The 1,016,637-nt window shown below is 37.8% G+C and overlaps 3 protein-coding genes, 4 long non-coding RNA genes and 5 pseudogenes across 56 annotated transcripts, besides 22 other annotated features; 6 read left to right on the forward strand and 6 right to left on the reverse strand.

Annotated features, from left to right (window-relative positions):
• Positions 37,547-38,047: an enhancer, noted in NCBI's record as "H3K4me1 hESC enhancer chr4:85402785-85403285 (GRCh37/hg19 assembly coordinates)". NCBI's record gives its function as "activates a minimal SCP1, AML or CMV promoter by ChIP-STARR-seq in naive H9 embryonic stem cells {active_cell/tissue: H9 hESC(naive)}" and the evidence as "EXISTENCE:reporter gene assay evidence [ECO:0000049][PMID:30033119]".
• Positions 39,612-40,450: an enhancer, noted in NCBI's record as "H3K4me1 hESC enhancer chr4:85404850-85405688 (GRCh37/hg19 assembly coordinates)". NCBI's record gives its function as "activates a minimal SCP1, AML or CMV promoter by ChIP-STARR-seq in primed H9 embryonic stem cells {active_cell/tissue: H9 hESC(primed)}" and the evidence as "EXISTENCE:reporter gene assay evidence [ECO:0000049][PMID:30033119]".
• On the reverse strand, positions 47,900-55,207 carry NKX6-1 (NK6 homeobox 1). Its single transcript, NM_006168.3, has 3 exons — positions 53,474-55,207; positions 51,587-51,759; positions 47,900-49,464 (listed from the first exon to the last, which is right to left on the reverse strand). Exons 1-3 carry the CDS (start codon positions 54,141-54,143, stop codon positions 49,204-49,206), a joined length of 1,104 nt encoding a protein of 367 aa, NP_006159.2. The 5' UTR covers positions 54,144-55,207; the 3' UTR covers positions 47,900-49,203.
• Positions 48,287-49,178: an enhancer, noted in NCBI's record as "H3K27ac-H3K4me1 hESC enhancer chr4:85413525-85414416 (GRCh37/hg19 assembly coordinates)". NCBI's record gives its function as "activates a minimal SCP1, AML or CMV promoter by ChIP-STARR-seq in primed H9 embryonic stem cells {active_cell/tissue: H9 hESC(primed)}" and the evidence as "EXISTENCE:reporter gene assay evidence [ECO:0000049][PMID:30033119]".
• Positions 51,535-52,035: an enhancer, noted in NCBI's record as "H3K4me1 hESC enhancer chr4:85416773-85417273 (GRCh37/hg19 assembly coordinates)". NCBI's record gives its function as "activates a minimal SCP1, AML or CMV promoter by ChIP-STARR-seq in naive H9 embryonic stem cells {active_cell/tissue: H9 hESC(naive)}" and the evidence as "EXISTENCE:reporter gene assay evidence [ECO:0000049][PMID:30033119]".
• Positions 59,865-59,914: a silencer, noted in NCBI's record as "silent region_15544". NCBI's record gives its function as "represses an Ori minimal core promoter by ATAC-STARR-seq in GM12878 lymphoblastoid cells {active_cell/tissue: GM12878}" and the evidence as "EXISTENCE:reporter gene assay evidence [ECO:0000049][PMID:35858748]".
• Positions 59,995-60,044: a silencer, noted in NCBI's record as "silent region_15545". NCBI's record gives its function as "represses an Ori minimal core promoter by ATAC-STARR-seq in GM12878 lymphoblastoid cells {active_cell/tissue: GM12878}" and the evidence as "EXISTENCE:reporter gene assay evidence [ECO:0000049][PMID:35858748]".
• On the reverse strand, positions 82,735-138,136 carry LOC102723338 (uncharacterized). 6 transcript variants are annotated; one of them, XR_007058458.1, is made up of 9 exons: positions 128,598-130,393; positions 127,627-127,750; positions 113,779-113,871; positions 94,754-94,845; positions 93,999-94,212; positions 91,830-91,924; positions 88,781-88,837; positions 85,943-86,030; positions 82,735-84,180 (listed from the first exon to the last, which is right to left on the reverse strand). It is a non-coding gene; the product is annotated as an uncharacterized LOC102723338 (long non-coding RNA). The 6 variants fall into 6 exon arrangements; XR_007058457.1 differs by lacking the exon at positions 88,781-88,837 and adding an exon at positions 98,151-98,303; XR_007058460.1 differs by lacking the exons at positions 88,781-88,837; positions 127,627-127,750; positions 128,598-130,393 and adding exons at positions 117,616-117,713; positions 137,464-138,136.
• RPL3P13 (ribosomal protein L3 pseudogene 13) lies at positions 100,219-100,434 on the reverse strand (annotated as a pseudogene).
• Positions 121,705-122,346: an enhancer, noted in NCBI's record as "OCT4-NANOG hESC enhancer chr4:85486943-85487584 (GRCh37/hg19 assembly coordinates)". NCBI's record gives its function as "activates a minimal SCP1, AML or CMV promoter by ChIP-STARR-seq in primed H9 embryonic stem cells {active_cell/tissue: H9 hESC(primed)}" and the evidence as "EXISTENCE:reporter gene assay evidence [ECO:0000049][PMID:30033119]".
• Positions 138,649-138,858: a silencer, noted in NCBI's record as "silent region_15546". NCBI's record gives its function as "represses an Ori minimal core promoter by ATAC-STARR-seq in GM12878 lymphoblastoid cells {active_cell/tissue: GM12878}" and the evidence as "EXISTENCE:reporter gene assay evidence [ECO:0000049][PMID:35858748]".
• Positions 138,835-139,788: an enhancer, noted in NCBI's record as "H3K27ac-H3K4me1 hESC enhancer chr4:85504073-85505026 (GRCh37/hg19 assembly coordinates)". NCBI's record gives its function as "activates a minimal SCP1, AML or CMV promoter by ChIP-STARR-seq in naive H9 embryonic stem cells {active_cell/tissue: H9 hESC(naive)}" and the evidence as "EXISTENCE:reporter gene assay evidence [ECO:0000049][PMID:30033119]".
• Positions 138,899-138,998: a silencer, noted in NCBI's record as "silent region_15547". NCBI's record gives its function as "represses an Ori minimal core promoter by ATAC-STARR-seq in GM12878 lymphoblastoid cells {active_cell/tissue: GM12878}" and the evidence as "EXISTENCE:reporter gene assay evidence [ECO:0000049][PMID:35858748]".
• On the forward strand, positions 139,042-207,249 carry CDS1 (CDP-diacylglycerol synthase 1). 6 transcript variants are annotated; one of them, NM_001263.4, is made up of 13 exons: positions 139,042-139,433; positions 160,158-160,285; positions 165,344-165,440; positions 173,479-173,576; positions 175,309-175,448; positions 187,734-187,792; positions 189,772-189,854; positions 191,179-191,266; positions 194,839-194,907; positions 196,753-196,905; positions 198,939-199,058; positions 201,137-201,240; positions 204,472-207,249. In NM_001263.4, exons 1-13 carry the CDS (start codon positions 139,317-139,319, stop codon positions 204,599-204,601), a joined length of 1,386 nt encoding a protein of 461 aa, NP_001254.2. In that variant the 5' UTR covers positions 139,042-139,316; the 3' UTR covers positions 204,602-207,249. The 6 variants fall into 6 exon arrangements, with proteins under 6 accessions (NP_001254.2, XP_005262744.1, XP_016863137.1 ...); XM_005262687.4 differs by lacking the exon at positions 198,939-199,058; XM_017007648.3 differs by lacking the exon at positions 194,839-194,907.
• Positions 152,156-153,133: an enhancer, noted in NCBI's record as "H3K27ac hESC enhancer chr4:85517394-85518371 (GRCh37/hg19 assembly coordinates)". NCBI's record gives its function as "activates a minimal SCP1, AML or CMV promoter by ChIP-STARR-seq in primed H9 embryonic stem cells {active_cell/tissue: H9 hESC(primed)}" and the evidence as "EXISTENCE:reporter gene assay evidence [ECO:0000049][PMID:30033119]".
• Positions 203,231-203,525: a silencer, noted in NCBI's record as "tiled region #8979; K562 Repressive non-DNase unmatched - State 24:Quies". NCBI's record gives its function as "represses a minimal TATA promoter and a strong SV40 promoter by Sharpr-MPRA in K562 cells {active_cell/tissue: K562}" and the evidence as "EXISTENCE:reporter gene assay evidence [ECO:0000049][PMID:27701403]".
• Positions 207,250-209,003: 1,754 nt separating the features above from the next.
• Positions 209,004-219,325, forward strand: LOC124900854 (uncharacterized). The gene is made up of 2 exons (XR_007058462.1): positions 209,004-209,242; positions 217,279-219,325. It is a non-coding gene; the product is annotated as an uncharacterized LOC124900854 (long non-coding RNA).
• Positions 225,512-522,605, reverse strand: WDFY3 (WD repeat and FYVE domain containing 3). Of its 29 annotated transcripts, none has more exons than XM_047449846.1 (71): positions 522,124-522,605; positions 488,185-488,278; positions 457,163-457,294; positions 454,367-454,512; positions 452,826-452,925; positions 416,327-416,537; positions 405,817-405,940; positions 400,371-400,424; positions 397,069-397,178; positions 392,844-393,005; positions 387,328-387,520; positions 384,919-385,105; positions 382,730-382,896; positions 376,999-377,466; positions 376,000-376,101; positions 373,307-373,500; positions 365,802-366,259; positions 364,249-364,332; positions 359,205-359,382; positions 357,565-357,779; positions 353,911-354,023; positions 352,436-352,667; positions 350,794-350,894; positions 350,434-350,652; positions 345,641-345,822; positions 343,397-343,628; positions 341,894-342,054; positions 338,878-338,989; positions 336,023-336,213; positions 334,418-334,570; positions 330,980-331,053; positions 330,735-330,896; positions 328,750-328,844; positions 322,167-322,287; positions 321,725-321,942; positions 312,841-313,076; positions 311,181-311,315; positions 309,612-309,791; positions 307,398-307,631; positions 299,615-299,714; positions 297,676-297,836; positions 296,102-296,331; positions 294,925-295,034; positions 293,099-293,281; positions 292,085-292,242; positions 290,958-291,035; positions 289,297-289,524; positions 282,776-282,826; positions 280,341-280,509; positions 277,324-277,487; positions 274,337-274,485; positions 272,811-272,931; positions 271,213-271,298; positions 269,074-269,154; positions 265,208-265,262; positions 264,824-264,943; positions 261,309-261,426; positions 260,253-260,359; positions 258,268-258,421; positions 252,647-252,738; positions 251,885-252,097; positions 248,800-248,947; positions 247,546-247,700; positions 246,421-246,579; positions 244,001-244,180; positions 239,858-240,040; positions 238,289-238,385; positions 234,834-235,157; positions 234,083-234,194; positions 233,114-233,311; positions 225,512-228,906 (listed from the first exon to the last, which is right to left on the reverse strand). In XM_047449846.1, exons 6-71 carry the CDS (start codon positions 416,504-416,506, stop codon positions 228,783-228,785), a joined length of 10,635 nt encoding a protein of 3,544 aa, XP_047305802.1. In that variant the 5' UTR covers positions 416,507-416,537; positions 452,826-452,925; positions 454,367-454,512; positions 457,163-457,294; positions 488,185-488,278; positions 522,124-522,605; the 3' UTR covers positions 225,512-228,782. The 29 variants fall into 29 exon arrangements, with proteins under 29 accessions (XP_047305802.1, XP_047305803.1, XP_047305804.1 ...); XM_047449847.1 differs by having other exon boundaries at positions 454,367-454,515; XM_047449848.1 differs by lacking the exon at positions 457,163-457,294 and adding an exon at positions 468,167-468,198.
• On the reverse strand, positions 243,640-243,915 carry RN7SL552P (RNA, 7SL, cytoplasmic 552, pseudogene; annotated as a pseudogene).
• Positions 247,003-248,202: an enhancer, noted in NCBI's record as "CDK7 strongly-dependent group 2 enhancer chr4:85612241-85613440 (GRCh37/hg19 assembly coordinates)". NCBI's record gives its function as "activates an origin of replication core promoter dependent on BRD2, BRD4, P300/CBP, MED14 and CDK7 cofactors, with strong dependence on CDK7, by STARR-seq in HCT116 cells {active_cell/tissue: HCT116}" and the evidence as "EXISTENCE:reporter gene assay evidence [ECO:0000049][PMID:35650434]".
• Positions 352,580-366,404, forward strand: WDFY3-AS1 (WDFY3 antisense RNA 1). The gene is made up of 3 exons (NR_046707.1): positions 352,580-352,669; positions 359,175-359,324; positions 365,966-366,404. It is a non-coding gene; the product is annotated as a WDFY3 antisense RNA 1 (long non-coding RNA).
• Positions 412,282-412,912: an enhancer, noted in NCBI's record as "OCT4-NANOG hESC enhancer chr4:85777520-85778150 (GRCh37/hg19 assembly coordinates)". NCBI's record gives its function as "activates a minimal SCP1, AML or CMV promoter by ChIP-STARR-seq in naive H9 embryonic stem cells {active_cell/tissue: H9 hESC(naive)}" and the evidence as "EXISTENCE:reporter gene assay evidence [ECO:0000049][PMID:30033119]".
• Positions 425,783-426,317: an enhancer, noted in NCBI's record as "OCT4-NANOG-H3K27ac hESC enhancer chr4:85791021-85791555 (GRCh37/hg19 assembly coordinates)". NCBI's record gives its function as "activates a minimal SCP1, AML or CMV promoter by ChIP-STARR-seq in naive H9 embryonic stem cells {active_cell/tissue: H9 hESC(naive)}" and the evidence as "EXISTENCE:reporter gene assay evidence [ECO:0000049][PMID:30033119]".
• Positions 426,318-426,851: an enhancer, noted in NCBI's record as "OCT4-NANOG-H3K27ac hESC enhancer chr4:85791556-85792089 (GRCh37/hg19 assembly coordinates)". NCBI's record gives its function as "activates a minimal SCP1, AML or CMV promoter by ChIP-STARR-seq in naive and primed H9 embryonic stem cells {active_cell/tissue: H9 hESC(naive and primed)}" and the evidence as "EXISTENCE:reporter gene assay evidence [ECO:0000049][PMID:30033119]".
• On the reverse strand, positions 442,301-442,401 carry RNU6-469P (RNA, U6 small nuclear 469, pseudogene; annotated as a pseudogene).
• Positions 483,322-483,836: an enhancer, noted in NCBI's record as "OCT4-NANOG hESC enhancer chr4:85848560-85849074 (GRCh37/hg19 assembly coordinates)". NCBI's record gives its function as "activates a minimal SCP1, AML or CMV promoter by ChIP-STARR-seq in naive H9 embryonic stem cells {active_cell/tissue: H9 hESC(naive)}" and the evidence as "EXISTENCE:reporter gene assay evidence [ECO:0000049][PMID:30033119]".
• WDFY3-AS2 (WDFY3 antisense RNA 2) lies at positions 521,531-564,658 on the forward strand. 12 transcript variants are annotated; one of them, NR_152776.1, is made up of 6 exons: positions 522,647-523,042; positions 525,640-525,791; positions 556,606-556,680; positions 560,145-560,242; positions 561,389-561,483; positions 561,922-564,658. It is a non-coding gene; the product is annotated as a WDFY3 antisense RNA 2 (long non-coding RNA). The 12 variants fall into 12 exon arrangements; NR_152772.1 differs by lacking the exons at positions 522,647-523,042; positions 561,389-561,483 and adding an exon at positions 521,531-521,773; NR_152774.1 differs by lacking the exons at positions 522,647-523,042; positions 561,389-561,483 and adding an exon at positions 521,531-521,773 and having other exon boundaries at positions 561,927-564,658.
• RN7SKP48 (RN7SK pseudogene 48) lies at positions 656,411-656,736 on the forward strand (annotated as a pseudogene).
• Positions 722,571-723,071: an enhancer, noted in NCBI's record as "H3K27ac hESC enhancer chr4:86087809-86088309 (GRCh37/hg19 assembly coordinates)". NCBI's record gives its function as "activates a minimal SCP1, AML or CMV promoter by ChIP-STARR-seq in primed H9 embryonic stem cells {active_cell/tissue: H9 hESC(primed)}" and the evidence as "EXISTENCE:reporter gene assay evidence [ECO:0000049][PMID:30033119]".
• On the forward strand, positions 802,052-804,766 carry LOC100526736 (quinone oxidoreductase-like protein 2 pseudogene; annotated as a pseudogene).
• Positions 876,492-877,691: an enhancer, noted in NCBI's record as "MED14-independent group 3 enhancer chr4:86241730-86242929 (GRCh37/hg19 assembly coordinates)". NCBI's record gives its function as "activates an origin of replication core promoter dependent on BRD2, BRD4, P300/CBP and CDK7 cofactors, and independent of MED14, by STARR-seq in HCT116 cells {active_cell/tissue: HCT116}" and the evidence as "EXISTENCE:reporter gene assay evidence [ECO:0000049][PMID:35650434]".
• Positions 957,234-958,433: an enhancer, noted in NCBI's record as "CDK7 strongly-dependent group 2 enhancer chr4:86322472-86323671 (GRCh37/hg19 assembly coordinates)". NCBI's record gives its function as "activates an origin of replication core promoter dependent on BRD2, BRD4, P300/CBP, MED14 and CDK7 cofactors, with strong dependence on CDK7, by STARR-seq in HCT116 cells {active_cell/tissue: HCT116}" and the evidence as "EXISTENCE:reporter gene assay evidence [ECO:0000049][PMID:35650434]".
• Positions 957,234-958,806: a biological region, named in NCBI's record as "CDK7 strongly-dependent group 2 enhancer GRCh37_chr4:86322472-86323671".
• Positions 958,245-958,806: an enhancer, noted in NCBI's record as "OCT4-NANOG hESC enhancer chr4:86323483-86324044 (GRCh37/hg19 assembly coordinates)". NCBI's record gives its function as "activates a minimal SCP1, AML or CMV promoter by ChIP-STARR-seq in primed H9 embryonic stem cells {active_cell/tissue: H9 hESC(primed)}" and the evidence as "EXISTENCE:reporter gene assay evidence [ECO:0000049][PMID:30033119]".

Raw genomic sequence — 1,016,637 nt, forward strand, 5'->3', positions numbered from 1 at the left:
TTCTGAGTATACTATGAGGCCATTTTTGCCATAATATAAATGGCAATTGAATGCCTGGAGCAAGATCACTATGCAGACGTAAAATTAAATAACTCCCATTCTCAAAATATCTCTCACTGTACTTTATCATTACCCTGCTAGTAAGTAGACTAGTCCTTGCCACTATGAAGGCAATCAGATGTAGAGCCTAAAAGGGAGAGAAAGATAAATAGCCCCTCTATACAAGCCCCTTTTAGTTTTTTCTGTTTTTTTAATTTTTTAATGTGATAAAATACACGTAAATTACCATTGTAGCTCTTTTTAAAAGTGTACTATGCAGTGGTGTTAAGTATTCACATTGTTGTGTAACCATCACCACCATCCACCTCCAAAACTTTTTGTCTTCCCAAACTGAAACTCTGTACCCATTAAACAACAACTCCCCATACCCCACCCCCTAACCCCAGGTACCCATCTTCTATTTTCTGCCTCTGAATTTCACTCCTCTAAGTAACTCATGTAAGTGGAATCATAGAGTATTTATCCTCTTCTGACTGGCTTATTTTATTTAATATGTTTTCAAGTTTCATCCAAATTGTTGCAGCTGTCCGAATTTACTTTCTTTTTAAGACTTAATAATGTTCTATTGTATACTACATTTTGTTTATCCATGCATCTGTTAGTGGACAATTGGGTTGCTTTCTCCTTTTGGCTACTGTGAGTAATGCTGATATGAAGTTGGGTAAATACAAATATCCATTCAAATTCCTGCTTTCGATTCTTTTGAGTACACCCAGAAGCGGAATTGCTGGATCATATGGCAATTTTCCATGTTTAGTTTTTTAAGGAACCACTATAACTTTTTCCACAGTAGCTGCACCATTTTACACTCCCACCAGCAGTGCACAAGGATTCCAATTTCCCCACATCCTCACCAACACTTGTTATTTTCTTTTAGATCTCTTTTTATAATAACAGACATTCTAATTGGTGCAAAGTAGTTTTTTCTTAAATAGACAGAGTTATTTAAAGTGGCTGTCTTACCTCCAAAGGACCCAATAAATGTTATTTTAGCTTTTGCCCTTCTTAGAGACTTTTATCTTGTCTGTAGTTCAACATGAATTTGACATCTACGTCAGAACAAGCCTAGAACTAGGTGGGTATGCATCAACCAGCTGAGGAAGCAAAACCACACTGGAATAAGTACATAACAGGTAAAGTGGCCACCAGATGGTTCAGAAGGGTGTATATGCATTTGAGGGGTACATGCAAGTAGAGAACCTCTTTCACTATCACCCAGAAATTCCAAACATACTCTGTAAGAAGACTTCATGTCCCCTCTCAGGCCTTACTTCACCTTCCTCTACTTCTTTTTTTAACCATCCTTTCTGGACCTCCATTTCTCCAAGATTAATCATGACTGCTTGAAGCAGGATTACCATTGCTTACTCCATTTCCTGCCCCTCATGGCTCCCTTCTCTGCCTATCCTTCTCAATGCTGTTTTTAAAATTATTATTATTATTCCAGTAAATCTCTGCAAGAATTTGTTCCCATGTTTGTTTTTCTCTCTTACTGAACAAAAGACCACAAATCTATGATGCCAAAGAATTAATTCCTTACTGCATGAGTGTAAAATATCTGAAGTCCAGTAGGAGTGACTCAGTCACTCAGGCTGATGGCTGTAACAAGAGTTAAGCTCTGGTTGCCCTAACTTCTTGTTCCCACTCTATTATTACATTCTTCGGGGACATGGACGAAGTCATATACCTTCTCTTTGCCTCGATTTCTTCTTCCATTAAATGGGAACAACAGAATTGCCATTGATTTTGTTAAGACCTAATCTGGAGACTGCAGTCTGCTTTGAGACATTAGGATGCCTCTAATTAACATTATAATAAGCATTAAAGCTAATTTTAGTTATTTAATAATGTATTAGCTTAGGGGAAACATTAATAGATATAGGGTAATGGATGATCAACAAAGAATGGGCAACTAAATATTTGGGACATGGTTTATACATAATGCAAGAATCCCTTCCCAATCATCATAAAATGTCTAGATTGGTAATACTACAAGAGTGTATGAAATTATATACTATCAATTTGATTTATCTTCAAGAAATTCATGAAGTTTTGAAATTGGCAATGCAAGGATCTCTAAGAATTTCTAAAATCTTACTCTAATATACCCTTTAGAGATAATAAGATGTGACTCTTTGAAGAATGCTAGAAGAGAGTGTATCTTTTTTGCATTCAAAATCCACAGTACACATATAAAAAAGGATTCTGAATTATTTCAAAGAGTTTTGCTTTAAGAAATTTGTTCAAAACTCTCTAGGTGTGCATTTAGGAGGCTAACCAAAAAGACAGGTAAACTTCTAGGCAATCCTTCTATTTCCACTTAGTATGTATAACTCTCATTCCTCAGGATCCTTTCATAGTACAGGCAGATGTCCCCTTCTTACTATCAATCACTAAAGGATTGAGGTTAGAAGTAATATTTGGAAATCCTGAGTCACAGCCTTGGTATTACACTTCTCAATTCTTGTAAAGAACACCCAATTCTAAAGATCATTAACTGGCTGCCATAAAATTCTAATGGTATCTACTTTGCAAAAGCTTAGGAACACCTTACAACAGATAAGTCTCTTCCAAGGTACCTAAATAATGCTATATACACCAGAGCTTGAGGACACCCCAGAAACTATTTTACAGATGCAGAAAATACAGCACAGAGAGGTCCTAATTCTTGTTAGTGATGGAGTCGATACTAAAAATAAGATCTCCTGAGTCTTTATCTACAAGTCTTTCCACTCCTCCACATCACTTCCTCATCAAGTCTAGCTAAGTATCATTTTATTATTGCTTTTCCTTGCTCATTCAGCAAATTTCACTGATGAAATAAAACACATTTGAACTCATTCATTCATTCATTCAATCATTGAGCCACTATGTGCCACACACTTTACTAAGCATTAGGAACAGTGCATGAGTAAGACAGACAAGTTCCTGCCCTCATGAGTTTACACTCTGGTAGAGGAGAAAGGAATTAAGCAATTAAATAAAATTTTAAGATATGCATACAAATCCTAAGTGCTATGAAGGAAATAGGGTTCTATGAAGGAAATAAGGAGATGTGATAGTCACTAGGTGTGGCCGATTTACATTGAGTGGTCAGAGAAAACTTCTCTGAGTAGGCGTCACTGAGCTAAAAGTGAAGTGAGGGATAACACTAGCACACAAAGAGCTGGGGTAGTGCATTGCAGGCTGAGGGGATAAGCCTTGTGGCACAAAAGGGCCTGGTGGTTCAGAGGGCCAGCACAGAGGTCAGTGTGGCTGGGGTGCCATGAGAAAGGCAGAAGGAAGTATCAAGTGAGATTACAGAGGGATACAGGAGCCAGATCATCTGGGACCTAGAAGCCAATGTACAGGGTTTAGTTTTATTCAAAGAGCAATAAGACATCATTGAAGGTTTTAAGCAGGAGGATGATGTGGTCTGCTTTAGGTTTTTGAAAGACCACTCACGACAACAGCTGGGTGAAGAAGGGATTGTAAAGGATTGAGTATGAAATTAAGAAGACAAAACAGAGGCTGTGGCAATGTCCAGGTGAGACAGGATGGAGTTTTGAACTAAGGTGATGGCAGTGGGGTAGAAAGGAGTAGGTGGATACCATGTAAGTTTTGGAAGTAGAGCCAATATAAGTTGGTGATTCACAATAAAAGAAATATGCGGGAAATTAAGAGACTAAGTGTAACGCTTAGTTACTGCCATGAGATAATGGCAATGCTGTCTAGCAAGGTGATGAATTTTGCTGTCGTTTCACGTCACCTCATAGTAAAGCCTACAAGGATATACAGCTTTGTAAAGCCAAGGGCATAACTGGAAATTAGAAATATCTATGATACCTCCAAGAGAACCAAGTCATCCATCTCTATATTTGAGATATTGAGAGATCATCCATCTCTCCATGTACTAAGCATGATCCCCCATCAATACTAAATAGAATGGAGAAACATGTCCCTGCATTAATTACAAAACATTGATTACAATTGGCTTACGTTGGTGACTCCACACCCCTTCACTCCAGGGCTCTCCATAATGCCTGCAAAATAGCTAGTGATACACTTGCTAAGAACTTCAGGAAGCCTACAATCTTGTATAGACCCACTAGAAGGAATAAGTGAGAATTCTGGACAGACTGTGCACTTTTGAAAATCATTATATAACATACTGTCAACCTTTTAACCCTGAACAAAATATTCATACTTTACTGCCTATTTCACAGTTGTATATCTAAATGACAATTTGCTCTTTTCCTCCATGTAATCCAGATATATCTTGCCTCCAGAAAGTATTCTATGGTACTTCTAAGAGCAACACAGGCTGAAATACAAGGAATATTGAGATGTTTACTTCTTTGAAAAATTGGGAGAAGAAAAACCATGGAATCTATAACAAAAACAACAAAAAAGAGGTTAAACGTAAGCGAAGAAGATTATTATGCAACTCCTAGAATGCCCGTGAAACTGGAGAAAACGGGGAGGAAAGTAAAGCTCTCTTCTTTGTTCAGGCCAGCTAAGGCTGCATAGAGTCTATCATCAGGTCTTGGGTCCTTCCACAATTTGAGTACAGATGGAAGAGAAAACATAATTAACAGCTGTGCCTTGACTTCTATGCCTGAGTAATATCCCGGGTCCTAAAACCAGTTTGTATGGCAGAACACCAATCTCCAAGTCTCCCTGGGACAATGAATAGCCTGACTTTTCCCCTTTAAGATACACAAATATGTCTAAATTACTGGAAGTAAACATCCAAAGAAGGAAACAGCCTAATTCCCACCACAGAAGTGACCCAGTCTCCAAGATGAAGGACTGAGGAGGGAGTGGTTACATTTTAGCTTTTGCTTCTTATTTCTCTACACAAATGTTTTACATCAATGCACATCCAAAAAAGGAGCCATAAATTTTGGAAATAAGAATAGTAGCCCTAGTTTCAAGCTGGTGGTGGTATCTTCACCATTTATGCAATTGCTGAGGAACTCCCCAGGAGTTTTTGGCACTGTGCTTAGGAAATCATAAGACATTAGAGCTTGTAGACAGTCCTTGACTGGTGAGGTACAAAGTGTTTGTGATGATGAGGTTCCTCCTCCCCAAACTACCAATAGTTTATTCCACCTTCCACACTCCTAGAGTCCACTTTTTTGTCATGTAGAAATTTTTTGCAGAAATATAGAGATAGAATTTCTCTAAACCTTTCATGCCACTATGGAGTTCATTTTCCAAAGACAATTTAAATTTGTCTGCTAAACGCACTCATGCATCACCTGATAACTAGGCCCTGAAGATATGGAGGCAATTACCCTCCTTGAACTTACTGTCCACACCAAGTCAAAGATCAGAATGTAAAAAGTGCAGGCATAAAAATACTCAAATAAAATATGAGTGAACTTTTTTATAATCTCAGGGTGAGGAAAGCCTTTTTTACACATTTTATGAAAACTAAAAATAAAAAGGCTGATATATTTATCATGAAAATGATAAAAGACTGACAGACTTATAAAGACAGTAAAATTTTAAAATTGGGAGCAAAATAACAACAATGATGATGACAAAATAAAGTAAAAGTTAAACTACAAATAGGAAATATATATATTTAATACATATGTCAGGCAATGAGTAAACTTTCTACTACACAAAAGGGTTATTACAAAGCAACAAAAATAGGTAAAACAAAATGGAAAAAATGGACAAAGAGAATGACCAGGAAATCACTGAAGAAGAACTACAAATAGTCAATTAACCTGGCTCAAACTTATCTAAAATACAAATTAAAACAAATAATAGAATTTTTATTTTAAACATTTCAAAAGATTTTAAGCCTAAATATATCCAAGAATGTGGAGAAATGTTTACAGGCTATGAGAAGTACACATCTTTACATTTAAGAAAGAAATTTGATAAATTCTATTAAAATTTCAAATGTGCTGACCCTTTGGCCCAGTGATTTTACTACTTTTTATTTTATTTATTTATTTATTTTTTCTTTATTTTTTATTTTATTTTATTTTTTTTTTTGAGACGGAATCTTGCTCTGTCCCCCAGGCTGGAGTGCAGTGGCACGATCTCAGCTCACTGCAAGCTCCTCCTCCTGGGTTCACACCATTCTCCTGCCTCAGCCTCCTGAGTAGCTGGGACTAAAGGTGCCCGCCACCACGCCTGGCTAACTTTTTGTGTTTTTGTAGTAGAGACGGGGTTTCACCGTGTTAGCCAGGAAGTTCTCGATCTCCTGACCTTGTGATCCGCCTGCCTCGGACTCCCAAAGTGCCGGGATTACAGGCGTGAGCCACTGCACCCGGCCTGATTTTACTTCTAATAGTTGACCATATAGATATACTTGAAAGATGTGCAAACATAAAAATATACACAACAAAATTTAGCGCAGCAAAATTCATAATAAAATGCGTAAAAAAAAGGAAATTAATTACACATAACAGAATACTCTATAGTTGTTAGAAATAATGATGTAGATCCTTGTGCACTGAAAAGATGTTCAAAATATATTTCTCAAATGTTTATGTAAATCAGTTGTTAATGTATTTTATATATATTCTACTAACAAATAAATACATTAATATTACCTGTTAGCATATTGCATATATTAATATAACTATTATTCACAATTTGATATATTGTGAACAATAGTTATTTCTGAATATGAAATTTTAAGATTTTGAAGGTCATTTACTTTTTTAAAATGTTTCTAAATTGTCTGAATTATTTGTGGCACATATTTTTACCTTTGCAACTGGATAAAGAAGAAAGCCAAAGGGCTTAATAGTTACTATATTTGTTTATCAGGTATTTTTTATTAAGAGGCATTTTTTATCTTTTTGAAGTCTTGATGTCGCATTGCCAACATACACTATTGCCAACATAGAAAATCCATGCATATACACCTGCATGATTGAATATTATGCTCAATCAAATGCAGAGGAAGTGTTATTTGAGTCTCTTAATGAGATACAGCTAGAATGGAATATTTCAGGACTTAACAGTTGTCTCCCACTGCAGTAAGCTGAGGAGACATGTCAGACTCAAAGGACAATCAAAACACATGCATGTTCTTACTAGCGAGAGCATTGGACCAGAGCTTTTGGGCCTTCTATTATGATGAACTGGGCTGGACCATGTAGAAGATTGAAGGATTCATTCTACCACTTCAACTTAAGACTTATACTAGAAGCAGAACAAAGAACTATCCAATTTCACCCACACCCACATATCTGACTTTGGCCAAACAGATGCAACACTGGGGGAAGATGAGCTCCATTCCTTCTTCGCAAGGCGTTGTGTGAAGAACGCCTAAGTGTCTTCTCAAGGTTTCTCTCTCTCTGCTCTCTGCCCCGCACCCTGACCTAGCTTACCCTTCCAAAACTGGAGGCATCCCCCAAGTGGAAGATACTTAGAAGCTCTATTTTAACCCATAAGTTTCACGCATCTTGGAGAAAAGACAGCACAAAGAAAGATCCGAGGAGAATGCACATCCTGCCTTTTATTTTATTTATGATACTTTTATCCTTCCTACTAAAAATTATAGTCAATTGTGTACATTTTGACATGGCTGTGTGTGTGTGGTCTGTGTGTGTGTGTTTGTGTGTGTGTGTGTAAAAATATTGGGAATACAGAGCTCCTCCTAGTGGTTAGAACTCATGGCCAATGGGTTTAAAACTAAAGTCCCAAGTTTGCTGTATTCACTTGTTAATTTAGAAATATTTGAAAGGCAATAAAATTGAGGGCTAAAGAAGCAATATCAAAAAAGAAACGGGAGAATTACTGAAGGAGGGAATAGTTATCTTGGTCTCTTTTTGCAGGAAGAACTGGGAATGTCAGTCAGGCCAGTGAAAACTGTATTAAGTGGATAATTTTAGAAAATCAACATGTAAAGCTGAAAAGGCTTCCTTCCAAATTATCAAATATGATCATCCTAGCAGTGAGTAAAGATCATATCTATGTTTTTCCCAGGAATTGAGAAAAATACTAATAATTATAGGCACTTAATAAATATGCCATTTGTTGAATTTATTGAATAAGGGGCCTAGAGAATCAAACCCTCCACATATATTAGCTCTGATTCATAAGATCTTTATTTATTTTGCATTTTATTTAGAGCTCTCTTGTCTCACTGATTGTCAGGAGTTATCCATGGGCAACATACTTATGAGAAAACAATTGACTTTTGAGCTACTTTAAAAAACAATAGTAAATAATGGTTAAAAAGTTAAAAAGAATAAATAAGACCTAGTATTTGCTAGCACAACAGAATGACTACAGTAAAAAAAATTTAATTATACATTGTAAAATAACTTAAAGAGTGCAATTGAATTGTTTGTTACACAAAGGATAAATGCTTGAGGAGATGGATACCCTGTTTACCCTGCATATTATGCATTGCATGCCCTTATCAAAATATCCCATGTGCCTCATAAATATATATACCTACTATGTGTCCACTAACATTAAAAATAAAAGTAAAAAACAATAGTATTAAACATTATATATACATATACATACATGAAATCTGTAGCCTGAAGCCCCCAAGGAGCTGCAAAGCCCATAGAGCCCATGAAAACTTAATATGATTTGGGAAATATTATAAAGCTAAATATAAATACTTATATTTATCCTTCACAAGACTATCCTGTCTAACATTTCTTTGGATTCATTGCTAACAGCCTTTCAGAATCATTCGCAATTCTCTCACATATTAATATTTGACCAATTCATATTAAGTAAAACATAGTATTATTTGAAGAGGAGTTTAGTTTAATTTTGACAAACGTCTATTATTCTAAACACTGAAAATTACCATACATTGTTTCAACAAATGGTACACTACTACTGTCTTTTAGAGAGGAACTACAAATGTAGGTCAAATGTTTTCCATATCTTTACAGAACAAAGTAAATAAATGAAAAATAGATGTATTAAATAAAATTTACTCTAGCATTAGTCATTTCAATATTTGTGGTTTTGACTAATTTTTTAGTCAAAGGCTAAGACATGTAATGATTTAAAACTGCTAAAGGAAGCAATTAAATCAAACTATGTCAAGGCTATAAGGTGGCAGCAATTCACTTAGCTTGTACAGGCCAGCAGACTCTGGTGGGACTTTCTTTTTTCTCTACTTGTTTTCACATTTATAGAATCTCTCATTTCAGAACTGACACTCCTTAAGGGATCACTTAATAAAAAGAGGGAAATACAATTGAAAGTTTGAAGAGTCCAAAAGTCTTCAGACATGTCACTTACAATTATCAAATTCCATAGCGTAATGTTAGTTTCTTTGGTTTAGGGGTTGAAGGGAGTTGTTTGCTTTTTGAGACAGGATCTCACTCTGTCGCCCAGGCTGTAGTGCAGTGGCACAATCACTGCTCACAGCTACCTGAACCTTCTGGGCTTAAGTTAGCCTCCCACCTCAGTCTCCTGAGTATCTGGGACCAGAGGCATGCACCACCATGCCCAGATAATTTTTTTTTTACTTTTTGTAGAGATGGAATCTTTCTATGCTGCCCAGGCTAGTCTCCAACACCTGGGCTCAAGTGATCCTGCTGCCTCATCCTCCCAAGATTCTGGGATTACAGGTGTGAGCCACCATGCCCAGCATAACCTTACTTTTAAGTTAGATACTATCATAAGTTGCCTATAAACAGATTCGACCTTTAGACTCACAAGCTGCCAATAATTGAATAAAAATGAGTGTATATTTGTATGTAAGGGAACATTAAATAGGTCAATTCCTGTACTCATGAGATTGTACCTGAAGCCACAAAGCTACAAACAATAGGCAAAATAAGTGCCTTTACAATCTGAAAGAGGAAATAATCACATCAAGACCAGCCTTACTAAAAGGCTGCTCCAGCACTATGAACACCTTTCGCTAGAACGACCTACTTTCACTAGCCAGACGGATGTTTATATGGCTACAAAATTTGGGGGCCCAGGGATGCCACAGGGCCATGTGAAAAAGTTCTAAGGAGAAATTAGCATGTCTTCTAGAGTTTGGGGGGTTATGAATTTTGAGATTAGTATCTGCCTCTAGCCTGGTGGATGTGGAAGGCAGAAAGCAATCTGCATTTGCCAAAAAAAAGCAGCATTTGGGCACATTACACTCTTAGAGTTTTACATGGCAAAGAGAGTAGGTTTCCCATGAGCCAAGTAGATGCCATGAAAGGTAGCTGGGTCAAGCATGGCCTCCCAGATGAGCAGATCCCAGAAGTAAGAAGCTGCTGGATTTGAACTTGGAAGCAGGAGTTGAAAGGAAGGTCACAAGAGGTATGCCTAAAAGTGCACGATTTCCATCAGAGAAATGGACAGATCCCCACAAAGAAGTTTCAAAAATCCCATAAATGCACCTCTTGAGAGATCCAGCATGTGGACACTTGAAATTCTAAGGGCACCTTAGCAGAATTATACCACTAGACATTTAGCTACATTTGTCCTCCTTTTATCATTTGTCCCTCCTCCCCATCCAACTGTTTGTAAAAACAGTTGTTTGAGCTGTTTGTAAAAGAGAAATAAATGCCATAATTATTTGAAAATGGGAAGGGAAGAAGAAAAATTATTGCTATTTACAAATAGCAATAGTATGAATACTTACAAAATCTAAGAAAATAAACTGAAAAATGATATATTAGTATGGGAGTTTAGTAAAGTATCTAGATATCATCACACACACACACACACACAAATTAGTATTGCATCAATAAAAGTAGCTGGAAAATTCCATCAATAAAAGTAGCTGGAAAATATAATGCAAAAAAAGACAACATACACAGCAACCTAAAGTAAAAAATATCTAGGAATAACACTAACAAAATGTGCTGGACCTCTATATGAGTTTATTGAGACAATATTTAGAGAGTATCAAGCTATTTTAGTGGTGGCAATTTTGTGTGCCATGTAATCTGGAAACAATAGACAGTGTCAGTACAAGAGGCGTGACATATGCTAAATCATGATCCAATCAACGGGAATGCATAAAACATGCTACTTCAAACACTGAGGTACCTGCTGTTTGGAGTTCTGCTACAGTTCATGCCTGCATAACACAGGAATTCTGAGAAATTCCATTTTGCACAATTTTTACCAAAAAAGAAAAAAGATCATTGTGAGTTTATAATTGTAAGCTTTGTATTATTGAATATATTTCTGGTAAGAGACAACATCCAATTTGATTAGGCATTGATGAAAACCAAATTACCCACTTAAAACTTTTTGTGACTGATGATTTGGGAGTATTTTCCATCAACTGGTTTGTAGCCCTGTACATTTCAGTCTTTCTCCTCTACTACTCACATATTTCCAGAAGTAGGTGCTACAGGCCGTGTTCATGCTGACGTATAATCTCTGGCCTTACACCTTCCCATCACAAACTACATCACTGCAATAGGCAGTAAGAATATTCCCGGAAGACTTTCCTACATTGAGTCTGCGAGGAATAACTTAACTATACATGCAATTTATTCTCAATCTTGACATATGTCCTACTAAACTGTAACTAAATGATTCCCCAAGTCAACTTCCCCTTAGACAGGTATCAAAAATGCCTGAGGGCAAGTATAATGGCAAGGAAGTCAAAGTGGAATGAGAAAGGGGATGTGACATTTAAAACTGATGGAAGTTAAAATACCTTACTTTTGCCTATCATAATTATTTCTGGATGTGTAAAAACAGAATTTTCCTTTTTACATACATCCAACTTCTTTCACCAATTCCTTCTACACTTGGAAGACCAGGCAAGAGAATTGCGGTATTTTTCCTGGCCCACTCTGTTGTTGCTAAGCCAGGCTGTTGTTATGCTCTTAGTTACAGCTATTTTTAGCTGCAGTGTGGATCACTACATTGTCAGCGATTTTTCCACCTACTCAATGAAAATACTTTGTCTCTTTAAAATGTAGTACAATTTTCAAAGCTCTGCTCTTTTGTTACCTTAACGTGGCACCCTCCAATGCAAAAACAAGAAACAGAATACCATTTAAATTGTCTTCACTATAACTACCACTCTTTTCCAAAAACAAAATCAGAACAGAGATACATAAAACTCTAGCTTGAGAGATTAGACCTTCGGTCTCCCATGACCAGTTTCTCTTGTAAATAATCTTCAAAGCCAAAATGGAGAAAAGGAAGGGTAGAACCACAGAACATACCTGTTTGGCAGTGATTCAGGGCAGTGAAATCCCCTGTTTTATGATGTTATATGCTCTTATTGCTACCAGGAAATCTGATCAGTCTGTACCCACATCTCCAGCCTTACTCACACCTTCTAGCTCCCGTTCTCTCCTCCCGTCTCTAACTGGAAGTAGAATCGTCTGTGGTTTCCACCCTGTGCATGAACTTCTTCCACAGCACCCATCCATCACCCAGTAATCACTGACTTTACTTGTCTGTTCACTATTATATCCTAGCACAGTACTTAGCTTGGAATAAAATGTCCAATGAATGTTTGTTGAACAATGGGTAAAATACAAAGGTTCTTTTTAATAGAAGTTATAGGTTTCCCTTTTTAAATTGGAGACATTCAAATTTCAGGAGGGAAAATGTGTTTATTCATATTTGGCAAAAAGAAGATACAGGTTATTCAAAAATTAAGTTTTACATCTTAGGAACTTACTGTCTTTCTTAAGAGGCTTTTGGGAATATTCAAGGAGAGATACTTTCAGAAGAATTTTGATCTTAGAATCCAGGCCTCTCCATTAGGACAAATACCTAAGGCATGCAGGGCTTAAAACCCAGATGACGGGTTGATAGGTGCAGCAAACCACCATGGCACATGCATACCTATGTAACAAATCTGTACGTTCTGCATATGTAGCCCAGAACTCAAAGTAAAATTAAAAATAAATAAATCAATAAAATTTAAAAATTAAAAGAATCCAGGCCTCTCTGCAGAAGCAGTTTCTTTATGGAAAAGAACATGGACTTCTAAATCCAGGAAGCTGCTCCCAGAATATCCTTGACCTCAAGATGTATGGAGGCATTTCAAGCTTCTGTTTGCATTTCATCTGCTAACATCCCATTGACCAAAGGTAAGTCACATGATCAAGACCAAAGCTGAGAAGCAGGGAAGTACACTTAATTTCTACTGGGAAGCGCTCAAAAGTCACATGGCAAAGACTGTGGATGCATGGAGAGGTGATGAAATGGGAATAGATATTCAATCTCCTGCAAGTGTATAATTTTTTTTAAGTTTCAACATGAACAAAGCAGCCTTCATGTCTTCATACGGAAAATGAACTTAACCATCTGAAAAGTCTGACATAATCCATTGCAAAATGTCCACAGAAAAAGAAATTATTTAGTTGGAGGGAACTGAAGTAGTGACTGACTATGAATTGTTATCTAGTAAAGAAAGGGAAATCAGAAAAATACAATGTACCAAAACAAAAAAATATATATACTAGGGAAATTTGGAAGTTTCCATTAACAAAAGTTGACTCTGTCAATCTGGTTTTGCTGACTGAAGGAAACTATCTTATATAACTCATTTCCCATACACTACTTTTTGAAGCGACTTGTAACTTTTTATTTTGAAATAATTTCAAGCTTACAGAAAATGCTCAGGAATAGTACAGAGAGCTTCCATACACATGTCACCCATAATCACCAATTGTTAACATATTATAACATTTGCTTTACCATTCTTTCTCTCTCTGTGTGTGTGAGAGAGAGAGTGAGAGAGAGAGAGAGACAGAGAGAGAAAGAGAATGTAATTTTTTTCTGAACCATTAGATAGTCAGTTGCAGACATAATGCCTTTTTGCCACTAAATATATCAGTATATGTTTCCCAAGATCAGAGACATTTTCTACCATAATCAATTATCAAAATCCAGAAAGTAACATTGGTGCAATACTATTATCTAACCTGCAGAACCTATTCACATTTCCCCATATTTGTCAATTATCCAGATAATGCTCTTTCTAGGAAAATAACCTCTGACCATTATCACACATTGCATTTAGTTGCCACATCTCTTAAATCTCAATCTGATACTGTTCCTCGGTTTATATTTTTCTTTCATTATCTTGACTATTTTTAAGAGACACATCAAGCTATTTTGAGGAAGGCCCCTCAATTCGGCTTTGTCTGATGTTTCCTTACTATCAGGTTAAGACTATGCATTTTTGGCAGTATTGACACAGATGTGGCGCTTTATCCACCTCAGTGCATCGTATTAAGAAATATGTGATGTTGGTCTGCACTCATTACTATGACATTAACTTTAATCACTTGGTTTCTCCAATGTCAAATTCCTATTTCTCATTTATTTAATATGTGTTTTCTAGAAAGATGCTTTGGAACTATGTAAATGTACTGTTCTTGATAAACTTTTACCCATTAGTGTTAACATTTATTGATGATCTTTTCATAAATCCATACTACCAAGATGTTTGCTAAAAGGTGATTTTCTAACTCCATTATTTCTCTTCTGTGTATTAGCTGGCATTCTACTGTAATTAAGGGTTTTTCCTTTTTTCCCATTTATTTATATCAGTGTAGTATTATAAATTCTTGTTTTATTCAATGGTTTGAAAGCCATTGCTATCATTCTGATGCTCACATTGTCCCAGTAGAAGCCATATTGTACTTTTATACAATAAAATACCCCAAAAAATGGTACAATGAGTGAGCCCTCTTTAAATGTCCTATCCAGTCCTGACTTTGAAAGAACTTACCATGGGGCTGCATCTCTGGTGTTTTTTTCTTATGTGTGTCATGGGTATGCATTCATAAGAATGATAATAAATCGTGATATAAATTTACTAAGAATTCACTATGTGCCAGGCTTATTGTTAAGCACTTTACCTACATCACCTCATTTAATCTTTTTAAAAACCTATAAGGCATATTTTTATGGTTATAATGCCTGTTTTGTAATTGAGTAAACTAAGCCTGAGAAAAGTTAAATAAAAGCCAGAAAATAGGAAAACTGGGGCTTTAACCTGGGTCATCTGACTCCAGACATTTTTTTCCTCTGAGCTATGCTTAGGTCTTAAGATTCCTAAAGGGTGGAGAAAGACTGTACTTGGTAAACACCCACATCCCTACTTCCTTAGGTGCAAGGCTCTGCATTCAGAAGATCAGCCTGGTGTGATGATGTTTTGATGTTTCAGAGCACAGATACTAGAGTGAGGCTGCCTAGATTCTAATTTGTGCACTCCCATCCATGAGCTGTTCCACCTTGTCTTCCAGGAGTTTCAGTTTCCTCCCATCCAAAACAGAGATGAGAATAAGAACACTCCACAGAATTGTTTTAAAAATTGAGAGGGAGCATGCAGGTAGAGCACCTGGCATTGTGGCATGGCACGTAATAGACACACAATACAAATTTAAAAAAAAAATACTAAGATGGCCACAGAACAAAATCTCTGCTTATTATTTTTAAGTTGAGCCATACCTATGCTATAATCATCTCTTTGATGTAGCTTAAAGTATTTCTTCCAAGAAGCAAAAAATATTTATTGCTGCCCAACGACTGCTATCTTCTGACTTCTGACTCTCTGAGATTCTGAAGGCTTCTCTAAGAGTATCTTAAGATATTTTGTGCCCAGTCCAAATTTGGCTTTCATTAGCCATTAAAATCAAGGAAAACTTTAAATCAGGGCATAAAAGAGACTTTTCCTACGCTTAGCATCACATTAGCATGTGAGGGACTCTGCATCAGCAAAAATTTTTTTTAATCAACCTAAACCTCTGACTAAATTAATAAGAGTTGAGTTTGACCTTTAAAATGCTAAAAAATACAGTTCCCAGTATAATTCTTGTTCATCCCTGGACCAAACCATTCTCATAGTAAATTATGGCACTAACAGCTGGCTGCCAATGAAGTCAACTATTAATTGTATGTTCACTGCACTCCCTGATATAAATCAATATGAGCAATGAGCAATTGTCCTCAGTCTCTAGATACAAAGATCTTACATTGCAAAATAATTTAAGGTTGGCTGTCAGCCTTCTTAGACTAGATGTCATTCAGTCTTCCCTTTGCTAAAGATATGATAAAAATGAACACACATTGAAAACCCGCCTGATCTACTGTCTCTGCAGCAAACTTGTAGTCATCTCTATGAAAATGACAGTAGAAATGGTTTTTGATTGTGTATTCCAAAGAAGCAACATCTACATTTTTACAAATCCCAGTGAAATCTGAAGAATGGGTCTCACAGAATCACTACTATCTCAAACTCTCAAAATTTCTTGTCTGTTCACCCCCTTTTACCTTCACTCCCTCCTTTCTACCAACTTGCTCTCCATCTTCAAAAAGGCCACCAACTACCCTGTTTTCCTAGTTCCCATTTTTATTCCAACTTCTCTCATCTCTCTTCCCAGTTTCAGTCTCATGGACACTAAGAGCTAGTGACATTCTCACTTTACAGCCAAGCATTCCCATCTTGGGAACCCCTTACCCTAAGCCATCCCACTGTTCCCCTTTTTTAACTCCTGGGTCACAGAGTATTGCTAGGGGATATGAGGAAATGACACTGACAGGACCTGTGACAAATCCACATCATCTAACTCTGGTGGGCCCTCTATAAAACTCAATAATATTTAAATGCATGTTTTGCAAAGTTGCTTCTATAAGACATTCTCAGAATGCTCGTGTGAGTGAAGGATCCCATGGTTCCAGACCAGTTTGGAAAACACTGGTTTAAATTCAGTTAAACAAGTTCTTTTCTGCAGAACTTAGTGGAGCCTGGTAGGCATTGTGGGTTTCCAAATGGGGATTATATATGCACCATTTCTCAAAAGTTTTATCTAAAGAGTGACTTTTTCACAGAACAACCACATCTAGTATTCTGTGAAACAAGTTGGGGAAATACAATATTAACTCATTTTGTGTTCATTCCTAACACACTTGTTCTGAACCATGTTTACCCTAAAAACCCTAGACCCATTCTAGCCTTCTCAGCTGTAGCAAATGACTGAATTTACATAGAAGCTAGAGACTTTTTCACATAATCTCTTCAGCTTCCCTCCTTTTCCTCTTCCATTTTTTTCCCTCCTCCCTGCTAAGCTGAGGAAGTGGAGAGAGAGCACCCTGACAAGTCTACTTCTTTTCCTATCTCAAGATCCTGTCCCCTCACTCCCTCCACAGAAATCTCCATCTGCCACTCTCACTCCTTACATTTGAAACCCCTCTTGGTGTCTTCCCTGTATCTACAAACATGTCAGCAGTTATATAGCATAAAACCTTTCTCAATCAGCTGTCATACTGTCTTCCACTTCTCACTGTCCCTCACCCTCTACTCTGGCCAAGACAAACTACTCCTTGAATATGCCCTGCACTTTCTTGACTGCAGGCCTTTGCTCATGCTGTTAAGCCTAACTACGGTTATTACCATCTTCCCCATCGCATGCATAAATTCACCCCATAGCATTCCATGACCCAGCCAAACAAACAGGATCTCTTCTGCCTCTATTCTTTTAATACCTACCATGTTCTATTTTGTTTATATTTTTAGAGGCTCTATAAAAGTGTTTAAATCATCTTTATTGAGCTATAATTGACAAAATGTACCTATTTTAAGTGTACAGTTTAATGAGTTTCAACAATGCATACATTCATTTAACCATCACCGTAATATAACATTTTCCATGACTCCAAAAAGTTTCCTTAAGTCTACCCATGGTCAGCCTAGACAACCACTGATCTGCTTTTTGTCACCACAATTTTGCCTGTTTTGTAAATGGAATCAATATTTGCCTATCCCATAAGTGGGCGTAATATTCAATAAATATCAATTATGTTAGTTGATATTGTTGGTTAATAGTATTGTCCAATTCCTCTCTAACTTCACTGATTTTCTGTCTACTTCCATCAACTATAATATGGATGACCTATTTCTCCTTTTAGTTCTGTACTTAGATGAATATTTGCTATGCCTTCTTGATGAACTGGCCCTTTTATCATTGTAAAATATCTTTCTTTGTTTCAGATAATAGTCTTTGTCCTGATGTCTTCTTTATCTGTTGTTAGCATAGTCCCCTCAGCTTTTTGATGATTAGTGTTAGGTTGTATCTTTTTTTTTTTGAGTCTTTATATTTAATAAACTTTATTATATGTAGATACCATATAAATTGAATCTTGATTTTTTTCCAACCTGGTAATCTCTACCATTTAATTGAAATATTTAAACCATTTACATTTAAGTTGATTATCAATAGCTGGGTTTAAGTCAACTCTGTTACTATTTTTATTCTACCTATCCCATCTTTTCTTCCTTCTTGTTTTATTGTGGATAAATTGAATATTTTTTAGGATTTTTTTATCTCAACTATTGGCTTGTTAGTTTTATCATTTTAGTTGTTTCTCTATAACTTACAATATGCATCATTAAGTTATCATAGTCTTCTTTCAAATAATGTTACACTTTATATGTAATGAAAGAATCTTACAATTCCTCTACCTCATCCTTTATTTTACTGTTGAGATTTTAATTTGATGTTATGAATTCTACAATAAGTGATTACTTTTTTTGCTTTAGACAGATAATTATTAATGATTTCCACTTTTGGAATGGATTTTCATAGCAAACCTCCAGCTATTACCAGAAAAATTCTTCATAAATAATACCTATAAATTATGAAGAAAGTAATTTTAAAAACAATTACCTCAAGGCACTGAAGAGTGAAGAAAAACAAGCAGGAACAAGAAGGAAGTCGACTGGAAGAAGGGAAGGGCACTGGATAAATTTCCCATTTTAGGGGGTTTGTTTTTTTGGTATTTTTGGCGATTTAAGGGGTGCACGTGCTTGTTTGTTACATGGATATTAATGCATAATGGTGGGGGTTAGGCTTCTAGTGTACCCATCACCCAAATATTGGACATTACATCTAGTAAGTAGTTTTTTCACCCATTATTCCCCTCCCACTCCCACTTTGGAGTCCCCAGGGTCTATTTTCTCCATCTTTAACTCCACATGTACCATTTGTTTAGCTTCCACTTATAAGTGAGAGCATGCAATATTTGATTTTCTGCTTCTGTACTACATTTTTTATTGTTTTTAGCTTGAGGGACAGCCCAGTCTTCACTAAACAGAACTTTCAAAACTCTGACGAAAAACCCCCAGTCATATTGGCCTGAGGAAGCAGACTATGTAAATCACAATAATCAACAGCTACTGGAAATTGATGGCAGAAATCCCAGAGAAATTAGAGTTAATAATGGGAACCCCAGAATTCAAATTCTGGTATAAACTTTACCAAATCTCTGGCTAACACCTGAGCCATGCATGTCTTAGACAGATCCCAAACAGCCCAGTGACGACTAGGAAAATTAAATGAAAACTAAGCTGCCATCCACCAGAGGGAAAACACAAATTGAAGTCTAAGTTCAGCCAAGTAAACTGCCTGAAAAAAAACTAAATACTTTCCAGAAGAGTATAACAAAATCCAGAGTTTCTACAACACATTATTTACAATGTTTAGAATACAGCCTAAAATTACTCAGCATACAAAAAAAATAAATAAATGATGAATTCTTAAGAGAAAGTGCAATTAGAGAAAACTAATCATAGTTTCCCAAAAGTTGGAATTAGCAGAGGTTTTAAAGCAGTTTTATAAGTATGCACAAAGATGTAAAGGAAAATATGTTCATACTGAATTAAAACAGAATATCTCAGCAAAGAAACAGAAACTATAAAAAACACATGGAAATTCTGTCGTTAGAAAATACAATATCTGAAACAAGAAATTCATTGGTGCATATTAATAGTACAATGTAGATAATAGAAGAATCAGCATACTTAAAGATAAATAAATAGAAATCACACAATCTAAATTGCAGAGAGAACAAAGATTGAAAAAGCTTTAACATAGTTTCAGGGATCTGTGGTATGCAATAAGTTTATTGTCTATGTATTTGGAATCCCAGAAAGAGATAAGAGAAAGAATGGGATGAAAAAAATATATATAAGTGAATAATGCCTGAAAAAGCTCACCAAAACCTAAGCAGCATTAATACAAAGAAAACCACACTGAGACGTATTTTTTCTTTTAATATTTTTTAATACATATGATGGTTTAAAGCAAAAATTATAGTATTGTATTATGGGTTTTATAATGTGATATGTAAGACATAATACAACTGTAATACGAAAATGAAGGAGGAGTATTTAGACCTCTACTGCTAAAAACCTTTTATATTTTATAAGAACTAGTACAGTAACAATTCTAACTAGACTGAAAGGATAAGGATGTATCATAAAATCCCTAGAAAACCTACTAAAAAATAATGAAAAGATGTTTAGCTAATAAGCCAATAGGTAAATTTAAATAAAACTCTAAAAAATATTTTAATTATTTTTTATTCAAAAAGAAGACAGAAAAGATGGAACAGAGAAACACACACACAAAAAGAGGATATTCTGTGGTCATAGAGTTGAAGTAAGAAAAAAATAAGAAAATACTTGTTTAAAGGAGGATAAAAAGAAGTCAAATAAAATGGTAAGTGTAAATCCAGTCATATCAATAGTGACATTAAAAGTTAATGCACTAAACATTCCAGTTAAAAAGCAAATATTTTCAGAATGGATCTTTAAAAAGCAAGGTCTAACTATATGCTATCTACAAGAAACTTAAATACAAAGACATAGATAAGATTGAAAGCAAAGGGATAGAAAATAAACTGGGCGCGGTGGCTCACGCTTGTAATCCTAACACTTTGGGAGGCCAAGGCGGGCAGATCACTTGAGGTCAAGAGTTCGAAACCAGGCTGGCCAACATGATGAAACCCCATCTCTATTAAAAATACAAAAAATAGCCAGGCGTGGTGACACATGCCTGTAATCCCAGCTACTCAGGAAGCTGAGGCAGGAAAATTGCTTAAACCTAGGAGGTGGAAGTTGCAGTGTGCCGAGATGGTGCCACTGTACTCCAGCCTAGGCGACAGAGCAAGACTCTGACTCAAAAAAAAAAAAAAAAAAAAGAAAATATACATATCATGCAAAGGGTAAGTATAAAGAGCCTGGAATATCAATATCAGCTAAAGTAGACTCAAAACAAAAAGTATCAATAGAGATATAAAAGATCATTTCATAATGATAAAATGGTTAGTTCATCAGAAAGCAGAGGGCCGGGCATGGTGTCTCACGCCTGTAATCCCAGCACTTTGGGAAGCTGGGCAGGTGGATCACCTGAGGTCGGGGGTTCAAGACCAGCCTGACCAACATGGAGAAACCCTGTCTCTATTAAAAGTACAAAATTAGCCAGGTGTGGTGGCACATGCCTGTAATCCCAGCTACTCAGGAGGCTGAGGCAGGAGAATTGCTTGAACTCTGGAGGTGGAGGTTGCGGTGAGCCAAGATCACTCCATTGCACTCCAGCCTAGGCAACAAGAGTGAAACTCTGTCTAGAAAAAATAAAATAAAAAATAAATAAAAAGCAGAGAGTCACTGCCCAGGAAATGTATCCACAAGTCGCTGTGAGCCTTTCTAGGGTCCTGCTTCAGTCAAGAGCAGAAAAATATTAAACATCAACCCAAGGGGCAAGGAAAATAAAATTAGTAAGCTGTTACTTTTATACCAAATAGTAAATTATGCACAAAATTCTGATCCCCACAACACAAAGAAAGAGCCCTAGAGGCAGATTAGTTCAATAACAGTGAATGGGATGGTTCACGTTGTAGTCTCTGAGGTTAAACTTTTTTAAGTGAGACTGTTTTGTTTTAGTGACAAAGGGTGAAGGGGATACAATCAAAGTTATTATCATTTTAAATGGAATGGACAGCTTGAACATGGACTCATTAATCACACCCAGAACACCAGAGAACCAATTGAAATTGGAAAGAGTTTTTAATAGAGCAAAAGAAGGGAGAAAGCTAACATGGAAATTCTTACTTTCAAAAAATAAAACAGGCTAGGGGAAAAATGTGTGGGGGATTGGTAATTTCAATACAATATTATGTAAGCTGAGATTTAATTTAATGAAATGTACCTGCTGTTGTATCCAGAACAGTACTATATATGAGAGAAGTGTTTAAAATATGGACCTTCTCTTCAAGATATATAATCTCTCTAAGAGAAGTGTGCATTCATGGACAACCATTCAAAGTAAGCTGCTAAGACAACAGAGAGTTGCACTGGAGGCGTACATAATTCTACCCTTTGAAACTTTCTTGGTGGCATTGTTAAAGATGAAAGTCTAATGAGTAGACTATGTTTGGCCCTATGATTGTGTTCCTCATGTTACCATATTCTCAGTGAAAACTATAAAGAATGTAAACTCTAATTTTCTGTTTCCCTATGACTCCACATTTCATTAGTGGAAAAAATAGCCTATATAGGAAAACAGGAAACATTAGCAAAAATGCAACTTAATATTTTAAGGACATACATAGCCCTAAAGGGACATGCAGCAGAGCACAAAGTTGTATGTACTGGAAAGCCAGCACAGTAGCATTGGTTTGAGAAGGCAGTTAGCTTAATGATGAAGAAGAATATGGATCCTGGAGTCAGGCTACCAGGGTTTGGAGCTTGGCTTTGGCATAGAAAAGTTGTTTAGCTTTGATAACTCTCAGATTCATCATCTACACAATGAGGATAAATGTAGTATCAACCTTACAGACCGGTCATGCAGATTAAATCATATAATCCATGTAAAGTCCACAAAATGCCAGGCACATGACAAACACTCCTTAAAATGCTGGCTATTGCTAATAACAGCTCTGTAGGGCTAAGTGGTATAACATAAAGAGAAAAGAGCCCCAGCTTTTCCATTAGTAGCTGGGTGAGTTTGTGGAGTCCCTTATCTCTAGGATAGAAGCATTGTTTTGCATGCTTGTAGAAAGAGAATAATTAATAATATTTGCCTCACAGTGAAAATGTTACCGGGAAAGAGAATAAGAACATGTAGGCAAAAAATACTTTGTAATAAGTAAAGTGTTAAACATATATGGGTTATTATTGCACTTAACAATTCCCTTATTCTCCTTTAAAGAGATTTGGCTGCCTACATTTTTGACTGCTGTGTTTGCAAATATATTCTCAGCACTTGGAACAATGATTGACACATTGTAGTACTCAATAAATATTGTTGAATGAATATATGACTATCACAGTTCTGTAATTCTGAAGTTCATTTTGTTAGGCCTTTTATCTTCCTGAAATTAGTGTAGATGAAGAAGCTGAAGAGAATTGTCACCTGTACTGCATTAGTGTTCTATTGCTGTGCAACAAAATTACCACCAACATAGTGGCTCTAAACAACACCATGGTAGGTGTGAAGTCTGGCACAGTATTTAAAGTCTCCCAGGGTGAAATGAAGGTGTTGGCTGGGCCTGCATTTTCCTCTGGAAGCTCCTTCCAAGCTCATTCCAAGTTCAAGTTGTTGGCATATTTTAGTTCATTATGACTGAGTGTAGAACTCATGTTCCCACGTCCTTACTGGTTATCAACCTACTGCTCTCAACTCCTATAGGCTACCCATATCCCTTCGGATGGGGCCCCCTCTATAAGCAGTTCATAATAGAGAGGCAGCAGAATTTCCCTCACATCAAATCCCTCTCATGCTTCCAATCTCTCTGACTTCTTCTGCTCATTAGCTAGAGAAAAACTCTCTATGTTTAAAGGACAATTGGATAATCTTCCTTTAGATACATAATCAAGGGAGCGATATCTCACCCTATGCAGAGGTTCCACCCACGCTTAAAGGGAAGGGAATTATACAAGAACAAATATCACTGGGGTCATTCTTAGAATTCCGCCTGCCACATACACTATATTGTAGCAACAAAGAAAGTCATAATACATTGGTGAGATTTTTTAAAGCTGGTAATAGAACATGTGTCCAAGATGGTCCTTTATTTTGTTAATTGATGTGTTTAAATATGCAAGAGGAAGGTCTGGCAGGCTATAGACACCAGCCAGTTGTTATCCCTGTGGAGTGAGAATAAGTCTCTCACAATTAAGTACACACTCTCCTTACAATTAAAAGTAATAATAAGAGGGAAAAGTGCTCCTTTCACTTTATGTTTTTCATCTTCCTAAAATGTAAATTCTAAATACATCTTTCTCCTCCATTTTAATTTGGCTCACAAATAATGCAACAGAATCAAGTGAAATAATTTCTTCCCCTTTAAAGCATCTTTCTCCAAGAGTTTAGCAGATATTTCCTTGTTAATCATCCTGAGTTCTCACACCATGCTTCCCTAGATTCTTCCCTTAAGGTTCAAAAGGCACTGTTTTGCTGGTCCCAGCGACAACAAAAACTTCTCAGCTCTGCAAACCTTACTCTTCCACACTATGGCCTCAACACCATTATTTTTATTAAGTAGGATAGATCTTGTCTACTTTTTTGTGCCCAAGGAAGGAAAATAAAAACTCAGAAAACTCTTCAGTTTAAAGAAAACTACTGTGCTGTACCCCAGCATAACTGCGCAAAGCATGTTTGCAGCAGTAGATTGGATTAGCTGTCTATTGTACAATAAATGAGTTAGAAATCCAAGCAGTAAGTGTGCTGACATTTTGTTGTAAAATTCATGTGTCAAGAAGTCTTTGACAAGCAGTATTTCCATACTTAAATTGAGCAATGGATTGAAGCCTGAAAAAAAGCAAAGAGAATGTATTCTGCAGTTGTCTTTTAAATTGTGTTACCTATTGATAGTTTTCTACCATGGAAAAAGCAATCCTTCCAATATAAAGACATTGCAAACCCAGAAAACAGGCTCTAATTAAATCAGTTATGTTGCATTATATCATGTAAACAATGAGTGTCTATGGCAATCTTTCCATGGAAAAATTAAGTTAAACATTTATAATTCAAATGTATATAAACGTAGGCTACTTCATACATTGCCTGTCGTCTACTCAAAACAGCTCTGAACTCTAAATATAATGGATTCACATGTGGAGTACCAAAGAAATTTTATAACGTATTTAAACTTCATTTTGATTTCTACATGGTAAGCCTCTCAAATAAGCTAGAAATAATCCAGAATTAGCTGTTTTATGTGCTTCAGTACCAACCCTTACACTATGTACTCTTGTAGTTTCAATAATAATTTTCTTATTTGCCTCGGTATCCCGTCTTTACCCACATGAAGTTTGATGGCTTCACGTTTTTTGAAAATACCATAGCAATATAACATATAAATCAAAAGCAATACTAGCTAAGAAGAGGCAGTCACCTTGAGTAACTTTCCTTAGCTGCCTACTAAGGTTAGGAGTAAGATAGATCTTTTGGTGTGTTAGCAGTGTGTGATTTTATTTTTGTCACTATGATACAGATTTTTCATTTAAAAATACATGTTTCTTCTTTACAAAAATATATATAAATCTTTCAAAGCACTGAGCAAACACGCATTTGATCATACATTGTTATGTGGAAGTACTTTGAAAAGCCAAAGGTGCTGCATAAGCTTTAAAATTATCAATATTCCCAGTGTTTAACTTCTAAAAATACGTTGGGTGGTGAGTGAAGCTGACTTTCCTAGTTTTTTGTTTTAGTTAACTAAAAGATGGGCTTTAGTGTTCTATCTAGTATTACCAGTTGGACATGTCCAAAATCATTTCCCTAAATACTTAATTTATGGTGAGGGATTAAAGACATGGGTTTCTTTAATTACATAATGTCCCTTTAGGGCATGTAATTAGTAAAAATGGAGCAAAAAGATGTTAAGACAGAGCCAAGGGGCCGGACGTGGTGGCTCACACCTGTAATCCCAGCACTATGGGAGGCCGAGGTGGACAGATCACCTGAAGTCAGGAGTTCGAGACCAGCCTGACCAACATAGAGAAACACCACCTCTACTAAAAATATTTTTAAAAATTAGCCAGGCATGGTGTGCAAACCTGTAATCCCAACTACTGAGGCAGGAGAATCACTTGAACCTGGAGGCAGAGGTTGCAGTGAGCTGAGATCGCGCCATTGCACTCCAGCCTAGGCAACAAGAGCAAAACTCCATCTCAGAAAAAAAAAAAAAAAAAAAGACAGAGCTAAAGAAAAAGAATACAGCAAACAACAGAAAGAACCCATATGTTTGATCCTCAGAGTTCCATTTTTAACGTCAAATAAAACTTTAAATAATAACTATCAAGTTTTTTAAACAGCACAAAATCTGGATAATGGAGATATGATTGAATTAGTTAAGACAATGCTAGCTACTTTCCAAGATAAAATCTTAAGCCTCAGTGCATTATTGCAAAGGATGCTTATTTCTCATTTAAAGTTCAGGGAGGAATGAAGAAGAGGAACCCAACACAGTCATTCAGGGACCCAGGTTGATGAAGGCTCTGCAGTCTTCAACAACGGACTGCCAAAGTTACCCTCAGAGTCAACATCCAGCCAGCAGATGGAGCAAGGGAAGAGGGGTACATCACAAAGTGTTCACGGATCAGGTCCTAGGCCTTCTGAAGTGACATTGTGCTATCCACTTCTATCCACATTCTGTTGGCTTGAACTCAGGACTATAGTAGTATAAATCTAAAGGCAAAGGAGGCTGGAAAATGTGATCTAGTTATGTGCCAAAGAGGAAAGGAACCTGGCTTAGGAAACTGCTAGCCAGTTTCAGCCAAACTACACGTGCCCTCTTAACCTTCCATTCAAAAAAAGAAAAGAAACAACAGCGACACCAAAGAAATGTTCTCTTCTAGTAGGACAATTTAGTCTGACTTTTCCAGAACTTCCATTTCTCCAAGCCATTCAAACCCTGTTCTTACTATTATATTGGACGGTATGTCCATTCACATGACATTAGATAAAAGAAGAATCATAAAATATGGAAATAAAAGGCAGACCAGAAACTTATGCAATTTAATGCTCAGAAGTTTGTGGGCCAACTTGATTTGCTAATCTACAGTCTGTGCTTCTGGAGAGGAAAAGAAGGGGGAGTTCACAATCCACAAACCAATTTGTGTTGTTTCTGCAACACTGCAAAAGTGCGACTCATGAATATGCTAATGAAATAGCAATGAGAGTTTTGGCACTATTTCATCACCTCAACTAGATTAGAGAGTAATAACACTATGGGTTTACACATCTTCAGAAACTGCTGTGGTAGTAGAAAAAAATGAATCTGTGATATTTATAATGCGACAAAAATTACAACCATGCTACAATAAAATAATGATAATTATTTTATATGTAAGTAATAGTTTGCAGCACACACACACATACATGCAATAGTTCACTATTAAGGTCTTTCACTGCTTTCCATGTTTTTGTTTTTTTGGTGTTAATGTGAGTCTATATTTGTGAATGGGCTCACAACTCTGTGCCTCCTTCCACAGATAGAAAACAAATTTTAAAAAATGAAAATACTGGGGGAAAAATTTACCGGCAAGGCAGAAATCTTCTTTAGAAGCACTTAGCATGTTTCTTTGATCACTAAGATATCACCTTAGGGTTCTGAGAACTGAGGACTCAGGAAGATATAGTCTTACCTGTATCACCCAATTACTAATTCAGTCGTCAAGTTATGTCCCTGGACTCTGAGTCTGTCCCATGAATTCAAGCCTATTTAAGAGTTCATGCGTGCACTGTTTGAAGGGAGTAGGCTCTTCAACAGGTAGGAAACTGCATAGAGGCCAAAAGATTAAAGATTAACTGAAAAAGTCTTTAACAGCTTCATTAAGCAGGCCCAAGCCACAGTGAGGAGTCTGATCATTTTTTCCAAATGGCGTCCAGAGTGCCTAATGTGATGCCTCAGCTGCGCCAGTCCTCCTGTAATTCAAAAACTGCTCTGCCTCCCACTTGCAAGCACTTCTCACTAGGAGTTATATAAGGCATAAGAACATATGGGGAATAATAATCCATAGGTTCAAGGATTTAGAATCCTCTCTGATCCCTAAGGGATGAGGATGCTGTTGGTTACATAAACTGAGAGAAGGCTGCCGATTTTCTCACTATGTTTTACAAGCACCTTATAAGAAAAGATACTAGGGTTTCTTTTACATTTGTTTAATCAACAGAGAAGAAATATTTCTTCAGATAAGTGAGTAATAATAACCTTATGTTTTTTTTTAAAAGCCCCTAATGCTTTTTATAAACATCTCAAGTAATATGAGGCTAGGCACCCACTCACTTAGTATGATAAATATTAATTATATATTAAATTAATATATTAATATTAATTATATATTAAATTAATATATTAATATTAATTATATATTAAATTAATATATTAATATTAATTATATATAACAATATTAATATGTTAATATTAATAATGTATAATAACACATATTAACTAATAATTAAAATTAATTTACAATAATTAAATAATTAATTTAAAATAAGTATTAATAATAATAATCTTATTTTTAAGCCCCTGAATGCTTTTCATAAACATTAGCTCAAGTAATGTGAGGCTAGGCACCCACTCACTTAGTATGTTAAATATCCAAATATGGTGAAATGATAAGGCTATTTATATAGATCTCCTATTTTTCTGATGTGTCCATTCAGTTTGTAAGTTTCAATATAACAAAAAATATTTTTACCAACTCCAGTGACACTTTCAGAGTATCCCTTACCCAGAATGCCTTCATTTTGAGGGTGATTAGGCACAGTTAAACTGAGAAGATTTTGCTCATAAAGAAGTTTGTTGAGATCTAGAAAAGTAAATAATTCATTCTGTTTATAAATAGCACTGTATATGTTCTGACTTGTACCTTCTACATACTTACATTTGTGAGTGCACATATGTGTATATGTGAGTAGATGGATAGATGATAGATAGATAGATAAACATAATCATAGGAGAGAAATGAAACAGTCAAACTGGATATTACCTTTGAGTTGGTACACATTGTGAGTTTTGTGCTTACTTTGATTGCAAACACACACTCAAGTGCCTTAGGTAATATAGTGTCATAAATAAGCTCTAAGTTGGGATTTAGGAGACTTAACTTCTAGCTGAAAGTCTTTTTTTTTTAATTTGGTAAGGTATGATGCAGTAATACCAAAGGTCCCTTCCAGCTCTAAAACTCTGAGTTCTGCCTTTGCTTTGCCAGTTTAGAGCTGGCCTCTGTGATCTTAAACACATCTCTACATTTCTTTGGATCTCATTTTGTAAAGTTGTAAAACTGTCTTATACGTGTGCAACCTATCTCACAGAGATAATCTATGGATGTAAGTGTTCCTGCTGCATTTGTCAATCAGAAATATTTGGATTGTAATGAGATTAATTCAGGGAGCATATAATCTAGATGAAGGATATTAGGAAGAGAAAAACAGCACCAAAAAGGATCTTTTATAGAGATTTATTTTTCTTTGTTCCTTTTTTGTCTCTCTTCAGACCCACTTTATTTGACCAAGACCATCAGTGGCTTGGTATCAAAAATGACTTCAAGAAATAAAGACTGAAAATTAAAACTCCAAAAACTGCTGAAGGTAAAATACTAGTGTGGGAAGGAAAAGCAATGCAGAATTCTCAGGTACATAAAAGAGAAGAATTTCTTTTAATTTGTGTATCTATTAAAAAGTTAAGAACTTTTAGTTCTAGCTGGATCATAAAATAAGTGACATATTTTTACTCTGGCAAAGTAATATTTTCTGAAAAGCAGAAAGTGTAAATGCTATTTCATGTAATATGACCATTTAGGCTATTCTGTTCTATATTCTGGTTCTTAGACTCTTCTGTTAGTAAACCTCTTTGAGAACCCAATGAAAGCTATGGACTCTCTCTAGAAAAATACACATGCATGCGATTTTGCACATAAATTCAGAACACCACTGGGCTATGAACCACAAGTTAATACTCCAGATTTACAATGTTACCACCCTGTTTAGAAAGTACCAGAGCTCCTGGATGAGAAGAGTCTGAATTTGTAGGGTTATTTACATAAATTTGCATACGCTATTCAATCTGCTCTACCTCTATGTTTACAAGATAAATTATTTAGTCTGACCTACTACAATAGTATTCAAATTCAGTATCAGTGACATGATATACGTAAAATCCTTTAGCAGGTTTTTAAGCCAATCAATTTAATCACATCTCACAACCAAGGCATAGCTAGAAACACCCCGGCCAAAATGAAGATCGTTACCCCACCAGCTTTCATACAGTGAAGGTGGGCACACCCTGGCTTGGCCTTACCACAAAAAATGTCCCAGCCCCTTCCTAATGTCCTCTGCACCCTGTGCAGCTCTAGAATGTAATGAAACTGCATTGGTAATTTATTTACTAACCATCAAAGCTATTCTTTCATTACCTTCAGAATGTAATGGTTATTTTATGAAGGCTCATTAAATTTAATGAGATACAGCCATGTTTATTGCCATCCCATAAAAGGAGTGGGGGGAGACCCATCTTCAAACTGACTCTTGCTTCTGTGGAGTACCAAAAATAAAATGTCAGCCCTTACACTGTACTCAGAGCAAGAAACCAGAAGTTGTTCCCAACAGTAGAAGTTGATTAGGATCAAGAATACCATTGTTGTTATGATTACTACAATATAGCATTATTAATAAGAGCAATAGTCTAGTAATCATAACATCAATAATAATAACAGCAACTGATTATTGTCCACTTACTGCATGCCTGGCATTAATTAGCACATTACATATTCTCTCATTTAATTTAGTTATGCCATTAAATATAAAGCCAGAGGGTGCCACATTTTCATGTGTAATCTGAAGCCTCAGTACAATCTAAAGACTGTAAGGGAAGTGGCACCTTGTAAGAGCCCTACTGGAAAAGCAAAGGAGTAGACCTAGACCTCTAGGTCCCAAAGTCAAATCGGAAGAAAGCCTAAGCAGGAAATCCAGCTTCCCTCTTAGGAAAAAGTTCTACCCTGTAATTTTGTAATCAGATGTCTGAGGTGGAACATCTTGCCTTAGAGCTAAGCAGGGGCATCCAGTCTGCCAATAGTGACCAAGAGCTGAAAAGTAACTGGCCAAGAATTGCTTATATGGAGTCTGTACACATGGAACTTGGAAATAGGAATTGTTGCCTCCATGGTCAGTCAGGTTGGAGTTGAAATTTTTAGCTGTCAACAGTGACTGGGAGACAATAACTTTTTGTTGTCGTTGTTTTGTTTTGCTTTGTTTTGTTTTAGACGGAGTCTCACTCTGTCCCCCAGGCTGGAGTGCAATGGCGTTATCTCAGCTCACTGCAACCTCCGCCTCTTAGGTTCAAGCGATTCTCCTGTCTCAGCCTCCCGAGTAGCTGGGATTACAGGCGCACGCTGCCACATCCGGCTAAGTTTTTGTATTTTAGTGGAGACTGGGTTTCACTGTGTTACCCAGGCTGGTCTCAAACTCCTTAGCTCAGGCAATCTACCCGCCTCGGCCTCCTAAAGTGCTAGTATTACAGGCGTGAGCCACCGCGCCTGGCCAACAATAACTTTTTTTTTTTTTTTTTTTTTTTTGAGACGGAGTCTCGCTCTGCAGCCCAGGCTGGAGTGCAGTGGCGCGATCTCCGCTCACTGCAAGCTCCACCTCCTGGGTTCACGCCATTCTCCCGCCTCAGCCTCCCGAGTAGCTGGGACTACAGGCGCCCGCCAACACACCCGGCTAATTTTTTGTATTTTTAGTTGAGACGGGGTTTCACCGTTTTAGCCAGGATGGTCTCGATCTCCTGACCTCGTGATCTGCCAGTCTCTGCCTCCCAAAGTGCTGGGATTACAGGCGTGAGCCACCACGCCAGGCCCAACAATTTTATATGGCAGCTTGTAGAATGGATTCTAGGTTTCTAAGTTTTATCATATTTAGTATATCAGAATTGAATTTTATGTTGAAAACCGTAATTCCAGAATCTAAATGAGGGGAATATTCATTATATTAATTTTGTCACTCGAAAAGAAAATGCTATGCAGGCCCTGACGTTAAGTTACTTATCAATTGACCTTGCTTGTCTCCTCCTAAATGTTCTGTCTTTAACCCTGTCCCAAAGGGTGTTCAGCCTCACAGGAACCCAAAGAAGGACAGGCTGTTTTGGAAGGCAGGACAGAGAACATCCATTGCCCTCTGAGCCCAGATTCATTCCACTGAAGAATCTTCCACAGTATATAATTAATACTGTGCATCTTGAAAGTAGAAATAGGCTTATGAGAAGATTTCCCTGAAATTTGTGGCCTGGAAGAGTCTCAGAAAGTTGCATTTCAGAGGCCAACCAGAAAAATAATCCAGATAAAGAAAGACTCCAGCAGAATATGTATTCTTTTTTCTTCAAAAGATTTACTTCAGCCTACACAGAGTAAGCAGGTTAACAACCAGATGAAACAAATAGAAAAAAATGCAGTGCTGAGGTATAGAGTTGAATAACAAATCCTCCCAGTCACCAGGAAAAAATAACTCTAAAGTAGGATGCTTATCTGACAATGTCTAACAATTCCAAAATTACACCGTAAGTTGTCTTACCAGGATTTTGTTTGCAAACACCCACAGGAGCTCATAAGATGTCATTACAATCTACTGGTCAATTTACTAGGAGAGAAGTTTATCTCTAGGAATGACAGAGTCCCATAAGAAACTGTCCCTTAGAGAGTACAAATTGTTTTCTTCAGGAACCAAAAGAAACTGTTTAGTAAGTTACTTTTCCCAAGCACAAATAGGCAACCTGTGATCTGTTCTTACATCTCACCTAATCACAAAAAAGAGAACTTCCTAATTGTGGAGATCAGGCACACCATTTACATTCAGTTGTGGTTACTGTCATACACACTATGGGACAGTTTTAATTAAACAACACTGATTTATCATCATACTCAATACTTGTTTATTAAAGAGCGGTGTGAGGTAAGCACAAAATGTCATTGTTCTTAGAACCAGAATAGCTATATACATTTCTTAGGCCCCCTGATTCTATCATGTTAAACTATATAAAAGGCGACAGCTGCAAGTTAAGATAAAAAAGAGTTTGCAGTTTTAAAACGGTGCATAATATGTTTTATGGGGAAGCATGGTGCAACAGCTTAGAGCCTGAGTTTGCTTCCAGATTAATACCTCTGTTAATCTCGGTCCCGTCTTTGAGCCTCAATAGCCTCATCTCTAAAATGAGGATCATAATAATAATAACTACTTCATAGGGTTATTGAGAGGATTATATGAGATGATGAAAAATATGTTACATAGTGGCCTGGTATAAAGTAAGCTCCCAACAGATGACAAATATTATTAAAATTGGTAAAGGATAATTTAAAAATTATATTTATAAAAAGTTATTTTTGCCATTCTAAGAAATAAGCTAGAATCTCTAAGGAAACTTTGAAAGGTAAGGTAAGCTTGTCTATGCTTATTTAGATGAGGTTGAGTAAAAGTCTATTCCAGTTTTAATGCAGTGATCTAATTAACCTTTTGCCAGGACTAAAATGACCTTGAATTGGTCTTATGACCTCGAATGCTTAATGTTGTTGACTTTAAACAGGCTTTTTGGGATGGTCAGAAATAACATCTGGTGAAATGAGCTAAAGGTCAAAATCATTTACTTTGTAATAAATAACAAATACATTTTGCACTAGCTGCTTACAAATAGAAAGAAATGCATAAAATTCATTTGTCAAAGCAAGAAGGTAAGATATTACATAAGGAATATAGAATCAATCAAAAAATTCCAAAAAGATCCAGCATTGATTTTTAGTCTCACATCACTTATTTTATACCAGGAAGTGATTAAATTATTCATTTTTATAAAGTAAAGAAATACATTTCCAACTAACATTAAAATGAAGTAAAGATGAATCTAATTAAACAACACTGATTTATCATCATAAACATTCCTGTCTCAGGCAGAGAAATCACTGAGCTATAGTGAAATGGAAAAGATAAATGTAGCTTGTGAAAATGTCAGAACTGAGAACTGTATGATTTCTAAAACTCTTTCTTGTTTTACAAATGTTTATGCTTCAAAAACCAAAACTCTAATGGCATCTTTCACCTTATCCACAAACTTTAGGGTGAATGACTCAGCCTATTTTATCAACAGAACCATGTTTAGAAGATCGGTTTCAAAAGAGAATCCCAACTAAGAATAACATTACATTGTTTTAGCCATAACCAATAAATACAACTTCATCTGATTTTTGTGCCTCTTATTGAAATCTTGGTGAGCTTTTTTCAGACCATTAGTATAGCAGATTTCTTTCTATTCATATAACTGTAAGTTGACTTTCATTGCTATGTAAGAATTATTACTTCTGATACAGCAGAAGTAGCCATCTCTTTTTATTTACAAATTCTGTTCATCAACTTTCACATCCATTTCTGTTTGAAAGGGACAGCAAAAGGAAAGCATGAAAGCATTCAAATATACTGATAATATGTGTGCAGTCTGGAGTCTTTATTCAAAATGAAATCAAGTTCAAATGCCTGCCTGCCCAGCATTGTTAAGGAAGATTTATAAGGCACCTCCTTATTGAAAATATATCCAGCATCTCCCTCTCCCCTGTAATAATTGTTGAGCTATTTAGTCAATATTTGGCTTCTGTGCATAGTTACCCACATTACGCAGAGCCACTTTATGCCTCCAGTGATCATGTAGGACCACCACTCCTCCTTCTATTCCTCTAAGTTCAAATGTTTACCTCTGTAGCGGGCTCATTCAGTTATCATTTATATCAGTTATTGGTTAGAAGCTGATCATTCCAATCACTCCAGTACTAATTTTTTATTGTCCCACATCATGGCCCATTCTTCAAGTGGTGTTTCAGAGCCTACACCATTTCTTCGGAAAAAAAAAAAAAATCAAGCTATACATGCCAACAATCTGTAGTGCATTATCATTTGTAATGTCCTAATTATTTTACATAATCAATAACATCAAGTCGCTTTTCTTGGGGACTCTCTGTTTATTTACATTTTATTCCACACACGTCAGCTTCCATCAAGAGCAAAACCAATTTTCTTGTCCTGCATCTGCTTTCAAGGCAACCTTAATTCTCCATAAATCTATTTGTGTTCACTACATAGTTAGACCCAGTTGGTTATGTTGATATAATCCTAGGGCCAAACACGTCTTGCTCTACAAAACAAGACTTAAATATAACTTGGAATGCTACCCTGATGATGACCATGGTGACTGGAGGTAGTGTTTCATTTCATTGTTGTTATTTTTGCAGAGGTCTCTGTTTATGATGTGATGCATTTGGGCCTAAGCACATTAGCTGCATTATTCATTGGGTACATTTGTCAGAACATGCATGTGTATAAAGAACTAATGATCCATATTAAATTAATGACGCTATAAAAAAGAAAAATACTCCATACAAGCAGCTATGTCAGAAACTACAGACTTTGATAAACTATAGAAAGGACCTAATCAGATGAAGCATTGGACTGTTCTGTCTCCAAAATTACATTTCTAGAAATGTACTTGTACACAATGTTGGTTTTATTAAAACAAATTAATTCAGTCATTAAGGAATCATAAGGCAAGTGTCTCATAAGTCAGGACCTCCAGTGTAACAAATTGATTAAATGACTGTGTAATAGTCTCTTTAAACAAATCTAGTGTAACAAGTTAATAGATCTGCTCAATTACCATCCTGGGGTGATGAGGATGTGGGCAACTCTCTCATTAAATCTGGGAGATTGTTCTTAGGAGTTTTTTCCACTTTTCTCTCTATTTTTCTGTCTAGGCTGTGTTGTGTTTTGGATTTGAGGTTTATTTTCCAGCCTCTGAAAATTGATTGTTCTAATGGCAATCAAAAATAAAAAACTGAATTTGATGCTGCTGACTTCTCCAGTGGATTTGTCAGGGGCTGTTGCAAACCAGTTTGCTCGTGCGTGCTCTCTTCTCTCTCTCTCTCTCTCTCATTCTCTCTCTCTCTCTCTCTTCCCCATTCCATCTCAAGCCTAGGCGTCTGCTGAAGGGCTGCAGGGCACCACCCACTGGCCACCACTCTGTCCTCAGTAACTAAAATAGCAAAATCCCTCTCAGATCAGGCTAGAGTTTTCCCCGGTTTGACAAAATTTGCAGCAATGCATTCTAACCTGGGAAACTTGGGCGTCCCCGAGTGCCAGTGCCAGGTGAGGGGTGCAGGCAGAGGGCATTTAAGTTTCTTCTGAGTTGGGAGCTAAAATATGTTTTATTTTTAGCTATGGATTGATTTCAATGGGAAGTTTTTACACAGGCTTCCACATATGAGAGGGAAATTTGCCTACACATCCACGGGCCTTCTCAACCTTCCTGCAGAGGCAGGGAGGGAAGGGTGATCCCAGAAAGTACTAGAGGTGGGTGGGGCTTCCAGTGAGGCAAGTGTGGGATGAGAGATAGCCAAGATGAGGAAGGAGGTGGGGGAGTGGAGAGGAGAGAGGGAGGAGCGTTGGGCCATAAACCCTACATCGAAATCTCTTAAGGGATTCTTGCTTTAAGAAAAAGCAGAACACCCTTCTCTGGGGTATGTTGAAATCCTTTTATAGAAAGATGGTAGCCGAATGTAGAGGAGCTCAGGAAGCCTCCCCTCTCCTAACTCCAGAGATGCCAGTCCTGGCTGGTTCTGAGTTTGAGACAGCACAGAGTAACTTCGAGGCTCTACCTTTCCTTGCAGAGTAACTTCCAGGCTCTGCCTTTCCTTAGGTGTTAATGCCCATGACACCCTTTCGCCAAAGGCCTTGGGAGAAAAATCTATTACCCCACTGCCATTTTGTTAAGTGTTTGCTCCTGCGATGTGACCCTGCCACTTTATCTGTTGGTTTTTATTTTCTGAGTGCATGTTGCCCATATGTTACTCTAATAGTTGCTATAATTCTTGAGCAATGGGGCTCGTATTTTACGGGGCTGAATTAAAAAGAATGCACTTTAATAAAAACCTGAGCAATACACTAATGGCCTGACATTGATGTATTTGCATAGAGATGAATTATACGGGCCTGCTTGACACGACTTTTAATAAATGATTGAGGAGGTTATTATAAGGATGCACTTTGGTGTGTGTTAACAGGTTCTTTTAGTGCATCTATAGCCAAAACTGGGAGCAATGCAGTCCCGCGTACAGTCGCAAGATACTTTTTTGTCTTATATCTTTTGACATTTATTGGGACCTCTCCGTCCCCATATTACAGTCACAAGCTACATTTTATTAACCGTCGGTAACGTTAACTGTGAATGGAATCGGGAAATGAAAAGAAAAATGAGCCCCCCTCCATATACCTCCAACCATATTAGATCTCAAGGTAGTCAATAATGAGTGTTTGATACCAGGAAGCCTCACTTCGGAAGTCACAAAGAGCTGGTTACGCTCGCCTAGAACCCGGCAGGGAAGGCCGCCGTTCTCCCCGGAAACCGCCGGGCGAAGTGCTGAGGAGGTGCGATGAGAAACCACCAAGTCAGAAATCGTCAGCGATGTGGATGACTCGGGAAACTTCTCTGTCTGGGTCTGGGAGTATGAAGATCTATAAGAACCTCTCTGCACACAGAAATCCAAGAGCTCACACGCTACTTAGATGAATTAAGCACCCAAGAGGATATATTTAAATACCTTCTTGCTTGTGCACTCTTGTCCTGCTTGAATTTCTTTTCTCCATGTGCATGTACTACCTAGCAAAATATAAACAATACAAAATTTATTTGTAACTGAAGGCGGCTCTGCCTCCCCTCTGTCTACCTTGCGGAGACTATTCAAACGCCCTCGCTTGCGGGGTTTCGGAGCCAGAAGTCTCGAGCTCCGCGCCTCCGCGCCCCCGCGCCGCGCCCTTCCACCTGCACCCGTTAGGCGCGCTGCGGGACAACAGCGCAGATGCAAACAGCTTTCTCGCAAGGAAAAAGGGAATTGAGGAGAAAGTTTCCTCTCTGAGCCGAGGGAAGCGGAAAAAGATCAAAGGTCGGGGGCGGGTAGAGTGGGGGTGGGGGGAACCGCGGGACGCCCTAGCTGTGTGCGTTTCGGGAGGCCTCGCAGTGCCATTCTGCAAGAGTACCTGCTATCTCGAAAATCTTTTGCCACCGCCGACCGCAGCGGGAGGGGGCAAGGGGCTCTCTCTGACTCAGCTCCGGATTTGTGCATCCCCGCAGTGCGGCACCCGCAGTCTTGACTTCCCCAGTCTCTGACTGAACAGATGTTTTTGTCCCTCGCGGAGATTTGTAACCGATGTTGGGAACAGCTAGTGGACGGTGCTAGCAACCTGTATCTGTTCTAGAACACACCTAGTGGGAGCTGCGGGGTAGAGTGGAGAGGTAGGAATGCAGCGGGACTGGGGCAGGGGACAAATCAAGGTGTGTGGGTAAATGTGAACATATGAACACACGTGTGTACGCACGTCTCTAAATGTGTCATTCATAACATTTTAAAAATGGTCAAGTCCGGCCGGGCGCGGTGGCTCACGCCTGTAATCCCAGCACTTTGGGAGGCCGAGGCGGGCGGATCACCTGAGGTCAGGAGTTCGAGACCAGTCTGCCCAAAATGGCGAAACCCCTTCTCTACTAAAAAATACAAAAAAAAAATTAGCTGGACGTGGTGGCTGGCGCCTGTAACCCCAGCTACTCAGGAGGCTGAGGCAGGAGAATCACTTGAACCCGGGAGGCGGAGGTTGCAGTCAGCCGAGATCGCGCCACTGCACTCCAGCCTGAGCGACAAGAGCGAAACTCCGTCAAAAAAAAAAAAAAAAAAAAAAAGGTCCAGCATAGCTGTGGTTGCCTTTTCGGTTTCAAAGTAATAACCAAGCAAGGAAGAGAGAAGACCGAAAACTACCCCGCGGAAACTAGCACAGTGTGCCTGGATGTCTGTGTCCCGGGACCTCGGGGAAGAGGGCCCGCACCGGTCTGCGAATTGCAAGGCCCGGCCTTCCCCAGCGACGCTCTGGTATCCGCTGTCCCCTCCCTGTACCTCCGCGACCCAGGGGACGCCCAGTGCACCAGGCCCTTCCCCGGGGTCAGCGGAGGCGCAGGGCGTTAGCCACATCAGAGGTGCAAATTTACCCCGGGCCCAGGGGAAAATGGCGACAGCGTTCGCGGCTCCACCCGGGGCGCGTGTCAGCGTTGGAGAGCCTGCCCGGCCTGCAGAGGGCGTAACAGGCACCGCTGGGGAGAGCCAAGCACCCCTGCGTCCAGGATCCGTAGCGCCGAGCTGCAGGCCCGACCTGCAGGGGGCGTGCCCGGCATGGGAAGCTCAGGCTACGTCTCCGAAGCTTGCGCTGAAAACACCAGAGGTAGGGAAAACGGGGAGAGCGTACTGTGCTGGGCTCTACCCTGGACACCCCAGTTTCATTCTCTGCGAAGCCACGCGCTGGCAGGGCTCTCGGGACGGCGATACCCAGGGATGATGGTACCCCTGGTCTCGGCGGGACCTCCCGGGAACTTGTCCTGGGGGAGGGAGCCCAACTGGCCACGTACTGGTAGCAGCAGTGGGTGGAGCGCACAAACTCCGAGGCCCGCGTATGCCCAGCACCCCAGGCTGAGGCTGCAGGGCCCCGGACCCGGGTCCCAGGGACGGAGCCTGCCCCCAGCACTAGGGAACTGGGCCAGGTATGGTGACCAACGTCCTAAATCCCAAACAGACTTCGTTCGGCCGGGCTCAGTAAAGAATTTGCCGAAAGGTAGAAACTGGACCAGAGAAGGGAACACAGTGCCGGGCACATCCTAGCTCGCTTGAATTTTCTGGGCTTTGTCATCCCCGAAAGTAGACACAGGATATATTATCAAGAACCTGGCGGCGTGCGGAGACTAGCTCCCTGAGATGCGCCATGACTGGATTTCAGCTCAGTCCAAACTGTGGGAGAGTCGCAGAGGAGAGAACACACGAGGAAGGGTGTGTAAAGGAAGGGACAGCTGGACAACTGAAGGCAGCGGCCACGGCTGCCTTTTCCTGCCCTGAAGTGGTGGAGCTTCTGGGAAGATCCGGGGCCTGTAGCGCCCTTTCCACTGCGAGTAGGCGCAGCCGCTTTACAGGTTGTGCGATGGATACAGGTATCGTGTGGCAGACGTGGTGCCGTCTGGGCTTAAAGCCATCGATAAGCAAACTACACAAGCCAGCCAATCCCGAGCGTTCTAATTGCCTTAGTCCTGGGATCACCCACGCAGCAAGTCCAGCCATGAAGCCCGCCCCCACAGACACACGCTTGCCCTCTCGTCTCCCTTGCACCCATTGGACTCGACGCCGCAGCGTGTGCAAAGAGGCCCAGACTGAGTCTCTGTATGGGATTCTCCTGCGGGGTTGGGAGAGACTTCTTTCGGAGCAGATGAGAACAACACAGACAAAACCGCATTTTTTGACTCCTCATTTAATCAAGACGAATTCCGATTTGTCTCATTTTGACCTTTGTCTGTGATTGAAAGGGAACATTAACCCCTACAACTTCTGCATGTTTTCTTTTCAGGGCCTTTTTAAACCAGAGTTGTCTCTGGGAGCTCCAGCCTTTAGGTCCTTCAGGTCTCTCCTCACCTAAAGGGAAAGTTCTGGGAGGCCCAGGCCCAGCACAGCCTCTTCAGGCATTCAGAGAGATTCTATAGCTCCTTCCTGTAGGTGGGACCGCAGAGCACATTCCAAACTCTTCCCTTAGGAACCGTGGTCCTAGTCCAGGAAGCCTTTCTCCTCCACATAAGGACCTTCCCCCACCCCCTCCCCCAGGAAAAGCCAAGTTCCTTCATTCTCTGCTCTTATACCGACCCTGCTCTTCACAGAGAGTCTGGTTTGTGCCCGAGATGAGCGAGAAACGCAGGGTATGGGAAACAGTGAGTTTTCTGTCCAGCCGAATAGGAGCAGATAAAATAAGACAGCCCGGAGTTCAGCTGTGTGACTGAGCCGGGAGGACCACCACACGATTCCCCATTCCTATCCAATTCCCAGTCATGGGGTAGAGGACACCAGATTCTGAGAGGCAAAGGACTACACCTAAGGCTTTTTCTAGCCTCTCCTAGACAGCAGAGTGTCTGTTGCTGTAAGTCAGCATTGTAGAAAAAGCACCGAAGAAAAGGAATTGAACGATGAGACCATTAAGGTAGAACACATACCCTTTTTAGGGCAGAAGGGCTCCCAAACACCCTGTTCTAGCAATTTGTCAAACTATTACATAATAATCAGATGTACAAGGGTGCGGTGGCTCACGCCTGTCATCCCAGCACTTTGGGAGGCCGAGGCATGCGGATCACCTAAGGTCGGGAGTTCGAGACCAGCCTGACCAACATGGAGAAACCCCATCTCTACTAAAAATACAAAATTAGCCAGGCGTGGTGTGTACCTGAGCATGCACAGTGTCCCCAGGATACAACAGGAAACAAGCTGTGTATGACCTTATGTCCTCAAAGTCTGACTATTCCAGGTTTAAAAGTTTTCTAAGAGGTAGTACTGCTACAGCTCTGTCCAAATTGTCACCCACTTTGGCCTATCAAGTCTCTTTGAGGCTCTTTCTTCTCCTGGGCAAAACGACACAGCACTATACTACAGAAGATAGAGAGCTAGATAGATAGATGATAGATAGATAGATAGATAGATAGATAGATAGATAGATAGATAGACAGACAGATAGATACTGTTCACTTGGAAACCATCATGGCCCTTGCAGGTAGAGCATGGGTCCCTGGCTGACACAGTCACCTTAAGTGTGCTGACAGCAAGGGCTCTTGGAGTCATCCATTTGTCCCTTACTTTCTATCTAATGGAAGTTAATGACAATGTGCTGATTTCATATTTGCCTTTGCAGTCCCTTTTCTCTTTGAATTGTGTTTATCAAGACCTAGACCAGCAGTGGGATTGCTTTTTATATCAGAGGTACTGAAGCCCAAGTTTTCAACTGTATTTGCTGTTTGTACTGTTTCCCTGGTACCCTGGCTTCACTCTGCTTCAGTAGTGTTCTGAGAGGTGTGCAAAAGTGGAGTAGATGGTCAAAGAGGAAGAACCTTCTGCCCATCAACTTCAGTTGGCAAGTAAGGCCCAAACTCACACTGGAAAAAGCAAGTTCTATGGGAGTTTTCCCTCTTAATCAAGAGCTGGTTCCGTGACTCCTAGTGGTCTTGCTCTATTCTTTTGAGGGCTTGCTGCCTCCCTCCCTTTCTTATGCCCCAGGAAATCAACAGCAGCTTCAGCACCTCTCACCCACTCCCCCATCTCCTGCCTTCTTGCAACCTTGTCTCTCTCAAAAGAGAGTCATATCCCTAGTTTTCAAAGGAAAGGTAAAAGGGGCAAATTCCAAATGCTCAGTCCTAACTTGAAACTCAGTGAAAAGTGAAAAGAGACTTTTTATGTCTCTTTTCTTTCCCTGAGGTTTTTGTTTGTTTGTATCTGTGTTTTTTATTTGTTTGTTGTTTGTTTGTTTTTACATTTCCCATCATCCAAGCAGGCAGAGTAATGTTGGAAGTGTGTCTCTGGCCGCATCTTGTGGGGAGAAGATAAGTAGTACTGGCTTGTGAACCAGATCCAGGTTCTGTCCATGTCTGAGATTTCTTCATGGGAAGCACCAGTTGTGATATATTTAGCCAAACTACACAGCCATATTACAAGATATAATCATCACCTCTTATATTTGTATGTCACTTTATAAAGACTTTTTGCTTTTGGGTTTCACAACAACTTTGTGAAAGTTTGATTGACGTAGTTGTATAGAGGAAGAAATGTCTGGGATCAAGTTACTGCAAAAAATAGAAACCAGTGCTAGGGCTCAAGTTTTCTCTCCCTAATGAAGTTAACGGTAGTGCTTCCTTTCATACCACATAGTGTCAGTCTGGTGGCATTTTCAAATGACTTTAAGTAATTATGAAAGATGCCTTCTTCAAGAATCTTTACTTTCAATTGACTACTCTTTATCCAGAGAACAAAGATAGGTCTATTATATAGGGTACTGCTTATCTGTGCTATGTAACAAATTATCCCAAAATTTAATGGCTTAAAACAATAAACATGATCTGACACAGTTTCTATGGGTCAGGAATCCCGGAGGGTTCAGCTGGGTGATTCTGCCTCAGGGCCTCGCATAAGCCTGCAGATGCCTCAGTTCCTCACCACATGGACCTCTATATAGGGGCAACACTGCAGCTGGCTTCCTCCACATCAAGTGATCCAAGAGAAAGAACAAGGAGAGTAACCTACACTGTATTCACTAGAAGGAAGACACTGAATTTAACCCATACCCAAGAACACAGGAATTAGGATCCATCTTTTAAAGGAAGAAATAAAATAATTTTTTAAAATATTCAAAAACCACTTCAGGTAGTCAGGCTTTAAGGTTTACATAGAAGAAATCCTCCTTTGCTGTCTTAACTTCTCTTTCCACTTTCACTTTGCATAATCTTTCCCTGGTTGCACAAGACAGTAGGGCTAGAGCTAAAGGCAACCTGAGACAGGGCCTTTCTTGATGGTGCTACTGCTGCTGCTGCTGCTGCTGATGATGATGATGATGATGGTGATGACAACAATGATGGCTACAACTTTCATAGCTTACTATGTGCCAGGTACTGTTCATATGTATTAATTCATTTCATTCTCCCAATAATTCTATGAAGTAGGTGCAATTATCATCCCTAATCTACCTGTGGAGCCCTGCTCTCAATCACTATATGATCTCTTGATCATTGTGATCTTGTGGCAAGAATGAAAGATTCCTTATACCCTCTCATTCACTTGAGACCATTTGGTTTTGAGAATAAAAACTGGCAAATCCTTACAGACCAAGTAAAGAGTACAGAGAAGGAAGAAAAATCTAGGGTCAAAAAAAAGTTTCCAAAATTCTTTTCAAGAGCTGAACCATAGCATAAAATGCAAGGACCAAGGCTGGCAAATGATAAATAGAGAAATTACTATAAACCATGGACTCCTGTATGGAGCTCAGATTAAAGGCATGAAAATTGGTTGAATGCCTTTGTTTGAAGATGATTAGACCATGTGGTAATAACTAAGTCAATGGATTTTCAGCAATCTTAACTTTCTGTGGTCTATCCAAATAGATTTGTCCCAAACAATTTATTGATGATGGACAGTGTTTTCATAATTAATTCACCCAACGTCCCAAAAATAAAATTATATGTTACAAAGGTAAAAGGAATTTATATACTAGCTTCTTTCCTGAATTTGATATATCTGTCCCTTATAATAAGTAAATACATAGGATAATTATGCCTCATAATTTATTTTGGCTTTCCCGAGGTAGACATAGGGAAAATGTTATACTAGAAGGGTGGTAAGGTCCCTCTGAAAAAATAACATGCACTTATTTAAATTACATAGTAAAAACTCTTTCCTGACAATGGGGAAGCAATCCATTTTCGAACATATCTTCAACCAAACTAGCCCTTATTCAAAGTATACTAAAATAGAAACTTTGAATGAAGCTTCTACTTCAGAATTCTGGCCACCCACCAGTAGATATCAAACACCATGCAGACATTATGCTCTACTCTTTAAAGTCTTCAAGTGTGTTAGTCAATAGAAGTGGCTGCTTTGGAGCATGAGAACAAATGATGCACATCTAAACATTTCATCTTTGGGTGACCAATGTTGGATCAAAGAGGAAGACTAGAGAGTGAATCCCCCAGGGTCTCAGGTAAACTTTCAGTTTGTGGAACAACTCTAAGCCAATCTCTGGAACACTGAAGTCTCAATTTCAGGAAAATACCCTATTCCTTAGTCATCCTGCTCAAACCATCATTACTCCCAGTCAAACTTTCCATTTAATAGGCTGGGAGAGAGGGTTATAGTGCTGTGTTTTCTATAGATATTAAAAGGGGCTACATTAGGGAGAATATGTTTCTCCCTAAAACTCACAGTCTAAATGCTATGGAAGAAAAAAGTGCACACTTTCCTGTCAAAAAAAAAGGAATAAAATAATTGTCCTGAATAACTGGCAAAAAAAAAAAAAAGTCACAAGAGGAGGAAAGAGCACTTTTTGCTTGTTATCTGTGTGTATGGTAAGAAGGAAGAAATTTAGTGCAGAGAAATTTGTTCGAATTAACATAAAATAGAGTTTACAGAAGAAATCTACCACTTACCTTTGTTGTTACTGCAAGATCCTATTGTCAGTGATTAACAAAGGAGCCACTGTGTCTTTAAACTATTCAGTGCTAGGAGTTCCCTAGTGGAATTTCACCTCTCGTGCGTGTGTGTGTGTGTGTGTGTGTGTGTGTGTGTGTGTGTGTGTGTGTCTGTCCCTGCTGATCATCAACTTAAAGGAAAGGGCAGTGTGGATCTCCCCAAGTTGATGCTGGTATAATAACATACTCATCTATTAATACACAATATTAGGCTCCAAAGGGTTGCAAATGCACCCCGGTCTCTTTTCCAAGAAAAGCTGGCCTGCAGTCCAAACTCCCTACCCACTGAGCAATGAGGAAATTTCTAGAAGAGAATCAGTGATTTTCAGTTCCCCCTCTTCCCACTGTCTCTGAAACAGGGAAAGGAATAGTGTATTAAACTGCTCACAAGCTTGGAAAGCCGCTCAACACACCACAGCTTCTGGGAAGAAAGGCATGGAGCTTTAAGTTACAGAATCCTGAATGTGAACCAAAGAGAAAATTACTCACCAAGTGGAAGAATTGAGCCTGGACTTTGGGGCCCAGAAAGAGAACTGAGTAGATGCAGCGAATGCTGCTGGGACATCTAAGACACAGGTCCAGGGCCCTTCTCTTCTATTCTATATCTCCCATGCAGCCCCATTGCCTTTTCCTTTTTAGGAAAAGAAACACATACCAACAAAAATGAAAAAGCAGTTTTACCCTTTCTTTCACCACACACACACACACACACACACACACACACACACACACGCACACACTTGTTTTTGTCTGTTTTCCACTGTTGGCATTCTGATGCCTGTAAGACTTTTTAAATGCAGTGGTCCATCAAGCCACTTGCTGTGACTTTTTTATTTTTAAAGCATGACCCTGTTAGCTGTAATTGTTGGTTGGCAGCCTTAATCAGACGCTTATGGTTGTTAACGCCATAAAATTTTTGAACCGAAATGAAAAATGATTCTTACTCTCCATTACTTAAGCTGTAGAGTGTCTCCTCAGTTTCCCCACGAGTCAACCCTTGTGAAAATCTGTTCTTGTTGCACATAAATGGAAATAAACCAAACCAACCAAGAACAAGGGAATTAGGGGTAAGATGTCCCCCTTCTCTCTCATTCTCAGTTTTATGGGGCCAGTTGCAACTGGGGGCCAGCTGGAGTGCTGCGTGGAAGTAAATTAACTGGAAACCTCAAGCCACTGCTGCAGTCAAGTAGAAAAAGGAGCAAATGCCAGTGCAGCCTGGCCCCAGAGCCCGACTCTGACTGCCACCCACACACCTCAGAGCACATCAGTACTCAGGCTGGCAAGCTCACACACCCATCCTTCCTCTACATATTTGCCTGTGGAGTGGAGTCCAGGCATCAGCTTTCACCCTTCTCAGATGCTCAGAATGGAAAGGTGAAGAGCACAGAGGAACGCTTCCTAAGGGATTTGCGAGAGGTTTCTTCCTACACCTCTAACTTGGAATAAATGCTATCAACCTGTTTACTTTTTGAGAAAAAGCTTCAATCTTAGTTCCAAGTTTTCTGTGACTAGTACTACTATATTACTACTACTGCCACTATTACTGCTATTATTATATTCTGGGAATAACATTCTAATTATATTGTGATTTTTTGTGTTTTTTTAGGAAGAATAAATAAATAAAAAGTTGCTTGGCTTTTCAAGGCAGAGGAGGTGTGAGTAAAGGCTAAAAGAAATAAAGTAGAAAAAATGTTCTCATTTTCAAAAATTAAATGATAAAGTACAGTTGCAGGACAATAGGTGATGTGTCCTCCCTACCCACCCACCTCTGTCCTTTTATAAAAAGGGAAAGAAATATAGAGGGAGAGAGAAAGGAAAAAAGGAAGAGGAAGGAAGGAAGTCAGGAAGGCAAGAAGGAAGGAGAGGGGGAAGGGAATGGAAGGAAGGAAGGGGGGAGGAAAGAAAAAAGGAAGGAAAACAAAAGAAGAAAGAAAGGAAGGTATTGTTCACAGCTAAAATAGAAATCATCCCAGCACAGCAAACCCTCCTTCAAAATAGCTGCTTCTCTGAAGGACACATACCTTAGTCATGCTAAGAAGACGGAAATTCAGAAGAGTTTGAAACTCCCTGAGAACTTCACAAACTAGAAAAAAAAAAAAAAGAGGACAGATTTTCAGCCTTTCTGTTAAATCATGCCATTAGCATTGCATTCTACAATAATTTCTCTTTAGGCAATTTCATTTTGTGGAATTTGTGAAAATTTTAGTTTTCAACTATTTTTTACTTTCAAGGGAACAGAACAGATCTATACTTTCTTTAGCCTGAAGAATCTACTGAACTCTATTGATTTTTTTCTCTTTGAACACAAGCTCATTAACCCGAAACACTAAGGAGGTAATGATATTTCACTGAGCCTGAAACCGAGTGTCTAAAAACAAAAAGATCCCAAAACAGTGATACAGCCCTGGCCTTCCCAATTTTTTTTTTCTTCAGATTCGGCAGCTGGAGAAGCTATGACATTGCTTTCTTAACCCTAAAATATTTTTACACCAGTTAAAGGAAGCTTTCTTTAAATTCATCTTTCAACAGTAATGTTTAGTAAAATCAAGGCTTCTGTCTTTCCACAATTTCTGCAGTCTTACAGCTACGGGGGAGAAATATTAGCATCAAACAGCAGTGCTACTCAACCAGCGAGCTCCGCTGCCTCCTCTACGCTAATCGAATAGGGGCTGACTGAGGAGCTATCTTGGATATATGGAAATGAGCTCTTCCCAACTGCCCCCCAACCCCAGGGACTTCCTGGAAAAGGAAAAAGCGATCAGGAAGAAATTAGACAACACAGACATCAGAAGCAGCTAGCTAGCTAGACTAGTCTCTCCAAGAATCACCATGAGTGGGGCTGCATTTATTTTATTTTCCTATCCAGGAGAATGAGAAATGTGACATCACTCATCCAAAGAAAAAAAAATTAAGTAACAGCTATTTCACCCAAGAAACCGATATACCATTTTTTTTGTGGTCTTGACTTTTATTATTTGAGATCTCTGATGAGATCAGATGATCTGTACCCTTTCATTCAAGGCAACAGACGTCTTCAAACTGTTTTTTTTAATTTGATTTATCCTTTGAAACAGAAAGTGCATTACATTTAACTGGTCTTGCAAAGGGGGTTTTCTTCTCTTTACAAACCGAATTCCTTATATAAATTAATAAAGGTTAAAGATGCTAATATATCACCATTATTAGCTGTAAAAAGAAAACAATTTACATATTCTATAGTATTCTTATGATACAAAACACTTCAAATTCAATTACAGTAACTAAATGAATTTTTATGTTTCAGACCCAGAGCGGTTGTAACAATTCCCACCACCTACTTTAACACGCATTTTTATCAGAAAGGAGTTAAATACAAGCTATTGTAGCCCCTCCCTCCCCAATATTTTCTTTAAATCACTAATAAATAGCAACAAACGACTGTGCAATTTCAGAGAGGAACAGGGAGGCAGGTGAGAGGCCCTCCCTGGTTCCCACGTCTTCCACTTCAAGTCCGGGGGGCGGGAGCGCAGTGTAGATCCAGGGGGTGGGCAGGGCAGGGCAGGGCGAGAAGAGATGAAGGGCAAAGGTGAGATTCTGCAAATCCAAACGGGAAAGAGGAACGAGAGGAGGGGACGGAGAAGGTGGGGACATTCTATTCTACGCTTCTCAAATTAAGTTCAAAATAAAAGGGAAGGTGTGGCTTGAGTCGCTCTTCAAAGGGGAGGAGGAGAAGGAAGAAAGTCCATCTTTTTATACGAAATTCAAAAAAGCATTTTACATTTTAAATATTCACAATAAAGTAACTTCTAGTCAGTGTAACTCACGATTTATTTACAAAGAGCCTTCAACAGGTTACTTTAGTTGCACAGCAGTGTGTGGGGGGGGAAACGTCCCTCTTCCCATCTGTGGCAGCGCCCGCCCGCTTCGCTCCGAGGTCCCCCATGCGGTGAGCGTGAACCCTTCCACAGCACCTCTCGGCGCCCCCTACCCCGCCGCCCGCGGGGGCAAAATCTGGGGGCGAGGGGGACCCGGGCGCTGAGGCCGCTGCCCGCCTATGGGGACGCGGCTGGGACCGTGGCCCGGCTGCGGGTTTCAGTAGCGACATTTACGCAGTGCATTTGGTGGTCTTTCTTGCCTTATCAACCCCGGAGTCTCTCTCCCCTACATCCCCTCCCACAACTTCAAGGTTAAAAAAATAGATATGTACATCTCAAAAATAGCAAAGGGTCCCCGCAGGCAGGGCCGGGTCCTCCGGGCCCCGAGGAGCGGGCAGGCGCGGCGTGCACGCGGTCCCCGCGCCCCTCGCGGCCCCAGAGGTGGAGGCCGGAGCCGGGAAGGTGCGGCGGGCGGCGGCGTTCAGGATGAGCTCTCCGGCTCGGACGCGTGCAGTAGGAGGCCGCCGCCGCCGCCGCTGCTGGACTTGTGCTTCTTCAACAGCTGCGTGATTTTCTCGTCGTCCGAGTTGGGATCCAGAGGCTTATTGTAGTCGTCGTCCTCTTCCTCGTTCTCCGAGGCCCCCTTGAGGCGCTCTGTCTCCGAGTCCTGCTTCTTCTTGGCCGTGGCCATCTCGGCAGCGTGCTTCTTCCTCCACTTGGTCCGGCGGTTCTGGAACCAGACCTGAGGGCGGAGAAAAGGGAGGAGAGGGGAGGCAAGGGCGAGGAATTAAACGAGCAGATCCAGGCCATGCTACCACTCCCGCATCTCGATGGCCCTCCCGCGGCCCCCCGAAGGCCTGCTGCCCTCCCTCGCAGCCCTCCCTTTTCTCGGCCGTCAAAGTCAGTCTCCGTCGCCCCAAGTTCCCCCTGAGTAACTGGCACCAACAAACTGACTGCCGTTGCCATAGCGATGGTAACACAAGAGTATTGAGGTTGTCAGTGAGCGAGTTCTCAAAAGTAAAAACAAAACTCGGAAACTTAAAAATGAGCGTCCCTAAAAGTGAGTTCACTTTCCTGCCTTCCAGTTTGAAGTTGAAAACTTTCCCCCTTCATGAAGTTGCCCCACAGTGGCTGTGATTTTATTCCTTATTTACTTTCTTAAATTAAGAAATTTCAAACAACCTGACACGTACTTGCTTTTCGGTATAGATTGTGGGGGGAAAGCACAGCATTTGCCCCAATTACTTCTGTTCTCCTTTTCACTTTTAAACATTTGTTTGTTTCACTTATCTCAGATCTGAATGTGTACAAACATGGTAGATAAAAAATATCCTCCCAGTTTTTACTTGCAATGTATGGTGCACTTCAAAAAAAAAAAAAAAAAGATCTGTTAAAATACAAACTTCAAATCGCCTTTAATGTTCTTCATAAACCCAAAGTAAAGTGAAGACTAGAATTACCATTGGTTATTTTTAAAACGTGAAAAATTGTCAATTACATTATTTTCCACAATTGGCATGTCTATTCTTTCAAATGTTATTTTAACTGTGTTCCTGCTCAAGACATTTAATACAAATATTTTTAAGCTTATTCATGATGTTTGACACATATTTTACCTAAAGCATCAGCAAGAAGCAACATATTTCCCAAAGATATTGAATTATCCTCCCTTTATTCTTGTCCTCCATTATGTATTTTATCTAGAGAATCAGAATTGTTAAGAAAGTGATGTTTATTTTCTTTATACAGCTATAATAATTCACTTCTAGCCATATAGACATATTTACGGTGAAAAATGAAGACCTCCAGATTATCGCAGTAGGCTCTGTACCAACCTACTGCAAAAAATAATTTTAACTGTGATGGTATCCTAATGGCCACATACAAAATCACTCCTGAAATGTATTTTATGATGGCTGTCCAGGGGGAAATACACTAGCCAGCAGACATGGCTAATGTTATTCCTACTTAATTTAAGAAGCAACAATAGAACTAATGAAAACAGACTTACACCCCAAAGAAACAAACATAACAAACTGAAAAAGAAGGACAAAAGAGACTATTGGAAATATAAGAAACCATTAGATTGAATTTACCCAGCTTGTTTAATCCCTTTATTTTTTAGGAAAAAATTTCTGAAATTTGTTTCCTTGGAAATATACTATACAACTCAATTATAAGGAAAGTGATGTTTTAATTATAAATTGTTGTCATGAATAGTGCAAATCCTAAATCTGTTAATAAACTTATTTTAAACCAAATTCAAGCCTATAATTCAGTAATAATCTTGTCAATTCATTTGTAAAATTACTATTCCAAAGCGATTGCCTTAAGCTAAGCTAAAAAACAGGTTCATCTATGGCAAGTGGTTAGATCCTGTGGATTTATTTATTTTTACTTGCGAATTAATACAGTAGCCCTGTAATACTGATCTACATTAGGAAATTATATAACTAGTGGAGCCTGAATTGACAAACAAAAACTTGGATATCGCTACAGATAGGATATGTAGAAGCTGTCTAACTGGCCTGATCTATTCTCTGGGCTGATATTTCAGTAATGCCTTTATTCTCTAATAATGGTGAGTCCCCCAGCACATGCTGCTATATAGATTAACCTAATTTCAAAGGCGGGGACTTGATTCCTTTTGTTCATCAAGAGTTTGCCCGCCTGCAAGACCCCAGCGCCTTTGTAGTCCCCACCCTCCTTCACTGCTCTCAACTTCTCCCCAGGCTCCTTGGATTCGCACCTCCCAGGCGACTGTTTGTTAGTTTGGGGTGTGTGTGTGTGTGTGTGTGCCCATGTGTGCACGCGCGCGCGACAGGGGCGGTACCTATCCCTCCAGGTATGCAAGGTCCACTCACCTTGACCTGACTCTCTGTCATCCCCAACGAATAGGCCAAACGAGCCCTCTCGGGCCCCGCCAAGTATTTTGTTTGTTCGAAAGTCTTCTCCAGGGCGAAGATCTGCTGTCCGGAAAAAGTGGGTCTCGTGTGTTTTCTCTTCCCGTCTTTGTCCAACAAAATGGATCCTTGATCTGTGAGAACCAATAAACAACGAGAGAGGGGGAAAAACAATCGGTTACAAGCGGCTGCACTAGGGGGAAAAAACGAACTCGAAAAACAATGTTTTGTGGGGAAAGAAAGCTCAGTCTGTGGCGGACACCAGAAGTGTAGTGGCGCTTCCAGACTAACGGCACGTCTCCCTTTGCTTTTTTACATCCACCTGTTTTTTAAAAGCCGCGTGTTTGGCGCAGCAGTAAATACCTTCTGCTCAACACCGACGTCAAACAGCTAGGGAGCCTATTGCTAAAGTTTGCCAGAGCCTAATCGCAAGGCCCCATTAAATTAACGACTGCCAGAAAAAGGCCACTCTCGCCTCCTAATCCAGTCGGTGCTCGTTCGGCCCCGGAGCCTTTAAGTGAGAATAACTAGATTTTTTTTTTTTTCCTTCAACGCTTCCCTAACCTGTGTCCAGGCAACAAAGGGGTCCTTGTTTTTGCACACAAGAGAGCTAAATCGCCCCCAAGTCTAACGTCGCTGCAGCCGAGGGGGAGAGGGGAAGGGGGAGGGGGCACAGCCTTTGTTGGCGGCCCCTAATACGGCCATCAAAACCGATACAATAGCGTCTCCCTGGCACCCCCACCAGGCCCGGCTGCCACAGTCCCCGGGCTTCCCAAGAGAACCTCCACTTGGCTTTCGCAACTTCCCGCAGTTACTGCCGCTCAGCCGCACTAAGGAGGTCCGGAGACTTGGAAGAAACTTCGGAGACTCGCTGAAAGGCGAAGAACTGAGCGAGAAAAGGACCCCAGGCTGGGCCCTGAAGTCCACCTGGAAGGCTGGGAGCCTCCGCGGCGCTGCGGCCTACTACCCCGAAGACTAGCGTGATCTTGGGGCAACTCAGTTTGCCTCAAGCAAGGTCTTTGCGGGATGGTACATTTTCCCCAGGCCGTGTCCCTTCATCTCACTCTTCTCCTGGCTCGCTCTTGTGTTAGGGTGTTGAGCTCCACGATGTCCCCAAATGTGCCCGGACGCAGCGTGTGCCAGCCCCCAGAGTGGAGGCAGGTGGGAAAGCGCGGGCCCAGCGCTGGTGAGCGGCTGGAAGCGCTCGCCCTGCCCTGGGGACGCTGGACTGTCTTCAATGGGCTCACCCAGGCCGAGTGTACTCGGGCGGCGAGGGCGAAGAGGTGAGGTGGGGACACCCCAGGCGGAGACGTGCATGCAAATACACTCACTTCCCGGGCGGTGGAGGGCTCACCGCTGCCGGGCCTCACTGCTTCGAAGAGAGGCAGCGGGTTAGGCTGGCGAAGGCGGAATGGGGCGCTGGACGACAGGGAGGAGCCGGGAAAGCAGAGATGCAGTGGCCTCTCCTCCCCTCTCCTCCCCATCTTTCTAATCCAGGCCAGGCCTGCGGTCCTGGCCAGGCCGTTTCAGGAACAGCCAGGGCCTCGGACGAGACACACGTCCCTCACCGCGTTGTGGTCCACACGAACACACACACACCGGCTCAGCCCAGGCGTACTCAAGACTTAGAGAGAGGGAGGCGCTTGGATACAGCCACGCGAGCTCAGAAAAGCGAGAATCCCTTTCTGGAAGCCCTGGCCCAACCTAACTGGTGTGATTCCGGCGCTGTCAAACTACTGGGGCGGGCCACAGGATGGACTGAGCGGCATGCACACCAGGGGCCGCGACCCGGGAGTGGGCAGAACAGGCACGGCAGGCAGGCATCGGGGCGCGGGTGGTAGTACTCACGAGGGGTACAGGCCAGGCGTGCGTCCCTCCAGGGCGGGCTCTGCATCACTCCGGGCCAGAAGATGGGCGTCCGGCCAGGCAGCTCAGCCAGCGGCTTGGGGTACCGGCCCACGGCGGCCACGGCCGCGGCGCTGGGGCTGAAGTAGAGCCCGGGCGGCGGCGGCGGCGGGCTCAGGCTGCTAAAGCGTGGCAGTCCGGCCAGCAGCCCCGCCGGGGATGAGGCGGCGGCTGCGGCCGCGGCAGCAGCCGCGGCGGCGGCAGAGGCGGAGGAGGCAGAGGCGGACGAGGAAGAGGAGGAGGAGGAACCGGAGGGCGAGGCGGAGGGCAGGGCGGCCCCCGAGGCCACGGGCATGGAGGGCCGGCTCAGGATATCGTTGATGCCGTGTGGGGTGGCGGCCGAGAGCTGCTGCGGGGGGCTGCCGAGGGATGAGAGCCCCCCCGTGGCCGGGGGCTTCAGGCCGCCTGGGTTGTGGGTGCCCAGAGGCGGGGAGGGCGACGAGGAGGACGACGACGAGGACGAGGAGGAGGGGGGGCCGGCAGGCAGCGGGGGATACGCGGCAGGGTACAGCGGGGTCTTCATCTCGGCCATGCTGTGCAGGGCGGCCAGGGGAGGGCTGCTGAGCAGGAATGCGCTCTGCCGGGTGCCCTCCATTGCCCCCACCGCTAACATCCCACGGCCACGCCGGAGACCGTAGCCTTGCAGCGAGGGCGCTGGCTGGTGCCCCCCGCGGGGCTCAGAGGAGCCGGAAGCGCCGAGGGCGCGAGCGGAGAGGCACTCGGCGCGCCCGGAGGCGAGCTGCCAACTGAACCAAAAATGCCGCTGCCGGGAGTTGCTCGCCTAGCTGCGCAGCAGAGATGTCCAAACCCTCCACGCGGGAGGCGGCAGCTCGCCGAGAAAAGCAGGCGTCCCGGCGGGCTAGGCAGTCCTTTCGTTCCGCGAGTCCTAGATTCGATCCCTGGCTATTCTCTCTTCCTCACTTTTCCTAGCTGTTCAAAGTGCGCTACTTCTCATCTTCTGCCCCCGGGAAATAAGCAAAACAAAACCCAGGCTGGCTCCGGAGAGTTTGTAGCAAAGTTAGTTGCCGAATCTCCACTTTGAAGTTGGAGGGTGGGGGTGGCTTGCTTTCTTTGGGGAGGTTCAAAGGACGCCTTGTGCAGCCCGTGGCGCTCCTCTGATCTTACTGGGATGCTCTGCTCTTTCGGTCGCGCGGCTGATTCGCATTCGACGCTCACTGTGCCCGGGGAGAAAGCGCATCCAGCCCGCGGGAGATCTAGCCTCTGTGCGGGCTTCCTCCGCCCACGCTGCCCCGGGCTGCTGCGCCAGAAAGGGCAGTGCCACGGATCCCCGCGGCTCCCAGGTCCTCACCTCCACCCGCCTTGCCCTCTGGCCCACGGGGCACTGGAGTTGCAATATTGAAAAGAAAAAGGGGGAGGAAAAACACAGAAAAACAAAAGACTAAGTGTGAAAAGTCTGACGGCTGGGTTTCGGCGCCGCTCGTCAGTCCACTTCTGCAAACGGGCCCGGCGACCCCCGCCCCACCCCCGCTCCCTCTCTCCCTCTCACTCTCAGCCTTTGACTCTCCTCTCTGGCATTTTCTTCGCGGCTTCCCAGGCTTCGGTCTTCTAAGTCCTGTCCTCTGGCCAAACTGACCCTCTCCGCGGCTCCTCCGCTCTTTCTCTCCTTTCCTCTCTCCCTCCGGGCCTGACAGTTCAGATGAAGCTCTCAAAGGTAATAAAACATTTGCATCACTCCCTACCCCTCTTTAGCTGGGGGACGAAAGGGAGGGGGAAGTGGGGGACCAAAATGAGAACTTTGAGGGACGTCACTCCGAGGCTGCGGGGGCCGGCGAGCCGGGCGCAGGCCGGGGGCGTAACCACCGTGTCCAATAGCTCGCCGCCTCGATCCTTGCGTCGCCCCTGGGGCTCGCCCACTCGGGGGCGCCGCACCCTCTGATTGGCTGAGGCGGGCCAGGCGTAGGGCCGCGCCCGCCTAGTCCCCTCCCGCTCCCTACTTCTTTCTCCTGTGGGCGGGGCCAGGAGGGGCGGGAGCTGGTGAGTGGTGCGGTTCCGCGCTGGGGCCAGTGGCCGCCTCAATTAATTGTGCTAAATAAAATGAGAAAGGGGAGGGGGAAGCAGAGACGAAGAGGGTATTACTTTTTAAAGAGAGGAATAATGAAAACTCAGCCCTTTTATGGAAAAGCAGTTCATATTCTTCCCTTGCTTCCCCACTAGCCCGCTCGCGTCATCCTATCCCCTTCCCCCACCAGCTCTGGAGGGCGCCTCACCTCGAACCAAGTCTGGTCCCTTGTAAAATGGAGCTAATGGAGCAGGCAGCCGGCGCAGCCCTGGCCTGGCTCCTTCTTTTGAAGGGATTAATTAAAGGCCATCTGGGCTCTCCCAGAATTGTGTAAATTAATTTGTTGCTCCTTAAGCCTTATAGATGTCCTTAATCCCCTTGTAGGCCAAAGGATCGTCCTCTTCCATCTTTCCACCTCCTGCTTTCCTTTTCTGTTCTTTCTCCTCCACTTTATTTTTTTTTTCATTCCCGAGTTCCCCCCCGCCCGTCGCTTCCCACCGCGTTCATTATCATTTATGGGTTACTCAATTCGCTGAAAACTGAATCCGTTTAATAGGAATATTTATCTGTCAGATGATGTTTATACCTGAGAACAGTGAGGGAGTTTTTTCCCTTAACTTTTCTCCCTTTGATTATTGTTGTTATTTCCTTTGGGTTTACATGGGGGTAGAATCATCAAAATTCAGGCGGAAACTTTAGATACAGAAGCATCTAGGTACACCCTGGGAACTGTAAGCTTTTGAAAACCCTCTCCAAAACTCTGGCGCCTACTCCCAATTCTAGAGTTGCTACGGGAGATGGAGATGTACCAGCTCCTGGACAGTGGTGGTGGGATGTCTATCTAGAGTTTAGGAGTTGAAGGGTGGCTTCCTTTACTCTCTAAATCTCTTCCATCTCTGGCTGATCTTTACGTTCCCGACAGGGTTGAACTGCGGGCTGGAGAAGGAAAACCCTTTGACAATTTTGAGAATTCAGCATGTTAAAGTAACACACCATTGGAAGGTGGTCGCTACAGCAAATTTGGATGAGATCATTAATTACAATTTTAATGAGCAGAAAACAGAAATAAACGCAATAAATGGCTCAAGAATAAAATTTGATCAGCACCACCGACGGATGGAGTTTAGCTATTGGTGTCAAAGCGCTCATTTGGGTCCAAGCACGAAAAGCCAGGAGGGCGTACTCCGCTTCGATAACCTTCGTTTACTAAGCACTAGTTTTTAAGGGTCAGCTTGAGTTTGAGTCTGAAACTGGGGGAAGGAAGGGTTATATTTGCCAGTTTTATTTCCTTCTAAGATAGAAGCAATGTTATTTGGTCCTCCTCTTCCTTTATCTTTCTTCATTAACTTCAAGACTGGTTTAAATCTATTATTTCATGGACTTTAGAATCTGACCTGGGGTAAGGTGAAGTCCTTCGTCAGCATGAATAGTGCTAAGGAGTCAAGCCAAGACTTGCTTCAGAAGAGAGCTGATGTGCGGACCTTCTGCATTTCCACGCGGGGATCCAGTGCTTGGGTCTAAACCCCAGCGCCCTGCCACCTCGGCCAGGAAGCTGCGGGAGGATGGTGGCAGGCATAGCCCGTCCTAGCCTTGAAACTGGGGGGCCTATGTCTCTGGCTTCGTTACAAACGAAACGTTTCTCGCCTTCGGACACTCCACCCTGGCGGTGGTACCCAACCTTCAGTCTCCACTCTGCGCCTGGCCCTCCAGCGACCTCCTCACATCCTCCAGGACACTGCATTCTCAAGGACTAGGTAGGAATTGGGAGGAAAAGAGGCCAGTCATCCCCAAAGATTCCAATGTTAAAGAGTGATCCCCTTTTTATCTCATGTAAATATTATGACTCGGAAGAGAGTTGAATATTTCCCTATTGAGAATGTTAGTATCTACTATTGGAGGCGGGGTTGCCAAAGAGAGACACGGGGGTGGGGGAGAGATTGAGACTGAGATTCAACTCAATCCAACTCAGGGTGAACTGTCTTGAGTAAATAGTTGCAACGCTTGGTGTAAGGATGTCTCCATCGTTCACTTTTACGTATCATTTGCATTGCCAAATTAAAATGGCAGCATTGTTCTTAATTATGACAATAAAAAATTCCGGATCCGTGTACCTTGATCCCTGGTAGTGAGGGGGTGAGCCCCGGGTGCTCGATCCCGCGTAGAGCAGCGTGTATTGCAGACGCACGCTGGGCAGCACGGGAAGGCAGGCCGGTGCCTCCTGCCAGGTGCTAGTTGTAGTGGATCTGCTGCCTGTCTACAGCTGGGAGCGGTGACAACGATGGAGCGTCCTCGGAGAGGGTGGGCTGCCCCCTGTCACTCCCGGGGGAAGATCGCCCTGCCCTCCGCTCTAACTGCGTGGTTGAAACCAGTTTCGGGACCCGAGTCCTGGTCCCGCTGACGCGGGAGGCTTGTTTCTGGTGGGGCAGTCTTAACGCATTGCCTTCAGATGCCTTTGAGAGTCAGGACTTGCTCTTTCTTGGGGATCCTCCGAAACCAGCATGCCTTCCTGCCCACGACCTAATAAAGTGGGACTTTTTCAAGTACCCCTTGGGAGTGGACGTGTAACACGTGGTCGCAAGGATCCCGGCGCATCTCTACGCAGTATATCTAATGGGGATGGGGGGGCTCTGTTTGAAAGCAAATGATTTGCATTTTAATTGAAAAATAAATGAAAGCGGTTTGGCAAATTCTGAGGTTGCAAAAAGGGTTTAAAGGGTGGCGGTGAGGAAGGTTCTGTGCTCCTCGACTTTGAGGCTGGAAACAACAGCATTTGTTTTCTGGTTACTGTTTTTAGCTTGCTGGCATTGTTGCCTAGTCTGTGCCGTCCACTTGACCTCTCTACCTGCAGTCTAACCCTTGACGCAGAAATGCCAAGCGCGTTTTGATACTTGTTTTAAGTTAAAAGAATAGCCACCAAATTCAAGGTAACTAACGGAAGGAATGCAAATGAACTCTCAGCTAAACGTACTAACATTCTGAAGGGAGGGATGATAACGGTTTTGCCCCAAATACAGTAATGTCAAATGTCGGGATACTCAAGTGTAGCAGCAGAAAGTCAATTTCTATTCTGCAGAAAAAAAGTGGGTGGGGTGGGGTCGGATGGGGAGAGGAATGAAGGGAATTATGTGTGTGTTTCAGTCCAAAAATCTCTCTAAAATGCAGTTGCTTGAAGTGTCTGGATGACTTCTTTAATAACTCCATTTCACCTGACGAATAGGGCCTGTTTGTGCTGAACCCGCGGGACAGCTGGGTTTAACTGAATGTCATAAAAGGATTGAGCTGATTGCTAGGTAGAAATACAAGGAAGAAGGAAGAATGTCCCCAAGCTTGAACCAACCTACCCTTGAGGAAGGATAGCAGGGCGAGGGGGAGAACGTGTCTGTCTTTCTTTGCTTCCTATAAACGCCGTAGAGTGGAAACTGCACCTTTGCCACAACTTCTGCTGCCCAGCACTTAAGGTAGAGATTTGGGAAGAATTGAAGCAGACAGCGTGGAAAAGCGCCGTAGGATCTTGCGTTCGGCGCTCTCCCAGTGGAGGCCAACACCAAACAAGTGGGGAAGCGACCAGTGTAAACAGCCCCATCCATTCTACCACAGAAAAGATCTCGAAGTCCAGGACCTCCCTCAGCGATATCGTCAGTGAGAGAGAGGATTACAGCTCTCCATAGAGTCGCAGAATACGTACCTGGGAGTTAAGTGCGCTCCGAAGGGTGGCTTCTGAAAGGTCCAAGAAAATGGAAAATACTAAAGTCCAGAAACATCTGCAATACCAAAACCCGAGTCCTGGAATTAGTGTAAATGCGAGAAAACACCAATGAACTACTAGAGAGAAAACTGGCCTTGAACTTTAGCAAAGCACACACCGCCAAAGATTTTATACATATACATATACAAATGAAAATCTCTTTTCATTCGAAAATTAAAATTTCCCCCGGCCCCGCGTGCGCAAGCATTTTCTTTTCAGGGAACCATTTCCTTTTAGGAAACCCACTTGGATTGAAGTACATTCTAAAATATGGAAGCGTGGAATCAAAGTGCTTATAGGAAGGTCTGTAGATTTCCAGAATTTTCTTACAGAATGAAGTGCTAATCCAGTTTGATGCACCAGATTAAAAAGTATCTGATGTGAACAGCCATGAAAAACTTATGTATGTATAAATAACGTTTTTTGAACATAATTTTTTAAACGACTCTGTAAACTTGTTCCTCTTTATATTCCGCTACAAATTGTTGCTTCTGACTTGAGTGTGCCTCAGTGTGTTCGTGGTGGTCCTTCCAGCTGCCGCCTCCTTGTGCAGCTCCTTATTCTTCAGTGAGAAAAAAAGTTATTTTATTTGCATCGCGGCTTGGCTTACAGTGCGGCCATAGGCCCGTTTGATGAAACGCTGAACAGTTATCGCCCTCTTGTGGAAAAAACTTCTTAGCGTTTCACTCTGTCTAGGAAAGACAAGGCTGCTTGGTTCTGTTGACTGCTATACCTCATTTCCTCACTGAGGCAGTCTGCCTTTGTGCAACTGCAATTACATTTGATTAATATCTGCTTAATTTTTAACTGGAATGCTAAATTCATAAACTATGGACATGGCAGCTCTTGCTTAAAGCAGAAAACCCCTTCTAAAATGAAGATTTATATTTTAAATCTTTCTCTCCTACTTCTCTTTGACTCCATTATTTGACTCCAGTATGACAGAACAAATCTCAACTGTTATTGACATTATTCTGGTTTTCTGCTTTTCCTCTCTGATTATCAAAACAGCATATTTGCTCAATACAGAACATTTGGAAAATAGAGAAAATTATAAAAAAGCACAGAGTAACCTACAATTCCACCATCAGTGGCAAACACTCTGATATTTTGGCATATTTGCTTGTTATCTGTTTTCTGGTCTTTATTTTGTACTTTGTTTTAATGATTGAGATCATATGGAGCATATAATATTGCACCTTTAAGCCCATTTTTATAACCTGCTTTATTCACTTAATTGAAGCAAGAACAGATCTGTCTTTGGAATGTCCTGAATCTAACCTCCTGTGAGGTGAAAAGGGCCCTTCCCTGAAGGGCTTGGGAATACCTCACTCTAATAAACAGTAATCTGGTTTGGAGACTACTTCAATGCCAAGATTGCTGCCCTGATTCTTCCACTTACCATTTGCCCCCTTCACATCCTCAAATACTTTGCTATTAGTTCTCAGAATTTTATGATACAAATAGAATAAAAATACCCAACACTGAGTGTTTAGTGTTCCAAGTATTTTACAGTATTAATCCAACAACTCTATGAGTTAGGAACTATAATTGTCCCCATTATAAGGAATAAAATTAAAGCACAGAGAAGTTAAGTAACTTGCCCAAGATCACACAGCTACTAAGTGGGGAAACTGGGATTTAACCTTCTGGTAGTCTGACTGCAGAATCTATTATTTAATCACTAGATTCTACCACCCCTCTGATAACTGAAAAAAAATTAATGCATATGAAAGCCGTCGGAATATTACAAATTGATAAATAAATATAAAGTGAATCCTTGCACATTCCATTCCAGAAAAGAAACTACAATTCACATTTTCTTAGACAATAAAAACATTAAAAAGATTTTAGAATTTATTGAATTCTTTTTAACGTTATTCAAAAAAGAATTTAATTCCTGAAAATAATACTATGCCCTGGTCTACACACAAGTCGAATATTTAAGTTTCAAAATAATTTTAATATTATTTTTTAAATAAATAGACTTTATTATTTAAAGCAGTTTTAAGCATTTAAATTATTTTTTGGCTGGGCATGGTGACTCACACTTCTGAGCCCAGCTCTTTGGGAGGCAACAGCAGGAGGATCACTGAGGCCAGGAGTTCAAGACCAGCCTGGGCAACATGTTAAGTCTCTATTTTTACAAATAATTTAAAAAATTAGTTGGGCTAGTGTGGTGCACACCTGTAATCCCAGCTACTCAGGAGGCTAAGGTGGAAGGATCACTTAAGCCCAGGAGTTTGAGGCTGTGATGAGCTATGATCACATGACTGCACTCCAACCTGGGCAGCAGAGCAAGACCCTGTCTCAAAAACAATTTTTAAAAAATTTTTTTAAATAAATAAATAAATGGAAAAATAGTAATCACTTTTTAACTTTACTTTTTAGTTTTAACATACAATACACACACTTCAGCTTTATATCCTTGTTCCCTGAACCTAGCAGGTTCATAGATTTCTTTCAGAGGTGGTCTAGAATGAAGCTCTAAAAAGCTGTGCAAAGACCAGGTAGCCTTCAGAACAAACCAGTCAAACTTCCTGATGTTAATCATCAATGGAAGATCAGGTCCTTGAGAAGGAAGGAGGCATTTGAAAAGAAGGCCTTACACAATTTAAAATGAGGAAATGTTTATCCCACTTCCAGTCTCCTTATTTTGGGCTTCAAGCTCCCTTTGGTACTTTGAATGGAGAGGTTAAAGGTAAGCACGATTGCGTGGAGACAAAACTTGTTGTAGGAGGAAGGAATTCCTGCAAAGAACCCCTAGTTGAGGATGAGAACATTGCATACGTTAGTTTATCTAGTTTCATGACATTCATTTTCTCACTTTGATTTTCCCTGTGCTATTAGTAAGACTTCGTTTAAATGTTCTAGTGGGATCTAGAAATTGTTCCTGGAAAGTAAGAAGAAAATCTGCCCACATTTGTACCAGAATAGTAAAGGGAGATTTGTGCCCCTTCTAGACTGTCTAGGTGGCTATGAGGGCCAGTTACTTCTGCTCTCCAAGACAGAAATGTTGTCCCACCTCAGGAAGGATTGCACTAGTGAACTACGATAAGTGGCAATTTGTATTTTTCACAGAAATGGACATTCATCTGATAAAGTTAAGAGGTTATAATATAGTGATAACAAGGACTACATTGTTTTTAGAATAGTGGTTCTAACCCTCTCAGAATTAGTGCTACCTTTTCAAAACAATATTTAGCAATGGCCCCTTTACTACCCTGAAACGATATTCATAGGTTATAGAATTTATCTACACATATAATTTTAAAAAATCAATATAGAGTGTTAACTATGACATAAAGAAGTAAAAAGAAAATAATTTATAATATAACATGTACAGTAATTCTATATGTAAATACATAGACTGTCTACACTGAAGACATAATGAAATAATCAGATATACCTATATATAGAGTCTGGTAAATGCAATAACTACAAATACAGGCTGATTAGGGAGATTTAAATTTTATGAGTGGCACTGACTCGATTGTTGATTTTCAGAAATAATGAATAACTCTTAAATGAAACAAAGTGTGTTCTTCCCTTAATGTACATTCCTGGATAATTCAGAATTTATTGAAACTATATAAAATACTTTGTGTTTATATATTAAACAGGGCAAATTCTGGGCTCAACAACAGTAAGTAGGCTTGTCACTTCTATAAATGCCCATTGTGAGATTTGGAAATTTTACTTTGGTGGGAATGTCCCATGCACTGCAGGGCATTTAGCCTCTTTGGACCCTATTATGCCAATTAATTGCCAGTGTCATTCCTAACCAATCTGACCAGCGGAAAGCACCCACAGATTTGTCAAATGCCCCCCATTGAGAATAACTGCTTAAGAACTATAGCGTTTAGGAAGTGTTTTTACATATATTAAATTTACAAAGCAATTTCAAATATAGTATCTTATTTAATCCTCCCCAAAACCTGTGAGGAGGACATTATTACTGTCATTTTAAGAATGAAAAAACTAGGGTTTTAAAGATGATGTGAGAAAACTCAGTCATTCACCGTAGCATATCCTTTTCTCCCAGACCCATCAGTCTGGAGCATAGGTAGCCCAGGTAGAATGAATGATGTCATTCAGCACATGACCCAGAAAACTCCATTACATCTAGTTTGGCTATCTAGTCTAGGACTGTGCATTATAATTGCCATTAGTCACATGTGACTATATAAATTTAAATTAATTTTAAAAAATGACAATGAAAATACAGTTTCTCAGTCACACTAGATGCATTTCAAATGCTCCATAGTTACATGTCACTAGTGGCTACCACATTGGACAGCACAGATATAGAACATTCCTGTTATTGCTGAAAATTCTATTAGACAGCACTGACAGTCTATTTCAATTTTTTGTTAAACTTTCAATTGCCTTCATATGGCCCATTCTTTCCTTCCTCTAAGCTGCTATCAATTTTACACGCACACACACACGTGCACACACACACACTATACTCAGCCCCTTCTTTGCACTTTTGTTTGTGTTGTTCTAGATCCAGAATGTCCTGTTTCTTCAACATTGAACTTATTTGCTTACATATTTGTCTCCCTTGCCAGACTATAACCTTTTTGGGAGCAGAACCATACCTTAATTCGTCTTCGCATCCCCAGTTCTCAGCTCAGTACCTGGCACACCGTCAATGCCTAACATCTACCAGTCGACACCACCCCACATGCATTTTCTTTTTGATCCTGATCTTGCATGGGTGACTGATAATGAAAGTATGTGTGCTGCATATAAAGCAGATGTAGTTACAATTAAACTTCAACTCCAGATTATAAATTAGGTTTAAATGAAAGTGTTTGGCACTTAGTAACTTCGTTTCATGTGCCCAGTACAATTGTGGAAATTTCACAGATATAGAAAGCACAGCTCTTGGCCATGAGCAGTTCTATTGCCATTGGAGAAACTAGGTGCAATATATGAAATGTCAGGATATCATTAGGCATCATTTAGAAGAGTTTGTGATTGAAAAGCATAAACAAAATGTTACGAATTCAGAATTGTACAGTGTTGTTAAAGGGTAGGTCTTGGAAGATAAAACTTTGCTGGAAAAGGTGACTCACTTATAGTGGGTCTTAAAAGAGAAGGAGGATCTGCATAAAGATAGAAAGACAACTGTGGCTCTAGTGAAGAGCATTGTAGGTAGAAAGAAAGCATTTAATCAAGAAATAAATTAATGTGATATTGGCAAGAGAAGGGATGAGACAAAAATACATTTTAGTATTTGCTAAGTGCCTAATCTATGCTCTTGACATAGATGGAGAGGTGAGGAAAGGGCCTTGCTTCATAGAGGCGGAAACTATGAGTTCTGCCTGAAAATATTCACTTTCCTCAAATTTCCCTCTAGTTGTGCCAACTATTTGAGTTCTTTCCATAAGAGTTAGCCCACTATTTCCTGGATCCAATTTTGTAGTACTTGACCACCCACACCTCAATCAGATGGAGGAAAAAAAAAAAAAGCAGAATGCAGGCATAATGGAAGCAGACGCCACAGGATCAGGCTAAGGGAGGAGCCAGAAGCATCCCGCCCAGCCCCATGGGAGAGTTAGATATCAGACACATGGAAATAATGTATCAAAATCGGCAGAATAGGACAGTAACCGCCACAAAGGTAAGAACAGAGTTTTGGAGTTCCCTAAGCCACGCTTGAGAGTCCCACCTCAGGAGTCTAAGCCAAAGACAAATAAAATTGTTCAGATTGCTTAGAAAGCAAATGTCATGTCTTGCAATCAGCCACAGTTCTCAGGTTTTTTTGCCTCTCTTGGGTTAAGATTACCATGTATTAGGATTAAGGAGTCCCAGAATTGTGTGAACTTGGGCCAGCAGGTTATTCAACCGTGACGGACCTAATTTTTCCCTTAAAAATACTGATGAGTGAAAGAGGAAGTTTATTTAGGTCATTCTTATGGTGCATAAAAAGAGGCAATTTAAAGGTAAATATGAGGCAGACTATGGGGCTAGAATAAGGAAACCACTGAGGAAGCCCCGCAGACTCTGAAGAAGGGCACAGATGAAAATAGTGGCAACCAGCTGCTGTGGGTGGACTTCCAGAGGACTTGTTTTCTTGGAAGTTGCTACCTGAGAGCTGCACACTGTTTCTGTACTTGGAGTAGTGCAGAATGAGTGTAATCACCGCTCATTCAGGCACTCAATTTTAATTTCACATCGTTTACATTATGTTGATTGATTACAGCCAAGTCATTCACACAGCATTCATCTGCTCAGCTTTCTAAGGCCCATAACAAGGGGTGGCTCATTCCCTAAGAACTCTCCACAGAATTCCTTCAGAATTATTTATTATTTTAAAAAATTATATTAAAGTCACCAGGTTTTAGAGACCTGCTAAAAGGATGGCAATGTGGTCTATCTGCAATCTGAGTTATTAAGAGATATATGAGCAAATATAAAAGTGTTTAAAATATCTGGAGAAAAAAATCAAAATATGTTCCCACATATTGGATGCAAATCAAGTCCAGAAACAGAAACAATGAGTGACACTAGATTTTTAAAAATAACTTGTATCTCTAAAATTTCTGGACTATAGTGAGTAGAAAGAGTGCCATATTAGGAGTTAGAAAGCCTAGATTCTAGCACTCATAGTCTGATTTTCCTCATCCTTATATAGATGAAAATATATGTCTACATAAAAACTTTTACGTTAATGTTGATAGCAGCGTTATTTATAATAGCAAAAATTAGAAGCGATACAAAGGCTCATCAGCTGATGAATAAATAAAATGTGGTCTATCCACACAATGGAATATTGTTCATCAATAGAAAGGAATAATTACTCATCCATGCTACAACATGCATGAACCTTGAAAACAATACTCTAAGTGAGGAAGCCAGTCACAAAAATCTGTATATTATTTCATTTATGTGAAATGTCCAAAATAAGTAAATTCATAGAGATAGAACATAGATTAGTGGTTGCTTGGGAATGGGACAGGGCCAGAGTGGTGTGGGAGCAGAAATGGGGAGTAACTGCTAATGAGAATGGGGATTCTTTGGGGGATATTGAAATGTTCTAAAATCAGATTGTGGTGATGGTTGCACAACTCTGAATATGCTAAAAAACCCTGAACTGAGTACTTTGAATGGGAGAATTTTATGGCATATGAAATATAGCTCAATAAAACTATTTTTAAAAACTAGGGATTGTGAAAAATACCAAGAATATGAGTGTAAGCACCCCATAAAGTGTGCAATGTTCTATATGGTAGGAGTCACTATTGTCTTCACCTAAGGAAACTTGCTGGGAGAGGAAGTGGCAAATTGCCGGTAACTAAGGGAATAGACCCCAAAGGAGAAGGACATGGGAATGACTGCTCTATAAAAGTAAGAATGAATTAAAACATCATAATAAGGCAATGTGAAAAAATGACAGCACTTTAATTATTTTTCCTTCCAGGTTTACCTTGTGTGTCATACTCTAAACAAGATGTAATTGGCTTGTAGAAAATAACAAATACGCATTTTAGATACTTTTTTTGTTTCAGAGTCACAAAGTCCATAAATCATTCCTCAACTGTCCTAAAGACAAAAGATACGCAGAGGATTCAAGTCAAGAAATGTTGATGTCCTACTGGGTGTTAATTCTACCTCTTAATCAAGATCTGATTATCAAAAAGGACAACAGAACATTAAAATGCTATAAAGATTTGAAATGTTTCAGTCTTCTCCAGAATTCACACTGTAAATGTCCTCATTATGACATTCACCAGAGCAACAAATTTGAGATGTTGCTGCAAAAATTCTGTAGAGCAGAATCTTTGCAAATTATGATGAATAATCCAAGTCCATATACTTGCTCTATAAAGCTCTGTAATATCAAGGTACTCCAACTCTGCTTCTGCTTCCTCAAAAACATACTATTTTAAAGAACAGTAAAAGGTAATTAAAAATAGTTTATAGGTTAATCATACTTGGTCTTATATTTGTCTAATGCAGACACTGGTGTGCTGGTGTTATAGCTGTTAGACATTATCATGAGCCAAAAAAATGAATCAGATATTTAATGGAAATTTTCTTATAAAATTACAAAAATGCAAGCCAATAATACTAAACTATAATAAAATTCTGAGCAGTGATACTACGGTGTTTTTTTTTCCCTGAAGGAGTAGGTATTCTATAAAAGAATGCTTAAATACTATGGTCATTCTGTTATAAATAAATATATTTCATAGACTGTTCTACATAGCTGATAGATGAATTTGCTCTGTTTCATCATTTCTGTACATTAACGGCATGGAGCAAGAAGCGAAACTCTAGTTATCACTAACCAGTTCTGTCTATATCAAAATTTAAAATTCCTTACAGCAGAAAAGTCAGAAGCTTAAAAGCCTAAATAGTTAACAGCAGTAGTTTCCGTTCTACGTAGCACTATGGTGCTTTACAGATTATTTCTCTTTAAAAGTAAGGCTTTGTCTTTGGTTAAAATGGAAAGTCCCTGGAAAGGCTGAGTAATATGCCTTATCAATTATGTGAGTCAAGGTGTAATGAGTTTAGCAGCTCCTTACCTGAGAGCAGGCTTCAATGATGCTAGCAGGGTACTGGAGTGCCCTATGACTACACTGAACTTCTTAGGGCCGAGAGAAAGGACCATGGTGGAGCAAGGGGGTCTTCACAAAAGGTTGAGTAAGAGTAACCAAGTTGCTTTGATAAGATTTACCTCAGATTAATAAAAGGGAGAACAGAATCACAGAGCCTTCAGAGGCTACTTCAGCTCAGGGAGTTAGCAGGTATATATAAGGAACTAGAAATAGAAAACCTTTGTTTCTATTTGTTTCCCAAAGTTACTAACATAAGCATGCTCATTTTTTGTTTTCCCTCAAAGCCTAGTAGTTCTATACCCTTATATTTAGGAACAGCAAAAAGGGGTGATACCTGCGAGACTTCCTACCACTTGAGCCGGTCTTGGGGAGAGCTTATCTCCAAGCAGAGCCTATCACCTGGCATGTGTGTCCGTGTGTCTGTGTGTCTGTATCTCTCTGTGTCTGTGTGTACTGAAGGAAGCAGGAACACAGTACAGGGAAGCTACTTGGCCTGGAGCTTCCACACACAAAGGGCCTCAAATTTACACTTTGGAAGTTGTCTCCAAGAAAGAATATGCACATAATCACATATAATCACATACGCTGACCAGTGGAAAGAAAAAGACAATCACCATTTGATTTTAATCCCATGTCCCACGATCCAACCACATAGCCTGTGTAAGATCTACATTAATATTTTTAATAAATCCTTTAATTATCCCATGAATAATAACAATGCATATGTTAAAAGTGCTAAATTGCTAAATAATTCTTATAATCTTATTCTGAAATTCATTTATCCATTAATATACCAGGAGCTTTCAAAAAATGGAAGTAGCTTATGTCCATCCCAAGCTTTGAGAGGCTCTGATACTGAGAAATTGGATGGATAATGGCCACTGCTAAGAAGAGAGGAAAATAAACTTAACTCCTTTGGGCCTGCAGTTATGGAAAAAGGGGAACAAAGAACTGCCCTGGTATGAGAAGGGACCTGGGAATCTTCAGTAGAAAGCTCCTTATGAGGTTCACTGGCATTATTGTTTAGCCACTACATCACAAATCTACTTCTGTTTAATTATTCTAATATTTTTAATGCAACTTTTTTTATTTGCTATGTCCACATAATCCAGAACATCAATATAGACTATAGTCTTGATCTCAAATCAGCTAGGCACTGAGAGTTATAACAAAAACTATTAGGTCCCTTCTTGAAGGAGCCTACCGATAGCTTGATCATTACAGGTAAGAAGATAACTAGCAATACAAGGCAATGATTAACTCATAAGCACCGTGCTGGTGGCCTAGTCAACAAGAACTATGGATGGGAGTTCATTCAGAAGAAAACTTCTGATCAGAGAGAAAGCTGCGGGTGAGACAGAATTTCATCTAAGTTGGGCCTCTTCACTTTTGACTGTGCGTGTGTGTTTTCCTCTAGACCGGATATTCTTGTGCATTTTTGTAGAAAGCCAAAAGGAAGAAAATGAAGACAAAAACGGTGAAGATGCTGGAGAAAGACAGGATGATTGAATATCCAGGAGGGTGAGAATAGGTGGCAAGGTAAGCCTTTCCTTGGAGTTGAAGGAATGGAGGCAAGGTATAGAGAAAAACAGATGTTTAGGGTAGGAGAACAGAGGGGCTGAGGCAATTCATCAGGTAAATGGGAAACATGCATTCAATGGAAAGATTCAGGAAAGAGTTTGTAACATGAAAAGGGAGAAAAATTCAAGAAATTGTTAAGATAAATATGTGAATAGATTAAGAAGAGGTGAATAAAAGAGGTACTTAGCAGCAGTGCGGAGCTACCCAATTGCCTGTAAAAACTTTCACAGGATTGAATGGCTGTAACTCCAGCAGTGTCCCTGGCATCACTTTTCCTGAGCTGGAACCTGGAGTCTCGTTTGATTCATGGATGGTGAATAATGTGGCCAATGCTGTGAAAGCAAAGAGGTTGATCTTTGAATTCTTTTTCTTATTGGCCTGCTACCTGGTTCCTATCCTTTTAGGGTGGAGACAGGGGCTTGCTAAAGAAAGACTCTCTACATCAGCCTCCCCTTATCTCAGGCTTTGCAGAAGATGTGTTGATGTTAGTCTGCCCTTGCGGTAGATATTTTTTAAGTGGCTTATGGCTATAACCATCTCTTCCACCAGTTAAAATACAGTTTCTATTTTTACTTTTATTATGTCCATACAGATTACAAAGTAAAGCTGTTTCCTAAATTCAGAATTGGTGACAAAGGAGTTATATTTAAACCTATCACTCAGCAAAAACACCTATTGGTTTTACCTAAAGAGCTTAGTAGTATAATAATGACTTAGGGGCCGGGCAAAGTGGCTCACACCTGTAATCCCAGCACTTTGGGAGTCCAAGGCGAGTGGATCACCTGAGGTCATGAGTTCGAGACCAGCCTGGCTAACATGGTGAAACCCTGTTTCTACTAAAAATACAAAAAATTAACCAGGCTTGGTGGCACGTGCCTGTGATCCCAGCTACTTTGGAAGGCTGAGGCAGGAGAATCGCTTGAACCCAGAAGGCAGAGGTTGCAGTGAGCCAAGATCACACCATTGCACTCCAGCCTGGGCAACAAGAGCAAAACTCAGTCTCAAAAAAAAATATATATAGTGACTTAGGATTGAGATTCCTAATATCCTTTCATGTGCAAACTCTGATTCTTAACTAAGATTCAATTAACAGGAAAGAAGATGTAACATAAAATTAAAACTCTATAATGGACTTGCATTGCTTTAATCTCCATACTTAATTGACACTAAATAGTTTACTTGCAGAAGAGAGATTCTGAGTACTATGTTTACACAGTACACTGATTATGATGCATAGAATTTTTTTGTAATAAAAAGGAACAGATTAATCCATTCTGTGTGACCGTAGCAGCCTACTGTGAACCACCCATTTATATCACTTTGTCGTGACCTTTGCTTCAGAAGCCTGACTGGCAAAGTAGTGCAATGGGTGCCCCTTTCTATAGTTAAGAAAAACTGCCAGTTACATACAAAGATATATTTTCCTGTCAGTTGATTCAAATGCAAAAAAAATACAGTCACCCAGATGACTACAGATGCCAAGTCACAAATTTGATTAAATTCTGAATGAAGCGAAGCATCATTCAGGCATAAACAATGCACAGCCAAGACCAGTCCTACCTCCTCTGTCAATAAGTATCGAACTCTCACTGGAAATTTTACCTGGAGCACTTACTAGACTCGCCAAGCAGAGGGTGATGTGATTTATATTTTTAGCCCTGACTAATGCCACAATTACTTGAAATATAGTATGCTTCCACACAGCTATATTTTTCTAACTAGTATTTTCCTTTAACAAAGATAAGATATAGTTCATATCATGTTACTCACTTTAATGTCATAAAGTTAGGCTTAGAATAAATTAGTTCTACAAATGGAATTTTAAGTAAGAGTAAAAGCATTGTAGGAAAAAAGAAGCACAGCAAGGTTCCTGAACCCATGGAACAAAATTTAATAAAGGCTAGTGTACATAACAGCAGGCAGGACAAACATAATAGCATGGATCAGGGAGGCCCAGACACAGCCAAAATGGACCGGCAGACATGAACCACCAAGAGAACCTGGGGCCTGCCTTGCAGCCACAGAGCTGAGGGATCTTGAGCAGAAGGAACAAGGTGGAGTCACCCAGATGCATCTTCCCCATGTATAAGTGGGAGGGAAAACCACTTTAAATCTTCCTTTGAACTTTTGCTTTATCCCAACTCCACATTCTCAGCTTTAGGAATTTTAATGATGACATTTCACATTGCAACCGAGCATACACACACACATATGTATAGAGCTGGTATATTCTAGTGTTTTCTATTCTGTTATATCCTATTTCATCCTTTTAAAATTCTGGTTAAGTCACATGCTATGTGTTAAATTGTGTCCCCACCCAAATCTTACAGGTTGAAGTCCTAACACCCTATACATTAGAAGGCAGCTTTATTTGGTGATTGTCTTTTTTCAGAAGTAATCAAGTTAAAATGAGGTCATTAGGGTGAGCCCTAATCCAGTATGACTGGTATCCTTATAAATAGGTGAAACTTGAACACAGTGGTGTGCAAGAAGGATAATGCTGTGAAGAGACATAGGACAAGACAGCCATCTGCAAGCCAAGGAGATAAGTCTAGAATGGATCTTTCCCTCACAGCCCTCAGAAGGAAGCAACCTTGCAGACACCTTGATTTCAGACTTCTAACCTCCCAAACTGTGAGAGACAATACATGTCTGTTGTTTAAGCCACCCAGTTTGTGACTAGCAAACTAAGACCTAACAAACTAATATAGAACACTAAACTGATTTCATGACTCATTAATGGGCCTTGAAGAGCAGTTTGGGAAAAATGAATCCAGTCCCACTGGGCTCTCCAACATCCTTTGTTCTTTGAGCATGTGCTTGAATACTTGCAGTGACAGAGAACTTACTACCTCCCAAGGCAGGGGATTTCATCTCTGGGGATCTCCAGTACAGCTAAAATCTGATGCCTGTAACTTTGTCCCACTTCTCAATTTCCACCCCTAGGAGTCATATACAGAAGTCCAACTCCTCCTCATCATCATCATGACTTTCAACCTGGCATTTTGTATTCTAGTGCTACCATATGTGTCCTCACTGTCTACCATAAGTGCTCTGCTGTCTTCCCATTGTTTTCCATTCATCCCTTGAACAGGTACAAACCCATTTCTTCACCCTCATGCTGACCTCTCCTCCAAAGTGAGATCACCTGCCCCTCCTGCCAGCTAAATCCCAGCCCACCCTCACTCCTCACCTTCAAAAATCTTTTTTTTTTCTTTTGAGACAGAGTCTTGCTCTGTCGCCCAGGCTGTTGGAGTACAATGGCGCAATCTCAGCTCACTGCAACCTCCACCACCAGGTCCAAATAATTCTTCTGCCTCAGCCTCCTGAGTATCTGGGATTACAGGTGTGCTCTACAACACCTGGCTAATTTTGGTATTTTTAGTAGAGATGGGGTTTCACCAGGTCAGCCAGGCTGGTCTTGAACTCCTGACCTTAGGTGATCCACCCGCCTCAGCCTCCCAAAGTGTTGGGATTACAGGCATGAGCCACCGCACCTGGCCCACAAATCATTTTCTGATCCTGCCAACACAGATCAATGTCTTCCTTTGTGAACATCTAAAGCACTGTGCTAAATAATAATTTAAAACTGGTTCATAGGTTCATATTTATTATCATTTAGGAAAACTGACTTTTGACAATATCTACTGAATTTTTCATTTCATATGGGGAGCTTGATGAAGCAGCAGCTTCAAGTGGTAAATCCTTGGTTGACATGTCTGAGTTAGTATCTTTGTAACTACCTTCTAACCTTTTTCTTTTATTCAAACCAGATTTTTCCCAAAGTATTTTTCTGACCTACCTTCTCTGACCAGAGGTAAGTAAAAGCTCTGAATCAACAACTGGGGAAATAATTATGGACTCTTGCAAATCTGAAAGTGGCCTGCTGAAAGAATTTTGTAGACCCCTAACGCCTCTCTTCCCATCTGTTCTTTCCCCTCCCCTCTCTTTATCCTTATTCTAGCCACTATCTGGCATGATCCTGCTACTTTTATGGTTTTAACCACCAATGATATTCTGATGATGCTCTCATATTCTTCTCCAGCCCAGACCTCTTTGTGGAGCTCTACCCCCAACCTGTCTGGTACCTGAGCTCACAGACCCCTCAAACTCTACATGTCCAAAATGGAACCCATCATCTTCCTACCTTCCCCAGTAGCTCCCACCTTAGGGAATGACCTCATCATCTGCCCATCTGCCCAAGCTGGAAACATGGATATAACTCTAACACCTCTCTCACAGTCAATCACAAACTACTGTGGGTTTTACCTTCTTTCTATTTCTCAGATTCACTTCTTTCATTTTGAACCCTGGGCATTGCCTAATTCAAGCTCTTGTTACTCCTTGCTTAGGTTAACGCATCACCTCCAGTTGGTCTCTTGGCTTCTGTCTTCCTCCACGCGATCCATTTCCCCTGCAGTTTGAGTGATATTTCCCAAATGTTAAATGATTATATCATTTTTGTATCAGTCAGGAACCATCCAGGAAAAAAATGACTCTGAAAAGCAAATGGAACTAAATACTGAAAATAGATTACACAGGTGATGGAAGAGCTTGGAAGCGAAAGAGAGGATGGAGAGGCAGCCCAGGGAATAGCAACAGCAGCAGAGCCACTACCAGCCCAAGGGTAGAGGAACAAAGGGAAGTGGGATTATTACTGAAGGCCTGAGTCTGGGATCACCCAGCAGAAGTGGGACCCTATCCAGAGATGGGGTCCCAGGAGAGATATAGTTGCAGCTGGTATTGCTGCCTGACGTGGAAAGTCGGGGTGCGGTGGTGGTGGGGGACCCCTTGATTTCTGCTTTCCCGTCACCATGCAACTTCCCAGTTATATCCCCCTTTGGCCAAACCCAGCCAGATGCCAGTAGATACTAGAACCTGAGAAATGTAGCCTTCAGAAACCAAACAGAGCAGTACAGGGGAAGAACTACAAAAGGATCTGGGGCACAAAGGCCCAGAATTAGGTGACTTCTCCTCTAGAAATTTTACAGTGTTCCCCTAAAGCCTTTGGCACAAAGTCCAATTGCTTGCTATGGAGGACAAGACTATGCACTCTTGCTGTGGCTCCTGCTTGTCTGTAGGGTCACCTTTTACCTGGCGTACCGACCCTGCACTATCCTCACACTAAGCTCATGCTCCCACCTGGCTCTCTACCAGCAGTTACATGCCAACTCTCTCTCACTGCTGTGCCTTGACACATGCTACTCTCTAAACTAGAATCCACTCCCCACCTTTCCTCAGTTTCACACACACAGCTCCTACCCCAACACCAGTCAAGCAGCAGTGCACTCGTCAGCTGTGGAGAAGCCTTCTGGAACCTCTCACTCCATGAGCTCCCCGGTCTGAATGGGAGCCCTTCTATGGGTTTCCACAGCACCCTGTGTTCATCTTCCACATTGAATTATCCTCTTATTACTGAAATTGTCAGCTTTCTGCTCTTCCTCATTAGAATGTAAACTCCTTAAAGATAAGAAGAGTATCTTATTCACCTTCTCACTTACAATGCTAAGCATAGTGCTTAGTGCATCTAGTAAACACTTGCTGAGTAAATGCATAAATTTGGTTTTAAGGAGAGTTAAACTTCACTCAGGATGGCAGGGCCAGTTCTACTTAAGACTTATAACTTTGTTTTTTAACCACAAACTTATTTTTAAAATTTACTCGAAATATTTTTCATGTCAGAAAAGGTTTTTGTTTGTTTGTTGTTTTCCTTTCTGGAAACCAGGGAATCCCTACCATAGATTTTTGGGATATGATTTTAAGACTGAAAACCATCTAAAAATAAGAGGTGTGAAAGCTAAGAGGTAAGCAGCATTTTAATGCCCTCCAAACTATTTAAGGGTAATAACTTTTTAAACAATTATTTAATTTAACAAATAATAATTTTTAATTCTCATGCATGTTCCAATTCATAATAAAGCAGTGGTTTTCAAAAAGTGGTCCATGGAAACTTGGGTATCCCAAGGTCAAAACTATTTTTATAATAATGCTAGGACATTTTTTTCCTTTTACACTGTCCTGACATATACATTTATGGCACAAAAGCAATGGTAGTGCTATTATCTTAAAATGAACTTTGGTAATGACACTAACTGTACTAGTAGTCACTGTGTCCTTTACCACCACATACTTGTAGAAAAAAAAGATGAAAGTTTTACTTTAAAATATCCTTTATGAAGCAGTGAAAATTACTACTCTTGGCCGGGCACGGTGGCTCATGCCTGTAATCCCAGCACTTTGGGAGGCTGAGGCAGGTGGATCACAAGGTCAGGAGATTGAGACCATCCTGGCTAACATGGTGAAACCCTGTCTCTACTAAAAATACAAAAAAACTTAGCCGGGCGTGGTGGTGGGCGCCTGTAGTCCCAGCTACTCAGGAGGCTGAGGCAGGAGAATGGTGTGAACCCGGGAGGCAGAGCTTACTGTGAGCCAAGATCGCGCCACTGCACTCCAGCCTGGGTGACAGAGTGAGACTCCATCTCAAAAAAGAAAAAAAAATTATTACTCTTATTAAATATTGACTCTTGAGTAAATATCTTTTTAGTATTTGGTATGATGAAATTGGAAGTATACGTATTATAAAACAAAACACTTCTGTTGCCTACTAAAGTGTGATGGTTGCCTTTAATAAAGCTTCTTTGTGGTTCAGTTGCAAGTGAACTGGCCACTTATTCCAAAAAATATCATTTTTACTTGAAAGAACAACTGACAAACAGACTTGGATATTAAGCAGGTATTTTCTTAAATATAAACAAAGTAAGCCTCTCACTTTAAAAAGCACCTGGCAATATTTGTTGCTAATTGTGAAATGCACAGTTTCAAGCAAAATTTTTGAATACTCTTATTTGCCATCATGAACTTGACCACTTCCCAATATTTAGGAACTTTTCTAATGAGATTGGTGGTCAGAAAAATTATTTCTCTGAATGAATTACCCCATACTTCATGGCTTAAAACAACACAAATTATTTATCTCGTAGTTGTATAAGTTAGAAGTATGAAACAGGTCCCACTGGGCTAAAATCAAGTTGTCAGCAGGGCTGTGTGCCTCCTGGCCGAGAAGAATCAGTGCTGAGAGAAACTCTGTTTCCTTGCCTTTTCTAGCTGCTGGAGGCCACCTGCATTCCTTGGCTCATGGTCCCTTCCTCCATCTTCAAAGCCAGCAACATAGCATCTCTCAGAGCTCTGCTTCTGACATCACATCTTCCTCCTCTGAGCCTTTCTTTCAACTCCTTCTTCCACTTTTAAAGATCCTTGTAATTACATTGTGCAACCCTGGATAATGCAGGATAATCTCCTTAATTTAAGGTCAGCTCATTAGCAAACTTAATTCCATCTGCAACCTTAACTCCCCTTTGCCATGGAACCTAACATAGTCACATACTCTGTGGATTATCATATGGATATCCTTGGGGTAACCATTATTCTGCCTATAACAGGTGAGGATATTAACACATGTGATTTTTAAAAATGTTTCAAAATGAAATGTGTCAACATTTGGAACATCTGCATAACTTAGTAAGCCAGCATTTTCTAAATGACCAATGTTTGATGTTCAAAATCACAGGTGGGTAGAAGATTCATTCAAAATGCAAGACAGGTGGGTTTAATGTAACAGAGTACAAAAATTTCATAAATATGGTTTCAGATTCCAAATTTGTAACTAACCTTTTAGAAATGAATGCTTATTGAGTTTTGATGTAGCATCAAAGAAGAATATACACAATTATCTGAAAAGGCCATGAAAATATTCATACTTTTCCAATTACATATCTGTGTAAATCTAGATTTTCTTCATGTGATTCAACTAAAACAACAATATATTGCAACAGATTGAATGCAAAAGCAGATATGAGAATCTGTCTTCTATAAAACCAGATGTTAAAGATATTTACAAAAACATCAACAATACCACTCACTGTATTTTTTAAAACCATAGTTATCCTTCATAAAAATATGCTTTCCTTGTTAACATGTAATAGGTTTTTTGCTGTTACTTTTTAAAAAAATCAATACTTTTTTAAATTTTAAGCTCTCAGTTTTAATTTCTAGTGTATATACTGATAGTTATAACTCACATAACAAAAGTTTTTTGGGGTCCTCAATAATTGTTAAGAATGAAAAGATATCCTGAGACCAAAATATTTGAGAGCTGCTATGCTAGAGTAGCAATTCCTTCAGAGAGAGAGAGATGAATATGAGCTCGTTAAATTCATATTCCACTTACTGCAGATCTTACTCATCCCTCAGCCTATATTGGCCCTTATAATGATCATGACTTATTTCTACAAGGGTCATACTGGGCTGCCAAGAGGCAAGTCTACCAGCTGAAAAAAAAGGAAACCCTACCATTTGATTAAGGCAGCAGAGGTATAAAATAGAGCAGCTCTGTCCACAAAGGATAGTAAGGGAATGAGAAAGAGCAAGGAGGAGTTTGCGTGACCTCCCATCTGTCCACAAGGCAGTAGGTGTAGGAACCCAGAGGAGGCCACACCTAATGCCCTGCCTTCTTCCAGCTTTTTTGGAAGCAAAGGTAGAGCATTAAATGTGCAATTAGACCATGGCTGGAGCTCTGCTAAGGGAATGTTTCCCTAAATGAAAGCTTATGGTATATGCAATGTGTTGTGCTCATAAAGATCAGAAGAAGGTTGGTTTAAGACACCTGGCTTTTTATTGAATACCATTCTGTACAAAGAATCTGACAGGTACTTTCACATTTATCTTGGTATTTTAGTAATGCATTCTCACATCTAAGAACATAGATGTCCTCTATTGCAAATGCCTTTCTTATTGTCTGTGGAACCAAGTAGCTACGCAGCCTGGGACAGCTCCTTAACCTCTCCCAACTCCAGATTCCCATCTGTCACCTGTGAATAGTAATGCCTACCCATGAAGATTGTTATGAGGCTCAAGAAATAACAATAATGTATATGAAAAGGCTTTTTGATAAACTCAATTGTTTTGTAGAAATAACAGAGCCAAGGAGGAACTTGGTAAGGTGACTTTATTTCTCTCTCCCATTTTCATCATTTCCACCCTCAATTTAGCCCAGATACAACCAAAGTAAAATCATAGTTCTTGCTATAAAAATGAAGACTTAATGTGGGGTTTCTTACTCCTCTTCCAACCAAACTGTTACTACCAAGCCCCTTCTACATATAAAAATTCTATATGTTTCTCTGTTTTATGTTTTATTTATTACTACTTAGCAATATGATATTTATACAAGAAGAATTTGAAATGTTCAGTGACTAAGTTGTGCAATCAATTACTCATTCAATAAAGATTTACATATCCACTAAGTGTCAGGCTGTGAACTAGGCAGTGGAGATACAGTAAAAAAAATAAAATAAAATAGAATACAAACAAAAATCCCTGCCTACACAGAGCTTGTATTTTAATGGGTAGGGGAATAGGGAGTGAGATGATAAATACTATGTCAAAAGGTGAGATGACTATAGGGAAAGAAGCAGGAAGGAGATACGGGGTGCTGGATATTGGTGACGGCGTGAAGGGTGCGATTTTAAATGATGTAGTGAAGGCAAGAGTTTACTATTACAATGTCATTCAAGTGAGGGCCTCATGCAATTATTGTGGAGAAGATGGCTCAAGGCAGAGAAGACACCAAGTGCAAAGGTCCTGGGCTCTGGTGTGTTCACAGGCTAGCAAAGAAGCCAGGGTACCTGGGGAGGGTAAGGAGGGGCAGAGAGGTAGGAAATGAGTAGGAAGGGACAGTATGGAGAGGTGGTGGGCAGGAGTCAGGGACTTCCCATCTCACTAGGGGGAGGTTTTGAGCAGAGGACTGAGTTATGTGAGTTAAGTGTTAAAAGAAACCCACAGCCAATATCATACTGAATGGGCAAAAACTGGAAGCATTCCCTTTGAAAACTGGCACAAGACAGGGATGCCCTCTCTCACCACTCCTACTCAACATAGTGTTGGAAGTTCTGGCCAGGGCAATCAGGCAGGAGAAGGAAATAAAGGGCATTCAATTAGGAAAAGAGGAAGTCAAATTGTCCCTGTTTGCAGATGACATGATTGTATATCTAGAAAACCCGATCGTCTCAGGCCAAAATCTCCTTAAGCTGATAGGCAACTTCAGCAAAGTCTCAGGATACAAAATCAATGTGCAAAAATCACAAGCATTCTTATACACCAATAGCAGACAAACAGAGAGCCAAATCATGAGTGAACTCCCATTCACAATTGCTTCAAAGAGAATAAAATACCTAGGAATCCAACTTACAAGGGATGTGAAGGACCTCTTCAAGGAGAACTACAAACCACTGCTCAAGGAAATAAAAGAGGATACAAACAAATGGAAGAACATTCCATGCTCATGGGTAGGAAGAATCAATATCGTGAAAATGGCCATACTGCCCAAGGTAATTTATAGATTCAATGCCATCCCCATCAAGCTACCAATGACTTTCTTCACAGAATTGGAAAAAAACTACTTTAAAGTTCATATGGAACCAAAAAAGAGCCCGCATCGCCAAGTCAATCCTAAGCCAAAAGAACAAAGCTGGAGGCATCATGCTACCTGACTTCAAACTATACTACAAGCCTACAGTAACCAAAACAGCATGGTACTGATACCAAAATAGAGATATAGATCAATGGAACAGAACAGAGCCCTCAGAAATAATGCCGCGTATCTACAACGATCTGATCTTTGACAAACCTGACAAAAACAAGCAATGGGGAAAGGATTCCTTGTTTAATAAATGGTGCTGGGAAAACTGGCTAGCCATATGTGGAAAGCTGAAACTGGATCCCTTCCTTACACCTTATACAAAAATTAATTCAAGATGGATTAAAGACTTACATGTCAGACCTAAAACCATAAAAATCCTAGAAGAAAACCTACGCAATACCATTCAGGACATAGGCATGGGCAAGGACTTCATGTCTAAAACACCAAAAGCAATGGCAACAAAAGCCAAAATTGACAAATGGGATCTAATTAAACTAAAGAGCTTCTGCACAGCAAAAGAAACCACCATCAGAGTGAACAGGCAACCTACAGAATGGGAGAAAATTTTTGCAATCTACTCATCTGACAAAGGGCTAATATCCAGAATCTACAATGAACTCAAACAAGTTTACAAGAAAAAAACAAACAACCCCATCAAAAAGTGGGCAAAGGATATAAACAGACACTTCTCAAAAGAAGACATTTATGCAGCCAAAAAACATGTGAAAAAATGCTCATCATCACTGGCCATCAGAGAAATGCAAATCAGAACCTCAATGAGATACCATCTCACACCAGTTGGAATGGCGATCATTAAAAAGTCAGGAAACAACAGGTGCTGGAGAGGATGTGGAGAAATAGGAACACTTTTACACTGTTGGTGGGACTGTAAACTAGTTCAACCATTTTGGAAGTCGGTGTGGCAATTCTTCAGGGATCTAGAACTAGAAATACCATTTGACCCAGCCATCCCATTACTGCATATATACCCAAAGGATTATAAATCATGCTGCTATAAAGACACATGCACACGTATGTTTATTGTGGCACTATTCACAATAGCAAAGACTTGGAACCAACCCAAACATCCATCAATGATAGACTGGATTAAGAAAATGTGGCACATATACACCATGGAATACTATGCAGCCATAAAAAATGATGAGTTCATGTCCTTTCTAGGGACATGGATGAAGCTGGAAACCATCATTCTCAGCAAACTATCGCAAGGACAAAAAACCAAACACCGCATGTTCTCACTCATAGATGGGAATTGAACAATGAGAACACATGGACACAGGAAGGGGAACATCACACTCTGGGGACTGTTGTGGGTTGGGGGGAGGGTGGAGGGATAGCATTAGGAGATATACCTAATGCTAAATGACGAGTTAATGGGTGCAGCACACCAACATGGCACATGTATACATATGTAACAAACCTGCACGTTGTGCACGTGTACCCTAAAACTTAAAGTATAATAATTTAAAAAAAAAAAAAAAAAAGAACCACTTTGGCTGTTGTATGGAGAATAGACTGCTGAGCCGCAAAGACAAAGAAAGACCAGGCTGGGCATGGTGGCTCACGCCTGTAATCCCAGCACTTTGGGAGGCCGAGGCGGGTGGATCACCTGAGATCAGGAATTCAAGACTAGTCTGGCCAACATGGTGAAACCCCGTCTTAACTAAACATACAGAAAAAAGATTAGCTGGGCATGGTGGCGGATGACTGTAATCCTGGCTACTTCAGGAGGCTGAGGCAAGAGACTCACTTGAACCTGGGAGGCAGAGGTTGCAGTGGGCTAAGATCACACCATTGCATTCCAGCCTGGGCGACAAGAGCAAAACTCTGTCTCAGAAAAAAAAAAAGAAAGAAAGAAAGAAAAGAAAGATAGAAAGACCAACTGGGAGGCTTTTGAAACAATACAGTAGAGAAAGCAGGGTGATCACAATGGAGACAGTGAGAGATAGAGTCTAGATATATTTTTATGGTAAAAACAACAGGATTTGTGCAAAGGTCGAATGTGGGTTATAAAAAGGAGGGAGGATGACTTTAAGGATTTGGCCTGAACAACAGGAATTGTGCAGCAGCCATTCACTTAGATGAGGTGGACTGCAGGGAGGCCAACAGGGTTTGGGGTGGTTAGAAAGACTAATAATTCAATTTTAGACATGTTAATTTTGAGATGCCTTTTTGACATCCAAAAGGCCACGGGGGTCGTTTCATATAAGAGCCTGAAATTCACAGGAAGGGGTCTGGGCTGGGTATAAATTTGAGAACATCTGCTTTTGTATAATATTTAGAGCTGGGTTGAGATTAAATGGTATTAGCAAGATACTAAGCATAGATAGGGAAAAGAAGGATTTCAAAGACTGGAACCTGAGCCTTAAATCAAGAATATAAGGAAGAATCAGCAAAAAACACTAGAAAGAGTTTCCAGTGAAGGAGAAGAAAAACCAGGAGAATACCATTATCTGAGAGTAAAGTGAAAAAGTGTATCAGAAAGCATGGGGTGATCAGCCATGTCAAATGCTGCGGGTCGGTCATGTCAGATGGATGAATTGACACTCAGATTTTGCAAAAAGAACATCATTAACAACCTTGACAAGAACAGGGTGGTGGTGGTGGTGGCAAAAGCCCTCATGAAGTCAAAGAAAGAATATGGGAAAGAATTCAAGAAACAATATGAGGAAAGGAACTGGAGACAGCCAGTATAGACAACCCTTTTGAGGAGTTTTGCCGTTAAAAAAAAAAAAAAAAAAAACAGAAAAATAAAGAGGGAAAAGGGGAATGTGAAGTCAAAAAGTATCATTTTTCTGGATTTTTTTAATGGAGACATTTTTAAGACATTTACAGACATGGACTATATTAGTAATTCTGTATATGCAAATAAACAAAGAGCCAAGGAGGGATATAGATGTATTTTGTCCTTAATTTATCTATTCATGAACGTGGTTAGAAACTGTACGATAAAAGAAAAAAAAGGAAACCAAGCCTTACAAAGAGACTGATGCCTTATCCCCTGACATGCAGCTAAGAAGCAGATCTTACTTGGCTTCAGACTTCGAGCACAAATGAACCCAAATGGATTCAACTTTACTGAACTATGTATCGTTTATTTTGTTACTGAAATAAGAATATCAGGCAACTGGAAATCAATGAATTGATTTAAATATTGTGCAAAAGATGGAGCTATTACTATGGGCACATTTTTATGATTTAAAAATCACATTTCAGCATTTTCCCTATGTCGGGGCTATGACAGGGCAGCATTGATTAACACATTCAGACCCAATCATCAAGAAAAAGACTTGGAACTGCACATTTCCCTTGTAAAAGATGCCTTCTTAGGTCCATACCAAGTTCAAAGTTATTAAATAATGACAGTTGGGTTTGGGAGTTTTTTTGGTGTGTGATTTGTTTTTAACTTTTTATTATGAAAAATTTCAAATCTATGCAAAAGTAGAATAGAATATGACCTTACCCCCATATATATATAGGACCCAGCTTCAACAATTACCAACTCATAACTAAGCTTATTTCATCTCTCTCCCCACCCACTTCTCTCTCCCTAAGCACCAGACTATTTTGAAACAAATCACAGACATTGCATAATTTCATCTATAATTATTTCAGTGTGCATGTCTAAAAAAGAAGGACTCTTTTAAAAAATCACATTATCATTTTCACACATAAAAATTAGAATAGTCCATTAGTTCCATCAAATATTCTTCAGGGTTCACATTTTCTTATTTATGTTCTATAAATATGTTTTTACATGTACTGTAGTTTTGTTTGAATCAGAATACTAACAAGTCCTATGCACAAACACGTCATTTCTGAAAGGGACAAGTGGATAAATTTAAAAGAGTTTTGGTTTTACAAGCAAATTACCAGAAGCACTTTAGTGTTACAATATATAGTATAAAACCAATTTTGATTGAAATGGGAACAGTGCATTTTAAAATATAATTTAATAGGTTTAAATGAATGTTCCAAATACTAAAGCACACTACACTTTCTCAAAAATAAAAAGGGAGATGATTTGGGGCTGCCAATTACAAATACATTCACAACTGACATGAACGTTTTCAGTTGAAAATATAAAATCTTCTTAAAATATATATTTCTTCTGTTGGTTGACTTGGCTTTGTGTTGCAAACTATGGTTCATCTGTTCTTCCAGTTGCACTAGTACCGCCAGGCTAAACATTCTTCAGCTCAGTCCAATCCTAAGCAATTACTCCCTTACCACCTAAAAAAAAAAAAGAACCAAACCAAAAAAAAAAAAATCAATTACATGCTTGTTAGAAATTTTTGCATACATAAATTATAACTCTGATTCTGGGTGCTAGGAAAACTTTGGCTGAAGCAAACAAGGAACACCTAAAAGTTAAGCAAATAGCTACCTTAAACCAATTTACTGCTTTTTACCATCAGCATCACAGAGTGTCAGAACTAAAAAGAGGCTTTGCACTCCAAACCCCTCCTAACAGAGGTGAGCCAAGAGAGGCTGAACGACTTGCCTGGCATCATGCAGCAAGAAGGGAGGTTCCCGAACCCAGACTATCCTACGACCAGACTAGATGCTTTCCCCTGCTGTTATGTCATACCCAAATTGCTAGATTACATCTGATTCAAAGCTACTGCTTTTCTGTTAAAGCTCCTGTCCTTCTGGTGGAGCAAGATTTGGGAGAACGGCAGTCATCCCTCCATATACATGGGGGATTGTTTCTAGGACCCCTGCATATACCAAAATCCTAGCACACTCAAGTCGCAAAATGGGCCCAGCGGAATTTGCGGAAAAAGTCAGCCCTCCATGTGTGCAGGTTTCACATCCAGCAATTACTGTATCTTGAGTCTGCACTTGGTTGAAAAAAATCTTTGTATAAGTGAACCCACACAATTTAAACCTGTGTTATTCAAAGGTCAACTGTGCTTTTACATTTCATTTCTCTTTATTTCACTTTCTACAGTCGCTTCAGAAAATGTTGTCAACTATTTTAAATGGCTGGTTCTTCTTTCACTATTTAATGTGTTTAATAGACTTTATTCACTATATACCCCTACTGATTAAGTTGGCTCTTACAATTTTTATACAATCCTTTTGGCCAAGACAAAATGAGACTTTAGTGCAGTTTTCAAAATTTAGTAAGCATTTGTTCTCACCAGATTATATTAATCTTTATCTTTTCAAACAGTCAGCTTTCATATTTATAGTATGCATGAAAGTACACCATAATACTTACCAATTTTCACTTCACAGCAAAGGTAGATTATGAATAAACTATGAAGTTTGCAAAAAGGCAGTATATTGAAAAGGAGCACCACATAATTTGTTATAATAGCTCCCCCTAGTGAGCATTCTCACTATTGTTTCCTGAACACCTTTTAGGGTTATTAATTCCAATACTTGGTTTTGTTACCTAGAAATTTTCTATCATGGCTGTAAACAAAAGTTATGTCACCAAATGGTCATTTCAGCCCCAGATATACTCACAAAAATTAACCCTATCAGCAGAATGGTTTTCAACTAGAAAAGAATGGTGTTGTTTTTCATTTAACGTAAAATGGGAAAAATGAAAAAGAACATAGAATTCGGCAAATACAATTGATAATAATAACTGTGATTCATTAGCAGTTAATATGTGCCATATATTTTGCTAAGCACTTATATGGGTTGTTTAATGTGATCCTTGTATTACTTTAGGATATTAATACCATTACTAATTTCATGTTACAGATAAAGAAACTAAGTCTGGCCTAAGGACATACAGCTAGCAAGTGACAGAGCTGAAATTTGAATCCAGGTTGTCTGACTCCAGAGTTCACACTCCAAGCCACTATTCTATTCTGTTGATGAAGCCACAAAATTACTTAGGTCCCAAATCTGTTTTTTTTATAATAGCAAATCTGTTTGCCAGATTATTGCATTATTTATCCACTCTGCTTATATCACAGAAAGGCCCAAAGTCTTCCTGCCCTGGTGTTGCAATTCCTCTTTTCTGCATACTCACCTCTGTCTGTAGCTGCCACCCAGTTCAGAAGTAGTGGTAACCAATTCCAGAGTTGAGGCAAGAGGGATACAAGATGTGCCTAAAACAGCTTAAGTCAGAAAGTGAGAAAGTACTCAAAAAAAAAAAAAAAAAAAAAAAAAGGAGCGAGTCACAAAGACACAGGTGCCCAGATTGAAGAGACTTCTCCTGGCCAAACCTATGACAATTTGAGCACTAGCATGATTAATTATAAATCATTGAAAAATTAAGAACTCATAAGTTCATACTAACATTAGATAGATAGGTGAGAGAGAGAGAGACATAAGAAGAAGGGAGGGCTCTTGCTGACAGGGAGGGCTCTTCCTGAGGGCAGACTGGTAAATGTGGAGGGAATGCAGGGATTTAAAAATAATCATTTTGCAATCATAGTGAGATTGGATAAGGCAAGAAACATTAATAGATTCCAAATCTAGAGAGAAATTCTGATGAGGAATCAGATATTTGCATGATCTTAAGATATCTTCCCACCTATCACTTCTTAGTTGGAAGGGGGAAAAATAAAATAGTAATTATACAGTGGAGAAATAAGACAACCCTTTGATCTGGTGGCCTCATGTAACATCACTAACAAGAAACAGATGGGCATCACGTGCCTGCAGATGTGAAGCCTTGAGATGAGCATGTCACACATGTACTGTTCTTATCAAGAATGTGTAATCTGACTGCAACCACAAGAAAACAGCAGAAAAACCCAAGTGATGAATATTCTGCTTAGTTAAAGGGGGAAGTATAATCTTGAAAACTGTCAAAATCATAAGACAAAGAAAAGCTATGGAAATAATCCAGATTAAAGGAGCTAAACAAACGTGACAACTAAATGCATTATTTGTTTCCAGGCTTAATTACACACTGGAGGGGTAAAAATGCTAGAAAGAGCTGTTAGGTCAACTGACAAAACTGAAATATGAACAGTAGATTATACAAAACTACTACATCATTGTAAATTCACTGAACTTGATCACTGTGCTGGGGTTAAGTAAGATAATATCTCTATTCCTATAAAATATACACTGAAGGCCAGGAGTGGTGACTCACCCCTGTAATCCCAGCACTTCATGAGGCCAAGGTGGGAGGATCACTTGAGGCCAGGAGTTTAAGATCAGCTTAGGCAAAGCTGAGGCTGGAGGATCACATAAGCCCAGGAGTTTGAGGCTGCAGTGAGCTATGGTCATACCACTGCACTCCAGGCTGGGCAACAGAGCAAGACCTTGTCTGAAAAAATATAAAATAAAATAAAATAGAAAATATACACTGAAGTATCTAGGGGGAAATCATCAGGTAATTAACTATCAATGGTTCGAAAAAGATGTGTGTGTGTGTGTTTGTGTGTGTGTATGGTTTAAGGCTATGGAGTTTCAATTTTGCAAGATGCAAAGAGTTCTGTGGATAGACAATGGTGGCACAACAATGTGAATGTACTTCATACTACTGAACAGTACCCTTAAAAGTAGTTCAGATGGTAACCGTATTTTACCACAATTTAAGAGAGAGAGAGAGCGAGCATGCAAATGATAAAATTCATGGGGCATACTGCTAATAGATGAATTTGGGTAAAGAACATTTGAATGTTTTCTGTACTATTTTTATTTTTTCAATTTTTATGCAAGTTTAAAATTGTTTCCAAATAAAGTTTTCTATGTAAATAAAGTAGAAATTCCTCCCATGGCAGAGCAGCTCCACCCGCCTCCTGGTACAGCCTCCTAGGTGAGTGGCAGGAGAGGGGCCTGGAAGCAGCCACCTGCTCTCAACCCTCTCACTCCGCATGACCTGTTCATTCACCCTTTCTTTCAAATGCCTCTAGGGTTAGATGACCAAACTGATCCTCACCAGATTTATCCCCACAGACTACATTCTTTTAATGAATTGACTGGCTCCCTGGGGCAGGATAAACTCAGGAAATGAGGGTGAGGTAAAGGGCACTGGACCAGGAGACAGAGTCTGCATGTCTCATCCTGATTCTGCAGATTAGCTGTGTGGCTTGGGCAACTCATTACCTCTGGAGGTGAACACTCTGATCTAGAATTTTTCTTTTTGTTGTTGTTGTTTTATTGTTGTTGTTGTGATCATGCCACTGCACTCTAGTCTGGGTGCAGAGTGAGTCTGGGTGTAGGATGCAGAGAGACCCTGTCTCACTCTGCCACCCAGACTAGAGTGCAGTGGCATGATCACAGCTCACTGCAGCCTTGACCTTCTGGACTCAACTGATACTCCCACCTCAGCCTCCCAAGTAGCAGGGACTACAGCTGCATGCAACAAAACTCAGCTAATTTATTTTTTATAGAGACAGGGTCTCCCTGTGTTGCCCAGCCTGGTCTCGAACTCTTGGGCTCAAGTGATCCTCCCGCTTTGGCCTCCTGAAGTGCTGGGATTACAGACGAGAGCCACTGCACTGGGCCTCAGAAATTTTTAAAGGTCCCTTGCAGCATTATAATTTTATATCTTACATTCACCACTCCTGAGAACAGAGTCACCAATTAAGCACTAGGTAATATGACTCTAATGATATGGCTAAAAATATTGAAACATTCCACATGTTAATTTTTCCTCCTGCTACTTAGCTTTTGGCAATATGTTGTTACGTTGCGTTCTAGGAATACTAGAGGTAAGGGTTTGTGTGTGTAGAGAAAGACAGAAAGAAGAGGAAGGAGGAAGAGAAAGAAGGGAAAACAGAATGGTATTCTATCGGAATGAACAACACTTACAACTGATAACATTTTAAAATCTATAGCATCGACTCACAACTTAAAGTAAAGCCTTTCATTTTCTAAATTGCTTTGCAGTTTTAAAGTAATTTCTTACCTGTTTTATCATTTTATCTTCCAAAGAACTCTGAGACAGTCAGGACAGACAACATTTCTATTTTAAAGATAAGAAAACTGATTTGGAGAAGGCAAATGACCGCCAGCTAATTTGTGGTGGTTCACCAATTAGAATCCCAGCTTTTTGACCCTGTACTGATGCTCTTCCCAATTTAAAAACCTATAAAATGTCTTTTCAACATCATACTGAATGGGCAAGAGCTGGAAGCATTCCTCTTGAAAACCAGCACAAAACAAAGATGTCCTCTCTCACCACCTCTATTCAACATAGCATTGGAAGTCCTAGCTGGAGCATCAGGCAAGAGAATGAAATAAAAGGCACCCAAATAGAAAGAGAGGAAGTCAAACTATCCCTGTTTGCAGATGACATGATTCTATATCTAGAAAACCCCATAGTCTTGGCCAAATAGCTCCTTAAGCTGATAAACAACTTCAGCAAAGTTTCAGGATACAAAATCAAAATACAAAAATCACTAGCATTCCTATATACCAACAACAGCCAAGCTGAGAGCCAAATCAGAAAGGCAATCCCATTCACAATTGCCACAAAAAGAATAAAATACCTAGGAATACAGCTAACCAGGCAAGTGAAAGATTGCTACAACGAGAATCTCAAAACACTGCTCAAAGAAATCAGAGAAGACACAAACAAATGGAAAAAATCCCATGCTCATGGATAGGAAGAATCAATATTATTAAAATGGCCAAACTGCTCAAAGTAATTTATAGATTCAATGCTATTCCTATTCAACTACAAATGACATTTTTCACAGAACTAGAAAAAACTATTTTAAAGTTCATATGGATTCAAAAAAGAACCTGAGTAGCCAGCGCAATCCTAAGCAAAGAGAGCAAAGCTGGAGGCATCATGTTACCTGATTTCAAACTATATCACAGGGCTACAGTAACCAAAACAGCATGGTACTGGTACAGAAATAGACACATAGTCCCATGAAACAAAATAGTGTCCAGAAATAAGGTCCACCTATGACCATCTGATTTTCAAAAAAGCTGACAAAAACAAGCAATGAGGAAAAGACTCCCTTTTAAATAAATGGTGCTGGGATAACTGGCTAGCCTTACGCAGAGTATTGAAGTTGGGCCCCTTCTTTATGCCATATGTAAAAATCAACTCAAGATGGATTAAAGACTTAAATGTAAAACCTAAAACTATAAAAACCCTGGAAGATCCTGGAAGGGAATACCACTCTGGACACAGGAACGGGCAAAGATTTCACGACAAAGATGCCAAAAGCAACGACAACAAAAGCAAAAATTGGCAAATGAGATCTAATTAAACTAAAGAGCTTCTGCACAGCAAAAGAAACTGTCAACAGAGTAAACAGACAACCTATAGAATGGAAGAAAATTTTTGCAAAATATGCATCTGACAAAGGTCTGATACCCAACATCTACAGGGAACTTAAACAAATTTACAAAAAGAGAAACAAGAAATCCCATTTAAAAGGGGGCAAGGGACGTGAACAGACACTTTTCGAAAGAAGACATACATTCAGCCCACAAACATATGAAAAACAGACCAGTATCACTGATCATTAGAGAAATGCAAATCAAAACCACACTGAGATACCATATCATTAGTCAGAATGGCTATTAATTAAAAGTCAAGGCCAGGCGCAGTGGCTCATGCCTGTAATCCCATCACTTTGGGAGGCCAAGGCAGGTGGATCACCAGGTTAGGAGTTCAAGACTAGACTGGCCAAGATGGTGAAACCCTGTCTCTACTAAAAAAAAAAAAAAAATAGCCAAAGGTGGTGGTGGTGCCTGTAATCCCAGCTACTTGGGAGACTGAGGCAGGAGAATCGCTTGAACCTGGGAGGCGGGGGTTGCAGTGAGCCGAGATCGTGCCACTGCACTCCTGGCTGGGCGACAGAGTAAGACTCCGTCTCAAAAAAAAAAAAAAAAAAAGTCAAAAAGTAACAGGTGCTGGTGAGGTTGCTTGTGGATAAAAGGAAACACTTATTCACTGTTGGTGGGAGTGTAAATTAGTTCAATCATTGTGAAAAGCAGTATGGTGATTCCTCAAAGAGCTAAAAGCAGAACTACCATTCAACCCAGCAATCCCATTACTGGGCATATATCCAGAGGACTATAAATCATTCTACCATAAAGATACATGCACATGTATGTTCATTGCAGCACTATTCACAATAACAAAGACATGAAATCAACCTAAATGCCCATCAATGGCAGACTGGATAAAGAAAATGTGGTCCATATACACTGTGGAATACTATGCAGCCATTAAAAAAAGATAAGATCATGTCTTTTGCAGGAAGATGAATGGAGCTAGAGTCCATTATCCTTAGCAAACTAATGCAGGAACAGAAAACCAAATACCGCATGTTCTCACTTATTAGTGGGAGCTAAATGATGAGCACTCATGAACATAAAGAAGGGAACAACAAACACTGGGATCTACCTGAGAGTGGAAGGTGGAGGGTGGGAGGAGAGAGAGGAGAAGACAAAATAACTGTTGGGTACTAGGCTTAATACCCGGGTGATAAAATAATCTGTACAACAAACCCACACGACATGAGTTTACCTAAAGCTTCACATGTACCCCAAAACCTAAAATAAAAGTTAAAAAATAAAATGTCTTCTACAAAACAACAGGCTGCATGCTTCAAAAAGTCACAGTCATGAAAAGCAAAGAAAAGCTGAGAAACCCTTGTAAAGAAAACTAAAGAAGCACAAAAAGTAAATTGAGTATGTAATTGTAGCTTGGATTTTGGATTACAAAGAAACACATTGCTTTTGCAAAAGACATTTCTAGAACAATTGCCAAAATTTCAATTTGGACTGTATTAGATAGTATTGTATCCATATTCGATTTTCTGAATTTGATAATTGCAACATGGTTATATAAGAAATTGTCCTTGTTCTCAGGAGACAGACACTGAAGTAGTTAGGGATAAAATGTTATAATATCTGTAACCTTCTTTCAGTTGGTTGAGGGAAAAAAAGTGACAAGAAGAATAAAAAACAAGCTCAGCGCAGTGGCTCACACTTGTAATCGCAGCCCTTTGGAAGGATGAGATGAGAAGATCCCTTGAGCCCAGGAGTTTGAGGCCAGCCTGCACAACATAGTGAGACCAACTACCTACAAAGAAGATTAAAATTTTAAAAATTAGAAAAATATTAGCCAGGTGTGATTACAAACACCTGTAGTCCTAGTTACTCAGGAATCTGAGGTGGGAGGATTGCTTAAGCCCAGAAGGTCAAGGGTGCAGTGAGCTATGAGTGTTCAAATGCACTCCAGCCTGGGCAACACAGTGAGACCCAGTTTCTAAAAACAAACAAACAAAAGGGTGAAAAACATTATGTGTATTAATATACTAGAACTATATATGATATAAAGAGAGAAAGAGATGTGGCAAATGTGGAAAAATCTCGGTGAAAGGTATTTACATGTTAATTGTTATATTCTTGTAATTTTTCTGAGGTCTGGAAGTTTTTCAAGATTAGAAGTTTAGGCTCTGTGTGATGGCTCATGCCTGTAATCCCAGCACTCTGGGAGTCCGAGGTGGGCAGATTGCTTGAGCTCAGGAGTTCGAGACCAGCCTGGGCAAAATGGTGAAATCCCATCTCTACCAAAAATACAAAAAAATTATTCAGGCATGGTGGCGTGTGCCTGTGGTTCTAGCTACTCAGGAAGCTTAGGTGGGAGACTCTCTTGAGCCTGGGAGGTGGAGGTTGCAGTGAGCCAAGATTGCACCACTGCACTCCAGATAGGGTGACAGGGTGAGACCTCTTCTTGAAAAAAAGTTTAATAAAATAAATAGTTAAGAAAGCATCTGAAATGAAAACTCCCTAAGGAGTGTCATATTGTGCTTTCTAATATTTTTATTACTATAATAATAGTATGTCATGTTGCTGTTTGCATGATTTTTATGACTACTATATACTATCATCTCATATGTCATTACTGAGAAATAGGATAATTCACAGAAGTGAATTTTCTAAAACACAAACAAAAAAGATATGTAGACCCTTCAACACTGAAATAAATTTTCAGACCAACTTTATGAATATATTAAACATATTTCTGATATTTCAAACAAAATGCAAGGAACATAATCTATTTTTGAAGATCCTAGGTATTTTAAGGGTCAAATTCTCTAAACAACTTATGTGATCATAATTGTTTACCTTGAGGTTACTGAGATGTTTGTGGCTTTTTATCTAATCTACAGGACCCTCCTACCATTGAGTCCTCCTGTAAGAGATACACAGCCATTCAGATTGTTGCCACTATCAATTCAAGGTCACTGCTGGGCTACTGACTATCCTAAGACTGCATTTACTCCCTAATTCTTCTTTCACTTTTACACTCTCCTATCGAACCACCGAAATCTGGCTTCTGCCTCAACCAATCCACCAAAATAGCTTTTGCCACAGTCACCTATAACCTCTCTGTTGATAAATCCAATGTATACTTTTCAGTAATATATATTACTTGATTTCTCAGAAACATTTAATAGATAACCATCCTATTGTTTCTGAAACCATCTCTTCCTCATCTTTCAAAGGTCTAAATTTTACTGATATTTCTATTTCAACTATTATTCTTTCTTCATCTCCTTGGAGAAAATGGTCTTTTTCCCCTATGTTTTGGTTCTGTACTTAAAAAAAAAAAAACTATAATATTAAAAAAAACTGTTTAGCTATTATTACAAATTCTCATGGACAGAGATGTGGAGAAGAGAAATAAAAAACTTGAGTTAGGCACAGGCTAGAAGAAACTATTACAAACATTTTGTCTAAAAAATAGTGTATTTTCACACTCACATTTCAGACTGGAAGGAAATATAAGGACATGTACAGGACCAACTGTGACCAACTTTTTCATCTCTTGTTCCTAGTACCTACTAGTGCGCTCCAAAGACTGGTGCCTTGATTTGAAGCAAAGGTTGGAGGAAGCCTATTTTGGCAGGATTATATCCATACTACCTAGCATCTGGGGGAATTGAGATATATCTATATCTATATATATCTATATATATGATGATGATATACTGATATGGGGTATATATACATACCATATCCCTTTTCAGTTCTAATTGGGCAAAAGGAACTGGCAGGAAGTAGGACAGGAAATGCTTTAGTGGGAAGTTTTCAGACACTACTATCCCCATGTTTCTTCCCGGCCCTGGCTACTTTCATCCAATACTCACGGATGGCGGTGGGAAGAATAGCTGGCTGGGAATACAAGGTCTCCTGCCCAAGGCTTAGCAGTCGTGATGGGAGTAGAGATCACAGCAATCCAAAAAGGAAAACTGTCATTATTTAACAAGGATTTATTCAACGATCATTGCTTTGTGAGAAGCTGGTGATTTCCCGACAGCATCTATTCTCCAGGAGTTCAGGGTTCAGTTGAGAGGTAAAGACCTAAAGAGATGCAGTAATGTAATATATCATGTTAGGTATGTCCATGGGGCAGCGATGGGACAAGGCCCTGTTCTTGCAGTTGTTCAGTTAGGCTACATGGAGGTAAAGCCTCTGTATTGAGATGAAAATTGAAGGATAAATGACAAATTCACTGTCAGGCCTCTGAGCCCAAGCTAAGCCATCATATCCCCAGTGACCCACACGTATATATCCAGATGGCCTGAAGCAACTGAAGATCCACAAAAGAAGTGAAAATAGCCTTAACTGATGACATTCCACCATTGTGATTTATTTCTGCCCCACCCTAACTGATCAATGTACTTTGTAATCCCCCCCACCCTTAAGAAGGTTCTTTGTAATTCTCCCCACCCTTGAGAATGTACTTTGTGAGATCCACCCCCTGCCTGCAAAACATTGATCCTAACTCCACCGCCTATCCCCAAACCTATAAGAACTAATGATAATCCACCACCCTTTGCTGACTCCTTTTTCGGACACAGCCTGCCTGCACCCAGGTGAAATAAACAGCCATGTTGCTCACACAAAGCCTGTTTGGTGGACTCTCTTCACACGGATGCATGAAACATTCACCAAGTAGGAACTGAGGAGAATGATTAACTCCACCGTCTGCACCTGAGACATAAGAAGCAAAAAATAAAATAAATACACATGTAACTGTGTTTTATATATACCATCAGGTGTTACTTACCAACAGGGATACATTGTGAGAAATGCATCATTAGTTGATTTTGTCCTTATGCAAACATCACACACTGCACTTACATAAACCTAGATGGTAAGCCTGCCTACCACACACCCAGGCTCCATGGCATAGACTATCACTTCTGGCTACAAACCTGTATAGCATGTGACTGTACTAAATACTTAAAGGAACTGCAATACAATGGTAAGTATTTACGCATTTAAACATAGAAAAGGTACCATAAAAGTATAGTATAAAAGATAAAAAATAGTACATCTATACAGGACACTTATCATGAATGGAACTTGTGGGACTTCAAGTTGCTCTGGGTGAGCCAGTGGGTAAGTGGTGAGTGTGAAGACCTAGGACATTATTGTACACTACTATAGATTTTATAAGCACTGTATGCTTAGGCTACAAAAATTTATTTTAAAAATCTTTCTGCTTCAATAAAAAATTGACCTTAGCTTATGTAACTTTTTTACTTTATAAACTTTTTTTTAATACTTCAAGTTCTAGCGTACATGTGCACAACGTGCAGGTTTGTTATTTACGAATACACGTGTCAAGTTGGTGTGCTGCACCCATTAACTCGTCATTTACATTAGGTATATCTCCTAATGCTATCCCTCCCCCCTCCCCCCAGCCCACAACAGGCCCCAGTGTGTGGTGTTCCCCATCCCGTGTCCAAGTGTTCTCATTGTTCAATTCCCACCTATGAGTGAGAATGTGCGGCCTTTGGTTTTCTGTCCTTGCGAAAGTTTGCTCAAAATGATGGTATCCAGGTTCATCCATGTCCCTACAAAGGACATGAACTCATCCTTTTTTATGGCTGCATAGTATTCCATGGTGTATATGTGCCACATTTTCTTAATCCAGTCTATCATTGATGGACATTTGGGTTGGTTCCAAGTCTTTGCTATTGTGAATAGTGCTGCAATAAACATACGTGTGCATGTGTCTTTACAGCAGCATAATTTATAATCCTTTGGGTATATACCCAGTAATGGAATGGGTGGGTCAAATGGTATTTCTAGTTCTAGATCCCTGAGGAATTGCCACACTGTCTTCCACAATGGTTGAACTAGTTTACAGTCCCACCAACAGTGTAAAAGTGTTCCTATTTCTCCACATCCTCTCCAGCACCTGTTGTTTCCTGACTTTTTAATGATCGCCATTCTAACTGGTGTGAGATGGTATCTCATTGTGGTTTTGATTTGCATTTTTCTGATGGCCAGTGATGATGAGCATTTTTTCATGTGTCTTTCGGCTGCATAAATGTCTTCTTTTGAGAAGTGTCTGTTCATATCCTTTGCCCACTTTTTGATGGGGTTGATTTTTTCTTGTAAATTTGTTTAAGTTCTTTGTAGATTCTGGATATTAGCCCTTTGTCAGATGAGTAGATTGCAAAAATTTTCTCCCATTCTGTAGGTTGCCTGTTCACCCTGATGGTAGAGCTTACTGTGCAGAAGCTCTTTAGTTTAATTAGATCCCATTTGTCAATTTTGGCTTTTGTTGCCGTTGCTTTTGGTGTTTTAGACATGAAGTCCTTGCCCATGCCTATGTCCTGAATGGTAATTCCTAGGTTTTCTTCTAGGGTTTTTATGGTTTTAGGTCTGACATTTAAGTCTTTAATCCATCTTGAATTAACTTTTGTATAAGGTGTAAAGAAGGGATCTAGTTTCAGCTTTCTACATATGGCTAGCCAGTTTTCCCAGCACCATTTATTAAATAGGGAATCTTTTCCCTATTTCTCATTTTTGTCAGGTTTGTCAAAGATCAGATGGTTGTAGATGTGTGGTATTATTTCTGAGGGCTCTGTTCTGTTCCATTGGTCTAAACTATTCCAATCAATAGAAAAAGAAGGAATCCTCCCTAACTCATTTTATGAGGCCATCATCATCCTGATACCAAAGCCTGGCACAGACACAACAAAAAAGAATTTTAGACCAATATCCCTGATGACCATCAACGCAAAAATCCTCAATAAGATACTGGTAAACCAAATCCAGCAGCACATCAAAAAGCTTATCCACCACGATGAAGTGGGCTTCATCCCTGGGATGCAAGGCTGGTTCAACATATGCAAATCAATAAATGTAATCCAGCATATAAACAGAACCAAAGACAAAAACTACATGATTATCTCAATGGATGCAGAAAAGGCCTTCGACAAAATTCAACAGCCCTTCATGCTAAAAACTCTCAATAAATTAGGTATCGATGGGACGTATGTCAAAATAATAAGAGCTATTTACGACAAACCCACAGCCAATATCATACTGAATGGGCAAAACTGGAAGCATTCCCTTTGAAAACTGGCACAAGACAGGGATGCCCTCTCTCACCACTCCTATTCAACATAGTGTTGGAAGTTCTGGCCAGGGCAATCAGGCAGGAGAAAGAAATAAAGGGTATTCAGTTAGGAAAAGAGGAAGTCAAATTGTCCCTCTTTGCAGATGACATGATTGTATATTTAGAAAACCCCATCGTCTCAGCCCAAAATCTCCTTAAGCTGATAGGCAACTTCAGCAAAGTCTCAGGATACAAAATCAATGTGCAAAAATCACAAGCATTCTTATACACCAACAACAGACAAACAGAGAGCCAAATCATGAGTGAACTCCCATTCACAATTGCTTCAAAGAGAATAAAATACCTAGGAATCCAACTTACAAGGGATGTGAAGGACCTCTTCAAGGAGAATTATAAACCACTGCTCAACAAAATAAAAGAGGATACAAACAAATGGAAGAATATTCCATGCTCATGAATAGGAAGAATCAATATCGTGAAAATGGCCATACTGCCCAAGGTAATTAATAGATTCAATGCCATCCCCATCAAGCTACCAATGACTTTCTTCACAGAATTGGAAAAAAACTACTTTAAAGTTCATACGGAATGAAAAAAGAGCCTGCATTGCCAAGTCAGTCCTAAGCCAAAAGAACAAAGCTGGAGGTATCATGCTACCTGACTTCAAACTATACTACAAGGCTACAGTAACCAAAACAGCATTGTACTAGTACCAAAACAGAGATACAAACTTTTTATTTTTTTAACTTTTTGACTCTTCTGTAATAGCACTTAGCTTATAACACAAACACATTGTACAGCTGTACAAAAATATTTTCTTTCTTCATATCACTACTCTATAAGCTTTTTGTTATTCAAAGATTTTTTTAACTTTTTCCAACATTTTTGTTAAAAACTGACACACAAACACAGACATTACCTAGGCCTACACAGCATCAGGATCATCAATATCACTGTCTTCCATTTCCATATCTTGTCCCACTGGAAGGATTTCAGGGATAATAACATGCATGGAGCTGTCATCTTCTAGGATAACAATGCCTTTGTTTGGAATACTTCCTGAAAGACCTGCCTGAATATGTTTTACAGTTAACATTTTTTTATAAGTATAAAAAGCACACTCTGAAATAACAATAAGAAGTATAGTAAATACATAAGCCAGTAACACTCATTTATTATCCTTATCAAGTATTACATACTGTACATAATTGTATATGCTAGTCTTTCATATGACTGGGAGCTCAGTCGGTTTATTTGCATCAGCATCATTACAAACATGAGTAATGCATTGCACTATGACATTAGGAAGGCTACTATATCACTAGATGACAGGAATTTTCCAGCTCCGGTATAATCTTATGGGACTACCATCATTCATGCAGTTGGTCTTTGACCAAAATGGTGTTTTTTTTTTTCAGATGGAGTCTCGCTCTGTTGCCCAGGCTGGAGTACAGTAGCGTAATCTCAGCTCACTGCAAGCTCCACCTCCTGGGTTCACGCCATTCTTCTGCCTCAGCCTCCGGAGTAGCTGGGACTACAGGCACCTGCCACCACGCCCGGCAACTTTTTTTTTTGTATTTTTAGTACAGACGGGGTTTCACCATGTTAGCCAGGATGGTCCCGATCTCCTGACCTCGTGATCCGCCTGCCTCGGCTTCCCAAAGTGCTGGGATCAAAGGCACGTGAGCCACCGCGCCTGGCCCAAAATGTTGTTCTGTGGTGCATGATTTTATGTATTAACGTATATATAGTATATATATGTGTGTGCATATATACATGTGCATGTATGTGTGTGTATGTGTATGTGTGTGTGTGAGAGAGAGAGAGCTTGCCACATGGGAAGTTGGTAGCAGACCTGAAGAGTATGCCCAGCAAGGAAAAAGCTGATTCTGTGTTAGCCATGTGAAGCAACAGGGCATTATTCTTCTCAAGGGCTCCTTTGGAGTGTGTGGGAGTGTGCCAAGAAGTCAAGAAGTCATGGATAAAGTGGCACATCTTCAAGGACATTAATGCATTTTGATATTCAAAAATAGATATGTAATAATAGAGGCTGGGCATAGTGACTCACATCTGTAATCCTAGCACTTTGGGAGGCTGAGGCAGGCAGATCACCTGAGGTCAGAAATTTGAGACCAGCCTGGCCATCATGACAAAACCTTGTCTCCACTAAAAAATACAAAAGAGGTGGCACATGCCTGTAGTCCCAGCTACTGGGGAGGCTGAAGCATGAGAATCACTTGAACCTGGGAAGCAGAGGTTGCAGTGAGCCGAAATTGCACCACTGCACTCCAGCCTGGGCAACAGAGCAAGACTCTGCCTTAAAGAGATAAATAAATAGGCCAGGTGCGGTGGCTCAAACCTGTAATCCCAGCACTGTGGGAGGCCGAGGCAGGTGGATCACGTGAGGTCAGGAGTTCGAGACCAGCCTGGCCAACACAGTGAAACACCGTCTCTACTAAAAATAAAAAAATTAGCCAGGCATGGTGGCAGACAATCCCAGCTACTCGGGAGGCTGAGGTATGAGAATCGCTAGAACTCGGGAGGTGGAGGTTGCAGTGAGCCAAGATCGTGCCACTGCACTCCAGCCTGGGAGAAAGAGAGAGACTCTGTCATAAATACATACATACATACATACATACATACATACATACATACATACATGTAATAGAATGGCAAATGCATGTGAAGTTTTTAAGAAAAACCACACAGCTTAAACAATTCTCAGTATTTTAAGTATTTCACTTTGTCTCCTACCATCCCTGGGAGTTTGCATCTCTTTTCCTTTGCCCTTGCAGGCAAGTCCCTAATCATTTGCAAAGAGAAAGGAAGAACTGCAATTAGGTGAGCATTATTGGTACTTTGGTAATTTGCATTTGCCTTTTTTCTTTTTCACATTTTAGATCAACACAACATTTTATTTATTTTTTTTTTTCAGTGGAAAATAACTTATATTGAGACCCCACGAGCTGCACAATGTGTTCCTGGCATTAAGCTCATTCTTCTTTTGCAGTTCGATCTTTCTTGAGTGGTTCCATGAACGCTTTCTTCTCTTCTATGGTCTGGAAGCAGCCATGGCCAAACTTGGAGGTGGTGTCTATGAACTTAAGGTCAATCTTCTCCAGAACCCGCCATTTGGTCTGCACCAGCAAAGACTTCTAGAGGGTGAGCACTTGCTTCTTGGTTCCCACCACTCAGCCTTTCAGCTGTGACCTCTTTATTCATGGCATATAGTTTATCATATACCAAGACCTTTTATATTATATAGATTCTGTCTCTGGCCTATTTATTCCATTGAAATTTGGGTTATAATTGCAGGAGACTTAAGACTAATTGAGTAAGCACTGCTAGATGGACGAACAGAAACAACTCTGGTTTGCAGCTCCCAGCAAGATCAATGCAGAAGGCAGGTGATTTCTGCATTTCCAACCGAGGTACCTGGCTCATCTCTTTGGGACTGGTTAGAGAGTGGGTGCAGCCTACGGAGGGCGAGCTGAAGCAGGGTGGGGTGTCGCCTCACCCAGGAAGCACAAGGAGTGAGGGAACTCCCTCCCCTAGCCAAGGGAAGCTGTGAGGGACTGTTCCATGAGGAATGGTGCATTCCGGCCCAGACACTAGGCTTTTCCCACGGTCTTCACAACCCACAGACCAGGAGATTCCCTCAGGTGCCTATGCCACCAGGGCCCTGGGTTTCAAGCACAAAACTGGGTGGCCATTTGGGCAGACACCAAGCTAGCTGCAGGAGGTTTTTTTCATACCCCAAAGGCACCTGGAGCACCAGCGAGAGAGAACCGTTCACTCCCCTGGAAACGGTGCTGAAGCCAGGGAGCCAAGTGGTCTAATTCAGCAGATCCCACCCCCATAGAGCCCAGCAAGCTAAGATCCACTGGCTTGAAATTCTCCCTGCCAGCACAGCAGTCTGAAGTAGACCTGGGACGCTAGAGTTTGGTGAAGGGAGGGGCGGCTGCCATCACTGAGGCTTGAGTAGGCAGCTTTCCCCTCACAGTGTAAACAAAGCCTCCAAGAGGTTCAAAATGGGAGGAGCCTACCACAGCTCAGGAAAGCCACTGTGGCCAGACTGCCTTTCCAGATTCCTCCTCACTGGGCAGGGCATCTCTGAAAGAAAGGCAGCAGACACAGTCAGAGGCTCCTAGATAAAACTGCCATCTCCCTGGGACAGAGCATCTGGGGGAAGGGGTGGCTGTGGGCACAGCCTCAGTAGACTTAAACGTTGCGGCCTGGCCAGCTCTGAAGAGAGCAGGGGATCTTCCAGCACAGCGCTCGAGCTCTGCTAAGGGACAGACTGCCTCCTCAAGTGGATCCCTGACTTCCATGCCTCCTGACTGGGAGACACCTCCTAGCAGGAGTCAACAGGTATCTCATACAGGAGAGCTCGCGCTGGCATCTGGCAGGTGCCCCTCTGGGACGAAGCTTCCAGAGGAAGGAACAGGCAGCAATATTTGCTGTTCTGCAGCCTCCACTGTTGATACCCAGGCATACAGGGTCTGGACTAGACCTCCAGCAAACTCCAGCAGACATGCAGCAGAGGGGCCTGTTAGAAGAAAAACTAACAAACAGAAAGGAATAGTATCAACATCAACAAAAAAGAAGTCCACACAGAAACCTCATCCGAAGGTGACCAACATCAAAGACCAAAGGAAGTTAAATCCATGAACATGAGGAAAAACCAGCACCAAAAGGCTGAAAATTCCAAAAACCAGAACGCCTCTTCTCCTTCAAAGGATCACAACTCCTCACCAGCGAGGGTACAAAACTGGATGGAGAATGAGTTTGATGAATTTACGGAAGTAGGCTTCAGAAGGTGGGTAATAACAAACTTCTCCAAGCTAAAGGAGCATGTTCTAACCCAATGCAAGGAAGCTAAGAACCTTGAAAAAAGGTAGAGGAATTGCTAACTAGAATAACCAGTTTAGAGAAGAACATAAATGACCTGATGGAGCTGAAACACGCAGCATGAGAACTTCGTGAAGCATACACAAGTATCAATAGCCAAATCCATCAAGTGGAAGAAAGGATATCAAATATGGAAGATCAACTTAATGAAATAAAGTGTGAAGACAAGATTAGAGAAAAAAGAATGAAAAGGAACAAAGACTCCAAGAAATATGGGACTATGCGAAAAGACCAAATGTACAATTGATTGGTGTACCTGAAAGTGACAGGGAGAATGGAACCAAGTTGGAAAACACTCTGCAGGATATTATCCAGGAGACCTTCCCCAACCTAGCAAGACAGAACAACATTCAAATTCAGGAAATACAGAGAACACCACAAAGATACTCCTCGAGAAGAGCAACCCCAAGCCACATAATTGTCAGATTCACCAAGGTTGAAATAAAGGAAAAAATGTTAAGGGCAGCCAGAGAGAAAGGTCGGGTTACCCACAAAGGGAAGCCCATCAGACTAACAGCGGATCTCTCTGCAGAAACCCTACAAGCCAGAAGAGAGTGGGGGCCAATATTCAACATTCTTAAAGAAATAATTTTCAACCCATAATTTCACATCCAGCCAAACTAAGCTTCATAAGCGAAGGAGAAATAAAATTACTTACAAGAGGGATTATTTATAGATACCTCTCAAAGCTTGCACCAATATATTATTACATTATAAATCCGAAAAAAAGAGCAGAATTTCCCAAAAATGTTAGACCACAGGAGTTTTAGTACACAAACTCCAGAGCCATATGGCCTCCTTTGTTTAAATTCTGCCTCTAGTAACTGTGGCATCTTGGACAAGTCACTTAATCGTCCTGTGCCTTAGTTTCTGCATCTGAAAAGTTGCAATAGTGAAAGCACCTACTTTATTGGGTAGTTGTGAAGCTTCAATGGGTTAGCATGAGTGAAGTATTTGCAGCAGTACCTGCCTCATAGTAAACACCACAAAGTTTCGCTATTGTTAGAGCATTAGTTTTGTGTTGCTGTTATTCCTTATTCCAGCTGTCATTATTTTAGAGGACTACACATTAACATCTCAGTGATCTAGAACAAATGGAGCAATGTGAGAAACTGTGCTGTATCTTGATCAGTAGTTACCCAACCCAGTGAGTCTGAAAACAACAGATTGCTATCCCTCCCACGTGAGATTCTGATGCAATTGGTCTGTGACAGAGACCAGGAATTTAAGACCTGTATTTCAGAACTCTAGGAAACTTTTTCGCCTCAGCATGTGAGAACTTTAGAGGTTTAATGAAAGACAAGAGGCTAGAATCCCACAATGGCTAGTGGACTTAATCCATGGCACCACCAATTGAACAGTCTGTTAAACTACTCATTTATTGTAGTGGTTTAAGGCAGTTGCAAGGAAACATGAGTGAGGCCTTCCAAAAGGGTTAGTAGTATCTCATGGTCCAGAGCAGTGTGGGGAAGGGCAAAAAAATGGATAAGAGGTATGAGAAGAGACAATAAAATAACTTGCACCAAAGATAAATGCATTTCACTGTTTTCTAGATATTGTCAGTGTCCCTGCCACACATGTTATACCATTTTGCAATCCTAACAGCAACAAGCAATAGTGACTGTTTCTCCAAAGTCTCCCCCACAGAATGAACTATTGCACCTTTGGCTTTCTGCCTATCAGGGTGAAATATTGTATGTTAGTATAATTTTAATTTGCATGCCCTTAATTTGCATATTCTCTTTATATGTTTAGGTCTATTTGTATTTATTTTTTTGTAAACTATATGGCTTTGAATTCTCTTTGTCACAAGTGTAAGCTGTTCCATAACAGCTTATGCTATTATGGGCTATGTTCATAAACCACTCAAAGAGCTACAGAAAATAGAATGAAGTATAGTCCTTTCATGATCACTTGCCCTTCTTATTGCTAAAAGAACCAACAGAGCACCAAAGAGACCTTATAGCTGTTCCTCAACTGGAGTAGACCAGGCTATTCCCTAGTTCACCCTGGTAGCAACAGCCAGCTTTCTTCCTCAGACAAACCAAAATATCATAAGTCTCTTGTTTGGAGAAATGGGAGACTTGGTCCATATGTTTAAAGGGTCTACATCATTTGCCATTTTCTTAATCTTGGAAGGAAACATAGATTGACTTCAAAATGTTATATTTTTTCATGTAACAAAGAGAAATGTCATGATGAATCAAATGAATCAAAAGATCAATTTCACACAATTGTGGTATTTTGTAAACTGAATATGGATACTTAACATATTGTGAAAATTAAATTGCTTGTGGTACTTAAGCATTGAATTAATTAAAACTCCTCTAATTCAAAAATGTTATCTATCTGCTAAGCACAATATATTTATATAAGGTCTGAAAAAAATAGCCCTTATTTTTAATTATGTTTTGTTATTGTGTTAAAGTTACACTGGCCAACAAAATTAGAACTTAGTTATTACACTTGATGGAAAAGCTTATGTCATCCATAACTACAATTGAACCCAACATGGGAAAAGCCACTGGTTTCAGCTGATATGGAATTAATTTATACTCTGAAAAGCTTACTAACTGGAAGGTACTTGAAAGTTATTATATTGATTATAATATCTTGAATATCAAAAATAATGGATTTTTTTCCTGAGCACACACATATTTTCTTTCTCTTTTATTCCTAATGCAGGGGTAAGCAGAAAGGACACTATTATCTACCCACTCCGCGTGGGCTCTCATCCAATTAAAGGGACACAGACCCTAAAGAATGATCATACAAAACACTAAATATATCATTTCCCATTAGCACAGCACACATCTTATTCCTGGTAGTAGAAATTAGGCCATGCTAATGTGAGAGTCTAATAATGAGAGCATAAGAACTAATACACATCACTAAGATGAGTTTCAAGTTTCCAAGAATCAACCTAATTCTCTTTATAATATGCAAACTGGTAGAAGATGCTAGGAGGCTTTTGGCGAAAGAAAAAGAAAGAGTAGAGTGATGGTTAATTTTACCTGTCCACTTGGCTGAGCCACAGTACCCAGATACATGGTCAAACATTATTCTAAATGTTTCTATAAAGATTTCTTTTAGATGAGATTAACATTTACAACAGTAGACTGAGCAAAGCAGACTACCCTCCATAATGTGGGTGGGCCTCATCCAATCAGTTGAAGGCTTTAATAGACGAAGACTGAACTTGGCCGTGCACTCTGGCTCATGCCTGTGATCCCAGAACTTTGGGAGGCCAAGGCGGGCAGATCACTTGAGATCAGGAGTTCGAGACCAGCCTGGCCAACCTGGTGAAACCTCGTCTCTACTAAAAATACAAAAAAAATTAGCCAGGCATGGTGGTACACACCTGTAATCCCAGCTACCCAGGAGGCTGAGGCATGAGAATTGCTTGAACCCAGGAGGCAGAGGTTGCAGTGAGCTGAGATCACACCACTGCACTCCAGCCTGTGTGACAGAGTGAGACCCTGTCTCAAAACAAGAAAAACAAAACAAAACTAAAAAACAAGAAAGAACAAGACTGAACTCCCCCAGAGAAGGAATTCTGCCAGCAGACTGCTTTTGTACTCATACTGCGGCATCACCTCTTCCCTGAGTCTACAACCAGCCTGCCTACCCTGCAGATTTCAGACCTGCCTGTCTCCTCCACAATTGTGTCAGCTAAGCTAATTCCTTGAAATAAATCTCTTGAGTGGGGGATCCAAAATGGCCAATTAGAAGGCGCTGCGGTCAGCACTCATGGAAAGGAATGAAAAGGGGTGAGTAAATTCAGCACCTTCAACTGAAATATCCAGGTTCTTACACTGGGACTAACTAGGCAAACAACTCAAACCACAAACAATGAAAAAAAGCTTTTGGGGTTGGGGAGGACAACAGCCCACCCAGGAGTAGCATAAAGCCAAAGGAACTCCCGTCCCCACCAAGGGAAGCAGTGAGTGATTGTGCAACACGGTCTGGGAAACCATGCTTCTCCCATGGATCTTTGCAATCTGTGGATCAGGAGATCACCTCATGAGCCCACACCACCGGGCCTTGGGTCCAATACACAGAGCTGTGTGGAGTCTTAGTAGATCAGCCACTCAGGCACACACAGAGTTTTATATACTGCAGCCCCAGGATTCCCAGTGAGGTGAGAAATCCATTCATACATATCTCTAGGAAGGGGTCTGAATCCAGGGAGCCAAGCAGCCTCGTTCTGCACATCCCACAACCATGACACCCCACAAGTTAAGTCCCACTGGCTTAGAATTCCAGCCAGCTGATGGCAACAGACTGGAATCTGCCTGAGATGGGTCTGAGTTCCCAGGGAGGATGGGCAGGCACCATCTCTGCAGTTTGGTTGACTCAGCCATTCCAGCCTGCCAGCTCTGGAGAATACAAATCGTCCAGAGAAGGAAGGGCACCCCCTAGAACAGCACACCTGCTATACCAAAAAGCAACCAGACTGCTTTAAGCTGGTCACTGATCCTGTTCCTCCTGACTGGGTGAGACCTCCCAAGAGGGGTCTCCGGCCACCTCCTACAGGTACGTTTGGGCAGCAACAGGTCAGTACACCCCTGGGATGATGCTTCCAGAGGAAAGAGCAGACTGCCATCTTTGCTGTTTCACAGCCTTCATTGGTGGTACCTCCAGGTATGGGAAAAACTGAGGTAATAGGGTCTGGAGTGGACCTCCAGCAAACCACAGCAGCCTTATGATAGAGTAGCCTGACTGTTAAAAGAAAAACAAATAAACAGAAAACAACAACAACAACATCAACAAAAGAGACTCCACAAAAACCCCATTCAAAGGTCAGCAACCTCAAAGATCAAAGGTAGATAAGCCCACAAAGATGAGACAAAAATTAATGCTAAAGTGATGAAACTCAGAAAGCCAGAGTGCCTCTTCTCCTCCAAATGACCGCAACCCCTCTCCAGCAAGGGCACAGAACTGGGCTGAAGCTGAAATGGCTGAATTGACAGAAGTAAGCTTCAGAAGGTGGGTAATAACAAACTTCAGTGAGCTAAAGAAGTATTTTGTAACCCAATGCAAATAAGCTAAGAATCATGATAAAACAATACAGGAGCTGAAAGCCAGAATAGCCAATTTAGAGAGAAAAACAACTGATCTGATGGAGCTGAAAAACACTGTACAAGAACTTCACAATGCAATCATAAGTATCAATAGCAGAACAGACCAAGCAGAGGAAAGAATCTCAGAGCCTGAAGACTGTCTTTCTGAAATAAGACAGACAGACAAGAATAGAGAAAAAAGAATAAAAAAGAATGAACAAAACCTCTCAGAAATATGGAATTATGTAGAAAGACTAAACCTACAAGTGAGTGGGGTACCTGAAAGAGATGGGAAGAATGGAACCAAGTTAGAAAACATACGTCAAGATATCATCCAGGAGCACATCCCAACCTAGCAAGACAGGCCAACATTCAAATTCAGGAACTGCAGAGAACCCCAGTGTATTAGTCTGTTCTCATACTGCTAATAAAGACATACCTGAGACTGGGTAATTTATAATGAAAGAGGTTTAATTGACTCACAGTTCCACGTGGCTGGGGAGGACTCACAATCAAAGCAGAAGATGAATGAGGAGCAAAGTCACATCTTACATGGCAGCAGGCAAGAGAGCAAGTGTAGGGGAACTCCCCTTTACACAACCATCAGATCTCAGATATCATGAAACTTATTCATTATCATGAGAATAGCATGAGAAAGACCTGCCCCCATGATTCAGTTGCCTCCCACCGCGTCCCTCCCATGACACATGGGAATCATAAGAGCTGCAATACAAGATGATATTTGGGTGAGGACACAGCCAAATCATATCACCCAATAAAATACTCCACAAAAAGACCAACCCCAAGACATATAATTATCAGATTTGCCAAGGTCAAAATGAAAGAAAAAATGTTAAGGGCAGCCAAAGAGAAGGACCAGGTCACCTACAAAGGGAATCCATCAGACTAACAGCAGATCTCTCAGCAGAAACCCTACAAATCAAAAGAGAGTGGGGGCCAATATTCAACTTTCTTAAAGAAAAGAATTTTAAACCCAGAATTTCATATCTGGCCAAACTAAGCTTCATAAGCAAAGGAGAAATAAAATCTTTTTCAGACAAGCAAATGCTGAGGGAATTCATCACCATCAGGCCTGCCTTGCAAGAGCTCCTGAAGAAAGCACTAAATATCCAAAGGAAAAACTGGTACCAGCCACTACAAAAACACACTGAAGCACACAGATCAGTGACACCATGAAGCAACTGTATCAACAAGTCTGCAAAATAACCAGCCAGCATCATGATGACAGGATCAAATTCACACATAACCATACTAACTTTAAATGTAAATGAGCTAAATGCCCCAATTAAAACACAGAATGGCAAGCTAGATAAAGAGCTAAGACTCATGGGTATGCTCTCTTCAAGAGACACATCTCAAGTACAAAGACACACATAGGCTCAAAATAAACAGAGGGAAGAAAATTTACTAAGCAAATGGAAAACAGAAAAAAGCAAGGGTCACAATCCTAATTTCTGACAAAATAAACTTTAAACCAACAAAGATAAAAAAAAAAAAAGAAAAAGAAAGGCATTACATAATGGTAAAGGGATCAATTCAACAAGAAAAGCTAACCATCTTAAATATATATACACCTAATATAAGAGCACCCAGATTCATAAAGCAAGTTCTTAGAGATCTACAAAGAGCTTAGACTACCACACAATAAGAGTGGGAGACATTAACACCCCACTGACAATACTGGACAGATCATTGAGACAGAAAATTATCAAAGATATTCAGGACCTGAACTCAGCTCTGGATCAATTGGACCTAATAGCTATCTACAGAACTCTCCACCCCACAACAACAGAATATACATTCTTCTCATTGCCAACAGCACTTAAACTAAAACTGATCACATATTCAGAAGCAAAACACTCCTCAGCAAATGCAAAAGAACTGAAATCATAACAAACAGTCTCTTAGACCACAGTGCAATCAAATTAGAACTCAAATTTAAGAAACTAACTCAAAACCACATAACTACATGGAAATTGAACAACTTGCTCCTGAACAACACCTAGGTAAATAATAAAATTAAGGCAGAAATCAAGTTCTTTGAAACTAATGAGAACAAAGACAATGTGCCAGAGTCTCTGGAATGCAGCTAAATCAGTGTTAAGAGGAAAATTTATAGCACTAAATGCCCACATCAAAAAGCTAGAAAGATCTCAAGTTAACAACCTAACATCATAACAAAAGAACAAAAGAACAAAAGAACCAAGAGAAAACAAACCCCAAAGCTAGCAGAAGACAAGAAATAACCAAGATCAGAGCTGAACTGAAGGAGACAGAGACACGAAAACCCCTACAAAAAAATCAATGAATCCAGGAACTGGGTTTTTTTTTCCCAAAAATTAATAAAATAGAGCAGTAGGCTACATAATGAGAAAAGAGAGAAGAATCAAATAAACACAATCAGAAATGATAAGGAGGATATTATTACCACTGACCCCACAGAAATACAAACAACCATCAGAGAATACTATAAACACCTCTATGCACATGAAGTAGAAAAATCTAGAAGAAATGGATAAATTCCTGGACACATAAATCCTCCTAAGACTGAACCAGGAAGAAACAGAATCCTTGAATAGACCAATAATTGGTTCTGGAAATGAGGTAGTCTACAAGCCAAAAAAAAAAAGAAAAAAACCCAGAACCAGATATATTCACAGCTGAATTCTACCAGATTTACAAAGAAGAGTTGGTACCATTTCTACTGAAACTATGCCAAACAAAATTGAAAAGAAGGGACTCCTGCCTAACTGATTATGTGAAGCCAGCATCATCCTGATACCAAAACCTGGCAGAGATACAACAAAAAAAGAAAACTTCAAGCCAATATTCTTGATGAACATCAATGTAAAAATCCTCAGTAAATACTGGATAGTTAAATCCAGCAGTACATCAAAAAGCTTATCCACCGTTATCAAATTGGCTTCATCCTTGGGATTCAAGTTTGGTTCAACATACAAAAATCAATAAATGTGATTCATATTCATAACATAAACAGAACTAAACACAAAAACCCCACGATTATCTCAACAGATGCAGAAAAGGCCTTCAATAAAATTCAACATCCCTTCATGTTAAAAACTCTCAATAAACTAAGTGTTGAAGGAACGTACCTCAAAATAGTAAGAGCATGACAAACCCACAACCAATATCATACTAAATGGACAAAAGCTAGAAGACTTCCCCTTGAAAAACACCTCAAGACAGGGATGCCCTCTCTCACCACTCCTATTCAACAGAGTATTGGATGTTCTGGCCAGGGCAATCAGGCAAGAGAAAAAAGAAATAAAGGGCATTCAAATAGGAAAAGAGGAAGCCAAATTATCTTTGTTTTCAGGCGGGTGTGGTGACTCACGCCTGTAATCCCAGCACTTTGGGAGGACGAGGTGGGTGGATCACCTGAAGTCAGGAATTTAAGACCAGCCTGCCCAACATGGCAAAACTCCATCTCTACTAAAATATAAAAATTAGCCAGGCATGGTGGCGCATGCCTATACTCCCAGCTACTTGGGATGCTGAGGCAAGAGAATCACTTGAGCCTGGAAGCAAAGGTTGCAGTGAGCCAAGCTCATGCCACTGCACTCCAGCCTGGACAACAGAGTGAGACTCTATCTGAAAAAAATATATGTATCATTGTTTGCAGATGACATGATCCTATATCTAGAAAACCCCATCATCTCAGCTCAAAAAGCTTCTTAAACTGATAACTTGAGCAAAGTCTCAGGATATAAAATCAATGTGCAAAAATCACTAGCATTTCCATACAACAACAACTGGCAAGCAGAGAACCAAATCAGGAATGAACTCTCATTCACAATTGCTACTAACAGAATAAAATATATAGGAATACAGCTAACAAGGAACATGAAGGACCTCTTCAAGGATAACTATAAACCTCTGCTCAAAGAAATCAGAGATGACACAAACAAATGGAAAAACATTCCATCCTCATGGATAGGAAGAATAAATATTGTGAAAATGGCCACATTGCCCGAGGTAATTTATAGGTTTTATGCTATTCACATTAAACTACCATTGACATTCTTCACAGTATCAGAAAAAACCATTCTAAATTCATATGAACCAAAAAAAGAGCCCATATAGCCAAGGCAATCCTAAGCAAAAAGAACCAAGCTGGAGGCACCACACTACCTGGTTTTAAACTATACTACAAGGCTACAATAACCAAAACAACATAATACTGGTACAAGAGCAGACACATAGACGAATGGAACAGAATAGAAATCACAGAAATAAGACTACACACCTACAACCATCTGATCTTCTACAAACCTGACAAAAACAAGCAACAGGAAAGGGATTCCCTAATTAATAAATGGTACTAGGAGAGCTGGCTAGCCATATGCACAAAACTGAAACTGAACCCCTACCTTACACCTTATATAAAAATTAACTCAAGATGGATTACAGACTTAAAGTTAAAACCCAAAACCATAAAAACCCTAGAAGAAAATCTAGGCAATACCATTCAAGACATAGGCACAGGCAAAGATTTCATAAAGAAAACACCAAAAGCAATTGCAACAATAGCAAAAATTGACAAAGGGGATCTAATTAAACTAAAAAGCTTCTGCACAGCAAAAGAAACTATCATCAGAGTGAACACGCAACCTACGGAATGAGAGAAAAATTTTCCAATCTATCCATCTGACAAAGGTCTAATATCCAGAATCTATAAGAAACTCAAAGAAATTTACAAGAAAAAAAAAAAAAACCCATCAAAAAGTGGGCAAAGGACATGAACAGACACTTCTCAAAAGAAGACATACATGCAGCCAACAAATATATGAAAAAAAGCTCAACTTCACTGGTCATTAGAGAAATGAAAATCAAAACTGCAATAAGATGCCATCTCACAGGCTGGGTGCAGTGGCTCACTCCTGTAATCCTAGCACTTTGGGAGGCCAAGGTGGGCAGATCACCTGGGATCAGGAGTTCAAGACTAGCCTGGCCAACATGGTGAAACACCATCTCTACTAAAAATACAAAAATTAGCTGGGTGTGGTGGCGCATGCCTGTAATCCAACTACCTGGGAGGCTGAGGCAGGAGAATCGCTGAAACCCAGGAGGCGAAGGCTGCAGTGAGCCAAGGTCATGCCACTGCACTCCAGCCTGCATGACAGAGCGAGACTCTGTCTAAAAAAAAAAGATAACATCTCACAGCGGTCAGAGCGGCTATAAAAAAGGCAAAAAAGAACAGATACTGGTGAGGTTACAGAGAAAAAGGAATACTTTTACACTGTTAGTGGTAGTGTAAATCAGTTCAATCATTGTGAAAGACAGTGTGGTGATTCCTCAAAGACCTAAAAATAGAACTGCCATTCGACCCAGCAATCCCATTACTGGGTATATATCCAAAGACATATAAATCATTCTATTATAAAGAAACATTCACACATATGTTCATTGCAGCACTATTCACAATAGCAAAGACATGGACTCAACCTAAATGCCCATCAATGATTGACTGGATAAAGAAAATATGGTACATATAGACCATAGAATACTATGCAGTCACAAAAAGGAATGAGAACATGTCCTTTGCAGGGACATGGATGGAGTTGGAAGCCATTATCCTCAGCAAAACCAAATATCACATGTTCTCACTTATAAGTGGGAGGTGAATGGTGGAACACATGGAAACAGGGAGGGGAACAACACACACTGGGGCCTGTTGGAGGGGGGTGTGGGGAAAGGGAGAGAATCAGGAAGAATAGCTAATGGATGCCAGGCTTAATACCTACATGATGGGATGATCTGTGCAGCAAACCATCATGGCACACATTTACCTATGTAACAAACCTGCACATCCTGCACATGTACCACTGAACCTAAAATAAAAGTTGAAGAAAAAAAATTAAAAATTTCTGTCTCCTCTCTCTCCCTGTCTCTCTCTCTCTCTCTCTCACACACACACACACACACACATGCACACACATACACATACCCTATTTGTTCTGTTTCTCTGGACAACTCTGACTAATACAAACAGTAAGAGGTTTGCAGGTTATAACCTGGAAATAGCAATGTGGTAAGGGATAAGGGTAAAGAAAGAGCCTTCAAATGGGGAAATGTCTGGCTAAGCAGCTGATATATCTGCCATGGATTAGACACCCGCACAGACATCACATCAGTTCAGGCACCCTCCAGCTGGGACACAGGTTCTTACACCCGGGCTAAACCACTCATCTGCCATACAGCCAGCACACAGTAATAAGGGGAACACTGGGTGACTTGGCCCTGCTCACATCTAAAGCTCGATCTCTCCCAACTTGTTCCTGCTTTGTTTCTTGAATTTGTGTGTGTCAGCCTCTGATTTTATACCCATCCCTTGAAGCTCCTCAACATCACCATCATCTCTAACCTGATGAAGATTTAGTTTCTTCAGTTTAACACTTGGTGGTCCTCCATGAATGTGCTTTGCCATGTGTCCTCCAGCTTTACCAACTCTTGGCATTTCTTCAAACAGGTCTGGATCTCTAGCCCCTTCCCTAGAATGTCAACAATTCATTAAGGAGAGACCAATCTCACCTCATCTTGGCAACAGGGTCTTCCTTCACTACAGGCTTGTGAGGTCCTCTCAGTTCAAGGTTCTCATCTTCTCTTTGATAATACCTGTAGAGGCTTCATAAAGGAAACAAAAGTATTATTTGTAAAGAGCAGAACCTACAAAAAGGCGTTAATAAAATAAAACTTACTAGACAGCTAACTAAAGTATAAATACATACAAAACTAACAACATAAAACATTAAAATATGGCTACACTCATTTTACTGATGAGAAAAACGAGGCTCAGAATGTTCTCCAAGAGATGCCCAAAGCACCACAGCTGGGTTCTATATCCATACTGGTTATCAGATTTCAGAGCACATAGTCTTTTAAAATTTTTTTTCTTTTTCTTTTATTTTATTGTAAGCTGTGGGACACATGTGCAGGATGTGCAGGTTTGTTACATAGGTAAACATGCACCATGGTGGTTTGCTGCACCTATCAACCCATCGCCTAGGTATTATCCTGATGCTCTCCCTCCCCCGCCCCCATACCAATAGGCCCCTGTGTGTGTTGTTCCCCTCCCTGTGTCCATGTGTTCTCATTATTCAGCTCCCGCTTATAAGTGAGAACATGCACTGTTTTGTTTTCTGTTCCTGCATTAGTTTGCTGAGGATAATGGCTTTGAGGTCCATCCATCCCTGCAAAAGACATTATCTCATGTGCACGTTCTGCACATGTATCCCAGAACTTAAATTATAATTTTAAAAAAAATGGGCCAAAGACCTTAACAGATACCTCCCAAAGAAGAGCTATAGATGGCAAATAAGCATATGAAAAGATGTTCCACATCATATGTAATCATTAAATTAAATGAAATTAAACAACAACGAGATAGCCCTATACACTTATTAGAATGGTCAAAATCCAGAACACTAACGCCGGGGATGACTGATTGAATAAAAGGGCAGTGAGAGAGAAGGAGATGTCAAGGTAAAGAGACAAAGAGCTGGTCATCTTAGTTGGAGAACAGAATCTAGCAGTCTACATAAACGTAATGAAAATTGAGTGCCAATCATATGTGAAACATTTTCTGAAATCTTTTACAACCTTGGAAAGTAGATATTATTATCTCTATTTTTTAAGAGAGTATGCTGAGGCTCAAAAAGATTCTGCACTGTCTACTATGGCAGCCACTGGCCATAAGTGACAATTTATTTTTCAATTTTATTTAAATTAAATAAGACCAAGAATCAAGTTCATCATTAGCACTAGCCCCACTGCAAGGGCTCAGTAGCCACATATGGTTAGTGGCTGCCATATTGGACAGTGCTGTTCTAGAACATTTCCATTATAGCAAAAGTGCTATTGGACAGCCTGGTGTAAATAAATTAGCCTAATCCTGTGGCTGGTAAGTCATGGAGCTGTGGTTTAAGAGAAGATTTGTTTCACTGCAAAGCCCACTCTTTCCACTAGAAGGAGAATGAGCCCAAAGGTGTAGCTTGATTCTGAGCTGAAGGTGTTCTACATGAGGATGTGCTAAGGATGGCCTGATCTGGCCAGAACCAATCTGAGAATGCACATGAATGAGTTTAAGCCTTTAGGGGTCAAGCAGGTAGCTCTGGTTGAAATGGGAGCTGATGTTGTAGGAAATAAACAACTACTAATTTGTTGACTTGGTCTACCCACAGTGAGCATATGATTTATAGTCCACTTTTGAGTGTAAAAGGGAGTACCATTCATAATTACACGACAAAACAGGCATAAACCAGGATCGCACTAAGAACATGTGTTCACTCCCCAATTAGGTACCATGCATGTCGCAAATATACGAAAGTCATTTTAAATTTACCGTCATTTTTTCCAATTCTTATGTAATTATTCTTTTGGAATCAAGACTAAAAAAATTAAAAACCCAAATTCTTCATTGCTCAATGAACAATGAATAACTTTACTAATTAAAAGTATAACAAGGACGGGCGCTGTGGCTCACGTCTGTAATCCCAGCACTTTGGGAGGCCGAGGTGGGCAGATTACAAGGTCAGGAGTTCAAGAGCAGCCTGGCCAATATGGTGAAACCCTGTCTCTACTAAAAATACAAAAATTAGCCAGGCGTGGTGGTGGGTGCCTATAGTCCCAGCTACTCGGGAGGCTGAGGCAGGAGAATCTCTAGAACCCAGGAGGCGGAGGTTGCAATGAGCCGAGATTGTGCCACTGTACTCCAGCCTGAGGGACACAGTGAGACTCGGTCTCAAAAAAAAAAAATAATAATGTAACAAGCATCTTTTTTATATTATTAACCCCACCCCCATGAAAAAGTCTTCAAAAAGTGACCAAGAAAATGTGCCACTGATAAATGATGTTCAAATGAAAAGAAAATACATTATGATCTTTGCCCAGCAATACAACTTGTTAGCTGAGTGATCTTGGACAATTCACTCAACTTTTTCATACCTCAGTTTTCTCACTTGTAAAATTAATTTCCTATTGATGCATAACAAATGAGCATGGTGGCACATGCTTATAATCACAGCACTTTGGGAAGCTGAGGCAGGAGGATTGCTATAGCTAAGAGTTTGCGACCAGCCAGGGCAACATAGGAAGATCTTGTCTCTACAAAATATAAAAATAAATAGGCTCACTCAGGAGGTGGGAGGATGACTTGAGCCTGGGAGGCAGAGGTTACAGTGAGCCAAGATCACACACTGCACTCCAGCCTGGGCGACAAAGCCAGACGCTGTCTCAGTAAATAAATAAATAAATAAGCCAGAAGTGGTGGCTTGTGCCTGTGCCCCCACTTACTTGGAAGGCTAAGGTGGAAGGATCGCTTGAGCCCAGGAGGGAGCTATGATCATGCTACTGCACTCCAGCCTGGCCAACAGAGTGAGACACTGTCTCAAAAACACAAAAAAAACAAAAACAAAAAAACCTCCAAATTATCCCAGGATTTACGTGCAGTTTAACTAGGCAGATCTGGCTCAGGGTCTCTAATCAGGAAGTGTTTGAGTGATGGTGTGAATCCCTCATGAATGGCTTGGTGCATGGCTCAGTAGCGAGTTAGCTCTTGCTGTCTCGAGAATGGATTAGTTCCCAAGAAGGTGGTTATTAAAAAGAGTCTGGCTTCTTTGGTTTTGTTCTCTTGCCTCCTTTCTCGCATGTCACTTCTTTGTATACACCTACTTCTTCCACTTTCTGCCAGGAGTGGAAGCAGCCTGGGGCTCTCACAAGATGCAGCTGCCTAATCCTGGATTTCCAGTCACCAGAACTATAAGCCAAATAAACAATTTTTCTTTATAAATTACCCCATCTTAGGTATTCTGTTATAGCAACACAAAATGGACTCAGATAGGGATGTAAGAATGAAAGAAAAAAGGTAAAGAGATATACTTTACACTATTTGAACACATTTCATTTAGTTGAAAATTTAACTGAAAACAATGCCCCAAAAAGAGATTCAATGAAGCCTAGGCATGTCTCCTTTTGAAGTGCTCCCTTTTGAATGAGCACACCTGCTTTGCGGCAGAAGCAAAAAGAGAGCATGGCCTTCTAATTCCCATTCCAGGGTTCATGTGCCTCGTGCCAGCAGGGCAAATGTGACCACTTACTTAATGCCTGGCTGCCTCAGTGTCCTTATCTACAAAATACCAACAATATGAACGCTTACCTTGTTAAGGCTGTTGTGAAGATTAAATTAGACAAGGAGTTTAAGTTAACATTCAAAAAAATTTTCTTCTGATTATATTATCCGTCATTGCAAACATGAAAAGAACAAATGGGGTCTTTTCTTAGCTAGGAAATGTGTGGCCTGGCTTATTTCTAAGCCTGATATCCGTTCCACTGTAGGGACAGATGAGCAAAGATCTTACCTGGGTCACTCACATGGAGTGGGGCTTTAAGAAGAGGGTTAAGGCCAAGACAAGAAAACAGGTCCAATGCGAGTCTTCAATCTAAAGGAATCTAAGAAAACCAGGAGGCATCTTCGAAGACAAAGAGAAGATAAGCCGATTCAAGGAGACAAAAAGGAGATTGATTTGTATTCATTCCTGAGATGAAGGCACCACTCTCTGAGATGGTTTTTTTACATATTTCCCACATATCCTTTAGTGGAAAAGTTTTAAATTTTCAAATTTCATTATATTCGCATTCTTTTTGTTTGGACATAAATAATGGATGTAATGTACAATATACTGATTTTAACTTTGAGTTGAAATTTTAAAAAGTGATTTGCAGTTCTAACTATACAACATCCTGGAAGAGACAAAACTATAGGAACAGTGAAAGATTAGTGACTATCAGCGGTTGTGGGGAGGGAGGCATGAATAGGCAGAAGGATTTTAAGGGCAGTCAAACTGTTGCATATGATACTAAATGGTGAATACTTGTCATTATACATTTGCCATAATCCATATAACAAAGAACTCCAAGAGCGAGCCCCAATTTAAACTACTGAGTTGCATCGATAATTATGTACCCAATGCCGGTTCATCAGTTGTGACAAATGTACCAATCGGGTGCAGGATGTTAACAGCGGAGGAGGATGTGCATGTGTGGGGGCAGTGGGTGTGTGGGAATTCTGTACCTCCTGCTCAGTTTTGCAGTGTACCTAAAATTGCTTTAAATAGTAAAATCTATTTTTAAAAGTGACTTCTCTTTTCAAACTTTTATTATGAAATGTTTCAAAATTACAAAAGAAGAAAGAACAAAATGAACCCATTAAGCCCATTTCAATAATTATCGACATGTGGTCAATCTTGTTTAATCTATACACCCACTCATTTCCCTCCAACCCCTCCACTGGGTTATTTGGAAGCAAATCTGTCTTATCAAACCATTTCATCAAATCAGGTTCATTTCAAGGAACTGAGAAAGACTAGAACTAAGTGTCAGCCAGGGACTCACTGTAACAGCTCTCCAAAGGCCTCTCCATTTTCCTTATTATGCAATAATAGCCAAAAATAAATGTTGTAATAATTTCAGTCCATAATTAGTCACCTAAACTAATCATGTAAATTAGTTGAACATGAATTTTTTTATTATATTTTGCCTTTAGATTTCTTCCTCTTCTGAGTAAATATTTTTGGATAATTTTTCCCTAAATCCATAATATCTCCATCTTTCCCAACCACCAAATTTAATTTTATCCATGCCCTCTAAGCAAAATGTCTTTGTAAAAAATGAGAAATACCATGACCTCTGTACTGAGAAAGTCAATAACTTACAAAAGCTCTAGAAGACACAAACTGAAACACCACAAAAGTAATATCTATGACCGTTTACCAAGCTTTAAGAAGTAAGTAAAACCCTTGCCTTCATATTTTCTTCAGAACCAGGACATCCTTTATGGGCAGGGTTCTCACTGACTACTCAAGGGAGCTATTATGAGACACAGCTTGGCTAACAGTCCCGGAATGCTGAATTTCTGGATCTATTGAGATAATCATGTGGTTTTTGTCATTGCTTCTGTTTATATGATGGATTACGTTTATTGATTTGCATATGTTGAACCAGCCTTATATCCCAGGGATGAAGTTGACTTGATCATGGTGGATAAGCTTTTGGATGTGCTGCTGGATTCGGTTTGCCAGTATTTTATTGAGGATTTTTGCATCGATGTTCATCAGGGATATTGGCCTGAAATTTTCTTTTTTTCTTGTGTCTCTGCCAGGTTTTGGTATCGGGATGATGCTGGTCTCATAAAATGAGTTAAGGAGGAGTCCCTCTTTTTCTGTTGTTTTGGATCGTTTCAGAGGAATTCTAAGAATTCTTAGCATGGAAAACAGGCTGAATGGGTGATACTCAGTCATGGTTTACTAAATTATGTTAACCTTTTAACTTGTAAGTATTTATGAAATGTTTCTGCATAGATGTCACATTAATAAGAATAGTTTCATATAAGGCTCAGATTGATTTGTATTTTAATGTCTTTCTGGATTTTTATCCATATTTAACAAATATGCATAATCAAACATAAGCACTTTAGACTAGACCATAATTACTGAATATTTTACTAATATCTGTGATTTTTAAAATATTACTCCCCTATAATAAGATGAAAAACTAACGAGTGCAAATACATATTCGCATGCTTTGAAAGTCAGTAGGTATATTTACCTTGTATTAATCAGTCTTGGGTTTTGCACATAGCATATCTTATTAAAGGAAATAGCACCTGAGAATATTGTAAGCTACCTAAGGGAAGGACCATGCCTGTTTTGTTCACCTAGAAGCTGTGAATTTTAAGAGAATGGGCTTTAACACTAAACTGCCTGTGTCCTGCTGACGTTTTCTAAGAAAGTGCCCTTGGGCAAGATATTCAACCTCTCCTTGCTTTGATTCCTCATCTGTAAAATAGATAATGATTACTGAAGTACCCATGCATAAGAGTGTTGTGAGGGTTGAATGACTGATATGCAAAGCTCTGGGAAAAGGATGGCACAAATTAAGACTAGCTGTTCTTCACGGCTGTATCCACCAGGCTCAGAGTAAATATTTGTTGTCTAAATAAATAAATGACAAAGAATCAATTCCTTTTATTTCTCTTTTGGACTTGTTAATGGGTATAAACTATAAGGCAATTCCATGGTACTGATATAATAGGTACTCTTAACTGTCAAAAAGTATAAAAACATTGTATCTATCAGAGCAAAAGAAGCCACGTTAGGAAAGTCACACACCAGCATACATATTCTATCCATCACAATTGCAATTGTGTTTTGTTTCTAATCAGATATCTTTAATAGCTTTTATACATAAGAAAAGGGGTCTGGGCTGGGCATGGTGGCTCACACCTGTAATCCCAGCACTTTGGGAGGCCGAGTGGGGGCAGATTAGTTGAGCTCAGGAGTTCCAGATCAGCCTGGTCAACATTGTGAAACCCTGTCTCTACTAAAAATAGAAAAATTAGCCAGGTATGGGGGCACGTGCCTGTAATCTCAGCTACTCTGAAGGCTGAAGCAGTAGAATCGCTTGAATCCAGGAGGCAGAGGTTGCAGTGAGCCAAGATCATACCACTGCGCTCCAGCCTGGGTGACAGAACCAGACCCTGTCTCAAAAAAAAGGGGGGGGGAGGGGATCTGAACTTAGTAGAGTACTGCAGAAAGTGAAAAAGTGAGTAACAAGAGAAAAGTAGGTTATGTGAAGAATAACCAGATATTTGAAACTAAAAACGAGAGGCCTTGGGAGGGACTTTGAATAGCTATGTGCCTGATTTAAATAAATACAAAAATCACAGAATTGACCATCATTTTTAATTAGATAGATATAGCCAGTGAATACTCAAATTCACTGTGAAACCAGATAGTCATGAGCCACCCAGACTCAAATTATAACATTGTCTTAGTCTACTTGATCTGTTATAAGAAAATACCATAAACTAAGTAGCTTATAATAGAAATTCATTGCCGTAGTTCTGGAGACTGGGAAGTTCAAGATCAAAGCAGATTCTACATCTGGGGAGGAACTGTGTTCTGGCTCTAGGTGGCACCTTCTTGCTCTGTCCTCACATGCTGGAAAGGGCAAAGAGGATCCCTTGAGCCTCTTTTATATGTGCACAAATCTCATTATCAAGTGCTTCATCCCCAAAACGTAATCACCTCCTAATGGTCCCATCTCCTAATACCATCACCTTTCGGGTGAGGATTTCAACATATGAGTTTGGGGGGACATAAACATTCGGACCATAGCAAACATAAATATAATTTTGTTGAGTGTTAGATATATCTGCGTGTCCCATTCTCTGGAAAATGTGGGCATCCTGTCTCCTGCTGCTCATAGTATCAGAATATTCAGAAAGTACAGTTTATAAATATCTCCAGGAGAGTTAAAATGGACCAAAATTCCAGAGACAACATTTTGTACCATTTCTCATTTTGTGCCATTAATTGCTAGCTTGAATTAATTAAAATACCAAATAGAGAACAGCTGACGGAATTCACAGTCTGGTAGAGTTGCCAGATAAAATACAAGACGTCTAGTGAAATTTTGAAATGGCTCCATTGTCTGGGGTAAATAGCCAGGGTTCATTGTCTCGCGCCAGGAAAACTTAGGACGCGGACACACATGAGGAGCGGGTTTAGGAGTGGAAAGTTTAATAGACAAAGAAGAGGAGAAAGAAAGTTTCCTCATTGTTGAGAAAGCGGTCGCCCAAAACAGTTTCCAGGTTGGGGTGAGATTTGACTGATTTTATACAGAGGCTTGAGGAGGCACTGATTGATTTACATAAGGCCCAGGGGATTGGTTTGACCAGGTGTGCCATTTACATAGCTTGCAGAAGACTGGCCCTCCCATCATGATCTTTTATTAAGCAAATGTGGCTTCTACCTGCCTGTCTGGCTGTCACCTGCCTGTCTGGCTGTCACCATGACATCTGCATATGTGGCTTTATCTGGCCGGTGCCATGATACCCACACATGTGGTGACAAAGAAAAGGGAGCAGGGATCACCATATTGAATATACCTGGCTTCCAGGTACACCTGCCGACATTTACATATGCAAGCTTCTAGCTTGCATATCTATGCTTGCAACTTGACTTTTCAGGCTGCTTTCTGTTAGAAAAGAAATGGTTTGGGGCTGCTTTTTATTAAAGGGAAATTTCACTGAGAACCCTTTTACCCTCTGTAACTGCCTAAGATAATTTCTTAATAACTCCTGTATTAATTTCAGTTTCAAATAAACAGTGAATATTTATTTTTAATATAAGTATGTTCCAAATACTACATGGGACATACTTATGCTAAACAAATTATCTGTGGTTTTACTGAAATTCAATTTCAACTGGGCATCCTGTATTTTTATCTGCTCCACCTGGCAAGCCTACATTCTGGTTATAATAAACACATAAACTTCCATTTTTACCACTGCTCGCCTAACCATTCATAGGTGGCATTTCTCACCTAAGAAGCAATGAGAAATATTTAATATTTGTCTTGACTTTCATCAGAGAGAAAAGAAATGAGAAAGGACAGAAGAAAATTTTACCTACATGATTAACATTTTTGCCATATTAGGGCAGTCAGCGATTTTCCACTTATAATTAAAATCTGCTCAACTGAGACTACTGGGCCCTTCAGAAACTCCAAGTTCTTTTCTATGGTTGAGAAGAAAAAGTTGGGGATGGCAGGGGGAAGATGGCAGGTAATCATGAAATGGATATGATTTTCTCAGAGACTAAGACTGCAAGGTGGACACAGAGCAGAGAGAGAAGGTATAAGATATATCTAACAGAGGTTAAGATAGTGGCTTTCAGATCCAGCAATTCCACTACTAGGTGTATATAAAAAGGAAATGAAATCAGTTTGTTGAAGAGACATCTGCACTATGTTTATTGCAGTACTATTCACGATAGCCAAAATATGGAATCAATGGATGAATGGATAAAGGAAATGTGATATCTGTACATAATGGAATACTATTTAGCCTTAATACAGAAGGAAATTCTAGCATTTGCAACAACATGGATGAAACAGGGACGTTATGTTAAATGAACTGAACCGCACACAGGAAGACAAATACTGCATGATCTCACTTATATGTGAATCTAAAAAAAAAACAAGGTCAGGTGCAGTAGCTGATGCCTATAATCCCAACACTTTGAGAGGTTGAGGTGGGCAGATCACTTGAGACCAGGAGTTTGAGACTAGCCTGGGCAACATAGCAAAACCCCATCTCTAGTAAAAACACACACACACAAAAAAAAATTAGCTGGACTTGGTGGTGCATGCCTGTAATCCCAGCTATTGGGGAGACTGAGGCACAAGAATGGCTTGAACCCAGGAGACAGAGGTTGCAGTGAGTCAAGATTGCACCACTGCACTTGAGCCTGGGCAACATAGAGAGACTCTGTCTGAAAATCAACAACAACAAAAACAATGAACTCATAAAAGCAGAGAGTAGAATGATGGTTACCAGCAGCTGGGGTCATGGAGAAGAGAGGTTGGGGAGATGCTGATCAAAAGATAGAAAATTTCAGTTAGATACGAGGAATAAGTTAAAGAGATCTACTGTAGGAAACAAAAAGACTGGATGTTTTTTAACTGCTAAAATGGAAAGATGGCTTTTTCTCCCTCTTAAACATTTTTTTTTGTATAAATTCTGGAATAAACTGACAGGGTTCTAATTCCAATTCCATTATTTCACAAATGTATGGTCTTGGGTGAGTCATGTAACACCTCCTTACACCTTGGTTTGGGAACAGTAGATCTGAAAATTGTGTCAGAATTCAGTAAGTATAAAAAGGCACTTAACAGAGCCTGGGACACAATAAAGATTATATAACTATCAGCCATTTTATCTAAACTTTGGCTTCTCAAATGCATCCTATAGAGTACTTACAGGTGGTGATCCTACAGTCCAGCTAATCTTGATATGATTACTTGCTGTATGACTCTAGACAAATTATCTAACCTCGATAAACTATGTCCATCAGTGAGGACAGGTGAAATAACAGTATTTTGATCATATGGTTTTTGAGAATTTTAACTGAAATAATGCATGTCACTATTAAAGGCTTATAAATGTTAGCAGCTGTTGTTGAACATTTTTCTTCTTTGGCTTCCATAATGTTATAACATTCAGATTCTCTACTTACCTCTCCATCTTTTTTTTTTTTTTTTTTTTTTTTGCTTATTACCATTCCTGGATTCCCACACTTCTCCCTGCCCCACTCAGTCAGCCCTTTGCACTCTCATTCTTTGAATAATAGTTTCCAGTTGCTGCTTCAGCCCCCACCTCTATGCTGGCAATTCCTAAGTCTTCTATCTGCAGTCTTCGTTTCTCCACTTGTACCACAGTCTCACACAACTCCCACGACCTGAATGTGTTTACTTCAGTGTTGCATTATCCTCTCCAAACTTCCATGTCCAAAAAAATTCTCAGCTCCCACAGCTGCTAATTCCTTTGGGGGTTGGGAGGAATGAGCAACTCTTTTCAATTTCCCTGCTGTTGGCAAACACAGACATTCTCTAGTAGTCCCCGAGATCAAAGCCTTGGAGTCATCTTTGCCACATCTATTTCTATCATCCTTCATGTCCCATCAGTCACCAAAATACTAGACCACCTACCACACACCAGGGAAAGAGAAGTAAAAAGAAAATCCGTGAAAACAAAAACAAAACAAACATCTTTTCAAAGACACATCTGACAGGAAAACACAATTTGTATTATTTAAAATTATTCCCCTTTTCCCATACAAACACCCTATCTGCCCTTCTCAAGAGGATGGATGTTGGTTGGTAATTGAGGTATCTTTGCTTGCTGAGAATAGTCAACTTCAGGATAAAGGCTTTTGCATATTTGAAATAGTAAGAGTAGGAAGCACAATTGAGACAGCTGGGATGCGCTAAATTGTGCCATGGAAAAAGGAAGAGAAATGGGGTCAAGTGGGTGGAGGATGGGAGGTGGAGATGCTGCAAGGCAAGGCTGAGGAGAACATGGCAGCAACAGGTAGCTGAAGATAAACTGTGGGAGAAAACAAAAGTACTTCCCACAAACTCTTGCAGTAAGAATGGGACCTGGCTGAATCCTGGCTGTACCATTTAGCACCTGCAAGACAGCAAGCAAATCCTTCGACTTAATGCCTCAGTTTCCTTGTTTGTAAAATGGGGAAAATAATAGTGTCTACGTCAAAGAGTTCTTCTGATGATTATATGAGCTCAAGTAAAGAACTTGGCATGGTGCCTGGTCTATAATAAGTGCATATATTAATACTAAATCATTTATTATTAAGAATTCTTTGAGGAGTAGATTTGTCTGTAGGAGATGTGACAAAGTGCTGAAGTACAGAGTTTTGTTCTGGTTGATAGGGGACTTTTTCAAAAAATAGAGGTTTCATTTGAATAAGAATGACGTCAAGTTACAAACGTTTTAAAAGAGAATGACTCGGTTGGGTGTGGTGGCTCATGCCTGTAATCCCAGCACTTTGGAATGCCAAAGTGGACAGACCACCCGAGGTCCGGAGTTCGAGACCAGCCTGACCAACATGGCAAAACCCTGTCTCTATTAAAAATGCAAAATTAGCCGAGCGTGGTGGCACATACTTGTAATCCTAGCTACTCGGGAGGCTGAGGCAGGAGAATCGCTTGAACCCGGGAGGCGGAAATTGCGGTGAGCAGATACTAGGCCATTGTACTCCAGCCTGGGCAACAAAAGCGAGACTCTGTCTCAAAAAAAAAAAAAAAAAAGGATGACTCAGCAAATTTCATTCCCAGGTATATATGCAAGAAAAATGAGTGCAAGTCCACCAGAAGACACATTTATGAATGCTTACAGTAGCTTTATGAATAATATCCCCAAACCAGAAACAATGCCAATGTTCATTTACACCAGGATGAATAAGTAAACTTTGGTTTATTTATACAATTTATACCATACATCATTGAAAAATATGAAATATATAAAAGGAACTATTGCTACACACATTACGTGGATGAAACTCATAGATGATTAAAATAAATCAGATGTAAATGAGCACATACTGTATGATTCTGTTTATATAAAGTCCAAGAAATAAAGAAATCTTTGGTGACAGAAGTTAGGATAGTAGCTACCTCTGCAGAAAGAGGGGAACCAGTATAGACTGGCAAGGGCACTGAGGGAGCATTCCCGGGCAATGGAAATATTTTAGACCTTGATCTGGGATGCTGGTTTCACGGGTGTATGCATATGTAAAAATTCAAGTTTTGCCCTTAAGATATGTGACCTTTACTATATGTATATAATGCCACAGTTGAAATTAAAAAGGGGGAGGTTCAGAATCCACACATCCCTTGGAAGTTTTTAACAAGTATATGAGCACATTATTCTTTGTAGGGCCCATTGCAGCTGTGTAGATACTGAGGTGTCCCCTGCCTCTCCTTAGCCCATGTGAGGAGCACAGAGATTTCACAGCCAGACCCCACTTTCTAGATACAAAGACTTAATTTCATAGTCTATACTCTTAACAACCACATGCTAACAGGTAGACTCACAGTTAAGACCGCACAGACTTATGTCCCACTGCCCCTATAGTCTTCTCCATCTCTCTAAGAGATGTCCCATCCTTCCAGTTGTTCAAAGCAAAAACCTTGGTGTCTTTCTGTCACATCCTGCCTCCAAGCCAAAAGAAAATTCTGTTGGCTCTACCTTCAAACCATAAAGAATTTGATGCTTTCTCATGACCTCCTTAATTAACAAGCTGGCACAAGCCACCATCATCTCAGAAGCCTCCCAACTGGTTTTCTGATTCTATCTTAGCTCCTACAGTCCGTACTCCACATGGCACCAGGACAATCCTTTCACAACTTAGGTGATCATGTCATCCCTCTTCTTAAAATCTTCCAATAGGCCAGACGCAGTGGCTCACACCTGTAATCCCAGCACTTTGGGAGGCCAAGGTGGATCACTTGAGGCAGGAGTTTGAGACCAGGCTGGGCAACAGAGTGAGACCCTGTCTCTACAAAAAATAAAAGAAACCAAAACCTTCTGATGGCTTCCTATCTCTGGGTGCTTATCTCATTCAGAGTGTAAGTCCTTAATCAGTTCTACTAGGGCTTACATGATCCAGCGACACACACTCCAAGTCAGGCTGGCCCCTGATCATCTTCTTTTCACTCATTCAGCTCTGGCTACACTGACCTCCTTGTAGATTCCAGAAGATGTTTAGCAAACTCATGCCTCAGAGCCTTTGCACTTGTTCTCTCTACCTTGATTGTTCTTTACCTGGATTATTCACGTGATTCACTACTTCACCTCCTTCAGTCTGGGGCTCAAATTGCACCTGACGATTAGTGGTTAGGTCTCCTCTAACCATTCTAAATAAAATAGAATACCCCTGCCCTCCCAGATTTCACCCTGCCACCCCATCATAATCCCCTACCCTCCCATCTAGCAGTTTTATATTTCTCCATAGGACTTACCAGCTAACATTTTATATATTCATTTGTTTATTGGTCTGTCTTTCCTCTCTCCACCTTTCCAAGAATATAAGCTCCAAGGGGTAAGTGATTTTTGTCTGTCAGATTAACTGTCATAGATCAACACCTAGAATAGTATGTGGCACAGAACAGAAATTCAATGAATAGTTGTGAAATAAATAAATATCCCAGGTTCCACATTAGGATACCTGGTTATTCAAATATGATGCATTTAAACAGTATGCATGAAATAGTTCCTAAAATATGAAAGAGATGAAACTATTAAAAATTATGAATAAAAACAATATTCAATAATAATTATGAGCCTTGCAAAAATAAATATTGAAATACCTATCTTTACATCTCTGAATAAGTGAAGCTACTGTGTTCAGAAAACAGTTGGGAATTCACAGGTAATCCCACATTTCTAGCTACTTTTTATAAAACACTCAATGGAGCCGTCTGGTAGGAAATTATCTATTAGCTCATTGCCCAAATTCGAATTGCTACTTATAACTGATTAAAGTGCTTCATAGAATGCGGAAAACATCCTGATGCTTCTGATATGAGATAGGATATGATTGAGGCCCTTACATTTTGGCTTATTATGAAGAAATTATCTTACTTTCTTATTCTGACCCCTTCTGTAACTGTCTTTATGCTAATGGTTTGCAAGCAAATATCTACAGCTCTTAAAACTAGCAAGGCCGGCTTCCTGCTGCCACCTGCCTGAGATGTGTCACAGGCTCCTTGAAGTATCCATGTGTGAGCATGGACATAGAGCTAGCCAGTGGGTGGAGCAGAGAGGGTAGGGTCTGGGTGGCAGATGTAACTTCTCTACTGATTCTTGTTTGAACTTGGGCAAGTGATTCTCTGCTTGTCCTCATCTAAATGATCAGTAGATTAACCTTACACGTTTGTGGTAGGGATTAAGCATATCATATGTAAAATGACCAATAGTGCCTAATACTTACTAGGCATCTCATTTTTTCTCTTCCATCTTCCTTCAACCCTATTTCTCCTCCTGTAGTCCCAGTCTCCAGGAATGACAACACCAGCCACCTGGCCACCCAAGTCAAAAACGTGCCTACGTTTCTTAATTCCTCACCCTTCCTTTTCCACATGCAGCTGCTCAGCAATATATGTTGATTCAATTTCTTGTAGCCTCTTAAATATTCTGTTCTGTAATGAGAAGTAATTGTAGTCACATGTGGTCATAAGGGTAAGGCCATGGTCTGATAGGATTAGTGTCCTTATAAGAAAGGTCACTGGATAGCTCTCCTTTTCTCTCCACCATGTGAGGACATAGCAAGAAGGCAACCGTCTGCAAGCCAGGAAGAGGGCCCTCAACAGAAACCAGTCAGGCTGGTACTGTGATCTTGACTTTCAGCCTTCAGAATTGGGAGAAAATAAGTTTCTGTTGTTTATGCCATCAGTCTGTGGTATTTTGTGATGGCAGCCCAAGCTAATTAATACAGATTTTGGTATACAGAATGGGGTGTGTTGCAAACTATACTTGAAAATGTGGAAGAGGCTTTAAAACTGGGTACAAGGTAGATAGAGGTCAGAAGAGTTTTGAGGTGCATGCTAGAAAAAAACCTAGACAGTCATGAAGGGACTGTTGGCAGAAATACCAGGTGTTAAAGGCCATTCTGAGGAGATCTCAGATGGAAAGAGGAACATAAATTATTGGAAACTGGAGGAAACGTGATTCTGGTCATAAAATGTCACAGAAATTGTCTGAGTTGTGTCCTAGTGTTTTGTGAAAGGCAGAACTTGGAAGCGATGAAACTAGATATTTAGCTATGCAGATTTCTAAGCCAAGTGCTACAGGAGTGTCTTGGTTCCTCTTGCTTAGTAAAATGTAAGAAGTGAGAAATGAATTGAAGAAGAAATTGTTATGCAAAAAGGAACCAGAGCTTAAAGATTTGGAAAATCTTCAGCCTGCCCATATTGCAAAATATGTGAAGGCATGTTTGGAAGAGGACACCAAGAGTGTGGCTAGACTATCACTTGATAACAAAGGTTATAGAATTATATCAGCAGAAATACTGTCAGTTTGAACTGAAGAAGATGGAGACAGGACAAAATGAAGAAAGGCTGTCAGATTTAAATTCTATAGGACAGTTACGATAGAGCGATTTGACTGCAAACAGGAACTATTCTTCAAGAAAAGGAAAGAATGACTTCAAAGGTGATTCATCAGGGCTGCATCCTTGGTTTCAAAGGGTGGGGCCACAACTGTCTACCACTCTTCCTCCACATCAGCAGGGGTATGTGCTGTCAGACTCATGTCTGGAGAGAAAATTCTAAAACAAAGTACTATGGACTGAATGTGTCACCTCCAAATTCACATCTTGAAACCCTAAAATTCCCAGTGTGATGGTATTTGGAGATGGGGCCTTTGGGAGGAAATTAGTTTATTAGAGTGGAGTCCTCATGACAGGATGAGTGCCCTTAGAAGAACAGACATGAGAGTGCTCTCTTTCTCATTCTCTCTCTCTCTCTCTCTTTCTGCCTCTCTGTTTCTCTGTTCTCTACCCTGTAAGGGTACAACGAGAAGGCAGCTATCTGCAAACCAGGAAGAGGGCCCTCACCAGACACTAGATCTGCCAGAACATTGATCTCAGATTTCCCAGCCTCCAGAACTGTGAGAAATAAGCATAAGTTGTTTAAGCCACCCAGTTTATGGTACTTTCTTACCGCACCCTGAATGGACGAAGACACAAAGTAAAACCCAGCCTGCCTGAGATGGCTCCTGGTAAGTAATGGAGCTGGGAGAGGAGAAGGATCTGATGTAACTTGGATCTTCATGTGATAGCAGAGTAGGCGGGTGAGGGGAAATGAAAGAAAACTGCGAAAACTGCAATTTCCTGCATTTGGCCTCAGCTTTCTCAAATGGAAGTTCTAAAATAAGCAATTCTCGCAGTTGGTGTTAGAATTAAAGAAAGGATAAGTCCACACACCAGTTAGAGAAGTTAGTGGCACAACCTATTCTATCTATTCTAACATATTTCTATCTCCACCCCAACATCATCCTCAGAGGTATTATAATAGGAATCTGAGTTAATCAACATATAGCAATTGGTACAGCCATCTGGGAGGGAAATCTTGTAGAATTTATCAAAGTATTGAATGCACGTATTCTTTGATCTATTGCTCCATGTCTAGGTATCTATAGAATTGCACATGTTTCATAAATATATGTTCAAGGATGTTTATTGCAGTGTTATTTTAATAACTACAAAATCGGGGAAATCCCTAAATGTCTGCTGTACAAATGGCTAAGTAAAATATGGTACAGTCACACCATGTATATATATAATGATTTTAAAGAATTAGAATGTACTTATAAACACAAAAAGTGCTTTAAGGCATAATATTAAATAAAAAATTATGTCACAGAACATTATGTAGAATATATGCATGTGCATATATACTTACATAAGAAACAGATCTGCAAGAAACTCTGGCAAACAGTTAACAACAGTGGTTATTTCTAGGGAAAGAAGTGTTTCCAGAAAGATGGAAAATCACCTTTATGTTGTTATATGCTCTAGATAATACTGTATTGTTTAACTTTTTAACTCTAGTGTGTATTTATGTATCATTTGTGTATATATACATATATATATCTGCTATATAGTGCCTAGCACTGTGTTCTGACATTGTAGGTACTCAATAAATATTTGTTACATATGCAGATGAATATTTATCGAATAAAAACAAACATGCATTATTACTATAGCTGAAGTATCATTTCCAAAAGTGCAAAAATCACAAATCTTATACAAATATAAAATGAACACATATCAAAGATTTCATGCATTTACAAATGAGAGAACTAGAGATACATTAAAATTAGTTCAAATGGGTTTCTGACTTAAAATGATTTATATCCTCTATCAGACAAAATTCACTTACATTGCCATGAACAAGAACGTGGTTATCAGTTTTCCACAAAGCACTTTTTTTATTCCAACAGAGTTGTAAAACAGCCTATTTGATCAAAGACAATCAAAGGTGCATCCCCAGCTGGGCATGGTGGTGCACACCTGTGGTCCAGCTACTCCAGAAGCTGAGGTGGGAAGATCACTTGAGTCCAAGAGGAGTTCAAGGTTGTAGTGCACTATGATTGAGCCTGTGAATAGCCACTGCACCACAGCTTGAACAACATAGTGAGACTCCATCTATAAAAAAAAAATTGTGCATCCCCCTATGAAATCAAATAGTGCCTAGCAGGCCCCCTAGGCATGCTTAAGGTCCACTGTAAGAATAGCCAGAAATTTCTTTTGCTCATTTCCAAATCAATTTTTCCCAACACTGGTATGTTAACAATCAGGAGGATCACTTGAGATCAGGAGTTCGAGACCAGCCTGAGCAACATAGCAAGACTCTTGTCTACAAATAAATAAATAAATAAATAGGTTAGCCTGGCATGGTGGTACCTGCCTGTAGTACTAGCTACTAGGGAGGCTTAAGCAGAAGGATCCCTTGATCCCAGGAGTTTGAGGTTGCAGTGAGCTATGATTGTACCACTGCACTCCAGCCTGGGTGACAGAGTGAGACACTGTCTCTAAAAAAAAAGAAAAAAAAATAAAAATAAATAAATATTTGTCAAGGATTCCACAGTTCTGAAAAATTGGTTTAATCTACATATATACAGATCAATACTGTTCACTTATTCTCTTAACAAGATCACCAAATTTGTCTAAATTTGCTTTGCAAGTAAGGTAATGCAAAGCTTTGCCTTATGAAATCTCAAAGTGTCCTTGAATAAGATGTTCTGGAAATAACTTGGCAAAACCTAATCGAAGTAAATCATTGTGGCATTTGTTCTTTAAAAGCAATAGTACAGAACTTACACTCTGCATGGTATGTTGCTGAAGCCCAGTTTGTTAACAAAAACACAAAACAAAAGAACACCACTGCTGTATTAGGTCTTTCTTAAGCATCTTAGGTTAACAACCAGTCCTGGTCCAACCAAAGACACTCTAATAGATTTCCTGTTCTAGGATTTTCCCAACTGTCTGGAGGCCACAGTCTTTACTACTCCCATTCACCAACTCCTCCCAGTTAAATGCATAAAAATGCATCAAATGCTAAATGGTAAAATGCATAAATTATTATTGTTAAGGGGAAATTAATCTCCACAATAATTTGGGATATTAGTATAATTTGGGGGGCAAATCAATGACATTTCTGAAAATACGACAAAAATATTTTTTAGTAAATCAAACTATGAGAAAAGAGACAATTGCAACAAACAATAGGTATCACCAAAAATATGTAAACTTTAAAAGTCTTTTTTAATTTTCAGGAATAAAATACATTCACCAGTGAAATAATTTTTAAAACATATTATTGACTATATTTTTCAAACAAAAAATGAGGCCTCATATAGTCTAGGAAATTTTTTTTTGCTATGAGAATATATAGATGTGAAAAAGTTTTCAAAATAAAAAAACATATATAGTTACATATTTAATAAATACTCTTCACTGAAAGAAAAAAGTACATATAATTGGGACTATCTGGAAAAATCCAAGATATGTGATCTTCCTAACAATAATCTTTAGAGTGTTGTACTTCATAGACTCAATTAAATCATTTTTAAAATGCACCATATTTTATGTACTGTGAAGAAAAATAAAATGGCCAATAAAACTATTTCTTATTGCATCAATTGTAAGACACACTGTGATTTTAGAGGAGTTAAAACATAAATAAGTAGGATGTCTTAGAGGAGAAGTATAGTGTTTATCTCTTGTAAAAGATATAAACTAAAACTTTTATTTATCTGATTAGCAAGGCTCTTTTCACAGAAATCTTAGGCTATTATTGCATTTTACCAGAATATGATTCCTCCTATTAAACTATTATTAATAATAAAGAGTTTGCGAAGAAAAAAACCTAAGTAAGAAAGGATTAGCAATTGCAACTGTGGCAACCAGTGACTGGTGCCTACCTCAGTGACAGAGCAAGCTGTCATGTCCTGTTCCAGTGGATCTAGCAATGGTGGCCTCAATTGAGGTTTTAGGAATAATTTTGACTGTAATCCTGACTGTTGCTTGAAATTCCTTGTTTCTCCCAGTTTTCTATGCTGTGTTCTTCAGTTCTTCCAAGAGTTCTGTGAACTTCTTAACATCCTTTCAATAAGTTCCTTGTCTGCCCAACTCAACCAGAATCAGTGTTTTTTGCCGCATGCTTTAACTGATACCTCTGGATTTCTGCAATTTGTTGAAGAGGGATAACTGACATAGTTTGAGGCAAATCAGTGATTCGGCCCTTCTAAAGACAGTTACCAATCTCTTCCACTTCTCCAAATGATATCCTCTAAATATATATATATATATATATATATATATATATATATATACACACACACACATATATATAGCCATATTCAACAATAACAAAATACTTGAACCATACAGTATAAAAAGCTCACATATACCCATTTTTAAAAGCACAATTTATAAAATTATAGAAGAAATATGTTGCCTACTTTACAAAGAAATTAAAACAAAATTTAATTTGCTTAGAGCTACTAGGATTCAGTGAAGAACCTAGAAATGGAAGGAATTCCACAGTCGTCATATTATATACAAGGTAGAAGAGTAGTAACTGATTTCAGTTAATAATGGGGAATGCCAAATTCATTAATTGTACTACCTCAGAAGGATAAGGCACAAATTAACTAATTGGGTAGGCTGATTTCTTTGTACTTGTTTGCAAAGTCTCTCTACCCCATTTCATAATTTCTACCTACCTCACCAAAGCAATATCAGCATATCCTTATTTCTTCACAGTCCTCTGGGGTGTTGCAGTTTAGCGAATTTAGAAGTCAAATATTGTTCTCCTCAAGAAATGTAGCTTTCAATAATATGAATGATAGTAATAAGTAACACTTGTGTGGTGCTTCACGATGGCCAGACACTATTCTAAGTATTTTACATATATTAACCAGTTTAGTCTTCATAAGAATCCTAGGAAGAAAATATTACCTTATCCTAATTTTGCACAAGGACACTGAAGCTAATTGCCTAAGGCCAGTAGGTGGCAGAGCTGGGATTTGAACTCAGGCTAGCTTCAGAATTTATGTGCCTGTTATAACAAACTAACCCCCACCCCCAGCTTTAGAAGTTGCTTGTTTCTGCTGCTATATATTTGTACTACATCATGGACCAGGCAGATTTTGAAGTATAAAACTTAATATAAGTTTTATACTTATACTAAGTATAAAAACTTAGCTTTCCTTTCTAACCCTTTACATCTAAGCCTCAGGTTTTCTTCCTTGTAAAACAGGAGTAATATTTGTTATGCCTAGCTTGTAGATTGTTGAGTAGAAGAAATGAAATAATGCATGCGAAAGTGCTTTGTAAAGTGTTATGTAAAGAATTATTACTTAAATTATGAAGGAACATGTCATTTAGGATATAGCTTCAGCTGTGTTTGATGAAAATGTTGCTGAAAGCAAATTAGGTCACAGCTAGATTCAAGCTATGATTCAAGCTAGGTTCAAGCTATGACTCAAACCCAGGGTTCTTGGTATAGAAACTCCATACTTCTAACTACACCATAGCACTCTCTCCTCTGATACTCTCTCACTACAATACTTGATAGTACACCATTATTTTCCCGTGCAATTCCATTAAAAATAAAAATGTAAATATAAGTTGTTTTTCAAGATTTTCCCATAAAATGTTTCTCTGGTGGCCTAAATCAGAAATTCCTACCTCTAACTTATAAACAAAGCTGACAGAGGGCAACAGAGAAAGATAGGTCAAGCGACAAAAGCTGTTACTTGGGTATCTAAGCAACTGGAAACGCTTGGCTGAGGAAGATTTCTTCCGCCCCTGGCAAGCTGGGGACATTCCAGCAGGGCACCTTTGAGCCTCTGATGTGAAAAGCAGCTCAGATTCACATTCCCACCCCAGAGGGGCATGTTTATCAGTCTGGGAACATTCTGAGGGTATTCAGGGAAGAGTGGTAACAAACTGCTTCATCTACTCTCACTACTTCAGGCAACGTCTCTGCATCTTATGCTCTTATTACTTCCAGCAAAAGAGAAGGTAAACAGTAATCTAAAATAAAAACCATATAAGCAATAACGTTAGCACTCTCTCTCATCTCTCTAGCAAATTCCTCATTAGGAGTTAGAAGGTGAAAAAAAATTTTTTTTAAAATTTTTTTTTTAATTTTTTTGAGATAGGGTCTCACTCTGTCACCCAGGCTAGAGTGCAGTAGAGTGAACAGGGGTCACAGAGGCCTCGAACTCCCAGGCCCAAGCAATCCACCCGCCTCAGCTTTCCAAGTAGCTGGGACTACAGGCACACGCCACCATGCCCAGCTAATTTTTAAATTTTTGTGTAGAGATGGGGTCTCCATATGTTGCCCAGGCTGGTCTTGAACTTCTGGGCTCAAGAGACATTCATGCATCAGCCTCCTAAAGTGCTGGAATTACAGATGTGAGCCACCACGCCCGGCTGGAAAATCTTAAAATCAATCCAAGAAGTGCTGGCTGGGTTGTACTACGTGATTAGGCCCATGCATATGCTTAGGGTTTCCATGAAGCCCTTCAGCAGGATAAATACAAGAAAAATTAACAGGTAAAGCCTTAGAAACCATTACACGCCAGATTTTGTGTTACCAAACACAAATACAATAAATTTAGAGAACATAAGTTCCCTGAATGAAAACGAAAGATAAAAATAAAAAAGAAAGAAAAAGGAAAAATTAGAAAAAAGACATAGAAAAAGTCTGAGAACACAGAGTTCCGTAAGCCAGTTGTGGTTGAGTATATTGTACAGTATCTTAAGTAAAATAAAGTCATTACTACAACCACTTTTAATAAGTATTAAAATCAACTTCTCTCTGATATAAAGTGAAAATGAAGAAAAGTGTCTATGTAAGTCTAAAATAGACTTTAAATGAAGAAACCATAAATACTATACATTCATGGGTTGCATAACAATGTTTCAGTCAACAATGGACCACATATACCACTGTAGCCTATAAGATTATAATACCATATTTTTATAGTACCTTTTCTATGTTTAGATACACAAATACTTACCATTGTGTTACAGTTGTCTAAGTAATAGGCTATACCATGTAGCCTGGGTGTGCAGTAGGCTATGCCATCTAGGTTTAGTATACCCTGTGATGTTGCCCAATGATGCATTTCTAAGAATGTATCCCCACTGTTAAACAACATATGACTGTATAAATTTCCCTTGTTGTGCTATACCTTTGCCATCCCATCATTTCTTCATTCACCTCTTCAGCAAACATTGTTACCTATAGAAGGGTGGTTTTTGGCACTGTGGAAAGAGCTAGACCTGTAAAGATGAATAAGCCAGTTTCTGCTGTCTGGACTCAGTCTATTCACTCAACTAGTGGTAATAGCTATAATGAAGAAGATTGAAAGAAATTGCTCTCTTAGCTAAAACACAAGAAGGAGCAGAGCTTAAGGAAGGTGAGGTAAGTAGAACCTCACATTCTATTTTGGCAGTCTTTGCATTGGTCCCACTTTTCCTGGGTTGGGGAATACTGTTTCTTCTATCACGCACTACTGTCCTCTGTTGTTCCCCTCTGTCACTCCTCTCACTCTCTTTTTTCCTCCTGCAGCAAAGGGAAAAAGTCAAAGAGGCCATGAGAGGACTAGGCAAAGGGGAAACAGGAAGTTGTTCAGGTACCTTGTGTAGTAGGTCTCCTTTTCTTGGACCATGGGGGAAAGCAAAGGCTGGATTCTGATCGTCTAAGAGCTAAAAGGGACCACAGAGGCCATCCTTACTATCCGTTTACAGCTGAGGACACTGAGGGTTAATAACTTACCAAGGCCATGCAATTAGTGGCATTGGCAGCACTAGAACTCAGGCTTCTTGACTTCCAGAGAGTTAGAATGGAGCACTTCTAATCCTTTATGCAGGGTAGGGTAGTAGCCAGAGATGGAAACCCTACTACTGGCTTCAGCCATTATTCTGATTATCTTCTTCACTATCAAGCACTCCTTCATTTCCGATCCTCCAAACAATTGGACAATTTATTAATGTAGTCACCCCATAGTTCTCTGTTCAGTAGGGACTTATTTTCAAATCTTCTCTGTCATTTCAGTTATCCACCCCATAAGGAACAAATTATGGTTTCTCGACATCCTTTTGAAAACGTGCAACCCAAACTAACCGCACAGCTTCAAAGATCTGTTTGGTGAGGTAAAATGATGTCTTTGTGTTCTGCTTTTCAATGCATCCTAATTTGACTTTTGGTTTTGCTCATTTGTTAGTAAATTTTCAACACTTTACTTACTTTTACCGTGTCAGTAAAGACCTTGAGGAATTTACATAGTTGATCTATTTCTATAAGGGTGCTCTCCTGAACCTTGTCCTGTGTGAAGGCCCGCCTTTTTTCTTTTTTCTCTTTGTTTCTCTCTTTTTTTCATTTGTTAGCTTGTCAGTAATGACCGGGTGGCGGATACATGTCAAGAAAACTAATCACCTTCTAACAGGATTAAGACTAGAATTAATGCAGATCTTGTGCCCTTCCTGTTCCCGCTTTGGCAGCCCAAGGTCCACCACTGCTCAGAGACTAGCTGGAGGGCAACGGCGTCCCATAGCATCTCACACTGTGTTGGGATCCTAGGTGGTGACCTTTGTGAGATTCAGTACTGAGTTTCTGGGAGACGGCGCTGCGGTTGTGATCGGAATTGTTGGCCGACGCACCTCTGGACGCCCAGTGAGGCAAAAGCATCTCCTGTTTTCAAGGTGATGACACTGGGCTGGAATGCCGCGGGGCCAACCAGTCCGTCCTGCCAGACAAGTTTCTGGTCCAGTGAGCCTCCGACCCGCCGCGCGTGTCAAGCTGACAAGGCCGGGGAGGCGTTTGAAGCAGCAGTGTTGAGCGCTGTTAACATTTAGCGGGCGTCTTTGAGTAGCTCCTCCAGCCCTCGCAGCGGCCCAGGGACTAGCCTGCAAGTTCTCAACGCTCACTTCCAGCCCGCGCTGGCCCCGCCTCCGCCTCCCAGCTCCTCAGCCTCCTCCCGCCCCACCGCTCCCACCTTTTCTCAGGCCCCCACCTGCCAGCACGCAGAGGCGGGGGCGGGGTCGCGGGCCGGGCTCCTGACGTCACCTCACGGGGAGGCGGGGCTGTGGGAACCGCAGTGCAGCGCAGAGGGGCGGGGCCTGCGGCGCGAGACCTGGTGCGGGAGGCCCGGGCAGGGAGAAGTGTGCGGGGCCGGGACAAGCCGGCTCCGAGTCCGGCTCCGGGGGGCGGGGCGGGAGGGGCCTGCGCGGCGGCGGGAGCCCAGAGCCGCGCTAAAGCGGGTCAAGCGTCCTCCTTTTCTCCCCGCCCCTTCTCCTCCTCCTACCTGGGCCTCTGCGTGGAGACGCGCACCTGGCAACCGGAGGCCGCGTCTCCGCCTTCTCTGCTCGCGCCTGGCGCCCGGAGCCTGCCCGGGACCTCCGCCGGAGCCGCGCTCGCTGCAGGCGGCCTCGAGCGCTCTCTCGTTGATGCCGTTTTGGAGGTGACCGGCGCGGCGGCCGCTCTATGGTGGGGCCGCGTTAGTGGCTGCGGCTCCGCGGGACTCCAGGGCGCGGCTGCGAGGTGGCGGGGCGCCCCGCCTGCAGAACCCTGCTTGCAGCTCAGGTTTCGGGGTGCTTGAGGAGGCCGCCACGGCAGCGCGGGAGCGGAAGATGTTGGAGCTGAGGCACCGGGGAAGCTGCCCCGGCCCCAGGGAAGCGGTGTCGCCGCCACACCGCGAGGGAGAGGCGGCCGGCGGCGACCACGAAACCGAGAGCACCAGCGACAAAGTAAGTGGAGCCGAGAGAGGCGGACGCCGCGCCCTGGCTGGGTCCTGGTTGGAAGCGGGACACTTGAGAGCAAGGGTGGGGCCCGTCCAGCGTCAGGTGAGGCTGCACGCTGCCGGTGCACCTTCCTCCCTGCCTGGCACTGCTTCCTCCTTCTCCAGAGGGGGTCGGGACCCGGGATCCCAGTGGCGGTGAGGTTCCCAGGATGACCGCGGCCGCTGCCCGGGAGAAATGGGCCACTCAACCCGGCTTACAGTTTAGCTTCATCCTCTTCCGGTCCCTTCTTCAGGATCTGGGGCCGACGCTGGAATCAGGAGGGAACCTGTCCTCCTAGGGGCTGCAGTGCAGTTAGTAGCTGCCACCTCACCTCTCTTTTCAGTAGAGGGAACAAAGTTAGTAAGGACTAGAGACGTGCCACCGTCGGCTGTATCATTTCATCGGATCCTGACGCGGGAGGCTTGGCTTCTCGCGCTGCCCCATATGCACTTACATTTTCTCCATCCTTTTTCAGTATGATAGATTTTGGAGGTTTTAGAGTATCATGCACGTGACATAATAGTAATCTTCCAGCTTCTTTTGAGTACACGACAGACAGTGCAATTCTTCTGTCTACCAGTAGATTTCATATAACCCGACGTTAATTCATGAAGACTTTTCACTTCCTTTTCTATAGATTACTCTTCTTTCACATTTAAGAATAAGTAGATGCGATATTACTATCTGTTTAAAGCTAGAAAAGGAATTCGGGCGTGTTTGGTAATATAGTGGTGCAAGTAAGAACTTGTGAAGAAATGCAGTTTTATGATCTTATGGACTGGATGGTTTGGGAAATTGGACCAGAGAATAGATTGTTGTATCAAACCGTCTGTTTAGAAAATTCCATTTTATTTGAGAAACCCAAAACACGTAAACTGTTTCTAGAAGCATACTTTGGAAGCAGGCATTGCAGTTTGAATTACAGAAGTGAGGTGGATTGCCCAAGGTCAAGTTCGTGGCTCTTGAAACTAGAATCTAAGTTTCCTGATTCCTTTTCTTCTGGTTTATGTGGTTGCTGAGACTGGCTGGCAGTTCTGATTTGGGGAGGATTCCACCTGAAAGTTGATGTTGATGAGTTTGATGTAACCCAAATTACAAAGCCCTAATAGGAACATATCACATGATATCACGAAATAAACGTAAACGTGATTCTTAGTACTAAAACTTTAGAATCAATGGAATCAATGTAGTGACACTTTTCCCCTTACCCTTGATAGTAAGTAGAATAAAATGAGTCTGTAATAAAACATAAGTGTCAAGGAATTACCCAAAATATAACAATTTCCAGCTACTGAAGGTTGAAGTTACAAAACTAGGAACAGTGGGCTGAGAATAGTCTTTGTGAAAACTGCCTTGGAAACTAGACCCAAAATAGAATTAATTAGGTTGGGATTTGTTTTGTTTTGTTTTTAGCACTGGTATAGTTTAGCATCAAGGAAATACCAGCTTCTCTATGCTGACTTCCTTAACTCGACAAAGCTAACAAGCTTTTGTTAAGAGAAAAGATGTTCAGGAAGCCATGCATAAAATACCTTCGGAATTAAGTTTTTTCTTTTTTTAACACCATAATGTATTTAAAATGGAAACTACTTCTGTAGTGTGATTTGACTCATTAGAACTGTTGTCTCTAGCTATCTGTGACTAGGTTACCTCGCTGCATATTTATTTATTTATCAATGCAGTACTGTTGGTTTTTATTGACACATGTCCAGCTGGATTTTGTTTTCTGAAAGTAGACTTTGCTATATGTAACCTGTTTTGTCAAGATTTCTTAGACAAGGATGAACATATTCAAACCATATCTAAAATACTGCTCTACTTTTAGAGTTTATCATGAGGAACTTTTGACTTGGCAAGCTGATAGATATTGAACTCTATCCCTGTCTGTCCTTTCTTATCAGGGTGTGTATTTGAATACACCTGTATTTCCAGGTCAAGGGCTATTTTAAAATCAGTTTGCACACTGGAGGCTGGTTAATATTTGGTCAATTCAAACTCATTAAGGGCCTTCCCTGTTCAGTTGCAGTAAAGGCAAAACTCTTGGGGAATTAGTGAAAGAAGTGAAGGAGGTACATTATATTCTGCTATTATAATACACTCCCATGCATTGCCATTTTGTAGTCTTTTAATAATGGTGTTATTAACATGACACTCCCTTTGTTCCGGACTGGTGACTTATGCTGAGAGAAGGCTCTGTACTCCAGATAATTAGCAAGTGAAAAAAATACTTCTTACCTGCAGAGGAATGTTCCCAAGTGTTAAATGTTGGAGTGGTACTTGAAAAATGACAAGGGACATCTTCAAGGAACCCTGCAGGAGACATATATGAGTTAGATTTATTGGAAGTCTGTACAAGGCTCATTGTTAGCATAGAGGGCATGCTTGGCGTCTACCTGGAGACTGTAGGAAAAGCTCTAAACAGTGGATGAGGATTGAGCTGGGAATGAAAAGATTCCTGGGACTCACCAGGTTTACAAGGGTTTGGGTAGGGTGTTCTAGGCAAAGGACGTGTTGGGTTTTTTCTTGAATCAGCATTCTAGGCACAGGGTTGCAGATACAGAGGAAGAGATAATGAAGGTCCTGAGAGCAAAAGGAGGAGGCATTGCTTAGAGCAGTGGTCCCCAAATTTTTTGGCACCAGGGATCAGTTTTGTGGAAGACACTTTTTTCCACGGATGGGTTGGGGGGATGGTTTCAGGATGATTCAGGTACATTACATTTATTGTGCACTTTATTTCTATTATTATTACATTGTAATATATAATGAAATAATTATACAACTCACCATAATATAAAATCCATGGGAGCCCTGAGCTTGTTATCCTGCAACTATACAGTCCCACCTGGGGGTGATGGGAGACAGTGACAGATCATCAGGCCTTAGATTCTCATAAGGAACATGCAGCCTAGATCCCTCGCATGTGCAGTTCACAACAGGGTTCAAGCTCCTGTGAGGATCTAATGCTGCTGTTGATCTGACAGGAGGCAGCGCTCGGTGGTAATGCGAGTGATGGGGTGTGGCTGTAAATACAGAGGAAGCTTCACTCGCAGACCACTCACCTGCTCTGCAGCCGGGTTCCCAACAGGCCCAGTTCCTAACAGGCCGGTACTGGTCTGTGGCCTGGGGGTTGGGGACCCCTGGCTTAGAGGACATCATCAGTAGTACTTAGGAATAAGGGCTGAGATAGAACGTGGAGTTTAGCAAAAGATCTAAGTAGAAGCAAGTTTAGGTTGAGGAAATTGAGAGGTGAAATGTTGGTAGTTATTGTTATAAAGTGGCAGTGAAAGGAATACAGGATGGCAACTAGAGAGACAGGAGGATTAATGAAGATTTTTCTTTTCAGAGGAGGGGAGATATATATTTGTATGAAAGTCAAATGAGTAAAGATGTTGAAGACAATGGGTAGGCCCTAGGAAAAAGAAAGCAAACATGGGGTAGAGACTATGGATTATTGGGATATCCAAGGAAAGAAAAGAGGGATGCATGTCTTTTCCTTAAGAAAAGAAAGACGGAATGAAGAGTGGATACAGGAACATTTTGAAAAGCAGAAAGGAGAAGATCAAATGTTGGATGCCTTCAGTTAGTAAAGTAGGAACTCAGAACCAATGAGCTTCAAGGGATCTTAGAAACAACTTGGTTTAACTCAATTCATATATATTTGTATTTGTATATATTTATATATAATTTGGTATATATACAATTAAATTTTAAACAATAAATTTGTATTCAGTTGAATCTTCACTGAGTTTAATAATTCTGTATAGTTTTATAATAGTTACCTTTTGGTCATTTCCTATCACACTTCCCAAAAATGACAGTTCAGATGTGTTCCAGTCACGTTCAGTGTTGTGTGACTGTGTGTTAGGAATATCCCCATTTAATAGCTGAGAATAAGAAAAGCAATGGGAGTGATTTAGGCCTGGGGAGTGCCAGAGGTCCAGGATGTAGGGAATTAGAGAGTCAGTGAAGCCAAGATTGAAGTGGATGACCACAGATTCAGGTCGGCAGGGAAGTGGGCTGGTGAAGATCTAATGGGTTGAGTGGGAATGAGTATTGAAACAGAAAGAGCTAAGACATGACTTATGTAGAGACCAAGGGAGAACTTCCCCTCTGCCCTCTGAAGACTTGCCAGAAAAAACTGACAACAGGTAGATTAATCGGAGAAATGGCATACAAGTTTATTAACGTGTGGGGTGGGAGGAGGGAGACAGAGTGATTACCTGAACCCCAAGAGGCTCAGAAGCTTATATACCATCTTGAGGCAAAGGTGGTCCTGTCATGTAGATGAAACCTCATAGGGAGGAGCCCTCAGAGAGAATAGATGGTGAATATTTCTTTCAGACCTTTAAAAGTGTCAGACTCTCAGTTAGTCTTTCCTAGATCCAGACAAGAGAGAACCTTCAGAGAAGGCCAGGTTGCATCAATGCAGATTTTCTCTACAGACACAAATCTACCTCACAAAAGACAGCTTTGCAGGGCTGTTTGTTTGCAGGCCCTCTGAACAGCCATCTCAAAATATGTCAAAGAAGTATAATTTGGGGTGAAATATTCTGATTTCCTTCACTTGCTAGACCCTGAAGTGGGAGAAAAGAGGGTGCACATTGAGGCTGTGGCCAGTCAAGGGGAGCACACGTGGAATAGTGTGCTTTCAGGTAAGATCCCTGTGTGTTTGTGCATGGGGCTGCTACTTAGGGATTTTGGTTTGTGAAGTTGAGGAGAAAACAATCCAGAGATCAGTTAACGTCTCTCCTCCATTTGAGATGTGTGCAGCTTCTTTCATAAATACATTATTATTTTCAAATAAACTTTTAATTTTGGAACAACTTTGATTTATGTAACCACCCCACAGGTTCTTCTTTCTTGCTGCCCAGATAGAACTGGTTTATCAACACGGGAGAATTGCAATAGAGAAAAAGAGTTTAATGCACACAGAGCCGGCTAAACAGGCGGCCAGGGTTTTATTATTACTCACATTAACCTCCCTAAAAATTTGGAGGCTAGACTTTTTAAAAGATAGTTTGGTGTGCAGGGGGTTAGAGAATGGGTGCTGCTGATTGGTTGGGGAGGCAATTGCAGGGGTATGGAAAATGGTCCTTGTATGCTGAGTCCATTTCTGGATGGGGGGGCCACAGGAGTTGCTGGTTTGGGAGGAGTTATCCAGTCATCAGAAATATAAAAATCTGAAAGTGGTCTATCTTTTAAAAGGCCAATCTTAGCTTCTTTAATAGTGATATTATGTGTAGAAGTAATTGGAGAAGTTGCAAATCTTGTGATCTCCAGACCAGTGGCTGGTAATTGTTTACATGTAATCACAACAAAATTCAGTCCCCTCTCATAATCCTAAACTTGTGACCTTTTATTAGTTTTATAAAGGCAGTTTAGTTTAGGGAAGAGCTGTTATCATTTAACCTGTAAACTAAATTCTTCCAAAGTTAGCTTGGTTCTCACTTGGGAATGACCATGGGCAGCTTGAAGGTTAAAGGCAAGATAGAGTTGGTTAGGTCAGATTTTTTTTCACTGTTATGATTTTCTCACTGTTACAGTTTTTGTAAAGGTGGTTGGTTTTATTTACAGAAGCATTACAAAGATTTCTATGTACTTTTCACCGACTTTCCCGTAAGGTTTGTATCTTGCATAACCGTGGTACATCGGTCAAAACTTAAGAAATTAACATAGCTATAATATCATTTTAGACTGTAGATACTATTCAGAAATTCACTGGTTGTTCCACTATCCATTTACTGCCCTGGGATACAATCCGAGATTCAACACTGCATTTAGTCTAGTTTATTTTGTTATTGTAAAAGCCTTATTGTGTTTTTGTAAATTACTTCTTCATTTTGGTACACTTCACTACAGGTTGTGCTGATGTCACCTGTAAGTGTAATGAACATTTTCTATAGTTTTTCATCTAGATCTAGGCCATTAATAAAATACTAATGTTTAGATCTAGATTTCTGGACTACCATTTGGGCTGATACTCCCTAATTGTTGATAAATTATCAGTCAGTATTACCACCTAAATAATTTTCCATGATTCAGCTTTTATCATGCACAGCATATTCATTTCATTTAATAACATTTTTTTAAAATGCTGGCTTCCAAAATATCGGCAACCCAGCCAGGTGGTAAGACAGAGCTGGGTTTTTAGCTTACTGCAGTGAGGAACACTTCCACAGAGCCTTGGTAGTATTTCAGAGGGGGAGAGGCAAGTTGTAACGTATTTGAGAATTGGAAGTTTGGTTTAAGGCAGGTCTTTTTTGTTTTGTTTTGTTTTGAGACGGAGTCTCACTCTGTTGCCCAGGCTGGAGTGCAGTGGCGCGACCTCGGCTCACTGCAAGCTCTGCCTCCCGGGTTCACGCCATTCTTCTGCCTCAGCCTCCGACGTAGCTGGGACTACAGGCACCCGCCACCACGCCTGGCTAATTTTTTTGTATTTTTAGTAGAGACGGGGTTTCACAGTGTTAGCCAGGACGATCTCAATCTCCTGACCTTGTGATCTGCCCGCCTTGGCCTCCCAAAGTGCTGGGATTACAGGCATGAGCCACCTCACCCAGCCTAAGGCAGGTCTTTCAATGTGGGGAATTGATTAGGATTGGGTAAGGGTCACAATATAACAATTTGGGGTTAGTAGATAAGCCAGATAAGGATTTTGAGGCAAACATTTTCAAAGAGTCTTAGGACTAAACTGTTCATTGATGCTTCCTTTCAAAGAGTTGATGTGTCTTTTAGAAATTCTTGTAAACATCATGAACTCCTAGCAAGAGTTTCCAGGAATACTCAAGTTATACTAATAAAAGAGTGAATCTAAAGGCATGGTAATGTAATAGTAAGCTATGTGCGGGTTAGGAATGGTAGTTAACTTGAGATTTCTAAAGAATATCTGAGGGTTACCATGTGAATTTTCACTTAGTGTTTATGATCTTTAAACAGTTCATTTTCTTATTATTTTGAGAGATACTACCATAGAATGTCATCAACTACATCAAGCTTTGGATGTGTACCACAGTGGGTTTTTTTGATGCTGTCATCCTAAGGAAGAAGCTGAGGCATAACATAGAATTTAAGGACAATACTTGAGCCAAATTTAAAGACTTTACTTGAGCCAAAGTGAGTACACTGCCTGGGACATACTTCCAAGTTGCCTGGGGGTGTGCCTTGGTTGGCCTTTGTTATAAGCAAGTTTTTAAAGGCAAAAAGGAACAGGGAATGGGCTGGTACAAAGTTGTTTGACAGGAATTCTCATTGCCTTACAGAGATAATATTGATGAATGATTGGCTATTCAGTTTTAAAATGTAAGGTATGAGGTACAATGTCTAGTATATGGTATTTTATGGCTACATGGTATCAGTCCAGAGCCAACATAGCAAGTGGCTCGAAGAGGTAATTGTTTAGCTCAAACGGTGAGAGACATGACTGCTGACACATTTTAAATGCCTCTCGGGGCCTGATAATTTAATGAGACTCATATTCTTCAAAATAAAAGTTTCTTTTCCTTTTTAACACAAACAATATTTTGTTTGTCAAAATATACTGGGGAAAAGTGGGACAATTTAATGTCCTCTGGAAAAGTATGAAGAAAAATTAAGATATATACACATGTAGTATGAGTATTCTTTATGTGTTTATGAATTTCATTTTTGTAAAATAGACTCTCACATTTCTTCCCAGATAACACAGATAAATACAGGGGTTTGGCATGTTTGTTTTCCTTTAACCATTTTATATTTGGGGATGTCTTTTCCAAAAATACAGATTTTATTTCAGTGTAAAGAACATAGGTCATTTAAGAAATTATAAACATATTTCTTGAGGCTTGGTTTGGTTCTGTGCATTCAGTAAATGCTTGTTGAGTGCCTATTATAAGCAAGACACTGCTTGAATGTTACTTTTTGGTGGCTTTTTTATACTCTTTGAGAAAAGAGGTGGTGTCAGGATTTGTTTGTTGCTCAACAACTGATTGTAGAATATATTAATCTCTTGAATTATGGACTTTCCCTGCATGGAATAATGATATAAACTAATTTTTTAGTGCAAAATAATTTATAATTTGCAAAATACTTGCTTATACTTAATATCAATTTTAGTCTTTTAACAATTATATAGGCAAGGGAGATAGGTTTAGTTTACATATGAGAAAATTGGAATTTGACAGCCTAAATGCCCTGCTCAGAATCATGGTATTTAGAGCCAGGATTTACCTTAAATTTTCTAATTAAAAAATGTAAAGGAGAAATCAGATGTGTGGTCCTAAATGTATAAAATCAATTTAAAACATTAAGAAAATTTTTACTGTTACTACCTTGTGTGACTTTGGACTAATTTGGTCTTTTTGAATCTATGAAATGTTGGCAGCGGATTAGAAATTTTTAGCTGAAAGCCTGTCATTGGGTGATTTCAGGCGCCTAGATTTAAAACAGCACTTCAAGTGTTTCATCGCTTACTTATGATCAATTTCAAGAAATCATTAGCCTTTATTTCATTTTATAGCTGTTTATACTTTATTTGGTTGAGAAATGTTTCAGAACTTATTTAATGAGAATGACATCACATTTTGAAACAACTCTAGAAATGGAGAGGAAGTAATTTCATTAATGACCAATTTTTTTTTTTTTTTTTTTTTTTTTTTGAGGCAGAGTCTCACTCTGTCACCCAGGCTGGAGTGCAGTGGCACGATCTTGGGTCACTACAAGCTTCGCCTCCCCCGCTCCCCGTTTCAAGCAACTCTCCCACCTCAGCCTCCCAAGTAGCTGGGATTACAGGCACGCAGCACAAAAGCCTAGCTAATTTTTGTATTTTTAGTAGAGATGGGGTTTCACCATGTTGGCCGGGCTGGTCTTGAACTCCTGACCTCAAGTAATCCACCTGTCTTGGCCTCCCAAAGTGCTGGGATTATGGGCGTGAGCCACTGTGCCCAGCCAACCAATTGGTTTTTGATCATCCCTGAGATACACCAAGTTTATTATGTAAGTATTTACTTATTTTCTTATCCTCAAAATGAGGTGAAAGATATTTTTCAGGTCATGTCATTGAATGTTTGTTTGCTTAAGACTTTCTCAGAACTGTCAAGATTTTAAACTTTTAAAATATGAAATTGAAAGGCACAGGATGGGAGAAAAAAGAGTCCAGTCCAGAGTGGACTCTTATCTATGGAAATTTATAGCTGCTTTTTGCAAACAACGCAGCTAAGAAAGCAGTGTTGCTTTTCTGCTTCCTGGCTATGGTTGTAGTTCCCTTTATTTGCCGGAACCCATGGCCAACTATTTAAGAGCTTTCTGCAAGGCTGATGTAGCCAATCTGACTTCATCACCTGGGTGACCCAGGTGGGATCAGACATCTTGACAGTTAAGTTGTGGCTCACTGCTACCTTCCAGTCCCAAGCAGGTCATTTCACAAACAATATGGGGCTGTCTGTGGGTCAATGAATATTTATTAAGCCCATCTGGAAGTTCACATTTTATCTCAATATATAAAAATCCAGATTCAGGAAACCAAATTAGACTCGTCTTTCAAGGTTGTGCTTTTTATTTTTTCATCTACTTACTATGCTTGTACTTGAACCGTCTCAGAGTTGAGGCTTCGAACAATTCTATGGGACACTATTCATGTAGAGTTCAATGTAGATAGTGCCCCCTGGAATTCTGCTTGTAGTAGTCCCATTTATAATAATGTATACTGCTTTTAATAAATATGAGGTTGGTACAAAAAGGTATACAAAGTATACAAGAAGATAAGGATACTAGCTAGCGATCTGGGTGACTTATCCCCTCAGAGGTATTCCTTCTTTGTCTTGATAGGTTTACAACATATGTTTGCATCCTCTGTCGCCTTTAATAATGAATTTCAAATGTATGATTATTTGAGCTCAAAGCTTGAGGATGGCCACTCTGGAGCTTAGATTCAAGTTGCCCTGAGTATACACTCTGATCAGCAGCAGTTACAAGGTTTTTTTTGTTTTTTTTTTCTCGTTTAGATAGAGTCTTGCTCTGTCACCCAAGCTGGAGTGCAGTGGCACAATCTTGGCTCACTGCAACCTCTGTCTCCCAGATTCAAGCGATTCTCCTGCCTCAGCCTCCTGAGTAGCTGGTATTACAGGCGCTCTCCACTACGCCTGACTAATTTTTGTATTTTCGTAGAGACGGGGTTTCACCATGTTGGCCAAGCTGGTCTCGAACTCCTGACCTCAAGTGATCCACCCACCTCGGCCTCCCAAAGTGCTGGGATTACAGGCATGAGCCACCGTGCTGGCCTACAAGTGGGTTTTTAAGGAAAAAAGAAAAGGCAGATCCTAAATTGTTTAACAAGAATTTAGATTAAAATAAACTATTGATTGGCTACACATTGTTCTTTGCATCATAAATTCCAGGAAGATAAGGGGTGAGGCAGCGAGTCTGAAACAAAATGCCTTTAAGTAATTGCTCCCAGGCACGGGTGTGGGGGTGTGACTGAAGTCCCATACTCTGGGGCCTGATAAATTTTACATACCTCACATAGCTGGGTCAGCTCAGAGCTATTTTTCTTTTTTCACCTCAATCAATATATTATTTAGTGTAGGGGAGTGAAAACCCTTCTAGGTTTCTTGGCTGGGCTGCAAATTAAATTGACATAAGACAAGAGAAAAACCATTTTTCTCTTGTTTAATTACATATGTGCAAAACAAAACAGGAAAGAAGGGTCAGATTTTTGAAGTTTATATAGCACCCTGAGATACTGAACGGAACCTATTCAGCTTCTAAGGGGTGCTGGCCACGCAAGTTCTGGGAGGGTAAGGGGAGGAAATGCATGGTGAATAAAGGCTGTCTTGTTATGCGGATAGTCTCTCAGGTAATGAAAGTTGTCTCAGAGCAGCTGTCTTCCTTATACAAATACTTTACTAATGTAGATTTCCTTTATAGATATACATTTTTTTTTTACAAAATAACTGCATTTCAGAGCTACTAATGTGTCTGCAGTTTCTCAGAATTATAATCTTGAAATATACCAAAGAAGTATATTTTGGGGTGGCATATTCTAGTTCTCTATAGTCATATTTTAGGGTAATATGTCCTGAGTCTCAATATTAGTTTTAAAGTTTTCCCTACTTTTTTATTGTAACTTTTTAATAATATCAAAATGTTAAAAGGTTAGTACAATGATCATCAGCATACCTAGGACTTAACTGTTATTAAGAGATTGCTAAATTTGCTTTATCTTGCCATATATACACAGTTGGCTCTCCATATCTATGGGTCATTGCTCACTGCAGGCTCAACTTCCCAAGCTCAAGTGATCCTCCCACCTCAGCCTCCCGAGTTCCTGGGACCACAGGCATGCACCACCATGCCCAGCTAATTTTTACATTTTTTTTGTAGAGATGGGGTCTCCCTATGTTGTCCAGGCTGGTCTCAAACTCCTTGGCTCAAGCAGTCCTTCTGCCTCGGGCTCCCAAAGTGCTCTCAAAGGTGAAGCACAGGATATGAAAACCCTCAAAGCACATCATCCAAGAGGTGGCCAAAATCAGTCTGGTGATGGTCAGTTTTTAGGAAAGGGGTGCATTGTGAAACTGGCAAGCTGTCATATCAAAGCTGCAAAGAGGGAGAGTCCAGTAGCAGCCTCAGATGACTGGCTAAAGGTGATAAAAGAAAGGGTACTCTGTTTCTTGTTTTCTGGAGCTGGTTTCTGCTTACTCCTTAGGAAAGAATTCTGGCTAAAGGTTAATAAGGAAGGGGCATACTGAGGCATGTCCAACCTCCTGTCCTATCGTGGCTGGAACTCAGTTTCCGAAGTTTCTCTGGTGTCCCTTTGGCCAAGAAGGGGTTTGTTCAGTCAGCTGGGGGGGCTTGGGCTTTTATTTTTATTTCTCAATTATTTATAATACCTCATACAATGTAAATTCTACATAAATAGTTGCATACTGTAGTTGTACAATATAGTATGCTGTATTGTTTAGAGAATAATGACAAGAAAAAAATCTATGTGTTTAGTACAGATGCAACCACCTTTTTTTCCCCTTTGAATATTTTTCATCTGAGGCTGGTTAAATTCACGAATATGGAACCCACAAATGTGAGGGGGCCAACCGTACTTGTTTCTCACTCTAAATGAAGGCAAGGCAGAAAAGCTGGAGGCATTATTTATCTTAGCCCTGAAAAAGTGATGTACCTGTGAGAACCAATCATTAATAAGATCTCAGGTAAAAAACAAGTTTGGGATGGCAGTAATAATTCAGATTTTGAGTGAAACTCCTTAATTTTCTCTGTTCTTTTGTGTAATTCCATGGAGTTTTTTTCTTCTAGTGATCTTTATTCTTAATTTGGAATTTAAGACTTACATAAATGAAACCATACAAAATAGTGTGATCTTAATGTATAATAGAATGAGATATCACTGGAGAAAGATCAGAAGGAGCCAAACATCTAGGAAAGTCTTAAAATGGGCCTTAAAATTAAGTAAGATTTGAATATTGTAGATAGCATCTTAGGAATGGCAAAAAACAGAGCAGCAATACTGTAGCCTGGAAGACTTGGCCCGATTCCATTTGGGGATAGAGAGATGACAGTCATAATTCTCTCAGCACATACTCACCAAGCTCCTGGTTGCAGGAATGGCCATGGTGGGTGAGACTGCTGGGTGAACAGGCAATCAAAACATGTCATACAAATGTTGGCATGCGAAGAGTTGCACAAAATGGGCTGAGGAGCTCCCCTAGCTTCTGATTGCTGCTAAAACAAATCACTAAAAACTTAGTGTCTTAAAATAATATAAACTTACCTTACAGTTCTGGAGCTCAGAAGTCCAAAATGGGTCTCCCTAGGCTAAAGTGAAGATGTCCCGGTAGGACCATGTTCCTTCTGCAGGCTGCAGGGGAAAATCTGTTTCCTTGCCTTTTCTAGCTTCTAGAGGCTAACAGCATGCCTTGGCTGGTGGCCTCTTACTCCTTGCTCAAAACCAGCATCACTATACCTCTGCTTCTGTCATCTCTTCTCTGACTCTGATCCTCCAGTCTTCCACTTATAAGGACCCTTGTGATTATATTAGACTCACCTGTATAATCCAGGATAAGCTCACCACGTCAAGATCAGTTGATTAGCAAACTTAATCCTGCCCACTTCCTTAATTCTCCCTTGAATTGTACCAACATCTTCACATGTTCTGGGATTAAGACGTGAATATCTTGGTGGGGGGAGTGGGGAGGGAACCATTATTTTGCCCTTGACAGGCTCCCTGAAGAAGAGTTTTCTAGAAATTACATCTAGGCTGATACCTTAAAGATAAATAGGCACCAGTCAGGCAAAGCCAGGCTCAAAGAGGAAGAGCGTAAGTTATAAATAGAAGAATACCGTAGCACAATATTGAGAGGCTAAGACTCTTCACACTGTGGGGAGCGCAGAAGCTTTAGTTCTGCAGAGCCTGGAGTGGCTGGGTGGGTGTGGCCAAAGCCCTGGCTGGAGAGTAAGAGGAGGCTGGGTTTATACCCTGTGATGAGGAGGTAGGTGGATGATGTAATCAGGTTTGCCTTTTACTCAGGCATTTTATGTTATGTTGAGACACATTTGGTTTTCTCTTATCCAAGCATTGGGATCCACCACAAAGTGTAACTCCTGATTGGATTAGTAAAGTGGTACACTGGACCAACCAGTCACCTCCTTCCTTCAGTGGGGAATAGAACAGGGCTGCGGAGAAAGATTTGGGGACGAGTCTTTCCCTTTGCAGTTCAAATTAAAAAAAAATAAGGAGGCTTTATCAATTATCATTAATTAGTGTAGGATAGGACCACAGAGCTGATGAATGAGGTAACCAGATTTCTGTCTATAAAATACAGTGTTGTGGGAGCAGTGGCTCACACCTGTAATCCCAGCACTTTGGGAGGCCAAGGTGGGAGGATTGCTTGAGTCCAGGAGTTTGAGACCAGCCTGGGCAACATAGGGAGACCCTGTCCCTACAAAAAATAACAAAAAATTAGCCAGGTGTGGTGGCCCCACCTGTAGTCCCAGCTGCTTGAGTGGCTGAGGTGGGAGGATCGCTTGAGCCTGGGACGGTGAGGCTGTAGTGAGTCATGATAGTGCACTGCACTCCAACCTGGGTGACCCTGCCTCAAAAGAAACAAAACAGTGTTACTAAGTCCCTTGACTATTCTCTATCATTGTAGAGGCCTTGAGCTTCCTCACTCTTCGTTCACCAAACTGCTGACTCACTAGGAATTAAATCAGTTTAGTCCTTCTCCCCAGCACAGATAGAAAGCAGTTCCTTCTCTTCACTTCCACTCCTGGGAGAAAGAGAAGGAATCCATGCCTGTATGAAAACCATGAAGAAGGCCGGGTGCGGTGGCTCATGCCTGTAATCCCAGCACTTTGGGAGGCCGAGGTGGGCAGATCACGAGGTCAGGAGATCGAGACCATCCTGGCTAAAACAGTGAAACCCCGTCTCTACTAAAAATACAAAAAATTAGCCGGGCGTGGTGGCGGGCGCCTGTAGTCCCAGCTACTCGGGAGGCTGAGGGGAGAGAATGGCGTGAACCCGGGAGGCAGAGATTGCAGTGAGCCGAGATCGTGCCACTGCACTCCAGCCTGGGTGACAGAGCGAGACTCCATCTCCAAAAAAAAAAAAAAAGAAAAAGAAAAAGAAAACCATGAAGAAACAGACAGAAAATGTTGAAATCAGGAGCACAGCCTCATGTTCTTTCAAGTAAAACTGTTTAGTTTCAAGATTTTTAAAAGGCTGCCTCCTTTCAGGTGTGGAGCTCTATGTCTCTGTGGGTTTCCTTTGGCTTAATTGCAAATCTTAATGCTGAACTGAGCTACAGGGATCAGTGTCCACATCAAGGGATTCTTGACGGAAGAGCTGACCCTGGTTTTCTAACTCACTTTTTTTCTTTTTCTTTTTTTTTTTTAATTTTATTATTATTATACTTTTAGGGTACATGTGCACAACGTGCAGGTTTGTTACATATGTATACTCACTTTTTAAGGGGCCAGTTGTAAAAGAGATGAAAAGTATGAGTGATTTAATATATTATCCTTTGTTGCATTTTTAACCACTGCTTTACCTTCATTTGTTTAGAGACTTCCTTTTGGAGCCATCATCTATTTTTAAAATTTTGATTCTTATTTTAATTAATTTATTTTCAGGTGGGATCTTGCTATGTTGCCCAGGGTGGTTTCTAACTTCGGGGCTCAAGAGGCCCTCCTACCTCAGCTTCCTGAATAGCTGGAAATAGCTGCTTGCCACTGCGCCCAGCTCTTTTTTACTTCAACTGACATAATAGTTGTATATGTTTATGGAGTACAGTGTCATATTTTGAAACCTGTGTACAGTGTGTAATGATGGAATCATCCTCTTGATGAACTATATCCTTTGTTCCCTGAGCCCCTTGTCCTTGTTCTTGTCCTTTTTGTCCTCAGTATTGGGAAGCACCTCAGTTCTCTTTCCTGGACTGCTCTTTAAGAGTCCCCATGAACTATAAATGATACTCACTAAATTGAGTACACTTAAAGTGCTATCTTAGCTCAAGATGTTATAATGAAAATACTGTAGCCTAAACAACAGGAATTGATTTCTTATAAATCTGGAGGCTGGACATTCAAGATAAACATGCTGGCCAATTTGGTTCCTGCTGGGAGCCCTTTGCAGACAGATAACTTGCTGTGTCCTCCCGTGGTGGAGAGATTATTTCTTGTGCCTCTTTATAAGGGCACCAAACCCATTTGTGAGTCTCCACCCTAATTACCTAATTGACTTCATTATCTTACAAAGGTTACCTCCAGATAACATTACATTGGAAAATTGCACTTCATTGTATAATTTGTTTTTTGGCAGGGACAGAAACATTCATTCCATAGCAAATATAATTTGGCAAATTTTGACACACACACACATATATATATATATATATATATATATATATATATATATATATATATGCCTATGAAGCCATCATTATAATCAAGATAATGAGCTAGTCTATCACCACTAAAAGTTTGCCCCTTTTTGTAGTTCTTCCCTCATCCTTAGACACGTACTAATCTGCTTTCTGGCACTATAGATGAGTTTGCATTTTCTGGAATTTTATATAAATGGAATAATATAATACGTGTGTGTGTATATATATATATATGTATTACATGTACATTTTGTCTGGCTTCTTTTACTCAGCATAATTATTTTGAGATTCATCCATGTATCAATTGTTCACTTATTTTTATCACAAGAGAATATTCCACTGTATGAAAGTAACATAATTTGTCCATTTCCCTGTTGGCTATTTGAGTTGTCCCTAGTTTGGAGCTATTGCGAGTAAAGCTACCATGAACATTTGTGCACAAGTCTTTGCTTGTATCTACACTTCAGTTTATCTTGGGTAAATACCTAGGAGTGAAATGGCTGGGTCAGTTGTTGGTTGTATATGTAATTTTTAAAAAAACTGTGATACTGTTTTCCAAACTGGTTGTACTGTTTTACATTCTCACCGGCAGTGCGCAAGCCTTTCAGTTCCTCCAGATTTTCTCCAACATTTGGTTGTTCAATTTTAAAATTTCACCCATTCTGATAGATGTATGGTAGAATCACATTGTGATTTTGACTTGCATTGCCTTAATGACTAATAATGTTGAACATATTTTCATATGTTTATTTACCATCTGTGCATTGCCCCTGAAATGTCTGTCCAAATATTTTGTTCATTTATTGTTTCCTTGTCGAATTTTGAGAGTTCTTTATGTATTCCAGATTACAAGTCCTTTGTTAGATATGTGATTTGAAAATATGTTTCGTTCTGTGACTTGTCTTCTCATTCTCTTAGTATCTTTTGAGAAAAGAAAATTCTAATTTTGATGAAGTTATATTTATCATTTTTTTGGAGGATAATAATTTTGTTATCATACTAAGAAATTTTTGCCTAACCAAGGTCCCAGAGAGTTTATGTAAGATTTATAGCTTTATATAAATGTCTGATCTGTTTTGATTTAATTTTTATCTGTGGTGTGAGGTATGGATCAAGGTTTTTTGTTAAAATTGTGCCAGTACCATGTATAGAATTACCTTTGCAACTTTGTTGTCAATCTGTTGACCATATGTATGTAGGTTTATTTATGGACTATTCTTTTCCATTGATCATTTTGTCTATTTTGTCAATACCACATTGTCTTGATTACAGTAGCTTTATAAGAACTCTTGAAAACAGGTAATATAAGTCCTTCAACTTTATTCTCTTTCCAAACTTGTTTGGCTCTTCTATGTTCTTTGCATTTTCATAGACATTTTAGAAAAATTTCTTCAAAAAAGCCTTCTGGGATGTTTACAGAAGAAGGTGATGCTCAGCAAGGCTTGCAGCAGTGAATGAGAATGGAAATGGAGGGAGGCTGGGCACGGTGGCTCACACCTGTAATCCCAGCACTTTGGGAGGCCAAGGCAGGTGGATTGCTTGAGCCCAGGAGTTCAAGACCAGCCTGGGAAACATGGTGATACACCATTTCTATGAAAAATGCCAAAAAAAATTAGCCAGGTGCGGTGGTGCATGCCTGTAGTCCCGGCTACTCAGGAGGCTGAGGTGGGAGGATGGCTTGAGCCCAGGAGTCTGAGGTTGCCATGAGCCAAGATCACGCCACTGCACTCCAGCCTAGGTGACAGAGTAAGACCCTGTCTCAAAAAAAAAAAAAAAGAGCAAAAGAAAAAGACATGGAGGGAAAGACAAATGACAGACTTGGTGCCGACTGAATGTTTTGGTTAAAGGAGGCAGATGTCAAGTGTTAAGGTGGTGCCTAAGTTTCTGACCTGAGTAATTGGTTAACTGGATTGGCAGTAGTATCTTCTCCAAAGAAGGAATTACAGAAGGAGGCAGCATTTTGATGTGGAAGAGAGAGAAGTCCATTGCTTCTGTTGAATTTCAAATGATGCCAGTGGAAAACCACCTGGAGATGGCATGTTGGAAGCTGGAGACATAAGTTTACGGGGAATCATCCGTGTATGGGGTCCATGAGATCACGTGGTGGTGGGAGAACACAGGCCCAAGATAGAAAGTTGAGGATCATTATCTTTAAATTATGACCTGGAGAAGAAGCAGCTACGAATTTTTAGGTTCTTGTAAACATTTTAAATGCCTTCATTCAGGTACGGTGGCTCACCCCTGTAATCCCAGCACTTTGGGAGGTCAGGGCGGGCGGATCACCTGAGGTCAGGAGTTCGAGACTAGCCTGGCCAACATGGTGAAACCCCATCTTTACTAAAAATACAAAAATTAGCCGGGCCTGGTGGGGCATACCTGTAATCCCAGCAACACGGGAGGCTGAGGCAGGAGAATCGCTGGAACCTGGGAGGCAGAGGCTGCAGTGAGCTGAGATTACACCACTGCACTCCAGCCTGGGTGGCCGAGTGAGACTCCATCTCAAATAAATAAATACATACATGCATACATACATACATACATACATACGTACGTACATACATACCTTCATTCAACATGCACAGTGCCGCATGGCTCTATTTGATCATTAAAAGTATTATAGTACTTCCTTCTTTTCCCTGATCTCCATTCACACTCTTATTTTCCTTTTCAAGTCTAGCATCTTTGCAACAGAGTCTATACATTAAATACAGTAAAACAAGGGCCCCTGCTACTCATTCTCATAGTTGAGTAACGTTGCTCCAAAATGCCACTATTTAGAAATTGTCTTGTATTCTTTAATTACTGAATGAAAGACTCCTGGTGCAATTTAAGTTTTTATTTTGTGTTTCTCTAAAGGGTATAAAATAGAAATCAGAAGCTTAAATAATATAAATAAAAGCAGGACAGCCTTGTTGAGGGTGAGGAGGGGAGGGTTGCAGCGCATCACCATTACTGCAAAGTGGACTTTGAAGTGGCTTGCAGAGAACTTTAATATTTTGAGGAGCACAATTTGAATGCTAGTCTAATGGTTTTAGTATTTTATAAATAAGGAAACCAAGGCCTGAGTTTCCTTCAGATTAAGTGATTTGCTGTTTGTCTCACTGCTAGTTAGAGTAGAGGTGGAATTAGAGCTAGTAACTCCTGATTCCTAGTCTCATGCTCTTTTTGTAGGATGGTGATACTGCCCTAGAGAACCACTTCCATTAGTCACCAACCCCACTACCCCTCACACCACTCCTGTCAATACTCTGGGTTATTAAAGGTGAAAAGAAAATGGCAGGGAAAAGAAAAAAAAAACTGATGTGTTTCCCTTGTTCTAGATGTCCAAGCTCTGTGGCTTACCAGACTGACGGCAGGTGCCCTGCCATTTTCTGAAGGGATGTTCTATCTGGTTGTTTATTAGTTACCATCTCTCTCTATTTAAGCAGCTTCAGGGCCAACTGACTCTCGGTGTCACAGTGGGAATTTGACATTTCTATTTCTCATTTGTAATTTAGGGTACGTTGACACATTTAATTTCGTAATTGTGTACTTAAAAAGTGAGTAAACTAAAGTTTATTAGTGCTTTATGAAAACTGAAAATACTCCCGAAGACTAACATTATATTTGGTGAGCCTCCTAATGAGGAATTAGAAGACTTGATTCAATCATAATATTATCTTACTGCTTATTTGAATTTACTAAGTCCTTGGCATTATACTAAATGCTTCATTTTAGGGATGAAGAAACAGTTCGAAGGGGTGATGACATTTGCCAATGTTTTGGAGCTAATAAGGGCTGAGTTTGGATTGAGAATCCTCAACATTCTGAATTGTTGGGTGCTTTTATTCCTAGGATTATTTCAGGCTTGATATCCTGCTCAATGCTCTATTTGTATTTGCCTCCAGGGAATATTCTCTTTCCTCTATCCCAGTTCAACACCCTCACTCCAGTTTCCTCCTCTGTAAGCCATTCTCCCAAGGTTTCTGTGTGTTCACCACTCATAACTGAAGGTTGCCAGGGTAGGATGGAAAGGGTAGGGCCTGAGGCGGGAGAGGTTGTAGAAGAGGAAAGAACATGGCAGTGGAGACTTACAGCAGAATGAACAACTTTAAAACTGAGCATTAGATGACATTTCTGTTTTGAAAATTGCATTGATCACCCTATCCCTGGAAATTCTGCAGTGACCACCTTTGTTGAAAGGCCTAGAGCTCCCTGCCATCTCCAACATACTCACGCAGCTCCTGTACATGCACTCAGAAGTCGGTTTGTGTTTTAAATAACTTCTTTAAAAATCTCATCACCAAATGCTGTTGATCATAGTTTACCTACCAGTAAAATAGAGATGAGGTCCATTTGACCTGCTTCAATTGGGATTCTCTCTTGAGGATCTAATAAAAATGATGGAAGTTGAAATGTTTACAAATATATATGAAATGCTACGCTCGTGTAAGATATTACTCTTACTGTTGATGCTTTAATTGAAATCAAATTTAAAAAGGGACTCAACAGCTGATCAGAATCTACATGGAACTAACACCGTGATCTCCCAGTTAAGTGGCAAAACATCTGATTTTAGGGGTATATTTCTGATTTAGAAAATATGGGAGCTTCTTTTGTGTCTTTTGTTTAAAGTTATCCTTTGTATTATTAGTAGTAGATTTTAGCGAAGATAGTCAAACTTTCCTAACAAAGAAGTATAGCAGTGCTAAGATTTTCAAGATAAATAGTAGTTTCTTTGTTTCAGATTATGTCACTGAGATTTGACACACTGAGCAATAAATGAATGTATTGGCCAGCCTGTGCTTTTTTAAACGTGATTTTGCAAAGTAATTTGTCTTTTTAATTTTAGGAAACAGATATTGATGACAGATATGGAGATTTGGATTCCAGAACAGATTCTGATATTCCGGAAATTCCACCATCCTCAGATAGAACCCCTGAGATTCTCAAAAAAGCTCTATCTGGTTTATCTTCAAGGTATGATTGGATGAAGATGAGTATATCTTAGTGCACAAGATAGGCTTTGAGGTTATCCTTGTCCATGTAATAAATTTGGCTTTTTGTAAGTTTTCCAGCCATGGTATTAGGTGGTCAAAAAGGCCACCTAATATCCGAGGTATAGTTCTATGTATTTAATGTGTATCCACCCTTAAAACCTTGTGAAGTATAAGAAAACCAAGGCTGAGAGGTTAATTGTTGAAGGCTACAGAGCTAGTAAGATATAGACCTGGGATTCTTGCCTTGGGCTGTCAGATTCTGAAGCCTGTGATCTATTTACCACGTCACATTGCTTTTTCTGGTATTAGAACACCTAATAAAACTCCATAGTCTCTGTTCCCTATTTTTCAAATGCCAGACAGAAATAGGTATTTTTTTCTTTTTTCTTTTCTTTCTTTCATTTTTTAAATAAGATGGGGTTTTACCACATTGCCCAGGTTGGTCTTAAACTCCTGGGCTCAAGCAGTCTGCCCACTTTGACCTCCCAAAGTGCTGGGATTACAGGCGTGAAACATGGCACCAGGCCAGTATTTTCTTTTCTTTTAACTGAGTTTAAGATTATTGTCTAAAACTCCACAATCCATTACCATTTTATATTTGTGCAACATTTAAAAATGTGTGATGACCACAAAATTTCAGCTAATTATATTACCCTTCATTGTATACTTTAGTAATATGAATTATAAAATTTATAAAAGCAAAGTAAACCTAAGCTTTTGTCCAGATTAATGTATGAAATGTTACATATTGGTGTAGAAAGAACAATGTTTCCCCAACTTTTTGACACTATGACACAGTAAGAAATACATTGTATACCACATTCCAAGACACACAAATGTATATTTTAACTGCTGCAAAAATGTTATGAAACAATTCTTCCCATTACTGTGTAATACCCTCTGATTTCTTTTGTATTTGATGCTGTTCTATGTTATTGAACAAAAAATGCTACATGTAACTTATTCAATGGATTTTACTACCCTTGGGTCATAGCCTGCGATCTGAAAACCACTAGTTTAGTCGTATCTAGTAAATGTAATATGAATTTTTCTTTTTTTTTTTACTTTGTAAGGGATAACCATATTAGAATATATTGGTTAAAAGCAACATTTTCATATTTTTTAACCAATAGAACATATCTTTGATCTGCTATGAAAAGCATGATTATTTTAATAGTTCTTGTTCCCAGTTGTTTTCATGACCTAATTCCCAGATATAACTTTGCATTAAAATCTCATCAAGTCTATCTCAGACCTGAAATTTTGTGTAGTCGATGTTCTGTAAGAATGATGCCAGATTTGTGTGTGTCATTCATAATAAGATCTTCCTTAATCATGAAGTTGTTTTTTTCTGATATAAAGTAACAATAGCAAATACTAGCAGCTAATATTTATTTAGCATTTACTATGTACTAGTATTGTTTCAGGCACTTTATATGTATTGACTAATATTCTCATGGCAGCCTTGTAACACAGGTATATAAATGTGGAAACGTAGGCAGATATTATATATCAAGGGTCATGTAGCTAGTAAGTTATGGACCCACATTCTGAACCTAGGTACTGTGGCTTCAATGCCTGTATTCTTATCTATGCTATTTATGAGTGAATTGGTTTTAGAAAATGAACAATAGATAATATAGTGGTTTCAATCTTCTCGAGAAACTTTTCTACAAAGATTACATGAATGTTTTACATGTAATCTGTTTTATACATTTTTATCCTGTTTTTAGTCTAATATTGAAAACAGACTGTCTTGCAAAGACTTAGAATTTGTAGATACATAGGATTAAAAATAGTAATTACATAAGAAATGTACATTACTTGCAGAAAAAAAAATCCTGTAATCCTCCTACCAAGACATTAATATTTAGAATACTTCAGTGTTTACCCTTTGAGGCTTTTTTCTTGTGCAGTGTGTGTGTGTGTGTGTGTGTGTGTATGTGTGTGTATGTATGGATGTGTGTAAAGCAAAAATGAGATTGTACTGTTTTCTACCTTACTGTTTTAATTTTCATTCCATGGTATTATTAGGAACAACATTTCATGCAGGATCCTAAATATATTTCAGAAACATTTTTAATGTCTGTATATTTTGCTGCATGGCTATGGTCTAGTTTATCCAACTGACCACCTATTGCTGGGCATTTAGTATATTACTAAATGTTCACAATTAAAAATACCTCTACATTAAACATTTTTCTTTGTAGTAACTTTATTTTAACATCCATTAATTATTTCCTTAGGATAAAGTCCTAAAAGGGAAATCCCTTGGTCAAGTTTTATGCCCTTCCCTTACTTTTTTTTTAAAACAGGGTTTCACTCTGTTGCCTAGACTGGAGTGCAGTGGTGCAGTCTCAACTCACCACAACCTCTACCTCTCAGGCTCAAGCAATCCTCCCACCTCAGCCACCCAGGTAACTGGGACTACAGGCATGAGCCAACATGCCTGGCTAATTTTTGTATTTTTTATAGAGACAGGATTTTGCCTTGGCTTGTGGTCCTTTATTTACCTCTGACTAGATTTGCGACCTAGCCCAGTTTTCTAATCCATCCATTAATCCACAAACAGTTATATCTGTACAACTACATGGGGCCTTTTAGCCATAGCATTTTTGACTCTACACTCATTTTTAGTTCTGCCTCATGCTCATGCTCTCATGAGAAGTTTATGTCTACATAGTTTGTTAAACAATAGAGGGAAATAAAGTTGAATGAATGCAATTTGACTACCTTATGAAGAAACTCATAAGCTGGAAAAAAATGTATGTTGTTGGTATGTTGGTATTTTAGATCCTGTGTGTAGAAATGACATGATAAAAGGAATATTTGAAAAGAGTATTTGTTGGAAGTATTTAAACTATATTGGAGAGTGGTTGAAAGCAAGGAATGTAATCTTTTTTTTTTTTAAGAGACAGTATCTTGCTCTGCCACCCAGGCTGGAGTGCAGTGGCACAATCATGGCTCACTGCAGCCTTGACCTCCTGGGCTCAAGTGTTCCTCCCACCTCAGCCCCCAACATGCCCCGCCTCCTCTCCCCCCACTCCCCCCGCCCCTCAGTATCGGGGACCACAGGTGAGTACCACCACGCGCAGCTAAGTTTTGCATGTTTTGTAGAGCTGGGTTTTTACCGTGTTGCCCAGGCTGGTCTCAAACTCCTGGGCTGAAGCAATTCTATACCTTATGAAGGCAGCTAATATTTCTGTTCTAAGAAGGGAATGAGGGCTGGACATGGTGGCTCACACCTGAAATCCCAGCACTTTGGGAGGCCAAGGCAGGAGGATCACTTGAGCCCAGGAGTTAGAGACCAGCCTGGGCAAGATAGTAAGACCCTGTCTCTATTTTTTTTTAAAAAAAAGGAGTGAGGACTTGTGCTTAGAATACACTGCATATATGTTACTAGACTTTAAGTTGAATCAAAATCTCTTGTAACATAATTTAAATGCTACCAGTTGAATTAATAAAAATCAGAAAAGTCCTAAAGAAAAACAGCGACAATTCTAAATATAGAAGTCATCATTTGTATATAGGAGCATTCAGAAATTCTGGATTTTTCATACAGAGCTGCCAACAGTTTATATGACATGGTAACACAAGGAGTGATTATTTGTATGGCACAATGGGGATGAAGTGTGAGGCTTGTGGCGGTGGTGGGGTGCGGTCGGGCATGCCAGGCCCTTACAGCGAGGGTTGAGGGAGACCAGTTCTCAGCATGGCAAGGACCAGCTGGTGTACCAGCAGGAAAGCTCTGCTCTGAGGAGCAAAGAAAGGCCCAAGGATAAAGAAATACTTTGTTTTTTGGAGACGGAGTCTCGCTCAGTCGCCCAGGCTGGAGTGCAGTGGCGCGATCTTGGCTCACTGAAAGCTCCGCCTCCCGGGTTCACGCCATTCTCCTGCCTCAGCCTCCCAAGTAGCTGGGACTACAGGCGCCCACCACTATGCCCGGCTAATTGTTTTGTATTTTTAGTAGAGACGGGGTTTCACCGTGTTAGCCAGGATGGTCTCGATCTCCTGACCTCGTGATCTGCCCACCTCGGCCTCCCAAAGTGCTGAGATTACAGGCGTGAGCCACCACGCCCGGCCAAGGAAATACTTTTACTAAAGGCTTTGTCCCTAATCAAAGAAAGCAGTCAATACACTTTGAACAACAGAAGTGTCCTTCCATCTGTCTTTATCCTCAGTGGCTGACCTCTTAGGTAACTGGCACCTCACTCCTTCATTTCACTGAAATCACTGTTCTTTCCAGTTTTAGTTCGGTATTATCTTTCATTACTTATTCTCATTGGCAGTCCATGCTGTCTATATCATATTCTTAAAATCATGACTGTATTCATCTGCCATCCTAATTGGGCATCATCTCTTTTGAGGGCTTTTGTACCTGGCTCGTTCTTCCCCTCCATGTGGTCCCTGGTGGGATGCCTGACTTTCACATCCACCCTGACCACCTAACGTCCTAACCTCACGGTTTATTCCCCACTCACATTTAACAAAAATTATTTTCTTTCTGGCCGGGCGTGGTGGCTCACACCTGTAATCCCAGCACTTTGGGAGGCCGAGGCAAGCAGATCATTAGGTCAGGAGATCGAGACCATCTTGGCTAACACAGTGAAACCCCGTCTCTACTAAAAATACAAAACAATTAGCCGGGTGTGGTGGCGGGCACCTGTGGTCCCAGCTACTCGGGAGGCTGAGGCAGGAGAATGGCGTGAACCCAGGAGGTGGAGCTTTCAGTGAGCCGAGATCACGCCACTGCACTCCAGCCTGGGTGCGACAGAGCGAGACTCCGTCTCAAAAAAAAAAAAAAAAAAAAAGAAAAGAAAAATTATTTTCTTTCTTGGCTAACATAACTTTAAAAGTTAATTTATCTCCCAGTGTGTGAATGAATGCTGTTTGTTTTTTGTTTTTGTTGTTTGTTATATAAAGTGAAGTAGTAGAATCTTATAGTTAAGGAAAATTCATAAATCTGGCAAATCAATACTGAAACCACACAAAAAACCTTAAGAACACGTTAAATACTAACTTTACATTTTCTTTGTAGGTGGAAAAACTGGTGGATACGTGGAATTCTCACTCTAACTATGATCTCGTTGTTTTTCCTGATCATCTATATGGGATCCTTCATGCTGATGCTTCTTGTAAGTTTTTGACTTTTCCCTGAGTGTCTCTTGCTTTGTTTTTCAACATTTATATAGGATTGAAGTAATTTGAGCATATCATAAAAAAGAAGCTAATTCAACACTCAGTCACAGAATATTTAGTTCCTTTAAGTGTCTTTTATTTCATGATATGATCTAACTTAATCTTTTCTGTTTGCAAAATGACTATTCAGTGTGTTCATTCAGCAGAGACCAAGTTTGTATAACAGGTACATATCTATGTGTCTGACATTGTGCCAAGCATATTTTATCAAAGATATGACATGAGCCTGGGCAAAAAAACACAAGCCTGAGACCTCGTCTCTACAGAAAGTTTTAAAAAATAAGCTTGGAGTAGTGGTTCACGCCTATAGTCCCAGCTACTGGGGAGGCTGAGGTGGGGGATCACTTGAGCCTGGGAGGTTGATGCTGCTGTGAGCTGTGGTTGTGCTACTGCACTGCAGCCTGGGCAACACAGACCATCTCAAAAAAAAAAAATGACAGAAATACACACACATATAACATCAACATATGACTATTAGCTAGATCCCTGATTTCAAGGAACTCAGTGTAATAGGAAAAACATACAAGTAACCATATGAATAAATAGCATGATAAATAAGCGAGATAAGTTCTATGATAGAACATGTTAGGAGTGCATGGTAGAAAAGCACCTAATCCAGTCTGAGGGAGGGATGAGGAGGGGCTTCCAGAAGAGACAGTGCCGAAGCCGAGTCCTGAATACTGGACAGAGGAAGGAATTCCAAAGTGGAGACATCATGAGCGGGGCATGGAGGTAGTGAGAGGATGCGGTCCATTGGAAGATCTGCAAGTTGCACATGTAGAGGGTGTCTATATAGGGCACTGGAGAGGCAAGGAAAAACCATTCTGGGAGTTTTGGATTTTGGTGTGTGTGGGAAGCTCAGTAAGTCAGGAAGCCAAACAAGTATTTAAACCCTTCATTCATTCGTGTAACAAACGGTTCCAAGATGCCTGCTATATGCCAGGCATTACGTTAGTTCTAGGGATGATACAGTGGTACTGAGAAAAATGTACCTGTCTCTGCCCTCATGGAGCATACTATCTGCACTTTAAAGAGCTGATTATGTATTTACAGTGAGATGCCACCTGATGACATTTTGGTCAGTGATAGACAACTATACGACAGAGGTCCTATAAGATTATAATGGAGCCAAAAAATTCCTGTTGCCTCATGATTTTATTCCAGTTGCCAACGGTATTCAGTAAAGTAACATGTTGTACAAATTTATAGCCTAGGACCAATAGGCTATACCATATAGACTAGATGTATAAGAGGCCATACCATCTAGGTTTTGTAAGTATACTCTATGATGTTGGCACAACAACGAAATTGCCTAACGATGCATTTCTCAGAACATACCCCCTTGTTAAGCAACACATGACTATATATAATTACAAACTACAATAAGCATTTGAGAAAAAGAATAATACTAAGAGAGCAAAGACGGAGCTGGGAGACTTTCCAGAGGCACAGTGCCAAGCACGTGGGCTGCAATCTGAAGGTTGAGTGGGAATCAACAAGGTAAAGGATGGAGTCTTGGGGAGGACCATCACAGGCAGAGGATTTCTGTGGGCAAAAGCCCAGATATTTAAAGCATGAAACATTTGAAGCCCACAAGTGTTGGAACCGAGGAGAAATGCATTTGTTCAATGCATTCATCAAGCACTTAGGCAGTGCTGAGCATGGTTTGACAGCACACAGTGAGAGCCTGCCCTCCGGGGTGCCCTGTGGCCTTCTTTATTGGTATTATCATTGTTATTACTTTTTCTCATTCCTTTTCAGTTAATCCAGGTTCTTCTTATGTACTCATCTCCTTCATCTCTGATTTCTCTTGCCCACTTAGAAATGTGTTTATCCATTTTGCCAATCTCCCTCCATATTCAATTCTATTCATAGCTCATAAGCTTATGAGCTATATGATATGGTTTTCCTTTTATTTTATAAAAGAATAAGTTTTGATGTGAAATTAGACATGATGAAAAAAAATTCCATCAGCTCTTGAAGCCACTTAAAGTGGCTTTTATAAGCACCTCAAAGCCTCTTTCACTTCTCTTTTTGTCCTCTCATTAATTTTTCACTTCCTTGGGGAAATCAAGTAATGAAAATGAATAAGAAGTTAATTTCTTTTTCTGCTAATTTGCTAAGATCTTAAAGTGCTTTTTCTCACAAAGGAAAAATGGATAATAAATAGGACAGACTTAATGTGAGAGCAGAGGAAGCGGAGCTTGAAAGCCAAGTGGGCAGGCGTGGGAAATTGTCTGCATTTGATTCCAGGAAGAGGCCCCCAGCTCCCAGTCTTCTGTCGCTGAATGTGCCAAGGGCTAAAATGATCACCATTGGCCCTGGGACTTGGGCATTTAAGAAGCAAGTGTGTGCAGAGCACTTTTCAATGCTAGGTGGTGAGTGGGCAGGCTTGAGGAAGAAGGGACCAAGTGAGAGCAAGGAGTTCCACAAGTCTTTGTGGGTGAAGGGACCTTTGAGTATGATTTTGGGCAGTGTATCAGGGTGGAGGCAGCACTGTGAGCAAAGGTCCAAGTGGCTAGAAGTGTGCCACTTGGACCTTTGCTCACGGTGCTTCCTCGGTGGCAGAAAAAGGTGCTTTTTCCTTGAGCACAGGGCTGAAAAATAATTAGAGATCAGATTCTGGAGGGCCTTGCTATGTGGAGAAGTTTGGGTTTTATTTGGGAAGCAGTAAGGAGAAGTATTTTGGGAGAATTTATTTGGAATTAAGAATTAAGAAGAATTTATTTGGGAAAGGTAAGGAGTAAGAAGAAAATGTTGATCTAAGATATCAGAAACCACCAGTATCCTAGATACAGTGACTTCGGCAGGTTTGGTGGGTTCCCCTGTGATTTACATTTTTCTCCAAACTGAACTGTTGAGTATAATAACTAGGGCAAGAATTTGTGGATAAAAACTATTTTCTAACCACTCTTTAAGACAAAATTCAAGACAGTTTTAAAGACATGCATGCATACATTTGGATTCTGATTTTTTAAGAGAACCATAAGTGTGCCTACGGTACTTGAGTTTTTTTGTTTATTTTTTTCTACTATGAAAGGAAAATATGATCTTATTACTAGTTATTTGCTTCAATTGGTGAGTTTAATTAAAGAAGAAAATAAGAGTATTAAAGATCTGGCCAGGTGCGGTGGCTGACGCCTGTAATCTCAGCACCTTGGGAGGCCGAGGCAGGTAGATCATTTGAGGTCAGTTTGAGACCAGCCTGGCCAAAATGGTGAAACCTCGTCTCTTTTAAAAATACAAAAATTAGCCGGGTGGTAGAGGCGTGTGCCTGTAATCTGAGCTACTTGGGAGGCTGAGGCAGGAGAATCGCTTGATCCTGGGAGGTGGAGGTTGCAGTGAGCTGAGATCACACCACGGCACTCCAGTCTGGGTGACAGAGTGAGATCCTGTCTCAAAAAAAAAAAAAAAAAAAGAATATTAAAGATCTAAGTAAAGTAGGTTTGAACTGTTATTGGTTATTTAAGTTTATTACATACACATACATGCATAGATATATATATATATATTATGTTTTTATGATATTTGTGTTAAGAGAATATGGATGATTCACACATATAGTTGGTACTCAATTGATATTACTTTATGTGTTTTAAAACCTTGTTTCTATTCCTATTCTTAACTAGATCATTTATATTTTGAGAAGGACATGTTGTATCTAGCTTGCAGTTGCCTTATAATGTCAGCACTCAAAAATGACTAATTCAATATAGTTTTATTAAAAACTTCTAGGAGGTCGGGCACAGTGGCTCACGCCTGTAATCTCAGCACTTTGGGAGGGTAAGGCGGGCAGATTGCTTGAGGTCAGAAGTTCAAGACCAGCCTGGCCAACATGGTGAAACCCTGTCTCTACTCAAAATACAAAAAATTAGCTGGATGTGGTGGCGCACACCTGTAGTCCTAGCTACTCAGGTGGCTGAGGCAAGAGAATCACTTGAACCCAAGAGGCAGAGGTTTCAGTGAGCCGAGATCGCGCCACTGCACTCCAGCCTGGGCGACAGAGTGAGACTTTGTCTCAAAAAACAAACAAACAAAACTTCTAGGAAATTACAGGTACTATTTTAATATGGAATGCATACCCATGTTCCTTAAAAGGCCTTCTATTTGTAGTTTTTAAATTGTATTCACAGCTTAGAATCATACTTTCTAAGTGATGGAGTTACTAAAGCATGTTTTGATTTAAAGGCAGATGTGAACATATAGAAGATATTGAAAGAGGTTTTTTCCCCCCCTGCCTTCTTGGAAACTGTTGTCATTAACTTTTAATTCGTGCTATGTAGTTTACTTTTAAATAGTGTGTTTACTTTTTCCTATTATGAGAGTTGTATACGTGTGATCAAATTACTTTGGAAAATAGATAATTAAAAATAATCATTCCAACCCTATTGTTAACCACCAAAATGCAGTTAGTAGTGTTACATTTTATTTCATCACTTTTTGCTTAATTTATATGTTTTTAAAACTGTGGTCATAATAATAATGTGACTAACATTGTGCATCCTGCTTTTTAAGCTAAATATCACATCAAAAATTTTGTGGCCAGGTGCGGTGGCACACACCTGTAGTCTCAGCTATTCGAGAGGCTGAGGCAGGAGGATCACTTGAGCCCTGAAATTCCAGTCTGAGTCCAGCCTGGATAATATGGCACAACCCTATCTCTAAAAAAACCAAACTTTTAAAAAAAAGTTTTGTGTTGTTCTGTGGTCTTTATAATCATTAGCTTTACTAGATTGTCTGCTTGATGGAATGTAGTTCATCATGGAGTTATTCACTTACAGTGAATGAATATCTGAATTCATTCAGTGCATCATTTAAAGTTATTCAAATCATTGTGTTATTTGTAGACATTCAGGTTATGTTCTTTTTTTTATTGTGAATAACACTATCATGAACATATTAGAACATAAATATGCTCTAACTTTATATGTGGGAGTATTTTCTTAGAAAAAATTTGCAAAGTGAAAATAGACACTTATTTGAATAACCCATAGGTACTCAATATAGTTCATACTCAAAATGACCAGATCTGAACTTCTAGTCCATACCTCGGCCATCCAGAGTAAATCTGTTGTCAAAGTTAAATAACAATACACAGACAAATCTCTATGCAAAGCATTTTATTTGGGAATGTATATATATTTTTTAAAAAAACAAAATTGCACTTCAGAGCATATACCCAGACCAGGGTGGTCTTTGATATGTCTAAAGAATAAAGAGAAGGTTGGGAGTTTTATTAAAGAGAGAAATGCTACATATTGTTTTGAAAGAAAGCCCATTAGCACTAGTGCACTTTTGGGGAGTTGGCAGGCTCTGACTGGTGAGTGACAGTGGTGGCAGGTAAAATTAGTCTTAGAGTCATGGCACATTGTTGTTTCAGCAGCCACCAAGTAAAACTGGTCTGACGGTATGGCCAGCTGTTTCAGAAGCTGGGCTTTGGATAATTCGTGGAGCAGGTGCTGTGTGCCCTGAGTGCTTTTTCCGCTTGGCCCCTCAACTCTGATCTTAGTTGAATATGACAGTTGACCCAATTTGTATAATTCTTTCATATTGTCTACTTTCCCAAGCCTTCCTTGGTGTTATTTTGTGTTCCCTTTTCTCCCTTAGCCCCTCAATTTCCTCACGCACCATGTCTAGTCAGTTCTACCCCCTATACTTCTCTCCTGTCTTCTTCTCTACTCCGCTACCACTTCACCTGGATAGTGAAGTGGCATCTTGCCTCCTGACTGCCTTGACTCTTGTCACCGCCCCAGCCCACTGTTTCCACCTTATTCTCCCAAACTCTCATGTCCAGTCATGTTGCTTCAACTCCTCGGTGCACTGCTTCCTGCTGTTTCCTAGGATTCCAGGACCAGGCTCATCTCTCTCTCCTTCTTACCCCCACCTTTGTCTTCCAGCAACTCCACCCTCCTAGTAGTTCCCTTAATACGCCCCATTCCCTCTACAGGTGGTGACTCTGCAGATCCTCCTCCTCTGGCTCTGCCGTTGCCCACCCCCTCCCCCTGCCACAGGTGTGTCTGCCTCTACACACGTCCATTTGCCTATTTCACATGGGTTGTAGTCGTGTTTCCTCCCTGAGAGACTGTACCTCTCTGTGAACAGATGCCCTATGTTATTTCTATAAGTCCTCAGTAACTAGTAAAGAGTAGACACTTAAATACTGACTTGTTTTTAAGGTTCTTGAAACATTAATTGGGCCAACAGAGTCCTATGAGTGTACATTGCTACCAGTGTTGATGGTGTGGAGTATTAATTTCTGTGTAATCCTCCAGTCCTGGAAGATACACATATAGTTGAAGGATTTCAACACTACTATTTGGAACCTTTTGTTTTCTGTTTTCCTAGAAGTTCCATATTAATTGTCCTTGCAAGCTATAGTTGATGATCATATAAATATAATGCGTGTTATTAAAAATACTTTTGTTCTCTCCTCTCAGTAAAAGAAATACAATTTATAGTGCCAGTGGATGTACCCTAGCAAATATGTTCATAGAAATTACATCAGTATGATATTTTAAAAGCCCTTTGGATCTGACTAACTTTGCTTTACCGTTTTATCTTAATACTAAACATTGTCTCCGTTCTGTATTTTTGTTAGAAATGACTTGATATTATATACAAAGGTTATTTGAAGAAGGACACTTAGATTTCCTCCTGTCTTTATAACACATTTATGACTTTTGCCTACAAGTACTGTTTATGGTTTGACGTACTTTTCTTTATCATGTGGCTGGAAAGACACATTTACTTTTTAAAGTATGTGATTGGACACGTAATCAGTATAATGGGAAAAAATAACTTAAAAATACCCTGAATGGTAGGTTTTGGAAAACTAACTTGTGGAAATCTTAAAAAGAAATCCCGGAATATATCCTCTGACAGAGTTTGGTAAGCTTTTTCTGTTAAAGGACCAGATAGTAATATTTTAGGCTTTAAGGAGCTGCATATGTTTCAGTCACATAATATTTTATTTTTAAATAACTCTTTAAAAAATATAAAAATCCATTCTTAGCTCAAGGACAGTATAAAAACAAGCCCTTGGGGTGTGTTCTCTAGACGCTGAAAAGCTAGTCTGCTGTATTCACAAAGATTTTTACCTCTTAATTCATGATAATAAGTGTTCAACTTGCCATTTGCTCTTTGAGTCTTGGAATCGACAGGTCAAGCACCGGGTGTGATGCTACATCTTGAGAAATTACCTTCACCCAGGTTGCTGAATGCAGCAGTTTGAAGGACTACAAAATAGAACATCAAAAAGGGATTTATAAATCTAAACCCGTTTAATAGGTGTGCAATCAGGACACTGTGTAAACAGAAATGCATAAACTCAGTTGACTGGCCAAAGTGGCTGCAAATGTGGAAGGTTGCTTATACTTTGCTAAGGTAGCCCAGCTTAGATTGAGCAGCCAGTAGCTGGCTATGGGAGAGTTGACACAACTGGGAGGATGAAAAGGCCATTCCAGGGTGACTGGCTAGAAAGTGTTCTAACTATTTGTCCTGACAGTATCTTTATTATTTGCAGGTATAACAATGCATGGTTACAAATAAATATGTGCAAGCAAACTTTCATATATGATTTTCTTAGGGTATCTCAAGAAACATAATGGACAGGTTGGACAAAAAGATTCTCCATCTTGACAAGGACAATCTCAAGAATGAAGTAGTAATGAGGGATAAATCCTAGTCAACTGCGGCCAACCAGACTATATCCCTCAAACTTTAAACTCCATTGCCATTCCCCACCCCAGGAAGGATCTTCCAAGCCTTTTTGAGTAAAACATTATTTTGCCTACCCCTTTGAGTTATCACTTGATTTTAGAGACATGGAATATTGCATTTTTTACTGACATTTAGCATAATTAAACATTGGTAGATTAAGATTTTTTAAATACATATGACAAACTGCTTTATTGAATGATTAAGCACAAATGTAAACATTGAGAAATGTATGTTAATGTTTTCTCTTGGTTTCAGGTTCTGGGCATCCAAGTGAAATGCTTCCATGAAATTATCACTATAGGTTATAGAGTCTATCATTCTTATGATCTACCATGGTTTAGAACACTAAGTTGGTAAGTAAGCTTGAAACTATTTCAGATATGAAAAGTTAATTTCTGAAGTTTGTAAAGGAAGCGTCTTGATCAGTCAGTATCCACTCAATTTACCCTATAGATTGATTCTAGAGAAAGATAAATAAAAATAATGTAATTGAATTTTGAAAAGATCACCTTTGTCTTTCCTACTCCAATACAACTTTTTTCAGATCTCATATTTTAGTCTTTGTAGAGATATCTAATATGTGAATATATACACCATTCTTGTCCTTTTTTTAATAAAAAACTAAACATTGTATTGGAAACATTTTTGTATCCTTTACAATAATAATTTTAGCAAAATATTTACATATAATCTTTTCCTTCATTTTCCTTCATTTCCTCTCAGTTGACATGATAACATACAACATATTGTATATATACAAATGCACATAAAGTTAGTAACAAAATCACCATAATGATATTAACATTTAAAATTTTATATCTTTTAAAACTTTTCATATATAAATCATTGCTCTCAGAACCTTGACTAGGAAACATGATAACATTATAGTTCATATTTAACCCAAGTGGCCATCCTTTTTAATATAGTTGATAAATATCAACCAGGGAGTCAGTGTCTTTTTAAAACAGATGGGGTTTAGAATAGTCAAAAAGAAGTGTCTTGATTTCGGTGATAGCTGATTTTTCCTTCTAGCAGGTTTCTTCACGAGTGGCAAAGTATACAGGAAATGTTAGATAGATAAAGTAATTGGAGAATAATTAAATGTAAAACCATGCAGTATTGATTCTAAGTATTATTAAGAAGAGAAGATAAATAAGGATGGGCTCCAGTGATTGTAGAAGGTGTCAAACAAGAGGTAAAAGATAAACTGGTATTTGAAATGAAGACAAGTTTTGGATAAAGAAGAGTTTTCTAGTTGGGGATGTAGCACCCATCAGTTTCTAGATGTGGGACAGATGTACTTATACTACCGTTGATGAGACATTCCTGGCCCTTCTGAGCAGATGGTATTGATTAGCGGACAGTGGGTAAATAGTTGGATTGGTAGACCAGGTTAGGCCTTGATTGCCTTACAGAGGAAGCATCCCTGCTCATCTGGAGTCCACTAGGAGCATTAGAAGAGGGGAGATACCAGTGTGTGCAGGGCAGTGGGGAGACAGGTTGAATTACCTCTTCTTTCTTTCCCTCCTAATCTTCCTGAGGACAGGTGGGGATTTGTCTTAGGACTTCTACTATTAAAAAGCATTAGAGCTGTGAGTAGTTACGAGTTAATTTTCATTATGAACTTAATCCCTCAATATATACACCCACACATTATACATACATACAAAGTATTAAAATCATACACACACACAAACATACACACATTATACATACACACAAAGTATTAAATTTATACACACACACACACACACACACACACACACACACACACACACTGCTCCCGCCTCCCAAGGGTGAGGGATTGTGTGTGTGTAGTATTTTCTACATTGTTTCCTAATTATCTCTGGCATTAGATTTTCAGCTAAATAAAGGTATGAACTATGTTTGGTAAATTTTTGCTAATCAATAAATTTGAAATTAAGTTTAAAACAGGAAAATAGCATTTTGGTAAAATATATCTTGAATTGGTCTTCTGAACTTTGTTTTGATCTTTGTGTCATCAGAATGTAGAAAATAATTTTGTTGAGTTTGAGGGGAAGGAAAGCTTCAAATATAGAAAAGCTAATTGTTTTTAAATTATAGGTACTTTCTATTGTGTGTAAACTACTTTTTCTATGGAGAGACTGTAGCTGATTATTTTGCTACATTTGTTCAAAGAGAAGAACAACTTCAGTTCCTCATTCGCTACCATAGATTTATATCATTTGCCCTCTATCTGGCAGGTAAGTTAAGGAATATTCTGTATTGATATATAGTTAACATATTTTCCATGTTTATTTTTATTTCTGTTATTTTAATTAGTAATTTTTTGGTTAAATTTTATTCCAGCCTCTCTTTTTCATTGTTTCTTGTGTATAAAGCTATTTCTTTCATCATGTTCTTAAATAGCAATTACTCCCTTATAGTGGGTTTAAAAAGTGCTTGTTAAGAATCACTCCAGGCCGGGTGCGGTGGCTCACTCCTGTAATCCCAGCACTTTGGAAGGCTGAGGCAGGTGGAACATCTGAAGTCGGGAGTTTGAGACCAGCCTGACCAACATGAAGAAAGTCCGTCTCTACTAAAAATACAGAATTAGACGGGCATAGTGGCACATGCCTATAATTTCAGCTACTCAGGAGGCTGAGGCAGGAGAATCGCTTGAACCTGGGAGGCAGAGGTTGCCGTGAGCTGAGATCACGCCATTGCACTCCAGCCTGGGCAAAACTCTTATCTAAAAAAAAAAAAAAAAAAGAAAGAATCACTCCATATGTTTGAAAATTTTCTTTGCAAATTGTAGTAAAAAAACTTTTAAGTAAATAAAAATTATTAACCAAATTTAATTTATGAAAAAACTTTCACATATATATTGCTTTATTTGTCCCTAGGAAATAGAGCTTTTTCATGTAGAACTAATCAGGGTAATTAGTTGTTTTTTTTTTTTTTTTTTTTTGAGATGGAGTCTCACTCTGTCGCCCAGGGTGGAGTGCAGTGGTGTGATCTCAGCTCACTGCAAGTTCCACCTCCCAGGTCCACGCCATACTCCTGCCTCAGCCTCCCGAGTAGCTGGGACTACAGGCCCCCGCCACCACACCCGACTAATTTTTTGTATTTTTAGTAGAGACGGGGTTTCACCGTGTTAGCCAGGATGGTCTCAATCTCCTGACCTCGTGATTCGCCTGCCTCAGCCTCCCAAAGTGCTGGGATTACAGGCATGAGCCACCGCGCCTGGCCTAATTAGTTTTTTAGACATAGTTTATAATATATGCAACTGTTTATAGTATGCTATGCCACATGTTTTTGTAATTTTTAAATTAAAAATTAGATTCTTAAGATAAAGTTAGAATTTACAGATATCTTTTCTATGAAATTTTACAGATCATAAAAACCCCTAAGCAATTGATTTTTTTAAATGTGCTTTTTAAAAGCCAGATTGCTCATTTGAATTCTGGACCTACCAATTACTGGTTGAGTAAACAGTGAGATATTTGGGCTGGGCGTGGTGGCTCATGCCTGTAATCCCAGCACTTTGGGAGGCCAAGGTGCACGGATCACCTGAGTTTGGGAGTTCGAGACCAGCCTGACCAACATGGAGAAACCCCGTCTCTACTAAAAATACAGAATTAGCCGGGCATGGTGGTGCATGCTTGTAATCCCAGCTACTTAGGAGGTTGAGGCGGGAGAATCGCTTGAACCCGGGAGGCGGAGGTTGCGGTGAGCCGAGATCACACCATTGCACTCCAGCCTGGGCAACAAGAGGGAACCTCCATCTCAAAAAGCAAACAAACAAACAAAAATGAGATATTTAATTAATTTCTCTGTGCTTCAGTTTCTTTGTAAAGCACTTAGAATAGTACCTGGCACTACTTAAATTTTTTTTATTGTTATTTTCACTTTAAAAGAAGGACATGAAGTTTGTTTGTGAGTTTTCACCTTAGCTGTTACTAGTTATTGTTTTAGCTCCTAGGAGTTTCCCAATAAATGAATTTTTCTCCTGGTACAATCTTAGAAACTGGGTAATTCTTTTCCATTTCTCTTTAAAAATATACAGAGTATGTGGGGAAGCATGTCCAGTCCTGTAGAAGTATGCTATTTCATTAAATAGTTATGATGTTCTTCTTGGTGCCCCTCAGCTCCTTCAGTTCCTAGGCCTTCTAATTCTAAAAAGCCAGAAAGTGAAATACAATCTGAAATGGTAATGGGAATTTTCAGAGAACTTGTTTTTATGTAATGAGGAGGAATACATTTTCGAATAATTTTCCACCTTTTACATTCAGGTTTTTTGTTACTTTTTAAAATTTTAAATTTCATTTTATTTTCCCAGAGATTAGGTCTCCCCATGTGGCCCAGGCTGGTCTCGAACTCCTGGGCTCAAGGGATCCTTCCGCCTTGGCCTCCCAAAGTGCTGGGATTACAGGCACAAGCCACTGCACCCAGCCTTTCATTCAGGTTTATTGTTCAGTTCAGCTTTCCAAATTTGTTCCTTCATTTAAAAAAACTTTTCACTGCTATATCTATAGAAAGTACATTCCTAGAAATAGGTATTGAAAAATTTCTACTCTTTTACTGGTACTCATATGATGGTAGTTGGTCCATTTTAAATTCTGACCAGTTGGAAGGATTATGATCATGGAGAGATTATGATTGTTATCAGCTAAGAAGACCATACTAAAATTTTGGAGAGTAAAACACTTGACTCTGATTCTGTGTTTATCAAAGCACATTTGTGCATTTTCTTGGTATTCTTTGTAGAAACTTTGAGTATTTTCTCTCATTTACCAAACCAGTAAGCTTGATTTATTTTGTTAAAGGTAAGGTAGATTCTGGAATGGATTCTTTTTTTATTATGGGAGAGAAGAATGTAGTACCTTCTCAGTTTATATTTAAGGTAACAAGACTTCTGGCATTTTGAGTTTTGATGATAATACCAACAGTCAAAGAGTCTATGGTATCTTCTGTTATTGAACCCAACACTTTTGTTTCATGTGATTATTCTTGTAATTATTTAAAACAACTGCGGGCCAGGTGCGGTGGCTCACACCTGTAATCCCAGCACTTTGGGAGGCTGAGGCAGGTGGATCCCTTGAGGTCAGGAGTTTGAGACCAGCCTGGCCAACATGGCGAAACCCGATCTCTACTAAAAATACAAAAAAAAATTAGCCGGGTGCGGTGGCAGGTGCCTGTAATCCCAGCTATCTGGGAGGCTGAGGCAAGAGAATCGCTGTAACCTGGGAGGCAGAAGCTGCAGTGAGCTGAAATCATGCCGCTGCACTCCAGCCTGGGCGACAGAGCGAGACTCCATCTCAAAATAATAATAATAATAATAAAAGAACAATTGTGGTTAATTAAAACATAAATCATTTCTATCATTAATATCTGCACATTAGTTTTCAAACTGAATTTCAAAAGAATTATGATGTAAACAGCAACCCTGCACCCCACCGCTTTGAGAGTTTTTCCTTTTCTGTAAGTAATAGGCCTGTTTCTTAGTTTACTTTAGGCATTATCTATTCACTTCCTGTTATAACCTACTTTACTTCTTCATATTCAGTTTTTTTATAGTAATAGTTAGCATTAAGTAGGTACCTAAAATATCACTTCCTGTAGAGCCAAATAGTATCTATGATTACATTTCCTTCTTTTACAACTTTTTGTTTTTCCCGAACTTGAGGAACTGCCTCACCTTCTCTTTCCCATATTTGCTAATTTCAGTGTAGAAATCCTTAATTTTTCCTTTAGGTTTGACCCATGTCTGTTGGTAGTATTTTCAGATGTTTACACAAGTCAGATAGTATATCAATTGCCTTTTTTCATGGAGACTTCTGTGCCAGAGACCTCTGCATTCCTGTTCCTGTGTGAGCTGGCTGCATATGGGCCCACTGCTGAGCTGTCCTCATGATTTGAGCCGGTTTCTTCCATCCCAGTCTTCCATCTCTTAGTTAACACCCTCACTTTGCTGAAGCATGGCCTGCTGTAGTTTCTTATGAAATGATGTGTAGAAGGTAGTTGTCTTATGTTTGTGCATTTCTAAAGATATCTTTAGTCTATTCTTACAGCTGATTGCTTTGGCTAGGGCTCACACTTATTGTTGGACTTTTACTTAATAATCCAGGTCAGAAGCCTAGGCCTCAGTCTTGCCTTCCACCGGGCCCTTTCTCCTTAGTTTCTGTAGAAAATACGTTTAGGCACCTGTAATTTCTCAGGCCTACTAACAGTTTTCTATCTGTTTTCTAGCTTCCAAATTTTGTAGACATGTTTCTTCTTTTCTCCTTCACATTTCTTCAGTTTTCTCTGTTCTTGTGGGGCTTCCCCTTAATTTATTTTAATGTTATTTTGCAGGGATACCAGGATGGAATACAAACTATCATTTAAAAACAAAAAGCCTTAACTAGTTTTATTTTTCCCTTGGCTTAGAACAATTTGTTATTTTTGCTCACAGTCCTGCGGATTGGCGGGCTTAACTTAGCCGTTCTAACCCCAGGCCTCTCACGTGGTTGCCATGAGACAGAGGCGGGTGCTCATGTCTTGAGTGGGCTGGACATCAAAGATGGCTCCTTTTCATGACTGCAGTTCGTGCCGCTTGCTGACTTGGGCACTGACCTGTGGCCCCTCCATGTGGCTTGGATGGGACAGGCAGCCCGGGTTCTGAATGGGGAGCATGCCAGGAGCCAGGTGTTTCAAGAGGCCTAAACTAGTTTTTTTTGCTGGGCGCAGTGGCTCACACCTATAATCCCAGCACTTTGAGAGGCCGAGGCAGGCGGATCACAAGGTCAGGAAATCGAGACCATCCTGGCTAACACGGTGGAACCCCGTCTCTACTAAAAATACAAAAAAAAATTAGCTGGGCGTGGTGGTGGGCGCCTATAGTCCCAGCTACTTGGGAGGCTGAGGCGGGAGAATGGCATGAACCTGGGTGGCGGAACTTGCAGTGAGCCAAGATCCTGCCACTGCACTCCAGCCTGGGAGACAGAGCAAGACTCTGTCTCAAAAAAAAAAAAACAAACAAAAAAAAAAAAACTAGTTTTTTTTTTTAAATGAAAATATATGCCCATGATAAAAATTTAGACTAGAAAGGAGTATTCCATGAAATCCTCCTCCACCTCAGTGCCTTACTTACGATATCTGGAGGCTTACTACTGTTATTCCAGAAATTGTCTGAGTATTCAAGCTTTTATGTTTATATCCCCCCTCCCTTTTTCTTATGCAAGTAAGAGTATCTCTTCTGTACCATTTTTCCACTTCATATATTAATAGCTTATAGATGGATTTATATTGGCACATCTACATCTATCATTGTATCCATATCTGCAGTTACATCTATATTGATATACAGCAATAGCTGAGAGGTAGAATGTCAGCATATAAGGTGATTACTGTTTTCCCCTTTGGTTTTGCTATAATTTATGCTTGAGAATAACATCTCAATTGAGTGTGGACCGATAGTGTAGTTCATTTTCTTTGTTGTTTCTTTTTATATATTTTGTCTTTCATAGCCTCCTAACCAGCCCCTTTTTAGTAATTCTTTGTTCCATATATGACTTTTTGGACTCTACTTCTATAAAATACAATCAATGTTGTGTCTTTTTTTTTTGAAACACAGTCTCACTCCATTGCCCAGGCTGGAGTGCAGTGGCGCGATCTCGGCTCATGGCAACCTCTGCCTCCTGGGTTCAGGTGATTCTCATGCCTCAGCCTCCCAAGTAGCTGGGACTACAGGCATGCGCTACTGTGCCTGGCTAATTTTTGTATTTTTAGTAGAGATGGAGTTTCACTATGTTGCTCAGGCTGGTGTCTAACTCCTGAGATCAAGTGATCCTCCTGCCTTGATCTCCAAAAGTGCTGGGATTATGGGCATGAGCCACCATGTCTGGCCTGGTATTTCTTCATTTTTCTAACCGTATACTTATTTCTGCCATAGACATGTTTTACCATTTCTTATTTTACACTCTTAGAATCACAGAAACTTACTGAAAGTCATCAAAGTCATTCTTAGAGCAAACATTTCAGTGTTTTCCAAAAGCTAGATACTGTGAATGATGTTGAGGATATAAAGGGAGATGAAGTGATTGTGTGCTTTCCAGGGTCTTGAAATTGGTAAGATGTGAGTCTTCTAGTTCATTGCTGAAATGTGAACAAGTCCTGTCAGGAGCATGAAGAAGAGGAAGGAAGGCCATGGAAGGCCTTTGAGAAGAGATGACAGGTTTCATGAAAAGGAAAGAGCAAGCAGGCAGTTGCCAGGTATCGTATAGTAGAAAAGTCCATTCCAGGCGGAGGAACAGCTGTGCAGGCATGAGAATGAGAAAGGATTGCATGTTTTGGGTTCATGGAGGCATTGAAGATAGGGAAGGTAGGTAGGAGCCACATCTTAAGAAAATCTGTATGTCATGGGAAAGGTTTGGACTTTATATCTGGGAAAACATTGGAGGATTTTAAGCTAAGAAATGATATAACCAGATTTGTAATTAAATGAAGTAGGTTGGGAGACATGATCAGGCAGACTAGATAGGAAGTTACTACTGTAATCCACACTAAATGTAGTAATGACCTAAACTCTTCTGGTTTGTAGTTAATACTAAATGAGTAATAAGTTAGAAAATAGGCCGGGCGCGGTGGCTCATGCCTGTAATCCTAGCACTTTGGGAGGCTGAGGTGGGTGGATCACGTGAGGTCAAGAGTTCAAGACCAGCCTGACCAAAATGGAGAAACCCCATCTCTACTAAAAATACAAAATTAGCCGGGCGTGGTGGTGCATGCCTGTAATCCCAGCTACTCGGGAGGCTGACGCAGGGGAATCCCTTGAACCCAGGAGGTGGAGGTTGCGGTGAGCCGAGATCATGCCATTCCACTCCAGCCTGGGCAACAAGAGCGAAACTCCATTTCAAAAAAAACAAACAAACAAACAAAAAAAACATAGAAAATAAAAATACCACAGGCTGATCGTAGAACCCAACTGCTATTTTATGACAGTCTATGAAAAGTTGTTTATATATCACAAGTTATTGGCTTAAAATGCACTTCTTTGTTGCAATAATTGCATATTCACATGCAGTTGTAAGAAATAATAGATCTTTTTACACTTTGCTCAGTTATCACCAATGATAGTATTTTGCAAAATTATAGTACATCACACCAGGATATTGACATCATTACAGTCACACAAATGTACTTTTTGTTTGTTATTTTGAGACAGGATCTCACTATTTTCCCAGGCTGGTCTTGAATTCCTGGACTCAACTTACCCTTCTGCCTCAGACTCCTTGGTAGCTGGGATTACAGGCGTGTATTACCACGCCCAGCTCTACAGATATACTTTAAAAATGCAACCTCATAGTAAGCTAGGAGCTACTCAGTTAAATGATGTAACTTCCAGTATAAAACAGGCATAGAATACTATATGTCTATTATCATTTTAAGCGTTGCCTAAAAATGGCTCGGTTAGACCAAAAGCACCCATGGTGTACCTCTCTTGTTTATTTAATTCCCAGAGCGCAGTGCAGGCCTGGCATTGAGGGTCCGACTATGTATTTGTTGGATAAACGATTAAGAGGCTGAGAACATGCACATCCACACACAGTGCTTCTTAATGATATTTTCTTAGTATCAGTGTTTTGTTTGCTGAGTCTTGAGGCCTTAGTGGCTACTCTTGAAGTGCTTAGCAACATTTGTGAGCTTAGTCTAGCAAATGGAGTTAGACTTTGAAACAGGACTATGGAAATAGAAAGTATGCTAACATTGAGATATTTGTACCTTTCTTTCAAATTATGTTGTAGAAATCTTTGGAATCCAAGTCTTTCTGTTAAACAATATTCCAAGTGCCCTGTGAAAATTTTAGTTCTATTACAGTGGTCAAATGACTTCAGAAAATGTATGTCTTACCAGATTTAAAAAGCAGAGACAGTTCAAATTACTTCATTGACATTGAATTTTATTTAAATAAAATGTAGGTATCTCCAATTCTGACCCCCTCATGGAGGTCCATGAAATTAAATGACTTGTTTAATATTATACAAAATGTCTCACTGACTAGGACCTAGAAGTCATATTGACATTTAGATAATTTTGTTGCAAAATGAGTTTGACTGATAGCAGAGAAAATCAGGGAGACTAAAAATAATAAAACAAACGTTTTCTCTAGAGTCTAGATATATATTAAAAAGAACTCATCAACTTGGTGATTTGGAATTGGGGCTCTTTAGAAACCAGAGCAGTCATGCAATTATATGGTTAGCAGTGATGTGTAAACAGACTTAAGGTGTTTGACCCTTAATATCATCACCTTACATTTCTTTATCCAACTATAGTGATGTGCATATTATATTTAATAAATTATTTTTTGCTTGTATTTGTGCATGCATAGCTATTTTGATTTCTTTAAAGTTCTTATGGAGATAATATGACTTGAATATAATGCTTTGAGTCCAAGAAAATTGATGGACATATAAAACTAAGTTATAGCCAAAATTAATGCATAATTAAGATGTTTTCCCCAAACATCCTGAGTATCTTTTATATCAGAGGATATTAATGAAATCTTTAGAAAAGTGTCACAAATAATTCACAAAGGACTGTATCTCCAAAACTACTTAAAATTTCTGAATTAAAGACTGCTAAACACTATACACATGCTAGTATTGGTTCTAAACCTTAGACTAACCATTCAGATTAATAGAAAACTTTTTAAAATGTTAACTAATATGATGATTGGTTTGTATGGTAATCTCCACGATGCATATTCATTTAAAACTTTTTCAGAACAACTCAGTTATAGCCTGGTGTCTGAATAAAGGCACACAATGCAGTGTGATTTTGAATTTATTTAATTTGATGCTAGAAAGTTTTGATGGTTTAGGCAAGTATAATGAAGAATATAACCAAGCGGAAGAATGGGGGATGAGTCAGAAGCTTTAGTATTCAATCTTGGGCCCATCCTACTGTCTGCTTTTTGAATTAAGGGCTATATGTGTTTACTAAATTTTGACTAATCATCAATGGTAAATTTTAAAAACAACTTTATTTTTTCTTTGTTTTTGGTGTCTTCAACAAGAGCAAGAGCTCCTGAATGGCAGTGCCTATCTTATTCATTTTTGCATCTTGTTTCTGGCATATCGAAGGTGCTTGATAAATATTTTTTTATCTATTTTTCTGAAATTCCCTCTGTCTCATCTATTGGGCTTTTCGGTGTCTTGTGTTTTTTCCTTTACTTTTCCTGACCCCCTTAAAAATCTTCATCCTCTTCTTCTTCCTTTTTAAAGAAATTTTTAAAGAGATGGTGACTTGCTTTGTGGTCCAGGCTGGAGTATAGTAGCTTGATCATAGCTCACTGCAGCCTCAAACTCCTGGGCTCAAGTGATCCTCCAGCCTCAGCCTTTCAAGTAGCTGGGACTGCAGGTGTGTGCTGTCCTGCTCAGCTAATTTTTACTTTTATTTCATAGAGACAGGATCCTGCTGTGTTGCACAGGCTGGTCTTGAACTCATGGCCTCAAGCAGTCCTCCTTCCTTGGCCTCCCAAGGTGTTGGGATTACAGGCATGGGACACTGCACCTGGATTCTCTTGTTATTTTTGAATACACCTCTCTTTAGTTTGTTGGGTAACTGGTTCTGCTTAATGACTGGAGAACTCTTTGATGCTGGGCAACGAGATGTACGTATCTTTGTATTGAGAACACCAGGCACAATACTATGTAGATAAATGATGATAAGTATAACTTTTATATAAAGAACTATATATTAGGAGGCCTTTTCAGTACTTTTATTTATACTACTACAACACATTCTGTGATTTTAATTTAGAAATAGTTATACAAGCATTCTTTGTTAATCAGGGAAAAAACCTATGGATCCAATTGTACAAAAAGTGACCGTTTCCACAGATTTATTAACATATAAATGTATTTTTAAGTATTTAAACATAAAATGTTAATATATCCATATAGTTGTGAATGAGAAAGATTAAGTTCATATGTTTCTCTTTTACAATGTTTTTCTTTAAAAAATAATACACAGTTGGCCCTCCTATATCCATGGGTTTTGCATCTCTGGAGTCAACCAACTGTGGATTGAAAATACTCTGAAAAAAAAAAAAAAACCACAATGGATGGTTGTGTCTTTATTGAACATGTATAGGCTTGTTTCTTGTCATTATCCCCTGAAAAATACAGTCTAACAATTATTTATATAGAATTTACATTGTATTAGGAATTATAAGTAATCTAGAAATGATTTAAGATACACAGGAGGATGTAAGTAGGTTATATGCAAATACTATACCATTTTATATAAGGGACTTGAGCATCCATGGATTTTTGTCCTTTGGGGATCCTGCAACCAATCACCCAGGGATACTGAGAGATGACTATATTTAGCCTCAGCTATGCTAGGAAAACACTTTATACCTCCCCCTTCCTCTAAGTCAGAGAACTGTATTATCTTACTGTATCTAGGAGTCAGACAATTGTATCCCATAGGTGAAATTGGATTATGTAAACGTGAGTTGCCAAGGTTGTCCTGGATAAAATGTCCATTAGGAAAATGTTAAATGATTCTACTGGTAATTGTGTTTGAAGAAATGTAAGTAAGGGTGAATGGTGTTATCATTTCAAGAAAGAGAAAATCATGTATTTTGGAGTAGTATTTGTGAGTAGATAATTCATAGTTAATGATATTGAGAAGTTCCCAAGGCTGTGCTGGGAGAGTCAAGGGGTCTGTTTGGACAGAAAACATGGTTTCTGTCTTGTGTCTCTGCTTTGCCCCTTACCCATTGGCTTTGAACCGAGTCCAGTCCACGTTTGCCTTTAACCACGGATCAGTGGCACAAAAACAGCATAGAAATTATGTTATTACTTGAGCTTCAAGATAAGTCTACCTGCTGTAGAAGAAAAACTCAAAAGCAGGAATTTTTAAAGGAATCTTTCATACAATTGGTAATTTTGATGCCATTAATTTCATGTTTTAGTATCTCTCTCTCTCTCATTCTTTCTCTCTTTCCTTTCTCTCAATAAAGTGACATAATGGCTTTCATTTGTGCCTCCACTCAGAAAATGTGTCCCTATTGCTTGTGCAGGCCAGTTAGTTGGATTACCTCATAGATGACAAATAGGAGGTGAGATAGGATTGGGGTCAGTATTCATTCTCTTCATTTTGTCATGGTCCTTTATGCTTTGGCATTTCAAATTGATCACCAAAAGTAGCGAAAGGCAGCTGCTGTTTGATTCTTTGCTTGGTGAGAGTAGTAATACCCTTGTTTACTCTACTGGTAGAATTGCCTTGATAAGTATAACTTGGATGTACAAAGTCTAGTATTTATACAGAAATTGATCAACTGAAAATTCAATTTCTCTCTTGGAGAACTCACTCTTTAAAGATACTGCAGAGGCTGGGTACAGTGGCTCACACCTGTAATCTTGATACTTTGGAAGACCAAGGTGGGAGGATCGCTTGAGGCCAGGAGTTCAAGGCTGCAGTGAGCTGTGATTGTGCCACTGCATTCCAGGCTGAGCCATAGAGCGACACTTGACTCAAAAAAGAAAAAAAAAGGATGTTGCAGAATAGAATGCATACATAGCCATTTATCTGAAATTAAATTTGGTTTATATATTTTCAATATCCACCTCTGTAAAATAAACCTATCTTTAGACGTTTACTGGTATTTTTGGCAAGAAGTGATTCATATTGCCTCCCATTATTTTAGTATATGATTACTAGATTTCACTTAATTGGTTAGAATTTAATAAATTATCATTGTAATAAATTTGTAAAATGTAAACATAAATACATATACTGTTTGTAAATCTTTACATTATTAAGAGTATTACATTTTACTATAATTATTGTATGCTTTTGAGAAATTGCAAATTGTTCTTAACCTGAATTTTGCTGATCTCAGTTCATGGAACCACGTGACTCTTAAGGGTCAATAGGATTTTAGTGTTTATTTTCTAGCCCTGTGATCCTCAGTAAATTATTAAAGCCCTTTGTGCATTTTTCCTCATCTGTAAAATGGAGCTAAAAATGAGTACCTATATTATAGGAATTTTGAAAGGATTAAATCAGTTGGTAATAAAGGATCATCATTAAAGATAAAATGCTTAGATAAGAGCCTAGAAAGAGTAAGCATTCAATAGACTTTAGCTGTTATAATAGTTATTATTAATTTTTCTATTATGTAGAGATTGAAAACATTCTGTACATACACTTGATGCATTGTTATAGCAAATAAATACTATTTAATTTAAATTTAAGATCTGTTTTCCATGCCCACATATTAGCAGGGGACTAATTAATTGAATTAATGCAGAGGATGTTTATTGAATTTGTGCCATGGAATGTATTAGGCACTTTGGAGAGTACAAGATTGTTTCCCTCAAGAAACTTACTTTAAATGCTTAATGTAAGATAGTAGGAGAGATGGCATCTGAGTAAGTAGCTAAAATATGCCTAGCTGTGATACAGCAAATTGGTTTATTTGGGCTCAAGGAATCTTAACCCTTTGTACCAAATTGTACAACGAGCACATGTTTTTTGTTCTTGAACAGGTTTCTGCATGTTTGTACTGAGTTTGGTGAAGAAACATTATCGTCTGCAGTTTTATATGGTGTGTATTAACTATTATTCCTTAGTCATTATCTGTGATAAAAACCCTTAACTTTTTTTTTTCTGTAGTGAGAAGATACAGTCGAATCTGCTAGCTGTTGTTTTGCATGAATGTGAGGGATACTTGGATTTCAGATGACCATTAGATATAAACTATTAAAGTTGAGAAGTTTGTGAGGATTTTAAAATTTTAACTGTTTTCAAAGTTTACTAAAAACTTTTTCTTTGAATATTTTCAAATGGTGTAAAATTAAAGTTTTTGGGTTCCTTAAATTTGTAGAAATTTGAAGAATTTTCTTAGTCTCCTGGACAGTTACTATGTCTGAGAAACATCTACCATATTGTTCTATGAAAGTAACTATGTTTACTTGCACTTGGCGTGCGCATAAAGCAGCAGAGCATGTATTATCTTGGTGGTTATGGTTAGTCATAGAATTGTGTAATTCTTTTTGGCATAAGATATTTTGTTCAATGTACCAAAGCCTGTCTTAAGAAATGTATCACTTTACATATGAACTTTTTTTATTTTCTTAAACTGTAGCTAGTACAACTGTACAATGCAATGTAGTATTCAGATCTGTAAATTCATGTGATAGTGAGGCTTATTTTGGACTTGGAATATATTTTCTGTTCTTTATGCTTAGCTTTTCTCCATTAAGACATTCTGCTGAACATAATTGCTGGGAAATTGTTGTGTTTCTTGTATTTCTAATTTAAGGGAATCTGAGCATGAAGAGTAAAATTCTTAGTGAATTTTATATAGAAACAAGACAAGTAAAAATAGTAGAATATCCAGTGAAAATGTAAATGGCATCTATTGGAAAAAATTTAATTAATGCATTTTTAAGCAATCAGAGTAAAAGAGAATTGGATCTTTCAAGCAGATAAAAATAGAATAAAATAGAGCAACCAATATAATATGGTTGCTTAAATGGGAAACAGGTTTATTAAGAATAAATCAAAAGGCCAAGCGCCGATGGCTCATGCCTGTAATCGCAACACTTTGGGAGGCCAAGGCAGGCGGATACCTTGAGCCCAGGAGTTTGAGACCAGTCTGGGCAACCTGGCAATACCCCATTTCTACAAAGAATATGAAAATTAACCGGGCGTGGTGGCACACACCTGTAGTCCCAGCTACTGGGGAGGCTGAGGCAGGAGGATCACTTGAACCTGGGAGGTCAAGGCTGCAGTGAGCTGTGATCACACCACTGCACTCCAGCCTGGGTGACAGAGTGAGACCCTATCTCAAGGGTGGGGGTCCAGGGAGAATAAATCAAAATCTTAAGAATTTTTAAAAGTAATTTTATGAATTTCAATCAAAATCATAAGACTCGTACATGGAAACCATATTGATTATATTAAAAGTGGCCATCTCTCAGGCTAGATAGAATTGGCAAAACACAAAGGTCTTTAAAAATTTGAAATTGAATACTGTCATTGAACAGACCTGTCACGATCACCCTTCAAGTATGAAAGATAGAGTTTAAGGGCAATTGAACCCTGCTGGTTTGAATCATTTGAAGTTGGAAATAACTCTTTATGGGAAAAAGTTACCGTAATAAACTCTGAAAGAAAAGGAATTTTTTAGCATTTTGTTAATAACTGCAGAATGCAGCCAGAGTAAAATGTTCCCCTTTAAATGTTGTTAAACCAGCAACAGAAATCTCTCATCATCACTTAAATCTAATGATTCAAGATAATGGTTTATTTTTTATATGTTTTAAAAGTTAGTACTATATAATTAGAATTCTATTTATATATAAATTAAGGTTACTTTGTTAAATGTTTTCATTATTTTAAGGTTCCAGTAGGCAACAAAACAAACATAATTTACTAACAGTGTTTTTATTTTATATGACTCTAACTTGTACATTTTGACCAAAAGTCATGGTAGAAATTTGGGTTTCAAATCGCTGTTGCTTCTTCAGCTGCACTGATCAGTTGTGTTCACTAATTTTTGTATTGTTGGGCTATTAACAGTTCGCATGGACTCATGTCACTTTACTGATAACTGTCACTCAGTCACACCTTGTCATCCAAAATCTGTTTGAAGGCATGATATGGTAAGGCAACAGAATTATGCTGCTTTATAAGTATGTCATAGCACTTTTATAGTTCTTTAACGTTGGATAGTGTCTTACAGATTTCTACTAAAATGTACTGTTTGTTGTTCTTATATTCCATTAAACTATCTTACTGAGTTTTGCTTACTCTTTGACAACTAAAGACAAAATGCTTCATTAACAACTGGATACCATTCTTATTCAAGTTCCAAATATAGGAAGTTCCCATAAAAGACCCAAAAAATTAATTACATTTTCAGGTGTTAATAAATCCTAGTGTAACTTTTCACAAAAGACAGACTTTAAATATAATATTTATTAAGATATTATTTACATAGAATGCAAAAAAATATAAAACTTTGCCTACTAGTAACTACTGTGAAGAAATGCATGTTTTTCTAGGTGAAAGTTGGGTAGGTTTTCTACTTTGCTCCTGTGTAGGAGTGGGTTTCCAGATTGTAGAAGTTAATTGCTCTATGGCAGTGGCTTGCATATTCAGAAAGCATTTTTGTTAGGTAAAAATTATAAAACTTATTACTTAAAAATTAGTTGGAATGGAGAAAAAGCTTAAGATTAAAAAAAAATCTGACTGTATTTTTCCCCCACTCATTTAAAACTCATTAATTAAAATCTTTTACAGTTGATGGGTTTTGTCAAGATAAATTGTATTCCCTTGACAGCTTTATGTCTTTTTACCAAGGGTGTGGTTGTGTCTTTGTGTGTGTGTGTCTCTGTGTGTATGTGCGTGTGTAAAGTAATTGGAATCATTTTAAGATTGTCTTTCATGTATTGTACAGACTTTTCATTGATGGGGCAGTTACTGAAGTAAGTAGGTTCTGTACATTCAGTAGGGTTTACTGAAATCATAAGCTAAGATAGAATTAAAATTAATAATTGAGAATATGTATTAAGAGCTTGATATAAATTTATCAGATTATGTTCTGTCTAAAGAAATGACTCATTTTCATATTAAAAGGCTGGTTTTCTTAAGATTAGCTTTCAGTCTGCCTTTTATTTTTTATTGTAACATGTTCCTCATAAAACTAAAATGAAAACATCCATAACTGTAGAAATCAATAATTTAATATTTTCCTAGCATGCTAGTTTATTTTTAGATTTTGCTCTGTTTAAATTGGTAAGTGGGCAAATTTGGTTGATATTTATCATTTCTACTGTTTTGGCAAGTGTTATGTTCTGGGTAGGCTGCAGTGCAATCCAAAGGGTTATTCTGATGGTTCATTATGAATCATAACCTTTCCGAATATCTGCCACTTACTCAGGTGAACTTTTTTCTGCTGACTTTTTTTTTTTTTTTTAAAAACAGGTTCCTTGTTCCAATATCAAGTGTTATCTGCAATGACATAACTGCTTACCTTTTTGGATTTTTTTTTGGGAGAACTCCATTAATTAAGGTAATGGAAAAATTTTATAAGCAAGCCACTATGTAACCTTAAAGATTAGCCACTGGAGAACATTTCCAACAACTGTGCTGTTGTGCATTTTTTATTTTTGAGGTGCTTTGATTTTCCTTAGCTGCATGGTGCAGAAGCAGCAAACCATATTTCTCAGTACTTCCATCTGGGTTCTTCATCAGCTCTTCTGTTGGCTCCTCAGGAAGGGCATGACTCCATCAGTCTGCCTGCCTGCCTGCCTGCCTGCCTGCCTGCCTGCCTGCCTGCCTGCCTGCCTTCCTTCCTTCCTTCCTTCCTTCCTTCCTTCCTTCCTTCCTTCCTTCCTTCCTTCCTTCCTTCCCTCCTTCCCTCCCTCCCTCCCTCCCTCCCTTTTCATCTTCATTTTATCTTTATGTGGTTTCTTTTCTTTCCTTTTTTTTTTTGAAGATGGGGTCTTGCTTTGCCACCCAGGCTGGAGTACAGTGGTGCTACCATGGCTCACTGCAGCTTCCACCTCCCAGGCTCTAGCAATCTTCCCACCTCAGCCTCCCGAGTAGCTGGGGCTTCAGGTGCATGCCACCACACCCGGCTAATTTTTGTATTTTTGGTAGAGACAGAGTCTTGCCATGTTGTTCAGGCTTGTCCCAAACTCCTAGGCTCAAGCAGTCTGCCCATTTCAGCCTCCCAAAGTACTGGGATTAAAGGCGTGAGCCACCGCCCCTGGGCTCTGTGGTTTTTTCTCTCGGCCATTGGTGCAGTTCTTCTTTATCCTCCTTTCCAGCAAGCCTATACACAAGCCTTTTCCTTGACTCTCCTCTCCCTTCAACCTGTCGCCTTACCTGTCCCCTCCTTTACCAAACTTTCTCAAAGAAGAGATTATATAATACACCTTCACATCCTCATATCCATTTGTGTGACTTTTCATATCCAAACTCATACCAAAAGAAGATTTTGGGGCCCTACAATAAAATACTAATAAAATACAAGTAATAATGAAAGGGAAAGGAAAATACACATGAGTAGACCATGTTGTTTTGCTATAGAATTGGTTCTATTTATGGGCAATGGTAAAGAAGGAAATGAACTAAATTACATAGTTCTCATTTGGGAGAAGAAATAAACTAATTCTTCATGGAAATCAAATCATTTTCTAGAACTGATTTCTTCTAAAAGAGCTCTTCTTTATTTTTGTTTAGTTTTTATTCGTTTTTGGAGACAAAGTCTCGCCCTGTCACCCAGTCTGTAGTGCAGTGGCGCAATCTGGGTTCACTGCAACCTCCGCCTCCTGGGTTCAAGTGATTCTCCTGCCTCAGCCTCCCAAGTATCTGGGATTACAGGCGGCTGCCACCATGCCTGGTTAATTTTAGTATTTTTAGTAGAGACAGGGTTTCACCATGTTGGCCAGGCTGGTCTAGAACTCCTGACCTCGAATGATCTACCTACCTCGGCCTCTGAAAGTGCTGGGATTACAGGCGTGAGCCACCACACCCGGCCTAAAAGAGCTTTTCATGTTGGAGTTTCAGATAAGATTCACACATTTCACATTATTGGGCAAAGTTTTTAATAATGTTCTCACAGACATATTATTACCTGGCTGTTTTGATATTGTTATATGAATGCAGTTTTGGAAGGACTGAGACAATTGTTCAGATATAAAGCCTTCTGTTTGTTCAGAGTGGTATGAGGGTAGTTTAGTATTACCAGAGGAATTTGTGGACTGCCTGTTCTTCCAAAAACCTCTGTAAACTCTTCCCCTCTTGGGGAGGAGCTCACAGAGAGCACCTGCTGAAAGCATCAGCACACAGAGAGTGTTGGGCTGAGCTGTATAAGGATACTGGTAAGCAAGCTGTATATTTTTAAAACGTTTCTAAAGCTGCTCCAGAGTTTCTAAAGCTTGAATACATGATTTACGTATTCAAGAGTTCTACCCAGACTGAGAAGTTTTCGGCTTGGGAAGCTGTATTAGTTCATTCTCACACTGCTATAAAGAAATGCCAGAGCTTTAATTGGCTTATGGTTCTGCAAGCTGTACAGGAAGCATGGCTGGGGAGGCCTCAGGAAACTTATGATCTTGGCGGAAGGGGAAGCAGGCACATCTTATATGGTCAGAGCAGGAGGAAGAGGGAGAGTGAGGAGGTGCCACAGACTTTTCAACAACCAGATATCATGAGAACTCATGGGACAGCAATAGGGGGATGGTGCTTAACCATTAGAAACCCCCTCCCTGACCCAGTCACTTCCCACCAGGCCCCACCTCCGACACTGAGGATTACAAGTGGACGTGACATTTGGGTGGAGACACAGATCCAAACCATATCAGAAGCCTTCAAAAAGGCTGTTATAGCTGTGGAAGAATATTAGCAACTGATTTTGAACACAGCCTTCTAGTGAATTTATCAGGCTGGATTAATTGTATAATATACTTAGATAATTGAACAGTTAACCCCTAAATCGATATGATATGCATCAATTTAATTTGATAAGCTATCTTTACAATAATCAGCAGGCACTTTTGAATTTGAGTCTGCTCCTACTTCATGGCAGTGATAGTGAATTACCCTAGGAGAAGGTGTGTCTGTCCCTTCTCTGTGGCAGAATTGTTATCAGATTTGTCAAGAAACCATTTCTGCCAACTGTTTTGGTTTGGGGCTTTATGAATATCAGGACAAGAAGTCTATGAAGAGCTCCTATAGGTTAACCCATAACCCATTTTAATACTTCAGAGACTTTATTCTGATATTTGGTTTCTGTCCCTCATTAATGACCTGATGACCAAATCCTCCCACACATCACAGTCTTTATCTCCCCTGAGCAACAACTTTCACTTTTTGCTCCTGAATCTTTTCCTCCTGCCCCAACACCACTAACTTCTAGATTTTTTTCCAGATTTCTTTCCATGAATGGTCCATTGACTGGGCAGCAATAGCCTGAATCCAACACAAACAATATCTCTTCTTTGAAGTGCAGCATGTTCCTTTCTTCTTGGAAATGGACATAGATTGTGAAAAAAGAGAGGATATGTCAATACTTGAGCAAATACAGTATCTGGGGCTCTGGAGTATTTTGCCATATCAGAAGGAAGTCTGTGTGTATATAGCATATTAGGAATATGTGAAAATTATATGTGCTAAAATGTCCATGTTTTGTTGTACTGATTCTATTTTTGGCCAATAGCAGGTCAATACTGACTGTGTGTACTTGGAATGAATACGTCTCATTCTTATTCCAAGAACTTACACCAACTATTATCAGGTTTTATATTAGCATAAGAGTCATGGGACAGTTATTTTAGTATAGAGTTTATACTCTTTTGAGAGACAGAACAAATTTAGACCATTTAACATGAACAAACACATATTCACAGCATTTCAAATATTTGAGGGCCTACTATGTGTTTAAATATTATTAGAGAGATTTTCACTAGTAAATCAAGATCAGAGAAAAGGAAAAAGGGTTTTGAACTATTCCAATAAGAGAAAAAGTAAGGAGAGATGTACAAGTTATTGAGGAAATAGTTTATATATATATATATATATATATTGTGAGTTTTGTGAGTGCAGTAAAGCTTTTTAATTTTATTTGCCCTTTTTTAGTTGTCTCCTAAAAAGACTTGGGAAGGATTCATTGGTGGTTTCTTTTCCACAGTTGTGTTTGGATTCATTGTGAGTATTACTAAGATTTTTATTTTGTATACATTTCGAAATATGATACCAAGCTTACTGGTCTAATTTTAAACCTAGAAAAATTAAACCACAAAATGCTAATAATATATTTATTGAAACCTACTGAAAAGAACCAGTTCTGTACCTCAGCAGCCCTTATCCTGGCTACATATAGAATCACCTGAGAAGCTTAAACAAAATCTATGTCTCAGCCTTATCCCAGGCCAGTTAACACCCCCAGGTAATTCTAATGGCCATCCATGCTGTCTTGCTGACTTGCTGACTTACTGTTGTGCTGTTGTGTTTGGTAGTTTCTAACAGCTATTCTGCCTTAGGCGGGGCACAAGTACTGGGACAGGTGGTGGCCTTGTGTAATAGCAGAGGATGCAAATACTATTGAAAAGCTCTGCCTTCTTAAACACATGGTGGCCACTTGGCTCAGTGGGTGGTTACTGTTGTGGGCCCAACTTGCAGAAACAGTCTAACTATAAACTATTAATGTTTGCTTTTAGCATGTTAAATAGCTATTTTTCATGTTTTACAAATTAGTTTACAGTTATAGGATTTAGATTTTTATTAAAAGGTGTCTAGTGAGAATGAGAGTATAGTACCATAGCTGGATATAAGATAAATGTACAAAAAAGTACTGTCAGGAAGCTTTACTTTTCCTAGTTTCTGACAGTTGTGGTTACATTCTGTATCCAAATCTAGAGTACCTAGTAACAACATGAAGCCTGGAGAGAGTGAATATACAAATAAATGGAAATATGCCATGATCCTGGAAACCACCAGAATTCCTCTATTTAATTTATAAATTTAGTTCATTTGCAATGAAAATTTTAATAAAATGTGATAAAATTATTCCAGTGTTTTTGTGGTAGAATATTGATGAGATAATAATGGACAGATAGAAGAATGCAAAAGGATCCAATCTCATCCAATGTTTTTACATTACAAAGCGAGAATAATTAAACATTATGAAGCTAAATAGTGTAAGAATTTGTTATTATCAAAGACTAACTTGAAAATACCACAGGAATAGCCATATCATTGGAAGAAAAGTAGGAGCTACCCCATAAGCATGTAATGCATGACAAAATAATGAGGAAGGAAATTCCACATCTATATGAAATTATATATATATAATATATATAATAATATGTAATATATATAATATATATTTTATATATATAAAATAAACTGGTTGTTTGGAAGCAAAATCAGTTTATATTCATTCCTAGTGTCTTGAATTTCTATTACTCATTCTCGAGCAGAATAATAGGGTGAATGGCTGCAAGAAAAGGAGAATAAGCTGTTGTCTAGCAATTTAAATTTATAACAGGATATCTTATTTTATGTATCTTATTTCCAAGGCTGTGGACAGCTAGTTTTAAAAATTGCAATGGTGTGGCCAGGGAAAGAATAATTTAGTCAAAGTTTTCTGGGTTGGCTAAGAACAATGGTGTTTTTAACCTGTACTATTTTGTACTATTTTATTGTAATTTTGAATTACTGGTTAATTATTAACTGATGAAATTAATAGAAGCTTGTGTGCAGTATACTTCAGTTCTTTATTCTCCTGTACCGTATAATTGTGATTATGCAGAGATTACAATCTTATTGATTTCAAAAAAACTTTTTTTTTCTAAAGGTCTTTTAAGTCTTTTACTAGGATAATTATGACCATTTAACTTTGAAAATACATAGCAAAATATTAAGACAAAGAAATTCTGGCATTCTATCTCTGGCCTTTCTGATGTATAACTTAAAAGATATATGTTTAGTCAATGTGTTATGAACTTTTGCTTTGTTTTTTGTTTTGTTTTGTTTTGTTTTTAATATCAGGCTGCCTATGTGTTATCCAAATACCAGTACTTTGTCTGCCCAGTGGAATACCGAAGTGATGTAAACTCCTTCGTGACAGAATGTGAGCCCTCAGAACTTTTCCAGCTTCAGACTTACTCACTTCCACCCTTTCTAAAGGCAGTCTTGAGACAGGTACAGTAAAAGTTCAAGATAAACATGGTTAGAGATCTTCCACTCTGAAGATTAAGCTTCCTTTATTATTTATTTATTTATTTAATTAATTTATTGTTGTTTTGAGACAGAGTTTCCCTCTGTTGCCCAGGCTGGAGTGTAGTGGCGTAATCTCAACTTACTGCAACCTTTGCTCAAGTGATTCTTAGGCCTCAGCCTCCTGAGTAGCTGGGATTACAGGCGCTCGCCACCACATCTCGCTAAATTTTGTATTTTAAGTAGAGACGGGTGTTGCTATGTTGGCCAATCTGGTCTCAAACTCCTGGTCTCAAGTGATCCGCCTGCTTCGGCTTCCCAAGGTGCTGGGATTACAAGCATGAGCCATTGTGCCTGGCCTGAAGATTAATTAAGCTTTCTTTAAAAGTGGGATTCAGATTTGTACAAGAAACTGATTTCTGTAGAATTTTTAATTCTTTGATATACCAGTGGTTTTAGTGTTAGCTTAAATCAAATGGATGAGAACGGGTTACAAATCAAATGGATCAAATGGTTTAGAATGTGTTTCTCATATCACTGACATCAGTTGACACAATTTAAAACTTAAAATTCACCAGTTTACCGAGTCCTTGATTTTTAGAGGACATTTATTATGGACAGAAAGTTGCTGCTTCTACAAATCAGTTTTCCTTCCAAATACAGTGCCTTCCTTGAAAGGTATCTTGGAGGCCTTACACTAGAGGATGTTGACATGCCCTCCAGTGGAACCCTCCTGATCTGTGTCATCAGGTCTGGTGAGTGGCTGGTTAAAGTGAGGAATCAAATAATAGCATGTATGTCTGTATCTTTGTGTGCACACATGTACAGCTTTGTATCTGAATCATTTTACATAAAATCCATAATTTTTGAGGAGTAGCTTAACAAATTATTTCTCTCTGAGTGCTCAGTACATGGTTTCCAAGAACTTTTTCAATGTCCAAGCCATCTGTTACCTGCTATAAAACTTTTTATACTGCTAGTGTTTGATTAGGAGCAAGGCTATTTATTGCTTTGAGAACAGGTCAAAAAATGGATGTCTCAGCCGGGCACATTGGCTTATGCCTGTAATCCCAACACTTTGGGAGGCCAAGGCAGGTGGATCACCTGATGCCAGGAGTTCCAGACCAGCCTGACCAAAAGGTGAAACCCATGTCTACTAAACATAAAAAATTAGCCAGTCGTGGTGGCATACACCTGTAATTCCAGCTACTTTGGGAAGCTGAGGCAGGAGAATCACTTGAACCTGGGAGGCGGAGGTTGCGGTGAGCCGAGATTGCACCATTGCACTCTAGCCTGGGCAACAAGAGTGAAACTCTGCCTCAAAAAAAAAAAAAAAAAATTGGTGCCTCAGACATCTTTCTTCAACCAAAATGGGTGCATTTTGCACTGTCTATAAATTGTAGTTTCAGATTATTTAAAAAGGAGCAAGAACTACAAATTTGCAAAATAATTTGACTACAAAATTCTTCTCAGCCTTTATGATTGTCTCCCCAAATCTTTAGTGATTGTCTCACTGATGCTCATTTTGATAATAATCTTTAAGCAACTTATTTTTGTGTTTTTCCACAGCATTCATCTTAATTTTAGAGAAAAGTCCAACTTTTCCCTTATTTTATCATATAAAATTAAGGTGAAATAAAATACAATATTAAATTATATAATTACAGCAACAAAGCATTACTAGTTTAAAAAAATTTGGAAAATAACACAGCTGATTCTTTGTAAGAAGTAAAGTTCCTAGACAACCTGGAAGGTAGACTACCACGCTGCAAGATTTCAGTGTGCCAGTTGCCTGTCATTATTCTTACAGAGAGAAGGGAAATTGCTGGCTAAGTAGAGGATGGTACAGAAGGCTTAAATAGACTTTTCTTCCTTGATCCTTAAAGTTTGAAAAATTAACAAAAATGTGGTGCGTGCTTTGACTTACTATTTACACAATGGTTCTTAGATCAGGTGGTATGCTCAAATACAATTTCAGTGAAATTAGCCCCTCTCCTCCCCTTCTTTCTCCTCTTTAGGAAAGAGTGAGCTTGTACCCTTTCCAGATCCACAGCATTGCACTGTCAACCTTTGCATCTTTAATTGGCCCATTTGGAGGCTTCTTTGCTAGTGGATTCAAAAGAGCCTTCAAAATCAAGGTGTGTGTTTAGATTCTTTGTTATATTATTAGAGAATATAATTAGAGAATGTAACCTAGTTGGAATTTGGTCCGCTCATGATCTACATTAAGCCCCTAGGCCACAACTTTTATATCCTATTTGTTTCGACCCCACAGAAATGCTGCCACGTTGATCTGAATGTATTCTTTCTTTTTAGGTTTGTCATACCATGTTAATACATTTTAAGTGTCATGTCAGCTTCCTTTATAGACATGGCATGTGTCCTTTAGTGTTGGAATAGACCCAGAATCTTGGTCTTTCAAGTGCTCACCCAAGAATCCAGCCGTGAATCATCTAAAGTTTAGTGTTTTACTACAGTCTCACTTGAAGGGACATGCAGAAGAACCTTTGGCTATGTAACTGTCCATTCTGCTAAGTCAGGTGTCATCACACTCTTTCTGTAAAGGGCAAACAATACATTTATTAGGATGTGCAGACCATATATTCTATCAAAGCTTCTCAACCCTGAACCCTGCTGTTACAGTGAGAAAGCCCCCCGTGGACAATATGTCAATGAATGGGCATGGCTGGATTTAATAAAACTTTATTTATAAAAATAGGTTGTGGCCTGGATCTGATCTGTGGGACATACTTTTCTGACCCCTGTTCCAGAGACCTAAAATTATCCCTGTGTATTAGGTTAGATCATCATAAAGTGACATGTTATCTCAGCAATTTCATCTCAGCTTCCCTCACATGGCTGAGGCACCATCTGGGGTTAGAAAGTGGCTATGGAAGTTGGGGTGGTCAGGGAAAGCCTTTCTGAGGAGGTGGCACTTAAGTAGAGATTTGAGAAAAGAACTCCTCCAGAGAAAACTAAGAAGAGAGTTCCAGAGTGTACAGAGGAGTGGAAGAGGTTAATTAGCCTGTTAGAAGGTGAGCAAGAACAGTGTGGCTGTGGTTGAGAGTAGGAGATGAGACCGCAGAGTTTGGTGGGACCAGATCACACGCGGCCTACGGGGTCAGGGAATAAGTGAACTCAGCGAGCATTTGCCAGTGGGAAGCTACTATGTAAGGTGCAATGCAGTATACAAAAATATACAAGATGTTGTTCCTGTTCTAAAGATGCTCACCACCTACTAGGGCAGACAATACACTTCCCCAGAGAACTACAGCAACAGCTGTGCAGGATAAGTATCTTGCGAAGGCTGTAATAGCAGAGTGGCATTGAGTTACTGTGGCTCTTTTATGCTTTGACTAGTAAGGAAGAGAAAGAGAGAAATGGGTTGGCAAAAATTAACCAAAGACTTTTTCAGTAATTATTTTAAAAAGAAAAATGTTATATTTAGAATGGTATTTTCTTTAATGGTCTCCAATCCAAGATTTTTTGTTAAATGGTGAGTTTTTTTTGCATGTTGGAAACCAAACAGCTATTGCTGTTGTAGTTTAGATATTTTTAGGGTGCCTGAGTGAACTAGAAGAGCAGTTAGTCATGTCCATTTCCTGGGCACCCAGACATGTGAATCTACCTGTAAAGGGTCAGTTTGCAGAGGCTTACTACCATTCCCTCAGTGTGGCCATTTAATGGACTAATGTGTCCCATATGGGCTCACTGTAATTTTATTTTTTACTCTAACACTTAAAAAAAGAAGAAGAAATGTTTATCATAGTAGTAAAATGTTTATTTCAGAGTAAGAACTATTAGGATAAACAAGTTAGAACCAGTTGTACATCTTTTAGCAGCACTAAAATAGCTCCCCAAACAGCTTGTGGTTAAAAAGAAAGCTAGGCTGTAACAAAATTAGATTAGTAATAGCTAAGATAATTTTTATTTAGAAAAAGTTTTATTAACGAAAAAAAGTAAGTGCTAGATTTAATTAACGTTTGATGAATGAATGCTGTGGGTCAATTCAGAAATCATTCTAAAAGAAGCATGTATTTGGAAGATGTGGTTTTAATCTGCTGGATGTGTTCTAATAAGTTTTTATTTAGTGAAAAAAATCCAATAGTAATGTATTTTCGTTAGAGTGAGTCCATGACGCCAAAGAGACACAGATAGGAATTTTATAGCAGGTGATTTTTTGAAAATTTGCTAATATATTTGTTTGTTTCTAAAGGATTTTGCAAATACCATTCCTGGACATGGTGGGATAATGGACAGATTTGATTGTCAGTATTTGATGGCAACTTTTGTACATGTGTACATCACAAGTTTTATAAGGTACTTTTACACTTGAGACATTTTTTAGATGATTTCTTTGAGTTCTCATTTCCATCAACATTAGTTTGAGTAAGTTAACTTTTTCCGTCAATGGTAATCTACAATATTAAAGTGAATGGTGGCCCCTGGAATTAGAGTCTTGAGCAAGATGGTTAACTTGTAATTGTTTTACCTACATTTGAACAACTTAAAAAAAGATAGTATTTGTCATGGTCCTGGACCACATTGAAGACCCAATTAATGTGGATGGTATAGGATTTGAAACTTGAGGAGATTTGATTTCTCAACTGTGGGCATTGCAATGATCATGAATACTAAGAGTTAAAAAGGGAGATAACGAAATGCATCCAGTCTACCAATTATTACTTGAGTGCCTGCCATATTGTAGAATGTTCTAGGGACAAATATGGCAGAGAACAAAACAAACCAAATCTCTGCCCCCATAGCTACTTGTTTGGAAGTTGAAGAAAGAATGATGAGAAAGAGACAATAAACAAATAAATATAGTTTGTTAGATGGTTGTAAGTGTCACACAGAAAAATAAAGCAGGCCGAGGGGATCATGCCTGTGTGTGTAGGGGCTGGCTGGTGGATGGGTGGATGAATATTGCCATTTTAGAAAGGGTGGTTTATTCTTGTTATTAAACCTTAATGTTTTGGATCTGCCTTGAAATACCAGTGTGAGTGTGAAGGCTTAACATCAACTGCATGTTAACTTTATTTTCTGTGGTCTCTACTGGGGGCCCAGAAGGCAGAATGCTTATTAATAGTACCTGAGCTGTAGAAAACATGGATTTCCTTCATAGTACTTGGAAGGAAATTCATATTTAGCAATCCCTAAATACACATTTTAAATATGTACCACAGTAGTGTGAGAATTTTTATATTAACTATTTTTGAGAGACAGTCCTGATAGCGAGTTTATCAATTTCATTAATCTTTTCAAAAATATCAACTCCAGGCTTTGTTAATTTTCTCTACTGTAAATTTTTTACCTCATTGATTTCTCCTCTCATCTTTCATTTCTCTGCCTTTTTTAAATGTTCAATATGCTGTTCTTTTTTTAATTCTGGAGATAAGCTTAGATTATTGATTTTTAGCCTTCTTATCTAATTTATCCATTGAAGACTATTAAGTATCACTTTATCCTCTTCCTGCAAGTTGTGATATTTGTATTTTCATTATTTACATGTTTTCTGATTTCCAGTATTATATCTTCTTTAACACATGGGTTATTTAGAAGCATATTCATTAGTTTTCAAACAAATGGAGATTTTTTCACTTTCCTCCCTTAATTCCACTGTGGTCGGAAAACATACTCTATGATTTGAGTATTTTATAATTTTTGAGATCTATTCTGTGGTACAGCATGTTATCTATTCTAGTACATGCTCCATGGGCAAAGGTGTATTCTGTAGTTTTGGGTTGTAGTTTTGTCTGTGTCAGTTAGGTGAGGTTTAATTAAATCTTCTGTACTGATTTTTGTTTATTTGTTTTTGTGTTTGTTTGGTCCGCTTGTTCTATCAGTTACTAAGAGAGCTTTGTTAAAGTCTCTCATTGTGATTGTAAATGTATTTTTTTATTTGTAGTTCTACCAATTTTTGGTTTATATATTTTGAGGTTGTATTAGGTATGTACAAATTTAGGATTGTCATATCTCTCCATTGAATTGATCCTTTTGTCATTATATAATGTCTGTCTTTACTGCTTGCCTTAAAGCGTACTGTGTTGAATATTAAAATAGCAATATCAGCTTTCTTTTGGTCAGTGTTTGCATGTTATTTCTTTGTCTCTCCTTTTATTTTTAACATTCCCTTTTCCTTATATTTAATGTGTTTCTTTTTTCTAGTAAGCATATAGCTGATTTTTTTCCCTGTTTTATTTATAAGACAGTTGATAATCTTTATCCTTTTAATGGGACTATTTAACTTATTTGCATATTATTTATTGATCTATTTGGGTATTAGTAATTAGTGGTTAAATCCTTAAAACTTTGTTTTCAGAATATGGCAGCTTTTTAGGGCATTAACTCATATGCTTTCTTTAAAAAAAAAATGCTGTCCTCTCAGTAGGGAGGTGTCATGCTGAGCCATGTTGTCCACCATTTGAAAGCAGCTATTTAGACTGTTAGAAGACACTGAGAGTGCCAGGATGCAGCTAGCTGGGAGCACCTGCTGACACAATTTTGCATTTAGCTGAACTTGCTAAAGCAGCCTTCCTTTTCTCTGTTGGTCTCTACTTGGGGTTTATGCTGTGAAGTTGCTGACTCTTTTAAAGAAATGAAATAAGGCGAACAGTGTCCTGACCTGAGTGTGAAAGTTTTTTGGCAGATGAGTTGAGCCACGTGCATGAAGATGACCCTTGGTGGGATGGCTCATCTGGGCTCTTGTGCAATTTGTTAAGTCAAAGATTTTCAGAGTAAATAGTTCCTCTGCTCATCCTCATTGTGGTAACACTAAATAGCAAACATTTCTTTGTTGCTGGGATTTCTACTTTCTATAATTCAATGTGAACAATCTTTACTGTAAGGCATACATTATTTACCCACATAAATGTCTTTCTTAGAATTCTATGCCATCTCTATACATGACTTGTATGTTGCTTTTTCCCATTGGATTTTAAAGCAGATCTGCTTTTATTTTGTTTTTTATATTGGAGTTCACCTAGGACTGTCTTTGAACAAAGTCCACGGCACCTGTATCACTGGTAAGGGGCTTCAGTGCTAGGCTCAGGACTTTTGTGTTCTGACTCTGAATATTCATAACTCCCTGGAGATATTTTTCAACAAAATACCTTTCATCATCTGAAGTTTCTTGGAAGTTAAAAATTTCAATTATATTTTCATGCCCTCTTTTTGGTTTGTCCTATGTTCACCAGGCTCCTTTCCTTACAGAATAGTTTTTGTGTCTCATTCAATCTCAAGATTTGCCATTTATCCCCACCTTTAACTTTGGTTGCCCTTTCAAGAGCTTTTGTAGAACTTAGATCTGCACCCCTTCAATTGACTTACATTGCTCTTGTGTTTTGTGTTTGTGCATTCTTTCTCCCTCTCTGCTGTAACCCTTGACACTAACATTGCACATTAAAGTGAGCTATTATCAAGAGCTATTTTAATTCTGTAAAGATTCCTACTCTACACTTAAAGGAATGGTTTGTTTTAAATTGGAGGTATGTGCTTCACTTATCCCTATTAAAATAACACGAACTTGTCTTCTTTGCCTTTTATCATTAGGGGCCCAAATCCCAGCAAAGTGCTACAGCAGTTGTTGGTGCTTCAACCTGAACAGCAGTTAAATATATATAAAACCCTGAAGACTCATCTCATTGAGAAAGGAATCCTACAACCCACCTTGAAGGTATAACTGGATCCAGAGAGGGAAGGACTGACAAGAAGGAATTATTCAGAAAAACACTGACAGATGTTTTATAAATTGTACAGAAAAATAGTTAAAAATGCAATAGGTTGAAGTTTTGGAGATATGTTTCTCTCTGAAATTACTGTGAATATTTAACAAACACTTACTTGATCTATGTTATGAAATAAGTAGCAAATTGCCAGCAAAATGTCTTGTACCTTTTCTAAAGTGTATTTTCTGATGTGAACTTCCTTCCCCTTACTTGCTAGGTTTCATAATTTAAAAGACTGGTATTTAAAAGAGTCAAACACTATAAAATGAGTAAGTTGACGATGTTTTAAGATTGCACCTGGCAGTGTGCCTTTTTGCACAAATATTTACTTTTGCACTTGGAGCTGCTTTTAATTTTAGCAAAATGTTTTATGCAAGGCACAATAGGAAGTCAGTTCTCCTGCACTTCCTCCTCATGTAGTCTGGAGTACTTTCTAAAGGGCTTAGTTGGATTTAAAAAAAAAAAAAAAAGATTGTCTACTTTTCAAAGAAGTAACCATTTGCCAGGGGAAAACATTCTGCTTTTAGGTAGTTTCAAAATTCAGGGGAGGGAGCCTGAAATTTTTGCCATGATTGGTTTGTTAGAAAGAGCAGGCATCAGACTACTTCTGATAAAATTGTTTGGAAGGTCACGACCTCGCAAAAACTTTTCAAGAGCAACAAGGAAGAATTCTGCTGTGAAGAACACAGTGTACGGATCCTCCGCATATTATCTCAACAGAGGACAGTAGCTCAGGAGGCAGCTTCAAACGGTGACCTGTGGCCTGGGCCATCTCTTCGTCATGTGCTTCACTTTTCCCTGTTTCCCTGTGAACTGGCTTCCATGGTTCTGTAGGGTAGTGAGTCGGGGTTGTGGCTGCAGCAGAGCAGGAGATGCTTGCCCGAGTGGGAGCAACCCACCCCCGTGTCCCCAATGCCTCACTCCTGGCTTCTAGTGCAGCCCTTTGTAGACTCACCTCGCAAGAAGGAAGATCTGCCTGGAGACCTGATCCCAGTCCAGCTTTTTGACCATAGGTCATCTTTGTCCCCTTGCTCCTTTGCATCATGTCATAAAATTTGAGGATATCAGCTGATTATTTTTTCTTCCAAGAATGAAAATCAAGCAGAATTGATTCCTACACGAAAAAAAAGCACACGAATGCCAAACCTTTCCTTTGGTGGACTGGACACTAACCAGATGAGAGTAAATTTCTTATCCGTGGACGTATGTAAGCTACTGCTGCTGTGTGCTCTCCACAGCCATATTTATTGTATTAAACAATCAGCACTAAACCTTCAAAAATTGCCCAGTGTTCCTAGTTAAATGTTCAGAGGGGAGAAATAGATATATTTTAAATAATGTTTTGCTAATGAAAAGAGTAAATATTTTTGTTTAAATCAGCAAAAACTTTCCATTATTTTATATTTCCGTCTACTATACCTAAAACAAAAGATTGCCGTTATACCTGGGTTCCACTGATGCAGTCAGCCAGCACCTCCTCACATGCACACATGATTAGACATAGGTGCACTCGGTACCAAGAGTCCATTTTATGGTCCAGCATATACTCCATTGATTCATCATCACTGCATGTGTTCAGCCAGTGTATCTCACACTATCCATACAAATCTAAAATTGATACTGGAAATGTTATTATAGGAGGCAGTGATCGCATTTAAAATCAGGCCACCTACAAGTTTAATTTTCAACATCTCATGTTTTTATTTGTCCCATTACAGCCTCAAATGTTGGTCATAAAAAAAATTTAGGCTACCAAAGTTTAAAGAATAAAATGAAAATTTTATAAGAACTTACATTAAAAACTCAGTAGTTTGCATGAGTAAGAACTCCTTGAGATACACAGATCCCCCCACATTTGTATTTAAAATAATTGGTGAGGCATTGAAATCCAGAATTATAAGAAAGCATTACTGAATATGTGTGTTATAAAATCAATATTATTATAAACAAAATAGGAAGCTAGAAATATTTGGGATCACAGTAATAGCTTTTCTCAAATATACTTTTAGAATTGAATGTACATTATCCTATATGTAAAAAAGCAAATTATTAATTTTAATGGAGCTCTCGATTGACCTTTTTAGCATACTTTTATAGCATGTATATTAAAATAGAATATATTTTAGCAAAAGATTGCCATAAAACCCTGACTTGGCTCATTTTGATATTTGCACTGTGAAGAGGGCTTAAATTCCAATGTAGCAATGTGGTGGCAGACAAATGAAAAACTAGGAAGTTCTTTCACAGTAATGCCTAGTTGTTCCAAATTTGCTATATTTGGAGGTGCTCTACTGGTACTTCCTGCTTGACTCTCTGACCTGTGGGATGCACATTCTTCCTCAGCGCTTTTTCCTTGTTGTGGTGACGTACATTCACTATCTGAGAGTGAAAGACCACACACACCCCTCTTTTTAAAATTATTGTATCTCTTCCTTTTCACTTTGGTTTGAACAAAGATAGTGTCACCTTGTTCCGTGAAAAAGAAAAAGCATAAACAGTGTATATTTAGGGTATATGGGTGATAGCTTATGATGTGTGTCAATCAGTTCTCTGAATCTTTTACTGAAACTGAGACAGGAAAATAAAACTGAAACAAATCATATTTTGACTTTGTTGTGCCATTTTCTCATTGGAGAAGAAATATTCAACCAGTGTTTACAAAATAATGATGGGTATATGTAAGTATTATATCGTGTCTATTCCATCACCAGCACCTACAGTGAAATCTTCAGGGCTGGGGATAAAATAAGTTCTGGTGATTACCAAACATCTGTATTTGTTGAGAGGCAATGTCCTCTTAATACAAAGAGTACTGAACTTTTATGGTATTAGCACAGTTTGTAATTACCTGTGTATTTTTGTGAATCTCTGAATGATGTGTGCCCCTTACTAGAGCTTTAAGCTATGCAGAGGCCAGATGAAGTCTGTTTGGGTTGGCCGCTGCATACCCAGTGTCTGGCATGATGCCTGCTCTCTGTAGGCCCTCCAGCTTCTGAAATGCACAAGCTTGGAGCTTGGTCTAAAGACCCAGCTGTACACATTGCCTCTTGTCTCTAGGGCATCTCCTGTCCCCTTCCCCAGACCTTTTATTTTGCAGAGTTCTAAGGTGGGCCTCATTATTCCTAGCCAATAGGGTTGTTTTAAGGATTCAGTGAAAACTCATATTGTCCAGCATTAAGTAGCTGATTAGTAATTCTTAAGTTTCCTTCCCTCCTTCCTGTCTGCTCCTCTTCCATTGCCTGTCTGCAGTGGGAAACGACAGGTTATAGGACTGAGCAGAAAACTAACCACCGCTTTGGCCATGTCTGCTTTAGGTGGTGGGTAACGGAAGTGTTCCATGAATGATAGACAAACCGTTGATCCACTTCAGCAAACCCGAAATGTCTACCTGACCCAGCACTGTGCTTTGTTCTCGCATGAAGAAAAACCTTAGAACTAGTAGTTTTCTGCCTAGTCTTCAGGTCAGACAGGTACAGAAGTAATGTCATTTGAAGTGGATATTGATCAGAGTGATGACAGATACATAAACCAGGTGTGTGGGAACACAGGTGACCACCGTCTGACCTCCATAAGACCTGTCTTTCCTGACCATAGTCCATAGCCAGATCTTTCTGCCCCCCTCTTGAAACTTACAAAGTTTAAAATTCATTCCTTGAAGAGGGGCTGTAAAGATCTGGGAATCTTTAGTAGCTGCAAAGAAAAATCAGGTCTAGATAATTTAACCAAAATCAGAAGCCATTCCTACCTTAATCTCATCGTTTTCCTGTACAGAAACGGAGAACCTTCTTAAATCATCAGATAGGCATCAATAATGATTTAGTAAAAGTTGATGAATGGAACATTTCCTGATGATGGGCAAAGTGAGTTTCCAGAAGGAATGGAGAGAATCCAGCCTGTTCTCTACTGTGTACAAAAGATAGGGCTGGTGAAGCAAGAGCCTTGTCACTCAAGAGAGCGAAAGAATTATTGAGGGAGAGTGCACCCTAAGGATCGCATTGTCCTCTAGTGGAAGTGAAATTTCAAACTGCTCTCTCTCAACTTGTAACATGAACAGGGTATAGGACTTGGAGTTTAACTCTCAGACTTTCTGCTATGCATCTGACTTGAGTTTAATGTGTCCAGATAATTTTCTTTTTTCTTTTCTTTTTCTTTCTTGAGACAGGGTCTCGCTCTGTTGCCCCAGGCTGGCGTGCAGTGGCATGATCACGGCTCATTGCAGTCTCAACCTCCCAGGCTCAAGCGATCATCCCACCTTTTAGCCTCCTGAGTAGCTGGGACTACAGGCACATGCCACCATGCTTGGCTAATTTTTTTTTTTTTTTTGGTAGAGATGGGGTTTCACCGCATTGCCCAGGCTGGTCTCCAATTTTTGACCGCAAATGAGCTGCCTGCCTCTGCCTCCCAAAGTGCTGAGATTACAAGCATGACCTGGCCTGGATGATTTTCTGTTCGACAATTCAAGCTTCAGATGAGGCCTAGGCAAGTGATGAGTTTGGGGAACATTCTTGAGTAATCTATTAAATATATTTTTCATTGGTTTTAGTAAATCTCAAGAAGTTGTGAAGAAAAGGAAACAGAGGCTTCAGCTAGTCCAGGTAAGGCAGATACATATGAATTGTCAGAAATTCCATTTGTTTTTTCCCCCAACAGCTTTACTGAGATATAATTTACATACCATAACATTGTGCCACCACCACCAAATCCAGTTTGAGAGCACTTCCATGATCTTCCAAAAAGTTTCCTGGTGCCCATTTGCAGTTAATCCCCACTCCAAGCCTCAGCCTTTGGCAACCACTGGTCTGCTTCCTGTCTGTGTGATATTTCACATAAATTGAATTATACAGTATGTTTTGCACCTGGCATGTTTTTGCATGTATTAGCACTTCTCTCCTGTTTAATATGTTTTGCTAACTCATCAGTTGATGAACATTTGGGTTATTTCCAGTTCGAGGCCCTTATGAAGAATGTTACTATGAATGTGTGTAGACATACATGTCTTTGTGCAGAAATTTCTTCATTTCTCTCAGGTAGATGGCTAGGGGAGGAATTGCTAGATTGTATGGTAAGTTTCTTTTAAAGAGATAACTTGCTGGGCACAGTGGCTCAGGCCTGTAATCCCAGCACTTCGGGAGGCCGAGGCAGGTGAATCACCTGGGGTCAGGAGTTCAAGACCAGCCTGGCAAACATGGCGAGACCCCGTCTCTACTAAAAATACAAAAATTATCTGGGCATGGTGGCACGCTCCTGTAATCCCAGCTACTTGGGAGGCTGAGGCAGGAGAATCGCTAGAACCTGGGAGACAGAAGTTGCAGTGAGCCGAGATTGCGCCATTGCACCCCAGCCTGGGTGACAGAGCAAGACTCTGGCTCAAAAAAAAAAAAAGAAAGAAAGAAAGAAAAACAAACTGTTTTCTAAAGTAGCTATACAATCTTACATTCTTGCTTGTGATATGCAACGGTTGTAGTTTATCTGCATCTTTACCCAAACCTGCCATCATCTGTCTTTTAAATTATAGACATTCTAGCTGATGGATAGAGGTATTTCATTGTGATTTTCATTTGCATTTCTCTAATGGGTAGTGGTGGTGTGTCTTTTCATGTGCTTTATTTCTCTTCTGTATGTCTTCTTTGATAAAAATATTCATATCTTTTTGCCCATTTTTAATTAATTTGAGACAGGGTCTTGCTCTGTCACCAAAGCCGGAGTGCAGTGGCGTGTTCTGGGCTCACTGCAAATTCTGCCTCCCAGGCTCAAGAGATCCTCTTACTTCAGCCTCCTGAGTAGCTAGGATTACAGGTGCCCACCACCATGCCCAGCTAATTTTTGTATTTTTTTGTAGAGATGCGGTTTTGCCATGTTGGCCAGGGTGGTCTCAAACTCCTGGGCTCAAGTGATCCACCTGCTTTGACCTCCCAAAGTGCTGGGATTACAGGCATGAGCCACTGCATCCAGCCTCTTTTGCCCATTTTTAAATGGCATTATTTTCCTTCTTATTGAGTTGTAAGAAACCTTATCAGATATATAACTTGCAAATATTTTCTCTCAGGCTTTGGCTTGTCTTTTCTTAATGGTGTCTTTTGAAGTTTAACATCTTTTAAATTTGATGATGTCCAATTAATTAACTTTGTCTCTTGAGGCTCCTATGTCCAGCCTCAGAGGCAACCAGTAATGGAAGTGTTGCCCAGGTCTCCTCTGCACCCACGTGTGGCCTCATCTAGGAAAGCGCCTGGCCCAACCACACAGTTCCCAGCTTGTGGTACCATTAGCCCTCCCCTCTCATCCTCTGAGATTGTCACTTCCACTGACTTCTCTGGGTATGGGTATTGTCCACTGTTGCAAATTGAGCAAGTCCCATTGGACCATCGGAGTCCTCAGAGTCTGTCCTGCCCTGGCTAAAGCTCTAACCCAGCTGAGCTGGTGGGGGCACATGTGCAGCCCTAGGAAAGGATTCCACAAACACCCACTGTGCTCCAGTTTTTCAAGCATAAACCTTTTTCATAGTGTATACCTTTGTTCAATTTCTACAGTGCAGAAACATACATTTTGTCCAGCTTTTAATAGATGCTTTTTGGGGAGAGGATTTGCCACCCCTACTCAGACATAGCTGGAAGTCCCACCTTGACAGTTCTTCTTGATAGCAGGAAGAGAAGGACCAGATCTTAATCCAAATCCAAATATGATGACATCACTGCTCCTCAGCTGAGGAGTAGTGACCAAGTGTATACACTAATATTAAAACATAAAAGCGAGGCCAAAATAACTTATGGAAGTTCTAAGTGAGAGCCCTCACTGAAGGAAGGGGCAGCTTGCTCCCTTGCCCCATTGAGCTCTGGCCCCCAGGAAAGCAAAGGCAGGAAGAGGGCTTCCTACTGATCGTGGCCCCCTCCATCTTTTTCACAATACATAGCACTTGTCGGCACCCTGAAAAGGCGACTCAGTTCTAAGATCCAGCTTTCAGGAATTTCAAGAGGGTACGTTTTCTTTGAATGTAATATATACTGCTAAAAGTATTAATTACCACCACCCCCAGAACCTCAATCATTCACTAAATAATGGATATCATATGCCCACTAAACATGGATATAGAACCATATTTGAATGAGACATCATTTTAGTATTTGAAATAACTAAATATATCCTGTTCCCTCAAAAGAATGTGCAGATTAGCTGGAGAGATTGTAGAAGGTGCTGTGATTGTGGTCACCTCAGGAAGGGTTGGAGCTCTAACCTGGGCTGGAGCTAGCAGGGAGTGAGGCAAGGTGGTAGGAAAAGTCCAGGTGGGATCAGAGACCCCGGCGCATTCTGAGGCTGCTAGAAGAGGCTGTCACTGTCACTACTTTCTCACCAGATACCTTCTTGAAAGTATTGGAAAGTGACCTGTCCCCAAATAAGAGTGACTTACATTTTAATGAGCGCTTGAAGGGGGCACAGAGGGCATACAGTTTGGTTGGTGCTGTTCCCTGAGAATAAAAACTGATTGGATACATTGCTGGTTTGAATGTAAAATGATGCAATGGCTTTGGAAAACCGTCTGAGAGCTGCTCAAAATGTAAAACGGAGTTACCATATGATCCAGCAAGCCCATTTCTTGGTATATATCTAAGAGAAATGTAAACATTCATCCGTACGAAAACCTGTACATGAATGTTTACAACATCATGATTCACAATAGTAAAAAAGTGGAAACAGCCTAAACACCATGGCTGAATGGATGAATAAGATGTAGTCTATCCATACAATGGGCTACTACTTGGAAATCAAGAGGCATGAAACACTGATAATGTTGTGATACAGATGAAGCTCAAAAAGGTTAAAAGTGAAATAAACCATTCACAAAAGACCACATATTGCATGATTCCATTAGATAAAATGTTCAGATTGGGCAACTCTATAGACAAAGTGGGTCAGTGGTTGGTAGAGGCTGGGGGCAGGAGGAGACTAGGGAGTAACTGCTAATGGTAAGGGGTTTCTTTTTGGGTGATGAAAATGTTCTGAAATTAGATTGTGACAATGGTGATGTATTAGTCTGTTTTCATGCTGCTGATAAAGACATACCCGAGACTGTGAAGAAAAAGAGGTTTAATTGGACTTACAGTTCCACCTGGCTGGAGAGGCCTCAGAATCATGGCGGAAGGTGAAAGGCACTTCTTACATGGTGGTGGCAAGAGAAAATGAGAGAGAAGCAAAAGTGGAAACCCCAGATGATAAACCCATCAGATTTCGTGAGAATTACTATCAATCACGAGAATAGCATGGGAAAGAGCAGCCCCCATGATTCAGTTACCTCCCCTGGGTCCCTCCCACAACACATGGGAATTCTGGGAGATACAATTCAAGTTGAGATTTGGGTGAGGACATAGCCAAACCATATCATTCCACCACTGGCCCCTCCAAATCTCATGTCCTCACGTTACAAAACCAATCATGCCTTCCCAACAGTCCCCAAAGTCTTAACTCATTTCACCATTAACCTAAAAGTCAACAGTCCAAAGTCTCATTTGAGACAAGGCAAGTTCCTTCTGCCTATGAGCTTGTAAAATCAATAGCAAGTTAGTTACTTCCTAGATACAGTGGGGGTACAGGTATTGGGTAAATACAGCCATTCCAAATGGAAGAAATTGGCCAAAACAAAGGGGTTACAGGGCCCTTGCAAGTCTGAAATCCAGCAGGGCAGTCAAGTTTTTGTTTTTGTTTTTGTTTTTGAGACAGAGTTTCGCTCTTGTTGCCTAGGCTGGAATGCAATGGCGTGATCTTGGCTCACTGCAACCTCTGCCTCCCAGGCTCAAGCAGTTCTCCTGCCTCAGGCTCCCAAGTAGCTGGGATTACAGCTGCCTGCCACCACATCCAGCTAATTTTTTGTATTTTTAGTAGAGACGAAGTTTCACCATGTTGACCAGGCTGGTCTCAAACACCTGACCTCAGGTGATCCATCTGCTTCAGCCTCCCAAAGTGCTGGGATTGCAGGCATGAGCCACCACACCTGGCTGGCAGTCAAGTTTTAAAGCTCCAAAATGATCTCCTTTGACTCCATGTCTCACATCCAGGTCATGCTGATTCAAGAGGTGGGTTCCCATGGTCTTGGGCAGCCCTGCCCCTGTGGCTTTGCAGGGTACAGCCTCCCACCTGGCTGCTTTCACAGGCTAGTGTTGAGTGTCTGTGGCTTTTCCAGGTGCATGGTGCAAACTGTTGGTTAGTGGATCTACCATTCTGGGGTCTGGAGGACAGTGGCCCTCTTCTCACAGCTCCACTGGGCAGTGCCCCAGTAGGGACTCTGTGTGGGGGCTCTGATCCCACATTTTCCTTCTGCACTGCCCTAGCAGAGGTTCTCCATGAGGACCCCGCCCCTGCAGCAAACTTTTGCTGGCACATCCAGGTGTTTCCATACATCTTCTGAAATCTGGGCAGAGGTTCCCAAACTCAATTCTTGACTTCTGCGCACCCACAGGCTCAACACCATATGGAACCTGCCAAGGCTTGGAGCTTCCACCCTCTGAAGCCACAGCCTGAGGTATACATTGGCCCTTTCAGCCACAGCTGGAGCAGCTTGGACAGAGGGCACCAAGTCCCTGGGCTGCATACAGCATGGGGACCCTGGGTCTGGCCCATGGAACCACTTTTTCCTCCTAGGCCTCCAGGCCTGTGATGGGAGGGGTTGCTGTGAAGGTCTCTGACATGGCCTGTAGCCATTTACCCCATTGTCTTGGGGATTAACATTAGGCTCCTGCTACTTATGCAAATTTCTGTAGCCGGCTTGAATTTCTCCCCAGAAAATGGGTTTTTCTTTTCTATTCCATAGTCTGGCTGCAATTTTTCCAAACTTTTATGCTCTGCTTCCCTTATAAAGCTGAATGCCTTTAACAGTACCCAAGTCATGTTTTGAATGCTTTGCTGCCTAGAAATTTCTGCCAGATACCCTAAATCATCTTTCTCAAGTTCAAAGTTTCACAGATCTCTAGGGCAGGGGCAGAATGCTGCCAGTCTCTTTGCTAAAACTTAACAAGAGTCACCTTTACTCCACTTCCCAACACATTCCTCATCTCTGTCTGAGAACACCTCAGCCTGGACTTTATTGTCCATATCACTATCAGCATTTTGGGCTAAGCCACTGAACAAGTCTTCAGGAAGTTCCAAACTTTCCCACATTCTCCTGCTTCTTCTGAGCCCTCCAAATTGTTTCAACCTCTGTCTCTTACCTAGTTCCAAAATAGTTTCCACATTTTGGGTATCTTTTCAGCAACGCCCCACTCTACTGGTACCAATTTACTGTATTAGTCTGTTTTCTGCTGCTGATAAAGGCATACTGGAGACTGAAAAGAAAAAGAGGTTTAATTGGACCTACAGTTCCACATGGCTGGGGAGGCCTCAGAATCATGGCAGGAGGTGAAAGGCACTTCTTACATGGTGGCTGCATGAGAAAATGAGAGAGAAGCAAAAGCAGAAACCCCTGATAAACCCATCAGATCTCGTGGGACTTAATCACTCATGAGAAGAGCATGGGAAAGACCAGCCCCCATGATTCAATTACTCCCCGCTGGGTCCCTCCCACAACATGTGGGAATTTTGGGAGATACAATTCAAGTTGAGATTTGGGTGGGAACACAGCCAAACCATATCAGGTGGCAAAACTCTGAATATACCAAAACATACTGAATTGTAGACTTGATGATTTTTACAGTAAGTTAATTATGTATCAAAGTTGTTAAAATATCTGATTGGAGAATCTGTAATGATGGGGCAGGGATGGGATGGGGGAGTATTCTAGGACTGGGTATGGGACAGGGAAGGGCTGCCAGCTGACCCCAAATGGGAACCCCACAATAGGTCCAGTAGCCCCTCCTGGATCTGTCTGCTAGGCAGGGTTGAGGGGTGGGGGCTGCCCTGGAATATTTCATCCTCCCCAGTTAGGCTGGACTAGGAAAAGGAGGGGAAGAGGCTTTCTTCTCTGGCATTGCTACGAAGACCCGGTGGCCTCCATCCTGGGGTGCTGGGTGGGTGATTCCATAGGCAGAGGGTGCCTTGCTCAAGGTAACTTCAAGGAATGAGGAACTTTCAATGTTTAAGACCAAACCCTAGCTGGGTGTGGTGGCTCACACCAGTAATTCCAGCACTTTGGGAGGCCAAGGTGGGAGGATCGCTTGAGTCCAGGAGTTTGAGACCAGCTTGGGCAATATAATGAGACCTCATCTATTAAAAAAAAAAAATTAACTGGGCATGGTGAATGTGGTTCCAGCAACTCAGGAGGATGAGGCAGGAGGATGGCTTAAGCCTGAGAGGTCAAGGCTGCAGTGAGCCGTGGATAGCGCCACTGCACTCCAGCCTGGGTGAGAGAGACCCTGTCTCAAAAAATAAAGAATAATAAAAACCAAACCCCAGTGAGCATTTCAAGCACATGTGTTCAGGCATGTGGTATATGAAGGCTCCAATTCAACACAAGAAAGATGATGTAAGATGTTTACAAAAACAGATTGCATTACAGTTGAGGGCAAGCCAAGGGCTGCCTCTTATTCATTCAACACATCTATTGAGCAGCCACTCTGTCAGATACAGTTTTAGAACCCCATGCAGCAGTGAGTGAAACAGACAAAAGTATCCGTGGTCATGTAGCTTACACTTTGCTAGGGAGACACAAATAAATAGTAGCATAGCACATTGTGGAGGGTTTCAGAGAAGGGTGATTATGAGGAAGTCAGAGGGAGGGAAATTGCAATTGTAAATACTGTAGGTTGGTCAAGGGAGGCCTCACTTACAAGGTGACATTTGAGGAAAGACTTGGAGAAGGTGAGGGAGGAAGAGGAGCACACCTGGAGTAGGATCCTTGCAGGTAGAGAGCAGAGCCAGGGAATGGCCCTGCAGCAGAGGAGGCCCTAGCCCAGGATGGAGCAGAAGGTGTGAGGGGTAAGAAGGTGAGGAGCCCTGCAGGGCTTGACACAGAATGGGCAATTGCAGCACACGCACAGTGACTGCTGTGTCACAAAACCCAATCACAACACCCAGTCCTCAAACTAAGGGGGGAACGATGTTAAAAGAATTCACTCACAGTATATCACAGCAAACATAAAGGCTGGACAAGAGTCCACATTTAAAAGAGGAAGAAGAAAATCAATGGCATGACACCTATGCAAAAGGCAGGCAGGCAAGAAGGCAGGACAAAAGTTTGCAAAAGACCAGGAATGCAGTGGCGGGTCAGGGGGTGGGGGCAGTGGAGTGAACAAGGGGGAATAGGGGAGAACCTTTAGGAAGGCCTGGTATCATACAACAGTAATTCAAAAAAGGACAAAGATGAGATAACAATGATATGAAAATCTGGAGCGCAGAGCAAAGAAAACATATTGTGGAAGAAAGTATTACTGAATTAGAAACAGTAAGGAATGGAATACACTTGCTGAAAATCTAATTACAGATACCTGTGTGAAGGCAAGCCTCTCATTTATAGGCCGGAAAGTTCTTGGAGAGGGTACTTACATCATTTTAAAAAATCATCTTCAAGGCCCAGCTAAGTATGTATTAGCACAAACACAGATTGCTACCTTAGAAGGAAAAAGACATCCACATTCGCAGATTTGAACTTGAACCATAGCACACTTGATAACATTGCTTTAGGAGAACTTTGTTTCTTTTTTCTTCTTGGCAGAATCGGCCAGCAGCAGACTCAAAGGATCCTCAAGTTTATAACCAAAGACTGCTTAGTTGACCTTTGCTCCATGGTGGATTTCTTGAGAATCAGTTTGCAAAGGAGCAGCTTCCTTTTATGAAGGGAAACTTTATGCAGGGAAATCACATTTTTAGGATATAGCTTTTGTTTGAAGTTTGTAGTAGGGCCTGAGGGCAAGACCCTAAACAAGTTGTTTTTCTTTAACTCTGTCCTCTGCACTGGAATGCAGCTTGCAACTCTTCTTTGCCTTTGTTGAGCAGGAAGCATGATAGCTGAAGGCCAAGGTTGAAGTTCGGATGCTTTATCTTCTTGATAAAGAAGGGCATAATTATGCACGGATAATATTGAAATAACATCCAAAGTACACTTGCACTGTAGTCACCTAAAAGAAAATTGGGAAATACTAACTGGGAGTTGTTTGTAAAGAGCCTTGGCCTGGGTGTCAGAGGCTTAGGAGCAGAGCTGGGAATTCTACTTAAAAAGTCTACTTTGGACTTGATGACTTTGAATAGCCCTTCCCACTGTAGCATTCTGCCTCCTGTATATCTGACTGAAGGTGAACTCCCTGCCATTGGCGTTCATTTGGCATTCAGATGTTTCAGTGCATCATCCCTTTTATGTTCGTATTTCCAAGTTAACACTGGAATGTACTGACAACACATTTGTCAGGCACTACCCTTCCTATATATATTACCACATCGAATCCTTATAACAATTCTCTGGGGGCAGGTATCCTAATACAAATTTTCCATATAAGGAAACTCAGACCTAGAGTGGCTAAGTCACTCACCTGAGAGCACACAGTAAGTGGTAGAATGGGAGCTTAGCCCCTAGACTGACTCTCCTGATAGTTTATTATACTAGTTAGAACTGTATCTAATATTAAAAGATTCGTATTAGCAGTTTCTTTTATATTATCAAAATTTTAGAGTCTTGAATAGAAATAATAATGTGATTTTAAAAGTCCTTATTTGAAACCCCAACATGCTTTTGAGCTGTAGAGGTGGTATCCCAGTAGCTGGGGGTAGCCGCCAAAACACTTCAGTGTGATAGGGCCTGGTCTTGCTCTCAGGAGGTTTCAATGGGAGCCCAGTTGAAAGCACTGGATTAGTGATTAGGAATATCATTACTGAATGAGATTGCATGCATGCTACCTTACAATTTAGGTAGCCTCATCTCATGTCTTCTTCTTGGACCAGTGGTTCTCAAGGGGTTTCCAGGCCCCCAGGAGTCCGGAGACCCTTTTAGAGGGTCTGCAAGGTTTTCATAGTACTACTAAAACACTACCCTTTTTGCTGCATTGATATTTTTATTGAGGTACAAAAGCAGTGGTGGGTAGAACTGTTGGAACCTTAGTATGGTGGCACCAAACTACTAGTAGTAGTGATCATATTCTTCATAACCAAACACTTGCAGTAAAAACACAAGTGCCTCTTTGACTTAAGAATGACCTTGGAGAAGCAATAAAAATTATTACTTTTATTAAATCTTGGTCCTTAAGTAGAGTGACACAAGATGAGAAGTACCCATAAAGCACCTGCATACTGAAGTACAACATTTGTCTCAAAGAGAAGCACTTGTGTGACTGAATTGTGAGCTGAATTCTCTGCCTTTCTCATGGAATACTATTTTTATTGAAAGAACAACTGACAAGCTATGGTTCTATGGATGGTATGTTCTCAAATATTAACAAAGTGAGCCTATCCCTTCAAAGAAAACAGCAGACAGAATTTATTGCCAATGATAAAATTTTAGGTTTTAAGCAAAAATAAGAATTTGTTGTAGAATTTGTGTCTGTCACTATGACTTAAAATTTTCTGATACTGCTGGTGGTATTTTAATGTATATGATAATGTGATTTTTTTGATATTATATAATGAAATATGTCAACATTTAGAAGTTCTACATATACTGTTTCTGTCTCTGGTGCTTGAATCAGGATTTAAAAATAATTTTCTAAATGATCAATGCAAGATGCTGTAAAATTATGGATGTGTAAAAAAATAAATTCAAAGTGCAAGATAGACCCATGGATTTTAGTGTCATAATATTAAAAGTTCATTGGCATCATTTCAGAGTCCACATAGTAATTAATCTTTAAGAAACTTAAACTATTAAAAAACTTAAAACTATTATCTTAAGAAGCAATGATCTGAAAAAGCAATTATAATATTCCAGCTCGAAAAACTGAAAGCCTTTCCTTTAAGATCTGGAACAAGACAAGGATGCCCACTTTCACTGTTACTCAACATAGTGTCCTAGCTGGAGCAATCAGAAAAGAGAAAGAAAAGGCATCTAAATTGGAACAGAAGTAGTCAAATTATTCTTGTTTGCAGATGGTATGCTCTTATATTTGGGAAAACCTAAAGACTCCACTAAAAAAAATTAGAACTGATAAATTCAGTAAAATTGCAGGATACAAAATCAACATGCAAAAATCAGGAGCATTTCTATATGCCAACAGTGAACAATATGAAAAAGAAATCAAGAAAGTAATCCCATTTACAATAGCTACAAATAAAGTAATATACTTAGGAATAAACTTAACCAAAGAAATGAAAGATCTCTACAATGAAAACTGCAAAAGACTGATGAAAGAAACGAAAGAGGACACACAAAAAATGGAAATATATTCCATGTTCATGGAATGGAAGAATCAGTGTTGTTAAAATGTCCATACTACCCAAAGCAATCTACAGATTCAATGCAATTCCTATCAAAATATCAATGACATTCTTCACAGAAATAGAAAAAATAATCCTAAAATTTATGTGGAATCACCAAATACCCAGAATAGCCAAAGCCACTGTGAACAAAAGGAACAAAACTGGAGGAATCACATTACCTGACTTCAAATTGCAACTACAGAGCTATAGTAATCCAAACAGCCTTGGACTGGCATAAAAACAGACACATAGCTCAATGGAACAGAATAAAGAATCCAGAAATAAAACCATACCTCTACAGTGAACTCATTTTTGACAAAACTGCCGAGAACATATATTGAGGAAAGGACAGTCCATTCAATAAATCCTGTTGTGGAAACTAGATATCCATATGTGGAAGAATGAAACTAGACTCCCTATCTGCCACTATATACAAACATCAAATCAAAATGGATTAAAGATTTAATTCTAAGACCTAAAACTATTGAGAGGTGACAGCGTGCTGGCAGTCCTCACAGCCCTCGCTCGCTCTCCGCGCCTCCTCTGCCTGGGCTCCCACTTTGGCGGCACTTGAGGAGCCCTTCAGCCCACCACTGCACTGTGGGAGCCCCTTTCTGGGCTGGCCAAGGCCAGAGCCGGCTCCCTCAGCTTGCAGGGAGGTGTGGAGGGAGAGGCGCGAGAGGGAACCGGGGCTGCACGCCGCGCTTGCAGGCCAGCTGGAGTTCCAGGTGGGCGTGGGCTTGGCGGCCCTGCCGGCCTGGGCAATGAGGGGCTTAGCACCCGGGCCAGCGGCTGCGGAGGGTGTACTGGGTCCCCCAGCAGTGCCGGCCCACGGGCACTGCGCTCCATTTCTCACCCAGTCTTAGCTGCCTTACCATGGGGCAGGGCTCGGGACCTGCAGCCCACTATGCCTGAGCCTCCCACCCCCTCCGTGGGCTCCCGTGCAGCCCGAGCCTCCCCGATGAGCGCCACCCCCTGCTCCACAGCGCCCAGTCCCATCGACCATCCAAGGGCTGAGGAGTGCAGGAGTGCGGGTGCAAGGCTAGGGACTGGCAGGCAGCTCCACCTGCAGCCCCCGTGCAGGATCCACTGGGTGAAGCCAGCTGGGCTCCTGAGTCTGGTGGGGATGTGGAGAACCTTTAGGTCTAGCTCAGGGATTGTCTTTACCTCTAGCTCACCAATCAGCACTCTGCATCTAGCTCAAGGTTTGTAAACACACCAATCAGCACCCTGTGTCTAGCTCAGGGTTTGTGAATGCACCAATCGACACTCTGTATCTAGCTACTCTGGTGGGGCCTTGGAGAACCTTTATGTCTAGCTCAGGGATAGTAAATACAACAATCGGCACTCTGTATCTAACTCAAGGTTTGCAAATACACCAATCAGCACCCTGTGTCTAGCTCAGGGTTTGTGAATGCACCAATTGACACTCTGCATCTAGCTACTCTGGTGGGGCCTTGGAGAACCTTTGTGTCCACACTCTGTATCTAGCTAATCTGGTGGGGACTGGAGAACCTTTGTGTCTAGCTCAGGGATTGTAAACGCACCAATCAGCGCCCTGTCAAAACAGACCACTCGGCTGTACCAATCAGCAGGATGTGGGTGGGGCCAGATAAGAAAATAAAAGAAGGCTGCCGGAGCCAACAGTGGCAACTCGCTCGGGTCCCCTTCCACACTGTGGAAGCTTTGTTCTTTTGCTCTTTGCAATAAATCTTGCTACTGCTCACTCTTTGGGTCCACACTGCCTTTATGAGCTGTAACACTCACCGCAAACGTCTGCAGCTTCACTCCTGAAGCCAGTGAGACCACGAGCCCACTGGGAGGAACAAACAACTCCAGACACACCGCCTTAAGAGCTGTAACACTCACCGCGAAGGTCTGCAGCTTCACTCCTGAGCCAGCGAGACCACGAACCCACCAGAAGGAAGAAACTCCGAACACATCTGAACACCAGAAGAAACAAACTCCGGACACGCCACCTTTAAGAACTGTAACACTCACTGCGAGGCTCCACGGCTTCATTCTTGAAGTCAGTGAGACCAAGAACCTACCAATTCCGGACACACCATGAAGCTGCTAGAAGAAACCATTGGGGAAACTCTCCAGGACTTTGGTCAGGGCAAGATTTTTTGGCTAAGACCTCAAAAGCACAGATAACCAAAGTAAAAATGGACAAATGGGATCACATCAAGTTAAAAAGCTTCTGTACAGCAAAGGAAATGATCAACAAGTGAAGAGGCGACCCACAGAATAGAAGAAAATATTTGCAAACCACTCATCTGACAAGGGTGGTTAATAATCAGAATATATAAGAAGCTCAAACAACTCAATAGGAAAAAAAATCTAATAATCCTATTAAAAAATGGGCAAATGATGTGAATAGGCATTTCTCAAAAGAAGACATACAAATATCAAACAGGTATATGAAAAAATGCTCAACATCATTTATCATCAGAGAAATGCAAACCAAAACCAAAAGGAGATATCCTCTCACCCCAGTTAGAATGGCTGTTATCCAAGAGACAGGCAAGAACAAATGCTGGTGAGGACAGAGAAAGGGGAACCCTCCTACACCGTTGGTGGGAATGTAAATTAGTACAACCACTATGGAGAACAGTATGGAGGTTCCTAAAAAAACTAAAAATAGAACTGCCATATGACCCAGCAATCCCACTACTAGGAATATACACAAAAGAGAGGAAGTCAGTATATCAAAGAGATATCTGTCCTCCCATGTTTACTGCAGTACTATTTGCAATAGCCAAGATTTCAACTCAACCTGAGTCTATCAACAGATGAATGGATATAGAAAATGTGGCACTTATACACAATGGAATACTATTCAGCCATAAAAATGAGATACTATCATTTGCAACAATATCGATGGAATTAGAGGACATTATGTTAAGTGAAATAAGCCAGGCAAATTAAAAAAAAAGACATTTTGCATGTGCTCACTCATTTGTGGGAGCTAAAGATTAAAACAAGCGAACTCATGGAGACAGAGTAGAATGATGGTTACGAGAGGCTACAAAGAGTAGCAGGGAGGAGGGTGGAGAGTGGAGATGTTTAGTGGGTATAAAAATATAGTCACATAGAATGAATAAGATCTAGTATTTGATAGCACAACAGGGTGACTCCAGTCAACAATTTACTGCATATTTTAAAATATCCAAAAGGGTGGAATTGGAGTGTTCCTAACAGAAAGGGACAATAAATGCTTGAGGTGGTAAACACTCTATTTACTTTGATGTGACTATTATACATTGTATGCCTGTATTGAAATATAACATGTACCTCATAAATATATACACTTATGAGCTCATAAAAATTAAAAATATTCACCCCCTTTTCAACCAATACATGTGTGAGGTTGGATTTTCTTCATGCTTCAACCAAAACAAAGTATATTCCTGATGTGACTATAGTAGGGGTGCGATAGACATACTTTTCACAAAATGATAGCTGGAGAACAAAGTTCAGGAAACGAGCCAAAACCATGCAGATTTGTCTTTTTCCATAAATCCAGTCAAAACAAAGTATCACAACAGATGGAATGTAGAAGCAAACTTGAGAATCCACCTGTCTTCTATTGAGCCAGACATTACAGAGATTTGCAAAAAGTTGTAAATTTGCCAAAAAAACCTGTTTTTTTTGTTTGGAAAAGATTTTTTTTTTTTTTTGGAGACGGAGTCTCACTCTGTCGCCCAGGCTGGAGTGCAGCGGTGTGATCTCGGCTCACTGCAAGCTCCACCTCCCAGGTTCAAGTCATTCTCCTGCCTCGGCCTCCCAGGTAGCTGGGATTACAGGCGCATGCCACCATGCCTGGCTAATTTTTTAGTAGAGACGGGGTTTCGCCACGTTGGCCAGACTCGTCTTGAACTCCTGACCTCAGGTGATTCGCCCGCCTCTGCCTCCCAAAGTGCTGGGATTACAGGTGTGAGCCACTGCACTCGGCTGTAAAAGACTTTTTATAGAAATATGTAATTATGTTAATACATCATGGTCTTATCATTGTTATTTTAAATGAGTTGACATATATATTTTAAATCTCAGTTTTAATTTCTAATACAATGACTACTGATAGATATAAACCAAATAAGCAAAAGCTGTTCGGTTCCTTGAAAATTTTTAAGGATCAAAGAGTTCTCAGACCAAAAAGTTTAAAGAAGCACTTAGACCATTCCCATCCTCACAGGCAACTACTGATGTAGGAAAACCCTATGGAGAGAGTGAGCGCTAAAACAAGAGGCTTCCTAAATTCCCAAGCTGGTTAGAACTGAAGCCTCAGTGGTAATTCCAAATCAGGGATCTCCAAAACACCATGCTATTGTGGTAGCTTGGCTTGGTGCTGTCTCTAGCAAAAGTAAAAGAAAAAAAAAGAGCTTTATAATAGGTGGGAGGAAATGAGAATATTCATAAAGCAAAGAGACTAACCAAGTGCTGGGCCAAGTCCATCAAATGGTCAAAAGTGAGGCGTGGAGGGAAAATTCTGTTGAAGATGAGAAGCAAATGGCAGACAAGGGACTCACTGAAAATCATTTGCATGTTTGTTCTTTTAAACTCTGAATTTCTGCATCTGAGAATTCTGCAGTGTCCATCCTTGACTGCAACCCGTCACCAGAACTATAAGTAATAAAGCATTAATAACATGGGAGCTGCTCTAAGGTTTCTTTTACCATTTTTTTTTTTAATTTTTTAAAGAAATTGCTGTTGTTTTAGTTCTTGGCATTCCTTCATCTTCTGCCACTCAAGTAGAGTTGCAGTAAGGTAAAATTTGTAATAAGCAAAACATACTCAAATTTGGGGCTCTGCTGTTCAAGCTTAAAATGAATTTAATATCTTTAGAAAGAGGGAAAGTGAAATCATCAAAACAGCCTAAATAAACTTAAAAACTCTTCTTTACAGAAAGGCTATTTTAAACCCAAACAAGCTCATAACAAGAACAATGGATTGTAAGTTCTAACACTCTCAGACTGAAGGCTGAACTGGAAAGACCAGCTGCTAACAGCGGCTGCTGTAGTTCCAGGTGAGGGGCAGGACACTGGAATATTCCTTATGTGACTATAGTATGGGTGCAAGAGACACACACATATATATATATACACACACTGTTGCTTACTTTTTGGCTGGAGAATAAAGCTCAGGAAAAAAGAGCCAAAACCATGCAGACATGTCTTTTTCCACAGGTCCAGTCAAATTTGAGGGTCACGTCTCCCAGAAGGGGCTTGCTTCTCCTTACTGCCATCCACATACACTCATTAGCCCTGGGAATCCAGCACAATTGAGAAGCTCAGACTGCAGAAAGCCTGATTTTTAAGGATGAGTCAAACTAGAACTGGAACTGGAACCTTAACAGCCAATACTTCTGCAATCTTATGCAGGTGCTTCTGAAAGTATTTACAACTAGAAAAGAACTACATAAAGTTAGGGAGTTATTAGATCTCTGTTTTTCCTTCCCTGAATAACTGACTTAACAACTTTTCTTTTTCTTTCTTTTGGTGGTAAATAGGTATTTATTTGAAATGAAAAAAAAATTACTTAAGTACCTGGACTATTGCATTTAATCATGTATTGTAATTGTGTTACTCTACCTTTTTGCATCAGAGACAAATATACAATGAACATTCAGATATCACAGACTGCACACTAGATAGTAATTCTTCAGGTCTTTTACATAACCACCAAGAAACAGATATTGGTTTCTGCAATATAGTATAAAAGTCCACAATCAATCCAGTCTTAGCCAGTATCTTCAATTTACTTCTGTTGCTGTACAAATAATTGGCCATTACTAGGGCTTACAAGTTAATAACAGGACAAAAAATATACATTGCACTGACACAAAAAGTCAGCTGTGTTAAGAGTCATGCAACAAGTAACCAAACTTGCTGAAATTAAAAATACTTTCTAAAAACAGTTTTAACGGCATAAATATTTTATACACAGTTCATTTACCAAAACAAAATGTATTTAAATGATACAAAGCAAAAATAAGTTTCTACCAACTTTATACATAAGAAAGTGCAAAATAACTTATCTAGAGTGTTTTGCTATTATCCAGACGGATGGCTGCTATGGGCAGCTATTCTCTTCTTCAAAAGCATGACATTAGAGTTGCACACTACATAGAAATGTTAGAATACATGGATGAACAAATGAACAGGTGGATGGATGAATGAACAAACTACAAAGATCAGGCAGGAGCCCTATGAGGTACTCTCAGAAAAAGAATGCAGACCATACTAAGGTAGATGTACATGTTGACAATAGATGTTGGTAAATAAATTTACATGGAACACAGAAAGATATCCAGAGAAATAATTAGTTTATGTATGTGAGTGTACTTGTATGTGTGAGTGATTCTGTTGATTTCTGCATTAGAGGCAAAAAGAAAAGAAACCCGATTGAACAAAACAGTTGCCCACAGCACCAGCTGCCAGAGGAAATACTACCATGAGGGTTTTGGTTTCCACCTTCTAGTTATGGAAGTTCTGTTAGAAAGTTAGTAATGGAAGTTGTGTCGGAAAGTTTAAAAGTGTTCATCCCATATAGTTTCCTATTACAAAGAGGAATAACCTTTAAGTAACTACACACACACATTCATATATTCAAGTCTTTAAAGAACACCTCTGCCACTGGGTATGGGGTAAACATGATTCATGGACAAAAGGAGGACGCTTCTTTTAAAAAGTGTAGAATAACACTGCTACAAATCATCTAGAGGGCCAGACAGGGGCAAGGCCCACAGTTACATAATAGCACAATTTCTGCAACTGTTGAACATCAGCATTATTTATTAGAATTGAAGATGGTGATGGGGGAGGGAGAGTGTGGGGGGAGTAAGACACAGAAAGGAAAACAGAACACAACTTTTCTTTAAATTAAAGTATTAATGCCGATAATCCTTTTATTAACAAGTATATTTGAACTTTTAGAAATGGAAGTGTTTTAATCAATTTTGATATGTAATCATAAATAGACTGTAGGCTCAAACCCAGGTAAATAAAGATTTAAATTTAGTAAGCGTAAGGCACTAAAGCAGCCTTTCTATTTTCTCTTGGAGACCTAGTTATCATATCAGGAAGAACAAATTTGTTCTTAAGCTGGTTTCAGCCCATCAGGTACAAGATCACCATTGTACCAAATGCCTATTTTTGAATGCATGTGCATATATGTGCATTTTAGTGCATAAGTGTGCCTCTCACCAGGGCCTAAAGATGGAAAATTGGAAAAGCCAAAGCCGCTGTCCTTTGCATGATGCCTCTGTGAGGGTGTGAAGGCCTTTCCTTTCGCACCTGTGAAGGTGTGAAGGCCTATCTTGGGCCATTAATGATTCTATATTTTTCAAATCACAGGGCTTTTAGAATTGTTCATAATGTTATCACTAAGTTTCTGAAAATGTTAAAATCTAGATTAATTGTTTCATTTTTAATATATATTATATATATATATATATGTACATAACACACATTTAAAAAAATCCCACCACCAAGCCTTTTCTCTGTAAACTAATCTCTTAGCCCCTTCCAGCTTTAATCCCCCTGGATTTGTGTGTTCTGTATCCAACTAGTAGAACAAATTAAATAACTAAATATTAAAATACTGTAATTATATTCATAGCAAAAACAAAAAAATAGACATTGATACAGTATAAATCTCACTGTTTTCAGGTAGATGACATTAAATGGTAAAGGTTAATTTTAAGCAGTTCTGACATGATTCAGTTTTACAACAAAGTTTATATGTTAATTCTGTACACTTCTTTCTTTCCTTTTTTTACCCCTTGTTTGAAAATAAGCTATAGTAGAACATTAGTGTCACCAAAGACACATACTTATTATGTTCTATGCAAGATAAGCTAATTTTGGGTTACATGCAAATATATTTCCATTAGTTGAGACAGGGCTGTTTCCTGCACTACACTGGTCATCTGACCACCTTTCTGCAATGCTAAGAAGGTATTCTTTGACCAAACAGCAGTCCACATACAAGTTTAAAAGGGGCCCTGTTTATGTAGGAACAACACTGAGGTGGTGCGTAGCCAGGTACAAGACGCCCAAATATTTCCAGTTTATCTTACGGCTGGACTCCTATTCTCCCACACTGTTTCCTAAAGAAGGTCCACATTATTTTGGTTACTAGCCTAGTTTAAGTGGAGATACTGTGGGCAACTTGAAAGAAATGACATCAGGCACACAGGCTGAGCTTGAAAGGAAAAAAAGACCACAGATAATGTCTTTGGGGATTTAAAAAAACATATTTATAATTAATTGGTAAGTGAGGGATGTCAGACAAACCATAAGTAGTTCATTGAGTTAGTGGTTTAGTTTGAAGTTTCATGTTACAGGCAGTTAAGTCCTTATTTAGAAAAAAGGCCTTTTATATCTATTTACAATATACATAGTTACTTGCAAAGAAGTCAGATTTACAACCATTTTCTAAAAGCCTTTTTTGTTGTTGGTTTTTCCAAATAAGGATGAGTAGCTCTATAAAAATGAGATGCAAGAAAAGAGAGTTAATAAGTGAGGATTTTTCTCTTGGAGACAGCTACTGTCATCAGGGAGAACTGGAGGTCGAAAGTGTTGCTCCTAGGAACCACCTCATATTCTTCTTGTGCTGTTCACCTGAATCGCGTCTGCCCCATTCCTGTACTCTACACCCGTTTTATTCAATGATCCCTTTGAATTTTAACACTTCAAACACGTGGTATGAAGAGATGTGTAAACGGAGACTGTTTTCAATGCCTTCCAAGCTGGGACAGGAGAATCGGGAAGGGGTCTACAGACCATGGTCTCCACTCAGCTTGTTGAATCTTCAACAATTTCGAGGCCCATCTTCTGAACCTCTCTCATGCTGTAAGTTATAATAACAGTTCTGACAAACACGCACCGGGGATGAGATTTTCAAGCGTTTGATTTCAGATTGAAAGCGACTGCACCTAAAGGAAAGGAAAAGTCAATTAATTATAGGTCTTCTCCATGCTTGATCATGGGCACCGGAAACATTAATAATCGAATGGAAAGCTTGCAGTAAAATGCCAAAGGCCATACTGGTTTGTGTTGTGTGGCTGAACAAGGACTAAAAGGAAAGCTGTATTATTTGTTTCAGTCTATGAAGAAAAGCAGTATTAAACCAGGGAAGCTATTTCTTTGACTGACAAGAATTAAAAAAACGAAAACAAAAAAACAGAGTTAAGATTTTCCTATACAATGAGGCCAAGGTGTCTGAACAGTGATGTAAGGCCATTCTACCTGTGTAGACTAATTCTCATGGCCTATAAGCTTGGGAGGTATGTCAATGTCTTTACCTGGAGCTTGACATATTTCTCTTGGAAATCAGAAAAACTCACTAGCGGAAATTAGAAGACTCACTAATGAGTATCTATTTTCAAGAGAATTACTAATGACTCATTAGTGAGTCTTCTAATTTCCAAAAGAAATATGAGTTTGATCACTATCAAGTTCCATTGTGCTTTTAAACATTTTGATTGATCCACTCTTTAATCATTTCTTAAACAGTTAGACTGGCTTTCCTTTTCCAGTCCCAACACCCTCATTTCCTATTTATCTTGCTAGAACTGTTTGAAGGAGACTATTCTTAAGAGATGTTCAAATTCTTTAAGAAGTATTCAGAGTTCCTATTCCTGGAATAAAGCCAGGTGTGACTCAGGATGTGGTATTAAATCACTTTAGGCTTGGATTTTCAGAAGATTGAAATGGAAATGAAAAAAAAAATTTTTTTTTGGTAGGGATGGGGTCTCATTACATTGTCCAGGCTGTCCTCAAACTCCTGGCCTCAAGTGATCTTCCTGCCTTGACCTCCCAAAGTGCTGAGACTACAGACGTGAGCCACTGTGCCTGGCCTTGAAATGGAGATTTATGTTTAGTCCATTAATCTACCAGTAAAAATGTCCAGAGAGTAAATTAAGTACTATAACCTTATGGGTTTAAAGGACTGTCACTGGACCTCTCAGATCCCTCAAGAGTGTCAACAGCTCTCAGCCATAGAGACCACAGGCTGTGTGTTCTGGAAAGCACTTCCTTCTGTGCCTGCTTCATCAGAACTTATCACTGTTTGGTCAGTTTCCAATAAAGCTTCCATCCAACATTTAATAGCAATGGATAATTTAAAGAATTACCTATATTTAAACAATATTTTGAAAATTAAACACTACAAAGAACAGATGTGTGCCAGCATACATACGGGAGTGCTAGTACAAATCACTAGATTAATATGATGGGTGTGGAGGCTGAAAACTGTAATCCCAGCACTTTAGGAGGCTGAGGCGGGGGTACTGCTTGAGCCCGCGGCTGTGAGACCAGCCTGGGGAACATAGTGAGACTCTATCTCTACAAAAAATACAAAAATTAGCCAGGTGTGGTGGCTCTTGCCTATAGTCTCAGCTACTTGGAAGGCTGAGGTGGGAGGACTGCTTGAGCCTGGGAGATCAAAGCTGCACTGAGCTGTGATCGTGCCACTGTACTCCAGCCTGGGTGATAGAGGAAGACCCCATCTCAAGAAATATATATATATAGGCTGGGTGCGGAGGCTCATGACTGTAATCCCAGCACTTTGGGAGGCCAAGGTGGGCAGACCACAAGGTCAGGAGTTCGAGACGAGCCTGGCCAATATGGTGAAACCCCGTCTCTACTAAGAATACAAAAATTAGCCAGGCGTGGTGGTGCACGCCTGTAGTCCCAGCTACTCAGGAAGCTGAGGTAGAAGAATCGCTTGAACCCAGGAGGCGGAGGCTGCAGTGAGCCGAGATCACGCCACTGCACTCCAGCCTGGGTGACAGAGTGAGACTCCGTCTCAAAAAAAATAAAAATAAAAATAAAAGATATATATATATATGTCTAGCGGCTCTGTGCTTTGAAAGGCCTGCTCTATAAAACCCATTATGGGTTTTTAAATTTATTATCTATTTTTTTGAGATGGAGTCTTGCTCTGTTGCTCAGGCTGGATGGAGTGCAGTGGCGTGATCTCGGGTCACTGCAACCTCTGTCTGCTGGGTTCAAGTGATTCTCTCGCCTCAACCTCCTGAGTAGCTCACCACCACACCTGGCTAATTTTTGTATTTTTAGTACAGACAGGGTTTTGCCATGTTGGCCAGGCTGGTCTCGAACTCCTGACCTCAGGTGATCAGCCCACCTCAGCCTCCCAAAGTGCTGGCATTACAGGCATGAGCCACTGTGCCCGGTCCCATTATAGGTTTTATAGAGCAGGCCTTTCAAAGCACAGAGCCACTAGACAGAATCCTCTGCCAGCCTCACAGAAATTCCCACAGGAAATGGCTGGCTGCAACATTTTGGGTCCCTCATCTTGAACCAGACTGCCCAGCAGAAAAGGTTTAAGGAATCAAATGATGGAACACCTGTTTTGCCAGACTCTGAACTTGGTGCTTTACAACACTCATATATGTGATCTCATTTAATTCTCTCAATAGCTCTAAGAGGACTGGTCTTCTTACCCACATTTACAGATAAAGAAACCAAAGCTCAGAGAGGCTCGGTAACTTGCTGGCATTATGGCAACAGAAAGTAGCACAGTGAGCATTTGGTCAGTGTAAACCCAAAGACTATGCCCATACCAGTAAGCCAATGCTGCCTATAAAACCTCAGGAATGGACTCATAATTACACAAGTTGAGAATAATATGCTTTCTATGAAAGCATCTCTGGAGTAAGGCAATATAAGCCTTAAAGTGTACTGTCCATGGAATCCTTTCTGTTGTCTGGCAGAAAAAGTAACGACTGTGGATGTGTATCTGGGACCCAGGTGTAGGACAGAGATATCAACCAAATCTATAGCCATGGGACCACTGACCTTTCATATGGGGGAAAAATAGATCCTCGCCTCATGTTATACCCCAAAATAAATTACAAATGAATTAAAGACCTAAATGTGAAAAATAAAACTTTGAAACCTTTAAAAGAAAATAAACAAGATTATCTTTGTGATCCTAGGACAGAGAAAGAATTCTTAAGGCACAAAAAAGCAAAAATCATAGAGTAATACATGTGACTACAACCAGTTTAAAAACTTGTAGATGACAGAAAAAACATATACAAAGTTGAAACACAAGCCACAGACTGGCAGAACGTATCTGCAAGATATATAAAAAACAAAGGTGTACAGCACAGAATATATAAAAGAACTCCTCAAGGAAAAAAAAAGGGCAAAGTACCCAAAAGGAAACCCAAATAGCCAACAAACATGAAAAGATGTTGTCTCACTAGCATTGCAAGTTAAAACAACAAAGCACTATTTTTTAGCTATCAGATTGGCAAAAGTGGAAAAAGTCTGGCAGTACCAAGCATGACTAAGAATTTGGAGAACCTTCATGGCCTGTTGGAGGTAGTGGAGGTAGTATTAACTAGCACTACTGTTTTGAAGAGTAATTTGGCAATATCTAATTAAGATCAAGAATAAGTCTGTGTTCTATCAATTTCATTCCATCTCTAGAGGAATTCTAGCTTGTGTATTAGAAGGGCATTTATAGGGATGTGCATTGTAGCATTATTTATAGTACTGATAAAAATAGAAAAAAAAAAACCCTGAGAGGGCATCAAAAGGGAAATAATGATGATAAATTCATATAATTAAAATAACCGACAGTAGTTAAAATGAATATATTACAATAAGATATCTATATAAATGGATTTCAAAAACAATGTTGAGTAAGAAAGTTACAGAAGGGCAAAAACAGTATAGTACGTAAAGCTGAAAAGTAAAGCTGAGAACACCAAAATAGTATGATGTAATGTTTACAGAGGCAACACATGTTCCTGAAAGCATAAAAACATGGAGAATGGGTGTGATTGGTGAAAGGTGCAAAGAGGATACTTACAATGTATCTATAGTGTTTATAGAATCATTTCACATACAGGTCTCTAAATTAAATACGATGAAATATTAGCATATGTGCATTCTGTGTCATGGATGACAAGGTGTTTGTGACTTGTATGACAGAAAAATTTCCTAATTGTAGTAATAAAGAAGAACAGAAAAAGTGAAGACTGGTTCATACCAACAAGGCATACTGTAGTGGGGACGCCAGGGCAAATCAGAACCTGTGTGCAGGACATAATTAACAACCTTAGAGCTTAATCAATGTAAATTCAAAAAGCAGATATCTTATCTTACTTCTGGCAGAAGAGCTGACCACAGTTCCTGCAATGGTGTCGTCTTTCTGTGAGTGAAAACCTCACCGAGCAGCCTGAGCAGCTGTCACCACCTTCATCCTTCACCCAGTGATCAGCAGCAGAACGGCCTGGCTGGTCACTCACAGACCAGCTGAAAACTCGGCCTCGACTGTCACCAACGAGGATCCTACTGTGATCCCTGCAGGAGACACGACAGAGGAGGTCACTGCACGGAAGGCTTCTGTGATCTCCTTCTTGAGGCTCTCTGGATTTTGGTGGATGTGTGTTTTGAGGTCGGGGCTGGTAAGGGTCCTGGAGAGACCCCTTGATTCACTCAGAGATGTATGTGTAAACAGACAAAAACTGAACCGAGCCCAAATTTACACTTCCATTTCAATTTTCTTTGGATCACCCTTGCTGTATCTTTGAAGAACAGAAAAAGCAGTTTTTCACTTTTTAAAAAATTCAGAATTTAAATCCAGTGTATGGGCATGGTGGCTCACACCTGTAATCCCAGTACTTTGGGAGGCCGAGGTGGGCGGATCACTTGAAGCCAGGAGTTTGAGACCAGCCTGGGCAACACGGTAAAACCCCGTCTCTATAAAAAATACAAAAATTAGCCGGGTGTGATGGTGCACGCCTATAGTCCCAGTTATTTGAGGGGCAGAGGTGGGAGAACTGCTTGAGCCTGGGAGGTTGAGGCTGCAGTGAGCTGTGATTGTGCCCCTGACTCTAGCCTAAGTGACAGAACAAGACCCTGTCTCAAAAAAAAAAAAAAAAAAAAAAAAAAGAAAAAGAAAAGAAAAATATCCACACACTAACAGGGTTCTTCTTCAAATTTATCTCTTTGAGCTACATACGATAATACAAATAAAATCTGTTTTCCCCAAAGACTGGGCTGGAGTATGTGGCCCTTGGCTAACCAAATGACTCAGATGGGAAGCGGAGCTGGAAAAAGCCTGACACTTACTTGGAGATGCCCAAGGCAGTGACCTCAGCTGGGTGTGCATTGTCCTTTCGATCAAAGGCTGTGTGCATAGTCAGCTTACTCCTGAACACCAGCTGCCGTTCCCATCGGTACCCTGGAATGGAGAAGTGGAGGACACAACATAACTCAACTGAGAGAAGCCAATACTGGGGAGAACTACTCTAAGATGGTGGCCTTAAACTTAGGGTACCTCAACATACAGCTACAGCAGCTTTTCCAGTTCTCGGCAGCTGCTGCCTTGGTTGAAAGTAAAGCTACCTAGCTTGACATTAACATGGGCCAGGCTGGAGAAACATCTCGTTGAAGGAGACAAACTAATGAGAAGGAGAAATTTTCAATGCAAGCAGATGCATCCAATTTCTCCAATTGAGGACCTTGCCTCTAACTCTATTCTGGGCAAAGTTACCTGCAAATGCAGTTTTATTTATTCATTTTTAATTAGCTTCTGTGATTTAATGAGTTGTGAATAAATACAGTTTCTAGTTTGAGGTATTTTTCTTTAAAAGATGCCCAGCATATTGCAAACACCATCGTAGGATAGAATTTTTAAGTCCACTTTACACTAGAAGAAACTGAAGAGGCCTTCTGTGTAAAGAGGCATTCTGTGTGAGTGGCCCAGCTCACGGGGCACATCCAGGGTGGGGCCCAGGGAGAGCTAGACCCCACTGCCTCAATCCACCAACCCTCACACCACATATAAGGAGTGAGAAATAGATACCAGACTTCAAGTTACCAGGTTTCAATCTGCTGTAATTCCGCACCTCAATGGGATTGGGGTGGGGGTGGCTAAGGGGGCCCTGCAGATGGGCTCTGGTCTGGCCCTCTGAATAGTTCACAAATATGAAGCCGTCTTTCTCATCTAGACTGAGCTGGTCGGACCAGCGTCTGGAGTCGTCAGAGCCACTGTCAGTACACCAGGCGGCTGTTGCGCGGCAGGAGGCTGCCCGGGGCCTGTGGCTGGTGCTGCTGGGTTGGCTTGGAGTGTCCTTAGGGTCCTGGCTGATGCTCTGCTCATCTGCTTCTGAATCACTGCTGTCCTCGTCTTGGGCTTCCTGCCCTGGGTGAAGCATTGAGAGAATTGGAACATACGGAACCATCAAAGTTACACCCAGCTTTGTTCTGCTAGTATTTTTTTTCTCCCAGTTATAAGCCTCTATAGACATAATATTTTAAGCTAAGTGTAACAAAAAAGAAAGTAAGTGCCAGGATTTTTGGCTAGAGTACAGAGAGCAAAGAAATAAAAAAGTCGAATTTCTGAAAGAGTTTATTAAAAACTTTGGCCAAAATCCTTAGCTTGGAATTCAATCTCTCACAATCTGGCCAGAATCTGCCTTTGCCGCACACTCCCTGCTGTGCTGCAGCTAGATGGTGTCACTCCAGCTCTCTCCCTGCAGACCTGCTCCTCCAAAGGTGAGCTTCTTCACATGCTGCTGGTGCCGCCTAGACCCATCTTTCCAATCTCTGTGGGTTCCGATGTCACCTAGCTTTCAAGGGACAGCTTAAACATTCTTGTCTCTGAATCACCCAATTCCTTCAGCTCAAAGTATTCTCCCCCTTTTCTGGACTCCTTTAACAGTTCTGTGCCTCCTGAGTTCTTGAAATTATCATTCTAAATGATTACTTTTGGATATTCTTCATATATATATATATATATATACACACACACACACACACACACACGTACGTGTGTATATATATATATATATGTATGTATGTATTTTTTGAGACAGAATCTTGCTGTGTCACCCAGGCTGGAGTGCAGTGGCATGATCTTGGCTCATTGCAACCTTTGCCTCCTGGGTTCAAGCGATTCTCCTGCCTCAGCCTTGGAAGTAGCTAGGACTACAGGCACCCACCACCACACCTGGCTAATTTTTGTATTTTTAGTAGAGACGGGGTTTCACTATGTTGGCCAGGCTGGTCTTGAACTCCTGACCTCATGATCCACCCACTTTGGCATCCGAAGGTGCTAGGATTACAGGCGTGGGCCACCACACCCAGCTATTTTTGGATATTCTTTCTACAAGATGGTAGAGAAAAGGGCCATTGCATATAGTGGTTAATGACTCAAAGATTAGTGAATTACCTTATTTTTAATTTTTATTTATGTATTTATTTTTACATACATGGATCTTGCTCTATCACCCAGGCTGGAGTGTAGTGGAGCGATCATAGCTCACTGCAGCCTCAACCTCCTGAGCCCAGGGAATCTGCCCGCCTCAGCCTTCTGAGTAGCTGGGACCACACGTGCATGCCACAACATCTGGCTAAAGATTAGTGAATTATTCTATGAAAGCCTTACTTTGGAATTTTGTTCTTCTTCCTCTTTTCACTGTTATTTTGCATTTCTTCACATCAACTCTCTACTCTCTTGCAATAAAGTCTACTGGAGGGAAAATGTATAAGAAACAAGTATACCTGGCCCTCCATTTCTGTGGGTTCCACATCCATGGATTCAATTAATCTCAGATGGAAAATATTTGGGGAAATAAACTGTGTCTGCAAATGAACATGTGCAGAATTTTTTTCCTTGTCATTAGTCCCTAAACAATACAATATCGCAACTATTTACACAGCATTTACATTGTATTGGTAGTAATCTGGAGATGATTTAAGGTATACAGGAGGGTGTTAGTAGGTTTTATGCAAATACTACATACACCATTTTATATCAGGGACTTGAGCATTCTCAGATTTTGGTATCAAAAGGAGGTCTTAGAACCAACTCCTGAGGATACTGAGCCCACCAAAGTTATTTTCTTAGCAAGACAAATACTTTATTTGCCTGCTTCCTACTCAGTAGGGGGCTATTGGACTAATGTGAATGAAGTTTTCACCCCAACGGCTTATGATCGTGAGCTCTGAGGTCCGCAAACAAGCAGCTTTGGAAGCGGCTTTAATTTCCAGTGAACCACTAGCTTGTTTACATTTCACCCCAGCAAGTGCCCACAAATCTCACCACTTCTACATTGTTCAATCCTTCCTGTGGGCTGTTCTCCCTGCCACTTCTGCCAGACTACCCACAATAAAGACATACAAATATCTTTCCACCCTGAATTTGACCCCTTCTATCTCACTCATTCATCTCCTCTTCCACTGTTATTTACTTAAAAGCTTTTTAAGGGAAAGGAAAATGACCCACTTTTCATTGGTTCCCTTAATTCAATATCTGACATATAACAGGTAACCCCCAAACACTTATTGAATTAAACTGAATTTTTATGTCCCCAAACACCCAGATGACCTTTTTGGTGGGGCTGTAATTAGAAATTTACATGTACTAATATAACACCAACATTAAAATGTCCTGCCCAAGGGATCTTTTTTCTTCTCTGGCATGGAAAGTAAAAGCTACTTTCAGCTTATATAGAGAAGTGACTTGTGTCCTTTTGCTAAGTTTCCTTTATTAACTCTCTCACATCATCAAAGTCACACTGAATTCTCAGTGCACAAAAGCCAATCATGGAGAAACAATCTGAAGGTCAAACTTCAAACCTTGTTCCTTTCCAGGAAGTTCCTTTCCAGGAAGTTCCACTGTTCTACATCAAAGGGGGCGGCTTCTTCAGTGACTGCAATGCAAAGCAGATCTCACCCTGGCATTATGGCATTGCTTTCAGTTATTCTGGGTAGAAATCAATTATCTCTATATTTCACTGAAAAATTTTAAATTGCTTCACAAATAATGGACTATAGGTAACCAGGCTTCAGTGTGAATTAATGCCCCAATGTAAGCAAGTCTGACTGTGGACTCTGGTCTGCCTCTGTTAATTGTTTACAAACACAATTGTATCTGTTGTCCACACTGAGCCAGCCCCATGGTGGGCAGAACAAATGTGGGGCTGGGGTGCAGCAGGGCTTGTCTGACTTATACAACAGCACGCCCTCTAGGTCTGTTGTGTGTTTTCAGAAGTGAAAGCCAAAGCCTTTGGTACTCTAGGAAGTAAGTGCTATATTTAGTATGGAATGTGGAAGTTAACCACAAGACACCACTACACTGAATGTTGCCCAGTGAAGTAGAGAAAACCTTGCATGTCTGCTCAAAGGAATCACACAACAGGCAGCAACCATGCTTCTCCAAGCAGTGCCCAACCTTGGGCTCCTCTTTATGTTGTTTGGTATAAGCTTATCCACAGTGACTTAAAAGAAATATGAAAACGATTTGAGTCATTTTTAGAAAGTATTAAATACCTATTTGTGCTTCTGGACAGTCTTCCTGCATTTCTAGGACTTCAGCAGGCTCAGGAGCTGGTGTTTCAGGAACTTGCAAAAATTCCATTCTCCAAAACTAAATTTAAATAAGTACAAAAATTAAAAAGTTAAGAAACAGATTAAGGAACCAATTTACATTACTCAATGAAGAGAGACTGTCAGGGTTAACAGATAACTTAATTTCCATCATGTTATACAGTTAGATTTCCCGTATCTTGGAAGATGTGGCAGCGGGCTGCCTGCACACAATGGCTGTTTCAAAGTACAGGGAAAAAGATTATAGTCATATTAGTTTAAAAACATGGTTCAGGCCAGGTGTAGTGCTGCCTATAATCCCAGCACTTTGGGAAGCCAAGATGGGCGGATCATTTGAGGTCAGGAGTTTGAGACCAGCCAGGTCAACATGGTGAAACCCTGTCTCTACTAGAAGTACAAAAATTAGCCGGGCATAGCAGTGCATGCTTGTAATTCCAGCTACTTGGGAGGCTGATGCAGGAGAATTGCTTGAACCTGGGAGGCAGAGGTTTCAGTAAGCCGAGATTGCACCACTACACTCCAGCCTGGGCGACAGAGCAACTCACTCTGTCTCAAAAACAAAACAAAAACATAGTTCAACTAAGTAAACTTTTTTGTTTCCTACAAAAACCTCTCAGAGTCTTGCATATGCTAATACACATTATATATCTCCAAGAGGGCATACAGTAAACAGAATCCCCAGGTGCCTGGCTAGGGAGCTATTTTATGCTGCTTCACAGATTGAGCAGTGTGAAATACCACTGTCGAGGAAGCAGACTCCAGGGTGTGTGTGTTTGTGAGTTTTTGTGTGTGCACAGATGTGTACCGTGTGAGGTACAGGGTGTGGTATTGGAGTGGACTGATGGCTTCACTGTCTTTCAACATGTGACTCTGACTAAAGAGGGTGGTAATCAGCTGCTCTCTGCTTTTACAAAGAGCACAATTAAAGAAAAACAAGCACAAAGAAAAATCTCCTGAGACAGAAAAACTCAAATACTTCAACAGACTACAAAAGTGAATACTCCATTGCCTCTATTTTCTGTAGAGTCCCAGCACATAGCAACCTAAGAAAAGGATAAACTACATCTAGGCTTCAGGTGCAGTCATCTGGGATCCTAGCTGGGGATCCTCGAAGTGTTTTCCAGCACTGTGATTCTCTGTAGGGAAGAGACTTATCCCTGCTCACTATGTTTTCCCTACGAAGCCATTTGACAGGCTGAAAACCCAGTACTTCTGCAGTTCGCATGTTGAGCAATCCCAGTGTGACATGGGAATCATGTTTGACTGACCTCACTGTGTCAAGCTGTCAAATGGCCAGTAGCACTACCAGATCTACTTAATAGGAAGAAAAGAGGCCAAGACACCAGTGTTCCTCATGTCTGATAACGCAGAGGCCAAGGCCTGTCTGAGCTGGAGCGAGAGTTCACTAAACATTACAACTTGTTCAGGTGTTCTTAACCTGTAATTAGCTACAAGTTTCTGGTAAACTAGGATGACAAATATCCTAATGAGTTTTTCTCTCAGTTCACTTACCCGAACCACTCCATCTGAGTGTCCTGTCACTATGACGTTCTGCGTGTCCCATTCGTTCATCTCCGACATGCAGCAGCAGATGATCTGCTGGCTCCTACCTGTGAACGTGTTGACACTCACGATAGGGTTCCCATTGATGCTCCACACATGGATATATGTGCCAGCGCAGGACACAATGTCCCCCTGAGAAGAGAGAGAAAAACGTCATTCTCTTTGCTCCCTTCCAATTACCTTCTGGTTTCTGAAGCAAATTGAATCCCTGGCCTAGTTCTCAGAAAGCCTTTCAGTCCTAAGACTAGTGGCTAATTTCTTAGGTAACCTGAAATTCAGTGCTTGCTGACTTAAAAAAAAATACTCCGAACAGAGGCTTCTTTAAGAATTCACAGTTGAGTGGATGCAGTGGCCAAAGGGACCACGGATGGAGACAAAGGGCAGGTCCACGTCCCTGGCACACTGCTGAGCAAGGTCTGGCGACACAAGAAAGCTCCCTGTCATCTGAGGAGATGAAGAACTACTCTTCTTCCTCCCATTGTTAACAAAATCTATTACGCCTTTCATCTAGAGGCAGGAATCCACCTCCACTTTTACAAAATGAATCCAACCACTAAAACCACAGGGTAGAAGAGGCATTTTTCAGTCCAGATATAGTTGTGTTTCTTCAGTAAATCAAAAGGCACAATCTTGGTAATGCTGTAATATCCTATTTTAAAATCTGTATTCAAAATAGGGGTGGGGGAATGTGGGGGGAGAAAAGGAAACTGGTAAATGGGTCACTTCTTGGCAAACTTAGTAAAAACCAAGACTCCCTGAGCTGATAACTTATGTTTTTATGAGATCCAAAGATAGAAAAGAACAACCTATTTTCTTAAATTCTACCAGGCTGGGCTCTACCTAACCTGGTAAGAACACAACCCACTATAGTTAAAGAAAGGAGGATGCTTTCTGAAGCATCTCCTGTGTGCCAGTCACTGGGGTGGAGACTTCAGATGTTCTAGTTAACACAGCAACCTTGTGAGATTATCACTAGCCCTGCTGTAAAGGATGAAAGTGAGGGGCAAAGAATTTAAGTAACTTATTTATCATCAGAGATTTGAAGCCAGCTTTCTATAGCGCCAAAGCTTATATACCATACCGTGCTGCCTCTTTCATTCCTAAGATAGTCTGTTTGTCACAATGCTGGGTATTACCTTTAGAAAAGACCTGGTAAAGTTCAGTACCCTCAGGAGATATATAAGAACCTACATAAGTCTTAAGATGGTCAGCAAAAACAGAGGAGAACTAGAAGCTGCAAAGCAGCATCAACACATAAAAAGGTAAGGTGGAGGAGGCTGGGGTAGGGTGAGGAGGAGGACTGGGCCTGTTCCATCCACAGTCTGTGCTGCACCGTCTGTGCTGGTCTTGCTACTGCTGCTCCTTGCTCCTCCCACCCCCTAGCTCTTCTTCTACCAAAATGGCAAGAAATAAACCAAAACCCAAACCAAAACAATACTTAGCAAAGCACTGTTGTGTCTGCTTCTGTATCAGTTACTGAACCATTTCTGACTATAAGTGTCAGCAATTGAGTTTTAATTAGTGGCTTTAGTCTCTGCAAGAGAAAATTGCTCCATTCTGCACTGGGCAAGACCTTCTTCAGTTACTCTGGGGCCTTAATTAGAGTTTATTAGAGTAAATCCTGTTGTTATGAGGGCAGAGACATAAGAAGAATTAAAGGCAAAGTGGCTTTGGCCTGAAGTGTAAACTGAAGTAAAGCAGGCTTGATATTGGTTGGAGAAACACAACAGAAATAGAAATCTTTTCATGACTTATTAAGATATTACAAAAGCATCTTAAAAAGAAAACACTGCTTTTGTAGTATTTGCAGCAAATATTGCAATCCACTAGTGTACACTGGCTCAAATAACAACTGGCTATATAATAAAATTATCAGTATTTAAGTTAAGAACAACCCCAAAACAAAGTGCTCCAAATAATTGATTAAGCATCTGACTCAACACTGCTGCATAAGAGCAGTTCTACAGCACCCACATTTTTGTAAAGCTCTTTTGGTTCAAATGTTTGCAGGACCAACCCAAGGTGTTGTTCTGAAAACCTCTTAAACCTTTCAGACAGAAAAAACAAATTTGGAGGCCGAGGCGGGCAGATCACAAGGTCAGGAGATCGAAACCATCTTCGCTAACACGGTGAAACCCCGTCTCTACTAAAAATACAAAAAAATCAGCTGGGCGCGGTGGTGGGCACCTGTAATCCCAGCTACTCAGGAGGCTGAGGCCGGAGAATGGCGTGAACCCGGGAGGTGGAGCTTGCATTGAGCCGACATAGCACCACTGCAGTCAGGCCTGGGCAAAAGAGCGAGACTCCATCTCAAAATAAATAAATAAATAAATAAATAAAACCCCAAAAAACAAAAACAAAAACAAATTTGACTCTTCTACCCTTGCATGTCCCCCACTCATTCTCAACCTGAGTACGTCTGCCATTATTAATCAAACACTCTAAGTGATTGACAACTGTAAGTGAATTCCTTTCTTTTTCCTTTTTTAATAAGTGACTACAAGATAGTTGACTAAAAGTGTTAATACTGAGTAACTTCTGGTAGAAATCAAAGATGCAGCATCCTTCAAGAGGAAAGCTGTCTGTGTAGGTGATGGTGTGAATGTCACTCAATGACATGGCTAGAACTGTTCTGTGTCATGAAGGATGGCCCTGTGGTAGGGGTGAGGGTAAGGTGGCAATGGATATGTATAGCTAAGAGGCGATGAGGCTTGGGTGGGTTCCTGTCGACTCCCAAGACGGATTTGTATATGGGGCATCACCTACATGCTGACACACATTATCTACTTGCTAATGCGACACACATCATCAACTTACTAACGCGATAAGCTTGTGAGGCCTTAGTCTCTGTAAACCTGCCCTCAAGCTTCCCGTTTCAAGACCATCTTAGCAATGAATCCCCTCGTCTGCTTCAGGTAGGCTTGGTATGTGTAGAGGGATCCTAGATGAGGGCATTTATTTTATTTGACTTCTTTCATTTATTTGTATATGAACTATTTATTTCTGAAAACAGCATCTTTTGATAACTTCTGGATCTGTTTTGAAAATAGCTATATAAGAATTTTTCTCTTGTTTGGGTACCCAAATGTCACCCTTTTTACTTTCCATACTCTGACTATAATTTATTAAAATTTTCAACACATTTCTAACCTTCTTCTTCTTTTTTTTGAGACTGAGTCTCACTCTATTGTCCAGGCTGGAGTGCAGTGGAGCGATCTTGGCTCACTGCCATCTCCACCTCCCGGGTTCAAGCGGTTCTCCTGCCTCATCCTCCCAAATAGCTGGGATTAAAGGCACCCACCACCAGCCCGGCTAATTTTTTTATTTTTAGTAGAGACGGAGTTTCACCATGTTGGCCAGGCTGGTCTGGAACTCCTGACCTCAAATGATCCGCCTGCACTGACCTCCCAAAGTGCTGGGATTACAGGCATGAGCCACCATGCCCGGCCAATTTCTAACATTCTTAACAAATCCTACAAATTTCCTGTTTTTTAAAAAAACATATTCTAGAAAGCTTTGTTTTATTTTAATCAAATTTTGTTCTCTCTACTGCATGGAGCAGTGAATGGATTTTAAGACAAAACTGCTCTCTGGATTACAAACTTTAACATCTATTTGCTTTTCAAACAACACTAAATCAAAGAAAAGGTAGTAACTTTTATAAAATGAGTATCTATCAACTTCAAAAACAATGAGTCATTTTTTTAGAAGAAAAATTTATTTATTTTTTTAAGAGACAGTGTTTTGCTGTTTCCCAGGCTGGAGTGCAATGGCTATCACAGGCACAGCCCACCACTGATCAGCATGGGAATTTTGATCTGCTCCATTTCCAACCTGAGTTGGTTCACCCCTCCTTAGGCAACTTGGTGGTCTCTGACTTTCAGGAGGTCACCAAATCGGTGCTGACCTTAGTGCAGACACCTGATGGGTATAGTGCCTACAGCCCAGAAGTCCTGGGCTCAACTAATCCTCCTGCGGTAGCCTCCTGAGCAGCTGCAACTCAGACATGTTCCCCTGAGCCCCACCATTTTTAATTGAGTTTGGCCAAGACTACTTGTTTACCTAAACATAAGTGGGCAATTTACTACTTACTGTTAATTCATTGATACAAAGAGCAGAAACTGGAGCTCGATGCCCTCGAAGCTGGGTTAGAAATGACAGTTTGTTCAAATCCCAAATGATACAGGTTCGATCACGGGACCCACTGACAATTATGTGATAGGCTAATGATGCTGTGGCGCAGGTGACGGTATCAGTGTGGCCCAGTAAGGCCTACGAATGAGAACAAACAAACAAAATCAGGTTGATCTCAGTGACAGGGTTCCACAGTGACTCCAGAAGCTCCTGGATGCATCAGGAAGCAGTGGCACGCATGCTAGGTAGTAGGTGACTTGAGCAGTGGTGTCTGGAGAGTCTGGAAGGCAGACCTCCTTTCTCCTCCTGCTGACTACCCTTGCCTCAGCCCACGGGGGTAGAGAGAAGCCTGGAGCACTCTGGAGGCTCTTTACTTTCACATTAGTTCTTTCCTGGAGTTGGGCCAGGATCTTAGAAGGAAGAGGGAATGACAACCACAACCCAGCTTGGGTTTCTTTATACCATTTTTATGTAGAGATGTATTGATTATGGGCATCAAAAATACAGAATTTCAACTCTATATCCATTCTTTTATGCCACAAACTCCTGTTCAGACCATTCTAAAGAATTACAATTGAATGAATTTTTTTTTAAAAAAATGCATAAACTGCGAGAACCACATGGCTGTAGCACGTGGTCTACAATAGACAAAGCGAGAATGTAGTCCTGAGGCGTCAACATGCTGAAGTCCTGCTGCCAATCGGAGATATCTGAGTATCTGTGCCTGAGAGGAATTCTTTCTTTAAACTAGAAAAAGAACTTCCCTCTTTTGCTGGAATATGAAGAGAAAAAGGACCCAAGGAAATGGCAATGTGTGAAAATAAGTAAATATTCTGAAGAAAAAGATTTAGATTACTGTTAGTAGTTCCTAAGTACTTAGAATGGGCCATCTGCCCTGGCAGAAAAATATATCCGCTTAATAATGAGTTGGCTTCATCTGCCGCCTTCCACACTAGAATGTAAGAGGTTGCCTCCTATTGTACATTTGGGGAAAGCCTTGGGTGTAAATCAGTGTAAACTTGGAGGAGAGATTTTGCTATCATGTAGAGTAGGTATTTTTTACAGATTGAAGGTTGATAAATTTTTTAATACTTTTGAGAGAGAAAACTATCTGTGTATACACATGAAGTATATATATGTGTGTGTGTGCATAATATAAAAAAAGAGTTGGCTTAAAATTTTGGTCATATAGACATCTTTATTGCATGCTTAGCAAACCCCAGGAAACTATTTTAAGCAGGAAGTCCTTTTTCCTGGCACATTACTTTCAAAGTGCATTTTCTAAATGGAAAATATTTTTAAGCATAATTTGAATCAGCAAAATGTACTATTAACCTTGTAATCTGTTCACTTCAAGACTTTCTCCCTCTTTATATGGCTTGCCTCAGGACCCAGCAACTCTGTGAAGTTTCTGGCCTATACAGATGATTCAGTTTTATACTGAACAGGGGTTCAATTTTTTTCTATAGGTATTTATGACACCACTGTTTGAGTTTGGCTTTATAATAGCTTTGAAGTCAGACAGAACTTAATTTAAATTATAGCTTTACTGCTACATGTGACTTTAGACTTGTGTCTTGACCACTCTAACCTGTGTCTTTTTCAGGGGTAAAATGGGGCTAATAACTACCTTGTAGAATTGTGTCGACTAGAGTTTTGTATTTGTAGAATACTCAACACAGTCCCCTGAAATAGAGGTGCTCAATAATTGATAAGTGGTATTGTTACATTATTTTTCAAATTTATATCATTAAAAATACTTAGATATATGCTCCTTATTTAAAAAATACCTTATGGTAAGTTCTCTCACAGATCAAATATTAAGAAATGGCTTAATTATAAAAGGACTCTTGCTTTAAGTAAAAATTAATAATAGAATCATGTATGTAATAGACAATCAGAAATACTCGTTAATTAAATCATCAAGGGCTCTACTGAATATATTCATGAGTTTGGCATATCCTTAAGTATATGACAAATGAGAAAAGAGAGAAACAAAAAATAAAGAATTTAGTGGCAGATAAATGGAAATCACCCTGGAAGGAAATTAATATGAGTCAATAGCAAACATAATTCAGTTTGCAAAAATTCAATTTAGACTTTTGCATTTATATTACTTAAATACACTGAAATATATGTTACCTAAAGATAACTTTCTTCAGATTTTAACAAAGGGACCGGCTTAGATCATTGTTAGAAACAACCTATTCTGATTTCCTTTTTTTTTCAAAAAAGTATTTCTAGCAACAGAACGTCACTTTGGTTTTGTCCATTAGATCTGAAGTACCTCAGAATTAAGGAAGCTTTTTACTTCCTACAGGGTGTAGGCACAGGAGATGGACTATGTCCTTCTTGGCATTTTCTATGTTCTCTCTTACCTGTTTGAGGGTGACGGTCTTGGCCTTTTCTTTGGAGGTGCCCATCTCCCACACACACACAACCGTGCTTGTTCCACCCGTGATGACCAGCTTGGGGTTGGGGCAGATTGCACAGAGAATCTGGCCCCACTCAGACAAGCATTCATAAACAGTCATGGCCTATAAAGTAAAACGGATGTGAGACACACATGCCGTTAAGTACTATACAAACTTCTGAAACTCAAGGAGCAGAATTGAGTGAAGGTGCAGGCACCTCACCAGCAAATAGCGGCTCATGTTCTGAGCTAGCTTTAGTTCAGAAGCATATCCACTGAATCTCTACCCTGAACTACCCCTACCGCCTCCAAACTATTGTTGCTGCTGAAAGCCATAACCAAAAAGGACTTTGCTCATAATGGGGGTCTCTGGTTTCTCCAGATTGGGAAAGTGATGCTCAAATTGTGTGATCTATGGAAGGTGCAGGGGACAATGTGGCAAAAGGATGCATTTGCTGTAGACAGAATGTGAAAAGAGAGCACGACTGCTGCTAAGGAGAACATCAACAAAATGGAATCGTGTTACAAAGCAACATAACAGACTATGCAGATTCTTTTCGTCTTGCATTTGGGAAGGGACTGTTGGAGGGCAAACACAGGGCACTAAAGGATCACTATGGATTGTCTCTCCAAGAGGTACTTATGGGACCCAAAACAGTTGCTGTTGCTTCTTGTGGGATGGAGCAACAGGTTTTCTGCCAGCTTGTTTGGAGCACTAAAATGAAAAGTGGGGCAGATGGTGACTCATCAAAAGGAGGCTATTCTGGTTGACAGAAATGCTGAGCTCCTTGCTGGCTAGGATCTCTCGGAGGAATTCTTTGAGTGAGAAGGAAACTGCTAGCCCCTGTTACACAACTTTGCAAAAGAGGCTTGTTCTGCAGGGAACATGACATCTCTATGAGCTCCTTTATCCTGCTCTCATTCAGTGAAGCTCTCCTTTCCCCAAATAGGAAAGCTCACTTTTCTTTTGGGCTTTGGAGGAACAGCTGACAAGCCCTTGGACTGGGTTCTCCCCAACCCTATTAGTCATATAGGATAGCCAGACCACAAAAGAGCAATATTAAATGAGTAGGCAGGAAATAATGCAAACCTTGTCTGACTCATAGGTTCCCAGTCTGCAACTGAGGTCTGCATAGCCCCAAGCAAAAGTTTTATTCCAGGTTGGTGGGATAAGAACCTTATTCTGTTCCACCGCAAGAATACCTTTATCTGTACATACGATTTGTCCTACAGGTTCTTTGAGTTCTAGAAAAAAGAAATCATGGTATTAGGACAGGAACAGGAAAAACTAATGTCATTATCTCATAGAGCATGATAATTTCAAATATTCATATAAATCAAGCATCCTGATACCTACGTTGAGAAAAAATGATCTCTGAAATAGAGCTGGGCTTTTGAATCTCCTACAAGACCTGCTGGGTGGAATGTTCAACCTAACAGGGCCTCTGCAGGACTTTCCTCCAGCTTTCCTATTTCTGGGCACTCTCTGGTTTGGGTACTACCATTCAGGTTTGCCTCCCTAGGGTTGTACAGAGTAATCTGGGATGCTCCCCAGAATGTCATAGGGACACAGATTATCAACAAACCTATGTCTTTAGTACCTCCCAAGTTATAGCCAGACCTTAGACTTCCTCAAGGAAGGTCATGTCATTCCCCAGAGGAACGGACTCCTTGCTCCACACCAGCACTCTGATGACCATATTACTACTCCAGAAGAATCGCCAACAGTGACTGACGCTGGCACAGAGCAGAGTCTGTGTAATGAGGACAAATGGCATAGAATGGCACACAAGTTAACCAGATTTTGTTCCAATTCTTGGATATTTTTAAGCGACAACTTCAAGATTTTGCAGAACTTTTTTTTTTTCATTCTAAGGGGAAAAAACCTACTTGAAAAAATATTTTTAGATATCCCATTATACCATTAGATAAAACACAGATGTCTTTTCATTGGCATACTAAAAATGTGTTCTTTTACTAATATATCGGATAGGCAGAATATATTTAAATGAGAATGAAATTATGAAGACAAATTTTTTTTATCTATAAAGTTGAATTTACAAGGTTTTGGTATTTTAGAGCTTTGATTATCTTAAAGAGGAGAGAGAAGACTGTTTGGTTCTTTCTGATATGAAGTCCAACAAGCCAAAAAAAGAAAACAGAGAAAAAAAAGCAAAAAGAGAAAATATAAATACTAGTAGGTATTTAGTAATCTAACACAAAATGTATGGCACTTATTAAACAAATTATGCTATCGTCAAAAAGCAAATTTGTTATTGTTAAACTGGGATTATTAACAATCCCATTAAATCATTAATCAAAAGTTTATTTCTCATTATTTTACCTTTTACAGGTGTTAGAGAAGGCCTCAAGTTGTCTAGATGATGAAAAAAGATCTTGTCACTTGTAGATCCTGGTAGGACAGAGATTCCTGCATTGTCTCCATTGAGTCGACTTCTCACTCGCTTTGGTGGATGAGGTTTTTTAAATAACTGGTATGAAAGAAGATGACTCACTTTATAATGAAAGATAACACTTATAAGCCCTTTTATATGCCAGGCATTGTGTTCTTATTTCAATTAAGGTTCACAAGAACTATTAGGTACTATATTATCCTCATTTTACACCCGAGGAAAGAGATTCAAAGACGCTATGAAGGTGGCCAGAGAACTCACACCTGAATAAGCAGGGACAGGACTATGATACTAAAGCATGGGCTATTGTCTTGTTCTATGCTAAGCTGAATTCACAATAACTTTCTCAAAGAAAGTCAATCTACAGTTGATTGACAATTATTTTCCAATGATATTCAAAAGTTAACTCTCAGTAGCCTAATACCATTCTGTGCCATTGAAGGCAGGCAGACACTCTATCTAGTTGGATTATTTCTGGTTTCAATGTGGCCTTTATGTGATTTAGAAATATCATTTTGGTGTCCTAAAAAGGTGCTACTGATTTGCTGAAAGTGTGAATATTATCATCTTCTTTGTGCTTTGCTATGTTGTAAAGGGAAAAAAGAAAACAAAAATGTGCTACATCGTCATTCTGTATTTCTACAGGATTAAAAATATTAATGGCTGGGTGAGGTGGCTCATGCCTGTAATCCCAGCACTTTGGGAGACTGAGGCAGGCGGATCATGAGGTCAGGAGTTCGAGACCAGCCTGGGCAATATGGCGAAACCCGTCTCTACTAAAAATACAAAAATTAGCTGGGCGTGGTGGTACACGCCTGTAGTTCCAGCTACTTGGGAGGGTGAGGCAGGAGAATCGCTTGAACCCAGGAGGTGGAGGTTGCAGTGAGCCGAGATTGCGCCACTGCACTCCAGCCTGGGGCAACAAAGCGAGACTCCGTCTCAAAAAAAAAAAAAAAAAAGTACATTTAAGATTACTATTTTTCAATTATTGTAAATCTTTGAGACAGGCATAGAGTAGTTTCTGTTGGAAAACTAGTATTTGAGGAGGAGATCTGAAAAACTTTAAATGAAATGAGATTTAAGATAAATACGACACCATCACACTTTGTAAATTAGATATTTGGGGTTTCCAAGGGAAAAAAACAGAAAAAATTCTTTGTGCAGAGGAAGATACACATTCCAGACTCTCAAATCTTTAAATGTTTTATTCCTATTTTATCTACATAAAGGACTATAAGATCAGGCTTCTATAAAGATACATAGTTTTAAAGCACTTTCATGAATGTGCATTTACTGAAGCACTTTTACGTGAGGACCTAAGGAGAGAGCACTGCGCCAGGCTGCGGGTATATAATGATGTATGGAGATGATGACCATAAAACCTACATTTCTGAGGATGGCTTTACTTGAAAGTACCCTCTATTACTCAATGTGTGTCCCAGAAATATGTTGGCATCCAAACGATACTTCCCAGACTTCTGGCCTCTTCTACTTCAAAGTAGCACAAAAATCCTGCAACAGTGCAAGTGTCTTGATTTTTATGTTCAGAATATGTATTTCCCCTAGGGTATGAAAGATGGCTCCAGCCCTTGTAACTCTCAGGAAAAAGAAAAAAGTTAACTAAATAAAGGTATAGCTAATATTCTTCAACTGTGAATAATTTATCAGCAAGCATTTTGCTTTAAAAGTAAACACAGCCAGGCGCCGTAGCTCATGCCTGTAATCCCAGCACTTTGGTAGCTGAGGTGTGAGGACTGCTTGAGTCTAGGAGTTCAAGACCAGCCTGGGCAACATAGTGAGACTCTATCTCTATAAAATAAAAATAAATAAAAATAAAAGTAAACATGTTTCTTTTATTAGGGGATCACATTGCTAGGGGATCAGACTGCATTGTAAATGGTACAGTTACAGCATGTCCTGCTATCTATCATGGCTTTTCTATATAAAGATATAAAGAGATGAGCCATTGTTTTGTGTGTTCTCAAGTGTCAACCCTGGAAACCTCAAGTTAACCTACAAAAAGGGAGTCCGTAGAGACATCTAAAGCAGGAAAAGAGGAGGTAGCCAGGATCAAAGTATGAGCCACTGGTACTTAGTAAAGGTGGGTGGCCTCACCAGCTCGTCAAAGTGTGCCTTCTCCACACTGTGGAGAAGTGCTGCAGTTACTTCTGGTGCACCCAGCCCTCCTGCCATACCTCGGACAATGGGGATGACAGAAGGGATGAGGTCTCTTCATGGAGGTTTGCTCATCACTGAACATGAAACAGGCCTACAGTATCTGGGTGCTGAGAGGCTTAGATCTTGGTCTTCCTCTCCAAGTTCCAGAAGGTGGTGAGGGCAGCTATTGCGTGTCCTAGGCACTCCTATGGCACGTGCTCTCACAGCACAGCACTTATTAGGCCTATGTCAACAATCTAACCCAATCCATCATCATCTGTTCTCTGAACTACCACAATAGCTTTCTTAGTGGTCTTCCGCTCCCCATTTGGGTCCCGTGTGTGTGTGTGTGTGTGTGTGTGTGTGTCAGACACACACACACAGAGACAGAGAGAGATAGAGAGAGAGAGAGAGAGAGAGAGAGAGAGAGAGAGAGAGAGAGGCACGCATAGAGTAGTTTATTCTGACTGAGGCCAGAATGAACTTCTAAAGTTTAAATATGACCATGTCATTTCTCTGCCTAAAATCAGCACTGGTTTCCCACTGGCCTCCAGACAAAACCTTGTCTCTGTGTATGTGGCCTATAAGGCCCCTCCTGTTACATCTCATGGAGGTTTAAGAAAGCATACCCTGCATTAGTCTGTAAGGGATAATTCTCTTTAAACAAAAATTTTTATTTATCTGGACTGTGAGAGTGAGAAAAAAGCAACAATCTAGGAATCTATTGAAATCCTAGGTGATATTTATGGCTCTTTATTAAGTTAATCTAAACTTAATTATTTTGTGGTAATCTACAATCTAGAGAAATGTTACAAAATGAAACAGAGTACATCAATGACAAGAAAAAAACATCCATACCTGTTTAGGGATCTGACCGAAGTTATTAATGAACCCAATTGTGGCTGTCTCCTTTAGTGGGTCATTGATGTTGTAGATATCCACTTGACCCTCATAAAAAAGATGATGGAAGACATTTACAGCTTCTACTGCAGCAGGGCCTTGCTGTTTATAACCGAAGATTAAGTCAATCCACTCATGTAGATGGGCACTCACGTAATCACACTCCAAAGCCTGTAATTTCAAACATAGGTTTAGTCACTGGCTGACTTCTATTACTTGCTCAGAGACTAGAAAAACCTTGGTAAGTGGTTAATAGGAACTAAAATAACTAAAAATCATAAAAACAACATAGTATTCCCCTCTTATTTGTGGTTTCACTTTCTGAGGTTTCAGTTACCTGCAGTAAACCATGGTTTGAAAATATTATTATATTTATGAGAGTGAGAGACAGAGATCACATTCACATAGCTCTTAGTAGGTTGTTATGATTGTTCTATTTTATTACTATTCTTAATCTCTTACTATGCCTAATATATAAATTAACCTTTATCAGAGCTATATATGTATAGGAAAATACATAGTTTATATATATATATAGGGTTTGGTACTATTCCTGGTTTCAGGCATCAACTGGGGTTCTTGGGATGTATCCCCTGTAGATAAGGGGACCTGGCTGTATTAGTAACAAACAGGTGGTACTCTGGCTAGAGGCCCTGTCTTTGTATTATGTTCAATGACCAAATGAAATTCAACTTCAATTGTAAAATGTACTTCCATTACCTCACGATGGACTCTGATGAATTCTCGTGGGTCCCCTTTTGCCCAGGGTGGAAGGATAACATCTCCAAGCTTGGTGCCATTTTGTTTACAGCCTATGCAATTGGATACATTAAAAATAAAAAAAAAGAAAGAATGGGATAAATGGTAACTTTATATTAATCTGACTGAGAAATGGTGGGTTAGATTCAATACCAGAACGCTAAAATTGTACACCAGAAAGGACTTCAGAGATTATCAACTCTAGCATCCCTCAAGACTGCTCCTCAGATCACTCCAGCAGAAAGAGTTACTAAGTCAGCAAAACTGAGGCCCTCACTGCCAATGTCTTCAGGAAATGCTGAGTTATACCAAGCGAAACATGCTTCTTTCTGCAGAGTCTTGAGCGCAGGACTCCTCGGAGGTTTAATATGCTAACATGCACTGCCCTTCTCTAAGAGGGATATCAAACACAAAATGTCTGAAATTTAATTGACCACAAGACTCCTTTTCAGCAAAACATTTTGCAGGGTTACTGTCTTGAATCTCCTGGACACAGTCTACTGTAGATATCTGTAATACAAGAGGTTTCTCATATCGCTGACTCTTAGGTTCTCAAAAGAGCTCTGTAGAACTGGCATGTATTTTGCAGTAAGCATTCTCATTTAAAAAGCAAAATCTGAAATGACGTAACTTTTTGCTGTTATTGCATCATTTAACAGAAAAAATATTTGGAAAAACTATAGGGCTACCTGTCAAAAACAAAAAATAACATGTTGTGATAAAGCACATAAATAATATTTATTCCATATAAACTTATTTTAAGTGATAGCCAAGATAATTTCTAAAATATAAAAGAAACCATTCACTGTGAAATCTATCCACATCAAAATATATTAAATTTGGCTGCATCTAAACAAAAAGGGTGTTTTTCTTCTTTTTGAAATATACCAAAAAAGTCACTTTAGCTTACAGAGTTTTTATAGATACAAATCAGATTATCATTGTAAAAATGACTCTACAAACAACAATGTTGACTCACTAGTTTAATAGCAGTTGGTTAGATAAATACTTGTTCTGGAAATTTTCATACAGAAATGCAGTTGTTCAAATTTTAGAACACAAAGCCAATTCCAAGTGGAAGCGAATAAAATATCTCCCTTAGATACAATCTTGCCTTTATCATTGCTAGTCGATGGTTTATTTACAATGTGATATCGAGTGGTACAAATATCAGTTTGTTGTTTAAAGGAATGTCTTGACTTGGTTGGAAAGGTTACCATATGATTTACAACAAAAATAAATCAAGTTATTACAACCCTTCCTCCTCAACCACACACACTGCACGCTGTCTGTTGAATCTCCCTGAAATGCCCACTAGGTCTAATTTTTTGGTAATAATAAACAGGTAAAAAGGCTACTTGAGATAGAAATTACTTTTCCAAATTTTGCTACAATCCTTGAATACTTATTTGATAGAATTTTATTTTATGAACACTATATGCAATTTTAAAATGACATATAAAGATAACATAGTCTGCAGGAAAGCCTTTGTCTAATTCTATATAATATATATATATATATTTTTTTTTTTTGAGACAGGGTCTTGCTCTGCTGTCCAGCCTGGAGTGCAGTGGTATAATCATGGCTCACTTCAGCCTTGAGCTCCTGGCCTCAAGTGATCCTTCCACCTCAGCCTCCCACGTACAGGCACGTGCCACCATGCCTGGCTAATTATTTTATTTTGAAGGGACGAGGTTTTGCTCTGTTGCTCAGGCTAATCTTGAACTCCTGGCCTCAAGTGATGCTCCTACCTTGGCCTCCCAAAGTGCTTGAATTATAGGCAAGAGCCAGTGCTCCGCCCTTAATTTTGCTATTCTGAAGCTCTCCTCCATGTGTATCCAAGGATGCATGGACAAGAAGACCCCAGGGTGAATATTACTTATCTCATAGCAAGGGGAAAAAAAAATCCAAGTGCTTTTTCTTTCTTTCTTTTTTTCTTTTGAGACAGAGTCTTGCTCTGTTGCCCAGGCTGGAGTGCAGTGGCATGATCTTGGCTCACTGCAACATCTGCCTCCCGGGTGAGTCTTGTGCCTCAGCCTTCTGAGGAGCTGGGATTACAGGCACACACCACGATGCCCAGCTAATTTTTGTATTTTTAGTGGAGATGAGTTTTCACCATGTTAGCCAGGCTGGTCTCGAATTCTTGGCCTCAAGCAATCTGCCCACCTCAGCTTCCCAAAGTCCTGGAACTACAGGCGTGAGCCACTGCGACCAGCCCCAAGTGTGTTTTCTTTTACACCATTTACTATTTTTTCTGTGTGAAGAGGCAAACTGTTTTTTTTTTTTTCTATTGGGGTGAAATTCACATAAAGCCAGCCATTTAAAGGGAACAATGCAGTGGCATTTAGTTCAGACACAATGTTACGCAACCACGATTTCTATCTAGTCCCAAAGCATTTTTATCACCACCAAAGTAATCTTGTACCTGTTAATCAGTAGCTGCCCGTATTACCTTCAACCCAGCCCCAGAACACCAATCTGTGTCCTGTCTCTGTGGACTTACCTATTCTGAGTATTTCCTATAAATGGAAATGTACAATATGTGACTGTTTTTGTCTGGCTTCTTTCACTTTGCGTAATGTTTTTGAGGTTCAATCACATTGTAGAGTTTATTAGTGCCTCATTCACTTTCATGGATGAATAATATTTCACTGTATGTATATGCTACAACTGGTTTATCCACTCATCACTTGATAGACATCTGGGCTGTTTCTGCCATTCGGTTATTGTGAATAATGCTACTATGAACATGCTCACACACATACTTACTTGAGTTGCGTTTTCAATTCTATATACCAAGGAGTGGAACTGCTGGGTCATATGGTAATTCTGTTTAACTTTTTGAGGAACTGCCAAACTACTTCCCACAGTGGCTAAACCATTTTATGCTCCCACCAGCAATGTATGAGGGTTCTAATTTTTCTATACCTTTGCCAGCCCTTGTTGTTTTTCAGTTCCCCCCACCCCATTATGGTCATCCTAGTAAATATGAAGTGGTATCTCATTGTGGTTTTGATTTGCATTCCCCTAATGACTAATGATGTTCAGCATCTTTTCATGAGTTTACTGGCCATCTGTATAACTTATTTGGGAAATTGTCTATTCAAGCCCTTTGCCCATTTTCCAACTGGGTTGTTTGTCTTTTTGTTGTTGAGTTATAAAAGTTGTTTATATTCTGGATACTAGATCCTTATTAGATATATTATTTGCAAATATTTTCTTCCATTCTATAGGCATCTTTTCATTTTCTTGGTAACATTCTTGGATGCAGAAACTTCTAATTTTGATTAAATCCAATTTATCTTTTGTTGTTGTTGCTTGTAATTTTGATATCATATTTAAGAATATATTGCCAAATTCAAGATCATGAAGATTTACCCCTATGTTTTCTCATAAGAGTCGTATGATTTTAGGTTTTATATACAAACAGTGTTTTGTCTTGTTTTGTTTTGGAGACAAGGTGTCACTTTATCACCCAGGTTGGAGTGCAGTGGCACGAACACGGCTCACTGCAGCCTCAACTCCTGGGGTAAAGTGATCCTCCCACCTCAGCCTCCTGAGTAGCTGGGACTACAGGTGCACATCACCACGCCCAGCTAATTTTTGTATTTTTTGTAGAGATGAGGTTTTGCCATGTTGCCCAGGTTGGTCTTGAACACCTGAGCTCAAGTGATCCACCTGCCTTGGCCTCCCAAAGTGCTGGGATTACAGGTGTGAGCCACCATGCCTGGCCCAACCACTGTTTTTTAAAGTATGCTATTTCAAGGAGGGAAGATAATTTGTTATGAGGGTGAACATGATAAAGATACATCCTCCTTTTTTTATTTACTTATTTTAAAAGTAGATTGGTTAGTTGGGTTTGTAAGTGGTCGGTCTGGAACACCTTTGCAACATGGATTATCATAAGTGATAGATGTTTCTGGAAGATTATGAGCTATCTCTTTCTTTCTGCACCTCTCCATATTTGTCTCTTTGACAGTGGTATCCCTGGGGAAGAAGGCAACGTTCTCCAAAGTTGAATTATAAGTGAACATAAGAAAACACTAATGTGGCTGTGCGTGGTGGCTCACGCCTGTAACCACTGAGACGGGCAGATCACTTGGCTGAGACGGGCAGATGACTTGAGGTCAGGAGTTCCAGACCAGCCTAGGCAACATGGGGAAACCCCGTCTCTACTAAAAATTTGAAAAAGAATTAGCCAGGTGTGGTGGCGCATGTAATCCCAGCTACTTGGGAGGCTGCAGCACGAGAATTGCTTGAACCTGTAAGGCGGAGGTTGCGATGAACAGAGATCATGCCACTGCACTCCAGCTTGGGCGACAGTGCAAGACTCTGTCTCAATAAAAGAAAATGTTAATGTGCATTCACAGTCAAAGGCTATAGCAGGTATTTGTTGATTGTTCTCGTTGACTATTCTATTCTTTTGGGAAAACCCATCACTTTCTCTAATTCTAAGTCCTAAAGTTGTGTCTTTAGCTGCTCAAGGGTGAGCTCTAGGCATAATTACAGGTAATGAAAATCAATTTCAGACTTTTCCTGGGGCTCTGGAGACAGCCTTGTTATCTTTCCCATTTCACAAAGGTAGAGTTGCTGATGGACAATTAAATACATAAAAATTATCTTTAGAAAACTTCAAATAGAAATATCTTTCATATGTATAGGATACAAACACTTCCCTGTATTTTCTGTTCATGAAAATTTGGAGGTAGTACAGTTATAATTTATGTGCTAACTCTTACAAAACAGTAGAAAATACAAGGAATGAAAAAAATATAAAACAACAAATATCTGGCAGGAATATTCTCACATGGAAACAATGGAATTTTGATATGCTTTAAAAGAAATACTCAGAAGCATAGATCAGCAAACTGTGTTCCAAGAAACTGTAACCAAAGTCAAATCCACTTCCTCTAACAGCCAGATAATATAAAAACAGCACTGATGGAGTTTTTCTTGTTTTTATAAATGCTGATTTGGTCCTGTTTTTCTAGAAAATAGAGTCCTTACAGGATAAAGAAAAGGGGTTTACTTAAAGTTATTCTGAAGTTCTAATTTTAAAACACATTAGCCTATGAACTGAGAATGTATTAGGCAATAAACAAGATTAAAACAATACATGGAAAATTTGGATGTACCACTCTTAGCTATTAATGGGTTTCAATAGTAATACTTTTCAATAAATTTTCACCTCTGTTTTCATCAAAACAACGAAATTCTAAATGTTGGGAGTAATCTGTCTCAATATTTATTTATTTAGAGACGGAGTCTCGCTCTGTTGCCCAGGCTGGCGTGCAGTTCACGATCTCAGCTCACTGCAACCTCCACCTCCCAGGTTCAAGCAATTTTCCTGCCTCAGCCTCCTAAGTAGCTGGGATTACAGGTGCCCACCACCACGTCTGGCTAATTTTTGTAACGACAAAAATCACATGTAACCACACCCAATTACAGCAAATGACTGCAAGAAACTGTATCAAATTTTTTTCTTGTTAATGTGTGCTGCAGACAATCTTCAGAGAAGTGACTTATTTCTATTGGACTTTTCCTGGCTAACATTCCTAAGACAGTGCCATAGCTCTACGTACCTAGATCAAAGTTGTTGGAATTGAACAGGAATTCTGGTAAATAAAAGAACTCTGGGATAAGTTCTTTTACATCTGCCATATTGTGCTTTGACGCTGAATACCAGGCCTCGCGCACACTGTGAAACATCCGGTCAGCCAGGTCAAAGTGGCCACCCTGTGGGCAGAATAAGACACCTCTCTATTAGAGAACCGTTCCCACCTGACAGCTTCTGTCAAGTTCAAGAGCTTGAAAACTCCAACTATAGTTGGTGACATTTCAATTTCCCATTATCCTACATTAAATACGCACAAATTTTTAATAAACATAAAACATCTAATTCTCTTTGGGGTAATCCTTACAGAGGGTTCTCTCTGCATTTGTTTTTATAATCAAACTGAAATCCAAATGTAAAGATTTTAAAAAGTCATCCAAAAAATAGTAGATTTTAAAGAGAGGACAAGGCTGTAAGAAATATGAGTTCTGGCCGGGCGCGGCGGCTCACGCCTGTAATCCCAGCACTTTCGGAGGCCGAGGCGGGCGGATCACGAGGTCAGGAGATCGAGACCATCCTGGCTAACACGGTGAAACCCCGTCTCTACTAAAAATACAAAAAATTAGCCTGGCGAGGTGGCGGGCGCCTGTAGTCCCAGCTACTTGGGAGGCTGAGGCAGGAGAATGGCATGAACCCCAGGGGGCGGAGCCTGCAGTGAGCCGAGATCGTGCCACTGCACTCCAGCCTGGGGGATAGCGAGACTCTGTCTCAAAAAAAAAAAAAACCAAACAAACAAGAAATATGAGTTCTTCCATAGTTTGATGATGCCATCACAAGAAAAGATTCTAATGTAAATCATCTACAGTTGGAAACATTCAAATTATGTTTGGCTAATTTTATAAATTAACATGATATGCAAGTTCTCATACTAATGAAAATTAAATGGAGAATTAGAAAAGGTGATCAGTTACAGACCGATGAAGCAAATTAAAATAGAAAAGGGATATTTTTCACTACGCAGCCTCACAGGTACACTATCCATCTTCTTCAGTCAAGCCCCCTATGCTGCTGTGTTTTAAGTTAACATGGTGTACCTGTCTTACGATGCTCACTGTGGGAAAATGCCAAAGTCCATGCCATGGCTGCCAATGTCTGCCATACAATCTAGCCTGTTTCCTTGTCGAACTCTTCCCCTACAACTAACTTTCCTCCTTACTTACTCTATTCTGGACACACTGGCCCCCGGGCTGCTCCTCGAACATGCCAGGTACAAGCCTGCCTTAGAGCCCTTGCACAAGCTCTTCCCTCTGCCTGGAACACGTATCTCCAGATGTCTGCAGAAGCAACACCCTTACCTCCTTTAGACTTTTTTTCACAGGAGACCTACTCTGACCACTCTACTTAAAACTGCATCCCACCTTGCCCAACCTCCTGTTCTCCCCACTTCCCATCCCCCTTTCTGGACCTATATCTTTCTGATAGCTTTTATCACATTCTGAAACACCTTACAATTTTCTTATTTTTGATTTCTGGCTGTCTCCTTCAACTGAATTACATAAACTGCACAGGTAAGGCTTTTCTCTTTATTAATTGAAGTCCTCCCAAGTACCTGGAACAGTGCCTGGCACACAGTAGGTATTTATTAAATATTTGCTGAATAAATGAATGAGAATGTACAGAAAAGCAATTATAATCGAGGAAACAGAGAATGAGCTGGAATATATCATGTTTTTGTAAAATAAAAATTGTTTAATTCAACCAGTTAGGGCTGGTTGAAAAATGTATGCTACTTATGTATTTGATTAAAGGATGCTGGCACTTATTTGTTCTAAGCGAATTCTAGTTCATTAATCAATTTTGGTCCAACAAAATTCTACTTTAGTTATGTAACTACTTTGTCACTAAAATTTCGCAGAGCTTCTTATAATAGAAGATAATGATGTTTTAAAAGGTGACATTTTAGATAGAAGTAGGCTTGTATAAAATAGAAAAACCCCAAATTTAAAGTTTTACCTGTAGCCTTAAGAATATCTGTGTGAAAGGCTCCATCCTTACAAGGTATGAGGCCACAATCATTGCAGATGAATAGTGGGTCCCATAGTGGTATGCAGGAGTTTCTCCTGTTTAAGAAAATTAAAGCACAATTGAAACCAAAAGAAGAAATATGAAAAATAAAATTGGTATTAATTTATGCTTGAAAATGCTAGCCTATGTGATAACTGTAACACTAAATGCAATTAGTACTGGCATTTGCAGCAGGAAAACTTCAGGACACCACTACCCCTCTCTTCTATATTTGACAGTAGTCCAGATTAAGTATAATTCAATGGCCTATTCCCACAAACTTAGTATGTCTACCAATTTCATGTTTTGAGGCTTACTATAATAGTTAACCCTTAATAGTAGACCATCTTCCACTAAAGCAGGATATTGACTTATAGTTTTTATTAGGTTCTGGCTTTGCAATTATATATTTCTCTAAATCATTGTTTATGAATGTTAAGCACTTTTATGTATTTTTACTACATATTCTCCTTGGCAGAGAGGGGGTGGGAAAAAAGAGTTCACATAGGACTACAAGCTTAGGCTTTCTTTCTCCTTTGTTTTGCCTTTTTGAGGGAGAAACACCATAAACATTAAACATAATAAATAACAAGTAAACTATAAGGTTTTAGAGTATAGTAATTTTTTTTAAATGCAAAAGGGTTCCAAAATTGCCTCAATAAAATTAAAGAGAGACAATAAATTAAAGTATGGTTCCTGGACTAAACATGATTAGAGACAGAGGCAGATTATGATGGGAAATTTCTGCCCTATGCAAAGCAGGAATACTTAGTTTTCCACCAATACTCTGATAAGCTATTTAAAATGCCTTCTAAGCATGGCCATAAGTTGGCATGCAAACCTGATTCCTCTGCTATAATAATCTGCATATATGTGTGGACATATAATACATATAGATATGATATATAAGCAATTTGAAGGAGGATGTAGGAATGTCAGACCGCTACATAATGACTTACTTTTGAAACTTGGGTACAAAGTCCAATGACAGAAAAAGTTCCTTACCATTAGGATCCTCCCAGTCTTTATACCGCTTCTTATACTGAGCTAATCGTTCATCTGTTTGTGCTCCCATTGGCTTAGCCAGGTTTCTAAACGTCTTGGGATTAGTAAGATCCACCTCCTAAAATACAAAATGTAACTCAATTCCAAGTTACTATACACTATCTAGCCTCACTAACGTAGATACAGTGGCTGTTGTGGATGATGATGATTTATAAACGCACTAGTATCTGTGGGGTCAAACTGGTATAACTGGACTCCAAAATAATGCTATATATGTACTGTTTATACACACTTTACAGACAGGCACATGGGAGTTGGTTAACAGATTCAGTTGGAAGACAAGTGCTTTGGAAATTATATGTTTCACAGAGGAAGCCACTCAGGATCCAGGTTTAGGGGATGAGGATTAAGAGGGAAAATACTTCCAAGTCTTGACAAGGACCCAGCAGGAGACTGTGGACACAATAGCTCCAATTCATCGTTAACTTCATCACTCACATAACTGGAGGATCAGATCTCCCTTGTGTCCTCCCTCCCTCCACCCCCGCCCTGTCTCCCTCCAACGTTACTTCTGAGCATTTTCTTCTCAGAGGTGATCTGGAAGTGATAAAAACTAGAACACTCAGTAATTCTTTCACCTCTAAAAGATAACATCACACCAGATCAAGTAACTTCCCAATGAGATGGATTCTTCTAGTTTACCAGAGATCACTTTAAAAGTTGATGAGTTGACCTAATTCATATATTTAAAAGGAAACTAAAATTTACTCCCTGAGGATTTTAAAAGTGGAAATTTGAAATATGTGCCTGTGGCATATTTGTGTCCTTTTTATAGGACATCCTGAATAACTAATTTTGCCAAACTTTTATTTTTAAAAATCTTGGGCAGGAGAAACTGATCTACATTTATGAATGTAAGTCAAGTTAGCATATTTGTTATCTCAAAGTTTATATGTAAAGTACCTTGTTTATATTTTCTGGTTAATTCAACAAATGTTAAAGTATGTACAAAGTACCAGGTGTCATCCTATGGGCTGAGAGTTGAGAGAGACATAAAATGGACTATGTGCTCAAGGACCTTGACCCTACGATTGAGTAGGGTCAAACAAATAGCAGGACAATGCTGTAAAAGAAAGCTCCCTGATTAAAATGGTGAAAAAAAAAAAAAAAACCCAACATAGGTACCATGTTATACAGCTATAGGGCAGTGTGGGAATAGAAGGCAGAGGAGAAAAAGAACAGAAGGGTCCCCATCACCGGGCTGGTACTTGAGTGCCTCCTGAAGGATGAAGTGGAGCTGGTCAGTTGAGTTAGTTGGTGGAGAGAAGAAATGCACGATGGGCACCAGGCAGGTCAGGCTGTATGTGAAAAGCCACTAAATTACAAGAGAGGGAACTGGGGTGCCCCACGATAGCAGTTCTGGGAGTATATGAGGAATATATACACAGGAGCTGCACTGAAAAGGTTGCTATAGTGAGGTTTTTCAACTCTCTCCCAAATTATGATGGTGATTCACTGAATAATTTTATTATTTATTTTTACTTCTTTTTTTTTTTTTTTTTTGAGACAGCTTCTTGCTCTGTCGCCCAGGCTGGAGTGCAGTGGCACACTCTCAGCTCACAGCAATCTCCACCTCACCAGCTCAAGTGATCCTCCCATTTCAGCCTCCTGAGTGGCTGGGACTACAGATGCATGCCACCATGCCTGGCTAATTTTTTGTAGAGATGGGGTTTGCCATGTTGACCAGGCTGGTCTTGAACTCCTGGACTCATGCGATTTGCCCTCCTCGGCCTCCCAAAGTTCTGGGGTTACAGGTGTGAGCCACAGCACCTGGTCACTGAATGATTTTAAACAGGGGGATGACTCAATTAGTGTTCCTGAAACTGGCTGCAGTGTAGAGGGCACACTGAAGGAAGGAGAGACTAGAGCATTAAGCCCAGTTAGGAGACTGCTGCAATGGTCCAATAAAGATGAGGAGGGCCTGAAATGAGACACTGGGTACACTGATGGAGACAAAGGTAGACATGCCTTGGCCACTGAGCAGACATGGACAGTAGGAAAAGTATAATTTCCAGCCTGTAAGACAGCATGGATGATGGTGCCATTTCCTGAGATGGGGAATACACGGTGAAGGTCAGAATTGCATCGGGAGAATGTGGTAGAGAACTGAAGGTTCAGTAATGGGACCTGCCATGTTCCTATGAGATACATATTCAAATATGAGTTGACAAAGTACTCCACTCCCTTCTCAGAAAACCACATTTCTTTTGGACTTCCTGTCTCTTTAAAAAATCTACATTTTCTTTCTAACTTTCCTTGATTGACTTAAAGAAAAAATATTTTCATTTATCAATCTTTACTCCTGAGCTCTTCTTTTCCTTTTATTATTTATTTATTGTGCATTAGGTATGCAAATTAACTATACAAGCAAATATATAGATTCACACATCAAATGAACTAACGTACACCCATGCATATAGGGTGGATTTCCTTTCATTCTTTCATTAGACCAAAATTTTCTGAGGATAGTTTTATCTTTCCCCTTAATATGTTGATGTCTAAAATTTCTGAAAGGATAAGCAGTCATGATTCTAGTGAATAAGAACGTTCACTGAATTTCTGAATTTTAAAAACAATCTTTTTGTTTGTTTACCTAGGGCTAAGTGTCTTTTGTTTTGCCTGTTATGGTTCATTTCTGAACTAATCAGATGTCTATCAGACAGGAGGCAAAGGAAGAGGGGAATCAAAATATTCATATGCATCTATGTGTTCTTGATTTTGAGACTTAAGTCATGTACATGTTGAATTGTTGGAAATCTTCTACCAAGCCTTCTTGGAATAGTATAAAAAATTTCTTTTATATGGCAGGAACATTTTGTAGAAGAGTTACTTTGTGTTTTCCTAACAAACACTTCAAACTACACAGATGGATTCTGACATCCACCAATAGATGCAAATTAATCCGCACTTAAAGAAACTGAAGAGATATTATGAATTAATAGCCAGTACTCAGTAAGTGGGTCAATTATCCAAACTTTTTATATGTCTGTGCTAAATGCTTCTCATCTATTTGAATTAAGTGCCTTTGCCTATTGAGAACATTAAACTACAAACCAAATAAAACATTTAGGCAACCGTAGTTTTTTTTTTTTTTCTTTGTGGAGACAGAGTCTTGCTTGGTTGGTCACCCAGTCTGGAATGCAGTGGTGCAATCTTGGCTCACTGGAGCCTCCACCTCCTGGGCTAAAGTAATCCTCCCACCTCAGCCTCCTGAGTAGCTGGGACATCTGGGGTCTGGCACCACACCTGGCTAATTTCTGTAATTTTAGTGGAGACAGGGTTTCGCCCTGTTTCTCTGGCTGGTCTCAAAATCCTGGGCTCAAGTGATTCGCCTCTCTTAGCCTCCCAAAGTGCTAGGATTTTAGGGATGAGCCACTGCACCCCACTTCAATTGTCGTATTTTAAAATTATTTTTGAAAATGTGTTCTACGTAAGCAAAATGACTTAAGATTTACCTCTGAGTCATAATCTGCAAGGATCCAGGGGAAGACAGGATACTGCATGAGATCATTATATGATCTGCCAGCCAAAGTGTTCAAATGCATCAAATATTGGAAGTTGCTGATTTCACCTCTCTGGAAAAAGATAAATATTCATTTTTGAGCTATCGATTATTTCCACTATGTTCAGCTTTTAAAATTTTATATACAAAATGATGTAAAGGACAGTTTCTTTTTAACAGATTTCAGAACAATGAAATACTTTTTTTTCTAAAAAGAATGAAAATAAAACATTTTCTCTATGGTATATATTTTATGGATAATTAAAGTGCTTTTAACTGTATGACTTCTACTCTAATTACGAACTTCTAAGGAAGCTCATATATTCATTAAACTTACCTCCCATCTCTGAGTCACAGACTTCTCTCCAACCAAAGTGCTAAGTAACCCAGATCTAAAAGCAATACATAATACAATAAATTACAAGCAATAAAATTTTAAATCTGAAAAATTATAAAGTTGAAAAATTTAAGTCACCTGGTCCAGGAATTTTTCAAACTATGGAGGATCTATTAGTGGGTCATAAAATCAGTTTAGTGGGTTGTGATCAGCATTTTGAAATATGAAGTAACATAGAACTGAACTGAAGAAAACAGAGGACATCAGAAGGCATCACATATAGTAAGAAAAAGTATTGTTTTGTGAATTTTGTTTGAGTTGAGTATTTATAACTCCATTTATGTGCCTTGGGATGAATGTAATATATATTTTTTACTCTAGGTCATATTCAAAAGAGTTGGAAGAACACTGATCTAGTTCAACTTTCTGTTTGTTTTGTTTTGTTCTGTTTTGAGACGGAGTCTCGATCTGTCACCCAGGCTGGATTGCAGTGGCATGGTCTCAGCTCACTGCAGCCTCTACCTCCTGGGTTCTAGTGATTCTCTGGCCTCAGCCTCCTGGGTAGCTGGGATTACATGCACTCGCCACCACGCCCAGCTAATTTTTGTATTTTTAGTAGAGGCATGGTTTACCATGTTGGCCAGGTCTCGACCTCCTGACCTCAGGTGATCCTCCCACCTCGGCCTCCCAAAGTGCTAGGATTACAGGCATAAGCCACAGTGCTTGGCCTTCTTTTTCTTTTTAAAACCATTTTATAATTTATTTTTTGTAGAGATGGGGTCTTGGTATGTTGCCCAGGTTGGTCTCAAGATCCTGGCCTCAAATGATCCTCCTAACTCAGCCTCCCAAATTATTAGGACTTCAGGCATGAGCCATATTCTAACCATAGTCTAACTTTCTAATTTTTACTATAATCACTAAGTAAACAGATCCAAGCATACTTAATTAGAATAACTGAAATATTATATAATATTCTGTACATAGTAGGTACATAATGCATTAAATAAGTGAAAGAAAATATGAATATTGTATAACAGGAAAGTCATTGCTGTCCAGGTCATTTAAAATTTAAACATTACTTTTTTGGGGACAGCAGACTTCCTTAAAATGTTATAAAATCCTATTTAAGGTTTATCAGCTTTATAATATTGATAATTAATAATTGGTCATGGAACCAGGAGAAAGTATTTATATATTTTCTTTTCTGAGAGGAAATTAATACATTTGTAAACCTTAGATCCTAAACACATCCAGCTCGATGGTACTATTTTCCACTTTGAGATAGTCTTTCCATCAGGCAAATTGAATGTACAAGATACTCTCTTTGGAAAAATAGCCATGATCACTCTTCAACATCGTAAGAAAGAGGATAACTGAAATGGAAGATTAAAGTTGGAAATGAATTTCTGTTTCTTGCCTCTGAGCTCTTTAAAGTTCTTTAAGAACTGCCAACTCAGCACAGGCAGTAGCAAGAACAAAGAAATAGCAAGTTTAAGATTATCTAGGAAGCAGTAGCAATTCGCTTACAAGTAGAAAAAAGGCTCATTATGTTTTTAAGGAAATCTTTCACTTCCTGTATTTATGTTAACAACAACACATATGATTAGGAGCAGAACATGTTTCTGGGGTTAAAAAAAGCATATATTTAGCATTGTATTTGTTAAGGCTTGGCTATAGAAAAATAAAAACAAAACTTAAAGAGAAATACACAAAGTATTTAGATGCACACAGACTGGAATCAAATTTATTTACAAATTACAGAATCTCTAGAACTTGTAAAAGTCATTTTCTTGCATGTTCTAATAATTAATTTACAGCCCCAAAGCACTGCTTCTTTCCAGTCGATTATAAAGGGCTACTAGTTACTGAGTGATATAAATGGAACTGGGTCTACAGATTCTTGAAATGGCTGTGTTACCTAGAAGGCCTCGCTAAGATGAAGCACAGCTATAAGGAGCATAAAGGAATCACTGATAGGTCAGAATACATAAAAACAGAAGTTTAAATGTAAATGTCAAAAAGCAAAATTTAGAGGAAAACTGGGAAATCTGCAACAAATATGACAAGCAAAGGAGTAATACCTTATGGTAGAAAAATCCTATACAAATTGATAAGATCTCAAAGGAAAAATAGGCAAAAGATACGGACAATTTACAAAAATGATTTTAAATGGTTAATAAACATATACAGAGCTCATGCTTACTAATAATCAAAGAAATATACATTAAAAATCAGAAAACATTTTATAAAATCAATAAAATAAAAAAATTAATATACAGGCCAGGCGCAGGGGCTCATGCCTGTAATTCCAGCACTTTGGGAGGCCGAGGAGGGCGGATCGCGAGGTCGGGAGTTTGAGAGCAGCCTGGCCAATATGGTGAAACCCCATCACTACTAAAAATACAAAAATTAGCCAGGTGTGGTGGCGCGCACCTGTAGTCCCAGCTACTCGGGAGGCTGAGGCAGAAGAATCGTTTGAACCTGGGACGCGGAGGCTGCAGTGAACTGAGATGGTGCCACTGCACTCCAGCCTGGGCAACAGAGCAAGACTCCGTCTCAAAAAAAAAAAATAATAATAATATACAAAGTTAGCAAGTATCTATTGAGACAAACTTATCCACTAATAGTACAATATAAACTTGTATAGTTTTTATGAATATCAAGCTGGTTTTGTGTATCAAGAGCCTTAAAATTCCTACTCTTTGTTTTATTAAGGGGACTCTACCACAATAAAATAATGAAGAATCATAGCCGGGCATGGTGACTCATGCCTGCAATCCCAGCGCTTTGAGGGGCCAAGATGGGTGGATCACTTGAGGCCAGGAGTTTGAGACCACCCACGCCAACATGGAGAAACCCCTTCTCTACTAAAAATACAACAATTAGACAGGCATGGTAGCACATGCTTGTAATCCCAGCTACTTGGGAGACTGAGGCTTGAATCAGCCTCAGGCTGGGAAGTGCTCAGCCTGATGCTGAGAATCGCTTGAGCCCAGGAGGCAGAGGTTGCAGTGAGCCAAGATCACACCATTGCACTCCAGCCTGGGTGACAGAAGGAAACTGTCTCAAAAGAAAAAAATTAAAAAAAAAAAAAAAAAAAAAAGAAGAATCACATTTCCAGTCTTATGATAAGAAAACCTGATAAATGCCAGGCACAGTGGCTCACGCCTGTAATCCCAGCACTTTGGGAGGCCGAGGTGGACAGATCACCTGAGATCAGTAGTTTGAGACCAGCCTGACCAACGTGGCAAAACCCTGTCTCTACTAAAAATACAAAAATTAGCCAGGTGTGGTGGCAGGCACCTATTATCCCAGCTACTCGGGAGGCTGAGGCAGGAGAATCGCCATGAACCCAGGAGGTTGCAGTGAGCCAAGACGTGCCATTACACTCCAGCCTGGGTGACAGAGCGAGACTCCATCTCTTAACAATAATTAAAAAAAAGCAAAAACCTGATAAAGATGAAATATCCAAAAATTACATGATGTTTTATATATGTGATGAATAGATAGCGAATAATAGTTATGTTTCTGAATAGTTTTTTAAAGATGAGAGGGAATATTTAAATATAACACTGAATAGAAGAAGCAGAATAAAAACTTGTATTTAGAGTATAAACTCAATCATGCACACAGCAATACTCATGCTTTAAAGAACAGAAGGTAATTGATCAAAATGTGAGCAGTGATTTGACACAGTGCTTATGCATACCTTTTTCTTTTCTTCCTTTAGTTTTCAGTATTTTTTTAAAAAAATTTGCAACCACCAGGGGAAAAACACTCATCTAAAATGTTAAATAATACTGTCCAGATATGAATCATCCCAACTTCACTATTAAACTGTAACATGCAAGGAACAAACCACCTACCCCTGCTCCACACTCGTGTTTGGTCGTTGCCCAGATACAGATTCTGAACTGTCCGTTAGAGATGGCACTACAGCCAAAAACCTGAAAAATTTAAAATAGCGTAAAATTACAAGTGAAGTCTCAGTCAGGATCTAATGGGAAGCCTAAGAAAGGACGATTCGTTTAGATTTTCATAGTTGCGTCTACCCTCCCATAACCCACTAAATGGCAGGCAAAAGGAATATATAAATTTTGGACTTCTCTAAAGAGGAAATAATTTCTTAGCACTGAAAACAATAGCACCTTTAGAAATTAAAAAAATCAGATAAGTAAAAGTGAATCTCAATCACTTTACTTAGCTCTTCCCATATGTGAAAGGAGTTTTGGGTTACCAATCAACATCCACAGGCCCTTTATTTGAAGAACCACCCTCATTTCCCAGGTGCTCACGGGTAATATTACTGTACTGCAATGAGAAGCAATGTTGGATGGTTTAGTTATTCCTCATGGAAATAATCTGAAATATAAAATTTTCTATAATGGAGGGATTGCCAGGATCTGTATCACCCTTCAAAGAACAAGAGAATGCCTCTCATCTACATGGTTAGTTCAGAATAGCCTTATTATTCACACATTCAAAAGAATTATCTTTTAAGTACCAGAGATGTGTGTTGTTTTTCCTTTTTTAAAAAATTTATAGGCTGTGTGTGGTGGCTCACGCCTGTAATCTCAACACTTTGGGAGGCCGAGGCGGGCAGATCATGAGGTCAGGAGATCGAGACCATCCTGGCCAACATGGTGAAACTCCATCTCTACTAAAAATACAAAAATTAGCTGGGTGTGGTGGTGCACCTTGATATCCCAGCTAATTGGGAGGCTGAGGCAGGAAAATTGCTTGAACCTGGGAGGTGGAAGTTGCAGTGAGCCGAGATTGCGCCACTGCACTCCAGCCTGGTGACAGAGCAAGACTTTGTCTAAAAAAAAAAAAAATCATTATTATTTTTTGAAACAGTGCCTTGCTCACTCAGGCTAGAGTGCAGTGGTGTGATCGTGGCTTACTACAACCTTGACCTCCTGGGCTTAAGCAATCCTCCCACCTCAACCTGCCATTACAGGCATGTGCCACCATGCCCGGCTAATTATTTTCTTTTTTATAGAGACAGGGTCTCACTATGTTCCCCAGGCTGGTCTTTAACTCCTAGACCAAAGTGATCCTCCCTCCTTGGCCTCACAAAGTGCTAAGAATATGAGCGTGAGCCATTGCACGGCTTGGCCTGTTTTTCACTTAAAAGGTAAATTTTAAATATAGTTTATTAAAGATAAAAATATGCTTAGATTAGATTAACTGCTTTATTTAGCTATACTACTTTTTCAAGGATGAAGGTATCCAACATCCCTTCCATGGCCAGAGAAAAGTCCCACATGAATTAAATTTACTCAGTCCTTGCATTCAATAGCAAGAAACTGCATTGGCTTCATTTTGGTAAATACAAAGAAAGCTTATTTTGAAACTAAAGTTTTATTTTTGGCCGGGCACGGTGGGTGGCTCACGCCTGTAATCCTAGCACTTTGGGAGGCCGAGGTGGGCAGATCACAAGGTCAAGAGATCGAGACCATCCTGGCTAACACGGTGAAACTCCATCTGTACTAAAAATACAAAAAATAAGCCGGGGATGGTGGCGGGTGCCTGCAGTTCCAGCTACTCGGGAGGCTGAGGCAGGAGAATGGCGTGAACCCGGGAGGCGGAGTTTGCAGTGAGCTGAGATCATGCCACTGTACTCTAGCCTGGGCGACAGAACGAGACTCCGTCTCAAAAAAAAAAAAAAAGAAGAAGAAAAAAAGAAACTAAAGTTTTATTTTTAAAGCTACAGTTTCATCATCCTTTGTATTTAGAGACACAGGACTTAGTGATAAAAGTAGTTTTTGATGATCTCTACTATAAGTTACCAGAAGGAAAAATGGTATGTCACAATAGAATTGCACCATTTTAAAAGTCAGAAGAATAATTGTTTCAAGAGGGTGGCAAAAATAATATAAATTATTTTCTTCAAAGATGTTGGCTCATTGATCTAGATTTTTAAAAACCAGCAAAACTGAGAAAAGATTCCCCCTCCCATATCTTCCCATAATAGTATACAAAGTGTTCCGAATAAACAAGACCTTTGATAGACTTTGTTTCTGATTCCTTTCTGAAAAGCAAGGAGGTAATTCCGTCCATCTCCAGAGAAAACTTCCACAGCAATAGGCTGAAATGATCAGAGAGAAAAACATTAAGAAAAAACAGAAGTTCACAAATAAAATTATATATTAACTTTTCCACTATAAATTTCTACAATGTTCAAGAAGTTAATCTGCGGCCGGGCGCGGTGGCTCATGCCTGTAATCCCAGCACTTTGGGAGGCCAAGGCGGGTGGATCACAAGGTCAGGAGATCGAGACCATCCTGGCTAACACAGTGAAACCCCGTCTCTACTAAAAAATACAAAAAATTAGCCGGCCTTGGTGGCGGGTACCTGTAGTCCCAGCTACTCGGGAGGCTGAGGCAGGAGAATGGCATGATCCCAGGAGGCAGGGCTTGCAGTGAGCCAAGATCGCGCCACTGCACTCCAGCCTGGGCAACAGAGCGAGACTCTGTCTCAGAAAAAAAAAAAAAAAAAAAAAAGAAGTTAATTTGCTAACACTTTTAGAGTCATGAATTCCCTGCAGATTAAGCTACACAATAAATAGATATTTCTTATTCTGCTCAATTTATTTCTAAAGTCTTTAGTAACAGAATAAAAAAAGTAATTATAATTTTATAATTATAATTTTATAAAATTATAGTAAGGATGTAATTTTTATATTAGAAGAAAACTAAAATGTTGATTTGGATAGCTACAGGGAAAGATGGATAACAAAGATAATTACCCAAATTTTAGGCTGTGTTTAAACAAGAGAAATGCATTATACAAAATTATGCATCCACATGACCTGAGTCTGTCTATAACCATATCTAAGGATTATTCTAAATGCAGATCCTGGCCAGCCACGGTGGCTCACGCCTGTAATCCCAGCACTTTGGGAGGCCGAGGCAGGCGGATCACGAGGTCAGGAGATCAAGACCATCCTGGCTAACATGGTGAAACCCCGTCTCTACTAAAAAACAGAAAAAAATTAGCTGGGCGTGGTGGCAGGCGCCTCTAGTCCCAGCTATGCAGGAGGCTGAGGCAGGAGAATGGTGTGAACCAGGGAGGTGGAGCATGCAGTGAGCCTAGATCGTGCCACTGCACTCTAGCCTGGGTGACAGAGCAAGACTCCATCTCAAAAAAAAAAAAAAAAAAATGCAGATCCTATTGAGGGTTTCCATGGCATGTATCAATTTTAAAATAATACATTTTCGGCCGGGCGCGGTGGCTCACGCCTGTAATCCCAGCACTTTGGGAGGCCAAGGCGGGCGGATCATGAGGTCAGGAGATCGAGACCATCCTGGCTGACACAAGGAAACCCCGTCTCTACTAAAAAAATACAAAAAAATTAGCCTGGCGTGGTGGCGGGCGCCTATAGTCCCAGCTACTTGGGAGGCTAAGGCAGGAGAATGGTGTGAACCCGGGAGGCGGAGGTTGCAGTGAGCTGAGATCATGCCACTGCACTCCAGCCTGGGCGACAGAGTGAGACTCTGTCTCAAAAAATAAAAATAAAAAATAAAAAATAAAATAAAATAAAACAATACATTTTCAGAATAAAGAAACATGATAAAACAGTACTACTAAATTGACTCACCTGCAGGAGATATCTCCTTTTATGAACTTCCTTGATATCTTCATATGCAAAAATGCTGCATGTTCTCTTGAGTTGACTAGGGCCTTGCCTGGCTCCTCTAGGAATAATAGGCTCATGCATACTACAGGCAGCCAAGAGAAAAAGCAAATAAAAACACAGCAAGGGATAAATTCACTGTTCCATAAAGGGCGTGCTAATTTTAAACACATGAACAGGATGGAGGAGTAATATATATCAGAATTTTCAGTTAAAAAATATATTTACAAGAAGAATTTGTTAGCTACCTGAGATACAAGGAACCCCCTTTGATGAATATAATTTTAAAAATCCCCTTATTACTGTCAGGACCAAGTTATCTACCAGACATGGTTAGCACAGTGCCTCAGCTCACATATTTTGGGGCCCAAGAAAATGTCTTAATTTCTTTTAAAAATCAGAAAAAAAATCAACTTTTAGGTAGAAAAACACATTTTAATATAAGATTATATTTATACCATTAGCCACAACATACAATTTTAAATATTTTTGTATGGAAAAAGGACCCACGAAAGACTTCATGTGACCCTGATTGTTGTTGACAGTAATTATTTGAAATATCTCCTAGGAATGAACTACAGAAACAATGTCTGTGTTCAAGGGTGCTAGGAAAATGTTAAAGGAAGAGAAGCAGCCTGTTGATCTTCTAAGCCCTAAGCTTCTTAACTTTCTTCTAGGTTGGTCTGTCTCCTGAGTTTTCCACTACTCACTACCACTTTCATCACAGGACTGGTAGAAGAAAAGGAAGATGCCTACAACTCAGTCAGTAAATCTCTGCTAATGCTTTAGTCATGCTGTTTCTAGGGTGCTCCGAGTACCTGATGATGCTCTTTCATTTTTAAGAGTATTCTTCACGCCTGTAATCCCAACACTTTGGGAGGCCGAGGCGGGCGGATCACAAGGTCAGGAGATTGAGACCATCCTGGCTAACATGGTGAAACTCTGTCTCTACTAAAAATACAAAAAATTAGCCTGGCGTGGTGGCGGGCGCCTGTAGTCCCAGCTACTCGGGAGGCTGAGGCAGGAGAATGGCATGAACCCGGGAGGCGGAGCTTGCAGTGAGCCGAGATTGCGCCACTGCCACTCACTGCACTCCAGCCGGGGTGACAGAGTGAGACACTGTCTCAAAAAAAAAAAAAAAAAAAAAAAAAAGAGTATTTTCTCTACAATTGTATATCTGCTATATTTTTTAAAAGGACCATTTATAAATTCAGAATAAATTTGTAAATATATACATTATAATATAAATAACTCAGAATGCACAGAAATAAATGTTATTTAGCTTTCATCTTGATAAATAAGCCAAACATTTTCATTATTACCTTAAAATAACTGAATATCATCTTTGTGAATATGTAATGATGAATGCACACAAACCGAGAGATAACATTACCTAGAACACAATTTTTTGATTAAAAAAGAAAACTGCAAATACATTTTCTGTCTTCTAAAGATAGCCATACATTATGTCTCTTCATTCATTTACTTACTTTGGAGGTAAGGTTTCAATATCTCTTATTTCCCTGGTTGCTGTCATGGTAAATCCATCAATCACATAAAAATGCTCTTTACCAAAAAGAAGGAGCCCCTCACTGGTATCTAGGCCCTGGACTCGAGCACAGCGGTACATGTGTTGGATCTATAAAGAAGCCCACAAACATTCATTAATATAGGCTTTTTGTAAAGATCAATTTTTGTTAGACTACTACGGCATCCCTAGAGCTAAGCATATTAAATCAGAGTTTAAGCATATTGAGAAGATTAAGCTTAGATTACAGTCTGATTTACATCTGACTAGAGTAAAACTAAACAATTCACTCATACCCATCCACTCATCTGCCAATCCCATCTCTCTCAATATTCCGGGTGTACTTTATGTAGGCCAGGCAAACATGCGCTAGCTTCTAAAAGTCAAGAACATTAGATAAGGCTCCTGCTCTCATGAAGGGAGACAGACACAGCAAACTTGGCAGGAAAGGGAATTGAGGCATACATGTAAGGAGATTAGAATAGGATTGTGTTCTATGTGAGGCAAGATGATACAGAGTGAAAATTGCAGGGCCTGCTAACTCAGGGTAAATTTCCAGTTCTGCCACTTTGTAGACTGGGTCAAGTTTCTTAATTTCTCTGAGCCTCCATGTCTTTTTTTGTAAGTTTCTAATTGGCTTGTTGTGAAAAATAAGTGAGATAATGTACATAATCAGGTTAGGAATTATTGGTTGCTTTCTGTTCCACACAGTTTACCTTCTTTTTCCATCATACCCCCTGGAAATGGAACTGTAGAATTTGTTTCTATTCATTCCCCACCTGGATTCTGCTCCCTGGAGACTACTGTACTATTGCAAAAAGCCAAGCTTGGCAGAAGTTGTATTTTCCTCATAGGAAGGAGCATTGCTAAATCTCTCAAAGTAAGTATTGTTTTCTCCCAAAGGGCAGTATCTAATTCTTTCTAAAAACTCTTTCTTGCTTAAACTTAGTTCAACATGAGTCAAGACAAAAATCAGCAATTAAATCAGAGTCAAACACATGTCAGTTTGAATACACTTCCTGCACTATTAAAGCAACCAGAGCAAAAACTGTACTCATGAGATTAAAAGTTTTAAAAATGAAAGCATTGTAATAGGTTTTCTAAAATATCTAAATATAAGTCAATTTTCATTGCTACATTTGATCAATCCTGATGTACTTTAAAAGTTTCTCTATTGCAGTATATTTTATGCATATACATACATACATACATATATTATATATAAACACATACATATACACACACACACAAAATGTTTATTTCCTAAGTGTATGGCTGGATGAATTTTCAAATGCTAAAAATTTTGTGTGACCAGCATCCAGACCAAGAAACAGAATGCTCCCCAGTTCCTAGAAGCCTCTCTTGTGCTTCCTTCATACCTGGTGTACTTTTATAGTTACATGATCTTTTCTAATGTATTGTCATTCAATATTAATTAGGGCATACATTTGAACGGAACTGTTTTGATTATACTCAAATTTCTAGTGACTACTTCTTAGAGGGTAAGAACTCAAAGGTTATACCAAGATCTAATATAATAGGCAAAAGAACATCCTTTAAAAAGGTGATATTCATGACACATTCAAGTCATTCATTCCCTTGTTTATTAAACCAATCATTCCTTCATTCAAAGGTTTACTGGTTGTCTATTATGCAACTGGACCTGTGTAAGGCAATGAGATAGAGATAAGACACAGTTTGCCTATAAGGAGCTCGACATCTAGGACGAGAAAGAAAGATACTGGAACAAGTAATTATGACATGATAATACAGAGTGATATATATAAGGCATCATGAAAGTATAGAGGAAGGGTATGCAACCAAGCCTGAGTAGCAAAAGAGTCAAAAAAAGCTTCCTATGTTTGAATATTACAAACATCCAGATAAATGGGATTATAACACACAGGATTTATTAGGATAAAGGTTATGCAAGTAAAAGGAAGGGGGCATTTTGGCAGAAAAAAACAATATGAGTGACACGGTTTGCATATGTGTCCCCTCCACATCTCATGTTGAAATGTGATCCCCATTGTTGGAGGTGCGGCCTTATGGGAGGTGTCTGGGTCATGGGGGTGGGCCCTTCATGAATGGCTTGGTGTTGTCCTGGCGGTAATGAGTCCTTACTCTATCAGTTCACACAAGAGCTCCTTTTCTCACTATGTGACAAGCCTATTCCCCCTTCATCTTTTGCCATGAGTTAAAGCTTTCTAAGGCCTCATCAGAAGCCGAGCAGATGCTGGTGCCATGCTTGTACAGCTTGTAGAAGCGTTGAGCCAAACAAACCTGTTTCTTTATAAATTATCCAGCCTCAAGTATTCCTTTATAGCAATGCAACATGGACAACCACAATGAGTAAAGTGCAGAGTGGAAAAAAAAACACAACATGGTGGGTGTAATGAACTCCAAGGTGTACCAGGCTGCAGGGGCTCAGGCTACAAGACAGAGTCAGTGGAATGAGACCAGAGAGGTCAGCAGGGTATTGGAGGTTGAGCAAGAAATAGGAAGGTGATGTCTTCTGTGAGTGAAGGAGAGCAGGGGCTAAATAATCCAAGGCTGGAGGTGACAGTCCAGATTGGCTGAAGCCGCTTGTAGGTTATTACTGGAATTATGGAGATGTAGAAAAAAATACAAGGCCAGATTACTGAATAGGCTGTCTACATGGATTTGAAATAGAGAATTATGGCAAGATCTGTGGTATAGAGGAAGAAAGAATTAGATGCCAGTTGTTAACACTGTATCTGATAAAATCTTATGCTGTTTAATGTTTCAGGGTATGAGAAAACCCTTACAGATGAGAAAAGTAGAGTACTGAACCCAAAAGGCTGCTTAAGCTGTATTTTATTACCGAGGCTAATGCATTTACTTTCCACAGCTACCCTATCAACTCATCTTGTCTTAATAATATGTTACTGAAGTATTTACAATCCTTACTTTTCAGAAGCACAATACCTTTTCTCCTTCCTCTAACAGGCGCAGTAAGGTAGCATTATCTGTTTTCTCCTCCTCTTCTATGGAGCTGCCCTCAGCAATCTGGTCTTGTAGCTGCTCCTGGTTCTCCTCATCTCCTCCATCAGGTGCAGATCGGGAGCGTTTTAGAGGAGGCTTGACCAAACCTACAGTATAATAACCAAGAGGGCCATGTGGCATTGTAAGGACCTTGTGGGGAAGCAGTTTAGTCTCATGTAGTTCCTTCTATAGATTTCCAATTTGAGACAATTTTGGAAGGTATAGGGAGGTAGCACATTCAGTGGTTAAGAACATAGTCCTCTGGAGTTAATGACCTTGGAAAATTATTCAACTTTCTGAACCTTAGTTTCTTATCTATAAAACTGGGACAAGAGCCAGGTGTGGGCAACACAGCAAGATTCTGTCTTAAAACAACAACAACAACAACAACAACAAAAAACATGGTACAAGTACACTATCTTAGAGGATTGTTGGAGGACTAAATTAGGTAACTCATGTAAAGTGCTTAGCATTATGCTTAATGCATAATAAATTCTCAATAGTGTCAGGTAATGATGATAACAGAAAGCTATAATAGTAAGAATGGTATAGCTTAGGTAGGTGTCATTAAGGGGACACCATGAATAAATAATCAATGATTGTCACAAAAATAAAGACAGCAAATTATAAACATGATTACGACTGGGTGCAGTAGCTCACACCTATAATCCCAGCACTTTGGGAGGCCAAGGGGAGCAGATCACCTGAGGTCAGGAGTTTGAGACTAGCCTGGGCAACATGGCAAAACCCCGTCTCTACTAAAAATACAAAAATTAGCTGGGTGTGGTGGTGCATGCCTGTAGTCCCAGCTACTCAGGAGGCTGAGGTGGAGAATCGCTTGAACCTGGGAGGCACAGGTTGCAGTGAGCTGAGATCACGCCACTGCACTCCAGCCTGGGTGACACAGCAAGACTCTGTCTCAAAAAAAGTAAAAAATAAACATGATTACAAGATATCCCACCTACTTGGAGGGCTCTTGAAGACTATTTCATGCCTCATTTCACAAGTGGCAGTATGGCTTTTCATACATGAATTAATTTGATCAAAATACCAGGTCAGAAAGAACAGAATTCTTTATAATACAAGGACATATAATGTAATTTGCAGATTAAGGAAACATTTTACTACCTACATTTTGACAACTTTTTAATAATCACAGTACGATAATTTAAAATCAGTTGACAGTAACCAGTGAGGACCCAAAGTATGAGAAGTCCTTAAAATGCATGCCAAATCACACATTTTGATTAAATTAATATTCTTTGTGCCATCCAAAGTAACACTATACCTGCCTGTTACAGTTGCTCTAAGCACTTTGGAAAAGCACAAGTCAGCCTGAGTCTTATCCTTTGAATATTACTTATCAGAGGTTCTGCTTTGCCTTGAGAAGAGCCTTGTTTTCATATTTGAACAAGTGTAATAAGTAAGCAAGAGAGATCAAATCCTGCAGAGAACATCCACAAGGGGTGGAAAGCTTACAGCTGCTTTATTTTTAGCTTAATGAATCAAAACCTCCATTTCTATGTCTAGCATAATACCCTGTATATTTGCGCTTTTAGCTCAATTAGAGATTAGGAAAATCAGGCCAGAGAAGTTAAAAGCCAATGACCTAAACACAAATAATCTATCAAACTCTGTGAATTATACCTTGGCTTGTATCCAGCAACAGCTTTGGACCCAATTCAATAACTATGCTGGTGCAATGTCAACAAAATTAGAAGGCTTTAATCTCTGTTCAACTACGAACAGTTTCAGTGATTTCATGAAAATGTTGGATCAATTATAAAATGTTTAGTAAGTCATAGTCATCACATGAGAGAACAGGTATGTCATAACAACAGGAGAAACTGATCACAATCTCAATAGTGTTTTTTGTTGACACAGTCATATACTATCAGTTTTTAAAACAATCTGAAACTCATTTTTAATTTATTAACTCATTAAAACTTATTTTTAATTTATTAGTTTTTAATTTTAAAACTAACTTTTACTTAAAATCTTAATTTACACTTTAGGGCTTTATAGACTATGCAAAGACTTTTGAATTTGTGGTGAATCAGAGGCTTACAAAGATTAAAACAATGGATTGATTTACTTACTCAGTTGAACTGATTGAATCCTCATTCTGTGCTAGTCATGTGTCAAAATTTATAAAGTGAGAAAAAAAATCTGTCTTTGAGAAAAACTCATAAATTAGAAAGTGGAAACATACAGCAGTGAAAAAATCACTGAAACTGCTATAACAGACATGAGCGAAGTATTATCAGTGAACAGAGGAGTTGGAGAAGACTTTAGAGAAGGATGATTTTATATATGACCAGTGAGTTTAAGACTGAGTAGGATGTGTTAAGGTAGGGATAATGGAGAAGCTGTAGAAAAGAAGAAACCATTTCAGGCTCAAGGCACCACATGTAAAAGTACAGAATCCGAAAGTCTATGGACATTGTAGTCCAATTCATCATCTACTCAGCTCCTAAAGTTTAGATCTGGGATAATCTCTCTCAACTCATAGGAAGAAAGACCATTATTCCTTACTATTGGCTAATATGCACTAATGACAGGTTTAGTTTTAATTTCATAAATATTTATTTAGTTATTAAGCCCTTAAAATATCAAGTGCCAAGGCACATGTTCTCAATACCTCCTGATGCTGTGTCATGAAAAAATACATATGTGTATTAAAAAAACTAAATATCAAGTGCCACTGAGAATTCTGAGAAATACAATTAAAAAACCATTAAGCCAATGGGCACGTGATATTCATTTGTAGGCAATAAACAAGAGCAAGTCTTTTTAGTTCTGACAAAGAAATCAATCTTTAAGAAGGGTGAGATGGTAAAATGTGTATGGATATTTTTAAAGTTGGCCCTACTATTTATAGTTGCTCAAATTTTTGTATGAATTCAAATACAAGAATGTTCCAAAATCACTTTTAATCAAAATCAAAAAGGCAGGCTGACCTTTGACTTTAGCAATAGTGTCTTCCCCATGCTCTGGTTCTTGCTGAGCAGCTTCACCTTCTGAACTCTCCACAATGGCGTCTTGGACAATGGCGGGATTGCCAGAGGCCAGTCGCATGTAGTACTCTTTACTGTCATAACTTACGGCTCTTCTATATCGAGCAGGTTTCTAAGAAATGACAAAAGAAAATGACTCCGATAACTATCACCAAGAATTAAAACGTAATATTCTTGAGGGAAGGTATGGTGTCAAGGTGTGTTACCTTTTTAAAGGGGCTTTTCATAGACTGTATGTATATACAGTAAATCCACACTTTTGGGTTAAGTTTCTCTATTTTAAAATTCTATTGATTTTTTAAAAGACATACATAAAACAACAATATTAGCAGCTTTGTTCTTCCTGAAATAATCTCTAGCCAAAAAATGTTTCTGTGTTAGTGCAGTGTGTCTTCTTTGGTGTATGAGAAAACCTCCCCATCCGGTAAAGAGAATGATCACTGTTGAAGAGCATCAAGCTGCAAACAGCCTGTCTAGTCTGTGAGGAGCCTGGAACTTCACTTCCACCCCAAGTGAAGTAATTAGGTCAGGCCTAAAGGTCCACACACTCAGAATAATCGGTGTGAGTGTGTAGTTCAAATACTTGGAGGTAGAGACTCAACTGGCCTATTCTTTCCTATATTCCCAGGTTTCACTGAGAATGGCCAAAATCTTCTTCAGATCCTTCTGAGAGTCCTGACCCAAAAAGGAATCAAGAAGTTTTATGCCAGGTGACACTCTGGTTAGCTTGCCACTGCAAGCTGCTATCTCCAATTTGCTCATTCTCATTGTCTGTTGTGTAAAGGAATATGATCCATAACTAACTCAACTAAATGAGTATTTGATATACTCATTCTTAATGAACATACAGCAGTCCATTCTGAAGAAGAAATTAATTACCTAGAAACATAAGGATTTGATGTTTTAGAACATGATACATGAACATTTCTTTTCCTGATTAGCCTTTATTCTCAAAACAGGTTCTCCAACTGACTTAAATTGTTTTCCCCTTAAAATCACGGAAGATGAGAAACTAAGATCTAAAATATCCTATAAAATATCAGACAGAGGGAAAAGTTTGTATGTATATAGGTTCCTCGGATCGGAATTAGACCCAGACTATGGATTAATAATTTTAAAAAGATGAAATCTGAAACATGCTTTAAAACCTTCCCCTTCTAAATATGACTTTACTTTCCTATAAACAAGAATATATAATTTTAAAAATTTTACTACCCGTCTACTCTTCAAACTCAAATAATCAATATGCATCATTTACAACAATGCCCTTTTCAAGCAACATTTTTTTTAAGTGATTTCCAACTAAAGTGGAAAACAAGTGTCCTTTGGGTGAGACATGTAGAATGAGATACTGAACCAAATTTTAGATAAAAAGATAACTAAGTCAAGCCACATTAACCTTCTTTAACTTCAGGTACAGAGCAAGGAAATAAAGAGAGTTGCCAGTGAACTGAGGAATGATATACAGCAAATGGAGACTGAAAATATTACTTGACATAGCAAAGTATTAAAATGATGTACAATATTACAATTTGGAGGAACTGATGGGTAAACAAACAAGAACACTGCACTATTTTTGAAACTGAAAGGAAGGTCGTAGATTTTGTACCATAAAAATTCTTTTATGTGAGGTATTTTCAACTCAAAATTGCTAATATTTAAAAAGATAAAAGCATAGTTAGTGATGGGCAAGACAATGAATTAATAGATGAGGGACAGCATCTACTTGATTACTGACTTCATGTACAGATTTAAAATTGACCTAAAAGAATTTTTTTCTAAATATTTTGATGTACATTTCTGTGTTCTAAAAAACTACATTTTTTATTAAATTATGTACTTTCATCTTTCTGGAATACAAAAACGATAATTAACTTTTCTACTAATTAAAATAAATTTGTATTTTAAAAAGTGATCACACACTCTTTGTTTCCATTCGTTCTGATTGAAAAAAATAATTTTAAAAGAGGAGACACTGTTGCATTCTCAAAATATACACTTTAGTATTTAGAAGAATTAAATGAGTCACTGAAAAGTTGAAGATGCCAGGCTGCCCATTACTAACATGCCTCATAATTTGTTAGTTTATGTGTGAAGCAAAAGATGTTTTTATAGTGAGAGCAGTGAAAACTCAGTCTGTTAGTGAGTGGCATATAAATCCTAAAAAGAGATAATTAGAAAAAGCTGAGCAACAGTAGAACAACATCTCTCAGCCTGAATGAAACCAACGGTTCAACTCTAAGGAACTTATAGGAAGAACAAATTGAAAGCCAATCTTTTAAGTTAGTCTAGTCTACCATGCACTTAAAAAAAAAACCAGAAAACAAAAAACAAAACTACAAGTAGTTTACATTCTTTTACTGTAATTTGTGTTTTACCTTTTGAGGAATATCATCGGGTGTCTCAGGCTGTTTACTTGGGATCTCAGACTGAAAACAGGGTATTAAGTATAGACATATCAGAAAAAAAAACATAAAGAGGAACACAAAAATAAAATTTTTCTTGAGGATTGTATGAAATATGAAAGATGTAGTTACTCAAACAAAATTAACATGATAGCCTAAGCAGCTTAAATAATCACTAAGCATCTTGTGGTTACTGTCTCACAGATCAAAAGCAGTTTTAAGTAAAGCTTAAATACGGCAAACGTCTCAGTGCTACTGAACAGGACAAACTCTTACAAATCACACAGGCAAAACTTCAGCACAGGCTGCCATTGACTTGGATGATTTACAGGCAACTCTTTACATTGTTTAAAAAAAAAAACAAAAAACAAAAAACCTGAAATCAGGATAATAGAACCTAATGCTAGCTAGTATCTTCCATCTTCCTTTCCCTGGGGTTATCCCTAAATCTGTGTTGTAACAGGGGCAAACGGCTGATTTAAGCTATCATTTACAATACTCCATACCACAGACATCATTCTCTTTAAGAATCCTCCCTTAAAAGCATAAGGATCTACTTCCTTCACTACCTTTACCATCCCAGAAAGGGTGAAAGCAGAGGGTAGACTGGATCATCAGCCCCCAGATCAGAAGCTTTTCTAGAGTACTTTTAAAAGAATTAGGTAATGGCTTTATATTTTATTTTCAGAATAAAATCCTGGTTAATAAGAAGGCAATTCTGTTGAGCTGTAGCATGTGGCTTCATGTAAGCACACAGGTAGCTACAGACAATAATGCAACCAAAAACCACTTCCGAATTTCCTTCCTGTTCATGGTTTATATCTGGTGATGACTTCTGGTACCTTTCCCTATAGTAAACATGAGCAGGCAAAATGTTTTCACAAATGTTTGCTTACCAAGGCAAAACCATGGCCCACTAGGCATACTTACAAATACTTCACATGGTTTTAGTGATTCTTTCTTTTTAAAAGCAAACTTGTAAAGGTATATCTTATATTGAAAAATAATATTTAACATCTAATCAATGTTCTTTATCTTGGTAGGGATTTAGAAGATAAAAGTATAATGTATATATTTGTTAAAACTCACTGACTAGACCATAATAAAATAAAAGTATTTTAATGGCAAAAACAGATCAGGAAATCCAACATTAAAAAAAGAAAGAAAAAAAAATCACTGAACAGTACACTTAAGATTTGTATATTTCAATGTATATAAAATTTCCTTCAGGAAAAAAAGAATTGTAAACAAATACTGAACTCATAATATGCATATGAAAGTGAAGAAAACGGATTCTTCAACCTGCTCTGAAATTCATAAAACAAAACAAAACAAAACAAACAAACAAAAACAAGATAGGACCAGGAGCGGTGGCTCACACCTATAATCCCAGCACTTTGGGAGGCCGAGGTGGGTGGATTGCTTGAGCTCAGGAGTTCAAGACCAGCCTGGGCAACATAGCAAACCCCCCATCTCTACCAAAAAATCCAAAAACAGCCTGGCATAGTGGTGCATGACTGTAATTCCAGCTGCTTGGAAGGCTGAAGCGAGAGGATTACTTGAGCCCAGGAGGTCCAGGCTGCAGTGAGCCAAGATCACCACTGCACTCCAGCCTGGGCAACAGAGCGATAACTTGTCTTAAAACAAATGAATAAAAAAATAAGATAGACTGTTGGATAGATATGCAACAAATAAGTACAACAAAACAGACCAATTACTAATGTCACACCTAACTGTGACATTCACTATATATACTCCCAGCCAGGATGTAGGCAGGGTCTACTAAGTATACCCTTATATTTTTCCTGGTACCATATGATACAGTGTTGATTTAATACATATTTGCTCACTGATTGATTAACCGGTTCTTATTTTACTAAAAGGCCCAGCACTCAATAGTAAATATGTTATACCAATAATTTTAGCATTATTTTGGCTTCCTTTTATTTAAAAAAGCATTAAATTATTACTATAATTCTTTACCTAGAAACCTGCATTTTTCAAAGTCAGAATTTCTAGCAAATAATGTTATAGTCCTTTTACTTCAAATTTTTCTATAATGCTGGCAATGAAATTTCCTAAATGAGCTGCTTAGTTTCTGTGAGTCTTGTGACATTTATACATTATATAAAAATATATACTGAGGCAGCCACAAGAAACTCTCCTAGTTAGAAAAGGAACCTAAAAGTTGACTAGCTTCCTGCCCAAGTAACCCCAAATTAATAGGCAGACAAACTCTTCACTGTAATGAACTTTGCAAATAATAGTAAATGTGTTTGAGATTATTATTCTTTAAAAATAAGGGAATTATAGAATTAAAGCCTAGTTAATATTTAAATATAATTTTTTTTTAAATGGCAAAATATACATTATTTTCCTCCCTTAGGATTCAGAGGAACAACCAGATTTTGAATTTTCAGCATATCCCAGGCTTACATCTTACACTATCTATAATATTTGTTTAAAATACAGAATTATAGTATAATTCATTTGTTTTAATTATGAAAATTACTCCCCAAGGAAGGTTACTGTGTGAAGAGTACAAATCATTTTTATATGAGAATACAGAATTTTCCATATGTACTTAATTTTTCTCGATATTAATAATTATTACTATTTTTATTACAATAATTATAGTTGATAAACTATTAACGCTTTAAAGTCTGAATATGTTCCATATTCTATACACAAACATCCAATTTAAAATCAATAAATAAAATTCAAAACTTAGACTAGGTAAGCTATTTGTTATACAGCATGTAACATTATCAAAGTTTAAGAAATAAAACTTTAATGAGTAAAAAAAAAAAATCACCTGATTTATTTCTAACAAATCAAAGACTTTAAAACAAGAAATTAACTTTTGAATCACCACTGTATTCTTCAGCTTAAGGGACAGGACAAAAAAAGGAAATGTTACTGAGAAATAATAATTATTTTAATCAATAAGGCAAAAGATCAAATCATTTGCCCTTGCACCAGGTAAAGTCTCTTTTAAATATCAAGAGGCTTCAAAAGCAACTTTAGGTTGGCACAAACCTATTCTATCACAAAAAGTACTGACTATATTAAACATGCATGCAAGGAGGGCAATAAATTCATGGAAGTTTAAAGGAAAGAACTGATTGATCTCTAACTCTGGGAGGCAATATTTTTTAATATAGATCAGGGCAGAGGTGGATTTACTATGAAGTTAAGGTAGTTTAAACTTTAGTGGCCTTCACTTCCATTGAGTCCCTTTCAAAACCCTGGAAACAAAGCCCTACTAATTTTATATTCATAATTTTTACTCTTTTTCTTAGAGAGCCCTCTCCTTAAACTGCATAAACTACAGGGCCCATAAAATTGAATTCGAGGCCATTTTAGTGGAAAAGTTTTAGATTTAGGAAAATTCTATAGAATGCTAAAGAGAAAGCAAAGGAAAAAAGTCTATAACTTAGGGAAGACAAGAGTGCTGGCAGTTCATTCACTCAATATTCACTAAGTATTAGGCACTTTGTTAGCACTAGAGAGATAAAACCTAATATGGAATACATTCACTATCAATGGATAATGTCATAAAATGGGCAAACATTAGAATCTTTTCTTTTTCAAAGTGATTCAACTAGGGGACTGTTGAAATATACTCCTACCTTACTACACTATTTAGCAGCTGCAGCCTAGAAGGGGTTCCTTAACTACTCTAGGTTTCAGTTTCTCATCTGTAAAACTGGGATAACAATATTAACTGTACTTCAGAGGGCTGTTATAAGACTGAAACAAAATGCATTCAAACTGCTCTATAGAGCATCTAGCTCAGGAGTGTCCAATCTTTTTGCTTCCTAGGCCATATTGGAAGAAAAATTGTCTTGGGCCACACATAAAATACACTAAGACTAACAATAGCTGATGAGTTTAAAAAAAAAATCTCTCTCTCTGTATTTTTTTTTTTAGATGGAGTTTTGCTCTTGTTGCCCAGGCTAGAGTGCAATGGCGTGATCTCGGCTCACCGCAACCTCCACCTCTCTGGTTCAAGCAATTCTGTCTCAGCCTCCCGAGTAGCTGGGATTACAGGCATGCGCCACCACACTTGGCTAATTTTCTATTTTTAGTAGAGACAGGGTTTCTCCATGTTGGTCAGGATGGTCTCGAACTCCCGACCTCAGGTGATCCACCTGCCTCGGCCTCCCAAAGTGCTGGGATTACAGGTGTGAGCCACTGCGCCTGGCAAAAGTCTCATTATGTTTTAAGAAAGTTTATGAGTTTGTGTTGGGTTGCATTCAAAGCCATCCTGGGCCATATGTGACCTGTGGGCCTCGGATTGGACAACCTTGATCTAGCTCATTGTGCTTTGTAAATATTAGCTCCTCTTTTTTGATTTGATGGTAGAATTCAGTGGGATAATAGATACTACCACTTTTTGAAAATTTGTTTTTAACTCTGCCGGAATGCACATTCCAAAAGATACAAGTTGACATTTAATGGCATTTCAAATTTACAAAAGATGTGAACTACTAAAACCAAAATAAAAATTACTTCAGAAAATTTCATCATAGCAGATTAATCCTGACCTTGATTTGTGCATGAACTATGCAGTATGAATTCTACATTCTGTACCTGTCTCTCCTTCCTGACTGCTTTTTCCTTTTAGGTGAAAGCATCTCCAACATTTCTCAACTGTCTAGTATTTTCCAATATGTAACCCACCTGTTAAAAAAATAAATTCCATCTGGTGCATACTTATTTATGAGCGTGTCTGTTTCGATTTCACAGGTTGGTGAATTCCTTTGCCTAGGTAAAATGCTGATGATACTACGGTTGTAGATGTGAACTCTTAATAGGGTACTTTGTTTTTATCTGATATAGAAGTTTAAATACACTTTTGTAAACAAATGACATTATTATAAGGAAGGAAAGGAGTATAGATAAAACATATTATGGTTATTGTAAAAATAATTCAAAAGTAAATGCCTCAGTTAAATCTAAACAGTGAGCTGGTCATATATTTGGGAGAGCATATTTATATTTTAGTATTCTTGAATGGATTCAATTTAAGAAGTGACTCAATAAGAAATATTTTATCAAATTGCTAATGGCTTAAATTCTTAATAGATTGTTAGGGAAAAAAGATTAAGAACTGAAAGATCATATTGTTGCTTTGCTCTTATAAAAGTAAGTGCTAGTAACAGGCTGCAAAAATATGGGTGGATTACCTTTTTTACACAGTGCTCCAGAATTAGAAATTATAGTGCTTTAAGGCACAGCTGCATCAAGTATGGCATTCTTGGCAGAATTGAATAGCTTTGAGAAAAGTAGACTTTAGAGAGCTATCTTCCAAAATCTTAATAACTATCAGCAGGAGCTAAGACCTACGCATATTATTATTTTAAAAATGTTACTGTTAATTGACAAATTGTAATTGTTTATGGTGTACAAAGTAATGCTATATGTATATGGTTTGAATGATTAAATCAAGCTAATTAACATATTCATCGCCTCAAATACCTAACAATTTTTGTGCCAAGAACGTTTGAAAAGTACTCTTAGCAATTTTGAAATGTACAATAGATTATTATCAATTATAGTCACTATGGAATGTAATAGATCTCAAAAAATGATTTCCTCCTGTTTATCTGACTGTACCCTTTGACCAACATCTCCCTATTCCCCTCACTTCTTGGCCTCTGGAAACCTTCATTCTACTCTGTTTCTGAGTTTGATTGTTTTAGATGCCCCATATAAGTGAGATGGATCATGTAGTATTTGTCCTTCGTACCTTGTTTATTTCATGTAACATAATGTCCTCCAGGTTCTTATACGTTGTTACAAATGACAGGCTTTCCTTATTTTTTTAAGGCTGAATACTATTCCATTATGTATACACAGCATATTTTCTTTATCTATTACTCTGCTGATAGACACTTAAGTTGATGCTAAGCTCTATATTAGCATCAGGACTGGGGTTAAACCAATCAGTACAAGATAAATGGAGCCAGGGTGTTTGTCAGAGAAAAACAAGAGGCATTGGAACAATTCAAGCTGCCTCACCTTATATGATCAGAGCTACTTAGAAGATTCATGTGTTCTAATATACAGTGCTTATTCTGGACCAGACACTATTCTAAGTACTTAACTAATTTTAATGAACTAAATCCTCCTAACAGTCCTACGAGGTGGAACTATTATTTGCTCCAATTCAGGCATAATAAAATGAAAACTCAGAGAGGTTTAATGACCCATAACCCAGCTATAATAGCAAAGTGGCAGAGTCAGGTCTTAAATTTGGGCAGTCTGGCTCTGGAGTCTGTAATCTAAACCTCTTTATTATGATGTCTCCTTCTTGCACTGTTGCATCTTTTCACTCCACCTCCACTCTGAAGTTATCAATTTAATAGCGTATGTTGAATTTTTAAAATTAGCTATTTGAGGTAATTGACTAAATAGAGAAAAAACGCTTACAGAGGAAAATAAAAACTTGAAAGAGCCATTGTGATCATTGAATTCTGCATACTCACCGCCACATTTGTCTCTTGCTCAGTTTCTGGCACGTAAGGGTAATGGTTATAAAACATATCATTTCGCACCATCTTTTTCCTCATCCTGCAGGGCCCTTCTGTCATCTCCAGCATCCACTTGTCGAGGTGGGAGCCGATGGGAGGGCCCCACAGCCCCCGCTCCCTCAACAGCTCGCACTCGATCTGACACCACTCTTCTGTCACGTACTTCAGGGCATTCTGCTGACGCTGACAGGAAAGAGTCCAGGTCGGTTTTCAAGCAAAAGCAGGAGTAACAGTAACAAGTCTACAAGTCACTGAAAATCAAGTTATTATTTGGAAACAAACACAATCCACACCATTTCAGTTAACATTATAAAAGTAAAATTACATTTGTTTATGGTTAAAGTAAGAGGTTTTGTTGTAGAAGGTGGACTTCTTAAAGCATCAAGTAAATGACAGACATGGATAGGGTAGAGTGTGCAATATAGTGAAACAGAGAGTTGAAAGAAGTTTGTTTCTCTGGCACAGGAAAGATGGTAATATTACTATGAATTATATTGAAATGGTTAGCCCTATGTGCGTTAATAAATATATATGGTAATTTAAGGATACACCAAACTGTAAAATAGCTACCACAACATGTACGGGGGATATTCTAGGAAGTCAGATGAAGAAAAAGTGCCAACAGGCTTGATTACTGGTGAACTAGGTAAACATTTCCAAAGATTTTAGATGAAGAATATAAACATGCAGCACTAAGAGGAAACTTGATGTTCATACAAAAATCAAAGAGAAACCATTTTCTTCTGGCCACTGGGATAGATCCAAACCATTTTTTAAATGGAAATTATGACACAGTACAAGTTCTTATCTATCAAATGACAAATATATAACATTTCAACAGTAGACAGTGACAAATAACTTGCCCAATGATTCATGGAATATAAGTATATACAATTTAAATCTAAAAATAAAGATTTCTAAAATATAACTGACAGTAAAGATTACTGAGTGAACAATTAAAAAATTATCTATCACAGTAGTACTGATATGTTCTTTGGTTGGGGAAACTAAGGATCTAGTGTTATATCCGTAAAATATTAGCAGTTAACCATTCAGAAACCTTTAATAGATCCAAAATAGCTAATCTGAGAATAAAATATTTAAGATAAGCTTTTGAGTAATTATGAATTTACCAAGAGAATTTCAATAAATTTATTTTTCACTGACATAATCACCAAGCACTTGTAGTATAGTAAAAAATAATTTCATTCAATCTTGTAATTTTTTACAATTTTAAGAGACTTCTCAGAGACTTGGATGCGTATTTTCACAATCTCCTTGTTAAAAGCCTGAAAAAGAAGGCTCATTCTTACATTTTTATTTTTATTAGGAACAAAGACATGTAACATATCAGTAGTGAATGTCAACAGAATTCAGCTGGGCTCATTTTCAGTTAGTTGCTTTTTGAAATGCAGTTTGTTGACAGAAGATTAAAATTTTCCATCCTAAAATCAGTAGCCAAAGTAGCTGATGGCAGGAATAATTAAAACCATCATCTGATGACGAATGCAGTCCAGCAAGTACCTTAAAATGGGCAGAAAGATACCAGGACAAACAGAGACCTTTCACATACAAAAAATGTAAAACAAACCATTATGATGATTATAAGTCCTTACCTCCTGATATTCTTTATATTGTGTATCTACTAAGTCACGAACAACAGCAATGTGAGTAAACATCCACTGCGAAATCTCCTAACAATGGATGGAAAAAGAGTCTTAATATTTCATGGATTTCTGGAAAAAAATAGTTAATTACCCTTGAAATTAATGCTAAATAATTGGTTAAAATTCTGCCAAAAGCACCAAAACAGAAAACTAAAACAAAAAATTCAGAATGAATTATATGCTTGTGTGATGGACACAGATCTGCATGCTCTCCCACCCCCAAAGCCCCTTCAAGGAAGGGCTTGCTGCCCACGTGTCTGGGCTGCTCTCAACACCCTCAGGGATGGCCTTAGCTGCAGAGGGCCGACGGGGTGCCCCACATCCAACGATCTAGGGGTAAGAAGACTCACACATTTCAGCTTAATGGAGGTCAATTATAAGAGGGTATTCTGTCCTCAAAGCTCCACTTAGCTTGGCTGAGGCTGTCACTAGACCAGCACTGCAGCCTGACTTTTCCCTATGTCCAATCCTGCTTTCTTCTCCCTTCCACAGGTATTGATCCCAAGGGCACCCCCTAATATACATTATGCACACTAAACTCCATCTCAGAGTTTGCTTCCTAGAAAACCTAACCTGATGCATGAGATGGCTGACACATACTATTTCTCTCAGATCCTTTTCATAGCTGCCACTTAGATTCTGGGATGGTGAAGGAAGTAGGATGAGGAAGAAGTTAATGCTGGAGGCAGATGAGCTTTTAAAAAACCATAGGTATACACAACAAGATTGTAAAAATTAAAAAAGGCTTGTTTGGCTATTGCCTTAAAATTTATATAATTATTAGTAATAACATTATTGAAAGCTGGGAAAATTGAGAGAAAATTATCTATAGTCTGATCATACATTAATCTCTAAATCTCATCTTATATCCAGTTATAAAATGGGTATAAGTAAATAGCACTCATATATAGTTTTATCATAAGAAAATGAGAGAAATTCCCATAGTCTGGATTACTTCTATCTCTATTCTAAAGCAAAAATACAGAAAAGTTTCATTTCCAATCAATTGCTTGTACATGTTAAGTATATTATACAAAATACTACAACTAATATCAGCAATGAAACTAAAAAAGTACCTGGGTGGAAAGACTGTGTTTATTAAGACCACTTTCTTTTCGATTCCTTCTTGATCCTGTTAACTTGGAAAGACCAAAGCCACTGCTGACACGGGATAATTTGGACTGTGTGGTGGGCGCTAAAGCTTCTCCTCGACTTATGCATTTCTTTTCATGGGCTATTAAAAAATCAAATTAGATTATTTTATAATTTCTCCATGTATTTATGAGTCTTACTTTAAAAACTTATCTGGTTATAAACTACAACCCTGTAGTTAACAAAAGTAGCACATATTACAGATGCAGATATTACATTCAGATATCACAAATTTATTTATTGGTAATCTTAAGGATGACTGCTCGCAAATTGTATTAGCTGAACTGATAGTTGGTTGAAAGTTCACAGCTCTGTAATAACATGCAAATTTAACTATAACGAGTTTCTATATTAATAATTCATAATCACCTAATTAAAACCTTTGGTGTTGGGTATACTTCGCAACTTAGAAACTATTTGGATTTTTAAAAGGCTATACAGCTTATACACTAGATTATATAATGCCACCAGAGAATCTATGGTAATAAGCTATAATTTAATACGTCAATATTACTGCAACAAAATGTATGAATATTCCCATACCAAGTAGGACAAAGAAAGATAAATTAGGTTCTGTTATAAAGTCAGTTTTGGCACCAAATTAATGAAAAAACAGAGCTTTTTGAATTTCAAAATTATAGTTAAGGGATTGTGGACCTGTAGCCAAGACAGTGACAATACTAGAGCTGTTAGCAATGCATTACATTCTGAATGCATAAACGCCTGATGTATAACATACCTCAGATGCTAAAAAAAAAAAAAAAAAAATCAAAGAGAACTAAGATCTCAGTATAATCATTCTAGAATGGTTGTTATATTGATTTTAAGGATGACTTTATAGAATCCTTTTGTGAATGCTGTAGTCACATATTTAAAGTATACCCATATATGATAGCCACATGTAAATCTCCTGGTGGTATGATCTCTGTAGGCCTTACCCAAATGATTCTGCCAGCACTTCAGGGCAGCTTCTTCAATGAGTGGCCTTGCTGTAGCTATGTCCACGTGGCCCCTTTCATTCACAGGTAGAGTTACTTTGAAAAGTTCCTCTAAGACTTGTTTCTTACTATGTATCAGTTCAGTCCAAACTCTGTTGACAGCTTTTATGAGAAGCTGACGCCCTAGTAAACAAACAAACAAACAAACAAAAAAGTAAGCAAATGATCAAAACACAGTATAAAGTTAGTTTTTATTTTTCTTCATGTTTACATGTGGGAATTTCGACTACAGTATTTAATGTAAAAAAAACAAAGCTCATGTTGTATCTAGCCCAGTGAAAAGGTTATTTAGACAACTGAAACTGTGGTTGCCTATTTAGAAAACATTAAAAAAACTTTATATTCATACAAAAGAACATTTTTATTTATAAAATTGGAAATTATATATATGTAATTAACTAACTTTTTCTAGATTAAAAACTTATCCCCCATTTAAAAGTAATTTTTAAATCTGAATGTTTAAGGTGAGTTCAAAACTAAGTTAGTATTCTTGAATATTTTGCACAAGAAAAGAAATATTTTGAAAAGACTTTTACTATGAAATTCATTCTTGCTTTGGATTCCTTGTTTGTATGCCTGACTCCTCCTCCAGACCAGTCGGCCCTCAGCAATCACCTGAGGGCCTGTGATAACAAGCTGCTAGTCCCTCACCTCAGGGTTTCTGATTCAGTAGGTCAGAGTAGGGCAACAGAATCTGCTTTTCTACCAAGTTCCCAAATGATATTGATGTTGCTATTCTGAGGACCTTGCTATGAGAACCAACGCCACTTCCTCAGGGGGTGAAAATAATAACCGCATCTTTGGTGTTTAGGGTTCAAAACATTTTGGTGAAAGAACAGAGAATAAATTCATGTTTAAATGAAGGAATGAAATTAAAATGAGTGCTGGGCTTCTCAACAATGAAACCATATGTAAAACTATCGCACAGTATTTCTGGGGAGACAAACACCACCAGAGTGATTTCTCTTTATCACTAAACATGTGGAAATAAGAAATCAATCCATACAAAGACTTCAATATGCAATCCTTACAGGATTAGTGGGAAAACCAGATTGAAAAAAAAAAGAGAGGGGCTGGGCATGGTAGCTCACAGCTGTAATCCCAGCACTTTGGGAGGCCAAGGCCGGTGGATCACTTCAGGTCAGGAGGTTGAGACCAGTCTGGCCAACACGGTGAAATCCTGTCTCTACTAAAAATACAAAAAAAAATTAAGCCAGGCGTGGTGATGTGCACCTGTAGTCCCAGCTATTTAGGAGGCTGAGACATGAGAATCACTTGAACCCGAAAGGTAAAGGTTGTAGTGAGCTGAAATAGTGCCACTGCACTCCACTGTGGGCAACTGAGCAAGATTTTGTTTAAAAAAAAAAAAAAAAAGAGAGAGAGTATAAAGAAGAATAAAAAATAGCACTATTGATAACCTGTCTCAAGCAATATTAGCCTACTCTAATGTGATATGCCTGGCATTATCATTGGGCAGTTCTCTTTATAGTTAATTCCAAGGTAGTATTTGTACTTCTACTTAAGCAAATGTAAATATTAATACCACCACCAAATCTCACAGTGTTACTAAGAAATGATGAGCTTAGCAATATTACTGGTTAGTGCTTTACTGTTATTGGCATGAGGAGACTCTTTATGTATAGGTTGCCCTACTGGGAGAGTTGCTATCAATGCTGGCAGTTTCTGAAGCCAATTTGTTGGTTATGTCTTAAAAACTGGAGATAAAACAACCACAATTTAAAAACATCCCAAGTCAAGGCAATTACCTTCACTAATATCTTGGCTGTAACTACCATCTGGTTCAATGTCCGAGGGGATCATAATGTGCCATGTGGTCATGCGGGCTTCTGCTTCCAGTCCAAATCCATCCACGTTGCTGAAAAATTCCAGTCAGTTTAAACTTTATGAAGGAAATGATTAGCTGAAGACTACAGTAACTAAGAATTACTCTATTTCCATTACCAGCAGACACTGAATGTCTACTCAGCAGATGCACAGAACAGAATTCTAGTTTGCCAGGAAGATGCCATTTTTAAGAGGTGATCAAATAAATCCACCTGACTAAATGTAATTAGACTGATCTATAGCATCAAGATTATTACCTTAATATTTAACATGCCTTTTGATTATTGTGAACATTTTTACCTAATAATTACAAAATGTTCATTCAACTAAGAACATTTTTCTAATATGCCTGTGTCCTCTCTCCAGTCTTATATCTCACTACTCTGCTCCTGTAGTGAAGTAGTTGCAGTTCCCCTGAGGTGCCACACTCCTTCTTCCCTCTGGGCATTCATACAGACTGTTCTTTCCTCCAGTAGCAGTTGTCTCCATTCTCTTGTCCTCCCCAACCAGGTCTCAAGCTGCAGCTCAGCAGGTATTTCTTTCAGGTTAGGGGCCCCTCTTATGTGCCTCCAAAGCACTGGGTTGTTCCTAGCAGATCACTCAATACAGCTGACTGGTCTTGCTTAGCTGTTTCCCCTCAAGAAGGCTGCCACAGGGTCTATCATACTCACATTTTGTCCCAGCCCCTAATTCAATGCTTGGCCCCGGCAGACTCTAATGAAATATCTGTCAAAGCAATCAACTGAAAAATACTAATTTTACTCATTTAACATATAACACTGCATTGAGCTTCACTTTTTACTTCTCTTAGATTTCAATGGTATATATTTTATTTGCTTTAAAAGCAAACTTCCTTATATAAGTGACATATGGTGATAATGGAAAATTTTAAAGGTGTAGAAAACTAAGTTAAAGGAAAAAAAAATACCCATTATTTCACTGCAAAAATTCAACACTTGCCCTTTACCTTTTTACATAAAGGTTTAAATAAAACAGAGTAAGGGTAAAAGAAATGTTACTATCAAAAAAAATAAAGAATTTTGTTGGAATAACATCAAAGCCAAATTTAACATGGCAAACTGAACCTAAAGGATTTACCTTCCAACATGTAGATTTATCAAGCAGTGGGCCAGACAGCTAATGAATTCTTGGTCATGGTTCCCAGGTCCCAGGATCAAGTTTCTGTTTACAGTGAGGACCCTGAGTGAATCAAGCAGAGCTACTTGCTGAGGAACGGTTTTGTGTGCCCGTGAGAACTGGTACAAGATGGTCCTATTGAGGCAATGATACACTGCATCCAGTGACAATCCCTGTGATCTTCTCTTTGACTAAAGACATGAAAGGTATGTTTTTAGTATAATAGACAAAAGTAAAACACCTGTTAATCATTCATACATGAACTTTTATTAGGTCTATTATATACCAGATGCCATGCTAAGTATGCAGGTGCTAAGTTAAAAGATACAAAGCTCTTACTATTATGGATTTCAGAACCCATGAGACACATCAATATCATCTAATGAATGATATGAGGGCTACATAAAAAAAAAGAGCTCCCAGGGAGGAGAGCCACTAACGATGCTGTGGGGCAGAGCAGTCTCCCTGAGAACACGAGGATGTGACAGCTAGGGGAGTCTCCTCACAAATATATTTTGTTAGGATAAATGATCTATATTCAAAAGTACTGAAAAAAATTAAGATGTTACTAAAATCATTTTTTTTTGACATTCTAATTTCATCCCCTCATTTGAGAATTTTTCTCTTTGGCTTAAATACAAATATATCCCTTTGAAAAGTCTTAGGTGACATGACAGAGCCTATGTATCTGTGTAGCATATGCTAACAAAACATGTAACAATTATTTCTTACTTTCTACATTAAGTATTAAATAAGATTAATCAATTGTGCCAAACCAGGCCAAACCCTTAATTAAAAGTACTGTGAACATGCACAAAAAATAACAACTTCAAGAGAATATAAACTACAAGGAACTTTGTAAAGATTCAACTGATAAGAGAATATTCTTTTAATATCAACTCTTCATGCTGTGTAAGCCTTTACACATGGATGTAGTATACAGTACAAACCTACCAAACTGTATTACTGTATTAAGGTATTTAAATCTATCTGGGTAGCAAAGAATAATACCTAGGCAACTTTACAAAGGACACATTGGCACCAGGCAATTGGTAATAGGGGAGGGGTTCAAAGTCTGTATCTCTATTCAGTTTTTTTTTTTTTTTTGAGACGGAGTCTTGCTCTGTCACCCAGGCTGGAGTGCAGTACTGTGATCTTGGCTCACTGCAACCTCCACCTCCCAGGTTCAAATGATTCTCCTGCCTCCACCTCCCAAGTAGCTGGAATTACAGGCGCGCACCAACATGCCTGGCTAATTTTTGTATTTTCAGCAGAGACAGGGTCTCACCATGTCGGTCAGGCTGGTCTCCAACTTCTGACCTCAAGTGATCCACCTGCCTTGGCCTCCCAAAGTGCTGATACTACAGGTGTGAGTCACTGCGCCCAGCCTGTCTCTATTCACTTTTAATAAGCTTAGCTTTTTCTTAAATGTTAACATTCATTATCTTATTAGTTATATTTAATTTCAACAATTTTGACACCATAGGCAAAACAGGAAAACATGTACTCTACAACTGATAGTGACAATGGATTACCTGTGCAATTAGTTGAATTATAAAATCTATAAGAAGTTTAGATTCTTTGTTGAACATGCCTTGCCAAAGCTTGTCCACCACACGCTGTGTGAAATAAAACACATTGTTCACCAATACCTGGTAGCTTCCTCCACTGGTAATAGGCAGAGATGCATCTTCCCCTAAATTCCAGTAGGAAAAAAAGTCTAAGAAAATTGATATCTACCAACACAGGACCAGATCCTCAAAAAAAAAATCAGGCTAAGGTAAAATAAGTGTATCTACAACAGGTAGCAATATGACTACTAGCTTTTATGCACTACTTGAAGAAAATGACATTCAATGGCCAGAAATCAGGATAAATAATTTCAGCAGGATAAAGCGTTATGGATTGAAACTACCTGTGGAGTCTCCTATTGCCTAAAGAGAGTCTGTGATAAACAAGCAGTTCCTCAACATAAACTGTCAGTCACAGCTGTTCTCCATTTGAGAGAAAACGGGCCAGTTTATTAGCTCTTAATTGATTTTGTGTATGTAATAAAGGGTAAAACTGTGAAACAAAACTCTGTTTTAGTGTATAGCTCTAATAGCAGTGAAGTAACACAGACAGAAGAGAGCTTCAAGAAAACTGTGAAAAATAAAGTATAATCATTGTTGAGGGGTGTGTTTAGCCCCTCCATCATTACCATCAGCTCTCTCTCTTTCTAAAGCTATCCGAGTGTTTTCAGTGTGTTTGCCATATACATATTGCTTTCAGACTAATCCTCCTAGCTCCTCCTCCTAACCAGAATGCTTCCTCTAAGCCAGGGGTCCCCAACTCCCAGGCCATGGAACGGACCACACAGCAAGAGGTGTGAGGTGGGTGTGCAAGCATTACCACCTGAGCTCCTTCTGTCATATCAGCAGCGGCATTAGATTCTCATTGGAGTGCAAGCCCTATTATGAACCGTGCATGCAAGGGATCCAGGGTTGCACAGTCCTTCCGAGAATCAAATGATAAATGTAATGCTTGCATCATCGCAAAACCGTAATCCCCCCTTAGTCTGTGGAAAAACTGTCCTCCATGAAACTGGTCCCCAGTGCCAAAAAGGTTGGGGACCACTGCTTTAAGCCCTTCCTCCACAGAAATTCTGGAGGTGCCACAGAATTTGATTTTTATTATTCTCACCTAATGCTAAATTGCCCCATTAAGCAAAATTATTTGTGTTGTGTCTTTGTGTAGTATGACTGCTCTAAACTGGTAAGAATAAGTACAAAAGTGTGAATTGACTTGAGAGTGCACAGTTGCATGTTGAGACAATACTAAAGATTTCCTGGCAAATTTACTTCGGGAAAAAAATTGTAATTTAATAGCACAGAGGTTATATGATTAGCACTATTGCTAGGAACTCAAAAGTAGCACATATAGTATACTAACCCATTATGTTTCCTTCTTTTATAATTCTACTTTGTTTTATACACAAATGTTGGCTTCACTGTAAATGTATTAAGTTTTATATTTGTATTGTAATTAGATACAGACATACAGAAAAAACACATTTCAATGTGTTTTGACTCTATGTCCTGGAAGCCATACTAAAAAGATAACATACATATACCTATGACCTAACAATTCCACTCATAGGTATATACTCAACAGATTATGTGTAAGTATTGTACACCTATGTGGTCCATATGAACAAGAATGTTCATAGCAGCTGTTAAAATAATTATCTCAAGCTGAAAACTTTCATATATCTGTCAAGAGTAAAATGACAAATTCATATATTCACATGATGAAATACTATAATGTACTCCTGCTACATGCAACAAGATAGACAAATCTCACAAATATAATGTTGAGTATGAGAAGCTAGACAAAAAAGGAAAGAAAAAAGCTGATGTTAAAAAGTAGTTTTACTTGGGGCTTAGAGAGGAAAGTGATTATAGGTATTTCTATAAAATAAAAACACAGAATTACCTAATAACACATCAGCTGCAAGCAAATGGTCCATCACGCTATCCAAAATGTAAGTTTGAAATTCTTTTTGCTGAGTTCTTGTAGACCTTTCAGGGGAAGCCTAATCAAGAAAATTTAGAATTAGAAACAGAACCAACTAAAACAAAAATATGAGCTCAACCACATTTACATTACCTAATATATTAAAAAGATTAAAAAATTCTACTAATAAATTTGTTTTAAATGCCATGAGAGATGGTATACATGCTATGCTTATGGTCTTTCACGTATTTTCTGACTACAGAATTAAAAAAAATTTAAAGCAAAGGTGAAACATCATCTTCTTTTGAATCCATTATTTAAAACATAGTATTCTAAACATTATATTTATTATATTGTTATAGTTTATATTATATAATATATAGTATATATAATATATAAAACTATATATAATATTGTTATATAAAAACTGTTATAACAGTTTATAACAATATAAACTACAATAATATAATAAATACTTGACTATTATCACACCTCACTTCCAAAAGAGATATGGTGGTTTACAATGAAATACAGGTAAAATAAATAACAAATGAATTATAAAGCCATTAAAACTAATACAAAAACCCAAGAATCTAGTAATCAAGAGGGCATGTCAATAGGGAGGGGAAATACATTTGTAACAAAAAACTAAGCACACAATTTAGCTCTGAGCTTCATAGATGTCAAGAAAAAAATGGTTTACAAAGCTTTTTATTGTCTATAAAAAGAAACACATAGCGTCAAGTGCCTACAGTCCCAGCCACTAGGGAGGCTGGGGTGGGAGGATCACATGATTTTGAGTCAAGCCTGTGCAATACAGCAAGAACCTTTTATTAAAAAAAGTAAGAAGGGGCCGGGCGCGGTGGCTCACGCCTGTAATCCCAGCACTTTGGGAGGCCGAGGCGGGCGGATCACGAGGTCAGGAGATCGAGGCCATCCCGGCTAAAACGGTGAAACCCCGTCTCTACTAAAAATACAAAAAATTAGCCGGGCGTAGTGGCGGGCGCCTGTAGTCCCAGCTACTTGGGAGGCTGAGGCAGGAGAATGGCGTGAACCCGGGAGGCGGAGCTTGCAGTGAGCCGAGATCCCGCCACTGCACTCCAGCCTGGGCGACAGAGCGAGACTCCGTCTCAAAAAAAAAAAAAAAAAAAAAAAAAAAAGTAAGAAGGAAAGAAAAACACAATAGATTGTCAGCAAAGACATATGTTTTCCTAAAATTGTTCTGACAGGAATGTTCTCTGTGGGTTTTTGTAAGGAGGACGGTGAACAACCCTATATAGGTGGTATCTTTGTTAAGTTTTACAATGTACAAAGATGATTTTGAAAATTATCTTATGTTAAAGTGTAGAGCACAAAGTTAAACTGTAGTCTACTGACAACAATTCTACTTGTAATTAGGGTATGAAAATCCAGGTGCATAACTTTCCAGTATCTGATCCAGTGAGTAGCAAGGAACTGGGAACAGAGGGATGAGATGTAGGAAAGAGCCTTTTGTCATCCTCAAATGCCAGTAGTTTCAGCCAGGTTTTTGATAGGAGTTGGATATTAAACAATTCAATAAATGTCATAACTTCCTTTCTTAAAAAGAGATCTGTATGTTTTAGATTCAGGCACAGTATTGAGGTTTTGCAAGTGAAATGGAAGAACCTACTTATTCTTGAATAGAGAGATCCAGGACTGTATTTATGACCCTGTTACAAAGATGGGCTTTTGGAATGCTGTTCTATTTTCCCTTCTATTCTGATTTTCAAGGTGGTCCTATTAAATGTTTTAAGAAAGTAGCTAGAATAAAAGTTCTACATTGAGAACAAGAATACTAGCTTAAGTTCTCAAAAGCCAACAGCTAAACCAAAATTGTAAGGAAAATTGCTCTTTCTTCTGCATGAGACTATTCATTTTGTTTTAAAATGACAAAATATGGGTCTAGTAAGAATTAAAAGAATACCAGTGCTTAGGAGTTTGGTTTGTCATTAAACTAATTTGGGAAAAAGTGAAGAACATCTCATGTTTTTATCTTTATAAATTTTCCTGTGTATTTGAACAGATTAATACAATAGCGAGCAGGAGACTTGTGACCAAGGCCTGTCTAGTCCTTTCAAGCCGATACTACATTGGGAGTCTTATCCCTATAAACTGAAGAGGATGTGAGGACTTTTAAGTGATTAACAGCAGACTGATAGTTCCAGGAGGCTTTCCTTATATCAGAGACCATTTTTTCCAATAGCTTGAGTCATCATAATTTGCTAAGGAATAAAGCTGTCCAGTCACAGAAGGACATAAACATTTTGAAAAAAATGGTACTCCTGGTTGGGCACGGTGGCTCATGCCTATAATCCCAGTATTTTGGGAGGCTAAGGCAGGTGGATTACTTGAACGCAGGAGTTCAAGACCAGCCTGGGGAACATGGCAAAACCCTGTCTCTACCAAAAAAAAAAAAAAAAAAAAAAAATCTCTGGCATGGTGGTGTGTGCCGGTAGTCATAGCTACTTGGGAGGCTGAGTTGGGAGGATTGATTGACCTCAGCAGGTCAAGGATGCAATGAGCCATGACTGTGCCACTGCATTCCAGACTATGCAACAGACCAAGATCCTGTCTTAAAAAAAGAAAGCTACTCTTTCAGGTTCATAATCAACTCAAGGTGGTTAATGAGATTAGTAATGAGTAGGGCTTATCAAATCTTAACTAGAAAAAGTTTTGAAGTCTGTAAAACAAAGGGACTATTAAACGTACAGAAATGCTTGGTGAATAACATTTATTTTTATTAAAATAATATTCTTTCTTATTCCAGAAGGATTTAACACTGGCTCAGTCATCAACAGGCATTTAATCTTCTGATTCATCTCAATAAAACTGTTACACGAATGATGAGGACCCAGAATTTACACTTGTTACTGGTCCTAGTGGCCTAGTTTGATGTTCTTACTGAGATGTATAGCAGTCTAACTTTTCAAGGACTTAACATTTTATGAAAGCATGCATTATTGTCTCGGAGGTGTTCTTTTTCTTTTTAAACAATTCACTGGACTACTGTTTTGTGCCAGACACAGGGCTTATATATATACATTATCTCATATAGTCAGGAAAATACCCTTGAAATAGATACTAACATCCCCATTTTAGAAATAATTGAGGCTTAGAGAGAGTAAGTCACTTGGTCAAGTCACAACTAGGATTCAAATCTCAGTTTCTGTGAAGCCAAAGCCCATGGCTTCACCAGTTATGTCATACTCTCCCCACTCTACTAAAATCTCCTTATGAAAGTTAAAAGCACAAGAGCAAATCTGCAAAGTGTGGGCTACAATCTCTTCATCACTCTTTTAGATAAGACTGGTTGGCCCACCAGACAACCAGAATGAAGGCAGGACAGGCACGGTGATCTGCTCTGGACTCTGGTGGTCAGATCTGTTTTCCTGGTGAAAACAGCAAAGCCAGTCAACATATCCATCAGTCTCCTTTTTAAGGTCTTGGGGACACTACCCAGGATCTTTGTGTCCCACACACAGGCCAGACAGCCCTTACGCATCTGCTGCCCATGGGTAGACAGCACAGTGGCTATGGAAGGAAGGCCTTTGGAATTCTGTCCTGTTTCTGTAATGGGCTGGAAGCCTTTAAAGATAGGATTTTGAGACTCCTGATTCTGACTGTAGTCTGCCTGTTGACTGATTTTTCCTCTCTGAGTTACTTTGTGGTGCTCTCTTTGCCCAATTTGCCATTGTTTTTTGCTTGTTTCCCTGTAGTTCCTCAGGGTGGGTTTCACTCTGATGTATGACAATGGGGAGCTCTTGTAGAAGATGGTTGGCATAGAGTCCAGTGAACTCCTCAGACCATAGCAATGTGCTTATGTTGGCTGTATCCCCTACCAAATCTCATCTTGAATTGTAGCTCCCATAATCCCCACAAGTCATGAGAGGGACACAGTGGAAGGTAATTAAATCATGGGGGTGGTTACTCTCATGCTGTTCTTGTGATAGTGAGTGAGTTCTCATGAGATCTGATGGTTTTATAAGGGGGTTTTCCCCTACTTCATTCTGCACTTGTCCTTGCTGCCACCATGTGAAGATGGATGTGTTTGCTTCCCCTTCTGCCATGACTGTAAGTTTCCTGAGGCATCCCCAGCCATGCTGAATTATGAGTCAATTAAACCTCTTTCCTTTATAAATTTTTATTTTTATAAATTTATAAAATTTATATAAAGGAAAATTTTTATAAATTTTCCTTTATGAAGACATACCCAGTCTCGGGTATGTCTTTATTAGTAGTGTGAGCTTGGACTAACACGCACTCCAAGTCAGCACCCTCTCAGTTTCATTATCTTTACCTCCAGGTATACACAAATCTGTTTGAGCTGTTCTCATGCACTTTCTTCCCATTGCCACGGTATTTATTTGCAGCAAATTCATTTGGCTCTTCATGAGAAGTCTGGTGGTGACAGCACAGGGCACTGATAAACAGGAGCTAGGAGAAGAGTCTCCAGGCACCCTTGTAGAAGCCAACACAGGCCACGTAGTCAATTTTTTGAGTATGTTTAAGTGTTGGGCACTGTGTTATGAATATTAAATCTTATTTAGTTTTCACAATAATTCTCAGAGAGAGGTTCACTTTTATATCATTTTACAGATGTGTAAATTGTATAGATGTGAAGAGAATTGAACTTGGTCAAGGCCACACAGCTATATCCAGCACACATGTAATTCCTCAGAATACTTTTTGTTGGGTGATGTACATATATTTAATCCTCACAATAATCTTGTAAGAGAGATGGTAAATAATATCATTCTCTAGAGAATGAATTTAGCTTGGGAAGATGAAAATGCTTATATAATAAACAACAGGGCCAGAATTTAAACCCAGGCACTTCTTACTCTCAAACCCATGCTCTAGCTTTCTGCCACACCACACTACTTCCCTTGTATTTGGCCTCAGTCACACTAAAGCCAGTCTATATGAATGGGAATCTCCTACTTTTATGCTAATGAATTTTACTGCTAATGAAGATAATTTTACATGTTCTTTTGTAGGTATAATCAAGTAAGTAGATACTTTTATGATGAAATTCTAACACTCATAGGACTGAAGATGCTCTGGTTCACATTTACTGGACTCAGATGTTCAAGCCCCTTCCTTCACAAAGGTAAATGGTAAATATGTAAGATAATTCTCTCTCTCTTTTTTTTTTTTTGAGACAGGGTCTCACTCTGACACCCAGGCTGGAATGCATTGGAATGCAGTGGTGTAATTACGGCTCACTGCAACTTTGAACACCTGGGCTCAAGCGATCCTTCCACCTTAGCCTCCAGTAGGTAGGATACAGGCACGCACCACAACACTGGCTATGGCTAATTTTTTTGTAAAGATGGGATTTCACCTGTTGCCCGGGTTGGTCTTGAACTCCTAACTTTAAGCAATCCTTCTGCCTTGACCTCCCAAAGAAAGTGTTGGGATTACAGGCATGAGCCACCATGCTCAACCTAATTTTCTTCTTGAATCTCTTCATGGATAAAGACTTCATAATCATAATTTTCAAAATCATATGTTTATAATTTATTCTGTTACACCATTGGAAGACATAGAATGTTAATATTTCATTAATATAATTTTTTTTGTATATGTATTCTGCATATGTATATTAAAGATACTCAAAATATTTAAAAGTAAATTTCTATGTTCTTTATTAGATAGTATCCTATCTTCCTGTTTGGGAATTTCCAGGGATGAAGTTAATAGTTAAATGATTCAAAAATACACTAAGCCTTACTTAATGTCATTGACAGGCTCCTGGCAACTGCAACTTTAAGTGAAACAATGTACAGCAGGTCCTCAAATAACATCATTTCCTTCAACCTAGTTTTATTATAAGGTTGACGAGGAAAAAAATTTAGTTTTGTTACACATCATTTTGCTTAAAGTTGCAGCTACCAAGAACTTATCAATGACGTTAAGTGAGGACTTACTGTACTGACAGAATACACCAAGGCACTGTGCTAAAAGTTGTGAGAGATGAAGGAACACATGAAAGTTGTTCTCTAAGCAGTTTATAATCTATCTGGAAGCTTCAATCCTGACACCCCCTGCTTTTCCCTGAACTGTACTCCTACTCGCTAGTATATTGAAGCACTATTCTACCGTAGGGCAAATTCATGCCCACAACAAAGAGAACCTTACTTCAAGGTTAATACATGTTATTATATATCAAATTCTTCCTACTAAAAAATATAGAAAACAAAAATAAAGGGCAATTATACAATTTAAATATGGGTAATTAATTAGCTATTCAGGTACCAGAAGCTTGAAAATGCTATCACTGTATGTTTCCAGTCATTCCATATCTTTCATGTATGTATTTTCCTTTTTTGATCAGTTATGCTTTCTTGCACACATCTCTTCTGGACTTTATCCTATTATTTTCCAATAAACTATTTCACTTTTTCATAAAATGCTTCAAATTTTTACCCTATACAGTAAGATACTGGTCATCTCTCTTAGAGCTTTTTAAAGTTTCCAAAGGGGAGACGTTCCATTGGGCCTGCTTTTTAATTCTACCACATGCATTAGTGAGGAAACCAATTATTCTCCTGCCATTATTAAACACTGTCATCCTGGTTAAATGCTTAGCATAACTGGTACCCTAATTACATTAGTGATTTTAAAAAAAATTGACCAAATTGAGATACTTTCGCATGAATAAGATAAACATGTGGTTTTCAGGTTTCTATTTATAAGTTAACTGTACTAGCCACTAGAGGGAGCACAAAAAAAAAAAATCTCAGGTTCAGCTGTCAAACTGCTGAGAGACAGTGCAGTTCCTCAGGGAGAAAAGCAGTCTTCTCCACAGATTTACTCTTTCATAAAACATGTTATTTTCAGAGCCCCTGGCATGGACTGTTTGACCTTATTTATATGAATTGGTCAAAAGAACATTAATGTATATGCAACTAATTACATTGTATTAAATTTTCTCTCTGTGATATCTTCAGACTTTTCTAGGTAAACATTTTTTAATGCTTTTCTGGGATAGCTAATTTCTAGAGGCAGCAATGAGGTCACTTAAAGGCTTAGAGCCACTCTCATTTTCTGATGCATCAGTTGATTCATATCAATTGTCAGGAGAATGGGCAGGCAGCCAACCTAGAAGTTTGCTGCCTTGGGGAATTTAACAAGTACATCCTGGGCACCTGTTCTGTACAATGCACCATGTCTTAAGTTGCACAGGACACTGACAACAGTAATACCTGGCAATGACAGGTAAGAGAAATTGATGTAGGAAATTATAAGGTAAGAAGACAATGCCACTAGGCACTGTTAATGTCCAGGGAAGGGGTTGGCACACTATGGCCTGTGGGCCAAATCCAGCCTGTGCTGTTTCTGTAGATAAAGTTTTATCAGAACACTGCCATGCTCATTCTCTTACGTATTGTCCATGGCTGCTTTCTAGCTACAACATACTTGAACAGATGTGACAGAGACCGTATGGCCCACAAGCTTAAAATATTTACTATTTGGCTTTTTACAGAAGAAGTTCGCCAGCTCTTAGAGAAAGGATGATAAAGGACTGAATTAGAGACATCCTTGAGGGAAGGAAAAGAACAAACTGATAGGGTTTAAAGCACATGTGGGATTAAGAACTTTCCACAGCCTATAACATGTTCTGCCTACACATAAACAAGAGGAATTAGAAATCCTTGTTATAGAACTTGTTTGGTTACTAATGTTCTAATTTAAAAAGTAATGCAAAAGAGATGTAAATGCGTTTCTTTTTCTTTACCTCCAACAAAAGATCAATTAGTGGAGTTTGCTTGCTGGCAGGAGTGAGACAGAGGTTGTCTATGATTAAGACCCGCATGAAGTCAAAAACGAACTTTTTAGCCGGGTGATTGGTCAGATATGTCTTGGTGCCCACATTGCAGTACTCTGATTGGCTCCTGTTCATCCCTGTGTCTGCTGCAAACGCTTTAAACTCTTCTGCTGGAGATCCAACTTCATCATCAAGGTCAGTCACCTAGTAAAATCAAGTGGAAAGATACGGTAATCACATTAGACTCTGACATTTTTACTTCTGTGTTTCCTAAAAATAAAACTGGAGCAGCAGCATTTTCCACCTATTAAGCTATTCAGCACATTATTTCACTCTGCTTTACTCGACCCTTCCTTTCAAGGTAGTAATCTGGCACCATATGTCATGGTTACGCAACATATGGTGTTTCTGACTGACCACTAACAATACGTCACCTTTAAGTTGAATTGTATGTCTATTGTGGCTAACTGCACTTAAAATATATGGAATAATAAAATTAGAATAAATATGTTTCCATATTTGAACTCTACCCCTACTGTGAAGTCAAATGTCACAGAATTTCACATAAAAATCTGGCATAATGGTAGCATGTAAGGGGTGATCCATTTATTATAGGTTAAAAAAACCCCAAATAAATTTAAAAAAAAAACAACAATATTGGTGCCAATTTTGAACCAAGTGACAGAGCGAGACTAGCAAACAAATTATAAGATGCTGATGGCCAGGCACAGTGGCTCACGCCTGTAATCCCAGCACTTTGGGAGGCCGACATAGGCAGATCACCTGAGATCAGGAGTTCGAGACTAGCCTGGCCAACATGGCGAAACCCCATCTCTATTAAAAATACAAAAAAATTGGCCAGGCGTAGTGGTCCATGCCTGTAATCTCAGCTACTCAGGAGGGTGAGGCAGTAGAATCACAGGAGAATCGCTTGAACTTGGGACGTGGAGGTTGCAGTGAGCCGAGATCGTGCCACCATTGCACTCCAGCCGGGATGACAAGAGCGAAACCCCGTCTCAAAAAAAAAAAAAAAGATGCTGACAAGGAAAAGATATTGATATATTATTGAAGGTCTTTTTTTTTTAAACCAAAAATAAGGATTCTAAAATTATAAACAAGCCAAGGTATTAAGGTCATGTGTCACATTTGCCTTTCTCCTAAAAATCCCCACCATTTTAGAATAAGTATTGTACCTTTATACATGGAGAAAAATTAGTATAAAGAAGGTCATTTATCCCAGGTCCTAGAGTATATGGTGGAAATATGAAGAAACATCATGAAATTTTGAAGTACTATGGAGGAATAACTATCTTTTGGGTGTGTTTTATCTATTTATTTTTAAACCTGTTTTATGTTTACAGTTTATTAGCTAATCAACATCAACGTGCAAAAGTAAGTGATAAGCCCCTGCTATATGGTTTTGTGTAAACTACAGTAGTTCATTCGTTTTGAAAAGTCACCAATATTTATGTCAACTGAACTATTAGTTACTGTAATGAATAGTATTTAGACTCTAAAGTTATGAAACTATCCTGCAAGCCCTCTGCAAAAATGTGCTTCAGTGAATTTCCACGTGAATACATTTTCAAAGCAGGAAACCAGGCAGCATTTTTGGGCTTATTTTAAAGAACAAAAGAGTATCTATACTATATGTGATTATAATCTAATAGTTTTTAAGTTAGTACAAAATAAGCAAAATAAAACTTTAATGAAAAAAGAAAAGTCAGGCGGAAGAAAGGACCAACATTTGCTTTCAACCCTATAATTTATTGGCAAAAGTTAAATCCAGCAAATACCTACTTCCTAAAATAAAAAATAAATAAATTTGGTCAGACTAGAGTTATCTTAATGGAAAAGAACATTTTACAACTACACAGCTGGCATCGCGTAAAATAAATGAATCAACTACTTGAAAAGGGAAATTACTAACAAGGGACTTACAAGAATATGGTGAATGAGAAAAGGAAGTAGAGTTCACTGTGATTTTAGGAGAAAGCAGAAGGAAACTGTGGGGAGCTGGGGACACCGGACAATAATGCAAGAGGTGATGTATAAAGTTATGAAACTGTAACTTGGTCAGAAACTTAAAAGACTGTCAAAAAAAATCTGCTAACCATTGAAACAGACTAATTCCAGTTCTGACATTCTAATTCCAGTTCTGACATTTTCCTCCCCCTTTCCTACCATCTCTGAGTAAGGGCGAATATTGAAGGGGAAGACGGTGGCTGCTAATGCACACAGGAAGTCAGGGCTCATCCACATGGAGGCAAGGTCTGGCACGTTGTGATACAAATATCTGAAGAACTGCATCAGGGTCACAGGATATTCTCGGAGCCAAGATCCCTCTTCTTCTGATTGCCAAGGCTGTTATGGGGACATGAGAGGAAACACTATGTTACAGTTATTGACACTGCTATAAATTATTTTAAAAATCCATTACTCAGTATTCTTATGAAACTGGATATATTGATGGTCCAGAACTCTGTAAACCACACATATGAGCAAACACACATGTATACACACATGCAAAGAAATTTAGAAACTAGCTAAAACAAAAAATCCCCTTAGAAACTGATAGGATCATTGTCTAATCATTAGATTAATCGCAGGTCTGCTAACTAGAATCAGTGGTTTTGATTATTCATTATTATTACCATGAGTGTTGGTGGTACCAAAGTGGCTGTATTACCATTAATGTTGCCCCATCGTGCATCATGCTAAGTTAGGAGTAAGATAAAAGGTAGGGAAGTTACTTCACCTTTCTGAGCCTCACTCTTAAGCATTATGTAATACAACAATGATGATGATAAAAAAATGAATACTGTATATTTGAACAATGTATATCTTCTGATACCTGCCCAGAGAGTATCTTTTAAAAAACTTTTCTTATGTCTTTATAGTTGTTTATGAATAGGCACCAAAACGAGACTCCTAAAACATTCTAAATTAATACATTTAATGGTAATGTTCTGTTCTTAGATGATACAACAATAGTTTTGACTGAAATTAGATTTGTCAGGTACATGTAATTCAAGGAGTCAAGTTAATATTTCCTGTTACAACACAATCCTAAATTGTATAAACAAATCTGGTCATTATTCACAGTATTCCTGTCAGATCAACAGGAACATCAGTTCTGTCTTTTACTCTTTCAATTCTTCATCTCTAAGTTAGACATAATTAGAGCAGAACAAAAGCAAAAACAAAATCAAATGAAACTTGTATTGTTAACATTTCTGACCTCTAAATGAAAGTGACTTTAAAAGTTGAAATAACATATTATTGTAATAACATATACTACAAATATGTACTCATTATATATGTACTCATTATTATATATTTTATTACATTAATAAGTTAATACTTACGAAGCACTTATTATGTATCAGCCATGTTTATAAGTGCTTTATGTGTATACACTATCTTATTAATTCCTCACAAATACCCTAAGAGATGCATGCTATTATTGTCGGCATTTTAAACACCAGGAAACTGAGGCACATAACTGAGGATAATAGATTGGAAGTACCAGAGGTGAGATTTTAACCCAGGTAGGGCTCCAGAGTGCACGGTCTTAACAACTACACAGTCTGTTCTTACGTTAGATATAATTTTGTCTAACATAAGAGTCTGAAGTTCCAGAGATCATGCAGTAAATAAAGTAGTTATGTTACCAAAAAATTCCTCTATTTACAAAAAAGTATCCTAGGCAGGAGGAATTCTCAATAGGCCTGGGCATTTGAGTGAACTTACTGAAGTCAGCATGCTGCGGAGCATTCCCAATAATAAAAAAACAGCTTCTGTGCATACGTTATGGATAGAAGAGACCACAGTTCCGCTGGAGGCAGGAACTCCAAAGATGAATGTCCAAATGGAATCCAAATCAAACTGCAGAGGTGAAAGGGAGCAAATATTAGCCACCACTAATTTTTCAGTAGAGACCCTCATAAGTTCTAATAGGCTAAAATTTCTTTGAAACTAGTTTTTTGTTGTTTTTAAAAGTAACCAATGATATAGACATAAAGAACTAGTACCCTTCCATCCTACATTTTAAAACTCATTTTTATAGATATAAAAAATTGAATACTGTGTATCATTCTGCATTCTGCCTTAGGTACCTATGTTAAAAACATTGCTTTCTACCTTTTTCCTAAAGAATATAAAAATAAAATACATGTTAATTAGCCAAGAGATAAAATTATAGAACAAATAAATTTAAGCAAGATCTTTTAAACAAAGCACATTAAGCTCACTTCTTTCCCATTCTCAGCAGTATTTTAATTTTAGATTACTTACAGATAAATCTGATAAAATAAAATTAATTTAAGACTTATTAATAGCAGTTTTATATATAAACTTTATGACTATGGCACCATGGATATTGAAAAATTGCATAACCAATACAACTGTGCTAGGCATGAATCTGTATCTTAATTTAATCTAAGGGCACAGACTCAAGTGTTTACACTTAAAAGATTTTGTCAACTACTAGAATTGATTTGAATAGCATTTGGCATTAGGATGGAAGTGTAGTTGAGTCTAAAAGCTAAATTCCTACAGTGCCACAAACATAAGCTATATACAGACATCTTTAACAGTCTTCAATTAGAAGTCAAGTAAAGTCTTACTATTTTCCCAATGTGGATGCTATCTATCATTAAGTAATTTTTTTTTCCTAATCCGAATTTGCACTGAGAATCCTGTCATACCCACTCGAGGAGTGATATTTAATTTATGGTATATAAGCCACTCCTTTCATTTTTAATTCTGCAGAAATCAATCACATGACAGGCTGGACACAGTGGCTCGCGCCTGTAATCCCAGCACTTTGGGAGGCTGAGGCAGGTGGATCACCTGAGGTCAGGAGTTCAAGACCAGCTAGGCCAACATGGTGAGACCCTGTCTCTACTAAAAATACAAAAATTAGCCCAGCGGGGTAGCGCCTGACTGTAGTTTCAGCTACTCAGGAGACTGAGGTGGGAGAATCGCTTGAACCCGGGAGGTGGAATTTTCAATCAGCTGAGATCATGCCACTGCACTCTAGCCTGGGTGACAGAGTAAGACTCTGTCTCACAAATAAAATAAAATAAAATAAAATAAAATAAAATAAAATAAAATAAAATAAAATAAATCATATAACAAAAGAGTTCTTTAGATCACCATTAAATATCATCCAGAGTCTTTATGCATCTATAATATACAGAGTTATCATATAGGAAAAAATTGTAAATAGGGACAAAGGACTTTTTGGGAAAATTTTCTGTGGTATTTTCAGATTTTTCTGTCCCAAATCAAACCTTAAATGTGGGGAAAGTGATGGAATTGACAGTTGGTTTTACAGTGATTATCCATTATCCTACGGTGATTCTTTGGAATACGTAATTTCACGCACCCCTTGCTAGATAATTCCTACCTGGCAACCCTGCTTACTCCGGCAGCTGATGACAGGCACACTGACCTGCAGGTTCTCAGGCAGCTCACTAACTGGCTGCTGCAGAAACAAGGCCATGAGGAGAAAATAGAGGGCAGGGACATTAGTGTGTTTAGGAAGGAATGACTGAAGGACTGGAAAACCAGGAAAATGACAAGCATCTCGGTTAATCTCCCTGACCGTCGATCTCCCACCAGCACTTCTGCCCACGTTGAATCCTAAGAGAAGAGGAATATAACAGTAAGTGCAAAATCAGCAACTGATAAACATGCTGCATTAACAAAGAAGGAAGTAATTCAGTATGTGTTAACATTTCTATCCAGAACATTCATACTACTATAGGCAATTAAGTATTCAACTGTTGAATTAATCTTCAGTTAAAAGTTTTACTTTACAATTTGTTTGACTTTAGCAAACCTGTCTATTAGGATATAGGTTTTGAAACACAGTTGAGACAATAAGATACAAGGGAGTTTGAAAATCCTTCTTAAGGTGCTGTAAGTTCTACTTATTAAATGAAAGACCTCAGAAGAGCTCTAGTGTTCTTGTAGTTCCCTAAGAAAAAAGTGAAATCCAAAATACAGCCAAAATTTAGAATGCTACAAAAACATAACTTAAAAATATCCTTGTTATGATATATTTTTATTTTTTTGAGACACAGTTTTGCTTTGTTGCCCAGGCTGGAGTGCAGTGCCATGATATTGGCTCACTGCAATCTCCACCTCCTAGGGTCAAAGCAGTCCTCCCACCTCAGCCTCCTGAGTAGCTGGGACTACAGACATGAGCTACCACCCCCAGCTAATTTTTGTAACTTGCTATAATGTAGTTAATATATTTCATTGTCCTGAAAATCATGAAAAACTAGTTAACCTTAAATTACCTATGAATTTAGAGACAAGACTAAATGAGTAAGTAAAACAATCTTTACTCACAACATGATCTGTAATCTGTTGGAAAGCTGCTGGGCAGTGGGATGGTAAATCCAAGCCCGTTGTGGCTGCAGCTATCCACTGGCTGAACTTAACATCCAGAATTCCCTCTAGAAACCCAGCTTTTTAAGGAGATAATCAGTTCTTACTAATGTAGCTTATGGCATCAGTGTTTCCATCAATCTTGTTTCCTCTGTTTTATAATGAAACTCAGGATACACCCTAAGCATGTGGTTCACCTCATACCTAGGGAAGTACTCAGTACACAGTGAATGTTTGTCAAATTTTCAATGGAAACTTTTGTGAATAGCAACTAATAGATGAGGAACTGATTTCGGTCTGAAGCAATTTGTATTTCAAATAGATATTTGCATTTATTATTTATTCTTTAAGATCTGAGGGTTCACTCTGTTGCCCAGGCTGGAGTACAGTGGCATGATCGTAGCTCACTTAACCTCAAACTCCTGGACTCAAAGGATCCTCCCGCCTCAGCTTCCCCAGTAGCTAGCACTACAGGCACATGCAACCATGCCTGGCTAATTAAAAAAATTTTTTGGTAGAGACAAGGTCTTGCTATGTTGCTCAGGCTGGTCTCAAACTCCTAGTGTCAAATGATGCTCCCGTCTTAGCCTCCCAAAGCACTAAGATTACAGGCATGAGAGACTGCACTCAGCAAAGATATCCATATTTTTTTCAACTTCTTTTTTTCTGGAGTGCAGCAAAGTACATATTACAACTGCTATTTTATATAATAAAGGAAAAATTTATGTCTAGGTTGCTTTCAAAATATTTTATCCTAACCAATTCCTCAGTGTGACGTGATTAACTCCAAAGTATGCTCTTCTAATTAATAAAAAAATTATATAGCAATTTAAAAAACTCTTTCCCATATCATTCCTTAATCACAATGAACATGTGAGGCAGAAATTACTATTATCATTTTTACAACATAGAAAACATGATTTGTTCAAAGTCACAATGTGTTTTAGACATGAAGTCCTTGCCCGTGCCTATGTCCTGAATGGTAATGCCTAGGTTTTCTCCTAGGGTTTTTATGGTTTTAGGTCTAACGTTTAAGTCTTTAATCCATCTTGAATTGATTTTTGTATAAGGTGTAAGCAAGGGATCCAGTTTCAGCTTTCTACATATGGCTAGGCAGTTTTCCCAGCACCATTTATTGAACAGGGAATCCTTTCCCCATTGCTTGTTTTTCTCAGGTTTGTCAAAGATCAGATAGTTGTAGATATGCGGCGTTATTTCTGAGGGCTGTGTTCTGTTCCATTGATCTATATCTCTGTTTTGGCACCAGTACCTTGCTGTTTTGGTTACTGTAGCCTTGCAGTAGAGTTTGAAATCAGGTAGGGTGATGCCTCCAGCTTTGTTCTTTTGGCTTAGGATTGACTTGGGGATGCGGGCTCTTTTTTGGTTCCATATGAATTTTAAAGTAGTTTTTTCCAATTCTGTGAAGAAAGCCATTGGTAGCTTGATGGGGATGGCATTGAATCGATAAATTACCTTGGGCAGTATGACCATTTTCATGATATTGATTCTTCCTACCCATGAGCATGGAATGTTCTTCCATTTGTTTGTATCCTCTTTTATTTCCTTGAGCAGTGGTTTGTAGTTCTCCTTGAAGAGGTCCTTCACATCCCTTGTAAGGTGGATTCCTAGGTATTTTATTCTCTTTGAAGCAATTGTGAATGGGAGTTCACTCATGATTTGGCTCTCTGTTTGTCTGTTATTGGTGTATAAGAATGCTTGTGATTTTTGTACATTGATTTTGTATCCTGAGACTTTGCTGAAGTTGCTTATCAGCTTAAGGAGATTTTGGGCTGAGACAATGGGGTTTTCTAGATATACAATCATGTCGTCTGCAAACAGGGACAATTTGACTTCCTCTTTTCCTAATTGAATACCTTTATTTCCTTCTCCTGCCTAATTGCCCTGGCCAGAACTTCCAACACTATGTTGAATAGGAGTGGTGAGAGAGGGCATCCCTGTCTTGTGCCAGTTTTCAAAGGGAATGCTTCCAGTTTTTGCCCATTCAGTATGATATTGGCTGTGGGTTTGTCATAGATAGCTCTTATTATTTTGAGATACGTCCCATCAACACCTAATTTATTGAGAGTTTTTAGCCTGAAGGGTTGTTGAATTTTGTCAAAGGCTTTTTCTGCATCTATTGAGATAATCATGTGGTTTTTGTCTTTGGTTCTGTTTATATGCTGGATGACATTTATTGATTTGCATATATTGAACCAGCCTTGCATCCCAGGGATGAAGCCCACCTGATCATGGTGGATAAGCTTTTTGATGTGCTGCTGGATTCGGTTTGCCAGTATTTTATTGAGGATTTTTGCATCAATGTTCATCAAGGATATTGGTCTAAAGTTCTCTTTTTTGGTTGTGTCTCTGCCCGGCTTTGGTATCAGGATGATGCTGGCCTCATAAAATGAGTTAGGGAGGATTCCCTCTTTTTCTATTGATTGGAATAGTTTCAGAAGGAATGGTACCAGCTCCTCCTTGTACCTCTGGTAGAATTCAGCTGTGAATCCATCTGGTCCTGGACTCTTTTTGGTTGGTAAGCTATTGATTATTGCCACAATTTCAGATCCTGTTATTGGTCTATTCAGAGATTCAACTTTTTCCTGGTTTAGTCTTGGGAGAGTGTATGTGTCAAGGAATTTATCCATTTCTTCTAGATTTTCTAGTTTATTTGTGTAGAGGTTGTTTGTAGTATTCTCTGATGGTAGCTTGTATTTCTGTGGGATTGGTGGTGATATCCCCTTTATCATTTTTTATTGCATCTATTTGATTCTTCTCTCTTTTTTTCTTTATTAGTCTTGCTAGCGGTCTATCAATTTTGTTGATCCTTTCAAAAAACCAGCTCCTGGATTCATTAATTTTTTGAAGGGTTTTTTGTGTCTCTATTTCCTTCAGTTCTGCTCTGATTTTAGTTATTTCTTGCCTTCTGCTAGCTTTTGAATGTGTTTGCTCTTGCTTTTCTAGTTCTTTTAATTGTGATGTTAGGGTGTCAATTTTGGATCTTTCCTGCTTTCTCTTGTGGGCATTTAGTGCTATAAATTTCCCTCTACACACTGCTTTGAATGTGTCCCAGAGATTCTGGTATGTTGTGTCTTTGTTCTCGTTGGTTTCAAAGAACATGTTTATTTCTGCCTTCATTTCGTTATGTACACAGTAGTCATTCAGGAGCAGGTTGTTCAGTTTCCATGTAGTTGAGCGGTTTTGAGTGAGTTTCTTAATCCTGAGTTCTAGTTTGATTGCACTGTGGTCTGAGAGATAGTTTGTTATAATTTCTGTTCTTTTACATTTGCTGAGGACAGCTTTACTTCCAACTATGTGGTCAATTTTGGAATAGGTGTGGTGTGTTGCTGAAAAAAATGTATATTCTGTTGATTTGGGGTGGAGAGTTCTGTAGATGTCTATTAGGTCTGCTTGGTGCAGAGCTGAGTTCAATTCCTGGGTATCCTTGTTGACTTCCTGTCTCCTTGATCTGTCTAATGTTGACAGTGGGGTGTTAAAGTCTCCCATTATAAATGTGTGGGAGTCTAAGTCTCTTTGTAGGTCACTCAGGACTTGCTTTATGAATCTGGGTGCTCCTGTATTGGGTGCATATATATTTAGGATAGTTAGCTCTTCTTGTTGAATTGATCCCTTTACCATTATGACTTCATGTCTAAAACACCAAAAGCAATGGCAACAAAAGCCAAAATTGACAAATGGGATCTAATTAAACTAAAGAGCTTCTGCACAGCAAAGGAAACTACCATCAGAATGAACAGGCAACCCACAAAATGGGAGAAAATTTTCACAACCTACTCATCTGACTAAGGGCTAATATCCAGAATCTACAACGAACTCAAACAAATTTACAAGAAAAAAACAAACAACCCCATCAAAAAGTGGGCAAAGGACATGAACAGACACTTCTCAAAAGAAGGCATTTATGCAGCCAAAAATCACATGAAAAAATGCTCACCATCACTGGCCATCAGAGAAATGCAAATCAAAACCACAATGAGATATCATCTCACACCAGTTAGAATGGCAATCATTAAAAAGTCAGGAAACAACAGGTGCTGGAGAGGACGTGGAGAAATAGGAACACTTTTACACTGTTGGTGGGACTGTAAACTAGTTCAACCATTGTGGAAGTCAGTGTGGTGATTCCTCAGGGATCTAGAACTAGAAATACCATTTGACCCGGCCATCCCATTACTGGGTATATACCCAAAGGAATATAAATCATGCTGCTATAAAGACACATGCACACATATGTTTATTGCGGCACTATTCACAATAGCAAAGACTTGGAACCAACCCAAATGTCCAACAATGATAGACTGGATTAAGAAAATGTGGCACATATACACCATAGAATACTATGCAGCCATAAAAAATGATGAGTTCATGTCCTTTGTAGGGACATGGATGAAACTGGAAATCATCATTCTCAGTAAACTATCGCAAGAACAAAAAACCAAACACTGCATATTCTCACTCATAGGTGGGAACTGAATAATGAGAACACATGGACATAGGAAGGGGAACATCACACTCTGGGGACTGTTCTGGGGTGGGGGGAGGGGGGAGGGATAGCATTGGGAGATATACCTAATGCTAGATGACGAATTAGTGGGTGCAGCACACCAGCATGTCACATGTATACATATGTAACTAACCTGCACATTGTGCACATGTACCCTAAAACTTGAAGTATAATAATAAAAAAAAAAGTCACAATGTGGCATAAGTGGAGGCACTATGATTTGACAACTCATTTCTCCATTTTAGAGTCTGTAAAATTATTGTTTTCTTTGCCCTCATTAATGAAACTGCCACATTTCTGAAAGATTGGCTTAATTAGAATGGCTTAATTAGGAGATCGTGCTGATTTTTCTTTATAGAAATTCTAAATAAAATTGTAAGATTAAACAATGTTTTGAGCTCTAAGAAATCAAAAGGCATCTCAGCTACTCAGGAGGCTGAGATGGGAGGACTGCTTGAGCCCAGGAGCTTAAGTCTAGCCTGGACCACATAACAAGACCCAATCTCTAAAAAATAAAAAAAATTTAAAAAGTGAAAAAGAAACCAAAAGACATCAAGTGGTTATTTTATACATTAAATAGGAAAATAGATTTTGATTACATTGCAAGTCCTAAAAAAAAACCAAAAAACTGGCATTCTCATTTTCCTCTCCTCTCACATTATTTTCCCCTATAATTAATCTTAAGGAATATTTAATATATCACGATTAAGCATTAATTTAGATACAAGTTTCAGCTACATGAAAGATTTTTATGGCAGCCATAACAAAGAATGAGTTCATGTCCTTTGCAGGGACATGGACAAAGCTGGAAACCATCATCCTCAGCAAACTAACACAGGAACAGAAAACCAAACACCGCATGTTCTCACTCATAAGTGGGAGTTGAACAATGAGAACACATGGACACAGGGAGGGGAACATCATGCACCGGGGTCTGTTGTAGGGTGGGGGTTAAGGGGAGGGAGAGAATTAGGACAAATACCCAATGCATGTGGGGCTTAAAACCTAGATGACGGGCTGATAGGTGCAGCAAACCACCATGGCACATGTATACATACATAATAAACCTGAATGTTCTGCACATGTATCCCAGAAATTAAAGTAAAATTTTAAAAAATCTATTTTTATAAAGAAAAATTTTACAAAAACCAATAAATGTGAATAAAAAAGTAAAAAAAAAAAAGGTTGCCATTCCGATCAAGGAGAAATAGAATCAAATGAGCTGATATGTACACTTGTTTACATACACAAAAATGTGTATGTGTCAGATAGATATTCAGGGAAAATTAAGTTAAGTGGGGTCAAATTGAAATTAAATTTAAATTGAATACCTAGATATAGGAGCAGCATATGCATGCTCATGCAAGTACCAATGAAGGACAAAAAGATTCTAATGCATGAAATCAGGTAGGTCAGACACAGTGAAAGCACCTCTCTCTAATATTACTAAAGTGACGCAGGACAGAAAAAGCACAGGACTAACAAAAGACAGATTCTTAGAGAGTATTACTGCCTAGCGAAATAACCTTATGTAGTTAACAGTCTTAATTTCCTAATTAGAGAAATTAATCCTTACTTTATATTCATTAGGCTTATTTTCTAGAAAATAAAACTTATATGCTATAAAATATATGCCTGTCTCCAGAATTATGAAGGACAAATGAGATGATATATGTGAACTAATTTTGCAAACCACAATGTACTATTATAAATCTCAGGCGTTATTACTACTGCTGCTGTTGGCCTTCAAAATAAGCATTGCTGTCAATTAGCATTTAAACCTTGCATATTCAACAGAACTCACATTCAGTTGTGCCTTTCGTTATTTATTCTCCAGTAGGTATTATTAAGGCCAATAAACGAAACTTCTTACTACCAAAATGTTCAAAATAATCATATCTGTAGATTAAATCCTTCCCCAGAGTTCATGTAAAATGTGATCTATTTTTTGAGCACAAAAGTACCCATGATGATCATTTAAAATGTATATTATAAAGCAGACAATTTTCTTTAGAAATCATTTCACTGTGACATGGAAATGATATTACTTTTCCTTTATCACATACAAAGTTTCTTCAGACCTTCTTCACATCTGAAATAACAATACAATAGTACTATGTTGAAAGACCTGTCTTCCTATGGCTGGGTGCAGTGGCTCACGCCTGTAATCCCAGCACTTTAGGAGGCGAAGGCGGGTGGATCACGAGGTCAGGAGATCGAGACCATCCTGGCTAACATGGTGAAACCCCGTCTCTACTAAAAAAAAAAAAATACAAAAAATTAGCCGGGCGTGGTGGCAGGCGCCTGTAGTCCCAGCTACTCAGGAGGCTGAGGCAGGAAGAATGAACCCGGAAGGTGGAGCTTGCAGTGAGCCAAGATCGTGCCACTGCACTCCAGCCTGGGCGACAGAGCTAGACTCCGACTCAAAAAAAAAAAAAAAAAGATCTGTCTTCCTATAATTTGCTTTCATGTTTAAAGAAGTAGTACAGGCAGCAGCTAGACACTGATACTTAAACTTTTTTTCTATAAATGAATTACATATTAAATTCTAATCCCTATTTTTCCCATCGGACCAAGGTAAATAGATATTCTCAATATCAGCTTCTTAAGATCAGACACACAAACAATTAGATATGATTTACAAGGCAATGTTACATGACAAATGTATTTTTAAAATTATTTAACTGAATGACTTTGCCTTTAAATAAAGACAGTATCTTCAAATATATATTTTCCAAAGTAATATTACTAATATGAATGGAAACATATGAGTTCAAATAAATCTAGCATAGTAAACTGCAATTTTCTAACATTAGGTAAATGCTCAGTTATAGGCTGAAAATAGCTATGGTACTAGTGAGCTTAAATCCTTGTGTGGCAATATAACATAAATGTTAAAAGCATAGGCTTTGGAACTAAATAAAATGAATTTGGTTTCCTAATCTGCAAAATAGATATGATAGCATTTGCACCTCACAGAGTTATTGTGATGAAATGTTATTGCCTGGCAAGTGTTTAGGAACTGGCACACAGTAAGTACTCAAAATAAATATTTATTATTATTATTAATTTAGTTCTACTACTGATAATTTGCTAATTATTTACTTACAGATCAGTAAGGCCTATACTACAAAAAGATCTTGAGGAATTCCCTGAGTTTTCAAATCTTAGTATGTTATCTCTGTCTTCAGTTTGATTTGCCATTTAAAAGGACTAATTTGAAATCTTGTAAGCTCTTCCTTCTATCATTAATTAAAATTAATATCTCCTTAATGGTGATCAAACCGCAGAGGATAAGTTTACATAAAATTTAAAATAAAACAAAACACACCAGCTCATTTTCAAGCAGCTGACTAGAAAAGTCCCATACCTAATACAGTTCCAATCTTATTAGTTAAGACAGAATCTGTCTGTTCAAGCCATCCTCCACCACTGAGTCCTTCTTTAAACTTGATGAGAATAGACTGATTACTTAGTAGGACAACAAGAATCCTCATGGCTGCTGTAACTGTGGTGGAATGTAAGTGTTCCTCCATAAACATCATGATCCAGTCAAAACCCAGTGTCTTCACCAGTTCTTCACAAGCTCTATTCAAGACAGATGGATTTAAAAAACAAAAAACAAAATTAATTTCAGAAATTAGGATTTCAAATCAAAAAGGAAAAAGAAGACTGAGTTTCATTCTGGAGATACTATAAATTTCAGGGTTAAAAAAATCTATTTAAAGTCAATGGCAATTCCTTCTTTTGCCTAACATGAATTAACTAGTAGTAGCAACTGGTATAATCACTTTTAAAAAAGATTTACTTACTGCAAATTAATGCTTGTCTTTTCTTTAGATGTATAAATTAGTTTTAGCAAGATATCCAGAAGTCTGTTCCTCAAAAGTATAAGATTAGCTGATACAAGACCTCCAAACTCCTCTTCAGTTCCTAAAATAAAAATAAATACATTAAATCTCCCTAGTAGATAAGCTAAAAGAAAATTTACAACATAGTTCTTGGAAAGTTTACTGAAAAATATATCTTTTAGAAAACATTTTCTCCAGGACTGCTTTTCACCAACATGGACAAGAAAAAGGGTCAGTTAAATATTTCTCTTTAGAACTCCGAAAATTGTTCATTTACATTTGACATTTCCTAAACTACTGATAATAAGGCTGTGAGATATTTTTTACATTAATATTCCCCTTGCCTTCCCAGTAGGGGGAAAGTCATCAAATGAGGACCATGTGAATAAAAATAATAATCACCACTGACTCTTAACCTCTCAAATCCTTAATTCTTAGTTTCTTTTTTGAAAGATACAGTTAATTCTACCAGATTTAAAAATTGAAAATAGGAAGCATAGACTTATTCAGTAAACGTAATACATAAAGAAAAGTTAGAATTAAATAGCACAGAAGAAAGGCAAAGGCGCACAAACGCATAAAGGAGAAATTAGAGAAGAAACGAAGAAATGGAGCTGAGACATTCTCAGATAGTACTGCAAGTACACAGAACTGGGCATCAACAACCCAGAGTTCTAGGCCCAGCTCTCCTCCAGCAGAGCTATGAGTTACTGAGTCACAGACCTCACAGAGGCACACCTTTTAATGCACTTTGCAGATACTGTGTTTCTTACAAATTAAAGGGTTGTGGCAACCACACATACAGCAAGTCCAATCAGGCCATTTTTTTTTTTCAAAAGCATGTGCTCACTTCATGTCTCTGTCTTATTTTGGTAATTCTTACAGTGTTTCAAACTTTTTCATTATTGTAATATCTGTTACAGTCATCTGTGATCTTTTATGTTACTATCATAATTGTTTACAAGTGCCACTGTCTTACTCTTATAAGACAGTGAACTTAGTCAAAAAATGTGTTTTGACAGCTCCGACTGGCCATTTACCCATCTCTCTCACTCTTCTCAGGCCTCCCTATTCCCTGAGTCACAATAATATCGAAATTAGACTAAGTAATAACTCTACAATGGCACCTAGATGTTCAAGCGAAAGAAAGACTCATGTATCTCTCACTTTAAATCAAAAGCAAGAAATGATTAAGTTCAGAGAGGAAGGCATGTTGAAAGATCAGACAAGCCCAAAGCTGGCCTCTTGTGCTAAAAAGTTAGCTAAGTTGTGAATACAAAGAAAAAATTCTTGAAGAAAACTGAAAGTGCTACTCCAGTGAACACGCAATGATAAAAAAAAAAAAAGAAAAGAAACAGCCTTATTGCTGATAGAAAGTTTTACTGGTCTAGATAGAAGACTAAATCATCTACAACATTCCCTTAAGCTAAAACATAATCCTGAGCAAAGCCTGAACTCTCTTCAACTCTATGAAGGCTGAGAGAGCTGAGAAAGCTGCAGAAAAAAAGTTGGGGGCCAGGTGCACTGGCTCGTGACTGTAACAGAACATTAGGGAGGCTGAGGTGGGACAATCTCTTGAGTACAGGAGTTTGAGACCAACCTGGGCAACATAGTTGGACCCTGTCTCTAAAAAAATGAAGAAATGAACTGGGTGTGTTAGCACACACCTATAGTCCCAGCTACTCAGAAGGCTGATGTATGAGGATCGCTGGAGCCCAGGAGGCCGAGGCTGCAGTGAGCCATGATTGTTCCACTGCACTCCAGCATGTGTGACAAAGTGAGACCCTGTCTCAAAAACAAATAGACAAAAAGAAAAAACAAAGAAAAGCTGGAACCAGAAGAGGTTGGTTCATGAGGGTTAAGGAAAGAAGCCATCTCCATAACAAAAGTGAAAGACGAAGCAGCAAGTGCTGATGTAGAAGCTGCAGTAAGTTATACAGAAGATTTAGTAAGATAATTAATGAAAGTGACTACGCTAAACAACGGATTTCTCCAACAGACTTCTCAACAGATTTTTTTCCAACAACTTCCTATTGGAAGAAGATGCCATCTAGGACTTTCATAGCTAGAGGGGAGAAGTTAATGCCTGGCTTTAAAGCTCCAAAGAACAGAGCTGACTCTCTTGTTAGAGGCTAATGCAGCTGGTGACTTTAAGTGGAAGCCAATGCTCATTGATCAACTTGAAAATCCTAGGGCCCTAAGAATAAAGCTCAATCTACTCTGCCTATGCTCGCTAAATGAAATACCAGAGTCTGGATGACAGCACATCTGCTTACAGTACGGTTTACTGAAGATTTTAAGCCCACTGTTCAGACCTACTGCTCAGAAAAAAAGGTTCCTTTCAAGATACTACCAGCTCACTGACAATGCACCTAGCCATCCAAGAGCTCTGATGGAGATGCACAAAAAAATTAATGTTGTTTTCATGCTTGCTAATATATCCATTCTGTAGCCCATGAATCAAGGAGTAATCTTGACTTTGAATTAACTTCAAAGTTTTATTATTTAAGAAATACATTTCTTAAGGCTATAGCTGCCATAGATGGTGATTTATCTGATGGATCTGGCCAAAATAAAGTAAATATTTTGGATAAAATTCACCACTTTAGACGCCATTAAGAATATTCATGATTCATGGGAAGAGGTCAAAATATAAACATTAACAGGAGTTGGAAGAAGTTGATTCCAATTCTTATGGATGACTTTGAGGGGCTCAAGACTTCAGTGGAAGAAGTAACTGCAGATGTGGTAGAAACAGCAAGAGAACTAGAATTAGAAGTGAAGCCTAGAGATGTGACTGAATTACTGCAATCTCATGATACAACTTTAACAGATGAGAAGCTGCTTCTTACAGATGAACAAGAAAGTGGTTTCTTGAGATGGAATCTACTTCTGGTCAAAATGCTTTGAACATTGTTCAAATAACAACAAAGGACTCAGAATATTACATAAACTTAATTGATATAGGAGTGACAGTTTTTGAAAGGATTGACTCCAATTTCCAAAGAAGTTCTACCATAGGTAAAATGCCATCAAACAGTATCGCATGCCACACAGAAAACTTTTGTGAAAGGAAGAGTCCATTGTTATAGCTAACTATATTGTCTTTTTTTGCTTTTATTATTATTATTATTATTTTTTTGAGACGAAGTCTCACTCTGTCGCCCAGGCTGGAGTGCAGTGGCGCGATCTCGGCTCACTGCAAGCTCCGCCTCCTGGGTTAACGCCATTCTCCTGCCTCAGCCTCCCGAGTAGCTGGGACTACAGGTGACTGCCACCATGCCCGGCTAATTTTTTTTGTGTGTATTTTTTTAGTAGAGACGGGGTTTCACCATGTTAGCCAGGATGGTCTCGATCTCCTGACCTCGTGATCCACCCGCCTTGGCCTCCCAAAGTGCTGGGATTACAGGCATGAGCCACCGCGCCCGGCCTGCTTTTATTATTTTTTTAATTGACATATAATTGTATGCATTCATGGGGAACAGTATGATATTTCAATACATGTGTACCATATGTAATGACCAAATCAGAATAATTAGCATGTCCATCACCTGAAACCATTGTTGTCTTATTTTAAGAAATTGCCACAGCCACCTCAACCTTCAGCAACCACCACCCTGGTCAATCAGCAGCCAACAATATCCAGAAAACACCCTCCACCAGAAAAAATTACAATTTGCTGAAGGCTCAGATGATTGTTATCATTTTTTAGCAATAAAAAACTTTTAAACTGAGTTATATACTTTTTTTTTTTTTGAGACGGAGTCTCACTCTGTCACGCAGGCTGGAGTGCAGTGGCGTGATCTCTGCTCACTGCAAGCTCTGCCTCCCAGGTTCAAGCCATTCTCCTGCCTCAGCCTCCTGAGTAGCTGGGACCACAGGCGCCCACCACCACGCCTGGCTAATTTTTTTGTATTTTTAGTAGAGACGGGTTTCACCATGTTAGCCAGGATGGTCTCGAACTCCTGACCTCATGATCCGCCCTCCTCAGCCTCCCAAAGTGCTGGGATTACAGGTGTGAGCCACCGCGCCCGGCCGAGTTATATACATTTTTTAAAAGATACAATGCTACTGCACAGATAGTAGACTACAGTATAGTGTAAACATAACTTTTACAGCACTGGGAAACCAAAAAATTTATGTGACTCACTTTATTGTGATGTTAGCTTCATTTGCAGTGGTGTGGAACTAAACCTGCAATATTTCTGAGGTATTCCTATACTTTCCTTCTTTCTAGAACTAACGCTCAGGCTAAAGTTTCATGGTTATATACTTCTACTTGTTTGGAACAATGTACCTGTAAACTGTCCTTTAAAATGCTAACTTAGTACCTTAATCATTATGGATACTTCAAGCTACCAAGAAGAACCCAAGATCCTCACCTCTTCTAAGAAGACAGAGACTGGTAATTTGAAAATTGCCTTATCAAAAGAATATCACAAAACTTACTCTAAGAGCTACTTCCTTTAAATTTTTCTACAATAAAGTAATAATCTAGACAGAAATTAAAAATTTTATTTAACTTTTATGTCTCCTTTTCTTACTGCCACAGTTTTCATTTTTTAGAACATTATACTCAATAAAGTCTTCAGTGCATATCAAATAAATAATAAATGTCATACACTAACAAGACTAGCAATTTGCTTCTGACTTTATTATTTCAAATGACAATAAGCTGATGAGAGTATCAGTCTAATCAACTTGGCATATCAAAAGAAAAATTTACTAATTTATACATCCCTACTTCAATGTTCTATATGAAAGAAAAATTTACAACACTACTATGGTTACTGAATTCAATGGACAGCAAATAAATATGGAAACCAGATAAATATTTTTCCCACCTTTTTTTGTTTGTTTTTAGAGACAGAGTCTCACTCTTGTCACCCAGGTTGAAGGTCAGTGGCACAATTACAATTCACTACAGCCTCAGCCTCCTCAGGCTCAAGTGATCCTCCCACTGCAGCCTTCTGAGTAGCTGGGTCTATAGGTGCACACCAACACACCTGGTTAATTTTTGTATTTTTTGTAGAGACGGAGCTTTGCCATGTTGCCCAGTCTGGTCTTGAATTCCTGGACTCAAGCAATTTACCTGCTTCAGCCTCCCGAAGTGTTGGGATTACAGGTGTAAGCCACCATGTTCAGCCCACATATTTTTTATACTTGAAATAAATGCATTACATATTTCAGCAATCTTTAAAGCACTTTCACTACCTAATTATAATTAGTCAGCCTATATTAATTTAGAACTTAGAAATAATCTTTGCATTTCGTAGGAAAATGTAGTAGTTAAAAGCTTAGAATGCTTGTTTAGACTACCTGGGTTCCTATATAGTCAATGGTATGATATTGGATAAATTTCTTTTACTTGTATCTTTTTGGGCTGCAGTTTCCTCCCTTGTATAATTGGAATAATAGTACCTATTTCATATGGTTATTACAAAATTATATAGAGCACTTAGTAAGTATTCAATAAGTGTTATTCATTGATCTGATCTTTATACTTCTCATCCACTGCTAATTTGCTTCACCAGAGAAATATCAGCATCATTCTAAATGAATTGGCAGTAGGTAACTGTCAGGGTCCTGAACCTGTCACTAACATACTGTGTGATTTGCAGCAAGTCACTTAGTTTTTCAAATCTCTCCATCTCTCCTTTGAAAATTGTAATCACACCACTTTCTCCTACTCATGAAGCACAGGAGAGGCTGTGCTCGGGAAGGACAGACATCATGGAGAACCCCTTTGGGAGGAAGTGATACTACAACAGTTCTTCTCCACCCTCCAGGTAGATGGGGTTGTATGGACTTAAATAATCTATATGATATGATTTGGGAATAATATAATAGGGTAATAATGTAAATAAGGCTGAACAAATATAAGATTCTGAGAATTTAATTCCAGAGGTCAACCTAAAAAAAGGTCCTTTCAATGCATTCCAAGCAACTCTCCTGTCCTAGCATATACAACAAGAAAAACATATGGGAACAGAGGGAGGATATATATGTACTAAATGAGGAAAGGTTTCCAAAAAAAGTACTTGTCATGGACCCAGGAACTTACAACTTATGAAATTATTTTTATATTATACTTACATAAAGTGATACTATGTTATTTTTCTCAGTGACTACTAAATATTTAACAGGGAAGTGAAAATAATAGTAATACAGATATATGGATATAATTTAGTTTAGCAAGTATCATGTTTCTGAAGAGATATACATACATTTAAAAAATCAAATAATGTTCAAATCACACAGGAAGAGTTTGCTATTTAAAGAAACATTGCTATGAATACTCTAAAAATAGGAAATATTTTATTTTTGAAGTAAAATTCACACCCTATTAAATTTTGTAGGCAATACTGTATAGGCTTAATATAAGACAAATACATCAGAGAAGGGCCAAAAACGTAATGTAAGGAGAAAAGTTATACATATATTATATATAATCACATGTAATTCAGGTCTAATTTGGGCCAGAAGAAAAAAGGCATAATATTTAGTTGACCACTATCTTCTCCAAGCTCCAGAATCAACTTACCAGTGTCAAGCTTCTCTTCATTATTTATTTCCATTACTACAAATTTCTCACAAACCGCAAAGGTTGGCAAAGTAGAAGAAATAAACTGCCCAAATCTTTAAACAAAGGAAAACAAGATTATGGATTTTCTTTTTCCTCTTCCCAAAACAAACAACAAAGTACAAAGAAACAAAATACAAAGAATAAAAACCAAAACAGTACTTTTTTTTTTTTTCATAATCTCATTTCATTTTATTCACTTGCAGAAAGAAATGCATGTTCTGATCATCTGGAGATTTTAGTTTCCTTGTTGCCCACTCAGTCCTTCACAGCATACCACCAGCGAGAAAGATAAGAGTAGTGTGGGGGCATGTCTTTGTACTTCTTATCTTAACTAGCCTTTTAAGGACCATTAGGTGATAATATTTAGTTTGCTTCCTCTTGGACCATCCCAAGTAACATTATATAAAATAATGCTTTTAAAATATGGGGAAAATACAGTTCTTCGAAATATGAATTCTTTAATGCACTAACATGCAAATGGTTTCAAAAACCAAACAACATGATCCATATTCGAATGTCCTAACATTATCTGGATGGATCCACTGTAGCCTAGCAGTTAAGAACTTGGGTTTACATATATGATTAAATTCCTGGAGTAGGGGGAACAGGAGAAGAAAAAACATCCTGACTGTATCACATTCGAATTACGTGACCTGGGGCTTTGTTTCTTCATTTATAAAGTAGGGAAAAAAACAAAAACTTTTACAGGTTTAGGGAATAATTTCAGCAAAGTGACCATTACAATGCTAGGAATTGCTTTAAATATACATTCTTGACATAATGATAATTATAATTAATTCTCCAAAATAATTCTTAAGCTAAAGTTTTAGATCTGCCACCAGATTTTTTGTTTGTTTGTTTGAGACGGAGTTTCACCCTTGTCACCCAGGCTGGAGTGCAGTGGTGCGATCTTGGCTCACTGCAACCTCCGCCTCCCGGGTTCAAGTGATTCTCCTGCCTCAGCCTCCCAAGTAGCTGGGATTACAGGTGCCCACCACCATGCCTGGCTAATTGTTCCTATTTTTAGTAGAGATGGGGTTTCACCATGTTGGGCAGGCTGGTCTTGAACTCCTGACCTCATGATCCGCCTGCCTCAGCCTCCCAAAGTGCTGGGATTATAGGCGTGAGCCACTGCACCCGGCCCCCCAGGTTTAAAAATATGTTTTGAAGGCAAATTAATAAAAAAGTGAGTGACTTACAAACTATACAGATTAGAGGTTAGTCCATGAGAATAACTGAATAAATGGGTGTGATTTCACCTGAGATACTTGGTAGATCACATGAACGAACAGTAGTGACCAAGTCCAGTTTAAGCAATTCTCTACTTGAAAAATATTCAATTGTGTAGTTTGTTTTTCTTGTTTTCCTTCTATAATCCCCAAATTTTCCAAAATGGGGATTATCATGTGAACATAAGAACATTTCTACAGACATGCCTTCAATATGCCTTAAACCGCATTTTGCATTGTCTGCAAAATAATACTTATATCATACAAAAAGTGTGGATATGCAACAGATTTAAAATACCATAATCTGTTTGAATGACAGAGAATAAAAAATAGCGGTGGCACACCCACTATTTAGGAGTGTGTATGCGTGCTTGTGCACATACATTTAAAAATTAGCAGGGCTTGGGAAATAGGATTGGGAACCAAGAATTCCTAGACTGAATACTTTATATCCAGGCCAATTTCATTGGGCTAATTCCTACATCTTTTCTCACCAATATTCTACTATTCACTAGTGGCAACAATTAGCTTTGCTCCATCAAGGCAAGATATTGTCTCATTCATGTTTTCCATGCGTCATAAATATTTTGAATCGTATTAACATTACAGGTGTTATTACACAGTCATAAAAACCAATTAAATTCATCTCATCCATCTTAACCTCATTGGTACTTTTAGTTAATAAAAAGACAAAGACAAAGAAGTTTTTCCTACCTGAGCAGATCATTGCTGCTAGGAAAACCTTGCAGTAAGAAGCTCAGGACATTACTAATAGCAGCAATAGTAGGCTGGGATAAAGACATATCTCGAAGAGTCAGGAGCAGCTTTGGGATTAACTGGAATTCTCTCATTAATTTGGCATTCTTTGAGGCTTCACTATAAGAGAAAGAAGATTTTATACACTGTACTATCACCTTTTCTATAGCTGAATAATTAACTACGTGGGTATTAATTAATACCTGGACTCTGTGAGCAGTTCAATAAAGTGTTCAAATAAGGAAAGATGAAGTTCATATGGTGCATGGAGCCAGACCTATAATAAATAAAAACAGTAGTATATTTAAGGTTAAAAAAAATGCCCAAATGCCAAACCAACAAACACCAATACAGCACATGGAACTTATTTCACTTATATAATTATTATCTTGTAAAGTTCTATAAAACCACTTATATGCAGAAAAAAAATCATTATAAATTGGCCAAAAAAATGACCAAAATGATGGAATTATCACACTTTTACAAAGCTAGTTCAAATACCCTCCATATGCTAAAGAATGTATTGAAAAACATGCACATGACGAGGAGCCAAATGAAAGACAACCAAAGCCCCCTAATGAACCTCTAGACATGACAAATAAAATATTTAAAATGAAAAATATACTGGACGGCATTAATAGTAGATGAGATACTTCCGAAAAAAAATTCAATAAACTTGAAGACATAACAATAGAAATTATTCAGAATGAAGCATAAGAAAAAAATACTAAAAAGAAATGACCAGATTTAGTGTATGAGTGATTTGAGACAGTATCAAGCAATCTAAGATATGTGTCATTGGTGTCCAGAAAAGGGAAGGGAGTGGCAGGAAAAATCATTGAAGAAATAATGGCTAAAAAATTCAAATGTGATGAAAATGACAAACTCACAGATCAATAAACCCAAGCAGAAGAAACATTAAGTGGACAAAGGGGACAATGAAATGACTGACATCTTTAATGTGTGAAAACAATAAAAACAGTCAACTAGAACTCTATTCCATGCAAAAATGTCCTTCAAAAAGGAAGAAAGAAATGGAAGACTTTTCCAGATGACAGAATTCACTGCCAATATTTCTGTAATACAGAAATGTTAAAAAAAAATCTCCAGGCAGAAAAATTACACAAGATGGAAATGGAGATTTACACAAAGGAATAAAGAATGCTATAAATACTATATATGTAGTCAAACAGAAAATAATTGTAAAATGTTTTTTGAAAATAATTGATCATTTAAAGCAAAAATAATACAAACTATCGTAGGGATTATAAACATATAGAAGTAAATGTATACAATAGCATAAAAATGGGAGAAATGAAAGTCTCTTATTGCAAAGTATTTATAAGGTATAATATTCTTCAAAGATAGACTGAATTGTTTTAGATGCACATAATAAATTCTAAAACAATCACTAAAAATTGTACATGGCATTGCAATTATTTTACTTATATTTGTCAAATGAGTATTCTAAAAATTTGGTAAATTAGGTATTTATAGACTACTTGTGGTTTGGAGTAATTAGGGATGCTATAAGAAGCCATAAAGTGAGCAATGTACTATAAAATAAAGCAAAATTTATTAAGCAACTAAATTTCTGATGTTTGTATATTGAGTTTTAATCAGAAATCTGAAACTGAAGATAATCCTTGATTTAAATGTGTCAGTTACCAGGTGAAAACAAGGTTAGGCTGGGTTAGGTAGGTCTTCTTAGTGTTCCCATAATCCCTTCTGTCTACCATCTCTGGGCTTTCACAAGTTTTAAATTATCTATTTCTTTGTCTTTTTCCTCTAATGGACTAAATGCCTTGAGCTGTGGACTCTTACTTTTTCTTTTCACATCCTTAGTAACTAATATAGTGTTTGCCTCAAAAATACTCAGCAAGTGCTTTCTAAAAGAATAAGAGGTTTGGATATTAGAACTTTGAATACTAGGCTGAGAAATGTGTACTTTATAGTGTAGAAAAGGAAAATCACTGAAAGTCCTTGAATAAATGATACGATTATGCCTTTGAAAGAATGAGGTCCCAAGGGTATGTAGGACAGCCTGAGCAAAGGGAAAAAGAAGTGATAGTTATCCTAGTATGAATAGGAGAAGAATTGATTAGGGCTTGAATTAAGATATAGCAGTAGAAGCAGAAAAGGCAGACTACGAAATGTGAAAGTAGAACCTATATGACAATATCAGACTGTTTATACACAGGGAAGAAGGAAGCTGATGTTTTCAATTTCAAGACTTGGTGACTAGGGGAATGGTGGTGTTATTAAGAGAAATAGAGAAGTTAGAAGGAAGAACTAATTTGGAGAGGGATGCTAAGTTCAGTTAAGGTGTTGGTGGGACAGTGCTGACTGAGCAAGAATTAAAAATAAGTCTGGAATTCAGATGTCAAGGTTAGAGATTTAGATTTGAGGATCAACTCCACAGAGATGAGACCGTCAGCCTAGGTAAGAGTTTAAAGAAAGGAAAACAACAAATAAAGGAAAATGTAAAAAAGTAAAGATGAACATCCTTACATAAAATAATGAAAACATTGCTGCAAGAAAATAATAGAAAAAAATAGTAAGAAAGATGTAAGAACCAGGATATTAACACCTGAAAGCTAGCAAAAGAAGTATAACTTGAAAGAATATGAGGGAAACAGACAATAGCCAATGTTACTGAGAGCTGCGGATGCTGAAAACTGAGTACAGGCCATAGATTTTTATTTAGGGGGAAGCTTCTAGTAAGCTTTGAAAATACAGTGTCAGTAAAGCAATTAGGGCACACTGTTTGTGAGGGATTCAATAATTGACAAAACAGAGCTTACAGAAGTTGTGAGGAAGAAGGGTTAGGGCCTAGACACAAGAGTTCGCAAATATTAAGTGCTAGGCACTATTCTAGGTGGTAGGAACACAAAGACAAAGAAGATAAACATGATTTCCCCAATCATAAAGCCCATAGATCCTACAGTTTCACAGGGATATATTACATAAATTTAGTACATAATAACTAACATGCAAAGTGCTGTAAACAAGAAATTAAATGGAAAAAGGATATAAGTGATCACGAGTTGCCTTGAGAGAACAGAGTGTAAGCTGTTACAGTAATAAGCCAGTAGAAATGAAAATGCCTTTGAAAGAATGAGGTCCCAAGGGTATGTAGGACAGCCTGAGCAAAGGGGAAAAAGAAGTGATAGTTATTCTAGTATGAATAGGAGAAGGATTGATTAGGGCTTGAATTAGGATATAGCAGTAGAAGCAGAAAAGGTAGACTATGAAATGTGAACATAAAATGAATGATATTTTACCATGCAGCTGTAACCAAAATTAGAGGTCTAGGTCCTATTTATCAAGAAAAAGTTTCTATCAGAATTGCCTGATGAAACTATGTTTGACTCATGTAATGCCACTGCCAGCAGCAAATCAGCTAGTTAGGGATATGCATCATACCATTTCACTTCTAAAATATTTGCAAAATGGAATATCCTTGGAGAAAAGGAACCCCAGCATTATTCTACTTTTTATATTTTACTAAATGATATTAACATGAACATCATAAAATTATAGGGCTTTAAACACATTTTAGAGATAAAATAGTTTATAATCATATGGAGTAAGAAATGCATTCATTGATTATATATTATCAATTATGCTTATATACATACTTCAAAATCACAGAGGAGGTCCTGGAAAGCAGTTGAATTTGGAATAATGGAGGTCTCATGTCCACTATCAACAGTTCCCACCAAAGAAAAAGTTAGATGGAGGATGTGGCTGTTAAGAAGGGAACGTTTCTTCTTAAGCAACATTGCCAGCAACTACAAGAAAGTAATACCAAATGCCTGTTGATAAATCATCATATATATTCATTACACACACACAAACACACACATACACACACAAACACACACATACACACACAAACACACACATACACACAGAATCCTATGTAGATGATTTTCTGAGATTATTAAGTTAATTTCTAAATTTTTATTATGAAAATATAACATTAGGTAAAATCTGAAAAACAAAGGGATCTTAACATTCTATTAAAATATCCACTTTTACATTTACCCTTTCAATTCCATTATAAATATGTAAATAGTTACCAACGCGTGCATAAAATTGTATGTATAATGAAAACATCACAGCAAGAATATAAAATTGTATGCACATGATGGTAACTACTTAAATATACACTTTTTGTGTTATAAAGTATTTTTTTTTGCAACACGGTCTTAATAATTACAATTTTAAAAGGTTGAATGATAGTCTATGGAATGCTTAGAGTATAATTAGTCATTCTCTTATTACTGGTATATCTAGATTGTTCTATTTTTTCATGATAAACAACGCTGCAATAATCATTTTGAAAGTTTTGCAAAAGAAAACACTTATTGAAATACTATAATTAAATCTATACAACACAGTAAACAGTATATTCATTATCAATAAACTAATGGTTAAACTTGCAGAAGGCATTTGTACTTCGTGTATGATAGGTTTTAATCTTGCTTCAAGTATTTGTTCCTCTTCTTACAAGTGATTTTTTATCTAATTCTGACTGTGGATACATAAATGCTGCTTTTTTTTTTTTTTGAGTCTTGCTCCTTCGCCCAGGCTGGAATGCAATGGCGCAATCTCGGCTTACTGCAGCCTCCGCCTTCCAGGTTCAAGCGATTCTCCTGCCTCAGCCTCTGAAGTAGCTGGGATTACAGGCACATGCCACCATGCCTGGCTAATTTTTGTATTTTTAGTTTTCAGGAATAGCAATGGTACACTTATTATGTAGTGGCTTTCACGTCTCCTGAGTAAGTAACAGAGATAAAAGATGGTGGGGTGTGAGGTGGAGGGGAGAGAGAAGGAAACAGGGAGAGCCCTGAATCTACCATGGATTTGGCAATCCTTTCAGGAAGGGGGAATAGGACCCCATTTCATTTCTTTCCCATTTCCACAGAGAAAAACAACATTCAAACCAGCAAACCTTTGTTCTGAAAATAAATTCAATGTATTAAAGCTATATTGAAATAATGTTGCCTAACTCAAGTGTTTAGTAAGATTTGATAAGATAGGAGAAAAAGGATAAAGCAAAATAAAGAAACAATACATACTTTCATTTGACATATATTAGTTTTCATAAAACTACTGTCTCTTTAAGTTTCCTTGGACAATATAATTCTTCCAGAGTTTCAAACAACATGAATGATAATAAAAAAGCAGAGTATTTTAGGTGCCAGGTGAAGTGAAGGCAAAGTTTTACAGTTACAAACCTGGTAGCCCTTGATTCTTTCCATTTCTTTGCTGGCTAGTGGGTTACTCTTGACCACACAAACCAGGGCCTTGACTGCTGCATATAACCCTTCCACATCAGAGGCCATGGCCACCAGGCCCAGGATGGCTGCAGCTCCACCAACGTACTGCAAAGTAGTGGCAACAGGCTTAGGGACAAATGTTCTTACTCCTGATTAAAAGATAGTGAAAAATAATTAAGATAAATTCCCCATGTGAACAAGAACTGTATACATCATCTTGAAAAGTTTTTTAATTAGCAGTGTTTTATTTTAAAAATATCTTCTGTCTATAATGCAAATTCTAGGGAAAGCATTAAAGGTAGAATTTGGGACAAGGCAATACAGGCTGGCTGGGCACGGTGGCTCACACCTGTAATCCCAGCACTTTGGGAGGCCGAAGCAAGTGGATCACAAGGTCAGGAGTTTGAGACTAGTCTGACCAACATGGTGAAACCCCAAACCCCGTCTCTACTAAAAATACAAAAATTAGCCGGGCGTGGTTGCACGCGCCTACAATCTCAGCTACACAGGAGGCTGAGGCAGGAGACTCACTTTAACCTAGGAGTTGGAGGTTGCAGTGAGCCGAGATCGCGCCACCGCACTCCAGCCTGGGTGACAGAGGGAGACTCCCTCTCAAAAAATAAATAAATAAATAAATAAATAAATAATAAAATTCTTTGAAAAGGAAAAAAAGCTAATCTACATACTCTTAGAGAAGACTGGGTGTAGAGGAGTGAGCAGAGAAGAGCAGGGCTTTACAGCAAGCACAAATGTTTCTACTGTGTAGCTCTGGGCTGTACTCAAAAGTAAGTGGTCTTGAGAATGCATTTCTGAGTAAGTAAGAGTGCCTTACTAGCATCTGTTGGGGAATAACCTTGGGGACAATAAAAGTCACTTTAACTCTGTGAACTGGAGAAAGGTTTGGAGAAGCTATCCTGGCGGGGATGATGTATTTCCTATAGATAAACCAAGCAAAGCACATTACTGACCATTACCCAGAGCTTCTCTTGGTTAAGTAATCTGTGTAACAGTACATCAGTAACTTTAGGAGAGCATAAGTTTATAGAAACACAGTCCTGGAACTGTGTGCCAATTAAAAAAAAAAAAATCACACCTACATTCCTAACATTTTAAAGAGGCATTGTTTGAATGTCACTTGCCTGCTGACCAAGACTGAGATTTTAAAAAATAAAAGTAACATGCATATTATATTTCTATGTGCTCTGCAGTATTCACAATACTTTCTTTCCTTCTTTCCCTTTTGTTTTTTTTTTTTTTTTTTGAGACAGGGTCTCATTGTCACCCAGGCTGGAATGCAGTGGCTCAATCACAGCTCATTGCAGTCTCCTGGGCTCAAACAATCCTCCTGTCTAGGCCTCCCAAAGTGCTGGGATTACATGGTGTGAACCACCATGCCCAGCCCACAATACCTTCATATATTACAGTGCTGGATTTTGAAAACTAGCTCCTAAGGTAATTAGGGCCAGTATTACTAGTTTATAGATAAGAACACTGAAGTTCATAGAGCTTAACTGTATGGCATAATATCACATAGTGACACAACAGGGGCTGGAACCTAAGTCTCTGAACTTACTGCTCACTGCTCTTTCCACTATACCACAGGGCTGCTATACTTTTGAAAAGGACATACCACAGTGCTTGTAAGTATTTTTTGAATAAAAGAACGCTACCACGTGCTTTAGAGTAAAGAAAATTTTTACCAATGCTGTATTATCAAAAAAGAAAAACAAACATTTATGCAATTCACTGGGACAATAAAAATTGCCAATGACTAATAAACATGTTGGATTCTGACCAGCACAACACTAACTTTTTATTAATCTAAAAAGGAACCAGTATTATATACTGATTTACACATTAAAAGTCACAATCACTGGTTCTGAATTTTGAATGGCGTGATTGGTTTATGTCTCAAGATCCTATCTAACAAAAAAACAAAAACAAAAATAACGTTTTAAGCAGACATGTACAAGGCTCTGAAGAATGTCCACGCTCTAAATTTTTATTATAGTTTGAGTCAGTGTTTATACTCAGAAGCTCTAATTTCTAGCTCATTTCTAAATTAACAAAAACTCATGAGCTATATACCAAATCATGAAACAATCAATAATAGTTCTGAATTTTGATACCTGTCACTAAATGTAATTTGAAATTTACCTAAAAGTTACACGAAATTATATAGTCAGTGCTGATCATTACTGACAAGAGGGAAACAGTGCAATTTTTTTTTTTTATTTTACTTTAAGTTCTGGGATACATGCACAGAACGTGCAGGTTTGCTACATAGGTAAACATGTGCCATGGTGGTTTGCTGCACCTATAAACCTGTCACCTAGGTATTAAGCACCACATGCATTAGGTATTTGTACTGATGCTCTCCCTCCCCTTGGCCCACTTCCCCTGACAGGCCCTGGTATGTGATGTTCCCGTCCCTGTGTCCGTATGTTCTCATTGTTCAGCTCCCCGCTATGAGTGAGACTATGCAACATTTGGTTTTCTGTTCTTGTGTTAGTTTGCTGAGGATGATTTCTAGCTTCATCTATGTCCCTGCAAAGGACATGATCTCATTCCTTTTTATGGCTGTATAGTATTCCTTGGTGGATATGTAAAAGTTAGTGGGATTTTATGAAAGGTTATTATTTTAAATTGACTGGAATTTGAGATTGTTACATGTAATCTCTGAATACTGCACGTACACTATAGGTCAGTGCTATTAAAATATGAACTTAAATACTGCCCCTTAAGTGAGGAAAGTGAATGCAAACTTGATGGCAAATAAAGAAGTTTGAAACAACAAAGATAAGTCCACTCACCCAAGTATCCAATCAGAGCGGCCCCAATTGTCCGTGCAGATCCATTAAGATGTCCTGCTGAATTGTGTATCAACTTCACAGGAGTGGCATTCTCATGTGAGGAAATGCCTAACTGAAAAATAGGAAAGGAAAAGAATGTAATTATATAAGAACAGTTTCAATGTTTTGATTGGAAAAGAAACCAAACACATGAATGGTAACATATCTTTTCTCTCCTCCCTTATCAGAATACTGAAAAACGAGCATTTAGGTCCAGCCTGGTGGCTCATGCCTATAATCCTAACACTTTGTAAGATAGAGGCAAGGGAATCGCTTGAGCCCGGAGTTTGAGACCAGCCTGGGAAACATGGCGAGACCCCCATCTCTACTAAAATGCAAAAAATTAGCCAGGTCTTGTGGTGCATTACTCAGGAGGCAGAGGTGGGAGAAACACCTGAGCCTAGGAGGTCGAGAATGCAGTCAACGGAGATTGTGCCACTGGCACTCCACACTCCAGCCTGGGAGCATTTATTTTTGGAAATGTACAAACACTTCCAAAGTGTGGAAACTCACAGGAGGTAAGTTAAACACAATTTACTGAGATAAAGATGGTGAGAGGATCTTGAGACACAGCTTCAGGGGTCTTTGTGAATGAAGTTCTTTGGTAGTTTAAAGGTTGTTATCACTAACTGCCTCACAGTATTTCAGATCAGTGAACATATTAGCTTTATTCCATATCCAAGTAAACATAAGTTATCCAAGAGTTTATAGATAAAACATGCCTACATAAAGGAATCTTACATTTTGTACATTCACACATACACAAGATCTATTTTCAAGGCAAATATAACTTTAATTCTGTTGTTCACTATAGAGTTATGTGAAGTTTATGTTCCTTAGATATGTATATGTGTCATACATACACACACACACACACACACACACACACACACACACAAAAGCTCTGCGTAAGAGTTGTCAATACTTACAGTTCCTGGTCTCTTGATATCCTTCCCCTTGGACTTTGCCTCTGATAATCAGCCAAAATGGCTTGTCAAGCTCACTGATGAGTTCACCTTGCTAAACCCCATAGTCAGTCCTCACTTCTTATCTTACTGTGACCACTTAAGTCATTTCCACAGTGAATCCTTGATCTTACAACATTAAGCCCTCCTGGTTTTTCTCCCTTCTCACTGACTGCTACTTCTCAGTCTTTTCTGGTTCTTCTTGATCTCCCCAACTCCATAACACTGGAACGTCCCAGGTTTCAGTCTTTAAAACTTTCCATTTCCCTATCTACATCTATGCTTTGGTGAATACATGTAGACTCATGGCTTTAAACACCACCTGTATAAATGAACTCCAGATTCGTATTTCCAATGGCCTTGAAATCTCTACTGTGATGTCTAATACACTTCTCAAACTTCTAAAACAGAATTCTCAATATTCCTCCCAACTCTACTCTTTTTGTAGTTTTCTCCAAATCAGAAAATGTGACTCCATTTTCCTAGCTGTTCAAGAAAAAAACCTGGAGTCCTTAACTCTCTCACCTTCCACACTCATTCCACATTCTATCACACAAAACTGCTAGGTCAACTTTTAAAATATACCTTGAGCCGGGTGGGATGGCTCACACCTGTAATCCCAGCACTTTGGGAGGCTGAGGCAGGTGGATCACCTGAGGTTAGGAGTTTGAGACCAGCCTGGCCAACATGGTGAAACCCTGTCTCTAATAAAAATACAAAAATCAGTTGGGCATGGTGGTGCATGCCTATAATCCCAGCTACTCAGGAGGCTGAGGCAGGAGAATCACTTGAACCCAGGAGACAGAGGTTGCAGTGAGCCGAGATCACACCATTGCACTCTAGCCTAGGCGACAAGAGGCAAACTCCATCTCAAAAAAAAAAAGTGTATATGTATATATATATATATATATATATATATATATATACACACACACACACACACACACACACACATACACACCTTGAATCTGATCACTTCTTATCACTACCACTGCTACTGCCCAAATTAAAACCACCATAATCTCTCATAGGAATTATTTATCGCATTGGCCTCATAACTTGTCTCTCTGCTACTACCTTTGTTTCTCTTCAACCTATTGTCAATAGAAGTCATAGTGATAAAATGTAAGTTACAGCATTTCCCTCCTATGTCTGAAACTCCATAATGCCTCCCATCTTTCTCCATCAGAGCCAATGTCTTTACAATTGCCCCATGAATCCTAAACAACCTAAGACCCATCGTCACTCTGGGCTCCTCTCCTACTGCCCGGGCCCTCTCTAATTTTACTGCATCCACATCTGTCTCCATGGCAGGTACGTACAGTACACTTCTCAGGGCCTTTGCACTTGTATTCCTGGAATACAAAACACTCCCACACCCATAGGTATATCCCATGCTCCCTATTCCTGTGGCCTGTTACCTCATCCCTGTCAAGTCTTTGCTCAAAATTAACCTTCTCAGTAACGTCTCCTTGGACCACCATATTAAAAACTTGAAGCTTCTCTCTTTCCCCTTCCCTGCTTTATTTTACTGCATAGCACCATCACCTTCTAACATACTTCATGATTAGGTTATTTCTTTAGGTATTATCATCTGTCTTTTCCACTAGAATGTAGGAAATATAAAAGCAGAAATTTTCTTTTTATCCACTGCTATGTCCTGAACTGAATGTCACCTGGCACATAATAGGTCATTCGTTAAAAAGTTGAGTTGTAGCCTTAAAAACAGTAATTGTTTTCATTAGTTTTCTAAAGTTAAATTTCTTAATTGCCAATATAAATAAATTAATATGAATTATGTACTCATAACAGAAACTGTCACTTTTCCAAATTAAGTTACATATCTACATGTGTTTTGGCCTACATTTGAAGTCAAATTAACCAAACATAAACAATACATGAAAGGCATGATTTTTAGCAGTCACTCATAATTGAGTAGTATCCATATGAGACTCTGAGACATGTTCCCAGTGAGAATCAGCCATAGTACACCAAGAAATCATTCTGCTTACCTGCTTAGCAATGGCTTTGCTATCCAATTTGTTATACACTTTCCGGATTCTTGCCACTGTTAGAGACGACACAGAGAGTGCATAGAGGCCAAATGACACTTTCTCCTCTGGTACTAATGACACAGGGGATGGCACCACCCCTTCGGATTTTGCATCTTTACCTTCAAAAGAAGAATAATTCTTTTCAAAATCATCAGTAGTTCTCATCTTAAAGTAAGTTTTTTATTCTTACTATCATTTTTAAATGAGGAGGCTTGAAAGTCTTAAAGTAGAATAAGAGAGGTAAATTTAAAAACTATCTTCTCAGCTCTTCATTTATTTCTTTAATTAAAAGATGGAAAAAGAAATCTAGTCATAGAGTTCTACATTCTAAGTGCCACTCTTAAAACATGTTTAACATATAGCACAACGTAAAGGATGAAAAGTTTTAACTGTTATCTGACAAACTGTAAAACATGTCCCCCTAGATTCAAAGGAAAAAGGAATGAAGATGAATAAAATGCTGATCAGCCATGTAGCACTATGTCCCCTCCCCTAAAAAAGCACTCAGATATGCCTGCCTGTATTCTTTGAGACCACAAAGCAGAGGAGTTATTAATAAAGGCATGTGTTTTAAAGCTACATGGCCTGAGTTTGAATCTTGCTTTATCACTTAAAAGCTGTGCGACCTATATGTCTTTGTGCCTCAGTTTCCTCTTCTGTGAAATGGGAATGATAATGACAGTACCTAACTCACAGTGTTTTGAGATGAATAAATACATGTGAAGGGCTCAGAACAGCTACATCCTTCATGTGTATTGACTTATTTAGCACACAGTAAGTGCCCAAGAAGTGTTAGCTTTTATTAGATACCATCTAAATTAAGAATGAGTGAAAAGATAAATTACTAAATCTTAGGATTATGACCATTTACAATATACTTGTCCTAACTCTTCTGAGATTCTTGGTGGAATCAGAACAAGGGAGTGGAAGACCATCATTTGCAAGGAGTACTACCAAGGAACTGCCAGCTTAACATCAGTTCCTCTGAGTCTAAATTTCATTTGGGAGAAAGGATAACAAAAAGTAGGCTTGGAGTAAAGAAATGAGGAAAAATAATGTTAAGTGATCTCATCTAGAGAATATGTGTGTGTGTTTATTGAACCTATCTGTTCTTCCTTTAACAGGGGTGGCTATACTTTAAACTGCTTCATGTAATAGGAGAAATCACAGAAAGAGAAGAGTGTCACAGTTAGACTCCTAGAGGGCATATACCTATATCTCAGAGCCAGTAAGAGAAACTGGATAATAAGCGATCAGACATAAAGACAAAGAATCCAGAAAGTGCAGTATAATCAGTGGAGGAAAATATTTTCAATAGGAGTGAGTATCCTGCTGAAGAAGATTAGAGGAGAAGGCGCTTTTCCTAGATTAACAATATGTATAACCTCAGACACACACATGCATCTATATTGCAGGAGTTAAGTTTCATACAACTTCAAGAACTAAAAATAAGTTACTCACATGGCATACATACAGCCTGAAAGCTTCCAACATAATTTGGTCCAAGTTCATAAATGGTAGTAACATTTGAAGAAGGTAAAACTTCTTCTAGAAAATGTGTGGGTCCCAGGCGCCAAACCAATGAGGCAATTTGGCGTTGGGCAGGTGGAGTACCAATGTAGGCATAGACCGTGCTCACCACTGGTGGATTTGCCGAACCTGAACCCCCTGGAGTACTGTGGACATAATGAAGCTGTAAGGAAGACAAAAGCAAATGTGTGAGATGTGAACACTTTCCCCAGGAAAATAACTACTTCAGCATATGTATTTTCATTATCCCAAGGTCACACAACTTTACAAATGCACAAAAACATTTGGGGTGGAGAAACAGGAAGGGCAAGGCACGATACTGGGATCTGTAACTGAGGACCAGGTATAGTAGCTAAAACTTTTATCCAACTCTCTAACACAGATAAACTCTTTAATGCTAGAAATGGCAACAGGCAAATACAGGGATACTGTCAATGGCTGGTTTGCACATCAAGTTAATGACGCTTCTCTGAAATTTTTGTGCTGATATAAAGAGAGCTTTCCACTATGGAATTAAAGTAGTCTTGAAATTAGGTATGTTACCTTCAATGTGAGTCTGTTAACTAAAATTACTGATGAAAAGCGTTTTATAGGGGTAAATTATTATAATAAATATATAATTAAGTACAGTATAAGAGATAAAGAACTTAAGTTGCTTTTTCTTGCTGAAGCAGCTTAATGGGATGAAGGACACTTCCATTAACTGCTGTGTCATAATAACATCTCAGCTTCAGATCCTATTCATTATTCTATATATTAAACAGCAGTTCTTGGTGATGTTAATAGCACAATTGTGAAGACCAACATAAGAGCTAGAGTTGATTTCACAGTACTGTGACTATTGACAGGGACAGTGATGATGATGTAAATAAATCAATAATAAATTTCCTATTGCTCAACTCTAGAAGCTGAGGGCATTTTTATTTTTAATGACACTAAAATTAATGAAGGAGCAACGTACTAGAGAATCTACAAACCCATTTCAAATGCAATCATGTATACAAACAAATCAATGACTATTCCACAAGGTGCATTTTAGGGTTTATCATATTGAAACACAATGTCACAATAAAATATCATCATCATCAAGGAAGGAAATATATTCAAAGATACTGCTGGTTTCAGTGCTTTTCAAACTTTAATTCACACACAAGGACAAACTTTGTCTTTGTTACTTCTTTCAAGTGATCGCCCTAAAATGGATAACTGGCTATATCCCAGCATTTTGGGAGGCCGAGGCATGAGGATCACCTGAGGTCAGGAGTTTGAGACCAGCCTGGCCAACATGGTGAAACCCCATCTCTACTAAAAATACAAAAATTAGCCACGTGTGGTGGCACATGCCTGTAGTCCCAGCTATTTGGGAGGCTGAGGCAGGAGAATTGCTCATACCCAGGAGGTGGAGGTTGCGGTGAGCTGAGATCGTGCCACTGCACTCCAGCCTGGGCGACAGAGCAAGACACCATCTTAAAAAAGGAAAAACAATAAAAATAAAATAAAATAAAATAAAATGAATACTATCTTTTAGAAGGTCAAGAATTTTCAGAGCTTGCGAACTGAGTTCTGTACAAAGTAACAAGCAGGATTTATTCTCATTCAGAAAAAGGGAGTTTCACTTGTTTCTTTACTTGATAATCAACTCTTTTTTTCTATTCTAAATACTATCACAATCTACAGTAATGTTTATGTAGTCATTCATTCAAGAAACAATAAACTAAATACCTACTATCATTATCAGGGACTAATCTGGGTGATATGAAAACAAAGAAAAAAAAACAATTCTAGCTCTAAAGAATGTAAGTCTTCTGGACTAAATTACAACAACAATAATGAAGTGGCAAAATAGTGTGTTCACCGTTATTTATGAATCCTTCAACTGGTTCCTCTATTATGAAAAAGCACCTAGCAATCTGGCTTAAGCTCTTGCATATTCAGCAACTTCTTTAGTACCTATAAGCCCTCATTTCTATTCTTCTCTAATAAAATGGTTTAAGAATTGGCCACATGAGTCTAACATATTATTCAAATGGGTACTGAATATCAACTTAAAATTAAGAAAGTAATTTTAAAAATATCCCTGTAACACACACACACACACACACACACACACACACACACACCCCCCAAACTACTACCTTATAAAACAGGTAGATTTACAAGTGCACATACACTTACCTTTACAGTGTTAACAAGCTGTCCATCAATATAAAGGGCTGCAGTACTGTTTTTCAACATGCCTTTGCTCATTACCAGGACCAAATGATGCCACTGTCCCTCAATGATAAGCTCTCCACATCGAAAGCGAGCACAGCATGGGAGAATTTCATAAAATGAGGACTCTTCACTAAAATCATCAACTGAAATAAAGGGGGGAAGACATAAAAACTTTTTCCAACACCATCCCTATTCAAATTATTCATATCTAGATCAGCATGTTTTGACTTTATGTTAAAACAAAATAATGATGCAGACTGATTTGAGTAATAATACAACTCTGGAAAAAAAAATGATAATGCGGGTTGGGCACGGTGGCTCACACCTGTAATGTCAGCCCTTTGGGAGGCTGAGGCGGGCGGATCACCTGACGTCAGGAGTTCGAGACCAGCCTGGCCAACATGGTGAAACCCCATCTCTACTAAAAACACAAAAATTAGCCAGGTATGGTGGCGCGCGTCTGTAGTTCCAGCTACTCGGGAGGCTGAGCCAGCAGAAATGCTTGAACCTGGGAGGCAAGAGTTTGCAGTGCTGAGATTGTACCACTGTACTCCAGCCTGGGTGACAGAGCGAGACTCCATCTCAAAAAAAATAAGTAAATAAAAATAAAAAGATAATGCAGACAGAAGATACCTTATTCATGCAATACCCTTACCTGCAGTAAAGTGAAACCTAGAATGTATTTTTGCTCTCTTCTGCTCAAGAAATATAGGTATAATCACATAAAGTTACAATGAACAAAAGTTAGCTAATGAAGTAAAAAATACATAAAAATAAAGAGACAATAACGTTATGATAAACACTAAAAAGAGACTAGTTGACACCCAAAACAAAAATAAACAAGTGGGACTATCTCAAACTGAAAAGCTTTTGAATAGCAAAGGAAACAACAGAGTGAAAAGGGAATCTATGGAATGGGAGAAAAATATTTGCTAACTATGTATTTCATAAGGCAGTAATGTCAAAAATACATAAGAAACTACTAGAACTCAATAGTAAAGAAACTAATAATCAATTAAAAATGAGCTAAGAACTTGAATAGACATTTCTCCAAAGAAGGCACATAAATGGCAGACAGGTATATGAAAAATGCTCAATGTTACTAATCATCAGGGAAATGCAAACCATAAGCACAATGGCATATCACCTCACACCTGTCAGAATGGCTATTATCAAAAAAAAAAAGTGTTGACACAAGTGTTGGCAAGAATGTGGAGAAACTGGAACCCTTGCGCACTGTTGGTGGGAATGTAAAATGCTGCAGCTGCTATGGAAAACAGTACAGACGTTTCTCAAAACACTGAAAATAGAACTAACATATAATCCAGCAATACCATATCTGGGCACTTATCTAAAATCACTGAAATCAGGACTTCAAAGAGGTATCAGTACTCCCCTGGACAGATGAGTAGATAAAGAAAATGTGGTACATATATACAATGGAATAATATTTAGCCTTAAAGAAGAAAATTTTGCAATATCTGACAACATAGATGAAGCTTAAGGACATTATGCTAAATGAAATAGCCAGTCATAGAAAGACATATACTGCGTGACTCCACTTATATGAGGTATTTAAAATAGCCAAATTCAGAGAAACAACGAATGAAATGTTGGTCGCCAAGGGCTTGAGGGAGGGGCAAATGGGGAGTTACTAATCAAATGGCAGGAAGTTTCAGTGAGGCAAGAGGAAAAAAAGCTTGAGATTTGCTCTACAACACTGCAACTATAGTCAACAATAATGTTGTTGTATGACAATAATGTTGTATAACAACAATAATGTGTTGTTAACTTTTTGACATTGATTTGGTTACAGTATGGGTTAGAAAAAGAACCGAGAAAAATGTAAAGTTTATTCTTGCTATATGCTATGCTCAACGACACAAGAGGACAACTATCTATTATTAGTGGCTGTACTGTCCATAATAAAAGGCAGTAAGAAGGAGATGATTTACAGCACAGACTAGTGATTTGTTGATCCAAGTTTCCTGCTTCATCAGACAACTTTGTCCCACGTATATAAATATATTCTGATTTGCTACCATTCTACAATTACTTCCTGACTCCAATCTGGCTCCTTTTTGCTACCCTATATGTTACCAGACCATGCTAAGAAATAATGGTTTCATATTAATTTAATTTTATTGTTAAGCTGAACAAAAATTAATTTACCTTTTATCAGTACTTAACAAATGGCAAGACAGCGGTGGAAAACCAGATTTTAAATACTCATTTTAAAAAAAATTAAGAAGAGCTAACCTGTAACCATATAATTTAAAGCAGATCCAGTATTTTTCACTGCATGTACAAACAAGTAAATATACTGAAAGTAAAATTTATGTGATATGAAGAAGAAAATGCAAATAAAATATTTATTTCTATTTTTAGAATCTTAAAATATCTGCACATACTTAAATACCAAGATTATATTTTAGAATGGCAATTCAGAATATATGTCTGTTGATAAGACTATTACACAGGTAAAAATCTTATCCATGAGGTGACTTGATATAGGAACTGAATAAACTAGGCAGAAAGCAGGGTCCTAAAGCCTTGAAAGGTCTAGTGTTATGGACCAATGGAGGTGAAAGTAAATATGAACATATGGGTGAAACAAGGAACTTGTCCCTCTTCCTTCCCTGGTTCGTAGACTGTAAGTCTTCTCAAGTATTGAAGAAGATATTCCTTACAAACATTTGTGAGAGTTTCACTTTCTGACTTAGGTTTGAACTAAGACATTTCCAGCACTGAGTGGTGTGTCAGGATATCTCAGTGAGCCAACTGGTTTATGACAACTCCTAATCTCCTAGGCATCTTAATGGGTTACAGCTGTTCGGAGAATGAATCCTGGCAATACTAATGCATATGTTACCGTCATTTCTAATCATATATGGACTATAGCAGCCTGGCAAATTACATTTAGTAATAAAAATGAGATAAGAGTTAGAAAATATTTTCCTAGTTTACAGATTTATCTCCAGATCCACTCCTTAACTTTCCCATTAAATTCTAGGGTGTCTTCAAATTCCCCATTATTATTCACTTTTCTCGTTGTTTCTTCCTCAGACCATTCATTTCCTCTATTCATGCATTTATAAGTTTACATAATATCTGCATGCCTAATACATTCTAGGTACTGTGTTAGATGACAGGGCAGCTTAGATTACAAAGATAAGCAGACAAAACAAATTAAAAATTAAAATCTATGAAGTCTAGATAAGAGATGAAGATTATTAAACAAGTGCTATGGAAGTGGGCACAGGGAGGAAGGGAAGATTTGAGAAATATTAGGGAGGCATATTACAGTAAGACTTAGTAGAAAGGGTGGTATTTTCAAGTTGACTCAGGTTTCTAGTTGGGCTAACTGGCAGTGGTTGTGTCATTTATCAACACAGGAAAACAGAAAGAGATGTAGGTTTTTTGTTTTTGTTTGAAACTGGGTGTCTCTCCTAGGCTGGAGTGCCATGGCACCTTCACAGCTCACTGTAACCTCAAACTCATGGGCTTCACCAATCCTACACCACCTCAGCCTCCTAAAGGAGATGTAGGTTTTATAAAGAAGAAATATTAGAATCTGAGATGTTTATTGGAATACTGTTCATATGGAGATGTCTAATATGCAGCTGGAAATATGAGGACATAGCTTGGGACATAGACAAATGAAAAAAAAACTTTGACTTCACAGTCCTTGAGATAAAAAGACTTAAAGCAATACTAGTTCATTATTTTTTCCCATGAAGAGCTGGTCAAGTACAAAGATCAAAGGTGAAACACTGGAGAATACTACTTCTGAGGGGCAGATAGAAGAGAAAGCGATTGAAGGAAATTGCAAAACAAAGATCAGAGAAATAGTGAGTATTCTCAAATGCAAGACTGGAGGTAGTTTTAATTAGGACGAATTAGTCAACAGGACTACATGCTACTAAAGGGGCAAATAAAGCGTCATAACAAGAATTTTAAAGTACTAACTATATTGATGCCTAGCTCTGTGCTAGGTACCATGAGGAATACTACAACCTTACAATCTAATTAAAAGACTAACATTCATATTATATTAATATTTATTGAACACCAACCACATGTCAATTAATATGTGATATTATTTTACTTAGCTAAAAGAACAAAATTAGATGACCAAAAAAATCACATTTATACAAAATGCTTATATTCTTGAGCAAAGAAAATTAAGTAAATTGAGATTTATATTTTAAATTATTTATCATTTAGCAGGATCTTCATGAATGCCTTGAGTTTGGAGTTCTACTGTACAGCACTGTAAAGTCATGGCATGTTGGAGAAAACTAAGGAATTAGAATTATAAAATAGTATGTATTACATCTTGAAGGTAAGTGATGGATAAGGTAATTGAAATGTTATTGTGGCTAGCACAGTGTGGCACATATGGCAGGCAGGTGCTCAATGAATATTAATTAATTAAGCAGAATTCACAGCCAATGATAATCCTTACCAAAATACATCAAACAAGCAACCTGCTTTCCTAGGAAAAGCTGTGATTTCTTGGCAAGTAGAGATTAGTCCTTATTAGGTACTCACTCCCTCCACTGTTTTGTAAGTCTCTTTTGAAAGTGCCTTAAAATTCACTGGTAAGCAATATTCAATGTTTTATGTAACTTGTTCTATGCTATAATAATTTAAGCTGAAAAGTTATTATTAGCTGGACTTTTAAAATAAATACAAAAATGAAGTTTTAATACTTCTATAATCAAAAGAAGAAAACAAAAAAAAATACTGACCATAATTTTGGAGGAGTTCCTCTTTGGTGGAAACAATCAGAGATCGGTCTTTTGCTGATAGAACTATTGCAAGGCACACGTAATGTTGCTCAGAAGAATTTGCTCGGCGCACAACAGTAAGAAGTCTGACAGGGTGGTTATTTGGAGGAGAACTAAAATGTTCAATACAAAACCAGCTAGAGTAACTTAAGCCGGAGGGAGGAGGGAAGAATCTTTCACCTACAGTAAAAATTAAAAAAAAAAGTCTGTGTTGATTAATATTTATATTTTTTAAAAGATGCCAACAAAAGCAAATAAACTCTAAATTATATATAATCTACTAGAAAAAAAACTCATAAGCAGAAAGCAAATATTACTTACCAGAACCAATGCCACTGACCACAGCCCCATCAATAAGACCTGTTGTGACGGTATTATTTGTAGGAGCATTATGAGGGGCCAAACTGGGCAAAAAAAGACATCTATTAAAGAAAAGACAACATACATATTAGAGATCAATGACTCCTTCTCTTAACACTGTGCACTTACCACAGTGAAATAACTGCCAGTATTTAATGGTGACTAGAGAAAAGATCATGGAATAAATCTGGATGCCTCGCAAAGCCCTTCCCTTCTTTTAATTATGTAAGGGTATCAAAAGACATAATTTTAAAATCTCCCAAAATAACATTTTTAACTTAAAATAAAAAAAAATGAAGATACAAAATGCATATGGCAACATACTCTAACGTATAAACCCAATCAAGACATTAGAACAATTTCATCACTGAAGGAAAACTCCCATGTGCCCCTTACTGTCACTCTCTTGTTACCACTGATTGCTTTTGACTATTCCCAATCATGTTTTAATCTATTGTTTGATAATGACCCATGATAATATTCTTAAAACACAGAGGTTTCAATCAATATAAGAATCCCACAAACAACTAGTATAGATAAAAATTATGAATTAACACTCTAAGCCTGGGCACAGTGGCTCACGCCTATAATCCTAGCACGTTGGGAGGCTAAGGTGGGCAGATCACTTGAGGTCGGGAGTTCGAGACCAGCCTGGCCACTATGGCGAAACCCCATCTCCACTAAAAATACAAAAATCAGCCAGGCGCGGTGGCGTGCGCCCATAATCCCAGCTACTTGGGAGGCTGAGGCAGGAGAAATGCTTGAACCTGAGAGGCGGAGGTTGCAGTGAGCCAAGATCGCGCCATTGCACTCCAGCCTGGGTGACAGGGCAAGACTCTGACTCAAAAGGAAAAAAAAAAAACAAAACTCTAATAGCTAACAGATCTAGCTACCAGATCTATTAGCATTTGTGTCTATTTTAGGCTGTTGAACTTCATGAATTCTTATAGATTTTTTAGATTCATTATTGCCATTTCTGTTACTATAATCTTTTCTGCCACTTGAAATAATTTATTCATTTGAAGTGACAGTCATTGAATATTTATAATGTATAAATTATTATACTAGGTAATTTGAAGGATAGATGATGATAAAACCCAAAGAGTTTTCAATCTAATTTTAATTTATATATTATCTATACATTTATATTTATTACATTAGATGTTGGCAGACTTTTTCTGGAAAGGGCCAAATCATAAATATTTAATGCTTTGTGAACCAGGCAGTCTCCATCATGACTACTCAACTCTGACACTCTAGCACAAAAGCAGCCATAGGAAATATAAATGAGTGTGGCTGTTTTCCAATAAAACTTCATTTACAAAAAAAAAAAAAATTTGCAAAAGTGTTACTAACAAAACAGATTTGGTCCATGGGCCTAAGATTTTGGATTCCTATGTCATATCAATTTATTTTGTATAACAAACAAAAATAATTAAATGTAGTAATCTTAAAATAGCATGCTCAAAAAACTCAATAATTAAAAAATATTAAGTATGGTAAAATATATTTTAATTAAGTATATTTAAAACCAAAGATCTATTTGTAAAGGCAAGTATGACGCATAAAACCATAAAGGTTGGCTTCCTTGCAAATTTCTTACCCAAACCCTTCAAGTGATGTGTCAAATTCAACAAAAGCTGGAGTAACTGATGACCCATGAAGTCTGATGTCATGTGGGGTTGTCATGGAGACCAGACACTTCACCCTGGTCAGGGGTACAGTACTTCCTTCCGCAGATTTTACCAGGCTCTTGCTTATCCGGTAATGGTTATCTTCATGTAAGCTAAAAACATTATCAGTACCCAGACCTTCCAGAGATGTGATCATACTACCTGTAAGTCAAGGAAATCTCTTGGGAAAATGTCATATGGAATTTCAAAATAACTTTACAAGGCTGATTTATTTGTAAATACCACTTCAGTTTCAATAGACAATAATTTTTTTTTAAGTGCCAAGATCATTATCCAGTTTTAATGTACATTTACTTTTAAACTTAATAGCATGCGTTTCCTTTTTTACTAAAGCAATATGCACACTGCAGAAATGTTGGAAACTAGAGTATAAATAAAAATAAACATCTCAAATAATTGTCATCAAAGCCACTGATACAATGTAATTTAATTATAAATCTCAGTTAATAGTTTACAAATCAGGAAATACTTTTATTTCATAAAACTATGATTTATTAATTCTCTTTGAGGGAAAAGTAAACAATTTTAGACCATTAAAATGAAAAGAAATAGGTCATCTTTATTATAAAACAAATTAGAGATAAATGGCAGAAACTTGCTTCTCCCATTTTTTCCCCATTATTAATTCTTTCCTTACAATTATTAGAACTAAATGCATGATCGTAAAAGTACTTTAATTTAAAGATTCCCATATTTATAAAAAGGGTAACAATTTCAAGAATAAAAAGACAAATTCTAAACAGATTGTCATTATCTCTCCAGGGACACATTACAAATGTAATGAAGAAAATATTCTCTCTCGAAATAAACTACATGAGTATAGGAAACTGTTTTCCTCCTAAATGTGCTGGATATTCAGGCAACTACAAAGATATTTCAAATATTCTCTTAGGGAAAGGAACTATTTTTGTTTCTACTCTTAGCAAAGGAAATCACAACTCAATTCTTATTTATTTATTTATTTATTTATTTATTTATTTATTTTTTGAGACGGAGTCTTGCTCTGTCGCCCAGGCTGGAGTGCAGTGGCGCGATCTCGGCTCACTGCAAGCTCTGCCTCCCGGGTTCACGCCATTCTCCTGCCTCAGCCTCCCGAGTAGCTGGGACTACAGGCGCCTGCCACTGCGCCCGGCTAATTTTTTTTGTATTTTTTAGAAGAGACGGGGTTTCACCATGGTCTCGAACTCCCGACCTCGTGATCCGCCCGTCTCGGCCTCCCAAAGTGCTGGGATTACAGGCGTGAGCCACCGCGCCGGGCCTGTTTCCCTATTTAAATAATAAACCCTTCTCTTTCTTTGCTTTCACAAACTTCTTGAAATAATATTCATCCCCTACATGATTTTCATTCATAAAATAAATCAAAAAAGGGAATTTCAAAACTTACTTCTCATTTCTGGTTCATAACTCAGTGAACTTGGTTTGTGGACCCTATATTGTTTTAGCAGTTTTTTGTCCCAGGCACCACAATTTAAAGGACTTGCCAAACGTAAAAACTCCCTAAGAAAGAGACAAAGCAAAGTTATTCCTTGATTGAGATTATTATATAATTCATTAACCAAATATTCAGAAAAAGAATTTAATAAATTCCAACAGACTAATTACAATAAAAAAATGCAAAGTATAATAAAACAATATAGTGTTAGTTTTACATTTAATCACCATATAGCTATATATCTGACACATATTTTTTAGAATGTTTTTTAGACAGTTATTCCTTCGTTGAGAATATTATAATTCATAAACCAAACATTTTCAAAAAAGGAATTTAATAAATTCCAACAGACTAATTACAATACAAAAAATGCAAGTATAGTAAAACATACACAGTGTTAGTTTTACATCTAATCACCATATAGCTATATATCTGCTATACATTTTTATAAATTCATTTTTTAGAAGTTAATAATATTTAAGAAGAACCCCAACTCAAATATTTCTAAAACCAAACTCATCACCTTATATCCAAACCCAGGGCATTTCTTATGTTCTGCATCTCACTGAAATGTGTTTTTGTTCCTTCTTTAACTTTCCATATTCAGAAAATCAGAAAATCCTGCTATTTCTACTCATAAAAATATGGAATCTGCTCTTTTCTCTCATTCTTGCTGCTATCACCCAGACCATATTATTTTACTATTCCTAAAACAGAGTCTTAATTACCTCCTGTGACACCAATATTGCCCCAACTCAATCCATTCCTCACTATAGTCAGTATCTCACAGAACTTAAATCTACACAGTGTCACTCTATTGCTTAAGACTCTTCCATGGCTGTCCATTTCTGTAGTTGAAAACACAAAACAGCTAGCATTCAGTACCATACATGAGATGATTTCTACTGTACTCTCCAGCTTCACTGCTCCCATCTTTCCCGCAATCATAAATTCTACTTAAGACATACATAAAACTTCTGACTGCCTAAGAATGCTGTACTCCTTCTCTACCCTGGACCACCATATTTGTTTTTCTTGTTGGGGAAAAAAATCTTGCCCTTACTTTTTCACCTGATTAACTCTCTTCCATACTTTAGAGTTTTTTATTTATCATCATTTTTTTGTGTGTGTGAGACAGCCTCTTGCTCTGTCACTCAGACTGGAGTGCAGTGGTGTGATCATAGCTCACTGCAATCTCAAACTCTTGGGCCCAAGAGATCCTTCGGCCTCAGTCTCCCAAATAACAAGGACTACAGGCACACGCCACCATGCTAGTTAATACATATATATATATATTTTTTTTTTTTTTGTAGAAACAGGGTCTCACTATGTTATTCAGGCTTATTTCAAACTGCTGACCTCAAGTAATCCTCCTGCGTTGGCCTCCCAAAGTGTTGGGATTACAGGCATGAGCCACACTGCCTGGCCTCATACTTTATTTCATTAACTGTCATTTCCTCCAGGAAGCCTGCTTTGAGTCACACTTCCAAAAGTCTCTGCCCCTATATAAACTCTGTAACACTGCTATTACGAACTTAATAAACAATATTTTCATTTCCTGCTTATCTGCATGTATTCTTTACTAGACGATACATTTTTTAAGAGCATAAACCCTCCATAACCTGTCATTTATAACATCATGTTAAAAAAAAAAGTAGAATACTCCAAATTTTCAACTCCCTACAGCAGGAAACAAAAAAGGCTTACAAGTTAGGTTTGCCAGTTTTTCATGTAGAACGTTAGACACAATTAGTTTATAATCTATGGCTTTTAAGTAGCAAAGTACTTGTACCATCATTTGACTTCTTTTTTCTGAGAACTCACTAATTGTGAAAACTGACCATACCCAATGGTTGATTTTCATTGCTTATTCTATTTATCTAACTATGCAATGTAAGTTATCTGGTAAAATAGTAGCATTAGGTATGGGACAATGTCTCTCTCTCTCTCTGTGTGTTTCTCTACTTTTAAAGTAGCAGATTACCAAAAAGGATCAGGGGAAAATCTCAATGCTATTTTCAAAACTTTAGGACGGTGAGTACAACTACAAGATAATGGATGAAGTGAGTAGGTCCATCTCACTCATCTTGGCATTATAAAGGCCGTGAACACAGCCTGATACAACACCATTTAACAAATGTTTACTGCATAAAAGTTTCTTAATCCACAATCAGTTTGGAGTCAGTTTTAAAAACTTACAAATAAATTTCAACCATTTTTAAGAAAGCTCCTAAAAGTTTTATAAAAGAGGAGTACTCTAATAATAAGTTATGTAACAGCAGTGTTATAGAGTTTATATAGGGGCAGCCTACCCAGACTTTTGGAAGGGTGGCTCAAAGCAGGAGGCTTCCTGGAGGAAATGACAGATATATATGAATCATTCAAGAAATACACATATGTAAGTATATATTTCTTGAATGATTCACAAACTCTGATACATCCATACTGTGGAACATTATTCATAATAAAAAGAAAAAACTACTGATACATGTAACAACTTGTGTGCAGCTCAAGAGCAATATGATTAGTGAAGAGACAATCTGAAAAGATCACATACTGTATAACTTCATTTATGTAACATTCTCAAAATCAGTGGTACCCAACCTTTTTGGCATCAGGGAGCGGTTTTGTGGAAGACAATTTTTTCACAGATGGATTGTGGAGGATGGTTTCAGAATGAAACTGTTCCACCTCAGATCATCAGGTATTAGATTATTTAGATTCTCATAAGGAGTGCCCAACCTAGATCCCTTGCATGCACAGTTCACAATAGGGTTCACGCTCCTATGAGTATCTAATGCTACTGCTGATTTGACAGGAGGCAGAGCACAGGCGGAAATGCTGGCTCACCCACAGCTTACCTCCTGCTGTGCGGCCCAGTTCCTAACAGGACATGGACCAGTACTGGTCCATGGCTCGGGGGTTTGAGACCCCTGCTCATAACGACAAAACTATGGAGATGGAGAACAGATCAGTGATTTCCATGGGCTAAGGGCTAACGATGTTGGGGTTAGGGGAGTGGGTATGACAATAAAGGTAGCACTAGAGAAATCTTTGTGACATCGTAATTGTGTGGTGATTACATGAATCTACACATGATACAATAACAGATAATTGTATGTGCACATGAATACATCATACCAATATCAATTTCTTGGTTTGGATACTGTAGTATAGTTATGTAAGGTGTAACTACTGGAGGAAAATGGGCAAAGAGCACAGGAAAACTCTTGGATCTATATTCACAACTTATGGTGAATCTATTATTTCAAAATTAAAAGGTTAAAAAGTATTTCTTTAAAAACTTCTTACATATGAAAAGTTATTAAATATAAAGTAAACGCATGACTTCATTTTTAAAGGAAAGTGAGAGCTTGCTAGATTCAAATGAAAGAAATAACTGATGGACAGAAACACTAAATGATTACTAATAACTAGATTTATTTGTTTCTAAGTGCCATATTTTGAGTATTTTGTCCATTTTTGTTATATTTTGCCCATAGATAACTGAATATATGTCCATTAAGGCAGGAATTCTGGAATCATAAGGACTCTAGAAACTGACATTACTAATTGTGGACTATTTGAGTATGAAAGAGAACTTACCTCAACACCATGGGTTCCAGAGCCTGAGAGGCTAATCGTTCAAACATCCGCTGCAGGGGCGGGTGCAGTGAGTGGTCCTCATCAGCCAATGCAGCACTGCACCTCTGCAGCAGTCGTGCATGAAGACCAGCTTCACACATGACTTGCTGGTTCCTTTCTGTGTGCACCAGGGATTGTAAAATATTTGCCACGGCAAGTTGAAGATCCAAAGCATGCTAAAATCAACAAAGAAATCCACACAGTCAGGTCATTCTTAGTGAGAAAGATGACAATTCTTTTCACATGAAGCATACCTTTTTAATTTTTTTTTTTTTTGAGACGGAGTTTCGCTCTTGTTGTCCAGGCTGGAGTGCAATGGTGTGATCTCGCCTCATTGCAACCTCTGCCTTGCAGGTTCAAGTGATTCTCCTGCCACAGCCTCCCAAGTAACTGGGATAACAGGCGCCCACCACCACGCCCAGTTAACTTTTGTATTTTTAGTAGAGACAGGGTTTCACCATGTTGGCTAGGCTGGTCTCAAACTCCTGACCTCAGGTGATCCACCTGCCTCAGCCTCCCAAGTGTTAGGATTACAGGCGTGAGCCACCGCACCCGGCAGAAGCATACTTTTTTTTTTTTTTTGAGACAGAGTCTTGCTCTGTCACCCAGGTTGGAGTGCAATTGTGTGATCTCGGCTCTCGGCTCACTGCAACCTCCGCCTCCTGGGTTCAAGCAATTCTCCTGCCTCAGTCCGCCGAGTAGCTCGGACTACAGGTGCCTGCCACCATGCCAGGCTAATTTTTTGCATTTTTTGTATTTTTAGTAGAGGCAGAGTTTCACTGTGTTAGCCAGGATGGTCTTGATCTCCTGACCTCGTGATACACCCGCCTCAGCCTCCCAAAGTGCTGGGATTACAGGCGTGAGCCACCGCGCCTGGCCAGAAGCATACCTTTTAATATGAAGTCTCTATATGCTTCCAAATACATTCAGATAAGTAACTTGCTTAGAGCAATATAGCAATTCCAGAACAGGTTAGGCAAACATGTCCTATTTTAATTTGCTAGAAGTACAGGCAGCTGGACTCTATTCTCTTCCAAGCCTTTTGTATTACATGACTATATGACTAAAAGTAGTTCTATTTTTATAGAAATAGCAGGGATAAAATCTTCTTAATGGTGGGCAGATAACTAGTTTAAAGGCAAGCCTATTGTTTACATCTGTGACACTTTAGGCCTTAGAGGCTATATAACATTTTAATAAAAATCATCACCCAAACTCCAATTCGCTCAAACTCTTGAGTGCAACAAGTCAAAACAGACAAATAGCCTCAATGTAGTATCTTCAGTCATTTTTCCTTCTGTATTATTCGTTAGCAATGTCCACTGCTGAGCAGGATTTATAAGGAGAAACAGAATTATTCTAGCACCAGAAGAAGCCACCTTGGTTGTCTTTGTAATGAATGAATTAGATTCTAAAACATACATATCTACCATTTATCATGAAAGGTAACACTCAAATAAAAAAATCCTTTTTTTTCCCCTTCAGCTACTTTAGTATGTAATATTAACTTTCTTCCTCAACCCCCTAGCTCATATAATCATACTCACATCCTTTCATTCATTTCATTACAGACGGGAAGGAACTAACATATTCAAGCTTACTTCTGGCTGTGTCACTGACCCAACAGAGGCCAGTAGGTCCAGCATGGCAAGCATGGCTCCAGGATGAATGATGACTGCATCAGAACTCTGCAGAGATGAAGTTGTCACATGTAGTTTCAGGTCGGCAACATTTTTAGGAGGGTAAACAGGGGGAGTTGAAACAGAATGATATGCATGCCTATAAAAAAAGAAAGAGTAAATTTGGTATTGAATTCCAATCACATTCTCTTCCTCTTCAGTTACTTTCATCCACTGATAACCAAAAAGCCTTGTTAGAAAACACCTTAAGGTTGGGATAGAAAAAAAGGAATATATTATCAACTCGAGTTGATATGTGTGTGTGTCCGCATGTGTGTGGGTGGGTGTGTGCAGACCATGTAACTATCCATTATTCATAGCCTTTATATGATTTTTACTTTTACTGATTTACTATATGGATTGTTTGATTAAAAAATGACACCTGTACCACAAGATGTAAAGAACAAGTACAATCACAGTGATTCAAAGCTCTAGAAGATGACAGTTCCAATAATACGTGATGAGAGATCAAATTAAATTAATTCCCTCAGTGAGATTTTATCTTTTGAAATTACCTATATGTGTTTTAACCTTTCCTTAGTGCATGAGTAACACAATCAACAACTAACTGGGTCAGCTGAGTCAGGGTTGTCTCAGAGTCTAAGCTATCCAAGAATAAATATATTTGGCATTGTGGGAGTTTTCCTTTAGCTTATTTGGAACTACTTTCATCTTCTGCATCTATCCTCATTATCACTGAAAATATTCATTGCAACTTTTAAAAACTTGAAAGCAATTTACAGAAAAAGTTTCTATGAATTAGAAAGCCCAGCCATGTCCTGAATGTACACATTTCTTCTCATCAATGATCTCTACTTTCTATTTCATACTACTCATCTACAATTCATGAATTTTGCACATTTTGCATCTTGGCACTAAGAAACAGATGCTTGTGGCTTCAGCCTATGGGAACTCTTTGTTCCAATGAGTTGGTCTCAGCATAATTTGCCTAATGCTGAGCTCTGTCACAGAGAGCAATGCAGTTTTAGCTCTCTGGGACAAGAGCAGCTTGGGAAACAGATGCTTTACGTCACTGATTTAGTAGCAAAGAATTGGCACTGCCGTGGTTTAAAAAAAATACCGTTCTCTTTTTAACAGGGATTCTAGGAAAATGTTCCGCTTTACTTATAAAAAGGCACACAGGCTCTCCTAGTTTATTTAAAAGGCAGCATGTCCTTTACCCATTCATGTTTTCACTCCCTGTATTCTGCCATTTTTCATTCAAAAAGATTTAATTTCTAAACTTACTAAGAAAAATATTCAAAATGTGTATTACCAACAGTTATCCTCCTCCTATATTGCTCCCTTTATTCTTTTAAATATTTTGATCCATCTAGAAAAAAGATTCATAATTTATCTAGCATGTATCAGAAATAACCACTGAATTCCAAAATTTCATTAAACATGTTTTCATTGCATATACACACATACGCATAGATTCTAATTGTCTTATTTTAGTTATAGGCCTTCCAAAATCATTTCTAAATTGACAGATTTGATGAGATTTGGATTTAAATTACTGATACACTCAGGAAGAAATCTTTACATCTTTGGACACTGAACTCTTTACTAACACAGGTTGAGTACCCCTAATCCAAAAATCTGAAATCTGAAATGCTCCAAAATCCAAAACTTTTTAAGCACCCACATGACGCCATAAGTAGAAAATTTCACATCTGACCTTATATGATGGATCAGAGTCAAAACACAGTCAAAACTTTGTTTCATGTACAAAATTATTAAAAATATTACATAAAATTATCTTCTGGCTACTTGTATAAGATGTATATGCAACATAAGTAAATTATGTGTCTGGACTTGGGTCCCATACTCAAGATATCTCATTATATATATTGCAAATATTACAAAATCCAAAAAAGTGGAAATTAAAACAATTCTGGTCCCAAGTATTTTGGATAAGAAATACTCAACCTGTATATAATTATTACAGTAGTACATTTTTTATCTTATATAAGAAAGCAATATTCTGAAAAAGGAATTACATTCATTGTTTTCAAACCAGAAAAATATTGCAAACATTGCTGATATCTAAAACACGGTATTTATTAACTAAAATTAGGTGTATTACAACAGGCATTATACAAAATTAATTCTGATTAAATCACCTAGGTATCACCACAGGTATCACCTTTTAAATTTTGGAATTATGGTAAGCTTATTAAATGGCTAATTCCCAAGCAAGAACTAACCATTTGCAAAGATAGGATAAAATTACATTTCATAATTTGGTTGCTATTTAATATTTTGACCTAAATTCTCATATATATTTAAGATTCATCTACCTCTTTTGGGAATACATAATATTTAAATTCTGAATCTGCTTTGCTTAACTTATCATCAGGTATGTAGAGGCACTAAGTAATGGATCCCATGTTTGAAGAATAACAAGTACTTGCCACCTTTTGTTCCATTGCAGTTATATTCTGTAGAGTTCTGATTATTATTTTGTATTCACTTCTTCTAACTCTGATTGAACACTGTTCAGCTATAATTCTGTTCTATTATTCCTTCTGAATAATCAACAATGAAAAAGGTTTTGAGTTTTAGTTTTCCAAATATAAAGTCAGCTAGTTCATTTTCCCCCAATCCTTAAAATAATTAGAGAAGAATCTCCTGGATACTACATGTCAGACAAGTATCACAACCTCAAAACGTCCTTAGCATCTGAGAGTGTTCCACAAGCCATAAAAACACAGTCAAATTTTGGTTTCTCCTTTTGCCAACAAAACAGTATGTTTTGCTACAAGAAAAAGATGTCTATAAGCTGATGTAATTTGTTGAGAGGTTCTAGAAACAGTGTGACTTAAATTCTAATTTCAAGTCACTAGACTTGAATTTGTGAAGTAAAAAACATAATATTCTTTACTAGCTTATGATTCTTACCATTGAGCAAAATGTATGCAAGCTGAATAGAATGGCAACCTGAAAATGTCAACAATCATCTTAGTATTAGCATGAACAGTATCAGGGACTTTCTGTCCTTGGGGTAATGTCAACTTGTAAGACTCATGGAGAATTCACACGGATTAGGGCTCAATCAACTAGCTATACTGATTTAGTGACAGTTTTCCCTTAAGTCAAAGACCTGGTTATCTCTACATGGAGCTACACTGTAAATGATGACAATATGTTTTTGATTTAAGGCCATAAGTAACTCTTTAAGAATAAAAAGAGAATGCTGTTTTCCCTTTGTCAAATTACCATTTCAATAAATAGAAAGTTCTGATGTATTTTTGGAAATGGAGTCTCGCTCTGTAGTCTAGGCTGGAGTGCAGTGCGGTGATCTCGGCTCACTGCAACCTCCGCCTCCTTCGTTCATGCAGTTCTCCTGACTCAGCTCCTGAGTAGCTGGGATTACAGGTGCACGCTGCCATGCCCGGCCAATTTTTTTTTTTGTATTTTAGTAGAGATGGGGTTTCACCGTGTTGCCAGGCTGGTCTTAAACTCCTGACCTCAGGCAATCCACCCGCCTTGGCCTCCCAAAGTGCTAGGATTACAGGTGCGAGCCACCGCACCTGGCCCTGATGTATTTTTTTAAGTATCCTTTTAATCTGTGTATTTTTATTTTGTGGCATTTGGTTAATACTTAAAAAGGACTAAATGTTTTTAAACAGCAAATTTTAAGGCTTTACTCATTTATGATATAATCACCATATTTTTAAATTGTGATTTTTAGTAATTTAAACTACTAATTGAAATTATTTCTCTAATATTCAACAATTCCTTGGGCTCATGAACAAACATAAATTTTCAAACACACACATTTTTTACCTCGACCATTTTAGCAACAGAAAAATACACGATATCAACTCAAATTTATCTAGTTTATCATTCCTTGAATTAGGAACAGCTTTTTTAAAAAAAGAAATTGCAGTTTTTAAGCACAAATATACTGAACAATCCTATATTCATTTAAGACTATTCTGAACCATGCCATAGTTTGTTGTGCAAAGTAAGCTATAAGTGTAAATTTAAGAGAAAAATGAAATTACATCTTTTCATATACCTAATATTACTATGCAAATATGTTGAAATACTGAATCCGTAACAAATACTTTTGATGTACTAACTCCAACTATCTTCAAGTTTCAAAATCTGAACAACAGTAATAAGATTAAAACAACAATATAGCAGAACCTTGGGATTCATTTTTTAAAAGCCTCAATGAAAGAATATTAATGTAAGAGTTAAGGACTTATTTTTGGTTATGAGGAAAACAGGAAAAGTAATGAAGTATTTGGGGCCAACTGCAGACCATGATCATTTTATGTGCAGGTTGCATCAATCAACTGTAGTTTTTAAAAAACTGAGTAGAATTTTTTTAAAGGTAGTTTTAAAAAGATCAACTAGATCAGCTTAGAGATTTACAGAGCACTGATCAAAGTAAGTATTGGGGTGGGTTTTTTACTAACTTTTTCAAAGCTTAGCTGTGAGCATTTTTCATAACAGCAACATACTTCAATTGGTTGAATCTGATGGAGAAAATACACAGTTCCTTTCAGTGCTATGAAATTCATTTTGGAATAACAGTAAAAACCAACAAATGATCCCAACGTTTAAAGTAAAAAATAAAAAAAAAATGAAAAATAAAAAAAGTGGAAAAGTATTCTACTTAGAGACATTAAGTCCACATTTCTAACTTATTTTTAATAAAAGACATGTTTTTTCTATAACAAAAATGTGTAGTTTAGTTATGAAAACAGTTGGATGACAAAATTATATATGTCCTTCATAGTTTCATAGCATCAACACATTTTACTCTCATGAAAAACTGATATCTTTAAAATCTAAAAACACCCCCCAAAACCCCAAAAGTAAAAACAAAACAAAACAAAACAAAAAAAAACTGAAATCACAAAACACAATCAACATGTTAACATAAATAAGCACAGAAAAAAAGGAACCCCACACAAATAGAGACTGACTTCTCTTATATGATCAGTACCTTTTCCTGGACAAAGCTGGTGTACCCCAAGGAGAGGGGAGAGAAGACTCACTTGTCAGGCAAGGAGGGATCTGTTCTGCACGACTACAGACAACAAAACAGACAGGGTGGTTTAGAGAGGTTAGAAGAAGAGAACACCAGGTTGGCAGTTGGTTAGTTTCACAAGAAATGCCAGTAAAAGTTTAATAAGGAACATCTTCCATATTCAGCAGGAACAAGGAACAAGACTACAACACAAGCACTGAATGAAACAGAAAAGCATGCTCACGGCAGATGCTTATTCCATTCATGTTAACATTTAACACATCTGTTAAACAGGGTGCTCTAAGCCCTATTTTTGACAGTGACTAAAAATGATGTATTCTAACTAGGATAAGTAGAAATCAAGGGAAAAGAGGTTGAATCTGAATACACAAATTTATATAGCTCATTCCTAGAACACTACACTGTCCTGTGTTTTCGATAAATTAACTATACATATGCATTTTACTTCAAGATAGGGAAAAGCAGAAGTTTAATGATTTTTTTTTTTACAATTGTTGTCAAAGCTGTTTGGATTTTTAAATGTAAATACTGAGGACTAAGAAATCTTGTTAAGAAGCAGGAAATATCTCAGTTGATACTTCAAAGCAGATATTCCACAGAAAAGGACACAAAACCTATTACAAGCTCTATCCAATGTAGTTACATGGTCTATTGATGAGGGCAGTTCATTTATTTTATGTAGTAAAACTATGGTAAGTTAAAAGCAATAACACTTGGGGCATAAATTAGAAGTATTATTTTCAAAGTGACATCTTCATTGAAAACACAGTTGAAGCACTGAAAATAAGTGATCTAGATGAAGTGGCTCTCCTACAATCTGCCTGAGAACCCTGGATTCCCCCACTGTAGAATGTGTCACACTATATGTAATTGTTTATTTATGTGTCTACATTTTAGCTAAAAGATAGCAAGGACCAAGACAGCCCTGTGTAGAGCTGAATCCTCAATGCCTAGCACAGTGACTTGGCATGCAGCAGCTTTTTGTTAAGTACTTATTTCATGAAGGAATGAGTAAATATTGAGTCTGATGGCCTCTTGAACTTGACGGTTCAAGACACTGACACCTCTCTTTGGGAACTATATCATTTTTTGAGGAGTATGATATGTGGAGAATGATGGAGTACGTGTCTGGAAATAAGAATAATCATAATGATGTTCTATTGATAACACATATCAATAAGTCCAGATGCACCTTTTGAGGCTAAAAAGAAAAAAAACAACAGTAAACACTATCATTAAAGGAAACTTCATAGAAACTGTTCCAATAACTGCAATGAGAACTAATTGAACCTGAATTTACAAATAGTACACAGGCTTCCATGCTAAAAAAAAAAAAAAACAATACCAGAGCAAGAGTAATATTCAAAAATAAAGTGATACACTTCAAACAAATAGGAGAAGAGTCATCTGTTTTCATATTCTTTTGGATTAACTCATAATTCAAGTCTTAATGTTGAAGTCATGCTTAGTATACACCCTTTAATTCAGAGGACAGAGCAGAGCCATACCTGTCAAAAGAATCTGTGGCTACTTTGTAAAGATAAATAAAAAGTTTACTGCAGTGCCGTAACGTGGGTGACACTGATTCTATTGAGATTACATCTTCCTCTAAAAGTCTTTGAAATGGCTGTGTATTTGAGGGGAAGACATTCATGGCGCTTATTTTTCTTAGGTCTGAGAAGCAGCCAAGAAATCGAACAGCATCTGCCAACTTCTCATACTGAATCTCTGTTTTGAAGAAATGAGAGTTGGCTGGCTCATAGCGCATTGCTGCAGTCAACGTGCAGAACACAGTGTGAAGAAGTTCAAACACTTGATTCTGGTTCACTTTCTCCCAGCCATTCTTGGGTGGACAGCTCAAAGATCTTTCCATAGCAACGAGCAAGGATGTAATGTACACAAATCCTCCAACTTTCCTAAAAACTGTTCTTGAACGATGGCTTTCTCGAAGGACCGACAGGAGGGCCTACAGGAGACAAAAGAAAAAACAAATGAAAATACACATAATTCAAAAAAAAAAAAAAACCACTATGCATGTATATGGAGGTTGTACATTCTGTGAATCTGACATGTTTTTATCATTTACCCAATAAACGGTCCTATAAAGCATATCAAATAGTTTGCTAATTAAAAAAGCCACATTAAATGCTGAAGGTAATTTTAGGAAACACTATCACATATTTCTTTGATAGAATAAAGCTACATCCAAATATTGGCTGAAAAGCTTTTCCAGAGTCTTTAACTGATTATGACATCAATGAATTCAGTGACTTTACAAAGTAAGTAAAATATATCTTCTAGTCTAGTTTTACACAATCATGAGAACTTATGACTGTGTGTATACAAACTGATTAATTCTAGAAGGGATCACAGAGATGGTCAGAGCAGCCAAGATCTGAGGTCTTTTGTCTCACATAAAGTGACCATATTCATGCTTTAGAAAGCAGATTCACTTTAGAAGACTTATTAAACATTCTCTTTTGCAAAATGAACTGAAGCCTAAGGGTTGAAAGTATGGCTTTTCCCAAAACAGCTGTAAGCTTTAAAAAAGAAAACAAGTAAATAAGTAAATCAAACATTTACTTTCTGAACTGTCATAATTTTAACTTAGCTTATGATTTTTTTTCTTTTAAAACACAAACAGAGTCATGCTCTATCACCCAGCTTGGAGTGCTATGGCATGATCTTGGCTCACTGCAACCTCTACCTCCTGGGTTCAAGCAATTCTCGTGCCTCAGCCTCCTGAGTAGCTGGGATTACAGGCACGCACCACTATGCCCAGTTAATTTTTTGTATTTTTAGTAGAGATGGGGTTTCACCATATTGGCCAGGCTAGTCTCAAACTCCTAGTCTCAAGTGATCCACCCACCTCTGCCTCTCAAAGTGCTGGGATTACAGGCGTGAGCCACCGCCCTGGCCAGCTTATGATTTTAAAAAACACATTACAAAATCACCTAATATTTTATCAGGCACTTGCTATGTACTAGGCACTCTAGGTGCTTTTATGCACTAGCTTATTTAATCCTTTCAACAATCCTATGGGTAAGGTACTATTATTATTTCCACTTTATCGATAAGGAATTGAGGCCCAATGTGGTAAAATAACTCTCCAAAGACTATACAACTTATAAAATGGTAAAGGTAGAATTTAAACCTAGGCAGTCTAATTACCCTACTCCTGCACTTAATCATGACATTATGCCCCAAACAGCAAGCTGAAATCTTTTTCATGGATACAGTGGGCTCCTTTGCCCTCTGTTTCATTAATTGTAGCACAATGGGTATCTACTATTACTTAAGATATAATTTCTAATCTGTCCAATCATCGCATTTGAAAAAGTCATTTTTTTTTAAAAGATCTCACACATTTCTAATGGTATCTGAAGAATGAAAAGGCTACATACAGGTTGAATATCCATTATTTAAAGTGTTTGGCACCAGAAAGGTTTCGGATTTTGGAATATTTGCACATATACAGTAAGTTATCTAAACATAAAATTCATGTATGTTTCATATATACCTTATACACATAGCCTGAAGGTAATTTTATACAATATTTTAAATAATTTTGCTCATGCAACTTTACCATCACATGAGGTCAGGTGTGGAATTTTCCACTTGTCAGCACTCAAAAAGATTGCAGCATTTTGAATTTCAGGTTTTTGGATGAGGGATGCTCAACCTGTATTAATATATTAGTCACCTTTTGACATATACTGTTTCAGAAGTTATGAAGATTTCATTGTTCACACCTATTCCTTAATATTTTAAAAGACAGAAAATATGCAATCTGTATGTAAATAAAATATAAAAACAATGTTTCTTCCAATAGTCTTCAATCAATAAATTTACATTTTAGTATCTGGTAACAATATAGTTAGTTTCCCTATCTTGTCAAATTTAATAAACTATATGAATACTTAAAATATTTCATATTAACAAAAGACTTAACACAGACATGTATGCGCATGCACGCACACACACACACATACACTCCTTATAACACAGGCTGAAGATGGCTGAACTCAGGATGCTTGGGGTCATATTCTGACTCCAACATTAAAAAGTATTTAACCATCCCAGTTACTTAACCTTTCTGTGTCACAGTTCCCTCTTATGTAAAATGGAAACAACAATAACTAACCTCAAAGGAAATACATGTAAGAACCCTTAGAGAAGTGCCCGGCATATAAGCCTATCACTATCATCAATTTTCAAAAACATACTGGGAGAAAAATATGACAAGTATTATTTTATAGATGAGGAGGGGTGAGTTCAAAGTTAAAGTAACATGTACAAAATGCTATCACTGGTTAGAATTATGACTGAGGTTAGAAAAACTGCTGCTTACGAATCTTAGTCCAATAATTTATATTATGTACTTCTGGACAGGCCCACCTCCTACTTCCTCAAAACTGGTATCTGTTGTTGCTCTGACATTATCCCAAGCACAATCTCAGTATTCGAAAAATTTCAAATACCATGAATAATGTAACTTCCCACTTACATCAATAAATGATGACAAGTAGCAAACACCAAAGCTGCAATGAGATCTGGAGGCTGCTTGGTTAATTAGACAAAATCAGCTATATATTACTTATATTTGCATAAATACAATTCATACAATTCAAATTTGTGCATCAGGAGAATTTCCATGACATGTCATGGAATGTCAGGTTTGTGTATAAATAATTACAAATTAAATGACATAGTTCTGTGGTATATGTCAGTTGAATGGAGGCACTATGTAATTACAAATTAAATTACATAGGTCTGTGGTATATGTCAGTTGAATGGAGGCACTAAGAAGCAATTCTGAATGAAGTAAAAATGGAAATTGAAACTGAGAACCCACATTTTCCCTATTGGCTCTCAGCGCTACTTTTTCCCTTCAAAGCAGAATGCCAGAGCTAGCTCATACCGGCTCTCAAGAGGTCAAGTGCCATATTTTCAGGAATTTTGTAAGTCAGTTGTTAAACGTACAATCATAATTAAAAATTAAGTAACAAATTTACAACTAAGTATTTTACAGACAAAATACTCAAAACTCATCAGTTTCTAATTATTTTCTGAATTTTACTATTATCTATGCTTTTACGTATCTGCATGAGGAAATGCTATATAATGGTGTACTACTGTGCAACTCTTTCCAATCCACATTCAGTGGCACATTAGTTGACTGAATAGGCCACAATGTGAGTATTTATACCCTGGAAATCAGTAAATGCAAAATATCATGACTCTCTCCTGCCCTCTTCCAGCCTGAGAATCAGTTACTAACATTAACCAGAACACTGCCTCAAAATTACGGGTCAGCCAATTACTTCTTGTTGGCTTTACTTACCAATATTTAAAAAATCCAATTAATAAGGTACCAAAAGAGGAGAAAATGGTATGTTAAAAAAAAGTTGGCAACCTTAGCATCTTTTGAAGCCATCTATGTTCTCCCAACAATTCCTTCAAATATAAAATGTTCTTCAAATATCGACACTCATGTGGATATCCTTTTTGTCTAACAGATAAATTGCGGTGAGATTAATCTTGCTTTTAAGATGCATATTCAAAATTGTCATTATACACCATCAAAACATGATGAAATATATGACAGCATAAGGAAAGAAATGCTATTTTTTCATTACCAATGAAACATTTAATTGAATAAAAGTAAAAGAAAATAGAAGTAATAACTACTAATGTCTGTGGCTGGAATGGGGTATGTAGGAAACTAGTATATGCCACCCCAAAATACGCCACTATGGCATAAGGATTATTTTCAGTTGAAGGCAATTGGGAAGAAGTAGATATAAGAAAACTCTCTGCCATCCCCTATTTGATGAAGTCAGACCCTTCCCAGCCTGGAGACAGCAAAGAAATGCACACAACAAACTACCAACTATTCTTTATCTACCATTTATTTGCCTTCCCACAAGTTGATATCCCTAGAGTCCGTTTCCTTTATGTCATCATTTCTCTAAAAATGTACTGTTCTTTGCGGAGAATGCTATACAGTGGTCCCCCTTCTCTGCAGTTTTGCTTTCCTTCGTTTTAGTTACCTGTGCTCAAACTTGGCCTAAAAATATTGAATGAAAAATACCAGAAACAACAATTCAAAAGTCTTAAATTGTGTATTGTTCAGAGTAACATGATGAAATCTCACACTGCCCCACACCACTGTGACTCATCCCTGTGTCCAGTGTACATATGCTGCAAAAGCCACCTGCCTGTTAGTCACTGAGCAGAGTCTCGGTTATCAGAGCAACTGTGGAGGTTTCCCAGTCCCTGTGTTCAAGTAACCCTTATTTTACTTAATAGTGGTCCCAAAGCACAAGAGTAGTGACACTGGCATATTGTTATAATTATTCTATCTTATTATTGGTTATTGTTGTTAATCTCTTACTGTGCCTAATTTATAAATTAAATGTTATCACAGGTATGAATATACACAGGAAAAAAACATAGTATATATAGCATTCCATACTATCTGCAGTTTCAGGCATTTCTGGGGGGTCTTAGAATGTATTCCCCCGAAGATATGGGGGGACTACCATACAAAATGGAGTTCTAAGCCACCTCTTTGAGAATTAGTTATCTTTCCCTGGTTGTTTCCCACGCACATATGAGGTAGACATGTTAATAAACTTGTTTGTTTTTCTCTTGTTAATTTGTCTTTTGTAACACTGGTCTGTCCTAGTTAAGAACTCAGCAGGTAGAGGAAAAATAATGTTTTTCTCATCTACAGGTGAGAGTACTAGTAGAGGAAGTGAAAGGAGATGGAGATCGGGTCACAAGGGCCTTGGAAGCAAGGTTAAACACACTGGTTTGTCTGTTATTATTTTAATGTCATTTTAGACTTGAAGAAAAACTGCATAAATAGTTCAAAGAATTCACAGATATCCTTCATTCAGATTCTTGAAAAATTACCATTTTACTTAATTTCTCTCTTTCTCCCCTTCCCTTTTCCCCTAAAAGCTTCAGTGTTTTTCAAAAAAAGGAATTCTCTTACTACTCACAGTACAATGCTCAAAATCAGAGAACTAACGTTCAAACAATACAATTATTTTATCTACAGACCTTGTGTTTTTTCCAAATCCCAATAATATCCTCCATAGCAAAGGAAAATACAAGTTCATGTACTATATTCAGTAGTCACTTCAACCTCTACTTTTTGGAACAGTTCCTACGTCATTTTTAATTTCATTTCATCTCCTTTTTCTAAGAGTTTAGGCCAATTATTTCATAGAAAGTCCTCCAATTAGGATTTATCTGATGTTTTCTAATAATCAGATTCATATTATATACTTTTGGGAGGAAAAAGTACAAAAATGAGCTGAATTTTTCTCAGTGCTTCCTATCAGGAGGTGTATGCTATTCATCTGTCCATCACTGGCAAAGTTAATGCTGATCATTTAGTTACGGTAGGGTCCATTGTAAAGCTAATATTTTAGCACTCGAAATTAAGAAATATCTTTTAAGGATAAAATTTAAGAGTACGCAAAAATCCTTTCACTTCTAAAACTTTCATCTACTATCTTTAGTATCCAGTGATGAATTTTACTTGAATCAATTATTACTACGATAGTTCATAAATTGTGATTTTCTTTGACTTTTGACTATAAGTAAGAGTTTTTCCTCTTCTCTATTTGTTTGATTGTACTTACTTAATTGCTTATTTTCTTTGATCTCTTCTTTACTTTTTCAAGGCTAACTGAAATGTTTTAGGCTCATTTTGTTTCTTTCTCTGCCCTCGTCCTGGAATCAAGGAGGCCTGAATCCTTACAACGGAAAATTGTATTTAGAAACCTTGCATCAATCAATAAATTAAAGAACATAAATTTTAATGGACTTCTTTCACTTTACTCAGATATTATTTAAATACAAGAGCAGGTTTTTAGTCACAGAAAGAGAAGGCTATGTCTCTTTTTATTAAAACAACTATTATTCACAGCAGATAAGCTGAAAGCACAGCTTTACAAAGAGACTACATGGGTTCAGATCTAGACTCCTCTACCTACTAGACAGACATATAGAACTTGGGAAAATATTTCAACCAGTCTGTGTTTCAGTTTACAGTATGTAAAGCAGGGACACTAATAGTATTTATTTTTATCATAAGGATTAAATAAGTAGATGCAGATAAATGCATACAACAGTACTAATAGAAAGCAGTCAATAAATGTTAGCTACTATTATATCTGGAACTTGGAAATTTTTAAAATATATCATTTAATATTTAATAGTCTACTTTTCCATTACTCCTTACTTGCATTACTAAATTCACTTCTAAATGAAAGTGAAACATTCGATTATAGTTTGATTCTAAAAATTTCTTACATATCATTTCTTATAATATCAATAACCAGTAATATGGGAGAATGTGAGTGTATAAATCTGTATAAAACAATGGTGCTGTGGAAATAAAACGGGTATTGAAATCTGGGGGTCGGTTCTACTAATTAAAAGTCACTTAAGTGAACAAAATCCATGTTATATGATTTCTCTAAACCTAAGTTTTCTCATCTGCAAAACAGGGTGCTACTTAATTTATAGTATTACTAAGGAGTAAATGATAAAAGCATATGTATAACTCCTGGTATATTGTTTGATATCTACTAGAATATCCATTACTTACATACATACATATATGCATGCATGTGTATAAAATGCCAAATCTAACATTCATTTCACAGATGCATAACACTATGAGTGAATTTAACTGATCAGAAAATACATATATTTAGTATTAATTAAGATCCTATACTTCACTAATATTTAATTTAAGAGTTCCAGTAAGTCAAGATAATTACTGAAAAGGTTTATCAGCAGAAGTAAAATATATACTGAAAGACATAAATGACTGGAGTTTTTCCAAGTTCCTAACGTGTACAAAGTTGTGAGGTTTCTTGGGTAATTTGGATTTTTTTTAATTTCCCTGTCTCTAACTTAAATACAGATCATCTAAAAATAACCACAGATTTTAGTAGTAAAAGAAGGGAAACACATTTATCAAACTTACCCTTAAAATATCAGTCTTCAACTGCAATTCCGTCGGTGGGGCTGAATGCATTAGCCCCAGGAGAGTGCCCATGTCATCGTCCCCATTTGGGGAGAGCACCAGCTGTTGGATAGTCATCAAGGCATGCTGCCGGCATTGAGGGTACTTTACTATATTATGTGCACATCTTGCACCTCCAAATTCTCGAAAAATTCCTTGAAGGAAGGAGAAAAAGTCCAACAATGGCTACTTTAAAATATTCTGAGACAAGTCAGATGAATTAACATTCAGTTATTTTTTGTAGGTAAAGTAACTCATAATAATGTAAATAAAACCTACCCAACTATTTCACCTTTTAAATTACAATACAAATTTGCACAGTGGGTTGTCAGCAAAGGTATATGCAAATTTTCTCTACATTTCCTTAATGCAAGATTAATGCCGTGATATGTTCACCATGTCCAAGCTCTCAAAATCTAGAACATTCACAAGTCTCTTAGGCAGACCCTAGGAGACTCTCTATTGTAATCAACTTATGTAAAAGGCTTTCAGAGGAACAATAGCCTAAATAAAGGAGATTTAAATGAACATGGCTTCCAAAATAGTAGCAAGAAAGGAATGGAATAAATTATTCCACCATGGGAAAAATTACAAGGAACCAACATGTTTTGTTGCACAGGTAGAGCATAAGAACAAAAAGTGACAAATTCTGTAACAGAAGTATGTGTCATTGTTACTGCTCCAAAGCCTTTACACAGATTGACTTACTTAATACTCATCCCCTACCATATAGAGGTAAGGCGGTCAAAGTCATACAGCTAGTAAGCAACAGAAAAGGATGTATGCCTACATAGCCCAGCTCTGTAAGCCTGTGCTCCTGCTCACAAGTGATACTGTTCTCACATCAAATATTAATATCATCCTCCAGTATTAAAAAAATGGGCCCAGTGACTGAAATCACTAATTAGTATTTCCTCTAAGTAATTCTTCTATCCCTTACGTTTTTAGGGCATCTTGTTTATATCTCTATTATGGTTTATAACAAACAGTCTTACTATTATTGCTTATGTTTGGTCTTCCATGACTACTGGATTTTCTCCTGATTTGTGTTTCAATAAACGTTTACTAAAACAGTGTATTCTGCTATAGCAGCCACTGTCCTCTCTGCTTAGTGGCTTTCTATTTGTTAACTTTATAAAAATTATAAGATCATGAAGTCAGTCTAAGCCATGTGCTTGAGATTCAGCACATGGAATTTGTGACATCCTTTCATTACCTGAAGGCCTGTTTAGTTACCTCCTGGTTGTCAGTTAGGACCCACTAGATAATCATAATGGCTAATATTATTTAAATACTTAAACTATGAGTAAAGTACTGTTTTAAATGCCTAACATCACACAGCTAGTAACATCTTTCATACTGGGAAAAGAAAAACTGAAAAGAATTGTATGAAATTGTTTGGCACTTTGGGATATGTACTAAGTGACTTTTAGTCGTGCAGAGTAAGCTCTCCAATTGTCCAATCTCTTCCTGTGCAACTTCTAGGTCGTCTCAAGGAAAGCTAATTTGCTAAGCAAATTCCTGTTAGTCTATCTTCATTATGTTTCTGATTATCTCAGTTAACTAAACCTAGTTAGTGGAAATAAGATTATGCATTATGCCATAGACAAAATGTTACTATAGTATCCACTAAAATTCATCATACTCATTGTTTCAATTACCTGTTAAATTCATTCAAGTCTATCTTAGCATTTGCCAAATTTGTATCAGACTAATTACTTCTATAATTATGTGTCTACATTTTTCTTCACTAGATTCTAATTCCCAGGGAGCAAGAATGATCTTACCTTAGCATCTAGGTGTTAGAATAATCTAACACCTAGCTAGCATGGTACCTGGGATACACAATATATTTTAAATATGATGAATGCTGAGTTTCCCTGCATTCAGGCAAACAGTCATGCATTTGGGCATGGGGTTCATTCATCCATGGCTTTCCATAACACTTAAAATATATTTCAAGCTCCTTACCATGGCCTAAAAAGCTCCCTATGATTTGAGCCCAGCCTACTAATCTGAACTCATTATTCCTCTCAAGTTGTACTGAACTTATTACCTGAGAGTTGTTTGATGTTAATTAAAATCTCAAGTAATCTTTTTTAAAAAGCAAGAGTGATATTTTATAAATATAGTTAGGTTATCTGTTAATGACAGGTAGAAAAGTATAAAAGAGAAATTGAGACCAAAATTAAACAAAATATTTAGTAAAGTTAATTAACCTTGGAGAGATTACGTTTTATTAGAGAATCATTGTTCAGTATTTCCTGAAGGTTGTAACATTATAATACTCTAACTTGTAGTACTAAAAATATTCTTTAAATCACTGTGTAAAGAAAATATTTTAGAAAGAATTTAAATAGCAACTTATTTGAGTAAGAGTGTATCAATAAAAAATTAGAAGAATACTTTCAACACAAGACACTATAAAAAGCAATTTAAACATCATTTTGAAATAGTAACAATCTTATATGTTTTGTCATCAAGGTGCTCCTGATGGTCAAAAGCACTGCATTTTTAGGGACATGACGGGTACCATCACTGAATCAATAGTTTTTTCTCTAAAGTGACAGGAAGATTTCAGAAGCAAGAATAACCACAGAAGATGTAATCAGTGGTAATCTCCCAAAGTATTTGCTTGCAGCTTTTTAAATTACCTGCATTTGTGTTTGATCCTTGAAGAAGCACTGTCAAGGTCTCCATAACCAATAAAGCCAGGTGTTTTTGGTCTTCAACTGAACTATTATTTCTTGAGTCCCCTAAAAAAAGGTTCAAAGGTCCAAATTACAAAAGTGATAAGCTTATTTTTTCTTGATTCCGTTTTACTGTAATAATTTCTTTATTTCTTCAGTATTCAGTTTTACCCCTAATAGGACAGATATAATATAATCTTTAAAACGATGCATGCATCCAACATTTGGCAAAAGTAGGCTCAAAATCAATATTAACAGATTTTATTTCGGTATGCTTGCAAGTGGCCGTTATCCAATAAATATTAAAAATGAAAATGCAAAGGTTAAATATATCCTCTTCACAGAGGGTTTTCCTAATAAAGGATGTCAACAGGAGAACGCTAGATTTTGATACACCAAAAAGAGAGAAAAGTTCATGAATAAAGCTATCTATTCAACCTGTATTAATTCACATTTAATACTTATTAATTGCCAGATACTACTGTACTTTTATCAGATTTATCAGAGAGGTACCCAATGATAATACATTGTGTATATAACATCATTAAATATACGTATTTGCTCTGTACAATAAAAACACATTGAAGTAACTATACATTTAACTATATTTATTAGTTGTAATTAATAACAAATCTGATTATTTTCAGAAGCTTTTAAAGCTCGCTCTTAGAAGCACAAGGCAGTAGATACTAGTCATGTGGATCATACATGTTTTCCCTCAGTTTTTACCTTCCTTTAAACTCTCTCCAATACACTCACATAATTCTAGCTTCCTCCTCCTCAATTACCTAACAGAGGTTGAATGAACCTGTAAATTTTGGAAAATACAGTTCACTAATATGTCACAATAATGCACATTAGGAAGTCATTGAAATCAATAACCAAAGAATGGGAACAAGAACAAAAAATTCTCTGTTTTGAACCCCTTTTCAAATAAAAATAAAATTACAGACAATACTTTACCTTGTTCATTTAGTGCCTGAGTTGGATCCTTCAACAGGGCAGCATATTTATGCAAAAGGTTTACCATGACCTCCAAAAGGCCAACCTCCCTGAACACGTCTTTAAATATGTAGTCATGTCTTGTAAACTTAAGAAGTGTTTTCATTGCAATAATGCTACAGTGATAAGAAGAGCTAGATTTTAAGAGGATACTGACACTAATAAGTTCTTTACAAGGTATATAATTTAAGCTAAAAACAACAAACTCCAGCATCTCAAAGTATTTGTTTTGTACTTCTGGGAGTTTAGAAATCTTCTCTGCAAACTGTGACAATGTGTGCTGTGACTCTAGGATGAAGTAATTGGCATTGTCAGCCATGTAAATATTTGTGATAGCATCAAGGATGATTTGGGCAAGGAAGCTGGTTTTTGCTTTTAAAAATGCATTCTGAAGAACTGCAAAGGCCTGGACGTTTCTCACACTGTGACCTAGAACAGAAAAGAAAAACATAAAAGTAGGTACTATGTGATATTTTAATGATGGCAAACTAGTCTGTTTAAACACATCATGAATTATAACATTTATCAATTATTTACTAAGAACATAACCCTGTTTTCACAAAAGGTCTTATTTTTCTTCATCAGGTTCAAATCATTTAATTAAAAATAACAATGATTAAAACTTTAATGCATTATTATGAATATTTCAATTCAAAAATAGTGTATGTTGAAAAGTTAGACTGTTTTAGAGGGAATAAAAGCATATTATTATAAACATCCATGCTTCAGAGTTTAGAGTGGTAGTTTTATTATCTATGAGATTGATTTTGACTATAAGGACAGCTGTCTCTCAATTTAAAAAGACTTTGAGGCTGAAGAAGTTACAGGCCTGAGAGCAGCAATAATGAAGCAGGAAAACAGGAGGGGAAAATTTTTCTAAATTCCAGTTTTCCTTTATAATTAGAACACTGTGATTTTTATAAATTTTAAGCTGGAAGTTTGTTTTGTTTTCTAGCTAACAGTACAATTTCTTCATATAGACATTTGTTAAAGTAATTTATGGCCAGCTATTCAAACGTACCAAATGGGGAAAAAAAAACTTTATACATGGCTCTGGTGAGGCAAATTAGTGACAATAATTATAAAGAAATTAAGACAGAAAGTTCTATTTGAAGTACATGAAAATAAGCAGCTTGCCTGTAAAAGGAGTCCCCAGAACAATACCTATTAGGAGTATATGGCATTTCCAAGTATGACCAAAAAATTAACATAGTGTCTGACAGAATAAGCTGGATTTCAGAAAGAGTATAAACCAGAGAACTACCAAAATTAGTAAATGGAGCAGAAAGAACACTCAGGGCTGGGGGCAGTAGCTCACACCGGTAGTCCTAGCACTTTGGGAAGACTGCCTGAGGCCAGGAGTTCTAGACTAGCCTGGGTAACATAGCAAGACCACCTCCATTTCTACAAGAGATTTAAAAAAAAATTTAGCTGGGGATGGTGGCATGTGCCTGTAGTTCTAGCTACTCAGGAGGCTGAGGCAGGAGGCTGAGGCAGGAGGATTGCTTGAGCCCAGGAGTTTGAGGTTGCAGTGGGCTATGATCACACCACTGCACTTCAGCCTGGGCGACAGAAAGCAATCCTGTCTGTAAAATAAACAAACAAACAAACAAAAAAGAATGCTCAGAAATCTTGACTTCGACATTTCTTAAAAACACAGGAAATTTAAAAAATCTCCAGCCTATATATGATTTCAATTCTCTAATTTCTTGTTTATTACATGTATGGCAAATACCAAAAATTTATCTTTGTTTCCTGTGTCTATCAGTCTATCTAAGTTTGTTTTTTGGTTACCTACATAATATAAAAAGTAAAGATGTCTGGAAAAGAATAATCAACATCTCAGCAGCTTTTCAAAAAAATAGTTCATGTGATTATTAATTTATATGGAAAATCAAAAGACTTAGAATAGCCAATATGATTCTGAGAAGAAAGAACAAAACTGGACAACTTAAGTGACCTGATTTTAAGGCTTATTATAAAGCTACAGCAATCAAGACAGTGTGGTATTGGCTTAAGGACAGGTACATGGATCAATCAAACAAAATTCAGAAAGTGTCTCAGATATATGTAGTCATATATGATATTTTCAACAAAGGGTCTTGGCACATTCAGATACCCATATTAAAAAAGAAATCCTTACTTTCTACCCTCTATGATAATAACTTAAAATGTACCATAGACCTTAATTTAAAAGTTAAAATATGAAACACTGGATAAAGAAAAAATCAGAAGAAAACATTAGAGATCTTTGTGAATCTGAAGTAAAGATTTCTTCAATAGGAGAAAAACAATCACAAAATATTATTAAAATGAAAAACTGGACTTCATCAAAATTTAAAACTTCCATTTCTCAAAAGATGCGTTAAAAAAAAACCAGCAAGTCAAAACTAAGAGAACACACTTCCAAAATACATATTAAGGGATAAAGAACTTATACAGAATATCTAAAGAACTCTTATAACTCCAGTAAAACAACCCTATCAAACAATGGGCTCAGAGATCTGAACCAAGGTAGAGAAACAGATGGTGACAAAGCACATAAAAAATGCAAAACTTCATTAGTCAATTATAAAAATGAAAATTAAAATAACAATTAGACATTATTACATACTTAGTAGAATGTCTAAAATTAAAAGGACTAACAATACCAAGTGTTACTGACAGCGTCAAGCAACTGGAACTGACATTACTGATGTGAATGCAAAAATTGGACAGCCACTTTAGAAGATACTCTGGCAGTTTCTTGTAAAGTTAAACATACATTTACCATATGATCTAGCACTTTAACTACTCTGTATTTAGCTAAAAGAAATGAAAACGTATGTCCACAGAAAGATTTGTTTTATATAAATGTCCACTGTAGCTTTATTCCTGATAGTCAAATAAATGTCCATCAACTGGTGAAGAGATACACAAATTGTGGACTATCCAAACAATGAAATAATACCCAGCATTAAAAAGGAACAAACTTCTGATACATGCAATAACATAGGTGATTCTCCAAAGTATTACAATATTCTCCCCATTTTCATGGTTTTATTTTCTGTGGTTTCAGTTACCCATGGTTAATTACAGTCTGAAAACATTACATACAATAAGATATTCTGAGACAGAGTGCTCATGCTCTTAAGAGAGAGCACACATTTACATAACTTTTATTATTGTGTATTGCTATAATTGTTATATTTTACTATTATTGTTGTTAATCTCTTACTGTGACAAATTTATAAATTCAACTTTATCATATGTATGATGTGGAAGAAAAACATAGAATATATAGGGGTTTGGTACTATCTGTGGTTTCAGGTATCCATTGGGGACCTTGGAACACATTTCCCCCAGTTAAGAGGGGAGTGATTAGATAGAATCCAGATACAAAAAAAACTATATACTGTATGATTACAGTGTATTAAGTTCTAGAAAGGGCAAAACTAAAACAGACTAGTGGTTGCCAGGGCAAGGGTTAAGGTGGGGAGGACTGACTGCAAGGAGAACAAGGAAACTTTCTAGACGGTGAAAATATTCCACATCATGATTACGGTGGTGATTACACAACCATATCCACTTGTCAAAACTCATCAAATTCAACACTCAATTGAGTAGATTTAATGTACACAATTTACACCTCAATACTGCTAGAAAATGTAAAAGACAACCTATTCCACATTCTTTCTATAATGGAATACAGCTATTTCCTATGATCCTTGCAATAATGCTAAAAGTAGGCCATGAGAAACAGAAAATTTTGAGTTATACAGGAAACTCAAAATGATGTAGCTTCACCCATTCACTTTATAGAATATTATGCCAATTTTTCTGAAGAAGAAACTGATGTTTAGAAAAGTTAGGTCACTTATGATTACATAAATTCTGACTCTTAGGGCATCATCCTTTCTAGATAGCCTTACTTTCATAGACATTATGTCACTGGATTCTCACCATAACCCTGGGAGGTGCTAGGTTATATAATTATTATCCCTGTTATGAATGAGACAAAACCAGGCAATGATATATGCACAAGATTAATTTTGCTGCATTATTACAAAATTAAATTGTTGTGATTAGCTATTATGCCAATATCAACATCACATTGATAAACCAAATGAAACAACAATAAAGTATAAAATAGGAAGTACATTGCTGCAATATTTTTATATTAATTCATAGGAAGATTTAACTGTAGAATGATCAAGCTGGAATCTATAAATTAGAAATTTTCTGAGAAGTCTCTATTTTTTTTTTTTTTTTTGCTTTTAAGAGAAAGGGGGTCTTGCTCTGTCACCCAGGCTGGAGTGCAGTGGTGTGATGACAGCTCACTGCAGCTTTGAACTCCCGGGCTCAAAAGATCCTCCTGTGTAGCTGGGATTACAGGTGTGAATTGCCACACTATTTTTTTCTTGATAGTAAATAAAATGAAACCTTAAATCACTTAGGGAAACATGGATTTCTCCCTATTTACTGCAGAGACTCATTTAAAAGGTTCTAAACAACTTATGTACTGAGGGCACATCATATTACACTGATGACGCCATCTATTTTCACTGATTATAGACTGTTAATTTCTAACTCATAACATATGTATTATAAATTTAAATATGTATTACAAATTTAATACATAACATATGTATTATAAATTTAAATAACCAGACATGTTTGTATTTATTGGCTGGTTAAATTTTAAATGGAAATATCATGATCCTATTGAATACTTAGTAAGTGACAGTCATGTGAATAAAAACTATTAGAGGCCTCCAGGCTCAGGTTACTTTGAAATGATTACTGTGCATTTTTTGAAAAATAAAATACATAATAAAACTAACTTGCATAAGTATGTAATTAAATATTATTAGGATCCAAATGTTTGGAAATCTAGACTATAAAAATTTATCCTCCGACCCAAATGAAATAATGTAACCTCCGTACATAGATTTTGCTTAGTTTTAAATAAAATACAAGCAGTTATACTTCATGCTGTCCATAGTCAGCCGCTGTATCCATGGGTTCTGCATCTGTGGATTCAATCAATCACAGATGGAAAGTATTAAAGAAAAAAAAAGGTGTGGTTGCATCGGTACTGAATATGTACAGACTTTTTTCCTTGTCATTATTTCCTAAACAATACAGCAAAATAAGTACATAGCATTTACATTGTATTTGGTATTTTAAGTAATCTAGAGATTATTTATTTAAAGTATATGGGAAGACGTGTAGGTTATATGCAAATACTATACCATTTTATATCAGGGACTTGAGTATCTGTGGATTTTGGTATCGGCAGGGGGTCCTGGAACCAATCCCCCACAGATACTGAGGGATGATTTTATGTCTTAATAGGTACAGAGATTAGGCTGAAAATTGAGTTCTATCCACGTAAAGTAGAAATGCACGAAGTGCCAACATTCAAAAGAAGCATGTTTTGATTAAATTGTTTGAATGTTAAAAAATACTGTAATATAAATCTCCTTGTTTGATTTTATATTTTTATAATATTATTTTCAAGTATTTGATCTGCTAGATTAAAGGTTATTACTTAAGAAATACTTAAACCATTAAAAAAAAAACAAGCTTTAAGGGAAACTATATTACTTTTATATATATAACAGAAACAAAAAGTAATATACCAAAATAAGACAAATTCATTCTTTCTCTATTTCTCTCAGTAGCACAGAAGGGAAAAAACAAGACTCACCTTTGCCTGCAGGCTGAGGTACTGCAAATCCAGGCAATAAAAAGGGTGCCCCTGTGGTAATACCAGCTGGTTTTAGTTCACTGACACCATATGTTGTTAGGGAAGTTATCAGATTAACCAGATCTTTCAAGGCATCTTTGGATTCTGCCTCTTTTGCTTGTTCCAATCTAGAAAAGTATGATTTAGAAAGTATTTTTTTTCTCTTTGGTTGTGTTCTCAGATTTAACACAAAGTATTTTTCAATTTTATATGCAGTAAATAAATGTATAAAGTACTCTGGGAAGTACTGAAAGAACACTGGGGTCATTAGGGAATTATCTTTTAACCACGGCTTTCCTGAGAACACAAAATGGGTTGCAACAAATACCCTTTAAAAAAAAAAAAGATTTATTGGGTATTTCCCCTTAAAAGAAGTAATTATTCTCATTAAAATAAACCTGGAGAATGCCAAAAAGTAGGAAAGAAGAAAAAGTATGATTAGCCTCACAAACACATTTAACATTCTTATTCTTAAGCTTATCTTTTTAATATGAAAAGTTTAGTTTTTACAATATTTATTCTCATACTATATACAGTATGTTGTAACCTATTTTTTTCCTTTACTAGTGCTGTATGTGTACTTCCACACATTAGTGTAAGCTTTCACAGGTAAGCTTTCAGGGGCCATGCAGAGCCAACCACACATTTGGGGAGTGAGAGTTCCAACAGCTGGCATAATGCAAAAAGCACTAATAAATAAAATCTTGTCTACAAGATTTGGATTATATCTTTAGGATCAATAAACATAAATGAAATTATTGTATCAGATTACCAACATTTTTAAGGCTCTTAATATCTTGCCAACCTACGTTCTCAAAGGATAAATCAATTAATACCCCTCTAGTAATGTGAAGTGGTTATTTCATCAACTTTCATATGTATTTATAAACTTGCATATATATGCAAAATGATATTCTTAGGGGTTATCTAATATCAACTAGCAGCAACTAGGTTAAATTGGTGTTAGAAATAACAAGTTCTGGCCAGGCATGGTGGCTCACACCTAAAATCCTGGTGCTTTGGGAGGCTAAGGCAGGAGGACTGCTTGAGGCTAGAGTTTGGCACCAGCCTGGGCAACATAGGCTCTACAAAAAAAATAAATAAAATATAGCTGGGTGTAGCTACTTAGGAAACTGAGATAGGAGGATCTCTTGAGTTAAAAATTATATCGAGCTATGATTATGCCACTGCACTCCAGCCTGGGAACATAATGAGACCCCAGAGGGAGGGAGGGAGGGAGGGAGGAAGGGAGGAAGGAAGGGAGGGAGACAAGTAAGTTTACAAAACAGTGGTGTCTTATAATAGATCAAATGATTTAAAAATAATTAATGGCCCAGGAATAGCTGCTGAAAAATGGTGAGTATCTTCTTCTTAAGAAAATCTGTAACCAGCCACTTTCTAAGTATGTGCACGAACCATTTGAAATGGAAAAGGGGGTTAAGTAACACATTTTGAAATTATTAATTTGTTTCATATACACAGTTGTAAGGTTTTATTCCATCTACATAATTATTCTTATTAAGTACATTAATAAAAAGACTAGAAGTACTATAAAATAAAGAACCAAAAATATAATTAAGAAGAGTTTATACTTTAAGAAGATATTAATTAGTTTATCTAAATTCTTCTCCCTCAGCTACTAAAGAGCAGATTTATGCTTCATATCTAACCTCTGACTTCATCATGTTTGTGCCCTGCATTTGGCAATTTAACTCTAAATTCACTTTTCCACTCTGTTGGCAGAACAGGAATAAAAAGAAGGGAATAGGCCAGGTGTGGTGGCTCATGACTGTAATCTCAGAACTTTGGGAGGCCAAAGGATTGCTTGAGGCCAAGAGTTTGAGACCAGCCTGGGCAACACAGCGAGATCCTGTCTCTATGGAAAATGTTTAAAAATTAGCTGGGTGTGGTGGTACGTGCCTGTAGTCCTAGTTACTTGGGAGGCTGAGGTGGGAGGACCATTTGAGCCCAGGAATACGAAGCTACAGTAAGCTGTGATTGCACCAGAAAAAGAAGGGAGTAAAGCCAGGTATACATTAAATAAGTGTTTCCTTAATTTGCTTTTCCTATAACCCCAAATCACATTGTTTTCTTTGATAAAAAAGACTGAGTAGACATTTAAAATACATTCTTAAATTGAGCAGTCTTACCTAAGCAAGAGATCACAAAGAAAATTATATCCTTGCCATATCCGAAAATCATCCAGAAGTGTTTGGGAAACATCGCTGGAATCTTTGAGGAAACAAGAAAGCCCAGCAAACATTTCGACAATTTCTAGGGGAGACAGGTCATCTGATTGCTGCATATTCTGAACACATGTAGATAAACACTCTTTCTCTGTAAGAATAGATAATTAAATAAATATGCATTATTCCTGACAATCGCTTAAAAATTTTTTAATTGTTAACTGTTGTTTAATGAAACATTAAATTTTAACATATCTGTAAAATACTATGAGATAAATGTAACACATTCTAAAAGTCAATATAAGAGTCATATGCATTGGGAAAGCACTGCCTCTAGGTAGTAAACAAAGGATAATACAGAAATGTGTTGAAAAATAGTTGACATGTATGTACCTGTCATTTTTTCACATATTTTGATGTTTTATCATTAAACAAATGGCCACTGCCAAATGATATTTTTGATCTTTTATATTGATATAGTAACAAGATGAAAAAAGCAAAAAAACTATCTTCTAAGTTTAAGAAGAAAAATCTAGTAATTAGTTAAAACTTTAAGTTAGAGAGAATATATAGCCTGGCTAACATGGTGAAACCCTGTCTCTACTAAAAATACAAAAATTAGCTGGGTATGGTGGCACGCGCCTGTAGTCCCAGCTACTCGGGAGGCTGAGGTAGGAGAATCACTTGAACCCGGGAGGCAGAGATTGCAGTGAGCCAAGATCACGCCACTGCACTGCACTACAACCTGGGTGACAGAGCGAGACTGTCTCAAAATAAATAAATAAATAAATAAATAAATAAATAAATAAATTAGAGAGACTATAGACCAATGAGATACAGAAATACTTTAGGAAATACAATTTTTTAAATTTTATTTGTATAATATATTATTAGTTTAAAACACAGTTATATCTTATCCCTGACTCTGAGGATTTGTAGCATTTCAAGGAAGACTTTCACTTTCTTATCTTTGGTGGTATGTATTTGTATAAAGAAACTCACTGTTACATAACAAAAGCTAAGATTTAACAGAGGAATGGGAGGAAATGTGTATTTAATAACTGACTCATATATTAGGTACTAGCTTTCACATATGTCACTTAATAAATGTAAGTGAACAAATTGGTGTATTAATTATTTTGAAAGAGTTTCAGGACAGTAATATCAGGTAGTTCTCAACTTGATGATTTGACTTAAGATGTTTCTACTTTATGATGGTGTGAAAGCAACATGTATTCAATAGAAACTGTACTTTATGTAACCATATAAGCATTGTTTTCCACTTTCAGAACAGTATTCAGTACATTACATGAGGTATTTAATACTTTACTATAAAGTTGATTTTGTGTTAGATGATCTTACCCAACTATAGGCTAACATAAGTGTTCTAGCTACTTTCAGGGTAGGCTAGGCTAAGATATGATGTTCGGTAGGTTAAGTGTATTAAATGCGTTTTCGACTTACACTATTTTCAAATTATGATGGGTTTATTGGGACATAACCCCACCATAAATTGAGGAGCATCTGTGTATATACCAAATAAGTAGATTGCTTGAGATGCTAAGGCAATTGTCTCCTATACAGACATTTTAAAAGATAGCTGAATATTACATATACTTTAAACCAACAGTGTCTTCTTACTGCTGATAAAGAATCCACCTAATTCCATCTATGCTGCATGACAGATTATTACCTAGTAACTTATGCAATATCTTCAGAAAGACTGGTTACAGGATATCAAAAAAACTTCTTTTTTATTCAGTAAAAGAAGAGAGAAGAATAGGCTGTGACACAGAACTTTCATTACATTATGATTGAATTTACACAACAATGAAATTTTTTTTAACTTTTAGAAATATCCATTGTTGGCCAGGCGCAGTGGCTGACGCCTGTAATCCCAGCACTTTGGGAGGCTGAGGAGGGTGGATCACAAGGTCAGGAGTTCAAGACCAGCCTGGCCAAGATGGTGAAACCCTGTCTCTACTAAAAATACAAAAATCAGCCAGGTATGGTGGTGTGCACCTGTAATCCCAGCTACTCAGGAGGCTAGGGCAGAGAACTGCTTGAACCCGGGAGGATGGAGGTTGCAGTGAGCCAAGATCGCGCCACTGCACTCCAGCCTGGGCGACAGAGTGAGACTCCATCCAAAAAAAAAAAAAAAAAGAAATATCTATTGTTCAGAACTTATGAGGAGAATGTTTTACATTTGAAATGCCCCACAGATGAAAAAAAATATTTTCTTTTCTCTGGGCAAATTTATTTTTTATTTTAAAGAACAAGCTTTAGAATACTGAAAGATAAAAATAAATCTATTATTAAATGAAGAAAAGTGGAAGAAATTTAGAACACTTAAATATATAAAGAGATATTCACCATGAATATACTTCACTACATTGACACTAAGACCATGACGAGATATGGTCATGAGGACTTCTCCAGCACTCTTTCTCCAAGGCAGGTTATAGGGAGGGCACCAAGAGGTTATTGCACTGAATAGAAGCTGGAGATCATCTTTCTGAGCCAGCTCCTCCGCAGGGGAAACAAAACTGCACAGTTTCACTAAGATCTAAAAAATAAAACAAAACAAAACAAGAGTGTATAAGCAAAAATCAAATAATCTGATTTAAAAATGGGCAAATGAGCTGAATGGACTGCTCTCAAAAGAAGACATAGAAATGGCCAACAGGTATATGAAAAAATGCTCAACATCACTAATCATCAGGGAAATGAAAATTAAAACCACAATAAAGTATCACCTCAAGCCAGTTAGAATGGCTATTATCAAAGATAAAAAAGAACAGATGCTGGTAAGGAAGTAGAGAAAGGGGAACTCCTATATACTGTTGGTGAGAATGTAAATTAGTACAGCCATTATGAAAAACAGTATGGAGGATCCTCAGAAAAGTAAAAATACAACTACCATATGATCTAGCAATCCCCCTACTGAGGGTATATATCCAAAGGAAATGAAATTCGTATGTCAAAGAGATAGCTGCACTGCCATGTTTACTGCAGCACTATTCCCAATAGCCAAAATTTAGAATCAACCTAAGTATCCAACAGATGAATGGATAAAGAAAACATGGAATATATATACAATCTAATACTATTCAGCCATAAAAAAGAATGAAATTTTGTCATTAAAGGCAACATGGATAAGCTTGGAGGACATTATGTTAAGGAAAATAATCCAGGCACAGAAAGATGAATATTGAATGCTTTCATTCATATGTAGAAGTTTAAAAAGTTGATCTCATGAAAGTAAAGAGTAGAGTTTTGGTTACCAAGGGTGGATAAGGGAAGGCGAGTGGGGCAAGCTAAAGGCTGGTTAAGGGATACTGAAGTATAGTTGGGAGTAAGTTCTAGTGTTCTATAGCACTATAGAGTGAATATTATTAAAAAAACAATGTATTGTATATTTTTAAATAGGTAGAAGAATGAATTTTAAATGTTCCCAATGCAAAGAAATAATAAATGTTTGAGGTGATGGATATATATACGCTAGTTACCCTTGATTCGATCATTACACATTGTATACACAAAAATTATTACACTGTGACCTATAAATATATGCAATTATTATTTGTCAATTAAAATTAATAATGAAAGTTTAAAAACCGTAAGAGTGTATGTAAGTAAATAAATGGCTGATTATGTTATGACAGTAAACTAGTCCTACTTATATCACCTGATTTTTTAAAAAACATTTACTATCCTCTCTTCACCCTAATATTTTTGCATACCGTGGCTTGAAACAAGATAAAATAGCATTGCTTTTCCAAGTCAACATTTTATTTTTCTAACTTAGTTCTTTAATTTTTAGTTTGCCACTGGCGAAATGTAATTTTCTTCTCTAAAAAGGACAGTTTTAGAAAAAAAAGGAAGTAAAAATAGATCTTTAAAAGCAAAGATATTTTGAAATTTTTTCAATTTTCTATACAAGTAATAGAGGATATTAGAGTATAAATAATCTTCATTTCAGAGTATTTTAAATCTAGTTGCCAAAAACCTAAAGTCTGGCTTTCAAAGAAGACTCAAGACTTCTTAAGTACTGGAATGAGAACTTATTCTTTAACTGTGATTTGCAGAATACATACTACACAAGAGCACACACCATTAAGAGCCTGCCACTTGGGAATTCAGCAATGGTTTCTGCCCTCAATGGGCTCTTTCTTCTAATACCAGTTCAGGTTAGGAAAAGTTAACTTTTCTTCTCTTTGCTAAATTTTCTCATCTAAGTATTTTTTAAAATATATAGTATGAATGAAATAACTATAACTCATGACATCATTTTATTCTCTTGAAAAAGAGCGCTTCATGAAATTTTGGTATTTCAGCATCAGTGGAAAATAGCAGCCAGGTGTGGTGGCTCATGCCTGTAATCCTAGCACTTTGGGAGGCCCAAGGTAGGCAGATTACTTGAGTCCAGGAGTTTGAGACCAGCCTGGGCAACATGGTAAAACTCCATCTCTACAAAAAATTAGCTAGGCATGGTGGCAAGTTACTCAGGAGGCTGAAATGAGAGGATCACCTGAGCCCGGGAGGTCGAGGCTGCAGTGAGCTGTGATCATGCCACTGCACTTCAGTCTAGATGACAGAGTGAGACCTTGTCTCAAAAGAGAAAAAGAAAAGAAAAGAAAAGAAAAGAAAAGAGAAGAGAAGAGAAGAGAACAGAACAGAAGAGAACAGAAGAGAACAGAAGAGAAGCGAAGCTCAATAGAGAGAGGTAGCTGAAATATCACATTTTATCTGAGAAAACTAGGCCTTCCTTTTCCTATTTCCCTCAAATGCAAAAACTTGCTTAGATATAAAAGCTTTCTAATTCATAGCTGCCAAGTATCAGAAAGGAAAAAAAGGTTTAAGAATTCATAAAAACAATAAAATATTTATAAAATCAGTAAATATGGTACCCTTCCCACCAAATGCCTGGAGAAACTGCTGGATACCAAATGTCCATTAATATGTGTAATATGTCATCATCTTTTACCATATGTGAATACAGACAGTTAAATGCAACAAAAAAGTGTATTCTCAGAGGGGTGTATTAGTGATTATAGTTGTTGTTGGTTCTGACACTGCCTTATGTGATTAGCGAGACAAATGCCAGTTTTCCAATTTGGTACATAGAAAACAAACCCACAAATAATAAAATACTTTTTTACAAATCAAATCACTGTTCTCAAACTGGATGCAAGGATTTCTTGAATTTGTTGACTTATAAGATAACTGGTTCATCTTTATAGGCAGAAGGATTCTTACAAATAATCTAGTACGATCCTTTCATTTTTACAGAACAGAAAACTGTAAAGTCAATTTCTCATTCCTGGCTGGGTGTGGTGGCTCACGCCTGTAATCCCAGCACTTTGGGAGGCTGAGGCGGGAGGATCACTTGAGCCCAGGAGTTCGAGACCAACCTGGCCAACATGGTGAAACCTCATCTCTACTAAAAACAAAAAAAAAAAACTAGCCAGGCATGGTGGCACAGCTTGTAATCCCAGCTACTTGGGTGGCTGAGGCACAAAAATCGCTTGAACCCAAGAGGCAGAGGTTGCAGTGAGCCAAGATCGCACCACCGCACTCCGGCCTGGGAGACAGACCAAAATTCTCTCCAAAAAAAATTTCTCATTCCTCTTCTGCCTCTACTAACCACTTATATTTGTAAGAACTCTGTTACAAAAGTCCAACCAAGTGTGGCAGAGCAATAACTGGCCACATCAACAACAACAAAAAAACTGAATGCCTGCATGAAGCATTACCAAATGCTAAAGTCCCAGGAAACCGTCTGTCACATAATACAAACGTAGGGATTGCATCTATTTTAAAACATTTAATAAGTTCGTGTCAATTGGTTTCCTAGACACAATGATGAAAACATTAGCCTGCGATGAGGAACTAAAACAAAGAAAGTGATACACTAAAAGCAGCAGTGAACTAGGAGTTGGGAGAGCTAGGTTTTTATCACTGTCACTTGCCTACTATGGATCATAAACCGGAATATTAGTTTCCACAACTGTAAATGAGGAGTTTGATTTAAATTATGTTTTGAGTCCCTTTTGGCCTTAATATTCAATGACTTCAGTATGCTAAAGTGACTCCCACATGATCGAAAGTCAGCACCTGGTTTTCAAATAGAAATAATTTTTTAAAAAACTTTGCTATGCTTATGTAGGTATTAAAAGTATAAAATGCAGATTCCATTTATTACCTAAGGCATTAGTTCTTTAAAAGGGGTTTATTGAAATGAGGCTGCTATTCTAATCAGCAAAGATTAACCCACCACATTCATCGGCAATATCTTCAAGCAGCTATAATTCCTATGCGATTTACTCCTTCATTTATTCCCATTGCTTTTCTTAGCCAATCTAATTCAGGAATCAGATAGATCTGAGTTCTAATCCTATTCCTGCCATTTGCTTACATAATCATTTTGGGGAAAAACAAAAGCTCTGAAGTCGTGGGGTTATCTTGCAAATTGAGATGTGAGATGAGAAATGTTAACCACAAGCACAAAAGTGTCTAACAGATCAAGTGTTCAATAAACATACTGATTTAGTATTTTACTTGATAATCCCATTCATTTACTTTCTAAAACTGTCTTGGTCTCACTCTCTCCTGTCCTTTCATCACTAGCAGCTCTACCAAACAGAGTCATCCTTACAGTAAAGAGCCCAGTGACATGAGGTGAGCCTGCAACCATTACTCTATACAGCTCTATCTTTTCTACCCCAATCCACTGTTCTCTCTATTCGCTTCCTACTCTCAGTAGTGGTGATGGTGGCAGTGGCAGTAATCACAGTTACTTCTCCTTCCTATCTACTATGTGCTAAGCTGAAAATCGTACCTTTACATATTATGTCATTTAAGCCTCAAAAAACCTTTTAGGTAGATATCATTTTCATTTTACAGGTGCGAAATCTGCATCTTAGATGACTTTGCTTTAGAGAACTAGATCTAAACATGTTGTTTTTAACTGTTGATTGGGTTAAAAAAACATGTAACATTTACCATCTTAACTGTTTTAAGAGTGTGGTACAGTAGTGTTAACTATATGTACACTGCTGTGCAACAGAACTTCATCTTGCAAAACTGAAACTCTACTCCTATAGAAAAATAATTCCCTTTTCTTCTTTCCCTTAGTTCCTAGCCACCAGTATTCTACTTTCTGTTCCACCTGTATGACTACTTTAGATATATCATATAAGTGGAATCACGCAGTATTTGTCTTTTTGTGTCAAATGTTGTTTTTTTAATACTGTATTAGACCAATGGACAGATTATATTCTATATGTTTGTTTGCTTGTTTTGACAATTTTCTGCCAAGAAAGGATATCATACATGATGACTATATTCCTGGGCTAGCTAATAAAGGTCTATCACACATTTGTTAACCCACAATGCTATTAAAAGAACAGTGCTAACAGTGGGAAAGAAGAGCCTTACAGGCAGGGCAGAGGAGGAGGCAGCCACCACCAAAGTAAACTGTCTTTACAAGTGAAATATTTATAAGCTGGGGACTTCCTGTATATAAACAGCAACTAGATAGAATTTTGAGACATTATAAGAAATATTATCCAAATCTTTATATCATTTTCAAGTTTTCCTTGCTTAGTTCATTTTACAGACATTCTGATATATCAAAAGTAATCTCAATGGCTGGATCTGTTCAGAGAAACAAACTTGCTAATGCCTCACTCAAATATTCCTGAAAAGAATATTTCAATATTATTTCTGCAGATTCAAAAAATGTGACAATTATATGAGATAAAGTCATACTATCATAAATAAAATGAAATATGAGTTAAAAAATGGAATATGTAAAACATCTATTTAGGAAGTATACCCACTTCCCTTTAAATAGGGTGGAGGTAGGCAAATAGCACCTTTCATACCTGTACAAAAACTTTCTGGAGTAGTCCTCGACGTTCTGCTAGAGGTAGCTCATTCTGTGCACCTCCAACTGCCTCAGGCACATGTGGAAGGTCAAAAAACAGATATAAACATTTAACCAGGGTGGAAGGCACTGACATTGTTGTCATGCAGTCCACGGTTTTCTGGAAAACAAGCCAATAAATAAGTGAATAGATAGACACAACTATAATTGGTACAGCCAAATAATTCACAAATGTTAACCCAAAAATTATATATAAAGGTAACTTTTTAAAATGCATGTAAGAATTTAAAAATGACTCCAAGTGAAGAAATATACAACTATGCATCTGAACAATTTTGCTTTAATCAAATAGTGAGATTTTGTTATATAGTAAATTATCAATTAAATTTAATATTTATTTATTAAAAAGCAGCATGTTTCGGAAGCATAAGCTTTAGAATTTAGAAAAAGACACTTAATAACTACGAACTTCAGCAAACTACTTAATTCTCCTGAGATTCACTTGCCTTTCTTATAAAAATAGATAGAATGATACACCCTTCTCATGGCTAACATGAGAGTTATGTAAGATAATACATACAAAGAAACATTAAGCACTAAATTGTATATTCATTGCTGCTTTACTATTATTTTTATCTTTATTCTTATTGTAGATTTTTGAGGCTGGAAAGACACTTGAGTGATAAAGCCATCACTGACACAAATACATCTCTATATTATTTTCAAAGATATCCAGAGGAGAAACTCTAGACCTTCTTACAGTACATATTTCAACATTGTTAAGTATGATATAATATTTATCAAAATTTTCCATGGTGCAGTTTGGAACAAGAAGTTCAACTGCACTAGAGATCAACAGACTGGTATAATCTGTTGATTAGTTAGTTTACTTTCTCAGAAAACATTTATTGAGTGTCCAGGGAATGTCAGGCTGTGTGCTGGGAGCTGGGCATGCAAAGACGAAGCATCTCTGTCCTTCAAAAGACCACAGTCGACTGGAATTATTAGAGTCCTAAGTAACTATGACTTAATCTCTTAAGACTTCAGTCTAACAATGGTAGTATATACAGGCTAATATAAAAGGGATTGACTAACACTGCCAGGAATGGCATTAAAAAGGATAAGGAATTAAAATAAAAAGGGAAAGATCACCTGGAAGATACATAGGAGGTTAGGCCATATGGTACAGTATTTTTGAAGAAACACAGATTCCAAAAATGCTGACTCCTGACGAGCCACAATAATAATGGCTAACCTTGAATTACTGTTTACTATATAAGAGGCATAAGGCTAATAAGCACTTTACATACATCATCTCACCTATTCCTTAAGTCAACCCCATGACTTCATTTGTAAAATGATCCTTATTTCACAAATGAAGCAACTGAGGTTCATCACTTACATACCCTGCTTTAGGTCAGACAGCTGGCTAAGTGGCCTACAAAGTGTGTATGCTCAATGACTTATGAAAATAGTCTCACATTTTATTTTCTTGGCAGTGATGACCCAGTGAAGTGTTACAAACAAAAAGTAAAAGAGCTAGATTTCAGAAAATTAGCTGGTGGTAATACAGATCATAAATTAAATATACAGAGCCAGAAGGAAAGGGTAATTGGGAAACTAACCCCCCAAACCACATGAGAGATGGGGCCGGAACTAATGCAATAGTAGGGTGATGAAGAGAAAGCTTCAAGACTATCCCTGGCAAGATGTGGCCCCTTTCTACATACCCAACATACCATTTCTTGTCTCAAATACTCTAAACCTTTTGTTCTATTCATCTACGATTATTTCTTAACACTTATGTTACCATACATTTAATGTTCAGTTTAAACATCTGCTATGTCTCAAAGTTTACTGAACTCCTCATCTTTCCTTCTACCCTCACTTTCAAAATGTTTAACTCTCACATTTCTATTTTCAATAGCACTATATATGCCCCATTATTAAATATTATGGTACTATCTTTTTCTGCTTCATCTCTTACATCTACACATTGAGTCAGGACCATGTTTTGGTCATCTCTGTGTAACACTGCTACCAGCAGAAAATGGCACTCAAACAAGGTAGCTCCAAACATAACACTGAATTTGCTTTTTAAATGTATCTATTTCCAGATAGATTATTACTAGGTTTAGCTGGCCACTAAGCAAAGTGGTATGATGTTTCATTTTCATTTATTGTAGATAGATTTAAAGTATAACTTGGCATCTAAACTTGTAATTTTTTAAGTGATTAGGTTTTTATAGAAAATATGAATAAATGTAGAAAACTGTATTAAAAGTTAATATTACTTATATTAAATATCAATAGTAAATATCTAAATTATATAAAGTTTTAATAGCAAATAAACATATGCTATTCTAAACCAAATTTTGGTATAGTAACATACATACATTTACAGCTACCATCAACAGCAAACAGAACTGAGATTTTGTTACTCATCCAGTAGAGTCAGATACATGAAAACAATGGTCTACTCTGGGACCATTTGAAGATTACTTACAATAACCAACCCTCTCCATTTGCCTGAGACTGTGCAGTATCCTGAGATGCAGGCCTTCCTATCCTAAAACCTGGAAAATCCCAGGAACACCAGGACAGGTTGGTTACACTAATTCCCTGAGTTAAAAAAAAAAAAAGAGGGCCAGGCACAGTGGCTCACGCCTGTAATCCCAGCACTTTGGGAGGCCAAGGCAGGTGGATCACCTGAGGTCAGGAGTTCGGGACCAGCCTGGCCAACATGGTGAAACCCCGTCTCTACCAAAAATACAAAAATTAGCTGGGTGTGGTGGCGCGCGCCTGTAATCCCAGCTACTCGGGAGGCTGAGGCAAGAGAATCGCTTGAATCTGGGAGGCGGAGGTTGCAGTGAGCCGAGGCCGCACCATTGCACTCCACTCCAGGCTGGGTGACAGAGCAAGAGTCCACCTCAAAAAAAGAAAGAAAAAAAAAAGAGAGAAAAAACACAGCAAACAAATAAAAAGAAAACAGATCATTCCGAGGACAAAATTCTAAGAGATAATTACTTTGGGTTACTGACAGGTTTCAGGATATGGTTACCAAGACGTATGCACTGTATCTGCTGTGGCCAGTCACATGGTACAATTATGTTACAGTTAAGTAGGTCCATTATTACATGATGAGAGTGTTTGAAAGTCCACTGTAACTTAGACAACAGACATTCCCAAGATTGGTACTGACTTTGGTAGGTAATTATACTCTGGATTTTAGAAGGCTGAATTAACCTCTTTCATCCCCAAAACATGAAAGGCCAAAAATCAGGTATCCAAATAGCTCATTAATGAGCACATGCAACATATTTCATGACAGATAATTACAGCTGATTTGGAGGAAATAAAAAGCAATCTCCAGAATAAATCAAATGAGAAGAAAATATATATTATCCTAAAAATGTCAATGTTTCCTTATTTCCCATTAAAATTTAAAACTATTTTCCATGTCATTTGTTCTTTATAAGCTGAGTAACCTTAGATAAAGAGTGATTTTTTTATTTTTCCTGAGCCAGAGTTTCCCTAACATCAGTGACAAAAGTGCTGGCCTGGGCCTGATGGACCCAGAGCTCCTGAGCTACTTGCCACCAGCCAGAAATAGTCCATCTGTTTGCCCAGAATGCTCTACAAATGGTATCATTAAAATAATTTTTTTTTAGAGACAGGGTCTCACTCTGTCACCGAGGCTGGAGTGGTGTCATTATGGCTCACTGCAGCCTCAACCTCCCAGGCTCAAGCAATCCTCTTGCCTCAGCCTCTGAACAGCTGGGACTTCAGGTGCAGGCCACCACGCTCAGCTAATTTTTTTTTTTTTTTTTAAAGAGATTGGGGTCTCTCTATGTTGCCCAGACTGGTCTCGAATTTCCGGGCTCAAGCAATCTTCCCACCTTGACCTCTCAAAGTGCTGCAATTACAGGTGTGAGCCTCTGAGCCCAGCCACAAATGGTTATGTCCTATGTGTGTTACAACATATCGAGATGGAAAACACTGCTCTAAGCCATGCGTTTCCTTATGAGTAAAATGCATCGAACATCAAACTCCTTGCAGAGATGTTATGAGAAGCATGAAATAATGTTTTAAAAAAGTTAGAAGAATACAAATGATTATCATAGTATCTCATTTGGATATAATGATGAATTTAATAATAAAATCACAAGAGAGGCTATAAAATAAAGACGCTGAGTTATCAAACATGAAAACTAAGAACTTACCTGACCAGAGGAAGCTAACAAATTAATTGTCGTTAGAAGCATCCAGCCTCTACTGGCTTCTTCACTCTGATTAATCTCTAGGAACTGAACTATGGCCCGACTTGCAGCCTCTATAAAACCAAAGGGAAAGCCATTAAGTGGGGGAAAAGTCACATATAAAGAGGTTCTTCTTTAAAACCTACCAAGGAAATGAAAATTTACTAAGCACATAATTATATCAGCACTATTACATATAGAAAAACTTTAAAAATAGCAATGTTTTAATGGTATTCATAAACCTTTATATCATTAATACAGAAATGTAAAAGCCAACCTATATATTTCAGGAAAAGTTATGACAGGAGCTAATCAAAAAGTCATGAAAGAGGTGAAATTTGAGCTAAAACTACCTGGAAAACAAGTACATGTTTGTCCAGGAAGTAGGAGTGATTAAGGGTGCAGAGAAAATAAGAGCACAGCAATAAAACAAGAGTGGCTAGAGGAATGAGCCTGACACATACAGATCAAGACAAAGAACTGTGATAACACTTTCTTAACATTATAGAAGAGCACTGTTTAGAAGTGCAGTCTAATACCAACAGTAGTGATTTAAAAAATAGAGATGCCTAATTACGAAGGAGGGTAAGCTACTGGCTGTATTTGATTTTCTGGGCAAGAGGGAGCAAATGCAGTTTCTTGAGCAAAGGAGATGATGAAAGGATTATACTAAGACTATTAATCTAGTAGTAATGTGTATGACAGACTGGAAGGCTAAGGAGAATGGTGAGAGGGAAATAAGAGGTTTCCTAAGTAATACACAGAGGAATAACTTGAGTAGCTCAGAGTAGGAAGAGAGAAACGTGAAATACATAAGACAGCCAATCACAGAACTGCAGACTTGGAAGAATCTTCAAAAGTAAATTTAGTTGATTATATTTCTTATTAGAGAGAAGAGTAAATGGAGAAGTCTCTAAATCTGTATCTAATTTCATCAGCATGGCTTGCCAATTTTTACAGTAACATATGATAGGAGTTAAAATTGTCAGAAAAGAAGTCCAATTTGGCAGGGCATGGTGGCTCACACCTGTAATCCCAGCACTTTGGGAGGCCAAGGCGGGCAGATCACCTGAGGTCAGGAGTTCGAGACCAGCCTGGCCAACATGGAGAAACCCCATCTCTACTAAAAATACAAAAATCAGGCAGGTGTGGTGTCATGAGCCTGTAATCCCAGCTACTTGGGAGGCTGAGGCAGGAGAATCACTTGTACCCAGGAGGTGGAGGTTGCTGTGAGCCAAGATCACGCCACTGCACTCCAGCCTGGGCAACAGAGTGAGACTCTGTCTCAAAAAAAAAAAAAGAAGTAAGTCTAATTTGTTCACTAGGAACTAACTGGGTAAAAACTAACATATACTTGGTGGCTCACGCCACCAAGGTCAGGAGATCGAGGCCATCTTGGCCACTAACACAGTGAAACCCCATCTCTACTAAAAATACAAAAAATTAGCCGAGTGTGGTGGTGGGCACCTGTAGTCCCAGCTACTTGGGAGACTGAGGCAGGAGAATTACTTGAACCCAGAGGCGGAGGGTGCAGTGAGCGGAGATCACACCACTGCACTCCAGCCTAGGCAACAGAGCGAGACTCCGTCTCAAAAACAAAACAAAACAAAAAACTAATGTATACTTAACACACTTCATAAAGAAGTAGAAAGTAGAAAATAAGATTTAGGTTATCTTAGATGTATTTTTTCTTCAACTTAACATAAAATAAAAGTGTTTTATTAGATAACTGAATACAAGACTTACACATGATTCTGGGCTGGGCAAAGTTTCATCTTTGTAAACTTCCATTTGAGGGAACATTTTAGCACGAAAATTTTAAAAACAGATTCTTTTTATTGAGTCTTAACTATATATCAAGCATTGTGTTAAGTACTTGTGGGTTTAACTCATTTAACCTTTACAAGAACCCTGTGAGTTATTTTCTACTAATATATTCCTTACAATAGTATAAGTTGAGAAATGCAGAAGATAAGTAATTTGCCTACAATCACATAGCTAGTCAGTGAAAGAGATCTGGATAGGGCTGAGGTTGAATGATACAGGGAGATTCCAAACTCCATCGACAAAACAAACTATCTTTACATAACAAATATATTTTACTATTTTGTAAAGAATAGCATAACTGTATCACTGTAAAAAAATAACTTTTATTTTCACCTACCAATTTCAATATGTGTCATTAAGAATATTTCAAAGGCATCTCCCACTTTTTATTTTATTATTTTTGAGACAAGGTCTCACTCTATTGTCCAGGCTGGAGTGCACGATCACGGCTTACTGCAGCCTCAATCTCCTCAACTCAAGCAATCCCTCCGCCTCAGTCCCCCATGTAGCTGGGACTAACAGTATGCACCACCATGCCTGGCTAATAAAAACAAAATTTTTTTGTAGAGACAGAGTATCGCTGTGTTGCCCAGGCTGGTCTCAAACTCCTGAATTCAAGTGATCCTCCTGTCTTGGTTTCCCAAACTACTGGGATTACTTGTACCTGGGTGTGAGCTACTGTGCCCAGCCTCACGTTTTATTTTAAATGAGGTAAGCAGCTCATTTTAAAAGTATATAGCATTTAGTGCTATCTTAAAAAATTATGTATACTAGCAAGGAATTTTAAATAAAACCTCCATAAATCAAATGGTTTCTTAAAACTTTGGGTAAAAAATGCCCACTACTAGTCAGAAACATACTGGGTCTTTTAATTTCAATAATATTTAACAAATTCAAATATAAACGATTTAACTTAAGTTTTTAAGAGTTAATGAAAGAATATATTAATATTAACCTATCTTTAGAGTTGTCAATCATTTGATTCAAGCTTTATCTTTCACACTGCATTTCAATACATATAGTTAGAATGAAAAACCCAGAAATGAAGTTAATAAAGCCCAGGATTTCATTAAATAAGTAAAGAATGCGGACAATCTTAAATGCAATTTCTCAGCCTACACTGAGAGTAAACAAACGAATTCAATTAGCATTCAGAACAACCAGAATGCAAAACATGTTAATAAGTGAAATACAAGTTTTCCTTTGCAAAGTCCATTTAAAGCGTATTCCATTTTCAAATTTATGCTTCACAATGATGGTGAGTCACATTAATGGTATTATTATACTTATTTAATTAATGAAGACACGAAGCCCTAAACACCCTTGCCCCCTCCAAAAAAAAATTCCACAAGTTAGTCAGAAAAACAATATTAGAACTCACAGCTTCCATGCTTCTTTTCATTTGACAATATATAACCACATCTTGGGAATGAAATTACCTGAAGGTGTTGTGGCTTTGAAATCCTTGGGGGACAGCAGGGCACACTGTTTTTCTGTTTAAAAAAAAAGGCTGGGTTGTCTAAGTAGGGATTCACTAAATTCCACTAATCCCACCACAAGAGTACTGGGGTCAACATCATCCAGTCTCTCCATTGCTGGATTGCTGCCCATATTGGGGATTGCACTACTAGGTTTAACAGTGGCACCTAGCATGTAGAAAAACATTAATAATAAACTAAAGATACTACTTTATGCAGGTAGGAATTTTCTGCTTTGCTGATATAAATTGACCATGTGCCCTTAAACTTAAGCAGAATTAGAACTGGCTGAGCTAACTAGAAGAGATGGGGGAAAATCTTAAGATACACCCTCTATACAATCTGGCCACAACATTATGTTTTTGTCAAATTAACTGAGTCACTACTTACTTCCAGCAAAAGCCACATGGAGGCAAAGGACCAAGAAAGAATTAAGGGAGACAAGGAGACTGTGACTTGACCTAAACGTATAACAAATCATCCATGTATCCATTTTGCAACTTGATATTCCCTAAAAGGTTTCCATTTTCACAAACTTCAGATAGATGTAAACAACAGAACTGCACATAAGCTTGTTTCCTACTGAGATATCTACAGCCCATATCTCAAGTAATCTGATAAAAAAAAGGCTGTGTCTGTGGGTGCTGATTAGGTAACACCCAAAATAACAAGTCTTCCATAGCAAATTCAGAGGGGTACTGGAAGAATAATCTTGTTCTGGTGAACAACGAACACAGCCAACCTTCAAAGGAATAATAAAAGGTTCACTTCACCTGTTTTTTTGTAGAAAAAGTGTGTGAATGTAAATTAAGACAAAATTCTTTTCAATGATAACCTCCTATAAAATAAAAGGTTATATGAGCTATCTAAAGTAGTCCAACTTACAGAAGAAGAAAGCAGAATGGTGGTTGGTGGCCAGGGGCTGAGGAGAGGGGGAAATGAGGAGTTGCTGTTCAATGGGTATAGTTTCAGTCATGTAAGACACAAAAAGCTCTAGAGATCTGCTGTACAGCATGGTATGTATAGTTAACAGTCTGTACTGCACACTTAAAAATTGGTTAAGAGGGTAGATCCCATATTAAGTGCTTTTTTTAAGCACAATAAAAATAAATAAAAAATAAAGATGAAATATTAAGAGTTGGATGATTTAGGATATACTTAGGCCCTGAAAAATCTAGAACTTTTTACTAGAAAAATCAATAGGTCACAAAGTCTCCATGAATGTATTTTTGATAACAACACTGACCAAAAGAATCTTCCAATGTTCTAAACTAAAAATGAAAGAAAAAAAACAAGGATTCCCATAGCCAGGGTAAGGCTAACTGAGGAGACACTCCAGAATTATGTTCTTCTCTCCTAAAAATCAGGAAGGGTGGCCCTTCTAACTCTACTCCAATTCTCAAAGCATTTAAAAAAAAAAAAGGCAGAGAAATCCTATGTCCAAAATCAGTAAAAATTTAGGTGCTATTAATACACGGGTGAACACAACAGACAATAAAATTAAATAAGTAAATAAAATACTTTCAGATGATAACAAAGCTATGAAGGTTAACATACAATGTGACTGAATAGATACTAAAGGGTGTGGGGACACAGGATAGAAGACCTATTTGAGATACGGTACTTAGGAAAGATCTTTCATGAGGAAGTAACACACAAAATAAATTGAATATCATAGGATTCAAAGGTTAATGAATTTCACAAGCTTAAAACTAAAAATTATGTGAAATTACACAATATGAAAAAAATGTATCTTAAAAAATCCCTAGTTAATAAGATGTCATCAATGAGGAAAAGTGGATGAAGGGCACATGATCCTAGCTACTATTTTTGAAATTTCCTAAGAGTCTACGATTATTTTAAACTTAAAAGTTAAAAAAAATACTTGTGTAATTCTTACTGTAATTAACAATGAGACATCTTCTACTTGATTTAAGACATCTTTCATTACATCTAAAAAATTGCCCTGTGGATGTAAAATCATAAAGGGAGTTAGGAAAACAAATCTCCACTGTAGCAAAATATCTTTCTACAAACATGCAGATTAGGTATTTAAAAATATAGTAACAGAGGCAAGTATAAATAAGTTTTAGGAATTTTTTCCTAATCTAGTATGTCATTCAAGAAAGAATGGGGATACCTAATTTCATCAGCGTGGGTATTTCCTCACAGTACTGTGAAAATGGATGAATACATCCATTAAAATGCTTGTAAACGTATTTTTAAAAGGTATAAACTTTTAAGAACAAGAACAGAATAAGTGAAAGCAATGAAATTTTGGATATTAAAATAGCAGAGAGATTCACGGTTACTGATTAGCAAACCCTAGAATCTTGAAGTAATTCAGGAAAAGTGGAAAAGCAACCAAACTACCAAAGAACCCCTGAGAGGCTCAGGAATTGGTGGCACAATGCACCTTTGGAAGCAGAAGTAAATAAGCAACTACACAGAGAAGGACTGGTGGAAAATATGTTCAAGAGCAGTTAGACCCAAGGTCCCTACTACTATGTGGGCCCTAGACCAGAGGTTTGTTTGTTCACTGAAAAGAGTAAGAGAGGGAGTACGCATTGAGGGGCACAAGGCACCATGTGGACATACAAAGGTAAAATAAAAGCTTATATACTAAAGCTTGAGGTCTCCAAACCTTTCCCCTACTTTGCTTCCAAAGTGCTGAGTCAGGCATATATCTTCCAAGCAGAGACTGGACAATTCTCTGAGCACCTGCTTAGTTTAGGAAAAAGATCACCAAAAAAACAGCCTAGCAAGATCATCTTATGTTGCAGCCCACAGCTGCAAGCTTCACACACAATTAAAAAGCTTTTTAATGCTCCATTCTTATGTAAGAGCAGATGATCAAGGGTGAGACATGTATGGACATTCTCTAACATAAGAGACAAAGACAAAAACAAATTGATAAAAAAACCTTTTTATTAAACCTGAAAGAAACAGATTATTTATGGAGACAAAAATCTGAAAGAAAAACAAGAAACCGCCGGGCGCAGTGGCTCATGCCTGTAATCCCACCACTTTGGGAGGCTGAGGCGGGCGGATCATGAGGTCAGGAGATAGAGACCATCCTGGCTAACACAGTGAAACCCCGTCTCTACTAAAAAAAAAAAAAAAAAAAAAATTAGCCGGGCATGGTGGCACGTGCCTGTAGTCCCAGCTACCCAGGAGGCTGAGGCAGGAGAATCGATTGAACCCAGGAGGCAGAGGTTGCAGTGAGCTGAGATCGCGCCACTGCACTCCAGCATGGGGGCCAGAGTAAGACTCCGTCCCAAAAAAAAAAAAAAACCAAAAAAAAAAACAAAAAAAAACAAAAAAAACCCCAGAAAGGTAAGAAGAAAATGCAGCCCCAAAATAATAGAAACCAGTTAAGAAAGAACACTTAGAAATGAAAAACATTTTTTAAAATGAGAAAAATATAATGTCACAAATGAAAAAAAAAACTCTATAGAAGAGATAGATGATAAAATTGAGGAGTTCTCTTAGCAAGTAGTCAAAACACAAAGATAGAAAATGAGAAGAAAGATAAGAAAATGAGAGGAACAGTCTAAGAGGTCATCTAACTAGAAGGAGAAAACAGAGGAGGATATCATTAAACAATTCATGAAACTTTGCCCAAATTAAAGGATATGAATAACCAGACTGAAAGAGTTCAATGAGTACCCAGCACATGTATAAAAATAGGTCTACCACAAGGCATGTTATTATGAAATTTTAGAAAAGCAGGGACAAAGAGAGGATCCTAAAAGCTTCTAGAAAAAAAAAAATAGGTCACAGAGGAAAAAAAAATCAAGAATCTACGTAGCTTTCGATTTCTCAATAACAATGTAAGAGCCTAAATTATAAAAGAAAATTTTTTAAATTCTGAGACAAAATGATTTCCCACACAGAACCTGATACTTACTTAAAGGATGACTGATAATAATGCAAGCAGCAAGATTTTCCAAAATGACCCTGAGTGCTCATCCTGGGCTGCATGGAAGGACAGAGCTAAGACACCCACCACTGACCATCTCAACCCATGGTCAACTTTCCCAGGCAATTAGTAGCTTCTAATCTCTGCTAAGAGGACCTCCTGGATTACACAGCTAGCATTCTCAAACAACTCCTATAAATATCTAACAAGTATTCAATGGCCTAAGTCATAGGCAGTTTAAATGTCTCTTTACTAACAAGATTACTCTTGAGCTTGTCCTTTAGGAATGGAGAACAATGGGGGATGGAGAGGAGGAGACAGAAGTATCTCTCCATTTAAACGTAAACCACAGCTGTGTATTCAGCACATCTCCCCAGCACATGTATCTGTGAGATCATGAGAGTCGTAGATATGTGTCTTCTTGTCTCTTATTGACCCTTGGTTTTGTATTAAATACATTTCCTTTTCTATAATAATCATGCTGTATGATGTAGTGGAATTTGTTCTAAGTCCTGGCAGCTGAAAGGTTGTCAGGCTAAAGGTATCACTTTACTTACTGAAAAGAAAAGAACCCATTTTTCACAGCAATAGTCAAAAAATGTTTAACTCAGGGTATGTCTAAAACAACAAGCAGAACAAAACCCTAATAACTCCCCTGTATCCTTTTTTATAAAGCTGCTGGAAAATATGCTTTACCAAAATTAGGAATTAAGGGATTCAGGAAACAGAATCCACCCCCAAAAAATGAAAAGGCATCCCAGGACAATGTGAATAGTGATGTTAAAATGGCAGCTGTGCACTGGCCTAGAGAGCAACTACTACAGATGACACAGAGACCCCTAAGTAGCTTATGGTCTACTGGGAAGATCAAGACACATGCACAATGACCACCCAGGAGGTTGAGAAGAAAAACAGTAGTTCAGAACAGAAAAAAATTTTCTTTGCCTAAAGAAATCAAAAAGCATTTCATCAAGGAAGCATGACTTAATCATGCTGACATTTAGACATATTGAAATGAGGAAAGATTCTCCTTCCTCAGTGAAGCATTCTAAGTAAATGATTAAAATAAGAGTATACACATGTTTGAAGACTACAGACAGCTGGATTTGGTTGAAATACAGAAAAGAAAACAAGCAATAGAGCAGGGTATGCTAAAAAAAAAAAAAAAAAAAAGACCAGATGATAGCTTTGCCTTAAATTTCATGCTGAGGAATTTGTATTTTGCTCAAAGGGAAACAGAGTATTTTAAAGGGTTAGGGTGGAAGTGGTAGTGGTCCAGGCAGAGTAGCCTTGAGCAGAACTACTGGAGAGTTGAAGATGCTGAAACCAGGAAAAGAATGTGACTCTAAGAAAGGGAAAGGGAATGGGTAAATGAACTCAATGTGCTGAGAACAAGGTCTGTTTTCCATTTAATTTTAATGGGACTTTTACAGAACTGCTTGTTCATTCAAACAAATCAGTTTTTGCTGGCTACTGTAAAAATACCTGTGGATTTGTTTGATGCTCTCCTTCGAATTTCTGTCACCATTAGTCGTGAGACTTGTGTTGTGAACTGCAGAAGATCAGAAAATTTTTCTGTCATTGTATTCGGCGGAGCATTTCCAAAAACCTGTAGATAAGAAAAGACATTGTTAATGAAGCACTGACAAATTTTTCTTTTTATTTTGTGAATTTTCAAGTGTGGTATGACTTGAAAATCAAGTCCAGAAAAGTCTACCTACACAGTTACTTTGAATCTTAATATGTTGAAAATACAACGCTTTCAATAAATCACATGTCTAGCCACATTTCCTTTTACATATAAATTTGTTGAAGAAATGATTAAATAAATGAAATCTAAGACCCATAGACATTATTGATAAAATTTGAATCAATCTCACGAAAAACATTAGAAATTATAACGTTTCTTTTTTTTTGGGGGGGACAGATTCTCACTCTGTCGCCTAGGCTGGAGTGTAGTGGCACGATTTTGGCTCACTGCAACCTCTGCCTTAGGTTCAAGCTATTCTCCTGCCTCAGCCTGCCAAGTAGCTGGGACTACAGGTGCATGCCATCATGCCTGGCTAATTTTTGTATTTTTAGTAGAGATGGGGTTTCACCATGTTGGCCTGGCTAGTCTTGAACTCCTGACCTCTGGTGATCCGCCTGCCTCAGCCTCCCAAAGTGCTGGGATTACAGGCGTGAGCCACCACATCCAGCCAACATTTTTCTGAGGAAAGCTAATTTGAGAATTTAGAGAAAAGTTATAAAGGATCTTTGATGGAGTACAGGCACACTGGATGGTGAAAAGCAGCTCTACTGCTAAATCCCAGGCTGACGTCAGAATTCACTAAACTCATTTCATGTCTCAGAATTTCCTCAGTCTAATCACAATAATTTACAAAACAAGGCTGTTACCAAAAAAACTAGAAAACAGAAATGGGAGGGTCATGAAACAAACTTGTTTTTACACAAATTTTAAAATAAATGAGCTTTAGAATAAATAATTCTTATTTTTAATTTTATTTATCTGTTTTTTTTTTTTTTTTTTTTTTTTTTTTTTTTTTTTTTTTTGAGAACTGGTTCTTGCTATATTGCCCAGGCAGGTCTTGAACTCCTGGGTTCAAGCTATCCTCCTGCCTCTGCCTCCCTAAGTGCTGGGATTACAGGTGTGAGCCACTATATCCTGCCTAAAATAAATAATTTTTAAAAATAAATGGGTATGAGTTCAGCAAAGAGAATTTGAGAAAATGAAACCTGGACAGACCATCATAAGAAAAGAAATGGTATTTTAATGGGTATATAACTAGATATATCCTGAGGTATTATTTTAAAGAATATTCTTTATAGCTGAAAGGAAATTCTCTATATTCTAAGGCTATTATAGTATCTCTCCCTTTTAACAGTCATTACACAGTAATTTATATTATTATTACCTATTGAAATGTCACTACAAAAGGAGAAAACATAATTTACTCAACTTCATATTCTCCCAAGCCAACACTCTGCCTTTTATAGTAATGCTCCCTAAATATGGTTGTTTATTTATATGCTGACTGCCCTCACAATCAAATTCTAGAGAACATTCAGGGAGCACTGAAGGAGAACATGAGAACATAAACTAAAATCAAGAAGGAAAACAAAACAAACAAGCAAATAAAAGACCCAGCTAGGGAGATGGACTGGAAAAGAAAACTAAATAAAAATCTAAGACTGGAAAGACCTCTATATTTTCCATGTATTGGTTACAAATTTTGGCTCAAAGATACAGAAGAGAAAACCTGATCAATCACATCATTCACAATGCCTTTAGCATGAAAAAATATATATATTTAAGGAAGTAGTTCTATTCCTCATATTATACTAGTCCCCCCTTATCTGTGAGAGGTAAGTTCTAAGACCCCACTGGATGCCTGAAACCACGGATAGTACCAAAGCCCGTAAACACTGTATTTTTTACTATAATACATACCTGTGATAAAGTTTAAGTAATAAATTAGGCACAGTAAGAGACTGGCAACAATAATAATAAAGTAAAAAAATTGTAATAATATACTATTCACAATTTCACAAATACAAGATTCCTTCTTATTATAGATCTCAAAAACCTCAGCACACAGTTTTTGGTCTTTCCTTATTAAGTCAAGAACTTTTACCTTTTCACTTAAAGGAAGGACTTCTCTCTGGCATACACAAGTGGCCAACCCCATAACTTTTGCACTTTGGGGCCATTATTAAGGAAAATAGAGTTTCTTGAAAACAAGCAGCTTGATACCAGGACAATAGGTCTCATAACTGAGGCTGCTACTAAGTGACTATTGGGCAGGTGGCCCATAAATCATGGATACACTGGACAAAGGAATAATTCACATCCCGGGAGGGATGGAGCTGAATGGTGTCAGATTTCAAACTTATGAATTGTTTGTTTCTGTAATTTTCCACTTAATATTTTCAGACCACAGATGACCAAAACCATGAAAAGCAAAACCATGAATAAGGAGGGATTACTGCATAATATAAACAATTCCTTCCAAAGATCCCAATAAAAGAATATAACAAACAATGTAATATCCTTCTAATAGAAAATGTGTTTCTTACATGTTTCTTATAACCTCCCTCAAATTAAGTTGAAAATGCTAAAACAATAAATAAATTCTACAAGGGTATCGTTTTTTCCAGACACCTAGTCTGTTCAATAGTTTGACAAATGAATAATTTGTAATAATCTCAAAATCTCAAAAAATAAACTGTACTTTTCAATACTTCCTCAACACATTTTTTTCCTGAGATTTTGATAAATGTTGTGTGCTTAGAATTAACCTATACTACTTGTTAAATAATCTATGTTACCTGTTAAATAAACCTCCCCTTTTTTTTTTTGAGATAGGGTCTTACTCTGTCATTCAGGCTGGAGTGCAGTGGCGCAATCATGGTTCACTGCTATCTCAACCTCCTGAGCTCAGGTGATTCTCCCACCTCAGCCTCCTGAGTAGCTATGACTACAGGTGCCTGCCACCACACTCAGCTGATTTTTGTATTTTTTGTAGAGATAGGAATTTCGCCATGTTGTACAGGCTGGTCTTGAACTCCTGGGCTCAACTGATCTGCCCATGATGGCCTCCCAGAGTGCTGGGAATACAGGCATGAGCCACTGTGCCCGGCCAGAAACCTCTATTCTTTAACAAACTGAAGACTGATAAAAATTGAGAAACCTAATAATGACACATCTTTGAATAGCCATTCCACCTGTGCTCAGAGATGAGTACATAGCCTTTTGTTATTGCTGTTGAGACAGAGTTTTTGCTCTTGTTGCCCAGGCTGGAGTGGTGCAATGGCACAATCTCGGCTCACTGCAACCTCTGCCTCCTGGTTTCAAGTGATTCTCCTGCCTCAGCTTCCTGAGTAGCTGGGATTACAGGCACCCACCACCACACCCGGCTAATTTTTTTTGTATTTTTAGTAGAGATGGGGTTTCACCATGTTGGCCAGGCTGGTCTCGAACTCCTGGCCTCAGGTGATCTGCTCATCTCGGCCTCCCAAAGTGCTGGGATTACAGGCGTGAGCCAACTCTCCTGGCTGAGTACATGGTTTTTTAATGGAGGTGTTTATAATATTCCTATTACTCAGGGTGTATCAATGTATATTTTGCTCCTAAGAATTAGTATGAGGTATTTTATTGCTAATAGTTATTAGGACAACTAAACAGAACCAATAGCTCATTTCTTGAACAGTTGTTAAGGATATAATTATTCAACCAGTCTTCATGCTGGGTAAATAATATGCTGTTGAAAATGCCAGTAACTTTTTACACAAATCCTGATGTTTACTGCTTTATTTCCTCTAAGAAATGTTCTGACAAGATAAATAAAACTGGCTTGAATTTACCAACCCAAAATCAGTACTACAGAAAAAGACTATGTCATATTTGCTAATCTGAAATGAACAAGCATTGCTTCTTAAATAAGGTTTATTCACTCACAAATATTTATCGACTTCCTAGTATATGTGCCAGGCAATGTTCGAAGGGTCCTGAATACAAAGGTAAATAAAACAAATATGATTCCTGTGCTCATGAAACACAGGACATTTTAGCACAGAAGACCAGTGGTAAATAAGTTGATTTTAAAATTAAAATTATTTAAAGATAGTATTATGAAGAAAGTAAAATAGGGTAGCTGAAAGAGAATGCCTGGGGTGGGAAGAAGGTTGTCAGGAAAGGTCTTTCTGAAGAAGCGACACTGGTGCCAAAGGATGACACTGACTAATGAGGAAAAGTTACAATCCAAAGAGACAAGGAAAGAGGGTTGCAGGCAGTGAGATCAGAGCTGTGCAAAGACCTCAAAGTGAGATTGATTCTGGGGTGTACAGGAATGAAAATGAGGCTGATAAAGCTGGGGCATTTTGTATAAGAGGAAAAATGGTACAAGATAAGGTTGGAGGGATAGAGGAACTAAAGCATGAATCTGACATTGTAGGTAATACTGAATGGATAAGGTAGCAAAGAAAATAGTGTAGTTTTGGTGATTGACTTCAACAACTGAATCTAAAAATATTATGTATGTGTTCACTACTTTCAACAAGTAGTGGTATTTCTTGAAACTATACAATGCTTCCATCATTTACATAAATGTTTGCCAAAGAGGATGCAGCATGAAGCTGGGTGTCAGAAGGTGTAGATTCTACTTCTCACTCTCAGGGAGTACTGACTACTTGTCAAATTTTTCCAGTTCTAGGCCAGGTATGGTGGCTCATGCCTTTAATCCCAGCACTTTGGGAGGTTGAGGTGGGTAGATCACCTGAGGTCAGGCGTTGAGACCAGCCTGGCCAACATGGTGAAACCCCATGTCTACTAAAAATATAACAATTAGCTGAGTGTGGTGGCACATGCCTATAGTCCCAGCCACTTGGGAGGCTGAGGCATAAGAATAGCTTGAACCTGGGAGGTGGAGGTTGCAGTGAGCCAAGATGGTACCATGGCACTCCAGCCTGAGCAACAACAGAGCCAGACTTGGTCTCAAACAAACAACGACAAAAAATTTCTGGTTCTGCAGAGGAAGAAAGTTGGGCAAGAGAACTGGCAACACATTCAACTCAAAAGGGCTGATTCTAGAATACATATGTGAAATTCATAACAGATTAAAAAAAAGGTAATGAAGAACAAAAATGACTTCTTGCAAATTCACTGGAAATAACAATTACCATATAATACCCATTTAAAATCTGCGTAGCACTATTCAAGAACTTGGTGTCATTTAAGTCTCATAAAATCCTACAGAATAGGTTCTACTAGTAGCCTCATTTTACAGTTAAGAAAATTAAGAGTTAGACAACTTAACTTAAAACAGGAGGCAATACAGACAGAATTTAAAACTACATCTATCTGATTCCAAGCCAGGCTCTTCATCACTCAGTACTATATTTTTCTCAAACTGTGCATGAACCCTATCACTAAACTGTGCATAGTGTTCATCTTTAGAGAAAAATAGCATGGTTTGACTTATTTTTAAAATAATCATTTTTAATATCCACCTAAATAGATTTCAGAAGATTTCCTGGCACCTCTTCAACCAAATATTTTTGGCACTCAGGGAAAGCAAATTAATGGTGTTATCTAATGGCATTCATAAAGGCTCAATATAAACTTGTTACTGAATAGTGCTATTCAATAAAAATATATTAAATATGACTAATAAAAGAGAGGTTGGAATGTTTACAAAGTTTTTAAAAATGGAGGCTTTTGTTTCCTAAATATGTGTTATATCTAAAATTAAGTCAGACTATGGACCATCATTAGTCCTAAAATAATTTGCTATAAATAACAATGTTAAAAAATTAACAATGAAGATGTAATTGCATTATTTCGTATGGTAAATCAGTTAAGATTTCTTATCAATTAATATAAATGATTAGGGAAATATTTATCTTATGCTCTTTTTGTTTCTATGAAGGACCATCAGATGAGAGTCTGAGAAGAACAGAATGCCTAACTCAGTCCCGTCCTCTCCTTCCGGGCTTTGCCTGCCTCATGAGAATATGCATTCTCATCTGCTCTGGCTGTGGCTTGCCACTGTCCAGTTCTGCCAGTGACTGGGTAAGTAAACATGACTATTTCAGGGCTGAATTCAGCAAGTCCTTTGTTGCACAGACCCAAGCCACATTCTCCAGTATCAACTGTATTGGTATTATGTAATAAGTAATAAAGCTGCCACAAAATAATTCACCTGTCTGCCTTCTGATCTCTCTCTTATTTGGTTCTAAGTTTGGGTGACCTCTCTCTTAAGTCAACAAATTAAAAAGTAATGATAATTTGTAAGGGATTAAAAAAGGACACTGTATTACATTTACATGCTTCTCAAATATAAATTGGAAATAAGTTAAAAAATAAGGGGAGTTTCTTACAAAAGATCTAATTGGTAAACATTACATTTTAAAATACACAGCAAAATATAACAAATACTACAGTAATTAACAGTGGCAGTTATGAATTTTTAGACAACTAAAATGCTACTCATTTTGAGTAAGTTTAAACCAAATGTTTTCTTTGTCAGCTTTTGTTCTTGGGACTAAATGTTAATTATTTTTAAGAATGCTGAATAAATATTATTCAGCTATTTTCAGACTTCACCATAATCTTTCAGTTTGAGCAAATCAGTAAGAGGGAAGATAACAGCAGCCTCCTTGTAGGACTGTAATGAAGACAACAGGAGGCATTTCAAGAACCCAGCATGAGACCTGGCCCAGAAAAAAGACTTAATACATGTCATTTCCCAACCCATGTCTCTCAAAGGCAAAAATCATGCACTGAAATAACACTATTAAGCACACTTTAAAAACTAGTCTGTAGCTAGATGTCCATGTCTAACAGCTTGTTCACCATTTAGCTCTAATCAAGCAAAGTCTCAAAAATCAACACTGCAATTCCTTTTTAGCAATCATGGTAAGAACTGGTTGGCTCTAGCAACATACTGAGCTATTCACTCACCATAGGTATTTGTCACTAGTGGACAATGTTCAAGCACAAACGGCCAAATGTTAAATAGATATGGCTATATATTTCTAAATTTAATGGAAATGGTATCTAAGAACAATTTTAGTTTATTAATTATATCCAATTAATAAGAATTATTTTTAAAATAATACATTTTTCAAATTAGTCACAATGGTACAGATATAACTTTCTATCTTTTCATTAGTTAAGAGTTTACTGAACCTTTGTGATATCAAATCACTCATTATATTAGAGTTTTAAGGCATTGCATACACATATGTTTCTAATCAACCAATTAAAAACTTTTGAGAGAATTTGTTAATAGTTAATGAGACTTACAATAACATAGGACATAAGATAACTAAGTCAAACATTTTAAGTAGATAGAGAATAATTACTAAAGCATCTCATATCTACTTATTAAAAAAACAAATAGTCATGAGATTCTTCTAGTCTAGTAGACTGTGGAAGCCTAACTGATAAAATACATGGGATACATATATATGTAGGCTATTACTTAATAATTCATGTTAATAGCCAAGAACAATTCCCCTAACTGCTCTAAACATTCTCATTACCTTGTAAACATTCCTAAGTCTGACAGAAGGAAATTACCTCAAACTCCTCAGTAGCCAACAGCACATCATGACGTTAAAGTAAAACAAAAATAAGATTTAAAAACAAAACAAACTTCCAGATAACAAAAATTATTAACTTCCTGGTAATAAAAATTAGTAACTTCCCTGAATAGGGCTTAAAACAATGGCTTGTCATAGTTCTCTCTCCCATTTTTAAAAGAGCTATTTTAAACCTTTCCCCACCTCTTCTCACGTTCCTACTCTACCATCTCCTCCCTCTATCATTCTCAGCAGATAATCTATCCTATTATTTCATAAGTAAGGAAATGTACATTCTATAAATGCGTTAATGTTTCTATCCTCTTCTGTTGTATCCAACACAAGCTCATGGGTGATATGTGAACTAACCTTCCTGGCACTCTTGCCCTTCTGCCTTACCAGCCTATACAAACCTCAATCTCAATAAATCAGGTATTGCTTTCTCTACTTTTTCACACAGGCCAGTACTGATAAGGTTTAGTATAAATTTATCATCTCCAACCTTCACTGAGCCATCAATACTAATCAATTCTTTTATTGCCCCCTTTCAACTCTTTCTTTCTCATTCATTCCCTTTCACTAGTATTTCCAACAACAAAAATAATAAATTCACGTAACAAAAACAATAATAGATACAATAATAACAATAATAGGTACACATTTCTTGGGACAAACACTTATTAAGTGCTGTAAGTATATTATCTGAATTTAACCCTCACGACAACCCAATAAGGTTGACATTATTATTATTTTACAGCCCAGAAATTGAAGGTGACTGTTCCTCCCCAGTGCAGTAGACAACTAGAAGTCTAGTTCCTTACGAGGAAGAAGAGAGATACCACCACAAATCAAAGACAAGAACACTGATATGTGAACACTGGAGATTCAGTGATAGTCTATCTACTGAACATGAGACATACTAAAAAAATAAATAAATAATAGTAAAACAACAAAGAATTCAAGGAAATTAAAACTGTGATATTAATAGCACAACATTACTCTAAAAGAACTACTGCTTGATTGACAGAGGTCCAGAAAAGGGGGAACATATAAGATATAGAGGAGAATATTCTCAAAGAAATATTTCAGAATATTTACCGAGACTGAACAATACAAGTTTTCAGATTAAGAAGGCTTAAGCTGAAGCCACAATAAAATTTCAAAATAATGAGAAGAGGAAGAGCCTAGAAAATTTCACACAAAAAGATAGATGAACAGAGAAAATAATATAGACAACAAGTGAGACTACAGGGGACAGAGCCAGTCAGAGATTGGGGCACGGGGTGAGGGGGTGGGTGTGGAGAAAGGCATCGTCAGGGGCATGGAGATAGATCTGGAAAAAGGGGAGAAGAAAAAGAGACAGGGGAGAGTCAGAGACAGGGAAAGAAATAGGGACAGAGAGGAGACAAAGAGAGAAATGGGAGGACAGAAAGACAGTGATGGAGAAGAGAAAGAGAGATGAAAGGCATAGAGAGAGACAGACAGATAGGAAGAAAGAAATGGAAACAGGGGAAGGCAGGCAGACACAGGATAAAAAAGACAGACAGGGCAAGGCAGAGAAGATGTGGGAGGGACAGAGAAAGGAGGAGGAAAAAGAGCGAGAGAAGGGAAACCAAGAAACAAAGACATGCAGAGAAAGAAATTGAGACAGGAAGTCTGAGGAGAACAAGTTCTATAATAATGGAAAAATAAAGGTAGTATAGTATAAGGTTCATCTTTGAATAAATTTAAATTTATATCACTGTCAGTAGAGAGCAAACACTGAATACTGCTTACACAAGTAGCCTAACTATAGGGAAAGGATGAGGAGGGCAGCATGTATGAATGAGTGTATGTATGTATGTATGTATGTACATTATGGTTTGGAGGGAGAGGAAGTAAAGAAGCTAATTCTTATATTCCTCAGTAGGAAGTCAATTAAAACTACACAACAGCAGTAAAAGTATGTTATTTAAAAGTCTTTCATGGCGGCAGCAATTAGTGGTGAAGAGCAGGAGGGAACCTATAAGCCTGTGAAACTATCTGACTTTTTAAAATGATGTATTTGTGAACTTCTGATAAACATAAAAAAGTTATTATTATTATTATTTTTGAGACAGAGTTTCACTCTTGTCGCCCAGGCTGGAGTGCAATGGCGTGATCTCAGTTCACTGCAACCTTCGCCTCTCGGGTTCAAGCGATTCTCCTGCCTCAGCCTCCCGAATAGCTGGGATTACAGGCACGTGCCACCACGCCTGGCTGATTTTTTATTTTTAGTAGAGATGGGGTCTCACCATGTTGGCCAGGCTTGTCTCAAACTCCTGACCTCAGGTGATCCACCTGCCTTGGCTTCCTAAAGTGCTGGGATTACAGGCGTGAGCCACCACGCCTGGCCTAAAAAAATTGTTATTTTAAAAATACCCAACAAGATTGCTACATGTAATTTACAAAACATATGAAAACATTAACTCTATTTGAATTATCTATAGCCTATAACTATCCTCTTACAGCATCTCTTAAACAACAGCAAATTGTAATGACTTTTTAAAGTATACAAAGGGCTTGGGCAGTTGCACCATTTGGTGTAATAAAATCATCACTTTAACAGATAACAGAAATAACACAATTGATAATTTACAATCTATTCCTCTTCCAAATCTCAACCATAACAGGGCCATTTTAGACAATGGCTCACAGCTTGCACTTTATCTGTTAAAAATCAAAAAGTCTCACTAAATGTAGTTTATTCTGACCAGGTTTCACATCAAGTCACACTGCTTTATAGCAAATTGAAAACATGAAACGAGAACACCAAACTTCTTAAAACTAACTCAGCCTATCATTTTTTTCTACCTATGGCTTACCAGTAACCTTCAGATTCTTGTAGTGCCCCCCAGTCCCGGAAGGTGTGTGTCTGGCAACCTGGACTTACCCTGTTAAACACTGGCAGCATCATATACAGTTTCTCTTCTTGTTCCTTCTGAGTCATGTGCCGGGGAGGATGGCACAACTCCGTGAAGAGCCGGCGGAGGTGCATCAGTCCTAAGGCGTTGTCTTGTGGGCTGCACTCCTCCTGCCTCGGCCGCCCCATGATCCTCTTCACCATGTTCATCTTGGCTGGTTGGTGAGACGCACTTCTAATTCTGTAGGAAAATGTCAATACATGAACAGTCAAAACATCATCATCTTGACTAGGTCAAGCATGCATGTAAGAGCTTATAAGAAATTTGCAAAATAGAAAATTCTGTCTAAAATATATCTTTCTACTTCTTTAAACAGAAAAGACAGAGAAGCAAAATTTGATAAATCCCCCTGAAGGGCAAATTATGAATCTCAGCATTGGAAGTTCTTACTCACTTTGCCACAATTTGTATAAAATGTAAAACATTAATCAGACAAGTAATAAATGTTTCCAATTAGTTTAGTCATATCAAGTTCAAAAATAAAGGCGCCGGGAATAGTGGTGCACACCTGCAATCCCAGCACTTTTGGAGGCCGAGGCCGGTGAATGGCTCGAGCTCAGGAGCTCGAGACCAGCCTGGGCAATATGACAAAACCCTGTCTCTACTAAAAATACAAAAATTAGTCAGGTATGGTAGTGTGCGCGTATAGTCCCAAGTACTCAGGAGGCTGAGGTGGGAAGATAACTTGAGCCTGAGAGGTTAAGGCTGCAGTGAGCCAAGATCACGCCACTGCATTTCAGCTTGGGTGACAGAGACTCTGTCTTTAAATAAATAAATAAAATAAAAACATAAAGAGAAAGAGATCACAAAACTATTAATGGATTTCTTAATGGTTAATGTAAAAATAATGAAAAAACAAACTTTACCCAAATCTCAAAACATCTAAGACAGTCAAAAACCCCAAAACCTCACAAAATTTTCTATTTTTAGTTATTTAATTTATAATTACTTAATTTTTTTGCTAGAAAATTCAAGTATACTTTGAGTACATGAAGAATAGTGTATCTTATAGATTAAAATATGCAAATTGAATATAATACTATCCTACTTTATCCTATAAATCATAAAAGGACAGTGAAAATGATCATGTGACTGAAAACTACTTTCTAAAACTATAGTTTGGTAAGTCATGTTAAATCATTTAGTGGATAATGATGAGCATTTTTCAAAGAAGTGAAATAGAATAGAAAAAAATAGAAGATAAGAAAAGAATAACTTGTTTCATGAAGCTTATTTCAGATAAAGGTGTATTACTGTGTACTGAATCATAATGCAAAATGTATCCCTTGCTGGAGCTGCAGTTAAAAAAATACACAAACTAACCATTGAGTTAAAGTATACACAGAATCAGTAACAGTAAGCTTTCAGAAAGCATCATTACCCCTTTTTAACCACTACTAATGATGCCAGCAATTGGCTAAGTGTAGACACAAAAACAGGATATCTTACAAAAGGAACCAGGAAGGCTGGGAGGACATTCTGGGTATGCAGAATTTGGATGAAGGGCCATTTACTTTTTAATCCATAGAAAAGCAGGCAACACCTGAGATTAATTTTTAATTTTGCTACAGAACCACATATGCCAGTATGCCATTTCTTAAGAAATGAAGGACTACAGCAAGGTTAGAGTTTTATTTACTAAATATCTGCCTACTGATTTTTAAAACTAAGAACAAGAATTTCAAACACACTTGCCCTTGAGAATTTTGAGTGAATTCCATACTTGACTACGGGCATATGCTGAGGCACTGTAGCTAACAGGAGGACACGATGTAACTCATCACAGGTGAAGAGGAGTCAGACAAATTCTGCCTAGAACTCTGCCAATGGCTTGTTTGCACTGAATAACTACTGTGCAGAGAGCACTGAGCACACTCTCAAGTGCCCAACTGCTGGAAACAGTGCTAACACATAGGCAAAGGGCTGGGGGGAGCATTTAATCTGCAAAATAACAGAAGTTAGTCCAGTTCAAAGATGTCCAATGTATCTTATTCTTGAAAAATATGTTTTCCAAATATAAATATTTCAACAAATATGTTCCAATAACCTACTATGTGCTGGTATTTACAGTCCTGGAAATCCCCAGAACAAAACTTAAATTTGAAGTGAACTATAAAAATTTTATAAATTAGCTAACATTTTAGATTATGTATAGTTCTGCTCCTTTTCCTTACCCTGTAGCTAGAGTTGATAATCTAGAGATAGTGGATAGGACTTAGGGGATTCATGATACTCCAACACTTCAAAAAAAATTTTTTTTTTCTGCTGGGCGCGGCGGCTGACGCCTGTAATCCCAGCACTTTGGGAGGCCTAGGCGGGTGGATCACGAGGTCAGGGGATCGAGACTATCCTGGCTAACACGGTGAAACCCCGTCTCTACTAAAAGTACAAAAAAAAATTAGCCGGGCGTGGTGGCAGGCGCCCACTCTCTCCAGCCCCTGGCACCCACCATTCTACTCTCTACTTCGGTGAGTTTGACAATTTTATAATCCACATGTAAGTGATATCATACAGTATTTGTCTTTGCATGACTGGTTTATTTCACATTTAGTATAATGTTCTCAAGGTTCATCTGTATTGTTGCAAATGACAGCACTTCCTTTTATAAGGACGAATAATATTCCACTCTGTGTGCTGCACACGCACACATACATATCTGCTTTTCTTTGTCATTCTTCTGTCAAGGGACATTCAGATTATTTCCATATCTTGGCTTTTGTGAATAGTGCTGCAACAAACATGGGAGTGCAGGCATCTCTTCAAGATACTGATTTCATTTCCTTTGGAAATATACCCAGAAATGAGACTGCTGTATCATAAAGATAATTCTATTTTTAATTTCTTGAAGAATCTCTAAACTGTTTTCTAAGGTGGCTATACCAATTGATATTCCCACCAACAGTGTACAAGAGTCCCCCATTTTCCACATTCTGGCCAACACTTTCCACCTTCTGGCCAACATTCTCGCCACTCTAACAGGTGTGAGGGGATATCTTATTGTGGTTTTGATCAGCATTTCCCTGATGATTATTAATACTGAGCACCTTTTCATATACCTATTAGATATTTGCATGTCTTTTATGGAGAAACATCTACTCAGGTGCTTTCTCACTTTTTAATCAGGTTATTTGAGTTTCGCTATGAGTTGCATGAGTCCCTTATGTACTTAAATTATTACCTACACCAATATCATGAGGCTCTCCCTGTTTTTACCTAGTAGCTTTTGGTTTCAGGTATTATATTAAAGTCTTTATTCCATTTTGAGTTAGTTGTTGTATATGGTGTAAAATAAGGTCTAATTTTATTCTTCTGCATGAGGATATCCAGTTTTCCCAACACCATTTATTACAGAGACTATCTTTCACCATTCCATGTTCTCAGAACCCTTGTTGAAGATCAGCTGACTGTAAATGCATGGATTTATTTCTGGTGTCTCTATTCCATTTCATTGGTCTATATGTCTGTTTTCATGCCAGTACCATACTATTAAGATTACTGTAGCTTTGTAATATATTTTGATATCAGGAAATGACACTTTCAGTTTTTTTCTTGTTCAAGACTGCTATGACTATTTGGGTTCTTTTGTGGTTCCATATGAATTTTAAGATTTTTTTTTCTATTTCTGTAAAGAATGCTATTGGAGGCCAGGCGCAATGGCTGATGCCTGTAATCCCAGCATTTTGGGAGGACGAGGTGGGCGGATCACCTGACGTCAGCAATTCAAGATGAACCTGGCTAACATGGTGAAATCCTGTCTCTACTAAAAATACAAAAAATTAGCTGAGCATGGTGGCACACACCAGTAGTCCCAGCTACTCAGGAGGCCGAGGCAGGGAATCACCTGAGCCTGCGAAGCGGAGTTGCAGTGAGCTGAGATGGCGCCACTGCACTCCAGCCTGGGTGAAAGAGCAAGACTCCATCTCAAAAAAAAAAAAAAAAAAAAAAAAGAACAAGAATGCTACTGGAATTTTTGATAAGGATTACGCTTAATCTACAGATCATTTTCGGTAGTACGAACATTGTAACAACATTAACTCTACCAATCCATGAACAAAAGAAATCTTTTTATTTATCAATGTCTTCTTTAATGTCCTTCATCAATGCTTTATTAAAGTGTACAAGTCTTTCACTTCTTTGATTAAGTTTATTTCTACGAATTGCAGTCTTTCTATTGCTACTGCAAATGGGATTGCTTCCTACCTTTAAGAGAGGCCCCCAAGATAACAACTCATTCAAAGTACGATAGTGAAATAGAACTTGGATGAGAATCCAGGCCTTCCAACTCCCAGTTAAGTGGCCTTCACCAGGCTTACTTATATTAGGTATCAATTTTAAATTATAAAATACTTGGAAACTGTGACTCTAGTTAGCACGTTTATTTATTTGGCATCAGGTAACAATCAGAATGTGAAAATAATCTTTTTTGAGTTTTCTGAAATACATAAATCTTTTTTTTTTCTTTTGAAACTGGTTCTCGCTCTAATACCCAGTCTGGAGTGCAGTGGTGCAATCACTGTGCTCACTGCATCCTCGAACTCCTGGGCTCAAGTTATTCTCCCTCCTCAGCCTCCCTAGTAGCTGGGATGACAGCATGCACCACCATGCCTGTCTAATTTTTGTATTTTTTGTAGAGACATGGTTTTGTCCTGTTGCCCAGACTGGTCTCAAACTCCTCAGCTGAAGCAATCTGCCTGCCTCGGCCTCCCAAAGTGCTGGGATTACAGGTATGAGCCACCGCACCTGGCCTCAACTTTCATTTTAATTTTAAAAATACACATGATCACATTATGACAAATACTATCTCACTATATATAACCCAGCTATTGCAATATGGTTATTTAATATTTTATCAGATACAAAAGGATACATACCAATCAGAAGTGACAAAGATTCTCTCCTTGACCAAACTCTAGTTAGGCTCTTCTGAATTCTCCTCTCAACTAGGCTTGGCTTTTAGCCTTCAGTGTTTGTCTCTACATTGTCCAATTAGAAACCTGCTAAGTAAGTTTAGCCAGAATTCCCATCCTAATATCTGATTGGGTGGCCAAATCTCCCGCCATCCTCCAGGTGATGGATGTCTGATCACCCTGGCCTGCCTTCGGCAAAAATCTTGTTAGGTCAGTTTAGCCAGAAGCCGTAATGTTTCCTCTCAGTAATTTTCTATCCACTGACTGCCCCCCAACCCCAGCCCTGCTACTTGGCTATAACATGACCACTTTTCCTTGTTCTTTTCCAAGTTGAGCCGAGTCTCTCCCTTTCACTGCAAACCCCACTGGAATGATCCCTACATCTATCATGATGGTCTTGAATAAAGTCTGACACGTTGCTCTTTTACAAATGCCAGAGACCAGGCACAGTAGCTCACACCTGAAATTCCAACACTTTGGGAGGCCCAGGCAGGCAGATCCTTTAAGCTCAGGAGTTTGAGACCAGTTTGGGACACATGACAAAACCCCATCTCTACAAAAAATACAAAAATTGGCCAGGCATGGTGCTGCATGCCTGTATTCCCAGCTACTAGGGAGGCTGAGATGAGGGGATTGCTTGGGTCTGGGGACATAAAGGCTGCAGTGAGCCATGAGCATGCCACTGTACTCCAGCCTGGGTTACAGAGTGAGACCCTGTCTCAAAAACAAGTGCCAGAATGAATAATTTTTTAAACAGGAGCTCAGTGGGTTTACTGGTACTTCTCAATTACTCAGATAATCTCAATGATGGGGGAAAAAATCAGATTCCTCCTTTGCTCCTAATGTACCAAATAACACTTCAGCATATCAGTTTTCTGAACCATGGTGGGACAGGATAATAGGGTCTGGAGACAGGGCATCTAAGGCCAATATGTGTTGACTTCGTAAAGATGAATCAAGGTTAAACACCAAGGTCTGGGGGCAAGAGATCTAAGGCCAACTCCTGCTGACTTCCCAAAGGTGGATCAAAAAGAAAACACCTGGGTCTGGAACTTCCAAAAGCTAAACCAAAAGGAAATGCCCCATCTCCCCAGGCCAGAGTAGCAAAGGATCAAAGGCTATCTCCCTAACCCTCCCCTTTCCACCACGTCCTAGATGGAAGGGGAAAGTGCCCTGGATGGGCTGTGGGCCAAGCTCAGGCCATCCCTTCATCTGCATAGGGCACCAATTCACCGCAGCCTTTAATTAGCCATGGACCAAATCCTTCATCCAGATAAGGGGTAGCTGATAGGGACCTCAAAAGGAACACTTAAAACCCAGAAAACTTTGTAACCAGGCCCTTGAGCCACTTGCTTGGGCCCACTCCCACCCTGTGGAGTGCTTTCTCGCTTTAATAAATCCCTGTTTTTGCTGCTTCATTCCTTCGTTACTTGTGCTTCATTGCGTGTGCATTTTGTCCAGTTCTTTGTGGAAAACGCCAAGGACCTGGACATCTCACACTTCAGGCCTGCTCTCTGGTAACCATGGCTTTGTCTACATTTAAATGTTTACATTTAAAACATAATTCAGACGAAGAGGTAACATGTCTAAAATATTCTTCAGCAGTGAAAGAGCAGAAAGAATAGGCACTTATCAAACCTTTATAAACACACCCGTATAATAAATCAGGTAACTTCAGGAGAAAGGCTCTAAACACCCTTGAATCTTGAGTTTCTTTCATTTATAAAATCTTTCCTCATGAACTTTTTATAAAACTTAAATAACATCATTTCTGTAACATGCCAAGCACACTAGTTACATTCAATAAATGTTATCTTTTCTTCCTTTACCTTGATCATGAAACATTTAATTTTTATATGCATTTTTAGTTATTTAAACAAGCAAAGCAAAGGAAATACTATAAGCCCCTACAGTGCTATGTTTTAGAGACTTGCAAAATGACACAAAAAATTAAGGAATAATTTATTTCTCAGTTGGATGTAGAATAAGAGGTTTAGAAAGCAATAAAGAAAAGATATGCAAAATAAGAACAAACCACAGAAGAATGTTTTCGCTTAATTTTAATGTTAGTAAGCGTTTTCAAACTATTTATAAGGATTATTGTGTATAAGAACTGGCTTTCTAATACAAACCCTATTTGGGTTCATAAGAAAAAATAATGTTAGGACTGCCAGCAGGGGCTTATTTAAATAGCAATGAGATAATTACTGCAAACCCAGATAGTATTTCTTAATCTAATCTCTTATGTTAATAAGAGAAAACCACTTTAAACTTGCTCACCCAAAATCATTTAAACAGTTTTCCATTACTTAAATCATGATGGGTATAGATCAAGTAAATAGGCTAAATTTTTAAAATATATTTGTCAAGTAACTAGCTGCGTTTGAGTAGCTCTGCTGAAAACTTTAAATAACTTTCCTAACTCTTTAATTATATAAGCGAAGAAACAAAACACACTAGCTACATTCAATAAATGTAATGTAAGCTCATATGGCTAAGTGAAATCTTACAGTTTCATCAAAGAATTATAAGCAATTCCTGCCGGGCGCAGTGGCTCACGCCTGTAATCCCAGCACTTTGGGAGGTCAAGGCGGGCAGATCACAAGGTCAAGAGATCAAGATCATCCTGGCCAACATGGTGAAACCCTGTCTCTACTAAAAATACAAAAATTAGCCGGGGATGGTGTCATGCGCCTGTAGTCCCAGCTACTCAGGAGGCTGAGGCAGGAGAATGGCTTGAACCCAGGAGGAGGTGGAGCTTTAAGTGAGCCGAGATCATGCCACTGCACTCCAGCCTGGGTGACAGAGCGAGACTCTGTCTCAAAAAAAAAAAAAAAAAAAAAAAAAAAAAAAAAAAGATTTATAAGCAATTCCTGAGGTTTTCCTTTTTCTTTCTTCTTCTTAATCTTTCTGGAAAATCCTTTACTTTGAAAAGCAAAGGCAAACCTCTTATACTTTTTAAGAATAAAGGCAAAACTCTGAGATGATCCCAACAAACTGGGTATATAAACCAGCAATCTAATATGTACAGTACAAAACAAACAAACAAAAACAAGTTCTACATATAGTCCTGAATTAGAATTTAAAATTTCTACCTTCTGAAGCATTAAGTTTTCTGTCTTTCAAGGAGAGTCATTATCATATTTTAGCCCAGACTATGAGATACTACAAGATTAGCCCAGTCTATGGACCCATCATACTATATATACCCTGAGCTACCCAATTTCTCAGATTTATTTAAACATTTTTTGGTGTGCTTAATTTTTTTCCTACAGAAAAACATATTCCAAAGCCAAAAGCAACTCACCTCCATTTAAGAATATTTCACTTACATAAAATTTACAACAGCAACTGTTGAAATCTCCCTGCTGCCTTTCTGGAACCCTTTCTACAACAGCTCCCACCGCTATCTTGGGAGCGGAAATTGCAACCACTAATAGAAGCCCTAAAGGTAGATTTATCTTAATAGTTAAAAGGCAGTTAGGTTACTTGGTATGATTAATACAGTATAATTCAATTATGTTATGGAATAAATAAACTTTGGAAGGCTGACCTGAGATCCCCAGCATTCTCCGAGTTTTTATACATATGTTAAAATTTTGTATAAAAGATTTGCAAAAGGATTCTTGTAACGCAATACTTCCGTAAAATGTGACTGCATAATACTGACAAGTTGTGCATTCTACATACGTTTGCTAACCTGTAGTTCAGGTCATTTAGCTTGGTAATCACTGACCAGTATCCTCAGTGGAAGGCACAGTACAGGGAGAGTGAGCTCAGGAATGAGATGCACTTCAGCTGACCTAAAACTTACACAAGATATATCCCAGATCTTGGCATCATTAGGAATTTATTTCTGACATCTCAAATTCCAAAATCTCACTCTGGTCTTTTAATCCATCTCCCTTTCTCACTCGCTGAATCTGTGGTCTTCACTAGAATCACTTATCCTTTGACTTCTCCCAATTGTTCAATAGAGGTGAGACTATATTTAATTCTCATCAGTATCTTCACGCCCCCTGCATTCCTGGCCTATACACCTTCTCAACATGTATTCATACCTCCAAGAACCCAGCCACATCATTTCTTCTTTTCTAATTTTGGGTTGCTGGGTACTACAGAGAAAACTCTATAATTCTGCAGACTGGTTACAATAAAAAGTTATTATTTTCTACTTCTTTCCATAAATAAAAACTAATAATTCCAAATAGATTAAAGATGTCCATGTAAAGAAACAATACAATATTAGTAGCAAATATAAAAGGAATACTTATACTTTAGAGTAAATCTTTAAAAGGGAAAAAAAGACAAACTTATGGCCAAAAATACCACAAACTTAAAAGATAAGAAACAAATAGGCAAAAAATATTTGCAGCCCTTCTAACAAAGTATTAATAACTAGGATATCCATGGAACTCAGACTCAACTACCCTAGAGCATAGTAGATATGGAATACAAATAGACTACTCCCAGTAAAAAACACTACACAACACATATGAAGAGGTACTTAAAATCACTAATCCAAGAAATGCAAATAAAAACAAAGTACAATTTTTCATCATTACTTTGGTAAAACTAATAGGATTTCTCTTCATAGACAGCAAGAAGTACTAAGTAAAATGGAAATTACTACACATATAAGTCAACAAGAAGCTATCCTGTAGAAATATTCACACAGATCACAAAGATGTCATACAATGTGAATTACCGCATTATGTTATTATAATCATTTGCGATACTGAAAAAGTTGGAAACAGTCTAGTCCTTTAACAGATCAATAGGTAATTCACGGTACATCCATGTCATGGAATACTGTTAAAAGAACATGTACTAATATGAAAAGAAAAGTTAAATAAAAAACAAAATAAGGGATTTAGCACCAAAATGTAAAGAGCTTTGAAATCATCTCCTGTTCTTACACAAAAAACCACTGGATCAACTCTAACTCAAGGACTTTTCTTGGACCCATCAAAGAACTGAGGTCGCAGGGCAAACAAACCCCAGAAATCCAGAGTCACAGGTGAAATCAGCCTACCTGGATAAGAAGTCTCTGCAGCCATGAACTGGTAGGAACACCTCAATGGTAAGTGGGACAAACTGGTGGTGGTTGAAAGTGGACTAGCATGAGAGGGAGAAATGCCGGGACCACAACTTTCCAGGGTTGCAATCACACTAGGTTTTCAAGATCTGAGAAAGATCCCCTCCCTGGCTCAAGCAGAGAAGGGGAAGAGTGAGTAATCACTGTGAAATGCTCTCAGAGTATTCTCCATAACAAAGGCCTACACTGCAGGATGAAAGATTTTATCAGAGCCTTATCTTTCCTGGGGGAAGGGCATTTCTTCCACTCCAGCCCCTTTGCCTTCTGGTCTCACTTGAGGTCCAGGAAGGGAAAAGGAAGAATAAAGGAAGCAAAGCCCAGGGGAAACACTTGGAAGGTCACAGCCCAGAGTCCAGGTCCACTAAAACACTGATATTTAGTAATAAGATTATAAAACATTTCCCCTTCCTCCAAACTTTCACCATACCAACAGGGCTCTAAAAAAAAAAAAGAAATGCTAGAAATCAAAAGCACTCTAACAGATATGAAGAATGCTTTGATAGGCTCAGCAGTAGATGGATACTGCTGAGGAAAGAGTCAGTGAGTTGAAGATAGGTCAACAGAAACTTCTAGAAAGAGAAGGGAGCAACAGCATATTTAAAGTAATAATGACAAAGAACTTTGAGAACTTTGCAAAATTAATGACAAACACCAAACCACAGATACAGGAAGCCCAGAGAACGCCAACATGATAAATACCTAAAAGACTACATGTAGGCATATTATATTCAAACTGCAGTGAATCAAACATAAAGAGAAAATCATGGAAGCATGATGAGGTAGGGGGATAACAGGAAGGGAAAACACAGTATCAAAAAAGGAACAAGGATAAAAATTATAGTGGGCTTCTCATCTAAAACATGCAAGCAAAAAGAGAAGGAGTGAAATAGTTTAAACATTAGGAGAAAAGCCCACCAACCTAACATACCAATTTCCCACCCACCAAATTCCTAGGCATTCTATATCTAATAAAATTATCCTTCAAAAATGAAGAAAGAATAAAGACTTCCTCAGATAAGCAAAAACTGAGAGAACTTGTTGTGAGGAGATCTTCTCTGCAAGAAATGTTAAAAGTTCTTCAGGAAGAAGAAAAAATGATAGGGGTCAGTAAATTGTATCTATATTAATGAAAGAAAGAACACTGGATAAGGAATAAATGAAGGTAATATAACATTTTTATCCTTTTTTTTTTCTTTTTTCTTTTTTTGAGACAGGATTTCACTCTGTTACCAGGGCTGGAGTGCAGGTGCAATCCCAGCCCACTGCAGCCTCAAACTCCCGTGATCAAGTGATCCTCCCACCTCAGTCTTCTGAGTAGTTGGGACTACAGGAGCATACCACCACGGCCAGTTAATTTTTGTATTTTCTGTAGAGCTAGGTATTTGCCATGTTTCCCAGGCTAGTCTCAAACTCCTGGCTCAAGTGATCTGCTCACCTCAGCCTCCCAAAGTGCGAGGATTACAGGCATGAGCCATCATGCCTAGCTTTTAATTATTCCTAATTGATGTAAAAGATAACTGAATGTTTAAAAATAGCAGTAATGTGTTGGATGATTATAGCTTATGAATAAGTAAGATAAATGGGAGCAATATCACAAGGGAGAGGAGGGAGGAGCTGGTAATGCTATTGCAAGAAACCTGCAGTATACCTCAGTGATACAAAGTGTCATATGAAGGCAGATCAAGATAAGCAAAAGGTGAATGCTGGCATCTAGGGGAACCATTAAGTTTAATATGCTGCCAGGCGCGGTGGCTCATTCCTGAAATCTCAGCAATTTGGGAGGCCGAGGTGGGCAGATCACGAGGTCAGGAGATTGAGACCATCCTGGCCAACATGGTGAAACCCCATCTATACTAAAAATATAAAAATTAGCCAGGCGTGGTGGAGGGCGCCTATGGTCCCAGCTACTTGGGAGACTGAAGCAGGAGAATCGCTTGAACCCTGGAGGCAGAGGTTGCAGTGAGCCGAGATTGCCCCACTGCACTCCAGCCTGGGCAACAGAGCTAGACTCTGTCTCAAAAAAAAAAAAAAAGTTTAATATGCTAAGATAGGAGATTAAAAGAAATCATAGAAAATGCTGTTAAAACCTGAGAAGGCAAGAAAAGAAGGGAGGAAGAACAAAGAACAAATGCAACAAATAGAACACAGTTACAAACATGACAGATATTTATCCTACTAAATCAATAATCATTATAAATGTGAGTGGTCTAAATACACCAATTAAAGGATAGAGAATGTCAGAGGGGATTAAAAACTCAAATCCCATAGACAATATAGTATCTATATGAATGTAACTTTAAACATAAATAATCAGATAGGTTAAAGGTAAAGAGATGGAGAGAAATATACCATGCTAACTCTAATCAAAGGAAAGCTGGATTCTATTGACTTACCCTTGAAATAAAAAAGATTTTTAAAAAAAGCAGGATGCAGTAGCTAAATTAATTTTACAAGATGTAGTCTTTCGGATAAGAAAATAGTATCAGGGATAAAAAGAGGCATTATATACCGACAAAGGGATCATTTCTCCAAGAAGACATAACAATCCTTAACGTGTATAGGTCTAAAAGGAATATAAAAATATGTAGGGCAAAAACTGAACTGAAGGGAGAAAGAGACAAATTGATTATTGGAGTTTGAGACAGCACTCATACATTAATTGATAAATCAAGCATGCAGGAAATCAATACATATATAGTTTACCTGAACAGCACTGTCATTAAACTAGATCTACAGTTGACATTTATAGGATACTTGATCCAACAACAGCAGAATACACATTCTTCTCAAATTCACGTGAAACATTCACCAAGACAGACCACACTCTGTGCTATAAACACACCTTCACAAATTTAAAAGAACAGAAATCATACAAAGTATGCTCCCAGGTCAGAATGGAATTAAAAGAGAAATTTGGAAATTAAACAACACACTTCTAAATAAACATATGGTCCAAAGACTGGTCAAGAGAAACTGAAACACATTTTGAACTAAATGAAAATACAACTTATCAACATGCATAAAATGCAGCAAAAGCTGTTCTTTGAGGAAAAAATTTTCCTCACAGAACTAAATGTATACATTATAAAAGAAGAACGATCTAAGGATTAATAAACTACACTTCTACCTTAGGAAACTAGAAAAAGAAAAGTAGTTTGAGCTTAAAGAAAGCAGAAAAAAGAAATAATCAAAATTAGGGCAGAAATTATTGAAACTGAAAAAAACAGAGAAAATCAATAAAACCGAATGCTTGCTCTTGGAAATGATCAGTAAACTTAGTGTAAATCTCACTAACATATGACTGGTGTCTTGTTCGTTTTTTTGTGTTTTTTTTTTGTTTGTTTGTTTGTTTTGAGACAGGGTCTCAATCTGTAACCCATGCTGGAGTGCAGCGGTATGATCAGGGCTCAGTGTAGCCTCAACCTCCTGTACTTAGGTAATTCTCCTGTCTCGGCCTCCCTAGTACAAGGCTACAGGCATGCACAGCCACGCCTGGGTAATTTTTGTATTTTTTGTAGAGATGGAGTTTCGCCATGTTGCCCAGGATGTTCTCGCACTCCTGGACTCAAGCAATTCACCCGCCTCGGACTCACAAAATGCTGGAATTACAGGTGTGAGCCACCGCCCCAGGCCTGGTGTCCTGTTCTTACAGCTCCTAAGTTATCTTCTGATAAACCAAGCAGAGACCGGGCGAGGTGGCTCACACCTGTAATCCCAGCACTTTGTGAGGCTGAGGCGGGCGATCACCTGAGGTCAGGAGTTTGAGACCAGCCTGGCCAACATGGTGAAACCCTGTCTCTACTAAAAATACAAAAATTACCCAGGCATGGTGGCACACACCTGTAATCCCAGCTACTGGGGAGGCTGAGGCAGGAGAATTGCTTGAGCCCAGGAGGCGGAGGTTGCAGTGAGCCGAGATTGTGCCAATGCACTCTAGCCTGGCTGACAGAGCGAGACTCTGTCTCAAAAAAAAAACAAACAAACACAAAGCAGGTATCATACCACTTTTCTGATTTAAAACCTGTTGATTCCCTATTGTCTAAGAATAAATTAAAATACAATTTTCAGCATCATTTACCAGTAAGCCACCACCTCTTTCACTCTAAATTCTGCCACACTGAAAGTATCTCCCAGACTGTTAGGCCCTTTCAGTCCTCTATGTATTATGTATATTGTTTTCTCTGCTAATGATGCCCCCTCCTCTGCTTTTCCAAGTAGTCTAAAACTCAGCTCTAAGGTCACCTTCTCAGAGAAGTCTTCCCCAAATCTCCAGGCAAGTTTGTTGTTCAGCTTTTGGCCTACCATGAAACTTTAGTTATACAGTCATGCGTTGCTTAACGACAGGGATACACTCGAGAAGTGCACTGTTAGGCAATTTTGTCTTTGTGCAAACATCAGAAAGTGCACATACAAAAACCTAGATGGTTTAGCCTACTACAAACCTAGGCTATATGGTATAGCCTATTGCTCCTAGGTACAAACCTGTACAGCATGTTGCTGTACTGAATACTATAGGCAACTGTAACACAATGGTATTTGTATATCTAAACACAGAAAATGGCCTGTAATCCCAGCACTTTGGGAGTCCGAGGCGGGCAGATCATGAGGTCAGGAATTTGAGACCAGCCTGGCCAACATGGTGAAACCCCGTCTCTACTAAAAATACAAAAATTAGCCAGGCATGGTGGCACGCGCCTGTAGTCCCAGCTACTCAGGGGGCTGAGGCAGGAGAATCGCTTGAACCCAGGAGGTGGAAGTTGCAGTTAGCCGAGATCACGCCACTGCACTCCAGCCTGGGGTACCGAGCAAGACTCAAACACACACACACACACACACACACACACACACACACACACACAGAACATACAGTAAAAATACTGTAGAAAGATAAAAAATGGTACACCTGCACAGAGCACTAGTTATGAATGGAGCTTGCAAGACTGCAGTTGCTCTGGGTGAGTCAGTGAGTGAGCAGTGAATGAACGTGAAGGCCTAGGACATCTGAATACATTGTAGACTTTATAAACACTGTACACTGAGGTTACACTAAATTTATAACAAAATATGTTTCTTTCTCCAATAATAAATTAACTTCAGCTTACTGAAACTCTTACTTTATGAACTTTCAAACTTTCAAATTTTTAAAAAAACTTTTGGACTCTTAGAATAACACGTAGCTTAAAACACAAACACACTGTACAGTGGTACAAAAATGTTTTTTCTTTATATCATTATTCTATAAGCATTTTTATATTTTAATTTTGTTCTAAGTTTTAAAACATTTTTGTTAAAAAAGACACCAACACACATATTAGCCAAGGCTTGCACAGGGCCAAGATTATCAATATCACTGTCTTCCTCCTCCATATCTTGTCTCACTGGAAGGTCTTCAGGGACGATAACCCATATGGAGCTGTTATCTCCTATGATAACAATGCCTTCTTCTGAGTACCTCCTGAAGGACCTGCCTGAAGCTGTCTTACAGTTAGTTTTCTTTTTATAAGTGGGAGTATCCTCTAAAATAAAGATTAAAAGTATAGTATAGTAACTACATAAACCAGTAACATGGTAATTTATTATCATGTATTACATGATTTATATGCATGTGTTATATACTATACATAATTGTATGTGCTATACTTTCATACAACTGGCAGCATAGAAGGCTTGTTTACACCAGCATCACCATGAACACGTGAGTTGTGCTTTGTGCTACGGTATTACAACACTTATGACATCACTAGGTGACAAGAATTTCCCAGCCTCATTATAGTCTCTGGGAACACCATCATATATGCCGTCTGTTGTTCACCAACATATCATTATGTACTGCATGCCTGTAGTCTGTTACAGAATATTCATCATTAAGAGAGACAGTATAACATATTAGTTACACAGGCTTTGCAATTAATTGTATTACTAACTATTTAACCTCAAGTCAGATACGTTCTGTGTGTAAGATTCCTTATCTGGAAAAAAAGAATAATTATCAGAACCTAACTCATGGTGTTATTTGTAGAAATTAGGTAATTTATTACATGGAAAGCACTTAGATTAGTATTTGGCACAAGTGCTCAGTAAGAGAGGGCTATTATTACTGTTATTCTACCGTAATGTACATTTACCAGTAAATGGTTATTTATTCCCATTAGCAATAATTTTCTCAATAAAGAGAACCAAATCTTATTTAAGTTTGTATCCTTAGTTCATAGTAAGTGGTTGGTGAATAATAAATGTTAAAAAAAAAAAACTTACATAGAGTTATGTAACTGGTAAGTGACAGCACTAGATTTTCTGTTCAGATATTCTGAGTTCTGGGTGTGTATTTTACTGTTTCTCACAAAAACTTACATATTACAACATGAAAAAATGTTTAAGCTTACAATTTACGTATCCTAGTTCTCATCCTAAAGAAAGCTTTTGCAGGACATCTTACGTATCTCCTGATAAAAATTACATTAATCATTTGTTCTAAATTGAAAAGTTACCAACTTGCTTAGAGATAATTTCATGCTATTAAATTATCAATATCTTGCATCAAACTATAAATTCCTTGAAAGAAGGCTACGCTCTCCAAATCCTTTAACATATAGCTAAGTATCTGGTACATAGCAGAACTGAAGGAATATATGTATGATTGATTCTCATAACTTTAAGGAAAAGTACAAATTTTAAGGCTCTTTATTATCTAGCCCCTGCATAGGCCTGACGTTCTTCATGCCCTACTATTCTACTTTAACCACACCCGTCTACTGCAGGCCTCCTTGCTCTGCCTGCACGCACCCTGAGCCCTCTCCTGGGGGCTCTCCCCGTCTGGCTCTTCTACATCCAGATGATTATGAATCATCCTTTAAATCTGAGCTCAACTGTCCCTCTTCTAAGAAGCTTTCCAGCTTTCCTTTGTTGTTGTTTTTCTCATTCTGTTGCCCAGGCTGGAGTGCAGTTACATGATCAGGGCTCATTGCAGCCTCCATCTCCTGGGCTCAAACCATCATCCCACCTCAGACTCCCAGCTAATTGTTTTATTTTTTTATAGAGATGGGGTCTCACTATGTTGCCCAGGCTGGTCTCAAACTCCAGGCCTCAAGTGATCCTCCCACCTTGGCTTCCCAAAGAGTTGGAATTAAAGGTGTGAGCCACTGTGCCTGGCTGAAAGCATTCCTGAATCTCCCAGTCTGACAGATGCCTCACCGTCTTGGTTCCCATAGCATCCTGTGTACATCTTTATCATTGCATTTATCACATCATGTAACTGTTGTTTTGACTGTCTTTTTCAACACCAGACAATGTAAGATTATGGAAGGCAAAGGTCATATCCTATTCAACTTTTTTTTCCTGAATACCTGACATGGTACCTGACAAATAAGAAATGGACAAAAAAATGATTCATAAATGAGTAAACGGTGCTGAATAAGAGTTTAGAAGATAAATGATTTAGAGGCAGCTCAAGGACTAGTTAAGGTGATTTAAAATAGACCAAAGGGGGCAAATTTTTTCTTTAAATTTCTTATCTGTTTATTTTAAAACAAGAAAACTTAGAAGACAACTTTGTTTTTTATGGTTTGTTTAAAATCAATTACATAACTAACAAAAATGACCATTTTTGTTAAGATTGTTGGGTACCCCATAATGTACTTTTTAAAACATGTTCAGTTAAAACTGATATAAATTCAGAAAATAAGAACTATTTAAGAGAAGGCAGGGGCAGAAGGAAAAAAATTACTAACAGAGAGTTAGGTTTGGGTGGTAAACAGATGATGACAAAAGGCAATAAGCCAGAATCCTCCGCTGGAAATTCAAGCATCAACAACATACTGAGGACAAGGAACATCCCAAAGAGGAAAACAGCTCACTAGTGTCATAAGAAATCATGACTGAATGAGGCTGGAATGTATGTTAAGACCTAAAAGTGATCAAAGGAAAATGACAAATGCCAAAAGATTGTGCAGAATTACACTGGTAAAACCTCACAAATGAAAAAAATATGAATAAAGCAATGATATCAACAAAAATAATAATGGTAAAATAGATGTTGGCTTCTTCACAGATTAATTATACTATTGATTAATTAGAATGAGGAGTTTTATTGTTATTTTACATTTTTCACAAAATATCAAAATTTATACATCCAAATGAATTTTGCTCTTCCAATTAGTTATGTTGGAAAGCTATGTATACATAATGATGTTGACATGGTTCGAAATGCTTTAAAAAATTCCTCTCTACAAACTGCTTTAAGAGCATTTTGTAAGCTACATCTTAAAATCCGTATCATCATACATCACGTGTTACCAAAAATGGAATTTCCCAGTGTACTCATGTGCTTTAGTTTCAAAACTTCCTCAAAATATCTTCTGCCTGTTACTAAATGTCAAATCCATTTAAAAGATTGAAAATTCACCACTAATAACCAAAAGGCTGCACTGCACACTCTGTGTTTGCATCCCCACCTGTAATAGCATTGCTGAAATTTAATTCCTTAAGTGTCTACTATATATAAGGAACTAAGGGAATGCCGACTTCAGTTTTTACTCTGCCGATAATGTGGCTATATTCATTTTCCTAAAATTTCAAACAGATCAGAATACAACTTTCCTTAAAAGTGACAACAATGGCTGCAATGGACTAGAGACAAAACTTTTGCAAGGTATAAAAAGGCTGCTCAAAATCTGGTGGGTCCCTAATTTTGAAGCTGTATCTTCTGCCCTAGCCCTCCCCTCATCCCATGCTCATACCACATCACCTATCTGCTGTTCCCTGGACACACCATGCAATTTCAAACCCTTGATGCTTCTCCCAGATGGTCTTTGTTTGAAATAACAGATTTTTCTACTACATGGCTACCTATCATAGGTAGTTCATGACTGTATTTAATCTTAAAGCAATGTGAACACAGCTATATAGTAGTAACTTGATCATTGATTCAAAGAAATATTTATCAACTCACTCCCAACCCACCTGAATTTCTCTCTGTTCCAGCCACGACTAGCTCTACTTTCAGCAGCTTATATTCACTATGTTCTTGTCACCACAGCAATTGAAGACATCTGAAGACATTAATTTGAAAAGCAAATCTTTAAAAATGTTTAGAAGAAAATGCTGGAAAGTACAACCTCAGGTTAAGGAAGAAATGTCTTAAAATGAAACAAAACAAAAATTATACATACACACACACACACACACACAAAATTGGCCTTATCAAAATTAACTTCTGTACATCAAAATAAAAAAAAAGTAAACACAAGCTAGAAATTGGGAGAGAAATATTTGCAACATCTATAATGAACAAAAAAGCATTACATTCAAAATATGCGAAGAATGTCTTCAAGTCAATGAGAGAAAGGCAAACAACCCAATAGAAAAATGAACAAAAGACAAATAGGCATTTCACAGAAAAGGAAACATGAATGGCCACAAAAATATGAAAAGCTACACAACCTTGTTAGTCATAAATGAAATGCAAATTAACATAACAACGAGTTAACGTTTGTGTGAGGCAGAATAATGGCCCCTAAAGACGTCTCTACTACATCCTAATCTCTAGAACCTGTATGTTACATTATGTGGCCAAAAGGACTTTGCAAATGTGATTAAGTAAAGGGCCTTGCAATGGGGAGATTATTCTATATTGTTTGAGCAAGCTTGAAATAATCACAAAGAAGGAGTCAGGAGAGAGAAGGAGATGTGACCAGGAAGCAGAGGTTGGAGTGATATGGACATCAGCCAGGAATGAGGGTAGCCACTGGAAGATGAAAAAGGCAAGGAACAGATTCTCCCCTAGAGCGTCCAGAAAGAATGCAGCTCTATGAACACCTTGATTTTAGCCCTGCAAGACCAGTTTTGGACTTCTGACCTCCAAAATTGTAAGACACTAAGTTTGTAATGTTTCAAGTAAGAACATGGTCATTTGTTACAAGAGCAATAGGACATCAATATACTATTGTGTATCAAAAATCAAATGTGACAATACCAAATTAGTAAAGATGTGAACAAATGGGTTATAAATGTTAGTAACAGTGTTTATGGATTGGCATTATCTGGTTGGAATTATCTAGTAAAATTGACCATATACAGATCATACGAATCAGCAATTCCACTTAGGTACATGCCCTAAGGAAACTCACATATATGTAGAAGGAGACGTATAAAGTAACATCCATAAGCAACATTGATTAAATTGTAAAAACCTGAAAATAATAAAAGTGTTTGTCAATAAGGGAACCATACATATATATATATATATATATATATATATATATATATATATATATATATATATGTTTTTTTGGAGACAGAGTCTTGCTCTGTTACCCAGGCTGGAGTGCAGTGATAGGATCTCGGCTCACTGCAACCTCTGCCTCCTGGGTTCAAGCAATTCTCATGCCTCAGCCTCTCGAGTGGCTGGGATTACAGGCATGCACCACCATGCCCAGCTAATTTATTTATTTATTTTTTAGTAGAGAGGGGGTTTCGCCATGTTGACCAGGCTGGTCTTGAACTCCTGACCTTAAGTGATCCGCCCTCCTCGGCCTCCCAGATTGCTGGGATTACAGGTACGACCCACTGTGCCCAACCTGATGGTAAGTCTTACTGAGCTTCTTCAATTGTTTGTCACATATACACTCAATTGATGTTTTTCAATATAGCCTTATTCAAGATTTCTATTTAATAGCCTTGTTCAAGATTTGTAATTTTTTACCATACATACGCATCAATTGCTTAATATTACATCACATACTTTTATTTTAATCCTTCTATTTCAATCTGTGTATTATTCTCTTCATTCACAGACTGCATGGGAACATGAGACTCATTTGTGGTTATTTGATAGCAAATAACGTATCTCCCTGTGAATTATTTTCTTAAATCTAAAGAATAAGAAAAAAAACTACCCTTGCTTCACCTCAAATATACCATAAAGATAAACAAATAAAGCAATACAGTTATTTCTGAAAGTACTTTGCAAGAAAGACGGCCACATCTTGGGCAAATACTCTTCCTTTCACCAAATCTTTTTCTCTTTTCCTCAGCCTGTCAAATTACATTCCTTTTATTTTGAGGGCTGAATTCAAATGTCTTTGTTTTCCAGGAAACAACCTAATTGGCCTCTAACTAGAATATGATCGTTACAATCATTAAAAAAAAAAAAGATTGTTAAGCCAGGTGCAGTGGCTCACGCCTGTAATCCCAACACTTTGGGAGGGCGAGGCAAGCTGATGGCTTGAGCTCAGGAGTTCGAGACCAGCCCGGGAAACATAACAAGACCCCGCCTCTACTCAAAATACAAAAGAATAGCCAGGCATGTTGTTGTACATCTGAGGTCCCAGGTTGAGGTAAGAGGATCGCTTGATCCCAAGCGGTGCGTGAAGGATGCAGTGAGCTGAGATTGTGCCACTGTACTCCAGCCTGGGTGAGAGAACGAGACCCTGTCTCCAAAAAAAAAAAAAGATTATTAAGATCTATTATTAAGATCTACTTTTCTGTTTCTGTTTTAAAGTATGTACATTCGTATGGTCGTATTTATACTCAACTATAAGGACATGAGAAACATTATCTCATGCAATCTTCAAAACATTGTTAGTAAGTAGTATGAATGGGACTTGAAGTCATGCCTTTTGACAGCTCTTTGCTCTCTGTAAGAATGCCTGTTATGTCTGTGCTATCATCTCATATCCGCTCATCCCAAATTCACATATAATCCTCATCACCTAGAAAAACAAGCACTGAGTATCCACATCAAGGCTCTCAGTCAACAGCCAATATTCTAGTTTGGTCCCATTTGAGGCTATTTCTCGCCCTACCACAGGTATAATAAAAGCATGTTAGGATTTATGGAGAGTATCTCCAATAAGTGCACAGCTCCACCACCACTCCTTGAAGATGAATCTGGCGTGAGGTCAGTAATCTGTTTCTTTATATTCAACTTTTAGTGGCTAGCACAGTACCTGACACACTGAAGATGCTTAACGAATAGACGGATAAATGGATGGATAGAATGAAGCAGAGACTCTTCCTGCTGACACACCTAACTTATCTTTTCCACAAATTCCTCTATTCAAATTATTTTAAATTATATGTATATTATGTATATATAATCTGCTCTTTATGTATTTTTTAGGGATATATAAATGAAAAAGATTAGGAAACTTATGAAATTCCTAAACACACTTTAAAATAAAAGGTGATACTAATATGACTATCAGGGACACAAAAATTACTTGTCAGTGGATTTATACCCTTTGTTAATCAGAGTATTATTGTTTCACCTATATTTTTTTTTTTTTTGAGACACAGTGTCATTCTGTCACCCAGGATGGTATGCATGGCATGATCAGAGCTCACTGAAGCCTCGACCTCCTAGGCTCAAGTGATCCTCTCACCTCAGCCTCCTGAGTAGCTGGGACTACAGGTATGCACATGTGGCTCATTTTTTCAGTTTTTGTAGAGTTGGGGTCTCACTACGTTGCCCAGGTTGGTGTCAAACTCTGGGCTAGAGCGATCCTCCCACCTTGGACTCCCAAAGTGCTGGGATTATAGGCATGAGCCACCGTGCCTGGCCTCCCTTATAATTTTTGAATTAAATAGTCTACAAACGAAATATAAAAGTGTATTTATATTCTCATGGCTGGGGGAATACATTCTCACTAAAGGAGTTGAAGAGTGGAGGGGTAGACGAAAAGGAGAGCAAAAAACTATGTGTATCTGTCCTTCCACCATATCAAAATGTAAGAATGATTACTATCATTAGACATGTCCTAATTACATCATTTCTCTGTTGATCACATGTAGCCTATTTTAAAAAATGCCTTTGGGGAAGAATCAGAAGAGAAATGTTATTCTTATCAGTTAGCTTTTTAATATATTAGGTAAATCTATCTGAAACAGTGACAATATTTGAAATATGTGGCTTCTCTAATTTCTGGGGAAATAAGTAACTGAAGTGAATAATTCTCCAAGTGTAAATCAGTTTACCATATTTTTCTTGGTAAGTCTCATCATCTTCTTAGAAGGAAAGCAATGTCATAAAATATAAAATACTACCTTGAATAAACTGGCACAGAACCCCTCTGGCAGTGAGGAACTATTTCCTAGGCTTATTTATTTTTATAACATTCCATAATAAGACCTAATTCATATTATTTTGAAGAGCAATCTAAAAGAGTAATGCCTTTTATATCATTACTGAAGGATTAAGCATACCTAGCTGTTATTTTCATTCTACTTGTCTCCTTTTACATTTTACAATTAACACCTCAACTAGAGCTGGGGAAAAGGGAAAGACTATAAAACTGAAATCTTCTAGTTGAAATATTTGCTAGGAGGTTTAGCATTTGGAGGTTAAAATTAAGTTTCTCATCTACTTATTGTATTTCCAATATCTAGGCTTTTGAATTCAGTGGCTTAAACACAAAATACAAACTACATGAAATAAATGTTTCCATATAAAGACCTAACTACCCCTAAAAAGCAGACGTAACGTTCTATTTAATGATCAAAATAAAATATATATGTATGTTTGTGGTGTCTCAAAATTACATGCTAAAAATTACAATTTGAATTGAGAATATTTTTCAGGTAGGGAACAAAGAATGCAAAGACTTGGGACTCAAAAAGCTATAGATTACTTTTTAGTTTTTCTTTCTTTGTGAAATTACACAAAACAAAGTCATTCTATGGTCAAAACTGAGTCACGCCAAGACATTTAGTTGATTTTGGTTTATGCATATATTTATGTTCCTAGTAGAACATACACTAAGTCATTCAAAAATATTGAGAGCTATACCAGTGTTGATTACTTAAAATATTTCAACTTGTTTTTTAAAGCAACCTATTTCTAATGTGAAACTTATTATTGATCTAGGTTTTTTTTTAATATTCACTTGATTTTAATTTTTGACTGATTTAAAAATGTTCATACCATTTAATATACACTTAGAGTATATATACACTTGTACTCTCAGACTTCAGAGAAAAGAATAACTCATTTAATTTCAAATCCAGATGTCTCCTGAAAAGCAAAATCTAACACTTAAATAACATGGGAAAAAAGAGACCCTGAAGAAATTACATTTAATTACAATTAAAGAAATTGATCAAGAATTAACAATACATATATCTCAAGGATCATAATGGTTACTAGTTAAAAGTGTTAAACATAATTTAAATGTACTTAGGAAACATAACAGGTAACAATGATCACGAAACTTGAAAATTAAATTATATAATTTTTAGACTTTGAAAATAATCTTCTACCAAACCATGGTAATAAAATCAGTGGCAGAATGGTATAACAACAAACTGACCAAGGTAGAGGTGAGAAATCTCAGAGGCAGACCCATATATCTAATCAGAACCAAACATGTGATAATTGTCACAGAAAACGGTATATAACAATCATGTAAATGGTACTGAGAAACTAACTCACTAATTTTAGAATACAATTAAACTAGACTCCTCTCTAAAGTCACATACGGAGGTGCGTTCAAAATGGATTAAAGATCCAAGTATGAAAGGTAAACTATACAGCTAATAGAAGAACATACATATTCTTTGTTGTTGTTGTTGTTGTCTGAGGTGAAGTCTCACTCTGTCACCCAGGCTGGAATGCAATTGCATGATCTCAGCTCACTGCACCCTCCGCCTCCTGGGTTCAAGCAATTCTCCTGTCTCAGCCTCCTGAGTAGCTGGGATTACAGGCGTGCACCACCATGCCTGGCTAATTTTTTTTTGTATTTTTGTAGAGATGGGGATTCCACCATGTTGGCCAGGCTGGTCTTGAACTCCTGACCTCAAGTGATTCACCCGCCTTGGCCTCCCTAAGTGCTGGGATTACAGGAGTGAGCCACCACGCCTGGCAAATATATACATACATACATATACATATGTGTGTGTGTGTGTGTGTGTGTGTGTGTGTGTGTGTAAAATGAATCACGTAAGAACTCTAACAGGATAAATTCAAAATCACTTACCGTATATAAAAATAAAATGATGAATGTAATTACTTCAAAATTAAATATTTTGGCTTAGAAAGGAACACTGTAAGCCAACAAAAAAAGAGAGAACACAATAGAAGATATTTAAAATATCCAAAACTGACAAGAATTAGAATATAGAATTTACAAGTAATGCAACAAGAAAAATACAGCAATCCCACTGGAAAAAAGGCGAAAAATATGAACAAGGAATCTGGAAGGCCATTAAACACAGAGGTGTTAGAGGTGTTTTAATTTAATTAGTATTCAGAGCAATACAAATTGAAACAAAATGCCACGTTGCACCTAATAGATTAGCAACAATCAGAAAGCTGGAAAATGCTGTGTCCTTAGACATGTGGACAGAAACTACACACATGACTAGTGAGAAAATGAACTGGATCTAAAGGGCAATTTTGCATCGTTTGGAATCTTGCATTCCTCTTCTACATCTACACTCTGAAGAAATTCTCTCATTGGAAGCAATTTTTTGGAAGCTACTTAAGTGGTCCATCACTGAGCAAAAGAACAGGCAAACCAAAGTTGATATACAACTATATATAGTTATTTAAAAGTATACATTTCAGATCCATTTAAGTTGGACACGTCTTAGAAACATAGTGATGGGTAAAAAAAATTAAAAAATAAGATGAAATACATTACAATGTAACTTTTGGAAATTAAAAATACATGGACAGAAAGCAAACATTTTACATGGACACATATTAACAAAAGACAACATTAACTACTTTAAAATGGTTGTATCTGTCCTTCATTAAATTTATAGGTCTTTAATAATTACTTTGCAATACTTCTGAATTTAGTTCAACCCTAAAAATCACTGTTTTATATAAAAATATATTTACATTAACAACTAAAATTAAATACTTATATACCAACCAATTCATTTCTTAAGTTAGTCTCAAGTGAACCACATTTATTTGTTTATTTCTTCTTTTTTTTTTTCCTTTAATGGAATGCTTCACGAATTTGCATGTCATCCTTGTGCAGGAGCCATGCTAATCTTCTCTGTGCTGCGAATGTGAGCACAATTGAACCATGTTTAAATCAGATACATGTATTTTTTTCTAAAGTGATTCTTAGCTATTTATCATCAACACAGCCATTTTGGTCCTTTTAATCCTCTGACACAAAAAAAATTCCTTAAAATAAATTTCATCTGCTTAGCAAGTAACATGAAAAATATATGTATTTGTAGGAATATTTAGAGAGGGAAGGAAGGAAGGGAGGAAGGGAAGGAGGGAACTGGTTTTTCAATAGGTATTAGATATTAAATAAATTGCACAACATTTAATAGCAAAATAAGTCTGAGTCTCTTCCAGTCTTCAGACAAACCTACCCATGGTCTCCAACAACAAAAAGTCATGCTGGGAATACCAACATTGTTCTGGTAGTGTTCAATACCCTAGATTTGCCTCTAATAAAAATAGAGCAATTTCCTATTAGTATTTTGGAGTCATCACAACTTTGGCATAATCTCTCAGTCTTCTTATGAATATATGATGAAAATTATGGTACAGAATGATCACTTTTACACTATAATATTCTGAAACATTAATAATGTATAAAACATCAACCATTATGCTGAGTAGGTGCTTGGGATACAGTGGTACATATCAACAACCTGGAACATGTGGCATTTACACCATGTGCCAGGAAATGACAATTCATTTAAGATAGACATGATATCTGACCTCGTGGAGTTTAGAAACTGAGTGGTAGCAAAGATTATGAAGAATGATAAAGGCTATGCATGTTATACCAGGGAAACACAGGAAGGCTGGGGAAAAGTACATCAGGGAAACCTAATCTAGCTTCAGGGAGGTGGGGCTGTGGGGAAGAAGAGTGTTAGGAAAGAGAAGCACATTTTTAAAAGATCGTCAATTACAGAAGAAAACAAATGAATTTCACTGGCCTATCCTAAGACCATTCTAGCCAATCAGATTTTTGCAGCTTGGTTTCTGCCCATTGGCTTGTAATCAGTATTTCCAAGTGTAAAACACCAGCCATTCTTTCCTTGAATCATTTTAAGTCTAAGGGGACAGCATCAGTAATTAGCAGCTCAGGCTGGAGTTAATCCCTAAGGAACTCTCATTTCCTGCCTCTATGTCAGTTTTCGTCCAGGAAATATAGCCTTAATATCCATAGCCAAGTACAATGCTAGGTATTTTCACAAAAATTTATTCATTTATTTCCTACCACAAAATGGTATGCCTACTTTATACATTTAAAATATGGAAGCTCAGAGTTTAAGCAGCTTGCCAAAAAGATCCAACAACTAGCATTAGCTAAAATTTGAATTCAAGACATATAAGTCCAAATCCAGTACTCTTTTATTAAATGGAAGCTCTTTGTCTTTATGAAATACCTTTACTTATGAAAGCAATGGCAATTTTATTTTCTGGTTGTTCCTACCAAAGATAGTACTATTTGTTCTTCCTTAAAACATTTGGACAAAATGATCAAGTATTTTTGTCCCCAAGAATTAAAAAAGAAAAAACCCACAAAACCCATGTTTACTTTGTGTATCTTCCACCAAGGGTGTAACCAGATTGGTGACAAGAAATATGACTCATGAGCGGTATCTTGGCAAAGAATTCTTAGCATCTCTAGATACATCTGACACATAGGGGAAATGTTACATACATGTAACTACATTTTCTTTTCCTTTGAGGATCTCCCGCTATCTTTAATTCAAATCTGCCACAATCCTAACACATGCCTCAATATTAAATATAGAATAATATTCAGAATATTAAGGAAATCATTTCTTGGAAGAATTTTTCAAAGGCAAATACGAATAAAAAACTATTGTTGAGGTAGTCATGGTGGCTCGTGCCTGTAATCCCAGCACTTTGGAAGGCCAAGGCGAGAGGACTGTTTAAGCCCAGAAGTTCCAGATTATAGTAAACTATGATTGTGACTATTAGCAATTAAACACAGCAATGTATTATGTCATTTAATGAGTTATGAGCAATTCTTTTATTAATGAGAAAATGAGATAATAACTTTAGAAAAAAACTCCAATATCAAGAGTACTTAACTATTAACCTTATTCTTCTGTGAATAAAATAATATACTTTCATATTATTTTCCAAAATGATGACTTTTGATTTAAAAAAGATACTCAGGTTCCATAAAGTTTTTTTCTTGCATATCCACTAAAATGTAAATGCAAAATATTTCTGCTTTCATCTACTGTTCTTACCTTTTGCTAAATGAAGCTAAACTAAATAGCGGTGTGTTAGATCCAGCTTGTACCAGCTTATGAGAGCCGATGGCTAAATTTTCAGAAATTTTGGACATCCAGCTGTCAAACTACAAATAGCTTGGGACTAACCAAGGTGAGAATATTTGCAACACAGGAATCAGCAAACACTAAAAATTGGGGCTTTTTTTTTTTTTCTTGGCTAGCTGGTTGTTATAAAGCTTGTCAGTATATCAGCACTGTGCTTAGGCCACACTAGTGCTTCAGAAGCTTGTATTTTTTATCTTCTTTTCTTCTCTTCTTTACTTCTCTTTTCCTGTAAACACTGATTTTATGCTTTTATTTTTTCCCCAAAGGCCTTGCCTTGAAAATACTTAGACTACTTCAAAAAGTTCAGATATTGTGACTAACGATCTAAAGTAAAAATATTTTTTCACCAAAATATTCTCACAGAAAGTGTATCCCTGAATCTTGTCTGATTGGCCTGATTTATCGTATTCTACTACTTTAAAAGCAATGTCTCTATTTCTTGTCAGGGTGCTAAGAGCAAATTTTTATTCCCTCCAGTGAATATTGTGCTTGAAGCTTATACATGTATTCCTCATAAAACATAAATGCATAATATTATCCATACTAAAATGTGTGCAGTCTTTTGTCTGAGCAATATATTTTGTGCATGATATTACACATCTGCAGAGACCTTTTGCATTAAACTACGAATCGTTATGCAAAAATAGAAGACAAAATTGATTAGTTCCCTTTTACAGAAGAAGAAATAAAGACAGGTTGAAATTTCTGTAAAGGCAATGAAACTAAGAAACAATGTTTAAATAGTCTCAATATGTGATTAAAAAAAATTCTGGTTTGATTCACAAAAATGCTGCATTACAGGGACAAGCAATAGACTAGCAAGAATAGGCGGCAGCAAAAAAGTTCTGGTGTCAGGCAGATATGAATTTCAAATTCTGTTCCTATGAATTTCAAATTCTGTTCCTCCATTCACTATCTATGTGACGTCAGGAAAAGTAAATCAAACTACCCTAAGCTACATTTTCCTTAATAGTAAATGGAGATGAGTATGATACTGGCTTTATAATGTTGTAAGAAAAGAGAGTCAGAATATATGTGATATGACTACCACATGGAAGGCAATCAATGTTTAGTTATGACATGATTAGAATTGGTCACTGCAAAACCAACCAATGACTGAATTGGAATTAAGAAAAAAAATTAATCATTTCAATAAAAAAAGAGTATGTTCCAAATTCTTATAGCCAGTATATGATAAATATGGTGGGGATTGCAGCTCAAGATCCATCGTACCTTGCTCCTGTAATGGGCTTTCATGTATTACAGAGGCTATAAAACAAAATAAGCAAGGTTTCCACAGACTCCTATGCAAATAGGTTCTTGTTGCAATTTAGGTTCAGCCAATCAAACTTACTTGCCCCAGCTTTTTTTTATTTTTTTTTAACTAGTGTCTCACTGTAACTCAGGCTGGAGTACAGTGGCACGACCATGGCTCACTTCATCCTCAATCTTCCAGACTCAGGCAATCCTCCTGCCTCAGCCTCCTGAGTAGCTGGTACTACAGGTACACATCAACATGCCCAGCTAATTTTTGTATTTTTTGTAGAGACAGAGTTTCACTATGTTGCCCAGGCTGGTCTTGAACTCCTGAGCTCAAGATATCCACCTGCCTTGGCCTCCCAAAGTGCTGGGATTACAGGTGTGAGCCACCACACGTGGCCTTGCCCAAGCTTTGAAAAGGAGAAGTGAAGCAGAGACCACACTGTCAATGATATACATACATTTTTTACCTGCAGTGTTGGACAGAGATCCTAGTACCCAGTAATTATCCTGCTGGCTGCTGGGAGGCAGTGCATGTCACATCTATTTGCCTGGTCATAATAGTTACAGTATGACTGGAGCAAGCAGCAGTAGAGGCAGCTTTCTGCCTCTGAACTGTGTGTGGCACTGAACTGTGTGTTCTAGAGCCGGGGTTGAGAAATTTCTCAGTTAAGGGTCAGATAGCAAATATTTTGCCATGCGGTTTCTGTTACAACCTTAACACTGCCACTGTAGCGTGAAAGCAGCCATATATAATAGGTAAGTGAGCATGTATTGCTGTGTTCAAATAAATACTGACATTTGAATTTCACATTTTTTTCATTTTTAATTGGAGAAAGTATTTTGTTATGTTGTCCAGGATGGTCTCAAATGCCTGGCCTAAAGCAATCCTCCTCCCACTTTGGGTTCCCAAGTAGCTGGGACTACACTACAGGTGCCTACCACTGTGCCCATTGTGAATTTATTAATTTTAAGTGCCACAAAACATTATTTTTCTTTTGATTTTTTCAAATATTTAAAAATATAACAACCATTCTTAGTTTGTAAGACATAGACAAGCAGGTGATAGGCCAGACTTTGCCCGCAGGCCATAGTTTGCCACCCTACAACAGTCTCCTGATCCACACAGACAGCCGCAGCTCCCTTAGAAACCAGTGTTGAGGTATACCACTGGGAGATGTTTTTAAAGTTTAACCATGAGCCCAAAATCTGTTTCGTCTGCCCTTTCCTCTCTTCCATGATTTTGTAAGCCACTAATGCCATGTAATAAGTATTTTCCTGCGTAAACTGCTAGACCAAATTTTATTCTCTGCAACTAAATCCTGACTGATTCATAGTGCTACATATATATAAGCACTTTTTATTTTCAACCAAAAAAAAAGAAACCCTTATTATCTTTCAGGTGTACACCATAAAATATTCATTTACAAATTAATTTTAATGCATTAAAAATATGAGTTTACAACTAAAAAACTATACACAACAGAATGCCATTTTAAGAATACACTATTAAATTGAAATTTATTTCAAACTAGGAGCATAAACCACCTAATCCACAAGAATCTACAGATTCCGCAGAACACCATGATAAATATAAGAAAATGCCTAAATAATAATTTGAAAGTATTTATTATGTTTGAACCACAAAAATAAAAAATTATATAATGGGAAAGAAAATCTGTTTACCTCCTTTCAGTGATTAGGGAACCTGCATTAGATTACAGAATGAAAAAGGAGAAAACAGGAGAACTCAAAGGACATTTTGCTTATGGAAACTCTACTTTTTGTTTTTAGGGAAGCATAACTACATCTCCAAAGTCTATGATGGCTCTAGAGTATCTTAAGTGGCAACTGCATAATCTTTGAGCACTACATTCATTTCTCTCCAGGCATTGAAAAGTCAAATTGGGACAGACCTTCAGTTCACATCAGTAATAGTAGAACTAATCCTTCTTGGAAGGTACAGCACAGAATAACCCTGCAAACAGAAATTGTCTAAAGGTAATTTAGAAAAATGGCCTTCAATTTTTTTTTTTTTTTTTTGCATGCAATCCCTAACATAAGTCAGAATCTTTACTATTTTTAGGTTGATATCTAATACTTTTCAACCTAAGTTTAAAGAGTTACAAAGGATGGCATTATAAGCATTGACAGTTTTAAATAAAATAATTTATCATGTTTTGGAATGTATCCATGGGATCTAAACATAGCGTCACAATCAACATCCTCCATTACATATATATATATTTTTAAGTTATTCTTTAACTGTCAGAAATTTAAACTTATTCTGAATCAAAATTCAGGCTTTATGTAATCTCTTATAAAGTGTGCATGTGTGTGCGTGCATGTGTGTAAGAATCTCCAAAAAAAAAGGACTCTAAAAAAAAGTATTAGGGCTAAATACTTTTTAAAGTATTTTAAAGGTTTTAAAATACTTTTTAAAAAGTAACCATCATTTTGTTAATATCAAATATCCAATGTTCAAAATCTCATAAATGTCATGGTTGATTTTTATAGATATTTCCTATGCATCAGGTTCAAAATAAAGACCACTTATTGCTATTGGCTGATAATGTCTCTTAAGCCTCTCATATAGATCTCCCAGTTTATACTGGGCACAGGAACTCTGTGTTGCCTATTGTTTGCTGAATAATTTATTCAACAAATATTTATTAAGCAACCACTATGTGTCCAGCAATGTTTTAGATGCTAAGAATGTAGAGGAAGAACAGAAGCCTGCTAAAGTCTGTGTCCTTTTGGAGTTTAGATTCTCATGAGACAGAGAATAAAATAAACAAAGAAATCAATTATGTCTGATGGTTATGAAAATAATTCAGTAAGCTTTGGAAATAGAATGTTCCCAGGGTTGCTGTTTCAGTATGCATAGTCAAGGAATGTTTCTCTGAGAAGTTCACAGCAGAACAGAAACCTGAATGAATGAGGGAGCAATCCCTAAGAATTTCTAGGGGAATAAAATTCCAGGCTAAGGAACAAGTAAAACCAAATGGCTTGAAGTGAGATTGTGCTTCACATGGCTGAACAACTGTAATGAAACCAGTAGAGTTGGGGAGCAGAATTAGAGAAGGGGAGAGTGTTAAGCTCTCAAATGTCTGCATTGTGATTCAGTGTTTACTTCTCTTCAGCTGCTTTCCATCAACTGAGACCAAGGAGATGGCTCTATATACTACCTCCTCTATTCTGCTGCTTCTTGCCACTCTTTTCTGCAAAAAAAAGGTACATCTGTGTCTTTCCCTGCAGCTTCGCCCTGCCTGAGACTTTGTAGTCCCCTTGCTACCTACCATGGGAGACTCTGTGCTGTGTTTAAAATCTATAGATATTTGCATACTTCCCAATTTGCTTCAAGGTTCACAATGTTTGGCAGCTCTTCTCATAATCTGAGGTTTGGGATTACTGTTTTCTCCTCACTTCACTTAAGTTAAAAGATTTCTTCCCTATTCTTTATTCTTTTTGTTATGTTCAGTTAGCATTAGGCAGAAGAATAGAATACAAATGTTTTTACTCAGCCATTTTGAATGGAATCCTTTTCCTCACCTACTGATGATAAATTTAGAGTAGGTACACCTACAGAACTTAAATTTCTCAATCTCTACATTTTTTATTTCAATATCTAGATTTTCCTATTTGAAAATCTGAGAAATTCTAGACTACCAACATCTACAGACTTACAACTATTGTTTAAAAAATAGGCTGGGCACGGGGGCTCACGCCTGTAATTCCAAAACTTTGGGAGGCTGAGGCAGGTAGATCATAAGGTCAGGAGTTCAAAACCAGCCTGGCCAAGATGGTGAAACCTCGTCTCTACTAATAATACAAGAAAAAAATTAGCCAGATGTGGTGGCCAGCGCCTGTAATCCCAGCTACTCAGGAGGCTGAGGCAGAGAATTTCTTGAACCCAGGAGGCAGAGGTTGCAATGAGCCGAGGCTGCGCCATTGCACTCCAGCCTGGGCGACAGAGCAAGACTCCGTCTCAAAAAAAAAAAAAATTAGAAAAAGGTAATTTAGCACAGAATCAACTTTAAATGTACATTAAAGACTCTATAAGGAATATAAACTTAGAAACTATAGTAAATTTCTACCATGATCCTTATATTCAAACTAAGGAATAACAAAAGGCAAATAAATGTCCATATTCAAACGGATATGCAATGAAGAGAGAATAAGCAAAATATCAAAACAATATATGTTAAATAAATACAGCATTATTACTTTTGAGAACATAAACTCTGGTTATGTTGATAAAAGCTTACTCTGTTTTCTACTTTAAATAACGGTCAAATTGTCATGTACTTATGTATAAGTGATTTGCATGAAAAGTATTCTGAATCATCTAAGAGTACTTTTTAAAAAGTCAGCTCTTGGCCAGGTGCAGGGGCTCATGCCTGTAATCTCGGCACTTTGGGAGGCTAAGGTGGGCAGATCACTTGAGGTCAGGAGTTTGAGACCATCCTGGCCAACACGGTGAAACCCCATCTCTACTAAAAATTAGGCTGGGCGTGGTGGCTCATGCCTGTAGTCCTAGCACTCTGGGAGGGCGAGGCAGGTGGATCACCTGAGGTCAGGAGTTCGAGAGCAGCCTGGCCAACATAGTGAAACCCTGTCTCTACTAAAAATACAAAAATTAGCCGGGCATGGGGCACACGCCTGTATTCCCAGCTACTCAGGAGGCTGAGACAAGAGAATTGCTTCAACCCAGGAGGCAGAGGATGCAGCGAGCCGAGACTGCGTCACCGCACTCCGGCCTGGGTGACAAAGCGAGACTCAGTCTGAAAAAAAAAAAAAAATTAGCCGGTTGTAGTGGCACACACCTGTAATTCCAGTTATTCAGGAGGCTGAAGCATAAGAATCACTTGAACCTGGGGGGAGGAGATTGCAGTGAGCCAAAATTGCACCACGGCACTCCAGGCTGGGCAACAGAGTGAGACTGTCTCAAAAAAAAAAAAAAAAAAAGTCAGCTTTTTCAAATAGGTAAATATTTTTCTCATAATTGATTAATAAGTTACTAATAAGTAACTTATTAAACTCTCTCTTCAGAAATGTAAAACTCAGGTTAGCTTTTATTAAACTTTAAAAACACTGGCTTAGTGACCTCACATGGTTATAAAGCAAGAGTTCAAAAATTGTATATGTTAACATTTACTTTCTTATTCATTTAATAACACTTGTTACATGCAAGTACTCTGCTAGTAACTAGTGATGGAAAGATAAATCAATCACACTCTACCCTCTAGGGGCTCATGGTTAAGTGAAAAAACATAATAGAAGCAATGTGATAAGTATTATAATGAATAATAAAAAATAAAGTGCTATGGAGAACACAGGGAAAAGGCAGTTAACTATCAATAGAGAAAGTAACATCTGAACTAAGCCTTAGAAATTGAAGACAAGTTCATTCAGCTGACAATGGACTAGAACTTATTTCTAGCAAATAAACTGTGTACACAGACAAGAAAGCACAAGATACGCTGCTGGGTTGGCCAAGTAGTTCTGCATAGTTGGAACAAAGGGTGAATATGGAGAAAAGCTGGAGATGAGGCTTGCAGAGAAAAGCCAGTCACAGGAAGAGCCTAAAAGGCCTTACATGTTAGACTAACAATAAACTGTTAAGTAGGAGGGTTATATATGTAGAGAAAATATTTCTAAATATAGTGTGATATGTGGGATAGATGTATCTTAATGATGCTTTCAGCGATAAAGGCAGTGCCAGTAGAGGTAAGGGTGGGGCACAGTGGTATGAGAGATTACAAGTAATGCCACTGACAAAGGATTAACAATCTAGGAAGTAGATATCTTTCAGGATCAAAAGAAAAAGAGATCAAGAGGACTCAGAATTCCAGGTTGGGTGATACGAACAATGGTAGTGCCATTAATTAAGCTGGAAATAAATTGAAGGAATACAAATTAGTGCAAAAGATAAAAAGAGACAAATTGGAACATGGCGAAATAAAAGGATGAAAGAGGCTGGGCGCAGTGGCTCACACCTGTAATCCCAGCACTTTGGGAGGCCGAGGGGGACGGATCACGAGGTCAAGAGATGGAGACCATCCTGGCCAACATGGTGAAACCCCGTCTCTACTAAAAATACAAAAATTAGCTGGGTGTGGTGGTGGGTGCCTGTAATCCCAGCTACTCAGGAGGCTGAGGCAGGAGAATCGCTTGAACCGGGGAGGCAGAGGTTGCAGTGAGCCGAGATTGTGCCACTACACTCCAGCCTGGCAACAGAGCGACACTACATCTCAAAAAATAAAGTAAAATAAAAAATAAAAAGGTGAAAGAAAATGTAAAGCAAAAAAATCCCAGGACATGAGTTCAAGAGAGGAAAATCAGATGTATGCCCCTAAATAACACATCCAACACAAGAAATAGTATACCAAGTAACAAGCAGAGACCCTCAATTTCAAGGAATGTGAGGTTGTTTTCTATTTTTCCAAGTAGAAAAAACTATATAAGCATATTTATAAAACTAAAAAAGCATTTTTAGCCATTAAGAATTTTTTTTGAAATTTAATATATGCATGGGGTTTAAAAGACCATACTGAAAAGAATACACAGTAAAAGTAAATATCCCACTACAGGGCTCCAGTTTCCCTCCCTAGCACTGTCATCACTAATTTCTTGAATATCTTTTAAAATATGTTAAATATGTGTAAGCATATAGGTGTACATATAACATATATCCTCCTTTAAATAGCCTATTAGAAACAGTTCTCAAGATACATTTTCTATTTCCTAAATATGATAGTACAGTAATCAAATTTATAATGGTAGCTCTATAAATCAAGTCAATATAAAAAGTCCTGTCTACACATAATTAACAGTCTTTGTTTATCAATAAATCCAGTGATAGTAAAGATTAAAAACAAAAACCCACAATTTTTCTTCCCAGAGACTGACCTTTAGGGAATTCCTTGGGTAACAGGTTCTGAATGTGTGAGCACAATAGGGCCCATTCGCTTGAAGGTATTTTACTCAAAACTTGAAATCTGGGCTCCAGCTAGAAAGAGGGGGAAAAAGGTTATGAATTAATCTCTAATTCAGAATATTTTCCTCAACACAGGTAGCCCAGGTCCACTAACTATCTCATACATGAGGACTTTTCAACCTTGGTTGGATACTGGAATCAACTAAGAAGCTTTTTAAAAAATGCTCTGATGCCCGGAAGCCACACTCTGTTCAAATTAAGTCTCTGGGGCTAGAGCCTGGGCAGTGTTTTTATGGGTTTCCCAACTGATTCTAATGTGCATCCGGGGTTGAGAACCACTGCCACAGAAATATAAAATCATATGGTATGGAGGTCACCTATAAACTTTTCAGCTTGTTGCTAAATAACGTATGAGTATGGAAAATGCACTTTTTTTATTTTATTATTTTATTTTATTTTTTGAGACACAGTTTCACTCTTGTCACCCAGGCTGGAGTGCAATGGCCTGATCTTGGCTTACTGCAATCTCCACCTCCCAAATTCAAGTGATTTTCCTGCCTCAGCCTCCCGAGTAGCTGGGATTACAGGTGTACGCCACCATGCCTGGCTAATTTTTACATTTAGTAGAGACAGAGTTTCACTATGTTGGCCAGGCTGGTCTTGAACTCCTCCTGACCTCAGGTGATCTGCCCGCCTCGGTCTCCCAAAGGGGAAATGCACTTTTAAGATACTTGGGCAAAGGTGGCTCTAAATAACCAGAGTGTTCCTAACGCAGGACAAAGTGACGCTGGAGAGCCCACAACACAGGACTCAATAGGTATTCACCTCACATTTTCTGAACAAGCTTAAAATCCCAGGACAAACCTATTCTGGATATTTCATTATGAAAGAAACAGGATCAAATATTGAAAATCGCCTTTAAATCTTCCTGAATTACAAAGAAGTTACATATTTAGAGATAACAACTATTAAAATTTAACTGAAAAGCAAGATACAATTAACTACTGCTTGACTGCAAAAATCAAAAGTGAAATAAACAAATTAAATTCCTAACAATGACATTCACAAAACCTCTTTTATAGGGATTATAACCTATGGCATATGAAAGAGCCTAAGCTGGCAGCCACTACCTACATGTGGCTATTTAATCTTAAATACAAATTAATTTAAATATATGAAGTAAAAAATCTAGTTCCTCAGTTGCAGACACTTTTGAAGTGCTCAACAGCTATTATGTGTCTAGTGACTACTGTATTAGACAGAGCCAATATAAAACATTTTAATTGTCACAGAAAGTTACATTGGACAATGCTGGCTTGGGGGTAAATGAAGCCCCAAAACTTCATATTAAATTTGTAAACATACATATATTCTAGAGAGATGACCTATGACTTTTATTTGATTGTCAAAGGAGATCATGTTCAATTGCCACACCAGTGATTCAAGTGCCAGTGCCCAAGCCCGCAGAAAGTAGAAAAGAGTTTTTTTGTTTGTTTCGTCCCCAAATAGTTACCTCTTTTAAAAAAGCATATCATATCAACAGTAGCACTTCCCACTCACGGATACAGTCTTTCAACCATTGCATGAAGATGACTGGACTACTATTAGCACAAAATGGTCTTCCCACCTCCCTGATGTTGTTATGGTCCTGGGGCTTCACTGCTTTTTCAGAAGAGAAAAAGTAATAGTAAATCATAACCAGAAAAATAGACCTCCTTTGCTTTATTCATCATCTCCAACTTCATTAGCTATTGGTATATCCAAGATTATTTACCTGTCTTTTAACCCCAAATTCCAGCTTTTTGTGGCAAAGGGAATCACAACAAAATGGAAAGTGAATTCTGCATCCCTCAGAAAAAAACACAAACAACAACCTTCCATCTGTAGGATGCTGTTCCTAAGAAGAATTCCAAGGATACTTGGCTACTAACCTAAGATTTAACACCTAAGTTATCATCAAAAACTAACACAAAACAAAGATACGATCTCACAGGTGAGCTTCCCTTATGGATAAACAGTCTGGGTTTAGCTTCCATACTGAAAAGGTCTGGGTTTGGCATTGAAACAAAGTCTTCTAAAGAGACATCATGGTGTGATGAGTATAGAGTATATCCAGCTATACCCAATTTCTAGGATACGATCAACTGTCTAATTGATTTAAAAACTTAGCAACTCCATCTCTAATCCTTTGCTCCTAATACATACCTTTTTAAAAAGGCAACCTCCTTGAAATGTTTGACTGCATCTTAACTAATTCAAACAAAAATTACTTAAAAAATGAGTATGCCTTTTATCTGCAAAGAAAAAATATATCCAAGCCAAAAGACCACACAAGAATATGAAAAAAGTAAAAGGCAAAATAGACCCTCAGTGTAAGACAAGACCAAAGCCTGTCTTATAAATTAGGTGAGCTTGCTGCGTGAACTATAACGTCTGAGTTCAAAAACATCCCATGATTCAAATGTTATTAAACTAAGTGTATTTTAAGTCAATAAACTAAACGTTTGGCATTTTCTTATCAAATTAAACATTTATTTATTATGTACTCATGATAAATTGCAATCCCATTCCTAAGTATTTACCATAAAACAGGGGTTAGCAAATTACAGCCATGTACCAAAATCTAGCCCACACGTTTTTGTAAATAAAGTTTTATTGGAACACATCCACATTCATTTACTTACGTATTGTCTATGACTCCTTTCACACTACAACAGCAGAGTACCCACAACAGAGACCCTAAAGCATAAAATACTTCATCCAGTCCTCTACAGAAAAAGTTTTCTGACCCTGGCACTAAAGAAATAAAAACTGGGCCAAGTGTGGTGAGTCACACCTATAATCCCAACACTTTGAAAAGCTGAGGCGTGAGGATCACTTAAGGCCTGGAGTTCAAGACCAGCCTGGGCAACACAGTGAGATCCCATCTCCACAAAAAAAAATTAAAAATTAAAAACAAAAAATTAGCCAGATGTGGTGGCGTGCTTGTAGTCCTAGCTGCTCAAGAAGCTGAGACAGGAGGACTGCTTGAGCCCAGGAGGCAGAGGCTACATGCAATGTGACTGTGCCACTGTACTCTAGCCTGGGTGACAAAGCCAAGACCCTGTTTCAAAAAATAAAGAAGAAAGAAAAAGAAATGAAATGAAAACTTACATTCACACAAAACTTACACACAAAAGTTTATAGTACCTCTATTCATTATGGCCAAAGAATGGAAACAACCCAAATGTCCTTCAGCAAGTGAATAGACACACAAACTATGGTGCACCCATACAACTCAACAAAAGTAAAATAATTTTTTTTTTGAGTCAGGATCTTGCTCAATCTCCCAGGCTGGAGTTCAGTGGTACAATCATAGCTCACTGCACCCTCGAACTACTGGACTCAAGCAATCCTCTTGCCTTAGCCTCCCGAGTATCTGGGATTACAGACACAACACCACAACCAGCTAATTTTTAAATTTTTTTCATAAAGGTGGGGTCTCATTATGATGCCCAGGCTGGTCTCAAACTCCTGGCCTCAAGCGATCCTCCAAAAGTGCTGAGATTACAGTCATGAGCCACTGCATCCAGATTGTGAATGAATTATTGTTACATATAAAAACTTGGATTATTCTCAAAGGCATTATGCTGAGTCAAATGAACCAGTCTCAAAAGATTACAAATGTAATTCCATTTATATGGTGTTCTTGAAAAAAACTATTTTGATGAAGACAGATTGGTGGTTGCCAGGGGTTAGAGGTGAGAGAGACTGTGACTATAAAGGAACAGAACAAGGAAGTTTTTTGGGTGATAAAATTGTCCTGTATCCTCACTGTGGTAGCAGTTACACTTATCTGCACATGTATCAAAACCCATAAAGCTATATACCACAAAAAGGTGAATTTTACTTTGTAATAATCTAAAAAACAAAAACTTTTGAAAACAGCATGATAGTTTCTGTGTTTATTTGTGCTGTGATAACAGAATACATGAAACTGGGTAGTTTACAAATAATAGAAATGTATTTCCTCATGGATCTGTAGGCTGAGAAATCTAAGATCAAGGCAATGGCCGGTTCACTTGTCTGGTGAGGGCTGCTCTCTGCTTCCAAGATGATGCCTTGTTGCTGCATCCTCTGGAGGGGAGGAGCGTGTGTCCTCACATGGCAGAAGGCGAAAGGGCAAGAAACCTAATGCATAAAGGCTCGTTTAGAAGGGTCTTAATCCCATTGATAAGAAAGCAGCCTTCATGGTCTAATCATGTTCTAAAGGCTCTACCTCTTAATGCCATCTGCTATGGTTTGAAAATTTCTCCTCTCCAAAACTCACGTTGAAATTTAATGCTCCAATGTGGCAGTAATTAGAGGTGGGGCCTTTGACTGGTTCATGAGGAATCTGCTCTCACGAAGGGACTAATCCATTCATGGATTAAGGTCCTCGTGGGGATCAGCTGGTGGCTTTCTGAGACAAGAAAGAGAGACCTGAGTTAGCATGTGATGTCCCCTACCACCTCAGGACTCTGTAGAGAGTCCCTTCCAGCAAGCAGGCCCCCACCAGAGGGAGTTTCTTGATCTTGGACTTTTCAGTCTCCATAAGCATAAGAAATAAATTCCTTTTCTTTTCAAATTACCCAGTTTCAGGTATTCTGTTTTAAGCAACAGAAAACAGACTAAGACACCATCACAATGGCCATTACATTTCAACACCTGCATATTGGAGGGGACAATATTTAAATCATAGTAGATAGTTTAAAGAAAAACAATAAGATAACAAGGAAACAAGCTCTAAAAATTTAGAGCAAATAATATGAGATTTTTCCAGGGAAGATGAGATCCGAAAGTGTTGTCTGGGTTACTATACTCTTGGGTTTCAGTCCTGGCTTTATAATCCATTCACAACGGAACATTAAATCAATAACCCATCTCAGTATTTCCCTGTGATTTTTCTGCACGCAGTCTGGCAGGTTGATATCTGAGGGTGAATATAAAGTCCTGAATGCAATATTTCCCCTGTCAAATATGACATACTGCATGAAGAAATACTGCAATTCAAGTTATCTCAGAATACCTCCATTCTACTCTCCAGATTAGCCATAAATACAAAGGCATGGCTTATATCACAGTTGTCAGCCCTTTTCACACACTCAAGTTTTCTCACTCTGCTGCTCTCAAAGCTCTTTCCCACCTCCAAGTTCTTAGGAAAATCTGGCATTATATTCCATACACACACTGAAATACTGTGCCACATATGTTTTTGCACTATACATGGTCTGCAATTTTCTTTAGGGAAACCAGATTTGCAGACTGCCCATGAGAAATCTGTAAACTGTCACCTGGAATTAATCAAAAGGTAAATTTAGTAAATACAAAATCATTATCACAGAAAACAAGAGGTAGAATTCAGTGCTTTCACAGAATCAACAATAAAAACAATTTATAAATGGGTTATATATTTTGTAAATCCAATAAAATAGTTTTTTTAAAACCCAATATGAAAAACTGGCATACGATTAAAATCTCTGGACCAGACTAAAAACATTCAGACTAATTGCTTCCATTGTGCATAATTAACAGACCATGTCTCAAGTTAAACTCTAAAAGAGGAAGAACTCAGGAGTGACCACTAATCTTCTGTAAACCATTTTTACATGGTCATCAAAGAGAAGAAACTTTTTAGAAGGGCAAAATAGAATTTTCACCATGACAAAAAGTACATCCCAAAGTCCCTAGCATTTTGTGGTGATTTTAAATGTTAGCAAGTTCTTTGATATTCCTACTTTTAAAAGGAAAAGCCTTTTTCTCCATACCCTTTGAATGGGACTCACTTTCGACAAGTAAAATGTTGGGAGTGATACTATGTGACTTATAAGACTAGGTCATAAAAAGGATTCAAACTGTAGCTCTGCCATTAATACTAATTCCTCTTTCAGACTTATTGTCAGGATTGGAGATAGCATATGTAAAGTCTTTGACTTAGTGCCAGAATATTAGAAGCCTAACAAATAGCTTCTAACCAAGCACTTGTAGTCCTTAAAGTCTCCCTCAAGATGTGTATTATTAGGATTTAAGAATGAAAAGAGTAAATTATGTTGTTGAATGAAGGAAAGTCACAAAGTGCTAAAATCAAATCACGAAGAATATAAGGACTTTTAGAAAAAATTATTTCTATTAAGGTTGAGTCAAATGAAATTGCCATTTTTGTTAGGTCAGAAAAAAGAGAGTATCAGTAATTTTTACAGTTCAATCTAATACATGTGGAATAAATGTTTTCCCTTTGATATTATCAAACACATTATCACATATTTCAAATAAATGGAAAACCTCAGGGAATATATAATCTAAATGTAAAAATTTACAATATTTTCCATAGCAGAGCATATATGAAGGGAGTTTGTTTGCGTCAAACAAACAAAAAGGGAGTTTGTTGCTTCTCACTCTATGGCACAGGCTGGAATGCAGTAGCGCAATCTCAGCTCACTGTAACCTCTGCCTCCCAGGTTCAAGCAGTCCTTCCACTTCAGCCTCCTGTGTAGCTGCAAGTACAGGCCTGCACCACCATGCCTGGCTAATTTTTGTATTTTTGGTAGAGATCAGGTTTCTCCATGTAACCCAGGCTGGTCTCAAACTCCTGGTTTCAAGTAATCCGCCTGCCTCATCCTCCCAAAGTGCTGGGGTTACAGGTGTGAGCCACTGTGCCCAGTCCTATAATACTGTTTTAATTCATTCTCCTAGTCATTAGACTTCAAAAATATTTCAAACCAAACCTCACCTTAGAGTTTCATCATTTAAAAAATTAACCTTCTTTGAAGGTAGCCAAGTTATGACAAACTGAGAAAAGCTGGACAAAAACAATATCTGAAATATATGAACATTAAAGAATCGGTTTCAGATATTTAAGACACTACGCTATACACATGTATATTTATGTGATGTGTATCTCTATTTCTCTATCTCCCTATCTGTCTGTCTGTCTGTCTCTCTCCGTCCATCCATCCGCCCGCCTGCCTGCCCGCCTGCCTGCTATGGTCTGAATATTTGTGTTCCCCCACCTCAAATTCATGTTAAAATCCCATCTCTCCCAATATGATGGTACTAGGAGGTGGGGCCTTTGGAAGGTGTTTAGGTCATGAGGGTGGAACTCTCATAAACTGATTAGTGTCCTTATAAAAGCTCCTTTGCCTCTTCCACATGTGAGGACACAGCAAGAAGGTCCTGTCTGTGAACCAGGAAGTGGGCCCTCACCAGACACTGAATCTGCTGGTGCGTTGATCTTGAACTAGAACTGTGAGAAATAAATTTCTGTCATGCATTCATTCATTCATTCATTCATTCATTTATTTGAGACGGAGTTTCGCTCTTGTTGCCCAGGCTGGAGTGCAATGGCGCGATCTTAGCTCACTGCAACCTCCACCTCCTGGGTTCAAGGGATTCTCCTGCCTAGGCGAAACAGAGCAAGACTCCATCTAAAAAAAAGAAGAAGAAGAAAACTGAGACTCAGAGAGGTAAAATTCAAAGGTCACACAGCTTGGAAGGGCTCTGTTAGTCATTCATTCAACAAATGGTAGACATGGTAGAGATGTAATACTTTCTCATCTATTACAGTACCATTACTGCCAAAAATTTTTAAAAATAAATAAATAAGAAAGCACGTTTTAATATAAACTAATATAAACAAAGCAAACTTCTGTGCTGCAGTTTGTGCAGGTGTTCTTTCTGTGCTGTGGTTTGTCTTACAAAGCAAGCAAAATGTGGCCCATGCAAGCAAACTCTAAAAGGTAGAGTTTCTAGGGCTGTTCTCTCCCTAAAAAAGCTCTTATTCACTCTACAACTTTAAATACCATCTGTATATCTCCTCCTAACTCTCTGAGCTTCAAGATTGTTTAATTGATTGCCACTTGACGTCTCCATTTGGTCACTTACAGATGTCACAAAAGTAACAAGTTCAAAAATAAGGCTCACACCTGTAATCCCAGCACTTTGGGAGGCCAAGGCAGGCGGATCACTTGAGGTCAGGAGTTCGCACATTGGTGGTAGTGGTCCCTGGGGCCCAGCTGTCTTTTCTTTTATCTCTTTGTCTTGTGTCTTTATTTCTACAGTCTCTCGTCTGCGCACACGGGGAAAGACCCACCGACCCTGTGGGGCTGGTCCCTACACACACCTGTAATCTCAGCACTTTGGGAGGCCAAGGCAGGCGGATCACTTGAGGTCAGGAGTTCGAGACCAGCCTGGTCAACACGGTGAAACCTTGTTTCTACTAAAAATACAAAAATTAGCTGGCCATCATGGCGTGTGCCTGTAATCCCAGCTACCTGGGAGGCCGAGGCAAGAGAATAGCTTGAACTCGGGAGGTGGAGGTTGCAGTGAGCCAAGATCATGCCACTGCACTCCAGCCTGGGCGACAGAGTGAGACTCTATCTCAATTAAAAATAAATAAATAAATAAATTCTTGACTTCCCTTTTCACTGACCTCCAGTCTCATTTAAGAATACTGTCATCCAACCAACTGCTCAAGCCAAAACCTGAGTATTTTCCTTGCTTTCCTCCTCCCCCACACTCTTCATGTTAAGTCCCATTGGTTCCACCTACAGACTAGATCTCATCTATCCTTTTCTCTCCCAACACTTTAGATCCGAGCTGCGATTATCTTTCACCTGAACTACTATAATGGTCTTATTATTTTCCTGCTTTCTCTCCTTTGCAGACAAAGTGCTTTGGGGGCTAGAGGACAGGTAACAGAAACTATAGTATGTAACTTTAAAACCCTTCGGTGGCTTTCAGTGTGTTTAATAAAAGCCATACTCCTTACCATGGCCCTTTAAAATTCTAGATATCTGATCCCTTTCTACCTTTCAAACTTCATTCCACTCTCCCCCAGACATCTCCAGGCATGCTTTCAATTCCTCATACACCAACTGTTCACACTGCAGGGTCTTCCCTTCTTCCTGTAAATTCCTGGCAGGGATAACTCCTTCAATTTTCAGCTTCAAGGTCACCTCTCTTGACAAGCCTTTTCTGGCAATGTAGAAGTACCTCTGCCTTCCCATGACCCTCTATCACCTCATCTGCATTTCTTCCATGGTCTGCGCTTAACATCATTGGAAAATATCTACTTATACATTTACCATCTAGTTGTCTACCAGATTATGAACTCCAAGTAGACAGAATATGTCTGTTTTGTTTACTTATATTCACCACCTAGTAAAATGCCTGTCATGTAAATTTTTCTTGAATGAGCAAGTTAGGAATATTAGACTAAAAGGACTTTAATTTCTATACAATTTAAAGTGTTTTAAGCTACAAATTTAAAAGATAATTTATGATCTTCTCTCATGAAGTATACAAATATAACTCAGAGACAGACGTGTTTCATTTCTTAAAGACCTATGACAAACCTCAAAGCAGTGAAGTTTGTGTCAGATTCATTTTATAGGCAATATAGAACCTAAGACATGACTTTCTTATTTTCAGAATCTAGGTGAAAAACTGCAGTAAAATTATGAAGAGGTACCAACTAGCTCAAGTAAATAATTATGTTTATATGCAAAATGACTATAGCCTCAAAAATATGTGTAATATTTTAATAAAAGCATATTCTTAAAAAAATTTAACCACAGTCATCCCTTGGTATCCACAGGAAATTGGCTCCAGGACCCCCACGTATACCAAAATCCTGCCATGCTCAAGTCCCTTATATAAAATGATACAGTAATTACATATAACCTATGCACATTTTCCTGTATACTTTAAATCATGCTTGTACAACCTATGGCTCATGGGCTGCATATGGCCCAGGAAAGCTTTGAATATGGCCCAAATTTGTAAACTTTCTTAAAACATTATGAGATATTTTGTGATTTTTTTTTTTTTTTTTAGCTCATCAGCCATCGTTAGTGCTGGTATATTTTATATGTGGCCCAAGACAATTCTTCTTCTCCCAGTGTGGCCCAGGGAAGCCCAAAGATTGGACACACCTGCAAATCATTTCTAGATTACTTATAATACCTAACACAATGTAAATCCTATGTAAATTTTTGTTATACTGTATTTTCAAATATAAAATTCTTTATTATTATTTTTTGCAACATCTTTTCCCAAATATTTTCTGTCCATGGTTGGTTGCATCCATGGATGTGGAACCTGTAGATATGGAGGGCTGAATTTATTTCCATTTGGACAAAAGTATTTTGCAGAGAGAGAAAATAACCTATTTTGGTCAGGTCCAAGGGAGAATAATAAATTACTGTCCCATTCTGTGTTGGTTATAAATATATCCACGAATTTTATGATGCTCCTCTTTTCAAAGGTAGAGTCTAATTAATCCCCTCTTAATTATGGGTTACACTTAGCAACACGTTTCTAAGGAACAGAATATGGAGGAAGTGACTATGTGTGACCAGATTATAAAAGACATTATGACTTCCTTCTTGCTCTCTCTCAGATTACTTGCCCTGAAGGAAGCCAACTTCCACATTGTGAAAACACTCCAGCAACCCTATGGAGGGGTCCACATGAGTAGAAACCAAAGGTTTCTGCTGACAGCTAGTAAGAAATTGAGGTCTTCTGTCAACAGCCATGTACGTGAGCCATCCTGGAAAGTGATCCTCTAGTCCCAGTCAAGCCTTTAGATAGCTACTGCCAACATCCTGACTACAACCTTATGAGAAATCCTAAGCCAGGGCCACCTAGTTAAACCACTCCTAAATACCTGGCCCACAGACACTGTGAGATAATAAATGCTTGGCTTTTCTTAAGCGACTTAACTTGAATCAGCAATAAGTAATCTATATTCGTTCAAGCAATAATCATTGATCTGTGCCTACTATGGCCCAGTCACTGTACCAGGCCCTACAGACACAGGGAAAAAATAAGACTCACTGTCTTACAGGGATAGACGGGATATACAAGAGGATAGAGGATAGTATAGCAACACAGCATTAAGTGCTCTAAACGGATAAATAGAAGGCCCTACCTCAACACCCAGAACACAATATCAAGTTTCAAAAGAAGGAAGAGGAAGAGGAGGAGGAGGAGAAGCTGTTTAAGGGGGAAAGAGTGGGTGTAGGTATGCATATCTACATGTAAGGTGCAAGGAAAGTGCAGAGGATGACAAATGAAGGGACTGGAGATATATATAAGTACCAGTTGGATAATGAAAGGATGCCATACTCTGAGCTTTAACTAAAGGCAATAAGGAGACACTGAGAATTTCAATAAAGTAGGGTAAGATTCACATTCTACAAAGAAGACTCTTGCTGCAGTATGGAAAACGGCTCCAAAGGGCCTCCTCTAATACAGACAGTTAAAAGGAAACTGCAGCTATCCAGTTTAGGTAGAATGATGGCCTGAAATATCTTAGCAACAAGAAGTAAAAAAGCAGTAGACAGATTCAACAGACATTTAGAAGGTAGAAAGATAGAACTTTATGATTGATTTTAAAATTAAATGCCATCAATATCTCCAGAACACTAAAAAAGGAAAATCACCATAATATGCAAATATTCAGAACAAATAAAAGAACAATCTTTATTGGTATACATGGCAAACCCTCTAAACTCAAAAGAATCCCCAACACATTCTGAAAGTGGAAATGAATTTTAAATCAGTTGTCCAAAAAGACAGAACTATAAATTCAATATGAGGAAGGCATAAATGGCTTCGCATAATTCTAATGTACCTCATCAGAAACCTCAATAGTCATTTACAACTGACAAGCCCAACTCTTTGTATATTTCAACTTTTTTTATTGCTAGTATGAAGTATAGCTCTTTTTCTTTCCCTTTTAGAATAAAGGGATCAAGGAGATACTGTATTACCTCTCCTTGAATATCTAAGTCAGATATGCCAGAATACAACACATTGTCCTTATCTAGCTCAAGAGTTCTTAGTGTTCTAAGGTTGAAACTCTTCAGGACTTCAGTGAGCATAAATTATCAACATAAGAACTCTTTCTAAGCTATAATGTAAGCTCTTTGAGGGCAGAAATCATGTCTTAAACATCTATTCCTAGCACTAAGCCCACTGCATCTAAAGCAAGGAAAAATTCAAAAGATGTTTATTGAATGGATTCATATTAAACTAAATACTAGGAGTCTATTCCTACGCACGTATCCATACACACACACACACACACGCACACACACACAAAAATATTTACTGACGGAATTTGTTTCATAATACAGGGATAGAGTAAATGCATGGGAATGTAATAAAACAAGATGGGCCAATATATAACTTTTTAGAACTGTGAGATTTATCAGAGAAAACTGAAAGTAAACAAGGGAGTTACAGGGAGGGCATCTATTTTATGTATTTGGTTCATGGGGTAAAATAAACTAAAATACATTTTAAAAGGTTAAAATTATGCTTTCTTGACAGATTTTTGCCTTTAATTTATAACCCAGTGTTCTTGTTACAAAATATTTATACTTCATAATTCTAAATACCAAATAACTTATTTTAGAACTATGGTTAAAGTATTGTAATAAAAAAAGAAAGGGCACAAATGTACTACAGAAAAATAAAAAAAAATTCATATAATAACAAAGTAAGAGAAAATGACATCTAATGTTCTCCTAATTTTCTGTTTGCTGTTGCAGTCTGAAGGAACACAAGATTAATTAGATACTTGTAACATAAAAATAACCTAAATACAGTCATTCATATTTGGCTTAGGAGTCTCACTGCCAGCTCTTTAGTAAAAATTATTCCTTATAAAATACTAATATTGTCTTTTATGAAATCTCAAGATTTTCAGTAAGTAGATAGCTTCTGGAACTAAAATAAAAGTAGCATTTAACATAAAATTGAACAATTTACTAGATTACGTGACTTATTGGTCTTTTCATTATTGCATTTTTTCTGCAAGCAAGACAAATATTTTCTTTTTTGTCTTCATGCTTTTGTCTCTAATCCTCAAATTTCCAAAGAAAGTTACAATATGAATTAAATAACCAACAACTTGCTTGCTTTAACATTTTTTCCTAGTATAACTCCATAAGTATTCATAATAAATTTAATATTTGCCATTCTTTTTGGAATACTGTCAACGAAATGAAACTATTAAAAGCAAAATTCAAAGATACACAGTCAGCCCTCTGCATCTGTGGGTTCCACACTGTGGATTCAGCCAACTGCAGATCAAAAATATTCAGAAAAAACAAATTCCATCTGTACTAAACATGTACATATTTTTTCTTGTCATTATTCCTAAACAATACAGAATAACAACTATTTATATAACATTGACATTGTATTCGGTATTATAAGTAATCTAAAGACGATTTACAGTATACAGGAGGATACGCACAGGTTATGTGCAAAAACTATGCCATTTCCTATCACGGACTTGAGCACCTACAGATTTTGGTGCTTGAGGAAGGTCCTGAAATCAGTCCCCCACAGATACAAGGGATGATTGTATATTAGAAACATTTTTAAAGGCACACATTAATGGTAATAAAATATCCAATTAAAAATAAAACATTTAATATAATAAATCAAATATATAATATAATGTAATCAAAACAGTATGGTACTAGCATAAGGATGGTAATATGGACCAACAGAATGGAACAGAGCCCAGGAAAAAACTCTCACATATATGGCCAACTGATTTTCAACAAGAGAGCCAAGACTATTCAATGGAGGAGAAGGCAGTCTCGTCAACAAAACCAGTGCTGGGAAAATTGAATCTACCTTAAAAATTAACATAAAATGGGTCATAGACCTAAATTTAAGAGCTGAAACTATAAAGTTCTTACCAAAAAAAATGGGCAACTCCTCAATGTTTTTTGTTGGTTTGTTTTTGTGATGGAGTCTCACTCTGTCGCCCAGGCTGGAGTGCAGTGGTGCGATCTTGGCTCATTGCAATCCCTGGCTTCCAGGTTAAAGCGATTCTCCTGCCTCAGCCTCCCAAGTAGCTGGGATTACAGGTGTGTGCCACCATGTCTGGCTAATTTTTTTCTGTATTTTTTTTTTTTTTTAGTAGAGACAGGGTTTCACCACGTTGGCCAGACTGGTCTCAAACTCCTGACCTCAGGTGATCCACCTGCCTCGGCCTCCCAAAGTGCTGGGATTAGAGGCATGAGCCACCATGCCTAGCCCAATGGTTTCTTAAATATGACACCAAAACCACAGGAACAAAATAGATAAACTGGACTTCATAAAAATTAAAGACTTTAGTACACCAAAGGACACTATCAACAGAGTAAAGCTCCCAGAATGAAAGAAAATATTTGTGAAATCATACATCTGATAAGGGTTATCCAGAACACATAAAGAACCCCTATAACTCAACAACAAAGAGATAAACAACCCAATTTAAAAATGAGCAAAGGAGGTGGGAGGATCACTTGAAGCCAGGAGTTTGAGACCACCCTGGAAAACATAGTGAGACCCCTGCCTCTACAAAAAATTAAAATATTAGCTGAGCATGTGGCATACGACTGTAGTCCTAGCTACTCAGGAGGCTGAGGCAACAGGATTCCTTGAGCCCAGGAATTGAGGGTTAAAGTGAGGTATAATCGCACCACTACACTCCAGACTGGGTGACAGAGTGAGACCCTGTCTCTTAAAAAAGAAAAAAGGGCAAAGGAGCAAATTACATGAACACACATTTCACTGAAGAAGATATATACACTTGACCCTTAACCAACACAGGTTTAAACTATTTGGGTCCAGTTATATGTGAATTTTCTCAATAAATATATTTGAAATTTTTTGGAGATTTGTGACAATTTGAAAAATCTTACAGACAAACTTCATAGCCTAGGAATATTGAAAAAATTAAGAAAAAAGTAAGTAGGTCATGAATGCATAAAATATATGTAGATACCAGTCTATTTTTATCATTTTTTACCATAAAAATATATACAAATCTATTATAAAAAGTTAAAATGTATCAAGACTTACACATGCACAGACTGTAGTACATGGTGCCATTCATAATCAAGAGAAATGTAAACAGTGAAGATGCAGTATTAAATCATTAACTGCATAAAATTAACTGTAGTACAGGCTCTACTACCAAAATAACTTCGTAGCCATCTCTTGTCGCTATAGTGGTAAGCTCAAATGTTGCGAGTATTCATTAAAACACTGTGCGATGCTAATTATCTCTGCCAGAGCAGTTTGTCTCTCCAGTAAGTTGTATATGGCAACAAAATGTGTCTCAAGGTTCATGCATATATTTTTCATCATGTTTAGCTCAATATCATAAACCTTGACTAACACCGTGGAACTCATACGAAGTGCCACTAGTGATGCTGGCTGTGTTCCCAAGAAGCAGAGAAAAGTCATGACATAACAAGGAAAAGTTGAATTGCTTGATACGTACCTTAGATTGAGGTCTGCAGGTACAGCTGCCGACTATTTCAAGAAAAACAAATCTAGCATTAAGGACCACTGTAAAAACAGAGAGGGAAACTGGTGAAGCCATCACTGCAGCTCTGCCAGAAGGCACAAAACCCTGCACTGTTTGCAAAATACTTTTTTATCTCATAATGAAAATCCAGCTTTATTGTGGGCACAGGGTTGCTATAAGAAAGGCATATCCATGGACTCTAATATGATTTGAGAAAAAGCTAAGTCATTATATGACAATTTAAAGCAAAAATAACATGAAGGATCTAAAGCTGCAGAATTTAATGCCAGCAAAGGATGGCTTGGTAATTTTAGAAAGAGGTATGGCATAAAAATGTCAAGAGAACAGGAGACGCAGCTTCTGCCAACCAAGAGGCAACAGACAAGTTCCCAGACATTAAAAAAAATCACTGAGGATAAAGTACATCTGCCCAGGTTTTTATTGTAGATGAAAGTACCCTATTCTAAAAAAAAAGAAAAAACAAAGCTTACCAAGGACATTTATTACTATAGAAAAGAAGTGAGCACCAGGATTTAAGGGTATAAAGGGATAGACTAACTCCTGTTTTGAGCAAATGCAGTTGGGTTTATAATCATAAGTGTCCTCATCGACAAAGCTGCTAAACCCTGAGTCTTGAAGGGAAAAGGTAAACACCAAATGCCAGTATTTTGGTTGTACCACAAGTAGGGCTGGAAATGAGAGTGCTTTCTGGATTGCTTCCACTGATACTTTGTCGCTGAAGTTAGAAAGTACCTTGCCAGTAAGAGACTGCCTTTTTAAATTTGTTTGGTATTGGACAATGCCCTTGGCCACCCAGAACCTCATGAGTTCAACACCTATGCATTGAAGGGTCTACTTGAACCCAAACACAACATCTCTAACTCAGCCTCTAAATAAGGGCATTATAAAGACCTTTAAGGCTCACTACTCTATGGAAAGGATTGCCAACCTATTGAAGAGAACCCTGACAGAGACAACATCATGAAAGTCTAGAAAAATGACACCATAGAAGATGCCATCATTGTTACAGAAGAAGCCATAAAAGCCATCAAGCTCAAAACAACAAGTTCCTGTTGGAGAAAAATGTTCCCAGATGTTGTGCACGATTTCGTAAGATGTATGATAGAGCTGATCAGGAAACTGTGAGAGACTGCAGATACAGCAAAAAAGGTGAGGGGTGAAGGGTTTCAAAATATGGATCTTGGAGAAACTCAAACGCTAGTACACACCACATCAGAGGAATTAACAGAAGACAACTTGATGAAGATGAGTGCTTCTGAACTAGTACCAGACAATGAGGAAGAAGATGTAGAATAAGCAGTGCCAGAAAAAAAATCGACATTAGACAATCTGAAGAAGGGTTCCGATTATCCAAGACTTCTTTTATGACATGGACTCTTCTATGATACAGGCACTGAAACTAAACCAAATGGTGGAAGAAGGATTGGAAAAGAAATATTTTTAGAGAAATAAAGCAAAAAAAAAAAAGGAAGAAAAATTATAATGTATTTCTGTAACATGACACCAAGTGTGCCTGCCTCTCCTGCCTCCCTGGCCTCCCCTTCCCTTCCCTTCCACCTCCTCCACCTCTTCTGCTTCTGCCACTCCTAAGACTGCCAAGACCAACCCCTTCTCTTCCTCCTCAGCCTACTCAATGTGAAGATGATGAGGATGAAGACCTTTATGATGATCCACTTTCACTTAATGAATGGTAAATACATTTTCTCTTCCTGATGATTTTCTTAGTAACATTTTCTTTTCTCCAGCTTGCTTTAAGAATACATATATTATGTGTAACATACAAAATACGTGTTAATCAACTGTTCATGTTGGTGGTAAGCCTTCAACAGTAGGTTATTAGGGCCGGGTGTGGTGGTTCACACCTGTAATCCCAGCACTTTGGGAGGCCGAGGCGGGCGGATCACAAGGTGAGGAGATCAAGACCAGCCTGGCCAACATAGTAAAACCCCGTCTCTACTAAAAATACAAAAAATTAGCTGGGCGTGGTGGCAGGTGCCTATAATCCCAGCTACTCAAGAAGCTGAGGCAGGAGAATCGCTTGAACTTGGAGGTTGCAGTGGTCCGAGATAGCGCCATTGCACTTCAGCCCGGGCAACAGTGTGAGACTCCGTCTCAAAAACAAAACAAGACAAAACAAAACAAAACAAAAAAAAATAGGTTATTAGTAGTTACATTTTGGGAGAGTCAAAAGTTATACATAAATTTTCGACTGGAGGGGCACTGGCATCCCTAAGCCCTGAGTTGCTCAAGGGTCAACTGTATCTTGTCAGTAAGCATGTGTAAAAATGCTCAATATAATTTAGTCATTAGGAAAATGCACATCAAAACCACAATGAGACACCATTTAACACCTATTATGATGGCTACTTTCCAAAAAAATGGAAAATAACAAGTGCTAGTAAGTATGTAGAGAAATTGGAACCCTCATGTATTGCTAGAAAAATGCAAAATGGTGCAGCCACTGTGGAAAGCAAGTTTAGTGGTTCCTCAAAAAGTTAAACAAAGAGTTACCATACAACCCAGCAATTCTGTTTTCAAAAGAGTTGAAAACAGTGACTCAAACAGAATTTTGTATGCCAATGTTCTTATCAGCAATTTTCACAATAGTGAAAGGTGTTAATGACTCAGGTGTGTGTAAACAGATGAAAAAATAAATAGAATGTGGTATACACATACAATAGATTATTCTTCCATAATAGAAATGAAATTCTGATACACGCAACAACATACATGAACCTTGAAAAGATTATACTAAGTGAAAAAAGCCAGACTCAAAATGACCAATATTGTATGATCATACTTAATATAAAATATCTAGAACAGGCAAATTCATAGAGACAGAAAACAGAATAGAGGTGGCTAGGAGCCAGGAGAGAGAAGAATGGGAATTATTACCTAATGGGTACAGAGCTTCTGTTTCAGATGATGAAAAACTTCCGGAAATAGATAGTGGTGATGGTTACCCAACATCCTGAACATATATAATGCTGCTGAATTGTACACTTAAATATTGTTAAAATGGTCATTTTTAGGTAGTGTATATTCCACAATTTTAAAAAGGCATTTAAGATTGAATATTATTCCTGAAACAGAATTTAATTTGATCTAAAGTCTATCACCACAAAATTTTCAGGCAAACATAAACTAATATAGTACTAGCTTCAAAGTATATATTCAGCATTAAAATAAGGCATCCAATTCTCTGGCCACACTAAAGAAGCCTATAAATGAACCCCAAAGGATTTGTTTTTATAGCAAGAACTTGGTATTCAAGCCAAGTTAAACTCACAAACACTCCACAGCAATAAAAGCCAAGTTCATTGCAGACTTGAGATCTTTAGTTGTCTATTTTTACTGTTTCTATTTCCACATCTAGAATTCTCTCTTTAAGCCAGCTTAAAAATGGGGCTCTCAAGAGAAAAATATGTGCACTCAAATTTTTAATAATCAAAACTGTAGAACCTCAGAGTAGTAGAAGCTTTAAGTGTACAGACCTCAATTAACAGGAACTGGGGAAAAAAGGTTTTAATTATACACACATACCTCTGGCTCACCCCCACAATGTGTTGCATGCTTTTGGCAAGTGCCACAAAACCAATTACTTACCATGTTGTTTTCTAATCAGGAATGCTATGATTTTCCACAAACTAATGAAGAACCTGTTTCATAATAAACTTAGTCCTGAAATTATATTTTATGTTTCTAATCCACCGAAGTAGAACCTTGTCATATATTTAGGGGTAAGTATTAATCATAAAAATATCATGTTTTATCACACTGGATAGGTACAAGACAACTATCTTTTTTGTGGACAAGCTGTAATTTCAGAAAACGGATGAACGACATTATAAACTAAAAACAGAACGACACAAAAATAACAGGTCAAGAAATGCAAAACACAGGCAAAAGGTAAGTTCATCAGTTCATCTAGTAAGTTCACAAGAGATGGGCAGAGAAAAAATAATGAATACAGTTCTATGCAGCAACATCCTCCCATCATTATACTAGTCCTCTCTATCCTCTTCTTGCCATTCAGCACTCTGTCATGCCATGATCACTACCACTGCTATTCTCAATGAGAAAAAGAAACCAAATGTGGACTTTACTTATGCAAATGATTTACAATCATTAGATGAAGAATTCACTGATTTTCCTTCCTGCCTCTGTTACAAGTATTTCCTGAAGAATACTGCCATTCTCGCATATGATTACCAGCAGCAAGTGACTGATCAGTTTGTACTCAGGCAGGAGGGAAAGGCTATTCTGACACTCTAATGCAGCACTTCAACTGGATGTCAATGTATCAAGAATGTTGTTCCAAATAGAATACAAGAACTTAAAATTAAATGAAGAAATCCCAGAGCTCCACTGATCTCTAGTCATTCTGCCAAATTAATCATGGACTCTTGATAAATTGAAAATGAATATACTGAATTAATAAAACAATTTCTATGGAAGTTATCAAATGAAAGTAATATAATTTCAGTTCAAAATAATTGTAGTACAGACAAAATTCCATTAAGCAAATTAGAATTTTTGAGTATTTTCTATGTTACATTTAGACTCTGGCTGGCAAACATCTATAAGCTCTTTTTAGACTCAATGATAAAAGATGTTTGCTGGCTCTCCTCTAATAACATTAAACCATGAAAAAGAGATGAATAGATATATATTTTATATATCACACAAAAACATATACATGAAACGAAGTATATATCTATGAACAGATACATATTTTATATATCACACACACGAAAAATAGATGAATAGATATCTTTTTCGTGTGTGTGTGCGTTTAAGTGGAAAGATATAACTTTTAAAGCATCAATCGGCGCCAAGCCCTCTGAATTATTTCACTCCTTTGTGGTAATATTACTAGTTTCTGACCTATTATCTTTTTTCTATAAACTTCAGTTTCATGGAAATGGTGAAGTTACAGAAGCCTAAAAGAGGTCAGGTCTGGTGCCAAGACCATTGAAAAGAAGCCAAGAGAGCCTCGGAGGCCAGTTGGCCAAAGCCTACTAGGCTGGTCCAAACCTTCCTCTTTACAAGGATAATTCACAATAACTGAAAACGTATAATCTAAGTCATTTAGTAGGGAAGTTTTAAAAGAAATGATAATTACAAAAGCTAGGTGATAGATACATAAGCATATTTTATGGATATCTGAAATTTTCTATTAAAAAAGTTAAAAGTAAAATAAATTAACTTACATATTCTATACATAATAGCAGATTTTTTTCTCATTCAGGCTTTACAATGTAAGACTGCAGGACAAGGATAAATAGAGCATCTGGTAGAGATAACCATCTCATTCCTTTTCTATTAAACACAGCAAATTCATTTCAAACTCTTTATGTTTTTTACAACTATGACTCAAAATGCGAGGGCAATAATAAAAATCATTAGCAAATTTGAATATATATATATATAAATTGGGAATGGTAAAAACCACCAAAAGCAAAGTCAAAAGACAAATGAGACAACTGGGAGAAAATACTTGCAATATACATTACAGATAAAGAAATAATATTCCCAACATTCAAAGAGCTTAGTAATAATTTAAAAAGACCAAAACTCCTAGAGAAAAATGAAAGAAGATATAGACAGACATCTCCCCCTATATATATGGCTCTGATAGATGGGAAAGGATGTTAAACCTCACTCATAATAAGAAAAATGCACATTCTAACTATACCAAAATACCATTTCTTTGCCCTTCAGATTGGCAAAAATTCAAAAGCTTGACAATAGACTCACTTGGTAAGGCTGTGGGAAAACAGGCACTCTCATACATTGCTGATGGGAATGCAAAACAGTACAAACCCTATGGAAGGGAATTTGGTAACATCTAGCAAAACTACATAGGCATTTACCACTTCGACCTAGTAATTCCACTCCTACATTTATCCTGAAGATACACCTCCAGCAGTATGAAAAGACACAAGGTTATTAATTGCAGAACTGTATAACTATAAAATGCTAGAAACTATCTGGATACACAAACATAGAAAAGAAGATGAATGAACTGGTGTACATACACACAAAAGAATGATGACGACCTCTATGAACTGATATGGAATAATTTCCAGGGTATATTTTCCAGTGAAAACAGTTAAGTGCCAAAGTGCTTACACAGACAATATGCTATCTTTTGTGTTGGAAAAAAGGAGAAATAAGAAAACACACATATCTACTAATCATTATAAAAGGAAACATTGGAAAGATAAACCAAAAAACAATAAGGTTGGTTATCTAGCAGGGTAGCATGTTGTTTTTGTTTTTAGTGATATACGTGAAACAATTCTGAAACCATTTTAGATGGTACTCGTTTAGACCAAATGAGTAAAATGTTGGCACTGTTGGGAGCCCATGTTCTCATTATAGAAAAAGGGAGAATTGGAGGTATCAATGTAAATTCTTATTTTGAAAAAAAAAATACCCATATTCACATATGTATATCCATGTTATATGGGCATATACATGCAAACACATGCGCATATTTGTGTGTGTGTGTATATATATATAGATATATATATACACACACACACATATATATATATACACACACACATGTGTACATTTTCTAGTTTGTTCCCTGATAGGGCCCAGAAGCAAAGATATCCAGCAATAACATATATACCAAAGCATCCAGATCTTGGTTTCTAATACTATTACCCAATAAGAAGGACTAAGGCTCCTAGGAGAAATGACTGACTCCAGTGCTGGGCAATAAATGCACAAGATGAAACTTATTATAAAGAGTGAAACTAATGACTTGCTTAAAAAAATGATGGGAACATGTAAAAGGATACAAGAGCCAGCATGAAGAAGATGCCACTGGTGAGGACTGGAACAATTTTAGCTCCAAAATATTTAACAGTAGTGAAATGTTAAGCATTAAGGGAAAAATAGGAAACCATAAATTCAAATCAACAATAAATAAAACAATACATATAGATAAATAGAAGGGCTCCTATTACAGTAGAATGCTGAGTAATGACTGGTAAATGCAGAGAGAGTAAATCATTATTTTGCAACTATAATAGTAAAGATTGATTCAAGCAAGTATCATCAATGGATGCTACATACAGGGGATGAAATGTTATGAGGAGCTGTATATTTTAACTGTCTTAAAGTGTCTCCCTCCCAGTAGACCCTTTATTAGTTGCAAGGAACATGTAGTAATATGGTTTGGCTGTGTCCCTACCCAAATCTCATTTTGAATTGTAGTTCCCATAATCCCCACATGTCATGGGAGGGACCTGGTGGGAGGTAACTGAATCATAGGGGTGGTTACCTCCATGTTGTTCTCATGATAGTGAGTGAGTTCTCTAGAGATCTAATGGTTTTATAAGGGACTTTTTCTCTTTTGCTCGGCACTTCTCTCTCCTGCCTCCAAGTGAAGAAAGGTGTGTTTGCTTCCCCTTCCACCATGATTGTAAGTTTCCTGAGGCCTCCCAGCCATGTGGAACTGTGAGTCAATTAAACTTCTTTCCTTTATAAATCACCCAGTCTCAGGTATTTCTTCATTGCAGCGTGAGAATGAACTAATACACATAGTAACTATATAGTGGAAAAATCAGACAATGAAATGGTCAAAATTTCCATCACAAATGAACGGCAGAACAGTCAGTACCTATAGATATGATATGCTCAGAAAGATATATTCCTTATGTAATATTCCATCCAGGAATGTATAACCTAAAATCTTATCAACAGAAACATCAAACAAATAAAAAATAAGGAACAAAAAATAAGAAAACGAACAAAAAATAACTTCTGAAAAGGGAGAGAAAGGATGACTGTGTACTTTTAAAATGTCATATAATAAAAGATAAAGGTTGAAGAATTATTCTAGATTAAGGGTACTAAAAAGACATCAAATATAAACGCAAGATATGATCATTGACTAATTCCTACACTGGAGGAGAAGAAAACTGCCATAGAAGGCACTTATTCAGATAACAAAATTAGAAAACGGAAGATTAAAGTAATGTAAGAATGTTAAGTCTACTTAAGTTTTTAGACTGCTAATATAAGAGATGATCCTTATTCTTAGAAATCTACACAAAAACATTTAGGACTAAAGGGCCATAATATGTTCAATGTAACTCTCAAATGGCTAAATGAAAAGAATAAATGTATGCATGCATGTATGTTTACAAATATATACATATAAACATGCACAAAGTGAGAAAGAGTAATAAAGCATTTGGGACAAATGGCTAACAATAGATGAATCTGGATAAAGGGCAACTGGATGCTCTTTATATTATTTTTGCAACTTTTATGCAAGTTTGAAATTATTTCCAAAAAAATCATTATATTCAGGAACTAACACATTATTTTTCTCCCTAAAATCTGTTCCTTCTTTTATAATTCCTACACAGCTGAACAGCACCAGTGCCAACTAGTCATCCCACTAGAAACTTGACAGTTAACCTAGATTACTCAATAGTTTCATCATTTCCTTCCGGTTCTATAACTCCCACAACCCAAAGGAGAATTTCCTAAGGGAATATCATTAATATGACCTTTTTTTTCCTCCAATCATACCAAATTGGTGTAGGACCTAATCACTTAGCATTTCTCGTCTGATTTACTGCTACAATCTACTACTGATCACCGTTCCTCCAGTCTTGGCCCTAAATCATTCTACACACTGCTACAGAGTGAATTCCCCCAATGAAATTTGAATATGTCACTCCCTGTATTTCTTAATTTGTCCTAAATATAGGTAGGAAAGAACTTAATGGATTAACTTGAAAAAAACCCAACACTAATAAAATATATTATTTTGGATCTTCAGAAGCAAATAAGCAAAAATTACTGCCCAGAGATTTAAAAAGCTGGTATAACATAATTGATATAGTCATAAAACAACTGCAAGAGCCTTCTCGGACCCAATCTTAAAGCAACTGCTATTAAGCAATATGTTCAGTGCCTTTTATACAAATAACATAAGAACCCTGGAAGAAGGAAAGGTAATTAAAAGCATAGAAGGGAAAAGAAATTTAAGGAAAAGAAGGGAAGGAAAATAAATGGGAAAGTAGAAAATTGAAAAGAAGGGAAGGAAAAAGTTAAAAAGGTAAGGGAAAAGAAGAAAACTCTATTAGTAAAACAGAGATTTGTCTAGTGTTAAAATGTTAGCATTTTAAGAATTAACTAACCCTCTCTCAATTATTCCTAATGAAATAGCAAGCATAATCAGAGAAAAGTATTTTTATATGTCTTTATCAATATCTGACATTTTATCAAATGTTACTTGAGGACAGTATTATTCATAATCAATATATATTCTATTATTTATAAGCAAATATGGAACCAAGTCTCTATTGCTTTCATTTTTTTTTTTTTTTTTTTTTTTTTTTTTGAGACGGAGTCTCACTCTGTCGCCCAGGCTGGAGTGCTGTGACACAATCCCAGCTCACTGCAACCTCCACCTCCTGGGTTCAAGCAATTCTCTGCCTCAGCCTCCCTAGTAGCTGTGATTACAGGCACCTGCCACCACGCCCGGCTAATTTTTACATTTTTAGCAGAGACAAGGTTTCACCATCTTAGCCAGGTTGGTCTTCAACTCCTGACCTCGTGATCCACCTGCCTTGGCCTCCCAAAGTGCTGGGATCACAGACATGAGCCACCGCACCTGGCCTGCTTTCATTTTTAGATTTTCAATTTCTCAGTTCAAGGCATCAATATATAACTATACATTTATTGTATATAAAAATATACACATATATAGCATATATGTATAATATACATAAAGTTACACAATATATATCTGTATCCGGATTCTAGTATTCTACTTGAGCACCTACACCTGTAGATTTTAGCTATCAGTATAAGGTTTTAAGTAACTTTTATGTTGAATGTCAAGTTGCACAATAACAACAACTAGATTTTATAAATATAAACATTTATTGATATTTTACACTGAGAATATAAAATACAACAGATAGCCAAATATACATTAAAGAGTCTTCTCAGGACAAAAAGCTTGCTTCTTATATTTCTTTTCCAGTTTACAGAAGGAAAAGAAAACAAACTAAACAGAGGCAATAAACATGTCACACTACGGCCTCCTCTCCCCACAAAAAGTTGTTTTAATCATCACATTAATTTAGTCTTTTTATAACAAATAACACTTGTTCTTTAAACTTTAATTTATTAAATTGTAAGTGTGAGTAGTTGTGTGTCAGGACAGGCAGAGTAAAGGATCAAAGATCAATTCAGTCTATAGCTGGGCTCTTTTGTTGGATTTCTATAGGTCTAAGCATGTAAATATGGCCAACAGTACAGGAAGACATTTTTTTTTTTTAATCTTATTGCTTTTACCGAGGCAAAGTCTGTTTTGTTGTTTTTGCTGCTGTTTTTTGAGACAGGGTCTCGCTCTTCTGCTCAGCCTGGAGTGCAGTGGCACCATCAAAGCTCCCTGCAACCTCAGCCTCTTTGACTCAAGGGATCCTCCTGCCTCAGCCTTCTGAGTAATTGAGACTACAGGTGTGCACCACCATGCCAGTGATCCCCCTGCCTCAGTCTCCTAAAGTGCTGGGATTATAAGCGGGAGCCACCACACCCAGCCAAGGAATCCCATATGCAACAGAGTTATTTAATTTACTCTTTGTATATTGCTTAAAGCATTAAATGATAGCTAAAAATCGAAGTGTTTGGCCTATCTTCTATTCAGCTGGGACACATGCTGTGAGATCTTTGAACTTAGAAAAGCAGTTAGCCTGTCTCTTTAGGTTTGCAAATAATGAGGACAAAATCATCATAGTCTTTTGGGGTAAATGAGTTAAGAATATGACACCCCAAAATGCCATTCTGGCATATTGACTATTTAAGTTAAAGGCACTTAAAAAAACAGCAGGTACAAGAAGATCATTCTGACCATGCTGTTTCTTAAAAGTAGGAGATGAAATTCCCATGTGAAAGATGCCCTTCCTATACTACAAAGAAAACAGCATTCTTATCATCAAGAATAAAAAGATGAGGCCAAAGGAAATCTGGACAAACAATTGTTACACAAATTCTTAACATCCCAACCACTTCTCTGCCCACTTGACTACCCTAGCCCAAGCCCCCCCACCTTATTACATTTTTTGCAAGTTACTGCTTTTTGTCCAATTCAGTATATAAGTGTTTGTCTCTCACTGCTTCTTTGGGTCTTCATTTCTTTATAGGGTTCCTATGCCACATAAAGCTTTTATTAAATAAATGTGTATGCTTTTCTCCTGTTAATGGCAATTTAATTCTTGGGCCCAACTATTACCCTAAGAGGACAGAGGTGAAATTTTGCCTCTCCTACAGGGGAAGAGATTCTTAATAATGTTCATATCAATCTCTAATGCTAATAAACATTCTTAGTAGCTGGTTCTATACACCATGCCCCAAGCATGAAAATAAAACTTTCAGGCCAGATATGATGGCTCATGCCTGTAATCCCAGCACTTTGGGAGGCTGAGGCAGGTGGATCACCTGAGGTCAGGAGTTCAAAACTAGCCTGGCCAACATGGTGAAAACCCTTCTCTACTAAAAATACAAAAATTAGCCAGTTGTGGTAGTGTGCACCCATAGTACCAGCTATTCGGGGAGGCTGAGGTGGGAGAATCGATAGAGCCCAGGAGGTCAAGGCTGCAAATAGCCATGATTGTGAGTTATATATTATTTTCCCTAATGCCAAACTGCAAAAACTGTAATCAGCTTATTTTTTTGTTAATAGAAACATTTATATAAATAAATTCCTACAAGCTACATTAATGGGGGAAGCACTCAGGCTATAAATACACACATTCACATAGGCAACAGTGATTTAGGGCACAGCCCTAAGAGATTAAAGGAATCTTTTTTCTATACAAAAAAAATAATTGCAATGTTTTAATACCTAACAATTAGATCTATTTTCTTAAAAAGCAGATTTCTGAAAAGTTATTTTCTAGCGTTTACAATATTTCTTAGGATACTATCATTGCAGAGGTTTCTACAATGTAAAATGAATAGAAATACATACACGGCTTTATATCCATATTCTATTTCCTAGGCATTGGCTAATTTTTCTGTGTAGGACTTTATTCTTTACAAAGGCATTTCACATTTAGTTGACCATTTAACTTGATCCTCACAATAACCCTGTGTGAAGAAAGCTAACATATGCCAAGTACCTACCATATGCCAGGCTCCACTCAGCGTTTTACATGAACTATCTCTTTAATCCTAACAACAATCACATGAAGTAGATACTATCAATTCCATTTTTACAAAACAGAACATTGAGAATAAGAGAAGTTAAGTAGCCCAAGGTCACATGCTAGAAACCAGAAAAACCAGGCTTTAGAAACAGGTCTGTCTGCCTTATACTCAATCCTCTGCTCTTTCACCTACACATTGTTGTTCCATCATCATAAAGGAGTAAACATTCAGAGGAAAAGGTATACTTGAACAAGGCTGCTTAGCTAGTATGTGGTATGAACATCATTTAAAACTAAAATCCTCTGCTTCTAAAACTTTTCCTACTATAGTACCTTCCAACTACAGAACCTACACAATCATTATAAAGCATAAAGATATAGCCAAAGTGTAAGATCATGGCTCCAAATTTGCCCTTGAAAATTTGCAAGAACCAGTACAATATACTATTACATGTATACTTCCATGAAAAACCTCATACCTACAAAAGGTTTAATGCTCACAATCTCCTTTGCTTTTCCAGTAGCAGTTAAGCTCAGAAGAGAAAATCTAAAGGTGTTTCTTCATTCATTCAGCTACTTAGCTAGCACAGAATGGACATCTAACCCTCTAGGTGCTGAGGACTGTGATTTCCAAGTCTCTTCCCTCTTTATTAAGTAACTCACCTAGCATCATGCCTCAGTGCCATAAGCATTTCCTTTAACCTCTTTCTTTTCCTATTATTTTTCCAATTTCTACTCTATTAGCCTCAAAGAAACCTCTCTTAATTGTTCTCATTTGTTAACTTCAACCAAGTAATAACTACTTCTAGTCACTATCTAATGCCCTGGGAAGTTTTTTAAAAAAAATCTCATGTGGCTTGCTGCTCCCATGGCAGGAATACTTTCTGACTTCACTAGGCAGACCCAGGAAGAAACAAATGGACAATGTGGATTTTTACAAGAAAGTTGGTCTGGACTCTTCAAAAAGTCAGTATTATTAAAAAAGAAAGGAAGAGAGAAAGAAAAAGAGAGGAAGAGTGAAAGAGAAACAGGATAAGGGAAACTAATCTAGATTTTTTAAAGAATAAACAGCACATAAGCAAATGCAATATGTGGACCTTAACTAGATTGTTGTTTGAAAAAAGCTATAAAGGAAGTTTTGAGGACAACTGGAGAATTAAGATATGGACTGAATTTAACACAGTATTATTGTTCTTTTTTACATATGGTAATTAATACAGTGGTCATGTAAACAACGTCCTTTATTTCTAGGAGATGCATATTAAAGTATGAAGTTTTTAAGAGTGAAATGTCATAAGGTCTGAAATTACTTTCAAATGGTCCAGCAGTGCCACACCCCTCTCTAAAATGTACATATTCCACAAGAATATATGTGGCAAAATGTTGGTAATTATTGAATCAAGGTTGAAGGTGTTTGGATGTTCACTGTATTATTCATTAAACATTTTTGCATGTTTAAATTTTTCAAAATATAAAACTGGGTTTAAAAAGGTAAGGGAGAGACTAAACCATTGGGCAGTCTATACTTGTTTTCAGATTTCTTTGAAATGGAGTCTCTCTCTGTCGCCCAGGCTGGAGTATAGCGTGATGTCGGCTCACTACAACCTCTGCCTCCCGGGTTCAAGCAATTCTTGAACCCGGGAGGCAGAGCTTTCAGTGAGCCAAGATCGCGCCACCGCACTCCAGCCTGGGCGACAGAGTGAGACTCCGTCTCTAAAAGAAAAAAAAAAAAAAAATCAATGTGATGTGGCCATACAAACATCAGGCTCTATTTAATAAATCAAAAGTCTATAGAAAAAGGAAAAAAGTTTCACAACAGAAGATAAAGTGGTGATTAAAAAGATTAGTGTTTCTAAGACTGAAATTTTAAGTATCACTTCTTCAAATGAAAGAAAATTGAATTAGATTTTAAAATCCCAAAACTCTATTTAGTAATACAATTTTATTTTGCTACGTATTTTTTTCTGATTATAAAAACTTTTTATACTTTGTAATTTAAACTTCACATCAAGTATCTTTACTCATTTACATTTTCCTGAGTTCCCTTCCAGCTTTTTAAACTCTCTCAACACATGTTTTCTTTCTAATACATTTGACACAGACTTTCATTTCTGGGTGATGTTTTTCTAAATCATAAAATTTGCAACATTATTTTCCTCAAATAGTCTAAAGCCTAAAATCTAGTCATAAATCTATGCAGTTCCAGAAGTTTTCGTAATAAAAAGGAGGTATATTATAAAACAGAACTTTCAGCTCAGTATCCTGGTAACAGCATCCTAAGAGCATAAGCTTAAACCTTCCCCTTTGCCATAATCAATTCAACAGACCTTCCCCTCTGCCATAATCAATTCAACAGAGTTTTTTCTAAGAAAAAAATTATCAATTGTTCAAAGATAAGAATGCCTTCCCCAGTCCACTACAGGCATACCAAAAGAAAGTCTTAAATTTTTGTATGATTTCTGCTAACCCTGCTAACAAGTAAAAAGGAATACCACGTAGAAATCCTATTAAATTATGTTTACTTAATTTCTGTATACTATGACTTAAACGTCCAAATCTAGTGAGAGTTAAAAATGTCTCAACATTTCTAACAATGAGGTGTTTGTTTACTATTAAATGTATTCTATTTACAGTAATTCACAAATAATAATTAAACAACTACTTATAAAAATAAACCACTTGTAAAATCACGTAAAAATCATGTCATCATATGCTTAAGAAGTCATGCTCCATCTAACCTAATGAAGTTTTTAAAAACAACCTTTTCTCCATGAACTTGAGATATTCTTAGACTAAATTTACTAAAGAAATGTTATTCCATATGTTACACACACACACACAGACACACACACACCTTATAGATTAACTCATACAGATAATGCCAACTAGGTCAAATTTCACTTCCAGAAACACAACTATACAGCCTTCCATAAGAAGAATTACAGAAAGAACCCATAAAATAAGTTTCCAAATATGATGGTGGTTGATTTGGAGTATCAACATGACTGGATTAAGGGATACCCAGTGAAATGGTTTGGCTTTGTGTCCCCACCCAAATTTCACCTTGAATTGTAATCCCCATAATCCCCATGTGTCAAGGGCGGGGCCAGGTGGAGGTAATTGGATCATGGCGGAGGTTTCCCCCATGCTGTTGTTGTGATAATGAGTGAGTCTCAGGGGATCTGATGGTTTTATAAGTGTCTGGCATTTCCTCTGCTGGCATTCATTCTCTCTCCTGCTGCCCTGTGAAGATGTGCCTTCAGCCATGATTGTAAGTTTCCTGAGGCCTCCCCAGCCATGTGGAACTGTGAATTAATTAAAGCTCTTTTCTTTATAAATTACCCAGTCTCAGGTATTTTCTCATAGCAATGTGAGAATGGACTAATATACCCAGATAGCTGGTAAAGCAGTAATTATTCTCAATGCTTCAGCAGGCATTGAGCTCATCCCATTTCTGCTGAAAGACAAAACCAGGTGGTATGGAATTTGTTTAGAATGATTGGGGTGTCCCAGGTGTGTCTGTGAAGGTGTTTCCAAAGGAGATTGACATTTCAGTCAGTGGACTGAGTAAGGAAGATCTGCCCTCAATATGAGTGGGCACTGTCAAATCAGCTGGGGACCCAGATGGAACAAAAAAGCAGAAGAAGGGTGAACTTGCCCTCTTTTCTGAAGCCAGGATGCCCTTCATCGTCTGTCCCTGAACATCAGAGCTCTTTGTTCTCTAGCCTTTGGATTCTGGGACTAGCATCAACCCCTCTCCCTCCTCCGTGCTTGACTCTCGAGCCCTCGGCCTTGGACTGAGAGTTACAGCATTGGCTTCCTTGGTTCTGAGGCCTTTGGACTTGGACTGAGTCATGCTACCAGCTTCCCTGGTTCTCCAGCTTCCAGACAGCCTATGGTGAGACTTCTCAGTCTCCATAATTGACTAAGCCAATTCCCCTAATAAATTCTTTCTCATATATATCACTATCTAAATATATATTCAATCGATAGCCTGTCTCTCGGGTAACCCTGACTAAAACACTATGGATTTTTCCATCAGTGTAAATGGTAAGAACTGCTAGCTGGATGATATGGTATATATGATTGTACCACTACATTCTGTAAAAGTAACTGTAATTGAGCAGTACCCTTGGCCAGTTTGGTGTATTAAATATCCTCACATATGGCAGCTAATTCCTAATACTTTATAATACCTTAGTTGTTGAAAATGACCACAAACAAGTTGATAAAATTAAGGTAATCTTAATAACCTCAGACCTCTTACTCTTAAATTTTTTTAGGGAAATGAGATTAGACCTCTGCATATTTTATGAGAAATATCATGTTAATAACGTAGCGAAGTGAAAAGTCACACGCCACTTGAATAAGTCTACACAGGACCAAAACATATCTCATTTTATACATACTAGTACAGCCTCAAAAGTGGCTCCCAATGACCCTACCTCCTGGTATTCACACCCTTGTGTAATCCCCTCTCCTTGAATGTGGGCTGGACCTAGTGAATCACTCCTAATAAACAGAATATGGAAAAAGTGAATGCATGCCACTTTCGAGACTATATTACAAAAACACTGGGCCTTTCATCTTGCTCACCGTCTCTTGTTAGCTTGCACTAATGGAAGTTGATGCCATGTTGTGACCTGCCCTACAGTAAAGGCTCAAGTGGCAAGGAACTGAAATTAGCTTCTCAAAAACAGCCCACTAAGGAACTGGGTCCCTTAGTTCAACAATCAGTGAAGAACTAAATGCTGCCAATAATCACATCATTGAATTGGAAGCAGATCCTCCCCCAGGACCTTCAGATGACACCACAGGCCTAGCAGATATGTTAGGTGCAGCTTTGTGAGAGATCCTGAGCCAGAGGACTCAGTTAAGCTGCACTCAGATTCCCGATCAACAAAAACAGATAATGTTTGCAGTTTTAATCTGAGAAGTTTTGGGGTAATTTGTTATGTAGGGCAATAGATTGAATTGCGCCCCCCCCCCCAAATTCATACGTTGAAATCCATACCGTCAGTACCTCAAAATGTGACCTTTGAAGCTAGGGTCTTTAAAGAGGTAATCAAGTTAAAATGAGGCCATCAGGGTGGGCTCTAATCCAGTATGACTGGGGTCCTTAGAAATCTGGACACAGGACCGGGCGTGGTGGCTCACGCCTATAATCCCAGCACTTTGGGAGGCCAAGGCGGGTGGATCACCTGAGGTCAGGAGTTCGAGAACAGCCTGGCCAACATGGCAAAACCCTGTCTCTACTGAAAATACAAAAAATTAGCTGGATGTGGTGATGCACACCTGTAATCCCAGCTACTTGGGAGGCTGAGGCACGAGAATCGCTTGAACCCAGGAGGCGGAGGTTACAGTCAGTCAAGGTCGCACCACTGCACTCCAGCCTGGGCAACAAGAGAGAAACTTCGCTTAAAAAAAAAAAAAATCTAGACACAAGAGACATGCATAGAAGGAAGACCGTGCAAAGAGACACAGGGAAAAGATGGCCACCTAAAAGCCAAGAAAACAGGACTGGAACAAATCCTTCCCTCACAGGCCTCAGGAGCCAACCCTGCAACACTGGCGTCAGACTTCCAGCATACAGACTGTGAGACCATAAATTCCTGTCATTTAAGCCACCCACTTCTTAGTACTTTGTTACAGCAGCCCTCACAAACTAATATATGTGGCAATAGATAACACACATATACTTAATTCAAAATAACTTCTATCAACAATACCAAAATTAGCCTCCATTTAGGACTCAAGTAGATGCCCAAAGGTCTTTATTAAGAAAAAAGATATTAGTCCATACCGGAAAATCTTAGGACCACAGATATTTTAGTGAGCTGGGACCTCTGCAGTCATATAATCTAATCTACTCATTTCAGAAATTGATGATGATAATAATAATGATGTGCCAGGAACACATACATTAATTCTTTATAATAATACCATGAGCTACCACTATCATCCACTCCTTTTTTAAGATGTAGAAATTGATGTCCAGAAGTAAAGGTCACAAAGCTAGTACGTGGCGATGCCGGATCTGAATAAATTGAGGTGCACAGAGAAAAAGTAATTTACCCAAAATCACAGTTGGCAGCTCAGCTGGGTACCTAATAGTATGTCTCCTATATTCAAATCTTTTTTCTCAAAAAGTCAAATGAAAAAAGTTTCCTTTCTCAAAATATCTTATTGCACTGTACCATTTTATTCATGATAGTCAAATAAATGTCCATCAACTGATGAAAGGATATACAAACTGTGGACTATCCAAACAATGAAATACTACCCAGCATTAAAAGGATCAGAAGTTTTATCCTTTTTAATTCTGGGTAACACAGATGAATGCAATAACATGGATATAACTTTAAAGTATTACAATATTCCCCCTTTATCCATGATTTCACCCTCCACGGTTCATTACCCACAATCCAAAAATATTATATACAGTAAGATATTTTGATAGAAACCACATTCACATAACTTTCACTGCAATATTTGTTATTATAATTGTTATATTTTATTAGTAGTTATTATTGTTAATCTCTTACTGTGTCTAATGTATAAATTATACTTTGTTACAGGCAAGTATGTATAGAAAAAACATAGTATACATAGGGTTCCCTAGTATCTGTGGTTTCAGTCTTCCACTGGGGGTCTTGGAACATATCCCTCTCTGATAAGGGGAGACTATCGCACATGTGGAAGAAGTACTACTATATCTTATTATTAGTTATCCACATTTCAGTAGGAATAAGTGAGACCTTTTTCAGAGAACAGTCTTTAAAACAAAGAAAGCCAATGCAAAGCTTTTAAATTACCATGCCCTAAGCCACAATTTGTCTAAAGGTATCTGATTGAGGAATCAGAGTCTGTTCCGGCAAATCAGTATTGAGTGCTTAGTTAGCCTTTCTTTGGGATCTGGATTATAAGGTATTATGCTTGGGAGGCAGTGGCAAGCAGGCTTCACCTCACAAAGAACAGCAATGTGATGATAGCTAGTTCCCAAAGAGAGAAAGAAGAATGAGATGAACATGCAGAGAAGAGACACTCTGCTGAGAGCCTGCGGGAAATCTGATTGTCTTTAGTCCTGGGTTCTTATTTGCAGTCCAGCTGCATTTCTGTTCTTGGATCCTGTGGCATCTCCTGGGACACTCCAAAAGTTTTCCCATTTTTGGTTAAAATAATTTGATTACTTGCAATCAACAGAGAAACAACATGATCAAAAAGGTACCCTCTCTAAAGCTGAAGAACATTATTGAAAAACTAATAACCTCATGTAAAAAATAAACTTTTTAATAACAACAAAGTAAAGTAAAGCATTAAAACTAAGGGTAGCCACAGTACTCTCAAGGGCCTCACAAGACAGTTTAATCCTTAAACTAGTCACTCAAAGAAACTACAATACAATGGATTAAAGAGTTTCAAAGCATGTGCTTTAAAAACAACTACATTTTTCCAGGAAAAAACAAGAGGAAATTATGCTTTAAAAATATGACTTTCATCATCTGTAGGTACCTACAAGAAAAGTAATATTGATTTAAAGCCAAAATTGAAACTGAAGATAACTTATTCTAATGTAGCCCTGTTTTGGTGCAGAAAACTAAGAGCCAACAAGCAAAGAAGGCTTGCCCAAGCTTACCAGTCATCAGTGGTAAAGGACGGTTGAAACCCAACTCCTGAATCACAAGTCACTGGTCTTGCTGCTGCACAATAACGCAGCAAAGACAATCACAATTCTGTTCCTGGCTCCTTTTTCAACAAAAAAAAAATCCTAAAACTGACCTGATTCTCTGTTCTGGGCTGGCATGAACCTGCTTAGAAATGATAAGAATGGCAGGCACTTTCTTCCTGAAGCAGACGTGGAGAAGTATTATACCTGATGAAGGAAAGGAAAAGAAAACTCAGTTTATGTTCAGAATATACATCATGAGTCATTCATTTTCTACTGATTCTCTTTACCTCCTTACTTGTTGTCTTGCTTGTTTAATAATGGAACATATAGCACTTTATTTAAAATAGATTAAATTTGCTATTAAAGATCCATGAAAAATATAAAGTTATTTAAAGCTGGTCTCTACAGACCATCTGATTTCACTTCTTCATTTTACTGATAAGGAAACTTTGACCTGGAGAAATTATGCAAAGAATCAATGACAACACAGCTACTTAGTGTTAGAGCCAGATTCAGAACTCAACCCTTACCACTTCCAGTCCAGTACTCATTTGTATATCACAGACCACACAGCCTCTTTTCTTGGAGAAAAAATTCATGCTATTTCTCTAGGTGTATTTTTCATGCATCTCAAGATAAATGCGGTATAGAGCTGAATTGATTTGTTCTAAATTAAAATTTTAAAAATTGCTGCCTCATTCAAAGGTCATACTCTAGTCTCAAGTTATTTGGGTTGCCTTATACAGGATATATAAATGTTTCCTTTCATTTACCAGTCAATATTTCAATATGAAAACATTAGCATATGAATCATGAGATCTAGTTTCTTAGGCCTCTAGTAACTCTGCTCTCAACAAGTTCTATAGTGTAGTCAAACACATTTTGGTCCTAAAGTTCTTTAATTCAAAAAGGAGGAGCCTGGACTAATTCCTAGGGGCCTTCTAACTCTAAAATGTTATACCAAAGAATAGCATCATCTTTAATGACATTCGCCTTTTCAGATGAGCTATGTGTTTTTGTTATGTAACTTTATTTGTTAAACTCTTTAATCGTATTATTATAGTTCAAACAAAATCATTCAAAATCATTGAAGGCAATATTGCCTTCAATAGACAGGTAATTATTCAAAAACCTAACCAATAATAACCTAGTTTTGCTGGTTTATCTCATTACCTGGCTGGTTCTATTACAGAAACCCAGCTAGAAGTAGGAGAAAAATCCCTCTTTTTAATTTTTATTTTTAATTTTTACCTGTACATAGTAAATATACAGATTTATAGGGTACATGAGATGTTTTAATACAGGCATACAATGTGTAATAATCACATCAGGGTAAATGGGGTGTCCATCATCTCAAGCATTTATTATTTTTTTGTGTTATGAACATTCCAATTATACTTATTTTTTAATGTACAAATTATTAACTGTCACCCTATTGTGCTACCAAATACTAGATCTTATACATTCTTTCTAACTATGCTTTTGAACCCATTAACTATCCCCGCTCTTGCCCCACCCACTACCCTGCCCAGCTTCTGGTAACCATCACTCTATTCTCTATTTATGAGTTCAATTGTTTTAATTTTTAGCTCCCAGAAATGAGTGAAGACATGCAAAGTTTGTCTTTCTGCACCTGGCTTATTCTGCTTAACATAATGTCCTCCAGTTTCATCTATGTTGTTGCAAATGACAGGATCTCATTCTTTTTTATGGCTGAATAGTATTCCAATGTGTATATACCACAATTTCTTTATCCATTTGTCTGCTGATAGACACTTAGTTTGCATCCGAATCTTGGTTATTGGTAACAGTGCTCATAAATATGGGAGTGTAGATATCTCTTTGATACACTGATTTCCTTTCTTTTGGGTATAAACCTGGTAGTGGGGCTGCTGGATCACATGGCAGTTCTATTTTCAGGTTTTTAGGAACCTCCATACTGTTCTCTATAATGTCTGTACTGATTTGCATTCCTATCAACAGTGTACGAGGGTTCCCTTTTCTCCACATCCTTGTCAGCATTTGTTATTGCCTGTCTTTTGCATAAAAGCCATTTTAATGGGACGAGTTGATACCTCATTGCGGTTTTGATTTGAATTTCTTTGATGATCAATGACACTGAGCACCTTTTAATGCATGTTTGTTTGCCATATGTATGTCTTCTTTTGAGAAATGTCTATTCTGATCTTTTGCTCATTTTTTAAATCAGATTAAGGAAAAGTACTCTTTAAAAGTCTACCTCTTGGGTAGTTTCTAAGAAATATCCTGAATTATTTCCTCAAATCATTGATCTAGTTATTCATCCAATAAGTTTTTACTGAGTCACTTGCCAGATGGCAGATACATACAAGCTTAATGAGACAGAAAGCTTTAAAACAAGATAATTCTAGTGAAATACTGAGTGCTGTTAGGAATTCAGGTGGCAGTAGAGAGTAGGCAGAATTAATGACATGTCTCCTAAATTATGACTTCAGATTATAGCTTATCTTTTAATATATTAATTATTACATACAACAATTATTTGGAACATTTTAAATTCAAAGCAAAATAATAGAATGAACATCCAGATACCTGTCACCCAACTCAAGAACCTAAGGGTAAGTTATTGGTATTGTTCTACTAATTTGTTCCTCCTCCATTCCATGCTCCACCTCTCTTATCCCCACCACCCCCTGTAACCGCAATCCTGTATTTTGTATTTATCATTACTTTGCTTTTTAAACAGTATATCACATAGGTACATCTTCCTGAACAATATAGTGTTCCATTTTGCTTGGTTCTGAAATCTATCAAAACGGTATCAAAATCTATCCTCCTGTCTTGTAGGATTTGGTTTTTTAATTCAATATTACGTTTCTAAAACTCACCCAACGTTGTTGCATATAGTTGTAGTTCATTCATTTTCACTGCAGAATAATACTGCATTGTACAAATATATCACAATTTAATTATCCGTTCTCTTGTCAATAGCTTATTTTCCCCTCCAAGTTTTGTTTTGCTATTATGAACATTTATGTTATGAAAGTTCTGACATGTGTCATGTTCCACATGTGTCCGAGTTTCTCTTAAGTACATGCCTAAGAGTTAGGGAGTAATCTTAAATTTAACTTTTCATGATGATGCCAATTTTTACTTTCCCTAAAGTGTGTTTGGCAATTTATAACTTCACTACCAAAAGGTAGTAGCAGAACTACCACATCTACAGCCTCTCCAACGTGTAGTAATGCCAACTTTTTAATGCTGGGTATAGAATGGCATCTAATTGTGGTCTTAGTTCGCACTTCCTTGTCAATTAATGATGCTGAGTATTTCTTCATGTTTCTTGGCTATCTCATATTTTCTCTCGTATGAAATGCCTATTCATATATTTTACCCATTTTCCTCCTGACTTATTTGCCATTTTCATATTGTTTCATGTGTATTTTATATGTATTTGGATGCCCATTACTTGGTTTTACCAGTCTTGACCAAAAACAGGCAATTGTTGAGATAAGGGAGCAGAAGCAAAAATAGCAGGCGGCCAGAAAACTGGCAACAGCAAGTTAGAGTACCAATGATTTCCTCAACCCATTTTTTAATATAAATGTAATCTACAGACATCTTAAAGTATCAGAAATCTAAAATATTATAAAATCAATCTAGATTTACAATCTTTCATTTTAATATAAACTCAGCCAAGAACAAATGCTACAAAATGATTTCAGTACATTCTAACTACAATATGTAATATAGTATAATTCTCAGGAATCAAGTTTTACACAGGTCACAATTAAGACCACAATTTAAAGTTCCCATTTTGACCCTGACATTTTACATATTTTTACTTCATGCTTTCCTTGCCTCCAATTTAGAGTAAGTCAGTTACATTGTCAGAGGATTAAGTTTAAATGTATATGCACATATGTATAAAAACTAAATTTTGAAATTAAACTGTGTACATTGAAATGCCACAGAAACCTGAATTCCAGACTTAGCTAGATGATTAGCTATATCTCCCTGGCCTATCTATGTCTTCTGAGTTGGTTTTCTTATATTAATACTTAAAATGGAAATTGTGCTGGGTCTTATCATACTCTTTGGGTGGGGAGTGGTGGCTCACGCCTGTAATCTCAGCTCTTTGTGAGGCTGAGGCAGGACTATCACTTGAGAACAGCAGTTTGATACCACACTGGGCAACATAGTGAGACCCCATCTCTACAAAAAATTTAAAAATTAGCTGGGCATGGTGGCAAACACCTGTAGTCCTAGGTACTTAGGAGTCTGAGGCAGGAGGATCACTTAAGTCCAGGAGATTGAGGCCACAGTGAGCTATGAACGTGCCACTGCCCTTCAGCCTGGGTGACATAGCAAGACCCTGTCTCTTTTAAAAAAAATTATTTGGCTTGAAGATCAATGAGAAAATTTTTTTCCAAATAGCCCAGAAAGATTTTGTGGAGTCTCTTTCCAAACTTTATACAAAGTAGCCAGTTAAACTAAATAATAACAAAAAATAAATTTTCAAAATTTTTAACAAGCAGTTTTAGAGTCCTCCTAAGGCCTCCCAGGACTCCTGCCAGGTAATCTGATGAAATGCATCATACAAGAAAAAAAAAATTCAAAAGCCACAGGCAATCAGAAGAGAACTTCCAGAATCTCTCATGACATTTACCTCCCCACCTGAATCTGTACCCTTTCACTGAATTTCAGGATTCACATCAAAATCTAACCCCTCTACTTTGCTACTAGATGTTACATGCCTAGAACACCAATGTCATTGCTCTAGGAAATCCCACTTCTCTCTCCTACGTCATCAATTTCCTCCTTCCAATAAAGCAAAATCACTGGCAAATACATTTCCAATCATTAGAAAACAAACAACAAAACCTCTCGACTCCTTATATGCCTCTAGATGATGGCCAATATCTTTGATTCCTTTTTTAGCAAAACATCACAAGCTTGTACTCCTTGTCTACAATTATACTTCCATTCAAATTTAACACACTCCAATTAGACTTTTACTACACAACATCACTGAAATTCAAGGTCATCAATTACCTGAATATTGTTAAATCCAAAGGCCTATTAGTTCTCATCTTTCTTGACTTATCTGCAGCATTTGGCATGACATATCACATGCTGATACACTTTCTTTTATTGGCTTCCAGAACCAACTCTATTGGTTTCATCCTATCTCATCGACCTCTCCTTGTCAGCGTTCTTTCCTAGTTCCTCCTCTTCTCCCTGACCTTTAAAGTTTAGGTTGTTAGCCTTCTTCTCTAACCCACTGGCAAGTACTATTGACTTTATCTACAAAAATACTGAGAATCTGACCACTTCTCGCCACTTGCATAGTTACTATTTTGGTCAAAGTCTGTATTGTCCCTCACTTGGATTTTTGCCATAGGTTAGTAACTGGTCTCCCAACTTCTACCCTTGTCCTATTTTCAAGTCCTTTCTCATCGAAGTAGCCAGAGTGATCCAGACAACCTAACATAAATCATAAATCGTATAACATCTGCTCCCAAAATCTCCCAGTGGCTTCCCATCTCACTCAGAGTAGGCCATTTTTTTAAAAAATGACATAAAAGAACCTATAAAATTTGGCCCCTATTACCCCTGACTTCATTTCCTACCAACTTCCTTGCCATTCTTTTTACAGGCCAGGCACATCCTTGCCTTGGGGCCTTTATACTTGCTATTCTCTCCCTATATGCTTTTCCAAGAGATGATTACAGTAGACCCTTCCTTATCTGTGTGGGTTGGGGGTTGGATATGTTCCAAGACCCCCAGTACATTTTTCCCCATGCATATATACCTGTGATAAAATTTAATTTATAAATTAGGCATAGTACTCTTATGCTTTGGGGCCATTATTAAGTAAAATAAGGGTTATTTGGATATAAGCACTGCGATACTCTGACAGGTGTATTTCCCTTCTATTCCTATTTGTCTATGTCCTTCCATGAAAATGTAAAATCTATGAGGGCAATGGTTTTGTTTAGTTTAATGCTACAGCTCCAATGCCTAAAAAAGAATCTGGCACATAGCAGGCATCCAATTAACATTTTTTAAAATAAATAAACAGTTACTCTCTTAAGGCTAAAAATGGGAATCTTTCCTAGTTTATAAAACAAGATAATCTAAATAATTGGGGGACAACAACTAGATTTTTGATGTAAAAGAATCATTCTAAAATTTCTTCAAAAGATAATTGATAATGATGATAACCTCAAAATATTTTATTAGACATTGTAACTGATACTTCCATAAATTTGATAAATTAACAAATAGTTCCCCTTATTATTAGGTTTTAGACTCTGGCCGTCCACAGAATGACTCATTTCTTTCCCACTAACTGCTGTCATATTTAACAATGGTTGGCATGCAGGGCCGTAACACCAGCACACAGGAAAATATTACAAAAATGTTCATTCCAAACTGGTTCCAGAGAAAGAACCAAGCTCTTTATAAATGAGGAAAGTCTAAAAATAAAGGGCAGATATTTTTAAATGTTTTCAATATTTTGTTTGAAAATAATTCCAAACTTACAGAAAAGTTAGTAAAAATACAAAAATCACTCATACTCAGATTCAGCCATTACTAATGTCACCTCTTTACTTTTACATTTGTGCTCCTGAGCTTTTACACTTTCTTGCATTCATACACACACATGCACACATACACTTTTTTTCCTGGAGCAAATGAGAATAAACTATATACATCAAGCCCTTTCCTCCTCTTCTTCCAATGTGTGTTTCTTTAGCAATACTTTCTCTTATAAGGAAAGCACAGTGATCAACTTCAGTAATTATAACATTGTTACAATATTTTTATCTATTCTATGGTCTATATTCCAATATTCTAATTTTTCAATTGATCCAATAACATCCTGCATGGTATATTTTCCCCCATTCAGTATAAGATCCAGTCTAGGGTCAGGTACTGTTAGTGGTTCTCTCTTCTATGCCTCCTTTAATTTGGAACACTTCCATAGCCTTTCTTTCTCTTTTATGACACTGACTTTTTTAAGGACCACAGTTCCCTCCCCGCTTTTTAAAGTAGAACATTCCTTATTTTGCACTTGTCGAATGTTTCCTCGTGATTAAATTCAGGTTATGCAGTCTTGGCCAGAATACTACAGAGGAGATGATGTGTCCCCTCAGGGTGTCCTATCTGGAGTCACATGGTGACCATCTGCCCCATATTGTTGTTGGATCGCACCAATGCATAATCACTATATTATCCCTTGCAATTAGTACACAGTCTGTGGGGTGATGCTTTAAGACATCGAAAATATCCTGCTTCTCATCAAAATTTCTCCCTCATTTAGTTATGACTCTTGCCCTACCTAATATCTACTACGCTAGCTACAAAATAATGATTTTTCCAACTCTAAAGCTCAGAGTCCTACTGGAAGAAAGAGCCTTCCTTTCTCCTCTATTCATTCACTTATTTTTATTATCATTATGGATTTATTCCTATTTCTAATGGTTCATAATTTATTATTATACTTACTTGATTATTAAATTATCTCAAATTTGGCTAGCAGGAATGCCAATAGGCTTCTTGTGACATGTTCTTATTTAAAAAAAAAAAGTTTCTATTTTCTCGCATTGAAAAATAATCCAGGCTCACATGGTATGTGCCCTACCCTATCCTAGAATCATCTATTTCTGTGAGGAGCTCTGGTTCCTTTGACTTGAGAATGGTATTACAGAATTCTAATTCCAAGAATTTGGAGTTAGGTATGCTCTTTGCCTCTTAGCCCTTTTACTGGACAGAGCTAGGAAATGTATGAATGCAAATACACATACAAATTTATGTACATATGTCTGTACATGCAATTACATGTACATATATATTGGCTTAAAACATCATGAACTCACTGATACCTTCAATTCCAATCCACCTGCACAGAATTTATTATGCCTTCTCCCACCCCATATTTGTGTGTCTCTCCTTCTTCAGGGAGAACCCTCACTCCAACAACCTCAAAACATTTACTCAATCCCCAATACACCTAAAAAGTCCCAGAAGTGCTATGTCCATATCACTATGAAAAGTAAACCTAATAGAATGAGTTCAAGAGTTGCCTGCAACCCGTCTCTTTCAACTCTACCCAAGCTGACGGTATATGGTTATAGTTATAGCACCATGTTATTAGTAATAAATTACTTAGATTTACTCTTTGTTCCCTCAATGGGGGTACAATACTAATTTAAAATACATTCAGGTTCATTTGTTTCAGTGGATTAGGATTCTCCCCATTTCCGTCCTTATTTTGAATACTGAAAAAAACACACTATGAAAAGCCAAAACTATATTTTTTAAAAAAAGGTTTACTTTGAAGTGTCATTGCCTCCCATAAACCTCTGGCCCCATTACCTCTCACTACCCCTTCTTTTTGTAAAGTCAAGCATATATATGTATGTGTTATTTTCCCTTTTTTCTTACATAAAAGATAGCACACTATATATTCTTGTTTATACTAACCAGCACAATCCAGATTGAAGAAAGCTCTTCCCAAAGCCTTTTATAAGATACAATATCCTGATATCAAAACCAGACAAAGAGATTAAGAGAAAAAAAGACTAGAAATTTCATATTTTTTGTGAACATAAATGCAAAAACTTTTAACAAAATATAAGGAAACCAAATCTGGCAACATATAAAAGGGGTATTACATCATGATGAAGTGCATTTATCCTGGAAATGCCAGGCTAATTCAATATTCAAAAAATTAACATAATTTACCATTATCAATAAAATAAAGATTAAAAACCATATAATCTCAATAGATATTTTAAAAATCACTTGCAAAATTCAACATCTATTAATGATAAAAGCTCTACTAAACCAGGAATAGAATGAAACTTACTCAACCTGATAAACAGCCTCTTTAAAACAGATATAGCTAACATCATGTTTAATGAAGAAAGACTGAATGCTTTCTCTTTTTAACATATACTAGAAATCCTAGCCAGTGCAATAAGGCATGAAAAATAAATAAAAGGCAAAAATGGAATGGAAGAAGTAAAACTGTCTTTATTCCAGGCAGCATGATTATATATATAGATAGAAAACCCCAAAGAGTCTACCAAAGAAACCTCCCTAAGTTAATAAGGGAACTTGGCAAGACTGCAGTATACAAAGTTCAATATACAAAAATCAATTGTGTTTCTACATATTAACAATGAAACAACTAAAAGTTATAGATAAAGAGATAGATAGATAGATAGATAGTACCATTTATAATAGCACCCAAAACACATGAAATGCTGAGGAGTAATTCTAACAAACTGTGCAAAATCTGTCTACTGAAAACTATAAAACAATGATGAAATAATCACTAATGAGATAATCATTGATAACAATGATGAAATAAACCAAAGATGACTTAAGTAAATAGAGAGATACTCTATGTTCATGGATTTGGAGGCAATATATTCAAGGAATCAGTTCTTCCCATATTTACCTATAGATTCAATGCAATCCCAATCAAAATTAGAGTAGACTTTCGTTTTTGGAAATCAACAAGATGACTCTAAAATTTACACAAAAAAGAAATCAAGAATAGTCAAAACGATTTGGAAACAAAACAAAATTGGAGGACTCATATTACCTGATTTCAAGACTTACTAAAAAGCTACAGTAATCAAGATAGTGTGGCAGTGGTAAAAGCACCTAGATCAATGGAAAAGGACAGAAATTCCAGAAACAGATACACACAAACATGGTCAATTGATTTTTGACAAAGATGTCAAGCAATTTAATAGGGAAGGAAAAATTTTTCACTAGCCAGTGCTACAGTAATCAGATATCCACAACCCAAAAATAAATAAATAAATAAATAAAACTCACAAAAACTTCAGTCAACCCACACATCACACACTATATACAAAATTTAACTCAAACCAAATCACAGACATAAATGTACAATCTAAAACTATAAAACTTCCAGAGGAAAACTTCGGGGAAAATCATTGTTACTTTGAGTTAGGCAAAAAATTCTCTAACAGGATATAAAAAGTAAAAACTATAAAAGAAAAAAATGGGCAAAGTGGACATCACCAAAATTAATTTCTGCTCTTCAAAACACAGTGTTATAAAAATGAAATTAAGCCAAAAACTGGGAGAAAGTATTTGTAAAACACATACCAGACTGGAACCCAAAATATATAATGAATTCTTTAAACAATAAAAAAAAAGCAAACTGATTTTAAAAAGAATAAAAGATGTCGACACTTACTTTTAAAAAAAGGATACATACAGCAAACAAGCAATGAAAGCTCACTACCATTATTTATGAAAAGCAAATTAAAACATTTTGAATGCTGCTATGAACATTAGCCTTTTTGTGGACATGTGCTTTCATTTCTTTTATAGATATACTTAGGAATGGAATTTATAGATCCTAATGAATATGTTTGAATTTATGAGACACTAGTTGACTGTTTGCTAAAATGGCTATACCATTTCACCAGGAATGAATGAGAAGAAACTTCTAGTTGCTGCATATCCTTACCAAACTTAACATCATCAGATTTTACATGCATTTGTCATTCACATATCCTCGGTAAAATATCTGTTCAAATTATTTGTTCATTTTTCGACAGGGTTCTTTGTCTTCTTATTATTGAATTGTGAGAGTTCTTTATATATTCTGGTTCATATCCTTTGCCAAGTATGTATATGTTTTGCAAGTATATTTACCAGTCTGTGGCTAACCTTTTTATTTTTTTTTAAATGGTGAAGCATGTTCATTTTGAGAAATTTCATTAAGCTTCAACTTACAATTTGTTTACTTTTACTTACGTATATACAGTAAACTTGAACAACATGGGTTTGAACTGTGTTGTCCAATTATATGTGGATTTTCTTCTGCCTCTGCCACATCAGACAAGATCAACTACTCCTCTCTTCCTCCTCCTCTTCGGCCAACTCAGTGTGAAGACAATGAGGATGAACACCTTTATGATGACCCACTTCCACTTAATGAACAGTAAATATATTTTCTCTTCCTTATGATTTTCTTAATGTCATTTTCTTTTAACTAACTTTCCTGTAAGAATACAGTATATGGCTGGGTGTGGTGGCTCACACCTGTAATCCAAGCACTTTGGGAGGCCGAGGCGGGCGGATCACAAGGTCAGGAGATCGAGACCATCCTGGCTAACACCCAGTGAAACCCCATCTCTACTAAGAATACAAAAAAACTAGCTGGGCGTGGTGGTGGGCACCTGTAGTCCCAGCTACTCAGGAGGCTGAGGCAGGAGAATGGCGTGAACCAGGGAGGCGGAGCTTGCAGTGAGCCGAGATCACACCACTGCACTCCAGCCTGGGCGACAGAGCAAGACTCCGTCTCAGAAAAAAAAAAGAATACAGTATATAATACATATAACCCACAAGATGTGTATAAATCGACGGTTTATGTTATCAGTAACACTATCAGTAATTAAGTTTTGGGGAAACCAAAAAAGTTATATGCAGATCAACTACACAGGAGGTCACTTCCCCTAGCCCCAACATGGTTCAAAGATCAACTGTACTTGAATAAATTTATTGAAAAACAAAACAAAACAAAAAAAACTGCTCTTTAAAGGTGACAAAATCATCATCAACTAGTAAATAGCCTAAGGGTGATACAATTTGGCCTACACATACTAAAAACTGGAAAATAAGTCTTTACACTACCAGTCATGAGCCATTCATTGTGTTGGGTCCCTACCAGAGGCACAGACATAAAGTCTAAAATTAGCAAGGAAGAGTAACTGTTGAAGGCCTCCCTCTTCCAATTTGACCTCTGAATTATAAACATTCCAGATTAGGATATATGGCACTTTTGTTAATTATAGAGCAAATTTTAAATGGAAACTTTAGGTTGATGGGGAAAGCAAAGAAATTCAACTTAAGTATAATTACATGAAAAACTAACTCGTGTAATGATTTTCAATAAGCACCTGATTGTCAAATACATATGCTAAAACAAACAATAAGACTCTAAATATCTTTTCGCTGACTGAATAAATAGCTTTATATAAGTATTATTTATTAGTCTTTAATTATTCCAAAATTATCACTCCTAACTTTAAGAAGCAAAAATCAGCCAGGCATGGTGGCTCATGCCTGTAATCCCAGAACTCTGGGAGGCTGAGGGGGATGGATCACTTGAGCTCAGGAGTTCAAGACCAGCCTCTACAAACCCATTCTCTACGAAAAAAATTAAAATAAAAAATACAAAAAATTAGCTGGGCATGGTGGCGCACACCTGTAGTACCAGTTACTTGGAAGGTTGAGGTGGGAGAATCACTTGAACCTTGAGGGAGGAGACTGCAGTGAGCCAAGATCTTGCCACTGTACTCCAGCCTGGGCGAGAGTCAGACCGTGTATCAAAAAATAAACAGGCTGGGTGCAGTGGCTCATGCCTGTAATCCCAGCACTTTGTGGGGCTGTGGCGGATGGATCATCTGAGGTCAAGAGTTCAAGGCCAGCCTGGTCAACATGGTGAAACAACGTCTCTACTAAAAATACAAAAAATTAGCCAGGCATGGTGGCTAAGACAGGAGAATTGCTTGAACCTGGGAGGCAGGTTGCAGTGAGCCGAGATCACGCCACTGCACTCCAGCCTGGGCAACAGAGTGAGACTTCCTCTCAAAAAAATAAATAAAAATAAATAAATAAATAATACATATAGTCACTGGATGTGGCTGAAAGTCTTAAGTTTTGGGAACTTATAGAATATATTATTACTTCTGTAGTAGACACTTCCTGGAGTAGCTGGAAAGCTTATAATCCTTCCCTTTTCTGTGTCATGATCAATGGCCTTGAAAAGATCAAAAGATAAAAAAGAGGGAGATTCTCAGAATAGCTACTTGAATGAACCTCTCACAACAGGGTCACAGCCTAAAAAAATTCCTGTCCCATGTGTATGTTCACCAGAATTCTGCTAACAAATCAAAATACAAAGCCTCTTAGTAATTGAGTGGATAAGATGACCCACATCACAGACCAACTCATACTCCTCCAGCCAGCCTGGTCCTTGCTCAATAGGTTCATGAAAACCACCAGGTGGAAGGAGAAGCAGTTATGCAAGGGCAAATCTGCACGAACTCATTAAGACTGATGTCACTGTCACTACTGTTGAGAACACATTTGCCTGAGTCCCCCAAAGAGAGACTACTTCTTAGCAGGTAAATTATAACAAACCCTTTGCATTACAGAAATGGTGATGGCTGCTTTTCACTATAAGAAACACCAATTCTGAATTTGTCTCTGCCAGCACCACCATTCAAGATTAAGTGAATGCTTCATATAAATCACACTCACAGGGCCTCTGATCCAGGAACTCACTTCAAATGGTGATGGGCAGATGCCCAGGGACCTCACTAGTCTTATCAAATAGACTCTTATTCAGACACAGCTGTCCTCACAGAGGAGTAATGGCATTTTGAAGCTTGACATGCAAGTTGTTGCGCCACCTGAAACCTTCTGATATTGGGGTGCTGTCCTATAGTACATAAAATAAGCTCTGAACCACCCACTAATATATGATGTCTCCCATCCTCCCATCTCCGGAACACACTGGATGTGGGAACGTGGTGATGGTGGAGGTGGTATATTTCATCTGCTTTCAAAGTTCTGCTTCTTGTCTCAAGAACTCTGGAATCTGTTGATCTAGAAATTTTATTTAGTACCCAAGAATGAAATACTTATACCAAGAAACAAAATAACTGTTTCACTCAATTGAAAGCAGAGTTTTATTTCCTCATAACAATAAAAAAACAAGCAAAAATGGAGGCTATAGAATTGACAGAGGTGACTGCTCCTGACCATCAAGGAGAAGACAGGTTGCTACTGCACACCTGGGGCTAGGAAGATCATGAGAAAAGAACTTGGGGGAATCTCATATTCTCTGGCAGTGCCGTACACAGTGTTAATGTGAGTGAAAGATTATCACAATTCTATACAGTTGGAACTACCAAACCTCAGACCCTTTTGGGAATGAAGGACTGAGTTAGCTTCCTAGAAACAGAACCCTGATAAGCCAGGACACTAGCAGAAGGTAACAGAAATATGTAATCTGAAGTGAAACAGGTTAGGGCTTTGTGCTCAGATGTAAAACTAAGGACTGTGGCCACCATTTATTTCCTTAATAGTCACTGGTGTGTGATAAGTACCCTTCTCTTTCCCTTTAAATACATTTTCTCTTTATTTCCTCTTCCTTTCCCTCAAGCATGCAGATGGCAAGTTGGCAGGAGTTAAATTTAGGTTGTAAAATATCAAGAAAGAATCACAATGGAACCAGGAGGCAGCATGATATCACTCAGAGTCAGTAGCCCTATGGCACTGCCTCTGGATATGGTACTTCAACTTGCTTTTTGCTTTTCTCCCACTGGAAAAACTGCATCAATACATGGGATAGCAGGGTTATCTCTACTAGTGGGGAGGAAAGCAAAGGGAAAGAGACAGGAAAAGCAGTGGTTAAGCTACCAAAGAGTGAGATGTTCTAGACACCTAGGAGGGCTGCCCAGCTTTTGACTTCCCCTTCTTTGGGAATGACCCCCAGCACCGAGGTATATTCCTAGCGCGCTATACATCATAAGTCTGCATACCCTGGCTCTAGTACAGACAGACACCTGATCTGAACGAGGTTAATTTAATCCTTTCATTTTTTGTTTTTTTTTTTGAGACAGAGTCTCGCTCTGTTGCCCAGGCTGGAGTGCAGTGGCGTGATCTCCGCTCACTGCAAGCTCTGCCTCCCAGGTTCATGCCATTCTCCCGCCTCAGCCTCCCTAGTAGCTAGGACTACAGGCACCTGCCACCACGCCTGGCTAATTTTTTTGTATTTTTAGTAGATACGGAGTTTCACTGTGTTAGCCAGGATGGTCTCGATCTCCTGACCTTGTGATCCACCCGCCTCGGCCTCCCAAAGTGCTGGGATTACAGGCGTGAGCCACCGTGCCCGGCCAATTTAATCCTTTCTTGATGGAATATATAAATTGAAGATGCAAGGCAGAGAGAGACTAAATCTTTACAGCAAAGTCACCTTAATAGCAGGAGTCTAGGAAGAAGGTATAAAAATTCCTGCTAGGGGCCGGGCACAGTGACTTATGCCTGTAATCCTAGCACTTTGGGAAGCCGAGGCGGGCGGATCACGAGGTCAGGAGATGGAGACCATCCTGGCTAACATGGTGAAACCTCAGCTCTACTAAAAATACAAAAAATTGGCCAGGTGTGGTGGCACGGGCCTGTAGTCCCAGCTACTCGGGAGGCTGAGGCAGGAGAATCGCTTGAACTCGGGAGGTGGAGGTTGCAGTGAGCCAAGATTGTGCCACTGCACTCCGGCCTGGGCAAAAGAGCGAGAATCCGTCTCAAAAATAATAATAATAATAATAATAATAATAAAAATAATAAATAAATAAAATAAAATAAAATAAAAATTCCTGCTAGGCTGGGCGCAGTGGCTCACACGTGTAAACCCAGCACTTTGGGAAGCCAAGGCAGTCAAGATCGCTTGAGTCCAGGAGTTCAAGACCAGCCTGAGCAACATATCAAAAAACCCCACATCTACCAAAAAAAAAAAAAAAAAAAACATTAGCCAGGCATGGTGGCATGTGCCTGAAGTCCCAGCTACTCAGGGGCTTAAGGAGGGAGGACCACTTACTTGAGCCTGGAAGGTAAAGGCTGTAGTGAGTCATAATCATGCCACTGTACTCCAGCCTAGATGAAAGAGTGAGACCCTGTCTCAAAAGTAAATAAATAAATAAATAAATAAAATTCCTGCTAATGAGATCCTCAAAGCAACTCTGATATCTTCTGTTCAAGACCCACTTGTTCAATCCATCATTCCATTCCCAGTATGAGTCCCATTAATTCCTTTTCCCCTCCTCAAGCTAGTAAGTGTCAACTGACTGCAACCAAAAAAATGCTACTATAACTTTTTATAGGAAGTAAATGAAAGGTGTGGAGGTTCTCATTTTAAGGTCAATTTATCATAATCATGCATTTTCCTTGCTTCCTCTTATCCAACTCAGAAAATAAATTCCTAAAGGGTAATTTTGCCTTCCAAAGTGTGACATGAGAACCCTCATGCCTAACATGCTTTTTCATATCCTCCTATTTCACAAGAAAGCATATTTACTTCAGTGTGTAAGTTTGTTCATTTTAGCAGCAGTTCCCTGTTAAGACGTTAGTATGAGGCATCAGCAGTTCTTTGCATCTCGTGATGCCATACCAATGCCAATAAAGCAGACTAAATGATTACTGATCAACAATACTTAATAGTATATAGAAAAAAAAAGATACTTAGTAGTTCATCAAAGAATGTCAAGCCCAGCCTGTCTCTGCTCTCCAAGTGCCTGGCTTCGCCTGTCACTTAAATCCTAGATCACCAATACGGACTTGTGATAGAAGATGTTTTTGCAGTTTCGCCCCAATCTTTAATTCTGGATCAAGTCATCACTAACATTACCCAGCCTTCATACTGCAGATTAGATAGTTAGGATTTCTAGCTCGTTATGATGCCTACCCTGTTCTACTCCTTCCCCTTCTGCTGTCCTTTTCCTGTTTATAGCTCAGCTATTATAACTAAGCTTCTGCTTAGACACTTTTGGAGGTCCCTAGTCTGATCCCTTCCTGGCTTTTCTCTTCCTAGGACTGAGCAGTCTACTTTAAATTCCCAATCCCAAGGACTGATAGCTAGAGTCCAGTACCCACAGACAGAATTATCTGGTGGCCACTCATACATATATAAGCATGTATGTTTGCATTCATTTCGTCATTTACACACACACACCCTCCTATTTCAGATTCCATATGCTTCTTCCCCTTGAATTCCCATTAATAGGTTGACTGAATTATTCTCTGGCTGTTTACCCCTGGCACGGCCTACCAAAAAGAACTTTTCCTCAGCGCCTGTAGTTAGTTAAGGTTAGATTGACCTTAACATGCAGCACTATACCTTAAATGTGGACTGATTCTAGTCTGTCCTGCATAATAGTTACCTCTGCCCTACTCTACAACTTGGCCATGTGCTCCCATATCACAAATACAACAAAGCTCTATCAAATTTTGAGATATGGAAAAGGTAAGCAAGCTCACAGAATTTTAAAACAGAAAATATACAAAAGAAAAAAGTTATTTTCTAAATGGCATAAGCTGGAAACTTGGCAGTATAGTACAATTAAAACAATAACATAATATAGGAAAGAATCCCACACATTTACACGCCCAAATTTATTTTTCAATCACCAGATAAATTTTAAAATAGGAGAAATGACAATGACTACATTACATTTTGTAAATATGTTCTAGATTATAGCATATTGAAAAGGCCATCTGATTCCCAAGAGTTCTAGAAGCAATTTCTTAATGCAAAACTTAAGGTATATCAGAGCAATGAAAGAGTATATATATCTAGTCACATAAATCAGTGCCTCTTCTGAACAATGCTGAATTCTTCTCTATGAAACTTATTCAATTTCTAATTCTCTTTAGTGCCAAAAAATGGGACTCCTATCACTTTCTCCAAAATCTACTTTTGTTATTAATATTACACCTTCATTAAAGTTGTTTCCTCTGCTTTCTCTACAACCTTGATTCCTAGCTAAAGATCAAGCCACAGATGGGATCACCGCCAAAAAAACTACCAAGTAGTCGAAAACTCAAGGACAAAAGTAAATATATTTACCTCAGGCCCCTTATAAGCCAACAGAACTGCAGTAAGAACAAGTGCAGTAGATAATAAAGAATTCTAAATACTGTGGCTAAGGTGGGAAGCCAATGACATCTCAAAAATAGATGCTGTTCGCGTATGTTTATTGCAGCACTATTCACAATAGCAAAGACTTGGAACCAACCCAAATGTCCACTGATGATAGACTGGATAAAGAAAATGTGGCACATATACACCATGGAATACTATGCAGCCATAAAAAAGAATGAGTTCATGTGCTTTGCAGGGACATGGATGAAGCTGGAAAACATCACTCTCAGCAAACTAACACAGGAACAGAAAACCAAACACCACATGTTCTCATTCATAAGTGGGAGTTGAACAATGAGAACACATGGACACAGAGAGGGGAACATCACACATTGGGAGCTATCGGGGGTTGGGGGGCAAGGGGAGGGAGAGCATTAGGACAAATCCCTAATGCATGAGGGGTTTAAAACCTAGATGATGGGTTAATAGGTGCAGCAAACCACCATGGCACATGTATACCTATGTAACAAACCTGCATGTTGTGCACACATATCCCAGAACTTAAAGTTTAATAAAAAAAAAAAAAGGTTACATTATTTAATATAGGCTAAACTAGTATATGAACTCTTTGAAAGAAGTAATAGCATCTCATCATCTTAATAATTTTAGGCGGGCAAGGTGGCTCACACCTGTAATCTCAGCACTTTGGGAGGCCAAGGCGGGTGGATCATGATGTTAGGAGATCGAGACCATCCTGATTAACACGGTGAAACCCCGTCTCTATTAAAATACAAAAACTTAGCCTGGCATGGTGGCATGCGCCTGTAGTCCCAGCTACTTGGGAGGCTGAGGCAGGAGAATCGTTTGAACCCAGGAGGCGGAGGCTGCAGTGAGCGGAGATAGCATCACTGCACTCCAGCCTGGGCAACAGAGGGAGACTCCAACTCAAAAAAGAAAAATAGTTTCAGCACACAAAGTAGACACTGAATAAACACACTGAATGAAAAAGTAAATCAAGAGTTGAGATGGTTAGTAAAGTGTCAAATGTACTCAGCTTATACTGCAATACAATCACTGCAGAATGTCAATTACTAGGGAGGGCCTTACCCTAAGGAGACAAAGTGTAATGTAAGTGCTGAGAAACTCACTTTTTCCAAAAACTACTCCCTATTCATTAATAAACACAATGCAAAATGCATCTCACATTGGAGATTAATTTCATGTACTCTTTCCCTCTTGCCAGGCAATTATTTACCTCTATTCTAATTTTATATTCCTATGACCCTTTCCTCACAGGATGCTTAATATTTATCTTTTAAAAGTCCATTTTATTACTTGTTTATTTGAATAGGAATTCTCTGTATTTCGGGCATCCGGGAATGAGTTACTGGTCAACATGTTTATCTTCTATTTTCTTCGTTTGTTTTTATCATATTTTTTCCATCAACATGAACATACAAAAATCTTCAAAACTGCTGTTCACAGACATGCTTTCCTTTGTAACAGAAGTCACAGTGGGTTGAACTCTCATGAAGAAAACAGATTATCTGATGCCAGAGCAGTCTTTACTAATTTAATTACTTTACCATCTTTAAAAATTTTAAATAAAAATACAATTTGTATTGATCCTTTAAATGATAACAGATGATGTAATATAAAAAATCTAACTTAAAGCCTGTGCACAATACTTACTTCTGCTACTTAGAAGTATGATATATATCTATATCTCAACAACATGCCACACATGCTATATAGTAAAATCACTTCTAAACTTTAACAAAACTCAAAAAAGCACACAGATGTGAACGTAAGCCATGCCCGATGTTAAATAACAAAACCAAAGTAACAATTAGATACTGCAATGCAACCAGTTTTCTTCCATTAAAATAGTGCTTGCCAAACAAAATCTTCATTGGACTGGAATGATGCTTTGCCAGATGACATCAGGATAGGCAAAGCCACTATTAAACCCTGTGCTAAAGTGGGTGTCAATAAGCAGGGTAGGAAGAAGAAAGGCTGGAATATGAGGAGACTTTTAAACATCTATCAACATTGGCAAGCCACAGTCAAAAAGTAGTTCATTTTTGATGAAAGTTTTAGTCAGGCTGAGAAAATTGAAAGTGCAAGAAAATCCACAGAGAAAGAAAAATCAGCCTTCTAAGAAAGACACAATACTCTTTTCCAAGCTATGAATAGAGATGACAAGTACTATTACCTCAGAAAAGCAATGCAGTACAACTTTTCCCTGCCCTGCTCCAACCACACAAATACCTATCAGTGGTAGTAGTGGCCTTAATGCATTTTCAGCAGCTGCCATGTCTTGACAGGCTTCCTCACATCCTCCTGAAAGTAAAAACACCTATGCCAACCCATGTGGTGGTTATGCAACCTAAGACAAGCTGGGAATCACTGAACTTATTTACTCTGGTGACTCAGATATAAATCTAGGTCTCTGCGGAAAAAGAGGTGGAGAACATAAAAGAATGTATGACACCATTTTTCATTAATATTTATTGTATAACTGAAGCAAACTCAAAAGATTTTCTGCTCTCTATAGGTCTGACAAAGAAATTAGCTTTCAGAAATGCTTCAGGTTTGACCAGGTACAATGTACCATCTGCTATACTGAATGACCTGAGGCAAAAACAACACCCCTTTATACAGAACTTTTATTTTCTCTGTCTTTTTCTTGCTTTCCTCTCATCATGTTGCCATTCACCAACATCTTACTTTCCCTTCTTCTTCCAGCTTATTCTTTAAAGCCTGCCACTGACAGCTACCACTCAGCAATGCTGAACTCCACAACATCAAGAAATTTTTTTCGATGCTATTCCACTCAGAAATAATTTAAACATTGCAACTTCAAAAAATAAAACAGCAAAATAAATACTCATCTTGACCAAAAAAAAAAAAATTTCTGGATTTAGCAAATTAAGTGAAATATATAAATTACATCTGTCATTAATGTAGCAGATCAAACTTAAAAAGCATACATGGTAGATTGGTGCAGCCATTATGGAAAATAGTATGGAGGGTCCTAAAGAAATTAAAACTAGGATTACCTGTAACCCAACAACCTTTCTTCTGGGTGTATACACAAAGGAAATGAAATCACCACCTCTAATAGATGCATTCCTCATGTTCACTGCAGCATTATTCATTATGGCCAAAGTATGGAAACAACCTTGGTATCCCTCAACTATCAAATGGATTAAGAAACTATGGTGTATAATAAAAAATGGAATATTATTCAGCCTTAAAAAAAAAAGAAGGGGATCTTGTCATTTGCCACAACATGAGTTGACCCGAAGGATATTACACTATGTGAAATAAGCCAGACACCAAAAGAAAAATATTGCATGATCTCACTTATTATCTGGTATCAAAAAAAAAAAAGGTCAAATATTCACAGAGACAGAGAATAAAACTAGTTATGAGGGTCACGGTTGCGCAGAGGAAATGGGAGAGGTGTCTCAAAAGATACAAAATAGTATATATGCAGGATGAACAAATCTAAAGATCTCATTAACTGACAATGTATTGTATTCAGGATTTTTGCTAAATGAGCAGGTCATAGCTGCTTTTGACACAGGGGAAAAATGGGTAATTATGTGAGATGATAGATATGTTCATTTGTTTCACCATTGTAAACATTTTACTACTTATGTTATCTCATAACATCATGTGAATATCTTAAATATACACAATAAAATGTATTTTTTTAAAAAAAGAATACATGCTAGGGAAGTCATACTTAGTACAATTTTTATGATGACCTAGTTGTAAAATGCTTCAGGAGCAAGAGTAAGATTCTCATATTATAAGTATTTTTTTTCCTAAGTATCTTACATTATCCCTAATCCTTTTCTTCTTTACTTAAATATTATATTTGGGCTAATATTTTTCCCCAAGAAACCTGTTCTGATTCACTGAGAGTGAAATCTATCAATTTTATATGTCCTATAATTTTGATATAAATAAATTTCACAATTCCCACCAAAGAAATTTGATCAATCCCCCTGATATGCAGATCAAAGATCATATCTTAGGGTTCTCTTAATCAGTTCAATCGAAAATAATCTTTCTACTCATTAAGTGTCCATAGCACTTCTGCACCTCTCAGACTCATCAAATACCATTCAATTATGTATCTACCTATCTTATCTCCACTATGTTATAAAGTTATTGAGGGCAGAACTACCCATGTGTAAAGCGTCCATGCATAGTACCCGTGATACCCAGCACAATCACAATAAAATATGTTATCATCTTTAGGAAAAAAAGCTTACAGAATTATTATTATATAGCATAACATCACTTGAGAGTCTATTTACATAGGATCATTATTTTGGGAAATAAGAACTAGGTTCTCAGGTAGCAAGTTTAATCCCTGATACTTGATCTAATTTAGTCCCTACTCATTACACAAATAAATCAAGCTAAATAAAATTATTAAGCAATCAATACACAATGATTGTTCTACAAATAACTGATATAGAGTTTATTTTTATTTCATACTTATTTACTCAACTATGGCATTTATCATCTAAATCACCTAATACTGTGTTTTAATGGGCAATGCCATGGGGAAAGAACTTGGACTGTAGGGTCAAAGAGACACAAAAAGACTCCAGGCTTTAATCAAAGAAATCTGACTATAAATTTATCTATAAATTTATAGGGATTTCTAGGGTGAACAGAAAAAAGAAACATAATAAAACACATATTATCATTCTTTCATTTTTAGTAAACAGTCTTAGAGTTCCTCAGAGTAACAGTGAACATTTATTTTCTTAATTTTCTGACATGTTTACTGTCTATTTACATTTATTCACTCAACAAATGTTTACTGAAAGTCAATCATATTCCTACATTATGTGTCTAGAGAGAAAATAAAATTTGCTGAAATATATTATACAATGTCTGGTAATGTTTTATAGCTGCTTATTTAGCTGCACTATTAATTTTTCCAAACTCTCTCTAGAATCAGCACAGTGACAGCAGATACTTAATAAACACTCTTTGGCTAACTGCTCAATATTTCTTGCTTTATTTGTTACATGTTAAGAAAGCTCCCAGTGGCCAGGCACAGTGGCTCGCTCCTGTAATTTTGGCACTGTGGGAGGCTGAGGCAGGTGGATCACTTGAGCTCAGGAGTTGAAGACCAGCCTGGCCAATATGGCAAAACTCCGTCTTTGCAAAAAATACAAAAATTAGCCAGGCAGGGTGGCATGCCTGTAGTCTTAGCTATTCAGGAGGCTGTGGCAGGAAAATCGCTTGAACCCAGGAGGCAGAGGTTGCAGTGAGCTGAGATTGTGCCACTGCACTCCAGCCTGGGCGACAGAACAAAACACTGTCTCAAAAAAAAAAAAACAAAAAGGGAGCGGGAGCTCCCAGTAAGCGAATATGGTAGTGACTAAATAAAGAAGAACAGTAAAGAGGAATTAAGAAGAATGCCATGTAATTAAAATTTTTACATGACTATATCTAGGGCTGTGAATGAATTACCCTGTGGAAACAATCAGCCATTTGTCTAATACCTGTTGCTCTTCTTACAGGAAATGCAGGGAAGAAACATACCCTGGGCCTGCTGCCTACGGACATAAGGCACAGATCTGAATTTGTATACACAAACATCTTCATCCTCTGAAGAGGACAAAAATACCAACATTCTTGTATTTTCCAACATTTTTCAAAATAAGGTCACTATGCTTTTAGTAATAAAATATAAATCAGTTATTGTACTATAGTTATAAGATATTACTAATGGGGAAAGAAAGATAGGTGAAGAGTACGTGGAGCTCTATACTATTTTTGCAACTTCCCAAGTTTATAATTATTTCAAAATTAAAAATTAAAAAAATCAATAAGGTAATGCATATTTAATAAGTGTTGGAGAAATTAAAACAGGTATATTAAATTGTTTTTCTAAACTCAAACACTTAACATGTACTAAGTAACGAATATTTTGAGAAAATACTTGTGGAAATTCTATTTAAAGTGTTGAATCCTAGGCAGGATAATTAATCACCTCCTGAGTTATTCAACTTATAAAGTGAAATTTATGTGTGTGGATGTTTTACTCAGAGCAAGGCAATAAAACTACAAGTTAATGTGCAGATAAACAAATCAGTTGTCCTTTGAAAAAAAAATAGCACATAACAAAATAATTTTGGCATAATTTTTTCATAGACCAAATAACAGCTATGTATCAAATTCCTACTTTCCTCAGGCTAATATTAAATAAGTTGGCCTCCTTTAAGTCTATATTGGCTGGAGAACAGAAGGAAACATGCTAGGAAGAAACATCATACAGGAAGAGGAAGCTGGGCCTGGTATTAATTGGCTGAGCAGCTGGTTCATCAAGTGTTGACAACATACCAATTACAACATGTCAAAAATCACCCTGTCACATGATCTCCACTCGTAACACAGGTACCAAAGGCTTAAGAAACTGAAGAAAGCTGAAAGAATCCATGTCAGAACTCAATGATCGCTATTATTTCAAGGACCCAGAGTGGAAAGAAGAGCCAATGCATGAAGAACCAGACGCCAGACAGGCTAGTGGTCCTACCCAAAGACACAGCTCTCTACTGGCAAGGGAAGAACAAGTGTCTTTTAATTTCTGGGCCTCTGAAGTGCCATTATCAATAGGCACTAATCTTTTATAGGTAGTAGTAATGAATACTTTAAAGGGATTAGGCCATTCACAAAAGAATCAAACAACTGTAATTATTTTTTAAAATCCTCACTCATTTATAGTCCTCTAAACTCCCAAATACAATACTTTAAATCCACTGGGGCTTCACATGTACCTAGTTGATACAAAGTTCCCAATCTAAGCTTGCAACCTCATCAAAATACATTATTATAGTACCACCTATGTCAGTTGTCTTTACTAAGTAGGGCTTCAGTTTTTTTAAGGCTTACAAGTATCTGCTATTGGATCAGCATAATGATAAAAAGGGTTGTCTCCATACACCTCCAAGCCTTGAGCTTGCTTAATTACTGCAGCACTTGATAACCATGGTGTTCTTTTGTGAAATATCACAAAACAATGACATATTATTAAGCTAAATCATATATTATACACAAATATACTAATACATGAATAGAAGCAGGTGACAATGGTTTTCTTAAAAAAAAAAAAAAACCTTTATGGAAGAAACCACAGGCCTAAGAAAATCATTAATAATTTTCCTGGAGTTGAGAAAACTAATGTGCTTATTTAATAGTGAGACCACTTTATAGAGATATAAAACCAAGGCCCAACTCAGTCATAAGCATTAAAACAGCAACAAAACCCCAAACTGAAAACAAAATCTCAGCACTTTAGTGAAATTACAGTTTAGTTGGTCAAAATATATATAGTGCCTGCATTAAGTGGGCTAACAGATACAAAGTATTTCATATACCAAAAAAAAAAAAAAAAACAAAACTACAAGGCATATCATAATGAGACTTCTCACAATGGACTATAACGCTATGGAAGATCAATAATCCAATATTTTATCATCTATTATACACAATCTATTGGACACAGTAATTTTTGATTAAACAAAAATGAGGGGTAAGTGACTCATATCACTAACAGACATTGCTTTAATGTTTTGCCTCAAGTCTTACATCTTCTGCAGATACAGTACTTAATATATCTCAATGTCCCTTCTCTGAAGGTTCAAAGACGTGAAGGTAATGGGGTCAGACAGGACATGAAAGCCTGCAACAAGAACTGGGGAATTTGGAGTTAATGGTCACAGTTTTATGACCCTAATGATACCTAGATGTCTCAGGGATCCCTGAAAGGTCCGTGGTAAGGCCTGATACTTTTAGACTCAAAAATCCCAAAGCCCTGCACCACTGCAGTCAAGTAAATAAATCAACTAGTACTTCCTTGTTCAACCAAATGAAACACATGAAGAAATATCATTAACTTATTTCTGGTGCTGGGCTTTTCACATTCTGCAGGACTCATGTTTCACAGTTTATAGAACTGATATTCTAGATCTATTAGTGTTACAGTTATTAAAGATTTGGGGGCCAAGTAATAAATTAACCTGAAAAAATTCCAACCAAAGAAAGAAAAACAGAAGTGTGAATGAGCCAAAACATTCTGCAATGAACTTTATTTATTTAACTTGGAGATAAATTATTTCCACATTTCTTTGCTACTGTATTTCTTTATTATTACATTTATTTATGGTGAAAGAATGCATCTCTAAGTATTTGGCATTTCTTGCGCATAAGATTAGTGGAAAGATAAGGCTGTCAGGAAACGTTAAGGGATTTTGGGTTCATTTAACCCATGGGTTTCAGGGAAGCAGTGGAAAAGGCAGAGGCTGGTACAGGAATGTGCACTCAATCATTTACCAAGTATTTACTGAGCACCTACTGTGTATAGCTCATTGCACCAGCACTAAATGCACAGTGGTCAGCAAAACAGATTCCATGTCCACATGAACTAGCAGTTGCTAAGCAATGTGGTTGGCATCTCCTACCCAGTTTTCAATGATTAATCCTATGTTTAAGCAGTTCTATAATTCAACAAACATTAATTCAATGAAATAAAAAATCAGAAGTTTTTTTTTAAAAAATTCCAGTTCCTCCCATCCAAGACCTCAGCCTAGGGTGGAGAGACAAATAAACCAGCTATTAAGTTTCATAATAGGAGTACAACCAAGAGTGCTAAGGGAACATCCAGGAGGGACAACCTAAGTACTATTCCAGGTAGAAAGAAAGGCTCAGAGGCAGGAGAGCTTGGCATACTTCAAAAGCTTCAAGTAGGAGACAGGAATGCATCTCTGCCATGCAGAGGATGCAATCTAGGCTCAAACACACTGAGCTCAGAAGTCAAAGTCCTAACACTGGCCTACCCAAGACTAATGACACCTCCATCACCTTGACCTCATGGTTCACCTCCTTCCAGCCAACCCCTTACTGTTCTGTGAATGTGCCAAGCACCCTGCTTCAGAGCCTCAGCACTTGCTCTTCTCTCAGTCCTACAATTCTCACTCCCTTGGCTGCCTCAAATCTCTTCTAATGGACCTTTACAGAGAGGCCTTCTGATTCAGACCTCTATAAATGGCAAACCCACCCATACTTTAGCACCCCAATGATTGTATGATGTCACTGACAGTTATAATAATATAGTATATAATGTACTATGTATTATAATAATTGACAATTATTGACAGTACAATTGACAATAGTAATACTTGTTATCTACTCCCCTCACCACTAGAATTTAAGCTCCCTGATATAGCGCTATCACCCAGCACTGTGCCTAACAGACAGCAGACACTCAAGTCTTTTTTTAAAAAATGAACAAATGAATGGCTGTCAGAGATGTGACTGGAGAAGCTGGAGCCAGGTTACAAAGAGTTTTTTATAGACTGCAACCCCATGTTTTAGCGCCTCTTTGATAATGACTTAAGATCTATTCAAGAATTTTAAGCAGAAAAAAAAAGGTATACTGGAAAGACCACAATTTCACATTTTAAAAAATTAAAACAAAAAACAATTCATTTTGGAAAGAGTGTGAGGGTAATCTATGAGAAGACGTGAGACTGCAGTTAAGTAGAATATTTAAAAGACCTCTCTAATACTTCAGCAGGGAAATACAGGCCCCAAAATTGTCTTCTGGCAGGTGGAGGTTGAAAATGATAAACATTTAGAAGATAAAAACAACTGGACCTGATGCTTAATTAAATGTGAGACGTGAGGAAGACTGAGGAGTGGATGATGACTGCCAGTCTCAATCTAGTGACAGAACAGGTGCTAACAGCATTTACTCAAGCTGAGGAGATAGGAGAAGAAAATACATTTTGGAAGAACGATTATGAGTTACATTTGGGCCATGCTGAGGTTGACATGCCTGTGTAAATATCTCAGCAGATATGTCTAAACCAGCAGTTGGACATATCCCAGCAAAAAATCAGTGGTTCAGATGTCATTAATACTTGTCACACAAACAAAACTTGATGAACTTCATGGCAGCAATAAAAATCAAATACACTTAACTAGGAATAAACATTACAGTATTAGATGAGAATTAGCCTAAATGTTAAAAAAGGAAGGCTATAATCTTATCTATATTAACGCTTCTTACAAGATCTGGGGATGAGTTCAAAGATAATATGATCGAATTATGTCAGTCTATGAATGTTAGAAATAAGCAAACTACCAAAAAATACCTCAATAGTATAGTAAATGTTTGTTTTTTTGGTTTTTACCCTAGTTTTACTTCCCATTAACCTTCCTAATTTCAACTGAGATTGGGTAGGGGCAATAAATGTAGGCTTTAGAGGCCTGTTATTTGAAAATAATATTCCTGATATGTTTGCTATTTGCATTTTCTCTCATCTCTGGATAACTGCACATTCTATTAATGCTACACAGCCACTTCCCCTAACTACTCAACCTCCAGATTTCTCAATGAAGACAATGCTTCCTCCTGGAAGTCCTTCCAAACTTTGAAGTCTGAGTTCCATGCCCACCCCACCTCCACACCATATGTACCTACCTACAGCATCCACACCTCACGTATGTGATACCCTATTCAACAGTCTCTTCCACTCAACTGTAAGCTCTATCATGATAAGGACCTTGAATACTACATGCACAAGACATTCGTGTATGTATACGAACAAATGTATGAATCAATGACTGAACAAATTATCTATTTTCCGTGAGAACTGTTGAGATGTTTAAACAAACATCTTTCATTATTACGGGGTACTCAAACTGTGAATATAGCTATTCTTATTTACAGTCTAACATGACTATGTATTTTACAAGGTACTCTTCTTATTTTAAAAAAAAGAAGGGGTCTCACTATGTTGCCCAGGCTGGTCTCGAATTTCTGAGCTCAAGCAATCCACCCACCTTGGCCTCCCAAAGTGCTGGGATTACAGATATGAGCCACTGCAACTGGCAGGTTACTCTTCTAAGGGTTTTATTTCATATCATCTTCTGAATGAATGATATCTTATTCCAACGGGGCAACCCAGTATTCTACTACTGAAAATTAAATGTTGATATGAGCTATGTGTAATTTAATCCTTTGTCCACACTAAAACTACGTGAAATTTCAAAGACAGATTTTGGCCAGGCACAGTAATCCCAGCACTTTTGGGAGGCCGAGGCGGGCGGATCACAAGGTCAGGAATTCGAGACCAGCCTGGCTAACATGGTGAAACCCTGTCTCTACTAAAAATGCAAAAATTAGCCGGGCGTGGTGGCGGATGCCTGTAATTCCAGCTACTCGGGTGGCTGAGGCAGGAGAATCGCTTGAACCCGAGAGGTGGAGGCTGCAGTGAGCTGAGATCATGCCACTGCACTCCAGCCTGGGTGACAAAAGCAAGACTCTGTCTCAAAAAAAAAAAAAAAAGATTTTGATACTGTGGTTTCAGAAAGAGTAGTAACTAACTTGACAGTCCTCAAGATTTTAAAATAAAGAACAATTCAATGAGTTTACAGAACTTGGTGAAATCCCATCAAAGCAAATTGTTGGCATACAGGGAGCCACAAAGAATCTTTTTTTCCCTTTAAGTCCAAGTAAAATTGAAAAAAAAAATTCTTTATGATAAATTTTTTAATTCTAATTTTCTAAACAAAGCTTTATCTACCTGTTTAAAATGGTTCATTTTTTAAATTGCTAACAGCTAAGCATTAGAATAATTCCCTAATGATTATTCCTTTACAAAAAGTAATTTTAACAACATGAAAGATGAGTGCACAGTAAAAACTCAACAAACAGCCTTTAAAGGCTGCAGCCTTCATAGTGAGATCATAACTGATGCCCAAGCTAAAGAAAATTATTTTTTTATAAATATCTATCATAAACTTTCTATACTGAGTCTAAACACTACTGAAAATAAGAGTAAAAAAATTTAAAGGAGATCACTACACATATAATAAATGGCTAAAGTTTTAATAACTGACAATACCAAGTGCTGATAAAGATGTAAAGCAACTGAAACTCTCAGATATTGCTGTAGGAATGTAAAATGATATCACCATTTAGGAAAACAATTCAGTAGTTCAATAAAAAGGTTACTGATATTAATAAATATACACTTATCCTAGGACTCAAAAATCCCACTCCTAGGTATTAACTCAAGAAAACTGAACATTTTTGTCCCTCACATAGACCTGTATGCAAATGTTTATAGCAGCTTTATTCATATTTGATCAAAACTAGAAACAACTCAAATGTCCATCAGTTTATGAATGGATGAACAAATTGTGTTACCCTGGTGTAAAACAATGTTACTCAACAAAAAAAGGAACTGTGCTGGAGCTGGCTGGTACCAGCTCATGGGAGCCCATTGTTAAATTTTCAGGAATTCTGTAAGCTGGTAGCTTAATTTAGGCCATAGTGACAGTGTTTACACTACAATGATTAGCGAATGCTATAAATCAGAGATTCTTTTTTTTTTTCTGAAGAGTATGTTGTTAAGACATTTCCCAGCACATCACTGAACAAAATACTGACACATGTAACAACTTAATAAATATCAAGCATTACGCTAAGTGCAAGGGAACACGAAAGGCTACATAATGTATAATTCCATTTATATATGCCAGACGAGATAAAACTTTAAGAGCATCAATTAAATTAACGGTTTTCAGGGGCTGGGAGTGTAGAGGTAGAGGACTGACTCATGACAGGGCATGAGTGAACTTTTTAGAGTAACGGAAACGTCCTTTTCTATGTCTTGACTGTGGTGGAGACTATCCAATTATAGACATTTGTTAAACTTTTACTTTCACTACATGTAAATTATGCTTCAATAAACATTACTCTAAAAAATTAAAGTAGGAGCCATTTCTTTTTTTTTTTTTTTTGAGATGGAGTCTCACTCTGTCACCCAGGTTGGAGTGCGGTGGCGCCATCTCAGCTCACTGCAACCTCCACCTCCCCAGTTCAAGCGATTCTCCTGCCTCAGCCTCCCGAGCATCTGGGACTACAGGTGCACACCACCAGGCCAAGCTAATTTTTGTATTTTTAGTAGACACGGGGATTCACCATATTGGCCAGGCTGGTCTTGAACTCCTGACCTCAGGTGATTCATCTGCCTCGGCCTCCCAAAGTGCTGGGATTACAGGTGTGAGCCACCATGCCCGGTCGCCATTTATTTCTTAATCATTTCATGGATGATAAATACACCACACACACCAAGGGGGAACTGGATTTATCAGTGTAAATATCAGGAAGGCAGATTTTGACTCGACATAAATAGAAATATAGATTTAAAATGTAAAAACAAACAAACAAAAAAACAAAAAAAAAAAAACGGCCTGGCACGGTGGCTCACGCCTGTAATACCAGCATTTTGGGAGACAGAGGCAGGCAGACCACTTGAGCTCAGGAGTTCAAGACTAGCTTGGCCAACAGGGTAAAACCCCGTCTCCACTAAAAATACAAAAATTAGCCAGGCGTGGTGGCGAGGGTCTATAGTCCCAGCTACTTGGGTGGCTGAGGCACGAGAATCTCTCGAAACCCGGGAGGCAGAAGTTGCAGTGAGCCCAGATGATGCCACTGCACTCCAGCCTGGGCAACACAGCAAGACTCCATCTCAAAAGAAAAAAAAAAAAAGGTCAAGAAAAAAAAAAGAAGAGGGGAAATTCGTAATCACAGGAAATACTAAAATCAGAGGTGGATGATCCTGCCAAAGATGCTGTAGAAATGACCCTAGTTCGGGTGTGATTTCAGACTAGCATCATTAACAGAGGTTAGTATCATTAAGATCTCTTCATACTGGGGGTCCAGGGCTCTAAAATCTTATGATATTGTATGCTATGATAATCTCAGATATACTTTGCAATTCTAACTAAAACATCAATTACTTATTTTAACATCAATCAAATGGTATTACCGATCAAAGTCTAGTATACCCTGTTTATGAATGCTGGCTCTAACTTCAGACAGTCTGGGTTCACATGTTGGCCCACCAGTGTTTGTATGACTTTAAAACAACTTGTTCTATTTCCCCATCTGTAAAATGGGATTAATATTTTCCTTCGATTTAAATGAGAATGTGTTAGAAACAACGTCTATGTGCTGAACTCTTAATCACAAACATTTCTTGGGCATAATCAGAAATGAAGGACATAAATCATCAAATGTAATTTAAAAATTTTAGCTTTCCAAATATGGAATATGTATTCTTTAATTTTATATCTAGAAGTTCATAATCTTTTACAGACCCATATCCTTTTGAGAATGTGATCACCCAACAGAGTCTTTATCTAGGAAAAAAGCAAATATATGCTATATTCTGCATATGATTTCTGGGAAGCCAAGGACCCTCAGAAGTATATGCATGAAATTAAGAAAGAAGCAGGGCATGGTGGCTCACATCTGTAATCCCAGCACTTAGAGAGGCTAAGGCAGGAGGATCACTTGAGGCCAGGAGTTCAAGATCAGCCTGAGCAACACAGGGAGACCCTCATCTCTACAAAAAATAGAAAAATTAGACAGGCATGGTGGCATGCACATGTAGTCCTAACTTCTTGGGAGGCTGTGGGAGAAGGATCACTCGGGCCCAGAAGTTCAAGGCTGCAGTGAACCGTGATCGTGCCACTACACCCCAGCCTGGGCAACAGGGCAAGACCCTGTCTCTAAAAAAAGAAATAAATAAATAAATTAAGAACAACTGATGTAAACTTTTAAAATTGCAAAGTTGAGCAGTGGAATTTAAGAATCTCTTCAAAGCAGAGAATCCAACTAATATTGAAATATACTGTCATTTACTTTTTCAAAAACAGATTATGCAAGAGTAGAACATTGTATTTTCTAACTTATCCCTCCTTTTTGGAGGTGATACAAATTTTTTGAAACATTTTTTTTTTTCTTTACAAAAATTGTTTTCTCTTTGTTGCCCAGGCTGGTCTCTAACTCCTGGCCTCAAGTGATCCCCCAGCCTTGGCCTCCCAAAGTGCTGGAATGACAGGCATGACCCACTGTGACCCACCAAAAGCATACATATATTTCAGATGAATCCATTTTAACTCATGGAAAGAAACTAGCAGTAGAAACCTCTTTCTAGCAGCTTGAGATAGAATGGTTCAAAGTATTAACATACTTTACTATTGCTCAAATATCATAGGAAGAGTTCTCAATTCTAATGCAATATATATTTTTAAACATAAAAACATACCAACCTAATTCCTATACTTAAGAGTCTCATGATAAAGTTTTATTTTTTTTAAAGTCGGATTTTTTTACTAGACTTATGCACTAATACAACATGTTTTTCTATAAATTAGCACATTTTTAGTTCTGTTTTATGTTATGTTTGTTACGTCGCCTGATAGTCGAAACCAGTTGTTCTCAACCTGCTACCAAATACCAACCTGGAAATATGCCACTATTTAAAAAGCCCGAAGAATAGGGTTTTGTTTTTCCTTTTTAATTGTTTGGTGTTCAAACTACATAGTAAACCAGTTGGCAACCATTACTGAACAAAAATAGTTTTTCGTATGCATGAGCACCATTTTCCAACAGAAAACACTTAACCATTTTTAAGGTACTGGAAGTCCATGCAAGGGTTCACATATGCAGTAAATATCCTTTCAATCTGGTTGTATCACATTGTTTCTGTGAAAGGAAGACCTGATATTGCAGATCTCACAATTAAATGGTAAAAATCAATGAAAAACTGCACCTGAGGCTCAAACACTAGCCAGATGGCCTTTGGTTGGAAAGGTCTCATCTGCTTCTTAAATCCCGCCGTAACTGTGAATGTTTGCGATGCCACCACATCCCCAGTACAAGAGAACTGGAGCATCTCTGGCTCCTTCCATAATCGAAGGGCTTCCAGCGTAGGGCGTAGGGGGAGAGGCCCGAAGCCCTGGAGACAGCGCCCGAGGGATGGAGGCCGCGCTCGGCTGCGCTCAGGTCCGGGTGGCTCCGGGAGCTGAGACCCCGCAGGATGCAGCGGGGGGGGGCCAGGGCCTGATCCCCTACCCCTGCGAGCCAGGGCCGCCTACGCCCCCACTGCTTCCCACAGGTAACGTCCAGCCCTCTCCTCCCCTATCCCCCGAAATATCCCGGTTCCGCTCCGCTCCGCTCGCCGCCCGTGACCCCGACCCCGACCCGTCCGCGACGGCGCCCTCCCCAGGAGGCAGCGGAGGACTAGGGCCAGGCCGCCCACCCTGGCGGCGGCGGCGGCTCCCGGCCAAGGCGGACCCTGGGGAGGACAGCAGCTGGGCCGCGGCCTGTCCCTAGGGGGAGCGGGCGCAGGGCCGCGAGTGGGCAGCGCCTCCGCCCCGCACGAACAAAGCGGCCAGGCGCGCCGGGCCGAGGCAGCACCGCCTCTCCGGGAGCGCGGGGGGCGGGGAGGATGGCGGGGGTACTCACCTGAGGGCCGGCGGAGGGCGCGGGCGGGACAGGCCCAGGAGACGGGACCGCGGCGGGCCGGGGCTCCGCGCCGAGGGCGCACGGGCTACGGGGAAGGGGCGACCGGCGCGACGTCCGCGGCGGGGCCCGGGAGCCCCGCGCCGCGGGCCGGGGGCCGGGGCCCGAGCTCGATTCTGCGGCCGCGAGGTATGGGAACCGGTCCGCCGGGCCAGGCAGCGGTGCTAGGCAGCAGGGGCAGCGACGCCGCCGCCTTTCCCTTCTCCTGCCCCCGTCCCTGCTCCGCCGCGTCCTCGTCCTCGCTGGGTCCCCGCCGCCGCCGCCTCAGCCTCGGCGCTCCTCGGGTTTCTTCTCTCCATCAAGGCCGGGCCGACCCGCAGGGACCATCCCGGAAAGTGAGGGGTTGTTGCCGTTTCCCGCAGCTGTTGGTGGCCATCTTTAATCCTCCTCCTCCTCCTGCTTTCTCCACCTCCCGCTGGCTGTCTGACTGACTGACTGGATCCTCCTCTTTCCCCTCCTGCTCCTCCTACTGAGCCGGCCGCAGAAATTGCAGCCGCTCAGCTTCTACCCCCTCCTGCCTTTCCTTCCTCTTTCCTTACTTCCTTCCCTTCCCTCGGCTTCCCGCTCTTGCCTCACTCTCAGCGGCTGCCTTCGCCCCTGTCTGCAGACAGCGCCGCTGGATGCTCCCAGCTGGACTTCAACCCCACTCCTCTCAGTCCCTCTCCCCACTGCCTTCCAGACGCGCCTCTTCCCCGCCCCGCGCCCCTCTCTCCTCTCCCACCCCTGCCCCTCTCCGCGGCGCTCACCCTCCTCAGTCCCAGTTTCTGAAAGGACTCAGCTGAGAAAGGACAACTGGGTTCCGCTTTCCTTAACCCTACACCCTTTAGCTGGATGCTGTCAGAGGCGATGGAGAAACGCAAAGGTGCGTTAATTTTACTCTAGCCAGAGTATAAAAGAACTGCCCACGCCAGCTATTGTACTACGCAGCTTCGAAACTCCTGCACGCTCTCCTGTGTGGCTCCCGTCCGTGATGGGACTGTAGTTGAGGAGCTCGGTCTCAAATGGTGCCTTCCGTCAGTGACCTTGAGTCGGTTGCCTAAGATTTTAGATTTTCCTTTTCCTTCCTGGGAGGGGCATTATTTATACCTTTGCAGTCCCACAAACAGTGTTTAGACCAAATAAGTATCCTTTAGTAAACCTAGAACTGCCAAGTGATCATCATTTTGCCCGTTTGTTCCTACTCAACCCAGCAGACAATTTGGGTCACGCTTCAGTTCTGGCAGTAAAGACAAACTGAGTCAGCAGTTAGGAGTGGACTCCCTTAAACAACAGAGTTAGAGTGGGGAAGTGGTCATAACATCGCTGTAATCACAAACTTGTTTTTCCTAACACTGCAATCTACAGAAGTTTCAGGATTTCCTCTAATAAACATAAGGCAAGTTGGATTTGCTGTTTTCTTCTTTTTGACGATTTTGCCTTTAGAGTTGGACCCATTTGTAATGATTTACTCGTCAATTACTCCAAGATAACAAAGTTGGAGGTAACATTGCTAACAAACACAGGTGATATATATGAGCACTTTGTGGGGGGGGGGTGTCACAGTTTTTCTTCTGTGGGGCACTGGCTATTAAAAAAAAAAAACACCTTGCCCTTTCAAAATAAGACTAGTGTGTTCAAAGGTTAGTCCCTTAAACAGACCAAATGTGGGCAGAAATGTTTTTAAATGTAGTTTTAGATTCTACTTCAAAATGAGTAATGTTTTGAAAGTTCAAATATAAGATTTTGTAATTATAACAATTTAAGAGTTTCAAATCTCTTTGAAAAGAATATGCCAAAACAAACCTAAAAATATATTTTAGTAAAAATACCGGTATCCTTTGGTGGGGGGCGGAGCAGAATTCTAATATTTAATCCTCACGAAGTAACCTTAATTAACTGTTAGGTTCAAGATTTCAGTTGCCATCTTTCAATGCCAATAATTTTTCCATTTGAAATCAACAACCTATACTAACATCTACAACTCTTTTAAACCCAAATAAAGTATTTGAGACAGCATTGTACAATACGTTTTGAAATAAATTATTAAAAACAAAGCACCTATGTGGGGGTGTGTGTGTGCATATGCATGTACATGTACTTTTTTTGTTCTTTCCCTTTGGCCTTTTGGTGTTTATTCTTTATTTAGATTTTGTGTTCTTCCAGTCTATTTCTAGGCAAAATACCACAAAATTCTTGACTCTTAAATATTCACTTATAAAACTGTATGTATAATAATTGGAGAAAAAAGAACGTTAGATAACATGAATATACACTGCGAAAATAGGCTGACTTCTTTTAAACATTAAGACCACCATGCATTTTTAAAGGAAGATTTTCAGTTAGAGGTTTCAGGACTCTTGTCATTGTGATTTTATTTACACTGAGGGAGGAAGAGTTACATTTTAAAATACTATAATTATATTTTTCTGTTAAAACATATATTGCAATAAAGTTCACAAATCTATCAGTATGCAAAAGCAGCCGTTTTCATATTAATGTCTTACAAACTCACAAAGGTTTTTCAGTGATAGACATAAAAATAAATGTACCAAGTTTTTTTTTTCTTTTTTACTGAAGCCACATAAACGTAAGTACTGTAATAATGGAAAAATCAGACCCTTCACATTTACTTTTTTACAGCTCTGTCATCATTACAGCCTTTAGTCTTTGTTGCTGGCTAACTGTAGTTTCACTGTCATCTTAGGAATCAAGTACGAAAAAAAAATGATCAAATCAGGTTTTCCTGCAACATGATTATTGTTTCATATGTATTCACTCTCAGATAAAGTCAAGGTCCTCTATAAAACAAAGAATTGTGTTAAAGTGGGATAAACCCTTTGTGCAGAGGCCAGATGGAAAGAGATCTAGGCATGTGCAGCAAACTCCTCTGGGAATAGAGGAGCAAGCATGAAGGGCTATTTCTAAACAGTTCTGCACTGGGAGGCTGATCTCCAACTTACAATTCATGAATAAGGTGACTGTGGAGAATGATAACCAAGAGGCTATCTGTGACAATAAGCAAACAACCCATATTTGCTTTTAACATGATTGAAAATTCTATGAACATGAATGAGTGAAACATAATTTTAAAGGAAGGAAAATGGAGATAAAAGGTTCATGAAAAATATCTAAAAGTAAGAGGAAGAAAAAATAATAGAAAACAGCAATTTTGGAAAATTGTTAAATAATACATATTAACAGTTTGCTATTTAAACAATTATTTTCTTTATGTTAACTTTTTGTTAACATGTTTGCTTTTAAGACTATACAGGAAATAATTTAAACTTGGTCAGGTAGCATTATCCCAGAGATGAGCATATGTAATTTATAGAATTTTGAGATATTTATTCCAGAACATAGAGTGCTAAATGATGCTGGGACACAAAAATCAAAAAGAATGGAAGTGTTAATTGACATATTTAAAAATTACTGAGCCACTATATTACATATTATATTAAATATACATTTCCATTTTTCCAGGCTACTAGACGCAACAATAGAATTACCATATTGTTTTTCCTGGTTTGAAAGGACCAGATGGAAAGAAACTGGGCAAGCCAATGAAAGTCTCTGGGGATCATGGGAATTGAGTGTCTATGAAAACCATATTCCAGACAAGAATATAGTCTAAGGTAAATGTTCTCATAATCTCCATTCTTTAGAAAAGACAATATTTCTGTTCTGCATCTTCCTCTTTAGGTGGACTGTCAAAAATATCAATTGAATAATGACAAGCCATATTTATCTGCACTGATTGAAATTTAGTATCATTCTTCACTCCTCAATTTATAGAACTACTTATAATTAACTGATGAGCTGTCCCTGAGACAGTGCCATTTATAGTCATTACTGCACTCTAATTGGGGAGAAATGCTTTTAGAAAGTTCTAATTAGAGATTTTTTCTGTTGTTTTTCTTATAAATACATTCAAAAGAGGTATTGGAGAGTTTGTTTTGTTTTGGGAAGAGGCATGTGTGTAGCTCGATGTATTGTTTCTCTTTATACTTAAGTAAGTAATATGTAATAAAGCTTCTTTAAACTTTAAAGAGTAACAGGCTCACAGGAGGAAACAGAATAGTATCACGTTTTGCCCTTGTTCATCATAATTATCAGCATTATAATAGAGATGGGGGATTGAAGACTTTTGTTATTAATAAATTCTATTTCTACTTAAAGTTAAAGGTCCTCTTCATTTTCAGTTCCTTTATGTTTCTCTATGGAGAGTTCAGACTTTTAAAACCAGTATATTTACAATGTTTTTACAAGATAAATACACTTCACCCTTGAACAACACAGGTTTGAAATATGCAAATCCACTTCTATGTAGATTTTCTGCCACCTTGGCCACCCCCCTGAGACATCAAGAACAACTCTTTCTCTTCCTCCCCTTCTCAGCTTATTCAACCTGAAGATGATGAGGATGAAAACCTTTATGATGATCCTTCTCCACTTAATGAATAATAAATATATTTTCTCTTCTTCATGATTTTCTTAATAGCATTTTCTTTTCTCTGCCTTTATTGTAAAGATAAGTAATACATATACAAAATATATGTGAATCAGCTTTATGTTATCAGTAAGGCTTCTGGTCAACAGTAGACTATTAGTAGTTAAGTTTTTGGGGATTCAAATATTACACACAGATTTTCAACTGCACAGCAGCCAGGGAGGGCAACAGCACTCCTAACCCTGGCGTTGTTCAAGGGTCGACTGTATAGTAGTATACACATTGAGCATATTTCACTCATTAAAAATTCTGGTGAAAAATTATTCAAATGGCTCACTATAGATCATCTAGTGCAAACTTTGTAGCAATTTGAATGAAATCCAGGTCTCCTGACTCAGTCTCAAGTCCCATAACTTCAGAGTTGACAGGGCTCATCTTAGAGGAGAGAAACTCAACCAAAGAAACTTTTAACTGTGCCATCTTCAGTTAAATATAATTTAAACTTAATTTCCAGAATTAATGTTCAGCGTTGACCTTTCTTAGAAATAAAGCTAAGGAATAAAGTAAATAAACAGGGTTTTCCTGTTTACAAAAATGAGAGCAATTGTTTGCAATTAATGTAAAAAGCAAATTTAAAGATAGCTTAAGAAAGCTCAAGTTGACTAAAAAATGTGCGATTTTTAAAAACCTAAAACAACTCCTATAACATTTATTTATGGTTCAAAAAGTATAAAGTTAACTCAAAAATACTGTGTTATTTCATGGATTAAGTTAAAAGTGAGTGTTGCAAGACTCAGGAAACAAACCTCAGTTAGCTAAATAAAGTAAAACACTGCCATCTGCTGACTAGAATGAAAAATTAGTTGGTCTTTTACCATCTGTAACCAGCGAGAGGTCTGTTAATTTATTCCATAATTCTTTAAAGTATGCTAAAAAGCACTATGCTGGGTGATACAAAATTACTCAGTCTCCTAGATGGACACCTAGGACTATATCCTATGCTACTGTATTAGTTAGGGTTCTCCAGAGAGACCAAACCAATAAAATATAGATACAGATACAGGAGAGGGGATTTATTAGAATTGGCTTATGCAATTATGAAGGCTGAGAAGTCCCACAACAGGCCATCTGCAAGCTAGAGACCCTGGGGTGCCAGTAGCGTGGCTCATTCCAAGTATGTAGGCCTGAGAACCCAGAGGGGAGCTGGTGTGAGTCCTGGTATCCAAAGGCTGGAGAGCCTGGCATTCTCATGTCCAGGGGCAGAAGAGTGTATCCCGACTTCAGGACAGAGAGACCAATTCACTTTTCCTCTGTTTTGTTCTATCTGGGCCTCCAGCTGATTGGATGATGCCCACCCACATTGAGGGTGAATCTTCCCCACTTAGTCCACTGAGACTCACGCTCCAATTGCCTCTAGAAACACCCTTACAGACACACCCCAAAATTATGCTTTATCACTTCGCTATATATTCATTAATTCAGTCAGGTCAATACCTAAAATTAATCATCACAACTAGCATGTGGTGGTGGTTGTTATCATTATTCAAACAGGTAATTCTGACCATAATTAGTAATGCAGCAATAATAGGGCTTAAATGTAAATGAGGAAATAAAGTTATTATTTGGAAATTTTGAATATAGAAAAATTTTACATTAAAACTTACTTAAGGCTGGGTGCAGTGGCTCACACCTGTAATTCCAGCACTTTCAGAGGCCAAGGCACACAGATCACTTGAGGTCAGGAGTTTGAGACGAGCCTGGCCAACATGGTGAAAACCCGTCTCTACTAAAAATACAAAAATTAGCTGGGTGTGGTGACGGGCACCTGTAATTCCAGCTGAGGCTGAGGCAGGAGAATCACATGAACCTGGGAGGCGGAGGTTGCAGCGAGCCAAGCCGAGACTGCATCATTGCACTCCAGCCTGGGCCACGGAGTGAGACTCTGTCTAAAAAAAAAGGACATTTAAATTGTATAACTACAGTAAAAATAATTTGGAAAATAAAATAATGTAAAGTTTAAGTCATGACCTAATTACTTCACTCTGCAAATATTTGAGTGATTGCTGTGCCAGAAACTAGATTGCCTGCAAGAGATATAATAAAAACCTACTGTCCACCTTTATGGAGCTCACAGTCTAGAGAAAGATATCAACCAGGAATGATAATGTCTTAAGAACTATAACAAGATGGTACAGGAGTACCTCCTGCTGCTCCAGTGGGGCACACAAATTATTATCAACACATATAAATTACAGTCTAATAAGTATTTGCTCCTGTCCTCAATTACTATAAATAATCCTTGGGCTTATTCAAGAACTGTATTTTGAGCTTTCCATCTGAGTGGAGTTTTTGTTGTATTGCTTTACTCAGAAACCTCAAAAGGTTTATAACACTTCAATTTCTCCCGTTCCCTGCATCAAATCCATTACCAATGATTGCCAATTTTACTTCCAAATAACTCTCAAACATGAACACCTCTTCCCATTTTCTCTGGCACTACCCTAGTCTCATATTTTCAACTGAGATAACCTTTTATCTAGTCTACCCACAGTCACTTGAATCTCTTCCAATCCATTGTTTCCATTTACAGATTTTCAGTGGTTCTTAGGACCTGGCATAGTTGGCCAACCATCCACCTCTCGAATGTCGACATGATCCATAATTTAATGCACTTCCTCTACTGCTATTACCCTGGCATGTTCAGTCCCTTCTCCTTGACATGCTCCCTTCGCCACATGGCCTTTGCACAATCGATTACCTGCCTCTATTCTTCATCTACTTTAACGATGTCTTCACTGAACTAAGTCACAAATCCCACCATTAAATTTTTCATAGAACCACTCAATTTTCCTTCATAGCACTAATCACAGATGCAGTTTTATAGTTTTTTATGTTATGTGGTTTATGCCTATAAATTCAGTGAGGACAATGACTGTGTTTTGGCTCTTTATTGGTCCAGTTTTGGTACTACCATTTTACATTATAAAATTATTCCACATCATGGTAGAGAAGTTTTGAATCAAGCAATTGACACCTATCATAACTTAACAAAGTACACACATTTAAGGAATGAATAAAATATGCTGGATTATTGATGATTCCAAACACATTTAATTTATATTTTTTTCCTGTTTATTTCATGTGTTATGACAAGACTAGAAAACATGTTTGTTTCCTTTAACACTGGCTACTGGACCCTGCTCTCCTAATCAGAATGTGTGCTAATTTGAGGGCACTCTATCCTCAAGGCAATGTCATATTTGAGGAGCAACTGTGAATGAAGTCAAACATTGACCTAGTTTTTTTTGAGATCTTCTCTATCACTGCAATATTTTGTGTTTCCTCTTTTGCTCTTCCTTATCTCTTGACATTTCTGCCACCATTATATAATCTTTAAAAATCAAGTTCCTTTTTTGCTGTTGTGCTTTTGAAACTTCCAGATAATGGGATGGGGTAGAGGGACACAATAACAAACAAAATAACCAAGCACAAAACCTACAGTTACTTTATTTAAAAATTTTCCTCAATAGCTTGTGTTTCTAGATAAAACCAGTCACAAACAAATAGAGTTATATTTACTTGGCTTATCACGAAATTAAATCATTCTGAATTCATAGTGAGACTCTATAAAATCAATTATATTATGTATATAATATCACTCATTTTCCTTAAAAAATTTTTTTTTAAGTAGAGACAAGATTTCGCCATGTTGTCCAGACTAGTCTGTAACTCCTGGGCTCAAGCGATCCTCCTGCCTGGACCTCCCAAAGTGCTGAGATTACAGGCATAGGCCACCACTCCCAGCCTCATTTTAAAAAAAATAAATCCAAGTTTAATTTAACGACATACTATGATGGTTAATTTTATGTGTCAGCTTACCTGGGCCATGAAATATCCAAATATTTGGTTAAACATCATTCTGGGTGTGTCTTTGAGGATGTTTCTGGATGAGATTGACATCTGACTCAGCAGACCAAGTAAAGCAGATTGCCTTCCCCAATGTAAGTGGACCTCATCCAATCTGTCCAAGGCCCAAATGGAGCTAAAAACGTGGAGTAAGGGAGAATTTACTCTCTGCCTGACTGTCTTTGACTTGGAACATCAGTCTTATCCTGCTTTCATACTTGGACTCAGACTGGAACTATATCATCAACTGCCCTGGGTCTCCTGCTTGCCAACTGCAGATCTTGGGATTTCTAAGCCTCCATAACCACCTAAGCCAATTCATTATGATAAATCTATGTATCTATGTATTATCTATATATCTATCTATCATCTATCTATGTATTATCAATCATCTATCGATCTATCTATTCTCTATCTATCTATCTATCTATCATCTATCTAATATTCTATTTCTCTGGAGAACCCAGACTAATGCACATACCATGACATTAAATACTAACTATAATTGCATGGATTTTACACAATTTAAAGATAGCTATGTTGATTAATTTTGGTTTTAAATTCCAAGTTATGCCGGGTGTGGTGGCTCACACCTGTAATCCCAACACTTTGGGAGGCCGAGGCGGGCGGATCACGAGGTCAGGAGTTCGAGACTAGCCTGACAAACATCATGAAACCCTGTCTCTACTAAAAATACAAAAATTACCTGGGCGTGGTGGTGGGTGCCTGTAATCCCAGCTACTCAGGAGGCTGAGGCAGGAGAATCGCTTGAACCCGGGAGGTGGAGGTTGCAGTGAGTGGAAATTGCATCACTGAACTCCAGCCTGGGTGACAGAGTGAGACTCCGTCTCAAAAAAAAAAAAAATTCCAAGTGATTTTATCTTGTATATCCCTCTGCCGATTTACAAAATAAGAATGAATATGTAAGTACACACAGACACATACATGCACACACACAAACACGATTCTTGGTCCTTTAAATACTTCCAAGTCTCTTCATTGTTCAGATGCGGGGAAAATCTCCCAATCTCCATTTTTTTTTCTCTGAAGTTTTTAAAGAGTGCTCAATTTATACTTCATTTCTCCACTTAAATCTCTAATACTCATTCTTCAGTTACCTGTTACTGGCTTTCAACTTTACTACTCTGTTGAAACTGCTCTTACCAAAGTCATCAGTGTTCTCCTAATTCAACATAAAGTAATATCTTCCATCTTATACTAGAAGTTCTCTGTCCTTATTTTGGCAATTATGATCCTCTTTTCCCTGATACTCTCTAGTCCCTTCTTCCTGGTTCCTCTCAAATTCTCTACCTGCCCCTTACAGATAGTGCTCTAAGGTGACACCTTCATTCTATCACTCCTTTCAGTAATTCTAATGAATTCAGTTCTTTACACTGATTACATAAATTAATATCTCCAACCCAGACCTTTCCCAACACTTTCAGTCTCATATCCAGTTGCCTACTGGATACTTTATATTCAACTCTCTAAAATTACAATTATCATCTTCCCTAAACTGATTCTTATTCCTATTTCCTCCATCTCAGATATAATAGTCTTCATTTAACCTTCTTTCTTATGAATGGATATACCAGCATAAAGAGCAATGTCTGGAACACATGCAGGTATAATAAATTGCATTATTGTTTACTAATATTTGCTGCCCACTTGTAAAAGATAGTTGTACTTCCATGCCTATTGACATAGCTTGACTTTGCAACTTACTAAATACTAGTGTAAATGACTGCATTACTTCCCAGCAGATACTTAAGAGCCAGGATATCATCTGCCATGCTTTTTTTGCCCTATGCCAGACAGCCAGCAGTATTCTAGATGCTCAGCTTGGGTGCTTGTATGAAGGTGATGTGGTACAGAGCTGCAGCCTACCTGCAGGGAAATAGTAGCATGACTGAAAATAAAGCTTTGAAGTTGTAATGACTGAAATTTGGGGATCATTTGTCAATACATCCAAAAGCCTATACTGACTGATCTGAGGCTGGAAAAGTTTTAACCACAGAATTGTATTTTCATCTATATATAGTCATGATAGGTAAAGGTCAACAGAAAGACGGTCTCAAATATGCAAAGGCTATGAGACAACCTTTATATAATTTTTTAAATGCCTTAAATATTTCTCCAAAAAGTGAAATATGAAGCAAAATTAAGAGATAGTGAAAATTAAGGGTTTGAAATGACAAACTGCAAGCACTGAAACTTGGTTAAAAAAAAAAGAAATAATACACAGGAAAGAAAGAAAAAAGGAATAAATACATATAACACAGAAAAAAAAAGAAAAAGAGAGCTGAAAAATGGCTGTAAATTTGCTTGTAAACTAAATACAACCATCATATAAAAATCGAATAAGGAAATACATATAATATTAATATAGTAACACTTTGGATCTAGATTCCATGTTATATTAGCAAAGACTAAAAAGTTGGAAAGGGAAAAAAGTTAACTAAATTTGGCCAGGCATGGTGGCTTGCTCCTGTAATCCCAGCATTTTGGGAGGCAGAGGCAGGTAGATTGCTTGAGCCTAAGAGTTTGAGACAACATGGTGAGGCAACATGGTGAAACCCCATATCTATCTATAAAAAAAAAATTAGCTTTGTATGGTGGTGTATGCCTGTAGTCCCAGTTACTTGGGATACTGATGTGAAATTTACAAAATTCAAAAATTCATTATATTAAATAGGGAGAATTCAAAATATAATATTTTACTTTCAATTCTGACTATTATAGAAGTAGAGGTTAAATAATGATGTTAAAATTCTTAAAGATAGTTTATAGAGGCTTTTAAAGATGGCAAGATAAAAATATTTTAAAAAATTTGATCCTCCCCCTTGAAACTTACCAATAATGAAAAAATAAAAAATAATAATGTAGGAAAAACAACCAACCAAACAACCAACTTCATCTTCAATGAAACAAGGAAATGATACAATCCTAAGTTACAAAAAAGGAAGCAGCAATAAAGTAAAATGAGGAAAGAGGCTGATTGCCAAGAACCAAAGCATGCCTTCTCTAATCTTGAGCAGAACAAAGATTTCTCTCAAAGGAAGAGAAACAATCCTGAAAGACTGTGACTAGAGTAGCAAAATCTGAACCTGGGGGAGCCTCAGAAGTGGAATGTCTACTTTAAAGGAGAGGTGGAACTAAAGAAGAAACCAGGCTGGCATGTCAGTGTTACAGCCTTCAGCCTATTCTCTGAGCCAAGGAGATTGCTAGAAGTAAAGTGGAGTAAGGAAAGGAAGAGAAGAACCAGAAATCTCGTGTCACTCTTCACTCCTATGCAGATTTTTTTTGTCAATAACTCATTGACAAGCACCATGTCTCTGGGCAAATACTGGTGATAAGAAGGCAAGGAAAATAACTAGTTAGCTGTTACAGTTTCTGTGTTAGAGATAGGCAAGGGAAAAGGATGAGTGAATCTGTAATTTCTATTACTACAAAAAAAAAAAAGAATCAAGACAGAAAGTGAGAATATATTTTAAAAGGAAAAAACACAAATAAACTGCAGAAGAAGAGCATACAATGTAAGGTAAATTACTTACTAAATATTCCAAGAGTTAAAATAAATACTTCCTTGTAATCTCTGTAGTGTGTTGAACAGTGTCTCTTTCTAATTATGTTTACCCAGAACCTTAGAATGTAATCTTTATTGGAAATAATTCTTTGAAAATGCAATTAGGAAGGTGTGATCCTACTGTATTAAGGTGGGCCCTAAATCCAGTGACTGGCATCCTATGAGAAGAGGAGAGGACCTATGGAGACATACATAGGAAAAAAGGCCATGTCACAGTGGAGGCAAAGATTGGGGTGATGCAGCTACAAACCACAGAACACCAAGGATTTCTAAGAGCTGCCAGAAGCTTAGGAAAAGGCAAGGAAGTTTTCTTCCCTACAGCTTTCATGGGGAGCATAGCCATGACAACACCTTAATTTCAGAATTCTAGCCCTGAGAATTGTAAATCAATAAATTTCTGTTGTTTTAAGTCAGCCACTTTGTTATGGCAGCCCTAGGAAACTAACACAGTCTTCAAGAAATTACATACAACGTCACTGTGGTGGGCAGACTCTAAGATCACCCCCCATAACCCTTGCCTCCTGGTGCTCAGACCCTTGCATCCTCTCCTTGACTGTAAGACCTATGATTTCTTTCTAACCAATAGAATACAGTGCAAATAGGAGATGATGATGATTTTGTGCATGTGATTACATCACGTAAGATTGTAGCCTATCGTGTTAGGAGACCCTGGCTGGCTTTGAAGAAGCAGGCTACCATATTCCCAGATGTCATAGGAAGAGAGCCACCGGACAAGGAGCTGAGTGTGGCCTCTGGCCAATAACCAGCAAGAAATTGAGCCCTCGGTGTAGTAGTCTGCCAGGAACTGAATTCTGCAACGATGTTGAGTTTGCAAGCAGATCCTTCAGTTGAGCCTCAGATGAGACTGCAACCCCAACTATCACCTTGATTGCAGCCTTGTGAGACCTTCAAAGCAGAAGACCAAGCTAAGTGATGCTCAAACTCCAGATCCACAGAAATTGTGAGATAACAAATGTGTATAGTCCTAAACCACTACGTTAGTGATGATATTGTTATGGAACGATAGAGAACTAGTACAATGTCCTTTCTAGAAGAAGACCTCTAACAAGAGAATGAAGAGTTCAATAAAAATGTAAGGCATCCGAAGAGGAAAATGTGGAGATAAAAGAGCTCAGAAAATTAATGGAAGAGCTGAAAAATGGTAGGAGAATTAATAGAAGAACACATGATTGAATACACAATCTAAAGAAATCACACAATACACAATAAAAAAGAGTGATATAAAAATCATGTTTAATATGGGGAAAAAGATATGCATGCCTTTCATATAGGCGTAATGAAATAAAATAGATTTGAGGAAGAGGTAGAAATTAAGAAAGAAAATAAAGCAAACAAAAATAAATAGTAAAAAAAAAAAAAAAAAAAAGGACAAAATACATTCTGGAATTGAAGACCAGATTTGCAGATTTAAAGAGCAAACTCCGTCTAAGAGAAAAAGTGATTCAGAATCATGTTCCCCAAAACATATCCTGGTGCAATTTGGAATTTTAGGAATAAAAACAGAGTTTTATGAAAATTTTATGTAGAAAAGCAAGTAGCATTCCATTAAAAAAGAATCAGGTTTTCCTTGGAGTTTTCCATAGTAATAGTTTAATGCTAGAGAACAGAAAGAGTGTCTACAACATTCTGAGGGAAATAAAATGTGACTTTAAAATTTATCTGTAGACAAGTTATCCTTCAACTATAAAAACCAAAACACATATTCTCAAGGGTAGAGAAATTGAGGGGATACATTGCGTGTAAGTGCTACTTTAAAAAAAGCGTGTCAATGGAATTCAATTAAATAAGAGATGTGTAGAAACAAAATACAAGAATAAAGAAACTGTGGAAAAAGAATGATAATGAATACAATCCCTTTAAGTATAAAACCACAACTAAAACATGTCAAGAATTTTGATTGTAAAATAAAATGTAAATGTTATTAATCTTGACATTATGAACTTAATAAGTAATACAAATCTGGGAGAGATTGGTGGAAGAAACTATAAGTGCACAAACCTCCCAGTTTCCCATAGCCAAAACAAGAGGTTAGTAGAAGAAACTGTTAATATACAACTCTCCCAGTCTTCCACAGTCAAAAGGCTGTGGGTATAGCATAATTTACACATGCAGTCTAAAAAAGTCACAACTCTAACCTCTTAATGTTTATCTTATCTATAGAGGAAAGTTTCAGAAACTTATTTTTTGTGGTAAAGAAAAATTTACTTCAAGTACACCAATTCTTTCAGATTTACTTCAATTTCTTCTTTCATTAAATTAGATTTTAAGTAAACATAATTAAATTAGCTGGGTGTGGTGGTGCATGCCTGTAATCCCAGCTACTTGGGAGGCTGAGGCAGGAGAATTGCTTGAACCCAGGAGATGGAGGTTGCGGTGAGCCGAGATCACACCATCGCACTCCAGCCTGGGTGACAGAGCGAGACTCCATTAAAAAAAAAAAAGTGAACATAATAAAAAGAATAAAAATAAAATAAAAATCCTTCAATCCCATTTTTTTTTATTGTACTTTAAGTTCTAGGGTACATGTGCACAACATGCAGGTTTCTTACATATGTATACATGCGCCATGTTAGTGTGCTGCACCCATTAACTCGTCATTTACATTAGGTATATCCCCTAATGCTATCCCTCTCCCCTCCCCCCACCCATGACAGGCCCCAGTGTGTGATGTTCCCCTTCCTGTGTCCAAGTGTTCTCATTGTTGAATTCCCACCTATGAGTGAGAACATGCGGTGTTTGGTTGTTTGTCCTTGCGATAGTTTGCTGAGAATGATGGTTTCCAGCTTCATCCATGTCCCTGCGAAGGACATGAACTCACCCTTTTTTATGGCTACACAGTATTCCATGGTATATATGTGCCACATTTTCTTAATCCAGTCTATCACTGATGGACATTTGGGTTGGCTCCAAGTCTTTGCTATTGTGAATAGTGCCGCAATAAACATATGTGTGCATGTGTCTTTATAGCAGCATGATTTATAATCCTTGTAATGAGATGGCTGGGTCAAATGGTATTTCTAGTTCTAGATCCTTGGGGAATCGCCACACTGTCTTCCACAGTGGTTGAACTAGTTTGCAGTCCCACCAACGGTGTAAAAGTGTTCCTATTTCTCCACATCCTCTCCAGCACCTGTTGTTTCCTGACTTTTTAATGATCACCATTCTAACTGGTGTGAGATGGTATCTCATTGTGGTTTTCATTTGCATTTCTCTGATGGCCAGTGATGATGAGCATTTTTTTCCATATGTCTTTTGGCTGCATAAATGTCTTCTTTTGAGAAGTGTCTGTTCATATCCTTTGCCCACTTTTTGATGGGGTTGTTTGTTTTTTTCTTGTAAATTTGTTTGAGTTCTTTGTAGATTCTGGATATTAGCCTTTGTCAGATAAGCAGATTGCAAAAATTTTCTCCCATTCTGTAGGTTGCCTGTTCACTCTGATGGTAGTTTCTTTTGCTATGCAGAAGCTCTTTAGCTTAATTAGATCCCATTTGTCAATTTTGTCTTTTGTTGCCATTGCTTTTGGTGTTTTAGACATGAAGTCCTTGTCCATGCCTATGTCCTGAATGGAATTGCCTAAGTTTTCTTCTAGGGTTTTTATGGTTTTAGGTCTAACGTTTAAGTCTTTAATCCATCTTGAATTAGTTTTAGTATAAGGTGTAAGGAAGGGATCCAGTTTCAGCTTTCTACATATGGCTAGCCAGTTTTCCCAGCACCATTTATTAAATAGGGAATCCTTTCCCCATTTCTTGTTTTTGTCAGGTTTCTCAAAGATCAGATGGTTGTAGATGTGTGGTATTATTTCTGAGGGCTCTGTTCTATTCCATTGGTCTATATCTCTGTTTTGGTACCAGTACTATGCTGTTTTGGTTACTATAGCCTTGTAGTATAGTTTGAAGTAAGGTAGCGTGGTACCTCCACCTTTATTCTTTTGGCTTAGGATTGACTTGGCATTGCAGGCTCTTTTTTGGTTCCATATGAACTTTAAAGTAGTTTTTTCCAATTCTGTGAAGAAAGTCATTGGTAGCTTGATGGGGATGGCATTGAATCTATAAATTACCTTGGGCAGTATGGCCATTTTCACGATATTGATTCTTCCTATCCATGAGCATGGAATGTTCTTCCATTTGTTTGTGTCCTTTTTTATTTCATTGAGCAGTGATTTGTAGTTCTCCTTGAAGAGGTCGTTCACATCCCTTGTAAGTTGGATTCCTAGGTATTTTATTGTCTTAGAAGCAATTGTGAATGGGAGCTCACTCATGATTTGGCTCTCTGTTTGTCTGCTATTGGTGTATAAGAATGCTTGTGATTTTTGCACAGTGATTTTGTATCGTGAGACTTTGCTGAAGTTGCTTATCAGCTTCAGGAGATTTTGGGCTGAGACGATGGGATTTTCTAAATATACAATCATGTCATCTGCAAACAGGGACAATTTGACTTCCTCTTTTCCTAACTGAATACCCTTTATTTCTTTCTCCTGCCTGATTGCCCTGGCCAGAACTTCCAACACTGTGTTGAATAGGAGTGGTGAGAGAGGGCATCCCTGTCTTGTGCCAGTTTTCAAAGGGAATGCTTCCAGTTTTTGCCCATTCAGTATGATATTGGCTGTGGGTTTGTCATAGATAGCTCTTATTATTTTTAGATACGTCCCATCAATACTTAATTTATTGAGAGTTTTTAGCATGAAGCATTGTTGAATTTTGTCAAAGGCCTTTTCTGCATCTACTGAGGTAATCATGTGGTTTTTGTCATTGGTTCTGTTTATATGCTGGATTATGTTTACTGATTTGCGTATGTTGAACCAGTCTTTCATCCCAGGGACGAAGCCCACTTGATCATGGTGGATAAGCTTTTTGATGTGGTGCTGGATTCGATTTGCCAGTATTTTATTGAGGATTTTTGTATCAATGTTCGTTAGGGATATTGGTCTAACATTCTCTTTTTTTGTTGTGTCACTGTCAGGCTTTGCTATCAGGATGATGCTGGCCTCATAAATGAGTTTGGAGGATTCCCTCTTTTTCTATTGATTGGAATAGTTTCAGAAGGAATGGTACCAGCTCCTCCTTGTACCTCTGGTAGAATTTGGCTGTGAATCTGTCTTGTCCTGGAGTTTTTTTGGTTGGTAGGCTATTAATTATTGCCTCACTTTCAGAGTCTGTTATTGATCTGTTCAGAGATTCAACTTCTTCCTGGTTTAGTCTTGGGAGGGTGTATGTGTCGAGGAATTTATCCATTTCTTCTAGATTTTCTAGTTTATTTGCGTAGAGGTGTTTATAGTATTCTCTGATGGTAGCTTGTATTTCTGTGGGATTGGTGGTGATATCCTCTTTATCATTTTTTATTGTGTCTATTTGATTCTTCTCTCTTTTCTTCTTCTTAGTCTTGCTAGCAGTCTATCAATTTTGTCGATCTTTTCAAAAAGCCAGCTCCTGGATTCATTGATTGTTTGAAGGGTTTTTTGTGTCTCTATCTCCTTCAGTTCTGCTCTGATCTTAGTTATTTCTTGCCTTCTGCTAGCTTTTGAATGTGTTGTTTGCTCTTGCTTCTCTAGTTCTTTTAATTGTGATGTTAGGGTGTCAATTTTAGATCTTTCCTGCTTCTCTTGTGGGCATTTAGTGCTATAAATTTCCCTCTACACACTGCTTTGAATGTGTCCCAGAGACTCTGGTATGTTGTGTCTTTGTTCTTGTTGGTTTCAAAGAACATCTTTATTTCTGCCTTCATTTCATTATGTACCCAGTAGTCATTCAGGAGCAGGTTGTTCAGTTTCCATGTAGTTGAGTGGTTTTGAGTGAGTTTCTTAATCCTGAGTTCTAGTTTGATTGCACTGTGGTCTGATAGACCGTTTGTTATAATTTCTGTTCTTTTACATTTGCTGAGGAGTGCTTTACTTCCAAGTATGTGGTCATCAATCCCATTTTATATGATTCTATTTGCATAATTAAATATAGAGAAGTGAAATTATGGTAAACAAAGTTTAGTGATGGTTGTTTTTGGGCTAAAAGGCTAGGAATAGATCTTGCAATCCCCTCTGAATTTTGGGAATTGTTTAGATTGTTTAATGATAAATGTAGATCACTTTCAGAAAACTAATTTTTCTTACATACAAATCTTAAATTAATTACAGTCACACCTCATTTCATTGCACTTAGCTTTATTTCACTTTGCAGATATTGCGATGTTTACAAATTGAATGTTTGTGGCAATTCTGAGTGTAAAATTCTATTGGCACCATATTCCCAACAGCATTTTCTTACTTCATGTCCCTGTGTCACATTTTGGTAATTCTCAAAATATTTCAAATTTATTATTATTATTATAGTTGCTTTGGTGATTTGTGATCAGTAATCTTTAATGTTACCATTGTAATTGGCGGTGTCAGGAACTGTGTCCAGAGATGATAGTGAATTTAATCAATAAATGTGTGTGTAGTTTCTGACTGTCCACCAGTTGGCTGCTCCCCCCATCTATTCCTTTCTTACTGGGCCTTTCTATACCCTGATACACAACAATATTGAGATTAGGCCAATTAGAAACCCTACAATGGCTTCTAAGTGCTCAAGAGAAAAGAAGAGTCACACATTTCTCACTTTAAATCCAGAGCTAGAAATGATTAAGTTTAGTGAGGAAGCCATGTTGAAAGTCAAGATAGACCCAACGATAGGCTTCTTGTGCCAAAAGGTTAGCCCAATTGTGAATGAAAAGAAAAAGTTTTTGAAGAAAACTAACAGTGGTTATCCAGTGGACACATGAATGATGAGAAAGTGATAATGCAGACAGTTTGCTGATAATGCAGACCGTTTTAGTAGTCTGCATAGAAAATCAAACCAGCTACAACAACCTTAAGCCAATGCCTAGTCCAGATCAAGGCTCTAACTCTCTTCAATTCTATGAAGGTTGAGAGAGGGGAGGAAGCTGCAGAAGGAAAGCTGGAAGCTAGCAGAGGTTGGTTCATGGGGTTGAAGGAAAGAAGCCATCTTCATAACATAAAAGTGCCAGGTGAAGCAGCAAGTGCTGATGTAGAAGCTACAGCAAGTTATCCAGAAGATCTAGCTGACATCATTGATGCAGGTGACTACATAAACAACAAATTTTCAGTGTAGACGAAACAGCCATCTATTGGAAGAAGTTGTCATCTAAGACTTTCGCAGCTAGAGAAGAGAAGTCAATGGCTAGCTTCAAAGTTTCCAAGGACAGACTGACTCTCTTGTTATGGGCTAATGTAGCTGGTGACATTAAGTGTAAGTCAATGTTCATTTACCATTCCGAAAATTCTAGGGCCCTTTATAACTGTGCTAAATCTATTCTGCCTGTGCTCTATCAATGGAACAATAAAGTCTGGATGATAGCATGTCTGTTTACAACATAGGTTACTGAATATTTTAAGCCCACTCTTGAGAACTACTGCTCAGGAAAAAGGATTTTCAGAATATTATTGCTCATTGACAATGCACCTGTCACCCAAGAGCTCTGATGGAGAAGTACAGGGGATTAACATTGTTTTCATGCCTGCTAACACATCATTCTGTAGTCCATGGATCAAGGAGTCATTTTGACTTTCAAGTCTTATTATATAAGAGATACTGTTTGTAAGGCTATAGCTGTTACAGACACTGATTCCTCTGATGGATCTGGGCAAAGTAAATTGATAACCTTCTGGAAATAAATCACCATTCCAGATACCATTAAGAACATTCATTATTCATTGGGTGGTGGTCAAAATATCAACATTAACAAGAGTTTGAAAGAAGTTGATTCCAACCCTCATGGGCGACTTTGCGGGGTTCAAGATTTCAGTCAAGGAAATAACTGCAGATGTGGTGGAAATACCAAGAGAGAATTCAAGATGTGACTGAACTGCTGCAACCTAATGATAAAACTTATTTTTTTTTTTTTTGAGACAGGGTCTTGCTTTGTCATCCAGGCTGGAATGCTGTGGCACAAACATGACTCACTGCAGACTCATCAACCTCCCCAGCTCAAGTGATCCTCCCACCTCAGCCCCACAAGTAGCTGGGACTACATGCACATGCCATCATGCCCATCTAGTCTTTGTATTTTTTGTAGAGACAGGGTTTTGTCATGTTGTCCAGGCTGATCTTGAACTCCTGAGCTCAAGTGGTCCATATACCTTGGCTTCCCAAAGTGCTGGGATTATAGGCCATTGCTCCCGGCCTCATGATAAAACTTTAAGTAATTGCTTCTTATGGATGAGCAAAGAAATTGGAATCTTGATGCAGAATGTACTTCTGGTGAAGATGCCATGAATGTTGTTGAAATGACAACAGAAGGTCTAGAATAGTCCATAAACTTAGCTGAGAAAGCAGCAGCAGGAGTTGAGAGGATTGACTTCAGTTTTGAAAGAAGTTTTACTGTGGATAAAATGCTATCAAATAACCTCACATGCTTCAGATAAATCTTTTGTGAAAGAAAGATTCAATAGATGCATAAACTTCATTTTTTTTAATTTTAAGAAATTGCTTTAGCCACCCCAACCTTCAGCAATCACTACCCTGATCAATCAGCAGCCATCAACATCAAGGCTAAACCCTCCATTGGCAAAAAGATTATGATCGCTGAAGGCTCAGATGATTATTAGAGTTTTTAATTTAATTTTTTATTAGCAATAAAATATTTTTAAATTTAAGGAATGTACATTTTTTTAAAGACATAGTGCTATTTCATACTTAGTACTCTACAGTAATGTAAACACAACTTTTCAATGTACTGGAAAACAAAACAAACAAAGTCTCATTTTATTGTGATATTTGCTTTATTGTGGTGGTCTTGAAAAAAACCCATAATATTTTTGCGATATTATGCCTATATGAATAGAATTAAAAGCAAAATATATATACTTAATGTATTATAAAAAAGAAAAAAGATAAAACAAATTATTGAATAAATATATCTACATGCAAAATTTATCTGTTAATATATGCTGTTTACAAATAAATCTACATAAAATGAAATGATGTAATAAGTCTATAGAATATGGAAAAATAGGGGGTGGAGCCAAGATGGCCGAATAGGAACAGCTCCAGTCTACAGCTCCCAGCGGGAGCGACGCAGAAGACGAATGATTTCTGCATTTCCAACTGAGGTACCGGGTTCATCTCACTGGGGATTGTCAGACAATGGGTGCAGCACACCAAGCGTGAGCCGAAGCAGGGCGAGGCATCGCCACACTCTGGAAGTGCAAGGGGTCAGGGAATTCCCTTTCCTAGCCAAGGAAAGGAGTGACAGACGGCACCTGGAAAATCGTGTCACTCCCACCCTAATACTGCGCTTTTCCAATGGTCTTAGCAAATGGCACACCAGGAGATTATATCCCATGCATGGCTCAGAGGGTCCTATGCCCACAGAGCCTCGCTCATTGCTAGCAAAGCAGTCTGAGATCAAACTGCAAGGTGGCAGCAAGGCTGGGGGAGGGGCACCGGCCATTGCCAAGGCTTGAGTAGGTAAACAAAGTGGCTGGGAAGCTCGAACTGAGTGGAACCCACCGCAGCTCAAGGAGGCCTGCCTGCCTTAGTAGACTCCACCTCAGGGGGCAGGGCATAGCCAAACAAAAGGCAGCAGAAACCTCTGCAGACTTAAATGTCCCTGTCTGACAGATTTGAAGAGAGGAGTGGTTGTCCCTGTCTGACAGATTTGAAGAGAGGAGTGGTTCTCCCAGAATGCAGCTGGAGATCTGAGAATGGACAGACTGCCTCCTCAAGTGGGTCCCTGACCCCTGAGTAGCCTAACTGAGAGGCATTCCCCAGTAGGGGCAGACTGACACCTCACATGGCCGGGAAATCCTCTGAGACAAAACTTCCAGAGGAACGATTAGGCAGCAACATTTGCTGTTCACCAATATCTGCTGTTCTGCAGTCTCTGCTGCTGATACCCAGGCAAACAGGGTCTGGAGTGGACCTCCAGCAGACTCCAACAGACCTGCAGCTGAAGGTCCTGACTGTTAGAAGGAAAACTAACAAACAGAAAGGACATCCACACCAAAACCCCATCTGTACATCACCATCATCAAAGACCAAAGGCAGATAAAACCACAAAGATGGGGAAAAAACAGAGCAGAAAAACTGAAAATTCTAAAAATCAGAGCGCCTCTCCTCCTCCAAAGGAATGCAGCTCCATCACCAGCAACGGAACAAAGCTGGATGGAGAATGACTTTGACGAGTTGAGAGAAATAGGCTTCAGATGATCAGACTACTCCGAGCTAAAGGAGGAAGTTTGAACCCATGGCAAAGAAGTTAAAAACCTTGATAAAAGATTAGATGAATGACTAACTAGAATAACCAATGCAGAGAAGTCCTTAAAGGACCTGATGGAGCTGAAAACCATGGCACGAGAACTATGTGATGAATGCACAAGCCTCAGTAGCAGACTCAATCAACTGGAAGGAAAGGTATCAGTGATGGAAGATCAAATGAATGAAATGAAGTGAGAAGAGGAGTTTAGAGAAAAAAGAATAAAAAGAAATGAACAAAGCCTCCAAGAAATATGGGACTATGTGAAAAGACCAAATCTACATCTGATTGGTGTACTTGAAAGTGATGGGGAGAATGGAACTAAGTTGGAAAACACTCTGCAGGATATTATCCAGGAGAACTTCCCCAATCTAGCAAGGCAGGCCAACATTCAAATTCAGGATATATAGACAATGCCACAAAGATACTCCTCGAGAAGAGCAACTCCAAGACACATAATTTTCAGATTCATGAAAGTTGAAATGAAGGAAAAATGTTAAGGGCAGCCAGAGAGAAAGGTCGGGTTACCCACAAAGGGAAGCCCATCAGCCTAACAGCTGATCTCTTGGCAGAAACTCTACAAGCCAGAAGAGAGTGCAGGCCAATATTCAACATTCTTAAAGAAAGGAATTTTCAACCCAGAATTTCATATCCACCCAAACTAAGTTTCATAAATGAAGGAGAAATAAAATCCTTTACAGACAAGCAAATACTGAGAGATTTTTGTCACCACCAGGCCTGCCCTAAAAGAGCTCCTGAAGGAAGCACTAAACATGGAGAGGAACGACCAGTACCAGCGACTGCAAAAACATGCCAAATTGTAAAGACCATCGAGGCTAGGAAGAAACTGCATCAACTAATGAACAAAATAGCCAGCTAACATCATAATGACAGGATCAAATTCACACACAACAACATTAACCTTAAATGTAAATGGGCTAAATGCTCCAATTAAAAGACACACACTGGCAAATTGGATAAAGAGTCAAGACCCATCAGTGTGTTGTATTCAGGAAACCCATCTCACGTGCAGAGACACACATAGGCTCAAAATAAAGGGATGGAGGAAGATCTACCAAGCAAATGGAAAACAAAAAAGGCAGGGGTTGCAATCCTAGTCTCTGATAAAACAGACTTTAAACCAACAAAGATCAAAAGAGACAAAGAAGGCCATTACATAATGGTAAAGGGATCATTTCAATGAGAAGAGCTAACTATCCTAAATATATGTGCACCCAATACAGGAGCACCCGGATTCATAAAGCAAGTCCTTAGAGACCTGCAAAGAGACTTAGACTCCCACACAAAAATAATGGGAGACTTTAACACCCCACTGTCAACATTAGACAGATCAAGGAGACATAAAGTCAACAAGGATATCCAGGAATTGAACTCAGCTCTGCACCAAGCAGACCTAATAGACATCTACAGAACTCTCCACCCCAAATCAACAGAATATACATTCTGTTCAGCACTACACCACACCTATTCCAAAATTGACCACATAGTTGGAAGTAAAGCACTCCTCAGCAAATGTAAAAGAACAGAAATTATAACAAACTGTCTCTCAGACCACAGAGCAATCAAACTAGAACTCAGGATTAAGAAACTCACTCAAAACCGCTCAACTACATGGAAACTGAACAACCTGCTCCTGAATGACTACTGGGTACATAATGAAATGAAGGCAGAAGTAAAGATGTTCTTTGAAACCAACGAGAACAAAGACACAACATACCAGAGTCTCTGGGACACATTCAAAGCAGTGTGTAGAGGGAAATTTATAGCACTAAATGCCCACAAGAGAAAGCAGGAAAGATCTAAAATTGACACCCTAACATCACAATTAAAAGAACTAGAGAAGCAAGAGCAAACACATTCAAAAGCTAGCAGAAGGCAAGAAATAACTAAGATCAGAGCAGAACTGAAGGAATTAGAGACACGAAAAACCCTTCAAACAATCAATGAATCCAGGAGCTGCTTTTTTTAAAAGATCAACAAAATTGATAGACCGCTAGCAAGACTAAGAAGAAAAGAGAGAAGAATCAAATAGATGCAATAAAAAATGATAAAGGGGATATCACCACCTGTCCCACAGAAATAGAAACTACCATCAGAGAATACTATAAAGAAATACAAACTACCATCAGAGAATACTACAAACACCTCTATGCAAATAAACTAGAAAATCTAGAAGAAATGGATAAATTCCTCGACACATACACCCTCCCAAGACTAAACCAGGAAGAAGTTGAATCTCTGAATAGACCAATAACAGGATCTGAAATTGAGGCAATAATTAATAGCTTACCAAACAAAAAAGTCCAGGACCAGATGGATTCACAGCCGAATTCTACCAGAGGTACAAGTAGGAGCTGGTACCATTCCTTCTGAAACTATTCCAATCAATAGAAAAAGAGGGAATCCTCCCTAACTCATTTTATGAGGCCAGCATCATCCTGATACCAAAGCCGGGCAGAGACACAACAAAAAAAGAGAATTTTAGACCAATATCCCTGATGAACATTGATGCAAAAATCCTCAATAAAATACTGGCAAACCGAATCCAGCACCACATCAAAAAGCTTATCCACCATGATCAAGTGGGCTTCGTCCCTGGGATGAAAGACTGGTTCAACATACGCAAATCAGTAAACATAATCCAGCATATAAACAGAACCAATGACAAAAACCACATGATTACCTCAGTAGATGCAGAAAAGGCCTTTGACAAAATTCAACAATGCTTCATGCTAAAAACTCTCAATAAATTAAGTATTGATGGGACGTATCTAAAAATAATAAGAGCTATCTATGACAAACCCACAGCCAATATCATACTGAATGGGCAAAAACTGGAAGCATTCCCTTTGAAAACTGGCACAAGACAGGGATGCCCTCTCTCACCACTCCTATTCAACATAGTGTTGGAAGTTCTGGCCAGGGCAATCAGGCAGGAGAAAGAAATAAAGGGTATTCAGTTAGGAAAAGAGGAAGTCAAATTGTCCCTGTTTGCAGATGACATGATTGTATATCTAGATAACCCCATTGTCTCAGCCCAAAATCTCCTGAAGCTGATAAGCAACTTCAGCAAAGTCTCACAATACAAAATCACTGTGCAAAAATCACAAGCATTCTTATACACCAATAGCAGACAAACAGAGAGCCAAATCATGAGTGAGCTCCCATTCACAATTGCTTCTAAGACAATAAAATACCTAGGAATCCAACTTACAAGGGATGTGAAGGACCTCTTCAAGGAGAACTACAAACCACTGCTCAATGAAATAAAAGAGGATACAAACAAATGGAAGAACATTCCATGCTCATGGGCGGGAAGAATCAATATCATGAAAATGGCCATTCTACCCAAGGTAATTTATAGTTTCAATGCCATCCCCATCAAGCTACCAATGACTTTCTTCACAGAATTGGAAAAAACTACTTTAAAGTTCATATGGAACCAAAAAAGAGCCCGCATTGCCAAGTCAATCCTAAGCCAAAAGAACAAAGGTGGAGGCATCACGCTACCTGACTTCAAACTATACTACAAGGCTATAGTAACCAAAACAGCATGGTACTGGCACCAAAACAGAGATATAGACCAATGGAACAGAACAGAGCCCTCAGAAATAATGCCACATATCTACAACTATCTGATCTTTGACAAACCTGACAAAAGCAAAAAATGGGGAAACGATTCCCTTTTAATAAATGGTGCTGGGAAAACTGGCTAGCCATATGTAGAAAGCTGAAACTGGATCCCTTCCTTACACCTTAAACAAAAATTAATTCAAGATAGATTAAAGACTTACATGTTAGACCTAAAACCATAAAAACCCTAGAAGAAAACCTAGGCAATACCATTCAGGACATAGGTATGGACAAGGACTTCATGTCTAAAACACCAAAAGCAATGGCAACAAAAGCCAAAATTGACAAATGGCATCTAATTAAACTAAAGAGCTTCTGCAGAGCAAAAGAAACTACCATCAGAGTGAATAGGCAACCTACAGAATGGGAGAAAATTTTTGCAATCTACTCATCTGACAAAGGGCTAATATCCAGAGTCTACAATGAAACTCAAACAAATTTACAAGAAAAAAACAACCCCATCAAAAAGTGGGCAAAGGATATGAACAGACACTTCTCAAAAGATGACATTTATGCAGCCAAAAGACACATGAAAAAGTGCCCATCATCACTGGCCATCAGAGAAATGCAAATCAAAACAACAATTAGATACCATCTCACACCAGTTAGAATAGTGATCATTAAAAAGTCAGGAAACAACAGGTGCTGGAGAGGATGTGGAGAAATAGGAACACTTTTACACTGTTGGTGGGACTGTAAACTAGGTCAACCATTGTGGCGATTCCTCAGGGATCTAGAACTGGAAATACCATTTGACCCAGCCATCCCATTACTGGGTATATACCCAAAGGATTATAAATCATGCTATAAAGAGACATGCACATGTATATTTTTTTGCGGCACTATTCACAATAGCAAAGACTTGGAACCAACCCAAATGTCCAACAATGGTAGACTGGATTAAGAAAATGTGGCACGTATACACCATGGAATACTATGCAGCCATAAAAAATGATGAGTTCATGTCCTTTGTAAGGTCATGGATGAAGCTGGAAACCATCATTCTCAGTAAACTATCGCAAGGACAAAAAACCAAACACCGCATGTTCTCACTCATAGGTGGGAATTGAACAATGAGAACACTTGGACACAGGAAGGGGAACATCACACACTGGGGCCTGTTGTGGTGTGGGGGGAGGGGAGAGGGATAGCATTAGGAGATATACCTACTATTAAATGACGAGTTAATGAGTGCAGCACACCAACATGGCACATGTATACATATGTAACAAACCTGCACGTTGTGCACATGTACCCTAAAACTTAAAGTATAAAAAAAAAAGAATATGGAAAAATACTAGGCAAATGCAAGCAAAAATAAAGAGAAATAAGTATAAGAAATAAATGGATTTGATGGCAGACAAGCCAGTCACAAGAAACAAATTTTACAGAAAATCAAAGGGACAATTCATAATAAAAATTTAAATTAATGTACCTTCATATCAAGCAAAAGCTGTTTGAATATAAGAAGAAATTGGTAGGAATACAAGTGAGAGAATTTACTTCAAGTAGGCAAAAAATAATTTAAAACATACAAAATATAAATAAAATGGATTTGCCGCTACAAAGAACAAATAAAATTTTCAGTGCCAAGAGCATCTATAAATTTATAAAATTTGATTATGTTATGTAAAATATGACAATTTCCAAAAGACAGAAAGCCATATTCTCTGACCGCAATGCAACAAAACTAGGTAAACAAAAGGTAACAAAAAATAAAAAAGGAAGAGGGGCTATTTAATCCTTTGGAAATAATATTTGGCCAAATAATTATTGTTTAAAAGAGGAAATCAAACCTAAAATTATATACTATTTAGACATTAGCAATAACAGTACTACATATCAAAATATGGGTTTACCCCAAAGCTATTCTCAGAGAAAAATGCAGTGTTTAATGCTTTTACTCCTAACAAGAAAATAAATAAAGGAGGGGAGGAAGGGAGGGAGGGTGGAAGAAGGAAGGAAAGAAAGAAAGGGAACTAAATCTTATACCTAAGAACCAAGAAGAATAACAATAGAAAACTTTACAGGGAAATAAATGAATAAAGATAAACCAGATATTAATGAATTAGAAAATAGTAGGGAATTATTTAGCAATTAGCTTTAGGAATCATAATATTTTAACCATTTTAAATATAAATAGATTTAATACAGTAAATTTGGTACTTACAGCATTGTAGGAAGAGCTGGAAAATCAGACTTTTGGCTGTGCCTTCAGGGCTTACTCCCAAAAAACATTGCTGAACTGTATTGCCAGTTTCCATAGTGACACAATCAACAAGGTGCAGATTTAGGAGGCTACCACTGGAACAACTGAGTTCAAGAACGTAATATCAGAGATTTTTATCCAAGAAGCAGAGATGGATCAAAAGAAACCACTGCTAGCATTGCATCTTCCTCCTTGCCACCCACAACTTGGCTTTGCTTTTGCAGAAAAACTCAGTATTTCTGTGACTAGGACAGGCGTAACAGCTGCATTCGAATTTGTGGCCAGAACCCTGCCTCAAAGGGATCTGGGAAATGTAGTTTTTAGGTTTTCAGGCTCTACAGCAGAAGTGTCCAATCTTTTGGCTTCCCTGGGCCACACTGGAAGAATTGTCTTGGACCACAGGACAGCTTTGCAAGTGACCCAACACAAATTCACAAACTTTCTTAAAACGTTATGAAAATATTTTTTGCATTTTTTTTAGTTCATCCATTATCATTAGTGTTAGTGTGTTTTATGTGTGGCCCAAGACAATTTTTCTTAGAAATTAAGAGTTCTATCACTGCGACAGATGAAATGACAGATGTTACAGGATAGTACCAGTGATAACCTGATGGTATTAAATTTGTAAATCTTGATAAAATGGATATTTCTAATTTCTAAGAAAATGTAGAAGTTCAAATTTGATTAAAAATATTGGAAACCTAAGTATATCAATAGTCATGGTAGAAAATGGAAAAACTTATTAAAAATGAAAATGGCCCCGTGACCAAAAAAAGACCCAAACAGCTTTATAAAAAATAATTTTATAAAGATTTTGTAAAACCTTCAAGGAACATATAATTTCCATATAATTATGCCATTTACAAAATTTCCAAACCACATTACTAGCTCTGTTATTATGCATTATCAGGCATTGTGAAAATGTCCTGTTCATTTTCTATGGTTCATCCTAACCACATTGAAATGGATTTCAATAACCACATTATTTCAGGGCCCCCATTATAGCAGAAAAATCATTATTTTCAGGTATATGTAATTCCCTTCATTGTTTCTTCCCTTTCTTGCCTTCTTTTTGGGATAACATTTACCTTCAAGAGCTTAATTAAGTGTACTCACAGTATGGTGGCGTGAGCTGTATCCTGCTATCTCCCTCCTGGGCTGCTTGGCATTTGTATAATCCCAAGTATAGCCATTCCCCGACAATGTCACCCGCTGAATCCTAGGTTGCCTTATCTGGCTTCCAATCATATGATTCACTGTCCTCTGCCTAATTCCCTCTCTCAACCATGAGACCTCTGCAGTCTTCACAGCACTCAGACCACTAGGAATAAAAACATTTGGCTACTCCATCATGCCTGCTTAAGATGGAAAGTGGCCCTGGGTGAGTCTGAGTCACTCCAGCCCTCCTAGACATTGGGCAGAGGCTTTCTTTACTCAGTGTTTCCATATTGTGTAGGGTTGAGGAACTCTTTTGGACTCAGCGTCTTCCAGGACCAACCAGACCTGAAACAGCACAGATCTCGTATAGTCTGAGATCCCCAATATTTCCAGGGGGATCATCATCATCCTCCCTCTCCTTTAGGAGCTAAAGGGTCTAAGTGGGGGTTCACATGGAAATGGGGAGGTACTTGACTCTCAGAGATGCTCCCAGTGTTTGCTGTGCCTGCTTCCTCTCCATCTCTATAGAGGATACAGAGAGAACAGGGAAAGAGGGACAAGGAGAGGGCCTCTCCTGATAGAAGACTCTTTAGAAGTTTGGAGTCAGGAATATGGTGGTAGGAGACTCATGCTTATTTATATCCCCTGTTAAAGTATTTCTTGTCTTAAACGTAGACTGGGATCTTTGAACTCCAAAACTGAGAACTTGATACTTTTGTTTCTCTGCTTCCACTATGATGCAAAATTGAAGGAAGAAAAGAGTTTCCTGTAGTTGGCTAATAACAATCGACAGTACTATTTAAACTGTTCTAGAAAATACAAACAAAACATTGCAAAGTTCCGTTTTCTACCAGTCTACCATAACCTGAAACCAAAACCATGAATATGGGCAACATGCAAAAAAAATAAATAAAATATGAACTTATCTGTTTTAACAGTTTATTTAAATAAATAATAGACCATCACTAGGTTATATTCTAGGAATGCAATATATATTACTTACATTCTTGTGTAATTTTTCTGTACTCAACAAGGAAGCAATGAGCAAGCCACTATATGGGAAGGTGTAGTACATAAAAATAATTATATTCACTTCAAGGAGCTTAATATCCAGTTGGAGAGACAAACACAAAAGTTGAACAACATAAAAATGTAAATAATTCATGGTTTACATAAGAAATACTTAAAGGTAGTACACTGTTTTTCCAAATGAATTATATAAATATGCACTAGATGTTCATAGAAAGTCCCATCACTTGATTCCAGAGTGGTAGGAAAGACTGTACAAAGAGGGGTAGTATGTGTTTAATCATAAAAGATGGATTGAACTTGTATGTAGTGAGAATATTTCAGGCAGGTAAGCCAACAGGTGAAACTCTGAAGGCAGGAACGCTGAATATATACATGTTCAGTCAACAGTGACCAAACTTTCTGTGATAGAAAAGTGAAATGTTATGGTTTAGAGACATTGTGAGTTAAACTTATACTCTTCAGGAAATGTAAGATACATTATGTATCTTTTTACGTATTCAGCTGGTAAAACAATTTGGAGTATCTTGACCTACCTGAGGAGCATGCTTGTTCTGTGTGAATAGTGAGGTCTATTGGTTGTAAGTTCGGTGTACACTTCCTTCACACGGTTACTACCAGACTGCTTTTAAAGCCCCCATTTACACTCTCTTGACTTTATCCCAAGACTTGGCTGCAAAAACAGTCAGCTCCTCTGCCATCTATTTTACCTTGATTTTCTGTACCCAGTTCCTGGATTCGTTTTTTTTATCCTCTTCGAGATATACTCAGTCAATCTAAAATGGAGATAAAATTGTTGCCAAAATTATGCAGGAGTAAATTCATACATATTGAAGCTTTCACAAATGAAATTGAACCTGGTGAGAAATACTGTGCTACACTGAAAGCATTTTTCTCCCCTCACATACACATGAATAATTTGTTTAATTGAGCTGTGGATTCCTTGGGGCACCAAGACTAAATATTTATAGTTCTTTGTGTACACTGGATGGTTAGTGGGAGCTCCCCACAACAGCTCCAGAGACAGAATTACTTAGCTGGTTCAGATGGGAACACATAGCAACCTTATTTCTCTACCTGGGCCTACTGACAGAAAACTCCCTACCTATTTACAGAATTTGAGCCACTCTCCTCACCTCCCACCTCTTCCACCTCCTGCAGATTGTGTTGTATTCTTCCTTCTACTTCTGATACCTCGTAAAGTCTCTGATCCTACTGCATTACTCTCTCACTTATACAGATCTCACTGTCCAGCTCCTGAATCCAAACAATGCTTGCCTTTTCAAGATCTAATCCATTTTGCCTCAGCTTCCTTTATTCCTTCTAAGAGGGCATTGCAAAAACATCTGCTCCTATTCTGCATCCACTTCACCTCTTTTACCTTTTCTCAGTCTCCAATTTTCTCCTTTGTCATTATTCCAAACATATTTCACTTACTCTCTAAATATTGATTGGTTGGTTAGTTCTGCATAATACAAAAGGGTTTCTGACTCTACTTAAAAAGTAATGAGAATCATGACTTCCCACAGAATAAGTAGAGAGCAGATAAACTCTTGGTGTGACAAACTGAGAAAACAAACACTTTATCTTATTAGATCGTGTCCACAGGGATGCAAATGAAACAAGTGATACATCACCACCATCAACTAAATTACAAACACTGCTTAGGTTTATGACATCCATTATTTTACCTGCAACCATTTTTTTAATTATTGTTTTTGAAATTACTATCTTGGTCAAAAGAGCAGGAAAAATGCTCATCGGATCAATAATGTATCCTTTTAACCTAACCCTAACTCCTAAGAGTGGTTGCAAATATGTGAAAGATTGGTTAATGTAAGGCTCCATCAGGGAATAAGGGGTCAATGGAGCATAAACAGCAGCAGTCAGGGTGCAGCCAAATTACCCTGTAAACCAGTTGCTATTCCATGAACAGATAGGAGGTGGGCTCTAATAATGTTTAAATCACGAAGATCTGGGATCTGCATTCACTTAAGTTCATTTGGTTTCTCTTAGCTGTGGCAGATCGACTTTACTTATGCTTTCTCAATTATATACCTCATCCTTACCATGGCTTCATAGTGGGCAAAGTGGGCTTCCCCACTTGAAAATGTGAGGCATTACTTGCTAAATTTAAAAATAAAATTAAATTGGACCAAGTAGCTGATTTTATGTGGGCATTGTTCCTTTTGTTTAAGCCTCCATTATAAATAGGATTATTATGTTTGTTGTTTTGTGTTTTTTTAGCTCACCAGATTATCAAGTCAGGATCATGGGTTGTTCACCTCTATTTATATAGAGCCTGGAACATTGGTAATGCTTACTATATGTTTGATTAGTGAATAAGTGAGTGGTTATGAATGGAAGAGCTGGGAACAAAGAGGAAATAAGGCATTTTCATGGGCCTATGATGTAACAGAACAGGCAGGAAAGAGCAAAGCATATTTAGAATGAAGACAATTCTCCAGCTTGGTTGAAAGTTGTAATACATGTGTTAGGAAAGGTTAAATGTAGTCAAATTTGAATGCCAGATTGAATGCCAGATTTAGGAATTGGGTATTTATTCTATAGATAGTAGAAAGTTTGAACATTTTGTAACAGGAGAATGACATGGGAGGAATAATGTTTTAGAAAGATTTGTCTTTCTGCAGAATGCAAGAAGGACTGCATTAGGGAGGGATTGGAGGTTGGAAGGTGAGGGATGAGGTTTACATAAAAAGGTAGGTAAGGCCTGAACTAGAGTGGTAGTGCCGTAATAGTAAAATAAAGGTGATGGAAGAAATATTTTTAAGGAAAAATCATTGGACTTTTTGTTATTTTGGAGTTTGGAGAGCAAGGGAGAGCCATGTGAAAGATGACTTTCTGATTCAGAGTCAGAATGACAACAACATCGTTAGTTCTATTACATATATCAGAGAAACCTGGTGCTAGGTGAGTAGGGAGGGTTTGGAAATAGATTATAAAAACTGTAATTTGAAGGAAATTTGGAAATGTATGAGCATAAATATCCACACACAGTTTAAGATAAGGGACTGGCTGGGCACAGTGGCTCACGCTGGTAATCCCAACACTTTGGGAGGTTGAGGTGGACGGATCACTTGAGGTCAGGAGTTTGAGACCAGCCTGGCCAACATAGTGAAACCCCATCTCTACCAAAAAAAAAAAAAAAAAAAAAATTAGTGGACATGGTGGCATGCACCTGAGTCCTAGCTACTCAGGAGGCTGAGGAAGGAGAATCACTTGAACCAGGGAGGTGGAGGTTGCGGTGAGCTGAGATCATGCCACTGCACTCCAGCTCCAGCGACAGGGTGAGACTCCCTCAAAAAAAAAAAAAATGGAGGACTAAAATTCTAAGAATAAAATTGGATCAAAAATAAATATTTGGTAGTAATCTATATGGAAGTGATAACTGATTTTTAGAGTGTGGAAGAATTCTCTAAGAGAGATACTGCAAGAAGAGCAGTAAAAATAAAACTTAAACTTCGGAATTACCTGTTAAATTTGGTCATTGTGGACCAAATGTGTGTGCATTATCCAACGTACATGGACAAATAAGATGATCAAATGAATGTTTACAATTATTTTCCACATTACCCAAACAAGTTAATTTGGTTGTGACTTCATTAAATTAATGTCTTAAACTAGAGTGATGGGACCAAGGATAATTAAAGGCACCACATCCATCCTGCAGCATTTCCAAAGTGGGAGGTATTTTGAAGCCTTAACATAGATAGTATCCTTATTTATTGCTTCATCTGCTCCTATACATATTTCATATGAACATATCAGAGTAACCTTCTTTGAAAAGACTTATTATTTGCCATGTTTTGGCATTCCATGATATTATAATGTCAGGACATCTTAATGTCAATTTTTTTTAAGTTTTAGAAACAATAAAACTTCTATACGAGTAACATTAAGCGGATCATCTCACATAATTCTTTTACTTATCTTACATCTCAATACCCTACAGGTTTATAACTCTCACTGAAATGTTTATTAGATACCATTAACTAACAGTTATATAATGTTTTACAATGTGCTTTTACATAATGTTCAATTTGATGTTCATAGTAAATCTGTCAGCATGGCTTTATTATTGTTATAATTACCATCTTAAAGATGAATAAAATGAAGCTCAGAGAGGTTAAGTAACTTTCCTAAGTGTTTTTTTTTCTTTTTATTCGAAAGGTTTATGGGACTCCCCAGTACTCTCCATGTAGAGTCTAATGTAGAATCCAGGAGTGCACAGAAAAGTCACTGGATGTAAGAAACAATGATAACCTCTATTTTTACATTAAAAAAATAAGATGCAAGTTAAATTTACTAATATTTAATGTACAGACTGACTCTCAAAGATCAAACAGTGTCTATGGTCATGCTCCCCATCCTATTTGGTACAGGAGAGGTCTGGAAGAGATGTCTAAGAGCTCCAAAATGCAAGCAGCCTCACAGAGTTACCCTCTCTTGTTTACTCACTCTCAGTGTTGTGTCATAAGCAGTTCAAATGAGCCTAGATACAAGGATTTATAGATTGTAGGACTATTTTTAATGGCTACTTCATTTTTGCTTTAATAATTATATTTGATTGTTAATGAAAATGACCACTTCCACATATATTGAATATTGAATTTATATTTCCTTATATTTCCTGTGTCCCATTCATCTATCTAGTACAAAAACCATAACAGAAAAGCTTATTTTAGATTGTAAAATTTCTAAATTATCTTTTAAACCAAATATGCAAAGATATTCCTGCTTATTCATGGTCTGATGAGTTGTCAGTGTGATGCTTTATATTCTTATACATGTGATCCAATTCTTTCTTTCTTTCTTTCTTTCTTTCTTTCTTTCTTTCTTTCTTTCTTTCTTTCTTTCTTTCTTTCTTTTCTTTTCTTTTTTTTGGAGATGGAGTCTTGCTCTGTTGCCCACGCTGGAGTGCAATGGCATGATCTCAGCTCACTGCAACCTCCACCTCCCAGGTTCAAGAGATTCTCTGGCCTCAGCCTCCTGAGTAGCTGGGATTACAGGCATCCACCACCATGCCCAGCTAATTTTTTTGTATTTTTAGTAGAGATGGGGTTTCGCCATGTTGGCCACGCTGGTCTTGAACGCCTGACCTCAAGTGATCCATCCGCCTCAGCGTCCCAAAGTGCTGAGATTACATGCTTGAACAACTGTGCCTGGCCTCATATGATCCATTTCTGACTAAACTACTCCTCACAAAATATACAAATGACATACATAGATTCCTGTACAGAAAATGCTGATTGAAACTAACACTAGGCTGGGTGCAGTGGATCACACCTGTAATCCCAGCACTTTGGGTGGCAGAAGTGGGCAGATCACAGGAGGCCAGGATTTTGAGACCAGCCTGGGCAACATGGCGAAACCCTGTCTCTACTAAAAATACAAAAAGTAGCTGGGTGTGGTGGTGTATGTCTGTAATCCCAGCTACTTGTGGGGCTGAGGCATGAGAATCACTTGAATCTGGGAGGTGGAGGTTACAGTAAGCTGAGATTGCTCCACTGAACTTCAGCCTAGGCAACAGAGTAAGACTCTGTGTCACCAAAAAAAAAAAAAAAAAAAAAAAAAAAAGAGGCTGGGCATGGTGGCTCACACCTGTAATCCCAGCACTTTGGGAGGCCAAGGCAGGCGGATCACTGGGTCAGGAGTTTAAGATCAGCCTGGCCAACATGGTGAAACCCCATCTCTACTAAAAAATACAAAAATTAACAGGATATGGTGGCACAGGCCTGTAGTCCCAGCTACTTGGGAGGCTGAGGCAGGAGAATTGCTTGAACGTGGGAGGTGGAGGTTGCATTGAGCCAAGACCATGCCATTGCACTCTAACCTGGGCAACAGAGTGAGACTCCAGCTCAAAAAGCAAGCAAACAAACAAAACCCCAAAAAGAAACTAAGACTAACAATGTTTAAGCAAACAAATGAAAAAATAGCAGACCCACACGTCTATCACTCAAAATGTTATTTTTATTTTATTTTTTTTTTTGAGATGGAGTTTCACTCTTGTTCCCCAGGCTGGAGTGCAATGGTGCAATCTTGGCTCACCACAACCTCTGCCTCCCGGGTTCAAGCGATTCTCCTGACTCAGCCTCCCAAGTGGGGTCGTGGCATGTTGTCCAGGCTGGATTTGAACTCCTGGGCTTATGCAATCTTCTGATCCCAGCCTCTTGGGTAGCTGGGACTACAGGCATGCACCATAATACCTGGCCAAAAGGTAAGATTTTCATCAGCAATATTACAGGATGAAATAATGATCTGAACAACAGTTGGACAAAAACAAATTTTTAGCTATCAAGAAGACTATTTAAAAATATATTGGCCGGGCACGGTGGCTCACGCCTGTAATCCCAGCACTTTGGGAGGCCGAGAAGGGCAAATGACGAGGTCAGGAGTTCGAGACCAGCCTGACCAACGTGGTGAAACCCCGTCTCTACTAAAAATACAAATATTAGTCAGGTGTGGTGGCACGCACCTGTAATCCCAGCTACTCAGGAGGCTAAGGTAGGAGAATAGTGTGAACCCAGGCGGCGGAGCTTGCAGTGAGTGGAGATTGAGCCACTGCACTCCAGCCTGGGTGACAGAGCGAGACTCCGTCTCAAAAAAAAAAAAAAAAAATATATATATATATATTTACATCCACTATCATTATTCATAAATATCATGTGAGCTGTATATGCATCCTTTGAGATATTGGCTAAGGATAATCAAGCTATTTTAACACTAAATATCTAAAACATGAAGATGAACTCTATAATTGATTCAGCAATGTTTGAAGTCATACTCAATCCAGTACTTTACAAAATTTTACTAAAAATTAATGAAAACGTTGAGTGCTTCCTTTAACATTTCTTATTTAATTGCAAGAGGCAAAAAGTGGTTATTTGCCCTGTCACAGTAGGCTAAAGTAATATACTCAATATAACTGCAAAACAACAGGCACTCCTTTTACAGCAAAAAGTGTTAGAAGTTGCAAAATGTAACTTAGAACAAATTTCAAATTAAAGGAGGGCATGCTATTCATAAAAGTATCAATATTTTTCCAAAGTCTAAGTGTGTGGTATTTGCTGGATTTTATTTCAATAATGAAGTCCATCAAGTACTACTTTTTGTGTAAGCCACTAAAGAATACGAGCCAGAAAAGATACCTCTCAATAATAAACAACTTCTTTAATGAAAACAATGTTTTGTATATAACCAAGTTGCATTGCCTGGAATCTTAAAAAGTACTCCTAGGTCACAGATGGATTTCAGAGCTAGTACAATGCAAATTGACTCACTCCATCATATGTGAACACATAAAGCAAAACTGAAGTCACACATGTACAAAATGCTGATGGGTGTCATTGACATGGTTAATTTCATAAAATTAAAAAACTTAAACCTACAATACAAGCTCTAAACATTGCAATCCATGTGGCATGATCATGAAAATCTTTTGTATTAATACTACAGTGAAGCTGATTGGTTATCTTGTATCAAAGACATTAAAGGAGTTGAGTTTATAGATGGGTATGTATTTTTCTTGAGTAACAAAAGAGATAAGTATTCCTTTTCTGATATACTGCAATAGTAATAAGAGGTGGGGCCTTCAGGAGGTGATTAAGTAATGAGGGCAGTGCTCTCATGAATGGGATTATGACCTTATAAAAGAGGTGTAAGGAAGCTTTACATTTCTTTTTTGTCCTTTTAACCTTCTACCATTTTAGGACACAGCAAGAGGCAACATTTTGGAAGCAGAGGGCAACTCTCACTGGAAACCAAATCTCCTGGCACCTTGATCTTGGATTTTACAGCCTCCAGAACTGTGAGAAAATAAATTTCTGTTCTTTATAAATTACTCAATCTCATGTACTTTGCTATAGCAGCAGGAACAAACTAAGATTATTTGAAATATATTATACATGGTTGGGCACGGTGGCTCATGCTTGCAATCCCAGTACTTTGGGAGGCTGAGGTGGGTGGTAGATCACTTGAGGTCAGGAGTTCAACACCAGCCTGGCCAACATGGTGGAATCCCATCTCTACTAAAAAATACAAAAAATTAGCCAGGCATGGTGGCATGTGCCTGTAATCCCAGCTACTTGGGAGGCTGAGGCATGAGAATCGCTTGAACTTGGGAGGGGGAGGTTGCAGTGAGCCGAGATCCATTACTGTACTCCAGTCTGGGGTGACAGAGTGAGACTCCCTTTCAAAAAAAAAAAAAAAAAAGAAAATATATTACACAGGATCAATGGGACAATGGCTTATATTTTTTCTCTTTAATTGCCATTTTAAAAATAAAAGTTCAGTGCCCTAATTATAATTACCCTCAATGGTTCCTGGTGAGTTCTTACTAATTTTTGTGTTTTGGCTCCCTTTCTTTCTTTTGGAATATCATATGACTCATGCATTTTTACAAAATAATTTTCAATCAATTGAAGTCATTATTGTTTTTATGCTTAAATTATTCCATCTTTGGCCAAATTAGCTCTTATGTCCTTTTGACATAATCCCATTACCTTTTTCATTTTTTACAGATAAGGTCTTTCTATGTTGACCAGGTTAGTCTCTAACTTGACCTCTCAAAGTGCTGGAATTGCAGGTCTGAGCCACCATGCCCAACCTCCCATTACAGTTTGATCACTATCAAACTTTTGTCTTTTTTACAACAAGATATCCAAGACTCATCTTATCTATTTCCTGACCCAAACCTCAATCTGGCCCTTTTTCTAAGGAGCCCTAGTTTGTTTTATTGGCGAGTGATATTTAGAGATCACAATCTGGTACTAGGTTTAATGATTGCTTTTAGACTTTTTCAGTAAATAGAATTAGGAAATACAATTAGACTTTTTAACTAATTGTAGAAAATTTTAAACACACACAACAATAGTAAGAATAGCATAATAAATCCTCATGTGACAGCATCCAATTTTAAGAGAAATCTATGCTTTGCTCATCTTGTTTTATCTAGTTCTCACACTTCCTTTTGAAAGCTATTAAAAATCTATGGCAGAAAAATGGTCAAGGAATAGGAACTACAACTTCATAAATGAGGAACCAGAAAAGGTAAAAAAAAAAAAAAAAACTGAACAGATAATCAAATTTCACAGTAATTCGTTTTCAAATAAAAAATATACAGATTAAAATATGATTTCCCCATTGTTGACTAGAATGCATAAAAATGGGGCCAAGCATGGTGGCTCATGCCTGCAATCCCAGCACGTTGGGGGTCCAAGGTGGGAGAATCACTTGAGCCCAGGAGTTCAAGACCAGCCTGGGCAATATGAGCAAGAAACATAAATTAAAAAATAAAAATGGAAGTTTTGTGCAATGCTAAAGGGAATATAAATGGGTATAAGCTTTCTGGACAACAATTTTAAAAATTACATAAGAAATCTTTAAAAATATTCTTCTCTCTGATGTAACAAATAGACTCTACAATTCAGTGACTTAAATAATACAGAAGTTTACTTCTTTCTGTCTGCTCTATCTCTCTGTGTCCAGGATAGCTGGGAGGCATTACATAGTCATGTGCGAGGTCAAAACTGAGTCACCACCACAACCAAGTTCCAGCTGGCAAGAAGAGGAAAAATAACACAGAGGAGTTATGACCAGTGTTGTAAGGATCTGGCCTAGAAATGGCATGCATCTCTTCCACTAATATCCTATTGGTAAAAATGTAGTCACATGGGCACACCACCTATCTGCATGGAAGGCTGGGAAATGTTGATCGGTAGGGCAGCCATATGTGTAGGAAGGAGAAAACAGAATTTGGTGGATACCTAGTAGTCTCTGCCATACCCTTGACCAGAAATTTTTCTTCTAAAGAATTTAATTCTAAAAGTTATAGACATTCCCAAAGATATACCTGCAAGCATCACAGCTTTGTGTATAATTGCAAAAGTTGAAATCAACATGAATGCCCAAAATAGTGAATTATTTAAACAGATTATTACCCATATTATGAAGAAATACTCTGCAACTCTTAAAAATAAATGTAATGTGCCAGGCGCAATGGGATATGCCTGCAGGCCCAGCTACACGGGAGGCCAAGGCAGGAGGATCACTTGAAATCAAGAGTTCAAGTCTAGCCTAGACAACATAGTGAGACTTGGTCTCTAAAAAAGAAAAAAAAAAATAAAACTGATGTAATGAATATATAATTACAACAAAAGAGGTCTAACACTATAGTAGAAAAGTTTGGGGCACTCATCCCATTCATAATTATTTTACATTTAAATTACTGTTCCTACTTAAGTGGTGAGCTTGGTAACCATTTTCATATCAGGTGATACTGCTGCAGTAATCATAGCTGTTTGAATCAGGAATAATCCCAATCACATTTTCTCTTAATCGTTTATTATACTGGGCATTGGGGTTGCAAGATAATGCACAGTCCGAGCTCAATACATGTCTTCATGTACCTGTATGTAAATCCCACTTTTATTCTAAAATTCTTTGAATATTTTGTTTCTTGGAACCCAATGATCCTAAGAAAATTATGTACTTTTACCTGAAAATTAAAACCAATATTTATAAAAAGTGTATATGCAGTATGATACCACTTTTAAAAAAAGATAAATTTATAGAAAAAAGTTTATATGACTGACAACAATGTCTCTGAGTGGTAGGATTACAGTTAATTTTTATTTTCTTCATTCTACTTATCTTTATTTTCTGAACTTTCTACAATGAACATGTTTTATTTTTACTTTTGTTAAAATAAATAACATTTAATTTGACGGAAAATTCTAAAAATCAACATTTGGTAACTTAAATATTCATTGGCACATGATTCTGTGCCTGTTTCTGGGGGTCATTCCCATGAGAAGAGCAGGTAGAACTTATGAGAATAGAGCAGTCGAAATATTATAGGTTTCATATTTTACGGCTTTATTGAAAACATTGATATATTGAATATTCATAAATTTTAATTTAACTTTCTTTTATAATCCTTAATGTGAGGCTAAGGTATAAGGAGAAAGGAGATTGGTAAGGAAGTGTGATACATATTGAATCAGGTGTCAAGGTACCATTTGTGCCTGGATCTGACCAATAGACCAAGGTAAAAATCTCAAAGAATGAGACTTGTAATGAGAATGCCACAAACTTGAATACCTTATGCACAAAACACAAACATTGTTATGCATAATGTACATGAACCCTGAAACAAAGATAATGATTTGGACCACCCAACTGAAGTGGCATGTTATGTTTTTGGCATGAACAAAAGAAACAAGAGAGAAAAAAATCAAAATAATTAAAATAAATTGTTAGAGAAAAGTTACTTTAAAAATAGCTATAACGCTTTGCAATTTCAGTAACAGTTCTGCCTCTGATGCAATGTAAAACATGTATTAGACATTCAGGCTCCACAATAAATTTTAATGAGCACTACAAATTTAGAATATATAAAAATATCAGTAACCTATGAATTCATCAACATAACTCACTTTTCAGTTAAGTTAGGCTGAGTTGAAATTCTACTAAGTTTTCCCATATTCTTGATAAAGGCTAAATTTGAAATAATTTATTTAGATGACTAATTGGCAATTTGATAGTAGTTACATTTTATGTAACACTTGATATAATAACCCAAATTAATTAGCTCAATATTATCTTCTGTGGTTTATTGATCCAAAAGTACATATTTGTTATGTAAACTTATACTATGTAAACTTGAATTAGTTTTTTGCTTCCTTGAATTAATAAAGCCCATTAATGCAAATCTAAGCCTTCATAGACTTTTCCAATCCTTAGTTAAATATTAAAAACTGAGTATTGTAGTTATTTGCTAGGTATAAAAGGTGACTCAGAGTAGAGAGTAAGATGTCAGCAAATAGACAATAAGATGTCAGCAAAAGTGCCTCAAATTTTAACTGCGTCAAGTTAAGGGCATTGTAAATACTGTAGTTTTATGTAGCTTGCAACTTCTACTGAAATGAGTTTAATCATGTCTTTCACATAGCTGAAGTTTGTGTCAAGATTTAAGCTGATTTTCTCATTCTTATCAAAGTCTCACCTGGGGGTAGGGAGGGGTAGGCCTACCTCCCACCTCTATACTATCATTTTAGGAACAGACAGGCATAAATCTGTTCATATGGTAGAACACATGATGTTAGAGTATATTTTGTTGAATGCTATGGAATATTAATATAATTAATTCTAAAATATCACCTAAAATATGTCAACTGAAGATCTGACTGTACTAAATATGAAAAATAAAGCAGCACATACTTTCTCTACTGTTTTCCTGGCCATTCATTGTCACAAGGCTTAGCCAGTCCCTGACACCCAATACGCTACCAATAAGCCACCATCATCTTTTCCTGGGGTTTTGCATTCACTGGTTGTGTTACCTAGTATTGCCTATGATAATCGTTAGTCATCATTAAGGAACTAAGTATTATGTACTCCTTGCCTTGGAATACTCTATTTGGAGTTGTGCAAGTGAGAAGCCCCAAATTTATAAGTCAATATCCTCATTCAGAGCTGCCACCCTTGTGACTTTAAATTGGAGCTCCTGTTTTACACCACTGTGTATCTCTATTTCTGGCCATCACTTTTTTAATACACATGACTTTCCTCTCCCAGTTTCCAGACAGGGCTCTTTGAATGTATGTCAAACTCAGTTACTCCAGAGAAAAAACTGCCTTTCCCTTCAAAGTGCTCCCTCGAGGTTCCTTAGTGAGTTTTGTACCTTCTATTTTAAAAGAGGCTTTCCCAAACTGTGCCATTTATCAATTTATTGCCCATCAGTCTCCACCTACCATTCTCTGCTCTGCTTTGTGAACTGAAGAGGGACCCTGTAAACATTTATTTATTGCCAGCTGGTACAACATTAGACTCTGTCAAGAAAGGGTGCTGGAGGGCCACTTCAAGTCCACTGCAAGAGAAAGGGGCTGCTCCTGATGGCCAGGTTTGCTGTTTCCTTCAGCAAGGCTGCTGGCGGATGTGCATGTCAGAGCTCTCATAGCTCTCACCTCAGTGACACTTGACAACCAGCATAGGGCCCACCAAACCCTCCAAGAAGTTTGGTCACCAGGTGAGCCACTTCCTGTGAACCCCTCCAGCATATACCTTCTGATAAGTTTCTATGCTGTTGGCAGTCTGGTGTTCCTATAGCAAGCACACTCTCCCCAACAAGGCATGAATCTACATTGGTTGAAGGTGGGACAGTTGGTTTCTTCTACATTCTTGGTTCCATCATTGTTCATTCTTCCTCAGTCCCAGAAGTAGCTGCTTTTTGCATTTGTTATCTCTGTATTGATTAGAGTTCCTTTTTATTATGATTAATGTAATACTCCTTTATATTAAATTTTTCCTTTTCAAATAACTGGTGTGGATCAAAGGCATCCTGAATCTGGTATGATCTATCTCACTGTTTTCAGATACTGTAGTAAGAGGCATAAACTTTATGTAATTTTAGTAGATTTGCAGTTGCAAAATATTTGAGATACATTTATGGCAGGAAAGGTTGAAGTTAGAAAATTATGCAATTGAGTAACATTCTTATGTAAATTGTGAAAAGACTACCATTATCCCGCTTTAGCAGCATAATATCTTTGTTGAGCTCTCATGACTATCCTGTCCTGTAAGAGTAAGCTTAGAGAATCACTGAAACCAATGAACAAAATGTTGCTTAATGGAACGATTATTGAGTTTATAAAAATATATTTGGTTAGAGAATAATGTTTTGTCTTCAGACTTTCAGTTATGGGTGACCCAACTTCTCTAAAATCATTTTTCCATACTATTTCTGTTTGTCAATTTGATTTTCTTTGTTTCTACCATTCATATTTAAAATACAGCATTATCTCTAATTTATTCCAGCATTATTAAATATCTACTATTTGCATGGCACTGGCTGGGGAATGGAAGAGAATACATCTTTTCTGCTCTCAAGGAGCAAAAAAATGTAGCTATAGAAAAATTGCTCAATGTAAATAACTAATACTTTTAATAATGTGACTAATGTTCAGAAATAATGTATCATCAAAATTTCTTACAGTTCATTAGTTTGTAAATTTAATGTAAATGTTGAGAATATTATTCTTGTCATAATGTAAAGCCACGTTCTTTTACTTTAATCTCTGGGGAAAAAAATCACAAATTATTATTATTTTAAGACAAGGTGTGCGACAGTTGAATAAAAAGTTGAGTGCATTAATTTCTTTAATTAAATCTAAGCTATAATTCAAATGAACTTTGGAAAACACTAACTTTAGTCTGATTAGTTATTAGTAGTTAACTGAGTATCTACAAAAACCATACTTTCATTCCCAAAACTGACAGTCATTCTCCTTTGTCCCATGATAGAAATATGAAGATTATTCCACAATACCCTCCGTAGACAGAAAACTTTATAAACCCACTAATGCCAAAGGGCAAGGTGATAATCCCCTAACGGAAAAACAGGAAGCCATGCTGTTCTTTTCTTGAATGCCACCTTTGCCGTCACCATAGTGCTGTGATCTAGGGTAAGGCAGTTTGTTGTTGTTGTTGTTGTTGTTTTAAATAACAGAACATTCAGATAAATATCCTAAAGCAGTATAAAATTGGAAGACTAGTGTCTCTACTTTAATTAATTGCACATGCTTCTATGTTCTACATAAATCAAAGCCTTCCTTTAAGACCCGTTCTTACCTTCATTCACGATTTGCTCTCCTCTCACAGTCTTCTGGCCTCGGTCCCCTTGTCCAGTATTCTCCTTTCTTGTGTCCTGACCTGGGGAGTCTCCAGCTCCCTCCAAGTGACAGAGAATCCCGAGTGCTGGCCCCAGAGGCTTTCATGTCTCTTATCAGTTCTCCTGTTGCAGACTCCAGGTGGCAAGGGCTTTACTTCTGCCTGAGAGCCTCCTGGTCTGAAGAGGGGTAGGAGGAAGCCTTGTCCTCCTGAGCTGCAGTTGAGTTGGTGGGTGCTTTCACTTTGCTTCAGGCTGTCCACCAACAATGGCTGAAGCATTCTTCCTGAGTGTGCCTAAACACAGAAATACTTTATCTTTTTTTTTTAAAAAAAAGTTTTATTTAAAACATTTTATTTAATATTTTATTTATTTATTTATTTATTTTGGAGACAGAGTCTCTCTCTGTCACCCAGGCTGGAGTGCAGTGGTGTGATCTTGGCTCACTGCAACCTCTGCCTCCCGGGTTCAAGCAATTCTCCTGCCTCAGCCTCCCAAGTAGCTGGGACTACAGGCACATGCCACCACACCCGGCTAATTTTTTGTATTTTAGTAGAGACGGGGTTTCACCGTGTTGCCCAGGCTGGTCTCGAACTCCTGAGCTCAGGCAAGCCACCTGCCTTGGCCTTCCAAAGTGCTAGGATTACAGGCATGAGCCACTGCACCCAGCGTACTTTATCTATCTTATCTTTTTTCTGAAAATCAATCTATTCTCAACATGAAGAATTTAGATTTTTCCTATTAAAATGACTCCAGTACTAAGCTTTAGGGAACAGTAATGTTCACTATTATCTTTGTGCTAAGGGAATAAGCCCTTGGAAGGCCCAGATGGTGTATTATTTATGTAGGTATTTAATAATACTGGACTTGAGTCAGAAACAAAACCAGTGTTTTAAGCCCAGTTGATTGGAAGGATAATATAACTTTTCTCCTGATAGTGAGAGATGAATTTCAGTTCATCTTGCCCCCAAAATATTGACTTCATGCAACATGTACAATGTATTTCCCAAGACAGAAAACTGGGACTCAAAGCTCTCTCTTGTGAAATCTAATTTACCATCATGTCCAGTTAATTCTACCTCATAGCTATATCTCTTGACTCTGTTATCTTCTTTCCAAACCCTTTCTTACACTATAGGGCCTACAGAATAAATTCAAGTTTGGTAGCATTGCATACAAAGCACTTTATTATCGGACCCTTGCGTACATTGTGGCCTCATTTTTAGCTGCCCCCATTTGTGGTCATGAAAATGCAGCACTCAGGTTTCCTACTGCAGAGAGTGTAATTGACTGATGGCCCCAGATAATGTCCTCTGGATCCACTCTTGTGTTCTTGTAGACGCCATGATTCCCACAGGGTTTTCTCAGCCAGTCTGAGTACAACAGAGATTCTAATGCAGGCTTATTTTTATAAGACAGTATGCCTTAAACAGGTGATTCTGGCTGGAGGACTCCGCTGAACTCAGCCTGGCTAAGATTTTCTTTTTCTTTTCTTTCTTTCTTTTTTTTTTTTCCAAAATTAGAGAGACTTGCTCTGTCACCTAGGCTGGAGCATAGTGACATAATCTTGGCTCGCTATAACCTCCAGCTCCTGGGCTCAAGTGATTCTCTTGCTTCAGCCTCCCGTGTAGCTGAAAATACAGGAACGCACAACCACACCCAGATAATTTTTTATTTTTATTTTTTGTAGAGATGGGATATCGCTATTTTGCCCAGGCTGGTCTTGAACTCCTGGCCTCAAGCAATACTCCTACCTTGGCCTCCCAAAATGTTGGGGTTACAGGCATGAGCCATAGCATCTGGCTTGCCTAAGATTTTCTTTTTTCTTTAACTTTTTTTTAAAATTATACTTTAAGTTTTAGGGTACATGTGCATAACGTGCAGGTTTGTTACATATGTATACGTGTGCCATGTGGGTGTGCTGCACCCATTAACTCGTCATTTAGCAGTAGGTATATCTCCTAATGCTATCCCTCCCTCCTCCTCCCACCCCATGACAGGCCCCGGTGTGTGATGTTCCCCTTCTTGTGTCCAAGTGTTCTCATTGTTCAATTCCCACTTATGAGTGAGAACATGTGGTGTTTGGTTGTTTGTCCTTGTGATAGTTTGCTGAGAATGATGGTTTCCAGCTTCATCCATGTCCCTACAAAGGCCATGAACTCATCTTTCTTCATGGCTGCATAGTATTCCATGGTGTATATGTGCCACATTTTCTTAATCCAGTCTATCATTGTTGGACATTTGGGTTGGTTCCAAGTCTTTGCTATTGTGAATAGTGCCGCAATAAACATACATGTGCGTGTGTCTTTATAGCAGCATGATTTATAATCCTTTGGGTATATACCCAGTAATGGGATGGCTGGGTCAAATGGTATTTCTAGTTCTAGATCCTTGAGGAATCGCCACACTGTCTTCCACAATGGTTGAACTAGTTTACAGTCCCACCAACAGTGTCAAAGTGTTCCTATTTCTCCACATCCTCTCCAGCACCTGTTGTTTCCTGACTTTTTAATGATTGCCATTCTAACTGGTGTGAGATGGTATCTCATCATGGTTTTGATTTGCATTTCTCTGATGGCCAGTGACGATGAGCATTTTTGCGTGTGTCTTTTGGCTGCATAAATGTCTTCTTTTGAGAAGTGTCTGTTCATATCCTTTGCCCACTTGTTGATGGGGTTGTTCGTTTTTTTCTTGTAAATTTGCTTGAGTTCTTTGTAGATGCTGGATATTAGCCCTTTGTCAGATGGATAGATTGCAAACATTTTCTCCCATTCTGTAGGTTGCCTGTTCACTCTGATGGTAGTTTCTTTTGCTGTGCATAAGCTCTTTAGTTTAATTAGATCCCATTTGTCAATTTTGGCTTTTGTTGCCATTGCTTTTGGTGTTTTAGACATGAAGTCCTTGCCCATGCCTATGTCCTGAATGGTATTGCCTACGTTTTCTTCTAGGGTTTTTATGGTTTTAGGTCTAACATTTAAGTCTTTAATCCATCTTGCATTAATTTTTGTGTAAGGTGTAAGGAAGGGATCCTGCATGCTCAGTCATTAGTGATCTTCTTGGGCAACTTCAGGTATTGTGTTGCTCCATTGTAACTGTGAATGGATATTCTTTTTGGACAAGCCTGAAAAGAATGATTGCCAATGAATTACACCTCTCAGGAATGAGGGTTTGGATAAATCACCATGACCTACTCAGTTGACAGCTGAGGGAGAGAGAAATTTAAAATGGATAATAGAGAAAGGAGAGGATGAGGAGCAGTTGTGGCACTGAGACTAACTGCAGTGACAATTCTTCCCACCAGCCTCTCTCTTCAAAGCTTCCTGTCAGAAAGAAAGGTTCAATGCTAAGTAGAGAAGTATATCTGTATGTCGCAAGGCATGGACTTCGGTGGCCATAAAAATGCACCTGTCAAATCTCCTGCTGCATGGAGAAAAATCCACTAAGAACTCTAGATGCTGCACTTCTGGACCTGGTCCTGTGTTCACACTAGCCCACAGTTCCCACAGGCTGCTGCCAGCTAATGACTGAGCATGGTGGAGATACGAATGTGGGCCCATCGTTATGAGATGCAAGACCCCCTTAACAGGTGACTTTGACTTGTGGACTCCCTGTGGGAATGGCTGAGTCTTTCTTAGAGCTGCTGTCTGAGACTCTACTTACTTCCCCCTCTCCTTCACAGGTGTCAGATCTGCATCATGGTCTGAAAACTCTTCCCACTTTCTCTGGCTCTCTTTCCTTTATCCACCATTGCAGTTCCCCCATCCCCAAATACATCTCCTGCATGTCTATTCCTATCTTGCGTCTGCTTTTCTAGGGACCCAAACTAACACATTCCCACGTATAGCTCCTCTTCTACATAACCCTTATGCAAAAATTAATTAGATTTTCCTGAACCTGTCGTGTTCTTTCTCTTCTTGGATCTTTGAAGAAGTAATTTTCTCTGCTGAAACACCTTGACATCTCATATCCAACTGGCAAATTCGTCATCGTTTCTCAATATATAACTTCAGTTCTTTAACTACTTGTAAGTATTTGTACAATTTCATTGCAAGCATAGACTTTATCTTGTATTGCTTGGTATCTGTCAGACTCTGGCACTATGGTAAACACACAATAAGTACTTTGTAAAGTCTTTTTTTTATCGATTCTATTAAACTGTAGAAGTAAATATATCTTAATTTTTAGTAAAATCATTACTTGCATTTATTTTACCAGAAGTCTATTTCCCAAGGGAAAAGCAAGTGAAATTTTCTTGTATGCTTGAGCCTAATGGAGAATATTCAATTTTCCAAAGTAAGAGTAACATTTATATAGTGTTTACAGAGTAAGAATGCACTTAAGTATACATTTACATCATTTTCAATGACAGGCATGGAATCCCACAATTAGGCTATCTTCTAAATTATTTAAGCTGGACACATAGGTTGTTTCTAATGTTTTGCTAACACAGATAATGTTACAATAAACATCCTTTAAAAGTGTTTACTTACATTTATTATTATTGCTATAGGCTTCTTGGGCTTTCATGCTACCACACTCTGTTGATTTTCCTATTATTATTCTGACTGTTTCTTCTAGTTTTATTCTGCTGGCTCCTCTTCACCTGCTTGACACCATTCATATACCTGAGTTCTCATATATAGGTGTGCTTTATGTTCATTCTATATATTCTCCATATAAGGATCCTGACCCACCCCCGATTCCCTGCCAGTCATGCCCTCAATTACCATCTTTTCACTAAATCCATTGTTTGACCAAATATCTTCCTGAATGACAGATGCTCTTATCTTACTATAGATATTGTATTATTTACATTCTTTGATTGCAAGCAACAGAAACTATGGCTCACTTAATCAAGAGGCAAGTTATTGGCAGGATGTTAGAATTCACAGAACTTGGAACTAGGCAAGAATTAAGAGGATAAATGATGCAATTATTCTGTAGCAAGAACTCTGCTACATTTTAGTCTCTCCATTAAAGATTCACATGCTTGAATGGTATCTGATTGCCCTCCCTAGGATCACCTGCCTCCTCTGTAATTAGTGAGGCAGGTTTTTGATGACGATTGTAATGGATTTTGTCTACTGATGTAGAGAAAACCCCAGATGTTATAAGAAGTAAGAAATTGATGTTAGGTAGTCAGAAACCAAACCAAACTAAACCTAAACCAAAATAACAAATTAACAGATGTTAATTTCTTTCCCTAGAGCACTTAAAATTCCATCTTCTTAAAAGGGAAGTCATAGTTTCCCCCAATAAACCCTCTTCTCTTCTACAGTCTTATATTTCACTAAACGGTATCCCTACTTATCCAGAGACTTAAGCCAGAAGCCTGGAAGTTCTTCTTGACGCCTTCCTCTTTATTACCCCCTGCTTCTTGATCAATCATTAATTCTATCATTCCCACCATCTAAATAACTCCCCGATCCATCTTTGTCTCTCATTTCCACTGCCACCACCCTAGGTAGGCCAAGTAATTGTTTTTCATCTCAATAACCAAAAGTCTCCAAGTGGCATATTCTGTTATTCTCTAATCATACTGCAATTGGAGTAATTTTATAAATGAAAATACAATTCCATCAGAACTTCTCTAGAAAGGTTGTATTAATTTTTATTTAATAGCAATGTATATGGGCCTCTAAGTCCCCATATTCTTTGGATTACTGTGTATTATTAAAAAAAAAACTTTGCCAAGTAGATTAGTAAAGACTTCCGTCAATTGTTTTAATATAAATTTCTCTAATTATTAGTGAGATTGATGTTTTTCTCATATAATTCTTGATTAGCTATACTACTTCTTTTGTGTCTTGCATCTTCATGCCCTTTGTCTGATTATTTGTTGCAATATTTACATTTGTATTGATTTAGAATAGTTTTGGGGGTATTTATATTTTTATTGACTTAGGATAGTTTTTTTCTTTTTTAAGAATATCAACTATTAAGCTGGGTGCAGTGGTGTATGCCTGTGGTCCCAGCTACTCAGGAGACTGAGGTGGGAGGGTTCCTTGAGCCCAGGAGTTTTAGTCCAGTCTGGGCAACATAGAGAGACCCAGTCCCTAGGGAAAAAAAAAAAAAGAATACTAACTCCTTCTTGGCCATATTTGTTGCAAATAATTCCCTTTTTTGACTTTTAGTACTATTTTCTGGGCAAAAAGTTCTTATATTTTATATAGTAAAAAATTTAAGCGTTAAATCTGTCAATTTTGCTTTACGCATTGTGCTTTTGATATCATGTTTTAATATCATGGTAAGAAAGGCCAACCTACTCACAAGATTATGTACAAATTCAGTATGTTTTTCTTTGATCTTTTTAGGGTTTCAATTTTTACGTTAAATTCTGTCCCATCTGGCTATTTGGAGTGTGTCTGTGTGTTTCTGGTTTGGTGTAGAGAACTCATTTTTTTTTTTTTTTAAAGAGTAACTATTGAGATGCTTTAACTGAATTTATGAAAGAATACATTGTTTCTTCAGAGTTGAAATATATGGCCACTTTTATCATATACACAATTGTTACATATTATTCACTTGTTTCCGAATAATCAAAAATTCCAAAGTATTATTCAACCGTATTATTCATTTTATTTCTCAGATTTGTATCTGCATAATCTTTGGATGCTTTTTAATGAAGATTTTAGCAAGAATTTGTTATAGGAGATTTTATTTTATTTATTTTTTTTGAGATCGGGCCTTGTTTTGTTGCCCAGGCTGGAGTGCACCGACCTCCTTGGTGTTTCTAGAACAGTCCAGGCATGCTTTCACTTCTGCCTGGAACATACTTATCTCAGGTACCCACATAGCTGGATCCCTTATCATCTTAATTATTCGCTTGATCATGGCTTGCTGCAGCTTCAACCTCCTAGCCTCAGCCTTAAGTAGGTGGGATTACAGATGCATGCCACCACATTCGTCTAATTAAAAAAAAAATTGTTTTGGGGGATGGAGCCTGACTTCATTACCCAAGCTGGTTTCAAACTTCTGGGCTCAGGGATCCTCCCACCTTGGTCTCCCAAAATGCTGGGATTATAGGAAATTTTAAAAGATAGATAATCAAAATGTTTTTAGTGATGGCAGGATAGTGGTAGTAGGTACATAAATTGTTATTATTGAAAGGATAGCACCCACACAGTTTCATAAATATAGCTTCATAGTAATAAAAAATACGTGTTTAAGAGAAATTTTACTCTTTGAACCACTTTTGTTAAGTTTTGACTAGCTCATAATTGCTTCACAAAACCTTTTGTTTTGAGTTAGTCAAAACTTTAGAGTGGTTTAAAGAGTAAAATTTCAGATTAAATATGTGGCTTGATTGTATTGATCGCTTTCTGCCGCTGCCCCCACCCCTTCCCATGTATGGACATATTTTCCTGTTTCTTTGCATGTTCATTAACTTTTGGTTGAAAACTGGACATTGCAGGTAATTTGTTGTAGTGACTGTATTCTGTTTTTTTCAGAAGATTGTTGGGTTTTTATTCTAGTAGACAAGTTACTTTACCTGGATTCAATACTACACACTTTGTCTCCCCTGTGGTATGCAGCATGTGATATTTCTGCTTTGTCCTTAAAGTTTCTAGCTGCTGATTTTTTTTTTTTTCTTAGCTTGGCCACTGGGAAGTTTCTCCTATGTTTAAATGGTCTGATTCTTCTCTTCCTTTTCAACTTTGCCTCAAAGTAAACTTATTATAAAACAAAAGTTATTTATTCGACAAATATTTACTTATTGAAGGCCTACCGTGTGCCAGACACTTAGGACACACTAATAAACAGAATAGAAAAAAAAAAGGACAAAAATTCTACCTCTGTGGAACTTAAGTTGTAATCGGGAGAGAAAGACAATAAATAGCAAACGATGTATAAGTTAAAAAAGTATGTAAGACAATGATATGGTAAGTGCAGTGGAATACAATTATGCAGAGTAAGAGGCATCTGGAATGTGTATGGGGGTAGCCAGTGAGTTGCAGTTTTAAATATTTGTGATGGAGAGGCATGGTGGCTTATGCCCGTAATTGCAGCATTTTGTGGGGCGGAGGCGAGTGGAATTGCTTAAGCTCAGGAGTTCGAGATCAGCCTGGGCAACAAGGTGACATCCCATCTCTACCAAAGATACAAAAATTAACCATGAATGGTGGCATGTGCCTGTGGTCCCATCTACTCGGGAGGCTGAGGTGGGAGGATCACTTGAACCTGGGAGGTGAAGGTTGCAGTGAACTGAGATCTCACCACTGTACTTCAGCCTCGGTGATGGTGAGATCTGGCCTCAAAAAAACAAAAATAATTATAATGTCAACCTCCAAATTGCCCAACAAAATTTAATATTGGACTTCAATGGCCCACATGGTCTGGTTCCTATAATCTCAGCTGCCTCATTTTGCAGTAGTCTTCTCCCCTGTCCCTCTATCTGGCCACAGCAACCTCCTTGGTGTTTCTAAAACAGTTCAGGCATGCTTTCACTTCTGCCTCGAGCACACTTATCTCAGATACCCACATAGCTGGATCCCTTATCATCTTAATTATTTTCAAATGTCACCTTGTCAGTGAGGCCATCTCCAGCCACCTTATTTAAAATTGCTTTATATCTCCTATAGCCTTCCTTCCATCTCTCTTATTTGATATCTTCTCTCCAATAGCATGTATAAGTATATGTAATATATTGTGTAATATATTTATTTGTTTATTGTCTGTCTCTCTCCCATGGAATGTAAATTTTATGAGGGCACTGCTCTACCATGTCTGGAACTTACGAGGTACTCCGTACATACTTGTTGAAAGGATAATAAATGAGAGTCTGAGTCTGGATCAAAGTGGAGAACCTGAAAGGCAGTAGCAGATGGAACCAGGCCTTGTGTGACTTCAGACCTATAAGATAAAATTGTTTTAGATATTCTCCTTAAGTTCATATACATTTGATCACTTTCTGTTTTCTGAAGAAATTCTTGATACCAGACAATGACTGTAAATAGCCGTGGCCACTTTAATGGTTACGATGTCTCCTCACTTTGGCCTGTGGTATCTCAGGGACCAGTATATTGTGACTTGCTAAGAGATCTCATAATGTATATTTAAAGAACTAGGAAGATTTTTTTGATTTCATAATCATAGAAAAGAGATTGCACCAATTACTATTGTCTCTCCCAAGTTAAGATTACTAGCATTGGAGTTATGTTTATACCTGCACATGTTGATTTCACCATTTTTCATTAACTATGAAATTTTTGTTTTGAAATTCATCATAGCAGAAAGACAAAAATACACATACTATAGAATCTTTATTGTAGGTGCAATTTTCTTTCCCAAGGCAGCATTATTACTAGCATTGAAATTATGTTTCTTTTTTATGTTTATGCCCACACGTTTTTATCATTTTTTTACTAGCCATGAAATTTTGATTTTGAAATTTATCACAGCAGAAAAATGGATGTTCACACATTATAATATCTCAGTTGTAATCAGCTGAGCATTGGTATAAGCCATGACTTCCAAATGTTGGGAACAGATGCTCTATGCTAATTTTTATTCCTCTTATCTCCTGTGGAGAAGATTAGGTTGTTATGCAGAAAATGTGGGTCACCCTTTTAGGCATGAAATAGAATGGATTGCTCTACCATAAACATGATGAATGCTTATACAAGATATGGCTGCCATAATTTATGCTGTACCTGTAAAGTTTCTCTTTAGAGCATATTAAAATTCCACTATTCCTGTCAGACAGTATTTTAAATATCATTATATAAGATATGTAGCTTATGTTTTGTGCATTTCCTTTACTTACATCCTAGCTGGTCTATCCCATAAATTAAGAACTTTAAATATGCCATTTAGAAAATGTATCTGATCCTCATGATTTCTGCGATATTAGCTGGCTTTCTAAGGATTTTGTTTCCTAAGTCACTGACCCCTGGAATCTTCTAAATGAATACTATTACTACAAGTGTTTAAATTCTTTTGGCATGGGCATTAATATCAAAGACATTATTTTGGTTTTCCATGCTTTTTATAATAACACATCAGAGTTATGATTGGTGCATTCCCTATATTGCATTTTTCAAAATGGTTCTCTCTTTTCATTGATTTACTTGACTATATGCTTGTTTGCAGTTTTCATTACTATTCCATCTGGGTGGGCCAATTAAGAAAGGTAAATTTGCATTTTAGCCCTTAACAGTAACAAATCAGGGCATTATTTATAAATATGTTTAAGTTGAACCTACACATCAGTGTTGATAAGGGTCAGTCTCTAGAAAGCCATTAGAGTGTTTTTTGAGTCTCTTTATACTGCAGCTTAGCACATTGGAAGATGAGAACCATTTATCAGTACTGATATATTGAGTTGTTAGAGGTTTATATACCTGGCAGAAAGAGCTTTCTATTGGAAAGCTTGGTATTTGTGAAAGATGACATTCATCATCCATATGTTCAGCAAATATTTATTAAGAACTTCTGATATGCTTGGTAATGGTCTAGTGACTGATAATTCAAGAAATAAAATCTTGGCTACTATGGAGCTAATAGGTGAAGACAATAACCAAAGAACATATAAGTATATGATAACTCTGGTAGCAATAAGTGTTATAAAAATACTAGTACAAGCATAGCGTGACTGGGACTACTTTTGATGGAGTACCAGAGAAAGCTTTTTGAGCAAATGGCATTAAGGCTGAGGTTTAAAAATAAGGAAAATAAGGGGTGTGAAAATCCAAGAAAATAGTGGTGTGGCTGGATTAAGGAAGTGAATAGTAGAAAATCAGGTTGGAGATTCAGGCAAGGGCCAAATCATGGGGGCCTTGGGAGCCATTGCAAGGAATTAGTCTTTTATTTTCATTGTAATTGAAGCCATTGGGGAGTTTTAAGCAAGGAGAGATACATAATCTAATGAATTCTAAAAACATCACTCTGGCTTCGATGGGGAAAATGGAGAGAGGGTAGTGTGGATACCTTGGAAACTTACTTTTCTGCATCACCAGGGAAAACAGGCAGGCACATGGATGAGCATGACAGTGTATTAGTCTGTTCTCACGCTGCTAATAAAGAAATATCTGGAACTGGGTAATTTATGAAGGAAAGAGGTTTAATGGACTCACAGTTCCACACAGCTGGGGAGGCCTCACAAACATGGCAGAAGGTGAAGGAGGAGCAAAGGCATGTCTTACATGGCAGTGGGCAACGGAGGCTGTGCAGGGGAACTGCCTGTTTATAAAAAAATCAGATCTAGGCTGGGCGCAGTGGCTCACACCTTCAGCACTTTAGGAGGCTGAAGCAGGTGGATCACCTGAGGTCAGGAGTTCAAGACTAGCCTGGTCAATGTGGTGACACCCTGGCTCTACAAAAATACAAAAATTAGCTGGGCATGGTGGCACATGCCTGTAATCTCAGCTACTCAGGAGGCTGAGGCAGGAGAATCACTACTGCCCGGGAGGCAGTAGTTTCAGTGAGCTGAGATCCTGCCACTGCCCTCTAGCTTGAGACACAGAGCAAGACTCTGTCTCAAAAAAATTAATAGTAATAATGGTCAGATCTCATGAGACTTACTCACTATCACAAGAACAGCATGGGCAAAACCTGCCCTCATGATTCAATTACCTCCCACCAGGTCCCTCCCACTACATGTGGGGGATTATGGGAGCTACAATTCAAGATGAGATTTGGGTGGAGACACAGCCAAACTATATGAGATGGTTATCTTACCTCTTTGTATACTTGAAAATCTGAAAATGTCATTTCAGCTGGCACTTGAGGCTTCTGGAGCATATTAGGTTTATGCTAAACACACACACACACACACACACACACACACACACACACACACACACACTGTATTTGATGAAAGTCTGAAGTTCTTTATAATGTAACTCTGTTTGATGCCTTCAGTCACTTTTCTAGTCTCCTGTCAGCCTTGTCCTTGAGGTTTCTTATTCCTCTATAAATCATCTACATCAGAAAACATTTTTCTTTTTAAGATTTCCCCCTTTTAAAGATATTCTGTCTGAAGTCTGTTTGTCAGATTAAATCTCCTAAATGAGAATAGGTAAAGGGGAAAATAAGAAATAAAATGTAATGCATAAAGCCAAATAAACCAAGTTAAAGAAAAACCAGAGCTTCACAGTAAAGTGATAAAACCAGATTTTATTCAGGAACTATTGCAATAGGAGAAAAGAGACCTAAGTATAGAACTAGACTCAATTCTGAATACAGCAAGGACAAGTGAGGATTTATAGTCAAGGAGCAGGGTGGGGTCATTGAAAGGAAAATTACTAAGAGGAAATATTGGGGTAAAGGGGGATTCTGGTTAAACTGACTTGACAAGATTCTTGCCGAAGGCAGGCTGGGCGGGGGTCCAGTTATCCCCTGGGGGAATGTCTGGGAAAAGAAATTTGATTTTATCGAGTGATCAAAAATGGAGGGTGGGGGATTCTTTCTGAACTGACTTAACAGGATTCTTGCTGAAATTGGGTGATCCAGGCCCATCAATGATGTCCACTGAAGCCCAAAGTCAAAGCTTACTTGAAAAGAAGGTTTAGAAACCTGACTAATGTTTGGTCAACAAGAACATCTTTGAAATCAGGAAGGAACATATATATATATATTGCTACCGTTTTTCTGTTAACATGATAGGGCCAGACTAATCACTTGCAGACTGCAGCTTCCAGGGAAAATCATGATACAATTTTTATTCAGAGGAAATGCATTAAGTGAATTTTAAGGGCAGTTTTCAGGGGAAAAGAGGGAGACAAAATGTTATAGGAAAGCCACATCCAGTTTTTTGGAAGGATATATAAAAAACAGAAGCAATTAAACCAGTTATATCTTCAATATATTGATAATCTGAGATGCGGTGGATAGTTATGTAAGTATTTTCAGCACCACTAAGTGCTCCATTTATTCTAGGAAAATGAACTATGGTGTCTACTGCATTCACAACCTTTGCAACAACTCTACTCATGCACTTCATTGCCATACTCACAGAAAATGCAAAAAAGATGAGCCAAAAAGTCATATTTTATATCTATGACCCTGCCCCCTTTGCTACAGATATTGGATTGTAAGCACTTGATCAAATGGTAGCCAATGCCTAGATTATTTGTTATCTATGACATGCATGGCTTTGCATGAAATGATGATCTGAGCTAATCACATTCTTACTCTCATTGACATGAATTGAGGAAAGAGAGGAGCAGGCAATTAATAGTAGATTTGAAGCTGAAGGTTACATGCAGAGAATCCCTTGACATGGATTTGGAACCATGTATAAGGAATTAAGTTTAGGCCTGTGAAAGGTCAGCACTATCTGAGTTATAATCAGAAGCTATCAGGGAGAGAAAACATCTAGAATACAGAGAGAAAAAAATAAACTAAATGGTGTGGTAGGTAAAAGATAGCTACAAATTATTTGACACTTTTTCTTCCCCAAAAGTGGGGTACTATTTCTTTTTCCTGTTAATCTGAGTGGGTTTTTTTTTTTAATTTTTTGGTTGCTTGACCAATAGAATACAGTGGAAGTGACCCTGTGCCATTTTGGAATCTCAAGAGATTGTTTGCTTTCAATTCCTGTCTCTGAATATTTGTGCTAGAAACCAAGCCAATTGGCTATGCTTCTCTATGAGAAGACACATACGGAGGTGGAGAACTAAGGCCTCTCACCAACAGCCTGGGATGAACTCCTAGTCAACGGCAGCACCGATTTGCCAGGCATGTGAGTCAGCCCTCTGGAAAGCAGATTCTGCAGATGCAGTTGAGCTGCCCTAGCTGACACCACATGGAACAGAACCGAGCCATCCGCATCCAGCCTGGCCAAATTGTGGGCTCATGGGAAAAATCGATGACTGTTGTTTATTTTTACTTCTTATTATTTTTTAATTGTGGTGAAATACACATAAAATTTACTATCTGAACCAGTTTAAAGTATACCATTCAGTGGCATGCAGTACATTCACATTGATGTGTGACCATTACTACTATTCACCTTCAGAACTGTTTGGTTTATGAAACTGAAATTCTATACCCATTAAACAACTCTCCATTCCCCTCTTCCCCCAACCCCTGGCAGCTACCATTCTAATTTCTATCTATATGAATTTGATTACTCTAGTTACCTCATTAAGTGGAATCATACAGTATTTGTCTTTTTATGACTGGCTTATTTCACTTAGCACAATGTCCTCAAGATTCATCTATGCAGCAGCATGTGTTGGAATTTCCTTCTTTTTTCAGACTTCATTGTATGTATATAACACGTTTTTTTTTTTTTGAGACAGGGTCTCACTCTGTCACCCAGGCTGGAGTGCAGTGGTGCAATCATGGCTCATTGCAGCCTTGACCTCCTTGGTTGAAGTGATCCTCCCACCTAAGCCTTCTCAGTAGCTGGAACCACAGCCATGTGCCACTGGGTTCACCTAATTGTTTTTTGTAGAGACAGGGTCCCACTTCATTGCCCAGGCTGGTTATGAACTCCTGGCCTCAAGCAATCCTCCCATCTTGGCCTTTTAAAGTGTTGGGATTACAGGCATGAGCCACTTTTCTTGGCCTATACCACATTGTAAAAATATAACACATTTTGTTTATTCATTCATCCAAAGATGGATACTTGGGTTGCTTCCATTTTTTGGCTCTTGTGAATAATGTTGCTGCAAACATGGATGTACAAATATCTGCCTGAGTCCCTGCTTTCAATATTTTTGGATATACATACCCAGAAATTGATTTGTTTGATCATAAAGCAATTCTGTTTTTGATTTTTTAAGGAGTTGCCAGGTTGTTTTCCACAGTGACTGTACCGATGTACATTTCCACTACAGTGTACTATTGCTCAAATTTCTCTATCACTTCACTAACACTTGTTGTTTCCTGTTTCTGTTTTTTGAGGGTAGCTATCGAATGAGTGTGAAGTAGTATCCCATTGTGATTTTGATTTGCATTTCCCTAATGATTAGTAATGTTGAGCCTCTTTTTATGTGCTTATTGGCCATTTGTGTATTTTCTTTGGAGAAATGACAATTCAAGTCCTTTGTCCATTTTTTAATCAGGTTGATTTTTTGGGGGAGGTTGCGGTTCTTGATATGTAGGAATTCTTCATATGTTCTAGATATTAAGCCCCTATAGATACTAAGATTTGCAAATGTTTTATTTCATTCCATGGATTTGCCTTTTCACTCTGGTGTGTCCTTTGATGCACAGACATTTTACATTTTGTTGTAGTTCAGTTCATCTATTTTTCCTTTTGTTGCCTGTGCTTTTGGTGTCATATCAGAGAAATCATTGCCAAATCTTGTTGGTGTTTTCTTAGTCCTCTGAATTTTGGCATGGTTTGTACATTGCAATAGATAATCAACAATGAGGCATGAGAAATAAGCAGATATGCCACTACAAAGATATCATGAATCTTAAGAGAGATAGAGAGAAGAAGTATTTCTTAGAACTATGGTGGACCCAGGCCAGGTGCAGTGGCTCACGTACTTTGGGAGGCTGAGGCGGGCAGATCACAAGGTCAGGAGATCAAGACCATCCTGGCTAACACGGTGAAACCCTGTCTCTACTGAAAAAACACAAAAAAATTAGCCAGGTGTGGTGGCGGGGACCTGTAGTCCCAGCTACTCGGGAGGCTGAGGCAGGAGAATGGTGTGAACCCGGGAGGCGGAGCTTGCAGTGAGCCGAGATTGCGCCACTGCACTCCAGCCTGGGCGACAGAGCGAGACTCTGTCCCAAAAACAAAAACAAAAACCACAAAGAACTATGGTGGACCCACTCCCCGTAAAGCCTGGTTGTATCATGGTTCCAGTTAATAAATTTCTCTAATACTTTTATCATCCTTAATATCTTATATAAACCCTTAAAATAAATCAGAATGAGTCACTTTTCCGTGTTACCAGAAGAGACCAAATCAGCATGAGTTCTTCCTCTTTCTTTGAGTAGTTGTGCAGTTTCAGTCACCTGGAACTACCAATAACTCGTTTCCCAAAGGGTGGAATGCTACAATGGCATGGACTGTGGTGCTAAAATGCCACATGCAAGACAGCTATTAGATGGGGTCAGTGATGCTTCAGACTCAAGGCAGTATTTGAAATTAGCTATTTAGCCCACTTCCATGTTTATTTACTCAATTACGATGGCTGTGGAAAATGTTGTCTCATTTTGACCACACATGCTGCCTCAGAATCTTAAATTTAATTTGTGGAATGAGACAACATAATATCTAGTGAAAATATTTCAGTTGCTATACTTTTCAAATTTTTGATCTAGAAAATTTACATTTGTATGTTAAGTCATTTGTTTTCTATGTATATTATACTAAAGGGATTGGTTACTTTTGACTAGTTTTGGTATACCCATACAAAATAGACTGGTACTCCTTAGTTTAATTTATTTTCACTTTCCAGAAACAAAGTGGCAGTTGCAAAAATATTTAATGGGATTGAAAATTTAGTAAATTCCTAAAAGTTCAGATGTTCCAGAGCTTCATAACCCTGTATGTTCATAAATTAGTTTATTTTCAGATAAATCACCACTTAAAAATATGTGAAACATGGCCGGGTGCAGTGGCTCATGCCTGCAATCCCAGCACTTTGGGAGGCTGAGGCGAGCAGATCACTTGAGGTCAGGAGTTCGAGACCAGCCTGACCAACACGGTGAAGCCCCGTCTCTACTAAAATACAAAAATTAGTCAGGCGTCGTGGTGCGCGCCTGTAATTTCGGCTGCTCGTGAGGCTGAGGCAGGAAAATATCTTGAACCCAGGAGGTGGAGGTTGCAGTGAGCTGAGATCGTGCCATTGCATTCCAGCCTGGGAAACAGAGTAAGACTCCCTCTCAAAAATAAAATAAAATAAAATAAAATAAAATAAAATAAAATAAAATAAAATAAAATAAAAATACAAAACTTAATTTTCTGTGACTCTTACTGGACTTTTGATTTGTATGTGATTGTTTCAAGATTCACAAGCTAACAGAAAAATTGCTTTTAACTATTAGCTCTAAGCTCCTATTCTATCCAGCTTCTTATCAATAACAAAGTCTGTTATCTTCCATTTGTCCATATTCCTACCTTGAGTCTCGGAAGGGAAAAATGAGGAACATCAAAATAATTAGAAGATAGGGAAGAACACAAGGATTAAGACAGATAATTGTCATAACCAAACATTCATTCCTTAAATATTTAAGTTGTATATATGAAGGATCATGACCAATGTTAATATGTGAAGGAGATTTATGTGGGGAAATGTGTTTCTGTGTATTATACAGACTGTAGGAAAGTACAGCAACAGTTCTCTGTCTTCTTTTTGAGACACAGTCTTGCTCTGTCACCCAGGCTGGAGTGCAGTGGTGTGATCTTGGCTCACTGCATCCTCTGCCTCCCAGGTTCAAGTGATTCTGGTGCCTCAGCCTCTTGAGTAATTGGGAGTACAGGTGAACGCCACCATTCCTGGCTAATTTTTGTATTTTTGGCAGGGACGAGGGTTTCACCATGTTCACCAGGCTGGTCTCAAACTCCTGACCTCAAGTGCTTCACCCGCCTCAGCCTCCCAAAGTGCTGGGATTACAGATGTGAGCCACCTTGCCCGGCCCTAGAGTAATAGTTCTTAAGCACAGCTGCATAATATTAGCATTAACTGGGAAGCTTTTAAAATACCCGTGCTCAGATCCCACCTCATATCCTCAAGTCAGAATATCTGGAGATGAGATACCATCAAAGATATTTTTAAAAGTTCCCCAGATAATTCTACGAGCATGTGGAGTAGAGAACAACTGGACAGGAGAATAGGGTCTATATTTGTACATTTTACAAAAGGCTAACTACACTTCGAGTGCTCATCAAACATTAAGGACGCCTCTATTGAACTAGGTCTTTTAGTAACAGATGAAGCCTCAATTAGGTAGCTAGCCACTCTATTCTATAGTGCTCTCTGTTTTGAAGTTCACACAGATAAGATGAACGGTATCCATGACAACGGCAGATGTGATTCATCCCTTCCTTAGCTTTCAGTTCCTTTGGGACATTCTCTTCCCTAGGATGACATTTGGGGCAGCTCATATACTCACTCAGCCATCTGGCATAGCTGGTTATTTGAATACTTCTTCATCTAACACCTTTTTAACATTACAATCCTAAGGCTATGTCTTAGGCATGATATCAGTTCACATGCACTTTTAAAATATGTCACAACATTTGCATGGTTATTAATGGGCTCTTCAAACATTTAGTGAATATTTATTGAATGGCTAATAACTAAAGGTATATCCTTGCCCTCAAGACTCTTTTATTCTAAGTGCTAATATGAATACTCAATTTTACACCATCACATTTATTGTATAATTTAGGTTCTCATGCTTATATATAATACTGTATTAGTCAGGGTTCTCCAGCGAAACGGAACCAAAGAGGTTTATTATAAGCGATTGGCTCATGTGATTATGGAGGCTGGGAAATCCAAATCTGCAGTATGTGTGGCCTGGCAGGCTCGAGTCCCAGGAGAGTCTATGTTCCAGCTCAGGGTTGAAGGCTGGCTGGCCAGAGGCCCAGGAGATTCAATGGTGCAGATGAAGTCTGAAGGCAATCTGCTGGAAAATCCTTTATTTATTTATTTTTTTTTTTTGAGATGGAGTCTCTGTCTCCCAGGCTGGAGTGCAATGGCATGATCTTGGCTCACTGCAACCTCTGTCTCCTGGGTTTAAGCAATTCTTCTGCCTCAGCCTCCCAAGTAGCTTGGATTACAGGTGCACACCACCACATCTGGCTAATTTTTGTATTTTTAGTAGAGACGGGGTTTCACCATGTTGACCAGGCTAGTCTCAAACTCCCGACCTCAAGTGATCTAACTGCCTTGGCCTCCCAAAGTGCTGGGATTACAGGTTTGAGCCACTGTGCCTGGCCTCTGCTGGAAAATTCTCTCATGCATGGGGAGGCTGGTATTTTGTTCTATTTAGGCCTTCAACTGATTGGATGAGACCCACTCAAATTATGGAGGGCAATCTGCTTACTCAAAGGTCACTGATTTAAATGTGAATCTCATCCATAAATGCCCTCCAAGTTGATACATAAAATTAACTGATGACAATGATGATGATAATAGGTACTGATACAGCAGGAGTATCACCATCTTCGACAAGCACTGTCATTTTAAAATTCACCTCGATCAAAACCTGCCTAAATCCCATAAACCACAAATATCTCTGACCAGAAACATTCCAAACCCCTCCCCAACCACAGACATGCCAGCCCCAAGATAACATTCCCTCCACCCAAAGGCATTGCAACCCCACCATAAACTTCTCCCTGACACAGAAACATGCCAAGCTTGTGATAAGCCCCCTCACCCAAAAACCAATATATACTCTTAGTCTGTAAGACAGAATGCTCCTGACCGAAATCAGCCAGAAGCCCCCATCAGGTTGATTTCTCTAAAATAAACTTGTCCTTGACTGTTCAGTTGCATTTCGTGTTTCTTTCCTCTTTCTTTAACTCTTACAGGTACATGACATTTCTTATTTTTGTTTTTCAAGATCAGGTCTCGCTATGTTGACCAGGCTGGTCTCAAACTCCTGGCCTCAAGTGATCCTCCCATCTTGACCTCCCAAAGTGCTAGAATTATGGGCATGAGCCACTGCACTCAGCTAATAGGTACACTATATTGAGTGCTTACCATGTGCCAGACACTTTGCTACTTAGTTTGATCCTATGAGGAAACTACTGCCACTGTATTTATCATATAGATGAGGAAAATGAGACATAAAAATAGCTTGTCCAAGTCACAAAGCTAATAAGGTTAATCCTACAATTTAAACCCGGATCTACCTGGCTCATAGCCCTTGCCCTTAACCACCCCAAAGCTCCACAAATATTCTTTTGTGAGTTTTCTTTCTGTTGTCCTCTGACGTATACTGCTAAGGAGGAATGACACCCTGTTGCAACTTAGAAAGAAGAATTTTTTATAATTTGCAGTGTTTCATTTAATATTGACTTGAAATGCTGTGGGCAACTGCATTTTAATGGGTTAAATTCAGAGCAAAGATCTGTCTTCATCTACTGGAAAAATTTCATTAGAATTAAATGTGCCTCTGCTTCTTACTATTTAAAATGGAGATACTGCTCACTAATGGTTTGTAAAGTGTTTTGAGATCTCCACATGAAAAAACTCCAAGTAGAGATGTCATTATGCTGATATAAATAATTAAGTCAATTAACTTTAATCCCTTTGAATAATGTAAAATACGAATATAACTTCTTGGCTCTTCTAACTTAATTGCATAGGTAATATTATGAGTATAAAGGTGATGTTGTCAGGAGAGTTGGCTGAAAAGCAGTTAGAATGGAAGTAATGATCTTACCGTTCAAAAGAACTGAGAAAATCAGTCCCATATTTTCCTTCAGTACAGTACCCTCTTGTCTTTCATGTCCCTGGTTCACTCAGCATTTATTTTAATTAATTATTTAGTTAACTAGCAGTCACTCATTCAAAAAGTTTTGTTGAGCACTTCTAATGTGCGAGGTGGGTAACTAACATCTGTTTAGAACTTTATAAAGCAACTTCACATATATCTCATTTATCTTTGCTCCTGTTCTGAGATAGAGAGTATTAACTCTTTTGTCCATATACACTTATTATTTTTGTTCATTTTTCTACTTTTTCAAATGTTACTTTTGTTTCTGTATAATTGTTTCTATATAAACTGAAGATTAGGCTCCCTTCAGAGACAACTTAACTGCTGATTTCCAAAGTGTATAGCTTTTTTTTTGTTGAGATGGAGTCTTGCTCTTTCACCCAGGCTGAAGTGCAGTGGCATGATCTCAGCTTACTGCAACCTCTGCCTCCCAGGTTCAAGTGATTCTCCTGCCTCAGCCACCCAAGTAGCTGGAATTACAGGCATGTGCCACCACACCTGGCTAATTTTTGTATTTCTTTTAGTAGAGGCAGGGTTTCACCATGTTGGCCAGGCTGGTCTCAAACTCCTGACCTCAGGTGATCCAACTGCCTCAACCACCCAAAGTGCTGGGATTATAGGTGTGAGCCACTGCACCTGGCCTCAAAGTGTATAGTTTTCACTAGTATCTTGTTTTGCTTGGTCTTCCCATTTCAGTTAGCAAGAAAATCAGTATTATATTGGTTCTTACCATTTCCTTCAGAAAGTATCAATTATTAGATCAGAGTATCAGATTTTTGGAAAATTATTTGTGAGAAAATGTTATGTGATGGAAAGAAAAACTTAATTAAGCTTTACTTAGTGTGACTGGTGGATGGTGTCCAGGTTCTTTGGCATTTTGAATAAAGAATTGGACAAAATGCACAAATGAAGCAAGGAAAGAATGAAGCCACAAAAGCAGAGATTTATTCAAAAGGAAAGCACACTCCACAGGGCAGGAGTAGGCCTGAGCAAGTGGTTCAAGGGCCTGGTTACAGAATTTTCTGAGGTTTAAATATCCTCTAGAGCTTTCCCACTGGTTACTTGGTGTATACCCTATGTAAATGAAGAGGCTGAAGTGAAGTTACAAAGTGATTTACTTTGTGTACACCTTCTGCAAATAAAGAGGATGCTTCCTGTCATAGCTGACTTGATCTTAGAAAGTTGGGGATTATCTGTTTGATTTAGTTCTGGGAAGACCTTAGGTTCCCTGCCCCCAGACTCTACTCTCTTGCCTCATTAGTATTTAAGTGAAGTGTTTGACATGGTGCACTATTACATAAGAGAGGATAAAATTATAAAGGCATGGGAGAGAATATTTGAAAAAGGAATTCAAACCTGACCAGCTGTTTTAGTCTGTTCAGGCTGCCATAACAACAACCATAAACTAGGTGGTTTGTAAACAGCAGAAATGTATTTCCCATAGTTCTGAAGTCTGGAAAGTCCAAGATCAAGGTGACTGCTGATTTCCTTTGTGGTGGGGGCTTAATTTCTGTTTCATAGATTGTGCCTTCTAGCTGTGTTTTCACAAGGTGGAAGGGTCAAATGAGCTTCCTCAGGTCTCTTAGTCCATTTGTGTTGCTATAACAAAATATCACAGACTGGATAATTTATAAAGAACAGAAATTTATTTTCTCACAGTTCTGGAGGCTGGGAAGTTCAAGGTCACAGTTCTGGAGGCTGGGAAGACCAAGGCTGGTGTCTGATGAGGGCCTTCTTGCTGTGTCATCACATGGTAGAAGGCAGAAGGGCAAAAGGAATGAACTTCCTCTGACAAACCCATTTATAACTGCATTAACCCATTCTTGAGAATGGGGCCCTCATGATCCAAACACCTCCTGAAAGACCCTGCCTCCCAATACGGTTGCATTGAGGATTATGTCTCAACATGTGTTATGGGAAGTCAGGGACCCCGAACGGAGGGACCAGCTGAGGCAATGGCAGAAGAACATAAATTGTGAAGATTTCATGGACATTTATTAGTTCCCCAAATTAATACTTTTATAATTTCTTACACCTGTCTTTACTGCAATCTCTGAACATAAATTGTGAAGATTTCATGGACATTTATCACTTCCCTAATCAAAACTCTTGTGATTTCCCATGCCTGTCTTTAATCTCTTAATCCTGTCATCTTGGTAAGCTGAGGATGTATGTCGCCTCAGGACCCTGTGATGATTGCGTTAACTGCACAAATCATTCGTAAAGCGTGTGTATTTAAACAATATGAAATCTGGGCACCTTGGAAAAAGAACAGGATAACAGCGATGTTCAGGGAACAAGGGAGATAACCAATTAGGTCTGACTGCCTGAGAGCTGGGTGGAACAGAGCCATATTTCTCTTCTTACAAAAGTGAATAAGAGAAATATCACTGAATTCTTTTTCTCAGCAAGGAACAGCCCTGAGAAAGAGAATGCATTCCCAGGGGTAGGTCTCTAAAATGGCCACTCTGAGAATGTCTGTCTTATATAGTTGCAGATAAGGGATGAAATAAGCCCCAGTCTCCCATAGTGCTCCCAGGCCTATCAGGATGAGGAAATTCCCGCCTAGTAAATTTTAGACCGGTTATCTGCTCTCAAACCCTGTCTCCTGATAAGATGTTATCAATGACAATGCGTGCCCGAAACTTCATTAGCAATTTTAATTTCGCCCTGGTCGTCTGCTCTCAAACCCTGTCTCCTGATAAGATGTTATTAATGACAATGCGTGCCCGAATCTTCATTAGCAATTTTAATTTCAGCCCAGTCCTGTGATCTCGCTCTGTGCCCATTTGCCTTGTGATATTTTATTGCCTTGTGAAGCATGTGATCTCTGTGACCCACACCCTATTCGTACACTCCCTCCCCTTTTGAAAATCACTAAAAAAAATTTGCTGGTTTTGCAGCTTGGGGGGCATCACGGAACCTGCCGACATATGATGTCTCCCCCAGACACCCAGCTTTAAAATTTCTCTCTTTTGTACTCTTTCCCTTTATTTCTCAGACTGGCTGACACTTAGGGAAAATAGAAAAGAACCTATGTTGAATTATCGGGGGTGGTTCCCCTGATACACATGAATTTTTGGAGGGGACAAAAACGTTTAAACCATAGCAAGTACTAATCTCATATCATTCACGATCTAATCACCTCCCAAAAGTCCTATCTCCTAATAGCATCATCTTAGGAGCTAGACTTTCAACATATGAGTTTTGAGAGGAAACAAACATTCAGACCATAGCACCAGCCAATGCTTGCTTAACTTACACCCTATATATCACAAAAATAACAGTGTAAGTCCCCTTTCTGAAGTGGGTCTTCCTCTTCTCTTTAAAGAGAAATATTGTGTTCACCCTTTTCTACTAATCATATTATGCATTGTTTTGGAAAAGTCTACCAGTTAACTGCTGAAAATCATTTCCAAAATGCTGATTACAGATTGTAGAGTAATAAGTAATGAGATCATTATGACTATGGATATAGGAAGTTTCATTTAGTTCTTTACTCTAACAAGTTGGCTTCATTTATTAATAATTAACATCAATATTCCTGGAGCTTGAGCCTTTCTGCCTGTTTAAGGACTATATAGAGATAATTATCTTTTCATATTTTCCTGGGAAATTGGTGATCATAAACATTAAAATTAATTTATACATACAAAAATTTGCAGATCCTCAAATTTAATTTCTATTAAACATTTTAAAGTTAATGAGAAAACTTTTTCTTGGCCTTTGGGAAGAACATTTTCTGTATCTCCCACTTGCTTACCTACCCTTCTTTATTCTACAACAATGAGGGGGAAGTATTGAATGGGATTTATTAAGACATTATGCAAGTCACATTTCTAGGAGTGGTGCCATAGCAGAAGGGGTATAAATAAGATAATATATTCCCTTCCTCCCTTTCCTTAGCTTTCTCTAGAGCACTGACAAAATGGGATTTGAACTTGGCTTTGAAGTATAAAAAAACAGAGTGGACCTCCTAATTCAAGGCTTCTTAGGCCCATCTAATGTAAAAAGAGTTTTTCATTTGGTCTTAATCTAGAAAACTGGGATTTAACACTGAGATTTGTAGAAAGGCCTGGACATTAATAAAGCACAATTTTATTCTGGTTTATCATCTTGTACATGTATCTGCCTTGCAAATTATGGGGAGATATAAATTAAGGAATTGATATGTCCTAGCAAAGACACCCAAAATGCCATTTTAACTTCACTTTAATCACATCTGTTCAATTAAAACTTTTTCCTGGCCTCTTAATAAGCTGTCATACTAGGCACATCAAAGTAGTCTCAGATTAAGCCCGTTCTTCCATTTTCACTTCCAAGCCCAAATCACAGTCTTGAATTTTACTACTTTAGTTCAATGGAGAATCACACTTGTCTTCTTCATAGAAAAAAAGGATATGGGGAAGTACATGGGATTAGCAAAAACTTTACCCTTACGGTGATGAACCAGTAGCCTTGAATCTGACCTGAGAAATAGATAAAGGTGGAGGTAAAATGGGAAAGAAAAGGTTTTCCATGGGAGGCCAGCCTTCCTTACTGCAGATGTAGTCTGAATAACAATAACCAGTGCCTTCAATACACATAAATATTCAAAAGGATTACAACACTTATACTTGATTCCCTCCTCATACCTACTGCAAACCTGGCAAAAAGCACAATTACAAATATCAGTAAATAAAACAGTCAGTTAGCATGACAGATATACTCAGTGAAGAGCCTGAAATCTTAAGAACGAGTTTCTAATCTATCCTCCTATTTTAGAGAGAAGAAAAAAAGTTAGTCTATATTGCTCAATATTGACATTGCTGTTCTCTTCCTTCCCTTGACACCACTCCTTTATAGGAAACAATATCACCAAAAGGAAAATACCAAGTTAATTATTTAAATTTAAATACACTTAAGAAGATACAAAAAAAGAAATATTTGATAACATGTATTAAGCACCATCTATGTGCTATTCATTGTTAGACTAATTTAACTTTCATAACTCTGTGGCTAGCCACACTTGACAGATTAGGAAAATGGAGTTTTGAGATGTAAATATTTCAGAGGTCCTGTAGCTAGTAAGTGATGGCCCTAGGATTCCTTCTTGGGACTGTCAGACTCCAGATTCAGTCATCCCATTCTCTGTGCTATTCTTCCTCCATAATATGCATATACACTGTATAAACATGGTCTAATTTTTCTAGTTTAAAAAGATTTGATTCTGTTATAAAAATATTGTTATATTGAACATATGTCCCCCCGTTTATATTCCAATTATATGCTATTAATTAGAATTTATTATTATGGACTTATTCATATGATAAAATATTTTGAAAAATCTTTACAATTTTTTTTCCTACCGAGAAGAAATACCTACAGTTTCCTTGCTTAAATGTTTGCATACATCACTGTTCTATGATTGTTCTGTTTATCTTCTGAGGTACATAGTAGTTCTTAGATATTAATCTTTCATTAAATTTGAACCAGAAATAGGGACAGGTGAATATAAGATCTAAAGCTTAATGTCTCAATCTGAGACATAGTTTAATATGGCTGGAATAGAGAGGTAGCCATGAATGTGTAGAGAAATAAGTTATGGTTGAGAGGTTGATTGGGGCCAGTTTGTAATATGACCCACATACAAGCCTTGTTGGAAAAGTGCTGTTTTCAGCTGTCGAATACCCTAACCTTTGAAGCTTGTTTGTGCGAGGTGTAGTACCTGGCACATAGTGGATACTTATTAAACTTCGAAGGGAAACAAACTCCAGCAAGGCAGCAAAGTTTAATAGAACAGCATGAAGAATCACAGCCAAATTAATACATCAATATTCTTATTTTTAGCAGCACAACTAGTCTCAGGAAGAAAATGTAAGGGAATATTGGAGAATGACTAACTTTAAATTATATATTAATATAAGGAAGAATAAGGTTTCTGGAAAAATATTCAGTGCAATGCCTAGTATACAGGAAGTGATTCAATAAATGTTGAATAAATGAATGAAAAGTGTACATTGTGTGTGTTTGCTCACATTGATCATACAGGTAAATGGTAAACAGGTAAAACAAAAATGAATGAACATTTAATGCATTCAAATATATTCACATTAAAGTCAAAGTTTAACTTTAGAAAAACCTTATGAGAAGTCAAATTTAACAAAGCCTGTTCTTTATCTTTATCCACTGCTGTTAAGCCTTCTGACTGTTTCCTTGCGATGTCAAGTTCCCCTGTGCAATACTATAATAATTTAGGGAAGAAAATCTGAGAGGATGTTGAAAATAATGAGCATTTAACTGGATGTGAATCCAAGCATTCACAACAAGGGCCCAGGGGTAACATATGGAAAAGATTTAATGGAGAAGAGAAATGTAATGAAGATCCAAACAACAGAAAGATAACACTTTTTAGACTTCAGATCCTAAAATCTGAAATGCTGCTGAAGGTTTCTGGAACAGAGTGGCTTCTAGGACACCTGAACACTTCTGCTTTATTTGTTTGGTTTTGGGAAATATAAAAGCAACTGTGGGGTTATAAGGTGAGTATGACTTTGTAAACAATAATTTTAAACCATACTGTCCTTCTCCTCATTCCTACATGTTTGCATGATCTTACTCTATATGAACTCGCTCCTCTGTGGATGTCTCAAGCCAGCCCGCTTTAGAGATTGAGCCCAAAGTTAAATCTCACATGGGGAGAATTTTCTGTAGAATCATTACAAATATGGTAGAGAGTTTGCTTTTGTTAGAAAAATCAAACAAAAAGCTACATTTAAATTTTGCAAAGTCACTAATTTAATTCAGTTATGAAACTACATCATTCTATGGGGAAAAAAGTACTCAAATTCTCCATCAACAGCTTTTGATCTTTTGTGACTGCTTCAGTGTCACATTTTAAAATATCTGCCGGAGTTTTCTATTTAGGTGTTCTGTTAAAACCTTTCCTTTTTCTTCTGGGAGAGTTGACTCTCTCCCAGTCAACTGTCCTGATTAGTTCTGTGTGTCTCCTTCCTTTCTAAACATCTTGGTAAAATATTTTGAAATATTTTTCTCCTCTTTCTCCATTCAGAATCTATTACCTTGTCTTATTATTTCTCCTTTGAAAAATTAAAAATTAAATGCTTATAAATTAAATATAAATACTAAAATATCTCTACTCTTATTGTTCTAGTCTGAATTGTCCTCATAATTAATTGCTTATCCAAAATATTTTTCTGGAAAATGAAGGTTATACACAGGGCTATTGTAAGTTTAAAAAAATAATGTATGCACTCTTTTAGCATAAAGTAGATGCTTAGTAAATAATTCCCCCAATTTCCCTGTATAAAAATACTTTCCTGTACAAAAATTTTCATTGCTTTATTGCCTCTAGGATAAAATCCAGAAACTCAGACTGACAGTCAGGATTATGAGAGTCTGGTCCTATCTACCTATGCCAAATTATTTTATACTAATCTCTATTATTGAGTCATACTAATCTCTTTATGCCACTAATAGGCCATATTCATTCCAATGTCTTTGCTGACACTCCTGATCTTCATTTTTGGGGAATATTGCTTCTTTTGTTTAATGACATCCTCCAAGTTTCAAATCCAGTCTTGCCATCACTGTGGAACTTCCTTCAATTGTTCTAGGTGCAGGGATACAGCAATGAACAAGGTAGATAATGTCTCTGCTCTCACAATGCTTACAATCTAGCAAGAGAACAGATAATAACCAGATAAATAAAGGATTGACTATAACATGCATGAACTTTGAGGACATTATTCTAAGTGAAGTAAGTCAGTCCGAAAAAGACAAAGACTGCATAATTCCACTTAAAAGGGGAATTGTTCAATGGGTATAGAGTTTCAGTTTCACTAGACGAAAAAGTTCTGGAGATCTGTTGGACAACAATGTGTGTGTAGTTAATACGGTACACTTAAAAATGGTTAAGGTGGTAAATTTTATTTTGTGTGTATTTACCATAATAAAAATTGAGATAATCCTAGCTAATTATGAATACTATTAAGAAAATAAAGGAGGATATAATAAGATGAAGCACCACTGAGAGGAAATGCTATATTAGAAAGTGCCTTGGAAGGGGTGACCTTTGAGTTGAAACCTGAGTGATGAAATAGATTAGTCATGAGCGTCAGAAGGAATAGTAAGTACAAAAGTCAAGAGACCAAAACAGATTTGGTCTATTCAAGGAAGATGAGGAAGTCAGCATTCCAAGGGCATGCAGTGGACTTGCTGAGGAAGGCAGACACTAGATTCCCTAGGGTCTGTGGGCTAGGAAAAGGAGATTGAATTTTATTTCAGTTCAATTCATTGGAGGATTATAAGCAGTGGATGATGTGATCTGGTTTACAGTTTTAAAAAAGTGAGCTAGCTGTCATATGCAAACAGACTCATGGAGGCAAATATGGAAGTTGAAACACCAATTAGAAAGCACACTGGAATGCAGAGGATGCTAATTTGGACTAGAGCTGAGAAGGACTGAGATGGTCTGACCTCAGATATACTTGGAGGTAATGACAATGAATTTGTAGCTGTATTGAATGTGGGAGACATATAATGAATAATCAAGGATGACGTCTATGTTATTGGCCTGGACAACTAAGTGAAAACTCAGAGAAGAATCGGTATAAGGGAGTCAATAGTTAAGGGTTCAGTTTTGGCCATGTTGAGGTTTTTGTTTTTATTTTTTAAAACTGTATTGAAATATAATCATATAAAATAAAATTTACATATTTAAAGTGCACAATTCAATAATTTTTTAGTATAGTCACAGTGTCATGCAACTATCACCACAATCTATATTTAGAACATTTCAATCACTTCAAAAGAAACTTGTACTTATTTCCCTGCTCCTAGCCACCCTGCTTTCTGTCTCTATAGATTTCTCCACTTTTGGCATCTTATATGAAGAAATGCTGTGATATATGGAATTTTATGAGTGGATTCTTTGATTTAACTTAATGTTTGCATGGTTCATACATGCTGTGGCATGTATCAATCAGATGCTTCCACTTTTTGGCTATTATAAATATTTGTATTGCTTCCACTTTTTGGCTATTATAAATAATGCTGCTATGAATGTTTGTGTGCAAGTTTTTGCATGAATATATGCTGTCTTTACTCTTCTATATGTAACCAAAAGTGGAATTGGTGGGTTGTATAGTAACTCTACGTTTAGTATTTTGAGGAGCTGCCAAACTTTCCAAAGTGGCTTCACCATTTAAATTCCCACCAGCAATGAATAGGAGTTTCAATTCCTCCATATCCTTGCCAACATTTGTTATTGTCTATATTTTTTATTATAGTCATCTTAGTGAGTGTGAAGTGGTAGGTCATTGTGGTTTCGATTTGCATTTCCCTAATACTATGTTGTTGAGCATCTTTTCATGTGCTTGTAGTTCATTTGTATAAATTCCTTGGAAAAATGTCTATTCATATTCTTTGCTCATTTTTAAACTGTTTTTTTTTTTTTTTTTGAGATGGAGTCTTACTCTGTCTCCCAGGCTGGAGTGCAGTGGCATGATCTTGGCTTACTGTAACCTCTATCTCCCAGGTTCAAGCAATTCTCCTGCCTCAGCCTCCTGAGTACCTGGGATTACAGGTGCGTGCCATCACACCTGGCTAATTTTTGTGTTTTGAGTAGAGACGGGGTTTCACCATCTTAGCAAGTCTGGTCTTGAACTCCTGACCTCAGGCAATCCACCTGCCTTGGCCTCCCAAAGTGCTGGGATTACAGGTGTGAGCCACCATGCCCGACCAAACATGTTTTTTTAATTGTTGAGTTGTATGACTTCTTTACATATTCTGAATACAAGACCTCTTTGTCAGGTATATGATTTGTAAATATTTTCTTCTGTTCTTTGGATTGTATTCACCTGTTTTGATGTTATTGTTTGCACTACAAAAGCTTTTGATTTTAATGTAGTCCAATTTGTCTATTTTTTCTTTTGTCACTTTTTCTTTTAATGTCATGTCTAAGAAATGGCCAGGTGAAATTTTAGCTACCTATTAGACATCGAAGACTAGCAAGTAGTTGTACATGAATCTAGATTTCAGAGGAGAAATTAAACTGCATGGAAATTAGGGAGTATAGACCGTATTTAAGCCCTTGGACTTGATGAGATCACTCAGAGAGAGACAGAGAGGAAGACTAGAAATAGATGAGTCTCGAAGGATATAATTTATAATTATTACACATAACTCTGGGATTCATTGTATGCCCCGGGGTACTGGAGTAACACCAATAGAGACTTTAAGTAGCTGAATAAACACTAAAATTGTCCCATTTCGGGAAGGGCAGATACCTCCCTGGAAGAGCTTATGAGATGGTGCCCATTCTGTGGCCACTATAACAAGATAGACCTTTCAGAAATACACTGAAATGGAATTTGCTCTACATGTTCTTAACTTTCTAGGAAGCCTCCAACATCAGGCTTATTCCTTGATGATTCTAAGATGTGTATACTGAGCTGGGTGTGGTGGCTTACGCCTGTAATCCCAGCACTTTGGGAGACCGAGGCAGGAGGATTGCCTGAGCTCAGGAGTTCGAGACCAGCCTGACCAACATGGTGAAACCTACTGAATATACAAAAATTAGCCAGGCATGGTGGTGAGCACCTGTAATCCCAGCTACTCAGGAGGCTAAGGCAGGAGAATTGCTTGAACCTGGGAATCAGAGATTGCAGTGAGCTGAGATCACGCCACTGCACTCTAGCCTGGGTGAAAGAGTGAGACTCTGTCTCAAGAAAAAAAGAAAAAAAAAAAAGATGTGTATACTGGCCAAAGTGGCAAACAGAAAACATTCCAGCATGTTTAAGATAACAAAGAATTTAGTAGAGAAAATTGGTAGTTCAGAGAATCCTTATCAGGGGTGAAGAAATAGGCATCAGGCTAAATTAGTGGGTACCATGTCCAGCAGCAGCCATACACTGGCCTGATGAGCAAACTGTTGCTGCTGCCTCTGACTCCAGAAGCATTCCACAGGACTCTCCTACCGTGGAAACTGCCACCACCACTGCTGCCACAACCCAGACTTCAGATGTCAGGAACTCCACTTCTGTAAAACTGCTATAGATGCCATGTGCTCAATTAACTTTACTGTAATTTCTACTGCTACCCCTTAAAGCAAGATACTCAGCTGTCACCTGAACCAGGAAAATAGACACCCAACATTTAGCCTGTTTTCTTATATTATGATTTGAAATCTCATGTGAGTGTGTCTGATTGGTGGAACCAATTTGCTTGCATCCTAGATGCCAAGAATGGTGGGAAAATGGGTTTTCTGAATTTTATCTTGGGAATACAAAATGCCCAATGGAGAAACTCATAAAATGTACAGGACATTCAAAAGATAATGGGGGGCCATGTGTGAGAGGTCTCCACTCACAAGTAAGGTGCCATGGACACTCACCACATATAGCACTTCACTATTACTTGTGGAAGTATTTTCTTCAGATTTTATCTAGTTGATACATGTTACTGTCAAAGCTCATCCATTTTGATGAGACAATTTCTCCACCTAAATGTAACATAGGGTGAACTGTATTTGTAAATTCACAAGTTTTTAACCCATCTTTTGTACCTGCATTTCTTTTAGAACAGGCTTTGGAGCTGGCTGGTAAGTTATACATATGGAATGTTATGCACATTTTAATAAAGAGCAATGGGGTGATCTTACATAGTTAAACATTAATAATTTCTATTTATTGAAAAATTTCAAAATGTTATTTTCCTAATGAGATCTACGTGCATTATTTTTATCTGTGAGATCTCTGGCAAAGAAAAGTTACCATAAAGATACAGTACTTGGGATTTGCTGGCAAGATGGCCAAATAGAAATAGCTCCAGTCTGCAGCTCCCAGCGAGATCAATGCAGAAGACAGGTGATTTCTGCATTTCCAACTGAGGTACCTGGTTAGTTTCATTGGAACTGGTTGGACAGTGGGTGCAGCCCACAAAGGGCGACCCGAAGCAGGGTGGGGTGTTGCCTCACCCAGGAAATGCAAGGGGTTGGGGGATCTCCCTCCCCCAGCCAAGGGAAGCCATGAGATACTGTATTGAGAGGAACAGTGCACTCCAGCTCAGATAGTGCACTTTTCCCATGGTCTTCACAATTGGCAGACCAGGAGATTCCCTCCGGTGCCTATGCCACCAGGGCCCTGAGTTTCAAGCACAAAACTGGGCGGCCATTTGGGCAGACACTGAGCTAGCTGCAGGAGTTTTTTTTTCATACCCCAGTGGCACCTGGAATGCCAGCAAGAGAGAACCATTCACTCCCCTGGAAAAGGGGCTGGAGCCAGGGAGCCAAGTGGTCTGGCTTGGCAGGTACCACCCCCATGGAGCACAGCAAGCTAAGATCCACTGGCTTGAAATTCTTGCTGCCAGCACAGCAGCCTGAGGTTGACATGGGATGCTTGAGGTTGGTTGGGGGAGGCGTGTCCGCCATTGCTGAGGCTTGAGTAGGTGGTTTTCCCCTTACAGTGTAAACAAAGCTGCTGGGAACTTTGAACTGGGCGGAGCCAACCGCAGCTCAGCAAGGCGGATGTGGCCAGACTGCCTCTCTAGATTCCTCCTTTCTGGGCAGGGCATCTCTGAAAAAAAAGGCAGCAGCCCCAACCAGGGACTTACAGATAAAACCCCAAACTCCCTGGGTCAGAGGACCTCGGGGAAGGGGTGGCTGTGGATGCAGCTTCAGCAGACTTAAACATCCCTGCCTGACAGCTCTGAAGAGAGCAGTGGATCTCCAAGGACAGAGTTCAAGCTCTGATAAGGGACAAACTGCCTCCTCAAGTGGGTCCCTGACCTCTGTGTATCCTGACTGGGAGACACCTCCCAGTAGGGGCTGACAGACACCTCATGCAGGAGAGCTCCAGCTGGCATCTGGCAGGTGCCCCTCTGGGACAAAACTTCCAGAGGAAGAAACAGGCAGCAATCTTTGCTGTTCTGCAGCCTCTGCTGGTGATACCCAGGCAAACAGGGTCTGGAGTGGACCTCCAGCAAATTCCAGCAGACCTGCAGCAGAGGGGCCTGACTGTTAGAAGGAAAATTAACAAACAGAAAGGAATAGTGTCAACATCAACAAAAAGGGCATCCACTCAGAGACTCTATCCGAAGGTCGCCAGCATCAAAGACCAAAGGTAGATAAAACCACAAAGTTGGGGAGAAACTAGAGCAAAAAGGCTGAAAATTCCAAAAACCAGAATGCCTCTTCTCCTCCAAAGGATCATAACTCCTTGCCAGTGAGGGAACAATACCGGACAGAGAATGAGTTTGACGAATTGACAGAAGTAGGCTTCAAAAGGTGGGTAATAACAAACCCTTAGAGCTAAAGGAGCATGTTCTAACCCAATGCAAGGAAACTAAGTACCTTGAAAAAAGGTTAGACAAATTGCTAACTAGAATAATCTATTTACAGAAGAACATAAATGACCTGATGGAGCTGAAAAACACAGCATGAGAACTTCATAAAGCATACACAAGTTTCAATTGTTGAATCAATCAAGTGGAAGAAAGGATATTGAGATTGAAGATCAACTCAATGAAATAAAGTGAGAAGACAAGATTAGAGAAAAAAAACGAAAAGAAATGAACAGAGCCTCCAAGAAATATGGGACTATGTGAAAAGACCAAATCTACATTTGATTGGTGTACCTGAAAGTGAACAGAAAAATGAAACCAAGTTGGAAAACACTCTTCAGGATATTAACCAGGAGAACTTTCCCAACCTAGCAAGGCAGGCCAACACTCAAATTCAGGAAATACAGAGAATACCAAAAAGATATTACTTGAGAAGAGCAACCCCAAGACATGTAATTGTCAGATTCACCAAGGTTGAAATGAAGGAAAAAATGTTAAGGGCAGCCAGCCAGAAAGGTCAGGTTACCCACATAGGGAAGCTCATCAGACTAACAGTGGATCTCTCTGCAGAAACCCTGCAAGCTAGAAGAGAGTGGGGGTCAATATTCAACATTCTTAAAGAATTTTCAACCCAGAATTTCATATCCAGCCAAACTAAGCTTCATAAGTGAAGGAGAAATAAAATCCTTTACAGACAAGCAAATGCTGAGAGATTTTGTCACCACCAGGGCTGCCTTACAAGAGCTCCTGAAGGAAGCACTAAACATGGAAAGGTACAATAGGTACCAGCCACTGCAAAAAGATACCAAATTGTAAAGACCTTTGATGCTATAAAGAAACTGCGTCAACTAAGGGGGAAAATAACCAGCTAGCATCATAATGACAGGAACAAATTCACACATAACAATATTAACCTTAAATGTAAATGGGCTAAAGGCCACAATTAAAAGACACAGACTAGCAAATTGGATTAAGAGTCAGGACCCGTCAGTGTGCTGTATTCAGGAGACCCATCTCAAGTGCAAAGACACACATAGGCTCAAAATAAAGGGATGAAGGAATATTTACCAAGCAAATGGAAAGCAAAAAAAAAAGTACGGGTTGCAATCCTAGTCTCTGAAAAAACAGGCTTCAAACCAACAAAGATCAAAGGAGACAAAGAAGGGCATTACATAATGGTAAAGGGATCAATGTAACAAGAAGAGCTAACTATCCCACATATATATGCTAAATATTAAACAGTTCAATGAGACAGAAAATTAACAAGGATATCCAGGACTTGAACTCAGCTCTGCACCAAGTGGATCTAATAGACAACTACAGAACTCTCTACCCCAAATCAACAGAATATACATTCTTCTCAGCACCACACTGCACTTACTCTAAAATTGACCATATAATTGGAAGTAAAACACTCCTTAGCAAATACAAAAGAACAGAAATCATAACAAACAGTCTCTCAGACCACAGTACAATTAAATTAGAACTCAGGATTAAGAAACTCACTCAAAACCACACAACTACATGGAAACTGAACAACCTGTTCCTGAATGACTACTGGGTAAATAATGAAATTAAAGCAGAAATAAAGATGTTCTTTTAAACCAGTGAGAACACAGACACAACGTACCAGAATCTCTGGGACATAGCTAACGCAGTGTTTACAGGGAAATTTATAGCACTAAATGCCCACAGGAGAAAGCAGGAAAGATCTAAAGTTGACACCCTAACATCACAATTAAATGAACTAAAGAAGCAAAAGCAAACAAATTCAAAAGCTAGCTGAAGACAAGAAATATCTAAGATCAGAGCAGAATTGAAGGAGATAGAGACAAAAAAACTGCTTCAAAAAAATCAATGAATCCAGGAGTTGGTTTTTTGAAAAGATCAACAAAATACATAGACTGCTAGCCAGACTAATAAAGAAGAAAAGAGAAAAGAATCAAATAGACACAATAAAAAAATGATAAAGGGGATATCACCACTGATGCCACAGAAATACAAACTACCATCAGAGAATACTATAAACACCTCTATGCAAATAAACGAGAAAATCTAGAAGAAATGGATATATTCCTGGACACATATACCCTCCCAAGACTAAACCAGGAAGAAATCGAATCCCTGAATAGACCAATAACAAATTCTGAAATAGAGGCAGTAATTAATAGCCTGCAAACCAAAAAAAGTCCAGGACCAAATGGATTCACAGCCGAATTCTACCAGAGGCACAAAGAGGAGCTGGTACCATTCCTTCTAAAATTATTCCAAACAATAGAAAAAGAAGGAATCCTCCCTCACTCATTTTATGAGGCCAGCGTCATCCTGATACCAAAACCTGTCAGAGACCCAACAAAAAGAGAAAATTTCAGGCCCGTATCCCTGATGAACATCCATGCAAAAATCCTCAATAAAATACTGGCAAACCATATCCAGCAGCACATCAAAAAGCTTATCCACTATGATCAAGTTGGTTTTATCCCTTGGATGCAGGCTGGTTCAATATATGCAAATCAATAAAAGTAATCTATCACATAAACAGAACCAACGACAAAAAGCACATGATTATCTCAATAGATGCAGAAAGGCCTTCGACAAAATTCAACAGCCTTCATGCTAAAAGCTATGAGTAAACTAGGTATTGATGAAACAAATCTCAAAATAATAAGAGCTGTTTATGACAAACCCACAGCCAATATCATACTGAATGAGCAAAAACTGAGAGCATTCCTTTTGAAAACCAGCACAAGACAAGGATGCCCTCTCTCATCACTCCTCTTCAACATGGTATTGGAAGTTCTGGCTGTGGCAATCAGGCAAAATAAATAAATAAAAGGTATTCAATTAGGAAAAGAGGAAGTCAAATTGTCTCTGTTTGCGGGTGACATGATTGTATATTTTGAAAACCCCATTGTCTAAGCCCAAAATCTCCTTAAGCTGGTAAGCAATTTCAGCAAAGTCTCAGGATACAAAATCTATGTGCAAAAATCAGAAGCATTCCTACACACCAAGAACAGATGAACAGACAGAGAGCCAAATCATGAGTGAACTCCCATTCACAATTGCTATAGAGAGAATAAAATAAATACCTACGAATACAACTTAAAAGGGATGTGAAGGAACTCTTCAAGGAGAGCTACAAACCACTGCTCAAAGAATAAGAAAGGATGCAAATATATGGAAAAACATTCCATGCTCATGGACGGGAAGAATCAATATTGTGAAAATGGCCATACTGCCCAAAGTAATTTATAGATTCAATGCTATCCCCTTCAAGCTACCATTGACTTTCTTCACAGAATTGAAAAAATATACCGTAAATTTCATATGGAACCAAAAAAGAGCCCATATAGCCAAGACAATCCCAAGCAAAAAGAACAAAGCTGGAAGCATCATGCTACCTGACTTCAAACTACACTACAAGGCTGCAGTGACCAAAACAGCATGGTACTGGTACCAAAACAGATATATAGACCAGTGGAACAGAACAGAAGTGTCAGAAATAACACCACACAACTACAACCATCTGATCTTTGACAAACCTGACAAAAACAAGCAACGGGGAAAGGATTCCCTATTTAATAAATGATGTTGGAAAACTGGTTAGCCATATGCAGAAAGCTGAAACTTTCTTACACCTTATATAAAAATTACCTCAAAGTGGATTAAAGACTTAAACATAAGACCTAAAAACATAAAAACTGTAGAAGAAAATCTAGGCAATTCCATTCAGGACATAGGCATGGGCAAGGACTTCATGACTAAAACACCAAAAGCAATGGCAACGAAAGCCAAAATTGACAAATGGGATCTAATTAAACTAAAGAGCTTCTGCACAGCAAAAGAAACTACCATCAGAGTGAACAGGCAACCTACAGAATGGGAGAAAATGTTTGCAATCTATCCATCTGACAAAGGGCTAATATCCAGAATCTACAAAGAACTTAAACAAATTTACAAGAAAAAAACAACCCCATCAAAAAATGGGTGAAGAATAGAACAGACACTTCTCAAAAGAAGACATTTATACAGCTAACAAACATGAAAAAAACCTCATCATCACTGGTCATCAGAGAAATGAGAATCAAAGGCACAATGAGATACCATCTCATGCCAGTTAGAATGGTGATCATTAACAAGTCAGGAAACAGATGCTGGAGAGGATGTGGAGAAATAGGAACGCTTTTGCTCTGTTGGTGGGAGTGTAAATTAGTTCAATCATTGTGGAAGACAGTGTGGCAATTCCTCAAGGATCTAGAACTAGAAATAGCATTTGACCCAGCAATCCCATTACTTGGTATATACCCAAAGGATTATAAATCATGCTACTATAAAGACACATGCACACATATGTTTATTGCAGCACTATTCACAGTAGCAAAGACTTGGAACCAGATCAAATGCCCATCAATGATAGACGAGATAAAGAAAATGTGGCACATATACACCATGGAATACTATGAAGCTGTAAAAATGGATGAGTTCATGTCCTTTGCAGGGACATGGATGAAATTGAAAACCATCACTTTCAGCTAACTAAGACAAGAACGGAAAACCAAACACCACATATTCTCACTCATATGGGAGTTGAACAATGGGAACACATGGGCATGGCAGGGGGGCATCACACCCCGGGGCCTGTAGGGGATGGGCACCTGAGGGAGGGATAGCGTTAGGAGAAATACCTAATGTAGATGATGGGTTGATGGGTGCAGTAAACCACCATGGCACGTGTATACCTATGTAACAAACTTGCACATTCTGCACATGTACCCCAGAACTTAAAGTATAATTAAAAAAATAAAGTACTTATTATTTATTATTATAAATATTTAAAATAGCTTTTAATGGTGCTTTGCTTTGTTTAGCCATTGATTTTTTCAACTCAGTTTTATTGAGGTGTAATTTATATAAAATAAAATAAGTGCTTTTTCATATTTAATAAGTTTTGACAAATATATTAACCCAAATAAAGACTAACCACCATCAAAATACAGAATATTTCCATAACTCCCAAAATTTCCTTCATGTGTCTTTATATTGTCTTTACTTTCCCAGCCCTACAAAGCCATTAATATTTTGTCATTGTAGATATGATTTTTCCTAATTATTGAGGCATAACTCAACATACAAGTTAAGGCGTCCATTTAAAGTGTGCTATTTGCTATAGCCATGGATTTTTTCTGAAGTATAATGACTCTCTCTTTAATGTTTTGCTTTTGAATTCTCAGCTGTAGTTATTGAACTTTAGAATAAACTTACCATCATTTGATTATATGAGAAAGCATTAAATAATTTCTCTTTGTTTTCTGTACACACAGAATCGTACAGAGTCACTCTATATTCTGTACACAAACTATGTAATTTAACAATATTCTTGATCTATAAACTATTCCTGAAAAGTTGCTGATACAAAGGCCAGAGGAAGCAGATATAAAACTAAGCTACTGAGTTAGAACCTAACTACTATTAGCTACGGCCACACACCCATGAATCATAAAGTTCCTGAAACACAGATATTAATGATTTTCCTAGCTGATAATTCTCATACAATTATTTTAGAGGAAGGTGGAATATAAATCTTAAGTAAACAATTTAATAAATAAATATACACAGCTGGTGTTTTAATGTTCATTGTGTGAAGGAGAAGGTGGATACAGCACATGTTATCCAGGCACTTCCACTAATGGTACAATTCTGAAAAAGCTTATTTGAAGCTATTAGCAAGTTTTATGAGTTATTGATTTCTAAATGCTTTCCTAGTTCGGCAAGAAACGAGGTTTCAGAAGACAATGCCATTTAATCATTTTTATCAGTTAGGATGGATAACAGTTTGAATGTAGTCCAGCTCCCTGGATATGAAATAAATAGAATGATTTTCCATAGTGTTTTACCCCAATTTGCATATGGGTTACCTTAATAAATGCTGGGGAATAGATTAGTATAGCTTAGAAACTTGAAGCTTCTGAGACAATTTTCAGGAAGGAGTTCCTGAACCATTTAAAATTTGCAAAATAAACAAGAATAGCAATGATACAATCAGGCAATACACGTTGCACAATAAATCTGTCAGTGCTTTTTAACAAGCATGTACTGTGAGCTTATTATGTCTGAAGCATCACTTGAAGCCATGGTGATACATAGATGAAGGAGGGCTTCTACTCTCAAGTTCCTTTTTGGAGCAGGCAGGAGAAAGACAGCATTAAATTAACAGTTGTAACATAGGGTGCTAGTTTAAGGAGAAAAATACGTCGAGAGTGCAACGGCAGCAAGAATAAAGAGAGCTAGATTTGGGCTGAGAGAATCAGCAAAACCTTTCTAAAAATGACGATAATTTTGCTAAGTGAAAACACACTAGCAAAAATTAGCAGGTAGAGGAAGTAGAGTCTGTTTGGCTACATTCTTAAGAAATCTTCCATTATTAAAATAGAAATTTTTTTATTATTATTCTTAAGAAATCTTCCATTATTAAATATTACATATCCATTATTACATTCTTAAGAAATCTTCCACTATTAAAATAGAAAATCTATCTTCAATAGAAAAACATAGGTAAGATGCTTGAGAGCCTCCGACTTCTATAGTAAGTTTTTGTTTCTCTTGCAGAGATTTCGATAAAAAAGATATTTGCTATTGTTCTAATGGCTTTTAAAAAATATTTTCAACAAAACATCAAAATGGACAAAATTAAAACATTTTCTCATTTACTCTTCCACACACACAGCCTCAGTTTCTTCTGTTGATGGGTCCTGACCTTACAATTGAGTTTGCTGCATTTATCACGACTGTGGAAGGTAAACAAAAGAGCCCAAGGACAGAAGTCCAAAGAAATGTTTGCAGAGCATCCAGCCATGCACTCAGAGCAGCCACGAGTTTCCATGCTTTGTCTATATGAGCTTTTACCCCCACCTTGGCTGGCCAGGTATTAATTCTCAATAGAGACACACTTGTAATCAATACTAGTTTATACAGTACAAAAGAGGTTTCATAATTGATTGCTTTATATCTGATTTCTATTATAATCTTGTTTTGTTGGAGAAATGCTTCGTGTTTGGTGTGATCGGAGCATCAAGTGTTTGGGGTCATGTTGAGCTCTTCGTGCGCCATGCTGAGGAATTTGGATTTTATTCTGAAAGGAATAAAGGGTGATGCTTTCAGGTGAATTTCAGAGAGGATTGAGAGATGGCATAAGATTTGAACTTAGAAAAAGTCCCCTGGCAGCAGTGTGAAATATAGATTGCTGTGTTGGGAAGTGGTGAGAAAGACCACTTAGGAGGCTATTAGGATAATGAGAGACTGAGATAAGGCACTAGGAAAGCAAAGGAGGGAATGATTTAGAGAGATAAGAACATACAATGATTCTACTCTGTGACAAGCTGGATGTAGGAGTGTGTGTGTGTGTGTGTGTGTGTGTGTGTGTGTGTGTGTGTGTGTGTATCTGTGGGAGGTGGTGTCTAAATTAATTCCCATCTTTTTACCTGGGTCAGTAGGTAAAATATGAATGATAGGAGGAGGAGAAGCAGGAACAGGTGTTTTTGGAGGGGAGGAGTAGGAAGAGGATGTATTTTGAAGTTAAGGTATATACGGGATATATCTAAGCAAATATTTAATAGGTAGGCCTGAAAATGAGAGAATTACATTACAGATACAGGATTTTAGAGAAAAAAAATCTTACTTAAAATTATTATTAAAATAAAACATCCACATAGTTAAAAGTATCAACTTGTTCATAATGGCTGATAAAGAGAAATCATTTTGGATAAAGAAAATGTGGTACATATACACCATGGAATACTACGTAGCCACAAAAAAGAATGAAATCATGTCCTTTGAAGCAACGTGGATGCAGCTGGAGGCTATTATCCTAAGTAAATTAATGCAGAAACAGAAAACCAAATACTGCATGTTCTCACTTATAAGTAGATGCTAAACATTGGGTACCCAAGGACAAAAAGATGTGAACAATAAACACTGGGACTCCTCTGAAAGGAGGGGCAAAGTTGGAAAACTACCTGTAAATAACACTCACAGTATTTCAGCTGTTAAGAAAATATTGCTTTTGAGTCAAGTCATACACTGTGATTATACTTCCTTCTCTAAGTTTACAAAGTCAATATTCAGTGTCATGCAAAAGAAAGTAAATCTAGTATCAAATTCAAAAGAGTTCTCTTTTTATCATTTACTCATATTCATGCCATGTTTTAGTTTCACTCAAATTTAAGCTGCCTTTTCAAAAATAGCTTTTTTTTTCTTTTAACATCTGGTGAGGGCAGATTTATCTTTCATTCTTTAATTACTTACATTATTTGCATTTATTATAGCCTTGAGTTTTTCCAAGCTCAGAAATTCTCTCAGTTGCTTTTCTTCAAGTAGTTCAATTTCTTCTTTTGTCATGATAGTTTACTTTCTTGTTTTGTTGGAGCATATCATCAGACAAACTCTTAAGAAAGGCTTTAGGGTGTGTAAAGTTTTGGAATTCTTATATGTTTGAAAATTTCTATATATCTTGTTTTTATGTTTTATTATCTGGCTAGGTAGAGTACACTAGGTTGAAATTGTTTTTTTCCTTTGGAACTTTGAAGGCATTCATTATGTTCTGACACCCATTATTGCTCACGAGATGTCTAATGCTACCAACTTAGATTCTTCTTTTCATTTTTGTTTTCATGAACATTTATAATCATGTAAGTCTGATGAAGCAGAAGGGAGGCAATATGACTATGTTTGGACACTTTTTAACTTATTCTTCTTGGAACTCAGTTGGTCCTTTTATTCCATGCTGCTTCATCAGTAATCACTCAACATTTATTTCCTGTCTCCTATAGCTTTATTGAAATATGTACATTGTCCTCCGTGCTGGATATTCTCCACTGGTCTTTTTAGATCCACTCTCCACCCATTGTCATCCTGTTATGTGCCCTGGGAAAGCATACTGCAACTAGCTTCTTTGTCCTCTGGCTCCACTCCCAGTTGATTTTGGCCAATGGAAGATATCAGCAGGATATTGGGAAGTGGGAGGAAGGAAAAGTTGGGGCATGTCCTATAGAGACCTACCTGTTGAGGCATGAATAGGCAGTGGTTGAATTTTGCTATAGAGGTTGAATTTTGCTTAGCTCCTGCTAAGATTAACTAGTATTGCTATTCTTCCAAACTGATTTCTTTTTGTTTCTCCTTCAGGTATAGGGATAGTAATTGTTTCCCTCTGTTGTTAGTCTCTGCCTGCCTCATAATTCCCTGATGCATTTTCCTTAGTCCTGACCACACTTTTGGTAATTATCAATGTATTAATCTCTCTTCTTTACCCATTTATGGGGAGCTTGTAGTTGTCTATCTGTAACCTGACTGATACAATCTTCCATGTCATTTCTTCTCGGTAGATAAATATGTATACATTAGGAGAAGAGATCCATGCTTGTGCCTAATCTCCCCAGTATGACTGGTATGTGAGAATATAGGTAAATCTGAGTTAGAACATAGTAGAACCAGAATATGGGTAATAGTAGAAGCTTGGATAAGGAGAGAGCTACCCATGATTACGTTTTGGAGTACAAGTTACATTTTCACCTATCTCGTCAGTGGCTATATTAGCAACTTACTGTTAAGAGTTTAATAAGATACACTTAAGATGGCCAAATAGGAAGAGCTCCAGTCTGCAGATCCCAACTAGATCAATGCAGAAGGCAGGTGATTTCTGCATTTCCAACTGAGGTACCTGGCTCATCTCACTGGGACTGGTTAGACAGTGGGTGCAGCCTATGGAGGGTGAGCCAAAGCAGGGTGGGGCATCACCTCATCTGGGAAGCACATGGGGTCAGGGAACTTCCTCTCCTAGCCAAGGGAACCCGTGAGGGACTGCCACGAGGAATGGTGCATTCCGGCCCAGATACTATGCTATTCCCACGGTCTTCACAACCCACAGACCAGAGGATTCCCTTGGGTGCCTATGCCACCAGGGCCCTGGGTTTCGAGCAAAAACTGGGTGACCATTTGGGCAGACACTGAGCTAGCTGCAGAATTTTTTTTTCATACCCCAGTGGTGCCTGGAACACCAGCGAGACAGAACCATTCACTCCCCTGGAAAGGGGGCTGAAGCCAGGGAGTCAAGTGGTCTAGTTCAGTGGATCCTACCCCTATGCAGCCCAGCAAGTTATAATCCACTGGCTTTAAATTCTCCCTGCTAGCACAGCAGTCGGGGGAGGAGCATCTGCCATTGCTGAGGCTTGAGTAGATGGTTTCCCCCTCACAGTGTACACAAAACCACTGGGAAGTTCAAACGGGGTGGAGCACACCACAGTTTGGCAAAGCTGCTGTAGCCAGACTGCCTCTCTAGATTCCTCCTCTCTGGGCAGGGCATCTCTGAAAGAAAGGCAGCAGCCCCAGTCAGGGGCTTATAGATAAAACCCCCATCTCCCTGGGACAGAGCACCTGGGGGAAGGGGCAGCTGTGGGCACAGCTTCAGCAGACTTAAGTTTTCCTGCCTGCCAGCTTTGAAGAGAGCAGCAGATCTCCCAGCACAGCTCTTGAGCTTTGCTAAGTGACAGACTGCCTATTGATGTCAATCACCAAAGGAGTCCCCAGACAGCAAAGTCACCTCTCCTCTCCCACACTCTAATTCCCATTGAGCACAATATACCCGTATTTTGTTCTCTTTCATTACCCTTCTCCAATTCCTAAAATTCTTCCATGGTTCCTTCTAGAATTCCAGTTTCCTTAGAAGTAAAATCTCCTGTACCCTCAACATAGTTTCCAAATATTCCATTTACCTTGTTATTCTAAAAGAAACCTGACTCTCTCCTGGGGTTTCTGCCTCCCTGACAGCTGTCACAAGTGATGGCTGTTTTATCTTCCATAGCTTTCTCACTTGAGCTTGAGGGCAGAGGTCTCCTCCTTACACCTTATTGCTGCTTCCAGATGATTCTCCCTCCCTATAGCCTCCTAATGTTGACTCTTGTGTCATCAGATTTTATCCTTCATTACCCATTATTGTTGCCACCCTGTACTGAGTCTCCAGTCTTTTTCTCTTATTTTTCTACAGTTTAATTCTTGGATCATTCTTCTCTCTAACACATTTGTGATTCTTGCTCACTTTAATATGCACACAAGGAATCCTTTTAACACCCTGACCTTTAGTTGATTGAACTTGTCTTCAATGAACTTGTCTCTAGCCTGGTGCAGCCCCTCACTCACATGTTGTCATATCTGAGACCCTGTGATTACCAATAAATCCAAACCCCTCATAATCCCAACTTTTCATACCCCACTCTAACCAGCACCTCCTCCCAGCTCACATCTAGCCATCCTTCGATAACCTTCCCCATCCACCCCACTGAGAGGGGATCTACCACCTTTAAACTCTCCTTCTCCTTTAGACATATCATTATTCTTCTTACTCAGCTTAATTTCATGTCCGATAATAATAATCTCTATTCACATTTACTCTTAACTTCCTTTCTCCACCTCTTTCTTCACTGTACCGCTGCATGAAACTGCAGCTGTGTGAAACCTTTCCTTCTCAGAGCCTACAACTATCCAGCTGAAACTTGCTGGAGGAGAACTTGTAATTATACTGACTGGTCTCATTTTATGTTCATGATAAAAACCTTAAGTAGGCCCTTAATGCTGCCAGGCAATTATACTGGCCCAATCAATCTCCTATTCTCCTAGACAACACTTCACATTTTCTCCTTTCCCTCACACTCCTAACCACTTCTCCTCTGTCATCCCTCTCAACCTCTTCACCATGAAAATTAAAGCAATTAAAAAAAAGAAGCTCCATGGAATTCCCACCACCATATCTACCAGTATCCCACTTGGCAGGAAGTATAAATGTTTGGATACTGATAGATATGGTGATATAGTGATATATGGTGATATAGTGATATATGGTGATATAGCAGAGTATTGCTACAGATTAGCTATCCATGCTCTCACTTTAGGTAGAGCATTCTCTTGTCCACTTAATCCTCTTCTCTCTTGCTATACAGACATTGATTTGGCAATTATTCTGCCTGCTAGCTCATTCCCATCAAAATGCAAACATGCTGTTGTTTCTCCCATCTAAAATAAAATATTCTCTTGGCCTCATTCTCTCACCAGTTACCAAACTTTTTCTTTAATCTCCTTTGCTGGAAAACTCCTCAGAAGAGTTGTCTATGTTGGCTGTTTTCTATTTCTCTTCTCTCATTTTCTCCTATACACACTTCTAACAGGATATCTCTGCAAGCACTCCAAAGATTTGATTCCTGTCACAGTAAAAAATAATTTCCATATTACTAAATCCAGTGGCCAATTTCCAGAACTTATCTTGTGTTTATCTCTCAGAACATTTGACACAGTTGATCACACTAGTTTCCTTTATTAAACTTCTGCTAGCTTTGCATCGCAACACACTCTTTTGGTTTTCCCCATATGTCACTGGTAGCACCTTTTCAGTGCCCTCTCCTCTTCTCTCCAAACTGGTCATTTGGGGTGATCTAGGACTGAGCACTTTTCATTCTTTGATGTTCTTATTTTTTCTATTTATGCTCACTTATTATGAGATGGGTATTAACATATCCTTCTTTACAGATGATGAAAACAAGGCAGATATTAAATATCTTGTCAAAGATTATACAGCCAGCAAGTAGTAAAGCTGAAATTTGAACCTAGATAATTTGATGCCACTGTCTTTACTTTTAACCACTACTCTCTCTTCTCAAATTTAGTATTGAATTATATTAATTTGCATTATAATTAATACATTTTATTGTATTAGTACACAATCCCATGAGTCACTGTCTTTAACGTCTTTATTTTACTGATAAGGAATCGGAGAGAAGTTACTTACAAATGGTCACGTGGATGGCTAGTGTTGGAGCTAGGATTTGGAACCCAAAAAGATTGGACTCCAGAGTTGATTTTACTTTTTTAGTTTTAGTTTATTTTTAATTGACATGGACTAATTGTATGTATTTTTGGGGACAGTGAGATGTTTTGATACATGTATACATTGTGTAATCATCAAATCAGGGTATTTGGCACATCCATCACCTAAAACATTTATTATTTCTTTGTGGTGAAAACAATCTAAATCCTCTCTTCTGGCTATTTTGAAATATACAATATGATATTGTTATCTATAGTCATCCTCCTGTGTAATAGAACACCAAGACTTTTTCCTCCTATTTAACTTTGTACTAGTTCACCAATCCTTCCCCAGCCCCCTCCCTTTCCCAGCCTTTGGTAACCACTCTTCTACTCAGAGCTCATATTCTTAACCTTTAGGGTAGATTGCCTGCTATGGACCTCTGAAGTTCCCTCCTTTCTCCCTCTCCATTCCTCCTCCCTTTCTGCCCTCCTTCCCTATTCCCTCCCTTTCTCTTTTATTCAACACATATTTATTGCATGTCTGCTTTGAATCATGTACTTCTCTGTGTGCTGAAGATACCTGCAATGATGAACAAAACAGACCAAGTCCCTACCCTCATGGAGTCTATATTTTAGTAAATTTCCAAACAAGTAAACAAATGAACAATAATATAACACCAACAGTTGATAGATGCTATAGAGATAAATCAGGGTAAGGTAATAGCCAAGAGCCAAGGAGGCTTTGAATACAGGGTGGTCAGGGAAAGCCTCTACGCTAAGTTGAGATTTGAGTATAAACCTGAATGAAGGCACATAATAAGCCTGTGACTATCAGAGAGAGTATCCTAGTTGAGGTTAAGCTAACTGCAGAGACCTGAGGCATAAGTGTGCTTGGGGCATATGAGGAGCGCAACCTTGCTGCTAGGGTGGCCGGGCAAGGAGAAGGCTGTGGAAGTATGATTGTAGAGGTAGCTAGTGGCCACATCCCGTAAGTCTTTATGAGTCATGCAATAGGCTTTGGATTTTATTCCTATGTTTATGAGAAGCCAGTGCAGGGTTTTAAGCAAAGGAGTGAAATGATCTGATTCACATTTTCAAAAGGCCCCTGGCAGCTTCATAGAGAAAACCATGAAATGGGGAGGAGAGGGAGGGAGAAACAGGGAGACTTAGACTCAGCAGTTGTCCATGTGCCTGTTTATCATCCTACCCAAAGATCACATTTGAGAGTCCAAAGGGATTATGGAAATATTTAGGAGAGGATTCCAGCAGGGTGAAGTTTAATGGCTGCTACCACTTTTTCCCCATAATAAATGTAAATATTCACCATCAGTAAAACTTTTGTTGGTGGAAATTTCTCTTGAAATTACAGAAAATGGAGAGGGCCCAGCACTGTGGAGCAGAACAAGGACAAGAGTGTACAAAAATTGAGTGAGAGACTCAGGAATGCAACAGGAAAGTTAGAAAGAGGGAGTAATGATGGTGAAAAGGGTTAGCACACTGGGGTCTTGTGAGGAGCACAATTTTGTTATCTGTATCTGGTTTTCTGCCTATTATGCTAAGCCTTGGTACTGTCAGATGCTGAATACACATGGGGTAGATGGTATAAGATGGCAGCCTCAGTTCCGTGTTTATTACTCATTCTTCTTCAGCATGGCAAGAATAAATGATGGAAATCAGTGTTCTCATCCTTGATTCCCCTCTATCAAGCTTCCCTGTGTTCAGTTTTCTATGAAGACACAAAGAACTCAGATTTTTTTTTGCGATAATGAAAAGAACCCACAGCCCCTTTTGTTATCCAAAGTTTTGAGAATGATATTTCAATGCATATTTCATCTTGACACTCTTCTGCCCTGTGGCTGCACTTCCTAGGAAGAGACTGTGGCTCTAGTAAGGATTAATCAGTGACCGACTTCACCCCGTAATTGGAAGTAGAGCAGAAGTCCGAGAATGACAATACAGCTTCAAAGCCCTTTGTTTGTGCAAAGTGTCTCATCATGATTTGAAAAATCTGCTTGTTTTCATATAAACCTCTGAGGTAGGTTATTGTCACTGCTATTCTAATGATGGGGCTGTGGAGCTTGGATAATTCATACAAGGTTATATCAGAAGTTATGAGCTTAGAATGAAAACTCAAAGTCCTTGTTTCACCAGATTATTGCCCTTCAAGTCACATAATTATGGTGACAAATGGGATAACCAGGGATAATGTGTTAAGAAGTGAGATAGGCATATAAGTTTGTTATTGTAAAAAGTTGGAAGACAAAAGGGGTCATTATTCATGCAAAAAACGTAGTCTGTGCCATGCTTTTAAGCCACTAAGGACAATTACAATAAAGTGATACATTTGCTTGTTTTTGTTGTTATTTGTGCTGTGTCTATTACCTGAATACTTTCTTTGCTTTTAGGTTTATCAAGTGATTCCATGTTGGTGCCTGTCAATGGTAGAAACCAGCAAAGTACAGCTTGATGTTCCCCTGAGCAGCATGATGCTTCTGTATTTCATACTCAGAAGGCAAATGATGAATAGATAGTTAATCAGGTAAAATAGGATCAAAATGCAGTAGAGGTTTTAACAATCTCATTCTGCCTTTCCTTTTTAGAATCTTATGAGATATAGTGCTCCATTGAGAGAGAAGGACATGGGGGGTGAGAGCAAGAGAGAGTAGTCTATTATCTTACTCGATTTCCTGATGCAGTGGTTAACAAAAGGGGGCCTTTTTATATTAGATATGTGAATCACAGATGAAGCCTAAGGTGGTGTCAGAAGGAAGGTTTGGGCTTTGTGAAACAGAGAAGGAAGTTATTTTACGTGGATCTGCGGCAGAAGATTTAAAAGGAGGATCCTCATTGTTCCTTTCCAATTGCCATTCTATCCAGGAGGGATGGAAGTGAACAAAGGCAAGCAGAGTAATGATAGCCTTATTACAACACAGACTGAAGAGACAGCTTCTGAAGGCAGACAGTAACACAGCTTATGGAGAGACATGGGCAGGACTAACCATAGTAGAGTAACAGTCCTTTGAATGCCACTTGTGGGAGAATTGGGAAATATTTCTCACATCTGTGTGTCAAGAGTAAGAACAATTGTAAGAATGATTGCATAGGCAATATGAAAAAAGGCTGAGGAATCCTGTGTCAAGTCAAGAAGGTGTAAGGAAAATTTTCTAGCTGGCTCCCCTCTCCTTCAGGAGAAAATAATCTATGAGACTATTTAAGTAGAGGAGCTCACTTTTTCTGATTTTTTTTTCTGCACATCTGGATAATTAGTCACTATATTTTTGGGGAGGGAGAGAAAACCAACTGGGCTAGGACTCCTCCTTTGTTTCCCATGGTACCTTGTATCACCCACATGATTGTGCTTATAACATTGTAATGGTCTATGTTCTCATCTATACCCCCACAGGTACAGGCTCTATGAGGCAGGGATCTTGTCTGGCTTGTCAGTGTAGCATCTCCAGCGCCTGGTGCAGTGTGCTTCATACTTAGTACACTAAATGGGGTTACTTGTCCAAAGGAATGAATAGTGGATCAAGGAAAGGGAGTGTATAGATAGGAGGAAAAGTCAGATAAAGTCAATTTCTGGTTCCTAAATCTAATCTTCTTTGTACTTTTTAAAGAAGCTTGTAGTATATAATTTAGCATGTGAGCTCTGGGCCCAGAATGCTTTGGTTCCAAATCCAGTTCTGCCATCTCCAGGCTGTGTCATCACAGGAGTTCCTTAACTTTATCTGTGAGTGGGGACAATGATGCCCACTTATATTAGGGACTGAGTTTGGCTGTATGTATAGAAAACCCAAATAAGAGTAGTTCAAATAGGATAAGCATTTATCTTTTAATTCCTAATGAGAAGTCAGTTGGAAGAGAGGTAGTCCAGGGCTATGACGCCATGACCCAGGCTCTCTTCACCCCTTTGTTCAGCCATCCCCGGAGGCTTTCTTTCCTTATGGTCACCTGGTGGCTGCTGGGGCTCCAGCTATCACATTCACTCTGCAGGCAGGAAGAAAGAGAAGAGCAAAAGCAAACTCCACTTCCTAGTAGAATTTGCTTCCTTTCAAGGAGATTTCTCAGGAATCTCCACCAAAAACTCCCATTGATCTCTCATCGTCCAAAACTGTATCACATGAATCCCCCATCTGAATAAGAGTCTGGGAAATGCATTTTCTTTCTTTTAGCTGGACATATTGCTAACCCCACGATTAAAAAAAAGATTATGTTGGTAAGGAAGAAGTGAAAGATGAAAATTGGTTAGGCAACTAACAATATTGGAGAAGGTGAAGACACACAGTGGTTACTCAGCAAATGTGACTGTCTCACATTTAAATTAGACTTGTGATTTTCATTGAGAATGTATATAAGTATACAGAAATGGTGGCCATATACACTTGAACATTGGGCTTAAGCATGTCCCTTTTGGGGAGTGTCACAGCTCATGGGTAAGGATTAATGCTGACATGGAATTTATTGTAGACCTGGATCTTTATGTATATTCATTTAACCCTTAACCACAATTCTGAATAATAGGTATGGCTGTTATTTTCACTTTGCAGATGAAGAAATTGGTTCGGTAGGGTGCTTGAGTGCTACAACTATCACTTGGTAGAGGTAGATAAGATCTGAATTCAGACAGTCTGCCTTCAGAGTCTAAACTCTCAATCCAATATGAGTGAGAGAACATTTTCCAATAAAAGTGAATTAAGAAAAATAACTTCTAAAGATTTTCCAGTTCCCTGGATGGAGTATGTTAACTATAGAATCTTACAGATTCATTTAAACTTGTTGTGTCTCTGTGATACCATGTTCAAAATAAGAAGAATAAATAGCAGATGGTGATATTTGTTGGAATATAAACCCAATAAGGGAAAGAACTGCCATTTTTTCTGGCTGCAAGAAGTGCCTAATTTAGTGTTTCAAATATTGTGAGAGTACTTGGCAAATCACATTTGTTAGTAAAGCCTACAGTTTGACATTCCCAGCTACCAAGTCTCACCATATAAATATGCTGCAATTTAAGGGCTTCCTATACAGATGGAACTAAAATTCTCATCTTTAGTCAAAATGAGACTATGCTATTTATAAAAGTATTTAAAGCCAAATGATCACCAACCAAGCAGCTTGAAATTATCCAAGATGAAGCAATATAATCAGACTGTATGCATATATGCATACACACATAGACATACATATATGCATGTTATATGTGTATATTATAAGGATTCATGCTTACAGAAGAAAAAAAGCCTGATCATTCTTAGAACATCTGTTGGGAGATGTGAACATTATCCAAGCATCGTTCTAGGAAGACACAGATGGTAGATACTGACTGATTATGAAGAAGTGCATGTTATCTCCGTAAGGTCAGGCAAAACAAGCTTTGAGCCATTTTAGTGTTAGGATGAAGGCAATTCAAATGCAAATATGAGAGGGGAAGAGGAGGTAGCAAATCACTGCAGCTGGACTAGCCAGTGACCAAATAACGATCAGTATTAACCCTGATTGGAAAGGCAGGAGAGGATGGAGGCACTTGTCTTGTTTTAGCTTTATCTTGCCAACCTGCGACGGATTAGCGGCGAGGTGGGTGGTATCTATAACTGCTTCTGATTGGCTGCCTTCCCGTCCCATGGAAGGAGAAGAAGGGAGAATCAGCAGGTGGGTTTATAGTTCCATAAGCTCGAGACTGGATGATATTTCTGCTATAATTAACCCCATGGGGGCTGCTTTTTCTTTTTCTCCCCTTCGTTGTGTTTTGTTAGTTTATGGCAAAACCGTTGACCTTTCACACTGCCCTCAAAGGAGCCCTTCTGCCAAGGTTCGTGGCTACATCTTTCAACCACACACACTCAGGAATCAGTAAGTATTTTCATGCCTAGCTTGCATCTTTTCCCATGAGCCTCGTTGCTGTAGTAGTTGCTTTTTTTTTTATGTTTGGACAAACTGTCATAAAAGTGGCCATGTGGGACGCATGAAGGCCGCCTATCCTGCTCCAGCCCTCTGTGGCACGTGTCGGCTGGTCCATCACCTGCAATCGTTTTATGAGTAGTCAGGGGCTTATTTGCTGCTCTTGGGGTGGGGACAACCCCATAAGAAAAAAAAAAAACTCCATAAAGAATATCACCTCTTGTAACCTATTACTAATGTTGTTATTGTTGAAATTATTAGAGCAACAATCTTAGCTGCACAAAATCAGGGAAGAATAGAAACTTAGCTGCCTTTGATTTTGGTACAGGAGAAAAGTTTTTCATCTTGTTATCTTGTAATTGCTTTGTAGTTTTTGAAAATGAGTGCAATTTCCATGTAAATGTATATTTCCCTAAGGCTAGCAGAGATGAATGAGTAAAAAGAGGACAGTGATGCCTATTTATTTCTTTCTTTTAACAGGAGTTTACTTGGTATGTTTCATTAAAACTTTGTATGAGATATTCTCTGAAGTTTGAAATTGTAAAAACATCTACTTTCAAAACTCTTTATAAAAATTTATTTTCACAACATTAGGATTTTTGAGTAAGATATAGAAATAAGAAACAAATATTAAATAAGGTAGTCAAATCTGATTTTCTGATTATCAAAAGCAAACAGCTATTTATATATTTTGGGGGCATTCCAGTTCTTATTATCTGTTTTCCCTTTAGAAACACCCATATCTTATGAATTTGGATGGTATTAATTAGTAATTTGTCATAGTTTTGGCTATATAAAATTTTCCTAGCCAGCCCTTTAATCAACGATAGAGTAAATAGATTTGAAAAAGCAAGATTGTACAAAGAATGTTTCAAAGAATAACGAGAACACACTACTTTTAACTATTTACTCATTCTCTACCCAGAAATATTTTGGAAGCATATTTACATTCAAACAACCCAACGGTTGCCAGGTTTTCTACTTTACCTGCTAGCACTTCATTCAACAAATATGCATAGAAAAATCTATCTTTTCCCAGGAACCGTGCTAGGTACTAGAGATATCAGAATGAACCAGATAGCTCTCTGCCTTCAGAGAGCTCCAAGTCTAGTGACACAATAGGACATAAATAAATCACAATAAAAGTAGTTAATATTCTTATACATGTATGAACAAAATGTTGTGTAGGTCATTCTCTGTAGGTGTCAAAACAGGCTGAAGGATTTACTCGGGAGGTGACATTTAAGTTGGGTTTTGGGGAGGAGTAAGGGGTTTAAGGTAATGAAGTAAGCATAGGGCAGAAGGAATTGGGAAGTCAGAATGTCAGAGTTGTGACATGGCTTGTGTGTGTCTGGATGAAGTGTGCCTGGAGGGTCTGGTGTTGTCCTTGTAGGAGGTAACCTAGGCTGCGTGTGGATGTGACAAGGGTGTTAGTGATGGTGCAAGGGCAGCTGGGACCCTAGACCTTGGGTCCATGTTCTCTCTCCTCTGCCATCAGGGCACTGCGGGGATTAGTTTGAGAAGCACTAGGGCAATGGGGAAAACCCTAGACTTCACTATTTCTCAACCTTTCTGAGCTACATTTTATATAAAATGATGCAATAATCCTACCTTGCAGGACTAATGGGAAAATTAATTTAGGAAAAACATAAAAATTGCCTATCAACCTACTGGGTACTTAGGTCAGCTCAGGAACTTTCCTTTCTCTCTTAAAATGCTGTTTACAGGAATCCTCCATGAATTTTTTTTGTAAATGAGCAAACCCTCTAGTTGAATATTTATTTTTTGTTTCATAAATATGAGTTATAACCTCACTTATCTATATAATTGTATGAATCTTCCAAAACTTTTGGACATAGAAACATGAGTAGAAAATCTGAAAGTTAGATGATTTGTATCTTTAGGCTGAATCAGATCTGTCATTCTGATGCAGACTGAATATAAACTCACATAAAGGTTTTACAAAATTTCTTCCTCTCAGTATTTTTTCTCAAGAGGTAGACATAATAACACCTTTCCTCTCTAGTTCCTGTGGAGATCTTTGAAAAATAAATTAAATGATGTGTGCAAAAGTAATTTAAGAAGTTCCATACCAAAGTACCAATAATAATATATTACAAAATCCTTTATCAGGTAAATGTGGGTTATTTTTTATTCTAAATGCCTTAATGCATTTCAGTAATCTGTTGTTAGGATAGAAATCTCTGAATAAAAATGCAAATACCTAAAAGCTTTGACAATTTCCTTAAACATAAATACTTAATTCCAAACCTAGTTTAGAGATTTTTTTCATTGTTTTTTTATGGTTATGCTATGTAGTAGAACTAGAATAAGACCTTTCATATTTGTTTTATTAAATCCCAGAACCCTTGGTATGTTGGCCAAGATTCATTGGTCAGTCCTATAGTAGTGCATCTTATAACAGCTATTTTCAAAATAATCCTAAGTTTTTAGAGAACAATGTTAATCATTTATCATCATACTTATGGGCTACTTTCTGATCTGTAATCCCTTAACCTAATAATGGCTATTGAAAGTTCTCAGTACTAAGATGATGCTTTCTTTGATGCTACACTTTTACACGGGCTTTTTTATCAGTTACTCTACCTCACTTGGTTTCATGAGCAGCTGTTTTCCTTTCCTTCCTTCCTTCCTTCTTTCCTTCCTTCCTGCCTTCCTGCCTTCCTGCCTTCCTTCTTCCCCTCTCTCTCTCTCCCTCTCCCTCTCTTTCAGACAGTCTCTTTCTGTCACCAAGGCTGGAGTTAGAGGCATGATCATAGCTCACTGCAGCCTCAATCTCCTGGGCTCAGGCAATCCTCCCGCCTCAGCCTCTTGAGTAGCTGGGACTACAGGCATGTACCACCACATCCAGCTAATAATTTTATTTTTTGTAGAGATGAGGTCACTTTGTTGTCCAGGCTGGTCTCCAACTCTTGGGCTCAAGCGATTCTCCTGCCTTGGCCTCTCAAAATGCTGGGATTACAGGCATGAGCCACTGTGCCTGGCTTTGATGTTTTCTTTCTACTTGTGGTTTTAGTGATGATTGCTTTGTCTTTGATTGATGCAATGCATAGGTCTGCTAGTCTCATGCTTGTGTTATTGTGAATTAGGTCATAATGATTATTGGCTTGACCAGTGTGTTTTAGGATGTAAACAATAGTTATGTCTAGTGATCAGTTTGTAGATGTTGTAGTCACCCAGGTTTACAATTGACAGCAATGTGAACAGCTTATGTGAATAATTCTCTTTTCCTTTCTTGTGTGATATGCAGTCTTTTAGTCATGATGTGCAGAAGACATTGTTTTGTTTTTTTGAGACGGAGTCTTGCTCTGTTGCCCAGGCTGGAGTGCAGTGGTGTGATCTTGGCTCTCTGCAACCTCTGCCTCCCGGGTTCAAGTGATTCTCCTGCCTCAGCCTCCCGAGTAGCTGGAACTACAGGCAAGCGCCACCACACCCAGCTAATTTTTGTATTTTTGGTAGAGATGGGGATGTTGGCCAGGCTGCTTTGGAACTCCTGACCTCAGGTGATCCACCCACCTTGCCTCCCAAAGTGCTAGAATTACAGGTTTTAGCCATTGCGCCAGGCCCAGAAGACATATTTCTATTATTACATGACAGCAGTACCTTTAGAATTTGCTTGAAACTTTTATAATGACAAACAGTAAAATAGTCTCATAAGTTTATGTACTGCTTTAATTTCATTGTTTTAACTGAGAGGTTTTAACATTGTCTTCACAAGAAAACAAAATGTTTTCCGATGAAGTGCTAACATTAGTATGAAAAGTCATTGTTTTTATAAAAGGAGTTTAGTGACAGACCTGAGGCACCTAATACATTAGGCATTATTTTGTTGTGAAATAAAAGAGCAAATATGAGAAAATACCTCAATAATTTATATGTAATATATTTGTTTTATGATTCACCTCTGAGATGTCTTATAATTTAGCCTTTGTGGTAGCTAAAAAATGTTAGAGTAAAACAAGATCATGTGAGAATATTTACCTAAGGCAACGCATTATTTTAAAATGATCAATGTTCATGTAAACATTGTAATGCTAAAATAAGAAAAATCCCCTTGCTATGCTGATGATCTGAAAAATGTTAGTTACAAATCATTATTAATCATTGTTAGGTCCTCATTAAATCATGGCTTTAGCCTACACATTGACACTTATGTTCTAAAACAAAAAAAAAATGTTATTTTAAGGGATTCTATTCTGTCTCCTCATGAATGTGGTAAAATTTCCTAAGAAGAAAATGAAAATTTATTTCTTGGGTTCTTGCTAAAGAATGGATGAATGACTATTTCCTGAATATTTATTAGGGGTCCAATCTTCCAGGCATGGAAGATGTAGCAGTAAAGCAACAGAGAAAGTTGCTGCTTTCATAAACTTATGTTCTGTAGCCTAGAATGGTCTACTGTGTAACACTTGCCAAGATCCCAGTTGATAAGATTGTTTGAAGTCTAGTGAGGATCAGCTGTTTTCCCAAGGGGACACTAACTGTATTGGTCTGTTTTCATGCTGCTGATAAAGACATACCTGAGACTGGACAATTTACAAAAGAAAGAGGTTTAATGGACTTACAGTTCCATGTGGCTGGGGAGGCCTCACAATCATGGTGGAAGGCAAGGAGAAGCAAGTCATGTCTTACTTGGATGGCAGCAGGCAAAGAGAGAGCTTGTGCAGAGAAACTCCCATTTTTAAATCCATCAGGTCTCGTGAGACCCATTCACTGTCACAAGAACAGCACAGGAAAGACCTGCCCCCATGATTCAATCATCTCCCACTTGGTCCCTCCCACAACATGTTGGAATTATGGGAGCTACATGATGAGATGTGGGTGAGGACACAGAGTCAAACCATATCACTAACCAATGGTTGATTTCAGATTCCTGTATTTTATTAAGATGAAAATTTCATTTAGAATTAGATCATGGCCATACAGTTGAGATGGGAAGGTTGTATAAGTTTACACGGAATGAGGGATACTCATCAAAGCTCTAGATGGTCTGTCTTCATCAGTCGTTCTTAAACTTCAGAATATATGCAATAAACCTTTGGAACTTGTCAAATACATATTCCAGGCCCTACCTGGAGAAATGCAGATTCTTTAGCTTTAGAGCATTGCTTAGGAATCTGCACTTTTAATAAGCAACAAGTGGTTCTTGTTATAATTAATATAATTTCCTTAAGATTTATATGTTATTAACTCTTTTGTATATTTTTAAGACAGGCATATGAACATATCTAAATGGATATATATAAATATGTGTGTATATATCATATATATGTGTTTATATATCCCATATATATATCCTATATATATGTGTATGCATATATCCCATACATGTGTGTATATATCCCATATATATGTATATATATAAATATATATACAGACACATATATACACACACATATATATAGATTCAGGGATACAGGTGTATATCTATATCTCTATCTATATGTAAATTTAGGGGGTACATGTGCAGGTTGTTACATGGATGTATTGTGTAATGGTGAGATTAGGGCTTCTAGAATACCCAAATAGTGAACATTGTACCCAATAGGTAATCTTTTAACCCTCACCCCTCTTCTACCCTCCCCACTTCTGGAGTCCCCAGTGTCTGTTTTTTCCATTTTTATGTCAAGGTGTACCCATTGTTTACCTCCCATTTTTAAGTGGGAATAAGTGGTATTTGATTTTTCGGTTTTTGAGTTATTTCACTCAGGAGAATGACCTCCAGCTCTATCCATATTGCTGCAAAGGACATGATTTTATTGTTTTTATGGTTGTATATTATTCTGTAAGGTATATATACCACATTTTCTTTATCCAATCCACCATTGTTGGACACTTAGGTTGATTCCATAACTACGTGGTTGTAAATAGTACTGGAATAAACATACAAATAAAGGTGTCTTTTGTATATAATGATATCTTTTCTTTTGGGTAAATGCTCAGCAGCGGGATTACTGGGTCAGTTCTATTTTCAGTTCTTTGAGAAATCTGAATGTTTTTCATAGAGGTTGTAATAATTTACATTGCCATCAACAGTGTATAAGCATTCTCTTTTCTCCACAACCATGCTAACATCTATTGTTTTTTGTTTAGTAATAGCCATTCTGATTGGTGTAAGATGATATCTCATTGTGGCTTAATTTGCATAATTTGCATGATGATTAGTGACATTGAACATTTTTTCATGTTTGGCGACTTGTATGTCTTCTTTTGAGAAATGTCTGTTCGTGTCCTTTGTCCACTTTTTACTGAGTTTGTTTGCTTCTCTTTAATTATTTGAGTTTCTTGTAGATTCTGGATATTAGTCCCTTGTCAGAGGCATGATTTGCAATTATTTTCTCTCATTCTGTAGATTGTCTGTTTACTCTATTGACTATTTCTTTTGCGGTGCAGAAGCTTTTTAGTTTAATTAAGTTCCATTTGTCTATTTTTGTTTTTGTGGCATTTGCTTTTGGGGTCTTCATCATAAAGTCATCATAAACATTTGCCTAGGCCAATGTTTAGAAGAGTTTGTCTAGACTTTCTTCTAGGATTTCTATAGTTTCAGGTCTTATGTATTTAAGTTTTTAATCCATCTTGAGTTTATTTTTGTATATGGTGAGAGATAAGGGTCTAGTTTCATTCTTCTGCCTATGACTAACCAATTTTCCCAGCACCATTTGTTGAATAGAGTGTCCTTTCCTCATTGTCTATTCTTATCAATTTTGATAAAGTTCAGCTGGTTATAGGTATGTGGCTTTATTTCTGGGTTCTTTATTCTGTTCCATTGTTCTATGTGTCTATTTTTGTACCAGTCCCATGCTGTTTTAGTTACTCTAGCCTTGTAGTATAGTTTGAAGTCAGGTAATATGATACATCCAGCTTTGTTCTTTTTGCTTAGGATTGCTCTGGCAATTTGGGCTCTTTTTTGGTTACATATGAACTTCAGGATTTTTTTTCTAATTCTGTGAAGAATAACACCGATAATTTGATAGATTTGTGTTGAATCTGTAAATTGCTCTGAGCAGTATGATCATCTTAATAACACTGATTCTTCCAATCCATGAGAATGGGATACTTTTCCATTTGTTTATGTCATCTGTGATTTCTTTTATCAGTGTCTTGTAGCTCTTTTTGTGAGATCTTTCACCTCCTTTGTTAAATGTAATCCTAGGTATTTTATTTTATTGGTGGCTATTGTAAATGGAAGTGAGTTCTTGTTTTGGTTCTTAGCTTGAATGTTTTTGGTGTATAGAAATGCTACTAATTTTTGGATGTTGATTTTGTGTCCTGAAACTTTCCTGAAGTTGTTTACTAGGCCTGGAAGTCTTTTATAGGAGTCTTTACAGTTTCCTATGTATGAAAGTATGTCATCAGTAAACAAAGATAATTTGATTTCTTCTTTTCCTATTTGGATGGCTTTTATTTCTTTCTCTTGCCTGATTGCTCTGACTGGGACTTCCAGTGCTATGTTGAATTGGAACAAGATTTTCTTGCTTAGTTCCAATTCTTAGGAGTAATGCTTTCAGTTTTTCCTCACTCAGTATAATGTTGGCTATGGGTTTGTCATAGATGGCTCTTACTATTTTGAGTATGTTCTTTCAATGTCTAGTTTGTTAAAGGTTTTTTTTTTTTTTTAAATCATGAGGGGATGTTTGATTTTACTAAATACTTTCTCTCTATCTATTGAGATGGTCATATGGTTTGTGTTTTTAATTCTGTTTATATGGTGAACACATTATTGATTTGTGAATGTTGAACAATCATTGCATTCCTGGAATAAAACCCAGTTTTTTTTGACAGAGTCTTGCTCTATTGCCTAGGCTAGAGTGCAGTGATGCGATCTCGGCTCAGTGCAAGCTCCACCTCCTGGGTTCATGCCATTTTCCTGCTTCAGCCTCCCGAGTAGCTGGGACTACAGGTGCCCGCCACCACGCCCAGCTAATTTTTTGTATTTTTAGTAGAGGTGGGGTTTCACCATGTTGGTCAGGATGGTCTTGATCTCCTGACCTTGTGATCCACCCTCCTCAGCCTCCCAAAGTGCTGGGATTACAGGCATGAGCCACTGTGCTTGGTCCTTTGCTGAGGATTTTTGCTCTATGTTTATGATGGATATTGGCCTATAGTTTTCTTTTTTTGCTTTTTTACCTGAGTTTGGTATCAGGGTGATATCGGTTTCATACAATGAGTTAGGAAGAAATATTAGCCTTCTTTGTATGTCTGGTAAAATTTGGCTATGAATCTGTCTTGTCTGGGCTTTTTTTTCGTTGGAAGATTTTTGATTACTGATTCAATTTTATTACTTGTTACTGGTCTGTTCAGGGTTTCTATTTCTTCCTGGTTGAATCTTTGGAGGTTATATGTTTTCAGGAACTTATCCATTTCCTCTAGATTTTCTAGTTTGTGTACATAGAGATGTTTATAGTAATCTCTGATGATCTTTTGTTTTTCTGTGGTATCAGTGGTAATGTCACCTTTATCATTTCTGATTGTGCTTATTTGAATCTTCACTTTTTCTTGTTCAAATTAGCTAGTGGTATGTCAATTTTGTTTATCTTTTCAAAGAACCAACTTATTGTTTCATTGATCCTTTTATCATTTTTTGGATCTTACTCTCACACTAAATGGGATATTTTTATTTAATTGAAAAAATCTGTCCTGAAGAATTGATATTGACTTTAAGAAATGGGCCAAACTCAGTTCCGTGTAAGAAGCTTCTTACACATGAGACTGAAAGCACAGATAAAGTGGTGCTGTCACCTCTAGCCCCTGCCTATTTCATAGTAACCATACAAAAGAGGTTATGGGCATGTGTATATATGTTTTCGAAAAAATTAGATTACATTTAGACAAATGTAAAATTTTCATCTCCAAATTTGTCTCAGTACATATCCCCTCCCGTCCCTGACTCCCCTTTTACACTTCCATACACTAAATCCTGCATATTCACTGAATTTTTAGTAGACTTTTTTAGATGAAGATTATAAACTATTGTTAGGGTGATTTTTCTAATGCTAGCTTCTAGAAAATGAAAATCAGCGTGAAGAATGTTTACCTCCCACAATTGCTCATTTAAAAAGACTAAGTTAATAAAGCATTTTTTGATACCTAAAAATACATATCCATTGTGCAATATGATAGCCTTAATGAGAACCTCAAGGTATCATGAAATTCAAGGCCTCTTGATAGTAATGTATTTACTGAATATAAGCTGCAATCCTGTTGCCTAGAGAGAGACAAAACATTTTACTTACTGTACTTACAATGGCTGTAGCGTCATTTTGTTTATTTCCTCTATGATAAACCCTCAGAGAAAGTAAAAGCTGTCAGAATATGCCCAGAGGCAGCATAGTCTTTAGACATCTGGTTAGTAAAAAGATCTGTAGTTAAGAGCACACAACCCAGAGCCAGTACTTATTGCACTAGGACAACAGAAATTGTCCCCAAGAGGAACGACCATCAAATATTTCATCAACTTGCGTATGTACTTTGTCAAGCTTATAGTCTTAAGAAATGTTGGTCTCAAATAGTGTAGTCCTAAGGACTATATTAAAGGAGTATAAATAATTGTGGCTGAAATTTATGACCCATTTTTTTCTTTCCATTTGACATTCCATGAAAGATATTTATTACTGATTAGATAGCAAATTATTTCTAGAAGATAGTTGGGGTTGGCTTTTATCAGCCTGACTAGTTAGAACAACCACAACTTTTCGATCAAAAACTATTTTTGTGCTTATGTATCTCCCATTGTGTTGTGTACAAAGATTTGTAACACACGGTCTCAGCCCTTAGGGAACTGGAAAGATAAGGCACCAGTCCATAAAAGTGTGACTAATTTGTAAAAAAAAAAAAAAAAAAATAGTACAAGTACAAGCAATATATTCAACAAAGGCAGTGCAGGAAGTGCTAAGGAGATTATTTAGACAATGAATGCTGAACATATAGGATGGAGAAATCACCGCGGATAGGAGCAATCAGAGAGGGCGTTGTTGAAAAAGGTGAACCTCAGCTGGCTGTGATTTTATACCAGTGAGGAAGAGTTAGGATGTTTCATACAAGCAAATAGTGTGTGCTATATTAGAGACAGAGAAAGGTAGAAATTTAGGGAATAGCTCTGACTGGCTTATAGAGCAGTATTTGGTAACTGCAGAGCAGTGGTCCTCAACATTTTTGGCACCAGGCACTGGTTTTGTGGAAGACAATTTTTCATGGATGTGGTAGGGGGATGGTTTCAGGATGATTCAAGCGCATTAATTTATTGTGCACTTTATTTCTATTATCATTACATTGGAATACATAATGAAATAATTATAGAACTCACCATAATGTAGAATCAGTGGGAGCCCTGAGCCTGTTTTCCTGCAACTACATGGTCCCATCTGGGGGTGATGAGGGACAGTGACAGATCATGAGGCATTAGATTCTCATAATGAGAGCAAAACCTAGATCCTTTGCATGCACAGTTCACAACAGAGTTTGCGCTCTTATGAGAATCTAATGCCACTGCAGATCTGACAGGAGGCGGAGCTCATGTGGTAATGAGAGTGATGAGGAGTAGCTGTAAATAGAGATAAAGCTTTGCTCACTTGCTCACTGCACTCCTCCTGCTGTGCGGCCCAGTTCCTAACAGGCCACCAACCAGTACCAGTCCATGGCTGGGGGCTTGGGGACCCCTGCTGTAGATTGATTCTGAAAGACCATGTTGGAAAGATATATTGGTGCCAGAGTATGATATATCCTTTAAAAGTTGGCTAAGAAGCTTGAGTTCTGTGCTATAGGTGATGGAGAACAATCATCCAGGAGGAAAGAAACAGTTTAGAAAGAATCTAATAGTAACATACAGGAAGGATTAGACCAGTGGTCCTCAAAGTGTGGTCCCCAGATCCTTTTGTGTCCTCAAGACTTGTTTTTGGAGTCCCTGAGGTCAAAACTATTTTTATAATAATACTAAGATGTTAGTTACTTTTTACGCTATATTGGCATTTGTGCTGAAGATACAACATGGTGGGTAAAACTGCTAACATCTTTGCATGAATCAAGTCACTGGCACAAAGCAGTGGAAGCAGTCCGGGGATTCTTCATCATCACACACTTGCAGTAAAAAAGTAAAATTTCCCTTACAAATGTTCTTGATGAAGTGGTAAATATGATTATTTTATTAGATCTCAACCCTTGAGAACACATCTTTTCAATGTTAATTGTGACAAAATGACAATGTGAGCATAAAGCACTCTGCTGCATACTGAAATAGGATGGTTTTCTTAAGAAAATGCATTTATTTTGAGATGATTTGGCCTAGGCTCCCCCACTTTTAAAAATGGAATGCCATTTTTACTTGAGACACAGGAAACCTATGGTCATTCAGATTAGGTATTTGGGAGACCTGTTCTCAGAAATAAAGTGGGTCTGTCATTTCAAGAAAAAAAACTGACAGTATTGTGGCTAATGGTTAAAATTTGACCCTTCAGATGAAAATTAGATATTTGAAAGTTTTTCCCGTCACTGTGAGGTTGAGGCTTCCCGATAGTTAGAGACGTTTCTAAAGAGCTTAGTAGTGATAGTAACAAATGAGATTTTTTTTGTAGAATGCAATTTGTCAACATTTGGAAGGTGTGTATAACTCATTGAAATAATACTTTATAAATGACCAATGCATAATGTTTACAAAATAATGCATGTATAAAAATATGCATTCAAAGTTCAAGACAAACCAATGAAATGTAATGTGTCCATCTTAAAAAATTCACTGGTACAGTTTCAGATTCTACATTGCAACTAATATTTAGGAAACTACTACTTGTTGAGTTTTGCTGAGAGTATTTAGGAAAAGTACAGTAAGTCTTAACATCATTGATAAGTTCTTGGAAACTGTGACTTTAAGCAAAATGATATATAATAAAAACAATTTTACCACAGGCTAATTAATAAAAACAATAGTTAAGACCCTGCAGTATATTTCTGGTCACAAAAATAGCATCAAATTTCTAAATAAAGACCCCAAACACTTCTACTGTTAAACAATTGAAATAAATGGGAGCTATACATAAATTTAAGAAAGATGAATAAAAAGTAAGATAATTATTTACCCATTTTGGTGAATCAGTGAGGGACAGTGGTTGTAGTGGTGATGGGTTAAATCAAGGGATGTTTGCAAAGTGAAAATGGTCAGGAGCACCTGCACCTACCACTTAGTTCAAAACCAACCCATGATCAGTATGGTTGGCTTGCTGAGCCTTTTGTGCTACATATTTTGTTGTTGTGCATCTGTAGGATTATCATCTACTTTGTTAATTTTAATTTTACTATAATTTATATTGATTCACCTTCCAACTAGCTTATTGCAGTTAAGGGTGTAGGATGGCCCAGAGCCCATCTTGACAGCTCAGGGAGCCAGGTGGGACCCAACCCTGAACAGGACACCTCTTTATCACATGGCATGCACACCTGCCCCCCACCCAACACACAGATGTACTCATGCATACTGGAACCATGTAGATATGCCAGTTCACCTAATGTGCACATCTTTGGGATGTGGTAAGAAACTGCAGTACTCAAAGAAAACCCATGCAGATATGGGGAGAACGTGCAGACTACACACAGACAATGGCCTTGTCCAGGAATCAATTATTTTTTCTCATCAACATTATAACAAAACAGGCTGGGCATGGTGGCTCACGCCTGTAATCCCAGCACTTTGGGAGGCCGAGGCGGGCAGATCACTTGAGGTCAGCAGTTCTAGACCAGACTGGCCAATATGGTGAAATCCCATCTCTACTAAAAATATAAAAATTAGCCTAGTGTGGTGGCTATGCCTGTAATCCCAGCTACTCGTAAGCTGAGACATGAGAGTCACTTGAACCTGGAAGGTGGAGATTACAGTGAGATCGCACCACTGCATTCCAGCCTGGCCGACAGAGCCAGACTCTGTCTAAAAAAAAAAAAAAAAAAAAATTATATAACAAAACGATGTTGAGAAAACAACATTATTGGAGACCCTGCTATACCTACAATTGTCTGAAGCGGCTATTAAAAGACTCCTCGCATTTTCAACTACGAATCTGTTTGAGACTGCAGTTTTTTTATTTTTATATACTTCAGCTAAAACAGAATATTACAGACACATTGAATGCAGAAGACTGGATACAGCTCACTTTTACCAATAGTGAATACTGCCATTCACTATTGAGATTTGCAAAAATCTAAAATGATAAAACTCTTTTTCTTATATTTATTTTATTTTGGAAATATTTTTAATAAAAATACATAATTTGTGGTAATATGTGGTAGGTTTATTATTTTTTAAATAACTTTAAAATTCATTTTAAAATAAAAATTCTGTAAATTTCTCAATTTTAATTTCTAATATATCTATAGATATTACCTAAACAATAACTCCCACCCCAAAAGTTTGTTGTGAAGGTTAAATAAATTAACACATGTAAAATGTTCGGAAAATGAGGGCACATAGTGTCAAAGTCAAAATAAAATATTAAGACAAATCTCTAAATTTGATGTTTTATTTTGGGAAGGAAGAATTGCAATTAAGAGCATACACATAGACCACATAGATCATGTGATCTTTGGTATGTTCCAAGAACAAGGAAAGTTTGGGAGTTTTATTAGAAAGAGAAATGTTACTTATTTTCTTGAAAGAAAGGTCACTGCCACCAGAGAAGCTTTTGGGAGCTGGCAAGCTCTGACTGAAGAGTGATGATGGTAAGTACAATTAGTCTTACAGTCATGGCAGGTCGTTTCAGCAGCTACTAGGTAAAACTGGTCTTAAGGTTACAGCAGCCTGTTTCAGCAGCTGGGCTTGTGGAAGATTCTTCTAGCAGTTGCTGTGTGCCCTGAAGGCTTTCCCCCTCTGGCCTCTTGACTCCAATTTAGTTGAGCATGTCAAGAAAGACCCCACTTGTATAGTCAACTTTCACAATAGTAAATGTTTTAAATTATTATTATTTACTTCTTTTTACTACTTGATGAGCTCTTTAAAGAGAAGTGGGTGATTTGCAGCAAAATTCTTAGGGCTTCAGACCTTTTGATGCTTATGTGTCTGTACACAGTAATAAAGGAGCAAAACAGATGCTATATCTCTCTTCTGCCTTTTATATGTCATGGGAGCACTGCTTACTAGTAGATTATAACCTAAAACCATACTGGCAAGGGATTCTCAGAAATATTTTTCTCTGCTTGAGCCCCTGTTTCACAGGAGAGCAGGGAATGGTGCTGAGCTGCCAACAGATTATTTGAAGCACAGGAAGTATGGGGGCTAACAAAATTAAACATAGTTTAATATGTTAGTTAAAAATGAATTTGGTATTTCTTAGAGTCTTTAATATGCTAATGGGCATTGTAAGACTCCAAAGGAGACAAGCTTATGATTTCCAAACTTATTTGAGACAGAGCTTTTTCCCTGTAGATCGCTTATTTTCCATGGAGCACCTGGGAAGAGAAGAGTTTATAGTTCTCTTTGAGCACTCTGGGCTCAATAAAACATTACAATGCATATTGGCATTTATGGACTAAAGTCAGCAAGGGTTGAATGTCACAGAATAAGTGCTTTAATTCTTGTGATGGTATCAGATTTCGGGGAATGCAAGGCATTTCAACTCTTTGAATCACTGGGAAACTGCAAGAGTTTGGAAATAATCTCCCATCACCTGAAGATTTTTTAGCCCCAGTCCACACTGTTCTTCATCTTTTGGTATGCCATGGGCAAATTTTAGAACAAAATAAAAAGATAATAAAGACTCAAATGAGAGTCAACTAGTATAATCTTAAAAAAAATGTGTTTCTACAATTGTGATGTCATACTGTAGTTGATTTATGAACATTCAGAGATGATTTGTCTAATTAGTGGGTTACAATATTAATCAGTTATCAGTATCTCTCTCATTCTTTCATTTCTTAGTTGATGTACTAAATAAGAACATATTTATATTTCTGAATATGTGTGTTAGTGTGTGTATATGCAGATAGATAGATAGATAATGCCTACTACCAATATACCAGGCATGGTGCTGGACATGGAAATGTAACAATGGGAAAGAGAATCACCCTTGCCCTCGGGAACTGTACAGTCAAGTCTAGTGGATCTTCTTTTCTTCATATATTGCTTATTTTGTTAATTAAATATTTAGTGGATGAACCAGAGAAAACTCAAAATATGGCTATAAAGTAAGCATTTCTTTTAACATTTTTAAAAACAGTTTTGTTGAAAAGATTAGCTATTTTCATCAAAGAGAGGTAGAAGTCCATAGGGGAAATGACAAAAAATTATTGAATAAAATAAAAAGTTTTTTGCTTAATGACTATGTCATTTATCTATGTTCTTTTCATTTCCTCTTGTAGCTGATCTGAACTTCATTTTCTAAAGAGTCAAGCAGGTACATTTTCAATTCTTTATTACACTAAAATTACTGTCATGGATTAGGGCATCTGTGATTGTATGATAAATTCTGTTAGTGTTTGCATCAGCAAATTTAACACCTCAGCTCCAGGAATTATATTCCTTCTGTACAATATACCCAAAGTACTACATGTGTACATATCTGTAAATTTTATGTATCAATCAATGGGATTGTTACAGACTTATTTTGTCCCCCTAAAATTTATGTGTTGAAAAGACTTCCAGTGAATGTGACTGTGTTTGAAATAAGACAGTAATTAAGGCTAAATGAGGTCATAAGTATGGGCCTCTGATTTGATAGAATTAATGTCCTTATAAGGGGTGACACCAGAAAGCTCATTCTCTCTCTCTGCCATGTGAGAACACAGAATGAAGGCAGTTATTTGCAATCCAGGAAGAGAGAACCCTCACGAGGAACTGAATTGGCCGACACCTTGATCTTGGACTTTGCAGCCTCCAGAACCATGAGAAATCTATGTTTGTTGTTTAAGCCTTTTGGGTACATGATAGTTTGTGATAGTAACCTGAGCTGACCAATACGTAGGCAAATGGATAAAACAAAAAAATTTACCTGTCAAGGTTGACAGCAAGGAAATATGTAATCTTGCTTTATTCTAAGAACCAATGCAAGTATATAGGGGATTATTTAGAAATAATGCACTCCCCCAAATCACTGTAAGATAATTTTGGAGAGTGCATTATTTCCAAGGGCAATGAATTTGTATAAGTTTTCATGTCAGTGATAATGATGTATAATAAATATCTGACAATACTGTGATAAATAAGTAGTTGGAGGTATGAAAGAGAACTTTTAAAACACTGCAGAGAAGAAACTGCAAAGAATGGTTTAATGGCATAATTACCATATATCGATTATACATCAGCTCTTACCATATAATTTATTTGAACTTTTATGGCTGTTGCCATCAAAAAGTTTCCACTGGTTTTTTTTGGCAGTGGTAATATGATTAAAATAACATATAAAGTAAGCTTTTAGTTTTTTAGGAGACTTACTAATTTGAAGCAAAAGACTTACAGCTATTCAAATTTCTTTTGTCTCTCTCCCTCTCCCCCTCTCTCTTCTTTGTTTAATCCATTGTTATGCTCAAGCACATTTTTTTCCTTATAGGGTTCATTATCAGATGATAATACATCCCAAACTCAGTCCTTGAACTTCTTCTCTTCTCTATTTACAGTTTCTCATCTGGTCCCATGGTTTTAAAAGTCATCTATATGAAAATATATATTCCATTCCTGATTCTCCCTGGGGTCACACTCATACACCAAACCTCTGTTTCTGCCTTGATTTCTGTAGCCACAAACTGGCATTCTTGCTCTACACTTTCTTTTTTAGGACATTAATTCTGTCTTTATTTTACTTTATATTTTATGCACATTAAAATAGACTTTATCTTTTAAATAAGTTTTAGGTTCACAGCAAAATTGGGCAGAAGTTACAGAGATTTTTCCATGCTAGCCTCCACATATGCACAGCAGTTCAATCTTTTTGACTAATAAGCCATTATGTCATTTTTTTCTGTTCAGAATCCTCCATATCATAGAGAGCAAAGGCCACATCTCTCATCAATAAGGCTCTTTATGATATAGCTACCTTTTCAATCTCCTTTCCTATTATTGTTTTTCACCTTCAAGCTGATTCAGACACATAACTTTCTAGTGGATATGTTAATTTGCTTCACTATAGTAACATTTACTATCTGTATGTATCCCATCATATGTTGTAGATCTTAAATATACACAAATCTATTTTAAAAAATAAAATCTAGCTACTTCTCAAACACACAAAGCCCATTCCTATTTCTGGCCCTTTGCATTTGCTGTTCATTCTGCCCAAAGTGCTCATTTTCCAGACCTTCACATGGCTCTCTACCTTACTTATGCAGGTATCTGCACATTTTTTATCCTGGAGAAAATTTCCTTGACAACATTTTCTAAAAGAGCAACCCCAGTCACTTTTTATCCTCTTGCCCTGATTTAGTTTTCATCATACAACTAACTCTAGAACTCTTACTGCCTGACATTATATTAAACATTATTTGCTTATGTGTTTATTATTTGTCTCTTGCACTATAATGTAAGCCCCATGAGAGGAGGGACATTTATAGTGTCTTTTCTACTGAATCCCCAGTTGCCTGAAACTGCTTGACACATAGTATGCTCTTTATAACAACTTGTTGAATGAATGAATATGAATGAATGTTGTGCTAATTATTATTTGAATGTTGACTCTTCCTTTTTTTTTTGAGATAAGATCTCATTCTGTCACTCAGGTTAGAATGCAGTGGCATGATCACGGTTCACTGCAGCCTTAACCTCCCAGGCTTAAGCAATCATCCAACCTCAGCTTCCTGAGTAGCTGGGACTACAGGTGTACACAACCACACTAGGCTTATTTTTTTTTTTATGTTTTGTAGAGACAGGGTCAGTCTCACTTTGTTCCCCAGGCTGTCTTCCTATGTATTTATGCTTAACTGTTTTATGTATCCACAATCTAGTCTCCCTTTTTATTCTTATAACAAGAAATTAGATTTTGCACCAATGGGTTTTGGTTCATTAGAATATTTCTTTGGGATTTAATGACGTTTGGAATTGAGTATTCTTTTAGTAATCTCTAGTGATTCCCTCTTTCATTCCCCATGATCAGTGCTTCAAACTTTTACAAACTCATGGACTCTTTAATCCATTCAATATGCTTCTTAGTAGAATATTTTCTCACTTAGTCACTGAAAATATAGGCTGTCTTAGGTATGAATTCCCTAATATTCTGTTTTTTTTTTAAACTTCAAATTGTATTTAATTCTTCTCTTCCTTGTGCCAACTCTTGCCTCTGCTTCCTCTTAAGGGACTGCCCTGGCCCTCTGCCCCTTATGCTCATTACTACCCACCCTCTGGAAGAAGTCAACCCTTGCTATTTCTACATCTTCATTTGCCACTTGACATGATTTGGCTGTGTCCCTACCCAAATCTCATCTTGAATTGTAATTCCTTCATGTTGTGGGAGGGACCCGTTTGGAGATAATTGAATCATGGGGGTGGTTTCTCCCATACTGTTCTCATGGTAGTGAATAAGTCTCAGGAGATCTGATGGCTTTATAAGGGGAAACCCGTTTCACTTGGCTCTCACTCTTCTCTTGCCTGCTGCCATGTGAGACGTGTCTTTCACCTTCTGCCATGATTGTGGGATCTCCCCAGCCACATGGAACTGTGAGTCCATTAAACCTTTCTTTTGTAAATTGCTTATTCTTGGGTATGTCTTTTTCAGCAGTGTGAAAATGAACGAATATACCACTATTCTTGATACTGTTTTTTATATCCACAACTCTTTTATTATAAGTCACCTATTATCATCTAATCATCAAGTCCAATAATTTCTTCTTCATCTCCATACCACATGAACTTACTTTAATTTTGATTTTGTTGATCCATCTTACATCTTATACCACCACCACGTTTTGTTTAACTCTTTGTCTTCTTGTTACTCTTCATAAATATTTGGTAAGCATATGTAATTTATTTAATTTCTTCCTGTTTTTCATATACAACCAAAAATATGGGTGCTAGCCAAAGTCCTATGCTCTGGTGCTAGTGATCAAAACCCAATTCGGAACAACCGAAGCAATAACAGAATGTAGAGTGGGCCTCATTCATGGACTCCAATGTCATCATCAGACTCTCTCTGCTATGCGTCCTCCATTCTGTGAGTCCCATGTAATGACAAAGTTGACCACTAAGTGCTCTCAGCTTATATTATCTTTATAGCTAACAAGCTGGGGAGAAGCGACTACCTTTTTTCTGTTATCTTTACAGATAGCAGATGTTCCCAATAACTTTATAGATGTCTATAGTTACTTACTGGCCCAGCTTAGGTTCTGAGATCATCCCTGAATCAGTCACTACGATCAAGGGATGGGAGGACTTGGAATTACCAGTCTTGGATCACATACTCACTCCTGCAGTTGGGATTTGGGCCATGTCTCTCTCAGAAGCACATGACCTGAGAATGGGAGAGGATTGGGTCTCCAAAGTGATACCGAGTATCTTCCCTTCCTATTTTTTTATACGTATTCTTGGGTTATCATGTCAACTGCTGTAGCTTCTACTATTATCTATTAGTTGGTATTTTGCAAGTCTCATAATAAGAATGAGCCTAAATAAACTAGAAAGCCACTGGAAAATTAATTGGAGCTAGAGGCACTGCTCCAAAGGCAATGGTTGATACTAATGAAAAAAAAAAAAATAAAAGCATAACGTTCAAAGAGGATGTCACACTTATATGTGGTTTGCAAAGTATCACTACCAGATACCAAAGTATCACTACCGGAATCAGGCAAATCATAATAATTCAATAGCTGAGTAGGTAGATATTGCCAATATTGCCCCAATTCAGGTAGATTTCCAGGACTTCTTTGCAGTCTCAGAAGAAAGCCCGCCCGAGGCAGGTAAAAAGCAGGATCTGACCCTGCAGCTGAAGGAGGGCTGAGTGGGAACCAGAAGGGGCATCAGGGGCCTAGTCAGGCAGGTTGGTTTCCAGTAGAAGACCCTAGTCCTGGGGATAGACCAGGGAAGCAAATACATACGCTGGGAAGAACATAGAAAGTGGCAGACAGGAGACTAATACAGGTGGGACCGGTACAGAGAGGAGATGGGTATTGAAAAAGTAGTTGCTTGGGGTTACACTCAGGTTTTTTTTTTTTTTTTTTAATGTAACAAGTACCACAGCTCATTGTAAATATAACTTTGCTATAATCCAAAGTATTGTGAATACTCAAAGATAGGCTTTTGAGAACTTCTGTTCCTACCAATTGCATTTCAGTTTTCTTCTTTGTAAATAAAAAATTACAAACAAAACATTCAGGTTGAATTAGCTAATCTCTAAATTATCTTCTCAATTATACATACCTATAATTCTATGAGTATTCAAAAATATAATTAATAACTTAAGTGAGGGCAAAGATTTTTTTCTGGTTTTCTTTCTCCAATTAAGTCAATACCTAGAGCAGTACTTTACACAAAAAAAATTTCTTAAATTTGAAAGAACGTTGTGCATGGGAAAATAAAAAGTGGGCTATTGAATTTACTCTCCTCTGAATTAAGGAATAAGATTTAAAAATATTTTTGTAATATATGACATGAAAAGGGGATAATAAGTTTAACTGGAAACCTGTAGATTTCATAACTATTGTAAGAAAACTATGATAGTAGTAAGTCAAAGACATGTCTATTGCTAATTTTCAAACAAATTTGCTTTCGGTTTACTTGGCTGGCCCTTGATCTTGCCTTAAAGGAAGAAAGGAGGTGGACAGAATCCTAAGACAAAATGTTTATGTTTTAATATTAATTTTAATTAGCTTTAATTATTTAAAAAGTCCATTATACAGTATCATCCTGTGGACGACTTTTTACCACATGATGGTATAATGTAGGAAATTTTGATTTAAGTAAGAAATCAAGAATTTCAAGTTGTCTTTTTTAGAGCCGAAATCATACTTGTTGTTATCCTCAAGTTGTAAGACCAAATTTTGCCACTAGGTGGCAAGAGTTGCAAGTTGAAAGGCAGTGGTGTTACCAGACATGAAGTATACTGGCTGATGCGTACCTGTATACCAGCTTATTTTTGTGTGCAAGTATATTAATCTTAGAAACTCTTACTAGGAGAAAATAAATTTTATTTGGGTCTTTACTTCTGAAAGCCATATAATAAAATAGAAAACAGGCATAAGCTCTTAGAATAAAGAAAAGAACAATAGTTTCTCTTAATTGCAGTGATTGGATATTGAGCTAAAACATTAGGGAGCATAAGTAAAGTTAGCCTTAGGCAAAACTGCAAAGTGGTGGTTTCATTCTCCTCTCTGGTATCCCCTAGGAATCAAAAGAGATGGTTTTCAACTTTCCTCATTCTCTTTTAGAAAGTTCCCTCTCCCAGCTGCTGCTGTTCCTGCTGTCCCAGCTGCTCCATTGTGGGCACTTACCACACTGATTTTTAATTCTACCTTCATCAAAACATGCCTATTCTATGTCTCATCCTTCTGGAGTCAAAACCTTGAATGCAGGCTAATCAAAACACAAACCCATTTCCATATTTTAATAAGGACTTCAGATTTAATGGAGAAGTAGCTCAATTTTGTTTCATTGTGTTACTCCTCTCTTAGTAGATACACTACATTTCCAAATGGGTTCTGTTAGTCATGATCTGAGCAGGAAACAGAAGGCACGCTTGACAGATGGGGTAACTGGAGAGAATTTAGTAAAGGAACTAGTTAGTGAATTCCCTAAATGAAGAGCTCAGGGACATCAACAAGTGATAGGGAACCACTGTGGGACTATTCACAGTGAGAAATTATTACCATTCCTTGCCACGGAGTAGACACCTTCCATAAGGAGCTGTGAATATAGAGAGAAGACTGCAGCTACTACAAACCTGAGGCGCCCATGGGGAGTGTGTGAGGGGGATGGTGAGGATTAAGTATTCTGACTTTTCTTTCCTTCCACTGTCTGTCTGGTTTCCTGAGTTGCTCTTTATTGGGAAGATCTTAACCAGAAGCCGGAGGGCAAGGGAGCCTTGAGATGTGGTACACAGAGATCAACTCTTTGGGTCCAGAACAGGAAGAAGAAATTAGAGACTGAATCTGGAAGGGCAAATGAGAAAATCCACCCCAAGGGAACTTTGATAATAGTGCTTAAAAATGGCCTTTAAGTAGGGAGTTTCAACTGACCAGGCTTGTTGGCAAGTGGGCCTGAATTTATCACTCAGATCACATTAGCTGGGCAGATCAATGTTCTACAAATGTATTTTCTCCTGTCTTCAGATATACTTGGTAAATATCACATAGTAAATATCTATTAATTTATGATTGTCTTTGCATACCAACACATAACTAGGTGGTTTGTTAGGATATTTGATCCTAAAGATCTTGCAAGTGCTTTCTCTCATCTTCATTAGTGGTTTTTAATGTAGCAAAAAACACAATACTCTATCCCCCATAATTCTAAAAAAAGAAGCTTTGGGAATGCAAAAGTAAACACAAACTGTATTATTTACTATGCCAATTTAACAATTCCAGTTTTCATACAACATGTCCAAATCTTTTGTTAAAGAAACCTTCATGCCAGAATTCATTATATATACAGAAATATAGATCCAGGCAATTTCTACTACGCTAACTTAAGCTTGCCTGGTGGCAGAACTATAGCTTGAACAATAGCTAGCTTGATAGGCTAGTTCTTTTTCTTCCTCCATGCAAAATAGTTCTGCCACTTTTATACTGAGGAAAAGAACATAGACCACGAGAGGGACTGAGAAGCCAGAGAAACATACCCTGGAATCTCTCAGGTTTGGTTTGGAAGCTTTCACAAAGGATTGATATCAAGCACATGCTCAATATTTTGCAGACAGTAGACAATTTCTGCTCTACTAGGTCTTAAATAAAAATAATTAAAATTAAAACACAAAATGAATTTTCTTTTTTCTTTTTCCTTGGCCCAGATTGTTCTACTATTAGAAAAGATTTGTATGTCCTGAGAGAATCTGATAGCAAAGGTTTAGAAACGCTTTACCATCCCAGACTGCTAACTGCTTACTAGTATACTGAGGAGACATTTTATAAGTAATTTGGATTTTGGTCACCCTCTGACTTAGACCCTCAATTCTTCTGGTACTTACCACCAGGTTGCTAAGCATCTAGAGTAAACTAGGCCATCCTTGGTGCTCTTATTTCTTATTTTAGACATTCTGCAGGCAAATTTATGTAAGCTCACTGCTCCAGCAACCAAGTATACACAGATGACACTCAGTTGAAACATTCTCTTCAGGTTCAAACACAACTGCTTCACAACCTACTTTGCTAATCCTCTTTTCAGATAAGGCCACCATAATCTCCCTGTGAGTAATCATCCATGCCACCTTCTCCGTTACTTTCCAGTAAGTCACTCATTTCCCTTTGCTCCATCAGTTCTGCTGGAAGTCCCTTTTCTGCATCCTCTCTGCCACTGCTCTAGGTCAGGTCCTTTTCTTCTGGCCACGTGCTGTGGTCATACTGAATTACTTGCTCTTCTCCAAATACAATCAAGGGGTACATTGGTTTGGTTCAGAAAGGCAAGACAACTTGAAGTGGGGCAGGGGGTCGAGGTGAGGGGTGAGGGGCTTCCAGGTTATAGGTAGATTAAAAAAAATTCTGGTTGACAATTGGTTGAGAACTAGGATCAATAGAAAGGAAATGTCTGGGTTAAGATAAAGGAATGTGGAGACCACAATTCTTATTGTGCAGAGGAAGCCCTAAAGTAGCAGGCTTCAGAGAGAATAGACTGTAAATGTTTCTTAATGGACTTAAAAAGGGTGCCAGACTCTTAGTTGACTATCTTCCAGATCCGGAAAAATGCATGGAAAAAAGGGAAGAAGTGATTCTCTACAGAATGTGGATTTTTCCCCACAAGAGATGACTGCAGGGCAGTTTCCAGATATGGCAAGGAAATACATTTGGAGTTAAAATATTTTTTATTTCCTTCCTTATTTGTCATGTGATATTATGCCAGAGTCAGTTTGGAAAGTGAGCCACATTATTTAGGGTTAAATAAACTCCTCTGATGAGACTTTATGGTTTGTAGGGCATGACTCCCCGAGCCCTTTAGATAAGACTTTAGAGAAGAGAAGAAAAAAGTTCAGAGTTTAGTCCTCAGTGTCTTGTAAAGAGCATGAAACTGAACACTTAAAAAAATCTAACATGGTAATCTTTCTTTATTGGTAAATGTAAACATTTAATTTTCAATTTTATGCTTAAGGTAATTTATAACATATTTGACTTTAATGCCTCCATTTTATTTTATAGTTTTTATTTGTCCTTTATATATATTTTTGCTTTTTCTACCTTCTTTTCAATAGATCAAGGTTTATAAAATTCCATTTTAGTGTATGTGCATTATCACTTTCCTAACTGATATGGTTTGGCCCTGTCCCCACTCAAATCTCATCTTGAATTGTAGTTCTCGTAATCCCCATGTGTTGTGGGAGGGACCTGGTGGGAGGTAATTGAATCGTGGAGGTGATTACCTCTATGCTGTTCTCTTGATAGTGAGTGAGTTCTCATGAGATCTGATGGTTTTATAAGGGGCTTTTCTCCACCTTCTCTATGCACTTATCTTTGCTGCCACCATGTGAAGAAGGATGTGTTTGCTTTCCCTTCTGCCATGATTGCATGTTTCCTGAGGGCTCCCCAGCCATGCTGAAGTGTGAATCAATTAAACCTCTTTCCTTTAGAAATTACCCAGTCTCAGGTATGTTTTTATTAGCAGCATTAGAATGGACTAATATGGTAAATTAGTACTGGTAGAGTGGAGTGCTAATATAAGGATACCTGAAAATGTGGAAGCGACTTTCGAACTGGGCAACAAGCAGGGGTTGGAATAGTTTGGAGGGCTCAGAAGAAGACAGGAAAATGTGGGAAAGTTTGCAACTTCCTAGAGACTTGTTGAATAGCTTTGACCAAAATACTGATAGTGATATGAACAATGAAGTCCAGTGAGGTGGTCTCAGATGGAGAAGAGGAACTTGTTGGCAACTGGAGCAAAGCTGACTCTTGTTATGCTTTAGCAAAGAGACTGGCAGCATTTTGTCCCTGCCCTAGAGATCTGTGGAACTTTGAACTTGGGAGAGATGATTTAGGGTATCTAGTGGAAGAAATTTCTAAGTGGCAAAACATTCAAGAGGAAGCACAGGATAAAAGTTTGGAAAATTTGCAGCCTGATGCTGTAGAAAAGAAAACCCATCATCTGAGGAGAAATTAAAGTCCATTGCATAAATTTGCATAAGTAATGAGGAGCCAAATGTTAATCACCAAGACAATGGGTAAAATGTCTCCAGGGCATGTCAGAGAACTTAATAGAAGCCCCTCCTATCACAGGCCCAGAGGCCTAGGAGGGAAAAATGGTTTTGTGGGGCAGGTCCAGGACCCCCCTGCTGTGTGCAGCCTTGGGACTTGGTGCCCTGTGTCCCAGCCTCTCCAGATGTGGCTAAAAAGGGCCAATGTACAGCTCAAACCATTGCTTCAGAGGGTGTAAGCCCCAATCCTTAGCAGCTTCCACATGGTATTGGGCCTGCAGGTGTGCAGAAGTCAAGAAGTGAGGTTTGGGAACATTGGCTTAGATTTCAGAGGATGTACGGAAAGGCCTGGATGTCCAGGCAGGTGTGCCACAGGGGCAGGGTCCTCATGGAGAACCTCTGCCAGGGCAGTGTGGAAGGCAAATGTGGAGTTGGAGCCCACATAGAGTCCCCACTGGGGCACTGCCTAGTAGAGCTGTGAGAAGAGGGCCAACATTCTCTAGACTCCAGAATGGTAGATTCACTGACACCTTGCACGGTGCACCTGGAAAAGCTGCAGATCCTCAATGCCAGCCATGAAAGGAGCCAGGAGTGGGGCTGGGCCCTGGAAAGCCACAGGGCAGTGATGTCCAAGGTCATAGGAGCCCATCTCTTGCATGAGCATAACCTGGATATGAGACATGGAGTCAAAGAAGATTATTTTGAAGCTTTAAGATTTATTTACTGCCCAATTGGATTTTGGACTTGCATGGGGCATGTAGCCCCTTTGTTTTGGCCAATTTTTTCAATTTGGAATGGCTGTATTTACCTAATGCCTGTACCTCCATTCTATCTAGGAAATAACTAACTTGCTTTTGATTTTACAGGCTCATAGGCAGACTGGACTTGCTTTGTCTCAGATAAGACTTTGGACATGGACTTTTGAGTCAGTGCTGGAGTGACTTAAGACTTTGTGGTACTGTTGGGAAAGCGTGATTGTGTTTTGAAATGTGAGGACATGAAATTTTGGAGGGGTGAGGGGTGGAATTATGTGGTTTGGCTGTGTCCCCACCCAAATCTCATCTTGAATTGTAGTTCCTATAATACCCACGTGTCGTGGGAGGGACCTGGTGGAAGGCAATTGTATCATGGGGGTGGTTACCCCCATGCTGTTCTCATGATAGTGAGTGAGTTCTCATGAGGTCTGATGGTTTTATAAAGGACTTTTCTTCTACTTCACTCTGTACTTCTCCTTGCTGCCACCATGTGAAGAAGGATATGTTTGCTTCCTCTTTCACCATGATTGTAAGTTTCTTGAGGCCTCCCCAGCCATGCTTAATTGTGAGTTAATTAAATCTCTTTCTTTTATAAATTATCCAGTGTCAGGTATGTCTTTATTAGCAGCTTGAAAACTAACTAATACACTAGTTAATGTCAAGTCGTTTTCCAAAATGGCTTTAGCAATTTGTACTCCTACATGCAATGCATGAGAATTTTCTTTGCTTGATGGTCTCACCAACACTTGATGTTGTTTGGCTTCTATTATTTTTGACAATCTGGTATTTATGCAATGGTATTTCAACATTTTAAATTTGCATTTATCTGACTACTAGTGAGGTTGATCATCTTTTCGTATATGTAGTGGTCAATTAGATTCTTCTTTTCACAGGAGGAGAGAGAAAAAAGTGAAATAAGCCAGGCACAGAAAGAAAAATACTGCACGATGTCCCTTATATGTGAAATCTAAAAATGTTGAACTAACAGAAGTTGAGAGTAGAATGGCAGTTACCAGGGGCTAGAGAATGGGGGGTCTGGGGAGATGCTGGCAAAAGGGTACAAAGTTTCAGTTATTCAGGATGGATGCAATCTAGAGAGATCTAAGGTACAGCATAGTGACTGCCATTCACAATAATGTACTGTATATTGAAAATTGCTAAGAGAGTACATCTTAAATGTTCTCACTGCAAAAATGATAAATATGTGAGGTGATGGATATGTTAATTAGCTTAATTTAATCACTCTACAATGTACACATATATCAAAACATCACTTTGTACCCCATACATACATGCAATAAAAATGTTTTTAAAACGTGTTTATATCTTTAGCCTGTTGTTTTCTATTAGGTAGTTTGTTTCTTTCACATAAATTAGTAGCATTCTTTATGTTTTCTCTGTACTAATCCTTTGTTGATTATATGTGTTGCAAATGCCTTTTTCCACTTTGGGGCTCATTTACCTCCTCTTTCTATGGTGTCTTTTAATGAGAGTTCTTAATTTTAACGTAGTTAAATTTATCATTATTTCCTTTATGGTTAGCAATTTTTGTCCATGTTTTTGTAAATCTTGTTTATGATATATTTCCCTTCCCTGAAATCTTGAACATGTTTTCCTGTATAATATTCTAAGAGCTTTATAGTTTGCTTTTTTCATAGGTCTTTAATTTGCTTGGTAGTGATTTTAGTCTGTGGCAGGGGGCAGACCTTTTTTTTTTTTTTTTTAAAGACGAATCTATTCAATTACTCCAGACCATTTATTTATAATTTGTAATGAAACTTCTATGATCTATCATATTTCCCCAAGTTGTAGTAACACTTCTGTTATATCACATATTCATAGATGTGTGTGTTAGTTTTTGGATATCTTTTTCTGTTCCATTGGTCTAGTTTTCTATCCCTGCAGCATGACTAAACAGTCATATATACACTAGCTTTATAATAAGTATTGCTATTTTGTGACAAATTTCTTTCTAAACCACCCATCTAGCCTTAAGTTTTAAAGCTTCATATTCCAGGAATTGGCATATGCCCTCAGGAGTCATTCAAGTACTAATATATCACATTGTATCCCTAAATCTTCTTCATTTTGTGGCCTCTGACGATTTTCCTAACCTTCTGTGTTCTTAGCTACATATTTTAAATACTCTTTATTATAAGTTATCTCACATGGTGTTTTGTTTGGAAGGATTTTTCAGCATATCTTGTTCTCCATGTTGTCAGAGCAAAAGCCTCCTCCATTTGGCAAGGAGAAATAACATGCCTCAAAAAGCATTTCCACAATTTAAGCAGAAATACTACTTTAAAATATTTAAGTGAGTGTGAATAGAAAGATATGGAAGAAAAATTTAGTTTTATGACTTATCCCCACCATCATGCAGTCAATTATTCTCAGATTTTGATGGGATCTACTGATTAGATATTACATTTTGCATGCAAAATTTTCTTGTTTTTTGAGACAGGGTCTTGCTTTGTCACCCATGCTGGAGTACAGTGGTGTGAACATGGCTCTCTGCAGCCTCAAACTCCTGGGTTCAAGCAATTCTCCCACCTCAGCCTCCTGAGTAGCTGGGATCACAGGTGTGCACCACCATACCAAGCTAATTTCTACATTTTTTGTAAAGAGAGGGTCTCACCATGTTGCCCACGTTGATCTTGGACTCCTGGACTCAAGTGATCTTCCTGCCTTGGCCTCCCAAAGTGCTGGATTACAGGCGTGAGCCATTGCACCATGCTTGGCATGAAATATTTTCATAGAGATACTTAGTAGCCTATTATGGCATTCTGTTTCCTATAACACATACTAAATTCTTTTTAGTTAACTAACTGATGGTAATGTCTTAGAAGACAACTTTTAAAAAACATTTATATAATTCTTGCACACGTACCCTGGAACTTAAAGTATAATAAAAAAAATTTATATAATTCTTATGTATCAGGCACTATTTTAAACGATATGTAAACATTATCTGTTTTAATGCTCATAAAATTTGATGAAGTAGGTAGTAGTATAACAGATAGATTAACTGACACATGGGACAATTAATTGGGTTGCCTAAGGCCAACAGCTGGTAAATAGGGCAGGGATTGGAATCCAGACAGTTTGACTCCAGAGTTAGCACTCTTAACCACTATGCTACTCGTAGTGATTTCAGCTCATGTTTCTGTGGAGTTTGCACAGGTGAGAGAAGTCTTAATGAGTGAAACATGATAGTCAACCCAGAGGAGAAAAATCAGAAGTCATATAATATGATTTCATTACCTGTATTTGGCATATTTACAATAATTTGCCGGTGAGATGTCAAATGTCAAATGTAAGCATAATTTAAAAGTGGCTATAGTATTGTCTTAGTTCATTTGGGCAGCTATAACAAAATGCCATAAACTGGGCAGCTTGCAAACAACAAAAATCTATTTTTCACACTTCTGGAGTCTGGGAAGTCCAAGATCAAAGAGCCACAGATTTGGTGTCTGAGGACCCATTTCCTTGTTCACAGATGGCACCTTTTGTGTCCTCATGTGGTGAAAACGTGGGAACTAGCTCCTGTTTTATAAGGGCACTAATCCTATTCATGAAGGCTTATGACCTAATCACCTCCCAAAGAGCCTCTAACATCACCTTGAGGGTCAGGACTTTAACATAAGAATTTCAGGAGACACAGAACATTCAGACTATAGCAAGCATGCACAAACTATATTTTATTCATTTAACATTTTTGAGTGCCTGTTACATGGCAAATATTGTGCTACATGCTGAGGTTATGAATGTGAACAAGTCACGCCCTCCCTCCTCCAACTCTCAAGAAAGTTCACCAAAATGGCTGAAGGCGTTTCCATTAAAAAGAGATATATCTCTGCAGGAACTTTCTTAGATAAGCATGTTTGACAGTGGGAAGAGAAAGAGGAAAAGGTAAATCCATATAAAAGAAAGAAAGCAGGGAGATGGGTTATTTCCTTTGACCCTTTGCTGGTTTGTTCCTGTTTTACCTGTGCGAGTAGACTATTGCTATATTTCTAGGACAGTGTCCAGAGATATCTTTTTCCTTTGCTTTGGACACTGCAGGTAAGATGTAGGTGTGATAAATAATTTTGAGCTTGTTAGTTTCAGGGTAATTGGTGAGGAAGGAAAAAGAAGATGACATACCTCAGAGTTCACTAATTGGCATTTCTTCTTGAAACGTGAACAAGAAAGCAAAATTGGCAGTGTTCTAAGACAATAAGGCAAAGGATTGTCTGCTGTGCATACATGGCTGCTGTGACTTTTCATTTCAGTTGCGTGACCAACTTGTTTGTGACCTTGATTTGTGCCTGAGGGTTTCATTACCTGATTCTTAGAACTGTAAAATAAAAACCAACATGAAGCCAGTCAAAACCCAAAGTTGATAATCAACTATAAATTCTCTGAATTTTTAGGCTATTTGTTAGTTGCAAGTTTTAGATTTTTTGTACTCTATGTAAACACTTTCAAATCACATAAATGCTTCCAGAAAAGTCCACACAATATGCTCTTCATATAGAGCTGGTTCTACTAGTTGATAATCAGTAATATTATTTACTGGGCTCCTCTTCTAATAGGAGGGATAATTCCATACTATTTCCATTTATTCCCTTTTACCTTTACCTGGAACTTGTTTTCTTTGTGAAAATACCATGTAGAGGACAACCAAGTAGCATTTTGGCGAGAAAAAGATTTATATAAATTGACTGAATTAAGAAAACAGAACCTTTTGGAGCATTTTTTTTACTAATTTTTTTACTAAAGAAAGTGTATTTGTCACTGCATTTGCTATATGTCATATTCGAAACCATGTGGAATCTTTTTGAATAAAGAAACAGATCAGGTAAAAGCCTGGAAAAATGTGTAAGAAAATAACAAGTTGTAAGGAAATATTAGCAACAAAAATTTATGGTGAAATGAAACAAAGCAGTAGCATCTTAATAATCAGGAAGGCTAATGGATCTCTGCAACGTATCATTATAAAAGCATTTCAAAGGGCTGGGAAGCCATCCCACTTGGAACTCTTCGCGTAATCCTGAACCTTATATGACAGGAATGGTAACAAAGCATCAATAAAGACAGCCGTGATGATAAAATATCTTTAGGTCATAGCTCCTTTTGGAGACTAAAAAAAATAAGGTCAGTACTTATTCTGAGAGGAAATGAAAGGTGAACATGACTAAGGCAGATAAAGTTTGGAGTATAAAAAAGTATATGAAAGAAAACTCTTCAAGGATAAAATAGTTCAAAAGCAAGAGGGCATGAAATAGAACAAAGGAAGGACTGACGTTTAAAAGAATGCTATTAAAAGAGTGCAATTCAGGTGTGAAAATAATGACCAAAGGTAGCCATGGAAATTAATAAATGCTTCCATTTAGTAAGAAGGAATTTATGAGATACTTAGGTAAAATTATGGAACAAATTAGTGGGTGTTGAAAGTATGACCTGAATGTACTTTTAATGAAGAACTTCTATATTCTACCTTGAAGTATATCTTACAGATAATTTGCTCAGAGGTAAAAGATTACATCTACTGGGCAGCTGATGGCATGTTATATGCTGCTTTGAATTTATTGCTGACAGTCAATCAATTGTATATATAGGATTATGTTATGAAGTTTTTATTTACAAGCACATTTATAGGCCAACATAGACACCTGTCAATGGAGAAAACTATATTTTGCTAACTATGTAATTAATAAAAAGACATAACTAGGGTTTGCTGAAGTAGATCTGGGAAGTGACTATAGTCAATTATTCCAATTCAGTACCTTCTTTGTTAAGTGAAAGTAAATTGTATGCACATGAGACTTGTATTTCCCTGAGCTACACTAGCTTTTACAGGCAAAAATGTACTTACATTAATTACAGTAGATTATGTTTATTTTTCTCCTTGTTATTTTATTTCCACCTGCAGGATTTTTTACTACCTGTTATTTTGTGATTTCCATTACCACTCACATCTCTTCTATACATTTCTTGGCATCTCCAGGATGTTTCCTGTGATCTCACAAATATATCCCTTTAAACTATTACTCTCTATGCAAAGGCATTTTGCTAGTTGCATCTGGTATCCACAGTCCCCTATTAGGCACAACCACTAAGTACTAACATTGCCCTTGGGTGTTCTAAGGCAGTATCACACTATGTGAGGCCTTCAGCACACTGTGGGGCCCTTGGCCATACTTAACTTTCCCCAGAAAAGGTAAGGAGAGTGTCTCTTTCCTACTTTAGGTTCTCTTGTTACATGGATACCACAGTGGTGCCGTCTTGACTTTAGAGATTTTAGTGAAAAGGTCATATATAAAAAGATATACATGCATGCATATATATATATACACACACACATACACAAAATTAGGACTGAGATATGAGTCCATAGGTCAAGACAGATGGCTTATGAGAAACACTATGCTTTCTCCATGCCAATGATGAAGGTTTTGTTGCTCAGCCAAATCATTTATATTCCTTGCATGTATTCCTTCCCAAGGGGCTTGCTTCTCAGTCCTGAATGCAAATAGATTTCTATATTTCCTTCTTCCATTTCTTTCCCCCTAGTCTGTCAAAATCTATCAGAAAATTTAGACATGTCTGAAGCCCAGAGATGAACCACTAAGGTAAAACTTGGGAGATCTGGCTGAATGAGGAATCTTAAAGTAAAAATAAGGTGGAGAGGAAGTGGAGGGGAAGGAGAAGAAGAAAAAGGAAAAAAACATAAGAAAATGAAAATTCAAAACAAACAGTGAACCAGTCTCTCTTTCTCTTTCCCTCCCTTGATCCACACCTGTTCTTTCATTAATGCTCTGACTCTTTGATGTTTCTTAGTTTAATATTCAAAATTTTTCTTCTATTGGCATCAGAGTCTGATACTTCTTATCAAATGGGATCAATTAAATCCCACCAAAATATTTAACATTTTACACTTTAGAGAGTAAATGCAATTTCATGGTTCAAATGAAATTCAGTTTTAAGCACAGTGAATACCTTAGAGGCATCCAGCTTGATTCTTTTAATTTCTAAGAGAATGTCAGATGTGCACCCCTTTGGTTGCTGAAAAGAAGAAAATTCTCCATAGCTGTTTCCAATTCTCTTTGTATCCTGCTTCATGCCATTGTTGGTGGCTGGCTGCATCATTATAATATAGTTTTCCCTAGCATATTTTTTTCTCTCCTGGAACATAAGTTGCTGTTTCAACCTAGTTAAGCAGATCATTTTCATAGATGTTTCAGTAATATCAACAAAGCTTGCGAGCCACCAAATACTGGTGTGACCTGACTATGTGGACTTTGGTTCCTTTGATCTCTGGAAGGGAAGATGAGAAATCTCACAGGGTGAAGCAAGGCAAGTCCTAGCTGCTGGGACACCAGGTAACTTCCAAGGCTAGAATAGCTTTATGTTCTCTAAGAGTAGAAACACCTCATTTTCATGTACTGATGACTTTAGCTGCAGGGTCAATATTCACTTTAGCTGCAGTAAAATTAAGAAAGCTATGGCAAATTTCTCTTGTCGTTTTTAAAACCTGCTGGAGAAAAGCAATCTACAGATTCAATGCAATCCCTGTGAAAACTCCAATGGCACTTTTTACAGAAATAGAAAAAATTCTAAAATTTATATGAAACTATGAAAGATGCCAAATAGCCAAAGCAACTTTGAACATGAAGAGTGAAGCTGGAGGCATCATATTACTTTATTTAAAAATATACTACAAAGCTATACTAATCAAAACAGTATGGTACTAGCATAAAAACAGACTTGTAGACCAATGGAACAAAATAGAGAGCCCAGAAATCCAAATCTGTGCATTTACATTTATATGATCTTTGACAAAGGTGCCAAGAACACACAAGGGAGAAAGGATAGTCTCTTTAGTAAATAATGTTGGGAAAACTGGATATCCATATGTAGAAAAATAAAAGTGGACCTTTATTTTACACTATGTACAAAAATAAACTCAAATGGATTAAAATCTGCTGGAGAATTTAAGGTAGGAAATTTTTAAAAATTGAGAAAATCATAGATTCACATGCAATTGCGATACATAATACAGAGTGATCTCTTGTACACTTTGCTCCATTTCCCCAATGGTAACAACTATAGTGTATTAACAACCAGGATATTGGCATTAAGTCAATCCACCAGTCTTATTCAAATTTCCCCAGTTTTACATGTATTCATGTGTGTGTTTGTGTGGGTTTATTTTTATACAGTTTTATCATCTTGTAGGTTTATGATCCACCAGCACAGTCAAGATATTGAACAGTTCCAATGCCACAAAGATCTCTCCTCTTGCCTTTTTGTAATCATACCTGTCTCACTACTGCCCCAACATACTCTTTAAATAACCACTAAAATTTTGTCCCTCATTTCCATACTTTCATCATTTTAATAATGTTATATAAATGGAATCATAAACACAGTGTAAACTTTCCTTAATAAACTTTATTTTTTGAGTATTTTGCGTTTACAGGAACATTAAGCAGAAAGTATAGAGAGCTCCCATATAACCTCTGTTGCCCAATTCCCATGCACAGACTCTCCTGCTATCAACATCCTGAACCACAGTACTATATTTGTCAGTCTATGAACGTAGAAACCTACATTGACACATGATTATTACCCAAAGTCCATAGTTTACATTAGGGTTCACTCTTGGTGTTGTATGTATACCTATGGAGCTTGGCAAATGTCCAGTGAAATTTATCCACCATTATGGTATCATACAAAATAGTTTTACTGTCCTAAACATCTGTACTCCAACTATCCCTCTCTCACCCTAACAACCCCTGCAACTACTAACCATTTTATTGTCTCCATAGTTTTACCTTTTCCAGAATGTTATATAGTTGAAATCATACATAATGTAGGCTTCTGGAATTGGCTTTCTTCACACAGTATAAATCTCTGGAGAATCATCTAGGTTGTCATGTATATTAATAATTTGTTTCTTTTTATTGCTGAATAATATACCATAATGTGAATGTACCACAATTTGTGTAATCATTCACTTGGTAAAGGACATCAGGACTAATGCCAGTTTTTGGCTTTTATGAATAAAACTGTTAAGAACATTCATGAATAGATTTTTGTGTGAATGCAAATTTTCATTTCTCTGGCATAAATGCTCAGAAGTATAATTGTTGGTATATTAGTTCATTTTTACACTGCTGATGAAGACATACCTGAGACTGGGTAATTTATAAAGGAAAAGAGGTTTAATGGACTCACAGTTCCACGTGGCTGGGGAGGCCTCACAATCATGGCAGAAGGCAAAAGGCACATCTTACATGGCAGCAGGCAAGAGAGAATGAGAGCCCAGCAAAAGGGGAAACCCCTTATAAAACCATCAGATCTCGTGAGACTTATTCACTACCATGAGAAGAGTATGGGGGAAACCACCCTGTGATTAAATTATCTCCCACTGCCTCCCTCCCACAACACGTGGAAATTAAGGGAGCTACAATTCAAGATGAAATTTGGGTGGGGACACAGCGAAAACGTATCAGTTGGGTTATATAGCAATTGAGTGTTTAGCTTTATAAGAAACTGCTAAGTTATTTTCCAGAGTGTTTGTATCATATTACAGCCCCACCAGCAATGTATGAGTGATCCAGTTTTTCCACAGCTTTGGTAGCCTTTGGTGTTGTCACTTTTTAATTTTAGCCATTCCGATAGGTGTGTATCGAAATCTCATCGAGACTTTAATTTGCATTTCCCTAGTTGATAATGATGTTGAACATTGTTTTATGTGCTTAATTGCCATCTGTGTGTGCTCCTTGGTGAATTGTCTCTTCATATCCTTTGTCCATTTTCTAATTGAATAGTTTGCTTTTTTACTGTTGAGTTTTGCACATTCTTTATATATTCTATGTAATAGTCTGTTGTTAGATATGCTAATCTGCAAATATTTTCTCCCAGTTTGCATCTTGTCTTTACGTTCTCTTCCCACGAGCTCTCACAGAAAAAAATATTTAAATTTTGATGAGGTCGAATTTATAAGATTTTCTTTTTATAGATTGGGCTTTGGTATCAATTCTGATAACTCTATCTAGCTCTAGATCCCAAAGCATTGCTCCTGTGTATTTTTTTTTCTAGAAACTTTATAGTTTCAGATTTTATATTAAAGTCTATGGTCCATTTTGAGTTCATTTTTGTATAAGGTGTAAGATTTAGATTGTTTCTTTATTTATTTTGCTTATGGATGTCCAAATGCTGCAGCACTATTTATTGAAAAGGCTATCCTTCTTTTCTGAAAGTGTCGTTGTATCTTTGTCACCTAACCATATTTATGTCATCTATTTTGTTTCATTGATCTGTTTCCTTCTTACTAAGGTAGTCTATTTTTGCCATTGAATTTGTTGAGTGCATGTACTGTAAATGGATTCACTATAATTTATTTTAAGATCAATAGTTTATCATCATTCCAGAGTTTTCTTATTTTTAAAAAGCTAGTGAATCAAAAGCAGAGATAATGACAATAGCTAAGATTTATTAAGAGCTTATAATTTACCAGGTACTATTCTAAGTACTTTCTTTTGTACAACTACCTTAAGAGGTCAATACCATCCTTATTTTATAGATAAAGAAACTGGAGCAAAGAGGGGTTGAAGGTTACATAGCACTGTGACTCTAGAGATAGGACTGTTATTCACAATGCCAGACAAGTTCTTAGAAGGGGACATATTTATGCCTCTTAAGAGCATGGATAATATTGCTACAAAAGATACTGCTATGAAAGTTTGTACCTACATTTTGCTGACAAGCTGACCCATTATAAGAATAAAGATGTAAATTAAAGAGCAAAACATGTCTGCCTAAAAGTACACAGAATTTCCTGAAAGACATCTTTGAATGACATTCAAAAAAATTTTTCTGGATGTGAGGGCAATCTGGCTGCAATATCTTTCGCCCCATTGATTGGCAGGGTTGATTTGGCTGATCTGGCTGGCTAGGCAGATGTCCCCTTCTTCCCTCACCACTCCATGTGCATCCCTACCAAAGCTGTGCACTCGGTCAAAGAGGACGACCATCCCCGAGAGAGAAGGACTGGTCTTCAGTCAAGGGTATATGAGTAGCTATGTCCCCTTCTAGAACCTCCAAATAAGCTCTCAAGGTCAATTTGTAGCAGAACGTAGGGTAGTCAAGCTTCCAAGACTCCAGACACATCCAAATGAGGTGCTGCATGTGGCAGTCTGCCTTTTTAAAAAAAAAATTCCTTACTTTTTCTTGCTATTTTTAACCTTTACTTTGAGAATATGCACCTGATTTTTGTATTAATTAAAATAAAAAGATGAAAGAAAAAGGTTATGTTTTTAGAACACTGGATGGTATATATTGACCTACTGTTATTTCTCCATGGTTTTACTTAAATCACACCTTGTATACATAGAAAATGTTGCATTAATCCTCTTATAAGTGAGCTTAGATTTTTTGATAGTAAAAAGCAAATGACTTTTTCATAAAACCCTCTGACTTGGGTGTTTTGATGTGCATAATGAAGTTTATGAAGCTCTTTAAATATATTCACTGTAAAGCCCTTGTTGAGATTATGAAACTTGTTTTTAAGAAATGATTATTTTAATGATAGTCTTTATTACAGAAGTTCTTTTTCTTATTGTTACTCTAGTATTTTCCTTCACTTTCACGGTAGTGTTAACATTCACCATATAATTCATCATTATGAATAGAGAGAGCAACGGATAAAACAAGAGTGTTTTGTTTCTGGATGAATCCCAGGAAAATTTTAAGTCCCTTATTCAATTATGCATGGTACCACATTATGAATATGGTGAATGATACGGTGAATGTTAACACCACCATGAAAGTGAAGGAAAATACTAGAGTAACAATAGTCAGAAGTCTCTTCTGATTTATAAAACTGTAAGAGAATAAATTTATGTTGCTTTAAGTCATCAAGTTTATGGTTACAGCAATCATAGGGAATGAATTATAAGAGTCTTACTATAATAAGCCAGTAAAGAAATTTTAAAATACAGTTCAAGGAAAAAGTTCTTATTTGACAAGGCAGTTTTAAGGAGAAAAGAAAGCTGAAGTGCAAAGTGAGGATGGAGTAGAAAGGTAAGAAAAGAGTAGCAAAGGAGAAGGGAGTAGCTAGGTGAGGCTGTGAAGTTTGATATCTGTCGAAGACTGGCCAGAATAATGAACTGGAAATGGTTTAAGCTTACTTCTGCTTTGGTTGCATAGCAAACAACTATGTAAATTATGTCCACCAGAAAAGTACACCAGTGAATGTGTGCAGTTACCTGATGACCCTCTTGTTCCTCAAGGAGCTGTCACCTAGGTTCTGTGATCAAATATTGCCTTTTAAGTAATTAGTCTGAGGGTGGGGACATGGTCTATCAGTGGTCCACGTACAACCAGTGAAGTTCTTCCTACCTGTGCCATAGTCGCATATGACTATGTTCTATTTTTTGTTGTGTTTTGGGTCTATAGCAGGCCTGGACATAACCTACCACATGAGCTTTCCAAATGCTGAAAGATAATATCTCATACAAATTCCATTTCACATTCTATTTTTTTCAGTAATTGAGTTTATATTATAGTGGTAGCATTTTCTTCTTTATTCCTCCAGTAAGAAGCGGAGGTTCTACTCAATTTTGAACTTGTCTGGTATATATATATTGCACAGACTCTTTTTTTTGTCTCAGCAAAAATGATGTAAGATAGAAAACCCTCTGTTGCTAGGTTGAGAGGGAGAGGAAGAGAGAGTGACGGATAAAACAAGAATGTTTTTTTTGTGGATGAATCCCAGGAAAATTTTAAGCCCCTTCTTCTGTTATGCATGGTACCAAAACAACATGGCCCTGTCATAGTGAGAGGTTAGACCTAGATGAGGAAGGTGTCCAAGCCTCAAGGTTGAAGGCCATTTAAGTGTGATACTGAGAAAGCAGCCTAACATTATCAGCCTAACATTATCAGGCTTCCTATGGGAATAAGATAATCTATGGTACCCTGTGGTTAGGACAAGGAGGACAGAGTGTGGGGCCCAAAGATGCAGAGAAAATATTTAAATAGTCATATTTCAGCAGATAACAGTGCAGGAGACATAGGGAATCATGTGAAATGAGGGATGTTTCCAAGGAGGTGATAAAGATCTAAAAAACAAGGACAGGAGTACATCAGATGCCCCTTGTACTGGTGCCAGGATGATAAGTAAGCGCCTCAAGAATGTAGATTATGCAGAAAAGGGAGAATCTAAATAAGCAGTCCCTGAGATGATACCTCCCAAAGACTAATCTGAAACAGCATGAGTTAATCTTACAGAAAAAACTGGGGCCTCAAAACTGGATGAGGTTAGTTCTAAAAATAAAGCAATTTACATTAAAACATTTTTTGGGACAAAAATTTTGACTCTCACAATCCCTTAACTTACATTCTTAAGTACTTCTTAATTATCTCAAAGAATGGTGATCATTGACTTCATACTTGTCAAGCCTAGTGACTCTTCTGTAGTCTTTATTCTACAATTTCTGTGCTGGTTTTAGAACCATCTTCCCTCAGATTCCTCCTCACCCATATCCTTCTCTGGGTTGTACTGTTGGGGTCTGTTTCCTGGTCTTCCATACGGCTTGCTTATAGGTGAGACAATGGGAGACCTGCTGAAAACTGTCAGGGGATTTTTCTGCCAACTTTAATATCTGAATCATACCTAGGTCTGCTTTGATTTTTTAAATTCTTTTGACTTTTAAGACACATTTTACTGCCTTTTCAAATGTCCATAAATTGTGATTGTTGCATTATATTACAATGGGTGGTTCACTCATCTTCTCTATCCCCAACCTCAAGCATAAGTAAGTTTCCTAATGATTACAGCACCTGGCTCATAGAGAATAGACATTAAAAGTTTATTGGCTAAATGAATAGCTATAGGTATGGGGTGAGGTAACAGAGAGAGCCTCCTCCTGAAGGATTGATCAGAATCAATGTTTGCCATAATTGCGATATCCTACTGAGAATCACTTTCTGTAAGTGTAATTCATGGAAATATGCCTTATCCTCAGGAATACTCATGTAGAGAAAAGGTGAGAAGCTTTGCTTTATAGAGAAGAGAGTTTTCCATACAGGCCTGCCTTTTGACTTATTGGAAAGGGAGAGGACTGGACTGAAAATGAACGTAGATCCAAAAATGGTACAAATATGGAGATAATGCTTTTCAAACTTTTCCTTCTAATTACTCATCAGGGCAGAGGAAGGTAAATATGCACATCTGGATCTGAGTTGGAGGTAATGATGATGTGGACCAAGAAACCAATCTGCCATAGGCTAAGAGTCTATCTTGAACATTAATTTAGATGTCAATTCTTAAGTTAATATTCAAGATAGACTCTCAGCCTATGACAGATTGCCTTCTTGCTCCATATGGACACACGGAGGGGAACAATAACATACTGGGGATTTTCAGAGGGTAGAGGGTGGGAGGAGGGAGAGGATCAGGACAAATAACTAATGGGTACTAGGCTTACTACCTGGCTGATGAAATAATCTGTACAACAAACCCCCATGACACAAGTTTACCTATGTAACTAACCTGCAGTTGTACCCCTGAACTTGAAATAAAAGTTAAAAAAATGTCAATTCTACTCCTACTTGTGTGTTTGAATATGAAAGTCTTCTCTTACTTTTTTTTTTTTTTTTTTTTTTTGAGACAAAGTCTCGCTCTGATGCCCAGGCTGGAGTAAAGTGGCACAATCTCGGCTCACTACAAACTCTGCCTCCTGGGTTCATGCCATTCTCCTGCCTCAGCCTCCCCAGTAGTTGGGACTACAGGTGCCTGCCACCTTGCCCGGCTAATTTTTTGTATTTTTAGTGGAGACAGGGTTTCACCGTGTTAGCCAGGATGGTCTCAATCTCCTGACCTCGTGATCAGCCCGCCTCAGCCTCCCAAAGTGCTGGGATTACAGGCATAAGCCACTGCACCGGGCTCTCTTACTTTCAATAGAGTTGATATTCTAAGTGTGTGGCATGACTTTTACTCTGAGACATTGTCTATCACTGGCTCAGGCTTCTTCAGCAGGAGCTTCATATTTTCCATGCTTCTACCTTGAGAAGTACGGCACAAAGGAAAAGATACATCACTTGCTGGTCGCAGACCTCATTCCAAGAGAACATTTTGACAGAGGAGGAGAGCTGGAGGTGGTCAGGTGCTTGCAGTGCGGGGCAGGAGAGGAGTTTGGGATGTGGATGGGAGAGGCCACTGAAAACTTAGAGTGGGTTTTCCTTTGGATTTTTACTTTGGTTAATTCTGGTATTTAAAAATTTTGGGCAGCAATGATTTTGATTAATAGTAACCACATCTTTTCCCTTCAATCATTTAAAATGGCTCCATTTTCCTGTTATAAAATGGCCAGTAAGAGAAAATCTGATCTTTGTGGATAACCTGTGTGTCCTGCCCTAAACTAAAACGCTTAAATATTGTTACTGTGGTCTCAGAAGACAAAATGTCCCAGATCTATTTATTTTTAGTAAGCGCACCTTACTAAAGCACACTTCACCTTTGCTCTTACCAGGTATGTACAATCCCATTTAGGAGATCAGTGCTGAGCTGGGGGAAATAGAAGCCCTGAACACTCTGAAATCTTATATGCAAATTATATCACAGTTGCATTATTTGCTAAAGTTCATTTTGAGGCACTCTGGGATGTGATTAATTTTAAGGGTAATGCAGGATGTTGTCTACTGAATTCAGAAGCCCTGAGGGATAAATACATTTGCCTATTTTCTTATTACTAAGGGGATGGTTAATAGAAAATGGAAGCAGAATACTTACAGTAGAACATTATAGTATCTAATTTTTACAGGAGGCATAAACTATGCTGGGAGCTACGCTATAGGATAAATGAGCCTATTGCAGCACAGATCAGGCTAATAAAATAAATGTATGTAAAAATATGTTTATTTGCTCTCTTCTATGCATCACAAGAATGCCTCGTGCCTCTTGGAGAAGAGTCCATCATCCACCTGTGTACTATCTATCTGTCTATCTATCTATCTATCTATCTATCTATCTATCTATCTATCGATCTATCTATCCATCTCTCTATTTATCTATCTACCTATTTATCTATCTTTCAAACTCTTCCAGATCTCCTTAGCCATAATTTACCACCTCCTTATTTAAACTTATATTCCATAACATCTACAACAATCATTTGACAATTCATCTTGTAATGCACTACTTTAAAATTGATATTTAGATTCTGTGTGGCATAGCTAATATATTTTCTTCCTAACTGGACTATAAGCCTTCAGGGAACAGGGACTATGATTTTCTTTATGTGTTGCACAAATATCCTAATGTAGATATGAATGAATATTTTATGGAGTTGTTTCAGTTATATTTTTTTCAGTTATATTGTTTTCAGTTATATATGTTTCAGTTATATATGTTTTAAATGTGTTTCAGGCACATTTAAAACAATAATAATAGAAAATGGAATTTCAAAAATATTTAGCATTTCCTCAAGGAGCCAGGTATATGTAGTCAGATTATTTTCCTCTTCATGAGTAACTACTCATGCCAATTTATTTCATGAATATTATTGAGAATTTTATTTTTAGGGCACTGTTATGCATGGTGGAAGGGAATGTGGATGTGTCCTGAATGTAATGAAGAAAGGATATACATAAACATCTAACTATTGAGAAGTCTTACTTCTCAATGTGTGTTCTGTGGACCAGCAGCCTTGGCAACACAGGGATCTTGTTAGAGAAATGCAGAATCTCAGCCACCAATGAGACCTACTGAATCAGATTTGCATTTTAGCAAGATCTCAGGAAATTTGCATGCTCATGCAAGTCTGAGAAGCACTGGACTACAAAACACCTTCCAAAATCACTGTTCTTTCCCTGCTTCTAAACTGGCTTCATATATGGTGTTCATCAGATAGTTCCACAGGAGGACAATGGAATGGGGCAAGGAACTAATGTCTATTGGCCACCTACCTTCAAATACAGACAGACCTAGAGTTATCCTTCCTCCCTCTTTTCCCACTTCCAGATTCTCTGTTATTGTTAAGCTCATGGTAACAGGAGTTACAGACTTATAAATTTCTACATCATCGTAATTGCTGTTTAGCTATATGGTCTAGCAGTGATGACTTTCAGGGAAATATCACTTACGTGACTTTTGTTGGTTGTATTCCCATCTAATACTACACTCCTGGATAGAACCATGCGTTACAACTTGGGGCAGCATGCAGGAGTGATTGAGATGAAGTGCTAGAGTGGCACCTCTATCTGTTTGTAATGCTGGGTGTATTTTACACGCTAATGAATGACCTTACTGACTGCTAACGCATGCCAGAAAGCATTAATTTGATCCAGTTTTTACTGAGCACTGACGGATCCTGTCAGAAATAGGACTAGAAGATGAGATTAGACATTCCCTTAACTAGGTTTTAGAAAAGGACAGTATCTTTAGTTCCGTAAAATGAGTTGACATGTGGCATTAAATTCATTGCTGTTATCTGTCATAGGCTTTTCTGGGAAGAATAATGAAGGCTAAACTGTATTAGAAATCTGGCTCAATCTTAATATTGCAAATCTGTTGGTAGGCCAGAAACAATGTAATTTTATCAGAAGGACTTTGGTTTGTAGAATTGTAATTGATGGAAGAGATAGCTTATACCATCAAAATTTTTCTTTGGGTTTTGAAAAATTTCACAAAAATCCAATAATTTAATATACAAAAATGAATTATGGTTCACAATATAAAAGAGACTAAAGAATAAATGAGGCAATGTCTCATTAAGCATGGTGGATAGCATACATGCACTCACTGCCACCTCCACTAAAAGCTTCCTAAAATGACAATACAGAGGTTTTTTTTTTAAAAAAAGTCATAAGCTCCATGAACAGAAAAACCAGGACAGGGGAAAAAAACACATAATTTGGAAGGAGAAAAGCAGCTTGTTCTGGTTATGTATTGCTATGTATTTGACTATCCCAAAAGTTAATGGATTAAAACAACGATTTTATTATACCTTACAATTTTTGTGGTCAAATCTTTGGGCAAGTCTCAGCTGGGTGATTCTCTCATTCCATATGCATTGACTGTGGTCACTCAGTGGTATTCGTCTGGCAACTGAGCTAGTCTGGAGTCTCCACGATGGCCTTACTCACACACCTTGGCAGGAACAGCTGGAAGTCTGTGCCCAGCTGGATCTCCTTTCCTCTCCATAAACTCTCAGTCAGGGCTTCACCTGCAGGGTGGCTGGACTACATACCCGGCAACTCAGAGCTCCTAGAATGAGCGTTCAGTCTGTTAAGGCCTGGGTCTAACAGTTGGCACAGCTCTCATTCTGTCATATTTTATTAGGCATGTGCTAATCTCAATAGAACAGATGGGGTCAAAAATTTAGGGCCATCCTTAATCTATCACCCAGATGAATAGTAACATACTTAGAAGACCAGAGGAATCTGAAACCCCAGTCAGGAATAAGAGACGTGCAAAGGTCAGCTGAGTCCTGCCACAGAATTCTAGAAAGGCTTAGGAATTTCATGTCCTTCTGGAAAGAGGGAGAGGGGTCCAGGTAGGGCTTAAAACGTACGGGCTAGTTGAAAGTCTGTATAAAAACAGTCAGATCCTCTGATACCCTCCCAAAGCTTGCTGATCCTCTTGTCCATGCAGATAGGAGATCAGAGGCTTAATTTTTGGAGACATTGAACCACATAACTGAAAGCAGAGAACTACACAGAAAATAAATATATTAAGTAAAACTCTATATTGTTCCATGAAATGTCCTTTCCCACATTCACTACATTACCTCTGATGATACTGGCAGACTCTCAGATAAGGGCTGGAGGCTTCTTCTCTGGTGAAATTTAACAGTCCAAGAGAAAGCGTCTACAGATTTTGAGAGCTGTGGGGCCCGGGGAAATGCCACCATCAAATCCATCTTCAGTGAAGCAGTCAACATGTCCCATCTAAGCATAGAGCACCTATCTACTCAGCCTTGTAGTGTCTCCTTCTTTTTTTTTTTTTTTGAGACAGAGTTTCGCTCTTGTCTCCCAGGCTGGAGTGCAATGGCACAATCTTGGCTCACTGCAACCCCTGCCTCCTGGGTTGAAACAATTCTCCTGCCTCAGCCTCCCGAGTAGCTGGGATTACAGGCGCCTGCCACCATGCCCAGCTAATTTTTGTATTTTTAATAGAGACGGGGTTTCATCAGTGTCTCACTCTTAAAGTGAGCAGATAATCAAGGATCAACAGATATTTGAGGAAGTGTTTTAACATGCCAAACCAAACAAGTAGAAATTAATTTTTTTCCATTTGTCCTGAAAATACTTGTTGGCAGTGCTTGTGGCAGCAGCATTTACCCCGAGATAACTTTGCTATGAAAGATTTCACTTTTATTATTATTTTTGCATCACTTTAGTATATCAACCTCGGAAACCAAAGACATCATTTTGTTTATAGCATTCTGTTTTTTAGTGGTGGTATTTCCATTGACTAAATAGAGTAATTCTCAATTGCTGAAAATGTCAAATCCTAGAAAATGTAACATTCCTACATGTGATGTTAACATTATTCTTGAATAGTTGTTGGCCACAGATTCATTTAATGAGTCTGATTTTTCTGAAATAGACAATCCTGATGATTATGATGTTCTAATGTTAGTTCTGTTCAGAAATAACTTCAGGAAGAACAGTTTTTATATATTATTTTCACAGGAAAATCAGTCACATTTGATTCAGGCTCAAAGAGTATGTTTATGTAAAATTAAATGAGCACTGGCAGTGAGCTGCACTTTTTTTTTCCTAAATGGGAAAAAGGTTAAGAACACTGGGCAAATAAAAAAATGTGAAGAACAAGGTAAAATTAGAAAATTACAAGAGGTGGGGTGGAGCAAGACAGGTGAATAGAAGCCTCCACTAGTCAATCCCTCCTGCAGGAACACCAAATTTAACAAATATCTACACAAAAAAATCACCTTCACAGGAACCAAAAATCAGGCAAGCACTCACAGTACCTCGCTTTTACTTCATATCACGGAACAAGGCACTGAAGCGGGTAGGAGAGTCAGTCTTGAATTGCCGACACCACACCTCTGCCATCCCCCTACAGTGGCCTTGTGGCATGGAAAGAGAATCTGTGCACTTGAGGGAGGAAAAGTGTAGTGACTACGGGACTTTGCATTGAACTCAGTGCTTCTCTGTCACAGTGGAAAGCAAAACCCGGCTGAACTCAGCTGACACCAATGCAGAAAGCATTTAGGACAACCCTAGCCAGAAAGGAATCACCCATTGCAAGGGTCAGAACTTGACTTTTGGCAAGTCTCGCCACCACAGGCGAAAGTCCTCTGAGATCCTAAATAAACTTGAATGGCAGTCTAGGCTACAAGGACTGAAACTACTAGGTAAGTCCTAGTGCTATGCTAGGCTCAGAATCAGCAGACTTAGGGGGAATGCAACCTAGTGAGATACTAGTCAGAGCAGCTAAGGGAGTGCTTATGCCACCCTTCTCCTAACCCCAGGTAGCACAGCTCATAGCAAGGAAAGTGAGTCTGTCCTTCTGATTGAGGAGAGGCGAGTGAAGAGTAAAGAGGACTTTGTCTTGCAACTTGGATACCAGTTCAGCCACAGTAAGACAGAGCACTGGGCAGAGTTATGAGGTCCCCATTCCAGGTCCTAACTCCAGGATGATATTTCTAGACACACCCTGGGCTCGAAGTGAACCTGCTGCCTTGAAGGGAGAGACCCAATCCTGGCAGAATTCATCACTTGCTGACTAAAGAGCCCCTGGACCCGGAATTATCAGCAGTGATACCCAGATAGTATTCCATGGGCCTTGAGTGAGACTCTGAGACATGCTGGCTTTAGGTGTGATCCAGCACATTCCCAGTGGTGGTGCTACAGTGGGAGACTCCTTCTGCTTGAGAAAAGCAGAGCGAAAAATAAAGGGGTCTTCATTTTGCAGCTTAGGTACTAGTTTGGCCACAGTGGGGTAGAGCACCAAATAGGCTCTTGGGGTACCCATTTCCAGGCATAGGTTCTTGGATTGCATTTTGGCCTGCCCTGGGTCAGAGGGGAGTTCACTCCCCTGAAGGGTGAGCCCTAGGCCTGACAGCATTCACCACAAGCTAACAGAAGAAGCCTTGGGCTTTAAGTGCACATTGGCAGTAGCCTGGCAATACTCTCTGTGAGCCTGTTGTGGTGGTGGCCATGGTGAGAGGCTCCTCTGCCTGTGCAAAGAAAAGTGAATAGCGAAAAGGGCTTTGTCTCATGGTTTGAGTGCCAGCTCAGGTGCAGTAGAGAAGGAATTCAGAATCTTATCAGATACATTTAACAAAGAAATTGAAATAATTAAAAAGAATCAAGCACCAGGTAGATTTCTAAGGTTTTCGACTCCAGTCCCTGGCTCCCGGATGGCATCTCTGGACCTGCCCAGGGCCTGGGGGAACTCACTGCACAAGAGACGTGGCTGGATTTGCCACCTGCTGTTGTGGAGTCCCAGGGCCTTCAGTTAACATAGGCGGTAACCAGGCAGTGGCTATAGCAGGCCTTGGGTGAGACTCAGTGCTGTACTGACTTCAGGTCTGATCCAGCACGGTCCCAGTGATGGTGGCCACAGTGGTGCTTGTGTCACCCTTCACCTCCAGGCAGCTCAGCACAGACAGGGAGACTCCATTTGTGTGACAGAAAGTAAGGGAAAAGAACAACAGTCCTTGCCTGGTAAATCAGTGAATTCTGGATCTTATCCAAGACGACCAAGGCAGTACATCTACGAGTCTGTAAGAATCACAGCATAACTAGTCTTGAGGTGCTTCCTAATGCAATATGTCTTACATCACAACACCCAAGTCCTTTTGAATACCTGGAAAGCCTTCCCAAGAAGGACAGGTACAAACAAGCCCAGAGTGTGAAGACTACAATAAATACCTAATTCTTCAATGACTAGACACCAATCAACATCTACAAGCATCAGGACCATCCAGAAAAACTTGACCTTACCAAATGAACTAAATAAGGCACAAGGGAGCAATCCCAGAGAGAAAGAGATATGTGATCTTTCAGAGAGAGAAATCAAAATAGTTGTTTTGAGAAAACTCAAATAAATTTAAGATAACATAGAGAAGGAATTCAGAATCTTATCAGATAAATTTAACAAAGAAATTGAAATAATTAAAAAGAATCAAGCAGAAATTCTGGAGTTGAAAATGTAACTGGCATATTGAAGAATGCATCAGAGTCTCTTAGTAGCAAAACTGATCAAGCAGAAGAAAGAAAATTATAATTAATATACTCAAACAGTTGGGGAAAATATATAAATAAAACAACAAAGGATGCTCTAATAAAGGAAAATTGAGTAAACAAGCTAGAATTCTTGGAAATGAAAACTATAGAATCAGAAATCAAAAAGTCAATAAAAATTTTAAAAGACAAATTTGAGAAAATTGTATGAGTAAAACAACCAAAGAGATGAACAATAGTACAGAAGTTATAAGAAAGAAAGTTCAGGAGGTTTCCCATCTAGATAATATGGTACACACACAGAGAGAACAGAGAAAACAGAAAGGGAATAAGCAATTGGAGGGAAAAATCATGAAAATAACTCAGCCCTGAAGGATATGAATTATCAGATTGACAGGGACCACAAAACAAAAAGGATAAGAAAAGCATGCATGTTATGACACATAATCATGAACTCTTAGGATACCAACGACAAAGAGAAACTCCCCAAAGCTTCCAAGAAGAAAGAGAACTGACTAGGATTAAAAATTGCACACATTCACTCATGAACAACGCTGGATGCTAGACGATAATAAAATGGCATGTTCAAAATTCTGATTGAAATGATTTTCAATCTGAAATTTTAAGCTCAGCTGAGCTGTCAATCAAGTGGGTAGAAAAAGACGCAATGCTTTTAGCTAGTTGAAATGCGATAAAATGTATTCAGGATCCCCCCTCCCCCCGCAAATTGTGAATGATCATTTCTCTTTATTATGCATTCTATTTTCATTAGACTGTATGGTGTTCAAGGGATGCAACTTTAATTTTTAATTGTCCTACATACCATCTGCAAAAAGTAGGCATTAATGAATAGTGTTTATGAATAAATGAACTTTGCTCTACTTTAAATCATGATTATTTGAAGTACTGCATATAATAGTGTTGCTTTGACATATGAAAGCAACTTATTTCTTTATTTGCCATTTATTGATACTATATTTATTATTTACTCACAGATTTTTTTTTTTCTCCATGATCTGGGTCCATTTAGAGGTAAAGATCTTTCATCTTGTTATTCTGTTATTTGATCCAACAGTCTAAAGGATTTTGTTGCTTGAATATTTAGGAAGAAGAGTAGAATATGTTGCTCACATTTATTATAACAAAATATTTCCAGAGCCATTTATGATTATGTTGACCTGATAACACCAACTGCCAATAAATTAAAGACACAATTTGAATTTTCCCCTGTTGTAATTACTCTCCAGACCACTAATCAGATGCTTAATTACTTCCAGCATTACTGTTGGTAATAAAATCTTTACTGCCACCAGTGAATAGGAGCAGTAATGAATAAGGGAACAAGCTGATTGATTGACACTGTGGAGGGTGGCTCTGGATCTTATGAAGAATGGCTCAAGGAGAACTCAGGGATTGTTGTGACAATCTGGAAATCAGAAAATACTTTGATTTGAAATTGTCAAGAACAGTAGAGATCAAGTGAAAGTCAGCTTGGATGAGGTGTAGAAATATTTCGTACTTGAAAGAGAATGCAGACATCGGAATAATAGGAAGCAAAACTGACCTCAGGAACTAAGCAGAAATAGTCAGAATCAAAGGATATAGGAAGTCATTACCTTACCAATGCACACCTATTTGTTTTTATTCTACATATATGTAACAGTAACTGTGTAATTTCTTCTGCTCACAGCAAAACTTTATTTATTTTTGCTTTCAGGAAGACTGACTTGGGAAGTGTTGAGATATTTGACTTTCTATTGAGATAACTTAGAGGATGTACAAAGAATATCATACCACCAGCAATAGTTCCAAAGGCAGTTACAAGGCTGATGGCTACAACTTTGTGTAGAACTGTGTGTCTACCCATGGGCTAATTATCAAAAAATGTTGTGGTGTGCTGGGAGCTGTCCAAGTGCAAAGATGGGGACATACTGGGCCATGAAGAATGGATGCCTTTGTGGTTAGAGATGCCAGTGATACCTTCCGTACGCATACTCTTAGGGATTCTGGCTCTTTCTAATCCCTGGGATGGATAGCTCTATGTATAACATGCCTTCATCCTTCCTGCCATGACTGATTGATTGGACCATGGATAGATTTCTGACCCATGCTATGCCTGGAATTCGGAGTTGAGATACTGAGAGTTTGATTCAGATAAACAGTGGTAGACACCAAACCCATGAGTTCATGCAAACTTAGAAATTGTTTTCTTTTTGGCCACACACAGTCATGGAGAGAAATGGAGCAGAGGAAGAAAGACTAAGCTAATGCTTATGTGACTGCTGTGTGATGGAGACTGTGATAGTGACTGGCTTTTCAATCCAATTCTTATTTACAGGAGGCCTGACTTTATTTAGATACTTTGAAAATATAAACTTAAAATACACTTCACTACCACAGCTTGAAGGGGATTCTGTTCTTAACAACAGTCAATCCACTTTCATTAATCTATTCAGTTTTTCTAACCCAGCAATGAAGTTGACCAGTTAAGATAATATGTCATTATCGAATGCCTTCCATCTATTATAATCACAGTTTTATAGTTACTTGGATTTTATCCCTCTCCTTTCGAAGACTGTGAACTCTGATTTTTTTAAACAAGAACTTTATCCCAATTTGTTTCACATAGTGGGTGGCCAGTTGCTTGCTGAAATTGAGTATTGATTGAGCTGCAGTAAATTTGGCTGATGAGAGACATGTTTGGCTTAATGCCCCAAGAAAACAATATTTCTAGTACTATTCACATATATTCTCAAAAATTTCCCTTTAAATTTCTTACATGAAAAATTAGGTATGGATGTTACAGTGTGTGCATCCTTTGACTCAACCTATTAGCTGTATTAAGGATGTTGGGTTCTTTGCAACACGTGGAAGAATTGGCTCAGGGTCAACAGCCTACCTCTCAACTCCATGAGTAAGGAGATGAGCCCGGCAGCCTCTGGCAGGAAGCCTTTGGTCATTCTGATTCTAAAATAATCATTCTGATTATAAATGATGTGTAGGGCGAATGGTGAGCTCCTCTAGCTTTAAGAACATTTGAGTGAGCATGTATCACTATAAATTTAATTATTTGGCAATTGTTGAGTAAAATTATCTTTAGAAAATAAACTGTCTTTAGAGCTAATTTTCACATTTCCAAATTAAAAAAAAATTGCCTAGATAGTAATACAAGCTTAATATTCAATTCATTAAGCTGCCTGTTTATTGACTTTCCCAAGAGACTTCTTGCTTGAGTTTCCTGTAATATGTTATAACATTACCATAATAGGGCTTTATTACTTCTTATTTTCCACATGCATTGCTCTGATAATTGGAAAAGGTAAGGAAATTCAACTATTGAAATGAGTGACCTTTACATTTGGAAAACTAATTTGTTCAGGTCTCATAAGAGGTCTTATTATGTCACTTAAAACACATGGAATTAAGAGTCAATTTAATTTTTTGTTATAGGAAATTATTTCCTTAATCAAAATATTCATATCATTTCTCTTGTTTCCCATTCTTCATGTCACCAATTTTTTTTGCCACCACCTCACAAATTTAGTAAGTTTTTAATATTTATTTTTGCATCTTGACAATTTAAAGATTTTTAGATATGAGCAGTAATCAATGTCCAGGAAATTAACAGCAAATAGGTCATAACAGATATAGGCTGGGGACAGTGTATGATTTAGTAATCTTCCAGCCTAGGTTCATCCCAGACTTAGCAATGGAGAAGAGCAGCTTTGTGCTTTATGAAGTCTTGTTCTTTCCTCCTTCTCCTCTTCCTTAAAATGCAAATTACATCCACTTGTGCATTTAGAAAGCAATAGTGCCCATGACAGTTTTTCCCAAATATTTTATTTCTTCTATTTCAGCCTCCTAGGCCCGACCTTATTACCTTGTTGAGTTTTCAGCATAGCCCTTAGTCCTTTTGATGAGTAAAAAGCATTTATACACAAGAGGACAGCCAGTATAGTGGAAGACATTACTCAGCCTCTCCAGGTGTGGGCAGTTCTTGAACCACTGAGTGCTCTCTTCCCATGGACATAGATTGAGGGCTCCAAGAATCCCAGGATAAATTCCAACAAGCTTTATATCTCTGTTTACCTTACATTTTACAATGAAAAGCACCAGCCCTTTCAAACTATTCATCATTTCAAAGACAGTTCTCTTATTCCTTAGGATATACCCTGATCTGATCTTATCTCCTGCCTCTCTCTGTCCCCCCAGGCTCTCCCACTCTGCCCTTGGGAACCCATGGGTTGTCATTAGCAAACTGCTCACATCTTCAACCTCTTGTCTGATTGTTCCCATCATATTCTGTTCAAGCAACACTAGCTTTTATTGACACCACTTTCTCTAGAAGCAGCTGTGTTTTCTCTCATACTCCATGTGAACCTCAAGGCCTGGAGGTGAATGGATGGCCTTGAATCCTTGTTTGCTGCCTTCAAGCCTTCCTCTCCTTCTTTTAAACTGCTAGTTCTTTTGTAGCTCATGACATTAGATTTTACTATTACTCTGCCTTGTGGTGTCATGTACTCCTTCTGGTTGCTTCTTCTCACTCCTAGATGACAATGAAAATGCTTCCTTTCTTTCTTTCACTCATTCTGTTGCTATGCTAAATTCTTAGTTGCCTGACTTTCTTAGCCCCAAGAATCTCTTTCTTCTCTCCATCTTGCCATGGCTTCCTGACTCCCATATATGGTTATATCCAGACATGGTGTTACTCATAATAATGGCACCATTTCCAGCCATTGTCTTCTCTGACTTCACCTCCTGGCTAGCTAACTCCTAACTCTAGTACTCTCACTTTAGTTATTCTTCTTCTTAAACACTTGTCTACTGACCCCACCACGTTTTTGCTATTCACAACCCCTCACTCTCCTTTTCACCCAAGTTAGATTCGATGAATTGGCATGATAACCATCCCATTGCTAACATCCTTAATTCTCTTGACCTCCCATCCTACTCTATTGTATGCAGCTGACCAAACTTTAGCTGTGCCTAATTAAGGCCAATGGTCTGTGTACTTTGGCTCTTGATATGGTTTGCCTGTGTCCCCACCCAAAGCTCATCTTTTAATTGTAACTACCATAATTTACACATGTCATGGGAGGAACCCAGTGGGAGGTAATTAAATTATGGGGGTGGGTCTTTCCCACTCTGTTCTCGTGATAGTAAGTTTCATGAGATCTGTTGGTTTTAAAAATGGCAAGCTCTCTCATTCTCTCCTTTGTCACCACCATGTAAGAAGTGCCTTTCGCCTTCCACCAGCATTGTGAAGCCTTTCTAGCTGTGTGGAACTGTGAGTCCATTAAACATCTTTCTTTTGTAAATTGCCCAGTCTCAGGTATGTCTTTATCAGCAGCATAAAAACAGAGTAATGCAGTAAACTGGTACCAGGAGAGTGGGATATTGCTGAAGAGGTATGCAAAAATGTGGAAGTGACTTTGGAAGTGGGTAACAGGCAGAGGTTGGAACAGTTTGGAGGACTCAGAAGAAGACAGGAAAATGTGGGACAACTAGTCCTAGAGACTAGTTGAATGGCTTTGACAAAAATGCTGATAGTTATATGAACAATAAGGTCCAGGCTGAGGTGGTTTCAGATGGAGATGAGGAACTTGTTGGGAACTGGAGCAAAGGTGACTCTTGTTATGTTTTAGCAAAGAGACTGGTGGCATTTTGCCCCTGCCCTAGAGATTTGTGGACTTTGAATGTGAGACAGATGATTTAGGGTATCTGGCAGAAGAAATTTCTAAGCAGCAAAGTATTCAAGAGGTGACTTTGGGCCCTATTAAAAGCATTCAGTTTTAAAAGGGAAACAGAGCATAAAAGTTTGGAAAATTTGCAGCCTGACAATGTGATAGAAAAGAAAATCTCATTTTCTGAGGAGAAATTCAAGCCAGGTGCAGAAATTTGCATAAGTAACAAGCTGAATGTTATTCCCCAAGACATTTGGGAAAATGTCTCCAGGGTATGTCAGAGGTTTTCAGGGCAGCCCCTCCCATCACAGGCCTGGAGCTTTAGAAGGAAAAAATTGTTTTGTGTGTTGGGCCCAGGGTCCCTATGCTGTGTGCACCCTAAGGACTTGGTGCCCTTTGTCCCAGATGCTCCAACTGTGACTAAAAAAGGCCAAGGTACAGCTCAGGCTGTTGCTTCAGAGGGTGGAAGCCCCAAGTCTTGGCAGCTTCCATGTGGTGTTGAGCCTGTGCGTTCACAGAAGTCAAGAATTGAGGTTTGGGAATCTCTGCCTAGATTTCAGAGGCTCTATGGAAACTCCTGGATGTCCAGGCAGAAGTTTGCTGCAGAAGTGAGGCTCTCATGGAGAACCTCTGCTAGGGCAGCGCAGAAGGGAAATGTAGGATGGGAGCCCCCCCACACAGAGTTCCTACTGGGGTACCACCTAGAGGAGCTGTAAGAAGCGGGCCACTGTCCTCCAGACCCCAGAATGGTAGGTCCACATACAGCTTGCACTGTGCACCTGGGAAAACCACAGACACTCAAAACCAGCCTGTGAAAGCAGCTGGGAGGGAGGGGGAGGCTATCCCCTGCAAAGCCTCAGGGGTGGAACTGCTCAAGACCATGGGAACTCACCACTTGTATTAGCATGACGTGGATGTGAGACATGGATTCAAAGGAAATCATTTAGAGCTTTAAGATTTGACTGCCCTGCTGGACTTCAGACTTGCATGGGGCCTGTGGCCCCTTCATTTTGGCCAATTTCCCCCATTTGGAATGGCTGTATTTACCCAATGCCTGTATCCCCATTGTATCTAGGAAGTAACTAACTTGCCTTTGATTTTACAGGCTCATAAGTGGAAGGGACTTGCCTTGTCTCAGGAGACTTTGGATTTTTGAGTTAATGCTGAAACGAGTTAAGACTTTGGGAGACTTTTGGGAAGGTATGATTGGTTTGGAAATATGAGGACATGAGATTTGGGAGGGGCTGGGGGTGGCATGATATGGTTTGCCTGTGTCCCCACCCAAATCTCATCTTGAATTGTAACTCCTATAATTTCCATATGTTGTGGGAGAAACCCAGTGGGAGGTAATTGAATTATGGGGGCGGGTCTTTCCTGTGCTGTTCTTGTGATAGTGAATAAGTCTCATGAGCTCTGATGGTATTAAAAACAAGAGTTTCTCTGCACAAGCTCTCTCATTCTCTCTCTTGCTGCCTCCATGTAAGAAGTACCTTTTGCCTTCCACCATGATTGTGAGGCCTTTCTAGCTGTGTGGAACTGTGGGTCCATTAAACGTCTTTCTTTTGTAAATTGCCCAGTCTTGGGTATGTCTTTATCAGCAGCAGGAAAATGGACTAATACAACCCTATACCAGAGTAGCTGGACATTGCTGGATGACAGTTAGACTACCATGCTGACTGGCCTTGCTTCAGATTTATGACCCCTGATCTCAAAATCACTGAGCACTTTCAGAAACTCCTATTTCAGTTTTCTAGTAAATTCACTGTCATCCTCTCTAGATGACTATTTCACACCTTCTCTTCTCCAATCTCAAACACTGATTATTCTGTTTTACTCTCAGTTGATGACTTGGTTTTCTACTTCAGAGAGAAAATGGATATAATCAACAAAAACATGCTACTTTCCTACCACCCGCCTATATCTTCAGTCACATATGCTCTTTTCTCCTGTATTTCTCTTTTTCTCAAATTTCTCCATTTCTCAAACCGTTCTTATGTTTGCCAGCTCTCTATTTTTGTTAACACATCTCTAACTGCTGGAGTGCCCAGAGTTTATTTTTCAACCCTCTAATCATCTATAGTTACATTTTCTTAAGATACCCTGCTTAGTCCCAAGGCTTTAAATGCCATCTATATGCTGATGGCTCCCAAATTTTTATTTATAATTTTGAACTTTGTCCTGAAAATCAGAATTGTATGTCTGATATCTTACACAGTATTTTTACTTGAGTGTCTCTAACCAAACATGGCTTCTCTTAATTTTCTGAAAAAAATCATCTCTCAATCTTTCCATTTATCAATACATGGTATTATCATCCACTCAGTTGCTGTTCAGGCTGAAAACATGGGAGTTATTCTTGAATCCTCTTTCTTTCACTGCTCACATTGAATCTACCAGACAGTCCAGTTGCCTGTGTTTCTAAATTATATTTTATATCTGACTATATCTCATCATTTCCAGTGCTGTAAACTAGACCAAATTGTCACTATATTTTACTCAGAGCACTTAGAAGTTCCTAAAATTATTGTAATTATTTTGCTTATGTTACTGTCTGCTTCCATACATTAGAATGTCAACTCACTGAAGGTAGGGACATTATCTTGTTCCCTCTTGTGTACCTAGCACCAATACTAGCACATACTAAGGGATCAATAAATATTTTTGCCTGACTGATATTTTAGTGGAACCTGTCTTTCAGAATAAGCATTGAACTATAGAAAACATCTAAAAATTTATATTTTTGAAATTCCAGCAATTAAATTATCTCAGTGGTTCAATTTTAGAAAGTTAATCAATCATGCTGGTACCTAGCTCTCAGCTATAAACTATTCATATAACATGACTCTAATGAGTCATTTAAAATATTTATATTTGTGTGCATATATATGTATACATTCATATATACACACATATATGTGTATGTGTGCATGTGTATATACATACACAAGCATACTAGTTTACAAAAATGTGGTCATATTATGCATGTGGTTTTGGGGATTTTTCTCCCTTCTTATTTCGTTTCCCTTCTATTTGTCCCTCACTCTTCACTACATAGTTCTCCTAATCCAAAGTAACAATTTGCTGTGTTTTCTTCTGCATGCTATTATAATTATAAAAACATATGCTACATATATTTATTCAAATATATAATTATATAGGGAGATTTTGTCATTGATTTCTTTACAAAAATTGTATTATTAAAAGGATACTTCTATTAATTTGTCTCTAAAAATTGCAGGCACCAATTCTTGCCATAGGGAAAAAAAAACCCAGTAAGAATGTATTAAAATATTGCTGTGACAGTTGTGTCACATGAATGAGAAGAGAGGGCTGAAGAATTATATCACTCTTTTTGAATAGGCTTTGGTAGGTAGTTTGACTAAGAACAACTCAAAGTTTAATAATGGGATTAGTATTGACATTCAGACTAATTTCAGGGAAATGGAGGTTTGTGAGATGCCATATATCTTGGTATGAGGGCCTCTGCCCTGTTGTAAGAGCAGTGGCTTGGGAGTAAAGTAGCCCAGGTTTTAATGCATATCCTACAGCTAACTTGCCTGCTAGTCTTTTGAAATTCATTTAATCTCTCTAAGGCAGCCTAAACTGTGGCTAGAAGGCTTGGGTTCCAGTTTATTACTAGGAGTGTGGTCTCAACTTATGAAGAATTTAAGTTATTAAGTTCAATAAACTGTCGGCTAGAGATAATACTTATCATACAAACCCCATAGGTTATTCTTTTGAAACCTACGTGACAAAATATAAAAACATAACTTAGATTGTAATGCGACTTACAAATGTTAGTTGTCTTTATTATTGTTTCCTCACATATCAGTTGAAGACTACAGTAGACATATTTGAGTAATTGTTCAGCTCTGCACTGTTTTACTCTGTGCTACCAGCTGTGTGATTTTTTGAGCACTAGAAATCTGATCTGTCCAAACTGATATCGTACCAGACTTTAAGTCTTAGTATGAAAAAATATAAACTATCTCATTCTTTTTTGATAATAGCATGTTTAAATAATAATTTTTTGATAAAGTTAAATTAAAATATTATTAAAATGAGTTTCACCTGTTTGATTAAAATTACATACCTATAAGGAACCACTCAGCTGAAGGCATGGCTTTAGATGGGTATGTTTATAGCAAGTGATCCTGGCACCTATAGCTAATATAAGCTGAGACTTTTATAGAATTCCCCATCCACTCAGGGCTCATATTCCTGTAAGGTCACATTCTGAGTCAGACTGTCTACCTGTTTCAGGTAATTTATTGAAACATGTAGGGTACTAAAAAGCTAGCTGTCTGAAAATGTTCTGCTGTTTCTCTTAATTAGTTTTAATGGATTGGGTTCCCTGGTTGTTTATAACATAGGAATTCAGGATGGCTCACATATTCTGTCTGGTTCTTTCCTTGACCATCCTGCTCCATCTTCCACTCTGGTTCCTGTCTAGCTTCACATTTCTGCTTTCATCTCTTAATATAATTGAGAATTTCTTGTAATCGCTTTCAAGAAGCTTTGATAGCTCTGTGCTCATAGACAGTGGTCTGATTTCTCCTCTTGAATTGTATCCAAATGTTAACAGCCTTTGTTCCCACCTTGGCTGGGCTCAAACAAAGATCTTGTCTTTTATTTATTAATGTTTTACTTACCAAGTGTCAGACTTCACAGTTACTAGTACAGTACCCAGTAGGTTGTCTCTTAATAATGACATGTTGGTTGACTGGGTCATCAATAAATGAGGTATACATATTCAGTTAATTTGAATAACTTTAATGCAAACCTGTAAGAACAAATACATTCAAAAGCACAAATCTGGAGAGGCTACACAGGTTTTCCAGTTACATTGCCAAAACTCAATATATTACTTTATAGTCACACTTTGTAAGATTCTATTTTTGTGACATTTGAGCTGTGTTTCTAGTGTTCTGAGGAATCCAGTCGTCATGCATAAGCAAAATGTGCCATGTCAGGATATGTGCAGCATACTCACACATGGTCCAAAACTTAAGGGGAGAGTGCTCAGTTGGATGGCAGGACCTGCATTCCAAAGAATGATGACAGACTAGAAATTGGTCCATCTCCAAGCATGAAAAAAATCAAACAAAATTAAATTTAATTGCATTAATTTTAAGGTCACAACCAGCATCCAGAAAATTAACTAGTTGAAATAAAAGATGCAGAAAGCATGGGTAAGTGACATTGTAAGATAAATTGAGTAAGAGCGACTAGTCCTGAACTAAACTATTAATATGAAATTTTAATGGCAGGGAGATGTCACTTAGCCTCTGAATGTATATAATTTTAAACTATGATGTTATCTTAGTCATTTTTATTTGGATCCAGAAAAATGGAAAGCCAGATGTGTTTTACTTTATATAGAGGATTACAAAGAGTACTTATGGTATAATCTCATTTGTGTAAAAAAAAAAAGCTATATACATTTCTATATAAAATTGGCAAGATGCACAAAAAATTGATTGCTGATGGTTTCCTATGGAGAGTAGCATATAATACTTTTATACTAAACACTAGACAATAATACTACTACTAGTATTACTCCTGGTAGTACTACTCCTCCTACCACTAGGTTGGACTACCAAACCATTTGGTTTCTTTCTGGATCTGACACAGGGTGGTTCTGTCTGCCGCATGAGGGAACAGAAAAATTCCAAGTCTTTTGGCTTCTTTTATATCAAGGATCTGTATATGCCCAATGTTAAATTAGGTGTATTTACATCATAACAATTCATATTATAATTTTGTAATGAAATTCACATATGATACCGGTGCTTATGGTGCAGTAAAGTGAATTTTTTTTAGTAACCTTTGCAGCTTAGGGAAAGTTTTTAAAAGTAAATAATAATAAAGATAATTGGCTGGTTCATAGTCTTCTCATCTATTTGGTAATTCATTTCTCTATTTTTAATTCTTTTTAAATTTAATTTTTAATTTTTATGGATACATACTAGGTATATATATCTATTTAAAATCATACTTTAATAGAGGGCCAAGCACTCATCTAGTGGCTACTGAAAATGCAAGTGCTGTGACCAAAAATAGACTTTCAAGACTTTATTTTGTACTGATGAATTTATGAGCAATTCATAGCCAGTTTCTTCCCTCAGTGGTGGTCCAGAAGAACCAAAGTACTAATTTCAGTTGAAAGGTAATATTGCTGCAGTTGTTACATAAATGTACATTCTAAGGTCCTATTAACCTTCTTTTTTAATTCAATAGGTTTTTGGGGAACAGATAGTGTTTGGTTACATGAGTAAATTCTTCAGTGGTGATTTCTGAGATTTTGGTGCACCCATCACCCAAGCAGTATACACTGTACCCAGTGTGTAGTCTTTTATCCTTCACCCCACTCCCACTCTTTCCCCCAAGTCTCCAAAGTCCATTGTATTATTCTTATGTCTTTGTGCCTTTATAGCTTACCTCCTACTTATGAGTGAGAACATATGATGTTTGGTTTTCCACTCCTGAGTTACTTCGCTTAAAATAATGGTCTCCAATTCCATCCAGGTTGCTGTGAATGCCATTATCTTATTCTTTTTTGTGGCTGAGTAGTATTCCATGACACACACACACACACACACACACACACACACACATATACATACCACATTTTCTTTATCTACTTGTGGATTGATGGACATTTGGGCTTGTTCCATATTTTTGCAATTGTGAATTGTGCTGCTATAAACATGCAAGTGCAAGTTTTTTTTTTATATAATGCTTCTTTTTCTCTGGGTAGATACCAAGTAGTGGAATTGCTGGATTAAATAATATATCTACTTTTAGTTCTTTAAGGAATCTCCACACTGTTTTCCATAATGGTTGTACTAGTTTTCATTCCCAACCAAAATGTAACAGTATTCCCTTTTCACCACATCCATGCCAACATCTATTTTTTGAATTTTTGATTATGACCAGTTTTGCAGGAGTAATGTGGTATCACATTGTGGCTTTGATTTGCATTTCCCTGATAATTAGTAATGTTGAGCATTTTCCCACATGCTTTTTGGTCATTTGTATATCTTCTTTTGAGAATTGTCTACTCATGTCCTCAGCCCACTTTTTTTTTGATGGGATTGTTTTTTTTCTTGCTGATTTGTTTGAGTTCTTTGTAGATTCTGAATAGTATTCCTTTGTCAGATGTATAGACTGTGAAGATTTTCTCCTACTCTGTGGGTTGTCTGTTAACTCTGCTGATTGCTTCTTTTGCTGTGCAGAAGCTTTTTAAATTAAGCCCTATCTGTTGATCTTGGTTTTTGTTGCATTTGCATTTGGGTCTTTGGTCATGAAGTCTTTGGGGAATAAAAGCCATCTACGACAAACCCACAGTCAACATTATACTGAACAGGGAAAAGTTGAAAGCATTCCCCCTGGAACTGGAACAAGACAAAGAGGCCCACTTTCACCACTTCTATTCAATATAGTACCAGAAGTCGTAGCGAGAGCAATGTCTAGAAGGGCTTTTCAGATGTTATCTTCTAGACTATTTATAGTTTCAGGTCTTAGATTTAAGTCTTTGATCTATCTTGAGTTGGTTTTTTATAAGGTAAGAGATGAAGATGAGAATCCAGTTTCATTCTTCTACATATGGCTTGCCAATTGTCCCGGCACCATTTGTTGAATAGGGTGTCCTTTCTTCACTTTATGTTTTTGTTTGCCTTGTCGAAGATGAGTTGGCTGTTTATTTGGCTGTATTTCTCAGTTCTCTATTCTGTTCTATTGGTCTATGTGCCTATTTTTATACTAGTACCATGCTGTTTTGGTGACTATGGACTTATAGTTTGAGGTCAGGTAATGTGATGCCTCCAGATTTGTTCTTTTGTTTAGTCTTGGTTTGGCTATGTGGGTCCTTTTTTTTGGTTCTATATGAATTTTAGGACTGCTTTTTTTTCTAGTTCTGTGAAGAATGATGGTCAAAGGTTAGTCTTAGGACCACATGAGTAAACAAGCTATTTAGATATGTTAATTACCCTTGCTATAGCTCACAGAGGATTAGACTGCCTTCAGCCATAACTCTATCCTGCGGGGGCTTTTACAAAAACCTTCCCAGCCTTCCAAAAAGGTTTGTATTTATTTTACAATTTCTTCCACCATCCTGACTGAACCCCTACATCTCCCCCTTTTCTGTTTTCTGCATCAGGCCTTATTGATTGGAGAGCACAGATGTATGCAGCAACAGGTTTGTCAGGCATGGTGGTCATTGCTTATTCCAGCTTTGCATCCTAGAATTTGTAAATAACATAAGACAATCATGAGTATAATTAGCAACATTCTTTTCTAGTCAAAGAATGACGTGTATTGTTATTTGGCACTTCAGTTTGATGTGTGATATTACTAAGGAACCCCACTGGGAGTATGTTAATCCCTTCTAGCCAAGCAGTCACATTGTTAGATGCTGGGAAGGGAGTGTCTGCCTAGATAATAGGGCCAAAAAAAGGCAGATTTAGAAGATGAGATTAATAGAGTGTTGCAGGTATAGGTAGCAGGCACAGTGAGATAATTAAAAAAGATTAATAAAGCATAGTAAGGAACAAATTATCTGGAGTAAATGGTGTCTGTGTCCAGAGCAGGATTCACTCAGTCTTCTGACTTGTCTTCAGCATAATGTCTGGGGCCTGTGTTGTCTGTGGAAGCTGCATCGTCCAGGGCTGTGGGTCCTGTAGGGTCAGTTCCTTCATTTCTGATACTGGGTTGGGTCCTAGCCATACCATGGTATGGTTTGATGTGTTGTGCTGGAATCCAAAGAGGACCTAAGGGGTTGTGAACACAAGCATACTCTCTTCCCCAATTTAACAATTCATTTGGACCACACCATACATTACTGTTACAACTTTCCATAAAACTGCAGGTTTCATGTCTTGAGAGGTTTTAGCAAAGTGCTTTTCTGTAGCCGATTGAAATTTATCATCTAAATTTAGAAGATTGAGGATAAATAAGGCTTATGCCAACAGTGTTGCAAGTCCTTTACCCATACTCCCCCTTTTCCATTTTTTGAGCATATTTTTAAGGATGGAGTGGGCACGTTCCACTATGGCCTGTCCTTGGGAGTTATATGGGATGCCGGTGGAATGTTGGATGTTCCACGTGTGACAAAATTGTTGAAATTGTGAGATGGCATAAGCCGGACCATTATCAGTTTTAATTTTTGTGGGCTGCCCCACAAACGTAAAAGTTAAAAGAAGATGTTTAATGACATATCGAATGGACTCTTCAGGAAGGGCGTGTGTACTAATTAAATGAGAATTGGTATCAACGGATACATGTACATCTTAGTTTTCCAAATTCAGGGATGTGTGTAACATGTTTGCCATAACTGATTCTGTTCTAGTCCTCTAGTGTTAACACCTGTTGAAGAAGGGGACCTGCCTTTGAGCTGGCAATCTGGGCATTGCAGTATAATTTGTTTAGCCAGTTGAGATTGTTTATATAAGTTTCTCCAATTTTGGTGGAAAAATTGATGTGATTGGGTGGCTTGGTCAAACAGTGATGTCATAACCTGAAAGTCTGCTTGATCATTGCCATAAGCCAATCGGCCAGGCAGTGAGCTGCGGGCTCCAATGTGTGTAATAAAAATTGGTTGTGTATGTTGATCTAGCAATTGCTGAAGTTGGAGAAAAAAAGCACACAGGGCGGCCTCCAGAGTTGACTTAATTAGGGCTGTTTCAAGGTTCTGCAATAAATAAACAGATAAGCAAAATCGCTAACTATATTGATGGGCTGAGTGGAAAAATTTTCCAAGGCCAATATCAGGGCCCCAGTTTTAGCTCTGAGTGCCAGTAAATCCAGATTGAATGACTGAATTATGTGGCCTCCACCAGACTGCTGCTTTTCCATGTTTACCATCTGGCTTTTAACTGCTCTTTAACTAACTCATGGGCTCTTTGTAATCTCTCTCCCTTTAGAGGTTATTGTTTTACTTAAATTGGATTAGGAGAGAGTCACATTAGGGGTAAGAGAGAGATAACAGTGGCCTTTATCAGAAAAAGATCTTCTAAATTCTTAAATTTTACTTAAATCTTAGCAGCGAATTATAATCTGGGATGTCGCTTGTATACAAGGAACACATGAAATTTTACTGTGGGCTGACTGTAGAGCTGGAGAGCTGAGCAGGAGGATCCTGGGGTGGCGGTCGCGTTGCAGTCGCACCCACCTAGGCGATGCTTTTTGTTTGTGCCATGTTTTTTTCTTGCTTTTTTTTTTCTTTTTTTTCTGTTTGTGCTACTCCCTCCCCCTGCCACCAGGTGGCTGCTGCCAGCTGGGTGGACCTTCCCACGTGTGCACCTCCAGCCTGTCCCCAGCAGGCCAGCTCTGGCATGCTGGGCCTGGCTCCCTGTTGCTACTGCCACCATGCAGACTGAGTTCCTGGGAGCATTTGCTGGCTCCGGATTTGCGAGCTTTTTCTCTGCCAAGCCTTTCTTCCTACTTACTGCCTGCTTGGTGGCGCAGCTCCGGCCTCTAAGGCCTTTTCTTAACTCTTTATGCACCTGATTGCCTTGTTGATCTTGCATTACCAGGCAGGCTAAGAGCTCCCCTTCTATTGCCGCTTGCTTAAGACAAGGTCTTATAGCTGTAGCGTGTCTCTTGTCTTTTTTCCTATTTTTTGGAGGAGGAGGCTCAGGCAAGACCTCCATTTCCTGTTTGTTATTTTGGCTTGGTGATAGCAGGGCTGAGGGACTCAGGGGTGGTTAAATAGGTAAAGGTTCTTCCTCTTTCTCTTTTTTAGGCTCTTCTGTGTATAATGGGACCAAAACCATCCTTACTAGAGCTCACAGTGTTAAAGATGATACTGGGACCCGTTGCCCTTGTGCGTGATGTTGTTTAAGATTTCTCCCCACCTGTTCCCAGAACTCTACATCTAGCATGCCTTCTTTTGGGAACCATGGATTATGGGTCATGACAGTTTGCATTAGGTCCCTTGAGCCTGCAAAACCAAGGCTCTGCTAACTTTAAGCAGCTGCTTCAACACTTTTATATACTGTTTTTGTTGAGCTGATAACTGTTGTCCCACGATGAAACCTCAGCCTGAACAATCCCCTCCGAACTTGGAAATCTCGAGTGGGCACCAATGACTTACTGATTACTCACTGACTGCGTGGTCCTTTTGACCTTCGTTTTCCGGGGCTCTGTCATGCTCCCTTTGCAGCATTCCTCACACAGGGCACCAGCTGCAGGGGTCTGTCCCACAGACCCTGACCCAACAACAGATGAATAATATACATTGACACAGATATTATGCCTGTCAGTCTAGCGGAGTGTCTGGGCCACTTACAGACTCCGTGGAAGGTGCTATAAAGACGCAGCAGCCACAGCCTCAACTCACTTGCCCTCTGGGCATGTATTCAGCACACATTAAATGACAAAGGTCTCAAGTAAACACCACTAGAAGGTAATTACCGTTGCCAATCCCACCCCCACCCCCGACCCCCCCCCCCCACGCCCCACGCCCCGCTCAGTAGAGAGCAGTCATGTACCCGCAGATGGTCAAAGGTTAGTTTTAGGACCACATGAGTAAACAAGCTATTTAGATAGGCTCTTCTACATTCCCATGTTAATTACCCTTACTATAGCTCAAAGAAGATTAGGCTGCCTTCAGCCGTAACTCTATCCTGAGGCTTTTACAAAAACCTTCCAGCCTTCCAAGAAGGTTTGTATTTATTTTACAATTTCTCCCACCATCCTGACTGAACCCCTACACTGGTTTTTCCTCATCTTAGTGGATTTATCTACCTTTGGTCTTAGATGTTGGTGACCTTCTGATGGGGTTTTTGTGTGGACTTCCTTTTTGTTGATGTTGATGCTATTCCTTTTTGTTTGTTAGTTTTCCTTCTAACAGTCAGGCCTCTCTGCTGCAGGTCTGCTTGAGTTTGCTGGAGGTCTACTCCAGACCCTGTTTACCTGGATATCACCAGTGGAGGCTGCAGAACAGCAAAGATTGCTGCCTGATCCTTCCTCTGTAAGCTTAGTCCCAGAGGGGCACCCGCTGAATGCCAGCTGGAGCTCTCCTGTTTGAGATGTCTGTCAGCCCCTACTGGGAGGTGTCTCCCAGTCAGGATACAGGGAGGTGAGGGACCCACTTGAGGAGGCAGTCTGTCCCTTAGCAGAGCTCGAGCACTTTGCTGTGAGATCCACTGCTCTCTTCAGAGCTGGCAGGCAGGAACGTTTAAGTCTGCTGAAGCTGTGCTCACAGCCACCCCTTCCCCCAGGTGCTCTGTCCCAGGGAGATGGGAGTAAGACCCTGACTGGGGCTGCTGCCTTTCTTTCAGAGATGCCCTGCCCAGAGAGGAGGAATCTAGAGAGGCAGTCCCACTACAGCAGCTTTGCCGGGCTGCAGTGGGCTCCGCCCAGTTTGAACTTCCTGGAGGCTTTGTTTACACTGTGAGGGGAAAACTGCCCACTCAAGCCTCAGTAATGGTAGGCACCCCTCCCCCCACCAAGCTGGAGCATCCCAGGTCAACTTCAGACTGCTGTGCTGGAAGTCAGTATTTCAAGTCAGTGGATCTTAGTTTGCTGGGCTTTGTGGTTGTGGGATCCACAGAGCTAGACCACTTGGCTCCCAGGCTGCAGCCCCATTTCCAGCAGAGTGAACAGTTCTGTCTCATTGGTCTTCTAGGTGCCACTGCGGTATGAAAAAAAATTCCTGCAGCTAGGTGGGTGTCTGCCCAAACGGTCACCCAGTTTTGTGCTTGAAACCCAGGGCCTTGGTGGTGTACGCATCCGAGGGAATCTCCTGGTCTGCTGGTTGCAAACACTGTGGAAAAAAGCATAGTATCTGGGCTGGAATGCACCATCCCTCATGGCACAGTCCCTCAAGGCTTCCCTTGGCTAGGGGAGGGAGTTCCCTGACCCCTTGTGCTTCCTGGGTGCGGCAACACCTCACCATGCTTTGGCTCCCCCTCCATTGGCTGCACCCACTGTCTAACCAGTCCCAATGAGATGAGCTGGATACCTCAGTTGGAAATGCAGAAATCACTTGCCTTCTACATTGATCTTGCTGGGAGCTGGAGACCAGAGCTTTTCCTATTCGACCATCTTGCCAGCCACAATAATTTCATTTTTTATGGCTGCATAATATTCCAGGGTGTATATGTACCACATTTTCTTTATCCAGTCTACCATTGATGGATACCCAGGTTGACTCCATGCCCTTGCTATTGTGAATAGTGTTGTGATGAACATATGAGTACCATGTGTCTTTTTGGTAGAATGATTTATTTTATTTTGTATGTATACCTAGTAAAGGGATTGCTGGGGTGAATGGTAGTTCTGTTTTAAGTCCTTTGAGGAATCTCCAAACTGATTTCCACAGTGGCTGAACTAATTTAAATTCCAGTGAACAGTGTAAAATAATCCTCTTTTTTCTGCAGCCTCACTAGCATCTTTCGTTCTTAGACTTTTTAATAATAGCCATTCTGATTGGCATGAGATGGTATCTTATTTTGGTTTTGATATGCATTTCCCTGATGAGTAGTGATGTTGAGCATTTTCTTCATATGTTTGTTGGTTGCTTGTATGTGTTTTTTGAGAGGTGTCTGTTTATTTCTTTTCCTCACTTTTTAATGGGGTTATTTTTCTTGTGGATTTAAGTTTCTTATAGATTCTGGATATTCGAACTTTGTCAAGTTCATGGTTTGTGAGTATTGTATCCCATTTTGTAGGTTGTCTATTTACTCTGTTGGTAGTTTATTTGGCTGTGCCGAAGCTCTTTGGTTTATTATGGCCCACTTGTCAATTTTTGGTTTTGTTACAATTGCTTTGGAGGGCTTGGTTATGAGCTTTCCCAAGGCCGATATCCAGAATGGTGTTTCCTAGTTTTTTTTTTTCCCTAGGATTCTTATAGTTTGAGGTATTACATTTAAACCTTTAATCAAGTTTGAGTTAATTTTTGTATATGGTAAAAAGTAGGGTTCCAGTTTCATTATTCTGCATATGGCTACCCAGCTATCCCAACATCATTTATTGAGTACACAGTTCTTTCCCCACTGATTATTTTTGTTGACTTTGTCAAAGATCAGAAGGAATAGATGTGAAGCTTTATTTATGTGTTCTCTATTCTGTTCATTGGCCTATGTGACAGTATCATGCTATTTTAGTTACTGTAGCCTTGTAGTATAATTTGAAGTTGGGTAATGTGATGCCCCCTGTTTTTTTTCTTTTTGCTTAGGATCGCTTTGGCTATATGGGCTCTTGTTTGGTGCCATATGAATTTTAGAATAGTTTTTTTCTAATTCTGTGAAAAATGACATCGGTAGTTTGATAGAAATAACATTAAACATACAGACTGCCTTGGGAAATATGACCATTATAATAATATTGATTCTTCCAGTCCATGAGCATGGAATATTTTTCCATTTGTGACATCTATCATTTCATTCAGCAGTATTTTACAGTTCTCCTTGTAGAGATCTTTCACCTCCTTGGTTAAATGTATTCCTAGGTATTTTATTTTAATTTTTTTTGGTTGCTATTATAAATAGAATTGAGTTCTTGATTTGATTCTCAGCTGAAATGTTTTTGGTGTATAGAAATGCTACTGAATTTTGTATATTGATTGTGTATCCTGAAACTTTAGCAAAGTCATTTGTCAAGTCTAGGAGGTTTTTGGAGGAGTCTTTAGGGTTTTCTAGGTATAAGATATCACCAGTGAACAGAGATAATTTGATTTCTTCTTTTCTTATTTGGATGCCTTTTATTTTTTTCTTTTTCCTGATTGCTCTGGCTAGAACTTCCAATACTATGTTGAATAGGAGTGGTGAGAGTGAACATCCTTTTCCTGTTCCAGCTCTCAAGAAGAATGCTTCCAGCTTTTGTAAATTCAGTATGGTGTTGGCTGTGGTTTTGTTGTAGATTGCTCTTATTATTTTGACATATGTTCCTTCAATTCCTAGTTTGTTGAGGGTTTTTATAATGAGATGATGTTAGATTTTATCAAAATCTTTTTCTGCAGTTATTGAGATGATCATATGGTTTTTGTTTTAAATTCTGTTTCTGTGGTGAATCACATTTATTGATTTGCATATGTTGAACCAATCTTACATCCCAAGAATGAAGCCTCCTTGATTGTGATGAATTAACTTTTTGAAGTGTTGCTGAATTTGGTTTCCTTGTATTTTGTTGGCGATGTTTCCATCTATGTTCATTATCCTTATATTGGGCTGTAGTTTTGTTTTCTCATTGTGTCTTTGCCAGGTATTGGTATCAGGGTGATGCTGGCTTAATGGAATGAGTTAGGGAGGAGTCCATCCGCCTTGATTTTTTTTTTTTTTAAGAATAGTTTTGGTAGGATTTGTACAAGCTCTTCCTTGTACATCTGGTAGAATTAAGCTGTGAATATATCTGGTCCAGGGCTTCTTTTTTTGGTTGGTAGATTTTTTATTACTGATTCAATTTTAGAATTTAATATTGGCCTGTTTGGGGTTTCAATCTCTTTCTCAGTCAATCTTGAGAGGTTGTGTGTTTTCAGGAATTTATCTGTTTACTCTAGGTTTTCTCGTTTTTTGCGTATGGAGGTATTCATAGTAATCTCAGGGTCTTTTGTATTCCTGTGAGATTGGTTGTAGTGTCACTTTTGTCATTTCTGATTGTGCTTAATTTGGATCTTCTCTCTTTTTTTCTTTGTTAATCTAGCTAGTGGTCTATTGATCTCCTTTATTCTTTCAAACAACCCACTTTTGGTTTTGTTGATGTTTTTGAATGGAATTTTGCATCTTAATTTTATTCAGCTCTGCTCTGATTTTAGTTATTTCCTTTCTTCTGCTAGTTTTAGAGTTTGTTCTCATTTTTCTAGCTCTTCTAGGTGTGATGTTAGATCATTAATTTTGAGATCTTTCCATGAGGTAGGCTTTGGGATATAAACTTTCCTCTTTCTTTCTCTGAGTTTGTATTATATTAAAATAAAAAAAACTTTCCTCTTAACACTGCTTTTACTGCATACTTTTGGTATGTTATGCCTCTGCTTTCATTTATTTCAAAGAATTTTTTTATTTCTGTCTTAATTTCATTGCTTACCCAAAAGTCATTCAGGAGCAACTTGTAATTGTGTGAAATTCAGAAGTCTTCTTGGTATTGATTTCTATTTTTATTACACTGTGGTCGAAGAATATGGTTGGTATGATTTATATTTTTTTGAATTTATTGAGAGTTGCTTTTTGGCCGAGCATGTGGTTGATCTTATAGTATGTTCCATGTGCAAATGTGAAGAATGTGTATTCTGTGGTTGATGGTTGGAGTTTTCTTTAGATGTCTATTAGGTCCAATTGGTCAAGAGTCAAATTTAAGTCCAGAATTTCTTTTTTTAGTTTTCTTCCTTGAAGATCTGTCTAACACTGTAAGTGTGGTTTTGAAGTCCCCCACTATTATGTGTAGCTGTCTACATCTTTTTATAAACCTGTAAGTACTTTTTAGATGAATCTGTGTGCTCCAATATTGGGTACATATATATTTAGGAAAGGCAAATCTTATTTAATTGAACCCTTTCTCCTTATGTCTTTAAAAAGAAGATATTAAAGAACACAATAAATATGGCTAAAAACAAGACAGGGAACCAAGGATCACAAAGAAAAATGCAGATATAATTTACCAAATAAAAATAATATGGCCAAAGTCATCTCAAATGAAGCCAAAAGACAAATAATTGGCCAAAGAGCAATAATAGAAATCATAAATCAAGGGTTGTATTCCTAATGTAAATTGATTCCCGTAAATTGTAGCATGGTGAAGTGCTCTTCTATACTATACGGTTAGTATATGCAAGTGCTTGGAAAGTTTTTGAGTTTTTGTTTAATTAGCTCAATTTGGTGGGTCTCGACCTGGACACATATAAAGTAGACTAACTTCCTGTCTAGAAAAAATACCAGTCAGGCTGGTATATTTTTCACAAGAAATGAACAATTTGCATCCATATTTCTGCCATCTATAGAATGTGTTTTGAACCTCCACTAACATCACAGACTACATACTATAAAAACATAGGGAAAACAATCGTATGCTGACTACAGTACTGTCTTGCATAAAGTTCTCCTAAGCCATTTGATATTTGAGAAATAATTCTTTCCATGTATTTGATGATCATCAGGGAACAGGATTTCTAGGCCGTCATATCTCATCCTAACAGTCTTCCTAGTATCCTTCTGTATTTTGCTCTGTCTTCATTGAGAAGGTTTATAATAGGATCTTGCATTTCAGTAACATTTTCATGCCATTTACAAAACTGTAATTGATTAAATGACAAAATTTTACAATGTTAGTCAGATTTTCTATTATAGTCAGGAGATGAATTAATTCCTATTGAAATTTATTTCCAGCAATAGGGTGTTTTTGCTGATTTGTTCTTCTTTTTTAAAAATTATTCTTCCCAGAAAATTTAAAATCAAATATAGAATTTTAACCCAGAAATTAGCTTCTTTCAGAAATCTTATAACAGCCAATCTCACCTCATTTCAGCTGGTCATGGTCTGATATGATTTGGATCTGTGTCCCCACCAAATCTCATGTCAAATTGTGATCCCCAGTGTTGGAGGTGGGGCCTTGTGGGAGGTGATTGGATCATGGAGGCAAGTTCTTATGAGTGGATTAGCACCATCCCCTCAGTGCTGTCCTCATAATAGTGTGTGAGTTATAATGAGATCTCATTGTTTTTAAGTGCATAGCACCTCCCCACTCTTCTTCCTGCTCTGGCTGTGTGAAGTGCTCACTCCCCCTTTGCCTTCCACCATGACGGTGAGTTTCCTGAGGCCTCCCTAGAAGTCAAGTTCATGCTGCCATGCTTTCTGTACAGCCTGCAGAATTGTGAGCCAATTAAACCTTTTTTCTTTATAAATTACCCTGTCTCAGGTATTTCATTATAGCAGTGTGAGAACGAACTCATACATGGTTTTAGTTTGTGTTTTGTATTGCTATAACAGAATACCACAGACTGGGTCATTTAGAAAGAAAAAACATTTATTTCTCACAGTTCTGGAGGCTGGGAAGTTCAAGATCAAGGGAATGCATGTGATAAGGGCTTTCTTGCTACATCATCGCATGGCAGAATGATCAAAAGAGCATGTATATATATGTGTGCACTCATGTGCACATGTTCAGGCAAGACAGAGAAAGGCTGGGTGGGGGAAAGGGAGGGGGAGGAAGGGAGAAAGAAAGAGAGAGAGAGAGAGAGAGAAGAGGGCCAAACTCATTTTTCAGTAAGATCCACTCCTGAGATAACTAACCCATTTTTGAAGTAACAGCATTAACCCATTTATGAGGGCAGAGCCCTCATGACCTAATTACTTCTTAAAGGTCTCACTTCTCAACACTGTTGCATTGGTGACTGAGTTTCCAACACATGAGCTTTGGGAGGCACATTAAAGTCATAACAAGTCATTCTGTGTTGAATTTTTTTAGACAAGAATACCTTTACAAAGTTTTAAATTTATAAAGTCATGCAAATCATTTTGGAAGCAGAATATACAAATCCAACACTGTAAATGCAATGAAACTGAAGTTCAGAAATACTAATTAGCTGATCCAATCTCATGCTGATTTATAGTTAAACCAGGGATAGAGACACAGTCTCTTGACTATTGGTACAGAACTTATCCCACATTACTTTCTTTATTGCCAAATATTTGTGAGATATTAATTCTTTAGAATTAGGCAAATTGCACATTCTAAGGTTTGACCACAAATCCCAAGCTCCAAGTGGGTCTTTGGAATTAATCCTTTTTTTTTTGTTTTGAGACAGAGTCTTGCTCTGTTGCTCAGGCTGGAGTGCAGTAGTGTGATGTAGGCTCACTGCAGCCTCTGCCTCCTGGTTCAAGCGATTCTCCTGCCTCAGCCTCCTGAGTAGCTGGGACTACAGGCGTGCACCACCACACCAGGCTAATTTTTTGTATTTTTAGTAGAGATGGGGTTTCACCATGTTGGCCAGGATTGTCTTGATCTCCTGACCTCATGATTCGCCTGCCTCAGCCTCCAAAAGTGCTGGGATTACAGGTGTGAGCCACCACACCCAGCTGCAAATTAATTCATTTTTAAAGGCAGTTCCTCATAGTGGCTTTGGACATGAGAATATTAGAAGAAAGTAGAAATATATGTAAACATCTAATTTGGTGTTTTAGACATGAAGTCCTTGCCCAGGCCTATGTCCTGAATGGTATTGCTAGGTTTTCCTCTAGGGTTTTTATGGTTTTAGGTCTAACATTTAAGTCTTTAATCCATCTTGAATTTATTTTTGTATCAGATGTAAGGAAGGGATCCAGTTTCAGCTTTCTACATATGGCTAGCCAGTTTTCCCAGCACCATTTATTAAATAGGGAATCCTTTCCCCATTTCTTGTTTTTGTCAGGTTTGTCAAAGATCAGATTGTTGTAGATGTGTGGTATTATTTCTGAGGGCTCTGTTCTGTTCCATTGGTCTATATCTCTGTTTTGGTACCAGTACCATGCTGTTTTGGTTACTGTAGCCTTGTAGTATAGTTTGAAGTCAGGTAGTGTGATGCCTGTGATTCTTTTTGCTTAGGATTGACTTGGCAATGCAGGCTCTTTTTTCAGTTCCATATGAACTTTAAAGTAGTTTTTTCCAATTCTGTGAAGAAAGTCATTGGTAGCTTGATGGGGATGGCATTGAATCTATAAATTACTTTGGGCAGTATGGCCATTTTCATGATATTGATTCTTCCTACCCATGATTATGGAATGTTCTTCCATTTATTTGTGTCCTCTTTTATTTCATTGAGCAGTGGTTTGTAGTTCTCCTTGAAGAGGTCCTTCACATCCGTTGTAAGTTGGATTCCTAGGTATTTTATTCTCTTTGAAGCAATTGTGAATGGGAGTTCACTACTCATGATTTGGCTCTCTGTTTGTCTGTTATTGGTATATAGGAATGCTTGTGATTTCTGCACATTGATTTTGTATCCTGAGACTTTGCTGAAGTTGCTTATCAGCTTAAGGAGATTTTGGGCTGAGACGATGGTGTTTTCTAAGTATACAATCATATCATCTGCAAACAGGGACAATTTGACTTCCTCTTTTCCTAATTGAATACCCTTTATTTCTTGCTCCTGCCTGAGTGCCCTGGCCAGAACTTCCAACAGTATGTGGAATAGGAGTGGTGAGAGAAGTCATCCCTGTCTTGTGCCAGTTTTCAAAGGGAATGCTTCCAGTTTTTGCCCTTTTAGTATGTTATTGGCTGTGGGTTTGAGATACGTCCCATCAATACCTAATTTATTGAGTTTTTAGCATGAAGGGCTGTTGAATTTTGTCAAAGGCCTTTTCTGCATCTATTGAGATAATCATGTGGTTTTTGTCATTGGTTCTGTTTATATGCTGGATTACATTTATTGATTTGCATATGTTGAACCAGACTTGCATCCCAGGGATGAAGCCCACTTGATCATGGTGGATAAGCTTTTTGATGTGCTGCTGCATTCAGTTTGCCAGTATTTTACTGAGGATTTTTGCATCAATGTTCATCAGGGATATTGGTCTAAAATTCTCTTTTTTTTGTTGTGTCTTTGCCAGGCTTTGGTATCAGGATGATGCTGGCCTCATAAAATGAGTTAGGGAGGATTCCCTCTTTTTCTATTGATTGGAATAGTTTCAGAAGGAATGGTACCAGCTCCTCCTTGTACCTCTGGTAGAATTCGGCTGTGAATCCATCTGGTCCTGGACTTTTTTTGGTTGGTAGGCTATTAATTATGCGCCTCAATTTCAGAGGCTGTTATTGGTCTATTCAGGTCTTCTTCTTGGTTTAGTCTTGGGAGGGTGTATGTGTCCAGGAATTTATCCATTTCTTCTAGATTTTCTAGTTTATTTGCGTAGAGGTGTTTATAGTATTCTCTGATGGTAGTTTGTATTTCTGTGGGATCGGTGGTGATATCCACTTTATCATTTTTTATTGCGTCTATTTGATTCTTCTCTCTTTTCGTCTTTATTAGTCTTGCTAGTGGTCTGTCAATTTTGTTGATCATTTCAAAAAATCAGCTCCTGGATTCATTAATTTTTTGAAGGGTTTTTTGTGTCTCTATTTCCTTCAGTTCTGCTCTGATCTTAGTTATTTCTTGCCTTCTGCTAGCTTTTGAATGTGTTTGCTCTTGCTTCTCTAGTTCTTTTAATTGTGATGTTAGGGTGTCAATTTTAGATCTTTCCTGCTTTCTCTTGTGGGCATTTAGTGCTATAAATTTCCCTCTACACACTGCTTTAAATATGTCCCAGAGATGCTGGTATGTTATGTCTTTGTTCTCATTGGTTTCAAAGAACATCTTTATTTCTGCCTTCATTTCGTTATGTACCCAGTAGTCATTCAGGAGCAGGTTGTTCAGTTTCCATGTAGTTGAGCGGTTTTGAGTGAATTTCTTAATCCTGAGTTCTAGTTTGATTGCACTGTGGTCTGAGAGACAGTTTGTTATAATTTCTGTTCTTTTACATTTGCTGAGAAGTGCTTTACTTCCAACTATGTGGTCAATTTTGGAATAAGTGCAATGTGGTGCTGAGAAGAATGTATATTCTGTTGATTTGGGGTGAGATCTAATTAAACTAAAGAGCTTATGCACAGCAAAAGAAACTACCATCAGAGTGAACAGGCAACTTACAGAATGGGAAAAAATTTTTGCAATCTACTCATCTGACAAAGGGCTAATATCCAGAATGTACAAAGAACTCAAACAAATGTACAAGGAAAAAACAAACAACCCCATCAAAAAGTGAGCAAAGGATATGAGCAGACACTTCTCAAAAGAAGACCTTTACACAGCCAACAGACACATGAAGAAATGCTCATCATCACTGGCCATCAGAGAAATGCAAATCAAAATCACAGTGAGATACCATCTCACACCAGTTAGAATGGTGATCATTCAAAAGTCAGGAAACAACAGGTGCTGGAGAGGATGTGGAGAAATAGGAGCACTTTTACACCGTTGGTGGGACTGTAAACTAGTTCAACCATTGTGGAAGACAGTGTGGTAATTCTTCAAGGATCTAGAACTAGAAATACCATTTGAACCAGCCATCTCATTACTGGATATATACCCAAAGGATTATAAATCATGCTGCTATAAAGACACATGCACACGTATGTTTATTGCGGCAGTATTCACAATAGCAAAGACTTGGAACCAACCCAAATGTCCATCAATGATAGACTGGATTAAGAAAATGTGGCACATATCTACCATGCAATACTATGCAGCCATAAAAAAGGATGAGTTCAGGTCCTTTGTAGGGACATGGATGAAGCTGGAAACCATTCTCAGCAAACTATCGCAAGGACAAAAAACCAAACACCACATGTTCTCACTCATAGGTGGGAATTGAACAATGAGAACACATGGACACAGGAAGGGGAACATCACACACTGGGGCCTGTTGTGGGGTGGGGGGAGGGAGGAGGGAGGAGGGATAGCATTAGGAGCCATACGTAATGTAAATGATGAGTTAATGGGTGCAGCACACCAACATGGCACATGTATACATATGTAACAAACCTGCACGTTGTGCACATGTACCCTAGAACTTAAAGTATAATTTAAAAAAAACCTAAATGTGATATATGCTTATAAATTACACAGTATTTCTTCCAAGATAACTTAATCAATCCTACTTTGTAAATATTCCTACCCAGGAAAAATACAAGTTGATATAGAACCAGAGGTATAAATTTCAGCTATTTTCTTTATGGTCTCTTCAACTTCATGTCTCATTTGACTTGCAGCCTAAGAAATTGTGAATCTGTTGGTGTTCTCCAGGTTTTTATAATAGTGGATTTGAACAACCAATTTCCTATGAAATTTAAGCTATAATTTCCTTTTCAATGTTACAACATACCATATTATCTATCCCAATATCTGGTTTACAAGCCTCCCAAAGGCTCTTTCAGGTATATGCAGCATTACAGTATTTGCCAAGTAAAAAAAGTATTTCAGTTCCAAGGCTTGCATGAAAGGAAGCCCTGTGTATCTGTGGCTGCCAAATTGGCTGAGCAATTTCTTCCTGATACTTCCTACTGCAGATGAAGAATATGAACAGGTGAACTGTTACCTTTCCCTAGAGTCAAAAGGGCCTTCCCACTGAAGTCCATTGCCAGTCATGCTAAATTAAACATTCTTGAAAAAACAGAGGGCAAAATCTTGGGGGCATCATTTTCCTCATATTGATCCCCTTGAAGTTAATGGAAATGATATACAGAAGAATTGGGTGACAATGGTGGTGGCAAAACAGTTAGGTTTGTAGTACATCATCATCACCACCGTGACCAAATGCTTCCTAGAGTCTCCCACACGTCTGGATGGCACCAAGGTAGTTGTAATAGGTTTATAGTGCTTAGTTTTGAACTGTTTTTCAGGGTTACAATGACAATAGGTCATGAGTTTGCGGCAAGGGGAGCGGGTACCTCCCCACACCAACTCCCCTACAAAAGCAGCACAAGTGGTTGCTTTTTGGCTACAAGACAAGTAAGAAATGTGATAATGAAGTCGTGCCTTTTTATTTGCTCACTCTTCCAAAAGGTAGAATCTATCTCTGCTTCTGTTCAATATTCAGAACATTTATATGCAAAGGTATGTAATTAATAGATCTGGAAAAATAGTTAACCACTAAAAATCACTAGTGATAGAAATTGGTGGCAAGATTGCAGAATTAGGCAAAGAGCAGTAAGAAAAAAAAAAGTAATCCTGACTCTTGGTAGGCAGGTTTTATTTGGAAAGTCTCAGAGGTCAGCAATATTTAGGCAGGTTAGGTAGGTCAAGCCAATGACCGTTCAAATAAGACAATGCTATCCTCATCATGAGCACAGATTCTGTGACATAGATACTCCAAGTATTATTGTCAAAAGGGAGGCCAGAATGACAGCCAAGAGATAGACAGAGGTAGATGAAAGGTGGCAGTCTACATAAGACTCAGGAAAGTCAAGACGGTTTTCAGAAGATCCGAATCAGCCAGTGTATCAGTGACAAGAGGAGCTTAGTCATAAAACATTACTCTCTGGGTATTGTTTTAAAGAAAGAAATGTCATTTAAATAAAGAAATATGTTTTTTGTTTTTTGTTTTTTTTTTGAGACAGAGTCTCGCTCTGTTGCCCAGACAGGAGTGCAGTCGTGCGATCTCAGCTCACTGCAACCTCTGCCTCCCCGGTTCAAGTGATTCTTTTGCCTCAGCCTCTCAAGTAGCTGGGACTACAGTTGTGCGCCACCACACCAGGCTAATTTTTGTATTTTTAGTAGAAACGGGGTTTCACTATATTGGCAGGGCTGGTCTCGAACACCTGACTTTGCGATCTGCCCCCCCCCCCCCCCACCCCCCACCCCCTCGGCCTCCCAAAGTGCCGGGATTACAGGCGTGAGCCACTGCGCCCGGCCCTAAGAAATGTCTTTCACTCTTCTAGCGAGATGGTTCATGAATCTAAGTCTGGATTTCTAGGGATGGGGACTCAACAAGTTACTATAATGCTACACCTTGTTCCTTCACAACACATTGAAAGAAGTTCAGTTTATCATATGGAGATATCAGATTCTCTATAAAATTTATTAGGTGATCTCTATCATTCATTATGGAAATTTCAAATAAAAACAGTACAGAGAATAGTAAAAACAACTAATCACCCAACTTCAAAAATTACCAACATACAACCAATTTTGTTCCAACAATATTCCTTATACTTCCCTCCCACGACAGATACTGAAGCAAATCTCAGATGGCATATTATTTCATCTGTTAAAATTCAGATAGCACTTTTTGTGAAAAATAAGGACTATTTTTAACATAATTATACCTCTCACATTAACAATCATTTCTTAATATCACCAACTATCCATTTAGTATCTAAATTTCTCTGATTATCTCATAAATGTCTGTTTACAGTTATCATTTAAAAAATAATTAATTAACATATTAAATGTATTTACAGGGTACAAGTGCAAGTTCCTTACATGCATATATTGTGTAGTGGTGAAGTCTGGGCTTTTACTGTACCCATCACTTCAATAGTGAACATTGTATCCAATAGGTACTTTTTCAACCCTTACCCTCTTCCTACCTTCCTACATTTTGTAGTCTCTAGTGTCTTTAATTTGACTTTGTATGCCCATTGTTTAGCTGCCACTTATAAGTGAGAACACGCAGTATTTCACTTTCTGTTTCTGAGTTAATTCACAGAGAATAGTGTCCTCTAGTTCCATCAATTAGTATCATTTTGAATCAGGTCCCAAACAAGATCCACATTGCTTGGTGTGCTTTTTTTCTTATACGCTGGAAGAGCACATTATGACTTTTTACTAACAGTTCTTCCTTCTTGTTTATTTTTTTCCCTTGCCATTTACTTGTTGAAGGAAACAGGTCACTTGTTTTTAGAATTTCCCACATCCTGATTTTAGCTGCTTGCATTATAGGAGGCTTAATTTAGCATGTTTCTCTCATCCTCTGGATTTTCTGTAAAAGAGTAGTTAGACCTAGAGGCTTGATCAGATTCTTGTTTGCCTTTTGGTAAGAACATTTCATTAGTGCTGCTCTGTACTTCTTATTGAATCACATCAGAAGGCTCATAATGTCTGGTTGTCTCTTTTTGTGATGTTAAGATTGATCAGTGGGTTCAGATGATGTCAGCTGATCCATCCATCACAACTTTCCCACCAGTCCTTCAGGTAATGGCTTTAGTAGCCGTTAATTATTATCTAGATGGATTATTTCATTAGGGTTGCAAAAGGGTTATCCTTTAATTCTATCATTCCATTTGTATTTCTTAGCTAGAATTTATCCATAAAGAACTGTCTTTTGTGGACTATTTAGATAATCTGGGAAGACGTTTGTATAGCCAAGGTAAGGTAACTATTTAATATTTTTCACTTTATTTTCCTCTTTATCATTTTGAGGCAATTATTAAGCCCTTACTCTAATGTGTCACAAGAAGGCACACACAAACCAATGGGAAAATCAGAGCTCTAGATGCAGAACTAAGGGACCTAATCTTGCCATTGCCTGGTATGTAGCAGCAAGTTTGTACATGTGACATATCTGACACATGCACTTCTCTGTGGTCTAAAGAAACATCTTTAATGATACGTCTTATTTCTATAAAAATTTAATTCTCTAATTCCTATAATTTCTGACATTGTCAGGACCTGTATCTGCTGCCTTTAATCATACATACATTCTTAGTTCTATAAATATATTTGTAATCCCACTCGCTGTACATTGTTTTTATGGTAAGCTTCCATTATTCATTACAGAAAAGATTCATTGAATATCTGGCTCCATTTTATATAGACTCACTATTGTGTGTCCTTTATCTTGCTTTCTACCTTAACCAATCTAGTAAGACTGCTTTTATTAAGTCAGCCACTTATTTCTGGCAAAAAACTATATATTTACCTACTATTTTTTTCACTTTGATTCTGCTTATTAGTTATGAAAACTTAGTCAACTCATCTTACTCCTCTAGCCTCAGTTCCTTCATTACTAAAATTGGGATCAAGAAACCCTTCTCCAGAGACATTCTGAAGACTAACAAAGGTAAATTATGTGAAATCAGTAGTCATAGAGCCATTCTTACATTCATTTATCCTGTTCAGCAGTCATTGAGCTCTTTCTGGTGGTAGCTTCTAGGCTAAGTCCTAAGAATATGTAAAGTGAAACAGACATGGGCTTTGCTTTCAGGATGCTTCAGTCTGACGGTGAGTATACACATTAAAAATATAATTGCACCTAATCCATAGGTGTTCCACAAATGATTGCCGTATTTGACAATTCAGCAATTTGACTGTTCAATTGTTGATTTATTGCTTATTTCTATCCATTTATTAGAAATTAATGTTTAGTTCTGGCTCACTAATGTTTTCACGATATAGGTGTCATGAATTTCTTTACTGTGTTTGAAAGAACGTATGACACTGAGTTTCACTTTAGAACTTCCTAAGTATTAAGTATATAAGTAAAAAATGCTGGGAAGTGGAGAATTTTCGTTTTGTTCATTCACTCATCCATTTATCAACTGTTCAGTGCAACTAGAATAAGCAAGATGATTTCAGAGAAGATAGTGATGCTCAGATCAACTTGTTTTATAAGGCAACAGAGATGAGTTAATCAGAATTAGACAATGCCTCTTCTGTGTTTGACTGGCTATTATTGCCTGCAAATTGCATCAAATATTTTAAAGATTTGAGATGAAAGATTTGGATCAATATGTCTGATTTAATAAAGCCACTTATAACCCGAGACAGATTGACCATACTTAAAAGAAGTAGGTCTAGATCTGTGAGATAAAGAAATGACTAGCGAATGTCATCTGCCAGAACTGAACTCATATGTGCTTGTCTGTGGCTTTATAAGGAAAGTTGTGTACTTTTTATCTCATTTTCCCATTCTCATTGGTATTTCTTAATTGCCAAACACATCTTTGGCTACTTGTTTTGTGTATTTAATACCATATTCTCTTTGTTGACATTGAGTTAGTCTACGACATATAGTTTAAAATAGCTAAGAGAGTGTATGTGTGTGTGTGTGTGTGTGTGTGTGTGTGTGTGTGTTTTAAGCAGCCATTGAGATGACTCAGAAATCTAACTTCTGTTCAGGTGTGTAAGTTGGATTCGTGTCATATCTTTTAATTCTTAGCTTTATTACTTTTTTTTGCTGGTGATTAAAGGAGAACATATCATCTCGTTGATATTTTGCCTCTCTTACTCTTTTTAATAGTTTGATCACAACTTATTTTCTCTTAATTGTTTCTAACTTTCTCATAACATTTCTCTTAACTTTTAGTTTCCAAGAGTGAAGGTATGGTTGAACATACTCTTTTTCTAAATTATTTTTCCACTCTTCTGTAAGAGGATTATGCTTCCTGGCTCTGTTGATATCAGATTTGGTCAAATGACTTGCTAGGCCAATGAAATGTGAGTGGAGGTAACATGGACTACTTTCTGATAGAAGCTTTAAGAACCATCATGTAGTTCTCTCATTATTCTCCTTCCTCTGCCATGTGATAAAAATAAGGGCTGCTGCTTCAGTTTGGGTACCAGGATGAAGAAGACTTTCAGTGTGAATTAATGTGAATTGAGGCTGACAGGCATTAATGAGAAATAATAAATAAAAATAGACAGCTCAGATTTGGGGGTCATTTGTTATAGCAATGTATTAGTTGACTAATACAAAGGAACATGCTAGTTTCATAAGCAGTGGGGCTGTGTATGATGGCTCACACCTGTAATCCCAGCACTTTGGCAGGCCAAAGCAGGAGGATTGCTTGAGGCCAGTTCAAGATCAGCCTGGGCAATATAGTGAGATCCCATCACTAAAAAATTTTTAAACAATTAGCCAGGCAACATGTCTGTAGTCCCAGCTACTTGAGGGGCTGAGGTGGCAAGATTGCTAGAAAAAAGAGGCAACAGGATGGACTGTTGGCATAAGAAAGAGAAAAGAGCATGTATTTTGGAGTAAGGTAGATCTGGGTTTGATCAAGCTTTGAATTCCACTAGTTGTGAATACTTGGGCTAGTTATTAAACTATTTATACCTCACTTTTTTAATCTGTGAAATGAGGGATAAGCCTACAATAAACTTATTAAGTTTGCTGTGAAGATTAAATGAGATCATCGCATTAATGTAATTCTTATTGTTGTAACCAATAGTCAAATGCAAAACTATATAATAACTCAAAATTTATGGAAGTTTACTTCTTACCTAAACTACAAAACAGATGCTCTTAATTGTCAGGTACATTTATTCCAAACAGTGACTCAGAGACGAAGCTGCCTCTTTCCATCTTGTGGCTCTGCTGTCTGCAGTATGTGGCTTCCAAGGTTGCCTGTGGGATATATCCATTCCAGTCATCCAGAAGGGCAAAAGAACATGAAAGATCCTGAAAGGGAGGTTTGTCATGGGCGATGCATGGAAGTGGTACACATTGCTTTTGCTCACAGTACTGGATTCTGATTAGAATCCCGTTACATGGTCATACTTGAGTCAATGTTGGCTGTAAATGTAGTCTGGCTATGTGCTTAATAAGAAGAGGAAATGGTTGGTGAACAGTTAGCAGTCTCTGCCATAGTGATATATGTAAAGGGCATAGACTACTAACTAGCACCTGGCAGATACTTAATAAATATTCTTTTCTGTTTGTGTCTCTAAGTTCCTTCAAACCTTATGTAAATATCAAAAGTGTTTATTTGCTGGGATCAGACAAATGACATTTAAAATGGAATATATACATTTTGAAGCCATAAAAAATATATACTTTTTAGCTCAGGGGTCTTCCTTGGTATTCACACAGCACTTGCTTTGTGCAAAGGTCTTGGATCACTGGCAATCAAAACTAGAGTTCCTAGAGGCATTCAATGAATGTCTGTTGAATGCCTACCTGAACAAATATACCTCTCTCGATTTTAATAAAATACCATGACTGAGCCAGGGGGAACTAAACTGGCTTCCTAGAGACTATTGCCTTGCTGTCTAAGAATCGGTATTTAACTTTTACTTACTATGGGAAATGGTTGTATTTATAACCCAAACTTAAATTAAAATTTTAACTAAGTGTTAGCTAAAATTTTCCAGTTAATTTCATTGTTATTGAATTATTTCTTTGGATTTATACTTTGAGGCTGGATACATGTAAAAACTATTGATAATTTCTGCTTGTTGAAATCAGGCTTGTGAGAGTTCTTGCAAATTTATAAAGATATGTTTGAATCTTAGTTTTTCTTATTCTCTTAGGCAACTCATACTACACATATGGGCCTCGACTATTTAATCAATAAAACCAGATGAGGATAAAGACTAGGTTATATACTCATAGTGAATTTTAAATGGGGTAAAGAATGTAAAACAATGAATACATTTTCTGGCATGTAGTAAATACTCAGTAAATGGTAATTTTCTATTAATATTAATAGCAATAATGATAGTAATAGCACCATAATACTAATAATGGAAAAATAATAAACTATTATCAGGGAAGGGCATATTTTTCTCAGAGGCACACTGTAGATGTGCAATAGGATGATTAACCATCTTTGCCTCCCTAGAACAACACAGAACAAGGTTGGAATATGCTTCCCGTTATGCCAAGGGCAAGGTTTTGTTCTCACCTGAGTGTTTTGACACTGCATAATTTGATAGTAAACAAATTATGTCACGTTTGGCGTGTACTCCTTCATATTTTTGAAAAGCCACTAGAGGGTGCTACTTTGCTAGAAAAATACAAGTACTTCCTTACAGTAACATTTTCAGTCTGCAGCCGCGACGTCTGATGTTAGGGACTAGAACTGAGATCTCTGCTGTGAGTATCCGGATACAATTTATTCATTTTCTTTCGCTTATGTAGGAAGTAAATAGGAATAGCTTAGGTAAGCTACAAAAGTTGATTCAAATAAAATCCTAGTCTTTTATTTCAGTAAAGGTTCATACCCATTCTATTAGGAAAAAATTGTCAATATTTCTTACTAAACAAAATTGTGAGGGTAAATGACTTTCTTATGAGATATAAGCTGGCTTTAATACGTGTGCTGTGTTTTTGCTAGACTTCTGTTGTTTTAAGTTTGGTATAAGGATATTATTCTGTCTTTGGTAGTTTTTAATTATAAGGGTTAGTGAAAATGAAGATCATTTTGTATGATTTTGCTCTCTGAAAAATAATGTTTCAGTGAATCAAAGGTCACAAATATATTCAGGTGGCTGAGGTGCAGGTAAACTAAGCCTGTGACCTTCCTTTTTGTTACTCTGAGTGTAAAGTAAATGTTATGTTGGTGAGAGGTTGTGTTAAGCGTCAACCTCAATTATGAATAACGGCCTTTAGTCTATAGCTCATACTCAATGGCAAGTGCATCTTTGTGGAGGCAATTATCTAAGGATGAAACATAGTCAGCATGGGTCGAGTCAAAATATTTCTGCAAATTAACCATTGTCTTTTCAGCTGACCATGAGGTAATGAGATGAAAGAAGATTGTCAGTAGTTGAGTGAGAGGAATAAATATATGGGAGACATAAAGAATCCTAGTTGTGTAATAGATGTGAATTATACAAAACCTGGATGTTCTCATTTTTGATCCCTGATAGAAGAGTTAGCTTCCTGAGAGATTTTTGTCCTACTACGTATTACTTCAAAAATATAAGAGTTGGGGAAAAGGGTTTCTGATTTGTCTTCCCTTAGTGAAAGGAACACTAAAAAGTTTCAGACAAAATTATCTGAAAGAGTCTAGCTCCTCAAGTCTTTTGAGTTTCCTCTACCCTAGGTAACTAATCAAGTCTGGGTTGTACTTGATGATTAAACAAGAATTTGGTCACTGGGGTGGTGCATGGGGTGTGTGTGTGTGGTGTGTGTATTTCACACACTCACATATGTCTAATTACAACTTTAAGAAGTCATGTCAGAGAGTATCTTTTTATTCTCTGTCTTACCCTACTTTAATTTTCGGTGTTAATTCAGCGTTTATAGCTTGTTTGTATGATTATCTTTAGGAGCAGTTTTGTAAGTTAGGTAGTTATTGGTGGTGGGAGAAGGGGAGGAGTCAGTATATTCCGATTTTTTTCACTGTTGTTATGTTTTTCAACTCCATACTTTAAATCTTGTACAGATAATTTGAGACTGGCAACATTTAAGTGGCTCTAAAACACACAAAAAATTTCCATCTATCTTTTTTCATTAATGTAGATCATGTCTTTCTGTTTATTTAACTCCACTTTGGGATATAAATGAAATCAAACGGGGTTATATCCTTGTCCATGCTGGGGAGTACTTTCCTAGCACAGGACAGTTGGCTAAATAGTCCATACAGTAGATTAGAAGGGGAACTGTCAAACCTGGACTGAATTTTTACTGAGAAAATACCTCTATTTTAATTTGCCAGCTGTATAAAACATAGATTACAGAAAATAATATTGAATTGGAAGGTGGGGGGCAGTTAGCATTCTGGTTCTGATCTGTTCCTAAGTTGTTGGCTAATGACTTTATCTTGGGTAAACCATAGATATGGTTTATCCAAGCTTCAGTTTTTTATTTGTTTTTATCTTATAGGAAAGAATAGTGTCTCTTTTGTTCATATCAGAGGATTGTTGAGTGACATACAAAAAAAATGCCCTAAATTATAAAGACCAACAAAACTGTTGCCATGGTCTGTCAATGTGGTCATGAAAATGGACTTTATAAGATTCATTAAATACTATTGGGGAAATACCCTGCACCAGCGCTCTGACTTCTAATTCTACACATTGCTCCCTTCAAATGACCATACTGCATGTTTCAGCCTGACAAGAGATGCTGAATGTGTGATGATGGGGGAGAAAGGAAGAGGTAGCTCATCTTCCAATGTTGTGTACAGATTGTCACTGCCAACACCCTACAGCTGTGCTTTTGCTTTTGATTTCTTCATGCCTTTTATATGACTCAATTCCTGCTTTAAGGCACATTGTATTCTTGGCTTCTTAAGCTCAGATGCTCAAATAATTCCATGGGGTCCACTATATAAACTTAAAACCACAGTGGATGTGAAATTGGAAATACTAAACTTGGAACTGTTCTTTTTTGCTCATATTTTCTCATTTGATAAATTGAGGGAAGCAATGTTTTTCAGTAGCTCCCTTTGGTATAGCTCCATGGCTCTCAAACCTTGGATCTAGGCTTTTATTACCTCGCTGGACTAAGTATTGTTAGGAAGTCCTCTTCTTTTGCCTTGTACACCCTTAAACAAGCCCAATAAACGACAGCCTTGGTTTCCCTGTCTAAGCTGATCTCTCTCTCTCTCTCTCTCACACACACACACACACACACACACTCCAACATTATCTGTATGTATGAGGCAAGATAGATGGAGATTAGAGAGATCAACATATCCCTTTATTCCTTATGATTGATAAAAAACTAATATTGGAGAATGTGCCTTATGGATGTGGCAATAATGGGCATCCTAATAACAAACTGCAGGCCCAGCCAGAGTAAACTTGGAATCTCCTGGGTGACAGTCTGCCTCCGCTATAGCTAAAGGCTAGGTGGAACATGTATACACTTTCAGGGTAGCTGGCTCCCTCAGAAATGTGGAGGGAAAAGGGCTGAGCTGGCCGGGTGCGGTGGCTCAGGCCTGTAATCCCAGCACTTTGGGAGGCTGAGGCGGGCGGATCACGAGGTCAGGAGATCGAGACCATCCTGGCTAACACGGTGAAACCCTGTCTCTACTAAAAATACAAAAAAATTAGCCGGGCTTGGTGGCGGGTGCCTGTAGTCCCAGCTACTCGGGAGGCTGAGGCAGGAGAATGGCATGAACCCTGGAGGCGGAGCTTTGCAGTGAGCCGAGATTGCGCCACTGCACTCCAGCCTGGGTGACAGAGTGAGACTCCAACAACAAAAAAGGGCTGAGCTATGCCTACTTAGTTCCTCTCCCAAACTTATCAATTAAGTAACTGACTCCACGTTTCTAGGGTGAGAAACCTTGGGAAAACCCCATTACAGAAAACTGAGAAAAAGCAAATAACTGTCCTTACCCCCAGCCCCCAAAATATTCTCCAGGTGCTTGTTTTCTTATATTATGGAACCTAATCATCAGGTCTGTAGAAAGCAGATGGTTACCACTGATATCTGACTTCTGGTGGCTCTGCCTGGGACCACTGGTGATAGAGACAACATTTTCTCTTGGAAATATCCAAAAAGGTCAGTCTATACTAGAGCTGAAAATTCTCTCTCCTTTCTCTTCTCAATCCAAATGATATCCATCTAAATTGTCCAAGCTTATTAGAAATTTTGCAATGATATTTAATGACTACATGAGGCCATCCCAATAATAGTATGCCAAAACTAGATGTCCTAAACTGTTATATAAATCTCTGCCCATTATTAAATCCTTCAACAGTAATAAAAGAGCAAATTTAAACTCTTAAATGGTATAGTTCAAATGAATTAAAAACCAGACACACATATATTTCACTTTTGTTATTTCAAAAAAATTAGTGATAAAAACATCGCTTCCAATTTCTCATTCTGATCAGTGTCAGCAGAGAATTCTTGGTGGCTGGGGAGGATGAGTTTCCTTCAGCAGCTGCAGCTTGGATTATTTCTCACAGAATGGGTGTAGTTCTTTCACAGCTTCAGAAGTTGCATGAATTCAATGCCAAATTTTTGATGTGCCTCATTATTTTGAAGGGGGTTTACAAGATTATTATGACACTGGCCTCACTCACATCAGATTGAGAAAAAATGAATCTCCAGCCTCTGGAACAGTTTTCCCAGGGAAACTCAGTATTTAGTGATGCCAAAGATTATAAAAGACATTTAATGAGATCTGGGAATAGGATAGACAGTCTTGATTTTGGTTTAATCAGGATGCCACTGTATGCCAGTTTTTTAGAGTCAATGATTGGAGACCTTGCATTCAACTGGGAGAATTGGCCATAAAGACGTTACCTCTGGCACTAGAGAACTACCAGATCTTGAAGAAAAATCCATCTATGCACATGGTCTCTGCTACAAAAGGATATTTGAGACATGCTGGGTAAGCTTAGGAATTTGCAAGAGCTTCTGCATTCTTATCTGGCCATGTGTTTCAGGCATCCTGATGGTGGTGTAGTGTGGATTCTGTCTAGTAACATGTTATCCACTTTCTCCTCTGCCATGGTGGTGGATCCACTGGTCTTGCTATAAAATTGGTTAGTCCTCGGAACTCTTCCTCCTACTCATAACCAGTCCAGCTGGAGAGACACCCTCAGTAAATTTTTGAACTCAAAGTGTTTTTGATAATTTTTGAAATTTGAAGCCTTAGGGAGGTTTAGTGAGAATGGGTATCTCCATGTGTTCTTCAAGACAGTTGGTCTGGTACAAAATATGTAAAGTTAGGACCTCACACACATGTGCTCTGAAGCACTCATAGAACTTAGATGCCTGTGCACTTTGAAGACAATGCCTACATACATGGTTTAGAAATATAGAAAAATCAACAAAAACTGCTTCACCTCTTGTCACACACAGTGGGTAGTTTAAGGTCCTGATGTAGCAGCCAGCTTCCACAAGTCTTTTTGGCCCATGTGGCTTTATTTAAAGCCTGGGAAGGCTTGCTTGTGGAAAAACAGCTTCTCCCTATATAAAAATAGCCACACACCCGTGAACAAGCCACCATAAGCTACAGGTCCCCGACAAATTCAAAATCCTCTAGTGACCCATCCTTTTAAAGCCCCAGGTTTAAAGCTGCTGCTTAGGCTGCACTGATTATATGCACAACAACAGCTGTGAAAACCAGTTGTATAATGCAATACAAGCCCTTGCAAACCACCGAGGTCAACAAAAGACACAGCCTGATCTCTTCCAGTCCCTCAAGATTCAATTTTAGTTTTGCTACCCAAATTGCACTCCACATCTATCTCTTAATGTTCCTGGCTCAAGGCATCATATTCTAAACACTGTCTTGAATTCAACTTCCCAATCGTAGGTAGAGGCAGAGGCAGAGTCTGCCCTCTAATACATGAGGCTTGGGATAACACAACTGAATGTCTGCTCTCTGTAGTTAGCTGGATCACAAGGGTGGATGGCAGAAAGAGCTGGGATACTTGTTTCCAGTTCCTTTCTGAAACTCACCTGTCAGGTAACTCACTCCATCTTTGTGCACAAGAAGCTGGACGTATTTAGGATAAACCCCTCTTTGCGGAAAGCAGAGGAGTGAAGTTCTAGTCCCTCTCAACATGACCTGATTCGATTTTTCCCCTGTGGCCTCCTTTGATAGACTGTCTTGAAACAAGTGTTTCTTTCCAGAATAAAAACCAAACAAACACAAAGGACTTATGTGTTCTAAGTAATTGAGGAGCTCACCAGTTGAATGGCTTGACTGATGCGTCATCAATTTTAATTCTGCTGCAGAGGGTTTCCCCAGGTGCTTTACATATGCTAGCTGTAACTGATCTCTTCAAGCACTCAATGTAACACTTTTCTGGAAATGCTGGGTTAAGTCTTGCTTTCCAAAAGTAAGCTGGAAAGATTTCAAATAACATGGATGGAAAAAAATTGAATAAACAGGAAAATGATTCACAGTGTGCATTGATACAGGGAGATGTAATTACATTAAATTAAATGAGGTAATAGTTGTGAAAGAACTTGGCAAACTTGTAAAATACCATATGAAGGTAAAGTTTTAGCTTTTACATTCTGTACAAATGGATTGCAATTTGAAGTCCACAGTTCCTATTATAAGGATTTTGGTAGGAAGGTTAAAACCTAGTTTTACTCTTCCTTACATTAGGAGAAGCCTTGAAATGGTAAATGATCTTTCTAAGCCATATGGTCCATAGTCACCAACATAAGGAATGTCTAAGTGGGACCAGAAGTCAGTATGTTTCTCTTAATGATCAGTGTCAGAAGTTTGTGAGTGCCTAGATTCATGTGAAATGCAAGCTACCAGGGCATAAGACACTGACAAAGCTGAAAACTGGACCATAAAAAAATCTTAACAACATCAACTCAGAATATGAAAAGAAGAGATATGTATCTTCTGGAACTAAAGATGAGTTAATAATTTTTTCCTATATGTGAAAAAAATAATTTTCGCCTATACTGTGAAAAAATTATTTGATGAACAATCGCTTCTCAGTAATGATAAAATAATATTATTTTGTTTTATTTTATTTTTTCTGAGATGGAGTCTTGCTATGTTGCCCAGGCTGGAGTGCAATGGCATGATCTCTGCTCACTGCAACCTCCGCCTCCTGGACTCAAGCAGTTCTCCTACCTCAGCCTCCTGAACAGCTGGGATTACAGGCACCCACCACCACGCCTGGCTAATTTTTGTATTTTTAGCAGAGATGGGGTTTCACCATGTTGGCCAGGCTGGTCTTGAACTCCTGGCCTCAGGTGATCTGCTCCTCTCGGCCTCCCAGAGTGCTACATTACAGGCATGAGCCACCATGCCCAGCCTAAAATAATATTAAAAAGCCCCACTCTGTCTCTGTCCTTCTATATAAATTTAGTGTACATAAATGTAATTCTGAGTATTAATCAACAACTTGTTTTTTCCCATTTTGTTTAAATGGTTAGTTCAGGGATGCATTCTCTTAAGTCTTAATGAAATACCCCCATCAGTAAAACAAAAATTTTCCTTTGGGACTTACAGTATACAGTAAGTTTGTCTATAGTGCAGAACTTGAAATTGTTCCAACACAATTGATATATTAAGGAGCATTTGAAGCATGACACAAATTTTGCCTTTGCTTCTGCACAATTTTGTTTGTGAGAGACTGCAGTCAACTGTAGCCAGTTGAACCCAGCTGCATAGGAATTTATAAAACACACACATACACACATCTCACATATTAACATCTACCCCTTACCTCATTTCACTATGTGTATTATGAGCCACGCCCACCCACATCTGGTGTTAGAACTTGCAGATCCACTTCAGATAACCTTCCTTCTGCCATTTCATAATAACTCATAAGCTGCAACCCTTCTGCAAACTTCAGGTCTTTTTCAAGGTAAAGCACCATATTTATTGTAGTATTTATGTATTTCATAACTATTTCATGTGTATAAAACTGTAATACCATTTTATTAGTTTTCTATTTTTTTAATGTGTAACTGATGTTTCTGATTTTAACCCCATTTTCTCATGAACCATTTCTTTTAGTGCAACTTGGCATAGCATGGTAATTTAAGGAATGCAGATACTGTATTGTAGCAGAACTGACTGGATTTTAAATTCAGTTTTCCCTTTATATTTATATTTTGAAGCAACAAGTAAATACAATTCTCTATTTTCCATTTCCGTTCCTCCATCATTTTTGGATAGTGCTGTTAGCTTACCTGCAAGATCCTTGCCAGGAGGCACCTTGTAAGTTTCTGTTGACAGCAAGCCTGTCTGGATTTGCATGAACTGTGAGTGATTTCTTGAAAATCTACACTTTTGAGGCTGAGTACAAACCTGCAGGAGTCCTTCTTTAGGCCCAGAGACATTAGCTGATGGCACTCATGCATCCTTGTTTTTCCATGTTCTGAACAGGAGAGGAAGTTTAGCAGTCAGACACTTTCATATATGGTATTTGATAAATATGTATATAAAATATATGTAAGAAAAAATTTCCCAAGGATTTATTTTTATAAAATATTTTTATTTGTGCATCTGTCTCAGGCCAGGTGAATAATATCACATATAGGGTAATAGGCCTTTTACTCTGATCTTTATTGCTGGATTTGTCTTTAGAAACCCCTTATCTTATTCATTATGTGTCCTATGTTATGCGCAGCCATAGTGCATAAAAGATAAGTTGTAGAACAAAATGCTCAATGATTTGAGAGAAATATACTTTCTCATGAAAGCTGAGAAGGGATATTAATGTTTATTAACTTCTTCCTATGTGCTAGGAAGTTGGTTACCTTGTTCATTGATAACACATTCAGTCTATTCATTCAATCTTCACACTATCCCTTATTTTTATTCTATTCATTTTAACAGATGAAAAAACTGAAGCTCATAGAAGGTAATTATCCCTATTTCAAGTGGTAGAACATGTGTCAATTTGCATTCTTAGATAAGTAAACACAAAGATGGGATTAGATTTGCAAGACATTTGTCAGGGGAATGGCTGTGAAAGATAGAGGAGGAAGTAGGAGGGTCCTTGTACCATATTACGGGTCTGACACCCAGGAAAGGAGGAAGAAGGAAGGAGCACTTGTCAGGAAGAACCTCAGATTGAAGGCACTTCTGATAAATCTCTGCCAGGCTGGTGTTTTAGGAATCCCCAAGCTTATTACAGGAATCCTGCACTGTGTAGAAGTGGCCTAATTCTGATACCCCTCCCACGCCCAGTCATTGGTTGGGAGCAGCACTATGAAAGCATACAGGATATGAGCTCCAAGGTGGATCCAAAAGTGTGGACAGCAGTAGGCTGCCTATCAGCTGTGATCTTGCGAGCAGGTCCTCTTAAGGGGAGATGTGAGCAGTGCACCATGTTGGCCACTGCAGTTATAATTCAATCCAAGATCTGCCGAAGTCCAAGTTCTTCTCTACATGGGTAATGTACGGGGTTGGTGGGAGGGGTGGTTTTCCACTAATCAAAATAAATCCCTTAATACCTCTAAATAGCATACCCTAAGTAAAATTTGTGGATTTGCTATGCAGACACCAGCTTGCTTCATCTAAATTCCTTCTAAAGAGAAATTTTGTAGCTTCCACTTGAGAGAAAAGACAGAGAAGCAATTTTCTAAAGCAATGGTCCTTAACCTTGGCAGCACAGTAGAGTCATGGTAAGGAGCTAGTTAAAATGTCATATGGCAAGTCTGCACCTTAGATCAATGGAATAAAAATCTCTGTGAGGAGAACCTAGGCATCAGTACTTTTTAAAGGTTCGCAGGTGATTTCAATATACATCCCAAGTTGAGAGTTACTATTGTAAAGGATATTTGTCTGAAATGAAAAAGTAGACATCTTCGAACATTCTTCTATGTGTCAAGTCTCTCCATCAGTCCCACTCATGCTCACCCCAGAAAGTTACTTAACTAGTTGAGGTGTGTTCCCAGAAGCCATCTTAAAAATAACTTTTTGTATAATGGGAATCCTACAATATTTTTTAAAACCCAGTTTATATTTCCATTCACATTTCTGTTTTCAGTACACCTTAACTTGAATACATCTTTGTTTTTTGTTTTTTTTTTATTTTAAACAAAAAATAATGGTATACATTTTCACAAGGAAGGAGTCCATTTTCTGGGTACAGTCAGCAATGTGGCTTTTAGAAGTGTCCAGAACCACAGGGAATTCTGGATTTAGAGATAGAGAGACACCCTTCTATCTTCGTGTGGGAAGAAACATTGCCACATGTTTCTAAAAATGAAAGGAAAATGGTTAAGAAGATAGTATGGATTGAACTATGTTGAGATTGTGTTTTGTTTATAATCACATTTTCCCTTAAATTAATATTTATAAAAGTAAGACATATTTATTGTAAAACTTTGGGAAAAGAGACAATGGAGACAGATGAAAATGATATATTTATTGTTAATATTAGTTATTTGTCCAGAAATTCAAACTGGTCAATTTATTTGCCTTCAGTGTGCCTTAAATATGTTAGATTAAGATGGATTTAGCAAAGACTATCCATTGGTACTTGATGTCCATTGCAGTATTAATTTTTCTCTGTTATCAAGAAACAACAACAACAAAAACATTTTAAGATATCTACTCACTTGCAGTGGTGGACCGAGAATGGAGGTGGAACAATGGAAACTACCAGAAATAGGAAATAAAGGATTGCATGGTCTGCAGAAAAGTTAAAAACAATAAAACGAACTGAAAATCAATTTAAAAATTATCGCCATGCACTAACGCTAAATGAAATCAGTGATAAAATACTCCTCCCTGAAAAAAATATTTTACTGGTCTACATTCTAAACTTCAAATGATCACATTTTAAACCTCTCCTTTAATAACGATTGTATTCTGCATTGTATTCTGCTTACAGTATTCCCATTTATACTGTTGGCCTCTGACATACATGAAATCATCTACACATCTTGCTTTGCAAGTTTGTAAATATTTGGTGTCCTTCTAACTTGCTTAAGGCATGATTTGTTTCTAACCTCTCTGATAACACATATCCCTGAATTTAAACAATAGATTAAAAAATGGTGGCACAGCAAGTGTAAAGATAACAACTTGAACTTGAGTGATTTCAATCTTGTCATTCTATCTGAAGATTGGGAGTTTTTTGTGTTTACAGCATAAATGAGAAACAGTGCAGAATGTGAGGTGTAATATTTTTGTAAGTGCAAATTTTCCTTCTTACATGAAATATTTTATTGAATTTAAATAATATTTTTAAAACTGAAATTTCATATTTGTTAATTCCTTTAAGACTAAAAATGAATCAAGGACATAAAACATTGCATCAATATGACTTAAGAGGTTTAGATGTTCACTTTTATTAAAATTCACATTTAGAGGACATTGGCATAACATAATTATATAATACATACAATTTAATTGAAAAAATTTACTGTCTTTGTATCTTTTCTGGCTATTACTTGTCCCATTTCATGATTTTTACTGAAAATAATTTTGTTGTATAAAGTAGGAGATTGTTGAAAACAATCTGATCTCTGTGCCAAGTACTCCAGGTATGCTACTTCTCAACCGCTTTAGCAAAGAGCTTGAAGTCACTGTAATGGGCCCTGTCATCATGTCTGTATTTCCCTTTTTTTCCTTTCCTCCCTCTTCCTTTGCTTGCTTTTTGCACCCAATCTCCAAGGGCAGGAAATGTCTCCTAGAAAGCCTGAGGAAGAAAAGGAAGTATGCATATTCTACTGAGAAATGTAATCTTATTCGGGTTGTCAAAAGGAGATTGGTCAGATTAAATGGTCACTATATGTTATGAATTCTGTTCAGCAGAAATGTTTAAACATTTAATAGTGCTTTTATTGGTCAGCAAAGCGGGCATTTTCTTTTTGAAGATGCACAGTGGAAGGTGAAAGAGAAAATTAGGTGTCTGTAGATTTAGGGTATTAAAGCATAGAAGTGGACGAAGTATTAGTTTGGAGGAGTCATTTCACACCTGTACTCCTACTTTCAAATAGAATGACATCAAAGCACTCTTGGAGAGATATGAAGGCAGAACATATAAATGAAAAGAATTGGTGTTCTGAGTTCTCATTTCATTTCTGTACTAAACAATTGCATGAATAGGGCAAAGCACTGACCATCTAGATAAAAAGGAGGGACTGGGTAATAGGATCTATACAAGCCACCTTTTAAACTGATTTTAAGGTTATCTGAAAGATTTACTTGAGTTAGAAATGCGTTATTAAGAAATATCCTTTTTCCCTTTGTGCTTTTGTCAACAAGAAATTATTCCTGAAATCATATTGATTTTTCACTTAAATAAATGAAAGGAGAATATAATCAAGTAAAACATGATTTTAGGACCTATGACACTTTTGAAATAGAAATAATTGGTATGGTTAAAATGATCAGTATTATTATTATAATCTCACATTTTAATTTATTGAATTTTATTAAGCTACTTTTCAAACATACAAAAAGTTAAAAAGAATATTTTAACATCATTTTCTCAGTAATTTATAGAACATGTACAGAAAAAAAATCAGAAAAATATGGAAGACTAAAACAACATCATCAACAATTTGACCTAATTGACATGTATAGAATATCAGGGTCATTAAGGGCAAAATACACATTTGTCTAAAGAACTTTCACCAATATAGGCCATATGTTGGGCCGTAAAACAAGTCCTGATACATTTCATTTTGTTTTTCCTCTTTAACTTTTATCTTAAGTTCAGGGGTACAAGTGCAGGTTTGTTACACAGGTAAACATGTGTCATAGGGGTTTGTTGTACAGATTATTTCATCACCCAGGTATTAAGCCTAGTACCCGTTAGTTTTCCTGATCCTCTCCCTCCTCCCACCCTCCACTCTCAGTAGGTCCCAGTGTCTGTTGTTTCCCTCTACGTGCCCATGTGTTCCTGTCATTTACCTCACAAGTGAGAATATGTGATATTTCCTTTTCTGTTCCTGCATTAGTTTGCTAAGAATAACGGCTTCCAGTTCCATCCATGTCCCTGCAAAAGACATGAGCTTGTTCTTTTTTATGGCTGCATAGCATTCCATGCTGTATGTGTACCACATTTTCTTTATCCAGTCTTCTATAGGTGGGTATTTAGGTTGACTCCATGTCTTTGCTATTGTGAATAGTGCTGCAGGGAACATGTGCGTGCATGTGTCTTTATAATGGAATGATTTATATTCCTTTGGGTATATACCCAGGAATGGGATTGCTGGGTCAAATAGCATTTCTGTCTTTTGGTCTTGGAGGAATTGCCACACTGTCTTCCACAATAATTGAACTAATTTACACTCCCACCAACAGTGTATTATAAGTGTTCCTTTTTCTCCACAACCTCACCAACATCTGTTATTTTCTGAAGGTTAAAAAGAATATTACAGCTGGGTGTGATGGCAAACCCATATATTCCCCCAACACTCGTGAGGCTTAGGTGGGAGGATCCCTTGAGCCCAGGAGTTCAAGGTTGTAGTAAGCCATAATTGCACCTGTGCCTGGCCACTGCACTCCAGCCTGGGCAACATAGCAAGATCCTGCCTTAAACAAAAAAGAAGAATGTAACAAATGCTCATGTACCCAACACTCAATATTATGCAATTATATATTTGTCATTTTTGTCTCAGTACTTTTTTTTAAATACTTCAAGTTCTGGGGTACATGTGTACAATGTGCAGGTTTGTTACATAGGTATACATGTGCCATGTTGGTTTGCTACACTCATCAACTTGTCATTTACATTAGGTATTTCTCCTAATCCTATCCCTCCCCTAGTCCCCCACCCCTAGACAGGTCCCAGTATGTGATATTCCCCTCCCTGTGTCCATGTGTTCTCATTGTTCAACTCCCACGTATGAGTGAGAACAGGTGGTGTTTGGTTTTCTGTTCCTGTGTTAGTTTGCTGAGAATAATGGTTTCCAGTTTCAGCCATGTCCCTGCAAAGGAAAGGAACTCATCCTTTTTTATGGCTGCATAGAATTCCATAGTGTATATGTGCCACATTTTCTTTATCTAGTCTATCATTGATGGGCATTTGGGTTGGTTCCAAGACTTCGCTGTTGTGAACAGTGCTGCAATAAACATACATGTGCTTGTGTCTTTATAGCAGAGCGATTTATAATCCTTTGGGTATATACCCAGTAATAGGATTGCTGGGTCAAATGGTATTTCTAGTTCTAGATCCTTGAGGGATCACCACACTGTCTTCCACAATGGTTGAACCAATTTACACTCCCACCAATAGTGTAAAAGCATTCCTATTTTTCCACATCCTCTGCAGCATCTGTTGTTTCCTGACTTTTTAATGACCACCATTCTAACTGGTGTGAGATGGTATCTCATTGTGGTTTTGATTTGCATTTCTCTAATGACCAGTGATGATAAGAAGCATTTTTTCATAAGTTTGTTGGCTGCATAAATGTCTTCTTTTGATAAGTTTATATCCTTCACCCATTTTTTGATGGGGTTATTTGTTTTTTCTTGTAAATTTGTTTAAGTTCTTTGTAGATGCTGGATATTAGCCCTCTGTCAGATGGACAGATTGCAAAAATTTTTTCCCATTCTGTAGGTTTCCTGTTCAATCTGATCATAGTGTCTTTTGCTGTGCAGAAGCTCGTTAGTTTAATTAGATCCCATTTGTCAATTTTGCCTTTCGTTGCCATTGCTTTTGGTGTTTTAGTCATGAAGTCTTTGCCCATCCTTATGTCCTGAATGGTGTTGCCTAGGTTTTCTTCTAGGGTTTTCATGGTTTTAGGTCTTACATTTAAGTCCTTAATCCACCTTGACTTAATTTTTGTATGAGGTGTAAGGAAGGGATCCAGTTTCAGCTTTCTGCATATGGCTAGCCAGTTTTCCCAGCATCATTTATTAAATAGGGAATCCTTTCCCCATTGCTTGTTTTTGTCAGGTTTGTCAAAGATCAGATGGTTGTAGATGTGTGGTGCTATTTCTGAGGCCTCTGTTCTGTTCCATTGGTCTATATATCTGTTTTGGTACCAGTACCATGCTGTTTTGGTTAATGTACCCTTGTAGTATAGTCAGTCAGGTAGTGTGATGCCTCCAGCTTTGTTCTTTTGGCTTAGGTTTGTCTTGGCTATGCAGGCTCTTTTTTGGTTCCATATGAAGTTTAAAGTTTTTTTTTCAATTCTGTGAAGAAAGTCAGTGGTAGCTTGATGGGGATAGCATTGAATCTATAAATTACTTTGGGTAGCATGGCCATTTTCATGACATTGATTCTTCCTATCCATGAGCATGGAATGTTCTTCCATTTTTTTGTGTCCTCTTTTATTTCATTGAGCAGTGGTTTGTAGTTCTTCTTGAAGAGGTCCTTCACATCCCTTGTAAGTTGGATTCCTAGGTATTTTATTCTCTTTGTAGCAATTGTGAATGGGAGTTCACTCATGGTTTGGCTCTCTGTTTGTCTGTTATTGGTGTATAGGAATGCTTGTGATTTCTGCACATTGATTTTATATCCTGAGACTTTGCTGAAGTTGCTTATCAGCTTAAGGAGATTTTGGGCTCAGAAGATGGGGTTTTCTAAATATACAATAATGTCATCTGCAAACAGAGACTATTTGACTTTGTCTTTTCCTAATTGAATACCCTTTATTTCTTTCTCTTGCCTGATTGCCCTGGCCAGAACTTCCAACACTATATTGAATAGGAGTCGAGAGAGAGGGCATCCTTGTCTTGTGCCGGTTTTCAAAGGGAATGCTTCCAGTTTTTGCCCATTCAGTAAGATATTGGCTTTGGGTTTGTCATAAATAGCTCTTATTATTTTGAGATCCATTCCATCAATACCTAGTTTATTGAGTTTTTAGCATGAAGGGCTGTTTAATTGTGTTGAAGGCCTTTTCTGCATCTATTGAGATAATCGTGGTTTTTGTCATTGGTTCTTTTTATGTGATGGATTACGTTTATTGATTTGCATATGTTGAACCAGCCTTGCATCCCAGGGATGAAGCTGGCTTGATCATGGTAGATAAGCTTTTTGATGTGCTGCTGCATTCAGTTTGCCAGTATTTTATTGAGGATTTTTACATCGATGTTCATCTGGGATATTGGCTTAAAATTCTCTCTCTCTCTCTCTTTTTTGTTTCTGCCAGGTTTTGGTATCAGGTTGATGCTGGCCTCATAAAATTAGTTAAGGTGGAGTCTCTCTTTTTCTATTGATTGGAATACTTTCAGAAGGAATGGTACCAGCTCCACTTTGTACCTGCAGTAGAATTTGGCTGTGAATCCGTCTGGTCCTGGGCTTTTTTCTTTTGGTTGGTAGGCTACTAATTACTGCCTCAATTTCAGAACCTGTTATTGGTCTATTCAGAGATTTGACTTCTTCCTGCTTTAGTCTTGGTAGGGTGTTTGTGTTCAGGAATTTATCCATTTCTTCTACATTTTCTAGTTTATTTGTGTAGAGGTGTTTATAGTATTCTCTGATGGTAGTTTGTATTTCTGTGGGATCAGTGGTGATATCCCCTTTATCATTTTTTATTGCATCTATTTAATTCTTCTCTCTTTTCTTTTTTGTTAGTCTGGCTAGCAGTCTATCTATTTTGTTGATCTTTTCAAAAAACCAGCTTCTGGATTCATTGATTTTTTTGAAGGGTTTTTTTGTGTCTCTATCTCCTTCAGTTCTGCTCCGATCTTAGTTATTTCTTGCCTTCTGCTAGCTTTTGAATTTGTTTGCTCTTGCTTCTCTAGTTCTTTTAATTGTGATGTTAGGGTGTCGATTTTAGATCTTTCCTGCTTTCTCTAATGGGCATTTAGTGCTACAAATTTCCCTCTACACACTGCTTTAAATGTGTCCCAGAGATTCTGGTACATTGTGTCTTTGTTCTCATTGGTTTCAAAGAACATCTTTATTTCTGTCTTCATTTTGTTATTTACCCAGTAGTAATTCAGGAGCAGGCTGTTCAGTTTCCATGTAGTTGTGCAGTTTTGAGTGAATTTCTTAATCCTGAGTTCTAATTTGTTTGCACTGTGGTCTGAGAGACAGTTAGTTGTGATTTCTCTTCTTTTTCATTTGCAGAGGAGTGTTTTCCTTCCAACTATGTGGTCAATTTTGGAATAAGTGTAATGTGGTGCTGAGAAGAATGTATATTCTGTTGATTTGGGGTGGAGATTTCTGTAGATGTCTATTAGGTCCACTTGCTCCAGAGCTGAGTTCCAGTCCTGGATATCCTTGTTAATTTTCTGTCTCATTGATCTGTCTAATATTGACAGTGGGGTGTTAAAGTCTCCCACTACTATTGTGTGGGAGTCGAAGTCTCTTTGTAGGTGTCTCAGAACTTGCTTTATAAATCTGAGTGCTCTGTATATTTAGGATATATATTTAGGATATATATCTGAGTGCATATATATTTAGGATAGTTAGCTCTTCTTGTTGCATTGATCCCTTTACCATTATGTAATACCCTTCTTTGTCTCTTTTGACCTTTGTTGGTTTAAAGTCTGTTTTATCAGAGACTAGGACTGCAATCCCTGCTTTTTTGGGCTTTCCATTTGCTTGGTAAATCTTCCTCCATCCCTTTATTTTGAGCGTATGTATCTTTGCATATGAGATGGGTCTCCTGAATACAGCACATTGATGGGTCTTGACTCTTTATCCAATTTGCTAGTCTGTGTCTTTTAACTGAGGCATTTTGCCCATTTACATTTAAGGTTAATATTGTTATGTGTGAATTTGATCCTGTCATTATGATGCTAGCTGGTTATTTTGCTCGTTTGTTGATGCAGTTTCTTCATAACGTTGATAGTCTTTAAAATTTGGCATGTTTTTGCAGTGGCTGGTACTGGTTTTTCCTTTCCATATTTAGTGCTTCCTTTGGGAGCTCTTGTATGGCAGGCCTGGTGGTGACAAAATCTCTCAGCATTTGCTTGTCTGTAAATGATTTTATTTCCCTTCGCTTATGAAGCTTAGTTTGGCTGGATATGAAATTCTGGGTTGATAATTTTTTTCTTTAAGAATGTTGAATATTGGCCCCCTCTCTCTTCTGGCTGATAGGGTTTCTGCAGAGCGATCCACTGTTATTCTGATGGGCTTCCCTTTGTGGGTAACCCAACCTTTTTCTCTGGCTGCCCTTAACATTTTTTCCTTCTTTTCAACCTTGGTGAATCTGACAATTATGTGTCTTGGGGTTACTCTTCTTGAGGAATATCTTTGTGGTGTTCTCTGTATTTCCTGAGTTTGAGTGTTGGCCTGCCCTGCTAGGTTGGGGGAAGTTCTCCTGGATATTATCCTGAAGAGTATTTTCCAGCTTGGTTCCATTCTCCCCGTCACTTTCAGGTATATCAATCAAATGTAGATTTGGTCTTTTCTCTTAGTCCCATATTTCTTGAAGGCTTTGTTCATTTTTTTTTCACTCTTTTTTCTCTAAGCTTGTCTTCTTGCTCTATTTCATTACGTTGGTCTTCAATCACTGATAATCGTTTCTTCCACTTGATCAATTCAGCTATTGGAACTTGTGTATGCTTCACGAAGTTGTTGTGCTGCATTTTTCATCTCCATCAGGTCGTTTATATTCATTGCTACACTGGTTATTCCAGTTAGCAATTCATCTAACCTTTTTTCAAGGTTTTTAGCTTTCTTGCATTGGATTAGAACATGCTCCTTTAGCTCAGAGGAGTTTGTTATTACTCAGCTTCTGAAGCCTACTTCTGTCAATTCGTCTAACTCAGTCTCCATCCAGTTTTTTTCCCTTGCTGGCAAGGAGTTGTGATCCTTTGGAGAGAAGAGGCATTGTGGTTTTTGGAATTTTTAGTCTTTATTCACTGGTTTCTACCCATCTTTGTGGTTTTATCTACCTTTGGTCTTTGATGTTGGTGACCTACTGGTGGGGTTTTGATTTTTATGTCCGTTTTGTTGATGTTGATGGTATTCCTTTTTGTTTGTTAGTTTTCCTTCTAACAGTCAGGCCCCTCAGCTGCATGTCTGAAGGAGTTTGCTGGAGGTCCACTCCAGACCTGGTTTACCTGGGTATCACCAGCAGAGGCTGCACAACAGCAACTATTGCTGCCTGATCCTTCCTCTGGAAGCTTTGTCCCAGAGGGGCACCCACAGATGCCAGCCAGAGCTCTCCTGTATGAGGTGTCTATCAGCCCCCACTAGGAAGTGTCTCCCAGTCCAGCTACATGGGGGGTCAGGGACCCACTTGAGGAGGCAGTCTGTCTGTTATCGGAGCTCGAACGCTCTGCTGGGAGGATCACTGCTTTCTTCAGAGCTGTCAGGCAGGGACATTTAAGTGTGCTGAAGCTACTCCCACAGCTGCCCCTTACCCCGGGTGCTCTGTCCCAGAGAGATGGGAGTTTTTTTCTATAAGTCCCTGACTGGGGCTGCTGACTTTTCTTCAGAGATGCCCTGCTCACAGAGGTGGAATCTAGAGAAGCAGTTGGCCTTGCTAAGCTGTGGTGGGCCCTGCCCAGTTCAAATTTCCCAGTGGCTTTGTTTACACTGTGATCATAAAACTGCCTACTCAAGCCTCAGCAATGGCAGACACCCCTCCCCCACCAAGCTTGAGCGTCCCAGGTCAATCTCAGACTGCCACACAAGCAACGAGCATTTCAAGCCAATGGATCTTAGCTTGCTGGGTTCCGTGGGTGTGAGACCCACTGAGCCAAGCACCAGAGGGAATCTCCTGGTCTGCCAGTTGTGAAGACTGTGGGAAAAGTGCAGTATCTGGGCAGGAGTGTACTGTCCTCCTAGTATAGTCTCTCACAGCTTCCCTTGTCTAGGAAAGGGAAATCTCCTGACCCCTTGCACTTCCTGGGTGAGGCGATGCCCTGCCCTGCTTTGGCTCACCCGCCATGGGCTGCACCCACTGTCCAACCAGTCCCAATGAGATGAACCAGGTACCTCAGTTGGAGATGCAGAAATCACCCACCTTTTGTGTTGATCTTGCTGGGAGCTGTAGACCAGAGCTGTTCCTGTTTGGCCATCTTTGCCTCAGTACTTTTGATGAAATAAATTATAGTGGTCACTGTTGAATCGTTGCTTATTTCTTCCTCATCCTGTTTTCTTCTTCCTTTCTTTTTCTTTCCTTAGGTGTAAATACCATCTTGCATTGCATTTTATGATTGTCATTGTCATGTATGTTGGAGGCCACTGATTTTGGAGTCTAGCCAAGTAGACTATGGCTTTAGCTGTGCTTAGTACTTTGCATTTTGTGTTCATAGACATAATATCAGACTCCTCTAAGACATTTCAGATACTCTCACCTTAAATTGTCTTTGGGACATTTGGCCTCCCATTTCAGGCAGAGCCACTGCGGCATCAACCAACTCTCTTTGGGAAGCCAACAACCTTCACACACATGCAAATGTGTGGTGCTCACTGTGTCCTCCCTCACTTCCTGCCTCTAGGCTTCTTGTTGAAGACAAGGAGGTAATTCTGTGGTCTCAAGCAGGCACAATCCAAAGTATGTGAGAGGAGTGGGTAGTGGAAGAGGAAAAGACATGTGTGGTAAAACTTCAACCAACAGGAGATGGGAACCTGCAAAAATTTTTTTTCTTTCCTCCATGGATCGAGAAGTCATTTAGATAGCTTCTCAGATGACAGTCTTATGATCAATCAGTCATACTTAATACCATGTAGTCCTTTTTCTTCTCTGTTTCATTATTCTTTTCCCTGATTTGTATTCCATTACTATGCCTCATGGAATAAGGTAGTAGCCTTAATCATACATGGGAGGCCATATTAAAACAGAGATATTAATCTTGTTCCAGCTCTGTCCTTTTGGCTTTATCTTTCTACATTTTATCAATCATTGCTGTGTGTTTGGAGCAGAGGGTGGTATAGCTTACTTTTCCATCTTGACTAGAAGTCATTGATTCCATCTTTGCAACTGTTTTCTTGCTGAAAACATCAACATTACTTTTGTATTCACCAAGAAATCTTTAGCATCTGTTATATGTATATTTCATATTACTTGTAAAACAATACAAACTCTTATCAGAAAGCCTGATATAAAAGAGGAATATGATGAATATTAGTTTCTTTGCTGTACCTTTTTTAAAAATGTGATTCCTGAAGTCTCAGTACTTGAACAAAGTTTTCTATGCTTTGTGCTTATTTACATCACTATAGATAACTCATGTTGGATCCCTGCCCACCACCCCCAGCCCCATATCTGTTTTTCTTCCACGATTGTGAATGTGAGGGCAGGAATTGTGTCTTATTCATTTTTGCAAACAGGACAGTGCTAGGCCCAGTTGACTCTCAGTTAATGAATGTGGAATATATTTGACATTTGGTGTGTAGATAGATAAACAGGCTTAAATGTTTTAGATATTTAGAAGCAATTCTCTTGGTTTCTTCCCTGAATATAGAACACTCTGAGTCCATGGTTAGCAGTTCACTGTTGTGATGGCATGTGTGATTCCTGCTGTTAAATGTGGCTGTTCAAGCAAGTGTACTCACCTATGTGATAGTTTGTCTGGAAAAGGGAATACTCTATAAATAGCATACTTCCAGTAATTCAGGATGTAATTTAAAATAAGGACTCTATAATATCATGAGAAAAATGTCTCATTAGCAATAAAAGCTATTAATGTCACTCTTCCTAATGAAGGATTGCAACAGCATCCCTCATTAGACTAGAAAGGGCAAGAGTGATGCAATCAATGCTGCAGATTAAGAGTTGTTGAATGATCAGATGGATGTTGGGGGTGAGAAAAAAAGCTACAATCCAAAATGACTTCAAGGTTTAGAGTTTGGATAGTATGAGAAGATGATTATGTCATTTTATGAGACAGGGAAATAGGAGAAAGGAAGGATGTGTAAGGGAAGTAGATGAGCTTTGTTTTTACTGACTTTAGTATAAAGATTACTTATTCATTCTGGAAATAATTCATTCAATTTATATTGAACACCTATTATTACTAGACATTGTGGTAAGCTGTAAACACACAAATGGCATTCTCCATCAGACATTCTTTTAAAGAACTCATGTCATCAAATTTTCAGGCAACTCAAATGCAAGTGAAATAATGATTGTGTTAGACAAAATAATATAAATTAAAAATGTGTATTGAAAAAACAATAATAATACAAAATTAAATGGATGAAATGTAATAATAATAAATACGTGTAAAAAAAGCTTGATGTCTGTTGATGGTATGCCATGACTGCCTCTCCCCACAACACATCAAATATGTTCTTAAGCAATGGTAATACAAACATACAATGAAACAAGAGATGTAGAATATGTTTGTCAAATAAATGCATAAATAATAACCCATTGAAAACTTTTCATATCACATCTAGTGTATTGTGGTCAACTCCAGGTGCTACATTTTTAGCACTAGTCAACCACAGCCTCATTCTATGTTATGTGGAGAAGCATTAGAGGACTTAGTCATATGCAGGAGAAGAGTTGCTTTGAAGTATTTAGCCTCACTGCCCAATGGCAATGTCAAAACTGAGGCCGTTTTAGCAGAAATACTAGGGAGGAAGATTTGGCACAATACTAGATGTAATAGTTCGATAACCAAAGTTATCCTGTGTGAATGAGGGCTGTTCACACAAAGGCTGGATGAAGGGAAGTAGCAGAAAGAGCTCCTGTTAAAAGGCAGTGGACTTTATCACTTGTGTAAGTTTTGCAGCTATTAATATTCTAGTAGCCAATCATTACTTCATTCTAAATCTAAAGAAAAAAAAAGAAACAAAGGGTTCAATGTTTTTTACCAACTTAAAGACTGAGTAGGAGAAAGGAGATCCATAAAATGACTTGGTGCTTCAATGCTCTAGGTTTATTTTTAATCAGTTGTGCTGCAGGGTGACATTCTCACAGAAGAGGAAAATAAAGAATATATTAATTTACAAGGCTAGCTGGAGAAAAGGTTATTATGGTTGCATACAGATAAAAAGGTCACATTTAAAGAATCTTCTATCCTAGGATATTTAAAAAGTAGAATTCCTTTAATAAGAGTCTGTTAGGAGAGCATGATGGCATGTACAATTTAACTCTTTGTAGTTCAGCTGGATTTGAAAAGCTAAATGAATATTTGTGAGTGGATGTCACTGATTTTTGCAAATGTTCACAATCATTCATTCATTTATTCATCAAAGACCAGGAAATAAGGAATAAAAACAAAGTATTTTTTATGAAATAAATTGTAGTGGAAGAGACAGTAAGTAGACAGATGACTCAAATGCAATGTGATAAGTGATACATTTGAAGCAGTGGTAGCCCTAAGTAAGAATGATCTATTCTGCATGGGGTCTGAGGATTTATATGATTGCTCTTGAAGAATGAGATTCAGATGAAGCAGGGAGAGAAGGATATTTAAGTATAAGGGAGCAGTATGTGTAAATGGACAAAGATACAATATACTAAAATCTAAGTGTTATCAGAGTTCTGTATGTAATTCAATATAACAACACCATCACCCAACAGTTATTTCCTGTTTATTTATGATGTCCAAGGAACTTGTCTAAGCATGTTATATGTATTAACTAATCTAATCTTCAGAACAATCTGGAGCAGTCTGGCTGCAAAGTCTTTATCTTTACATACTTTCTTGAAGAGATTGCTCCATTAACATGCTAATTGACCTGATCTGATCACAGTACAATGTATGTATTGAAATATCCCTTTGGACCCCATAAATTTGTAAAATTATTATGTATCAATTAAAAAAATAATTTTTTTTAAAAAACAATGCTTGCAAGAATTAAAAAAAAAGGAATGACGTGAGAGTTTTGGTAGAATGGGAGATTAAATAGGTTTGAACCAAGCGAAAGTGGGACCCTGGGGCATACCTGAATGTTTACATGTTGTTGCTGGAAGGGAAAGTTGTTACAAATACTTTAGAAAGCAGTTTGCTATTACCTTGTAAAACTGAAGAGCTTAAACCTTCGTTTAGACACAGCTGTATTCCTGGATCTAATCCCCAGAGAAGGTCTTGCACGTGTGCTCCAGGAGACAAGTAGAAGGGCAACGTGTTTGTAATAGCACACACAAAAAGCAAACATCCAAATGTTCATCATGGCACATCAACAGTAACAGTGAAACAGGTAAAAACATTATACTATATGTGCATAATGGAACACTAAAACGGCAAAAATGAATGAGCTACAGTGACAATATAGATCTCAGGAAGATTATACTGAGCAAAAAAAGTAAATTGCAGAATACCTAAAGAACATATGTAAAGAATATGCTAAAATTAAACAACATATTGCTTAGAGATACAAACGTGGCAAATGATAACAATAATGGAATATGCTTTTTAAAAATTTCTAATTGTGTTTCTTCTGAAGGGAGGACAGGGGAATGAAATATGGTAGGAATGTATAGGTAGATGTCATAGTAATGTTTGATTCACTGTGCTATTTGTATGTTTTTTTGTATCTACTCATAAATTACCACATTCCATGAATTTTTAAGCGTATTTTATTTTTAATATTTCTGAAATTGAGATGCATCTTACTAAATTGATAATTATACTATAAAGCATAATAGTGTTTTTCTTCCTTGTTTACAGAAAGTAATGCAGTGCCTCATAATCAAGGGCTTCTTAGATCAGTGAAATACAGTAAGGAAAACTAGTTTAATAAAAGAATACCCTTGGAGTAATTCTGATAATGCCCTTGAAACTATGTAGAAAATATATACAGAAATGGTGGGATATGAGACCAGTGTGGTGGATGGGGCCAGATCACTGAGAAGGTTGTATGCCATTGTTGAGGTTATGCATCCTATAAGAAATAGGAAGCTATTAAAGAGTTTTATGTAAGAAAATAACATGATAGGTTTATATGACTTTATGAAGAAAAATAATATAATACATTTCTATAACTTTTTAGAACTTACTTACGATATTGTCCTAAATTATTTTCATTCCATGCTTGCATTTATATTTCTAAGCAATAAATATTATTTTTTAAAAAACAACAGTCAACTTGAGTGACAATGAATGCAACATTGGTTTTTAAAATAATATGAATCCCACATTGGACTCTTATGTCATCTGACAGAAAACAGGCACTCCCAGGACTTTGGGATGCTGAGGCAGGTGGATCACATGAGGTCAGGAGTTTGAGACCAGCCTGACCAACATGATGAAACCCCATCTCTACTAAAAATACAAAAGCTAGCTGGGTGTGGTTGTGGGTACCTGCAATCCCAGCTACTTGGGAGGCTGAGGCAGGAGAATTGCCTGAACCTGGGAGGTGAAGGTTGCAGTGAGCCACAATCACACTACTATACTCTAGCCTGGGTGACAGAGTGAAACTCCATCTCAAAAAAAAAAAGAAAAAGAAAAAAGTTACCCTCTCTCTATGCTCTGAGGTATTAGAGGAGGCCTTGTGAAGAGGCTTTACCATCACCCATTAGTAATGAGGCCACTTCCACCACAGTGTCAGGATAGACCATGTGGTCTATACAAAAAGATATAAACACTATGAATAAGTCAAAATAGAATTCTAAAATAATGTTCAAATAACCAACAGGACACTACAAAAAAGAAAACAGAGAAATGGAAAGCAGAACAGTCAACAAAAAATAAAATAGTAGACTTAATGCCTAAGATACCAATAATTATTTTAAACGTAAATGATCAAAATATACCAATTAAAGAGTAGAGATTAGTAGAATAAATTAAAAACATGACTAAGCTATATGTTTTCAACAAAAACTCACTTTAAATATAATGATATAGAGAGGTTGAAAGTAAAATGATGGAAAAAGATATATCATGAAAACATCAGTCAAAGGAAAGCAAGAGTGTCTACATTAATATTAGTTAAAGAAAACTTCAGGGCAAAAAACATTACCAAAACCAGTGAGTGACACCATGTTATGATAAAAGGGTTAATCCACCAAAACACATAGCAATCCTAAATGTAAATGTACCAAAACAACAGAATGGAAAAAAACAAAACTAAGTGGAGGAAAAACTGACAGAACTGAAAGGAGAAATAGAAAATTTTGTTATTTTAGTTGGCAACTTCTACATCCCTCTCTCAGTAATTGATAGAGATATCTATACAGAAAGTCATAATTCAACGCCATTAACTAATTCAACACTATTAATAGGATCTAATCGATATTCATAAAGCACTGAATTCAACTATAGCAGAATATATATATATTTTTTCAAGTGCCCACAGAACATATACCAAGATAGACCATATCCCGGGTCATAAAACAAACTTTAGCAAATATAAAATAATTGAAGCCATGTAGAATGTTTTACCTAACCTCAATGAAACAAACTATAAATCAGTCACAGAAAGATAATAGAAAAATCTCCAAACACTTGGAAACTTAACAACACACTTCTTAATAATCTATGGGTCAAAGAGGAATCTCAAGGGAATTTAAAAATACATTAAACTAAATGGAAAGATAAATATATAAAAATTTGTGGGACACAGCTAAAGCAGTGCTGAAAGGGAAATGAATATAAAAGGGGGAAAAGTCTCAAATAAATAGTTTAACGTTTTATCTCAAGAAAAGATAAAGAAGAGAGAAATAGGCCCAAAGCAAGCAGAAGAAAAAAAATGAAATAGAAATCCTTAAAATTAAAACCAGAAAACTAGTAGGAAAATCAATGAAAATAAGACCTAATTCAATAAAATGGATAAATATCCAGGAAGACTGACAAAAAGAGAAAGGCAACACATGTTAGCAATGTCAGGAATCAACAGGAGAGGGAAATCCAGGTTTTGATTGTACCTTATAATGAAGTCAGGGACATAAGAGAATATCACGGCACTGTAGTCCACAGTGTGGGCAGTCAGATATATGGGGCTCTGAAGACACAGACAGATTGGCCAAAGCTAAGGAAGTGTGACAAGGATAACTTGAATTCCAGGGCAAACTCTAAAGTCCTTAGGTGAACAGAAATGCTATTGAGTGATTTAATATTTGTAAGAATATAGCTCATTTCCGTGAATTTGATTTCCATTGCACACAGACAAGACTTCTAACTTCTCAAGAAGTTAGTTAGAAGTCTTGTCTGTGTGCAATGGAAATTTAAGGTCATTTACTTTGCCTTGATTGTCAAAATATTTTAGCATCTATATAACTACTTTCACATTATCTGTTTTTAGACCTCCACTGTGAAAACCCTGGGCATATGTATTAATTATGCCATTTTATTTTTTGTATTTCTGATGCTTTGACATCTGAGACCTTGCTGATCCTAATGAGACTGCCCCTCCCAGGACTAGCAAATTCCTAGAAATGATAAACAGCTTGCCTAGGAGTGTGTTTTTCATATGCAGACCAACCAATCCACAGCCCGTACCTCAACCACCACCTTTACTAAGCTCTCATACTCTGGAACACTATCCATGTGCACGGCCTAATTACCCCAAGGCCAGGTACCCAGACAACTAGAGACAGCACTTATGCCCCATAGCCTGCTGAAATTATTCAAACTAGGAAATAGTAAGCCCACTTAACCTGACTTGTCTGTTTCTTATTGTGGAAACCACAATAGAGGCTCCTTCCCTGTTTTCCCCTTGCTCCTCTCTGCCTCCTCACTGACCCTGGCATTTCCCCATATGGCTCCTTCCCCATGATGTGCTCCCTTCCTCTGGGAACTGTGAGTAACAAACTATCTTTTCAATGGCAATTATTTCCTGGTCTACTGGCCTCATCATACCTAAATAATAACAAAACCCTGTATTGTAAAATAATATCCCTACAGGATATTGCAGAGTGGGACATAGGTGTGCTATGGGTCTTGGGACTTGCTTTCACGATGAATGTTGTATTTAGTTTTCTGCATATATAATTTTGTTCAATCAAAGATAGGCAGAATGTTTGGCAAGCGTTAGCTGTGCTGAACTTCTCAGAGCTGAATTAGAAAACCTTTATTTGTGGCTTTTATGACATTTAATGGTGACTGCATAAAAATCACTCACATTATGAAGTTTAACAGTAACATTTTTCAATGCCTTATCTTATTTGAACCACACAATGCTATTGTAATTCTTATTTTATAGCTGAGGAAATTGAAGCCCAGGGAGCTTGTGAATTGCTCAAGTTCACGGCTTCCAAGTTTCAGAAATGTGACTATTCCTAAATCAGTGCTTTGTATATTCTAAATTATATCATTGTATTCAATAGGAGTAATGATTCTCAACAAGAAATAGTGCAAAAAAAGCCTATGGAGGCCCAAAATTCAGAATAAATTTCAGAAACATAATACTATGGCCTCAGTTTTAAGATTCATTTATCTAATTTTCCTTTACCTAAGGTTCTTTTAACTACTTTGCTGCCTTTTGCCATTTACCCAATAGATCCATATTATTTTTAATTCAGCTTTTTATTTTGATATAATTGTAGAGTCACCTGAATTCTTAAGAAATAATACAGAGTCCATGTACCCTTTGTGCAGTTTCCCCCAATGGTAACATCTTGCAAAACTATAGTACATTATTACAAATGTGATATTGACATTCATGCAGTCAAGATACACAACATTTTTGTTTTTTAAAATTTTATTGCACCTTTATTCATTATTGCCAAAAATGGGAAGAAACATAGGTAACTAATAATGAGTGAACAAACAAGCTGTGAAACATCCGCATATTAGAATATTATTCAGGAATAGAAATAAATAAGCTGTCAAGCAATGAAAAGACATGGAGAAACTTTAAATGCATATTGCTGCGTGTAAAAAGCCAGTGAAAAGATTAATGGTTGTCCAGGGCTGAAGGAGAGGGGAGGGATAAATAGGTGGATCACAGGGGGAGATAGAGAACATTTTCACTACCACAGGATCCCTCATGTTGCCTTTTTATATCCATACCCACATCCTTCTAGCCCCTACCGTCTCCTTAACCACTAGCAACTACTAATCTGTTCTCCATTATTTCTGTAACATATATTTTTTTGCCATTTCAAGAATGTTATATAAATGAAAACATGTAGCATATAACCTTTTGGAATTTTTTCCCACTCAGGATAATTCTCCAGAGATTCATTCAGATTGCTGGGCTCATTGGTAGTTTGTTCCTTTTTATTGCTGAGTAGTATCCCATAGTATGAATGTACCACAGTTTGTTTAACCATTCACTCACTGAAGGACATAAGAGTTGTCTGGTGTTTGGTTGTCACAAATAAAGCTGCTACAAACATTCATATACATGTTTTGTGTAAATATAAACTTTAATTTTTTCTAGAATAAATGCCCAGGAGTGCAATTGCTGGGTTGTATTTTTGTTGCTTGTATAGTTTATATAACAGGCTGTCAAACTGTTTTCTAGAGTGGCTGTATCATTTTACATCTCCACCAGCAACACACAAGTGACTCAATTTCTCCATAATCCACCAGTGTTTGATGTTGTTACTGGTTTTTATCTTAATCCTTTTGAGAGACATATAGTGATATTTACTGTAATTTTAATCTGCATTTTCTTAATGGCTAGTGATGTTGGATGTCTTTTCACATTCTTGCTGGCCATTTGTATATCCTCTAAATTGAAATGTCTTGTCAGTTCTTTTCTCCATTTTCTAGATTTTTGTTTCTGTTGAGTTTTGTGAGTTTTTTAAAGCATATTTTAGATACTAGTCTTTTATCAAATATGTGGCTTGCAATTTTTTCCCCAGTCTATAACTTGTCTCTTCATCTTCTTCACATAGGCTGTCATAGAACAAAAGTTTTTAATTTTGATGAAGACTAATTTATCAATTTTCCCTTTTATGGATTGTGCTTTTGGTGTTTAAAACTCTGCCTGGCTGAGATCCAAAGAGTTTGTCCTATGCTTTTTCTAGAAGTTTTATATTTTACATTTACTTTCATGATGCATCTTGAGGGAATTTTTGTATGAGGTGTGAGACTTGGGTAGAGTTTTATTTATTTTCTTTTGTCTAGAGATATCCAAATGCTGTAGAACCATTTGTTAAAATGGCAATCTGTCCTCCATTGAATTGTCTTTGTACCATTATCATAAATCAACTGGGCATCTACTTCTGGGTCTCTGTTCATTGACCTTTGGACCTCTTCCAATTGTTTCTTATGTTCACAACTCTGTAATTAAATTAAAATCTTACAGATAGTCATGGCTATAAAGATAAATACAAACTATTGTTAATGAAAAGATCTACATTTGGAAAAATAGGTAATTTATTTCCTATGCATTGTTTAATGCTCCACTTGCCAAGTCCCAGGTAAAATGCCTTTCAGGGTCAGGGAGATCCTGCAAATCCTTGTATAATACAGAACACCACTTCTGTAATAAGCTCTGAATGTTAATCATGTGGCTGTTAGACTCTTTCTAGAGAGGCCTCTGATGGGTTGGAACAGTTAATCCTCATGAGCTGTATATCAGGTGACCTCTAAGGGAAAGGAGAGGAGATAGTAGAGATATTTCACCTCCCATCTAAAATTGGGAGGCCTGAAATTTCCCTGGCAAACTCAGCACACATCTTCAGTGGGAGTGATATCTGAAGTATGTTCAGTGGAGGTGAAAAAATAATATTCTATGTGTGAGGGCATTCTGGAGCCCCACCTTCAACTTAGAGGTTCTTCCTCTCATTCCCAAAGAATGACTCTCTTGTCTTCCTAGAATTAAAAAAGAGTTAATATTTTTTGAGCAAGTTTTGTTGAAAAAACGGAGGGGCTAAGCCATTTTGTAAACAGGCAAGACAGAAAACATGTTTGGACTGGATTGACAAATGACATTATAAAAATTCCCATGGGAGTAATTTTTATCTCTGAGATCTACCAATTAAATTACCTAAACCTTTTATCCAAAGATTTCATGCCCTGAATTTTAATGTTTGCTAGTGCATTATAGAACACAACCAGAGCTTTCTTTGCTGTTTTCTCTTGTGGTAAATGCTGCACAGAATGACAGGATCATGTGGATTAACTCTGTCTCTCTCTCTCTCTCTCTCTCTCTCTGTCTCTCTCTTTCCCTCTCCTGTGCTCTCTCTTGATAGACACACAGATAGATGGTGCTGTAATTTGTACCTAAGTTCCTTTCACTTGTCAACCTTACAAGAAGAAAAATATGACTGCTGCCTTATTTCAGGAGAAAGAAATCTAACAATATGACCTGTTTTATGTCTTTTAATAAAAAGCAATATATTTGGGTTGCAAAGGAGACCTTCAAAAATAACATAACATTACCCTTCATATTTTGTCAGTAATTCATTATCTCATTCTTTCTTTGTAAGTTTAGAAGTCTTAACTTCTTGGTCTTGTTCATCTCAGATATTAGTGTTCTTGCTTTAGCTATTGCAGTTTGAGAGGGTCACTCAAATAGCCACAGGTTCTCTTAGTGCTAACAGATACTAATAAATAAATCAAATGGTATTGATTTTATGTCCCCAGTGTGCATAATTAAGATCACTCCTCTTACTTGCTGGTGTTGTAAATACGGAGCATTGGCTAAAGGTGAGTCCAACTGAGAATGCATGAATAAGTGCACAGCTTTGTCAGCACTGTCAGAAAAAAAGAAACAACTGAAGGTACCTATTTTTGTTGTTGTTGTTATAGTTTTTTGGCTTTTATTTTAGATACAGGGGTACTTGTGTAGATTTGTTACATGGGTGTATTACATCCAGGTAGTGAGCATAATACCCAATAGGTGGTTTTCAACTCATGTCCCCCTGTCTCTTTCCCTTCACAGTGTCTATTGTTTCCATCTTTATGCCTATATATGCTCAATGTTTAACTACCACTTACAAGTGAGAACATGTAGTATGGTAACTGGTTTCCTGTTCCTTCATTAATTCATTTAGGATTATGGCCTCCAGCTGCATTCATGTTGCTGCAAAGGATATGAATTCATTCTTTTTTGTGGCTGCGTAATATTCCATAGGGTATATGTACCATGCTTTGTCCAATCCACCATTGCTGGGCATCTAGATTGATTCCATGTCTTTGCTATTGTGAATAGCATGGCAACGACCATATGAATGCATGTATCTTTTTGGTATTATAATCTATTTTCCTTTGGATGTATACCCAGTAATGGGGATTGCTGGGTCTGCTGGGTCAAATGGTAGCTCCATTTTCAATTCTTTGAGAAATCCTCAAACTGCTTTCCACAGTGGCTGAACTAGTTTACATTCCCACCAACAGTGTATAAGCATTTGAAGGTGCATATTTAATAGCCATATGGGTTGGTAGTGTCACTTATCTCATTAAACAAATAATTTTCTTCTGTGTTCTCCAAATCAATGTTTAGTTTTTTTCTGTTACCTAGTACAGAAAGAGAAATGTGTCATTGGATAGTGTGAGTATATATACTCTAAATTAACATTTGAGGGTATAAGGATATTTCTAATAAAAGCAAGTGAAAAACCATGAATTCTTACTGATGGAGTTATTTCAGTATTAAGTTTCTTACATTAACATGGCTTTTTTTTTGTTCAGTGTGGATTTGACTAAAGGGTGTTTGAGTTTTTAAGAATTTAACATGAGTAAGTCAATATAATGATTTATTTGACCCTTACACAGCAGTCTTTAATAACAAAAAACACACACACACACACACTTTTTTTGAGTGCCTGCCTGGAGTTAAAAACAGAACAGTGCTTATTGGTGTTGGGGGGACAAGGTTGTGTGTTACAGCAGCCCTCTCCTGATAGCTAAATGCAGGAGATGCAAAATTGTGGGGGTTTTTGGTTTTGTCTATGACTTCTCTCTTCCAGTGTTACTGCCCAGTTACCTGGATGCTAGGTCACTTGGCATGCCTACACTCTGGGTTGCGTCAATCCCTGCACCTGGTGTTATCAAAAGTTATCTGTTGCATGGTCTCTCACCAGGGTGTTTTTCCCATTATCCAAAATGGTAGCCAGCTATTCTGGTCAAAAGAAATATGTACAGAAGTCTCCCTGTCCTTCTCCTGTATATATATATATCTTTTTTTTTTTCAAGTCACCTTTGGAGAGCAGAACATAAACCCAAGGGAGTGAAAGCAGTAAGTATAGATTAGTGATTCTGTATGGCTTTCCTGATATCATACTGTGTGCATATCCGCCTGCATTTTCATAAGGTTCAATCTACATATGGTAAATGAACATATTGGTCCCACTTGATGGTCATTGCAAAAATTAAGATCGCAAACCTGAAATTAAAAAAAAAAACAAGTGTTAAATCTATTACATATTTATTTCATTCTTCTTTTTGGCAGTTCTAATGCAAGTGAGATAAATCATAGTACAAGTAGAAATGCATGTATGATAGATTATGCTTTATAATTAGACCCCCGTTTTGTGTCATATTCATTAGTACACTGGCAATTTTTATTTTAATTATTTAAAAATTTAGAATAATTCAGTGATTATTGCTACATGTTCCTGACTTTTGAACACTTATTCATTTATTAACTCAGATTTCTTGAGTCCTTTTTGTGCTGCAGGCTCTAAGTTAATATAAGGGGCATGGAGATTTTTATGAAGAGAAAAACAAATGGATCATTTGGGACTTACAAGTGGTTAACTAGTCATTATACAAATCTTGCTTTATGTATTAGTGAAATGAAAGAAGAGAAAAATAAAGCACACACACAAGCAATAAGAAAACGAACATTAGCAAAAATTTAACCTGGAGTATATCAGCTTTCCAAACTCCAAATCAAAATGGATCCTTGGGCAGATGCCCACCTTTGCTGTGCTGCTTCCTCATTTACACTATCACCTTATGCATCTTTAATAAAAAGGTTTCCTCATAGAGCTCACCCCATTGATAACCAGCCCTGCAAGGCAGATGGCAAATTTGCGTTTAACCACACTCTGGAAGGTGCCCCACCCCATCATTTTTTGGTATCAAGTCAGTGGTTTCATGTTATTAGCGAGACAGCATGGCTTGCCTCTTAACTACAACAAGGTGTTAGCCCAGTTTTAGTTATGTTCCTCATTTAGAAAGTAGATTTCGTTGTTTTATCCTGCAACATTGCAAAGGATTTCAACTTAACAAATGCTTGCAACTGCAATATATAACTTCCTTGTTTTCTGTGTAATGTTGTATATAATGTGTCTCCAAGGAGTCCAAGTGTTTAAATGAGTCATATTTGCTTTCTTTTCTGATTAACATTAAAATTAAAGGCTATGAAAATATAAATGTCCAGACAAATATATTATCCAAATTAGAATAAAATTAGGCTAAGAAATATAAAAACTATTACTCATCTACCACCTTTTCACCATTATCCTGTAGTTGCCAATAGCTCTCTTTTTTTTTTTTCCAAAACTTGTTTTCTTTGTTCTAATAATGCTATTCCAGTGATTCTTTACTTAAGGTCAGTTTGGAACTTTCATAGACATGAACAAAGCTATGTTTCAGAGCAAATTGTTTGAGTTCCTCTCACCGTCAATAAACAGTATTGAGTTATCTAGTCATTTTAATGTTGGCCTGCGTGTTATTGGTTACTGCATTGCGTTAGTCATAAATAAGTGCCCCTTGGACTATAAGCTGTTTTATTTTGTCAACTCATTGTTTTTGTTTTTATTTTTTACTCAATTTGTGTCCTTTGAAGTGAACATACACTTTTCAGTTTTGCTATAAACCCCAGCAATCACTTTTACATGTAGCTTATTCATTTTTATTTTTATTTTATTTATTATTTCAATAGTTTTTGGGGAACAGGCAGTGTTTGGTTACATGGATAAGTTCTTTAGTGGTGACTTCTGAGATTTTGGTGCACCCGTCACCTGAGCAGTATACACTGTACCCAATGTGTAGTCTTTTATCCCTCACCCCCCTCCCATCCCCCGAGTCCCCAAAGTCCATTATATCATTCTAATGCCTTTGTGTCCTCATAGCTTAGCTCCCACTTATAAGTGAGACAATAACAATGTTTGGTTTTCCATTCCTCAGTTACTTCACTTAGATAATGATTTCTAACTCCATCCAGGTTGCTGTGAATGCCATTATCTTATTCCTTTTTATGTGTAGCCTATTCATTTTAAATGCCTATACCTGGCTGGCATTCGTCACATTGGCTGTCTAAGTACTTATAAGAAAAAGGATAAACAGTAAAAATTAAAGAGTCAGAAAAGGTAAACATATGTTAATATAGCTTATGGGATGAATTACTTCACAGTAGAAACAACTGAGAAGAATAAGAAGGGGTCACCTATTGTTTGTGAAAAGTTCTGGGCCTTTGCAATTGATACTAGGAAAATTGATTGACGAAACTGAAAATATTTGAATGTGAGGCTAGAGGATCAGTATCAAAGTTGAAAGATTGTTAGGTTATTGTGCATTCAGACAGCTAGGAGTCTTTTGGAGGAGTTAAAAGCCAAGCATGGTGAAAATGAGATTGACAAGATTATTACTTTAGATTACAGCGAGTTCTATAGGTTCAAGGCCTGTTTGAATGTGCACAACATCAAAGTGAAGACAGAGGCTGCAAGTGCTGATAATGTAATTTCTTAGAAGAAGGATAGTTCACCCAATAAAGATGAAATTAATCTATTTTTGGGAAAGTATGTCACAAGAATGTACATTAGGTGGCAAATAGTATGCAAGATGTTAAAGCTTTGAAGGACAAATTCAAACTTCCACTGGATAAGGATTGCAAATTTAAGCCTCTTTTATGTCAAACAGCTTTTCACCTTCAGATTATTTCACAGGTTGCAGAGTTTGTGTGGGAGGATAGAAGAATAGAAAATGTATCCATTGCCATAGCCCTGGTGGTATTATAAATCATGGCAAAAATAATCATTTATTACTTCAATCCTAACAATACTGCAGTTACATTTTTGATGTGTGTTAAAAATATATTTTTCATTAAAAATTGTGGTTAAATATACATAAATGAAATTTACTGTCTTAACCATGTGAAAGCGTATGGCTCTATACCATTAAGTACATTCATGTTATTGTGCAACCATTATCACCATTCATCTTCAGAACTTTTTCATCTTCCCCAACTGAAACTGTACCTCTATGCACTAAGTTCCTATTGCTTCTTTCCCTAGCCCCTGGCAAACACCATTCTACTTTCCATCTCTATAAATTTGACTACTTTAGGTGCCTCATATAAGTAGAATAATACAATATTTGTTCTTTTATGAATGGCTTATTTCACGTAGCATGATGTTTTCAAAGTTCCTCCAAGTTATAGCACGTGTCAGAATTTCCTTCATTTTTAACTTTGAATAATATTTCATCATATGTATATCCCATATTTTCCTTATCCATTCTTCTGTTGATGGTTGATGGATAGTTAGTTAGTTTCCACCTTTTGGCTATTATAAATACGTAATGCTGCCATGAACATGGGTATACAAATATCTGTTCAAGTCCCTGCTTTAATTCTTTTGAGTATATTCTCAGATGTGGAACTACAGGGTCATATAGTAATTCTATTTTTAATTCTTTGAGGAGCAACCATATCATTGTCCATAGTGGCTGCACCATTTCACCTTCCTACCAGCAATACACAAGGGTTCCAATTTCTGCACATCCTCCCCAAGTTATTGTCCTCTTTTTGATAATAGCTATTCTAATTAATGTGAAGTGAGATCTCACTATGGTTTTGATTTACATTTCCTTAATGATTAGTGATATTGAACATATTTTCATGTGTTTATTGGCCCTTTGTATATCTTCTTTGGATAAACGTCCATTCAAGTCTTTTGCCCATTTTAAAATCAGGGTTTTTTTTGTTGTTGAGTTGGAGTTCTTTATATATTCTGGATGTTGATCCCTTATCAGATATATAATTTGCAAATATTTTTCTCCCATTCGGTAGACTGTCATTTCACTCTATTGATGGTGTCCCTTGATGCACAAAAATTTTTAATTTTGATGACGTTTATTCATTTATTGTTTCACTTGTTGCCTGTGCTTTTGGTGTCTCTCAAGAAATCATTGCCAAACACAATGATATGAAGATTTTGCTCTGTTTTTTCTTCTACTAGTTTTATAGTTTTCATTCTTACATTGAGTTTTTAATTCAGTTTGAGTTACTTTTTGTAAATGGTTGAAGGAAAGGGTCCAGCTTCATTTTTTTGCATGTGGCTATCCATTTCCAACATTTGCTGAATGTCTTTCAATTTTAAAGAAAAATTCTCATGTATCGTATGCCTTTTGGTCTATAATTAATGCTTGCTTATATTTGATAATTTAAGTTTAATGTTAAAAAGATTAGCACATACTCTCTAGCAATACTGGATAAACACACACACACAATAAACATAAAGTCACAAGAGTTGTGTTTGCATGAGATATCACTTGGCTTCTTGGGGAAAAATATAGCAAATAAGACATTACTGGACAGATAGTCATCATCAAATTTTAGAGAAAGACTTTCCTAACATTTTAAGAAGTTGAGAAACCTCTTGGAGTTAGAGAAAAGCAAAGATAAGTGTCCTGCTTTAGCATTATAATTTAATTTCTACTGTGTATTTTTGTGATTATAAGAATAAATAATTATTTAATCAATCACAATATTTTCAAAATAAAATGGTTGTGGGCCACAGAGTTCTAGAATTTAATACCATAACTCTATTTACCAACAACTCTGATGCACATATTTTATGATTGGATATATAATTTATTTGAAATAAATTTATGATAATTTTACCTTTGACAGCTTTTCTTTAATAACTTTACATGTACTTTTAGATACTTTTAATTAAAATTTTATCATGATAATATAATTATTATAAATAAATATGTTGATACATTGGATATTCTTTAAATATATGAATATAAACTTCTTTCAGTAAGGAATCTCATAACATCTAAGGGTTAGTTTATAATTGTTTTTAGAATATACAAATCATTGTATATTTTTCCCTATCTTTCTTTTCTTGCCTCATAGCTTCAATTTCTCTTTTAGAGATTGCTATGTTCAGTTTTGGGGTATACATTCCTCCATTGCTTTAGCTGACTCCTTCAAAAAGCTTTATTTCCTTTTGTGGTTTGTAATCTTTGTGAGCTAGTCTTCAGGAGAAGCTGTTTTTCTTGGGAGTCAAGAATATTCTGCACTATGGATGTCTACCCTTAATTGTTTTGATTTTGTCTCTGCAGAAGCCTCAACTGCATTGTAAAATTTACCTTGCACCTTATCTCACTAGATGCTTAAAATTTAATTTCTCCAAGAAGACTTCATCATCTCCTCTATTCTTGGCTTGTAGATGACCAACTTCTCCTGATGTCTTCAGATGGCCTTCCTTCTGTGTGTGTCTGCATTCTAATTTCCTCTTCTTCTAAGAACACCAATCACATTTGATTAGGGTCTACCCTAATGACTTCATTTTAACTAAACCACCTCTTTCAAGACCCTATCTCCAAACACAGTCACATTCTGAGCTATGGGGCATTAGGACTTCTGCATACAAATTTGGGGAGGACACAATTCAGCCCATAACGGATACCAACCAGTTATTCAAGCCAGAACTCTGGTCATTGTGCCTAGAGTTTACTTTACTTTATTTACTTTATTTACTTTCTCATTTCAAGTAGTCACCATTGATTCTACTTCCTAAGTATCTCAAATTTATCAATTTCTGTGAATCTTCACTGCTACTTTTCAACTTTGGCCATCATCATTTTTACCTCTAGATAATAGTAATAACCTCCTTACTGGTTTGTTTCTCTCCAGTATTGCATTCCTTTACTCTTTCTTCCACATGACAGAGTAATTTTTTAAAATATAATTCTTATGATTATATCTTTATCTATCCCTGCTGAAAATCCCTCAAAAGTCTAAAATCCTTTTCATTGCTTAGAAAGCTTTGATCTGAATGACACCTGCTTTTCTCTTCAGTCCCATTTTTTGTTTTATACTTTTATTAAACCATTTTCAGTTCTCTGTTGAGGGCATAGTTTCTTTCTCCAGCCTCTGGTCATTAGCATCTTGTTCTTTATATTTGGATTGTTCTCCTCCCTCCCTTTCTCCTTACTTTTGATAATTCCTTATCCTTTAGGTTTTGGCATAAAAGTTATTTCTACCAGTAAAAATTCCATCATTCTTTAAGTTAGTGGCCCATTCAAGTGTCCCACCACCATATCAACTAATGTGCCAAATTGCAATTGCCTGTTTATTGGCTGCATAACCCTTGATTCTGTAAGCTCTGTTAAAGCAAGGATTATTTTTATAGTTTACAGTTGTGTCACTAGTACCTAACTCATAGTAGGCACTTAACAAATGTTGATACTTGGCATATTCCGTATCGTTATTTCAAAATAGTGGATCAAATGGTAACTTGTTTTCCTAATCATGCTACTTAAAATTTCATCCTTACTTTCCCTTCCTTGCTTTACTTTTTACAGAAGTATCACTATCTGCACATATACATATATGTATTTTATTAATTTATTAATTGATTGCTTGATTGTCTCTCTCTCCCCCCTCTCTAAGTATAGAGATTATACTCTAGTGTTGTTCTTTTTGCTTAGGATAGCTTTGGCTATTCTGGGTCTTTTGTGGTTCCATACAAATTTCAGGATTGTTTTTTTCGAATTCTATGAAGAATGTCATTGGTATTTTTATAGGGATTGAATTGGATCTGTATATTGCTTAGAGGAGTATGGATATTTTAACAATATTACTATTTTTAGTCCATGAACATGGAAGATTTTTCTAGCTTTTTGTGTCCTTTTCAATTTCTTTCATCAGTGTTTTATGGTTATAATTATAGAGCTCTTTCACTTCTTTGATTAATTCTAGGCATTTAATTTTATTTGAGGCTTGCATTAATCCATTTTCACACTGCTATAAAGAAGTACTTGAGACTGGGTAATTTATGAAAAAAATATTTAATTGACTCACAGTTTTGCATGGCTGGGGGGCCTCAGGAAACTTACAATCATGGCAGAAGGGGAAGAGAAAGCAAGGCACGTCTTACGTGATGGCAGGAGGGGTGGGAACTACCATACACTTTTAAACCATCAGACCTCATGAGAATCCACTCCATACCACCAGAACAGCCTGAAGGAAACTGCCTTCCATAACACAATCACCTCCCACCAGGTCCCTCCCTTGACATACGAAGATTAAAATTTGAGATGAGATTTGGGTGGGGACACAGAGCCAAACCATATCAAGGCTCTTATAAATTGGATTATTTTTTAAATTTCTTTTTCAGAATGCTCACTGTTGGCATATAGAAATGCTACTGATACTTGTGGGTTGATTTTTTTTATCCTGCAAGTTTACAGAATTTGTTTATCAGTTCTAATAGTTTTTCGTGGAATCTTTATGTTTTTCTAATATAATATTACATCTTCTGCAAACAAGGATAATTTGACTTCTTTCATTCCAATTTGTATGCCCTTTAATTACTTTCTCTTGTCTGGCAGCTCTAGCTAGGACTGCCAGTACTATGTTGAATAACAGTGTTAAAGTTGGCATCCTTTTCATGTTCCAGATGGTTAAAGTGGGCAGCCTTGTGATGTTCCAGATCTTAGGGGAATGACTTTCAGTTTTCCCCATTTAGTATGATACTAGCTGTGGGTCTGTCATATATGGCTTTCATTATGTTGAGCTTTATTCCTTCTAGCCCCAGTCTTTTGAGGATTTTTTTTTTATCATGATGGGATGTTGAATTTTATCAAATGCTTTTTCAGCATCAATTTAAATAAAAATCATATGATTTTTATTCTTCATTCCATTGTATTACACTGATTGATATGCCTATGTTGAACCATCCTTGCATCTCTGGGATAAATTCCACCTGGTCATGGTAAATAATCTTACTAATATATTATTAAATTTGGTTTGCTAGTATTTTATTGAGGATTTTTGCATCAATATTCATCAGATATTTTTTTAAATGTATCTTTGTCTAGTTTGGGTATCAGAGTAAAACTGGTCTTGTGGAATGAGTTTAGAAGAATTCCCTTCTTCTTTGTTTTTTGGAATAGTTTGAGTAGGCTTGGCATTAGTTCTTCAGATGTTTGGTACAATTCAGCAGTGAAGCCATTGGGTCCCAGGCTTCCCATTGCTGGGAAACTTTTTATTATGGCTTTGATCTGTTATTGTTATTGGTCTGTTCAGGTTTTGGATTTTTTCCTGGTTCAATTTTAGTAGGTTGTTTGTGTCTATGAATTTGTGCATTTCTCCTAGATTTTCCAAATTGTTAGTGTATACTTGCTCATGGTAGCCACTAATGTTCCTTTGAATATCTGGAATATCAGTTGTAATGTCTTTTCTTTCATTTCTGATTTTATTTGGATCTTTTCCCTTTATTTCTTAATGTAGCTAAACGATTGTCAATTTTATCTTTTCCAAAAGAACCCACTTTTTATTTCAATGGTATTTTGTATTGTTTTCTTCATTTCAATTTCATTTATTCCTGCTCTGATCTTTATTGTTTCTTTTCTAATTTTGGGTTTGGTTTGCTCTTGCTTTTTTAATTCTTTAAGGTGCATCATTAGATTGTTTATTTGAAGTTTTTTCTCTTTGTGGTTGTAGGTGCTTATAGTTAAAACTGCTTTCTCAATACCGCTTTTGCTGTATCCCCTAGATTTGGCATGTTGTGTTTCCATTATCATTTGTTTCAAGGAAGTTTTCAATTCCCATCCCAGTTTCTATATTGGCCGAGTGGTCATTCAGGAACATAATGTTTAATTTCCATGTATTTGTATAATTTCCAAAATTCCTCTTTTTATCAATTTCTACTTTTATTCCATTGTGGTCAGAGAAAATGCTTCATATTATTTCAATTTTTTGAATGTCTTAAGGTTTGTTTTGTGACCTAATATATGGTCTGTCCTGAGACTAAGGCATATTTTGAGGAGAATGTGTATTCTGTAGCAATTGGTTGAAATATTCTGTAAATATTTATTAGATCCATCTCGTCTACACTGCAGATTATGTGTGATGTTTCTTTGTTGGTTTTCTGTCTGAAAAATTTATCCAATGCTGAAAGTTGGGGGTGTCGAAGTCTCTAGCTATTATTGTGTTGGAACCTATCTCTCTCCTTTAACTCTAATAATATTTGCCCTATATATCTGGGTGCTCCAGAGTTGGGTGCATATATATTTAAAATAGTTATATCCACTTGCTGAATTGACTTGTTTATCATTATATAGTGACTTTCTTTGTCTCTTCTTTTTTTTCTTTATTTTTATTTTTTATTATACTTTAAGTTCCAGGGTACATGTGCACAACGTGCAGGTTTCTTACATAGGTATACATGTGCCATATTGGTTTGCCGCACCCATTAACTCGTCATTTACACTGGGTATTTCTCCTAATGCTATCCCTCCCCCAGCCCCCCACCCCACGACAGGACCCGGTGTGTGATGTTCCCCTCCCTGTGTCTAAGTGTTCTCATTGTTCAATTTCCACCTATGAGTGAGAACATACAGTGTATGGTTTTCTGTCCTTGTGATAGTTTGCTGAGAATGATGGTTTCCAGCTTCATCCATGACCCTGCAAAGGACATGAACTGATCCTTGTTTATGGCTGCATAGTATTGCATGATGGATATGTGCCACATTTTCTTAATCCAGTCTATTATTGATGGACATTTGGGTTGGTTCCAAGTCTTTGCTATTGGGGGGTAGTGCCGCAATAAACATACATGTGCATGTGTCTTTATAGTAGCATGATTTACAATCATTTGGGTATAAACCCAGTAATGGGATCACTGGGTCAAATGGTATTTCTAGTTCTAGATCCTTGAGGAATCGTCACACTGTCTTCCACAATGGTTGAACTAATTTACACTCCCACCAACAGTGTAACAGCATTCCTATTTCTCCACATCCTCTCCAGCATCTGTTGTTTCCTGATGTTTTAATGATTGTCATTCTTACTGGTAAGATTGTATCTCATTGTGGTTTTGATTTGCATTTCTCTGATGACCAGTGATGATGAGCATTTTTTCATGTGTCTGTGGGCTGCATATGTCGTCTTTTGAGAAGTGTCTGTTCATATCCTTCACCCACTTTTTGATGGGGTTGTTTGTTTTTTTTCTTGTAATTTTGTATGAGTTCTTTGTACATTCTGGATATTAGCCCTTTGTCAGATGGGTAGATTGCAAAAATTTTCTCCCATTCTGTAGGTTGCCTCTTCACTCTGATGGTAGTTTCTTTTGCTGTGCAGAAGCTCCTTAGTTTAATTAGATCCCATTTGTCAATTTTGACTTTTGTTGCCATTGCTTTTGGAGTTTTAGTCATGAAGTCTTTGCCAATGCCTATGTCCTGAATGGTATTGCCTAGGTTTTCTTCTAGGGTTTTTATGATTTCAGGTCTAACATGTAAGTCTTTAATCCATTTTGAATTCGTTTTTGTATAAGGTATAAGGAAGGGATCCAGTTTCAGCTTTCTACGTATGGCTAGCCAGTTTTCCCAGCACCGTTTATTAAATAGGGAATACTTTCCCCATTTCTTGTTTTTGTCTGGTTTGTCAAAGATCAGATGGTCGTAGATGTGTGGTGTTATTTCTGAGGTTTCTGTTCTGTTCCGTTGGTCTATATATCTGTTTGGTACCAGTACCATGTTGTTTTGGTTACTATAGCCTTGTAATATAGTTTGAAGTCAGGTAGCGTGATGCCTCCAGCTTTGTTCTTTTGGCTTAGGATTGTCTTGGCAATGCGGACTCTTTTTTGGTTTCATATGAACTTTAAAGTAGTTTTTTCCAATTCTGTGAAGAAAGACATTGGTAGCTTGATGGGGATGGCATTGAATCTATAAATTACCTTGGCCAGTATGGCCATTTTCACGACATTGATTCTTTCTATCTATGAGCATTGAATGCTCTTCCATTTGTTTGTATCCTCTTTTATTTCATTGAGCAGTGGTTTGTAGTTCTCCTTGAAGAGGTCCTTCACATCCCTTGTAAGTTGGATTCCTAGGTATATTATTCTCTTTGTAGCAATTGTGAATGGGAGTTCACTCATGATTTGGCTCTCTGTTTGTCTGTTATTTGTGTATAGGAATGCTTGTCATTTTTGCACCGTGATTTTGTATCCTGAGACTTTGCTGAAGTTGCTTATCAGCTTAAGGAGATTTTGGGCTGAGACGTTGGGTTTTCTAAATATACAATCATGTCATCTGCAAACGGGGGCAATTTGACTTTGTCTTTTCCTAATTGAATACCCTTTATTTCTTTCTCTTGCCTGATTGCTCTGGCCAGAACTTCCAATACCATGTTGAATAAGAGTGGTGAGAGAGGGCATCCTTGTCTTGTGCCAGTTTTCAAAGGGAATGCTTCCAGTTTTTGCCCATTCAGTATCATAGTGGCTGTGAGTTTGTCATAAATAGCTCTTATGAGATACGTTCCATCAATACCGAGTTTATTGAGAGTTTTTAGCGTGAAGGGCTGTTGAATTTTGTCAAAGGCCTTTTCTGCATCTATTGAGATAATCATGTGGTTTTTGTGTTTGGTTCTGTTTATGTGATAGATTACATTTATTGATTTGCATATGTTGAACCAGCCTTGCATCCCAGGGATGAAGCTGACTTGATTGTGGTGGATACGCTTTTTGATGTGCTGCTGGATTACGTTTGCCCCTATTTTAGTGAGGATTTTTGCATTGATGTTCATCAGGAATATTGTTCTAAAATTCTCTTTTTTGGTTGTGTCTTTGCCAGGCTTTGGTATCAGGATGATGCTAGCCTCATAAAATGAGTTAGGGAGGAGTCCCTCTGTTTCTATTAATTGGAATAGTTCCAGAAGGAATGGTGCCAGTTCCTCTTTGTACCTCTGGTAGAATTTGGCTGTGAATCCATCTGGTCCTGGGCTTTTTTTGGTTGGTAGGCTATTACTGCCTCAATTTCAGAGCCTGTTATTGATCTATTCAGATATTCCACTTCTTCCTGGTTTAGTCTTGGGAGGGTGTATGTGTCCAGGAATTCATCCATTTCTTCTAGATTTTCTAGTTTATTTGCATAGAGGTGTTTATAGTGTTAACTGATGATAGTTTGTATTTCTGTGGGATGGGTGGTGATATCCCCTTTATTTTTTATTGCATTTATTTGATTCTTCTCTCTTTTCTTCTTTATTAGTCTTGCTAGCAGTCTATCAGTTTTGTTGATCTTTACAAAAAACCAACTCCTGGTTTCATTGATTTTTTTAAGGGTTTTTTGTGTCTCTATCTCCTTCAGTTCTGCTCTGATCTTAGTTATTTCTTGCCTTCTGCTAGCTTTTCAATTTGTTTGCTCTTGCTTCTCTAGTTCTTTTAATTGTGATGTTAGGGTGTTGATTTTAGATCTTTCCTTCTTTCTTTTGTGGGCATTTACTGCTATAAATTTCTCTCTACACACTGCTTTAAATGTGTCCCAGAGATTCTGGTACGTTGCGTCTTCGTTCTCACTGGTTTCAAAGAGCATCTTTATTTTTGTCTCCATTTCGTATTTACACAGTAGTCATTCAGGAGCAGGTTGTTCAGTTTCCATGTAGTTGTGTGGCTGTGAGTGAGTTTCTTAATCCGGAGCTCTAATTTGATTGCACTGTGGTCTGATAGACTGTTTGTTTTGATTTCTGTTCTTTTACATTTGCTGAGGAGTACTTTACTTCCAAGTATGTGGTCAATTTTGGAATAAGTGTGACGTGGTGCTGAGAAGAATGTATATTCTGTTGATTTGGGGTGGAGAGTTCTGTAGATGTCTATTAGTTCTGCTTGTTGCAGAGCTGAATTCAAGTCCTGGATATCCTTGTTAACCTTCTTTCTTGTTGGTAGGTCTAATATTGACAGTGGGGTTTTAAAACCTCCCATTATTGTTGTGTGGGAGTCTAAGTCTCTTTGTAGGTCTCTAAGGACTTGCTTTATGCATCTGGGTGCTCCTATATTGGGTACATATATATTTAGGATAGTTAGCTCTTCTTGTTGAATTGATCTCTTTAGCATTGTGTAATGGCCATCTTTGTCTCTTTTGATCTTTGTTGGTTTAATGTCAGTTTTATCAGAGACTAGGAATGCAACTGCTGCTTTTTTTTTTGCTTTCCATTTGCTTGGTAGATATTCCTCTATCCCTTTATTTTGAGCCTATGTGTGTCTTTGCATATGAGATGGGTCTCCTGAATACAGCACACTGATGTATGCTGCATCCAGTTTTCTAGTCTGTGTCTTTTAATTGGGGCATTTAGCCCATTTGCATTTAAGGTTAATATTGTTACGTGTGAATTTAATCCTGTCATTATGATGTCAGCTGATCATTTTTCCCATTAATTGATGGCACTTTCTTCATAGCATCAATGGTCTTTACAATTTGGCATATTTTTGCAGTGCCTGGTACTGGTTGTTTTTTTCCAGGTTTAGTGCTTCCTTCAGGAACTCTTGTAAGGCAGGCCTGGTGGTGACAAAATCTCTCAGCATTTGCTTGTCTGTAAAGGATTTTATTTCTCCTTCATTTATGAAGCTTAGTTTGGCTGGATAGGAAATTCTGGGTTGAAAATTCTTTCCTAAGCCAAAAGAACAAAGCTGGAGGCATCATGCTACCTGACTTCAAACTATACTACAAGGCTACAGTAACCAAAACAGCATGGTACTGGTACCAAAACAGAGATATAGACCAATGGAACAGAACAGAGCCCTCAGAAATAATGCCGCATATCTACAACTATCTGATCTTTGACAAACCTGACAAAAACAAGCAATGGGGAAAGTATTCCCTATTTAATAAATAGTGCAGGGAAAACTGGCTAGCCATATGTAGAAAGCTGAAACTGGATCCCTTCCTTACACCTTATACAAAAATTAATTCAAGATGGATTAAAGACTTACATGTTAGACCTAAAACCATAAAAACCCTAGAAGAAAACCTAGGCAATACCATTCAGGACATAGGCATGGGCAAGGAATTCTTGTGTAAAACACCAAAAGCAATGGCAACAAAAGCCAAAATTGACAAATGGGATCTAATTAAACTAAAGAGCTTCTGCACAGCAAAAGAAACCACCATCAGAGTGAAGAGGCAACCTACAGAATGGGAGAAAATTTTTGCAACCTACTCATCTGACAAAGTGCTAATATCCAGAATCTCCAATGAACTCAGACAAATTTACAAGAAAAAAACAAACGACCCCATCAAAAAGTGGGCGAAGGATATCAACAGGCACTTCTCAAAAGAAGACATTTATGCAGCCAAAAAACACACGAAAAAATGCTCATCATCACTGGCCATCAGAGAAATGCAAATCAAAACCACAATGAGATACCATCTCACACCAGTTAGAATGGCGATCATTAAAAAGTCAAGAAACAACAGGTGCTGGAGAGGAAGTGGAGAAATAGGAACACTTTTACACTGTTGGTGGGACTGTAAACTAGTTCAACCATTGTGGAAGTCAGTGTGGCGATTCCTCAGGGATCTAGAACTAGAAATACCATTTGACCCAGCCATCCCATTACTGCGTATATACCCAAAGGATTATAAATCATGCTGCTATAAAGACACATGCACATGTGTATTTACTGCAGCACTATTTACAACAGCAAAGACTTGGAACCAACCCAAATGTTCAACAATGATAGACTGGAGTAAGAAAATGTGGCACATATATACCATGGAATACTATGCAGCCATAAAAAATGATGAGTTCATATCCTTTGTAGGGACATGGATGAAGCTGGAAACCATCATTCTTAGCAAACTATTGCAAGGACAAAAAACCAAACACCACATGTTCTCACTCATAGGTGGGAGTTGAACAATGAGAACACATGGACACAGGAAGGGGAACATCACACACCGGGGACTGTTGTGGGGTTGGGGAAGGGGGAGGGATAGCATTAGGAGATATATCTAATGCTAAATGATGAGTTAATGGGTACAGCACACCAATATGGCACATGTATACATATGTAACAAACCTGCACGTTGTGCACATGTACCCTAAAAGTTAAAGTATAATTAAACAACAAAAATGTTGACTATTGGCCCCCACTCTCTTCTGGCTTGTAGAGTTTCTGCCGAGAGGTCTGCTGTTAGTCTGATGGGCTTCCCTTTGTGGGTAACCAGACCTTTCTCTCTGGCTGCCCTTAACATTTTTTTCCTTCATTTCAACCTTGGTGAATCTGACAATTATGTGTCTTGTGGTTGCTCTTATTGAGGAGTATCTTTGTGGTGTTCTCTGTATTTTCTGAATTTGAATGTTGGCCTGCCTCACTAGGTTGGGGAAGTTCTCCTGGATAATATCCTGAAGAGTGTTTTCCAACTTGGTTTCATTCTCCCAGTCACTTTCAGATACTGCAAATCAAACGTGGATTTGGTCTCTTCACATAGTCCCACATTTCTTGAATTCTTTGTTCATTTCTTTTTACTCTTTTTTTCTGTAAACTTCTCTTCTCACTTTATTTCATTGATTTGATTTTCATATTTCATTAATTTGATCTTCAATCACTGATACCCTTTCTTCCACTTGATCAAATTGGCTATTGAAGCTTATGCATGTGTCACGTAGTTCTCATGCCATGGTTTTCAGCTCCATCAGGTCACTTAAGGTCTTCTCTACACTGTTTATTCTAGTTAGCCATTCATCTAATTTTTTTCAAGGTTTTTAGCTTCCTTGTGCTGGGTTCAAACATCCTCCTTTAGCTCAGAGTAGTTTGTTATTACCAACCTTCTGAAGCCTACTTCTATCAACTCGTCAAAGTCATCCTCCATCCAGCTTTGTTCTGTTGCTGGTGAGGAGCTGCAATCCTTTGGTGGAGAAGAGGCCCTCTGGTTTTTAGAATTTTCAGCTTTCCTGCTCTGGTTTCTCCCAATCTTTGTGATTTTATCCAACTTTGGTCTTTGATGTTGGTGACCTACAGATGGCGTATTGGCTTGGATGTCCTTTTTGTTGGTGCTATTCCTTTCTGTTTGTTAATTTTTCTTCTAATGGTCAGGCCCCTCAGCTGCAGGTATCTTGGAGTTTGCTGGAGGTCCACTTGAGACCCTGTTGTTTGCCTGGGTATCACCAGTGGAGGCTGCAGAACAGCGAATATTGCAGAACAGCGAATATTGCAGAACAGCAAATACTGCTATCTGATATTTCTTCTGGAAGCTTTATTCCAGAGGGGCACCCGCCTGTATGAGGTGTTAGTCAGCCCCTACTGGGGGGTGTCTCCCAGTTAGGCTACATGGGGGTCAGGGACCCACTTGAGGAGGCAATCTGTGCGTTCTCAGAGCTCAAACACCATGATGGTAGAACCACTGCTCTCTTCAGAGCTGTCAGACAGGGACGTTTAAGTCTGCAGAAGTTTCTGCTGCCTTTTGTTCAGCTATGCCCTGCCTCTAGAGGTGGAGTCTATAGAGGCAGCAAGCCTTGCGGTGCTGCAGTGGGTTCTGCTGAGTTCGAGCTTCCTGGCCACTTTGTTTACCACTCATGACTCAGCAATGGCTGAAGCCCCTCCCCCTGCCAGGCTGCTGCATCACAAGTCGATCTCAGACTGCTGTGCTAGCAGTGAGCAACGCTCTGGGGGCATGGGACCCGCCAAGCCAGGCATGGGATATAATCTCCTGGTGTGCTGTTTGCTAAGACTGTTGGAAAAGCACAGTATTTGAGTGGGAGTGTCCCGTTTTTCCAGGTACAGTCTGTCACGGCTTTCCTTGGCTAGGAAACTGAAATCCCCCAACCCCTTGTGCTTCCGGGGTGAGGCGATGCCCCACCCTGCTTTGGCTTGCCCTCTGTGGGCTGCACCCACTGTTCAACCAGTCTCAATGAGATGAACCAAGTACCTCAGTTGGAAATGCAGAACTCACCCATCTTCTGCGTTGATCATGCTGGGAGCTGCAGATCAGAGCTGTTCCTATTTGGCCATCTTGGAATGGCCACACCCTTTGTCTCTTCTTAAAGCTTTTTTCTTGAAACCTATTTTGCCTGGTGTCAGTATAGCTACTACTGCCCTTTTCTGGTTTCCACTGGCATGGAATATCATTTTCCATCCCTTTATAGTCAGTCTAAGTGCATCTTTATAGGGCAAGTATGTTTCTTGTAGGCAACTGATCATTGGGTCTAGTTTTTTCATCCATTATGCCACTCTATATCTTTTAGAGAATTTATTCTATTCAATGTTATTATTGACAAGTAAGGACTTACTCCTGCCGTTTTCTTATTTGTTTTCTGGTCATTTTGTGGTGTTCTTTTCTCTCTCTTTCTTTCTTTCTCTCTTTTTCTTTCTTTCTTCTTTCCTACCTGTCTTCCTTTAGAGAAGGTGAATTTCTCTCGTGACATGATTTAGTTTCTTGCTCTTTATTTTTTGTGTATTCATTTTATGTTTTTTTTGAGGTTACCATGAGGCTTGCAAATATGATTGTATAACTCATTATTTTAACCTGATAACAACTTAACACTCCACAAACAAACAAGCAAGCAAAAAGAAAACTAATAAAAACTCTATGCCTTAACTTAATCCCTCCACTTTATAACTTTGTTTTTTCTATTTGTCTTATTGTACTGTATATGCTTTGAAAAGTTGTTGTAGTTATTATATTTGATTGGTTTGTCATTTCGTCTTTCTACTTAGAGTAACAGTAGGTTACAGCATTATAAAATTTTGTATTATTCCATGTACTTACTATTATCAGTAAGTTTTGTACTTTCAGTTGATTGCTTATGGCTCATTAACATCCTGTTCTTTGTGATTGAAGTACTCCCTTTAGCATTTCTTGTAAGACAGGTCTTGTGTTGATGAAATCCTTCAGGTTTTGTTTGTCTGGAAAAGTCTTTATTTCTCTTTAGTGTGTGAAGGATATTTTCACAGGATATGCTATTCTATGGTAAAAGTTATTTTCTTCTGGCACTTTAAGTATATCATGCCACTCTCTCCTGGTCTGTAAGGTTTCCACTGAAAAGTCTGCTGCCAAACATATTGAAGCTCCATTGTATGTTATTTTTTTTCTTTTCTCTTTCTGCCCTTAGGATCCATTCCTTATCCTTGAATTTTGGGCGTTTGATTATTAAATGCCTTGAGATAGTCTTCTTTGGGTTAAATCTGCTTGGTGTTCTATAACTTTCTTGTATTTGGATATTGATATCTTTTGCTAGGTTTAGGAAGTTCTCTGATATTATCTGTTTCAATAAACTTTCTAATTCTGTCTCTTTCTCTACCTCCTCTTTAAGGCCAAAAACTCTTAGCTTTGCCCTTTTGAAGCTATTTTCTAGGCCCTGTAGGTGTGCTTTATTGTTTTTTATTATTTTTTCTTTTGTCTCTGCTATGTATTTTCAAGTAGCCTATCTTCAAGCTCACAAATTCTTTCTTCTGCTTGATCAATTCTGCTATTAAGAGACTCTGATGCATTCTTCAGTATGCCAATTGCATTTTTTTTTTTTTTTTTGAGACGGAGTCTCGCTCTGTCGCCCAGGCTGGAGTGCAGTGGCGCGATCTCGGCTCACTGCAAGCTCCGCCTCCCGGGTTCACGCCATTCTCCTGTCTCAGCCTCCCGAGTAGCTGGGACTACAGGCGCCCGCTACCACGCCCGGCTAATTTTTTGTATTTTTAGTAGAGACGGGGTTTCACCGTGTTAGCCAGGATGGTCTCGATCTCCTGACCTCGTGATCCACCCGCCTCGGCCTCCCGAAGTGCTGGGATTACAGGCGTGAGCCACCGCACCCGGCCGCCAATTGCATTTTTAGATCCAGAATTTTTGCTTGATTCTTTTTAATTGTTTCAATCTCTTTATTCAATTTATCTGACAGAATTCTGAGCTCCTTCTCTTTGTTACCTTGAATTTGAGTTTCTTCAACACAGCTATTTTGAATTAGCTGTCTGAAAGGTCACATATCTCTGTTTCTCCAGAATTAGAGAATCCTGGTGGCTTATTTAGTTCATTTGGTGATGCCATGTTTTCCTAGATGGTGTTGATGCTATAGATGTTCTTTGGTGTCTGGGAATGGAAGACTTATGTAGTTATTGTAGTCTTCACTATATGGACTTGTTTGTGCCCATCTTTCTTGGAAAGGCTTTCCAGATGTTTGAAAGGACTTGGGTGTTGTGATCTAAGCTGTATCTGCTGTAAGGGGCACCCAAAGCCCAGCCATGCTGTGATTCTTGCAGACTCATAAAGGTACTGTTTTGATGGTCTTTGACAAGATCCAGGAGAATTCTCTGGATTGCCAGGCAGAGACTCTTGTTCTCTTCCCTTAGTTTCTACCAAACAAATGGAGTCTCTCTCTGTTCTGAGCCATCTAAATCTGAGGGTGAAGTGATGCAATCACCCCTGTGGCTACCACCACTGTAACTGCACTGGGTCAGACCTGAAGCCAGCACAGCACTGAATCTCACCCAATTCCTGCTGTAACAACTCCCTGGCTACTGCCTATGTTTGCCGAAGGCCTAGGGGGCTCTATAATCAGCAGTTGGCAAAGCCAGTTAGGCCTATATCCTTCTCTTCAAGGTAGCGAGTTGCCCCAGGCCCAGTTGGTTCTAGAGGTTCTGTCCAGGAGTCAAGACTAGGGTCAGAACTTTGGAATTCCACCTTGTATTCTATTGTACTGTGGCTGAGCTGGCAATGAAACCACAAAACAGTTCTTTCTACTCTTCCCTCCCCTTTCCAAAGGCAGAGAAGCCTCACCCTGTATCCACCACCACCACAGGCAATGGGGAGTTCTGCCGGACTACTGCCAATGCTCACTTAATGCCCACGGGCTCTTAAGTCAGCTTGTGGTACATGTTGCCTGGCCTGGAGCTCACCATTCAGGACAGTGGGCTCCCCTCTGGCCCCGGGCAGGTCCAGAGATGCTGTCCAAGAGTCAAGTCCTTGAATCAGGGATCCCAAGAGCCTGCTTGGTGCTCTACCTCTCTGTGGCTGTACTGGTTCCTAAGGTGCAAGAAAAAGTCCCCTTTATTTTTTCTCTGCTTTTCTCAAGCAGAAGGAGTTTTGTCCCATAGCTGCTATAGCTGGTAATGTGCTGAATCTCACCAGCAAGTCTCAGAGGCTCACCCAAGGCCCTCAGCATAGTACCTGGGTACCACTGCTGGTTGTTCAGGGCCCAAGGGCTCTTTACTTAGCAGGTGGTGAATACTGTCAGGATTGGGCCCCTCCCTCAAGACAGTGTGTCCCTTATGGCTGAGGGTGTGTCTAGAAATGTAACCTGGGATCTAGGGCCTGGAATGGGGGCCTAGTGATTCTGACCAGTGCCCCATCCTGCTGTTGAAAAGCTGGTATCCAAGATGTAAGATACATCTTGAGTCTTCCCCATTGTTCCCTCCAGGAAGAAGTGGAAGGAAGGAGCCTCTTTTGGATCTGCAAGCTGTGCAGCTTGGGGTTAGGGGAGGGGTGATTCCAGCACTCCCTTGGCTTCCCCAGCTGGTGTCTCAGTAGGTTGAGTACCTCCTCTGCCTTCCTAGTCCACTGTTCCTGGGCCCAGTTCAGCATTAGGACTTATCTAAAAATTGCAGTCCTTATGGCCTAGACTGCTTTTCATGTCTACTTAGAGCACCAGAGCACTGTAGCCTGTGGTGGTGTGGTTTGTAGGAAGTCAAGTTTGTACTGCTGGGATCAGTGAGTCACCTTTGACTAGGGCTGGTTTAAATGCTCTTTCCATTGGCAGGTATCTGCTAAGTTTGGTCTAGTTTTCCTTTCTCTTCTAATAGGACAGCAGTGAGTTCAATGCCTCACGTTTGCTGTTCTCTCCCTCCCCCAGCACCCAGAGATCCTCTGCACCATGTGGCAGCTGCCAGGGGTGGCAGAGGGGTGGTATTGGTGATTCAAGACTGTTTTTTCTATTTCTTCACTGCATCTTTCAGTGGTATGTAGTTAAATCCAGGTACTATGAGGGCTCACCTAATTTTTGTTTTTTATGAAGTTACTTCTTCTGTGTAGATAGTTGTTTAATTAGTGTCCTTGTAGGTGGGTGATCAGTTCAGCCTTCTATTCTGCCATCTTGCTGGGCCTCCTTCCTGTTCAATTCTATTTGTATAATTTTAAACCTTGGAAATCAATTACTGGGAGAGTAGTGTTAAAAATTATAAACTTGGATTTATTTATTTCTCCCCTTAAGTCTATCAATTGTGTGTGTGTGTGTGTGTTTAAGCTGAACCTCTATTTTTGTGTATTTTAAAACTGTTTTTAGAGTGTCGCTACTTAGGATCACTATGTTTTCTTAATTGATGCTGTTGTCTCATAAATGTTCTTATAACTGGTAATATTTCTTAGGATCACTATGTTTTCTTAATTGATGCTGTTGTCATTATAAATGTCCTTATAACTGGTAATATTTCTTTTATTAAAATCTACTTTAGCTGACATTAATGTAGCTTACTTATGATTATTATGTGCATGTTTTTCAAATTTTTTTGAGACAGAGTTTCATTTTATCACTCAAATTCTTATGTGGGAGTATAGTAGTGTGATCATAGCTCATGCTAAGCCAGAACTCCCGCACACAAGTGATCCTCCCACCTCAGCCTCCCAAGTAGCTCAGACTACAGATGTGCACCACACCTACCTAATTTAAGAAAAAAATTGTAGAGAGGGGGTCTCGCTATATTGCCCAGGCTGGTCTCAAACTCCTGGCCTCAAGTGTTCTTCCTGCTTTGGCCTTCCAAAGCTCTGGGATTACAAGCATGAGCCACTGTATCCACTTGATATCATTATGTTACTTTTTAAAATTAATTAATTTATTTTTAAATTTTAGACAGAGCCTTTCTCTATCACTCAGGCTGGAGTGCAGTGGTGCGATCTCTGCTCACTGCAACCTCCACCTTCCAGATTCAAGCAGCTCTTCTGCCTCAGCCGCCCAAGTAGCTGGGACTACAGGTGTGTGCCACCAACCCGGGTAATTTTTTTTGCATTTTTAGTAGAGATGGGGCTTCACCGTGTTAGCCAGGATGGTCTTGATCTCCTGACCTCATGATCCACCTGCCTCAGCCTCCCAAAGTGCTGGGATTATAGGCATGAGTCATCGTACCTGGCTGTTACTTTTTAATTTCTGTATTTTTATATGTAAAAATCATTTCTTATAAACAGCATGTAGTTGGATTTTTGTTTTTAATTCAGTCTGATATTTAAGTTAATTGCTTTGCCATTTTTATTTGATGTAATTATTGTTACAGTTGGGTTTAAGTCCATTACCTTAATATTCCTTTTCCATTTGTTCCATCTGTTCTTTGCTCATTTTTCCTTTTTTAATGCCTTTTTTGACTAATAAAGTAGGTTTATTATTCCATTTTATGTTCTTTTAAAAAGCTTTACTTCTTTATTGTTTATTAATTGGTTGCTTTAGGGATTACAATATTAATTTTTAACTTGTTACAATCTTATACTTCTTCATGTGAAATGTACTAAACTTCAATGATAAATTTCCATTTACCCCTTTCATCTTTTGTGATTGTTCCCATGCATTTTACTTCTATAAACCACTTGATGTATTATTATTTTGACTTAAACTGTAATTACTTGTCTTTTAGAGAAAACATGAAGTCTGAAATAAGTAATTTACATCTTTCCTCAATTTTCATTTACAGTGATCTTCATTCCCTTGTGTACTTGTTTTCATCTGGTGTCATTTTTTTTCAACCTAAAGAACTTCAATATATTTTCAAGTGAAGTTCTGCTGGTGATTAATTATTTTAGATTTTTTTCTGACAATGTCTATTTTATCTTCATTTGTGAAGGATGCTTTTGTGGAATACAAACTTCCAAGTTGACTTATTTTCTTTCAGCATGTCGAAGCTGTCATTTAATTGTTTTCTGACTTGCATTTCTTCTGATAAGAAGTCATCAATAATTCTTATTGTTGCTCTTATGTATTTAAAGTCTATTTTTTTCCTTTGGTTGCTTTTAACAGTTTTGTCTTTTCCATAGTTTTCAGAAACTGACTCTGGTGTGGCTAGGTATGGTTTCCTCTGTATTTATCTTGCTTGAGTTACTTGAGATTTTTTATCTTTCTACTTATATTTTTAGCAGATTTGGAAAACGTTTACCATTGTATTATTACTATTTTGTTTTATTCCATTTCCTTTTTCTGAAACTAAAATTGCCTGTATGTTTTCCCACAGATTGCTGAGTCTCTGTTTAATTTTTAATGTTTCTTTTTGGTTTTTATATTTCCCACTTCCTCGCATGTAGAATGTTAACTGAGCTCAAAGCACCTCACTAGCTACTCTCTTGCAGGCTTCACAGGTTTCTTCCTACCTATTCACATATTAAAACACAATTGAAGACTGTACAGGATTATGCCTCTGCCTGCATCTCCTCTCAGCTGCAACCTACTCTTAACTGTTTCTTTTCAAATATCCATTTTAATATTATTTTGAGGATAAGGAAGAGAGACTGGGGACCAATCCTCAACATTCTTAAAAAAATTTCCCTCACACCTGTAATCCCAGCACTTTGGGAGGCTGAGGCAGGTGGATCACGAGGTCAGGAGATCGAGATCATCCTGGCTAACACGGTGAAACCCCATCTCTACTAAAAATACAAAAAATTAGCCGGGCATGGTGGTGGGCACCTGTAGTCCCAGCTACTCAGGAGGCTGAGGCAGGAGAATGGCATGAACCTGGGAGGGAGCTGGCAGTGAGCCGAGATTGCACCACTGCACTCTAGCCTGGGCAACACAGCGAGACTCTGTCTCAAAAAAAAAAAAAAAAAAGATTTTCCAACCCAGGATCTCATATCTAGCCACACTAAACTACCTAAGTGAAGGAGAAATAAAATCCTTTTCAGACAAGCAAATTCTGAGGGAATTTGTTACCAGCAGGCCTGCCTTGCAAAGGCTCCTGAAGGAAGCACTAAATATGGAAAGGAAAAACTGTTAAAAGCCACTAAAAATACACACTGAAGTAAACAGACCTATCAACAAGTCTGCAAAATAACCAGCTAGCATCATGATGACAGGATCAAATTCACACAACAATATTAACCTTAAATGTAGATGGGCTAAATTCCCCAATTAAAAGACACACAGTGACAAGCTAGATAAAAAGAAAAGGCCCATTGATGTACTGTATTCAAGAGATCCATCTCACATGCAAAGACACACATAGGCTCAAAATAAAGAGATGGAGGAAAATTTATCCAGCAATTGGAAAGCAGAAAAAAGCAGTGATTTCAATCCTAGTTTCTGACAAAACAGACTTTAAACCAACAAAGATAAAAAAAGACAAAGAAGGGTATTACATAATGGTAAAGGGTTCAATTCAACAAAAAGGGCTAACTATCCTAAATATATGTGCACACAATACAGGAGCATCCAGATTTATAAAACAAGTTCTTAGAAATCTACAAAGAAACGTAGACTTCTACTCAATAATAGTGGGAGACTTTAACACCCCACTGTCAACATAACACAGATCATCGAGACGGAAAATTAACAAAGATATTCATAACTGGCTCTGGATCAAGTGGACCTGATAGGTATCTACAGAACTCTCCACCCCCAAACAATAGCATATACATTATTTTCAGCACTGCATGGCACTTACTCTAAAATTGATCACATAATTGGAAGTAAAACACTTCTCAGCAAATGCAGAAGAACTGAATATCATAACACAGTCTCTCAGACCACAGCACAATCAAATTAGAACTCAAGACTAAGAAAGAAACTCACTCAAAACCACACAACTACATGAAAATTGAACAACTTGCCCCTGAATGACTCCTTTGTAAGTACTGAAATTAAACCAGAAATCAAGAAGTTCCTTGAAACCAGTAAAAGCAAAGAGAAAACATACCAGAATCTCCAGAACACAGCTAAAGCAGTGTTAAGAGGGAAATTTATAGCACTAAATGCCCATATCAAAAAGCTAGAAAGATCTCAAATTGAGATCCTAAGATCAAAACTAAAAGAACTAGAGGACCAAGGGCAAACAAACCCCAAAGCTAGCAGAAGACAAGAAATAACCAAGATCAGAATGGAACTGATGGAGATAGAAACACGAAGACCCTTCAAAAAATCAATGAATCTAGGAGCTGTTTTTAAAAATATATTAATAAAACACATAAACCACTAGCTAGACTAATAAAGAAGAAAAGAGAGAAGAATCAAATAGACACAATAAAAAATGATAAAGGGGATCTCATCACTGACCCACAGAAATACAAACTACCATCAGAGAATACTATAAACACTTCTATGCAAATAAACTAGAAACACTGGAAGAAATGGATAAATCCCTGAACACAGAAAGGCTATTATTAAAAGTCAAAAGATAATAGATGTTGGCTAGGTTGTGGTGAGAAGGGAACACTTATACCCTGTTAATGGGAGTGAAAATTAGTTCAACCATTGTGGAAGGCAGTATGTGATTCCTCAAAGAGTTAAAAACAGAAATACCATTCAACCCAGCAATTTCATTACTGGGTACATACTCAGAGGAATCTAGATTGTTCTATAATAAAGACACATGCCTTGTAGAATTCTGCTGTGAATCTGTCTAGTCCTGGACTTCTTTTTGTTGATTTTTTAATTACCATTTCAATCTTGCTACTTGTTCTTGGTTTGTTAAGCATATCTAACAATTCCTGATTTAAGCTAAGAGGGTTGTATCTTTCGAGGAATTTATCCATCTCTTCTAGATTTTCTAGTTTATGTGTATAAAGTTGTTCATAGTAGCCTTGAAAGATCTTTTGTATTTCTATGGTGTCAATTGGTAATATCTCCCATTTCGTTTCTTGTTGAGCTTATTTGAATTTTCTCTCTTCTTGGTTAATCTTGCTAGTGGTCTATCAATTTTACTTATCTTTTCAAATAACCAGTTTTTTTTCATTTATATTTTGCATTTTTTTGTTTCAATTTCGTTTATTTCTGTTCTTATCTTGGTTATTTCCTTTCTTCTGCTGGGTTTGGGGTTGCTTTCTTCTTGTTTCTCTAGCTCCTTGAGGTGTGACCTTAGATTGTCTGTTTGTGCTCTTTCAGGCTTTTTTTTTTTTTTTAGATGGAGTTTCACTCTTGTTGCCCAGGCTGGAGTGCAATGGCATGATCTCAGCTCACTGCCACCTCTGCCTCCAGGGTTCAAGCGATTCTCCTGCCTCAGCCTCTCAAGTAGTTGGGATTACAGGCATGCGCCACCATGCTCAGCTAATTTTGTATTTTTAGTAGAGACTGGGTTTCACCATGTTGGTCAGGCTGTTCTCAAACTCCTGACCTCAGGTGATGTGCCAGCCTTGGCCTCCCAAAATGCTGGGTAACAGGCATGAACCACCGCGCCTGGCCTCAGACTTTTTGATGTAAGTGTTTAGGTCTATGAACTTGCCTCTTAGCACCACCTTTGCTGTATCCCAGAAGTTTTGATAAGTTGTGTCACTACTGTTACTCAGTTTGAAAAACTTTTTAATTTCCATCTGGATTTCATTTTTGCCCCAGCGATCATTCAGGAGTGAGTTATTTAATTTCCATGTATTTGCATGGTTTTGAAGGTTCCTTTTGGAGTTAATTTCCAGTTTTATTCCACTGTGGTCTGAGAGAGTGCTTGATGTAATTTCAATTTTCTTAAATTTATTGAGTCTCATTTTGTGGCCTATCATATGGTCTATCTTAAAGAAAGTTCCATGCACTGATCTGCGGTTGTTGGGTAGAATGTCCTGTAAATATCTGTTAAGCCCATTTGTTCCTGGGTATAGTTTAAATCCATTGTTTCTTTGTTGATTTTCTATCTGGATGACCTGTCTAGTGCTGTCAGTGGCATATTGAAGTCCCCCACTATTATTGTGTTGCTGTCTATCTCATTTCTTAGGTCTATTAGTAATTGTTTTATAAATTTTGGACCTCCAGCGTTAGGTGCATATATGTTTAGTACTGTGATATTTTCCTGTTGGACAAGGCCCTTTATCATAATATAGTGTCCCTCTTTGTCTTTTTTAACTGCTGTTGCTTTAAAGTTTGTTTTGTCTGAGATAAGAATAGCTACTCCTGCTCATTTGGTGTCCATTTGCATCGAATATCTTTTTCCATTCACTTACATTAAGTTTATGTGAGTCCTCATGTGTTAGGTGAGTCTCTTGAAGACAATAGATACTTGGTTGATGAATTCTTATCCATTCTGTAATTCTGTATCTTTAAAGTGGAGCATTTAGGTCATTTACATTAAATGTTAGTATTGAGATGCGTGGTACCATTCCATTCATTGCCCTATTTGTTGCCTGTATACCTTGTCTTTTTTTAAAAATTGTATTTTTGTGTTATTAGTTCTGTGAGATTTATACTTTAAAAGTGTTCTGTTTTGATGTGTTTCTAGGATTTGTTTCAAGATTTAGAGCTCCTTTTAGCAGTTCTTTTAGTTCTGGCTTGGCAGTGGTGAATTCTGTCAGCATTTGTCTGAAAAAGACTGTATCTTTTCTTCATTTTGCTGAATAAAAAATTCTTGGCTGATAATTATTTTGTTTAAGGAAGTTGAAGATAGGGCCCCAATTCCTTCTAGCTTGTAGGGTTTCTGCTGAGAAATCTGCTGCTGTTGGCATGGATGTGGTGAACAGGGATCACTTCTACACTGCTGTTGGGAATGTAAACTAGTACAACCACTATGGAAAACAGTGTGGAGATTTCTTAAAGAACTAAAAGTAGAACTACCATTTGGTCCAGCAATCCCACTACTGGGTATCTACCCAGAGGAAAATAAGTCATTATACAAAAAACATACTTGCACATGCATGTTTATAGCAGCGCAATTCACAATTGCAAAAACATGGAACCAACCCAATTGCCCGTCTATCAATGAGTGGATAAAGGATGTATATGTATATATAATATATACACACACACACACAAACACACACATATATACACATAATTGAATACTACTCAGCCTAAAAGGAATGAAATAATGGCATTTGCAGTGACCTTGATGATAATGGGAGACTATTGTTCTAAGTGAAGTAACTCAGGAATGAAAAACCAAACATTGTATGTTCTCATTTATAAGTGGGAGCTAAGGTATGAAGATGCAAAGACAAAAGAATGACACAGTGGACTTTGGGGACTCAGGGGGAAAGGGTGGGAAGGGTGTGAGGGATGAAAGACTACAAACTGGGTGCAGTATATATTGGTCAGGTGATGGGTGCACCAAAATGTCAGAAATCACCACCAAAGAACTTACTCATGTAACCAAACACCACCTTATCCCCAATAACCTATGGAAATAAAAAAATAAAAAAGAAATAAAGACACTTATGTATGTTCATCACAGCACTATTCATAACAGCAAAGACATGAAATCAACCTAAATGCCCATCAGTGGTAGACTGGATAAAGAAATTGTGGTACATATACACCATGGAATACTATACAGCCATAAAAAAGAATGAGATCATGTTCTTTGCAGCAACATGGATGGAGCTGGAGGCCATTATCCTAAGCAAACTAACACAGGAACAGAAAAACAAATACACAGAAAAAAAAAAACCCAGAAAAACACATGTTCTCATTTGTAATTAGTAGCTAAACATTGAGTACATATGGACACAAAGAAGGGAACAGCAGACACCAGGGCCTACTTGGGGGTGAAGCATTAGTGGAGTGTGAGGATTTAAAAACTACCTATAAGATATACTGTTTATATCTTGGGTGACAAGATAATCTGTCCACCAAACACCGGTGACACACAATTAGCCTATAACAAACATGCACATGTACTCCTGCACCTAAAATAAAAATAGAAAAAAAATCATACCATATATATATTTTTATACTGGACATTTTATTTGGTAGAAAATTTCCCTTAAATTTAGCAGTTTGTGATATTGTATAAAGAAATAATAAGATTTATTTTTCTATAATTTTATTTTATTTCTCGGTTTTCTTACTTTCTGCTTATTTGTCTGTCATTATACCACAGTATATAAATTTCTTTCAAAAAATTGTTTACAATAACCCATTTTCTTACTTACTCTGATACACTGAAAAAAATGGAATTGAGTTGCTTTCTTTATCTTGTCTGAACACCATACATGGTGTTGGACATTGCCTTTGAAAAGCCTCTTACATTGCTTGCTTTCTTTTACTAAGCTATTTTATCTTACTTAGAACCACTAAAAGGTGATGCACTGAAATTTGGGCCCTTAGTCTACAGTTTTTCCACAGGTAGACTTTTTTACACAATTTCCCAGTATATGAAAGTAGTTCATTAAAACAAACCCAGTTTTCTTGGGTTTATGTGGTGCTGCTAAAACAGCAGTAGCTATGATTCCTTTTTTTTTTTCTAAAGAAAGTAAACCTGTTACTTTCATGACAGAAAATGTTTTCTTCAGAGATATTCTTATACAGTTTTCCCATTTTCCTTTCATGATAATTTTCTTTTTAATATTTAATTATTCCCTGTGCTTTAATGCCTACTCTCAAGTTTTAGATTATGTGATTGTGATTTCTCCTATAATACACATCTCAGTAGACAATGCCTCCAAAATGTTATGAGTGCTATGTAACAATCTGTAATCCCAGGGCAAGATTCTATTTCTGGACATAATTATCAAAGCTATTATCATTTATGGTTTTGCCAGTTTTACTACTTTCCACTTATTTATCCATCTGGCATTACACCCTAAAGCCTTTACCATTTGTGAATCATTGGCAATATTCACACCCAATTGTTATGACTCACTAGAAATATTTGCCAGATTTCTCAACATTTAAAAGAGACTTTCTTATTTTATGTTATTTAATTTTAACCAGTACAGTTGGCACAAAGGCCTCTTTTTACTGAAATTTTGAAAATAGATGCCAGATTAGAAGTGATTCCCATATTTAGATCATTTACACACGCACCCTTTTGTTCTAAAAACTCACAGATTATGACATCTTTCATGACTGCTTTTAAAAGTATGGATGTGAAACTTAGACAATGTGAACTCTCTGGATGAGGCATTAGAATTAATTAAAAGTTATTCCAGTTCTGTAAAAAGATTGCAAATGTTCAGTCTCTTTAGATAAATTATATTTCTTAGTATATCTTAGACAAGATATTTCATAGCTTTAAACATTATTTTTCTCATTTGTAATTATTTGTATCTATGAGGTTTCTCTTTAGTGCTATTAGTAATTCTTTTTAATTCATTGTTCTAAGAACACTTAACATGAGATCTGTGCTCTTAACACATTTTTAAATGTACAATGCATTTTTGTTGACTGTTGGTACAGTGTTCTACAGCAGGTGTCTAGAGCTTATTCATCCTACTTAGCTGAACTTTATGCCTGTTGATTAGTTACCCATTTCTTACTATTTTAGCCTCTGGCAGGTACCATTTCACTCTGATTTGACTATTTTAAATATCTAATGTAAGTAGAATCATGCAGCATTTTTCTTTCTGTGCCTGGGTTATTTCCCTAGCCTAATGTCCTAAAGTTCATTCATTTGTTGCATATTGCAAAATTTCCTTCTTTTTCTTAAGGCTGAATAGTATTCCATTGTTTGTTTGTAACACATTTTCTTTATCCATTCATATGTTGATGGAAATTTAGGTTGTTTCTATATCTTAGGTATTGTGAATACTGCTCCAACAAACATGGGAATGCTAATATGTTATTGGAATACTGATTTTAATCATTTTGGATGAATATCCAGTTATGGGATCATTCAATCTTGTGGAAATCCCATTGTTAATATTTTGAGGAACTTCCACACTGTTTTCCACGATGGCTGCACCATTTTGTATTCCCACCAACAATATGCAGGAGTGGCAATTTCTCCACATCCTCATGGATGTCTTTTGTTTGGTTGTTTGTATAATAGCCATAATGACACGTTTGATGTTGGAGGTAGAAAGATTGAGGGTTGTGATCAACTCAGTATATCACTGGAGGCTATATGAGTAAGCAGCAAACTGTTTGTCATAAATGCAGAATGTTGGCAGATCGACAAACTGCATCTGCCACCCAGAAGGAATGCTGAGGGCAGTCTCACCCCAGACAAGTGTTTCTTGTGATTAGGCAAATCTGAAACCTGTTAATAATAATATGAACCTGTGATCAATCAAGCAGCTGACCACCCATTAGCTCCTCCTCTCTGCTCTTTCTACCCAATAAAAATGAAGGGCTGAAGAAGCTCAGGGCGGTGGCTGCCTTTGCTCACTAGAAGCGGGGAGCTATTTTCTTCTTCCTAGGTCCCCCTTCCTTTAAAACAGTTTCTTTTGTTTCTTTGTTGTTGTTGTTATTTCTACATTTGTCCCTTCATTCATCTTGTAATGACGGTCTCAAGTAGTGACAGTAGTAACTGTTGTAGTGACGGTCTCAAGTAATTGAGACCACAGTCAGCCACAGTTTGAGGTGATATCTCATTGTAGTTTTGATTTGTGTTTTTCTGATGATTAGTGATGTTAAGCACCTCTTCATATAACTGTTGACTATTTGTATGTTTTCTTTTGAAAATATCTACTCAGTAATCCCAGCACTTTGGGAGGCCAAGGCGGGCAGATCACGAGGTCAGGAGATCCAGACCATCCTGGCTAACACGATGAAACCCCGTCTCTACTAAAAATACAAACATTAGCCGGGGGTGGTGGCGGGCGCCTGTAGTCCCAGCTACTCGGGAGGCTGAGGCAGGAGAACGGCGTGAACCTGGGAGGCGGAGCTTGCAGTGAGCCGAGATTGCGCCACTGCACTCCAGCCTGGGCGACAGAGCGACACTCCATCTCAAAAAAAAAAAAAAAAAGAAAAAGAAAATATCTACTCAAGATCTTAGCTTATTTTACAATTAGGTATATATATATGTGTGTGTGTGTGTGTGTGTGTGTGTGTGTGTATAACTATTGAGTTGTAGGATTTCCTTATATATTGTGGAGATAAACCTTTATTAGGTATATGGTTTGCAAATATTTTCTCCCATTCCATAGGGAGCCTTGTCACTCTGTTAATTGTTGCTTTCTGTGCAGAAGTTTATTAGCTTGATATAGTTAACATGTCTTTGTTTTTGTTTCTTATACTTTTGGTGTTCTATCCATGAAATCATTGCCAAGACAAAAGTCATGAAGCTTTTTCTCTGTTTCATAATTTTGGGTCTTAGGTTCATCTTTAATCCATTTTGAGTTGGTTTTTGTATGTGGTGTAAGATAAAGGTCCAATATCATTCTTTTGCATGTGGATATCCAGTTTTCTCAGCATAATTTTTCAAAGATATTCAACTTTTCTCATTATGTGTTCTTGGTACTCTTGTTAAAAATCAGTTGACCACATATATGTGGATTTATTTCTGGGCTTTTTATTCTCTTTTGTTGGTCTGCATGTCTATCTTTATGCCTGTATGATTCTGTTTTAATTATTGGAGCTTTGTCATATATTTTGAAATCAAGAAGTGTAATGCCTCCAGTTTTGTTTTTCTTTGTCAGGGTCTTTTGTGTTTCCATATGAATTGTAGAATTTTTTTTCTATTTATGTAAAAAATACCATTGGGGATTTTGACAGATATTACATTTAATCTGTAGATTGCTCTAGGTGCTATAAACATCTTTTTAAACTTTCATTTCAGGTTTGGGGTACATGTGAAAGTTTGTTACCTAGATAAACTCATGTCACAGGGGTTTGTTATACAGATTATTTTATCATCCAGGAATTAAGTCCAGTCCCAATAATTATCTTTTCTGCTCCTCTCCCTCCTCCCAGCCTGCACCCTCAAGTAGATCCCAGTGTCTGTTGTTTCTTTGTGTTTATAAGTTCTCATCATTTAGCTCTCATGAAAACATGTGGTATTTGGTTTTCATTTCCTACATTAGTTTACTGAGGATGATCACCTCCAGCTCCATCCATATTCTCACAAAAGACATGATCTCATTCTTTTTTATGGCTACATAGTATTCTATGGTGTATATGTACCACATTTTCTTTATTCATTCATATGTTGATGGACATTTAGGTTGTTTCCATATGTTAGCTATTGTGAATAGTGCTGCAACGAACATTTACATGCATGTGTCTTTATGGTAGAATGATTTATGTTCCTCTGGGTTTATACTCAGTAATGGGATTGCTTGGTCGAATGGTGGTTCTGCTTTTAGCTCTTTGGGGAATCATCACACTGTCTTCCACAATGGATGAACTAATTTACACTCCCACCAACAGTGTATAAGTGTTTCTTTTCTCCATAACCTTGCCAGCATCTTTTATTTTTTGACTTTTTAGTAATAGCCATTCTGACTGGTGTGAGATGATATATCATTGTGGTTTTGATTTACATTTCTCTAATGATCAGTGATATTGAGCTTTTTGTTGTATGCTTGTTGAAAAGTGTTCATTTGAAATGTGTTCATGTCCTTTTCCCGCTTTTTAGTGGGGTTGTTTGTTGCTTGTAAATCTGTTTAAGTTCCTTATAGATGCTGGGTATTAGACCTTTGTCAGATATATAGTTTGCAAATACATTTTCCCATTCTGTAGGTTGTCTGTTTACTCTGTTGACAGTTTCTTTTGATGTACAAAAGAAGTTGCTTTTGCTGTACGAAGCTCTTTAGTTTAAGCATATACTATTTGTCCATTTTTCCTTTCATTGGGATTGCTTTTGGTGTCTTTGTCATGAAATCTTTGCCTGTACCTATGTTCATGATGGTATTGCCTAGGTTGCCTTCCATGGTTTTTATAGTTTTGGGTTTTATGTTTAAGTCTAATTCATGTTGCATTGATTTTTGTATAAGGTACAAGGAAGGGCTCCAGTTTCAGTCTTCTGTATGTGGTTAGCCAGCTATCCCAGCACCATTTATTGAATAGGGAGTCTTTCCCTCATTGCTTTTTTTTTTTTTTTGTCAGCTTTGTTAAAAAATCAGATGGTTGTAGGCATGTGGCCTTATTTCTGGGCTCTCTATTCTATTCCATTGGCCTATGCACCTGTTTTTGTACCAGTGAACATTTTAACAATATTAAGTCTTTCAATTCTTGAACACGTAATGGCTTTTCATTTGTCGTGTCTTCTACAGTTTCTTTCACCAGTGTTTTGTAGTTTCTAGTATAAAAGTATTTCTAAGTTAGGTTTATGCCTAAGACTTTTATTCTTTTTGTCTCTAAAAATCTTTTAGCTTTTCACTACTGAATATAAGGCTCGCTGTGGGTTTTCATATATGGCCTTTATTACATTATGGTAATTTTCTTCTATTCTTAGTTTGTTGAGAATTTTATCACGAAAAATTATTAAATTTTATCAAATGCTTTTCCTGCATCTATAGAGATGATCATGTGATTTTATCTTTTATTTTCTTAATGAGGTTTATCATATTAATTGTTTTTTGTATGTTGAAATGGGCTTGCATTCCAAGAGATTTATCCTGGGATGAGTATATACACTTTGTCATGGTGTATTATCCTTTATATGCTATTGGATTTGGTTTGCTAGTATTTTGTTGAAGCTTTCTTACATCTGTTTTCACCAGGAATATTGGCCTGTAGCTTCTTTTCTTGTGGTATCCTTGTATGGCTTCATAAAATGATTTTGGGAGAGTTTCCTTCCCTTCAGTATTTTAGAAGAGTTTGAAAAGGATACCATTTGTTGTTTTTTAAATGTTTGATAGAATTTACTTTTGAAGATATCTAGTTCTGGGCTGTTATTTGTTGGAATATTTTAAATCACTGATTCAATCTTGTTATAGATCTGCTCAGACTTTCTGTCTCTTTATTATCTATTGTGATATGCCGTATGCTTCTAGGGAATTATTCACTACTTTTTGGTTATCTAGCTTGTTTGTGTGTAATGGTTCATAACTGATCCTGGTTCTTTTTATTTCTGTGGTATCAGTTGTAATGTTTTCTTTTTCACTTCTTATTTTATTTAATACTGTCTTCTCTCTTTTTCTTAGTTTAGTTCATGGCTTGTCTTGCGCATCTTCTCAAAAAAACCAACTCCAAATTTCATAAATTTTTATTGTTTTTCTGTTTTTTTATGTTATTTATTTCTGCTCAAATCGTTTTTAAATTTTCTCCCTTCTGCTAATTTTGGGCTTAGCTTTTCTTTTTTCTAGATCCCTGAAGAGTATATTTAGGTGGTTTACTTGAGATATTTCTTGTTTTTAAAATGTAAGTATTTATTATAATAAACTTCCATCCGTATTTTCTATGGCCTGAATGTTTGTGTCCCTCAAAGTTTATATATTGAAACCTAATTTCTAGCGTGATGGTATTAGGAAGTAGGACATTTCGCAGATAATTAGATCATGAAGGTGGAGACCTCATGAATGGGATTACTGTTCTTTTAAGGGCTGAAGGAATCAAAATTCTTTCCTTCCTTAAAGTAAGGCCATAAGGAGAAGGTGCCATCTATGACCTAGGAAAAGGGCCCTCACCAGATACAGATTTTCCCAGTGCCTTGAGCTCGACCTTTCCAGCCTCCAGAATTTGGGTAAATATATTTCTATTGCTTACAAGCAACAAAGTTTATGGAATTTTGTTATAGAAGCCTGAGCAGAATAATACTGCTTTTGCTGTATTCCAAAAATATTGGTGTGTGGTGTTTTTGTTAATGTTTCTCTTCAGGTATTTTCTTGTTTAAAAAATTTGCTTAAACTTCAACTTTTACTTTATGTTAAATTTTAATTGTTGTGGGTGCATAGTAGGTGTATATATTCATGGGGTACATATATCTTGATACAGGCATGCAATGTATAAAATCACATCATGGAAAATGGGGTATCCATACCCTTGAACATTTATCTTTTGTGTTACAAACAATCCAGTTACTTTTTTTTTGTTATTTTAACATGGAATACAAAATTATTGTTTACCATACTAATCTGTTGTGCTATCAAATACTAGGTCTTGTTCATTCTTCTATTTTTTTGTACCTATGAACCATCCCTACCTCTCCCTTACAACCTTCCCTACCACCCTTCCTGTCTGCTGGAAACCTTTGTTCTGCACTCTGTCTCCATGAGCTTAATTCTTTTAATTTTTAGATCCTACAAATAAATGAGAACATGTGATGTTTGCCTTTCTATGCCTTGCTTATTTCACTTAACATAATGATATCCAGTTCCACCCATTTTGCTATAAATGACGGGATCTCATTCTTCTTTATGGTTAAATAGTATTCAATTGTGTATAAATACCACATTTTCTTTACCCATTCATCTGTTAATGGACACTTCAACACTTCAAGGTCAAGTGGACAGTTCAGCACTTCAACGTTGCTTCCAAATCCTGGCTACTGTAAATAGTGCTACAACAAACATGCAAGTGCAGCTATCTCTTCAGTATACTGATTTCCACTCTTTTGTGTACATATCCAGCAGTCAGATTGCTGGATCATACGGTAGCTCTGTTTTTAGTTTTGTGAAGAACCTCCAAAATGTTCTACACAGTGGTTGTACAAATTTACATTTCCATCAACAGTATATGAGGCTTGTGTATTCTCCACATCCTCCCTAGCATGTGTTATCATCTGTTTTTTGGATATAAGCCACTTTAACTGGGGTGAGATGTGTTGCGGGAAGTCATGGACCCTGAATGGAGGGAGCAGTTAGAGCTGCGGCAGAGGAACATAAATTGTGAAGATTTCATGGACATTTATTAGTTCCCCAAATTAATACTTTTATAATTTCTTATGCCTATCTTTACTGCAATTTCTGAACATAAATTGTGAAGATTTCCTGGACATTTATCAGTTCCCAAAGAATACTTTTATAATTTCTTATGCCTGTCCTTACTTTAATCTTTTAATCCTGTTATCTTCATAAGCTGAGGATGTACCTCACCTCAGGACCCTGTGATGATTGCATTAACTGTACAAATTGATTGTAAAACGTGTGTTTGAACAATATGAAATCAGTGCACCTTGAAAATGAACAGAATAATAGTAATTTTAGGGAACAAGGGAAGACAACCATAAGGTCTGACTGCCTGCGGGGTCGGGCAAAAACAGCCATATTTTTCTACTTGCAGAGAGCCTATATCAGTTGTGCAAGTAGGAGAGATATTGCTAAATTCTTTTCCTAGCAAGGAATATAATATTAAGACCCTAGGAAAAGAATTGCGTTCCTGAGGGGAGGTCTATAAACAGCCGCTCTAGGAGTGTCTGTCCTATGTGGTTGAGATAAGGACTGAGATACGCCCTGGTCTCCTGCAGTACCCTCCCTCAGGCTTACTAGGATTGGGAAATCTCAGCCCTGGTAAATTTGAGGTCAGACCAGTTCTCTGCTCTCAAACCCTGTTTTCTGTTAAGATGTTTATCAAGACAATACGTGCACCGCTGAACACAGAACCTTATCAGGAGTTTCCGATTTTGCCCTGGTCCTGTTTCCTCAGAAGCATGCGATCTTTGCTCTGCCTTTTGCCCCTTGAAGCATGTGACCTACTCCCTGTTCATACATCCCCTCCCCTTTTGAAATCCCTAATAAAAACTTGCTGGTTTTGCGGCTCAGGTGGGCATCATGGTCCTACCGATATGTGATGTCATCCCCGGGAGCCCAGCTGTAAAATTCCTCTCTTTGTATCCTTTCTCTTTATTTCTCAGACTGGCTGACATTTAGGGAAAATAGAAAGAACCTACATTGAAATATTGGGGCGGATTCCCCTGATAGAGATGATATCTCATTGTAGTTTTGATTTGCATTTTTCTGATTATCAGTGATGTTGAACACCTTTTCATATGCCTGTTTGCCATTTGTATGTCTTCTTTTGAGAAATGTCTTCAAGTATTTTACCCATTTTTAAATTGGTTCAATAGATTTTTTCCTATAGGGTTGTTTGAGCTCCCTATATATTCTGGTTTTAAATCCCTTAGGTAGGTAGTTTGCAAATATTTTCTTCAATTTGGTAGATTGTCTCTTCACTTTGTTGATTGTATCCTTTGCTGTGCAGAAGATTTTTACCTTGATGTGGTCCCATTTGTCCATTTTTGCTTTAGTTGTCTGTGTTTTTGGGGTATTACTCAAGAAATTTTTGCCCAGTCAAATGTCCTGGAGATTTTCCCCCAATTTTTTGTTTAAGTGGTTTAATAGTTTGAGGTCTCAGATTTAAGGTTTTAGTCTATTTTTTTATTTGATTTTTGTGGATGGAAAAAAGATAGGGGTCTAGCTTCATTCTTCTGCACATGGATATCCAGTTTTCCCAACATTGGTTACTGGAGAGACAATCTTCACAGATGCTTTGCATCTTTGTCAAAAATGAGTTCACTGTAGGTGTGTGGATTTGTTTTTGGGTTCTCTAACCTGTTAATTTGGTCTATGTATCTGTTTTTATGCCAGTACCATGCTATTGTGTTTACTATAGTTCTGTAGCATAATTTAGTCAGGTAATGTGATTTCTCCAGTTTTGTTCTTTTTGCTTAGGACAGCTTTTGCTATTCTGGGTTTTTCATGGTTCCACAGAATGTTTAGGATTGTTTCTTCTATTTCTGTGAAGAATGTCATTGGTATTTTGATAATGATTGTATTGAATCTGTAGATTGCTTCAGATAGTGATATAGTTTTGATGTTTGTCTCTGCCTAAATCATATGCTAAATTATAATTCTCAATGTTAGAGATGAGGCCTAGTAGGAGGTGTTTGGATTATGGAGCCGGATCCCTCATGGCTGGGGTGTTATCCTCCTGATAGTGAGTGCGTTCTCTTGAGATCTGGTTGTTGTAGAGTGTGGCACCTCCATCCCCACTATTTCTCTTGCTCTTGCTTTCTCTAAGTGAAGTGCCTGCTCCTGTTTTATCTTGTGCCATGAGTAAAATCTCCCAGAGGCTTCCTTAGAAGGTGAGCAAATGTTGGCATCATGCTTCATGTGCAGCCTGCAGAACCATGAGCCAATTAAACCTCTTTCCTTTATAAATTACCCAGTCTCAGGAATTTATTCATAGCAGTGCAAGAATGTCCTAATAAAGAAAATTGGTACCAAGGGGCAGGGCATTGCTATAAAGATACCTGAAAATGTGGAAGCAACTTTGGAATCGGGTCATGAGAAGAGGTTGGTTGGAAGAATTTGGAGGGCCTAGAAGAAGACAGGGAGATGAGGGAAAGTTTGGAATTTCTTAGACACTGGTTAAATGGTTGTGATCAACATGCTGATTGTGATATGGACAGTGAAGGCTAGGCTGTTAAGGTCTCACATGGAAGTGAATAACTTATTGGGAACTGGAGAAAAGATTACTTGTGTTATGCCTTAGCAAAGAACTTGGCTGCATTCTATTTATGCCCTAGGGATCCATGAAAGTTTGAGCTTGAGAGTGATGACTTACGGTATCTGGTGGAAGAAATTTTATAGCAGCAAAGAATTCAAGATGTGGCCTGGTTACTTCTAACATTCTGGACTCAGATGCAGAAGCAAATAAATTACTTAAAGTTGGAATATACAAAGGAAGCAGAGCATAAAAGTTCAGAAAATTTGCAACCTGGCCATGTTTCAAAAAAAGAAAAAGATTTTTCAGAAGAGAAATTCAAGCAGGCTAAGGAGGAACAACTAGCTAGAGATGTTTGCATAATTAAAAGGGAACCAAGTGCTAATATCCAAGACATTGGGGAAAGGGCCTCAAAGGCATTTCAGAGACTTTCACAGCAGCCCCTCCCATCACAGGCCCAGAGGCTTAGGAGAAAAGAATGGTTTTCTAGGTCAGGCCCAGGGCCACACTGCACTGTGTAGTCTTGGGATGCTGTTCCCTGTATCCCATATGCTACAGCTTCAGCTGTGGCTCCAAGGGTCCTAGTTACACTTGGACTGCCACTCTAGAGGGCCAAAGCCATACACCTTGGCAGTTTCCACATGGTGTTAAGCCTGCAGGTGCACAGAGTGCAAGAGTGGTGGAGGATTGGCACCTTGTGCTTAGATTTCAGATGATGTATGGAAAAGCCTGGGTATTCAGGCAAAAGCCTGCTGCAGGGACAGAGCCCTCAAAAATAACCTCTACTAAGGCAGTGCAGAAGAGAAATGTGAGGTTGGAGCCCCTGCACAGAATCTTCATTGGGACATTGCATAGTGGAGCTGTCAGAAGGGGGCCACTGTGATCCAGACCCCAGAATGGTAGATCCACCACCAGTTTGTACCCTCAGTGTGGAAAAGCTGCAGCCACTCGACAACCTGTGAGAGCATGTATTGGGGCTGAACCCTCCAAAGCCACTGGGGCAGAGCTTCCCAAGGTCTTGGGAGCCCATTTCTTGCATTAGTCTGCCCTGGATATGGGATATGTAGTCAAAGGATATTATTCTGGAGTTTTAAAATTTAATGACAGCCCTGCTGAGTTTTGAACTTGCATAAGCCCCTTTGGGCTGACTTCTCCATTTTGGAATGGGAATGCTTATAACCCCATTGTATCTTAGAATAAATAACTTGTTTTGACTTTACAGGATCACAGATAGGAGATGTGTCTCAGATGAGAGTTTGGACTTGGACCTGGGACTTTTGAGTTAATGCTGGAATGATTTAAGACTTTAGGCAACTGTTGGGAAAGTATAATTGTATTTTTCAATGTGAGAAGAACATAAGATTGGTGGGGTAGCAGGAACAGAGTGATATAGTTTAGATATTTGTCCCTGACAAAATCTCATGTTGAATTATAATTCCCAATGCTGGAGGTGGGGCCTGGTGGGAGGTGTTTTGGTCATGAGGGTGGATCCCTCATGGCTTGGTGCTGTCCTTGTGATAGTGAGTGAGTTCTCTTGGAAACTGGTTGTTTTAAAGTGTGGTACCTCCCCCTGTCTTGTTCCTGCTTTTGCCACGTGAGATGCCTGCTCCTGCTTCACCTTCTGCCATAAGTAAAAGTTCCCTGCAGCTCCCCAGAAGCCCAGTAACGTCAGTGCTATGTTTCCTCTAAAGCCTGCATAATCATGAGCCAATTAAACCTCTTTTCTTTATAAATTACCCAGTCTCAAAGATTTATACCAATACAAGAATGACATAATACAGGTAGTATGGACATTTTAACAATATAGTTATTGAATCCATGAACATGAAATAGCTTTCCATATTTTTTGTGTTCTCTTAAATTTCTTTCATTAGTGTTTTATAATCTTAATTATAGAGATCTTTTACTTCTGTAATTAATTCCTAGGTGTTTAATTTTATTTGCGGCTTTTGTAAAAGAAATTACTTTTAAAATTTCTTTTTCAGAAGTTCACTGTTGGAATATAGAAATGCTACTGATTTTTGTATGTTGATTTTGTATCCTGCAAGTTTACTGAATTTTTTTTCAGTGCTAATAGTTTTTAAATTGAGTCTTTAGGTTTATTCAAATAGAAGATCGTATCATCTTCAAACAAGGATAATTTCACTTTTCCAATTTTGATTCCCTTTCTTTCTCTTGTCTGATTCCTCTAGCTTAGACTTCCAATACTATGTTGAATAACAGTGATGAATGCGGGCATATTTGTGTTCTAGATCTTAGGGGAAAGGCTTTCAGTTTTTCCCTATTCCATATAATATTAATTATGAATCTATCATACATGGCTTTCATTATGTTGAGGTATGTTCCTCCTACACTCAGTTTTTTTAGGGCTTTTATCATTATAGGATATTGAATTTTATCAAATGCTTTTTCAGCATCAGTTGAAATGATTGTATGGTTTTTGTCCTTAATTCTGTTGATATGACATGTTACATCGATTTGTGTATGTTGAAACATTCTTGCATCCCAGGGATATATTCCTCTTGGTCATGATGAATGATCTTCTTAATGTATTGTTAAATTCAGTTTGCTAGTATTTTGTTGAGTATTTTTGCTTCAATATTTATCACAGATATGTATGTTTTTTTATCTTAGGTTACCATAAGGCTTGTAAATACTATCTCATAACCCATTGTTTTAAACTGATGACAACAGTGATTGCATAAACAAAGAAACAAAGAATCATGCAAAAAGAAAATAATAACTCTACACTTTATTTTCTCATCTTTTAGCTTTTTCTTTCTCTTTATATCTTATTGGATTATGTCTTAAAAAGTTGTTGTAGTTATTATTTTTGATTTGTCATTTTTTAGTCTTTCTACTTAACATGAGTAGTTTATACACCATGATTACAGCACTATAACATTTGTTTTTCTGTGTGCTTACTTTTACCAGTGAGTTTTGTACCTTCACATAATTTCTTCTTCCTCATTAACGTCCCTTTCTTTCAGATTGAATAACTCCTTTTAGCATTTCTTATAGGACAAGTCTAGTCCTATAAGAACTAGGTCTAGACTTGTCCTGTTGACAAAATCCTTCAGCCTTTATTTTTCTGAAAAGGTCTTTGTATCTTCTTCATGCTTGAGGAAATTTTTTGTTGGATATACTATTCTAGGGTAGGGTTTCCTTTTCCCAGCACTTCATATATGTCGTCCCACTCTCTCCTGGCCTGTAAGGTTTCCACTGAAATGTGTGCTGCCAGTTGTATTGAAGCTTTCCGGTGTATGTGCTTTGTTTCTTTTCTTATACTGTTTTTATAATCCTTTCTTCATCCTTGACCTTTGGGAGTTTGATTATTAAATGCCTTGAGGTAGTCTTCTTTGGGTTAAATCTGCTTGGGGTTCTATACCTTTCTTTTATTTGGATTTTGATATCTTTACCTAGGTTTGGGAAGTTCTCTGATATTATCTCTTTGAATAAACTTTCTACCTCTGTCTCTTTCTCTGCCTCCTCTTTAAGGCCAATAACTCTTAGATTTACCTTTTGAGGCTGTTTTCTAGATTCTGTAGGTGTGCTTCATTTTTTAAATTTTTTCTTTTGTCTCCTCTGATTGTGTATTTTCAAATAGCCTGTCTTCAAGCTCACTAATTCTTGCTTTTGCTTCATCAATTCTACTATTAAGAGACCGTGATGCATTCTTTAGTATGTTAATTGCATTTTTCAACTCTAGAATTTGTTTGATTATTTTTAATTATATCAATCTCTTTGTTAAATTTATCTGATGGGATTCCAAATTTCTTCTCTGTGTTATCTTGAATTTTTTTTTATTTTCCTTAACACAACTCTTTTGAATTATCTGTCTGAAAGGTCACCTATTTCTGTCTTTCCAGGATTTTTCCCTGGTAATTTATTATTCGATGAAGTCATGTTTTCCTGGGTAACTTTGATGCTTGTAGATGTTCATCCATGTCCAGGCATTGAAGAGTTAGTTACTTACTGTTGTCTTTGTAGTCTGGGCTTGTTTGTACCTGTCCTTCCTGAGAAGGCTTTCAATTTGTTTGAAGGGACGTCAGCCCCAAGTTCAATAAAGCTGTGGTTTTTGTAGACTTATAGAGATAATGCCATGGTGGTCTTGGATAAGATCCAGAAGCGTTCTCTAAATTATCAGGCAGAGACTCTTGTTCTTTTCTCTTACTTTCTCCCACACGAATAGAGTCTCTCTCTCTATGCTGAGCCATCTGGAACTGGTGATGGTGATGCAGGCATCCCTGGGGCCACCACCACTGGGATTGTGCTGGGTCAGACCTGAAGCCAGCATAGCACTGGCTGTCACCCACAGCCCAATGTAACCACTACCATGTATGTTTACTCAATGCCCTAGGCCTGTGTGATCAACTAGTAGCTAAGCCATCCAGATTTCTGATCTTTCATTCAGGAAGATTAGTTCCTGTAGGTCCTTGGAGGATCCAGCGATCCTCTTTGTATCCAGAGGTACAAACAGGATATATCCAGAGATACAAATAGGAGGTATACAGGGTATACCCAGAGATACAAACAGGAGTCTCTCACCATAGCCACCATAGCTGGGAATGTGCTGGGTTACAACTGAAGTTGGCAACTTTCAGGGCTCAAGGTACACAGCATACTCCCTGGGTATGCTGATTATTCAGGGTCCATTGCTGGTTATTCAGGGCTCAAGGTCTCTTTAGTCAGCAGATGATGAATTATGCTAGGATTGGGTTCTGCCCTTCAAGACAGTGGGTTCCCTTTTGGTGCAGGGTGTGTCTGTAAACAACATCCATGAGCTAGAGCCTGGAATTGGGGTCTCACAACTCTGCATGGTGCCCTATCATATGGTGGTGGAGCTGGTATCCAAGATACAAGACATTGTCCTCTTGACTCTTGCTTTTTTCTCCTTAAGCAGAAGGAAGAAGTCACATTCATTGTTGTGAGCTGCATGGCCTGGCCCTCCTCTGGCTCTGAGACCAGCTAAGCATGAGGAATTCAAGTCCTTTTGTCCTAGACTGCCTTTGAAATTTACTTAGATCCTGAGAGCACTTCAATTCAGGAGCTAAGTAAGGGTGGTGATACTTTCTGAGAAACTCAAGTTCTGACTGCTGGAATGGATGATTCCCCTCTGGCTAGATCTGGTCCAAATGCTTCTTCCATGTGTCTTTGCTGGCTGAGCCCAGCATAACTTTGCTCTACAGCGTGACAAGGCAGCACTGAGTTAAAATGTTAAGTCTCCCGGTCACTGCACTCTACCTTTCCCAAGTGCTTAGACTCTTTGCATTGCATGGCTGCTGCAGAGGGATGGCAGAGGGGTGCCTCTGGCAATTTAAGAATATCTCCTACCCTCTTCAATGCCCCTTTCAGCAATATGAAGTTAAAACCAGGTACTGTGACTGCTCACCTGATTTTGGGTTCTTGTGACTATGTTTTTCGGTGTGCAGATACTTGTTAAAATTTGGTGTTCCTGTTGGGCAGATGAAAGGTTTAGGCTTTTACTCTAACACCCTGCTCTGCCCTCTCAACTTTTATTTTACATTCAGGGGGAATATTGGCAGGATTGTTACATGGGTATATTGTGTGGTGCTGAGATTTGGGGTACAGATCTCATCACAAAGTTAGTAAGGATAGAGCCCAATATGTAGTTTTTCAACCCACAGCCCTCTCCTTACTCCATACGCTTACTGTTACACATTGTTTATTGTTTCCATATCTATGTAGATGTGTGCTTCATATTTAGCTCCCATTTATAAGTAAGAACATGTGGTACTTGGTTTCCTGTTCTGGTGCTAATTTGCTTAGGATAAAGGACTACAGCTGCAAAAGACATTATTTCATTCTATTTTTATGGCTGCCCAGTATTTCCGTATGCATATGTAACACATTTTTCTTTTTTCAAATCACTGTTGATGGGCACCTAGGTTGATTTCATGTCTTTGGTTATTGTAAATAGTGCTATGATGAACATGCAAGTGATGTGCCTTTTTGGAGAGTGATTTATTTCCTTTTGGGTACATACCCAGTACTGGGATTGCTGGTTCTAATGGTAGATCTGTTTCATGTTTTAGGAGAAATCTCCAAATTGTTTTCCACAGTGGCTGAACTAATTTACATTGCCACTAATGGTGTATGTGTTCCCTTTTCCCTGCAGCCTCACCAGCTCTGTTATATTTTGACTGTTTAATAGTAGCCAATCTGATAGTGTGTGATGGCATCTCATTGTGGTTTTGATTTGCCTTTCTCTAATAATTAGTGATATTGAGCATTTTTTCATGTTTATTGCTCACTTATATGTCTTCTTTTGAGAGGTAAAGTCTTTTCACATACTTGATCCATTTTTAATGGGATTACTTTTTTTTCTTGTTGATTTGTTTAAGATCTTTATTGATTTTGGATATGAGACCTTTGTCAGATGTATAGTTTGTGAACATTTTCTCCCATTCTGTAAGTTATCTGTTTACTCTGTTGATAGTTTCTTTTGTTAGGCAGAAACTTTTTAGTTTAATTAGGTCCCACATATCAGTTTTTATTTTTGTTGCAATCGCTTTTGAGGAATTGGTCATAAATTCTTTCCCAAGTCCAATGTCTAGAATGGTGTTTGCTAGGTTTCTTTTAGGATTCATATAGTTTGACGTCTTTCATTTAAATCTTTAACCCATCTTGAGTTAATTTTTAAATCTTTAACCCATCTTGAGTTAATTTTTATGTACAGTAAAAGGCAGAGACCAGTTTCATTCTTCTGCATACAGCTGTCCAGTTATCCCAACAGCACTTATTAAATACTGAGTCCTTTTCTCTTTGTTTTTTGTTGACTTTCTTGAAGATCACATGGCTGGAGATGTGCGGCTTTATTTCTAGGTTCTCTGTCTTGCTCCACTGGTCTATGTGCCTACTTTTTCTTTTCTTCTTCTTCTTTTTTTTTTTTTTTTTACTTTTTTACCCATAACTTGCTGTTTTGATTACTGTAGGCTTATAGTATAGTTTGAAGTTGGCACTTATATATGAATTTCTTTTGGCAGTAAGACCATTTAAACAGTATTTATTCTTCCAATCCATGAGCATATAATGTTTGTTATTTGTTTGTGTCACCTCTGATTTCTTTCATCAACAGTTTTTCTCATAGAGATCTTCCACCTCCTTGTTGAGATGTAGTCCTAGGTATTTCATTTTACTTGTGGCAATTGTAAATTGGATTATTTTCTTGATTTACTCTCAGTCTGTACATTATTGATATATATATAAATGATACTGATTTTTGTACATTGATTTTGTATCCTGAAACTTTACTGTAGTCATTTATCAGTTCTAGGAGCCTTTCACAGAGTCTTTTGAGCCTTTCACAGAATCATACCATGAGCAAAGAGAAATAAATTTACTTCTTTTCCTATTTGGATGCCTTTTATTTTCCTCTCTTTCTTGATTGCTTTGGCTAGGACTTCCAGTACTATGTTGAATAGGAGTGGTGAGAGAGGGCATCCTTGTCTTGTTCCATCTCTCAAAGTGAATACTTCCAGCTTTTGTCTATTCAATCTGATGTTGACTATGGATTTGTCATAGATGTCCTGTTATTATTTTGAGGTATGCTACTTTGGTGTCTAGTTTGTTAAGAGGTTTTTTTTTATCATAAGGAGATGATGGATTTTATTGTATGCTTTTTCCATGTCTATTGGAATCATATGGTTTTTGCTTTTGATTCCATTTAGGTGGTGCATCACATTTACTGATTTGCATATGTTGAACCAGGCCTGTATCCCAGGAATACAGCATACTTGATTGTGGTGAATTAATTTTATTAATATATTCCTTGGTTTGATTTGCTAGTATTTTGTTGAGGATTTTCGCATCCATGTTCTTCAAGGATATTGATCTAAAGCTTTCTTTTTGCATTGTTCCTCTTCCAGGTTTTGGTATCAAGCTGATGTTGGCTTCATAGAATGGGTTAGGAAGAAGCCCATTCTCTTCAATATTTTGGAATAGTTTCAGTGGGATCGATATCAGATTTTCTTTGTACATCTGGTAGAATTTGGCTATGAATCCATATGGTCTAGGGATTTTCTTTTTGGTTGTTAGGATTTTTATTACTGATTCAACTTCAGAACTCCATATTTGTCTATTCAGAGTTTCAATCTCTTCCTGATTCGATCTTGGGAGAATGTGTGTTTCAAGGAATTTATCAATTTGCTCTAGATTTTCTAATTTGTGTGCATACTTCTTTATAGTAGTGTCTGGGAATCTTTTTTTTTTTCCTATAGGATCAGCTGTAATGCCATCTTTGTCATTTCTGCTCGTACTTCTATCTTCTCTTCCTTTTTCTATGTTAATCTAGCTAGCACTCTACCGATCTTGTTCATTCTTCTGAAAAAAAAAAAAAAAAACCTCTTTCATCTTTTGAATGGATTTTTGCATCTCAATTTCACTCAGTTTTTCTCTAATTTCAATTATTTTTTTCTTCTGCTAGCTTTGTGTTGGTTTATTTTTGTTTTTCTACTTCCTTTAGGTGCTAAGTTAGATTGCTAATTTGAGACCTTTATAATTTCTTAATGAAGGTGTTTCTTTAATCTCAAGTGAGATTGGAGAAGCTTTTGTGGACTATATCATCAAATATATTTTTCAAATTGCTTTTTCTCTCTTCTCACTCAGAATGCCAATGAGTCATAGATTTAGTCTCTTAACATAATCCCATATCTCTTGGATATTTTGTTTATTTTTTAAAATTATTTTTTCTTAATTTTTGTTTGACTGAGTTGATTGAAAGACCTGGTCTTCAAGCTCTGAGATTCTTTCCTCAGCTTGGTCTATTCTACTGTTAATACTTCAGATTGTATTATGGAATTCTTATAAAGGATTTTTCAGCACTAGGAGTTTGGTTTGCTTCTTTCTCAACATGGCTATTTGATCTTTCAACTCTTGGATCGTGTTAGTGGATTCCTTGGATTTTGTTTCAACTTTTTCTTGTATCTTAATGAGCTTCTTTGTCTTTAAGATTATGAACTCTATCTGTCATTTGAGACTGGTTGAGAACCTGTATTAGTCCATTTTTATGCTGCTGATAAAAACATACCTGAGACTGGGTAATTTATAAAGAAAAAGAGGTTTAACGGACTCACAGTTACACGTGGTTTGGGATGCCCTCACAATCATGATAGAAAGCAAGAAACACATCTCACATGGTGGCAGACAAGAGAGAATAAGAACAAGGGAAAGTGTTTTCCCTCACAAAACCATCAGATCTCATGAAGCTTATTCAGTACCATGAGAACAGTATGGGGGAAACCACCCCCATGATTCAATTATCTCCCCCCAGTCTCTCCCACAACATGTGGGAATTATGGGAGCTACAATTCAAGATGAGATTTGGGTGGGGACACAGCCAAACCATATCAGAACCATTGCTGGGAGCTAGTGGTATTGCTATTGCTTGGAGAAGGGGACAGTCTCGATTTTTGAATTGCCAGAGTTCTTGTGCTGATTCTTTCTCATCTGGGAGGGTTGGTGTTCCTTTAACTGTGGTGTAAGTTAAAGGAATGTCAACTTCACTGTAGTGAAGTCAGTTGGATTTTTAAAAATCTTTTTAGAGGGTCAAGGCTCTGTGCAGGGTTTTTATTTGTAGCTGAATTCTTGCCCTTGGTTTCATAGGGGGATATATTAGCAAAATATTTTTGGCGTTGCAGTTTGGGCTGTGAGCCAATAGATGATGCTAAAGAGTAACTGCTGGAAGATAGACGTGCTTAGCCATGTGATTCCTATGTATTTCCTCATGTTTGCAGCCATACTCTATGGTGTTGGGGGAGGAGAGGTGACCCTCTCATCAGGTCTACTCCTGGGCCTCTGGGAGCCCCCTCCAATCACTGGCACTGTACTTGGTTTTCTTTTATTAGGTGTTTCAGGCTATGGGGCTTACTTTTGTAGAGGCCGTACAGGGAGACAGTTCACACAATTTCTGGACTGGCCCTGCAGAAAGAGGCATGTCCTACTCTTGTGCCAGCCCACAGAACCACATGTCTCATCCCTCTCAGTGTTCTGAGGGTGTTGGCTCCTCCCCCAATTAAATGCCAGCCACAAATTTTAGCTTGGCACTCCCAAGCTGCACAGTGTAGCCTGGGGTACTGGGAATGTCTTGTGGCTTCATCCTCTGGACACTGAGGGTTGGGTATAGGTGCAATGGAAAATCTGAAGTGTTCACAGGACAACAGAAATGTACTTGGTGGAGCAAAACACCTAGCTTGTACAGCAGTGACTGTGTTGGGCCCATAGTCTTCTGGGGTAGCCAGGCATGGGCCCTGGGAGAATCTGATAGGCAGGAGGGCCAGCAGAACAGATGTGGCCCAGTCCCAAAGGGAAGCTGGCTCTACTTTCAACTGGCCCAGCAGTCAGCTGAGGCTAGAGCTTCTCAGAGGGAGATAAGGAGTCCTGGGAAATGGGTGCCTATGGCCAAGCTCTGTTGGAGCTGCCCCACACATGAAAGCCCCAAGTTCTGTGCTGGCTGAAGCCCTGTCTCTCTCTGTCTGGGCAGGTTCACCTACCAGGTCAAATGTCCATGAGGGACCTGGAGTCTCCTGTAGCTAGGATCCCAGAGGTCCATGGTGAAAGTGGGAAATCCTACAGTCCCTTTACTCACCCCTTCCTCAAGAGCTGTTTGGGGCTGGGAACTAAACCTAGCATTTGGGTACTCTGTACAGGGGTCCCAGTTTCCTCCTTCTTCAGTCTCAGTGTCTGTATCATATCTCCATCCACTCTTGTTTTCTCTGAAGATCTGTTCAAATTATGTTGGTTTACTTGAAATTTTGGTCTTTCTCAGTAGAAGTGCCACTTCCTAGCTGCATGTAGTTAACCATCTCCATTAGATTCCCCAGGTATTTTCTAATTTCCTTTTAATTTCTTTTAGACTCAATGCTTTTTCAACAGTGTGTTGTTTTCCCAATTTCCACATTGTATTGTCCATTCTTGCATTGCTATAAAAAATACCTGAAACTGGATAACTTATAAAGAAGTTTGGGGGGACTTGCTCAGGTAAAAATTTGTAGTTATTCTTACTCCTTCTCCTTTTCTTGTCCTCCACAAATGGAAATCCCAAGTCTATGTCTTGATATCCCAGGCTGAGATCCTTTCTTTTGTAACGTACTTTAGGGAAACATTGTAGTTTAGTAAAAGAACACTAATTTTTTTGTGATCTGACTTCACTGATTACTAGCTCTCAATACTTGAGCAATCTGTTTGACTACTTTAGACCTGCCTTTTTTCATGTGTAAAATGGAGATGTTATGTATATCCTACCAACTTTGCAGAGTTGCTTTCCGGCTGAAATAAGGTAATGAACATGAAAGTGCCTTCTATTTTTCTGTAGATGTGTCTTCACTTACTCTTTCCTCTGGCTACACTCAGTGAAAGCCAGAGCAGGCAGCCATGAGCAGTGCTGGTTGGTCTGTGCCACTGTGAATTGCCTTGAGCCTTCTGTATTCTGTCAGGAATTGAGATTCACTTCCTTAGCGGAGGAATTTTACAAGGGAATGGGGGAAAAGATAAAACATAGAGAATAAACAAGGGACATAATGCATAACCTCATTTAAAACAATAAAATGGCTAAAGCCATTAAAGGGGGTCATAGCATCAGAAAAGTTAAAATAAGGAACATATATGACTGTACATGTGTGCACAAATGTGAGAGTCAGACATTGGCTCAGAGAGAAAAAAATACAGACCAGAGAGGTTGGATATAAATAACTTACTTCATTTTTGATGCTCAACTATTATACTATGAAGAGTTCTCTTTTCAGGATTACAGGATTTTCCAAATACTAAGTTTGTATTTTGGGTGATAGCCTTATTCCTTGAAAGTAGCATTGGAGAAACTTTTCTATAAGGAATAAAAACAAGAAAGAGGAAGCTGAATTTAATACACTTATTGACTTTCTGAAATAGTTAAAATAATGCTCAGATTGTTTTCATTACTTACATTTACTTCACTGTTATAATATTTGAATTTGAACTCATTTTGAGCCATCAGCTAAGATAAGCCTGCTCTTTAATGACAATTGCAAGACATGTGGCCCTCTTTCTTTCTATTGGTGTATGCTATCTCGATAAAGCTTCCTTTGAGAAGTTTTGGAGTTTTTTTATGTTAACGGAATTTTCATTCTCTTGTGAAACATCACATACTATCATTAACTATCTACATTTTTCAAATTGGAAAGATATGGTCCAATGTGGTCAAGTGAATGAGTTGAGTAAATTTATGTAGCAAGAAAATCAATATATGAAAAAATGAAACTTCAGATGTATTGAAAATACTGTGGCATTTGTCCAACTAGCTTTCCCTTAAGTCTATATTCCCATTTTCACTAAGCTCAGCTAAAATGGAAGCTAGAAGCAAAACCACAATGTTGTTGTATAAGTGTAGTTGTCACTATGGCCTAACAAGTTTGATTAGCTCCATTAACAGGAATGCTCTGCAGGGTTCTTTAAATCAAAAACATAAAAAAACCTGGATTTTCAACAAACTCTTAGTCCTAGCTGGGCCTGATAGCCTATTTGGAAATTGATTGTCCCAAGTAATTGGATTTACTCAGGCTACTGTATCAGTATCATATCTGAACTCTGCTTCTTTCTCTTCAGCTATATGTAACAGACTTCCACTGCCTACTTCATCATTCTGTCTCAGTGGAATAATCTGAGTTTCCACTGACAGAACTGTTTGGCAATGTGAAAAGTCATTAAAAGGCACTGAAAATAGCTAGTGGGATTCCTTTTTATTTTTGTTATTAGCTGTATTAATGAAAAGTTCACAAAGAAAAGAGGGAATAAAATATCTCTGCTCATAGTTAGTGCCATATTCTGATTCTTATATTGCTTATATTCTTTAAAAGCCAATGCTATATGGGTTAATGCTCTTACTATAAAAGTCAAAAAGAACCAGATTGAATTAGTAGAAGTAGCACTGTCTTCTATGTGTCCTTCTGAGGAAAATAGATTCCCGAGATTTTACAGGTCATAATCTCAGATTTACAAGTGATTTTTAAGAAACACCTTATCATAAAACTTTTCTTTGATTTATAAAGTTAATGTGATCCTTTCCAGAGTCAATTAGAGATATTTTCTTGGTCTTCAGCATTTAGATTTCTCATCATGTTATTGGCAATAATAATATGGCTTCCACAGGATTTCTGAATGGACAAAATTAAATGAATACATGTGAATCACCTCAATATTTTTAAAAAGTTTGCCCATTTATCACTGTCCCCTTTCCCCTGACATTGAACCAGTTCCCCATTCATGACAAAGCATCTTTTATACCATAAATCTACATTAATTTAAATTCTCAAAGCAGTTTTTATTGAATAATGCTGTCAAAGACTTCTGAATAGTCCAAATAAATTCTACAGATTCTCCTTTTTTTATGAATAATGTTTATTTATTAATTCACTTGTTTGTTTCTCTCTCTCTCCTTCCTTCCTTCTTTCCTTCCTTCCAAGAATAATGGCAGAGTAGTTAGACATGAGTATCCATTCTAAAAGCTTTATATGCCTTCCAAGTTCAATTGTTCCTGCTTTAAGTATTCATATTCACTAATATACTTCTTTATGATAAACACCATCAAATTGCCAGATAGGAAAGAGAGACTTGTCTTATTTTAAGGAAAATGTTATGCAAAATATAGTGAACTTGGCTCTATGCTATTCATGCTGAATGTAATAATCCAGAGAAGAGAAATAGGGTTGTTTATTGCTTTCCCTCAGTATTTTGTGTATTCTGAATATATCTGCTATTAAAATGCAGATCGTTGCTAATTTCTACCAGCTTGCTAAGTACCACAATCTCATCACCAATCTGTGTGGCAGCAGTTTTATGAAGGTTCTTTGGCTTCTGTGACTTAGCTGATGATGTTTCCTTACTATTAATGTCCTCATTCTTTCCCTCTATCTATTGACCTCCTTCCTGATTTTATAGGTGCAAGACAAATCTCTGTTCCTCCCAAGGACATTTCTGCCCACACAAGACCTACGGAGTCTACCTTTCCTCTGAACCTGTATGGCACACACTGTAACTATGCCCCTTCTTTACCAAGTGTCATTTACAACCTTGCACTGCTCATGTCCTTCTCACAGTTTGAATTCATCATCTTCCACGCCAAATCACCCTTTTTCAAGGTTCCTATTATGTTGAGTGTCTCCATCATCTAAACAGGTGTTCAATCACAAATGGGGTCATCATCTGTGACTCTCCCTTCATATTTACCAACTGCCTCCTTAACATGTAAACATGAAGTCCTGTGCCATCTTAATATCTCTTTCTTCTACCTCTTCATGGCATCTTCAATTCCTGAGCTTAGGGGGTGATCATCTTCTTCCTGGATTACTGCTACAGCTTTCTACAACTGGTCAGATTTGAATATTGCTCACACTTAACCCATTCTCCCTCATGCAGTCAGAATACATGCTAAAATGCAAATGTAACCTTTTCACTTTCCTGCTGAAAACTTTTCAATAGTTCTGAAATGCTTTTAAAATGAGCGAAAATTTTCCAGCATGGCATACAAAATCCTTTATGATCTAGCCACTACTTAGCTATTCAGCTTTGTATCTGGGAACTCTCCAGTTTATACCTTAAGCTCCTGGCACACTGAGCTGAACATAGATATTGCCCATGTTAGTGAATGTACAATGGGACTTTTCTTGTTGTCTTAGAATTTCTGCTAAAGTTTGAAGGTGGTAGGTGATCAGTATTTACAACTTCTAAAGAGAGCTGCTAAACATTTCTATAGACATCTCTAATAGCAAAATGGGTTTGTAAGTATCATTTTCCATAATCCACCTCCAGCCTATACAACAGAAAATTAGAAATTTAAAAAACAGTTGATTGGAAATTAGGAGAATTGCTAGTGGTAAATGATGCTATGGTATTTCCCCTCTGTCCGTGAAAATCAGAGGGACCACATCCTCTTCCCCAAGTCATGTGAGGAGTCATCAAAAGTATTCGTCATAGAGATCAGAGGTGTCTGAAAGAGGGAAACCCCAAATCTTACAACCTTGCTAGTTGTTCAGTGTACTATGGAATTGCTGGCTTGGGCTCTGGAATGTACTGAAGCAGAGAATTGGATTCCTAGGGAAAATATCCTTTGGGGACTAGAAACATATGTGAACACGGAGCCTGGTAATTTTTATCTCCACGTTGAATTTGAATGGCAGTAGGCTGAGGTAAGTACCAATATGAAGGCAACAAGGCAATAGTCAATAGAAGCAGCATTGTCAGGGAAAGCTTGTGAGAATTTCCTATGGGCCAAGTGGATGGTGTGGAGGAAGGAACTAACTCCTGCAGAGGTGAGGGGGATCCATTTGAATTCTCTGTATGACAGTGTACATTCAGGGGCAGGAGCTTGATGGGGTTTGCCAAATATTGGAGGCAGAGGGGGGAGTTGTCTTCTTGAAACAAACACGCTGCAGAAGTCTCTAGAGAAATCAGGGATATCTCTAAAGAATTCCCTAGTATTTCATGAAACAACCAGCATTTGAATATTCTCCATAAAGAGCATGCTATCCAGCTGGAGTCAGCCAAGAGAGAAACACAAACATACTGGCCAAATAAGACCTCTGTCCCCTGTCTTCTGAATCCTCTTCTCTTTATTCCCTACATTGGGGAAGCTTGGAAGGATGGGGAAAAGATAGAGTAGGAGAAATGAGAAAACAGACCAAGCTCCCTACCTACTGCAGGTCTGGGAGTCATGAGCTGGGGAGAAGAGAGAGATTGCAAATGAGGTATGATTAACTCAGTTCTTCAATGGACATTTATTGAGCATTTCTTTTATGCCTGAAACAGTTCTAGACTGGATTAGACTAAATTTTGATTAGACTAAGATTTTGATTTATGTGGCCTGTAATTTTTAATATCTGAAATTGAAACTATTTTTATAGCTGAAAATGACTGAAAAGTGATGGGTTTTGCCCATGATGGCAATAAAGGGCTAGGGGCAGAGAAGATCCAGAGATGCATGTTAAACCCTGTGATGGGAGAAAAATAATGTTGTCTGTGTATATCCCATCAAATGCCACTCATTCAACAAACCAGTTATACTCTAAATGTACCTTGTCCTCTCTAATCTTCCTGCTTTATGCATGACTTTCCCTGCCTGGGTATTCCACACACTACCTGTACCTAGAGTTTCTTGGTGAGCTAAATAAATTTTTACAATGTCATTGTGTGGGAGCATTTCCTTACTCTCATGTGACTGATCAGTTCCTTTCCTATGAATTCTAAGGCCCTTCCCTTTCATAATACTGTTTATTTCTTTCTAAATTGTTGGTTCCTTGAGTGCAGAGAATTCCTCTTATAAACTTTCTGTCTCTAGTGTCTAGTATGTACTCGTGCATCGTAGATGCCCAGCACATAATTGAATGTAAGTAAGCAGATTAAGGGACGAGACCATGCTTTATACTTTGCATTGTTTTCTATGGTGACTGAGTAACGTGTCATACTTAGGAATAAGTCTTTAAATGTCAGTGTTGTAGATCTAGCCACTAGTTTGTGGTCCAGCTTTATATATTTATATAGACAGTGCTGCTGATGTGTGTTTTAGCTCACTATAGGCACCAGATAGCTCACTATAGGCACCAGATACTTGATCGTATGAGACAGAGTCCCAGGCCCTGTAACTGCTGGTGAGTTTCTTTATCTCTAAACTTTATGAAGATGACAAAAGGATTTGTTGAGAATAACAGAATTTATATTCTGGAATAAAAATGATATGATTTTCTATAAACATATTTTATGTGTAAATGTACAAGGGCTTTGAATCCTATACTTAGATATTTCTCAGTAACAACAGTATATACCCAAGTTAACAGTTCCTTTCTGGTCTGTACACTTCCTTGACTTGCGCTGATGTTCACTTGTGTGTCTTCTGGGCATTACTGTCCTACAGATTCCACGCTGTAGGAGAGTCATGCCAGAAGTTATTATATCACTTAGGATTAGGTGTAGCCAAATTACAGAAAACTTAAAATAATAGTTACTTAAATATAATAACAGATGTTTATTTTTCTCTGTTGCAAAAGAAATCCAGAGATAGAATAGTGCAAAGTGAATTTGGTAGCTCCATAGTCATCAGGGAGTCAGGCTTTTTCTCAGTTTTAGCTCCTGCATCCCAGCATGTGCTGCCATCTTGAAGGTCACCTCATAGTCTTAGGAGGTTATTGATCTTCCAGCTGTCATGTCCAAGTTACAGAACACAGGAAGAAAAAAGGAAGGATAACAGTGACTTACAAAGAGACATATAGCTTCAATCAGCCTTCCCAAGAGTCCCACTGAGTGCTTCTGCTTGCATTTCATTGGCCAGAACTTACCCACTTAGCAAACTGTCTGCTCTACCAGAGGCTAGGAACTGCTGTCTTTTAGTTAAAATTGGAGCTTATTGTTTACAAAAAAGATTGGTGACAACTAGAGAATATAATCTCTGCCATGGCTGCATTCTTGTATAAGGGTTTACTATTTATCACCTTGTCTCTTATTTTACCCCATGTTTCCCTTCAACACAATATCTTCACCTGTTGATTTTCACAAAATGCCACACTTCACTCCAATCTGCTCTGAAAATCCTGGCTGCCTGCTATGTTCGTTCCAGAGAAATCACTTTTGTGTGTTTGCATGGCCTTGCTGCTCTCCATCTAACTTAAATGCTCAGTCCTGCATCTGCACTCTCACAGCCAGGAGCATTCTCCTTGGAGGGCTGAGACCATGGGCAGGATTTTATTTTGTTCCTTTCCAGTTCAAGTAGTCATTTTTTGGGGCTCAGAATATAAGCTGAAAATCAGGTCTGGCTTTGCAGCATTTTGATACTTCCTGGCCAAATGATGGGTGGGTAGAGGATCTCACATGTGCTCTGAGGTGTTCTGCAGCTGGTACTCATTGGTATCGAGTGCTCTCCCTTGCTGCTTCTGTTTCCTAGGTGGGCCACCTTCTTCTCTGCTGATCTCTTCCTGGGACTTCCAGACACAGAGACCTCAGTAGGAGCTGCTGCTTCCAAGAAGGTACATTGAGAAAGGCAAGTGCTTCATGTTCCACATGAATATCATATAATGCTCTATGAGGATTTGTGCAAAGATTTGGGTAACTCTATGGAATTACAGTGTAGATGGTGAAAAATGTAAACTATATGAAAAACAGTACTTTTCCATGGCCAAGAGAGAACCATTTGAGATGCTCAGTCTTTCAGAGGGTGTCCTTTGTTGCTCCTGCACATTAGGTTCTTTCTATGTGAGAGCTACTTTTCTTCTGTAGCCATAGGAACCAGTTTTACACCAAAAACTATTTCCATCCTCATTCTGCCAGTAGTTTAGTTCTCCATGTTTGAGTTACTAGGAGGATAACATTCATGAGAGTTAGTTCATAGTCACTTATGACATTCCAATTTCCACAGAACGATCCAGAGTAGATATTCCACATTTCTCTTATTTTTCCCATAGGTTATTGGTGTACAGATGGTATTTGGTTACATGAGTAAGTTCTTTAGTGGTGGTTTCTGAGATTTTGGTGCACCCTCACTTAAGCAGTGTACACTATACCCAGTGTATAGTCTTTTAATCCTCACCCCACTCCCACCCTTCTCCCCAAGTCCCCAAAGTCCACTGCATCATTCTTATGACTTTGCATCCTCATAGCTTAGCTCCCATATATCAGTGAGAACATATGATGTTTGGTTTTCAATTCCTGAGTTACTTCACTTAGAATAATAGTCTCCAATCTCATTCAGGTTGCTTCAAATGCCACTAATTCAGTCCTCTCTATGGCTGAGTAGTATTCCGTTGTATACATACACCCCACAGTTTCTTTATCCACTTGTTGATTGATGGGTATTTGGGTTGGTTCCATGATTTTGCAATTGTGAATTGTGCTGCTATAAACATGCATGTGCAAGTATCTTTTTTGTATAATGACTTATTTTCCTCTGGGTAGATATCTAGTAGTGGGATTGCTGACTCAAATGGTAGTTCTACGTTTAGTTCTTTAAAAACCGTTTTCCATAGTAGCTGTACTAGTTTACATTCCCATCAGCAGTGTAAAAATGTTCCCTGACCACTGCATCCATGCCAACATCTGCTTTTTGATTTTTTGATTATGGCCATTCTTGCAGGAGTAAAGTGGTATTGCATTGTGGTTTTGATTTGCATTTCCCTGATCATTAGTGATGTAGAACATTTTTCATAAGTTTGTTGGCCATTTGTATATCTTTTTTTGATAATTGTCGATTCATGTCCTTAGCCCACTTTTTGATGGGACTGTTTGTTTTTTTCTTACTAATTTGTTTGAGTACATTGTAGATTCTGGATACTAGTCCTTTGTCAGATGTATAGATTGTGAAGATTTTTTTCCCACTTTTTCCATGCAAAAGCTTTTTGGTTTAATTAAGTTCAGCTATTTAGCTTGTTTTTATTGCATTTGCTTTTGGGTTCTTGGTCATGAAATCCTTGCCTAAGCCAATGTCTACAAGAGTATTTCCAGTGCTATCTTCTAAAATTTTTATAGTTTCAGGTTTTAGATTTAAGTCCTTAATCCATCTTGAGTTGATTTTTGTATAAGGTGAGAGATGAGGATGCAGTTTTATTCTCCTACATATGGATAGCCAATTTTCCCAGCATCATTTGTTGAAAGGGGTATCCTTTCCCCACTTTGTTTTTGTTTGCCTTGTCAAAGATCAGTTGGCTGTATTTGGGTTTATTTCTGGGTTCTCTCTCTGTCCTATTCATCTATATGCCTATTTTTATACCAGTACCATGCTGTTTTGGTGACTATGGCCTTATAGTTTGAAATCAGGTAGTGTGATGCCTCCAGGTATTTTCTTTTTGCTTAGTCTTGCTTTGGCTATGCAGTGTCTTTTTTGGTTCCATGTGAATTTTATAAATGTTTTTCTAATTCTGTGAAGAATGATAGTGGTATTTTGATGGGGACTGCATTGAAATTGAAGATTGCTTTTGGCAGTATGGTCATTTTCATAGTATTGATTCTACCCATCTACGAGCATGGGATGTGTTTCCATTTACTTGTGTCATCTATAATTTATTTCAGCAGTATTTTGTAGTTTTCCTTGTAGAGGTCTTTCACCTCCTTGGTTAGGTATATTCCTAAGTGTGTGTGTGTGTGTGTGTGTGTGTGTGTGTGTGTGTGTGTGTGTGTGTGTGTGTTTTATGCTATTGTAAAAGGGGTTGATTTTTTATTTGATTCTCTGCTTGTTTGCTGTTGGTGTATAGAAGACCTAATGATTTATGTACATTAATCTTGTATCCGGAAACTTTGCTGAATTCTGTTATCAGTTCTAGGAGCTTTCTGGAGGAGTCTTTAAGGTTTTTGAGGTAAACAATTATATTGCCAGCAAACAGTGACAGTTTGTTCTTTGAAACCAATGAGAACAAAGACAAAATGTACCAGAATCTCTGGGACACAGCAAAAGAAGTGTTTAAAGGAAAATTTATAGCACTAAATGCCCACAGGAGAAAGCAGGAAAGATCTAAAATCGACACTCTAACACCAAAATTAAAAGAACTAGAGAAGAAAGAGCAAACAAATTCAAATGCTAGCAGAAGACAATAAATAACTAAGGTCAGAGCAGAACTAAAGGAGATAGAGACACGAAAAACCCTTCAAAAAAATCAATGAATCCCAGAGCTCTGGTTTTTTTAAAAGATTAACAAAATAGACCATTGGCCAGACTAATGAAGAAGAAAAGAGAGAAGAATCAAATAGACACAATAAAAAATGATAAAGGGGATATACCCACTGATCCCACAGAAATACAAACTACCATCAGAGAATACTATAAACACCTCTACACAAATACAATAGAAAATCTAGAAGAAATGAATAAATTCCTGGACACATACACCCTTCCAAGACTAAATCAGGAAGAAGTCGAATCCCTGAATAGACCAATAACAAGTTCTGAAATTGAGGCAGTAATTAATAGCCTACACCGAAAAAAAGCCCAGGACCAGATGGATTCACAGCCAAATTCTACCAGAGGTACAAAGAGGAGCTGGTACCATTTCTTCTGAAACTATTCCAAACAATAGAAAAAGAGGGACTCCCCCCTAACTCATTTTATGAGGCCAGCATCATCGTGATACCAAAACCTGGCAGAGACACAACAAAAAAAGAAAATTTCAGGCCAATATCCCTAATGAACATTGATGCAAAAATCCTCAATAAATACTGGCAAACTGAATCCAGCAGCACATCATAAAGCTTATCCACCATGATCAAGTCGGCTTCATACCTGGGATGCAAGGCTGGTTGGATATACACAAATCAATAAACATAATCCGTCACATAAACAGAACCAATGACAAAAACCACATGATTATCTCTCAATAGATGCAGAAAAGCCCTTCAATAAAATTCAACACCCCTTCATGCTAAAAACTCTCAATAAACTAGGCACTGATGCAATGTATCTCAAAATAATAAGCACTATTTATGACGAACCCACAGCCAATATCATACTGAATGGGCAAAACCTGGAAGTGTTCCCTTTCAAAACTGCACAAGACAAGGATGTCCTCTCTCACCACTCCTATTCAACACAGTATTGACTTCCTCTTTACCAATTTGGATGCCCTTTTTTTCTTTCTCTTGTCTGATTACTCTGGCTAGGATTTCCAGTACTATGTTGAAGAGGAGTGGTGAGAGTAGGCATCCTTGTCTTGTTCTACTTCTCAGAGGGAATGCTTTCAACTTTTCCCCTTTCAGTATTATGTTGGCTGTGGGTTTATCATAGTTGATTTTTATTACATTGAAGTATGTCCCTTGTATACCGATTTTGCTGAGAGTTTTAAACATAAAGTGACACTAGATTTTGTCGAATGCTTTTTCTGCATCTGTTGAGATGATCATGTGATTTTTGTTTTTAATTCTGTCTATATGGTGTATCACATTTATTGACTTGCATATGTTAAACCATCCCTGCATCCCTGGTATGAAACTCGCTTGATATTGGTGGATTATCTTTTTAATATGTTGTTGGATTCAGTTAGTTAGTATTTTGTTAAGAATTTTAGCGTCTGTGTTCATCAGGGATGTCGGTCCGTAGTTTTCTTTTTTGGTAATGTCCTTTCCTGGTTTTGGTATTAGGGTGATGCTGGCTTCATAGAATGAATTAAGAGGGTTCCCTCTTTATTTTATGGAATAGTGTCAAAAGGATTGGTACCAATTCTTCTTTGAATATCTGGTAGAATTCTGCTGTGAATCCATCTGGTCCTGGACTTCTTTTTTGTTGGTAATTTTATGACCATTTCAATCACACTGCTTGTTATTGGTCTGTTCAGGGTATCTAATTCTTCCTGATTTAAGCTAGGGCAGTTGTATCTTTCCAGGAATTTATCCATCTCTTTTAGGATTTCTAGTTTATGTGCATAAAGATTTTCATAGTAGCCTTGAATGATCTTTTTTATTTCAGTGATATCAGTTGCAGTACCTTCCGTTTCATTTCTTAATGAGGTTATTTGGAATTTCTCTCTTCTTGGTTAATTTTGCTAATGGTGGCTCATGCCTGTAATCCCAGCACTTTGGGAGGCCAAGGCAGGTAGATCATCAGGTCAGGAGATCGAGACTATCCTGGCCAACGTGGTGAAACTCCATCTCTACTGAAAATACAAAAATTAACTGGGCGTGTGTGCTACTCAGGAGTCTGAGGCAGGAGAATCGCTTGAACTGGGGAGGCAGAGACTGCAGTGAGCTGAGATCGCATCACTGCACTCCAGCCTGAGTGACAGAGCGAGACTCTGTCTCAAAAAAAAAAAATGTGTATTCTACGGTTGTTGGATGAAATGTGCTGTGTATATCTATTAAGTCATACACTGTTGGTAGGAATGTAAATTGGTACAACACTCTATATATGGAAACTGAAGCTGTTGGTGCCAATAGAAAACAAGACCTTTGGGAAATCTTGACATTTATGAGATGTGTGGAAGATAAACTCATGTAAGTCATTGAAAACAAATGGTCTTTAGCACATATTTTTGTCATTCACACTATCGTTGAACACTTATTGCATAAATGGCAAGCTCTTAATAGTTTATTTCAATTTTTAAATTATGGTAAAATACACATGACATGAAATTTACCCTCCTAGCCACTTTTAGCTGTACAGTTTAGTGGTATTAAATACATTCATAATGTTTTGCAACCATCACCATCATCCATCTCCATAATTCTTTTTATCTTGTCAAACTGAAACCCTATGCCCATTAAACAAAAAGTTCCTGTTTCACCTCCCCTGAATTCCCTGGCAACCACCATTTTACTTTTTGTTTCTCTGATTTTGCCTATTCTAAGTACCTAATATAAGTAGAGACATATAGCTTGTCTTTTTGTGTTTGGCTTACTTAACTTACCATAATATCCTCAAGTTTCATCCATGTTGTAGCATATTGCAGAATTTCCTTCCTTTTAAAAGCAGAATAATATTCCATTGTGTGTGTGTGTGTCTGTCTATCTATATATCATATTTTGCTTATCCATCATCTGTTAATGGACACTTTGGGGTTGCTTTTACATTTTAGGTATTGTGAATACTGCTATGAACATGGTCAAGACTCTACTTTTAATTCTCTAGGATATATACATAGAAGTGGAATTGCTGTATCATATGGTAATTCTGTTTTTAATTTTTTGAGGGACCACCATATTGTTTTCCATACTGTTTTTCCATGGCTGTACCATTTTACACACAATGATTCCAATTTCTGCACATCCTCGCCAGCACTTGTTATTTTCTATCTTTTTGATAGTAGTTATGCTAACGGGTATGAGGTGATTACCTCATTGTGGTTTTGATTTGCATTTCCTAAATGATTAGTAATGTTGAACACCTTTTCAAGGACTTGTTGGCTATTCATGTATCTTCTTTGAATAAATGCCTATTTAACTCCTTTGCCTATTTGTAAATTGTTTTTATGTTGAGTTTTAGGAATTCTTTATATACTCTGGAGACCAACCCTTCATCGGGTATGATTTGCAAGTATTTTCTCTCATTCTGTGGGTTCTCTTTTTACTCTTTTGATAATAAATTTTGATGCATAAATTTAAAACATTTTGAATGAAGTTTATCTAGTTTTGTTTCTTTTGTTGCCTGTGTCTTTTTTGTTATATCTAAGAAATATTTGCAGAATCCAGTGTTGTGAAGCTTTTGCCCTTTGTTTTTTTCCTAAGAGTTTTATTGTTTTAAGTCTTGCATTTAGGTGTTTAATCCATTTGGGGTTAATTTTTGTGCATGGTGTTTGGTAAGAGTTCAACTTATACTCTTCCGTATTAAAAGAGTATACTTCCAATCTCATATATTTTTGTCATTCTTGTTTTTCAATGGACACGAGAAGCTATCTTCTTGGTAAAGCAAAAATATAAATTTATGAGTTTAGCTCAAATAGCCCATTCTTTCTGCCTTTCCCCAGCTCCTTTTACTTTACATATCTATCCTCAGCTCTCAACCAACCCTCTGTTACTTGGCTTGTAGATCCCACTTATGATTATTATTTATGTCCTTAAAGATGTGCAATCTGCTTGCAATTTTTACTTTCTTATAAGTGGGAATTTTTATAATCTTTACAAATGGAGTCACATTGGGCATAATCTAAATCCCTTCCAAATATTGTGTAGATCTAGCTACTGACTTTATGTTTTATGTTTTTTGGTTGTGGTTGCTAATATTTATAAATAAGCTTGTAAAAATTACTAGTTATTTCTCTTAGCAAAATTACAAGAAGGAATCATTAGCTATATACTGCTAAAATAGATTGTCTTAATAAGAAATATCCAAGAAAGGAGCTAATTAAAGTAATAATCATGTCTTTGGACAAGACAGTTGAGAGAAGATATAGAGGAGGTGGAAATGGTTCAGTGCTAGAAAAAGCTCAAGGCTAGTAACTAGAAAGTGGCACTTACTTTTGCTCCTAAATTTAATCCCATCAGATACTCTCCTGTGCAGAACTGTCCAGTAAACTGTCAGCCACGAACTGCATACCTTCTCTCTCACTGTGTTGTGTTTACCTTTTTTTATGATTAGCAGGTGGAATGTTCAATTAACTGTAGAGCTAATATTACAGAAAACAATTGTCCAAAAAGTAGAGGACTCCCTTGAGTTCTAATAAGAAAGCAAAGATAAATAGCCAGGCTGCACATACATCCCAAGTTCTTTGGAATTGGGTTTATTAACAGAAACTGAAATATACAGAAGCAGTACCAACAGTGTGTACCTCTGTTCTTCTTACACTTTAGGGCAACACAGAGATCTAGCAGCACCAGACATCCACTTCCATTAGAGGGAGCCTGGTTGTGTGGTTAGGAAGTTGCCTGCTTGGGGAAAATCAGATCCTGTGCTGGCTTAATCAAGGGCACAGTAAAGGATCAAGAAGAGGTAGATCTTTGGCCCTGGTCCTGTTTCGCCACCTCAGCACCAGGTTAGGGGAGTACCAGCCATTCCATAGGCCTGGTCAGGGGTGGCAGCTCCTGTGCATTGATGATTCATTGGTCTGATCCACCACCTCAGAATTCTATTGGGATTGATTGTCTTTAGCACTCAGTTCCAGTTATTTCTTTGTTGCTCTACAGTTTTCTCTCTGAGCAGCTAACCTGTAAAATCAGACTATATATATATATACACATATAGCTGTTTTATATATATATATCAGCAAATTTTTGGAGGGGGACAAATTAACTCTTCTCTTTATGACCCCTCTTACAATTTCTGTAAGTACTCAAGCAACTGTACAGCGGGGACTGACAGAAAAGAATTCTTGGGACATCACAGTCCTTTCCATGGGGTACTGAAGGTCATAGTGGGACTGCTTTACAAGACAAGAGAGACTTGATTTTCAAGGAAATTTCAAGCTGGTTTAAAGGATGCTTCTTTTTTTATTTTTTGTATTATAATCATGCTGCTATAAAGACACATGTGCACATATGTTTATTGCGGCACTACTCACAATAGCAAAGGATGCTTCTTTAATAAAGTATTTGCATTTTTCACTTTGTAGCAGTAGCTCTTCAAGAGCCCCAGCTCTTAGCAAACCCATTTGCCAAGCACTTTAAAGTTTACATAGCTAAAATTAATAGGTGCTTACTAAGCTCTAGGCACACAATGGGGGCACTGCCATTATGTTTATTTTACAGATAAGAAATGAAGTCTCTGAAAAATTAGCTTACTCAAGGTAATATTGCTAATAAAGTGGTTGAACTGCAGTTCAAGTCCTAGTAGATATACATGGACCTCAAGCTTGCTAAAACCATAGCTTGTGAAAATACAAAACCTTGCACCTAGAATTATGCTAATTTTCAGGAGTCTTACATTGCAATGGCTTTTTAGCTCCTTCTGAATTCTTATGTTTTCATATGTTGACCCAGATATGAAATTCACATCTCTTTAGTTTTACTCCATATCGTCCATAGAAAGCATTGATTTATTGAGGGCTGCACGGTGGAGTCTGAGGAGAAGTATACAATACTGTGAAACAGATGACTTAATTCTCGACATAGGTGCTACCCATTTGAAAATATCTGCCCTTTGCATTGCCACTGCAAAGAACTTCTACCCATCTCAGCCTTTCTTGCCTTATTGGCTTCTCCTTTCTTCCTTCCTTTTTCTCCTTTCTGTAACTTCCTTTAAGGACCAGGCAAGAAAGCAAGAAAAACAACAAAACGACTTACCTTCTTTTTATATTTTTTAAACCGAGCAACTTTTCCTTCTCTGACGCTTTAGTGTCAGTCAAAGCCAAGGCCCTCAATATCTCACCTTCTATCTCAAGTACTTATAAGCATATTCACCCCCTTCCTTTCTTCCTCAAAAAGCTGTCATACGACGAGATGAATTCAAACATTCTTATGTGCATGATCAGTAGATGGAATACTCAATTAACCATAGAGTTTGAGGACTCATGCCTTACACCAAACTCCTCCTCTGCATGGACAGCGACCTTGTTCTGTCGCATCTAAAAGGCTTTCAGGATGGAAAATTCAGGAAGGAAATGAGGAAGAAGCTGGGAAAGAGAAGAGAAGGGGAAATGTATGTAGAAGGGGTCTGTTTTTTATTCTTCATGTTTTGGGGACTTGCTTTGCATGTGGACTTCTGAAATGCAAATTAAAAGGTTTATTTTTCTTAAAAACACCTGTCTTCTTTCACTGCCTGTTAAACTCCTTCTCTCCACTTGTTTTTCTTTTACCTTAATTCAGATAATGACCTCAAAAACACAAGAGCAAAAATATTTGCGAAAGGAGGGGATTTGGGGATAGGAGAGCAGGAAATCCTTTCCTTTAACCATCCTGTGTGCTACAACTGATAGGAATATAAAATAAAAGTTTTCTTACATCTTTTTTGAGAGTGGAGGAGAATGAGTTGAAATGTCCAGTGGGCCCCTCGCTCGGCCTGGCCATGGCGGCGGTGCTCTACAGACCGTGCCTCCCTAGGGCGTGGGTGTGCAGGAACGCCGGACAGGGCAGCGGCCGGCACTACCGTGCCACGATTTGCGCAGAGCTGAAGTAGTCCCTGACCATCGAAGAGGTGGCCCCCGCCCCGTCGGGCCTCACGAGGACCTGTGGCAGATTCCAGAAAAGGTCTCCCTACAAGAAGCTGCTGTCCTCCCTATAACTTATGGCACTGAGAGTTTTGCTCTTGAGCATCGGGCCCGTACCCAGCCTGGAGAAATTGTTTTAGTGACGGCAGCAGCTGGAGCCACAGGCCTTGCAGTGATGTGGCAACAAATTTCTTCAGGCCAAGGTAATATAGCTGCTGCTGGAAGTGACGAGAAGTGCAAGCTGGCGATGGCAGAAGGGTGCGCAGTCCAGCGTGAACTACAGTCAGGGCAGCCTGAAGGATTCAGTGAGGAAGCTGCCTGGCATGGGAGGGCAGGATTGTGGTGGTGGGATTTGCTGGAGGAAACATTGCTTCTGTACCAGCCAACCTTCTGCTCCTGAAGAATATCTCTGCTATGGGCCTGTACTGTGGTCAATACAAAAAATGAACTTTCCCGTCTTCTCCAAGAGCCTATCTTCAGTGCTTCGGTACTGCCAGCAAGGGCGCATCCAACCATATGTCGGAATGGTTTTCAAGCTGGATGAGGTCAATGATGCCTTCCTTCATGTGATACAGGGGAAATCCGTGGGCAAGGTGCTTCTCGCTCTTAAATAAATCCTCACCTGAGCAGCAAAGTTAACATGTCCAGATCAAAACTCCACATCTTTCCCCAAAACCTGATTTCCCTTCTGTGTTTCCAAAGGTGTTACCACTTTCCTTACCAATCCAGGTTTAAAATCTTGGAGTCACCTTTGATTCTGTTTACTAATTGCCCCTAATTAATATGATTATATAGTTTATTGTCCAAACCTTTTTGAGAGTAAAAGGGTGCCATTAGTAATTACATCAGGAAAACATATCCCAGGCAAACCAGGATATATGGTCAGCCTACTCGATGCATTATGAAATGCAGTGATTGCCAAGTTCTGTCATTCCCACCTCTAAGATATCTCTTACCTCCATATCCTCTTTTCCATTCTGACTAATTAAGCCTCAACTGCTGTCACCAGTGACCTTCTAACTGCTTTTCCTACCTTTAAACTACCCTCACCCCCTCCATTCTTGTGATGCATTATTGCCATGGTGATCTTCCCGAAGCATAGCTCTGACTATGGCCCATCTCAGAAAACCTACAGTGGCTCACCGTTGCCTGATGGTGGAGTTCAGACCCCTTGAGCTAGCATTTCATTATGACCGTGATTTTTCCCCGCATCACTTTCCAGCCTTGTGGTCCACAATTCCACTGGGCCCTAAGTATGTACTGAACTTTCCTGCCTCCCTCATTTTGCTCTGCTTGTGCAATTTTTTCCACCCTCCATCTCTGTCAAACATAAGCCTTCCTGACCTCTAAGACCTACCTTTGTCATGTGCCTTTACCCTCAGGCAAGGGGCAATCTCTTCTATTCCTCTTCTACCTTCCTGTAGCTTCTCCCCCAGGGTTTATCACATTCTGCCTTGAATCCTAGGGAACAACATGTGTAGTGGAATGAACACAGGCCTCTGAATCCAAGATGTGAGTTTAAATCCCAGCTTTGGAGGTGGTTACTTAAGTTCTCAGTGCCTTCATTCTTCTTCCTATATAAAGTAGATATTACAATATCTAACTTACAGAGTCATTGGGAGCTATACATGCAGTGATTGGGTAAAGCACCTGGCACATGGCAAGCAATTAGCAAATGCTGGTTACTTCTACTTCTTTCTCTTCTCTTTTCCCAGTGTATCATAAGTTCCTTGAGAGCAGGCACCATGTCTGATTTACCCTTGTATTTCCCACAGTACTTCCCGTAGTGAGTTACCCTTAGTAAATACTCAGTAAGTTGAATTGAATTTAAATTACCTGTAAGTCTTAAAATGTGGGATTAAATTAAGAGTATGTTGCCCTGGAAATACCCAAATGTCTACCGATGGATGAATGGATAAACAAAATGTGATATACACATAATGGAATATTATTCAGCCTTAAAAAGGAATGAAATTCTGACATGTGCTACAGTATGATGAACCTGGAAGACATTATATGTGAAATAAGCCAGACAGAAAAGGACAAATACTCTATGATTCCACTTATATGAAGTACCTAGAGTAGTGAAATTCATAGAAATAGAAAGTACAGGTTGACATCGCAAATCTGAAATGGGAAATTCTCCAAAATCTGAAACTTTTTGAATGCTGACATGATGCTCAAAGAAAATGCTCGTTGGAGCGTTTCAGATTTTGGATTTTTGGATTTGGGATGCTCAACTGGCATAATGTGAATATTCCAAATTCTGAAAAAATCTGAAGTCTAAAACACTTCTGGTCTCAAGAATTTTGGATAAAGGATACTCAATGTGCAACATGTAGAATGGTGGTTACAAGGTGGTAGGAGAGAATGGAGAGTTACTGTTTAATGGTACAATGTTCCCATTTGGGAAGATGAAAAGTTTTGGAGGTGTGTGATGGTTATGGTTGTGCAACAATGGGAAGGTACTTAATACTGCTTAACTGTGCACACTTAAAAATGGTAAAAATGATAAATTTTGTGTATGTCTTACAACAATAAAAGAAGTTTTTTTTTTCAAAAAGGAAATGTCTAGTGCTCATATGTTGCCAATCTTTCTCTAAAGAAAAATAATTTTTTTAAGTACTAGAAAAAAAGAGTTCAGATTATTCTGTAAATCAAGGGCATTGTTTTGTAGGGCTGTACAGTCCCTTTCTTACTACTCATGAGCTATTGTTGACCATGATCTGAGACTGTTATTGTCTGCAGATAAATTGGGAGTTAATTATAAGTTTATCCATGTTCACTTTTCACATTCAATTTATTTGTCAGTTTAGAAAATGGGCTAATTTTGGTTTGATTTGGGCCCATTTCCTATAGAATGTGTTATTGTGGATATGCTAAAAATCTTTTTGAATGCCCTGTTATCAGCAAACTGTTATTAAGCCTAATTAGGTAATGAAGAATTTATAATTCATCAAATATGTGAAGTAATCATTACCATACATAAAATACAGATAACTGATTATCCCAGAAATATAGTTTTTGAAAACTAAACTTCAACTTCTTTTTCCCCCCTGGAGACAGAGTCTTGCTCTGTCGCCAGTCTGGAGTGCAGTGGCGTGATCTCAGCTCACTGCAACCTCCACTTCTTGGGTTCAAGTGATTCTCCTGCCTCAGCCTCCCAAGTAGCTGGGACTACAGGCACACACCACCACACCCAGCTAATTTTTGTATATTTAGTAGAAATGAGGTTTCACCATGTTGGCAGGATGGTCTCAATCTCCTGACCTCATGATCCGCCTGCCTTGCCTCCCAAAGTGCTGGGATTACAGGTGTGAGCCACCGCACCCAGCCCTTAGTTTCCATAATAAGAAATTGAGTGCTTACTATATAGTATCTACTATAGATTCTTAAGTGATAGTAAAATGTGTCAACATTTCCCTTGCCCACAAGTCACTTACAGTGATGAGGAAAGCACAGAGTTTATCTCACTTGTATGCACACTGTTGCACAAAGATGCTCTTACAGCATTGAGTCTTAAGACTTGAATGGTTTTGAGGGGAGATGATTATGATCTGGGAAGATGAGTAGGGCTTGTTAGCAGAGACAGCAAAATAGGTATAGTAGGTAGAATGGTACAGTATAGAGGTGAGCAATTGAGGAGTATGCTTCAAAAATGGCTAGTAGTCAAGTATGGCTGGAATATAATTATGCTGGGCCGGTAGAGGAAGATAAGGCAGGAAAGGTAAACCAAGGCCTAATTGCAAGGTAATGAGGCTTTGAATACAATATAAATAGCTGGCACTTTATTCAGAAAGCCAGTTTTTCACTGAATGCTGCTATTTGATAGACCTTGAAAATTTTCTCCAAAATATTATGGATAAACAAGTTTGGGAAATGTTGCATAGTTCCTCCTCCCAGGCATTCATAGGACATAGTGGTACATTAAAGGGTAAAAATACCCTACAGTAAAGACCTATTTTATCATGTTTAACATGATGTTTCTCAAATGTACTTAACCACAGAATCTTTGCTTCCAGAACTCTTATCAACATGTCAAGGGAAACCTGTGCTTCATAGAACATAGTTTGGGAAAAACTTCAGTCATTGCTGTAGGCAATGGATTAAAACAAAAACATCTAAGTGGGTCAGTGGCATGATCAGATCTATACTTTAGGAAAGAAAAATATATAAACTTTCTTTGATTCAGATTATTAATATATTTCAAGATGTTATAGCACATCGGAGCCATCATTAAGAACAATAATTTTGTTCTGGATAAATACAGAAGTATGGATCACTAAATATTTCTGATTAATAGTATGAAGGATAATAGAATCCAGTATCCCAATAAATGGGACTTCTCTGGAGGAGCTCACCCGATTCATGAGAAAATTAAATGCCTAGCTATCACTGCCAAGTTTTTTTTTTTTTTTAAGCTAACTGACAATCAGATTCTCTGACATACTCATTAACCATAGACAAAGGCACAGCAGAATTTGCTTAAAGAAATGCAAACAGATCTCATTGTCCTTAAGAGAGAAGATAACACAGAATAAGGAGGACATTCTGGCAGTTTTAAACACGTTTTCCTTTTCTGTACAGGACGATGTCTTTTTCTAGTGAATTGCGCTGAGGTTTCTTTTTTGCGTAAATCTTACTTTAGTGGTATATATTGTTTAGTTCTGGTCAAGATGGGGACATTCCTTAAAATCTCATTTGAAATATATACCAATCTTGTTTTTTTTTTCAAATGATTTCTCTAAAATGTTGGATCAGCATATTATGATGTCTAGTATTCTAATAATTACTACTTTAAAAATAAGGGCACTCCTGTTGAGTAGCCCTCTATTTCAGTAAGTATTAAGAATTGTACATGATACTGGTAAAAAATGATGAACTAAAATTTAAAAATTACATATAGCAAGATCCTGAAATAACATGGTTATAAGGTAATCATGTCCCAATTTCCAGTACTTACATTTTGAGGGATGCACTGTGCCTTTGCACATGTTCTTTTCAGAAGGCTCTTTCCTTTATTCTTTCCATGGCTGGCTTTTTCTCCTTCCTCAAATTTTTAAGAGCAGATAATCCACTTTGCTTGGGTGAGAATATTCACTAGCTGAATCCTCAAGAATAGGTAGGAACATATCAAGGGTCAAAGGCGGGAAGGCGCAAAATGTCCTATGCTTAGAATGTCTTGTGTGTAGACAGGTTTAAGCTGAGGAGGTAGGCAAGCATCAATCAGGGAGGATTTTGCATGTAATTCTACAGTGTTGGGACCAATAGTCTGTGGAAAGTGATTTGAATTTTAGAAAGATTACTCTGATAGCAGTATGGAAGATTGATGATGGGGGAGGGTGGGGTGAGACTGAAAGCAGGGGAAATTGTTAGTGTATTACAATAATGTTATGAACAAGAGATTATAGGAAACTACAGCATAACAATAAAAGTGGAGAAAGTGGGATGGGGTGGCAGACAATATATATATACAAGTAATTTCACTCAGATAAATTTCAGGATGAATATGAGTGTTAGTGGGAGAGAGTGGTAGACCAAAGATATTATTTTCTAGTGTTATTGCTGATGTTATTTGTATTTTTGATATTATTCAAGAATTTAGTGACTGACTAGTCTATGATGCCATCACTCAAAGGAAGAAATGCAGGAGAATGACTGAATTTTAGGGGAAGAATTTTCAACAGAGAGATGTAATAAAACAATTTGAGCTTGAGGTGCTGTGGAAAACTGAGCTAGTTATTCTCAAAACGTAGTCTTCCAATGCCTGGGGTCTCCAAAATCCTTTCAAGGGGTTTGTGAGGCCAAAAGCATATTTATAATAATAAGGCATTATTGTCTTTTAACTGTGTTTATATTTGCACTGACAGTGGAAAAGCCATGGTAAATAAAATAGCTCATGCCATAGCATGGATAAGGCCGTAGTATGAATAAGTATAAATAAGGTGCCAAATGATGTGACTAGTTATTATTGTAGTCTTTACTGCTGTGCACTTGCAGTTTAAAAATGCCCAGTTTCGCTAAGCATGTACTTGATGAAGCAATAAAAATCATGAAGTTCATTACATTTTGACCCTTTAATACATATCTTTTCATATTCCATTCGGTGACATAGGAAGTATGAGCACTGAGTTACTTATTTGTCTGGAGGAGAATCCCTTGTGTTTGAGTTACAAGCTTAATTGGCTACTTTTTTAATAGAGCATCATTTTTACATGAAAACTATTGTTATTCAGAATTGGGCTTTTGGCAGTTATATTCTTGAAAACCAACAAAGTGAGCTGTCACACTGAGAAAAGGAATGTTTTCTGCCGATGGTAAAACTTCAGTTTTCAAGCACAAATTAGAATTTTAAAAAACTTATATTTACCACCATGAGCTTGATGGCTTTTCAATAATTGGAGGCTTTTGTGATGAGATTGGTGGTAATATTAAAAGTATATTAGAATTATTATATAATAAAGGGTGCCAACATTTAGAAGATCTGTATAACAAAGTGAACCTATATTTTTAAATGATCAATCTATAAATTTACAAAATCAGATAAGACAGACCAATGGATTTTCAATTCACTGGTTATTTCATGAGCTCTGTCAAGTCTACTTATGACCTATCAGTGGAATTCTTTATCTCTGATATTGTGTTAAAAATATTCCAACATTTCCATTTGATTTTTTCTTAGAGTTTCCATATTTCTGATAAATTTTATATATTTATGCATGCTTTTTACCTTTTTATTTGATCCTTTAGCATATTGATTGCAGTTATTTTATAGTCCTTGTCTGATAGTTCCAATATCTGGGACATCAGACTTTGGGCTTCTTAATTGTTTTACCTCTTTTTAAAATTGTAGAAAAAGATGCATTATGAAATCTACCTTCTTAACACATTTTTATAGTACGCAGTACAGTGTTGTTAATTAAAAGTACAATGTTGGATGGCAAATCTCTAGAACTTTTTATCTTGCATGACTAAAACATCATACCCATTGAACAGCAACTTCCATTTTCCCTCCCTCAGCCCCTTGCAAACACCGTTCTACTCTGTTTCTATGAATTTAACTTCTTCAGATAACTCATAAGTGGAATTATGCAGTATTTGTCCTTCTGACACTGTCTTATCCCACTTCTCATAATTTTCCCAAGGCTTACCCATGTTGTAACATATAAAGAGATTTTCTTATTTTTATGGCCAAACAAAATTGTATCCATATGCCACATTTTCTTTATCCTTTAACATCATTGGATATTTAGGATGGTTCTACTTCTTGGCTGTTGTGAATAATGCTGCAATAAACATAGGAGTGCACAAGTTCAAGTTCCTGATTTCAATTCTTTTGGATAAATACTCAGAAGTGGCGTTGCTGGATCATGTGGTAAATCTATCTTGAATTTTTTGAGAAACTTCCATACTGTTTTTCATGGTGGCTCTACCATTTTATGTTTGCACCAAGAATGCATAGGGGTTCTAATTTCTTAACATCCTCACCAACTCTTGTTATTTTCCCTTTTTTTTTTATATTGGCCATCCTAACGTGAGGTGATATCTCATTGTGGTGATTCCCTGGAGATTAGCGGTGTTGATCACTTTTTAGTGTACCTGTAGGCCATTTAAATGTCTTTTTCTGAGAAATGTCTATTCCTTTGTCTATTTTAAAAATCGTTACTTTTTTTTGCTGTTAAGTTGTAAAAATTATTTATATAATGTGGATATTAATCCCTTATCAGATATATGGTTTGCAAATATTTTCTCCCAATCCGTAGGTTACCTTTTCACTCTGTTGATTATTTCTTTTGCTACATAAAACCTTTTCAGTTTGGTGTGATTCCACCTGTCAAGTGATTTTGTATGTGCTTTTGGTATATATCTAAGATGTTATTGCCAAGAGCAATGTCATAAAGCATTTTCTGTTTTCTTCTAGGAGTTTTCCAGTTTTGAGTCTTATGTTTAAATCTTTAATCCATTTTGACCTGATTTTTTAATATATGGTGTAAGGTGAGGGTCCAATTTCATTCTTTTGGATATCCAGTTTTTCCAACACCATTTTTTGAAGACACTATCCTTTCCCCACTGTGTATTCTTTCCATCTTTGTTGTAGATGAATTGACTGTACATAGCTGGCTTTGTTTCTGAGCTCTTTATTTTGTTTTATTGGCCTGTGTATCTGACTTTACGAGAGTACCATACCATGCTGTTTTGATTACTATAGTTTTGCAATATGTTTTAAAATCAGTGTGTAATGCCTCTGATTTTGATCTTTTTCTCCAGAATTGTTTTGGCTTATAGGGGTTTTTGTGTTTCAAAATAAATTTTAAGATTGTTTTGCTAGTTCCCAATGCCATTGGGATTTTGATAGGGATTGCATTGAATATGTGGATTACTTTGGAGAGTGCAGACATTTTAACAATATGTCTTCAAATTCATAAGCACTAGATATATTTCCATGTACTTGCACCTTAATTTTTTCTTTTAAAAATTATTTTATTGAAACATAAAATTTTACATATTTATAGAGTACATGTAAGTATTTTTGACATGCATACAGTGTGTAATTATCAACTTAGGGTATTTAGGATCATATGTTCATTGTTTTCTGTCTGTTTTGTAGCTGTTTTGTTTTTTTTCTCTCTTGGTATCCTCCTTTGTATTTCCTTGATTTTTTTCATGTTTTGGTTCCTTTCTTATTTTCTTTGCAAATATTCTGTAAGTCTTTTCTTTGTGTTTATCGTGGGGCTTACATGAAACATACATACTTTGGTTGACAGTTTTTTTCTTTTTTCTTTTTTTTGAGAGGAGTCTCGCTCTGTCACCAGGCTGGAGTGCAGTGGCACGATCTCAGCTCATTACAACCTCCGCCTCTCTGGTTCAAGCGATTCTCCTGCCTCACCCTCCTGAGTAGCTGGGACTACAGGTGTGCATCACCATGCCCAGCTAATTTTTGTATTTTTAGAAGAGACGGGGTTTCACCATGTTGGCCAGGATGGTCTTGATTTCTTGACCTCCTGATCTGCCCATCTCAGCCTCTGAAAGTGCTGGGATTGCCAGCGTGAGCTGACAGTATTTTTCTTTCAGAACTTTGAAATTATCATTTCACTCCTTGCCTGCAAGGTTTCTGCTGAGAAATCTGCTGATGGTCTTATAAAGCTTCCTTTGTTCAAGTCGAGTTGCTTTTATGTTGTTGCTTTCACAATTCTTTTTCTCATTAACTTTTGACAAGTTGATTATAATATGTCTCAGTGTGGACTTCTTTAGGTTCATCTTATTTGGGATTCATTGGGCTTCTTGAACATGGATGTCCATTTCTTCCCCAGAGTTGGGGAATTTGGGGCCATTATTTATTTAAATAAGCTTTTTGCCCTTTTTTCTTCTGACAGTCTCATAATGCATATAGTTATCTGTTTGGCTCTCCCATAAGTCTCTTAGCTTTTCTTTACAAATTTAAATTATTTTTTTCTTTTTACTCTTCTGACTGGATAATTTCAAGTGACGTATCTTCGAATTTGCTGAGTCTTCTGCTTGGTCAAGTCTACTGTTGAACTCACTCCTTTAGCAAATTTGGTCAAGTCTACTGTTGAACTAACTCCTTTAGCAAATTTTCAGTTTACTTATTGCATTCTTAAGCTCTAAAATTTCTGTTTTGTTCTTTTTTCATTTTCTATCTCTTTGTTGAAATTCTCATTTAACTCATGCATTTTTTTTCTGAGCTCATTGAACATCTTTATAATGGTAGTTCTTATACCTATGTTTCTTTAGGGTCAGTTTCTGGAGATTTATTTTCTTCCTTTGATTGGGACATTTTCCCTGTGTGTTTTTTCCCCTATAACTTTGTATTGGATCTATGCATTTGAAAACAAAAGCCACCTCTCCCAGTCTTTATGGACTGGTTTCATATAGGAAAAGAACTTTACCAATTACCCTGGCAAGAGATTCTGAGGCCCCTCAAACCTTTTGTACGTAGATGTCCTCCCTGGACTTGTGTGGAGATTCCTAATTGGAAAACTTTTCCAGTTTTTTTTGTTTGTTTGTTTTTTAGCTCAGAATCACTTTTTTCCTTTGGCATCTGTCTGTTTACCATGATTCCTCTGAGGTAGCAGTGTGCTGCCTAGTTCTTTTCTGCTTTCAATGACACTGGGTATCTAGAGAATGTCAGGTCCTATCCTTGTCTGAAGACAGGTGTGATAGAAACCAGTTCCTCAGTCAGCCCTCTGAAAAGCTGCAATGTTGGATGCATGTTCTACCTTACTCTTTCTCCTCAAGAGAGAGACCACTGACACGTATTGGCCTCCTCCTTTGGAGGAACAGCAAAACACCCATCTCTCTTTTGTTCTCAGAGGCCTCCCGCATTTGGAACAGGGTTCCCCAACCTTTTTGGCACCAGAGACCAGTTATATAGAAGACAATTTTTTCCACAGATTGAAGAGGGGATGGTGGACCCTGCCACCTAGACACCTCACATGTGCAGTTCACAATAGGGTTCATGCTCCTATGAGAATCTAATGCTACCACTGATCTGACAGGAGATGGAGCTCAGGCAGTAACACTCGGTCGCCCACTGCTCACCTGCTGCTGGTCAACTTGATTCCTAACAGGCCACGGACCAGTAGCAGTCCATGGTCGGTCCATGGCCTGGGAGTTTAGAGTATTCTGGGTCCTCTTATTGCTCCATGACAGGTGAGACAGAAGTCAGTCTCTTGGGCAGTCCTCCAGAGAAGTCAGAATGTTGTATTCACAGTCCAGCTTTCTCTTTCTGTCTCCAGGGAGAGGATTAGAAATGAGAATTTCCTCCCAATAATGTGGTGCTGTGCGGCGGGGAGGGACTATTTTGAGAGGATGTCACACATTTTCCTGCCAGTTTTGATGTGGCTATTAAATAGTTTCATACACCTGCAATGCAGGAGGCTTTTAACTTGCTTCTGGATTCCTCATAAAGGAATTGGTCTGTGCATTGTTGTTGAACCAGTGTCTTCATGGGAAAAAGAAGGGCCTGGGGCTTTCTATTCACCACCTTGCTGATGTAACTTCATGTCTCTTAAGTTTTTTTCCCCTTGTGTTTTGGTGTCTTATATTATTTTTTATTAAATGTTTGGCATTATGTATAGAACAGTAGAGACTGAGATAAATAGTATAGATGGAGATAAATAAATGACATGTGCCTGGAAATGTGCATGTCATTTTGGCACAGGACTCTCAATACAAGGGCTAAGTCAATTTATTTAGGAGTCAAGCTGGATTTAGTGTTTGTCATTACCATTGTTATCTTCATAGCACCATAGGCTTTGAATTTCTCTAGTACCAGGTTGCTTTTCTTTTCAGCTTAGTGTGCAAGCTAGGGTACTAATGTTTTTTTCTCAGTGTTTGTGCTTCACCTTCAGCTTTTAGATATCCCTGCATATCTGTACAGAGGAGGTTTCTCTCCATGCTCTTACTGGTTACATAATGCTAGGCTTCTGGTGGTTATGATGAAGTTTGTTTTCCTAGTTCAGCTTCAGTCTTATACAGGGCTTGCATACCTGGATCTTAGAGGTAGAGCTTTCTCAGCATTTGTGCCCCTCCTGTCTGTGACAGCTAGCCACAATCTTGGATCTGTGGTTCATGTTGGCTAGGAGATACCTCCTTGGACTCCAGCAGTGGCAGACCTCCACCTGGTATGCATATAGATTCCTGGAACCAGGAAGATTTTCTGTCCTTCACCAGCAGAAAGAGCTTTTCCTTTTACCTTTGACCCAGATGCAATGAGTTGTTAACTGTGCTCTGGAACTTACAGTGATTGCTGCCTCATCTCCAGCTTAAGGCTTTTATTTCTTAGAAAAGAAGGGTCCAAGGACACAAGAAGGAATTAACATTTTCTCCTAGCAACGTCTGACCATACCCTACAGTCTTGCATCATTGAGGTTGGTTCTTTTTCATCCCCTGCCTTGCCCCATGTTTTCTTCTAAGCACCCAGAGGAAGTCCAAGGAAGAAGGCTTACAAGTGAGGGCAAAGTTCCCAGTATTTCATACTGACATGCTAACCCACACTTGACTTTTAATAATTAAACAGTTGATTTCTTCTAATCCATGTGTTTAGTGGCCACCTCTTCTTCTCATCCGGTGCCCCAGATAAGACACTTTGTGTATTCTGTCTCAGAGGGACTAGTCTTTATTTGGAATTCAGCTTACTTGGCTGTCTTTTGAGCTTAGCTATCTAATAGGATCAAAAAAGTTACCATTTGTGGTTTATCTGACCTTTTCTCATGATTAAGTTGGGAGTAACTTTCTCTCAAGTCTTCTACATTCTGAGGTGAATGAATTTTAATGTAACAGATTGTGAAATGTTATTGATATGATTTCAGATTTCACATTGCAGTTTACCTTTACAAACTTACCCTTTTTTAATTTTGATATAGTATTGAAGAATATTAAAATTATATGAAATGGCTGTTCAAATACTTCTCCCTTTTCCAGCCACTTATCTGTGTGAGGTTGAATTTCTAAATGTACTTCAATCAAAACAGCATATTACAACAAATTGAATTAAGAAGATATGGTAATCCATTTGTCTTCTATTAAGAAAATTTGCAAAAAAGTAAAGCAATACCATTCTTCTCACTGTTTTTATTTTGGAAAATACAGTTTTAAAAAATAAAAACATGTTATTTATGCTAGTATACAGTAGATTCATTATTATTTTTGAATGATTTAATGTCTTATGAAATATAATAAAATAAATTAATATTTTAAGATAGTATTTTTAAAAAATTCCTCATTTTAATTCTCTAGTATGAGAAATATGTACAGATACAACTCACATAAACAACAGCTCTTTGGGATTCTCAGTAATTCTTAAGAGTATAAATAATTCCTGGGATGAAAATATTTAAGAACTACTGAGATAGATATGAGGTGAAGATATTGCTTAGAAGTCAGTAACACATGGTTTGTAGAGAAGACTGTGGGTATGGATAATATCCAGAGAAAGGTTATAGAATGGTAACAAAACAGAACCAAAAATAGACCCTTGAAAACTCCAATACTATGGCAGAGTGGAGAAAGAGAAATAAGCAAGGAATACCAGGAAGAATAATCATAAGCATACAGTGTCATAGTGGTCAAAGGAGTAAAGTGGGAGAAGAAAGGGATGGAGTAATTGTGTCTGTAAATGCCTTAGTGAGGGAAATATCCTTTGAATCCCCACTGTGACATATTTACAGGAAGGTGATGTAATAGGTAATAACTCCTTCCAATATCCTTTAAGCTATTGAATTCCTTCCCTTACACTATACAATGAAGTTCTCACGTCTTAGTTTCATCATTTAATGTAGACCAGTGTTGAGTCTATGTTTAGATGAACTAAGTGAACTAAGAGAAAACACTTTTTAGCCACTTGAATTAACACATTGAATCCAGATTTTTTATTCAGAGTACCCAGATCAATACATCTGTGTTCCCCAAACTCTGACATTTTAATGCACTAGATCCCAGGCAGTAAGACTTCATATTTTAAACATGTATGCCATGAGCTATTTTTTTTTTTTTTTTTACTGGCAATGAGATTATTTCTGTCCTTTAATCTAATTAGTTTACAGAATCAATTCCAGATCCTATCTTTTGAGGCTTTGTTTTCCTGATATTAAATGCAAAAGCTACTCTCTATAGCCCACGTTTGAAAGGTTTTAGTATATGTTAGTTCTAGGATAAGGAATTTGAGGCTGATACAGCTGTTGGAACAGCTGGAGGAGCAAAGTCAGGGAAGCTGCCACTGACAATCTTAGCATGAAGCATGGAAATGAGTACTTCTCAAGATCTTACCAGTGACCTGCTCACAGCATCTGACTGAACCTGCCCCTGGAGAAGAATGGCCTGTCCTTTCTTAAGTCTCAGTGAATGACAGGTCTAATGGGGAACATGAAGGGAAGGGTGTTCTGGGAAATGTGGTTTCTAGCTTTCCCTCTGAAATGCAGATAAAATTTTAGAAGAGAGTGGTAGTAATGCTGAGTTGGCCATAAATAATTCAGCACAGGGCCTGAAATGTTGAGTCACAATGGGAGACCTAATAAGGTTGGGAGCCTGAGAAGATGCACTGGGGTCAATAGTTAAAGATTGAAAGCAAGCAAAAATACTTGGGGAATATTAGAGCCTGAAGGCATGGCTACACATTCAGGTTCAAGCCGAGCAGAAGGTAAAACAAGTAATTATTGGCCAGGAAGGCCCTCCATGATATATTCCAGAGCTATCTTTCCATTCTTAGCTTCCTGATCTACCCCAAACACTCTGTGTTCAGATCTTTTGTTCCTCCTAATGTGAAGCTTGTGTTTCCTTCTGCCTGGGATGCTTTCCTTCCTCTTGTCACATGGTAACCTCCATCTTACTGTTCTTAGATCTTAGCTCAGAAGACTTCTCCTCAGAGAAATATTCCTATACTACTGTATCTGATCTACTGTACCTATACTACTGTAACCAATCACAGTGACTTATTTATTTCCTCCAGAGTTTTTAACATGATGTACAATTGCCTTCTTTGCACTATTTGTTTAAATAAGTTTCTAATTAAACATAAAACAAACAAAAAGCCCTTAAGAAAGAAATTCATTAGTGTCACTACTTTGTTAGCAGGCCATTAGGAAAGCTATTTGAGTCCTGTGGCTTTCCACTATCCAGCAAATCATGACATTTGGTAGCTGTTATTCTCCTTATTAAACACAGATATCCATATAGATAAGCATAATCTTCCCTTTATCCATACTTTTCCTTTCCTTCATTCATCCCTTATTGTGTTCTTAGTATTGAACTTCAGTTAATTGCTGTAATGTCTGCTACACTCAGGCATTATGGCAATGACCATATGGTCAAAATTCTTAAATTGCTAATTTGATTGTTTGCTCATCTCACAAATATTTACATATATCTACTAGCTCTCTAAATTTTCCAGCACCCAGGTACCAATGGTATTGGATTTGCATGGCAAAAAGATAATAGCTGCCATCTTCCTTTTATACCCCTGCCTATTAGACAACATTGGCAAGATTATAGCTATGATATAATACTTCATTTTGTTTACATCCCATTTTATGAAAACAGGCACAAATAAAAACAAAGGAAACTCTTAACCTTTAAGAAATCATTGCCTATTTGTCATTATATATTATACTGCTTAGGTTGGTGGGAATTTTGTTCACAATATCATTAATGATAAAGACAGAACTTTCATCTATGTTACAGTCCAAGAGTATAATGAGCTTTTATTATATGTATTTACTTTTAGAGACATGATTCAGTACATGATAAAGCTGATTCATGGAAGACAAATTCTTCTTTTATAGAGACTAGGTTCCTTTTTTTTTCCTTATTAGGTGGCACTCTATAGATTATTTACAGAATCGTGGTGTGTGTGTGTGTGTGTGTGTGTGTGCATGCACGTGCACAGTATGATTTGATAATCTCAGTCTTGTTAGCTACTAATTCTCCTTTATTTTATTTTGCTTACCATCTCAATTTCTTCATCTAATCAGTCACCAAGCTCTACACATTCTACTTTGCTAAGTCTCCCAGACAAATCTTTCACATTTGCTCCTCTAAAGTATTAAGTCACACCTTCCCTAATGATGTATTTCTTGGATGATTGCAACAGGTTTCAAACTTTCTTCCTTAATTTGTTTCTTTTCTTGGATTTGTGTCTGAACTCACTCCTTACCAGGTGGGTAACTTGGGGTGAGTTACACAGTCTCTCTGAGGTTGAGTTTGCACTTTGCAAAATGGGCACAATCATACCAGTTATTTATATTTGTTGTGAGGATTAAGTGAGTTAATGTATGTAAATGCTTAGCATACATTAACAGCATGGGGGAACAACCCCCATGATCCAATCACCTCCCACCAGGTCCCTCCCTTAACACATGGAGTTTACAATTTGAAATGAGATTTGGGTGGGGACACAGAGCCAAACCATATCAATGGTGTTTTATTTTAAAATATTAACCAATACCTAAGTATCACTAGATATTTAAGAAATACAAGCCACACAAAAGGAAATGACCATGACAAAGAAAAATAGAAAGCTGAAACCAGGAAGAAGCACAAGTAACACAGGCAGCTGAGTTCTCAATAAGTAGAAGAGGAAGAAAATGTTCCCCATAAAATGATCACTTCATCTCCTTCCACTTTCTTAAAGATAGTCTCTGCTGGAGTCAATAAAACTCCTCATTGCCCCTCAAATGTGCTCTATGTTTACCTGTTACCGTTTTCCCTTCTGCTTGTGAAATCCAACTCAGGCTTTAAGGTCCAGCTCAAATGCCCCCTAAACTTACAACATTCACTGATCCTAATAAATGGAAGTAAATTTTCCCTTCCTGCACACTCCCAGAGGCATTCCTTGTCTTTGCCCTAGCCTATCCTTATCTTTGCTATTTCAAATGTCCCCTAAGTCATCTGCATGCTCTCTTCTCCCAGCAAATTAGATGGTAACAGAGGGGTGCCTTTAGAGCCTTCATCTTGAGATCCAGCAGATTGAAAAAATAAATACCCTCTTTTAAGAGTGAAGTGGCTATACACTTCTAAGACATCATTCTTGCCTCACCTACCATAACAAACGTAGCAGCCAGTCAGCCTGTTGTCTAAATATTTCTCTTTCCATGTTCAGTTTCACACAATACTTCACTTTTGTATCAAGTATTCTTTCAGCAACTACTTAGGTTGCTTTCCATTCTCAATCCTTAAGCGATGCTGTATTTCTTCTTTGTTCCTGTTACTCCTATTTTGACTGAACTATGGGGTTGGTAATTAATTACATATAGTAATGGCTCCTACTATTGCACTTTTTTGACTTTATAACAGAATTTCCATCTGAGAAAATAATGTGCTTAATGCTGAGCATATAGGTGAATCTTTAATACTGTTAGTGCCTTTTTCTTGCCTTTGAGCTATGTAATTTTGTCCCAAGAGCTTACCTTTCCTCTGCTTTCATGGATTCCTCTTTATTAGGACTAGCCTTTTTCTGTCTCTAGGTCTCATTCACTCCCATTATTCCCACCCACCCAGGAAATCTACACCGAAATTTGATATTAACAAATCTTGATACATAGCCCTTTTCATGTATCTGATATTCACCACATGCAGTCCCTATTTATGGGTAGGAATGACTTTTATAACTTCTATTTATTATAAACTTTCTGAGGATACGAACAGTATATTAATCACCTTCACACCCTCCATGCCTTCCCTAGTGCTTTGCAAATAATAGGTGTTAAATAAATGTCTAAAGAATCAGTAGAATTGATTAGGATTATGGCTTGGATTTGAAGATGTTCACTTTGTACAATATGGAATTGTATAATTTGTTGCTATTCTTTCCTTTGCTTTTTTCCCAGTTAAACACTTGGTTTTGAGCCAGAGTTTTTCAATGTAGATACACAGACTTTCAGAGCTGAGAGGGATTTCTCTGTGCCTCATCTTTCAAGCACCGGACAGAAAAAAATCTATGCCTGGAATGGTCAATTCATTTCTACACTTTACATGCTCAGACTGAGGCAGGTGGTGACAAGCTGCCCTGGAAAGTTCACTGGGGACTATAAGACATTACATAAAGAAAATGTCAAGTGACTTACAAAGTCCTCTTCAAAGGAATCCCCCTGCAGACCCACGCCGAATACAGATATTGCTTTTCCTTGCTACTCCTCTAGTCAAGCTGTATGTGCTCATTTTAGTAACACTGAGTACTTCTCTGAAGGGGCTGACATTGTCAATTTATCAGTCTTCAGAATAAAAATGCTTGAAACTTATGCTGATTTTACATAGTTTTACATCTCAACTGTGCTATCTGTACCAACAGTAATGAAAACTAGTAAAGTGACTTACTGTTTTCATGCCAGCAAGGAAGAAATTTTTTGATACTGCTTTCAGCTTAAAACAAAATGATGGACTAGTGTGCACAAGTTTTTCTCTTAATTCGGTTTTGTATTTTTTTCTTTCTAAAGATCTTTTACTTTCTATTTGTGTGTATGTGTGTGTGTGTTGATATGTGAAATCTTTACCTTTCTAAAGATTTTTGAGGATTTAGGGTTTCTAAGTATTTTGAATAGTTACATAACATACAAGTTAAGAATTGCATTCTTGGCCAGATGCGGTGGCTCATACCTGTAATCCCAGCACTTTAGGAGGCCGAGGCAGGTGGATCACCTGAGATCAGGAGTTTGAGACTACCCTGGCCAATATGGTGAAACCCCGTCTCTACTAAAAATACAAAAAATTAGCCAGGCATGGTCGGGGGTGCCTGTATTCCTAGCTACTTGGGAGACTGAGGCAGGAGAATTGCTTGAACCCATTGGGCGGAGGTTGCAGTGAGCCGTGATCATGCCATTGCACTCCAGCCTGGGTGAGAAAGCGAGATACCAATCTCAAAAAAAAAAATTGCATTCTTGACAGATAAATTAATGGGAAACTAGGTCATGTTTCTTTGAATTTATAATTGAAGTCCTCTGTGTACTTGTATGTGCTTGTACCAGTTTAAATTTGTGGGCCCTGTGTATATACCCAAGGAAAGGGGAACCTTTAAAAGAGAAAGAATAGGCATATTTGGAATTATAACAATGTAAATATTTAAGTGAATAGAAGGTTTTTAAACCAAAGTATTATATTATATCATATATTTTAGCTTAGCATAGTATGAGGTTGAGAGGAAAAGACAGAGGTAGTATATAAAAAAAGACTGCTTTCCAAAGAGATTGAGTGATCTGCCTGGGCACAGCCACAGCTCTAAGTGTTGAAATTGCTGTCACCAGAATAAAATATTTTCTATTTTCACATTTTGGGGGAATCCTAGTCAGTATGTCTGCTCCCAAATCTTAGACCCTAATATGAATTCTCTAGTTGACATGTCAGCTTACAAATCAGTGAGTGCAGTTAACTTTCATTAGGTGAGAGTGATGTTTGGAAAAATAAATTTGCAGGAAAGCAGAAGAAACCTATGTTATCTACATATATTAATCAATATGGTTGTATTAGTCTGTTTTCACACTACTATAAAAACTACCTGAGACTGGGTAATTTATAAAGAAAAGGTTTAGGCAGACTACGGTGGCTTACACCTGTAATCCCAGCACTTTGGGAGGGGAGGAGGGTGGATCACAAGGTCAGACTGTTTTTGCTGTGTCATTAAGTATTATGCGTCATATTTAGCATAGCACTATGACAGATTTGAATAAAAATGTCAGTGTAAAACTATCTGGAAAAGCATGAGACCAGCAGTTCGAGACCAGCCTGGCCAATATGGTGAAACCCTGTCTCTACTAAAAAAACAAAAATTATCCAGGCATGGCGGTGGGCGCCTGTAGTCCCAGCTACTCAAGAGGCTGAGGTGGGAGAATTGCTTGAACCCAGGAGATGGAGGTTGCAGTGAGCTGAGATCACGCCACTGCACTCCAGCCTGGGAGACAGAGCAAGACTCCGTCTCCCCCAACACCCAACCCCCCACAAAAAAAAGTTTAATTGACTCACAGTTCTGTATGGCTGAGGAGGCCTCAAGAAGCTTACAATCATGGTGGAAGATGAAGGGAAAGCAAGGCATGTCTTGCATGGCAGCAGGAGAGAGAGAGCAAGCAAGGGGGAAATGCCACACTTTAAAACCATCGGCTCTCAATGAGAACTCACTATCATGAGAACAGCATGGGGAAAACCACCCCCATGATCCAATCACCTCCCACCAGGTCCTTCCCTCAACACATGGAGATTACAATTTGAGATGACATTTGTGTGGGGACAGAGCCAAAACAAATCAATGGTGTTTTATTTTAAAATATTAACCAATACCTAAGTATCACTAGATATTTAAGAAATATAACACAAAAGGAAACGACCAAGGTAAAGAAAAGTAGAAAGCTGAAATCAGGAAGAATCACAAATAACACAGGGAGCTGAAAACCAACCAACCAAAGAAAAAGGTACTTCTTGAATTATAATTTATATCTTTAGAGATATTTGTGATGACAACATACCCATAAAGCCAAAACAATTTTATAAAAAAGGATTACAGACTAACAAAAAATATGACTGTGAAAAAATCCACAGAAAATTTGGAAAATAAAATCAATGAATTTCTCAGGAGATAAAGAAAAGATAGAAAATATAATGACAGGTTCCAGAGGCAATAAGTATTAATCTGGGAAGTTTAACATGCATCTAAAAAGAGGAAAGAGTGGAAGAGAAGAAATAAGAAATAGAAGAATATTTGTTAAATTTGAGGAAAGACATCTTTTCAGATTGAAAGTGTCTACTGAGGTCAATAAGATTGAATATATTTTAAAAACATATATATTTCTATGACATTTCTCAACAAGAAGAATAAAAATTAAAACTTCTAGGCATAAAAGCAAGTATGTACAAAAAATAATAACCAGATTAACATCAGATCCGTTTTATCAATGATATAATATACTGAAAGTTCTGATGGAATGATTTTGCATCTAAAATTCAATACAGAGCCAAACAAAGATAAGGGGATAATAAAAATGTTCCATGACATACAAAAATTCAGAAATTCTTTCTACTTTTCACTTATCCTCAGGTGCAGGCAGAAAGAAATTCAGTATTATTCTAGGAGCAAGAAAAAAAAATGAATTCTAAGAAAAAGGAAGAGTATGTAGTACCAGGAAACAAAGGAACTACTCAAGAGTATAATAAAAAGAAATCTCAGGATGACAGATGTACAGGCAATTTTAGAGTACAATTAGTCCAATTTAGAACAGGAAATCAGAAGCTTCCTTTAAGAATACCTTTCAAGGCTGTGCATGGTGGCTCATGTCTGTAATCCCAGTACTCTATGAGGCCAAGGAGGGCAGATTGGTTGAGTCCAGGAGTTCGAGACCAGCCCAGGCAACATAGCAAAACTCCATCTCTACTAAAAATACAGAAAATTAGCTGGGCATGGTGGCACACACCTGTATTCCCATCTCAGGAGGCTGAAGTGGGGGGATGGCTTAAGTCTGGGAACTAGAGGCTGCAGTGAGCCGAGATGGCACCACTGCACTCCAGCCTGGGCTACCAGAATGAGATCGTGTCTCAAAAAAAAAAAAAAAAAAAAAAACCTTTCAGAAACTAGGATATAATATGCCCAATAGATAATGTGATTAAAAAACTGGGAGTTCTTAATAATATAGTGACTATTTCTTACAACAAGTGAAGAGTAAATAGAAATTTAACTTAAAGAAACAAATATATAAGAAAGTCATGGTCAAAATATGTAACAAATAAAAATTGTAGATGATTTGGGCACTTGGAGAAGTAAAAAGAAAAAGAATCCATTTGATCTTGATGTGTATAATATCCTAATAGCAGTAGGGGCTTAGTGAATGTTATCTTTTCTATAGGTCTATCCAATTAATTAGTTTTATAATTAAGAGTAATTATATGATTATAATGATGAAAATGCTGTTTCTTGGTTTCAAATTTTACAAGTGAAGCACTGAAATTTTAATTATACTTCCAGAATGAGATTAAATGTTGTAAACCTTGACCATGTAATTGATGATATAGCTGATGTGTCAGGAGGTGCAGAGAAAGGATTATTGTAGCAGTGCATAGTAGGATGTTAAGAAAAAGTAGCTAAAGTTGAAAGAGCAAGAAAAAAATTGAAGTATGTAACTCTATAGGGTTAATTACTGGAATAACTAAAAATTAAAAATGTAATCAATATACCTAAGTAGTGGGAGGAAAGGGAGGAACATGGGAGCTATATATGGGAACTGATTCTTCCTTGGTAGTGTCAATTGTTATCATTACTGGTACATAAAAAAAGTAAATGGATAAAGTCAATAAACTAAGAGTGATGGTTAATTTTTTGTGTTGACTAGGCCATGAGATGTCCAAATACTTGGTCAAACATTATTCTGGGTGTTTCTGTGAGGGTGTCGCTGGATGACATTAACATGTATATCTGTAGGCTGAGGAAAGCAGGTTGCTCTCCCTAATGTATCTAGGCATTATCCAATCAGTTAAAAGCCTAAATAGAACAAAAAGCTTGACCCTCCTCTGAGTAAAAGAGAATTCCTTCTGCCTCATTGCTTTTGACTGGGACATTATCTTTTTTCTGCTTTGGACTCACACTGAAACACTGGCTAGTACTGGGTCTTGAGGCTATTGGCCTTAGACTGGAGCTATGCCGTCAGCGCTTGTGAGCCCCCAGCTTACCAACCCTGCACATCTTGGGACTTGTCAGCCGTCATAATTGCATCAGCCAGTTCCTTACAATAAATATATTTATGTATACAGCCGATTGGCTCTCTTTCTCTGGGAAACCCTGCTTAATACAGCAAGGAATTTAGTTATAAACATATCCTTTAGAATTATGGTGATATCAGCAGAAGATGTAAAAACCAAGGTAACTTCTAAAGAATGAGACTCAGAAAAAAGGATTTGGGTGAAAAGACTAGATTTTTTTGCTATTATAATATATTTTGTTATATACATGTATTAGATTATAAAAATAATAAAATACAAACCTAAAGAAATATATCTTTTAAATTATGAATTATATTTTATTCCTAGGTTTCTTGAAATATTTTCTTTCAAAGTCTTAATAACTATATCACATATATTGTGAAAGTGAGAAAAACTTACAATTCAAAGTAGTCAACTTGAATTTATAAGGCATGTCATAATTAGATCTTCTAACAAGCCTGGACAAGTAAGCATCTTTAAAGGTGTTAATTGCTCATTTCTCACAAGCAAATTGACTATTCTGCAGTTGGAGACTGAGTTTGATTAAGTTACCTCTGTTATTACATTACGTTGTATGAAAGTGCTATAAAGCAATGACTATATAGGGCTGGAAGGTGGCAAGATAGTTGAACCTAAGGCAATACGCTTTCAGACTGTTTTCGCTGTGTCATTAAGTGCTATGCATCATATTTAGCATGGTACTATGACAGATTTGAATAGAAAGGTCAGTGTTAAACTATCTGGAAAAATATGAGTTAGCAATATGTGAGTAAGCATCAGGCTAGGTGCATCAGTGGAAACTGAAAACTGATAACAATGAGCAGTGGACTGTTGACATACATATTTCTGATGTGATACATCTGTAATCAAGTCCAGAATGATTGTTTGACCTCCCAGAGATCATGGAAAAGCTGGGAGAACTAAATACCTTGTGAATCTAGAAGTCTTAGAGCAATGGATTGCTGTTACTACCTGCATCAAGCCATAATATCTAGTGGACAGACACAGTTATACAAATTGCAAATAATGTCAGGACTTCTCACTCACTTTAGGCACTCATAAACCACACAATGGATTTCAGTATAAACAAACAAATGAACAAAACCCCAAGGGAATCTCAGTGCCATTCCAGCCTTAGGAAATTGAATTTATAAGTCACATATATGATTAGATTCTCTAACAAGCCTGAGCAAGAAAATTCCTCTGAAACAGTTAACTGTTAATTCTTCCAAAGTAAATTGACTATTCTGCAGTTGGAGACTGATTTTGAATAAATTACTTCTCCTATTAAATCACATTGAATGCAAATGCTATAAAGTGATGTTTATATGGGACTGGGAAAGGTGTGAAAATTGCTGGAACAGTGAGAGAATACCTGTTAGAAATGTTCCACGTAGACCCCAGTACTTGCTGCTTAGGAACATGCCAAGTTACATATGAAAGATACTTTGTATGACCTTAGCTTGTATGCCAGACTCTGCCTGCCCTAAGCTGGCATCATCTCATCTTTCATCTCTCATGCATATAATCCGTTTAGGACAAAGCAGACACCATCCAGTTTTCTTGCCTCCAGCCACCATTCTATCAGCCATAATCCCAGAGAGTCAAGGGTTAGCAAACCCCAGGGGTGTTCAAAAACATTTTCTAGACATTATTGAATCCCTTATAGCAAAAGGCTATGAGATTTAGGGTAAAAAGATTATTACATGATAAACAGTTTAACTCAACAAGAAGATTTAACTATCATAAATATATGTGCACCTAACATTGTAGTACTCAGATTCATAAAACAAATACTTCTAGGCCTACAAACAAACTTAGACAGCCAGACTAGACAATAATAGTGGGAGTCTTCAACACCCCATTTACAGTGTGAGACAGATTATTGAGACAGAAAACTGACAATTCTGAACTTAAATTCAAAATATTGGAACTAATAGACATCTACAGAATACTCCATCAACCATAGAATATACATTCTTATCTGCATATGGAACATACTCTAAGATCAACCACATGCTTGGCCACAAAGTAATCTCAATAAATTTAAAAATTGAAATCATACCAATCATATTCTTGGACCACAGTAGAACAAAAATAGAAATCAATGCCAAGAAGATCTCTCAAATCAATACAAGTACATGGAAATTAACTTACTCCTGAATGACTTTTGGGTAAACAATGAAATTAAGGCAGAAATAAAAAATCTTTGAAATAAATGAAAAAGAGACACAACATATCAAAATCTCTATGATGCAGGAAAAGGAGTGTTAGAAGGAAAGTTTATATTGCTAAATGCCTATCTCAAAAAGTTAGAAAGATCTCAAATTAATGTTCTAACACCACACCTACAGGCACTAAAAAAATAAGAACAAACAAATCCCAAAGCTAGCAGAAGAAAATAAATAACAAAAATCACAGCAGGGCTGAAAGAAATTGAGACCTGAAAATCCATACAAAGAATTAATGAAACCAAATTTTGTTCTTGGAAAGGATGGACAAGATTGATGGACCACTAGCTAGATTAACAACAACAAAAAAAAGATCCAAATAAACACAACCAGAAACAAGAAAAATTACATTACAACTGATCCTACAGAAATAAAATAGATCTTCAGAGACTATAATGAACACCACTGTGCACATAAACTAGAAAATCTAGAGAAAATAAATTCCTAGAAACACACAACCTTTCAAGATCGAATCAGGAAGAAATTGAGACCCTGAACTGACTAATATTGAGTTCCTAAATTGAATCAGTCATGAAAAACCTACCAACCAAAAAAAGTCCTGGATCAGATGCATTAAAGCCAAATTCTACCAGACATACAAAGAAGAGCTAGTACTAATTCTACTGAAACTATGCCAAAAATTGAGGAGGAAGGACTCCTCCTTAACTCACTCTACAAAGCAAGCATCACTCTGATACTAAAACCTGTTTAAGACACACAAAAAAAGAAAACTGCAGGCCCATGAAAAATAAATGCAGGCCAATATTTCTGATGAATATAGACACAAAAATTCTCAACAAAATACTATCCAACTGAATCCAGCTGTGCTTCAAAAAGTTAATTCACCATTATCAAGATTATCAATTAGGCTTCATTCCTGAAAAGCAAGGTTGGCTCATCATGTGCAAATCAGTAATTGTGATTCACCACATAAGCAGAATTCAATAAAAAAAAAAGATCATCTCAATAGATGCAGATAAAGCTTTTGATAAAATCCCACATCTCTTCATGATAAAAACGTCAATAAACTAAGTGTAGAAGAAATATGGTTCCAAATGATAAGAACCATCTACGACAAACCCACAGCCAACTCCTATTTAACATAGTACTGGAAGTTCTAGCCAGAGCAAGGCAAGAAAAATAAGGCATCCAAATAGGAAAAGAAGTCAAACTCTTATCACTGATAATTTAATTATGTCCCTAGAAAACCCTAAAGATGCTACCAAATGGCTCCTAGCACTGATAAATGACTTCAGTAAAGTTTCAGGGCACAAAACCAATGTACAAAACTCAATAGCATTTCTATACACCAATAATGTTCAAGCTGAGGGTCAAATCAAGAATGCAATCCCTTTTACAATAGCTGCAAAAAAAAAAAAAATACTCAGGATTACATCTAACCAAGAAAGAGAAAGATCTTTGTAAAGAGAACTACAAAACACTGTTGAAAGAAATCATAGATGACACAAACAAATGGAAAAGCATTCCATGCTCATGGAGTGGAGGAATCAACACTATTAAAATGGCCATACTACCTAAAACCATTTACAGATTCAATGCCATTCCTATCAAACTACCAACATAACTTTTTACAGAATTAGAAAAATATATGCTAAAATTTGTGTGGGACCAAAAAAGAGTCCAAATAACCAAAGCAATCCTAAGCAAAAGAACAAAGCTGAAGGCATTACATTTTTCAACTTCAAACTATACCATAAGAATACAGTAACAAAAATAGCATGGTATTGATACAAAAACAGATACATAGACCAATGGGACAGAATAGAGAAACCAGAAACAAAGCCACACACCCACAGCAATCTAATCATCAACAAAGCTGACAATAATCAAGGGGAAAGGACTCCCTATTCAATAAATGGTGCTGGAAAAACCGGCTAGCCATATGCAGAAGGATGAAATTCGATCTCTACCTTTCATCATATACAAAAATTAAATCAACATGAATTAAAGATTTAATTATAAGACTTCAAACTTGTAGGAATACTAGAAGAAAATCTGGGAAACAACATTCTGGACATAAACCTTGGGTAAGAATTTGTGACAAATTCATCAAAAACAATTGCAACAAAAAAATTGACAAGTAAAATCTAATTAAACTAAAGAGCTTCTGCAAAGGCAAAAGAAACTATCAGCAATGTAAACCAACAACCTACCAAATGGGACAAAATATTAACAAACTCTGTATCAAACAGAGGTCTAATATCAAGAATCTATAGGAAACCCTAACAATTCAACAAGCAATAAACAAAGGACTTTATTTAAAAATGGGCAAAGGACATGAACAGACATGTCTCAAAAGAAGACAAACAAGTGGCCAACAATATAAAAAATGCTCAACTGCATTAATTATCAGAGGGATGCAAATCAAAAGCCACAATGAGATACCACTCACACCAGTCAAAATGGCCAAAATGGCTATTATTAAAAGGTAAAAAAAAAAAAAATACTGGTGAGGCTGCAGAGAAAATGAATATTTACACTATTGGTGGGAATGTAAATGAGTTCAGCCACTGTAGAAAACAATTTGGAGATTTCTCAAATAACTTAAATCAGAAGTACCATTTGTCTCAGCAATCCCATTTCTGGGTACATTTCCAAAGAAAATAAATTGTTCTTCCAAAGAGACTAATGCACTTGTATGTGCATCACAGCACTATCCACAATAGCAAAGACATGGACTTAACCTAGGTGTCCATCGATGGTAGATTGGATAAAGGAAAATGGTACATGTACACTATGGAATACTATGCAGACATGAAAAAGAATGAAATATTGTCCTTTGCAGCAACATAGATACAGCTGAATGCCACTATCTTAAGCAAATTATGCAGGAACAGAAAAGCAAATACTGCATGTTCTCACTGATAAGTGAAAGCTAAACTTTGGGTACTCCTGGTCATAAAGATGGCAATAATAGAACCAGGGACTACTAGAAGGGGAAGGGAAGGAGGCGGCCAAGAATTGGAAAAACTAACTATTGGATACTATTCATACTACCTGGGCAGAAGTTAGTTCATGAGATTTAAGGAAAGAAGCCAACACTATAGCATAAAAGTGCAAGGTGAGGCAGCAAGTGCTGCTGTAGAAGTTGCAACAAATTCTCTAAAGGACTGATTTAAGATAATTGGTAAAAGTGGCTACACTAAACAACAGATTTTCAATATAGACAAAACAACCTTTCATTGGAAGAAGATGCCATCTAGTACTTTTATTGATAGAGAGGAAAAGTCAACGCCTGCCTTCAAAGTTTCAAAGGACAGGCTGAATCTCTCGTTAGGGGTTAATGTACCTGATAAATTTAAGTTGAAAAACCAATGCTCATTTACCGTTCTGAAAATTCTAGTGCCCTTAAGAATTATACCAAATTTACTCTGCCTGTGCTCTATATATGAACCAAAAAACCTAAATTACAGCATTTCTGTTTACAGCATGGTTTACTGAATATTTTAAGCCCATTGTTGAGACCTGCTCAGAAAAAAGGAATTTCTTTCTGAATATTACTGCTCATTGACAATATACCTGGTCACCCAAAACCTCTGATGAAGATGTACAAGGAGATAAATTTCATTTTCATGTATGCTAACACAACATACATTCTTTAGTCCATGGATCTAAGAGTGATTTTGACTTTCAAGACTTATTTTTTAATATATACCTTTTATAATGTCATAACTGCCATAGATAGGGTTTCCTCTGATGGATCTGGGCAAAGTAAGTTAAAAGCCTTCTGGAAAGGGTTCCTATTGTAGATACCACTAAGAACATTCATGATTAATAGGAAGAGGTCAAAATATCATTAACAGAAGATTGGTAGAAGTTGATTTCAACCTTCATGGATGACTTTGATGGGGTTCAAGACTTCAGTGGAAGAAGTAACTGCAGATATGGTAGAAAGAGCAAGTGAATTAGAATTAGAACTACAGTTAGAGGTACAGCCTGAAGATGTGACTCAATTGCTACAATCTCATGATAAAACTTGAACAGATGAGAAGTTACTTTTTATGAATGAGCAAAGAAGTGGTTTTTTGATGGAATATACTCCTGATGAAGATGTTGTCAATATTGTTGAAATAATAACAAAGAATTTAGAATATTTTATAAATTCATGTTAACATTGTTGAAATAATAACAAAGAATTTAGAATACTTTATTAATTTAGTTGATAAAGCAGTGGCAGGATTTGAGAGGACTGACTTTAGTTTTGAAAGGAGTTCTACAGTGGGTAAAATGCTTTCAAACAGCATCACATGCTACAGAGAAATCTGTTTTGAAAGAGTCAGTTGATGTGACTAACTTCACTGTTGTCTCATTTTAAGAAATTGCCATAGACACCCCAACCTTCGACAACCATCACCCTGATCAATCAGTATCCATTAACATGAGGCAATACCCTACACCAGCAAAAAGACTATGACTTGCTGAAGGATCACGTGACTGCTAGCATTTTTAGTCAACAATATATTTTTAATTAAGGTATGTACATTGTTTTAGACATAATGTTATTGCACAGTGAATAGACTATAGTATAGTGTAAATATAGCTTTTATTGCACTGGGAAACCAAAAACTCGTGACTCACTTTACGGTGATATTTGCTTTATTGTTGTAGTCTGGAACTGAACCTGCAATATCTACAATCTATGCCTGCATCACTATTTTTTTCATATGGCTTTCGCATGTTAGAAAAAACAGAATATTTAAGAAATAAGAGTAAGTAGTGTGAAAGTTTTATAAGTGCATCTGTTTGAGCAACAAGGTATCTTTTTTGGATCTCCAGTGGATCTCCAGCAGACCCCCTCAGCCAACTCTTCTTTCATTAACAATGTCTTCTCATCTAGGCTGAAGACATCTGTGACTCTCATGCTAACTCTGAGGGGCAACTTCTCTGATACACTCTGAATTTTTCTCTTACCCATCAAATAGGTCTCTTTTTCTTTCTTCATCTTTTTAACCTTCTTTATTGGCATGCCATAGCTTGTCTTACTTTATTCATGGCAAAGGTACCCAGGCCTGAAATCAAAAATATTTCATTGACATCAGCTAATTATATAATTAATATTAATCAGGCAATTACTGGCAATCTATTAGTACCTACCTCTAAAACAATGATTCCCAAACTTGAGTCCTGGGTTTAGATGTAACCACAAAAGTAGCACTGTTCGTTAAATAGCTATCTGTAATTCAGAGTCTTCCTCTGAAAGAGCACACTTTTCTATTATAAGATTGTACAGACTATCTAAGGCATAATTTGGTTTTGGCTGCAGATATATTAATTTTTGAGGTAACATAAATTAACTCATGTGGATCAGAAACTTCCATCATATGTGTTTTGGGGATATAATTTTATTACATATTAACATTTAATCAATTATGTTTTTGCATAATAAAATCAGGAGAATGCATTAATTATTACATAGTACAATTTGCTTTGGTATATACTATGTTTTAAAACATGGGGTTTGATATGAAGGGAATAGTAAAAAGTAAAAATGTGGTTAAATATTATTAAATATTAGTTTTCAAATATTCTATGGAGACTGAAATGGGGCATACCGACACATCTGTGGGATCTCTCAGCCTTATTTTAACCAAGGTAACTCCAAATGTGTCACTTTTACATGCACAGGGAATGCACAGTGTTTAGAAACATAGAAACATATATTTTTTTGCAGATTTCAGATATTCTTGGGGACATTGTATTCGTCTATGTTTCCAGACTTTGTCAATACCTGTGGTATTATGCTTCTGCATAAGTGTTGACTAAACAGAGTACAATCTTCCCTTGGTATCCACTGGGGATGGTTCCAGGAACCCCCTAGAATACCAAAATCTGCAGATGCTCAAGTCTCTTACCAAACATAGGGTAGTATTTGCATATAACATATATACATCCTCCTGTATACTTAAAAATCTCTAGATTAGTTATACTACCTAATACAATGTAAGTGCTATGTAAAAAGTTGTTGTTTTGTATTGTTTTTAATTTATATTTTTTAATTGTTGTATTTTTTAATTGTTTTTTTTTTCTGAATATATTTTAGGATATGCGGTTGGTTGAGTTCAGAGATGTGCAACCTGCAGATAAGGAGGGTCGACTGTACTTAGAATTCTGTTATAAAACACTGGAAACCACTTATTTATCTTTGGCTCCCAGAAGCAAAATCAGTGTCTTTGGGTGTGGGCTTTTCTCCTACATGTTCTTTACCTAAATGCTCATGGGCAGATGGTCTTGTGATGTCTCAATATCACTATGATCAATTCCATTTCAAAAATATAAGTGGATTTAAAGAAAAAGTGAAATGATAAAAGTGATTTATTATTTTGAAGAAAAGCCATCTTTTCACAGAAGCCTGCTTTAGACAAAATAGAATCACAATTAATCAGATATTGATTGAGGAAACTAATCCCACTTGTTGAGAGCCAAACAGTTACAGAGAGAATGTTCTGCCCCCACTTTATTCTAGAACAGGAGCTGAAATGTGAAAATGTGAAAGAATTCCTTCTGTTCAATGAACTTCTTGTTTCTTCACACAGTCTTATGCCCTTGCTAAGATACTTCTATTTTGTCTACTTTTTCATTAACTAAGGGAGATGGCCTATTAATGAAAAACAAATATTTTGAAAAAAAATCACATTTCTTTATATAATAGAAACACTGGGGAAGCAATGTCACAGCTGAGTCTCCTAATACACCTGTTTTCTTTAATCAGGGCTCTTTGAAACAGTGGCTGTTTAATTAATTAAACTTAACTCTAGGCTTATTTTAAAAATAGGAAATACTGCTTAAAAAGAAAGTAGTAATGAAAACAAAAAGCCTCAAAATAACTGAACTGTAGTTCCAAAGTACATAATCATTAGCTATATATCACTTAACAATATTTTAAAGTATTCTTTATTTTCTGTGTGAAAATAAAAATGTTGGTAGTCTTACATTTTTGTTTGTATGCTTTTTATTTTGGGAGGATTTTATATTTACAGAGAAGTTGCAAAGAGAGTTCAGAAAGTTCCATATACTCTTCTCCCACTTGCCTCTAATGTTAATATTTTACATAACTGTGGTTCATTTGTCAAGATTAAGAGGTTAATATCATTATATAAATATTACTATGAACTAAACTGCAGAGTTTCTTTGCACCACCACAGTTTTACCACTAATGTCCTTTTTCTTTTCCAGAATCTAACCAAAGATACTACGTTGCAGTTAGTAGCTATGTTGCCTTAGTCTCTTCTTGTCTGTGACAGTTTTGTAGTATTGTTTTTCATGACATTGACAGTTTTGCAGAATATTTAAATGAATCTTGTTATTTTTATTTTATGTAGACAAAGCTCACTGTAGTTTATGATTCCTGGCTCATAACTCCCTTGGCCCTTTTTACGGCATTTTGTTGTGATGTTGGGGTTCTTAGAGCTCAGAAAACAGAATTTCTCTATCTCCTGCCTTCTTTTCACCTGTTCCTTTCTTCCCAAGGAAGGACCCTAATGTTTCCCTATCTTTCCATAAAGAAATTCTCTGACCTCCTTAGTCTGGTCATAATATAGGTCATAAGATCCCCATTTCAGAAAGGGTCCTGCCCCATATTCTAAAGGAAGAAATGCTGCACAGAGAAGCCAAGAAAAATCTGGACAGGGCTTGCTGGGTTTAAATCATATTCTTTTTGTCCAATAACATTTCTACACTGCTGTCAACCATATCTATCCAATGAAGTCTTCATAAAAGGCTCAAGAGGACAGGGTTCAGAGAGCTTATGGATAGGTGAACATGTGAAGTTCTTGGAGGGTGGTGAGTCCAGAGAGGGCATGGAAGTGCCATGCCCCTTCCCCCATGCCTCACCCTATGCATGATTTCATTTGTATCCTTTGTAATATCCTTTATAATAGACCAGTAAATGTATTTCTCTGAGTTCTATGAGCTGCTTTAGCAAGTTCTTTGAGTTCTCCAAGGAGGAGATCACAGGAATCCTGATTTACAGCCTGTCAATGAGAAGCACAGGCAAAATAACCTTGAGCTTGCAATTGGCATCAGAAGTATGGGAGCAGTCTTAGAGATTGGGCCTTCAACCTATGGTATTTGATGCTATATCCAGGTCCAGATGAATAAAAGGACACCCTGGTGGTGTCAGTTACAGTATTGCTTGCTTGTTGTGTGGGGTCATTTGGTCACAAAGGTCTTCTGTGTTGATTGTCATAGTGTGAGAGCAGGGGTAAAATGTCCCTCCCTTACTCACAGAACAGTATCTAACTGAATATTTAAGATTCTGTAATGTTCTCTAGATGATGATCTAAACTCCAGATGTCAATGAATTCAGGCAAAAAGATTTCATACCCAGACAAAAGCAACTTAGTGGAGGATCTAAAGTGAGTATAAAATGACCCATGAAATGCTGGGATACAAGTCAGAAGATTTGTGTTTCATTACTTAAAAAAAAAGAGTTAATCTTGAGTATTCCTTGAGATATACTAAAATTTATTTCTTTTTACAAGAAAACTTGTCACCAATTAACTAATTTAGAGAGAAGAAGTGATGGGAAAACACATTGATTTTTAAGAATCTCTAATGAAATGTATGTACAATATTTTGTTGGTCTGTAAGCATTTTATTTACCAAATATTCAAAGACTTTTTCTGTGTTTTTAATTTTCAAGTACTTCTTTTATAGACATAAGTTCCTTTGTACTGACTAAGATCAGTGTAGTTTTGTTTTGGGGTTTTGTTGGGCTGTTTTTGTTGTTTTTGCTGTGTCCACTATTTTATTCCCAGCTATGCACATTTTTTTCAATTCCAAGAATGCTTATTTTCACAACTGTACAAAGAGTGGGAGACTGTCTTCTGTTTAAGGTTATAAATCAAAAGAAATGTAATTCATAGAGAACAAAAGCTGTCTCCTAAAACAAATAAAAATGATTTGACAGTTGTTAAAGTCTAGTCCCCAAAAATAGTAAATAAAAAAAAATTGTAGAATGCTGTCAAAAAGAAACTGAGGAGATAAATTCCTGTTCCCAATCAAAGGTAGTTGCTAATCAGTTCAAAATCATTCAGATATCTGCTGAGGCATTAGGTCACTCCAGACAGCATAGCATTAAGTGAACATGTGGTAATATTCATGCATAGGACTAATGTGTTTTTATGAATGACTTCAACAAACTCTTTTGTGTCATGGCCTATAGTTGGCATATTATATTTCAATACAGACTTTAACAACATTTTGCTTTCTATTTCCTCAGTTAAAATGTCATTTGTTCACCAGAAGTTGCTAAACTTCACTTGTCAGGATAGGCCAGTCATCATGGACCACAAATGATATGCCAGACCGGAGCTTTAGCCAGTGACTCTTTCTTTCAAGAGAAAGTCTTTAATAAAACATTGAGGATACCTAAGGTTTTAAGACTATCACTATCACTCTTTCATAAATTATAGTATCCAAAAGTATGACATTTTTTATGAAATCGAACAGCAAGCAATTAGTTTCCTTCCCCATCCCCACTCAGTGAGAGATGGACAACAGTATCATTAACATGAAAACCAGCCATTGATTAAGAAACACTGTATTGGCGATAATGTGGCATTTTCCCTTGGCAAAGGCACTACTGATTTCCTTAATGGGACCAAGGATTGGGTAAAACAAATATCTGGGTCAAAGTCAGTCAGTAGGTCATAATTTGTTCACATGCAGTCCAGAGCAAGATTCAATTCAATTTACCATTAATTAAGAAACAAGAGTGTAATGCTATTGCATATACTAAAGATGAGTAAACTCATGTTTCATTTTTTCTTAATAATTTTTCTACAATGGGTAAATCTACTTTATATTTTCATAAAAAGATTAAAATAAGAAACTTAGGAAATCATGTCTTCAAGTACTATGTATTTCAAGGCCTTTAAACCATTTTGTTTTCAATTCAATGAGTGCACATGTTCAATAATTTTGATTTTCTCCTTGTTCAAGTTTCCTATTAAGGAGGGTTATTCACTCTTCTCTATGCATTCCTCATCCATTTTTTAGGTCGGGTTTTATATGTAGCCAGTGAATATCCATTCAAAAATTTTAACTTAATACCCGCTATAATATCCTGGGATTTGGAGAGACATAGATAGAGCAGGATTTAGTACTACTAAATCTACTCACTGAAGTTGGACAAGCACTGGGGTAGTTGATAACCTGCAGAGATCCCTGACTAGGAGATCAATTTGGCAAGATGAGGGAATGTCCAAGGTTTTCAGGCATTTCTGGTTACAATCCAGTTGGCAGCAAGGGAATTACAGGAAGTAGGGTATTGTAACAAGAGGATCCGGTTCAATCACAGAGAATTTTGTGGAAAGGGAGCTATGCTTACACTGAAGATGAGCTTAGTAGATAGTTATATCTGGAAAATCTTTACCTGGATGTAAAGGCCCCAAAAAGGCAATTGATTCCTTAAGGGTGAATCACGTGATCCACATGGGAAGAGAAAAATGGGTGTGAAGGCTAGGAACCACTTTGAGTTTGGCTGCTGTTGAGGAACATCAAGAATTTCTGCAATTCAGTTATTTGTATATCATAGACAGCTTCCAAGTTAAATGGTTTTATATTTTGCAACTCATCATCTAGTATTATTTAAGAAGAACTAAAGCCTCCTTTCTTCTTTCTTTTTGAACAGTTTTCATCTCAATGCCAACACATTCTGCGTGGTATTTTTGCATATGCTCAGTTCTTTTCATGTATCCCCTTCATAAATGAATTTTCTGGGCTTATTTTTACTATAAAGGCAGACTCAGATTTTCTACAATACACAGTGAGAGTAAAGTACTCTGTTCTGTACAGCTGACCCTTATTGCAAATATTTCATAATCACTGTATAACTGTTGCTTCAATTAATTCTCACATCATTCTGATGGCTATTATAATAAAGTATGTGTGCAAGTGATTTAAATATTAATAAAGAAAACCACAGTATCAAAAGAGAAGTTTCCAATTTATTTTAAGAATGTCAGCTTTTCTGGCTTTTCTCTTTTTATCACATTACATGGAAAGAATAATAGGAAAAGGCAGTTTCTCAAAAATGTAGTAGTCAAACTGGCACAGTAATATTCAAAATTATCTAGAGTAACAATGAGAGCAAATAGCTTCTACTGGTTGTGATTTACAAATTGCAATGCTTTAATGTTAACAGCCATACACAGTATATAGGATGAAGCCTTGTGAGGCCTTGAGGTTTGGAAAACATGTCATTCTTGCATTAGTGTTCCCACTGACACTCTTAATGCTAAATTTAACTTCTTAATGTATTAATGTATTTTCCTATTATAAAATTTCCTATTTAAAAGTTTGCATGGTTTATTCTCTCTCTCTCTCTCTCTCTCTCTGTGTGTGTGTGTGTGTGTGTGTGTGTGTGTGTGTTTAAAGCTAATATAATTTGGATTAAATCACCCCAAAATAAAATTTACCTGCCTCGTCTTCAGAATGCATAATGTCAGGGCTTTATTGATGTAGCTGCAGCTGAGGGGCCAAGATAGAAGGGTTTGTGAGAAAAGTCATGAAAACTAGTATTGGTGAATTTTAGCTGACCATATTCTTCACTGAAGTCTGTTCTCCAGGTTGCTTTCTAAGGCATAGGCCAACTATCCACGTACTCCTTACTTTCACAGCTGCTCTGGTACACTCTGTCTCTTGTCATTTTTCTTCTTGTAAGTCTGATTACACAGTGATAACGTTTAACGTAATAATATCAATACTTAATGATAATGGTCTGCTACCCATACCTTTCTCTTTCTACAAAAGTACACCAAAGATGATTTTTTTTACTCCTAATAAATTTGGGGAAACAAAGAATAAAAAATAGTGTAGATTGGAAGCTTTACGTGTTTCATAATCTTTAAAATTTCTATAGATTATGATGTTGGTTTTTCTGATTTGGTATTCATTAGATCTGGGATTTTTGCCTTCTACTTATACTCTTTTCAGGGAATAGCTTAGTAGCTGCCCACATTCTTCTGATTTTGCCTTAATTGGAGGCAATATCTTTGCTAGACAAAAAAAAACCTTTCCTCGGTTGGCCACACCTCAAACAAGGTGATAATACAATCAAGCTTTAAGGGCCAAATAAATTGGTGTTATTTTTACTTAAGTGAATGGTTTTCATTTCTGAGGCCTTGTGAAGTGATGAATCTGCTTAACTCATTGAAATACTCTTGTGGGAAATTGGTACTGTCATGACTGCAGTGAATCACACTTCTCTGTATCCGTGCACCTTGGCATTGTGACCCTGAAGCCCCTCTAATCAAGAGGTAAGATTTACTTCTACACCTGTTGAAACTGGGGAAGCCTAGTGACTTGCTTTGACTAATAGAATGTGGTAGAAGTGACATAGTTTAAGTACTTAGAACTTAAGAGGTCTTGTAGCACCTATTCTTAACTTATTGGAGCCTTGAAACCACCATTCTGTGAGGAACCCAGCCAAGTCCATTAGAGGGTGAGAAGCCAAATAGAAGAGAACCAGTTGATAGCGAGCACCAACTGCCAGACCTGTTTAAGTCAAGCCGTCAGATGACTGCAGGTACATGAGTGATCCCAAGTAAGACTAAAAGAACTGCTCAAATTGACAACTTACAGGACTGTGAGAATTAATATATCATTATTTTAAACTGCTAAGTTTTGGAGTGTTTTTTACATAGCAGTAGATAACCGAAACAACTCCAAAGTGGAGAACTGTCAAGAGGAATGACCCTCACTTGCAGAAAGCCCAAGACTCAGATGTAATAAAATTACTACTCCAAAGTTATAAAACTTCTTTATCTCATATTTCCTTAAAAAATTATATAAAAGTCAGGAAACAACAGATGGTGGAGAAGATATGGAGAAATATGAATGCTTTTACACTATTGGTGGGAGTGTAAATTAGTTCAACCATTGTGGAAGACAGTGTGGCAATTCCTCAAGGATCTAGGACCAGAAATACCATTTGACCCAGCAATCACATTACTGGGTATATACCCAAAGGATTATAAATCATTCAACTATAAAGACACATGTACATGTATGTTTATTGCAGCACTGTTCACAATAGCAAAGACTTGGAACCAACCCAAATGCCCATCAATGATACTGGCTAAAGAAAATCCAGCACATATACACCACAGAATACTACACAGCCATAAAAAAGGATGAGTTCATGTCCTTTGCAGGGACATGGATGAAGCTGGAAACCATCATTCTCAGCAAACTAACACAGGAACAGAAAACAAAACACTGCATGTTCTTACTAATAAGTGGGAGTTGAACAATGAGAACACATGGACACAGGGAGTGGAACATCACACACCAGGGCCTGTCGGGGGGTGGGGACTAGGGGACGGATAGCAGTAGGAGAAATACCTAATGTAGATGACGGGTTGATGGGTGCAGCAAACCACCATGGCACATGTATACCTGTGTAACAAACCTGCATGTTCTGCACATGTATCCCAGAAATTAAGTATAATTTAAAAATTAAAAAATTAAAAAGCGAAACAAAAAATTGTATTATTTATTTATTTATTTTGAGATGGAGTCTCGCTCTGTCACCCAGGCTAGAGTGCAGTGGTGTGATCTCTGCTCACTGCAAGCTCCGCCTCCCGGGTTCACACCATTCTCCTGCCTCAGCCTCCTGAGTAGCTGGGACTACAGGCACCCACCACCACGCCCGCCTAATTTTTTTGTATTTTTTTAGTAGAGACAGAGTTTCACCATGTTAGCCAGGATGGTCTTGATCTCCTGACCTCGTGATCTGCCTGCCTTGGCCTCCCAAAGTGCTGGGATTACAGGCATGAGCCACTGCGCCCAGCCATAAAAAAATTGTATAATTTTTATATGCATATGTCATTCCATCAGGTATTTATTTTTATAATCCAACAATATTTGCAATTTTATATTCTGTTGAATGCTATACCTATGTTTGTTTTGATCAGAAATACATTTAAAAATTTTGTTACCATTAATGCTCAAGCAAGATGTGTTTTATTTACCCTGTGGAAGCATAACCTCTGGCATATCACTCTGTACCCCAGTTTGAAGAGTAGTTTTTCTAACATATAGTTATTGAACTGCAAAGTGTTGAAAAAGGAGGCAGTTTTAACTGTCCATCCCTTGTAGTTTTGCCTGAATGCTGTTTCTTTCATCATTTGTGATGAACTCTCCTGCAGTTTCTCCTCTGTATCCTTGAAGAAGAATAAAAGTCATAGTTATCTGATTATAAGCATATTCATGAGAGACCCCAGTGAGAGCCTCTAGACTTGGTTTTGGTCAGTTCTCTACAGACCTAAGGTTTTGTTTTTTGTTGAGAAAAAATGTGATCTCTTCATTTTGTTTGCTAGAAAAAAATTAGTGGTTGCCTGGCAACCAGTTGCCCATCAGCTTCCTAAAGCAGGAGAAGTTGCTAGGTAAATCATTTTACTCTTTTTTTTTCCAGAAAAGGCTGGACTTAACAGATTCTAGGGTCTGAAAAATTATCCTGGAAGCATCAGAAAGACAAAGAAAATAAGGAATTGACTTGATGTAACATTAAGCCAGTTTGCTGTAGTTCTGCTATTAAAATATGGAAATACTTCCATGTATTTCTATACATAGCTATTGGTAAATAGCCACTTCTTTGATCCAGATGGGTGTTTTCTGTCCCCAGCTATCTTATTTTCTCCCCTGCCTCACCCATACCCTCTACATACAAAGGGCTAAAATCTGGAATTGTAGGGCTCTCCTCTAACACTCTGCTTCAGCAATTCTGATTGTTAAACATTTTCAGTCTGACCCCTGGAAATGACTATGCCTTATAGTACAATGTAGTTTTTATCAAAGTAATTGGGAGAATGGATAAAACAAAGTAAAAATAATAAAAAGGGCATGAGAGTATGAATAAAAGGGCTTGTTGTGTTATAACTTTATGACTCACTAGCTCAGTGACATTGATCTTGTCTATCATGTCCACATCTGGATCATGAAGGAATTGAATTGTATAATCTCTAGAACCATGGTCAGTGCTAAGTTTTAAAATAATTTTAGGTAACGATTTCCATCTTTCAAGTTGAATTACATCTTAACTTAGAAAACATATACAATTTAGATAACATATAACTTAAAATGCAATGCCCATAGGTGATAGAAAAGACAACAAAATAAGCAGAAGGACCCTACTAGCAAAGGCTAACTATAAACCTTTGAGAGAAAATGGCAAAACTGGGCAGTAAGATAGAAAAAAGAGTGTTACTTGTTGTAGATTGTTTAAATACTTTAGGCATGCAACTCTCAGGTGATTTTATAATTGGATTTATTAAGAACTAATCATAAAATTATAAACTTAATCAATAAGAGTTTAATCTGGGGCTAGCATAGTAAATGGCTCTCTTCCAGAAGAGTAACATATTGTATTCAATGGCTTTCACATCCTGATGAGATTTAGAAACAAAAGAGTATATATTACTCACTATAAATGTTTCCGTTAGAGAATCTCTCTTAATTTGCATAAAGTAATAATGATTAAATAAAGTTATATTTAGAAAGACATGAGGCTGGACATTAGCAAAATGATAAACTTGGAAGCTCCATGTTTCCCCCATGAAAGCATCAAGAAATACCCAGAAATTGGTTGATTTAATCTTAAAGGAGCTTGAGAAAATAGTCAAAAGTCCATAGCAACCAAATATATGTCCAGTTAAGAAAAAGCCACCTTCAAAGTAGAATGAGATTTTGTGGAATTTTTATGTTCCCTTGCTCCACCTTCTCCTCAGTCCAGTGTGGTCTTGGTCTGAAGGAGGTGGCAGCCCAGCTCCCAGTTTTCTGCCTGTAACTGGAGAGAGCAGAGAAAATCTTATCTGCAAACTTCTCATCTGCCTGGGGACTACCTGAAAGACTGGTAACTGTCTTCTTAACTCAGATCTCAATGAGGAAAAGCAGCAGCAATACTTGTTAAACTGCAGAAATACTACAGACTTACCAATGCCTGGGGTAAAAGATTATAGGTGGAGACATACATTAGATCATTCAGAACCCTGAGAAGAATCTAGGGTGATGCTCTTTGGGAAATTAAGACATTCAAAATCAGTCATAGTGTGGGAAGCTAAGAAACTATATGTGGCCCAAGATAAGAATGCATGGTCAGAAAATACCTGAGAAGAATTTAGTTTTTCACCTGGGACTGATACCTAAGTTCAGAGCAAGACTAGCTAATAAATGAAGGACTTCCCTGGCATAGAGCCAGTCTGCCAAATCAGATAGAGGTGGCTGTTTTTTCAAATGCCCTATTAAAAAAATCATAAGTCACAAAGAAAAACAGAGAAACATAGCCCACTCCAAGGAGCAAAATAGGCAGAAACTGTCCCTAAGGAAGATATTGGACTTACTAGACAAAGACTTTAAAACATGTATCTTAAATATGCTCAAAGACATAAAGGAAAACATGGACAAAAAATTAAATTTAGCCAGGAAAATGATATATCAACAAAATGAGAATATCAACAAAGGATAGAAATTATACAAAGAAAATTCTGAAGCTGAAAAATAGAGCTCTATTAAAAAATTCACTAGAGGAATTCAACAGCAGATTTGAGCAGGGAAGAAAGAATCAGTGAATTTGAAAACAGCAATTGAAATTGTCAAGTCTGAAAAACAAAATTTTTAAAAATGGAAAACAGTGAACCGAGCTTGGACACCATCAAAGCTGACCAATGTATCTATTGTAGGAGTCACAGAATTAGAAGAGACAAAGGAAAGAGGTATTATTTGAAAAGACAATGGATGAAAACTTCCAAAATATTATAAAAATATGGATGTACAAATTTAAGAAGCTCAAAGCACTCCAACTAAGATAAATCCCAAGGGACCCAAACTGAAACACCTTATAATCAAACTGTCAAAAGCCAAATATTTCAATTCTGTTTATGTGATTAATCACATTTATTGATTTGCATACTTACATCCCAGAAATAAAGCCTACTTGGTTGTGATGAATTCACTCTTTGATGTGCTGCTGGATTTCATTTGCTAATATTTTGTTGGGAATTTTTGCATGTATGTTCATCAGGTATATGGGCCTGTAGTTTTCCGTTTTCATTGTGTCTTTGCCAGATTTTAGTATCAGAGTGATGCTGGCTTCATGGAATGAGATAGGGAGGAGTCCTTCCTCCTTGATTTTTTGAAATAGTTTCAGTAGGAGTGGTACCAGCTCTTTTTTGTATGTCTGGTAGAATTTGGCTGTGAATCCATCTGGTCCAGGGCTTTTATTTGTTGCCTGGTTATTTTTATTACTGACTGAATTTCAGAACTCATTATTGGTCTGCTCAGGGTCTCATTTTCTTCCTGATTCAATCTTGGAAGGTATAAAGCCATTTGGTCATCTCAATAGATGCAGAAAAACCTTTTTATAAAATCCAATATCCTTTCATGGTAAAAATCCTCAACAAACTAGGCACTGAAGGAACATATCTCAAAATAATAACAGTCATTATAACAAACCCATAGCCAGCATTATACTGAATAGGCAAAAGCTGGAAGCATTCACTTTGAGAATTAGAACAAGACAAAGGTGCCCACTTTCACCACTACTTTTCAAAACAGTACTGGAAGCCCTAACCAAAGCAATCAGGCATTCGAATAGGAAAAGATATAAAAGACATTCAAATAGGAAAAGAAGTTAAACTGTCTTCACTGATGATATGATTCTATACTTAGAAAACCCTAAAGCCTCCATAAAAAAGGTTCCTAGAATTGATAAATGACTTGAGTAAAGTTTTAGGACACAAAAGTAATGTATAAAAATAGTAGCATTTCTATACACCAATAGCATTCAATCCAAGAGCCAGATAAAGAGTGCAGTCCCATTTACAATAGCAACAAAAATAAAATACCTAGAAATACATTTAACCAAGGAAGTGCAAGATCTCTACAAAGAGAACTACAAAACACTGCTGTCAGAAATTATAGATGACACAAACAAATGGAATTCCATGCTTATGAATGGAGGAATCGATATTGATAAAATGGCCATACTGCCTAAAGCCATCTACAGATTCAATGCTGTTTCTATTAAATCACCAAAGTCATTTTTCATGGAATTAGAAAATCTATTCTAAAATTCATATGGAACCAAATCAGAGCCTGAATAGCAAAAGCAATCCTAAACATAAAGAACAAAGCTGGAAGCATTATATTGCCCAACTTTAAACTATACTACAAGGCCACAGTAACCAAAGCAGCATGGTACTGGTACAAAAACGACACATAGAACAATGGAACAGAAAGGAGAACCCAGAAATTAAACTCCACACCTACAACCAACTGATCTTTGACAAACTTAACTAAAAAAGCAATGGGGAAAGACTCTCTATTTAATAAATGGTGCTGGGATAACTAGCTAGCCATATGCAGAAGGATAAAACTGGACCTTTCACCATGTGCAAAAGTTAACTCAGAATGGATTTAAGGTTTAAATGTAAGACTTCAAACTATAAGAATTCTAGAAGAAAACCTAGGAAACACCATTCTGGACATCAGCCTTGAAACAAATTTATTATGAGTTCTTCCAAAGCAATTGCAACAAAAACAAAAATTGACTAGTGAGACCAAATTAAGCTGAGGAGCTTCTGCACAGCAAAAGAAACTGTCAACAGAGTAAACAGACAGCCTACATAATTGGAGAAAATATTCACAAGCTATGCATTTGACACAAGTGTACTATCCAGAATCTATAAGAAACTTAAATAATTCAACAGCAAAAAAAAAAAAAAACTCCATTAAATATGGGCAAATGACATGGATACTTCTCAAAGAAAGTCATACAAGTAGCCAAAAAATATGAGAAAATGTTCACTATCACTAATAAAAAAATGCAAATCAGAACCAACAATGAGACACTATCTCACACCAGTCAGAATGGCTATTATTAAAATGTTAATAAAAAGATATTGGTGAGGCTGCAAAGAAAAAGGAATATTTATACACTGCTGGTGGGAATGTAAATTAGTTCAGCCACTGCGGAAAGCAGTTTGGAGATTTCTGAAATAACTAAAAATAGAATTACCATTTTGCCTAGCAATCCCATTACTGGTTATATACCCAAAGGAAAAGAAATCATTCTACCAAAGAGAAACATACACTCATATGTTCAGTCCAGCACTATTCATAATAGCAAAGACACAGAATCAACCAAGGGTGGATTGGATAAAGAAAATGTAGTACATATACACCATGTAATACTGTGAGCCATAAAAAAGAATAAAATAATGTCCTTTGCAGCAAAATGGGTTCAGCCAGAGACCACTATCCTAAGTGAATTAATGCAGAAATAGAAAACTTAATATTCTATATTCTTACTTATAATGGGGAGCTAAGCAATGGTTACACATGGACATAAAGATGGGGAAAATAGATACTAGGGACCACTAGGAAGGCAGGAAGGAAGGGGAAAAGTGTTGAAAAACTACCTATTGTGTACTATCCTCACTACCTGGGTGATGAGATTAGTCATACCCCAAAGCTCCACATCACACAATATTCCCATGTAAGAAATATGTGCATATACCGCTTGAATTTAAAATAATAGTGGCAATTTTTAAAAAGTCAAAGCTTAAGAGAAAATTTTGAAAGTAGCAAGAGAGAAGTGACATCAATTTTAAGGAGTCCTCCACAAATTACAGTTGGAGCATCCCAAATTCTTAGTTCAAAGTCTGAAATGCTCCCAAATCAGAAACTTTTTGATTGCCATTTTGCTCAAAGGAAATGCTAATTGGAGCAATTTGGATTTGGGATTTTTAAATTTTGGATACTCAACCAGGAAGTGTAATGCGAATATTCCAAAATAAATAATCAAAAATCTGAAACACTTATCATCCTAAACATTTTGGATAAGGGATATTCAACCTGCATCCATGAATTTCTCAGCAGAAACATTGCAAACCAATAGGGTGCATGGTATATTTTAAATGCTAAAAGAATAACTACCTATCAACTGAGAATTCTGTATCTGGCAAAAATGACCTTCAGAAATGAAGAAATTAAGACATTCCAAGACCAAAGCTGAGGAAAATCATTGCCACTAGACATGCAAGAAACACTAAAGAGTCCTTCAGATTGGTGGAATTTGTTTTATTTTCTTTTATATGTACATAAAATAAACTATTATACATATTTATTTAACTGATTTATTTATTTAACTGATTTAATACCCTTTCTTATTATTGGTCTGTTCAGATTTTCTATTTCTTCATGATTCAGTCTTGATAGGTTGTATGTATCTAGGAATTCACCAATTTCTTCTAGGTTAACCAATTGTTTGGCATATAATTTTCCATAATAGCCTTTTATGATCCTTTGTATTTTTGTGATATCAATTACAATGTCTCCTATTTCATTTCCAGTTTTATTTATTTGAGTCTATTCTGTTTTTTCCAGTTAATTTAGCTACAGGTTTATCTATTTTGTTTATCTTTTTAAAAAACCAACTTAGTTTCATTGAGAGAGTCTTTCTTATTGAAATTAAAGGATGTTAGTAACTTGAAACCATACAAAGATATAAAGATCTCTAGTTAGGATGAATATACAGGCAAATATAAAAGCTAGTTTTATTGTAATTTTGATTTATAATTCTACCTTTTGTTTTCTACAGAATTTAAAAGACAAATACATAAACATAATTTTAAATCTGTTACTGTGCATCCAATATGTAAAGAGGTAATTTATGACGTCAGTAATCTGGAGTGATGGCAACAGAGCTGTATAGGGGTAGAGTTTTGTATGCCATTGAAGTTAAATTAGTATCAATTCAAATCATATTATTTTAACTTTAGGGTGTTGTAGGTAATGCGCTTGGTAATCACAAAGAGAATATATACAATATATACATAAAAGGCAATGAGTGGAGAATAAAACCTTGTCATGATTCCATGTATATGAGAAATCTAGAATAGTCAAATTCATAAAGACAGAAGGTAGAACAGCGGTGATCAGGGGCTGGAAGGAAGACACAACAGAATATTATTGTTTAATAGGTGCAGAGTTTCAATTTGGGATGGCAAAGTTCTGGAGATGGATCGTGGTGAACGTAGCACAGCAATGTGAATGTACGTTAGCGCCACTGGCTTGTGCACTCAAAATGGTTAAGATGGTAAATGTTATGTTATTTATATTTTACTACAACTTAAATAACAAAACCAGGCAAAAGACATGAAATTATGAAGAATATAAATTAAGAGCCATTATTTCTAGGACATATATTGTAAATGCCACTGAGTTGAATATTTTGGATATATATGATTCATTTACTCAATTCAGTAACTTCATCAAAGTAAACAGATAAGCAAGTCAATGCTCAAAAAGTAAAATATTTTGCCCAAAAAAGAATACAAGGCAGTAAAAAAGATAGAATTTAAATTTTCATTGGTCTGAGTAAAAACTTGTTTCCTCTGTAATTTCATAGAAAAGAGAAAAAAATTAAAGAGGGTATTCAGGAAATTTATAATAAAATATGAAGTTAATATTTATTGGAATATATATAGAAACAGAGTAACATCCTGTCATTAGAAATTCTAAGTGTTTTTATATGGAATAATTATTATGAAATATTCTAGTTTATATTCAAAAGTAAGAAAAATAATTTATTAATAAAATTGACTTTAGTGAAGGCAACTCTAATTCACTATTTGATTTTAGGGAATTAATCTCCTTTTTACTCTGGTGGAAGATCTTAGATATTCACCCAAATACATGTTCTCTTCTTCCTGAGTTCACAGCTAGAGTATACTTTCCAGCCTCTTTGTGATTATGAGTTATCACGTAACTGAGTTCTAGCCACTGGATTGTGAAAATATGTATTCATCTGGCCTTTAAAATCCTTCCGCCAATACCCTCTATCTCTTTTCCATTCTGTTGTCAAAAATAAAGATGACATCCAATGTGACCTTGGAAGCTGTCAAGATGGCAGAGCTGTGTCACAGTAAGTTCTTAAAACACTGAAGAATAAGGATGTCCTATTTACTTGTTCAATCACCTGATATTGTTCATGATCAAGAAATACACTTCTATTGTGTTTGAGTCAGTATAAACGTGTGTCTTTTCTGAATAGGAGTTAGCCTACTCTAACTTATAAACTTATAATACCAGTAATAATTACTAGCTTGCTACGCATTATTAGGTTATATTCTATCTTCTACTTATAATCAGTTAGAATAAGAAGGGTTGGGACATCAGCAAGAAGGCAGAATAGGCACTTCCAGCACTCATCCCTCTATGGAAACATCAGTTTGAATAACTATCTATGCCTGAAAATACCTTCACAAAAGCTAAGAAATTTAAGTCAGAGATTAAAGTACCTGAGTGGAGCACAGAAATAAGAAAAGACACTTTACAGAGCATGGGAGGAACAATTTCACCTTAGCCACATTACCCCTTCCCCACACCTGTACAGCACAGCATGGAGACAGAACCCCTTCGCATGGGACAAGGAGAGTGAAATGAGTACCCAGCTTTGCCATTGACCCAAGCACCAGGTCAGTCTTAATGATCCCTGATACCAGATCAGCCTCCATGGCCCCAGGCTCCTTTCCTAGCACAGCAAAGGAAGCAATGAACAAAATGAAAAGACAACCTAAAGATTAAGAGAAAATATTTGCCAACCATATATCTATAATATAAATATTCAAATATATAAGGAACTCATAGCTCAACAACACACTAGCACCAAGCTACACACTAGCACCTGTGTACTCAGGTTCTGAGCTTGCCTCAGACCCAGGCTAGACTTACCTCAGTGCCAGGCTGGCTCCCATGGACTTAAGCTATAGGTAACAACAAAGTTGAAAAACACTGTAGACCAGATGGATCTAAAAGACATACACAGAACATTCCATCCAACATCAGAATACACATTCTTCTCAAGCAACATGGAACATTCTTCAGGATCGATCACATGTTAGATCACAAAACAAGTCTTAATAATTTAAAGAAGATCAACATAAAGTATCTGTTTCAGCCACAATGGGGTGAAACTAAAAATCAATAACAGCAAGCAACCACAACCAAACAAACTGAAAAACAAACAACAATCAAAAACACCTCACAGACACACTGAAAATAAGCACCACAATCTTAAAAAGCACTGAGTTAAAAAAGGAAATCAAAATGGAATTTGAAAAATATCTAGAGATAAATGAAAATGAAAACACAGCATACCAAAAGTTAGGAGATGCAGCAAAAGCAGCACAAAGCAGGACATTTATAATGATAAATCTCTACATTACAAAAGAAGAAAGATCTCAAACAACTTAATGTTAGACCTCAAGGAACTAGAAAAAGAACAAAAGCCCAGCTAGCGGAAGGAAGGAAATAATAAATGTCAGGGCAGGAATAAATGAAAAAGACACAAACAAAACAAGAGAAAAAATCAACAAAATTATGAATGAATGAAAAAGACACTAACAAAACAATAGAAAAAATCAACAAAATTATAAGTCAGTGTTTTGAAAAGGTAAACAAAATGAATAAACCCATAGCTATACTAAGTAAAAAAAAGAGAAAATTCTCAAGTAAATAAAATCAGAAATAAAAGAGGAGACCTTACAACAGATGCCTCAGAAATAAAAAAGCATCATAAGGGACTATTAATTTCTTTAATAGTGTTGGGAAAACTGGATATTTGCATGTAAAAATTTAAAATTGTATCTTTATACACAAAAACAAACTTAAATGGATTAAAGACTTGAATATAAGACATGAAACTATAAAACTTCTAGAAGAAAAAATAGAGAATGTCTCCTTGATATTGGTCTTGGCAATAATTTTTTGAACATCGCACCAAAAGGCCAGGCAACGAAAGTAAAAACAAACAAGTGAGACTACATCAAACTAAAAAGCTTTAGCACAGCAAAGGAAACAATGAACAAAATGAAAAGACAACCTACAGATAGAGAAAATATTTGCCAACCATATATCTATAATATAAATATTCAAATATATAAGGAACTCATAGCTCAATAACACAAAAAACTAATTAAAAATATAAAGACACATGCACATGTATGCTTATTGCAGCACTGTTTACAATAGCAAAGACTTGGAACCAGCCCGAATGCCCATCAATGATAGACTGGATAAAGAAAATGTGGCACATATACACCATGGAATAGTATGCATCCATAAAAAAGGATGAGTTCATGTCCTTTGCAGGGACATGGATAAATCTGGAAACCATCCTTCTCAGCAAACTAACACAGGAACAGAAAACCAAACACCACATGTTCTCACTCATAAGTGGGAGTCGAACAATGAGAACACATGGACACAGGGAGGGGAACATCACACACAGGGGCCTGTCAGGGGGTGGGGGGCTAGGGGAGGGATAGCAGTAGGAGAAATACCTAATGTAGATGATGGGTTGATGGGTGCAGCAAACCACCATGGCACATGTATACCTATGTAACAAACCTGCACGTTCTGCACAAGTATCCCAGAACTTAAAGTATAATTTAAAAACTAGGCAAAATACCTGAATAGACATTTTTTTCCCAAGGAAGACACATAAATGATCAACAGGTAATATAAAAAGTTTCTCAACAAGCATTAGGGAGATGCAAATCAAAACCACAATAAGATATCATATTATACCGTTAGGATGGCTGTTATCAAAAAGAGTAAGAAGTGTTGATGAGAATGTGAGAAAAGGGAACCTTTGCGCACTGTTGGTGGGAATGTAAACTGGTACAACCAGAAAATGTCATGGATATTTCTTTAAAAATTAAAAATAGAACTACCATATGACCCAGCAAATCTTCTGCTGGGTATAGAGCCAAAGGGAATGATATCAGCACCTTGTAGAGATAGCTACACTCCCACATTCATTGCAGTATTATTTACAGTAACGAAGATGTGGAAACAACCTAAGAATCCATGATGGATTAATGAGTAAAGAATTGTGCTCTCTCTCTCTCTCTCTCTCTCTCTGTGCTACAGATATGCACACACACAGAGAAATATTATTTAGGCTTAAAAAAGGAGGTATTGTTATTTATAACAACATAGATCAACCTGAAAGATGTTATGCTAAGTGAAATAAGGCAGAAACAGAGAGAAAAATGCCGTATTATCTCACTTATATGTGGACTATATATTTCAAACATGTAGAAACAGAGAGTAGATCAGTGGTTACCAGAAATGGGTAGGGGAGGAAATGGGAAGTGGGTAAAAGAGTACTGTAGTTATGTAGGAAGTGTTAAGTCCAGAGATCTAACATACAGTATGAGGACTATAATTTAATAATACGATATTATACAGTTGACCCTTGGACAACCCAGGTTTCAACTGTGTAGGTCCACTTATACATGGATTTTTTTCAAGCAAACACAGATTGAAAATTCAATTATTTGTGGGTTGTGAAACCTGCATACACCAAACGACAACTGTTTAACAAAAATTATGCTAAGAGAGTAGATTTTATGTGCTTACACCACACAAAATGAATGGGTAACTATGGAAGGTAATTGATGGTTTAGTTTGCTTAACTATAGTAATCATTTCACTATGTAATATGTGTACCAAAATAGCATGTTGTACACCATATGTATATATTTTAATGTTAGAAAAAAAACTAACCACAATGAGTTATCACCTCATACCTGTTAGGCTGGCTACTATCAGAGACAAAAGTTAAGTGTTGGCAAGGATGTAGAGGAAAGGGAACCTTTGTATACTGTTGATGGGAATGTAAATTGGCACAGCTATTACAGAAAACAGTATAGAAAATCTAAAAATTAGAAATAGAACTACCATATGATCTAGCAATTCCACTTTTGAGTATTCAGTAACATGTCACATAACAATGGGAATATGTCTGAGAAATGTGTCATTAGGTGATTTTGTCATCATGTGAACAAATAAAGTGAACTTACACAAATCTAGATAGTATAGCTTACTACACATCTAGGCTATATGATATAGCCTATTGCTTCTAGGCTACAAACCCGCAAAGCATGTACTTAATACTATAGGCAATAGTAACACACTGGTTAGCATTTGTGTATCTAAGCACACCTAAACATAGATACAATAAATACATGGTATAAAAGATTTTTAAAAATGGGGGCTGGGGACAGTGGCTCATACTTGTAGTACCAGTGTTTTGGGAGTCCAAGCTGGGAGAATCCTGAGGCAAGGAGTTCGAGACAAGCCTAGGCAATGGCAAGGCCCCAGCTCTACAAAACAAAACAAAACACAAAAAAACAAACAAAAAACCAAAACATAGCCAGGTGTGGTGGCACAGACCTGCAAGTCCCAGCTACTTGGGAGGCTGAGGTGGGTGGGTCACTTGAGCCCTGGAGTTCGAGGCTACAGTGAGCTATACTCGTGCCACTGGCATTGCACTCCAGCCTGGGTGACAAAGACTCTGTCTCTAAAATAAATGAGAATACCTGAACTACAACTGTATGCCTTAATATGGGTGGCTCTCACAAACATAATGTTAAGTAAGAGAAACCAGACACAAAACAATATATACAGGTAGCATATGATTCCATATATATGATACACAAAAAGACACAAATTCATGTTGTTAGAAGTCAGGAAAAGTGGCTTAGAGGTTAGGATAGTGACTAGGAGACTTCTGGGTGCTGGTAACACACTGTTGATCCTGGTTACACATATGTTCATTTTGTGAAAATTCACAGAGCTGACACTTAGGCACATTTTTCTGTGTGTAGGCCGAACTTCAATAAAATTTCTAAAAGTTTTAAAAAAATAAAAAATGTACACTTGTATAGGGCACTTACCATGAATGGAGTTTTCAGGACTGGAAGTTGCTGAGGGTGAGTCAGTGAGTGATGAGTGAATGTGAAGGCCTAGGACATTACTATATACTACTACAGACTATATAAAGACTGTACACTTAAGTTACACTAAATTTATAACAAAGTATTCTCCTTCAATAATAAATTAACCTTAGCTTACTGTAACATTTTCCCTTTATAGACTTTTAAATTCATTTAAAACTTCTTGACTTTCATAATAACACTTAGCTTAAAACACAAACACATTGTACTGTTGTATAAAAATATTCTTTATATCCTTATTCTATAAACGTTTTTAATTTTTTGTTAACTTTTTTTCTTTTTAAACTTTTGTTAAAAACTAGGAGACAAATGCACACACTAGCCTAGGTCTACACGGGGTCAGGATCATCAATATCACTGACTTGCACCTCCACATCTTGTCCCAGTGGAAGTTCTTCAGGGACAATAACTCACATGAGCTTCATTTCCTATAAAGCAATGCCTTCTTTTGCAATATGTCCTGAAGGGCCTGCCTGAGGCTGCTGTACAGTTAACTTTAAAAAAAAAATAAGTAGGGGTATACTATAAAATAGCAATAAAAAGTATAGTAAAGAAATAAACCAGTAGTATAGTCATTTTTTTATTACCAAGTATTATGTACCATACATAATTGTATGTGCCATATTATATATGACTGTCAGTGCGGTATGCTTGTTTACACCAGTATCACCATAAACATGTGAGTAATACATTGCACTGTAACATTACAATGGCTATGACATTAGGTGACAGGAATTTTTTACTCCATTATATTATAGGACCACTGTCATATATGTTGTGCATCATCGATTGAAACATCCTGTTGTGGTGCATGACTATATAACCAAAGGAAATGAAATCAGTATTTCCAATAGATATTTGCTCCCAAATGTTCATGCAGCATTATTCATAACAGCCAAGATATAGAAACAACCCAAGAGTTGATCAATAGATGAGTAGGTACACACAGTGGAATACTGTTCAGCCTTAAGGATTAATGACATGATTAAACACAGAGGACATTATGCTAATTGAAATATTCCAGACAGAGGAAAACAAATACTGCATGATCTTGTTTATATACAGGATCTAAAAACTTTGAATTCACACAAGCAGAGTAGCATGGTGTTTGCCAGGGACTAGGGTACAGAAAAATTGGGAAATATGTCAATTTTACAATGAACACGTATGTCAAAACATCACACTGTACACCTTAAATATTGCTATGGTCTGAATGTTTGTGTCCCTTCCAAAATTCATGTGTTGAAACCCAATCACCAATGTGATGTTATTCAGAGGTGGGTCTTTGGAATCTGATTAAGAGTTAGTTTCCTTATAAAAGATGTTTCAAAGGGCTGGTTTGCCCTTCCACTACATGAGGACACATCTAGAAGGTGCTATGCATGAACCAGAAAGTGGCTCCTCACCAGACACAGTCCTCTGGTGTCTTGATCTTGGGTTTCTTAGCCTCCAGAGCTGTGAAAATAGATTTCTGTAGTTTGTAGGCCACTCAGTCTATGGTACGTTGTTATAGCAGCCCAAACAAACTCAGACAAATATATAAAGTTTTTGTCAGTTATACCTTAATAAAGCTGGTGAATAAAAGAGTATTTCATTAAAATCTAAACATTGAAAATTAAATCTTTGATAAAAAAGAATAACAAGGTTTGGATATGATTATCAGTGGAGGCAATAACGTTATGTTTTTTTGTGTGAAGGTGATATAAAGGAAGATGAAAATGATAAACAAAAGACCATTATATAAAGTCCATGAGATTGAATTTTTATTTATCTCAAATGTAACCACTAGTAGGTCAACTGTGTTTGATTCAACTATTTATCTAGTTCTTAACACTGTTCTTTGGATTCAGTGGTCTTTAATAAATGTTTAAATGACTGAATGACAGAATAAATAATGAACCAGTTAACTCTTCATGGGACCTTGAACCAAGGGTTTAATCTAGTGTTACCATAGGTTCTTTATTTTAAAAGTTACCAAAACACCTCAAAATGGTGGTGATTATAGTGAGAAAATATTATTCAAGTCCTTTTTGGAAAGCATTTTGTTTATAGCTAAAAACCTTCTAAGGAAAAACACATTTAGAAATAGTAAATTGTATGTAATTATATGCATACTTTTAAATTATAATGCTGTGTCCATCTGTAATCCTAATTCTGTATAAATATTTGATCTTTTCTTACACTATCTTTTTTTATAAGCTTGAATATTTCTTGTTGAAGAGATTAATGTTGTGTTTTTCTTTACGATGACATTTCATATCTTTGTCTCTCTAATAATTTGTTGTTGAGTAGTTTAGCATTATGTGTATCAATATACTTTGCATAAAAATTACAAATCAAGGTTGGTAAACAGTGAAACATCTAGTTTTACACAATGTTTATGGATAATAAAGGGAAATTTATTTACCTGTGTATGTTAAGTTCAGAAAGCATCTGTCAAAATGTCATACTAGTTGTATTTCTGAATAGATATTCGGTTTTTTATTTCTACTGAATTCTCTCATTGAAAGTTTTCACTGGATGCTAACAGATGCCTAATTTGCTGATCTATCACAAAGCAAAGAACGCTAGGATTATGAGGTGATGAATTTGCCTCTATTGTTTCATTGCCTTTCACTAAAAATAAATATTAGAAGTAAAAACCTATTACTTTGTGAGATTTTAAGAGTTATACCCTTTTAAAGAAATTATTATTTAAGGCAATAATTTTATAAAAATGATAAATATCTTAATTACTTTTGATATTGGTTCTCCTTTTTATTTTTAATGCCAAATTTATATATATATATATATATATGGTACAATGTGATGTTTCAACACATGTAATCATTTGGAATAATTAAATCAAGTGAATTAGTATAACCATCACCCCAAATATTTATCATTTTTTATGGAAAGAATATTTAAAATCTTCTCTTTTTGCTATTTTGAAGTATAGCAAAATATTTATTTTATTAACTATAGTCATCATGTTGTGCAGCTGAACAACAGAACTTATTCCTCCTATCTAACTGAAACTTGGCTGTTGACCAACATCTCTCCTTTCTCTCTCCACCTTTCCACGCTCAGCCTCTGATAACCACCATCCTACTTTCTACTTCTGAGTTTGATGTTTTTAGATGCCACATATAAGTGAGATCACATGGTATTTTTCTCTTTGTGCCTCGTTTATTTCATTTAACGTAATGTCCTCTAGGTTCATCCATGAAGTCACAAATGACAGAATTTCTTGTTTGATAGAGGATGAATAGTATTGCATTGTAAATGTACACATTTTTAAAGTCCATTCATCCACTGATGAACACTTGGATTGTTTCTATATCTTGGCTATTGTGAATAATATTGCAATGAACATGGGAGTGCAGACATCTCTTTAACATACTGATTTTAATTCTTTGGGTATATACCCAGTAGTGAGATTGCTGGATCATATGGTAGCTCTATTTTTACTTTTTTGAGGCAACTCCATAGTTTTTTCCAAAATCACTGTACTAATTCACAATACTACCAACAGTGCTTAAGTGTTCCCTTTTCTCCACATCCTTGCCAACACTTCTTATCTTTCTTCTTTTTGATAATAGCCAGTTTAACAGGTGTAAGATAGTATCTCACTGTGGTCCATCTTTTTACTTTTGATACATTTGTGTCTTTATATTTACAGTGGTTTTGTATTTTTCATCACCATAGTTTTCATCTCTTGAAGTTTGACTTCAGTGGATTTTTATATCTTCCATATCTCCAATTAATACCCTCAGTTCTTTCTCTAGTTTCTTGAACATATGGAATGCAGTTATAACAACTGTTTCATTGTTCTCGTCTACTGATCCTATCATGTTTGTAATTTTTAGGTCAACTTCAACTGACTTTTTTGAGTATTGTGGATGAAATTTACTTCTTTACATGCTCGTTAATTTTTTACTGGATACTATACATTGCAAATTTTGGGTGCTGGATATATTTGTATTTATGAAAGTATCATTGAGTTTTATTGTGGGACACAGTTTAGTTACTTGGAAACAGTTTGGTTCTTTTGAGTCTTACCCTTAAGCTTTGTTAAGTAGACTTAGAGCCATACTTATTCTAGGATTAATGTTTCCCGGCCTTGGTAGATTCCTCATGTCCATGCTCCAATCAGTACTCAGCTGATGATATGAGGGGCACCCTCCTCAGACCTTGGTTTCCCCTGTCTTTTGGCAGCTCTCTCCTTTCTTCCCCTCTCTGTGACCACTAGCTGATTTTGTCAGCCTGGATTCCTAGCAATATCTTACCTGTAAGTCTTCCCAGTGTAAGTTCTCCCTCACTGAATCATAGCCTATGAAACTCTCTTTAGGCACTAACCTGGGGCAGTTGTAGGGCTCACATTCTTCCCTGTCTCTTAGGAATCACTGTTTTTCACATATGTATCGAGAACTACCATATCCTATACTTTGTCTATTGAAAGATTTTTCAGAAAGGATGGTAAATCCATTCTCTGTTAATCTTTTTTTTTTCCTGGAAAAGGAAGTTTCTTCTGATATTAGTGAAAATACTAGAATCATGTAATTTTGAGTAAAGCATCTTGAAGAGGCCAAATATTTTTAAAGAGCTTAAATTTGGAGAGAGAAAACCCAAGTATTGGAGCCATACTGTTTTCAATAATGGCTGGACTAATTTACATTCCCACCAACAGGGTTCTCTTTTTTGCACAGCTTTGCCAGCATGCTATTTTTTGTCTTTTTGATAATAGCCATTCTAACTGGGGTAAGATTCTATCTCTTGTGGTTTTGACTGCTGGGGTGACCAGTGGGAACGGGATCCCCAAATGGGGGGCAGGAGTTGGGGGGCACAGTTTGGGCCCTGGTGGGGGCCTGATACCATGCAGTAAGAGTCTGTCTTCAGGACCCTATGATGCTGTGCAAGGGTGCAGGCTGTGGTGAGGGGGCTGAGGCAATTCCTAGGCTCCTGGGTGGGGATGGCTAAAGGAGAGAGCCTGTCCTCTGTGTTTGCCCTGCTGGTAAGGAGGGTGTAGGGTTGCTGTCAATGACAGCAGCCTGAGGCAGGTGGCTCTCAGACTCTGCAAAATGCATGCCTTGTCTCCCATTGTCCCAGAGACAGCTTGGAAGGTGTGCAGCACTGCCTATTCTCCGGCGTGTTGGACACTGTGTGGACTGGAGTGGGAATCCAACTGCACTGCTGGGTGCAACTGGTGTCACTGCAGCCCTCCATGTGTTTACAGGAGGACATCAGTGGGGGTTCCAGGGATGCGGAGATGAAGGGGCTGTGCACCCCAAGGCATTATGCAGTCTTGAAAGGTCCAGGCTTTCAAAATAGCATCATACTGCAGCTGCTTGGGTCTTGGGGGTGGGGAGTGGAACTCAGTGTGAACTCTCTCTCAAGAATAATGCCTTCTCGCGGATTCTAGGCAGCTGTCTATGCTAGTCTCAGGGTGCATAATGATTAAGGGGCTCTCCTGTGGCTGGGATTGCAGGAATTCGTGATGGGAATGTGGACTGATGGGGATCCCTCTTATGCTTTCTCCACATTGAGGGCCTCTCTGGGCTCCCAGACAATCCTAATCAGGCTGGGTGCCTCTCTTTCTTTTTCAGTTCCCTGAGTGTTTCCTGTCACTTCCCTGCTGAATACCAGTGTTCTCTCTTAGAGGCTTTATTCTAAGTGTGATTATTTACTCACTCTTTGGTTCTTGTTTGTGTAGGAGATGAGTGCCCAGTGCCTCTAGCCAGCCATCTTGAAGCCTCCTCCCAAAGGACTATTAATGATCATAGATTATTTGCTTCTCGCAGAACATTGCACCAAGTGCTGTAGGGCATTACAAAGAAGAGAGAACCATGGTCTTTTTTCAGCATTCTTTTCTACGGTCATGACTTGTGGACAGAATTTAGCTAAAAGGCTAATTTTTCACCATATGCCTACCTTTTTTATAAAAGAATTTATTTATACCATATTCTTTGACTCAGGCCAATGTAAACAAATAATTTTTATAGTGCTTTGGGCTATTAATATGAAAACATATTTGGCATTTAGAGGAATATTAGATTCTATGGTAAAGTTTGTCTCTATAAGGTGACAAATAATGAATACTTGTATATTGAAAATAAATATGCAAAGTTGACATGACAAACATGCTCAGAATATGTATTATAAAATGTGATGAGGCAACTGTGGGATCTTTTGGTCATCTTATTGTTGAAAAGCAAATTGGCATTTCATGGGTATGATTTGTAGGTAAAAAGGAATCTACCAATATTGGGATTTGGGAACATCCCATATAAACATATCTTTTTTTGTGACTAAAATTTGTTACTAAGTGCCAATGGTGATTTTTCAGAGATGTGGGAAAATGTCAAACTTTAATAATATGATTCTTCATCTAATAAACACAATGTCTATGTCTCTGGGATGTTAAAACACTTATATTGATTTAGTGTTTAATGAAGGCTGAAGGTCTGAGTCCAAAATGCATCTAGAATATAAAATATAATAAGCATATGAAGCCCAAGTTACTGAATATAAAAAACGCTTAGTCAAACTGGGTCTCTGTTTTAATATAGGAACTTCTCATATTTAAGGAAGGAACATTATTTTAAATTAGGAATGCCAATTGATGTATTTTTGGAATTCTTTTGGAGAATATTATTGTGCTTTTTACCACTTGTCCAATTCTCTTCTCTTGTGGTTTACATTTCAATAGCCTCTTCATTCTTAGTAGTAATCTGGCAGCTGCTAAGTTCCTGTTAATGAGTTCATTTGGATGCATATTCTTTTTTTAGTTAAGATACTCCAAGCTTTACTCTCTGTGAAGTAAATCTTCTAATTTTGCTAGCCTATATTGGTTGTTGGTGGTTGCTGATACCACTTCTTAAAATATGCCAACTGACAATTTTGGATTAATAAAAATTGATTTGCATGTGGTGACATTTTCAGTCAGTCAGACATTTTCTAGCAGCTCATATTTACAGTTTTAAGATGGAGAGGGAATAATCTGTTGGGCTCCAGATAAACTGTGCTTAATTTTAAGGCTTCTTTGTTAATATCAACAAGGCAGATTTTCAAATAGTTCATTAGCATCTCATCCAGAAGCCAGTTCTTTATTTAGTCAGCACCCTGCAAATGTCTGCTTAAATAGCTCTTTCCTTGCAACCAGGCTTAGCTAACTCCTACTCAGGAAAGGACTCAGTTCAGGTACTATCTTGACCCTAGAAATTTCCTCACACCTATTCTCAGGGGCTCCTACACCACTCTCTAGTGTCTTCCTCTATAAAACATGTTATCCTCTACTGTAGTTATCTGTCTGACAGCTTTAGCCACTAGGAAGTGGATTCTCTGTGGACAATGTTATGTCTTTCTAGTCTAGGGTCCCTAAAACTTGATACTGGTACAAATAAATAAATAAAAGTTTGTTGAATGAAGAATGACATGATTCTATAATTTTATAAGATTGTTAATATGCTTATTTCTTTTCAATATCCATAAATTGTGTTTTTGATTATTGAGTGTGTTTTGGCAGAGTTGATTGCCAGAAAACCTTTATAAAATGTTTTTTCTGGCTTCTAGTTAATCACTTATGGTCTTTATTTCACTACAATATGAAAATCTCTGAATGTTCATAGTGCTACTTCTCAGCATTAATTCTGTAAAATTATTTCTGTAAGGTTTCAGTGTGTTCAAATGATCTTGAATGGTTTTCTGGGCACAGAAGCTTTATCACATAGAAATGACAACTTACAACTTAAGAGCAGTGTTTTTAAACATAAAATTACATTATATAGATAGTGTGGAACAGCTATTCCAAGTTATTGAATGCAAAACTGTATATATTCTAGATCTCATAATAACCAATTAAATCAAACTAATGTGGTAAACCTGAACATTAGCAGAAAGGGAAGTGTCAATGCTTTCATTTTTAAAACTACTGGCTAAGATAAGTGCTGCTTATAACTCTGAAGGGTAAGGTAAGAACATTAGTTGGTTACCTACCATCTACCAGCACCTCACATATATCATTTTATTTAAACCTTACAATAAGTCCATTTTTATGAATTACTGTCTCAATTTTATGGGCGAGAAAATTGAGCATCATAGATATTATATTTCTTGTTCAAAGTTGCAGATTTAGTCAGTGATAAAGACTGGATTTGAAACCAGATATGTCAGAATACTTGGTAATAGATTTGGTACAATAATGGCTCTCGGGACTTTAGCCATTGACCATTTTAATTTGTATTCTAAGGGTCTTTTTGATGACCTTGTAGATAAAGTTAATATATTACTATTAAAGAGAGTTTACAGATACCATAAAGATTATAGCTTTGTTACATATAAAATTTGATGTATACAGGTTTGTAAAGAATAATTTATAACATATATCTTTCATGTTCTTTACCTTTCTTTTTTAAAAACAAGATAACTAACTTAAACACAGATACTGCTTTTCCTGTGGTGCTTGCACAAGAGTAAACTAAGAGTCTAATTAAGTAGTTTTTTTTTCTCCATTAGAATTTATCAGGAGATATACAAAAACATTTATACCATTCTTCCTCTGGGATAACTAAATAATTGAAAGTAAGAGGTATCTGATCTGATAATGGATGTCTGCTAACATTTTGGAGGCTTTTAAAAATAGGATGCAAAGTGATTAAATTACTAAATGACAAAGGAAAGTATCTTTCAATGACACTCCTGAAGACTGATAACAGAGCACATTTTGTTTCATTATGGAAAGCAGTTAACATTAATGCTGTATATAATATTTTTAAAAGATGAAAGTGAATGTAAATTAGCCACAACTGTGTAAAAATAAACATATTTCTCAAGTTATAGATGAAAAAACCAATATATTGGATCAACCCATGTTTCCACAATCTATTATAGCCTGTTGGCAATAGGGGGTTGGGGGGTTGGGGCGTGTCACAGGTTGTCAGCCACCATTACCCAATGATCATTGCAAGTAATGCACCAGTTTATTATGTCAAATAGAATAGGTAGACACAGTAGTAAGATATATATATATAAAATATATATATGTGTGTGTATCACTATATATGTCTATATATAGATATATAATTACTAAATATCTATGTTTGTGTATATATAGATATATATTACTATGTCTCTCTATAGATATATATATATTACTATATGCCTATATATAGACATAGATAGTGATGTCTATCTATATATAATTATTTTGATATGAAGGGAGGAGCCCTAGTAGCAGATTCATTCCTGAGGATTGACCTGGGACAAGCATTTCAGTGACAGAGTTGTGCTGCATCTTAAAATTTTTATTATTTAGTTTTCTCTTAAAAATGTAACTTCTGCACATGACAATAACTTCCAAGAATATATAAAAAACCATACCAAAAAATAGATCTTTCTTTCCTCTTCATTCCTCACCTCTTAGTTCTGTTCCTTAAAAGTAACACCATTACAATTTTATCCTCCTCCTGTTATGCATTTATTTTAAACAGGGGAATTTCCTGAATGCTCTGTAATGTATATTTCCCTGTGGAACACATTAAGTGCATTTTCTTTTTCTATCCTACACCTTTGGAATATATTTGGAATAAAAATTAAAGTTGCCAAGCAATTCTGTCATCACATGCTTAATATGATATGTAAATTATTGGCATCTTTGCTCTCTGTGGCCCCAGCTGCTGAGAATTCCCATAATAGCTGCAGAATGAATGACAGGCCAGAACCAGTAGCTTGTGTTTAATTTTCAGTGAGCTAATATGAGAAAAATGAATAAATCTTTGCACTTAATGAAGACCCAGTATGCTTATGCAAGCATTATATTACCTTTCTGCTAGGTGATTCAAAAAGTAAATTTTACATATTTGTGTGTCTCCTTATATTGTTGTCATATATGTAGAATGATTGAGGGTCTCTCTCTTCTAAACGTAGAAAAATTGTTGTACTTAGGTTCCCTGTGAAGCATAAGTCTGTCTCTACCCTGCTTTTCTAAGCCATCATGATTGCGTTATATATTTTAACAAGAATGGTGTTAGACCTGCAATAAATTCTTATTTTTAAAAATAGCTTTATTGTGGTACAATTGACATGTCATAAACTACACATATTTAAAATGCATAATTTGTTAATGTTGGCATAGGTATATACCGTCACACCATCAACACAATCAATATAATGAACATATCTGTTACCCACCAAAGGTTTCCTCATGCCCCTTTGTCATGTCTGCCTCCTCCCCTGCCCAGCTTGTACCCAATCACTAATCTGTTTTCCTTCACTATAAATTAGTTGGCATTTTCTAAAATTTTATATAAGTGGAATCATATAGAGTGTATTCTTTTCTCTTCTGGCTTCTTTCACTCAGCATAATTATTCTGAGATTCATTCGTGTTGTTGCGTGTATGGGTAGTTCATATCTTTTTAGTGCTGAGTAGTATTCCAGTGTTTAAATGCACCAAAATTTGCTTATTCATTCACTTGTTTAGGGATATTTGAGTCAGCTCCAGTTTGGGGCTCATACAAATAAAGCTTTTATGAAAATTTTGTGTTCAAGTCTTTGTATGGATGTGGGCTTTTATTTTGGGGGGGGGGTAAATACCAAGGAAAAGGTAGGGTGAGTCATATGGTAGATGTGTATTTAATTTTTTAAGAGACTGCAACACTGTTTCCCAAAATGATTGTAACATTTTACATTCCCACCAACAGGGTATGAGAGTTCTAGTTGCATTTCATCTTTCTAACTTTGATATGTCCAATGTTTTTAATTTTAATCATTGTAATAGGTGTGTAGTGGTACTTTATCGTGGTTTTTTCATTTTTAGGCAGTTTTATAATTTTCAATAGTTTTTGGGGTACAAGTGGCCTTTGGTTACATGGATATGTTCTTTAGTGGTTATTTCTGTGATTTTAGTGCACCTGTCACCTGAATGGTGTACACTGTACTCAATACGTAGTCTTTTGTCTCTCGCTCCCTCCCAACCTTTCCCCAACAGTCCCCAAAGTCCATTATTATCTTTCTTATGCATTTGTGTGCTCATAGTTTAGCTCCCACTTACACGTGAGAACATATGATATTTCGTTTTCCATTCCTGAGTTACTTCACTTAGAATAATGGCCTGTAGCTCCATTTAAGTTGCTGCAAAAGACATTATTTTATCCTTTTTCATGGCTGAGTAGTATTCTGTGTTGTATATATACCACATTTTCTTTATCCACTCGTTGGTCAATGGGCACTTAGATTGGTTCCATATTTTTGCAATTGCTAATTGTGCTGCTGTAAACGTGTGTTTATGTATCTATTTCCATGTAATGACTTCTTTTCCTTTTGGTAGATACCCGGTGGTGGGATTGCTGGATCACACAATAGTTCTACTTATAATTCTTTAAGGAATCTCCATACTGTTTTCCTTAGTGGTTATACTAATTTATATTCCCACCAGCAGTGTAAAAGTGTACCCTTTTCACAACATCCATGCCAACATCTATTGTTTTCTTGACTTTTTAATTATGGCCATTCTTTCAGGAGTAAGGTGGTATCTTATTATGATTTTAATTTGCATTTCCCGGATGATGAGTTGAACATTTTTTGTATGTTTGTTAGCTGTTTGCATATCTTCTTTTGAGAAATCTCTATTCATGTCCTTTGCCCACTTTTGATGGGATTATTTGTTTTTTTCTTGCTGGTGTGTTTGAGTTCCTTGTAGATTCTGCATTCTAGTCCTTCGTCCGATGCATAAAAAGTGAATATTTTCTCTCAATCTGCGGGTTGTCTGTTTACACTACTGATTATTTTATTTGCTGTGAAGATGCTTTTTAGATTAATTAGGTCCCATTTATTTATTTTTCTTTTTGTTGCGTATGCTTGTGGGATTTTAACCACGAATTATTTGCCTAAGCCAATGTCCAGAAGAGTCTTTCTGATTTTATTATCTAGGATTTTTATGGTTTCATGTCTTAAGTAAAAGACTTTCATTCATCTTGAGTTGATGTTTGCATGAGATGAGAGACGAGGATCCAGTTTTATTATTCTACATGTGGCTTGCCAGTTGTCCCAGAATCATTTATTGAATAGGGTATCTTTCCTCACTTTATGTTTTTGTATGCTTTGTCAAATATCTGTTGGCTATAAGTATTTGGCATTAATTCTGGGTTCTATATTCTGTTTCATTTATCCATGTGCCTATTTTTATACCAGTAGCATGCTGTTTGGTAACTATAGCCTTGGAGTATAATTTGAAGTCAGATAGAGTGATGCCTCCATATCTGTTGTTTTTGCTTAGCATTACTTGGGATATGCAGGCTCTTTTTAGTTTACATATGAGTTTTAGGATTGTTTTTTCTAGTTCTATGAAGAATGATGGTGGCATTTTGATGGAAATTGCATTGAATTTATAGATTGATTTGGCAGTATGGTCATTTTCACAGTATTGATTATTTCTAACCATGGGCATGGGATGTGTTGTTTCTGTCCTCTGTGATTTCTTTCAGCAGTCCTTGTAGAGATTTTTCATCTCAATGGGTAAGTGCATTCCTAAGTATTTTATTTTTGGCAGCTGTTGTAAAAGGGATTGAATTATTTACTGATTCTCAGCTTGGTTGTTGTCAGTGTATAGCAGTGCTATTAATTTGTGCACATTGATTTTGTATCCTGAGACTACTGAATTAGTTTGTCAAATCTAGGAGCTTTTTTGATGACTCTTTAGGGCTTTCTAGGTGTACAATCATATTATTAATGAACAGTGACAGTTTGACTCCCTCTTTTCCAATTTGGATGCCCTTTATTTCTTTCTCTTGTCTGATTGCTCTGGCTAAGGCTTCCAGTACTATGTTGAATACAAGTGGTGAAAGTGGGCATCCTTGTCATGTTCCAGTTCTCATAGGGAATGCTTTCAATTTTCCCCCATTCAGCATGATGTTGGCTGTGGGTTAGTCATATATAGCTATTATTACTTTGAAGTAAGTCCATTCTATGCTTATTTTGTTGAGGATTTTATATCAAAGAGATGCTGTATTTTATCAATTTTTTGTGTGTCTATTGAGATGATCTTATGGTTGGTTTTAATTCTGTTTATGTGATGTATCACATTTATTGACTTGCATATATTAAACTATCTCTGCATTCCTGGGATGAAATCTATTTGATTGTCTTTTTAGTTTGCTGTTGAATTTGGTTAGCTAATATTTTCTTGAGGATTTTTGCATCTATGTTCATCAGGGATATTGATCTGCAGTTTTCTATTTCTGTTATGTCCATTCTTTGTTTTGGTATTGGGGTAATATTGGCTTTGTAGAATGATTTAGGGAGGACTTCCTCTTTCTTAATCTTTTGGAATAATTTCAGTAGGATTGGTACCAATTCTTTTTTTTTTTTTTTTTTTGAGACGGAGTTTCACTCTTGTTGCCCGGGCTGGAGTGCAATGGCACGATCTCGGCTCACTGCAACCTCCACCTCCCAGGTTGAAGTGATTCTCTTGCCTCAGCCTCCCAAGTAGCTGGGATTACAGGCATGCGCCACCACACCCAGCTAATTTTTTGTATTTTTAGTTGAGACAGGGTTTCTCCATGTTGGTCAGGCTGGTGTCAAACTCCTGACCTCAGGTGATCGGCCCGCCTTGGCCTCCCAAAGTGCTGGGATTACAGGCATGAGCCACCACACCCGGCTGGTACCAATTATTCTTTGAATGTCTGGTAGAATTCAGCTGTGAATCCATCTGATGGGCAATTTCACTGACAATTTTTAAATATGGATTTGATCTCACTGCTTGTCATGGGTCTGTTCAGGGTTCCTATTTCTTTCTAATTTAATCTAGGAGGATTGTATGTTTCCGGGAACCTATCCATGTCCTCTAGATTTTCTAGTTTGTGCATGTAGAGATATTCATAGTAGCCTTGGATGATCTTTAGTATCTCTGTGGTGTCAGTTGTAATGTCTCCAGTTTCATTTCTAATCGAGCTTATATTGATTTTCTACTTTTCTTGGTTAATCTCACTAATCATCTATCAATTTTGTTTATTCTTTCAAAGAACCAGCTTTTTGTTTCATTTATCTTTTGTATATATGTTTCAATTTCAGTTAGTTTTGCTCTGATCTTTGTTATTTCTTTTCTTCTGCTGGGTTTGGATTTGGTTTGTTCTTGTTTCTCTGGTTCATTGAGGTGTAAAATTAGGTAGTCAATTTGTGCGTTTTCAGACTTTTTGATGTAGGCATTTAACACTATTAACTTTCCACTTAGCACTGCTTTTGCTGCATCCCAGAGATTTTAATAAGTTGTGTCACTATTGTTCATTTCAAAGAATTTTCTAATTTCCATCTTGATTTCTTTAACTCAAATATTCAAGAGGAGATTATTTAATTTCCATGTATTTGTATAGTTTTAAGTATTTCTTTTGGAGTTGATTTCCAGTTTTATTCCACTGTCTGAGAAGACACTTGATAGGATGTTGACTTTCTTAAATTTATTGAGACTTGTTTTGTGGCCTATCATATAATCTATATTGCAGAATGTTTCATGTACTGATGAGAAGAATGTATATTCTATTGTTGTTGGGTAGAACATTCTGTAAATACCTGTTAATTCCATTTGTTCTAAGGTATAGTTTAAGTCCGTTGTTTCCTTGTTGATATTCTGTCTTGATGATCTGTCTAGTGCTATCAATGGAGTATTGAAGAACCCCACTATTACTGTGTTGACGTCTATCACATTTCTCAGGTTTAGTAGTAATTGTTTTATAAACCTTGGATATCCAGTGGTTAGCTGCATATAAACTTAGGATAGACTAGTCTTTTTGTCATTATACAATGTCCTTCTTTGTCTTTTTTTACTATTGTTGCTTTAAAGTCTCTTTTGTCTAATATAAGAATAGCTACTCCTGCTTGCTTTTGGTTTTCATTTGCATGGAGTATCTTTTTCCACCCCTTTATCTTGAGTTCATTTCAGTCCTTAGCGTTAAGTGTGCCTCCTGAAGACGGCAGATACTGGTTGGTGGTTTTTATTCATTCTGCCATTTTGTATCTTTAAGTGAAACTTTTAGGCGATTTACATTCAACATTAATATTGAAATGTGATGTACTAATGTAGTTATCATAATAGTTGTTACTTAGATACTTTGATGTTATTTTCATTATAATATTGTTTTATAGGACCTGTGAGATTTATGCTTTAAGGAGCTTCTATTTTGGTGTATTTTATAGATTTAGAGCTTTTGTTTCAAGATTTAGAACCCCTTTTAGCATTTCTTATAGTGCTGGTTTGGCAGTGGCAAATTCCCTCAGCATTTGTTTGTCCAAAAAAGAATTTATCTTTCCTTCATTTATAAAGCTTAGTTTTGCTGGATTCAAAATTCTTGCCTGACAATTATTTTATCTGAGGAGGCTAAAGATAGTACCCAAATTCCTTCTTGCCTGTAACGTTTCTGAGAAATCTGCTAGTAGTCTGATAGGTTTTCCTTTATAGGTTATCTGATGCTTTTGTCTCACATCTCTTAAAATTCTTTCCTTCATGTTGACTTTGGATAGCCTGATGACCATCTGCCTTAGTGATGATCTTTTTGCAATGAATTTCCCAGGCATTCTTTGAACTTCTTGTATTTGGATATGTAGATCTCTAGCAAGGTCAGGGAAGTTTTCTTCAATTATTCCCACAAATATGTTTTCCAAACTTTTAGACTACTCTTCTCCCTCAAGAACACCAATTATTCTTAGGTTTGACCATCTTACATAATCTTATATTTCTTGGAGACTCTGTTCATTTCTTTTGATTCTCTCTTTCTTTATCTTTGTCTGATTGGGTTAATTCAAAAGCCTTGTGTTTGACCTCCAGAATTCTTTCTTCTACTTATTCTAGTTTATTGTTGAAACTTTCCATTGTATTTTGTATTTCCCTAAGTGTGTATTTTATTTCCAAAAGATCTGATTGGTTTTTCTCTATGATATCTATCTCTTTGGAAAATTTTTCATTCATACTCTGGATTGCTTTTAAAATTTCTTTTTGTTGGTGTATTAGTCCATTTTCATGCTGCTGATAAAGACATGAGTGAAATTGGGAAGAAAAATATGTTTAATGGACTCACAGTTGCACGTGGTTGGGGAAGCCTCACAATCGTAGCAAGAGGCATTTCTTACATGGTGGTGGCAAGAAAGAATGAGACAGAAACAAAAGCAGAAACCTCTTATAAAACCATCAGAGCTTGTGAGACTTATTCACTACCATGAGAACAGTATGGGGGAAACGGTCCCCATGATTTAATTATCTCTCACTGAGTCCCTCCCTACACATGAGAATTGTGGGAGTATAATTCAAGATGAGATTTGGGTGTGGACACAGCCAAACCATATTATTGTGCCCCTGCCCCCTCCCCAAATATCATATCCTCACATTTCAAAACCAATCATGCCTTCTCAACAGTACCTCAAAGTCTTAACTCATTTCAGCATTCACTCAAAAGTCCACACTCCAAAGTCTCACCTGAGACAAGGCAAGTCCCTTCTGCCTATGAGCCTGTAAAATCAAAAGCAAGTTATTTACTTCCTAGATACAATGGAGGTACAGACATTGGATAAATATACCCATTCCAAATGGGAGAAATTGGCCAAAATGAAGGAGTGAAAGGCCCCACAGAAGTCCAGAATCCAGCAAGGCAGTCAAATCTTAAAGCTCCAAAATGATCTCCTTTGGCTCCATGTCTCACATCCAGGTCATGCTGATGCAAGTGGTAGGCTCCCACGGCCTTGGGCAGATCACCCCTGTGGCTTTGCAGAGTATAGCCCCCCTCCTGGATTTCATGGGTGGCATGGCCTGCAGCTTTTCCAGGTGCACAGTACAAGGTGTCAGTGGATCTGCCATTCTGGGGTCTGGAGGACAGTGACCTTCTTCTCACAACTCCGCTCAGCAGTGGCCCAGTAGGGACTCTGTGTGGGGCCTCTGACACCACATTTCCCTTCTGCACTACCCTAGCAGAGGTTCTCCTTAAGGATCACACCCCTGCAGGAAACTTCTGCCTGGGCATTCAGGCATTTCCATACATCCTCTGACATCTAGGTGGAGGTTCCCAAACCTCAATTCTTGACTTACATACACCCAAAGGCTCAATACCATGCGCAAGCTGCCAAGGCTTGTGTCTTGCACCTTCTGAAGCCACTGCCTGAGCTGTACCTTGGCCCCTTTTAGCCATGGATAGAGCAGCTGGGAAGCAGGGCACCAAGTCCTTAGGCTGCACACAGAATGGGGACCCTGGGCCTGGCCCACAAAATCATATTTTCCTCCTAGGCCACTGGGCCTATGATGGGAGGGGCTGCTGCAAAAGTCTCTGACATACCCTGGAGACATTTTCCCTATTGGCTTGGCAATTAGCATTTGGCTTGTTACTTATGCAAATTTCTGCAGGTGGCTTGAATTTCTCTTTAGAAAAATAGGCTTTTCTTTTCTATTGCATCATCGGGCTGCAAATTTTCTGAACTTTTTGTTCTATTTCCCTTTTAAAACTGAATGCTTTTAACAACACCCAAGTCACCTCTTGAAGGCTTTGCTGCTTAGAAATTTCTTCCACCAGATACCCTACATTCAAAGTTCCACAAATCTCTAGGGCAGGGACAAAATGCTGCCAGTCTCTTTGCTAAAATGTAGCAAAATTCACCTCTGCTACAGTTCCAAACAAGTTTCTTATCTCCATCTGAGACCAACTTAGCCTGGACCTTATTTTTCATATCACTATCAGCATTTTTGTCAAAGTCATTTCACAAGTCTCTAGGAAGTTCCAAACTTTCCCACATTTTCCTGTCTTCTTCTAAGGTCTCCAAACTGTTCCAACCTCCACATATTACCCAGTTCCACAGTGGTGTCCACATTTTTGAGTATCTTTACAGCAGTGACCCACTCTACTGGTACCAATTTACTGCATTAGTCCATTTTCACACTGCTGATAAAGACATATTTGAGATTGGGTAATTTATAAAAAAGAAAAAAAAAGAGGTTTAATGGACTAACAGTTCTACATGGTTGGGGAGGCCTCAGAATCATGGCAGAAGATAAAAGGCATGTCTTACATGGCAGTGGGCAAGAGAGAATTAGAGACCCAAGCAAAAGGGGAAACCTCTTATAAAACCAGCAGGTCTCATGAGACTTATTCAGTTCCATGAGAACATTATGGGGGAACTGCCCCTATGATTCAATTATATCCCACTGGTTTCCTCCCAAAACACATGGGAATTATGGGAGCTACAATTCAAGATGAGATTTGGGTGGGGACACAGCGAAACCATATCATTTGGCAAAGCCCAATTCATTGTTTATCTTATTGGATGCATTTTTCATCCTAGACATGATAGTTTTTATCATTAGAAGTTTGATTTGCATGTTTTTTATATGTCTTATGTAGTTAGATTTTATGCATGAGAAAACTGAAGCAAACAGAGGACATGAAACTTGCCTAAGATTTCAGAGCTATTAAGAAGTGGATGCCAGAATACAAATCTAGGTAACCCAGCCCCAGAGATTGCACTTTTAATTACTACTTGTCCCCTTCTCTTTAAGGACATGTTATTATTTCATACTATTCTCTTCCAAAACATTTAGAACAATGCTTGGCACATACAAAGGTTATAACAATTGCTAATTGTAGAATTAAACGCTGGAAAGCTGCAAAACTTTATGAAGATTGAAAACTCAATTCAGATGACAATTATTTTTAAAATTTCCCTGGTCTTTCCACAATTTTTCTTAAAAATTTCCCTAATCTCTTATCACTAACACAAGGTAAAGTTACTTCCTATGCATTTTTATCCATCTTATTCTTAATTCTATAACAGCATTACAAAATTGTATAGCTGTATGTGTCTTTGAATGTTGAATTGAAATTAAATTGGATGATGGCTCAAGTAGTCAATAAAGTTTTAGGGCACAGACAGCCTACTGGATGGTCAAGGGATGAGGTGTAGCTGGTTGCCACCAAAGAAAAAGCTCACCAGATGCCACCTGAAAGGACACATAACATGATTTTTAACCATAGGCAATGTGCCGTGGATAGAAACTGGGCAATCTTCAAGGGCTACATTGGCACCCATGAGACTTGTAGGGTTGTTCTGTATGGTGACAAACCTCAGGGAGTGGCATTCATATTATAATTTATTTGAATAGTAACTCCCCAGAATTGTGGAGTCCACAGCTCTCACAATGGTAGGCAGCTGCCCAGTGAGGCTATCAGACAGGTTGTAGATTAAGGTGATCTAAATTGGACCAGAGCTGGAGGCAAGGTGGCTGATTCGACTCCTCCCAGCAGAACCCCTGAAGATCTGGTTACCCCACGTTAAGCTCTATAGATCTTTCATCCCTGCCAACCCCTACTGTTTCCTCCCTGTTCAGTCAAGTTTCCCTCCTTGGAACCTATGGAATTTATATTCTGTCTTGAAGGCAGGGAATTTAGCTCTAACTCATTGGATTTCTTTGCTCTGAGTTCCCTCACAGGCTAGGCTTTTGAAAACATTTACATACTCTACAGTAATAAATCTTCCTTGAAGCTTGTATGTTACAAGATCATATTATTGCACAAATGGAGGGGAGAGTTAAAAACACTAGAAAAGGAAGAAAACATCCATTACTGTTTCAAATACATTAGTCTCCCAACTAGACTATGAGCTCCTTAATGGTAAGGAATGTGTTTTTATAAACAGAGGAAATGCATTTGAATACGATTCAGATTTGCTCAAGCTAAATTGTCAATTCTTTGTAGTTCTCATTTGTGCTACTACTCCAGAGGAAACTCTGTTCTACTATTGTATTCTGCACAATTTTATCCTGAAAATGTGTTGTGTGCTTGACAGATAATTCACGTCTGTTCTCCAGAGATTGTTTGTTTTATAAGACTACTATTTGTTTCCCTAATTTTAGGAACTGTTATATTGATTTTCCCCTTTAAACCTGATTATAGCTTATAGCTATACTGAGTCCCACCATTCAAGTCTCTTAGAATCATAGCTCTGAATTCTGAGAAGGGGGTAAAAGAGCCTTACTCTTTACTTTAAATTGTCACACTTTTCTTGTGATAAAATTATCTGTGGCATATTTTCAGAGGTGTCTAGACAATTATATTTAAAATTCTACTGGAGAAGATTTAATGAAAATATTCATTTTACATTGTATGCTTGGATTTACAGTTTGTATCTGAAATATAATCGAATGCAAATAATGTGTAAATTAAAATATGTAAAATTATAATTAGTATCCATCATCTGCTGACTATAGACACAAAGCAACACTTTAAAAAAAATCTCATTTGAGCTTAGTATTTTCAGTAAAAAGAACTGTGAATTCACATTCTAGAGTTTCAGTTGTATTACTTCATTTTGTGATTTGAGAAAACATTTCACTTCTGTTTTTTCTCTTTAAAATGAGAGAATTGGATCACCTGTGGGCTTGCTACTTTGCATAAATGTAAATTAAAGAAAAATTATTTGGCTAAAAAATAAAACACAAATTTTATTGTGTATTTTCTCAGGAAATGAAATATTTGTGAGTATATGTAAGATTTCTTTTATTTCTCTCTTAATAAAGAGTTTCTTTTTTAAATTTAATTTCAGAGTATATAATAAAGTACTATCATAATGGAATTTTGAGAATGAATAAAATTAGTTTCTGAAATTGGTACATTTTGCCTCCCTACTAGTCTTCTAAACCACCTAATTGAAAACGTGGTTTAGGGCTCTTAATGTATTCTTTAAAACAAGATTTTTTCCACTGCAAATGGAAAAAAATAAACAATGTTTTTAATCTAAAAAATATTATTCCCCAGGCCCATTGTGTTGGAATGTATGACTTTCATCAGCTACTTTTCTCTTGGGAGTAGCCTTAAAATGCTTTCTATTTTATTTAGAAAACAGCTTTCACACACACTGCCACCTGCTGATCTTTTTCTCTTGCATCTCACAGTAAGCCAATCATTTTTCACATTCTTGCCCAGCAATTTTAATCAATTTCTTATTCTCTAACAGCTACACCTAATGAGTAGAGCAGCAAAACTGTTGATCAACAAGTGTTTTCTAAGGGCTGGACATCAGTCAATAGAATTTGGCCCTCTCCAGGCCTCCTTCCTGATATTAAATTGTGAGTCAGAAACCACAGGTGAAACCAACAAGTCTCAACTAAGGCTATGACTTAACAGCAAGTGTACAGGGTACCTTCAAAGAGGTGGTAAGCAGATTTTACAAAATCCAGAATATTTAAAGGTATTTCAGAGGAAGGAAGACTTAAGAAAGGAAGCTATAAGTTGTTCATGCAGGGGAAGAGAATCAGCAAATGACAAAAGTCACACAGATATTAACCAAAAAGTACTCATTCCCTAAGCCAGGATTGAACCCAGGTCACCATTGTAAAATGGCAGAGACCAAAACAAAGTACTGCCATGTTGTTACAGGTTATGCTCCCAAGGACATAAAACAAGATGGAGACCTGCAGCAAAGTTTGTTACTGACCAGTTTGCTGGGCTGGCTTGAATAGAGGGCTTATCGGTTTCTAGGGATGCATTCTATCCTAAGGTACTCCTCTTTCTGATAGAAAGATAGAGAAAGACAAATTCTTGGCACAAAGTACAACAGATTCACCACAGCTTAAGACTAGCCTCATAAATCCTTTTTTTCATTAATTAAAACTTTACAGAGGATATAAACTGTGATTATATTATTCATTCAACTGGTTTGCACAGGGAGAGGGAGACCAGAAGTCTGACTGTTAAGAACTTTTACACTTTTGCTGGCGTGTCTGGCTTCTGTGTTCCCTTCCCCTGAGTTCAATTTTAAGCCAAGTAGTTTAAGGTTTAGAGAAATTAACTTTTCCCAATTTGGGTATGCATCTGAGGAGGAGTGTCCTGTGGTACAGGGACACAATTATTCATCTGCAAAAGGAAAACAGAGGAGAAAAAAGAATGTGTTTTATCCAAAGGAGTCCCAGGGATTCATGAGGTATTTGAGAAAAATACAGACTGAAGATGATTGGCTAACCATCTAGAAAGAGGGGAACAAGGAATCCCTAGTTCCTTTATCTTCCAAGCAAATAGCCAAAGTATGTGAGGGAGAGAAGAAGAGGCATCCCCCTTCTTTCTCCCATTTTATATCCCCAAGTCCTGGTGACCTCAGTAGGGTGCTGCCCATGGATGCCAACACAGCTTTCACCCATGTTAACAGTGAGGCCTAAGGGGTGGGAGTTATCCATATTTGCCCATGCACTGCCTCTTCCCTGCTGTGAGTAACTTTTGAGTTCCTAGATCTTGTCTATGCCATGCATGCAAGTATAACCTTCAACCATGAAGTGGGAGGGCCTATCCAGTAAGAATTAGTCATGCTCACCTGCGTTGTGCCCCATCTTCTGTTGTTGCCTCCCTCTGCATCCCTTAGATCCAGTTTTCCCTCTTATGGTTTCAACCCAAAGCCTGGAATTGAGTTTGGGACAAAAGCGTACCTCAGGGGATACATGAATTAATTTAGATTATGTCACAGATGGCTGTCACCAAATTTGCAGCCAGCAGCCTATGGGGTCACTCCTCCATTGCTTCCCTATCATAAGCAGAGTGTTAAGGTAGGGAAAAAAAAAACAAAAAACAAAAAAAAAACCTCTCTCATAGAAAAGCTCCCTGTATTCACAGGGCTATGTGCATGTGCTAACTCCTGGTATGGTTGGTATGGTGGAGAAAAGAGAAAAACAAAATAAGATGAAAAAACAGCTTAAGTGTGGGGAAGATGTCTGGGGGACAAAAAGCCTCTTGCTTTATGCAAATGGGCTCCTCCAACAGGGAGAGAAACTCTTAATTGTTTTATCCTCTTCTTGGCTTGGCCAGGGAAGGAAAGCCTCTGTGGGCACATGGTGGGAGGGGATGGTGAGCAGGAAAAACTGACCAGCTGGCTGCATGGAGCTCTTGGCCCCCAAGACCACCCTGGGGATGAGTGGTGGCTGTGTCTCATTCCTGCCCCACATGGTCATTGGATGCAGCATATGCATGTGGCAGACATGGCCATGCACCCCACCTGGTGCAGTTGGGGAGCCGCCGCTCACCCGTCTGTCCTGCATGCATACCCTTGGCTGTTGGGGTGTGGGTGGGGGATGCCTTTAGGAACAGATGGAAATCACATTGTTCTGAATTGCATATCTGATGGCTGGGCCAAATGCTCATTCTACGTAGTAATATCTCTGCAGTTTGCAGCAGCACTTTTAACATTATAAAAGAAAAGATAGGGGCCATTTCCAACCATGAAGAAAGGAAGGAAAAATCCATAGAAAAGTCTGAGGGTCTTGGCCAACTTCAGAAAAAAGGTTGAAGATGAAAAGACTTGGGGATGAGAGTGAAAGGTTTGGGTCTGCATTTACTCACCCTCCAGGTGTCTCCATATGGGCCACCAAAATAATGCAGGATTTCTACTCCTTAGTTAAGCTAGGTCCAAGTTCTTGTCTCATGACCAGGAAGAATTAAGCATGCAGACCCTAGAGAATGGGTGGAGTAGAATTTATTAAGTGAAAGGAAAACTCTCAGCAAAGAGAGGGGACCTGAAAAGCAGGTTGCCAGTTGTCCCCTTTACAGTTCAATACCCGGGCTTATGGTGTGAGTTCCTGGTGGCTCCACACCATCCTTCCTGTGCGTATGTGGGCCCTTAGACTGAGCTACTCCATATTGATTCATTTCTCTTACTGCGCATGTGTTAAGGAACTAAGTTTTCCACTTTGGGCATGTTTAGGCAAGCCCTTTGTGCAAGTTCCCTTATCTGCATAAAACACCTGGTATAAGCACTTTTGAGGTGGGTTGATGGTTCTCCAGGGACCCTTCCCTTACTGTCTGCCCAAAGCAAGCTGGCTAACTCCTTTCAATACTGTTACTAATGCTGAATTCAATGTATTATTAAGTGACTGGGTGCTATAAGCTGAGAATTATTTATTGGTAGTAAATGAAGTTCACATTGACATAATACATCATAATCTTACCTCTGCTTGAGGCTGATGTGGTAGAGTCATGCAATGTATTCCTCAAATCTCATTTCATTTCTTTCTTGGGCACATAGACAGGTTGTATTTCTTAACATTCCTTGCATTGGGAAGAATGAGCCTATGATTGAGTTCTGACCAATGGAATGCGGGCAAAAATAAAATATTCCACCTACAGGCCTGACACTTAAAAAGCCCTCTTGCCAGGTTTTAATACTCTTCTTTCCCCATTCCCATAGCTCTAGAAGGAAGATTCAGTGGAAGACTTTAAGGCCACAGGGAATGGTGGCATTGGGGAAAAAAAAAAAAAACAAAAAAAACAAACTAGTTCCCTGAGTAACTGCATGGAGTAGAGCCCTACCACACACCCCCAATCCTCTGGCAAGCTGCTTATGAAGTGAATAAAAAATTAATCTGCATTTTATTAAGCCAAGATTTTAGAACTGTTATTTATAGTAGTTAGATTACCTTCAGTAATACAGCTTGTTCATAAATTTATCATTCTTCCTAAATATTATGCCTACCATTCAGAGATCAACTGTGGGCTTTGAATTCCAGGCTTAGCAAAAAATGGCAATTAGGTTTTACCTTATTAGCCAATTATAGGATTTATTGTAGAAGGCTGAAGGTTAACCTTAGCAGATTTTTGCCAAGCTATCTTTAATTTCAGAGGATAAAGGAGATCAAATCTGTTAGTGTCCTTTATCAGGGGCAAAGGAAAGAAAAATAGTGGTGTAACTGTCACATATTGGCAATCCCTGGATAGGACAATTAAACTTTTTGAAGGCATTGATAAGACAGAACTGTGAAATAAGACAGAATTGTGAGATAAGCCTAGGATGCAGTCAAAATTACTTTTCTTACAGTAACAATATAGTTTACTATTGTGACTGCATAATTATAGAGCAAATCCTAAATTTTAAGATCCAGAACTTGTTTTTGTTGAATGAATAAATGAATAGAGATTCCCAGTGTTTGCCTTCTAAGAAAACCTTCTTTTAAAATTAGTAGTTTCCCTGGTGGTCTAGTGGTTAGGATTCAGTGCTCTCTCATAAAATAAGTAGTAAAGAAAGATTACAAATTTATACATGGGTGTCAGCTTCATGATTATTTTTTGTGCTATCAATTATTAGATTTTGAGCTCCATGAGGACAAACATCTTTGTCTGTTTTGGTCCCACCTGTATTCCCAACACCTAGAAGAATGCCTGATACATTGGAGGGACTTAATTAAATATTTGTTGAATCAATAAATGCAGTTTAAATTCACCTTATTCTGAGTTTGATTTGTTTCTAGAAACAAAGATCTTTCTATGCTGTGTTTATAGTTGACCGTACTTCCACGCTTAATATCACAGGTCTTGTAGGTTGGTTGTTTGTTTAATTGGCTATTTATTCATATCAGAGAAAGGAATTATTCTTAATGTGGAAGGGACCCTAGAATCAAATTATACAGACCACCATTTGTGCTTCTTTATCTCTGAAGCATTTAGTTCTGTAAGCAAAAAAAAAAAAGAAAGAAAGAAAAGAAATTTTGTATAACGGCATTATGCAAAAGCATCACTGACCCTTCCTGGAAACATGTGCTTCTGAATTAAATAAATAATGTGTACATAAATATAAACATATATACTATTAGTAAAGGGCATTGTTGTCCTTTGATGTTATTCCATAGTTTTAAAAAAATTCTAAGCAGACATAAATCATGAGGTTTTTTCACACTGAAAAAAATAAAGAAAGCTCAGTGCTAAAATCACCTGCAGGGCCAGCTTGATGGGCACGCAGTCTGTACAATTGCCCTACCCTTGGTTAATGTTCTTAAAAATCTCAATAATTTTTGTTCAAAGGACCTCATGTTTTCAATTTGCACTGCACTTGCAAATTAGGTAGCCAGCGCTGATCCTGTAGCATCTTCTAAAATAGACCTTATGGATAAGCAGGGCATTTCCTGTCCCAGAACAGTTGCCCAATAGCAAAAATGGATTTTTGAGTGAATAAATTGATAAATAAAAATGTTTTAATGGCATAGCATAAAAACACAAACACTTGTATCTAACAGTCAAGCAGAAGAGGTTCTTACTCAAATTAAGAAGTGGAGGCAGAAAGAGTGAAGGGTGAGAAAAGGGCACTCAGAAGTTCTTTTCTATCCAAATCCATGAGAGCACAAAGTTGACCATAATTTCATTGCCTATGAAGCCAAGTAAAAGAAAATAAACCCTTACTTGTAAAAGCAAATCAATATCTTTTAACTTTTGCTATTCTTAATGGATAGCTGCAATATACTCAAACACATTCAAGAGTTTATAAGACATTCCGTTGAAAATCATTTTCTCTTATCAAATTTAGACAGGTTCTTTTAATTTGAATGAACACTACTTCTTTTGTGTAAATAGTGTATTATAAATTGTAATGTTATTATTTGAGGTTTTATAGAATCGTATTTTCTGTGAATCTTAATTTTGGAAAAATATCATCTTCTTAACCTGCCTGATATTTGGCAACATACTGGCAGAAAATAAACTTGAAACTCAGGAAGGTTGGCATTAGATCAATAACAGGAATGAAAAGAAATCTCAGTCCAATCTCAGAAATTTAGATCTACCATGTAGATGTGTTGTTTTCAGCACAATATCATACATTGTTTTGTGCAAATTATAGTCATACCTAATAAGCTAAAAGTTGGCATATCATCATCAAACAGCTTTTGCACAGCTACTGAAAATAGCACTGATTGAAGTGGCATGGATTTGCTTAGCTTGGGTTGTAATCGATTTGATGTCTATCCAGCCATGTTGAGAGACTAATAGTCCTGCAATTGCCTGCCTTTACCTCTGCATTCCTGACCATCTGCTGAGAGGAGTCAGGTAATGGGTTTTGTCACATTTCAGACCTATTATTTCTGCCTGGCCTAGAAGTATTTTCTACAAAAGCAATAATGTCTGCATGTGTTTAGACATTAAGGTTAGTTTTACATTTAACTTCTCAGTAATTTGACTAAGGTCAAGAATCTGATTACTTTTCATACTAAACGTATCTGATTACTTTTCATACTAAAAGTATCTGATTACTGTTAGTAGATACTAATTTATAAATTGTATTTTCGCTAGAGGGATATCATTTATTTTGGAAGAAATAAATGATCTCTTCAATCTCTAACTTGATGACTAATCTAATAGAAAGTTCCCACACAATAATAATGGGAGACTTTAACACCCCACTGTCAACATTAGACAGATCAACGAGACAGAAAGTTAACAAGGATATCCAGGAATTGAACTCAGCTCTGCACCAAGCGGACCTAAAAGACACCTACAGAACTCTCCGCCCCAAATCAACAGAATATACATTCTTCTCAACACTACACCACACTTATTCCAAAATTGACCACATAGTTGGAAGTAAAGCACTCCTCAGCAAATGTAAAATAACAGAAATTATAACAAACTATCTCTCAGACCACAGTGCAATCAAACTAGAACTCAGAGTTTAAAAACTTAAAAACTCACTCAAAACCACTCAACTGCATGGAAACTGAACAACCTGCTCCTGAATGAAAAGTGGGTATATAATGAAATGAAGGCAGAAATAAAGATGTTCTTTGAAACCAACGAGAACAAAGACACAACATACCAGAATCTCTGGGACACATTTAAAGCAGTGTGTAGAGGGAAATTTATAGCACTAAATGCCCACAAGAGAAAGCAGGAACGATCTAAAATTGACACCCTAACATCACAATTAAAAGAACTAGAGAAGCAAGAGCAAACACATTCTAAAGCTAGCAGAAGGCAAGAAATAACTAAGATCAGAGGAGAACTGAAGGAAATAGAGGCACAAAAAACCCTTCAAAAAATTAATGAATCCAGGAGCTGGTTTTTTTAAAAGATCAACAAAATTGGTAGACCACTAGCAAGACTAATAAAGAAGAAAAGAGAGAAGAATCAAGTAGATGCTATAAAAAATGATAAAGGGGATATCACCACCGATCCCACAGAAATACAAACTACCATCAGAAAATACTATAAACACCTCTATGGAAATAAACCAGAAAATCTAGAAGAAATGGATAAATTACTGGACATGTACACCCTCCCAAACTAAACCAGGAAGAAATTGAATCTCTGAATAGACCAATAACAGGCTCTGAAATTGAGGCAATAATTAATAGCTTACCAACCAAAAAAAGTCCAGGACCAGACAGATTCACAGCTGAATTCTACCAGAGGTACAAGGAGGAGAAAGTACCCTTCCTTCTGAAACTATTCCAATAAATAGAAAAAGAAGGAATCTTCCCTAACTCATTTTATGAGGCCAGCATCATCCTGATACCAAAGCCTGGAAGAGACACAACAAAAAAAGAGAATTTTAGACCAATATCCCTGATGAACACCGATGCAAAAATCCTCAATAAAATAATGGCAAACCAAATCCAGCAACACATCGAAAAGCTTATCCACCATGATCAACTGAACTTTATCCCTGGGATGCAAGGCTGGTTCAACATATGCAAATCAATAAACGTAATCCAGCATATGAACAGAACCAACAACAAAAACCACATGATTATCTCAATAGATGCAGAAAAGGCCTTTGACAAAATGCAACAGCCCTTCATGCTAAAAACTCTCAATACATTAGGTATTGATGGGACATATTTCAAAATAATAAAAGCTATTTATGACAAACCCACAGTCAATATCATACAGAATGGGCAAAAACGGGAAGCATTCCTTTTGAAAACTGGCACAAGACAGGGATGCCCTCTCTCACCACTCCTATTCAACATAGTGTTGGAAGTTCTGACCAGGGCAATCAGGCAGGAGAAGGAAATAAAGGGTATTCGATTAGGAAAAGAGGAAGTCAAATTGTCTCTGTTTGCAGATGGCATGATTGTATATCTAGAAAACCCCATCGTCTCAGCCCAAAATCTCCTTAAGCTGATAAGCAACTTCAGCAAAGTCTCAGGATACAAAATCAATGTGCAAAAATCACAAGCATTCTTATGCACAAATAACAGACAAACAGAGAGCCAAATCATGAGTGAACTCCCATTCACAGTTGCTTCAAAGAGAATAAAATACCTAGGAATCCAACTTACAAGGGATGTGAAGGACCTCTTCAAGGAGAACTACAAGCCACTGCTCAATGAAATAAAAGAGGATACAAACAAACGGAAGCACATTCCATGCTCATGGGTAGGAAGAATCAATATCGTGAAAATGGCCATACTGCCCAAGGTAATTTGTAGATTCAATGCCAATGAATGTGAAGAATGACTGTCTTCACAGAACTGGAAAAAACTACTTTAAAGTTCATATGGAGCCAAAAAAGAGCCAGCATTGCCAAGTCAATCCTAAGCCAAAAGAACAAAGCTGGAGGCATCACGCTACCTGACCTCAAACTATACTACAAGGCTTCAGTAACCAAAACAGCATGGTACTGGTACCAAAACAGAGATATAGACCAATGGAACAGAACAGAGCCCTCAGAAATAATGCCACACATCTACAACTATCTTATCTTTGACAAACCTGACAAAAACAAGCAATGGGGAAAGGATTCCCTATTTAATAAATGGTGCTGGGAAAACTGGCTAGCCATATGTAGAAAGCTGAAACTGGATCCCTTCCTTACACCTTAAAGAAAAATTAATTCAAGATGGATTAAAGACTTAAATGTTAGACCTAAAACCATAAAAACCCTAGAAGAAAACCTAGGCAATACCATTCAGGACATAGGCATGGGCAAGGACTTCATGTCTAAAACACCAAAAGCAATGGCAACAAAAGCCAAAATTGACAAATGGGATCTAATTAAACTAAAGAGCTTCTGCACAGCAAAAGAAAATACCATCAGAGTGAACAGGCAACCTACAGAATGGGAGAAAATTTTTGCAATCTACTCATCTGACAAAGGGCTAATATCCAGAATCTCCAATGAACTCAAACAAATTTACAAGAAAAAACAAACAACCCCATCAACAAGTGGGCAAAGGATATGAACAGACACTTCTCAAAAGAAGACATTTATGCAGCCAAAAAACACATGAAAAAATGCTCATCATCACTGGCCATCAGAGAAATACAAATCAAAACCACAATGAGATACCATCTCACACCAGTTAGAATGGCAATCATTAAAAAGTCAGGAAACAACAGGTGCTGGAGAGGATGTGGAGAAATAGGAACACTTTTACACTATTGGTGGGACTCTAAAGTAGTTCAACCATTGTGGAAGTCAGTGTGGCGATTCCTCAGGGATCTAGAACTAGAAATACCATTTGACCCAGCCATCCCATTACTGGGTATATACCCAAAGGAATATAAATCATGCTGCTATAAAGACACATGCACATGTATGTTTATTGTGGCACTATTCACAATAGCAAAGACTTGGAACCAACCTAAATGTCCAACAATGATAGACTGGATTAAGAAAATGTGGCACATATACACCATGGAATACTATGCAGTCATAAAAAATGGTAAGTTCATGTCCTTTGTAGGGACATGGATGAAGCTGAAAACCATCATTTTCAGCAAACTATTGCAAGGACAAAAAACCAAACACCGCATGGCATGTTCTCATTCATAGGTGGGAATTGAACAATGAGAACATGGACACAGGAAGGGGAACATCACACACGGGGTCCTGTCGTGATGTGGGGTGAGGTGGGAGGGATAGCGTTATGAGATATACCTAATGTAAATGATGAGTTAATGGGTGCAGCACACGAACATGGCACATGTATACATATGTAACAAACCTGCACATTGTGCACATGTACCCTAAAACTTAAAGTATAATAAAAAAAGTATAAATTAAAAAAAAAGAAAGTTCCCAGTCCATTCTGCTGCTACTGCCTTGATATTCTGCTTTCAGAAAGCGACACTTTCAGATTAAGTTGAAATATTGTCTTGATGGCTGACAATTGCTACTAATTTCAATTTTAATGGAAAAAAATAACTAAAATAAGATATTGATTCAATTTTGAAACTATATTTCCTTGGAAAAGGTTTGTCTCACTTATTACAAATTACGAGTTATTTGGCTGTGTGCTGTTCCTATACATTTTCTCTCTGAATGTTTTAAACAAAATTAATGAAATAAGAATGCTAAGTTTCTGGTTTCTAATATACTTTAACAGAGCAATTAAACATAGATTTTTAATATGAAGTTTTTACTATTTATTGCAAGAAATAAAAAATCTCTTATACATCTAATTATCTTAAGATATTAATACACCTCTAATGTTTTATTTTTTAGAATACATATATGTAGTTTTCCTCTTATTTCTTATTTATTATGCTATAGCTTAATATTAAATATTGCTTCAAATATGGAAGAGCAGTAAAAATAACTTTATTCTTACTTGAGTCTATTTTTATTGCTCCGTAAATATATTTATTAATGGTATTTTTTATTTCAGCAATTATAGAATTCACTTTTTGTCATGAACCCTGTATCAGAAACATAACAGAAAAAAAATAGGACTAAGAATCAGAAAAGAAGGGAAATATGATGTTTTATGAGATTCTGGAAAACTGCTACATTGAACTGAACATTCAGGCACTCATCATGTAATGATGCAATAACATGTCCTTTCATGGGAACAAAGGGTAGTAAAAATAATATCAATTATTTTTAAGCAATTGATATTTATATTTAAGCAATATTTATATTGATGTCTTATATTTAAGCAATAAGACAATTATTCTTAAGCAAGGTCACCCAACATAACTCTTCCTTTCCCTATAATCTGCCTGCAAATATATGCTAAATGATAACAAATAATAAGTAAAAACCTTCTATGAAACTCCTTTTTTTAAGGAATCACACTTGTTTACTCTTTTGATAAGCATGTTTCTCTAATTTATTTAGGGAGACATTATGTCCTTTGTCTGCAAAAACAATTAAAAAGAAACATATAATGTTATTTTACCAGGGGTCAAGTTCTAATTGGATTTTACCACGATAAAAAATATAATTCATGGCCAGGCATCGTGGTTCAGGCCTGTAATCCCAGCACTTTGGAGGCTGAGGCAGGCGGATCATGAGGTCAGGAGATCGAGACCATCCTGGCCAACATGGTGAAACCCCATCTCTACTAAAAGTACAAAAATTAGCTGGGCATGGTGGCACGTGCCTGTAATCCCAGCTACTCAGGAGGCTGAGGCAGGAGAATCACTTGAACCCGGGAGGCAGAGCTTGCAGTGAACCAAAACGCACCACTGCACTCCAGCCTGGGGACAGAGTGAGACTGTGTCTCAAAATAATAATAATAAAAATATATAAAATTCATTTTCACCGAGGCCCTAAAATTGTATACCAGGGAAAAATCAAAAGACTGGGAATGTTCTTTTGTTGCCAAGAAGGAACTCTGGATTAAAAATTCCCCCAAGTAGCTTAGTTATAGTCAGGAAATCCCTTTCTTCTAATCCTATCCTTAACCACCATGCTAGAAACATAAGCTTCAGGGCCCAGAACCACTTGCATCACCGAATATTTAAACATTTCAGCCAAAAGTTTTAAAAAGTGTGTATAACAACTAAATATTGCTTGAACTTAACATTTCATAGGAAATCAGCCTATGTGACCACTTTACAAGTTCTATTTCTTGATTTATCCTAAAATTTGTATTTTATTATTATTTTGCAAAATAAAATATGGAATCTTCCCTTTCCTTTGTAGCTAGGAGGAGATGACATGGAGGTTGAGGACATGGGGTGGTGAGAGAGGTTGAGGAACCCCACGGAGGCAAGGGCCCAGAGGAGGAAGCTGTGTAGAGATGGAGAGCTGTCATAACTCAATGATACAACCCATACTACAGCACTCAGCAATGCAGTCTTTGACCAAATGTAATCCCTCCATAAAATGTGAGATTTTATTGGGGTTTTTGGAGGAGGCATCCAGAGAACAGCACCCTTCTTTTCCACCTGGATTCTTAAAAAGTAGTTGGGAAATAAATCAAAAGTAGCAAATGGGGGAAAAATATTTCTTTTTGTTTGTTTGTTTTCTACTAATAGAGGCCAGACTGAGCATGTGGTTTTAGGTTTGGTAGCCAAATAAATTCGGTAATTCTGAAGCCCAGGATGGATTTGATTTCTTGGCCCAGTGAAAGAAGGAAGGGACCATGGCAAACAAAGACCCAGAGGAGGGGTAGAAGTCATGGTGCTCAGGAGCAGCTCGCTTCCCAGATCAAGAAGAAATGATGCTTGCCATGCATATTCTAGTTTATTCTCCCCAGATTTACCAATCACATCTCTACCTCTCACGGGACTATGTAAAGTGTGGAGAGAGGCTAGGCCTATGCTGAAGAATAATCCTTCCTCATGTCCACTCCAAGTGGGGAAACATTATTCCCCTCTAAAATTGATTTACATAGGGAGGGAGGAACCAGGTCATAATGAACTTTCTATAATATAGCAGGATTTAGATTGTAAAGGAAAGGCAATGGGTACTTATTAAATAACTTTTTTAAGAATAGAGGCAAGAGAAACAGATTTGACTTTCAGAAAAATTATTCTGGAATGGTACACTGTAGAGGATCAATGGGAATGGGGCTTGGGGAAAAGAACAAGAGGGTCATTTAGGAGACTCCCCCCATCTTAGCTAGGATTATGAGAATCTCAGTTAAGATAATTGCTAAAGGATTAAGAAAAGTATTCTGATTTGGGCATGTACAGTGTAACTATAGGATCATGGCAATCATCAAAAATCAACTCACACAATTCACTGATTTTTTGTAACCTGTACACTGAGTCTTTTGCTATAAATATAGATTGATATTAAAGTGTGACTATTACTAGGCTAGCTTCAGTTTCCTGAATAGAAATAGATAAAGATAAAATATTATTCAGTGTGCCTCAGAGTACTGTATAAATGAGTAACAAAAAGGGACATAATAAAACACACTGATGTTGGAAATATTTTAATCCTTGAGTTGACAGTTATAGAGGGTTGACACTTGAGTTGCCTGTGTTGTCACGTCTTCCATCTGATGTGATTCTTAGGGTGGCCTTTTTGTGTATAGACCCCATAGTTTAATTAATGCTTGTGGTCATGACACCTGTCAGCAGACATTGATGAGACTCTCATAATGGATACACTAAATACATGCAAATTATTTCTTATTTGCAGAGAAAACATTTCAAAACTCATTTCTATCATTAAAACAGGTAGTCAGAGATTAAGACAGGATACCCCAGTCTGTTACTATTTATTTCTTTTTTTTATTATTATACTTTAAGTTTTAGGGTACATGTGCACAAAATACATAATTATAATTTTCATAAAAACAATCTATGTAAAAACTAAAAAATACAGAAAAGTATGAAAACATAGAGAAGAAAGTATAAAGAATAAAAAACAACATGATTCCATTTCACAACCAAGGAATAACCAACATTTGATAACATTTCAAACATCTTTCTATCCTTGTGTACAGATAGGTTTTAAAGTTATTTTTTGAAAAATAAAGGCATTAGAATATACACTCAATTTATAAGCATTAAATTTAATTTTAATCCCATTTAACAGAAGTAAAATTCTCTGAAATTTAAAGTAATTGCTGAATTACCTGAAGCAAAAGACTTTGGATAAATGTTTCTCTAAAACAAGAGGAAGTGCTTACATTTTAATATATCTCCCTGAAGCTAAATAAATGCATGAAGCTTATAGCACTCTTTATTTCTTTGTTTGTTTACATTTAAATATGTGCTTCCACATTAGACCGTGCTATAAATGTGAATAAATTAATTGGCAGGTTCACAATTTTGTCTACTTCCTTGCTTGGGATTATATGTATCCTGCCTTTTCTGCCAATCCCTTATAACTTTTTAAATCCTTGTAGTTTTGCAACTTTTCTAAATATATCTTGGAATTGTTCATTTTTTGTCAAATTTTTATATCAAATATTCCAGAGATATATTCTAACTTTGATAATTGTCTACATTTTTTTTTGGTGGTACATGGCGATCATCAATTTCAATCTTTCAGTTCCATTTTTGTTTCCTTATCTTTTCTTCTATATTTTTGAATTTTTTCCCCTGTTCCATTTGTTTTGCTGTCTGCACTATGAACATCAATTATATATCAGATCGCTTTATCTCTTTTGCATACCTATCATTTTCTCAGTAATTATTTTATTTTGTGTGACATTTTTATGCCTAGATTATTTTTTGTCCATGGTTTCTTCTATTTCTTTCTGAGCTCTTTCAGCTTGATATTTCATTTTAAAAGAGATATTGTGCTGTTTGAATTATTATTTATAATTACAGTGAATGATTTGTCTAAACTCTTCATTTCTGTATGAGTTTTTCTTCTCTCTCTCTCATAGTCATTTTTGAAGTTTTATGCTTAAGCCCTAGTATGATTCCTTTCTGTTTATTTCTCATTTTTGATGAGACCAGTTATCTGCTGGAAAATAATGAAAAGAGGTATGGAAGAAGGGGGTACTGAAGAGACTCGTGCATTTAGACATGAGACTTTTGTGTTGTTCTTTTGACTGAAAAGAAAAATTTGGGAGCAGATTGCTACTGCAGGCTCCAGGAGGCAGCTGAAAAACTGTGAGTGCCTAAAGTGTGAAAGGGGGATCATCTACTCCTGAACACACACCCTCACTGGGGAACCTGAAGATTGAGATCACAGGAGATGGATTTGATCTTACGTGGACCTGAGATGAATTTAGAGAGCTGGGCAAAATATAGAGGTAGAGGAAGCAGCGAGAAGGACCTTGTGGGCACTCTAGACCTCCAGGGAAGCCATTTCTTACTTTATCTCACAGGAGTCCTTGGGGAGGGCTGCCACTGGAATTGGGGAAAGACTAAATGCAAAGTTTCCTGGACAGAACCTGGGGGAGAAGGTGAGCTGGGAGTGTAGACATGAGCATAAAAGCCATGGCAGGCAGGGAGTTGCAAAATCTGAAAGTACTGCTTGTCTTCTCAGTGGGGAGGCTTGTAGCCTGGGGCAAGTTCTCAGCCCTGCTCACCTCTGCCTGGAAATAAACTTGGTGCTGTTGGGGGGACACGCTGTGGTAAGACCAGCCTTTTGGGCTGCACGGGAGCTGGGTGAGGCCTGTAACTGCCAGCTTTCTCTCCACAAATTCTTAGTGGTTCTTGTTACATTGTACCACCTTTCCAGCAGCCCACTCTCACCCTTCCATTCCAGAAAGAAAAGGAAAATGTAGGATGGAGTATCTACTAATAGTTTGATAAAAAGGAAAAGTGGGATTTAGTGAGTATCTAGTCTGGGGTGGCAGATGTTCTGGGACATTTGGAAGCCGCATGCAAAGATATTTTTCAGAGACATTCAGGCACTGAATCCATTTTCTATGCCAGCTAGCATTGCTAATTCTGAGTTAGGTTCATGATGCAGGGGAATCTGATATACTTAAACAATTCCTTAAACAGAAGCACATAGATTATTCATGTTAATAATGAGATGTAAGCTTAAGTAGAAAAGAGCAGGCAAGTAGCAAGAATTCACCATCTCTCCCAATCTTAGCAAGATCCTAACTGTACAGGAATGAAACAAGTATATAGAATCCAGAGCAAGAGAAAAACTTTATTAAAAATATTCTACCTGTTTCTGCTCTAGAAAGAGAGAGAGAGAAAAAAGTGTGTATGTGTGGTGGGAGTGTGTGCACGTGTGTTGGTCTCTCCTTGTCAGTTCGTAACCCAACCTGCTACACTGCACATAACACCTATTTAGCTATAAACTGACTGATGTTTTTGTGGGCAATTCTCCATGTTTTGTGCCCATCCTGCAAAACTCATAGGAAATACAATTTTACCATTTATGGATGGGTATTCAAAATGCAGATAGATTCTTATTTCCAGAAGAAAACGTGATTATATTATCCAATTAATTGTGATATGAATTCAATCAATTCATTAATTCCACAGGTGCAGAATTCCTCACCTCCACTTTATCCTGAGGGCTAGGATGAAGTAAAGCAAACACTGGAATAGCTGAACTCAGATTTCTCTGACCCGACAGGGTTATGACAAGAGCCACATGACTAAATTACCCTGTGTCTAAATCCCCTATACACTGTGCAATTTAAACAGAAAATAGCCAACAGATCATAATAACCATATTCACAGATGATAAGAAAATATAATGTCTGCAACACAAAGTCTCTAGCACATGTAGTCATTTTAACTATTATGAGAAATAGCATATTGTATTTTGGGTTTAAAATAGAGCTTGTGAAAAGGCTACATATTACATTTATTTAAATCTGTGGCAGTAGAGTTAAATACTGTTGGTTTTGTGGTTACTTTTATAAGCATTTGTATAAAATGACCCTTTCTGAATTTTTAACATAACAGGAATTGAAAGGGTGTGATACAAAGTAATAATGGAAAGGGAAAACTTTGTATGGAACAAAATCTGCTGTAAGGGGAAAAGGGGAACTTGCTAAATCAAAAGAGATGAAAAGCAATGATGAACAGAAAGGAAATGAGTTAGATTATGTTGTTAAGCTATGCACCAGATACTGAACTCAGTGCCTTCTAAGTTATTTCATTTAACCCTACAAAATGCTGTGATTTGGGTATTATTATCCACATTTGCACAGATGAGGAAATGGATTCAAAGAGCTGAGGTCACTTGTCCAAGTTCACACAGTAAGTGGCAGACAAGTTTTGAACCCATATTTTTACATGCCTTTTACAAAGCATACTTGACTTAGTCTAGCATATTGGGAATTTGAGGGCCATTCCTGCTATAAGTGAATTTCCTCCTTCATCCTCTCCATTGCTTCAAATTGTTTCATGGTGCATCTCAAGAACCACACCCTTGATGAACATTTATTTGATGTTCCCAGGCTCCAGTTCCCTCTTCCTTTTATGAATTCCTGCAGCAATCATTTACTCCATCAGTTACACATCCTACATCATATGGTACCTAATTGACTAGTCAACATTTATACATGATTTATCTTCTTGATAAAATTATGCACCTGAGAGCAGAAACCATATCTTAAAAATCTTTGGGTTCCTCATTGTATAGGAGGGCAAAATCAATTTCTTCTTACCTACCAAGTTGATTGCTGCCCAGGTTGCTATTTTGACAAACTAGTAAAGCCTGTTTCTTGTCTGAGTGAGAAACAACCCTTTGAGTGGTTAGCCATGGTACTGTGAGTGCCAGCATGGGATGAGAATAACATAGGACAGAGGAGCAGCAGAAAATAAGAGCACTCTCACATGCATTGATGGAGTTATGCGTGTACGTATTGCCATAGTATTTCAAACGGTACTTTGTATATTTTAGGTTTATATCTTTAATGAAACTAATGCAGATAAAGATAAATAATTTGTCTAAAGTTTGCAATAAAATCATAAGCCATTAATTGATTTCTTTTGATTCAGGTTAAACATGCAGAGGAAATTAAGCTTTTTCATTTGTCCCAACAAACTCCTGTCCTCAAATAATCTCTGTGTTTTCCACTCTAGTGAGTAATGGGAAAAATTAATTAACTGTCTAGTCCAGATTAAAGCTTAGTCCAATCTATGTAGGGTTCATTTTCTCTTGATAAAAATGTTCAGTGTCTCTAATATTTTCCTGTTCCCTCTAACTTCTTTAAGGAGTCTGCATGAATAGAGAAGTGTAGAGTGTATGGCACAAATTTCCTTGTGGGCCTGGCTATCCTCATGCCATTGGTGGAAATAACTTCATGCTAATCCTCAGATATGTGCAACCTGTTGTCCACTATTCTACAAGACAATGGCTTTTGTGGACCTGCTCTCTGTGAGCTCTGCTGACCTCCTTTGCTGCAGTTTAGAGCCAGTAATTCATGATTCAGGTTTGATTCTAGAGGCAATTATAGGGAGTATCAGCCCATGGGAGTATCAGCCCATAGGGAGTATCAGCCATCTCATCGCTACCAGTTCAGCCTGCTTTCAGCTCTTGCTGGCTGCAGACTCCTGAGTCTGAGTCCTCTTCCACCTGGCCCCTCATTGACATGTCTACTTCCGCATGTGCTGTTGGGATCCCCTTGCCCTTTGCAATGTCTCCTGACTTTTAGCTCAGAAAATGTAAATTTCAAGGTATTCATCTGAGAAATAGTCCACCACCAACATTAATGTGGGTAGTCTTCTCCCAAAGACCCAAACAAATACTACATGCAGAGCCCTATCCTTAGTGACCCCCCTAAATTCATGCCCCCCAAGTTTAACCCTGACCAAAGCCCCAAAAAGAAATGGGGACACAGGTATCTAAGTGTTCTGGTATTTTTTTTTCTCTCTCTACTCCTCTTCATGCAAATCCCAGGGCCAGCCTTTTGGGGGAGAGGGCCTGTCTTAGAAGGGGTCTCTTCTTTACACTGTTGGGGAAAACTATATAGAGAGTCCTTAAAAACTAGCTTTACTATTATGCTAAAGAAGGGAATAAGGGAATTTCAGCAGCCATCTTTCAGGGCTATGGTAAGATCTGTAAGACTAATGTATGACACAATTTTCTTTTCATGTCAGAAGCTGAATATTACTGTGTCTTTCTCCTTGTATTCTACACTATGAGCTCCTAATATAGTCCCAGGTAATGTTTACCTTTTGGGAACTAGTGCAGATGTCTTATACTCAAAAAGGCAAAATGGAAAAGCACAATAATAATTTTCAAACTGTATACCTATTATACATCAATGCCAGGAATATATAAAATTATTTGTGGTTGGTATACTCTGTTGATTAGAGGCCAAAGTCAATAGTCTGACACCCTAAAGGGCCAGTTTGTTTCAGTAATTTATGTTTACAGGCTAAACTCTAACTTCAAGCAATTGTTCTATAATTGCTTATTATAGTTATAAAAGGAAATAGACAAAATTGTGTGGGTGAGTAACACAAATTTTCATCGTGATTCAAAATCATGATTCTGAAATACATGCACTCATGGTGTTCATCATCAGTGTTATCTTTATAATATTTGATGGAACCAAATTAAATGTTGAAATTCTGAGCCAATAAAATAAAATAGCAATATTCATTTTTTATGGCATACTGGCCTTAGTTATCCTCTCCATTGCTAACTTAAGCCTACTGCTAAAATTACATAAAATTTTGCTGCATATATTCAAATAAATTAGGAGTTTTTTTCTGGTTTTAATTCATGTACTATTTTTGAGGATGGAAAAAACAGTGATTAAATAAGCCTAACTAGATTTTTTTTAATGAGGCAAAAGCACTTTCACCATTTTGTAAATAATATTTATAAATTTTTATTATATTATTTATTATATCATAATATATTATAAATATAAATATTATAAATAATATTTTTATATTATTTATAATTATAATAATATTTATAAATAATATTAATAAAATTCACCATTTTGTAAATATTATTTGTAAATAATATTTGGATTGTTAGAAAAACAAATAGCTCTTAAGGGATCCTAGTCATGTTCCTAAGTCTTGTCACTTGACCAACGTGGTTTCGGATTCAGTGACTATCCAGTTGATGAATGGATGTTTATTTATGGCTTCTTTCAAATAAGATGGCACATATTGCCCCTCAATTAGAAAAAACACCCAGTGCTTTATTCATTCATGCAGTGTTTTATTCACTCTATCCAAAGAGTGCAGGATCAGACACTGTGCCTAACTCAATTGGTTTTAAACAACAACAAAATGTAGGGCACTGAAATTCTACCTCTGATTATAATAAAGAACTTACCCTCTCACAGTAAAAACAAAAGAAACAGAAAAAGGAACAAAATATATTTTAAAACTATGATCAGATATTAGACAACAGGTGACATAGGATGCTGATCCCTAAAGAAAGGGAAACAAATAAGGTGGTTCCTACAATCTTCCCAACTTTCTACTGAAGGATCTATCCAGGCCATGGTGCAGGGAGGGGATCCAAAACACAGCATGAATGTCTTGCTGGGTTAAGAAGACAAAGATCTGAGTGCAGTGAAGCTAGGTGGCTGGGATTTGAAGGGCAAAGTTCTAGAAAAAAAAAAGCATTCAAGAGAAAAAGCTATAGAAATACACATAGGGGCCTTATTCACTCTTTCGCTTAATGCAAATTCACAATACAAAGGGTAGAACTCCACAAGCCTGGGCAAATAAACTGGGAGCTGAAATCTGAACAAGAGTTCACATGGGGCTAGGAGACATTTGAGTTTTGAGTAGCCAAAAAGCAGAGTCCTCATTGAACACCCGAGCATTCAGCTGAAACTCCAGAAGGGATGTGCCATAAGAGTAGATCTTAACTAGGCATACATTAAAGGCTACTCCTGCTTAACTAGGCATACGTTAAAGCCAGAATTAATACAGTAATAAAATCTTCACTATTTGGATAATGGGTACACTAGAAGTCCAATCCCCACCAGTATGCAATATACCCAAGTAGCATGTACGTGTACCCCCGCATCCAAAATAAAATAAAAAGAATACAATAACAAAACCAAAACCAGACAATATAAAAATGAAAACTTCAGATTATCTCTTATAAACATAGATAAAAATATCTTTTTAAAATATATGCATATAAAACTGTAATAATAAAAACAATAAAATCATGACTAAGAGGTTAATTCCAGAAACGTAAGGTTGTGTTAGCACTGGTAAATCAATTGTTGTAATTCAGTATATTAGCATGAAAAAAATATACACTGTAAAACAGGCAAACGTGAGTGACCAACAAGCATCTGAAAATATGATCAATATAATTTACTGTCAGAGAAATGCAAATTAAAAGCCCAATAAACTATCACTATATATTAGAATGATAAGCATTAAAAATATTGATAACTGCAAATATCATAAAGACTATAGAACAACTGGAAGCCTCACAAATTGCTGGAAGTATAAAATGGTACAACTACTTTAGAAAACAATTCACAGCTTCTTAAAAAAAATTAAACACCAGCACCAGATGATTTAGCAATTTCACTTCTACGTTTTCACCCAAGAAAAATGAAACCATGTGTGTACAAAGAAGTATACATGCACATACACAGTATCTTTATTTAAAAGAGTAAATTTGAAATAACCCAATTACCCAAAAGTAGGTAAACGGGTAAACAAATTCTGGTATATCCATAAAGTGAAATACTAGCTAACACTAAGTAGGGACAAACTATTGTCATATGACATAGATGAATCTCAAAAACATTATGCTGAGTGAAAAAGCTACACAGGAAAAAGTATGCATTCTATGATTCCATTGAAAGGGGATTCTATAAAAATTTAATCCAATTTGTAGTGATTATTTCTTAGTGGTTGCCAAGAGCCGAAGGTAGGAGTGTGATTGAAAAGAAACATGAAAGGATGCTTTAGGGTGATATAAATGTTTATATCTAAATTGATTTTGGTGGTGGTTACACAAATATATACATTTTAAACTCGCCCAACTATGAACTTAAAATGAGTGCATTTTATTGTGCATGTAATTATGCCTTGAAAAACTTGATTAAAAAAAGGAGGAAAAAAAGGAATTCACGAATTACCTTGCCTTTTGCATTTTTCTAAGTCATATTCTACATCCAAATCATGAGACAGTTACTCAACCTTCAATATGACACCCTGACAGTCTATAGTTAATGGATGTCTACACATGGCACTATTATCCTAAAAAGGTAATTTCTTTAAATCTTTGCTCTATAAACTCTAGCTATTCACGTGACATCTTCCAAAAGGATCACCATCTTCTAGATTGCTTTGGAACTGCTTTAAAATGATGACATAGGGATCATCAAATGGGAGAGGCAGATCAGAAAAGATCTAAGTCTTAGCTATGTGCTCTATTGCACAACAATGGAGAAAAAATTACTTAGGGTACAATCAAGGACAGTGATTTGCCATAAGTAAAATTCAGAAAAATGGAGACAGAATGAAAACATAACAAGTCTAATTCCCTACTCTTGAAATCAACCGAAACATAACTGCATCTTGGCAAAGAAGTCTGTGGGATTCTTCTTGACCATGGATTGCTAGAACTAAATGATACAAGCAGAAGTCTCAGGTTTTTAGTACAACAGTCAGTAAGAAGGAGATGAATCATCGTGTTTCTTGGGTTACTATTTTAAAAGATTTGACAAAGGTAGATAAATAGTACTTTCTCTTTCAAGGGGGGAATAAAACCCGAATGTTTTAAAGTTTAAAAAAGTAGATAATTTTCTTTGAATCTATCTGAGCTTTTTTATTCAACATTAGTCTTTAAGTCAGAAAACTAGCAAAATCATTTTTCTTAGTATTGAGAGGAGGAAAAAAATAAATATTTGAAAATGGGTAAAAATGAACTCAAGTGATCTTTTTAAAAGGCAGTCTATCATTCTTTCTGGCAATTTACATACGAAAAATACTTTACAAACATGGGTACCTTTATGGCTGAGATACATTATAGGGAAAATACCAATTAATTCTCTACATCTAGAGTTTTTTTTTTCCTAAAACTTAAATTCTTATGTGATAAAAAACAAACAAACAAAACTTCTGTGGCATTCCCACTGCCTAAAGACAAGTTCCAAATTCCTTGGTATAGCAAAACATGTCCATTTGTACTCTCACCCCATCCTACCTTACCAGACACAATTTCTATTACACCCCTAGACTCTCCTGCCCTAAAATCTAAACCAATCCTCATTTCACAAATAGCCAGTATTTTTTGTTCCCCCTATTGTTTGGACATGTCCTTCCCTCTGTTCCTGACAAATGTCATTCTGTCAGGCCCAGCCCAATTACATCTCCCCTGTAACACCTGGACTTGGTCATCTGTGCTTTCAGAAGACCTAGTATATAGAGCTCTTTTGCAGTATGTATCTCAACACACTAATTTTTTTTTTTTTTTTTGAGATGGAGTCTCGCTCTGTTGCCCAGGCTGGAGTGCAGTGGTGCGATCTTGGCTTACTGCAACCTCTGCCTCCCAGGTTCAAGCAATTCTCCTGCCTCAGCCTCCTGAGTAGCTGGGATTACAGGTGCATGCCACCATGGCCAGCTAATTTTTGTATTTTTAGTAAAGATGGGGTTTCACCATGTTGGTTAGGCTGGTCTCAAACTCCCCTTGGCCTCCCAAAGTGCTGGGATTACAGGCGTGAGCCACCATGCCCAGCCCACAACACACTATTAATTTTGTATGCCAGCCTCCCTGATTGCACTGGAATATATTTTTTTTCCAGGGCCAGAACTATATTCTATTAATTCTTGTTAGCTTGTTTCTTAGTTATTACATTTCCCATTCCTTGTAGGATCATTGTGAATAGTAGAAACACAATAAATGCCTACTGAATTGAATTTTATTGGTCTTCAGTTTGTATTTGCTTTGTTTTGCGTGTGGTAAAATTCTTTTGGTTTTGTTTCTTTTTCTTTTTTCTTTCTGATATCACTTATTCTTCTTGAGTGCAGTGTTCTAATAAAATATGCTTGATTCCTGGTGGAGTTATTTAGAGCTTCTGAGGAGAAAAAAAATTCTTTGTTTGCAAAGTAGTAATAGAAAGCTTAGATCATTACTGCTGTTGGAAAACTCAAAGTACATGAACTTCTGAGAGACAGTCAATATAATTTAAAGCATATTACATAAAAAATGCTAAGTGCACAAGGTATCCAATAGCTTTTCATTATGCTTCAGACTTGCAGCACCATCTTCCCCCCAGATTCTATCTATATCTTTTTGAAAGATTATATTGATATTTTTATTGTTGATCAAAATAATTATAAATTCCAAAACCCTGAAATGGAAATCACTACTCTAGAAATTCAAGACAGGATTTTATTTCAGAACTTCTTAAATCTACTTTTCACATTGTTATTGGATTGATTAGGATTCATTTTCTGAGATTAGTTCTCTATATATAAATCAAATAACCAAGTCAATTTAGTTACTTGATTTAGCCATATCATCAGTTAAAAAATAATCAAATTAGATATTGTCACTGTAAAATATCATTGTCCCCAAACATACTCACTAGACATTAAATTATTCTTTAAGTTTCAACTACATAAGCTGATGCCTCTAGGCCAAACCGAAAGCATCAGCACAGCACATGGAATCCTTCTGTGTCTGTTTCTTCCGACATGTAATGATGAGACCTGGAGAGGAACTTTATCCCAGAGGACATAACTTGGTGATAAAGAGCAAAGTTGTAATACAAAGTCACACTTGGCAATTTATATACAAAGCTAGAGAAAAAGTCTTTCCAATAGCACATGGAAGCCCAGATCACCACACTCAAGGCTGAGATTCTCATGATTCTCTTTCATTTTAACAAATGCCTATATGGTAGTAACTACAGGAAATACTCCAAGTGATTTACAAGTATTAATTCATCTGCTTCTCATACCAAAACCTGAGAAAGAGAGATTATTAGTTTTATTTTATTGATGGATGCAAGGCTAAGTTAGTTGCCCGAAGATTTGCAGGTAGTAAGTGACTGAACTAGGATTGGAATGAGAGCAGTCTGGCTCCATTGTCTTTGGTCCTAGCCTCTTTTCAACACTGCCTCTCCCATGGTTCCCAGAATTCTGGGAGCAAGTTTAAGATATCTTGAGGACTTTTTCCACACTTCCCATGAGTGAGGAGAATTAGGTACCACTAAGACTGTATATCCAAGATTTGGTGAGGAAGTCCCACCATTGATGCTGCGAGGTTGCTACATCATCATGCAAGTATCTCTATTTAAGTTAGAGTATATATTCAGCCCTACCAATTTCTGGTACATAAGAGTAACTTGTAAGATTACAGTGATAATTACAATCCTATGAAATTGACCCAAATACAATTGATTCTTTAAATTCCATTTCTAAGAATGTAGATGTGTCTTTTCTTAGTAATTTCTTAATCATTTTAAATTCACAGGTGTTTGAGCTATCACTGACCTCTACTTCTGACTTCAAATGACCTTTCTCCTTTTGAATATTAACACATACATTATTTAAAAACAATCTATGTGCCTTACATGTATTATTTAATTTCAAAGAGTAGTTAGGAGATAAAATGTTCCTTAACTGCCACCTGTCCTAAAAATCAGCTTAGGTTGCAGCCTTAAGCAGTTCACACATGTCTGAAATATGTAAATAGGTTTAATACAATAGAAGTGGAGCTGTGAGTGGATGAGAGAAGACTTGAGCTCCATTTGATGGGGCTGGTCTTCACAAATGTAATCAGGAGTTTTTGTCTGAGTCTGGAAACTGAACTGTCCATATCTATAGGGAGATTTGTGAAGACGCATGCCTTGCAACTTGTCTCTAACCTGGGTATTCAGACATTTCTAAAAATAGGTAAACTCAATTTAGGCGACAAATTGCTGTTGCTAGTCTTTAAATTCCAAAAAAGGACTTCAGTGAACCAATAAGTGTCTCAGATCTGGGGTGAGGGATTTAGGGTTTGGTTTCTGGGGGCCATCAGAAAGAGCAGGGCCTTTAGGAGAAAGCATATTCCTGACTCCTGTAACTTCACCTTGACTCAGAAATTGGTGGAAACACATGCATATTAGTCCATTTTCACACTGCTATAAAGAAATACCTGAGGCTGGGTAATTTATCAAGAAAAGAAGTTTAACTGACTCTTAGCTCCACAGGCTGTACAGCACAGGTCCCCAACTGCTGTACTCACTCACTATCATGAGAACAGCACCAAAGGGGAAATCTGCCCTCATGATCCAATTGCCTCCCACCAGGACCCACTGTTAACATTAGGGATTACAATTTGACATGAGATTTGGGTGGGGACACAGATCCAAACCATATCAACATGTAAATACATCTATGTTCTCTCAATTATTAAGAAGGGCCAAAAAGGAAGATTTGACTGAGGCCTAAAAATTATTTCCAAGAATAATTATCTAAAATTATTTGTTGTTATTTGTTGCTATGGCTCAGATATGGTTTATTTGGCCCCACCAAGTCTCAGGTTGAAATTTGATGCCTAGTGTTGGATGGGGCCTAATGGGAGGTTTTCATGGGGGTGGATCCATCATTAGTGGTTTGGTGCCGTCCTCACAGTAAGGAATGAGTTCCCCCTCTATTAGTTCACACAAGAGTTCCTCCAAGACCTGGTTGTTACAGAGAGTGTGGCACTTTCCCTGATCTCTCTTACTTCCACTCTCACCGTGTGATCTTTGCACACATCAGTTTCCCTTCTTGCCTTCCACAATGAGTGGAAGCAGCCTGAGTCCTTCACCAGAAGCAGATGCTGATGCCATACTTCTCGTACAGCCTGCAGAACTGTAAGCCAAATAAACCACTTTTCTTTATAAATTACCCAGACTTAGGTATTCCTTTACAGAAACATAAAAATGAACAAAGACAATTGTCTAATAGCATGAAGTACTAAAAATGCATATAAATACAAATATACATGACAAATTTTATTGATGTGTGTGCATGGTATTAGAGTAAGCATTTTGAAAAAAATGTGAATGGAAAACCTTATATACTCTTAGGGAAAATGACAGTTATTCTCAAATAGAGGAAAGGCTAATATTGAGAGAATTAGACCTAACAGTGGAAATTAAAGAGAAACAAATCTCATCACTGTAAAGAACCTTCTAAAAATATTGAACATAATTCCCTTATCTATACTTTTTCTCTGAGAAGTTTTCATCATTTCTACAAGAGTTTTTCTTTTTATGATACCTCTAATTAAGCTTCTTGTTATTTCCTAATGCTTAAACATCCTGGAAACTAACTTGGCAATAAAAAAGATGTTTCAGTTTCTATAGTTAATACAAATGTATTATAAATATGTTAAAACTGTCTCTGGTTAAAACAAACATCTGATTAAAATTTTCTGGTGGTTTGTATAATGGGTGTTCACTGAATTATTTAATTATTCTTTTTTTGAGAAAGTATAAAACAGCATGCATCACAGGTGTTCAATAGGTTTTCATGATAAATAGCGATGCCCTTCATTTCTTGTCTGCTACCATCAATGTAAGATTTTTATAAATAAACAAAAACTATCCTTGCAATTGGTCCCCTAAGAAAAGAATCAAGAACTTCCTATCTGTCAACAGCTAATTTTTCTCACCATTTTAGTATAATTGTGACACAATACACAAAATATACAAAAATGCACTATTCCAGAAAACCAAACAGAAGGGAAAGTATTACCAAATTAGAGAAAACTTTTTAAAATAGCAAACAACATTCTTGATCTTCTCTCCTGCCCACTTAGGGTACAGAAATCTCTTCTACGACATAGGAAAATGAGAAAACATCAGTGTGAAACACTGATTCATGTTTTTCTTTTGTTTCTTAAGATGAAGTCTCGCTCTGTCACCCAGGCTGGAATGCAGTGGTGCAATCATGGCTCACTGCAGTCTCAACCTCCCAGGTCCCAGTGATCCTTCTGCCTCAGCCTCCCAAGTACCTGGGACTACATGCATACACCACCAGGATCACACCAGGCAATTTTTTTTAAGAGGCGAGATCTTGCTGTGTTGCCTGGCATGGTGTCCAACTCTTGGGCTTAAGTGATCTCCCATCTGGGCCTTCCAAAGTGTTGAGATTACAGGCGTAAACTTTTTTTTTCTTTAGGTGGAATTGTGTGGTTCTCTCCAAGTTAATATGTAAAAAGGACCATGAAGAAGACACACTGACAGTTCATGCATCTCAGTATGCACTCCCAGGCCCTTGAGTCTTGATCCAATCAATCTCAGTGGGCCACATTCCCCTCTGTGACCTGCAAGAGTTAGAACAGCCTTCAAGCATACCTGTCCTCACCTCACTTCTGTCCAGGCAAGATGCACCAGTAAGCGTCAAAACTTTTGTTTGCCATCAGACTTCCTATAGACTCTGAAAAGAATACCCCATTTGAAAGAGCAATATGTCAGGCTGCTATGCCATGGCACAATTACTTACAGGTACTGAACTAGAAAACTTGATTATTTCAGTTGCATACTATTCACTGTTGCTCTTACCATGTTAGCCATGGGTAAGTAGTTAGGTGAAGCATATGTAACAGCATTTAGGCCAATATTCCCTACATTTATTGAACATAAGCCATTTTTGCCTCTCAGCACATGCTTTAACACCTCATACAACTACTGTTCCATGAACAACATTTTGACAAACAGTTTGACTGGTTTAGTCATTAAAGAAACACACACATACATCCACATATGTGCACACTCACATGCACACACACATACACACACACCCCTTTCTAAATAGTATAAATAAACTGCCTGATATATGGGAGTCTAATGACATTTTAGGGACACACAATCCTTCAAATAACAAATGCTAAATCATAAGGACAAGTGAGAACGTTAAATAAATATATGTCAACTCTGAATAATAAATATTTGCCAGAATGGCTTAAAATATTTATACTCCTTGAAACAGTAAGTCAGAGATCTTTCTTAAGGAAAAAATATAAAATTCCAGCAAATATTTATGCCCCCCAACTTTTTATTGCAGTGTTTTTTATAATGGCACAAAAGTGAGGCGACATAAATATCCAACAATAAAGAAATCAAATAAATTATGATATATCCATTATCTGAATACAGATTATTACTCAATGATTAAAAATTATGTTTTCTATGAATATACAATATGTAAAGATGTTTATGATATAATGTTTAGCAAAGAAAAGCCAGCAGAATCAAGAATTGCACAGGCAGAATAATCTCTTATGCACATAGAAAAATGCTAAAAAGGCCGGGCGTGATGGCTCATGCCTGTACAATCCCAGCACTTTGGTAGGCCAAGGCGGGCAGATCACCTGAAGTCAGGAGTTCAAGACCAGCCTGGCCAACATAATGAAACCCCATCTCTACTAAAAATACAAAAATTAGCTGGGCATAGTGGCGGGTGCCTGTAATCCCAGCTACTCAGGAGGATGAGGCAGGAGAATCACTCAAATCTGGGAGGCGGAGGTTGCAGTCAGCCAAGACTGCGCCATTGCACTCCAGCCTGGGTGACAAGAGCGAGACTCCAACTCAAAAAAAAAAAAAAAAAAAAAAGGATAAGAGAAAAGCTGAAAAGAAACATACCAAAATGTTAAAGTGTTTCTAAGAGTGAGATAATGGATGAATGTTTTTTCTTCCTTATATATTCTGGAATTTACAACATTTTCCCTAACCCTAACCCTATATTGCTGGCAAGCGTATTGACACATATTGCTTTTATTAGGAGGAAACAAATACAAATTTCTCTTCCTTACAAAGCTGTCAGTAACAGTTTCCTGGATAATTCACTCTAGGCTTTTTATCCCATAACATATTGCTTTTCTAATGATATTTTCCCAAAATTTAGTTGGTAATTGTGGAAATGAAACAAAAGGAAGTTAAACAGAGGAATGTGACTTCCCAAAGCACCTTTCTTTTCAAAGGCATATTTTTTTCTTTTTTTTAATTATTATTATACTTTAAGTTTTAGGGTACATGTGCACAATGTGCAGGTTTGTTACATATGTATACATGTGCCATGTTGGTGTGCTGCACCCATTAACTCGTCATTTAGCATTAGGTATATCTCCTAATTCTATCCCTCCCCCCTCCCCCCACCCCACAACTGTCCCCGGTGTGTGATGTTCCCCTTCCTGTGTCCATGTGTTCTCATTGTTCAACTCCCATCTATGAGTGAGAACATGCGGTGTTTGATTTTTTGTCCTTGCGATAGTTTGCTAAGAATGATGGTTTCCGGCTTCATCCATGTCCCTATGAAGGACATGAACTCATCTTTTTTTGGCTGCATAGTATTCCATGGTGTATATGTGCCACATTTTCTTAATCCAGTCTATCATTGTTGGACATTTGGGTTAGTTCCAAGTCTTTGCTGTTGTGAATAGTGCCGCAATAAACGTATATGTGCATGTGTCTTTATAGCAGCATGATTTATAATCCTTTGGGTATGTACCCAGTAATGGGATGGCCGGGTCAAATGGTATTTCTAGTTCTAGATCCCTGAGGAATCACCACACCGACTTCCACAATGGTTGAACTAGTTTACAGTCCCACCAATAGTGTAAAAGTGTTCCTATTTCTCCACTTCCTCTCCAGCACCTGTTGTTTCTTGACTTTTTAATGATCGCCATTCTAACTGGTGTGAGATGGTATTTCATTGTGGTTTTGATTTACATTTCTCTGATGGCCTGTGATGATGAGCATTTTTTCATGTGTTTTTTGGCTGCATAAATGTCTTCTTTTGAGAAGTGTCTGTTCGTATCCTTTGCCCACTTTTTGATGGGGTGGTTTGTTTTTTTCTTGTAAATTTGTTTGAGTTCATTGTAGATTCTGGATATTAGCTCTTTGTCAGATGAGTAGGTTGCAAAAATTTTCTGATTGTCATGACAACTCTAGGGCACTGGACCATTCAGGAGGAGGAACTTTCACTCCAGAACAGTGAAAGGCAAACAGGTCTTTGCCTCTTAGGATCTCTGGCTTCCTCTCACCCCCTTCAATATGTCAATTAAGTTCAGATAAACTTGATAAAACTGAAGCTAAGGCAGGCCATTATTAGTTTGTCTTGCCAGCCTGGGAAAGTTAGCCTCTCTGAGAATTAAGAGCAATGTGTTGGTAGGCACTGAAGGTATCAGATGTGTGACTTCATTAACTACAAGTTACACATAGCTAGAAATCAAACTCTGGAAAGCAGGAGGACTCATTCAAAGTTAAATCACTTTTCACTCTGACTCTACGCAACTATTTGGATAAATATGCATTTATACATATTAGAGCAATTGGGAAATATTTTGAGGCATCCCGCAGCTTCCGTTATTTCTTCCATCCAACCTTGCCGTGAACTGTAATACTATTGTGTGATCGTGTGCATATGTTGAAATTAAGAGTTAAGAGCAACTCATGCTGGTTTACCAATTCCAAAAAAAAAGTTCATTTAAAAAACTATTTTAGGGTCTACTATGTAGACAACACTGCATATAAGCAAGGAGACAGTAAAAAGACATATGAACCATGGTTCACATTCACATGGTGGGATAGATAACCAAAGTTTTTATTATTATTATTATTATTTATGCAATAGGTTTTTGGAGAACTAGTGGTGTTTGGTTACATGAATAAGTTCTTTAGTGATGATTTCTGAGAGTTTGGTGCTCCCATCACTCAAGCAGGGTACACTGTACCAGATGTGTAGTCTTTTAATTCTCACTGCGCCCCCCCACCCCCCACCACCATTTCTCCCCAGGCCCCAAAGTCCTTTGTGTCATTCTTGTGCCTTTGTGTCCGCATAGTTTAGCTCCCACTTATGAGTGAGAACATACAATGTTTGGTTTTCTATTCCTGAGTTACTTCAGTTAGAATAATGATTTTCAAATTTATCCAGCATGCTGTGAATGCCATTATTTCCTTCCTTTTTATGGCTGAGTAGTATTCCATGATATACATATACCACAATATCTTTATCCATTCATGGATTGATGGGCATTGGGGCTGGTTCCATATTTTTGCAATTGCAACTTGTGCTGCTATAAACATGCATGTGAAGGTATCTTTTTTGTATAATTACTTCTTTTCCTTTGGGTAGATACCTAGCAGTGGAATTGCTGGATCAAATTGTAGATCATTTTTAGTTCTTTAAGGAATCTCCACACTGTTTTCCATAGTGGTTTTACTAGTTTACATTCCTACCAGCAGTGTCAAAGTGTTCCCTTTTCACCGCATCCATGCCAACATCTATTATTTTTTGATTCTTTGATTATGGCCATTCTTGGAGGAGGAAGGTGGTATCACATTGTGGTTTTCATTTGCATTTCCCTGATCATTAGTGATGTTGAGCATTTTTTCATGTTTGCTGGCCATTTGTATGTCTTCTTTTGAGAAATGTCTATTCATGTCCTTAGTTCACTTTTTTATGGCATGATTTGTTTTTTTTTTTTTTTTCTTGCTGATTTGTTTGAGTTCCTTGTAGATTCTGGATGTTAGTCCTTTGTCAGATGTACAGATTGCAAAGATTTTCTCCCACTCTGTGGGTTGTCTGTTTACTCTGCTGATTATTTCTTTTGCTGTGCAGAACTTTTTTCATTTAATTAAGTCCTATCTATTTATCTTTGTTTCTGTTGTATTTGCTTGTGAGTTCTTGGTCATGAAGTCTTTGCCTAAGCCAATCTCTAGAAGGTTTTTTCCAATGTTATCTTCTGAATTTTTATGGTTTCAGGCCTTGAATTTAAGTCCTTGATCCATCTTGAGTTGATTTTTGTATAAGGTGAGAGATGAGGATCCAGTTACCTTCTCCTACATGTGGCTTGCCAATGATCCCAGCACTATTTGTTGAATAGGGTCTCCTTTCCCCACTTTATGTTTTGGTTTGCTTTGTTGAAGATCAGTTGGCTGTAAGTATTTGGCTTTATTTCTGGGTGCTCTATTCTCTTCCATTGGTCTATGTGCCAATTTTTATGCCAATACCATGCTGTTTTGGTGACTGTGGCATTGTAGTATAACTTGAAGTTGGGTAATGTGATGCCTTCAGATTAATTCTTTTTGCTTAGTATTGCTTTGGCTATGTGGGCTGTTTTTTGGTTCCATATGAACTTTAGGATTTTTTTTTCTCATTCTGTGAAGAATGATGGTGGTATTTTTATGGGAATTTCAGTGAATTTGTAGATTGCTTTTGGCAGTATGGTCATTTTCACAATACAGATCCTACTTATCCATGAGCATGGGATTTGTTTCCATTTGTTTGTGTCATCTATGATTTCTTTCAGCAGTGTTTTGTAGTTTTCCTTGTAGAGGTCTTTCACCTCCTTGGTTAGGTATATTTCTAAGTATTTTATTTTATTTTTGAAGCTATTGTAAAAGGGGTTGAGTTCTTGATTTGATTCTCAAGTTGGTCGCTGTTAATGTATAGCAGAGCAACTAATTTGTGTACATTAATTTTGTATCCTGAAACTTTGCTGAATTCATGTACCAATTCTAGGAACTTTTTGATGAGTTTTAAGGGTTTTCTAGGTATACAATCATATCATCAGCAAACAGTGACAGTTTGACTTCCTTTATGTCAATTTGGATGCCATTTTTTCTCTTGTCTGATTGCTCTGGGTAGGACTTCCAGTTCTATGCTGAATAGATGTGGTGAGAGTGGGCATCCTTGTCTTGTCCCATTTCTCAGTGGGAATGCTTTCAACTTTCACCATTCAGTATAATGTTGGCTGTGGGTTTGTCATAAATGATTCTAATTACCTTCAGATATGTCCCTTCTATGCCAATTTTGCTGAGGGTTTTAGTCATAAAGTGTTGCTGGATTTTGTCAAATGCTTTTTCTGCATCTATTGAGATGATCATATGATTTTTGTTTTTAATTCTTTTTTATGTGGTGTGTCATATTTATTGACTTGTCTATGTGTTAAACCATCCCTACAACTCTGGTATGAAACCCACTTGATCATGGTGGATTATCTTTTTGATATGTTGTTGGATTTGGTTAACTAGTATTTTGTTAAGAAATTTTGAATCTATGCTCATCAGGGATATTTGTCTGTAGTTTTCTTTTTTCATTATATCCTTTCCTGGTTTTAATATTTGGTTGATATGGGCTTCATAGAATGATTTAGGGAGGGTTCTCTCTTTCTCTATCTTGTGGAATAGTGTCAATAGGATAGATACCAATTCTTCTTTGAATGTCTGGTAGAATTCAGCTGTGAATCCATCTGGTCCTGGCTGAGCTTTTTTTGTTGTTGTTGTTTGTTTATTTGTTTTTGCCTGGCAATGTTTTCTTTTTTTTCTTTTTTCTTTTTTTTTTTTTTGTGCAGTTGCAAGATTTAGTAGAGTGAAAACAGAGCTCTCATTAAACGGGAGGGGACCCAAAGGGGGGTTGCCGTTGCTGACTTGAATGCCTGGGTTTATATCCCGATTATTGTCCCTCCCCCTGTGCTCTCAGTCGATAGATGATTGGCTATTTCTTTACCTCCTGTTTTTGCCTAATTAGTATTTTAGTGAGCTCTCTTTACTACTTGATTGGTCAGATGTGAGCTAAGTTGCAAGCCCCGTGTTTAAAGGTGGATGCGGTCACCTTCCCAGCTAGGCTTAGGGATTCTTAGTTGGCCTAGGAAACCCAGCTAGTCCTGTCTCTCAGTCCCCCTCCTCAACAGGAAAACCCAAGTGCTGTTGGAGAGGTTGGCTGACAACTGCTCTAACTGCTTCCTGCTGAATTGGGGTGTAGTAGGGGTTGTGCAGTTGAGATTTCCTTGAGAGGGGTGCCTTCGATGTCATCAACATTGAAGCATAGGCTAGCAGGCTGGTCCAGGGGTCCGTGGTAGATCTTAGTCATGGACTGCATCTGGGGCTCCATTTGAAGAATGATTTGTACTTTTACAGCTTTGATTCTGGAAGAGACAAACTTAACAAGGAGGTTAAAGATACAGGGATTGAAATGTATGGCCTATAGTGCAGGGGATTATTTCTTTGGCACACTTCACAGACCCTAACTATCTGCTTGATAGTTTTGAAAAGGCTTGGTCCAGTAAATAATAATTTGGCCATCTGATGGGTGCTATCAATGCCTAACTGAAAGGTTTGGTGAAGGGTTTTAAGTAATTTCCATTGGTTAGCTGCAGGCAAAAGTATTTTTTCTTCTTCGGTGGCTAGCCATCCTGAGGGAAGGAAACTGTCCTCATGAGGTTCCTTATTCAATTTCTCCTGCTGAGTACTGGGGCTTGGTTTCCCAGAGGGGATTACCCCATACTAGGGGTCCTTCTATAAGCATTTCTAATGGACGGTCCTGCCTTGCCGTTCTTCTGGCTTCAATATCCACTTGGCAGTTCTCTTCTATTTCCCTTTACTTTCCTTTCTGATGACCCTGGCAGTGTAAGACTGCCACCTCTTTAGGTTTCTGTACAGCCAATAATAATCTCCTAATGGCTTCCTGATGTTTGATAGGTGTTCCCTCGGAAGTTAGGAATTCCCTTTCTCTCCATGTTGCTGCATGGGCATGGAGGACAAGGTAAGCATTCTTAGAGTCTGTATATATATTTACCCTTTTTCCTTCTCCTAATTCTAGTGCCTGAGTGAGGGCTATTAGTTCTGTCAGTGGAGCACTAGTTCCTGGAGTGAGGGGATAACTTTCAAGTATTCCATTATCACTGACCACTGCATACCCTGCTTTTCGAAGTCCTTTTTCTACAAAGGAACTGCCATCAGTATACAAGTTGAGGTTGGGATCAGTCAAGGGAACCTCTAGAAGGTCCCCTTGAGTGGAGTAGGTTTGAGCAATCACCTGTTGACAGTTATGTTCTATCTTTTCTTCATTGTCTGGAAGAAATGTGTCTGGGTTAAGAGTTGCACAAGTGCACAGACACAGCACTGGCCCTTCAAGTAATAGAGCCTGATATTTAAGCAAATGGTTTTCTGACAGCCACAAGTCTCCTTTAGCAGTGAGTATGTCGTTTACATCATGAGATGTCCACACAGTAAGATCTCTTCCCTGTATTATTTTAACTGCTTCAGATACTAAGACTGCTACTGCCGTCACTACCCATAAACAATGAGGCCAACCCTTTGCCACTACATCAATTTCCTTACTCAGGTATGCCACGGGTTGCAAGCTGGTTCCTTTGACCTGTGTAAGTACTCCTAGAGCTATTCCTGTTTTTTCTGTGACATATAGAGAAAAGTCTTGCCCCATTGGCAGGCTTAACACTGGGACGTGGGTTAGGGCCTTCTTTAAGGCCTGGAAAGCCACTTCTGCTTCAGGTGTACATCTTACTAAATGGGTATTGGCTTTCTGAGTTTCCTTAATTAGTATATATAGTGGCCTGGCTATTTTGCCATACCTGGGAATCCATATTCGGCAGAAGCCTATTATGCCAAGGAATGCTCTTAGTTGTTTTAGGGTTTCTAAGTTTTGCTCTGGGCCTAAGGCAGACTTTTGAAGGTTTTTTTCTAATGTCTGCAGCTGACTGATAAACTTATCCTTTAAGATTAGTTGGCCTTCAATAGAGTCAGGTGACAGAGAGGTATGTTTCCTCAATGTCTCCCTTAGTCTCTCCAGAAAGGCAGTAGGATTTTCTTCCTTTCCTTTTGTTATAGTGGACATCATTGAATAATTTATAGGCTTCTTCCTAGTTTTCCTTAGTCCTTCTAGCATGCAAGTTAGTAAATGTCTGTGGCACCAATCTCCATGTTCTGATTCTGTGTCCCATTGAGGGTCTACACTGGGAACTGCCTGCTGGCCTGTGGGGAATTGTTCGCTTTCCTCTGTTGTCATCCTGTCATTGACCTGACTGAGATACCAGAGATCGCCAAACTCTTGGGGCTGCAGTTATGGTGGCACTTCTCTCATTTGGGGTTAGTGTCTGATCTAGCAGTAACATTCTATCTCTCCATGTCAGATCAAAGGATTGTCCTAACCCTTGTAAAACATCAATATAGCCATCAGGGTTATCTGAGTATTTACCTAGGTCTATTTTAATTTGCTTCAAGTCTGACAGGAAAAAAAGTACATACACTCTGACTGGGCCAAATTCTCCAGAATACATCTTAGGGGCATTTTTGCCTTGGGAGGAATGTTTCCCATCGCTTTGGAGGTCCCTTTGTGGTCGTCAAAATGTTACCAGGAGGTCCTTGTTCTTAGAGCTCCCAAGAGGGTGGCGGGCTGCTTCCAAGATGTCAGCAAGCCTCTTGTTCTCTGACCTGAGGTTCTTGGCCTCACGGATTCCAAGAAATGGAATCTTGGGCTATGCAGTGAGTGTTATAGCTCTATTCAGCTTGATTAGGATGAACCTCGGGCACTTAGCCCAAGCAGGAACAATGGCGAGCCTCTAGCCTGATTGGGAGCAGCAATGGGCACTGCCTCGCTGGATCAGAAGTGCAGCAGACACCCTGCCAGATCCGGAGGGGTGGAAGTCAGTGGCAGAACTGTGATGGTGGCAAACAGCAGTGGTAGACGACGAGCGAAAGCTCAGCTCGAGCCATAACAAACACGGACCAGAAGAGTGTGCAGTTGCAAGATTTAATAGAGTGAAAACAGAGCTCCCATAAAATGGAGGGGACCCAAAGGGGGTTGCCCTTACCTGGCAATTTTTTCAATTACCATTTCAATATCATTGCATGTTATTGGTCTGTTAAGAGTTTCTAATTCTTCCTGATTTAATCCGGGAAGTTTGTGTATTTCCAGGAATTTATCCTTCTCCTCTAGGCTTTCTAGTTTATGCATGTAAGGGTGTTCATAGTAGCCTTCAATAATCTTTTGTATTTCTGTGGCATCAGTTGTAAAATCTCCCATTTCCAGTTGAGCTTATTTGGATGTCTCTTCTTGTCTCACTAGTGTTCTATCAATTTTATTTATCTTTTCAAACAACCAGGTTTTCGTTTCATTTATTGTTTGTGTTTTTTGTTGTTGTTTCAATTTCATTTAATTCTGCTTTGATCTTGGTTATTTCCTTTCTTTTGCTGGGTTAGGGTTTGGTTTGTTCTCGTTTCTCTAGTTCCTTGAGGTGTGACCTTAGATTGTCTATTTGTGCCCTTTCGTACTTTTTGACATAGGCATTTAAGGCTATAAATTTTCCTCTTAGCATCACCTTTGCTGTATCCCAGAGGTTTTGACAGGTTGTGTCGCTATTATCATTCAGTTCAAATAATTTTTAAATTTCCATCTTGATGTCATTACTGACCCAATGATTATTCAGGAGCAGCTTATTTAATTTCCATGTATTTGCATGGTTTTCAGGTTTCCTTTTGGAGTTAATTTCAGATATTATTCCACAGTGGTCTGAAAGAATACTTGATATGATTTTGATTTACTTAAATTTATTGAGACTTATTTTGTGACCTATTATATGGGCTATCTTGGAAAATGTTGCATGTGCTAAAGAATAGAATGCATATTCTACGGTAGAATTGGGTAGAATGTTCTATAAATATCTGTTAAGTCCATTTGTTCTAGGGTATAGTTTAAGTCTATTGTTTCTTTGTTGACTTTCTGTCTTGACCTATCTAGTGTTGTCAGTGGCATGTTAAAGTCCCCCACTATTACTGTGTTGCCATCTATCTCATTCCTTAGGTCTAGTAGTAATTGTTTCACAAATTTGGGACCTCCAGTGATAGGTAACTATATATTTAGAATTGTGATATTTTCCTGTTGGACTAGTCCTTTTATCATTATATAATATCCCTCTTTGTCTTTTTTAACTGCTGTTGCTTTAAAGTTTGTTTTGTCTAAAATAAGAATAGCTACTTCTCCTTGCTTTTGGTGTCCATTTTCATGGAATATCTTCTTTCATCCTTTTACCTTAGGTTTACCTGAGTTCTTATGTGTTAGGTGAGTCTCTTGAGGACAGAAGATGGTTGGTGAATTATTATCCATTCTGCCATTCTGCATTTTTAAATTGAGTATTTAGGCCATTTAATACATTCAATATTAGTATTGAGTTGTGAGGTGCAGTTCTATTCGTTGTGCTGTTTGTTGCCTGAATACCTTGTTTTTGTTTTCATTGTGTTATTTTTATAGGTCCTGTGAGATTTACACTTTAAGAAGATTCTATTTTGGTGTATTTTGAAGATTTGTTTCCATATTTAGAGCTCCTTTTAGTGGTCCCTGTAGTGCTGTCTTGGTAATGGCAAATTCTCTCAGCATTTGTTTGTCTGAAAAAGGCTGTATCTTTCCTTCACTTATGAGGCTTAGTTTCACTGAATACAAAATTCTTGGCTGATAATTATTTTGTTTAAGGAGGATAATGATAGGACCCCAATCCCTTCTAGCTTGTAGGGTTTCTGCTGATAAATCTGCTGTTAATCTGATAGGTTTCCCTCTTTATAGGTTACCTGATGCTTTCACCTCACAGCTCTTAAGAGTCTCTCCTTCATCTTGACTTTTGATAACCTGATGACTATGTGCCTAGGCAATGATCTTTCCACAGTGATTTTTTCAGGTGTTCTTTGAGCTTCTTTTATTTGGATATCTAGATCTCTAGCAAGGCCATGGAAGTCTTCCTCGATTATTCCCTCAAATATGTTTTCCAAACTTTTAGATTTCTATTCTTCCCCAGGAACACCAATTGTTCTTAGGTTTGGTTGTTTAAAATAATCCCAAACTTCTTTGAGATCTTATTCATTTTTTAAAATTATTTTTTTCTTTGTCTTTGTTGGAGTGGGTTAATTTGGAAGCCTTGTCTTTGAGCTCTGAAGTTCTTTCTTCTACTTGTTTGATTCTATTCTGAGAATTTCCTGTGTATTTTGCATTTATCTAAGTGTGTCCTTCAACACAATTTCCAGAAGTTGTGTTTGTTTTTTTATTTATGCTATCTATTTCTCTGGAGATTTTTCCATCCATATCCCGTCACATTTTTAAATTTCTTTAAGTTGGTGTTCACTTTTCTCTGGTGCCTCCTTGAGTAGCTTAATCATTCATCTTCTGAATTTTCTCACAATTCAGAGATTTCTTCTTGGTTTGGATCCATTGTTGGTGAGCTTGTGCGATCTTTGGGGGTTTTAAAGAATATTGTTTTGTCATATTACCAGAATTGTTTTTCTGATTCCTTCTCATTTGGGTAGACTGTGTCAGAGGGAAGATCTGGGATTCAAGAGCTGCTGTTTAGATCCTTTGGTCCCATGGGGTGCTCCCTTATGTGGTGCCCTCCCCTTTCCCCTCAGGGATGGGGTTTCCTGAGAGCCAGACTGCTGTAATTGTTATTTCTCTTCTGGATCTAGCCACCCAGCAAATCTTCCAGGCTTCAGGCTGGTACTGTGGAGTGTCTGCAAAGAGTCCTGTGATGTGATCCGTCTTCAAGTCTCTCAGCCATGGGTACCAGCACCTACTCTGGTGGAAGTAGCAGGGGAGTGAAATGGACTCTATGAGGGTCCTTGGTTGTATGTTTGTTTAGTGTGCTAGTTTTGTGTTTGTTGGTCTCCAGCCAGGAGATGGCACTTTCAAGACGTCACCAGCTACAGTATTAGGGAGGATACAACCTAGCCATAGGGTCCCCTGGGTAAGTATTAGGGTTTCTTAAGAAGTAGACAGGGCCACAGAACTCGCAAGAGATTATGTCCTTTGTCTTAACATTAATCGACAAACCACAAGTACTTAGGGTTCTGGTGGTTTAAGGTAAAACTGGAAAATACTGGTCTCTCAAATTTATGTGTACACAATTTTAGGGGTTTATGAAATTCCAAAGTCAGGAAATTATTACCCTGTAGTATACTAGGACAAATGAATAAAAGATCCAACAACATTTTAACAAATGTATTACAGTAGCTTAAAGGCAACTGGGCAAATCTAGAATCAGCAGTTTCTCTCTCTTCTTAGCACAGAGCAAGCAAGATATTCTTTAAGTATTAGGATTTTTAACACTGGCCAGCAACAGTCACTGTGAGCTAGAGAATATGATGGAATGCAAATTAGATAACAGGTTAGACTTTGTTTATGTAAAAATCAAGATTGGTCATGGCTAACTCTATTTTCAGAAATTGCTTAGGAAGTTTACCTAGGGGATGTGAATGCTGGAGAGAGTTTTACAACAGTAATTAAGTGGTAGATTCAGATGCTGTCTCTGAGATCATTGGCTCATCAATCAACATGCATAGCATTTACTCAGAATTCTATCAGCTTTTATATTGCTTTTGATTTGCTTACTCCACTACACATCCTCTGGTATGTTACTCTTACTTGTTATTTCCCAAGTGTGACAGACCTGGACATGCCCACTGGACATGACTGCCAGAGAATCTATGATTTTCTATTTGGCACAGGCTGTTATTCTGAACTCCAGAGTCTCAAATGAAAGTTCTTTAACTTTTTTTTTTCTCAAAGGCTATCATACATGTCCAGACAACAACCACTTATTGCCTAGTTTCAAGGCCTTTACAAATAATGCAATTCAAGACTTGAGATACCATTTATCAAAATATTGCTTAGTTAAATCTCCTAAGCTGGAGACTTTAATAATGATGTCATAGACCCTAGTGACAACCCTAGAAAAAAATACCCATCAGACCTGTCTCATAAGCAATTATTTGGCTTGATATTTTCTGTTCTTTAATGACCGATATCAGGTGGAACTTTTAGAGAGCTGGAGGTTTATGAAGCACAGTGGCTAGATCTCAACGAATGTAGCAAAAAGAATGATAATTATGCTTTGTTTACTATGGACTATCGTATTTGCTAGTCACTAAGTGCATTATATATTTTATTTCATGTAAACCTTCTAAAGACTCTATGAAGTAGCTGCTATCATTACTATTATGTCTGTTTTACTTAACCTCTTTTATGCCTCAGTTTCCACTGAAGCAGATTTGTGATTGGTGGCCATTACATTTCTCAGCTACAATAAAACAAAACATAAAAATGTTGTGTATTATTTGCATGTTGTTTCAATTGTTTTGCCTCTACTTAACTTCATTCATTACCTATTAATAAACATTACACTAAATATAGACTTTATTCAGAGGTTTTGTGAAGGACCTAACCTAATAAGAGAAAAACAGTAAACTTGAAGAAACAAGACTTTTGTAATGTAGGAACAAGTTACTCAATAGGCATATGTGTAGTTCTTCCATTATATAATATTCATCATCATTCCATGGTTTTGATGACCACATGGAGAATATTCTCCCCAGAATAAACATCTTGTTATTCATTAAAGACTTCTTCCATCCTCTTACATTTCAGTTCCGTCACATTTTCTTTTAAATGAAATTTTATTACTTGGTATTGGATAAAAAAGAGTATTACCTGTAAATTTTATACAATTTTTCTTAATTTAATTTCTAAAATTTATTTAAAATGTCATGAAACTTTATTGAAAATTTTTACTAACTTTCAGCAAAATCATTAAAACCTGGAAAAGAAAAATGCTTCTGCTGTTAAAGCTCCTGCTGCTTCTTTTATTTTAAAAATTCAGACACCATTTTCTCTCTATAGTATTTTGTTGAAGAGTGGCTTTTAGAGTCCAGCTACCTTCATTTTACCTTGATTCACTTCTATTGGCTTCTAGAGCACAGTGCCTTATGACCCAGAATTCTTCTTCCCCTTGATTTTGGGCAAATGGCTTTCTTAATATATAATTATTAGATTTTTTTATTGACCACTAACGTTTGATGAATGCTATAGGCAAATTTAACCCAAACTGATTTAAAAAAAAGCAAGCTTAATTTTCTCGCTTCAAATAAGCTTTGTTTAACTGCAGTATTAGAAGATTTTTTTAAAGTACAGGCATATCTTGAAGATATTCAGGTTCAGTTCTAGACCACTGCAATAAAGTGAATTACAATAAAACCAGTCAAATAAATTTTTTGGTTTCTTGGTGCACATAAAAGCAATGTTTACATTATGCTGTAGTCTAGTAAGTGTGCAATAGCATTATGTCTAAATAATGTTCATACCTTAATTTAAAAATACTTCATTGATAAAAATGCTAATGATCATCTGAGCCTTCAGTGAGTCATAATCTTTTTACTGATGGAGGAGCTTCCTGCAATGTTGATGGCTGCTGACTGAGCAGGGTGGTGGTGGAAGGTTGGAGTGGCTGTGGCAATTTCTTACAATAAGATAACAATAATATTTGCAACACTGATTTGACTCTTACACAAAAGATTTCACTGAGGCATGAGTTGCTGCTTTATTCACATTGAAACTTCTTTCAAAATTAGTCAATCTTCTCAAACCCTTGTGGCTACTTCATTTATCAACCATGCTTATGTAATATTCTAAATCCTTTGTTGTCATTTCACCAATGTTTGTAGCATCTTTACCAGCAGTAGATTCCATCTCAAGAAACCACTCTTTGCTCATCCATAAGAAGCAACTTCTCATCCATTCAAGCTTTATGAGCTTGTAGAAATTTGCCACATCTTCAGGCTTTATTTCCAATTCTAGTTTTCTTGCCATTTTGACCATATCTGTGGTGACTTTCTACACTGAATCTTTAAACCCTCAAAGTTATCCATTAGAGTTGGAATTGATTCCTTCCAATTTCCTGTTAATGCTGATATTTTGACCTCCTCCCATGATTCATGAATGTTTAATGGCATCTCAAATGGTGAATATTTTTTAGAAGGTTTTCAATTTACTTTGGCTAGATTCATGAGAGGAATCACTATCTATGGCATCTATAACTTTAAAAATGTGTTTCTTAAATAATAAGACTTGAAAGTCAAAATTACTCCTTGATCCATGGGCTACAGATTAGATATTGTGTTAGCAGGCATGAAAATAGCATCAATATTCTTGTACCTTTCCATCACAGATTGTGGGATACAGGGTGCATTTTCCATGAGCAGTCATATTTTGAAAGGATTCTTTCTTCTGAGCAGTAGATCTCAACACTGGGCTTAAAATATTCAGAAAATCATATTGTAAACAGACATGCTGTCATCCAGATTTATTGTTGCATTTCTAGAGCATCGGCAGAGTACATTTAGCATAATTCTTAAGGGTTCTAGAATTTTCAGAATGGTAAATGAGCATTGGCTTCAACTTGAAGTCACCAGCTGCATTATCCAGTCCTTTGAAACCAGACGCAGACTTCTCCTCTGTAGCTACGGTAGTCCCAGATGGCATCTTCCAATGGAAGGCTGTTTCACCTACATTGAAAATCTGTTGTGTAGTGTAGCTACCTTCATCAATGATTGCACTGTATCTTTTGGATAACTCAGACGCAGCTTATCCATGAGCATTTGTTGCTTCATCTTGCACTTTTATGTTTGGAGATAACTTGTTTCTTTAAACCTCATAAACCAACCTTTCTAACTTTCAACTTTTCTTCTGCAGCTTCCTCACCTCTCTCAGCCATCACAGAATTGAACAGAATTAGGGCCTCATTGTGAATTAGGCTTTGATTTAAAAGAATATTGTGGCTAGTTTGATCTTCCATTCAGGCCATCTCTTGTCATTCCTGTGATAAGAAGGAATTTAATTTCCTTCAAGAACTTTTAATTTCCTTCAAGAACTTTTTCTTTGCATTCTCAGCTTGGCTAACTGGCACAAGATGCCTAGTTTTCAGCCTGTCGTGGCTTTTGATGTGACTTCTTTACTAAGCTTAATCATTTTCTAGTTTTTGATTCAGAGTGAGAGATGTGAGATTTTTTTCTTTCATTTGAACAGTTAGAGGAGATTGTGAAGTAGCATTGTTCATCTGGGTTAATACAGAGGTTCATTGCCTCATCCCAAGGAAATCAAGGACATGGATACATGTGGAGTGAGGTTAAGAGTAGAGGTTTAATTGGTGAAAGAGAGAGAAAAGAGAATAGCTCTCTCCCCTGCAGAGAGAGAGGGGCTCCCGAGTGGGTCTTCTGGTTTTGTAGTGAAGTGCACCAGATTTTATAGACTGACTTGAGGAAGTGCTGTCTGATTTACATAGGGCCCAAAGATTGGTTGGGCCAGGTGTGATGTTTACACAGTGTGTGAAGAAGCTGGCTACTCCACCCTTATCTTATTATGCAAATGGATTTTCTTCTTGGCTAGTGCCATGTTGTGTGCTCCTTACTGCACAGGTGGTTGGCAAGAAAAACGGAAGATGGAGCCATGATGTTGAACATGCCTAGCCCCCAGGTAGCCTTTTCCTATTGGCACAGATGCCAGCATTCACCTGTGCAAGCTTCCAGCTTGCTTATCTATGTCTGCAGCATGCTTTTACAGGCTGCTCTTTGTTAGAAAAGAAATAATTTGGGGGCTGCTTTTCATTAAAAGGACAACCTTACCAAGGACTTCCTTATCCTCACTATATGCCTAAATAATTTCTTTTTAACTCATATATCAAGTGCAGAATTATTAATAGGCCTACTATCATTATTCTTGTGTCTCAGGCAACAAGCAGGACTGAGGAGAAGGAGAGAGTCAGAGGAATACCAAGTTGGTTAAGCAGTCAGAAGACAACATCATGGATTAAGTTCGCTGTCTTGTATGGGTATGGTTTCTGGCACCCAAAAGAATTACAATAGTAACATCAAAGATCTCTGATCACAGATCACCATAAGGGGTGTAATAATAATGAAAAAGTTGGAACTATTGTGAGATTTCCCAAAATGTGACAAAGACATGAAGTGAGCGCATGCTGTTGGAAAAACGGTGCCAACAGGCTTACTTAATGCACAATTGCCAGAAACCTTCCATTTGTAAAAAACACATTATCTATGAATCACAATAAAGTGAGGCACAATAAAATGAGGTGTGACTGCAGTTAGGTGCTCAGTAAGTTATAATACTCCATTTCCTGCAACTTTATTCTGCCTAAATAGCAAAACATTTTAATTATAGGCCTGTAATTACCACCCTCTCCCTAGGGTAAACATTCCTGCCCAGTTGCAAGAGAATAATCACTTTCAGCAGCTTAGTAGCCGTAATGAACCAAAAGTGCCAATTCTACTTCAAAAGATGAACAATTTATTTCCCTTTCATTAACAGTAACAGAGTCAAGAAACAGAGACGTTTTATTGCACTAATTCAATAAGATAAGACTAGGGAATTGCTTAATATTATGCCATTTGATTGGTATGATTTGTCCCAGAATATAGTTCTCATTTAAGTCTTCATTTGAATCTGTCATATCTCTTCTTTCATCTCTTCTGACAGTACTTTAAACCAGGTTAATTCTTTTAACTTGAACTATTGTACAGATAAAACTATTAACTCATTTAAGAGAAAACCATCCAGCAAAAAAAGTTCCCTTATCCTGTAGTTGTCTGAAAAAAATGTCCATCCAGGGGCTAAATATCCCAGCTCCTCTTGCATCTATGTGGGTTTTAAGAGATTGAGTCTCATCAATGGAACCTGAGGAAGAATGAAATCTGCCACTTTCCCATTTTGATGGCTTGATGCAGATAAGCACAGCCAATGTACCACTATCTTGAAAGCCAGGTGTTGAAGATAGCAGAGACATGAGATTAAAAGAGTTTGAGTTCTGAACCAGTGCTTCACAGAGAAAAATTAATCAGGAAAATACATTTTGGATTTTACGTGAGGGAGAAGGAAACTTCTATTGTTTTAACATTGTAACTTTTAAAGTGAATTTTTATCTTTAGTTAGCACCTACATTTGGATTGTGCTTCAGCTGAAATATCCAATTTAACCTCCTGTTATTCAGTTATCAAATAGTTACGGAGACCTCCCCAACCTTCTGACACACATACACATGGGAAATAATATTTACAGAGAAATGACTGTACCAGGTACTGAGGATACATGGAAAAGAAATACTTTTTGAACTCAATGACAATGTACTGCCTTGTTCTCCAAATATCTTCCTCATGGTAAATTTCTCTTTTCCTGGCTTTTCATTCTCTTTTTTTTTGTCTGTCAGCAGCAAATGTCTTCCAAGGCTCTGCCTTCTTATTCTCTAGAATGAATCTTTTTACTAAACTATTAATTGCTGTGAATAACTTCTAATCCATTTTTCTGGTCATGACCTCTTAGCTCTGTTCTAATTTTTCATTCCAATTATTTACAGGACATCTTCACTTGAATGCCCACCATCATTAGCTTAGAGGCAGTATAGAATTATGAGTAATCGCATAACAAATAGAAGTTGAAATTGTGATTAAAGTTAAATTTTCTACAGTGCAACAACTATTAATTGAACAACCACTAAGCTAATTGTCTTGTCTTTAGACTATTTGTTTCCATCAATATTTTTTCCTGAAAGGAAAGGCAGTGAATCCTAGTTGAAATGAATTCGTGTGTTTGTTTCACATAAATAAGCTAACAGTGAACTCCTACATATCTTAAGAAGAGTTGTAGGTACAGCAGTTTGAAGGCTTATAACCTTCATCTTTTATTTTGACATGAAAACTTCAAACACATTTTTACCAAGGAGACCTTTATAAAGTGTTTGCTGACCTAAATCTCTTTCCAAGTTTTTAATAGAACAAGGGCACAAGAGGCCAATATCTAAGCTTGAAAACAAGCATGTCGTACTTGTTGGAGGAGCTGATGACCTAGTTATCAGGAGTTCTATTTGTATGTGGGTTCCAGAAGATTGAGAAGATTGTGTGAAAGAGGAGGACTGGACACACTGCAACCTGACAGCTGTTGCCTCCACTGACCCTCTGCTAAGTTTCCTAAGTGATCAGATAGTAGGAGCCACCCCTTAAGTTGTTTAGCGATGTCAGGACTACATTGATAGAAAACAGTCAAGTCACTCAAGCTTTTGGGTGTATTCTAATTAGGAATCAATGAAGAGAGATAATTCTAAAATTATCACAATGAAGTATCACTCAAGTTAATCTCTTGCTGAGACCCAGGGAATCAGTACCCAGATTCACAGAGAGAGGCAGGGTGAGGCAAACTAAAAGAGTTAAATGAAAATGGTGTATGACTACAGGCATATTAGAAAAAGAGAGCACAGCCTTCCAGGCTTTATGGTTTTGTATATTGCGTTCATATACACATTCTCCAGCAAGTTGTTCTCTGGAGCATAGCAGAGGAGAAACTGGGACTATAGCAATGTCAACGTGACTGGAAGGCATATATGGATAGGAGGTTTCGCAGCAAATTGAGAAGTAGGGGTTGGTGTTTAGGACAGGCTTAAAATGAGTTATTCCAGAATCTGTCTACTGAGAAATTTTCTAGCTGCCTTTATAATGCCTGCCTGCCTTCCTTCCTTCCTCCCCTCCGTCCTCCTTTACTTTTATTCCTCCTTTTCTTTTATTCCTCCTTTTCTTTTATTCCTCCATTCTTTTACAAGTTTTGTTAAGTATGTATGTGCCAGGCACTGTAGTAGGTATTAGCATTTCCTTTCAGGGGCTTACAGTATATTATGGAATTCAGAAATGTAAATCATAAATTACAGAACAGCATGGAAAGTGTTATGACAAGCGTATTCATAGTCTGTGATGTAAATCCAGAGGCAAGGGATCTACCATGGATGGAGAAGTCTAGCTAAACTTCTTTGTAAGTAGGGGGACTACATTGACTCCTAAGGCCAAGAAGATTAGATGAAAATTGGGTGTTCAAGAGCAGTCCAGGCAAATATGCCAAATAAGTCTAATAATGACTAGAGTTAGAATGCCATGAGTTAATAAAATATCTGTTTTTCTGCCACTGGAAAAAGACAACTGCTGCGGAGTTTGATTCATATTTCACTTATCACAGAACTATGGTCTTGCTGGTGCTTAAGAAAATGGATATGGAGTAGAGAAGTTAAATCCTTAGAATTGTCCAGAGCTGGGGTTTTTCAAAGGCAATAACAATGGAAAGAGAATAAGTATAGAGAGATAGAGGGATAATGATAAAATCAGAGGATTTAGGCTAAATAGAGGAGGGAACAAAGTCAGAATCCTGTGAATTTATGATTTCTTTTTACTACTTTCCTTCATCTAATAGAAAAAACAAGCCATTTTTTTCACTAAACATCAATTAAGTGATGATTATGTGTCAGAGTAAGAGCTAGGACATGAGGACACCAAAATGAATAAGAAATTGTTCCTTCCTCAAAAGGTTTACAATTTAGTGAAAGGAGACTTAAATTTTTTTTTTATTATACTTTAAGTTCTGGGATATATGTGCAGAATGTGCAGGTTTGTTACATAGGTATACACGTGCCATGGTGGTTTGCTGCACCCATCAACCCATCATCTATATTAGTTATTTCAAGGAGACATATTTAAGCTGGAAGTCAGGAAGCTGGCACCCACCTCTCTTGGTTCTGATGAAGAGACAAATTTTGTGACTGGGCTAGGGGAAGGGAAGACCACAGAGGTGGAGACTGACTAGGTAGACCTCCTACCCTATGCTTTAACCTTTGAACTAGCTTCCCATTTGCCCACCTTCCCAATACTGTGATAGCTTTTGTTAACTGCATTTGACATATTAATCTGTTAACTTGCTTCTTTTAATTGAGAGTTCAATATAATTTGATACTTTTTTAAAACATTTTTGTTTTTGAGAAACTTTAGACTTATGGAAAAGTTACAAAGATAGTAAAGAGAGGTTTCATAAACACTTCACCCAAATTTCCCAATGTTAACATTTGACATACCCATGGTACATTTGTCAAAATGAAGACATTAATGTTGGTACAATATAGACTTTATTTGGATTCATCAGTTTTGCCACTAACATCATTTTCTGTCCCAAGATCGAAGCAGGATGCCACTTTACGTTAGTGGTCATGTCTCCTTAGTCTCCTCAAAGTGTGATAGTTTCTCAGTCTCATCTTATTTTTCTTGCCCTTGACAGCTTGGCAAGAGTTGTAGGTGTGTTTCCACCATAATTTATGATTATCCATGCCTTTTCTTCCCTGTTATTATCTTGGTATTGTAGAGGAAAAGGGGGGAAAGCTTCGTTTTTATCCTTTGAATGTTTGCTGAAAATGACCTGACAAAAGGCAGATTAATAGAAGAAAAAGGCATACAAAATTTATTTAATGTGCAGAGGGTGAGGGTTCATAGCAGTGTGATTACCCAACAACTTAATGGGGTACAGATGCTTATTTACCCTTCACAGGGAACAGGGGAGATGGGGAACATTGGTAATTCTTTAGAGGGGTAATAAGTGGTTATTAAGGAGAATAAAGGGACCTGGAAGACAGAATTTAACTTGTAAATGATTCTCTTTGGAATCTGAATGATCCTGAGAGTCAGGAATTATCTTGTAAGAAAGTCCATCGAGGTGTGGTTGCATTCTTCAGTGTTCTTTTCTGTGATAAACAATGAGATTTCAGGGAGGGAACAGAATGCTATTGTGTTCTCTTTGGCTGGTCCACTCTTAAGGTAAATAAGGGGACTATCAGAGATAAGCCTCTTCCAGCATCTGCTGACCTTCACAGGCCATTAATTTTAAATTATCAGCATACCATGGTATCTTGGGGTGAAATTCCCTGGGCTCCTTCAGTGTAAGTTATAAGTAGGTTCAGTTGTATATAACAGAAACTCCCTAATAACAGTTAACGGATACATGCATAAAGGGTCAGCAGTTGTGAACTGATATGATTCTGTTTTCAGAAACCCAGGCTTTTACTCTGGGTCTGCCTTTTCACCTTTAACACTGGCTTCTAACCCTCAAGGTCGCTGATTGTCTAAATTGCTTTTGGAGCTGTAAGAAACGGGAAGGAGAAAGTAGCTATTTGTCCTGTCTTAAAAGGGCTTTCCTGGAACTCCCACCTAACATGATTATAGCTCATTGGCCAGGACCAGGTCACATGGTCACTTTGACTACAAGGGATACTGGGAAATACTATCTTTCAGCTGAGTTTCTAGCCACCCCAAACAAAATTGGGATTGTCTTTCTAAGGCAGTAGGGAAGGAACATTGCATGGGCAATGAACAGAATATGTGTCATGCAGATAAGAATAAGTAAGGAGATAACTAAATGATTTGGTCAATGTCTGCGTGAAGAAACAAACAAACAAAAAAGAACTATTTGGGAGCCCTGTTTAAGAAGGGGGATATTTACAGACTATTGTGATTCTGGGGCTGAGAAAGACACTATTCTTGTGTTTATACCCCTAGAGCCTTTGATTGAACTCGAAAGCTCCTGTCTGCTTTTTGTTTTCATTCAGAGTAGTAAATACCTTTGTTTCCCTTTACAAATAAGAAAATAGGGAGAGGGGCAAAAGAAATAGAAATGTTCTATCTATCTAAGTTTTTAGGATGTCAAGAATTTTCCTGACATTAGGAGAAACTTCCACCCTGTATGGCAAACACCTGTCAATGATGGCACTAGCAAGGAGGATCAGAGTGAATAAAATTCTAAGATTTGCAATGCTGGTTGTTAGAGTTACTTTCTGCAGCAGAACTACAGGGAATTAGAGAGAAGCTGAAGTTGCTTAAAAAAATGAGCTTCTTTGTCAGGTGGTTGCTAAGGCCTTGTCTCATTAAAGAAGAGGAAATAAGTGCCTTATGGGAGTTCCTATTTTCTTGTTGTTGACAAGAAAGAAACATACAGCGTTTCAATGACAGATAAAAAGCTTTGCCTATTTAGGTGATTTTGACTAATTGTCCTTGAGAATAAAAGTGAGAACAGAAAGACCAATTTCTTAGGAAGAAATAAATGCATCTGTGTTTAAGAATTAGTTTTTCAGTGTAACTGGTTGGTTTTGGCCACTGAGCTCACGAGATATAAACATGAGATGGTTTATTTTCTCCAAAATGGTTAAGAACAGTGTTCTACCAAAACCTTTTCCTCTGGGTGGCAGGCTCCCCAATGGCATCTTAGTCTAACTACCATTTTCAGTTACATTTAACTATTAAAACAGTCTTATCCTAGCTTTGAAATATAATCCTGTTTATTTAAAATTGTTATTTTATATTTAATTTAAAATGCTTTCTGGCTTGACCACAGGTGGACTTATGGTTCTAGTATCTTGGAGTGGAGGGGCCCTCTTATCCCTTGTATATGCAATCTTTAGTTCGGGGGCAGGGAAGAGACAGAAGAAGATAATTTCTTATAAGACTGTGTATGTTGAGTTGACTGTCGGTGATGATAAGGTTTCTATCCCATTTTTCTCTGCTAACGATTTGTTAGTTCTTCCATTAGTTCTGGTTCGGGGGTTTCACCCCTAATAATTCTCTCTATGCTAAATCCTTTCATTCGGCTCCACTTTATTCCAGTCAGTTCATCACACAGCCTCTTGCTGCAGGACTCCCAGTGCCCAGCAGGTGACCCATATGTAGGGTGACTGTACCTGAAGTTGACTTTCCCAAGGAGACTACTGGGTCCATGGTGTCATCCATGCCAAATGGTGGTAGTGTTGACATTCCCCTGGAATCCTCATTTCTCACTTCCTCTCTTTCCTCGTCCTTTGACCATGTCCCAGTAGCACTGCTGGCCTAAATTATACCTTTAGGTATCGGGAAAGTCCTTGAGGGACATACCACTGTGCTAGGTCTCACACCTTGACTTTGGAGTGAGGGTTTTATTTCAGTCCTTTTTTGCAACCTCAGCTAGATGCTCCTGTTCATGACAGTCAGTCCTGAGTTTTGGTGCTCAGCCTGCTAGCCCAGTGGCTCAGCACTCTCAGATTCAAGATGATTTCTCTCACAGACAAGGTACATTGGATGATGACCGGGTGTCAACAATCTTACAGTAAGTGATGTTGAATTTCTTGTGCCTGATGAGAGGAAAAGGCTGAAAGGAAGAATGGTGCTTCAAAAACTCTGTGTTATGCCTAAAGGCAATCTCCTCAGATCCTCATATACTGTAGGTGGTAAATGTCTCCAAGCCAGTCGGCTTCCTTGGCTACCGAGAGCAGGGGAGTCATGTAAATTCTTTGAAGTTGTTTCCAGTTCAGTGGTTCTGAACTGGGGGCAGTTTTGTCCCCCAGGGGACATTTGGCAATGTGTGGAGACATTTATGGTTGTCACAGCTGAGGGAGGTGCTACTGCCATCTAGTGGGTACAGGACAGAGATGCTGCTAAACATCCTACAGTACATAGGACAGCCCCCACAAAGCAAAGAATTATGCAGCCCAAAATGTCAACAGTGCTGAGTTGAGAAATTCTGCCCCAGGGTACTAACCACATTGGTCCTCACATTGCTAGGAGTCACAAAATGACCTTATCCCAATCTCTCACATCAAGGGACCAAGAGAGTTAATATGGTTCTAGACGAATCTTTGCCTCAATTTCTCCTACCACATGTAGTGAAAGTAACTGTTGTGCTGACTTCATAGTATGGTGGTGAGAATAAAATATGATAATATATATGAATATGCTTTGAAAAAATTTCAAAAAGCCACGAAACTCATCATTTCTGCCATGTCGAGAGCTTTCTAGTAGACTAGAAAAGCATTCTGCCTGACTATGGCTGAATTACTTTCTGCTTTATCCCCTTGCTAAACTGTAACATCAAACAATCCATCAAACAATCCAAATATGTCACTTGTCTAAACACACCATAAGTTACCTAAATGCAAGGATTTCCTTGAAGTGATTGTCTTTGGTATTTATTTTTTCAAACACTCTATTACTTCCCTTGTCATCACTTTTTTGGTCTCTGTTAACATATTGTATACAACCCTGAAAAAAAGTTAATCTAAACTCGAGCTAGTTTATGAACTAGTAGCACCATTCAAAATGCCATCATTTAAGTATGATCCAGAGTCTGAATGGGATCTACATAATTTTGAACTTGATATAAATAAAATATACAAATTGACCTTGAGCATGCACAATAGTCATTGAATCCAAACACATGTTAAAGAGAATTAAACATTATAGAAAAATCTATGTGTATATATAAATGTTTTCATAGTTTTCTCCACCAAAGCAGTGCAGAATGTAATGTGAATGGGGCTCAGTGTAAACTTATTGTCACTAGTGGGCCACTTACCAAAACTTTGTGTTACCTTTCTGTAGTGATTTTTTAGAAATCCAATTGCAAAATTTTATCTTAAGAATTAAAAAGGATCAACTAGAAAATACTAGTAGAACTATGCATCAAAAATAATGTATTTCAGATAGAGAAAAGTATAATGGATGAAAGGCTTTTATTTTGCTTCTTTTGAAGCACTGTTTAAAAGGGGCATACCAGAACTCTTCACAATAACAAAGACATGGAATCAACCTAGGTGCCCAACAACAGTGGATTGGAAAAAGAAAATGTGGTACATATACACCATGGAATACTACACAGCCATAAAAAGAATAAAATCATGTCCCTTGCAGCAACATGGCTGTAGCTGGAAGCCATTATTCTAAATGAACTAATGCAGAAGCAGAAAACTAAATGAGGAGCTAAACATTGCGTACTTATGGACATAAAGATGGCAACAATAGACACTGGGGACTAATAGAGTGGGGAGGGAGGGTTGAAGGAGTAACTACTGAGTACTATGCTTGGTACCTGGGTGATGGGATCAATTGTACTCTCAACCTCAGTATCACACAATATACCATATTAACAAGCCTGTACATGTGCCCCCTGAACCTAAAATGAAAGTTGAAATTCAAAAAATAAAATAAAAAAGGAAAAGTGATATACCTGTCTGGATTGTGTTAGGGTATCATATACAGCTATATTTTGGCTGAGACATGCTAGTTCTGGAGAAAGATGTAACATGAATGAAGGAAGATTCCCCACCTCCCACTTGAGGACTTCATTATCACACAGAACATGATCACACAGAAATTACACATCTGGAATTCTCTGTGTTTCTCTGGAATTCTAGAAGGGATTCTTAAGCATACACCTTTTCTCTCTTTCTCTCTCTCTCTCTCTCTCTCTCTCTCTCTCTCTCATTAAAGGGTGCATATTAGCATCATTATGCTTAAATACATCATTTCCTTTATTCTTAGTGCTCTGTTATTTCATCTTTCTTGTGCTAAGCTCTCTACATTGTGCTTTATCATTCACACACATTTGCTGAGTCTTCTTGTTGCATAGAAACAAGGAGTACAAATGCCTGATACCACTATTCTTGACTTTTCTAGGGAAAGAAGAGCCAGCATTGCATGGCATACCTGGGGTACAGATGAGTGTAAGGAATGAAAATTTAATAAGGGTAAATATCCTGTGACTTATTCACCCACATTTATGTATCTGCTCTTCCGACAGCTCTTTTAATAAAAGAAATAACTTTTTTACACTCCTTCAAAATACTGCAGTTTGAATGGAGTGGGGTGCGATGGGGAAAAGGAGGCAATACACTGACTTGTAAATTTGCAAATTGTGACTTGAGCTTTTCTTCCTCCAGTGCACAGAATGCATGTTTCATGAATCAAAGTGAAGATATCCTTAATGGGCCCATAATCAATCAAGCATTTTTGATCGCTAGGTTTGCTTTATGGCAGTAGTGTAGTGGTGAAATAGTGTAGCAGAGCGTTCCTAAACAGTCACCAGAATTTAAACTGCTATTGAATCCAGATTGACAGATAGCATTACTGATGAAATTTAAGGGCTCCTGCTCACCACAGCAGCTGACACAGCTTTGGCATGTGACTGCATTGTTGTGGATGATGCCCTGCTCACTTCTGGCGGTCGCTGGGTGTTAAATAATACCAGTACTGTCAAGTGCTTCTCATTTTTTACCCAGGGACATTTATAATTCTCTGCTTCATGTACTTTCTAATTCTTCATGCTCAGTGGTGGGAATGAAAATTAATTACTCTGGGAATATGAATGTTACTTTGACAAATCATTCCTTTTCTGCTAAATAATGTTTTCATCAGTGAAACCAGGGCATCCCTGCCCTCTGTTCTATTGTCCTGTTCCCCTACTTCCTTCTTATGCCCTAAGATCTTTTTTGAAATGCCAGAAATGAACAAGGTTCATTACCTTTTAATTGAAGTCTGGGATTTAGATGTGATTTACTTGAAACCCTTCCTAAATATGGCATTTAAGTCTACTTGAAATCCCAGTTTTCTATCTCTGTAGCTCAGCCAAAGATGTTGCTTTGATTTCTGATCTGCACATTCCTGGGAGTATGAGGTCTCACTTGTCTGAAAAAGAGAGATGTACATTCATTTGAAGTTTCAGTTGACTTATAGTTCTTTTTTGACCTTTGCTGCTAATAGCTGGCAGAAAATAAAACCAGACAAGTCAATCACCGTCTAGATTTTATAAACTATTGGCTGCTTCTTGAAGGATTGTAATGCCTATTTTATTGGTCTGTTGTACCATAGGAAGGGATTTATAATGTCCAAAAAAGGAAACCATGGCTAGCTAGCATCATCTAGATCTGTTGGTAATAAAGTCATTACAATTAATTACTATCCATTAGCTAGAAATGAGCAGAAATCACACCAAGGAGAGACTCAAAGCATTTCAATCATTAGAATTATTTTGGCATTATCATATTTAATGTTCTGTAAAGAGTTAATCAGTTTTTCTGATTTTTTTAATTAAGCTGAACTCTTCTTCTTAATGATTTTTTCAAATTTTAAAACTTCCAGAGGAAGACTCTGCAACTCACTGCTCCTGAAACACAAGATGAACCCCTTTATCTTTGACCCCGCCTTCATGTCCTGAAGACTGCTAGCTCTTCGCATACTACCATTCTCCCTAGTGCAATTCATGCCATAGGTATTGGTGACTTCCACTCTGGCCTCTCCGTTTCTTGAATTTCTCTCCTCCAATACTCTTGTCCTACAGTCTTCCTTAGGCACTCATTCTATTGTCTGTACCCTAGATCAGCAGTTCTCAAGAAGTAATCCAATGTATCCTAGGTCTCCAAGATACTTTCAGGGGGCTTATGGTGTAAAACCATTTTTATACTACTACCAAGATGTTACTTACCTTTTTTCTTTTTCTCATCTCACATGTGTACAGTGTTTTCCAGAGGTTACATGACATGTAATGCCACAACAGATTGACTACAGAAGCAGGTAGGATAATCCAGTTGCCTTCTATTCAGCCACACGTTAAAGAGATGTGCAAAAACATGAAAAAGTACCACTCCTCTCACTAATTTTTTTTTTGTTTGGAAAGACATTGTTATCTTTCTTAAAATTATTATGTTACTATTTAATGTATTTGTTATTTTAATAAATAAATATTTTAAACATTTTCAGTTTTAATTTCTAATGCAGTATCAACAGATATAATCTACATTAAAAATATTTTTGGAATCAATAATTTTTAAGACTGTAAAAGGGTCCAGAAACCAAAAAGTTGATAACTGCTGCCATTTACCAAATTTCTCAAATTGTCTGGGAAGATGAAACCTTCTTTTTATATTGTTTTTGTTGCTTTGTAATTTTTAATTCATCATAGATTGATACTTTTGGAAAGTGAAATAAAAATAAGCTAGTAATAAAAATGTAGATCTAAAGAAATGCCAGCTCACTGATCAGATGGTTGGGTATCATGGCACTGTCAAATTGTTATAAAGTTTTGTACTTGTTTAGTACCCATTTTTGCAGTTATCTCATCATGGACCCTTTTGAGCTTCACAGACTGGCTCTGTTTCATAATTGTACTTTGGGTAGCACTGCTCTAGACCTTGTCATTGCCAGTGTTGGCCGCTGTCCCATCAAAGCAACATACCATGCTCTGACCAAAACCTCCTGTCTTTTCAGTTCACTCCCTCTGGTATCTCAATTCCAAAAATCCTTCTGTTGTCACCAAGACCTTCAATCTGTTTCTCCAACATCTTTTGACTTTTCCTCAGTGCCCTCAGTTTCTTCTTTTTCTCTTAAATTTCACAGTCACTTTTCAAATCTCAACTCTCAGATCTCAATTCTCAATTCTCAAATCTCAAATCTCAACTCTCAAATCTCTTGCCTATTTATCACTTTCTTATAACTCACAACCCTGTTTAAACCAAACTCTATACTCATACTACGTCTGCCTTCATGCAGATGAATGTGGTTGGGGAAAAAATATCCACAGTCATTCCAACATGGCTTAGTCTATTCATGACAATAACTTCAAGTGGGCCCTTAGTTCCGCCTATAGTGGACAATGTTGTCTGGTGGTTGTATTGTGATACCAAATAACCCCCAAAGTCTCAGTAGCAAATGCAATAAAGATTTGTGTCTTATTCACTTTGTGCTCTATGGGTCAGCTTCAACTCTTTACTCTGGGACTTGGACTAATGGAGCAGCTTCTTCTGGGGGTTGTTGCTATTCTTATGGAAAGGAAATGAAAAGACAGCAGAACCAGAGATATTTCTTAAGCCTTGCCTTCCAGTGTAGTATATTCCTCTTCCACTTCTATTTCATTGACTAAAGAAAGTCACTTTTTCAAGTCTAACACCAATAGAATGGGAAACTTAATCTTTTTACAGCAACAAGCATGGTAAAGAGAAACCTCTAGGATGGGGCAGTAAATATTTTCATGTTAGCACAACCTACCACCCTGTCCAATACTACAATTTCTCACCCAATCGCTCTTCCATTCTTACAAGTGTGTAATGCTTTCTCCATTCCCCTAAACCTCATTCACCTCCTCTCTCATCCTTACCACTGTTGATGACCTTGCTTTAATTTCATGGAGAACATCAAAACAATGAAAAGAGAAAAGTCACATGCTCCCACCTACCCACTTACCTGCATTTGTGGCCACATATGCTACCTTCCCTTGGATTTGCTTTCCATATTCCTGCTTAGGGCTTCATTTGTCTCCAAAGTTATATTGTGTCTCACCTCCTTGAAGTCATTGCCCCAGCACCTCTTTTCTCATTTCTACATTGTCAGTTTCTGTCCTGTACTAAATCATTCCCTTCAGTATGCCAATATGTTATGTTTCCAACCTTAAAAAAACAAAACCAACAAGCAAAAAACCTTTCCTGACGTCATTCCACCTCACACTTCTCTATTTATATTTCTCATTTTTGAAAAAGCTGTTGATGCATTCTATCACTAAGTTCTCTCTTCCCATTCTTTCCCAAAACCCCTCCCCTTATGAATGCTTCAGTGACCTCTATGTTGTTAAGGACAGTAGTCGATTCTCAGCCATCATATTCCTTGACCTCGTATTCCATATGACCATCATGGAAATAATTTCTCTGCTTGCCATGCAGGACACTATTCAGGACCTGGTCTTTCTTCTACCTCTCTGACTATTTCTTCTCAATCTTTGTGTGGTTTCCTCCCCATTTCTCTAACTCCTTCATGTTGGAATACTTGAAGAAAGAGTAACGGGCTTCCTTTTCTCTGTCTGTATTCTCTTCCTTGGTAAGCTCAGCCAGTCTTGACTTCAAGCAAATCCTACTTTTCGCTGTCTCTCAAGTTTATAACTTAAGCTTAGGCCCCTCTTGTGAACTCCATACGTATAGATCCAATGCCTTTACACCATCAGTTGGATTTCTGTTTGGCATTTCTGATCCAATATGTTCTAAAATCATCTCAAACCTCTCTAAAACCTTCTCCTCTTATAGTCTTCCCCATCTCAGTAAGTTAGAATTCTATTTGTCCATGTTTCCAAATGAAAAACCTTATGACTAGTGTTGATTATCTTCTTTCTTCCCCTCTGAATATCTGATCATCAGCAAATTTAGATAGCTATACCTTCAACACAAATAACATAGTTGACTGCTTCCCACGACATCCACTCTTACCACCAAAGTCCAAGTCACCATCCTCTCTCTTATGGATCATTGCAGTAGTCTCCTATTTAGTCTTCCTGTGTCTGAACCTGCCCCCTTCCATCTATTTTCAGTAAAGTAACAAAAATGTCTTCCCGTTTTCATAGTGAAAGTAAAGTCATTGCAATGACTATAAGTGGAAGGACAATATACTTATTTTCCATATTTGAACACTTTTGGGGGTAAAAGGAGAACTGATAACAATTATCCTGAAACAATAGGCATAAAGCAGAATTTTCCTGGGAAAAGCAGGAATGTATAGTAACCCATCAATAGGTTTCTACAGTAACTGCCCCTCATTTTTTTCTCTACCTTATTTTCTTCTATATTTCCATTTTTTACTTGAGTATCTTATTTATTGTCTCTCATACTAGAAGATTCATGAAGATAACTTTTTTCTGTCTTTACATGTAGTGCCTAGAATGTGCTCAATAAATATTTGAATAAGTGATTTAGAGACATACTTCTAATAATTCAATTCAACAAATATTTACCGAGTATTTTTCAAGGCACATGTTTCATTAAGACCAAAAATAAGACATGTCTGTAAGTTCCTCAAGGAATATGTAGACTAGTCAGGGGATATTTTGCCATTTTTCAATACAAAACTATTACCAAGACATTTAAAAATTAAAAGTGTAGGTCTATCCATTCGAAAGAACTTATTGCACAACAGGCATTGGAATGGTTATAAGATACAGGGGGTAACAATGCACACACGGTCTCAGCCCTGTGGAGTTTTAGACACTCATGGGAGAAGTAGACACATAAACACATCAATACTGTGCAGCATGCAACACCTCTGGAGTGGTCAAATGTTATAAGGCTGGGGTACTCAATGTGCCTCACTTGGAGTGGGAGATATCTCTGTATAGGTAGTTAGAGAATATTTACTGGGTCTTCACTGCACCAGCCTCTGGTCTGTGTGTTTTATCTATATTAGGTAATGAAATCCTTATATAATATCTATAAGGTAGGTACTATTATTATGTCCATTTTATAGAACTAAGGCACAGAAGCATTAAAAAGTGGGCCAATTTATACAATTAGTAATGCATAGAGCTTGAATCTGAGCCATGGCAGGGCTGGCCTCAGATCCTTTGCATATGACTATTAAGCTGTATTGGTTCATGGGGAGGTTTGTCTGACACAATCCTAGTTTACATATGTCGTCCAAAAATATCTATTAATGTGACCCACTTTTACTCTGTCAAATGTCTCAGTTTGCATAAAAACTCATATGGCTCCCCTCCTTATAGGCCATGCAGAAGTAGATGGTTGAGGATGTGTAGAAGGAAACACTGGAGAGGCACAAGCACAGGCACAGTCCGCACAACTTCTGACCACCATTCATGTTGTCTTCTAGAGAGGGTCCTTGTAGAGCAAATTCGCCTTCCCACCTGTAACTTGCCTTGTTTAGAATTAAACCATTTTTATTTTTATTAAATATTGAAAATCAAAACTGAATATACAATCTGTGTACACAAGATTTGTGTTTTGTGCATGTCTGTGTGTTTGTGTGTGCGTACGTGCACATGTGCCTTTGGAGGAGCTCAAAGTGAATAAGGAGCCAAGTAAGTATGAGAGATGAACATCATCCTCATGATGTAGATGCTGCTGTAGCAACAAGAGATGCCATCAGTTAGCTGTCCATAAGATAGATCTGCGATTTCTAAATCTGGAGATTGCATACCCTGTCTGAAAAATGTTGAGCATGAGCCACCAATATTTTCGAGTAATAAACATGCATTTGAAAACATACACACAATTAGAAATGAAAGTGGATGTATTGAAAGTTAAATGTAATTATTATAAACTACTTTTTATTTGTAGTTTATTAATGGAATGATTATAGAGAACCCTTTCCTCTCACTAGTGTAATAATTTAATGTAAGCAATGTGATGGAATAGCTCATTATTTTCAAACTCTTGGATTACAGTTTTTCATGTAGAGATTTGAGGATCACGTTCACTGTATTTGGATACTCGTTTGTACTTTCTGTCATAGGTTAAAGAGATACTTCAAAAAGATAACTGCATGCAAATGGAAGGGATGCAGTGTTAGTTGTACTTACCAAATTGTGACTTTCATTTTCATTTCAGGTGCTAATCATGTAAATGTTTTAATTAAAGTTTGGCTAGTAAGTTCTCTGATATTTATTATTAAATTTTCTTTTTAAACGGTCATAAAAAGAAACTCTATTATTAAATTTTCAAATGACTTAGAAGATATTGCATTTTTACGTGTTTAATATATGAGTTCAAAACCTACTGCAACCCTTTGTATGAAAGATTTATAAACAAGTCGGAAAATTCTTTTTACAAGTTTATTTTTTAAGTAAGTTTTTAATATTGGAATGGTTTTGGATTTACAGAAATGTTGTACAGATACTACAGAGAGTTCCCAATTAGCCCATATCATTTCTCCTATTGATCACATCTTACACTAATATGGACATTTCCCACCCAGCTAATGAACTGATATGTATTAACTATAGTCCATACTTCTTTCAGATTCTCCTAATTTTTTACCAACTGTCTCATTTTACGCTATCCTGTTCCCGAATAGGACATTAAATTTAATCCTCACATCTTTGTTGGCTCTATAGACTGTGACAGTTTCTCACACTTTCCTAAATTTTGATGCCTTTCAGGTGTCTTATAGACTCTTCTCAAGTTCTTAAAGTGTACAGGTATAAGAGCTTTTATAGATGACAAAAACTAGATTGTATTGCTTTTTGTAACACATATAGATAAGCAACTTCAGCAAAGTCTCAGGATACAAAATCAATGTGCAGAAATCACAAGCATTCTTATACACCAATAGCAGACAAACAGAGAGCCAAATCATGAGTGAACTCCCATTCACAATTGCTTCAAAGAGAATGAAATACCTAGGAATCTAACTTACAAGGGAGGTGAAGGACCTCTTCAAGAAGAACTACAAACCACTGCTCAATGAAATAAAAGAGGACACAAACAAATGGAAGAACATTCCATGCTCATTGATAGGAAGAATCAATATTGTGAAAATGGCCATAATGCCCAAGGTAATTTATAGATTCAATGCCATCCCGATCAAGCTACCAATGACTTTCTTCACAGAATTGGGAAAAACTACTTTAAAGTTCATATGGAACCAAAAAAGAGCCAGCATTACCAAGTCAATCCTAAGCCAAAAGAACAAAGCTGGAGGCATCATACTACCTGACTTCAAACTATACACTACAAGGCTACAGTAACCAAAACAGCATCATACTGGTACCAAAACAGAGATATAGACCAATGGAACAGAACAGGGCCCTCAGAAATAATACTACACATCTACAACTATCTGATCTTTGACAAACCTGACAAAAACAAGCAACGGGGAAAGGATTCCCTATTTAACAAATGGTGCTGGGAAAACTGGCCAGCCATATGTAGAAAGCTGAAACTGGATCACTTCCTTACACCTTATAGAAAAATTAATTCAAGATGAATTAAAGAGTTAAACATTAGACCTAAAACCATAAAAACCCTAGAATGAAACCTAGGGAATACCATTCAGGACATAGGTATGGGCAAGGACTTCATGTTTAAAATACCAAAAGCAATGACAACAAAAGCTGAAATTGACAAATGGGATCTAATTAAAATAAAGAGCTTCTGCACAGCAAAAGAAACTGCCATCAGAGTGAACAGGCAACCTTACAGAATGGGAGAAGATTTTTGCAAACTACTCATCTGACAAAGGGCTAATATCCAGAATCTACAAAGAACTCAAACAAATTTACAAGAAAAAAAACAACCCCATCACCAAGTGGGCAAAGGATATGAACAGACACTTCTCAAAAAAGACATTTATGCAGCCAAGAGACACACGAAAAAATGCTCATCATCACTGGCCATCAGAGAAATGCAAATCATCTCACACCAGTTAGAATGGCAATCATTAAAAAGTCAAGAAACAACAGGTGCTGGATAGAATGTGGAGAAATAGGAACACTTTTACACTGTTGGTGGGACTGTAAACTAGTTCAACCCTTGTGGAAGTCAGTGTGGCGATTCCTCAGGGATCTAGAACTAGAAATACCATTTGACCCAGCCATCCCATTACTGGGTATATACCCAAAGGAATATAAATCATGCTGCTATAAAGACACATGCACACGTATGTTTATTGTGACACTATTCACAATAGCAAAGACTTGGAACCAACCCAAATGTCCAACAATGATAGACTGGATTAAGAAAATGTGGCACATATGCACCATGGAATACTATGCAGCCATAAAAAATGATGAGTTCATGTCCTTTGTAGGGACATGGATGAAGCTGGAAACCATCATTTTCAGCCAACTATTGCAAGGACAAAAAACCAAACACCACATGTTCTCCCTCATAGGTGGGAATTGAACAATGAGAACACATGGACACAGGAAGGGGAACATCACACACTAGGGCGTGTTGTGGGGTCGGGGGACGGGGGAGGGATAGCATTAGGAGAAATACCTAACATAAATGACTAGTTAATGGGTGCAGCACACCAATATGGCACATGTATACATATGTAACAAACCTGCACGTTGTGCACATGTACCCTAGAACTTAAAGTATAATAAAAAATATATATATATAAAAAGAAAGATTTCAAAGCAGTCATTTTTAACAATTATCTTCTTAACTCTTTAAAAAGGTAGCTTGTCTATTGTTCATTATTAAAACTTCACCTTTACATCACATGGACATATTTTGCATGGTTATTACTTTTTAAAATTATTTGTTAAGTGGCATATTACCAAATGCCACATGTTCCAGGGAACAAGTCAGCAAATTTAAAACAGATGTCTTCCTATAAAAGAAAAATGCACCACTCACCTTTAGTTCAACAACTGTTTCAAAACTTTGACGCAGGATAACGGATGCATCCCTGGTTGTGCAATAGATTTCTCTTGCTCACTTCCCACACCATTACTGAGCTATTGTAAGGGCTCGATTATATTTTTAAAATCTTCTTAAAATTGAATTACATCAAAGACTTCCAGCGGTACTTTGTTACTCCTAGCTTTGATTTTGCTGCAATAGCTTGCCTGTGAACAATGAAGTGAATGGAGTGAAAGCATGTCCGTAATTTTTTCTCAAAATATTTTCTGTATTCCTGTGAAAATAGTTGCTCCATTAATGTAGTAATGTAAATTTTGTGGGGAAAAGACATTAACAAATTACAGAATGTCAACGACATATCTTGTATAATACATCTTTATTTCTGTGGTGCACAAAAAATAGTTTTGAAGTATTATATTTTTGAAATGGAATCTAGCAAGTACTATATGGTAAGTCATATTAGAAATATCTACACTTTCATACAACTTTATAGAAAATATCTGACAATGTGTAGATTATTGTCCCAAGTTCTGGTTTCTTCAAATTTTTAGCTCTCTGTTTACTGTTTACTCACAGGGGAGGCATATTCTGTCTCTATATTGTACATGTTTCAGCTAATTTTTACCAAGGAGGAAAAAATAAAGGTTTCCTAGATAGTATGTGGCTTTTATAATTTTTCTCACAGTGAGGAACCTTCAAAAGGCAATTTTATGTCTGCCATGAAATTGAGCTAATTTTGTAAAATTAAAGTGACTTTTAAACATGGCTAAAAAATTTATGGAGCAGTACCTTCATGCTCTGAGTGCTTGGTTTTAACATGTCTTACTAATTGTGATGACTTCATACTATCATTAAAAAAATCTCAAGGCACACTATATAAGATTTATTATTAATGGTAGTAAATGTAAGTCCATATTTCAAATGAACTTCTTGATCATTTTAAACATTTTAGTCTACTTCTCATTAGGTATGATTATGTTATTATGGCAGTTTTCAATGGCTGACAAAGAGCTTATACAGAGGATGGGATAAAAGTCAGCCTTTCAATTTCCCTATTCTCTTGGGCTTGTGCGATTGCTGTGTTCAATATGTGGGGTGTTTTGCCTAAAATTTTTTGATCCACTTGTGTATTTTGTGAAGATTAATTTGGTTAAAACTAAATAATATGATATATAAATCCACCTAACTATATACATGCATACTGAAGCATGTTTTAGTATTCTGAAAACAAGGTAAGTTGTTTTCAGCAAGTTGAATAGCATTCTCCTTGCCCCCAAAGATACGTTCACCTAGAACTTCAGATTGTGACCTTATTTGGAAAAGCTGCTTTGTAGACATAATTAAGATAAGGATCTTGAGATGAGATCATCATGGATTGGATGGGCCTTAAATCTAATGACAGATGTCTTATAAGAGACAGGAAAGAAGACAGAGACATAGGGAAGATGGCCATGGGAAGACAGAAGCAGAGATTGGGGTGATGTGTCCACAAGCCAAGGAACACCAAGAATTGCCAGTAGCCACCAGAAGCTGAAAGAGACAAAGGAAGAGTCTTCCTTGGAGTCGTCAGGAGGAGTGTGGCCCTGCTGATATGTTGACTTCAGACTTCTAGCCTCCAGGACTGTGAAAGAATAAATTTCTGTGGTTGTAAGCCACTAAGTTTGGATAACTTTTAATGACAGCCCTGGGAAACTAACACAGGCCCAATTCTCCCCTCTTTTGTCCTGTGACTCTTACTCTTCAACCTTCTCACTCTTCCCAGAGGGTACCTGAATACTGTAATACTGTACCAGACCGATGGCCACCTGATATGGGCTCTGAGCAAGGTAAGAATTCCAACCCATGTAGTAAATATCGGTATCTAAATATATATTAAGAGAAGTCTTCATATTGTCCTCACACCGTAAGTGAGTGATCTTGTACAACATCTGGTGTGCAATCACTCCACTTTGAAAATCACTAGGGAGACACTGCTAAAATTTCAAGATGTATCTGTTTGAGCCTTTCCTCAAAAGTTCTATCAGATAATATCCTAAGGCCACACAGCAGCAAGTTGTTGTTCTTTAAAGAGCTGAGAAAAATAGGATGTGGGGAAAAACATGGGACCAAAACATGGTGTTTGCAGAATGTGGAGCAGGGGACATGGACCCTTAAGTTAAAATCATGGCCCAGGATATGGCCTAGCCTATGTATACAAATCACTAACATAGCTCTTCAGCAGTACACAATCTAATCTTAATAAATTTGAAAAAAATGTTTCTACCTCTTTTCAGATAGAATTATGTCATTACTGCATTTTATTTTATTTTAATTTTTTTTTAGAGACAGGGTCTCACTCTGTTTCCTGGGCCAGAGTGCCATGGTGTCATCATAGCTTAGTCTCAAACTCCTGGCCTCAAGCAGTCCTCCCACCTCAGCCTCACAAATAGTTGAGATTACAGGCATAAGTCACTGCACCCAGCTCATTATTGTGTTTTAAATGATTGCAATAGTATCAAGTGCTTATTGTAAGATACAAATGATAATAAAAATGTAAGACCTATGATATTATAACTTGGTATATTTTCCACCCCTTCCCAATGTGTTTATTTTTAAATGGAGATCACAGTGTTTGTGTGAGTGTGTGTGTATGTGTTTATATATATTTTCTGCTCTTGTTCACTTATTATTTTGTTGTGAGAATATTAACATGGTTGTAAGCTATGTTATGTACTGATCCATGTCCCACTAAAATTCATATGTTGAAGTCCTAACCCTCATTACCTCAGAGTGTGACCTTATTTTTCAATAATAGGGTCCCTACAGAGGTCATTAGTTAACATGAGATTATACTAGTGTAGGATGGGCCCCAATGCAATATGACTGGTGTTCTTATAAAAAGATAAAATATGGACACGGACATGCACACAGGGAGAATGCCACATAAAGATGAAGACAAGGTCAGGAGGATGCTTCTAAAAGCTAAGGAATTCAAAAGATAGCAGGAAACCACCAGAAACTAGGGGAAAGGCTTGGTACAGATGCCTTAGTCTCTTTTACAGCCTCAGGAGGAACCAACTCTGGCAACACTTCACTGTGATTTCAGGCCTCAGCATTCAGAGACAATAAATTTTTGTTTAAACTATCCAGTTTGTGGCACTCATATGGTAACTTTAGCAAACTAAGGCCTGTGATGTGGTGGTTGATGCGTGGATAATAGAGCCAGGAGGCCTGGGTTCAAATCTCAGCTCTACTCCAACAAGCTGTGTCATTTTGGGCATATTAACCTTTCTGTGTCTCAGTTTACTAACATATATAAAGGGAAATAACAATGGTTCAGACCTAGTAGGGTTGTTATAAGGATTGAGTCCATAGATGCAAAACACTGAAATAGTACCTGACAGCTAGTGACCATTAAGTTGTTCTTATGTATTATTCCACAAAAACATAACTGAATATATTTTGTACATGAACCTTAACTTATTAATCATTCTCCATTTCTAAAAAATACTGTAAATATCACTGTAATGAACACAGTTGTAAGCAGACATTTTTTTCCATTAGGCCAGATTCCTAGATGTACAATCTTAGGTCAAAGAGTATTGGTATTTTTAAATCTCTTGATATATGTTGAAAAGTTCCTGCTTTGAACAGCTGTATTTTAAAGGGATCTCCTCATTGTACCTTGACATCATTAAATATTACAATTAATTGACAACTTTTGCTCATTTCACAGAATTATCCATTATATTTTTCTTTATTTTTATTACTTACAATGGTAGTAAGATTGAACAAAATCTATTTTTTTAGTGCTGACAGTTAAGTGACATGTATTCAAATGCTGAAAAAGAAATTTTGTTATCATGAGAAACACAACAGAGCTTGTCTTTAGAGAGGAGTTAACGATCTTTGAAATTATTTACTCCAACCTACTCCTTTCCCCTATGAGAAGCTGGATTTCATCACCTCTTTGCTAATAGAACTTAGTTTTCTTTTCAATTTTGTCACTGGTAGCCTGCAGAGCTTCTTTCTACTCTAGATAAATTGCTAAGATGGATCTACAAATATTTTGAAGTGACACATTTTCCATTCACTGAGCAACAAAGGCAGGTTATTAGTACAACCTTGCAGAGGCTGAAATACCATTGCAGTAGGTCTTTGGGATGTGTGATGTGCCAGGACTTCTCAGGTGAAAAGAGGCTAAGAAAAAAGGTGGGGAGAAATGGGCCGGTGTGTAGAGTCTGCAAGGACAAAAGCCTATTAATCAGTGCGTCTATGAATAACAACCTGCTAATATAGTATCATGGCTTAAAATCAACCATCTCACAGACAGTGTGTCTCAAAGCAATGCTTTGTCCTCAGTGCTAGCTTGCTGAGTAAAATTTGTCTTAAAAGGTACTGACTGGCTCACGCCTGTAATTCCAGCACTTTGGGAGGCCGAGGCGGGCGGATCACGAGGTCAGGAGATCGAGACCATCTTGGCTAACACGGTGAAACCCTGTCTCCACTAAAAATACAAAAAAATTAGCCGGGCGTGGTGGCGGGCGCCTGTAGTCCCAGCTACTTGGGAGGCTGAGGCAGGAGAATGGCGTGAACCCGGGAGGCGGAGCTTGCAGTGAGCCGAGATCGCGCCACTGCACTCCAGCCTGGGCGACAGCGAGACTCTTGTCTCAAAAAAAAAAAAAAAAAAAAAAAAAGTACTGACAATTCAGTGATAAAACGACCTGTATTTTTTTCTACTCAGTAGTTAAACAATTAACTGAAATAAAGATTAAGGAAGAAGTATCTTGTGAAGATTCTTGCCGCCATGAGGGGCAAGAATTTTCTAGGAGATTCATCCCCTCAGAACACAGAGTTGCAATTCCTACCCCATGAGGACGACATGAGCACTATCTCTTTCTTTGTCTTTCAGCTGACCACTTACTATACCCTTTCACACCCCCAAGATTCCCCGAAATCCACCCCTCTTCAGAATTATTTTAGCCCTTTTGGATGGAGACCCTTCCAAGGTGTCTCCAGACGAGCTTCCTCTTGTCTGGTCCATGTGTGTATTCACTTTCAGCCCCATCTTCAGTGAATATGCAGGTTACTCCCAGGACAGTACCCTCACCCTGGCTCACTAACATTCTCTTACACACACACACACACACACACACACACACACACTTCTCCTTCCCTCCTCTACCTTGGGCTGGTCTAATTTTAGCATCTCATACTAGTTCTTAAGCTCCACAAACCCTAGGGTCACCTGTCAAGCTATCTGATGCGTTTCCTTAAAGTACCTCTCAATTGGCTCGGGTACAGGGAAACACCTCCCCTTGGATGGAGGTGGCTCCACAGCACTCTTCAAACTCCAAATGAATTTCAGCCTTTCTGTAACTGGACATGAGTGATCTCTAATTCTTAATGAATAGGTTTTTACCATCTCTTAGCTCATTCTTTTAAGTTATTTAGCAGCTTTCTGTGGGATCTAGCTATGGGTTTACTTTTGCAGTGTTTCTCAGCCTTTGGAGCTAAAAGGAAATAAAGATAATCACATTTATTATTCTGTTAAACCAACAATTAAATTAAGGCAGAGTAATATTTAATACATTGATAAAAATTCTAAACATATTTATATAAACATATCTGTATGTATTGAGGGTACATTCTCAAAAACAAGACTTTATCCAAAAATTTTAGCAACACACTGGTCTATAAAACCCTATGGATATGTGTAAGATCAGCTGTGGGAAGACTATTATATTGAGTGGGCAGGATGTGTTGATGACCTACACAAGGGACCAAAAATGCCTGTGAAGAGAAAAGGATGACAAAATGTCCAGGACTTGGAGATCGATTAGATGCTGTTATGACTGAGTTGTATCCCCCGGCTCCAATACATGCAAGCCCTAACCTTTAGTACCTCAGAATGCTACCGTATTGAGAACGAGTCTTTAAAGAGGTAATGAAGTTAAAATGAGGCTGTTAGGGTGTGCACTGATCCAATGGGAGTAGGTTTTTCTAAGAAGAGGAGATTAGACCCCACAAGAGCCACTAAGGACGCATGTTACATAGAGGAAAGGCCATGTGAGGACACAGTGAAAGGCGGCCACTTCCAAGCCAAGGAGAGTCAGTCCTCAGGAGAAATCAAACCTGCTGACACCTTGATCTTGGACTTCAAGTCTCTAGAACTATGAGAAAATAAATTTCTGTTGGCTCAACCTCCTAATATGTGATTTTGGTTATGAGGCCCTGGAAAACAAATATAGATGCCCAGTGTCAGAGAATGGAGAAGGTGCTTGGACATTGATTGACTAAGATAAGAATTGTATAGTGGCATCATATATATGTATGACAGTCTTGGTAGGGAGATTCTTGCCTTTCCCTTTCCCTGCTTATTTGTCTTAAGTATCATTTACTTATCAGTCAAAGTTCAAATAAACTAATCCACAGTTCTATGCTGATGGAAGATAAGGTCAGAATGTATTAAACAGTATTTCAGAGCAAGTGTCTTTGAATCAGAAAAACCTGTTTAGATCCCAGCTACGCCATTTTAGGCAAGTTATGTAACCGGTCTTGCAGACTGACCAAAACCAACCTGCAATTCTTTGGTTAATGCTAATATCCTCCATTATATTAATTAACACAAAATCCTGGTTTTGTTCAGAGATAAAGATAATTGAAGAATTTAGAGTATCAGCTTCTGAACTGTGGATTTCGATTAGTCTTTCAAAATGCTGACTAAATTTGGCATTTGTTTTCCCAATTAAATACTTCAGATGTTACTAATTAAGGGATAAAATAAAAGTAAATATCAGATATTTGCAGCAGGTCCTTGAGTAGCATTGTTTATTTCAACAGTATAATGTTGATGAGAAAAAAAAAATAGATCTCCAGCCAGGGCCACTCTCTGTGTGGAGTTTCCACGTCCTCCCCATGTCTGCACGGGTTTTCTCTGAGTACTCTAGTTTCCCTCCCACCATACCCTCAGAGGTAGACATATTTGGTTAATTACCATGTCTAAATGGTCTGGTCTGAGCAACTGTGTGTGTGTGTGTGATGGGATGGTGTGCTATCCAGGGTCAGTTCTCACCTTGTACCCTGAGCTGCCAGGATAGGCTCTGGCCACCTGCAACCCTGCACTGGAATAAGCGGGTTGGAAATAAATGAATGAAGAGACATTAGTGCCTAGTAAAAATTCGTAAAGTAGAGGGTAATCTTACAGGCACAACAATAAACAACGCAGTGTGAAAGCACTCAGGGACCTTCCATTTTTTTTTTTTTTTTTTTTTTTTTTTGAGATGGAGTCTCGCTCTGTCGCCCAGGCTGGAGTGCAGTGGCGGGATCTCGGCTCACTGCAAGCTCCGCCTCCCGGGTTCACGCCATTCTCCTGCCTCAGCCTCCCAAGTAGCTGGGACTACAGGCGCCCGCCACTACGCCCGGCTAATTTTTTGTATTTTTAGTAGAGACGGGGTTTCACCGTTTTAGCCGGGATGGTCTCGATCTCCTGACCTCGTGATCCGCCCGCCTCGGCCTTCCAAAGTGCTGGGATTACAGGCGTGAGCCACCGCGCCCGGCCCCATATTTGTTACTGTTTGCTTTTGAACTGCATGGTGGGAGGAGGGACTCCTGACCATTTTCATTTTGCAAACACTTATTCCTGGATTAAACCCGCCATCACTGATTCACCAAAAAATGAGTAAATAATTATCTTGTTTGTTTTCATTAATCTTTTATATGTAGATATAGTTCACATTTATTTCAATGTATAATGTTGGAAGTATGTTTAGTCTTTATTTAGAAGTTCGCTGATGGTTTTGTGACCAGAAATATGCTGTACAAATTTAATTCCTCTTTATATCAATTAGCCTATGGTAAAATTGTTTTCATTATACATCATTTCACTTAAAGTCAGTTTCCAAGAACCTATTGCCATTAAGTGAGAACTTACTGTATATCACAGTGTCTGTGCTGAAGAATTTTAAGATAAATGACATAATATAAAACTCTCTGAGTTCACCAGCCCATTTTTAAAATGAAGTAATTTTACCAAAGCCACATGCATAATGCAAAGATTAAGGTAAATCAGGTGTGGAAAGCATTGAGCTCCATTTCTGGCCAACACTAGGAACTTAAAAGTAGTTATTTTCACTGCAACGTGACATGAATAAGATGGCTCAACAAAGAAAATAGCCTACAAAGAAAATAGCCTCCACTTTGCTGCCAAACCAATAACTAGTAAGTCTGATGTGGAAATTTGCTGGTCGGTTGCAAACATTTTGGTGACCTACAGATTATATCAATTAGGTTGCCATATAGAACTGTCATCTTGCTCTGGTTTTGCCAGGGGTAGGGGCTTACCACATAGATTCTTTATTGTTGAATCTTAAAATATTTTATTAATCAATTATTTGTATAGCTTTTGTTGTAATTCATCCTTTTTAATTCAGGGAAGCAATTTTCAAGTTTCACCTATTTCTGCTAAGAAGTATATATCTATCAAAAAATATCAGACTAATACTTTTGTAGATTCGATTTTGAATTGTGGACAATGTACATATGAGTTTTTTGTCACTTTTGTGCAACAAAGCTGAGGGTTAAGAGAGAATTTGAGATTTGACACAGTCCTGTGTCCACTGGACCAAGAGAGACTGATTCAGGGTGTTAAATTCCATTTTACCCCTGAGGGCATATAAAGTATAATTTAGGATATTGTTTGAACTCTGAACATACATTTTCAATTTGTTAAATTGCTTCTTTTCTCCTTCATCATTAACATTTGTCAATGTCTTGCCATGTAAAACTGAAAAATTGGAAGAAAATACAGTGTAGAGTAGTAACTTCCAGAAGACCTGTGCCTACTATAAGATGTCAACTATTTAAATGTAAACTGAGAAAGTCATTCAAAATGTGAACATTTGGACAGTGTGATAATCCTCTCAATACCTGGAAACATTCTAAGTGGACTAAGTTGAAAGAAGGGAACTGATATGATTACAACTTGATTTATAAACAACGATTGATGTTTCTCTTTTCCAAAACTGTAATTTAAGCAGGAAAACATGTTGCCTTAGCCACTGCCATATCCTTCAGAAATAAGAACAGCTGTTTTGCCAACAGTGTGGATTTCTTTTTCTATAGTGTTAGTAGCATAAATTTTTTTTTTCTTATTTTGAAAAGACCAGCTGTTCTGTTGTTTTGGGAATATTCCCATATGTTCTGAATGGGAAAAAATAAATGAAGCCAAACCAAATGACTTCATAAAAGAAACAAAGCTTTTCAAGACTTTCTCAACCAGAAAGTTTATAATTAGAGTGTTAATTTCCTGGGGGGAGTTTTTGCTTCTTTGTGTAACTTAAAGGACAACATTTTTTACCCATTCTTTCATAAGACTTTGTTTTGTACTTGGAATTAATAGTCCAACAAGCCAAAAATAGTTCCCAATGGTTGGCTGAAAAGCTAATTTGAGAGCCACTATAAATGTATTAAAACATGAATTACATGAATTAGTACTCAAAATCAGAATCTTACAGCCCATCAGAGAAATATGTAAATCTGCTTTACAAATGACTAATTTCATATTTGTATTTAAGCTCACAGGCACTGCTTTGGAGACGTCTGTCTTATGAATACTAATATCTAGTCTATCTAAAGGAGAACAAACAGAAACTTATTTCCTAAGAAAGCCCTCCTGAGACACTGCATGGCCTACAACTTGTGAATCAGCTGGAAGAGTCTGGCACATAAATCAACCACCATTTCTCACGCCTATAGTGACATCTTCCATTAACCTGTAGAGTCTCTCAAGGTTATTTGTGGCAAGAGAGAAGTTGCAACCCCTTTTTTTCAGGCCTGGACCACTTACAAAGTAGGCTGACAAATGGATCCATATGGGTGAACATGTGTCAGAACTTTCCAGGAGTGCTGGGACTGGAGGTGACCTCCCCACTTGGGAATTGTACATGGTTTGGATCTAATGTGTATGTTTTAAAAAATTGGATGAATGCTTAACCTATACTTAAGGAGGAAACTTAGCACAGAAAAAATAGGTGATTTAGACGTTTTTATCAAGACAGTAGAAATGAAGGACTTCTGGTTTCTAGTTCTGACTCATAGTGTCCTCTGAGCTGTCATTTTTAACCCACAATGTTTCTGCATCCCCTCTGTCTTTTGCAGACTTTCAACCTTCAAGAGTCACACTTTAATTTATATTGTTTGTGTTGTAAAAATAATAAGTATATTAAACACATGTAAAATACATACACATTCCTCTCCTTCTCGCCAATATTTATATATGCACAGAGGAATTTTCTTCACCATGGCTTTGCTCTGACTGTATGAGAATCAACATCCAAGTGTAAGAGATCTGTTTATATAGTCAGACATATCACTTAAATCTGATTTAATTTGGGAAAACATATCTATTTATAGATAGATATCTATTTATATCTATTTATAGATATCTATTTATATCTATTTATAGATAGATTTCTATTTATAGATATCTGTTTTCTCTGGGTATGCTAGTTTCCTCCTACACCTTCAGAAATGGGCATGTTTGGTTAATTGCTGTGTCTAAATGGTCCAGTCTGAGCAACTGTGAGTGTGTGTGTGAGTACACCCTGTGATGGGATTAAATAATGTAGTTTAATGGTTAATGATAATAATACTAATTAATAATAATAATGACATTGGCTGACACAGAATGCTATGTTACAGGTGCTAATGAATTGTAACATTTTATGTTGTCAATAATCTTTCATAACAGGTTTTTGTTTTGAGTTTTGCATAGATCAGGTAACTAGAGCCCAAACAGGTTATCTTTCTTAAGGTCACACAGCTAATGAGAGAGAAGCTAGTATTAGAAGCCTGCTTTGCTTAACTTCAAATCCAAAGTCTTTATTATTTTCATTGCATTATGCTGCCTTCTTGGCTAGGACCTACCTAGGCACAATGGGGAGGAATATAGCATTTTTATTTCAAAGATAAAGGTTAAGTTTTCAGTACAATAATTTTTTTCTTCATTTGTACATTCATATCTTTTAAATCTCCCTCCCTTCTACCACAGGTATCTAGTTCCTTCATGCTACCACAGGCCCTGCCACGTATAAAGTTATTAATTGGTTATTTTAAAGATGGAAACATTTATGACAATTTTATAAGAATATAGGGAATGGGCAAGGCTTATGCAAATCAGTGAAGTGTAAGTTACAGAATTTTCATTATCGCTTTAGGTTTTAGGGGAACTGGATATTTGCATGAAACTGAAACACTCTAAATATTATCTCTTGACTAATTCCCTTCATGCAAGGATGACTGTGAGGGCGTGGGCTCACCTGGAAAGCTGAAGCTAAACTATCATTCCTCACCACACCCACACACCCACTACCCCAATATCAGGCTGAAGATTTGCTGAATCTGATTTCAGTTCAAATCCCAGAAAGTCCTATGCTTGTAAGCATTTCTATAGAGTACAAAGCATTGGTTTTTATTGCAAGTGCTTCTAAAAAGGTGATGTGAGTCAGAAGAATAAAAGGATGGTTGCACTGTAAGAATTAAGTGTTCTGGATGCAGTGAGACCATTCTTTGCATAAATATGACATTTACAGCTTGTGTTTCCTATTAGGCCTTCTCATAGCTAGGCTTTCTCACAGCTTTGCTTTTTTTAAAAAGCAAAGTTGAGGCTACTTTGCTTTTTAAACATACTTTGTATTCTTAGATAACTGGTTCCAGAACATAATCTAGTCTTATGGACTATGTGTGTGCGTGTGCATATGTGTTTGTGTGATACATGTGTTTGTATGTGTATATGCGTGTGTATATATACGTATATGTCTCAGGGATAGGGCTTTTCCTCAGCCTGCCAGATATGTTACAATGTGTAAAGCTGACATGCTATTATTCAGTGATGAAACAGTATGAATATTTTGTATGGGCTTTTACACCATTTAAGTAAAATATTTTGTGTCTTTCAAAAAATTTTGAATTTATTTCAGAGTGAGAACTGGTAAAAAGTTGGAAATGGCCAACCGTGTCTTTTACACTAGACAGTGCCTCTCATTAGCATGGCTCCCAAATAAGTCATTATCTAAGAAGTCCGTATTATTAAACAAAGTAGAAGTGTATGTCAACAATTGTCAAGAGTTTGAGATTTTATTCTACTGGCAACCTGACAAGTTATCATGCCACAGTTTTATTGATGCCCTAAGTTGTCTCGGGTTGCTATAACAAAATATCATAAACCAGGTGGCTTAAACAACAGAAATTTATCACAGTTCTAAAGGCCGGGAAGTCCAAGATCACAGTACCAGTAGATTCAGTTCCTAGTGAGGGCCCACTTCTTGGTTTGCAGTTTGATGTCTCCTTGCTATACCTTCACATGGTAGGGAGAGAAGGAGCTCTGGTCTCTTTGTCCCCTTATATGGAAACTGTCTTAGTCTGTTTTCAGCTGCTATAACAGAATACCACAGATCGGGTAATTTATAATAAACAGAAATTTATTGGCTCATGGTTCTGGAGTCTGGGAAGTCCAAGGTTGAGGGATCAGCAACTGGATAGGGGCTTCTTGCTGTGTCATCACATGGCAGAAGGGTAAACAGAGGGCAAGAGAGTAAGAGATTGAACTCATAGCTTCAAGCCCTTTTATAATCAACATTAATTCATTAATGACGATGGATCTCTTATGACCTAAACACCTCCCATTAGGCCCCACCTACCAATACTGTTGCATTGGAGATGAACTTTCAAACACATGCTTTTTGGAGGACACATTCAAACTGTAAAAGGTGACTATCCTATCATGGTCGGGGGCACAAACATTCAGCCTACAGTATGTTGGTAGCATACACAAGTCTCTTGGTATGCTTGTGTATGCTACCACATACCCATATGTGGTATACACAGATCATAGTTTCATACTCAGTTTATTATACAGTTTATCACAGTCAATACCTGTGACAGATAATTGGCATGTATGCCATTGCCTGAGTCTCAGTTCCTGCAAGGTAATATGAAATGAGCCAGATGACACATCCACACACATAGGGGATTGAGTTATGGAAGAGGAATGCTGAATTTAGGGACCAGGAATATTTTATAACGGGCAGTAAGCAAACACACCCTCTACTTTTGAGAAAAGCTTTATCTCTATTTTCCAAGGCTGCTCACTATACAAAGGTTCTTGAAAATATAGTCTTTATCAAAAAGGAATAAGTGCCTATGCTTTTAAGACATACAGAAATGTAAGAGACTGATGGGGAATTATCCCTCAATAATTCATTTTCCTATTTTCCATTTCTCAGTGTTTATTTTTTCCCTTTCCACACTATCTCTCTGCACTTATGACCAAAAGCAACAAAGAATAAAATGTTCATTCTGTTATTTTAAGTCTTAATGATAAATTTGGGCCAGCTTTACAGCTGACATGATAATTTGTACAGGAATTGGCCATTAAGGCTGTCAAAAATAATAATCATGCAAAAAACAATCTTCTGGAAGAAGTTCTCCCTTAGAACCAAGGTTTGAGGATCAAAGAGCACAACCTGACTTGGTTAAAGCCTGACAAATATAGTCAGGAACTAGAGAACTTAGGGCTCAATTTCAGGAGAACAGATTCAGAGTCAAGAGAGGTAGCTGAGCATCTGTAACTGTGGCAGCTGTAACTCTAAAGTAAAGAATTGGATTATACAAGAAACTGCTTAAGGACTGGCATCCTGGATATTTTCTGCTTGGCATTTCCCTGAGGTCCATTTTTCATCCTTTTGGCCTCTCTATCTGCACTGATAAGTCTATCGCTATGAACTTCATTTCCCAAGAATTTCTTGCCAGCTGACTTCCACTGGGAGGCACCAGTAGTGATTGAATGTGGGGAAGAGAGAAAGGTAGGGAATTTCCTTCCCATGCTTTATTTGGGCCATGTTTCTGGAAGTGACCCCACTTCTTCATAAGAGCAGCTCTAGTTCCTATTAGACAGCTCCTCCCCTACAGCTTCAGTTGTCATTAGATTCCAGGGTTTCAAGACTAGAGTGGTAATGGCTTCCAACTGTTGCTTGTGTTCAGGGGCCTCAAAACCCCTTACCCTCCTAGCCCTACCTACACCTCTATATGTTCCTTGAATCTTTCAAGTCTTTTGAATCTTCTGGGTTGTATTCTGTCTCCTGCTGGGATTCTGACTGATATAGCTAGGGAAAAAAGACAGAACCCTAGTCTCAAAGGATCTAAGATAATAAATGGTTACAGAGTGATTAATATGTGTTATTTTAAACCTTATAGCAACCTGATGAGGTGGAAACTATTACTAGCTCCATTAGACAAGTGAGAAAAGTGGGACACAGAAATCTAGCAATTAGGGGAGCAAGAATTAAATTCCAAACATTTGGACTTTAGAGCCTTCGCCTTTATCACTACACTGTAAGACGTATCTCTAAGATTATATTCTAATAAATACTCCCTTGTAAGACAGAGGCTTAGTCCTTGCAATCAGAGGAGGAGGCAGGCATCCTTTCAGGAAGAATAAGGAAAGAAAAAAATTATAATTTCTGGTGTTCAGGATGAGTTTTTTGACTTAAGACTGGTCCTGCAAGTAGGCCTAGATGGAATCAGTTTTGAGGTTAAGACTTCCTAGCTATGGGAATTAAGAAATATGTGGGCAAGGAGTCAGGTGGTCATTACTGTGTCTAGGTTTTAAGCTATAAAGTTGTATTTTTTTAAATATGTTTATCCAAGAATGCAAAAATTAACCATTGAATGCTGAGAGTATTTAGTACTATTTAAAACTACTTTGAGTGTCAACATATTTTGACAGTGCGTTGTACATTAGTAAAATGAACTGAATTGAGTCAAACAGAATGAGCAAAATAAATAGCGTGTACAGTTGGGAGGTTATCTGACTTTCAGATATCTGGCATTATTAACTTTCTAAAACAACAATGAACACAAAAATAAGAAAAAGGCTAATATTTCAAAATATTTAACATGGCCCATAATATATTTAATATCATGTAGTGATTAAACAGAAAACATTGTTCAATTCCCACCTATGAGTGAGAATATGCGGTGTTTGGTTTTTTGTTCTTGCGATAGTTTACTGAGAATGATGGTTTCCAATTTCATCCATGTCCCTACAAAGGACATGAACTCATCATTTTTTATGGCTGCATAGTATTCCATGGTGTATATGTGCCACATTTTCTTAATCCAGTCTATCATTGTTGGATCACATGGACACAGGAAGGGGAATATCACACTCTGGGGACTGTGGTGGGGTCGGGGGAGGGGGGAGGGATAGCATTGGGAGATATACCTAATGCTAGATGACACGTTAGTGGGTGCAGCGCACCAGCATGGCACATGTATGCATATGTAACTAACCTGCACAATGTGCACATGTACCCTAAAACTTAGAGTATAATAAAAAAAAAAATTAAAAAAAAAAAGAAAGAAAATTAAAAAGTAAAAAAAAAAAAAAAGAAAGAAATCTTCCTTTGCTATTTCTACATAGAAAGATAAAAATCATGCAATTTCCTATGATTTTTCATCTCTCATTGGAATTAGATATCTAAATGGCCAGTTTGCTGATCTGTTGATAATTTTACATACTAGAAGTCAGGTTTCAAGATATAGTTTTTCGAGTCAGATTAGGTTAGATGTTTTTAAGATGATGTCTTTGTCAACTTTTCCAAAATTTGGATACATAAAATGCAAAAGGAATATGAGAGACTATTCTTAAATTATAAAAGAATGTTCGGTTACCTGCAGCAGTTTCTATGAGATTGTTTTTGTCCCAGAGCAGCCAGGAGAGAAGACAGCAATTGTGTGGTAAAATAAGACATAATTGGAATTGAGAGTCCAGATTGCTAAATTAGACTTTTTTTTTAGCTTTGTCACTAATTTGTAATTTGACGTCTTTGATGTCATTCTATCTTCCTTGGTTTCATTCCTTGTTCTCTAAATAAAATATTAGGTTTACATAGAACACGAAGCATCCTTAGAAATTTTTATATGTTCAACTACCACTTTTAATTTAAATAAAATGTTAGCTGTTCAAAAAGCAAAAAAAAAAAAAAAAAAAAAACAGAAAACTATCTCACTGGCTTATAATTACAATAGAAGTCAGTTCTCATTGACACCAATGCCTCGAAGCCCTGGAAAAATAATAGGGTAAACAGTGAAAAGGTTGAGGAAAGAATATTTTGAAATATCTGCAGGCTAGTTCATTTCAGAAAGACAACTGGATAGTCTCATTGCAAATGCGATGTGGCCAGAAGAGAGAAGAAAGTAATGAAATAGTTGTGAGAGATTGTGATAAGAAGTGACAGCCAGTAACAGAAATCCTCACTAGGGAGGAGGTGGAAGAAATACCAATGAGCTGAATCCAGCAGCCAGAGATCATCACTATTTTGGCAGGATTACCTCAGCCTCCCCTGACACTTCCCAGGGTCCTATTTAAGATGTTCCAACCAGCCCAGGATAGGAGCCTGTGGTTACTGGCAGCCATGACTCCCATCAAATCCTTCTACATTACCTCCTTTAGGAGGATGCAGCATTAGTCTACTAAAATCCCACCTTGATTCTGCCCTTATAGTCCTAGAAGCTGCTCTGGGGGAAAAATAAAATTTAGAAAATTCTGCTCACCATTTCCTTCTCTTATAGAGTCTCAGTGAATATTTATACCCCCCAAAGTATGAGATTCAAAAGTAAAAACACATTTAATTTTGCTTAACCTAGTCTGTGAAGCTAATTTAACATTGAAGTTTTTTTATTTCGATCTCAAGAACAGTCTTTTGAAAATGCTGTCTCTGCAGAGCACAGACAGGCATATCATGTAGTCACTTGTATTAATCAGAGTTGAGTGATATAAGGAGAGTTTAATAAAGGTGCTACTTGTGAAAGGGTGGGCTAAACTTTGGTAAAAGAACAAGGGAGAGTGAGGTAGAGTCAGACCTCATTTTATTGTGCTTTATTTTATAGCACTTTGTAGATACTGCAGTTTTTACAAATTAAAACTTGTGGCAACCTTGCATTGAACAAGTAAGTCTATTGGTGTCAAAATTCCAACAGCATATTCTCACTTTGTGTCTCTGTAACTCTCATAGTATTTCAAACTTTTTCATTATTATTATATCTGTTATGGTGATTTGTGATCAGTGATCTTTGATTTTACCATTGTAATTTGGGGAGGGAAGCCACAAACCACCTCCACAGAAGACAGCAAACTTAATCGCTAAATGTTGTTTGTGTACTGACTGCTCCGCTGACTCATTCAACAGTCTCTCTCCTTCTCCTCAGGCCTTCCTATTCCCTCAGACACAACAATATTGAAATTAGACCAACTAATAATCCTAAAATATTCTCTAAGTGTTCAAGTAGAAGGAAAATTTGCATACCTCTCATATGAAATCAAAAGGTAGAAATGACTAAGCTTAGTGAGAAAGGCAAGTCAAAAGCCAAGATAAGCCAAAAGCTATGCCTCTTGCATCAAACAGCCAATTTGGGAACCCAAAGAAAATGTTCTTGAAGGAAATTGAAAGTGTAACTCCAGTGAACCCATGAATGATGACAAATTGAAACAGGCTTATTGCTGATACGAATATAGTTTTAGTGATTTAAATGAAAGATCAAACCAGCCACAACATCCTCTTAAACCAAAGCCCAATCCAAGGCAAGGCCCTCTCTACAATTCTATGAAGGCTGAGATCGGTGAGGAAGCTGCAGAAAAAAGTTGGACGATAGCAGAGATTGATTTATGGGGTTTAAGGAGAGAAGTTGTCTCCATAACATAAAAGTGCAAGGTGAAGCATAAAATGCTGTTGTAGAAGCTAAAACAAGTTATCCAGATCCAGCTAAGATCATGGATGAAGGTGGTTATATAAACAACAGATCTTCAGTGTAAAAGAAACAGCTTTCTGTCAAAAGAATTTGCCATCTAGGACTTTCATAGCTAGAAAGGAGAAGTCAGCACTTTGCTGACTTTGAAGCTTCAAAGAACAGGCTGACTCCCTTACTAGGGAATAATGCAGCTGGTGACTTTAATTTGAAGCCATTGCTCATTTACCATTCCCAAATTCCCAGGGCCACTAAGAATTTTACTAAATCTAATCTGTTTGTTCTATCTCTATATAAAACAACCAAGTTGGAATGACAGCACATCTGTTTGCAGCATGGCTTACTAAATATTGTAAGCCCACTGTTGCGACCTTCTGCTCAAAAATAAAAAGAATTTCTTTCAAAATATTACTGCTCATTGAAAATGCACCTGGTCACCTAAAAGCTCTAATGGAGATGTACAAGAAGATAGATGTTGTTTTCCTGCCTGCTAACACAGCATTCATCCCGCAGCCCATGAATCAAGAAGTAATTTTGACTTTCAAGTCTTATTATGTAAGAAATATATTTCTATAGATTATAGCTGCCATAGATGTGGTTCCTCTGATAGATCTGGCCAAAAAAATCGAACACCTTTTGGAAAGGATTCACCATCCTAGATGCCATTTAAACAATTGCAATTCATGGGAGGGGGTCAAAATATCAATATTAACAGGAGATTGGAAGAAGTTTATTCTGACCCTCATGGATGACTTTGAAGGGCTCAAGACATCAGGGGAGGAAATATCTGCAGATGTGATACAAACAAGAAAAGGGCCAGAATTAGAATTGGAGACTGAAGATGTGACAGAATTATTGCAATCTTGTCATAAAACTTGAACAGATGAAGGGTTGCTTCTTATGGATGAGCAAAGAAAGTGGTTTCTTGGGATGAAATCTGCTCCTGGTGAAGATGCTGGGAACATAGTTTAAGTGACAACAAAATATTTAGAATATTACATAAACTTAGTTGATAAGACAGAGGCAAGGTTTAAGAGAGTTGACTTTAATTTTGAAAGAAGTTCTACTGTGGTTAAAATGCTATCAAACAGCATTGCATGATACAGAGAAATATTTTTGTAGAAGGAAGAGTCAATTAACATGGCAAATGTCATTGTTGTTTTATACTTAAAAATTTCCAGAGCCACCCCTGCCTTCAGCAGCCACCATCCTGATCAATGAGCAGCCATCAACATTGAGACAAGATTTCACCAGCAAAAAGATTACAGCTCACTGATGACTCAGATGATCTTTAGTATTTTTTGGCAATAAAATATTTTAAATTAAGGTATGTACATTGCTTTTTTAGACATAATGCTATTGCACCCTTCATAGACCACAGTACCATGTAAATATAAGTTTTATATGCACTAGGAAACCAAAAATTTTATGCGATTTGCTTAATTGCAATATTCACTTAATTGAAGTGATCTGAAATGGAACCTGCAATATCTCTGAGGTATGCTTATACCTGAGCAGTAATATCAGAATCGTTACTTCTGCCAGGGTACTACAACTGCAGTAAGAGAGGTGTATAAAGACAGCTGGCTTCTGAAAAATGCAGCTTACCTGAGGTGACACAGTAGGAAGGAGAGAAGGACATAAGTGCATGATCTTTCTCTCCTCCCTCCTTTTGATCCTGCTGTTGCCTCCACTCTATTCCAGTGGCTGCCTTGCTGGAGAGCAGAGGAGACAAGGTAACTCCCAACACAATCTCTGTAGGGCAGTGTCCCAGGGTGGTAAAGGATGGAGAGCGGCTGTGAGGGGCAGAGAAGATATTCAACACAACATCCTATATTTTCAAGTCAAAACTTCCTATGTCAAAAGCAAACAATCTGTGGAAGTAGTGTTATATTTTAAAAGATGATTACAGAGATTGGTATGGTTTGGATATTTATCCCCTCCAAATCTCATGTTGAAATATAATCGCCAGTGTTAGAGGTGGGGCCTGGTGGGAGGTGACTGCACTGTGGTGGTGGATCCCTCATGAATGGTTTAGCGCCATCCCCTTAGTGATAAGTGAGTTCTTGCTCAGTTAGTTCATGGGAGATCTGTGTTTAAAAGTGTGTAGCACCTACCCCTTCACTCTCCTGCTCCCACTCTTTCAGTGTGAGATGCCTGCTTCTCTTTCTGCCATGATTATAAGCTTCCTGAGTCCCTCAACAGAAGCAGATGCTGGCACCACGCTTGTACTATCTGCTGAACCATGAGCCAAACAAACCTTATTATTTTTTTTAGAGATGGGGTCTTACTCTGTCACCCAGGCTGGAGCAGTGTGGCATGATTATGGCTCACTGCAGTCTCAAATTCCTGGGCTCAAGCAATCCTCCAACCTCAGCCTCCCAAGTAGCTGGTATTGTAGGCCTGTGCCACCATGCCCAGCTAATTTTTTCCTAGAGATGGGGGTTTCCCTTGTTGCTCAGGCTGGTCTTGAACTTGTGGCCTCAAGCCATAAACCTCTTTCTTCATAAGTTACCTAACCTCAGATATTTCTTTATAGCAATGCAAGAACGATCTAACACAGAAATCTTCCCTGGACTCAAGGAACAGAGACATCTTGATGAATCAGTGTAATGTTATTCATGCTTGCTGTGTTATACAACTCAGAAAGGACAGTTCCTGGCAGACCTTGAATCAAATAGAGCTGTTGACTAGCTTTGTTCATCCATGAAGCGAAATGAGAGTCATGCTGTGTTGCATATGAGATCAGAAAATGTTGCTATCCTTGGCTAACTGCTTGCTGAAAAGTATGCAAAAGTCACTTGACTGAACTTTCAGAGCAAATCACGGCACTAGAAGATAAAAATACAATGAGCGTACTTGATGCTATAGGCAAATATTTTGATAAAAACAATTAATTGATCTATTGAGATACATAATGCATAATTACAGTTTATCTTTCGAGTTGTAAAGCACATGTTTCGTCATTTCAGGGAGGCAGTGACTTAGAGTAGTTAAATACAAGAATTTAGAGTCAGACTTGTGTCACTCCTAGCTCTCCTACTTACATGGCAGCACCCACCTGGTAAGCTCATCAATTTCTGCAAGCAGTGGTTCCTTCACCTTTAAAGTGGGCATTGTCACTTTGTTTAAATTACAATCTGATGATAATAGGAGCTAATGTTTTCCAAGCTCTTATTTTATGCTAGACACTGTGCTAAGGACTTTGTGTGCATTTTACCAATAATCTTCACAATAAACCTAGCAAAGTTGCAGTTATTCTTCTAATTTTCAAATGTAGATAATGAGTCACATGCCCAGGTCTCACTGTTAAAATGTGTAAGCCCTTGATGTGTTGCCTGGTAATGATAAGAGCTCAGATAAATATTAGCTACTGAAATTGTTTATTACTATCATTGTTAATATTACTTGTCAGCCTCTACCCTAGAAATCAGAAGTAGACAAAATGCCTTTGTAATTAAGCAAATGTGGTTAGCTTGATCTCGTACATGTGAGAATATTATAGGCCCCCATTAAAATAAAATGTAATGGTAATTATTCTTTTTAAAATGTAATTGTTCTAAAATTTGCTACTTGGGAGATGTCATATATTTAGTTATTTATGGTAATTTAATACATAAAGGGACAAGTTATCTATGTTTTTCTGATTTGTTCCCTAAATTTTATATCCTTAAAAGGAATATTTCAGTACTCACCTAGATTCCAGAGAAAAATAAACACTGTCCAAGCATTGATCTTGAAGATACAGGTTTTAAGAGTCTGAGAAAACACTGAAGATCATTTATTCATTTACTTAGCCATGCAGTTATTAAGCTACTGGTATGTTCTAGGTAGATCAGAGATTATGAAAACATATTACTAAAGACTGGTCATTGGTCTGTTATATAGAAACTGTATGTTAAGACCTACTGTGCTGCTGGATTCTTTGTAGGTAAGCCCCTTAATAAAAGAGAGAACACACTGTTTATTCTAGAAGTTTCAGAATAGGTAAAAGTAAACTATGATGAAAAGCATGAAGAAATCTTCTGCAGTGGTTAAAATGTTCTGTATCTAGATAGAGGTGTGCATAACACGCAGGACCTGCTACATAATTGGTAGGCCCATGCAAAATGAAAACATGGGACTGCTTGTTCAAAAGTTACTAAGAATTTCAAAGTGGCAATAGCAAAGCATTAAACCAAGAACAAGGTCCTGCTACGCATGGGTCCCTTTGCAACTGCACAGGTCTTACATCCTTGAAGCCCGGCCTGGTCACGTGGTGGCATTCGTTAAGTCAGTGAACTAAATCCTTCAGATCCATATGTAAATTATATCTCAGTTTTAAAAAGTTAAAATAGAGTACAATGAAATATAAAATTGAGTGGACAATTGGGGATTGAGGTCTAGTTCTCAAGTAAACCGTTGGTGCAAATTATTTATTCTTTATCAAACATTAATTGAATGACCCCCTCAGACAGGGATATGTGTCTGAGGTATATATGTATGTTTATGGTCTAAGCATAGCTGTTAAACTCAAGAAGCTTACAGTTGGAGGAGGTTTCTCTTTAAGCCCTGGTTTAAAAAATACTTTTGGCCGGCGGCAGTGGCTCACACCTGAAAACAGGCTGGGTGCGGTGTCTCACGCCTGTAATCCCAGAACTTCGGGAGGCCAAGGTGGGTGGATCCCCTGAGGTCACGAGTTTGAGACCAGCCTGGCCAACATGGTGAAATGCCGTCTCTACTAAAAATACAAAAAGTAGCTGGGTGTAGAGGCACACGCCTGTGATCTCAGCTACTAGGGAGGCTGAGGCAGGAGAATCGCTTGACCTGGGGAGGCAGAGGTTGTAGTGAGCTGAGATTGTGGCACTGCACACCAGCCTGGGCAACAGAGTGAGACTCCATCTCAAAAAAAAATACCCTTTTATTTCTGCTTATATACCTGGTCTGTGCTTTGATCTACTCCTCTTTCTAGTTTGCTACTCCTCAGTCAGACCTCAGCCATCCTGATATTACCTTGTTCCTCCTCCAAAGCAGCAATTGCTTGGTCAGTGTTTGTGGGTTTCCAGCAAGTGGCTGCAGTCCCATATCCAAGAGATTGGTGTCCTTGTTTTACTCAGTCTCATCTGGCCAGGAGTCTGCTGTTTCCTGCTGTCACCTGGAACCTCATCTCCCTGCTCAAATTTGAAAATCATGTAATACTTCTAATACCACATTAAAACTTAGGTTGTATTTTAGATAATATATTTTTTGCCCAGAATTCTGTTAAAAGTCAAATATTAAGGATGACCTGGGAAAACCCAGCCTGTCTATGTTTGGAAGGTATATCTTCTAGTAATGTCATTTGATGAAGAGGAATCACAACACATAGGCTTTATGACAATATCCACCATCATAAATGAGATGTGGCTGAAATATGGGTGATAACATCTTCATTTAATTAACACTGGAAGCCAAGATTTCACCACTATACAATAAATCCATGTAACCAAAAACCACTTGTACCCCTAAAGCTAGTGAAATAGTAATAATAATAAATTGAACAAAAGGATAGTGAATTGAGGGTGACAAAGTGTCTACAAGAGGTACATTTATTGCCAGTGGCCATGGAAATGAATGCTGGCAATAATGGAGCAGGGAAGAGACAACCAGGAGTTCAGCCTGCCCTGGTGTCCTATGAATTCTCCATCACAGAGGGACCAACCAGAGGCTGAAGAGACAAACATTTTCTAAAAACAATGTATAGAAATTTTGACTTTTAAGTGGATTCTTGAAGTAAATAACTTTACATTTTTCTCTAATCCAGAAGTTTAATTAGTTTATGATTTCTTGAGGAGCAAACCAATTATTTGGGGAAAAGTTATTTCATTTTTTTAATTCAACAACTGATTGTGCTTAGGTATATATGTGTATAGTCTATAGCTATATACATAACCAAAATTATTCACCAGTTCTCAGTTACCTACAAGACAGCAGCCTTATTTTGAAATATATTACCTAATTTTCCATTTCCTCTTTCTGGACTCCCTTTTTCCATGAATACATTTTTACTAACTTTATGATATGTGGCCTTCAACAAGATCATGGGCCCATTATTGAATGTGAACTAAGACAATCAGCAAGTGTGAAAGTATTTGTTCAAAACGGATTCTTCCTCCATCATAGGCACTGTTTACATCAATTATCTATTTATCTTTTTTATATTCCTGTGCATATTGAATAATTCTTTCAAAAATACTCACATGATATTGTGTGAAAATAAAGTATTTGTGGGATTACATAGATATTCCACAGAAAGGGCAAAACAAGATTCTGGAAATTATAATCTTGATTTCTTTCATTTTGTGTCGTTTACCTTCCCAGTCAAACTTTAGATTTTCAAAGAATTAGGTGGTGTCTTTTTAGCACTGTTTTTATCCATAGCAATGCTTACTGCCAAATGCCAAAAGTGCCTGAGGCAGTACTGAATTCAATACAGTCTCATTAACTGAAGGACTAAGCCTGGAATTGATATTTCACAGGAACTGAGAAATTAAATTCATTTTGAGGTTTACAAGATAATGTTTCAAGATTAACCAATGCTAATTTTGCTTAAATTTTTTGAAAGCTCCCAGAAAAGTTAATTGAGATAATTGATTATCTCCACTCCTCTTAAGTATAGAGAAAATTCCGACTCTTACTGAATAAACTATAAACTACTATGCTTTTTTTCACTCTCAGAAGAATTTGAGTCAGATAGATCAGGAGATATTTGTGAGCACCTAAGTCTAACTGGTGAATTTCTGTTCATCTTCCAAAACCTTGCATAGTGCAGTATACTTTATAAATGATTGATAAATATCACCTACCTGATGGGCCACCCTGTTGTTATTGTTCCTAATAAGTGTTTGTTCTGTGAATATGGTTTCTTTGCAATTACTCTGCTGGCAAAGATAAACCATGGATGTTTAATACCCTTGTTTCAGAAATGGCTTTGTGATTTCAGTTTGGGATTAAAATAAAGTTACTCCTTTTTTAATACAATACAAATATCTATAGGCCTCACCAGTTTGTAACAATTCCATCAGTTGAATCTAAATTTCACTGGCTAAAGTTTTGTACTATATTATCGGGCATTCCAGCCCTGCAAAGTTCTACCCAGATATATCTGAGATTCTTCAAGGATATTTTCCATGTACCCCTAAATGAGTCCTGCTTTTTGCTGCTGCCTCTGTTGTCACTGCAGAAGGCCTGCTATGGGTAGTCTCAGCAACAGAGACACACAACCTGTTGATTTAGGATTCAATAGCACCACTGTCCTTGCTTCTACTCTCAGATCTAGGGATCTTCAGTCACTGATGCCATCTAACTGAAGGCACACACTTACTGCTGTGGATGCTAGGCAGGGCTACAACACTTACCTCTACTGAACAGGACCCACTGCCAGAGAAGGCAGCCAGCCTGATGGCTCAGGTCATCAGTGCTCTCATCCCACCCAATTCTTCTGCTACAAAGTGGGCATGGGAATGGCATTCCTCCTGTAGAATATGTTTGGTTATGGAGATTCCTTAGCAAGGAACTTAGACTCCTAGGTGTTAAGTAGTGGGATAGCTCCTTTAGTTAGCAAAAATGGCCCTTTTCTCTTTCTGGTATATCTAAACCAACGCAGAGGCTAGGTGGGAGAGATTACAGTATTAGCTGTGTATCTGAAACTACTTTTCCTTTCCAACTCTGCAAATTCTCCTCAACCTTCCTATATTTTGTCCTTGATATTAAGTCTCTCTCAAGCCCCTGCTGACTCTACTTGAAATTTGACTTCTATTAGTCACTCTTTCCTGTGTCCTCAGTTTGCCAGACACGTTTACGTATGATCACACTTCAAAAGCTCCCTGGCATCTGTGTAAATCAATTAGATATGGGGTGGGGAAGTATTTTGCAAAGGTGTCATATAACTAAAAAATTCTAGTCATAACTATGCGCTACTGGGATGGACTTTAGATGTGGAAAGATGTGAAAATGTGAGTGCATATACTCTTTGATTCTTAGAATTTCTGGGTGTACAGGGGTAACTGAAAAGTTCCCTCACGTGATCCTGATACAATTTTCTGTGATGATAGAATGGAAGTGAAAGGGAAAGGTGGTACCTCTTGCCCCATGCACACTATACCAAAAAATCGCTATCACTAAAAGAATGTCTTATAAATCTCAAGTTGCAAAATAATGTGCCTAACTTAATTGCTCTTGGAGATTAAAGTAGGTTCAACAGTATTCTCAGAATGGATACGAGGAATTTGAAGAGTAAGAGGCTGGGAAACTCTGCTGATAGTTTCTCTAGGGTTTTAGTTTATCTTGGTTTTGTTATGCTCTCTATTCCAGCTCCTCTAAACATCATGTTTTAATTAAATTATATACTGTCTGAGATCATGTCTCAGGTGGGCTTTTATATTTTTCTCATTCTATAGTTTGGCAGGATGACTTTTTTACCTCATTAAAAAAAATCTTTTTTTCTCATTTTACACAAAACAGTTGTAGCTATGTAGTCCAGTTTTATCTTAGCTCTATTGGTCAGCGAAAAATACCAGAATCAGGTCATAAGAGAAGAAGAGGCCAGAAGAGGCCACAGGAGATTGGGCAGTTCTGGAAGCATAAACATTCTTTAGAATATGCTGATAATGGACACATCTGGTGCTTGACTCTGTAGCAAAGCAGAAACAAATTTGGATTTGTTAGTATCATGTGGTGATTTACAAGGTCAGTAACAGGTGAGGTGAAATCACAGAATTAGAGAAACTTAGAGCTGAAAGGTCTTCTAAATCAGTGACTTTCCAACTGTGTTGACTAAAATCTACAATAAGAAATACATTTTCATGACTCAGTATCTACATATGTATATCTAGAACAAACATATACACAAAATACACACAAAATAAAAATGTTTATAGTTATTATAAACAAGAATGTTATTATTATTTATTTGATTCTTGAGTCACTATATTAATTTCATATTCCACATAGGTTTGTAAACAAAAATTAGAAAATATTATTGTAGGTCAATTTGACCAGCCTCTCATTTTATAGAGGAATTGGATATCCCTGGCAATTAAGTGAATTTTACAACCTCTATGGCTAGTGACGCCTGTAAAACCCAGGTCTTCTGGTTCTTCCAGCAATGGTCTCTCCTTAACACCAGTGTATAATCAGTGTTCTAGGGCATTAGTTTTTAATGTTTCTGTTGGACAATACACTTTATAAGGGTTATAATTTTAATCATATAGTAGTTTTAAAATTAATGGACATTGAATTTTTATTATTTAGATAACGATACATGCAAAATCTTTGGTTGTCATTCATATTTAATATCCAGGCAAATGGAACAGGCAGAATCTCAATGTGGGGAATGAAAATAGAAACTACTGCTAAGAACTAAAATTTTGAGTTTCTCATCCTCCATGGCAGTCAGATTTTCTTGATTCTCAGTCAGGCCATTCCGCAATGAGTCAAGGTCCTGCATGGCCTCTAGAGGAATTAACTAGGAAATAGCTTTTACGTGAGTAGCAAAAGGCTTCCTGTTGGAAAGGGGCTTTGAGTATTCCTGACTCCTAACTGGTCTCTTATTAGGAGTTAATGCCCATCAGATAACCTTTCTTGCTTAAGTGCTACTCTGATATTCTCCCTGCCCTTAATGAGTCAATTGTCTAGTATGTAGCATATATTTCAAATTGCTTTCCCAGTGATGGTTATTGAGTTGTAATGAACTCATGTGGTCCCATTTCAACCCAGTAGCACACCTTACAGAACCAATGATTGACCAATTGTTCTGCAAAGTACTGTCATCAGACCATCTGCATCAGACACTAGGTATACATATTAGAAATGCAGAATCCTGAGCCCTGCTACAGATAAACCAAACTGGATTCTCAGAGATGAGTCTGGGAATTCACATCATTTACAAGCTTTTCTTTTGTGCATACTAGCTGATGTTGTAAGTTACATGTGGGCAGGTGCCATATCTGTTTCACTCATTGCTATGGTTTGAAGGTACATGTGTACCTTGTTTTATTGCACTTCACTTTATTGCACTTCACAGATGTTGCATTTTTTCCTTTTCTTTTTTCCTTTGCTTTTTGTACAAACCGAAGGTTTGTAGCAACCCTGCATCAAGCAAGTCTTTTGGCGCTATTTTTTCATTTCATCAGCATGGGCTCACTTTGTGTCTCTGTGTCAGATGATCGTTAGCATTTTTAGCAATAAAGTATTTTAAAATTAAGGTATGTACATTGCTTTTTAGACATAATGCTGTTGCACACTTAATAGACTACAGTATAGTATAAACTAACTTCTATATGCACTGGGAAATAAAAAAATTTTTGAGACTCACTTTATTGACACATTGTCTTTATTGAGAATGAAGAGGTGGTCTGAACTGAACCTGCCATATCTCCAGTGCATGTCTGTATCTTCTCCAAAATTCAGGTGTTGCAACTTAATGGCCAATGTGATTGTATTTGTGATTTGTATTAAGAGGTAGAGCCTTTAAGAGGTGATTAAGTTATGAGGGCTCCTTCCCTTGAAACCGAGATGAAGGCCCTTATAAAAGGCTTCGCACAGTGTTGGGTTAGCTTGCTTTTTGGTTTTCCACCAAGTGAGGACACGGCATTCCATCCCTCCAGAGGATGCAGTAATGAAGCACCATACTGGAAGTGGAGAGTGGCCCTCTTCACACAACCAAACCTGCCAGCACTCTGATTGTGGACTTCCCAGCCTCCAGAATAATAAATTATCCAATAATTACAGGTATTTTGTTGTAGCAGCATAGACTAAAATACTCATTACTCTAGCTCTAGTGACTAGCACATAGTAGACACTTAAGAATAATTTGTTGACCAAACAGTTCTCCTCCTACTTAATTATCTTTAATGTCTGAGGCAACTGATCAACCAACACTTCTGAAAAACTTAGTGAGAGTGTGTGGGCTCTGTCCTTCAATCTTAAGAGAGTCATTTAATACCTCTATGCCTAGATTTGCCTATCTGATAAAATGGAGAAGATACTACTACCTAACCCATCTTTGATTATGAGACTGAATGAGTTAATACATACAAAATGCTTAGAACAATGCCAAACAGTAAGAGCTCCATAGATGTAAGCCATGTAGTTGTTGGTATGTGCCAGACACATTCTTGGATGTTATCTGTTCTAGTCCTTTACCCTATTAGATTATTTTCATAGATGAGAAAACTAGATTAGTGACATTTTTAGTGACTTGTCCAAGTCACCAGTACTTGTAAATGTGGGGCTGGATTCAAACCCAGGTATCTGAGGATGTGAGGCTGGATTCAAACCCAGTTATCTGAGGATGTGAGGCTGGATTCAAACCCAGGTATCTGAGGAGCAAGCAGCCCAGTGCCTTTGACAATACATAGCTGCTCTCTCTCCCTTTCTCTCTAGTTCTCTTGCCACCTTGTTTGTATGAAAAGAATTGTGTTGTTTCCTAAACATTGACAGAATGTTATCAGGACTTGTCTTCCTATAGAACATAGGCCTACTCTACCATTTACGAATTGCTATCTGATCATCACTGCCATGGTATGCAATGAAAGAAAGAAAATTCATACTCATTCCTTTAAACCAGAGTTTCTCCAGTTGCAACAATATTGACATTTTGGGCTGGATAATTTTGTCATGGGCGCCGTCGAGTGCATGGCAGGATGTTTAACAGCATTCTTGCCTTCTACTCACAAGATGCCATTAGCACCACCTGGCCTGTGTGACAACCAAACATGTCTCCAGATATTGCCAAACGTCTCTTGGGAAGCAAAATCAGCCATGATTGAAATCCTGCTTTCACCAGTTCTATCTCATTCTGTCTCCCCCTTTTCAATCACCTCTACTTTGCTGTCTACTGTTGCCTCTTCTCTAGCTTCCCATTCAATCCCAGCACAGACAGAGGCAGTGGTCCCTTTCAAAACATATTTCTTCCTGGTGCCTGAATTCTACCACTAGAAGTTAAAGCGTAGCTTTGAAAAACCTTAAAACATGCAAATCTCTGGAAGAAATTACATGTAATCAATTATTAAATTATAATGATTTAGTCTTATTGAATCAGTTTTTTATTGAAAGTAGATGATAGGATAAACATGGGACACAATTATTTATATATATATTTTTCCAACAGCACTTACTGCAATGTTTTATGTATAGTACATACTTAATAATAGTTGTCGAATTAATGAATAGATGAATAAGTGAGTATTTTAAAGAATTATTAGAAGTGAAGACACTAAGAATAAACTGTTTTTCAAAAAGAAGTGAAGGAAAGCATTGTTAAAAATAATTTTATTTTTTTAAACAAAAGAGGACATCTAGATATGTTCAAATGAGCTAAAAATATATAAACCAGTGGAGAGGAAGATACTATAGATACAGAAAACAGTGATGTACTTGAAGGAGTCAGGTGCCAGAGAAAATGTAACAGCAGGATAAAGTTCCCAATCGGAAGAGTTATCTTTGCAAAGATGTATTTTCGGTGCTTTTCCTCTTTCAGAATAAAAATTATCTGCATTTTGCAAATAAATGCAGATTCCAGAAGAAATGTCACGCATAATTTTCTCTATTTTATTTATGTGTTTTAAGCTTGGAATGGCTTATTTGTTCTCTTACACATGCCACTGATAATTAAGGACTATTCAGCATCAGTCGTTGACACGTATTTGTCTTAGATTTTTACCTGGAACTATTTTTCTTTTTTTTTTTTTTTTTGAGACAGAGTCTCGCTCTGTCACCCAGGCTGGAGTGCAGTGGCGCTATCTCGGCTCACTGCAAGCTCCGCCTCCCGAGTTCACGCCATTCTCCTGCCTCAGCCTCCTGAGTAGCTGGACGACAGGCGCCCGCCACCACGCCCGGCTAATTTTTTGTATTTTTAGTAGAGACGGGGTTTCATCGTGTTAGCCAGGATGGTCTCGATCTCCTGACCTCGTGATCCGCCCACCTCAGCCTCTCAAAGTGCTGGGATTACAGGTGTGAGCCACCGCGCCCGACCTACCTGGAACTATTTTCAAATGTTCGATTTGTAAATTACAGATTTCCCTTTAGAAAGGATACAACCCTAATTTGCAAAAATAGATGATGTGTAATCTAAAAAGCAAAATTCACTGGCTTGTGAATTCATGTTTTAGTTTTTAAATTCTGTGCATGAAAGTAAGCATATGTGGAATGGCTCCTGGTTTCTGTATTAGATGACGACATGTTGCATTGCAAAAAAAAAAAAAAATAGCCCTTTGCTGGGTGGAAATCTGAAAATTTTGAAAGCAATTTATGCATTTGTCTGAGATCAGCTAAATTTAATCTGTCTGACAAGTTACAAATGACTTGTTTAATAGATCAACTGTGTGAGATGAAATGCAAATTAGAAAATGATGAGTGCGGGGTAAATCCTCTGTTCTTTGCCAACAAAAAAAAATGGCTAAGCAGATTTTGATTTATACTTGCTGGACCAATTCAGGATGGGATTAATAATGCTAACAGCAAAAAGGGTAATCCTTTTTTGTTGCTGTTGTTTTTTAATTGATAAGGCATAGCTTGAAAGTGGGTGCTGGGACTGTAGAAAAGGGAACCACTATTTTCCTACAGCTGCAGGATTGAAAGGGCTACAAAATATTAGTTTAGTGGCAAGGTGCAAACTGAATTGGAAGTGGCTACAATTGCTGTATCCACTCTTTTATGGAAGTACCTCAAGAATGCCCACTCCGAAGTCTACTGCTGGCTACTTCTACCAATCCAGCCACCTCTAATGGCTAGTTGTTTGATCTGCAATGCATGGCTAATAATAGAACCTAATTTGTGGAATTTCTGTGAGGGCGAAATAAGGTAACCCATGTAAAGACACAGTGCCTTAGAATAAGCCCTTAGTAAATGTTAGCTGTCATTATTTTTTCTTTTGATGATTAAAAGTAGAAAATATGAAAAGTACAACCCATGCAATGGAAGGAAACTCAGAAATTATTTTTGGCTCTAATTTTATTTCAGAAAACCTGTCTTGATCAATCTCTGAGATTTAAAAATCAAGCAAGCAAACAAACAAATAAACAAAAAATGAGTAGCAGCAACAACAGTGATTTAAAAGCTGAAAGCCTAGACGGGTACACCCCAACCACCTGCAAGCTAAGCTCTCTAATAGTAGGGGAATTTGTCTGCTGCGGGACCTCCTGTACCCCCAAATTGTATGGTTCTATGTTTGTCACCAGTTCTGCATCTCATTTATACCATGAGTCCATTCCTTATACTTCAGAGCACTCTAGACAGGAGTGGTCCTATGACTAGAAGATGACATGGACAGTTGTCTCTGGGACTAGACACAGCAACATGTAGGAGTGGTGGGAGAAGAGTAGGCACTAGGGTTGCATTTTGGGTGACTTATTATTTGATTTTGATTGGGAGCAGGGGCAGAAATATACTGGACTTGCATCATGTTCAAAGCTGAGCAACATCACATTCATTTGTCAATAAATAGATGCTGTCATTAGAATAATGGAAGAAAGCCACCACTCGGGGGCTGACAATTCTGTTAGCCATTGTGGGCAAAGAATGAGCTGTGTTTCCAGAATTCTGCCTTCTGGTTCTGAGTGCAGGCACAAGCCGGGTGATATTGGGAAATTCACAATCTCTCTGGACCTCAGCTTCCTCGCCTGTAAAATAATGCTTCTGACTAGATGGTCGCTAAGATTCCTTTAAAGCCATAATCTGATTATTTGAATGAAAATAATCAGTACACAGGCACCTGTAGATGTAGAGTGGAAATGGGAAAAATAAAGAAAATGTGAGTATCTAAAAGTAAAGGAGGGTATGGAGATGAGAGAGAGAAAAACAGAAAGCAAGCAAAGGCAGGAGCAGATCAACAACAGGAAAGAACACAAGACAAAACAGGCAAATGGTGGAAAGAGATGTGGTGAACAAGCACTATAGCTATTTTGTTGGTCAACAGAAGAATTGATTTAAGAAAAATCAAGATTCTTGTGCCATAAAATATCTTTCTTTAAAGGCCGCACAAATCTGCTAGCAAGCCAGATGCTTGCTGTTAGAGGAAAAGTTAAGAAATTGAGATAATTTCAGTAGGAAATGTGGACACTGAGGAACAGAGGGAGGGGAGGTTTAGGGTAGAGGGAGTGATGCCAAAGAAATGGGCAAAGAAATCAAAGGTGAGGGATGAGGCATTCCTCCTCTCCTGCACAGCCTGGCTTATCGAAGGCTCTGTAGGTCCAGGAGCCCTTCTGTGCCAAATGTTTCCTACCTCTGCTATAGTCAGTTCCTGTAAGTCAAGATGCTTCTTGACTTACGAGGCGATTATGACTCAGCAAGCCCATCATAAGGTGAAAATATCATCAAGTCAAAAATGCATTTAATACACCTAACCTACTACACATCATAGCTGAGCCTACTTTAAATGTGCTCAGAACACTTACATTAGCCTGCCATTGGGCAAATCATGTAAGAGAAAGTCTATTTTATAATGAAGTGTTGAATATATCATGTAATTTATTAAATACTGTACTTGAAGTAAAAAACAAAATGGGTGTATGGTACTCACCATTATTAATGTACACAGTTGAAGGCACTATCACAAAGTCAAAAAAATGTTAATTGAACCATCATAAGTCAGGGAATGTCGATATTTACACATGATGAAAAAAATGGAGGTTCTTTTCTCTGATATTTTTGACTCTCTGAACATAGCAAGTCTTCAAAATTTCGTTTATCCTTATAGAGACCGGGATTCCTAGAAATCAATATCCAGGCATGCCATATTCAGATTTCAACTACGGTCTGCCCCAGCTGCTTTTAACTTAGGATTCTCAGGAAGAATGTGAAAGATACATATTTTGTATTTATGTCTGGATGTGCATCGTAATGGATAAATCTGTTAATTAAGGGGCTTTCAATAAGGCAGGGTTTTATTGTTCCAAAAAACTCTGTGGAATATCCCAGCCAAACTCTCTACATTACGCAACAACAAGAACTACAAAGAAACAAAGACAGTACCAAGTTCTCAGAAGGAATAAGATCAGTACTATTGAGCTGACATTTATACAATATCAGAAATGATTGCTGAAAAACTTGCCTTCCTATGAAGTGCAGGTGTCTGTGTTCCTGGACAAGTGGCTGATGCTCATCATCCAAATGTACAAATTGCAAACACCCTAACTTCTAGAATCTTAAGCAGTTTCTAGCATTTTTCATTTTTATTTTACTTTTTATTTTTTCTAATATATTCTAATACATTAATTTTCATTAATCTACCATGGAAATGTAGTCTTGCTTCAAATGGCATGCATTAGAGAACTGGTCTACGTGTGAAGACCTGCAATGAGAATGACTATTCAGACATTGCTCAAGGTTACTTTCACATTCAATAACCACTAAACTGGACAACTGGTTAGGCAAAGGTTATCTAGCAGAGAAGATTACCAATGAGTGAACAGAACACTCTGATACCTCCTATCTATTCACAAAAGAGTATCCAGATTTCAGTGGTCAGTGCTGCTTGAATTACTGAGAGATTCTCATTAGAAGGGCTTTCGAACCTGGTTTTTAACACAGCACCATATCAGTGCCCAAGGTCCTATCTGTACCGTCTAAGCCTTAGATGCTTTGCTGTGCTACTACTTCCATGTCTGTGATCTCTTTTTACTGATCACTTGTCAAAGTAAATTTCACCATGGCCTAGTGTAAGGTAATAGGCCTTAGAGATAGTCTTGTGAATTTCTGTAATATGTAATGTTGGCTGACTGGTGATATCTTAACTGTCCAGCTGACAAAGATGATTGCTTTTATTAACTCAATAGAAACTCTTATAAAAGTCAAAGTAATAATTTTATATTATTGTTCAATCACCTGAAAGACAAATAATTAAGACATATTCCCTTTGAATTTTATACCTCATTATAAAGATAGAAATGGCTAGCAGGCACAAATCCATGTTTATAGATGCCACCTCTTGTTAAAGTTCCTAGAAATCGGGGCATCAAGGCAGGAAATTCATCTCTACTCCCAAGTACTCTAGAAGATGTCATAGCCACAGCTACCAAAAAACTGTTCTGATAAATTATATTATTATTCCCCAACTTCACTCTCACCCTGTACTTGACTATACATTTACAGCCTTTGCATTACTTCCCAGTAGAGTAGGTGGGGTATACATCCTGCCCCAACGACTTCAGATTTGGTGATGAGCCTTAGTTTGGCTGATGAAATGTTAGCAGATGTCACGTGAACTGAGGTTCCAAATGTGTGAGCATGGTTAGGTGTGGTTTCTTGTCCTTCTGCCATCTAGATGATAAGACTGTGCTTTCGGGAGCCACTAGATCCAATACTAGAGGCATGCAGAGCAGACCTGAACCTGAAGTTGACCCACAGCCTGAGGTAGACCTATCCTGGCCAACCTGCATACCACCCCCCCGAGACAGAAATAAACATCTGTTGTTGTGAGCTACTGAGATTTGGGGATTGTGTATTCGATGGCATTATCATACCAGAACTCTGGCCAACATATCAGAACATTTTCCTTTCTAAATTCTGTTTTCAATGAGGTTTATAAATTCTCCAATCCTTCTAATGAAGGGACATATCTAAAGAGATGTGGGGAGGTTACCTCTGCCACATCTCAATAAACATCAAGGCTTTCTATTATTTTTGCACCAGCCTAATAAAATGGGCTTTAGAAAGAAAGCAGAAAGCTTATTTGATTTGCTCCTTCTTTTCCCTCACACACAAAATAATTTTTAATGCCATACTCAGTCCCAAGGTAAGGCCTGACATATTGATTTGGAAATACAGTTTGGATTCTGCTGCTTTAGACAGCTAAGTACTAAGAATGCAGAAATGTGGAGTAATATTTTAAATCCCTTTTCAGGGTGTAAAAAGGACAATTTGGAGAGTCTCATGCAATTTCTCGTCCTGGAATATCTTGTTGTTTCTGTGTCATGTCTGCATCTCTCCAGCAGACATTGTTACAATCTTTCTTTTTTTTTTTTTTTTGGAGACGGAGCCTCGCTCTATCTCCAGGCAGGAGTGCAGTGGCACCATCTCAGCTCACTGCAAGCTCCGTATCCCGGGTTCAAGTGATTCTCCTGCCTCAGCCTCCTGAGAATACAGGCGCGCCCAGCTAATTTTTGTATTTTTAGTAGAGACGGGGTTTCACCATGTTTGCCAGGATGGTCTCGATCTCTTGACCTCGTGATCCGCCTGCCTTGGCCTCCCAAAGTGCTGGGATTACAGGTGTGAGCCACCGTGCCCAACCATTACAATCATTTTAGCTATGGACACTGACAATTCCTGCCACTGGCTGGCTCAGCTCAATCCAGGTCTTGGAACAGCCCTGGCAAATACAGGCAGTAGGTTAACTAACCCCTACCTATGCCAGAAGAAGGCGCTATAGAGTTAGCCATGTTTCAACCAGTCAGTTTATTCTTTCTACCACACGGCTGTCTTCCCATAAGCACTTTTGCAGCTGGCCCAACTCAGCTGGTCCAGTGATTAAACTGTGTGTGTGGCTGAGCCTTCTGGTTTTCATATGGGATTTGACTACCTACCTACCCTGACACTGATCAGCTTCACTGGAACTCTGCTATCCTCCCTTACTTTTCACATCCTCTCCTCTCAGGGAACCAGACTTTTCTCCATACCTACAGATAGATATGGTTCACTCTGTATAAATTTAGCATCCCAGAAAGGACCCCATCCACCTGACTCTCGGCATCATCCCAAGATTGTACCTGTGCATACGCTGAGGTTCCCTGCATTTCAGACTGGACTTCATCACACCTACAGTGCGTATAGGTTAGAAGGTGAGATATTTAAGAAGGGAATTCATGGCCTGAGTTGTTGGCCACACATTTGGATATCCTACACTGTCCTATAAGGGAATCAGTCATATTGTATTAGGACCCACCCTAATGCCCCTATCTTAACATAATTACTTCTTTAAAGACTTTATCTCCAAATACAGCCACATTCTGAGGTACTAGGGGTTAAGGCCTTAATACATGAATTTTAGGAGGACAAAATTCAGCCCCTAACATTAAATTTTTCTCAATCAAAATAATTTTACTTTTTGCTATTTGATTGAATCAGATTTATTTTGAAGCATTTTAGTTGAACTTCAAATACTGTCATGGGACATGTGATGCTGAGAAAGGAAAGGGACTCTAATAGTCTATATTTCCAGTGATGGATGTCATCTCTTGCTTACTTATTTTGAAGAATTTGCAGGAATGTTTCAATTGGATTCTCATTTCATAGCAATAGGTAGGTGAAAATCATCCAGTAAGTAGTAAACCATGTGTAGTATTTCTTGCTAGGTAATTCAGAAATGGATGAGGAGGAAAGTGTGTGGTGATAAATGAAGTGTGACTGAACACAGGTCTCTTAGCAACAGCATTATTTAAGAGGGAATCAATCAAAGCTTTGGCACTCTCTTCAGTCTTCTGACTAATCTCCGGATTATGAATCTGAGTCTTCAGGCCATGAATTCCCTTCTTAAATATCTCACCTTCTAACCTATACATTTATTCCATCTACGTCTATTTCTCTGCATTTTCTTAAAATCTCAATCTTTAATATTTTCTTACTTGCCTTGCTTTACTATCCCCTTTTCCAAATTCTAAGACTCTTTTTCTTCCCTAACTCCCCTTATCTATTTTTATATATGATTTATACAATATTGACTTTGCTGCATTAAAAATCTGCCCAAAATTCAGTGACTTAAACCAAAATCATTCATTTAGGTCATGAATCTGTGGGTGGAGGTGAATTTAGGCTGGGTTCAGCCGAGCAGTTCTTCTGGTCTCAGATGGGTTCATTCACACACATCTGGTCGATGGGCTGGGGAAACTACATCCTCGTCCCTTTTGCCTCAGCTCATTACCATCTGGCCTAGGTTCCACCCTCCACCAATTCCACAGAAACAGATCCTACAAGAATGCAATGTCCTGTTTAATTGCTAAAAACAATGGAGTGTTTTCAGATCTAATTTTATTTGACTGTACATGAGCATTTGAAAATAATGATGGCCATTCTCTTCTTGACTTACTTTTTCCTTCTTGACTTCCAAGAGTTCTTTTCTTCTCTAATTTTATCTTTTTAGTTTCTCCTCACTTATTCTATTTTTTCTCATCTCTTAAATTCTACTACTTGCCAGGGTACCATGCTCAGAATTTGTCTCAATCTATCCTGTCTCCCCAAGCAGTTGTATTTATTCCCATGGTGCCAATTGCCTGCTGTATTTCAGAAGCAGAGAGTTGAGAGTACAAAGTATAATGGAGGTTCTGTCATGAGGACTGATGGAAACACTATGCCTAAGATAGTTTACAGAACCATATTTTAAAAAGAAGTCAAGGTGGAGAAGCTGAGGGAGGAAGTACAAAGGGGTCACTCTGAGAAAGAAGACAAAATGCAGATCCTGAACATATGAGAATAGTGCATAAGATGAGAGAGGTCAGGATGAGAAGAGAGAGAATAGGCAAGCAGAAAAATGGGAGGGAATGGAGACTCTAGCATGTGTGTGAATGACAGGGACAGGCATTGTTGCATACAGCAGGCATTTACAGAGTTGTTCTCTAGTGCAAGAAGGGCCAGTTTTATTTAAAAGGCCAGATATTTATTTGTCCAGAACAGAGGTATCAAGCATTAACTATAGTCCAGTCTCTGTTCTAGACACTTGGCATATGGCAGTAAAAAAAGAGAAAAACAAACTCTGTGTTATTATATAGCTTACATTGGGTAGGAGGGTGAGGACAGAAAATAAACAACATGATGAAAAAGTGAAAATATATTAAAAGATAATTACTATGAAAAAATATTAAGTAAGAAAAAAGTAGTAGAGGGAATCAAGATTACAAGAGTGTGTTAAAATTTAAAGGATGATTAGGATTGGCTTATTAAGAAGGCAATATTTTAACAGAGTGAGAAGGCAATATTTTAACAGAGTGATATAAACCACAGGACAGAGGGAAGAGCGAGTACAAATGTGTTAGGCCTAAGACCTTAAGAGTTTAGAAGATAAAACTGCAGACAGTATCACAGGAGCCAGAGCTCCCACGCATAGCACACGAAACCATCTGAAACCCCCACATACTCCAAGAAGATACAAAGTAAGCTGACAGTGGGCGGGTGTACCAGGAGAGAGCTTGAGGCTGGAAACAAGAGACCACAGCAGTGCACACAAATCAGCCTGAGGCCTGGGCAAGACTAGGGATGCAAATGCAGACAGGACAGACTCTGACTACCGGCGCAGGTGAAGGCAAAGGCCAGCACCCAGACCAGACCCTCCTTCACAGGGCCAGGATGACATGTAAGCCCTTTAGTAACTCATATTACCTTGAGGCAGTAAAGGGGAGGTGGGCTGAATTTAATTATTCACCCCAGGAGACTAAATTTTAAATGAAAAGGAAACAGTTGTCTCTAATTGGAAACATTTTGTTGGTTTGCATTTTTATTCCTGAACAAAAATTATAGCTCATAATCCAACTTAAATTTATTTTTAGACACATGAAAAATATACTTGGCATGTGAATAGTGTATAGATAAAGAGAGAGGAAACAAAGGGCTAATTGAAAAAAAGTCATTTCAACTTTAAATGATTGAAGGCTACACATCAGCTTGTTAAAAATATAATATTCCTTCATCCATCTGCTATTTATTGAATATTTATTGGGTACCTCCAATATATAAACACTCTTAGATTCTAAGTGAATTATGAAACTTTGGAAGACCCTGTCTTCAAGGGGCCTATAATGTATAGTATAAAAAATTTTGTTATTGGCAACCTATTAAATGGTCTTCGAAAATTTGAAGAGGGGCAGAGACAGATTTGAAGGTGAAAGTTATTATTATTATTATTATTAAACAGCTTTAGGCTTACAGAAAAATTGAGTAAAAGTTACAATTCCCATAACCCCCCTCATCCAACTCCCAGCGTCTCCATTAGTAACATCTTGCATTAGCGCAGTACAGTTTTCACAACTGATCAGCCAATATTAATATGTTATGATGAATTAAAGCCAAAGTTTACATTGGGCTGTGTATTGGGTTTGGACAAATTTATAATGACTGATTATCCACTATTACTGTATCATAGAGAGTAGTATCGCTGCCCTAAAAATCCTCTGTTCCCTGACTATTTACACTTCCTTTCCCCTAATGCCTGGCAACCGCTGATCTCTTTACTGTCTTCATAGTTTTGCCTTTTTCAAAATGTCATATAGTTGGAAGCACACAGTATGTAGCCTTTCTTTTCAGATTGGCTTTTTTTCACTGAGCAATATGCCTTTAGGATTCCTTCATGGCTTTTTGTGACCTGATATCTCACTTCTTCTTATTGCTGAATAATATTCTAATATATGTATGTACCACAGCTTATCCATCCACCTGTTGAAAGACATATTGATTGATTTGACAATTATTTTTTAACTTAGACTTTCTTCTGCTCTATAGCTGAATCTTACTGTTTTCTCATTTAAATTTGGTCATCCCATGTTCTAATTGGAAAATCACTGATATAATATTATATTAAAATTCATTTGATTGCAAGTGACAGAAACCCAAATTGAACTAATTTAAGCAAATTGCTTAATTTACTCCAAGGGTGCAGTGATGATACATGGAGTCTGAAAGCAGGAACAAGTCTGAGCCTTGGGAATAAGTGAAATTTACTCAGGACATCTCATCTTTATTGTGAAAGTAGATTGCATATGTGTAGCTATTAATCATTTATCTACATATACAGTGTAATATATACATACAGAAATGTACATAACAGATTCTTTTCAGTTTTTTTTTTAACAATCCACTGCTTTAGGCAATGGGGGAAAAAAGCTGGTGCAATTTTCTCTTTTGGTACCAAATCTAGATTCCTTTGAAGACCCCCGGAGACCCAGTCCTGGTGCCCTCCTCTGGGCCAATCAACCATGCCATTGAAATAGCATCAAGAGAAGATCACAGCTTGCACCTGTGACCACGCAGGAGTGTTGGACGGGGTTGGGTGAATGGTACATGGTATGTGGTCAGAAGAAAATAATGCATCAAAACAAGAAAATAATGCATCAAAACAACTATGAAGTTTTGGAAAGCAGAATTCATATTTTAAACATAAATTGACTAGAACTATACAAAATAACAATATGGGAGAAGAACAAAGATACAAATAGCAAAGCATTTTCATGATTGCTTTATTTTTTGCTTTTCTAGATTTTACAAAATTTTGTCGCTATTTTCATCATGAAAGAATATATTAAAATTAGATTCTTTCTTAGGCATTAGAATAGTTTCTATTGCAGAAAGTAACTTTACTCAATGCATTTTTGAGATCAATAATTCAGAGCACCATGCTTGCTCTTTTTTTTAGCTTGCTACTGAAAACAGAAGGGTAATTAAGACAATCTATTTTCTTTGAACAAATTTAACTCCCTCCAGTATACACATCTGCTTTGATTTTCTTGCACTTAGTTTATGAACTTGTGATTACAGTCATTTTGGAATGAAGGAAGCACAATAATGATAACCTGCTCACATGGCATCACAATTCATGAACAGCATTTGCTGGCTGATTGATTTAGCAGGTATGGGTAGAAGTATCAATGACAAAGAACACAAATATGTTGTGGTTTTGTGTTTCAATACAGAAAGGCAGAAATGTAATTAGACAGGAAGCAATGATGTAGGAGTAACTAGTCATTTGCCATTATTCATCTATCAATTCAACCAGCATTTACAGAGTGTTCACTATGAACAGTTGTCACTGTCTGTTGAGTCTTTTACTAGTTTGAACTCCCTGAGGAATTGTCCCTGTCATGTGTCATTTCTATCTTTGTATACTCAATATATAATACTGTACTGGCTTCAGAGTAAGGACATAATGAACAAGCATCGAGTTGAACCGAATTGGGTTGTCTGGTTCTGGCAAATAGGGGGTAATTAAAAAGTTCATGGGTTCAGTGACCTCTGCCTAATAGGGCAGGAATTATTGGCAGCAAGTAAGCAACATATGACAGCAATGAGTTGCTACTACATGCTAAGTACTTTTATTTATAGCAATTTTAACCTCAACAACCCTGTGTGTGTGGAAGGGGGGCGGAGGGATTACTATATAGAGAAACTAAGACTGAGAACCTTTTTTTATTATTTTAGATTCAGGGGGTACATGTGCAGGTGTTTTTTACATGTTTATATTGTATAATACTGGGCTTTGAGCTTCTGTTGAACTCATCACTTAAGTAGTGAATGTACATTCAATAAGTAGTTTTTCAACTCTTGCCCCTCTCTCATTTTGGAATCCTAGTGTCTATTGTTTCCATTGTTTATGCCAATATGTACTCATTGTTTATCTCCCACTTATAAGGGAGAACATGCAGTGTTTGATTTTCTGTTTCTACGTTAATTCACTTAGGATAATGGCCTCCAGCTGCCTCCGTATTGCTACAAAGAACATGATTTTATCCTTTTTTATGGCTGTGTAGTATCCCATGATGTATATGTACCACATTTTCTTTTTCCAATCTAGTGTTGATGGACACTCAGGTTGATTCCATGACTTGGTATTGTGAATAGTGATTGAATAAACATATGAATACAGGTATCTTTTTGATAGAATGATTTCTTTTCCTTTGGGTAGATAGAAGTAGGATTGCTGGGTCAAATGGTAGTTCTATTTTTAGTTCTTTGATAAATCTTCATGCTGTTTTTTGTTTTTTGAGACAGGGTCTCACTTTGTCACCCAGGCTGGAATGCAGTGGTGTGATCTCAACTCACTGCAACCTCTGCTTCCAGAGTTCAAGTGATTCTCTTGCCTCAGTCTCCTGAGTAGCTGGGACTACAAGCACACACCACCAGGCCTGGCTAATTTTTATATTTTTTGGTAGAGATGGGGTTTCACCATGTTAGCCAGGCAGTTCTTGAACTCCTGACCTCAAATGGTCCACCCGCCTCAGCCTCCCAAAGTGCTGGGATTACAGGCGTGAGCCACCGTGCCTGGCCTTCATACTGTTTTTCCACAAGGATTGAACCAATTTACATTCCCACCAACAGTGTATTAGCATTCCCTTTTCTCTGCATCCTCACTAACATCTATTATTTTTTGACTTTTTAAATTATAGGTTTTCTGACTGGTGTGAGATGAGATGGTATCTCATTTTGGTTTTGATTTGCATTTATCTGATGACTAGTGATGTTATTCATGTTCTTTGCCCACTTCTTTTTTTAACTTTTTTTTTTTTTTTTGAGACAAGGTCTCACTCTGCCACCCAGGCTGAGTACAGTGGCATGATCATGGCTCACTGCAGTCTCTACCTCCTGGGTTCAAGAAATCCTCCCACCTCAGCCTCCTGAGTAGCTGGGACTACAGGCATGCACCACCACACCCAGCTAATTTTTAATTTTTTTGTGGAGATGGAGTCTCACTCTATTTCCCAGGCTGGTCTTGAACTTATAGGCTCAAGCCATTCTCCTGCCTCAGTGTCCCAAAGTGCTGAGATTACAGGCATGAGCCACTGCACAAAGTCTGCACAGTTTTTTTTTTTTTTTCAACTTTCATTTTAGGTTCAGGAGTACAAGTACAGATTTGTTAGATAGGTAAATTTCATGTCGCAGGGGTCTGGAGTATAGTTTATTTCATCACCCAGGTAATAAGCCAGTACCTGACAGGTAGTTTTTCAGTCCTCACACTTCTCCCACCCTCTACCCTCAAGTGGGCCCCAGTGTCTGTTTCCTTTGTTGTGTCCATGTATACTCAATGTTTAGCTCCCACTTAAAAGTGAGAACATGAGGTATTTGGTTTTCTGTTTCTGCATTAGTTCACTTAGGTTGATTCTGCCCACATTTTAACGGGGTTATTTGTGTTTTTCTTGTTAAGTTTCTTATAAATTCTAGATATTAGTCCTTTGTCAGATGCATAGTTTGCAAATATTTTCCACTCTTCTCTAGGTTGTCTCTTTACTCTGTTGATTCTTTTGCTATGCAGAAGCTCTTTAATTAAATCCCATTTGTCAATTTTTATTTTTGGCATTTGCCTTTGAGGTTTTAGTCATAAATTATTTGCCTACACTGATGTCCAGAAGAGTTTTTCCTAGGTTTTCTTGTAGGATTTTTATGGTATGAGGTCTTACATTTAAGTCTTTAATGCATCTTGAGTTTACTTTTGTATGTGCTTAGAGATAGGGGTCTAGTTTCATTCTTCTGCATATGGATAGGGAGTTTTCCCAGCACCATTTATTGAATAGGGTGCCCTTTCCGCATTGTTGATTTTTGTCAACTTTGTTGAAGATCGGTTGGTTGTAGGTGTGTGGCTTTATTTCTGAGCAAGACTAAGACCATTTTAAATAACTTGTACAGTGGTGCTAGCTAATAAATGTCAAAACTTGGATTCAAAACCACGTTCTTTAAGAATTTGTGTTTAAATTCATTACTGGCTTATATGGCGAGCTTGGTTGGCTTGTTTATGTTTTCGATATAAAGCAGCTCCCATACCTTTGTATACTATCAGAAAAATAATGCCATTGATTTTCAGTAATGCATTTGAATTGTTTTTCTAGTTGGGATCATGAGACTCATTAAAATGTTCATGCTATCTCATTTGTGACCAATAGCAGACATTTCAATGTCAGGGCCAAGCGTTCCTTAAATAGCAACTTCTTTCTCTGTGTGACACTAAATAGCTCTATGGGGGTGGGGCCAATGACCTTGGCATTGTTAATGCTATGCCTTAGTAAACGGAGGTTTAGTCCACTATAGTCTCATTATTTCCTACAGCATCTCTTTAATTTGTATAACAATTAGCTTCTAGATTTTAGTAATCCTTCTTACTAGGAATTAGATTCTGAAAACTCACATGTCAAGAAAAGAAAGAGATATATTTTAATATTATATACAAATTAAATACTAAAGATATATATTTACTATTTTTTTTTCTGTTGCCCAGGCTGGAGTGCAGTGGTGCAATCTTGGCTCACTGCAACCTTTGCCTCCCAGTCTTAAGCAATCCTCCCACCTCAGCCTCCCGAGTAGCTGGGACTGCAGGTGTGTGCCACCAAGCCCAGTTAATCTTTGTATTTGTTGTAGAGACAGGGTTTCACCATGTTGGCCTTGAACTCTTGAGCTTGAGCCATCCACTTTCCTTGGCCTCCGAAAGTACTGGGATTACAGGTGTGTGCTGCGCATGAGGCGCCCAGCCCATACTCTATAGGAGTATGTGCATAAGAGTACATGCACTCCTATCGAAGCATATTTAGTCAGCAAAGCAGTAACATTTATAGAAATGTGATTCTGCAGTTAAGAAGAAGGGCATTCTTAACACAAGAAGGGCTTCAGATCAGTTCATTCTACAGACAACAAGAACCTGAGGCATCTGTGACAGATCATGCAGGATTTTTAACATCCTCTTTTGTCAAAATATCTCTTTATCACTCAATGATGTGATCACTAACAAGACCTGCTGTAGTGAATAATCATTCCTTTTGTTCCTGTAATCACCACTATTCATTGACACACTATTTAGCAATGACAGATTTTTCTTAACAGAAAAGCCTGAAGCTAAATTTATCCCCAATCTATTGCCCTAAGTGTGTTGAAAATCAAAAGCTGAAATAAGGTGGTATGAGTTAAGAGAAAAAATGGGTATCCTTATAATTCAGCATCTTGGAAAATAAATATCTTCAGACATCAACCAATATCCCTTAAAATGGCATTGACACAAAGCACCACTCAGTCTGCCAAATAAAAGCCACATTTCTTGAATCCAGTATATAATTCATGATGTCAAGAGATTAAGTGTAATTTTCATTCTTGGAAAATTAAGATTACTTAGTATCTTAATTGTATCTGCTTTAGTAAAGATTTTGAATTGTTGGATCTTTAACCTGACAGAGGCATTGCAATCCTAGTGTAATTACCAAATTGTATTGTGTAAATTCAAGTGCTGGGATGAGTCTGAAGAAAATTTTAATCTCCAGATTTTTATTAAAATTAGTATGTCCATGTTAATGTTTGAGAGAGTTTAAACATTTTCTAAAAGAGAATAGAAAAATTATTACAAGTTGAAGAATTTTTCTGAACCGAAATGAATGGACATGAAGTTAAGGAAACAGCATCGTCCAAATAGCTGGAAATAAACTGTGGAAGTTTAATAAAGGGATATGACAACTCAATAAATATCCAATTTCCTTTACACTTATGTTTATATTCTTCTAGTCTTTAAAGTGAAAAGTAAATATGTGAAGAGTTAGAAATGGCTAAATATATATTTTCCATATGTAAATACAACTGATTTTCATTTTAAAACAATCCTTTAATATATCCTCATATGATGAGTACATGTAAGAAGGAGTCCATGTTTTATCACTTTGGGGAATTTTCAACAAAGAGATACTACAATTTTGCCTCATCGCTGTCTTGTACTAATGCCTTCTCTGTGCCCTTGATCATCATCGTCCTTCTCCCACCTTCCACCATGACTGTCCTTCAGTCCCCTTTCTAAGCGTTCCTGGCATCAGGGTTGAAATATTCTGTAAGCCAGGTTGAAAATTTTCTCAGGACATCCACTTAACATTTTCATAGATGCAAGGTAGTGCCACCCTGAAGAGGGCTGAACATTAAGTAACTGCTCAAGAAATACTTGATTCCATTTACTGTTCCCTTACATAAGTATGGAAAGTCACTCCACACACTCACCAACCCTGTCTCCCAAATAAAAGCTAGATACCAGTGGGCAAGTGCCCATGTACTTTCTTAGATAATCCTGCAAACTTCAGCAAGTCAACATACATCCTCTGAGTGGGAGGAAACAAAAATTTTTCATATGAAGCCTCAATTCATAAACATTTGTAATCTGAAGTATAAATATATTTATTGTTCATTCCTTCATTCAACAACCACACATTGAGTGTTTCACGTACAATAACCAATGCTGGGATCATAACCATAAGTCGTGAATAAAACATGTTTTCTTTCCTTTAGGAGCCATCGGTCTAGGAAAATGTAAGACATTATCAAGGAAAGAAATCTCATGTGTCACAGCCATTCTGGGATTAAATGCACCAACTTATTTATAGCCTTACTATTAGGATTCTTTTGGGCTGTAGTTCCTTTATATGTGCTGATCCATGGGTCTTTGATTAATAAATGCACTGAAGCAAAGGGAGCCAGAGAGAATAACTTAAAGAGGAATTTCTAGGGAATATGCATTGTTGATAGACCCTTCTTTATCTGAGTCATTCACTTATTCAATAAATATTTTTTGAACACATTATGTGACAGACACTGTTGGATTGACATAATCATGAACTAGATGGACATGATTTCTGTCATGGGGAAGTCAAGCAAAATAATAAAAACAAAATTCCCAAACAAAAATCCAAAGAGTAAGCAAAATATCATACACAAACCCCCAAATTATGGGGAAGAAACCAAATAAGGGGCTTATGTAGTAGCTTGAAAGCAAAATGAGGGAAGGTATCTTTGTCTATTTTGTTCACTGGGTATATCTAAAGAAGCAAGAATGGCGTTTGATACATGGAAGCTACCCAATAAGGATTTATTGAATAAATCTGGCAAATAACAGGAAGAGGCTGTATTAGTAAGAAGGTCTAGATCAGTTTCCTATTACTTCTGTAACAAATTGCCAGAAACTTAGAGGCTTAATTAAAACAACACAAACTCATTATCTTAGAGTTCTATTGTCGGAATTATAAAATGGGTCTCACTGAGCTAGAATCAAGGTGCCAGCAGGGCTGCCTGCCTTCTCGAGGCCCTAGTGAAGAAGTAAACCACATTTACTTGCCTTTTCCTGCTTCCAAGCAACCACATTTCTTGACTACTGTCTTCAAGGATGTGGAGTCCTTATGCTGCCATCTCTCTGGTTCTCTCTTACATAGTGGTTTCTTCCTCTTCCTCTGTTAAGGACTCTTGTGATTGTATTGGGAACACCAGTGGAACACAGGATACTCTCCTTATTGAAAGTAAGCTGATGAGCAACCCGAATCTCTCTGCACTGTAATTCCCCTTTGCCACTTAACCAAGTACATTCTCAGGTTCTGGAGATGAGGATATAGATGCCTAGGGAAGGTTATTATTCTGCCCACCACAGTTTTCTCTCTGAATAGTGATGTTAAGAAGCTAAGATCTGGAAGGTGGAAGACGCCAGTCGTGTAAGGGGTGTGTGTGTGCACATGCATTGCCATGCATGAGTGTGCACATAAACTAGTAGTGAGGCAGTGGTCGGCACAATAGAGAGGGGAGACAGCCCTGTAATATAGGCCGTGGGAAGGAATCTAGATTCTATTATAGGTACACTTGGAAGCAACTGTTTGGGTTTTGTGTGTGTGTATGCTTTGTTGTTTTGTTTTGTTTTTTGTTTGGTTGTTTGTTTTTGAGACAGGGTCCCTGTCACCCAGGCTGAAGTGTAGTGGTGCAATCACAGGATCACAGCTCACTGCAACCTGGAACTCCTGGGCTGAAGCAATCCTCCGGCCTCAGCCTCCTGAGTGGCTGGGATTATAGGCGTGCACTACTACACCCTGCTAATTACTGCTTTTTTGTTTTTGTTTGTTTGGTAGAGATGAGATTTCACCATGTTGTCCAGGCTGGTTTTGAACTCCTGGGCTCAAGTGATCCACCTGCCTGGGCCTCCCACAGAGCTGGGATTGCAGGCTTCAGCCACCATGCCCGCTGGAAACTGGTTTTAAGAAAGAAAATGGTCTGATTTATATTTTAATGGGGTTATTCCCAGGAGAAGTTGGAGGAAAAGAGATGTATTACATCAAATTAAAAAACAAGCAGATTTTTCTTTAACTGCAGGAACATGTGATGATAGGGTTTATGAGGGAGGCGAGCTGGGAGCAAGTTATGGACATGGCAGGGCTGAAGAATTTGTTCGGGTCAGTCCGGGGATCATTCTCCCTGCTCAGTCATAGATCTAGTAAACAGAGTTGAAGGTTTGAAGCGGGGTGGGGAAAGGAAGGGCCCCATGCAAGGGGCAATTGTTTCCTCTGTAAACACATTCTTCACAGGTGAATCCTTTCCAGATTCCAGTCTGCAGGCAACTAAATATTGATAGCAGGACCTGGATCTGGGTCTGCTCTTGGCTTACAGATTCCAAAGCAGATAAATGAGGAATTGGGTCATGAGAGTGAAGATTCCAGGATCTGAGAAGCTGATAACGTTGTGGCCATTTAGAAGTAGCCAAATTTCTCAAGTATATAACTTTTTGGAGTATGTGCCTCAAAGGCGGTATGGATTGGGAGAATTGAAATGAGAAAATGAGCCGTGAAGTTTCTTTCTATTTTAACAACCTTTTTTTTTTTTCAGCACAGAAAGAGGGAACCACATTTTGCTTCATTTTATTATTATTCAGGAAACTTATAAGAAAGGTTGGCAGGGGGTGGCACTTGTCATCACTTACTCATCACAGGGAGAAATCTTGGAGAACTGGGAGTAGTATCTCTGGTGTGTCCTGAGGTGTCTAGAGCAGCCCAGGCCAGTCAGTGCCAGAGCTCTAGGTGGCATCTGTATTTGTTTCATACATTTGAACCATCATTATCTTCATCCTACATTGTTTATTAAAATGCCTGTAGGTAAAGCAGTTTATCAGTGAGGGAGTACATACGGTGCTCTGTGCTGTGTTGCGATATTAAGGGATTACTCATCAGACTGAGGATAAAGTGAAGCCACCAATATCTTCTGCTATTAAGATATCCAAACTTGTTCACCACTCCAAGTGTGAACTGGGACAGGTGACTTGGCAGAGTCTCAGCCACAAACAGTTGCTCATTTGGATAACGATTAAAATTTATAAACCATGTGCCATTTTTTGTTACACATTTTGATAAGTCATTTTTTGAATATCTTACAAGTACATCCATTAGTAACAGATCAAAACTCTAAAAAGAACTTACTATCTTAAAAGGAATATATTGTTTTGTATGTGTCAAAAGGAGGTTAAGAAAGTCTCCTGCACAGAGATATTAGGCATGGGATAAGTAAAAGCAAAATATAAATAACAAAAATAAACAAAATTCAGTGGACAGACATGTCAGATGTTTGGTGTTGAGAGGTCCAAATAGCACACCAGCGTAAGAACCTGTAATTCTACCCACACTCTGAAGCACTTTGTCTTTAAGTGCCACCACCAGTGGGACTCTGCTGTGTGTGACAGAGGAGTTAAGTGGTTCATTTTCCTCATGTATTCCTAGCTTCTCTCCAGTCATTCATCATTCTCAGAGGAAGACCAAATGCAGACATAGAAAAGCCAGGATTATTTTAGGAGAGGGAACAAATCATTGGCAACAGCAGGCAATGCACACAGCAGAGTTAGTAGGAATTTCTTTGGAAGGAACTGTTGAGAGCATGTATGTAGCACATGGTTAGGATCTGTAGATGGAGGGAAGAGAACTTTGGAGCAACTTGAACTTCTTTACACTGCCTAGGCCTATAGGGGATTAGAGAATGCAAGTAGAGATAGAAGGACCAAATGTACCTTGGAATGTTTGGCTCAACTGATGATGGGCTGGGATTGGCACCAGATGAACACATATTTTCTTTTCTTTTTTACTTTCCTTGATCCATTTCCCTTTCTTTCAATATTTTTCTGTAATTTTTATTTTAAAATAAGCAGTACATTCCAATCTCAGTAATGCTTAGAGGCAAAGATAGAGACAATTTATTGTGGTTAAAAATAATGAACTTAATTGGAATTTTCATACAGTGAAAGAAATAGAGAAATAATAGGTTAGTTGTGACTGCCAAGGAGGAAATTCTGCTTAGAAAAGTTTATGGGGTAATAAACACCTAAAAACAATAACGTCCTTAGAATTTTCTCTCTCTAATCTTGCATCAAGGCAACTGATAGAATCATTCTTTCATTTATTAAATCAACAGTATTTGAGTATCAGGCTCTGTGTTTGGTGCTATGTGTATAGTGAAAAAATGGGACATGAGCCCACCTCTCACAGATGTCACTTCTTAACCTCAGGGAGAAGACTTGGCTCTGAAGTTTCATCTTATGCAGAAGGGTTTCATTATGCCAACTTTGAGAACATATTGATTTTACTGACCCCAATAAGTAATCATTCATGGTCTCACAATTATTATTAGAACTGGAAATGCCCTTATCCAGTGCAACTCGGAAACAATGTTAAATGAACATCCATGATTGTAAACGTTGAATGCATGCAGGTCATGGCAAAAAAGTGTGTATGTAAATGTGCTATGAGAACAATTATGTATTGGTGTATTTTTTACTTAATAGATGTTTTTATTTTAAAACTATGGTTCAAAGCTCTTTAAGAATCTACCTTTTTTACAGAAAGAAAGAGATCTCTTTTTTCAGCATTTTATTGATAATTGAAACAATAACATCTTTAGACGTGTAAGAATGCATTAAAGAAACAAAATGATAAATAAGACTACTGGCAAGATTTAAAATAACAATAATATATATAATATAAGTATGTACCAACTGGAAAAATTATATTTATGGTATTACAAAAAAATTAAATTACATATTCATTAATGCATTCAATAACTCTGATAAAGTACTGGACTATATACTAGGTAGTGAGAGTCTACCAATGAAAAGACACAGTCCTTATCCTCAGGGAGCTCACACGCTAGTTGGAGTTAGATTTACCATGAAACAATTGCAGTATATAATACATGTCACAATAAAGATTTCATGGGATTTTCAAAGAAAGGGTCCGGACCCCCATTGAAGAGAAGGCTTTGCAGAAGAGGTGATGATAGATCTAAAACTTTAAGAATAAGCAAACATTTACCTACTAAATAATTAGGGGAAGAAGCCTCAGAGCAGAAGTCACAGATTTGGGAAAGAGTATGAAATATTGGGAAATCAAGAATAGTGTGCTAAATAGACAGAAAAGTACTCTTAGGGAGAGTGGTGGCCATAATTCTGGACAGTGGGATGGGGCTGAGAGGGAGGGGCTTTATGCAACATGGCAGAGTTTTGATTTAATACTGGAGAAAACGTTCAAGCAAGGTATTGAGGAAAACCAACTGTCAAGTCAAAATGATCTTTCTGGTGGCAGAAAGAATGAATTGGACAGTTTGGGAGAGTGTAAATTAGTTTCCTATTGCTGCTGTAACAAACTATCACAAACTATGTGGCTTAAAAAAAACACAAACGTATTTTCTTTCAGTTCTGCAGGTCAGAGCCCTAAAATCAAAGTGGGGTCAGGATTATGTTCTGTCTGGAAGCTCTAGGGCAGAATTGAAGCTGGCTCCTTCCAGCTTCTAGATGCCAGCATTCCTTGACTTGTGGCCCCTTCTGCTATCCTCAAAGCCAGCAGCGTAACATCTTCCAATCACTCCCGATGTCTCTGACCTTCATGCTTGCTTCTTATGAGGACCCACATGAATAATCCAGAATAAGGATTAAGAGTCTTAATCACATCTGCAAATTCCCTTTTTCCATTCACAGGTTCCAGAGATTAGGGCATGGACATCTTTAGGGGGACAATATTCTCTCCACCACAGAGTAAAAGGAGATAAATGGAATAGTGATATCATTTAGGATATCTCTAATCCAGGTTAGCAATGATAAGGACTTAGAGTCATGGCCAAGCAGTTTCACTCAGATATTTGTCTAAGAGAAGTAAAAACACATGTTCACAGAAATACATGTACAAAAACACTCATAGCAGCTTTACTTATCATAGCTCCAAACTAAAAATAATTTTAAGTGTCTGTCAGCAGGAGAATGGATAAACAACGGATGGTATTTACATACAATGGAAAACCATCCAGCAGTATAAAGGAACAAATTTCTAATATTCAGACCTCAAAAACATTATGCCAAATGAAACAAATCAAGATAAATAAATACTATGTAGTTTCATTTGTTTGAAGTTCTAGAATAGGTGAAACTAATCTATGGAGAGAAATATCTGAACAGTGGTTGTCTCAGTGTGAGGTCAAGGGTAAGATTACCCAGAAAGGGGCATGAGGGAACCTCATGGGATGATAGAAATGTTTCGATCTTGATTGGATTAGATATTACTCAGGGGGGCCGGGCATGGTGGCCACACCTGTAATCCTAGCATTTTCAGAGGCCAAGGTGGGTGGATCAGGATGTCAAGAGATTGAGACCATCCTGGCCAACATGGTGAAACCCCATCTCTACTGAAAATACAAAAATTAGCTGGGGGTGGTGGTGCGTGCCTGTAGTCCCAGCTATTAGGGAGGCTGAAGTAGGAGAATCACTTGAACCCGGGAGGCAGAGATTGCAGTGAGCGGAGATAGCGCCACTGCACTCCAGCCTAGGCGACAGAGCGAGACTCCGTCTCAAAAAAAAAAAAAAAAAGAGAGATTATTCAGGCATCCGCATATATCACATTCACCAAACTATACACTCAGGACCTGAGAATTTTATTATTTATGATTTATACATCAATTAAATGTAAAAATGTATTTTAAAAATAAGATCACAGCAATAAGGACAAAAAGGAGAAGAAGGATCAAGAGATATTTTGAATCTAAAATTGTCAATAATTTTTGGGCCATTGAATGCTAGTGGAAGAATACAGGAGAAAAAGAGAAAGGGACAGGAAAATAAATTCCCAAACAGCATTAAGAAAACAGCATTAAAATCAACCACTATTGTTTTTACCAACACTTTGAAAATAAGACACAGTACTGACTAATGACATACAAAATAGTAAAAATAAAAGGCATTTAAGAATTCATTTCTTATTTTTCTCTCTGTGCTTTAATTCACAGGATTCAATGTTAGTTATTAACCTCAGATGGGAGCAGTGGCTGAGTTTAGATCTGTGGTGTAGAAAGTAGGGCTGATAAGATTCAAGTTTATTGTTAAATGGAAAAAATATACATAATTAACACTAACTCTGCTGTTTTCCAGAACCAGTCTAGGAGGCAAATAAATTAAACAATTAGTGTGTTTATTTGGAACATGAACTGAAGCTATTTCATGAACTTCCCAGGGCTTTTGCCTGCTGTGAACACCATCATGGGCATGAAAGCATTCAAAACCATTTGAAGAATATTAAATTCAGTAAAACAGCAAATTACTTGGAAAATATGTAATACCCAGTACCTTCACTTTGAAAATAAATTGCTTTAGAGGATCTGAATAATTATTTTTGCAGTATATATACATATATATATATAGAGAGAGAGAGACAGAGAGAGAGAGAGAGAGACGTTGCCTCACTCTGTCACCCAGTCTGGAGTGCAGTGGCACGATCTTGGCTCACTGCAAGCTCCGCCTCCCAGGTTCAAGCAATTCTCCTGCCTCAGCCTCCCGAGTAGCTGGGACTACAGGTGCCCACCACCACGCTCGGCTAATTTTTTGTATTTTTTTAATTTTATTATTATTATACTTTAAGTTTTTAGTAAAGACGGGGTTTCACCATGTTGCCCAGGCTGGTCGAAAACTCCTGAGCTCAGGCAATGCGCCCGCCTTGGCCTCCCAAAGTGCGGGGATTACAGGCGTAAGCCACCGCGCCTGCCCTGGAGTGTATTTCATATGAACAGACACCATCTGAATTTCTGTTATAATCCCATTGGTTGTCTAACTCCAACACTCATTCCTCTGCCCTCTCCTCTCCTCCCTGTAAGCTCTTTTTCTCTCTGTCTCTCTTTGTACCTGCTCTTAGCCAGTTCCACATACCATCAATTCCAAGGTTTCTACCTACAGTTCAGACCCCTCCACCAAGCCTGAGACTTATGTATCACATATTATGCAGAAACTTTTGCAATTCAGGGATTTGCAGGTTCTAGATAAGGGAACTGTAACTGCTCCAATGATCAAGAGTCCGAGTTTCACAGGGAGGAAAACAATACACACTGGGTCCTGTCAGGGTCGGGGTAGGGACAGGGGAGGGAGAGCATCAGGATAAATAGCGAATGCATATGGAACTTAATACCTGGGTGATGAGTTGATGGGTGCAGCAAACCACCATGGCATATGTATACCTATGTAACAAACCTATACGTTCTTCACATGTATCCCAGAACTAAAGTTAAAAAAGAAAAAGAGGGTGGGTGTGGTGGCTCACGCCTGTAATCCCAACACTTTGGGAGGCTGAGGCGGGTGGATCACCTGAGGTCGGGAGTTGGAGACCAGCCTGATCAACATGAAGGAACCCCATCTCTACTAAAAATACAAAATTAGCTGAGTGTGGTGGCGGGTGCCTGTAATCTCAGCTACTTGGGAGGCTGAGGCAGGAGAATCTCTTGAACCCGGGAGGCTGAGGTTGCAGTGAGCCAATATCGCACCATTGCACTCCAGCCTGGGCAACAAGAGCGAAACTTCATCTCAAAAAAAAAAATGAATCCAAGTTTGTCTTCAAATTAAACAGAAGTTCAAGCCATTCAGTGAAAATGGCTTGGGCTTCTGTTTATATAATGCACTCCTATTTCTCCGTATCTTTTCATACGTCCTCCAATAATTTTTTGGAGGGAAGCTGGAGTCAAAATTTCTAACAAAAAAATTGTTCTTCCCTTCTGACCAATAAAGCCTAGCTTGGAGCCCCTGATTTCCTAGCTGCCTATGTTTTATAATCAGTGTAACTACCCGTTCTTTATTTATGACCTAAGTCGTTTACTATTTTAATTAATGAAGTTTTATGTGTATCTGCGCCCTGAGGCAACTTAAAGCAGGGGTATAATTTCTGAGCCTTTGCAAAGTAAATTCATAAACAGAAAGCCATTTTCAGCCAGGCTAATAAAAACACACTGATTTTAATTGACCATAAGCCATAGTGCAAGCTGAAGACCTTCATCATATCGACCTTATGGAGTCTCTGGTGAAACAATTCAAACTAAGAGCCAAACAAAGTTTTATACAATTTTGTTAAATGTTGTAATTGAGTTCGGTCTTTTAAGCATGCAGAGACATGAATATGGATTTATATGGAAGGAGTGAAACTATACCTTGTGTATCTGTAGAGTTCCTCTGGTGCTTCCATGAGGAACCATGATTCCTGCATTAGTATTTTCACAAAGCCATTTGTAACAGGAAGAACCATGGCTTCTATGAATTTTTCATTATAAACTGGAAGAAACAGTTCATTTTTTGGTGTCAGCTTGAGAGCAAACGATTTTGAGAAATCAGAAAGGAAAATTCCTTTGTGTCATGTTTTGAACTTTTACTGCAGGGTCTGGTTAAAATGGATAAAATGTTGAGAAGTTTTTAATTTCTCCCTACTTTTCTAAAATGTAAATGACATTTAATGTTTTATTAATAAGAAGGCAGTTAAGTTGCCCAGAGGTTAAGATTTATTGTTTCAAATATAATGTCACATGACTGGAGGCCTTATTATGCTGAGAACGAGCTAAAGACTGAGAAATTAGATATTATCACTCAAAAGTAAACTCTCCTTTGAACTTGCAGAGAGTCACGTACATAATATGGAACTGGGCATGTTTCTTCACCTCTGTTTTCTTCACCTGTAAAATGAGATTAATAATAACAATAGCACCTGCCTTATGGGGTTTTGGGGAAGATTAAATGAGATAAAACCTGTAAAATACTTGGAACTGAGTCTGACATGTGATAAGTGTCAAAAAAAAATGTTAATTATATTTATTCACATTTACAACTTCTCTTTAGTGCCCGCTTTGAAACAAAAGATTCCTTAAAATAGTCTATTGCTAAGGGATATTGGCTTATTTTTTCCCCTTTTATTTTTACTTAACACAACCATTGTACATATTTGTGGAATAGAGAGTGTTATTTTGATACATATATACAATGTATAATGGTCAAATCAGGGTAATTAGCATATCCATCACCTCAAACATTTACCATTTCTTTGTGTTGTGAGCATTCAGAGTCCTCTCTTCTAGTTTTTGGAAATATACAATAAATTCTATATCTGTAGCACTGTAGGGTGAATATGGTTAATTTTCATACAATAAATTATAGGTGCAGCAAACCACCATGGCACATGTTTATACAATAAGTTATAGGAAAATTAACCATATTCACCCTACAGTGCTATAGAACACCAAAACTCATTCCGCCTGCCTAGCTGTAGTTTTGTATTTGTTAACTAACCTCTCCTAATCCTCCCTTCTCTCTTAGCCTTCCCAGCCTATGATACCTATAATTCTGTTCTCTACTTCTATGAACTCAAAATGTCTTTTAGCTCCCACATATACATGAGAACATGTGGTATTTATCTTTCTGTGCCTGTCTTATTTAACTTAACATAATTTCCTCCAGGCTCATCCATGTTGCCTCAAATGCAGGATTTCATTCTTTTTATGGCTGAGTCATATTCCATTGTGAATGTATACCATATTTTCTTTTTCCGTTCACCAATCAACGGACATCTGGGTTGATTTCATATGTGAACTATTGTGAATAGTGCTACAATAAACATGGGGGTAGGTATTCCTTTGATATACTTATTTTCTTTCCTTAGGATAAGTACCCAGTAGAGGAATTGACTGGATCATATGATAGTTACATTTTTTAGTTTTTTGAGAAATGTCCATACTGTTTTTTATAATGGCTGTACTAGTTTACATTCCTACCAAGAGTGTATAAAAATCCCTTTTCCTCCACATCCTTGCCATCATTTGTTATTTATTGTCTTTTGTTAATAACCGTTCTAATTTGGGATGCAATAATATCTCATTGTGGTTTTGATTTGCATTTCTCTGATTAGTGATATTGAGAACTTTTTCATAAGTTTGTTGGCCATTTGTACATCTAAAAATGTCTATTCAGTTTCTTTGCCCACTTCTAATTGAATCATTTGGGATTTTTGCTATTGAATTGTTTGAGATCCTTGTATATTCTGGATATTAGTCCCTTGTAGGATGAATAGCTTGCAAATATTTTCTCCCATTCTATGGGTTATATCTTCACTCTGTTGATTGTTTCCTTTGTTGTGCAGAAGCTTTTTACTTTAATGTAGTCCCAGTGGCCTAGGCAAAGACTTTATGGCTAAGATTTCAAAAGCACAGGCAACAAAAACAAAAAGAGACAACTGATTTTTGACAAAGACACCAAAAACCCATCTAGGGGTGTATCAGTCTGTTCTCACACTGCTGATAAATACTTACCTGAGACTGGGCAATTTACAAAAGAAAGCGATTTATTGGACTTACAGTTCCATGTGGCTGGGGAGGCCTCACAATCATGGCGGAAGGTGAAAGGCATGTCTCACATGGCGGCAGACAGAAGAAGACAGCTTGTGCAGGGAACACTCTCATTTGTGAAACCATCAGATGTCGTGAGATTCATTCATTGTTATGAGAACAGCTCAGGAAAGACCAGGCCCTGTAATTCCATCACCTCCCACTGGGTTCCTCCCATGACACGTGGAAATTGTGGGAGTCACAATTCAAGATGAGATTTGGTTGGGGACACAGCCAAACAATATCACGGGGAAAGGACACCCTCTTCAATAAATGGTGCTGGGAAAACCAGGTAGCCTTATGCAGAATGATGAAACTAGACCCCCTATCTCTCACCATATGCAAAAATCCACTCAAAATGGATAAAAGACTTAAACAGAAGACCCCAAACTATGAAACTACTAGAAAAAAACATCCTATCCAAGGTCTGCCATGCATCAAACAGGGTTATAGACCATAAGAATACAGCCTGAGTAAAGCCAATGAATCCTTGCCCCCATGGAGCTTACCTTCTAGTGGATGAGATAGATAATAAAACAAATAAGTTACTATCTCGCATAGTTTCAGGTAATAAGTGCTATGAAGACAAATAAGGCAAAGCAAAGAAGCAGACATGTACACTAATATCCTAAAACAATTATTTTGGCATTCTCCTGCCTCTCAAGCCAATATACATACTGAACATGATGATATCAATTAAAAAGTTTTCTCATGTATTTGTAACCAGTGAAGGCATTAACCCCCGAGAAGATATAGTCTTATAGCACCTAAAAACTTTTTAAGTTGCCTTAGACTGACATTTGCTGCAATTCTGAAGCATAGAAGTCATGAGGAACATGCAGTCATATTCTCTAAGATACTGTTTTCCAAGTCCAGCTGACACAGAGAGCAAAAATGAGTTAACATGGAGGTGGAGATTTTCATCCAGTCTTCCCACTATCCTTTCTATAAGGGTGAAAATGACTTTTAAGAAAGCTACTTAGCCAAAGCTAAAAGCATAGTTGTTTTGTCTGTATTTGGGAGGCCTTAGTTTACAACAGAATGGCAGCAACTGTGTTTGGCAAAGTAGTAGAGAAAGAAAGGCCATCTTTCATCTCGATTGTGAGGATATATCACTTGGAAGGCCATCTTGGTACTCCTTGCAGGATCCCACATCAATCTTTTGAGTCACATGTGGACTGAGATCTCAATGTGCTACCCAGCCGAGAGAAGATGGAATGGCCTTAAAACCTAAGGCAAATCAACAGACAACTAAAAAACTGAGATGATTTCTATAGCCATGTCCTTGATAGAAAAGAAAGTGGAGCAATAAAAACATTTTGAGTTGCAGTTTTTTTTTACTCTGTACTTTTGCATTATTAAAGTAAAATTATTCTATAGCAAATCACTTACAAGGAACTTCCTGTGCAATTATTAACATTTATTTTCTAAAACTGTAAAAATTCACAGACTCAGCATTGTGAGACCAGGCTCACTTATTCCAACAAATGGAAGATGCCACTCTTGACAGTCACAACGTGGCAATGATCAAATAAGGTTTAATTTTAATTGTGTTGCATCATAAAAGAGAGAGAGAGTTAAACATATATAGACTTGTAAATAATTGTCTGATTTTTTTGACATCTTAAATAATTTTACAAATGTATCAATTTAATTTGCTAATATAAGTTTTTTTTTAAAGAATATAGCTGTATTAATCCTCTCCCAGAAAGGATCATTTAAAAGGCATTCCTTGAATGCATTGAGTCTTTTTTCTGTTTGACAAGCAAGACCACTTTAGCTTGCAGAGAGGCATGATGAGTAGTGGTTACCAGCCTAGGTTGGTGCTATATTGCGGGTTTGAAACCAATCCACCTCTTAACAACAGTGAGACCATGGACAAGTTTCTTAATCTCTCTGTGCTTCATTCTTTCCATATGCAAGATGCGGATAAAAATATCTACCTATGGGTTCTATAATAGGGTTGTTATAAAAATAAAAAGAATTAGACAAAATATACCTAGAAAACTGCTAAACAAGTTATTACTATGACAACTAATCATTATTATTAGCTTTATCACTCAAGTGGTATGACAGAGTGAACTTCTCCTGAAATCATAGCACTCAACAGTATAAAGAAAAGAAATCCAGAGACAAATAGAAAGAAATCTAGTATACTATTAGCATTAATGAATAAAGACAATTTAGAGAGGGAATTTCATAAATCTTTGAGTGTTATTAAACATGGGGAATAATCGCAAAGGGGCCAAAAGACCAATTATGTTAGCATGTGACGTTGGATGGCTCTTTGGGAGAAACAAGCACACTTATTTATTCTCAGCTTTCTCCTTGAGGTACAAGTAAATGACAATTATATTTTGCACATACTGAATTCAGTATGTGAAAAAATATCTGCTTGTGTTTGGCTTCAAATTGACTTCTCCAATACCCTTAATCTTTATAATTTAGTAGCACTATTTAATTAATATTATTCCTTTGGAGACCTCCATTTTCTATTCTCTGTTTCTATTTCTAAATGTAGATGCAAATGTAGTTCTCTAAAGCCACATCTATTCAGATTCAAAGAGAAGGGGCTCAAAATTATTAAGTGAACACCTACTCTGATCAAGTTTGTTGCATACACTTTACATAAATTAATTTTATTTAAGTATTACAATAGCACCTGGACATGCCTATTATCATTTTTGGAATATTGGAAAATTAAGTAGCTTACTCAAGATCGCTCAAATAGAAGACGATGCTCATTCTGTTGATTGAACCAAGTTTGTTGATTGTAAATGCAGGGCAACTTTAATTCAACAATTGAATTCAAAAAGCACAGATTTTTAGACTCGGAAACTCTCAGTTTGTTACTTACTGTGTTTCTTTGGCAAGTCACTTGAACTTTCTATCTTTACTTTCATATTCTATTAACTGAAACAAAGACCAGCCACCCACCTAGTTTAAAGGATTGTTATGGGGATTAAATGAGGCAATAAATAGAAAATGCTTCAGAAACAGACAGAGTTGGTTTCAAATCCCTACTTTACCACTTAGGAAATTGGCCAAGTTATCTAAACTCTCTGTACCTACGTGTCTTGATCTGCAAAACTGGATGAATTGTGCCTGCTTTGAAAGGTATAGAGTCAATAATGTATGTTTCAAACCCCAACACTAGACCACAAACACTTAACTGTAGTGGTGGTTGGTATATTTCAATAATCTAAAACATGTAATACATGTAATTCCAGGGGCCCAATCCGCTCACACCTCTGTATAGTTTTTGAATATGAAAATTTGCAAATGTAGGCACATTTCTGAACAGATGGCAAAAATTAAAGTCTAAACTTCTCCCTATAGTTTGTATATAAATTGTCATAATAGATTTTTTAAGTCTAAAGACTAAAAACTATAATTTACATATAATACTTCAATTAAACCCAGCAAATGGAAAGGTTGTGACTTATTGCCAGGATGATCTACTGTATATGATAAAAGCTACTCATGCATCTTTCTGTAAATAGAAAATAGAATATGAAACAGAAATGCTGGTGGTAGACTACTAGCTGTCTCTCAAATCCATTCATTCTCCCTGTTTTCCTTATTAAAGGAGTTTTACCTGGGTGGCTTGGCACGGCCACGTGACAGTGTGCCTGCCAATGGGATATGAGCAGAAGTGAGTGCCCCTTCAGGTCTTGTCCTTAAAGCACGCTACTTGTACTCCATCTAGCTCTCTCGCCTGTACCTCCAGGCTATGGTGACCATCACACCATACTTGGAAGCCATGTGCTAAGGACAGCAGAGTTGCCACGCTAGTCCGGGTTCCTGGAAAGCCTTTTGATGTGAAGGTATCCCACATTCCTGGATCACATATACTGTTGCATTGAAGAGATGTAAACGTCTGTCATTTAAGCTGTGGCATTTGAAATCTCTTTGTTACAGCAGTTTAAACTTTATCCTAATATACACTTAAAGTCAAAATATGGGCAGTATAGGTTTGGCCAGCTATGCCTTTTTCTTTTTCTGAGAGGCATGACTCCCATCAAAGAGAAACTTACAAAGCAGAAGAAATTATAATAGAAATAAATCATAAACTTACTGAAGATAAGCTTAATTTACACTAACAAAGGTAAAATACAGGCTTTTGTTGAATTCTTTAATCGTCTAAAATTTCTTCATGTGAACATGAAGATCTAAAAATTGCTGTGAACAAGAAATGATACATGACTTTTCCATTACCAAAATGTTATTTTATCTTAAATTATTTAGTCCAAGGTGAGTTTTAACAGCATGATTCTGGTAATTTTCACCTCAGTGGCTGGGAGAACTTACAGGAAATGATGAGGAGGCAAATAATTTAAGAAGTTCCTTCCTTAAATGTTTTACAGACTTGAGACTTATCTTCTAAAAGATCGTGGCTATTTCAGCCTCTGGGAAAAAGTCTTTACTCAATAAATGTTTTGAGAAAGAGCGAATAAGTGATGCAGTAATGTTACAAACACAATAGGGGACTACAGCATACTCAGTGAATTCAATGAGGAGATAAAATTATACTTTCTACCCTAAAAAATATTTTTAAAAAATACTTTCCTCTTTTCCCATTCTTTTCCAAGATGATTCAAGAAATCTACTTCACAGTTTTTAAGACCCATTGAGAACAATTTTGGGGCAAAATACATAATGAAATAAACAAATATACAGTCTAATATAAATCCATGATCCCAAATAAGGATCTAAATCGTGGGGACCTAGCAGTCTAATCAAAAACCACCGTGTGCCTTTCTGCCTAAGTCAGTTGTATGATACCTTCAATAGTCATGGAGGTCACCAAACAATAATATGCATATCCATAAGGAAAAGGAAACGTGAAATATTAAGTTCTATTTCAAATCTAAAGCTTTTTTTCAAAGAACGACTCTAGAATTCCTCTTAAGAATCCATTACACAGGCAAATCTTTGAAGCAATTCTCTAATTCGATCAATTCATTGGAATGCAAATCACAACATTATCCAATCCTGCCTCCATATGGCCAGCTGCATCAAAAGCCACATGGCCCCAGCACTGGGGATAGGCTTGGAATCTGCAGTTCTCTGGTACAGTAAAGGAAATGCTGCCAAAACCAGAAAGTTGGGAATAGGAAATATCTGAGCCAAAGTGTGGGCTGCTTTCCCTCTTTGAGGCCACAGCAATTCAAATTATGAGTTCAGAGCATCATAAACCTAAGAAAGGACTTCTAGATTTTGGTGGTTTCCAATGCAATGAACATCATGGTTATATTTCCTGGATGATTTTTTTTTTTGTGGTGAGGACCTTGAGTTAGAACTGTTTCTCAACATAATCGGTTTCCTTTACAATCCTAAAGAACCTGGTGATAAGTATATCCTGAGAAGGAATCCACAGTCTTCACCAGACTGCCAAGGAGCTCACAGCATAAAAATATTTAAGAAATTCTGATCTTAAGCACTGGGGACTAGTAGGTATTGGCTGGGGTTCAGCACTCCATTCAAGCATGTGCAAGAACAGAGAAGAATTCTACTTCTAGCAAGGAACCAGCCTGGCAGGAGGTAAATAAGACATTGAAGTTCAGTGTACTCTTAGGCCTCAAGAGCTCAATTGAACACCTTCCCCTTCTCTCTTTTTCTAACCAGCATATACATTCACTGTGGCTGGTAGACCACACTCAATTCCACACCTAGCTTTAAAAGCATTCTTTTTCAATGCTGTGTGCAGTTGCTTACGCCTGTAATCCCAGCACTTTGAGAGGCAGAGGTGGGTGGATCACCTGAGGTCAGGAGTTCGAGACCAGACTGACCAACATGACGAAACCCCATCTCTGCTAAAAATACAAAAAATTAGCTGGGTGTGGTGGTGGGTGCCTGTATTCCCAGCTACTCAGGAGGCTAAGGCAGGAGAATCGCTTGAACCTGGGAGGCGGAGGTTGCAGTGAGCCGAGATCAAGCCATTGCACTCCAGCCTGGGCAACAAGAGCAAAACTCCATATCGAAAAAAAAAAGCATTGATTTTCCACACTGATATTCTCACCATTAACTTCTCAGTGATCAGTGAAAATGTCTCTACAAACTAAGCTTGATATAAATATAAATATGAGAAAGTATTATTTCACAGGAATAAAAGATCAAATTCTAATTTGTGACTATATGAATGAGATAAAATCGTTGTCAATTACTAGATATTCTTCCCTGTTTTCTTGTTCTGAAAATTCAGTCTATTTTTGTGGATTATATTGATGGGGACTTTTTTTAGGCTAAATAAACTCAACTACTGTGTTTTACAAACACTGGGGGAACAGCCAAACTTTGATTATCCTTTGCCAAAAACTTGGTCACTTCTAAATGCATTTATACTTGAAAAAGAAATTTTCCTTACACATACCTAAATGGTTTACCCACCCAAAAACTGTGAAAACTCATTCAAAGCCAAATCTGTTTTATTTATTGATATATCTCAAAATATATGTGATATATTTTGTCTTCCAGTGGAATGCACGGTCCACATTCACATTTTTCCCTCTAAACACCAATTAAAATTCAGAACTTCTGGTGAAATGGAAGGAAGGAAGTCCAATGTGGCTGAGAAATTCTGGATTCAGATGTTGCTCTAGGACTCAGCAGCTGGAAAAATTTGGCCATGTTGCTTAATCTGGTGTTTCTCAACCTAGTGACACCTTAGAAACATCTAGAAGCTTTAAAACATGATTACACAGGTCTCACCCTTCTCCCAGGCATGGTTTAAATAGGTTGGCATGGAATCTAGGCCCTTATATCTCTTAAAAGCTTCCCTTGTAATGGTCAAGCAGAGTTGCTAGAATCTGAGGCAGGGTTAATAACCCCTTCTGTGGGGGAAAAAAAAAAAATCTTTGAGACTCAATGGAAATAATGCATTTTAACATTTAAAAATTTTAAAACACTGTAAAGTTAACGATGATGAGGTAATATGACAGAAGACCAATAAGACCAATAAACATTGCCTGATTTTCAGTTTCAGTTTACATAATGAGTAAAACCACCTCAAAATATTTAATGGGCAAAGGTTTATATTATCACTGTTATGGTTTTGTTACTTCATTTATTTGTCCAAGAAGTCTTGGCTTATTTATTATTTCTCACAGGATATGTGACAAAAATAATTTTGTAATATTGCTAATATAAAAGATTCTTTCTATTATTTATTTAGACATGAAATGACTAGACAGAGCCTTACCCTTATTATGAAATTGGCATTTTTATTACCATGTAAATTTTTTTTTACTTGTGTATCTTAGATTTATTAAACAGTTTGATAATCTTTCTCAAGACTTACATGCTGTTATTTTTGTTTTTGCATTTTTTTTTTTTTTTTTTTTTTGAGATGGAGTATTGTTCTGTCACCCAGGCTGGAGTGCAGTGGCATGATCTCGGCTCACTGCAGACACTGCCTCCTGGGTTCAAGTGATTCTCCTGCCTCAGCCTCCTGAGTAGCTGGGATTACAGGTGCCTGCCACCAGGCCTGGCTAATTTTTGTATTTTTAGTAGAGATGGGGTTTCATCATGTTGGCCAGGCTGGTCTCAAACTCCTGACCTCAGGTGATCCTCCCACCTGGGCCTCCCAAAGTGCTGGGATTACAGGCATGAGCCACTGCGCCCAACCTGTTTTCACTTATTTTTAAGCAAGAAGAACATGCATATCCTGTAGGTTATTGGCTCCCTATGATTATTTGAGATGTCTTGGGTTGGATTCCCTAGAAGCAGAGCCTGAGATAGGGATTCAGATGTATGTGACTTATTGAAGCAGTGCTGCCAGGAGAAAGGGAGGAAGGAAAGTCAGCTTGGGCAGGGGAAGAAACCAAGCAAGGATGGAACCTCAGGAGGACTCCAGCTTTAATCTGGTCCCACAGAAAGCTGGAGAGGACCGAATTTGTCCTACTTTGAGGCAAGGGGGCTGGGCTTTTGTACCCCTGTGACAGTCAGATTTGAGCTGAGGACAATTCTCTGGAAAAGTGGAAAAGAGGGGTAGTTGCAGCCCAGCAGCCAGACAGTGCAGCTGGAGGGTGGTACACTGGAGGAGAAAGGACCTGGGAGAAGCACTGATGGCATTTAATTTAGGGACTGTTGCCCCCTTTAAAATGTTTTCCTCATCATTTGCCATTCCATGTTAATAGTTTCGTTCCTTTGGATACAGTAAAAATGGGCCATGCCATAGGTTGACAACTATCAAGGGAGATAAGACAGATATTTACTGAGCACCTACTAGCTCTCAATATGCACTCAGATGATGACGTGCTGATGTTCCATTATCATTCATCAGTGTTTTCTCATGTAATTCAAGAGGTACTTTAGTGAGAAGCATGTAGTAGTCTGAGAGAAAAAAAAATCTAAGATGGGTATTTCAAGAAGAGGAGTAATTTCCAAAGAGATAATATTATATACTTTTTGAGGACATGAACCAAATGTTAAACATTTTTGTGTATTCCCAGTGCAACATAAAAGCTATTCAGGAAATCTATGGTAAACACAGGAATATGTAAATGGTACTGGAAAATAGAATGATGACAGAGAAGAGCTGTAAACAGAATTTTATCTATTCACAATTTTTCCTAGAGTCAAACCTGCTAAAAAAATTTAGTGGTGGAGGCGGGGAACCAAAAGGCATGAATTATATTTAGACTTAACGAAACACAGAAGCTCCTATTAAAAAAAAGAAACTCATATTACACAAGGACAATATAGCTTTCAGGATAGCTTTCTTTTGTTCATTGAAAGAGAGTCGGTGTTATCCCGGGGAATTTTTCTTGAAAGATGATTGATTTAATGCAATTTTCTACAATTTACCAATCGTGTCAATATTCTTTGGATTCCTTCTCTGTTAACCAAAGTCAGAGTTTTGTTGATTTGATAATCATAGTGGAAAACATTTGTTTATTTCCTTACATTGTTCCCAGGCAGAATGCCCATCAGATTTTCATCAGACTTGCAAACACACTCTTCTGCCATGGAACGTGATTTCATTAAATTGTGCTGAACTTTCTTCCAGGGTCACATGAAACAAACTGCAGGTGTGAGTCAGGGTGTACCGACTCTCCTCCACTGCAGCCTGCATCCTTCTAAACTCCCATCAGCTGCTACCCGATCAAAGGCCTACAGAAAGCCCTCCTTTTCCCTGTCATCCACAAGTCCCTTTAACAATAAAGAATGCTGGTCTGCACATGGCAGTACTGGTATTTTGATCTTTTTTCATTCTCGAACTTTTGTACCAGAAAGATCACACATTTGCAAGAATAAACACACCCACTTATTTAACTTCCTCATCTTTACCATCTTGCAGCTGTCTGAAACCTGTGATTTTTCTCCTATGGCTCATTCAACTATTTGAGGTTTGCACTATTTTCTAGTCAAAATGCTAGCACATGTGCAAATGCAAATGTTTTATTAAAATTTAGTAAGATGCCAAGCAGCTAAATACATCTTGAGCTCAGAAATACAGATATAAATATGCTGGCCTTCATCTAGGAATAAAGCACTGTGATAAGCCAGGGCTCTCCTTTATGGGTGACAGATTTATGGTAGTCTGTTTCTAATCTCTACATAGATGCTTTGGGCTCTCAGGAGGATGCTAGAATTGCTTGGATTGGTGAGGTCTCTAGTCACGGAACAGAATAAAGCTATTTCACTTAAGTGCAGTGCTGTTACCTACTGGTTTTCTATTTTTCCCTTTGCTGTCCCAAGTGGGAGATGAATTTGACATGTCAAACACTACCCCATGTGGGATATCCAGAGTGAAGTAAAGTCTTGGCTGAGCAGCTGTAACTCCAGTACGCTTTTTAACTCCATCCCTTTCTTTCTTTTTTTTTTTGGACAGGGTCTCACTCTGTTGTCCAGACTGGAGTACAGCGGCATGATCTTGGCTCACAGCAACCTCTGCCTCCTGGGTTCAAGCGATTCTCCTGCCTGAGCCTCCCTAGTAGCTGGGATTACAGGCACGTGCCACTACTGCCCAGCTAATTTTTGTATTTTTAGTTGAGACGGGGTTTCACCATGTTGACCAGGCTGGTCTTGAACTCCTGACCTCAAATTATCCACCCACCTCGGCCTCCCAAAGTGCTTGGAATACAGGCATGAGCCACCACGCCTGGCCAATTCTGTCCCTTTCTTTCTCACTAAAGAAGAAGATCACAATGAAAGACAAGGCAATTGGAGATCTTACAAAGAAGTATAATCTCGAATCCACTGTGCTACTATTAATTTTAAAATGTTGTTTCTTTAACTATTATAAGTACCACATGACCTGTGGTATATACTCTAATGCACCATAGCTCTGCAGATGCTGAGACCAATACAACAGGCTACTTCTATGAAGTGGTCAATGGTTCACTGCTGATTCCTAAACACAGTCACAAGAGATAATGGGGTATCAGTGAGGACATGACTAGAGAGCATCTGAACTAGTTCTACCTGTGCAGACACAAGTAAATCTTTCCAAGTTTTACTTCGATACCATGAGACCGGATTCGAAGATTTTCTAAAATCTCTGAACAGAATCTTAAAATCACAGTCTTAGATATGCAATAAGCAACTAATTATTCCTTAGTGATCAGCTAACAAAACTCTCTTTTACATAAAAATACAGGCCTAGAGAAGTAAGGTCAGTGGGGATGCACACAGTGTTACTTGGTGAACACATGTTCTATGTCCAGTACCCAATGAGGAACTTTGCTTGGATTACATCTAATTCTTTTGACAATTGGGAAGGGTAAATGACAATCTCATTTTACAGATGAAGGAATAGGTTTTAAAAGGTTAAGTGACTTAACCAGGTTCTCACATCAAGCTAGACAGAGAATCCATCTGTCAAAACCACATATTTTCAAGTACATCCCAGGTTTTGGCAGACAGGCTCCTCCTCTTTTGAGCCTTAAAAATTCCACGAGTAACCTAAATGTCCAAAATAGGCTACCTTAAGTACATGACTTAAAATGATGTGATTAAAAATGATGCGAATCATTCAACTATATTATTGAGTGGAAGGCAGATAATATAACAAGTTGTCCTATAAATCTACATATGTAGATAAATAAACGCATCACAATGTTCATATTGGTTGAGTTTAGGAGGTGTGATATCAGGTGAATTCCATTTTTCTTCTTTTTCTTTTTTGGAATTTCTAGTATTCTACAAGAACAACCGTGACCTTGGGAAATTTGCTTAACCATGTTGAGTCTCAGTTTGCTCATATTTAGTATCAAAATAACAACAGAGCCTACCTTGGTTGTTGTGAGGGTTATGTGACAACAGTCTCAATCTGGTGCCTGGGTTGTTGTATGCATTAAATGTCAGTCACTTGGGTAAAGGGGAACTTTGTTTTGAAATGAGTCCTATTTTCTCTTTAATTGGTATATAATATATATTTACTTTAAAAGTCAATTAAATTAAAAATAATGTTTAAATTCTTTGAGAGATTACCATCTTTCTGGAAGATAATTGCAGTCCCTGGGAGTTACAGCCTAACCAAAGCTGGACCATAGCCTATTTTTATTGAGGCCAAGGCTTTAAGTAGTGATGTATTTAATGCCATATAATTAATATATAAAAGTTCAAAAGCTCCAGCTGGAGGCTAAACTGTGTTGTTTACCCTGTGATTTAGGTTGTGTCTCTGCATGTCCAGGAGACTAGTAAAGACTACATCTCATGTATCTGTTTGCCTGAAGGACTGAGGATTCTTTTTGGAAAAACCCTGGGGGAACACTGTAAAGACACTCCAGTATGAATAAAAGGCAATGAGCAGGTTTGCAGGACAGGGTTGATTTTGAGGTGTGTTTACTATACTTTGGCAAAGCAACTACAGTGTCCCACTGATCATAATTCAAGGGGGTATGGTCCAGAGACAGCTTTAGAGAAGGTTATGCAAATTTAACAAGACTTTAAGGACTCTCCCTGAAGCAACAGTGTTCATGGATCAATGAGTCTGTGGGCCTGCTGGTTCGAAATATTTTGGAGAAGAAAATATGCTTTCTTGTTAGGTAAATTTCAGAACCAGCTAATGTGACCCCTAAGATCAAGAAGATGCTGTTAGAATCTCAGAGAATGTGTTAAATCAGCAACCCCTTTCCCTGGCTAATCTACCTAAAACACAGAGTGCAGCACAAATCCTCTGCTCATGTTTTAAATTTTCTCAGTGTCTTTTTAGGATGAGCCCTGACAGATAGTTGAATGACTGCCCTTTGGACAGTGGATGCAGACAGCTGAGCAAAGGGCCTGGGAATTTTGAAATACAGATCAGATGACATTCTTATAACTTAATTATCTTGAGTTCTCTAACATTCTTTTATCTGTCAACATTACCATATTAAAATTTTATCATGCCTGAAATGTTTATTCCTGCAGTCAAAATCACTCCAAGTTGCATTTTTCCCCCTCTCAAATATATTGCTATTTCACTAGATGGTTGCTTTTATTTTATCATCCATCATGATAAAAGCCAGCATAACCTCCAGCTCAAATGTTTACTAGCAACAGATTAGCGTGTCTTACAGTGACACGACCACTCCATCGAATGCAATTCAGAGCCTCAGCAGGCTGGAAGCTGTGACTGCCAGCATACCAAAAGGGGAAATATAAATGGCTGTGATGCTTAAACAGTCAGTTGTCAGAGCCTTCCTGGTCCCAGTAAAAAAAGACTTTTGCCATAAACATCACAGGGATGTAACATCCTTGTTTCATAAGCAAATTATGCACCTCCAGGTATGCCACTCTTTTACACTGGTCAGCATCTTTCAGAGGAGAGGTCCCTGTCTTCCTCTCCCTCATGTTCCTGGAAGGGCCTAATACCTTGAACATCTGCACTGTGTCTCATTTTTATTCCTAAAGAGAGGAGATGTGTTAATAGCTATATAGAAAGAAAATTGTTTTCAGAAGGAGTTGAGAACAGAGCTGGAAAACGATAATGTCTTCCAGACCAGACCAACTTTTTGTCATTCAGGCAATCAGAACAGACATTTAGGATTAATGAGACAAGAGAGCTTTTCTCCGCCTGCCCCCTCCCCCCCAAATTTCTTATTCCCCTCTAGAGCTGATTTCTTTTAATAACATCTCTTCATACTTGAATTCCCAAGCAAGAGACCCATCTTAATATTTTTAAAAGTGAGCTTTCTCTATCAATCGGCTTATCTCACAATTTCTGACATCTGCCCTTCTCCTCCATCTATGATAATTTTAGATTGTTTGAACTCTTTTCTTCTCACAACCCTTTTGTCCTCATTTGCAACTATCCAAAATATCCTTAATACCTAATACCTACATCAATTCTCCATTGTTGAATTGGGATTCTGAATCCACTTAGTTGTATAAATACCCTTCTACCTTCTTGACTGTCTGCAGAACCCAGTCATTTGAACCTGTTTACAAATCCCTTGCCTTTGTTTCAATTTTTTCTTGTCAAGTAAAGTTCCCTTTATTTTACAAGTTTCAACTCTTTGCTGACTTTGGAGAGAAAATATGTGCCTATCATTCAGATCCAACCTGCATCATTCATGATTGTGAAGTTATTCTGATTTCACTGAATTAGTCTCACTTTACTCCTTGTTATGTTCTCTTTCTGACATTTTAAGTGATTTGGGGGAAGTTTTTTCCTGGCTATTTTAAAGTTTTAAGTTCTTGCCTTCTACGTGGGGCCAAACCCTCATTCTTAAGAGCCTCCTGTAATATTTTGTGGTCACAGTAACTCACAAGGGTAGCTGGTTCTCCCATTGATCTTTGCTATCGCTAAGACCTATCCATCTTCATTTATCAGATACATATAGCTAGTCTGTCTCCCGCCCCCTGAGAAAAAAGAATCAGTGGGATCCCAAGGAATAACCTAACAACATGATCATGCCACAGAATCTCCAGATACACAGTGTCTTCATCTTTCTATTTCTCTTTTGAAGTGGTTTTTGCTTTTTTCTCTCTCATCCTTTAATTTTTTAAGGCTTTTCTAAAATCTGTCTTTTTAGCTATCTTTTTATTTTCCCTTTCCTCGATAATGTTATATATGTCTTTGGGGGCTATTTTTAGGATGTCTACACATATTTGGTGTCAGATGAAGAAATGTTTGACTGGAAATGTCAGTTGAAAGAATTAGCCAGGATTCTTCCGTAGAGAGACAGTATTAGACTAGAACTTAGATGGGTTTTTGTTCTACACAAAACTGATCTGCTCAACTCAAAGTTGCAGTGTATTAAGAAGTAACTTCGGGAAGGGCACAGTGGTTCACACCTGTAATCCCAGCACTTTGGGAGGCTGAGGCAGGTGGATCAGCCTGGTCAACAGGCTGGTCAACAGGTGGATCAGGCTGAGGTCAGGAGTTCGAGACCAGCCTGGCCAACATGGTGAAACCCCGCCTCAACTAAAAATACAAAAATTATCTGGGCATGGTGGCAAGTGCCTGTAATCCCAGCTACTTAGGAGGCTGAGGCAGGAGAATTGCTTGAACCCGGGAGGCGGAAGTTGTAGTGAGCCAAGATCCTGCCATTGGACTCCAACCTGGGCAACAAGAGCAAAACTCCTCAAAAAAAGAAAAAAAGAGAAGGAAAATACAGGTTTTTTTTCCCTTTGATGCCTATGTTTATAATATTACAAACATAAATTACTATCTGGTACAGCAATACTATTCAGTATAGATTTTATTTTTTTAGGCACAGCAATAAAATAAGGCCCTGAGCTTATGTGCCTTTTGCTTTTTATCTTCCTTAACAGGATTTCTCAAACTTTCTCAAATCTGCTTATCCCTCCTTCCTTTCCCTTTTCTCACATAGCTTGCTACTTCTAATCTCCTGTAGGTGGAGAAATATTCAGGTAAATATTACATGTTAAATCATATTTACTAAGGTTCTCAGTGAGTGATCAGGAATGTAAATATAAGCTTTCATGCTAGAGTAACCCCTTTCCTGTTTATCCTGAAGTCTCAGTGATGATCTTGAGATCTCCAAGACAGCAGAAAATAGGGCATTTCTCTCACCTAAACCTGCCAAGAGAGCATTTGTATTAACCTGTAATGGTTAAAGAAGGTCTCCTATCTGTGCATTCTGAATAAATCCCCAAAATATTAGTGATGTGGACAGGAGGCATGGAAGTACTGGGTAGAAGAGGGCCGTCTCCAGTGAGGGCCACACTCTCAAGCCTGGGAATGTGGCCCAAAGTGAGAACATACATTATTATTTTCCTGTTCAAATGTTGCTTTTTGGCACCCCTCCACTCCCACCCCCTCATACCCATAAACACCCCAGGCTCCACTGGCAGAGGGGTGGCAGAGAAGCAGAGCAGCTGAGTGGCAGAGCAGAGCAGCAGAGAGGGAGAGAAGAGAAGCAGCTCGACGTCAGAGAGAAGCAGCTTGACTTCAGAGGGACGGCTTGATGGTGGGACTTCGGAGAATAGTTTGGCTAGCGATGGCCAAACTCCAGGGGAAGACCACCTCCCCACTTCATCCCCTTTCTAGCTCCCCATCCCACTGAGAGCCACTTCTACGGCTCAATAAAATCCTCCACATTCATCACCCCTCCATTCATTCATGCAACCTGATTCTTCCTAGATGCTGGACAAGAACTTGGGTACCAAGAGGGCAGCTGCAACAGATTGTCACCCTGACCCTCCACTGAGCTGTTAAACACTTAAGCCATCCATGGACAGCAAAGCTAAAAGAGTACACTGTAACACATGCCCTCTGGGGCTTCAGGGGTCATGGATACCCCCCTAGATGCTGCCGTGGGGCCACACAGAGTTCTACTCCTGCCAGTGCCCAGAAGCACTCATCCTGGCTCCTGCACCCCCCCACCTGTGTGCTCCCCCTCCCATGAGGGGTTGAGAGCTATGGCCTGAGTAAATGAGGCAACCCCTTTGCAAGTCCCACAAAGGGGTGAAGGGAACTATCTCATTTTATTAGTATTCTAACTTGTAGGCCTGGGAGAAAACTGAAATCCCACTCTTATAAACATATTTTTAATTTATAATTTTGGACTGCCTCCTATGTTCTATTATTTTCCTCAGCCTGGTCAACTGCTCCATTTAGAAAGGAATGAACAAAGTACACTCATTGGTGAGCCATTGGGTGAGGTGTGTTCAGAGCTCCTGCACCCTTGATCTAGGTGATGAAAGAAGCACTTTGTCAGAGAGACTGGCTTCCTAAGCCTTCCCTTTGCTGAGCAGGTAAATGGAAATATTAGAGAATGGCTGACAGAACAGAAACACTACTGGGAAGATCTTTCTTGGTGAGTAATGAAGCATGATTCTTTCTAAATGTCAAGGTTCCCCAAGCAGGTTGAACCAGAGCAAATGCTTTCAATGATCCTTTTCACATCCTGGCTTCTCTCCTTATAAAGAAAAAGTTATATATGTATGTGTGTGTGTATATATATATATATATATATATATATGTGTGTGTGTGTGTGTGTGTATGTGTGTATATATATACGTATATATGTGTGTATATATATATACGTATACACACACACACACACACACACACACACACAGTGATTGCTAAGCAAAGTCAAAAGGAGGAAGATGTGAGGCACAGAGGACTCAGATGTATGAAGTATTAGTGGCAGAATTTCCAAAAGCTCAAAATAGCAACAGCACAGCCAGAGCCCTCCTGGCTCTGTAAATTCCAACTATCACAGAGAACTGATTTTAGGAAACACATTTCTTTTCCCTCGCATCTCTCTGACTCAGGGGTACAAATATTCTCCTCCTCTGTTTACTCAGATATTAAAATGTTAATTTAAAAGTGGAGTGTCACACTGGTTTTGATATTAGTTTTTCTAAAGGAGAATCATGGTTTTTAATATCATTCCTTCCTTACATTGTAACTTTTTTGTTATTAATTGATATCGAGTGCTATAAGGTTCAAGGATTATCTAAAATTCCTCATTTTATTAATTTCATGTAGTATTTTTATCTGCTTGGTATTTAATTTTTAGATCTTATATATCTGCTCTGGCATTTTTTGCCATTAATGTAGAAGTAACTTGGCTCTGTTTTGTTTTAATGTGATCAGTTGCTATCTTTGATGCCTGAACAATCACCAACTGGACTAAAAAATTGCATTTAGACACTGCTCCACACAGGCAACTGAAGGCAAAGCCCAAGCCTTACAAGCTCATCAATATGACTGATAGTGAAAAGAGCAAGTTAATGTGATACTTTCAACATGCGTCACTTATAAACAATAACTATTGCTTGATTAATTAAAAACATATAAACTAAAATTCTTTGCCATCCTATTTGGTGAACTATGTTTTGTATTTCCACAGATTTTGTCTTAGAATGAGTGATCTTATCTGTATTAAACATTTTTAAATACATGCTATGCATATCAAGTAATGATCTTTGAAGGTTTCAGACTATTTGGGCCCCTAGTAGTGGCATAAAATTATAACGGATAATTTCAGAGCCATCATTTTAGGGGGAAAAAAGGCCTTAGGCTTTTTAAGACATTATGAATCTATGTTTTTGACACAGAAGCTAAAATAATTGTATGCTTTACAGACTTCCCCACTAGGTTGGGCTCATTGAGAGTAATATTGGTATCAGGAGTAGGAGCAGAGACATAGTCAAAATAAACACAAAATAAGTGGGGATCAGGAGGTGAACAAATAATTTTCTATCATTAGCTGGGGAAGTTCTTAGGGGACTTGTCAAGCCTAACCTACAGCTAGTCTTTAGGAAACTATGACCACCTTGGAAAATAGGAAAATTACTAAGTTGTTGTTTCAAAACATATTAGTCACTAACAACTTTGTGTTTATAGTTGAGATTTCACAAATGAAATTACTTCCCTCAGCCATATGACATTGTTTACTCTCTATTGGCTTCTGGCTTTATCCTTGCTTCTCGTTATTCAACTTTGATCCTCTATCTTTGCCAAATTCCCAGTAGTCTGACTTTTTCCAGTATTATCTCAACCCTGTCCCAGCTCTCCAGCATCTGTGTTATTAGTTCACCCGTTCCTGGCTTCCTCACCATCTGACTTCTTGGCCTAGACTCCTGAACTCTGAACCTTGTATTCTTCCAAATGGCCTCCTTCCCCAAGAGGGAAGACACTCTTATTTCCTAGGGAGAAAATAAGTGTTTGGCTCTGGTCTTTGTTTTCCAGTTTCTTCTCTTCTGAGGGTCACCAGCTGAAATACTTAGTGACTCACTCCTACCTGCATTTCTGTGCTGCCATGTTTTGGTCACACTGTCCACTGCGGTATGCATTAACTCTTTAGATCCTACATATTTCACACCAGTGTCATAAGAATTCTACACCCCTCTCTTCCATGAACAGGCTGTACTACACTCATGCATGATCTCAGTCAGCCAACGAATTAATGTTGGAGAGCCAGTTAAGCACTTACAGCTGTGTGGTAGGCATTTGGGGGCTCACAAGACAAATATTAATCTATCGATGTTGCTGGATTCAAGGGTACTTACTTTATTCTTGTTGAAACAAAAGTTAAATTTGTGTGAATGGACTGGCCTTTTTGTAAATAAACACATCCTGCACCACTCCAGCACATGAATAGAGAAAAGCTTCTAGAAGAAGTTCTCACAAAGGGACTACAATTTTGTCAGACTCTGACATTTTCTTAAAGTTGTCTTCTTGTCTATTACTTCTACCACTTTATCCTATGTCATGTTTCATTTTCTCCAGGCCAAAAATACAACAAAAATTCACTTCAGAACAGTACACATAGATTTTTAATCTCAAAATGTGTTATTAAATAGTAGGTAAAATAAAATGTTAATGAACAACAACCACCACTCCTAGCATCTCACTGCCTAGTTTGTCAATGGCGGAATGGGAGAAAGGGCAGAGAGGTTTTAAGAATATGTACATGTCAAGGAGGTTGTAAGTAATGAATGAAATTGGCCCAAGGCCAATTCTTTTTTTTTTCTTTAATAGGCCCTAGTGAGAAAAGTAGAAATTTTCAATTCAAAGGATGCTAGGAAAAGGAAAAAAAAAAAAAAAAAAAGACATAATCCAAGCTAAAATTCACATTGTAGAGCTACCTTTACCAAATAATCTTCTTAGGCTGGAACGTGTGTGCAGCCACCTTTACTAGTCTCTTCTCTCACTTCCTACCTGCCTTTTGGCCATGTGTTAGTCCTTGTTGATTTCTAGCTTTCTGGAATCTATCAATGTGAACAACATTCTCCTTCAAAGAACAGACAACTGGTAAAATCAAGCCTTTTCCTATGTTAAGTCTTCCTAGCATATCTCAGGTACATAGGGAACTTCACTTCAAATTGCCCTTCACAAGGTCTTGCCCAACTTTACAACTGATTTATATATAACAAGTATTAAATAGTGTAATACTTTATCACTTCCTGGATTAGGTTTTCAGTCCTAACTCTCCAAAAAACTTACCAAAAAGTTTTTTTTTTGGATGGGTCTAAAATTCACCACAAAAATATGCAATATACAGTGTTAATGTCTATTTATTGAAGTCTGCATATGCAGATAATGATGCTGGAATATTGTGAAAGGTAGTCTAGCCTTCATTGACATCCCTTTTATTAGCTATTCACAAAATCAGTAGCTACTAAAGCATTTTCTTTTATAGGCTGCTTGATCATTATCCCCATCCTAGTCAGAAAATATCTTGGCCATAATGGTCTTCTACCTTCAAGGACTCAATCTCTAGCAACTGTTTCTAGGCTAACACTGAGAGTTTCAGAATAAAAGTAGGGGAGAAAACTGTCCCTTTCTCAGTTCATGGCAGGGACTAGACATCAGTTCTGCCTGCTTGCTCCTTACTCCTACAATTCACATACCCCTTGGTGGTTTACTCTTTCTTGGTCCTTTGACCACATGGGCCTAGCTGCTAAATCAACTTGTAAGGATCTCCTGGGTGCTTTTTGTTTGCATGGACTTTGAGCTTCTTGCTGCTGCCTGCTGTTGGATGTTTACCTACTTGAATTTGGACTCACCTGCTACCCACCTTTCTTGTCCACGTGGAGACTGCTTCCTGCTCTGAAAGCCCTACTCCTTGATCTACTGTTACTCATGAGTGAAGAGAGTAAGTTGCTTTTCAGGAGACTAAATGTCAGGATTGTTTGCCTGCAATTACTGTATCCTCTCCAAGAGAATCCTCATAAAATCCAGTCTCTTCCTAGTGTAGCTGCCTTGCTTCAGTTTTCTCTATGGTGCTTCAACAGGTTCATCATGTCAATTTCAGTCTTTATATGCCTATTTCAAAAATCTTGAAATGAGGTTTACTTATTTTGGTATGAAAAGACTGATTGCCATTCAATAACTCATTACTGATTGGGTCATTATTGGTAATAAGGAGTAGAGCTTAAGGGTTTTCTGAACAAACAAAACAAAACAAAAAACTAGAAATAAAGTACAGTGTAGTTGATATCCATGACAGCCATTCCCCAATTGGGAGAAGCTTGATGGCTATTTCTAAATTAATTTGGAGAAGTTGGAAGAGAACATGGACTAGAGGAAAAAACACTGCAGTGGGTGTTAGACAGATATAGATCCCCATCCCAGAACTGCTGCTCACTCCCTAAGAAACTTTGGGCATGTCGTTTAATATAATATCTCTGAATTTCAGTTTCTTCCAAATTCCATACTATTAAGAATCAAGTGAGACAGTGTATATAAAGGGTGTAGCACAATACTTAGATCAAAGTAGGTCCTTAATAAATGCTAGTAACCCATGTTCTCTCCAATGAGATGCACCG

This window comes from Homo sapiens, chromosome 4 (assembly GCF_000001405.40).
Source record: "Homo sapiens chromosome 4, GRCh38.p14 Primary Assembly".
Classification (NCBI taxonomy): domain Eukaryota; kingdom Metazoa; phylum Chordata; class Mammalia; order Primates; family Hominidae; genus Homo; species Homo sapiens.

What these genes read in the sequence shown, in the direction of transcription:
- WDFY3 (XM_011531759.3), bottom strand. Translation starts at nt 416,506, where the DNA reads ATGAACATGGTGAAGAGGATCATGGGGCGGCCGAGGCAGGAGGAGTGC. An exon ending in ACATCACTTGAAGGGTTTGG is followed by an intron (nt 350,895 to 352,435) that starts GTAAGAAATTTG and finishes TTTCTTTAATAG; the next exon opens with ATGTCTTTTTTTGCCCAGTT. An exon ending in TTGCAGATTATGACTCAGAG is followed by an intron (nt 261,427 to 264,823) that starts GTAAATCTTAAG and finishes TTTGTATTTTAG; the next exon opens with GAGGTGGATCTTACTAATCC.
- NKX6-1 (NM_006168.3), bottom strand. Translation starts at nt 54,143, where the DNA reads ATGTTAGCGGTGGGGGCAATGGAGGGCACCCGGCAGAGCGCATTCCTG. An exon ending in ACGCCTGGCCTGTACCCCTC is followed by an intron (nt 51,760 to 53,473) that starts GTGAGTACTACC and finishes TGGTTCTCACAG; the next exon opens with ATCAAGGATCCATTTTGTTG. An exon ending in TGACAGAGAGTCAGGTCAAG is followed by an intron (nt 49,465 to 51,586) that starts GTGAGTGGACCT and finishes CTCCGCCCTCAG; the next exon opens with GTCTGGTTCCAGAACCGCCG.
- CDS1 (NM_001263.4), top strand. Translation starts at nt 139,317, where the DNA reads ATGTTGGAGCTGAGGCACCGGGGAAGCTGCCCCGGCCCCAGGGAAGCG. An exon ending in CCGAGAGCACCAGCGACAAA is followed by an intron (nt 139,434 to 160,157) that starts GTAAGTGGAGCC and finishes TTTTAATTTTAG; the next exon opens with GAAACAGATATTGATGACAG. An exon ending in CAGTTGTGTTTGGATTCATT is followed by an intron (nt 194,908 to 196,752) that starts GTGAGTATTACT and finishes TTTTAATATCAG; the next exon opens with GCTGCCTATGTGTTATCCAA.